The 1,153,433-nt window shown below is 44.4% G+C and overlaps 1 protein-coding gene and 1 long non-coding RNA gene across 4 annotated transcripts; both read left to right on the top strand.

Annotated features, from left to right (window-relative positions):
• The first annotated feature begins 276,174 nt into the window (after nucleotides 1-276,174).
• LOC138297369 (uncharacterized) lies at nucleotides 276,175-406,319 on the top strand. Of its 2 annotated transcripts, none has more exons than XR_011204061.1 (3): nucleotides 276,175-276,251; nucleotides 316,724-316,818; nucleotides 406,156-406,319. It is a non-coding gene; the product is annotated as an uncharacterized lncRNA (long non-coding RNA). The 2 variants fall into 2 exon arrangements; XR_011204060.1 differs by lacking the exon at nucleotides 276,175-276,251 and adding an exon at nucleotides 276,524-276,783.
• Nucleotides 406,320-530,548: 124,229 nt separating this feature from the next.
• Nucleotides 530,549-1,037,714, top strand: LIN28B (lin-28 homolog B). 2 transcript variants are annotated; one of them, XM_069235414.1, is made up of 5 exons: nucleotides 530,549-531,009; nucleotides 531,595-531,806; nucleotides 746,224-746,408; nucleotides 1,035,837-1,035,934; nucleotides 1,037,278-1,037,714. In XM_069235414.1, the coding sequence occupies exons 1-5, from the start codon at nucleotides 531,000-531,002 to the stop codon at nucleotides 1,037,628-1,037,630; spliced, it is 858 nt and encodes a 285-aa protein (XP_069091515.1). In that variant the 5' UTR covers nucleotides 530,549-530,999; the 3' UTR covers nucleotides 1,037,631-1,037,714. The 2 variants fall into 2 exon arrangements, with proteins under 2 accessions (XP_069091515.1, XP_069091516.1); XM_069235415.1 differs by lacking the exons at nucleotides 1,035,837-1,035,934; nucleotides 1,037,278-1,037,714 and adding an exon at nucleotides 1,006,262-1,013,783 and having other exon boundaries at nucleotides 530,551-531,009.
• Nucleotides 1,037,715-1,153,433: the final 115,719 nt, after the last annotated feature.

Here is a 1,153,433-nt window from a genome sequence, read left to right as displayed (position 1 = left end):
CTCTTATAGCTTTACTGTTGCCGAACTTAACTTTGTTTGCAAAACTGTCCTGTCGCTTGCTTATGGCCGCTACCTCATCCTTTGTCTCCCGTTTCTCCATTGCTCTCATGCAATACTCAGATTCTTCCATGACTTTAGCTATATCAATTGCATCCTTCAAAGTGGGATTCCTTGCTGCCCATAACCTCTCTTGTATTTTCCTGCTTCTGCATTGGACAATCAGTTGATCCTGAATCATTTCATGTTCCATCTGACCAAATTGACACTTGACCGGTAATTCTCTCAACCTAGTAATAAAATAATCTATAGATTCTCCATCTCTTTGAGGTTGGGTATAAAATTTGTGTTGTCTCATCACCACATTTTGAGTCTTAGCAAATCTTAAATCTATTTTTTTCCGGGCATCTGTGTATACATCCACATCTACTTCATCACCCTGAACTTGTAAGTCTGGAAGATACTTATAAATGTGTTGACCTTCTTTTCCTTAAGCATTTAATAAAATAGCTTTCTTCCTGCTAGGGCGGAACCTTTGACCATCCAAAGCTTCTAAGTAATTATCAAAAATATCCAGCCACTCCTCCCATTCTATTGCTGGCTGTCCTGGTACTGGCAAGAATGGAGGAGATGCTGTGATTGTCGGCATATCCATTCCAAACTTAGTTCACTGTACTGTTTGTACATTCAACAGCATTGAAATAACTAAATATGTAAAAAAAAATGTTCCAAGGCATTCAAGTTTCCTCACTAGGTACTTTCTTCTAATGCCTCTCTGTTTTTTTTTTTTTTTTTGTCCTTCCATTCTTTTCACAAGAGGGGTACTTCGCTAGGGACTTTCCTCTAATATCTGTTATCGTCTTTAGAAAGATCGAGGCAGTCGAGGCCAACTCAGCAACTAGCACAAGTGAGAAGTGCAGCCTCCATTACCTTTACTGTGAGCGCAATGCCGTCGCTGGACTACCACACGCGTAGTTCAAATCTGCTGATGCCTTGCCACTGGCTTCTAGAACCGGCAAGTCATCGCCAAAATGTTGTAGTTAATCGTCCAAGACGTGATTTATGGTTGAAATATTTATTATCAGTGCCAAGGATCAGCGCCTCCCTCTTGCCGGCTCCTCGTAACTGCCACAATCCCGGAGCCATCTCCGTGGTAACAGAACCTCAGAACCGTCAAGAGCTCGAACGCTGAAAATACATTACAACATACCCACATACGTTTTTCTCTCATTCTGGGAAGAGATGAGTTGGTGGAGGTTAACTAGTTGTGAGATCCTTCCAGGGTAACAAGATTAGACTAAGGAAAACTGCCGAAGGCATTGAATGTTGGTGTATTGAACAGGCCATTTGCAGTACAGAGAAAATGATGATGACAGCCTGGTTATAGCGCATTTCGCCTGTTGCTTCTGGTCTACATTATTTACTATAGTCCACCTGAAAGAAGTCAAAGTTATAATGAATAATATGTAAAAATCCTTCTGCAACACAGATCTCTGGCAGAGGTACTTAACTAGTACAGACAGTTCAAGCAACCTGAAATCTTCTTTAAGTTGGCGGACGGCGTGCTTTCATTCTGGAAGTCACAGCCTCTGGGTTGAACCCTCACCATCACTGCTGCAATTTCTTCAACAAGCTACCACTTAATATGTTTGCTGTATTAGGGAAAGCTACACAATGATGATCTAGCCGAGCACCGTATATACTAAGAGGAAAATTAATCAACCGGCTTGCAAGCGGCATGTACCAGCTTCACTGGCTTCCAGGTCGTAAATTATTCTCTTTTCTGCCCTACAAAATCTTCTATGACAAGATATGGTGTTCTTCAGTTAAATGTTTGTGAAATACTGTCCCAAATGTTCGCTATGTTCCAGAGCAAATCTTCTTAGCATTCCCATGGTTAAGTTTTGTGTTCTAAACTGTATTTGCATTGTATTCCTTTTGAAGAGGTGTCTCTGTATTCTTTGTTGTGCTCCACGGCTGTCCAAGATTCTGTAACTGAACCGACGGTCATTCGGTTGAGGTGGGAGAGAAAATGGGACACACAGCTCTCGGGGCTTCACATATACAATTAAGAATTAATTTGAGCGACTCACCTGAACTGCTGTCAGCAGGATTTCTTTTAATGGAACAATGCGCAGGTGCACCCTAACCTTTTAGAGGCCCCATTGAGCCCAAGACCATGAATATCTGGGCTATCTGAGATGTTCAGGGGCCCCACCCCCAGGGTGGCTCCTCCGCAATGGCAGAGGAGCGTCCCCCCACTGGTTAAGAGCCAGCAGCTGAAAAATAAAATGATATTTCATTATTGCTGCTGCCCACACCACATTCTCCAGGAAGGCCTCATCATTTTGCGTGATGTCACAGCAGGCAGTTCAAATTCTTTTGTTACCAAGCAGTCCATATATGCAATAATTTTCTGCAACACATTCTTTCAACCATCCCTCCTAATATTTCAGAAAGCTCTGAAGCCATTGATCACTGTTCGCACTATGCTGCTTCTGCCTTCACTCTACAGCGCCAAGAAACTCTACCTAGTGTGAATAACCTTTTTATAAAACTGTCATGAATAAATACAAAAATTAGTTGCAAGATTATTTACAATAATGCTAGGGTGGAGTTATGTTAGAGAGGTGATGACTAAGCAGGTTAGGATACCAGGTCTGTATCAGGAATGTTTTCTGAGAAAGACGAGTAGATTAGGTAGAGGTAGAGAAAGAGTTGTGTGCATTGAAGATGAGTTTGTTGTGAAAATGTCAGGCTCATTATGTCCCTATAGGTTGAATATCATGACCCCTATGGAACTACAGTGTGCGGTAACTCTTTGACAGGATGTCATGATCTTCAAATCCAAAACGAAATGATTTTACAAAAAGGTTTATTCCGATTCACATACAAACGTCTGTCATCCAGATCCTCCGAGCCAGAATGCCCTTATCCCTACATTCTCTTCCCATCACCATTCTCCATTCCAACCCCTAAGTTCCTTAAAGGGAACTTACATTTCCAAATACAACACATTTCCCCCCTTAAAATAAACAGAAAAACAAATAAAACAACAGAAAACAAAAAGAGAAACAGAGAAAACATAGTAACATACAATGACAACAAATAGTTGTACATCAATTTCATTATTCACACATAGTCCACAAGCAGAGTAGACTTTGGTCTGGAACGACCTTCCAACTTTACTCTTGAGACTATGGAATCCTCCTCTAAACTTTCCATGCTACATTGTCCGTCACTCTCCCTACAGTCTATGCCACCAGAAATCTCCCTCTCTCCTCTTCCAATGCATCCATCCTCCTGGCTTACATTCTCAGACGCGTGTTCTCCCAGATTTCAGTAGACAATGGGTGCAGGAACAGCCAAATTTCCACTTTGTGTTTCCCCACATCCTGGAATACACTTAGCTAGTCTGCTCACATTCCAAACTTTCCCATCTTGTGTAATCACTTTCTTCTTGAACACTTTTATCACTTTCATGGCCTTATTGAATCTGGACATACCCTTCCTTATCAACCCGGGTTTTCTTACCTTAACCCAATCTCCCATGACAAACATAGGTTCCTTTACTCTCCACTTTTTATCATACGCCTGCTTCAGTATTACAAAATCTCCAATCTTTTCTACGTCACCACTCTCAAGCTCCTTGTTGTGCTTCCTCTTAAACCACCATGGACACAATTTGGATACAGGATCCCTACCCCTTAACAGCCTGAAAGGGCTAACACCAGTAGTACTATGAGGAGTGATGCGATAATGCCATAATTTCTCTCTCACTTTCTCCTTCCATAACCCACCAAAACCAAGTGCCCAACAAATACACTCCTTCAAGACCCGATTAAATCTCTCAACCTGTCCATTCTCTTGTGGTTCATATAACGAAGTAGTAGCATGCTTAATATTGCAATACTTAAGGAACCTCTGCATCTCCTTCGACACCAATTGAACACCATTGTCCGACACAATAGTTTCAGGATACCCTTCTGTGGCGAACACCTCTTTGAAAAACTCAATCACCACATTCGTCGTGACTAGTGGTACCATCTTCACATCAGGCCATTTGGAGTGATAATCCACTAACACCAAAGCAAACCGAGCCTCGTGAGGCAAAAACAAAAACGGTCCAGAAATATCAAAGCCCAATTTCTGCCATGGAGAATCAGGCCACTGAACTGGACGTAATGGAGCTGGCACTGTCCTCAACATCTTCTCAGCATTCACACATACCACGCACTCCCTGACAGTCCTCTCCGCCATCTTGTCCATTCCCGGCCACCAAAAGGAAGTGCATATAAGCCTTTTCATAGACAACATTCCAGGATGCCCTTCGTGCGCCAACTTCAAAATGACCGCTTGCATGCCTTCAGGTGGAACACATTTCCCCCTTTTGAATACCAGCTCATTTTCAATTTCTAAATCATCTTTTACTTTAAAGAAAGGCATTACTTCTTCCAGGATACACTCTTTCTTCGGCCAACCAACCCTCAAGTATCGTCTCACCGCTTGCAAAGTTAAATCTCTTTGATCTTTATCGAGCCAGTCTTTTTCTTCAATAGCTTTAAACTCTTCTCAAATAAATTCAGACACTACCAATACAAAATCAATGTCACAATTTCTGCACTTATCCTGAGCATCCAAGGCATTCTGAGGTAGCCGCGACAGACAATCAGCCACATAATTGTTCTTCCCTGGCACATACTCCACCTGAAAGGAATACTCTTGCAATTTTAAAACTAATCTAGCAATACGGGCTGTCGCATTCCACCCTCCTCCTGGAGACAGCATACCCAACAAAGGTTTGTGATCAGTTTGGAGGACAAAACGTGAACCCGAAATGTAATTCCGAAAATGCTCAATTGCCCATACACAAGCTAATAACTCCTTCTCTATCACCGCATACCTCCTTTCTGCATCTGTCAGGGTACGTGACACAAATGTAACATTCCACATTTCCTTGCCACACCTTTGGGACAACACACCACCAACACCATACATACTTGCATCTAATGTTATCACACACTGTGCCTGAACATTAAATGGTTTAAGTGTAGGTGCACCAGCAATCTCTCTTTTAATGGTCTGGAATGCACTCTCCTGCCTTTCAGACCACACAAAATCCAAATTTTTCCTCATCAGCTCCCTTAATGGTTCCATTTTGGTGGCAAAGTTTACAATAAATTTACTGTAATACTCGCATAATCCTGCAAAGGACAACAGTTTTTCTCAACAATCTAGAGCAGGTGCATTTATAATGGCTTTGACCAAAGACTGTTTGGGAATAACACCCTCACCTGAGACAGTATGTCCCAAATAATCAACAGACTTGGCAAAGAAATGACATTTCTTAAATTTTAGAGTCAATCCATTCACACTAAACACTTCACACACCTTAACTAGATGTTTTTTGTGTTCATCTTCATCTTTGGAGTAAATCAACACGTCATCCTGGAAACACTTCACAAAGTTGTCCATGTCCTTGAACATATTAAACATAGCCTCCTGAAATACTGATGCCGCCGAGGCTAACCCAAAAGGCATTTGTTTAAATTGAAACAACCCCTGTGGTGTAATGAAGGCAGTCAAATGTCTAGAATCCTCAGTAAGTTCAATTTGGTGGTAAGCTGACCTCAAATCTAGTGTAGAAAAAATCTTTGCCCCATCCAATAGACTAACAACTTCATTTATGTTGGGTAAAGGATGACAATTGACTATAGTATTGGCATTCAATGCCCTCAAGTCCACACATAACCTCAAAAATCATCCGATTTCTTGGCTAATACAATAGGTGAAACCCATTCAGATGACTCAATCTCTTCAATAATCCCTTCCTTCACCATTTCTTTCAATATATCTCTCAATTCCTCACGCACACTAATAGGGACATTCCTTAACTTTTGCACCACAGGTTCGGCATTCTCTTTTAGTCTAATCCTGTGACTATAATCTTTCAGTTTGCCCAAAGTATTGGAAAACACATGTTGAAACTTAGAGACAATAAACTTGGCTTTATCACTTTCCCCAACCAACATTACAGGTTCCCGAGCTCTGGGATTCAAAATTATCCCCAATCCTGCCTGGTCTCTCCATCCCAACACATTAACTCCCTTCTCTGCTACAAATAACTTGACCTGTGCAGAACGGTCCTTAAAACAGATCATCGTGTTTACATACCCCATAATATCAATAGCAGTACCATCAAAACCTTCCGCCACAATATCAGGACATGTTAAATGGAGACACTCCATACTTCACTAAAGTTTTGAACAAAATAATCACACGTGATAATTGTCCAAGGCGATCCAGAATCTGCCATAAGTTCTAGCTCTTGACCTTCAATAAGAACTTTACATTTAGGTTGTTTCACCACATTCCCATCTTTGTTCCTAAAATCATTCTTAACAGATAACACCAACCCACTCTTTCTTTCATCATAGATGCATGCAACTTTACTTCTACTGTCATTATCAGCCTTACGAACTTCTTTACAAACTCTCGCAAAATGCCCCACTCTTCTGCATTTTTTGCATTCTTTCCCAATAGCAAGGCACTGTGGAAAATTTGCCAGAAGATTAGGACTGCCACAACGATAACATGACATTCTATTAATTTTAGCATTTTTGTCATCTTTTCTGCTCTAAGTCATTTTTTTTTTGTAGTGTTATCGTTGTTACCACCAACAGCAACCACCACCTCCACCACCTCCAAGTCCGACAATTTATTCTTCTCTGTCTCCTGCACCGACTTCATCCATTTTTCTGATTGCTCCAAAGCCTTGGCAGTATTAATTACATCTTGTAACTTTGGATCACCCATCACCCACAATTGTTCTTGGATTCTTCTGCTTCTGACATGAACAGTAATTTGATCTCTAATCATCTCATCGGTGATAGGTTACAGTGCATGGAAAGACCTCGTAACCCTGTCAGAAACTCATCAAATGTCTCATCCTGTTGTTGACTCCTAGTATAGAATTTGAATCTGTTCAAAGCTATACTAGTAGTTGGCTTGAACCTATTCTCCAGTTTGTTTAGAGCATCTTGAAACACATCAATGTCTTCATCGTGAAGAACTCCTTGTGAGAGTGTCCTGAAAATGAGTTGCCCCTCAGACCCCAAACAATGTAACAAAATATTTTTTTCCTTTCTTGTGACATATTATCTTCATCAATAGTTTTTAAATAAGTAAAACATTCCTCCTTCCATCTCGACCATGGTATGGGCGGGTCCCCTTTAAGTTGCAGAAACTTGGCTGGTGGTTCAAACTGCATCCTACCTATGGAATTATTATTAATAGTCTTCTCCTTCTTTTATTGTTATTTTAATTTGGAACGTACAACTCACCCTGAACATTAAATGTCTTTGCTTCACACCAGTGTTATTGTGTTATGATCAAGTGTAAATTGTTCCAAAACGAATAAAACGCAAAGAAAGAAAACAAAACTACAATAAAAATGGAAGAAATCCTTAAGCTCTTCCTTCCTGGGGAACAGGAAGTGAATTGGATTCCAGACAGTGAAGCGAGAGGTGGAAGTAACACGAACGATGAAGTCCGGTGAGTACTCTCCTTTAAATAGGTTGGCAACTCTGTAAATCTACTTTGTAGATTTTTTTTTAAACGTTTTTATTTCAGCCGAAATGCAAAGTGTGAATGCGCGCTTTTATTCCAGACGAAAGGCACAGTGTAAATACACATTTATTCGGAATACGCCCACATGGAGCGCAAATATGCTGTATGATTGTTGTGATGTCAAAATGTCCTGTGCATTACAGCTCTGCACGGTGTATATTATGACCATTGTGGGGCCATTGTATATCGATTTGGGAGAGCTTGGTGATGACTGTAAAGGCAATTTCCTGATATTGTTGCTGATATCCATGCCTTTCAATGAGGTACAAAGAAGCACTTTCATGCTGATGTTTGGGGATTTCACAATATTGATGGATTGTGTGGCAAATGTGGCAAATCCACAATTGTGAGGAAAACGCAGCTGCAGAATGGACATGCTGTTGGGCTGGAAGTACATCAGGAAGAGGATGGGAATAAGGCCCAGGCATATTTGAATACAAGGCCCCGATACTTTTAATGTTAACCGATAATGAACGGATAGATCACTTTGAAGTAGGTAAAGATTTCAACCTGTGCTTGGGTGGACGATGGTGACAATGTTGGTCTTCAGTTCCTCTGTCAAAATGTCCTGTGGATTATAGCTCTGGAGGGTGTATATAATGACCATTGTGGGGCCATTGTATATCGATTTAGGAGAGCTTGGTGATGATTGTAAACTCAGTTTCCTGATATTGTTGCAGATATCTGTGCCTTTTAATGAGGTACAAAGAGGTACTTTCATACTGACGTTTGGGGATTTCACAGAATTTTCGCAAGAGCAGTTGCAGGGTGAATAGGGAACAAATGAATAGTAAATGCAGTGACAATTTTTTTAGGTGCATTAACCCCTTCGCTGCCAGGCCTTTTCCCCCTTAGGTGCCTGGCCTTTTTTTGGGCTATTTGGGGCACTTCGCGCTTAGGCCCTCATAACCTTTTGATCACATAAGCTACCCTTGCCAAATTTACATCCTTTTTTCCCAACCGGCTAGGAATTCTAGAGGTACCCAGAGTTTGTGGGTTCCCCTGGAGGAGACTAAGAATTTAGCCAAAATACAATGAAAGTTTCGTTATTTTTTTTTTTAAATGGATAAAAGGGCTGCAGAATAAGGCTTGTGTTTTTTCTCTGAAAAAAGCATCAACAAAGGGTTTGTGGTGCTAAAATCACCATCTGCCCACCTTTCAGGAACAGGCAGACTTGAATCAGAAGACCACATTTTTCAACACAATTTTGGCATTTTATTGGGACATACCCCATTTTTACTATTGTTTGTGCTTTTAGCCTTCTTCCAGTTAGTGACAGAAAATGGGTGTGAAACCAATGCTGGATCCCAGAGAGCTAAACATTTCTTAAAAGGAGATAAAATGTTGTCATTTGTGTAGATCCTACAAGGTTTTACTACAGAAAATAACAGCTGAAATAAAAAGAATATTGAAATTGAGGTGAAAAAACAGCCATTTGTCTCCACGTTTTACTCTGTAACTTTTCACAGCAATGTCAGATTTTCAAATGCAATATACTGTTATTTCTGCTGGACTCTTCTGGTTGCAGGGATATATAGGGCTGGTAGGTTCATCAAGAACTTTAGGTACCCAGAGCCAATAAAGGAGCTGCACCTTGCAATGGGTTATCATTGTATACCGGGCATACAGCAATTCATTTGGTGAAATATAAAGAGTGAGAAATAGGTATCAAGAAAACCTTTTCATGTCCAAAATGGGCACAAGATAAGGTTTTGAGAAGCAGAGGTTATTCGCACATCTCTGAATTCCGGGGTCCCCATACTAGCATGTGAATTACATGGCATTTCTCAAATAGACATCTTTTTCACACACTGTCTTACATTTGGAAGGAAAAAAATTAGAGAAAGACAAGGAGCAATAACACTATTCTGTGTTCTCCCAAGTCTCCCGATAAAAATGGTACCTCACTTGTGTGGGTAGGCCTAAAGCCCGCGACAGAAATCCCAACATGGACTTATCACATTTTTACATTGAAATCTGACGTGTTTTTTGGACAGTGCCTAGCTGTGGATTTTGGCCTCTAGCTCACCCGGCACCTAGAAAAACCTACCAAACCTGTGCATTTTTTAAAACTAGACACCTAAGGGAATCCAGGATGGAGTGACTTGTGGGTCTCTCACCAGGTCCTATTACTCAGAATCCTTTAAAAACCTCAAAATTTAGCAAAGAAACACTTTTACCTCACATTGGCGATAGAAAGTTCTGGAATTTGAGAGGAGCCTCAAATGACCTTTAACCCAGCATTCCCCCAAGTCTTCCAATAAAAATGGTACCTCACTTGTGTGGGTAGGTCTAGTGCCTGCGACAGGAAATGCCCCAAAACAACGTGGACACATTAAATTTTCCCAAAGAAAACTGACCTGTTTTTTGCAAAGTGCCTCGCTGTGAAGTTTGGCCTCTAGCTCAGCCGGCACCTATGAAAACCTAGCAAACCTGGACATTTATAAAAACTAGACACCTAGGGGAACCCAGGATGGGATAACTTGTGGTGCTCTCGCCAGGTTCTGTTACCCAGAATCCTTAGCAAACCTCAAATTTGGCAAAAAAAACACTTTTGCCCATTTCGGTGCTGCAAAGTTCTGGAATCTGAGGGTAGCCACAAACTTCCATCTACCCAGCATTCCCCCAGCTCTCCCAAAAAAAATAGTACCTCACTTTTGTGGGTAGGCCTAGTGCCGCAAAAGGAAATGCCCCAAAACACTATGTGTACATATCAAAATTATCAAATACAAAACTGCGGGAGGGGCGCCTGCGTTTTTGGCCCTAGGCTCAGTAGCCATCTAGGGAAACCAACCAAACCTAAACATTTCTGAAAACTAGACACCCGAGGGAGTCAAGGGTGGTGTGACTTGCGTGGATCCCCCAGTGTTTTCTTACCCAGAATCCTCAGCAAACCTCAAATTTAGCAACAAAATCAAATTTTTCCCACATTTCTGTGTGGGATCACCGCACCAGCACAAATTTCCTACCACTCAATGTTCCCCTCAGTCTCCCGGTAAACATGATACCTCACTTGTGGAGGTGGGCCAAGTGCCTGTGACAGGGAAGAGCCAAAAACATGTCAAAAATGAGGGGGAACCAAAGCGGGTCCAAAAGGGCAGTTTGGAAAAAAACATTTTTAGGCTTACAAGTGGGGCAAAATGTTTATCAGTATAGATGTGACAATGCTGGGTGGTAGAAATGTTGTGGATTCCTGCAGATTCCGGAAGGTTCCATCACAAAAATGTGAAACAAATATGTGATTTCAAACAAAAGTTGGAGGTTTGCAGGGTATTGTGGGTAAGAAAATGGTGCGGGTGCATGTGAAGCACACCACCCTGGACTCACCCAGATGTTTAGTTTTCAGATGGGTCTAGGTTTCGTAGATTTTTCTACATGACAGCGTCCCAAAGTCCAAAAAGTGCAGCCCTCACCATTCCAAGTGGGACGATTTTGAGAGTTAGCCAGCCTCTAATGGCCCAAATGTAAAACCAACACCCAAAATATTCAAATGTCCTCTTGCTAGCCATGGGATAAGATGTTTTAGTGTGCGGGGGAGAGCTGAAAGACTGTTACCTCCTTCAGTTAGGGTGGGGGCATAACCATGCCCATACTGGTTGGTAGCCACAACCCCACTTTTTTTTCTTTTTTTAAATTCCCTGGCATCTAGTAGATTTTCTGCCCCCCTGGGGAGTGGATTGGAGGTAATTGCCCCATCTGCCCACGGGTGGGTAGAACAACTTTGTCCCCATTTATTAGGGGTGGGGGCAGGGCCATATCCCCACCCTCATTTTCTTTTTTTTAAATCTTCCCTGGTCTCTGGTGGGCCTTAGATGGGCCTTACAAAAATAGGCCGATCTGCCCCCAAGGGTGGCAGAAATGGCCAACAGTAATTGCCCCCATGGGGAGCAACCCTTGCCCAAGGGCTGCCCCACCAAACAAAACACACACACACACATCAATCCCTGGTGCCTAAGTGATTTCTCACCCCCTGTGGGCAGATGGGCCTAATAGAAATAGGCCGATCTCCCCCCAAGGGGGGAAGAAATGGCTTAAAATAAATTTGTCCCCCAGAGGAGCGGTCCTTGCTTAAGAGGTCGCTCCCCATCTGTAAAAATGTTAAAAAAATACAAATCCCTGGTGCCTAGTGGTTTCTGCCCCCCTCGGGGGCAGATCAGCCTAAAATAAATTTGCCCTCAAGGGGAGCGACCCTTGCCAAAGGGGTCGCTTCCCTTGAGTGGAATTGTCGCAAAAAAATAAATCTGTGGTGTCTAATGGTTTCTGCCACCCGTGGGGGCATATTGGCCTAAGAAAAATAGGCCAATCTGATGCCAAGGGAGGCAGAAACGGCCTAAAATAAAATTACCCCCCATGGGAGAGACTCTTGCCTAAGGGTCGCTCCACATCTGTAAAAAAATAAAAAATCCCTGGTGCCATGTGGTTTCTGCCCAGAAATAGCCTAAAATAAATTTGCCCCCCCCCCCAGGGGAGCGACCCTTGCCTAAGGGAACGCTCCCCTTGAGTGAAATTGACCTAAACAAAAATCCACTTAGTGGTTTCTGCCCGCCCCTCCCCAACATGGGGGCAGATTGGCCTAATAGGAATAGGCCAATCTGCCCCTCAGAGGATGTTCCCATTTATTGTTTACATTCACAAAAACAAAATCCCTGGTGTCTAGTGGGCATTTCTGCAGCCCGATCACTCCATGATCGGGTTGCAGAAATGCTCGGAGAGACATCAAAGGAAAGGGAAGGCCTTTCCTTTCCTTTGATGCCTCTCCCGCCCCCAGCACGTGATTGAAAGAGAAATGATTTTGCATTTCTCTTCCGATCCGCGCTGGAAGCTGAGCATCCAGCGCAGTGGGGGCGGCATATGATGAGGTCAGCGCCCGATCGCATGCTGATGTCATCAGACGTCACTGGGGAAGTCGGTGGGGGTGGGGGTGGAAGGAGAAGTGATTCCCCTTCCAGCCCTGCCCTGGGGGGAGCGCTAGCGCTTCCCCTGTTGTGTAGTCATTTTAGCAATAGTTAGAGACACGTTATTTTAGCAAACTAGGCCTGCCGCTGTGCACTTTAACCTAGATATGTTTTATTCTAGCTTTGTTATATTATTTTAACAATAGCCACGTTTGCGGTCTTGTTTTATTTTCTCTATCTAGCTGTTCTTCGCCTAGGTCAGCACTGCGTTCTTAAACAAGACATTTCTTTCACTCTGTGCTTTTCTCAAGGCTGCAGTAAGATAGGTTGCCGACAAAAGTGGTACGCTTTGTCTCCAATGTTCACAGAAACATACACACTCTTACATGGGGATCCTTTCTTGGAACATCAGCTGTTTTATTATAAAAACACTACTTTAGAGGGAGATTCCAGCCAGATGACCACGACTGTATGCTGATTGGTGAGTGCTTTGCTGCAGCTGCTTATGTAGACTATCAATCAATCAATCACTGCATTTGTAAAGTGCGCTACATACCCGTGAGGGTCTCAAGGCGCTGGGGAGGGGGGTGTGCTACTGGTCGAAGAGCCAGGTCTTGAGGAGTCTTCTGAAGGCCAGCAGGTCCTGGGTCTGTCGTAGGATGGTGGGGAGAGTGTTCCAGGACTTGGCGGCGAGGTAGGAGAAGGATCTGCTGCCGCCAGTGGTTTTTCGGATGCGGGGGACTGTGGCAAGGGCGAGGTTGGCTGAGTGGAGGCTTCGGGTAGGCGTGTGGAAGCTGAGTCGGTTGTTGAGGTAGGTGGGTCCGGTGTTGTGCAGTGCTTTGTGTGCGTGGATCAGGAGCTTGAAGGTGATCCTTTTGTTGACGGGGAGCCAGTGCAGGCCTCTCAGGTGGAGTGTGATGTGGCTGCGGCGGGGGACATCGAGGATGAGTCGGGCTGAGGCGTTCTGGATGCGTTGGAGTCGTCTCAGGAGCTTGTTTGTAGTTCCTGAGTAGAGGGCGTTCCCGTAGTCGAGTCTGTTGGTGATGAGGGCCTGGGTAACGGTTTTTCTCGTGTCGAGGGGGATCCATTTGAAGATCCTGTGGAGCATACGGAGGGTGTTGAAGCAGGACGCGGAGACGGCGTTGACTTGCCTGGTCATGGAGAGAGTGGAGTTGAGGATGACCCCCAGGTTGCGTGCGTGGTCCGTGGGTTACGGGGCTGTGCCTAGTGACGTGGGCCACCAAGAGTCGTCCCAGGCTGATGGGGTGGGTCCGAGAATGAGGACCTCCGTCTTGTCTGAGTTCAGCTTCAGTCTGCTGTCTTCATCCAGTCGGCTACGGCCTTCATTCCTCAGTGGAGGTTAGCTTTGGCGGTGTGGGGATCTTCGGTGAGGGATATGATCAGCTGGGTGTCGTCGGCGTAAGAGATGATGTTGAGGTTGTGTTGTCGTGCGACGTGGGCGAGGGGGGCCATGTAGATATTGAACAGTGTCGGGCTGAGGGAGGATCACTGTGGGACGCCGCAGATGATCTCAGTGGCTTTGGAGCGGAAGGGTGGGAGGCGGACGCTCTGGGTTCTGCCGGAGAGGAAGGATGTGGTCCAGGCCAGGGCCTTCTCTTGGAAACCGGCGTCATGGAGGCGTGCTGATAGGGTGCGGTGGCAGACCGTGTCAAAGGCTGCTGATAGGTCCAGGAAGATGAGGACAGCTGTTTCTCCTTTGTCCATCAGGGTCCGGATGTCGTCAGTGGCGGCGATGAGGGCGGTCTCGGTGCTGTGGTTACTGCGAAAACCGGATTGGGAAGGGTCCAGGATGTTGTTAACTTCGAGGTAGCGGGTCAGCTGTTTGTTGACGATCTTCTCGGTCACTTTTGCCGGGAAAGGGAGCAGGGAGATGGGCCGGAAGTTCTTGAGGTCCTTGGGGTCTGCCTTGGGCTTCTTCAGAAGGGCGTTGATCTCGGCGTGCTTCCAGCTTTCTGGGAAGGTTGCTGTCTCGAAGGAACAGTTGATTGTTTTCCGGAGGTGGGGCACAATGGTTGCGTTGGCTTTGTTGAAGACGTGGTGAGGGGAGGGGTCCGATGGGGATCCGGAGTGGATGGAGTTCATGGTTTTGATGGTGTCTTCGTCGCTGGCGCTGGACCAGACGGTCAGGCGACTGGTGCGAGTGGTAGTCGCAGGGGTGGTGGACTCGGTGGTGGGTGCGGGGGGGTCGGAGTTGAAGCTGTCGTGGATGTCAGTGATCTTGCGGTGGAAGAAGGTGGCCAGGGAGTCGCACAGGTCTTGAGATGGCGGGATGTCGTTGGTGTTGGAGCTGGGGTTGGAGAGTTCTTTCACGATGCTGAAGAGCTCTTTGGTGTTGTGTGCGTTGTTGTCTAGGCGGTCCTTGAAGGCGGTCTTCTTGGCGGTCCTGATGAGTTGGTGGTGTCTGCGGGTGGTGCTCTTGAGGGCTGTGTGGTTGTCTGGTGTTCGGTCGTGGAGCCATTTCTTCTCCAGCTTCTGACAGGTGTGCTTGGAGATCCGGAGGTCCTTGGTGAACCAGGCGGCTTTCTTGTTGGTGTGGTTGGTCTTGAGAGGGGCGGGGGTGTTGGCGCAGTCGTTGATCCACTGTGTGAGGTTGGTCGCGGCGGTGTCTGGGTCGGTGGGGTCGGTGGGTGGTCTCAGGGCGAGGGCGGTAGTTAGTTGGTCCTCGGTGACCTTGCCCCAGCAGCGGCGTGGTAGCTGTTGGGTGCGGTGGTGTGTGGTGGGTTTTCTGAAGGTGAAGTGGACGCATCTGTGGTCGGTCCAGTGTGGTTCGGTGGTGTGGTTGAAGGAGACGTGGGGGCTTGCGGAGAAGATGGGGTCGAGCGTGTGTCCAGCAGCGTGAGTAGGTGTCGTTACGAGCTGTTTGAGTCCGAGGTTGGCGAGGTTGTCGATCAGGGCGGTGGAGTTGCCGTCGTTGTTGTTCTCGAGGTGGAAGTTCAGGTCCCCGAGGAGGATGTAGTCCGTGGAAGCGAGGGCGTGGGTGCTGATGAGGTCGGCGATGGTGTCACTGAACTGTGGGCGGGGTCCGGGAGGTCTGTAGATGAGAGTTCCTCTGAGGGTGGTGTTGGGGTCGGTGTGGATCTGGAAGTGCATGTGCTCGGCGGTGGTGAGGGTGTCAGCGGTGTTCTTGAGATTTTGATTGAGTCTTTGTGGATGATGGCGATTCCTCCTCCCACTCCGTTGGTGCAGTCTCTGCGGGAGATCTTGTAGCCCTGTGGGATGGCTATGGCGATGTCTGGTGCTGAGGTGGCGTTCAGCCAGGTCTCTGTCAGGAAGGCGATGTCAGGGTTGGTGGAGAATAGGAGGTCCCAGAGTTCGATGGCGTGCTTGCGAGCGGAGCGGGTGTTGAGGAGGATGCAGCGGAGGTGGTTGGGTTCTCTGGCTGGTGGTGTGGAGGGTTGGATGCTGGTGAATCTGCAGTTCCGGCAGGTGAAAGGCCCCTGGGTGCGTTTCGGGGTGCCCGGTAGCAGGGGTGGTCTTGTCTGGTGTTGAGTGCGTGGAGGGTGCTTGCGTCGTAGTGCAGTCTGGCGTTGCGGGGGGTGCGGGTTCCAGGGGTTCTGGTGCTGGGTGCGGTCCAGGCACGGACGGGTGCGGACGGGCTTGCCTTAGGTGCGCCTTTGGCGCGCCATCGGCGCACAGCCGCTGCCTGGACCTTCGCTGGCTTTGCGGCCTCCATATGAGGGCAGAGGGAGGGAGGAGCCGCTGGGAGGTGGGAGCGGGGCGGCAAATGGGAGTGAAGGGGGCGGGGCAGCAGGGGCTCAGCGGCAAGGGAAATACCCAGGGAAAACCCAGGGAAAAAACGGCGGGAAAAGACAGCGGGAGAGGGTCAACAGAGCACAGGGGTACAGAAAGCAAAACACAGGGGCACAGAATGAAAAAACAAAGTGGCACAGAAGCCAAGCGCAGGGGTACAGAATAAAAAAGGGAGCGTGTAGTCAGGCGGCAAAAGTGGCAACAGAGGTTCAACCCACAGGGTGCTGTGTGGCAGATGGGGGGAGAGACCTGCCTGGTACAGGCCACTTGCTCAGGCATGAGGGATGATGTCTTCCCAGGGGAACCTGAAGGGCAGAATTAGAGCTTAACATGCTGTGCTCTAACATAGCCTAGGTAGGAACTATCCCTAACGATCTTAGTGACAACATAGTAGCGTTATTTTTGTTTTACTCTCCTTGTCACAATTTTAATCCTGTCATGCTTCATCGTCCTAGTTATTGCAATACATGCTTTATTATCTAAGATGCAGTTACTTCAATAAAACCTTATTAACCAACTCCATTCTTCCTCTGATTGTCCTTGCATACGTGAGAATAATGTAACTGAGAGAAACGGATGAGATCTGAGTGACCACGATTTCCCTGAAGAGTCATTGTCTTATGCACTCGTTGCCCAATCATTCCTTTTCTTGGGTGGAGATGAGGCACTGCTAGTTAGCCGGAACAAAGCCCGGATTAGGCCTACAGGAGTCACTTGGTGTGGAGTCAGAGTCAGTCTCCCGCAGTACAGGTGATTCTGCCGCCCAAATCCAGTAGTCTCATTAGGATAATGAGAACCTACACACATGGGGCTGCCAATGTTTGGTTAGGCACTAATTTTCAGGTCCTCCTAAGTATCTCTGTCTTACTACATGCAAAGACACCTCAGTGCTATATTCGGAGAAGTCCGTGGTATTGAGGATTTTCCTCCTCAGCTAAGTATGGAGTACCTAACTAATGCTATAGATTGTTCAAGCTTGAACTCTAAAAGGATAATACCCATTTGGTGTGCTTATCTCTGACTGAAATTTACCATTTATCATGGCGAACCCACAACGGGTAGCAATTGCAGTCAATATGCGACCACCCCTTACTGCACATTTATTGGCACCTGACCTAACGGCCCAGGGGGGTCCTGTTACATGTGCTGTTGAGGCTCATCCAGCCTATAAAACAGAAATGTTCTATTCTTGGGTCACATTTCCAGCAGCTGATGGGAACACAAATACATTTCATCACTATACACCTGCAAACATACCTCCACAATATAGAGCATAGGCATATCTAGAAATACCTCTATCCTATCAAGAACATAATAATTGGCTTGATAGTGCCCTACTACATACAATTCTACACGTTAGGTTAGGTCCTCTAAGTAATGATGGTCCTACCTGGCCTTTATTGGCCACATATACACCGCACCATGATGCAGCAACCTTGACGGTAGCTGAGGTCCGCCGCTTATATACTGAGCTTATGGAAATATACAGCCGATTAGTACAATTTGTAATGGAAACATTAAATACAAACCCAGCACGTGCTGCCCCGGTGCAACCACATGCAGTAACGCCAGGCATTAATCCTGCGACTCTACATTCGATCATGGGTAAAGTACCCACCAAACGAGAAGAGATTCCGTTTTGGTTAGCTCAAAAAATAAATGCACTTGAAGCAGTATTTCCCCATACGGGACCTCAGGATAAGCATAGAATATTAACTATGTGCTTGCCATTTGAAAGGGTTCCCACAGTAGATAACTGCAATACTTGGGGCACGGTATTTGCCACGCTCTATACTAACGCACACAGTACACTGATATGGGGCTACCCCGGCCCTGGACTTGGGGATGCAACTTATGAGCAATTTTGCCACTGTACCTTAAATCATATTGAGTAACCTTAAGGGGGAAGCAGTTGCACTAGCAGTGCGCATGCAGCTCTGGGCCTTTTTTCCACAGGATCAAGAACGTGAGCTGCAAAGATTATCGCAGAGACCTATTCTAGTATTAGTCGAGATAGTCTGGGGGAGGGCCAGACCCATAAAACCACAATTTCAGGGTAAATCTAATAAAGATTCTACCAAGCAAGCACATAAGGGTTCTAAAAAACGCTGGAATAAAAAACAACAAACACCTAATAAATAAAGGGGAGAATCTCCCCGAAAAGAGACCCCACACAATAGATACAATCTCAGAAATATAGATAATATTAAAAAGCCTAACAGATATCAATATACTGAAACACGCCAATGTTGTTCCTTTCAGGACTAACCACTAAAACGCAGTGAGAGAGGTGGGCAGTCAGAGCGAAAAATTGAGTACTTGAAACCGAGACAGGAATCACAATGCTCTACAGAAGTTTCTGTTAAAAAAGAAGAGAAACTTCCCCAACAAAAACACCAATTTAAAAAGAAAGAAGTGGCAGCAGTTGCGATTCGGCATGCCACTCAAGAAGAGGACTCTATTTAAGAAAAAGACGTGGGCACTAGCTCTGCTAAACAGCGCAGCGGAGGTTACAATAGTTTGCCGGAATCTTCAAGAGCACCTGGAGGTGAATGCAACTGATGACTTCTTACAAGTTGAAACTGCGGACGTGCGTGTATCCACCTCTGACAGGGTGTACAAAGTAATGTTACAGTTAGAAGGAGACATTGAACGCACAATCAACGCAATCTTTTGGGACGCGTCGTAAACATTTATGATATTCTACTGGACGAAAAGGATTGGCCACCTGAATTTGTCTGTACTTGCCCATATGGGGAAGATGTTATCAAACCTTCTTTCATGTCCCTTGTTCCTGTTGAGCACACAGAATCCTACACCATTGATTGGGCATTGGCTCAGGAGCCCGCTTTACATTGCAACCACATAAGGTGAGATAAAGATTCCCCCTATCATGTAATTCCAATTAAAGATCAACCCCAACTTCAACCCCAATACCCAATAAAACATGATGCTAAAGCACCCATGAGGGAAATCATCACACAACTGGAGTACCAGGGCGTAATCGAACCCTATGTTTCACCAATGAATAATCCTTTATTCCCTGTAGCTGAACCGGACCATTCATACAGACTAGCCTTAGATTACAGACACTTAAACAGTCACACACGCACATATGCTATGCAAAACTCTCACAGCACAGCACTTATGAACAACATAGAGTGCAAAAAATACAAAACAACACTGGCCATTTCCTATGGTTTCTTCTGCCAAATTATAGCGCCTGAGGGTAGAGACTTAACAAGTTTCAGTGCACTAGGCTCCCAGAAAAAAATCTGTTGTTTACCACAGGGGTAAAAGAACAGTCCAGGACTGTTCACGGCTCATGTAACTTCAATATTGCATGACATAGACCCTGAGGCATTGTCCATATGTAGATGACATCTCCCTTACAAATCATGAATTACTGCAACATCTAAGACGGGTATCCAGCATTGTTGTGGGATTTGCCGAATTAGGCTATAAATTAAATTTCAAAAAAACAAAAATAGCCTTCCTTAGCGTCCTGTTTCTGAGATACAAACTATCAAGTAAAGGAAAGAGCCTAGTGCCACAATTCTTAGAAAAACAACCTCCAAATATTATTAAAAAACTCAAATCCCTATTGGGTTTCCTAAATTTTGGCAGAACTTCTATTCCAGATTACGCATCAAGCATAAAACCCTTATATGACTTAATATGTTGTGACTTTTCCAGTAAATTCTGGACAGTCGAACACACACACATTCTCTGAGCTTTGCAAACAGAAATGCTTGCAGCACAACACCTACACACAAGGCACAATAAAAAACATCTGGTCATCAGAGTATTTGCTGGTGCCATTGGTTTCACTTATGTAACATTCAATGAGGGTGAGACAGTCCTGATTGCTTACAAATCACATCTGCATTCAACAGCAGAACAACGTTTTGCTCCCACTGAGAAAATTCTCACTGCTGTTCAGATAGCTGTCATTAAAGAAAGACCACTGGCCCAGGAGAAATGCATTATTGTCATATCTCCAATCCAAGCCCTCGAGGCTGTTACCAAAGCCAGCGTTCCAAACGCTAAAGCATTTCATCCACGTTGGATTCAACAGGCAACGTCTCAACAGCCACCGATGTAGACTATATTTTTGACCCAAAATTACAAACACAAGAATGTTTGCAATATTAACTTGAATACCCAGTTCCGGCAAATACATTGCCTATTGATCAATATCAAAGAGTCATGTACACCGATGGCTCAGCACAACCTGCAATAGGCACAAAGCATCAATTCTCCGCTGCTTGCACAGTCGTAAGTGGATACATGGAGGGTAATAAGTTTTATCCACAATATATCTTCATGCAAACCCTAGGGGATTGCACTGCACAACTGGCAGAGTTAAAGGCTCTGGTGATGGCACTGGAACATATGGATCCGGCATAGCTAACGCTGATTGTCTGTGATTCGTACTATTGTGTCCAGTTCTTCAATGAATATCTGCATTACTGGCAACAGAATGGGTTCAGAGATTCCAAAGGTAACACCATCAAGCGCAGACTTCTGTGGGGGAAAGTAGGGGATCTAAAGGAAATGCTACCAAATGTCCATGCTGTACATACACTTGGACACCAGCGCGTTGGAATACACGTTGCTGGAAATACACTGGCTGATGAAGCAGCCAAACCAGCAGTAGCTACGGCATATGTTGCTGTAGTAACTTGTTCTAAAATGAAACCGGACAATGACATATGGGCTGCCGTAAAAGTCACGGCTGAAGGCACGCCATTACCAAAAGCATTTCCTGATAAATATTCCTACCGAATGGGAGGCTTCTTAGACGCAGAAGTAAAAATACCAGGCATGGGAGTTCGAGTAATTCCCAATAGAGACCTAAGACCAGAGTTGATCAACGCAGCGAATGAAGGGGTTGCCTCTACCCATGCTGGTGTGGCGGCTACAATATCATTGTTGAAAGCTCATTATTGGTGGCCAGGTCTATACAGACAGGGCAAGCAGTATGTGCTTTGTTGTGATATCTGCCAACAAATTAAGGGGTCTACCGTCAAACGCCCACCGCAGACACCCCTCCTAATTTCAAACCAACCATTACAAAGTGTTTACTTGGACCATTGCGGTCCCCTTACACCAGACAGTGCATACAAATATATTTTAGTCGCTGCTGACTCCTGCTCCAGATTTCTCTGGGTGTGGCCACAATGCTCGGCTGACGCTCTGATTGTTATTAAAGATTTGCAAGTCTTTATCGGCATATATGCATTTGCGACTTTCAACTCAGACCAGGGCCCTGCTTTTGCCTCAAGGGCATTCAGGGACACAATGGCTTTTTTAGGGGTCTAACTCCATTATTCGTCTCCATTTTATCCCGAGGGAAATAGTGTTGTGGAGCGACGAAACTGAGATTTAAAGCAATCCTTAACATACAGAGTATTAGGTACGGGTCATAGTTGGCTTAATCACCTGTTTGTAGTTCAGAGAGCACTTAATAATCTGCCTAGAAGGTCCCTGGGGGGTCGTACTTCATACGAGTGGCTGTTTGGAACTTGAATGTATGTTCCAGATCTTGACCTGGTGTGGAGGCAGCAGAAACACATTTGGACATAAATTAACGTGTCACTGTCTTGCAGGAATTACAACAGTTCTATGACGACAACGCTTCTGCAGTGCTGCCTCCATAGGAATTAAGGATGTACCAATAACATCTACCAGCTGGATTCCAAAGGTTGGCGATCTAGTATGTGAAAAAGTTGCTGTGAAAAAGGAGTTTTGTCTTTCCTATCGTTCACCAGTCCCAGTCCTGGGAATACACAGTACCAGAACTGTCATTCTACTACTGCTGATTGGTTCTAAAGAAAACCGCTTTGTCTCCATCGACAATGTCAAGTTACACCATGTGGCCGATCTTGCACAGCAGACCAAGAGGAACAACCAGTAGTACCCTAATCCCTCAGACTGCTGGTCAAGATGTCCCTCTACAAGTTTTGAGTAGCAACGCTGACACCGCTCCGAGCGTGGGGTGGGTGGAAAATGATCTTTCATTAGTTCCACTAACATCTATTACAAAAAGCAACACAGAAATTGCTGATTGATTTGATTCGACTTCTACACAAACGGATGGCGTCATTTACAGTGAACCTCAGCCAGAGAGTCCTACCAAATACGGCTCCAATTTTTGCACGGACTGCTTCTGGTTACTTTGCCAACATTAATGACACCTTTTCGGACTCATTTGCTTCTTCTACATCTGAACTGCCAAAAACACGTAAGCTGATGAATTGGCTTAAAACAAATTATTTTATTTTCCCATGGAACTATCTGTGGCTTTCCTTGACTGTGTTAGCATTCCTCCTGGCCATGTTATTACTTTCTTTCTACTGATATATGGTCACTACCTTCCTGAAAAATCAACAGTTGAACTGGTGGATGAAGTCCTAAAACCCAATTTTTCTTCTCACAAGGTCCGCAGAGACTTGTCTTTCGTGAAGATTTCCTCTATACCAATTCCTGATGGGATTGTATGCGATAAAGTCAAATTTGATATTTACTGGCCTGACGGAGGTCATTCAAATACCATATGTGTTTAAACTTCCTATGAATGATGTAATAATGCCCGCAATTGTTTCAGATGACTGGGATGTGAAAACAGTTGATTCTATGATGACTGAATTGCAGTTTTTTACTGTATTTGAAAGTGAGGATGTTTATCAATCCAAAAAAAAATATGGTGACATGTTTTGCTATAATTATTATGGACACCATTTCATTCATAGAGCAAGTACCCCGAAAACTATTTTTCAATGGGAACATTCTCCAACTCCACCACAAGGGAGTTCTAAAACATATTCTTAAAAATGTACATATTTTTCTGGGCACAATGTTAAAAATGCTGAGTCATATTATTTCAAATTGCCATTTATGGAAAATGCACATATATTATTGACAGATACAAAATTAATTTATTTGGATCCCTTTGTTTCCCGGTTGGCTATAGAAGGCTATGAATATTGGCTGAAGTCGATTGACTTAAAAAGTGTGTGGGGAACAAAAGATTAGCAAATAAGGAGAAAGGAAGCTTTATTTAGAGCATGCCTGATACCTGTTCGAATTATATTTTTTAATGAAACTGTACAACAGACAAGTTGTTTAGGCTTAGCAAAAATTAAGGATTTGAATGCGCCCAGTATTCCTGCCCCTACAAAACTTTACAAATGGCAAAAGTATATAAATGCAACTGCAGATCACCTCGATGAATGGGTTCAAAATGGCACATTTAATGCTTCACTTTCACGTCCTGGTTGGCCAATAGATACCAATGGGTGTCATAAACGTTTTGTAAACTCCACTGAGGGTTTTAGAACAAGTAGGCCCAACCCTCGCTATGTGTCATCTGAACATGTGGGTATAGTAACAACATAAAGTGTAGGGAAGCTATGGAAGCAATGGTTGAGGAGTTCCTCACTAGATGCTGTTAGAGAACACCTCAGTCTCCTGTCTAATAACACTGACTTACAGGATTTCCTGTTAAGCCCCAGAAAACAACGCCGAAAGCGCTTGTATGCAGTCTGTGATCAAATTTAGAAGCATTCTCAACAAGAAGCTGCTGCCTGGTTAGGGAAAATAGATCAGGAAAACTTACAGAAAGCATTAGCTGTTGTAGATAATGGGATTAATACACTGTCCAACTGATATACCCTTTAAACAACACTGTTTCTTCTGTAATAGACATAATACAAAGTGACATGTCCTCTTTACACCATGGACAGAATCAACTAAGGTCCATTATGCAGTTAGGTTGGACACTACAAACACTGAAGGAAGGTCACGGTCCCTGGCAACACGTTAGCGCAAGGGACATATTTTCCACATTTAATTTAACGCAACAACAACAACTAATGGCTTAAAAAGAAGCAACTCATGTCTTGTTAAATATTGAAAAATTAGAAAAGTTGCCTTTTACTGTGGCTGAAATACCATCTGCTGAATGGTTAATACACGGGGTAATTAATTTGCCTATTTCAACACTGCAATTTACGTCCTGCTTAAAACACATTCCACTGGGCAGATTTGAAAGGCTAGGAGATAGTTACATCCATGAGGTGTGGGAGCTACCCTTCTCATACAAATGTCTCAGTGGCATGAAACAGGTCCTTCTTGGGGGTAGTGAATGCAAGACTACTGACAGCCATTTGATGGTTTGTAAACAGCTGTCCTTGCACAGGATGTGCAAAGCTTCAGCAGCAAACTTGGCTTGTTATCTGATGGGGGTCCCAGTCCCCTTGATTAGACCTACATTCCAGATGCTCTCGAATAGCAGCTATGTTGTTCTCAATAGTGAGAGCTGTTGTGGGATGCGAGCCGGAATAGTTTATGTCGTTTCGGTCTCTAAGATTGTTACATGCTGCAGGAACGTACTTCTTCCTCCTACATGACAGAGGGAAGTAGCTGAGATTTGGCCCCATATCGCTACTTCCAATATGAATTTTGACCAGTTGAGCAGACTCAAGGCTTTATTGTTTCAAAAACATGCGGCACTCACATCTGCAAGTGAGACCTATGCGCTTCAGGTTGCAAGGCCATCCGCAGAGATACAATCCCTTTTAAGTACTAACTTTCCAAGACACTTTGGTGAACTTGTGGGACAGACATTTAATGCGTCCAGTACTACTGGAATCGCACATTTCTTTAAGGCTGTTGGTTCTGGTTTAGTTCACACCTTCTCCTCTATATTTAACTTAATACCTTCAGCCATCCACTTAATATTCTCCAGTATTTTCGGGGGATTTCCAATAACTTTGGCTATAATAGGTGGCATCTTGCTATTGCTACTTTTTCTGTGCAATGGCTGTCCCGCTGCAACAAGGAGGACTGAAAGCGCTTCCACCAGCGCAGCTGTGTCGTGAACGCATGATGCAGTACTGTGGAGCATCACTCCTGGAGCAATTGGACTGTGACAGGTCTCTGTCATTCATACCGGTTTTGCATTGGTGCAGCCTGTGTTTCAGTGCCTCTGATGCTCTTTTGAATGTGCACTGAAAGTTTGTCTTTCTACACAGCGCATGCTTTCATTAGACGCTGATCTGTTGATGTTCTTGCTGGGGGCTCATTACCAGACATGCGTGTTGAGGGTGTGCTGCTACAGGAAGCTGTTTATGAGTTGCCCTTTATGGATCATGCAGCTAAAAACTCCTTTTAATACATGCTCAAATGTCTTTTAACTTGTCATTATTGATATTCCCATAAATATGCCTTAGGTTGAATTTTAGCAGCTTTTATACATAATTAGGCTTTGAGCCACCTTTGAACCAGCAAGGGGAGTGTGTTGTGTAGCCATTTTAGCTATAGTTTTAGACACATTATTTTAGCAAACTAGGCCTGCTGCTGTGCACTTTAACCTAGATATTTATTATTCTAGCTTCGTTATATTATCCTACCCATAGCCACATTTGCGGTCTTGTTTTATTTTCTCTATCTAGCTGTTCTTCGCCAAAGTCAGCACTACGTTCTTAAACAAGACATTTCTTTCACTCTGTGCTTTTCTCAAGGCTGCAGTAATATAGGTTGCCAGCAAAAGTGGTAGGCTCAGTCTCCAATGTTCACAGAAACATACACTCTTACGTGGGGATCCTTTCTTGGAACATCAGCTGTTGTATAATAAAAACACTACTTTAACCCATGTACGTTAGAGGGATATTCAAGCCAGATGACCACGACTGTATGCTGATTGCTCAGTGCTTTGCTGCAGCTGCTCATGTAGACTACAGGCCTCTTGCTCAGGTATGAGGGATGATGTCTCCCCATGGGAACAGAAGGGCAGAATTAGAGCTTAACATGCTGTGCTCTAACATAGCCTAGGTAGGAACTATTCCTAATGATCTTAGTGACAACACAGTAGGGTTATTTTTGTGTTTTACTCTCCTTGTCACAATTTTAATCCTATCATGCTTCATCGTCCTAGTTATTGCAATACATGCTTTATTATCTAAGATGCAGTTGCTTCAATAAAACCTTATTGATCTACACGCTGCCTCTGATTGTCCTTGCATACGTGAGACTAATGTAACTGAGAGAAACAGATAAGATCTGAGTGACCACAATTTCCCTGAGGAGTCATTTGGGTCATGTGCTTGGTTGCCCAATCATCCCTGCTCTTGGGTGGAGATGAGGCACTGCTAGTTAGCCGGAACAAAACCTGGATTAGGCCAACAGGCGTCACCTGGTGTGGGATCAGACCCAGTCTCCTGCAGTACAGGTGATTCCGCCGCCCAAATCCAGTAGTCTCATTAGGATCATGAGAACCTATGCGACACCCCTGAGGGCCTCTACCAGGACATAACCATTATGTCTTTGGCGCCTCAGTGTCGCAGCCAAGGATGTAACCATCACGTCCTTGTCGGGGAAGGGATTAAGATCATTTTATCTTGCTGTGGAGGAAATATGAGACAGTTTGCGAGTTAGTGCTTTGGGACAGTTTCATTTTGCTTTTGTGGACAATCATGTGAGTTTCTAAAGCAACCTTTGCAGGGGCAATGTTTATGCTGATTGGGTAAAACTTATGTTCAGATCAATTGCATTTATGGATGCTGAGGTAACTGAAGAAGACTCCAGGGACCAGATTTGATAATTAGTTGGTTAATTCATAAGTCTGCTCTCCACCAACTGTCACTCCTTCCCAGATCTTTCCCAGCATTCCATGATAGTCACCATCATGACATCATGGTTACAGTAACTATGCATGCCTGAGGGTGACATAGACCCCAGAATTATAACATATATCCTTTCTTTACATAAATAAGACATACTCTACATACCTCTTTTTTAACATAAACCCCAACTGTTCATAATAGCATGCCATGAAATGATAAATGCATTTAACAGTTGAAATATTAAAATAAGGTACATATAATATAAGGTACTAAACATAAATATGTTTGCTAACTAAACTTAAATATTTACACTAAGACAACTAAATATATATACTACCACAACACCCACATAACCCCCTTTTCCTTCACATTACTTCAAGATTCTCTTCCCCTTTTGTGAAGGAACACATCAATTCATTATTTAATCTTGGAACTTAAAAGGAACATGGCATATTCTTTGTTCCCTACTTATCATATCGGCATCTTTGCCACTCACCCCACACTGACTCCTTCTCATGTCAGTCAACTCTACCTCCTACCTTAAATTCGTACTACACCTTGCTTTTGTTATTCCCTCATCATTCATCAGCATGAATCCCCTACATTGTTGTTTTCCTTTTTTCCAACCTTCCTGATTTTCCAGTGTTACATTGTTCCTTATACCGTACGATGTCACCCTCCTCTTGTTCCATTTTTGTCCATTATGCAACACCACATGACGCTCATGGACTACCTCCATGGGATCTGAAAACTTGCTGATACCATCACTTCTGTTGCCCAATTTCATTTTCATATAATCCCTTTTCTCAATCCTAAAACACCCCTCTGACAGGCCTTCCAGCCCTAAGGCAAAGTACACCAGACTGTATGTGAGGGCACAGCAGCACGAGCAATATGCCCACATTGTTTTCTTGCCAAACCTGGGATATAGTGAGTAAACAGAGCAGCCATTTTAATACATGTAGTGGACACTGGTCAATACGAGTTTTCCAGGTACCTGATGGCCACTCTGAACCCTGAGTTGTTTGGTATCAAACACCTCAGAATGATAAATCCGAACTGGTACCAGTATTGGATTTATTACTAAAAGTACCCAGGGGCCACCGTAGATGTTCCCCCTGTATAAGCAAACTACCCTGGCATGGTTGCTGACTGGTTATATCTAGCCTGCCACCATCAGACACCAGTCTACAACCTTGGGGTGAGAGATCCTTCTGTCCGGGTTGCAGAACAAAGCCCTTCCTGGGTGGAGGTGATAACACCCCTTCCCTCAGGAATGTGCAGTACCCTGGAGGCGAGCTTCAAGGGGCTTAACGCCTTTGAAACTCGACACCCAGGCCTGCTTCTAGCAGTAGATGACTGCCCCTGTTGCAAAACCCCACTTTTTGCAGGAGCAATGGCTGGAAATTCAAACAAATGACAGGAGGAGTGTCCCCACCTGGCATGCACCACCCCTAAGGATCTTGGATGGAAGTAAAATAGCCAATCAGGTTAAAGGGTCACTTAGTGGATGTAGCCACCCTAATGTAGGTGACCCATTGGTCACTACCAAGTTCCCCTCTAAAACGCCCACTAAATACAGTATTTAGTGATCCCTAGACCAAGAACACAGATTTGATGGACAGAAGAAGACCAGCACCAAGAAGATCCAAGGCACAAGAAATATGGACCTGCTGCAACAAAGAAAAGGCATCAAACCCTGCCTGATGCACCCAGGACCTGACCATTGCAGCTGAGGAGCTGCTGGACAAGACTCTAAAAAACTCCAGAGGGTCTCCAGGCTTCACAAATTGCCAGAGAACTCCCTCCAGAGTAGAGGTACCACTCTAAATCCACAAGGAACAAACAAGCCAGTGAGTTTCATTTTACTGACTGGATGCTAACTCCAGAACCAGACATCGCAGCTGGACCAATCTCAACACTGATGACCTCAAGGGCAAACCCTGCCAGTGTGCCAAGTTTGGTGGCACTGCACCTTCTAGCAGCTGGAGCGTATCAATACCCTGGGTATTGGTCACCTGACTTTGGACACCAAGAAAAACAGTCCACCCAGGACTGAAAAAGGAACAGGAAGAAGCCCCAGTTAAGGAACTTCAGAAACAACCTGGACCTCCCACCAGAATGCCCCCTCTGTACTGCAAATGACCCTTGAACTGACCTACCTTTTGCTTCTGAGTGCATCCTTGCGCACAGCTCCTTGATCACCGATTTGCTCTGCACCCGGCTGTCCTGTGCCCTGCTTCGAAGAGCCTGCTGTGCCTTAAGGGTCTCCCACCCCTTGCAACCTCAACACTCCAAGGGGACACCCAGGATTCACCTTTAAACTTACCTATGCAGTGCTTTCCAAGTGGTTCCACGCAGTGGCCTAGCACCAGCTCCAGAAACCCACTCCTGCCATTCCTGCTGGAACCAGGAGCAGCCCAGTCTTCTCCAGCTGGCACAGCAACCCCACCAACGACTTTGAACAGCCTGCAAAAAAAGAACTTGGGAAACCCACTGTGTGATTTTACATGAATTTTTAAAGGTTATCCTCCATTGATCCCTGTGGTGCATAATTACGCACACAAAGACTATTTTTATTTATCTTCAAAAATCCATATCTCAAGAAGTACTTAACCAATTCTGATGATCTTGATATTAAAATGTATAGAAAAATTTGAATTATGTTTAAAAATTGGTCTTGAGGTATTCCTTTGAGTGTGTGAGTTGCAAGATTGATGCTGTGAGTACAACAAATGCTTTGCACTTCTCCAAGATTGGCCTAACTGCTCAACCAAGCTACCATAAAAATTAGAGTATTAGGTGATCTAGTTTTTACCCCTGTAAACCAACGTGTGGTTGCCTGGACTCCCTACACATTGTGCCTAGCTTTGTGCACTACATAGAGAGCTAGCCTCCTATACTTTGTAAGTACCCCAGGTTGCAAAACTTTTAACAAAGGTTTGTGATCCGGATGTAATGTAAAATTGATTCCCCACACATATGTGCAGAAATGTTAGATACCCCATGCAGCCTCTAGTGCTTTGTTTTCAATCACATCATAATTGCGTTCAGTTTGGTTTAAGGACTTTGAGACAAATGTCACTGTTTTAACCACCGCATCTTTGCACTGTGATAACACAGTCCCAAAACCATGGGCACTGGCATCCACTGTTAGTACAGTCCTGTTTTTTTGGTTCATATAGAGTTGGAATCTTTGTTCTAGCAATATCCTCTTTAATACTTACAAATGCGTGTTCTTTTCTTTCACGCCCTACAAATTCCTTCCCTTTTCTGAACAGTTTCTTTAATCCCTTCATCTTTTCTGCAAAGTTACCCACAAATTTCAAATAATATTCCATTAACCTCATGAAGGACCTCAGTTGATCTTTACCTTTCGGTGTTGGAGATTCGCTTATGGATTTAACTAAATCCACCTTAGGACTGACTCCTTGCCCTGAGATGGTGTAATCCAGATACAACAAAAACTCACATTTTTTTCCTGTGAAAGGTTTCAAGATGTCCAGTACTCTCACTAGTGCTCCATTATGCTCTATCCTTGTGGCACCAATATGTCATCTTGGAAGAATCATGCATTTCAAATAACCTACTCATCATCCACTGAAAACACTAGAGGCTGATGCTAACACAAAAAGAAGCCTTGTAAATTGGAACATTCCTTCCATAGTGATGAAGGATATTAAGTTTTTAGATTTTGCATGCAATTTAATCTGGTGGTATGCAGATTTTAAATCCAACCTTGTAAAGAATTTAGTACCACTTAAGAATAAAACCATCTCTGTTATGCTTGGTAGAGGAAAACTGTCCATCATTATGCATTGGTTTAATGATCTCAGGCCCACACAGAATCTTAAATGGCCATCCGTTTTTTGTAATCACCAATGGGGACAGCCATTCTAATGCCTTCACCAGTTGTCACGACTTGAACGCTTCTTACAGCAGTAATCTGCCAGTCTCTGTGCACCACCTGGTTTCTTGCTTGTTCTAGATCGACCAAGGTAGGGGCGACCCTTTCCAGTAGCCACGGTGCTACTGATAATAAAACACCAAGCAAGCCGTAACCTCCAGAAGGAGTCCCAGAGGAAAAAACCCAGCAGGGAAAAACCTCTAAACAAGGAACTCCTGAAAAATAAGAAAAGAGAAAATATTGAGGCACAAAAAGGACTGGAATAGAAACTGAAGTCAGGAGAAAAGATAGAATCCAAATCACGGGATACAGGAGCGAGGAGCACAACTGGAACGGAAGTGTTCGCAACGCAAGAAACAGAAGACAAACTGTGCTTATATACAGACAAGACAGGAGGTGACATGCAGGAAGTAATGAAGACACCATCTTGGATTGGGAAGAGCCACATAAAGGTAAATGGAAAAATAACCATAGTGTAGGCTAGGAAGCAAAGCATGCAGAGAAAGAATACAGACTTCTGGGAAAGCGAAAATATGGCCAAAGAAGAAACAAAATGAAAAAAGGGAAAAAAGAAGAAAAAACAGCAACGAACAGGTAAGAAAAATTAAGGGGGCAAAAAGTGGATGCAGCGCGAACCCGAGCCAAAAGAAAATGTCTCAGGTCGCGCTGTAGCCCGCAAAACAGGTCGCGGACTGAAAAGCAACCCGCGGCAGAAACGGCTGTCCGAGACGCGGAGCGCCGAACTGACCGTGGCCCGCGAATGGGGCACTGCCGGTCTGTGCGGCATCACACCGATTCAATGATTCCCTCCTCCTGCATTCCATTCAACATTTCCTTCACCTCACCATTATTAGAACTTTTCACTTCAGGTTCCTAATTGGCATGGCACTTTCTTTTAACTTTATTTCATGCGCATATCCCTTTAGGGTCCCAATTCGATCTTTGAATACTTCCTCAAATGTTCTCAATATGATTTCTAGCCACTACTCATCTTGCACTACCAACACTTGTTTGTTAGATCTAGGGTCCAATATAACATGCAAATCATACTATTGTATACAACTCAAAATTGATGGACTCTCCCTGGACACATGCATTTTCCCTTCAGATTTTCTTCCTTTAAATTGCAACTTTGCATGCACAAAACCCACTATATGAAAGTCATCACCACCATATCCTTTGAGCTTTGTGTCGCTTGAATGCAAAGACATTCCATGCCGCGCTTTACCAAGTATTCTTTTCGGGGCAATAGTATACATTCACCCTGGGTCAACCATCAACTCAATTTACTTATTGTTCACTGTAAATATAGCTTTAGGTCTGATTATTCTTGCCCCTTCCTTGCTTTCAATACATAAAACTCTTTCTGGTAAGTATCCTTGCTCATCTATGCATGCCACCCAGCCTTTAGACATTTCTTTGCATACTCTTGTCGGATGGCCCTTCTTCCCACATTTTTGACACTCCTTGTCACGAGCAAAGCAGCCTTTGTAATCAGCAGCATGCATTTGGCTGCCACATCTGTAACATTCCTTAAGCCCTTACTTAAAGTTTGATTTCTCCTTCATTCTATCCCCGCCAGCTCTCGTGTTACCATTCAAGCATCTGGATCAGTGGTTCCCAACCTGTGGTCCGGGGACCCCTGGGGGTCCGCGAAGCCTCTTCAGGGGGTCCGCGACAGCTTAGAAAATTATATATTATTAACAGATTAGGTCCCCAGCTTTCATTGATGACTCAGTGTGGGGGTCCCCGGATTCCAATGAAGATTCAGTGGGGGTCCCCGGGCTCCAGTAGTAATAAAGTGGGGGTCCACAGAAGTCAAAAGGTTGGGAACCACTGATCTGGATGATTGCACATGTCCTTCGTTCTTGCTCACTACATTGACTCCCTCTGTATGTTCTGTATGCCTTATTTCCTTGTGCTGCATTTCCCTCATACACAAGACTCCTTCTTCCATGATCTTGGCTATTCAGATTGCCTCGTGCAAATTGGGTTTCTTGCTGCCCGTAATCTCTCCTGCACGCTTTTATTCTTGCATTGTACTATCAGTTGGTCTCTGATCATTTGATCAGTCATATTTCCAAAATCGCATTTTAATGCACGCTCCCTCAACCTCGTTACAAACTGATCAATTGACTCTTGGGCCTTGTGTAGTTGCATGTAAAACTGTGTCTTTGTATGACTATATTCACTTACTTCCCAAAGTAAATTTCTAACCTTTTCTTGGCTTTAAGATGCAGATTTTCTGTTTCCTCGTTATCTGCTCTAATTTGCTGCTGGCAAAAATGTGAATACATGCTGACCCTCCTTTTCGAAAACATTCATTAATGATGCCCTCTTCCTAGACGGTCGAAAGTTTAAACCATCTATAGCCTCCAAATAGTTTAAGTTACCAATCCATGATTCCCATTCAACAGGTGGAGACCCTGCTTGATCCGGGAACATTGGAGGCACAGCTACACCTTGTATGGAACGAACATCCATGTTAACACCTGTGGAGTATGAAATGTTATACTGTTTGCTTGTATATTGATTGGTTTGTTTGAAACAAGACTCTGACTTATTATAATGCTACTGAAATGTATTGTATACACAATCTTTCTGTTCTTTTCCGGTATGCCCTTGTATTCAACCAAATTATGCTTTGTTTTTTTTCTTAAATTGTACACGTACAATTCATTTCCAGAAGATTCAAACACTACAAAGAACATTTAACTTGTTGAGAAGGTATCCCAACTCAAAATAGCGGCTGTCAGAATCCACCAATGAGAGCTGACCTTTTTCCTTCATCCAGTCAGACAAATCTTGTATGGACAGCTCATCCGCGGTGCTCCTCGCCCTGAGTGCTGTATTTTGGTCGAGACATGCCTGATTGGCTGTTATGTGGGGACCGGCTTCACAAATCTGAAACCTCACCGGGTTAGCACTTTAAACGGGCCAATTATGTATGCGCTGATTCTGCCTCGATAATTACAGGACACCATGCTAGACACGCAACAGTCTTTCACGTGCTTCGCCTCAGCACTCGATTAAACAAGTGCTGGTCACACACGCACTAGTCACGTCGATGCGCGTTAGTTGTGTTATTTGCTGTTACAGTATAGCACGCGCTTTGGATTCATGCGCTGTCATTAAACACGCTGTAGTTGCATCGATGCATGTTTGTTGCTTTTATCATCAAAGATGTGTTCTCTTCAAATTATTCATGCTTAATGTCTTGTCAACTGTCGCACCATCAGGCCCACTCCACTCTCTGCCTTTTAATCACGATCTTCCGGGCTGATCATTCATCGGTTGGAAGTCACTGGTGATAATTTCTACAAACTCACAGCATTACTCCGGCTTCTCATTTGGGTTCACAGGTTCACTGTAACTGTATCTGGTTGGTATGGAGAACAGGTTCCTCGACAAATTACAAAAGACTCTAGGGACCAGATTTCATCAATTAGTTGGTTTATTCGTAAACCAGCTATAAGTGTGAGCCTTTCTTGCCTGCTCTCCATCAACTGTCACTCTTGCCCAGATTTTCCCCAGCATTCCAAGATGACGATCACTGTGACATCATGGTTACAGTAACTATGCAGGCTGAGGCTGACATACACCCCTACATTATAACAGTAACCCTAAAACATATGCCAGGAACCATGAGGCATGTATTTAATTAATATTATTTTACTCTGATGTATGGGTAAACTCATGCTCCTTTCCGGCAATTCATGCTCATAGTAGACCTCCATGATATTTTTGTAAAATGTGACTGTTTTTGTTGCCCTGTCAAAACACAGCCTGAGAATGTGGAGACTTGCCACTGGGAACAAGACTAAACATGGGGAAAGTAAGATAGGCATACATATAGGTCTTCATGAATGAGCATATTCTTTTGCTACTACTTGTATCTATTTTTTTGCTTTGAAATCTTGAAACTAAACATGCAGTTCTGCGCCCTGTACCACATGAATGACAAATTTCAACATTTGTGCACCCTTGATTGGCCACAGCCCTGGTCGGGCCTAGAGAGCAGCGACTCATTGGAGCAGATACACTGGAAATCTAGGTTCAGGGCTGGAGCTCCGGCAGCTGCCATGGAATTAGAGAGTGCCGGGAACTGGCTCTTAGCAAACAGATGATAACATGTTAATCAAACCCTGGTGTACATGTCCTGTTTAAGGAAATTTGCAGCTGGCACTCCTATAGAGCTCCCTTCTTTAAAGTCTGAAATTTTGAGATCCACAGATAAATGTGAAAGAGGGCAGGAAGGGAAGCCTCTGCCATCAGGTAAATGTATCATTAGCGAAAGTGACCTGTATCTGCTGTCCTCTTAGGGGATGTTTTGAGAAGCACACCTCCAACGCAGCAGTTACACATATGTAGCAGCTCACTAGTTCGCTAGCCAGTGACAGCAGAGTGATCCCTAGACCTGCTGACTTTTTCTCGCTACGTGAAGACAACAGAGATATGTAGCACCTGTCATATGCAGTATGAGTACCTCTCCCTTCTCAGTCAGAACAGCCACCCATCAAATGCCACACACAGCAGAACTTCCTCTCAGATTTGGCAAATCATTTCCTTATTGACCTGATTGACATCATACTGAGCAAAGCTACTCCTCATCTGTCTAAGACAGCAGAGCTACCTCTCACCAGTGACAGACAGCAAAACGATCCCTCATTGTTACAGATTGCAGAACTATGCCTCATTCCCCTGGAGACCTATATGTGCTGCCGGTCAGTCGTCTTCTGTACTCTAGAAGGACTGGAAGCCATGGACAACGTACCCTTGTTAAAAGAGCACCGCAGACACAAGTCTGATGAGACAGGGGTAAAATAAAGGGACAGGGCAGCACGGGTACAAGGGATACAGGAGGAGAGGGATTCTGATATTGGGTGCAGGAATTGCCAGACACCACAAGAGAGGAACATTGCCTCCAAGAATAACAGAGTGCAAGATAGGAAAAGATTAATTCTAACTCTACTGAGTCGGGGAAGCATTAATGTAGGTCACATGTAGCAGTTAGAACTTAGATCAGGAACGATAAACTCCAGATAAGAAGCAGAAGAGCCACAAACAACACTGGAAGGAACCTGACATGCACCGACCTAGGGCTTTTGGATGGACAAAAGATCAATTGGCCCAACAGGAAACTTCGGACACAGTGGACACAGGATAGTTGGAGGGGTAGGAAGACCTAGCTACCACAAGGAGTCTCCCACTACACACTCTTCATTCACAGTGGTTAGGCAGGCAGGTCCCAAAGAAATTATGGAACATGTCCTTAAAGAGAACTCCGACCCTCCAAAATACTAGACCACAACAATGTACCAATGCAAAAAAAAAAAAAAATCGGCCTTCTACAATGTAATCAGATGCTCATGTAAAGAGCTCTGATGCCCTTGGGCCACGTACGTGCAATATAAAACTGCAAATAAATAAAAATAAACGTAGGCTGTGAATTAAATACCCCGTTGAACACCTCTGCTGGGGGCACCAGAGCTGCTGGTGAATGCCTACCAAAGCATAAAGAGGAGAAATATCACTGAGAGGTACTAAACAACCTTTTATACAGCATAACTGTTTAACGAAACAAACTCGTTTTTTTACAATTTCACAAGGACAAGTGCTGAAATGTGAACAGTTTTGTACATGCGCATCCCACTGCTTTAGAGTACTAATGAGCTTTTGTGGCCATCCCTTAATTTTAGTCATCAGTGGTATGATTGCTTTTGGAGTTGATATAAATAATTCATTTTGTAATTTCAACGTTTCCCTATCAATTACAGTATTGCATTACAGCTGTAATGAAGTTCATGCCCAGCAATACGATACAGACGTAAAATTGTTAATTATAAACTTGGCACATATCTGCATGCTTTTTTTGATGTTGTAGTTACTGTTACCTGGAATTTGTTGACCTTGCAATACTGAACAACTTTCATCTCATGAGGTCGATCAGCTAACTGCCAGACTGTTGTTTTCTTTTTTTAGGAGCACTTTTAAGACCTGTGTACCAAGCAGCAACCAGGAGCGTCTGAATGGCATTAGAAACCTCTACAATGTTAAACAATTTATATTGCATAAAACAAGTTAGCCTAGGTTGATCAGCTGCCCGTAATTTTCACAGACTGACTGTTATTTGGGACAATTGTCCGTAATTAACACTTTTACGGGCATCATTTTGTATTTGTATTTGGTATTTATAAAGTGCATTCCGGCCGAAGCATCGAAGCACTCAAAAGGGAGGAGTAAGTGACAGAAGGCAGGAGAAATACAGACCGGATTTACGCGGGAAGAGCCAAGTTTTAACTAACCTCCTGAGGGCCATGAGATTTTGTTCCTCCCTTATAAACAGAGAGAGGGAGTTCCAGCATTTGGCCGCAGCCACCGTAAATGCCTTGTCACCCCATCTAGCTTTGAAGGTACATTTGTCCGTAATTTCAGAGACGCCTGCAGACAGACAGCCATATGGATGCACACTGCCTCAAAGGTCACATGGCCGCAGTGGGGCACAGAAGACACAATGTGATGGTGGACCTTCTGTGTTCCAGGCCTGTCCTGAGCTGCTCTCTCTGGCCTGCAACATCTGATGCCTGCACCCTGCGCTGATGTTTAAAGTGCCGTTTATCCGCAGACAACTACTGATCCCCTCCAGCAGACTTGTGTTTAGGGGGCCCGAAGCCACTGGAATGAGGGCCTTTCCTGTCTGTCTCTAGTTGCGTACATTTATTTCATAAATCTACATCCGAATAGTGGAGCCGGGGACCATTATTTAGGAATATTATTTTACCTGAATAAGTGAAATGTTTCTATTTTACCAAGAGATCTGTGATATCATTGAGAAGGGCGAAGGTTGAAAGTACTTACCCATCGACATCCAAAACTTTCAGTTGAGAGAGAAGAAAGCCAATATTTTCATGCAACAAATTGAAATTTACATTTTTAAATAATTAAACAGGAATGGATAAAGGATGTCCACTGACATGACTATTGTTTTTTAATTGATCAATATCATCCTAGTACCATGTTAGTATTAATTGTCTGCTACACAATTGTGCTAGAATTGGGAAACAATTACTCCAGGAGCCAATAAATTGAAGGTCAAGACAGTCGAATGGGGTAAAGTCATGAGGGGATGGAATCATGAAAAGCTGAGCCTGACAGTCACCTTATAGGTAAGGATATTGGCAACAAGGGCAAAGGTGTCACTAAATATGTTTTGCTCAATTGATCACAAGGACTGCATTTTAAAATTATGAAGTTAAGGTACCTACTGCAGGGATGTTTGTATGCCCAGCAAATCTCAGGGGATAATAACTGCGGTAACGTAACTCTGGTGTTAATGCACTTACTGAAGACATTTGTGCTTTATCTAGTCACAGTTTGACTCAGAATGTAGCGTAGGTGGTCAATGTGTCTCCTAAAAAGCACACTGAGTAACATTTAGTACCATTCATGCAGATTTTTAGGTCACAGCCTACCAGGCACCGGAGCTGTCTGGTTTGCTAAAGACATCTTGGGGACTTTCAGAAAGTTGACCTAGGAATGCATTCTGCCCGTCACTTGCCATTGGCTTTGTGGTTTTTAACATACGTTTTCTTCCTTTCCATTTGCTGGCTGTATTTATTTTAGGCTCTCCGGGTTCAGTTCATCCTGCCTGATGAGAAAGCTGTGTTCACTGAATACTTCCACAAACTCCTTTTCTGTCAACCCCTGTTTAAATCTTGTTCTTATCTGTCACATTTGCTGGGCATTCCAAGATTGAGATCAAATGTCAAGCTGTGTTTTCATGGCAGCCTGGTTATTTTGATTTGGCAGCCTTTGTAGGAAAGAGGAATGCAGCCTTTTTCATGGAGCCTGCTTGTACCCTTTTTTTGTACATTTTATTTTATACATAGCCATCTCAAAAGGTATCTTTTTCTTCATCTGAACAAAACACTTGCATATTTTTTGTGAAATTCTTCTTCTTTGAGTACATCAAATTTGTGAAACTGCCTTTTTAAGAACAAAGTACAAAACAGCATTACAGTCTCAGCGTCAGTTTCACATATGGTGATCTTGGGTAATTTACAGTGCTTATGGCCCATTCACTGTCAAGTACAGGATAAGATCTTTTCACAGAAAACAGCTAGCCACACTGTGACACAATTTACCAATGCTTGGTTTTCACTTTGTGAAACATAAGCCCTATTTCTGACATTCGTGGCAACTCTTTTTGGGGAGTTGGATAAGTTTGAAAGGCACTTTTTATGAAAGCTTTTGCGTTTGTTTATCTACAAAATAGTTATGTAGTCCATCTCCAATAGTGTCTTTTTTGGAACCTTAAGTTACCTTGCAGGTGCTAGGGCCATGATTCAGATGGTGCAGCAAGTGCAGTGGTACAGAGGCCAAAAGATCTAAAAAAAACATCGATTATTGCCTTCGGTTGCCACTAAGCAAGCAGTCACAAGCGCAGTTACCCTGCAGGCACTAGGGCCATAATTTTGATGGTGCAGCAGGTGCAGTGGCCCAGGGGTCAAAAGCTCTAAGAAACCCACAAAGCACCAACTACTGCTATATGTTGACACTGAGCAAGCAGTCACAAGCAAAGTTACCTTACAGGCACTAGGGGCCACATCTGGATGGTTCAGCAGGTGCAGTGGCACAAGGGTCGAAAGCTCTAGAAAACCCACTGAGCACCAAATATTGCTACATTTTACCACTGAACAAGTAGTCACAAGCACAGGTACCTTGCAGGCACTAGGGGCCACTATTTGAATGATGAAGAAGATACACTGGCACAGGGGACAAAAGCTCTAGGAAACCCACCAAGCACTGATTATTGCTATATGTTGACACCGAACAAGCGGTCACAAGCGCAGTTATGTTACTGGCACTAGGGGCCACAATTTGGATGGTGCAGCATGTGCAGTGGTACAAAGGTCAAAAGCTCTAGGAAACCCACAGAGCACGGATTATTGCTATTTGTTACCATAGAACAAGCAGTCACAAGCACTGTTTACCTTGCATGCACTAGGGCCCACAATTTGGATGGTGCAGCAGGTGCAGTGGCACAGGGGCCAAAAGCTCTAGGAAATCCACTGAGCACCAATTACTCTTATATGTTGCCACTGAACAAGCAGTCACAAGCGCAGTTACTGTATAGGCCCTAGGGCCATGATTTGGATGGTGCAGCACAAGCAGTGGCACAGGGGCCAAAGGCTTTAGGAACCCACTGAGCACAGATTATTGCTATATGTTACCACTAAACAAGCATTCACAAGCGCATTTATCTTGCAGGCAGGCACTAGGGAGTCACAATTTGAATGGTGCAGCAGGTGCAGTGGCACAGGGGCCAATAGCTCTAGGAAACTCACTGAACACTGATCATTGCTATATTTTACTACTAAATAAACAAGCAGTCAGGAGTGCTTTTTTGATTCGGTTGTAATCAATGCACCCAAAGTAAAACACAGCCCAAAGCATCACTGTAATAAAAGCTGTAACCTATTGGACTTTTCTGTCTACCTACAACGTATGTTACATTCTGCGCATTTATATGGCACATTTTGACAGTTTTTGTATAGTGCTAAAATGCGTCTGAATCTAGACACAGGAACACCTTGGCAAGTGCATGCTCCATTCCATAACATTAGCACTTCAGCCGTTGTAAACACTATATTAACTTATAGCTTACCAAATGGCATTCCATACCAAGCATTTGCAAAGCCAGTAGGTTTTACGTATGCAAGATATATTGGCTTTGTCAATGTTTTTTTAGCCATAATATACAGCAGTGTTAGCTTCAGTGCAGCATAACTGAAAATAAAAAAAAGTTATATATAGCCGACATTGCTGGCTGTGTCATAGAGCTTTTTATGTTACTTTCAGCCATATGCAACATAGCTAAAAAACATTACCAAAACAATAAATCTCACATAGCCAAGACCTATTGGCTTTGACAATGCTTGCTATTTTGTGTAGATAAATAAGTGGTTTACTACTTTTGATACCAAAGATCCTTTTGTTACTTGTACTTCATAAATTCCAGTCTTTCTAGTATAACACAGTGAGCTATGAACTGGCATCAAGGAGCTGCATACAAACTGCAAGGCAGGAGTTTAGAACATTATTGTTTTTAATCAATATGTCATTATTATGAGACTGCTAAAAAGGGATCCTTTAGGTAGTAGTACAGTCTTATAAATCCAAACAACCCCAAATCCTGACCTTGTGTTTTTTCCGACCATACAATCCTAACATATAAGGCCTACCAGTAAGGCCGGTAATGGGACTCCTACACCTTGCAACCTTCATTGTCTTATGTAACAGACATAAGCGGGATCAGAATATTAATTGAGCGATATCAGGCCCGCCATGGACAGCAGCAGCTTCACCCATCTGTCCACCTGAACAGTGAGTTTCTCCACCGCCGGACCATAATTTAGCCGTAGCACCTGTTCTTTGTCTCTGTGGATAGGAATACCTAAATACTTCGCAGAGTCAGAGCACCAGCGTAACGGGAACTCTGTCACGGGCAGACGGGTAATGTCGGTCAGCAGAAAAACCTCCAACATGTTCCAATTCATCAGCCCGGAGAATTCGCCAAAGCGTGTCACTTCCTTCAGTATGGGTGCAAGATTAGTGTCCGGGTGGCGAATGAATAGCAATAATTGTCTGCATATAGCGACACCAGGAGTGGTCCACTGGTAAATTGCAGTCCCCTGTGTATGTGTCCGCTACGTAGATGGCACACCACGGGGCCCATTGCTAGTATGAAGAGCAAAGGGGACAACGGGCACCCCTGCTGTGTACCGCGTGTTATGGGGGAAAAAGGGGAAAGCTCACCATTAAGCTGTATTGTATCAGTAGGCTATGAATATAGCTGGGAGATCACATTAGTAAAGCTTACAAAGGACAGCATGTAAAAAGGGCCACTCAAGTGAATCGAATGCCTTTTCGGCATCCAACAGGGAAATCGCCACCGGAACCTCAGGGGACACTCTTTTAAGCACAGCAAAAACATTGCGAAGATTGATTGAGGTAGAGCGGTGTGGAACAAAGCCGGACTGAGCAGGGGATATGATCTCTTCTAACGAAGGAGAGGCGCGTGTGGCGACCATTTTGGCCAGAATCGTACTGTGAAAATTTAATAGAAAAAGGGGGCAATATGATCCACAATAAAGAAGGTCGTTACCAGGTTTAAGTAAAAGGGTGATAACCGCCTCACGCATTGACTCAGGGAGAACTCCAGCCTCCAAAGCCTCTGCATACACCGGTATAAGGGGAGGGTTGAGTATGTCCTTATATTTCTTATAGAACGAACAAGTAAACCCATCCAGCCCTTGGGCGCGCATCCCAGCCAGCTAATCTATTGCCTGCGAAACCTCCTCAACAGAGAAGGGTTCACTAAGGAACTGTTGCTTGGCGGATATCAACCAGACCATAGCAATGTCCTCCAGGTCTTCTTGCAGTGGCGGGAGAGGACGCGATGTGTACAGATTGAAGTAGTATGTAAGGAGCACTGCCTGGATCTCAGCGGTACCAACAGCAACACAGCCGTCAGACCTCTTAATTTCAACTGAATGGGAAGCATGACAGCTGGGTCGGATCAGTCTGGCCAACAACCTTCTGGGCCTGTCCCATTCTCCATACCTAAGTGCCTTAGTGTATTTACCCATGTATTGCACCTTCCTGTCTGCTAGTGCGTTAAACTCATCAAGCAAGAGCTTGCAGCGACTAAGTAGGGGGTGCAATATCAGTGGTCCCCGACCCGTGGTCCATATCTGCAAGTTGCACCTCTATCTGTGCTAAATCTCTACGTACATCTTGCAGGGCCCCGGAATGTGTGAAAATGCAGATACCTCTGGTGTATGCCTTACGGGCCTCCCACAGCATCGCCCAGGTACTCACCGAGCCCTTGTTTAACTTAAAAAAGTCAACTATTGTTTCCTTTAAGGATGTGCAGAATGGCTTGTCCATCCGTGCTATGTCCCGGAACCTCCAAAACCTCCTGGCCTCACAGGCGGCAGGAATAGAAAGTGCAACTAGCACTGGGGAATGATCTGACAATGTCTGAAGTAGGTGCCTAACATCTGTGACCCATTGCACAGCAGCACCAGTGAATAGCCAGGAATCAATACGTGACCAGGAGCCATGGGGCGCTGATCAGAAGGTGTACACCAGGGTATGTGTGTCATAAAGTCTCCAAGGATCGAGCAGAGTGTAAGTGTTGCAGAGGGAGCGTGGTTTAGACATCAGGGCATGGGAGGTAGTGTCAAGTGCTGGGTCCCTGGACAGAATAAAGTCACCCACCACTAGAATGTGACCCACATCAAAACTGTCAATGTGTGAGTGAATGCCCTGAAAACACTTGGGAGTGTCAATGTTGGGTGCATAGACGTTCACAAATAGGATCTTGCGACTATCCAAGAGCCCAGCGACAATCACGTATCTGCCACCACCACCTGTCCTGATCGATAATGTCTTGAACTGTACTGTTTTATGAATTAGAATACAGACCCGTGTGATTAAGTGCTGTAGTTAGCAAAGTAGTGGTGCGTATCCTGCGCAGAGGTGAAGGAGGGTACAGCGCCATCGGGTAAGTGCGTCTCTTGCAGGAAAGCGATCTGAACTGTGTCTGCAAAGGTACTGTAACACCATTCTGCCTTTACAGGGGTTATTAAGGCCACATATGTTCCAGGAAATGAGTGTAAGGTTGAGAGAGTTTTTCACTGTAGATGCATTAGCCCCTTCTCCTTGGAAATGTGTGGTCATATGTAGGAAAGGTAAGTATGTATATGAGCTGCATTGCATAACATAACAGCATAAAATCAAAAACCCATAGGGGTAACACAACAGTGCCACCTCCCACACCCAGCCTAGACCTGCCAACCGAAAGCCGTAACATCCTGAAGAGTGACCATTACAACAGAAGAATAAATATCTTGGTATAAACCATGGGGAGTACTCCTGGACTGCAATTGGAATGTCTGAGTGGTATAGGAGAGGGTGACCTGCCTAGGAAGCCAGTAACAAAGGCCCTCGAGTGGCAAAACAGTGATCATCATATATAATCTAGGAAAAATACGCTGACCACGCAAACATCGACCCCAGCTAATCTGGGGGAAACAGTTCCATGCTCGAAGTGAGCCCAGTGTCCGAACCATCGCGCCTTCATGGGGAGCCACAGGGCAACCTACCCAGTTCCGGATGTTGTTTGCAGAACGCCATGGCATCATTAGGAGTGTCAAAATATTGTGGTTTACAGTTCACCTCCACTCTCAACCCTGCGGGATATAACATGCCATAACGAACACCAAGAGAGTGAAGCGTGTTTGACCTCAGAGAATTCACGCCTGGCTTCCTGTACCGATTACTGCAATGGGCCCTTCTTCCTGGCAAGGCAAAGGTCAGTGTCTCGGTCTCAGTAATTCAATAGGTGCGCAGCAATTAAATGGGAATGGGCCTCTGGGGGAGGTCGCTGGCCCAAGGTACAATGCGCCCTTTCTACCACAAAGGTCGAGGTGAAGGCTTGGTGCCCCAACAATTCCACTAGCAGATTCTCCACAAACAAATCGAGCCGGCCAATGTTGGTGGAATCTGCGATTCCAGCTATGTGCAGGTTTTTACAGTGCCCTCTGGCCTCTAAGTATTCGGTTTTTATAGCCACCGTTTTCAACCTCCCCTCGACCTTCTCAAGACGCTTTCTCAATGTTGCTGTGTCATCCTCAAAGGCAGAGATGCAACCGTCTGCCCCTCCAGGCGCGTTTGTTGTTTATCCAATCTACTGCCCATGCTGACCTGCCTGGAGGTCAACAAGTCAAATCTGCCATCAATGGAGCGGAGTCCGGCCCGCAACTCCATCAGTATGTCCTCTGTTCCAACAGTGTGGTCTCGCACTGGGCCACCACGGGCGTCACCTGGGTCCCTCAACGGAGCAACAGCCATGTCGCTCTGCTGCCTCTTCTCAAATGGAAGTTTCCCCTGCTTAGTGTTTCCCTGGCCCAAGGCCTCTCATGGCCTCCACTCAACCACAGATCGTCCAAAAACGCACCAGGAACCAGAGGGCCAAGCACCGTACTGCACGAGGGCTGGATTAGGCAGCAACAACAGGGTAGCCAAACCTCTCTCGGGACGCCGGGCTACCCAGCATAGATAGGTCCAGCAAGTGGACTCACAGCCAAGGTGAAGAAGAATGGGGAGCCTGCCCGGCGTTATTGTCGGAAGGTAAGATAAGGTCCTGCGCCGATGCACAATTTGAGTAAGGGCATAACCCTCCGGTGGCCCTTCAACGCAACCGAGCGGACAACAGCGGCCACTCCTCACACCCTCAATACCCCCAGCAAAGGTAGTCAGGCCCACGCCCCGCAGGAGCAGGTCCTGCTGTCAGTCACCCCTCTCCGAAGCCAACAAGGTGGTAGGGAAGGCCGCACTAGGCCGTGCCACCCAGTCAGTGTTGTCGCATGGGTCCAGGAGTGTTAGCTATGCTCTCCCGGTGTCATCCATGGCCGCGGGGTGAGGGGAGAAAGGCCGTCGGTCAGCTGTCCCAGGCGGACCTGCTCCGCCAGGAGGCCTCGTGCCTCAGGCTCATACGAGGCCATTGGCACCTCTGGGCCCCCAAGGCACAGGAGGCCAGCGGGCGCAGGCCGTTAATGCAACAGAGCCTGCACACCGCAATACCATGGCCAAGGCTCCCTCTTCGTAATTTCCCCCACTCCTCATTGCTTCAGGAGCTCCGGCAGGCTGTCATCATGTTCTGGGCACCTGTTCCTGCCGATAGGGAGGGAGCCACCTCGGGAGCTTCAGAGCCGCATGGCCATTTTGGTTGGCGGCTAGGCCACTCCCCCACTGATGTGAACCTTTAACCAGTTTTGGTCCTTCCAACTTTTAACATTACAGAGGCAATTCTGACGAGTTAAATAAACCAAGCTGTCATTTGATGAAAAAACATTACCCTAGGTATAGAACCTGCAGCCAAAGTAGTTAAATAGCTTCATAGAGAGGAAGCATGTAGATATAAAATAGGTAAGGAGAAAATAGAATCCTGTGGTACATGAGAGTAGTTATATGGAAATGAATAGTTGTCACTTTTTCAACAAGGACATGCGCTAAAGAATCACAGAGTTCTTGAGCATAAAACGTGTGAGTGGAGGAATTGGTTAACTCATCAATTACTTTAAAAGTTTTTTTGTATGTCCCTAGAATTCCCTATTACGTAGTTGTAAAGCTCCAAGCAAACAGCCTTTTAATACTGTGACAGTTGCAGTCTGAGGTCCAGTGAAAAGTGGGTTCCCCATTTGTGCTCTGTTTGGCAAACCTCTAATTTCAGTTTGCCAAGATTTTATATGAACTCTTTTGTTTGTATTTAGTCTATCAGATCTTCAGTTAGTCCAATTGTAATAGTTAGCATAACCAGAAACACATATGTAACACTTTAGGGTTACATTTATGCTAAGCTCTAGAAAATGTAACTGATCCAGAAATCGAGGAAGTGAAGTCTGCAGATTTAAGCTGAAAAAAATGATAAGTCCATGTCATAGGAAAAATAGTTACTGACTTAATCATGTCATTATAATTATGTCATTATAAGTTATATAAAGCGTCCAAAATATGCCTTGAAGTATGAGCAGGGCTTCTAAAAAAATTGCAAAAGGCCACAATAAAGCTTGTGAGTTGATAGTTGCTAAGAAGTAACACTCCAAGGTGCAGATTTAAATAGCCAAGAAATATGGAAACGTTTTTATGAGAAATAAAGGTGGAAACTGTGTCAAAGACTTTGTGAATAGAGATAGTAGGACAATAGACATGCATAATGGAGTTAAATCTGTTGGGTGGTAAAACTTGGGTGGTTCCATGGGAGCAAATGTGGCTGATCTTTTCTGTACTGAACTGTATAGGATATTGGTGTGCATCTTCCCCAAGATTGGATTGTTACGTTCCCACAAGATCCTGTTACACACTTTTTTGGCCTTTTGTGGTTATTCGATTCCTTTGCTCGGAGGCACTTTTTGGCTGCTGGCTTATGAAAGTGCTGGGCTGCCTTCAGCACCTTGTTTTGGGGGGTTCTTTAACCCTTCCATTAGCAATGTGGTTCAGGACTAGAACTGTCCCTGATGTCAGCTGTCAAACTGTGCTTGGTGTCTACACATGAATGTTAGTTCGATACCGCTGTTATGCAAACCATGGAACATAGACCTATTTTGACTTGCATTTGTGTTATCCGGCTATTTTACAACTGCGTCACCTTCTGAGATGTGTCATTAAAATTTCCATTCGGTCCTGACAGTTTGTCCTGAATTTTGACCCATTGGCCCATATTTATACTTTTTAAGCGCCGCATACAAAATACAATTGTATTTTGTAAGTTTGTGCCGCTTTTGCGTAAAAAATGACGCAAATGCTGCGCTAAAAAAGTATAAATATGGGCAGTTGTCCTGAATATTTACAGTAATTGTCCAGAATTTGCCTCTATGCAGCAGCTGACGCTGCAAATCCCAAGGGGAGGAGAAGGGAAGGGAGGGGGATAAAAAAAAAATATAATAATAAAAAAAGTACCTTTTTCCCGTCGCCGCTGCCTCCTGCTGTGTTGCTCCTCTGGTCTTCTGGGGGTGTCCCAGCATGCTCTGGGACACCAGCATAGGCTCCCCAGAAATCCTGCCACTGCTTACATGCTAAACATAGCATGTAAGCAGCGTCAGGGCTGGTCTGAGCGGCTCGGAGTGCCTCTCAAGCACAAGCCTGAGGTCTGTGCAGTTTCTCCAACCTGGCTGTGCATACAGCCAGGTTTGAGAAACCTAAGTGCGCATGAGGGTTTGGCCGGCCTGAAAGAGATTGCCAAACACACAAGCGCACTTAGTGCACTCTACCGTCCTCCCCCTCCTACCTCCCACAGTCCAGCTCCGCCCCCCGAACACACTGCTGACTGAGCCAGCAGATGAAAACTAAAACGATAATTAAATATCATTTTATCTATTATCTCCTTGCTTAGCCATGGGGGTGACGCTCTTTCTCCATCGCCATGCCAGGTTGTCACCCTAAGTTAGCCCATATGCTGTATGACAAAGAACAAATGTAGGGAAAGGTGGAAGAAAACGTAAACATTCAAGACACTTGTTTGCAAATGTCTTACAGAAGTGTTGCTGTACACATTACTAACAAACGTGTCAATGAATGTTAGAGTTGTTCACACAATTAACCAACACTTGCTATTATTGCAAATTCTAAGCAAGTTAAACACTGAGGCAGGTAAATTCACTGGTACAGTGCAATAATCCAGCAGCAACCTGCGATTGGCAACATATGTCCCCAGTCACAGTCCGCCTGAATAATCTTCGATGCACAGTTTATTGCGACATTAGCTTTGCCAAAGCTTCAAAAACCACGAGGTTCTGAATTACAATCAGTGCTTTTGGACAGGGCCATAAGTGGAAACCCTAATAATATAAATTAGGTTAATAAATAGGCAAAGGTAGCACCTGCATGCACATCATCCACCTGGGTTTCAAATCATTTCACGAAGCATACTGTAGCCAAGTCATGTACAGATACAACTGGATCTCCAATAAACATTCTCTCTTGAGTTGTGTTAAGCCATGTAAAACATTTGTTTCAAAATTAGCAGAGATGAGACATGGCAGCTGTTAAACGTATAGCTAAATTGCAAAATGAAAATGTTGTTACTTTCATGGTTCTAAAAATCCACTCTTCACTAAGCATTCGGACAGTACTGTACTGGAGAAAAGCGATTATGCGAATTAATATCATTCGTCAAACTTGTGATGAAAAAAAGTCCTAAATCATCACTTTCTGATTCAACCACTCACTTAATCCTGGCACTCAACAGGAGCAACACAAGTTAGTTTGAAGCCCTTGTGAGGAAAACACTGTGTGGTCAACCTATGAGAAGGGGTCTCTGAGGACCTTTCCTGTGGGTGGATGTGGATGTCAGGGACACCCCCATATCAAAGGAGATATCCAGGAGGTCCACAATTGTTCCCCACATACAATGTCCACGGTATGGCCAGCATAGAGCTGATTTGAACATAGGTGATTTACTTCCTCACAAAGCAGGTCTGTAATTTTGATTCGCTATACAATGTTAATATTATGAGTGGTGGAGTCTGTTTTGGATGGACTACACCAACTCAAATCAGGTCCCACCTCTGTGCTAGTGAGAAAGATTATTTTGATTTATTATAAAAATGTGCGCCTAACATTGTGAACATTTACGCATTTAGGTGAAAGCACCACACTTTATAGAACTATATTTTCGTGTGATTGACTAAACTAAACCTAAACTTCATTCTGACTTTTAACGTAACCATAATGTGTGTGTCTACATTTCTCCTCACGATGCACATAACAAAATGTGCACTATGAAATGCTGTGTATTGACATGCTGTTCTCGAAGAACTACTGAGGAAGCCTTTTGTAACATTCAAGGATCTTCTTGTTCAGATCGTAACTAGATTTGTACAAGCAAATCCATTGACATAGGGTCAAAAGGAGTTATATTAATATTCAATTAGGGGATGATGTTGGGATGGTGTTAGATGATACTGCATTGCATTTTGTGTTCTAATTTGTCACTCTGTATAATGATGTGATCACTTTTTTCTGACGTTATGTTTTTCACTCTACATTTTTCAATACAAAGGTTTCTTTTTGAAGGTGAGCCAGAGTCTGGTTTTGAACCGACGAGAGTGGTGCCTTGTCAATTGATTTACTATGAATTTTGATAATTATTTTTGCCTTCTGTGTTGCACTTTAATATTTAATAAACCATAATGATTTCTAAACTTACCGGACTTGGGCCTTTTTACTTAAGGCTTATGTAATTGACTATGCTGATTTATTTGCTGTCAACTGTTATCTGTAGAGACATCTTGCCTCATATGTTCTTGTGGGTAAAACCATCTCCGATCCTACTTAGGCGCTTTATCTTAGATTATCTGATAAGATAGCATCAACAGTTTTGGAGGGGAATGCGGGCAACACAGATAACAAATTAGATAAGATCTAGTGATAACATTTTTCCCCTTCTTAAAATTATGTCTACACTTTTGGTTTGTAAGGTATATGGAAACTGGATTGCCAGGGTTCCCAAGATGCTCATTCGCAGGGGAAATATGAGTATCAATAGGGTGTTGCATTTTGATGGATTTTTTCTTGTTCCAATGCATTGTGGTACTTGTAGTTTTAGATTTTGATGCCTGCAGAATTTATGTGGTGTGATGAATTATACTCAGTCAAGCTCTTTGGTAATGTCATTTTAATTTGCTGGACATTGGGGGGTTGATTATTGTAATTTTAATGAATTTGTCCTATTGGGGATGCACATACTAAGGTGTTGGAAATTTTATTGATTAGATGCATTGAAGAATGTCTAGTTATTTAGAATTTTGTTGAAGTTTCTTACTTTAGGTGGTAAACTGATTTGGGAAAATCCAAGGACTTGAGATATATTAATTTAGTAAAACCTTTTTGCGGAGTGGGTTGTGTATTGTGACGTGCCACATATACACCAAGATAGGGACTTTTTTGATTTGCTAAACTTTAAGTAAACCTTCAGTTGAATGTTTTCTATTTCAGGTTGATCCTTGTTAATTCTTTGGTTGACAAGAGTGAAGGCTCTTATAAAATGGTGAGTCGTCGCTGGTTAGAGACTTGCCTTAGTGTGATTGCTAGTGCTGGAGAGTACTCTGTACTCTTCCTGAAAGAAACTGATTTACTTTACTTTCCATCCCTGTATTTAGGTTATGCAGGCAAGACATTGGTTTGCTGTTTAAGTTGCGTGTGGTTCTGCACTGTCTCCAGAATAACATTGTGGGGAGCCATGCTACAAGTGGTTATCATCACAGTAAGCTGTGCTGTGGTTGGCTGGTTGTTGTTGTTGATCACTCTATGATAGGTTGGCTATTCCAATCTACACTGACTTTTCATATTAATGTTGCGCGGTGATTGGTGGGCCCTTGTTTGAATCACACAGTGAGTGGTGGATTGCTTTTGTTTATAACACATGGTTTTGTGTAAAATAGGATGGCCCGAAAATGGGTGCTGAATTGAAAACGTCTAAAGTTTCTGTTATGAAAGCAGAAAAGATTCCTCTGGTGAATTCTCCTGTGAATGAAATGATGTTGACTGCAGGTCCTCGTATGTGTATGTAGTTAAAAGAATGAAATTAGATTATGTCAATGACAAGAACATGAAGTTTCCTTTAGAGGGAACTTTTAATGTGAGAAAGTTTGATTCTTTGAAGAGAATGATGTAGGAGTGAAAACCAGAACCTAGACCTGTACAGTTTGAAACATATGATTCTAGGGGTGGGTGTGTTTCTTGCAATTGTCATTGAGTTAGATAAAACTAAAATTGATGATAAAAAAGATGAAATTACAAATGAGAAAGAGGAGAAAGATGTGGAGAATAATTGAGATGAGGAGGATAACCTTCTAGATGATTTACTTGATTCAAGACCTCCTCCATATATTTTACAAACAGAGATGTGATCACCTTGCATTTACGACAAACTTTATAAAGCTTAGGGAAGATCTGTATAAATGGCACATGGAGTTACAGAGGCTAGTGACACTTTCAAATGTGCTTTGGTAGATTTGACTACGTTGTTTGAGATTATCATTCCTAAAGGTTTGTGGGTTGAAGGAAAAGTGGCTGTTACATGGGCAATAAAAGTGCCTCCGAGACTGCGCCTCGTAATTGTCCAGCTCCCGTTGGTATGGAAAGGAAGTGAATGCACATCGGAAACTTCCAGAGAAAGAAGTGAATTGGTCAAAGATCATGTGGCTACTCAGAAGCCACAATAATCAGTGCATGCCTATTATGAAAGGCTTATGCAAATTTATAGAAAGTACAATAGAGTCGAAGGTCCAACAAAGGAGGATTTCAGCGGATTCACATCAGTGTTCATAAATTGTTTGCATCCTCAGCTTAGGTCGCATATACAGCAGAGTGTGAAGTATTGGAAAAGTAAGAATTCTCAAATACAGGAAGTTCTCAGTGATTTTTTTGACCCACAAAGGAGGAAATTGAAGGAAAAATTAATGATCGCACAAACAAAGCATTTCCAGAGAGGCAGTAGTAATCAGGTGGTGGATTTGAGTACCGATTCTGGTTCTGTTGATGGACCAAACTTGAGCATGCAGGGAATAAACATGCAGGGAAATAGTAACGTAGAGACAAAGGTTCTGTTAATAACTCAAAAGGAATGAATGCGAACATTAATATGTTGGAAAAGAGTACCCCTTGCCTCTATTGTGGGCGCCTTGGACACTGGAAACAAGAATGTAGACAGAATTTAGATCAAATTCAAAATGATTTTGTTCCGCAAATGCAGCAGAATTTAAACCAGATGTAGATAGAGCTACTTAGATAGTTGACCTAGCCCGATTGGCTTCTGTGCAGAAAATGCAAAATTAGAGGTAATTCAATACGAGTATGCCTGTAGCTCCAGTGATGCAGCAAAACATGTGAAAAATGCCTGTTTTCCAGCAAAGTCCTTTAATGATTAATAATGATTTTCCATAGTTTTCAGGAACTGTAATTAATTCGCAATGATGGTGGCTGACAGAAGATGAGGATTACATGCTTGGCGCAGTCCTAGAGATAGACCAGAGTGGCTTCCATGGTGAGGTGAATGGCCACCCAGTGTCATTGTTTATTGATACAGGTGCTACCCACTCTGAGATTCATCCCATGAAGGTTCCATACCTACCCCTCTTGAGAAAACAAGTCCAGTCAATAAAAAACAAATTACTAACTATGTCTCATCAAGTGTTCCTGTAAAGATTGGCTCACTGGAAAAAAAACATTAATTGATAATTTGTGATACGAGTCCTATTAACTTATTAGGTAGGGATCTTTTCTGCAAAATGAATTTCGTAATTTATTGCCACCAGATAGCGTGGCAATTCAGATGCAGGATAAAGATTCTGAATTTCAAATAAAATCACTAGTCCATTTGTTCTCAGGCCTCACAAAAGATGATGTGCCTCTTGATTTAAAGCATACAGTGAAAAAGAAGTTTGAGATAGGGTTATTTAAAAGAGCTGAGACAGTGAAAATTACAGTGAAACTAAATGCAGTTTTCCCCAATCTTCTCAATATATGCTTACACGGGAACCAGAAGAGGGTATGAAACCCCAGTCGAGAAAATGGTAGAACAGGACATTTTAAAAGAAATACTAGGTAGCCCCTGCAACTCACTTGTGATGGGAATTTAAAAAAAGGCGGAAACGGAGGGTAGTCCAAGACCTCAGAATAATTAATACAATTGTAGTCCCATCCGGTCCTGTGGTACTGAATCCTGTTGTCAATTTGTTTCAAAGTAATGTGGGTGCAGAATGGTACTCAATCATTGACTTGTGTCAAGTGTTCTTCTCCATCCCTTTTCATGAAAATAGTCAATATCATTTTGCATTCAGATTCCTCAATAAAGTTATCATGTGGTGTCATATTCCATAAGCATATATAGAAAGCCCCTCAATCTTTATTGAGATTCTGAAGAAAGATTTGAAAAGTCTGCAGCTTCCCTGTAACTCAATGCTGGTGATGTATATAGATGACCTGATGGTCACATTGATAACAAAAGAAGATTCTTTTGACAATGGCCATACCTGTCTCCCATAAAAATGCAGTACTAAATAGTAGAAGTTATTTATTTGGGTAACAATTTAAAAAGCGGCGAACTAGTGTCTAAAGAACATATTTATGGAATATTGAGAATTAATCCTTCTAATTTGCAAAGAGAAGTGAGGATGTTTTTAGTAATGGTTGACTACGGCAGGCAGTGGATTCTAAACTTTTCCCTCATTTCAAAGCCTTTACTGAAGTTGACTCACATCAATGTTCCTGATCCAGTTCCATTTCTTACAAATGAATACGAGCCTCCTTTGAGCTCAGAGATAAACTCTGCGGTGCACCCACATTAGGAATGCCAATTTAAAGACTCACACCTGTTCTTTGATGAGAGAAAAGGATGTGCATTATACGTTCTCATGCAAAAAGTTGGTGAAATCAAAAAACTTGTGCCTAATTTCCTAACCACACTATCTAGATTTGTTGGACAGTTCTTGGGTGTCTGAAATAGGTAGCAGCAATTTCTCTTGCAATTCAGCCAAATGAGGAGATTGTGATAGATTACAAATGTATTGTGTTAGTCCTCCATTCAGTTGAGATTTTGCTAACTCGTACATGAACTCAGCATTTACCGAACAGGCAGCTAACTACTTCTGAACAAATTATTTTAGTGACTAAAAATATTTCAATCAGAAGATGCAATACTCTCAATCCTACAACACTTTTGCCAATTGCAGACAGGGACAGTGATCATGGGAACTGTAATCATGATTGTATTGATGTGACAGAATTGTGTACCAAGCCAAGTCCTCACATACGAGATGTTCCACTTGAACAGGCTGATCAGATTCTATGTGTGGATGATTCTTGTCTGAGAGACGATATGGAACATTGACAGAAGCATATGCGGTCTGTACCGTATCAAATGTTGTAGGAACATCAAACGTGTGTGATGTAACTTCACCACAAGTAGCAGAAATAGTTGCACCTACAACAGCATGCCGCTTAGCTGATGAATTGAATGGTAGGATATTGATAGCCAATATGGTTTTGGCATGTCCACGATTTTTGGCAGCTGTCATCACAAAAGGAATTTATGACATTTTCTGGTACACCTATATACAATGGGACATACATTCTGGAGAGGAGTTTTGAAAGAATTACAGAAACCTAAAACATATCTGTAGTAAAATGTGCTGCCCATAGATCAGGAACTGATATTGTTACATACACAGATGAAGTAGCTAAATAGTGCACACTCAAATGTGATACTACCAATTCAAACAAACAAGAGCAATGTAAAACTGAATATAAAAATGTAATTTGTTTCCTATTGACTACAGTTCAGAATTTAAGGGAGCTGAAAGAGCTCAGAAGATAGGATATAGCAGAATGTACAAAGGATAATAATGATGTATGGGTAACAGCTGAAAACAGTACATTCTGCCTGACTCAGTGCTGTTCTTCATGAGCAAGCAACATCCTGGTTCGACTCATTGTGGTTGAACTCTGTGTGGTTAGGGTTTTTAATAAGTATTAGTATAATCTACACTTTAGATATGTTGCTATTTGTGTCAACATTGTGTTACCTGCTAATAGAATAATCTGGGGGAAATAACTTTGGTGACAATGAGCTACATAAAGTACAATGAGCTACATAAAGTAAGACCTAAGGCCCTTTTACTTTGATTCAGTTAGACTTTGAGATGCCAGTTTATAATAGTATTGGGTAGATTCTACTCAACTAGCACAACCAACAGCATAGCAATAGCCAAACTATTGATGAGGAGATTGATCCCTTGGTTCAGTTTGCCACCTCCTTTATAATCAGATAAAAGTTCACACTGTAAGAGTAAGGTGATGAAGTTGTTATGCACAGCCTTACAAATTGAACAAAAGTTTGATTGCAGTTACAGACCAGAAGCATTAGGAGTTGGTAAGCGAGTTAACAGCACTCTGAAATTCAAGTTGGTGAAGTTGTGTGCTTTGGCATCCATGAAATTGTTGGATGCTTATACTCTTGAGCCTAAGGAACACACCAGATCAGAGGACAGATCTCTCTGTTCAGGAGGTTTTTATGGGGAGGGCATTGAGAATTGCTTTCATCCAGTCAGCTGCACTTCTGCCTATTAGTGATGACATTGTACTGGATTATTGAAAAAGTTTGGCTGATGTTGTATACTCTATCTCTCATCAGGTGAATTTGGCAATAGCTTCACCAAAAGCAAATAGCTTTAATGTGCCATGCCCTCTAGCCTGGGGACTGGGTACTGATAAACAAGTGCGTTCACAGGTCTTGTTTGAAGCCATGGTGGAAAGGCCATTATCAAGTCATCTTTGTGATGAACACTACTGTAAAATATGTGGGCCCACCACAGTAGATCCATCCATCTCAAACAAGAGAGTGAAGACTGCAGATAAAGAAGTGATGGCAACAACCTGTGACTCACAGTGTCAAACTCAGGTTTGCTGAGCTGATATAGAGGTGAGTGGCGGTGAAGATCAAGATAAAGTTCTAAATCAAGAAGAACAATGAGATCAAACGGAAGAACAAACTGAAAATCAGAAAACTCAGAATCAAAGGCTAAAGTGAAAAGTTTGAATTTCCAGAACCCCCGGAGGAAAACAGTTTGCTGTGGAAGACAGAAAATAAACTGTTCCAGACAGAACCAAGAGACAAGTGAAGATGAAGATACAGCAGTTGTCATAAGTGAACCTAAAATGAGAATGTGCATCAAGGAGATAAGTGGCCTGTGCCTGTGAGAAGTAGAAAAAGACTACACAAGAACGTCTGGTCACCAGAGAGAACCTAAGAGGAGGCAGAACAAGAAGAACAAGCCTCTAGTGAAAGAAAGATTATAGTGAGAGTGAACAGCCACCAATTAAAAAATCAACAAGAGTGGGAGTGTCAAATAGAAAGTACTGCTGCTGCATGGTCTTATTTTGCAAATAGAGAATTAGAGGATGACGATGTGGAAGTCTATGATCTGACAGGTTCCCAATTTATTTTTGAAGAACAACCATCATGACCTATTGAGTATAAAATAAGAGAGATTTTTTCCGCTGGATTGAACAACATTTTTCGGTGCAAAATACTTCAGAGTTGAGTATGTTTTGGTTGTACCTTAGGTGTCCAGACAACCAGCATATGGATTCAGTCAATGAACTGAACTTTAAAAAAAAATAATACTGAAGTCTCCTGGAGTTTTGTTTTTTATGCCTTTAACTTAAGTGATTACATTTTTGATTATGTTGATGATTTTTAAAGGAGGAGTATTTGCAACTAGCAAGTAAAGATGCTGCTCAAAATTACACCTAGGTCTTATAGTTTTGATAATAATATTTCTGGTTAGCTAACTGTTGTGTTTGGTTTCAACAGTTAGCTATGGTTCACCTACAAATGAGAATAAAGAGTTAACCACTGCATTTAATAGTGTAATAGGCACAAAGTTAACTCATAGCAATAGGTTTTTAGACAACTTCATGGAAATGTCTACTCAAATTTATTTTCAGAATATGTGAATACAATAAGAGTCTAAGACTATAGTAGTTACATTTATACATTTTTCCAACTTAAGTGTCAGATGGCTTAATGTTTTTTGCAATCTCCCCTGAGTTATTCTCTTTCTTGCAAATGTTTTTGTTAAGGTTTTCAAGAATTTATAGCACCTTACCTTACAAACCATTTCTCTTTGAAATCTCTTCGCTAACGTGAAGGTTTAAACTAAAGTATGCAGAGTTTATAAAAGAGTAAAAAGACAGAAAAGTGAGAATTAGCAGATATTGAGAAGAAACACAAGAGATCAATATAGAAGGAGAGGCTGAAGAGAAATTTAGTTATCTGAGAATGCATACCAGATTGCGAGTAGAACAAGAAAAGAAAGGAGTAATGTGTATGGTGTGGGACAAATCTCACAGTGCTGAGTCAGTTGAATTATGGGTAAGAGTAAGGGTAGGAAGCTGCTATCTTCCATTAGATTTCTGCATGTGCATCATGTGAATGAGATAAATCGAGGAATGATATGGATCCTAAAATATCAAAATGTGGTTTTGTACAGGTTTGGGTCCTCCTATTGGTGTGGCTCTAAATGATGTGAAAATTAGAAAGTTGTCTACTCTGGTGGATCGATTGGCTCTTAACACTACTAGAGCATTAACTTGAATTACTGAGGAACTTATAGTTATGCATGCAATGAATTTCCAAAATCGCGTTGCATTAGATATACCTACGAAAGAAGGAGTGTGCCATGTGTTGAGGGTTCGACAATGTTGCACCTTCATCCCTGATAACAGTAAACTTTTTAATTACTACACTGGTAATATCACTAGTATTTAGTGTTAGGCAAAGGCTCTAAAAGAGCATGATTTGAGGGAATCTGTTGGTGTGTGGTACAGTGAGATTGGGAAGGGTTTTACAAAGGTTGCAAAATAATTTTATAGTTTTGGGTGGGGGTGTTCTTAGTAAAATGCTACCCATCATAATTATTTCTTTATGCATAATTGGTCTTATTTACTAAATTGTTTTGAGTTAATTTGCTATTAAAGGGGATTTACAATGTGGGTGATGGAAGACGTTACTAACAACATCTACAGATAAAAGGAAAATACATTATGTTGAAATGGATGAGATGGAGAACGTAAAGGCTTGCATTTATGATGAGATGATGGATTTGGAAGATTCAAAATACAAGCCAAAGATGATAGAAACACTGGGTTAAAAATAAAGATTAGTGGGATTTTGGTTATTGAATAATGAATCAGAGCGCGGACTGAGAAAGATGATTTATTAAAAATGTGTGCCTAACGTTGTGAACATTTTTCACATTTAAACAAAAACAATGCACTTTGTAGAGCTATATTTTCCTGTGCTTGACTAAACTCAGCCTAAATTAGGCCTAAACTCTATTTTGAATTGTGACACATCCATAATGTGTGTGTCTTTTCATTTCTCTTCAAGGCTCACGTAATAAAATGTGCACTATAAATTGCTCTGTATTGACATGTTGAACTCCAGAGAAAACCTTCTGATACATTCATAGCTCTTCCTGCCTGTACCACTGTAGACCTATTCATTATGTGAGACTGTCATTGTTTTAAGTGTAACTAGATTTGTACTGACACATCCAATTACATTAGTTCAAAGAGGGTTATATTGGGATGGTGTTACATGATGCTGCTTTAGATTTGTTTCTGATTTGTCAATCTCTGTAATGTTGTGATCACCTTATTCTGACAATGTGATTTTCACTGGGTGTTTTTCTATAAAAATGCTTCTTTAAGGAGTTGAGCCATAGTCTTAGCTGTTCCTTGTCAGTTTGTCTCCAGCTTATGACTAAGAATTTATTTTCTCAAAAACTTCACTTCATGTCAGATTCTTTGTTGCACTTAATTGAACCTTATCTGATTCTCATTATTTATTTTAGGCCTATTTAATTGACTATGCTGATTTATTTGCTTTCAAACTGTTATCTGTAGGGACACATTGCCTCATTAATCTTGAGGTTAACACTGTCTCCTGTAGGCGCTTTATCTTAGATTATCTGATAAGATAGCATCAACACTGGTCTGATGATGACATCAGGTGGAGGTTCCCACTGGTGGGCATTTAACATAAGCGGAAACCCACACAAGCCAACAAAGGCATTAAGCTGCATAAGCTGAACAGAAACGTCTGTAAAAAGGTCCTCTTGTGTCTTATATCGATCTGATCTTTGAGACAAATATATCGGAATTCACAAAGATGCTCATCAGTTAATCCATAGCCCAACTCCTTCATTTTAATAAATCTGCTTCAACCACAATGACACAACACAATTCTCAAAGCACATAGAACAAGGGAACCTGTTTGCATAGTTTGGAAAGTACTTTCTTGGAAACTAGATTACAGTCAATTTTCAATCATGATTGAAAGACATGCACTAAAATTCAATTTTTTTAAATTTTAGCCCTTAAATAACTCAACGAAAAAAAGAAAAACAATTGAAGCCTTGGTAAAGTACTGTTTTTGATATGTCCTAAGCTCCAAGACAACAAAACAGTCTGTCCTCTAGCACGTTGCGTGCCTCTGTATTTCCTTGTTGGGCCCTCATTACGAGTGGCCAGGTTTCTTTTTTCGATCCCCGCATATAATCCTGTCTGCACGGGGATAGAAGTAACACGTTTTGTGTTAATTACCATACCCCCACAATCTCTCCCAGTTATATTTTGGGGGAAGATATTCACTAAATACTGGTGTAAATGATTTGTGGTGCTCGGAGCACCAACATCCCCATGTTATGCCCCATTTCAGTGGTAAAAACTTGTGAAAGGAGTTAATTATCACACTGGTGAAATTGTGACACCTTGGTATCAGATATTAAAAGGTTCAATAGTTATGTGATCCTGCACGGGCCATTTGTAATGTGGGCCTAAGATAAGACAAAAAACCTTGGACACCTTGAGGCTGGAATTTGCCTTGAAGACAAATGATAGTGTGTTATGTTGCTCTGAGCAAAGTCTGGATTCAAAAATGAGTTGCAAGATAAGGTGACCCAAACTGCTGGTAAGGTAGGAGAAAGACGGCCAGGGAGGCACCTAGTTTCAATTTACCATCAACAAGTGTGACAGGTCATGAGTGGGCCATGAGATGAAAATGTTCATGGCGGATTGGTTGGACAGAGAGAAAAGGCTCTGCGTGAATTGAATGAATGAGTCTAGTTGAAGGTGCATAAATACTCCAGGAATAATGAAAGTGGAAGAGTGCTTGCTCTCAATAAAGGTACATCTTACCTTCACACAAGTTGTCTGATCTCTACAAACTTGGCGATGACTGGGAGCACCTAATTTCCATGCCTACCCTGGATGTCCTGGAAACCCGCTGGTAGTAGAGCAAGAACCGAAAATAGCATCATGAGTGCCGCAGACAAGTAATTTTGTGGTACTCCAAGAGCAGATATCAGAGGTGTGGAGGAAAACAATTGCGGCATTCAGGAATTTGACAAGTGCAGAGGTTACCGATTTGGGGGAGTTCAGGATCAGTGGGGCATGTGAACACCTCGGAATATTGCTCACGCAGAAGCTTGTGCCAACATACGGTTGCAGCTCAACCACGCTGTGACAGGCTGTGACATTGATTTCTACTGTCAAGCATACGCGGGCACGTACATCCCAAGTTGCACCGCACATTAGTGTCAGCCATATTGCAGCGACTCTAAAGCACGACTGGAAGTAGTGCACATCCTCGGTGATTCACACACCTCAAAGAACATAAATGTAGAACAATTTGTGCCCCTTGCATTGATTTGCAGACCTTGGGATTGCAATATAAATCTGGGTGAGTTACCCAGCTAATATCTTCGTGACATTGTCAGCTTATGACAGTTAGTGCTCAACCCAGTAATTTGCACACGTCCCTTGAGAGTTCTTCAGGAGGCTGGTGCATTTCATGGTGATTCGCATACCTTAATTGACAATTTACAAAGTATTTGCAGGGTGCTTGGGGGAAGAAAACATTTTATTGTTTTGGAGGGCACCTGTGCAGTGTGTGGATGTACATTGTAGTGTTGGGTGATAAATGCACCTGTATAACAAAGGAGCTCCGTGACAGAGAGCAGACCCACAAGTTAAATTGAGCATTCTAGATTGTAGAAGAATTTATACTGGGTAGAACAACTGTATCACATTTTTGCTTATATTGTGCAGTTATACAATTTCTGCTATGTGCGCCCAAAATTGTGGTCTTACTGCACCAGTACCCTTCCTTCCACATCCTGGAGATCCCTTGCAAAAATGGCCAGACTGGAATGAATAGTTTATTAACTACATCTCAGGTCTTGAAGAGGAGAGCAATGATGAGTTTACTCCATCTAGGAAAAAATAGATTCTCCTCATAGTCTTGGACCAGAACGGTTACGAGTATAAAGTCAGATGGAAATGAAAACAAGGCCAGTGGAGAGAGCAGATGTATTTAAGGATGCCAAGGATGACAATAAGAAAATGGAGAGGTGAAGAACTTGTGGTAAAAGGGAGAAGAAGTCTGACCTGAGTCAGAGGACAAGCGTCCTGTGTGTTTTAGATGTGGTAACGGAGGCCACATGGCGAAGGAAAAAAATGCTGAGCTGCAAAATCCAAGTATGCATTTTGTGCTATCATGTGCAATTTCGCAAAAGTTTGGAGAAAGAAGAATAGTAAGGGGGACAAGAATGTTGTTAGGTGTGTGACGGATACTGAGGAAGATGTAGAGGCAGAGAATGAGACCTTGGTTGACGAAGGCATGATTAGTGTAGAAGATGCAGTGTTGGATGTGAATGTTGAAACTGGGAAGAAACCTTTGTGCAATGTGTGTATACGAGGGATGCACACACAAATTGTGACTGACTCTGGATCGTCATACACTATTGTACAACGATCCATATGGAAGGACTAATTTGCAGTTTTTCTAGGGCCCATATTTATACTTTTTTAACACTGCATTTGCGTCATTTTTTGACGCAAAATCAGAATAAACTTACTAAATACAATTGTATTTTGGAAGTTTGTGCTCCTTTTGAGTAAAAAAATGACGCAAATGCAGAGCTAAAAAAGTATAAATATGGGCCTAGGTGTCCAGTTGAATTCTACTGACATACACCCTGTCACCTTCACAGGTGAAAAGATCCCTATGGTGGGATTCAGGGAACTGAAATTTGAATTTAAAGGCAAAACAGCTCAATGAAAATTGTATGTAGTGGAAAAAAGGCCTTCAGTCCTTGGGTGGGTTGATCAAGAATAGTGGAGGCCAAGTGATGCTACTTACTGTAGCATCACCTAATGAAGAAGTTGAACTTATGATGAGGAAGTCAAGAAACAGTATCCCAGTGTGCTTTCAGGGAAGGTAGGGAAATTGAGTGATTTGTCCACAAAATCGTGCTGAAGAATGGAGCAACTCCAGTGTGTCATAAGGTCGGAAACATACCTATAGGGATCAGGGAAAGTGTGATGAAAGAGTTGGATGTTCTGGAAAGTAAGGGAATAATGGAGCCGGTTGAGAGCCCAGAGTGGATCACAACTCTAGCCATAGCTCGGGAGCATGACGGAAGTTTACAGCTATGCATTGACCTAAGAGACTTCAATAAGAATGTTGTGATAGACAGGTTTCCCCTAAGAAGGATTGACAAACTCCTGTAACTATCCAAGGGAATGAAATGGTTTTTGACAATAGATTTGACCTCAGCATACCACCAAGTTCAACTGCATCCATCCAGCAGGAACCTTACTGCGTTCATCACTCCTTTCAGATGTTACAGATTCATACACATGCCGTTTGGCCTTGTATCTGCAGCAGCTGTGTTTCGGCGCCTGAAGTACAAACTTTTCAAGTGGAAGGTATGGATGGAGTGACATACTTCCAGGACGATATACTGGTGAAGGCTGAAAAAGACTTGAACATGACACAAGGTTGAAAAGGGTGTTGGGAAGATTGGCGGACAGGGACCTCACGGCTTAGCTAAAATAATGCAAGTTTGCATTGAGATCCGTAACATACTTTGGACATGAAGTGGGCAGAGATGTAATTTTGCCCAAAAGGACATCATTGAGGCAGCTAGTAATGCGCCAGCCCTGACATCCAAAGAAGAAATCAGATCTTTATTCGGTCTTGCAGAATTTTATTCCAAGTTTGTGCAACATTTTGCTATGAAGACACATGGGTTGAGACAATTGTTGAAGGTGAAGAAAGAGTTCAGTTGGAGTGAGGAGTTACAAGCTAATTTTGAAAGAATAAAGCAAGACATTGCAAAAGCTGTTCACTTGCAAGGATTTGAGCTGGGGGCAGATAGGATTGTCACCACAGGTCCCAGTGGAAAGTGTAGGAAAGTACCCTCTTTCTTGGCATGGTTACCCCCTTTTTCTGCCTCATGTCAGTGTGCTTGACTGTGTTCACAGGGATCTGCTAACCAGGACCCCAGTAATTATGCTCTCTCCCAAAACTCTGTATTTCATCCACAATTGGCACACTGGTATCCCATTATAAATCTCTATTATATGGTACCCAGGTACCCAGGGCATTGGGGTCCCAGGGGATCCCTATGGGCTGCAGCATATATTTTGCCACTAATAGGGAGCCCATGCAAAGGCTTCTGCAGGACTGCCATTGCAGCCTGCGTGAAAAGTAGCAAGCACACTTTCACTGCCATTTTCCACTACACCAGGTTACTTATCAGTCACCCCTATGGTAGGACTTCTAGCCCAGAGGGCAGGGTGAAAAGTACAAACTCCAAGCCCATTTTCCCAGACTTCGTGAGTGCAGGGACACCATTTTACGTGAATACTGGACATAGGTCACTACCTATGTCCAGCAACATAATGGTAACTCCAAACATAGGCATGCTTGGTATCAAACATCTTGGAATCATACCCCAAGGTTTTACAAGCATTGATTGTATGATTCTAGGTAGTCTGGGGGCTCCTTAGAGGACCCCAAGTATTGCCATTTCAGCCTTCTGAGGGTTTCAAGCAGGCTAAGCTGCTGCCACCTCCCAGCCAGGTTTCTGCCCTCCTGTTGTTTGAAATGCTCGAGCCCAGGAAGGTAGAACAAAGGATTCCTTTGGGAGAAAGTTGTTACACCCTCTCTTTTTGGAAATAGGTGTTACAGGCTTGGGAGGGGTAGCCTCTCCAAGCCACTGGAAATAGTTTGAAGGGCATATTTAATGCCCTCTTTGCATAAACCAGTCTACATCGATCCATGGACCCCCAGTCCCTGGTGTGGCGCGAAACTGGACAAAGGAAAGGGGAGTGACCACTCAGTGTCCCTCACCACCCCAGGGGTGGTGCTCAGAGCTCCTGCAGAGGGTCCCTGGGTTTTGCCATCTTAGATTCAAGGTTGGCAGGGAACTCTAGGAGCACCTGAGTGGCCAGTGCCAGCAGGTGACATCAGAGCCCTCCCCTGATAGGTGCTTACCTGGGTAGGTGACCAATCCCCCTTTCAGGGCTATTTAAGGTCTTTCCTTTGGGTGGTTCCTCGGATTCGGATTGCAAGACTCCAGCAGGAATCCTCTGCATCCTCCACTTCGACTTCTGACTGAAGAAACTGCATCTGGACTCTTCAGGAAGCTACAAGCTGCAACAAAGAAGCAAGACGCCTCCTGCAACATTGAATTTCCAGCTCCTTCCAGCAACTGCAACATTTCCCTGGTCGTGCATCCTCTGAGGACAGCCAGTCTTCAGCCTGCATCAGAAGGAAGATGTAATCTCCTTTGGGGTGAAGGAGTCACTCCCCTGCTTCTGCAGGCACCAACTGCAATGACAACCGGCTCTGTGAATCCCCTCTCCTGCTGAGCTGCGTCCTGCATCACGGGTGGTGGACTGAAGTGGTCCCAATGGTCCTCTCTTCCAGCTGTCCAACTTTGGTGGAGATAAGACTTTGCCTCCCCATGCACGACAGTACCCCCATGCACCATAGCTTTTGCAGCAGCCAAGGCCTGTTGGCATCCTTCCGCCAAGATCTTCGTGAATCTTGAAGCTCCGTCCCCCAGCACTCTATCCTGCGACGCACAGCTTCCTCAGTGGTTCTCCGGCGGCATAGAAGCCTTTGTCATAGTGCTGCATGGGCCTCTTCTGCAACTTTCTTGTCCCCATCTTTTGGGACTCCTGTGTGCACTGCCTGGTGTTCTGTGGGCTATCTGTGTCACTGAGGGCCCCTCTGACTTCCCCTCCTTGGTAGAGCCCACCTGGTCCTTCCTGATTGCCAGCAGGGGCATTTTCCACTAACCGCAAGCTTTGCATGTGCCAAGTCTTGTTGGCGGACTCCGACGACGCAATCCCGACTGCAATCCTCCATGCGGCGTAGGACATCACTTGCACCTTTCAGGAACCTGACATCATCTTCTGGGTGCAGTACTGACTTTTCTTCTCCACTGTGGTTCTCCTTTTGCACCTTCATCCGGGTTAGCAGGGGCTCCTGCTCTTCCTGGATTATTCTGTTCTTCTTGGACTTGGTCCCCTTCTTCCACAGGTCTTCTTGTCCAGGAATCCACTGTTGGTGTCTTGCAGTCTCTTCTGGATTTTGCATAATTCTTCTTCTCGTTTCTGTGTGCGATCTGTGAAACTTACTGTGATTTACTCCTGGGTCCTGGGCGCTGGGGTGGGTTGTGATGTTTACCTTTGGGCTTTTCTAGTGCTCCCAGCTCCCTTCTACACACTACACTTGCCTAGGTGGGGGACCGACTTTCGCATTCCACTTTCTTATTATATGGTTTGTGCTCCCCCTAGGACCATTTTTAACTATTGTGATTTTCACTAATTGCACTGTTTTCTAACTGTTGTTATGAGTATTTCTGCATACTAGTGTATATAATTTGTGTATTACTTACCTCCTAAGGGAGTTTAGTCTCTATGGTATTTTTGGTATTTGTGTCACCAAAATAAAGTACCTTTTTTTTTTTTGTAACACTGAGTGTTTTTCTTTCATGTGTGAGTACCGTGTGACTACAGTGGTATTGCAGGAGCTTTGCACGTCTCCTAGGTAAGCATTGGCTGCTCATCCACAGCTACCTCTAGAGAGCCTGGCTTCTAGACACTGCCTACACTGCTCTAATAAGGGATAACTGGACCTGGTATAAGGTGTAAGTACCAGAGGTACCCACTACACACCAGGCCAGCCTGCTATAGGAAGGGGTTCGGGGCAGTTTTAACTCAAGTATCAAGAATGGGGAAAAACTCTCAGTATTTGAGAAGAAAATGTAAGCTGCGGTCTCTGCAGTGGACAAATTCAGACAGTATTTGTGGGGGACCCTATTTACGCTCCGTATGGACACAAACCACTGGTTAAAGTTCTTACATCCAATAGTATTGTCAGGGCCACACCACAAACTGCAAGAATGATGTTGAGATTACGAGATTATGTGTATGATGTTGAATACCTACATGGTAAAAGAAACAAACTGGCAGATTATTTGGGTCATTCTCCCTTACTTTCTTGTGAGGATGTGAATGTAGAGTGAGATGATTGCAACGTGGCAATGATTGGTGAAGGCAGTGAAACTATTTTGAGCAAGGAATGGAAAACTAAATATGAAGAAGATGAAGCCTTGGTGTTGGTCAAACAATTTATCATCAATGGCTGGTCAAACACGTGTGAATTGTGTGGTGTATGCAAGAAAATATGGGAGATAAAGATGAACTGTCTCTTAGTGATGTGGGATATGGCCTAAGGGGGGACAGGGTGGCACCTTCAGAAGGGCTAAGGTTTAGAATTTTGGAAATAAACCATAAAACACCCCTTGGCATAGTTAAACTGAACTGAAAAGGAGGGTGAAATCGTCCTATTGGTGGCCTGGGATAGATGTCAACACTGAAAGATTTGTGAGGAATTGCCAGTTATATGCCAATTCTGACACAGCGCAGTCCATGCTCAGGCCATCTTTGCAGACCGGAAAGGTCCAGAGTGTCCTTAGTAGGATCTTAGTGTGGACATTTTAGGTCCCATTTTAGATCACTGGGGAGTATCCAAGATTGTCATTGTAGTCATGGACCATTATTCCAAGTGGCCTGAGGTCGTAGTGTCAGAGACTATTAATACTAATAAGATAATTTCCTTCTTAGGGAAGATATTCTTAAGAGAGGGGATTTCAAACTCCATCCTAAGTGACAATGGTCCACAATTTGTCTCAGAAAAGTATGAAAGATCCCTAAATAGGAAAGGGATTTGTGAGAAAAAAATGCCAGTTTACCATCCAACAGGGAATGGCGTTGTAGAACGATTCAACAGAATGGTGGTGGGCGGTGTACAAGCGGCTATCAATGCCGGTGTGGATTGGATGAAGGAGTTGAATAGTACAATATGGGCATACAGGATAACACCAACGGTAACTGGTTACATCCCTTTTAGAATCCTTAGAGGGAAAGAGCTCTTCACAAAGGATAACATGGCCTGGAAGAATAGTAAAAGTTGCAGCAGGTGGTCTCCCTCTGTGATGAAGAGTAATTTGGTGAAGATGCAGAAGTTGTACTAAACATATTATGACACAAAACATGGTGTAAAAGCAGTGGCGGCCGGCAGCTTTAGGAGCGTGGGAGGCAGGCGGGAAGCACACACACTCATTCTTTCACACACAGACACGCACGCACATCCATTAACAACACTCATAACATTCAAACATGCACGCATGCACCAAACATTCATTTTAAAAGTTCACACACACTCATTCTTTCACACACGCACACACATCCATTAACAGCACTCATAATACTCATTACATTCAAACATGCACGCACCAAACATTCATTTGAAAACATCACACACACTCATTCTTTCACAAACGCACGCACGCACGCACGTCCATTAACACTCATAACATTCAAACATGCAGGCATGCACCAAACATTAATTTTAAAATATCACACACACACACACTTACCTTCAGCCTTGAGGTCCCAGGAGGGTTGTGACTGCTGACTTTCCTCAGGTCACCCAATGAGGAAAGGCAGCAGTCCCAGCCTCATCACAGAGTGTGATGGGGTCAGTGAGACTACTGACCCCAACCCACTCTGTGACAAAGTGTCACTGATTGACACTCGCCCTGGGCGCTTCATGGCTTAAACCTGAAGCGCCCAGGTCGAAGTCAATGGGTGACGCTTTCCTCGTCACCCAGGGGAGGGCCTCGAGGCACGTTTGCTGTGCCAAGGAGGTCACGCCCATAGGAGCTGTGACCTCCTCAGCCCAGCAAAGTTCAGCTCAGGCAGCCAGGAGTCTGCGCAAATCGTGCATGTCTCACTCCTGGCTATCTGAGCTGAAAATGAAGAGTGTCTGTCAGGCTGACCTTTGTTCAGCCTGACAGACACTCTTCATGAGGTGCAAAAGGTGGGGGGGTGTGGCCCCTCCGCCCTAAAGGACGGGCCGCACCTGTGTAAAAGATGTGTATTTGGCACCAGGTGATTTGGTGAGAGTCAAATTGGGGCACAAAACAAAGAAGGGGTGTAGTAAATTTTTGGAACCATTGCAAGTCAAAGACGTTTATGCTAAATCTGCCTTGTTGAGTGACGGGAAGGTTTGGCATTTTTACAGAATGTCCAGATGCAATACGGTTCTGGATTAGCAATTTGCTAAAAGGGGGAAAGGAAATACTCCATATTCTCTGGAATTAATGTGGAATAAAACTGGTAGTGTAGGTCTGTGGTGTTGCCGAAAGTATTTGATGATTTTGTGATGTCATTGTATTTACAATATCAGAGGGGCAGCAGCTTTAAGTGAACATGTGTTAATTTCCATTTTTTTAGTATTTAAGAGAGATGGATTGGAGTTGTGGTACGAAACACTATACAACAGATATAACAAAAAACACTTTAAGGGAGAGCTTGTCAGGGTGGCAGTATTAATCAGCAGAACAACTCAAGATCAAAGGGAAAGTTTGTGGGGGGGCATAGAGTAGGCAAAGGAAAGATATATGACAGACAGAAACTAGAGTGTCCAATAATAGTTTGGGGGAAAGTATGCAATATTACCTCATGCAGGGCACAGATCGAGGGTGGACGCAAGTGGATGGAACCACCCTACTACCTGGGTGGGTCCTACTTCCCTCCTGGATCGAGGGTGAGAGAGAAGGCGCTGAGTCTTTGTATCACTTTACAACCCTCCATTAGAGCTGTTCACAGTCACGACCTTCGTCGGCTAGGTCATCAAATTACAAAGTAGCCTTGAGGTGCTTTCTAGATGCCTGTATTCTAGATCCTTAGAATTTGTAGTTGCAGAGTGCATTACCCACAATTTTGAAGTCCAATGCTCAGAGACCTGACAGTTTCTCCAAACAGTTGAGCAAGGCTTTTCCGTGGTTTGGCTCAAACTAACAACAAAATCTCTATCTTTGAAACAAGCATTCACAAAGCCAAGAGGTATAGCCTATTTGAGAGCTATTGCCTTTTCCAATGTATTTTAGCTATGTTGTATGCCAGTGGGGCTGCGGTTCAGCATGGCTAAAAGTAAGTGGCATAGAGGAGAGTGGCATGGAGTGTAGTGGCGTGGAGTGTCGTTAAGTGGAGTAGAGTGGAGTGGCATAGAGTGGAGTGGCGTGGACTAGAATGTCATAGAGTAGAATAGAGTGTTGTAAATTGGAGTAGAGTGGTGTAGTGTGCCTTTGAGTGGAGTAGAGTAGAGAGGTATAGAGTGGAGTGGCATAAAGTGTAGTAGAGAGGAGTGGTGTAGAGGGCAATGGCATAGAGTAGTATAAAGTGTCATAGAGTGGAGGGGCATAGAGTGGCAAAGAGTAGAGTGTTGCAGAGTGGAGTAAAGTGGAGTAGAGTGTCATAGAGGGGAGTGGCATAGAGTGGAATGGCCTACAGTGGAGTGGTGTACCATGCAGTAGAGTGTCAGAGTGGAGTGATGTGGAGAGGAATGTCATAGAGTTGAGTGACGTAGAGTGGAATAATAATGTAGAGTGGAGTGAAGCATCGTGGAGCATTGTGGAGTACAGTGGAGTATTCTGGAGTAGAGTGGAGTGCCATAGAGTGAAGTGTCATACAGTGGAGTGGCATAGAATGGAATAAAATGGTGTGGAGTGGCATAGAGTTTTACAGAGTGGAGTGGGGTAGAATGGAGTGGTGTGGAATGGCGTGGAGTGAAGTGGAGTGTCGAAGATTAGAGTGGAGTAGAATGCAGTGGCATAAAGTGGAGTAAAATGGAGTGGCATAGAGAGGAGCAGTGTTGTGGATTAGAGCATTGTAGAGTGGAGTGGAATTGAAAGGAGTGGCATAGAGTGAAATAGAGTGTTGTGAAGTGGATTGTTGTAGAGTGTTGTAAAATGGAGTACCATATAATGCAGTAGAGTGGAGTGTTGTAAAGTGATAGAGTGTTGTAGATTGGAATACAGTGTCAAGGAGTAGAATGTACTAGAAGGGAGTGACGTAGCCTGGAGTCACGTAGAGTGGAGTGGCATAGAGTGGAGTGTCGTAGAGTGAAGTGGCAGGTTGTGGTGTAGAGCAGTGGTTCCCAACCTGTAGTCTGGGGATCCCTGGGGGTCCCCGAAGCCTTCACAGGGGGTCCACGACTGCTTAGAAAATTAAATAGAATTAACAGATTACGTACCCAGCTTTCTGTAATGACTCAATGGGTGGGGTCCCCAGAAGTCAAAAGGTTGAGCACCACCGGTGTAGAGTGAAATGGTGTTGAGTGGCATAGAGTGAAGTGGCATAGAGTGGAGAACAGTATCGTAGAGTAGAGTGGCTCTGAGTGGTGTGGCATGGACTGGAGTAGAGTGATGTGCAGTGAAAAAGAGTGCAGCAGCACAGAGTGGAGTACAGCGTCCCAGAGTGGAGTGGTGCAGAGCAGAGTGGCGTAGAGTGAAGTAAAGTGGTGTGTAGTGGCATTGAGTAGTGGAGTATCATACAGTGGAGTGGCATAGAGTGCCATAGAGTTCAGTAGCATAGAGTGTCGTATAGTGGAGTGGAGTAGAGTGTCATGCAGTGGAGTAGATTGTTGTGGATTGGCATAGATTACAGTGGCATAGAGTGGAGCATATAATGGAATAGAGTGGAGTAGCGTAGATGGAGAAGCGTAGGGTGGAGTGGGATAGAGTGGGGTGGTGTAGAGTAGAGTGTCATAGACTGGGGATGACATAGAGTGGAATGGTCTAGACGGGTATAGAGTGGAGTTGCATAAGTAGAGTAAAGCATTGTGTAGCATGGTGGCGTAGAGTGGAGTGTCATAGAGAGGAGTGTTGTAGAGTGGAGTTTCATGGAGTGGAATGTCATGGAGTAAAGTGGCTTGGAGTAGAGTGGTATGGAGTTGCACAGAGTGTAGTAGAGTGCAGTAGAGTGGAGTAGTGTAGACTGATATATCATAGAGTTAAGTGGTGTAGAGTGGCATAGAGTAGAGTGTCATAGAGTGGAGGAGCGTACAGTGGTATAGAGTAGAGTGGCATAGAATAGAGTGGCATAAAGTGGAGTTGAGTGTCAGAGTGGAGTAGAATGCCATATATTGGAATTGTGTAGAATGGAGTATCCATAGTGTGGTAGCACACTGCCATTACACCGAATACATTTTCAATTGGAATGACCATTACATTTGCACAGACATACAGTTTTACTGATAAAACTATACAGCCCACAAACAATAATTTGTGGAAATCTGCATTACACAATGTATTGATTTTGTTTGTGCTTCATTTGTGCGGTCCTAATTCTGATTTATGATGAAATATTTGTACAGGTCATTTATAGGCATCTACATTTTTTTGTATGCTTGAAAAAAATAATATTCTACAGCCTTTTTGCACTCCTGTACACAGCAAGATTGTAACTTAAAGCAACTCACTTTGCAGTCAGAGAAAGAAGAGTAAACACCAAGCTCCCTGGAAGACAGAGTCTAACATTTGAACTCTGTATTTGAATGCACAGCAAATGTGGCAAAGTAAAAACAACCTTTAAAGGCCTCTTTGTTGCTCATTCGCTTCTGACCTCCAGCATGGTTCTTTTGGGGGTTTTCAGAACCCTCTGACTCCCCTAGTCCCAGTGCTTATGGCATCGGCATAAAATTGGGAATGAGAATTGTTTAAGTTATGGTGTTAGTAAAGAGCACTGCTCAACATAAACAAGCTCATAGACAAGAACATTGTTCCTCAAAAGGCATGCAAGACGGATAATTAAAGTGGCAAGTATAAGTAGTCAGTCAAGCAGACAGATATGGAGGCAGGAACCCTTTTCAAGGAAATACATCACTTTACTGCTTCCTGAACTAGCATGTAAGAGAGACGGCTGAAAACACAAGTTTCTTGTGAAGTGTCTGATGAAAAAGAAAAGTGAGTTCCCAGAAAGCGAGTACTCATGGAAGGATACAAGGAGTCAATCAGAGACATAGTAAAAAGGCTTTGCTCCATGGGAAGAACCAAGACATGTTGGACAGTCTAAACCAAATGAAGCCAATGAATAGAAAGCAATTAACTGTGAGTTTCAAAAAACACAAAGTCAATGGTAAGCAACGGGCGGAATGCATTCCCAAGGTAGCTTTCAGAGTGCCCCCAAGAAGTCATTCTCAACCAGACAGCAGTGCTGACCTAAAAAGGCATGTAATACATTTGATCTGTTGTATTGCTACATACACTACGTGCATGCGGCAGCACTACGTGCAAGGTAAACAGTGGTGCAGAGTGTGGACCATTGGCCTCTGCTTTCATTGGCCTTCGCTTCCATTTTGGTTCACGACTCCATTTTGTCGAGTCTGGTTCGGTGCGTAAGGCACTGTTCTGTGTTTTTCCACAAGCTTCGGCAAGCTGAAGGGTGGGGTGTTTTTCTGCTCAACTTCGCTCCATCTGCCTGGTACGAAGGGCGCTATTTACATTCCACGAGCTATCAGTTAGAACAACAGGGGGATGCGCCTGTACACAAGGAGGAATGCAAGCTTCACCTTGGAGTCCTCTCCTGGGAACTTGGCCCGTTCTGAGGAGACGTCTCGAAGGGTGAACAAGGTACCGCCGATTGCACAATTTGTAAAGGAGGGGGTCTTTTTCTAGAAAAGACTCCTGGGCGTTAGTAAATACTATAAAAGTTGGGGGCCTGGATGGGCTGGTTTAGGAACTCTCTTCTGGGTTGGACGCAACGCCAGGAGGACTGATTGTCCCGAACAGAGGCTCCCTGTGTCAGCTGATTTGGGTTCCCCAGCTTTGTGTACGGCGGAGGGATGCAGACGCTCTTTTCGGTGAAGCTTTTCAATTTATTAAGTGTATTGTGTGTGCGCGCGTAATATGTACTTATTCTTGCAGTCATTTTCATGCTATTGAGCATTGAAGTATATTGTGTGTGCGCGCGTAATATGCACTTATTTTTACAGTAATTTTCATGCTATTGAGCATTGAGGTATATTGTGTGTGCTTGTATTATATGCACTTACTCTTGCAATTATTCACAGAGTGCTTATATCTTTATCATTATTCTCATGTTATTCTCCTGATGTATATATATATATATTAGTGTGGTTTAGTTTTGCTAGCTGAGAACTTGCCCCTTAAATAAACTTGATTACTCTACTTACGAAGGTGTTTGAGAGTGATTGCTTTACATTGTGCCTTAAAATATCCTGAAGCGCATAGTTTTGATATTCTGAAGAGTAAAGCAGCACAAATTGGCGTAGTCGGCAGGATTCGAAAAAAAAAAAAGGGAAAATGCTTAATAAGATCAAAGCGAGCTCAAAAGCAGGTTCTCATGTAGCAAATCCAGACATAGAAATACCGGGGTGGGAAACCGCTCCATATAAACTTTTAGCTCAGGAATGGTCACGTTGTGCTGGTTTGTGTGAAAATTGGAATGCGTGTATGTTAAATGTGGAACCTGAAGACCTTCTCATATGTTTACGGAAAGTTTCAATTGACAAGGGAAGGGAGGTTTGTGCGTTGGGGAGGCGAGGCTGGATCTTGCTTTCTGCGTACCGAAAGTTGTATGAAAAATGTTTACAGTTACAAAAAGACCACGAGCAGCTGGAGAAGGAGTTAGTGGAAGCCCGAAATTCCTCTACCATGCTAGCTTGTCAAAATAAATTATTAAGTGATAAGTTGGAAATGTACCAACTGGTTGCGGAGAGAACGGCTGTTAGCGTAGCTAAATATAAACACAAGAAACGAAGAGGGAAAGTTAATAAAAAGAAGGTGCATTTAGCTATCTCTCAGGCAGGATTAGCCTTTGACCCTGAATTTTGGGATGGAAACATCTGGGATACATCTGATTTTTCAGATGGGTCCGGGGGCGATGACTGCCAAGATGTTAGACAGGAGAAGACAGAGCGCAGGAATGTTGTCCGTGCGCAGCCCATATATCGGCGAAAGTTACAGCATAGCCCAGCTAATCCTGGAGGGGTGATGTTGGATGCCCTGGAGGATTATACACAGCAAGAACTAAGTGATGTGATAGACAGATTTCGACAGAGGTCTGGGGAAACATTGCTTACGTGGTTGGTGCGGGTGCACGATATGGGGGGCCAGGGGGTCCAATTGGATCACGGCGACGCCCCGAGGTTTTGTATGTTAAGTACAGACCCGGTTATTCAAAATGAGTTTAGAACCTATCCAGGGAATGGTCCCATGACCAATTTGTTAGAGCTAGCTGCGCAAGGGTGTGCTCAGAAGTATCCGACAGAGTCAGACTGGCCGCCTAATGATAAACTTTGGTATACTTTGAGAGATGCAGTACAGAGATTGAAGGAAGAAGGGATGAAAACAGCTATCTTTATGGGTAATGCCCATGATTTGATGAATGGAATTTTAAGTGTGTCTGTGCGAAACCGGCTGATTAGGGCCGCTCCTCCTGCATATAAGCATGTCATCATTACTTTGTTAATTAATCAGACAGGTAACCCATTGTCTCAGGTGGTAGAAGCGGTGCGTGAGTTAAGTGATTTAGGAGAATGGGCTAAGCCAGAGAGGAATTCACGATCTGAGAATCGTACTGATAACAACAGGGTGACAAGGCGAGACATGTTTCAGGCCTTGATGCGAGATGGGGTGACCAGGAATGAAATTGATGGGATAAGCACCAAGGACATGTGGGAAATGTACCGCAAACGCGGTTTGGATAAAAAGGAGGGGAGTAGGAAAGGGAACAAGAAGGATAACAAAGTGGTGAACCAGAGAAAGGCAGGAGGGGAGGAGCGTGAGGGTGAAAAGGAAGAGAGAGGGAGAAAACCCCACAGTAGAGAGAGATCCCCAGAGGACGGAAATTGGGAGGAAGAGCACCGAAGCGCAGAGGGCACCCGGAGCAGGGAGAGAGACCGGGAACTGACAGGTTCTGGGAAAACTCGAGGAAGAGAGTGGGAGAGGGAGCTGGTAAGCTCAGAGAGGTTGCGAAGCAGAGACAGGGAGGAGGAGTTCCCTGAGAATTACCGCAAACTGTATCCAGATTTGACTTGGGCAGACTCTGATGTGCGCAGAGTGAAAATAGATTAGGAAACAGGCCAAACTCCGGTGCAGGGATGGGCTCGCAAAGATAACAGACCTCATGTCAAAGTAAAAATTTATTGGAAACGTGGAAATGTTCAAAAAGTTCGAGCCCTCGTTGACACCGGAGCGGAGGCCACTTTGATTCATGGCAATCCAAGAAAATTCAGGGGACAGTACTTCACCATTGCGGGATTGGGCGGAAAAGAAATCCCGGCAGTGCAGATAGTGGTTCCCATGAAAATAGGGGCACTTCCAAAGAGAGAATACACTGTCCTGATTGTGCCCATTCCCGAATACATTATTGGAATTGACATTTTGAAAGGGATGACCCTACATTTGGAAGATGGATGTTATCAATTTGGTTCCAAAAGATTTATATCAATAGCCGCCGCAAGGGTGGGGCTGTTGAAGATTCCTCCGGTAACACTTCCCCAAGCTACTAAGGTGATTCAAATGAAACAGTACAGAATACCGGGAGGACATGAGGAGATTAGCCAGACTATACATGATTTACTAGAGGCCGGGGTAATAGTTCCCATCACCACTGCGTGGAATAATGCCCTCTGGCCTGTTCGTAAAAGTGATAACAGTTGGAGGATTTGCATTGATTATCGCCAATTGAATAAACATACACCTCCTCTGACTGCAGCGGTCCCAGACACCATTACCTTGATTGAGAACATACAGAAACACAGTGGGACTTGGTATGCAACCATTGACATTGCCAATGCCTTCTTTACGATACCAATAGCTACTGAGAGCCAGCCTCAGCTGGCATTCCAATGGGCGGGGCGTCAGTACACCTTCTGTAGATTACCCATGGGGTATTTACATAGCCCCACTATCTGCCACCGGCTGGTGGCAGAGCATTTGGATGAAGTACCAGTGGTTCCTGGAGTGCAAATTTCTCACTATATAGATGACGTGATTATGCAGGGAGAGACGCAAGAACAGGTGCAAATTCAGCTAGACAGGGTGGTGGAACATCTGCAGAATCAAGGGTGGGAGATTAACCCCGAGAAAGTGCAGGGACCGTCTCAGAGCGTGAAATTTTTGGGCATTCAGTGGAATCAGGGACACAGAGAAGTGTTGCCAAAAGTGAAACAAAAGATTAAGGAATTCGCAGTACCGCGAAATCGGAAGGAAGCCCAGAGTTTTATTGGACTATTCGGGTATTGGAGACAACATATACCCCATTTGTCTCAGATTTTGGCCCCATTGTACAAAGTTACACGAAAGAAAAATGCGTTTGAATGGGGAGAGCAGGAGCAGCGCGCGTTTGAATTGGCGAAAGACGCCATACAGCATGCTTTGGATTTATGGCCGATTCGAGAGGGAGACATTGAGTTGAATGTGACAGTCCAGGGGCAGTATGCCAATTGGAGTTTATGGCAAAAACAAGGAAGAAAGAGGGTGCCCCTGGGATTTTGGACAAAGAAGTTACCTGAGGCAGGAGAGCGGTATACTCCCTTTGAGAAGCAGCTGCTGGCCTGCTATTGGGCCCTGGTTGATACTGAGCAAATTACACTGGGACACAATGTGATTTTAAGGCCTGAAATTCCCATCATGCAGTGGGTGATGAGTTCCCCAAAAACTCATAGAATTGGACATGCGCAAGAAGCCAGCATTATAAAATGGAAATGGTATGTCCAGGACAGGGCACGAGCGGGTCCAAAAGGGACCGCCGTTTTGCATGAGCAGGTAGCGCAGGCTCCAGTGGAGAATTCCGAAATGTTGCATGATGTACCTTCAGTGTGTGAATCCCCAGTAGGGTGGGGCCAGCCGTTCGCAGACTTGTCTGCAGATGACAAAAAACATGTGTGGTTCACAGATGGTTCAGCAAAATATGTTGGAGCGAAAAGGCACTGGAAGGCAGTGTCCTATAATCCTGTTACCAAGAAGCTTTTGACAACTACAGGACAGGGAAAAAGTAGCCAGTATGCAGAGCTTTATGCCGTGTATCAGGCTTTAAAACAGGAGCTACCCGGAAAATGTCACATTTATACAGATTCCTGGTCTACCGCCAATGGGTTAGCTACTTGGCTTCCCACGTGGCATGCACATCAGTACAAAATCCATAACAAAGAGGTATGGGGGAAGGAGTTATGGCAGGAGATCTGGGAAATGTTACCTCAAAGCACCGTGACTGTCTATCATGTGGACGCTCACTGTCCAACTGATTCATTAGACCGATGGTTCAATTGTCTTGCAGACGATCGAGCCAAGATTCAAGAGGCTGAAGTGGAGGCGCAGAGTTCTGATTTGGTGGGAATGGCTAAATGGGCACACCAGAAATGCGGACATCTTGGAGAAAAGGCTACTCACAGGTGGGCTGAGATTAGAGGGATGCATCTTCCCCTAGATTTGATTAAAACAGCGATCATTGAATGTCCCATTTGTCAGCATGCACAGCACAGACCGGTCCCAAAGGTGGTGAGAGGCCAGCTAGGTAGAGGTAAATTGCCAGGACAGATTTGGCAGATTGATTACATTGGACCAATGCCAGTGAGCAGAGGGTGTCAGTATGCCTGCACTGTGGTAGACACTTACTCTGGTTATCTCATAGCCTTTCCCTGCAAGCGCGCAACTCAGCAGAGCACCCTGAAAACACTAGATCTGTTGATTCTGTACTATGGAGTGCCACTCCAGATTCAAAGTGATAACGCCAGCCACTTCAAGGGCAGACTAGTGCAGGACTATTGTGCACAACGCAATATTGAGTGGATTTTTCACATACCTTACTACCCACAAGCAGCGGGACTGATTGAGAGAATGAATGGGTTGCTGAAAGAACAATTGCGTAAACTGAATGATGGGACACTGAAGGGGTGGAGGGATAATTTGTATGATGCTTTGCAAATTTTGAACAACCGACCCCTTACAAATGCTGAGACACCTCTCATGAGAATGCTCACACCTGCTTTACAGATTAATCCGTTTACAACGAGCAATACCATTGTGTATTGGGAAACAGCTCCAGGAGCTTTGGCCCCATATCGAGCTACACCAGAATCTGCAGGACTTGACTTACATGCTTTACACATGCATCGATTGAAACCTAGAGACATCACTCTGATTGAAACTGGGGTGGGAATTCAGATTCCCCCTGAGCATTACGGTCTGATCGCCCCTCGATCTGGGCTTGCCTTGAGGGGCATCCAAGTTTTAGGAGGCGTGATAGATGCAGACTACCAAGGCGAGTTGAAAGTCATTCTCTTGAACAGTGGTGACACAGACCTAGTGGTGCAACCTGGTGATCGCGTTGCCCAAATTGTCATCATGCCGGTTTATGGAGGTGTTGTTAAGAAGGGGAGCGCCCCAGCTCTTCTCACTGTGAGAGGCAAAGGAGGGTTCGGATCTACTGACAAGAACCCAGGGGCCAAAGTGTGGATTGAATCCCCAAATAACCCTCCTCAACCCGCTGATGTCATCGCCACTGGACCAGACAATGTCCTGGTAGTTATGCGACCTGGTCAAGACAAATGGGAACATGTTCCCGCTGACAAATGCTATCTGCGAGAATGATAATACGTGTTTTGTCCTTTATTCTTTTCAGATCATCCTGTGGAGTGCCTGTGCCATGAGTGTGGTGTATGGAGCCCGTTCGGGAGACTCCACCGGGGAGCGGGAGGGGCTCATAGCCCAAAAATTCAACCGTCAGCCGCAGATGCCAACGCTGCTGCATCAACCGAACAATGTTTGGATTCATCTAGCGCAGGAACTGCTGAATATATCTCACTTCTGAATGAGTAACATGCAAAGCGTTCAAGATTTGATTACCACTTGTCTAGTGGCAGTGCCCACTCCTGCTGCTGTATTATTACACATCTTTAACAATACAAACCAGGATGGAATGGTGGATGTGAGTGACGTTCGCTCCCATCTGTCACTCTATGAGTACTGCCGTCATTGCCCGGAGGTGGGCAGGCGGTTGTGGAGGAACATGACATCTATACTCACGTTTAACATCTCAAATGGGGATGTGTGCTATTCATTGACCTGTGATCCTATGAAAATAGGTAAATGTGCTCAGCTCAAATTGGAGAAAAGAGACAAAAACTTAACTGCTGCACAACGGACGTTGTGCCACTCACGGACTGACCTAACCTGTTTGAATGTAAATAATTCAATGTTTTGCCAACATGTGGTGCCTGCTGCCAGCCACATTCAAAATGTTAAGTTGCCTAAAGGTTGGCTCTTTTCTTGTGGTAATCTTTCTTTTACTTATATTCCAGCCAATCTAACCGGAGGGCCTTGTGCCTGGTCACGCTTAGGCTTTCTCATGTTTCCTATGGATACTGCTCTACACCCTCGCTATACCAGAGACACTATTCAATTACCTACGGACTGTGATTCTGAAATTTCATTGCTGTCCAAAACAGAATATGTTAGTTTAGCTAGTTCTATCGTAGGGGTGCCAGGACTTGCAGTATATAATACCAGAGTTATTAATAAACTTGCATGTTTAGTAGTCAAGAATATTAACTATACATCAGCTGCCTTAGCTGAGCTGTTATTAGATGTACAGGGAATTAGAAGAGCTGCTTTGCAGAATCGCGCTGCTATTGATTATTTACTGCTTAAACACAACCATGGCTGCAGTGATTTTGAAGGATTATGTTGCTTCAATTTATCCGACCACTCCATATCAATCAACTCCCACATAGAGGCCCTGCATAAGTTGGTGAAGGGGGTGCAGCAGGATGTTGACAAGGGGTGGTGGGATTGGGCTTTTGGATGGCTGCCTAATTTAGGCCAACTGCGTTATATCTTTGGTGTAATCATTATCATAACAGTTATTTTAATTTCATTATGTTGTTGTATTCAGTGTGTGCCTAACCTTCTATCTCAGTTTCGCCCAAAAGCATTGCCATTTCAGCTTATAGGATATACTTAGTTGTAAGTTGGCCAAATGGTCCAAGGGTGGAAATGTATTGCTACATACACTACGTGCATGCGGCAGCACTACGTGCAAGGTAAACAGTGGTGCAGAGTGTGGACCATTGGCCTCTGCTTTCATTGGCCTTCGCTTCCATTTTGGTTCACGACTCCATTTTGTCGAGTCTGGTTCGGTGCGTAAGGCACTGTTCTGTGTTTTTCCACAAGCTTCGGCAAGCTGAAGGGTGGGGTGTTTTTCTGCTCAACTTCGCTCCATCTGCCTGGTACGAAGGGCGCTATTTACATTCCACGAGCTATCAGTTAGAACAACAGGGGGATGCGCCTGTACACAAGGAGGAATGCAAGCTTCACCTTGGAGTCCTCTCCTGGGAACTTGGCCCGTTCTGAGGAGACGTCTCGAAGGGTGAACAAGGTACCGCCGATTGCACAATTTGTAAAGGAGGGGGTCTTTTTCTAGAAAAGACTCCTGGGCGTTAGTAAATACTATAAAAGTTGGGGGCCTGGATGGGCTGGTTTAGGAACTCTCTTCTGGGTTGGACGCAACGCCAGGAGGACTGATTGTCCCGAACAGAGGCTCCCTGTGTCAGCTGATTTGGGTTCCCCAGCTTTGTGTACGGCGGAGGGATGCAGACGCTCTTTTCGGTGAAGCTTTTCAATTTATTAAGTGTATTGTGTGTGCGCGCGTAATATGTACTTATTCTTGCAGTCATTTTCATGCTATTGAGCATTGAAGTATATTGTGTGTGCGCGCGTAATATGCACTTATTTTTACAGTAATTTTCATGCTATTGAGCATTGAGGTATATTGTGTGTGCTTGTATTATATGCACTTACTCTTGCAATTATTCACAGAGTGCTTATATCTTTATCATTATTCTCATGTTATTCTCCTGATGTATATATATATATATTAGTGTGGTTTAGTTTTGCTAGCTGAGAACTTGCCCCTTAAATAAACTTGATTACTCTACTTACGAAGGTGTTTGAGAGTGATTGCTTTACATTGTGCCTTAAAATATCCTGAAGCGCATAGTTTTGATATTCTGAAGAGTAAAGCAGCACATCTGTCCAGTGAAAACAGCAGTTTTAAAAGATCTACAGTTACTGACCATTTAATTATAAATATAATTTCATATTTATATTTGTAATTGTTTTTATTTTGTTTGTTGCTTCTGTGTAGCATTGTTGTATCAGGTGACCATTCCAGAGCACTAATAGGGAAGTATTTTTATCTATACAGTGTACCACATAAGTCCGCAAACTAAAACACTAAAAAACAACATGATCAGACATCTCATGCATCATACAATACTTTTTTAAAGGTTTTATGGTATCCCAAACAATAGGCATCGAGTACATACTGCATGTCATGCCAGACCTCATCTTTATAAGTTTGAAATATAATTGAAAGAGCGTAGCAGGGATGATTATTGTGTGCTCGTTACATCATAATTTGCAAATTTAAAAATGATCATGAATGGTTGTATTAGTCTTTAATTGCAAACTCATATTTTGCCTAAAATGTCCACCTCTGCATTCACAAACAAGTAAACATGAGGGTGTAGTTTAGATATAAACACAGATATGTTATGCTACTATGTACATTCAGACATATATATATATATATATATATATATATATATATATATATATATATATGAGAACACGGAGTCTGACCACAGCACTACAGTAGTACTAAATGAGTGAAAGTTTCTTTATTAACATGGTTTTTCCTAATAATGTGTTATTTATCCATATTTATTTTCACCAGCATGACATAAACATATTGAAAAATCCCTATATTTTTATACCATGTGGATAAAAATAATTGTGGCCAAATAACAAGTTATTTGCGACAAGCGTACTAATGAATGCATTTTTCAATCACTTATTACTACCGTGCAACGGTCAAATTCCTTGTTCATACAACAGTATAGTGTAACTGACAAGAGAAGACAATGCTGATTGGCTTAAAGAGTACATTCTAGGCTTAGGAAACCACTTGAGCAATACTCTCAAGGCCTACTTATTGTGAGTCGAGGTAAGTACACGGATGCAACCCTCTGCGGTGTCGATGCCTTATGCCTTTGGTTTGCATTGCTTCCATGCAAAGCCTCTATCGTTTACACCAGATTCTAAATCTGGCAACACACTGCTACGACATGGCAACAGTTGATAACAAAAGTCGTTACCCAATGTTGCTATATCGTGAAGGCCTTCCAGGACAGGCTGTGGTCTCTCTGGGAGGCTGTAAGTGCAATGCTGCTTGTATGATTTGACAGAAAGCATAGCAGCAGGAGAGGGAAGGAAGACAGGAAACGTGGTAGAGGTCTGTCAAGGATGGCAGGAAAGCATTTGTTTTACCTTTGGGACACGGATAGATATCTGAGACCATGTGATATATGGCTCTCCCATTACCCCTCTCCCACTGTGTAGTAGTTTATGGCAGGAGCAGAGGATTTTGGGGGGACATACATAACATAAAATTATAGATGAGCAACAACTGAATGACAAACAGAAAAGAGAAAGAAAGAAAGAAAGAAAGAAAGAAAGAAAGAAAGAAAGAAAGAAAGAAAGAAAGGAAGAAAAAAGAAAGAAAGAAGGAAGGAAGGAAGGAAAGAAAGAAAGGAAGAAAGGAAGGAAGGAAGGAAGGAAGGAAGGAAGGAGAGGAAAAAAGTAAACAGAGTATAGCTTTATACTGAACAGTTTCAAATTAACACAATCTGTGATGCTGTGAAATAGCATCAGTTAGAAAATCAAGACACTCCAAAAGGTATTTACAACAGCATTACCAGGCGAAGGGATCTGATAAGGATGGAATGTGCATCAGAATCATTCTGCTATCACATCAGGCTCTAAACACAAAGGCAACACCAAAGTAATTATAAAGTAAAAACAAAAATACTGGCAGTGAAGGGAACTAGCTTGTGTGCAGATGTGCTCCTTGTCAGAGACCAAAATGCAATCACTCAAATCTCTAATGTCTGTCAGACAAAAGCTGTACTTTCTATTCAGTCACAATTTTCCTAACGTGCATGCTATTTGATGGTCACCAGTATGTTTGCTATAGTCTCCATCATGTTGCAGAAATCCCTAAATATCCTTCATGAGCTATTTCTATTAATTTATTTCTTACATTTTTCAGAGGAACAAACCAATCTTACTATAATACAATATCCCGAACTACAGACAGATCTGATGCTATGGGAGCAAATGGACACAATTCAGATGGCAAATATCTATCACGTGGACAAGCAGTCACAATATACTGTCTGACTTTTAACAACACATGGTCCTTATTGCATTCATCAAGCCACTGTTGTGCATAAAAAAACTCTGAAAATCGGATATAACATCTACAGCTGCTACAAAACAATTGAGTTCCTCGTCATATAATTTGCAACTTACTTAATTTGAAACTGGCAATCTAAAAAGACAATCAGATCATAGAATTTTCCCACCAGACCTATACTTTAATCACAGATGATTTACTGTACAGGAGATAACAGTCTAACCAACCTTCTAGAGGATTGTGATTAGTGAAAATTTAGAAATGTGAAATACAAATGTATGTCTTTAATTTCTCTACAGCCCATGAACATGCAAAGGTCTCACACTCTATTGTGCTGTAAACATATTCAATTATAGTCAAAGTCCTAGAAGCAAATACTACAGTATTTTCATGCCCATTATACCACTGACTTAGAATTGCTACAAGTCCTATATCACTGGCATTGACTGTTATGCTGCACTTGTGACCTTAAACATATGGTTTCAGAAGTGGTGCTTCAATTATCAACTTTGTGACCTTATTATGCACTGGTTCAGCTCATCATTTCAGATAAACTTCATACATTGTTTTAAAAGAAATCTCATGGCCTGAATCACTACAGCATAACCTTGAATGTAATGAGAGTAATACTTGCTTAAGCCTAAATATGACAGTAATGAATATTTGTCCTTTGGGTTAGGAGCTTACTCTAAAACTCGCACCAAACTAAATTTGAGCTGTATCCCTTCAGAAGTTACAGTATGCCCCAAATAGTCAAAACCTTTACAAGTGGCTGGTATGGAGTATTTGTTGTTACATGCCACTTTATGTCAGAGTAGCATGGTCCAAATCAAAATATGAGACAGTCCACTATTATAGCTGCCTACGTTTTGACTCTATGAAAATTATTTATATAAGGCTCATCATCAGGACGGGAAAGATTTATTGGAAGCACCTGAGAGTGAATAAATATGTTTCAATAAATTGTAAGATGAACAAGAGCTTAAAAGTTAATCATATATATATATATATATATATATATATATATATATATATATATATATATATATATATATATATATATATATTTTCCATACTAAAAAATTGTGGTAGTGACTAGTATAGACAAATCATGTAGTAATGTGAGTAATAACTCATGACCACCATCAATAGTGAGTACCAATCTAACGTTATGCTGAGTCTGTGGAAAAACCGACAATGTGCCACAATCTGGAGTCCAAAGCGAGCGCTAATGTGTGCCTATCAAAACTCAAAGAAACTCACCAAAGTGGGGTAATTAGACCTTGTATATATATGATTTCAGTATAGCACTTGCACATTCTAAATTCACCCTTTTCACTTTCACTGCACCATAATATTCTTTGGAACACCTTGTCTCAAATTAACATGTTACTTTAAAGAAAAGATTTCTTTAAATGTATTGTTTTAAACGAACGAAACAAATCTCGTATTTATTGCTTTGCAAACCGATCTAGTGATGGTTTTGGTATGGCTGCCATGTACGTTGAGGTTTACACTTCGTCCATAAGGACAATTATTTTCCTTTATACATTGGCTTGTCCTGGTCCCAGGGTTATTTGGCTGTCCCTTTTCTTTGAGTATGTTTTAATGTTGTAGTTGAGCATCTTTCAAAGTGGATACTCTCTCTTCTACGTCATCACATCTGTCATTTAGACACTGGAGCTTTGACTGCTTTTAGTTTGGTTTCTGTCTTTGCTGCAATCTCAAATTGAGCCTTTATTCTCTCCTGAATATTGGTGGTAACTTGAAAAGAAAGCATAAAGATGTATGCACCAGATTGTCTGAAAGTGCCCGCTCTTCATTTTCTAGCCCAACTGAGTTGAAAAGTCATAAATGTCAGAATAGATACCCCTTCCAGTTTCTTCATCAACGTCTGTCAATGACATATTATTAATGCAATACTTCAGAGATATATGCTTCTGGTTAGAAGGGGATAAGGTTGGATCTTCAAGAGATCCATTTGACAATTTGGAATCAGATTTATGATCAACAAGAGAGAACATTTTAAATCTTGCTTTAAAAAATGTTCTTTCAAATGTGGAAGGTAATTAGTAAGCTTCAGGATCGAACAATTAGCGTCTGACAATTCTGAGGCTCAAATATCAGTTTCAACTATTCTAGTCTATTCAGAATTTAACCTATCATCTGCTCCCCAACTTCAAAGGGCAGTTTCACAAGAGCTGCAATGCAAGGGGGCCGTCTTCAACTCATTCAAGGTTAGAGCAAAGTAGTCAGTTTATTAAAAATCAGCCTGTAATCTCTTTTAGAACTGTAGCACATCTTCGATTTATAACCATAATTAAAAATACATCTATGTTCAATCTATAGTCTCCTGCCTTTTCTAAAGCATTATTTTCTATCAATTGGTATCCAAACAAAGCTTCTCACTTCTGATCTCTTTTCTAACTTGAAAATACAAACAGTAAAGAATAACTATTCGCAGATTAGGTAAAAGAGATACAGCTCCCTCCCTCAGAAAAAAAGGCCATGTACCTCAATACCTATAAATGTTAACGTTTTTGTCTAAGGTCATCAAATACTTTAAGTTAATTAAAATTCCTGTGGAGAGCTTGCTAGTTACCTGTCATGCTCTACAAAACTAAGGCCCTCATTATGATATTGGCGGCAAATGCTGCCTACCGCCACGGCGATGGCCGCCAACATACCATTGCCGTGGCTACCGACCGTCCATGCCATTATGACCGTAGATGTAATTCTGCCGGAAGGCTGGTGGAATTCCATCTACGGTCATGGCAGCGGGCGGCAGTAAGGTGGGGGCGCCACGCCAGCAAAACACCACCTACCATATCATGTTCCATGATACGGTCTGGCAGTTTTTGCTGGCAGACACGGCTGCTGGCAGCAGCGCTGTGTCCTGTCTCCTGCCGGAGGACCCCCTGCATGCAGGTAAGTCGGGTTCTCCGACAGAAGAGGGGGTGGGGGGTGTTGTGTGCGTGTGTGGGGGTGTGTGTGTGACTGTGTGACTGTGTGTGAATGCGTGCAAGCGTGTGTAATGTGTGTGTGCATGAGTGGGTGTGAGTACACGTGCATGTTGTGTCATGAGATTTCGTGTGTGCCTGGATATATGTTTGTTAGTGTTTCTGCAAGTGTGTATGAATGTATGAATGCGTGGGTGAATGTGTGTATGCGTGTGTGTATGGGTGTGTATGTATGTGTGTGTAAATGTGCAGGGGGTTGGGGGAGGGTGGGGAATGGGTCTGGGGAGGGGGGCGGGGGAGACCCTATCAGTGCCATGGAAGGAATTCCCTGGCACTGATATTGCCTACCGTCATGGTTTCAGTGGCAGTACAGAAACCACTGAAACCATGGCGGTGGGCGGGATCAAAATGCCATGGGCGGCCTAGTGATGGCCGCCGGGCTAGAGATTGTAGTTTTAAATAAAAAATTAGATAGATACTAACAAATGTATATGTAAATTCGTCTTTTCAAAAATGTATGTATACCAAGGCTCTTTAATGCTTATGTCTTGCTTTTGGGGCTACACTGTTTTCAACTCTTCTTTAGTTTTTCACTTCATCCTGTGGCGTGATCTCACCATCGGCCCGTACGGTGGACGGTCTTTCCTATTTCACTATTGCCATTGATGCACCATGTTACATCATGTCTATATGCTATGTAACAACCCAAATTGTAATTACCCATACTAACTTAATTCTATACTACAAGCTATTATGCGGCTAATTGTATATGTTTTCTTTGTGTGCATATTGTGGTACAATATGTTATCTTTAACAGAAAACACTTTACAACACTTACAGTCTGCCTGAAGTTACATGGTCTATTCACAAACAGCCTCTAACCATGGTGCATGGTTCCCTTCTCTACCATATTACTAAACTGTCATGCCCAGCCAACAGGTTAAAAAAGCAACAAACACAGCAACACACCGGCAAACAGCCCCCCCCCCCCTTATCAATGGTTTGCCAACTGCCCATACTCTGCAATGGATTGCCAAATATCCTCTCCTAGCCATTTGCTGCCTCTCTCCTCCCTCCACTGATAATTCAATTCAGCATGGGAGATGGTTTAATAAGGTAACCGGACCATCATATTAATCCGATATCACGCAATCATGTCAATAGCCGGCTCAATATCTATTCCGTCTGCTATCGTCAGAGGGTACAAATGGATGTACACTTGCTGTTGTTTTTCATTTATGAGGCACGAAATGGTGAAGCTCATGTGCAGCCACATGGATCTTCCATAAATAATGTTCTGTGAGGAGATTTCTTTTAAATAGTATGAAATTATCTTTTATCTGTTTGCCAATTAGGAATATTTTGTAAACCAGATGGGAGCGTAACTAAAGGACCACCTGACAGACATCTTGGAAACGGGAGGAATTCGTATGTCGGGAACAATGCTGTTTGTGAGCAATTATCTATGTTCTTACTCAGTCTCGTCTGGACCCTAAAAATGTCCCCTCGGGCAAACAGTTCGAATGCTTATGTTAATAATGTCATTAGATATTTTTACCAGCAAATAATAAATGTTTATGAAAGGGCTTAATTCTCTTACAGGTATACCGTATAAGAAACCCTATATCTTTCTGACTATCATCTTTGAATGATGCCCCTCTAACAGACATACCTATTTTAATTATAAATGAACAATTTTAAAGCTAAACCTTTTATGAAGGTGTCATTAAAGATTTCCAAGACCAACTGTGTTTTTCAAGGTGTTAATCTGGTGCCAAGAGATTTCATCATTTTGATCGTTCACGTAATTGTCAATCCTATATATCCATTCTTCTTCAGGTTCCAAGTTTCGAATCTTCAGGGGTGTTGGGAATCCAGAGTTTTTCTATTCTCGCCCATTTCAGGACATTCTCAGTATGTTGAGCCTCCAGGTAATGACTAGTTCATTTTGTGGCGGATCTGCCACTCCTAATTGTGCTTCTTTGCTCATTTATTCTCATCATTACCTTCCGACTCATCACACATACTGCAATTCGCATGGGCAGGTGATTAAGTAGATCACCCATTCGAATTCAGGATCCATGGTGCTCTTAAGACCACACCAATTTGTTTGTGGTGAAGGTGAATATATACAGATATTGCAGTCTGCAGATGGGAAATGGTAATTCTTCGAACACCTGTTTTACAATATGTATAGCACAACAGGAGCTACATTCACATTCCCTAAGGACAAGGGAAATCTAACCGGGTGTGATCCCACAAAATACGAAGTACGAAACAGATAAACCTAGTGTGGGGCCTGTGGTTTGTTAACCTTAACGCTTGAAAGTGAAATTCAAGATATCAACTAATGATGACAGACATTCCTGAGAATATTCACCCTCCACTTATAGTGAACTTGACAGGAGCAGGGTTTCTGCTAAGGGGGGTCATGACTGCTATTGCAGCAGATGTCATGTTCACTACTGAGGTCCTTGACTTATAAGTATCTCTAGCTGCAGGAATAATAACACAGATGTTTTTGCAAAATAAACATCTGCTAATCCACATGACCAATGTGCTATCAAAAGAGTGAGGTGCTTTTAAAATACTGAACATATAAGAAATGGTTTCAGGGTATTTTACCAATATCATTGCTCCAGTGAGCATTGATCTATAATAGGTACCACTGCAAACAAGGCCAGTGCTAGAGGGTGCAGGAGATGGCCTTGATTTAATAGTCACTAGCAAAATGTGCAAAAGCATAAAGTTATTTACTCACAGTTGGGAAAATATAAAACATCAATTAGATTCTGTATACCCTTAATACAACTGAAGACAAGCATAGAATCATGACCATGTACCTTCTGATTCCAATTGATTAGTCACCAAAGCAACGTGCTACATACCACCACACAGGCCATTACTTCTTTATCAGAGCAGCGCAGCAGAGGTGACTAAGCAGATCCAAGAGGTACATGAACCACTATCCTGCAGTGAATAGTGTGAAACCGAATGGCAGTCCTAACACTGTGGACTCGATAATTCTAGGCAACATAAAAAGCCCTACTACCTTCCTGCATTATATCATAGGTTTGCAGCATCCAACAACACCAAGAAAGAATGACCGAAAATCATATATCAAATAAACACTTCTGAGAAAGAACCCCACAAATCCACAGCCGAAAAAGTGAAATTGAAGAGGAATCCAAAGACAGAAACAGGAACAGAAAAACCTTGTTAGAGGACGTGGCCAATGCGGAGACCTGGCAAGATGCGTCTTTCCTGAGCTCCCGCTCGGTGCCCCTTTCACCCTCAGCAAGTGCGGCTTGTGGTGAGAACCCACACTCTCCAATGCTCTCGGTATTGAGCCCAGAGACTAGTGAACCTTGCAAAGAGGAGCGGGGGACCCGGAGTGCCCTGGCAAGCGGACGAACTGTCCTCGCCCGCTCTGCAGCTGGGCCAGGGGTGTGGCCATCTTGCAAGCTGCCGGTGAGCTTTGTGGTGGGGAGCGGGAAAGTCCATTGGGCCGAGGGATCGACAGTGAAGGAGTGGGCTGTTGGAGAGGAGCCTGGGGGGACGTGGCCCACCCTGGGATGAGCCCAGAGGTGGATACTGGCTGCTGGGGCTGTCCGGAGATGATTAGGGGCCTGGCGGCTTGACGGATGAGGAGTACGGGGCAATTTTGCGCCTGAGAGAATTGAGGTATGACTTTGGCCCAGGGACCCTGCTGGCGCACCAACCCTTGTGCTCAAGGTGATGCATTGGGCCTCCTCTTTGCTCTCCTCTGGCTGCCCTCCCTGACAAACTTTCTTATTGACTTTGTTCCTTGACACTACATCTTTTACTGTTCCCCCTGTCTCGAGGGCCAGTGGGGGGCTATGCTAACCTTGGGCATATATCCTGCATCTTTGCAGCCGTCCGGGGGCTCCCTCCTGGGTCAGGCGGCGGCGCCCTGGCTCATCTGTGCCTCTACTACATTCTCTGGCCACGGACTATTGCTCCTCATAACTTATTCTGTTACGGAATTGCTGCTAGTTGTGGTTTCTGGTTTCCATGCTCACAAAGGGGCACAGCAGCTGCTGCCCCCCCCCCCCTCATCGCCCTATTGGCATGCTAACTGAGGTGGTCCTGGCCTTTCTGAATGCCTCTACATTTCTTGTCTGGCGATTGAGGGTTACTGGTTTGATGCGGGGTATGCTACCAACCCTTACAAGTCTCTCAAGCCCTACATAGGGCATGGCAACCAACCCAGCTAAAACCCCTCAGAGTGTGTCAATTAAAGATTTGCTTCAGAAGGCGGATCTGACCTCCCAGTCACAGGAGGGTAAATCTCTCCCCTCCCAGCCAACTGTTGGAAGCCTCAACGGACAATCAGAATCTGGTGACCAAAGGGAAAATAAAGCTTTTGCTGGCTGATTTCTGTAAAGATATCAACGCGCTGTGCCAAGATTTCACACGCATCCTCTCGGATCTCGACAGATCTGTCAGGCAGATAGACTTTCGCCTAACCACAGTTGAATCGACTTCTGGCAACCATGTCCTGGAGAACTTCGACCGCATAATTCGTATCGAGAAACTCAAGACAAACTATAACGTTCTGCAAGACAAATTAAACGACCTGGAGAATTGGTCTAGATGTAATAATGTTTGCATTAGGGGAATAAACGCGGCTGTCCACGCATCAGAACTTGAGACCCACATCCAGGATCTCTTTGGTTCTTCTATCTCCTGGGTCCAGACTGTGGTCAACCGGTGCTTTTAGATTGCACGCACAGGGTGTTCACTGTACCAAAAGCAGAAAACCCTTCCTCAAGACATCCTTACCAGGGTTCATTACTTCCAAGGTCATGCAGGTGGCCAGGCGACAGGAACCTGTGGTCTTCAGGGATAATGGCTTATCTATATACCAGGACGTGTCTGCTCACACTTTAGCCAGACGTAGGGAGTTCCGGGATGTCACACAACATCCGCGTGAGTGCAAGATTGTATATTGATGGGGCTTACCCCAGCACTTTTATTTTACTTACCAAGGAGCTTGGCCTATCAACTTCCCAAGACGGCGAAGATTCTACTGGACCTTCTGTGCCTTCCCTGGTGGACTGAGGGGGGCATGTCGATATTCAAACTCTAAGAACAAAAATAAAAAAGCCCACAAGCAGCACACGGCAGATGCACAGGTCCAACATCGAGTCTCTTCTGATGATGATACCCCTGCCTGATGGCTGTGCTTGCTAGGTGACTGGGTCAGTGTGTTGTGGACTCTTGCTACATGGTTCTGATTTTAGATCTTGGAGGGGGGCTGAGTTCTACTATTGGAACTCGCCGCCTGACATCTGTTTTCTCCTCCAGACTGGAAGATCTTCTCTTTGTTCTATGTTTTATTGCTTATTTTTTTCATGTCTGCCCGCAGTCCCTACTTATGCTGGGATGAGTCTTGGCCTTTCATATTAGTGCATTAGGCGGTTCTGTATGTTTTTTCTTGATGTTATACATATGTTTGGTTATATGTTGTTCAATACATTGACACAACTATGTCAGTCTAGCCATAGGAAGACATGCAGTGACATCAGTGCTCCTTTCACTGGAGATGCTGCTTCTTTTTCATTTAGTTTAGAACACTTAAATTGGTTACTTTATATGTACAGGGTCTCAATTCCCCCATAAAACACAGGGCGCTGACTATTTGGGTTCATCAACAGAAACTCGGTCACCTTCATACAGGAGACACATCTTCTCAGAGACGACACTAAATGGCTGCAATAATATTGGTTTCCTACACAATTCTATTCATCTTACACTTCTAAAACAAGTGGGGTGGCCCTGTTGTTTCGTAGGGGGCTCTCGTTCCAACTCGAGGCTACTCATAGGGACGCAGAGGGCCACTTGGTGGGGTCACTGTTCTCTTGGGCCCCTCCATAATTACTTTAGTGTCAATCTATGGTCCCAGCACAGATGGCAACTTTTTCTACACTGCACTATTCCCCACCCTTTCCCATCATGCATGCGGTTCCACCATCCTGGGGGGAGATCTAAATGCCACACTCGATCCATGCATAGATAGATCCGGAGTGAGACTAGGCAGGGGGATAATGTCCTTCTGCCCTGCTTCAGGGCGTGGCCGATCTTTCCCTGATCGACACTTGGAGACACCTCCATCCCTGAGAACGTGATTACACATTCTACTCCAATTTCCACAAAACGCAACAATTATTTTTTGTCTCCAACACGCTAACCCAGCGGCTCCTTGATTCCATGATTGGAGTCAGGGCCCTGTCAGACCACGCACCTGTGCACGTAGATATAGGGTCTGATGCCCGTCAGCCTCCATTCACTCATGCTTGGGTGATGAATGAGGTAGCGTTTTAAGATCTCTCCCTTTGCAACAGGATCAAAGACACCTTACAACACTATTTGTCCAAAAATGGCACTGGGGATGTCTCCTGTGTCCCTTTGGGATGTAGTGAAGGCTGTCCTCAGGGGCAAATTAATATTCCAGACGGCTGCGTTTGAACGCACAGCATAGGTATGAAGACAAGAATAAGAAACGAACCAAGCCGAGGTGGAAACCCACTATAAACGTTTGGGAATGGCTCGCACTTTGAAGGACCTCTGAAACATCAGGGGAGAATTGGAGCACCTTCTTATGAAGGAGGTGGCTAAAAAACTCCTTTGCATTGGTCAGACATACTGTGAGCGAGGGGACAGGGTGAACAGATTATTAGCACACAAGCTACGCCTCCATTCGACACGTAACCATATCCACAAGATCCGCAACAAGGAGGACCGCCATCTCTATTCAACCCCAGACATAATGCAGGTTTTCCATGATTATTATTCGGCTCTATTTCAGTCTCAGCCCCCTTCCGGACATTTGCAGGATGACTATTTGGATGGATTTGACCCCCCCTGATTGCAGGGAGGATTTATTACAACTCGAGGCCGAGACTAGCTCTGATGAGGTTAGACTGGTCATCACCCGCGCGGAAGGCACCTGGTCCTGATGGGCTTTGGCTACATTTTACAAGGCCTTTGTTCACCTTCTAACTGAACCCTTAGCATGTGTCTTTAACCCTTTTGTGTCCACCGGTCGGTTACTGATACAATGATGGATTGCCATATCACTTTGTTCCTTAAGCCGAATAAACCCCCCACTAGTTGAACATCGTATTGACCTATTGCTCTCCTTAATTGTGATGTCAAAATCTTTGCATCTATTTTGGTTAAGTGCCTCTAATGTGTTTTACCTAGCATGATTACCCCACAGCAATCGGGTTTCATACAATATCGCCAAGCCAATGACAACACACGATTGGCCATAGCCATTATGGAAGTAGCAGAACGCACCAACCAGCCCCCTGCTTCTTCTCTCCGTGGACGCAGAGAAAGCATTTGAAAGGGTGGCTTGGGTTTACCTCTTTAAACCCCTGGCTATATTTCACATGGGCCCCAATTTGTTGACCTATATCCAAGCCAATTTCAGTTGTCCAAGACCAAACTGAAAATCAATGGCACCCTTTCCACGACCATCCCCCTTATGAGGGGGGCCCGCCAAGGCTGCCCCCTTTCACCTTCTGTTTTTTGCACTTTCTATGGAACCACTGGTGGCTAGGATTCGGAATAACCCCGACAGCCAGGACATTAGAGTAGGAGACAGGGAGCATACTTTGGCTCTATTCATGCGTGATGTTGTTTACTTTCTCACCCACCCCTCCACTTCTATACTGGCCCTGATGAAGGAACTTGATGCTTTCTCAGCAGTCTCAGACTTCAGGGTCAATTTCACAAAATCTTGGGACATGGGAGTGGCTGAATCCCGGGGCACTCTGGCAGACAGGTGGGGTTTCAATGGGCAGCATGCAGCATTACATATCTCAGCAATCAACTCACTTCCACCACTACAGCTCTGTTCCAAGGCAATATTCCCCCCTTGTTAACCTCCTTATTTAAGGCTTTTTACCACTGGGGCAAGCTGGATATTTCTTGGTTGGGCAGACTCAACTGTCTCAAGATGAATTTCCTGCCACGCTTCCTATATGTGCTCCAGACCCTTCCTCTCCCTGTTCCCAAATCCACACTGGCCCATATCCATACTAAAATGTCTAAGTTTGTCCTTGGCAATAAATCCCCCAGGGTGGCAAGGGTGACCATTTGCTATGTTAAATATGATGGAGGCCTAGGGTTTCCAGACATACATACATATATGCTCGCTGCACAGCTGCACCCCACCCTAGACTGGAATCATAATCGAGACAATAAATCATGGGTGCAGGTCGTGCAGGCAAACTCCTAGGTACCCTTCAATGGCTTGCTGTGACATCCCTTCACAAGAGTCCCTCCGGATCCTCCTCTTCTTCCACTGACTTCACTCCGATTAACCTACTGGCAGGAAATATGGACTAGACATACGTTCTCCTCTTACCTCTTCCCTCTTATGCCTTTAACACCTAACCGCGACTTTACGCCTGGCGCTCGCCATCCTGTGTTACATGCTTGGAGCAACAGTGAAGCCCTGAGGTTGCGGGCCTTTTATAATGAAGGCACCCTGAAGACCAGTGGCTCCCTTCAGGAACAGTTTGGCCTTTCCCGCTCTGCATCCTATCGCTTAGCCCAGGCTTAACACTAGGCAGGACTCCCAAGGGCTTGTGCGGCTATGGAGCGCGACAACTCTGTTCTTGAATCCTTTTTACACTCAAACATTCAGCGAAAAGGCATTTCCTTACTCTTTCTCTATATCTTGGCCCTTACACCTCCTAGGAGATACACCTATGTAGCACAGTAGAAGAGGGAGCTGGCAATCCTGGAAGCCACATCGCACTCCATATGACACAGGGCTTCTGGCTCTTCCATATGTCTGAAACATGGAGAAAATACATACAAACCTATCACTCGCTGGTGTCTGAGCCCTGTCCACCTGTACAAAATGTTTGGGAGCCCCAAAGTCTGTTGGAAGGGGCTTGGGGAGTGGGGTACTTTTTTACATGCTTGGGGGCCTGCCCCTCCATACAATTTTCTGAGACACCATCCTGCAGAACATATACAATATCACCAACATTACTTTGCCACGTGATCCATTGGTAGTCTTCTTGGAGGACCCGGGTGCTGAGAGGGCTCTTCCCACTACTAACTCCAGAGGCAGATTAATATCCTTCCTTTTACAAGCGGCACGCCACTATATAGCTCAGATGTGGAAACATCCTCACATCCCTACTGCTAATCTGTGGTGGAGCAAGTTGTGGAACATATATGCTATGGAGAAACTCACTGCAATACTCAGGGACAAACAGGCCAAATTTGAGACCATGTATTGCCCCTTTCTTACTTATATCTGTCGCCAGGGCAGGTTGGGGGTCTTGCAGCTTACTATGTCAAATACATTTTGAGCTTCAGACGTGGATACCCTCATCCCCAGAGTCTACAGAGGATGTCTTATAGCAGTACTATAAGATATCGGCCTCGGGAGCGGATGGCCATCCCAACAGCGGCTTGTGCTCTCCTCCCTGGGTATGTGGGAATTGATGCATGTCCCTGTTCATCTCTGTACCCTGTGCTATTTAACTCTACAACAGAAGCTACTGAAGCGATACCCCAGACGCCTTATACAGGACTCATATAAAAGAGCGAAATACTATAATAGAGCCAGTATGTCTGAAACAGAGACTAAGAAAAGGAAGAACAATTGGTCTGTGTACTTCAACACTCCAATCTAAATGGTAAAATCAGGAAAACAATTTTAGCACATTGGCATATGCTTAGTGTGAACAACGATTTGCCTCAGCTACAGAAAACCTTATTTGCTTTTAGGCAGAATCGGAATATATACGTAACCGGTTAGTCAACTCAGCGATAACAACCAATAAAGACTACTGCCAGAAATCAATAAGTGGACAACACCCCATTAGGGGTAACCACAAATGTGGCACTTGCCAGGTGGGTGCTGGGGCTATTGTCTCTAATGTGCTGGTATGGGGCAACAGAAAATTCAAACTGAGGGATATGACTAATTGTAGAACTACCAATCTTATCTGCTGCCCATGTGGACTGGGGTATGTTGGAGAAACTGGCCGGAAATTGAGAGCTTGATTGACTGAATATAATTCAGCTATTCAAAACAAAAGAGAAGGAGCCCCACTGGTACAACACTGGAAGTTGATAAAACATACAGAGCAGGATTTGACCTGGACCATTCTGGAAAAGGTCAAAATGGTGCAAGCATCTGATACCAACAAGATCTGATACCAACAAGATTAGGAAAAAAAGAGAAGTATTTTGGATTTATACCTTAGACACACGGAGATACAGATTAAACGAAAATATTCCATCGGAGAATGAGATTGTAGAGGACAATCTGGAGATGTGATTGAATGTCAGATGGTGTATGACACCAGATAGTTATTAGTGGTACAAAATATAGGCAGAATAACATATTGCAAGTACATGCATTGTTTTATAGTATGTTACATAGTAGTAGATTATATGAAGAAATAGAAAAAAATATTTTTTATCCTTGGTCCGGATACATACTTGTTTTTTGTAGAAGAGGAAGAGATTTCACTTCCCCTCGAGTGGTCTGTTTTTTGCTCTTTTGTTCTTTATCCCTCCTTATCCATGTTTTCTTTTTTCTCTTTCTCTGTACCTGTTCTTATGTTTTTCCATCATGTCAAATACTTCCAAATACCCTATAATTCAGATCTATGCGGTAGGGCCTTATATCCATTTTAAGATGGTGGAAAAATTGCCCCGTTTAGATGAATAGGTTCCCCTGACTGAAAGACCCAGGTCATCATTTCCGGTATGTGAGACGGCTATCCTTTGAGCGCAGTAGCTTCTCTATCAGAGCACTTAAATAGACATGCAAATGAGGAGCGTTCCATCTTTTTAATACCTTGGATGCTATTGGTACTAGATATATCATCTCGCCGGTCAGGTAAGACTCTGTTGAGAGCACACACATTTCTTCATCCTAATCGCTTTTCAGAAAGGGTGGGCGATAGGTCTCGATTGATTTAGCAGATGACGTTTCAGTCATTAGCTCTTAAAGTATTACTAGTTGTGTCCCAGATAGTGTTTCTTTTAAGCAAACTTGCATTTCTAGTTGAACTATTTTTCAAGAGACGAGATTTGGATACAGTATGCCAAGAGTATTTTATACGAGCATTGAGTGCATATTTCTTTTTCCTCATGTGAGTACTATGGCAGCCCTTAAGTTCTGCACTACCAATTGAAACCTCATCCCCTTTAGAGTTTATGCCATCCCCATGTGTGATTCTGGGGTACAACATTATGATGACGTTGTCCTGTCTTCTCTTTAAACTATATAGCAGACATGTGTCAAACATCTTAAATAGTCTCATGCTTTCTTTGGAGTATAACTTTACTCTGTAACTATTTGCAGATCTACAGATATCTGTCTTCATAATTTTGACTCAGCAATATGGAATATATACAGGGGATGGAACAGACCGGTTAAAGCCATATAGGTGTATCTACACCATGAGGGTTGATATGATGCACCTCGGTGTAAATTATAACAAAATTATTAGATCCATCTTTATTTTAACATTACTTCATATGTGTCTCTTCCAGAATGTGTTTACCGTATCCTAGTTATTTCTATTACCTCTCATCATCTGTATATTCTCTCGCAGAAGCAAGAGGTCATAAGAGGTTAGCATGTGATAACGCGTCCCTTTATGACTAATTTATTCACTTTGGAACTCGTTTTAGGCCAATGAATCTTTTGACCCTGATTGAAGACACCTTAGGACGAGATAACTAATGAGCATGTCAATCAATATGTCAATAACGTCATCAAGGTTCACAGTAATACGATAACTCAAATTAGTCAAAGACATTAAATAAACTCAGAGACCACCATGACCAGTCATGAATAACCACTCCAGTTTAGTACTATTATTTAAAGTTTATTCCCTATTGATTACAATTCTACTAGCAAGTTTACTAGTCTCAAAACCAAGAAACACATTAGCATAGTCACAATGTGGCAACTCTGATAAGATTTCATCAAAGCAAGAATCACAAATATAAGAACATAGCATGGCGTCAGCATAGGTTATCCTTAGCAGAGCATCATAATCATGTTATTCAACAAAGCATAGATTCAGTCATTTGTCTATTTGCGTCAGTTTAGTGAACCCCTCACCTAATCTCAAATTAGCATTGGCATGTTGGGCTTCATGCAAAACAATTTAGTAACACCAATTTGGAAAACATCTAACTATGGTCTCTGTCAAAAGAAGCAGTTGGTACCTAGAAAGGAAAAGCAAACAGACAATTACAATTTCACTGTCATATAGTTACCCTCCGTATTGGGTCAGCACTCAGGTTCGGTCTTCATCCTCAGGACATCAGTTGATTCGCCATTAGGAATTCAGCAATCGGGTAAAAGGGGGCACTTCCCTCATAAGGAGGTAAAGTGTAAATGGGCAATTATAAGGAAAGGATGGTTCTAAGAACCAAACAGCAAAGTCTCTATGCAAAGTGACAATGTGTCTGGATCATAGCAAATCGCATCAGCATCTCCCTAACTCTCTCTCCTATTCTCTCCTGTTCTGCTGTTCTAATTTACTTCCTTGTCTCAAGGGTTTTTATCCCTTTTCTGTTGTACAGTCCCCTAATTCTTCATTGGTTGAGGGGCTGCACCCCACTATCTCTATCCAATAGATTTTCAATTACTTCATTGAATTTGTAACCCCATAACTGTTCTCACGTAGTTTATTGGTCCTTATGATTGACGTCTTCAGTGGGTAGAATGTCCGGTATGATTTCATACTCTCGTGGTCCTCTTTGCATCTTTAGTCAGTGGCTCCATTGTCTGTACCGGTTTAGGCGACCTTGTACCTGCAAGTAGTCTACACTGTTGCATTCAGCAAGAATGTTTCACTAAGCCAGTTGGATTTCATGGGAACGGATCTACTACAGTTACATTCATCTTCTAGTTTGGAGAAAAACAAGAGTTCATGTCCTTCAGCAAGTCAGCACACTGCACGTTAGAAAAACACAGTTAATATGAAACCGGGCAGCTAGGCCTCGACTCATGCTAACTAAGGCCTAATGATTTATTAGCAAAACTTCAGCATAAAATCTTTTAATATTAGTGCAAAATCATATCCTAATATAACATTTTATCATTATTAGTCAGTTTCATTAGTAATTGTATATGTTGGCGGCCACTCCCCGTGGGCACATTTCAAGCGCACGTTTTAGCTAAATACATTAATACATTTTCTATGCAGCATTATTACACGTTAGTTCATATATATTTCATATTAATATAGAATATATAAGCTACGCTCTCCCACATGTAACCTATAGAATAAGAACTGGCTACATTTGTTATAAGGGAAATGGATCCTAAGAAGGATGTGTAACTCACCACATGGCAACCACTGGTGGTGGCTATCCTTTCATTCACTTATCTTTAGCGACATCAGTAGCACAAAAACATAGTAGTGCATGAACATCACGTGGTGTTGGCACCTGCCGGGACTGAAGACCTGTGATTATTTATTAAAAAGTAACTGTTCATTATTGATCCTCATGAGCCCTATATGTCTTTGTTTCAGATTACAGAGAAAGACATCATATATCTGTATATACGATTTTGAAGAATTCTCTATAAATATGTCATGTAAACAATTGTCTCCCTCTGAGAGTTTAGGATTTGGATGTGCCCTGATGAAGGTGGTTTCCTAGGAGGAGTGACACCAAAACGCGTGCTGGCACCAAGGCTAACCTGGGTGATCTACAGTGTCAGGCTAATAAATAAGATATAGAATGAAATGGACTATCAACTAATGTCACTTAAACTTGACTCATTATCATAAGAAGAAAGGGCACTAGGACATTTGTAGATTAAAAACCAACAAGCACATATAGGATTTAATGTATGATGAATTCATCTAATATTTTATGTTTGTTATAATATTGTATATATATTGGATTTTTAACAAAGAGTTGAGAGACTATGGAGAAATTCATTGATGTTGAATATATGTGGATGCGTGAGTCTAAATGGGAAGTGAGTGTTTGTATGATGTGGTGTATTTGAGGTGATTGCTGTGAGGGGGGCTTTGGTTTATGTTGCATCATTTTGTTACAATACATATGATGAAATTAAATTAAAACAAATTATGTTTTGGGATTTGAATAAATAAAAAATGATGGGATTCACATACAGACTCGAGAGGCATTTAATTTAATATAAAATATTATCAATTTGAGGATTATTTGTATATGGTGGCCTATTACTTTAGGAATATTGACCCTGTACTATTTTAACCACCCACTGCAGAATTATGCTAGCACTGATAATGTTAATTGTCTTCTTGCTTCATTTTGATATATTGCATTGTCTCCCTGAATGCTGGCTTCTTTGATCATTGTGTATGTTTATTAATTATTAAAATGCAAAATAAGGTTTAAAAAAAAGCTTGTACGGCAAGTTATAAAACTCAGGGTAGATCATATGTCAGGAAGGGATATACCAAGTAGGATATCAGCTAAGAAATCATAAGCAAACAAACCCCCAGCTAGGTATCAATATTCTGATGAGCACTAGCCTCAATCAATCCAGCATCAAAGAGATAGAACATACTCTGAGCCATATTCTGACAATCAGAACAGTGATGAAGCTGACTTCCAACAGACTGAGCAGTCCTCTCAATGTAAACTGACCAACCAGAAACAGACCCAACAAAGGGACCAAGAATATATTCAGAAACAGGAAGAATGAGGGTCAGGACCTAAAACACATTTCAGGAAGAAAATAGCAGATAGCAGAATGTTTCACAAAACAAGGGTTTTGATGAGCATGCTGTGGGAAAGATACCAGAGACAACAAATGACCATAGTCTGCAAGCTGCTTTCATCCTTTCTGAAACAGGTATGACAAATAATTACATTCAAAGTTAAGTCCCTGGACGAGCACTTGAAGCTAGATGTAATCAATAAGACTAAAATTCAAATTGAAAGAGGAATAAGAAAAACTATACAACTGATTTTTTTGGACACACTTTGGTGAGTCTTATGATATTATATTGACAGGATATGGCTGGCCTCTGCAGTTTGTGATTAAAACTCCTACCAGAGAGATCATAAACAATGCATTTTTACCAATACTGAGGAAATCACTGTGCATTTTCTGTGCCATAAGTTTTGCTTCACAACTAGCTTCTGTCCTGCCGTTGTAGTAACGCATAATAACACCATGCTAGTCCTTCATGAACACTCAGATTACTTCTAGTATTCAAAACCCAATAGGTCTTGGAGACTATTGCAACTTCAACTTGCATTGGAAAATACATGCTACATTAGAATAACTCTAGTTTTGCACTAATAACTCAGTTCACTCAAAAGAAGTATACACATGACTGATAAATTGACATTTTCTCTTCAACAGGTATAGCACCTGGGTCACAATAGTTTGCAGCCTTTACCGTTGTGGGAGTACCAAATATACATTCACTATCTAGCCCAAAGCTATAAGAATGCCCCAGAGATGTTTGTTTCAAGGATCCTTCAATTATTATAGGGAGATCCTGGGGTGAAGTCCTAAGCTTATAAGATATATAATTCTGAACATGATTTCGACCAACACACACGTGGTTAAGGTACTTACCATTTTAGCAGTCTCATGATATAAAATACATTAGAAAAAGTTTAAAAGGTGTTGTTCTTTTGGATATGACTTATTCAGTGAAGGAAAAGGACTAACACTTGATTTCACTGAGAAAAGCCCAATGCTCCTATCCCCTAACATATTTTGTAAAGTGCAAGCTCATATGGACTTTCTCAACTTTGATCATACCTACCAACCACACTGTGCTGAGAGGGTTAGACTTCTCACCCAGTTGATAATTCCAACTTTGTAAGGTGCAGATTGGATTGACAAACATACAGCAATCTTAGAAGAGCTTCTTGTGAGCATGGGCAAAGCACAAATTGAGACTAGAGATAAAACACTCATTTGAGTCATTTAATTGTTTCCTGGGAGATCAGGGATGGTATGGTGCTTATATAAAGAGGGTTAAACAATTCCCTTATTGTATAAATCTCATCACTATTTAACAGAAAGTCACCTAGCCACAATAGAACAGAGTGGTGCAGACCATCATAGTTAAAGAGAGATCCACTAGTCAAGGCAAGAGAATAAAAAATGACTTATTTATCCATACTTTAGAAGCTGCTGTTAATACTAGTAATAGAACATGTTCATCCATCGCAGGAATCAATGCTCATCGAGGTGGATGGATCTTTGGACCCAGTAAGTGGTGTGGTAAAACCACTAACATAATTTCAATACAAATCCAATTAATATAAACACCATGACTAATGCCGCCACAGAAGGAAAACTCCACTCAAAATTATTAAGGGATCTGTTATAAATACAATCTCAAACTCACATAGACGATTCACAATACCAAATTATACAGATACATAACCATCAAGTGTTGTCCAAGGTGTCAAAATAAGTTTTGGTAAACTAACATTAACAAAACTAAACATTCAAGAAGAACAATACAAAATATTAAAATATATATCAGATATACAGAAATACAACATTACTAGTATTACAACGTTGCTAAGGGTTAGCAATCATCAGTAAATTCAGTTTAGCAAAATCATCAATTTAGGCTGAGCAGTGTAAGCCCTACAACTAACCAAATCCCAGAATCACATGTGTGGGGTGAAAGACATGAAGGTAAAATTCAAAAAGCACAAAAAAGGTCAAAAATAATTTGAAAAGGATCATCTCGGACTGTAGATTGCCAACTAAAGTAGGCAAAAGATAGGTAAAAAGGAAAAGCATCAGCATATCAGAAGCTCAGTCAAGAGTCTTCTGAAAGGGAATAAAAAAAGATTTCTAAGTCGCAAAGGATCACCTCTATGGGCAAAAGCAGACAGGAGGATACCTCTTCAAGAGGGTCAGCATTCAGGGATCCTTAATTAGCAAAATATCTGCAAGCATCTGGAAATCAGAGGATTGAATCTGTCCAAAGTACAACGGGACACTGTCATATCAAAAGTCACAAAGCATTCTGATTCACCAAGGTTACAGTCCATGTCACGTTGAAGGGGCATCATCCAATAGTAATCGATCACACACCTCCAAGTTGAAACATACTCTTCCTTTCCCAAGTTTTCCATGAGAACAACTTCCATCCAGGCAACTCCACGCAAGTTTTAAACAATTGCATAAAATGTCAGTTAATGTTCCATAATGTTTTGCTCTCAATGGCAATAACAAAATCTCTCTATGCTTAAACAATGAGGTCTATTACCAAAATCTAGGCTTCTCAGGGGAACATAACCTAAAAGAAAGTTCACGTTAGGAAATGAAGCAGCATTCTAACACAGCCACAAAATGTTAGCTCTGCAGGCCTCACTTATGCTAAAGCAAGAAATCATGACATCACATTCAATTATTATGTTTTAACAAAACACATGCAATATACAAACTTATGATTTCAGCATTAATAACACTTGATCAATATAAATAATAGATTTCATAATAAACGAGAAAGCTTTGTTAATGCATTTCATTAGTTATAACAGAGAAGAGCATTTCTTTCATTTTGCACGCATTTCAAATTCATTACTCATTAGAAATTCAATATTGTTTCAATGTGTACTGTTAGTCTAGAGTCTAAGGGCTAGATGTATCAAAGTATGGTTTTGCAATTGTTAAATAGCGAATTTTAAGAAAACGCTATTTAAGACATGCAAAATGGTATGTGAGGAAATTGCGATTCCCTAAAATGGGACTACGATGCCTTTCATACATCTTGAAAGGCTAATATGCATTCGCAAACGGTGGAACTTTGCGATTCGGACCGTTCGCGAATACAAAATAGCTTGATACACCTGGCCCTAAGTCACAATATAACGTCAATTTTTTACCTCTAACGTAATTTAATCCAAATACCACCTAAGTCGAACTCTGTGAAACAAGCAAATGCACATTTAAATTGCATGTCAGTGCAGCTTCTACGTTTGACTATTAATACTTTGATTGACAAAAGGCACAAGCTGCCCCCCCCACCTTTGATGGCAACTATGCCATCACAAAATACTCCCACTCTCATTTTCAATGAGACAGCTCAAAATGTAGGAGGTGTTGCAGGAGGATTCATTCTCATTATTGTGAAGATTCTCTCTTGTGACACTTTCCTCACACCTTTTTCAGTGTGATGACCTAATTACAGATCTTCTCTCTTCCAATACTGTAATTTCATAGAGGAAATATCACGATCATTCTCTACTAAACGATTCAAGAGGGCACAGCTATCTTGCATGCTTGCTTAACTTGTATTTGACTCAACCAACAGGTCGTCAATATACTACACTAAGACTGAATGATAGGGCATTTTAAGGGACTCCAAATTCTTTTTCAAAATCTGATTGAAACAAGATGGTGACTCCGTATACCCCTGAGGAGTTTGGCACCATGCCAAAATAAGACTGCAAAATGTAAATAAATACTGGTTCTCCTCGTGCAATGGTACAGAGAAAAACAGTTGGCAAAGATCAGTCACTTTAAACCATTCAGCTTCACAAGGAATCTGAAATAAAATCACTGCTGGATTCGGTGCCACTAGACAACATGGAATGACAATTGTGTGCACTTTTCTCAAATCCTGGACAATGTGGTCCTTTCCTTTGGGCTTTCACAATCCTAAAATGGTAGAGTTACATGGACTTCCCATCATTTCTTTTAGGATACCCTGCTCAATCAGACAATTAATCAAAGAAGTTATTCAAGCAATTGTCTCTGGGGACACATTATATGGGAGTGTTTTTTGATACACTGCATTGGGTTTCACTGTTATTTTTATGGGCTCAACTCCTTTAATGAATTTAACAGGGCACATCTTCCTCATTTATCTGCATTGCTATTTTTCAGAGTGTGCAGCTAATGGAACAATTAGCCTTACACAACAGATCACATCCTAGCAAACTTATGGGACTTGAATTGCAAAGTACAAATTGGTGCTCATCTTCAAATTAACCTATTTTTACAGGGACATAATCTGTTACAGGTTTTGTCAATTGCGTATTTGCTACTTCTACCACTTAAATTATTTTCCCTGAAAGGGGCGAATTCAGTACTTCAGCTGTTCTAACAGTGGAACCTGTAGCTCCTGTGTCAACCAAGAAGGACACATCATGTCCCATAAAATTGGCATTTACATAGGGACCACGTTGATCTACTTCTAAGGATGCACCTAGCATGCAATTCTCATAATCAGAACTATCACTGTGAAAATATTTCTGTGAATTCCTCCTCACTAAGGTCAATCAAAGGAAATTGTGATGCTATCTAGTTCACGTTTGCTTTTGCCATTTGATTTATGTTTTGCTGAGGAACAGTCACTTGCTCCTCTGTCATCGAGGCTTGTGGTATCTGCATTTGTTGTCCTGGGGACACATTTACATTTTGAACTCAGGGTCTTTGAACTCTTTGAATTTTAACCTGTTTGTTACCATGTGTTTGAATAACTCCACATTATTATATGGACATTCCCTTCAATTTCCACACGGGTGACACTGATAAGTCTTCTTCAAAGCCTGGACATCAGGAACACCAGCACTCTGATCTATCTGAACACCTCGTCCTCTACCTCTAGGCTGGACATCATTTGTTACCGGCTGTGGTACTCTTTGCATCACACTAGTGTTCACCATCATCTGCGGATTCTGATTTGCTTTCTGTGCAGCTTTCAATTGCAAAACCATAACCTTTTCTTTAACCTTCTTCTGTTTCAGCTCTATTTCGTCACTACAATACTTTGCATAACACAGAATCTCATCAATTGGTTTATTCTGCCAACAAAGCAGGTGCTGCTGAATCATCTCACTTTTATCTGGTTTCAATCCCTGAACAAATCTGAAAACAAAATGACCCATATATTTAGCTTCTATAATCTCAGTACCACTGTGATGCTTGAAAGCTTGAAATAGCCTCTCATAGTAAGCATGAATTGACTCTTTCATCTCCTGAGCTCTACTGTCAATTTTCTGCCAACAAATATCTTTAGGAGATACTTTATTTTTCAGGAATTAAATCACCTTGTAATACTATTTAATTACCTCGTCAAATGGTTCGTCTGTTACTGGATATCTCTGAGGTTTGTTTTCAGGCCAATCAACATACACTTTACATACTGTCCACGAATCAGTTAGGACCAACATATCAAACACCATAGTCAAATCTTCCCACAGGCATTTTGAACGTTTTATAAATCTCTCTGTCTGCTTCTACCATTCCACAGGCTTTTCTCTCAATCTTGGATAATCATTTGTGAATGACAATATATCACTCCTACTCCATGCTACATGAACATAACCTTCACCTGGGCATCATCTTCACGATGTCCTCGGCTTGATTTGCTCCTCCCGGAGGCATATTTTTCTTTGCCCATTTGCCTTCCCACTTATCTAATGCTCCCCATGTCTGTATGTATGTGATCAATTCCTTAATACGTAATCTGATTTCAGGTGATCTCATGTTAACTATGTCTTTTGAACTGAACTTTGATCTGTAACGCCTCTTCAAGAATTCAAGGATTTTGATTTTTCTAAATCCACATTATATTTTTCGGCCACTTCAGCTAATCTCTCATAACCTTGTCCTGCACGTTGAGTAACATCCTTACACATGAACCGCAGTTTGTCTCCAATTGAGCTAAGTCTAGCATTTCTAAAATCATATAATTTAATTCAATCTGGGCACATTTTCTGATCTGCCTCTCTCTCTCTAGTATCTCTTCTGTTTTGACATTGCAATTTGTTGCACCTGTTGCACCTTGTGGAATGAAACTATTTAACCATTCCGTCAACTGCTGTGCTGTGAAACCTTGAAAACTAATATTATTTGCCTGGGGTACTTCTTGCGGGGTACTGCAATGTACATTCGGGATCTGACCTGGTCTGAGCATAAGATGAGATAGGGTTCCCTAAGGAAACCTCTCATCTGTAATAAATCCTGCTTGATTTAACATTGGTTAAGGTTTTGTAATTCATGTAGGGGTCAAAGGTGGAACAAGAGAATCTGTTCTCTCAACCTCTGAATTGTTTGACTATACTGATCTCTGCATACCAATTGGTGATATCCCAGCAAATGTAACTGGCGTTTCAGAAACAGTCAAAACATTTATTTAATGAGCATTATTTCCAGAGTTGCCTAAAGGAAACAAGGGAACAACTGGACCTATATTCAAAGGAACTGTTAATGCATTGGGACCCATACGATTTGTCAGATTTTGAGGAATTGCCATTCCAGCACTTTGCCCTGTTAAGACAGTACAGAAACTTTGGCCTGTGTGACTCGGGGTAACATTTGACATTGACTAAACTGGACTAAACAATGGTATTGGATGATGATGGGCACAATTTTGAACGGGCTGATGCCCATAAGGTGTCTGCACCATTTGATTTACATTGGGATCTGAAACAACTTTATTTACAACTGGACTTGGAATGGGCTAAACTGTATTAACAGTTGTAACTGGTAGATAAACCACGGGCACTTGTGTTACTGAATTTGCAAGTGTGCCTGGAACTATCTGATTCGGGGTCTGCACAACTGGAGCAGTTGGCACATTCGGGACTACATTTTGTACTGCTTCACTTTTCCTATCTGCCTCAACTAATTGATGCAGTGGTGGATGATTCATCACTAACTCATTTATAAACTCATCATCTGAAACACTATCATAGGTCACTGCCTTTTTATTATCAGCTTCTGCTGTCTGTCCTGCTTTTTCTACTTCTTTTGAGACTTAGATTATGTACTTTCATCACCTTCCTCTGAAATACCTGGAAACCGTCTGACTCATTCTAATATATCTGCTCTCCACATCTTCTGCTCTGCCTCCCATCTAGCTTCTGAAAGTGTCTTAATTGTTTTCTGCATCCTATTCTCATATTTCTTTGACATTCTTTCACAAGCAACAAGTTCCCAAATACTAAGGGCTTCAAGTTGTGAGGATCTTGGAGGCGGTTCCATTTCATACATTAGTCACCTCAAATCGTCTAAAATCCTCAAATTAAATGTTTCATACTGGGGAAAAGCAAAATTACTGAGATTAAATGTTTCTCAGTAATTTTTCACCATTGTTCAAGCCATGTAGTGGCATGAAAAATTTAATAGATGACACAATGTAACCTGGAGTTCCTTCTGGTGGCATTTCTATATCCCCTTAACTGGAATAAATATATCTCCTATTAACACACTTTTAAATGCCTTGAAAAACTTAATTTTCAATCAAATCCTATTAATCACAATAACTTTCGATCGAATCAAGAAGTAACTTCACTGCCACATTTCCTTGCTCTCACTGTTCTCAACCAATAGAATCAGTCCATGTTCCACAATAGTCCACTCCTAGGGGCGATAAGATATATTCTCTCTGCTTAAACAATGAGGTCTATTACTAAAATCTAGGCTTCTCGTGAGAACATAACCTAAAAGAAAGTTCAAGTAAGAAATTAATCAGCATTCTAACACTGTCACAAAATCTTAGCTCTTCAGGCCTCACTTATGCTAAAGCAAGAAATCATAACATCACATTAAATTAATATGTTTTAATAAAACATGTGATATAAAAACTTAGGAATTCAGCATTAATAACACTTCAATAATATAAATAATAAAATTCATTTTAAACAAGAAAGCTTTGTTAATGCATTTCATTAAGTGTAACAGGGAAGTGCATTTCTTTCATTTTTGCACACATTTCAAATTCATTAATCATTAGAAATTTGATATTGTTTCAATACGTACTGTTAGTCTAGAGTCTACGTTACAATATAAAATCAATCTTATCCATCTAACATGTAATTTAATCCAAATACCCCCTAAGTCGAACTCTGAAATACAAGCAAATGCACAAATAAATTGCGTGTCAGTGCAGCTTCTACGTTTGACTATTAATACTTTGATTGACATAAGACATAAACTGCCACATTTTTATGATTTTTGTGACACAACAAGCTCTATTAAATTTTAGACTACATCACTAGCATTTGTCAATTCCAGAGCACTGAATCTTTGATGGGTTCTTTACATATGATTCAACTTTAGGGACATTTGTGTTGCTATTAAATATGAAGCCTCAACCCTTGTATACATACCACACTCTAATTTATACTGACGGTTCTGATGTAGCACAAATCTTAGTATTACCCCTGTCATCACAGTGATCATCTGTATGTGACAATCTATGTATTTTGTTAATCGGAATACTCATAGTTGTGAAGTGGTGAACTGAAAGCTATATGAATGTGCATTTACTGTAGAATAGGTTATCGGAAGTGATGTGGAATAGCCTTAAATCTTTATGTTTTACAGATTAATTCATTTCCATGTTATAGTTTATCATGTTCATAGTGTACACTAAAACAATAATGACTTTTATAGGAGAAGTATTTTTAAAGTAACAAGCAAAAGACTAAGGGCCTGATTACAACTTTGGCAGAGGGGATTACTCTGTCACAAACATGACGGACATCCTGTCTGCCGTATTACAAGTTCTATAGGATATAATGGAACTCGCAATACAGTGGTTGTAATCAGGCCCAAAGCTTGTAGTTATGCGCCATTGCTGTATGAATGGGTTAACAGAGTTATTTCATTTTAAATCTACTGTAACTCGAACACTGCTAAAGCTTATAATGTTGGATTAATAATTTTGAATGTTAAATGTGCTTTATTTGTAGAAATTGAATGTTCCATTTTAATTCACTTTGCCAAGCCCAAGTGAGGCCTGAAAGGCCATGTTTTCTGGACTATGAAGAAAATGTTTAGTCATTCTTGCTTAAGTGAACTTTCCTTTCAGACATCGTTCTCATGAGAATGTGAGTTTGGTAATAGATATCCTGTTGTTTTACACATAGTGAGCATGGGAACTCCACCTTGAGCACAGTACATTCAGGAACTGTGGAATAGACTATGTATACAATTGTTTCAATTCACATGGATGAGTCAAGATGGAATGTCTTCTACATGTTGGTGAAGAGGACTCTCTGCAGTGTTGCAGTCCACATTGAATGATTGATTTCCATTGGATAGGTTCAACTTTTGCGTTAAGTGGATTGATGGATGGACGAATCATTGTGCCCTACGCACTTTAATATACCATTCCCCACTAGGATTTGCAACACTTCTTACCTCGCTTTCTCCTCTGGGGAGTCCCTCATTGCTGCTGTTTGTTCCATCCTACCCTTCTTGCTGAACCCCTTGGACACTTAGAGGTATAATACTCTCTACTCTTGCCCCTATGAAATGCCTTGCTGAGACTTAGGGATTTCCCCTGACCCTGAGAAGAAGACTCTTGACTGAGCTTCTGAAATGCTGATGTCTTCCTTTTTTTCCTTTTTTATATTTTTGTCAACTCTAGTTATTAATTGTTACCTAGATTTCTTTCCCAAATTCTTTTTGTCCATTTTATGCTTTTTGCCTTTTTGCCCACATACGTTCAGCCTAGCACGTTTCATGGATTTGTTAATTCATAGGGTTATCCCTTGCCCAGGTTTCTAAATGGTAGGAATTAACAGCTAAATGGTTACCTGAATTAGACAATGTTTGTTTCCACCTTTCCAGATCTTCTTGTGTGTAGCATTGATTGAATGTCTTTTTGATGTTAGTTTGTTTAAACTTCTTTAGGAGGTTTGGGCAGCCTATCATGATTCTGTATCTTTATAGTTTTGTTTTGAGAATCATTTATGTTACTCTGAGCCTTTATTTGTAATACACACTCTTTTCCAACTGGAGTTTTGATTGTGTGTCCACATTGGTCATGCTGTCATCCTTATTGGATTTGTTGTGTAGTTTGATGCCTTTATCTCCACACCCTTGTGCTTGGCTGAAAGATTCATCGACCTTGTTAAAGCATAATCCTGACAAGGAATATGCTGCAGCAAATCTGGTAGCAGAGAAATGGTTTGACACACAAGGGGGGAGAAAAAAATGGTCATAGTGTTAGGGAGATAGGATTACTGCCATGCAATCTGCCCACTCTAAATTTGTCCACCATGAATTCTGTCCCATGGTTCATTCCGAAGATTGATGAAGTTCCAGGGTCATTCCTGCTAAAGACGGATGTGTGAGTATTAATAGGGTTAGCGCTTGCATTGCTTTTGGCCTGATATTGCGGTAAAGTGTGATGTTGTGAAGTGCTTTGCAGAGTTTCTACAATTGTATGGTTGTGGCGCTTGTTGCTAAAAAATGGTTGTTGTTGTTTATAGGTCCATTGTGGTCTTAGTTCATTTATTGTCTGCAGTGAGGTGCTTGTTGTGAGACATCGTCAACAGTACCAATAGTTTTTCCTTGAGTGAATCTGAGTTTGGTTGGTATTAAGTGAATCCTCAGTGCACATAGAGGAGTGTATCAACCGGAGTGAGGCTTGCTTGTCAAGTATCATTCACTGTGTAATTGTGAAAGCCATAGTCAGAAAGCTAATCTCTGTCCGGCTTTGAAGTGTTTGGTTATCCTAACCTGTAGTAAGCAGACAGATTGTTGTTTTTTTCACTTGCAATATTTTGCATTAGGTGTGTGTGAAAGCAATTGTGTGAGAGTCAATTGCAAAGCAAATGAGTTGCTGCAAGGGGTGAGTTTAATGTCATTGTGTGTTGCGCTGGTATAGGTGAAAAATGATGCGTTACTTTTGTTGAAAACATCAAAAAGAGGATTGCGGGATCTGTAAAAATATTTTTGCATCCATTCACAAAGGGTAAGGGGTCCCATGTCATGACCTCGTCCTGTTTGCGAATGGGTCAGCACCAATTTGAAACTGGTGCTAACTGCAATTGTTTTGTGACCGCATTCACGGTCACAAAACAATCATACATCTCACTGCAACTCGCAATTAGGATGGGAATGCCCCTTCCTAATTGCGACTCGCAAACCCTTTCGCGATTTGGTAGACAGGTCATCGAATCGCAAAACTGGGTCTGTGCATCGCAAAGTGCTTTGTACTTTTCGCAAATGGCCTGATTCTGGGAATCAGGCCATTTGCGTCAAGAAACAAGCTTTATACATCTGACCCTTTATGACAAGGATTCAGCGAGCCTGAGACCTTCTGGAATGAGACTGCAGATTAGGGAATTAATCATGTATATCCAGAAATGGGGAGCATTAAATAAGGGGGAAAGTAGATGGACGAAGAAAAGAGATTAGAAGAAAGCAAAAACAAATGTGCCTCTGGTAGAAGCAAATGAAGCCAAGGCTAATCTGAAGATGCTTCTCATGAGAGAAATTCTAGGTGGGTTATGTTCATGTATCTTGGAGCAGAAGTGATATTTTGTCCTTCACAAATAATTATCCGAAATTGAGAGAAAAACCAGTGGAATGGTAGAAGCAGACAGAAAGGTTTGTGAAACTTTAAACATGTCTGTGGGAAAATTTGTATACACTGTTTGACATTGTGGTTCCAAGTGACAAGTGGACTGAGTACAAGGTTTTTGCTGATTGACCAGAAAGTGAGCCGCCAAGAGTTCAAGTAACAGGTGCGCCGTCTGAAGAGGTGATAAAGAAATATTATATGGCAACTGGCTTTTTAAAGGACAACATGTCCCCAAAAGACATTGATTGGCTAAGGATTCACAGGACAATCCAAGAATCTAAGGAGTCGATTCATTCCTATTATGAGAGATTGTTGCAGGCTTTCCAACATTTCAGTGGTACAGAAACCATAGGAGCTAAAAATATGGGTTATTTTGTATTCAGATTTGTGGAAGGATTGAAACCACACATAAGTGAAATGATTCAGCAGCATTTGATTTGTTGGCAGAATAAACCTGGTGATGAAATCCTGCAGTACGCTCAGTACTGTAGTGATGAATTGGAATTGAAGCAGAAAATACTGAAGGAAACAGTGATTGCAATTAAAAGCTGTACAGCAAGCTAGTCAAAGTCTGCAGATGGTGGTGAACACTGTTGGTATGCAAAGAGTGCAACAGCAGGGAACTAATGTTTTCCAGCCCAGGAATAGAGGACATCATGCTGAAGTAGACCAGAGTGCTGTTGTTGATGTCCAGACTTTGAAAATAATTAATCTGTGTCACATGTACAGAAATTTAGGACATTTGAGAAGGGAATGTCCTCTTTATGTGAACAATAACCAGATGCAAAACGGAGGTATAATGCAGCCATGAGGTAATAATCAGATTAAAATATGGAGAATTCAAAGATCCCAAATGCAAAATGTAAATGTGCCCCAAAGACAGCAGGTGCAGATTCCACAAGCTCCAATGGGTCATCAGCAGACAAATATTTCCCAACAGAATTTAAATCAGATTGCAAATGCAGATGTGAATCAGTTTCCTTTAATGGATTTGAGTGATAAGGAATTTTCAGAAATTCCTCAAGTGGATTATTCAGATGATGAGGATTGCATGCTAGGTGCTTTCTTAGAAGTAGATCAACATGGTCCTTATGTAGATACTGATGTAATGGGTCACCACATGCATTTTTGGTTGACACTGGGGCTACACGCTCCACTGTCAGAACAGCAGAATTACCAAATTTACCTCTTTCAGGAAGGAAAATTCAGGTTGTAAGAGTTGCAAAGAAAACAATTGTCTAAACCAATAACAGAATCTGTTCCAGTAAAAATAGGTTCCTTTGAGGATGAGCATCAATTTGTGGTCTGTGATTCAAGTCCTGTCAGTTTTTGCTTGGATGTGACCTGTTGTGCAAATTAAATTGCTCCATTAGCTGCACATCCTGTGGAATAGAGACCCAAACATATGATGATGTACCATGTAAAAATGTAAATCAGTACCCAAGTGTAACAATATACCCAATGATGGCATGCAATGATTTGCCTGAGGATTTGCTAGACACTGTGTCATCTGAAGTTTGGGATTTTTCAGGAAAAGAGATAGGACTCATTAAAGGAGTTGAGCCTGTAAAAATAACAGGAAAGCCAAATGCAGTATGTCCGAAAATTCCCCAATCTAACATGACACCCAAGAAGATTGCAAGAATTACTCTCCTGATAGACTGTTTAATTGAACAGAGTATCCTTAGAGAGATAATGGGAAGTCCATGTAACTCACCCATTATGGGACTGCGGCAGCCCAAAGGAAAGTACTGCATAGTCCCGGATCTTAGAAGAGTGAACAGGATTGTCATTCCATGTTGTCCTATGGTACCGAATCCAGCAGTAATTTTATTCCAAATCTTATGTGAAGTAGAATGGTTCACTGTGACTGACCTTTGGCAAGTGCTCTGTTCCATACCGTTGCATAAGGAAAGCCAGTTTCTCTCTGCGTTTCAGTTTGACAGTCATGTTTTGACATGGTGCCAAATTCCACAAGGGTATACTGAGAGTCCATCGATTTTCAACCAAATCTTGAAAAAGAATCTGGAGTCCCTTCAAATGCAAAACCATTCTGTCTTGGGCCAGTACATTGATAACCTATTAATAGCATCAAATGCTCAAGAAGCCTGTAGGAGAGACACAATTGCTCTCTGGAATATTTTAGGAGAGAATGGACAAAAGGTTTCCCTGACTAAGTTACAGTATTGTAAGAAAGAAGTTCAGTACCTAGGTCACCACATTGAAAAAGGTGTATCAAAGGTGATGCAAACAAAAATCTCAGCAATTATGAAAATTAATCCCCCTACCACACAAAAAAAAAGTCAAAATGTTCCTCAGAATGGTTGGCTACTGTTGTTGGTGGATGCTAGACTTTTCCATTTTGGCCATGCCTTTAGAGAAGCTGACCCACAAGGATGTGTCTGATCCGGTACTATTGGATGACAACTGCAAACATGCCTTCACAGAGCTGAGAAAATCTCTGTGGTGCCCCTGCTCTGGGAATGTCTGATTATAACAAATGTTTTTCTTTGTACTGCTATGACTCATTTGCATGGAAATGCAAACAAGCCTCTGGCTTATTTTTCTGCCACACTTGATCCTGTGGCTTCAGCTTTGCCTGGTTGCCTCAAAGCCATTGCAGCTGTGAGTATCAGTATAGAACAGTGCAAAGGCATTGTTATGGGTCATTCCCTGAATGTTTTTGTACCCCACTCCGTGTAAATATTGTTAACCGGAACCACAACCCAGCATCTTACATGTGTGCAGTTGAGCAGATCTGAGCAGGTCATCCTTGCGGCACCTAATATTAATTTGAAACGTTGCACTGTGTTGAATCCTGCAAATTTGTTATCTGCCCCTGTTGAAAACGTAAATTATTGTTCTGATGAGATTGAGCATGACTGTCTCAATGTTACTGAACTATGCACAAAGCTGAAACCTGACATTCAAGACATTCCCCTAACTAAAAATGGTTATGTCATGTTTGTTGATGGCTTCTGTTTGAGAGACAAAGATGGTACCCTGACAGCTGGTTATGCAGTTTGCACAGTCTCAGGTGTGATCGAAGCTTCCTAGCTTCAGGTAGTCGTTTCTCACAAGTAGCTGAATTAGTTGCTCTTACTAGAGCACACCGTGTTTCCGAATAGCTGAAAGTAACAATTTTCACTGATACTCAATATGACTTTTGCGTCGTTCACAACTTGTTCACAGCTATGACATCTTCTGGCTCACCAAATCATAATGGGGATAAAGTTTCCAATTTGTTGAATGTATTACAATTGAGTGCTTCAGTTGCAGCTGTGAAATGTGCTGCACACCGAAGTCCATTTATTATGTAACACTGGGAAATATGTATGCAGACTCAGTTGCAAGCTATTGTGCCCTAAGCTGCACTATCTTTAGTGCAGAATGGTGTAATGGATCAAGTGATGGGACAAGTCAAAATTTCCTTTTAACTGCTGTTGACACATGGGAAGAGGTTAAAAGACTACAGGAAGAAGTGACAGAAGAGGAACAGCAGAGTTGGGTTAGAGCAGGATATGTCAAAAGAAATGAAGATGATATATGGTTTTCACATGATGGAAGAGCTGTGTTACCAAATAGTCTGTTACCACCCATGGCTATACACTATCATCGACAAGCTTTTATAGGTCATGATATAATGATCAGAACCTTTAGGCAAACATGGTTTAACCCCAGATTCAGACTGATAACAGAAGCTGTGTTTCACAGATGTGTCACATGCCAGCAGGTGAATGTAGGGAAATGCACAGTAGTCACACTGAGGAACACAAGCAGATCAGGAGGACCATTCAACAGAATGAAGTTGGACTTTATTGAGCTACCCCTGTGCAGTGGATATCTTGGTTATTGTGTGTGTTTTCTCTCAATGGGTTGAAGAGTACCCAACCACGAGGAATGCTAGCCTCACAGTAGCAAAGCTGTTGCTTAGAGAATTGATTCCAAGATTTGGATTCCCGACTTCTTTAGAGTCAGACCGTGGGACACACTTCAACAGTGAGGTCCTAAAATTATTATGTGCGACATTAAAAGTTGAGCAAACATTCAGTTACAGAACTATGGTTTCTGGAATGGCGGAGCAAGTTAGCAGAACTCTGAAGTCCAGACTGCTAAAAGTACGTGCATCCACCACATTGAGATGGCCAGACTCATTGCCTCTTGTCTTGATGAGTATGCAAAGTACTACTAACAGAAAGACTGGGTTGTCGCCTCATTAAATAATCATGGTGAGAGCTATGAGATTGCCATCTGTGCCTGCTAATGCACTTGTAAATATTAAAGATAATTTGATACTGGAGTGGTCAAAGGCCTAGCTGATGTTGCTTATTCTGTGTCTCATCAGGTTAGAGAAGCTAACGCACCACTGCAGCAGAAGCTCTGCCATGTCCTGTGTCCAGGCGACTGGGTCATGGTTAAGAAGCACATGAGGAAATTGTGCTTTGAACCACATTGGAAAGGGCCTCACCAGGTAGTGTTGGACACTATTACAGCTGTGAAGTGTGCTGGTCTCCCTAACTGGGTGCATGCGAACCACACTCACAAAGTTTGAGGTCCCCTAGATAGAAAAGCACCTGTCCCTGATTGTTGGTTACAGTGAATTAGAAGGATCAGGTTAGTCAAACTGTTGGGGCTGGACAAGTGGCTTATACAGCACAGTTGGGGTCTGAGGAGGGTTTGAGCGAGTGAACAGCAGTGGTTGGTACAGAAGGGTCAAGACAGATTCTGTTGACTTATGGAAGCTCAGATGCTGATGAAGAACCAGATACTATAACAAGAAAGGTCGTGCCCAGAGACAACTGGCCAAGTGAACAAACTATGCAAGCTGTAGAAGTGCCCCCAATGATTGCTGAAGAAATTAAGGAGTCAAGTCAAACTGACATTGATGCTGAGAGTCAAGTAACTGGGAGATTAAAAAGAACGGGAGTACCCAGTCGAAAATACTCAGCACCTGAAAGCACATACTTTGCAGCAAATGAATTGGGAGAAGGATTTTGCAACCTTTTGCTTTAACAATACAAATCTAGTTAAACGTTTGTGATTGCAGTGGAGCTGAACTTTGAAATCTCATTACAGCTTGATGAGCCAAGACATTATGGCCCTCATTATGACATTGGCGGGAAATGTCGCTTACCACCACGCTGACGGCTGCCTACTTACCGCGGAGGCGGCAGATATCCGTTCACCATATTATGACACACACACACCAATCCGACAGAATTCAGCCACATACACAAATCCGCCAGACCAAAGGTCAGTGATAAAGTGGTGGTATCAAAACCCATACCGTTTCACCAACGGAACAACGCCGATCACTTTATGACCCACGAATCACCACAGCGGACACTCAATGGTGGTAAACCATTGGCGGTACATAGCGCCGCGCTCACAATGGACACCCACACACAAAACAACACCACATTGGACAATTCAAGCAACACACACCTGACAACCATACACACACCACACCCACACCACTATAAAACAAACACTCACATTACCCACAACCCTTTACTATTACAAATCATTGCCAACACAGAGGCACCAAGACCACTGACACAACTAGAGCCACACACTACTCACACCTATACACCACTTACGTACTCCACATCACACACCCCAACACATTACCCAACACACCCTCACCAACACACCTCACATAACACCCAGGGCAACACAAAGACACCGCTGTTTCACAAAGGAGGAGCTAAGGGTCATGGTGGAGGAAATTGTCAGGGTAGAGCCACAGCTATTTGGAGCACAGGTGCAGCAGATATCAATAGCCAGGAAGATGGAGCTATGGTGGAGAATCGTGGACAGGGTCATCGCCGTGGGATAGCACCCAAGAACTAGGGATCACATCAGGAAGAGGTGGAACGACCTACGGGGGAAGGTACGTTCTATAACAGCAAGACACCAGCTCGCTATCCAGAGGACTGGATGTGGACCCCCACCTCCTCCCCCACAACTCACAGCATGGGAGGAGCAAGTCTTGGCAATACTGCATTCTGAGGGCCTGGCCGTAGTTGGAGGAGGAGGACTGGACTCTGGTAAGTCAACTCTCTACTATCATCACCCCCCTATCTGCATGCCATCACATACCCTCACCCTCACTCCCATCACTCCACTCCATCCCACACACTCCACCATCACATCTTGCTAATCCCAATGCCAAGCCCTGCATGCTGTACCAATGCATGGACACCCCTCACAGCCCTGCATGGACACTCATCACTAAAGCATGCACAGCATAGGGAAACTAACATACCCACAATACACTAACATACAAAAGTGAAAGCTGGCAGGGCAAATCCAACCATAGAGGGGAGGCCAGGGATGTACAATATGTCATACACATAAACCATAACACATCATTTACATCCCCACAGGTACCCCAGCCAACGTCACCGAAGAGGAGGTACCAGCACTATCCAGTCCCCCAACAGAAGAGGCCCACAGTGATGACAGTAACTCTGGACTTCAGGATCTGGACGATCTACCTGGCCCATCAGGGACCACTGGACAGCCAGTTACCCAAGCCCAGTCACACACCACCACAGAGCCTCTCCATCAGGAACCAACACCACAACACCCACCCAGGGTACCCACACCTCTGTCCCCAGGACACATCAATCAGCAGTGTGTCCACCTCTACAGGGACCCCAAGGCACACCTCGCACACAGGAGAATCAGGGACCTGGGGTCAGTGGCAGTGGGCACACGGTTCAGGGGACAGAGACACAGGCCAACAGGGAAACTGGGAGGAGTGCTGTGCGCCAGGGGGAGGAGAGGCCCAGGGAACTGACTCTCCAGGAGGCACTCTCCAAGATCCTGGGAGCCTACCAACATTCTCAGGACACGATGGGCCAGATCCTGGACAACGCGCAGGAGAACAGGCGGCTGCAGGAGGGACAGTACCAGGGGATCAGAGAGGACTTGCAGGCTATCAACAACACCCGGATCTCCATAGCAGGGGTGCTGGCAGACATGGCCAACATTATGAGGGAGGCAGTCTCACACCAGTGGGCCCCTGTGACTAGCCAGACATCTGAACAGCCTTCCACCTCCACTGCCGCTAGTGGGTAGGAGGCCCCACCACAGGTCATACAGGCCACCAGCACCCCTCTCCCTGCAGAAGGTGAACCACCAAGCAAACGTTCCCTGCGATCCAGACAGAAGCCAGAGACACATGCCAAGAACCCCATCAGGAAATGAGACTCCCCTGATTGTCCCCCTTGTGTCCCACTCAGTCACCATGTCCACATTGAACTTCCATTGCTCCCCTTCCAATATCTCCTTGGACAATGCACCTGTGCTACAAACAGACTGGAACAATACCCTGGACTTTCCTCCATGATCTCCCCCATCCCATTGCACTTTCCCCCTATATGTTAGCACTTCAATAAACACCATTTGACAAAAATCTATTTGGAGTATGCCATGTATTTCAAAAATGTAGTATTTGAAACAGGTACAAACATTGCAAATGAACTGTATATAGTATGAGCATAGATTAATGACCTGTAGCTGGCTGTAGTGATCACACCAGGAGTATTTGTCAAATCACCAACATCTGCAAAATGAATTGCCAGAGGGAACAGTAAGTGGGCATAGAAGTGGGAAATATCAGCATGCCATTGCCATACAGATTACAACCAAAGTCATTGAAATGTGAAGTCATACTGTCCTACCTGTGTGTCATTGGACGTATTGACGGATCACAGATGTTCTGTTGTCCTCATCCTCATCCTCTGCCTCCTCATCCTCACTGTCCATAGGGTCTACTGCTTCCACAGGGGCATCTCCAGTCTCTTCCTCCTGCAGAAAAGGGACATGGCGTCTGAGGGCCAGGTTGTGCAACATGCAACATTCCACTACTATCTGGCAGACCTTTGGCAGACCTTCTTGGGTGAGTAGCACAGGGATCCACCTGTTAGATGGAGGCACCCGAACCTGGCCCTCAGGAGACCAAAGGTTCTCTCAATAATCCTTCTGGTTCACCCATGTGCCTCATTATAACGTTCTTCTGCCCTTGTCCTGGCATTCCTCACAGGGGTTAGCAGCCATGATAAGTTTGGGTAACCAGAGTCACTTGCAAATATTGAAGGACAACGTTTAGCCACACACTATCCTATATGGCCAACACCATAGGCATACACCAACATATACTGGGTGGGAACCAGGGTTCACCTATTAGCCACACCCTGTGCCTCTGTAGTTGGCCCATCACATTTGGGATGCTGCTATTTCTCAGGACAAAGGCATCATGCACAACCCAGGATATTTAGCATTGACGTGGGAGATGTACTCGCCCGCAAAGCACACAATCTAAACATTAATGGAGTGGAAACTCTTACAATTCCTGAACACCTGTTCATTCTGGGGGTGGGGCGAGGGACAAATGCAATATGTGTACCGTCAATCGCACCAATTATGTTGGGGATATGTCTCATTGCATAAAACTCAGAATTCACTGTGTCCAAGTCCTTAACCTGGGGGAAGACCATGTTGTGGCACATATGTTTTATCAGGGCAGACAACACTCTTGTCAGCACATTTGAGAACATTGGCTGTGACATTCCTGCCGCCAAGCCCACTGTCACTTGGAAAGAACCAGTAGCCAGGAAATGGAGTACAGATAGCACTTACACAAGGGGGGGGGAATCCCAGTGGGATGACGGATAGCTGAGATCAGGTCAGGTTCCAACTGGGCACACAGCTCTATGATTGTGGTCCTGTCCAGCCTATAGGTGAGTATAATGTGCCTGTCCTCCAGTGTAGCCAAGTCCACCATGGGTCTGTACACGGGGCATGTCTCCATCTCCCATTCATCCACAGCGGTAGGTATCTAAGGGACACAAGAGTGAGGAGGCTGTCACAAACTGAACATTAGAGCCACAACAGTAGTTAGCATTCTGTAGACATGTAATGGGTCAGTGTGATTTGTCCAGTATGTGCCTATTTCTCCAGTGACGCAGCATGATTCCACAGGGCTGCCCCCCCCCCATGTCCTGTGAGGAGGGACAGGTGGAAGTGAGGTAATTCCGCTGACGTTGTACGCCGTGGCGGGAGGCGGTCGTAAACCAATAGTGCTATAAACGGGTATGCCATCGCCAAGGACATGCAGACCCTAGGGGTCTATGGCAGTCGGAGCACCCACTGTCACAAACAGTGGGAGGACCTGAGACACTGGGCACAGAAGATGGTGGAGGCCCAGCTGGGGATGGCCTCCCAACAAGGAAGAGGTGCCCATCGGACCCTGACCCCCCTGATGGCTCGCATACTGGCGGTGGCCTATCCAGAGCTAGAAGGGCCCTTGGGGGCATCCCAGCAGCCACAAGGGGGTGAGTACAGTGGCTAACATTACAACTTACGGCTGGTGGGGTGGTATCCGGGTGGTGGATGTGTGTTAGTGGTTGCCCCTAGGCCAGGCATGACATAGCAGCATAGGTCCTCTTGTGGGTAGGGTTCTAAAGGGATAATCCTGCCTACCTAGCTTGTAAGCATCCACTACTGGTCAGGGCTGTGTGGGTCCCAGGTGTGCTGCAGTTGGCGGTGTGTGCCCCTCCTCATGCCTTGGTGGCTAGCAATATCAGTGGTGGTGCAGTGCTTAGTGCGTAGGCCTGTTCCTTGTGTGTGGGGGTGGTGTGTACGCCAACAGTGGTGTTGGTGCAGCCATTGACCCAGTGTATCCTTTGTCTCTCTCTCCCCTTTCTTGTTTTGTCATCCTGTCCTTATGTGCATTAGCATCATCTGGAGAAGGAGCAGAGGCACTGGCGACGTATGGAGCTGCATCCCACAGGACCCAGGAGGCAGAGTCCACTGACGCTGAGGGCACCAGTGGGACGGAGGGCGAGGGGAGCACCACGGCAGAGACTAGAGGGGACATTTCATATTCAGATACCTCCTCCGATAGAAGCTCCCTGATGGTGGCGGACACTTCTGTGACCACCCCAGCAACAGGTACAGCCGCCACTGCCGTACAATCACTGCCCTCCCAGCAGCCCCTCAGCGAGTTGCCCGTGCCCACTCACCCAGGAGGGTTGGCATCTCCTTCGCCCCATGCACCTCTGGCCCTGCCCCAATGAGCCCTGCTGGCCTCAGTGAGGAGGCTATTGACCTCCTGAGATCCATCTCTGTTGGGCAGTCAACCATTGTGAATGCCATCCAGGGGCTGGCAGGGCATTTGCAACAAACAAATGCATTCCTGGAGGGCATTCACTCTGGCATGGCGGCCCAACAGAGATCATTCCAGGCTCTGGCCTCCTCCCTTATGGCAGCCATTGTTCCTGTCTCTAGCCTCCCCCTCCAACTTCCTCTGCCCAGTCCCATTCCCCTGAACCTCAACCTATCCCAAGCACACATTGAGACCAGCATGCACCCAAGACAACACACAGGGGTGGCTCAGGCAAACACAAGCACCACACATCATCCCACAGGCACTCGCACAAACACCATCCAGATGCAGACACACCAACATCCATTGCCTCCACTCTGTCCCCCTCCTCCTGTTCGTCCACTTCCCTCCCAGTAGCGTCTCCACTCACACCTGCATGCACTACATCCACACCCACTGCCTCCATCACCATCACGCCTATCACTATATGCCCCTCACTTGCAGTCACCACCCCCACATCCATGCACACGCCCCCTGTGTCCTCAATCACTGTGTCTGTGCCCCCTCCTCCCAAAGTACACAAACGCAAGCACTCAGACACCCAACAGTCATCCACCTCACAACAGCATCCAGCCCATGCACCTGCACCCAAACACAGCAGACAGACACCCCCTCTTCCTCCACTCCCAAACCTTCACCCACTCCCCACCTCAGTGTTCCTAAGAAGCTTTTCCTCTCTGCCATTGACCTCTTCCCTACCCCACCCCACCCCGTTCTTCATGTCGGGCCAGGGTAGGCAGAACCCAGGCTAGCACCTTAGCCACCCAGTCCACGGCCACAGTAGTTGCGGCAGCTACTGCAGGTGTGAGAGGCTCCAAGGAAACACCCATCAGCACTGGCAGTGTGCCTGCACCAGCTGCCAAGGGGAAGGGCAAGGAATGTACCACAAGCTGCCAAGGGGAAGGGCAAGGATGTACCACCAGCTGCCAAGGGGAAGGGCAAGGATGTGCCACCAGCTGGCAAGGAGGCACCACCAGCTGGCAAGGTCAAGGGCAAGCAGGCACCACCAGATGGCAAGGGCAAGGAGGCACCACCAGGCGGCAAGGGCAAAGGGCCTGCCCCGGCAGGCAGGAAGGACAGGACGCCTGGTGCTGGGGCTGAATTTGAGCCCCCAACACCAACCTTGGCGCTTCAGCTGTCTGAGGCTGCAGGGGAAAGGCTGGAGCCTCCCCCCACCACTGCCTGCACCGCCACGAGCACCACTGCCAGCAGCAGCAGCCCCAGTGGGCAGCCGTCCGAGGATGCAGGGGAAGGGCTAGAGCCTCCCCGCACCACTGCCTGCACCGCCACCAGCACCACTGCCAGCACCACCACCTGCACCGCCACCTGCACTGCCACCAGCACCACTGCCAGCACTACTGCTAGCAGCAGCAGCCCCAGTGGGCAGCCGTCCGAGGCTGCAGGGGAAGGGCTGGAGCCTCCCCCCACCACTGCCTGCACCACCACCAGAACCACTGCCAGCAGCAGCAGCCCCAGTGGGCAGCTGTCTGAGGCTGCAGGGGAAGGGCTGGAGCCTCCCCCCACCACTGGCAGCACCGACACCAGCTCCAGCACTGCCACCACTGAGCAGACATCGCCGCCGGCGGGCAGTGTGTAGCCCTGCCTCCATGGATTGTAGTTCATCCTGACCACTGGAAATTGTGTGGGTCTGACACCCAGGTGAGTGACTGTGATCCTGCACCCCCCAAGTGCTGCATCACAGGGCATCCACTCACCCCATCCTTGCCAGGATGAAGCACACTGGGCACAAAGCCCCCTCCAGAACCAGTGGAGAAGCCATCCACTTGAGACTGTGGCCTTGCACTCCCCAGGACCAAGCAGTGGGCAAACCACCCACTAGAGAGACTGTGGCTTTGCACGCCCCAGGACCAAGCAGTGGGTAAACCACCCACTAGAGAGACTCAGGCTTTGCACTCCCCAGGACCAAGCAGTGGGCAAACCACCCACTTGAAAGACTGTGGCTTTGCACTCCCCAGGACATCGCACAGGGCATGTTGCCCCCTCAAGGACAAGTGGTGTTGTACCATCTTCCAGCTGAGGTGCTTCCCCATTCCCCATCCCCCTGAGGTGCATGTGTATTTTCCACCTGATGCCCCTGCAATGTTCTCTCCATGTTAATGCAGAAGTAAAATAGGGCCTTGGTTTATGTGATGTGGCCCTGTGGCCCATTGACATTATGGACTGGGCAGTGTCCCTCCATTTGTATATATATAAATACTGATTCGATTTTTGAGAATGTATTTCTAGTATTTTATCTTATTACACTCACTTCAATCAATTCCTTTTGTCCTTGCATTATTCCTGGGGGTACGGGGTGGATGTGTAATGTTGTTGCATCTGTTTGTGTGTATGCTGTTGGGGGTGTGGGTGTTGCGTGTTGCTTGTGTGTGTCACTCTCTTTTTCCTCCCCCCTCCCCTGCATGCTAGGCGGCAGTACTCACCGTGGTCGTTGTCGCCGGCGTTGGTATTCCTTGGGTAGGAGGAGGTAGACCAGCATGGGGAACACCTGCAGTTCGGGCTCCATGGCAGCGTGGTTCTTCCCTGAGTCTCCAGAGGTGAGTCCTTTGCCTTCTGTGTACTGTTTCCGCCGTGCTTTTGATGTTGTTGGTACCGCCCTGGAAAAGGTGTCAGATAGGCCTCTTGTAATACTGTGGGCGGTACATTGTCTTCCGTCTGGCTGTTGGAGGTTACTGCTGCGGTGCTTCTTGCTACCGCCGTGGCAGTCGGTGTGTTAAAGTGGCTGTCTGTGTGGGCGTTTTCCTCCGTGGTCATAATTCCATTTTTTTTACTGCCGCTTTATCACCAACCGCCAGGGTTGTAATGAGGGCCTAAATCTACAATTGTCCTGAGTCTTGCTAGCCCAATAGCAAATCGAAGTTCATTACTAAATGAGAAAGAGTTACATGTCGATGGAGCCAAAGGTGGTTTGTCTACAAATGTTTATCACAAATTGTCCCTGTCATGAAACATTTGAGCAACGTTGCTAAAGCAAAAAACATTGATACAGTGGGAGGTTTCTTTGAACCTACATTGACATTAGGAACAGTCTTGCCCATCTAAATAACCTTCTGTGTATTTTTAACCCAGTAGAAAAATAATTAATTGGACACGTTGAGGACAGAAGGAGAGTGATGAAAGCTAAGATAGCTAAGAGAATAGTATTACTAAGTTGGGGAAGAGAAGCAACTCATTCATTAGTAGGGAGTCAAGGATCCCTGGCCTTAGTTTGCAACATGCAGGGAAATTATGTGTATATAGACCTAAATCAAAAACTGACACAATTTATTTAGGGACTAGTGAATGTAGACATGTGTTTTTGTTTAAAAATGTTTAGACTTTTATGTTAGCTGGACAAGATCCTGCCATACAAGGTGTTTATTTCATTTGTGGGAAAAACACTTATTACAGGCTGCCAAGAGGTTGGCCTGGAACATGTTACCTAGGAGTAGTCTTTCTGAAGATTTATCATGGGGAAAATGTAATTTCAATGATCCCATCTCGGATGAGAAATCAAACACCAGAGTTAACCGCTTCTGTGCCTTGGACGAGGTGACCTTGTCCAAGGCTACAGTTCCCCTGTGCCTTGGACGAGGTCACCTCGTCCAAGGCACAGGGGAACTTGGGGGAGCGCTAGCACGCCCCCGTGCACCCCCCTCTCCCCCAAGGCGGGATGGAAGGGGAAGACCTTCCCCTTCCACCCCGACCCCCCCCAGGCAATCCGATGACGTCAGCGCGCGCACAGCGCGGCGACGTCATCTAGTGTTGCCGGGCGCGTTGGAAGCCATTTGCTTCCAGCACGCGAGGAGGAAAGGAGCTCAACAGGTGAGTCCTTTCCGTTTTTGGGGGGTGGGGGGGGAACAGACACGGGGAAAGGAAAGGGTTTTTCCTTTCCCCCTGTGCCTGTTTTCACAAGATTCCTGTTCCACGATCGCGGGCAGGGCCCGCGATCGTGGAGCAGGAATCTCCACTAGACACCAGGGATTTTTTTTATTAGGTTTCTTTTGGGGGCGACCCCTTGGGCAAGGGTCGCCCCCCCCCGGGGGGCAATTATTTTTAGTATTTGTCCCCCCCCCTGGGGGCAGATCGCCTTTTTTTCGGCGGATCTGCCCCCGGGGGGGGCGAAATCCACTAGACACCAGGGATTTATTTTTATTGTAAAGTTTCTTTTGGGGGCGACCCCTTGGGCAAGGGTCTCCCCACTGGGGGGCTATTTTTTTAGTATTTCGCCCCCCCCCTGGGGGCAGATCGCTGATTTTTCGGCGGATCTGCCCCCGGGGGGGGCGAAATCCACTAGACACCAGGGAATTTGTTTTTATTGTGTTTTTTGGGGGTGACCCCTTGGGCAAGGGTCGCCCCCCCCCGGGGTCAATTGTTTTAGTGTTTCGCCCCCCCCAGGGGCAGATCGCCTTTTTTTCGGCCGATCTGCCCCCGGGGGGGGCGAAATCCACTAGACACCAGGGATTTATTTGTAAAGAAAAGTTTATTTTGGGGGCGACCCCTTGGGCAAGGGTCGCTCCCCTGGGGGGCTCTTTTTTTCCCTGTTTCGGCACCCCCGATGGCAGACCAGCCATTTTTTGGATGATCTGGCCCCCGGGGGGGTGGAAGCACACTAGGCGCCAGGGCTTGTGTGGTGTGTGTGTGTGTGGTGTGTGTTTGGGGGCACCACTTGGGCAACGGTCGCCCCCCTAAAGTGGGGAAAGTTCGTATTGGCCATCTCTGCCCCTATTTTTGTAGGCCCATCTGCCCCCAAGGAGGGCAGAAACCACCAATACGGCAGGGTTTTTTCTTTTTTTGTTTTGTGTTGTGCTGGGGGTGCCCCCTTTGGGAAGGGTCACCCCCTAAAGGGGGCACAGAGGTGTTGCCCATTTCTGCCCCCCTTGGGGGCAGATTGGCCAATTTTTTTACGCCCATCTACCCCCGAGGGGGGCAGGATCCACTTAGGTACCAGGGACAACTTCTAAGTTCTTGGTGGTGGGGTGTTTGTCAACTAGCAAAGTATTTGTATTTGTGATTATAACAATTTATTTCTTCTTTTTCTTCTAGTTCAACGCTTTTGCTTCCTTTGCTGTGGATCTTTGCGGTTTTGGCAGTAGTTGTCCTGCGGTTTGCATAGTTGTATGTTTTAGGTAAGTGAAAGCAATTTACTCCAAAGGAGTATTGTTGACATGCATGAATGACATGTTTGTAGGTGGTGTACTAAATGCAGTATTGTGTGTTTGACATTGTCCTTAGATTTGAGCACAGTGATGTTTGTGTTGTCATATGTCTAATTTGCTTTTTTCTTTTTTCTTTTTAGTGGGATATCATTGGTGATTGCTGTGTCTGTGCAGAGTAGTTGCTTGGTGAGTAGCTTTTTCAGGCAAGTGAGTGGTATAGTTTTTTGTAGTACATAACTCTTTGTGATAAAGCTACACTTTGTTTATTACTTATTTTAGTGCTAGTTGTTGTTGGCAATCCATTTGTTGTTAGTGAAGATCATGGCTAACCGCAAAGTGACCGCTCATCAGGTTGTTCGCATGCTCTTTGAGTCGTCTTCAGACCATGATTACGACACTGACTCTGCATCTGAGGCAGAGGAGGAAGCAGGAGATTCTGGAAGTGAGTTTTCTGTCCGAGAGTATTCTTCTGATGAGGAAGCTACTCTCAGTGCAGATGAAGGGCCTGTGTTAGAGGAGGACATTGATGTGCCAAGAGTGCAGCAGCCTGGGGCTGAAGGGTTTCCCATTAGAAGACCTGACACCTGGATTGCCCCAAATATGGAGCAGCCACAGTTACCTGTATTTACTGGTCTCCCAGGGTGTAGAGTTAATACAGAAAACCTTTTGCCTGTCCATTTCTTTCACTTGTTTATGGACGGTGTATTTTTGGAAGAGATTGTGGAGCAGACAAATGTGTATGCAGAGCAATATTTGCGGGACAACGCTGCTAGACTTAAGCCTCAGCCTAGAGCTACTCAGTGGGTTCCCACATATCTGGAAGAGATGAAAAGGTTTTTAGGTTTGTCTTTTTTGATGGGGTTGATCAGAAAGACGTCACTGGCTTCTTATTGGTCTACTAGTCCCTTGATGGCAACTGCTATCTTTCCTGCAACTATGACACGTAATCGGTATTTGCTTCTTCTTCGTATGCTGCATTTTGTAGACAATGCTTTAGCCTTGCCACGAGATCACCCTGATTGTGACCGTCTTTTTAAGATTAGGCCTGTCCTTGATCATTTTGTGGATCGGTTTTCAGAGGTCTATGTTCCAGGCAAAGAGATAAGTGTGGACGAGTCTTTGGTCCTTTTCAAGGGGCGTTTAGTTTTTAAGCAGTACATTCCTAGTAAGAGGGCACGGTATGGGATTAAATTGTATCTGCTGTCAGAAAGCAGTACAGGATATGTGTATAATTTCCGGGTCTACACTGGTAGGGATTCCAGTATTGACCCTCCTGGTTGTCCGGACACTTTTGGAGTTAGCGATAAAATTGTATGGGAACTTGCTAGACGGCTGTTTAACAAAGGTCACCATTTGTACGTAGATAATTTCTACACTGGAGTGCAGTTGTTCAAGGAGTTGTTTAGGGTGGACACTGTTGCTTGTGGCACAATCCGTTCTAACCGGAAAGGCTATCCAAGGGAGCTTGTCTGTAAAAAACTTGAGAGGGGACAGTGCAGTGCCTTGCGGAATAATGAGCTGCTAGCTCTGAAATTTTTAGACAGGAGGGATGTGTACATGCTATCGACCATCCATGATGAGAGTACTTCCCCTGTGGCTGTTTGGGGTCAGGTTGAGGAAGTGCGCAAACCTGCGTGCATTTTGGACTACAATAGCCACATGGGTGGTGTTGATTGAGTAGATCAGAGGTTGGAACCTTACACTGCTCTTCGTAAGTCTTATGTGTGATATAAAAAGTTGGCCCTACATTTATTTCATTTGGCAACTTTTAATGCCTTTATTGTATACAAGGATTATTCACCTGAGTCAAGGATGACATTTGTTAAATTTCAGGAGTCGGTGTTAGAAAGCCTTATTGTGGTGGAACCGGCAAGAGTTCCTAGAGTAGAAGTGGTGGAGGATGTGGCTAGATTGAAAGATCGGCACTTTCCAGATCACATCCCTCCCACTCCCAAAAAAGACTTGCCCACAAAGAAATGTAGAGTATGTGCCCGGAGATTAATCCGGAGGGAGAGCCGGATGTACTGCCACGAATGCCCTTCAAAGCCTGGGCTGTGTGTGCCCGGCTGTTATAGAAGTTACCATACCAAAATAAAAATCTGGGAAATACCGTGAGCGTAAGCTGTCTGTTTTATATTTTCATATGTTTCACGGTTGGCATCTCTGTCATGTATTTAGTTAGAGCTTCTGTGTTTGTAGTTTTGTGCTTATTTTATAATTAGTGGTTTCTTTGTTGTTTATAAACAAAAAAAGTGATGGCGGTGTGCGTGGGGTGGCGCTTGGCTGGCGGTGTGCGTGGGGTGGCGCTTGGCTGCCGGTGTACGTGGGGTGGCGCTTGGCTGGCGGTGTGCTTGGGGTGGCGCTTGGCTGGCGGTGTACGTGGGGTGGCGCTTGGCTGGCGGTGTGCGTGGGTGGCGCTTGGCTGGCGGTGTGCGTGGGGTGGCGCTTGGCTGGCGGTGTGCTTGGGGTGGCGCTTGGCTGGCGGTGTGCTTGGGGTGGCGCTTGGCTGGCGGTGTGCGTGGGGTGGCGCTTGGAAGGCAGTGTGCGTGGGGTGGCGCTTGGCTGGCGGTGTGCTTGGGGTGGCGCTTGGCTGGCGGTGCCAGCCAAACAGCAGTCCACACTCCCATCAGCTGGTGTGATTCTTGTATCAGGCATGTGGGCGTATGTAAGTGATGGGCCCTTGAATGGCGCGGTCTGTCGATGTGAGTGTTGTAATGTGCTGGGCCCGTGGCTGGCGGTGTGAATGGTCTTGTGCGTGTCATGTATGAAAGGTGTGTGAATGGACTGTAAAGCGGTTGGTGCCTTGTCGCGGCTTTACAGCTCACGAGCTGTGAGTCATTGGTTCAGTTTTTTGCCTTTCAGTTATTAGCAGTGCATTTCATTTTTGTGAAATCTCTTGTTAATAAAATTTGATCCACTGAACCATCACTCACCCTCGTGCCAAATCCAACCAGTATGTGTGGTAAAAATGACAAAACCTGCTCCGCTGTAATCAGGCGTCGCAGCACACCTGTGACACGCTAGGTGCCTCGGGTGGGACCCCGATGATGAAGCATGCCACCAACTTGGTTGGTGGGTGAGGGGTCTTCTTCACATAACCTAAGTGTGTTTCTTTTCACAATTTTAGTGTTTGGCACATCACGGACGTATGTGCACACATCAAAATGATATATTACAAAAATACCTGTGTTTGGGGGGAGGGCCCACCTATGTTTTTGGTCCTGGGTGCGGCCTTCATCTAGGGAAACCTACAAAACCCAGACATTTTTTAAAACTAGACACCCCAAGGAGTCCAGGGAGGTGTGGCTTGCGTGGCTCCCCCAACATTTTCTTACCCAGACTCCTCTGTAAACCTCAAAATTTGCATAAAAAAGCATATTTTCCTGACTTTTCTTAGTAGGATCACCGCTCCAGCACAAAATTCCTACTCCCCAGTTTTCCCCTCAGTCTCCCAAGTAAAATGACACCTCACTTATGTGGGTCCCCAAAGCAGAGTCAGTCTAAAGATGTATAAAAGAATATGCCCTTATAAACTCGCTGTGCTATCCCTTCTATCTCTTCAAGTTTTGGGCCTTATTCTGTTGCAGGCACCTGGCCCACCCATACAAGTGAGGTATCATTTTTATCGGGAGACTTGGGGGAACGCTGGGTGGAAGGAAATTTGTGGCTCCTCTCAGATTCCAGAACTTTCTGTCACCGAAATGTGAGGAACATGTGTTTTTTTAGCCAAATTTGGAGGTTTGCAAAGGATTCTGGGTAACAGAACCTGGTCCGAGCCCCACAAGTCACCCCATCTTGGATTCCCCTAGGTCTCTAGTTTTCGGAAATGCACAGGTTTGGTAGGTTTCCCTAGGTGCCGGCTGAGCTAGAGGCCAAAATCTACAGGTAGGCACTTTGCAAAAATCACCTCTGTTTTCTTTCAAAAAATTGGATGTATCCACGTTGCGCTTTGGGGCGTTTCCTGTCACGGGCCCTAGGCCTACCCACACAAGTGAGGTATCATTTTTATCGGGAGACTTGGGGTAACATAGATTACCAAAATAAGTGTTATTGCCCCTTGTCTTTCTCTACATTTTTTCCTTCCAAATATAGGAGAGTGTGTAAAAAAGACATCTATTTGAGAAATGCCCTGTAATTCACATGCTAGTATGGCCACCCCGGAATTCAGAGATGTGCAAATAACCACTGCTCCTCAACACCTTATCTTGTGCCCTTTTTGGAAATACAAAGGTTTTCTTGATAGCTATTTTTTACTCTTTATATTTCAGCAAATGAATTGCTGTATACCCGGTATAGAATGAAAACGCACTGCAGTGTGCAGCTCATTTATTGGCTCTGGGTTCCTCGGGTTCTTGATGAACCAACAAGCCCTATATATCCCCGCAACCAGAGGAGTCCAGCAGACGTAACGGTATATTGCTTTCGATAATCTGACAGTGCAGGGAAAAGTTACAGAGTAAAACGTAAAGAAAATTTGATGTTTTGTTCACCTCAATTTCAATATTTTTCTTTTTCAGTTGTTATTTTCTGTAGGAAACCTTTGTAGAATCTACACAAATGACCCTTTGCTGAATTCAGAATTTTGTCTACTTTTCAGAAATGTTTAGGTTTCTGGAATCCAGCATTGGTTTCATGCCCATTTCTGTCACTGACTGGAAGGAGGCTGAAAGCACAAAAAATTGCAAAAATGGGGTATGTCCCAGTAAAATGCCAAAATTGTGTTGAAAAATTGGGTTTTCTGATTCAAGTCTGCCTGTTCCTGAAAGCTGGGAAGCTGCTGAGTTTAGCACCGCAAACCCTTTGTTGATGCCATTTTCAGGGGAAAAACCACAAGCCGTCTTCTGCAGCCACTTTTTCCAATGTTTTTGAAAAAAACGAACTTTTCACTGTATTTTGGCTAATTTCTTGGCCTCCTTCAGGGGAACCCACAAAGTCTGGGTACCTCTAGAATCCCTAGGAAGTTGGAAAAAAAGGACGTAAATTTGGCTTGGTTAGCTTATGTGGACAAAAAGTTATGAGGGCCTAAGCGCGAACTGCCCCAAATAGGCAAAAAAAGGCCTGGCACAGGAGGGGGAAAAGGCCTGGCAGCGAAGAGGTTAAAAGGTGCTAGTGCTTCAGAGATTGTAGGAGATATTTCATCTAAACATGATATTCTATGTATTTTGTTAATCAGAGTACCAAGTTAGTTTAGTTGTAAAGTGGTGCCCTGAAAACTATTTTAATGTGCATTCTCTGTAGAATAAGTTATCAAAATTGATGTGGTATAGCCTTAACTCTTTATATTTAACAGATTAATTATTTTCCATGTTTTAGTTTATCATGTTCATTAATATTATACACTAAAATGCTAATGATTTTTATGGAAGAAGTATTTTTATAGTAACATGCAAAAGTCGAAGACTGTAGTTATGCGCCATAGCTATTTGAATGGGTTTAATTTTAAATCTACTGTAACATGAACACTGCTAAAGCTTATTAATGTTGGATTCATAATTTCGAATGTTAAATGGACCTTATTAGTATAAATTGAATGTGCTATTTTAATTCACTTTGCTTAGCCTAAGTGAGACCTGCAAGTCCCTGTTTTCTTGACTGTGTAGAAAATGTTTAGTCATTCTTGCCAATGTGAACTTTCTTTTCAGATATCGTTTTCATGAAAATGTGAGTTGGGTAACAGATGTTCTGTTGTTTTAAAACAACAAGTGATGGACAGAATGCTGAACATTGTCGAACATTCACCCCCAGTCACAGATCTGGGTTTAATCCATTGTTTTTTTGCTGCCCATGCCATTCCAGTTTCGACCCAGCCATATGCAAATTAGTCTTGACCCTGTTCCCGATGGGAACAGTCCAGCCCGAACTGCTAGGCCAGGTCTTCCCTGGACTGGAAACAAGCATCCTGGGACCGGTTTCGGGGTTTCACCCCTCATCAGCCAGGCTAGCTTGAATCCAGTGGCATGGGAAGCACGGGACCCACGTCTGGGCATACCCTTCCCACTTAGGGCGAAAAATGCAAAAACAACAAGTGATGGACGGAATGCTGAACATTGTCGAACATTCACCCCCAGTCACAGATCTGGGTTTAATCCATCGTTTTTTTGCTGCCCATGCCATTCTAGTTTGGACCCAGCCATATGCAAATCAGTCTTGACCCTGTTCCCGATGGGAACAGTCTAGCCTGAACTGCTAGGCCAGGTCTTCCCTGGACTGGAAACAAGCATCCTGGGACCGGTTTCGGGGTTTCACCCCTCATCAGCCAGGCTAGCTTGAATCCAGTGGCATGGGAAGCACAGGACCCACGTCTGGGCATACCCTTCCCACTTAGGGTGAAAAATGCAAAAACAACAAGTGATGGACGGAATGCTGAACATTGTCGAACATTCACCCCCAGTCACAGATCTGGGTTTAATCCATCGTTTTTTTGCTGCCCATGCCATTCCAGTTTGGACCCAGCCATATGCAAATCAGTCTTGACCCTGTTCCCGATGGGAACAGTCCAGCCCGAACTGCTAGGCCAGGTCTTCCCTGGACTGGAAACAAGCATCCTGGGACCGGTTTCAGGGTTTCACCCCTTATCAACCAGGCTAGCTTGAATCCAGTGGCATGGGAAGCACGGGACCCACGTCTGGGCATACCCTTCCCACTTAGGGCGAAAAATGCAAAAACAACAAGTGATGGACGGAATGCTGAACATTGTCGAACATTCACCCCCAGTCACAGATCTGGGTTTAATCCATCGTTTTTTTGCTGCCCATGCCATTCCATTTCGGACCCAGCCATATGCAAATCAGTCTTGACCCTGTTCCCGATGGGAACAGTCCAGCCCGAACTGCTAGGCCAGGTCTTCCCTGGACTGGAAACAAGCATCCTGGGACCGGTTTCGGGGTTTCACCCCTCATCAGCCAGGCTAGCTTGAATCCAGTGGCATGGGAAGCACGGGACCCACGTCTGGGCATACCCTTCCCACTTAGGGTGAAAAATGCAAAAACAACAAGTGATGGACGGAATGCTGAACATTGTCGAACATTCACCCCCAGTCACAGATCTGGGTTTAATCCATCGTTTTTTTGCTGCCCATGCCATTCCAGTTTGGACCCAACCATATGCAAATCAGTCTTGACCCTGTTCCCGATTGGAACAGTCCAGCCCGAACTGCTAGGCCAGGTCTTCCCTGGACTGGAAACAAGCATCCTGGGACCGGTTTCGGGGTTTCACCCCTCATCAGCCAGGCTAGCTTGCATGGGAAGCACGGGACCCACGTCTGGGCATACCCTTCCCACTTAGGGCGAAAAATGCAAAAACAACAAGTGATGGACGGAATGCTGAACATTGTCAAACATTCACCCCCAGTCACAGATCTGGGTTTAATCCATCGTTTTTTTGCTGCCCATGCCATTCCAGTTTGGACCCAGCCATATGCAAATCAGTCTTGACCCTGTTCCCGATGGGAACAGTCCAGCCCGAACTGCTAGGCCAGGTCGTCCCTGGACTGGAAACAAGCATCCTGGGACCGGTTTCGGGGTTTCACCCCTCATCAGCCAGGCTAGCTTGAATCCAGTGGCATGGGCATACCCTTCCCACTTAGGGCGAAAAATGCAAAAACAACAAGTGATCGACGGAATGCTGAACATTGTCGAACATTCACCCCCAGTCACAGATCTGGGTTTAATCCATCGTTTTTTTGCTGCCCATGCCATTCCAGTTTGGACCCAGCCATATGCAAATCAGTCTTGACCCTGTTCCCGATGGGAACAGTCCAGCCCGAACTGCTAGGCCAGGTCTTCCCTGGACTGGAAACAAGCATCCTGGGACCGGTTTCGGGGTTTCACCCCTCATCAGCCAGGCTTGCTTGAATCCAGTGGCATGGGAAGCACGGGACCCACGTCTGGGCATACCCTTCCCACTTAGGGCGAAAAATGCAAAAACAACAAGTGATGGACGGAATGCTGAACATTGTCGAACATTCACCCCCAGTCACAGATCTGGGTTTAATCCATCGTTTTTTTGCTGCCCAGCATTCCGTCCATCACTTGTTGTTTTTGCTTGGTCGCCCTAAGTGGGAAGGGTATGCCCAGACGTGGGTCCCGTGCTTCCCATGCCACTGGATTCAAGTTAGCCTGGCTGATGAGGGGTAAAACCCCGAAACCGGTCCCAGGATGCTTGTTTCCGGTCCAGTGAGGACCTGGCTTGGCAGTTCGGTCTGGACTGTTCCCATGAGGAACAGGGTCAAGACTGATTTGCATATGGCTGGGTCCAAACTGGGGTGACATGGTGAGCAAAAGAACAATGGATTAAACCCAGATCTATGACTGGGGTGAGTGTTTGACAATGTTCAGCATTCCGTCCATCACTTGTTGTTTTTGCTTTGTCGCCCTAAGTGGGAAGGGTATGCCCAGACGTGGGTCCCATGCTTCCCATGCCACTGGATTCAAGCTAGCCTGGCTGATGAGGGGTGAAACCCCGAAACCGGTCCCAGGATGCTTGTTTCCGGTCCAGTGAGGACCTGGCTTGGCAGTTCGGTCTGGACTGTTCCCATGAGGAACAGGGTCAAGACTGATTTGCATATGGCTGGGTCCAAACTATGGGTGCCATGATGAGCAAAAGAACGATGGATTAAACCCAGATCTATGACTGGGGATGACTGTTTGACAATGTTCAGCATTCCGTCCATCACTTGTTGTTTTTTCGTTCTGTTGTTTTACACATAGTGATCCTGGGAACCCAACCTTGAACACAGTATATTCAGGAACTGTGGAATAGACTGTTGTCTATAATGTAGAGAATTGTTTCAATTCCCATCGATGAGCCAAGCTGGAATGTCTTCTACATGTTGGTGATGAGAACTTTCGGCAATGTTGCAGTCCATGTCGTATGATCGATTTCCATCGGATAATTTCAACTTTCGAGTCATGAGGAGTGATGGATGGACGAATCATCATGCCCTACGAACTTTAATATACCGTTCCCCACTTGGTTTCGCAGCACTTCTCTCCTCACATTCTCCTCTGGAGAGTCCCTCTCCAGACCCCATTGAAGCTGTCTGCTCCATCCTACCCTTCTAGCTGAACCCCTTCGACTATAAGAGATATAGACCTCTCAACTCTTCTCCCTTTGAAATGCCTTGCTGAGATGTATTCTGCCTTCATTTTTTTCCTTTTTCACATTTTGGCAGTCCTAGTTAGTAAATTGTTACCCTAGATTTCTTTTCCATATTATTTTTGTCCCTTTTGTGCTTTTTGTCTTTTTGCCGCATGTGTTCAGCCCAGCACATGTTACATGGATTTGCTAATTCATAGGTTTACCCCTTGCCTAGGTTTCTAAATGGTAAGATTTAACAGCTAAGTGATTAATAAAATTAGATGTTTGTTTCTGCCTTTCCACATCTTCTTCTTGCTTTTGTGTGTAGCATTTGATTGAATGTTTAGTCTTTTTGATGTTAGTTTTTTCAAACAGCTTTGGGAGGTTTGGACAGCCTCTCATGATTCTATACCTTTATTGTCTTGTTTTGAGAAACATTTATGTTACTCTGAGCCTTAATTTGTAATAAACACCCTTGGACTCTTTTCAGACTGGAGTTTTCCTTGTGTGGCCACAATGGTCATACTGTCATCTTCATTTGATTTGTTGTGTAGTTTGATGCTTTTATCTCCACACCCTCATTCTGGGGCCAAATATTATTTGGCCCATTAAAGTATAATCCTGAGAAGGAATATGCTTCAGCAGTTCTGTTTTACCAACAGTGGGCACTAAACAAAACCTGTGGCGTGCAAAGTGGTTTGGGCGTGTTTGAGAATTCGTGGCCATATGTACGAAAACATTTTCCCATAGACACAGAATGGGTAAGTTCCTTTCGTACATCTGGCCCTAAAATTTTAAAATAACACAAGCCCATACAAAATCTTTGGGAATTTCCTCTGTATAAATAGCTATGATTAATCTATTACTTGTCACCCTTCTAATGACAGACCCAGCTGTGCCTACTTTAGTAGTTTCAGATTCCACATTTTGTGTATGGGGTTTCAACATAGAAAGTTGCTTTATCACTCTCTTCCTATACATCTTTGATTTTGGCTGGCAGCCTGAATTTTGTTAACATGCTCTGCACCTCACTGTGGTGATGTGGGTGCAAGAAGAAACAAACAAAGGTATGAATAGTGGATGCAGTTTGCATTTCAGTTCAAGTGGTTATAAATAGGTTTTCACCTACTAGGTGTAGTAAACATTGTCACTATTGTCTAGAATGTCTTGAAGTTTTACATTTGTTCAGTGTAAATGTGAATATTGGTTTATAGTGTTTGGATTGATTCTAGCCCTGACAAAGTTCCATCAAGAAATCCCTTTGTAACTAAACACATTTTAGGAAGAACGTTGGGTCTTATAATGTTTTTAGACTAATAACACTGAAATGACATGTGAAATCCTGATGGTGGAACCCAAACATTAAGTTTCCATTAAATTATATGGTAATACTTATTTAATGGCCATTTGGGTGTGCTGGTAGAGTGTGTGCATTATAGTATCAAGTAAGAAGTAACAAAAAAAGCTTTATTGTGGCTATTAATAAAAACATAAACAATTAAGAGAGTAAAGATATAAAACAAACATTCTGATACATAATATAAAATATAGTTAAAAACCCTACAACAATGAAATAAAGCATAATTAATAAAACATGCCAACTTCCCACGGAGCATTAGATGACTACAGTCAATTTAAGATCAAATTCATTTACGAGCAAGAATTGGCATATTCATATTTCTAATTCAATTGTTGCCCCATTAGAAGCAATAGCAGCCCTCAGTCTTTTTCTGGTTCTCCACATACCTAGCAAAGACCTACTGACCCCCAAACACAGTAGGGGGCTTGCATCATGCTTCAAAAGTCCAGCTGCAATTGCCAGCTCTTTAACTCCAAAGTTCCGGCACAGCGGAGCAATCCATTTTCTCCTGCTGTTTAGGTAAAGCGGGCAAAAGAACAGGACATGCTCCCTAGTCTTTTTATGGGTGCCACAATATATGCATTGAGCAGCCTGATCAGTCTTAGATTTTTTTCCAGTTGGCAGTAAAGTGACCAATTGGTAAAGTACCATACCTCAGTTGCATATACAATCACCTAGCTACTGGCAGTTGGATTTCATCCAAGAAGTCCTCCTCAAATAGGTGTCTTTAAAGGACATGAAAGTTTCTGTTAACTGTCCTCTATTCAGTCCCAATTGCTCACCCCAAACCTTGTATGGCCAAAACATTGTTTTAGCTGAAGTCCTAGAAATAGGAAGTAATAGACCAGGGTTACACCCCAAGTACTCCAGCCCAATGTCCCTGAGAGTAGCCCTTACATATAAAATCCAAAGAATGGAATTGGAACTTGTATTAGCCAGAACTTCTTCAAACTCATTGCAATATGCAGCGTTCCGGTGTAAACCAGATCCATCTCCAATAAGGCAACGGGCAAAGCCCGACTTCATACTTAAATGGTCTCTGGCCAAGATCCACTCAATGGTAACAAAGGGGTGCTAACGGAAGCTCTATCAATTGCTGCAGGAACCGATTATCCGCTGAACTAGGGGAGTTAACGCAAAGATGGGCCCACAATTCAGAACCATACCTCGCAGCACCCAAAGTTTGCAAATTATACATTTCTAGGAGCTGCATGATTGGGAGGAATTGGGATTGCAGCAACATTTTAATAATGCCTCCTGTAACTCTCTCCAGCTTTAATCTTAGCTGTTGTAAGTGCGAATACCACATCAACTGTTCAGTTAATGTGAGGCCCAGATAATCAAAAGTATTCACTCGCTCCAAATAAGTTCCTGAGAGGCTTGTGCATGCCTGTTTGAGTGGCTGGGATTGAAAATCATGTATTTTGTCTTGTTTACATTAATATCTTGACCCCTTTCTTTACAGAGAATCTCAAATCGATCCAGCAACCTCTGGAGACCTATTGGACTTTTGGATAGTAACAAGGTGTTGTCAGCAAACGCAAGTGCAAGCACTCTCTGATTGGCCAACTTGGGGGCATCATTATCACATGAAAATCAATAAGGCCATTCACATATAATGAAAATAATGTTGGGCCAAGTACACACGACTGCCGTACACTTCTGTTTACTGCAATTGGGTCAGTTGGCACCCCTGAACTACCACATCTCACTTAGGCAAAGTTCCCGGTATGTAACCTCTCTAAGATGTTCACTAAATAAACTGGGATCTCCAGCTCATCCATGACCCTCCAGAAGATATTCCTAGGCACTAAATCAAAAGCAGACCAAAGGTACACAAAAACAACATATAGTAGGCGCTTATCTAGAGTTACAGTTCTCCAATACAGCAATTGTGATCTGAAAACCTAATCAATGGTAATTACAGAATCTCTAAACCCAGATTTCGGGGGAGTTAAAATATCATTATCAGTCATCCACTCTTGCAATCTGACCAGAATTACTTTACTAAAACGTTTTTGAGAGCTATCGATCAGGCTTATTGGTCGATAGTTTGAGGGAGAATCCTGTGAGCCTTTTTTTAAAACGGGGATAATTTCCGCCCTGGCCAATGTGGATCATAATGGGGCTCCCTTCATGACAGCAATGAATGCGATTGAAAAAAAAGCACTGGCTCACTCAGAAACAAGTCTCCTGGTATTTTATCTAAGACGTGAGATTTATTAGGGACAATACCTTCTATAGCCTTGATCAGTTCCTGGGCTGTAATCTCACACATGTCCCTATCCTGCAAGTGTCCAGTAACCTATTGGTCAATGCACCTGCTAGCATGCCCAGTCCTTAATAAGTAAACTTACAAGGGGACATGTATAGGTCGATGAACCTTTTGATTTGCATGGAGTATCCTAGCTAGGGTATAGCCGATGTTTCCCAAGAATCAATACACAAAATTCAATAAACCATTAGTCATCATTAATAAAGAATCAATGAACATCACACCATGACCTTCCAGTCATGAATAACCACAACTCGGTATATGTTTTAGTGATTTTATTTCCCTATTATTTACAATACTAAATCATAAGATTAATTCAAACGCAATTCAATTTAATAAAAATTCAGAATCAATTTGTTAGAAGTCGCCAAAAACATAATCTAATCAAAACTTGCATCAAAGTGTATTCTAAAGCATTAGCACAAGTCAACAGAAGAAACAAAGGCAATAGATCATTTATAAAAACAGTTGTCAACCATTTGTCTCTGTAGTCTGTCAATCGTCATATATGAAAACCCTCATCTAACCCAGATTAGCATCAGCATGTGGGACTTCATGCAAAACAATTTAGAAACAGTAATTTGCCCTTTCAGACCCTTCATGTGAATCTCGTTTCCTCTTATCCTTCTTCTTTGCCCATCTGCCTTCCCACTTCCATAATGCTCCCCATATCTGAGCACTCTGCAATAATTCTTTAAAATGCGCTTTCATTCCGGCTGACCTCATGTGTTCAGAATCCTTTGCCTCAAAATCTAATGTGTAGCTCCTTTTCAAATGTTTTGTTTTCCCAATTTCTATATCATGTTTTTCTGCCAGATCTGCCAATCTCTGATGTATCTTACCTACCTCTCCTGTGATTCTCGGACACAAGTATCTCAGCTCTTCTTCCGTATAGGATTCTAACCTATTCACCCATATTGATCCTTCAACCAATTCAGTTATTCTGTACTCAACCTAACATGATCAATCGACTCCTCACTTTTATACATATTCTGTGGGGTGTTCAGACTATCTAACCACTCATTCAACTGCTGTGGTGTTAATCCCTGTAACGTAATGTTACTCGCATTTGGTGATGGCACCTGCTGCATCACAGCACCTGGAGGTTGCGGTGTCAGAAGCTTCAAGCTCTGACTTATGCTCGGGCCATTTACAGCATCAGGAAGTGCGACTAATGGACTGAGATCCATTAGTGGCCTCGATCCATCAAAGGCCTGACACATGGAAGAGACTACCTGCACATGTTCTCTCACCCCCTCCTCACAAGGCTCTGCAACATCTCACCCTGTTCTTCTGTGATTGATTTCTTCTGTGCAAACAAGGGTACCGCTGGACTAATAGTAATCAGCAGCGATATTGCATCTGGGGCTGCTCTAGCTCCTGCATTCTGTGGAAGAGTTCCTCCCATACTGTTATTCATTACCGGAGTCAAATCTGACTGTGTCCCTGTAAATGGTGTAAACCTCGGCATACCCTGTGGCTGTGCCTGGGGCATCAATAATGGAGTCCGCTCCGTCTGGACCAACAATGATCTTGTAACCACCTGCTCCATAGGCACCACTAAGTTTGAAGTTGTCTCAAGAATCTGTACTTAAGGATAAATTCTCTGTATCGGTGGCGGATGCATCTGTGCCTGAATTACCAAAGCAGTCAACACATTAGGAGTACTCTGCACCACACCTTGTACCCATCCATTATCATCCTGTACTGGACTTACTGTCCCCATTGCCTGTGCCGGGGCAGTTGGAGCAGAACTAGTACTTGGACCCCCTTCATGCACTGCATATGGTGGAGGTCAGTCCCTCAGTATCTGAGTAATAAGATCCTCGTCATCTAAATCTTCTTCTACTATGGAAGCCTTTTTTGCCTCCTTACTTCCAGACAAACCCTTATCACTTTTTCCCTTCTGTCTCATCTTCCTCTGTGATAGCAGGAAACAACTTAACATCCTGCAATGTCGCTGTTCTCCATTTCTTCTGTTCCCAATCCCATCTTGCTTCCGCTAGAGACTTCTCTACTTTTCTTACTCTCCTTTGGAACTTTATTTCTTGCTGCTGTCTCGCTATCAGCTCCCAAACTGCTAATGCCTCAAACTGTGCCGGTCTCAGAAGGGGCCTTGTTTCATACATCGCCATCCGCAACTGATCAAAAATTCTCAAATTAAATGTTACATGCTCAGGAAACACTAAAACTGCTTGTTTCGCTGTCAATTTGCACCATTGCTTTAACCAAAGACACGTTGTGACACCTCGCTCCCCCATCACAATATAAGCTGGAGAATTGTCCGGTGGGGTGGGCTCCCCCCTAGTCGCCTTAATATATGTATCTCCCTTCAGGGCGCTCTTAAATGCTTTGAAAAGCCTAATCTTTTCTACTTTTGGATATTCTGATCAAATCAGGAAATTAATTTTACTCCCAAGATTCCTTTCACCCACGTTCTCAACCAATTGCCTCTCACGGACGGCTGCCAATCCGTGCGTGACCCTTCTCACTAACCAACCTATCCCAGCGCGGCTCCAATGACGTCACACTCACACACTGCGGCTGACAAAGTCTTGTGGCTCATCCTCCCAAACTACAATTCACACAAAACAAATGCAAATTATTCCGAGCACTAACCAAAACCCAATAACCAAAAACAAATCTGCTGGTTTACTACAGGAAGGTAACACAATCGCTTCAGAGACCTTACGGATTTTCACTGACGGCCCTTTCACTCGCGCAGCTGTTCCCCTTTCTCAGTCTCCCACATTCGCAAGCAAAATTTGACCCAAAAATTCTACTCTCAACTGATCAATGGGTCTGTCCTAGTGCACATAGGACTCGCCAAATCTCAGTCGAAATTTCTCTCATCCACTTTAACTCACACACTGGCTTGTTGACCACACCTGATCAACCTTCTAAACCAGACAAATTACAACATATAACCAAGTGTCTCCTACACTTTTTCAATATACTCCGGAGTCTTAGACCACGCAGGGTCCGTACATCAACAAACACATGGACAATTTTTTAGCACAAAGCGCCACACTCATATGAAGTTTGATGACTTCCCTACTCTCATACTGCGGACTACGCACACTCCTACTAAAACTTCATTTAGAGTACGCAGGCTCCCTAACTTTCCTCACATATGTCACAATTCATCTGCGATTTGCATAAGCTGTGCAAGTGCACCCTATCTCTCTCACACTATCACTAAAATGCCAAGAACATACCTGACACTACTAGCGGGATCCAGGATCTGGGAAAGTCATTTCTGGGCTTAAGGGTACATCATTCTTGCTACAACTTCGAAAAACAAAATTCAAATCTCAATAATGAATACTAACCAATCTTAAAATACCACCATAATCACCTAACTAATTATCCAAGGAAACTAACTATCAAGCTGCTACCAAAAAACTGCTAGCGCGCCTCGTCCTTAATAAGTAAACTTATAAGGGGACGCGCATAGGTCGATGAACCTTTTGATTCGCATAGAGTATCCTGGCTAGGGTATGGCTGATGTTTCCCAATTAATCAATACACAAAATTCAATGAACCATTAGTCATCATTAATAAAAAATCAATGAAGATCACACCATGACTTTCCAGTCATGAATAACCACAACTCGGTATACGTTTTAGTGATTTTATTTCCCTAATACTTACAATACTAAGTCATGAGATTAATTCAAATGCAATTCAATTCAATAAAAATTTAACATCAATTTGTTAGAAGTCGCCAAAAACATGATCTAATCAAAACTTGCATCAAAGTGTATTCTAAAGTATTAGCACAAGTCAACAGAAGAAACAAAGGCAATGATCATTTCTAATCATGGAGTTCAGCAAAACAGTCCGGCAACCATTTGTCTCTGTAGTCTGTCAATCGTCATACAAGAAAACCCTCATCTAACCCAGATTAGCATCAGCATGTGGGGCTTCATGCAAAATAATTTAGAAACAGGAATTTAGAAAAACATCTAGCTAAGAGTACTATTTAGACAGCGCAGTTGTTACCTAGAAAGAAAAGGCACAAAAATACAATTCAGTCACATTGTCATATCTACCAATCCTCGGTATGGATCAGCAACAGAGTCAGTCTTCGTCTTCAGGGCATCAGTCGATCAGCATCACATCAGGCTCTCGATCAGAGAGTATGAGCCCAATGACAGAATCTCAAATTACCTCTATAATCTCGCAGTCTGGCTCCCCTAGCATCTAACATCTGAACTCTCGTCTCTCTGTCACGTTGTTATATCGAAGTTACCCAGACTATCCCCCAATTTCCAATTGGTCAATTAATCACAAGTTATGACTCTCCCCAATAGTTGTACTATTCCAGATCTATGTATTCCAATATTTCACAGTTCACATGTCATTGATTGGTCCGCTTTACGATGTTCTCATCATCCGGCTCGTCAGGTATCAAAAATGTTGCATCTTCTTCAGTCAGTGTCTTCATTGTTCGAGTCCTGGGAGAGTACATCTCATACACATTACACATTATTAGTTACATTACTAGAAACATCATCTCCTGTCCGTTGGTTCTCACAAAAGCTCTAGTTAAGCATTTTATTAAAACAATGAGCAGTTCACGGTCAGTTCATTTTTGTCAGCATTTTCCATTAGACGTTAAGAAATTCAGATTTCTGCATGAGACCTGGCAAGACTAGGCCAAGACACTCGCTAAGTTAAGGCCTACAATTATTGTAAGACATAAGTTATAACTCTCAATATGACATCTTACTACATAAATCTAATACGGTTTCAATATTTCATGTATATTAATCACTTAGTTAGTGCATTTCATGAAATCTGTTGGCCATTCTCCGAGGTCACAATTTCAAAAGTGCACCTTATTTTTCTACGTTAATAATTTTTTACTAATGTTATTTATTCAAATACATAAACATTCATTAATATTTTCTAATTAAGTCATTTTGCGTTAACACACCCATATCTGCCACCATCACTTCCGTCCTAACTGTCAGTCCTACTTGGGGATTTAGATAAACTCTCAACAGCTAGAGGAGAGTTTCTGACACCTGTGTAACCATAAAGGGGTGAAAAATGTGCGAACCAATCATAAGCTGCAATATCGCACTCAATAGCACGATATCCATCCCTATTCCAAATAAGACTATATTTCAAAAGCTACATTAATCCTTCGCTCTTGTTGCCTCTAAAAATCCCTTCCGTTTGCTCTTTCCCCAATTTTGTTGGCATCTAACAAAACTTTTTTATAACGTGCCCTATCTAGCACAATCACTGATCTGTCATGAGTATTTATCGCTTTCTTCAATTCACATTTAGCTTCTTTGCAGTCCAAATTAAATGAAGACTTAGACCACCTCCCCCAATTACCTTGCATAACCTCTTTGTAAAATACCTATCTTTAGTATTATCAAACAGTTACATACTTATTCCTGTTATCAACACCAACATTCCTCTATCATCACAATCAGATAGGTCTAATTCACCTACAACGGCCAATGAACATGAATCAACACAGGCTGAAACATTGGAGAAAACAATGGATACAAAAACTCAAAGGCAAAGTCAATCAATGGAAAAATGAACTAGGATAAAACAGATGCACCTTAGAGCCGCCTTCCATTAGTGTCTCTGCAGCATATTGTAGCACGTCAGAGTGCAGGAATCCACTCAGCAGGCAATAAAGCAGCAGTTACTTTTACCCTTTCAACTAAGCAGCCAGGACTTGGTCACAGAATAAAATTGACACAGATATTTCACTAACAATAAAGATATCCTGCCCAATTCACAAAAGAGCATTTTATAGTATGCAAAGTAGTACTACAGCAGTACTATCTACTTAATAGAAACTGCAATTCACATACCAACAAGCGTAAAGCTTCACCCACACCATCTTTCTATGGGGAGATCCTCACACATTTAAGTGTACTACTAGTAAATATGGGAGGGACTGGAAAATGAGAAACACTTACTACTAAATGGGAGGAGTTTAGGGAGACATTTAGAGAGGGCTAAAGAAGTGTTTAGAGAGGGACAGACACACAAAATAGTAAGTAAATGCTATTCACAAACTGCACATCTAAAGGTTCTACACATCCAAAAAGCAACCAAATTAGCAGCAAACAAACTCCAGCTCAGATGTGGAGTACATCCAGCACCACACATGGCCAACCATTGGTACTGAAACACTTTTTAACATTAAATTAAATGTATATATCATTTTAAAAAGTCAAAATAATTAATTGATTTCAACATTATTTGATATGAGTTTCTATATTAAGTCCCTGCCTCCATTATTTCATATAGGAGGGTGGTGCAGTACTGGTGGTTGGTCATATGTAGTGTTGGACCTACCCTTGTTCTTTTGGTTCTGTACTTACTTTACACTCCTAGGTGTGGCTCCATCCTGTTTCAGGGGATGAAGATTTGTAATAGTACGCTTTGTAGTACATTTACAGTTACTTTGAAATGGCGATAAGCTATAAGTAGCAAATTTAATGCAAAGATGTGTAAATTTCCCCGTGTAGATTATTTACTCATGTGCAATTGTGCCTTTGTGAATATGACCCGTAATGTGAAAATCATACCCCACAGCCAGGTTTCCTCAGCAGAGTATACATACTGTTCCGATGCAGATCTTAAAGCTTCGGTCCCTAAAGTAGGGGACAGACAAATTCCATATGTGACTGTGATAATGAACTTATTCAAAGAAGACCATGAGTGAATACCTTCAGCACATTACAACAACAATGATGCCACCCTGCCAGTGTTGCTGGCGGCCCTTCATGTCTAACATTACCAGTCAAGATGTTTTATAATGTAATGTTAGGCAACATTAAAACATTAACAAAGCCATCCACCATAGCAAGGAATATCAGTTAATACTTCAAGGTCTTTTATTTTGGTAGTCATTACATTACAGTAAGTACATTAGTACCTTTGAAGGTACGTCTTTCTTCTTGTATATACATGTATATACACACATATAATTATGTTCATATAGATATATATCTGTATGCATATACACAAACATACATATGCATACCTATTTGAAGGTGCACATGTAAATATATAAATGTAACGTTAATTCTAAAAACATACTTTAATGATTTTATTTAGTAATTAGTTTATTATCAATAATATATACTTTTTAATTTTAATTTTTAATGTAATGATTTATTTTTCATTAAAACTACTGATCCTTAGTCCTAAAAGCTCCTTACCACCCTGTAGGAAAGTGCCTCTTTTAGACATGGTCACCTCCACTTCTTGCTCACTGGTACTGAGGTTTTTCGATTGAGGTGCACTGGGTTCCTGCTAACCAGGCCCACAGTCTAGTGCTCTTTCCCTAAAAACAGGTAACAATGTGTATTGTTGGCACACATTTCTCTAACCTTGTAAGTCCCTAATAGAGGGTACCCCTGGTACCAAGGTCCTTGGTAGCGGAGAGGGTCCCTGGGGGCTGCAGAACGCATTGTGCTACAGTCAGGGACCTCAAAACAAGTTGCAGTGTGTGTGTCCTGGTGCAAACCAGGCAAAACCATGACATGGCACACCCAGGGTGTGCCATGCACCAGTTACTACATCTAAGTATATGTAAGTCACCCCTACAGCACAGCTTGGAGCCCTCAGGAAGGGTGCATTATATATGATGTGTGGTCCTATCTGCACAAACAGATATGACCCTGTGATGCACAGCCCCATAGCTGAGTATTGCAAGTGGTCAGGAAAGCCATCTTAAGGTATGTGCTGGACACTCCTCATCACGAGTTACCCAGCAACATAATGGCTTCACTAGAACCTATTGTGTTTGGCACCAAACACATCATCTTAATAAATCCAGGCTGATGCCAGCCTCTGACTTATCATGAAATGCACCCAGAGGGCACCTTAGAAGTGCCCCCCAAACTCCACTAGTCTCTGAGTGTGTTGGCTGGCTGGTCTCAACCAGCCTGACACCACAGACAGGTTTCTGACCACCTGATCTGAGAGCCCATGCTCTCAGAGGCCCAAAACAAAGCCTGGTCTGGAGAAAGGTATTGTCACCTACTCCAGAAGGACGGCTAGCAAATCTGCATACCAGGACCAGGGACTTCAAAGGCCCTGCCACCTTTGGTATGCAACACCTGGCTTCCCCAGACCTGGGTGTAGCCCCACCTGCCCTGAGGCTCACTTGGCACCAGGACAAGTGGGAAAATTAGCTATTCAGTAGGTGTGTACCACCTTTGGGCTAGCCACAACCCTCGGGTGGGCTACCCAAAGTGGACACTCGAGCAAGAGTTTCACAATCTTGTTTTTGGTTGGAACTATGCCTTCTGGGATAGGGTTATGTCCACTCCCCACCGGAAGTGGTAATATGGGGGGGTGTAGTTACCCCTACACTACCATATACTCCCCTAAATACACTTTACACTCCCTTAAACACACTAAAATCCAACAGCAGAAAAAAAGATGTGTCTGACACAGAAAAGAAGAGGACACATATGAGCCAGAAGAATGAGAACTGTGAGCGACTCGTGAACTTTTGGCATGAAACCTTGCCTGCTTTCCTGATTTTGTCCTGACAATTGCAAAATCACGGCTCATCCAGCAGCTGTGGGGACTCCAGAAACATTGGAAGTTCTCCAGCACTTCGCCGGCCTGTCAGTATCTCTGGAGTGGAGGAGCCACTTTCCTGCTACCTGCAGGCACCAACTGTAATGTGCAATCCACCTTTCTGCTGACCACTGCATCCACCGATGTAGCAACTGGTCAGGAGAAGGCCAGCATGCTCCAATAGTCCAGTCCAGATGCCCCTCTAAGTAAGAAGACACCAGGACCAACTGGACCCGAGCTGCACCAATACCTGGTGTAATGGACCTCTTGCACTAAGGAAGGCTTCTTGAAGCCCTTCCAGGACTCCAACAGTGCATTCGAAGACCTGCCCGTGAGAGATGTCAACATCACAAAGGATATCCTTTTCAGTCGTCCAGCTTCCTTGTTTTGTTTCTTCCTCTGCAGGCCACCCAAAGAACAGTGTGTCCTTGATGCAGGAGCACCACGGCTAAAGATCCTCTGCACCTGAGCGTCCCAGCCTGAGTCCACGACTTCCAACAGTGTCCCCCTGCTCCCAGGATGCCCATGACTGACACCAATGTTGGTAGCACGCAGACTTGGCCACAAGACCCCCTTATCCTCTCTTTCTAGGTGCCCCCCCCCCTCACCAAGTATACGGTGCACAGGTACCTGACTCGACTAGCACCACTGCAAACGGACGCCCCAGGGCAGGTAGAACTGAACTGCTGGTCTTGTTTGTGACTTTAAACCTCTAGCACCCTACTACCCAGAAGGGTAGTAGAGTGCTAAAGGATGCCTGAGAACTGATTGCAAGGAACCTTCACACCGTAAAAGTGCATTTGAGTAAAAGTGTTACTTATTCACAAATCATTACACAAATGAGTATGACTGTGAAGACAAAGCTAAGAGAAAGTCAAATCAGACTTTCCTTTTTTGCATAAAATCTTCCTGGAGGTTGATCTGCCCTGGAGGTATTGTCCTACCAGGGTGGGAAGAGGTAGTAGAGGATGAAGCCTGACATTAATAGGTGTGTGAGGCTTCCTCTGCCATAGAGGAGAGACCCCTCAGACGAGAGGATATTAATGTCTCACAATCTATCATAGAATAGGAAAGTACTGAGAAAGGATAAAAAGGAAAGTCTGATTTGACTTTCTTTTAGTTGTGTCTACAGTCATACTCATTTGTGTCGTTTTTGAAGATTTGGGAGGATGCGTAACTGTGTTTTGCCTCCCACTCTCCATGTGTGATTAGGTCTTATTTGCACATCTTCATAAAATTTGCAGCAGTACTTATTCTCCTGAAAGTATTCTGGTGTTGAAACATAATATAAACAAAGTAACTATTTTTCTAAACAATTGGTCTCAATTTCCTTCTTGAGTGTGTGTATCATTTAATGACTCTGGCCCTCATTACAACCCTGGCAGTAAATCCCACTGACCGCCGTGCCAACAGCCACCAACATACTGTGTTCGTGGCCGAAATCCGCGACGGGTATTATGACCCACACCGAGAATTCCGCCACTATACAGACACCCACACAAGTCCACCACACCAAAGGTCAGTGATAAACTGGCAATAGCAAAACCCACACCGTCACGCCAACAGGAATATGCCCACAGTATCCCGACCCACGAATCAACGCGGCGATAATTCAACTGCGGTAAACCATCGGCGGGACACACCTCCGCGCTCAAAATACACACACACGTATAAAACTACACCACATTGGACAATTCAAAATACACACACCTGACACACATACACACACCACACCCACAACACTATAAAACACCCACCCACATTACCCACAACCACTTACACCGAAAAATTTGGAAGAAGCAGAGAGAGAGAAAAGCAAAGACCACACCAGCATCCAGAGGCACACAACACCATCACACATACACCATCCACGCACATCACACCACACACCCCAACACATCACCCCACACATCACATCAACCATCAAATCACACATCACTCACACCACATCATGGCACCTCAAAGACACCCCAGATTTTCTGAAGAAGAGCTCAGGGTCATGGTGGAGGAAATCATCCGGGTAGAGCCACAGCTATTCGGATCACAGGTGCAGCAGACGTTCATTGCAAGGAAGATGGAGCTATGGCAGAGAATTGTCGACAGGGTCAACGCAGTGGGACAGCATCCAAGAACAAGGGATGACATCAGAAAGAGGTGGAACGACCTATGGGGGAAGGTACGTTCCGTGGTATCCAGACACCAGGTAGCAGTACAGAGGACTGGCGGTGGACCCCCACCTCCTCCCCCACAACTAACAACATGGGAGAAGAAAGTCTTGTCAATAATGCATCCTGAGGGCCTCGCAGGAGTAGCAGGAGGACTAGACTCTGGTAAGTCATATCTTTCCTATTATATCCCCCCCACCCTACCTGCATGCTATCACTTACTCCTACCCTCACCCTCACTCCCATGACTCCACCATCTCCCACACACCCCACCATCATGCCCCACCACTCCCAATACCAAGCCCTGCATGCATCAACAATGCATGGACACCCATCACCAAAGCATGTCCAATAGAGAGACTCACCGAGGGCACACAATCACCACTCACACAAGGGCAAAGGCGATAGTGCAAGCACAGTAATAGAGGGAAACATACCCATTGCACAAGATGGCACATACAGATAAAATAACAATGCATTTACACCCCAACAGGACCCCTACCCAACATCACCGGACAGGAGGTGCCAGCCAAATCCAGTCCCCCCACAGAAGAGGCCCACAGTGACAACAGCATCTCTGCACGCCTGGATCAAGATGACCAGCCTGGCCCATCAGGGACCTCTGGACAGTCGGTTCCCCTGCCACAGTCCAAGCCACCACAGAACCTCCCCTCTCAGGAAACACCACCACAGCACCCACCCAGCGGGCCCATGCCACTGTCCCCAGGACATGTCAATCAGCAGTGTGTCCACCACTACAGGGACCCCAGGCAACCCCACAAACCCAGGACGATCAGGGACCTGGGGTCAGTGGCAGTGAGCACACGTTCAGGGGATGGAGACACAGGACAACAGGGAAGCTGGAAGGACTGCTGTGCGACAGGGGGAGGACAGGCCCAGGGAACCGACCCTCCACGAGGCACTATCAAACATCATGGGAGAATACCACCATTCCCAGGAGAACATGGGTACGGTACTGGCCAAGTTTCAGAAGACCCAGCGACTGCAGGAGGGACAATGCATGGGGATCAGGGAAGACCTCACCAACATATACACCATCCTGGTCACCATTTCAGGGGTGCTCGCTGACAGGCAAGACCATGAGGGAGGCAGTGGCACAACAAAGGGCCCCTGACACTAGCCAAATCGCGGAACAGCCGTCCACCTCAGCCAGGGCAGGTGGACCAGAGGTCCCGCCACAGGAACAACAGCCCACCAGCACCCCACTCCCTGCAGAAGGAGAACCACCCCGCAAACGGGCCCTGCGATCCAGGCAGAAGACAGAGAACATTGCCAAGACCCCCACCAGGAAATAGGACCCTCCTGATTGTCACCCTTCTGTCCCACTATGTCATCCTGTCCACCTTGAACTGCCATTACTCCCCTTCCTATTCCCCATTGGACAATGCACCTGTGATACCAAGAGATTGGACTCTACTATGGACCTTTCTCCACCATCACCCCAGCCCCTTCCACATACCCCTATACACATTAGCCCCTAAATAAACACCCTTGAATCACCAACCAATCTGGAATCAGTCCGTTCTTTCACAAATGTATTATTACAACATCACCAACAAATATCTATGGAAATGTTCATTTGCTCATACCAATGTATGACAGTTGTTGGGCAGCAGTACATATAGCAGAAGGCAGAATGAGTGTCCCCGATCTGTAAAATGGCAAGCCAAAGTGAACTGTCAGTGTCCATAGACAGAGGTGAAGAGGCTGACTTATACAATGTCCTACAGTATTCAGAAATGTGAGGAGCAGTGACAGTCTCTTACCTGTGTGTCACTGGAAGTACTGCATGATGATGTCCGTTCGGTTGACAATATCTTCTTCCTCTGCCTCCTCTTCCTCACTGTCCACAGGCTCCACCGCTGCCACAAGACCATCTTCAGGCCCATCCTCCTGCAGAAAAGGCACCTGGCGTCACAATGCCAAGTTGTGCAACATGCAGCATGCCACGATTATCTGGCACACCTTCTTCGGTGAGTAGTATAGAGAGCCACCTGTTAGATGTAGTCACCGGAATCTGGCCTTCAGAAGGCCGAACGTCCTCTCAATAATACACCTAGTTCGCCCATGTGCCTCATTGTAGCGGTCCTCTGCCCTTGTCCTGGGATTCCTCACTGGGGTCAGTAGCCATGACAGGTTGGGGTAACCAGAGTCACCTGCAAATATTGAGGGATACCTGTTAGACACACACTAACCCTTAGGGACTACCCCACACCCAGACACCTACTCATACTGTGTGGGGACCTTGGGCTCACCTATTAGCCAAACCCATTGCCTCTGGAGTTGGCCCATCACATAAGGAATACTGCTATTCCTCAAACTGTAGGTGTGAGGCACAGAGCCAGGATATTTGGCATTCACATGAGAGATGTACTGGTCCGCCAAACAGACCATCTGCACATTCATCGAATGGTAGCTCTTTCAATTTCTGTACACTTGTTCATTTCTGCAGGGGGGGACAAATGCCACATGTGTACCATCAATGGCACCAATGATGTTGGGGATATGTCCCAGGGCATAAATGTCAGCTTTCACAGTGGGCAAATCCTCCACCTGTGGAAACGCTATGTAGCTGCGCATGTGTTTCAGCAGGGCAGACAACACTCTGGTCAACACATTAGAAACCATTGGCTGAGACATCCCAGATTCCATGGCCACTGTAGTTTGAAAGGAGCCACTTACCAGGAAATGGAGCACTGACAGGACCTGCACTAGAGGGGGGATTCCTGTGGGATGGTGGTTAGCTGACATCAGGTCTGGCTCCAATTGGGCACACATGACTTGGATTGTGGCACGATTAAGTCTGTAGGTGATAATGATGTGTCTGTCTTCCATTGTCGACAGGTCTGCCAGGGGTCTGTAAACTGGGGGATGGCGCTATCTCATCATCTGCCCCAGCGGATGTGCCCTATGGAGGAGAATGGTGAGCAGAGGGTCATGTACCACATAGGTTGCACAAGTGTGTTTGCAGTAATGTGAGTAAATCCGTGTGTTGCATAGTTTGTCCGTATATCTGCCAAATTGTGCTGTGACGCAGTTAGGTACCATGCCATGTGCCCCCCTGAAATGGCGGCTGCCTGACCTGTGAGGAGGGACAAGGGGAAATGAGGTAACTGCGGTGGCATTGTGCAGCGTCGCGGTAGGCGGTCAAAGACCGCCGCGCAATTCAGCCTTGGTTATCATTGGGCCCTATCGGTTCCAGGAGCCAATGACGATGTACGCCGGCGGTGACGGTACGCACCCCCGCGGATGTGACCGCCATTTTCTGTCTGTTCACTCACTTGATACCTGACCTTCAACAGGAGAGGACCTACACTGCAAGTGCTGCTGTGACTTGAGTCTGGAAGAGACAATGGCTTGAGTGTCTGGGGAAAGGGCCCCTGGCTTCACCACAGAGGAGTTGGACAAACTGGTGGATGGGGTCCTCCCCAGCACACGCTACTCTACGGTCCTCCAGACAAACAGGTGAGTACACTGTGAGCATGATGCGTGGGCAATGCCTGTTTGGAGTGGTGTGGATGGAAGATACATGTGGGGGGGGCTGAGGCCTGCATGTGAGGATGGTGAGTGTATGTGCGTCAGGACAGGGGTAGGAACTGGTGGGCAATGAGCATGACGGTCCGGATGGGTGAGTAATTTCCATTCCTCCTGTAACTTTCCTCTAGGTCAGCGCCCACCAGAAGAAGGGTATTTGGCGTGCCATCGCCAAGGAAGTGTGGACCCTGGGGGTCTATCACAGACAGAGCACCCACTGCCGCAAGAGATGGGAGGACCTGTGCCGCTGGAGCAAGAAGATGGCCGAGGCCCAGCTGGGGCTGGCCTCCCATCATGGATGGGGTGCCCGTCGCACCATGACCCCCTAATGTTCTGGATCCTTGCAGTGGCATATCCGGAGTTGGATGGACGCTTGAGGCTATCACAGCAGCCACAAGGGGGTGAGTACAGTGTCATTAAGCTGACTCTGGTGCTTTATGAAGTATCTGGGTGGGGGATGTGGGCTGTGGGTTCCCCTAGGCCAGGGCAAACTTGGCAGGGTAGGTCCCTTGTTGGGCAGGCTCTGAGGCACTCCAACCCCAATATTTTTAGTGGCCATCTACAACTGGGCGGGCTCCTGTGGGTTCCAGGTGTGCAGCAAATGGTGTTAGGCATAGTACCCCATGGCCTGGTGAATTTTATACTAACTGGTAGTGCATGGCCTAGTGCATAGGGCTGCTCCCTGTGTGTTGTGTCCGCCAACGGTAGTGGTGTTGCTGGCATTGACCATGTGTGTTTTCTGTCTCCCCCCCCCTTCTTGTTTTGTCACCCTGTCCTTGTGTGCATTAGCATCATCTGGCGGAGGAGCAGAGGCACCAGCGATGGAGGGAGCTGCATCCCACATGGCCCTGGAGGGTGAATCTATGGAGGGTGAAGGCACCAGTGGGACAGAGGGCGAGGGGAGCTCCACGATGGGGACAGGAGGGGATACCAACAACAGTGACTCCTCCTCTGATGGAAGCTCCCTGGCGGTGGCGGACACAGCTGTGCCCACCCCAACAACAGGTACAGCCCCCACCACCCCTACCAGCACCACCCTTCCAGCAGCCCCTCAGCGTGTTTCCCGTGCCCTCTCACCCAGGAGGGTGGGTTCTCCTTCGCACCAGGCACCTTAGGCCCTGCCCCAGTCAGCCCTGCTGCCCTCAGTGAGGAGGCTACTGACCTCCTGAGATCCCTCACTGTTGGGCAGGTAACCATTCTGAATGCCATCCAGGGTGTCAAGAGGTATTTGCAACAAACAAATGCATACCTGGAGGGCATTCATTCTGGCGTGGTGGCCCAACAGAGAGCATTTCAGGCTCTGGCATCAGCACTGATGGCAGCCATTGTCCCTGTGTCCAGCCTTCCCCCTCCAACTTCCTCTACCCAGACCCAATCCCCTCTACCTCAGCCTATCCCAACCACACCACCAGACCTCCATTCACACCTGCATGCACTACATCAGCAGCCACGGCCTCCATCACCAGCACGCCTATCACTACACACCGCTCACGTGCAATCACCACCCCCACTACCATTCACATGTCCCCTGTGTCCTCTCCCAGTGTGTCTGTGAGCCCTTCTCCCAAAGTACACAAATGCAGGCACACACCCACTCAACAGCCATCCACCTCACAACAGCCTCCAACCCATGCACTTTCACCCAAACTCAGCAGACGTACACCTTGGACAACCACTACCTCTTCCTCCACTCCCACACCCCCTCCATCTTCCCATCCCAGTGTGTCTAAAAAACTTCCTAGCTAACATTAACCTCTTCCCTACACCTCCCCACCCTCGTCCTTCTTCTAGGGCCAGGATGTCTAGATCCCAGCCCAGCACCTCAGCCACCAAATCTGCATCCGCTGTGGTCCCTGCTACTCCAGTACGATCTAAGGGGGCACCCATCAGAGCTGCCAGTGTGCCACCAACAGAAAAGGTATAAAAGGGGCCGGCTTCCAGCAAGGGACAGTCACACCACCCACACAGCAAGGCCTCACCCAAACACCGAGTGGACAGTGCCAAGGTCCCTGCAGTGACTGTCAAGATGGGGAAGGGCCACAAGCCAAAGGGCACATCACCTCTGGGCACAATGTCTCCTAGTGAGGGGCTGGTGACCACCATGTCATCAGGGATGGCAGCCACATGCATCACAGTCACCACCCCCACTCCGACCGCCACTTGCACTGCCACCTGCACCGCCACCTGCCCCGCCACCTGCACCGCCGCTGCCACAACGTCAGTCTGCAGCATCCTCCCCAAGGATCAGCCATCCAAGGCTCCCGGAGACGGTATGGTGTCTCCATCCACCACAACAGTCACTTGCACCACGGCCAGCACTGGCAGCATCTCCACCGCAGACACCACCACCTGCACCACCATCAGCACCACCACGTGCACAGCCGATGCCACTCTGTCGGACGTCAGCCCCATCCCCAGGGTGCAGCCGTCAGAGTCTGCAGGTGACGTCCTGGGCCCTGGACACGCCACTTGAGACACCACCTCCAGCACTGACATGAACCAGCAATTGGCAGCCTAAGTCTCCGCAGGATGGAGTGTGGCTCTGCCTCCATGGAGTATCATGCTACCCGTTCCAGCTACATCGCGTGGCTGTGACACTCAGGTGAGATGAAGTCAACTGCCACACCCCAGGTGCAGCATCACTGGGCACAAAGGCACCTCCAGAACCAGTGGAGAGATACATCCACTCACCCAGTCCTTGGCAGGATGAAGCACTCTGGGCACAAAGCCCCCTCCAGAACCAGTGGAGAAAGGCATCCATTTGGGAAACTGTGGCTTTTCACTCTCCAGGACCAAGCAGTGGGCAGTAAACCCACTTGAGAGACTTGAGAGACTGTGGCTTTGCACTCCCCATGACCAAGCAGTGGGCAAAGCACCCACTTGAGAGACTTGAGAGACTGTGGCTTTGCACTCCCCAGGACCAAGCAGTGGGCATGGAGCCCCCTCGAGGAGCAGTGGCGTTGTACCATCATCCAGCTGAGGTGCTCCCCTTCCCCCTGAGATGCCTGTTTTTTTTTCACCTGATGCCCCTGCAGTGTTCTCTCCGTTTTGAGGCAGGTGTCATGTGTGGGCTTCGCCCATGCTTATTAGGACCACTGGTCCACAGACATTTCATGGGACAGTGTACGGGCTTGTGTACTTGCTGCAAATATTTGTGTATACTGATTATTTGCTGTTCTCTTGGTCTATCTGATTTTTTGAATATTACACTGGTTAAACTCATTTCGTTTTGTCCTTGTGTTCTTCCAGGGGGGTGACGGGGTGTATCTGTGATGTTATTGGATGTGTGTGAGTGTATGTTGTTGTGGGTGGAGGGTGGGGGTGTTGAGTGCCGCGTGTGTGTGTCACTCTCTTTCCCCTGTGTGCTAGGTGCAGTACTCACCGTCGTCGTCACCGCCGCCACCTTCATTCCACTTTGTGGTGTATTAATAGATACAGCAACATGGGTAGGATCTGCAATTCAGGCTCCATGGCATCCTGGTTCTTTGTGGAATGTCGAGAGGTGAGTGGTTTCCCTTCAGAGTACTGTTTCCACCGTGCTTTTGATGGCATTGGTACTGCCCCGGAAAAGCTGGCGGATTGGTGTCTTGTAATAGTGTGGGCGGTACATTGTCTTCCGCCTGTCTGTTGGCGGTTACTGCCGCGGTGTTTGTTGCTACCGCTGTGGCGGTCTGAGTGTTAAAGTGGCTGTCTGTGTTGGCGGTTTCCGCCATGGTCGTGATCCCATTTTTTTTACCGCCGGCCTGTTGGCGGTATTATCCCCACTTTAACACCGACCACCAGGGTTGTAAAGAGGGCCTCTGTGTGTTCATCAAATGCTTAGCACTATCTTCTGATAAGCCTAACTGCTCACCCACACTACCACAAAAGACAGCTTTGGGATAGCCACTTGTACCCCTGTAAACCAATAAAGGTTGCCTGTACTATCAGCATACTGTACCTCTACACTTGGTACACTACATAGATAGCCAGCTTCCTACACACCCCACAAAAACTACTACCCAGCCCTGTACTCTAAAAGCTCTTTAGATAGGAAAAAACGACCCACACCTGAATCTTAAAACTCTGTGCCACCCCATAAAAACACCCCTATGTGACCTCTAAAAATGTCTTACCACCTCTAGAAACTATCCATACCTAAACCATAAAAACTTGATACCAATCTGTTGGGATGGGAAAGTCCTCTGCACTGTAACAGACATCCACCCCTGCCCTAAGTGCCTAACTGTACCAATGTCTGGATCCCTAATGCTGATTTTTGTTGTCATAAGCAAACACCGATCATGTGACCACTGCATAGGCCTGGCCTGTCCCACAGATTATTGTATTGTTGGACCAAGAGGGGATCCCAAAGTGCTACCCTCACAGTGGTGAAAGACTACTGCCTTTATTAGGAGTTAAGCTGCACAAGCGTGGTGGTGGGTGCATCAGTAAAAGTGAAAAGGTCCTCTTTAACCTGTATCACTGGAGTCAGGCCTGCAGACACACTCATTCAATGTTCCCCTGCTGTCTACTTAGCTCACCCCTTGGCCTACATTGGGTGGATGTGGAGTGCTGAGCAGTGCATGAGTCGTGTATCTGCGCTGGGTGCATGTGTGCCTGGGAAGGGTGCAATACAGAGATAATGCAGCACTTTGCGGTTTGTGTATGGTGCATGCATATTATGGGTGTATGTGTGCCTGGGAAAGGTACAATACATAAAGGATATGGTGCTGTGCAATGTGTACATGTTGAATATATGTGCTGGGTGTATATGTGCCTGTGAGTGGTACAGTACATGAAGGAGACAGGGCTGTGCAATAAATGCATGTTAAATGCATGGTCTGGGTGTATATGTGCCTGTGGATGGTTCAATACATGGCAGATTATGGGATCCATTTTGGGAGACCCAGGGCTGCATGGTGGAACATGAGGAGAGAAGGTAGAGGAATGCCTCTAGACAGATTTGACTATTGCTGCATTCCTGTGAGGCAGTTGGGACACACTAGAGAATGGAGAACCAGGCTTCCCCAGTACACTTCAAAAGGTGCTCTTAGATTCAGAGAGGGGTCACGGGGAATGGGCCTTGGCATGTCTCAGGAAGGAGATTGGGCTGATAAAGGAATTATATAAAGTAGGTCTGGGGCCACGGCTAACCTCTGATACACATTTCCCTGTGGCTGACATACAGGTGTGAAATCTAGTCACTCACATGGCCTATGTTGTGGGGTTATCAGCTTTGGAATCGCTGTGATAAACTACTTTATCATGATAAAGCCATGATAGGTTGGGGTAACCAGAGTCACCTGAAATATTGAGGGAAAACATTTAGCCACACGCTATCCCATATGGCCCACACCATACCCATACACCAACATATACTGGGTGGGAACCAGGGCTCACCTATTAGCCACACGCTATGCCTCTGTAGTTGGGCCATCACATTTGGGATGCTGCTATTCCCCAGGACAAAGGCATCATGCACCGACCCAGGATACTTAGCATTGATGTAGGAGATGTACTGGTCTGCAATCACACCATCTGTACATTAATAGAGGGGAAACTCTTTCGATTCCTCAACACCTGTACATTCTGGCAGGGGTGGGGTAACCAATACAATATGTGTTCCACTAATCACCCCAGTTATGTTGGGGATATGTCCCATTGCATAGAACTCGGCCTTCACTGTGGCCAAATCTTCAACCTGGGGGAAAACAATGTAGCTGGACATGTGTTTAATCAGGGCAGACAACACTCTCGTCAGCAATATTGAGAACATTGGCTGTGACATTCCTGCTGCCAAGCCCACTGTCACTTGCAAAGAACCAGTTGCCAGGAAATGGTCCACTGATAGCACTTGCACAAGAGGGGGATCCTAGTGGGGTGACGGATAACAGATATCAGGTCAGGCTCCAATTGGGCACACAGCTCTGTGATTGTGGCCCTGTCCAGTCTATAGGTGAGGATAATGTGCCTGTCCTCCAGTGATGCCAAGTCCACCAGGGTTCTGTACACTGGGGTATGTCTCCATCTCCTATTCATCCGCAGCAGTAGGAATCTAAGGGACACAAGAGTGAGGAGCCAGTCAAAAACTGAACAATGGAGCTACAACAGAACTTTGCATCCTGTAAACTTGTAATGGGTCAGTGTGATTTGTCCAGTATGTCCTAATATCACCAGTGCCACAGCATTTTTCCAGGGCCTGCCAACCCCCCCTGCTGAAATGGCATCCGCCTCTCCTGTGTGGATGGACAGGTTGAAGTGAGGTAATTCCGCTGACGTTGTGCGCCGTTGCGGGAGGCAGTCGGGAACCGCCGTGTAACTCCTCATTGGTTATAACTGGGCCCTATGGGGTACAGTGGCCAATGGTGATCTATGAAGGGGGTGACGGTATGCACCGCAGTGGACGTGACCGCCATTTTCCATCTGATTCCTCACTTGCTACCTGACCTTCCACAGGAGAGGACTTATACTGCATGTGCTTCTGTGACCTGTGTCTGGAAACTACCATGACCCGTGTGACCGGATAAAGGGCACCAGCCTTCACTTGAGAGGAGTTGGAGAGACTGGTGGATGGGGTCCTACCCCAGTACGGACTGCTGTATAAGTCTCCAGACTAACAGGTAAGTACACTGTGGGCACGATGCATGTGGCATGAATGCATGGAGTGGTGTGTGTGAAGGCCTTGTGTAAGGGGGGTGGGTGGATGTCCTCTGGGTGGCGTACAGCTTGTGTGCTGGGCCATGTGTGTGTAAATGGTGATGGAAACGGTATGGTGGGCCATATGTTTAACAGGCAGGCCTGTTTGTCTAATTCTATTTTCCTGTGTGCATTGCCTCTGCAGGTCAGCGCCCATCAAAAGAAGGGTATATGGCGTGCCATCATCAAGGACGTGCGGACCCTGGGGGTCTATGGCAGGCGGAGCACCCAGTGTCGCAAACGGTGGGAGGACCTGAGACGCTGGGCACGGAAAACGGGGAAGGCCCAGCTGGGGATGGCCTCCGAATGAGGAGGGGGTGCTCATCAAACCCTGATCCCCCTGATGGCCCGCATACTGGCGGTGGCCTATCCAGAGCTGGATGGGTGCTTGAGGGCATCACAGCAGCCACAAGGGGGAGTACAGTGCCCATCATTACAACTTATGCATGGTAGGGTGGTATCCGGGTGGGGGTTGTGTGTCAGTGGGTGCCCCTAGGCCAGGCCTGACATTGCAGTGTAGGTCCCCTGGTGGCTAGGGTTCAGAAGGGAAAATCTTGCAACCTAGCTCGTAGGCATCTACTACTGGTCAGGGCTGCGTGGGTCCCAGGTGTGCTGCATTTGGTGGTGTGTGCCCCTCCCCATACCTTGGTCGCTAACTATTTCTCTGGTAGTGCAATGGCATATTGCGTAGCGCTGTTCCCTGTGTGTGAGGGTGCTGTGTACCCCAGCGGTGGTGTTGGTTCAGCCACTGATCAAGTGTATCCTTTGTCTCTTCCCCTGTTTTTGTTTTGTCATCCTGTCCTTATGTGCATTAGCATCATCTGGCGGAGGAGCAGAGGCACTGGGGACGGAGGGAGTTGCATCCCACAGGACCCAGGAGGCAGAGTCCACCGACGCTGAGGGCACCAGTGGGACGGACAGCAAGGGGAGCACCACGGAGGAGACTGGAGGGGACAGTTCTGACATAGATACCACCTCAGATGGAAGCTCCCTGGAGGCGGACACTTCTGTGACCACCCCAGCTACAAGTACATCCGCCACCCCGGTACCAGCACCACCCTCCCAGCAGCCCCTCAGCGAGTTGCTCATGCCCGCTCACCCAGGAGGGTGGGCATCTCCTTTGCCCCAGGCACCTCAGGCCCTGCCCCAGTTAGCCCTGCTGCCCTGAGTGAGGAGGCTATTGACCTCCTGAGATTCATCTCTGTGTGGCAGTCAACCATTGTGTGAATGCAATCCAGGGGCTGGCAGCCCAGGTGCAGCAATCTAATGCATTCCTGGTGGCATTCACACTGGATTGCCGGCCCAGCAGAGATCGATTCAGGCTCTGGCCTCCTCTCTGATGGCAGTCATTGTCCCTGTTTCTACTGTCACCCCTTCAACTTCCACTTCCCAGTCCCATTCTACTCAACACCAACCCATCCCAAGCACGCAGGCAGACGAGCATGCACACAAGACAATACCCAAGAGTGTCACAGGCAAACACAAGCACCACACTTCATCCCACAGGCACTCACACAAACACCATCCAGTTGCAGACACAACATCCACTATTTCCACTGTCTCGCCTCCTCCTCCTCCACCACCTTGCACCCAGTTCCGTCCACACTCACACCTGCATGCACTACATCATCATCCACTATCAGCATCACCACACCAAGCAGAACACACACTTCACTGGCAGACACCTCCACAACAGCCATTCACTCGTCCCCGGTGTCCTCTCCTACTGTGTCTGCCCCACTTCCCAAAGTACACAAACGCAAGCACTCAGACACCCAAAAGCCATCCACCTCACAACAGCATACAGCCCATTCATCTGCACCCAAAAGCAGCAGACAGACACCTCCAACAACCACTCCCTCATCCTCTACTCCCATTCTTTCTCCCTCTTCCCGCACCAATGTCCCTAAAAACTGTTCCTATCCACCATTGAACTCTTCCCTACCCCTATCCCCGTCCTGCACGTATCGGCAGGGTAGGAAGAACCCAGCCAAGCACCTCAGCCACACAGTCCACGGGCCCAGCCGTCACCACCCACTCGTGGTGGAAAGGGATCCAGGCCACATATCCTGAAGGTGAAGGAGCCTGCACCAGGCAACCTAAAGGGAAAGGTGCCTGCACCAGCAGGCAGGAAGACCAAGGAGCCTGCACCAGCAGGCAAGAAGGGAAAGGAGTCTGCCCCAGCAGCCAGGAAGACAAAGGAGCCTGCACCAGCAGGCAATAAGGGAAAGGAGCCTGCCCCAGCAGACAGGAAGACTAAGGAGCCTGCACCAGCAGGAAGACCAAGGGGCCTGGGCCAGGAACTGTGACGAAGCCCCCACCACCAACCATGGTTGTGCAACCGTCTGAGGTAGCTGGGGAATTGGCAGGAGCCTCCCCCCACCGGCAGCACCACCACCGTGCAGCCGTCCGAGATTGTAGGGGATGGGCAGGAGCCTCCCCCCACCAGCAGCACCACCACTGTGCAGCCGTCTGAGGTTGCAGGGGATGGGCAGGAGCCTTCCCCCACCAACAGCACCACCACTGGGCAGCCGTCACCACGGTATGTAATCCTGGCTCAATGGGCTGCTGTGCGGCCTGCCTCCTCCAAAGCCAGTGGGTATGACAACCACCTGAGAGACTGTGGCCTTGCACTTCCCAGGATCAAGCACAGAGCATGTTGCCCCCTTCAGAACCAGTGGGTATAACACCCACCTGAGAGACTGTGGCCCATCACCCCCAGGATCAAGCACAGGGCATGTTGCCCCATCCAGAACCAGTGGGTATGACACCCACCTGAGAGACTGTGGCCAATCATTCCCCAGGACCAAGCACAGGGCATGTTGTCTCCTCCAGAACCAGTGGGTATGACACCCACCTGAGAGACTGTGGCCTATCACTCCCCAGGATCAAGCACAGGGCATGTTGCCCCCTCCAGAACCAGTAGGTATGGCACCTACCTGAGAGACTGTGGTCCATCACTCCCCAGGATCAAGCACAGGGCATGTTGCCCCCTCCAGAACAATTGGTCTTGTTACATTTCCCAGCTGAGGTGCCACCCTGTCCCCCGTCCCCCTGAGGTGTCTGCCTATTTACCAACTGATGCCCCTGCGGTGTTCTCTCTGTGTTGAAGCAGGTGACATCTGTGGCCTTGGACTTTGGTCTGTGGCCATGTGGCCTACGAACATAGTGGACTGGGCTGTGTCCCTTTTTCTGTACATATGTATATATCTATTATCTTGCCTAACTTATTTTTCATACTGTGTTGATCTCATTACATTCACTTTTCCAAAATCGTTTTGTCCCTGCATTATTCAACCGAGTGACGGGATAAAAATGTTTTTATAATGCACCTGGTTGTGCATGGTGTGTGTGTGTGGGGTGTGTGTTGTGCGTGTGTGTGTCACTCTCTTTTTCCTCCTACCCTCCCTTGTGTGCTAGCCGGCTGTACTCACCATCGTCGTCTTCGTCGGCGCTGGTATTCGTGGTGGAGCAGAACGTAGAAGATCATCGGGAAGACATGCAGTTCAGGTTCCATGGCAGCGTGGTTGTTCCCTGTGTCTCCAGTGGTGAGTCCCTTCCCTTCTAAGCTCTGTTTCCGCCAGGCTTTTGATGTCGTCGGTACCGCCCTGGAAAAGGTGGCGATTTGGCATGTCATAATATGGTGGGCGGAACATTGACTTCCATCTGGCTGCAGGCGGCTACCGCCATGGTGGCTGTTGTTTCCACCCTGGCAGTCAGTGTGGTACATTGGCTGTCTATCGGAGATCTTTCCGCTATGGTCATAACTTGGCGGTATTTACCGCCAGCCTGTTGGCGGTATTACTGCCACTTTATCACCTACCGCCAAGGTCATAATGAGAACCATAGGGGCATATTTATACTCCGTTTGCGCCGAATTTGCGTCGTTTTTTTCGACGCAAATTCGACGCAAAACTAACTCCATATTTATACTTTGGCGTTAGACGCGTCTAGCGCCAAAGTTCATGGAGTTAGCGTAATTTTTTTGCGTGAACACCTTCCTTGCGTTAATGATATGCAAGGTAGGCGTTCCCGTCTTAAAAAATGACTCCGATGCTATTGCGTCGGATTTATACTCCCGGGCAAAAATGGCGCCCGGGAGTGGGCGGGACTAAAAAACCCGCATTTGCGCCGGATTTTAGCGCCTGGGTCAGGGCAGGCGTTAAGGGACCTGTGGGCTCAGAATGAGCCCAGAGGTGCCCTCCCAAGCCCCCAGGGACACCCCCTGCCACCCTTGCCCACCCCAGGAGGACACCCAAGGCTGGAGGGACCCATCCCAGGGAAGAAAAGGTAAGTTGTGGTAAGTTTTTTTTAAATATTTTTTTTTGTGGCATAGGGGGGCCTGATTTGTACCCCCCTACATGCCACTATGCCCAATGGCCATGCCCAGGGGACAGAAGTCCCCTGGGCATGGCCATTGGGCAAGGGGGCATGACTCCTGTCTTTGCTAAGACAGGAGTCATGTTAATGGCGTCTGGGCGCCAAAAAAAAATGGCGCAAATCGGGTTAAGACAATTTTTTTGCCTCAGCCTGACTTGCCCCATTTTTGGACGCCCAAACGCCATTTTTCCCTACGCCGGCGCTGCCTGGTGTACGTGTTTTTTTTTCACGCACACCAGGCAGCGCCGGTCGACTAACGCCGGCTAACGCCATTCAATAAATACGGCGCCCGCATGGAGCTTCAGAATGGCGTTAGCCGGCGCTAATTTTTTTGGCGCAAAACTGCGTTAGCGCAGTTTTGCGTCAAAAAGTATAAATATGGCCCATAGTGTTTTGCAGCATTTCCTGGTGCGGGCACTAGGTCTACCCACCCAAATGATGCACCATTTTTATCGGGAGTCTTGGGGGAATGCTGGGTGGAAGGAAATATGAGGCTCCTCTCAGATTCCAAAACACTGAAATGTGAGGAAAAGGTGTTTTTTGTCAAATTTCGAGGCTTGCAAAGGATTCTAGGTAACAGAACCTGGTGAGAGCCCTACAAGTCGCCCCATCCTGGATTCCCTTTGGTGTCTAGTTTTAAAAAATGCAGAAGCTTAATAAGTTTCCCTACGTGCCGGCTGAGCTAGAGGTCAAAATCCACAGCTAGGCACTTTCCAAGAAACACATACGATTTCAAAATAAAAATGTGATGTGTCCATGTTGAGTTTCCTGTCGCAGGCATTAGGCCTACCCACGCAAGTGAGGTACCATTTTTATCGGGAGACTAGGGGAAACACAGAATAGAAGAACAAGTGTTATTGTCACTTGTCTTTCTCTACATTTTTTCTTCCAAATGTAAGACAGTGTGTAAAATAGACATCTATTTGAGAAATGCCCTGTAATTCACATGCTAGCATGGGGACACCGGAATTTAGATATGTGCAAATAACCACTGCTTCAACACCTTATCTTGTGCCCATTTTGGAAATACAAAGATTTCCTTGATACCTATTTTTCATTCTTTATATTTCACCAAATGTATTGCTGTATACCTGGTATACAATGAAAACCCATTGCAAGGTGTAGCTCCTTTATTGGCTCTGGGTAACTAGGGTTCTTGACAAAACTACAAGCCCTATGTATCCCTGCAACCAGAAGAGTCCAGCAGATGTAACAGTATATTGCTTTTAAAAATTTGCCATAGCTGGAAAAAGTCATAGAAGAAAACGTGGACAGAAATGGCTCTTTTTTCACCTCAATTTCAATATTGTTTTATTTTAGCTGTTACTTTCTGTAGGAAAACATTGAAGGATCTATGCAAATGACCCCTTGTTGAATTCAGAATTTTGTCTACTTTTCAGAAATGTTTAGCTGTCTGGATCCAGCAATGGTTTCACACCCATTTCTGGCACTAACTGGGAGGAGGCTAAAAGCCCAAAAAATTGTAACAATGGGGTATGTCCCAGTAAAATGCCAAAATTGTGTTAAAAAATGTGGGTTTCTGATTCAAGTCTGCCTGTCCTTAAAAGCTGGGAAGATGGTGATTTTAGCACTGCAAACCATTTGTTTTTTTTTTAAATTTGTTTTTATTGTTATCAACTACTTGCTGTTTTTACAAGTGTAATTCTTCTTACAGTAACGTATTGTCGTGATTATACATTTCTGCTAATTATACCATTTCCGGGCTTTGCGGTCCATGCAGTACGTTACGCATTTGGTTAGCCTTTACCATGCATTTACTTAACTTATCAACAGTTATTTCTTCGCCCAATTGAAACTTTATAATGGCATTCACATTTTCATTATCCTACGTTACTGTTGTATTCTGTGACCTGTTAACAGACTTAACTCAACTTCAAACTGTATATGAACTTTTAGGCCTATGTGGGAGGAACTGTTTAATTGCTGAATCACTAAAAAGGGAGATAGCTTGCCCGGGTATTGCTTGTCGTGTTTTATTGCCCTGCGTTCCGTCATTACCCTCCCTTATCCTTTTTATTATACCATCCCGCTCTCCCCCTCACACTCATACCGCATCCGGATCAAACTGATTCTTAGTAGTCATTCAGTCTTAGTTACAGTGAACTTCCCCTATGTTGGGATCTTCTGACCGTGTCCATTAGCTCATCCCACTCCCTCAGGCTCCATCGGACTCTTTGTTAAGTCTTCCCAGTTAGACACTAGGTTTTCCCACTCCGCCGCGATTGGGGTCTGAAGGACCCCCCTCGCCTCCTCAGCCCTAAGGACCTGAAGCTCTGCCCTGGACCACCTTGTGACATCGTTCCTCCATTCTGTTAGTGATGGGTGGGTTGGGGACTTCCATCCCTTCGTGATCAGTCTTTTAAATAGAGCCAGAGACAGGTCAATGAAACGATTCCCAACCTTGCCCCACCTAATCCCGGTTCGAAGACCCAGTAGGCACAAATCAGGGGTTGGCCGGAGCTCCAAGCCGAATAACTTCGTGAGGGTAGCCATCATCTCGAACCAACCCACCTGGATTCTCGGGCATACCCACATCATGTGGTCAAAGTCAGCTTCCCCGCCCTCACATCTGGGGCATACCTTGGGAGCCCCCCCATATATGCGGTGCAACCGATGTGGGGTGAGGTAAGTTCTGTGTAAGTAATTGTATTGAATATATCTGAGCCTCGTGTTGCGTGAGATCGTTCTAGGATAAGCTAGAGCCCTGGCCCATTCCGACTCGGACAGGTCTCGCCCGGCTGTCTTCTCCCATTTTTCTCTTAGGGAGTGCAGGGGGTCCACAGCTGACTCTGTTTGGGCACGGTATATTTTTGTGATCATGTGAGGTTCCTCTCCTGCCGTCAACAAGAGGTGCAGCACCCCATGGATTGTGGGTTCTGCATTAATTGTACTCCAGTGCTCTTTTAGGGTGTGCATCAGCTTCCTGAAGAATAGGAATTGACCTTGCGGTACCCCTCCTACTACTAAGTCATCGAAGCTCTTCAGCAACCCCTCCTTGAATAGTTCCCCCACTGCCCCCAGCCCCGCTCCCACCCATGGCCCCAATCCTAGCCCCCCTCGCTCACGCCCCCGTAGTTCTAGGGCGACTACCTCCAGTGGTAAAGCGGGAGAGTATGGCGGCCCGACCCCGGTCCTTTTCACGCAACGCTTCCAGCATTTCAACGCCACGTTACACATTATGCTGTCACCTATGAGGGCGACCTTCCTACCCGCCATATTTGCCGCTATACGAGCTGTGTCTGTTATTCCTTGCGCTGTTGCCAGGTCTAGCTGTCCCCTGCCCGCCATCCAGCCGGCCACCCATTGGAGCTGAGATGCCAAATAATACGCCTCGAAGTCAGGGGCACCCAGTCCCCCCAGACGCGCCGGTCTACAGACGGTTGTTAGCGCCGTTCTCCTGCGACCCACATCCCATATCAACTCTCTAAGCAGTGCATTTAACTCTCGGAACCATGTAGGAGGGACCTGCACTGGCAGGTTCGCAAAGTAATAGAGTAGGCGTGGCAGCATGACCATTTTGGAGAGCGACTGCAAACCATTTGTTGATGCCATTTTTTGGGGAAAAAACACAAGCTTTCTTCTACAGTCATTTTTTCCCATTTAAAAAAAATGAATTTTTCATTGTATTGTGGCTAATTTCTTGGTCTCCTCCAGGGGACCTCTAGAATCCCTAGGATGTGGGGAATATAGGACGCAAATTTGGCGTGGGTAGCTTGTGTGGGCAAAAAGTTATAAGGGCCTAAGCATGAACTGCCCTAAATAGCCCAAAACAAAGCCTGGGACCTGAGAGGGAAAAGGCCCGGCAGCGAAGGGGTTAAAACTGTATTTCCAATATTAATAAATGCAGCATCAACACTTAGGGGGTCATTCTGACCTCAGCGGTAAAAGGCGCTTACCGCCAGTCAGAAGACCGCCATAACACCGCAGCGGTCGCGGTAAACCGCCACGGTCATTCTGACCCGCAACTGACAAACCGCCAAAAACCCGACATCAACAAAAGTCCGCCACACCAACGGCCAGCGAAAAACTGGTGATGACCAAACCTCCACCGTCACGCCAACAGAAATACGCCCATGCCATTCCGACCCACAAATCCCCGCAGCGGTCTTTCAACCGCGGTATTCCATTGGCGGTACACACCGCCGCGCTCAAAATACACACACCTTTACAAAACACAGCCACATTGGACAATTCAAAATACACACACCTGAGACACATTCACACACCACTCCCACATACCCAATCCAATATAAAACACACACCCACATCACCCACATCACCCACAAACCCTTACGACCACAATTGCGACTGAAGGCCAGAGAGAGACAGCACAGAATAGAGTACACCATCACACAGAGGCAAATCACAACATCACCCACACAATATCCACGCACAAAACACCACACACCACCACACTCACCACACTCTACAACACATGCACCACCCCACACCTCATCCACACCACCCCATGGCACCCCAAAGACACCCCAGGTTTTCTGACGCAGAACTCAGGGTCATGGTGGAGGAAATAGTTCGGGTAGAGCCCCAGCTCTTCGGGACACAGGTGCAGCACACCACCATTGCCAGGAAGATGGAGCTATGGCAAAGAATAGTGGACAGGGTCAATGCTGTGGGACAGCATCCACGAAATCGGGACGATATCAGGAAGCGGTGGAACGACCTACGGGGGAAGGTGCGTTCCATGGTATCAAGGCACAACATCGCGGTGCAGAAGACTGGCGGCGGACCCCCACCTACTCCCTCAGAATTTACAGCATGGGAGGAGCAAGTCTTGCACATCCTGCATCCTGAGGGCCTTGCAGGAGTAGCTGGAGGAATGGACTCTGGTAAGTCAAATCTTCACTACTTCATTCCCCCCACCCCACCTGCATGCCAAATCATACCCCCACCCTCACCCCCACCCCCATCACACCAACTCCTTGCAAATGGCTCACCATCACAACCCACCCATCCCAACACCTAGCCCTGCATGCGTCCACAAAGCATGGACATCCATCACCAAAGCATGCCCACTGCACATACCCATCTCCCCCACAAGCCACCGTCACAACAGCCCCCACAAGGGAATGCCAGCACTGGGGTACACGGCCACCCACCCATTGCACACTATGGCACACACAGAAGCAATAACCATACTCTTATACCCCTGCAGGACCCGAACGCCACCACACCGCCCAAGAGGGTCCAATAATGTCCATCCCACCCCCAGAAGAGGCCCCCAGTGATGACAGCAGCTCTGTCTCCCTGGACCCAGATGACCAGCCTGGCCCATCGGGGACCTCGGGACAGTCGGTTCCCCTCACACAGCCACAGGCCACAGCAGACCTACCCCCCTCTGGGAACACCAGCACAGCTCCCACCCAGCGAGCCCATGCCTCTGTCTCCAGGACACGTCAATCAGGGGTGTGTCCACCACTACAGGGCACCCAGGTTGACCCACCACCCCAACAACAGCAGGGACCTGGGGGCAGTGGTAGTGGGCACACGGTCCAGGGGACAGAGGCCCAGGGGAACTGGGAGGGCTGCTGTGCGACAGGGGGGGGACAGGCCCAGGGAACCCACTCTCCACGAGGCCCTCTCCTCCATCATGGGAGCATACCACCACTCCCAGGAGACGATGGCTACGGTACTGGCCAGGTTCCAGGAGATCCAGGTACTGCAGGAGGAACAGTACATGGGGTTCAGGGAAGAACTCCGAACCATTAGTTCCGCAATGGGGACCATCGTTGTGGCTCTTAACCAGATTGTCACCACATTGCGGGACCATGTGGCACCACAAAGGGCCCCTGTCACTAGCATGGACCAAGAACAGGCTACCACCTCCGCCGGCGCTAGTGGACAGGAGGCCCCCACACAACAACAGGCCACCAGAACCCCACCTCCTGCAGAAGAAGAACCACCCCGCAAGCGGGGCCTGAGATCTCGGAAGAAGACAGAGTAGGATTCCAAGACCCCCGCCAGCAAAGGATACCCCCTGATGTCATCCCACTGTCCCACATTGTCACCCTGTCCAACCTTCAACTGCCCCTGCTCCATCCTTCCACAGGCATATGGACAATGCACCTGTGAGACTGACAATCTGGACTCTGCCATGGACATTACTCCACCATCACCCATCACCGATTTTCAAGCATGTCCCTAAATTTAGCACTTAAATAAAATCACTTATTGCACTAAATTATCTGGAGTCTGCTTGTATTTTGAACAAATGTATTAGACATAACGGTGCCAAAATGTTCAGTTACATTGTGATGACAACATACCATTGTCACACAGCTGTAGTCCATGGGCAAACAAAGCAGAGGTCACGCAGTGGGGCCCAGATCTCTGAAAAAGGAAGGGAAAGTCACAACTCAGTTAACATAAACTGGGGGGAAACTCAGACAGTAGAGAGGCAGGAGACTGTAAGTACATGTAAAATGGCGGTGTTGATTCGTACCTGTGTGTTATTGAAAATACTGTTGTATCACTGTGTCCCTGTTGTCTGTGTCGTCCACGTCGTCTTCCTCCTCTTCACTCTCCACAGGCTCCACAGCTGCCACAACACCACCCTCTGGACCATCCTCCTGCAGGAAAGGCACCTGGCGTCGCAAAGCCAGGTTGTGAAGCATACAGCAGGCCACGATGATCTGGCACACCTTCTTCGGTGAGTACATTAGGGATCCACCTGTCATATGCATGCACCTAAACCTGGCCTTCAGGAGGCCGAAGGTCCGCTCGATCACCCTCCTAGTCCGCCCATGGGCCTCATTGTACCGTTCCTCTGCCCTAGTCTGGGGATTCCTCACTGGGGTCAGTAGCCACGACAGGTTGGGGTAACAAGAGTCATCAATTAGCCACACACGGTGTCTCTGTAGCTGTTCCATCACATAAGGGATGCTGCTATTTCGCATGATGTACGCGTCATGCACTGACCCAGGGAACTTGGCATTTACATGGGAGATGTACTGGTCAGCCAAACAGACCACCTGGACATTCATCGAATGATAACTTTTTCTGTTCCTGTATACCTGTTCACTTTCACTGGGGGGAACCAAAGCCACATGTGTCCCATCAATGGCACCAATGATGTTGGGAATATGTCCAAGGGCATAGAAATCACCCTTCACTGTAGCCAAATCGCCCACCTCAGGGAAAACAATGTAGCTCTGCATGTATTTCATCAGGGCAGACAACACTCTGGACAAAACCTTAGAAAACATAGGCTGAGACATCCCTGATGAAATGGCCACTGTTGTTTGGAATGATCCACTTGCCAAAAAATGGAGTACTGACAGAACCTGCACCAGAGGGGGAAACCCTGTGGGTTGGCGAATGGGTGACATCAGGTCTGGCTCCAGCTGGGCACACATTTCCTGTATAGTGGCTCGGTCAAGTCTGTATGTCAGTATGACATGTCTTTCTTCCATTGTCGACAAGTCCACCAGCGGTCTGTACACGGGAACATTCCTCCATCTCCTCGCAAGTCCCAGCGGACGGAGCCTAGGAAGGACAACATGGAGCACAGAGTCAAGCAAACCACAGGTATGTTCCCACAGCTTGCACAGCACACGATTCGCTATGCATTGAATGGCTTGTATGAGTGGCAATGCAAGGCCTAGGCCTGTGTGACGCAGTAGAAATTAAGCCATGTGGGCCCTTGAAATGGCGGCTGCCTGACCTGTGAAGTGTGACAATGGGATGTGAGGTCAATGCGCTGGCGTGGCACACCGTGGCGGTAGGCGGTCGAAGACCGCAGTGCAAAGCCGCATTGGTTAACACAGAACCCTATGGGTTTCAGCAGCCAATGACGAAGTGCGCCGGCGGTCGCGGTACGCACCGCCGCTGGCGTGACCGCCATTTTCTATCTGCTTAATCACTCGAGACCTGATCATCCACAGGAGAGGACCTATACTGCAAGTGCTGCTGTGACCTCGGTCTGGAAGAGACAATGGCTGCTGCGACTGGGGAAAGGGCCCCTGCCTTCACTTCTGAAGAATTGGAGAAACTCGTGGATGGGGTCCTCCCCCAGTATGCGCTACTCTACGGTCCTCCAGACCAACAGGTTAGTACACTGGGACCATGCTTTGTGGGCAATGCCTGGGTTGAGTGGGGTGAATGAACGATGGTGCGGAGGGGAGCGTATGAGGCATGCATCAAACGACAGATGAGAGCATGTGCCACATGGCAAGGGTGGGGATGGGGGGACACTCACATCGAGCATGCAGAAAATGATGATATTTTATTTTCTCTCCCTGTACATGTCACATAGGTCAGCGCCCATCAGAAAGTCGACATTTGGCGTGCCATCGCCAAGGACGTCCGGACCCTGGGGGTCCACAACAGACGGGGCACCCACTGCCGCAAGAGGTGGGAGGACATCCGCCGCGGGAGCAGAAAGACCGCGGAGGCTCTGCTGGGGATGGCCTCCCAACGTAGGCGGGGTGCCACTCGTCAATTGACCCCCCTGATGTCTCGGATCCTGGCGGTGGCCTACCCAGAGTTGGATGGGCGCGTGAGGACATCACAGCAGACACAAGGGGGTGAGTACAAGCACATTCTGCTATTTAGCGCGCAGTGGAGGTGTCTGGGTGGGGGAGGAGGGATGTGGGTATCCCTAGGCCAGGGCGATTTCTGTAGGCTAGTCCCCTCCATAAGGCATGGCCCTGTGCCCCCGCCCTCCACCTCTGTAGGGTGCCAAGTACAGCTATCCATGGCCTTGTGTCACCTATGTGTGCAGATGTCGTCCATTGGCTTGTAGGCCAAGTCTCACTGATTGAGTAGTGTACCCCAAGTGCGCGGCGTAGTGCAGGGGGCTTCTGTGTCTGTCCTCTCCGCTAACTGTGTTGCCAATGCATGCAGTCAACATGTCTTTATTTCTCCCACCCCCTTTTTTTGTCTGCTCTTCCTGTTCATGTGTGCATTAGCATCATCTGGCGGAGGAGAAGTGGCATTGGAGCACGAGGGAGCTGCATCTCACATGGCCCCGGAGGGCCATGCAACGGACTCTGATTTCACCAGTGAGACGGAGGGCGAGGAGGGCTCCACAACGGGGACACGTGGAGACATCAGCGACACCGACACGTCCTCGGAAGGGAGCTCCCTTGTGGTGGCGGCAACATCCGTGCCCACCTCAACAACAGGTACAGCCGCCACCCAGCGCACCAGCTCCGCCCTCCAAGCAGCCCCTCAGCGTTCGCCCCGTGCCCGCTCGCACACCAAGGCGGGCATCTCCTTCGCCCCAGGCACCTCAGGCCCTGCCCCAGTTACCCCTGCTGCCCTCAGTGAGGAGGTCATTGACCTCCTCCGGACGCTCATTGTTGGGCAGTCTACCTTTTTGAATGCCATCCAGTGGGTGGAAAGGGAGGTGCATCGGAGCAATGCATACCTGGAGGGCATTCATTCGGGTCAGGCTGCCCATCAGCGATCGTTCAACGCTCTGGCCTCAGCACTGACGGCAGCCATTGTCCCTGTCTCCTGCCTCCCTCCTCCAACTCCCTCCACCCAGTCCCGCTCCCCTGTTCCTCTGCCTATCCCAGACACACCTACAGACCAGCCTGCACACACCTCAACACCCAAGGTCAGCTCATCCAAACATAAGCACCACACATCCCACAAGCATTCACACAAGCAACATCCACATGCAGACATGCCAACAGCCACTGCCTCCTCTGTGTCCCCCTCCTCCTTGTCTCCCTCCTCCCTCCCTGTGACGTCTCCACTCACACTTGCATGCACAACTTCATCAGCCACTACGTCCATCACCAGCACACCCACCAGAACACTCCGCACACGTGCAGTCACCACCCCCACTGCCATTTACACGTCCCATGTGTCCTCTCCCAGTGTGTCTGTCACCCCCTCTTCCAAACCACACAAACGCAGGCAGCCACCCACCCAACAGCCATCCACCTCACGACAGCCTCCGTCACAAGCACTTGCACCCAAAGACAGCACACTTGACTCTCCTACAATCACATCCTCTTCCTCCACTCCCATACCCACTGCACCTACCCTTCCCATTGCTCCGAAAAAGGTTTTCCTCTCCAAAATTAACCTCTCTCCATCACCTGACCCACCCCCTCCATCTCGTAAAAGTCCAATCAGCACCTCAGCCACCACAACCCCTGGACCTACAAGGACCATAGTCCAGGGATATTGGAGTCCACCACCTTCGAGGGCAGCTACATCGGCCAGCAGCAAAGGGACAGCCAGCCCACCCCCTGGGAAAAAATCCAAAAAAGGCAAGGGCCGGCGCGAGAGGACAGAGACGGCAGCCTCCACAGGCACCACCCTGGCACCGTCAGGAAGTGGGGTGCCACCTGGAACATCTCCAAAGGGAGGCAAGGGCCACAGAGGATCAGGCAAGGATGGCAAGGCCAGCACGGCCGACAAGTCCGGCAGCAGGCGAGCTGCCCAGGAGGGCCCCACCAGCCCCATTCCGGGGGTGAAGGAGTACACCCACGGGACACCAGCACAGGAGGGCCCCGCAAGCGAGAAGTCGGATGGCGAGTGAACACCATATATTGGCTAGATCTGGTGCCCTGGAGACGCATGTGAAGAACCGCTGAACAGGGCCCTTCAAGACAAGCACCGCTGAACAGGGCACCGCCGTCACAAGCACCGCTGAACAGGGCACCGCCGTCTCAAGAACCGCTGAACAGGGCCCTTCAAGACAAGCACCGCTGAACAGGGCCCTTCAAGACAAGCACCGCTGAACAGGGCACCGCCGTCTCAAGCACCGCTGAACAGGGCCCTTCAAGACAAGCACCGCTGAACAGGGCACCGCCGTCACAAGCACCGCTGAACAGGGCACCGCCGTCTCAAGAACCGCTGAACAGGGCCCTTCAAGACAAGCACCGCTGAACAGGGCACCGCCGTCTCAAGCACCGCTGAACAGGGCCCTTCAAGACAAGCACCGCTCCGCTGGGCCCTTCCTCTCAAGCACCGCTCCGCTGGGCCCTTCAACTCAAGCACCGCTCCGCTGGGCACCGCCGTCTCTGCACCGCTCCGCTGGGCCCTTCAACTCAAGCACCGCTCTGCTGGGCCCTTCCTCTCAAGCACCGCTCCGCTGGGCCCTTCATCTCAAGCACCGCTCTGCTGGGCACCGCCGTCTCTGCACCGCTCCGCTGGGCCCTTCAACTCAAGCACCGCTCCGCTGGGCACCGCCGTCTCTGCACCGCTCCGCTGGGCCCTTCAACTCAAGCACCGCTCCGCTGGGCCCTTCCTCTCAAGCACCGCTCCGCTGGGCCCTTCCTCTCAAGCACCGCTCCGCTGGGCCCTTCAACTCAAGCACCGCTCCGCTGGGCCCTTCCTCTCAAGCACCGCTCCGCTGGGCACCGCCGTCTCTGCACCGCTACGCTGGGCCCTTCAACTCAAGCACCGCTCCGCTGGGCCCTTCCTCTCAAGCACCGCTGACACATTGGCAGAAGGGGCAGGCCCGGATCAGTGTCGGACAGGGCTGCACGATACACTCTAGGCACCAAGACTCCTCCAGTACCGCTGGAGTCTGTCATCCACTTGAGAGACTGTGGCTTTGCACTCCCCAGGATGGCACAGTGGGCAAGCCACCCACTGTAGAGACTTGGGAGACTGTGGCTTTGCACTTCCCAGGATGGCACAGTGGGCAAGCCACCCACTGTAGGGACTTGTGAGACTGTGGCTTTGCACTCCCTAGGATGGCACAGTGGGCAAGCCACCCCCTGTAGGGACTTGTGAGACTGTGGCTTTGCACTCCCCAGGATGGCACAGTGGGCAAGCCACCCACTGTCTGGACTTGAGAGACTGTGGCTTTGCACTCCCCAGGATTGAACAGTGGCCATGGAGGCCCCTCGTGGATCTGGCGTCGTGGACTCATGTGGCTGAGGTGCCCCCCCTTCCCTTCCCCCTGAGGTGCCTGTAGTTTTCCTATCTGATGCCCCTGCAGTGTTCTCTCCAATGGATTCGGGTCTCATGTGTGGGCTTTGCCCATGTGTTGAGGACCATTGGCCCACGTACAATGACAGAAAGCCAATTTTGACGGGACAATTTACATATGTGTATATAGTTATGGGATGTTAGACTTACTTATTTACTTAGCCTTACAATATATTTGAATTTCAATAACATATTATTTTGTCTTTGCATTCTTCCAGGGGGTTTGGGGGGTGTCACTCTGAGTTGTTGCTCTGCATTGGTGTGTAGGTAGTTGGGTGGGGGGGGGGGGTCGCGTATGTGTGTGCCCGTATTCTTTTCTCCTCCCCCCTCCCCTGTGTCGTAGGTGCAGTACTCACCGTTGTCTTCTGCGCCGCCGTTCGTGCTCCTGGTAGAGGAGCAGGTAGACAATTGCTGGTAGGATGTGTAGTTCTGGTTCCATGCTGTCCAGATTCCTCGTGGAGTGTGTAGGGTGAGCGTTTTCCCGTACGTAGTCTGTTTCCGCCGTGTTTTTATCGGCGGGGCTCCCGCCCCGGAAAAGGTGGCGGATTGGTGAGTTGTGATAGGGTGGGCGGTACATTGTCTGCCGCCTGTCTGTTGGCGGTGACCGCCGCACTGTTTGTTTGTCCCGCCGTGGCGGTCGGAGTGTTAAAGTGGCGGTCTGTGTTGGCGGTTCCCGCCAGGGTCAGAATTCCATTATTTTTGGCCGCCTGCCTGTTTGCGGGTTGGCCGCCGCTTTAACACCGACCGCCAGGGTTGGAATGACCCCCTTAAACCTTGAGACGTTTGGATTGTTATGACATACGCACGACTGACTGGAAATTGTTTTCGGTGGGCATACAAATCTAAGAATTCAACCAGATCGCGGTTAGGAAAATTAAGGAAATCAACAACATTACCCATGGCACCATTTACCAATCCTTCTTCAACATTTAAATGATATCTTAAAATTACTCTACAGTTTTTGCAGACACGTAAACACTTCTCTAGTGCAGCAGTCCTGGATACAGATGTCTCCAAAGAGTTCTATTTATCTTGTAACATTTGTAGTACAGTTACCTTGGTATTCCTTTTTGTCAAAAGCAGTAATCTCCAAAATATGTTCATTCTCCAGTTTTAGTAAATCTTCATTAAATTCAACCACTCCTGAAGTGTAGGCATCAATGAAACTATGGGTTTCCCCTCTTTAGAAAAATTATAAATTAGCTCTGCTGCTGTCTTGTTACAGGAAAATAGTTTCTAAATAAGTTGACTTTCCCACATCAGTTTTCCCCACCTCTGTCTGAATTCCTACTCTAATGTCCATTTGAATGTTTCCATACGCCATGTCAGAGGCTTGACACATATTTTTCACAAGTTCCTTGTATTCAAAATATTCCCAATGTTTACATTTCCAATTCTTCCTGACGAGTTTCGAGTCTCTTCATATGAAAGTGTTTTGAAAATAGGCTTTCCTTTTCCAGGAGTACGTTTCAATAGGTCTCCAAAAACAATCAAATGCTTTCCCCCAAACAAGACATCATATTCAGTTTTTAGTATCTGTTGCATTCTTAGAGAAAAAAAGCAAGCATTAGATTCAAAACAATGCTTACCTCATCAATAATCAAAAGCTTCATTTTCTTCAAGGCTCTTGCCACTTCATGACAAGCTTCACCAGATAACTTCTGGTAATCCTGTATACTGTCATTTTCAACCACTAGCACTAGTAGTCTATGTAAATTAATTCCTTTGAAATTGTGTGTAGCCAGTCTACTAGGTGCTGTCACTGAATCTGTAGTCTTTTGTAGGTAAGTAGAGATAATTTAATTAAAAAGCTTTTTCCGGTACCAGCTTGACCACTAATATAATATAATAGTATTGGCTTTAAAGACGAGCAATTGCATTGTTTCTTCTCATGAAGAAACCCATGTTCTTTTTTGTCTCTTACTTCAATATAAATCTTGTTTTTTTGTTGTTGAGTTGTCCAACTAACTGTTTCAGATCTACAGATTCCTGTCTAGCTTGTTCCATTGCAGTTTCCACTTCATTCACAGCTGTTGCTGCTTCATTTTCAATAATAGGATGTCCAAGGGGATCCTGACTTAAAGCTGCTGAACTTTGGCTGCTTTGAGAACTATCATTATCTACCTCAGGAGCAGCATCATTTCTTCCTGTTGGATCTCATCATTTAACATTTGTAATAATTTTTAAAGATGGGACATCGAATACTATCTTTGACAGCATCTTCGTAGCAGTCATAATCTCCAAGTAATTCCAATTCAGTGCGCCAAGGTTTGAATAGTTGAAGAAGAGCTTAATAGAAAAAAATATCTTTTCTCAGTAGTTTGCCAGCTAAGTTTTTGATGGTTAATTATATTTAGTTTTTTCATGTCTCACCAAACATCTATTACATCCACGTACTACATATTTTCCTTTCTCTATGTTTTCACTTACATTGCGTCTACATCTGTAGTTTTAGAAAGATTCATAAATGCACTTGTCTTCTAGATGTCGACTTCTTCTTGGGTAGCATGTATCTAACATATTTGATTTTACAATGTCTGTAATTTCTGGTTCAAACTCTGCAGGTACTGAATTTCAGGGAAAGACTTCAATACCCAGACAATTCCTTTTGATTTTTAGAACAAACTTGCCGAACTCAACATGTCACAGGCTTCATAGGACCAATTTCCATATGGGAAAGCATTTTCTGCTGAATGAATAACATTTCTTGCTAAGTGTCTTTTCCGCACATCTCCTTGATCTTTTTTCAGATTTCATAATGTACGGTGTGACACACCGAGCCACAGCGATGGAGTTGTCTGCAACAAATTTTATGTCCATGTTAGCATTCAACTTTTTTAAAATCACAGGATTGTAGTTATAAATATATTTGGAATATTTGGTTCTCTTTAAGCTATATGTGTTCTTTATTGATTTCCATGTCAGACTGAAGACAACACGCTGTTTACTCTTCCTTTTGAAATGACAGGTTGTGGAAATCCATATCGACATCTTGTGTAAACATTTTCTCTGGACCTGTATGTACGACAATAGTACTTCCCACATCTATGGGTTTGGAAATGCAAAACTTGTTCTCTGAGACCTTTTTCACCAGCGTGTTTTGGTATGGTACATGTTACATACTCTTTTATAAAAGACAACACAGACTCATCACTGTCTGCTCCAAATTTGGCTGCAGCTTTTATCCATAGTAGCATGTGAATATGAGGAGCACCTTCTGCCTAGTACTCTGCGCAAAATAAATCACCTACTTCTCCAAGAGGTGGATTATTCTTGTTGCAGATAAAAGCAAGCATACCTTGGAACCTGTGGTTGAAATATCTACAAACATTAGCAGGACAGGATCTAATGACCAAAGCTCTCCAGCTGTCTTTAGATTGATGTCTTTTATATTAGAATTTGCTTCTCTCAAGAATTAAATCAGGTAATCCCACGCATACTCAGCGCAAATCAGTGTCAAAAACCACATTAGTGCTTCCAAGTTTCTCACCATACACTTCATTTCTCTATGACTACGGAACCAATATTCGTGCATTCTACGTTGGTACGCCATTAAATTAATAAAGTTGTATCAAGTTGTATTCGAGGTATTCGTCCTCTTCTTGAACTTGATAAAAAAATCTCTTGCAGACAATTTTTGAAGATTAACTCCTGTTTTTAGAATGTAATTTACTGCATACAAAAGTCCAGACAAGTCACTCTCAAATAGAAGGAGAAATATGTATGGGATACACTGTCTGAATCTTGGATCCTCTGAATATATTTGTGTTGATCGGTACTTAGCTGCTGGTATTTGTATGGGCCAGTCATCATACCGACCTCCTACTCCAGTGGGAAACAGTGAGAAAAACAACAAGGCTCTAAACCTTTTTCTCACAGACTCATGAGAGCCACTTTAGCTTGCTTCATTTGGAAAAGGTCAATAGCATTAACAATTACTTCTTTAGAACGTAAAGACTGGATGAACAAGTTACTTACCTTCAGTAACGCCTTTTCTGGTGGATACAGTAGCTACCTGTGGATTCCTCACCTAAAGAATTTTCCCCCATGCACCAGAATCTGACGGAAATTTTTTCTTCTAACTCTGCACGTCGATGATGACGTCACAATTGCCCGACTCCCACATGACGCCGTATGACGTCATCCAGGCAATAAGAAGCCCTCGTCGACGTGCAGACGTCAGTTATCACCATTTTTTACGTGCCTTTGAGGCGAACAGGTGAACATTGACACTACATATTTGACATGAACACATCAATGAAAACTTATATACCATCATTTAATTCAACTAATAGGAAACATAACGAATAGAAATAAACATCCTACTGTATACAGTTCTACAATATGAAACATATCTATACATCCATATACAAATATATATAAATATATATAAACAATTATATACACATATATAAATCATTGCATCAGTATATACATATCAACAACATACAGATGCTCACCCAAGGATATCTTGGTAAGACCAACCAGGCAATGGGGAGGCGGGTGGGACCATGAGGAATCCACAGGTAGCTAGTGTATCCACCAGAAAAGGCGTTACTGAAGGTAAGTAACTTGTTCTTCTGATGGATACAACTACCTGTGGATTCCTCACCTAAATAATAGAGTCCCAAAGCAGTACTGCACTCGGTGGTGGGTGCCTGAATGGTCAAACCAAGAAATCCTGCAGCACTGACTGTGCAAAATGGCCATCCCTCCGGACTTCAGAATCCAAACAATAATGTTTAGCAAATGTGTGGAGGGATGCCCAACGTGGGGCCTTGCAGATGTCAATCACAGGAACACCTCCAGCTAAGGCCGAGGAGGATGCCTTAGCCCTGGTGGTATGTGCTCTTAACCCCACAGGAGGTTCCTTCTTTTCTTGAGAATAACACAACTTGATGCAAAGAATGACCCACCTGGAAAGCGTTCTCTTGTGGACAGCTTTGCCTTTCCTCTTCCCCACGTAACCGACGAAGAGCTGATCGCCCTGTCTGAACTCTCTCGTCCTGTCGACGAAGAAGCTCAAGGCTCTTCTTGGGTCAAGTCCGTGTAGCCTCTCTTCCTCCTTTGATGGATGAGGTGAAGGATAGAAGGAAGAAAGTGTGATGGACTGTCCTAAATGAAAGGGTGTAACAACCTTCGGTAAGAAAGCCGCCTTGGTCCTTAACACCACCTTGTCCCTAAAAAAGGAAGTATATGGGGTTCCACACTGAGAGCCTGGAGCTCACTCACCCTTCTAGCGGATGTAATGGGAACTAGAAAAACAGTTTTCAAAACCAAAAACCTCAAAGGACCTGAAAGAATCGGTTCAAATGGTGAACCCATCAGAAAAGCTAACACTAAGTTCAAATCCCACTGCGGCATCACGAATGGAGTGGGCGGAAACCTGTTAATGAGAACCCTAATGAACCTCAAAACTATTGGGGACTTAAACAAGGAGGGTTGGTCTGGAAGGCACAGAAAGGCTGATAGCGCGGACAAATAACCCTTAACAGTCGCAACTGCACAACCCCTCTGCGCTAAGGATAACGCAAACGACCAAATGTCAGATAAGTGGGCACGTAAGGGATCAATTTGATTCTCTCCACACCAAGTCACAAATTTAGCCCACCTGCTTGCATCGATAGATTTGGTGGAGTGTCACCTGGCCGATAATATAACGTCCACCACCTCAGGTGGGAGAGAAAAAGTACTCAGATTGCCCCTTTCAATCTCCAGGTATGTAGGTGCAGGCTCTGGAGGTGGGGGTGTAGAACCTGCCCCTGAGACTGCGAGAGGAGGTCTTCCCTGTGAGGGAGACGGAGCGGAGGGCACAGAGAGAGTTGGAGAAGGTCTGAATACCACATCCTTCTTGGCCAATCTGGAGCTATTAAGATGACTTGGGCCCGGTCTTGGTGAATCTTCCTCAGAACCCGAGGAATCAATGGTATGGGGGGAAACGCGTAAAGAAACTGACCCATCCAGGACATCTGAAATGCGTCCCCCAAAGCTCCTTGCACTGGATACTGGAGGCTGCAGAACGACGGGCAGTGCACGTTCTCCCGAGTGGCAAACAGGTCTATCTGTGGATCCCCCCACACCTGGAAGATGTAAAGGACAAGGTCTGGATGAAGACGCCACTCGTGATCGGTCGAGATGCGCCGACTGAGACTGTCCGCACGCACGTTAAAAACTCCAGCCAAATGGTTTGCCACCAAGCAAATCCGATGGTCCTGAGTCCAGGACCAGAGCTGTAGAGCTTCTCTGCAGAGAAGGTACGACCCCACTCCTCCCTGCTTGTTTATATACCACATCGCGGTAGTGTTGTCCGTCAGGACTTGAACCAACCGACCGCGAAAAGAAGGGAGGAAGGCCTTGAGAGCCAGACGTATCGCCCGCAATTCCAACAGATTGATGTGAAACCTCTGTTCCACTGGAGACCAATGACCGTTGACCTCCAGGTCCCCCAGATGAGCTCCCCACCCTAGAGTGGAGGCATTCGTTATCACTGTGGCCATTGGAGGTGGCAGCGAGAACGGCTTTCTTTGAGACAGGTTGCGGACCGCAACCCACTATTGAAGATCTGCTGCAGCGTCTCTGGAGATCCTTATCGATTCCTTGAGATCCCCTTTGTGTTGAAACAACTGCCTGTGGAGGCACCACTGAAGAGCCCTCATGTGCCAGCGTGCATGAGTGACCAACAGAATGCAAGAAGCGAACAGCCCGAGCAGACGAAGGACCTTGAGGACTGGAACTACCGCTCCATTCTGAAAAATTGGAATCAGCGCCTGAATGTCCTGAATCCGCTGCGGCGGAGGAAAGGCCCGATTCAACATTGTGTCTAGTACTGCCCCTATGAACAGGAGGTGTTGAGAGGGCTCCAGGTGAGATTTGGGCACGTTCACCGAAAAGCCCAGATCGAACAACTGGGTTGTCGAATGCAGGTGACGCCGCAGGAGCTCCGGAGACTTGGCTTTAATCAACCAATCGTCCAGGTAAGGGAATACTGCTATCCCCCTCCTTCTGAGCTCTGCTGCAACCACCGCCATCACCTTCGTGAAGACTCGAGGTGCTGAAGTAAGACCAAACGGAAGGACCGCAAACTGATAGTGTTGCGACCCCACCACAAACCGGAGATACTTCCTGTGCGACTTGAGGATCGGGATATGAAAGTAAGCATCCTGCAAGTCGACAGACACCATCCAATCCCCTTTGTTCAACACCAAAAGAACCTGTGCTAGGGTCAGCATTTTGAACTTTTCCTGCTTGAGGAACCAATTCAAAATCCACAGGTCCAGGATTGGCATCAACCGACCATCCTTTTTGGGGATCAGGAAATATCTTGAATAGCAGCCCTGACCCCTCTCCTGCTCTGGAGCCAACTCTACTGCACCTCCTAAACGATCTCAAGGGAGTAGAGGTGGAAGCTTGCAAGCCCAAGGATCTTGCCGTGGCCCTACTCTCTTTGACCCTCTCCAAGGCAGAGTCAGCTTTTGTCCCAAACAGTTTATCCCCATCAAAGGGCAGATCGAGTAGGGTTGTCTGCACATCGGGGGAGAATCCTGAAGACCGTAGCCAGGCATGCCGTCGTGTCGCTATGGACGTGCCCATAGCCCTGGCCACGGAGTCCGATGTGTCAAGCCCAGATTGGATAACCTGGGTCGCCACCGCCTGAGCGTCTGCCAAAAGGTTAAGAACCTCCTGAGGCAATCCAGAGTGTGTCTTGGCCTCGTCCATCAGAGCATAGATGTACCTGCCCAGGATACAGGTAGCATTTGTTGACTTAAGGGCCATGCTGCATGAAGAGAATGCCTTTTTAGCAGATTGGTCCATTCTCTTGGATTCCCTGTACGAAGGAACCCCTGGAAAAGATCCTGGAGCAGAGCGGGAGGAGCATGAAGCCTGCACTACCAAACTCTCTGGAGTCGGATGTCTGGACAAGAACGCTGGATCTCCAGGAGCCACCCAATACCTCCTCGCAACAGACCTATTTACTGCTGTCGAAGTCACAGGCTTCTTCCACACCTCCATTATTGGGTCTATGAGCGCCTCATTAAAAGGAAGAAGCGGCTCTGTCACTGCTGCAGAAGGGTGCAAAACCTCCGTAAGAATGTTAGTCTTTACATCAGCAGCTGGAAGAGGAAGGTCAAGAAAATCCGCCGCCTTCCTGACCACCGAATGGAAAGAGGCAGCCTCTTCGGTGTACTTCCCCAGAGATGCCAAGTCCCACTCCGGAGAAGTGTCCAAACCACTAGCAGTGTCCAAGCGCTGCAGGTCTCCCAGAGGCTCCACAATCTCACCCTCTTCCAAGAGCTGCTTCTTATACTCCTGCTCCTCAAGCAGCCTCAGAGCCAATCTCCTGGAGTGGAGCCTGGCCTCCATCCTTGGCGTCGATAAGGTATCTGCCGACACCGAAGACCTCGGACGGCGTCGACCCTCTGATTCATCCGTCGCCGGATCCATCAGCGCTGTAGGCTTCTTCAACATCAATGGAAGATACAGCGAACTCATCGGCACCAGGGCAGCAGATGTCGTCGGCGTCACAGGCCTTCTAGGCAACGCCATTGGTACCGGCACCGAACCAGCACTTCCCGTAGGTAGGAAAGGCATGAAGGGCGTCGGCCTGTACGGAGCCAGAACACCCATGTCATACACCAAAGGACCCGAAGGTCCAGAGTGACCACCTCCCGGAGCCATGATGGCGAAGATGTTAAACATCGCATTAAGAAATGCAGCAGGGTCTGTGCCTGGTGCCGGGAACGCCAGATATCCCTGCGGGGCCAGAGCCTGAGGTGACGCCGGCGTCGGTTCGGGCATCTCCATCTGCGCCAGTGAGACCGCCGGATCCTGGTGAGGATCGACTTCGAAGACAGACAGCGGAGACGTCGGAGAAGTAGGAGTCATCCGAGGCAGAGGTGTTACAGTCGGACTAACTTCCCATGTCGTTCGGCGTCGAGCTGACGGTGATCTTGAGCGGGATCGGTCCTTACTTGATCGGTGTTGTGAATCATGCCGGTGTTGGGAGTCTGGATGACGCCTCTGTGATTTCGACGACTTAGAAGAAGACCTGCGACGATGATGTCTCTCCTTCCTCTTCGATTTTGCCAAGAATAACTTGGCCTCGCGCTCCTTGAGATCCTTCGGATTCATGTGCTGGCATGAACCGCATGCTTCGACCTCATGGTCAGAGCTCAGACACCACAAACAATTTTCGTGTGGGTCTGTGACCTACATTCGGCCTCCACACTCCCTACAGGGTTTAAAACCCGACTTCCGTGGCTGAGACATTGTAACACACGAAGTGAAACAGTAGCTCCCTAGTAGCCTCGAAGAAAAAAACGTTACTCGAAGGCACGGAAAAAAGGGAACTAACGTCTGCACATCAAAGAGGGCTTCTTATTGCATAGATGACGTCATACGGCATCATGGGAGTCAGGCAATTGTGACGTCATCGTCGACGTGCAGAGCTAGAAGAAAAAAATTCCATCGGATGCTGGCGCATGGGGGAAAATTCTTTAGGTGAGGAATCCACAGGTAGTTGTATCCATCAGAAGCTGTAGTGCTCCTAAATTTGTTCTGATCGGGATGGATCTACTTTTTCTATTTGTCCACTTGCTGCCAAACTGTCATCATCATCATTTGGTACATCAGGTTCCACATCAACATTTTTATAATAAACATTATTTTGTACCAGGTATACCGTTGCTCGTTTAACTTCATTAACATCGACCAACGCTTGACAATTTTTTTATTCTTAGTCAGTACAACATTTACCAGGACAATAAGTGATAATCATTGTCTTTCTCAATTCCTACAGTTTCAACTTTTTTTTAAAGTCTAATGGCAAATATACTACTCTTCCTTTGAAGCCTTTCAATAACTCAGATGAATGCCATTTACCTATTTTGGTTCCAATCGTATAATCACTTGAAATGGATGAACAGTTTGTATACATATACATTTAAGTCTTGTAGTTGTACTGGAATACTCCCAAGTTCTGACCTATTATGCGCTGCTCAAGCTGGTGTTTTCTGATCCTCTAACTTATCATAGCAATACTTCCAAACTTGCTGCATGGACAAATCAAAAGGCTCCTCTACAAATAAATAAGCAGCAAATTTTTGCTACTTTTCTCAGTTTTTCCCTTCAGTTTTGGAAAATACATCTACATTTCGTAATTTACTTTTGTACTGAGTGTGTCAACAACAGATGCATACAAGTTTGGCTTTTCAGAGCAAGCTGTATTAAATTTCATAATCGCTTGTTCAAAATTCTCAGTAGCAAATACCTGTGCTCTCTTCCTTAATGTCTGTACCTACAAATTCTTAATTCTCCCAGGAATCCTCTTCAGGGCCAAAAAACTAAAACTGCACATCCTCATAAACGTTTTCTCTCTCTTGTACGGTACCATGCAAAAGTACTCTGTTCATTTCACCTAAACCTAACACTGGAGTCTTCACATAGTAAAGTCTCCTAAATAAACTTTGTATTTTTGAATGGTGAACTGCCAACATTCTAAAGTGAGGAAAGATGCTTTGGCACACTTTCTTGGATAAACATACTAATGAAAGTCCTTGTAAATGTGTAAACTTTCTTACTTTGTGTAGATCTAATCCTTCCAAAATTGAATTGTTTTTGTTTGAGACTTCTGCATGGAATCTCCCGTACAAAACCCCTGAACAAATCAATTGACTGCTGCCGAATACTACAAATATTGCCACATTTCCATTTGTAAATAGGAGTCTGTCTACGCCTTCTCCTAATCTCTTCAGCTACCACCTCTTCCACATTTCTAGAAACAATCTCTTCTTTTTCAACGGGACTGCCATCCTTCATCTCATAACATGGACTAGTTATATAAACTCCATGCACTAATGTGTTCGCTTGTAAATACCCTTCTTCATTAAAGAAAGGCTCTGTACTGGAGGTATGTTTCTATTCACCTCTAAATATTTTACAAAAATTACTTTTATTAACAAGCCTTGTTCTTTGGCTGCATTTCTTCATACATAACACTGTTTTATCCAATGTTCTCATTCTAGTAAGAATAAAAATAAAAAGCTTTCGCTTTAAGGTAAATGCCTTATCAATTATAGCCTCAACACGGTCTTTTTGTTTTAGTACCTTTCTCCTTTTGTACTTCATATTTTTGAGAAGATTGTAAATTACCCTGACACAAAACATTCTAACTTTAATTTCTTTGAACTGTTGCAATCTTCTGTTTAACCTATGTAGTTTCTCCAACTATTTTTAACTATGTATCTCACATGATTTTTCTGCCTTCTTAGTTGACTTGAAACTTACCTTTTTATTGACATTATTTTTCACAATGTGCAGTTTCCGATATGTAGTTTTAAGAAATGTTCTGCTTCTCGTACCAGCAGCACTTTTCTCCTTTTCTCTTTAACTATAATTTCCTCATACTCCGCCTTTTGTTTCTGTGTTGCAAGTAGATAATATTGATCAACAAATTAGGTCAACTCGGGGGAAGTATCAATCAACTTTAATCTAAAATACATGTATAATACTCCCAGTCAATTTATATCACCATTTAATGATTATCCTAATGAAAAAATATATATCTCCTTCAATCATAAAAACGTCATTATAAAGTAGGTGCTCCCAATATACGACGCAGTGAAAGTGCAAAAGTGATGTACGTGCAAAAGTTTTATGTACAATATATACAGATGTGCTTAAAAGCATGAAGAAAATAGCAAACTTCAAAAAGACCCCTTCAATCCAGGTGTCTTGAAGTTACTCATATATAATCCACATATAATATAGTCAATGTTGCAACCCTATATCAAGATATCAATCATTAGTGGGTCTTCCTCAGGACTGAATAGCTCTTTTCATAGGGAACACCTAATATTTCAAGTATCCTATTTAAACGATTCCCATTAATTCATAGAATACATTCTCCTTTTTTTATTATATTTCCTGGTGTCAATAATTTAACAACCTCTTCTAATTGACAAGAATCTTCCAATACTTTATAATAAATTTTCAGGCATTCAACACGGACGTTTTCTTTTTCCTTCAGATACAATCCGGATAAGACTCTTACAAGGCAAAATAAAGGAATGCCTGCAAATTTATTGTATTGTATTGTATTGTATTGTAATCGTATTTATATAGCGCTTACTACATCTTCTGGCAACGGGTAACCAGTGTAGTACTCTCAAGGCAGGGGAGATGTGGGCTTGCGGCTTTACATGTAATAGTAGCCTGGCTGCGGAATTCTGGATACGTTGTAGTTTTTTCATAACAGATAGAGATGATCCATGGTAGAGGCCATTGGCATAATCCAGTTTGGATAGTACAAGCGAGATAGTAGCTTGCACCTTGTGTGGAAATCCGAGGTGGGGGAAGGTGCGTCGTAAAGTCTTCAAGGTGATGAAGCTTGTTCGTGCTAATTTGTCCCCTTGGGCATTCATAGTTAACTTGGAATCCATGGTGATTCCTAGGTTTTTAACTTTCTTGGGTAATTGAGGAGGTGGTCTGAGATCGTCAGGCCAGACACACAGAGGGTCATAACTGTTCCAGTCACCACATATGAGTATTTCTGTTTTGGAGGTATTTAGTTTGAGATGGCTCCAGGTCATCCACTGATCAACTGCTTTGAGGCAACTGAAGATTTGTGAGTTTTCAATGTTTTTGGGGCATTCTAATTTAAGTAGTATTTGTGTGTCATCTGCATAGTTGCAGCATGTGAGATGGAAATCATTGATCAGTTCTGGTAAAGATATCATGTAGATGTTGAAAAGCAAAGGTGAGATGATTGACCCTTGGGGGACCCCTGCTTTTGTGAGGTAGGGTTCGGACGAGAAGGGGGGCGAGTGGATGATATTCAATCTTTTTTGAAGATAGGAAGTAATCCAGTCGAGAGCAATCCCTTGTATGCCGGCTTCGTGGAGTCTTTGAATTAGGGTGTCATGGTCAACCGTAACAAAGGCAGCTGAGAGGTCCAAGAGAAGTAGTGCAGCAACTCCATTTCGGTCGACTGTGTTTTTAAGATCATCCCAGATTGCTATGAGTGCCGATTCAGTGCTTCTTCCTGGGCGGATTCCAGTTTGGAAATCTGAAAGTATAGAATTGTCTTCAATGAATTGTGACGTCTGGGCGAATGCTGCTCTTTCTAGCAATTTGCCCAGGAAAGGTCCATTTGTGATTGGTCTGTAGTTGTTGGGGTCTTGCGGGTCTAGGTTTGTTTTCTTTAATAAAGGTCGTAGGTATGCCTTTTTCAGGTCTACAGGAAAAGTTCCTGAAGTTAAAGAGTTGTTGATGATTCTTCTTACAGGTGTGGCAGCAGAAGTAGATAGAAGAATGTTCTTGAAGATTTGTGGTGGGCAAGGGTCAGAAGGGCAACCAGAAGGTCTGCTTGCTTTGACCAAATCCATAAATTCATCCTGGGATATTTGTTTGAAGGACTGTAGAGGTTGGGTTGGTTTATTTTTAGAGGGTATTTTTGGAATGGGGTTGGTGCTGATGTTTTTCTTCTGTTTTAAATAGGAGTCCAATGTGTCTGCCTTGGTTGTGTAGTGAGTTGCCAATTTGTTTGTGAAAACTTGAGTAGTGGGATGACTTCCTTCCATGCATGTAGGTTTTCGAAATTCATTGAGAATTTTATAAAATTCCTTGGTTGTAGATTGATCATTTAGAATTCTGTCTGAGTAGTACCTTTTTTTAGCTTTTTTGATTGATGATTTGTATATCCTGTTAAGTTTGTGTAGCTGCAGTTTGTCTTGACTGTTGTTTGTTTTGAGCCAGGTCCGCCGCAACTTTCTGATTTGTTGCTTTATCTTTTTAAGTTCTGTGTTTCTCCAAGGTGTTGGTTTTCTTTTTATCGTGTTTAGTTTTTCTGAGTGGTATTAGCATATCAAAAGCTTCCTGTAGCCACTCATAACGTTTTGGCACAGAATTAATTGTATCTAGATCTGTGTTGGCTGTTAGTTGTGTTTCTAAGTCATCCAAATTGAGTTTGCTCCATGGTCGATAGGTGTATGTATGTAAGTAGTTGTGGAATGTGTTGATTTGTGGAGTTGTATGTCCGAAAGTTATCAAATGGTGGTCTGACCAAGTGATTGGCGTGATGCTATGAATAGTAACTAGTTCAGGCTTAGCAAAAATGACATCTAGGATGTGACCAGCGATGTGTGTGGGATTGTGTATAATCTGATGTAGGTTCAATGCGACTAGGCCAGTGGTGATAGCTTTTGGGTGGGGCATATTGGGTTTGTCAAACCAAATGTTTAGATCCCCAAGAATGCATAGGTTGGAGTATAGTGTAATAAGGTTTGAGACTGTGTCTAGAAAAGCATCTGGGAATGTGGAGTTGTTAGGTGGAGGTCTGTAAAGGAGGAGAAAGTTACAGCAGGAAGTTGGAGTAGGGTGGCATCTGGTAAGGAGGGCTTCACAACCTTGTATGGAGATGTTGTCTGTTTTACTGAGGTTCAATGCCTGTTTGAATATAATAGCTAGTCCACCTCCTCTCTTGCCTATACGGTTCTATGTGATGGTTTGATAGCCTGGAGGAACGGCTTTGTGCAACACTGGGGCCATGTCATCTCCCAACCAGGATTCAGTTATGAATAGTAAGTCAGGTTGTGTGTCTGTGAGCAGGTCGTGGATGTGGTGCTTGTTTGTTGAGAGTGATCGAGCATTTATGAGCTGGCAGTTTAGAAAAGGTGTGTTAGTGGTAGTGTTGTTTTGTTTAGGAGAAGGGTAAGTAGTATAATGTGAGCTTGAAGCAGAAGTGTTGCTAGTTGTGACAACTGTTTGAGGCTCACAATAGTCTTGCTTTTCAATATAGTGTTCCTCTTCCAGCAGGTTAAGGAGGCATTTTGTTGGATCTGTGTGTGTGGGTGGTGGACTTGGTGGCTGAGAGAGCCATGAGGAGTGTACTGTTTTTTGTAGGGTAGTTTTATTAAGTAATAGACAAGGGGATGCGAGGTTGCTATGAGTGGCATGTTTTTTATTTTGTTTGCGTTTGTTTAGTGTGGATGGAGTATGGGTTAGGGGTGGTGGAGGAGCATGTGGATCATGATGTAAGGCTCTAAATTGTGCAATGGAGGAGAGGCGACTGAATGAAAGTTGCTGGGTTGGGGTGCTTGTGGTAGGTGTTTGTGAAGAGTGAGAAAGTAGGGGTGGAGATAGGATGGAATTTGTATTCTTTGTGTAGTCCTGAGGGTGGGAGTGGGTATGACAATAAGTGTAATGTAAGTTTGTGTTGCTTTGATGTGCTGATGTTTGTGGTCGGTATTGTTTTAGTGGAATAGTGAGAGGGGATATTGGTGTAGTTGTTTTTGGTGAGGGATTTGTATGTGAGTTAGTGCTGGTGAGTGGAATTTGAGTGTTAGATGGGGTGTTGATGTGTTTTGGAGATGAATGTACGAGGTGTGTAAGAGGTGATGGATGTGTGTCAGGGGAGTTAGTGTTAGTTGTGATGACTGGAAGAGGTAATATGTGTGGTGGAGTGAAATGTGGGGATTGTATGGTTGGGTGTAATTGGTGAAGAGAGGGGAAGAGTGTTTGTAGATGGTGTGTTTGAAGGCAGGGTTTGGGCATTGTTATGATGACAGGTGGTCTGTGTGGAGAAAACAGCGGATAGTGTTGTTGGTTAGTATGAGCAGAGAGTGTGTATCTGGAAGGCTGAGACTGAGAGAAATGTATACTGTAGTTTTGTGTTGTGTGGGTGATGGCAGGTTGTGTTAGTGGGAGTGGACAGAGTAGTGTTTGCTGGGAGAAGGGAGGTAGTAGTTGTGGGGATATGTGTATATGTTTTGTATAAAGGGTATTGTGTTGCGTGATGGGGCAATGCAATCTGTCTGCGGTCCGTTTGTGATGCATGAGTTGGATGCCTTTATAGTATATGTGTTTGCAATTAAAGTATTGTAAGATTCTTACCAATTGGAAGAGGTTGTTAAATTATTGACACCAGGGAATATAAAAAAAGAAGAGATGTATTCTATGAATTAATGGGAATCATTTAAATAGGATACTTAAAATATTAGGTGTTCCCTATGAAAAGAGCTATTCAGTCCTGAGCATGGCCCACAAATGATTGATGTCTTGATATAGGGTCAAACGTTGAGTATATTATATGTGGATTATATATGAGTAACTTCAAGACACTTGGAATGAAGGGGTCTTTTTGAAGTTTGCTCTTTTCTTTAAGCTTTTAACCACATCTGTATATATTGTACATAACACTTTTGCACGTACATCACTTTTGCACTTTCACTGCATCGTATATTAGGAGCACCTACTTTATAATGAAGTTTTTGTGATTGAAGGAGATATATATTTTTTCATTAGAGTAATCATTAAATGGTGATATAAATTGACCGGGAGTATTATACATTTATTTTAGATTAAAGTTGATTGAAAAAGTATTTTAAATGCGGTGGGAGTTTAGGCATATACTTCCCCCGAGTTGACTTAATTTGTTGATCAATATTTAATTACCCGGGTCTAAGGGTTACATGGGTTTGCCTCATTTGTTATGACAATTGCAAGTAGATAATAGGATTTCCTCAGTTTTTTTTTTATTTTTGTTTTTGATAGCATCTTCAATATCACTTCCTGGTAAAAAAAAATATGTGAAACACTAAACAATATAGCAACAGATTTACATTTACATAACAAACTGTTCACTTATATATCATTATAATTTACTCTGTATTCATTCACATAACAGCATTGTTGGCACAATACATCATTTATTTAGCAATTGCCTGGCTGTCTCACCATCCCTATCAGTGTGTCCTTCAAAGTGTATTTTTATGCAGGAACGTGTACTTTTGTCTATTAGTGTGTGTATACTTGTCACAGTCAACACTGTCACAGTCAACAGACATTGAGTGCACTAGTGCATACTTGATTCTTTTGGTCTATATATCATTCTATAGTCTTATGCAAACATAAAACACCTGTTATGATTGTTTTTTATGCAGCAAGTTGTCCCTTCCAAGAGCAAGCTAATCATCCCTACAACACAGGCACCCTTGCAGCATAATAAAGGATGCCTGCATTGGCAATAGGTAGTAATTTTTGCAACAGCACAGGGGAGAGAACAGAAATGCACTTTATCTTGCAGATACAGCACATTTCTCCCCTTTCACGGTGGCACAGGACAGCACAATAAGACACTTGCTGCACCACCCTGTGCCAGGGGCCTCATAAATCAGACCCTTTATGCCTAACACTACAAACAGATACCACACTGTAAAACAAATATACATTCTACTTTAGATGTAGCCTCTGGCTACTAAAAAGGTAACTCTATGCTTCTCTTTTGATATATATTCCAACTCAACTGGCGCCATAAACTGTGCATCTAAAATCTACAGTACTGAACAGATTGCATGACTTAGAAGCTTCTAATGTTAATCATTTCCTAAAATATTGAATACAGTTGTATATATCTGAATAGACGTTTCAACCACTCCCTACCTATAGCTCAGTTAATGCAGTTTTATCTATATCATATACACTTTTATCACTCTTATCTAAAAAAAACACAGCTTGCTTTGAAACTAATACTTTTAGTCACATACCTGTTAATAGCTTCCATTGACAGGTAAAATACTATCACAATATCGCTTTGGCTCTTTTCTTAATATAATAATGAAATCTCAGAATAAAAATGGTACGCCACTTTTAGTCCAGGCAACCAGTAAGGGCAACCTGTTCATCTTTGCTCTCAGTGATACTGTTCTAGATATCAAATCAGAAACTATGTTTCATGTTTTATTTATGCTATCCCACATCTGAATGGTTAGTGACTGTTAACCATATCTTGTATTTTTGGTAAGAAAGCGAACTTCCTACTGTGTGGTGCTGGAGTCGTGACTCCATTGTGGCGCACAGCGCAGCCCCTCGTGTAACTTTGCAACAGAGTTGCGACTCCAATCTGGGGTTGAAAATATATTTCCCATTATTCCTTTGTACAGTTGTTTCTACATTGTAAATTCAGTGATAATATTGAATTGGAAAACAAAAGTTCCTTATCTACAAAAAGCTCTCTTATTTGAAAAATGTATGTCTTTTTTAAAAGCTCCTCTTCCCCCCACACTCTTTCTCCACAGCTGCCATAGCAACCTCCTTTAGAACACTCTACTGTACCAGTAGTTCAAATGTTCACAGCATTTTGTGTTAGCAGAAGACTAGCTTTAATGTGTGCTGTGACTATTACAGAATGTAAGCATATCCAAAATGGGATTACTTGTTTAAGAAAAAATAAGAACCAATCACAGATTGACTGACTTAACATTTTTAATTACAACCTATTTTTATCGACCACTGTATTTACAACATCCAATCAAATATGTGTGTTTTTATTTTAATCAGGTGCTTCTTCCATTTTAACGACCTCACATTTTGAGAACTCCCTCATTCAGCTGCAGCCTTCTCTTGTGTGCAACTGCTCCTTCCCTTCAAAATGGTTATAGTGTGTGGATTGTAGGTCACAGCTATGTTTTTTGGGCTCGTGGGCATGGTAGAAAGAGTCACTGGGTTTGCCTAATGTGGATATTACTTGGGTTGGCCAGAGAGGGCACCCTTGGTTGAAAGCTTAAGAGATTGCCAACCACCTCTCCTCATGATTGTGCACTGTGGTGGTAATGACCTGGGCACACTGGTAGGACTGGAAATCCTAATGAAGGATACCTTTGTTCAATTAATGCACCTTTTCACTCATACTGCCTTTGTGTTCTCTAATATATGCCAGAGGCAGAAATGGAAGTGCTCAAAGCAATTCTGTCCACAGATTGAGAAAGCCAGGAAACATATTAATAAAACTGTTTCAGCTTTCCTCAGAGACCATAGCATGGGCTCTATCTACAATAATAACCTGCTCTTTGACATGGATGGGATATGTAGAAGAGATGGCGTGCACTTTACAGATAAAGGCAAAAGAGTATTTCTCAGCAACTTGCCACTCTGCATCCGCTCTTATATGTACTAAATATATACACACAATAAACTCAAAGGCTCTTTTTAAAGCCAACCTATATCCCAAACACTCTTTAAATGTGAAAGAAAATCTGATTTTATTTTTAACAAACATTTTGGAGTCCCAACCCCATTGTGGATTCGCAAACCAAAAGTACACATTCAATGCACAACACCACATATTGTTCATATGTATTTCTTTCACTCTCTCCATGTCACAATACATTTCTGAATACCTCAGTGGAAGTTTAATGGGGACTGTAAGTGGATGCATGAGTGTTTGAGTGGGTCTACAGATGGATGTGTGACATTCTGAGTGGGTCTGTGACTGGACGAGTGAGAGTCTGACTGGGTCTGTGAGTGGATAAGTTAGAGTCTGACTATGTCTGTGAGTGAGTGTGTGAGAGTCTGAGTGGGTTTGTGAACAGATGTTTGACGGCGACCTAAATTTCTACCTAGAGAGCACCAGCGACTGCATCTCCATCGCCCTGCTGGACAACCTCGCAAACCTCGGCCTCAAGCAACTGGTCACCTCGCCCACCCATTCAGCCAGACACACGCTTGATGCCATGTTCTCCTCCAGCAGTCACATCACCTTCACTCACACCACTGAACTCCATTGGACCGACCACCAATGCGTTCACTTCGCCTTCCTGAAGCCCACCACCCACCACCAACAACATCCTATCCCTCACCGCAAGTGGAACAAGATCTCCAAGGAACAGCTGATCTCCAACCTCGCCCAATCTACTCCACCCATCACCAACGACCCCAACGCCGCCATCCTCAACCTCAAACCATGGCTCGACGACTGCGCAAACACCCTCACTCCACTCAAAAAAAACAACACCACCCGCATCAACAAGACAGCTCCCTGGTTCACCGCAGAACTTCAGACCTCCTAACGAGAATGCCGGAAAACTGAGAAAGCCTGGCGCCAAGAACAATCAGTGAGCAACTTCTCCGCCCACAAATCAGCCATGCGCAAACACCACCTGCTCATTCAGACCACCAAAAGATCCTTCTACAAAGAGCGTATAAACAACAACGCACACAACAGCAAGGAACTATTCACCATCATCAAGGAACTCATCAAACCCAAATCCTGCACCATCGACCCTCCGCACTCGCAAGACCTCTGCAACTCCCTCTCCAGCTACTTCCACCGCAAGATTGCAGACATACATGAAAGCTTCATAACGCAGTCACCCACCATCACCACCACCGACACGGCCAACCCCACAGCACCCTGCCTCACCAACGTACTGAGCACCTGGACCCCCGCCAACGATGAAGAAACCACCCAAACCATGAGCACCATTCACTCAGGCTCTCCAACAGACCTCTTCCCCCACCACATCTTCAACAAGGCCAGCCAAATTATCGCTCCCCAGCTCCGGTTTGTAATCAACAGCTCCTTCGAAACCGCCACCTTTCCAGATATTTGGCAACATGCTGAAGTCAACGCCTTGCTCAAAAAACCCAAAGCAGACCCCGAAGACCTCACAAAGTACCGACCTATCTCTCTACTCCCCTTCCCCGCGAAGGTCATAGAGAAGATAGTCAACAAACAACTGTCCCGCTTTCTGGAGGACAACAACATACTCCACATCTCCCAGTCTGGATTCCGCAAAAACCACAGCACCGAGACCGCTCTCATTACCTGCACCGACGACATCAGGACCAGACTTGACAAGGGTGAAACCGTTGCCCTCATCCTTCTCGACCTTTCGGCAGCCTTCGACACCGTATGCCACAAAACCCTTCACACACGCCTCTTCGACGCCGGAATTCGCCACAAAGCCCTGGACTGGCTCACCTCCTTCCTCTCCAAAAGAACCCAAAGAGTTCGCCTCCCCCCATTCCGGTCGAAAGCCACCAAGACCATATGTGGAGTCTCCCAAGGATCCTCACTCAGCCCCACCCTCTTCAATATCTACATGGCTCCGCTCGCCAGCATCGTCCGACCCCACGGCTTCAACATCATTTCCTATGCCGACGACACCCAGCTCATCGTCTCCCTCACGAGGAACCCCTCTACTGCCAAGAACAACCTCCACACCGGACTTCTCGTCATCGCTAATTGGATGACAGAAAGCCACCTCAAGCTGAACTCAAGAAAAACCAAGATCATCATCTTCGGACCCAACAAGTCAGCATGGAACGACTCATGGTGGCCGGCCACCCTAGGACCACCCCAGACACCCACCACCCATGCACGCAATCTCGGCTTCATACTAGACTCGTCTCTCTCCATGACTCAGCAAGTCAACGCCATATCGTCCTTTTGCTTCAACATCCTACGTATGCTCCGCAAGACCTTCAAGTGGATTCCAATACAAACCAGAAGAATGGTCACCCAGGCCCTCATCAGCAGCAGACTGGACTACGGCAACGCCCTCTACGCGGGAACCACAGCCAAGCTCCAGAGAAAACTCCAGCGCATCCAGAACGCCTCAGCACGTCTCATCCTCAACCTCCCTCACCACGAGCACATCTCCGCCCAACTCAGAACCCTACACTGGCTACCCATCAACAAAAGGATCGTCTTCAAAATCCTAATCCACGCTCACAAAGCTCTCCACGACACTGGACCGGCCTACATCAACAAACGGCTTAACTTCCACATCCCGACCCGCCAGCTCCACTCCGCCGACCTCGCCCTCACAACAGTCCCTCGCATCCAACGCACCACATCCGGCGGCAGATCCTTCTCCCACCTCACCGCCAAAACCTGGAACTCCCTCCCTACCAACCTACGCAAGACCCAGGACCTCCTAGCCTTTGGAAAGCACCTCAAAACACCGCTCTTCGAGCAGTAGCACCCCCCAGCACCTTAAGACCCTACCGGGTGAGTAGCGTGCTTAACAAATTATTGATTGATTGATTGACTGTCTGAGTGGGTCTCTGAGTGGGTACAAAAGTGTCTAATTGGGTCTGTGAGTGGGTGCAAAGGTGTTTGAATGGGTGTGTGACTGGCTGTGAGAATGTTTGAGTGGGTCTGTGAGTGGGTGCATGAGTGTCTGAGTGGGTATGTAAGTGGATGCATGAGTGTCTGAGTGGGTCTTTGAGTGAGTGCAACAGTGTCTCAGTGTCTCTGTGAGTGGGTGCATGAGTGTCTGAATGGTTGTGTGTGTGGGTGCATAACTAAATGGGTCTGTAAGTGAGTGCATGAGTGCTTTACTATCTGAGAGGGTCAGTGAGTGGGTGTATGAGTTTGTGAGTGGGTCTCTAAGTCAATATGTGAATGTCAGAGTGTATCTTCCACTGAGTCTTTAACTGTCAGTGACTCTGTCACTAGGTGAATTTATGTCTCAGGAGGTCTGTGAGTGGGTGTATAAGTGTCAGACTGGGTGTTTGAGTGTGTGTTTAAATATCCAAGTGGGTCTGCGAGTGGTTGTGTGAGTGTATGAATTGGTATTTGAGTGGGTGTATGAGTATCAGTGCATCTCTCAGTGAGTGCATGAGTGTCTGTGTGGGTCTGTGACTGGGTGTGTGAGTGGATCAGTAAGTGGGTGTTTGAGTCTTTGAATGGGTTTTAAAGTGGGTGTATGAGTGTCACTGTGTCTCTAAGTGGGATCATGAGTGTGTCAATAGGTCTGTGAGTGAGTGTATGAGTGAATCAGCAGGTGTTCGAGAGGGTGTACAAGTGTCTATCTGGGTCTGTAAGTGGGTGCCTAAATGTCCTACTGGGTCTCTGACTGCATGCATGAATGTCTGAGTGGGTCTGTGAGTGGATGCTTCATGGTCTGAGTGGGCCTTTCGGGAGGTGTATGAGTGTCAGTGGGTCTGTGAGTGGGTGCATGAGTGTGTGACTAGGTTAGTGATTGGGTGTGTTAGTCTCTGACTGGGTCTTTGTGTGAGTGTCAATTGGTCTGTGAGTGGATGCATGAGTGTGTGACTGGGTCTGTGAGTTGGTGTGTGTGTCTGAGTGGGTCGTTTAATGGGTGTATGAGTGCCAGTGGGTTTGTGAGTAGGTGCATGACTGCGTGACTGGGTCTGTGAGTGGGTGCATAAGTGTCTGACTGGGTCTGTGAGTGTGTGTGTGTCTAAGTGGGTCTTTGAGTGGGTGTATGAGTGTCAGGGGATCTGTAAGTGGGTGCATGATGGTCCAAGCGGGTCTGTGAGTGGGTGCATGTGTCTGAGTGGGTCTGTGACTGGGTGTCTGAGTGTCTGACTTGGTCTTTCAGTGGGGGTATGAGTGTCACTGTGTCTGTGAGTGAGTGCATGAGCATGTCAGTGGGTCTCTGGGTGGGTGTAAAAGTGTCTGTCTGGGCCTTTGGCTGGGTATGTGAGTGTCTGAGTGGGTCTGTGAATGGGTGTATGATAGTCCAAGTGGGTCTGTGAGTGGGTGCATGAGTGTGTGACTAGGTCTGTGAGTGGGTGAGTGACTATCTGAGTGGGTCTTTGTGTGGGTGTATGATTGTCAATGGGTCTGTGAGCGGGTCCATCAGTGTGTGACTGGGTCTGTGAGTGAGTGTATGAGTGAATCAGTGGGTCTCCAAGAGGGTGTACAAGTGTCTATCTGGGTCTGTAAGTGGGTGCCTAAATGTCATACTGGGTCTGCATGCATGAATGCCTGAGTGGGTCTGTGAGCGGGTGCTTCATTGTCTGAGTGGGCCTTTTGGTAGGTGTATGAGTGTCAGTGGGTCTGTGAGTGGGTGCATGAGTGTGTGACTAGGTGAGTGATTGGGTGTGTGAGTCTCTGACTGGGTCTTTGTGTGAGTGTGTGAGTGTCAATTGGTCTGTGAGTGGATGCATGAGTGTGTGGCTGGGTCTGTGAGTTGGTGTGTGTGTGTCTGAGTGGGTCCTTGAATGGGTGTATGAGTGTCAGTGGGTTTGTGAGTGGGTGCATGACTGTGTGACTGCGTCTGTGAGTGTGTGTGTGTGTCTAAGTGGGTCTTTGAGTGGTTGTATGAGTGTCCGGGGATCTGTGAGTGGGTGCATGATGGTCCAAGTGGGTCTGTGAGTGGGTGCATGAGTGTCTGATTGGGTCTGTGAGTGGGTGTCTGAGTGTCTGACTTGGTCTTTCAGTGGGGGTATGTAACGCCGTGCTCAGACGCAGCATCTCTTTCTGTCCTCGCGGATGGAACGCGCAGTTCCCCATGTTTTTTTACTACACATTCTGGGAAGCATATATTTCGCTCCCGGTCGCGCTACACTTACCTGTAGCCCTTTTTTCTTCTTTTTGTTGTTGGTGGTGGGTTTGTCTGGTCTTTTTTCCTGTCTCTGTCCATGTTGTGTCCATCTTGTCTTCTTCATGTTTTTGTCCCAGCATGCTCTGTTTTTCTTTTATACTACTTTCTTTTTCCTATACTGGTCTCTGGGCTCTTCCCAATTCAAGATGGTGTTCTTTCCTTTTCCTGTGATGTAACTTCCCTTTTCTCAGTATATAAGTCAGTCAGTCTTGTTTCACCTTGCGTTGCAAACACTTCCTTCTGGTTGTGCTGTTCGCTCCTGTTCTTTGTTCCTGCTTTTTGCCTTGGGAGAGTTTTGCCTGTTCTTTGTTACTGCTTTTTGCCTTGGGAGATTTTTGCCTGTTCTTTGTTCCAGCTTTTTGCCTTGGGAGATTTTTGCCTGTTCTTTGTTCCTGCTTTTTGCCTTTGGAGATTTTTGCCTGTTCTTTGTTCCTGCTTTTTTCCTTGGGGGATTTTGCCTATTTTTGTTTCCTGTTGTCAAGTCCTGTTGTCTCTTGTTTTTCTTCAGGAGTTCCTGTTTTGAGGTTTTTTCCCCAGTGTTGGGTTTTTAACTACTTCTTATTGGACTCCCAAAAGGTCCTGTCAGTCAACTAAGGATAACACTAACCCTATCAATATGATTCAGGGGGTTCCAGATTGTTATCAGGAATATATCAGGATTTTTCAGAAACCTAGTAATCCTATTTTGCCGCATCATCGCAGTTATGACTGTGCTATTCCTTTAAATCCTGATGAAGTCGTCCCCTTTGGTCGAATGTATTCTCTGACAGACCAAGAAAAGAAGGTGCTAAAGGATTATTTAGACGATAACTTACACAACGGTTTGATTGCTCCTTCCACGTGCCCTGCCGGGGCTCCTCTCTTCTTCGTCCCAAAGAAGACTAAGGATCTGCGTCCTTGTGTTAACTTTCGTGAACTCAACAGAATAACGATTAAGGATCGATATCCGCTGCCTTTAATCAGAGATATATTAGATGCCATTCAAGGAGCCAAGATGTTTACAAAATTAGACTTATGGGGTGCCTATCATCTCCTTCGGATCAAGGAAGGAGATGAATGGAAGACAGCTTTCCGTACCCCTTTTGGGCACTATGAGTACTGTGTTATGCCCTTTGGACTGACCAACGCCCCTTCTGTTTTTCAACGATTTATGGATTCGGTGTTCTCTGATGTACTCAACCAATATGTAGTCATTTATTTGGATGATATCTTGATATATTCCTGTGATCCTGAGCAACATATAGATCATGTCCTGCAAGTCCTGGAAAGACTCAAGAAAAGCCAATTGTTTTGTAAACCTAAGAAGTGTGAGTTCCATAAATCTGAAGTAAAGTATTTGGGGTTCTGTATTAATCAACTCAGAATATCCATGGATCCTGACAAGGTCAGTGCCATATTAGTTTAGGCTTCTCCAACGTCCATTAAGGAAACGCAATGTTTCCTTGGTTTATCAAACTTTTATCGTCAGTTTATTCAGAACTTTGCCCACCTACAAAGTTTCATAACACAAACAATAAAGAAAGAGAACCTGAAGAAGGGTTTCGTTTGGACCAAGGATGCTGAACTCGCGTTTCAAGAATTGAAAACAGCCTTTACCCAAGCACCCGTGTTGCGTCATCCTGACAATACCAAGAAATTTATCGTTGTGACTGATGCCTCAGACAGAGCTTTTGGGTCAGTTCTGCTGCAGAAACAAGACAACGATGGATTGGAACATCCTATCTTTTATCTGTCTCATATACTATCAGAGGCTGAACGCAATTATTCTGTATTGGAACGAGAACTACTCGCTCTCAAAGCAGCTTGTAAAGAATGGAGGCATTTCTTGATGGGTTCCAGAGAGCCTTTTGAAGCCAGGACTGATCATCGTAATCTCCAATGTCTTTGGAGTTTTCAGTGTCGCAATAGTCATCAGGCTCGATTGGTTTTCTTCTTTAGCCAGTACGATTTCGTGATCACGTACATACCTGGTTCCCAGAATTCAGTAGCAAATGCCTTATCCCGCAGATATCCTGACAAAGCCCAGAACTCCTCTCCACATCTTATTGAGTCTAGCAGAATCATCGGAGCTACTCAATCTTTTCAAGAACACGTTCAATCCGAGTACCAGTTTCTGTCTGCTTCAGAATGGGATAGAGTGACTCCTTTTTTGCAGAAGGACAACTACTTCTTTCATCAACATGCTCTTTTCCTACCTACCAAGAAAGTGCAGACAGAAGCTCTACAAATGTGCATGATTCTCCTATAGCCGGTCATCGAGGTATCAGGAAGACCCAGGAGCTGCTTCAGCGATCTTTTTGGTGGCCTTTGCTTAAGACAGACACTGAATCCTATGTGTCAGCATGCCCAGTCTGTGCTCAGACTAAGACACCCCAAACTAAGGTGGCAGGTTTATTAAGACCTTTACCAGTTCCTTCCGCTCCTTGGTGTACTCTATCCACGGATTTCACATGCTCTCTACCTACCTCCTCTGGTAACCAAGTAATCATGGTGACCGTAGATTCATTCACCAAGATGGCCCATTTCTCAGCCTTGAAGAAACTACAGATGGCCCCAGAAATGAGTCGCATTTTTCTGCGAATATTTTTCGCCTCCATGGTCATCCGCAAGAGGTTATTTCGGACAGAGGGCCTCAATATGTATATAGTTTCTGGAGAGCCTTTTGTGCCTTATTTAACATTGAGATTTCTTTATCCTCTGGTTTCCATCCACAAACTAATGGGCAAACTGAAAGAGTGAATCAAGAACTTCAGCAGTATCTGAGATGTTACTGTAATGCCACACAAAGCAATTAGTCGGAGTATCTTGCGCTTGCCAAGTTCTCCTATAACAACACAATACCTAGTGCGACCAAGACCACACCCTTTTATTGTACCTATGGATTTTTTCTGAGGACTTTCACTACTGTTTCCCGAACATCCTCTTCTGTGCCTGCTGTCACTTCTTTTTCACATCAGATCTATCGAATCCAGGGCCTACTTCACACAACTCTCCTAGCTTCGAAACAAGCAGTGAAACGAAAGGTGGATCGTTATCGACAAGCCGCACCTTTGTATCAAGTGGGCCACAAGGTATGGCTTTCTTCCAGATTTCTACCATCCGATTTTCCACCAATAAGTTCAAGCCACGTTTTTATGGAGCCTTTCGGATTTCACAAGTCCTGAATCCTGTAGTTGTGTGTCTCCGCTTACCTCAGACCTGGAGGGTTCATCCTGTTTTCCATGTGTCCCAGTTAAAACTCTTTGTTCCTGATCCATACCATCGCCAGTTCCAGCGTCCACCTCCTCTTTCTATTAATGGACAGCCTGAGTATGAAGTCCAGGAAATCTGTGATTCCAGAATTTTGCGACACAAACTACAGTTTTTGGTCCATTGGAAAGGATACCCTCTCAGTGACTGTTCTTGGGAGGATGCTTTCTCCGTCCCTGCTCCCCGTTTGGTCCGCCTGTTTTTTGACAGTCATCCTGACAAACCTGGTGCCTTGAGGAGAGGACCTACTGTAACGCCGTGCTCAGACGCGGCGTCTATTTCTGTCCTCGCGGATGGAACACGCTACCGATACTCGGAGCGCCGTTCCCTGCAATTTTTGACTACACATTCTGGGAAGCATATATTTCGCTCCTGGTCACGCTACACTTACCTGTAGCCCTTTTTTCTTCTTTTTGTTGTTGGTGGTGGGTTTGTCTGGTCTTTTTTCCTGTCTCTGTCCATGTTGTGTCCATCTTGTCTTCTTCATGTTTTTGTCCCAGCATGCTCTGTTATTCTTTTATACTACTTTCTTTTTCCTATACTGGTCTATGGGCTCTTCCCAATTCAAGATGGTGTTCTTTCCTTTTCCTGTGATGTCACTTCCCTTTTCTCAGTATATAAGTCAGTCAGTCTTGTTTCACCTTGTGTTGCAAACACTTCCTTCTGGATGTGCTGTTCGCTCCTGTTCTTTGTTCCTGCTTTTTGCCTTTGGAGATTTTTGCCTGTTCTTTGTTTCTGCTTTTTGCATTGGGAGATTTTTGCCTGTTCTTTGTTCCTGCTTTTTGCCTTGGGAGATTTTGCCAATTTTTGTTTCTTGTTGTTAAGTCCTGTTTTTTCTTGTTTTTCTTCAAGAGTTCCTGTTTGAGTTTTTTTCCCCAGTGTTGGTTTTTTTTCCCTCTGGGACTCCTTCTGGAAGGTACAGTCTGCTTTGGCGTAGCCTGTCAAGGGACACCGTGGCTACTAGAAGGGGTCGCCCTTATCTGGGAGTATCCAGAACCTGTAGAAGACTTGGGGGGTCATTACAACATTGGCGGTAAAAGCCGCTTACTGCCATGCAGAAGACCGCCAACACACCGGCGCGGCCGCGGAATTCCGCCACAGCTATTACGACCCACATCTCGAAATCCGACAAAATTCAGACACCCACACAAGTCCGCCACACCAAAGGTCAGTGAGAAACTGGCGAAAACAAAACCTCCACCGTCACGCCAACAGAAATACGCCCATGCTATCACGACCCACAAATCCACGCGGCGGTCTTTTAACCGCGGTATTCCATTGGCGGTACACACACACATACAAAACACTGCCACATTGGACAATTCCAAATACACATACACACACCACTCCCACACACTCAATACAATATAAAAGACACACCCACAAACCCCTACTACCAAAAATTTCCGAAAGAAGGCCAGAGAGAGACACCACCATCCACAAACTAGCAGCCACAGGCACTCAACACCATCACCCACACAACTTCCACGCACAAAACACCACACACCACTACATATCACCACACTTATCACCACACACACCACCCCACACATCACCCACACCACCCCATGGCATGGCAAAGACACCCCAGGTTCTCGAGGAGGAGGTCAGGGTCATGGTGGAGGAAATCGTCTGGGTAGAGCCACAGCTATTCGGATCACAGGTGCAGCACACCTCCATAGCTAGGAAGATGGAGCTATGGCGAAGAATAGTCGACAGGGTCAACGCAGTGGGACAGCACCCAAGAAATCGGGACGACATCAGGAAGAGGTGGAACGACCTACGGGGGAAGGTGCGTTCCGTGGTCTCAAGACACCACCTGGCGGTACAGCAGACGGGCGGCGGACCCCCACCTCCTCACCCACAACTAACAACATGGGAGGAGCAGGTCTTGGCGATTCTGCATCCTGAGGGTCTCGCAGGAGTCGGTGGAGGAATGGACTCTGGTAAGTCAAACCTTTAATTATCATATCCCCCACTCTTCCTGCATGCTATCACAGACCCCCACCCTCGCCCCCTCCCCTATCACTCCAACTCCTCACAAATGTACTAATAACACAAACCACACATCCCAACACCAAGCCCTGCATGACACAACAAAGCATGGACACCCATCACTAAAGCATGCCCACTGCACATACCCATAACACCACCCTCAACCATCATCACACAAGCCCCCACACAGGAATGCTAGCACTGGGGTACACGGTCACCCACCCATTGCACACCATGACACACACAGATGCAATAATCATGCTTTTACACCCCTGCAGGACCACTACCCAACGTCACCAGACAGGAGGGTCCAGACATCTCCACCCCACCCACAGAAGAGGCCCACAGTGATGACAGCAGCTCTGTCCAACTGGATCTAGATGACCAGCCCGGACCATCGTGGGACCTGTTGAGAGGACCTACACTGCAAGTGCTGCTGTGACCTTGGTCTGGAAGAGACAATAGCTCGTGCGTCTGGGGGAAGGGCCCCTGCCTTCACTTCAGAGGAGTTGGAGAAGCTCGTCGACGGGGTCCTCCCCCAGTCCACGCTACTCTACGGTCCTCCAGACCAACAGGTAAGTACACAGGGAGCATGTTGTATGGGCTATGCCTGTGTGGAGAGGGCTGGTTGTAAGAAGGAAGGGGCACAGTTCTGCGTGCATGAAGGACTATGAATGCATGTGCCACATGGCAAGGGTAGGGATGTGGGCCACTCACTTTGACGGTGCAGTTGGTAATGACTTCTCTTCTTCCCCTGTACATGTCATGTAGGTCAGCGCCCACCAGAAGAAGGATATTTGGCGTGCCATCGCCAAGGACGTCCGTACCCTGGGGGTCCACCACAGACGGAGCACCCACTGCGGGAAAATATGGGAGGACATTCGCCGCTGGAGCAAGAAGACGGCGGAGGCTCAGCTGGGGATGGCCTCCCAACGTGGGAGGGGTGCCCGTCGAACCATGACCCCCCTGATGTTCCGGATCCTGGCGGAGGCCTCCCCTGAGTTGGATGGGCGCATGAGGGCATCACAGCAGACACAAGGGAGTGAGTACACTATCATTCAGTGGACTTTGCGCGCAGTGAAGGTGTCTGGGTGGGGGAGGAGGGCTGTGGGTTTCCCTAGGCCAGGGCGAATTCCGTAGGCTAGGCCCCTCCATAATGCAGGCCATGTGGCACCCCACCCCACCTCTGTAGAGTGCCAAGTACAGGTATTCATGCCCCTGTGTCATCTATGTGTGCAGATGTTGGCCATAGCCATGTAGGCCATTTCCCAGGAATTGCATCTGTAGAGCCCAACAGCGCGACGTAGTGCAGGGGGCTGCTGTGTCTGTATTGTCCGCCAACGGTAGTGGTAAGCCATGCACTCAACCTGTCTTTCTTTTGTCGTCCCCCCCTTTTTGTGGTCTCCCTGTTCTTGTGTGCATTAGCATCATCAGGTGGAGGTACAGTGGCACCGGAGCACGAGGGAGCTGCATCCCACATGGCCATGGAGGGCCACACCACAGACTCCGAATACACCAGCGACACGGACGGCAGGGGAGCACCACGGCGGTCACAGGATCTGCAACCAGCGACACAGACTCGTCCTCCGATGGGAGCTCCCTTGTGGTGGCGGCAACATCTGTGCCACCCACTTCTACAGGTACAACCGCCACCCCCCCACCAGCACCGCCCTCCCAGCAGCCCCTCAGCCTTTGCCCGTGCCCGCTCACCCAGGAGGGTGGGCATCACCTTCGCCCCAGGCACCTCAGCCCCTGCCCCTGTCACCTCTGCTGCCCACAGTGAGGAGGCCATTGACCTCCTCAGGTCCCTCACTGTTGGGCAGTCTACCATTTTGAATGCCATCCAGGGTGTAGAAAGGGAGTTGCAACACACAAATGCATTCCTGGAGGGCATTCATTCTGGTCAGGCTGCCCTTCATCGAACCCTGCAAACTCTGGCCTCAGCACTGATGGCAGCCATTGTCCCTGTGTCTAGCCTCCCCCTCCAACGTCCTCCACCCAGACCCAATCCCCTGTACCCCAGCCTATCCCAAGCACACCATCAGACCAGCCTGCACACACCGCACCACACAAGGGAAGCTCAGGCAAACATAAGCACCACACATCCCACAGGCACTCACGCAAGCATCACACACATACAGACACACCAACATCCACTGCCTCCACTGTGTCCCCCTCCTCCTCGTCTCCCTCCTCCCTCCCAGTCTCGTCTACACTCACACCTGCAAGCACTACCACTACAGCCACTACGTCCCTCTCCAGCACACCCACCACCACACCCCACTCACGTGCAGTCACCACCCCACTACCATTTCCACGTCCCCTGTGTCCTCTCCCAGTGTGTCTGTGACGGCCCCTCCGAAGATACACAAACGCAGGCACACACCCACCCAACAGCCATCCACCTCACGACAGCCTCCAGCCCATGCACCTGCACCCAAATCCACAAAAGTTACACCTCCTACAACCACCACCTCTTCCTCCACTCCCAAACCCCCTCCAGCTACCCGTCCCAGTGTCTCCCAGAAACTTTTCCTGTCCACCCTTAACCTATTTCCCCCCAACCCCCCTGCCCAACTCATAGGTCCCGGACTACCACCTCAGCCAAAAAATCTCTGGGACCTGTGGTGCCTGTTGTTACAGGTATGTGGAGTGCACCGGCCACCAGACAAGCCAGTGTGGCACAGAGCCACAGCACAGCCAGTCCCCCCCCCTGTGAAGCACCAGAAGTTGGACAGTGCCCGGCAGGAGAGGAGGAAGACTCCAGCCAGCAAAGCCGCTCACAGGGGTCCCGGGGGGAGTGTCGACTCAGCTGTGACTCCACCCAAGGTGGGGAAGGGGCAGAAGAAATCTCCAAAGTCTGGGAGGAGCAGCACGGTGGAGAAGACCGCCATCATCCCCGCTGGCCAGGAGGCCACCGCTAGCCTCATCGTAACTGGGCAGGCCGGAGACTCCGTCTGTCCTTGGCAGGATGAAGCACTCTGGGCACCAGTCCCCCTCCAGAACCAGTGGAGAACAGCATCCACTTGAGAGACTGTGGCTTTGCACTCCCCAGGATATGGCAGTGGGCAACCCACCCACTTGTGAGACTTGAGAGACTGTGGCTTTGCACTCCCCAGGATATGGCAGTGGGCAAGCCACCCACTGTAGAGACTTGAGAGACTGTGGCTTTGCACTCCCAGGATATGGCAGTGGGCAAGCCACCCACTGTAGAGACTTGAGAGACTGTGGCTTTGCACTCCCCAGGATTGAACAGTGGGCAACCCACCCACTGTAGAGACTTGAGAGGCTGTGGCTTTGCACTCCCCAGGATATGGCAGTGGGCAACCCACCCACTTGTGAGACTTGAGAGACTGTGGCTTTGCACTCCCCAGGATATGGCAGTGGGCAACCCACCCACTTGTGAGACTTGAGAGACTCTGGCTTTGCACTCCCCAGGATGTTACAGTGGGCAAACCACCCACTGTATAGACTTGAGAGACTGTGGCTTTGCACTCCCCAGGATATGGCAGTGGGCAAGCCACCCACTGTAGAGACTTAAGAGACTGTGGCTTTGCACTCCCCAGGATTGAACAGTGGGCAACCCACCCACTGCAGAGACTTGAGAGGCTGTGGCTTTGCACTCCCCAGGATATGGCAGTGGGCAACCCACCCACTTGTGAGACTTGAGAGACTGTGGCTTTGCACTCCCCAGGATATGGCAGTGGGCAACCCACCCACTTGTGAGACTTGAGAGACTGTGGCTTTGCACTCCCCAGGATACATCTATGGGCATGGAGCCCCCTCGTGGATCTGGCGTGGTGCACTCATCCGGCTGAGGTGCACCCCCCTTCCCCCTGAGGTGCCTGTTGTATTTCGATCTGATGCCCCTGCAGTGTTCTCTCCGTTTGGATCGGGTATCTTGTGTGGGCCTCGTCCATGCATTTTGGGCCCAGTGGTCCACGGACTATGAATGGTGCAATACCTGCACTACTAATCGTGGTGTTTATTTTGTTTATTGTGTATATATATATGTATATATTTGCTTACTGTATTTTGAGATATTACAATGGTTCCACTCATTTCCTTTTGTCTTTGCATTCTTCCGGGGCGGGTTGGGGGTTGTTACTGTAATGTATAGATATGCATTGGTGTGTGTGTTGTAGTGGGTGAGGGTGGGGGTGGGGGTTGGGATGTTGGTTGTGTGTGTCCCTGTGTTTTTGCCTCCCCCCACCCCTATGTCGTAGGTGCAGTACTCACGGTGGTCTTCGCCGCCGGCGTTGATGATCCTCGTAGAGGAGCAGGAAGACTGGCACTGGCAGAATATGGAGTTCCGGCTCCATGGTGCCCTCCTTCCTCGTGGAGTGTGTAGAGGTGAGCGTTTTCCCTTCGAAATTCCTGTTTCCGCCTTGTTTTTATCCGTGTGAATCCACCCCGGAAAAGGTGGCGGATTGGTAGGTTGTGATACTGTGGGCGGTACATTGTCTTCCGCCTGTCTGTTGGCAGTGACCGCCGCGCTGTTTGTTTGTACCGCCGTGGCGGTCGGAGTGTTAAAGTGGCTGTCTTTGTTGGCGGTTTCCGCCATGTTCATAATTCCAATTTTTTTACCGCCGGTCTGTTGGCGGTCTTACCGCCGCTTTAACACCGTCCACCAGGGTTGTAATGACCACCTTGGTGTATTTGCCAACCCGGTATCCAGAGGTGAGAAGTCCAGCGCAGTACGTAACAGGGTATGAGTGTCACTGTGTCTGTGAGTGGGTGTATGAGTATGTCAGTGTGTCTCTAGGTGGGTGTAAAAGTGTCTGTCTGGGTCTCTGGCTGGGTATGTGAGTATCTGAGTGGGTCTGTAAATGGATGTATGACGGTCCACGTGGGTCTGTGAGTGGGTGCATGAGTGTGTGACGAGGTCTGTGAGTGGGTGTGTGACTATCTGAGTGGGTCTTTGTGTGGGTGTATGAGTGTCAATGGGTCTGTGAGTGGGCCCATCAGTGTGTGACTGGGTCTGTGAGTCTGTGCATGAGTGACTGAATGGGTCTGTGAGTTGGTGGTGTGTGTTTGAGTGGGTCTTTCAGTGGGTGGTTGACGGTCACTGTGTCTGTCAGTAGATGCATGACTATACCAGTAGGTCTGTGAGTGGGTGCATGAGTGACTCAGTGAGTCCCCGAGTGGGTGTACAAGTCTCTGCATGGGTCTGTGGATGGGTGTATATGTGTCTGAGTAGTTCTGTGAGTGGGTGCATTACAGTCTGAGCAGGTCTGTGAGTGAGTATGTGAGTGTCTGCCTGGGTCTTTCAGTGGGTGTATGAGTGTCACTATGTCAGTGAGTGGGTGCATGAGAGTGTCAGTGGGTCTGTGAGTGGGTGTAAATGTGTCTGTCTCGGTCTGTGGATGGATGTGTGAGTGTCTGAGTGGGTCTGTGAGTGGGTGTATGACGCTCCAAGTAGGGCTATGAGTGGGTAAGTGAGTGTGTGACTATGTCTGTGAGTGGGTGTGTGGCTCTCTGAGACAGTTTTTGTGGGTGTATGAGTGCCAATGGGTCTGTGAGTGGGTGCATCAGTGTGGGACTGGTCTCTGAGTGGGTGCATGACAGTCCGAGTGGGTCTGTGAGTGGGTGCATGAGTGCCTAAGTGAGTCTCTGAGTGGCTGTACAAGGGTCTGTCTGAGTCTGTGGATGGGTGGGCAAGTGTCTGAGTGGGTCTGCGAGTGGGTGCATGGCTGTCACTGTGTGAGTAGGTGCATGAGTGTGTCAGTGGGTCTGTGAGTGGGTGCATGAGTATCTCAGTGAGTCTCTGAGTGGGTGTAAAAGTCTCTGCCTGGGTCTGTGGATGGGTGTGTAAGTGTCTGAGTGGGTTGGTGCATGTCGGTCCAAGAGAGTCTGTGAGAGGGTGCATGAGTATCTGAGTGGGTTTCTGAGTGTCTGACCTGGTCTTTGAGTGTGTGTATCAGTGTCACTGTGTCTGTGAGTGAGTGTATGAGTGTCTAAGAAGGTCTGTGAGTAGGTGCATTACAGGCCGAGTGGGTCCGTGAGTAGGTGCATGAGTGCCTGAGGGAGTCTCTGAGTGGGTGTACAAGTGTCTGGGTCTGTGAGTATGTGTGTGAGTGTCTAAGTGGGTCTGATAGTGTGTGTAGAAGTGTATGAGTGTGTGTGTGAACAAATATATATATATATATATATTTTTTATCGGAAGGGTTTGCGACTCCATCGCAGATTTACACGGGTGCTGCGCTGAGAGCCACAACGGAGTCTTGACTCCACGCTCGTGGACAAAAGAGGGTTTGTAATGTTTTAAAAGTAATAAAGCGTCCCTCAGATACCCACGAACAATCCCCATGGGGTCAAAGTACCTCTACCTCAGTTCCTTCTATTGTTTTCTGTCTCCAGTTCCATACCCCAGGATCATTGCCTGGTTCATAAAATGGTGGCTGCAACTTTTTGCACAGGTTGAGACCCGCCAATCACAGTACTGCTTCTGGCATGCAGAGTTGCAAAGCTCTGCACAGGAGCCGCAACGCATCCGAGTCCCAATATATACAAATTTGTTTTTCATGTAATAACTAGAAAACTACTGAACGGATTTACACCTTATTACCAAAAAGCTTCTCTCTGGACTAAGAGCTGCCTTTCTGCCAAATTGGGTGTAATTCCATCCAGTAGTCTGGGTGCTATCGCTGTTCAAAATCCCTATCGAAAAATTAATGGGTAAAATGTTTTTGGAGCCTCCCTTTTTCTGGGCCCCCGCTTGATGAATCACAGTGAAACCTTCCAAACATATATACATATATATATAATTTTTTGTGAGTGTCCTGGTCTTACCTGGGACACTCTCAGTTTTAATTTTTTTGGTTTTGTTTTTGCTTCCCCTCGCAGCCCCTGCTTGCTCCCCTGGCTAGGCAGCACTTTCATTAGTGGTGGGTGCCTCAATGCCCACCCAGGCTCCCATGTCATAAATTAATTGGGGGCTGCAGTGGAGCCCCACTGCCCCTTGCCCCTGCCAGTTCCCCTGCCAGGAGCCTGCCACTTTGATTATTGGCGGGTGCCCTGGTGCCCATTTAGGACACTCACATGTCTTGGAACAATTGGGGGCCTTGGAGAAGTCCCAGTGTCCTGGTGGCTCCAGCTGGTAGGAGCCAGCCACTTAAATTATTGGTGGGTGCTCCAGTACCCAACGGGGGCCCCCACATCTTTATTTCTTTGGGGCCCACGGGCAGGGCAAGCCATTTGGATTATTGGTAGGTATCCCAAGGCGCAATGGCCCTGATTCTGACCTTGGCGGACGGCGGAGGCCGTCCGCCAAGGTACCGCCGCCAAATGACCGCACCGTGGTCAGAAGACCGCGGCGGCCATTCAGACATTTCCTCTGGGCCGGCGGGCGCTCTCCAAAAGAGCGCCCGCCGGCCCAGAGGAAATGCCCCTGCAACGAGGACGCCGGCTCAGAATTGAGCCGGCGTAGTTGCAGGGGTGCGACGGGTGCAGTTGCACCCGTCGCGTATTTCAGTGTCTGCAAAGCAGACACTGAAATACTTTGCGGGGCCCTCTTACGGGGGCCCCTGCAGTGCCCATGCCGTTGGCATGGGCACTGCAGGGGTCCCCAGGGGCCCCGCGGCACCGGATGGCGGTAGGGGGTGTCAGAATCCCCATGGCGGCGGAGCGCGCTCCGCCGCCATGGAGGATTCCCCCGAGCAGCGGAAAGTCGGCGGGAGACCGCCGACTTTCCGCTTCTGACCGCGGCTGAACCGCCGCGGTCAGAATGCTCGTGGGAGCACCGCCAGCCTGTTGGCGGTGCTCCCGTGGTCGGTGGCCCTGGTGGCCACCGGCCGCCAGGGTCAGAATGACCCCCAATATGTCTTGAATCTGTTACGGACCGCTTGGTGAGTTTGTCTAGTCCATAAACAGAAAAAATCTGAAAATCTGTTCTGTCAGATGAAGACGACTTGTGATGGTTTGATATTGGAAACCGAGAATGAGAGTGTATTTTTAGAAGAATTGTATTCAGATGGAAGTGTGAGTTCTAGGGAGCTTTCCATGTCTCCACACAGAAACAGTGATTCTAATGTTGCTTCTTTAGATACACAGCAAGCAATATCTTTGTCTCAAGCCTGTGATCACACTATGGCCAACAAACAGTTTTCGTCTTCATCCTTCTCTGAGGACTTGGATGGTCCTTCTACTGTACAACATGTTTTTTGTTTCTGTTCACAAAAGACTAGGACACATTCAAACCGTCTGGTTAAAGTTTCATTGAAATTTCAAGATCATGAATTGGTATAACCATTTGATTTTGCTCTATTTATTTTCAACGTTGTCCTACATTTATTTATTAGTCAACTAATTGTTTTCATTTCCTATTAGGGCTGCCACCTGCCCAGTTGTAGACTGTTATGTTAATGCCCCTGCTGGTACAAAAAGTAGAACAATCACCTAATGCTAGTAGTTTTCCCCTTGTCAGTACATTCTTAGAACAGTACAAGTTAGAAAAAACACTTTAAAATGTGTACTACAGGTGCCCTAATGCCCCTTGACTGCTATTTGAAGTAAACAAACGCAGAATGTGCATGTTTAAAATGAAAACAGGCGATTTTATTTAAAGTTCTAATTAAATACCATGTCCGGGCCTTTGGAAAATCGTAAAACCTGAACATTTGGCCAAACGTTTTTCTCTGGGAAAGGTGGCCACTCTTTTTCTTACAGAAAGGGTATGTGATGTTTATGTTATTTACTTCAGTACATAGATTATGGTTCTGTGTTGTATTTTGGAGCTGTACTGCGTGGATTCTGGAGCTCGACTAAGTTCATGCAGGCTTATCCTGTGTGTGGGCTTCGCCGTAATAAAGGCTTCGCCGTAATAAACTACATCTTCTTTCATATCACTTCATATCAATTCAGTAACTGTTACTGAGCTGGATTGGGGCTCTGTCTGGCCCTAATGAAATATGCTGAATTTGTCTTGGAGTACTTTTCAGACACCGAGACACAATGCAGAAGCACCCACCCGTTGTCTGCTTTCTGCTTGGTGCAGCAAAGTGCAGGCGGAAAGGGGCTTTACTATTTAAGATTCCAGCTGGGCCCAAAACAAAAGCTGAATTTTAAGGACCATCATCCCTCCTTTTATTGGAAAGTGATCTTGGCTGGGAGAAATCTGGAGCTTCATACCAAGACGCCAATGCAATGGAGGTAAACAAAGGCACACAGCTTATTTTCACTTCACAAATACTTAAGATATACTACGAGTTAGAGGCCAGCTTTTGACTGCTCAATCCCTGTATATAAGTTCAGGGGAGTGGAATTCCTAAAGACAGGACTTATTGTTTGAGGTCAAGAACAACACAATGTCATGTTTATTTTGTCCTTGGAACACGTATGCCTAACCCCTGCAATACAAACCCTTTGGCTGGCAGTTTAGAGTGCAAAAATATGGCCATGGGAAGAGCATTGTCTGCACTTAAGGTGACATTTTGTGTTGGTATGTTAAAGCTGTTTGAACTTGTATTTAGGTTTCATTAGTAAGAAGCCTTCATTATTACAGTGAGTGCTCTAGGGAAAGGTCATAAGGTCGGACTGCACTACTGACAGTGATTCCAATATAAAAGTGTACATACCTTTGCAAGCTTAACAATATGAGGCTATGTATAATGCTCCCATAATGCCCTCTGATTAGATGCAAATATCTGCAGAAGTTTGAAAGGAAGATTGATGATTCTTTTCTTTCAAATAAAATGTTCACAAAAAATGCAACTAGGAAAAATATGTTTTGCTAAACTACTGTGAAATGTTTGATGCAATTTTTGAAGCATCATTTAGCAAAATGTGTTGATACATGTATTACCAACAAAATTCGTAAAAGAAAATCAGTGTAACCAGGATTATGGGAAACATGAAAATAAACAAGCATTGGCTGAGCCAATAGGTCTGATATTGGTGATTAGCCTTTTAGTTTTGTCAATGCATCAAATTTTATAGCTGTGGGAGCTGTTAGGCCCGCACCATTATAAGAAACATTGGCCAAAAATAAAAAGAGTTTTGGTCTCAAAAAGCACACTTTGGCAGAATAGTCCTGGGCACTGAGCAAATATTCTTTATGTGCTAATATACTCCTTGTGAAAGAGCAGATTACTGTCACTCACAGTGAAGCCAGCGGATAGATAAAGATAGAATTTTAATAAAAACAAAAGGTTTTGGCTAATGCCCGATCTAATTAGAGGCCCAAATCCAAAAGAAAGCCACAAAAGTGCACCCATGTTGTATGTGCTTGCATTAGAGCAGATTTACGGATTTAATTGATTCACAATAATTCAAAGAAGTAGGCCAGGAAATGTCACTCCTTGGAAATATTTGTGAATTGCATTTTAGCATGTGTACATTTTCTTATGCGAAAATCTGCTGAGCGTTTACAAGTTCACTTTTCCTCTAACCCCTTTTTTCCAAACCCTCAAAGAAGTTTTGTTTCTGCCCTTGTCAAGAGTACATTTCCAGCCTTTTTCAGTACGGAAACAAAATTAGAGAAGGGATGGTGAAAACACCTAAAAGATGCAAGTTAATAGGTGTGCACAGATTCAAAAGAGCATTCCAACCCTGAAACAATTGCTTACCGCTCCCTCAAATCCCCAGTATGTAGATATGTGAAAAAGTGGCAAAACCAGTGAATTTCTAGTATTCAAACCCTACTATAGAATGAGTCCTGGCATAATCAGAGAGTCTATTATCATGGCTCTTCAATGGGATTGCTACCATAATTTGTCGCCACACTACGTGGCACGAAAGAGACAAGGGAATTTTTTTACAGGACAAGTAGATTTATGAAGCAACCTATCCCATGGACAAGTAGATATTTTATTAAATTCCACAAGAGCTATGCATACACTTTAAGAATGGCAGATGTATTGCTCTCCATCAATATTTAGATGAATAACAATTGAAATAGCACTTACTATTTTTTATTTAATTATTTTATAGTACTACACATCCCAATGTCCCAATGTAGGGTGTCTGAGCGCTTTACATCACATGCACAAATTATACATTATAAATAAATCATACAAGTGTGCATACCAATCTACAGGACGTTACAAAAGACAATGAGGGTGGACCTCACACATCATCTTTACTGAGAATATGGCCCTCATTACAAGCCTGGCGGTCAGTGATAAAGTGGCGGTAATACCGCCAACAGACTGGCGGTAACTACCGCCAAATTATTACCATGGCGGTGAGAACTCAGCTAGACAGCCACTTTACCACACCAACTGCCAGGGCGGATACAACAGCCATCACGGCGGTAGCCGTCTACAGCCAGGCAGAAGTCAATGTTCCGCCCACCATATTATGAGACAGGAAACCGCCACATTTTCTGGGGCGGTACCAACAACAGCAAAAGCCTGGCGGAAACAGACCTCAGAAGGGAAACACTGGGAACAACCACAACGTCATGGAGCCCGAGCTGCATATATTTCCCATGATATTTTACGTCCTACTCCACCACAAACAACAACGACGGCGAAGACGACCACGGTGAGTACAGCCGCCTAGCACACAAGGGAGGGGGGGGAGAGAGTGGCACATACACACACACAACACCCCCACACCCACCCCCACTCCCAACACCATACACACAATCAGATGCAGTAAGACAACATATTTACCCCGTACACCTCAGGAATAATGCAAGGACAACACGAATAGATGAAAGTGAGTGTAATAATATAAATACAGTAAAAATACGATCATTCAATCCAAAAGTATATAATATGTACATTACAAGGGACACTGCCCAGTCCTCAATGTACGTGAGCCACAGGGCCACATTACAAAGTCCAAGGCCCCACCTGTCTCCTGCACCAACAAGGAGAGAACACTGCAGGGGCATGATCTGGAAAATAGGCAGGCATCTCAGGGGGACAGGGAACGGGGGCACCTCAGCCAGCAGATGGAACAAATCCACTGGTTCTGGAGGGGGCAACATGCCCTGTGCGTGGTCCTGGGGAGTGAAAGGCCACAGTCTCTCAAGTGGGTGACTTGCCCACATGTTCTGGAGGGGGCAACATGCCCTGTGCTTCTGATCCTGGGGAGGATGGGGTGAGTGGATGGCATACCCATTGGTTCTGGAGGGGGCATTGTGCCCTGTGCTTCTGATCCTGGGGAGGATGGGGTGAGTGGGTGGCATACCCACTGGTTCTGGAGGGGGACACTGTTCCCTGTGCTTCTGATCCTGGGGAGGATGGGGTGAGAGGGTGGCATACCCACTGGTTCTGGAGGGGGCATCATGCCCTGCGCTTCTGATCCTGTGGAGGATGGGGTGAGTGGCAGGCATACCCACTGGTTCTGGAGGGGGCATCATGCCCTATGCTACTGATCCTGGGGAGTGCAAGGTCACAGTCTCAGCTGGGTGTCATACCCACAGGATTTGAAGGGGGCAGGCCGCACAACAGCCCATGGAGGCAGGACTACAGACCGTCCGCCGGCAGTGACGCCTGCTGAGTGGTGGTAGTGGTGCTGCTGCAGCCACTGGTGGGGGGAAGCTCCAGCCCATCCCCTGCAGCCTTGGATGGTTGCCCACTGGTACTTGTGGTGCTGCTGCTGGTGAGGGTTGTGGGGGTAAGCTTCAGCCCCTCCCCTGCAGCCTTGGACGGCTGCCCACTATTGCTGGTGGTGGTGCTGCTGCTGCTGGTGGTGGTTGTGGGAGGAAGCTCCAGCCCATCCCCTGCAGCCTCGGATGGCTACACAACCATGGTTGGTCGTGGGGGCTCTGACTGAGTCCCAGCACCAGGTCCCTTGTCCTTCCTACCTGCTGGTGCAGGCCCCTTGCCCTTCCTGCCTGCCGATGCGGGCCCCTTGCCCTTCCTGGCAGCAGCTGGGGATTGGTCCTTGCCCGTCCTGTCAGCAGCTGGGGATGGCACCGTGCTCTTCCTGGCAGCAGGTGGGGCAGGCTCCTTGCCCTTCCTGTCAGCAGCTTGGGATGGCACCTTACCCTTCTTTGCAGCACTTGGGGCAGGCTCCTTGCCCTGCCGGGCAGCACTTGAAGATGGCATCCCTTCCTGGAGGCTGCCTGGTGCCCTGGATCCTTCACCACCACGAGTGGGTGTGGACACTACTGTGCCCGTCGACTGGGTGGCTGAGGTGCTTGCCTGAGTTTTTGCCACCCTCGCCAGACGTGAAAGACAGGGGGAGGGGTAGGGAAGAGGTCAATGGTGGAGAGGAAAAGCTTCTTAGGGACACTGGGGCAGAAGAGGGAGAAGGTTTGGAAGTGAAGGAAGAGGGAGTGGTTGCAAGAGGTGTCTGTCTGCTGTGTTTGGGTGCAGGTGCATGGGTGCAGGTGCTGTTGTAAGGTAGATGGCTGTTGGGCGTCTGAGTGCTTGTGTACCTTGGGAGTGGGGACAGACACAGTGGGAGAGGACACAGCGGATGTGTGAATGGCTGCTGTAGTGGTGCATGTAAGTGAGGTATGTGTTCTGCTAGGTGTTGTGGTGATGCTGGTAGTGGATGATGGTGTAGTGCATGCAGGTGTGAGTGTAGACACAACTGGGAGGGAGGTGTATGAGAAGGAGGAGGAGGGGGACATGGTGGAGGCAGTGGATGTTGCTATGTCTGCATCTGAATGGTGTGAGTGACTGTGGGATGATGTGTGGTGTTTGTGTTTGCCATGTCCACTCTTGTGTGTTGTCCTGTGTGTATGCTCATCTGCCTGTGTGCTTGGGATAGGTTGCGGTTGAGGGGATTGGGAAGAGGAAGGTGGAGGTGGGAGGGTGGAAACAGGGACAATGGCTGCCATAAGAGAGGAGGCCAGAGCCTGGATTGATCTCTGTTGGGCTGCCAAGCCAGTGTGAATGCCCTCCAGAAATGCATTTGTCTCTTGCATTTGGGCTGCCAGCCCCTGGATGGCATTCACAATCGTTGATTGCCCTACAGAGATGGATCATAGGAGGTCAATAGCCTCCTCACTCAGGGCAGCAGGGCTAACTGGGGCAGGGCTTGAGGTGCCTGGGCCGAAGGAGATGCCCACCCTCCTGGGAGAGCAGGTACGGCCAACTCAATGAGGGGCTGCTGGGAGGGCGATGCTGGTACGGGGTGGCAGATGTACCTGTTGCTGGGGTGGTCACAGAAGTGTCCGCCGCCACATTGGTGCTTCCATCAGAAGAGGTATCTGTGTCTGAACTGTCCCCTCCTGTCTCTGCTGTGGTGCTCCCCTTGCCCTCCGTCCCACTGGTGCCCTCAGCGTCGGTGGACTCTGCCTCCAGGGTCTATGGGCCATTAGTCAGACCGTCCTGGCTGTTACACTTTTGGCCCACCATACCCCTTCACATCACCATTTGCACACAAAGGGCCCAGCCCACAAGCTGTGTGCCGCCCAGGGGACATCCACCAACCCCCCACACAAGTCCTTTACACTCACCAATCCAGTGCATTCATGCCATGCATCGTACTCACAGTGAACTCACCTGTTGGTCTGAAGGCCCATACAGCATTCCGTACTGGGGTAGGATCCCATCCACCAGTCTTTCCAACTCCTCTGAGTTGGCGGGGGCCCTTTCCCCAGTCACACATGCCATGGTAGGTCCCAGACAGAGCAGCACATGCAGTGTAGGGCCTCTCCTGTTGAAGGTCAGGAAGCAAGTGAGAGAACAGATAGAAAATGGCGGTGACGTCCGCGGCGGTGCATACCATCACCGCCGGCGTACATCACCACTGACCACTGTACGCCATACAGACCATTGTTATCCAATGAGGAGTTGCACGGCGGTTCCCGACCGCCTCCTGCAACGGCGCACAACGTTAGCGGAATTACCTCACTTCCCCCTGTCCCTCCACACAGGGGGACACCATTTCAGAGGGGGGGGCAGGCCCTGGATTATTACTGCATCACTGTTCACAGTTGGACATACAAGACAAATGCCACCTATACATTTAAAATTAACATCATGCATTGTACTATTGTCGATCCAATGTTCAGTTTGTGACCGTCTCCTCACTCCTTTGTCCCTTAGACTGCAACCGCTGCGGATGAATAGGAGATGGAGACATACCCCGTGTACAGACCCCTGGTGGACTTGATAACAATGGAGGACAGGCACTTATCCTCACCTATAGACTTGACAGGACCACTATAACGGATCTGTGTGCCCAACTGGAGCCTGACCTGGTATCTGCTACCCGTCACCCTACTGGTATTCCCCCTCTTGTGCACGTTCTATCAGTGCTCCATTTCTTGCCAACTGGTCCTTTCCAAGTGATAGTGGGCCTGGCAGCAGGAATAGCACAGCCAATGTTCTCAGTAGTGCTGATCAGAGTGTTGTCTTCCTTGATTAAACACGTGCAGCTACATTGTTTTTCCCCAAGTGGAGGATTTGGCCACAGTGAAGGCTGGCTTCTATGCAATGGGACATATCCCCAACATAATTAGGGCAAATGATGGAACACATATTGCATTTGTCCCCCACCCGGGGCAAAATGAACAGGTATTCCGAAATAGAAAATGTTATGATTCCATGAATGTGCAGATGGTATGCCTGGCAGACCAGTACATCTCCCAGGTCAATGCTAAGTATCCTGGGTCTGTTCATGATGCCTTTATCCTGAGGAATAGCAGCATCCTTTATGTGATGGCCCAACTACAGAGGCACAGGGTGTGGCTAATAGGTGAGCCCTGGTTCCAACCCAGTGGATGTTGGTGTATGGGTATGGTGTAGGCCATAGGGATGGTGTGTGGCTAAATGTTGTCCCTCCATACTTGCAGGTGACTCAGGTTACCCCAACCTATCATGGCTACTAACCCCTGTGAGGAATGCAAGGACAAGGGCAGAAGAACGTTACAATGAGGCATATGGGCGTACAAGAAGGATTATAGAACGTACCTTTGGCCTCCTAAAGGCCAGGTTTCGGTGCCCCCATCTAACAGGTGGATCCTTCTGCTACTCACCCAAGAAAGTCTGCCAGATCATCGTGGCATGCTGTATGTTGCATAACCTTGCCTTGAGACGCCATGTGCCTTTTCTGCAGGAGGAGGAGGCTGGAGATGGCCGTGTGGCAGCAGTGGACCCTGTGGACATTGAGGATAAGGAGGCAGAGGATGAAGATGAAGACAACAGAACTTCAGTGATCAGACAATACTTCCAATGACACACAGGTAGGACAGTGTTACTTCACATTTCAATGTCATTATTTTGATTATCTTTGTCACTGGCAGGCTGTTATTTCCCACTTCAATGCCCACTCACTGCACCCTTTGGTAACGCATTTTGCAGATCTTGGTGCCCCACTATTGCTCCTGGTGTGATCACTGCAGCCATCTACAGGTCTTTACAATGTGAACATTACTGTACATTTGAAATGCAATATTTGAATCTGGTTAAACAAATACATACTGAAATCATTTGACATACTCCATATTTAAGTGCTAAGAAGTAGGGGGGCAAGTGCATTGGGCTGGGGTGATAATGGAGGAAAGTCCACGGTATAGTTCCAGTCTATTTGTAGCACAGGTGCATTGTCCAAGGGGACATAGGAAGGGGAGCAATGGCAGTTCAAGGTGGACAGGGTGACAGAGTGGGACACAAGGGTGACAATCAGGAGAGTCTCATTTCCTGGCGGGGGTCTTGGCAATAGTCTCTGGCTTCTGGCTGGATTGCAGGGAACGTGTGCGAGGTGGTTCTCCTTCTGCAGGGGGAGGGGTGCAGGTGGCCTGTTGGTCCTGTGGCAGGGCCTCCTGTCCACTAGCGGCAGCGGAGGTGGAAGGCAGTTCAGATGTCTGGCTAGCGGCAGGGGCCCGCTGATGTGAGGCTGCCTCTCTCATAATGTGGCCATGTCTGCCAGCACCCCTGCAATGGAGACCAGAGTGGTGTTAATGGCCTGCAAGTCCTCCCTTATCCCCTGGTACTGTCCCTCCTGCAGCCACCTATTCTCCTGCACGTTGGCCAGGATCTGGCCTAGCGTATCCTGGGAATGTTGGTAGGCTCCCAGGATCTCAGTGAGTGCCTTCTGGAGTGTCGGTTCCCTGGGCCTGTCCTCCCCCCTGGCGTACAGCACTCCTCCCATTTTCCCTGGTGTCCTGTGCCTCTGTCCCCCGAACCGTGTACCCACTGCCACTGACCCCAGGTCCCTGATTGTCTTGGGGGTGAGGTGTGCCCTGAGGTCCCTGTAGTGGTGGAGACACTGCTGATTGACGTGTACTGGGGACAGAGGTGTGGCTACGCTGAGTGGGTGCTGTGGTGGTGTTTCCTGATGGGGGAGGCTCTGTGGTGTGGTGTGAGACTGAGTGGCAAACGGATCTATCAGCGGAGAACCCCACATCCGAAATATGTGACAAACCAGATCCGGATGGAGACGCCACTTGTGATCAGCTGAGATATGCCGACTGAGACTGTCCGCATGTACATTGAGTACTCCGGCCAGATGATTCTCTACTAAGCAAATCCGATGGACCTGAACCCAGGACCAGAGCAGCAGAACCTCTCTGCAGAGAAGGTACAACCCCACTCCTCCCTGCTTGTTTATATACCACATTGCAGTAGTGTTGTCCGTCAAGACTTGAACTGACTGACCACGAAGGGATGGGAGGAAGGTCTTGAGAGCCAGACGTATCGCCCGCAATTCTAACAGATTGATATGAAAAGTCCATTCCACTGGAGACCAAAGACCTTTGATCTCCAGGTCCCCCAGATGAGCTCCCCACCCTAAAGTGGAAGCATCCGTTATGACAGTGGACACCGGAGGAGGCAGTGAAAACAGCCTTCCTTGGGAGAGGTTGCCGTCCACAGCCCACCATCGTAGATCCGCTGCAGCATCTCTGGAGATCGATATAGACTCCTCGAGATCCCCTTTGTGCTGAAACCACTGCTAGCGGAGGCACCATTGGAGAGCCCTCATATGTCAACGTGCATGAGTGACCAACAGAATGCAAGAAGCGAACAGACCGAGCAGGCGCAGGACCTTGAGGGCTGGAACAACCGCTCCATTTTGAAACATTGGAATCAATGCCTGAATGTCCTGAATCCGCTGGAGTGGAGGATAGGCCCAATTCAATGTTGTATTCAGTAATGCCCCTATGAACAGGAGGTGCTGAGAGGGCTCCAGGTAAGACTTTGGCACGTTTATCGAAAAGCCCAGACTGAACAACAACTGAGTTGTCATCTGCAAGTGATGCAGCACAATCTCTGGAGACTTGGCTTTGATCAACCAATTGTCCAGGTGAGGGAATACCGATATTCCCTTCCTTCTGAGACTTGCTGCAACCACCGCCATCACCTTCGTGAAGACTCGAGGTGCTGAAGTAAGACCAAATGGAAGGACCGCAAACTGGTAGTGTTGCGACCCCACCATAAACCAGAGATACTTCCTGTGCGACTTAAGAATAGGGATATGAAAGTAAGCATCCTGCAAGTCGACAGGCACCATCCAATCCTCTTCGTTCAACGCCAGAAGTACCTGCACTAGAGTCAGCATCTTGAATATATCCTGTTTGAGGAACCAATTCAAAATCCTCAGATCCAGGATTGGTCTCAATCGACCATCCTTCTTGGGAATCAGGAAATATCTTGAATAACAACCCCTTTCCTGCTCTGGAACCAACTCCACTGCAACTTTTGATAACAGGATTTGAACCTCCTGCTGCAACAACAGGAGATGGTCTTTTGAACAAAACGAGGGATGGGGAGGGATGGGAGGGAGGAACTCCTGAAAAGGAAGAGCATATCCTCTCCTCACAATATTTAGAACCCAGGAGTCTGATGTGGTTAACTCCCACTAGTGGAGGAAAAGACGTAACCTTCCCCCTACAGGAGAAGTATGGCTCAAAATGGCCAAAAAACTAGGGCTGCTTCCCTTGATGTTGTCCCCCAGAGGAAGAGGATGATGCAGGGTGCTGCTGAGTGGCTCCTCTTGTTAGAACCCTCCCCCACCCTCTAAAGAATCTATATGGGAGGCTGGCAGGCTGGCAGGCTGTTGGACTGTGGACTGGGGTCTCCCACGGTAAACGGCTCCATGCCCAAACCCCCTGAACCTCTGATAGGACCTGAAAGGGGTAGTAGTAAAAGCCTGAAGACCCAAAGACTTTGCTGTGCCCTACTGTCCTTAAAGCGCTCTAAGGCAGAGTCAGCTTTAGCTCCAAACAGCTTCTCTCCATCAAAAGGCAAGTCCAGTAGAGTGGTCTGGACATCCAAAGAAAAGCCAGAGGACCTCAACTACGCATGCCTCCTGGTAGCGATAGAGGTACCCATCACCCTGGCCACTGAGTCTGTAGAATCCAGACCAGACTGGATAATCTGCTTAGCCGCAGCCTGAGCGTTTGACAGAAGTTCACCAAATTGTCCTTGGATCTCCTGCGGCAAGTCTGGAACCGGATGGAGACGCCACTTGTGATCAGCTGAGATATGCCGACTGAGACTGTCCGCATGTACATTGAGTACTCCGGCCAGATGATTCTCTACTAAGCAAATCCGATGGACCTGAACCCAGGACCAGAGCAGCAGAACCTCTCTGCAGAGAAGGTACAACCCCACTCCTCCCTGCTTGTTTATATACCACATTGCAGTAGTGTTGTCCGTCAAGACTTGAACTGACTGACCACGAAGGGATGGGAGGAAGGTCTTGAGAGCCAGACGTATCGCCCGCAATTCTAACAGATTGATATGAAAAGTCCATTCCACTGGAGACCAAAGACCTTTGATCTCCAGGTCCCCCAGATGAGCTCCCCACCCTAAAGTGGAAGCATCCGTTATGACAGTGGACACCGGAGGAGGCAGTGAAAACAGCCTTCCTTGGGAGAGGTTGCCGTCCACAGCCCACCATCGTAGATCCGCTGCAGCATCTCTGGAGATCGATATAGACTCCTCGAGATCCCCTTTGTGCTGAAACCACTGCTAGCGGAGGCACCATTGGAGAGCCCTCATATGTCAACGTGCATGAGTGACCAACAGAATGCAAGAAGCGAACAGACCGAGCAGGCGCAGGACCTTGAGGGCTGGAACAACCGCTCCATTTTGAAACATTGGAATCAATGCCTGAATGTCCTGAATCCGCTGGAGTGGAGGATAGGCCCAATTCAATGTTGTATTCAGTAATGCCCCTATGAACAGGAGGTGCTGAGAGGGCTCCAGGTAAGACTTTGGCACGTTTATCGAAAAGCCCAGACTGAACAACAACTGAGTTGTCATCTGCAAGTGATGCAGCACAATCTCTGGAGACTTGGCTTTGATCAACCAATTGTCCAGGTGAGGGAATACCGATATTCCCTTCCTTCTGAGACTTGCTGCAACCACCGCCATCACCTTCGTGAAGACTCGAGGTGCTGAAGTAAGACCAAATGGAAGGACCGCAAACTGGTAGTGTTGCGACCCCACCATAAACCAGAGATACTTCCTGTGCGACTTAAGAATAGGGATATGAAAGTAAGCATCCTGCAAGTCGACAGGCACCATCCAATCCTCTTCGTTCAACGCCAGAAGTACCTGCACTAGAGTCAGCATCTTGAATATATCCTGTTTGAGGAACCAATTCAAAATCCTCAGATCCAGGATTGGTCTCAATCGACCATCCTTCTTGGGAATCAGGAAATATCTTGAATAACAACCCCTTTCCTGCTCTGGAACCAACTCCACTGCAACTTTTGATAACAGGATTTGAACCTCCTGCTGCAACAACAGGAGATGGTCTTTTGAACAAAACGAGGGATGGGGAGGGATGGGAGGGAGGAACTCCTGAAAAGGAAGAGCATATCCTCTCCTCACAATATTTAGAACCCAGGAGTCTGATGTGGTTAACTCCCACTAGTGGAGGAAAAGACGTAACCTTCCCCCTACAGGAGAAGTATGGCTCAAAATGGCCAAAAAACTAGGGCTGCTTCCCTTGATGTTGTCCCCCAGAGGAAGAGGATGATGCAGGGTGCTGCTGAGTGGCTCCTCTTGTTAGAACCCTCCCCCACCCTCTAAAGAATCTATATGGGAGGCTGGCAGGCTGGCAGGCTGTTGGACTGTGGACTGGGGTCTCCCACGGTAAACGGCTCCATGCCCAAACCCCCTGAACCTCTGATAGGACCTGAAAGGGGTAGTAGTAAAAGCCTGAAGACCCAAAGACTTTGATGTGCCCTACTGTCCTTAAAGCGCTCTAAGGCAGAGTCAGCTTTAGCTCCAAACAGCTTCTCTCCATCAAAAGACAAGTCCAGTAGAGTGGTCTGGACATCCAAAGAAAAGCCAGAGGACCTCAACTACGCATGCCTCCTGGTAGCGATAGAGGTACCCATCACCCTGGCCACTGAGTCTGTAGAATCCAGACCAGACTGGATAATCTGCTTAGCCGCAGCCTGAGCGTTTGACAGAAGTTCACCAAATTGTCCTTGGATCTCCTGCGGCAAGTCTGGAACCATAGCTTTAGCCGTGTCCATCAGGGTGTGCACATATCTACCTAACACATAGGTAGTGTTTGCTGCTTTCAGGGCCATACAACAGGAAGAAAAAGTCTTCTTCGCCGACTGCTCCATTCTCTTGGACTCCCTGTCCGAGGGAATCACAGGAAAGGAGCCTGGTGCAGAACGTGTGGAACATGAGGCCTGAACTACCAGACTCTCTGGGGTGGGATGCTTTGACAAAAATCTCAGCTCTCCAGGAGCCACCCTATACCGTCTTGCCACAGATCTGTTCACAGCCGGGGACGACACAGGCTTCCTCCACACCTCTAAAATAGGCTCCGTAAGAGCATCATTAAATGGGAGCAATGGTTCTGCTGAAGCCGAAGAAGGATGCAGGACCTCGGTTAAAATATTTGTTTTCACCTCAGCAACAGGCAACGGCGGATCCAAGAAATGTGCTGCCTTCCTGACCACAGAATGGAAGAAAGGTCTCACTCCGGGAAAGTGTGGAGCCCACTGGCCGAGTCAAGCCCTTGATATTCCCCCAGGGGCTCTGCAATCTCTCCTTCTTCCACCAGCTGTCTTTGGTACTCCTGCTCCTCTAAAAGCCTTAGTGCTTTTCTGCGCAAACTCAGCCAGGCCTCCAACCTTGGCGCCAACATAGAGTTAGCCAACGTCGATGACACCGGCTTCAAGACTGAAGGACGTGGACCAGGAGAAGAAGGAGACACACTACGGTCCAATCTGGGTCCATCCGGCGCTGGAGCGGATCCCATCAGCGCCGTGGACACCTGAGGCTCCGTCATCGGCGTCGACTGATAAGGCAAAGTCGTTGGCGCCGCAGATCTATAAGGCGATGTCATTGGCGCCTTAGGCCTTTGAGGCAAAGTCATTGGTGCCGAACCGGCACCCTCAGACGGATAAAAGGGCATAAACGGCACCACCTTGTAAGGAGCAGGGGAGCCCAATGTAAATGCCAAAGGACCCGTGGGACCAGCCGGTGCACCAGCAGGGGCCATAGCATTAAACATATTAAACATGGCGTTTAAAAAGCAGCCGGATCCGCTCCCAAAGCCAGGAAGGCAGGATACCGCTGGTCTTCATGCAGCACTTGCACCGGCTGAGCATCTGAATCCTGCACCCCAGATGAAAAGTGAGGACTCTCTTGAGGCGCGACCACCTTGAAGACCAACGGCGCCGGAGAAGCCTGAGGACTTTCAGGCCGTGGAGTCACTGTACAACTATACTTCCACGTCGCACGGAGTCGTCTAGACGCTGAGAGTTGTGGCGACGCCGCTTCTTATGTTTTTTCGAAGATGTGTGAGAAGACGATCTACGATGACTTCTATGTCCATTCTTTGCCTTGGCCAAAAAGAGTTTGGCTTCTCTCTCCTTCAGCGTCTTCGGATTCATGCTTTTGCAGGACACACACTCGTCGTCATCATGCTCTGAACTTAAACACCAAAGGCAATCGTCATGAGGGTCCGTAACCGACATGCGACCCCCACACTCCTAGGAGGAGACACTGTAACCAGAGACAAGAGGGAACACCTTCAAAACAATAGCAAGAGCTAGGAGAAAATCGTTAGCGTCGAAGGCACGGAAAAAAGGGAACTGACATCAGCACGCCAGCGAGGACCTCTTATTGTCACAGTGACGTCAGACGGAGTTGCATGGGAGCTGTGCAATTGTGACATCCTCGTCGACGTGGAGAGCTGGGAAGAAGATTTTCCGTCGAATGCTGGCGCATTAGGAGAATTCATAAGGTGAGGAATCCACAGGTAGTTGTATCCATCAGAAATTTTATATATTGAACCCTTACTCACACAAATCCAACCACTATGTGCATGTTATAAGAAAAGTGTGTTGTTTCTAATGTATTCCACTGCTCTCAGGAATTCAACTCATGAAAAAACCTGCTCTGCTGTAATCAGGCATTGAAGCACACCCCTGACACGCTAAGTACCTCGAGTGGAACCCCAATGATGAAGAGTGCTACCAAGTAGGTTGGCGGAGAGGGGTCTTTTAACGAAACCTATGGGTGTTTTTTTCACATTTGAGTGTTTTGGACATGACAAGAGGAAGAGACTTGGTAGTGTGCTCGTTTCCTGTTTACAGAAAATCTACCAACTCTAGATATATTTGAAAACTAGACACCAAGGGGTGTACAGAGTGGAGTGCCTCTTGTGAAGCCCAACATGTTTTCTTACCCACAATGCCCTGCAAACCTCAAAGTGGCTAGAATTACACATTTCCCTTGCATTTCTGTGCCATATTCTTCCAGAAATAGAAATAAACCACAAATTTCCTACCACCCAGCTTACCCCGTAGTCTCCCAACAAAAATGATACCTCACTTCTGTGGGTGCCCGAAGCAGAGTCAGCCTAAAAACGTATAAAAATAAAAGTTGTGCCTGTGAACATGCTTTGGTGCCCCTCAACCTCTACACATTTTGGCCCTTCCCTGTTGCAGGCACTTGGCCCACCCACACAAGTGAGGTATTTTTTTTATCGTGGAGACCGAGAGGAACGCTGAGTGGTTGGAAATTGGTGTCTCCCCTCAAATTGCAGATCTTTCCGTCACAGAAATGTGAGGGAAATGTGTGTTTTAGACAAATTGTGAGGTTTGCTAGGGATTCTGGGTAGATAAATGTAGTGAGAGCCCAACAAGTCACCCCATTCTAGATTCCCCTAGGTGTCTAGTTTTTAAACATGTACAGGTTTGCTAGGTTTACATAGGTGCCATCTGAGCTAGATCCGGAAATCCACAGCTAGGCACTCTGCAAAAAACATGTCCGTTTTCAGTTGAAAAAATTTGATCTGTCCACGTTGCATTTTGGGGAGTTTCCTGTTGCAGGCACTAGGCCTACCCACACAAGTGAGGTACCATTTTTATCAAGAGACTTGGGGGAATGCTAGGAGGATGGGAGTGTGTGGATCCTCTCAGATTCCAGAACTTTACATCACTGAAATATGAAGAGAATCTGTATTTTTAGACAACTTTTGAGATTTGCAAAGGACTCTGGGTGAGAGAACCTGGTGAGAGCCTGACAAGTCACGCCATCCTGGATTTCCCTAGGTGTCTAGTTTTCACGAATGTACAGGTTTGCTAGGTTTCCCTAAGTGTCGGCTGAGCTAGGGCCCAAAATCCACAGCTAGGCACTTTGCAAAATACGCGTCACTTTTCAGTAGAAAAAATTGATGTGTTCACATTGTGTTTTCAGTTGAAAAAACATGATATGTCCATGTTGCATTTTGAGGCGTTTCCTATTGAAGACGTTAGGCTTATTCACATAAGTGAGGTAACATTTTTATTGGGAGACTTGGGGGAATGGTGGGTGGAAGGAGGTTTGTGGCTCCTCTCAGATTGTAGAACTTTACATCACCGAAATGTGAGGAAAATGTGTATTTTTAGAGAAATTATGAGGTTTGCAAAGGATTCTGGGTGACAGAACCTAGTGAGAGCCCCACAAGTGACCCCATCCTGGATTCCCTTAGGTGTCTAATGTTCAAAAATGTACAGGCTTGCTAGGTTTCCCTAAGTGCTGGCTGCGCTAGAGCCCAGAATCCACAACCAGGCACTTTGCAAAAAACGCATCACTTTTCAGTAGAAAAATTGATGTGTTCACATTGCGTTGTCGCAGGCACCGGGCCTACCCAAACAAGTGACGCACCATCCATTTCTATCGGGACACTTGGGGGAACACAAAATAGCACAACAAGTGTTATTACCAATTGTCTTTCTCTGCATTTGCACCTTCCAAATGTAAGACAGTATGTAAGAAAGAAGTCATTTTTAGAAATAGCCTCTAATTCACATGCTAGTATAGGTACCCACAAATTCAGAGGTGTGCAAATAACCACTGCTTCTAAACTACATATCTTTTGACCATTTTGGAAATACATAGGTTTCCTTGATACCTATTGTTCACTCTTTATATTTTACTGAATGAACTGCTGTATACCAGCTGCACAATAAAAACCGATTGCAAGGTACAGCTCAGTTATTGGCTTTGGGTAGCTCGGGTTCTTGGAGAACCTACAAGCCCTATATATCCCTGCAACTAGAAGCGTCCACCGGATGTAACGGTATACTGCTTTTGAAAATCTGCCATAGTTAGAAGAAGTGACAAATGAAAACGCAGACATAAATGGCTGTTTTTTTCAACTGAATTTCAATATTTTTTCATTTTTGAACTGCAACATTCTGTGGGAAAACCTTGAAGGATCTACACAAATGCATTGGTGAATTCAGAATTTTGTCTACCTGTCAGAAATGCATAGCTTACCATTGTCCACCACTAGTTTCACCCCCATTTCTGTCACACACTGGAAGTTGGTTGAAAGCACAACATATAGGAAAAATGGGGAAGGTCCCAGTAAAATAAAAAAACTGTGTTGGGAAATTTGTTTTCTGCTTCAAGTCTACCCCTGTTCCTGAAAGCTAGGAAGATGGTGATTTTAGAACCACAAACACTTCGTTGATGCCATTTCAAAGGACAAAAAATAAGATGGTTTCTTCTGCAGCACTTCCCCCCCCAAAAAAAAAAAAAAAGCTGTATTTTGGCTAATTTCTGGGTCCCCTCCAGGGAAATCCACAAATCCGGGGTACCTTTAAAATCCCCTGGATGCTGAAAAAAGGGATGCAAATTTGGCATGGATAGGTTCTATGGGCAAAACGTTGTGGGGCCTAACCGCAAACTACCCCAAATATCCCAAAGAAGGCTTGGCACAGGAGGGGGAAAAGGTTTAGCAGCGAAGGGGTTAACATCCTTATAAAAACAACAGATTGAGAAAAACACAAAAAGTTCTAAAGCCATGGCTTGTTGTTTGCATGTGAGAGAGTGTTTTATAATTGTTGAGAAAATATAAAGAAAAAATAATTTCGAAATAACGCCCAAAGCAAATAATGCTTAATACATGAATAAATGCAACATTGTAGTAGGCAATCATACTTAAACGTGCTAGGCCTGGGATATTTTGACACTGACATGTTTTAAGTTAACTAAAGGAAAATGTGGAGAAGGCACAAGGCCTGATCTTGACCTTTTGAGAGACTTGTTTTTCACAATGAATAGTTGTTGCGCATTTTTTTTTATTTTCATTTATACAGATGTCTCTACTTCTAAAAAGAACACTGTTGGCTACTTGTTATTTAGAAGGCTAAATATGAAGGTTCACACATGGAAATGTAGTCTGGTATGGGGGGATGAATCATGGGAAACTGAATAAGGTACCTACTCTAAAAGACATAGGCCCTCATTATGACATTGGCGGTCAGCTGACCACCACACCGGCGATGGAGGCAGTACCGTCGCCAGGCTGGCAGTGAACACTGCCAAATTACGACTATGGCGGTGATCCCTCCCATAGACAGCCAAAGTACCGCCCCAACCACCAGTGCGGTCTGGCCACTGACCATGGCAGTAGCCCTCTTTAGGAAGGCGGAAGACAATGACCCACCCACCATATTATGACATAACAGACTGCCAGGATTTCCGGGGCAGGACCACCTCCACTAAAAGCCTGGTGGAAACACATAATATAAAAGGAGACACACACCTCCCGGGACAGGGAGGAGTCTGCGTCCGCCATGGAACCCGAACTGGAAGTCCTGCCGATGCTGTACCATGCCATGGTAGTCCAGGAGCACCAATGCCGATGAAGACGATGACGGTGAGTACAGCCGCCTAGCACACAAGGGAGGGAGGGGAAAGTGACACACCCATACGCACAACACACACCAAACACACATACCACAGAGAACCATCTGCAGTGTTAATCAACAACAACATAACCCAGGAGCAAAGAAAGCCAGGACACATACCTCTGGTCCAACCACTGTAATCATGCGGGAACAGCGTCCTCAATGGAAAATATATAAATATACACATGTATTAACATATACAGCAAGGGCCATTGGCCGGTATATACACAATAAATGGCCACAAGGCAACGTCCAAGGCCCAACTTGGCTCCTGACAGCCCAGTCACTCCACTGGGCAGGTGCATCATGTTGTAAATAGGCAGGTACCTCAGGGGGTGAGAGGGTGGTATCTTTTTGGGAGGGGGTACCTGACCTTGGGTTTGGGAACTGCTCTTTACCCTTCCGTTTTGGGGAAGGAGGAGTGGGATTGGGTGGGGGGCCGGAGTGCCACTCTTGTGCCCCTTGTGGCAGTTGATGTCTTAGGGGGAGGAACTGGAGTTGAACGGGGTGGTGGTACTGGGCTGGGGGGGAAGAGAATAGGTCAAGGCGGGGGAAAAAAAGCTTCTTAGGACCAAGGGGTCAGGTTGGCGGGAGGAGGATTGGGAGTGGAGGTAGAGGGAGTGCTTGTAGGAGGAGTTGGTGTGCTGGACTTGGGAGCAGGTGCAAGGACAGTGTGCATGTGTGAGGTGGATGGCTGTTAGGTATCTGGATGGGAGCCTTTATGTGTAATTGTAGGGGGGGCAGACATGGTGGGAGAGGACAAACAGGACGTGTGGATGTATGTTGTGGTATCTGCAAGTGAGGTGGGTGTGCTGCATGAGGTTGTGATGGTGGTAGTGACTGCGCATGTGGTGTGTGGGGTGCATGTCTGAGTGTCTGCTGTTGTGGTGACTGTGGGCAAGGCAGTACAGGTGGCAGGATCTGGGACTGATGATGCAGTGCCTGCAGGTGTGGTCGATGATGTGACAGTGAGGGAGGAGGAGGAGGGGGGAAACAGTGGAGGCAGTGGCTGTTGAAGTATGTGCATGTGTGTTTGTTGGCTGTGTGTGTGCTTGTGGACTGAATTGTGGTGCCTGTTTTGTCTGTGCAATACCTGTCTGTTGATTTGGGGGCATGCTTACTTGTCATGGTGTGCTTGGGATGGGTTGGGGAGAGGGCTCTGGGACTGGGAACTGGTAGTTGCAGGGGGATGGAAGAAGAGCCATCAGAGAGGAGGCCAGAGCCTGAAACAATCTCTATAGGGCAGCCAAGCCACTGTGAATGCCCTCCAGGAAGGCACTGCATTGCTGCATCTGGGAGGCCAGCCCCTGGATGACATTCACTATGGTTGACTGCCCTAGAGAGATGGATCTCAGGAGATGAATAGCCTCCTCACTGAGGGCAGCAGGGCTGACGGGGGCAGTGCCTGGGGCGAAGGAGACACCCACCCTCCTGGGTGAGCGGGCACAGGCAACTTGGTGGGGGGCTACTGGGAGGGCAGTGCTGGTACGGGGGTGGTGGAAGATGACATTGCTGTGGTGGTTCCAGAGGGGTCCGCCACCACCAGGGAGCTTCCATTGGAGGAGAAATCTGAGTCTGTAGTTGTGGCTCCTGTCTCCCCCGTGGTGCTCCACTTGCCCTCCAACCCACTGGTCCCCTCTGCGTCTGAGCTCTTCGCCTCCTGGGTCCCGTGGGCTGCAGCTCCCACACTCGCCGGTGCCCCTGCTCCTTTGCCAGATGATGCTAATGCACACAAGGACAGGATGACAAAAGGAGAGGGGTGGGGAGAAAGAAAGGGAGCACAGGGTCATTCACAGCAACAACAGCACACATGGCATACACTTCACAATCACTCACTGGGACTAACACTGTGCAGTATGGACCAGAATGACAAGCCACTACCTGGGTACAACAGTAGTAAAGGACCCATACACTACCATCTGAACACCTACTGGGACTCACTAAGCCCTATCTGCCATGGTATGCTAGCTACTTACCAATACCAAATATGCATGCCACACTACATAGCTAAGCAGGACCACACTGGAAAAGCTAAACCGCCATTTTGGGGTACCCACAGATTAGAACTTCGCACCCAAACCCCATGTCAGGCCACAAAAGATAAATACATTTCTCCAGTAATCATCCACGCAACCATAAAGAAAATTTACCTTTCGGTCAATTCTTGTGAATTCGTTGAAATTGTACCAATAAAGAAGACTATTTTGAAAATGCAGAAAATTTGGTATCAAGATTGATAGCAAGAGGATACCCTAGAAAAACAGTAAAGAAGGCCTGTAAACGGGCTTGGTACACACCAAGGGAAGTTTTACTAACACCAAGAGAAAAGGATAAAGATATCCCTCTGACTTGTGTGTTAACTTACGATCCAAAAGCTAATAAAATCAGGACCATCATTGAAAAAAACTGGAAAATATTACATCCTTTAGGAATAAAAAAGCCACTTCTTTCCTTTAAAAGGGGTCGTAATATATGTGGCACATCAGTCCATGCTTCTTTTGCTACATCTAAAAAGAAGAATGACCTGAGAGGAATGTTAGAGTTACCACCGCTCATTGGTCACTACAAATGTAATAACTGTACGGCTTGACAATACACAGAGAACAAGAAAAACATTGAAGTAAATGGGATGAGTTACCAACAACTCCACTTTTCAAATTGCAACACAAGAAATGTAGTCTATTGTATTACATGCCCATGTAAGTTGACATACATTGGTCAGACTATACAATCAGTAAAAATGCGTATTCTACAACATCTGTCTAGATTTAGATGTGAAACAAGAAGCGCACCGTTAGTTGATCACTACATGGAAAAGGGCCATAGGAAGGATGACACAAGATGGTCTGTCCTATATGTAGGAGACAAAACACAAACAGCCGAGGAGTGTGCTTCAATTTTACATCGTATGGAGGCAAGATTAATTGAAAAATTCAATACGGCAGGAAGAGGGTTAAATGATCTTGATGAAATGTGGACATTAATTAGAGATCAAAATTAGGACACCTTCCCCCTGCATAACGTGTTCTGCCCAGCTGAGTGTTTAATTATGTGCAGTATCACGGGCAGCCTTCAATACAAAAAATATGACCCATTTTGAATAGCAGTGCGTCATCGGAATTAAGAGTTCAATTAAAATCAGGGTCTGTTTTATATAGACGAATATTTGATTGGAAGTTTCTAAATGAAGAATAATGAGATAATATATATTCACGATATAACATCAAACATTTTAAGGCAGTCTTCCGTTCAGGAAGTGGTGTCCGTCTTCACCTTCGCTTCGCGCCTGACGTTATGATTGAATCCGCTTCAGGAACGCCGCATTTAAATACATGCGCGCTCCAAAATACCACAAGGCTTGAATTTTGTGATCAAGACAGTGCTCCCCACGCTTTGGATGTTGTTACAGGAACGTATATAGAGCATTACCTGTAAGTAGCTTTATAGGCGATAAAACACAGTTGTGAAGCGAATACAGCATGTATTCATTTGATCATTAAGATGTTTGTAACACTGGTTTCAGCACAATAGGAGGATGATACAAAATGAATGGCAATCTTTGTCATGAAAATAACTCTCCGAAAGGCCACTATATATAAAAATATGGCCGGCCAATGGTTATTTTGGTTTGCATGGACAAAACCACATCAATAAAAGGGAGTTTATTTAATAAAATAGCCTTGTTATGCCTTAATGTGCATGATTTTGTATTTCTTCTTTTTCCACTTCTTCATTTTCTTTTTCTTTTTCTCTTTTTCTTTTTCTTTTGCTTATTCCAAAAAATTGGATATTCATTAATAGCTTTGTATGAAAAACATTATTGACGGGCATGCCACACTGGATGGGATACTTATGCTTGTTTGTGCTGGGCAATAAGGTAAAAATAAAACAATTCTCTAGAGTGACAGCACATATATGGTGTTAGATAAGGGTGAACAGTGCTGCTTTCGCAGCATTGGTGGTATTGTTCATATGGTGTTGATTGATAGTAATTTATTGTAAATTTGTATATAGGCACTGTGTCTGATGTCCTGAGGAGGCCGGAAGTTGAAAGGCCGAAACGCGTCTACTATATTTTTTAGAGGAATGTGTTTAAAATTGTGGAGTAGTGGAACATTGGAAATTAAATGGTATCGTGTATAGCTGTTGGGAGGAAACACTCCTAAAGAAAACAATACCTAATACCATTACCTCATGGTATAGGACTACTTGCCGGAAGAAGGTTCAGCAGCTTACATAAAAGAAAGACTGATTTCAGTGCAAAAAATTACCTTCCTTTATCTATTTTTATTTCAATTGTGTGGTTTTAGGATGTTTGTTAGTTGATTGGGTATTTGTTGACTTGTATAGGAATAGAGTGATGTAATTATGTGTACAGTTGTGTTTATTATGCAATTTCACCTTTTGATATGAGTCAAAAAAGGGAGACAAAAAAATATTAATAATTACGAATAATAAAAGACAATAATTGTCTACAATGATCACCCACCTTGTAATATATAAATCTGTCCCCTCTGTATATTGACAATGGTGTATTGAGATTTGGCTCAGATACAGTTGGGGTTATTGGGCCTCCCCACAATGGTAGAGATATGTATTGAGGAATAGCAGCGTCCCACAGATGATGGCACGACTACAGAGGCAGAGAGTGTGACTCATAGGTGAGCTTGAGTCGCCACACAATGTATGTCAGTGTATGCCTACTGGAGTTGTACTCCTTGCCATTGTACATGGCTAATGTGTGTCCCTCAATTCTTCCAGGTGACTCCGGCTACCCAAACCTGTCCTGGCTGTTGACCCTTGTTAGGAATCCGAGAACAGGTGCTGAGAATCAGTACAATGAAGCAAATGGCCATACCAAGCGCATTGTAGAACGCACATTTGGTCTACTGAAAGCCAAGTTCAGGTGCCTCCATTTAACAGTTGGATCCCTATGCTATGCTCCTAAGAAGATATGCCAGATTGTGGTGGTCTGCTGCATGCTGCACAATTTGGCCCTCAGACGCCATGTGCTCTACCTGCAGGAGGGGAGGGTGACAATGCACCTGTGGCAGCAGTGGACACTGAGGACAGTGAGGAGGAGGAAGGGGAGGAGGATGTGGACAACAGGACACATATCTTACAGCAGTACTTCCAATGACACTCAGGTAAGACTGTTGATTTGTTCATGTCTCTATTTTAGTTGAGTGCTGTGTGCCAGCTGTGTTGGGCCAATCACTACCTTTGCATTACAATTGACTGTCACTTATACCTTCCCTTTTTGCGGATGTTGGTGTGGTTACAACTGTGTACTGATATGATGACTACAGACTACTAAAACACATTTGTTGGATGGATTCACACATTACAGGACAATTCCACAGGATTATACAGTTCAATACATTGCACATTTCTGTCTGATAAAGCACTAATGCTCGAGTTGTGTTTAAGGGAGTTTATTGAGGTGACAATAATGACGGGGTGTTGCATTATAGTGGGGTGATGGGGAAAAGTTCAGAGTAGTGGCCCAGTTTGTTTGTAGCACAGGTCCACGGGCCATAGGAAGAGGAGCAATGGCAGTCCAAAGTGTACAAGGTGGCTCAGTGGGACACAAGGGAGACATTCTGGAGGGGCTCATTTCCTGGCTGTGGTCTTGGTCTTGGCAACAGTCTCTGCTGTCTGTCTGGGTCGCAGTGAACGTTTGCGGGGTGGTGTACCTTCTGCAGGGGGAGGGGGTGCTGGTGGCCTGTGGGTCTTGTGGAAGGTCCTCCTGTCCACTAGCTGCAGCAGATGTTGATGCCTGTTGAGTGGAGTGGCTAGTGGAAGTGGGCCGCCGGTGTGCCCTGTTCTCCTGCATGGTGTTGGGCATGCCACCCAGCACCGCTACAATGGAGGCCATGTTGGCATTTAGGCTCTGCAACTACTGCAAGATGTCCTGGTGGTGTACCCCCTGCAGCTGCCGGTTCTCCTGCATGATGGTGATCACCTGGCCCATCCTGTCCTGGGATTTTTGGAATGCCCCCAGGACATGTGTGAGTGCCTCCTGGGCAGTCAGTTACCTGGGCCTGGCCTCCCCTTCGCCACAGCTGACCTCCAACTGTCCCTGGCCCCCTGTTCCTGTGTCCCCTGAACCGTGTGCCCACTCCCACTTACACCCGGCCCTTCATCGTCTTGCCTGTGTGGTGTCGACTCGGTCCCTGTACAGGTGGGGACACTATTGATCCATGTGTCCTGGGGACAGGTGTCTGGGGACGTTGAGTGGCTGCTGTCGTGTTGGAGTCAGAGGATGGTTGGCCTGTGATGGACTGGGTGTGGGATGTGGAAGCTGACTGACCAGTGGTCCCAGATGGTCCAGGGAGTTAATCCAGCTTGGGACATCCAGAGTTGCTATAATCACTGAAGGCATCTTCTGGAGGTGGACTGGGTTGTTGGGGCTCCTGCTCGCCACTTACATCAGCTAGGGCACCTGTGGGGATGTAAGTGTTTTGTCAGGGTCATTGTCTGTCACATATTCTGCATTTCTAGCTTTCCTGATGGATTTGATGTTTTCCTCCCACCTTTGGTAGTGTGTGGTGATGGATTGTGGGACTGGTAGTTCTACATGCTGTCCATGCATTGCTGGTGGGTGTGAATATCCACTGTGGTGATTCGTTGGTCATTATTTGGAGGGTGGTGTTTTGCTGGTGTAGCGGTGAGGATGGTGGGTCCGATAGTTTTTACCTTTGTTGGGTCTGGCGGACTTGTGGTTGTGGCCGGTTTCTGTTGGTTTTGTGTTAGTGTGTCATTATCTGGCGGGTGGATTAATGCCTCCGCGGCAGTCTGTTGGTGGACATCACCACGGCAGACTTTGGAATAGACCGCCAGTGTCATAATGACCACCATAGTTGTAGTCTTAGAAGTTGCTGTCCTAAGATTATTGTGTTCCTGTGAGAAGACAGGGAGTGAAAGTGTTCCCAAGGTTGCACCGAAAGCTGATTGGTGAACTGAAGAAAGAAGAAATCAATAGAATTTGTACCATTGATTTTGCCTGTCTATAATAGTGTGTGTTCCCAGAGTAGGTTTTCATCTCACTTGACCTTACCTCTTCAAATAATCCTATTTGCCATTTGCATGAGACTCTACAGAGTTTCCTAAACCTCTCTTCATGAGATGTTCTGCTTTGATATTATTGATTTATTGAACAAGCTTTTGATGCTGAACCTTTTTGCTTTTTGATTTCTCTCAAATTCAGAGCTCTTAATAAGTTTTTGAGACTGATACCTTATTTCCTTCTCATTCCTAGAACAGGGACTACTTTTCTTTATGCAATGTGCTTAATGCATTTATTATGATTTAATAATTACATATTTGATTATTGACAAAACTAATTAATGATATTGATGAAGTTATATGATTCTAATAAAGATGAAATAATGAAAGATTTGATTAATAAGTCCCTTTAATTCAAACCAAACTATCATTATTGGTCGAAATAGACTAAAGACTGTGATGATAATTTAAAGTGATGAACAGCTCCTGATTAACCTGAGCCAACATCAAAGATCCATCGAACTGAGGAAGCAAGTGTTAGCCCTGATGAACGGTAAGCCAGAAACTTAACGTAAATAAGCTCTGCTTCGGCAGAAACGTTGGCAGATGGAGAACGGCTTACATTATAAGAGAAGCCGCATTTAATTGTCCTAGTTTAGATAACTGCCCATGTCTCATAGTCCAAGTACCGAATTTTCAAGATGATAATTTTGAAGACAGGCGAGGTGTGGTTTCCAAAGGCGGTTACAGTTTTGGAGGTGTGAGTATCAATAGGTTATGTGTCGCAATTATTTTTGTTGTTGAGTTGTTTCTGAGTTAGTGTATGTTTGTTGAATGAATTTGTGATGCTTATGTGTTTAATGTTGAAGAGATTACCGATCTCCAAAGTAGTCTCAAATCCCAGGATAAATAGATAGTTGGATAAATAAGAGTTGGTTTCATGGTTTTTTGTCTGCTAAAGAATTGTGGTGCACATTGTGAGGAACCGTCACCTGCACAATTGAGATAGGGACTTTAATAAAGTATTGTGATGGCACTAATATCAACTGATATTAGTGAAACTTATTGCACAAAGATAAAGCTGCATTAATTAAGGTGATTTCCACTAGTCGAGAATTCATTTGCATGTGTGAAGATCTTTTTTGTGTGGAAAAATCCAAGGTTGTCAAAACCTTAATATTTCAGTTATTGAGTTATTTTGGTTTTCTTTGGCGGTGCAGACAAAGTATTTGTTAATACTTCATATTTGTTTTGAGTTGCTAAATTTTGTGTATGAGAAAGTTGCAAAGGAGTGTGAACCAATGTACGGAGTAAGGAGTTGCCTCAGCAAGGATTGGACGGTTGGTGTGAAACGCAGAACTGTGATTGTGTGATGGGCTATAAAACATTTGACATGTACGGAATTATAAACTGAATCAAAGTATTGAAGAATGTAATTGTTTCACTTCTGCTACTACAGTGGCTACTGCCCCTGTTGAGCCAAATGTGTTTCATATTGAGAGGCCATTACAGGTGACACAGCCTGTTGTACAACCTGTTGTAACAAATATTGTACCTGCACAAGTTGGAACTGTTCCTATTGTGATACCTCCGAGTGTTACTGCTTCTATTGTAACTGCACCAGCACCAGCTACTAGAGTAATAAATGCTCAGCCTTTAGAGATCGGAACGGCAACTTCACCTATAAATATTGTCCCAAATAATGTGGTTTAAGGAGCTGTTGGAGGAGCACCTGCAACAGGGTACATCCCTATGTCGCAGAATTTGCAAACTGTTGCCTGGACACCACTGCAAACAATTCAATCATTGATCGAAAGGAGAAGAATTGTCTTTACAACACCAATAACATAGGGATAGACAACATTATACCACAGAGAACAGAAACACAGAGAGTACATAATCACAAGCTGCCAACCTGGAGACTGAAAAAGAGAGACCACTAAATTTCCCAAAGTTAAAAGTTGAACTAGACAAAATAATTAGAGAAGATTTAGATATTGGACACATAAATCTGTATCAAGAAAATGAATCAATTTACCTGAACAAAGAGATTTCAAGACATGAGGTAGTTACACATGACAGATTAAGTGACTTGGCAAGGAAATATGAGGTTGATCTCTGAAAAGTGTCCCATTGCAGAGACGTTAGATGATGAAGCAATTGAGACAATGCATGCTTCAGGAATGCAATTACACACTACCAAATTGGTAAAATGCTTCCATAAAAAGAGCTAATTTGAGAAATTAGAGAGCAAATGGGCAAAGAAGCAGGAAAAGAAAGAGACAAATAGTTGCGACTGAAGAAAATATTAAGCCACCACCAGGGCCCGCTGATGAAGAAGAGAGTTTGACTTTCCCAATGAGAGAAGTGCCAGGTGCAGAGTATATACATATACCATGGAGTAGAAGAGACCTTGCAACATTTACGAACAACTTTTGAAAACTGAGGAAGAATCCTACATGGTGGTATACACAAGTTGACAGATTTGCGAACATTTTACATGTGCTGTTGACTGATTTGAATACATTCTTCGATATTATGGTACCAAGTGATTTGTAGGCTGAATGTAAGATTGCTGTACGATGGCTAAGTTTAAAGCCTCTGAGAGATGCACGCACCTGTCCACTATCTCCTATATTACTGAAAAATATGATGAGGTGATTACTTTCTTGAAAGGCAAGGTCCCAGATATTGATTCGTTGGACATTAATAAAACTTCACAAGAAGCAAAAGAGTCAGGGCACGCATATTATACAACACAGTGGACAAAAAAATCCCAGAAAGGGGCATATAGGATTCTTTGTGTCGCAGTTTGTTCTTGGGTTGAGACCAGAGAGTAGTATGTACATAGAACAAAAAAAAACTTGTTGGCAGACAAAGGGGGTCATTCTGACCCTGGCGGTCTAAGACCGCCGGGGCCAGGGTCGGCGGGAGCACCGCCGACAGGCCGGCGGTGCTCCCAAGGGCATTCCGACCGCGGCGGTAAAGCCGCGGTCGGACCGGCAACACTGGCGGTCTCCGGCCATTGTACCGCCGCCCTTTGGAATCCTCCAAGGCGGCGCAGCTAGTTGCGCCGCCGAGGGGATTCCGACCCCCCCTACCGCCATCCAGTTCCCGGCGGTCCACCCGCTGGGAACCGGATGGCGGTAGGGGGGGTCGCGGGGCCCCTGGGGGCCCCTGCAGTGCCCATGCCACTGGCATGGGCACTGCAGGGGCCCCCGTAAGAGGGCCCCTACAAGTATTTCACTGTCTGCTTGGCAGACAGTGAAATACGCGACGGGTGCAACAGCACCCGTCGCACCTTCCCACTCCGCCGGCTCGATTACGAGCCGGCATCCTCGTGGGAAGGGAGTTTTTCCCTGGGCTGGCGGGCGGTCTTTTGGCGACCGCCCGCCAGCCCAGGGAAAAACTTAGAATACCCTCCGCGGTCTACTGACTGCGGTGCGGTATTTCGGAGGGGGGAACTCTGGCGGGCGGCCTCCGCCGCCCGCCAGAGTTAGAATGACCCCCAAAGTCTTTAGATGAGATCCAGAGGTATGCAAAATACTGTAGTGATGAACAAGAGATGAAGCAGAAAAGACTTAAGGAGAAGTTTGTGCCTGCCCACACTAAGTTGGTGCAGAAAGTTTTTCAGAATCATTATTTTGCAGGAAACTTCCATTGAATGCAGCTGGAGTTCAAGGAGTTCAAGGAGCTCAAGGAGGAGTTATTATTTCACAAGGCAGAGGTAGCGGTGTCCCGATTGATCCAAATTCTGGTGTAGATGTTGCGACGATGAAAACGTTGACTCCTTGTCATTCCTGTAACACAACTAGGCATTGGAAGAGGGTGTGTAGGTTGAATCTACATAGAATAAGTGGAGATGGCCAAATGCAAGGAGGAAATCAAGTGCAAAAGGAAAACGTACCGTTCAGAAAATGCAAGTGCCAATGTAGACACAGTTTCCAATAATGCAGGTTCCACAAGCCTCAATGGTCCCACAGGATATGGGAACCCCTAGATTTGATGTGAATTGATCGCCAGAGTAAATCCCTCTTGATTTCATAATCAGACCAGAAACCATTCCAAGATTACCCTATGCTGGCTAGTGATAGTTTCAGCTCTGGCAATTCCCAATGACGGTGTCTGAGGAGGGAGGAAGATTGCGTACTTGGTGCAGTCTTAGAGGTAGACCAGAGTGAACCATTTGCAGAAGGAGAAGTTAATAGCCATTAAGTGTCATTTCTGATTGATACTGGAGCTTCCCTTTCCACTGTTAGAACAGCGGACGTTCCAGACCTACCTCGTTCGGGAAAGAAAATCCAAGTTGTAAGAGTTAAAAACAATGAGATTGCAAATCAAGTTTCAGAGAAAGCCCCTGGAAAAATAGGTTCATTTGAAAAGAATCAGCAATTTGTTGTTTGTGATTTAAGTCCTGTAAATATGTTAGGGAGAGATTTGTTGTGTAAGTTCAATTGCACTGTTAGACCTGGAATCTTTTGTCGTGTTTCCCCTGTCTTTTTGCCTTCTGACCTCCTGGTTCTATGGTATGCTGGACTTTGTTTTTGCTGGTTTGTGGTCAATTCGCACTTTACCACTGCTGATCAGTGCTAAGGTGCAAGTGCCCCCTGTATAAATTGTTTTGGGGATTGGTTTATCCATGATTGACATATTTGACTTACTAGTAAGTCCCTAGTAATGTGCTCCATTTGTGCCCAGGGCCTGTAAATCAAATGCTACTAGTGGGCTTTCAGCACTGATTGTGCCACCCACATGAGTTGCCTGTAAAACATTTCTCAGACCTGCCGCTACAGTGTCTATGTGTGCAGTTTTAAACTGCCAATTCGACCTTGCAAAGTGCATCCACTTGCCAGTCCTAAACCTTCAGTTTTACTACATGTAAGTCACCTCTAAGGTAGGCGGTAGGTAGCCCCATGTGCAGGGTGCAGTGTATTTAAGAGGCAGGACATGTACTGGTGTGTTTTACATGGCATGATAGTGAAATAATGCCAAATTCGGTTTTCACTATTGCAAGGCCTATCTCTCTCATAGGTTAACATGGGGACTGCCTTTAAATATCTTTTAAGTTTAGTTTCCCATTGGGAGCAGATGGAGATGTGGAGTTTGGGGTCTCTGAACTCACAATTTTTGGTAACGTTGGTTTTAAGATTGTCTGTTTGAAAATGCCACTTTTAGAAAGTGGGCATTTTCTTGCTTAACCATTCGGTGCCTCTGCCTGCCTGTGGAATCCGCCTCTGGGTCAGACTGACAGTTGGGCTATTTCTGATTTCCCTCTAGACAGTGACACAAAGGGAGCTGAAGTGTGTCCTGCATATCCTGATGAGTCTTCCTGGGCTAGAGTGGGGAGGGAGGAGCTGACACCTGCACCTGAAAGGGCTGTGCCTGTCCTCATCCAATGCAGTCTCCAACCCCCTGGAGTGTGTCTGGGACCAGGCCTTGGCAAGGCAGGAACTTGTGAACAACAGAGACTTTCCTTTGAAGTTTGCCTGATTCAAAGGCAGAAATTAGTATAAGTAGTGGACCCAAAACCCCAGACTTTTAGAACACTTCTGGATAAAGAGGAACCTCTGCCAAGGAGAAGAGCTGGAGGAGGAGTACTGCCCCTTTGCTGAGCGTGCGTTGCTGGGTTGGCCTGCAGTTGCTACTTCTGCCCTAAAGAGGACAAACACTGGACTTTGCTGTGTATCCTGCTTGTGAAGATTCTCCAAGGGCTTGATGTAGGGATATCAAAGACTTCAGGTTCATCTGCCTACAGCACTGGGAACTGTGTGTTCTGTGCTGCAACAGAAGACAAACCACAATGCTGTCAACTATGCTGCTGCCTGCACAGTGACCTGATGAAGCATGTAGCCCTGACTCACTTCGCTCCGCAACCCTGGTCTCAGTGACATCGCCACCTGACGCGGTCACTGACCTGCACTCGGCATCGCCTTGCTCACATTGCAGCCTTGGTATCCCCGATGGCGACACTCTACACTAACTCTTATGCCACTGCCTGCACCGTGGCCTGAGGACACAGCTCGTGAGGTACACGAAACACTGCCCCGTCCCGCACTGCAGCCCCGGTCCACCGATGCCAGCGTTATTGACTCCAGCATCGTCAACAGAAGCCCCACCCATCACCTCGAACTGTGGGCACTGTACGGAGCACGCCCCGTGTCATACCGCCCCCTTGAGCCTGCTGACGACAGCACTTCAGCAACAATGATGCTGCGAGCGCTGCCACCTGGAGACACTGCACGTCGGCCCGCTTTACACCACACTCCTGGTCTCACTAACGCTGCAGGATGTCGTCACCGAGCCACTGCCTACACTGTGACCTGTGGGCACAACACGTCGCATCATCCTGCTTTGCACCGCAGCCCCGAAGTCATCAACGCCATTGCTCCTGACTTCGTCATCAGCCCAGAGTTCGATCTGCAACACGTGTGACTTCAAGGGCCCGATGACCCCTGACCTGAGCTCCGGAACTGACGCTCGCCGATGACAGCAATGTCGCACTCTGGATCTCATCGCGAGGATCACAACACCCTACATTTCCACGGTACTGGTTGCAGGTCTTCCCAACATCATACCTAACCCGCGACCATGCGGTCGGCCTGAACTGTTAGATTTGTTGTTCACGACGTCGTGATAGCCCCAGACAGAGCTATCCACTTAAAGGAACTGTATTTTAAAATAATTCTTGTAAAATGTATATATTCATTACCGTATGTTGGATTTTTCTCGTTTTGGTCTTGTTTTACACAGCTAAATATTGACTATTTTTCTAAAACTGGTGTGGTGCCCTTTTGTAGTGTTTCTACTGTATTACTGTGTGTTATGTGCAAATGCTTTACACATTGCTTCTGAGATAAGCCTGACTGCTCGTGCCAAGCTACCAAGGGGGTGAGCATGGGTTATCTGAGCTTGGTATCCCCCTTACCCTGACTGGAGTGAGGATCCCTACTTGGACAGGGTGTAAACTGACTGCCAACTATAAACTCAATTTCTAAGATGCACAATTTACTGTACACCGGAAGGCGTTGAATTTCAAAAGCATGATAAAGGTTTTGAATTTAAAATGGCCCGACAAGGAACAACTGTATCACTGTATCCAGTAAAGACAGTAGGTGATTTACCTTCTAATTTAAAAGAAACCGTGAAAGACATCGGACTAATCCAAGGTGTAAAACCACTCTGTATCACAGTGAAGCCCAATGCAGTGTATCTGATGACAACACCATTTAAATTGACCCTAGAGACAGTGGCAGGAATAACTCCAGTAATTAAAGGCATGTTGAGGAAAGGGATTTTAAAATAAATTGTTGGAAGCCATTGCAATTCTCGGATCCTGAGCTTGCAGAAGCCTAATGGTAAATATGGGATTGTGCAAGATCTTCGAAAGATTACCAACTTTGTTGTTCCATATTGTCCTGTGGAACTGAATCCAGAGCCAATACTATTTCAAATCCTGTGCACTGCAGAATGGTTTACTGTTGTGGCTCTCTCTCAGGCCTCTTTTTCTATCCCACTGCATGAGGACAGCCAATTCTAGTTCTTATTTGTGTTCTGAGATAGAGTTTTGGCATGGCGCCGAGTTCAACAAGGGTATATACAGAGTACATCCATTTTCATCCACAACAATATAAAGAGAGTCCATCCATTTTCAGTCTCTGCAGCTGCATTGCAACTCAGTTGCCATGCAATATATTGATGACCTACTTGTGGCATCAGATACACAAGAAGCTTGCAGGCAGGATATGATTACTTTTTTTAAACAATTAGCCGAGAATGGACATAAGGTGTCTCCGAGTAAACCACAATACTGTCAAAAGGAAGTCCAATACTTAGGACAAATCATTGAGAAGGGAACAAGAAAGGTGTTGTAAGAAACAAAAGAAACTATCCTTAAGATGAATCCACCAAAACACAGAAAAAAGTCAGGATATTCCTGGGAATGGTTGGGTACTGTGGACACTGAATACAAAACTTTTCCTTAATGACCTAGCCTTTACTGAGGCTGACACACAAAGATGTGACTGATCCACTTCCATGGGACAACGACTGCTTGAATGCTTTCCTAGAGCTGAGAGAAATCCTTTGTTGTGCACCGGCACTAGGAATGACTGATTACAGCAAGATGTTCACATTATTTTGCTGTGGGAGGGAGGGTGTGCACTCTCAGTGCTTACTCAGACGAATAAAAATTCACAAAGATCTGTGGCTTATTTTTCAATTTCCCTTGACCCAGGAGCCACAAGACTGCCCTGCTGCCTAAAAAGTGTCACAGCAGTTGGTATCAGTATAGAGAGGTATGAACGAACAAGTTACTTACCTTTGGTAACGCTTTTTCTTGTGGATACAATAGCTACCTGTGGATTTCCTCACCTTATGAATTTGTCCTTGCGCCAGCTTCCGACAGAAAGTCGTCTTCCCAGCTCTCCACATCGATGAGGACGTCACAATTGCACGGCTCCACGCGACTCCGTCTGACGTCACCGTGCCAATAAGAGGTTCTCGCCGGCGTGCTGATGTCAATTTCACCCATTTTTTACGTGCCTTTGAGGCGAACAGGTGAGAACCGACTTCCACAACAACTCCAATAAATACATTTATATATAAAACTTTCATGATGCAACATAATCAAAAACCATCATTTATGTATATAGGAAAAAATATCAATATATACATACATCTATACAACCACTTATCCTAGTGCAATCAGACAGGCAACGGGGAGGCAGGTGGGACTGTGAGGAATCCACAGGTAGCTATTGTATCCACCAGAAAAAGCATTACCGAAGGTAAGTAACTTGTTCTTCTGATGGATACAAACTACCTGTGGATTCCTCACCTTATGAATAAAGTCCCAAAGCAGTACCGCACTCAGAGGTGGGTGCCCGTCTGATTACACCAAGAAATCCTGTAAGACAGATCGTGCAAAATGGCCGTCCCTCCGATTCTCAGAATCCAAGCAGTAATGCTTTGCAAAGGTATGGAGGGACGCCCAAGTTGCCGCCTTGCAAATGTCCACCACCGGGACCCCCCTTGCCAGGGTCGAAGTGGCTGACTTCACCCTGGTGGAGTGGGCCCTGATACCCTCAGGAGGAACTTTCTTTTCCAGTGAGAAGCAAACTTTTATACAAAGAATGATCCACCTGGAGATTGTTCTTTTATGGACTGCTCTGCCCTTCCGCTGACCGACATACCCCACAAACAGCTGATCCTCCAGGCGAAAGTCTTTCGTCCTCTCAATATAAAAACTGAGAGCCCTTCTAGGGTCAAATCAATGGATTCTCTGTTCCTCTTTAGAGGGGTGGGGAGGAGGGTAGAAAGAGGGAAGGGTAATAGTTTTCCCCATATGAAAAGGAGTGACAACTTTTGTCAGGAAAGCCGCCCTGGTTTTCAGTACCACTTTATCAGGGAAAAACAAGGTAAAGGGGGGCTTTACGGAAAGGGCTTGAAGCTCCCCAACCCTCCTAGCAGAGGTTATAGCGATTAGGAAAACAGTCTTAAGGACCAAATACCTTAAAGGACATGAATGCATAGGCTCGAACGGTGAACCCATCAGAAATGTTAAAACAAGATTTAAATCCCACTGAAGCATATGAAAGGGTGTGGGTGGAAACTTATTAAGCAAGCCCTTAATAAATCTATTTACAATCGGAGATTTAAATAAAGAGGGCTGGTCCGAGAGGCAAAGTAAAGCCGATAGAGCAGCCAAATAACCTTTAACTGTAGCCACTGCACAGCCTTTCTTTGCTAAATCAAGAGCAAATAACATAACAAAACATCTGAAAGGTGGGCATTCAAGGGATCCTTCTGTTTCTCTCCACACCAAATCACAAATTTAGCCCACCTACCGGCATAAATGGATTTAGTGGAGTGTCGCCAGGACGATAGAAAACACATCCACTATATCCGATGGAGAGAAAAGGAACTCAGGTTGCCCCGTTCAATCTCCAGGCATGAAGGTGCAGGCTCTGGAGGTGGGGGTGTAGAACCTGCCCCTGAGACTGCGAGAGGAGGTCTGCCCTGAGCGGGAGACGGAGCGGAGGGCACTTTGAGAGTTGCAGAAGGTCTGTGTACCACACCCTTCTCGGCCAATCCGGTGCCATCAAGATGACTTGGACCCTGTCTTGGCGAATCTTCCTCAGGACCCGAGGAATCAAGGGTATGGGGGGGACGCGTAAAGCAACTGGCCGTCCCAGGGTATTTGAAATGCGCCCCTAACGCTCCTTGCATCGGATACTTGTGACTGCAGAACGACGGGTAGTGCGCATTCTCCCGAGTGGCGAATAGATCTACCTGCGGAGAGCCCCACATCCCGAAGATGTACCAGACCAGGTCTGGATGGAGACGCCACTCGTGATCAGCCTCAGAAGTGCCGACTGAGACTGTCTGCACGTACGTTCAGAACCCCGGCCAAATGATTTACTAACAAGCAAATCTGATGGTCCTGAGCCCAGGACCAGAACCGCAGAAGCTTCTCTGCAGAGAAGGTACGACCCTACTCCTCCCTGCTTGTTTACGTACCACATCGCGGTAGTGTGTCCATGAGGACTTGAACCGACTGACCGCAAAGGGAAGGGAGGAAGGCCTTGAGAGCCAGACGTATCGCCCGCAGTTCCAACAGATTTATATGAAACATCTGTTCCACCGGAGACCAATGACCCTTGATCTCCAGATCCCCCAGATGGGCACCCCACCCTAGAGTGGAGGCATCCATTCCATCTGTGGCCACTGGAGGTGGTAGTGAGAACGGCCTTCCGTGGGAAAGGTTACCGTCCACTGCCCACCATTGGAGATCCGCTGCAGTGTCCCTGGTGATCCTTATCGAATCCTCGAGATCTCCTTTGTGCTGAAACCACTGCCTGCGGAGGCACCACTAAAGAGCCCTCATATGCCTTGAGGACTGGAATAACTGCTCCATTTCGAAACATTGGAATCAGCGCCTGAATGTCCCGAATCCACTGAGGCGGGGGATAGGCCTGATACAATGTTGTGACCAGTACTGCCCCTATGAACAGGAGGCGTTGAGAGGGCTCCAGGTGAGACTTGGGCACGTTTACCAAAAACCCCAGATCGAACAACTGGGTTGTCACTTGCAGGTGATGCAGCACTAGCTCTGGAGACTTGGCTTTGATCAACCAATCGTCCAGGTAAGGGAATACCGCTATTCCCTTCTGCCTGAGATGTGCTGCAACCACTGCCATCACCTCTGTGAAGACTTGAGGTGCTGAAGTAAGCCCAAACGGAAGGACCGCAAACTGGTAGTGTTGCGACCTCACCACAAACCGGAGATACTTCCTCTTTGTTCAATGCCATAAGTACCTGTGCTAGGGTCAGCATTTTGAATCTCTCCTGCTTGAGGAACCAATTCAAAATCCTCAGGTCTAGGATCGGTCTCAGGCGACCGTCCTTCTTGGGGATCAGGAAATATCTTGAACAACAACCCTGACCCCTTTCCTGCTCTGGAACCAACTCTATTGCACCCTTTGATAACATGGCCAGAACCTCCTGTTGCAACAACAGGAGATGGTCTTCTGAACAAAACGAGGGACGGGGGGGAAGGGAGGAGGGAACTCCTGAAAGGGGAGAGCATATCCTTTTTCCACAATATTCAACACCCAGGAGTCTGTTGTTATCAACTCCCACTCGCGAAGAAAAAGACGAAGCCTTCCCCCTACAGGAGAGACATGTTCGATAAAGTGGGGAAAACTAGGGCTGCTTCCCCTGCTGTTGCCCACCAGACGAAGAGGATGAAGATGAAGAGTGCTGCTGGGCTGCCCCTCTAGCTCTAGCCCTCCCTCGCCCTCTAAAGGATCGATAGGATGGATAGGCAGGTTGTTGGGCCGAGTACTGGGGCCTCCGAAAAACTGCCCCATGACCAAACCCTCTGAACCTGTGAAAAGGCCTTTGAGGGGCAGCAGGGGTAGCCTGTAAGCCTAATGACTTTGCTGTAGCCCGGCTCTCCTTAAAACGTACAAGGGCAGAGTCTGCTTTCTCCCCAAACAGCCTTTCACCATCGAAGGGCAAGTCTAGTAAGGTGGTCTGTACATCCGAGGAGAATCCAGAGGACCTCAGCCAAGCGTGCCTCCTTGTAGCAACAGATGTACCCATTGCCCTGGCAACTGAGTCCGTTGTATCAAAGCCAGATTGTATAATCTGCTGCGCCGCAGCCTGTGCGTCCAAAAAGAGTGTTCCAAAAGGCCTCTGTGAGTCCTGTGGCAGATTCCCGACCATAGCCTTGGCTGAGTCCATAAGGGCATGGACATACCTGCCAAGCACATAGGTAGCGTTTGCAGCCTTGAGCGCCATGCTGCAAGACGAAAAGATCTTTTTCGAAGACTGTTCCATTCGTTTGGACTCCCTATCAGACGGGACTACAGGAAATGAACCAGGAGCAGACTTTGTGGAGCAAGACGCTTGAACCACTAAACTCTCAGGGGTTGGATGACGTGAAAGGAACCCATGATCTCCGGGTGCTCCCCTATGCCTCCTTGCTACAGCTCTATTCACAAACAGAGACGAAACTGGTTTCCTCCACAAGTCCATAATAGGCTCCAACAATGCCTCATTGAAGGGCAGCAAAGGATTAGCCGAGGACGTAGAGGGAAGCAGCACCTCAGTTAGCAGATTCACCTCTGCTGCAGAAAAAGGCAGGTCTAAATAGTCCGCTGCCTTTCTATTGACCGAATCAAATGTCGCTGCCTCCTCCGTAAACTCGCCTGGAGATGAAATGTCCCATTCCGGGGAAGTATCCAGCCCACTGGCTGACCCCAATCCTTGATATTCGTCCGAAGGCTCTACAAGCTCACCCTCTTCCAACTGCCAGTATTCTTCCTCTTCAAGGAGACGCAAGGCCTTCCTTCGAGATCTCATGGGAGTCTAGCCTCGGCGTCGACATCGAATCCACTGACGCCGAAGACACCGCTTCCGAATCCCGACCGGGCACAGAAGAGGATGGATGGATCCGAGAAACACTGGGACCCGGCGCCGACACAGACTCCAACGGCACCTTCTTCGGAGACTGCTGGCACGTAGGTAATGGTGTTGGCTGGCAAGGGGATAGCATCGGCGTCGGCTGACGCAGTGATGGCAACGGCACCACGGATCTAGATGGTGACGCCATACCTCGAGGAGACATCATCGGCGTCGACCCGGCACCCTCAACCGGGCAAAACGGCATTAATGGCCTCATCTTATATGGAGCTGGGGAGCCCAATGAAAATGCTAATGGCCCCGTGGGACCCGATGGTGCACCAGCAGGGGCCATAGAGTGGAAAACAGCATACATAGCATTTAGAAATGCTGCCGGATCTGCTCCTGGAGCCGGGAAGGCAGGATATCTCTGGTCTTGATCCTGCTGCTGCACATCAGGCTCTTGCGGCGCAGGTGAAAACTGAGGGCTATGAGGAGCCACCTCATAGATTGACGGCGTCGGAGATATTTCTGGACTCTGGGGCTGCAGAGTCACAGTAGGGCTCACCTCCCAATTGCTTTGACGTCTAGCAGATGGAGACCTCGATCGGCTCCGTGTTCTCGGGGGAGACATTGTAACTACTAAAGCTGCAACTCTATCCAATGAGCCAGGAAAAAAACTTTAGCGTCGAAAAGCACAGAAAAAAGGAAACTGACGTCAGCACGCCGGCGATGACCTCTTATTGGCACAGTGACGTCAGACGGAGTCGCGTGGAGCCGTGCAATTGTGACGTCCTCGTCGACGTGGAGAGCTGGGAAGAAGACTTTCCGTGGGAAGCTGGCGCAAGGACGAATTCATAAGGTGAGGAGTCCACGGGTAGTTTATATCCATCAGAAATATAGCGATGGGACATCCTTTAACTGTTATGGTTCCTCACTCTGTAGAGATTCTGCTTACCCGAACCAAAACACAGTATATGACAAACAACAAACTTACAAAGTACAAACAATAAATACTTGTGGCTAAAAATGTAGAACTGAGACATTGTTGTACATTAAATCCAGGAACGCTTTTGCCGATACCCGAAACTGAATGATGATGATGACTTGATTGTCTAGATGACATGGCTTTATGCACCAAGACCAGACATAAAAAAAGAACCTCTGAAAGAGCCTTATTATGTTATCTTTACAGATGGCTCATGCCTGAGAAACAATGTGGATATCTTGAGAGCAGCTTACTGTTCATGAAGTTGTGGAAGCTTCATGGCTTAAGGTGTTACCTCTGCACAAGTGACAGAACTGATTGCTCTTACAAGAGCGTGCAACCTATCAGCACAATTGAGAGTGACTATATTTAAAGATAGTCATTATGGCTTTGGTGTAGTGTATGACTTTGGACATGTATGATCACAAAGAGGTTTCATAACCTCATCTGGATCACCAATACATAATGGCAGACATGTAAAAAGACTGCTTGATGCCCTGTAAATGCCTACAGATGTTGCAGTGGTGAAGTGTGCCGCTCACTGAAGTGGCAATGAATATGTCATGGTTGGAAATAGATTTTCTGGATGAAATTGCACAATACTGTGCACTTGTGGCTTGTACATTTAACAGGGCATATACAAATTAATCTGAAGAGGACAATTATTTTCCAGTGTTGTTGTTAGTAGCTGATACTTGGGAAGAAATAAAGAGGTTGCAGGAGGCGGTTTCAGAAACAAAACAAGAGAGTTGGATCAGAGCAGGATGTGGCAAAAATGCAGATGACACATGGATTTCAGCAGATGGAAGACCAATGTTGCCAGAGAGTTTGCTATAACCCATGACACACTATTTTCAATGTCCTACACATCTTGAGAGAGATGCAATGGAGAGATGCAATGGTGAGACTGTTCAGACAAAATTGGTTTCACCCCAGATTGAGGGTGCATGCAGAAGAGTTGTGGATTTGATGTGAGACTTGTCGACAGACTGACCATGATACGTTCACCTATAAAAATTAAATTGCTCCACTATTATCAAATTCACCCATCAAGACCTCTCCATCAACACTGACTCAGAAATACATGGTCAGGAAGGCTCTGAGACCTAGGCCTGAGGTAACTGATTGACAGGTCACAGGTGGGGCAGCAGGTAGCTGGCAGACAAACAGGCAAACAGGAAACTCAGATCAATCCCACAGATTGGCACAGCAACACCACAATTGTCCCAGGAGATTGGCCCCAATAAAGGACACATGGGTGGAGGGGCACAGTAACGATTACGCACCCCTCATGCCGGACATCTGGACACATTACCCACTGACCCTTATTGTGTCCACGCAAGGTTGAAGCCCACCTGCATTTGTTATCAGGGGCCTTATTTACGACTCCAAGACAAGGTAAATTCACATTCGAGCAACAAAAGCCTCTGGAACTGCTGAACACCTCAATGGAACTATGAAGTCCTGGATGGTGAAAGTGTGCGCTCCCACTTCACTGAACTGGTCAGATACTTGGTCTTGATCTTGATGAGCTCCAAGTACTTCTGACAGGAGGACAGGATTACCGCCATATGAAATCTTAATAGGAGGTGCAATGAGACTGCCGGCTGTACCTGTGAATGCACTTGTGAACATCACAAACCATGATACTTGGTTACTGCAAAGTGTTAGCTGATGTGGTGTGTTCTGTCTCTCACCAGGTTGAAGCTGTTACCTCAAATCTGTATCAGGAACAGTGTCACAACCGTAGTCCCAGTGTCTGGGTGCTGATCGAGAAGCATGTGCAAAAATCTTGCCTGGAACTGAGACTGAATGGGCCATTCCAAGTAATCCTGATCACGAACACTGCTGTTCAGTGCTCTGGGATGCCGAATTGGGTGCATCACTCACATACTCAAAAGGTGAGGTGAAGAGATAATGTTCTACAAACCAAAACCAAAGGTACCTGTGACAGCACCATCTCTAGCAACGCTATCACAAAGAGCAGAAGGACGTGAGGGATCTCACACTATCACACCAGTCCAAGTTCCTGTAAGATCACAGAGTAGAGTGAAAGCACCAGAAGCAGAAACAAGAGCTCAATGTGAGACAACAGTTGAGACATCATCAGAACAATTCAGGTGAAGGAATAAGTACTGGAACAAGAAGACTCACACATGATCCTGAATGGCGCTGAAACCTTGGTAGAAAGAAATTTAGATCAAGTGTGTCAGTTGAATCCATACCGTCAACAACTGCTGAAGAGACAGAGTCAAGCGGTACAAGTGACACAGAAGAAGTAGTAGATCAACAGACACAAAAAAGGTCAAAAAGAGCAAGAGTGACTTCTAGAAGGTGTTCTGCACCTCAATGGACATACTACATGAATCAAGTGCTAAATTCATCAGTGGAGGGTTTGATTGACCTGAGATTGGAACTTTTTGAGCCTCCAACACATTCCACTCAGCACAGTATTGGGACAAAGCTGCTGAAAAGGGTTTTGAAAAAAAGAAAAAGAATCAATTGAATGAAAAAATGTAGAAAGTTGAAATAAACATTGATATGTTGCTAAATCAAAAAATTAATTAAGATGATTTTCCTAGGACCAGGACTGCAATAGAAGAGTGGGAATAACACATTTAGAAGAAGACAGACTAGGGTTAGAGATGACTATACAAAGACTGCTGTACATAAACCTGCAAAAACATTAAGAAGCTGCTTTGGGCAAAAGCTTGCAACTGTAGTATTAACTTTGCTATACTTCATTTAACAATCTGACTGCAGACAAACAGGTTTCCTATTTAAAGCTAGATGCTAGACTATTATAGGTGTTACATTTTTAGTAGTAGTGATAGTAGTAATAACAAGGATACTGGGGGTCTATATTACACCAGAGAGGGAAAAACCTTTTTTCTACATTTGCTCATGTGACAGCAACATACACACCAGATTAGGCAAAATTGAAGGCATCATTTGTGGATTACATGAAAGAGGATTACACAACAAATGTTTATTCTAGGTTAGTTCAAGAATACACATACGCTTTAAATGCAAAAGATTGTTAAATCTGTGCACACTTACCTTCTTCAGCTACAAAGGAAGTGACAGATCAGCACATACCTTTGTCATATGCTATCACATGCAGTATTTTACTTATTTGTTTTACTATAGGCAGCAACACTTGGAATATTATTATTACAATTTTTACATTAATCTTTCAAATGTTCCTGTACAGGGAAGCATGAATCTACCTCCACAGGCAAAAGAAATGGGCACAGCTTGGTATTATTTTAGACATGCATACATTTAAGACATACAAGAACAACTTGACCTGTTTAATGAGACCATTAGAAAATACATCTATCATGGAATTAGAAGAAAGGATGGCTCACATGTCACATAGTAAAAATAAAAGGGAAGACATTATCAAAAATGTTTGGAAGTAGAACGATGATGAATACAGGAAGAAAGTAATCTATCCCACATTAGAATTAGACAGAAGACAAAAGGGAAAGATGTGTGCTTATAAAAGAAGACATTTAGAAAGAGCCCTGTAGGAATCAGCAGTTGTGAATGCACGTTCAAAATTATGGGAGGGTCATGGCAAATTTTACAAGAAGAAGAAGCTTTCTTTCTAGGATTTTATTTAGTTTGTGGACAGGATGCTTATTTTCAATTACCAGCTGATTGGGAGGGTGTTTGTCATTTAGCTTTGCTGTTTTCCACCAACATGTCATGTAATTAGTATAGATGCTTTGACAATGACACCATCCCATAGACACATATGTAGTATAAGTGATGAAACACAATTGGTTGGAGACATTTTTGGAGCAATTATTCCACCAGTGGGAGGTGTCTTAAATGATGAAACAATTAGAATGCTTTCAACAGTAGTGGACAGGTTAGCATCCAGTACTTCTGGAACTTTATTAGTTGTCAATACAGAAATAGTGGCTATCAGATCAAAGTTTTAACAAAATCACTTAGCTTTACACATTTCACTTGGAGAGAAAGCTAGTGTCTGCAAGATGCTGAAAGCTCAGCATTGCTGTACTTATATACCTGACAAGAATAAAAAAATTCTAGAATTCACAAAGAACATTTCTGACTTAAGACCTGAGTTAGAATCATTAGAAACCACTAGTATTTTTTACAACTTATGTAAAGGAGTTTCTGCAATTAGCAACTGGTTTGCTTCCACTGGAGGAGGAGTTTTTAGAGCTATGTTCATGCCAGTTCTAATATTTGGGTTTTGCTTATTAACCTTGCTTTTTATAAAGGCTGTAGATGTTATTTTGATAAGAAAAAGAACAGAAAAAGAAACATGTAGAATATAAAAGAATTAGAATTAGAAGAAGCTATGAATAAAGAATACAAAAGATTGAAATGATCTGGAACTTTGAAAAGAAAGAAAAAAGACTCAACAGGGGATAAGAGTGAAAACTAAAGATGCATTTGTGAGGAAAATTTTATGGTTTAATAACCATCAGGAGGGGGGTTCGGCACCAAAGGGGCAAGTGGATTTTTTACAGGACAAGTATATTTATGAAGCAACCTGTACCATGGACAAGTATATACGTTGTTAAATTCCACAAGAAATATGCATACACTATAAAAATGTCAGATGTATCGGTCCATATGAGTATTTACATGGATACCAATTTAAATAGCACTTACTTTTTTTATTTAATTCTTTTCTGGTACTACTCATCCCAATGTCCCAATGTAGACTGGTTGCTTTACATCACACACACATTACACACTACAACCCATAGGAACCTGTTTTAAAGGCTTATAATAACAACAGATTTAGACAAAACAATAAGATTCTAAACCCTTGGCTTGCAGTTTTCATGTGGGAGAGCTTTTTAAAATTGTTGAGAAAATATAAAGAAAATATAATGCTGAGGGGTAGAGTGGCCTGGCAAGATGGCCAAACAGATGTGATCCATTTCGGCTCCACTGCCTTCAACAGCAAAGTTAGATTAACGACCATTGCTATATGCACAAGCCCACCCTCTCCATACCCCTGAACTGAGAGGATGACAGTGGCACCCTGATAAGCCTTTTGTGAGAGGCTGCAACGTCGGATGGTGAATGATTCAGAGACTCGCACTGGAGCCTGGGCGGCGCAGATGTGCTTGCGACTCTGGGTGCCCTGCCGGGCAGCATGCCACAGCAGCTGCAACCAGAATGAATGCAGCAACAGTGGCAACCCTCTGACAACAGGGAACTCACCAGTGAAGGTTGGCACCTGGCAATCCCCAGTGCCCCTAACCGCCCAGGAGAGGGCTGGAGAGACTGTGTACCCCCACACCTTGGGACTGATACTGCAACTGCTAAATGCCTGGCCTTAAGATGGCACCCATTGGCGCCTGATCTAAGACATTGCCGTGGGGGACTTGCTATGCACAATGGGGGCATGTGAGGAGCCCCAGAAGAAAAGAAGATATGTTGTGGAGACTGGGGGTAGGACTGCTCCTAAATGCCACTAACGCGGCCTTAGCGCCCACCTGCTGCTACTTGACACAGGAGAAGGCCCTGAAGAGAGGCAATTGGGTCACCTTCTAGCAAGACTGCCATGAAGGAGTGAGCTATTTAGCAAGCATCCAGGAACGATATTGAGGTATGGCAAGTATAATCCCTGGTCTATTTCCGCTGAAGGGGACACCTGGGGAAGCCAGGTATGGAGGGTTTGAACTGTGAAATTTATGAACTGTGGGGCGACTGGCTGCATCAACAGTCCCAGTCTGAATGAAAGTGCACTAGGCTGATGCTCCCTGAAGGCACAGCCAACCGTCATAAGTGAAGCCAGATCGGAACTAACCCTGTCATTGTGTGCCAGCTGGAAGACTGACACCAGCAAACTTAGTGAGACCAATTGTGGAGTCAAGATGGCGATCGGGATGACTGGAGAGTATCCCGGGTAATCCCAATGGCAGGTGATGTGATGACGACATTCATGAGCAGTCAGTACCCCAGAGACTTTCTAACTGTGTGCGGGACATGGCCGGTGAAGTACTATTAAGCTAAGGAACAAGGAAACTATCTGCGTTTTTCTTCCAGTGGACTCCACTCGGCCACATGCCCCCAAAACACGAAAAACTAACAGAATCGCTAGCTATTTCACCTCTACAGAAGCAAGGATAGCGCCGCCTGTGCGGCCTTAAGAAACCAACATGTCACTTACACGGGATGACTTGCTTTCGGCCCTGAGACTTCAAAAAGGAGCTCTGTGAAGAACTGAATGTTGATCTGGACTCTTTACTAGACACCCTTAGGGCAGACCTCAATGTTAAACTAGACACATTGCAACAAGACGTGGACTCAGTAGGGACCAGGGTGTTAGAGGTGGAGGTGAAAACCTATTAATTAGATTTGACACAATCACTACAGCAGCAATTCCAGTCATCAATACTCAAACAAGAAGACCTAAAGAACAGATCACGGCGTGACAATATCAGAATCAGGGACCTGGTGGAGGGGGCGGAGGGCCCTGACCTGGAGGCATTTGTAGAGGGCCTGTTTTCGGAGACCCTGGGAGAATCGAACCTGAAGGTGAATATAGACAAAGTTCATAGAATCGGACTAAGAATCTCAGGTAACATGAGACGGCCACGTGTAAATCTGAGATGATCGCCTTCAAGGTAGAATCATGTACACGGTTTCAAGACATCGCCCCAGCCACCTTAGCCAAGCACCAATAGTTCAAACCAGTAACGGACAAACTGAGGCAGGATCACATCAGGTACTGGTGGACATTTCCGTTCAGTCTTGCCTTTGACCTGCAATGTGTCTGACCTTTCAGAAGCAATAACATTATTGGGCCTCCCTGTCCCAGAAGCTCCCACAGAGGAGGGAGTGCAAGGGTTTCTATGAGAGAGCGTGACCCAACCCCCAACCATGGGGACCTGGCTTTCTCAACCACGTCCTCACGATCATAAAAAATGCTTATCCAAGCGGGAGTCACTCGAATCTTAGAGTCACCCGAATTCTGAGGTATTGGCCTCGCTGCCTTCGTGGAAAGGTCACCAAGGCATGGCACGGACCCTCCCCCTGGAGGAAATGACCATTGCAGTGAGAAGAGAGTCCACAGACATGCTTCCTTTGAGCATGAATGATTGGTGTCTTCACAAGTACAGAGGAAACAGTCAGCATCATGAACAGCACCCACTGCGGAGTCCCGACGGACTGAAAACACGCTGAAATATGCCCTCTCCTGAAGAAAAGTTTGGCCATCCCATCAGAACCCTGGAATGGATCTACTCCTTCCTCCCTGGGAAGACACAGAGGGTCAGACTCCCGCCCTACACATCCAGACCCACAGGATTCAACTGCAGAGCCCCCCAAGGATCCTCACTGAGTCCCACACTGTTCAACGTATACATGGCCCCTCTCGCACCCATCATTAGAAGCCACGGTATGAACATTGTGTCAAATGCTGATAACACACAACTCATCATTTCCCTCACCAAAGACACGGCCAAAAGAAACTTCCACTCAGCAATGGAGACCGTTGTCACCTGGATGAGAGAAAGCTGCCTCAAGCTCAACTCCGACAAGACTGAGCTCATCATCTTCGGAAACGCCACCTCAGCTTCGGACATCTTCTGGGGGTCCACATCCTTCAGCGTCCATCCCTGCACCGACTCAGCAGGCCCGCAACCTAGGCATTATCCTCCACTCCTCCCTATCCATGACCCGCCAGGTAAACTTAGTCTCCTCCTCCTGCTGGCACACAATCCGCAAACTTCAGAAGATCTTCAGATGGATCCCAGAAGACTGTCCCAGGACAGTCACCCACGCCTTAGTCACAAGCAAGCTCGACTACGGCAATGCCCTCTACGCTGGCACCTCAACTAGAAACATCAAAAAACTACAACTCATCCAGGGCACCACCGCCATACTCATCCTGGACCTCCCACGTTGAGAAACGAATCACCTTCAAGCTACTCACCCACACATACAAGGCTATATACAGCGCAGGACCAGCCTACCTGAACCACTGCGTCTCCTTTCACAGCCCCGCCAGATCCCTCTGCCCCACCCAGATGGCCCAAGCACCATCCCTCGCATCCGCAAAACCACTGCCGGAGGATGATCCTTCACCTACATCACAGCAAAGATCTGGAACAACCTCTCCCTGCACCTCAGACAAAGCCTGGCACTCACCGTCTTCAAGAAGAACCTCAAGACATGGCTCTTCGGCCCCACCTCTCCCCTCCCCCGTACCTTGGGACCCTCACAGGTGAGTAGCTGTGCTTAACAAAAACTAACTGATTGATTGAAGTATAAATTCTCTTATTTTCCATTTGTTTTGTGATTGCTAGTCATCCCTCGGTTACACTCAATGTCCTCACTACACAAGCTTCACAAAAGGACACATTAGCGGTCTCAGGCCACAGCCCAAAAAGATGTACACATTTGTAATTATTTTACTAGCTATGGGACCTGTTGTCTCCCTTTTTTCCTCGTTAGGGGTCATAGGAGAAGGGTCTTGGGTGTTGGCGAGATAAATTACCATCAATCGTGGGTGTGGAGTGGTGGGGGCGGCGGGGCCCCGGGCGCTGGCGAGGGGGAGAGGTTGATTACTTTCCACTAGAGGAAGAGGAGAGAGCCGTAAGCACGTCTCCGGGCAGGACTTGAGCAGTTATACAAGTAATCTTCAGAAATGGTAGTAACAACACTTACCTGGAACATTAAGGGCTTAAACTCCCCTGCTAAATGTCACAAACTTTTGAAGTACTTACTTGATCAACATTATGATGTGGTAACATTACAGGAGACACAACTTAAATGAGAAGAAGACCATAGACTGAAGCATGAAACATACCCACAACTTTTTAAATCCTCCACCACCTCTAAATACAAAGGAGTGGCGCTTATGTTTCACATGTCACTGAAATTTCAACCAACAGGGTACGAAACTGACAAAGAGGGGAGGGTCATTATAGTTAAGGGACTTTTTTGGGGTTGACCCACCACGTTCGCCTCTATCTATGCCCCCAACAACAACCAGGAACAGTTTTTACACTCTTTCCTAACACTGCTGGGGGAATTTGTAGAAGGAGATATTCTCCTGATGGGAGACTTCAATCTTACTTGGCCTGCTGGGCCTGACAGCACACTCCCCACCAATCACCCACAGGCAACTTTTCCAAAACACTGAAACACGCGATACAAGAGTTGGGCCTGGTCGATGCCTCACGAACACTTCATCCAAATGTCCGAGGCTATACTTTCTTCTCCCATTCCCATGGTACGTACTCCAGACACTATTGTGTCTTTCTTAGCCAGCCAAAGGTCCAAACCCTCCAAATGGTGACAATTCACCAGATAACTTTTTCTGATCTTTCCCCAGTGGCTGTTCCACTGCAATAGGGGAGTGCTATGCTGAGACACCCCCATTAGTTTTTCCCACACTCCCTTATTTAAGATTGACTCTCCTGAGATGAGCAGGGACAAACCATTGGGAAATACTTCCTACTCAACGTCACACTAACCTGTGTGTCAATTGGTACACGTTCAAAGTGGTGTTCCAGGGGAAATGTATTTCTCTGATGGCAGCACTGATTAAACAAAGGGTGAAAGATCACCTGGCCCTGGAAACAGAGCTGCAGACATTGGAACGGGAACACAAGGAACACCCCACATTGCAGCTACGATGTAAGGTTACAGCGTTGAGGAGCAAACATAATGCCATTTACACCAACAGGGCGGAACTCACCCTACTGGGCCTAAAACGTACATCTTATGAACAGGGGAACAAGGTGGGCACTTATTTGGCGAGACAACTCAGAGTTAAAAGGATGAAGGAATACATAAGAGATATAAGACGACCTACAACTGAACTCACCAGTTCAGACACAGCGAAGGCGAAAATATTTGGGGACTTCTGTCCGGAATTATGCAATGCAGAACACAGCCATCTGCTCCCAACTTGACTTTTTGGAGGATGTTGACCTCTCCCAGGTGATTCCCACCCACAATGAACTCTTAAGTGAACCCATTGATGAAGCGGAGGTGTGGCTAGCAATACCTAACCTAAAACTTCACAAATCACTAGGGCTGAACGGCCTCATGGCCCAGTTTTACAAAACTTTCAGCTCTGACCTGATTACTCACCTGACCTCTCTATTTAATCACATTGGCGTCCTGGGGGCGGTCACCCAGTCCATGAGTGAGGCACTAATCACCACTAGCCCCAAAACAGGGAAAGATCTGCAAGCCTGTGGCTCTCCTAAACCTAGACTCAAAGCTTTACTCGAAGATACTACCTGCAAAGTTGAACGACCTGATGCCTTATCTGGTCCACCCGGACATATTGGGCTTTATCAAAGGCCAACAGATGCATGACAGTTTACAAAGAGTAGTCCACCTGATTGAGGAAGCCAAAAAACAAAAAAACACCAGCTATTCTATTGAGTTTAGATGCCAAAAAGGCTTTCAATCGGGTGGACTGGTCCTTCTTATCCCACACCCTCAAGCGCTACGGATTTTGTGACCAATTCATCACTATGAATCAAGCTAACTATGCACCACCCCTGTCTAGGATTTTAGTGAACGGCTTAAGCTTCAAGCACTTCAGATTAGCAGGAGTGTAGTGTTGCGCCAGTGATGACACTGTGCGTCGGACACTGAATAAGTTGCATGGTGTAGAGGGGTGTAGCCACTACTCTACACCTCGTGGTGTTTCCCCCTGTTGAGGGGTTTACAGTTTGGTTTAACCCTAGGTCATGTGACCCGGGTAATAAAAGAGCAGCCAGCCGAGGGGCGTGGGCAGAGCTAGCCGCATCAGATACGCAATAAGACCATGTCTGAGAGCGGCTGCTGTGGACACGCGTCGGGCCGAGACCCGATGTTTAAAAACAAGATACCCGTGTCCGTTTGACTTATTTAATGGTAGTGCCGGCCGACACTACAATTTGGCGACGAGGGTCCAGAACCCTCGGAGCCTTCCTCGCGCTACCCCGCGGCGGCCGCAGCGTACGGTGCTCGTGCCTGGGGGGGGCGCTGAAGGCTCTATCAACTACGTGGTGCCCAGCAACAGCGTCGCTGCCGCGGGGCCTCGCTCCAAGGATCAAAGGAGCGTCGAGGCCGGCAACGATCAGCTGTGAGGGCGTGTCAAAAAAAAAAGAAAGAAAAAGTAAGGAACGGATGGTTTTTTTCTTGTCCCCACAGCGCTAATTCAACTACACCAAGTGAGTAAAGACTAACCCTTGTGGGAAAGTACGAGGTTTCCAGGCATAGGAATTCAAAAGTTCAAAAGGCCACTGAAAATAATAAAACTTTAGCTGCCAAGAGCCCTGACTATTAAAGCACAGCACATGTTGTGAATGCCTGGAGAGGGGGACCCAGATGACTGAGTGCTAAAAAATAAAATAAAAAAAATAAAAATGGACACAAGTTTTTTTTTGTTTTTTTGCTTCAAAGAAAAAAAAGAAACTTCTGCGCTGCCAGAGACACAGCCCTGAGGCAATTTTCACAGGTCTCACGCCCACACCCCTTTTTGTAGGTCGTCATGTCTGTAATACCACCCATAGAACCATTTGTGGAGGAAGGAGCTCCGTCAGCACAGGCTCCAAAATGGAGAGATTGGGTGGCAAGAGTCATGTTATTTTTTGAAGCAACGAAGGTAGAGGACGAGCAGAAGAGGGCAATGATCATTCATCTAGGGAGAAAAGATATCTACAACATATCCAAGAACCTTCAAGAAGATGTCCCTAAAATGCATCACACCCTGATAGCAGCTCTAAATAGACATTTTGAACCGATGGCGAACACGGATTACGAGCGTTTCGTATTTAGACAAGCACGACAACAACCCGAGGAATCCATTGAATCGTTCCATCTGAGACTGCGCGGTCTGGCCAGCACATGTCGATTTGCAAACGAAGCAGAAGAAATACGAGTGCAGGTCATACAGGGGTGTGCGTTAATAGAACTGCGTGAACGAATCCTCGAGGAATCAGGGGGTCTTTAGCAGACATCCTCATGATGAGACACACAAATGAACTGTCAAAGGCGCGGGCGTCTCACATGGAGGCAGCACTGCAGGGACCAATCAAGGAAGAAGCAGTGAATGTGGTGACAGCGCCCGCAACCAAAACAAAACTGCGCATCCCAAGACAACAGCAGAGACAATGTGGATACTGTGGTGGCCCGCCACACTGACTGATGGAATGTCCGGCGAAAGGAAAGAAGTGTGCCGGGTGTGGGAAGTTGAATCACTTCGCAAGAGTGTGTTGGTCAGGTAAATCCCATACCAGCACAGCAGCAATCAACATCACAACCGAAAAATCAGAACAAGGGAGTGACATGGATGACGATGAAACAGAAGAGCATGTCATTCATTCATTATTCACCATGGGGAACTCGGCCCAGTCATCAAAGAGGCTTCCCAGATGCCAGGTAATGGTAAATAATCAGGACATCGCCGCTGTTGTAGACACAGGGGCGTCCATAAATTTCCTTGCTGCTAGCGAATATCAGAATATGAGCCCGCTACCCACCCTCATGAAAGTCAAAATTAGAGTATATGCATATGGACAGAACACCCCATTAGCCTTAAATGGCACATGAGTCACATGAGTCGAGAGCAGTTAGTGCGAAGGTCTATGTAGCAGAAGATGGACAAGGAATGCTTTTAGGTTGCCAGACGGCGGAGATCTGGGGGTTGTCACGCTTGCGTTTGGCATACACCAGGAAGCGGTGGCAGAACTGGTAGCCCAATTTCGTGAGGTTTTTGAAGGAATTGGGTGCCTTAAAGACAAGGAGGTGACGCTGCACATTGATAAGACTGTCCAACCTGTGGCGCTCAGGCACAGAAGAATAGCATTTCACCTAAGACCCCAAGTAGAAAAGGAATTGGAACAGCTAGAGAAGGCTGGCATCATCGAGAAGGTGACCGGACTGACTCCATGGGTGTCGCCCATAGTGGTTGCGCGAAAGCCAAAGCAGCCCGGAGAAGTCCGCATGTGTGTGGACATGCGTCTTCCCAACGTGGCGATCAAATGTGAGAGACATCTTACGCCTACCATAGATGACATTATAGCAGAGCTCAGCGGATCATGCTGGTTCTCCAAACTGGATCTACGTTCAGGATACCATCAATTGGTTTTGTCTAAAGAGTCAAGGTATATAACAACTTTCTCCACCCATGTGGGTCTGAGGAGGTATCGACGTCTGAGTTTCGGAGTATCGAGTGCAGCGGAGGTGTTTCAAAACACCATACAGGAACTGTTGAGGGATCTACCTGGCAGGATCAATGTCAGTGATGATATCTTGATTCATGCCCCCACCATCGCTGAGCATCACTCCCAGCTCCGCCAGGTGCTACGAACGATTCAAGAATCCGGCCTCACCCTCCATCGCCAGAAGTGTAAATTTTTAACAGATCACATACAATTTTTGGATACGTATTCTCTGCTGCTGGGGTAGCTCCTGACCCTGCAAAGGTGAGAGATGTCAAGGACGCTCCTCCCCCGACCTGCGTGACGGAGGTTCGCAGTTTTTTGGGAATGGTCAACTATTGTGGCCAATTCATACAAGACTTGGCATCGCTAACCCAACCGCTCAGAACTTTGACGAAGTCGTCGGAACCGTGGGTGTGGGGTGCAGTCCAGCAAGAAGCATTTGAGCCTGTAAAAAATGCTCTTTCAAGTGACACCACTTTGAGGTACTTTGACCCAAAAAGAGAAAAAAGGTCGCGGTGGATGCAGGCCCAAAGGGATTGGGTGCGGTACTGTTTCAAAAACAGAGCTGGGAGGACTGGTCTCCAGTGGCATTTGCAAGCAGGTCTCTGACTGAGACGGAGCAGAGGTACTCCCAGATAGAGAAGGAGGCCATCTCGGTACACTGGGGATGCAAGCACTTTCATATGTATGTGTATGGTCGCCCGTTTGTGGTCACTACCGACCATAAGCCACTCATACCTCTGTTTAATGCTACAGCTTCTAAGCCTCCATCGAGAATCGAGAAGTGGATGCTCCAACTGCGAGACTATCGCTGCCGGCTGGAGTATCGTCCTGGCTGAGACAATCCGGCGGACTACCTTTCCAGGCATCCCAGGGCTGATTCAGCTCACGAGATCAATGATGCCGAGGAGACTGAAGAATACGTCCAATTGATTTCTGACCGGTCCAGGCCTAAACCTATTTCTGTAAGTTAAATTGTTCAAGCTACGGCCAGCGACGAGTGTCTCCAAAAGGTATTCAGCGCTATCCGTGATAATCAATGGTGATGAAAAAGCAGATTCCTACGTTAGTGGCTTTGTCACAAAGGATTCTGGGGAGTTTATATCAGGTGAGAGATGAACTGACGGTGGATGCTGAGGGGTGCCTCCTCCGAGGGTGCCGGTTGGTAATCCCATCGTCGTTAACATCCCGAGTGGTGCAACTGGCTCACAATGGGCACCAGGGCATGGTGAAAACAAAGGGGCGGTTGTGGTCCAAGGTGTGGTTCCCGCTCATGGATGAGCAGGTGGAAGAGGTGGGAAAAACTTGTGAGTGGTGTCAAGCGGCGAGGGAGCCAAGTCGTCCTGTCCCTGTAGAAACTGAACCTGGGCCAACTTCTCCGTGGATGTCTGCCAGTTTGGATTTTGGGAGCCTTCCGGATGGGCGACACACTTTAGTTATGATTGACGATTTTTCCAAGTATCCAGAGGTGGAAGTAATCTCCTCTCTTGCTGCGGAAGTGGTGATTCCGTGTCTGGAAAAGATAATAGCCACTCATGGCCTCATATCCGAGATCAAGACTTACAATGGACCTCCATTTCAGAGCAAGGAACTATCGGAGTATTTTGAGAAGAGTGGTGTTCGCCACCGACGAATCACCCCACGGTGGCCTCAGGCGAATGGTGAGGTTGAACGTTTTATGCGCACATTGAACAAGGTGTTACGCATTGCTAATGCCAGTGGCCAGCAAAGTGAATATGCAATATATTCCTTTTTGAGAAATTACCGTCAGACTCCCCATTCGACAACTGGTAAAGCTCCAGGGCATGTTGTGTTTGGACGACCGGTGATGGACTCCATACCTTATCACAGGACATGGGCTCCCAGTCCCATCGATCCTGTTCAAGTGCATAACCGCCGGTCCGCCACTAATGACTTTGCAAGCCGTCGTCGGAGAGCCAGGCTGTCTGATCTGAAAGTAGGAGAACTAGTGTTGCTCAAAGTCTCCACTCCGGGCAGCAAATTCTGCATGCCGTTCGATCCCTCTCCCTGTGGATGGTTGTGAATCGACGTGGCTCGTTGGTGGTGGCTCGAAGAGGAAATGAGGTGGTGACCAGGAATGTATCGTTGTTCAAGAAGTTTAATGGTCCAGAAAGATCTTCCGTGGATGCTGAGGTCCATGCATCTAGTGATGATCTGTTTTCGGTTCATAACAGTGGTAGTTGTGATGAAGAAAATATTGAGAGTCAAGTCGATGTCCTGCCAGCCTTTTCGTCAGGCGAAGCGTTGTCCCCTGTCTCTCTTCCATTGGCGAGCTCAGGGCGGGCAGACAATACTCGGTACCATCTGCGTCAGAATCCTGCCCCCTCCATGAGACTTCGTGATCATTTTGTGGATGTTTAATGTGTGTTAACCTGATGTGTGTGTGTAGTTATTGTTTTTCAATTTTTAGGAGGAATGTAGTGTTGCACCAGTGATGACACTGTGCGTCGGACACTGAATAAGTTGCATGGTGTAGAGGGGTGTAGCCACTCCTCTTCACCTCGTGGTGTTTCCCCCTGTCGAGGGGTTTACAGTTTGGTTTAACCTGAGGTCATGTGACCCGAGTAATAAAAGAGCGGCCGGCCGAGGGGCGTGGGCAGAGCTAGCCGCATCAGATACGCAATAAGACCGTGTCTGAGAGCGGCTGCTGTGGACACGCATCGGGCGGAGACCCGATGTTTAAAAACCAGATACCTGTGTCCGTTTGACTTATTTAATGGTAGTGCCGGCCGTCGCCGACACTACAAGGAGGGACGCAACAGGGTTGCCCTCTATCTCCCCTTATATTTGCACTCAGTATAGATCCCTTAACTATAAGGGTTCGATCATCATCCACCATTCATGGGATTCTATTTGGCTCAATGGAACATAGGATTTCCTTATTCGTCGATGATGTGCTTCTGACACTCTCCGATCTGGGTCCTTCACTGGCTTCACTTCAGGAGGCCTTGCGCTTTTTTGAAGATGTTGCGGGCTTCAAAATCAATCTGACTAAATCTTACATGCTGAATCTGACACTGCCGACAGCAGAAATGGAGGCTCTGGGCGCTCTGACACCCTTCCTTTGGCCAAAATGAGATATAACATATCTCGGCATTAAAATTACACTGTGAGTCGAAGACTGCTCCCGAGCGAACTACCCCTCCCCCACCGGCTCAATTAAAATTAGAGGTGAAATGATTGGCGCCACTCTATATTTCTTGGCCAGGGAGGATAAATGCTGTAAAAATGTAAATTCTCCCTAGGGTACTATATCTCCTCCAAAGCCTTCCCATAGATGTTGATTGTGAATTCTTTTCGACACTGTGTACCATTACCATACAATTCATTTGGCAGAACAGCAGGACCGCCTGCCCTTTAAAACACTGCGCCTGCCAAGGGAGTCAGGAGGCCTTGCTCTCCCAGACTTTCAGTTGTACTGCAAAGCCGCCCCACTATAGTTATCGCTAGTCACTCCGAGCATCAGACAAATATTGGCTACATATACACAGGGCCATTGTAGGGAGCGTGATATGGGATCTACTCTGGGAACAGAAAGCAGAATGCCCTCCACCCAATGCCTATCTAAGCACACCAACGGAAACAGCACTCAAAATATGGGATGAGGTAACCAAAACAGCGGGTTGGACAACCTTCCCCTCTCATCATTTACCACTACACTACAATCTGGCGTTTCCTCCGGCTCTCCGACCAGGACCCTTTGATGCCCGGATAGATAGGGGGTTACATTACACTATCTGATCTTGTCCAAAACTGGGACATACTGACTTTTGGGAACTGACTTTTGAGAATTGTAAATGGAACTTCAATCTTTCTCACACAGAACACTACCATTACATGCAATTACGACACAGGGCGCTTCAACCCGAGGTCCAAACAGCAGCCACGCGAGAATTGACCCCCACTAAACCATTTGTCTGCCGCACAGGCACCTCTAGAGGGACCATCTCCTTCCTCTAATCCCCTTTGCTTACATCAACCCCCTCGCGGCCCCGACATATAACCTTTTGGGGACACATTCTGAGGGATGAAATTCCTGATGCAAAGTGGGACAAAGTATGGAGAGATAACTCAAAATGCAACCATTTAATGGCACTAAGGGAAGCCCACTATAAGAATCTATACGACTGGTACTTATACCTTCCAAAATTAAAGAAGATTTTCCCTGCCACTTCAGATCTCTGCTGAAGGGGGTCTGGTCTACTGGGTGGTTTCCCCCACATATGGTGGGACAACCCAATTATCCAGACCTTCTAGAACAAGATTCTGGCGTAAATTAAAGATATATTAGCCTACCCACTCCCAAACAAAATAGAGTTTGCCCTTTTAGGCCTAAAGGACAATAACCTTAAATACCAAACATGCATTGAAAAGGCCATTATGGGCTGTGTCTCAGCGCTACAAAGATGGCAATCGCAGCAGCCTGGATAAAATAGAAGCCCCAGTACTTTCTCAATGGCATGCCCGCCTTTGAAGAGCCCTTACATTGGAAAGGATGACAAACATATTTCTAGATGACTTTAAAAATGTTGAGTTGGCTTGGGGACCCCTGGTCTCTTATTTATCTGTGGGCTTGCCACTGACGGCCTGCCCTGCACGCACAAGGGCACTTCATTTATTCCACGTTTTAGCAACTGGGAGCGATACCCTCCTGTTGCTTCTGCATTTTAGAGTGCCACCCCCCTTTCACAGGCCTCCTGCAGGATTACAAAGATTCACTTACCTACCTGTCAACGCACTGTACTACCTACTAGACCAAAAAGACACCCTGGACCCTTATTAAGTTTTGTTCAGTTTTAAGGTATTTTTTTTTGGCTCCTAGAAATGTTTGAACTGTCTACACATGATGCAGAGTGCTGGATGGAATCTCTTGCCACGATAACTACTGTGCTTTTTAAATTTGCTAATGTATAAATGTGAGCCAATTCCCAACAATATATGGTCTCTTATTTAACAGTGGTTTTGCCACTGGCGGCCTGCCTCACACGCACAAGGGCACTTCATCTATTCCAGTTTTAGTTCCTGGGGGCGACCGTCCTCCTTTGCTTCTGCGTTCCAGACTGCCACCCCTTCTCCACCAAAGCCTGCTACAGGATTACGAAGATTCACTTCCCTACCCGCCAACACACTCTACTACCTACTAGGCCATAAAGGCACCCTGCACCCTTATTAGGTTTTGTTTAGTTTGAAGCTATTTTCTTTGTTTCTGGAAATGTTTGAGCTGTCTATGCATGATGCAGAGCACTGGATGGAATAACTTGCTGTAAAAAATAAGTGCCTTTTCAATTTGCTAATGTGAGCCAATTCCCAACAATATTCCATGATTTATGTTTTGACTTTCAAATCAATAAAAACTAGTTTGACAAAAAAATATAATGCTGAAATAGTGTGCAAAGCAAATAATGCTTCAAACGTGAATAAATGCAAAATTGTAGTAGGCAATCATACTTACGCATGCTTGGCCTGGAATATTTCGACACTGACATGTTTTAAGTGAACTAAACTAAAACAAATGTGGAGAAGACACAAGGCCTGATCTTGACCTTTTGGAAGACTTATTTTTCACAATGAATAGTTGTTGTGCAAAATGTGTTCCTTTCTTTTATACAGATGTTTCTACTTCGAAAAAGAACACTGCTAGCTAATGAACAGACTTGTCATTTAGAAGGTTAGATATGAAGATTCACATGTGGAAATGTAGTCTGGTATGGGGAGATGAATCATAGGAAACTGAATAAGGTAGTTACTCGAATAAACATTGTTGTGGTCTTAGAGGTTGCTGTCTGAAGATTATTGTGCTTCTGTGAGAAGATAGGAAGTGAATGCATTTCCATGAGCACATCAAAAGCTGATTGGTGAACTGAAGAAAAAAGAAACCACTTGAATTTGTAACATTGATTCTGTCTGTCTATAATACTGCATATTCCTAGAATAGGTTTTCATCTTACTTGTCCTTACCTCTTTTCACCATCCTATTTGCCATTTGCATGAGACTCTACAGTTATTCAAACCTCTCTTTGTGAGACGTTCTGCTTTGATTTATTATTGAATTATTAAACTGGCTTTTGATGCTGCAGCTTTATGCTTTTTGTTTTCTCTCAAACTCAGAGCTCTTTATGGGTTTTTGAGACTGGCACCTTATTTCCTTCTCATTCCTAGAACAGGAATTCATTTACTTTATGGAACATGCTTAATGCATTCATGAGGATTTATTAATTATTACATATTTGATTACTGACAAAACTAATGACTGATATTGATTAGTTTATATGATGATTCTAATAAAGATGAAATACTGAAATATGTTATTAATAAAACCCTTTAACTCATACCGGACTCTCAATATCGACTGAAATGGACTAGAGATTATAATTTAATGTAATGAACAGCTCCTGATTAATCTCAGCCAATGTCAAAGATCCACTAACCAGAGGAAGCAAGAGTTAGCTAGCCCTGAAGAACGGAAAACTGAAAACGTAACTGAAACAATCCCTGCTTGGGCGCATGAAAGTCCTTGATGCCAGTTCACAGCTCACTGTGCTATATTACAAGAATTGGAATTTATGAACTTCAAGTGATAAAATGATCTGTGTGAAAAGCAATAACCTACTTACTTTATCTGCATAAAACAAAAATGTCATCTGCACTTTACATATTGTGCTTTGTAGGAAACACATTAACCCTCTATGCTACTTATAAGTCAAACTGTGACTAGAGAAACAGATCTCTCCAGCAACTACACTAACTACCAGTTATCTTATCTTTATTATGATTCCCTGAGATTTACAAGGCACACAAAGCTCTCTACGGCAGGTGCCTTGTCGACATACATACCTTGCAACAAGTTTAATAGGAAAAGATTTTCTGTCAGTTATGTATTTCTGCCGATAGGCAACGTCTTCGTCGCAGTTTTCAAAATCTAAAATGAATAAGTAGACTGTCACACTTCTTTTCATGACTCTGCCCTTTGTGATTTCACCCCTTTTTTGTTTGCACACTCTGACTCCTAATGTACGGTTTCGCATTTAAGTGTTTCACATTCCAGCACTGTTTACTACACACTTTTTGCAGTTCCAATTACTTAAATGCGAGAACGCAACGCTCAATCACGATGCTTTGCAGTGGAAAGATATGGTCATTCGACCAATAGACGGAACACTGCAGCCAGGTACAGCTGGTCTATTTTTCCAACACACAAGTTCACAATCACCACCAGCCGCAATAATAACACGTTGAGCGTTAAAAAGAAAACGTGCGTGCGCAGCAGCGGCCGCCTCACAACCCTCCGCTCGCCAACGGTTGGTCCCGGAGAAACTCGTCTCCCGCTCCTATTGGCGCGTCCGCAGCCTCTGCTTCGGATTGGTTCGCTTCTTTCCTCATCCCACAGGGAGGCTTCCTCTCACATAGACACCCCCAGGGGCGGGCGGACTCATATTGCACGCCCCTCCGCAGCCGCCCCGCCTTAGTGGGCAGCAGCTGGTGCGTTGCACCCAGTCGAGCGTGGGCTGTAAAGTACAGAGCGCCTCTTCCCTCTGGCTGGGCGTATTACGCGTGCAGTATTTACTTCCACTGTAGAGGAGAGCTGGTCATCGGTGGCGCCACGTGCCTCTGCACGGCAGCCAGCAGGGGGCAGTAGTACTACTCAGATAGCGTGTCCGGCGGGCAATAGGTAATCCATGAAAAGCGCTCAATAACATTTCGTTGCTGACTTTATATATTTTTTATTTTATTTATAGCTCCGCTGGGTAAGAGTCATCTCTCATTACCAAACAGTTATCTGGAAACCACATGTTCTAATTCAGCCTCAACACATCCAACCGAATTATATATAAACTGCGAGCCACTGTCTTCAGTATCAGCCGCCGCCCGCTGCCTATAGAAAGATGGACTGCAGCGCCCTATTTATAGCGCCCAGGCCCGCTAATTCATGGATACCAGGAATAGAAACATTTGGCGTCAGGGCAAACCTGATACAGCCTGGTGTGAGGCATTCTATACAGGTTAAGCTCTTCTCCGCAGTCGCCCCATGGCATGTGATCATGCACCAGTCATGTCACAGCTGAAATAACATCCGTGAACAGACACCCGAGATGAGGGAGGATCGTGAGATAGCTTTGCCCCGCTTTAATTTCATATTGGTGAGACCAGTGTTCGATGACCCTCCACGAATCAGTGCGTTCTAAGGGTTCAACCGAACCAGGGTAAGTGCATTTAAAACATTTGAATAATTTCTCTTTTAAGTAGCTGGTTTAGCCAAAATAATTTACATAGGTGCATTTAGTATTATTCTCTTATTGAAGTTGCTTATTGTTTTATCTACACTGGCATGATAAAAAGCCCATGGTCCCCGCCAGGATTCGAACATGTGTTCTGAGGACACACAGATCCAACTGTACCCTTTCAGCACGAACTCCATGGAAGGGATGGGAAATGCATCTGAAACTCGGCTCGCGGAGAGCGTGGATTGACGTACAGGATCATTAAAAATAAAGGTCAAATGTCAGGGGCTGGAGTAAAGGTTAGGCAGCTCGTTTTCAAGCCGCTCATTTCCATTTCCCCTGCTTAAACAAAAGCTAAATTATGCAGAGGCCTGCCATACCACAAGCCGATAATAATTTGAACCGCACGTGTTCTTGCGAAAGACGTTGTGCTGAGCCGACTTAAAATTTGTAATTAGGATATGCTTCAGTGTCACATTTTTGAAGAATGCTATGTGTTTGTCTTCGAAAAAGCTCCGAAAATATTTACATCTTCTTTGAGTGGTATGGTGATTCTAAAACAATGCTCGGGACCTATTTTACAAACGTGTTCTGAATATTGTTGTTTTATGAATACCACGTAATAAATAACGTGTGCTATTGGCTGGTAACGCTTAAACAAGACTTTTTTAAATGACATTTAAAATAGCACCCAGAGTTGACCTGTATCTGATCCACAATTTTTAACCACCTATTAGAACGGCCACTTAACTTGAAGGCTCTGCTTTCCTCTGCATTGCGTTTTTGTAACATGGTTTAAAAATACACCTTATATTTCGTACATGTAATGTAACACATTTGTTGTCACCGCAGTAATGTATTAGTTTCAGATGTACATTGTCCATCTGCATTACAAAATTTCGAAACTGTCAGCACTTAAATGTCATGGACATGGGTAAAACCATTTCTTTTAAACTGCTATGCCATTAAACAGAGTTCCGTGATCCTTCATCAACCAGAGTAACTCATACAAATATTGACAGGGTTTTCATAACGTAAAGACAAAAAGTTATTTATTTGTTGCATCTTTTAATATTTATGTTCTATAACAGTTGTTGCCTTATTTGATCTGTATTTTTCTGCTCCTCAATTTTAGCTTTAAAGCTTGCAAAATCTCCTTTATGAGCTGTAAACACCGAGCACTTGCCAGATCCACAGAGGGGGAAGATGTGTATTTGCATAGCATTAGCTTTTTAGATTAGTACTTATAATTGCATGTTTTGAGAGGATTATTGAAGTAAGCTAAACAATAACACTTTACCAATCTTCCATGCAAACGGGAAAGCAGTAGGGACACTGTGTTACAAACAACTCTGTATGTGAGAGAACTGATTGAAATATGCTTACCATGTTCACAGTATTCTCACTAGAATAACCTTCATCCAGTCTTTGGAAGAAGCAGTCACAGAAATACATTTCTGTTTTTATATATAAATGATAATTAATTTGGATATTCTTTCTCTACTTATCGTCCTATTTGTCCATGTTTGTGTATATAAATGTGTGTATATGGAACGTATAATATTCTCATATCCATGTGCTATACGTTTAGTATTTGTAAAAAAATAATAATAATATATTGTTTACATAGTTTGTGATTTTAAATACATGTGTGTGTTAAAAATATGCCAGTCTCTATTTTGTGTCATAAACATTTTTAATACCTTTACTAGCCTGTATCCCACCAACTTAAATACCATCATCAACATGTGATTGATTTCGACCCAGACATCTCCAGAACCCACAATTTGTTGGGCATTTTTATATAGCTCATACTAGGCTAAAGAGTCTCAAAACACTTAAACAGAGGTTTATGCACATTCACAGTGTAACTAGTAACTGATCAGTATACAAGACCACACACACATTCACAGTGTAACTAGTAACTGATCAGTATACAAGACCACACACACACAAAAGTATCTCTGAATATTTCAAAGAATACAAACAATGTGAAAGTAAGAAGATATCAAAATACCCAATCTCCAGTCTACTACTCTGTTACTGGCTGTCAAGTTTTGCTGTTTGCCACTAAGTGTAGGAGTTCTTTAATGTAAAGTACTTCAGTCATCGCCAGTATGGGCAAAGCTTTAACACAATTATATGCTTGTTATATCAAAAACCTGCTCGTGTTTGCCTCTCACTTGTGTTTTATCGCTATTCCTGTGCAAATACAACCTTTTTTTGCACACACAGCTTAATTATCCCTTTTCATTGCGTACTTTGCGGTCTGGCCTGTGTCTGTGCCTAGAGTAATTTCTTGCTCGCATGATTCATTGACCATCAATTCAAGTGCCATGTACGCTACTACATAATTTGATAGACTCTACATTTCTGCTTATTGCACACTAATCCATTCCTGGATTCCTACCCCTCTTCTTTAATTGATCATGTCGTGGTTTGTACTCCTTCTCAGACATTGGGTATGAGTCATAACTCTTATTAAATGTCCCCTCTGTTCTGGTAGGTAGTTCTGTAGTTGGTGTTTTTAATTCACTTTTTTTTTTTTAGTACTCATAATCTACATCTTTAAAAAGTCATGTTCTTATCCTTGAAATGAAACAAAGTTTAATTTGGTTAACCATAAAATTATGAAAAATATTTTTTGTTGAAATTTCAAAGAAAACAAGTTGATGTCCTTACTCATGTCTAAATGTATTTGCCTCCATCGAGGATTGTTCGCTTATGTAGATTTCCATCAGAAATAATGTTTCTCTTATTACCTGCGTTACAGTTTAACTTTGCGATATGGAGGTACCGTGAGAGTTATTTGCATGCTGCTTCCAACCTGTTATAATTATATACCACCATTCACAAACTGCAGGCTAAGTTCTGTGAAGCATTTTTTTGTGTTCATGTTCCATGCTGTAGCACCGAGTATTTAATAGATGGGCATAATTTTTAGTTTTTATACATGTTGACCAAGTTTTGTCCTTAATGCTTCCAGTAACTTTCAGTGAACACATTCACTGAAGGTTTGGCATTGCTTGGACAAAATGCATTCCATTACATGGAGCCTTTGTTACACGGTGTTGAAAGAAGCATTATTAATCTCTGCCCGAGTTAGTGATCAGAAGTAACGAGCCAGAAGGGGCTTTGGGTCAATTATGACATAAAAAACACCTGTCTTGTCTTTATACAGTGATACTGGAAAATGCTTAGGAATATAACATATGTTATGAGAACCTACATGGAAATAAAACACACCATGTATAACCCCCACTTTATCCTCATTATTCTGGCTCCCTGTTAAGCAAAGGTTGATCCTTAAATATCTCACCCTAATACATGAACCCCTGTAGTCTGAGTCTAACACTCCTGAGTGCTCAGGTCTCAGCATTAGTGACTTCTTCAGGTCCCAAAGGTAAGGAGATCCAGGTCTGCTGATCAGGCTGTTTTTCAGTGTCTTTCGCAACAGCAACTTCCCATTCACCTTGCTTAGGGAGCCTGGGTTATTCAAGATTCAGAAAGCATTAAAGTCATAGGTATATCCCTTTATAGAATCATTCTTTCTCAGGTACTGAATTCTCACCAACCTGGTGTCCTCCTGCCTGCTGCCCGCCGCACGTCATCAGTTCTAGTCTGACGTACTCCCTGAGGATAAGCTTAGCTACGGGTTATCAATCTACGGAAATAAAAGCTTCCTTTACCCACAGTGAAAAATTTCCATGGGAACTCATGGGGTGAAAGTGTTTCTTCTTGTAGTTGGAATTTGACCTGCCCTTGTGATCTCATTAGTTGTCCAGAGTGCACATACATTCTGAAATCAAAAGTACCCTATTTTATTTATGTTCAAAACCTGGACCCCTTTGGAAACCCCACAACGAACATATTACTTAGCAGAAGCCCACACCCATATCGGCTGCCCAGTTACATCAGGACTTCCACCAGTTTCTGGAAAGAACCCATGACCCTCAGCTCTACTACACTTGCTTTCCAAAATGTCTGAAAGGAATAAACCTAAAGCTCCTGCTGTAGTAGTAGGGCAGATCTCCTATCGGGAAACTCTCCCGCCTTATGACAGATCTACTGACATTCCTTGGCATGTGAACGAATGAATGACAAATTTATAAAACGCACCGACTAGCCAAACTTGGGTGTTATGGCGATGAAGAAGTATAGCTGTGGGGATTAGTTCCATAACAACAACCTATTTTTTTCATGAAGACCAGGTAATTAGATTCTGGTCTAATATTCTAAGGGAGTTTGTCCAAAGTCTGGCAGAACAATAGTTAACTGATCTTCCACCAGTTCAGGCTTTCTTCTATCTTCGGAAAAGTGAGTTGAGTACTCGAGGAGGAACAACGAGTGCAAGGGAACCAGTAAGGAGTAACATTAGTCCTAATGAATGCATTACCTTTACCCCAGAATTCCTTGTGACAGCTACATATCGCCTTAAAAGTACGTCTTCTCTGTACTGGAAGTCAGTGCAGATTGTGGTGCTGTTTAGAATGGGATTGCACCAAGAAATGCCTAATAATAGTCATGCACCACTGTTCTGAACTTTATCATCAAACATTTCACTTTCTGGGGCACCTCATCACTAACAAACTTCAGTGAGGCTTGGTCGAATTTCTCAGCCAGGTCTAAGTCATGAGCTTCAGGGAATGCGAGGGGAAAAAGAGAGGGAGTTCTCTCTTTGTGGTGACATGATTAATAGAGCACATACAGACTTTGCCAGGGGCATTCAACAAAATAAGGCTGACAAGGACCACCAAAACAATCATTGATATATTAAATCTTAATCCTTCAAATATGCCTTTCAACCATGACCAAGTGCTCCATCCACCAAGACTAAAGCCATCTATCATCTTATGGATGTGACTGAGGTGGAGCAAATCAGAATCTTTTTCAGTCTGATGCTGAATAAGTTAAAACATAGGTGCATTGCTGAACTACTCTTGTATAAGCTCACTGTCATCAACTATTAAAGCCAATAATTGTATTTTTTGTTTGGGCCATCATAACCTCGACTACACAAAAGGGGAGCCAAACCATATTCTCCAGTAGTGACCAAACCTTCTGCCCAAAGATGTTAAATTCGGTCATGTTGGTAGTAAGCATGATATATTTGTCTTGCACCCTGATTTTAACACCTGAGAACAGCACCGAAGAGGGAGTATATGGGACACTAGCCCAGACATAAAACTGGCTGTTGCCTCTGTTATGTTTTATTATGCAGATTTGTGCAATACACAAATACCCAGGAGGGTATCTTGGTACGGAGCAGATGTGACTATGTCCTAGGTGGAGAAGCGGAGGACCTGGCTTTTCAAGTAGACCACTAGGACCTATCCTAGTGGTCTACTTGAAAAGCCAGGTCCTCCGCTTCTTTGCAGGATTCCATAAGTAAGGAGGAGGCTCTTATGTGTAACGGCAGGTCGTTCCATGCTTCAGAAGTGATAAAGGGGAAGGCTCGAGCACTGGATCTGGTTTTCTATATACAAGCAATATGTGCAAGTAGAGGCTCAGACGAGTGGAGGTATCTTGAACGTTTGTGAAAGCAGATACAATTGTTGTTACATGCTAGGCAAGTGTTATGTAATACCTTGAAAGTATGGGTAAGGGGTTGAATTGCACTTATTTGTGAAAGGGGAGCCAGTGGTTCTTCTGACCAGGGTGTGTGTGGTGGTTTGCTGGGTGTTCTTTGGGAGTCATTTGAAAAACTTCCTAGCACCTTCAGGGTGTGGATTTACATATACGATTGACAGTCAGTACCAACACACAGAATGGTGGGGAATTGTGATATAAGGTAAATGCTATAAAAGGACACTCCTAAATGGGCCCACTGTAGAACTCCCCACTGTCCTTAAAATAGTTTTCTTCAGTGCCAGAATGGGCAGGACATTTTTTTTTGTTCTTGTAATATTGCTAGGGTCATGCAGAGTCTCACTAAATATTACCAGGTTACCCTCTTCCTCTAGCAGTGCCACATATCCTGTGCTGCAACAGCTGTGGTGGCATAGTCTTGTATAAGCTCACTGTCACCAACAATTAAAGCCAAGAGTTGTATGTTTTGTTTGGGCCATCATAACCTCGACTACCCAAAAGGGGAGCCAAGACCCTATTCTCCAGTAGTGACCAAACTTTCTGCCCAAAGATGTTAAATTCGGTCTTGTTGGTATTAAGCATGAGACATTTGTCTTGCACCCTGATTTTAACACCTGAGAACAGCACTGAAGAGGGAGTATATGGGACACTAGCCCAGACATAAAACTGGCTGTTGCCTCTGTTATGTTATATTATGCATATTTGTGGAGTACACTGTCACCCAGGAGGGTATCTTGGTACGGAGCAGGGTTGACTATGTCCACCTAGGTCCTAGTGGTCTACTTGAAAAGCCAGGTCCTCTGCTTCTTTGCAGGATTCCATAAGTAAGTAAGAGGCTCTTATGTGTAGCAGCAGGTCGTTCCATGCTTCAGAAGGGATAAAGGGGAAGGCTTGACCACTGGATCTGGTTTTCTATATACAAGCGACTTGTGCAAGTAGAGGCCCAGATGAGTGGAGGTATCTGGAACGTTTGTGAAAGCAGATGCAATTGTTGTTACATGCTAGGTAAGTGTTATGTAATACCTTGAAAGTATGGGTAAGGGGTTGAATTGCGCTTATTTGTGAAAGGGGAGCCAGTGGTGCTTGTGACCGGGGTGTGTGTGGTGGTTTGCTGGGTGTTTTTTGGGAGTCATTTGAAAATCTTCCTAGCACCTTCAGGATGTGGATTTACATATATGATTGACAGTCAGTACCAACACACAGAATGGTGGGGAATTGTGGTATAAGGTAAATGCTATAAAATGACACTCCTAAATGGGCCCACTGTAGAACCCTTCGCTGTCCTTAAAATAGTTTTCTTCAGTGCCAGAATGGGCAGGGCAATTTTTTTTTCTTGTAATATTGCTAGGGTCATGTAGAGTCTCACTAAATATTACCAGGTTGCCCTCTTCCTCTAGCAGGACCACATATCCAGTGCTGCAACAGCTGAGGGTGGCAATGTAGGTTTCTGGAGTTTCCTGGTCTTTATTCCAAACGATATTCGAAATCCATAAAAAAAATGTCCACCTACCATGCAACTCCCCCTGCCCCCAACCCCAAAAATAGTGAATGCCTGGGTGTGTGCATCTGTCTATGAATGGTTACTGTTAAACTTCATGGCAATATAAGATAGTCATCCATGGATGCGCGACTGTACAGATGCACTTTCGACTAACATCAAGATGGCCACCTGTGCATGCGTATGTATGCAAATATAGATGGCCATCTTGAACTTTTTTTTTTTTTCCTCCAGTCTCCGGGCAGAAACCCGTAACAATAAAGTAAATACATATCTGCAGCATAGTGTCCCTCCAACCTGCAAAGGGTCCTCAAAAAGGCACACTCAATGTATGTCATCTCGTGACTACTGCTGGGAAGGAGGGTGGGGGATGGGAGGGCCACCAGGCAGGCGTTCGGGTGGGGAGGGGCATCAGGCACACAAACACTTGTGATAACTGAAGGGTGTACATTTTTAAACAAGCTGACGGAGGAGGGGTGCCACCAGATATCCAGCACTCGCACTCTCAGCTTTTTCAACTCAGTCTTGCTACAAAGCTCCACTAGTGCTTATCGGTGTGGGGGGTGAGAGTCACCCTACCAAGCTAGAGCACCTCTGGGTCTGTACCCACTTCCTGGAGAGCCACCTGCAAAGCCAAAGGCGCGCTGTGAGCTGAACCATCCTTCATGTCCCCTCGGTTCTCTTCCTTTTGGTCCACAATTGCACCCCACAACTCCAAGTCCCTTTCCACGTTTTCATCCTTGTGCAAAATTTGAAGCCGACATTCTTCAGCCACCGCCCACTCTAGTAGATTATTTCTCCACTTGCCCTGCATCAGTGGTGCAGAACGTGCCCAATAAATAGCGATGCAACACCTGGCAAGCACTAGCCCCAGCTGGGCAAACTTATAACACATCTTTCTACCTTCCCTTTGGAACGGTAAAAGGCCCAGTAGACAATGGTATATCATCAGCTCAGTCTGAACACCTGTTGTTTGGTTTACTTCCTGCAGTACCCTGCCCAAAAGGCTCCCAATGTACAGCATGTCCATGTAATATGAATGAAATCTGCTGGGGTCACGTTGCTGACCGTGTTGGATAAACCTTATGTAGCAGTTGCAGCATCCAGTAGGCTCTGTGGAGGTAACAACACTTTGTCGCTTAAACCAAGCGTTACTGGCAGTTTCTTGCTTGAGTGCCCTAGTGCGCTTCCATTCTCTGTCCATGAGTGGGACATCAAGGTCCCCATTCCAGCTGTCCGTCCGCCTATCTTCCATCAAGGCACCATACAACGAGGAAATCGGGCCCCTGTGCGAGCATGGATCCAGCATGACCATCAGGACATGGGATTCACTCGGCTCTTCAGGGAAGCGGACAGTCATGGACCGTACGAGATACATTCGTGTTGTAAGAATTGTCCTATCCCAAAAAGCATCCTAGGCTCTGCTAACGTCACAAGAGTCGTTCAGAAACAGATCACCTGCCCTCTTACAACCTTCATCTAACCAATGCAATACGTCCATTGAAGCGCAAATATGCAGGAAGTGCTGCAGCCACCATATGGGAAGAAGCTTAGCGTACAGAGCACGTTTCAGGACACGTGACCATTTTTCCCATGCCTGTACGACCAGGATCACTATGAAGGGGGTGCCTTCCAGCACCCTGCAACCCACCTTTCTGCCCCGCACCCTAAAACAAAAAAACAGTTTAGGAGGGGCTCCGTCCATCACTAGTCCCTTCAGGAGCCTCTTCCAGTTAGGGCCATTGTCGCACCATAGTGTTTCATACTGAAGGAATCTAGCCAGGTAGTACAACTGGAGATCCGGGAGCCCCAGCCCACTGTCTAATAGGTCTGGTTTAAGGACCTCCAGTTGAACCCTGCTACGCTTGTGTGCCCACACCATGGACACCAACTGTCCATTTAGCTGCCTTAATAAGGAGTTTGCTAGGACAAAGAACGAGTTTTACTAAACGTATAGACATCTGGGCAGCAAAACCATGACGTGGTGGCAGAGTATTCCAAAATTTCACAGAGGCTGTGAGACCGTCTACACCTCAACCCATATTAAGCTCGTACTGCCGTCATTGGTCATGGGTTATCTGCATCCCCATGTAGTGGGATTGCACTGACTCCCAAGGCAGCCTCACCTATGTGAGACCAGCCACCTCTTGGTGAGACAGGGACGCCAGAGGTAAGAGCCATGTCTTGTGGCTGTTGACGTGTAGGCCTGACACTCCTCCAAAGTCCGCCATAAGGTGAAGGCGGTACAGCTCTGACCTTGCTGGGTCTTTCATATACAGAAGGGTATCGTCTGCATACATCAACACAATATGCATAATTTCTCCCACTCATATACCCTAAACCTGCAGTTTCTTCCTCAGATACATCTCCAATGGCTTCATGGCCAGGACGAAGAGGAGTGGGCACAGTGGGCATGCCTTGTTCCTCTCTCTATGGCGAACGCATTGGACACTACCTGTCCAGTACTCACCCTGGGTTCCATATATAATAAGTTCACCCAGGTCAATCAGGGATTTGTAAAGCGCACTACTCACCCGTGAGGGTCTCAAGCGGAGGAGGTTAGGGGGGAGAAGGTGGGTGGAGGGGCGAGGTGCTGCTACTGCTCGAACAGCCAGGTCTTGAGACGCTTCCTGAAGGTAAGGTCTTTGGTCTGGCGCAGGTGGGTGGGAAGAGTGTTCCACCTTTTGGCGGCGAGGTGCGAGAATGATCTACCGTCGGTTGTAGTTCTGTGGACGTGTGGGACAGTTGCGTGGGCGAGGTCAGTGGAGCGGAGATGCCGGGTCGGGGTGTAGAAGGAGAGTTGTCTGTTGAGGTATTCTGGTCCGGTGTTGGGCAGTGCTTTGTGAGCGTGGGTGAAGAGTTTGAAGGGGATTCTTTTGTTGACTGGGAGCCAGTGCAGGTTTTTCAGGTGGTCTGTGATGTGGCAGTGGCGGGGGATGTCCAGGATGAGGTGTGCGGAGGTGTTCTGAATGCGTTGCAACCTCTTCTGGAGTTTGGCCGTGGTTCCTGCGTAGAGGACATTGCTGTAGTCCAGTTTGCTGCTTCTGAGGGCTTGGGTGACTCTTCTTCTGGTTTCAGTGGGTATCCATTTGTAGATCTTACGGAGCATGCAGAGGGTGTTGAAGCAGTAGGAGGAGATGGCGTTGACTTGCTGGGTCATGGATAGTGAGGGGTCCAAGATTAATCCTAGGTTACGTGCGTGGTCGGTGGGAGTCAGAGCGGTTACTAATGTGGCAGGCCACCAGGAGTCATCCCATGCGGAGGGGGTGGAGCCGAAGATGAGGACTTCCGTCTTGTCAGAATTGAGTTTGAGGCAGCTGCTCTTCATCCATTCGGCGGTGGCCTTCATTCCTTCGTGGAGGTAGGTCTTGGTGGAGAGGAGAGGATCAGCTGTTTGCCGGCGTATGAGATGATGTTGAGGTTGTGGGATCGGGCGATGTTAGCGAGCGGGCCATGTAGAAGTTGGAGAGGGTTGGGCTGAGAGACGAACCCTGGGATACGCTGCAGATGATTTCGGTGGCCTCCGAGCGGAATGGGTTCTGCCGGTGAGAAAGGAGGTGACCCAGTCCAGGGCTCTGTCTGTCGTGGATTCCAGTATTGCAGAAGCATGAGTGTAGGTGTGGTGGCAGACAGTGTCGAACGCGGCGAGAGGTCCAGGAGGTCCAGGAGGATGAGGGCCGCGGTTGCGCCGCTGTCCAGTATGGTTCTGATGTCGTCGGTGGAGGCGATGAGGGCGGTTTCGGTGTTGTGGTTGCTGCGGAATCCGGATTGGGAAGGGTCCATGGTGTAGTTCTCCTCTAGAAAACGGGTAAGTTGTCTGTTGACGGCTTTCTCAATTACTTTTGCCGGGAAGGGGAGCAGGGAGATAGGCCCGAAGTTCTTGAGGTTCTTTAGGTCCGTCTTGGGTTTTTTGAGGAAAGGCATTGCTCTCGGCGTGTTTCCACCCCCGGGAAGGTGGCGGACCCGAAGGAGCTGTTGATGATCTTCCATAGTTGAGGTGCGATTACTGAGCTTGCGTTGTTGAGGATATGATGGGGCAGAGGTCAGATGGGAGAGCCAGAGTAGATGGTGTTCATGATTTCATTGATGGGGGTCCAGGAGAGCAGGAGGTTGGTCGGAGGCGGAGGTGAATCTGTGGTGTTGGTGGTTGCCAGGGGGGAGGGGGGGCACGGGTGCTGAAGCTGTCGTGGATGTCTGCAATCTTGCAGTGGAAGTAGGAGGCTAGGGAGTCGCAGAGGTCTTGGGATGGCGGGATGTCGTTGACATTGGAGCTTGGGTTGGAGAGTTCCTTCACAACGTTGAAGAGCTCCTTGTGGCTGTGTGCGTTGTTGTTGGTCTTTGAAGGCGGTTCTTTTGGCGGCTCGGATGAGTTGGTGGTGTCTGCGGATGGTGTTTTTGAAGGCTGTGTGGTTGTCCAGAGTCTGATCTTTGCGCCACTTTCTTTAGAGTCTTCTGCAGCTTGCTTAGATTCGTGGAGGTCGGCGGTAAACCAGAAGGCCTTTCTGTTGGTGTGTCTATTGGAGGGATTCTTGATTGGGGCAAGAGAATTGGCACAGATGTTGACCCATTGCCTGAAGTTGTGGACAGCGGCGTCAGTGTCGGTGTCGATGGGTGGGTTCTGGGAGAGGGTCGCGATAAGTTGGTCTTCGGCGACCTTGTTCCAGCTGTGGTGGGGGATCTGTTGTGGGTTTCTTGAAGGAGAAGTGGATGCAGCGGTGGTCTGTCCAGTGGAGTTCGGTGGTGTGGTTGAAAGAGACGTGATTGCTGGCAGAGAAAATAGGGTTGAGTGTGTGTCCTGCGGAGTGGGTTGGTGTCGTGGCAAGCTGTTTTTGGCCGAGGTTGGAGAGGTTGTCGAGCAGGGTGGCGGTGTTGTTGTCGTTGGTGTTCTCGAGGTGGAAGCTTAAGTCTCCGAAGAGTATGTAGTCAGTGGATGCAAGAGTGTGCGTGCTGATGATGTCGGTATTGGAGTCGCCGAACTGCTGCCATGGGCTGGAGGGTCTGTAGACGAGGGTCCCTCGGAGGGTGGTGTTTGGGTCAGTGTGGATTTGGAAGTGCAGGAGTTTGGCGGTGCTGAGGGTGTCTTCGGTGTTGGTCGTGATCCTGATTGTGATCTTGTGGATGATAGCGACGCCTCCTCCTGGTTTGATGGAGCGGTCCCTGCGAGTGATCTTGTAGCCATCTGGAATGGCTATGGCTATGTCAGGCGCTAAGGAGGGGTTCATCCAAGTCTCGGTCAGGAAGGCAACGTCTGGGAGGCTAAGTCGAGTAGATTCCTTAGCTCTGTTGCGTGCTTGTGGACGGAGCGGATGTTGAGGAGGATACATCTGAGATGGTTGCGTCCTGCCTTGGTGGGTGGGTCGCTGGCGTGGAGGCTGGTGAAGGTGCAGTTCCGGCAGGAGAAAGGTCCGTGGATGGTCTGCGGGGAGGCTTGAAAGCAGATGGGAGAGCGGCCAGTGTTGAGGGTGGTGGCATCATAGTGAAGACATGCGTGGCGGCGGTGGGGGGGACGGGACCCAGTGGTTCTGGCGCTGGGCGAAGTCCAGGCGCAGACGGGTGGAGACGGGCTTGCGTTTGGTGTGCCTGCTGCACGGCCACGTAGTGGCCAACATTAAGTAGGGAGCTGGAGAGGAGAAGACAGCTGGGAGGCGGCCGAAAAACGGCACGAAAAAGGGGCGGAGCTGAAAAAGGGGGTGAGGCCGCGGGGGCAGCAGCGGCGGGGGAGAGGGAGGGGAGAGTGAAAGTGAGAGAGCGGAGTGAGAGAGAAACGAGGAAAAGGAGCACCAAGGGACAGAAGGGGAGCAGAGAGCAAAGCAAAAGGAGGAGAGAGGCAGAAGGTAGCCTAGTAGGAAAGCAGAGCTCTCCCACTAGACACCAGGGTTGAGGCACAGGCAGAAGCCTGCGGGTGGAGGAGGGCCTCGAACTCCTGACAGGGGTCAGGAGTTCAGAGGAGCCAGGGAAAGGGCTCTACTAAGAGGGTGGAGCCACAGGAGGCAGAGCAATGCACTGACCAGGTCAGTGGTATTGCTCAGCCTACTATGCAGCAGCCGTCATTAAGTAGGGAGGTGGGGGGGAGAGGACAGCTGGGAAGAAGCAGGGGGACGTAAAACTGCGCGAAAAAAGGCGGTGGAGCCGAAAAAGGGGGTAAGGCTGAAAAGGGGGGGCCTGCAGGGGTGGTGGGAGAGAGAGCGGGAGAGTGAATGCGAGAGAGAGAGCTGAGTGAGAGAAACGTGGAAAAGGAGCACTAAGGAACAGTAGTGGAGCAGAGAGCAAAACAAAAGGAGGAGAGAGGCAGAAGGTAGCCTAGTAGGAAAGCAGAGCTCTCCCACTAGACACCAGGGATGAGGCGCAGGCAGAAGCCTGCGGGTGGAGGAGGGCCTTGAACTCTTGACAGGGTTCAGGAGTTCAGAGGAGCCAGGGAAAGGGCTATACTTAGAGGGTGGAGCCACAGGAGGTAGAGCAATGCACTGACCAGGTCAGGTCAAGTACCCTGAGTCAAACCCTATTTTCTGCAACACTTCCCACGGATAACTTCCAGGAGTGAGTATGAAAAAGGTTTCAGTGTCCAGGGCAACCAATGCCGCCTTGCCAGCTGTTTCCTGGGTTGCATGCATGACATGAGAAAGCCTCTGGAGGTTCATATGGGCGTCCCTCTCTGGAATGAATCCACTCTGGTCAGTATGTACTAAGTGGGTGACCATGCAGCTGAAATACATTGCAAGTACTTTCACAAGCAAGTTACCATCCACATTAAGCATGGAGGGCAGCCAATACGACCCGGGATCCCTTTGGACCTTACCAGAATTTAGAAGCATGATGATCAAGTGCTGTTGCATATGCATTGGTAATGCACCACATGCTTTCTCTTCCTGAAGAGTTTCTAGGATCCTAGGGAGTAAATCAGCAGAATATGTCTGATAATTTCCTACAGGTAGGCCATCTGGTCCTGGGCACTTCTTGCGAGCCAGGTCTCTGAGGGCGTCCTATAATTCTTCAGTTGTATCTCATCCTCTAGGCTGTCACTCTGATCTGTCAACAGTCTGGAGAACATGACCCTACTCAAGAATGTCTCCACGCAGTGCTTCGTATCTCTCAGGGGGTCAACATACATCCTTGTAGATGATCTTGCAACTTTAAGTTAATTGCTGCTTGTCAGTGGAGCCTTGTAATGCCAAATGCATATTGAATTTATATTCAGGGTCCCCCTGAGACTCCGGACGGAGTCTCCATAGGGTAATGCTCGATCTATGCATCCCTAGCCCACAGTCCATCAGGAGGGGGGCAAGGTCAGACAAAGTGCACCTGATAACTCACTTCCTGTATTCAGTGCACCATCAGCGAGCAACAGAAACGCGTCCAGTCGACTATGGCCTCCGTGCTTTGGCGTGTAACAAAAGAATACCCTAGCTGTCGGATTAAGTTCCCTTCATATGTCCACCCAAAGTAGTCTGATCATGGTCTCCCACACACTTGACACCATATTTGGTTTTGTCCTCAATCTGGGTGGGTGCTTATCTAAACTGAATGCAGTTAAAATTGCCTGCCCAGACAATGGGCATCCTTACATATGGGAGGAGTTAGGTCTCCAGTGCCTCGAAAATATCACCATCATCTGTATTGGGTAAATATACACTAAGGAGGCACAATTTCACACAATCCAACATACAATGCAACAAAACATATCGCCCCTTTGTCTGCAGTGCGACTACGCTGCTGAAACGGGACCCCAGAAGCCACCCAGATGGAGACCTCCACTGTCTTATAACGAGTATGTTAATGAGTAGAGTTGCCCCCTCCACTTTTTCTGCATTTTTTTGTGCTTTCCCATCCAGCCAATTCATCTCTTACAACATCGCAATGTGGACTCCCACCAGCCTCAGTTAGGTATAATTCCTGTAACGCTTAACAAAGAAGCTCAGGCCTCTCACATTCTACGTGAGAAAGTGTGTGGGCCCTCCCTTTAACAATTAACAAACAGCAGAGGTCTGAGGATCCGTTGCAGCCCCCTCTCACTCAAACCCCCCCCACCCCCACCTGCCCCTAACTGTCCAAATCCCACTGCACCACTCCTAGGAGCAGGGACTATCACATGCTGCAAGAAAACAAACCCTACCCAGCAACCACCAACCTACTCCCGTCCCCGGGTAAACACATCTAAACTGAACTTCTGCCTCCCCAGCCATATCGTACCCACCCTTAAATAAAATTATAAATACTTGTTTGTATATCAATGTGCAACAGTACTGTACCCCTCTTCCCATCTGGGTAATTATATTCAAAGGGTGAGGTGCATCATAGGGTTAACCAGGAACAACCCGAGCCTCAGTCCAACCCATATGGCGATCCTACGGCTCATGCCCACTCTCCACACACAAAAGAGTAACTACCTCACACAGAAATGGGGGAATGGAAGGAGGCCACAACCGTGGTCCAAGCCCTGCCATTAGTCATGCCCCCAGTCACCGGCCCCACCCCTGCAAAGAAGATCGTCTACATGCATGGCCTAACAATGTTAAAGTCTCAATTGTCTTTCTCAGTAGTGCAGAGCCCATGCCAGCAGTGTACAGTACCACGTTTACAGCTCGCTCAACACAGAAGGAAGCCCCCCTTGCTTATGTCCAGTCAGCTGGTCTGCAGCAGGCAAATGGTAGCAGGCAGGCTCAGTTATTCAGACCAGATATCACTCTCTCGAGCACTTGCGTATCCTCCACCAAATCTGAAGTACTCCTGCCTGAGCGAGCGGAAGTGGTCGACGAGTGACCTGGCGTTGTAGTCTCAAATCCAGTGTGCCATCCTAGCACACCACCAGCCTTGAGCCGGATGAGGAGTGCCGCCTCCCTCTCACCCTTGTCCCCGCCACTGATGCAGTCTGTCGTCACCCACCCAGGGCCCATCCCAGGATCCCCTCAGGGTCGCAGTTTAAATTTGTCCATCACTTCGGTTTTCCAGCCAGTCCCAAACGACCTTTGGCTACGTGAAAAAAAAGTGAGCGCCCTTCATGTATCACTTTTGGTTTGGTCAGGAAGAGCAACATATATGTGAGGCCCATCATGTTCAAGTTTTGCTTGATCCCACCAAACGTCTGCCTCTGTTGCTGGACAGTTATTGTGTAGTCTGGGAATATGCGTATGGCCTGGTTCTTGAAGGAGGGGTCACTCTTCTGCCGAACCTCCTCTAGAATGGTATCTCAGTCTCTGTAATTAAGGCAATTTGCAATAATAGTCCTCAGAGTGTCCCCCGCCGGCATGGCCTGTGATCTATGGGTTTGTTCCATTAAAAACAACTGTGACAGGTCTGCGTCTGGGAGTTGTGCACTAATCCAGTTCTCCAGGAACAGTTCAGGTGTGTTACCATCTGCTTTTTTGGGAAACCCCACAAATCTCCAATTACATCTGCGGGACTGACCTTCTGTGTCCTCCACATGCCATCTCCAGCCTGTGCAACTGGGCCTCGAGCGTAACCAGTGTGTGCCATCAGCGCCATTGCATTTTGGACACTTGTTGTTCCATTATGATGGACCGATCAGCCACCTTACAGACATCCTCCCAGAACAAATAATATGCAGTGTGATGGCTTCAATCATTGTTTGCACTGTTGTACTGGAAGTTTTAATGGCTGCCAGTATATCAACCCCCATTGGGGCTTGTGGGTCTGACAGTTTCACCCCCCCCCCCCTACTGCCCCCTCACCCCATTCCCATCTGTCGGCGAGGCAGTAAGTTGGTTGATTTTTGTTTGTTGTGTAGTTTGAGGTGCTCTGTCTTTACCCATAATGGCCATCAGCTCCATCTCATTCAAGGACTTAGGAGTGTGGACAACAGGCAGACTTAAAATCCACAGGAGACTGATACACGCAGCATAAATCAGGAATCTGTTAGATGCAGCCAGGTAGGCTATCTGTGGCCCAGTTCAGGACACAGTTTCTCCAGGCTCTGTCCCTGTGAAAACCTCAGCTATGTGGAACCGGATACTAACAGTGGGGGTGGGGGGGTGAACTCCCCACCCACATGTCGGGGTGATGCCGGCTGGCCCCACAGACCCCTCCACTCAAGTCTCACCTCGAGGCTACCAGGATATCGCCGCAGCAGGCCACCTCTGGTCAGAGGCACATGTTACTCCTCAATGGGAGGGAGAGGTACAAAAACTTAATTTGCAACAAGCAGGGCTCGCAGCTGCCACATCCCGGGCTGCCAGTAGGCCGAGCTCCCACACAGTATCTCACAACATCAATCAACATCAACAGTGATCAACAGTCACTGAATAACCAGGTACTGGCAAAATCCACAACCCAGGCTCCTACCTGCATTATAGATCGCAGGCTGTAGGGTTGTCACGTGCAGGGGTTCCCAGCGTGGATATCTTCCCCTCACACAAACACTATGTCATACTGTCACCAGGCGAGAGGAAACAATGGAGCACAGGGCAACTGGCCACTGACTCCAGGCACGGTCAGCCTCCCAGAGCTGCTTCAGATTAGGTAGGCATAAAGTTGTGGGGGAAGCAGGGAAACAACAGAGTCTTTACGGGCATTGGTAGCATCTATTCTCACACCAGTCCAGGCAGTCTCTCCAGATCCCTTCCAACAAGAGGGCCGCACTGTGCCAGGGAACAAGGCAACATGACACGCCCCACCCCTTGCAGGCACCAGCACCCACCAGGCCCCAACTCGACCAACCTGGTTGCTGTCTGGGCCAGGCTGCAACTTTGCAGCTCTCCTCTGAGCTGATCCAATACAAGAGTCTCTCTGCAGGTATGGAGAGGGCAGCCCTGGGGGAATCCAGTCTGGCTTCAGGTGTACAAAAGGCAGAGAGTCTTGCAGCACTGGCTGTGCCCAAGATCAGGAATGGGGTTGCCATGCCCAGCTGAGTGAAACCTGATTCCCCAAGATGGGGCTGTCCGGGCCAGGCCACAATCCCACAGTCCTAACTTAGGCATACGCAGCCACCATGAAAATAGTACAGGTGCATGCCACGGAGACGCTGTACCCCGGGTGAAGTCCACTCAGTGCCAGTGACTGGATCTCTGCACTCGGATGCCTCAAAGTGTCGCCAGGCCAAGCTGCAACACTCTATTCCCCTGATGTGGTACAACCAGCTGCCTCTGACTTGCAGGGATCCCCAGAGGCAGAAGGCAGTTAGTTCTGGGGAAATACATGCCACCTACGCCCCTGTAGCAGCTGAAAAAGGCTCACTGAGCTGGCCGCATTCATGCCCCGGGGAGGGGCCATCTTACTGCTACAGGCAAGGCTTCCAAGTCCTATCAGGGGTGCTTGTAGCCGGTGGTGCAAAAGCAGGTCTCCTCATGCTGATTTTCAATTCTGATGGTCTAACTGACTCCATGAGCAAGCCGCAGTCTGCATCCAGGCAACATGGGTGCCACAGGCACCACAGAATGTTAAGATGCTGCAGGTTAAATGCGGTGGGTTGAGAGCTCAGATCTAATACTGCCAGTCTGCTGACTTGCCGGCCACACCCCTGACCATCTTGAACTTTATCTTTAGCTTACTCTTCCAGTATCATTCATGTGTTACATTCTTGGACTGGTAAACTTTTAATAAACTATAGCAAAGGAAAGGAGCATTGGCAAAGGAAGTGTCTCTGTGGCACTAGACCAGACCCATTGGCTTTTTCAGTACTTTTTTGTATCTGTTTTCATGTTGCTGCTCAGTGGAAAAAACCTAGCATAATGCTGTCTGTAAAGCCAGGGGAAGAGTAATGTTTATAGTTATTATAGTAGTTGATTAATGATGCAGTGAATAGGACGTCTGGGGGCAAATAAGAAGGTAATTAGAGTTTCAGTCTGGTCTGTCCCGTACTTGAACATCTCTTGCAGGGGTAGGAACTCTGATTTTGCTGTACTTTGTTATCACTATAATTTGACATTTTTGTTAAAAGTTCCCCACCCATCCCCCTTTTGACTGCATGCTTCTTAAAAATCTATGCTTAGGGAATGGCATTATGTGGTTTGTTTTAAAAGAATGTTTTAAGTACAGTTGTTGCACTGAAAGAAACAGTTTTTTTTTTAAGGCCAAAACTGTATTTTTCCATAACTATGTGAAAAGAAGTTTGGATCTTAAATAACATTACGGAAATACCTGTAAAATATGCATGGTGTAACCCAGTTATGAAATCATACAAAAACGCATCAAAGACTGAAGTATATCCTTATTGACACATACCAACAAGTGTTGATCAAAAATCAGCTACCTTATTACATTACAGTCAAAATATATTTTAATGTATCTACAATATACACTGGAAATATTACATGAGATCTCTACTTTAATTTTATGGATCAAATCTGTTTATTGGTATATAACATTTGTATTCAAACACATAGCCCACTGCCTGCGAACTGAGTCGGGCGGCAGAACAATTATGGGGGAGAATCAGTGCCTCAAGTTCTGCCCCCCTCCCACTGCTGAATCTCTTGAACCACTCAGCGCGCAACCCCCCGCCACCCTGTCTGTCCCCCATCATCCAGCGTCCTCCAACATCCTCAACACCCTCAGATAAACAGGGCAAGTCAGCTCATTAAATTCCGTAGAAAGGATCTGTATGAACAGTTTCCAGATATCTCTCATCTCTTCCACCCTCCGAGCCGCTACCAAAGACAGTTTCTCCATTGCCAAAATGAACCAAAGCCTATGGAGCCAGGAAGCGTACGTCGGGATCCTATCCGTACCCCAATGAGCCAGTATGACCTGCAAGGCAACACTAAGGGCCAGCGCCATCTGTCGGCCTCTATGAGAGCGGAGAGGAAAGTTGAGGGGGTTAGGTAAGCCCAGTATAACATATGAGGGAAACCTAGGAATTTCCGTCACAAACACCCTGTCCAAATCATCTAGAACCCCTTTCCAAAACCTGTGTAACTTGGGACAGTGCCATAGAAGGTGAATAAGTGTGCCCGTGCTGCCACAACCCCTCCAGCAGAGATCAGATTTTGCAGGGTCCCATGCGTGCACCCTAGCCGGGGTGTAATACCAATACGTAGCCAGTTTGTAGGCCGTCTCCGACCCTAACGTATGATATGCTGTGTGATGCGATCTAAAGAAAACACTCCAACTCCTCTTCTGTTAGCTCCCTCCCCAGCTCAGCCTCCCAACGTCTCTGTCCCTTGGATTCAATGGGGTGCGCCTCCGCCTGGAGGAGTCTGTACAATTCCGATATTATCCTTTTGTCATCCTTCTTTCCCATAAGCCATTACTCGAACGGGGTCAATGGCCTGGATACCAATGGTCTAATCTCTGGTCGAAGAGCCCGTGTCACACTTGATAGTACAACATCCTATCCGCCTCTGCCAGCCCATAAGCCTCCCTGAACCGATCAAAGTCCATAATCCCATTCTCATTGAATAGACAGCCCACCCTTTTGCAGCCTCCCTCGAGCCAGCGCCTAAAACACTCCACCTGCAATCCCGGAGCAAAGTCAGGATTCCTGCAAATCGGGGAGGGAAAGGACGTCAAACCCTTCTTCACCGCCACTGCATCCCATACCCTGAACATCGCTCCCATAACCTGCGAAGAGTAAAGTCCCTGCGCTCTATATGTACGCCGAAGCCAAGGTTCCCTCCAGATGTGAGACCCCGCTACCGCCTGATCCATGAAACACCAATGCTTTTCTGTGAGCGGCCGACTCCACTCCAATATGAAGCGAAGTTGAGCCGTCTGGAAATATCTCAGTAGACATGGGACAGTGAGGCCACCCGCATCCTTAGGGTGGTACAGCACACCCCGCTGCAGCCGGGCTGGCTTACCCCCCCCATATGAATTTCAAAATCGCTGACTGAAGTGTCCCAATAGTATGCTGCGGAGAGGTCAAGGGGAGCGTCTGAAAGATGTAGAGAATACAAGGCAAAACAGTCATCCTGTTCGCAGAAACCCTCCCAAACCAGGAGAGGCCTTGCTTACTCCACTTCTCCAAATCATTCAATATCTCTCTAGACAGGGAAGCATAATTCATGCTACAGGTTCTAGCCACTGATGCAGCCAGGGCAATCCCCAAATAAGGCACATGTGACGAGTACCATATAAAGGGAAATCGAGCCGGCAGGGCTTGCTCGTGGTCCGGTGTAATTGACAGGCCCAAGACTTGGGATTTCTGCATGTTAACTTTGAACCCCGACACCAGGCCAAACTCGTTGATGGCCTGCATAAGTGCCGGCAAGGATACCATGGGGTCCGCCAATGTAAGGGTCACGGCATTGGCGTATAGACTAACAAGATGATGGTCTCCCCGAAGCGAACACCAGAGATCTGGGCATCATCTCGAGACGCTGAGCAAAGGGCTCAATGTACAGCGCAAATAATAGCGGGTAGAGCGGGCACCCCTGCCTCGTCCCCCTCCCAATCAGGAAAGAAGAAGACGACGCACCATTCACATGGACTGCCGCTCTCGGAGCGCTATAAATACATTGAATCCAGGTCCGGAACGCCGGGCCGAAACCGAAGCGCTCCAGCAGCTGGAAAAGGTAAGGCCAATGCACTCGGTCGAATGCTTTCTCCCCACCTATGGAAAGGAGAAGAGTCTCCTTACCGGACCTATTAGTTTTGTCCACCAGATGCAAAAGCCGCTTTGTGTTGTCTCCACACTGTCTATGGGGGATAAAGCCTGACTGGGCCAGGTCAATGAGCTCCGGCATGAAGGGGTTAAGACGCTGCACTAGGTTGCTTGTGAATAACTTCGTATCAATATTTAAAAGCAAGATGGGCCGATATGAGCCACATTCCTCGGGGTCCTTCCCTGTCTTATGGATGACTGTAATGGTTGCTTCCAACATGCTAGATGTTAGGGTCCCGGTGGATAGAAAGGAGTTAAAGAGCCGGACTAATAGTGGGGCCAGCTCAGTGCAAAATGTCTTATAGAGTAGCGCTGTGAAACCATCTGGGCCCGGTGCCTTCCCGACAGAAAGGCACGAGATCGCCACGATTACCTCCTCTATTTGAATAGGCTGGTCAAGCTGCGTCTTGCGCACAATGTTACAGTCTGCTAAATGGAAGGACGGCTCTGCCCCACCGCCCCGCCTCGGCAGCGTATAAGTTGCTATAGAAATCTGCGAACACTTCTGCTATCTGCCCGTCTGTCCGGGCCTCCCCCCTCAAGGGGGAACGTACCATCTTTACAGCATTGGCCGATCGTTGGGCCCTCAACTTGTGAGCAAGCAGTTTCCCACATCAATCCCCTCCTACGTAATATTTGTGTTTAAGCCGAGCCACCGCTTACTCCGCCCGGTCCCAGTCAAGCCGCCTCAGCTGAAGGCACACCCTCTCCAATTCTCTCCATACCCTGGGGGCACCCGTGTGTTTATGAGCGTGCTCTAGGGCCGATACTTTCCGCTCCAAGACCACCCGGAGCTCTCTCTGAGTTTTATTCTCCTTAGTCGAGAGAGACATCCCTTCCCCCCAGACAGCAGCCTTCAGCGCTTCCCAGAGCACTCCCAAACCAGTCTGCCCGTCATCATTATGCCTCAGGTAGTCAAGGATCGCTCGCCTCACCGACTCCTCCACTGATTTAGACTGCAAAATAGTATCCCTAAAGCGCCAACTAGAAACTCGCCCAGGACCCCCATCCAGACGGACCACCAGAGTGACCGGAGCATGATCCGACAAGGCCCAGGGCTCAATCGTACATTCCTTAACTCAGGAGCCAAACTCCGAGGAGGCTAAGAAAAAGTCTATACGCAAATACATCCTAGAGGACGCCGAATAGAATGAGTAATCCTGCAATGTGTGGTGCATCCTCCTTCAGACGTCCTCCAAACCACAGTCCACCAGCCACTGCCGTCCTGCCGGAGTCAAAGTCCCAGTCTGCCCAACGCGATGACCAGAACGGTCCAAATCATTGTCCATAACCAAATTGAAGTCCCCTCCTACCAAAAGTGCTCTATCCGGTGAAGCTAGCATGGGAGATATTGCCTGTCTCATAAATGCTTCCTGCCGCTCATTAGGGGCATATAAAGTAGCAATTGTGAAATGAAAAGACTCTCTACGAAGTCTAATGGCCAGGAACCTGCCCTTCACCTCGTGTACCTTCGCAACCACCTCCCCAGGGAAAGCCCTAGAAATCAGAATCCCGACCCCAGCATGCTTCGTGGGAGCAGAAGACCAGAACTGCCTGGGGAACCACCTGGAGCACATGCAATGAGTGTTCGAGGGCAGCAAATGCGTTTCTTGCAACAGACATATGATATTCTTGGAGCGTTCAAGAGCAGAAAGAACAGCCAGCCGCTTGGCGGGACTATTAAGCCCCCTAACGTTAAGACTCAAGCACTTAAGCGACATGAGTGGCTAGGAGATAATCCCATGACTCTGAGGGTGCCCCAAGGGCAACTTACGCACTACACGAGGGAGGACCCACACGCCAAGGCACATCCATCGTTTCAGGGCACTCAAGCATTCCAGAGGAAGCACCACAACATAAAACCATGAAACACAACAAGTGAACATCTAACTCCCACAGAACTTCAGTCAATTGTCCAGGAATAAGTAAGTTCACGATAGGGGAGGTCCGTACCTTGCAAGGTTGTCTCACGGCACCCGACGACCCCCCCCGCCCAGACCCCACCCCAGCATCACAACATCACTCTCAAACGACCCCAGACGAGACCATCGGCAGCAGTGTACATCTAGGCGCTTGGCTCTGCCACCAGACTGTCCAACACAGACTGTCTCGCCTGTGCCTGCTCAGTCGTAGATGGTCCCGGGCGCCTCCTTCTCTTCTCTTTCTGCCGCCATCTCGGGCGACCCTCGGAAGCAACGTCCCCACACGGCTCAGGACTCCGCTCAGACTCCTCCAGATCAAGGATCCGGCGCGCCTCCTCCAGCGACTTCACCTGACGCAACTGTTCCTCCCAGCGGAACACAAGGCGAAAAGGATGACCCCATGTGTAAGGGGTAGAGTGTGCTCGAAGATGCTCCGTGATGGGCTTGAATTCTCTCCGTCTTTGCAATGTCCGCACCGAGAGGTCCTGAAACAGCTGCAGTGTGTATCCTCTAAATTGAACCTGAGGGAGGTTGCGCGTTTTCTACAGGATATTTTGTTTTGTCATAAAGTTGTGCAGGCAAACCAAGATATCTGGAGGGCGCACATTGTCTCCTCCCAGCCGACCCACCCTGTGGGCCCGATCTAGGATGATCGCCCGGGAGTCCTCCGGACCTAGGATGGAGCGGAACAGCGCCATGACAAACTCTCTAATGTCCCCACACTCCGCCCCAGTTGGGGCTCCTCGGATCCGAATATTATGCCTTCTCGAGCAATTTTCTAGGTCCTCAGACGCCATCTGCAGGAGTTCCTGCTGCTCCTGAAGGCGCAAAATTTCCTGTTGCAATTGCTCAATCTGCTCCCCCCCTGGGTAATCTCACTGTCCTCCATACCTGACACCCTTTCCTCCAGCGACGAGACATCAGCTCGTAGATCCTTCAATTCCTGGGAAATGTCTCTACGCAGTTCCTGCAAGTCCATTCTGAGGGAGTCAAATAAGGAGGTAAGGAAACCTTTCGTGACCGGCGCTCCACCGTCGTACTCACACTCGCTTTGGTCATCTGGTCCTCTCGCCGAGGCCGAACCCTCCGTCGGTTTGCTTTGTGGCAGGTGAGACCTAGTGAGCATCTCCCTCACCGACTGGTCCCTCTTGGGTTTAGAAGATGCCATAAAGACCATGCACCACAGCCGACTGCAGAAGAACCAGGACCCACCGCGGCCCTTCACGCTGCCCCTCAGGTGTCGTCCTCTCCGGAGCACCAACTTCACCAGGGCTCTTCAGTGCGGGACCAGGATCCCACCAGACCAGGAAGATGTAACTGACCTCCACTCTCTTGCCTCGTCAAGCTCGGGCCTTCTCCCGAGGCTGGCACACCACATGACTGCCTAGCCTTCACCAGGCCCAGGGGACGCCCCCGTCTGACTACTGTGTAGCCTGGCCAAGGATCACGGCGAGCCTCCCGTCCACCTCTTCAGGCAGGGACCCTGGTCTCCCGGCCCGTCGGAGGTCTCGGGAGGTCCCAGCCCCGCAAGCCGCCTCATTCCGGCTTGAGGTGGGGCCCGCCGAGCCACCAGACTCCCGCGGCCTAGGCCGCTCTGCCCGCCGCAGTCACTCCCGGGTGTCTCGGCCCTCCGTGGCCCGATGAATGCCGCCGATTTCCTCGAGGGTCCGCTAGGGCCCGCTTCCACTCTGGGCCCCCGGTCTCCTCTCCTTCCCCTTCTGCGTCCGCGCAGCCGAAGCGCCGGCCGCCATGCGTGCAACACTCGGCCGCGGCCTGGGGCCCAAACGCCTCACCGGCCAGGCACGCCGTCGGGTCACATGGCTCTTGGCAGGCTCCGAGCTCCGTCCGCGAGGCGTCTACCTGCGCGACAGACACCAGGGAGTCTTCCTCCAAGGGCAGCCGGGCCCATTAAACAGCCGGAGAAGGCCTGGCGGTGGAGCTCGGGACCCCGCATCCGATCACACCGCCATCTTGGCCACGCCCCCCCTCTACTTTAATTTTAAATGAATTACGTTTTTTAAACCACAGTGTAGCTAATTACCACACATTTTGAAAGGATCACATTGTTCAAATTTCAGTGTAACCTAAAGTTTTTTAATATGGTGCTAAATTGATGTGCATTCCGTCATTTGCTTTCTCTTCTGTGAGAAATTGCATAACTACATTTTGGTTATTAAGAAATACACATGTACACTTTTTACAAGGGTATAGTACCCATATTATTTCATATAGCTGATAAACTTGGTGAAGCAACAATGGAGTTCGTCATTCTCTATTTTTTCTTTTTAATGATACTTGTGAAAATATCTTGTTTTTTCCAAAATTGGTTTCTAGGATTAGTAATACAGGCCTCTCTAAATCATGAAAAAGTTACTAAACCTGCAGGTCGAGCAGCTTGAATAAGCTACTTGACCTAAATGAAATGTACTTGACCCGGAAACTGGTCTCAAATTGTGTTATCCTAGGCAAATATTGTATTTTATAGAGTCATCTTTTTCTTCATTTTCACATATGAGTGATATTTCAAATATTTGAGTCCAGCATTTCAGCTGTAAAAACAAAACAAAAAAAAACATTTGTTTTAAATATAATAAATACACTAAACATTTGTTCCATGTATAATAAATCTAGCCCACATATAGTATACACATGATCCATGACTTGCCTCTCAGTTTACTAATAGCCTTGTCCTCAGGACAGGAGTGTTTTTAAGTTTATGTTAAAACACTCTCTTTTAATAAGTATTTTACTAAAGAATGATGTGGTAGCGCATTTACAGATACTACATTTCCAAGAAATGTCCAAGAAAACGTCCAGCATTGCTGATAAAACTATGTAGTGTATTAACAATAATCTGTGAAAATTAAGTTTCAGAAAATATATTTATCATTTATCATTTGCACATCACTAAGTAAAGTGTTCTGATTTTTTGCATCCTATTAAAATAATTTTTTCATCATACAGCAGTACAAAAATGGCCTTTCACAACTACTGAAATATATTTTGAAATGTTTGTAAAGTTGACTTAATTATATACATGTGTGTTAGGAAAAAGCTGACACTCGGTGCCTTTCATTTCACCCAGGTCAGACAGTTCATCTTACAAAGCCCTGGAACTCTGCAGTCACAAGGAAAAGTAATTGCATTGCAAGAAGACAGGCGGACTCTTGACCTCTTTCTCTGAACACAGAGCAAATGTGACAAGAATAAGATTTAAAGGCATCTTAATTGCTAATTTAGTTTCTGACTGAACAGAACACCTGTTCTTTGTCAGCTGGCAGAAGGGGTGAGTAGGTTCTAAAAATAGCTCGACCTGATAAAATATGACTCCCCACAGCAGTGAGTGAGCCCTGCAATAATGGCATTGTACTGACTTGACAACTGTGGCTCTTTCAAGGACCTATGTAGGCATTTTAGAAGTGTTTGGAAGTGTGCAGCGGCGGTTCCTTCAGAGGAGTGCAGGAGAGTCCCCCCATACACTGCTGCGCAGAAGGCGTGAAAAATAAAAATGCTAATAAAATTATTTTATTACCATTTTATTGTTTACTCCCTGCCAGCAAACTGAGTTTTTGGGCAGAGCCAGTTCATCACTGCTGCTGATTAGCAGCAGTGAGGAGTGGCCACTTAAGTTTGAAGTGCGCATGTTGGTTTGACCAGCTACCTTGCTACGGCCAGACCGACATGCACAATTCAAACTTCTCCAGCTCAGCTGTTTTAGCTGTTTTGGAGAGCAAGCACAGGCCTTCAGTGCTTTTCGGCCTGCTAAGGCAGCTTGCTTCAACCAATCCAGACACTTCACTCATGCTTCTTAACAGCATGAGAGCAGCTTCTTCATTGGATTAAGGAGATAGCCGTGGGACCTTGTGCTCTGACTTGAGCCAGCAACATCGATGACATGCTGCAGAACATTGGGGATGTGCTGCAGGCAGTGTAAGGTGAGTAAAACATTTGTTTTAATATAAAATGTTTGTTTTGCTCCCTTCCATTTTAATATGTCATGATCCGCCACTGGAAGTGGATAGGAATTTATATGGGTAGATGTAGCATGCACTGTTTGTAGTTCTGCAAAATGTTCTGTGTGTATGCCTGTTGACTTAAATGACAGAGTTTTTGATGTAGTGGGTCTCTCTGTAGCTGACCATCACAAGCCCTGTGTCCAATGCTTTGTTGTATCCTTGTGGCGAGTTCTTGCTAGTACCGCTTGCAGACCACAGGTCATTGTTTGATAAATAGTTTCAGCACATGACAAAAGGCCTTAAGATAAAATCAGCTGTAGCTAAGGGCTTTAACTTGATAGTCCAGATAACCTACATAAAAGGCGAACAGTACTGAATGGAGTACTAGGATCAGCCCATTCATATAATGTTCCCTTTATTTTAGACTGCTTTAACACCCCACATATACTTTATCTGTTTGTGATACCATGGAGATCTGTCTGCCTCAAAAATATTGTTACAACCAGCCATAATAAAGCTCCCAATAAGTCCCCTCCTGGAATTTCCCTTTCCCCATTTCATCTGGGTTCATCTGTGGAGGTGGCATGATCAAACCCAATCCCTTATTAAAAATGCTGTGCCACATGTGGAAGAAGGTCAATTGTACTCCCACTAAATAGGTTTGTCAGAACTTAATGGGTTGTATCATCTCAAAAGACTGTTTTTTGAACTATAAGAAAAGAAAAGGGAGTTGCAAAAGGCTCACACCTCTTGGTGCACTGAATTGTCACTTTTCATTGCTAGTCACTTTTCAAATTGTCCAGGGTTTTTGACATCGTAATACTACACAAAAGAATGATCCAGAGCCCTCTTCCCCTCCCAATCTTTCCAGTGAATTATCTCACTCCCCATGTGCATTCTGTACAGTGGTTACCTCAGAACTACAGATCTGTCGTGCTTATGGTAGAAAAGGAATTTTAATGCCAGTCTGTGTTTCTCCTCCTTAGTCTACCTCAGCTCTGTCCCCCCCACAACTATGCAGTATAACCTTTGAAGGGGAAAAAGTAGAGAGAGAGAGAGAGAGAGAAACACTGCATCTGGCAGGTTCACTACTTGTTTGTGTAAAATGTCCTTTGACTTGCTTCCGGTATGTGATGGTGACAAAGACTAGACATGATGTCTATTTGTAGAGTGCACTTCAAGAGTGCTTGAGGTTGACTACTTCCAGTAGCAACTGTGCCACCCTGCACAGAATAACATACATGTCCATCATAAGATAAGAGGAAAAACACACGGGGTGGAGATCCTTTGGCATTCTGAGTGGATTTTGATGATGTACGTTGCTTTGGTGGTGACAGGCAAGGCACCAAAGTCACCCTGACTTTAGGATGGAGGAAAGAGCAAAACAGAATAATAAGTTCAACAAACAACAAAAATAGCGAACGCTGAACTCTGCAACAAGAAAGGGAAAATTACGAGAAATTACCCAAATCTTCTGCAAAAAAAATCAGAGAAAAATATATGGCAAGGGGACCTTGAGTGTGATGAAATCCACCTTTTCAAAGTGTTGCCTTTTGTATGCAAAAAACAGACACCAACCTCAAAGATAGACAGTGCCTCATCTTAGAGTGAGACGTTCATGTGATTCCCAATGGAGAAACTTCCACCTTGCAATTTACTCCCTACATAGTCAAGCTATGCCTTCTACTGGGAACTCTTGCCATCCTTGCACCTACAAAGAAGAAGCCCAAGTCCGACATTCCCTGCACTCCACGCTATGTGCTACTCGCAAGGACCCCCTCTGGTCTTGCACAGAGGTGCTAGAGCAACTATGACAAAATGAAGGCCCTGCTATGAACGTGGAGTGGCCAACAGTGATGCACTGAACCAAAACATGTCCAAGACTTCGGCTCTCAAAGCTGCCTGAGCCTGAGAAAATTCCAGCCCTTTAACTAGCAGCAATACCATGACAGACAGGAAGAAGACTCTCCCCCTCGAGATCCCACCTAATGAAAAAGACAAATAGCACAGCAGTTGAGAAGTCACCTTTTATAATGAGCAGATACATATAAACCGTACAATATGTTCAGAATACTGGTGTTTCAATGAGCAGTACTGTAACTATCCTGCAGACATACCGGCATTTTTGCCCAAGAACTGAAGAAGTGTCAGTAATTCCTCTGGGAGTAGACATCCTTGCTAAGAGCTGCTTGAAGGAGGGAAATCATGAAACCAATCTTCCCGTATCCTACTTGCTAGAAATGCAAGACATTTGAGACTGAGATAAGGGGGAAAACAAAGGTGTGGGATCGCCACTAACGGGTGCAAAGTAGGAGTTGAGTGCAGAAGCCTTAAGAACAGGGTTACCAGACACTGAGATACCAGTGGATTGGCTTCTCATGTTCACTCTTCTCTACTGGTGCTGACCTGTAACTATTGTGCAGGTCGAACTACCAGCCCTAATATGGCTGGTACAGTGTAAGTTGTACTGACTGACTCTGAATTGTATTTTTCTCTGTGCTCTCTGCTTAGTCTCTTTGCCTGTACCTCTGACTTCCATTGCCTTATGTGACACTGTTTCCATCCTCTTAGTCTGTAATATTTACAGACAGTTGGTGTTTTTCATCAGGATTGTGCTGTTTCTTCTATTATGTAAATAAGACAGTTTTAGGTGCCTTGAGTCCAGACAGTGTTTTGCCACTAGGTGACCGGGGCATCTCAACTTTGCTGGATTAAATTGTATCTAGCATAGTTAACCATGCATAGAGAAATGGTGTACTAGAAGGTTTGACGAAAGAGTTTGTCTGTCCTAGTGCTATGAAAAAACATTCACACTAAATTTAGATCAACTGGAAATAGGAACTCGTGACAGATCAGTGGTGCACTTTAATCTCCCTGATGTAATTGGAATAAAACTAAACGGCCTGTCTATCACTCTTGAGCTTCTGCTTTCAGTAGAAGTCGTCATGAACAACCACAACAACTAGGTCTATTAAAATAATGGAAAGATACTCCTTATGTAAAATGAGCGTTCTATCAACAAAGGTTGCAAGCAGAGAATGAGATGTAAAACTTGCAAAAATTACTTGAAGAAGGGGATCCCAGGTATGAGCCCTTCCACGAGCAGGTCAGCTGTAACTATACATGGATTAAAAAAAACTGTGGCGTTTCTGTTTTAAGTAAAATTATGATTGCCACATAATGCCAGATCTGCTCAATAATTCTGCAGATATTACCCGATACATTCTTTTTAGCTGAAATTGATTACATCTTACTAATTAAGGTGCTAAGGAGGTGAAACCTTGACAGTATTTAAACAACACAATACTGCTAATGTTTGTGCTGATAATGTTGCAATATTTGACTTTTTTTTGTTGTACATTTTATCAACCCTGTCAGATAATTTGGCTGTGCATTGCTGCATAATTCCAGTAGCAGTGTCTTACATGGATGTCGGGGGCCTGTCACATACACGCAGAGCCTTCTCTGAGATGCACATCACTCCCATCTTATGCCGTAATCTGTGAAACCATTGACAGTATTTTACACTGCTTGTTTTCCACTCTGAAAAGCCCATACCCTCCATGAAGTAGCACACTTATCAAGTACGTATTGTTTTTAAGGGGAAACGTCCAGAACGACGATGCCGGAACCAGGCTTGCGTTAACGACTTCCTTTTGCTCCACCTTAACCATGCATGTGCTGAACAAGGGACATGCGTGGTTAAGGCAGAGAAAAAGGGAGTCTGCATCGGGAGAGGACACTGACAGGTAAATGGGGCTGGGGGGGTAGTTTTTAGGGCAGTTTTGTTTTTAGGGTGGGAGTGGGGGGCTTGGGGTAATTTTGTTTTTAGGGGTGGGGGCCAGAGTAATTTTGTATTTAGGGTGGGTTTTTAGGGGCGGGTGGGGGTAATTTTGTATTTAGGGCGGGTGGGGTGGGGAGGGTTTTTAGAGGCGGGGTCATTTTGTATTTGGGGTGGGGCGGGTTTTTAGGGTTGGGGGTTGGGGTAACTGTGTTTAGGGGTGGGTAGTTTTATTTTTTGGGGTGGGGTCAGTTTTTAGGGTGGGTGGGGCTATCGGGGTAGTTTTTAGGGGCAGGTTGGGGTTTTATTTTTAGGACAGGTGAGGGGTCGGTGTAGTTGCGTTTATAGGGGGGTGGGGGGTGGCATGCGAAAAACACTCATGCTGTTCCACACATGCCTTTGCTAGGCACGCCTTTACAACAAAAAATCATTGTAAAGGCATGCATGGTAAAGGCATTTGTGGAAACAACGCAGTTGGTCCAACTGCGTTCTTCAGGCATGCGTGGTTGGCGCATGCGTTGTTCCATCATACATCCGCTTTAAATATTAGGAACAAGGGAAAACAAGTTTCGTTTTTGAATATTCTTAATATCCATTTTTTATATCCTGTATATATTTCCTTCTAACCTGCTGTCAAGAAACACAGGCCAATCTAAGACGGTCATTGCTTTTATGTTAATTACTATCAAAGCACCCTCGTTAAGAGTGAAGGCTGAGCTGATTTTCAAGAGCTCACTGGTCCTGAATACTATGGGATCACACATTAATGTGGTTCTCCTTTGTTCCCTTCTCTAGTTTAAGAGGAATTTTGCAATCTTTATTTTTTAGTTCTATAAACTCTTGAGACTACATGCCATGAAGATAGTCATGAAAAAAGGCAACACCAACATTTATAGTCTCAGACCTACAGTAGGCTCAAATGAGAGGATTCAACACGACTTGACTTATCACTTAGATTCCGCAGGACCCTATGTAACCCCTGGTTTTATAGCAATCTTTGTTCTCACAACTGCTTGTGTTTGGTTCTTCCATTTGTTCCTGTTCCGTGGGGGTGCCTAATCAGTGCTAATATTTCCTTGACTCTGCTTCCTAGTTTTGTCTGCTGGTGTTCAGCATTCTGCTTCAGGTGTGGAAGTCTTCCAGCTTCTCATCGAATATATCTGATCCTTTGGATGATCCTACCAAATTGCTTTTATATTGAATTCTTGGAAGCAAGAAATCATTGTGGGAAACTTTGAGCCTGAGTCCCAAAGGTGAAAGATACTTTGTGTAAGTTTACAATATTCAGAAAGGAATTTACAAAGAGTATCTCTACACATGTGGAGTTTCAGCACATAAAACGATAGATAGGTCTTTTTTATGTGTGGAGAGACTCTGCGTGCACACAGATACTACTCGTAAATCCATTTATGGACAGCAAACAGTCAAAAACGTACACTAAAGTGTACGTTTACCTTTGTGAGGCAGACCAAATGCCTTGTAGTTTATTTGGAAGTATCTTGTGCTTAGCCTGCCATTCTATATTATGTAAGGTTTACATGTTTTCAAACCGACTGTATATGTGTTTTGATATGGCCAAGTCATGTATGTGACAATTGCCGGATTAGCATTCACGTAGTTAAATATCCCACTTCATGATCACATTTGTCTGTATTATTTTTATGGTCTTGCCTGACAGTGCAGGTTCGTCAGACAATTATGTGAGAATCATCAGGAGAGGGGCTTGGCTCCACCCACATGTTGGGAGACAGGAGTACATGTTTTGATTGGGCAGAGGTTGTGTGCTTCCACAAAAAAGTGCTTGACCTCCATATTGCTGTGATTATTTTGTTCATCCTGCTGCCTAAGCTTGGCACACACTCAGTGGCACAAACATGACATTATAATGCAATTACAGTTTCTTTGATGACTGGATAACTTTTAACCTACACCAGTATTATTCTACAGTTCCTTAGTACCACACAAATACATATAAATTCCCTTGCTAACCTCTTGCAGTGCTTCATGTTACCATACAACATTCCTTTAAAGCCAGACCTGTTGGCACAGCCAATGTTTATTCTTACTGCTGCAAAGCTCCGTTTAACTTTAACTGGTTGTGTGCTGCCGACGTAACCATTACTGGGCATTCCCCCCCCCCCCCCATCTTCCCCCAAAGGGCAGGATAAAAAGGGAATCGCTTCCCTTTCCACCCCGACCTCCCCCCACCCCAACCCCCATCTAATGATATCAGCGCACAATTGAGTGCTGACGCTGTAAGCCATTTGCTTCCAGGGTTTTCCTTTTCGCTCAGTGTCTCTTTTAGCATGCGATCGGGCAGCAGGAATGCCCACTAGTCACCAGGGATTTTATTTTGTGTTTGTTTATTTCACTACAGGGGAGTGGCCCCTTAGGCAAGTGTCACTCCCCTTGGGGGGCATATTTATATGGCCGATCTGTCCCCGGGGGGGGAGGGGGTGGGCAGACACCACTGGAACAGTGTTTTTTTTTCTTCTTTTTTTTTTTCCTGTGGGAAGTTGAATGAGGGGGTTGGCCCCTTGCCGGGGTCACCCCCCAAAGGGGACATAGAAGTGTTGCCCATCTCTGCCCCCCTTAGGGTCAGATCAGCCTTTTTTTTTATTTTATTTTTTTAAGGCCATGGTGTGAACGAGTATTGTTGCCATGCATGAATAACATTTTTGTAAGTGGTGTACTAAATGCAGGATTGTGTGTGAAATTGTCCTTAGATTTGTGCACGATGATATTTGTGTTGTCTTAGATCTAATATTTTCTTTTTAGTGGGATATCATTTGTGATTGCTGTGTCTTTGCAGAGTAGTTGCTGGTGAGCCTAGCTTTTTCAGGCAAGTGAGTGGTATAGTTTTTGAGTACATAACACTTTGTGATAAAGGCTCAATTTGTTTATTACTTATCTTACACAGTGCTGGTTGTTGGTGGTGCATTTGTCCAGTTACTTTTCGTTGGAAGAATCATGGCTAGCCGTAGGATGACCGCTCAGGAGGTTGTTGGTACGCTTTTTGAGATGTCTTCTGATCATGATCATGATTATGAGACTGACTCTGCATCTGAGGCAGCGGAGGAATTGAGAGAGTCTGGCAGTGAATTTTCTGTCCGGGAGGAATCTTTTGATGATGAAGCCACTCGCAGTGCAGTTGAAGGACCTGCTTTAGAGGAGGACACTGATGTGCCAATAGTGCAGCAGCCTGGGGCTGAACGGTTTCCCATTGGAAGAACTGAATTCTGGGTTCCCCAAACATGGAGCAGCTGGAGTTGCCTACCTTTACTGGTCTCCCGGGGTGTAGTGTCAATACGAAAAACATTTTGCCTGTCAATTTCTATCAGTTGTTTATGGCCGATGTATTTTTGGAAGAGATTGTTGAGCAGACTAATTTGTATGCAGAGCAATATTTGAGGGACAACGCTGCCAGACTTAAACCACACTCTAGAGCTACCCAGTGGATTCCCACAAATTTGGAGGAGATGAAAATGTTCTTGGGTTTGACTTTTTTGATGGGGTTGATAAGGAAGCCCTTGTCACTGCCTTCTTATTGGTCTACTAGTCCCTTGATGGCAACGGCTTTCTTTCCGTCAACCATGAGTCATAGCAGTATTTTCTTCTTCTTTGGATGCTGCATTTTGTTGATAATGCTTTAGCCTTGCCACAAGATCACCCTGATTCTGACCATCTTTTTAAGATTAGGGCTGTCCTTGATCATTTTGTAGATTGATTTTCAGAGGTCTATGTTCCAGGCAAAGAAATAGCTGTGGATGGGTCTTTGATCCTGTTCAAGGGTCGTTTGGTTTTTTAGGCAGTACATTCCTAGCAAGAGGGCACAGTATGGAATTAAAATGTATATGATGTCTGAAAGTAGTACAGGATATGTGTATAATTTCCGGGCCTACCCTTGTAGGGATTTGAGTATTGACCCCTCTGGTTTTCCGCCCACTTTTGGAGTTAGTGAGAAAATTGTGTAGGAACTTGGTAGACGACTGTTTAACAAAGGTCACCATTTTTATATAGATAACTTCCACACTGGAGTGCAGTTGTTGAAGGAATTGTTTAGAGTGGACACTGTTGCTTGTGGCACAATCCGTTCTAACCGGAAAGGCTATCCAAGGGAGCCAGTCTATTAAAAAAATAAAATAAAAACTTGAGAGGGGACAGTGCAGTGCCTTGCAGAATGATGAGCTGCTAGCTCTGAAATTTACAGATAGTAGGGATGTCTACATGCTTATTACCATCCATGATGAGAGTACTTCCCCTGTGACTGTTTGGGGTCAGGTTGCCGAAGTGCGCAAACCTGTGTGCATTTTAGATTATAATAAGCACATGGGAGGTGTAGGTAGAGTTGATCAGAGGTTGGAACCATATACTGCTGTTCGGAAGTCATACGTTTGGTATAAGAACTTAGCGATTCAGCTTTTCCACTCAACAACTTGTAATGCTTTTATTGTGTTCAAGGATAGTTCTCCAGAGTCAAAGATGACATTTGTGAAATTTCAGGAGTCAGTGATAGAAAGCCTTATTGTGGTGGAACAGGCAAGAGTTCCTAGAGAAGCATTGGTGGAGGATGTGGCTTGATTGAAAGATCGCCACGTTGCTGATCACATTCCTCCCACGCCCAAAAAAGACTTTCCCGCTAAGAAATGTAGAGTCTGTGCTCAAAATGGTATCCGGAGGCAGACTTGTATGTACTTCCCAGATTGTCCTTCAAAGCCTGGGCTTTGTGTGTGGGTGGCTGTTTCAGGAGTTACCAAACTCCAAAAAATAGATTAGGAACTACCGTGAGCGTAAACTACCTGTTTCATATTTTCATATGTTCAGTTTCACGGTTTGCATTACTGTCATGTATTCAGTTAGAGCTTTTGTCTTTGTAGTTTTGTACTTATTTTTAATTAGTTAGTGGTTTCTTTGTTGTTTAAAAAAACAAAAACGTGATGGCGGTGTGCGTGGAGTGACGCTTGGCTGGCAGTGTGTGTGGAGTGGTGCTTGGCTGGCAGTGTGCGTAGAGTGGCGATTGGCTGGCGGTGTAAATAGTGACTTGCTGTTGGCCACTGCAACACACTGCCAGCCAAACGCCAGTCCACACACTCCCATCAGCTGGTGTGATTGCTGTATCAGGCATGTGGGCATATGAAAGTGATGGGCCCTTGAATAGCGCTGTTTGTTGATGTGAGTGATGTAATGTGCTGGGCCTGCGGCTGGCAGCGTAAATTGTCTTATGCATGTCATGTATGAATGGTGTGTAAATGGACTGTAAAGCGGTTGGTGCTTTGATGCGGCTTTACAGCTCACAAGCTTTGAGTTATTGGTTCTGTTTTATTGGCCTTTCAGTTATTAACAGTGCACTTCATTTTTGTGAAATCTGTTGTTAATAAAATTTGATCTACTGAACCATCACTCACCCTCGTGCCAAATCCAACCAGTATGTGTGGTAAAAATGACAAAACCTGCTCCGCTGTAATCTGTTGTCGCAGCACACCTGTGACATGCTAGGTGTCTCAGGTGGGACCCCGATGATGAAGCATGCCACCAACTTCGTTGGTGAGTGAGGGGGTCTTTTTAACATAACCTAAGTGTGTTTCTTTTCACGATTTTAGTGTTTGGAACATCACAAAAGGATGTGGATACATCAAAATGATCTATAACAAAACTACCTGTTTGTGCGGGGGGCACCTGTGTATTTGGTCCTGGGTGTGGCCGTCATCTAGGGAACCCTATCAAACCCAGACATTTTTTAAAACAAGACACCTGGTGGAGTCCAGGGAGGTGTGGCTTACGTGGATCCCCCAACATTTTCTTACCCATACTCCCTGTAAATCTCAAAATTTGGTTAAAAAAGCATTTTGTCCTCACTTTTCTTAGTAGGATTACCGCACCTCACTTGTGTGGGTCCCCAAAGCAGAATACAGCTAAAAATGTATTTAAAACAATTGTGCTTATCAACTCGCTATGCTATTCCCCTCAATCTCTAAATGTTTTTGGCCTGTTCCTGTTGCAGGCACCTGAGCTACCCCCACAAGTGAGGTACCATTTTTTATCGGGAGACCTGAGGGAACGCTGGGTAGAAGGAACTTTGTGGCTCCCCTCAGATTAAAGAAATTTCCATCACGAAATGTGCGGAAAAAGGTTTTTTTGCCAACTTTTGAGGTTTGCAAAGGATTCTGGGTGACAGAACCTGGTGAGAGCCCCACAAGTCACCCCATTCTGAATTCCCCTAGGTGTCTAGTTTTCAGAAATGTCCAGGTTTGCTAGGTTTTCTTAGGCGCTGGCTGAGCTAGAGGCCAAAACCCACAGCTAGGCACTTTGCAAAAAACAGGCCAGTTTTGTTTGGGAAAATGTGATGTGTTGGTGTGTTTTGGGGAATTTCCTGCCGCAGGTACTAGGCCTCCCCACACAAGTGAGGTACCATTTTTATCGGGAGAATGCTGGGAGGGAAGGAAATTTGGGGCTCCTCTCAGATTCCAGAACTTTCTGTCAAAGGAATGTGAGGGAAAAGTGTTTTTTCTTTTTTTTGGCCACATTTTGAGGTTTGCAAAGGATTCTGGGTAACAGAACCTGGTGAGAGTTCCACAAGTAACCCCATCCTGGATTCCCCTAGGTGTCTAGTTTTGAAAAATGCAACGGTTTGGTAGGTTTCCCTAGGTGCCGGCTGAGCTAGAGGCCCAAATCTACAGCTTGGCACTATCCAAAAAACACGTCAGATTGCAATGTAAAAATGTGATGTGTCCATGTTTTGTTTCCCGTCGCAGGCATTAGGCCTACCCACACAGGTGAGGTACCATTTTTATCGGGAGACTTGAGGGAACACAGAATAGAAGAACAAATGTTATTGTCCATTGTCTTTCTCTACATTCTTTCCTTCCAAATGTAAGAGAGTGTGTAAAAAAGATGTTGGTTTGAAAAATGCCCTGTAATTCACATGCTAGTATGGGCACCCCGGAATTCAGAGATGTGCAAATAACCACTGCTTCGCAACACCTTATCTTGTGCCCATTTTGGAAATACAAAGGTTTCCTTGATACCTATGTTTGACTATTTAAATTTTACCAAATAAATTGCTGAATACCCAGTATACAATGACAACCCATTGCAAGGTGTACCTTATTTATTGGCTCTGGGTACCTAGGGTTCTTGATGAACCTACAAGCCTTGTATTTCCCCACCACCAGAAGAGTCCAGCAGACGGTGAGGTACATTGCTTTTGAAAATCTGACACCACAGGAAAAAGTTAAATTAAAACATGGAGAGAAATGGCTGTTTTTATTTCACCCCAATTTCATTTTGTTTTTTATTTCAGCTGTTATTTTCTGTAGGAAAACCTTGTAGGGTCTATACAAATGACCCTTTGCTGAATTCAAAATGTTGTCTACTTTTCAGAAATGTTTAGCTGTCTGGGATCCAGCATTGGTTTCACACCCATTTCTGTCAGTAACTGGAAGGTGGCTAAAGCACAAACAAATAGTAAAAATGGTGTATGTGCTAGTAAAATGCGAAAATTATGATGAAAAATGTGGATTTCGGATTCAAGTCTGCCTGTTCCTGATAGCTGGGAAGATTAGGATTTTAGCAACGCAAACCCTTTGTTGATGCCATTTTCAGGGGAAAAACCACAAGCCTTCTTCTGCAGCCTTTTTTTTTTTAATTTGTTTTTTTTTAAACAAACACAAACAAATGAAATTTTGGCTGTATTTTGGCTATTTTCTTGGTCTCTTCCAGGGGAACCCACAAACTCTGGGCACCTCTAGAATCCCTAGGATGTTAAAAAATAAAATAAAAAAATAAAAAGACGCAAATTTGGCATGGGTAGCTTATATGGACAAAATAGTATGAGGGCCTAAGCGCTAACTGCCCCAAATAGCTAAAAAAAAAAGGCTCAGCACAGGAGAGGAAAAGGCCTGGCAGTGAAGGGGTTAAATTGACATCAACCTAATTGTTTATTGGGTATTTGTATTTTTATGACCCCAGCCCCCAAATCTTTTATGTGTTCCTGTAGTCATGTATCTTGATTCTTGGCCTGCTGCTTCCAGTTATTAAGCACCCGAGACAATGCCTATAAGAGAGTGGATGTGTCCAATCAAGAGCTGTCAATTTATTCTGATAATCATAGTGAGTCCATGTTCTACAAACAGTGTTTAAAGCCGGACGTTTGAGTAGCCTATGTGTGTTTCATACTTTCTTTGAAACTTTTTTCAAGTTGCAAATGCTATGAATTGTAATCCAGTAAATCCAAAATACAATTAAATGCCAAAAAATTCAAAAGAAAAATACAGGAAGTAACAAGGAAGTCCATTAAAAGAAAGAGGGAAGATAAGAATAATTGACAGCAGTCCCAAAAGCCTGCATTTGAATCAGATTGCCTGTCCTTGTCTTCGCAGTTTTTGTAAGGCCAGGCTTGGTTACGAGATACCTAAGAGAAGCAAGGTGTTACGGTGTTGAGCACAAACAGGGTTACCTTACAGGAATAGTGAATCTGGGTGCACTATTTAACACTGCAGCTACTCTGCACTAGTTCTAGGAAAACCTATATTTTAAGTCTTACACTTCTGTAGAATTATTTTTAATTTCTCAAATACCAGACCACACATAATCTGTTTTTTTTCTGTCTTTATGTGTTTTTAGGTGGTCTTATGTCTGCTCAGATTCTAGGTTCCTGCACATTTTGACATACAGGACCAATCACTGAATCCAGAAGCTTTCGTTTAAAGCACATTTCTGTGAGTATTGCTTTTATCATTTATTTCATGTTTTTGCCGTTTAAAAAAAATAAATATATATATATATATATATGAAGGGGAACATTTTAACATTGCTAGTTGCAGGTTCACAATTGTCTTCTTTTTGCCACTGCTTTATTTTCTGTCCTTTCCAATCCTTCATTTCCCAGCTGCCATGGCTCTTGAGACAAACTGAGTCCTCCATCACTAAAAACAGGTATGGGAATGTATTCAGTGAATTTTATTCTGCCGGCTTCCACCAGTTATTCATAGGTTGCTTAGGTCAAAAGTTCTTGTATTTTTACTTCTAGACTCCAAATCCCTCCTGGTCTTCACATGTCACATGCTTTGATCCCTGTGCAGCAAGTGATTTCTCAGGTGTCGGATTTGGGTTTATCAATGAACAAAGATGCATATTTCTTGTTTGGGTGTAACAATAGTTGGTATGGCTTGTTACCAACCCCCCACCCGATTAGGATCAAGTCCTTTAGGGTATGGTTACACATTTCAAGATATCTCTCATCACGGAATGGTTCTTTCATCAGTACTTGGGTCACCTGATCCGTTTTGTTCAAGTGGTTCTCATTCTTCATCTTAAACTACATCTTACAATGTTACAGAAGCCTCATTAGTGAAATAAAAGGGAGGGTGCAGCTGGATGTGAATGCTGAATTGAGCTCCTGCCAGGCCAGCCGATATCTATAAAAAGACAGCCCCAGAACCAACCCATGGTTGCATCGGTGAATGCAGAACTTTGTTGAGTATAGCAGCTTGGCGGGGATGGAAAATACTAATGAGGAAATGTTCCTGGGATCAAAGTTGGTGACGGCGGTGCTTTTAAACAATTGATAAAGCACAGGGCATATGAGGAGAGGTGGGCTGCTTTAGGCGAGGTGTACTTGGACTTCATCAGGACCTCTGTGTGGCGAGAGGCAGCCCTGGTACTGCTGAGCCGCTGGCCTGCTGGATGCCAGGCAATGCCTTGGAGTCAGCTTCTCATGCCCTTGGTTGAGTTACCGGGAGGCACGTGTGCGCTACGGCCACCACATGAAGCGGAGACACTATCCTGCTGGAGTTTGCGCTACCCACCAGTAAATCTGGTTGGAGTGAGGAGTAGAACTCCCAGACACAGAGGAGTGGGCCCCACTTTGGAGATTGGCAGAGACATGGGGGCAGTGAGGAGAAGGGCGAGTGGAGGGGTGATGCTGTTTTAACTGTGCAGCTGAAAACGGGTGACCTGATTGGAAGGCCTTGGGCCTTGGCCCTACTCAAGGTGGCACCCAGGCCAGTGCTAACCAGACTGCTACATTATCAAGACTGAGGCCCAATCGCCTGGAAAGGAAAAAGCCGAGATTAAGCCCATTACAATTTTCCTGGACTCCAGTGCAGCAGTCCAACAGAAAAGAGCGTCCTTAACTGAGGCAGTATAGAAAACAGCATGCAGAACTCTTTGCTGTTCTTCACCAAGCTAAAGGTTATGATTGCCGACAACCCACTTTGCTCACTGTGCCAACAGAGGCATTGGACTGGCTAGAGAAACCTGTAGCCAGTACAGACAGCACCCACTGGAAGGAACAAACCCTTCTAAGAGAAAATGCTTAATAAGACCAAGTCAAAGGAATGTCAGATGACCAACAAGTATGAAAGCGAAAGCAAAAACAGCACTAGCCACGGAGGCAGCCTTAGCATTCGCTATGGAGTTAGAAGGGAACCACAGAGGAGGGAAGTATTACTCCGGGAGTCTCCTAAGATGGATCAGACTTTGGGCAGTCTGAAAACGAAGATGATGAACTGCCTAACCACGCATCAAGACCAAGCAAACTGTAAAGGACGCTGAGCCTAGGTTACTCTGGTATGTTAAATTAATTGAAGGAGGGGTGCTTAACAAAGAGGGGAAAAAGGAGGGGTGCATCTTTATAAAAATGATCTGAGAAGCTTGTTAAGATGGATTGAGACCAGCAGTGGGTTCTTTGCATTCTCTGGCTTTTTTTTTTAATTTTAAGGGATTAGAAACATTCAGCTGCTTATTTCAGTGGCTGGATAAATGGTATCTAGTCACATACACACTACCCCCTAAATTGTCTTCTCAATCAATCAGAAAAAACATGCTGTCACAGTTTAGTTTTCAGTTGATTGAATGGAGCAGGTTTGGGAGCTTGGTCCGGGGTTGGGGAGTCCTAGTAAATAATTTTGCATAGTTATACATTCCTCACTTAAAATGTTAGAGGTATGGATGTGCAACTAAAAGATATGAAATTCATGCGTATTTGAAGAGAAGCGATTTACAAGTGGCCTTCCTCCAAGAGATGTGTTTCACTAAAATTGAGGTGGAAAAACTACATTGTAGATGGAGCAGAAAGATATTTGAAACTAGGTTCTCCTCCAGTGAAAGGGTTACTCTAATTTGTGTTTGGCATAAAGTGTCATTCATAGAAATGGAATTTGAAGGGGACAAAAAAGGTAGATTTGTACAATAAAAAGGAAAAAGACACAGATTAGACATTATACCGGGAAGTATATGTGCCCTAATAAGGACCAGGTCTACATGTTCTCCATTTTGTCCCCTAAACTGAAGAGGTGTGTACACTCACTGACTTTACTAATGGGAGATAATAACTGTGTATTAGATCTTAAGAAAGACAACTATAACTACACTAGCTGGCACTCAGTCATTGAACACGCCCCAGGTTTTTCAAAATTGTCAAATGACTGGCACCTTGCAGATATTTGGAGGTGAGGTCATGGCATTGATATAAAGTACTCCTCCTGTATGCCAGTACGCAAACATCTTATGCTGGATAGATTTTTGGAAACTAGGGGGGTCGCCACAGTGATGATAAACCAGGAGTACCTAGGCTGCACCGTGCCTGTCCATAATGTATTGATGATGGGATTGAGATGGAGAACAGCAAAACCCTGTACCTACAGTGATCCACGTTAGAAGACCAGGCATTTAGAGACAATTTTAGAAAAGTCATAAAGAAATCAAAACAATAGTGAAAGGGCAATGTATTAAAGAAACAAGCGGTTCCCAAAACGCTAGATAGAGGGCTAAAAAAATTAGATGTAAACCTACACATGGAAACCTACACACCAGGAGCAGCAAGCCATACAGAACCTAGACATCTAGGCAGATACTCTAGACTGAAAATCTTTGATGCCTCAACTATAGGGAATAGTTGGCTCAAACACATATTTAAGGGAAAAAAATAAGTATCTCCTGCCATGGCTGGCTAACCTGTAATAAATCAATAACTCAAATCAGAGATAGGAATGGACAAGTGGTATGTTCCAGTCCATAATTAAGCAAACCTTTTTTTACATTATACAGAATTATAAGGGACACATCAACCAAAGAAGAGATAAAGGCATACCTGTATAATTTTGTGTCTCAAATAGGTTGTTGGGTATGGTAAGGGAGAGGTTAGGTGCCTCATTTATAGAGGGTGAAGTTAAGGAAATGACCAGGGGAAGAATCACAGGTAGATGGGCCAGCAACTGAGTTCTGTGTAACATCCATGGATGTGTTGATCCAGCATTTGTTATAAATATTTGACCGCTCTGAAAGGGGGTAGCCTCCCATCGACAGCCAGAGAGGCCCTGATTACATCCCTACCGAATTCAATTGCAACCTCCTGGATAGAGCATGTTATAGGCTTCTATCAATATTAAATTTGTATTCTAAAACTTTGAGTAAAGGTTTGGCAAGAAAACTCTTTGTTTCTCCAAGATCTTGTACACATAACCCTACCAGAAACACCTCTGTGAGTATCAAATGATGTTTACAGTCCTAAAAGAAATTCCTTTAGACATCTGCCGAGTAGCTATGGTTATGTCCTAACACCTTGAGAAAGCGTTCAAAGCTCTCAACTAGAAATTTCTATAGTGGTTCTGAACCAGATGACTATGAGAGACAATTTGATAGGGTGGATACATTACCATATACAAAAAAGCTATTCGAGAGAAAATGGTCAGATTGATTTCAACACAGTACAAAATCCTTCGAGGGAGGAAGCAGAAGTGCCCCCTTTCCTCTATATTCTTTGCCTAGGCTACTGAAGCATTTTCTGAAATGATCAGGGTAGAGAATAGTGGGAAGGGAGTTGAGCTGGCAGAGGAGTACTTATCAAATCCCTACATGCAAATGACATGTAATCCCTGTATGTTTTTAATAGAAGGGAATGTGGATGTAAATCATGTAGGTCACTTTTAACATGAGTATGGTACACTTTCAGGTTGAAGGCAAAATTAACTACAACATGCATTTCCCACAGACCCTGAACTAATTCCAGAAACCCATAAATTACATGGCATGGGAGGGACAAACCTTTACATATTTGGAGATAAGTGTTTTTCATTGAGAAGAGGACTTCATGGAAGGTAACCTGGGTGCCACCGTAAAATGCTTGAAAGGGAAAGTTGAGTTTTGGAGGACACTCAACTGTCAGTAATGGGGTGGATAGCCTTTCCTAAACAGGTGGTGCTACCCTGACTTTTATAAGAAAGGGAAAGAGGCTGGGGGTAGACCGGGAAAGAGGGAGATAGCAGGAGAGGGATTCATCGTGAGCGATTACTGAAGCCCCTGAAATAACATGGAGACTCAATCCATCTTCTGGGTTCTATATGCGAAGTTTGGAGGTAATCCGTAAAAGTGATTGATGCTGTGGGAAGTGAAGTGCCCTGTGGTATGTAAATCCATGGAACAGGTATAGGTTTCAACTGGTGCGATTCTAGGTGTCTAATACAGGTCTATATAAAGGGGACACCCAGTATGTACAATACGTACATATCACAGCAACAGGCTAGAATTCTGCCAGAGTGTGTGGTGTTGGTCTTGAGTTGGATCTTGGCATGAGGTAGACGTGCTATTCGACGAGGGGAGTTGGGATTGGGACTCTGCAGTCGTGAAGTTCGATGAAGATTCCGGGGGTGGATTGATCAACCAGGAGAGCAGAGCCTCCCATCTTTGGGCCACCAGACAGTAGTGAGGTACTCTGACAACCTCTCTGTGTAATGCCGCCGCTTCGGCTTTTGCCCATCGGGTAAATATACCTAGTCCGTGTTTCGGACTTGGTCAGGTCAAGAGTTTCCAGCGCATTGTTTTTTTTCCCCTCTTTTTTTTGAACCAAAATAAGAGTTAAGTTTAGGAAGCACGCTCTAAAACTGTGTGATCATGTATATGTACCCAGGGCTCCTGCCTTTAATGTAGAGATGCCAGTGATCCCAATGACTTGTTTCATTTAGGACTATATGGTGTTCCTCAGAATGTGTTTCAGATCTGGCACCAGAGTGTCACACCTGTCACAATTGCCTGGGGCACACAGGAATATGCAGGCTAGCTGTTTAGGGGAGAGATTTGTCCTATGGAGGTTATAGAATTGTATTAGTTTCAGACGGGTCTTGCGTGAAATTTTTCCATGGGTATGCTTGGGCCTTTTCCCATTCTTTATTGTGGAGCAGCCTATCCAAGCTCGTCTCCCATATATGTTTTAGGGGTTGTAGCAATGTGTGTGTGATTATAAATGAGTGGTAGGGTCCAGGAGTTGGACGAGAGCCCCAAAAAACAAGGTAGGGCTGACCAGCCTGTGTACTTCAAGAACAAGCCCACCAGCCAGTATCAGAGCCACTGTAATCGGGCCGCTAAATACTTGTTCTCAAAAGTAGTCCTCTTTTCTGATGGAAGTTGGAGTTTGTGCAGTGCTACTTGTCTACTAGAATAGTTCTCTCAAGAGGATATGAAGTTCCCGGGAAAAAGACTGAAGAAGAATAATCAAAAGATTCAGAAAATAATAGAGAAGGCAGGACATGTCACCACATTGGCGATGGATATGCAGCTTGCTAATAGCAGGGGGCGGGACTTTCAGAAAGACTTGTGCGACCTGATAGTGGTGACCTTTGTTGACAAGTTACCATGAAGTAGGTCCGGGACTGCATGAAATATAATTCAGATTCAAGGGAAGCACATTCAAAAGGGTTCCCATTGAGTGGGGCCCCGCCCCAGATCAGCATTCCGCAGCCTGGCCCTAGGTATCAGTGGAAAGAGGCAGGATTTGCCCCAGCTGACTACAAGTCCCGACATCAAGCCAAACTCCGTCAGGTGAGAAGCTGTTGAAGTGAGGTCAGAGGTGACATCCCTCTACTAAAGCAGGACATCATCTGTATAAAGTGAAATTGTATGATGGCCGTCTAACAGCGGTATGCCCAACTCTTTCCTGCCTCCCCGTGCTCTGGCTGCTAATTGCTCCATCGCCAAGGCAAACTGGATAGGTGAGAGAGTGCAGCCCTGTCTTGGACCTCACCCAACTGAGATGGAGGCAGAAAGTAATCTCCGAAGTGAGTCCGTATTGCGGAGGAGGTATAAAAAGCTTGGTAATGGAGGGGCTGAAGCCAAACTTTGCTAAGATCGTAAATAGTCTTGGTTAAAGGAATTGACTACTTTGTGGCTATTGGGCATCAGTGCAGTTGCTTCAGACTATCTGTTCTGGACTGCCTCCATTATCCTGTTTCACCCACAGATACAAATAGAGGTATTCCTTTTCTGGATAAATACATTTTGGTCCTTGTGGACCAAACGTAGTTACACCTGCTGCACTTTTTGGGCTAATATCCTACACAGAATTTCTCATTAGGGTGATATGAAGTGATATCTAGAGGGTCCTTCCTTGGTTTTAGTATCAACATCATTGAGGCCTCCAGTAGTTATGGCTGTAAGTGCTTTCTTGAATGGTTGGAGTAATTTGGGGAGTCGCACATCATGGTATGCTTTATAGAATTCAGCCGGGAAGTCATCCATCGCTGGTGATTCGACCGTTGACAAAGCTGTTCTTGTGGCTTTCACCTGCTGGATTGTGGGGGTTGTTGAAGTCCTCCCTCTTCACTGGGGAGAGTCTTGGGGGGGGGAGTGCCGGCTCTAGGAATGTTTTCAGATCAGAAGTAGAGGCCTCCTATTATGGAGACCTCTACAGTCCCCCTTTGGAGGTAAAGGCATCATGTATTATCTGTTGAGAGTGGAGAAGATCAGCATCTGGGTCTCTGATCTAGGTTACGGTTGGTTGTTTACTGGCTCTGCTTCCCAACCATGGCAGTAGTCTGTCTGATTTACGGCCCTCTGGCGGTGTTCTGGCAGAGTATACAGCCTAATTCATGCAACTGAGATGCTCTGAGGAAGAGAGGAGTTGAGGGTCTTTGGCCGCACGGCTCTGTGTCTATATACTCCTTCTATGCATATTTCTAGGTCTCCGAAGATTATGGGATTGACTGTTACCAATCTTCGTATACACGCTTCCGGAATCATCACCTTGAAGGTCTCCCATTCTATGGCCAGGGAAGAAGCCATGCTCATTTTGCTCAAAGTCCTGAATCTTACTAGCAAAGGCTGCATGGAATGGCAGGTCTTTGAGGGTAGCAGTCGCCAGCTGGGTACCGTGGATGTAGTCTTTCCCCATTGTAGGCCTAGCAATAAGGGGATATAGTTTTAAAGTTCTCTGCCCAGATTGTCAGGTGAAGAAATGAAGAGACCAATAGAGTGTGATCACACTATTTGATACTGGCGTGCTCAGACCTTGTGCAATCCAGAGTGAGTAGAGTTTGGTACCTTGATTGTGCTGACACCAGGTGCCTGTCAGGGCACATTGTTGCAGCCAAAGCTGCATACTCTTAGCATTGTTACCTGTGGGGGTGCTAGGGAGTGGCAAGTGGGAGTGAACCAGAGTAGGGTCCAAAACAGAGTTAAAGTAACCCCCCCCTCCAAAATCCACAGGTTGTGTGTGTCCATCTAACTTGGCTAACGGAGAATCTATGTAGAAATTTAGATTGTTCTGCATTTTGGGTATATATGTTGTCAAGAAGGATGGAGTTACCATTTAGACTAGCCATGAGGAGGATCACTACTCGTGATAGGACCTCAATAGGGGATCTCAGCCAAATGATTGCGCCTCTGGCATATGTGAGAAGTTAGTAGTGTAAACTTGACCCCTCCATCATTTCTAAAGTCGGACCCCGACAGCCTTAGTGATGTACAACTCTTATAGTAATGCAATGTGTACCCCCCTTTTGCTGAGGAATGTGTGAATCCAATAGCGTTTGGCCAGGGTTTACATGCCACGAAATTTCAAGGACAATACATTAAATGTCCAGATTGTCATAGGCCTTGGGGTAGGGTCCCTTCCATCAGTTCTCATGAGGGCATGCGTGGCTGTGGCCTTAGGGAAGGGGAAGGTATTGAAGGGGTCCCACCGAGGAGGAAATAGTGATAGCATGATCAATGATAACTTTGAGTCAAACAACAAAGAACGACAATACTGCGGGCAGCATGGCAACAGTCTATCGCCCATACCAAGTACTACAGAAACGTGGATATCCATTCACTCTGGTGATTTAAATATTTTGTTCACTCTTTTTCAGGCTCTTTCATTCAATTAATGATGTGCCTGTGGGATGTCACCTTCTGATCCTCGGCACCAAGTTGGAAAATCTTCAGCACAAGTCCTAACCGGGACCATGGCTCCCCTTCAGCCCGACTCTAAAGTCCCTGTGGGCTTTTTATTACTATTCTTTTGTTTACCAATTATTACATATCCTTAAGTAATCAATCATTGTTATTTCAATGAAGAATTTTCCACATGTTCTTTATTTATTTATTTTATTCAAGTGTTCTTCCCATGCATAATGAAATTTGTATCCCCTGGGTTAAGATGCCTTTTGTGTTCCCTTTACATTCCCCAGTGTATTTCGGACTACACGCAGTCCATCGTCGGGTATATTTTCATCCTAAGAAATGAAAAAAAAACAATACCAAAATTAACCCCTAAAGTGCTATATACATCACCTGTGACTTGTGTTATCAACAGAAATCTATTAAAATAAAGTTTCTTCATTCAAACTGATAAATATTAAAACAAATGGTAAATGAAGTTGCAGAGTTTCATATAACAACCTAGCTTAAGGCAATCGTGAATCTTATCAGTCCATTGTTAATTACTGAAATAAACTAACAATAATTGTGGCACCAATGTAAACAAATCATAATTGTGATGTCAATATAAACAATAACTGCAGTCTTTTAGCATTCCATCATTCTTTATATTATCATCTTCTGTTTGGGGGGGTGGGAGTCACAGATTGGTCAGAGTCCTTGTCCTACCAGGAGAAAGCTTGGGAGCTCCAGGGCCCCGACATGACCGACGAGGAGTTGATTGTTCACCCTGAGGGTCTTGAAAGGTCATCATCACCTCCAGAGCAGATTGGCTGACAGCCTTGACTTTCCTGGGTGAAGGTGTCCCTGGGACTATCTGGGTCGACTTTGTTGTGAGTCTCAACAGTGTCCATTCCGACATCTGGTTGGTCCTTGCTAGTTTGTCAGCTCGGTTGAGTTTGGCATTGTGGCCTTCAGCCAGTCCTAATCCTCAGACTGCTTCACGAAGAAGAATGTTTTGTTGTCTCGGATTACTTACAATTTGGCAGGGAAGAGGAGGGCGTTTTTGAGACCTGGGTATCTTAATTTGCATTTGTCCTGGAAGAAGGATGCCCATTGGCATTAGACTGCCAAAGTGTAGTCTGGTCAAAAGAAAAATACAGTGGTTGGCCCAGAGGACTGAGTTGGGTTGATGAGCTACCCTAAGGGATTGTGCTGAGATTTTTAAAATGTAGGAGCTTAGCAGCAATCGGATTTGGACGAACTCCCAGAGAAGAATGGGGTAGGAGGCGGGCATTTTGCAGAGACTCAGTGGGCTTTTTTGATGGACGAAAAATGGGGTGAGATCCTCAGCTTGCACGAGGTACTTAAGCCACTTTTTCAAAAGGCCCTTGCTGCCTTCAGGGAAGCCAATTATACAAATGTTACTACGTCAAGCTCTCCCCTTTGCATCCTCAGCTTGCTTCTTCAGGTCCCAAAGTTGTTTTTGAAGGTGTGATACCAAAGGCCAGCTAGAAACTTCTCAAGGAGAGTAACTCTTTCGAACAGCTTTCTATGGTCCTGCCGGAGTAGATTGATGGATTCGGTCACTGCATCCACCTTTGTCTCCTGGCGAAACCCCGGAAGTCTTGAAGACCGAGAAGATGGCGTCCAGTTTTTCCTGACATGGTGGGGTCCACCACTGCCTTTAGCATGGGCTCGATAGGTGAGGCAGCATGAGGAGACCGGTTTTGTATACATCTTTGAGACTTCCCAGGGTGGAACAAAGGGGGAATGTCCTCCCTGTCCAGTCCTTGCTGGAGTGGTGAATGGCCAGTGGGATATGTATAGGAGGCTGGCCTGGTTTGTAGTGGGTACCTATGGTACTTACCCCTTATACCAGGTCGGTTATCCCTTATTAGTGAAATGTAGGCAGTGTCTAGAAGCCAGGCTCTCTAGGGGTAGCTGTAGCAGAGCAGCCATGGCTTATCTAGGAGACATGCAAAGCTCATGCAATACCACTGTAGTCACACAGTACTCACACACATGAAAGAAAATACTCAGTATTACGAAAAATAAAGGTACTTTATTTTGGTGACAGAAATGGCAAAAATACTATAGAGACTATACCCCCTTAGGAAATAAGTAATAGATAAATTATATACACTGGTATGCAGAAATAGGCATAAAAACAGTTAGAAACTGTGCAAAAAGTGAAAATCACAATAGTTAGAAATGGGCCTGGGGGGACACAAACCATATACCAAGAAAGTGGAATGCGAATGTCGGTTTCCCACCTAGGCAAGTTTAGTGTGTAGAGGATCACTGGGAGTATTAGAAAACACCAAAGGTAAGTAATAGAACCCACCCCAGAGCCCAGGAAAGCAGGAGTAAATCACAGTAACTTCCCCAGAACACACAAGAACATGAGAAAGAAGATAATGCAAGAACCAGAAAAGACTACAAGACACCAACAGTGGATTCTGGGACCTGAAGACCTGTGGAAGAAAGGGGCCAAGTCCAAGAAGCACAGAAGAGTCCAAGGAGAACAGGAGCCCCTGCTAACCCAGATGAAGGTGCAAAAGAAGAACCACCGGTGAGGAACAACAGTCAGTACTGCACCCAAGAAGATTGGGTTCCTGGTTGGTGCAGATGATGCCCCAGGCTGGATGGAAGATTGCAGTCTGTTTTTGTGTCGCTGGATTCCGCCAACAAGCCTTGACACACGTAAATCTTGCGGTTAGCGGAAAATGGCACTGCCCTAGACCAGGAAGGACCTGGTGGACTCAACCCAGGAGAGGTAGTCAGAGGGGGCTCTCAGCAACTCCGAGAGCCCACGGAAGGCCATGCAGCGCGCATAGGAGTCCCACAGCACGGGGACAAAGAAGGTGCAAAAGGAGGCCCACGCAGCACTACAACAAAGGATCCCACGTCACAGGAGAACCACTCAGGAAGATTTGCATTGCAGGATAGAGTGCTGGGGGCCAGAGCTGCACTTTGCAACTAGAACTTCGTGGAAGGATGCCAACAAGCCTTGGCAACTGCAGAACACGCTGTGCACAGGGGTACTGTCTTGCGTGGGGGAGGCAAGCTCTTACCTCCACCAAAGTGGGGCAGTAGGACGTCAAGACCATCTGGACCACTTCAGTCCACCACCCGTGAAGCAGGATCCATGCAACTCGTCAGGAGAGGGGACCCGCGCCGCCGGTCGTCGATGCAGAGAGGTGCCTGCCGAAGCAGGGGAGTGACTCCTTCTGGTACAGGATGTCCTTGGAGGATGCACAACTGGGAAACAGTTGCAGTTGCTGGCAGGAGCTGAAGATACAATGTTGCAGAAGTCATCTTTGCTTCTTTATTGCAGATTGTAGAGTTCCTGGCGGGTCCAGTTGCAGTTTCTTCGATGAGAAGGTGAAGAAAAGGATGCAGAGGATTCCTGCTGGAGTCTTGCAATCCGAATTTGAAGAACCACCCAAGAGAGAGACCCTAAATAACCCTGAAAGGGGGATTGGTCAGCTAAACAGGTAAGCACCTATCAGGGGAGGGATCTGAAGTCACCTGCTGGCACTGGCCGCTCAGATGCTCCCAGAGTTCCCTGCCAACTTGGAACCCAAGATGGCGAAACCCAGGGATCCTCTGGAGGATCTCTGAGCACCACCCCTGGGGTGGTGATGGACATGGGAGTGGTCACTCCCCTTTCCTTTGTCCAGTTTCACGCCAGAGTATGGGCTTGGGGGTCCCTGAACTAGTGTAGACTGGATTATGCAAGTAGGGCACCAAATGTGCCCGTCAAAGCATTTCCAGTGGCTTGGGGAGGCTACCCCTCCCAAGCCTATAACACCTATTTCCAAAGGGAGAGGGTGTAACACGCCTCTCCCAAAGGAAATCCTTTGTTCTGCCTTCCTTGGCTTGAGCTGTTCAAGCAGCAGGAGGGCAGAAACCTGCCTGTGAGGTGGCAGCAGCTGGGGCTTCCTGCAAAACCTCAAAAGGCTGGAATGGCAGTACTGGGGGTCCTCTAAGGATCCTCCAGAGTGCATGGAATCATACAACCAATGCTTGCATAAGCATTGCGGTATGATTCCAACATGTTTGATACCAAACATGCCTATGTTCTGAGTTACCATTATGTAGCTGGACATAGGTAGTGACCTATGTCCAGTACACGCATAAAATGGTGTCCCCACACTCACAAAGTCCGGGAAAATGGTCCTGGAGGTTGTGGGGTGCCCTCACACACAGGTACTCTGCACCCTGCCCTTAGGGATGGAGGGCCTGCTATCGGGGTGACTTATAAGTGACCTGGTGCAGTATAAATGGCAGTGAAAGGGTATATGCACCTATTCACGCAGGCTGCAATGGAATCCTGCAGAAGTCTTTGCATAGGCCCCCTATGGGTGGCAAAAGAAATGCAGCCTATAGAAATCCCCTGGAACCCTAGTGCCCTGGGTACATAGGTACCTTATACTAGGGACTTATAAGGGGGTACCAGTGTGCCAATTTTGGGTGAAATTCTGGGTTACCAGTATGCAACAACAAAATTTAGAGGAGAGAGAGCATAATCACTGGGGTCCCGGTTAGCAGGATCCAAGTGAACACAGTCAAGTACACTGACATCAGGCAGAAAATGGGGGTAACCATGGCAAAAACAGGGTACTTTCATACAGTATACCACTTGCAAGGCGGACCCCTAGGGGTTGAGTACACACACCCTAAGGGGGAAAATGTGTCTACTCGAGAGGCAGATCCTGCTTACCCCAACACTAGTGTGTTCCCGCAGGGTGGGGTACCATGAGCAGCCCAGCAGATCCTTGTAGGGATTGGCCAGATGTGGGCACCCAAGAATGATCTCCCTATGTGCTTTTGGGAGTTCTTGTGCCCTTTTGTTTAATATTTAGGGGCCCCTTCCCAGGGAGGTCTCCTTGGGTGCCAAGTCGGCACTCCATAAGTGAAGGACCTGGGTCTTCCAATTTTGGCAGCACCCGCTTACCACACCACTTGTGCAGCGCTGCAGGGCAGGGCAGCACAAGCAACTCTGATATTGCCCAGGAGGAGTCGCTCAGGTGAGGGATCCTGGTATTGTCCTCTCTTGTGCTTCGGGATTCCCCCGTGCTGCAGGGGTGCCCCGGGTTTCCCTCTTACCAATCTGACACCAAGAGCCTGTGGGCCTAGGGCAGTTTGCCAGTTAGATGACATCTCTTGGGGGTGGGTGGAAGGGTATTGAGAGGGGAGGTGAGGGCAGGAGGGGGCTTCAGTGAACCGTTGCTGAGGCTGGGCATCACGACATGCGTAGGTGCTGCGGGTCTCTAGGCCAAACACCTGGGGCCGTCTCCTCCCGGCTGGGCACCACAGGGACCCCACTTCTCCCCTCTCACCACTTGGGGGGAGAGGGGCTGCATCAATGTGACTAGGCTCGGGAAGTACAAGGCAGCTCCTTTGCAGTTCCTTAGCTGCCAGGGCTCCCTGCAGCTCTCAGCCTCGGGCTGCATGAGGTTTTCATAGCTCGGGCAGGGCTCTCAAAATCATACAAATGTTAATAGACCTGCAGGTTGAGTAGCCTGAATAATCTACTTGACTTAACTGTAATGTACTTGACCTGGAAACGGGTCTCATTGTGTGATCCTAGGCAAATATTGTATTTTACAGTCTCCTTTTTCTTTATTCTCACATATGAGTGCACCTTCAACTATGAGTTCAGCATTTCTGCTGTAAGAAAAATCCTCTTTTGTTTGATTAGATACACTATACATTTGCTGCATGTATAAATAAATCTAGCCCACATTTTGGGTACACATGATGCATACATGACTTGCTTCTTAGTTTACTAATAGCTTTGCCATCAGGGCAGGAGTGATTCTCAGTTTGTTTAAACATTCACTTTTAATAAATATATTACTATAGCATGATGTGGTAGCGCACTGCCATTTACAGACAGTAAATTTCCAAAAAATGTCCAAAAAGCTTTTCACTAACTTGCAGCTTTACTGATAAACTATATAATGTATTAACAATAATCTGTGAAAATTGGGTTTCAGAAAACATTTAGCATTTGCACATCACCAAGTAGTGTTCTGACTTTTTTTCATCCTATTAAAATATGTTTTCATCACACAGAAGTACAAAAAATGGTCTTTCACAGCTACTGAAATATATTTTGAAATGTTTGTAAAGTTGACTTAGTTATATAAATGCTGTGTGTTGAACAGCTGATACCAAAAGCCTTTCACTTCACATAGTTCAGACAGTTCACCTTACAAAATCCTGGAACTCTGCAGTCACAAGGTAAAGTATTTGCATTGCAAGAAAACAAACTGACTTTTGACCTCTATCTCTGAACACAGAGCAAATGTGACTAGAATAAGATTTAAAGGCATCTTAATTGCTAATTGAGTTTCTGACTGAACAGAACACCTGTTCTTTGTCCACTCCCCAGAAAGGTCGAGTGGAATCTAAAAATAGCTCAACCTCATAAAATAAAACTCGCCAAAGTGAGTGGTCGAGTAGATGCGGGGACTAGGCCCTTGGTATCTGTGACCCCCACAAGAACCTTCAACAGGATTCCCAGCACTCCCTTCACTGGATTCTCAGGCAGGAGCCAATTGGTGCTGACGGATGGTGACAGATTACAGGACTCGAACCAGAAGCTATTTTCCTATGCGTCTGCCATGCTTCTTAGTTCAGTACCCATCCCCTGTGCTACCTATAAGCGATCTTAAGAGATTTCATATGGAACGAAAAACAGACATAGAGTGGCTGTAAATTACTTAACAATACCAGTATCTGAAGAGGGAGTGGGAGTTCAAGCCTGTTGATCCTTATTATTTACCAATTCAGTGTCCGTGGATTGAAAGATGGCTAGACTGGGAGTTTCATCAAGAAGTAGAATTAGCTAATAATGGTAATAATAGAGAGACCCTTATAGAGTTTCTTCTACATAAGAGAGGGGGAATAGCTGAACAACTCAGTATGGTAAGAATTGCAATAAGATGTTGGAGGAGATTTGTGAAAAAGACACTGCAAACCCCATTATATGCTTCCCACCATACTAATGACTGCCTTATTACGAGCACAAGTGCTCCCTGGAGCAACACAGCTTGCAGCATAATTTGAGGTTGGCGTAACAATGAGGGAGACTGTTGTGAGGCAGGAGATTTGGTGTCTTTGATGAATGTAGTCGAGGAGCACGCATTACCAGTTTCACAATTTCTAACAGATGGGATCATAGCTGGAATGTTAAAAGATAGGGGTGGTATGAGAAAAAGCCTCTTTTGTGATCGTTAGCCCCCACATTTTACCTGGTATTTGATGTAGTCTCACAGTTATTAGTGCCCAGGGCCCCTGCTAACTAGGTTCCCTGTGCCAGATCTCTTTCCCTAAAACTGTTGTGATTCATTGGCACCACCTTCAGCTGTCACTGCAAGTCCCTAGTAAATGGTACTTAGGTACCCAGGGCACGGGGTACTAAAGGTAGGCCCCTGAGGGCAGCAGCACAGATGGTGCCACCCACTAGGGCCTTGCATTCAGAAGCACCCAGACAAACACTGCATGACACACAGCCTGTGTACCCTGTCTGCCACACACTGCATGCCTATAGGTAAGTCACCCTTCTGGCAGGCCCTCCAGTCCAACGGCAGGGTGCACTTTATTGTATGTGTGGGCATAGATTCATGAGCAATATGTCCCTACTGTGTCCTTGCCAAACCTAGGACATAGTAAGTAAACACAGCAACTATTTTAATACATGTGTTGGACACTGGTCAGTATGAGTTTCACAACTACATGATGGCTACTCTGAACCCTGGGTTGTTAGGATTTATCATTCTGAGTTGTTTGATACCAATCTGGTACCAGCATTGGATTTACCCCAAAATGTACTCATCTGCCTCATTCAGTGTCAGGAGCCTATCCCTGCACTTTCCTGAGAATAACTCCCATAACAGTGTGCCCCAGTGTTTTTTTTCGCAATTTCCCACCCAATACAGGCTCTTTCAAAGTCAGAAAATCATTTCACTCTATCATCCCCTCACGTGAAGGAGGGACAACTCCTCTTGGGAGTTTAAGATTGAAAGGTCTCTCTCAGTACGTGGATGCTACCACCAGAGATGGCATAGTTGTGTTGGACAGGAGGGGTCAATCCAGGGTATACACAAGGTCAGAATCGCCTGGAGACCAGCTCTAGTCGGTTTGGCTACCTGGACACAGACCTTGGGTGTCTGGTGCAGAGTGGGCAGGAATCGCAGATCCGGGGCAGTTCTGGCGTCCTTTGCTGGAGTTTCATTCTGGACAGGGCTGCTGTCCACAAGAGATCTTGGTCCTCTGGGGTGCAGGCAGTCCTCTTGAGGCTTTTAAGAGGTTGCTGGTCTTGCAGGATGCATCGCCTTTTTGTATAAGGGCTTCAGAAGCTGGAGACAGGCCTGTAGACCTGGGGCCAAGCCAGTTGGTGTCTTAAGTCTTCTCTACTGGGGGGGTCAGCTTAGCAGTCCTTCTTTCTTCTTGAGGTTGCCAGGAATCTGACAAGCCAAGTTAAGGGGAACCTTTAAATCCTGGATTTAGGAGCGTTAAAGGGGTCAGAGGGCAGTAGCCACACTGCATTTACAATGTCTAAGAATAGACTTAGACACTGTAGGGGCATATTGCTCATGCAACTATGCCCTCACCTGTGGTATAGTGCACCCTTCCTTAGGGATGTAAGGCCTTCAAGAGGGGTGACTTACCTATGCCACAGGCAGTGGTTTGTGGGCATGGCACCCTGTAGGAGGCTGACCTGGCTTATAGTGGGTACCTTGTGGTACGTACACCTTGTGCCAGGTCTAGTTATCCCTTATTAGTAGAATAGAGGTGTTTCTAGCAGCTTAGACTGTTAGAGGTAGCCATGGCAAAGCAGCTTAGGCTGAACTAGGAGACATGCAAAGTTCCTACTATACCACTTATATCATATAGCACAATATCATAAGAAAACACAATAAGGTATTTTATTTTAGTGACAATATGCCAAACGTATCTCAGAGGATACCCTCACTTAGGAGGTAAGTAATATACACAAATTCTATGTACACAAACCCAAAACAGGTAAGTAACAGTAAGAAAAGTAGTGCAAACAATGTAGAATCACAATAGGATGCAATAGGTAGACAAAGGCCTAGGGGGCAACACACACCATATACTCCAAAAGTGGAATGCGATCATGAATGGACCCCAGGCCTATTGGAGGTTGTAGAGGGTCACTGGGACTGTGAGAAAACAGTCAGGGTGTCCAAAATACCCCCACCCCAAGACACTGAAAAGTAGGAGTAAAGTTACCCTACTACCCCAGAAAGACAGTATAGTCGAGATAGGGGATTCTGCAAGAACCACAACTGCTACCAAAGCACTGAAGACGGATTCCTGGACCTGAGGACCTGTAAAGGAAGGGGACCAAGTCCAAGAGCCACGCAAGTGTCTAGGAGGGGCAGGAGCCCACTAAACCCCGGAGGAAGGTGCAAAAGGGCTGCCTCCGGGTGGAAGAAGCCGAAGATTCAGCAACAACGGAAGGTGCCAGGAACTTCTCCTTCAGTCAAAAGATGTCCCACGGTGTGCTGGAGGATGCAGAAGTACCGCAAACAAGCCTTGCTAGCTGCAAGAGTCGCGGTTGAGGATTTTTGGGTGCTGCTGGGGACCAGGAAGGACCAGGATGTCGCCCCTTGGAGAAGGAGACAGAGGGGGCGCTCAGCAACTCAGAGTCCCCGCAGAAGCAGGCATCACCCGCAGAAATACCGGAACAGGCACTTAGAAGACCTGAGGACAGCGGTCGACTCAGAGTCACTAAGGAGGGTCCCACGACGTCGGAGTCCAACTCAGCGAGTTGGGCAATGCAAGACGCAGTGCTGGGGACCCAGGTTAGGCTGTGCACAAAGGAAGTCCTGGAAAAGTGCACAGAAGCCAGAGCAAATCACGCAGTACACAGGTTTGCTGTCTGGCGTGCGGAGGCAAGGACTTACCGCCACCAAATTTGGACAGAAGGGCCACTGGACTGTGGGAGACACTTGGACCCAGCTCCTGTGTTCCAGGGACCACGCTTGTCAGGATGAGAGGGGACCCAGAGGACTGCTGATGCAGATGTTTGGTGCCTGCGTTGGCAGGAGGAAGATTCAGTTGACCCACGGGAGATTTCTTCTTGGCTTCCAGTGCGGGGTGAAGGCAGACAGCCCTCAGAGCATGCACCACCAGGAAACAGTCGAGAAAGCTGGCAGGATGAGGCGCTACAATGTTGCTGGTAGTCGTCTTGCTACTTTGTTGCGGTTTTGCCGGTGTCCTGGAGCAGTCAGTGGTCGATCCTTGGCAGAAGGCGAAGAGGGAAGTGCAGAGGAACTCTGTTGAGCTCTTGCATTCGTTATCTGAGGAATAGCCCATAGGAGAGACCCTAAATAGCCCCAAAAGGAGGTTTGGCTACTAAGAGAGGTAAGCACCTATCAGGAGGGGTCTCTGACGTCACCTGCTGGCACTGGCCACTCAGAGCTGTCCATTGTGCCCCAACACCTCTGAATCCAAGATGGTAGAGGTCTGGGGGACACTGGAGGAGCTCTGGGCACATCCTCTGGGAGGTGCTGGTCAGGGGAGTGGTCACTCCCCTTTTCTTTGTCCAGTTTCATGCCAGAGCAGGGCTGGGGGATCCCTGAACCAGTGTAGACTGGCTTATGCAGAGATGGGCCCCATCTGTGCCCATCAAAGCATTTCCAGAGGCTGGGGGAGGCTACTCCTCCCCAGCCCTTTACACCTATTTCCAAAGGGAGAGGGTGTAACACCCTCTTTCAGAGGAAATCCTTTGTTCTGCCTTCCTGGGACCAGTCCCCATGGGGGCAGAAACCTGTCTGAGAGGTTGGCAGCAGCAGCAGCGGCAGTGGAGACCCCGGAAAGGCAGTTTGGCAGTACCCGGATTCTGTGCTAGAGACCCGGGGATGCATGGAATTGTCCCCCCGAATACCGGAATGGTATTGGGGTGACAATACCATGATCCTAGACATGTTACAGGCCATGTTCAGAGTTACCATGGTGACGCTACATATAGGTATTGACCTATATGTAGTGCACGCGTGTAATGGTGTCCCCGCGCTCACAAAGTCCGGGGAATTTGCCCTGAACAATGTGGGGGCACCTTGGGTAGTGCCAGGGTGCCCACACACTAAGTAACTTGGCACCTAACCTTCACCAAGTGAGGGTTAGACATATAGGTGACTTATAAGTTACTTAAGTGCAGTGTAAAATGGCTGTGAAATAACGTGGGCGTTATTTCACTCAGGCTGCAGTGGCAGTCCTGTGTAAGAATTGTCTGAGCTCCCTATGGGTGGCAAAAGAAATACTGCAGCCCATAGGGATCTCCTGGAACCCCAATACCCTGGGTACCTAGGTACCATATACTAGGGAATTATAAGGGTATTCCAGTGTGCCAATCAGAATTGGTAAAATTAGTCACTAGACTGCAGTGACAATTTTAAAAGTAGAGAGAGCATTAACACTGAGGTTCTGGTTAGCAGAGCCTCAGTGATAGTTAGGCACCACACAGGGAACACATATAGGCCCTGAACGTATGAGCACTGGGGTCCTGGCTAGCAGGATCCCAGTGACACATATTAACACACTGACAACATACGGTTTTCACTATGAGCACTGGGCCCTGGCTAATAGGATCCCAGTGAGACATTAAAAACACCCTGACGGATACTCACAAACAGGCCAAAAGTGGGGGTAACAAGGCTAGAAAGAGGCTACCTTCCTACACACCCTGAGAGGGATGCCATGTTGACGGTCTTTTTCTCCCCACCAGCACACACAAGCTGCAGTGGCAGTGTGCATATGCTTGGTGAGGGGTCCCTCCAGGGTAGCATAAATACATGCTTCAGCCCTTAGGGACCTTCCCTGGCCACAGGGTCCTTGGTACCTTGGTACCATGGGTACCTTTAACAAGGGACTTAACTGCGTGCCATGGGTGTGTCAATTAGGGAAGCAATTGTACATTTTTAAGGAAAGAACACTGGTGCTGGGGCCTGGTTAGTAGGATCCCAGCACACTCTGTCAAGTTGGCATCAATATCAGGCAAAAGGTGTGGGGGGATAACCATGCCAAAAAGGGCACTTTCCTACAACCTGCCATTCCCAGAGAGAACTGACCCTGCAGAGCTGGGGCCTTACCACCCAGAGCTCTTGGACCCAGGGGGACCCTCGAGGGAGGATCTCTTCTGAGGGCAGAGAAGCTGTCCCACTCTTGAAAGCCTGAAGCAGGAAGCTGCACAGTAAGAAAAGGCTAGTGTCAGTGGTACCCACTGGGTTTATTGGGAGGATGGACTCCTGTTCACTGAGGCCAGACATCTCAAGCCTGGTGCAACCAGGAGGTTGGTAGTACCTCAACAGATCAGAGCTATTCTCCACACTCTGGCCCATGACATCCCCCTAGCTGAGGATTTGGGTCAAAATAAGACTGGGGTAGGTTGGTTAACCACTTCTATTGGTCAGGAATGTCTCAAAAAGTGAAGGACTTTTGTCAGTCCTGCAGTACCTACTAAGCCATTGGCAAAGCTGGTGGACACTTACAGCCCCCCTTAATGCCAGTACCTGTGTTTGAGGTTCCCTTTGAAAGGGTAGGGGTCGATATTGTTGTCCCCCTTGACCCTCCTCAAACAGAATCGGGACACAGTGATATCCTAGTGGTAGTGGATCATGCCACTAGATATCCTGAAACTATACCCCTTAGGACCAATTCTGCTCCTGCAGTTGCAAAAGCCCTACTGGGTATTTTTACCAGAGTAGAGTTCCCTAAGGAGGTAGTATCAGACAGAAGTTCAAACTTCATGTCTGCATACTTGAAACACATGCGGAAGGAAAGTGGTGTGACCTATAATTTCACTACCCCATATCATCCTCAAACAAATGGGTTGGTTGAAAGAGTTAACCAGACCCTAAAAGGCATGGCTGGAGGACTCCCTGAAAAGCTCAGAAGGAGATGTGATGTGTTACTTCTGTGTCTGCTTTTTGCCTACAGAGAGGTGCCACAAGAGGGAGTAGGATTCTCTCCATTCAAGCTTTTTTGTTTGGGCATCCTGTTAGGGGACCACTAAGTCTTGTAAGTGAAGGCTGGGAGAAACCTCTCAAAGAGCCAAACAAGACATTGTGGACTATGCACCTGGCCTACATTCAAGGATGGCACAGTACATGGAAAAAGCAAGCCAAAATCTTCAGGCCAGCCAGGAGCTGCAAAAGCTCTGGTATGACCAACATGATACTATGGTTGAGTTTAAACCAGGTCAGAAAGTTTGGGTGTTGGAGCCTGTTGCTCCAAGGGCCCTCCAGGACAAATGGTCTGGGCCCTATCCCATTCCTGAAAAGAAAGGGGAAGTAACCTTTTTGGTGGACTTAGGTAGTTGCAAAAAAAACAAAGAATCATTCATGCAAACTGCCTAAAACCCTATTATGACAGAGCTGATGTGACCATGATCATGATTACAGATGAGGGACAGGAACAAGATAGTAAACCTCTCCCTGATCTCCTCTCCAGCAACCCACAAGATGGTTCTGTGGATGGAGTGGTCTTGTCCGACACCCTCTTAGAACAACAGCAGGCCAATTGCATGCAAGTCTTCAACTAGTATGCTAATCTATTCACCCAGACCCCTGGAAAGACTGATTGGTGTACTTGTGATGTGGACACTGGTAACAGCTTATCTGTCAAAAACAAAATTTACAGACCGTCAGACCATGTCAGAGAGAGCATAAAAGCAGAAGTCAAAAAGATGTTGGATTTGTGTGTTATTGAACTCTGAGTCCCTGGGCTAGCCCAGTTGTTTTAGTCCCCAAACCTCATTCTAAAAGAGGAAAAGGAAATCAGGTTGTGTGTGTGGATTACAGGGGCCTCAATTCTGTTACACAAACTGATGCACACCCAATCCCAAGACCTGATTAGCTCATTGACAGACTAGGGGCAACCACACATCTGAGTACTTTTGATGTAACAGCAGAGTACTGGCAGATTGGCCTGACCCCAGGAGCAAAAGAGAGGTCCGCATGCTCCACACAGCAGTTCACTGTTATGTCCTTTGGATTAAAGAATGCACCTGCCACCTTCCAATGGTTGGTGAACCAAGTCCTTTCTGGGCTGGAATCCTTTAGTCCAGCTTTCCTAGATGACATACCTGTGTATAGCTACACCTGGCAGGATCACCTGATCTGCCTCGGAAAGGTCCTTGATGCTCTGCAGAAGGCAGACGTCCCCATCAGGGCCAGTAAGTGCCAGATAGGGCTGGGTAAAGTTGTTTACTTGGGCCACCTGGTTGGTGGAGGCCAAGTGCAACCCATCCTACCCAAGATTCAGACCATTCTGACTTGGGAAGCTCCCACACCCCGACACAGGTCAGGGCATTCCTCGGTTTGACTGGGTATTATAGGAGATTTGTGAAGGATTATGGCACCATAGTTGCCCACCTCACAGAGTTAACCTCCTAAAAATGCTCAAAAAGGTTAACTGGACAGAGAGTTGTCAAAGGGCCTTCGACTCTCTGAAGAATGCTATGTGTTCTGTTCCGGTCCTACAAGCTTCAGACTACTCTAGGCAGTTTATTGTCTAAATAGATACCTCAGAACGATGGGGTGGGGTGGGGTGGGGTGGGGTTAGGAGCAGTCCTAGCCTCAGAAAAATGATGGTGGACATGCCCAGCCTGTTGCTTTTATAAGCAGTAGATTACTCCTGTAGGGAACAAAAATGAAGTGCCATAGAGAGGGAAGCTTTTGCTGTGGTTTTGGCTCTGAAGAAGCTAAGGTCATACTTGTTTGGCTCTCACTTCATACTTCAGACTGACCACAGGCCTCACAGATGGCTAAAACAGATGTATGAAAACCCTGAACTACTTAGGTGGGCCATTTCCCTACAGGGAATGGACTTTCAAGTGTAACACAGACCTGGGACTGCCCAAGCCATTGCAGAAGGCCTTTCCAGTTTCTTCCACTTAGATGATGAAGGCTCACTAGGGAAAGGGTAATCTCATCCTCTTTCATTGGGGGGAGGGTTGTGTGAGAAAAGGCCTCTTTTGTCATGGTTAGCCCCTACGTTTTGCATTTGATGTAGTCTCAAAGTTGATAGTTCCCATGGACCCGGCTGACCAGGTTCCCTGAGCCAGGTCTCTTTCCCTAAAACTGTTGTGATGCATTGGCACAATTAGCAACACCTTTAGCTGCTACTGTAAGTCCCTAGCAAATGGTACTTAGGTACCCAGGGCGTAGAGTACTAAGGGTAGGCCCCCGAGGGCAGAAGCACAGATTGTGCGACCCGCAAGGGCCCTGCATCCAGAAGCACCCAGATAAACATGACATGACACACAGCCTGTGTGCCCTACACACTGCATGCACTTATAGGTAAGTCACCCATCTGACTGGCCTTCCAGCCCTAAGGCAGGGTGTACTATATTGTATGGTTGGGCATAGATGCATGAGCAATATGCCTCTACCCTACTGTGTCCTTGCCAAACCTGGGACATAGTAAGTGAACAGAGCAGCTATTTTAATACATGTGCTGGACACTGGTCAGTACAAGTTTCACAGCTACATGATGGCTACTCTGAACCCTGGGTTGTTTGGTATCAAACAACTCAGAATGATGAATCCAATCTAGTACCAGAATTGGATTTACCCCAAAATGTACCCAGGGGTCACCTTAGAGGTGCTCCCTGAAAAAGCTAACTACCCTGGCATGGTTGCTGGCCGGTCACAACCAACCTTCCAAAACCAGACAAGATTGTGGAACCCTGGGGTGAGAGATCCTACTCTCTGGGTCAGAGAACAAAGCCCTTTCTGGGTGGAGGTGCGAACACCCTCTCCCTCAGGAATGTGCACTGCCCTGCTAGCGAGCTTCAAAGGGCTTACCGCCCTTGAAACCCGACACCAAACTTGCTGATAGCAGCATATGGCGGCCCCCCGTAGCAAACCCCCACTTTTGGCGGGAGCAATGGTGGGAAAACTACACAAAGGGCATTCAGGAGGAGTGGTCAGCCCCAGCTTGCACCAACCCTACATAGAGCCAGCCTCCTACAAATGGCGGGTCAGCCGAAGCACATGAAGTGCTACAACTGTTACTCACAGTAGGAGATAGCAATAGGTTATTGTTTTATTTTATTGATTTTTTTTTATTTTATTTTTTTATTTTTTTTATTATTTTATTATTATTATTTTTTACCAGTCATTATTGAATATGTTTAAGCATTAAAACGAAATGGGAACCCAATATTAACAGGGAGCTGAGTGACAGAGAATGGGCAACACCACTGGCATATGTGCCGATGTATCCAGGAATACAAGGCTAGAATATACAAAGTTTAACTAAGTGCCCCGTACATATAAGACCTCCAAGAGCGTAAATTTGATTCTTGCTGCCAAAACAATTAAGTGCCTAAGATGCGATTTCACCAGTGCAAAACTCTTTCATATAGTGTGGTATTGCCACTTCATTTTGGGGCAGGAAACAAGCTGGGTGATCCATTGAATAAGGAGAAAATATATATATTTATTACCTAGTGGGGCTTGCCACTAGCTAATTATAGTTAGGACCTAATTTCTATATAAGAAGTGTTTTCTTTTTTTTTTTACTTGCCTATATCTTTGGCGCAGCATGACAAATCTTCATGGAACTTTCCAAACAAATTTGCCAGTCACGTCAGCTGCTGTCTAAAAAGTTTTGGGTTGATCAGTCTGGGGCGTTGGGGGAGGGAGGGTGTAAGAAAAAGGGGGGGGGGGCCAAAACAGGTTTTCCCCATTAATTTTTCTATAGGGATTTTGAAAGGGATCGCACCAAAACTACTGGACGGAATTACACCAAATGTGGTAGATAGGTTGGTCCTTGTCCAGAAAGTGACCTTTTTTGTCTTTGTGTAAATCCTTTCAGTAGTTTTAGAGAAATTAAAGAAAATCAAACTTTGTCTATCCAGGGACCAAAAGATTTGTGACCCCTTCTGATTTCATGATGAGATCTGATCGGCTACCATCACTTCAACAAGGAACCCGTTGAAGTGTTTGCAGCCATCTTGGGACTCGGCTGAAGCAGAGTCCCCCAAAAAAAGAATACAAAAAGGGGTCAGGATACGAACACCCTAACCCCTTTGGACTGGTGCTGGGGTCCACCACAGGACTAAAAAGCATTTAAAGACATTTGTACTGCAAATTTGTGATGGGGTCACAAATCTGCTGTAAAAAAAAAAAGAGAGGGCAGGCTCCCACACTTGTTTTTGCAGCTAAGCCAAAGCAAACATTTCGGTTTCAGACAGTGGGACCTGTCAAGCAGGTCCCGTGTCTGAAAGTGGACCTTTCCTCTCTGTTCCCTGCACACAGATGTGTACAGAGAACAGAGATGAATGGTTTGCTTCAGCAAACTTGGAGCTACTGTTAAACCATCTTCTTGCTTGCTGAAGCAATGCCATGGGGGAGGCCTTAGGCTTCCCCGTGGTGCCAGATGGCCCGTAGAGGGAATTTTGTTAAATAAGAATAAAATACACAAATAAACATGTTGGGACCACGGGGGATGTTGGGTACACACTCTCACACCCAGATAATCTGACAGTCACGCACCCACAGATACACCCTCTCACACCTATTCTCACACCCAGCGAGTCGGTGGCCAACTCCCACGCACATGGTCAAAGGGCTGTGCACAGCATGTGGGGTTGGCCGCAGGGTCTGGCTGCAGGTCAGGTCTTGCAGGCAACCTCGCCTAGACACGGGGGAAGGCCGTGCATGGTGCAAGGTTGGGTGCCTATAGGGTGTTGGTGCCAGGCCTCCAGGCCCGGTGGCCAACTGCCGCCTCACACGTCCGAAGGCCGTGTGTGGCGGTGGTTGGGTTAATGTATAGTAATAAAAATTACTATACATAAAAAAAACATAGAAATTCAATGAAAAAAACAAAGGTCACAGAAACGTTATAGTTAGGAAATAGAATTTAAAAAAAACATAGAAATTCACTTAAAAAACCAAAGGTTACAGGGAAGTTATACTTAGGCTAACATACACAGCACATGGAGCAGCAAGCAGGCACAAACGCACACAACTGGACGTACACAACTCAAGTCACTCAGGAAACCTAGAAAAGGAATTGCAGGACAAAGGTATAGCCAACAAAATTAACTCATTAGCTTTAATGCCAACAACACATATGGTATGAACTATGTACAAGAGATGGATGCAGACCTTTTGGGTGTGGTACGGGGGGAAGGGGGAACAGGGGTATGGTCTAGGTCACAAAGGAAATTTGTTTGGGACACACAGGGATGGTCATCAGAAAGGGGTCGGGATTTTGAGGTTGAGGGAGTGGTTGTCTGATGTGTAGTTGTGGATGTTGTGGGTGCGTGCTTGTGGGAAGTATGCTTGTGTGTGTGGGGTGTCTGCTGGGAGGGTGAGTGCAGGCATTTGTGTCTTGGGTATGGTGCTGTATGTAGGTGTGTCAGTAGCTGTGATGTCTGCGGCGTAGTGTTTGGGTTGGATGTCTGTGGGTCTGCTTGAGTGGTGTCTGTGGGTAGGACGTGTGTGGTCGCTATGTCTCTGACGGTTGTGGTGGTGTCTGGGGGTAGGCATGATGTTGCGTGTGATGCTGGGGGTGGTGGAGGTGTCAGGGATGGTAGTGACTGTTGCTGTGTCTGCAGGTAAATGTATGCGTGCCGGTGGTTTGTCTTGTGGTGCTTGTGTTTGTTGAGGTGGATGCCTGTGGACCTGTTTGTGAGCTCTGGGTTGGTAGGGGAAGGGGGATTTGGACTGGAAAGAGGAAGGTGGAGGGGGTACAGAAAGTGGGGGTGACTGGCTTTTGACAGTGTGGAGGCCAGAGCCTGAAAAGATCACCGTAGGGCAGCTATTGCACCATGAATGCCTTCCAGGAATGCATTGGTCTGTTGTAGTTGACCTGCCAATCCCTGGATGGCATTCACAATGGTGGACTGACCCACAGAGATACTTCTCAGGAGGTCACTAGCCTCCTCACTGAGGGCAGCAGGGCTAACAGAGGCTGGTGCGGAGGTGCCTGTGGCAAAGGAGACGTCCACCCTCTTGGTTGATAGGTCACCTGGGTGGGGAGCAACAGGGAGGGCGGTGATAGAACGTGGGTGGCGGACAAGGATGGGTCTGCCACCACTAGGGAGTGTCTGCTGGAAAAGGAATCCGATGATGATGAAGAATGTCCGGTCTCCCCCGTGGCACTCCCCTCGCCCTCCAGGCCATTGGGTCCCTCTCTGTCGGTGGTATCTTGACCCGAGGTCTGTGGCCAGACGCTTCCCCACTCAGCTGTGCCCCGTCTCCTTCGCTTGCTGATGCTGCAGAAACAAAGGGAAATAGGGTCACATCATGTACCTGATAACACTCCAACCACAACTCTGAGTGACAAAGAATACCATCAGGTCAAGTAAGCTTCAGCAAAAACTTACACCTACGTGACACATACATGTGCCATGACATATGCTTGCATGCCATCTGGATTTTCAAAAGTTACCTGTAAGAAATTCAGGATGTCAGACTACTGCAATTGCATGGATGAAGTCTGGCAAACCCCACAACCATTCTGCAACTAGGTGACCTCTCCCGCCCCAACGCTGTGCCACATGCAGCGGACTCCAGTTAACTTGTAGCCACCAAAAGTATCCTATTGTAAAGCACATAACCATGTTTTACACACAAGTCTACGCAAACATCCACTTTCATGATGTACAAAGATTTTTGGATGAAGCCAATGACACCCATCTGACTGATACAAAAGTGCGATATCCTACAGTATTTGAAATGGCAATACCCATGTTATAATGGACACATGCCAAAAATGTGCAGCTCTGCAAGTGACACCTGTCACAACTGAGTAAAGGAGGTACTATCAGTGTACCACACAGAGAGGCCTTATGTGTATCAATGAAAGGAACACCATTGATGTCAGGTTGAATATGTCGGAGACTAATGTCTCAAGGAAACACACAACAAAGATTCAGTAAGCCCCAGGATAGTCACCATTAATGTCTGACATCCATGACAATGACACCTGAGTGTGTCAGTAATACTGTCCCTTGATTGTTGTAAAGACACATACCTCACAGTCACAAATAGGACTACAACCTGTTGTCCATTGGGAAGCAACATCACTACTCACATCTTGGACATGCCAAACATGGTAGCTATCTATGGATGAATGCATGAACCCACACATGTGATGTCAACGTCCAAACAAGACACTCCATGATGCATGACAACAACCAGGGAACATTCCTCAATCAGTACACATGTACAGTAAACTCTTCCACATGAAGACACATCAAGGGCAAACACAGATTAGTCCCACAATCTTTGGCCACCTGTCATATCCCTCATTGCTACAGCAGTTCTGCATGCCAAAGGACAATCCAGGACGCCTGAAGGTATCTGTCAGACAATACACAATGCCAACACACTCCTGTCCATGACACAACATGGATTGTATCACCATTGTAAATGTACCATTCCACTAACAGTTTGCCCAGCACATGTATGTGAGAGGATACAGAAAGCATACCATCAACATGGCTAGGACATGCATGCAATTTCAGATAATTAATGTTTCCCAAAGTGAAAAGGACACATGCCGACATGTAGGCACAATGAATGTTGGCAACAGTCATGGGACATGATTCATGCCAATGGACATTCCCCACTTACAAAGGGAAAGTGGTTTGCTACATCTGCAAACATTTATCCAGGTAAGCCATGTCACATGTGTGATGGGTACCAACACAGCACAGAATGCAGTGAGGCAGCAGTACCCCTCATATACTGAGGATATCTTGCTATTGGCTTTTAGATGTCTACATACACATTTGCCCAGACACAGGGCAGAGGACTGTAATCCATAATGCAATTACCCTTAGTTTATGACAGCCAGGGGAAGTAACTATTGGCTCACAAATAACACCTACTACAACAACAAATAGTACATGAATGAGGAGTGGACACAGCCATTTTAGGACTCTACAGAGTAAGTGGTTTGTGAAATCCCGTAAGGTTTGAACTAGGTCCCAGGGGTACACAAGTTAGATACTCATGACATGAATACAAACAATCTCCCAAGCACTGAGTGACACATGAATCATCCCAAATTGTCAGGCAGACCAGTCAGTACCCCACACAATCACCTGAAAATGGGACAAGCAGGGAATCTCTGTGCACTCACCCCCTTTTGGTTGCTGTGCTGCCCTCAAACGCCTATCCAACTCCAGGTGGGCCACCGCCAGAATGCGGGCCATTGGGGGAGGTGGGGTCATGGTCCGATGGGCACCCCACCCACGTTGGGAGGACAGCCCCAGCTGGGCCTCTGCAATCTTCTGGGTGCAGTGTCTAAGGTCTTCCCACCTCTTGCGACAGTGGGCGCTCTGCTGGCTGTGGACCCACAGGGTCTGCATCTTCTTGGCGATAGCTCTCCAAATACCTTTCTCTTGATGGGCGTTGACCTGCATGGATTCACAAACACAAGACAGGAAATTATGTATCTAAACCATATACAAAATGGCTGAGTCACATACATGTCAGTACACATGGCAGTGAACCACCTGGTGGGGCACCTACCAGTCACTGAGTACATGAACAAGACTACAATAATTTCATAATCTGCAGACCAAACCACCACCCTGCTCAGGCCCTCCACTAACTAGGCTGGTCAACTGACATCTTGCGGGATATGCCCTGGCATCCTGACAGAGATTTAAAAAAATATGGGACACAACACAACTCTGTGGCTTCTTAAGCCACAGCGACTGCAGCTCCATGACCTTTAGTACACATTTTGGCACACATGAGTACAGTCTAGCTTGTGAGGAGAGAAAATGGTGAAGCACAGGGAAAAAATGGAAATGAGGCACCTACCTGCTCCTCTGGTGCACCATAGATCTGTTCATAAAGGGTAGGACATCCTCCACCAGCTTCTCTAGCTCTTCCGGAGAGAAGGCAGGGGCCCTATCACCTGCTGGACATGGCATGATTACTCCCAGAGGCAGTACACAGCAGCTCCGGTCGTGGAGCTCTTGCTAGCAGCAGTCAGGAGTCAAGTATGGGATTATACAGAACATGGCGGTCATGTATGCCACGTATGCGGCCATCATCGCCGGCGGACGCAGCCATTGGCCCAAGGCTGCCACTGTTAACAATGTTAGCCTATGGCTGTGTCCACCGCGGGTGCAACCGCCTACCACCATGACCCCTTCTGCTGGCAAATATTGGTGGTTCCTGGTGTCCTGTGGAGTAGGTGAGGCACCCACCATTTTGAGAGCATTGTCTGTTGTATTTGGCAAATAAACAGTGTGCCACAAGTCTGCAAAATAGTCTGAACAACTGATAAGTGCTGGTCTTGTTCTGTCAGGTTTGTTTTTCTACTTTAACAGCATTTTTGTACATTGCCAGGCACATATGGCAGGTTTATTTTGGCCACAGACACCCTCCCCCTCATTTTAAATTAGTGAACTTATGTCACATTCTGAGTAGCATGTTTAATCTAAAAATTGTTGCTGACCAGATAGATGATCTGTACACATTTGTCGTGAAGCAGTGGGGAAACGTGCTACTCCTGTGTAATTGACAGTGGTAATGTGTACTGAGCATCATGTCATCACATCATGGCATGTCTTGTCACAGTATGTCAAAACCATGCTTTATGTATGTTGCAAGAAATTAATTGGATGATGGCTATACTCATTTCTTGTCCTTTCTTGTCCTACAAAGGTACCAAGGGAGGGGAAGGATCAGACATCCTCCTTTCTACAGTCCACTGCCAGACTTTCAGGCAGGCCATGGAAGGCAGGCACATCATCCAGATGTACCGTTTAAATAGGCAAACAATTGTGGATCTCTGTCGTCAGTTGGAGCCAGATCTGCTGCCTGCCATTTCTCATCCGTATAGCATACCACCCATTGTACACTGTACCCAGTGTTGCACTTCCTGGTCACAGGGTTCTTCCAAAATACAGTAGCCCTATCTGCTGAGATTTCCCAGCCTATGTTCAGTCTTGTGTTGAAGGATGGACTCTCCGCAATGTTGAAACACCTGGACAGCTATATCGGGTTTCCTCGACGTGAGGATTTCGCCCATGTGAAGGCTGATTGCTGTGGTCAGGCGCACATCCCACATGTTGTGGGAGCCATTGATGGTACACGTGTTGCCTTGGTTCCACCGCATGGCAATGAACAAGCCTTTCAGAACAGCAAGAACTTTCATTCCATCAATGTGCAAGTTGTTTGTTTGGCTGGCCTTTACATTTCACAGGTCTGTGCGTGTTATTCGGGTTCAGTCCAGGATGCCTTCATCATGCGGAACATCGCAATTCCACAGCTGATGTCGCGACTTTACCAGAGAGGGCCTGGCTGGTTGGTAAGTCACATATATCATGAGTGTTTGTATCATTTGTGTGCTGCAGAAGAAACAATGAGAGGGACTGATTGTTGCACATATGTCCCCTTCAGTTTCAGGGGACTCCCCATACCCAAACCGTCCATGGTTGTTGACACAGATGAGGAACCCAACTATGCCAGGGGAAGTCTGCTTCAATGATGCCCACGGAAGAATACGGTGTGTCGTGGAGTGGGCTTTTGGGCTCCTGAAAGCCATATTTAGGATTATAGACAAGGCTGGTGGAGCCCTCCTCTACTCGCCCAAAAAAGTATGTATGATTATTGTGGCCCGTTGCATGCTCCACAACATTGCCCTGAGAAGGAACCTCCCATATATACCAAATAAGGGGAAGCTAGCGATGCCACTGGGTGAGAATCCTGAAATGCCAAGTGAGGATGACATTGATGAGGAGGAAGGTGAATACTTGCAGGCAGATCTCATGAATCAATACTTTACTTGAGTGTAAGTGTGTGATAATATGCGATTCCCGTGATTGTATGTGAAACTGTAGTTGACAGGATGTGTTGAATAGGGCATGTTTTTCACAAAGGACAGGGGATCTCACACCATGCAGTGTACAGCCAAGACGTAATAGCAAATTCTGACTAAAAAAAAGCTAATATCATCATCGTTATCTTCCTTGTTTCGGTCAGTCTCATGGAAATTTGTATTGAGCTACTGAACTCTGATGTAAGGTTATGGTCATACGTATGTGTTCTTTCTGCCTGAACTCCTTGCATTGTGTTTTATTCAGAGCTCTTCACTATGCCATCCTTATGTGGGCATTTCAGAGTTGTGACATTGGCAAGTAGCTGTTGCTGACTTACATATGAAGTGGACATGGATTGATCCAGGTAATTTTGCTCACAAATGTAAGTGTATGAATCGTTTGCCAAAAGCAACTAGGATAGTGGGTGGGAGGAATTCTGAAGTGCACAACACACTTTTTTGATGTGGTGGATTGATCCAAATGTCTTGTGTGTGTCATCATTGATGCATGTTGTCATCTAGTGCAAGCAATGTGTTCTCCCTTCACAATATGTTGACAATGACCCTATATGATCTGTATGTAGCTGTAAAAGTGTTTCCTCATTGCAAGCCACATTGCCTGTGCCACAACACTGTTATAGGTTGTTATCATACACCAGATGCTTATTCATTGTAATAGGATGGACCTATGATTAAGGACTGTTGTACTGCCCACTGTCTGTGTCATGGCATATGTCAAGTTGGTAGATCTGATTTTGGTATGTGATGAGGCTCAAACTGGTGACAACATCAACAAATCTGTTAGCCTATTCTTTGGGATGAGGTCTAACATTGCCCTTTCTTCTCTGGTCTGGGGGAGGGGGGTATCTTTGAGATATCTTGCCTGACTCAACATAGTTCTGCCATTCTTGGCTAGGACAGTAATTTTGGCAGACTGTGCTGTACAGTGCAATAAAATCGTGGTGTGACTAGTCAGTTGTCATTGTGTTGGTAGTAATCCTCTGCATGCCACTACCTGTGCCATTTCCCTCCATCCATTCCCACCTTATGTATTCTTTCTTCGCATCACATGGATTTTAGCTTCAACATCTCAAAATGAAGAAAAATTACTAGTAGGCATTGTTTTAGTGTTAGGTGAGTTTATTTACATGTGCACAGTAAATTAAGTTTAAACTTCAAAAAATAAATTGACTGTGAAGGAATCAGTCATGGTGGATGTAATCATTAGAGTAGATGCCACAACATTTGTACTCCAACGTCCAGTGTCCTACTAGCATGGAAAATGGTAAGTGGTTGCAGAACAGTCAACAGAGTGAATCAGTAGCACACAAAGAAGTTTTATCAGGAAGGGCTCACTTGCTGGCAGTGGTTTGTGTCTTGGCATCTGCACCTCCTGGATGCTTGGGTGGACATTCCCGCTTGCGAGGGGTGCTCTTCAGCTACAGAGGCTTCTTCAGCTACAGAGGCCGGTGTGTCTGAGGCAGGTCTTATCTCTGGCAGGGTCTCCATTCCTGTGGCTGCCACACTTATAATAGGGGCTACAATTGACTGGCCAATGGAAGGGGTCTGGTGTTGTTGAGGATCTCTGCTCAAGGTGGCGTTGATGTCTCTCAGCACCCTTTTTAGAGAGGCCATTTTGGTACTGTGGGCCTCCCACTATTCACGGATTTCCTGATGTAAGTCCCTCTGTAGCTCCTTGATCTTCCTGAGTTCGGCAAGTACCTGGCCGATCACACCTTGGGATTGTTGGTATGTTCCCCAGACTTGGTTGATGGTGTCCTGGCTAGAACTATCCCAGCAGCCACATGCCGCTGGCCCACACCATCCCTCTCATGCAGCCTACCACCGCGTGCCTGTGCCCTTGGCGTAGCTTGCCCCCTGCTACTGGTTCCAGGACCATCGTTGGCAGAGGTGTCTTGCTGTGACTTAGGATCCTGGACTCAGGGGCACAAGATAGTTGTCACTGTCCTTGGGACACAGGTTTGAGGGCGACTGAGATGTTGATGCAACTGGACTGGGAGGAGTCGATGTGGTCATGGTGACGCTGATAGGTGTCATCTGACCAGGTTGCCCGGATGGGCCAGAATCGTCCTCAATGTCCACACATCCAGAAGTGTGGTCCTCACAGAGGGCTTCATCAATGGGGGTAGTGGCAGTCTCTTGAGTGGTCTCTGTTCCAAGTGGCAGGTAGACCTGTTGCTGTGAGAAACGGAATGTTACAGGTTGAATTGTGACAACTACCTCGAGTTAAGTGGCATTTACGCATTGGATTTGCCAATTTGACTCATGTGACAGGCACACGTGCTATCAACTGTGTCGATCTGACATTTGGTTAAGATACCAATTCCATTTCAGTCAACTAGCTTCTGGGTGTTCGAGGTTATTGGCACTTCGAAGGATGTATACATATATATCGCTAGCAGTGCAGTGAAAATAGTGGCTTGGCAGGATGTGGTTTATGTCAGCTTAAGACCAAGTTAACTGTCATGCAGGCAGATCCAGAACTTTGTTGTATATGTGATAGTTGTCATCTTGTGGTCTGTGCTTTGGGAACGTGTCTGCTGCCAATGCCATTCATATGATGCATTTTTGTGTCTTTTGATCTGTCTTTGATGTTTTTAGGCACACATTTTGAGCTGTTCCTCCTTTCCACATTTTTGGCATCTGGGCATAGCTGCTCCAGATGGATCTAGGTGGTTGTCCACATCACAGAGTATACCATGATCTGTATCTTAGTCCCTCCCAGATGGGTCAACTTCATCTGTGAGTTCACAGGCAGAAGCACATTGTAATATGGACTGGCCTAGTTCTTGGAGTGACATGGACAGGCCCTTCTTGAATATAGTCATGTTGCTTCAAGATATGCACACAATATACATGGGTCATCCCTCAGGTGAGTACAGTTTACTGGTTGAGTAGAGGGAGAAGGGTCATAGTGGTAGAGTACAGTGTGGTGGTTGAGTAGAGTGAAAGTAGCAATGCCTCCTGGCCTGAGCATTGCTGTCAGTAACTGTCCTACCCACAGAATATACAGATGCCATCCTGTCAGGTAAGTACACTCCAATGTGGAGTTTGTAATAAATGTCAATTTTGAGTACGCTACACTATTCTAATTTTAGTACTGTTGGGACAGTGCCTGCTGGGGTTTGTAGTGCTGTCAGTCCCTGTACTACATCCTTTATAAAGAGATGTAGGTCCCCCAGGTGGGTCTAATTCACAGGTTGGTTGCCAGACAGGGGTCAGTGGGCAGGTGGACACTGGACTGTTCAGTGGTACGACAGTAAGGGTGGCAAAAGTTGAGCAGTGAGCATGGATGCCAATACATTTTAGTGCCATTTTTCTTGTTGTGACTTACCCAACTCCACTCCCCAAGGTATCCTGTCAAGCCCTCCTGATGCAGGATAGCCAAGACCTTCTCAGACTATGTGAGTTGTAAGGAAAGAGGTGGGGCCCACCACCAGTCTTCTGGACATGCAGCTGGTACTTTGACGCCATGGAACATACCTTACCCATGAGGTTGTTCCACCTCATCCTGATGTTGTCCCTTGTGCGTGGGGTGGGGCCTGCGGAATTCACTCTGTCAACTCTCCTTGGCCACATTTCCATTTTCTTTGCAATAGTAGAGTGCTGGACTTGGGCTCCAAATAGATGTGGCTCTACTCTAATGATTTCATCCACCATGACTCTTAACTCATCTTTGGTGAAACAGGGATTTTTCTGGGGTTACATGGTGGTGAAGAGAAATAATCCATGATAGATAAGTGCTGGGAAATGAGAAGGTGAAAGGTGGTAAATGGAGTGGCGGGGTGCAAATGGGTGTCATGTGGGTGTATTGAGGGTGTGGGATATTTGCTCAATGAGAGATGGAAGGATGCCAATTAAGTTGAGTTCTTTGGGCACTCTGGTTGGTGCATTTTGCGTGGGAGTTGCAAAAGATTGTGGTGTGTGAAGGGGTGTGTTTTATAGTGTAGTTTGTAGGTGTGTTGGGTATGTGAATGTGTGTCAGCTGTGTTGTTTTTTAAATCATCCAGTGTAGTAGTGTGTATTACTGTGGTGGCTGCTAACTGCCATGGTTCGGACTGCCATTGGAGGACCGCCACACCATGACGACGCCAATGCAATTTGTTACCTGTAATAGATTCGGTGATTGGCTGTCGGTGCTGGTGGTTGAGCTGCCTATTTCCCGCCCTACAGAGTGCTGGCGGTGTCAATTTTTTGGCTGGCTTTTGTCGGTCCTGCCTGTGTAATTCATAATACGGCAGTCTGTATGACCGCCAACATGGAGGTCTTTTGGTGGCTACCACTATGGCGGTCTGAACACCAACTCGTAATCAGGCCCTCTATATATTTTATCCAATGGACAAATGCACGTATGTGAATTATTTAATTTATACGTTTCATTTATGTGTTTGTGGCAGAGAACAACGTTCAGCTGGTTCTTTGCCGAGATGATGTTTATTTAACATAGAGCGTTGTAAAACAGGAAGCAACAGGCACATAACAAGCCTCACACCAATGTTTACTTCATTCTTACAAGTAAATCTAACTGGCTGTAGTAGAACCTAAAGGTAATTCACACACCACATTCCATTCCCCATGTGCTAAGAATCCCACAAGACCTAATAACATTTTGCCATCATTCCAATACCACTACTCACACAAACACCTTCCACCGTAAAAAACATACCAAAACAAATCAAAACCCTCTAATACAACGAAAAACATATGAATGAAATATGATAATACAGTCATACAAATGAAATAATAGTAATACCTAGTTATTGTACTCTGCAGAAAGTTCCTTGATCATCTGGCTCAGCTTTATTCTTCCTTCGTCACTATCTCTTTCTTTTGCCCACTCGAACTCTACACTAACCCTTTCATCTTGCAAATCCATAGCAAGGTCACAAAATGCGTTCCCACTTGCCTTCCTCCGGTTGTGGTAAAATCGAAACCACCCAGCTGCTGATGATTACACTCCCTACTCAAATTCCCTTCTGATCCTTCCAGTATCACTGCCCCCTTCAATATCTCAATAATGGGATCTGGTGATTTAGACAAACCGCGGCTAAGTCCTATAGGTAGCTTCAATCCAATAAACTCATTGCCATGACTGTTCTAAATAATTCTCTGCTCCTTTGAGGTGCAGTGGAACATTTGATGTTATGCTTGTAATCCTACTACACCTGATAAGGAAAATCTTTCTTCTGCTCCTCACAGTCAAAAAATGGCAAGAATAACTTTCTTTCCGACCGCATCTGGATTGTTATGCTGTCCTTATATTTTCCTCTCCTTGGCTTCTTCCCCCACCCCCCCAATCATCACGGACCATTCATAAAACTGCAGAAACCTGCTGATGTGTACACTGTGTTTAGTGTAATTCCCTAAAACAGAGTCCAAACTTCCAAAATGGCAGATGGATACTTGTGTAGTGGCATCAACATGTCAAAGCATTTGTTTAAACGGGCAATGGGCTTGATCGTGTTGTGCACTGCAGTACTTTGTTTTCAAGGAAGGTTGGGCACGTAGACTTGACTGAACTGTTTGAATGCCGCAAATCACCATGTGTTCCACTGCTCACTTGATCGACAGTGGGCGGTGCATGAGAGTGGAATACGTGAGACTTAGGAACTTACTCATTGAAGCAGTTGGCCCTTTTCTAGATAATTAAATAGCACCCTTTTTCCTTCACTTGAGAAAAGAGTTCAACTAGCCAGGTAGGGAGGCAGTGTCTATCCTTGTTGCTTACTGGTCCTAATTCTGAAGCCCATTGATAGTGTGACAAAGAATGACATTTAACCAGTACCTTGAAGATGTGTATTTGGTGTTTGGGCAAAATACTGAGTTTTTAATTTCATGGTACATTATTACTATTGTGTCAAAAATATAGTTGGTACAGAAATATTGTGTCACGCAATGTCGTCAAGACGATTGCTATTTTTGGTATATAATATTCTTTTAAATAGTATTTTATTAAATATTGTTTACTTAAATATAGTTGTAATAACTTTTTGTTTAATTTAATATATATTAGAATATTAATTTTTGGTGTTGGTATTAGTATAATTTGTATTAATTTTTTGTACTATAATTTGTAATTTAAAATTATTTTTTTTGTGTTAAGTTAGGAATTTATAATGTAGAATCGGATTTTTGGGTTTGTATGAGAATAGGGTGGGAAGTCATTTAAATTGCAATTTAACTTTGTTAATTTTGGATTGCAAATGAAATATTCAATTGCTTATTTATTTGCTTAATTTTTATTTAATGTTAACATTTAATTTGTTAGTTTGAATGTATATTTAATTTTATAAATTTTGATTATAATTTTATTAGAGGATTGTTGGTTACTGAGGAATACTGTGTGAAGTTTAAATTAATAATTTCCTACTACTGCTAATTTGTGTATTAATCATGTAGCTACGTATTATTCAAATAGCTTTATTTTTAGTTGGATTTTTTTATTTTTAAAATGGTACATTATACTTAAGTGTTTTTTTTTTGTTAATTTATATTTTAGAAATTGGTTTTATAGGGGAATAGGGTGGGTAATTAAAGTATAAATAATTGTATTTTAATGCAGATTACTTTTTACTTATGTAAGTGTTGACTAATTGTGTAGTTCTATTTCGTAATTCATTTTTGTTTTGTTGTACAGTATGTTTAAATGTGCATTTTTGTTCATGATGTATATTTAAGAATCAAGTTCCTGGTTTTTTAGGGGATTAGGGTGGTAAGGTATTGAAATTATAATGTTTTTTAAATTAATAATGATTATGTATATTTCGTAATGTTGGAAATATTACATAATTCAGCTGTTTTATTGAATAATTAGTATTAAGTGTTTTAAATGTTTGTCAAATATATGTTAAATTATGTTTTTGTTTTGTTCAAATATATATATATATATTTGAAAAGGGTTTTATTATTATTTATATAAGTAATTTTTGGGGGTTTCCTGTTTTTGACTTAAATAATTTGTTATTTTTACATGTCTTTTTTTTTTGTGTCCTCATTTACCTCAGACTCCAAACCATCTCCAAGTCCTAACCATTCACGCCCTCTTGTTTGAGGAGGTGGCCAGTACCAGAGAGGCAGAGACTCTCTCATTTAGCCCCCTTGGAGGATGGAGGTAAGGGGGCTAAACAGCCCCACGGCTAGAAAGAAGAAAATTATGTAACCATTGGACTGCAAGTAATGCTCGAAACCTTACTAACTGCGTCCCAGATATCCCCTCCACTCTACCTGTGGTGACCACAATTTTCCCTTTTTCCTTTTTAGAAACTCCCACTGCCATGCTAATTTCTGAAGTGTGGAGAAGACCATTAAGCCAATCCGTGCACAGTGGAGGCGTCTCTGCCACCCATTTCTGACATTTCTGTTCTTGCCAGTAGTATAGAGTAGAAGAGCAAGTTCTTCACATCTCTGCTCCTCTATTCGGATTCCTTACGTAGCCCAAAAATGGTCAATGGAAGGCTTAGCCTAATATCTCATCTCAGTATATTTGAAATCGTTCTGCACAATTCCTCCCAGAACGGATAGACTGCCGGACACTCCATTAGCACATGAATATCTGTTGCACTATACATCCCACATTTAACTTCTCCCCCTTTCATCATTTTCAAAACTTTGTGGAAATATAAGCTCTATGCATAGTACAGAGCTGATTTCTCCTTCATGAGGCAGGTTTTACTATGTCAAACAAGGTACGCATTGATACTTGCCACTATTATTGTAGCTTCTCCCCAGACATGCTTTCTCCCCAGAGAACTTCTGCTAACTTGAAATCCCCATCAAGTGCTTGTAACATTTCCCAGTAGCATGCCGATATTTCCTTAGAGCTAGAGGGTGCTCTTAGTAATTTATCTTTCAGATGAATGAGTGATCCTAACTTTGCACAAATACCCTGTGACCAACCTTTCAGATGTTTATACTTCAGTCTGGATAGATTCTCCCCTGTTACTTCTGTTAGCTCTTCCCAAGAGAGTAGGGATCCATCCCTAAAAAGATCCCCCCAGTACTCCATGCCTGACTTCCTAATAAGTGCAGCTAATACATCATCAAGACATTCGGGGGTATCTGGAGATTCCCAAATAGGAGCACCTTGACTATAATAATCTCCCTTCAGTGCCTGTCTTAACTTACACCAAACATTTGCCAAATATTGTATTACTTTCAACTTTACCTTTTAAAAAAATGTTGGATCTCTAAATTTGTATAAAAATGCTCCAACCGCTGACGAATCTGGGAAGGTAAAGAGCATCCTAGAAGTTGGAATGCCGATGCATTATACTTTAAATATGGGAGGGCCAGCCCCCCCTTCTCTCTCCTTCTGTGCAGCTTTTTCCATTAAATCCTGGTCCCTTTATATGCCCAGACAGAAGAGTTTATGGCTTGTTGGAGCTTATCTAGGTACACTTTATTCTTTTGCAATGGGATCGAATTACATATAAAATTCATCTTGTGCAGGATTACCATTTTTACCATAGTTACTCTTCCCAATATTGTCAGGGGAAGTTGTACCCACCCTTGCATTATTTTGCAGCATTCTCCCAGAAGTTTCTTCAAATTCACCACAGAGATCTATTTAATATCCTTCACAATGGTTATACCTAAATGTCTCATTTCACTTTTTCCCTGACAGTAATCCCTCATCTGATTCCATATCATTATCTCTGTTTTCCCAATGTTCGCATCATATCCAGAAATGTTACCAGATTTCTCTGCAATATCCAATACTGCGGGAAGAGCAGTTGATAAATCAGAGGTGTACACCTGGAGATCGTCTGCATAAAGGGCAACGTTTCTCTCCCACCCCCTTACAGCAGAAAGGAGATATTACAGAATTCTGCCTGATACTTTCTGGCAAAAGGTTCAATATACCGATCAAATAATAAAGGAGATAAGGGACAGCCGTGCCTTGTACCTTTGGTTAGCCTAAAGGAGGTGGTAAGATTTCCATTCACCAAAACCCTTGCTGAGAGAACCTGATAAATCCGACCAATAATCCTGCAGACTTTCTCACCCAAATTATTCCATTTAAAAATTGTAGTTAAATAGTCCTGGTTGACTCTATCGAAAGCCTTCATTGTGTCCAAAGTTATAACAGCCAGAGGGGCATCAAAAGTTGTGGCCAAATCTATTGCACCTATCAAACTGAAAGTTAATTCATGTAGAAATCTAACTCTAATAAACCCTTTCTGGTCTAGATGTATCAAACCATTACCCACTCCATTTAACCTGACTGGTAATATTTTTATAAACAGCTTATAATCGCTGTTTAGCAACAGTATTGGCCTATATGATTCACACTGAGTCAGACTCTTTCCAGGCTTCAAAATTAGTGAAATAGTTGCCTCCCTCCAGGAAGATGTTAAAGGCTCTCATTCCTCGAAGATCTCTGAGAACAGCTCTGAGAGGACAGGTACTATAGACTCCCCTAGAATTTTATAAAGTTCCACAGGGATGCTGTCTGGTCCTGTGGCTTTCCCTATCCTTCTTTCTTTCAAAGCTGCTCTTATCTCACCCCTGGTAGGTCTGCTCCTCCTGTGTAAGACTGGGGAGAGTATCCATCCCCAACCAGGCTCCTACTTTTCCCTCCCCCACGTTCAACTCCTCAGTATAAAGTTGGGAAAAGAACCTCGAAAAAACTTCCTCTATACTCTCACCACTAGTGACCCTTTTTCCTGATTGATCAGACACGATTTCCTTAATGTGAACCTTAAAGAACTCTTCTGTCTCCATACGAAGTTGGGAGATAACCGTACTGTCCAACAGTAATGAGCGATCTAGAGTCCAGCTCCTAATTTCTGCTTCTTGTAAAAGACTAATTCTTAGCACTACAGCCACATGGCATGGTCCGATAGTTGAGCTACTGAATAAGTTATATCTTCAACTAAATCACACAGCACCCGATCGACTAAAAAATAGTCTATCCGGTAAGCATGCCTGTACTTTCTGTTACTGTAAGAGAACCCCTGTTTCACACCAGCTATCTCCACAGATCGCACAGCCCGAGTTCCATCTTCATCACCTTCAGATATTGCTGTGATTTCAGCATACCTATTAATCTACTTTTCGTTGACCTATCTAATTTACTGTCCAAGACAACATTAAAGTCACCAGCCATAATGACTAGGGTCAGAAAAACCCAATAGATGAGAAAAAAACATTCTAAGTGGCTCTATATCATCACAATTTGAGCCATAAAATCCTACCAGCGTGAATCTCCTATCACGCAGCTGTAGGTATGCTATAATCAACCTTCCTAATTCATCCAACACCACGGCATTAACCTATTGTTTAATTAGAATCACAACCCCTTTCGTATTAAAGTTATGTTACGTGCAAACAAAACACTGAACTCATTTTTGAGTTTTAAGGAATTTTGTACATTCCCCTCTAGTCAAATGAGTTTCTTGCAAGATAAGTATATGAGCCGGAGAGTCCCTCAAATACTGCAAAATATTCTTCCTTCTCCCTTTAGTTTGCAGACCATTGACATTCCACGGCATAATTTGAATTACTCTATTCCTGGCTCCCTGGCTTACACCACTATTATCCATTTATTGCATATAGCAAAAAATTACCTGAGGTGTCTTGAGTTTTTTTTTTTTTTTTTCCCCCACACACAGACATGCTCCCCACCCTGTGCCCCCTCCTCCCCTCCACGGTGCCCCCCCTTCATTTGTGGACTGATGTCAGTTCAATTTTAGAGCACCTATGGGTTTCCTGACCATCTGTTTTCACATAAACTTGGCTGTTATTGACTGACACCCCCACTCTTGATAACCTCCAACAACTCATCCGCTACTCTCTGGTCTCTAGCGTTATACATCCTGTTGTTATACATTACTCAAAGGAAGGCCGGAAATTTAAGTTGGGCTGATAGACCTAGTGTTTTTTAATTCTTCCAAATGTCTCTCCAACTCTCATTGTTTATTTATGGTTACCCTGGACAGATCCGACCTGATCTCAAAAGAAAAGTCTTCTCCTCTAAGTGTTTTCATTTTTAGCGCCTTCAGCAGGATCTTCTCTTTTAAAACCTAGGTTTGGAAACTAAGCAACACTTTTGGGGGCTTTTTACTATTAAGATTTCTCCTAAAGGGATTTCTGGGAATACTCTGGATATCTTTTGCAATCTCTTCCTGTTTTCTGATCTCCCCCTTTCACCCGCTAAAGGTACATTTAAAACTCAAGTTGTTCCTTCTGGAGCTATTTTCCAATTGTTCCAATTTATTCTGCAAGTCCTGCTCACTCCCTTCTAGTAATTGAATTTCATCTTTATTCGTCCTTAATTCCTCCTTCAGGGTACCAACTTACTCTTCAAGAGCCTGAGTTCTAATCGCAAAAGGTCAAATTTGTTCTCCAAAACCTCACAAGCCTCCCTTATCTCCCCTTGATTCACCTCTGAGACAGCAAATTCCTTTTTAATATCTTCAGAGAGAAATAAAATCATAGTCTCCAAAGGATTCCTTAAAACAGGAGTTGGGTGCGGCATGATGTTTGTCTGTTCTGTGCCTTGAAGGGGATCATAGGACACTAGATCAGATCCTGTAGGGGGAACTACCACATCACTGCTGAACCGTACGGGATCAGTCGCACTGCTGCTGCCATTCAGTACCTTGGGATTGCCTCCCAGACTATCCAAGGCCATGCGCAAGCACTCCCCTTGCTTCGCTGTCCCTATGGCCTTATCACCTTCCATATTTTGTGGTTTAGGGGCTCTCTCACCAGATTCTTGCTCCATTACACTGGAGGCACAAACATCCATCATCATCAGTAGTGCTTTAAAGTATGCCCTTAACGAGGGGGTCATTTTTAGGTTTAGCCACAGTACTGTATTTTTTTAAACTTATTTGATTGATTTTGCTGATTTTACTATCAAACACCACTTCACCTGTAGCCAACGTTTGCCTTATTTGTCGTGCTTGCACCTCGTCGCTTCTCAGGGTGGGTTCCCTCATTAGACCAGTCCTCTCCGCCACCTCAAGGTTAGAGCAAAAGCCTACCTTTTCTCAACATTCCCCTTCCTCTGCTCTGGAAGCCCTAGCAATCTCTCCCACCTCTTGCCGTCTGAGACCTCCTCCGATAGCCTCCACAGCTTCCCTGACTCCTTCAGCCGCTTCAACCACTGTCTTCTGACTTGTGCTGACTCTTCCTCCGCTCCCCCGGAGGAACACGCGTGCTGCCACTCTGGCTCCGCTGCAGGACTTGGGCTGCAGAAATGCCCACTAGACACCAGGGATCTTTATTTACCACTAGACACTAGTGATTTTTTTTTTCAGGTGAATTTCACAAGGGTCGCTCCCCTGGGGGGACAAATTTATTTTAGGCCATTTCTGCCCGCCTTGGGGGCAGATCAGCCTATTTTAATTAGGTCGATCTGGCCCCAAGGGGGGCAGAAACCACTAGGCACCAGGGATTTTTTTTTTTTTTACAGATTGGGAGCAACCCCATAGGCAAGGATCGCTCCCCTGGGGGGCAAATTAATTTTAGACCATTTCTGTTCCCCTTGGGGGCAGAACGGCCTATTTCTATTAGGCCAATCTCCCCCCAGGGGTGCGGGGGGGCAGAAACCACTTAGGCACCAGTGATGGGTGGGTGTGTTTTCTTTGGGGGGGGCAGCCCCTTGGGCAAGGGTCATTACTGTTGGCCATTTCTGCCCCCCTTGGGGGGGTGGGGGTATGGGGACAAAGTTGTTCTGCCCACTGGTGGGCAGATGAGGCAATTACCCCCAATCTACTCCATGGGGGAGGAGGGGCAGAAAGCCTACTAGATGCCAGGGAATTGAAAAAAAAATGGAAAAAAAAATGTGGAGTGGTGGTGGCTACCAACCAGTATGGGCATAGTTATGCCCCCACCCCAACTGAGGGGGGTAAGTCTTTCAGCTCTCCCCCGCACACTAAAATATCTTATCCCAACGGCAAGCAACAGGACATTTGATTATTTTGGGTTTTGATTTTACATTTGGGCCATGAGAGCTTGGCTAACTCTCAAAATCCACCCACTTGGAATGGTGAGGGCTGCACTTTTTGGACTTTATGCTGCCCCATAGAAAAATCTACGAGACGTAGATACATCTCAAAACTAAACATCTGGGTGAGACCAAGATGGTGTGCTTCACATGCACCCGCCACATTTTCCTGCACACAATGCCTTGCATACCTCCAACTTTGCTTGAAATCACACATTTTCCCCACATTTTTTGATGGAACCTTCCGGAATCTGCAGGAATCCACAAAATTCCTACCATCCAGCATTGTTGCATCTATACCGATAACAATTCTGCCCCACTTGTAAGCCTAAAACATTTCTTTTTTTCAAACTGCCCTTTTGAACCCACTTTGGTTCCCCCTCAGTTTCGACATGTTTTTGGCTCTTTCCTATCACAAGCACTTGGCCCACCTACCCAATGTTGCAGCACAGATCCTTGTCTCATCTTATTATTTCATAATAGTGAGTGATTGGACGCTGCATTAAGGTCGATGAACATTTTGACTCGTTTAGATTATATTGATTACCACATTGATTATTGACACATAAAACAACAACATTAAACAACAATAATAATAATCACCAAAGAATCAATATATGACGCCCCATGATTAATTTGGCCATGAATAACCACACCTTTCAGTATCAATTAAAATACTTATTTCCCTATATGAACAATGCTAAGGTCACAAAAAATATTCTCAACACCAAATGGTACAAATAAAGTAGCATCACGGGCTGACAGATTAACCTGAAGAATCTTAGTTTAAACAGAGAAAATAAAACAATGAACTCAATAGTTAGAACACACATCAATAACATGAATATCTGTGTAAGAGAGATAGTATACATTTGATTCAGTAAATAAACAATGTCAAATCATAGGCATAGAGAAAACACCTCACTAACCTCAAATTAGCATTAGCATGTTGGGTATCTTGTAAAAGTTTTAGTAACATTAATTTAGAAAACATCTAGCTATGGCACTATCAAAATAGCAGCAGGATTTTAAACAGTGGCAGCTGGTACCTGTACAACAAAAGACAATTACAATGCACAGAATTCATACATTTATCTCTCCTTAAGGTAAACAGCAGTCAGGTTACAACTTCATCAGGGGGACTTCAGCATCAGGACAGGGGCAGGGAAAGGGGTGACAATTCAGACATGTAGACTCTTAAGTTTCTCTGAACCATCAAGCTAATTATCTAAGGCAGGCAGCATAGCACAACAGGCTCTAAGCACTGAGTGCTAAAGTAACCACCAGCATCATTGGGTGGAGCATAAAAAAATTCAAATAATAAAAATACCAGAATGTCAGCAGACTGACCGGTTGAAGCATGAAATGTCAAAGTGGCAGATCTCTAGAAACCAGGAAGCAATAAATGAATCCCAATGTCTGATTCACAAATATTAAATTAAACTTGCTAAACTTCTGTGATTGGCTGAAAATTTCATATGTGCATAAAACATCCAATCATCAGAAAATATTCCACTATTAGCTTAAATGTTCTGTATTTCTCTGCTTATTCCTTTTTCCCCCATAAGCCCAAACGATATTAATTATTATCTTTGAGGTCTTTTCCGCACTGTTTAGTGAAGGTCTTTTGTTCAACACATTTCAGAATGCGCTTGCTGCCAAGCGATAGTCAGGAAGGAGTAAAAACATTTTTCCAAATCAGATCTTCCCCTCGAGAGAAACACATTCTATTAGTACGAACACAGAATAAACTTGTGATTAAGACAAAGGAAGCTTGCAATTCTTCACAAATATTTTTCATATGTGATATTTTAGCTCAGCTTGGCAGGCAGATAACTACATGCTGTGACCTTGCTTGCTTGACACACAGCAGAGAACAAATGCATTCAGTTCCTTTTGGCAGACTTTCAACATTAGTTCTGGCTTTGTTCTGCTAAAAGGCACTGCAGAAAACTCACAAATTACTCGTATTTATTTCAGCATTTATTGTTCAAAGCACATGTTCTTAAAGAGACAGAACAGATTTCTTTCATCACTGACTAAACACATTTAAAAAAAAATATGTGGAGATTTTACTCTGATGGCGGCCACTAAGCAGGCACACTTTTCATGTTAATATTTATTTTTCATTTGAAGCATTTCTCATGTTAACGCACCAGTATGATTGCATCAAATAATTATTTCATGTCAAATCTGCGTACACAATCCCTCCTCTGATGACCATATATATCACACTTACATCCCAAATAAATTTATTTCATTGTACTGTTTTCTAAAATTTTGTTTCTCTCACATTTGTATAAATTCTTTTCTTCTTTGAGTTTTCCCCATATAATCTTTCCCATTGAGATTATACTCTCCTCTAATTCTTTTCAAATCTTCTTTTGATCACTTTCTACAGTTTGCATATTCCCCATATACCAATTAGACAGATCACCATAATTGAAACTCCTTGTATTATTTTCATTACCAATCCTTTTCCGAGGTTGCCAATCCAGTTCCCCACAGTAGTCATCCCTTTGCCAGCTTTTTCCCAAACAGTGAGCTCTGTTAATTCTTTCAATTTAGTTTCATATTTTGTTAAATTGTTAATCAAAACATCACTGTTGTCCGGTATGAAGGTACAACAATGACCCAGACCTAGTGATTTACAAACTCTGCTCTCCTTTGCTGAAAGAATGTCTAACGCAAGGTGGTTCTGAAAAGAATCGGAAGGTAAAAAAGAAAAACCCAAATATGACTATGCAGCAAAAAAAAGAAAAATAAATAATAATTTTTCAATCTTTAATTTCAATCCCTCCTTATTTTCTTATTTATGTATTTTTCTTTCAATAATGTTCACCGCTTCATTCACAGAGGACCCTTTTTGTAAAACGAAAATTGGTAAAGTTTTCAATCAGATTAGCATCTTTGTCAAAATCAGGTTATCAAAGTCTCTCAAAAATATTTTCTTCTCAGCAAAGTCTCTTTCATTTAGTTTTCGAATTTTAAATTTTTTTTTCTCAACAAATCTCCATCAGTTTTCTTCATGTGCTAAAATATAGACCTGTAATGTCTCTGTCAGAACAAAAATTGAAAAATTCTTCTTGCCATTAATTAGTAGTTGCATATGCCCACTTTGGACCAGAATATCTTCGATTGGAAACTTTCTTTTTAATTTTTGACCATCACTTGATTCACCATCACTCAGATCTTCACTTCTGGTGTTGTCGACTTCTTCCTGTATTGGTTTTCCCCCATTTGTCTTCTTTGACTTTAAACTTGCTTTTGGCCAGTTGTCACCTTTCAGTGATTTTCTTGCTAAAGCTCTTTTCAGTATTGGATGCAAATTCTTCTCCTTAGACGTTCCCGCAGCCGGTTCAGGAGGCGTCAAGTCTGTTTGGCTTAGATCTTCCTCAACACCGTTCCAGCTGAGGTCAGTCACTTGTTCAGTCTTTTTTTTTTTTGTCCTCATAAGAGCCCGCATTTCTTAGCGAGGGTCATCAACCTGTGCCCATCAAAAGCGATCCCACCTGTTTGATCAACACAAGAGGGCACATATATTTTCACCTCTCCCGGTCTCAAGCTGTTCTCCAAGCCATGCTGGTCAAGCGAATGTACGTAGACCAGCTAAGCTTGTGGAGTTGACCTCCTGAAACCAGGGGGGCAATAATCATTGGACTATACAAAAGAACTGTTACCACTTTGCTGAAAGTTTTCCCATATAGCCCAACAGTCGTCTCTGTTACCCAGCGGACCAATGCGCTCCAGGCAACAAAAATAATTTATAGATGACAGCCAGTCAGATACTGAGGGGGGTGAAGACGAAATCCACCAGAAGCATATTTGTCTTCTAGCCAGTAGTATCAGTAAAATCATCAGGTGCTTATAAGGTTTAAGGAGCTTTAAGTCCCAAACTAAGCCAGGTGCTACCCCAAAAATCACTAATGAGATAGTTACTTCTAAATCAGGATTTATAATCTGTTTAAGTAGACTCTGAACCGTAGCCCAAAAAACACTAAGATTAGGGCAGCTCCAAAATGTGTATATTGTTCGCATTAACCTCCCTACAACGTGGACACTTTCTCTCTGACTTCCCCAAGACTGATTACTTCTGGGAGGACCAATAGATCCTGTACAAGGTGAACAGGTGATTGTTCTTCAAAGAGGCCGATCTAGTTACAGACCAAAGCATAGAGCATGAAAGTTCCCAGGTGTTTACCACATCTAAGGCTGGTAGAACCACTCCCCATTCCTTCCCATGCAGAGGGAACACTGTCTCTGAAGCATCTAATAACGCCTGATACCAGACAGCAATTTCTTTATGGACCAAAGCTAAAGATAATTTCTCCTCCCAGAGATTCTTCGCATCCCCCTCCTCTTGAAGGGCAGCAGCCCAGCTTGCTAACTGGTAATATTTAAACTTTGAAACCTTGTATTCAGTTAATTCCTCAAACCTAGCTCAAGGCACCAACCTAGAGTCTTTCAAAATGTGCCCCCACCGCGCCACCCCCTTTAATGGAAGTGCCAATTTGTCTAAGACATTCAGGGGTGCCTGGGGAGTCCCAAACCGGAGCTCGAGGACTATAATACTTAATTTCTAATACTTGTCGAACCAGCCACCACACTTTGGCGGCATCCTTAATAATCTTCAAACTAATCTTTTTAAAGTATTTGGGAGGACCAAACTTATACAAGAAGTACCTACCAGCCTCTAACAATTCTTGAGTCATTGCACCCCAAAAAGCTGTATATTCAGATCTATCGCTTAACAAAATCTGCACGTTCTTCAAATGAAAAGCCAAATAATATTTGTAAAAGTCTGGAGCCGCGATCCCGCCTTTATCATTTTTCCTACATACTTTTTGCCAAGCAATCCTAACCCCCCTAGATGACCATACAAACGAGGTTAAATCTGCCTGTAACTTTTTAAACCAACACTTCTTGAATTCCAGAGGGAAAGCATTGAACAAGGCCTTATCGAAATTAATCTTAGCTAAATCTTTAAGGCAAGGGATACCTTGGATCCCCGGACACCTAATCTGTTGCTTAACAAGAGGGCTATTATAGGTGGTATTCCAACACATAATCTCAGTTTTCTTCAGATTTACAGAATAGCCCAACACCCTACCAAAATCCTATAAACGTTGCATAATTCTAGGAAAAAATGAGTCAGATCACCGGCATAAATCATGAGATCGTCGGCGTATAAAGCGACCTTCTTTATCCAGCCATGACATTGGAAGGATGGAATCTGGCTGTCAGCCCTAATTTTTGCGGGAAAAGGCTCAATATATAAATCGAAAAGAAGGGGGGACAATGGACAACCCTGACGCGTCCCTCTCTCGATCCTAAATCTCGGGGAAATTTTATCATTAACCAAAATACTAGCAGTCTGGTCTTTATAAATAGCCTGAATTGCCCTAATACATTTTGGGCCCAACTTAAAACCCTCCATGACATATTGTAAAAAACGCCAGTTCACCCGATCAAAGGCTTTGGCAGCATCAAAAGTGAGAACCGTTAAAGGGACCTTTCCTAAAGTCGCCAAATCCTCCGCACCTAGTAAATCGTGAGTTAGTTCATACAATTGTCTACCCCTAACAAATCCCTTCTGGTCCTCATGAATCAACCTGCTAATCGGATCCTGAAGTCTTTTAGACAAAACATAAGTGTAGAGTTTATAATCTGAGTTCAACAAGGATATCGGCCTATCTGAACTGCATAATGCCGGATCTTTACCAGGTTTTAAAAGAAGGCTTATAACAGCCTCATCCCAAGACTTAAGCATGTCAACACCTGCCTGTAAAAGAAGATTAAACAATTCTGCTACGATTGGCACAAACTCATCACAGAGTGCACAATATAGTTCATTAGGTAGACCATCTGGGCCTGAGGCCTTCCCCTTTTTTAAATTTTGAATTGCTGCCTTCACTTCCCCCGAATCTTCCTCGCCCAATTGTAACTGATCAGTTTTGGTTAGCTGGGGGAGATGAACGCCCTCCAAATAGCCCCTAACCAACATTTCAGAGAAGTACAGATCTTCAGTATAAAGGTTCTGAAAAAAGACTACAAAATTCTCCTATATCTCAGATGCGGCTGTACATAAGGCTCCAGTGGTCTCTGATTTAATTGATGCAACATAACTCTTAGAACGATCTGATTTAGTTTTCTACGCTCAAAGCCTACCACAGCCTTCCCAGTACTCATAATGAGCATACCAGCTGTAATCCCACCTCCATCTGTTTTTCCTCTCAAGAAATAAGAAAAGCTCTGATTTACTAGATTCTAATTGAACATTTAAAGTGCCTAACTGACTCTCCTCACCTAAATAAATATTGGAAATTGCCTCCGCAGGGAGGCTACCTGGGACTCCAGTTGCTTTCACAGTTTTTTTTTTCTTCCCTATATCTAAAGGTGGCCAAACCCACAAGGCTTCCTCTAATAAATGCTTTATACGCATCCCACAGCATCTGCAATGTAGTAGAACCATAATTGATTTAGAAAAATTATTTTGTGTCCCACCTCAGACCATCCACAATCAGCTCATCCAAGAAGAAGGCTCGATTGGCTGTCCACCTGGGAATAGGTGGTTGAATATTAAAGGAGGCATGCAATTTTACTGCTGAATGATCTGAAAGGTGAGCCGGAGCATGGCTAACATGTCTCCCCATATCCCTTCAATTATGCTGTATTAGGAAAAAGTCTATCCTGGAACGATGCCCGTACTTTTTATTATTAAATGTAAACCTTGGACCTTCCCTGCTTTTCTGATGCCAAATATCTATCAAACCAAGGTCTACCATTCCTTGTTTTATCCAGGACCGAGTTTTAGGAGAATTCACCGTCGGTCTCGAGGTAGACTTAGCTAGCATTGGGTCCAATAGAACATTAAAATCCCTGCCTACAACAATCTGGTATTTAGCAACCAATAAATGACTGTATAGTTCTTGAAAAGGTGCTGGATCATCCACATTAGGCCATTAGAACCCCACAATCGTAAACCAGACGCCATGCAGCCCCGCCTCAACAATCAACCACCTACCCTTGGTGTCCCTTATAACATTTGCTACCTTTACCCTTACCAATTTCTTGATTAGGATCGCCACACCCTTTACAGCACGATTGATTGGTACACGCATTAAAGCCCACCCAGTTCAAACGTTTAAGGATCTCATTCCACTCTGACTGTAATAATTGAGTCTCCTGTAAGATAATCACCTCATCTATCCCTTTTAAGAACTCGAAAATTCTCATCCTCCTACCTGAAACCCGTAAACCATTAACGTTCCATGAAGGAAATTTCATCAAAACCCACTTGTGACTAGCCAATATCTGGGAAAGCAGAACTATCAAGAAAGAGGCTGAGATCTAGGTAAACTGTGAGACCCTTAACTGGACTGCCCACAACATTACTGAGGACATTTATAGGCATATTTTTAGATTTTCATCCCCATGCTCCCCACCTAGTGTCAAAAACCCACCTTCCAATATCCCAAATAGCCCACACACCACCCTCACCCGTGGGAACCCACCCTACCCTTCTAATGGGGTAAATATTACAACCCATATGGGCTCAGTTTCCGGTCAACTCTTCCTAGAAAGAAAAAATATTCTATCAATGTAACGTTTTCATCTTCTCAATTAAAGGCCAAACTTCAACAGGATCCCTAATATTGTACATTGTGTTATTCCACATAATCTTTAGAAATGCCGGGCAACCTCATCTGCACCGTGGCACCAAGAGATCTAAGGTCCTGCATGAACTTCCCCAGTTCCCACTGCCTGTCTAAAGTCACTTTGGAGATGCCCGAGCGTATCCGAAAAGACCAATCGCCCATAGAAAAGCTACCCGCCTTAAGAGCTTCAGAGGGAATTTTCTCTTTTACAGAGTAAGTACTAAAATTAATAAGTATTTTCCTGGGTGCTTTTCTATCAGAGTTCCTTCTTAAGGGATCTCGATGAATTCTCTGAATGTCCTCTTCCAGCTTTATTTGTGCCATAGACGGGAAGAATTTCCTAAGCAGAGTTATTACATAGCCTTTAATATCATCCTTTCCATTCCTTCAGGAACGCTCAACAACCTGCTATTATTCCTCCGCAAATTATTTTCCAAAGATTCCAACTTCTCCTGAAAAACGTTTTCATTGCGTATCAACTGAGAGATGTCCTGAGAGTTAGAAAGTACTCGTGCCTCTTGATCCGAGACCGCAGTCTCCAACCTGCTCATTCTCTCAGCTAACAAATTCAATTTACTTTCCAATGCTGCACAAGGGTCTCTGATTTTTGCTTGATTATGTTCCGAAACCTCAAACTTTCCTCTGATCTCATTGGATAAAGAAATCAGGAAGTTCTGTACCGCAGAATCCTGTGAGGATATAACCACCTCTGGCACATCTGCTAATGGAGGGTCTGACGCACTTACTAGCTTATCAGATTGGGCATGAATGACCTCTTTATCGCTATCCTGCCCCCCAATAGCTCGATTCTCAAGGTAAGAGGTAGAGAAGAGGGGCAGATTCTCTAAAATTTGTGAAGATTGCATCTCCGGGCTTCTAGAAAATCTTCTCAAAAAAGGAGTAAGACGAGACACCGGCCTGCACCCTTCCAATGACTGAACTTGTGAGAGGGTGGCCTTGCTTAAATTGCAAGCAGAGCCTGCTTTATTACTGTGCCTCTTTCTTGTTTTAATTTCAGGCTGCAGAGTTGCCGAGAATTTCCATTTTTTGATATTGGTTGCCCCCATCCCTTGGCCTTTCTTATTGCACGTGCCCCCCTTTGCACCCCCCATAGAAATTCCAGAAACCGGCTCCGGAGGGGCCTCTTTACCCTCACCTGTGTTGTGCTGCTGCTGTATAAGTGCAAGCGGGGGCCTCTGAAGGTTGCCCGGGCCCTCAGCTTAACCGGCATCATAAAAACCCTGTCCCCTACTGTAGTCGCTAAGTACGACTTGCAGTGGGCAGAGGACTCCTTCTCCTTCTCCTGCTGTCAAACCCCAAGAAAAGCTGCAATGCGCGTTCCTCGGGGACAGCAAAGAATGAGGCAGCGTCTCCCACGGCAAACACCATGAGCAGCCTCCACCCACAGTGCAGTGTTCGAGACGCCGAGCCTCTGCGTCTCAATCCGGCAATCTGTCTCCGCCTTCAACCCTGCCTCACGCAGGGAACCGAGACCAGGGAAGAGGTGCATCCAGCTTTCGAGCACTGTGTGGTCACATTGATCCCTGCTCGTCAACCGGAAACAGGTGAGCTCCCGACTGTGGAACTCACGCGGCCACCATGTTCCCCCTCAGTCACTTGTTCAGTCTTGTTTATCAGACCATCTGCTTCTGCGGACACCCTCCTGTGAGCAGGTCTTCTCTGGACCGGTTCTTTTACTGTTTCATTTGAGAACGTTGATGACGTTTTATCCTCATCTTCCAGGAGTCCTTCCACTTTGTCTGACACAGGAATGGGCAAGTCAACTGGAGTCTGTTCAGGATCTGTCTCCAATTCGTTTGTTCTCCTGCCTTGTCCTGGAATACGTTCAGGGGGTGGTGATCTCAACAGTTCTTCTTCTGTTGAACTGTCCACCTTCCTAGTATGGCTTGTGTGAATCCAATTCGGAAGTCCTGCACTCTTCACAGCTGTAGTAGTGATCAATATCACCAGGTAAGGAAAGCCCTTTCCACCGAGGCTCCAAACATGATTTTCTCGCATGCTTCCGGATCACAACTCAGTCACCTGCCTTCAGGTTGTGTCCTTGCTGCTGTGAAGGTTGTAGTGTGGTAGCTTCCACCTGATGAGAGAGAGAGAGAGAACGGACCACATCAGCTAGACCTTTGCAGTAGTCCAATAACATTTCATCTGTAATGTTTACAAGAGCATTTGCAGGTACAGCTGGCAATCTCATGGCTCTTCCCATGAGAATTTCATGGGGCAACAGTCCTGTTGTCTTGCCAGGAGTACTTCTCATTGACATTAGAACCAACATGAAAGCATCTGGCCACTTCAGATTTGTGGATGCACACATTTTTGCCAATCTTGATTTCAAAGTACCATCCATTTGTTCTACAAGTCCTGAGGTTTCTGGGCAATAGCTACAATGAAGCTTCTGCTCAGTGTTTAAGGCTGAACATAGCAACTTAATCACCTCATTGTTGAAGTGGCTTCCTCTATCTGATTCTAAAGAGACCAGAAAACCAAAAAGTGGAATCAACTCCCTGAGTAGTAACTTTGCTACTGTGAGACTGTCATTTCTGCTTGTAGGGTAAGCTTCAATCCAGTGACTGAAAATGCACACAATCACCACACATTTCAAACCTGCACATGCAGGCATCCTAATGAAATCCATTTGCATTCTGCTAAATGGTCCTCTAGCCATGCCCATATTTCCCATGTTGACAACTGTTTCTTTGCCCACGTTCATCTGCTGGCAGATAACACGTCTGTGGCAAACTGCTTCGGCAACCTGTCTAAATTTTGGATTGAACCAATATTGCTTAATTAGCCTAACCATGGCATCTCTCCCCACCAACATGAGCTTGACCATGATAGTATCTGGCCAGCTGAGTCAGTAAACTATTTGGCAATATTACTTTTCCTTCTCCTGATACACAGACATCATAATTTCTTTGGACACACTTCATCTTAACCCAATCTCTACGCTCATCTTTCTCATCATTGTCTTGGAGAGTTTTGAATTCTTCCAAGTTATCAATGACATGCATCACATAATTTCCATAGATTTCATGATCTCAAGGTAACAATTCCCATTCTCGTTTGAAGGAAATGCCGTTCAATGTGCGAAACTTTGCGACTTGATCTGCATATGCATTTCTCAATGACACCTAATCTTGTGATCTCTGATGTGCACTGCATTTCACCACAACAGTCTTTTCAGGCATTTGAATTGCTTTTAACAAATCATGAATTATTTCACCATTTCTTATTTGAGAACCAGAAGAAGTCCGGAAACCTCTCTGTGGCCACAATTGGCCAAAATCAGGCAGAGTGCTGAATCCATATTGACTATCTGTGTAAATAGTCCCTTTCAATTGAGTTGAAATGTGGCATGCTCTAGTAAGAGCCACTAGTTCTGACACTTGTGCATAAAACACTCTTTGAAGCCATGAAGCTTCCAGTATGCATGTGATTATACACATTGCATATGCTGCTCTCTATGTGCCCACATTATCTCTCAAGCAGGAACCATCAACAAAAATAATTAGGTCATTTTCTTCCAGGCAAGTATCTCTAATATCTGCTCTGGGTTTTGTGCATAACTCTGTAATTTCCAGACAATCATGCTCAGTATCATCCAATTTATCAGTGTTTGCTTCCTCATTTGGAAGTAAAGTTGCTGGGTTAAGCACTCTGCATCTCTTGATGCTAACATTTGGTGACCCCTAGATTGCTGTCTCATATCTGATCAGCCTTGAGCTGGTCAGATACTGTGTCATAGACCTGGTAGGCAAAATCTCAATGGAATGGGGAACCATTATAGTAAGGGGATGACCCATCACTATACTGTCACTCTGAGCGAGGCTTTGCTCAACTGCAGCAATGGACCTCAGACAACCAGGTAAAGCTGCTGTGACTGGATCCAAAGTAGCTGAAATATATGCCACTGAGGGGTTCACACCACCATGAGTCTGAGTCAAAACAGATAAAGAACATGCATCACGTTCATGACAAAACAACAGAAAATGTTTAGTGTAGTCAGGCATACCCAAAGCCGGAGCTCGACACAAACTCTCTTTCAAATCAGTAAATGCTTTCATACAATCCTCATTCAGCTCCATAGGATCAGAAACATCCTTATGAGTCAGCTTCTGTAAGGGCTTTGAAAAAACTAAAAAATGTGGGATCCATTGGCAGCAGTAACCCATCATTCCCAAGAACATCCTCACATCTTCTGAGTAGTTGGTGCGGGCACTTGCAAAATAGTTCCAACTCTCTCTCTAGAAATCTTTCTAGTTCTTTCTCAATCAAATGACTCAAGTATTTCACCTCTTTCTAACAGTACTGCAATTTAGCAGGGGACACTTTATGTCCATTGTCTCCCAGGAAAATCAACAATCAAATTGTATTGTGTATATACACCCTTCTTTTGTCCTGGATGCAATTAACAAATCATCAATGCACTGCGCCAATGTTGACTGATCAGGCATAACTAATGATTCCATATTCCTTTTCAAGATCTGGTTGAAAATAGATGGTGACTCTGAGAACCCTTTTGGAATTCTACACCAACAGTAGACTTTATTCAGGAATTTGAAACAAAAGAGATATCTGCTGTCCTCATGAAGAGGCACAGAAAAGAATGCTTGACATAAGTCTACTACAGTGAACCATTCAGCATCACATGGGATTTGAAACATAATCACAGCTGGATTTGGCACAACTGGGCAACACTTGACCACTATGTCATTTATTTTCCTCAAATCTTTCACAAGTCAAATTTTCACACAGGGCTTGCTCGGTCCCATTATTGATGAATTACATGGGCCACTCAACACTTTCAGAATCCCTTTCTCCACAAACTCTCATCAGTGGTCTCACTCCCTCAATCACATCTTTTGCCATTGGGTATTGTGGAATCTGAGGAAAAATTACATTGGGCTTCACTACAACTCTAACTGGCTCTACTCCGTTTATCAACCCAATATATTTTTCCTGAAAGATCCCAAACTTCAGTCATGACACTTTTCTGTAAGTCATCAGGAAGATCTTTCACTCCAAATACTGGAAAGAAACTAATCAAAGGAGCTTCCTCCTTCACTGACTCATCAAAACTAATCAGAGAAAATTCTTCAGACACTGACTCATTGTTAACAGTAAGTGTTGGGTCTTCTTCATCATCACTGTTTGTCTGTTCAGATAAGGGAATTGAAATTCAAACAATGAAAAATCTTGTTTTGCATAATAAATCTCTTCCCAGTAAAGACACTGGACTTGTATCACAAACCAACATTTTGTGCAAACCTTTACATTTGCCAATTCTAGCCCAAACTGGTTCTGTAATTGGGTTTGTCAAATATTGATTATCAACCCCCACAATCTGAACTGTCTTCCCTGACAAGGGCAAATCTGGAACTTCTACAGATCTCACTGTTGAGTGTGTAGCTCCAGTGTCAACCAAAAATACAACTCCGTGACCATTCACCTTTCCTTTGGCATAAGGACCTTTTTGATCCACTTCTAAGGAAGCTGCCATCACACATTCTTCTTTATCTGAACTCTCAGACATCCATTCATTGTTTATTCCATCCTCACTGTGGAATGGAAATTGCTGTACTGTATTACTCTGATTCACACTTGGATCTGTGACCATCTGAGTAAGCATCACCTACTGTTGATCCATAGGAGCTTGAGGTATCTGAATCTGTTGTGGCATTTGACTTTGTTGCGCAGGCGCCCTCTGCACCTGTGGCTGCATCTGCTGTAACTGGGGCATTCACATTTGTAAAGGCTGTGCAATTTGCATGGGTTAAAAACCTTGCATTGGGTTTACACTATCCTGGAAATTTTGAATTTGGCCTCTCATTCTTGGTCTCTTCACATTTTGAAATGAATTGACATCATTTTCTTGCTGAATCATACCTCCCTAATTTACCATAGGACACTGCTGTTTCCAAAGTCTAATTCCCACACAAGCATGACAAGGTAAAATTATCTTTCCTTGCTGCTCTCCTTGAATCATTAGTGTATTCAAATCCAAACCACGATTTACAACCTCTGCCTCCTTTCTGAAATGTATCTTGATTTTAAACCTGCCATTTCCCTGTTGCTGCTGAGGCTGGAAGCTTCCCTGAATCCCTGTCTGTGCAGCCTTAATCTGCATCACCATTGTTTTCTCCTTCAACTTTTTCTGTTTCAATTCAATCTCTTCAGTACAGTATTTTGCATATTGCATCACCTCATCAATCAATTTGACTTGCTAGCAAATCATATGGCTCTTAGTCATCTGACTAATTTTTGGTCTGAGTCCCTCAACAAATCTGAACACAAAATGAATCATGTCTTTTGGCTTAATTGTTTCTTTACCTCTGTAATGTTTAAATGCTTTTAACAACCTCTCATAGTATGCATGAATTGAGTCTTTCGCTTCCTGAGCTTTTCTATCTATGCGTTGCCAATCAATATTTTTGGGTGAAATTCTTGTTTTCAGAAATTCAATGACTTTATAGTAATATTTCATTACTTCATTTGATGGTGAACCTGTTATTGGATGTCTTGACTGCTCACTAGTTGGCCAGTTTACACTCCTCTTGCATTCAATCCATAAATCTGCTGGAAGAACTATCTCTAAAAGAGTGTTCAAATCCTCCCACAGGCATTTTGCAAGTTGCACAAACCCATCTGTCTGCTGGCGCATTCCACTAGTTTCTCCCTCAATCTCGGTAATCATTTGTAAATGACAAAATGTCACTTCTGCTCCAAGGGACAAGTACAAAATTCCCTCCTGGAATTTCTTTCATTTGTAAAACCTTTACTGCTTCTCTATACTGCAGTGCTTCTGTAGAAGAATTATCAGGATCTTTTTTTTAAGCGTGACTCTTTTCTTCACCCATCTGCCTTACCATTTGTCTAATGCGCTCCATATCTGGATGCCTTGAAGTAACTCCCTAAAGTGTATTTTCATTCCTGCAGATCTCATGTGTTCTAAATCTTTTGCATCAAAATCTAACCTATAACTTCTTTTCAAATGTTTCATTTTTGATAAATCTATCCCATGTTTGCCTGCTCCATCAACAGTTAGCTGATGTATCTCACCTGCTTCTTTTGTAATCTTTGGAAGTATCTCAGTTGTTCTTCAGTGTAGGACTATAACCTATTTACACCCATGGTTCCCTCAACAGGTTCACTCACTTTCATTGAAGCCTAGTATAGTTCATGTAATTCCCTTCACTGGAAGCATTTTGTGAGGTATTCAGCTTTTCTAACCACTGGGTTAATTGTTGAGCTGTCAACCCTTGTAATGAGATGTTATTAGGCTGAGTACTAGGTAGCTGTTGTACAGTTAGACTCCGAGGTTGAAGTGTCATCGATCTCGAGTCAACACCCATAGCTCACCCTGCTCCAATATTCAGAGGAGTATTCAGAGGACCTTTGAAATGACTCAAGTCTATCAATGACCTTGTTCCATCAACAATCTGTGTCCCAGGTATACCTATGTTGGCATTATCATTGACTCATCCTCCCAGTAAATTCTGTTTCAGGATTCCCTGTCCATTTGTACCATTGTTACCCTGGGCAACGGTATGGGTAGACCAATAGTGACAGGTACAGACACTGAATTTAGACTTATTCTGGCATTTACTTTCTGAGACTGCATTACACCTGTGTTCTGCATTTGAGGTAGTAAAAACGGGATTGGCTCTGACTGAATCATCATTGGTTTCTGGTAAACCTGTCCTTTTGGCACTGTTAGATATGTTGTTGCCTCCACAAATGGCATATTTGGATAAATCCTAGAGAACACTAGGTTGTGGCAACTGTACAGAATCTATTGACTGATTTAGATTGCTCTGTATTGGTATTTATTCTAAAGGACTTGTCTGCACTGAGCTCTGTGTCATTTTAGGATTAATCTGTGTAGAACTCTCAGCCATGTTAAGACTACTCTGTACTGGACTCTATAATATGTTAGCCTGTGTTGGTGCAGAAGGAGTCACACTAGTACTTGGACCATTCTCTTGTGCCTCATATGGTGGTGGTGGACGATTTCTCAATATCTGTAAAATAAACGCATCATCATCTGATTCCTCATTATTAATCAAAGACCTTTCAGGTTCTTTTGATGTCTGCTCTTCATCTGATGGAGAAAAACTCTTTTTTTGATTTCTTTAAAGTTTTCTTTGCATCTTCCTGTCTTTAGACATTGCAGGAAAAATATCCCATTACCATGGAAGGTATCAAGTCTCCACTGACTCTGGTCAATGTCCCACCTAGCTTCTGCAAGTGACTTCTCTGCGCTTCTCATTCTTCTCTCAAATTGTAATGCTTGTTGTTGTCTGGCTACTAGCTCCCAAATTGCTGATGCCTCAAACTGAGCTCGTCTTGGTGGAGGTTTTACACCATACATCACTTGTCTCAAATTCTCAAATTAAATGTCCCATTTTCAGGAAATGCTAAGCTCACTTCTTCTCTTGTGATTTTGCACCAATGTTTTAACCAAAGGCATGCTCCAGTACCTTTAACTTCAATTACAATATATGCTGGAGTACCTTCTGGCAGACACATTTCTCCTACCCTAGCTGGAATATATTCATCTTCTCTAAGAGCACTGTATAAAGCTTTGAAAAACTTCATTTTCAATTTTTTTAATCAAAAATCAGTAAATGACTTTTAATTCCACAATCCTCTTTGTCTCCTTTCTCAACCAGTTGTGCTTCACGGTTGTCCACCAATCCGTTTGCGACCCTTCTCAATAACCAACTTATCCCAGCGCAGCACAAAACGGTGTCACACTTATACACAGCAGCTGACAAAGTCCTGCAGCTTGTCCTCTTAAACTCAAAAACATTCAAAACAAATGCAGTATTTGCGAGCACTCATCAAAACAAAAAAGAACCAAATTTGTCTATTTACTACAGGTAGGGTAATTCAATCGCTTCAGGAGCCTTACAGATTACTGATGACTTTTCACTCTAGCAGCTATTCTTCTTTCTCAGTTCCCCAGATCGCAAGCAAAATTTTACCTGCAAATTTTACTCTTAACTGATCAATGGATACTGTCCTGGCGCGCATAGGACTCACCAAATCTCAGTCAAAAAGACCTTACACTCAACTTAACTTACAAACTTGACTTGCCGATTGGCCAACTAAATAGACAAATTACAACAAAAAACAAGTGTCTCAATTCACTTTTAACCCCTTCGCTGCCAGGCCTTTTCCCCCTCCTGTGCCGAGCCTTTTTTTGGCTATTTGGAGCAGTTCGCGCTTAGGCCCTCATAACTTTTTGTTCACGTAAGCTACCCACGCCAAATTTGCGTCCTTTTTTTCCAACATCCTAGGGATTCTAGAGGTACCCAGACTTTGTGGGTTCCCCAGAAGGAGGCCAAGAAATTAGCCAAAAAACAGTGAAAATTTTGGTTTTTTTTTAAAAATTGGAAAAATGGGCTGCAGAAGAAGGCTTGTGGTTTTTTCCCTGAAAAGGGCATCAACAAAGGGTTTGCGGTGATAAAATCACCAGCTTCCCAGCTTTCAGGAACAGGCAGACTTGAATCAGAAAACCCAATTTTTCAACACAATTTTGGCATTTTACTGGGACATACCCCATTTTTACGATTTTTTGTGCTTTCAGCCTCCTTCCAGTCAGTGACAGAAATGGGCATGAAACCAATGCTGGATCCCAGAAACCGCAACATTTCTGAAAAGTAGACAAAATTCTGAATTCAGCAAGGGGTAATTTGTGTAGATCCTACAAGGGTTTCCTACAGAAAATAACAACTGAAAAAGAAAAATATTGAAATTGAGGTGAAAAAAACATCAATTTTTCTCTAAGTTTTACTCTGTAATTTTTTCCTGCAATGTCAGATTTTCGAAAGCAATATACCGTTACGTCTGCTGGACTCTTCTGGTTGCGGGGATATATACGGCTTGTAGGTTCATCAAGAACTCTAGGTACCCAGAGCCAATAAAGGACCTGCACCCTGCAGTGGGTTTTCATTCTATGCCGGGTATACAGCAATTCATTTGCTGAAATATAAAGAGTAAAAAATAGCTATCAAGAAAACCTTTGTATTTCCAAATGGGCACAAGATAAGGTGTTGAGAAGCAGTGGTTATTTGCACATCTCTGAATTCCAGGGTGCCCATACTAGCATGTGAATTACAGGGCATTTCTCAAATAGATGTCTTTTTTACACACTGTCTTACATTTGGAAGGGAAAAATGTAGAGAAAGACAAGGGGCAATAACACTTGTTTTGCTATTCTATGTTCCCCCAAGTCTCCCGATAAAAATGATACCTCACTTGTGTGGGTAGGCCTAGCGCCCGCGACAGGATACGCCCCAAAACACAACGTGGACACATCACAGAAAACAGACCTGTTTTTAGCAAAGTGCCTACCTGTAGATTTTGGCCTGTAGCTCAGCCGCCACCTAGGGAAACCTACCAAACCTGTGCATTTCTGAAAACTAGAGACCTAGGGGAATCCAAGATGGGGTGATTTGTGTGGCTCGGACCAGGTTCTGTTACCCAGAATCCTTTGCAAACCTCAAAATTTGGCTAAAAAAACACATGTTCCTCACATTTCTGTGGCAGAAAGTTCTGGAATCTGAGAGGAGCCACAAATTTCCTTCCACCCAGCGTTCCCCCACGTCTCCCGATAAAAATTATACCTCACTTGTGTGGGTAGGCCTAGCGCTCGCGACAGGAAATGGCCCAAAACACAACGTGGACACATCACATTTTTTCATAGAAAACAGTGCCTACGTGTGGATTTTGGCCTCTAGCTCAGCCGGCACCTGGGGAAACCTAGCAAACCAGCGCATTTTTGAAAACTAGAGACCGAGGGGAATCCAAGATGGGGTGATTTGCGGGGCTCTGACCAGGTTCTGTTACCCAGAATCCTTTGCAAACATCAAAATCTGGCCAAAAAAAACTTTTTTCCTCTTATTTCGGTGACAGAAAGTTCTGGAATCTGAGAGGAGCCACAAATTTCCTTCCACCCAGCGTTCCCCTAAGTCTCTCCATAAAAATGGTACCTCACTTGTGTGGGTAGGCCTAGCGCCCACGAAAGGAAATGGCCCAAAACACAACGTGGACACAACATATTTTTTCACAGAAAACAGAGGTGTTTTTTGCAAAGTGCCTACATGTGGATTTTGGCCTCTAGCTCAGCCGGGCCGGGGGGGGGGGGGGAAATGCCCTAAAATAAATTTTACCCCCCCACCCCCCCAAACCCCCCCTGCCCAGGTGCGACCCTTGCCTACGGGGTCGCTACCCCTGCGTGACATTGGCGCCAAAAAACAAATTCCCGGTGCCTAGTGGTTTCTGCCCCCTTGGGGGCAGATTGACCTAAAATCGACCAATCTGCCCCCAAAGGGGGCAGAAATGCTCTAAATACAGTTTGCCCCCCAGGGAAGCGACCCTTGTCTGATGAGTCGCTCCCCATCTCTAAAAAAACAAACAAACAAAAAACAAAAAAACATTTGCCCTGGCGCCTAGAGGTTTCTGCCCCCCCTGGGGGCAGATCGGCCTAATAATAGGCCGATCTGCCCCCAGGGGGGGGCAGAAATGGCCTAAAATAAATTTGCCCCCCCAAAGCCCCCCCACCTCGGAGCGACCCTTGCCTACAGGGTTGCTCCCCCTGCGTGACATTGGCGCCAAAAAACGAATCCCCGGTGCCTAGTGGTTGCAGATTGACCTAAAATCGACCAATCTGCCCCCAAGGGGGGCCGAAATGGTCTAAACACAGTTTGCCCCCCAGGGGAGCGACCCTTGTCTGATGGGTCGCTCCCCAACTCTAAAAAAACAAACAAACTAAAAAAAAAACACTAACAAAAATTTGCCCTGGCAGCAACAGGTTTCTGCCCCCCCTGGGGGCAGATCGGCCTAATAATAGGCCGATCTGCCCCCAGGGGGTGCAGAAATGGCCTAAAATAAATTTGCCCCCCGAACACCCCCCCCCCCCCGGAGCGACCCTTGCCTACGGGGTCGCTCCCCCTGCGTGACATTGGCGCCAAAAAACAAATCCCCGGTGCCTAGTGGTTTCTGCCCCCTTGGGGCAGATTGACCTAAAATCGACCAATCTGCCCCCAAGGGGGGCAGAAATGGTCTAAACACAGTTTGCCCCCCAGGGGAGCGACCCTTGTCTGATGGGTCGCTCCCCATCTCTAAAAAAACAAACAAAAAAAAATAAATTGCCCTGGCGCCTACAGGTTTCTGCCCCCCCCTGGGGGCAGATCGGCCTAATAATAGGCCGATCTGCCCCCAGGGGGGGCAGAAATGGCCTAAAATAAATTTGGCCCCGAACACCCACCCCCCCCACCCCCCGGAGCGACCCTTGCCTACGGGTCACTCCCCTTGCGTGACATTGGCACCAAAAAACAAATCCCCGGTGCCTAGTGGTTTCTGCCCCCTTGGGGCAGATTAACCTAAAATCGACCAATCTGCCCCCAAGGGGGGCAGAAATGGTCTAAACACAGTTTGCCCCCCAGGGGAGCGACCCTTGTCTGATGGGTCGCTCCCCATCTCTAAAAAAACAAACAAAAAAAAAAAATTTGCCCTGGCGCCTACAGGTTTCTGCCCCCCCCTGGGGGCAGATCGGCCTAATAATAGGCCGATCTGCCCCCAGGGGGGGCAGAAATGGCCTAAAATAAATTTGCCCCCGAACACCCACCCCCCCCCCCCACCCCCCGGAGCGACCCTTGCCTACGGGGTCGCTCCCCTTGCGTGACATTGGCGCCAAAAAACAAATCCCCGGTGCCTAGTGGTTTCTGCCTCCTTGGGGCAGATTGACCTAAAATCGACCAATCTGTCCCCGAGGGGGGCAGAAATGGTCTAAATACAATTTGCCCCCCAGGGGAGCGACCCTTGCCTGATGGGTCGCTGCCCATCTCTAAAAAAAAAAAAACCAAACCAAAAAAAAAACACAAAAAAAAAATTTGCCCTGGCGCCTAGAGGTTTCTGCCCCCCCTGGGGGTAGATCGGCCTAATACCAATAGGGCGATCTGCCCCCGGGGGGGCAGAGATGGCCTAAAATAATTTGCCCACCCCCCTGGGGAGCGACCCTTGACTACAAGGTCGCTCCCCTTGTGTGACGGCGCAAAAAAAAGATCCCTGGTGCCTAGTGGTTTCTGCCCCCCTTGGGGGCAGATTGACCTAAAATCGGCCGATCTGCCCCCAAAGCGGGCAGAAATGGCCTAAATACATTTTGCCCCTCCAGGGGAGCGACCCTTGTCCAAGGGGGTCGCTCCCCATCTGTAAAACAGAAAAACAAAAAAATCCCTGGTGCCTAGTGGATCAGCCGAATCAAAATAGGCTGATCTACCCCCCCCCAGGGGGGCAGAAATGGCCTAAAATAATCCCCCCCCCCCCCCCAGGGAGCGACCCTTGCCTAAGGGGTCGCTCCCCTTGCGTGAAATTCACGCAAAAAAAAAACTCCCTGGTGTCTAATGGTTTCTGCCCCCCTTGGGGGCAGATTGGCCTCATCAAAATAGGCCAATCTGCCCCCAAGGGGGGCAGAAATGGCCTAAATATAATTTGCCCCCTAGGGGAGCGACCCTTGCCTAAGGGGTCGCTCCCCACCTAAAAAAAAAAGAAAACATAACAAAAAGAAAAAAAAAAAAAAGATCCCTGGTGCCTAGAGGTTTCTGCCACCCCCGGGGGCAGATCGGCCTAATAATAGGCCGATCTGTCCCGAGGGGGGGGCAGAAAAGGCCTTCCCAAAAAAATGCCCCCCCTGGGAGCGACCCTTGCCAAAGGGGTCGCTCCCGTTGCGTGAAATTCGTGCGCAAAAACAAACTCCCTGGTGTCTAATGGTTTCTGCCCCCCTTGGGGGCAGATTGGCCTCATCAAAATAGGCCAATCTGCCCCCAAGGGGGGCAGAAATGGCCTAAATATATATTGCCCCGTAGGGGAGCGACCCTTGCCTAAGGGATCGCTCCCCACCTAAAAAAAAAAGAAATCATCACAAAAAAAAAAAAAAAAAAAAAAAAAATGTCCCTGGTGCCTAGAGGTTTCTGCCACCCCCGGGGGCAGATCGGCCTAATAATAGGCCAATCTGCCCCCCGGGGGGGCAGAAAAGGCCTTCCTAAAAAAATGCCCCCCCCGGGAGCGACCCTTGCCGAAGGGGTCGCTCCCTTTTGCCAATTTCACTGAAAAAAAAAAAATCCCTGGTGTCTAGTGGGGTTTCAAAAGACGGATTGCAAGCAATCTGGCTTTTGAAACCTGTGAGAGACTTCAAAGGGAAGGAAATACATTTCCTTCCCTTTGAAGCCTCTCGGGGCCTCCCCCATGTGATTGAAAAAGAAATGCAAAAGCATTTCTTTTTCAATCGCGCTGGAAGCTCTGCTTCCAGCGCGATGGGGGAGACCCTGTGACTAAGCGCGTGCTCGCGCGCTGATGTCACAGGGGGGGTTGGGGGGGTCGGGGGTGGGAGGGGAAGGGCTTCCCCTTCCATCCCTGACTTGGGGGGTGGGGGGGAACCCCACAGAGGGAGCGAGAGCGCTCCCTCTGGGCTCTGTGCACAGGACGTAATGGTTACGTCCTGGGCACAGCAGCACTGTGCCTCAGGACGTAACCATTACGTCCTGGGCACAGAAGGGGTTAATATTCCAGAGTGTTAGACCTACCTCAGGGTCTGTGTATCTACAACCATGTGGACAATTTTTGAGCACCAAGCACCACACACATGTGAAGTTCGCCAACTTCCCTACTCTCACGCTTTGAAGTACACACACCCCTTCTTCAACAACATTTGGAGTATGCCAACTCCCCTAAAATCTCACAAACAACTCAATCACCTGCAAAAAAAAATTGTTAGCTAAAGCTGTGCAAGCGCATAATCTACTTCACTCAAACTAACAGAACACTGAGAACATTCCCCATCAACATAGGCAGAAGGACCGGGGACAGCCAACTTGGGTGTTTAGAGACACATCTTCTCCATATCTTTCAATCAATAAATCTCAATCAAAAAATTAACAATCAATAATTACCAATCAATAATCCAAAGAGACATAACCATCAAACTCTGGCTACCACAAACTGTTGCAGCGCAGATCCTTGTCTCATCTTATTATTTCATAATAGTGAGTGATTGCACACTGCCTTAAGTTCGATGAACCTTTTGACTCGTTTAGATTATACTGATTACCACATTGATGGACATATTGATTATTGACACATAAAACAACAACATTAAACAATAATAATAATAATCACCAAAGAATCAATATATGACGCACCATGACCTATTTGGCCATGATTAACCACACCTTTCAATATCAATTAAAATATTTATTTCCCTATATTTACAATGCTAAGGTCACAAACATATTCTCAACACCAAATGGTACAAATAAAGTAGCATCACAGGCTGACGGATTTGCCTGAAGAATCTTAGTATAAACAGAGAAAACAATGACCTCAGTAATTATAACACAAATCATGAACATGAATATCTGCGTAAGAGAGATAGTATACATTTGATTCAGTAAATAAACAATGTCAAATCATAGGCATAAAGAAAACACCTCACTAACCTCAAATTAGCATTAGCATGTTTGGTATCATGCAAAAGTTTTAGAAACATTAATTTAGAAAACATCTAGCTATGGCACTATCAAAAATAGCAGAAGGATTTTAAACAGCAGCAGCTGGTACCTCTAGAACAAAAGACAAATACAATGCACAGAATTCATACATTTATCTCCCCTAAAGGTAAACAGCAGTCAGGTTACAACTTCATCAGGGGGACCTCAGCAACAGGACAGGGGCAGGGAAAGGGGTGACAATTCAGAAATTTGGACTCTTAATAAACTTGATGGCTCAGAGAACTTACCTAAGGCAGGCAGCATAGCACTACAGGCTCTAAGCACTGAGTGCTAAAGTAAGCACCAGCATCATTGCATGGAGCATACAAAAAATGATTTAAATAATAAAAATACCAGAATGTCAGTAGACGGACTGGTTGAATCATGAAATGTCAAAGTGACAGATCATAAGAAATGAGAAGTAGTCTCTGAAAACCAGAAAGCAATGAATGAATCCCAATGTCTGATTTACAAACATTAAATTAAACTTGCTAAACTTCTGTGATTGGATGATTTATGCACTTATGAGGTTTTCAGCCAAACAGCAGCACATAATAAAATATCCCACTTTTAGCTTAAATGTTTTGTATTGCTCTGCTTCTTCCTTTTTGCATAAGCCCAAACAATAATAATTATTATCTCTGCGGTCTTTTCCGCACTGTTTAGTGAAGGTCTTTTGTCCAACACGTTTCAGAATGCACTTGCTGCCGGACGATAGTCAGGAAGGAGTAGAAACATTTTCCCTAATCAGATCTTCCCCTTGAGAGAAACACATTCCATTAGTACGAACACAGAATAAACTTGTGATTAAGACAAAGGAAGCTTGTAATTCTTTGCAAATATTTTTTTATATTTGATACTTCAGCTCAGCTTGGCAGGCAGATAACTACATGCTGTGACCTTGCTTGCTTGACACACAGCAGAGAACAAATGCCTTCAGTTCCTTTCAACATTAGTTCTGGCCTTGTTCTGCCAGAAGGCACTGCAGGAAACTCAAGAATTACTCCTATTTATTTCAGCATTTCTTTTTCAAAGCACATGTTCTTAAAGAGACAGAATATATTTCTTTCATCACTGAGTTAACACGTTTAAAAAAAAAAAAAGAATATGTGGAGGTCCTTCGCTCTGATGACTGCCACTAAACAGGCACACTTTTCATGTTAACATTTATTTTTCATTTGAAACATTTCTCATGTTAGTGCATCAGTATGATTACATAAAATAATTATTTAATGTCAAATGTGCGCTCACGCAAGTGAGGTATCATTTTTATCGGGCGACTGAGGGGGGAACGTTGGGTGGTAGTAAATTTGTGCCGGTGCGGTGATCCCACAGAGAAATGTAGGAAAAATGTGATTTTTTTTTTTTTTAGCTAACTATGAGGTTTGCTGAGGATACTGGGTAAGACAACACTGGGTATCCATGCAAGTCCCACCTCCCTGGACTCCCTCGTGTGTCTAGTTTTCAGAAATGTCCAATGGGTTTGGTAAGTTTCCTTAGATAGCTGCAGAACCCAGGACCAAAAATGCAGGTGCCCCTCCACCCAGCAAAAACAGGTAGTTTTGTACTTGATCATTTTGAGGTGTAAACGTAGGGTTTTGGGGCATTTCCTGTCGTGGGCACTAGGCCTACCCCCACAGGTGAGGTACCATTTTTATCGGGAGACCTAGGGGAATGCTGGGTGGAAGGTAGTTTGTGGCTCCCCTGAGATTCCAGAACTTTCTATCACTGAAATATGAGGATTTTTTTTTTTTATTTTTTTGTCAAACTTTGAGGTTTGCTAAAGACTCTGGTTAACAGAACCTGGTGTGAGCGCCACAAGTTACCCCATCCTGGTTTCCCCTAGGTGTCTAGTTTCCAGAATTGTCCAGGTTTGCTAGGTTTTCCTAGGTGCCTGCTGAGTTAGAGGCCAAAATCCACAGCTAGCCACTTTCCAAAAAACATGTCCGATTTCAATGTAAAAATGTGATGTGTCCATGATGCGTTTCCTTTCGCGGGCGTTAGTACTACCCACGCAAGTGAGGTACAATTTTTATTGGGAGATTAGGGTTCTATAACACAGAACAGAAGAACAAGTATTATTGCCCCTTGTCTTTCTCTACATTTTTTCCGTCCAAATGTAAGACAGTGTGTAAAAAAGATGACTATTTGAGAAATGCCCTGTAATTCACATGCTAGTATGGAGACCTCGGAATTATACAATGAAAAACCATTGCAAGGTCTATCTCCTTTATTGGCTCTGGGTACCTAGTGTTCTTGAACCTGCAAGCCCTGTATATCCCCGCAACCAAAAGGGACCAGCAGACGTAACGGTATATTGCTTTTAAAAATCTGATATTGCTGGAAAAAGTTAGAGTAAAACATAGAGAGAAAGGGCTGTGTTTTTTCTCTAATTTTCAATATTTTTGTCTGCTGTTATTTTCTGTAGGAAAACCTTGTAGATCTACACAAATGACCCCTTGCTTAGTTCAGAATTTTGTCTACTTTTCGGAAATGTTTAGCTGTCTGGGATCCAGCATTGGTTTCACACCCATTTCTGTCACTAACTGGAAGGAAGCTAAAAGCACAAAAAATAGTAAAAATGGGGTATGTCTAATTCAAGTCCACCTGTTCTGCAAAGCTGGGAAGATGGTGATTTTAGCACTGCAAACCCTTTGTTGATGCCATTTTCAGGGAAAAAACCACAAGCCTTCTTCCGCAGCCCTTTTTTCCCTTTTTGTTTGAAAAAAAAAAAAAAAAAAAAAAGAAGTTTTCGCTGTCTTTTGGCTAATGTCTTGATCTCCAGGGGAACCCACAAACTCTGGGTACCTCTAGAATCCCTAGGATGTTGGGGGGGAAAAAACGACGCATATTTGCTGTGGGTAGCTTGTGTGGACAAAAAGTTATGAGGGCCTAAGCACGAACTGCCCCAAATAGCCAAACAAAAAAGGCCTGGCACCTGAGGGGGAAAAGTTCCTGGCAGGAAAGGGGTTAATATTGTTTGTTTATATATTTAAAATTCCTTATTTTTTTGTGTTTGTATTATTTTTCTGAAAGATTTATTCAAAACTTATTACAAACTTTAAAAAAAATATTTTTTATATTGTTTAATTAATTGTTATCTTTTATACACACACTCTCTCCAGTTTCGGGCGTAGAGTGCTACATAAATTATGCAAAAAGAAGCAGTGAACTCTGGGTAGTTCCAAGGTTTTGGTGGAGTGTAGCTCCTATATAGATCATCTTACAGCACCACCGACAGTGTCTGCTCACCACAAATGTCTGTTTTTCCAGCAAAGTTTTTAAGTATAGAATTACCGCAGTGCCAACCATTCCCCTCTACAAAGAGACACAGCAGTTTGCCATTTTTACAGAAAAGTCTTTAAGCATAGGTTAGCTAGTGCTGTCCTTGCTGAGCTGGAAAATGACAAAAGCCTTTTACCACCCCAGGCAGAGTATTACAGCTTTAGATTGGTAAAATAGCATCCAAGCCAATAAATAGCTGTGTGTAGGTGTTTGCCACAATAGTGCCCTACAACTTTGCAAGTGCTTCACAACCATAAGTTATTGTTGGAAGACACTTTGGATTTATTATTTAGCTTATGGCACCACCATTGCTCCCCTCAAGCTCTTGTTAATTGAGATAAAGGCCACCAGCAGTGCATTTGCTTTTGATTTAATTAACCGTTCCAAGATCCACGGTTGTCAATCATTACATCCTGATACTTATATTCCAATTCTTTCTCTATCAACTTATCGATGTTCCTGTTGCCTTCTTTCTTCTCTTGCCAACTAAAAGAGTTTTATTCATTTCCATTTTATTTGTTGTTGAATACTCATTCAGTTTTCTGAGAAGTTTCTGTAATCTAATCCTAGTCTTGCTGAGCAACAATCAGTGATTAATTTGTGCCTGTTGTTTCCGGTGCTGAGCACCAGCACTTATTTTTGAGGGCCGGGGCTTAGTCTTCTGCCTCAAGTATTTGCTGCAAACAAAAGACACATATGGGGAAGACGGAGGACGGGAAAAACAAAAAAGCGTCACAAAGGAAGAAAGTAGAAAGCTGCAAGAGTGAGCTGAATGGGCAGGGAGTAGCTTTATATGGACTGAAGAGGCCCGAGATGGCTTCAGGATTACGGTGCCTCAGTATTACGTGTTCACACATTTAATTGCAGCAGCCGCGTGTTTAAGAGGAGGGATTTGGGCACCGGCCCCTCTTTATTTACAAATTAAGCACTGGCAACAACACATTATCAGCATACAATAATCAAAGTATCAGCGTGCCACCCAACTTTGGGGCATACCTATTTTTCTTATTTAATATGGCTGGTAGGTCAGCTATGTGTAAGTGGATAACAATGGTGCCAGGATGCAACCCTGCTTCAAACCAGACCTAGAGGGGTTTTTTTTCTTGCGAAAGAGAAGCACTGTCACCAATTTTTATGCTCACTCATGTATTAGAATACAGTAGAAGAATGTCCTTCATTAAAATCAAAGGACAGATTGCGATGGGTCCAACACCTTGTTTGATTCTAGGTACTCCATGAGTTGATTATTTATTTGTCCTTCTAACAGCCTGCATAACAAGGGAAGCAAAGAGATACGTCTGTAGTTAGAGAGGTCCATAGGTGGTAAATTGGCCTTTTTCTGGATGGGTATGACCTGCACTTCTTTCCAAGCTAAGGACATTTTCCCGAAGCTAAGAGATAAATTAAGTAGAAAGCATATAGTAGGGGCTAGTTGCTTGGACAATGCCGCAGAGATCCTAGCAGGAGCAATGTCTAAATGAGACCCCGATTTCTCAGAAGCTAGCGCTTTCTGAATTGAATCAGGCTTGATTAATTTAAAATTGCCTAGAACTTAGGAGAGGTTGCAGACCTAAATTAAGCTCCAGGGTCTCTTGCTCATTTTGTCTGGGGAAATTCCTATAGATGGCATTTATTTTTTCTTCAAAATGATTAGTCAAGGAGTCACATTGAGCTTGTGATGGCTGAATATCAGAAGAACGAGCACAAGGGTTTGTGAATTTATTAAGGATTTTAAATAACTCTTTCCAGGAGTTACCCACCTGACTGATTTTAAGACAGATACAAGGCTTCTGAGCTCTTTTAATATTCCGATAGCACATCATTAAAGAAGCTTTATAAGCCACTTTATCCATCTCTTTATGCCACTGACTCCATTTTCTCTCACGTTTTTTTACACATGGCCTTTTCAGTTCTCAATTCAGATGTATATCATGGTGCGTGTGTCCTTTGTTTAGATGTTGAACAGGTTTTCAAAGGGGCTAATTTGTCAAACACTGTGTTGAAAGCTAACATCCCCATTATCAGTCATTATCCAAAAAAGTAAACTCTTTGACAAAAGAGTCCGGTACTACTTTGTGCCATTGTCTCAACATATTTTTCGTGGCCTTCTTAGAGTGTTCTGGCCCACTTGTCATGGAGATATAAAAACAAATCGATGAATGATCAGTCCACAGAGGCGGTAAAGGGGACTCACCGGATAGAGAGGAAGAACTAGTAAAAATTAGGTCAAGAGTGTAGCCTGCACTGCGAGTAGGTCCTCTGGCTTTCTGGTTTAGCCCAAGCATAGGTCTGTTTCCCCATGAAAGTTAAAGTCCTCCAATAGGAGGAACTGTTTGGATGCAAGAACGTGTGTGGCAATGCGTTTAGTGAGTTGTTGACTGAAATCTCTTTTGGGTCCAGGGAGTCGATATACAAAAGGACCTCTCCAGCAATCTTGAGGGGAGAATTCCACCTTGAATTCACATATCTCTGCCCAGTCCGCTAGTAAAGTCTCTAAGTGTTTCTTTCACTGTCTTTGAAAATGATAGCAATTCCACCACTTGACCTGCCTTCCCTGGTGAGTCTCAACATGTAGTAATTATCTGGTAAAGCACTCTCAATAGCCGGCGCAGTAGTAGAGTTTAACCAGGTTTCAGTAATAAAGTTAATTTCAGGTGCTACTGAGGACAATAAGTCCCAGAATTCGATAACATGGTGTTGGCTGCACAATGTAGGGCGCCCTCCTCTGTACATTTGAGCCCACCATTAACAGCTTTGGAAGCTCACCCTCCTTCACCAGTCCCACCAACTGGTATTTTTCCCAGTTGTTCCCGTCAGCCAACCAGAGGGCTATGTGCTGAAGTTGAGATGTGAAGCGGTAAAGTTCCAGGTTAGGGATTCTTCATCCCCCCCCCCCACCCCCAACCCCCCAGATGATCCTTCATTATTGTTGTTCTAGCCATTCCTCTCTGCCTTCCCACCCGCAATAATGACGTAAGAAAAGAGTTCAGCCGCTAGAAAATCAAAAATCTCTTCCCACAGTGGGCACAACAAATTCTGAATGGTGTACTGGCAACGTGATAGCAACACTATCTTGGTCACAGCTATTCTACCCATTAGCGACAGCAGCAGAGTTTTCCAGAATTACATTGATCTTTATATGGATGTCAGGATCCTCTCCACATTGTGCCACAATTGCTCTGTGTGCGCAACCAAACAGTTCGAACTCCCATCACCACCTCAGGACCGGGAGCCCCTCCACTGGTACCCGCACAAAGGATGCCAGTGAAAACAACAAGGATTTTGCCCTTTGAGCCTGTGTCTAGGCACCTCACCAAAGTCCTCCAATAGTTGCAGCAGTATCAGCAAAGACTCCCTCAGAGCTCACAGTTAAAACAAGTCATCATCAGTGTAAAGGGACACTTCATGCCTTCTTCACCCCCAGCTCAAGGCCCCAGCAGTGCATGACTCACTGAGCCTGAATGGCGGAAGAATCAATCACTAAGGCAAGGAGTAGTGGCGACAAAGGGCAGCCCTGCCTGGTCTGTCCCATCGTTCCGAGCAGTGCTTTCCCACCCTGACTCGTGCACCTGGAGCAGTGTACATATCCAGGCCTGGGATTGCGGACCCAACCCCATAAGCTTCCATCACCCCCATGAGGTACACCCAGTCCACTGTATCAAATACTTTTTAGGTATCAATTGATTCCAATGCCATCTCCTCCTGGGCACCATCCACTTCATGCAGGACGTGTCAGCCGCCTCCGGTTCAGTGTCGTGTTCCAACCCGGCAGGAAGCCACCCTGGTCATGGTGGACTAAACTACACATTGCAGGGCATAAACCATTGGCCAACAATTTACACATGATCTTGACATCAGAGTTGATCATTGTTAGAGGACGATATGTTGCTGAGTCTGAGCCATCTCCCTCCCAGCCCCCCAGATTAGGCATCATGTAAATGAGCCCTTCCCTCATGCTGGGCGGATGTTGTTCCAGCTCCTCATCCTCCTTGAAAACTTCAAGAACTTTCTGTGTGAGTGCTGCTGGCTGGCAGTGCTTGATAAAACTCAACAGGAACCCCATCCCCTGGGTACCTTAGCTCTTGGGATCATCTGCAGTGTTGCCTGCAGTTAGCCCAACTTGATACCTGCCTCCAACTATTTGGCCATAACTCTCCCATCTTGGGGGATCTCTTGGGGCTCCAGGTACGCCTGAACCATATCCAGCTTGCTGCAGGCACCACCACGGTACCCCCACTACAGGTGTCGCTGAAACACTGCCACCATTACCTTCCGTGTCATCACTATGACGTCCGTCACATCCCTGAGAGGTAGAAACTGCAGAGTAGCCAGGCCAAGAGCCTACCGGATTTGTCCCCTTCCCGGTGCAAGGGCTGCCTATATTGGGTAGGCGTATACACATTCAGCTTGTCTCATTACCCCGTGTTCCTCAACCACTGCCTCCAGTGTTAGCGCCACCACACTCGTCTCGTCCCTCAGAGGTAGAATCCGTGGAATGCTAGTCTCCCTGCGCAGTAGCCAGGCCAAGAGACTACTGGATTTATCACCTCCCGGTGCATGCTCTGCCTATATTCGGTATGCGTATAAACATCCAGCCTGTCCCATTTCCCCGCACTGCTTTTGGAACTCCTTCGCCTGGAGGTCCTGAGTAAGAGCTACGCACCCGTGCACCAACTCCAGTTCCCTTTCCTCTTCATCAGACCCAGACCTCTCACAACCGCTCTCATGGCCTCCCATTTAGCTTGATGGGACCGAGCTGTGCCCCAATCACTCTCCTAGTAATCTGAGGGCTTGCAAGAGCACCTCCCTGTCCTTTGCATCAGTCAGAATGTCTATTGGGAGTCTCCACAGTTTGGCTTGGTCTTTCAACCTCCCCAGTACCAGCTCACAGCATACAGGTGAGTGGTCGGACAGAAATCGTATCATACGAGTCTCTCCCCTCAAATCACCATGCAAGACATCAGCCTCTACGTATATGAGCACAAAAGGGGTCACCTGGGCCACCCATATCAGCACCCCCCCAGCATAGATTGAATAGGACGCATCAAACACCTGCCCCTTCCATTTTTTTCCACACTCTCTCAATACCTTCTTTGCTGAGATGCGTTTCCTGAAGATGGGTTATGGACACCCCATGGGACTTCAGAAATGACAACACTTTGTGCCTTTTGATGTATGTGTCCAATCCCTGGACATTCCAGGTAAGTATTTTAAGACCCCTACTCATAGATGTACTTCTTCCAAGTGCTGCAAGCTTTACTGTGGTGTGATGCCTGACTATAAGACCCTGTATCCACAAAAATAACCAAATATACCGCAACTGCTAACATGAAACAAGACACACACCCTCTCCCCACCCCCCCGGACAAACATAGTGTAACCATTTCTGTACGTAAGCCCATCTAACATGTGCCAGGACCATATGCATTTACCCCCACTTATCCAACCAGATAGATTACCCCCACCCCCGCTGACCAGCCTATGTTGCGATGAGCTGAAGATCTAGGGTTCCATCAGCATGGCCACAGAGGGCCTAGCTCAGTGTAACTCCACCCAAACCAGCCACAACACGGCTGTACCTTATCACTCTGCCCTCAAGTCTGTCTCCGGTATGATGTTGACATGTGTAGGCTGAGTATCCGACACTAGGACCTCCCTTGCGGGCGATTGTTGGCCCGACTTAGTCAACTGCGAAACCCCCGGCTCAGCCACCTGCATTGTTCCATCTTCCTGGATTGTGACCCTCTGCACTTCTGGGGTGGTGCCCTGAACTCTGTCCCACCTGAAGCGGTCCTTCCAGGCTCCTCGTTCCACTGCAGCTTTGGGCAACTCCAGTCTCCATGCTCTGGGCAGGGATCTTGTCCCACTTCTCCAACTAGTCCCAGACCTCCTTGGGGTTCTCAAAGAAGTGCGCCTTCCCGGTGGCCAGTACCTTGAGTCTAGAAGGATATAGCAACATGCACTTGAGATTCATGTTTCATAGTTCCTGCTTTATCTCCAGGAATGACTTGTGATTGTCCTGTAATTTCCTGGTATAGTCAGGGAAGATTTGCAATTGAATGACTGTCAAATTTAGGCTCTGCCTGTTGCCTGACAGCCGTGAGGATGCAGTCTCTGTCCCTGTAGTTCAGGATTTTTACTATGAAGGCCCAAGAGGACTGTCCCTGGGGCAGTAGCAGTGGCACACATGTTCAATGATAGATCTGTCTAAGAGGCCCTGTGGTTTCAACGGGAACGGCCCTCCACTTCCTCCATTTTAGCCTCTAAATCTCCAGAGACAGTGGTCATCCTGGCCATTTGTTGCTTAAGTGCTGCCACCTCCCTCCTGAGCATCTCAGTATTGCCCTGTGCAGTCAGTTTCTCCACTACTTTGCATAGATCCGCTCTGAGCAAATTGATATCAATTGAAACTGTCTCAAAGGTGTGTTCCAGAGCAGTGCACAGTCCATGTATGGCCGCCAGAAGAACTGCCCGGGTGGGCTCCGGTGAGGTGGCTGTAGACCCTGACCCCTCCTGTCGGGCTACCCGCTGGGAGTTCTGCCATGGAGTTTTGTGCTGTGTAATGGTGTTGGTGGACACTGCTCTCAGGGAGCTGTGGGCCAGCCAGGATAATAAAGACCGTCAGCACCCTTCCAGCAGTCCATGGAGTGTGAATCCACTCAGGCCTGGGCCATGCCCTGCACACTGAGGACGGAGCCAAGGCGGAGCGCTATGCCCTCCACCACCCCACCCCCCCTGCATCCCCACCCCCATGACACAGAGGGCTCCCCTATTGGCCGGCTCTATAGGGCAGCGGCACCTCAGGCTTTTTGCCCCTTGGGGTTACAATGTCCGCAGGATTCATCATGATTAGAGACAGGCCAGCAGGAGCTATGAGAAGTTATGTCCTGTCTGCCATCTTGTCAGGCTACGCCTCTAGTGTCATATCATGTTATGTTACCTTACCTTATGTTACCTTATTTTATATTTTGTCGATGTGTGTGCTGCAGCCTATCACCGTGAGGGTGTCCAGGCACCGGAGCAGGAACGTAGGCCGGACAGTGCTCCTAGTTGAACATCCAAGTCTTCGGTTTCTTGCGGAAATTGAGAAGTGAAGTAGCAGTCCTGATGTATTGAGGAAGTTAATTACCATTCTTGGCAGAGATGAGAGAAGCGCGTCCTCCTGACTAGCTTATGCAGATGTGAGAGACCTGTGCGAGGGGGAGAGAGAGGTGGAGCGTAGTGGTCTGGAATGTTGGTAGAGTTGAAGTTGGTCATTGATTGTGCTGGTCTGTTGTTGTGGAGGTCTTTGTAGGTATGTTTCTGGATGGGTGGATAGTGTACTTCAGTGAGGTAGGGAGTGATATGAGCGCTTCTGGGGACATCTAGGATGAGTGTGACGGAGGTGTTTTGGATAGTCTGGAGTCCTTGCATGAGCTGGTTGGAGATGCAGATGTAAAGTGCATTGCTGTAGTCTAGCCTAACGGTTATGAGGGCTCGGGTGACCATAAGTCTTGGGCGCATGAGGAGCCATTTGAAAATCTTGCAAAGCATTCCGAGGATGAGTCAGCGGGATGTGATCATAGCATTGACCTGTTTGTTCATTGCAAGTTTGTTGTCAAGGATGATGATGAGGTTTTTGCCGTGGTCTGTGAGGGAGACTGTGTTGAAGGCTGCCGAGAAGGCAAGTAGGATGAGAGCGGCAGTTTCCCCGCTGTCCACGTTGGACCGAATGTTATTTGTTGCTACCATGTAGGCAGTTTCCGTTGGTTGTTGCGGAACCCTTAGTGTGTGAAGTCCAGGAGGTGATGCTGTTCTAGATAGGCGGAGAGTTGCATGTTGATCTTTCTCCAGGACTTTGGCTGGGAAAGGAAGGAGCGAGATGGGTCTGTAGTTGGTGAATTCTTTTAAGGGCTATTACTTCTGTGTGTTTCCCGCTATCCGGGAAGGTTCCGCTAAGGATAGAGGAGTTGATGATGGTAGTGAGGTTGGCGCTGATCACTGTTCTTACCAGGTTGTACATGTGGTGAGGGCAGGGGTCTGTGGGGGACCCTGAATGGATGGTCTGCATAATTGTCGGTCTTTTGTGGTGAGAGTGCTCCAGTTCGTTAGAAGGTGGTTGTTCCTCATGGTGGTGGTGGGAGGTTGTGTGATGATGTCTCATGCAGTGGGTTGGAGTACTAAGTTAGTGTAGATATTGAGTATTTTGTTGTGGAAAAAGTCAGATGTCATCACAGAGGTCCTGTGAGGTGGTGATGGTGGCTGCTGTTGGGTTGGAGAAATATCCGACAGTGTTGAAGAGTACTTTGTTGGAGTTGGAGCAGGATTCTAGTCTGAGAATTAAGGCAGCGTTCTTCAATTCTCCATCTTCTTTCTAGTTGTTTGCAATAGCGCTTGGAGTTTCATAGGGCTTCCATGTGTAGGAGGCTGGCCTGCACTTACACCTTGTGCCAGGTCCCGTTATCCCTTATTAGTGTAGAAGAGGTGTTTCTAGCAGCTTAGACTGATAGAAGGTAGCTATGTCAAAGCAGCTTAGGCTGAACTAGGAGACATGTAAAGCTCCTATTATACCACTGGTGTCATACGCACAATATCATAAGAAAACACAATACACAGAAGTACTAAAAATAAAGGTACTTTATTTTTATGACAATATGCCAAAAGTATCTCAGTGAGTACCCTCAGTATGAGGATGGGTTATATACACAAGATATATGTACACAAACCAACATTATGCAGGTAATAGCAAGAAAAGTAATGCAAGCAGTGTAAAGTTACAATAGATTGCAATAGGAGCTCATAGGTATAGGGGCAACACAAACCATATACTCCAAAAGTGGAATGCGAACCACGAATGGACCCCAAACCTATGTGAGCTTGTAGAGGGTCGCTGGGACTGTAAGAAAAACAGTGAGGGTTAGAAAAATAGCCCACCCCAAGGTAGGTGTAAAGTGCACCTACTACCCCCGGAGAGCACAGAAGTCGTGATAGGGGGTTTCTGCAGGAAGAACAAACACCAGCAATGCAACAACAGTGGATTTCCGGACCTGACTACCTGTAAGACAAGGGGACCAAGTCCAATAGTCACGACAGTGTCGAGAGTGGGCAGGAGCCCAGGAAATGCCAGCTGAGGGTGCAAGGAAGCTGCCACCTGTTGGAAGAAGCTTGGAGTTCTGCAGGAAAGAAGAGGACTAGGAACTTCTCCTTTGGAGGATGGATGTCCCACGTCGCGATGAAGCTTGCAGAGGTGTTCCCACGCGCAGAAAGACCGCAAACAAGCCTTGCTAGCTGCAAGGGTCGCGGTAGAGGTTTTTGGGTGCTGCTGTGGCCCAGGAGGGACCAGGATGTCGCCACTTGGAGGAGGAAACATCAAGTCAGGGAGCTCTCACAGAAGCAGGCAGCACCCGCAGAAGTACCTGAACAGGCACTTGGAAGAATAGTGAACCGAAGTCCACGCGAAGTCACAAAAGGGAGTCCCACGTCGCCGGAGGACAACTCAGAAGGTTGTGCACTGCAGGTTAGAGTGTCGGGAACCCAGGCTTGGCTGTGCACGAAGGAAATCCTGGAAGAGTGCACAGGAGCCAGAGCAGCTGCAAATCACGCGGTACCCAGCAATGCAGTCTAGCGTGGGGAGGCAAGGACTTACCTCCTAAATCACAAAACAGAGTACGGGGTTCTTGTAACGAAGGTAGGTCGATAGTGTACCAATTGTGACACTGGACCACCCGTAAACCTCAACTGGAGGTGAAATGTGGGTGCGCTATGGTGTGGTGTGTGGTCTGCGAGGGGGATTTCCTTTACGGACTAGGTGGTCTCACACACTATATAGTGTCATGCTTCATCATATGACCACCTAGCCCCACCCAGGTAGGACAGTGCCACCTGGGCGGACTCAACCGCACTGTTAAAGGAACAGGAGGGAGTACGTAAATTAATTTTATTTCTGGAAAGGGGATCCAGCTATGCTAGGGAAATAAAAACACCTACTCAGATACCCGGGTGAATTTTTAAATAGGGTTCCGTGTGGTGTGATTAAAAAGAACTGGGGGACCGATGTGAGAGCAATGACTCACAAGGTCACCTATCTAAAAGAAGTAGCCGACATGTTTCTGCCCTTGAAATTGAGCTATGGAGGGTCTCTGGGCATTCATCAGGGCATTGGATCCCTGTTGCATATGCTTATTGGGCGCTGCATAAAGAAATCACATTAGAAAGGGGTGAAAGAAGGGCCTACCTTTACCAAGGGAATACCTGGGGAGGACCTACAATAAAATGGGATAAAAACAGACCAACAACGTGATAAGGTAAAACACAGCAAACCACAGCACACGTGACACGGTTCATGCAAGAACAGGAGTACTGGTTGCATTTATGAATAACAATCGCTTCAATACTAGCTGTGCGCGCAGATACGTGGAGGACAATCGGAAGGGCAAGGCAGTTTCTTACCCTAACATACGAGGCTAGTGGCCTCTGGTATCCTGGAGAGGGAGCGTCCCCTTATAGTCAGACTCTAAGGTTCGGGGGAAAAAAAGGCAGAAGACTTACCTCCACCAAACTTGGACTGAAGAGTCACTGGACTGTGGGAGTCACTTGGACAGAGTTGCTGAGTTCCAGGGACCACGCTCGTCGTGCTGAGAGTGGACCCAGAGGACCAGTGATGCAGTCTTTTGGTGTCTGCGGTTGGAGGGGGAAGATTCCGTCGACCCAGGGGGGATTTCTTCAGAGCTCCTGGTGTAGAGAGGAGGCAGGCTACCCCCAGAGCCACCTGGAAACAGTCGAGAAAGCCGGCAGGATGAAGTGATACAAGGTTGCTAGTAGTCGTCTTGCTACTTTGTTGCGGTTTTGCAGGCGTACTGAGCAGTCAGCGGTCGATCCTTTGGCAGAAGGTAAAGAGGGAGATGCAGAGGAACTCTGGTGAGCTCTTGCATTCATTATCTGGTGAGATCCCCAAAGCAGAGACCCTAAATAGCCAGAAAAGGAGGTTTGGCTACCTAGGAAGGAGGATTGGCTACCAAGAGAGGTAAGAGCCTATCAGAAGGAGCCTCTGACATCACCTGCTGGCACTGGCCACTCAGAGCAGTCCAGTGTGCCACAGACACCTCTGTGTCCAAGATGGCAGAGGTCAGGGACACACTGGAGGAGCTCTGGGCACCTCCACTGGGAGGTGCAGGTCAGGGGAGTAGTCACTCCCCTTTCCCTTTTCCAGTTTCGTGCCAGAGCAGGGCTGGAGGATCCCTGAACCAGTGTAGACTGGATTATGCAGAGATGGGCACCATCTGTGCCCATCAAAGCATTTCCAGAGGCTGGGGGAGGCTACTCCTCCCCAGCCTTCACACCTATTTCCAAAGGGAGGGGGTGTTACACCCTCTCTCAGAGGAAGTCCTATGTTCTGCCTTCCTGGGCCAGGGCTGCCTGGACCACAGGAGGGCAGAAACCTGTCTGAGGGGTTGGCAGCAGCAGCAGCTGCAGTGGAGATCCCGGAAAGGGAGTTTGGCAGTACCCAGGTTCTGTGCTAGAGACCCGGGGGATCATGGAATTGTCCCCCCAATACCAGAATGGTATTGGGGTGACAATTCCACTATCTTAGACATGTTACATGGCCATGTTCGGAGTTACCATTGTGACGCTATACATAGGTAGTGACCTATGTATAGTGCACGCGTGTAATGGTGTCCCGCACTCACAAAGTCCAGGGAATTTGCCCTGAACGATGTGGGGGCACCTTGGCTAGTGCCAGGGTGTCCACACACTAAGTAACTTTGCACCCAACCTTCACCAGGTGAAGGTTAGACATATAGGTGACTTTAGTCACTTAAGTTCAGTGGTAAATAGCTGTGAAATAACGTGGACGTGATTTCACGCAGGCTGCAGTGGCAGGCCTGTGTAAGAATTGTCAGAGCTCCCTATGGGTGGCAAAAGAAATGCTGCAGCCCATAGGGATCTCCTGGAACCCCAATACCCTGGGTACCTCAGTACCATATACTAGGGAATTATATGGGTGTACCAGTATGCCAATGTGAATTGGTAAATTTAGTCACTAGCCTGTTAGTGACAAATTTTAAAGTAAAGAGAGAGCATAACCACTGAGGTTCTGGTTAGCAGAGCCTCAGTGAGACAGTTAGGCATCACACAGAGAACACGTATAGGCCACAAACTTATGAGCACTTGGGTCCTGGCTAGCAGGGTCCCAGTGACACATAACAAACATACTGACAACATAGGGTCTTCACTATGGGCACTGGGCCCTGACTAGCAGTATCCCAGTGATACAGTTAAAACACCCTGACATATACTCACAAACAGGCCAAAAGTGGGGGTAACAAGGCTAGAAAGAGGCTACTTTCTCACACCATGCAGCAGCATGCTTGAGGGGTGTTTCTTGTATGCCTGATCTTCTTCATTGGAGCCAAAGTGTTATTGCAGACTGAGATCTCGTTGTTGAAGGTGGATAGGCTGTGCTATCGGTTGCCTGTTAGGATGGACTGGATGTATCGGAGGTTGTAGATCCAGTCTGCCTATTCCCTTTACAGAGTTTCCTCCACAAAGTCCAGGCAACCATAACTCTACCACAATGCCTACACAAGTGTCAGGTACCTCAAGTCGCCATTTTCTCTTCTTTGCCGAGTCCATCAAATTCATAATACAACAGCTAGACTACTCCTCCACCCCTAAAAATGGAACCACATCTTATTGGCATTGCACTGTCTCCCAGTAGCCAGAAGGTTTTCATTCAAGGCACTGTGTATTGCACATCGAGCAACAACATTACCTCTCCTTTATTTGCAACAAATGCTTCAAACCTACCTGACCAAGGAGGAACCTCAGATCTAAGAGATTAAATTAGTTGGTTCCTGTCCTTGAAATACACTTCTCAAGGATGTATAGGGAGGTGTAGCCAAATACTTTTCTTCCTTAGTGAACCAGATAATCCTCAACCACAATATATTCTCTACAAAAAAAACATTTCCTATTATTCTGGATCTCACCCACTCCTTTGAGGCTCTCTTCCAGTGTCATTTCTGTTAACTTTACGTCACGCTAAAATAGTGGCAGAATATGAAAGATCTCCTCTCTGATGATGATATCAGAACTCACAAGTTTAATAATTGCTCCCAAACATGCTTTGGCAACTCCTTTCAAGAACAAACAAATCCCTTCTTTACCTAAAATCTTCAGAAACTATGGAACACTGCAACTTGGCATGTCCCCACTGCAGTCCACTGAGGCCATACACCCTATGTCTTTAAATCTCTGCACTGGCTTACAGTCAAGAAAATTCTGCAATTCTGAATCTTGCAACTCAGCCACAAAGCCCTTCACATTGAGGTGGTTAGACGTCATGTCCTGTCAAACTCCCTGCAACCCTATGCTTTCTGAAGGTATTAAAAAACATTGCCAAAGTGTTTCATTATTCACCTAAATGTGTTTCTCACCCTCTTCTTCCTCCTTCTACATGTTGTGCTCTTTCCCTCTCTACCTGCCTGTCTCTGTCTCATCATTTTCCTGTAGGCCCCCCATTTGTCATGTGCTTTGACATGTTTGCAGTATTTGTTTGCCATGCAAATTTTAAAAAATGGCTCCACTGACATTGAACTAATGAGATCAATTTAACAATAGGTTGCAGAATAAGCAAAGTATAATCTATCCCATCTAAGCAATCTACAAACCTTTACTACTAATAAACCCCACACAGTTTGTCATAGAGGATGTTGCTTATCTTAAGCCTCTGGCTTTCATACGATACATGAAAGTTGCTATCCACAAAGAGAACCCATCATAACCTTGTTTCAGAAGGTCCTTGGGGTTGCTGTTGTTCAGTAGGTTGTACCAGGTGGTTCCCTGTATCTCTTCACTGTATTCTGTTTGGTCTAGCTGCCTCATGAAGTACTCATACCCCCATCCGTATCAATAGCTTTTAAGTATGCGAAGCAGCACTGTTGGCTGAGCCCTATCCCATCCATTTTGCGTCTGTAAAGCATTAGATGTCAGCCCTGGAGCATATTGCCAGTTTACCCTTGTTAACATTGGAGTAATCGATGTTGATGCACACAACAATACTTTCATACACATGAATGAAGTCGCATCACTACTATTAGATTCCCCGTCGTGAACTCATCAACCCCAGCCTGAAGATACGTGGTAGGCAGGCTTTGAGACTTAGGCCTGAGGTTACTGACAGACAGGTCACTTGTGTCAGATGCACTGCATGCACAGCGTCCTGGTTGCACGGTCCATTTCATTCGGTCAAGTGTGTAGTCTTTTAGGATGCGCTGTACACCCTGAACAACTGCTCATTGTTCTGGAAGTTCTCTGCTGGCATTTTACTCACCTGTTTTCTGCCTCTCATCTTCATCCTCTGTGGTCCGCAACTCTGTGGTTGCATACCTGTTCTTTCGCGTCCTGCTCCTGTCTGGTTGTCCACATCCCAACATTCCTCTCTTCTGACGGTGTGGGCATTGGGCTCATCCTAGTTACGACAAGTTCTGTAGCTCAACAAGATGATGTGGGAAAGTAGCCTCTTTCTAGCTTGGTTACCCCCATTTTCTGCCTATTGTCAGTGTGTTTGACTGTGTTCACTGGGATCCTGCTAACCAAGACCCAGTCATTATGCTCTCGCCTCTAAATTTGGTTGCTGGTAACTTTATCCCCACAATCGGCATACTGGTCCACCCATGTAAGTCCCTAGTATATGACACATAGGTACCCGGGGTATTGGGGCTCCAGGGGATCCCTGTGGGATGCAGCAGGTATTCTGCCACCCATAGGAAGCCCATGCTCCCTATGGGTGGCAGGCCTGCTACTGCAGTGTGCGTGAACCGGGTGCACGCACCCGGTTTCACTACAGGTCACTGCACCAGGTCACTGTAAGTCACCCCTATATTAGGCCCTCTCAGCGCAGAGGGCAGGGTGCAGGTACCTGTGTGAGAGGGTACCCCTGCACTAGCAGAGGTGCCCCCACGAACTCCAGCTCCATTTTACTGGACTTTGTGAGTTCGGGGATGCCATTTGATACATGTACTGGACATAGGTCACTACCTATGTCCAGGTACATAATGGTAACTCCGAACCTGGGCATGTTTGGTATCAAACATGTCGGAATCATACCCCAATACTGTTGCAAGTATTGGAAGTATGATTCCATGCACTATGGGGGCTCCTTAGAAGACCTCCAGCATTGCTACTAAAGGTCTTACAGGGTTTTCCCGGGCAGCCCAGCTGCTGCCACCCCTCAGACAGGTTTGTACCCTCCTGCTTTCGATCTGATCAAGCCCAGGAAGGCAGAAGAAAGGATTTCCTTTGGGAGAGGAGGTAACACCCTCTTCCTTTGGAAATAGGCGTGACCTGCTTGGGAGGGGAAGCCTCCCTAAGCCACTGGTATTGCTTTGAAGGGCACATTTGGTGCCCTTCGCACATAAACCAGTCCACACCGGTTCAAGGACCCCCATTCCCTGCTCTGGCGCGAAAGTGGACAATGGAAAGGGGAGCGACCACTCCCCTGTCCATCACCACCCCAGGGGTGGTGCCCAGAGCTCCTCCAGAGGGTCCCTGGGTTCTTCCATCTTGATTCCAAAGTTGGCAGGGAACTCTGGGAGCATCTGAGTGGCCAGGCGGGTGACGTCAGAGGCACCCTCTGATAGGTACTTACCTAGTTAAGTGATCAAACCCCCACTCCTTGGGCTATATGGGGGTGGGTCCTCAGATTTGGCTTGCAAGAATCCAGCAGGACTCCTCTGCAACCTCTCCTTCGACGTCTTGCCTCAGAAACAGGAATTGGACCCTCCAGGAACCTACAGGTTGCAGATCCACGAGGAAGACTCTTCTGCAACATTGTATCCAGAATTCCTGCCAGCTTTGCAACATTTCCCCGGCTGTGCATCCTCAGAAGACTGCAACTCATCAGCCTGCACGAGGAGAAGGAATCTCCCTTGTGGTGAAGGCATCACTCCCCGTAACTACAGGTACCTGGCTGCATCAATGACCGGCTGCGTGGATCTCCCCTCATCCTGAGTGGCATGGGTCCTGCATCACGGGTGATGATCTGGAGAGACTCCCTTGGTCCCTTGGTCCTCTCTACCAGCTGACTTTGGTGGTGATAAGTCCTTTCACTCCACGCAATACAGTATCCCCATGACTGTGTCCTTTGCAACTGCCAAGGCTTGTTTGCTTTACCTCCAAGGGGAACTTCAGGCGACGTCTAGCTCCACGCATCCGGAACTCTTCTCTGGCTTCTGTGCTGCAGTGCTGACCTGTCTTCCTTCTCCAAAAGCTACCTCTGAGTGGGTAGTATCTCCTACCCCCCCCCCCCCCCTATAACCCCCCCCCTGGACTCCACAGACAAATCTGGACTTGGTCCCCTCGCTCCACAGGTCTCCATCTTTGGTTTTCCACTGCTGGTTCCTTGCAGGCTGTTCTGGGTATCTTAATTTTCTTTTTTTTCATCCTTTGGGGTGTTTTGGGGAAATCCAGTGTTTTACTCCTGCATTCTTGGTCACTGGGGGGCACTGCATTACTTATCTGTGTGGTTTCTTAGTCCTCCCAGTCCCCTCTACATGATTTACTTAACCAGGTGGGGGCCCTGTGTTCGCATTACACTTTCTTAGTATATGGTTTGGGCTCCCCCTAGGGCTACTATCGCATATTGCTATTTTACACTGTTTTCTAACATTTTTATGCCTCTTACTGTTTATAAGCGTATTTACTTACCTCCTATTGGAGGGTTGCCTCTCTAGTATTTTCTGATACTGTGTTCCAAAAATAAAGAACCTTTATTTTTGTACAACCAAGTGTTTTCTTTCTTGTGTGTAAGTTCTGTGACTGTAGTGGTATTGCATGAGCTTTGCATGTCTCCTAAATAAGTCTTGGCTGCTCATCCACAGCTACCTCTAGAGAGCCTTGCTTCTAGACACTGCCTACACTTCACTGAGAGGGGAACCACACAACAGGCCAGCTTCATACAGAGGAGAAACAATTTGAAAAGTCTGCATACTCTTCAGACTAGTAACATGCTTGTCGCGCTCCTGAAACTTTCTTTTTGATACTTATCTATGAAAACTGTAAACACTGCTGATGTAATCTGTTTTCCTTAACTTTGCAACTACCTAGAAACAAAATAAAAAAGTAAAAGTCAGAACTAAAAATAACTGTTGCTCATGTTAGCTTTAGACACTCCAATAATAACCATTATTTAAGTGGAAAGTATTGGAACATTATTTAGTGGAAACTGAATGCTAAGGTTCATGGAAGGAACATTATTGGTAATAATTTGTTTGTTTCTCATGAACTCTAATTCAGATGTATTTTGTTTATTTTGTTACTGGAATATCAGTGGAACCAGTATTTCTCCTCATTCGCTAATTATATTTAGGTGTGTGTTGGTAAACCTGCACCAACACTCACAGGTAAATACTTGTGTGTATGCCTGTTACTAGGAGAATTAACATTGTAAGTTTTATGATCATAGATCCACTGAACAGAACCTAAGCACTGCATCACACCTATCAAACAAAGGGAGGAAGAGATACTATGTAAATCCAAAAATCAAATGTATTGCAGTAGTAATTCATAATACTAATTACTCACTTCCAAATAATGTTATTTACCTTGTAGAAGCTGAGAAAAGACAAGGCAGACCAGAAGTTGCGAGCGGCAATCTGCTGTCCATCAGCTTTCGTCCCTTTGTCTCGGTAGGTCCGGTCCGAACATTATCTAATTGGTCTGCTTGGCCCACAGGAAAGCAGGGACCCTTCATCGTGCCCGTTTGCTCATTTCACTCCTGCTAAAAGGTAAGAGCCTGACAACAGGTGGGGTAACACTTTGCCAGCAGACAAACGTGCAAACAGGAAAACGTAGATCAGATCCCACAGATGGGTGCAGCGACACCACAATGGTCCCAGGAAATTGACCCCAATAAAAACACATTACCAGTTGGGGGTGCGTACATTCCCAGAACACCATAAAGTTAGATGCCACAGGTAGTTAGGAACACTTAGCCAACCAGGACACAGCACACGCAGGAACCATGTGCCCCCTCAGGCTGGACATCTGGACACGTACTTGCTCCCCCATTGTGTCCATGCAAGGTCGACACCCACATGCATTTATCTGAATCTTACTTATGACTCCATGACAACTGTTCATTCCTACCCAAGAAAGGAATGTTTTTTTAAACTAATTTATGGAACACAGATAAATGTATAAAAACCTCCTGCAAACTAATGTACATTGAGAGACGGTCCTCAGACCTCAGTTCTGTGACTGCTCTCCCGGCCATCATGTTTAATTACATTTTTGCCAGAAGCCTCTTGTCTTTTTTTTTTTTTTTTTTAAGGTAAATTCACATTCGAGCAACACCCTAGCCTTCCTTTAGAATCAGTTCTCTGTTGCCCGCTCTATGGAGGCTGCATGATTGAAAATTTTCCTGACGGAATTGGGGAGGGATGAGGTGCGAGATTTAGGGGTAAGTGCAAGATTGTCATCGGCCATGACCCTTTCAGTCCTAATCATGTGTCTTGCCTTCCTGTAGATGGCCTATCACCATTCACATTCTAATTTCTCCTGCAAGCATAATATGTATATGTAAGGGGAAAAGGGAACTGACCTGAGTAGAAACCTACATGCATAAAAGGGACCAACAACGGCCATGAAAATTCTCCCAAACTGATGGCTGATATGGTTACCTCATTGTATGTTGTAGTAAAAAACTCTTGCTACTCTTGGGAGGTGTGAGTTGATTCCGATCTTTGGAAGGCTTTCCCATTAGGATCCTGGTATTTAATAACCCCAATGGATGCCTATAGAAATATTGTGTTAACCAGTCACCCTTTATGGAATGGCACAAACATGCTCAGAAAAAAATACAACCAAGAGGAACTCCCAGTCTTTTAGATAATTTCAAGCATTTCCATCTGTGCATTTTTGATCTCCAACTGAGCGTATGTTAGAATATGCTCAGATATGGATCCCTGATTTATTTGTCTTCCTAGACCATAAACAGCTTAAGCATAATGTTACCACTATCCTTGCCTCTGCCTCCTGTATAATATTTGTAACAAAATACCCAAGACAATATTTGACTCCCACAATCATAGAAACACCTACAAGCCACTTCCTCAATTGACAGTTCTTCATCACATTTACCACTAGCTCTATCAAGGCTTAAGTGTGCATTCATCTCACAAAGTGAAGGAAGTCTCTGAGTTCATGTAAGCTACAAGCAATTGCTCAACACCCTCCTAATGGCCTATTGTCTAGACCTTGTCACTGCAGTCCAACCTCTCCCTAGTGCCTGTCCTGAGTACTTCATTCTCTTCTCCCTAGCTTGCACTACTTTGACCATCTGACGTAACAGCAAGTGAGTTTTCTAACCATTTATCCTAAAAACACCCAATCTTTAGTACTCTCAGTGCCATTGTTGTCCCTTTCCTTGCTGTTCTCTGCTACCCCATGCTCCTATGCTTTCCGTCTTGCCTCTCTCCCTAATACCGCCACAGCTTTTTAGTATCTCCATGATTCATGTTTGCTAAACCCTTCCATACCCCATATGGTTCCTTTGTCACTGTCCTCCAACTTACTGTTAAACTCTCTTTAAACTCTTCAGTCACTGTCTCTGGTAGTTGCCCTGTGCCCTTCCTCTCTACTCACTGCCCTGCTATCAGATTTTGTCACCAGGGTTGTTGGACATTTGAGTTTGTGTGAGGTTGAATGAGGGCTACAGTTGGAATAAGGGCATGGGACCTGAAGGGGAGAAGCACATTTAGGGGAGAAAATGCCTCTAGATTCAGAGATGAGCTGTGGAGGTTTGCAGTCCTGGTGCAGCAGACACCATAGATCACCACCTCACACAATCCATTAGTCAGAGATAGGCCTCTGTCAGGGTCTTCTGGCTGCAAAGAGTTCACCGATGAGACAGATGGTGCCTTTTCGATATATTCTCCATCACAAAAGATGCACACTGTCTTCAGCCACAATTTGTTTTTGATTATTGGTTTGGTAGGCGAGGAATTCGGTTTCTGCTCAGAATCTCTTGAATACAAATGCAGAGGTCCCTTTTTAGTTCTATCCTGAGATAGCGCATGTGCTGCTGCCTGTGTGACATTTTGTTTAGGTACATAGAAGCTTAGAGCCCACCTTTTGCTTACCATTGGTTGGCTTCTGCGCCGGTCTCTTTTTCTTGCTTCTCTTTGATCTGCATGTATTGTCTTCAGTACCTCTTTTTGTGTTTGTTCCTCCCCTGGAGCATGGCCCCACTACTGTGTCCTTGCTCCGTGTCATTCAACTGTTTGTGCTTTCAGAGCTACTTTTTTGTAGTTGCAGCACTCCATAATAGTGTATGTGTTTGCAGGCCTTCCCCACCCCTACACATCCCCCACCGTACTGTGTTGCTTTTTTATGTGATATAGTGCGAAATCCTCCAGAGTGCATTCGTTTTTGCTTGCCTTCATTGTTGATTGACCCCTCCCACCCAACATTGCTTCCTGCCTGTGTTGCTTTTCTTCTTCTTCCACCATCTGGCATTGTTGCTTCTCCATCCCACCCTCCCGTCATTGTTTCCCCCTCCCACCTTCCTGTCATTGCTTTCCCCATCTCTCCCTCCCGTCATTGCTTTCCGTATCCTGTCATTTGCACCCCTCCCACCTTGCCGTCCTGCCAGAAAAAAAGCATTGGCTAATCCAGCAGATCTCCCCTATGTGACCTAATGGTTTTGTCAATGTTTCTAGGTTGTAGCCATGTTGCACAGCAGTGTGCTGTGCAGAGGGACGGAAAGTTTTTTTTTTTTTTGTGTGCAATTTACAAAGCGTTATGAAGCGGCTAGCCGTAGACGAGCCTAGTGCTTTTTTTTTTTATTGCATGGCGGGATGGGGCGAGAGGCATTTACACCCGTGTGTTACTCGCTCTCTCTCCAAGATGTCTCTTACCCAGTCCCCTTTTCAGCAACTTTTTAAAAAGGCGCTATGACGAAGCTGGCACTGACGACGTCATATTGCTTTTTTGAAAAAACTTTCAGCCATGTTGCACAGTAGCTGGCTAAAACGTTCACAAAGGCAGTAGCTTGCATAGAGTGAGACTTATTGGATTTGCCAGTGCTTGTTGAGGTTTAAGTTTGCTTGTTCTATTGGAGAGGATACTTCTCTAATTGTTATGATTTCAATCTGTTGATTTTGTGAAATGTAGCTCTCCACTCTTCAAAATCCAGGTATGTTAGCATTTGTAGTAATTTTGCAGCTGATTTACTACCTCACCAATTTAAGTGAGTTCGTGAAAAGATTCCAGAGAAGGAGGATTCCTGGGACTAGCATTCTTTCCTGATTATGCATCCCCCTTCCCTCTTCAAAAAATCTTCGCATGCTATCATTACCTACACCATCACTGCAGCGACGGGTAATTATTGAACACCCCAAAGTTTGTCCAAACCTTCATTAGCACACTGCCACCCTTATCAGTACCATGGCTATGAGGAAGCTTACCCTTACCCTTGATTCTGTCACACTAATTAAACTCTCAAGAGATAAGCCTGCTTCTCCCTGCTGCCAAGAGAACAAATGGCTATTTGCTAAACACAGGAAAGCATATGAGGCCAGATGTACGAAGTATTTTTGAGGTCGCAAAAGGCCAGATTCTCAGAATCGAGCTGTTTACAACTGTAAAAATGTTTTTTTTGTTTTTGTTTTTTTTTACTTGCAAATAGCAAACTGCCATTATACATGTTAGAACTTGTGTCTCTAGTTGGCAGAGATATTCACCCTGTCAAAGTAGGGACCACAATCCTAGTCAGGGTAAGTCACAACACAAGCTAAATTATCCTGTGCTCACCCTCCGGTAGCTTGGCACAGAGCAGGCTTGGCTTAGAAGGCATGGGGTAAAGTATTTGTGCAATAACTCATACAGTATCACAGTGAAAACACCACAAAAAGTACTCTACAGCAGTTTAGAAAAATAGATATTTATCTGAATAAAATAAGATTAAAACAACAGAAATCAAATATGCACAAGTCAAGATATCACTTTTAAAATGTTTAAATGAGTCTCAATCTTAAATCAGTGATTGTATCCTTTTTACAAACAGTACCTGGGATGCATCAAAAAATAGGGATGCAGAAGGGCTGCAGAGGAGATGCGTTGAAAAGTAAAGCGAAGCATCTATTCTTTTTTTTTTTTTTTTCGTGCAGCAAAAGCAGTGTGTTGTTTCTTTCCACACTGCAAGGCAATGCGTCTATTTCCAGGAGCGCAACCTTGGTTCCTCAGTGCAATGCTGGTATATTTTGACACTCCAGGACAACGCATGAAAAACCCAGAACGCGTTGAGCAGAGGCAACAGGCGCTGCATCGATCCGACAGGCGATAAGATGATCTTTCAGCCACAAGGCAGGCGCTGTGTTGCTCCGGCAGATATTGCACAAGATTTTTCAGGCATTGCGTCCATTTTCAGACGCACTGGATTTTCTCTTTGGTGAAACCTTTGATAGCCCTGAGACCTCAGAACAGGAGGCAAGCTCAATCCAATCCCTTGGAGAGCACTTGAGGAGGAAGGCAGAGTTGGGGCAGCAGGGCAAAAAGCAGGCCAGCAGGCCTTCCAGTACAGCAGTCCAGATGAGTCCTTTGGGCAGCCAGGCAGCCCCTCTGACAGAGTTCAGTTGTAGGTCCGGAATTGTCTGCTTAGGTGGGGTCACAGACCCAGTATAGATGCACCCAAACGTGCCTTTGAAATGGAGGAAACTTTAAAGAGTGGTTTTGAAGTGCACAGGTTCTCCTTACAACCCAGCCCTGTCTGCCAGGAGCCCTGTGGAGGGTTATCAGTCCTTTATGTGAGCGCAGGCCTCTGGCCTTTGAAGTGTAAGAGAGAACCCCTTCACCCTTCCTGTCCAGGGAAACCTATCTGTATGCAGATGCAGCTGAGTGTCCTGTGTTTATGGCAGTATGAGTGGAATGCACAAGGGGCGCTGTCAACCAGCACCGACCAGACGTGGATTGGAGACGGGCCGTAAGGCACAGATGACAGCAAGTGCAGCGAAATGCCTACTTTCTAAAAGTGGCATTTCTGGAATAGTAATTTAAAATCCAACTTCACCAGCAAGTAGAATTTCCTATTACCATTCCAACCATACCAAATATGACAAGACTATTCCTCTTATATCAGAAATTGCCACTTAAAAGCATGTAAAGAGAATCTCTAATGCTAGCATAGGAGAGGAGCAGGCTTCACAGTAGTGAAAAATGACTGCAGAGTATTTTCACCACAAGGACATGTAAAACTTATAAGTACATGTCCCGCCTTTTACTTACACAGCGCCCTGCCTTATGGGTTACCTAGGGCCTACCTTAGGGGTGACTTATATGGAGGAAAAAAGATAATTTAAGGCTTGGCAAGTAGTTTTAGATGCCAAGTCAGTGGCAGTGAAACTGCACACATAGGTCTAGCAATGGCAGAGCTCAGACATGGTTAAGGGATTACTTATGTGGGTGGCACAATCAGTTCTGCAGGCCCTCTAGTAGCATTTAATTTACAGGCCATGGACACATCTAGTGCACTTTATTGGGGACTTACAGGTACATTTAAGTATGTCAATTGGGTATGAGCCAATGTTACCATGTTTATGGGAGAGCGCACAAGCACTTGAGCCCTGGTCAGCAGTGGTAAAGTGTGCAGAGTCCCACAGCCAGCAAAAAGGAGATCAGAAACATGGAGGGAGGTAGGCAAAACATTAGGGGAAGACCAACATAAGGCTGTTGGGTTTAACACAACAGAATTGCATTTTGGGTTTGTGATTCAGTATTTGGAAAGGGCCTGTTCAGGGCATCCCTTCTGTAGGAGACTGGCTCATTATATGGGGGTGTACCTATAGGTGAAGAACCCTGTACTGAGTCCAGGCAACCCTTAGTGATAGTGTAGGCAGCTCTTGATAACCAGAGCTCTCATAAACGTAGCTGTGGAGAGCAGCTAAGGCTTATCCAGGAGGGTGTAAAGAGGTTGCAGATACCACACAGGTCAGTAAGTGATGTACACACAGGAAGGAACGACACCAGTGTTAGAAAATATTCTATATTTATTGTAACACACACTCTAGAAAGAACTTTGGTATATCTCCTAACCAGAGATGTGGACATATGGAAATATACTTGGCAACAGATAAGTAAAGGCATAAAATAACATGGGCCCCTATAGGGGTTTCAAACCATATACTAAAAAAATGAAATTCGAAAATCACTCCCAACCCCCACTACCACCCAAGGACCCTTAGGACTGGGAAAGTACAAAAACCCCAAGGGTTAGTAGGTAGGATTCCCCAGACACCCGTGTGCAGAGTAGTAATCTTAGGTAATCTTCCCAGCGGACCCTGAGAAACCCGCTGGGACAAATCCCCTGCCCATGGAGACCCAGAATAGTTGAGTACTTACACCAGAGAGACCAGGTGAATAGGGATGAAGTTATGTAGGACCTCTAGTTGAAGTCAGTGGGGACCTCGGTTGTCCAGCTGCTGTTGTGACCGCTGGACCGGGACGGTGGAACCCAGGTATGGATTCCGAAAGAAGCGGACCTAAGGAAAGAGATCGTGGTCTAGACCACCCGAAAATGCCCAGGTGGTGCAAGAGGGCGATGCCCACCCTTCTCGGAGATGCTTTCCTGTTGGACGGTGGACACAGAAGTGCCGCTGTAGAGTCCAGTTGATACAGGAAGATCCTAAGATTAGTCCACAAGCTGTCCCACACTGGTCGTCGAGTTGCAGAGGAGTCAGTAGTCGTGGGACCACCAAGAAGCTGTAGCAAATGCAGGGAAGGGAGTAGTAGTACTGGTGCTTTTCTTAGGACAGCTGGGGTCAGATGTCTTCTGACCTTTTGTTTTACAAAGAAAGCACCATGGTTTCTGGTTGGAAGAAGAGGAGGATTTGGACCCACCCCCAGAATATGTTTGTGGACCTGAGGAAGACTCTTTTTGTCTTTAGGTTTCTCCCCATCCTTCGCTTGAGCTTAGAAGTAATCTTTTTTTTCTAGTCACCCCACTATGAGTTTTCTTACTCATCCCGGTGCTGACCCATTTGTCTGCCTTCATTCCAAGTTCTTCAGGCAAGGTCCGCTCAGAGTCCACCAGGTATTGGTGCAGTTTTTCAGACACACAGTTATTAAGGATGTGCTCCCTCATGATCAAATTGTACAGCCCTTCATAGTCATGTACATTACTACCATGTAGCCAGCCTTCCGGAGCCTTAACTGCACATTCTACAAAATCAACCCAGTCTTGAGAGAACTCTTTCTGGGTTTCCCTGAACTTAATCCTGTATTCCTCAGTAGTAAGCCCAAACCCATCAATCAGTGCCTCTTTGAAAACTTGGTAGTTGTCTGCATCCTCTTCTCTAACTGCCAAAAGTTTCTCAATACCTTTGTCTGCAAAGGAAAGCCACAAGATAGCTGCCCACTGGCTCTGCGGGACCTTTTGAACTTTACAGGCTCTCTCCAGAGCAGTTAACCATTTGTGGATCCAGAAGGGTGTAAAGCAGTTGCAGATACCACGCAAGTCAGTCAGTGATGAACACACAGGAAAGAACCACACCAGTGTTCGAAACATATGTTATATTTACTATTACACACACTCTAGAACTAACTTTGGTATATCTTCTAACCGGACATATGGACATACAAAAGTATACCTAGCAACAGGTAAGTAAAGACATTAAATAACATGGGCCCCTATGGGGGGGGCCAAACCCTATACTTAAAAATTTGGAATGCGAAAATCACTCCCAACCCACGCTACCACCCAAGGACCCTTAGGGCTGGGGCAGTACTAAAACCTCAAAGGCAAGTAGGTAAGATTCCCTAGGCACCTGTGTACAGAGTAGTAATCTCAGTTGAGTGTCCATAGGCTAACATAGGGACGTCGCGGTTGGGGTTTTCCCATTTGAAGATCCTTCCCGGAGGACCCTGAGGAAATCTGTTGGGACAAGGGAGGTTGGTTAGTGCCCCCACCCGTGCTGTAGTGAGCCGTGGACCAGGTCGGTGGAACCCAGGCATGGATTCTGGAAGAAGAGCACCTAAGAAAAGAGAGGACAGAATCCAGACCACCAGAGAGGTCAGTGGTCAGCGGGACCTCCAACAACCCTTGGCAAATGGAGAGATGTGTTGCATGGAGCTTGCAGTATATGTGGGGACCAGCAAGATCCAGGTGACCCAACCTTGGCAGGTAGGTCAGGGCCAGCCCTCCGCACCCAAGAGGGCCAGCAGGAGTCAGTGGAGCTCCCATCAGGACACTCTGGCAGCAGGCACAGGGAATCACATGGAGGCCTCAACAGTTGCAGAGAGGACATTCTTAGAGCTGGAGAGTGCTGGAGGCCGGGCTTCTTGGAGCTAGGAGGTCTTCGGACTGAAGAGCCAACAAGCCTAGACAATGACAAGCAGACGTGGTTCACAGTAGTTCCAGCCAAGCAGCTCCAGCGAAGGACAACAGACTTCCCAGTTGCAAAGAAGATAGGTCAGACCTCTAAAGAGCCATAGAACCACCACCTGTGTTGAAGAGTCCGTGGGACATAAGGATCCACAAGCTGGTCATCATCATTGAGGTGCTTGCAGATGCAGGGGAGTGGCTTTTTCACACCAAGGGATACCTAATATTGACGCTCCTGAATTTTCAGGGTATTCACTCACACATTGATCGCTTTGATGTGGATCACATCCTGGTGGGAGGTGACTTTAATCTGGCAATTAACCCAGCACTGGGCACCACCTCTCATGCCCCGACGTCCAAGCCTTGCTCTCTTCGGGCTTTGAAGGACCTTTGCAACACTTTTACTCTACTTGATCAGTGGGCCACAGCTGTTAGGCACCTACCTAGGACATTGTCAGATTATCCCTCAGTTCTAGTTACACTTTCTATTCCTGCTGCCCGTGGCACTGATTTTGCTCATCCTTAAAGGAAGCAATGGTTGACTTTTTTTTTTTTTTTTTCCCTTAAACAAGGGCTCGGTGAGTACCGGGGCTGTGGGATGCCTTTAAGGCATATACTAGAGATATCTGCATTTCCACACATTCTTGTGTCCCGCGTGACATATGTATGGGTCTCGCACAAGTGGAGGTGCAGCTTGCGGATATGGACCATGGGATGGTGACCACTGACATAATACCCCCCCCCCCCCCCGCAGTCGCCGCGAGCTCTTGCTTGATGAGTTTAACGCACTAGCAGATAGGGAGGTGCACTACATGGGCAAATACACAAAGGCCTGCAGATATTGAGGGGGGGACAGGCCCGGAAGATTGTTGGCCACACTGATCCAACCCAGTTATCACTCGTCCTATACACTTGAAATTAAGAGGTCTGACTGCAGCGTTGCCGTCTGTACCGCTGAAATGCAGGCGGAGCGTCTCAAATACTACTCCAATCTGTGCACAGCACCTCCTATTCCACCGTGTAGCGTACTGCAAGAATACCTGGAAAACATTGCTATGGCCTGGTTTATGTCCACCCAGCAGCAGTTCCTTAGTAAACCCTTCTCTGCTGAAGAGGTTTCGCAGGCAATAGATTTGCTGGCTGGGATGCACACCCCAGGGCTGGATGGATTTACCGGAGCGTTCTATAAGAAATACAAGGTTATGCTTAGCCCTTGCCTTGTATCGGTGTATTCCGAGGCTTTGGAGGCTGGGGTTCTCCCTGAGTCAATGCATGAGGCGGTTATCACCCTTTTGCTAAAATCTGGTAAGGATCCTCTAGATTGTTAGTCATACTGCCCCCTTCCCTATTAAATGGCCAAAATGGTTGCCACAAATCCCTCCCTTTTGTTGAATGAGATCATTCCCCCCCCTCAGTCCAGCTTTGTTACGCATCGCTCCACCTCCATCAATCTTCGCACTGTTTTTGTGGTGCTTAATAGAGTGTCCCCTGAGGGTCCAGCAGCGATTGCCCTGTTGGATGCCGAAAAGGCATTCGATTCACTTGAGTGGCCCTTTTTGCATGCTGTCCTGGGTAAGCTTGGGTTCCCCCGAGGCTATACTAATTTGATCTCCCTGCTGTATTCGCAGCCTACTACTGCTCTACAGCTTAATGGTAAGATTTCCCCTTCTTTCCCCTTAACACGCGGTACACAGCAGGAGTGCCCGTTATCCCCTTTGCTCTTTATACTGGCAATGGACCCCCTGGTGCGACACCTGTGTAGTGGACACATACACAACGGACTGTAACTTATCAGTGGACCGCTCCTGGTGTCGCTGTATGCAGACGATATATTGCTATTCATCCGCCACCCGGACACTAAACTTGCACCCATACTGGAGGAAGTCATTCGCTTTGGCAAATTCTCCGGGTGCATATAAATTGGAGCAAGTCTGAGTTTTTTCCGCTGGCGTACACTGGCCGTCCATCTGTGACTGAGCTCCCTTTGCGTTGGTGCTCCGACTGCGAAATACTTAGTTATTCATATACATAGAGACAAAGAACAGGTGCTACAGCTACATTTTACACCATCGGTGGAGAAACTCACCGCCCAGGTGGACAGATGGGTGAAGCTACTGCTCTCAATAGCGGGCCGGATATCGCTCATTAAAATGGTGGTTCTCCCACAATTCTTGTATCTGTTTATGAATATTCTGACCCCGCTTACTAATTCCTTTTTTGCGACACCTAGAGCCCTGATCATTCGGCTGGTATGGGCGGATAGGCACCCTTGCATTCGATTTGAGGTCTTGACCCTCCCCTATGAGCGGGGCCTTTTTGTGGTCCCCCACTTTCACTTTTACTACCTGGTGGCACAATGCCAGTATATGTATAGCTGGTATCATCCTGACGCTCGCCTTCCTTACCCGATCCCAGAACGGGACCTGTTGGCTCCCGTCCCGTTGAGCTCCCTCTTGCTTGGGGTTGTTCCAATACATGGCAGAGCTATCCAAACTCTACCTACAACTAGTTGGGCTTGGCGCAAACTGGCTCGCCCGCTCCAATGCGACACACAGTATTCCCCAGCACTGACACTGAGTAATAATCCACCTATACCCATTATGCAGGAGGCACTGGTTCAGCATACATTACGCACTTTTCAGCTTCATCCCCTTGGGACAGATTCCCGGATGACCACAAATTTTCACGTTTTACAGATATTCGCTTTACTGACGCCACACATATGCAGTACTTCGTACTATGTCGACTACAATGCGCTCTGCTGCACTTTACCCCACATATCCGCTGGCTCCTGCTGAGTTTTTACCTCTCACCTTGGTTGCTAAGGCGGACTCGGGCGCGATTCGTATCCAAACTCTATCTAGCTTATATTAAGGCTCTTCACATTTCGTGCACAGAGATGGTTTGATTCACTCTATCAGCTACACAAATTAGTCCACGTTAAATTCTTAAGGAGGGCCTGTATCACCCCATGCCGTTCTCCAGCATTTCCCAAATGCGTTTGAACCGATTGCTGACTTTTCACATATGACGTGGACATGTCCCAGTGTTAATCGCTTTTGGTTTGAGATGTATGATCGGTTGTCAGTTATTGTTAGTTGGCCTCTGCGTCCTGACCCACTTACGGCCCTTCTCGGCCACACTGGTGATCTGCCGAAGTCCATTAGATGCCTTACTGCAATTTCGCTCCTGCTGGCTAAACGGTAGATAGCGTTTCGGTGGGGCTCCAAAAATGCTCCAAACAGCACTTCCTGGCTAGCTAGCCTTACATATGGTGACACCAATAGTGAGCTTTATGCCTCACTACAGCCCGTGGCATCTAGGCCTAAAGATATTTGGCAACCGCTGGGGGATTATTTGACTACACTTGCCACATCTCCGCCAACATCACAGTCTTCTAACAACACAATTTCATGTTGAATCCATTCCCTCCATGTCATATTTGTTTCCTTCTAAATGTAGTTTACCGGCAATTGCCTGACTGCCTGTGATTTGGCAACAGTAATAACACATATGATTTGTATTGATGATCTGCAAAGTGCATGTGGCAGTGTTCTTCTGATTGTACCTTTGTTATGCTTCAACATGATAAATAAAATTACAAAAAGACATTTAAAATTGATGAAGTAGTCATAATAGTACCTGGTGTTTAACAAGTTGTAACTTGTTAATGGTTTAAATTTGGTGACTCATACTTTACTATCAAGAAGTCATGTATGAATGAGGAAATAAAATATCAACAATGATTTAAACGTTGGTATGTTGTTGTTTTTTTACTTATTTCCGCATATAATACCTTACATATTCAAAAACAATTGTTTCGTACAATAATCCTTAAACAGTGTTATCATTAAAGTGTGTTATGCATATGCAGCAGTTGTCTACCATGCCAACTGCATTGTGATGACAAACAGTGAAGTGCTTTTGGACTGCCCCTAATTAGAAAATGCAAATACAGTGATTCAATCATCCTTAGAGAAAAAAACTTTGGTGCCCATGAAGTGACACCATGAAAACTCAAGCTTTCAATCTTTACATTGAAAGCATTTACATCTGACAGAGTGGGTTCTCATCGTGATTTGATTATGAAGTGCTCCTTAAATCTTCTTCCTGCTGTTTGTTTCCACGATATGTTAAAGGGGCAATGCAGTGAATGATGTCACAATGCATTTCCAGACTCAAGCTAGCACCATTCCCATGCCAAAATGGAATTCTCGCGTTAGCTCACGCACGCTGCAAGCTGATTGCTACCATAGTCCAGTTCCTTCTTCGTTACAATTTCTGGTAGCATTGTTTCTTTCTGTTAGAGTTGTATACCTTTTCTTTTCATTTGTGTCTGCTAACCAGAGAATCTGAGATTAAACAGAATTTACAAATTACTCTTAATATTTTACCACCATTTTGGTTCATAGGACTGTGTTCCCTATTGATTCCTAGAAAAGCATCCGTATTTGAAATAAGGTTGTACTGTTCAGAAGTGGTGAAAAATCCAGTTGGTTAGATGCAATACCTTTGTAGTGCCTGTTATATTAACCAATGGGTGACATGCCATCTTGTGTGAGACATTTCCCTCCATCTCTATGACCCACTTGACGCTTTCACTAAAGCAGTTTAAAGCTTATGGAATACTAGCTGTGACAATGCTTGGTTCAACTGTAAAATTGCAAGAGTTGACTGTGGTCTTTTTTTAATCCTCATGTAAGAATCTCCATCTATAACCATGTAGGATGGGTGACTAGTGTTATTGAACAGTAGGCACCACCTATAAGCGGCTTAGAGGTTTGTGACCCCATGCCCCATTGTATTAGATCAAACAGTATTTGCTCAGGTATGCTCTAAATCTTAACAAAATGCAGATTCCTCATTTACATGGCATTCAGGAGCCCAGTTGATAACTTCAAAGTTCTGCAAGACATTAGGGGCTTTATTGATGCCAGTAGTCTATCTATTTGATCACTGAATCTCTCTCTGCTGATGCTCCTACAACTTTCTCCGACTGTCCATGCCTGGCACTCCAGTTTGTTACCATGTCCCAGTGCGCATGTCTCCCATTATGCGTTCGTACTTCCTGTCCCATGCCTCTTAAAAAAGAAAAAAAAAAGTAACATTTATTGCTATTCATGGGAATGTATCTTATATTGAAGTATAATGTTCTTCAGCAAGCACATTGCCCACAAAAAGTAACTGTGTTTTACCAAAATCAAACAATGTTTGAAGAACCACAATTCCCACTTATGACGAAATTGTACCATTTGCTAAACATGCAAAGCCATCTGTTGATTTATAGTTATGTGATCGTTTTCCAAGCAACTTACATACAAATATTGCCATGGTTTATTCTGGATCTTAAAGCGATCCTCTCCAGGCACTCTCTAATGTACATTTCAGTTAACAACTGCATATTTGGTTAAATAGATCTACGTTCTTTTCATCAGGGTATTTTTTTTGTAACATACTCTCGGCTGCGACTATTTGATCTTTTCTTAATGTAAGTTGTTTATGCTGGAGCTATCAAGTAACAGTATGAAACTCGTTGTTGGCATGTGCATCATTGCTGAAATCCTCCTTCATCCATCCATCCATCCATCACTTCTCTCCAAAAACTAGCAATTGTTGAACATTTCCTGAACATGTTAACACTGCTTCCAAAGCTTTGTTCATATTTCTAACTTCCTACACATTTCATTAATAAATGCATCTGCTTTTTAGAGCCAAAGAGATCCTTTACTCTAGTTTGAATTTTTCATTATGATGTATAAATAATGCAAGAAAATCCCCAAGATACAAAGGTAGAGCATTGCCGGCTGCTAGAAAAAAGTAACAAGGAGGGTTGCACTACAGTGACTTGTTAAGACAGCAGCCGGGTTATCTAACTGTTAGCTGATAATATTGTCACTAACAATATCTTTTAATACATTCTGAAGAATGAGGGAGTGACTATCTGCTATATGCAGTGCTGCAAACAATATTAGTAGGTCATGACCCAGAGATGATGTTTCTTGGGGCCACATGTACGAACATTTTTAGCGGTTGCAAAACATTTGCAGGTTCGCACCAATTTCAAATTGGTGGTAACCCATTTGCAAGTGGGAAGGGGGTCACCGAGAGGCCCCTTCCCCTTTGTGAATGTGGGTGGCAACATTTTTTAAGAGCAGGCAGTGGTCCCATGGAGAAGGGGGAAAAGATGACGTAAAGAATAACAGTCATGTTTATGGAAATGTGAATTATCAGGTACATATACTCTGGATTGACCTGTTTGGTGTGTGGGTTGACCTGTTTTGTGTGGTCACTCATAATTGGCGGGCAGAGGTCTCAAATGTTGAGGTATAAGGAGCTGTGCCCTATAAAGCTCTGCAGTCTAGCATTATGGTATTCTTCCACTTTATATTCCGAGTGAAGTTACTGGAACTCATTCTTTAGAAGGTGGCTTTTTAGTGGGTTGCCTTACCTCTAATTGGTAATTGAGCTTCAGGGTAAGTAAATGTGAAAAATTCTCTGTTGTGTACTTTGCCAGGATATTGTCATGGGCGGAAATACATTTGCTGCCTTCACGGTTGCTGGTGTATAAAATGAGGCATTGTGTTCATAGGCCAGCCCCTGGCTGATATGGCAAGGTAGTTGCTGATGTCCCCTGAAGCCCCCAAGCCCCACCTGCCCCAATATACCCACATCAATGACGCAGCCCTTGTCCAGTTCTTTGAATTGGGGGGGGGGGGGGGGGGGGGGGGGGTGGGTCCATAAGACCCCTGGACGTATTTATTACACAGAAACACAATTTTTAACATTTTTGCGCAGTAATCTACACTAATGACATCTTGCTTACAGAATAGAGACCTAGCCTTAACAGAGATTCTAGTACATGTAAGTTACCTAACCATAACTAGTTTGTTCCTGTACAACCAACAAAACATAACTGTTCCGAGTGATATCATGAGTGGTTTTGGGACCCTTCCTCTTAAAACTCTTCATCCATAAAGGACATGGATGGGTCCCTCCTACCGACCGCCCTCCTATACTGTTCCTGTGGAGAGGGCCCCAGTAGCCCTTAGGATACCTACCTCTGGCACCCCCTACACCCATATTCCTTGTCCCCCCAGGACCTGTGCTAGCTTTCACCAAATGCATCTGTGTGGGTGCTTGCTAGATAAGGACTGTCAATGACCGCCATAGAACCCACCCACCCCCCCCCCCCCATTAAATGACCACTGCAACCTCCTTTTAACTTGCTGCTAGCACCCCTTGGAGGGTCCAGTGATGCTGCTGTAATTTTGGTATAAAAAGATGCCGTACATGGACCGGAAATGTCCCCACCAATCATGACCTCACCTGCCATAACCCAGCATAGTTCGCTTACTATCTAGCCCCCACTATACCGTGGATGTTGAACTAACCATGCCTTCAAATTCTCAAGAATTGCAGTACCTTCCTTAGACAAGTAGACTCCATCCTGCAGGAAAACCAGTTCTCCTTTGATTAACCCATGAGGTATAATGGAAACTAAGCCATCCTAAATAACACCAGCCTTCCTGTTCAACTGCTTAACGGAGTGCTTGAGGGCTCTGACCAACTAACCTCCTCTCCAAATCAACCTTGGAACAATATTGGGCCACGCAATCAGGGTCTCAGGAAACCTTTTTTTGTGAGCTGGCCAATCTCGGAGATAAGTCCTTCATTCCAAGCTCTGTCAAACCATTGTCTCCAAGATGCACAGTTATAATCCCTAGAAGCGGAAGCCCCCGGGACAAGATTCTGTTCAACGCAGTCCTCAAGTGGGCCAAGTGCAGCCCGCTTTGACCACAGAAAGTCAGCTGATATCCAGCTTTTTTTTTTTTAGCCCTTGCTGCATAATCACCTGTGAAATAGAAAACCTGTGCATGCCCCACATAAGAGTGGCCCACCACCAGCACTTCTGTAACACTCTCCACTCCCACGTTGACAGGAGGTGAAAGGTATCCAGTGGCCACATCAACTCCTCATGTCTTCCACCAGCTTTAACAGAAGAATACAAAAGGAATGGAAAATAAGTGGCAAAAGATCTACAAGGTTCAATCTCACTTAGCCCTTGTAGCAGTCGGGCGTCCACCTCCCAATCCTTTGCACTGCTTGTCCCGCTATCCCCAAACTCCAGCAGCTGTGGCTGCCCCAAACTTGATTGAATATGAGATTTACTCAGCAGGGTCCAACCCTGCAACCCTCAGGGGAACGCTAAACACTCTAGAAAATTTAAATCTGGTGAGTGGTGCCCTATCCTCATGAATTAAAAGAGGGCCAACACTCCCTTGTGCCCTATGGGCAAGAAAGGCTTCCGAATTCCCTAGCGGACAGCACTCCTTCCCTGGGGCCCTGTGCGGCAAAATGTCGTCGCCTCCTACCTATTTGGTTGGTCTTACAATGGATAATAGTGATAATAGTGACTGCCAAGGAGCCAGTTGGCCACTGAATATCTGCCATTGCAGACCACCACTTCTGTCTCCCTTATTCTTGTCCACCAGCTACCCCACCGTTAGTGCCCCATAAAATGCTGGGGAAAAATCTACCCTGAAAAGTTGGACCACATCCTGTGAACTGCATATGCTGGCCTTGATGGCTGCTGGCTTTACCCCATATATGGGATGCCAGGAGTCTTACCTGTCTCCTTCCAAACTTGATGCTACCCCGAGTTGGAGGAGCCTGTGCAATTTATTCATTGCGATCACTAGCCTCTGAACACAAACAACTCCACCAGCTCACTCAATCACTCCCACCTTAGCTCAGTCATGCTGGTGCCACCCTGTTGTTTGTTGGAGAGGATGCGTTTGTTGATGTGGGGCGATGGGAATGAGAAGGAAATGGTTAGGCAAGAAAAGAGGGGGATAATGCTGTTGTTAAAAACAGCATGTGTGAGATAATTATGAAAGCACTTTAAACGGAACCACTTGAGCCAAGTGAGCAGGACACTGCTCTTTGCATAACCTTAATGCAGACAGTTATGTACACCCCTCTGGTAATTGGTGCCATGGACTAGCCCCAGTTCGCTTGTGCCAAAAGTAACTTGTTGCCTGTCAATATAAGTTGACTCTACCCATGATTTGTGGCACATATAACTGGATCAGCTACAAGATCAAGATACATGAATATGGTATTATGGAGAGTCTTAGCTATCATTAGTGCGGTAGGTGAGGTGCCACTGGGTCTTGGGGATATGCAGGACCCACAGCATTCCAATTGTGGCTGTTCTAGCTCCCAAGGCAGTCTTGCTACTCCACTGGCTTAATGTATATTCAGGATAGATACCACTGCTTTTTGTAGGACACTCTGAAACCCGACTTCCTCTGCTGCTATGACGTTGGCTCATACAATATGCCCAATTGAGTGCCAGGGCTTTACATTTAGTCAAGGATCAGGCTGATATAACAATATTATTAGTCCAGGTAAAATTGGACCACAAGTATTTCAGCTTCTGTGTGGCCAACAAAAGAGAATGTTGTTACTATCATTGCTTGGCTCTACGCCTACAGTAATACTTCCTTCCTGAATCAGCTTGATCCATATGGTGTTGCACGAGTAAGCACGATGATAAAGATACTGATGTTGACTGAATCTGTGGAAGAGTGACAATGTTTTAAGTTACCACTGGCAATTCAATATCAATAAGAGGAATGAACCTCTGGCTTGGCTTCAAACCTGCCTCTTTCTGCATGAACACCTTTGCTCTGTTAGGTGAATTGAATGAGTCTATGAATGTACGATGCCATCAAGTACCTAGTAAAAGGCTGTGGTAGTAGCCTTCTGCTATATACAGCCAACGAGTTGTGTTGTAGAGCCTTCATGCTTGTTATTCAAGGGATGTTATGTTGGTTGTTTGTATAGCCTTTTATAACACTATAAGGTTACATCGAAGCACTTGGGGCGAACAGGATAAATAAAAGATTAAGAATGGAGGAAAGAGGAAACGAGGAAGGATGTTGTGGTGTGTTTGCTAATGTTGCCACTCATGTTTTTAGGAACCTTCCATATAAAGTGTTTTCAACCTTACTGGTTATCTAGTGGATTTGATGAGTGAGGTGAGTCTCCTAAACAATCTAGAGTTAAATTGAGAGGTCACTCTACAAAAGTCGGAGCCTCGTCTTTTTATTAACTTTTAATGATCAATTAAACTGGTGCTGTGGCAATTAAAGAAGATGTCTGAGGAGAATTACGAGAGCACTGATAATCTCTCTTATTTGCAGGTTCCTCAAAAGCAATGCGGTCTCCTAGGAATGTCACACAGGTCGCAGGTTAGTGAATTTATTATTATTCTTTTTGTTAGCATGTTGTAACGCAGAACAGACTTGAACTTTACCGCCGCCGGGTCTGCTGAATGAAGAGCCCAGCTCTAGTGCTATCTGGCCGAGTACGTTTGTTATATCTTCGCCATTGGAAAACATACAACCAGGTTTGCATCTTCTCTGTCGCGCCGGATTAAACCAAAGTGTTTGCTTCATATGACATGGTTTTCGTTTGCTTACCTAAAGAGGGAATGCAAAAATACACACGTTATGTACGACACGTATATGTGAATTGGGTGGGTAGTGAGATGATTAATTTAAAATACTGGACAAACTTACAATTCCAATGTGAAAAGCTTTGCCGGTGCGAAATGAACGTAGTAGAAATTCATCCTTTTGTTGAATAGTGAAGAAAGATGTACAGGTCATCTAGCCTGTCACGTGTCGAGCAGCGCCACCTATGGGGCGTTTCTCTAGATAGTCGCTAATGCGCAGTAAAGTAAGTATAGATTCCGGCTATCACTCTTTGGAAGATAGCCAATAGGGCAACTTCAACCACCGGTCAAAGTACATACAAAAAGAAAGGAAACTGTGATCCAGAGCACTTGGGGGCAGGGTAAAAGGGGGGTGGATAAAAAGAGCAACATATTTTGTAACAATAAAATGTTTTCTAGCATTCGCGTTAAGAATTTTTCAATTCTATTAAGGACACGGAGGCGAGGATTATGCTTCTCTTTCCATGCTTTATTTTAAACAGCAGCCAATGAAAACCATGGAAAACAAAAAAACTACATATCCCAACACTTGATATGACACGTGATAACCATAGAGGAGGAAGCCTATACAGTGTTGCTTCACACCCAGCCACTCCTCTTTCTTTGTCCAATAATCGCAACAGAAAAAGTCATAGTCTTAAACATGAATCTTGCAAACACAATCCTGAAAAAAGGAAGAACTGTAGTCCAACTTGACTGGAAACTTGAACGGTACCAGGACGGATCGAAAATTACTTCTCGTCATTTCCTAGGAAAAAAAGAAAATTCAGGCCATAAAAATTGAACATCGTAAAATTATACTTATATCTACTACCAAATAGGGTGGGTTAGCACTGAAATACATTACATTTGTAAATGAACTACATATTAATATTATGTACCACCAGATAATATATACAACATTGCGGTGGGATAATCCTCGCCTCCGTGTCCTTAATAGAATTGAAAAATTCTTAACGCGAATGCTAGATTTTTTTTTATTCTATGTCAGGACCGGAGGCTCAGATTATGCTTGTTCAAAGCTGACTCACAACCACCGATGCAATATCTACAATAGGTTTACAATAGAAGGTTTTAAAAGTTGAAGGAGAAGACCAGTCTGCTGCCCTTAAAATGTCCTCTAAACGAGAACCCAAAGCAAAAGACTTTGAAGCCATAGCCCCTCTGGAAGAGTGAGCCCCAAATCTAGATACATCAATGCCTGCTTCATTCAGTAACCATCGCATCCATCTAGCGAGGGTGGCCGATGAAACAAGATGATAAGGCTTAACCAAGGCAATGAGCAATTGACCCCCCATATCAGAACGAAACTCTTCAGTACTCACCTCGTAAGCTCTAAGGCACTGCACAACACATAGATTGGGGTTGTCCACAAAACAGGGATAAGAAACGGACTTCAGATTGCATTTAGTTCTACGTGAAATACAAAACGTAACCCCATCAGGGGAAAATACTCTCCCAGCCAAATCCAGAGCTCTAACATCTGAAACTCTCTTACATGAAATTAAACATAACAACATTGTAAGTTTAGCTGAAATTTGTTTTCTAGACAAAAATCTATTGGGAGGCCATGCTTCCAGAAAACAAAGAACAATGTTCACATCCCAAAGGGAGGAATAGCGAGGGCGAGGAGGATTAGCCAACCTGATACCTCTCATTAATTTACATACAATGGGAGACTCCCCAATGGGTTTGCCCTCCACTGGTAAATGCCCTGCTGAAATAGCAGACCGATAATTATTAATAGAACGATAAGCTAGACCTGATGCTGCTAAAGAAGATAGAAAATTCAGGACCAGACAACAATCTGCTGAAGAAGGATCTGCACCCCTAGAACTACACCAAGAACTCCAGCGCTTCCAAGCCGAAGCGTATCTCTTGTGAGTACTGGAGGACCAGGAACCTGCAATGAACTCTGAAGACTCTTGCGAAAGTCCTGGGATGCACCATCTTTCCCTGAAAGACGCCAAGCCACCAGAGATAGCTGACCCGACAGGATCAATGGATGTAAAAGACCCAGAGGGTCCTGGAGAAGATTCTCCCGGAAGGGAAGAAGGATCGGATGATCGCACTCAACTCCACTGCCAACGGAAACCATGCCTGAGATCTCCAAAGAGGGGTTACCAGAACCAATTCCGCTTGCTGACGCTTGATCTGAGCTAATACCCTGGGTATCATCAGGAAGGGGGGAAAAGCGTAACTCTGTTCTTGAGACCAGTCCTGAAGAAAGGCATCCATGTTCGTTGCTTCCGGATTTGGCCTCCTACTGAAAAAACGTTTGATCTGCCGATTGAGGCGAGACGCAAACAGGTCTATCGAGAAGGGACCCCACAGAGCAGAAAGTGCCCGGAAAACTCTGGGGTGCAACCTCCAATCGCTGAAGTCTCTCAGGTGACGCGAATTCCAGTCCGCCACCAAGTTGCTGGCCCCTGGAAGGTACTCCGCGAGTACTGAAATTCTGTGCTGAAGACAAAAGTGCCAGAACTCCTTGGCTATCTCTGCCAAGATGCGGGAACGAGTTCCCCCCAGTTTGTTGACATATCTCACCGCCGAGATATTGTCCATGCGAAGGAGAACACAACAGTTCGCCCTGAGAGGAGAGAGACTCTTGATCGCAAATGAGCCGGCTAGGAGTTCCAAACAATTGATGTGAAGGTTCAGCTCCGTGTTGGACCATCTGCCTCCCGTGGACACTGATCCGCAACGGGCTCCCCAGCCCCAACGACTGGCGTCGGACTCTATCACTACATCCGGAAAAGAGCTGAAAATAGCTCTGCCGTTCCAGGCTTCCATATGTTCCAACCACCAATTCATCTCTGCACGAGATTCCTCTGAAAGGAGAACCTGATCCACATAACTGAGACCTCTCTGAAGATGGGAGATCTTTAAACGTTGAAGTGCTCTGTAGTGCAGAGGATCCGGAAAAATCGCTTGAATCGAAGAAGAAAGCAGGCCCACCATGCGGGCAATCACCCGCAATGATACAGTCTGTTTGGATAATAGAGACCTCAACTCTCTCTTGATCGAATGAATCTTCCCGGGGGGGAGAACCAATAGAGATTGTACCGAATCTATCCGGAAACCCAGAAAATCCATCTGTTGAGAGGGAATCAGAATGGACTTCTGGGCATTGATTATAAAACCCAGACTCTGAAGCAGAGATACTGTGCATTCCAGATGAGAAAGCAGCAGATCTTGATTCTGGGCCATGATCAGAATATCGTCTAGATAAATTATTAGACGTACCCCTTGGGGGAAAAAAGGAATTCCACCACTGGACGCATTACCTTCGTGAAACACCAGGGGTCAGAAGACAGACCAAAGGGGAGAACCTTGTACTCGTAATACTCGGTCTCCCATAGGAACTGGAGAAATCTCCGATGTGGAGGAAAAATAGGAATGGTCAGGTAAGCGTCCTTTAAATCTAAACGGACCATCCAATCTCCCTCTTGGAGAACGTCTCTCAATAAATGAATGCCCTCCATTTTGAAATGCCAATACAGTAAAAAACAGTTGAAGTCCTTTAAGTTTAGAACCAGACGAGACCCGCCCCCTTTCTTGTCTACTAGAAACACTGGGCTGACAAAACCTGAAGGGTGACGTGGTACTTTGACGACAGCCCCCTTCTTTACCAGGGCCGATATTTCTGCGGAAATGAGGCCGCGTTCTTGAAGGGAAAAATATGTTGGTCGTGGAGGACACAGTTGAAATGGGGACTCGTAAAACTCTAGTTTGAACCCCTGCACAGTCTGTAAGACCCAAGCGTCTGAAGAAATCAGACGCCATGCTTGAAGAAAACCTTGAATTCTGCCCCCAACATTACATCTGAACTTACAACCAAGCTCACCTGTGGCTCCCGACTCCTGGGAGAAAGATTGATGACCTTTGGATCTCCCCTGCGGAATCTGCCCCGACCAGATCGTGGTCTCGATGGATAGAAGGTAACAGAGGAGTAGTCATACTCCTGAAAACCACCTCTTCCTTGATGGTAGTAGCCACGATGAGGGCCTTGTTGGTTGAAGCGGCCGAAGGCACGCCCCCTGTAGCGTCCGGCCCCTCTAAAAAGTGGACGTAGCACCCTTCTGATAGAGCCTTGTGCCTTATCCAAACTGGCGTAAGTAGAAACAAATTTTGAAAGTTCCTTCATGAAAGGGGAACCAAACAGCAAACCTTGGGCCACGGGACCTGATTCAGAGGTAGCGAGGTCTGCTAATTTGGGGTCTAACTTCATTAAGACTGATCTGCGGCGTTCAGAAGAAATGGCCCAGTTGGCATTGCCCAGGAAACAGAGTGCTCTTTGAGCCCAACCCACAGGAAGGTCAGGGTTGATGGGCTCACCAGACTCCTTGGACTGAAAGGCCAGCTCCAAAATCTTTGTTAATGGACCGGAGACGTCCAACAGCTTATCCTGGCATCCACGCCAGGCGCGATCTATACCCTTCTTAGGGTCTTTTGCAGATTTTTTGAGGAAAGTGACAAGAGTAGGGTCTAATTCGTGGGTTTCAGTCACTTTGGAAGGAAAATCCGGTCTGGGGCATTCAGACCTCAGCCTAGAGCGAACCTCCTTTTCAAAACTGTGTCTAATGTGGGACTCCACATAATCTGCCACTTCGGGAGGCGGTAACCAAAGCGAAGACCTAGGATGAACAATGTCCTCAGGTTCGAAGGTCAGGACCTTAGGAGTAGGTGCTTCTTGATGATGCACTTTCTTCTTGCGCTTGCGCGGGGGATCATCTCCCTGCTCGGAGGATTGATCAGAAGAAGAAGAAACTAGGTCACTTACAGTTTTCTTTTGTGATCCTGAATTATAATCATGCTCCCTTGCCATATTTCTGAGAAGGGATTCAAAGTCCGCAGAATGTGGATTAGTACTCTGCTTAGAAGCTTGGGTGCTCGACCGGAAGGGGAGGTTCCCCAATGGGTTGGGTACCCGACGAGGCTACCCAGCCTTGTTGTTCTACAAAGCCCAAAAGATGGTGCTTAATGGGCTGAATAGCTTGAGCTAAAGTCTGATTAACTGTATGACGCACTCCTGCGTCCAGAGCATATACCAAGTCTTGATCAAAGGAACCAGCCGGTTCATACAGATAGTACAAATCTTCGGCTTGGTCATCATAGCCAGCCATACTGTAAGACAGCAGATGAACTCCAAAGGAGTAGTATCAATAAAGTAACAGGGCAGGAAAAACAACTTTATTAGGACGTGGAGGGAACTGCCCTGTGATGAAAAAACACCTTTAGTGCAGGCCCAGCCTGAATAATTAATTTATTGCAACCCCAGAGTACAGGCACTGGGGTGTAGGTGGGGAGCTAAGCCGGTGTAAAACTATTAGATTTGAATCAATAAATGCTCCAGCTGCAAGCGTGTAGGCAAGGAAACAGTCTTTTCTTAAAGATGACACGCTCCTGAAAACAGGCTTGAAATTATGCCTGAAGAACAAATTCAGAAAAAGACGCTCCGAAATGAGCGCTTTAATTAGGCCCCCCGGGGCAGAGTAAACAAAGCTTGGCCCGGTTCAGCCAGACACTCGGGGCGCGAGCGCTAAGCACTAAAGCCCCCTGGGGCTAAACAAACTCTCTTGGCTCCGCTTGGAGAGTGGAGAATAATCCTGCCTTCAGGGCAAGACCAGCACTCTCTGGAGCCGGCACAGAGATGCGCTCGATAAACTGCAGCGCGAGCTCTGGAGACTGGGCTCAGGCAGAGAGCTCGTTAAACTTAGTCAAACACCGGCAATAAAAAGAGGACTGCGCGTAGACGTGCGAGTCCTAGCTCCCCTGCTCCCGACTCCACAACATGAAAGCGAGCCGATGGGCCGCTTTAGGGAGGGAAACACCGCTCCCAGACACAATTACCATAACACATAAGTAATACAAATAAATCACTTAACTGGCTGCGAAGCAGGAAAGAAAGAGGCGTGGCTGGGTGTGAAGCAACACTTTATAGGCTTCCTCCTCTATGGTTATCACGTGTCATATCAAGTGTTGGGATATGTAGTTTTTTGTTTTCCATGGTTTTCATTGGCTGCTGTTTAAAATAAAGCATGGAAAGAGAAGCATAATCTGAGCCTCCGGTCCTGACATAGAATTGTGTTGGTTTTTCACCTTCAGGGAACTGCGTATAAAGTAAGGCACACATTAAATTAAAAAAACGAAATGCTCAACTTTACGTTATCAATTGGTTAATATGTCCACTGCTGATGTTTGTGTGAACCAGAGAGCTACAGAAGTGAACAATGGCTCGTGTAGTGGGGAATAGTGACTTCTGTATTTTAAGTGCTAAGACGTCCCAGCCTCTGGCAAAAAGCACTGTAAGTATGCAAGTCATTATTTTAAATGTATATTACACACAGTGTAAGATAGGCTGCCATAAAATGCATGAAAAAGTTTGAGGCTTATGCTAAAAATGTGTTTCCAATATAAGGATGTTTAGTAATACAGAGACTGTAGCTAGCACAAACATTTTGTGCAAGTGTCCATTAAATCACATGCCACAGCTCAGCTGGTAACAGCCTTACAACTCTCAAAAATATGTCATCATGAAGCTTCCAGTGAACTTAATCAATGAAGCGTTTTCTGGCTGTTGCCTCAAGCATTTTCAGTTCTATTAAGGACACAGAGGCAAGGATTATGCTTCTATTTTTTGCTTTATTTTCTCAGCATCCAATCAAAAAAGAGATTTTAAAACACTTCACTTCCAATAAATCCAACATAGTCACATGACCAACCATAGAATGCCACCCCATAAAACCTGGTGACATTAAAACAGTTCATCTTTCTTTGCAGAATTAGACACAATGAACACACTGCAATCTAACTTAAGTCTATAATCATAACAAGAACCTTAGTCCCACACAAACATCCTCAGACAGCCTTCAAACCATGCATGGAACCAAATAGAGAAAAAACTGAGACGTTGTGTTTGCCGTCTGACTGACATCCATCCAATCATGACCAGGACCACAAGATCCCTGAAAGAAGCTGTCTCAAACTCAGCAATCAATAGTCAATAGACTGAAGATCTCCAATAACAGAATAACTTTGTTGAAAGACACCTCTTCAAGTATTTTTTTGCTAGTTGCCTAAGGATAAAAAGAAAAAAACGTAAAAACTACTCCCTAATCCTAAGACACTATATCAAACATGTGGGAAATAAACAATTTTTTGCAATCAAAACATTTGAAATAGCATACTTATACCTTAGGAAGTTCAAGAGCTTATCATCAGGGTGGGATAATCCTCGTCTCCATGTTCTTAATAGAATTGAAAATTCTTGATGCAACAGCTAGAAAATATTTCATTCTATGTCAGGACCGGAGGCTCCGATTATGCTTGTTCAAAGCTGTGCCACCATCACTGACACTACATCCACAACAAGCTTATAATAGAATGACTTAAAAGTGGATTCAGATGACCAATCCGCTGCTTTCATGATATCCTCTAGACAAAACCCTAAAGCAAAGGATTTTGATGCCATAGTCCTCTAGCAGAGTGAGCTCTGAAAACAGACACGTCCACACCTGCTTCAGAGAGAAGCCAACTCATCCATCTAGGCAAAGTGCAGATGAAACTAGTTTGAAGGGCTTCTGTAATGCAATGAGCAGTTGCCCATTAGGATACAGGTGAAACTGACTGGTAGCGGTCTCATAAGCTTTGAGACATTGTACCACACATAGCTTATAATCATTAGGAAAAGACAGGTAAGATACTAACCTAGGGTTAGTCTTGGTCCTCCTGTAAATAGAAAAACACACCTCTGCCGGTGAAAACTGACGACCCTTGAGATCCAAAGCTTGAACCTCTGAAACTCTTTTGCAAGAGATCAGGCACAATAACATTGTTAGTTCAGCTGATAACTGCTTACATGACAAATACTTGTTATCCAGCCAGGATTTCATGTCCCACAAGGAAGAATTGGTTGAGTGGGATTAGAAAAACGAATACCTCTCAGCAGCTTACACACCAGCGGTTCCTCAACAACAGGTTTACCATTAACAGGAACATGGCCTGCTGAAATAGCAGATCTGTGATTGTTCACAGGCCTAAGCCAGTCTCCACCAAAGAAGAAAGGAAATTAATTACAGATCATGCATCCGCCTGAGAGGGATCCAAACTTCTCTCTTTACACCAACAAACCCATCTCCACCATGTCGAAGCATATCGTTGAAGGGTATTTCTGACCAGGCCTGATCAATGTAGGCGGACACCTTAGACAAAATGCCTGGCAATTTCCATCTACCCCAAAAGCCCTCCAGGCCACCAGTTTCAGCTGATCCGAGATGATCAGTGGATGTGGAAGGCCTGCTGGGTCCAGCAACAGATTCTGGCAGTGAGGGATCAGAAGAGGAATGTCACATGATATATCCAGAACCAATGGGAACCAAGGCTGCGCCCTCCACAGCGGCATCACTAAGGCAAGTTCGGCTTTCTGATGACCTACCTAAGCCAGAATTCTGGGGATCATACTGAATGGAGGGAATGCATACCCCTTGTGGGAGGATAAATCCTGCAAGAACTATTCTATCGCCAGAGCCTCCAGATCCGGGTGCCGATTGAAGAAGACAGGGATTTGCCGGTTGAGCCGAGAGGCAAAGACGTCCACTGAACAAGTTCTCCAAATGCGATTGAGTTGTACGAAGACCTTCAGGTGCAACCTCCAATCGCTGAAGTCTCAGAGGTGACAAGAATATCAGTCCGCCACTGAATTCTTCACACCCGGAAGATACTCCACAATGACTGAAATCCGATGTTACAGACAGTAATGCCAAAAATCCTTGGCAATCTCTGTCAACACCAGAGAATTCATACACCCCCCCTCACCCTCAGCCCCCGTCTGTTGGCTTAGCAAACTGCTGAAACATTGTCCATTCTCAGCAGAATGTAACAATCCTACTTGGCAGGGGAAAGGCTCCTGATCGCAAAGGAACTGTCGCGTAGGCTCTCATTATCCTAATGAGACTACTGGATTTTGAGCCGCAAGATCGTTCACAGGGGAAGTCTGACCCACAGTGAAGGACCCTTGTCACTCTAAATCCGGATTTTTCTCCGGCTAACTAGCAGTGCCTCATCTCTCCCAAAGGGAAGAGACAATTGGGCAGCCAGGCGCATGACATCTTAGCACTTCCCAGGGAAGTCGTGGTCACTCAGGTCACAACCGGTTCTTTCATACACAGTACGGTCTCACATAGAAATGACAAAGGCAGGTTAAGTTTTTAAGATTGGTTTAATAAAACGACTGCATTTTAGATAGCAAAGCGTGAGCTGCAATAACCAGAACTACACAACACAATAGGATATAAATAGTAACGATGAGAGTGAAGCACAAGAATAAGGCTATCATAGTGCCACTAGATTATGGGCTCTCTAAATTATATTCTGAGCACAGCATGTGAAGCTCTAAGCCTGCCTTTCAGGTTCCCCCGGGAGGACATCAACCCTCATACCTGAGCAAAGGCCTGTAATCTGCATCAGCATCTGCAACAGGCAGTCAGCATCTAGTTGTAGGTTCCTGGCAAGAATCTCCCTCTGACCTGTACTAGGACTAGGAAGTGTTTTTATAACTAACACGGAGATGTTCTAAGAAAATGTCCCTACGTAAGGATGTGTATTTTCTATGAATACTGGAGACTAAACTTCTACCACGTTTACCGGCAATGTACCAGACTGTAGCCTTGACTAAAGCACAGGGCGATCAAGAATGCATTATTTGAGAACACAGTGCTGAACTAAGCTAAACAGTGTGATAAAAATAAAATAAAAACAAGACCGTAAAACTGGTTATTGTAAAATTACAGTGCGAGGCTGAATAAAATGTATCTAGGGCAAAGTGCACAGCGGCCTAGCATGTTAAACTAATGTGCATGAAGTTATATTAAAAATGGCTACACTACAGAACCTGCCAACAACTCCAGGCGGTTTATATGAAGTTGAAGTTCGTTTTCTGCCCAGCGACCTCCTATGGAGAGGGTCCTGCACCGGGTGCCCCAACCCCACCTGCTGGCATCCGATTCCAGAATGACATCCGGGGCGCTGCCAAAAAATTGCCCTGCCATTCCAGGTATCCATGTGGTTCAACCACCAATTCATTTCCATCCCGGCTTCTGTCAAGAGTTGTATCTGATCTGAATACAAAAAACCCTTCTGCAGGTGTTGTATCTTGAAACGTTGAAAGTTCATGTAATGTAGAGGGCCCGGGAATATTGCCTGAATAGACAAAGCTATTCCATGAGGAGTAGGGACAAGACAAAGCTAAAAGGCCCATAATCCGAGCTACTGACCTCAACGATATTGTCTGGCAGACTTCAACTCAAGGCAGGTTTGAACTGGAGAGCTGTAGAATTCCAGCTTGTACCCCTGAACCAACTCGAGGACCCATGGATTCTGAGTGAGAAGTGCCCAATTGTGTAGAAAGAATGTAATCCTTCCTCCTAAAATCATCTCTGAATAAGGTTCATTCTCACCTCTGTATTCAAGCGTCCTGGGAGTCTCTCTGGAGACCTCTGCCTCTACAGAAGCATTGACTACCTCCACAAGGTCTGGTGGGGTAGAAGGTATGCTCAGAGGAATGATTTTGCCAGTTTCTGTGAGACCTGTTGAAGGCTTCACGTCAGAAGCCTTGGTAAAATCCATGGCCTGACGAACTGGCCCTGTATCATCTGGCTCTTCCAAAAAGGGTGTTGTGGAATACTTTCTTTAATGAACCTGTCCGCCTTATCCAACGTAGTATACGTTGCTGCGAACTTGGCTAAATCTTTGACAAACGGACCTCACAAAGAGAAGACTCTGCAACTGCTCCAGATTCCGAGGTTGCCAGATCATTTAACTTGGGTTAGATGTGCATCAGAATCGATCTCCTCCTTTGGTGGACATTTGCCAGCTGGGCAACACCAAAGTGGCAACAGCACGTTGCACCCAACCAATCAAAATGTCCAGATCAACTGCTATACCAGACTCCTTAGATTGAAACCCAAGTTCCAAAGTTTTTGTGAGGGGTCCTGGGATATCATATCATTTGTCCTGGCAGGAGTGCCAATCCCTGTCCAGCACTTTCTTGGGATCTCTGGCCCAGTTTTCATAAGATTTACCATGGTGGGATCCACCGCAGGATCTAAGCCTCGCTCTGACCACCTTATCAAAACCTTGTTTAAGGTGAGATTGAGCATAACTGGCTAACTCAGTAAGAGGGGTCCAACTGGCCGATCAGGAATGCACAGTCTCCATTGGATCAAAGGTAAGGACTTTAGGTGGGCTAGGACCGGGATCCGATCAGGGTACTTTTTCTTGCTGGACCCAGGAGCATCATCCTGATCATGTGTCAGAAGAACTGTTAAAAGAGACAGAACCTGTAGGATCCAATAGCTTAAAAGACCCATTGGAGGCTGATGTTTGAGGTTGGGAATGACTATACCCATGCTCTTCTAAAAATGTAGTCGACAACTGTACAAATGCTTCCAAATGGCATAGTTTTGCTTTTGCTTTACTTTTGGCTTTACCCTCTGCACGGTTAGTAGGCTGAGATGATGGCTCTGCAGACGCAGCGAGAGGTGGAAGCCAGCCTTGCCGAAGAGTGAAGCCCTTGAGGACGGAGGTCAGGGAGCCAAAGGCCTTGGGTAAGGCCTTGTTAACAGATAGTTAAACATTATTATCTAAGGCTTCCACAAGATTATTCTCAAAAGAGGAGGAGAAATCTTGATATTCCCCTCTGTCCTCTTTGTAGGGGTCATATTGGCCCATTGTAATAGGTAAGTAAATCCAAGACAACATTCACAGTAATAGCTGATGAGCTAAAGAACAAGGGGGAGTGCAACCCCAGCAGGCGCAGAAAATATATACTTAGAATGTGGTGGGAGGTTCCTGAATAGCACTGTAGGCAGAACCTATGTGAAATGTTACAACCCTGGGCACTCTGATGCCGCAGGGCACATGGAGCAATATGTGGCACATGGAGGAAGATAAAATTGACAATCCGCTTTTGGGGGAAAACTACTTAAGAGTATTGAAGTGCACCGCCCGATGCTGCCCTTAGCCTCCTGAGCCCGCGATTGTAATTCATGCAGCGTTATCACACATGCATGTGTGTGCCCACGAGCCCCGAAGGACTAGACCGAAGGATTGTGGCCGACCTAAGATGGTGGCCGTGTCCTGCTCCCTCTCCTGCTCCACAGAATTTAGGACCGTGAGTGTCACTTGCGTCCTTGGAGGACAAAGTGATCCCCTAGAGAAAGAGGAAAAAAGCTTAGAGCACAGATTTATTTAATCAGACTTCACTGAATAAACCACTGGTAGGTGTGACGGCAGCGCTCGCCCTGCGCTAAGCGAGATGCAACCCCCAGAGTACAGGACAATGTATTTAGCTAAACAGTTGCACGTTATCACAACAGTAAGAATAGAAATGCACTTAACTGGCTGCGGAGCAGCAAAGAAAGAGGAACTGTTCTAATGTTACTAGGTTTTACGAGGTGGGGCATTTCTATGGTTGGTCATGTGACTAGGTTGGTTTTATGGGAAGTGTAGTGTTTTAAAATCTATTTTTGATTGACTGCTGAGAAAGTAAAGCATAGAAAGAGAAGCATAATCGGACCTTCCGGTCCTGACATAGAATTAAAGCCAATACCAACTTCCACGCAGCCTTTACATTTGCGGGTTGACCAATCACATACACATTTACATTTTTTCCAGGCAGCAGACACCCTGGCAAGAATGCTGACTGCTTGTTTAGCTGTCTTTCCCTCCCTCGTTACACAGCACAGGAGACTGCCTCATTCCACTTCAGATGAGGCATCTCAGCTATCTGAATTAATTGTTCCGAGCAGTTGTTTTGTAGCAAAAAGTAGGGGAGTTTTTTGTTAAATTAAATTTTAAAAAGTATGCACACATCATAACTTATAAATCCTGCCCAGGTTGACATTTGTTTTCAACTATTAACCTTGGCAAGAATTTCTGTGCTTTTTGCTTATTCAAATAAATGTCTCTATTTTTAGAGGATAATGTGTCACTCCTTCAGTTAATTTAAATCTGTAAAACATCTAACTTTATATTGCTACTGACAGAACGCACACTAGACTCGCAATGTGGTTAGTTCCCACTCAGCAGTCTCATCAACTAACTAATCATCATATTAATTTGTCAGTTGAATCAACATATCCCATTCTTGATCCCATTCTTGATCATATTTTATGGAGTAGCTTCTCCACCTTTGAAGTTCTGTTAAGTACAAAAAAACAATTTCTGAGAGTTCTCTCTTGTTATGGTCCCCTTGCACTACAACTAAATCCTTGAAAAAGTTTTCAGGTGGAACAAAACATGAGTGCTGCTTCCTTGTTGAATCACAACATTTCAGTAGGATCCGTCTTTTGCTTTTGGGTAGTATCACCTGTGAGGAGTATTTTGATCCAAAGAACAACATGTGAACTGTATTTTGTGTTACATCAACTCATATTGACCGACTTCACTACAAGAGATTGTTCTCAAAGCACCCATATTTTGCAAAAACTGTCACAAACAAAAATTTGAAGAAATACACAACGTCTTTAATTTGATATTTTATCCTTCATATAAACACAACTGGTTCAACATTGTTACTTCATTAGATACTCTACTGATTTAAACACAGCTGTATAAGTGCCACCTTATTCTTCAGTTGCAAGGTGCTTACAGTGGCGGAGTTCAGCTCATGTGGTATTGCACACCTATAAGTACAGTCAACTCGGAGGTGATAGGAGGTCTAATGTGAAAAGAACCCTTCTTGACTTTGTTCCTTTTTCTCATTATATACATAACTAACCAAGGAAAGAGTTAGCTGGAGGATCCTGGCCTGGGCGATCTTTCAGCAGGTCTTTGAAGCGTTAATAACTGTTCCCACCCTGGGAATTTCAACTTTTGCCCACCAAGAGGCCGCATAAGGTGTGGTGTGACTGGGAGGATATCTATCATTTTTAAATCAGAGACCTGCAAAGCAGTGCAAGAGATACGTGGGTTTTCTTGCACTTGTAGCTGCTGCGCTTGAGCGAGTGTAGCCTCCATGAGTGGACCTACGTTGTGGAAACAGAAGGGTGCACAGTTGCAGTGCGTATGTGGATTTAATCCTCAAAGGGAATTGCTTAGAGACTAGTGTGTGCAGATTCTAAATACTTCCAGTGTATGGGAGGGAATTCCACCTGTGTGTGAGTAAAGCATACCAATGAAAACTAAACAAGGTGCATACTCTGCCTTTGTAGTTCTCTCAGGATCGAGGGTTCATTATGCCATTCTCCTCCCTAAGCCAAAAAGAGAACTTGAGAGAGGACAACTGGACAAATAGAAAGGAAAAGAGAAAGGAAAGCAACTTGCACAGTCTGCGAGAGGAAAAGAATGTTTTCAATGCAAGTTGAATTGCCCGGACCTCCAAAAGATTGATGTGGAGCCCGGACTCTGCCGGAGACCACAGGCCTCTGATCCTCGCCCCAACCCAGAAGTTATTCATCTGCCACGACTTTGAGATCTGGTTGGGGAAGGGAGAAGGATCTGCAGTTGACCCAATCCTGATTCAAAAGCCACCACTGCAGATCTTTTGCAGTCCCCTCCGAGATCTGGACCATGTCTGTGAGATTCCCCTGGTGCTGCGCCCACTGGAACTTCAGGTCCCACTGCAGAGCCCGCATATGCCAACAGAAAATGTGACAAAAATATTGAGGCCGGTCAAAAAGTGACCAGGGTAGCTCTTTTCCGGATCTGTGCATGGCGCAGAAAGAAAGGAACTGATGTCACCGTGCCGAGGCAGTGCCTTTATTCGACCCCAATATCAACACAACGAACACAAAGCCAATGACTGATACGGAGTCTATCAACGCCACCTGACAGCGCGCAAGGGTACTGCTCGAAGAAAAAATCTCCAGATCCAGTCTGAAGCCTGGGGAAATTCTAATGTAAGGAATCAGCAACTAGAATATGTGTCTAGCAGATAAATCGTTACCGAAGGTAAGTAACTTATGTGCTGAGTCTATGTAGGCACCACTTCCACACACTGACATCAGTTTCTTTCTTTCCGTGCCTCCCGGCAAGGATTCAGAACTCTTTTTTTCTATCTCTAAGACATTACCTCAAAAAAGGACAGATTTTAAGCCCTCTAGAGACTGGCACAAAGAAAATGTCTGTGACGGGTCCCCATTAGGTGTGCCTAAAATGCCTGGGGCAGAGCCATGACTCCATGGCCTGCTGCAGCTGCGTGTCAGTGAAACCAAAGGCTGTCTGGAAACATAAGGCAAAATTTTACATCACAAAGCATATGCTGATTTCCTGCTCGGACTGTCCAAAGTCATCTGTTTCTAAAGTTTAAACTCAGTCCTGGTCCTAGAGTTGAGGGAACTGCTCCAGAGGCTGGTCTTCAGCATGCTCTAAATCCTAAGGTAAGTGAAAAAAACACAAGCAATCGAAAGGGGATTCTGCTCCTTCAGGTCATACACCTGAGTGATATCGTGGGTCACCCTTCTCGATCTCGCTCCTGAAGACAGCTGGCTTCAGAACGGATCCGTCAGGTGGTTACGGCAAAGCCAGAGTTTCACCCGCATCTGGTCAGTAAGTTCTGTGCAGCTGTGCTCCTGCTCTTTGAATCACTAGATAGATAGTCTCTCTACCTATGAAGGACTGAGAGTGCGTGAAATGAATGGGTGATTTGTAAAGGGATTGTATTTAGTTACTGTTTATATTGCATCTAATCAATATCAATTTATTTAGTAAGATAATTGGTATAGGTGATTAACAAATACTTTACCTTAAATCTTGGCCAGATATGTTGTTCTGTGTATTTTATTTAATAAACCTCCACATCGAGCACTGACATCCTGAGTCAGCTTGTTATTTGTGTGTGTAATATTATTCACTTAAAAAAAACAAAGGTTACATCGGCGCCATAGTTAGTTTCTGAATCTACTAGCACAAAACCATAGAAATTCAGCAGTTATAGTTATGGTTATCTCAAGTAACTATAACTTGTGCCCTAAGGTAACTATAACTTGCACCCCTGGAATGCACAGTTTTCTTATCAATAATTCTATTGCAAATGTTGCAGTAATATCATCAATGATGTCATAAAAGGTGTCATGACTCATGTAATATGTGGGGTAATCAGCAGTGCATAGTTGAGGGTATGAGCTCTCGCTTGTTGGAAGTGGAGTATTTGCTTGGTGGGAGCTGTTAAAGCTCCCACCAAGCAAAAGCAAACAGCTGTCTCCCCAGGGTGGACACCTCAGGCGATAGCAGGAGTCGGCCATGTGTGTTTGGCGGTCCCCAGGACCATTAATGGCTCCTGGAGGTGGGCCAAGCAGCCCCCTTCTTTTCTTTTGCGTGGGTCTGCCCGGGGAGGTGATGGTCCCCGGGTGGTATATGGCCCGGGAGAAGGTCAGCGTGGCCTCCCCACCATATTTTTTATTTTTTTTAAAAAAGGAATTGGCTCTCATGGTGGTTGTGGTCCCCGGGTCCGTGGGGGTCCGCATTCTGCCCCCTCTTAATTTGTTTGTATGTAGCCCAAGGAGGTGGTGGTCTCTGGAGCCTGGAGAGATCCCCTGAGACCCTCCTATTTATTTATTTATTTGTAGCCCTGGGGAGGTGGTGGTCCCAGGTCGCATTACTAAACCATTGAGTAGGATCCTTGTGTGCCCTCCTTCATTTTTGTTATAGTTATGCCTGTCCCCGGGACCTGGCCCACGGGGGCTAAGTTAAGAACAAGCGCAGGAGACTACTCTTGTTTTTTTTTTAAAGAATTTGGCAGATCCTCAGTGGATTTCACCAAAAGGTTTTATAAAATGTTTATTTTGCCCTGGCAGGTCCCAGGTGGTCCTCAGCATCCTGTAATCTTGCCTTGCCCCCTACTTTTTTTTTTTACATTTTCTTTTGGGACTCTGCTGAAGCCGAGTCCCAAAATGGCTGCCAAAACTTCCTGGTTAGTGTTGGCAGCCAATTAGATCTCAATACGAGATCTCAAGGATCCTCCACGTTCCTAGATATCTATATTTTGTTTCCTTTAATATCTCTAAACCTACCGGATTTACATCAAATCACAAAAAGCTCATTTTCTGGGCCAAAAGCTAGCTTTCTGCCAAATTTGGTGCAATTCCATCCAGCTGTTCCGGCCTGTAGTCATGTTCAAAATCCCTATGGGAAAATACATGGGGAAAACGCGTTTTGGGACCTCTTCTTTCTCTTGGCCCCCGCTTGACGGATCACCATAAACATTTCAGGACAGCAGCTGAACCGACTGTCATATTAGTTTTAAAAAGTTTGTGACAAAACAAAAAAAAACGCTTTTCCTATGAGAACTAGGTCCTAACTGGCAACCTCCAGTAGGTAATTAAATATAATATATAACCTACTGGCAGTTGCCAGTAGGTACTTATAGTTAGGATCATGTTTCCATAGAAAGTGTTTTTTGATTTGCCTATATTTTTGGCACAGCTTGACTAATCTTCACTACATTTTCCAAACAAAAGTGCCCTGGTGATTCTTGTGCACAGACAGTTCTGGGGTGATCCGTCACGGGGGCTGTGTTTCCCATGTTAATCCTCATACGACCTTTAAACACAACTACAGCCTAAACTACTGGATGGAATTACACAGATTGTGCTTTTGGTTATTGGGTGTAAATCCGTCCAGTAGTTTAGGAGAAATTAAACAAAATAAAAAAAATGATGGCTCTGGTCACAATGACTTTGAGATAATAATGAGCTCAAGCACAGAGTTGCAGAGCTCGAATTGGCTGCCAACACTTCAAACCAGGAAGTGTTGGTAGCCATCTTGGGGACTTAGTTTCAGCAAAGTACTGCAAAAAAGTTTATAAAAAGAAAAGAGACCAGGGTAGAATCAGAGCAAAAAATACATTTAAAAAACAATAAAAAAGGGTGAATTTGTGTCATTGCAAATACGGTCAAAATGTTTTTGTTTTTTTTTAAAGGCGTGGGCTTTCTCTTTTTTTTTTTTTTTAACATCTCCCCAGTGGGCCAGGTCCCGGGGGCAGAGACATCTTCTATGGTGGGGGGGTGAGCTGGGTGTGGGGGTCGGGGACTGCCACCTCCCTTGGGGCTTTGTGAAAATGTAATGCTGGGGGCTGCCTGCCCCCCCCCCCCTGCAGCCCTGGGGACTGCCCCCCCCCGGGGCACATACATTAAAGTGAGTGCTGGGAGGGGGTGCAGCGCTCCCACAGCCCCGGGGACTGCCACTTTCCCTGAACACACATTAAAATCAATGTAGGGAGCTGCTCGTCCCCCTTCAGCCCTGGGGACCTTCACCTCCCCGGGTCACAAAAGTAAGATTGAATGCGGGGGGCAACTAAGCAACTAAGCATGCAAGGTAATTAATCCCACCTATAACTCGAAATGCTGTTCGAAACAATATTCTAAGGAAAACCAGTTTGTCCTTAGAATATCGTCCTCACGCTACAGCGTTTCAAGTTATAGGTGGGATTACTTACAGTGTGTCTAACCTCCTAATATCATCTGGACCCTACTATGTTTTCAAGTATTTTGTTATTGCACATACAATTGGAGGACTATGCTCTTATCAGATTGATGATGCTAATGGATGTTAGTTGAAGCCATTACTGTTTGGTATTATATACCATTATATTATTTTTCTGCTTTGACATATATGAATGGCGTGAAACCCTGAAGAAGTGTTTGCAACGCGAAACACATGTGGCTGTGACTGTTTTGTGCTCTCTGCTTTACTGTGCAAAGGAAAATCACCTCTGTTCGGAAAGACAATAAAAGTTTTGGGAAATCTTCAATGTGCGCTATAGTATTGTTCTCGGATCATATTGAACTGTTATTCCATATGGATACCTATGTGGTTGAGAGATCTGGGACATTTAGTGTAGTGCCAGGCCAGGCTTATTTCCTGATTGGCTCTATATATATATATATATATATATATATATATATATATATATATATATATATACGCGCCAAGGAAAGACGATACACGCACACTCAAGGATCATCCAATTCCAGTGTACTGAAAAGATCCCAGCCCCTGCATATGTATAAAACCTACTGGCAGTCACCAGTATGTAGTTCTAGTTAGGACCTAGTTTTCATAGAGGGAGCATTTTTGTTTTGGTAAAAACTTTGGTGCTGTTTGATGAATCTTCACAAAATTTTCAAAACTAGTATGCCAGTCAGTTTAACTGCTGTCTGGAAAGTTTCGGGGTGATTCGTCAAGCGGGGGCTGTGAAAAAGAGGGGATCCCAAAATGTGTTTTCAACATGCAATTTCCCATAGGGATTTTGAACAGCCTACAGCCCGAACCATTGAACGGAATTACACCAAATTTAGCAGAAAGCCAGCTCTTGGTCCAAAAGGAGCCCTTTTGTAATTTGGAGTAAATCCATTCAGTTGTTTTGAGGTTGTTTAAGAAAAAAGATGTATGTATATCTAGGGGCGCGGATCCACGCACCAACAGAAATGCCATAATAGGCTCGCAACCTGATAGTTTAATTGCAGCCGCCATTTTCTTTATCAGGGCTCTGTCCCTGGGGCCAAAACTTAACATATAACATTTCATGACTGCTTTGGGGTACCCTGACCTTATAGGTGTGATAGAGGGGTCTGTAAGGGACCCCTAATGTGGAAGAAATTGATAAAACATTTTTTGGGGGGCAAATATCCACAGATCCGGTGTGGTACTCAGCATGGCCCCGTGTAAATCTGCAGTGGATCTGTGGATCCAGATCTCATTAAAATAAAAACACACACTCGCTTACAGACACACTCACTCTTCCACACAACCACTCACACCCACTCACAGACCCATACAGCCACTCTTACACCCTTTCACACACCCACTCACACACTCATACTTATTGCCACATTCACATACTCACACTGACATTCACACACCAACTCACAAACCCATACAGCCACTCACACACCCAGCCACTCATACACCCACTAATGTACCCATAAGCCACTCACACATCTCACAGAACCACACAATCACTGATACACCCACTCACAGACCCCTACAGCCATTCACACACCCACTGACACACCAATACAGCCACTTGTACACCCAGCCACAGAACCATACAATCACCAATACACCCACTCATAGACCCATACAGCCATTCGCACACCTACTCACAAACTCATACAGCAACTTAAATGTACACCCCCATCCAGCCACTCACACACCCATCCAGCCACTCACACACCCATCCAGCCACTCACACACCCATCCAGCCACTCACACACCCACTCACAAACCCATACAGCCACTTGCACACCGATACAGCCACTTGCACACCCACTTACACACCGATAAGCCACTAGCACATCCACTTACACACCCATACATCCACTTGTACACCCACTCACAGAACCACACAATCACTGATACTCATAGACCCATACATCCACTCACCCATGACTCACACCCATACATCCATTTTATACACCCACTCACAGAACCACACATTTACGGATACAGCCACTCACACCCCAATACAGCCACTCCTACCCCCCCCATTGACACGCTGACATTCCCACTTGCAGACTTACACAGCTACTCACAGACTAACACATCCATTGACAGACCCACACAGCTATTCACATACCCAGTCACTGACCCACACAATTGCTCAGACACCCACCCACAAACCCACTCTCACACACTCATACCCACTGACAGACCTACACAGCCACTGACCTGCCCAGTTGTAGAACCACACACGCATTCAGACATCCACTGGCAGATTCATAGTCACTTGCGCACCCACTCAGAGACCCCTACATACTCACCTCCACTTACACACAGATACCACCACTTCCACACATTCTCATACACCGATACAGCCACTCCCACTTTATTACATTAGTTATTTTGAATGAATGCATTTGGTTGGAATAGGTTCTGCAAATCTGTTGCAAATTCAAACGTGTTGCTGTTTTCTGTTAAATGAGTAATTTTGGTTCAGGATTCGCGACAGATCCAGGGATCCAAGTGAGAAGTTTAAACAAAAGTGTGTCTTAAAAAGGGCTTGCTTTGAAAAGAGCCTTCATGTTTATGATGTTTTGATGGTAATTACACATAGAACAGGATGCAGTCTTTCAAGTTGTTGAGGAGCACCCTGTTGTCTTTCTCTGTGAAGTTAACACCATTGTTTCAGAATATTGCATCCATATCGAAGCATAAATTGTTGTGGTATATAGAGCCCATGTTGTGGTCTTTGAGTAATGCAGAAACAATTTTATTCACATATTTCCTGGATTTGTCAATCTCTAGACAAAATTCGGTTGACCACTGCCACTTCTGCCTTTCGCAAATGTTCGAGAACACCAAGGCATTGAGGTGGGAAAAGTGCAATTAATTTATCAAAGGTATCCTTTATTAGGATTTCCAGTTCTACCCAGTAATTGTGCCCAGGTCATTGCCACCACAGCGCACAATAATAACGTCTGGATGTTGGCAATCTGCTTTCTACCAAAGGCAGCAATTGATGCCACGTTAACCCTCTGTGGCTAACACCAAGTAATGTCTACCTTCGGTAAACCCAGTACCACTCTTACTAGCACTCTCTCTTGCCCAAAATACAAAACTATGACCCACAATCCACATTGACCATTTTGTAGGCAAGAAGGAGTAGCGCACAGGAGAAGGCTGCAACTGAATGAGGCAGTGTTGAAGATGAAAGGCAGTTAAAATGGAGGACATCACCTAAAATATAAAAGAACATATTTGATTGGATGGTGGAGATGGGCAAGTAACTAAAATTAGGTAGCTACACCTGTGATTGTGTTGGAAATGGCCCTTTTTTAAAGGGTTATCCCCAAACGGTTTGCCTATGACCTCCTGTCTTTTAACTGTGTGCTGCATTTCGTTTTTACTGACGTTAGGACTCTGGGCAGTTTACCACTGCTGACCAGTGCTAAAGTGCAGGTGCTCTCTGTCTAAATGGTATTGTTGATTGGTTAATCCATGATTGGCATATTTGATTTACTAGTAAGTCCTTAGTACAGTGTACCATGTGTGCCCAGGGCCTGTGAATCAAATGCTACTAGTGGGCCTGCAGCACTAATTGTGCCACCCACTGGAGTAGCACCTGCAAACATGTCTCAGACTTGCCACTGCAGTGTCTGTGTAGGCAGTATTAAACTGACATTTTGATGGCCTAAACCATCCCTTTTACTACACGTAAGTCACGCCTACAGTAGGCCCAAGGCAGTCCCATGGGCATGGTGCAGTGTATTTAAAAGATAGGACATGTCCTGGTAGTGAAATACTGCTACATTTGGTTTTCACTATTGCAAGGACTATCTCTCCCATAGGGTAACATGTGGATTGCCTTGAAATATCTTTTAAGTGTAATTTCCCATTGGGAACAGATGGCGATATGGAGTTTGGGGTCTCTGAACTCCCAATTATATATACAGTTTTTGATGAAGTTGTTTTCTGAATTGTAGGTTTGAAAATCCCACTTTTAGAAAGTGGGCATTTTCTTGCTTAACCATTCTGTGCCGCTGCCCGTCTGTGGAATACATGTCTGGGTCAGGATGACAGTTGGGCTGTTTGTGTATTTACTCTAGACAGTGACACAAAGGAAGCTGAGGTGTTCCCTGCATATCCTAATGGGTCATCCTGAGCTAGAGTGGCGTAAGGAGCTGACACATGCACCTAATAGGGCTGTGCTTGTCCTTACACAAAGCAGTCTCCTGCCCCATGGAGTGTGTCTGAGGCCAGGACAAGGAAAGGAAGGGTCTTGTACACTACAAATACTTTTCTTTGAAATTTTCCTGTGACCCTACAAAGTTACAGTCCTTCTGGACTAAGTACATTCTGCCAGGAAGATGAGCTGGATGCTGTAGGAGGGACTCCCACTCTGCCTGTTGCTTTGCTGTGCTGGCTGCTGCTTGTTGCTTCTGTCTTGGGAGTGAAAGGACTGGACTTTGCGTTCTTCATCCTGCTTCCAAAGGTTTGGAATGAGCTTGCCTCCTGTTAAGAACTCTCTGGGACATCAAAGACTTCATTTGCTAGCAGCTGGCCTCTCTTGCTCAGAGTTCTTACATCCAGAGTGGTGCCAAATCCAGTTCCTGGGCCCCTGGGAGTGAGCTCTGATGCAACCAAGAAGAAACCAAGCACATTGACTCCAGAGCGACTTCGGAACCGGCGCCGCTGTCAGGCTCTGTGCCGCTGCCTGCACCGGAGAAGTCATCCCCGCTGAGTGCAACAACCACGACCAATGCCAGAGGCTCAACACTTCTGCAGCACCTCTGAAGTCTGGCCACAGTGTGAGTCCAGAGCTATTTTGTCACCCAGCTCCGCTGCAGCACCTTCGTCCCTGTCGTATGATCCCAACTCTATGAGGTCAACGCCTTGTTTCTTGACCTGCTGGATTCATCGACCCCGCCTTGTTGTAAGGAACCAACGCCTCACCGCTATTGCGGCATCACCTCCCCTGCAACTGTAAGGAACTGACCCCTAATCACCCCTGCCTAGCAGTAAGGAACCAAAACCTCACCTCCTCTGTAGCAGTAAGGAACAGATGCTGCGCCGGCTCCAGCAATCCCTTACCTCCCTGACTCTCTGCAACACCTTTTGTTCCTTCATCGTTTTCCAAGGTACGGTACCTGGGGTCCGTGCAACTCCATTACTCGCTCGCACTTCCTCGTGAGTGGCATCGGAATGTTGGAAGCGACTCCGTCAAGATGGCGTGATAGCCCCAGTTGGAGCGGTTGTGTTTCTAAGTGCTATGCTAGGATTTAGTCTTTGAAAATATTGTATCTTTACTATATCTATCTATCTGTATCTATATGTTGGAATTTTGTCATTTTGGTCTTGTTTTACTCAGATAAGTATTGGCTATTTTTCTAAACTGGTGTGGAGTACTGTTGTGGTGTTGTCACTGTGTTACTATGTATGTATGTACAAATACTTTACACATTGCCTCTGAGATAAGCCTGACTGCTTGAGCCAAGCTACTGAGGAGGGGAAAGTAGAAGTTATCTTAGCTGTGTAGCTCCCTTACCCTGACTAGAGTGAGGGTCTCTACTTTGACGGTGTGCTAACCACTGCCAACTAGAGACCTTTAGGGTATGCTGGAAATTGCAACCAGTCAGTCACACCTGCTACAGTTTAACTTGAAGCTAGTGTGCTGCTGAGAGAAAGTCATGTGAACTTTTGACCTAATGGTAGCTAGAGAGTATTGCAAACTTGGTTACCATTGAAATGGAGCTAAGAGTGGGGGTTGGAGGGAACAAAAATTACCGCTCAGTGAAATTCCAAAGCAGAGTGGTATATAAACATTGCTCATTAGGGAGTGTTTGGCTTCTAATTGAGTGTGGTTTACAGAGTAAAATATAAATATTAAGCATTATGCTACTAAGGGATTCTGTGTGGATTTGTGGACCCGCCGTGGATTTACACAGGGAGCCGCATGGGGCACCACAGAGAATCTGCCCAAAAACACTACTAAATTGGACTTCTATACAGAAGTTTTGAAAAGCGTTAAAAATAACCATTTAGAATGCATAACAAGAATAAAAGATGAAAGGATGGTTGTGATTTGCTCAGTACAGGAGTATCAGTAAAAGCACAGTGGGAAGGGTAGAAATTATTGGTACTTTTGTACTGAGACTGGAAGACTACTGCTATTCTTGGGACTTAATATTTTCACTCACAAGATTCTAAGTGATATTGGGATACAAATTGGAGAACAGCAAAGAGATTTTACAGGTATTTGTATTAGGGTCTGCATTTAAAATGTATATGTAAATAAAATGTATAAAGTGAATATAAGCTGAAAGAAAATGTGTAGGTTCTACACAACAGTAAAAGGGAACATGAAACAGAGGTTAGATGAGGATATTAAGTAAAACATAGTGATCAGCAAAAGAGGAAGAGAAATGGCTATAGAGATAATATAGTTATGTTATTAAGCTATGATGAGTGAGTTTGTTTGGAAGTAGATGTGAGTGATTGATTACAGTAAATCATTTAGAACTATATAAGTTGCACCCACTCACACAGTCAAGCAGTCGCTCATACACCCAGTTGCAGTCCCAGAAAACCACTTATGTACCCACCACTTAATTAACAAGATAGTAAAAAACACTCAAATGCACCCATAAAACCATTCACATATTAATTTACTTACCTATAGATCCACTCACATAGTCATTCACAGACCCATACAGGTACTGTCACACCCACTCAGACAACAATAGTCATTTATGTACCCAGCACTCAGACAGTCAGTTATGTATGCACTTACACACCCTAAACCCAGTTATACACCCACTCATCCTCCCATACAGCCACTCACATACCTATTTACAAAACCATAGGACCTCTTACACACCCAGTCAGACAGCAACAGAGGCACTTATATATCCACTCACACAGCACTTGTGTATCAACCTTTAACAGAGCCATTTGCACACACAGTTACATACCCAAACACTGACTAACACAGCCGGTTACCAATCCATACAGCCACTTACATGCCCATTTAGATACCTATACAGCACGTAACACAACCAGTCACACACCCCCACAGCTACTTAAACATCCGGTGACAAACCCACAGAGGCACTGATGGACTCATTCACATATCCACTCAACGAGCCACACAGTTAGTCACCCACCCATATTGCCACTCATATACCCATTTATATACCCATACTCAGACACTTACACAGCGTGTTCCACACTTAGCCACTTATATACCTAGTCACTTACTTTTAGTATGTAATCTAATAGTATAAAATGTAAAGTTCAATGTATTCTATATTTGGTTTTCAGATATTTACTTGTGTTTAAAGATAAGGATTAACAATGCCGAACAAGATAGAAAGAAAAAAAACATAGAAAACAGTACTATGTAGTTACAAGTGAGATTAAAAAAGGACATGATGTGGAGGATTGCCTGGAAAAAAACATACTGGTTAGAGAACTAAAGAGTTTGTTAAAGTAAATGATGGAAAAAATATGGAAAATGTTTCAAATAAGAAGCACGGTTTATAATCGACAGACAATGCAGATGGAGTAATAATTTGACGAGGAGGCAGAAACAATTTAAGTAAATGTGTCAAAATGTCTAGAATTAGGGTAATACAGAATGTGGCCTGCAAAAATAAAGCAGTATAAGAGGAAAAGGGTAGCACAAAAGCAAAAACAACTGATTGAGTGTTTAGTTGATAAAGTGTATGCCCTGAAGCGCAAACTATTTATCTTGATTCTAAACTGAATGAGAACACTAAAACAGTGTAGTCTATGATTTTTGCATTTTTTTTTTTTTTTATGTTATTTTAAAGGAGAATGGAAGCATACATCTAGTACGGAAGCTTTCTTAATAAAGAAAGCTGCTTACAAGAGAATGCATTAGTGCATGCAGTTGAATCAATAGGTCGCTGCTATGAGGTAAAAGATAATACTCTTATGGCAAAAGAGGAGATAGATCCTAGAAATGTAGAGCAAGAGATAGCAGGAGAGGCAGAAGGAAGGCGTAGATATGCCCCTATATATAAATGGCAATGTAGTATTTGTAATGTTTACCAGGAATCAATTGATACATTAAGAGCTTTTCTACATGAATTTCCATGTAAAAGTGTGAAGGGGAAAATTGCAATGTTGCTATCCATGCAAAGTGAGGAAGTATTGTAATTTACAAGGACTCTCATTGGCGTGCCTAACCAGAAAAGTGTGCACAAGTACTTTTCATTATTTTAGAATGTTGGCTGCTCATCATTCAAAAATGTAAAATTTGGTTGGAGAGCTTTACTTTGTGCAAAGTCCTGCATTGTGTTGAGGAAAAATGAACAAATCACTTTTGTATGGTATGGTTTCAGAAGTTGAAAATGTTTGTGAAGATTTTCATTTACGTTTTTCTGGTCCTAAAGTGAAGTCTAGGCAAAATGAGGAGTTAGTATGTTTATGTGTAGAGGAACAGAGTACTGATAACTTTGCACGAGAAATAGCAAAGTTGAATGCAGTTTCTACAGAGAAACGAAACTAAATTTGTATTTGTTGTTACCGCACTCACTACAAAGGCCAAATTCGAAATGTTAATGTGTTCTTGAAAACTGAACAAGACAACCGAGATAAGTGGCTATAATTTACAGTGTTTATTTGTGGAGAAAGGTTTTGATTTGACAACATGCCAGATCATGTTTAAGTATTGCTATTAGAAATAAAATGACTGCCCGCGCAATTTGCAGTAAGTTAAAGCTGGTTGAAATTGCAGAGCTATTTTGACACTTGAATGGTGTTTAAGGAATACTTACACAATCTATACATCCTTTTCAATTAATAGTTTGTATGGAACCAAAGACTAGGAAACTGCCACTCACTGAGCTTATGGCAGGCCTTAAGGTATAGCTGTGTATTTACCTTTAGATTGTAAATGCAATATTGAAAATGTGTGTGTGTTTGTGTAGAGAGAGCTCTGGATGAACAGCTTGTTATTCTAGTGAATGGTTTGCCGACAAAAACAAATCTGGCAGTAACTTGTGGATGTGAATAAGGTGAAGAAAGCTACATTCTGTCTTACACGGAATAATGTTTATTATAAAAGTGTAGAAGATGTTGCACATGGAAGTTGCATAGAGGGAGAAATGTTGGCTAGAAATAGATGTGAAGAAATATATGAGCACTACAGTATCCATCCAATGCATTCAAAAGGAGTCATGGGGGATGCCATTAAACATATCAGATGAAACAAGCTAAAGGAGCCCCAGTGAGTGTGGGAGGAAGGTTTAGAAGATCAATGTTCTCCTCCAGTGTTTCCATCTGGAGTAGGCGGATAGTATGATGACCGCCCTATGCAGATACCTGCAGCGAGTATAGGTCAAGCGGATTATATTCTGAGGACCCTAGAGTTCGATAAAGTATTCCATATGTATTATATCTGTTATTTGGAAGTGATTTGTCTGGACTGTCATATGCTGTTAAACATATTCTTAAGGCAAGAGTTAATGTGCAAAATGTCTGCAAAACACTTTGTGGAAAAAAGATCCCTGGCAAAAATCAGAAGCTCACATACAATTTGATCAATTTGATGGCATGCCAAGGTGGGACAATGAATACTGATATTGTTGTCATGGTGAGCTCAAGGTTATGTTGCAAATTTAGGTGCAGCAACTTGGTATTAACACTAAGTTGTAGAGAGTAGATTTACATGAGTTTTTGATAGATGCAAACTCTAACATTAAATGCACTGAATTGAAAACACCAGAGTATTGCCATTTGGATGCTGCAAATGTTTGTCGGTACTTTATCCACAGATCACCTGTTGGAGAAGTTACTCATTACTTTTGGCGAAAAGGTTACCAAGCAAGAGGTCCTCCTCATAGTCATATGCTGTTGTGGATAAAAGCTGCGAGTAAATTTGGAATAGAGGAGTCTGTACTTTCTTTCATAAACCAGTATATTACATGCAGCATCCTAAAAGACACTGAGGAAGAAGGACTAAAGCAGCAAGTCCCGCTTTTCCAACCACGTGGATGTGGGATGTACTGTCAGCACACTTAATCATAAATTCCCCACCCCCCCACACTCTGAAAACACCTACAGCCTGAGGAGAAAATGGAGATGAAAGGTGTGTGGGAAGAGATGTCTGCTGAAAAGTCTCTAACAAAAACTTGTACAGCTTCGGTATGAAGATGTTTTCACACAGAGAAATTGGATCCTATGAATGCTGTGATCGGTTGAGTTCAGCTAGTTTGATTCTAATAAGAGGAGAATTGTTTGGGTGATTCAGGCCTGGCACGAACTCAAAACAGTTTTCAAATCTTTTCCAGATATTCAATATCTTGCTTAATTTGAGCCAGACAATACAGATAATGTAAAAACCAACATGTTGGACAGTTACTATCTAAAAAGGAGTGCACACCTTGAAAATGATTGTCTCTACGAAGTACTCCAGTACTACACATATGGAAACAAAGTGACAGAAAATGTCTATGAAGAATAATTTGTAGTAGTTAGTTGCAGTGGGTGGTTGGTACGACATATCAAAGGCAGTCTAATTAACCATTGAAAACAGGCGGTAGACTGCTGAAAAAAGCTGTTTTTTTTGTATAGTTGGCACTTTTGCAGTTGTTTAAACCTTGGTGTTCTACATCAGAATTACTAGGAGAGCTTGACATCTATGAAGACTCTTTTAATGCTACAAAGGATGGTATTCAGTACTCAGTATTTCCTAACTACTTGAAAATGTTAAATGATGAAAGTGAACAGGAAGATAGAATTGCTGCTGAAGTAGGTAAGAAGAGTTCACAGAGCAGCCAAAGTTCAGGTTTTCAAAGTCGGGAACCTCCTGGACAACCTACAATTGGAAATGAGGCTGCTATTGCAATGAATAAGATGGAGACAGCAGTGGAGCAAGCATGAAAGGAGACAACTGATTTGGCAGATTTAGTTGGTCAACTACATAAGTAAATGGATATGTGTGTGAGCCACTGCTGAGCATTGAGTTCTTCATGACAACAAATGGTGTGCATGCCTATCATTAAATCCTATACTGTTGTATGTTAGCAATCAAGCTGGTACTGGCAAATGTTTTTTAATACTGCTTTCCTACAGAAAACTACAGACTTTAATTTATCTTGTGTAATTACAACACCTACTGGATAAACTTTACATCAACCTGTGTTGCTGCCTGTGGAACAATACAACAAACTGAAATACCAAAAGTTATCCAGTGAAGAGTGTTTAACAAGAGTGTTAATGTTGAAAATTTCAGTCATCAATGAGGTGAAAATGGCCTCAAACGTATTGCTTGCCTTTCTACATTTGAGAACACACATCACTATCCCTGCATATTACTTGTAAACACATTAAGAATTTGGACGGGTGTGCCTGTGCATTTTGTTAATGACCTGGCCAAAGAGGGAGAGAAAGAGCTGGAACTGGATAATAAATTCAAATCTTTTACATACAGGGACCCCCAAAATATGTTTGGTCCACTGCCCCCAAAATCTTTAAGATGCCCCAGGGGATAACTAGGGCAAAGGTATGATATTGTGGTTGCACAAGTATGGAAGTGTACGAGGCTGCAATTGTCAGTAGCTGGGATAGTATATCGTGAGAAGATGGTTCTTCTCCTGAAAAGCATTTGCTAAAGAGTTTGACAGACGTGGAGCTTTACATGGGGCAAAATTGAGTCAGGAAGGCTGATATGTCCTCGCTGCTGTTACTAAGAAGAAATTGGAACTGGAAGGGTGGCTTTTAATCAATGTGACAAGCATTAATCTGTGTAAGCACTTTTTATCCCAGTCTTTCAGTGGCTGAAACATACTATTATATGGCAAGCAGGGACAGCGGAAAGATAGAGGAATGCAGATTTGTAGGTGTAGCAAGTGGGACAAAGCACATTACTTTGTGGGAGTCTTAATTGTGCAAAACCCGATATAATTATCTAGAACAGCATTATATCAACCTAGAACCATGTCGCAATGCTGTTTCAATTAATTTAATATACTACATAACATGAACTTCACATGTTTTATCAACACGAGTACCTGCTGAGATCTCCCGGAGCTATATAATTAGTCATCATCGCCCGGGTCATGCCCTTATTTCAATTTGCATAAGACCACAGGTTACATTTTGACTGAGAGTGTGACTGTGTCTGGGTGTGTTAAAATTGCAGGAATTTAAATAGTATAGATCATAGAGATATTCATTCTCTTGTATGGACATATTTAAGAAGTAGTTCAAACTAGTAATTTCGCTGTGGAGTATTGTCTATTGTTGTGATATAGTATGGAAGATGGGTCATTTACTATTGAGCTATCAGATGTACTTCGGTGGCGTCAGTATTCTTTGCCTAGCAAAGATTTCAGAAAGTGCTAAATAGCACTGATTTGCTTTTCATACTAGATGTGCTATAGCTGAGCCAATGGATATGAGGACAATTAAGAGATGATAAACCAGTCAGAAATGGATTAGGTATGTCACAAATATGGCACATACGGGACTCACATAATAATTGGTTTTATACTGGTCACTTATTATGTAGATTAAGTAATTTATCAGTTGATCACATTGGGTATTACTGGTGATTATTTAATATTAGATATTATTTTAGTGATTATTTGTCAAATTCCTTTGTCCATTTTTTCTTGTTGTTATGTTCTATTTGTTTGTTTGCACATGTGTACATAGTTATTTATATTTATGTTTGTTTATATGTATAAATAAGTCATATATACCCTTTTAATTATGTAATATGTGGGTATTTGTCTATTGTTGTTTGTGTTTCCAATGTGCATTATATGTTGTATGTTACAGCCCTGGAGAAGTCCTATGTTGGAGGACGAAACGCGTTAGCTGTGGCTGTTGTTACTATCATTTTATACACCATTGAGACAAAGAGGAAGAAAATAAAGAGAAGATTTATTATAATTTTACTTCAAATGGACTGAACTTTGTTACACAAGATTTGTTTATTTTAAAAATGGTGCACAAGCATTAATCTTCTTGAATGTGCAGCATTTATTAATATTTGTTGTACCGTCTTTAACAAAGGTATGTCATATGTAGCTTTGTCTCAAGCTAGGACATTGTCTGGTTTGTATCTAGTTGCATTTGATGACAGCAGAGTAAACGCAGACTCCAGATGTGTTACAGAATATAAGTGATTAAGAAGCGTTTATGCTCCTCATTTAGTTCAGTATTCAGTTCATGAGAAACGCTCCATCTGTTTGAAGTGGAAAGTTTCAAAGGAGTATAGTGATGGTATTGCAAAGAAGGAAATGGAAGAGAAGAAAAAGTTGTTGATGGAGATATTGTAGGTTGTCATTTGTCAAACCCCTCTGGTGTAAACTGCCTCGCTAATGTTGAAGTAAATGTTTTGTTTGCATTACCTTGTGTTGTAGATGAAATTCAAGAGAAACATCAGAAGGTATTGTGTTCTGCATTGTGTATTTTGTGGAACTGTCTGCGTATTGAGAGAACAAAAATACATTCTGCATCAGTAAGTTGATACACTAGATCTATGTCGTGATTCTGTACAGTTTACTCAGAATACTAAAGAGGATGCACAGGAGTTTTTAAGTACGATATTTTGTGTTTTAGAAGAAGACATACCTGTAAATGACTTGTTTGGAATTAGTTACTCGTGGCACCATGAATGTGAAGATTGCTCATACACATCCATTCCACAAATAGAATCAGAGCGTTTTGTTTATTTAACTTTACCACATTTCAAAAGTGTAATTTTTGACACATTAGTGAAAAAAGCTAGTCGAAACAATGTAAGTCCAAATTGTCAAACAGATGTTCTGTCAACTTTATATGAAGTGAGAAGTATGTTATTTTAATGCTACAGTGATACAGAGCAGATTGCAGTAAATTACATATTGAGATTGCTAACTTTAAAGCAGGACAAGTATCTATCTCTGGTAAAACATATACTACTGTCACTATCACTTTTCATGAAGGAGTTACTATTAGATCTAGTCATTACACTGTCTATCTAAAAAGTAAAAGTGGATGGATAGAATGTAATGATATAAATCTTAAATTCAAGCAAAGACTGCCTTGGAAGTTACCAAATTCCAATAGTTTGTTTCTGGAACCAACGTTCTATGGAGAATTACAGTTGTGAAAGTGGAATATTCTAGTATTTGTAGTTGCATTGTTGGGATTTATGACATTGTGTGGCCTACCAATGGTGATGCTTTATAAGGTTTTGCATTTGCTGGTGAGCCTTATATATCTAGTACTACATCTAATGATGACGTTCTCATGTATTTCTTTAGATTAGTAGAGCAAGTACAGGTAAAATGATCATTTAAAAAACTGTGCTTGCAGTGCACAGTGTTGCTTATTTTCAGTGACATATTGTGCACATTTGGGGCTCTTTTTTTTTTTTTTTTTTTACAGGACTATACGATTTTCCCCCACTGTTCAAGGACTATTTTTGAACATCATTTATCTCTTACAAGTATAAAATCTGAGAACAGTAAAAAAGGGAAATCAAATGATTATTCTTATTGAAACATTGCATTATAGGATAGACACGTGTAGTGATTTGTGGGTTTGATTAAGTTGTATTGTTGACAATTCTAAGTTTATTTTATAGTTTTACAAATTCTAATACCAATTCATATTTGTTTTTTTCCTTTTTATATAGGTGAATGTCAGTTTCTTGGAGTCATGTGGTTTACAAATTAGTTCTCCCAGTATTGTTGTATTAATTTATACTATAGGGTGTTCCAGAGTACAATTAAAATACCGCAAATACCCACTTACACAGTTACAGAGCTACTTACACTCCCATAGAGCCACTCATACACCCACTCACATACTTACACAGATAATCACTGTTGGACCTGGACCTTTTTGCAGGGTCACCCCCAAACTTTCTGCCTTCTTCCTCCTATTTTGTCTGACCTCTTTTTGTTGGCTTTAGGGCTCTAGGCACTTTATCACTGCTAACCAGTGCTAAAGAGCACATTCTCTCTGTCTAAATTGTATTGGTGATTGGTTATCCCTGATTGGCATATTTGATTTACTGGTAAGTCCCTAGTAAAATGCACCAGAGGTGCCAGGGCATGTAAATCAAATGCTACTATTGGGCCTGCAGCACTGATTGTGCCACCCACATGAGTAGCCCTGTAAACATGTCTCAGTCCTGCCTTTGCAGTTTATGGTTGTGCAGTTTTGCCTGCCAGGCCTAAACCTTCCCTTTTACTTCATATGAGTCAGCCCTAAGGTAGGCCCAAGGTAGCCCCATGGGCAGGGTACAGTGTATTTGAAAGGTAGGACATGTACTGGTGTGTTTTACATGTCCTAGTAATTAAATACTGCCAAAGGTGTTTTTCACTATTCCAAGGCCTATCTCTCCAATAGGTTAACATGAGGATGGTCTTTAAATACATTTTAAGTGTCATTTCCGGGGGGGGGGAGGGGGATAGAGATATGGAGTTTGGGGGTCTCTGAACTCACAATTAAAAATACATATTTTGGTAAAGTTGTTTTTTAGATTGCGAGTTTGAAAATGCCACTTTTAGAAAGTGGGCATTTTCTTGCTTAACCATTCTGTGCCTCTCTCGGCTGCTGTATCCATATCTGGGTCAGACTGACAGATGGGCTGTTTATGAATTCACTCTAGACAGTAGCACAAATGGAGCTGAGGTGTGTCCTGCATATACTGCTGGGCTAGAGTGAGAGCTGGGAACTGTTACCTGCACTTGAAAGGGCTGTGCGTGACCTCAAACAATACAGTCTCCAACCCCCTTCAGTGTGGCTGGGGCAGGGCAAGAAAGAGGCAGGGCCTTGTGCACTACATATAATTCCAAGCGGAAATGAGTATAAGTATTGGACTGATGACCTCACAATTTTAGCACCCTTCTGGATCAAGAGGAACCTCTGCCAAGGAGAAGAGCTGAAGAGCTGTGAGGAGGAGGACTGCCACTTTGCTGTGTGTGCTTTGTTGGGTTGGCCTTTAGTTGCTGCTTGTGCCTTGGAGAAGACAAAGACTGGACTTTGCTGTGTATCCTGCTTGTGAAGTTTCGTCAAGGGCTTGGACTGAGCTTTCCTCCTGTTAAGACGTCTCAGGGGCATAAAGACTTCACGTGCGAGCACCTGGGCTCTCTTGCTTAGATCCCTGACTTTCCAAGTGGTGCACATCCGGTCCCTCGGCCCCTGGAAGGAGAAGCTGATAGAACCTGAGTGAAAATCCATGCACCGGAGCCGGGTGGCAGACAAATCGGTGCAGCACCTGCCTCGCTGCTGTAAAATTGATGGATCGGCAGCTCAGCGTAGCTTCATCATTACCATGCATTTGGATTTTCCACGCATCATCCCTGGGTGCCAAAACTGCAACATCACAGCACGGACCCGAGTCTGCCTGCCCGGAAATCAACACATTGCTTCCCTGCGAGGAAATAATTGATGCATTGCTTAGCCGGCGTGGAAAGAATCGATGCACTGCCTCACCTGTGAGTAAGGAATCTATGCATTGCTTGCTTTTTGACACACCCTTGCAGCTTTATTTTTTACGCATACCAGATACTTTGTTCTAAAACAACACATCCATTGATTCTGATGGATTAAGACTATTTTTTAACTTTATTAAATTATATCTTTACTTGTGTATGTAGGATTTTTGTTGTTTTGGTCTTGTTTGATTTAAATAAATATTGGCTAGTTTTCTAAACTGGTGTGGTGTCCTTTTGTGATGTTTTCACTGTGTTACTGTATGTGTTTGTGCAAATACTTTACACGTTGCCTCTGAGTTAAGCCTGACTGCTTGAGCCAAGCTACCAAGGGGGTAAGCAGGGGTTTTCTTGGGTGTGTGACTCCCTTAACCAGATTAGAGTGAGGGTCCCTACTTGAACAGGGTGTAAACTGACTGGCAACTAGAGGCCCAGTTTCTAACAGTGGTAATCAGCAGTGAGAATAGGACTTGTATGTGTACTTGACATACAGTGATTGATGTACACTAGCGCATAGTGTAGACTATTACCCAACCACATACTGTTTTTTCCCCGTTTATGTACTTTGGTGACCTCCTGTATGTTTTGTTGATACTTGGGACTCTTGTTAGTGGTTACACTGTGAGGCCTTGGCAGAATGGAAATCAACTTCTGGCACCTCTTCATCTATACGGTGAGGGAGCTAAATGTTTTCTGCAAGGAAAGGAGACTGGCTGTGAAGAGAAGGTCCACAATGGAGGATCTGGAGTCAGCTCAAATGCTGGCAAGCAACACTACCAGATGATTCTGAGGAGGAGGACAGCTCTGAAAGTCGGGGCAGTGGCCCTTAGAGGGAGACAGAGAAAGAGGCATGGCTTCTAGCCTGTGAGCATAGGCTGAGAGAGCTGGATGAAGAGCTTGAGAGAGCTGAGGCTAAGAGAGCCTTAGCCAAGGACAAAGAAATGTTTGTAGCTCATGAACTGAGCCTTTGAGAGCGGAGACTGGAAGCCATGAGGGCTGAGTCCAGTTGAGATTGTGGCAGTAAAAGTGTAACATCCAGTTCTGTGAGAGAAGTGCACATGCCTAGAGACTTGATGTCCAAATTATAGGAGGTTTATGAGGTAGCTCCAGTGGTGTGCAGGGACCCTGAGGAAGACTGGGGAACATGCACAGGGAGTCATATTCCTAGTGGTGGGAGGGACGCTCTATTGGCTCTAGGTGAGAGTGACCGGGAGAAGGGTTCCGCCCTGGTAATGAAGTATGGAGACACCCCAGAAGAGTGTGGATTAAGTGTCCGAGACTGTCAGATACTGTCTCACCAGCCTCAGAAGGGTGATGTGGGGCGTACATTTTCAAGGCACTGGATGGTGGAGTGGGGGTAGTTTGGTTAACACATGTGAGGGGCTGTGTGATGTGATTGCTGGTAGCATATGTTCAGTCCTTGGTTTCCAGAGCTACGCCTACCAGGTGGAGTATGAGTTCTCTGACCCAGGGAGCCTGCACTGGAGGTAGACCTCTGGGTGAGTACCTGAGAGTCTGAAGAGGCATTTGGGGGTGCTCATGAAGAGAATGGCTCAGGGTTTCCCCAACCAAGGGAGGTGGGGATGTTTGCAGTGACCCAGGTAGGTCCTAGTGTAGTGGGGTGGAGGAGGGATCCCATGTCCTGTCTCAGAAGAGATGGTGTGGGGTGGGCTGAGGCTCGGGTTGCCTGAGATCCAGTCCCAGAGCCTTGAGGGTTCCATGAGACAACACCAGAGGGGGGGGAGCCTAGCCTGTACCGGCAGGCCATCTGCTGATGGGGACCCCATAGTGTCAGGAGGCCTTGTAGGTGACTGTCACCAACGTTCCGCCAGTGCTGGTGTCTGGTAGTACTCTTCTTGGTGGGAGGGTGCAGGAGGCCAGACAGAGGGAGTAGGAGGGGGGGGCAGTCCCCACTGGAGAACCTGGAGGGTCAGGGGGCAGATTTGAGGTCAGAGCCCCCCCCAGCAATGACCCTGGTGACACCACTTATGGTCTGGGTGGGCTTCATGCCCTGTCAGGTGGGCAGGGGCCGGGTGCCAGACAGCCTCTTGCACAACACCTGCAGAAGGTATTTCCCTCTTTTTTAACTTTAAAGCTTGATATCTTTACTTGTGTATGTTGAATTTTTGTTGTTTTGGTCTTGATTAATTTAGATAAATATGTAACTGTGTTACTGTATGTGTGTGCAGATACTTCTCACATTGCCTCTGAGATAAGCCTGGGTGCTTATGCCAATCTACCATGGGGGTGAGCAGGGGTTATCTTGGGTGTGTGACTCCCTTACTCTGTCTAGGTTGAGGGTCGCTACTTGGACAGGGTGTAAACTGACTGCCAACTAGAGACCCCATTTGAACTTTCTCACACCCAGTCAAACAGTTGTGAACCCAATTACATACCCACTCAGAAATGTACATTCGTTCTAACACACCCATACATTACTGACACCCACACAGGCATTCAAACACCCAGTCAATCTCCCATATAGCCATTCACAGAGGTATTTACAGAGGGAGATGCTTAATCACATAGCCATACATCTATACACAGTCACACACAAACTCTCAAACCCACACAGGCACTCACACAACCACTCACAGATCTTCAGACACTCACGCCCACTCAAATACTCACTCACCCACCCAATTACATACCCACACACTTACATCCCCACTAACACATCTATACAGTCACTAACACAGCTACTGACACCCACAAAGCCATTCAGACACCGACTAAGTCACCCATACAGCCAACAACAAAACCACACAACCAGTCACACACCCACCTACACACCCACACAGACATTTACATCCCCACTAGCACACCCGTAAGTCACTCACAGGTACTGACACAGCTACACAGACACTTAACCATTCACACTCCTATACAGTCACTCACACACCCATTTACATCTTCTCACATACTCCCACATTCACACAGACGCTAGCACACTCATTCACACATACTCATAGCCACTTATACACCCACTCATAGATCCATACAGCTACTCACACATCCAGAGAGGCACTTACACAAACACTAAAACACCCATACACCTTTCTCACACAACCATTGAGACACGAATACAGTCACAAGTCATTTCCATTTTAGTATTCTAGATGGCATTGCTAAAAATTTGCAAGTGTCTTCTTTATTACGTTATAGGTTTATTCCCCATGACGCATATTAAAGTAGCCGCATGTACTATGGTAAATTCAGTTATGCTGACTGTGATACATATGTGCATACACAAACTCAGACACTTAAACACATAATTGCACAAAAACATAAAATATGGTGTTAGCTCTTTCTTTGACCAGATGAAGCGGTTATAACAAGAACTGTTTTTTATTTTTTTTGTAGTTTTTGTGAACAATTTTATATATTATTTTTTTTTGTTGGGTCAAAAATGACCTGGGTTGTAAAATGGGTATGGGAAGGTAACTTGGAGAAAGCAACTGGCTTCAGTCTTCTTAATAAAAAAAAAAAACTGAAACCTCAAACGGGGAGGGCAAAATCAAAAACCTTCGGGCTAGTGCATCCTTATAGGCAGCCGTAGAAGACCTATTTAAACCCACAGACATGTGGCATTTGCCACAGTGAGTCGCCATAGTGGAACGATTTTCTGAGTAACCAGGAATGGTGATCATTTGTTCTCCTGCTGATGCTTCTCCAGATGTTCTTGGTGATGTTGATAGGCCACCAGCTTCTTTCTCCCTCATCATGCGATTGTGTGTTCGCTCATGGATTGTTCTCAAGTGCTTCCACATGGAAGTCGTTCTGGCTGAATATTTCTTTCCTCTTCCACTCGATAACTTCTTTGAACAGATGTTGCTCTGACCAGCTTTTGCCTCTAGATTACATCGAGAAGTGCTTCCACACATCTGATTCTTTTTTTGGGTGGTGGCATATCCTCTTCCTCTTGTTCCACAGATTATAGATCTCTTTGTTCCTCCACAGAAGACATAGCTTCGCTCACAGTGATCACTTTTGCAGTAATACAAAATACCATAGTCCAGCACTGAATTCAAGTTTCTCTGTATAGACCTGAACTCCAAATGAGGAAGCTGAACTTTGGATGTGTTTCAGGCATTACGGCGGATCTGTGGATCTAGCAAGTGGATTTACGGATTCACCAAACTCGTAGAATAAATAACTGTTTTAAAACACACAGAGCTTTCCAAATATTTATGTATGAATAGGTTTCCTTTAATGTCATTATTAGAATTTGAGGGCCTATATGGATTATTTACATTTTTACACGTTTTGATAAATCTGGGGATCCACCACGATTTTGTCTCAGGAACTAGTAATCATAGAATACCCGTATCTGCACTTTTTTCCCCAAAATCGTGGTGGATCCACTGATCCATTAAATAATTTTAAAAAAAAAGAAAAATGTGTTTTATTGCATTTTCAAAAATAATACATAAATTAGATTGCCTTAAATTGTGATTTGTTACTCTTAAAATTAATAATAATTATGAGAATGAAATGTACTTGTAATAAATAGTATTACTAAATTAAGTTTATAGGTGAAATTGATTTATATAGCACTTACTACCCCTGATGAGGCGTTGAATCGCTTTTCTGTGAGTAGCACGCTACTCTGGAACCCAACAAGAATTAGTGATGGATTAGTATCGGGAAATAATGAGTACAGTTTAAGTATTATTATGAGTTCATTTGAGCCGCGGATATGAGAGTTTGTTAGTTAAATTGACTGGAGTAATGGAGGGGTGGAGGAGGAAAGAAATCCAGAAGTGTTAATTGGGAGTATATCCTTAATTTACTCAACCCAAAGGCTTGGGAGGAGTAAAGGGGGATGGAGGAGGGAAGAGTATGTGGAAGGGTTAGGGAGAGCATAGTAGCAGGGTGAGATAAATGCGGGAGAATTTAGTAGGGTTGTGTGGGAGGTCACGGTAGTAGAGTGAGGTTTGGTGAGTTAGATGTGGAAGCGGAGGGAAGAGCTTAGGCAGAGTTATTTAGGAGATGAAAGTAGTAGAAAGGATTTGGGATGAGTCAGAGTGAGAATGGAGGATAGTTTGATAAAGACATGACATATGATGATGGGTAGATAAGTGTGGTAAGATGAGAGCAGGAATTCATAGATATCTAGTATAACAACCCACCCAGGAGCCATGCAATGACCCACGAACATGCCAAGCACAGAAACAACATATACACATACATATATATATATATATACACACACAAACACACACACACACACATGAATACACACACATATGCACATACAATACATAATTTGAACCATGGGTAAAATATACTTAGTCAAACAGGTTTAAAGAGTGTGTGTGTATTTTATTGTTATGACATAGTAGCTACACATATTTTCTAAAGAAACTATACATAACTAGAAATATACACATAATCTGAAAAAAATATTTATCAACATAGGCATATGCAGTTCATAGTTATTTGAATATGGTGGTTATGAAGGAAAGAGCCAACTCTTGAGTAGTTTTCTGAAGACAAAGTTATCTGTGGCTCTTATAGTTGGGGGTAATGAATTCCATAGTTTGGCTGCTTGAACGGAGAAGGATGTACCACCTATAGTCTTTTTGTTGTATGGTGGTGTTCTAAGGCGGGGTGCCAATCTTGAGTGGAGGTTTCTTTGTTGGATGTATTTGGTTATTTTGTTTCTGATAAAAAGCGGTCCTGTTCCATATATAGCTTTGTGGGTGATACAAAGCAGCTTGAAAGTGCATCTTCTGGCAATGGGTAACCAGTGTAGTGCCCTCAAGGCAAGGGAGATGTGGGCTTGCGGCTTTACATGTAATAGTAGCCTGGCTGTGGAATTCTGGATATGTTGTAGTTTTTTCATAACAGATAGAGAAGATCCATGGTAGAGGCCATTGGCATAATCCAGTTTGGATAGTACAAGCAAGATAGTAGCTTGCACCTTGTGTGGAAATCCGAGGTGGGGGAAGATGCATCGTAAAGACTTCAAGGTGATGATGCTTGTTCGTGCTAATTTGTCCACTTGGGCATTCATAGTTAACTTGGAATCCATGGTGATTCCTAGGTTTTTAACTTCCTTGGATAATTGAGGAGGTGGTCCGAGATAGTCCGGCCAGACGCACAGAGGGTCATAACTTTTCCAGTCACCACATATGAGTATTTCTGTTTTGGAGGTATTTAGTTTGAGATGGCTCCAGGTCATCCACTGATCAACGGCTCTGAGGCAACTGAAGATTTGTGAGTTTTCAATGTTTTTGGGGCATTCTAATTTAAGTAGTATTTGTGTGTCATCTGCATAGTTGTAGCATGTGAGATGGAAATCATTGATCGGTTCTGGTAGAGATATCATGTAGATGTTGAAAAGCAAAGGTGAGATGATTGACCCTTGGGGGACCCTGCTTTTGTGAGGTAGGGTTTGGACGAGAAGGGGGGCGAGTGGATGATATTCGATCTTTTTTGAAGATAGGAAGTAATCCAGTCGAGAGCAATCCCTTGTATGCCGGATTCGTTGAATCTTTGAATTAGGGTGTCATGGCCAACCGTATCAAAGGCAGCTGAGCGGTCCAAGAGAAGTAGTGCAGCAACTCCATTTCGGTCGACTGTGTTTTTAAGATCATCCCAGATTGCTATGAGTGCCGATTCAGTGCTTTATCCTGGGCGGAATCCAGTTTTGAAGTCTGAAAGTATAGAATTGTCTTCAATGAATTGTGACATCTGGGCGAAAGCTGCTCTTTCTATCAATTTGCCCAGGAAAGGTCCATTTGTGATTGGTCTGTAGTTGTTGGGGTCTTGCGGGTCTAGGTTTGTTTTCTTTAATGAAGGTCGTATGTATGCCTTTTTCAGGTCTACAGGAAAAGTTCCTGAAGTTAAAGAGTTGTTGATGATTCTTCTTACAGGTGTGGCAGCAGAAGTAGATAGAAGAATGTTCTTGAAGATTTGTGGTGGGCAAGGGTCAGAAGGGCAACCAGAAGGTCTGCTTGCTTTGACCAAATCCATAAATTCATCTTGGAATATTTGTTTGAAGGACTGTAGAGGTTGGGTTGGTTTATTCTTAGAGGGTATTTTAGGAAAGGGGTTGGTGCTGATGTTTTCCTTCTGTTTTAAATAGGAGTCCAATGTGTCTGCCTTGGTTGTGTAGTGAATTGCCAATTTGTTTGTGTAATCTTGAGTAGTGGGATGACTTCCTTCCATGCATGTAGGTTTTCGAAATTCATTGAGAATTTTATAAAATTCCTTGGTTGTAGATTGAGCATTTTGAATTCTGTCTTAGTAGTACCTTTTTTTAGTTTTTTTTGATTGATGATTTGTATATCCTGTTAAGTTTGTGTAGCTGCAGTTTGTCTTGACTGTTGTTTGTTTTGAGCCAGGTCCGCTGCAACTTTCGGATTTGTTGCTTTATCTTTTTAAGTTCTGTGTTTCTCCAAGGTGTTGGTTTTCTTTTGTTGTGTTTAGTTTTTCTGAGTGGTATTAGGATATCAAAAGCTTCCTGTAGCCACTCATAAAGTTTTGGCACAGAATTAATTGTATCTAGATCTGTGTTGGCTGTTAGTTGTGTTTCTAAGTCATCCAAATTGAGTTTGCTCCATGGTCGATAGGTGTATGTATGTAAGTAGTTGTGGGGTGTGTTGATTTGTGGAGTTGTATGTCGGAAAGTTATCAAATGGTGGTCTGACCAAGTGATTGGCGTGATGCTATGAATAGTAACTAGTTCAGGCTTAGCAAAAATGACATCTAGGATGTGACCAGCGATGTGTGTTGGATTGTGTACAATCTGATGTAGGTTCAATGAGACTAGGCCAGAGTTGATAGCCTTTGGATGGGGCATATTGGGTTTGTCAAACCAAATGTTTAGATCCCAAAGAATGCATAGTGTGGAGTATAGTGTAATAAGGTTTGAGACTGTGTCTAGAAAAGCATCTGGGAATGTGGAGTTGTTAGGTGGAGGTCTGTAAAGGAGGAGAAAGTTACAGGAGGAAGTTGGAGTAGGGTGGCATCTGGTAAGGAGGGCTTCACAACCTTGTATGGAGATGTTGTCTGTTTTACTGAGGTTCAATGCCTGTTTGAATATAATAGCTAGTCCACCTCCTCTCTTGCCTATACGGTTTTGTGTGATGGTTTGATAGCCTGGAGGAACGGCTTCGTGCAACAATGGGGCCATGTCATCTCCCAACCAGGATTCAGTTATGAATAGTAAGTCAGGTTGTGTGTCTGTGAGCAGGTCGTAGATGTGGTGCTTGTTTTTTGAGAGTGATCGAGCATTTATGAGCTGGTAGTTTAGAAAAGGTGTGTTAGTGATAGTGTTGTTTTGTTTAGAAGAAGGGTAAGTAGTATAATGTGAACTTGAAGCAGGAGTGTTGCTAGTTGTGATAACTTGTTGAGGCTCACAATAGTCTTGCTTTTCAATATAGTGTTCCTCTTCCAGCAGGTTAAGGAGGCATTTTGTTGGGTCTGTGTGTGTGTGTGGGTGGTGGACTTGGTGGCTGAGGGAGCCATGAGGAGTGTACTGTTTTTTGTAGGGTAGTTTTATTATGTAATAGACAAGGGGATGCGAGGTTGCTATGAGTGGCATGTTTTTTATTTTGTTTGCGTTTGTTTAGTGGGGATGGATTATTGGTCAGGGGTGGTGGAGGAGCATGTGGATCATGATATAAGGCTCTAAATTGTGCAATGGAGGAGAGGCGAGTGAATGAAAGTTGCTGGGTTGGGGTGCTTGTGGTAGGTGTTTGTGAAGAGTGAGAAAGTAGGGGTGGAGATAGGATGGAATTTGTATGCTTTGTGTAGTCCTGAGGGTGGGAGTGGGTATGGCGATAAGTGTAATGTAAGTTTGTGTTGCTTTGATGTGCTGATGTTTGTGGTCGGTATTGTTTTTGTGGAATAGTGAGAGGGGATATTGGTGTAGTTGTTTTTGTTGAGGGATTTGTATGTGAGTTAGTGCTGGTGAGTGGAATTTGAGTGTTAGATGGGGTGTTGATGTGTTTTGGAGATGAATGTACGAGGTGTGTAAGAGGTGATGGATGTGTGCCAGGGGAGTTAGTGTTAGTTGCGATGACTGGAAGAGGTAATATGTGTGGTGGAGTGAAATGTGGGGATTGTATGGTTGTGTGTAATTGGTGAAGAGAGGGGAAGAGTGTTTGTAGATGGTGTGTTTGAAGGCAGGGTTTGGGCATTGTTATGATGACAGGTGGTCTGTGTGGAGCAAACAGCGGATAGTGTTGGTGGTTAGTAAGAGCAGAGAGTGTGTATCTGGAAGGCTGAGACAGACAAATGTATACTGTAGTTTTGTGTTGTGTGGGTGACGGCAGGTTGTGTTAGTGGGAGTGGACAGAGTAGTGTTTGCTGTGAGAATGCAGGTGTTTGACTGTTGTAGTTGTGGGGGATATGTGTATATGTGTTGTATAAAGGGTATTGTGTTGGGTGATGGAACAATGCAATCTGTCTGTGGTCAGTTTGTGATGCATGAGCTGGATGTCTTTGTAGAATATGTGTTTGCATGTTGAGGGATGTGTAGGGGCCTGAACCATTCCTGGTCCATTGAGAATTGGGCAGCATTTCTGGCCCTAGTCCCTACCAGTCCTGAACAGGTCCAAACGGGCAACTGCCCTTGTCCTCTCCGCACTTGTCCTCTCCACCCTTGTCCTCTCCACCCTTGTCCTCTCCGCCCTTGTCCTCTCCGCCCGGGCTGAGACGCCCTGAGTCCTAGGCTTTAATAGCCCTACTGGCCAATAAGAAGCTGGTCCTAACCCTAGCCAATCCAATTTCAAGCCCTGATTCAAACAACTAATGGCAGACCCACCCCTAATCATCAATCATAGCCCTATTCCTGACCACCAATCACAGCCCCAGCCCTAGAACCAACAGCCAATCAGAATCTCAGCCCTATCCACCAATCACAGCCCTAGAATCAACAGCCAATCAGAATCTCAGCCCTATCCACCAATCACAGCCCTAGAACCAACAGCCCTATCCACCAATCACAGCCCTAGAACCAACAGCCAATCAGAATCTCAGCCCTATCCACCAATCACAGCCCTAGAACCAACAGCCAATCAGAATCTCAGTCCTATCCACCAATCAGAATCTCAGCCCTATCCACCAATCACAGCCCTAGAATCAACAGCCAATCAGAATCTTAGCCCTATCCACTATTCACAGCCCTAGAACCAACAGCCAATCAGAATCTCAGCCCTATCCACCAATCACAGCCCTAGAACCAACAGCCAATCAGAATCTCAGCCCTATCCATCAATCACAGCCCTAGAACCAACAGCCAATCAGAATCTCAGCCCTATCCACCAATCACAGCCCTAGAACCAACAGCCAATCAGAATCTCAGCCCTAGAACCAACAGCCAATCAGATTCCCAGCCCTATCCACCAATCATAACCCCAGCCCTGGAGCCAGAAACCAATGAAAGACCATCTCCCAACAACCTATCACAATAACATATGCAACAACCAATAGGAACTTATATAAGGAGCAAGTTAACTGAAGTCCAGTCCCTGTGGTCAGGGGGAAAGGCACCTGCTGCTCTATTCACAATCTCCTTGGATACAGACAGGCTGAATCCACACTTTCAAGCTAGCAGAGTCTACTTTCCAGGTAAGGGAGAGATTGTTTAAGAAACAAACACTGGAATACTGCTGGGCGCGCACTCTGAAATCGGGCTTTTTAAAGGCAAAAATACAGGGGGGCAGACAGTTTTTAAGCACAATTTAAATCACAGAAACAGATTAAAACAGTCTCCTAAAAACACACTCTGCAAGATGTTTGTAGCCTTTTTACCTAGAAGAGAAAAGGGGAGGGGGGGGTGCCACAAACTAGCAAGGCAATTCACACAGTCACGGCAAAAATGAATTAAAAAAAAAAAAAACACCACTTTAAAAGAGGCCAGGCTGCCTGAAACACAGAGAGTCCACAGTAAAACAGACACAGGTAGCTGAAATAAACACTTTTGAACAAATAATACTATTTACCCAGAAAAATCTCAGGGCTCCTTACCTAGGTCTTTTTGCAATCCTTGAACACTGGGCTGTATCAAGACACAGGGGAGATGCACAGAGGCTCACAAAATGGAGGTGGCTGTCTTGGGCTTCCCTCCACAAACTTAAGGGACCAGAGCAGGTGTGGGGGGCGGGTCTCAGGTGCAGCAGGGACTTAGGGAACCAATCAGCTAAGTCCAGTCCCTGTGTTCAGGGGGAAAGGCAACTGCTGCTCTATTCAGAATCTCCTTGGATACAGACAGGCTGAATCCACACTTTCAAGCTAGCAGAGTCTAGGTAAGGGAGAGATTGTTTAAGAAACAAACACTGGAATACTGCTGGGCGCGCACTCTGAAATCGGGCTTTTTAAAGGCAAAAACACAAGGGGGCAGACAGTTTTTAAGCACAATTTAAGTCACAGAAACAGATTAAAACAGTCTCCTAAAAAATATATTAAAAACCCAGTGATATGTACTGAAAAAAACAAAGGTTACAGGGGCTCTAAGGTTAGAAATTAATGTAAAAAGGTAGAAATTCACTGGAAAAAAAAGAAAGGTTTCAGGGGCGTTATAGTTAGGAAATAGAATTTAAAAATCCTAAGAAATTCACACAAAAAATATTTAAAATATGCGATAGTGATGTTCTAGTTAGGCTCAGATTTTAGATTCACAAAACCATAGAGGTTCAGCAGTTATAGTTACCTGTAGTAATGTCATTTGTGATGTCATGAGTGATGTCACTGACCATGTCATGAGTGATGTAATAAACAGTGCATTGTGGGGGGCATAAGTGATAGTTAGCTCAGTTAACTGTAACTGCTGAAATTCTATGGATTTGTGAGTCTAAAATCTGAGCCTAACTTTAACATCAGTGTAACCTTCGTCCCCTTTTTTTTGTGTGAAAAGAAAATATATATATAATGTGCATGTGTGTGAATGTGAACATTAATAGCGAAACAAGTATACATATATGTGTAGGTTATCCACCTTTTCTGTGCAGCCTCCAGATTTTTTGCCTTTTGCTGGACCCTATTTTATTGCTGGTTTTAGACTGTGCACACTGGGGCAGTGTTGTCCAGCTTATGTGTTGTGACCGCTAAAACAAGGAGAAATTGTCTCATTCCTTCTTTGCATATTCACCTTTACTATCAGACCATAGGATATGGTGCGGAAATACCCCCTTGTCATCAGAAACGTTAACAGCCACCTCTGGACTCACCACTTATTGTGTCACCCAGTAGTGAGACAACATAGTGTTAAAAGAAACCATGGCTTCTTGCCTATCCTATGTAGCCTGACTGCTGCGGTGCAACGTGTTAAAACAACCCTTTTTGACCGGTAAAAACCGCTTTTAAATATTGGTAAGCTGTAGTGAATCCTATTTTGTTTTAATGGGAGACAGGAGTGGACCTGTGCCCCTGTCACCTAGTGACTTTTACCCTACTTAGCTTGCTCTGTTTTGTATGCAATTATTTAATTATATGTTCCCAAGATGGCTGCATTGTTTCTAGTTAGGTTAGTTTCACGTTATCAATGCCACTGCGCTAAGGCGTCAATATCAAGCGAAAAGGATAAACAAACTGTAGGTATTCACATTAGGTACTTTCCCTCTTCACGCCTTCGAGGCAATTGTTTAAATAAATTGCCGTCCCAAGCATGTCTTGTTATCTATTGTTTGGGACCAGACCTGCATCAGGGGTCAGAGCAGATCTGTATAAATGCACCTCACTTAGACAGATAGCCAGAGGGATTCCGACCAGATGCCATTGGTGCTATCGATGCTGCACATTGCCTTGACATTAACCCAGTCTTCATGTCCCTACGGAGTCTGAGCTAGAGACCTCATTCCAAGGTAACTAGGGTTGGGGGGGGGGGGGGCTCTTCTCATGGATATGGCATTCTCAGATGAGGTTTATCACACCTAGCTCTGTTTAGGTTAGGTTCAACTTATTAGGGTACTAGGACACATTTCAAACATCATGTAATTTCATGCTATTGCAAGATGGTGGGGGTCTTTGTATTAATGACTCTCGTCTTTACAATTTTGTTTCTTGCATTGTTTATTATCCTTATCATTGCAGCCCATGCAACTTATCGTAAATTGCAGTTTTGTTTTAATAAAACCTATTGAAACCTTACTGCATCTCCTTCATTGCCTGTGTTTGATTGAGACATGTCGTTCATGTGAGAAACGGGTAATCACCGTTTAACCACGACACTCCCTGAGATGTCACACTCTTGAGTCCATGCCTAAAGGCTGCCACAAAAAAACTTTTACTGTTTGGGTTTTTGGTGAGTTGCTGCTTGCGAGGTGGGAGGATTGGGACGACAGTTGGGACTTGTAGGACTGGCATAGTCGCCTACAAACATAAGTACTGTCATCCTTAAACCAGCAGTCTTGCCTAGAGCAAGAGTCAAACTACGACATGGTGCCACCAACGATGGTGATTAGGCACTAATTTACGGATACCCTGACTATCACTGTCTCACATACAACAGATACCCTAAGTACCATTAAACAGAGACATCTGTGGTCTTGTGGAAGATCTTCCTCATCTGAACAGGGAGCACCTAATTAGGCTGTAGGTTGTTCGAGCTCCAACTGTTAAAAGGACTTTTCTCCCTTCTTGGTGTTCCTTCTCTTTTCCCATTTCACAATATGGCTATTCCGGAGAATGCTAGACAAGCATTAACATTACACCTAGTAGTGCATGGCTTAACAGATGAGGGTGGGGATGTCACATTCATAGTAGAAGCTAGTGGAGCTTACCAAACAGAAACATTCTACTTTTGGGTCACCTTTCCCGAGAAAGACCAAAGATCATTCACATTTCACACATATAGAATTGCAAATGTACCTCAACAGTATCTTAAAATACCGATTACTTATCAAGAACATCTGAACTGGTTTAATGGCGCCCTACCAATACAACCCGTGGCCTATGTTTGCCACATACACACCTCACCCAGGTATACAAAATATGCAGGCAGCTGATCTGTGCAATTTATACATTTATAGTAACACTATATAGATGACTTTTTAAGTTTGTAATGTGAATTCTGAATACTACATCAGTGCGTCCAGCACCTGCTGGTTACCAATGGGCTACTACTGGGATTAATCCACAAACAGTACATACTATCATGTGTAAGGTACCCACAGAACAAGAGAAAATCCTATTCTGGATAGCCCAGAAAACAAATCAGCTGGAAGCTGTTTCCCCATATGGGACCACAGGAAAAACATATAATTCTCACAGTGTGCTTGCCCTTCGGGATGGTTCCCTTGGTGGATGACTGCACTACGTAGGGTACAGTCTTCGTTGCAATTTATACTACCACACATGGTACCCTGACACTTGCCAATTTACATGAAGTGTTAAAACAAATTCAGAATGAACACGGGGCTGCTCCAGCCCTAGATTTGGGGATGAAACTAATGTGTAACTTCGTAGTCTCCTCAATCATACTCTGTAACATTAAAGGGGAAGCGGTAGCACTGGCTATTCACCAGCGCCTCTGAGAGATACCACATTTGGACCAGGAGAAACAGCTACTGAAAACTAGCTCCAATACCTATACCAGTATAGGATGGGATAGTTGGGAGCCGAGCCGAAGAAGCTTGAAGTACACAGTACCATCCCTAAGGAAGGTACTAAACAAGCACAGGAGGGGTTGAATAAGCGCTGGGATAAACAAAAGCAATTTAAAGACAGACATCAGAGGACAGATTCTCCACACCAGGAGAACTCTGACAGGAGATATACTCTCAGAACTAGAGAAAATATAAAAGCTCCTGACAGAGATACTGATTCACGTCCCTCTCGTTCCTTTCAGGACGCACCGGATAGACGTAGGGAGAGAGGGGGCAATCCTGATCGACGTCCTGATACGTGAAACAGAAGAAAGACTCACCACAGTCTTCAGACAAAAAAGAAGATAAGTCCCCACAACAAAAGCCACAGTTTAAAAAGAAAAAGGTGGCAGCACTGTCAGTTAAAAATGCCAGTACACTTAAGAACATTGCTGAAAAACAAGACATGGGCAGTGACAATGTTAGACAGCACAGCAGAGGTCACAATATGTTGCCAGAGTCTGAACGATCATCTGGATGCGCAACAGCAACTAGCGATTTTATTGCAGTTGAGACTGCGGACGGACGCGTCCTCCTACCCTAAAGGGTTTATGATTTAAATATCCAAAGTGAGGGAGATGTAGAGCGCACCATTGGTGTAATATTCTGGGATGAACTTAGTTGTGATATCCTACTGGCGAGAGGGACTGGCTACCCGAGTATGTCTGTAAGCTCCCACATGGGGAAGATGTAATTTTGCCTTCTTTCTCTGATCTTGTTCCAAAGTGGTAAAACAAGCCTACGCTGTCAATTGGGCTTTAGCGTAGGCACCTGTGTTGTACTGAAACCATGTAGGTTGGGATAAAGACTCTCCTTGTCATGTAATACCTATCAGGTCTGCACCCCAGCCTCAGCCACAATATCCTGTTAAACATGAAGCTAAAGCTCCAGTAAGGGAGATCCTCACTCAGCTCGAGTACCAGGGTGTAATTGAGCCCTGTGTCTCTGCAATGAATAACCCATTATCCCCTGTTGCAAAACCGGACCATTCATACAGAATAGTTGTAGACTACAGACACTTAAACAGTCATACACGCACATGCCCTATACAGAATTCTCAAAGCACAGCACTAATCATTAATATAGTGTGCAAAAAAAATCAAAACAACCTTGGATATCCCCAACATTTATTTTCTGCCAGAAATTAGCACACGGAAGTCAGGACCTGAGTGCATTCTTATTTGGCTCACAAAAACGCTTCTGTCGTTTGCCCCAAAGTTACAAGAACAGCCCAGGGCTGTTCTCAGCATGTGTAACATCAGTATTGCATGATACTGATCCTGAGGCGTTGTCCGATGTGGATGACATCTATCTCACAGATGACGACCTCAACATTCATCTTGCCTGGGTCGATTGGATCATTGTAGGGTTTGCAGCCCTTGGCTACAAATTTAATTTTAGGAAAACTGAAATAGTCTTTCTCAGCATATTATTCCTGGTATACAAGTTATCAAACGAGGGCAAGAGCCTGGCCCCACACTTTCTAGAGAAATGTGCTCAACTCCACCCAGCTAACACTCTCAAGAAACTACATACTTGGATTTCTTACTTTTTGGCAGAACATACATTCCTGACTACGCAGAACATATCAAGCCACTTTATGACTTAATACGCCCTGATTTTTTTTAGCAGACACTGGACAATGTATACACGCATCCTTAGGGAATTCCAACAGGACATGCTAGAACCAAAACGGTTACACACCTGTGATAAAAAAAAAAATCAAAATTGGTCATCAGAATAATTGCGGGTGCCATTGGGTTCACTTATGTCACCTTTAATGAAGGGGACACGGTGCCCATAGCATATAAATCACATTTATACTCCAATGCAGAACAACGTTTTGCACCCACAGAAAAAAATTCTAACTGCAGTTCATATGGCTGTCATTAAGGAGAGGCCACTTGCCCAAGGCCGTCACCAATGCAAGTGTTCCTAACGCTAAAGCATTACATCCACGTTGGATCCAGTGGGCAACCTCCCTGACTGCCAATGATGTTGAATACATCTTTGATCCAAAGCTTCAGACACAAGAATTTCTCCAGTACAAACAGGCGTACCCTGTTCCTCTAGATATTTTGCTGCTTCACAGATACCATACTGTCATTTACACGGATGGTTCAGCACAACCAGTTGTTGGTACCAAACATCAATACTCAGCTGCTTGTGCAGCTGTGAGCGGAGTGATGAAGGATGGAGTTTTTCAGCCTCACAATAGCTACATGCAGACCTTAGGGGACTGCACAGCTCAGCTGGTTGAACTCAAAGCCCTCATCTTAGCGCTAGAACACGTAGAGCCAGGTTTTATAGCCTGTGACTCATATTACTGCGTCCAGTCCTATAATGATTATCTTAGTCATTGGTGATTGAACAGGTTTAGAGACTCCAAAGGGAACACCATAAAACACCGAACTCTGTGGGGGAGGGTGGCTGACCTAAAGGATAAGCTACCTTGTGTCCATGTAGTGCATACATTGGGCCACCAACATGCAGGAGTACATGTTATCGGCAACACTTTGGCTGATGAAGCAACCAAATTTGCAGTAGCTATAGCTTCTGTGGCTGCAGTGACTCGTTCTCAGACTAGATTGGATAATGAAATTTTGACTGCTGTGAAAGCTTCGGCTGAAGGCAAGTGTCTTCCAAAAGCATACCCTACAAAATACTCTTACCACATCAGTGCACAGAATGTTGCTTATGCAACACTTCCTGGGGTTGGAGATCAAGCGATCCCCAACCAAGACCAGAGATCAGATCTAATAAAAGCAGCTCATGAGGGTGTCGCATCTGTCCATGGTGGTATTTCAGCCACAGTAGCACTCTTACAGAAACACTTCTGGTGGCCAGGGTCTATACAAACAGATAAAACAATACTTCCTTTGTTGTGACATTTGCAAGCAGATTAAGGGCTCCAACATCAAACGCCCACCGCAAACATCCATCTTAGCGTCCAGCAGGCCACACCAATGCGTGTACCTTGACCATTGCGGTCTGCTCCAACCTGATGGTGAATACGATTACATCTTAGTCACTGTAGATTCTTGTTCTAGATTCCTGTGGGTATGGCTTCAGCAGTCGGCTGACGCTCAAACTGTTATAAAAGATTTGCTGATCTTTATCGGCACATATGGGGTTGCAGAATTCCATTCGGCCAGGGCCTCGCCTTTGCCTCTAAGGCATTCAGGGACACCATGGGGACGATGGGTGTTGAACTCCATTACTCTTCATCATACCATCCCGAGGGAAATTCGGTCGTGGAGAGGAGAAATCATGATCTAAAGCAGTCCTTAACAGCTAGAATATTAGGTTCTGACCACAGCTGGCTTAATCACCTATACGAGGTCCAGAGAGCACTGAATAATCTGCCAAGACGGTCCTTGGGGGGGATGCACTTCCTATGAGGTTCTCTCAGGGATACCTATGTATGTCCCAGATCTTGATGGCCCTGGTTTGGTGACAGCAGAGACACCTTTTGACATAAATGAACATCTCACTCTTTTACAGGCGCTTCAGCAATTTTGTGATGATAAATCATCCACCAGTGCTGCCACCTTAGTAATAAGGGATTTACCAACAACTTCCACTGGCTGTATTCCTAAAGTTGGGGATCTGGTTTGTGAGAAGATTGCTGTGAAGAAGGAATTCAGTCCATCCTACAGAGCATCGGTCCCAGTCCTGGGAGTACAAGGTACCAGAACTGTCATCTTACCACCACTGCCTGGTTCCAAAGCAAACAGATTAATTTCTATTGATGATGTCTAACTTCAGCATGTGGCTGATCCTGCACAGTAGACCCAGAGGTTCCTTGGGTAGTTCCTGGTCCCCTCTCACTACCCAACAGGACATACCTCTTCAAAGCAGAAATAACAATGCTACTTCTGACTACACAACAATGTCCAACAATGCTACAAACACATCCCGACCGCGGGGAGGGCATAAAATGAGCTCTTGCTGATTCCAGTTACAATTTCAACGACAACACTGGTTCAAGATGTGGCTGTTTTCTACACCAGTTCAACAGAAACTAATGATATCCTTTACTATAAGCCTCCATGCGAAGAGGATCCATCCACCGGTAATGCACCTACTCCTGCATTTGCAGAGACTGGTGCTGGTTATTTCATTGACATTGATTACGTTTCTTCAAACTCATCCACTCCTGTGATTGAAAATGTTTCAAAGCAACGTAAGCTGTATTTATGGCTTAAAAATAACTATTTAATTCACCCATGGAATATTCATGGTTCTGCTTGACATTTTTTGCATTATTTCTGTGGATTGGTTTCATGACTGTTTTTTTTTTTTTTTGTGCTTATAAATGGTCATTCCCTTCCTGAACGCTCCTCTATTCAGCCTGTGGATGAGTTCTTAACTCCATATCATTCCTCACATAAGGTCCAAAGAGACTTGTCCCTTGTGAACATTTCAGCTGTACCTATTCCTGATGGGATTGTGTGGGACAACGTTCCATTTGTTATATACGGACCTATTGAGGTCATTCAAATTCCATATGTCTTAAAAATTCTATGTCTGATGTAATTACACCTGGTGTTGTATCTGATGATTGGGATGTCCAGACAGTTGATTCTATGTTAACTGAATTGAACTCAATATTTGAAAGTGATGATGTATAAACAAATACAAAGAATTATGGGGAAATGTTCTGCTATAACAACTGGGGCCATTACTACCTGCACCTTGCCACTAGACATAGACCAGTATTTAACTACACACAGTGGAAACACTGTTCTACTCCACCTGTGGGGAGCCCAAAACATTATTCAGACAAATTCACTTATTTTTCTGGGCATGACACAAAACTGCAGAGTCTTATTATTTCAAGTTACCTCCTTCAAAAATTAGGAACATTTTGCTAACTGACACAAAACTGGTTTATTCAGATACCTTTGTTTCCTGTCTTGCAGTTGTAGGTTACGAATACTGGAGGAACACTATTGATTTAAAGTGTATGGGGAATGCAAGATTGGCAAATACAGGGTAAGGAAGCTTTCTTTAGAGCATGCCCGATTCCTGTGCAAATGATCTTTTCAAATGATACCATTTAACAAACATTGTGTCTGGGGTTAGCGAAAATAAAAGAAATGAACACGCCCAGTATCCCCACACCGGTGAAGTTTAATAATTGGCGGTCCTTCCTGAATGTCACTGAGGAAAAACTAGATGCAAAGGTTCAGGCTGGTATCTATAACTCTTCACTTACCAGTCCCGGTGGGTGGTTGCTTTGGCCAATAGACACAAATGGGTGTCAGGCACGTTTTGTGAATTCCTCGGACGGTTTCAAAATTATCCGGCCAGACCCTCGCTTTGTCTCAGGTCAACACACGGGTATAGTTACAACATACAGTGTGGGTAAACTCTGCCAACAATGGGTACAGACTAACAAGTTAACTGCAGTTGAGGAACATCTTAACGCTCTTTCCGAAGATGTAAGCTTGCAGGACTTCTTGTTAGGTCCTAGAAAGCCACGTTCTAAAAGATTAATCAATGACATATATAATGAGATCTGGAAGCTTTCTCGGATGGAAGCTGCTGCACGTTTAAGGCAGGTAGACAAGGACATCTTAGAAAAGGCTTTAGCTGTTGTTGAGAATGGCATGAATACTCTGTTTAACAGGATTTATTCCCTGACAAGCATAGTGTCATCTGCGATAGATATCTTTAAGACCGACATGTTCCTTGTATATCATGGGCAAAGTCAGCTGCGTTCAATCATGCAGTTAGGTTGGACATTACAGACTCAGGAAAACAGCCGTGTTCCATGGAAATACATTAACGGTAGTGACTTGTTTGCTGCTTTTAATTTATCCAGGGTACAACAGACAGTGGCTAAAAGGGAAGCAGGTTTCACATAGAATTTCACATAGAAAAGTTAGAGAAGTTGCCTTTCACAGTTGCAGAGAGTCCATCAACAGTATGGCTCCTACATGGCATAATAAATTTGCCCATTTCCACTTTTTGTTTTTCAAAATGCCTGAAACATCTTGCGGTGGGCAGATACAAGCGGCTAGGCGATAGCTATATTAAAGAAGAGTGGGAGTTGCCCTTTGAATACAAATGTTTGAACGGAGAAACAGAGGTCTTTCTCAGCAGAAGCGAATATGAGACTACTGTCAGTCATTCAATTATTTTAAGCTGGTGTTTTCTGAAGGGTACTCTTGTCCCTTTGATTCACCCAGCATTTCATGTACTTTCGAATGGAATCAATCAATCAATCAGGAATTTGTAAAGCACACTACTCACCCATGAGGGTCTCAATTTGCTGAGGCGAGGGGGGGGGTGGGAGGTGCTGCTACTACTCAAACAGCCAGGTCTTGATAAGTTTCCTGCAGGTAAGGAGGTCTTTGGTCTGACACAGGTGGGTGGGAAGAGTGTTGCATGTCTTGGCGGTGAGTTGCGAGAATGATCTGCCACCGGATGTAGTTCTGCAGATGCGTGAGACGGTTGTGAGGGCGAGGTCGGCGGAGCGAAGATGCTGGGTTTGGGTGTAGAAGGAGAGCCGTCTGTTGAGGTATTCTGGTCCGGTGTTGTGCAGTGCTTTGTGAGCGTGGGTGAGGAGTTTGATGGTGATTCTCTTGTTGACTGTGAGCCAGTGTAGGTCTCTCAGATGGCCTGTGATGTGGCAGTGATGGGGAATGTCCAGGATGAGGCGTGCATAGGCGTTCTGGATGCGCTGCAGCCTCTTCTGGAGTTTGCCCATGGTTCCTGCGAAGAGGGCATTGCCGTAGTCCAGTTTGCTGGTTACGAGGGCTTGGGTGACTGTTCTTCTTCTGGTTTCGGTGGGGATCCATTTGTAGATCTTTTGGAGCATGTGGAGGGTGTTAAAGAAGGAGGAGGAGATGGCTTTGACTTGTTGGGTCATGGATAATGAGGAATCCAAGAAGAATCCTAGGTTGCGTGCGTGGTCGGTAGGAGTCGGAGTGGCTCCTAGAGTGGGAGGCCACCAGGAGTCATCCCATGCGTAGGGGTGGAGCCAAAGATGAGGACTTCCGTCTTGTCGGAATTGAGTTTGAGGCAGCTGTTCTTCATCCATTCGGCGATGGCCTTCATTCCTTCATGGAGGTTGGTCTTGGCGGAGTCCTTGGTGAGGGACAGGATCAGCTGGGTGTCGTTGGTGTATGAAATGATGTTGAGGTTGTGGGATTTGGCGGTGTTTGCGAGCGGGCCATGTAGAAGAGGGTCGGGCTGAGGGACGAACCCTGGGGTACACTGCAGATGATTTTGGTGGCCTCCGAGTAGAATTGGGGGAGGCGGATTCTGTGGGTTCTGCCGGTGAGAAAGGAGCTGACCCAGTCCAGGGCTCAGTCGCGGATTCGTGCATGGCTGAGGCGTGAGTGTAGAGTGTGGTAGCAGACTGTGTCGAACGCGGCCGAGGGGTCCAGGAGGATGTGGGCTTCGGTTTCGCCGCTGTCCAGTATGGTTCTGATGTCGTTGGTGGCGGCGATGAGGGCAGTTTCAGTAGTGCGGTTGCTGTGGAATCCTGATTGTGAAGGGTCCAGGGTGCAGTTCTCCTCAAGGAAGTGGGTTAGTTGTCTGTCGACAGCCTTCTCGATGACATTTGCCAGGAAGGGGAGCAGGGAGATAGCACAGAGGTTCTTGAGGTCCTTTGGGTCCGCCTTGGGTTTTTTGAGGAGGGTGTTGATCTCAGTGTGTTTCCAGCTCTTCAGGAAGGTGGCGGACTCTAAGGAGCTGTTGATGATCTTCCGTAGTTGGGGTGTGATGACGGAGCTTGCTTTGTTGAGGATGTGGTGAGGGCAGGGGTCAGATGGAGAGCTTGAGTGAATAGTGCTCATGATTTTGATGGTGCATTGACGGGGGTCCAGGAGAGCAGGAGGTTGGTCGGGGTGAGTCTGTGGTGTAAGTGGTTGCCGGGGGGGGGGGGTGCTGAAGCTGTCGTAGATGTCTGCAATCTTGTGGTGGAAGTTATGTGGTGCTGAGCGACCAGAGCTGTTACAGTATGCGACTTGGAATTGCCTACGCAATTTAAGTCTCTAAGGTCATTATGTGTTGTGGACAAGTTGTATTCCCCCACACAAGAGATAAAAGTATCAGAAATGTGGCCTCACATTGATATTGCTAATGTAAATTATGACACGCTGAGCAGACTAAAGGCGCTACTGTTCCAAAACGCGTTGACATTGGTTAGAGAGACGTTTGCTCTCCAGATTGAGAGATCATCAGCTGAGATACAATCCCTATTAAATACCAACTTCCCCAGGCACTTTGGAGAGCTGGTATCCAGAATATTCCACGCCTCGAGCACTACGGAGATTGTCCACTTCTTTAAGGCTGTTGGGTCTCGATTCGTGTCCATCTTCCAGACTGTCTCCTGAGTCATTCCTTCAGCAATCCATTCACTTTTTTGGCAGCTGTCCTATAATTTTGGCATTAATAGGCAGAATACTGCTGCCATTTCTTCTGATTTGCACTGGTTGTGTCTTTTCCAACTACGCAGAGCAATGGAGCCACTACCACCAGCCCAGCTGTGCCGTGAACGCATGGTTCAGGTCTTTAATGCTCCATTGCTGGAAGAGTTGGAGCGGGATTGGTCATTGTCATTCCGACCAGTCGGTGTGTGCAGCCAGTCTTTCATTGCGTGTGGTGCCTCTTTCATTGCGTGTGGTGCCTCTTCGAACATTTGCCTACAGTGTGTCCTGCTGTTACGTCAATGCCTCCTGTAGACAAAGCACTGCCCCTTGAGACTAAGGCTGATTCGCAAGGCCACCTATGAGTCGCCCTTGGTGAACGATCTGGCTCTTTTTGGTACTGTGGAGAGTGCCACTCGTGCAGGTGGACCTGCACAAGAGATTGCTAGGCACTACTGCTCCGTGGATCTGTCTGCCTTTCATGTCATCGATCTAACATCTGACGATGTGGCCTCTTTCTTGAGGTCCTTTCCATTCAGTGACTTCGAAGATGCTCGTCAAGATCATGACTACTGTTAGGACGATTTGATAATTGGCTTATCTCACAAATTCAAAGTCTGCATTTATTGCCCTTACTTTGGCCTGCTGTGCTTGTCATGGTCGACATTATATCTCTTTGTTTTAAACATATTTTTAAATACTATTATTTAGCTAGTTTTATGATTTTAGCTTTTTTAGTCCAGAGCATTTTAGCTTGGATTCCTTCGCCTTTGGTGGCGTCCTCCTATGGCGTCATACTTGTTAAGGCAATGGGGAGGGTGTAGTGAATCCTATCTTGTTTTAATGGAAGACAGGAATTAGCTTAGCCTTCCGGCTTGCGGACCTGTGCCCCGGTCACCTAGTGACTTTTACCCTACTTAGCTTGCTCCGTTTTAGCGTAATTATTTAATTATAGGTTCCCAAGATGGCTGCATTGTCTTCAGTTAGGCCAGTGTTTTAGTTTCAAGTTATCAGTGCCACTGCGCTAAGGCATCAATATCAAGCGACAAAGTTAAACAACTGTCACTTTAGGTACTTTCCTCTTCACGCCTTAGAGAGAATTATTTACATAAATTGCTGTCCCAAGCATGTCTTGTTATCTATTGTTTGGGAACAGACCTACTTCAGGGGTCCGAGCAGATCTGTATAAATGCTGTATAAATGCACCTCACTTAGACAGATAGTCAGAAGGATTCCGACCAGATGCTGTCGCTGCTATCGATGCTGCACGTTGCCTTGACGCTAACCCAGTCTTCCTGTCCCTACAGAGTCTGAGCTAGAGACCTTATTCCAAGGTAATGAGGGTTGCGGGCCTCTTCTCATGGGCATAGAATTGGCAGATTAGGTTTATCACACCTAGCTCTGTTTAGGTTAGGGGTTAGGTTCACCTTATTAGGGTACTAGGATACATCCCACATTCATGTCATTTCATGCTATTGCAAAATGGTGGGGGTCTTTGTATTGATGACTCTCGTCTTTACAATTCTGTTTCTTGCATTGTTTATTATCCTTGTCCTTGTATCCCATGCAACTTATCACAGATTGCAGTTTTGTTAAATAAAACCTATTGCAACCTTACTGCATCAATTTCATTGCCTGTGTTTGATTGAGAAATGTTGTTCATGTGAGAAAGGGGTAATCTCCGTTGAACCACAACACTCCCTGGGATGTCACACTCTTGAGTTCATGCGTAAAGGCTGCCACAAATCACCTTTTACTGTTTGGGGTTCTGTGAGGTGCTGCTTGCAAGCCGGGAGGACTGGGACGACAGTTGCGATTTGTTGTAGGACTGGCATAGTCGCCTACAAACATAAGTACTGTCATCCTTAAACCAGCAGTCTCGCCTAGAGTTAGAGACAAACTATGACAAAGCCACCCCTATAAATACTGTTGCAGCTCTCAAGATAGGATGTATGATATTTAAAAGTAGGACATGAAGAGAATTTTTATTACCATATCACCACAATGAAAAGGCCCAAGGAGCTATTTTCACTGTGGCAGGCCTAGATGTTTTTGTAGAAAACCAGAGTACAGATTTAATCACAAACACTGTCTTGGCAAAGGGACCAGCTAGAAAAATAATGAAACCATTATTGTTATAAATATAATAGGAAAGTAATTTAGCTATTCTTTACGTGCCTGAACTGTGAGAAGGCCAGTTAGTATAAACCTCTGTCAGCCTGTTCTCAGTCTTGAATCCATGTGAAATGGAATGAAATGCCTCTCTGAGCAAACAATAAGCTGACCTGATTTGGCAGAGTTGACTCCTTTGAACTACACAGATTATACACAATGTTGGGTTGTTTCCTTTTGACAGCACAGGTTCAAACCCTGCTTGACTAGTCTATTGAGCCACATGTAACACTTGGAGTGGTCTTAAAAGAGAGAGAAGAGGATGACAAAACAATGCTTGTGGATCCACATTCTGGTTGCTAGAAGGCTCTGCTTTTGTACTATCAAACTTATGTCTCTGATTTGTTGTGGGTTCAGTGCCTGCCTCAAACTGGATTTTAGTGTTAGATGTTTGAGAACCTTAGCATTACGAAGGCACATTCTCCACTTACCCCTCCTCCCCCAGCCTTATAGCCCAGGTTTAGCATTACCGAAGAACTTTGCCATCCTGGATTTGTCCTGATATTCTGCATTTTGGGCCTGTTTACAATGAACTGAACTGCAAACGTAGTTAGGTCTCGACCCGGGAACTTTGACATTGGTCAAAGCACCATGAAAGGAAGGATCAAGGAAAGGACCATCAAGGGAAGGAGCAAAGGCTTCTACGATGCATCAGTCTCTTCCAGAAATTAGATCTCACTATGAACAGAGAAAAATCATTGTCTGAACTCCAGACAAAAGTTAAATTCCTGGGTCTAACTCTCGACACACAATTGGGAAAAGCTTTTCCATCAGCAGAAAGGGTGAAAAACTGGAGATAGTGGCTCCACTTGAGACCTGTCCAACAAGCACAGACTTAAAATAGAAACAGCAGGTGGAGGGCTCATGGTATGATATGATCTGTCTCACGAGGTACCTGAAGTACGCATTGCTGTGGTGTGGAGTATCCCAACAAATCTAAATGCAGGACTTACTTTTCTGCCTATAACCAAGAGAATACTCACTACGGATCATCCATGGGTGGATGGGGAGCTCACCTGCAAGAACTGTCAACCAGAGGCCTCTGGTCAGATGCAGAGAAGAAGCACCACATCAGTTTGTTGTAACTCTCTGCCATACAACTAGATTTACAAGCGTTCCTCCACAGATTAGCAGGTCAATCAATTCTAACCAGAATGGATGACACAAAGTCTCTGTTCTACAAAGCCAAGAAAGAAGGAACACGGTCCAGACTCCTTTCACAAAAGCCTCAGCTGCTGTGAGACTGGGCTATTTGTCACAACATAGACTTCGCTGTGGAAAATCTGCCATGCTTCCAGAACGATCAATGCATACACTTGGCAGCTTTCAGAGTATCAGGAGTGAGAACTGCACCAAGACCAGGTGGATTATATATAGAATCTATGGGGTCATTCATCTATTGATCTTTTCACTACTCCGGACCGTAGCATATGCCAGTGCTTCAGCAGCAGGTTTTGGCATCCAGGAACGATGGGCAATGCCCCTTTTGATAAGTTGGCCCAAAATCTTTGCTTACGCTCTTCCACCATTTCCCCCTAGTCCTCAGCATTGAGGAAGGTGGAGATAGATCATTGCCTTCTGACACGCATTGCTCCTACGTGGCCATGCAAATACTGGTACACTAATATCCTTCAGCTAATCTTGACCGCATGGTATCTGACCACTTAGAATTTGGTCAGTGTCTGGTGCAAGGATAAGGGTCATCATCTACTTCAAGTAAGGCCTCATTAGATTCTCCTGTATAATTTGATCTGGCCAAGAGTGGACTTCAATATTTTTCATAAAGTGTCCATCTGGCTACAATTTCAAGATTCAAGAGATTTTAATTTTTGTAATTTCCTCTGTTCTCACAATGAACAGTACAGCAGTTCATAAAAGGGCTCTTCAGAGTGTTCCCACCTGTTTGTGAACCGCCAGGTCCTTGGGAATGTAGCACTATTATCACTCAGTTGATGCTGCTTCCTCTTGAACCAGTCCATAAGAAATATTTGAAATTAATCTCATGGAAAATAGCGCTTCTTCTGGCCTCGACATCTGCAAGGAGACTGGGAGGAATTGATGTGTTCTCCATCAAGTAACCTTTTCTTCAGTTTGCAAAAGACAAAGTAATTCTGAGAACCAGTCCTAATTCATACCCAAGGTTCCTACTGACTCACTTACATTAACCTGTCATTCTCTGATCTTTCCTCCCAAATCCAACAACGTTAGTAGTAAGATTGTTACTTTCATTGGACTTGTGTAGATGCCATAGGTTCCACATAGACAAAACAAAGGTCATAACAGACCAGCAGTTTGTGCCCTTTTGCTCAGCTACAAACAGGTCTTCCCCTGTACAAACAGGGGCTAGCTCGTTTGGCTCTCAACCTTGATTACTTTCTTTTGTGCCAAGGCCACGTGTCTGCGAGTTTGAGAGTAGATTCCACCAGGAGCATGCCATCAACTGCAGCACTCTATTCTGGAGTGCCTCTGTTGTGCAGCTACCTTGTAAAACAGGCACACATTTAGAAAGCATTACTGTTCTGATGTGGACGCAGAAGCTGATGCTGCAGTGAGACAGGCAGTCCCAAGAAACCTGTTTCGATTAGGAAGAGCCTGCTTCCCATTTTTGTTAAGTTTTATATGTATGCTCCTTACTATTATGATTCAAGCATGTGAATATACAAATTATCCAGTGTTGGAGAAGACATTTACTTAGCTACAACTCCAGCAGTCCAACTTTGGTATTTTTTCTATATTGTCATGCAACCCTTCTTCCTCCCTGATTTGAAGCTCATTCATTATATATACTTTTCTCACACTTGTGCTTTGAAATTTGAGCTGGGGTGGCCTCCAGGAGGAGTAGGAGAGTTTAAGCTTTCATCTTATTGGCTGAAGTGTGGGTTATTTCAACTGAAGTGGATGTCCTACTAAATGATATTGGCTTCAGGTCTTTGGCCATTTTAACACTGTATACTGCTGTTTTAATGTACCGGTGATCCAAGCCAGACGGCAGGGAATGATTTGAGCATGTGAATATATAAAAGATACCAGTGTTGAAGAACTGAAGTAGCTATTTTTGTGGCTCTAAAACGGTCCAGGCATATTGAGGAGACTTTTTGTGCTCTGGAACCCAGAGCAGGCAATACTACCCAGGTCGCCAAGACGCCTATAGACCGTTCTACCCTGAAAACTATAGCTAATCTACAGCTGTAGAGTGGAAAACATCACAATGTCACTCACAGAAATCTGCCAAAAGAACAAAACGTCCTATTAACAGAGGCATTCCCTGCACATAGACTTTAGAGGGAATCATCCCATATTTTGCTTCAGAATGGAGGATTGTCATGTCTGAATAATGGGTACATCAAATAACAAAGAGGGCTCATCCCCTGGACTTCCTGCATAAGCCTCTTTGCCAAATGCCAGCAAAAGAGCAACGTCTGCACCTTGAGAAATTGCAAGAGACGGGCCACAGTTTGCTCCTCAAGAAAACATATGCTGAGGACCTACAAAATCAAGGTTTCTACTTCAGTTTCTTCCTAGTAGATAAAAGGACAGGGAACTTAATGCATATCCGCGAACTAAGGGGAACAGCTCCTGAAACAAAAGCCTTTCGGGTTGGTCACTGTGCAAGAGGTTATATTACTGCTGCAAGATGAAGAATTCCTGACTTCACTCTAACACCTCAAAGCTAATTTCCATGTTCCCTTGTATATAAAGAATAAGTGGTATGGGATTCTCAGTGAGGCAGAGTAGCATTATCAACTCAAAGCACTTTTCTTTGGTTGAAAATCACCTCCAACGGTCTTCAAGGGTCATCTGAGAAAGCAAAGTCATTGGGTGTTTTCAAACTGGGTATACCTGGTGTTAGAAATGGGTTCTCTAGATGGCAGTTGGTTTGCACCCTTTCCAAGTAGGGACCCTCACTCTAGTCAGGATAAGGGAGATACCCGCTCGGATAACCCCTGCTCACCTCCTTGGTAGCTTGGCACGAGCAGTCAGGCTTACCTCATAAGCAATGTGTAAAGTATTTTCACATAACACACAGTAATAAGTGAAAACACTACAAAAGGACACCACACCAGTTTTAGAAAAATAGCCAATATTTATCTATATAAAACAAGACCAAGTACGATAAGAATCCAACATACAGTAAGAAAAATATGAATTATGCAAGATTTACTCAAAACTACAGTTCCTTGAAGTCGATAGCTCCACCTGATAGCTCCTCCACGTTGTGATCAACAAAACCAACAGTTAGGCCGGCCGCAGCGTTGCGGGCCAGCTACGGTGTCGGGAAGATCCGCAAACAGTACCTTGGATTTGCAGGGCGTCTTGATCCTCGCTGTGAGCTCCGGAGGGCGGCGTCACTGACGTCGCGGTGTCGGGTCCGGAGTCGGTGCAGGAGTTGTCGGGCCCTTGAGGTCACACGTGTTGCAGATCGAACTCCAGGCTGATGAAGTCAGGTGCGTCGGCATGGATGGTGTCGGGGCTTCTGTGCGAAGTGGGACGATGCGACGTGCGGTGCCCACAGGTCACGGTGCAGGCAGCGGCTCGGCGACGGCATCCAGCGGCGTTGGTGAGACCAGGGCTGTGGTGTGAAGCGGGGCAGTGCGACGTGCGGTGTCCACAGGTCATGGTGCAGGCAGCGGCGGCATCTTTGCTGAAGCGCTGTCGTCGGTAGGCCCAAGCCAGCGGTGCAGGACGGGATGGTGCTTTGTGACCCTCACGAGCGCTGTCCACAGGCCACGGTGCAGACAGGATGCCTGGTGACGACACCGTAGTCGATGGTGCTGGCGTCGGTGGACCGGGGCTGCGGCACGGGACGAGACGGTGCTTCATGTACCTCACGAGCGGTGTCGACAGGCCACGGTGCAGGCAGCGGCGCTGGTGTCAGCAGGAGCGTCGTCGTCGGGGATGCCCAGGCTGGGGTGTGAGCAGGCGATGCCGGAGTGCAGGGCCCACAGGTTGCGGTGCGAGCAGCGGCTCAGTTAAGTCATCCGATGACGGCGTCGGGAAGACCACGGTAGCGGTGCGAAGTGGGGCAATGCGACTCCATGTGGCGTCGGCAGGTCACGGTGCAGGCCAGTGGCATCGTTGGCGGCGTCACAGTGGTTTCTCCTCTTGAACAGCACAAAACACACAGTTCCCAGTGCTGCAGGTCGAGGAAACTGAAGTCTTTGGTGTCCCTGAGACTTCCAACAGGAGGCAAGCTCTACTCCAAGCCCTTGGAGAATTTTCTCAAGCAGGACACACAGCAAAGTTCACCCTTTGCACTCTTTTCAGGCAGAAGCAGCAACTGCAGGCCAGTCCAGCAAAGCAACACAGCAAAGGGACAGTACTCCTCCTTCAGCTCTTCTCCTAGGCAGAGGTTCCTCTTGATTCCAGAAAGATTCTAAATGTCTGTGGTTTTGGGTCTTCTTCTTATACCCAGTTCTGCCTTTGAAGTTTGCAAACTTCAAAGCAAAGTCTCAAGTGTTTGCAAGATCCTTCCTTGTCCAGGCCCCAGACACTCACCAGGGGGTCGGAGACGGCATTGTGTGAGGGCAGGCACAGTCCTTTCAGGTGTGAGTGACCACTCCTCCCCTCCCCTCCAGCACAGATGGCTAATCAAGATATGCAGGCTACACCCCAGCCCCCTTTGTGTCACTGTCTAGAGGAGAGGTGTGAACAGCCCAACTGTCAAACTGACCCAGACAGGGAATCCACAAACAGGCAGAGTCACAGAATGGATTAAGCAAGAAAATGCTTACTTCCTAAAAGTGGCATTTTCAAACGCACAATCTTAAAATCAACTTTACTGAAAGATGTATTTTTAAATTGTGAGCTCAGAGACCCCAAACTCCACATGTCCATCCACTCCCAAAGGGATTCTACACTTTAATCAGATTTAAAGGTAGCCCCTATGTTAACTTGAGAGGGACAGGTCTTGGAACCGTGAAAAACGAATTTAGCAATATTTCACTGTCAGGACATACTATGGGCCTGATTCTAACTTTGGAGGACGGTGTTAAACCGTCCCAAAAGTGGCGGATATACCACCTACCGTATTACGAGTTCCATAGGATATAATGGACTCGTAATACGGTCGGTGGTATATCCGCCACTTTTGGGACGGTTTAACACCGTCCTCCAAAGTTAGAATCAGGCCCTATATGTCCTACCTTAACCATACACTGCACCCTACCCTTGGGGCTACCTAGGGCCTACCTTAGGGGTGCCTTACAAGTAAGAAAAGGGAAGGTTTAGGCCTGGCAAGTGGGTACACTTGCCAAGTCGAAGTTACAGTCAAAACTGCACACACAGACACTGCAGTGGCAGGTCTGAGACATGATTACAGAGCTACTTATGTGGGTGGCACAACCAGTGCTGCAGGCCCACTAGTAGCATTTGATTTACAGGCCCTTGGCACCTCTAGTGCACTTTACTAGGGACTTACCAGTAAATCAAATATGCCAATCATGGATAAATCAATCAACAGTACAATTTCTATAGGGAGCAGTTGCACTTTAGAACTGATTAGCAGTTGTACAGTGCGCAGAGACAATAAACCAGCAAAAACAGACCTGAAAAAATAGGAGGAAGAAGGCAAAATTTTTGGGGATAACCCTGCAAAAAGGGCCATTTCCAACACCTGGCTCTTGAAAGCAGCACTTCTGCAGCAGGCCAGTGCTTCCTAGAAGCAGATCTGACACACCTTTAACATCTGGATCTCACAATGAATGTAAGCAAGTGACACCACTTTCTAGTCACAAAGCTACTCTTGTTAGACACTGTTTTGCATGTCTGAGGGCGAGGAGTTTCCACCTAAGGTTACAGTGCAAAGCTGACTTCCAAAGCCAGAGAGTTTTGCAAGTTGAGGGTACTAAATGTGTATGGGTTTTGTGGGTTAAAGATGCTAACCGTCAATCTGGGATCAGTGCATTTTGGAAATTGGGAAAGTAGCTACAGGCTATCTGCATTTTGTAGCAAGTATCACTCTTGGTATAGAACACTACCACAACTATACAATTTTAACATCTACACATCCTAAGATTTCTTTTTCTCTGTGCCAGATACCAAACTTCGTCCTATGGGTCTCGTGAGCTTGGGGCACCAGCCATGTTTGGGTTTTTTTTGGCTTAGGATGGCTACAGACAATAAACTGGGTGCTGTGCATTTTTAAAATATTGAAAGCAACTGCAAGTGAAATGCCGCCAGTATGCCCGATTACAGGTATTGCTCGTGGGCTACATGGAAACCTACAACAGCCATATAGGTTCTGCATTAACACATAATATGGCTAATGTCATTGGGTGTAAACTACCATCGCCCTGATTGGCTGGCTAGACAATGGGCCCGCTTTAGAGTTTGGCAGAGACAGTACTCTGTCACAGTTGCGTTTGGTCGGGGGGACCCCGCCACCAAAAGCTTGGCTCGCCTGCTTGATTTACAAGCGTGTGGACCTTATGTATGTCAATGACAGAGCCTACTTCAGCCCCAACACCAAGACAATGCTTTGATGGCCTGACAGAGTTTGGGGCAGTGGAGGTTACATGTAACACTGCCTGCCCTATTAAGAGTGGATGGTGTTATGTGTTCTTTTTGCTGTCTGTCACCGAAGGACAGTAAAAAAAAAAATAATAATAAAAAATAAAAAAAGAATGACTTCCACACTGTGGGAAAAAAACTCCCACAGTGTGGGCGTCATTCTTTTAAAAAATTTCAAAAATAAATCCCTACTTTGGGAGATTGTTTTTGAAAAATTAAACCTTTGTAAAAGTCCGGACGGCCGTTATGTTTGACGGACCTGTTTGACAGGGCCATCTGTCAAACCTTAGCAACATTGACAAGAACTGCTGTGATGCCATTTCCTCCCAGTGTTGAATTGTGTGCAAGGCTGGAGGATGACTCTAGATTTGGGGACGGGATGCCATCAGTGACGGACTAAATTACTCCTTTGGCCAGCCTGACATTAATCCGTCTGCCGAAACCCAACTTAGGCCCAATGTGAAAAGCCAGTGTTCAGCTTTCTTTTTCACAAAACTTGGTAGTTTCCCTCTCTCCTCCTCACACTGCAAAATATATGTCAACGTTTGACCAGGATCTGTGTTCCCATAGGTCTTCTGAGTGTGGACTTACCAAACGTTTCAGGGTTTCCATGGGTTTTAGCAGGAATCCACACACTTGATGCCAGGGAATGTTTTTCGATAATTTTCCATGGGTGAAGTCTGCTTTACTTGCGCAAGGGAGTCTCCCAGCACATTTCTTGAAACTAGAGACTAATGAGATTCCACAGTGATGTGGCTTCCATGAATCTCAAGATACTTTATTATTCGGAATTCCCTGCAAATGCTAAAGTATGGGTACAAAAACTTTTACTGTTATTCAGAACTTCAAGCAGATGTTTTCCCCGTACAATCTTTCATATGTATTCCAAATAAAAATGGTACTCCACTTTTGCGGATAGGCCTTTTGCACCAGACAGGAATAAACCACGGTTATGACCTTGTGAACACCACATTGACACTATTTTGAGTCCACCTAGTCACAGATGTAGAGGGTCACAGTATGGACTGTTCCTAGTCTTTTTACAAAATGTTAAGCTCTAAATTTTCATTGTAACAGTACACACTTTGACATTGTATAGGCAATTGTGTGACTACAGCATAGAATACATAAACATTGACAATGTCTATTAATTACCTTTTGCATGCAGTAGTTCTTCTTTTCCCTGTTTCACTGTTGCATAATCCATCAGGAGTTCGAGCTTTCTGTTACTCTAACACCACTACCCTCTCATAGGACCTCCTCGTCACTGTCCCCACCACACTTGGAGGTAGACTATTTTGGAAGCCATTGTCTTCATCTTCCATGCCCTTATTCAGTTTGTTGGTCATTTCCCACCAGTCTCTAATAACCTGCAGGAGTTTGTCATCCCTTCTCACCACACCCACGAATACTTCCTCTGTCGCCAACCATCCAGTTACATCCCTTCCCAAAAACTCTAGAAGAGGACCTAGTGGCTGCATCCATCCAATCAATTAATCAATCAATCATTATTCACCCGTGAGGGTCTCAAGGCAATGGTGGGAGAGGAGGGGAGGGGAGGGGAGAGGAAGTAAGGGGCATAATCGAAAGAGCCACGTCTTGGGGTTCTCCCTGAAGATGGTGAGCTATGGGCTTTGTCTGAGGTGCAGGTGGAGGTTGTTCCAGCTCTTTGCTGCAGTGTAGGTGAAGGATCGTCCTCCAGCAGTGGTTTTGCAGATGCAAGGGATGGTGGCCAAGGCCATCTGGATGGAGCGGAGGGATCTGGCGGGGGTGTGGAAGGCGACGCAGTGGTTTAGGTAAGCTGGTCCTGCGTTGTGTACGGTCTTGTACGTGTTGGTGAGAAGCTTGAAAGTGATTTCACTTTTTGACCGGTAGCCAGTGGAGGGTCCTTGGGTATTGGGAGATGTGTTCTCAGCGAAGGAGGTCCAGAATGAGTCTGGCGGTAGCATTCTGGGTGAGTTGTTTTTTTTGATGTTCCTATGTTGTGGAGTCTGGTGCACGGAGTGCTGTGGGAGACCGTGTCGAATGCTGCTGAGAGGTGAAGGAGTATGAGTGCTGTGGTGTGGTCGTGGTCTAGGAGTAATCGGATGTTGTTGGTGGCTGCGCAGAGGGCTACTCCATGCTGTGGTTGCTGTAGAAGCTGGACTGGGAATGTTGGCCTTGATGAAATTCCATAGTTGTGCGTTGATTGCTTTCTCCAGTAGAGGAGTCTTGTGACTCTCAGTTCGTCCCAGCAAAAGGCAGAGGCAGCAGCGTCCAGAAGAGCTGCGGAGGGGAGCAAATGCTGACCAGGAGGTCTGTGCAGTTGCCCTCTCACAGCGCTGCAGCCTCCATTAAGAAGGGGAGGGTGGGGAGTGGTCAGCTGGGAGGCAGGAGGGCAGGAAAGGTGCTTCGCAGGGGAGGGGGAGTAGAAGAAAGAGGAAAGAGGGGAAAAAATGAAAAGGAATATAAGGAAAAACAAGAGGAATAAGAGAAACGGGCAGAAAAAGCAAGAGTGAACGAGCAACAGAGAGAAAGAAATACTTGTAATGACCACTAGACCACCAGGGATGAGGCGGAGGGATGAGCCTGTGGTGGAGGAGGGCCTCGGACTGAGAATTAGGAGACTCTCTGTTTGTCCCAGCAAAAGGCAGGGGCAGTAACAGCAGCAGCCAGAAGAGCTGGGGAGGGCAGCAGACACTGACCAATGTATTATGATTGTTCTTTTAGCTAGCATCAATGTGAGGGAAACATTTTATATGTTTACTTTTTTAAGTTTAGGGTGTATGTCCAATAAGCAGTGCCCCATTAATTGTAGAACATTTCTGTTGCTTCATTTACCACCACTACTATTCATGCCCACAGTCACAAAAGAAGAGGACCTTCTGTGTCATATGTAGTAAGTCTGTATTATCTTGTTGACACCTCAGGCATGCAAGTGAGCTAGTTGGATAGATTTAGGGTGAGACATTTGGAGTGAGGTAAACTTTGCGCAATATCTTGAATTGCGGAATCTTGCATTTCCTTACACCATTTTATGATAACCCAGTATCCTGCCCCATAAGACATCTTTGTATTGTGTCCCTTTATGTTCTTTTAACTTTCCCTGTTTTATAAGTGGCGTCTGTGAGCAATCCTAAATAATTTTGAAAAGCTAGAAATGTATCTCCCAACCTGTGACAGATTATAAGTGGTCGACATTGTGAGGGTTTCAGGGGATGCCCTTAAAACTTTCCAAAAAAAGCGTAGCAGCTTTCTTAATTCTAGCAACATTAAAAATTGTCCCGCCACAATTGTAAATTTGTGTCTGGCCTTTTCATATGTTATGACTTTATCTCTGTCATACAGGTCACCTAGAAGTGTGGCCCACCTTCCATCGACCCTCTCCCATCACTCATAGCTGTCACTTTCTGACGAACCTTATGAAGGTGTGACTATGCCCAGATCTCTGCCTCTGGAACAAAGAGAACTTGATTCATAAGTTTTTTTTTTTTATTTATTTTTTATTATGAAGCGACTTCCCTATGAATCACGAAAATCCTAATCAGTGTCTCTGGCTATCAGGTATGAACATCATAATATGGGTTTGGGGAAGCTACCTGACAGCAAAATCCCCTTTGGGCCTGAGATATTATTCAGCCACTGGGGCACGTGTGGCAACTGAGACCCCAGATAATAATGAAGAGCCACCCCACCCAGTTTCTGTGGTACCTTTCGAGTGCGCATTGTAATCCTATGATGGTGCCTTACTGATACTAAGACTGTGAAAATGATGCCTATTTTCTGAACTACAAGCCTCATTAGCCTCTAGAATGGATAAAGGTATCTAGAAAGCATCAGCATTTTTTACGGTTAGGGACGAAGGAAGTTGTGTCCAGAAGGGAAGGGAGTGGTTTATTCCTTGAAGGCTCCTCTCAAAGTTTAGCTTGAAATCCTGCTCACATGAATGTGTAGTATTAATTCTCAAAGTTTTTGTCTTCCACATCACCCGAAAAATAGGCAACTGTTCAATTGGTTGGCAACCATAACGTCTGCTGGGAATATTGACGACTTTTCCCAGTTTCTCCGCCCTGAAAATTCACCACATTCTTCCAAGGTTTTGGGCAAACATGGGTCCCCCTCTGTGGGGCTTTTATTTTCAAATATAAACTAAGTCTATGTCGGCATATAGAGATATTAAATGTGTCATATCCCCCACTGGAATGCCCCTATCCACCATCTGTGACCTCATGACAGTAGCTAGCGGGTTCATAATTAGGGCAAACAAGAGGGCCGATAAAGGGCACCCCTGTCTTGCGCCTCTGTCTAGTTTCCACTTGTTAGAGATCATGACTTCTGTCTTCACTCTTATCATAGGAAAAGTGTTTACATTTGTAATCTAGCACATTATGTACTGACCAAATTGTATTGCCTCAAAAGCCCTAACAATAAATTAATATCCCACTGTTTCACATGTTTTATCAATGTCTAGGGATACCACCACTGAGTAATTCTCGTCTGCAGAATCTAGCTAATGATTCAAATGGGCAAGTCGGTGCAAACTAAATATTGTATTTCTTTTTTTAAAATAAAGCCTGGTTGCTCAGGGTAGCAATTATTTTCAACATTCTGTGAGGTAATATCTTACTAGTTATTACAGTATCCTTAATATGTCAGTGATAACGGACTATAGGATCCCACCTTTTCTTCTTCAAAGGCCTCTAATGGTTTGTGCATAATCTGAAAAGAAGTCAGTCTATATAATTCCAGTGGGAGACCATCTGCCGCTGGGGTTAATACCATTTGGCATGTCCCCCAGCACCTTACAGTTCTTCTGCAGGGCATGCTCTTCCATATCCTCCCTAGCCTCTGGAGTGAGTTAGCATTCACGGGTAAGCCTCCAGTGGTATCTGGTCTAAAGTACCCATCTGTATTTATTATCGCTAGAGGAGCCTACAAAAAACACAGTTTTTAAAATCTTGTGTGGATTGCGTTCTCCCATTTTCACCATTCACTGTCAGGTGCTTGCCCTTTTAAGCCTTTCTTTGTAGTAACCATGGCTGCCAGATGATTACCAGATATGTCTCCATCTCTGCATTACCTCTGGCAGTTTGTTCTATAAAAATGTTTGTCTAGTGTTTTATTCAGTTCTTTTAATGTGTGCTTTTTCTCAAGTAATCCTTGAGTAACTACTGGTACTCATGTCACCTGTTCAAATATTTTCGTCTATCCTCCCACATCCAATAGCTCCTTCCGAAAATATCCACCACCTCAGTCATGTTGCTAATAGTTGAACACTTATTTACTACTTTCATTGCTTCCCATTCATTATCGCTAGTCAACGTTGATCCTAGTTGGTGTCAAAGTAATCCACCAGTGTATTTTTTAACATTGTGGCAAACACCTTTTCTTGTTGTGTCTCCGGTCACAAGTGCCACATGGAAATTTGGGTGCGACGTTGTCAGTATTCTGCCCATGTAATCTATACCTGTGCCACTTCAGGGTAGTTCGTCCAGTTCTCCTGTTCCTGTCATTTACAACAGGCCTGGCCGCACATGCAAGGTACTCTTTTATTGGCAAAAGTGTGTGAACAGTGGTTTATGGACGTTCTGCTGTTACCCATAAATTCTGCAAGGAGCAAGATGTGGTTTGATTATATTTTCTTAAGATAAGAAAAATCCAAAGAGCATTTGTCTGCTCGCTGGTGTACATATGTATTGTCTGTGCCCCAGAAAGGTCAAATGCTTATTGGATTTTTTCTAGCCTATGAAAAAATCCAAACAGAATTCGGATCTTCACTGAGGTGCAAACAAGTGTGACTGTGCCCTAGCAAAGACATACATTCCATTTGCGTTTTATTCTTATGCTAAGTAAAATAACAAACATCCAGCTCCTTGCTGGTGCAGAGAATTGTGTATCCATGCACGAGAAAGGAGCTATACACTTTGTGGAATTCTACTAAAATAAGACCAAATCCAACCAGCTTCGGGTTCCTTGCTGGGGAATAGATGTCTGTGCCCCAGAAAGTAGCTGGATATTGTTTGGATTTTTTCTTAGGCTAAAAAAGTAGCCAATCGGTTCCTGCCTCATCGTCTGGGCACAGACACACAGCTGCTTTGTTAAAAATTGTATCTTGTACAGAGAAGCATTGTGAAATGATCAAGCTTGTATTCAAGAAGTAGTGTTTGGAAGGGGATAGGTTCGGAACAATCTTGGGCCCCCCCACCTTCCAAGTCTCATCATTTGGTTCAGTTCTTCAGTCGGTTGGATGTGAGGGGTGGTAGATGGGAGGAGCTGAGCTGCTCTTCCTGCCCTCTGTCCTTCTTTCCGGCTCCTGATGAGACTGGGCAGAGACAGGAACATGGAGCTCAGCTTTTTGTTTTATTTTAAACTTGGAAAATCTTTACAAACTTTTTTGCCCTCTGTTCATCTTTCCGGCTCCTGATGAGACTGGGCAGAGACAGGAACATGAAGCTCAGCGTTTTGTTTTATTTTAAACTTGGAAGATCTTTACAAACTTTTTTTTATAAATAACTCAGTGTCTTTTAAGACCGAGAGCATTTTTTCTGCTTACTGACAGAACAATACAAGCTGTGAAAAATACAAAAAAGGGATGGATGAAATGCTTGTGAAGCTTTTGTCCGTGCTTTGCTAAAAGGCACTTTTGAGTACAAGAAAGACTTTAAAGAACTACTCCAGGAAGGCTTAATAGTTTCAACCATAGAGATCAGTGCTGCGGCTGACTCATCAGAGTTAGCAGTGCACAGATATTGCCACATCTTGGGCCGGTTTGGCAGTTTAGGAGTTCCTATTGAAGCATGGCCAAGACGGATGTGGGTGTGTCTAATCTGAGGTGTCAGTGGGCAAAAAAAAAATTGAACTGAAGTGTGGCCCGAGTCGTCACCACTGTCAGATTATTTTGGGTATTTCATCTATCACTTTTTGTATTTTTCACAGCTTGGCCATGCAGCTTTCGCCCGGGCTTTATCTTACAGGCTTATAACAAAATGTCCAGTGGAGAATAATAAATCTACCTTTCTCTGGGACTATCTTAGTTGGCTGTCATGTGGAACAGGAAAAGCAAGTAATGAAGTTAGAGTTGGAGACCCTCAAGGCATTCTGTTTAGAAAAACAAACGACTATGGTAAACATCAGTTCGATGGCATCTGTCGCTGTAGATACGCATGTTCTGCAATAGCTCGCCATCTGGTGTTGGGCCGGAGTGTTACAAGTTGTTTTTCTTCGAAGAAGTCTTTCGAGTCACGGGACCGAGTGACTCCTCCTTTTGTCTCCATTGCGCATGGGCGTCGACTCCATCCTCGATTGTTTTTTTTCCGCCATCGGGTTCGGACGTGTTCCTGTCGCTCCGAGTTTCGGAACGGAAAAAATAGTTAATTTCGGAAGATTTTCGTCGGTATTGTTGCGTTCGGGATCGGCGTACTTAGATTCAACACCGCATCGAAGATCGAAGAGCTCCGGTGCCCTTCGGGGTAGTTTTTCGATCCTCCGTCGGGGCCTGGTCGGCCCGACCGCGTGCTGAGGAACGCCGATGGAACGGACCCCGTTCCGTTTCTGCCCCAAATGCCACAATAAATACCCCTACACAGACCAACACTTGGTCTGCAACCTGTGCCTGTCACCTGAGCACAGCGAAGACACCTGCGAGGCCTGTCGTGCGTTCCGGTCCCGAAAAACACTCCGAGACCGTCGAGCCAGAAGACTTCAAATGGCGTCCGCACCGACAGCCCAACGGGAGTTCGAGGAACAGGAAGAGGAAGGTACCTTCTCGATCCAAGACTCAGACTCCGAAGGATTCGACGATACACAAACCGTGAGTAAGACGTCGAAAACCACACAAAGAAACATTTACAAGGCCCAGGGGACGCCACTGCCACCAGGCCATGGCTCAACCCATAAAATCGGTGACCGACCGTCGGCACCGAAAAAGGCCCAAACAGTGCCGAGATCGTCCGACTCCGGTCGAGACACCGGCACGCAGCCTTCTCGGGACCGAGAAAGTGCTGGAGACAAGCCTCGACACCGAGATGCCGGTGTGGACACGGCTCGACGCCGAGACAGCGGCACCGAAACAGATCGACGCCGAGAGGTTTCGGCACCGAAAAGGAAAAAAGTCACCTCGGAGCCGAAAAAACACGCAGACACAGTTTCGACGCCGAAACAAACTGCAAGCGACCCAGCTTCAGGCTCTTATACAGAAGAGCACTCGCTAACCTCCCAAATGCAGAAGCATAGGTTTGAGGAAGAGCTACAAGCAACTGATGCGGACCATACGCAAAAGCGTATCTTCATTCAGCAGGGGACAGGAAAAATAAGCACCCTTCCCCCCATTAGGAGAAAGAGAAGGTTGGAGTTCCAGGCGGAACAAGTACCACAACCAAAAGTGGTGAAAAGAGTTACACCACCACCCTCTCCTCCGCCCGTGATTAACGTTTCACCAGCACAAACGCCATCACACTCCCCAGCTCACACCACCATGAGCCAGGGTGACCAAGACCAGGACGCATGGGACCTATACGACGCCCCAGTGTCAGATAACAGCCCAGAGGCATACCCTACAAAACCATCTCCACCAGAAGACAGCACCGCGTACTCTCAGGTGGTGGCTAGAGCAGCACAATTTCACAACGTAAGCCTCCACTCAGAACAGGTCGAGGATGATTTCCTGTTCAACACACTCTCCTCCACCCACAGCTCCTACCAAAGCCTGCCTATGCTCCCTGGTATGCTCCGGCACGCAAAAGACATATTTAAGGACCCGGTCAAAAGTAGGGCAATCACACCAAGGGTGGAAAAAAAGTATAAGCCGCCTCCTACAGACCCGGCTTTCATCACAACACAGCTGCCACCAGACTCTGTTGTTGTAGGAGCAGCTAGGAAAAGGGCCAACTCTCACACATCTGGAGATGCACCACCCCCAGATAAAGAAAGCCGCAAGTTTGATGCAGCTGGTAAAAGAGTCGCAGCACAAGCTGCAAACCAGTGGCGCATCGCGAACTCCCAGGCACTACTTGCGCGCTATGACAGAGCCCACTGGGACGAGATGCAACATCTCATTGAACATCTGCCCAAAGACTTCCAAAATAGGGCAAAACAAGTGGTTGAGGAGGGACAGGCCATCTCCAACAACCAGATCCGCTCCTCCATGGACGCTGCAGATACAGCTGCACGGACAATTAATACATCTGTAACTATCAGAAGGCATGCATGGCTCCGAACGTCTGGATTTAAACCAGAGATTCAACAAGCAGTTCTCAATATGCCTTTTAATGAAAAAGAACTGTTCGGTCCAGAAGTGGACACAGCGATTGAGAAACTCAAAAAAGATACGGACACTGCCAAAGCCATGGGCGCACTCTACTCCCCGCAGAGCAGAGGGAATTACAGCTCATTCCGTAAAACGCCCTTTCGAGGGGGGTTTCGGGGTCAAAGCACACAAGCCAGCACCTCACAAGCCACACCGTCCAGTTACCAAGGACAGTATAGAGGAGGTTTTCGGGGACAATATAGAGGAGGGCAATTCCCTAGAAATAGAGGAAGATTCCAAAGCCCCAAAACCCCTACTACTAAACAGTGACTCACATGTCACTCACCCCCTCCACACAACACCAGTGGGGGGACGAATAGGTCATTATTACAGAGCATGGGAGAAAATCACTACAGACACTTGGGTTCTAGCAATTATCCAACATGGTTACTGCATAGAATTTCTACAGTTCCCTCCAAACATACCACCAAAAGCACAAAATTTAACAACACACCATTCCAATCTCCTAGAGATAGAAGTGCAGGCACTATTGCAAAAAAATGCAATCGAATTAGTGCCAAACACACAAATAAACACAGGAGTTTACTCACTGTACTTTCTGATACCAAAGAAGGACAAAACACTGAGACCAATCCTAGACCTCAGAGTAGTCAACACTTTCATCAAATCAGACCACTTCCACATGGTCACACTACAAGAAGTATTGCCATTGCTAAAGCTGCACGACTACATGGCAACTTTAGACCTCAAGGATGCTTATTTCCATATACCAATTCACCCATCGCACAGGAAATACCTAAGGTTTGTATTCAAAGGAATACATTACCAATTCAAGGTACTGCCTTTCGGATTAACAACCGCACCAAGAGTCTTTACCAAATGTCTAGCGGTAGTCGCTGCACACATCAGAAGGCAGCAAATACATGTGTTCCCATATCTAGACGACTGGCTAATCAAGGCCCATTCGTTAATAGAGTGCTCAAATCACACAAATCATATCATACAAACCCTCTTCAAACTAGGGTTCACCGTCAATTTCACAAAATCCAAGATTCGGCCACGCAAGGTACAACAATACCTGGGAGCCATAATAGACACATCAAAAGGAGTAGCCACTCCAAGTCCACAAAGAATTCAAAATTTCAACACCATCATACAACGCATGTATCCAACACAAAAGATACAAGCAAAGATGGTATTACAACTCCTAGGCATGATGTCATCATGCATAGCCATTGTCCCAAACGCAAGACTGCACATGAGGCCCTTACAACAATGCCTAGCATCACAGTGGTCTCAAGCACAGGGTCACCTTCTAGATCTGGTGTTAATAGACCGCCAAACTTACCTCTCGCTTCTGTGGTGGAACAACATAAATTTAAACAAGGGGCGGCCTTTCCAAGACCCAGTGCCACAATACGTAATAACAACAGATGCTTCCATGACAGGGTGGGGAGCACACCTCGATCAACACAGCATACAAGGACAATGGAACGTACATCAAACAAAACTACATATCAATCACCTAGAACTTCTTGCAGTTTTTCAAGCACTAAAAGCTTTCCAACCAATAATAGTTCACAAATACATTCTCGTCAAAACAGACAACATGACAACAATGTATTATCTAAACAAGCAGGGAGGGACGCACTCCACGCAGTTAAGCATGTTAGCACAAAAAATTTGGCATTGGGCAATTCACAACCAAATTCGCCTAATTGCACAGTTTATACCAGGGATACAAAATCAACTCGCAGACAATCTCTCTCGAGATCACCAACAGGTCCACGAATGGGAAATTCACCCCCAAATACTGAACACTTATTTCAAACTCTGGGGAACACCTCAGATAGACTTGTTTGCGACAAGGGAGAACGCAAAATGCCAAAACTTCGCATCCAGATACCCACACAAACAATCCCAAGGCAATGCCCTATGGATGAACTGGTCAGGGATATTTGCTTACGCTTTTCCTCCTCTCCCTCTCCTTCCTTACCTGGTAAACAAACTCAGTCAAAGCAAACTCAAACTCATATTGATAGCACCAACTTGGGCAAGGCAACCCTGGTACACAACGCTGCTAGACCTATCAGTGGTACCCTGCATCAAATTGCCCAACAGGCCAGATCTGTTGACACAGCACAACCAAAAGATCAGACACCCAGATCCAGCATCGCTGAATCTAGCAATCTGGCTCCTGAAATCCTAGAATTCGGGCACTTACAACTTACCCAAGAATGTATGGAAGTCATAAAACAAGCAAGAAGGCCATCCACCAGGCACTGCTATGCAAGTAAATGGAAGAGGTTTGTTTGCTACTGCCATATTAATCAAATACAACCATTACACACAACTCCAGAACATGTAGTGGGTTACTTGCTTCACTTACAAAAATCTAACCTAGCTTTCTCTTCCATTAAGATTCACCTTGCAGCAATATCTGCATACCTGCAGACTACCTATTCAACTTCCCTATATAAAATACCAGTCATTAAAGCATTCATGGAGGGCCTTAGGAGAATTATACCACCAAGAACACTACCTGTTCCTTCATGGAACCTAAATGTTGTCCTAACTAGACTTATGGGTCCACCTTTTGAACCCATGCACTCCTGCGACATACAGTTCCTAACCTGGAAGGTGGCATTTCTCATCGCCATTACTTCCCTGAGAAGAGTAAGCGAGATTCAGGCGTTTACTATACAGGAACCTTTTATACAACTACACAAAAATAAAGTCGTCCTAAGGACCAATCCTAAATTTTTGCCAAAGGTTATTTCACCGTTCCATCTAAATCAAACAGTGGAACTTCCGGTGTTCTTTCCACAGCCAGATACCGTAGCTGAAAGGGCACTACATACATTAGATGTCAAAAGAGCATTAATGTATTACATTGACAGAACAAAGAACATCAGAAAGACTAAACAACTCTTTATTGCATTTCAAAAACCTCATGCAGGAAACCCAATTTCAAAACAAGGTATAGCCAGATGGATAGTTAAATGCATCCAAATCTGCTACCTTAAAGCTAAACGACAGCTGCCCATTACACCAAGGGCACACTCAACCAGAAAGAAAGGTGCTACCATGGCCTTTCTAGGAAACATCCCAATGCAAGAAATATGTAAGGCAGCCACATGGTCTACGCCTCACACATTCACCAAGCACTACTGTGTAGACGTGTTATCCGCACAACAAGCCACAGTAGGTCAAGCTGTATTAAGGACATTATTTCAGACTACTTCCACTCCTACAGGCTGATCCACCGCTTTTGGGGAAATAACTGCTTACTAGTCTATTGCAGAACATGCGTATCTACAGCGACAGATGCCATCGAACTGAAAATGTCACTTACCCAGTGTACATCTGTTCGTGGCATCAGTCGCAGTAGATTCGCATGTGCCCACCCGCCTCCCCGGGAGCCTGTAGCAGTTTGGAAGTTACCTTCAATTATTTATATATGTATCATCTCAACCTTAAATAAGTGCATACTTAGTCACTCCATTGCATGGGCACTATTACTACAATTCAACTCCTACCTCACCCTCTGCGGGGAAAAACAATCGAGGATGGAGTCGACGCCCATGCGCAATGGAGACAAAAGGAGGAGTCACTCGGTCCCGTGACTCGAAAGACTTCTTCGAAGAAAAACAACTTGTAACACTCCGGCCCAACACCAGATGGCGAGCTATTGCAGAACATGCGAATCTACTGCGACTGATGCCACGAACAGATGTACACTGGGTAAGTGACATTTTCATTTCAAGTCAAATGGCCACCAATACTCACAACATAGTGGTCAACTCCCTCAGTGGCCTCACCTGTACTCCCTACAGCATGAAAAAAAAACCTTGTCAACCCAGAAAACCAGCAAAAGGCAGGGGTATACACCAGGATTCTGTGATAATAGGAAAGCCACATGTCCAACAATGACGTTGTTCTTCCTCTTCACTCATTTGCCACTAGTGGACTGGGGAAAACAGTAGCTATTATTTGGAGGGGTTGGCCAGTATCACGAGACTAAGTGGTACCAGATATTGTGTAAAATGGCTACTTTTTGAAGTTCAGATGTTCTCCTGCCTCTATACCATGAAAGAAATATTTTCAGACCGTTCCATTGAGGTTTATTTCAGCTAATTATCGAAATCTTTCTGGACAAATAGCTGTAAAAATAACCCTTCTTCTGCAAAATGAGCAGGAATACATTCTTGTTACTTTCTGATATCAAAGAAAAGTCTACCGCGAGAATTGAGGCCCCTTTTCAACCTCAAAATGGCAACAAATGGATACAAAAATGAAAAAATCTAATTCTGGCCCTCCAACAGATCTCTCATCAACTACATTAGATGACCAGGATGTATACTTTAGATCTAGAAGATGCTTATTTTCACTTTTCTATTCTTCATATTGCAAATTCCTGAGGTATGGGGCAACAATCATTACCTGTACAAAAGCCTTCCCTTTGGGAACAACTGTACACCACTTTTTGAAATGCTATACATCTCAGAAAGAAAAAGCATCATATACCCTTACCTGGGCACCTGACTCCTGAAGTCTCAAGTCTCACAAGGTTCTACAGTACTAGCAGATGGTGTGTCCATTCTAAAGCACTTTGGTGAAGAATAAATCCAGTCCGGTTCATTTATTACTTGGCCGCAGTCCTGGACACACAGGCAGCAAAAGTGTATTCTTCAGATTAGATACTTTCTTCTATCCATCTGAAGTGCTAGAATCTTGTAAAGATGTTGCATTTGGTGGCTCGTCAGATCTATTCTCTTCTGGAGTCCATCTTCCTGGTCTGCATACATGGCAACAGATAAAACTATTTAAAACAGTTTCCTGGAGGTTCACTGCTGCCAATATTCAGGGTGCTGGGAAGACCAATTTACTCTCCCTAAAGCTGTGATTCATTCTCTCATTGGTGGTACCAGTCGGATAACTGTCTTAAACGTTTCTTGTTTCATCAGGATATTCCTTTAAAGACTATAGTGACTGCCTCCTTTCTGCGATGGGAAGGCACATGAATCACCTTTAAAATTAAGGGCTTTCATCAGAAAAGTAATAGTCTTACCATATCAGGCTTCTAGAGTTGTGGGCAGTCCACCTGGGTGTCACATCTTTTCTTCCAGCGTTAAAGTTGAAATTTCTCTCTTGATTCCTAAAGAAACATGACAATCCATTATCCGAACAAGCAGTAAGGGACACGGTCTAGACCTTGGTCTCTCTGGGCTTACACTATCTGCAGCTCAGTGATTGTCAGCAATTTCTACATTGCAGACATCCATCTCCTGGAAGTTGAAAACGCAGAAGAAACGCTCTGCTGAATTTTCCAAGAAAATCACAAGCTGGTATTAAACGAAGAAGTACTGCACAACATCTTCTGCAAATGGGGATTTCCCTTGAAAGATCGGTTTACAAATACCCAAACCTAGGCGAACACGTTTTACCAACTAGGCACATTGGAAAACGACCTTTTGATAAGCTGGTCATGAAAGTTTTTTTTTTTAGTTTTTTTTTTTTTTTAAAGTATTTCCCCTATACCCCTGGTTCTGGCTGTCATCAGATTGGCAAGACACAAAGTTTGGATAATTCTATTAGTACTGTAACAAGGCAGGGCAAAAGAGAACCAAGATGACTATATATCCTCAGCTGTCCTGAGAGCAGCTCCACTTTCATTGGTGCAAGGCTACACCGGAGTTGCCTGCTCTGTGGGGTTGGAGGGACATCACTCTAGTAATACTGTATCATTAAATGATGTGGCAGCGTCTTTCTTCTTTCCTCTCCTATATTCAAATGCCCTTGGAGAGGTTCTTGGGTGCTGTCGGCAAACAGAGTAGTCTGAGAAACGGAGGAGAAGGAAAATATATTATTCAGGGAGCTGTGATTGAACTGCTGCTGTTGATGTTAGAAGATGGAGCTTGGTGGACAGGAACAGGCCAAAACCTGCCTGTAACTGATTAACACTCCTGGGAGCTGGAATATCAGTGGGTGTCGGACCGCTGCTGAACATGCAGGAACCACAATGGACATTATTCACTGACTACATAAAGAAACGAAGGTGATGCAAGGGAAACTTTGTTCCATCCATCTTTCTTCCGTCTTATCGGCGGGTCTCAAGTAAGGGGCAGAAGGAGATGTGTAACGCGCCAGATGATGAGGCTGAACTTACGGCTGGAGAAAGTGCCCAAATGAGAGCTATAGCAGCTCTGTGTTCTGATGCTGATGTCAAGTTATCAGACATTGAGACTGTTGTGAACGCAGTAGAAGGTCAGCAAGATAACCTCTCTGGTTCTACAGGACGTTGAATGTTAACATGGGAACGTGAAGTAGAGGATCCAGCCACCTGGATCAGGTGAGGTTCCCACCACTGTGCAAGAGCTGAGGTTCTTTAAAGGTAATGCAATGGAGGGGATTCTGTTGCTGCATTCCAGGGTTTAAATGCTGGATAACCTGCTGTGTTGGCTGCTTCTGCGTATTATAGGTGTTCCTGAAACATTACAGGATAAGCTTTTACTGTTGAAGCGTGTGGACTATTGGCATGTTTGCTGGAACTGGAAGGGGACCCTGGACATAGGATTGGTGTATGGAGTTACCTCTGAGAAAAGACTAGAGAAAGAAAGAGCAAACAGTACTTTGAAAGGCAGTACTGTCATTCTGACACGGCAGTCGGCAGAGTGGCGGAACAGAATTTTGAAAGCATTCGGCAAGAAAAGGGTGGTGCAGATGGGGGACATAAACACTCCACCAAAAGGAGGATGACAGGAGAGAACATGTTCTGTGGATACGTCCTCCTGACTCGATCATACAACACTATGGCATCAAAAGCCTACGCAATATAGGAATGGTGTGAAAGGTTCAAGACTACAACTATAAGGCACCCACTTATTGTATAAAAGAACCCATACCCACCGAATGAATGGCATACTTCTTCACTGGATCTCATCCTAGTTGGCTAAATACAAGGATGGGCTCGACCTTGAGTGATGGAGTACTTTGATAATGCTTGTTTGTAAGGGGATGTAAAGATCCTTAAACAGTACCTAGAGACTACCCGAATATATTTTTGAGTGCCCCGGGTACAGTTAAAAATAGGAGAAAGCGGATGGTGACAAGCATCCTGCTTGTCGACATGTTAGCTGTATGATTTACAGACCCCAACGGGTTTCAAGCTTTCATCAGGACTCATTTTAATACCTAACAGTCAGTAGTACTGCTCCTTTTCCTGGCAGTTTAAGTGTGGACTAGGGCTAGGGAAAGAGGATAACTTGCTGGCTAAATTAGCTGGCATGGTACCCTCAAATGATATTGCTTGTATGTAGGATATAGAAAAAAAACATGTATAAAGGCACTCAAACCCCACAGTCTGCACAGTTAGGCAAAGGATGCAATATGCAACAACCTTAAACACCACACAACAAACAGATAAATAGATGTAGCATCTTGGCATACGTTGGTGCATTTTGCACCGCAACATATGCTCCCCTGTTACTGCCTGGTAAACCCAGCGACATAAAATGTAACAGACATAAAAACACATATAGCATGCAAATACTAGACAGTTGAAGTCTTCCATATCTCATACTATTGCGAATTGCACACGTTTGGGATACCTAATATTATATGCAGAATGAGGACAGCCATATCCTTTTTTTTTAATTTTTTTTATATAACATAAGCCATTATACAATTAAAGGGAAGACTGCATTGGCGGACAGTTAGGAACAAATTGTGCTGCTGGGTCTGGGAGCTTCAGTGGCTCATTCTACTAGTTGAGAGTGGAGACACTTCACTGATACCCAAGTGGGCTCTGCTGTAGCTTTCCTCTGTGTTTATCTTCGAGGCCTGGGTAACTTAACATGCTTGATTGTAGTGGGAGTCTATGGGTCTCTTGGTGTCTTTGTTCTAGGGTTCTGGATAGTGTGGGCTCAGGACGCTTACCCAGGGAGAGGGGACAGGAGTGTTAGACAATGGTTTAACTGTAGTTCTTGTTTCTGAGCTGTGTCTCTCCTCTTCTTGTTTGTCTGTTCTGGTCTCATTTGAAACCTTTGGGCTGTTTTCATGTGGTGAGTTGGAGATGACTTATTTGAAATAATCTGATTTGGTATACTTTGGGAAAGTAATGAGATTCATTTGTTTAAAGTATAGTCGTCATATAGTTTGATTTCTGCAATGGTAACAAATAGATTTAAACCTAATAACTCTGGAATGGCCCCATCAATGGTGGTTTACTGATCTACACCCCTGAGTGTCCAAACTAGACACTGCTGTGGAAATTGGATGTCCGGTTCATGTTTGCGGGTTAGATCCTAGATCCCAGTCTTCCATAATTGGTCTTGGCAGCCTGCATAGGGACACTTACACCTTCTCCAAGTGCTTACAGGTGCCTCCAAGAAGGCTAGTTCATCCTATGCTTTTAAATGGAAGTGATTCTGCTTCAAGTGCCAAGGTGCCCAGAGGGGGCAGTTCTTCGATACCTCTCTGTTTGGCCAAAGCTGAACTATATTTTTCCTTGCTAATGGTGCATCTTACAGCTGTTAAAGAAGAAACCCTTAAGGATTTTCTCAATAGTACTAAAAAATGTTTTTTCTAGCAAGGAGACTTTCTTCTCCATGGACACTCAAAGTAGTTTTCTCAAAATTAACATGTCCTCCTTTTGAACTAATCTGTAACACTACTTGGCAACGTTGTCTGACTTGGAAAGCAGTTTCCTTGTAACCATCACACCCGCAGGGTTAGTTAGATTAGCGCACTATGTTGTAATGAACAATTCTAGGTTTTGCAGAAGGTAAAGTTAAGAGAATTCAACTGAGATAGTGTCAATGTCAAACCTATTTTCTTTCCAACTTTTTTCCAAATCACCTCATCAGCAGCAGAGGGGTCCTTCCATCCTCTGATCTTCAAAAGAGTGTGTTCAGTAACCAGTTTGAAACAGCCAATTCTAGACAGATTATTTCATGTATTCTGTTATGTTCTTGCAATGCTGGCCATTATTAACAAACGTATCTATTAATGAAATCTGTGAAGCGACCATTTAGAGGTGTATTCATAGTTTCACAAGGCACTGTCTAGATCTAGATTCTTGATCCAAGTGGATCAGACACCCTTAGGGAATCTTTTTGGATTATGTAGTTTGTTCTTCTTTGTCTTTCTTCTCTGCCTTTTTGAGGGCTGGGTCTGCTTCTCTCTTCAGTTCTTATTGATACAACTAGTGAATCCCTGAGGAGAAATAAATAAGGACTGACTGTAATTCTAGTTCTTCTCCATGGTGATTGTAGCAAGGTGAGGGTATCATATGGTATGACTAAGTAGTCTTACTATGGAATACCAACACAATACCCAGTAGTGGACCTCGGATTCACAATCAGCAAAACCTAGCTCTGTCCTTTTAGTGTGGCAAAGAGCAATCAGTCTAATTAGAGGAACATGTGTAAAGCATTCCACATTACCAACATGGACGATAAGTAAATGACACGACTCAACAGAAATCTGACACCAATTTAGGAAAATAGATTCGATTTTAATCTTAATTTAGACACCAAAACGAACTATGTAGCTTTTGTACAACTGGAGTTGTGAATGTTTAAGTCTTTATAAAATACAGTACTTTCTAGATTTAAAGGGCTTCCATTGAAGTCAACGGGGAAAATAGCAGTGTGCACTTGTAGGGTAAGTTCAGACGAACCCACAGGAACTTAAGGTTTTTCGGGGACCTACACCAATATTCACCAATCAGACTTTTGTTGCCTTGCCCAGGTAGTCCAGTTGCATAGGTGACGTGGCTGTCCTTGGTGCTGAGCGGTCTGCAGTGGCTGATGCGTTTTGCACTCTGTCGCAAAACTAGACTTGGGAGTGGACTCACACTCTACCCTTCGGATGTAGAGGTCTTTGCGGGGCCAGGACCAGGAATTGACAGTTGGATTTTCACTATCTCGTCCTGTGACTATGGGTGCAGAGGTGGCTTCTAGCTGTCAATCACCGTGCTGGCCTTGCAGTTCTTCGATCTCAGCCAACCTTTACTACTGCAGTTTACAGGGGACTTGTACCACCAGTCAGGGGAGTCTTCCTTGGATTCTCGGTGTCCAATGGGGTCCCTCTTGTTGGGACCAGAAGTCTTCACCGTGGGCACAAGTTGAGCATGCAGTTCCAGTACCGGTCTCCTTAGGTAAGATCTAAGTTCTAGTGCAAGGAGAACGCCTTAAATCCTGGTTTAGGGGGCGTTTACGGGCATGAGGGACAGTGGCCAATGGGCTCCTAGCCCCTGCGGCTAACCCGACCCTGAAGTGAAGACTTCCTCTGGGCGGACATCACTCTTCCACCCGTAACCCACTATTCTTAGGGTCTGCCAGGATGGCAGAACTCTTCCTCAGTTGTGCAGACCTCCTAGTTCATCTACAAGGTGTAGCTAGTCCTTTGGAGGTGCATGCCTCCTGCATAGCTAATTTCCTGCCTGCTTCGCCTGGAAGGGCGGGCAGGGCTTTGTCCTTCGCTGGGGATAGCTACGTACACATCAAAGGCAGGGGAAGCCTTTGAGGCTCCCCACCCTGATGCTTATCTCACTAGCCAGCCTGGGTAGGAGAAGGTGTGACCTCCTTCCTGCTCAGGTCATTTGTCTTGTGTCCTGCCGTAGGTCCTAGCACCACCAGCAGGAGGTTGGACTCTTGTCGGTGGAGGCAGCAGCTCTAAAGAACCTGTCAAAACAGTACAGGACTTGATAACTTGGCAGGCACCCTCTAAGGGTGCCACATGGTCATCTGATTTTTAATCCTAAACATGGGCATCATGTTCAGGGTTAGAAAGCACAGTGTTTGATACCAGACACGACAGAATTCAGCCAGGTCATTGCAGAACTGGACATCTGAGCATTGGTCAGATGCAAGCCCATGTTATCCAATGGACCACCGGTTACTCGGGCCGGCATCACATTTTAAATGCCAGTACGGGGACGTATGTGCTCCTGCACATATGTCCTCATTCATGGGGCAGTGCACCCTGCCCTCTGGGCTAAAGGGGGTCTGCCTTAGGGGCGACTGACCTGTCCATGGGCAGTAACAGGGACTCTGCACCTGGTGGGGGCGGAGTCTCACTCAAGCAGCAGGCCGCTCGTGCCGGCTGAAATGGCAGCTCTGGAATTTCTCTTTTACTTGAGGTACTCACGGGTGGCACAATCAGTGCTGCAGCCCCGGTGACCCCCTTTTCCATCCTGGGTACCATTTACTAGGGACTTACAGGGGTGGTGAGGTTCTTGCCAATTGGCCTATGCAATTCGACATACAATTTAAGGGAAAGAGCATTGGTACTGGGGCCTGGTAATCAGGCCTCAGTACACTGACAGGTCAAAAACAACCGCAACATCGGACAGCAAAAAGTGGGGGTGACCATCGAAAAAGAGGCACTTTACAACTGTGATCTTCATTACAGTCCTAAACAACCCACTCACTTCTTGAAACAAGGAAAATGTCTGAATGTTCGTTTTCATAACTGGAATGGTATGATGAGATGCTGATTGAGTGCTCTTCCTTAGAGGAGCAGTGAGTTTTCCAGGCTTTACAAAGTGTAGCCTATTTGGCTACATTTAATATCTTTAGTTGCATATTTCCTTTAAAACATGTTTGTGATGTGTTTTCTTGTCACTTTTATTGAAATAGTGACATTCTATTTTTAAATATGGTCACTTTAGCCTGTCAAGAAATGTTTCTTTTGCATTTAAAGATGGCTTTCTAATAGAAAAGTGTGCTATGTATATATTTTGTAAAAAGCGCCGCAAGATCCAGCATGTGGGCAGGACAACTTAGTGCTTGTGACTGTAGTGGGAAAATTCCCCTAGGGTCAACTAGGATTACAGATAAGTACCTATTCCTGTCCACCATTTCCTCCAACCATTTTGTATATGTTATGTCTATTGTGTATACCTTAAGTGATTAATATGAGGTACCACATAATCATTAGTTATAAAATAAAGGCAGTAAGCAGTGCCTTAAGAACATTAATGAGAAGTATTGAACCAAATAAAATTCTGGAGTTTCAACTAAAAAATGTAAATATAACAATATACTTTGACATTATTCTTCCATGTTATATCGTAATTTGAGATATAACTATCTTGATACCGACGTGTGCATTTATTCCTTTGGTCTAGAATTTTGCTCTGAGAGGTGAGAGGCAAAGTAGGGAGCCAATTTAGACCACAAAGTACGGTCTATGCTCTGTCAGGGCAACAGAATAAAATACTCTGTCGCCTTGACAAAGTACCCTTCCTCTGAATCTAGAGATGTCTACTAGCCCAGGGGACAGCTCGTACATTTGCAGAAACTGCTGCCACTGTCAATGTATTGAACGTTTGACTGATGGCTCTGTCAACATGACAGTATCATCCAAAAATGTTATCCTGTTTTTCTAATCAAACAAAACGCCAAAGTAGGATTTTGTTTTTAAGGGGAAAAAAAATTAACAAGGACAGTGATCCCTGTGGCCTCTACCCCTTAACTTTGTTTCTATACATCCATATTGTAGACCGACCCGTAATTGCTTCTCAATGCAGGGCAGCATGTAAGCAGTCATATTTTCTTTCTATGAACACATTTGGAACTCACAATTACATTACATGCTTTTAGGATCATGTCAGGTGAACTTCCCAGATTATCCCTTGTCCCGCCTAGAATATTCTCAGTTATTTGATAGAGCATGTAAATGAAAGGAGCTGTAGGTAATCAATATCAAATCAAATCAAATCAAATCAAAAAACATTTATAAAGCGCGCTACTCACCCGTGAGGGTCTCAAGGCGCTAGGGGGAGGGGGTTACTGCTGCTCGAAGAGCCAGGTTTTGAGCTGCCTCCGGAATGCAGGGTGGTCCTGGGGTTGGCCGGGAGGGAGTTCCATGTCTTGGCTGCCAGGTAGGAGAAGGATTTCCCACCTGCTGTGGTGCTGCGGATGCGAGGGACGGTGGCGAGTGCGAGGTTGGCGGAGCGAAGTTGACGGGTGGGCGTGTAGAAACTGAGGCGACGGTTGAGGTATTCGGGTCCCTTGTTGTGGAGGGCTTTGTGTGCGTGGGTGAGGAGCCGGAAGGTGATCCTTTTGTCAATGGGAAGCCAGTGCAGGTGTCTCAGGTGGGCGGAGATGTGGCTGTTGCGGGGTATGTCGAGGACGAAGCGGGCGGAGGCGTTTTGTATTCGCTGCAGACGTTTCTGGAGTTTAGCGGTTCCTGCGTATAGGGTGTTTCCGTAGTCCAGGCGGCTTGTGACGAGGGTGTGGGTCACAGTTTTTCTGGTGTCGGCGGGGATCCAGCGGAAGATCTTACGCAGCATGCGGAGAGTGAGGAAGCAGGAAGATGATATGGCGTTGACTTGTTTGGTCATGGTGGGAAGCGGGTCCAGGATGAATCCGAGGTTGCGTGCGTGGTCTGAGGGGGTTGGTGCGGTGCCTAGGGCCGTGGGCCACCAAGAGTCGTCCCAGGCGGACGGGGTGTTTCCGAAGATGAGGACTTCCGTTTTTTCTGAGTTCAGTTTCAGATGACTGAGTTTCATCCATTCTGCAATGTCTTTCATTCCATCTTGCAGGTCGGTCTTGGCGTCAGTGGGGTCCTTGGTGAGGGAAAGTATCAGCTGAGTGTCGTCGGCGTAGGAGGTGATGATGATGTTGTGTTTGCGTACGATGTCGGCGAGGGGGCTCATGTAGACATTGAAGAGAGTCGGGCTGAGCGAGGAGCCTTGTGGGACGCCGCAGATGATCTCAGTGGGGTCTGAGCGGAATGGAGGGAGGTAGACTCTTTGGGAGCGGTTGGAGAGGAAAGAGGTGATCCAGTCCAGGGCCAGTCCTTGGATACCGGTGGAGCGCAGGCGGGATGTTAGGGTTCGGTGGCAGACAGTGTCGAAGGCAGCCGATAGGTCGAGGAGGATGAGGGCGACTGTTTCTCCGTTGTCCATCAGAGTTCTGATGTCGTCTGTGACTGAGATGAGGGCTGTTTCTGTGCTGTGATTGGCTCGGAATCCGGACTGAGAGGGGTCGAGTAGGTTGTTGTCTTCAAGGAAGTTGGTCAGTTGCTTGTTGACGGACTTCTCGATGACTTTGGCAGGGAAGGGGAGGAGCGAGATGGGGCGGAAGTTCTTTAGGTCGCTGGGGTCCGCCGTAGGTTTCTTCAGTATGGCGTTGACTTCCACGTGTTTCCAGCTCTCGGGGAAGGTGGCAGAAGCAAACGAGCTGTTGATGATGGTCTGGAGATGCGGGCGATGATGTCGTCGGCTTTGTTGAAGATGAAGTGTGGGCAGGGGTCCGAGGGGGCACCGGAGTGGATGGAGTTCATGGTAGCTTTGGTCTCCTCCGCGCTGATGTCAGTCCAGGCGTTGAGGGTGATGGCTGGGGTTGTAGGTTCTGTGGTGGTTGGCTGGGTCTGGTGTCCGAAGCTGTCGTGTAGGGCGGTGATCTTACGATGGAAGAAGGTAGCGAGGGAGTTGCAGAGATCTTGTGATGGCGTGATGGAGTTGGAGTTGGAGTTGGCGTTAGGATTGGAGAGCTCTTTGACGATGTTGAAGAGTTCTTTGCTGTTGTGAGGGTTCTTCTCCAGTCTGTCTGTGAAGGAAGTTCTTTTGGTGGCGCGGATCAGCTGATGGTGTTCACGGGTGGCGTTTTTGAGGGCAGACATGTTTTCTGCGGTGTGGTCCTTGCGCCAGGCTTTCTCGAGGGTACGGCAGGTTTTTTGGGATTACTTGAGGGTGTCTGTGAACCATTGAGGTTTCCTGGTGCTGGTCTGTCTTGGGAGGCATCTGAGGGGTGCGAGGTTGTCCGCGCAGTTGGTGATCCAATGAGTGAGGCTGCGCCGTTGGGGTCGGTGGAGAAGGTGGGGTGGTTGTCGCTGAGAGTGGAGAGAAGCTGTTCCGTTGGGATTTTGTTCCAATGTCTGCATGGGATGGGTGGAGTGCGGAGGTGGAGAGTCTTGCGTCTGAAGGTGAAGTGGACACATCTGTGGTCGGTCCAGTGTATTACGGAGGAGTGGCTGAAGGATACGTGGTTGCTGGCGGAAAAGATGGGGTCGAGCGTGTGTCCGGCGATGTGGGTGGGGGTGTTCACCATTTGCTTGAGACCGAGGTTGGCGAGGTTGTCGAGCAGGGTGTTGGTGTTGGGGTCGTTGTTCTGCTCCAGGTGGAAGTTGAGGTCACTGAGGAGGATGTAGTCCGGCGAGGCAAGGGCGTGCGGGGAGATGAAGTTAGCGATGGATTCGCTGAAGAGGGCGCGTGGTCCAAGGGGTTTGTAGATGAGAGTTCCTCTGAGGGTGGTCCTGGGGTCGGTGTGGATCTGGAAGTGCATGTGTTCGGCGGCGAGGGGGGTGTCTTCGGTGGAGGTGGTGACGTTGATGGAGTCCTTGAAAACGATGGCGATTCCTCCACCGACTTGGTTGGTGCGGTCTCTCCTGGTGATCTTGTAGCCGTCGGGGATGGCTATGGCGATGTCGGGGGCTGAGGAGGCGTTCATCCAGGTCTCAGTGGTGAAGGCGACGTCCGGTGCAGTGGAGTCCAGGAGGTCCCATAGTTCAATGGCGTGCTTGTGGACGGAGCGTGCGTTGATGAGCATGTATTTGAGGTGGTTATTGACGCGTGGGCTGGCGGGCGGGGTGCAGTAGCGGTGGAAGGTGCGTTTGCAGGTGAGGCATGCGAAGGGTCCATGGGTGTGTTTAGGGTTGGCTTGGAAGCAGGTTCTGGAGCGTCCCGGGTTGAGAGAGTGGAGGGAGGTGGGGTCGTAGCGGTGCTGCAGGGTTTGGGAGTGCTGGGGGCCAGGGGTCGTGGCGCTGGGCGCGGTCCAGGCGCGGACGGGCGCAGACAGGCTTGCCTTTGGCGCACCAGTGGCCGCCATAAGAGGGAGGAGGGGTCAGCTGGGGGTGGGAGGTGGGGGGGCGACGAATGGGAGCGGGGGGCGGGGCCGAGTGGGATGTGGCGGCGGGAGAGCAGAGGGCGGGGGGGTGTCAGGTAGAGGGGAAGGGAGAAAAAAGATAGGGAAGGGGGGATTACAGAGGAGGAGAGGAGTCAGGAAGAAAAGAAGAGAGGAGTAGAAGAGGAAGGAGAGAAGAGTCAAGAAGAAGAGGAGAGTCCACAGAAGAGGAGGAGAGAAGAGTCAAGAAGAAGAGGAGAGTCCAAAGAAGAGGAGGAGAGAAGAGTCAAGAAGAAGAGGAGAGTCCACAGAAGAGGAGGAGAGAAGAGTCAAGAAGAAGAGGAGAGACCAGAGCAGCAGAGGAGGGAAGAGTCCAGAAGATGAGGAGAAGGCCACAGAAGAAGAAAAGGAGCACGCAGCGAAGAGTACAGAAGAAGAAAATAACACGCAGGACGGGGTGCAGAGGAGAAGAACACAGAAGAAGAAAGAACACGCAAGACGGGGTGCAGAGGAGGAGAAGAACACAGATGAAGAGCAAAGCAGGAAGAGAACGCGGTGAGGAAGAGGAGAAATGAAGAACACAGATGAAGAGCAAGGAAAGCGGTGAGGAAGAGGAGAAATGAAGAACACAGATGAAGAGCAAAGCAGGAAGAGAACGCGGTGAGGAAGAGGAGAAATGAAGAACACAGATGAAGAGCAAGGAAAGCGGTGAGGAAGAGGAGAAATGAAGAACACAGATGAAGAGCAAAGCAGGAAGAGAACGCGGTGAGGAAGAGGAGAAATGAAGAACACAGATGAAGAGCAAAGCAGGAAGAGGACGCGGTGAGGAAGAGGAGCGGGGCACAGAGGAAGAGCAGAACATGCAGCAAGTGGGCTGCAGAAGAGGAGCAGAGAGCGGAGGAAGATGGCTACCAGAAGGAGGAGCAGAAGGCGATGGGAAATGTACAGCATAGGTGCGGAGAAAGGATGGAGGAGAAATATGGTTTTGGAAGTGGACTTCTTTTAGATTGTGCTGATATATGTGAGAAGAAGCTGCTCGATATAAAACATTGTTTTGCGCTCTCAGAAGATAGAGCATCCATTTTGTGAAGCAACTTTTGAACTGTGGAGAAAACTTTTTTGCTGGAAAATGGTACAGAGTGCTTGCCGCTCACTAATGCATCTTCCACACAGCTGCTGCATGTCTCCTAATTTGGTGTGAGTACAAGATGAATGAGATGATGTTGAAATCCCACCTCAGGGTAGCTTTGCCACAATGAAAAGGACTAGCAGATAATATGTGATGCCCTCGTTGGCGATGACGCTCGTTCTTTATTTCACTAGGTTCCAATGCCCTTGACAGAGCTCTTGTAGGTGTGCTTGTGAGCACCTAATTGTTAAAGCACATGACATTTTTCCCCAAGCAAGCCAAAGTTTAGATGCCATTAAGTCACGTCCAGCATCCAAACTCCTGCTCGTATATGAGACAAAAAGCAGAGAGACCTTGTGGAGAACTATAGAGTTCTGGTGTCTGCTTATTTTTGTAACAATCAGTTGGTCATTGTGATGATTACTCTCTTATACAGACCAAAGAGACCCTCGCCAACCGAGGTAGCATGCTTCATCATAGGGCCTGCTTCTGGTCTGACAATGGCGACTTGCAGTCAGGTCGCTGCCATAAATAGGAGTTTTTAATAGGTGGTCTTTTTCAATTGCTTTGTGTTGAAGCGCTTACCCTAATCCTGTGAATTGTTTGAAAAGGTAGAAGGATCACTAAATGGATAAAACTAGACGTAGACTTGCTTATTTTATTATTTTATGGCTAAAGTATGATTATTAAAATAAATATATAGGAGGTGGGGGGTACCAAACACCCTTCACATGGACGTCGATATGTATTAGTCTTTACATGTGCTCCAGACCCAAAAAAATCACACTGAAACCAACGCAAAACATGCAAGTGTGGCACATAAGAGAATGCATGTTGCAAAAACGAGTGGTATTGATGGCATCTCAATACTTGAAAGCATTTTTATTAGTGTATATTTTACCATAAAAGCACCAAATCGCGACTAAACATGTCAGCACCCATATTTCTGCCACGTTGATGACAGACAGACTATGCAGCATTGACACCAAAAATGAACGGCACCTAAAAAACGAAAAATCTCACATTTTTTTTATTCGTGATGGTGTCAGTGTCTATTACTGACTGGACAATTTAAAGGTGCGCCAGATGATTCAAGGGAAGGGAAAGGCTGCTACCTCCTTAGTCAAACTCGAAATTTAGCAGCCATGATAGGGGCTTATCGTTGCTATTCACATGACTCACACTCTCGCGGTAAAATGATAAATGAGAACGAAAAGAAATGATGAAAGTTATCCACTGTGAATTAAATGTTTGATCTCAATAAATAAATGTCTGTGCTAGATGTTATACACCTATAGGGAGTTTTGGAAGAGGAAGCAACGTATTTGAATTCGTGCAGCGTTCTTCCAAACAAATCTTATCTGGAACTGATGAGAATATGTGCCTTTGGCAGATAAGATGCAAACACGCGGTTTGCTACACATTAACCCCAGCTAAGACATAAGACCACACAAGCACAGCACAGCAAGCACACCTAGGTCCCTCACGTGTTTTTTTCTTCTCAGTGCTGGGGTTTATATACTATATATAAACGCATGCATATATTCTCTTGGTGCCATTTAAGCAGCTGCGTCCACCTCTTTTATTCGAAAGGGCTAAAAGCAGTGCAACCCAGCATCCCGTGCACGTAATAGTGGGTTCTTTGGTTGTGATTTGAATGGAGCATATTCGCACGCATTCTCGGTTACAAGTGTTACACTTTATGGCACAGTGGACACCACCATGTCGCCTATTTTGTTTATTCCTAATAATTAGGCTTTTTCTGGCGGCCCCCTAAAAATGGTAATTAAAATTCAAACTGGTAGGTTTTTGGTCAGTGAGTGTTTCATTGTTTAGCTTGCTCTTCACAAGAACCTCATTACCACATCTAGGGCTGCGGCCCTAGAATCCTCGGGTTAGTGCCCATTCAACGTTTCTAATGAAAGAGGGAGTTGGAGTCTAGCGGCTCTGGTAACAGGCGTGAACAATGGTGTGAATGGGGCAATAAAGACACACGCTGCAGCTATCCCGCTAATAACGCTGTCAGTCTCTCTACTTGATGCATTGTAAATCTCCGCTTTAATGATGTGAGCTAGCATACAACTCCTTCCAGTAAACTGTTTACAGAACAAACCACCTCGATATATGTATAAAGACATCGACCAAAATGACTGCATCTTCTGCGGGCACCGTTTCCTTTGATCCTCACCTCATTCCTTATAGTGTAAATTAACCGTTTTGCCGTTGCAACGGTGTTATAAATGTAATTAGAGCAAAACGAAATTAAGGCAGTTGTTGCGTTGCCTTTGCATTATAGCTGTTGTGCACGTATAACGTATTTTTTTTTTGTTATTTCTGAGTATTGGATTGGTTTCTGAGGAGTCTTTTCGCGGTAATTAGTAATGCATCTTCAACAAGATTTGCGGTTTAAATAACGGGTAGGTCGAATTATTTAACCGTAATCGCTTGGACACATTGGGATGCGAAGAAACGATGAGCTATTGGAACGCGCAAACCCCCGTACAATGTGTAATAAATTGGACATTTGTGGGATAGTTGTTACTGTTAATTGCCTGGATGGAGGAGAGATTAATTCCACCCCTACAAGAACACTGTGCTCTCCAAAGAAATAAATAAAACGCCCTTCCAGGAAGGAGAATAAAAGAAAACCAATTTTTCAACGTCTGCATTTCCAAAATGTTAGTTGATGAGACAGAATCGAGCGTGTTTCCATGAATGCAGAAATTGATTGTTGTTTACGACGAGTACCTAGTGTTGAATATATTGAGGCGGCATAGAATCGTTTTTTTTTATTTCCCCTGTGTCCGCAATCGGGGGAGACGCCTTGGGACACCAAAACCGTGCAGCGCTCTCTGCGGGGCGCAGGGCTAGATAGATTTTCTTTGGCGGGTTGGGGGATTATCGGAAGCTTGTATCAGGTGATGCGTTGGCGTAAATGAACAATATCGGGGTGCAGTCGGACTGCACCGGCCCCACTATAGAGAAGCCGCTCCCCCTGGGAGGTGTTTACAGCTCAGCAGGGCAAGATATCCGCCTGAAGTGCACTTCCGACCTCAGTGCCGGGCGGGGAGGGGCTGCGAGGATGCCTACCCCCAACGAATCATCTTCCGAGTGCCCCTCATACTATGCCCGAGACACACAGGAGGCAGAGACGAGCATAGCGGCTCATCGCGCGTGTGCTTTTTTTACCACCACAGCCCCAGCCGCTCTGGGCAGGAACCCCGTCTGCGCACCTGTTCCACCTCATACCCAAAGACCTGGGAAGAGCACCTGGCCCTAGCGTGTACTCACCTGGGTGGGAACTGCCGAATAGCGGGAGCATGCCCCACATGCAGGGCAGAAAGAGTAAGTATAGGTCTGGACAACCACGGCACGCTCCCTGTGACAGTCTATCTGGAGAGCAGGTGAAGGGGGAGGGGTTGCATCTGGGCCTTCGTCGCCCACTGTCAAAGCGCCTGGTGGGAAAATTCCATGAAAAGCACGCGCGGTGGAATAGCGCCGCTACTCTCAGAAAGTATGACATAATAAGCCTGGAGGGTGACGGCGTCGGTTCATTGTGGACTCGATTTGGACCCCATGCCATCATGATGGGAGAAAACTCGGAGCGAACCCACCTGTCCCACGTAGATGGCAGTAGAGATGTAATGTGAGGACGTGGGGTATGTGGCTAGGAAATTAAGTTTAGTTTACCCTGTGAAACAAGGGCTGTGTTTAAGGAACGCGCGTGAATTACTGGGGCTTTTTTTTCTTTCTTCAGAGGTGAGGGTAATAAAACTCGCAATTAGGCAGAGCATTTTAGGGCTGGTTCACTACCCCCCCGCGTGAAAGGGCCACTTCCCTGATGAGGGCAGGCAAGAGAGTTACGGGCTCAGCTGTCACCCCCGGACCTTCGTGTTTAGCATTTATAAAGCGCTTAAGCCTCTGTGGGATGCCGAAAGCATTTTTTGAGCGCGTAGCACGTTACGCCCAGGGCAGAGCGCGTGGTTGGCTGTTGTTTTTTTTTTCTTCTTGATTTGATCCTACCTAGGAAGCGTTTACGTGATCTGCCGCTGTTCTCTGCCTGTGCAGGGCCTGCTCTTTTAAGGGAAAAGTGTTTGTCAGACCTAGGGCCAAGCGAAATGCCCTTTCCAGTGTATAACCACAGAACTGGTCGCGTTATATACGCTCCATCTTCCTTTGTATTAAAAACATCCCATCTGCTCCAAAAACGTAAACTGAGACGTGTGACCTCCCGTCGGCTTATTCAAAATGTCAGGAGGGGCTTGAAATGGGCACCGCCCTTAAACAGGAGTGATGCACGCCCACACCGGTACCTACCCCCACAGCTCTGACTGGTATGGCTGGAGGAGAAATAGCTGCACCATTTTTTACGGTACAGAAATCCGATGAGCTGTCTATCTAAAAAAAAAAAAAAAATAGAGAATAACTCACTCGATTACATTCATACGAGACTAGAAGTGGGCTCGTGTCTGGAAAAAAAACGCTTTTCACAGCAGTGCTTGTTGAACCAGCCCTTAGGCCTGTCCGAAGCCTCCAGTGTCTTCCCCGGGCGGCGGCAGCGTCCAGGAGCGCCTACCTCGCCACACACCCCGCCGCAGCGAATAACTCGTGCCCCTCCCCCTTGAAAGTTCCCAGCTGCCAGTAGTGCTTTACCTTCAGGGGGACTTGAAAGGCCGCTGCCCCTGGCAGGAAATGAATGAGTCGATAACATCTGACACCAGTGACCAGTCCAGTGACCCCAGCCTTAATTCCACTAATACTGGAGGCCTGCAAAACCAGCAGAGACACCCCTCGCCCGCCCCGCCCCGAAGCGAAAACCGCATTCTCAATAGGTTCAGGAAATCAGTGGCACAGCAGTGCGCTCTTTAAAAGTGAAGGTTCCCGAACAATCGGATTCCCTGCACAAGGAGCTGGTCGTCGTCCACGGGAAGAGCCTGGCAATATGTGTGTATTTATAGATCGAGATGACTAAGCTAGCAAGTACGTGGGAAGAGCCAACCCTTTACACTAGGAGCAAAGCACAATCGAGCCACCGAAAGATTGATCACATTCACAGATGACGCTTTAAAAAATTGTCAGCAACGCACAGCGTTAACTTTAGTGTGCACTATATACGTAGTCAATAACACTCATAAATGGGGAGCATTATGCATACACTATAGGTTAGTTATGTTTGTGATGGTCTAACTAGATTGATTTACTATATGAGGTATAGCATCGAAGTTTGAGCTGATTGATCTAGCGTGGAAAAGGCATTTCCGGCCCCATATACAGCTAACCCGCCACGGAGTTATCTCATCCGACCTCTTGTTTGACGGTAAAGAACAATGCTTTGTGCAGGGTTGTAGTTCAAGAGCGAAATTAGCACACGCTGTTCATTATGTTGAGCAACACGGACTTGACAAAGTGTACAAATCACATAGTGAATGTAACTGCTCGCAGATAACATATGTTGATGATTCACTATACATTATCGGCTAAATTGGTATAACATAGTAGAGCAAGTAAATGTCTCTTTTGTTCTCCTCAGAACAAACGTACATGTGAAGGAATCAGAGAAGTAGGTTTACATTGTAATACCAATGGCCGTCCGTGGTTTAACATACACAGTAGTGTCTTAGAAGACAAGGGAATATAAGGTCAGAAGAAGTGCCGTGGAGCTTGCTCACAATATTCGCTACAAAGTCATCCAGTAGCAGTCAACCAGCCATAACTTTATTTGGAATCTTTTTTTCCAAATGCAAATGCAGTCTAAGGAGATCACACACATTTTGGATTGTATAATATAAATATGCCCACACAGTTGCATCAGCCCTACTTTATTTTGCACAAAACCTTTTTTTTTTATTATCGTTTTTTGTTTTACAAAGTTGTATAGAGGACAGAGTTGCGACTCGTGTGACATGTCTTTCAGTTGGGCCCCCAAACTGGGCTAGAGCCAACCCTTAGCTTGAACCTGTTTTGACATGCTCGGTCCTATTGCCAGAGGGGGCACTGGACAGACCTCCTCCCCCCCACTGAATCGCCACAGATTCCAAGTCTTGAATCGTTCACACTCTCCCTTCTTTTAAACTAGAAAAAAATGGGTGTACTGAACACCACAAACAAAATAAATAATAGCTGCACAATATGTAACTGTGTAAATATCACACACAAAATCTGCATATACGTGTATTATTGCTGGATATTTATATTTAGATAAATGTTTTAAATGTGATGTAACAGTGTGTTGTGTTTTATAGTTAACCATGCTGCATAATTATAAAGGAATCTAATGTACAAGGACCATTTAAGCACTATATAAAGCTAATATAAGTAAATACAAAAGTGGCTATGTAGCTATGGTTAGATCATATGTTTCCTTGAAGGAGCACTTTTTTGCTAATACATTTTGCACAGTTTACATGAAACTGCTTACAGGAATATAGAATCCACTGCAGCTCAAACTCTGAAAATTTGTGCAGATTGATTGAGGTGCTCAAAATGTTTAAAGTGAGGAGGGAAAAACAGATGAAAGGAGAAAAACATCTAATTATTTGCTTTCAGCCAGGGCAAAAACAGCTCACCAACATCTCAAATTTCCCAAGCACAATGATACCACTTCTGCTGTATGCTTCTCAGATTTGTTGTATTTTTTTCCAATGGTTTTGCTTTCAAGGCCATGTGTCTTAGTGAGCATAGTAAACCACGTCTAGAAGATTGTGGCTGTCACTGAGCCATGGCCAAATTCGAGGTAATTTCTGAAAATCTCCAAAATGTGGCTTATGGAAAGCTTAATATTTGTCTGTATCAGGTGTGCTGGCAACATAAATATCCCAATGAACATCACCACTCATCTCAGAATGCAAGTTGCCCTGTATTGCCATAAAAAGCATGTGGTCTTCTGAAGGCTGAAGGGCTTAATTTCAGTTGGTCAGCTTCATGCACTGCTTTTTTTTATTTATTTTTTATTATGGGTTAATTAATACATGCATAAATATTTGATTCATACAGACTGTTATATGAGTTTTGTAAAGATGCCAGCATCAGTTTTAGGAATGCATTAATTACGCAGACTTGTTTTAATACACCCTAGTTCAGACTTTAAAGATCCATGATTGGTTCCCATGTTCTTAAGGATTGCTTTCTACCCAGTAGACCTTTTTTGCATATTGTAAGGTCATTTCAGGCTGAAAAAACACAGGTAGTTCCACCATTTATCAATATTCAGAGCTGTGCGGTTAATCCAGTCATACGTAGCACAGAGCCTAACAAAAGATACAGCAGTGGCTAGAAAGGTGCAGCTTTGCTATGTGTGTTTTCATCCAAACACACCGTAATACTGCTATCAATGATACTTGCATCATTCTGAGTGAGATTAGATCCTGCACTTATTATATTTATCGAAAATGTTACCAGTGGAGACCAAACAACAAAAATGGCAGGTCATCAGCTCATTCTTATATGCACCAGGGGCACTGTGAATTAGTTCTAAATGTCTATTTGTATAGATTTTCTGGAGTATAATATAAGGTGTTTTAAAACCTTAAATTGTTGCAGGCGTTGGTTTACAGACTTAAAAGCACTATTACCAATAGATGTACCATCTTGACTGTACCTATCTTTTCCATCGAAATTGTTGCCTAGTAGCCCACATATCATCGAGCTTTCCCCAAAAATGTGATGTTGCTAATGTGAATGTCATCTTTAAGATGAATCAGCAAATTGATTAATCCTATATTGTTCATCCCTATGTTTGATGAGCACATTTTAAAAAATAAATCTCATACCTGCCAATGTAAGTCATGTCAGGCAGTGCACAGGGAGCACTACTTTTAAATGTATTTTGTGTACAGCACTGATTAGATCCACAGACTTTGGTGTCAGTGTTTCATAGTCAAGCGTAAGTGTTCCAGAGATGTTAGAAAGCACATACACTATGTCATAGCAATGTATCGTAATTTAAGCTCACAATGTAAACCAGATGTGAAACACAAGACAACAAAAAAGTGTTTTGCACGGCTGTGAAAATTGTATTTTAAGACTGTTCTTAAAGGTGGAAAAATGGGAGGCACTTTTGATGTGTGAGTATTGCATTCCAGTTCCGGAGTACATGTTCGGAAGTATAAGGTCACGGTTTGCACAGGATCACAAACCACTCACATTGTCTGAAAAAAAGTATGTCTAGTTATGTTCTTGTTATATCTAAAAATTAACAATTTACAAAATTGAACACTGATGTTCAGGGCACAACCGAACCATAGTACTGACAGAGAAGGTCTACTGGAAAGATCCACGGATGGGGGCAGTATTTCCGTAGCAGTGAAAATAACTTTAACGAAAATGTTTAGGTTTTTATTCTTAATGCTAACCATAACTTTTTATTAGTTCCCTTTTTGATATACACACATTGATGCAAATAATGGCGTGCCCCCTTGCATTTCTTTAAATTTTTATGGTAGAAAATGTAAAGCCTTCATCCACGAGACTGGGTTTACAAATCTTTTTCAGTTGTACGAAATGATTACTTGTTTTAAGTAAGATTGCATTTAACTGTGAAGTGACTATTTTAAGGGAAGGTGATATTGTAGGGTGTGGTCTCAGGGGCTTGCAAAGAGTGAATGATGTGTATGTATTATTTTTAACATTGCTGAAGTTACATAGGAACTTGAGTGCCACGTTGTATATACTTCTTAGTGATTATTTCAAACACTAAAATAAAATATTCAATTACAACCTAAAAGCAATGGTGAGTCTTAGCAAAGGATCCTTATTCAAAAATGTACTTCAATTAAATTCGATGTATTTATTTAAGCAATTACCTACTCAAGGTTTCGCGTTAAACGACACAGAAAATAAGTGAAAAGCTTTAAAACAGATTAAAGTATACGTCCCCATACAACAATTGAGCCCCAAAAGCAAATCCTTACTCCTCTTATAGTATGTAAAAAATGAATCTACAATAAAGATACCCCTTGAATAAAATACGCAATACGAAAAATAATTACAGCAGATGAAGAACAGTGGTATTAATTGCATTTTCTGTAAAGACGCGATAATGCAGCCCACGTAGACTTGCATGTGTGAAATTAGATGAGTGGCTGGCGCACACAGCTACAAGGGGGAGGGGCGGCGACACGCCCTCCTCGCTGCTGCCCAGAGCTTGCATGTGGGGGCAGGGTCCACATAGGTAGCTCGACAGTTGAAACGGCTAAGGAATGTCGGGATTTGGAGCTTCTTGTTCACCTGCCACATTTTTGTACTATTTTGTTGCCCATTCTCATTCAGAGCAAACGCTGTCATAGCCAGCGCATGTCTGCAACACTATCTTGCGCGTCAACAAAATAGACTTTGGGAGCAAAGGGACCTTTGTCCCAAACTTGGGACAGACTAATCGACGCCACTTGTGGAATTCCTTAAAGCGCTTTATGGCATCAAACCGGGATAAACCGGTGTAACCCCCCGACCCCCCAAACACCCTGGAGATGGGGGCGGGGAAGAAAACATGTCTTTGTGAGGCATTCATTCCACATTTAGGATCCCCCAGGAGGAAGCTCTTCAAAACAGAGCTCAGTGTTTGTCCTTTCATTTGTATCGAAGTGAAGGATAGGTGGAAGGCTCCGCCGTAAGACAAGTTGGCTCCAGGACATACATTTGATTGGAACAGTAAATACTTAGGATTCGTGTAAAAAAGATTAAAGGGAGGGGGGGGGGGTAACTTGTCCTCGTTTTTTTACTGTGGTCAGTGCTTTAAATGGGCCGGTACTCTCCGGTACTGAGTACCGGCACTTTTTTATTTTGAGAGGGAGAGTACCGGCATATCTCAAGATAAACGTAATACTTTTAATTGGAGAGTACCGGCACTTCTCGGAAACAAGCAGGTACTCTATCACAGAGTACCTGCACTTCTATTTTTCCATTTAAAGCACTTACTGTGGTATGGATGATCGTAATAGCTAGCAGCTTTTTTTTTTTTATTACACAAATATTATTAGAACTACAGCATAGCATAGGTACAAAGACGTCATATCCATATTTGAGAGGAAAATTCCAACAAGAAAGCCAAACAAGTTAGTAAGGGCATAAATGTGGAGAGGTGGTGAATCACACAAATGCATGTTTATTTAAAAAAAAAAAAAAAGCCAACCCGATCAGTTTACAGAATGGGTGTCGTCTATAACAGTCTGACCACCAATCAACATAGCGTAGTGGGCTGATTGCGCGTGTGTATCCAGCTTGTAATAGCCCATAATAATCTTGAAGTTACCTCGAAAGCCCCCCATCCATTCCAACGTCACGGAGGAGCACTGGTAAAACGATCATGACACCACATAGCCTGGTGCAGCTGCCCCACGCCCTGGATTAAATATGACGATGTTGTGAACTCTTCATGCCCTACTCGGTGTTCGAGGAAGTTTTTCCACATTCCATACAGATCCTGTTCTGTGGAACACGCTTTCCTCTACGAGATCTACCGACGTAAGATCGATATCTTTGCTGCCCTGCCAGATGAAGCTCCAATAAAAGAAACGCGTTATCAATTTCTTTTCCTGTGTGTAAAAGCTGCCCAGAGTGGCTAATATCGGAGAAATGCCTCCTGCCCTCAATAAAACCCGCTGGTCTGAGGGGTTTCCCATGTGAATGTTCCTTGTTGCTCGCTTTCTTTCTGCTGGCACCCACCAGTGATGGAGGGCGGCTCTAAAGCTCCGACTGCAATGTCTTGCTCTCATTTAGGAAGTCATTAATCATATCTCCTTCACCCGGAAAGAGGTGGGGGGAACCTGTGGCGTAAGACCCCCCCTCCCCCGCAAGCAATGCAGCAACAAGGATGAGCAAGATGTAGGCTTTACCGTAATGTTAATCAACATGACAGAATGCTAAAAGCAAGTTCACCGGAACAGTCCTCTTCGTACACGCACGAGTGTGTATCTTCACAAGGAGTGCGATACTGCATCCTCTGCCCCTGCGCACTTTTCCCATGGCAGATAGTGCAATAGTAATTTTTTCCTTAGTGACTAGACACCGGACCTTTGTATACAACGGAGACGACTTGTTCTCTCGCTGCCTATTTATTGCCCGGACCAGTAAATCAATGGATGCACCCGTGTCTACCTCTTGATGCGAAACTACTTTCTTGAAATGCCGCCGAAAGACAGGCTGTGCAGGGGCGCACACTCCGGAGGGTGCACGTGCACCGGCCCCGCTCCACACATAAGCAATCAGCTCGTGACTAATTTATTAGGGAAAGAACTGGCGTTAATTGTGATCGGACGGGCAATTCAAGAGCAGCTGGCTCAGAGGTGACAAGACGCAGGATTGTAAACACTGAGCTAAGATATCAACAAAGCAGTGGGCGCGCTTCCGTTTTTGCGCGGTGGATGGCGGCCCAGGCTGCACGTGCGCCTACACGGAGGGCGGCAGCGAACTGTGTTTACATGCAGCGTCTCGTCCCGGTGCCGTCCCCTCAGCCAACCCCGGTCGGGGCGGGCTGCCTGCCTGCCTCTCCTCCACCTCCACTCCCTGACAGCCCCCCTCCCGCACCCGACGCGAAATTAGCAGCGAGGAAGCGTGTAATTGGGCGAGTCACGTGTGCGCGGGGGGCCGGGAGCTGGGGGAGGGAGGCAGCCGCAGGCAGCCGAGCCCAGAGCAGGGGCAGCGCCTCAGAGCATGAGAGCTCAGCCCCGGGGGCGCTAGGAGCAGGAGGGATGCGAGGCTGAGGCGGAGCGGCGAGGGGGAACCGCGCACAGCACCGCTTCCGAGCAGCCAGCCCTGCTGCCAACATGGCCGAAGGTGGATTTTGATTCTCCCCCTCTTACGTTTCCCTGTGATATTTTGTTTACATATGCGTCTTAACAACGCAAATGACGCCTAGAACTGCCTTCTTACTCTGTCCCCCTTCGCAGATGCAAGCGTCATTAAAAAAAAGGCTCTCCGAAGTGTGTGTGTGGAGGGTGTGTGTACGTACCGAACGCGACCCACGTTAAGGTTAGAGCTGTGGGAGTGATGTTTGCGTACACCTGCCTGCGTTTTCGCCATAGAATGGACTTGGCTGCACGCTGTGACGGACCACCAAACACCGTGTTAGAGTCCCGTGATCCCTCCATCATGCTGTAGCAACAATTGTGCAATCGCTCTCCTCGCTGGTGGTGGGAATTCAATTGACTCTGCATGTTTGATATTACACACACCGTTGTATTAAATAGGGTGCTCAGTAGTGAAACGTTGGTTCTAATGGTTACGTGAATGCTGAGAAATGGAAAACGAGTCCGTGCCGTTGTGTGCCTGGGGGCATGTGTTGTTCCTGGGGCCTTGACTGCTCGTGTGCGTCCTACTAATTCGTCCTGGTTGCTGACCACCTCGTGTTTTCACCTTTAGGAAGCGGCGGAGAGGAGCGGGAGTCCGGGAGGCTGGCGGGGGAGTCGTCCTCCTCCGAGGAGGTAGAGCCAGAGGAGCAGGACCAGGGAGCCGTGCTGCGGGGCTCTGGTCATTGCAAATGGTTCAACGTGCGCATGGGCTTCGGTTTCATCTCCATGAACAGTCGCCAAGGCAGCCCTCTGGACGACCCTGTCGATGTGTTCGTTCACCAAGTAAGATGACTTTTTGATATAACCCATCGAAGTACTGATCCTTCATCCTCTTTTTCGGACAAATACCATTGCTTGCGCTGGAGCCCCTCCTATTCGGATGCTTTCAGTAGGCCATCGCTAAAGCTTTAAACACTTGCCCCCACCTATGTATTGCTTTCGCGCACACCAAAACATTACGTGCTCTGTCAGAATCGACCGGTTCCTTGTGTTGTGCACTTTTCGTTAGATTTAACACCATTCTAAATGAAAATTTGCCAAGTTTAAACCTACCATCCAAAAGATCAAAGAAAGCGTTGCTTTCAGGGTTCAAGGCTTCCCCCTGTTTGGGATTACCGGTGCAGCTGTAACCTCCCTTCTGACGCTCCATGTTCCTGTTATAGCGTGCGATGAGTGGTCACAGCCTTCAAATCGAGCCACCGTAACCTTTCACACTCCCGCCATTTTGCTTCAGCTGCACGTGTAACGTATGCCCCGACTGCAGAAGCCTGGGGCACTGGCACGATTCTCCTTGGTGGCAGACCCATGTCCCAACTTCAAGGAATGAACCCCAACCTTCTACTGTGGCTGCCGCCCGCCTTGATGAGAATGCTCACAAACTCCAGAAAGGCATGTGGCGCCTCTGGCGAAGCTGCTGCTTCGTTTCTGTTCACCATTTGGGCTTAGAGATAAAGTCACAGGAACGTGTCTTGCTCTTTCGTATATTTTCCTGGATATGATCATCAGTAAATGTTAGGAAAAGGGGGCATGCCCCTCTCAACTGCGCCCTAATGGACACATTCCAGTCCACATTTTCGTCAGGGCGGAGATGCTAGAGTTGAACGGGGTTTGTTTACCATGCTGTAGGTTTGGTTATCGTCGGTAGGCCCTCAGTGTAGGTGGTGTCTCACTCGTCGTGGATATATCCTGGTGTCCCATACGGTATGAGTACCTGGGAGAATCACATTCCTGTTGTGTTGCCCTGTTTGTGATGCCTACAGTTCGCATTCAGTATACTTAGTGTTCTAATCCCAACAGCCGGACTACATCGTCTTCCTTTTCGTTCACGATTGTTATTTTGCCAGTGCTGCATATGTCTACTTTAGGTGACCAGACTCCTCGCAAAAACAACATTTAAATCCAAGTACTCTCCACCGCAGCTCCGCGTTCACTTGCATAACACTGTAACCTGAAACACACATGGCTCCTCGGCAGGGGGAGGGGTGCCGCGCGCGCTCTTTGCATTTTTCAGTTTCCTGTTTCAGGGTGGAAGCCTTGCCACTGTTACCACGCTTAACACCCCCATACCAAATTGGCTTCCATCTAATCGCTGTCGGATCTGATTGCTGTCCCTGCCCTTATTTATTTTTTCTTTTGAACCTCCCGGGTCTTTAAATTGCTCTTTACGATCTCATAAAGGTCTTTTACTGATGGGTAGAAGATGAACAACGTTCCCTTCCACCGTTTCGATCCTATGTGTTTTCCTATTTTTCGCTCCTATTCTAAAATGTTAATAATATAATAAGGTTACATAAATGGCTAGCCTGGAATGTCGCTTTTCCACTTGTATTTTTATTTGCAAATCTGTACTGACTTGTCGTATTGAGGCACAGTGTAGTGGCCTCCGTTATTGTGGTTTTGATTGTCGATTGCTCCGTATCAACGCATGGTTTTTAATGGACCACGCAATTTGTGGCTAAGTGCCACGAGAAAGGATGGCAAAATATGCGCTGACAGGCCTGGACTAAAAATTGTAAGTTTAAAATACGATTATATGTGTAGACACAATATCGATCTAGGATCGTTTTGTCAAACAGCGTTTTTATTGCATAGGTAATATGTGTTTTTCGCAATATGCCAGTGGACAAATTATGGATTTAATTCCACCTACATTTTGTGAAGTTCCGTGTACCCCGCTTGTTGTGCAGCACTGCTGCACAATGTTGCTTAAAACATCGACTATTGCAAGGGCGCAGGAGAGCTTTCTACCTTGCGTTTTCTTGTATGTTTTGTTCCTTTTCCCGAAAGATAACCAGGAAGTAGCACTATACCTCTTCATTGAACACGTGCAGTCTTGCTGCACCACATGCTAAAAGCCAAAATAAAGCTGAGTGTAGGTCTTCATGTTCGTGATTACACTAGCATCCTTTTTACCGATAGAATTGCTTTAATGGTTGGAAACAAGCCATGTTGTACATCTGTATGAACACAGACTCGCGTGATGTGTCTTGAAAACTATTTAGCATCTATTTGCTGGAACTCTGCTTGTTGAAAACACAATTTCTGAATGCAGTTATGTTCTCCCATCTCTTCATAAATATTAACTCAGTGAGAATGCAACCCACATGCAAATGTCTGAGTTGAAAACAAGTCCCCTATAGGTGGCCTTGCTGATGTAATTTTATTTGATGACGTGGTATTATTGCGCTGTTTTACAAAACCAGGAAACCCAAAAGTCTGGGGGAAAAAAAAGTCTGTTAATTTTTTGACTGTGGACTTATGTAATTGGGTATCTTGACATTATTAGTCTTGTCTTTCAGTGTGAACTATCTGTAGGAAAGCATTTCTTGCGCTAAGTAGGCGAACATAGAGGTACACGATTGGCTGCAGTATGTTTTTAGTTTTGACTGTCATTAGGCATATACGTTTTCATCACACGCAGACCTTTACACAAGACGACTTGTGGATTGGTGCCACAAGGGTTCCCATCTGATTGAGATGAGTCTTTTACTTATCAATGTTATTTTCTGTAGTGCAATTTGCAATATTAGTAAGTAGGGCATATCTAATGTCTCACTGTTAAATCTGAGGTGGTGTTTAGCCAGTGTAGAAAACTGAGACCTTTGGTTGGGAAGCAACTATGACATTCTGCTTGCTAGGCATGCATCAGCAGAGAACGAACCTGCAATTAGTTCAAGGTTGAGTCTGGGGCAGAGATTGGTCTCGATAAATGCATACTCCTGCACCCGAACATGTGTCCTAAAATTCACAATACCCACTCTCTTTGAAGTTACTGGCAATAAATATAGGCCAGTTACTCACGAGGCATATATGTGCCCTAATACTACAGTGCTGAACTATATAGATATATCTCTTATATATCAAAAAGATGGTGTGGTGGACAGTCTATTTGTGGAAATGAAATCTCACTGATGTAAATTAGCTATTAAGTTCTTTCAATCCTTGTGATATGTAAGATAAAAAAGAAGCATTTTTGTATGCACCTTATGTTTTATGTTTTTGGAGGAAGGGAGAATTTGCTGACTGCAATGGAAGGTGAACAAAACAGTCTGTTTTTTGTATTGATTTGAGGCTTTAGTGTTCATAACCAAAGTATTACCTATGTATTCCGTTAATACACCCCTTTTACCTTGCATTTATTTTAGAGTGAATTAAGAGGTGTGGAGGGGACAGGAATATCCTCATTCAGAGCAGTGTTCACTCCAGTCCATCGCCGTGTGGAATCACTACTTCCAAATCTAGAGCACCACCTTGACTTTTGAATAGGCAGCAAGACCTACCTTGTAACAATTGCAGTAATATTTAACGCAAAAAGCCTTTTTTCTCTCTCTTTTTGGTCCAATATATGCTTTAGCACAGTGATACATAACAAAATAAGAGTCACTTTGGTCAAAATGCTTGACACCATAACACTTTGCAGTACAATCCACCATCCTTCAAACCAAGCAAAAGTAGCTTATTGCCCATATGTTGATGTGCTTTATCACCTGATCGAGTATATGAAGCACTATATAAACATTTCTACAAATTACAATACTTGACTCTAGAGCCACTTACCACATTGTAATAATTTAAACCCAATTTGACTTAAGTTGAGTTTAAGAGACCACATTGCCACTGATCACAACACCTACAAATTAAACGTAACATAACCATATACATGAAATGAATTCAACATGTGGTAATAACAAAAATGACTTCTTTGCAATTTGGACTGCCTAAGAATTGTGTTGGGCAGATGTGCTCTTTACTGGACATGTATCCTTTGGGTGCTTTACTAATGAGGACATGTATTGAATGGTAGTTTTGGTGTCTGTCAGTTTATTTTTGTTATTAAACTGTGGTTTTTATGGACAAAACACTTAATGTATCCCCCCATATAGAATGTTAACAGACAACCATTTGTCAGGGCTTTGTCATCTCGATTTTATGTCCATCCCCTATCTGAGATACCGGGGTGTGGAATTTAGTAAAATATCTACTTATCCGTGGGACAGGTTTTCATAAATCTACTTGTCCTTTGAAAAAAATAAAAAATATCCACTTGTCCCTGTGGAGCCACGTAGTGTGGTGACAAATTATTGCAGCAACTTCATTATATAAGATCTCAGATAATAGCCTCTCTGATTATGCAGGGGCTCATACTATGATAAGATTTGAATACTAGCAATTCTGTTGTCCCACCTTTCAGCAGATTTACATACCGGGGCTTGAGGTAGTGGAAAGCAACAGTTTCAGGGTTGGAAATGCCCTTTTGAGTCTGTGAAAACCTAACTTGGATGTTTTAGAGATTCTCACCACCTCTTCTCTTAATCCCTTCCCATACTGAGAAAGGTTGGAAATTTTACACCTGGCAGCGGCAAAAGGAAAACGTCTTCCAGGATTGGGGGGAAAAAGTGGTTGAAATGAAAGCAAACTTGTAAACGCTCAACAGATTTTCATGTGAGCAAATCTACACTTCTTTATTTGCATGTGCTAAAATACAGTTCATACATATTTCCTTGCAACTTTCTGTAAGTTAATGAAAGGCATAAATCTGCACTAATGTAAGGACATATACCATGGGTGTACTTTTGTGATTTTCCTTAAGAAATGGTCCCCTAGTTAGGTCTGTCATTAACCAGGACCTCTGGTTTTTATTAAAATTCTGTATCTCTATCGGCGGGTTCCACTGTAAGTGAAAGCATTCTTCTCTCTCACAAGAAGCATATCAGCGCACAAAGTAATTTTGTTCAGTACCAACAAACACTGTGGAATTGTGTGCTCTTACAGACCAAAAAATATGTTTGATTTTGCCAATGTTTGTTGTGATTGTTAGGGCCCGGCAGCTCTCACAACAATACGTTTTACAAAAACCATGTCGAAACAATACACTCGACCTATTGGTTTGGCCATTGCATGTTTATTTTCAAGCTTCCGATACTCTTGTTGAAACTGGTTACACTGATTTTTCATTATGGATATTTATTGCAAATATTAGCATGCTTCAACACATTTTACTAAATTATGCTTCAAAGAAATAGCGCCTAAAATTCCACAGTAGTTTAGCAAAACTTTTTTTCCCCCAGTTTCATTTCTTGAGAACATTTAGCTTTGAAAGTAATAAATCATCTGTCTTGATTTGAAACTTCTCCAAATATTTGCACCTAAACAGAGAGCATTCTGGGAGCATTATACAGAGCTTCATACTGTTAAACTTTGCAAACCAGTGTACTTATTTTTATATACTGGAACCACTTAGTAGTACAGTCTGAACTTACATTATTTCCTTAGAGTGCACACCCTAATAAAGGCTTTGCATTAATGAACCATAAATACAAGTTCGAACAGCGGTAACATATGGACACACAGACCGTGCCCTTTCCTGATCCATAATGGACTGTAAACTGGCAGTCAAAGGGTTTGTGCTGCAAGGGGATTGGGTCCGCTTGTCACAAGGGCTAAATAAACATGAAAACCTGTTGTCCTTGACGCAAACAATATGTTCTGGATGTCACCCCTGTGAGATAAGTCCACTACCATCTGAGTCATAGAAGTGGGCAGCAAAACAACACTTGATGTGACTGAGTAAAGCATTTTTGTGCCACAAGGGTATTGTTTATGCTAAAGGTTATAAAGAGCCATAGCTCGAGCAATAACCCCAGCCCCCCACATCTCCTGTTTTTAGAATGGAAAAGCACATAGCATCAAGAAAGTTTCCGCAGCCCTGGCGACGAATGCACGCTGCATTGAAAAGGTAGAATGGGAAGCGCAGTCTTGTGACAATATGAGAGGAATGTCTCGTACAGTGCGAAAAATACTGTGTGCTTGTCTCTTTTTGATGTATTTTTTAATGCTGCATTATTCGGACCGCTATTCTTAATCAGTTTGTATTTAAGATTCTAAAGAAATAGGAAATGACTTATTGTAACAGTTTAGTGGCTTTGGTGGAAAACACAGTGCTTATTCTGGTGAAGCCATTGTACAGGTGGAAGAGCAGAGATGGATTCACATTTTTAACAACATACAGTATTTGGGAATAACAATGTAGTCTCTTTTTTTTATACGGTTTGCAGCAGTGATGGGTCACACAAAAACCCAAGTGATTTATTTTCAAACATGGCACCAAGTCTTCTAAGGGGGGGGGGGGGTGTTTTTTTTAAAAAATTTGGTTCGTTCCTCATTGGTTGGTTTTTTATTTATGTTTTAATTTTTTTTTTCTTTTACCCACCCCTGTTCAAATTTGTACCAATTGCTACAGTAAAAGTTTTTTACTGAATTTTCGAGTAAGAGTATTGCGTACGTTGGAGTATGTGTTTTGAGGCATGGAAGTTGGCAAGACCTCCACTTTTATTAAGTTGTGTTACTACTCCCGTAGCGTGAAATCTTGTACATATTGGCATCCGGTTGTTAACCTTCTTTTTTAAAGCTACGGTTGTGCTTAGAGCAAGAGTCTTATGCAACGTAAATTTTCAGCATTATTTTTCAGTCTAGAACTAAAATATAACCAAGCTAATGTTTGCATGATGTATGTGGCATTATCTCAATTTGTTGCTTTGTCCGCAGTGTCATAGTGATCTTTCTGCACTTTGCTGTCCTTGCTTGAGGAGAACTCTGTACATTGACAGTGGACAGAAACTTCTGTGCAAGCCTTCCACCTGCTACCTTGTCACTTCTAAGCTCCTCTTCTCCTCTCTTGTCATGCAGATGCCACCAAGAGCTACCCACCTGCAACTGTCTCCCACGTGCACACTCCCACCTTTGCTCACCTCTTCCCAATCACAACAGCAAATGGAGGGGGGCACATCGATGACCTCTGACTCTTCCAAAACCTTCAAAACCATTCCAAAGGACAGCCTGAGTCCCAGTTTTGTTGATTGGTTACAGAAACCAAATCGCAGGCTGTATTTATTACGGAATCATAAGTTGCAAATTTGCATAATAGGACACATCACTTACATTTACAAGGTTGTAGCGGAATTCTTTTTCTCCATACATAGTCCTCTAGACATTGAGTTAGCGTGAAACCACAAGAACATACTGCATAAAAAACATTATTGTGAACTTGTGGTTTGCCATTTACCTGGTCTGTCCTGGCACCTCTGAACTTTCTGGGCCCACTAACGCCTATATCTCAGAGCAGAAACGTATAATCCTGCTTATTCGAATCCCTGCTCTCTATTTGTGGCAGAGGCCCATTCATCCCAGAGCAACCATACTTGCTGGAGAGCTGGCTCGAGCAACCATGCCATATCTTGGGCCCCTGGTGCAGGCTGCATCCTCCAACCACCCAAAGGATCTCTGTCCCTTAGCGCAACTGCACTTGCTTGGAAAAGTGGGTAAAGGCTGCTTAAGCGACCGACCCAGGTCCCCTCCCCCCAAATTGCAGCTTCTTTACCAATTGCTGCAAGCGCTCACTTTGAGGTCCATATGACATTAGTGTTCTCTCTGCCTTAATTCCTATGAAATGCAGAGGAGTCGTAAAGTGTCCCCGGCAACTATGAATGCTCTCCTCCGTAATACAACCGAAGGCATAACATAACTTTTCAATTTTCCAGCAACAGAAAACTTAAACAGCTGCAAAGATGGCACAAAATTTTAGCAGTTGAGAACTAACTACCTGAGAAAAAAACCTAGCGTTACTAATCTACACCCAATCACCTCTACTGGACTAAGGGGTGAGTTGTGGGGGACACAAAGATTCCCCAAGCTGCTTTTGATGGCTGCTAGTTTCATGCCAGCTGAAAGTAGTGGTCATGGCGGTGTAGGACAGGAACAAAGAGTTATAGCCCTACCTTGCTGCACCTTTTAATTACATTGACCTAAGACCCCGCAACCACCACCACCACCACCTCCAGCCACCGCAAAGGTCCATGTGCCGCTAGGCCTCCATGAGGAAAGATGACGAGCTAGGCCAAGTGTAGGACCATTGTCGTCTGGATTGTCATCTTGCCCCGTTGTCTGGCCCTGCCATTCCCTCCATAATGTCCCTTGCCGCAATCTTGGGGATAGCCTTTAAACATATATAGGGGACATGCTGACGACCCCTTATTCAATTCCTTCTTCCTAAAACTTTCAAAACCATTCCAAAGGAAAACCTGAGTCCCGTTTTTGTTGTTTGGTTAGATATCAAATTTCCATCTGCGTGTATTACATAAATCATAACTTGCTAAATTTTATAATAGTACACATCACTCACATTTACGTAGTTTAAACATAATTATTTTCCTGCATACATAGTACACTGGATATCAAGCCACCTACAACCCCAGTGCCCCCGTACACAAAAATGAATTTTTAGAACTCATGGTGTGCCCTTAGAGCTGGTCCCCTTGGCACCTTTAACCCTTCTGTGCTCTATCCTAGAGTAGAAACAGACAATCACTCTTATGGGATTTCTTTGTCAACGTACTTGTGCTAGAGGCCCCATCACTGCAGAGCAACCATACCCGGGGTACCTCGAAGACCTGCCAGAGAGCTAGCCTGGGCACATAGGGTCATATTTTGGTGTTCTCTAAGCCTTAATCCCTGTGAGATGGCAAAGGGACCTGAAGTGTCCTTGCTAACCATGAATTCATCTTGCCACAGGCCAGCATAGCTCCCCCAGCATCTGGCCTCCCCACTGAGCTGCACTGTCACTTGAAAGGAGAATGACAACGGCACATTCCAGAAAATCAACCATTAACTGTCAGGGAAAAATATGTACACCATCAGGAAGGAAAAAACCTTACCTCTACCCTCCTGCCCATTTAAATAAAACATGAGGGGGGGGGGGCACCTAAGACTTGGGTGTCTTTCCACCCAGACAGCTACATATTCCTTAAGTGTCTGAACAGGAAAACTACCATGCCGCTCTGTCGAGCAAAACTACATCAGAAAAAAACAACGTAGCTAACCTTTATCAGTAATGACTCTTTAATAGTGTTCAGCTAGATTACTTCCCACAAGCGATAACCAATAACCAGGACCAGAGGTGCAAAAACGCCATTGAGAACCAGTCATTGAAAAGGTTTGGGACCAATGTGAAAGACCCTCCTGGTCAAACCATCTAATTCTGAAGTTAACATCTCTGGCCCACTCAGTAAAGTTATGTCTCAGACTCAACTCACCTGCAAATGACGTCCACGTGCAGTATAGTGAGCTCAGGCGACTGATGCTCCTCACGTGCTGTCCTCTTGTTCAGTCGGCGCAGTGGAATTACCGCGCACTAGCTCTGTGCATCTGGAGACCAGCTGTAATTACCCTACTTTTAAAGCTTGCAGAGAACCAGCTCAACCTCTGCTCTTTTTAAATTTGAGTGGCCATGGTTCGATACCGACTGATGCCAGTGGCACCTATTGTAAACATTTAAGAAGCAAATAGGATAACATCAGTGCATGTTATACGTTTTTTATATCTTATACTGCAGGGTATTTTTGACCCTGGAATAAGTCGAAGTGGAATAGAACAGCTGGAGGGGGTGTGGGGAGTGTTGGAGTACCTCAGAAGAATTAAAGGCACATCATGACACAGTGAAATTCAATGTTTGAGATTTGCTCAGAAAAATAGGACATGTTAAATGGAAGTAATTCACAAATAAACAAAAAATCTAGATTTAAATGTTTTGCGACTTCTAGAAACTGCATTTACAGCGAAATACATTTTCCACATTAAGCTTCTTCGAAACAACCTGACAAGATGAGTTATCTTCTGACCTGAAAAATCAAATATAAGTTCATGAATCCATTCAGTAATTAGAAATTCTCAAGTAGTCTTTAATGAGGCTAAGTTAGTAGAAGGGTGATTGACATATTTTTCAAGTAGGTGGCATTTCAGGTAGTATCTTGCAAGGCTGAAAGAATGAGCTCATCTCTGTTGGAAGGTTTTTGGACATACTGTAAGCATAGTACCTTGTAAGTTAAGCAAGTCTTTGTATACATGCACCTTCCCTCAGTTGGAAGCATTTTTAAGACAAGGTAACAGGTGTGCTGTGGTTACGGGAGGATGTGTTCGGCCTTATGTTGTCATATCCTCTGGGAGAGCTCATTTTATCTTCACAAGTGTGACTATACCAGGTTTAGTTAGGTAATGGAGAGCACTTTTTCATTTTCTATTATGTAGAAAATCTGCCTTTTCTGTGTGGTTACTCCATATTTTTTGCTTTTTCTGGACGGTATATTTGTGCTGGCATTAGAACTCTGTGCACTTTACCCCTGTTAACCAGCAGTAAGGTCCCTCAGCCCAACCTTTAAACATAGTTGAGTTAGCATATTCATGATTTGGTATAGTTAAATTACATATGAGTCCTTACTAGATGGTAAAAGTTGTACCTAGTGTCTGGAAGGTACATTTTACTAGTGGACTGCAGCACCTATTATGCCGTGCAGTACAGTGGCAGTACAAGCTTGGTTTTAGGTCTACCATTGTAGCCAGACTGTTGAAGTTTTAAACCTGCAGCCCGACCTGTCTAAATTACCTCTTTTGACAAGAGGAAACTTGTTTTTCAAATATTAAAAAGTCACCCCTTGTAAGACTTGTAGACTACAAGGTAAGGGTCATGACATTAAAGGGTGGGACATGAAGAAACTTGATGTTACCATGTTCCTATAGTGACAGGGCCCAAAAATCAATTTTCACTGTTGCAGGCATAACTATCTTATGTAGAAAACCAGAGTGCTGATTTAAATACTGTTACTGAATCTTGGGAGTGGGACCAGCTAGAAAAAAACAACTAATTTTTAATAGTTATTAAACACCATTACAATGGTGGAGTTGGGTTGTAATAAATATTAAGGATAAGTAACTTTTAGAAAATTGCTTGTTCCCCTTCCTTAAGTTCATAGAGGCTAATATGCAGTGGCTCTCCAGCTTCTCCCAGCCACTGATTTAGTCTTAAATAGGTGTGAGAAGAGGTGACTGACAGATGCCTCCCAGGAGCAAAAAAAAATAGGCTGCTTAGAATGGGTGAGAATGACTCCTCTGAACTGCACAGAAATAAATAAGATGGGGCGGTGGGCATCATTGTCATCTTTACAGTGTTAAATCCTGCTTGACAGGCCTGTTGAGTCACATAATACAAAGACAATTCTTGTATATCCACAGTCTGGTGTTTGGGGGGCCTTGCTTTTGTCCTACTAGGCTTCTGGCTCTGGGTTTGTTGTGAGTACTGTACCTGCCTTAAAATCAATGTTGGTGTTAGATGACACTACGATGACCATAATGTACTCTCCACAGTCATGCCCTCAGCCCAAAATTACTGAAGGTGAAGAAATATGTCTTATTGGTAATACCCTAACACATAGCATTTTGGGCCTATTTGCAGTAAGGCAAACCAGAACTACTTCAAAGTCGGTAGATCACAGCCTGGGACCTTATACTCCTTTGGTTAGGGTGTGAGTCCAGGATTCACCCCACCTCTTAACTGGTTCCAGGTCTAAATGTGGCACTTCCAGGCATCAACTTCAGAACACTTTCTGGACCTGCGGAAGATCAGAAGAGGACTAGACCTGCTGTCTATGACCTAAAGGAATGGGCTTGCTCCCTCTTGCTCCCTTCATTACAGGGCAATTATAAATGTAAAAACTGTATGGCATGTCAATTTACAAGAGAAACTAAAGAAATAATGTTGAATGGACAAACACATTATCAAACATGTTTTTCTAATTGTAATACCAAAAATATAATCTATTGCATCAAATGCCCCTGTGAGCTGATTTACATTGGACAAACATCACAGCCAGTTAAAACCAGAATTCTGCAACAAAGATCAAGAATCAAATGTGCAATATGAGTAGTGATGCTGGTGGAACATTAAAATGAACTCAAACACAAGCCAGATGACATATGCTAAACAAGATGGATAACCTATATCCACTAATCTGGTTGAAATAGAGGCCAGACTAATTGAAAAATATGGAAAGCGAGAAATGGCCTAAATGATTTGGACGAAATGTGGGCCTTGATCTAGAAGAACCTTCTAAATTATATTTATTTACAATGTATAAGTGTATGTTGTATTTAATATATTGCAGACACTTCTCAGGTTGTATCTTAAATATTTGTCATAGTAATTTTACTTTGGAACTATGTCATATATCTCTACTAGAATGATAGAACACACTGTACACCCAAGACATCCCCTTTGTTTTCTTGAGAGTACACGTTTACAAGAGGATTTTGGGGTTCCAAGAAGTATAGTCTCTAGAAACTTTGTAATATTCTGTAACACTTTAAAGGATCAGATGACACAAGATAAAAGGATTTCTGATGATTGAGGCTGACAATAATAAGACTTTGCAGTTATTTGGTTTTAAAAAAAGTTATTTTTGATTAACAGCACACAGAAAGAAGAGATAGCGGCCGCGCTAAATAGAGAAAGGGTTTTCCCTCCTCTAAGATGGCCATCATAAAAGAAGGGGAAGGGGAGCGGTTCCGACATGAACAGAGACCAATAGAGGGGCCCCGGATTACATATTTGAAGTACTGGAGTTGTGTCCTGGGATAAGATGTGTTTTATGTAATTGTATCCATGAGGAGCCGTGATGAGGCCTTCAGGTTAGTTACAGCAGTATTCTCCAAAATTCGAACACAATTGGATAAGTGTTTAATAATAGCAGTACCTTGGGGGATTGCGGCTTATAGAAACAGTATCCAGATAAAGATGGCCGCTCTCGACAAGGTACATATTTAAACTAAGATGGCTGCCACGCTCAATAGAGAAAAGATATTTAATACTTTTCTAAAAAGGCCGTCCCTTTAGGACCCTCACAGACAGAAGAGTGGGCTCCAAGACACACAGAGGCCATCAAAGGGGCCCCCAACATACAATGATATCTTGTAAATACCTTTAGTCTAATTCATAGTAGTTTAGTACACTTATGACATGGGATGGAGAACGATAAGTGCATTCCAGACTCTAGAATGATCTTGAGTCTGCAGGCAGTTGTGGGAGGATGAGGAGCTACGCCAGCGGATGGGATGTTTCTCCAATAAAGAACCTACAAAACCATTATAATTCTGCATCCTTATTACACTGGCGACGAGTGGACGTCAGGAGGAACATCTCGACATCGCTGTATTCTCATCACTATCTTGATTGGTTTGTAATCTACACCATTCTCGTTCATCTCAACAGGCTACAAATTTCCCAGTGTGCCATCAAACAAGTAAGATTGTATCGATGAACTTTAAATGGATTTTGTCACAACAAGTATCTAATATCTTAATGCGTTGTGCAAAAGCTTACCGTTAAACTCGAGACGCTCTCAAGACTCCTTTTGTGCCAGACAGGTCATACTCATTGCACAAGATTATTACGTTTGCTTGGCAATAGGATAACCAAGCAACCGCAACGTCCCCCTGTAAGTGGGCATTCTCCGTCGCAGTTGGTTGGCAACTGCAACGCCAATAGGATAACCAGACAACCGTAGCGTCCCCCGTGGATGGATGTTCAACGTCAAAGTTACTTAGAAACTGCAACTCCAAACAACCAAATTACAGAAACCTCTCTCTGTGTGTGCACTTATGACATTACAGTTGCTTAGCCACACCAAGGAATCTCGTCTTTGCGTTTTTCAGCGATGAGCACACCAGTGTTTATCCTGTCAAAACAGTGATAGACACGCTTGTACCTTTTCATTGAATATAGCAACAAACTCTCCTGCTCTAAAAATGGTATGTTGATCAACAATTTCTACATAATCCTTATGAGTCTGAGCTATCGTTGCAACCGACATACTACAAGGTGTTTTGTTGTTAATTTCCCAAAGGTAAAGGAACTTATCCACTACTAAATGTGCAGAATGTTACACCACCTCCCTTTTTCCTCACCACTCCTGGTGATCCTCCAATTAGGTGGGGAAAATGGAAAAAAAAACATTTTTACAGAATGCAAGAGTTTGTGGCACAAATCTTTCTAGTGAAAGAAAGTCTTTGTGATTGTTACATTGTCTAGGTACTGAAGGTCTTGAGGTTTTTGAGAATCTTCCGGATATTGGAGATGATGCTACTGATCTAAATGAATTCGACATGTGTTTACAAAATTTAGATTTGCACTAGCTTCCTAATGTCAGCACTATACTTGAGCGATTTCACTTTGGCACGAGGGAACAAAAGCCAGAGGTGAATGTGGAAAAATGTTACATCATTGAGGAAATTAGCTTCTACTAGTAATTTTGGTTCCGCTCTAGAAGAACGCATTAGGGATCAGTTTATGCTGCGATGTCATAGTGACAGTTGGGCATAAGTTGTGGACCAAAGATAATCCACCTCTACATGAGGTAATCTCCATTGTAAAAAGTGTAGAGCACACTACCGTGTGTGAAAGAATTAGAAAGAAACAAAAGCGCAATAGTGAGTAAGGTTGGTGTAAAAGTGGAAGAAAATAAAAGTAAAGAAAGTGACAAAAACACACTGAATCAACTTGTAAAGCAAGGAATGGTGTGTGCAACAGATGTGGAAATTCTGCGTCATTCAACTATTGTCCTGTTTTGAAAGTGACTTAAAAAGTCTGCAACAAGAAGGGGCACTTTGCAAGGTGTTGGAAATCACCTATGAATTCCAAGCATGCTCTTGTTGAATCAGTAGCTGATTGCATTTTGTCGGTTGTCTCCAAACATGAATCTAAGCGTCATCCCAAGAACGAGTTACAGTGAGTGATGTGGAAGTTGAAATGTTTGATTCTGGAGCTTGGCTCACCCTCATATCTAATGAAGTGTTTGACAAAGAGTTTAGCTGTAGGGTAGAGCTGAAAGATCATGATGTAATTTCTGGAGCCTATGGTGGACAAACCATAGATTTGAAAGTTTACTTTGAGTCAGAATTGTTGGTCAAGAAAAAGTCTATCTGTGGGGAACTTTATGATCCTGTGAAAGGAGGTAGTGTAACGAGTTGGCCTCATCAAAAGGAGCTAGGAATCATTCTTGATCCCAATTCACCTATACCTGTAATGCTCAGAGGTGTACGTGAGAGAGAATTGAATGGTGTACATGATGTTAAAATTCAAAATCCATAACATGATTATTCAGAGTTGTGCAAAGCGTTTCCTGAAGTGTTTAGTGGAAAATGGGGTGCCTGAAGGGGTATGTACATCAAATTAAGTTGAAGCAGGTAGCAATACTAGTAGTAGCATAAGTCTGCCCTTTTCCTTTATCTGTGAGAGATTCTCTAAAGTCTGAGATGAAGAAGTTATGTGAGATGGGGGTAATTGAACCTGTGGAATGTTCAGAATGGGTGGCACCGATTGTGGTTGTGCGTAAACATTCAGGTGAGATCCGTCTGTGTGTTGATCTGAGGGATCTCAACAAAATTGTGATAAGTGACCATTTTCCTTTGCCTAATATTTTGGAAATGGTTTCCTTATTGCACGGAGTCAAGTTTTTCCCCACCCTAGATTTAACTGCTGCTCATCATCAGATCAGATTACATCCTGATTCCAAGAACTATACTACATTTGTTACTCCTTATGGTACCTATTGTTTTGTGCGTATGCGTTTTTAGTCTAGTATCTGCAGCCACTGTTTATCAACATGTCCTGTAGGAGTTGTTCGGAAGCATGTCTGGAGTCAAATGCTTCCAGGATGACATTCTGATTTATGGGGATACTAAGCAGACACATAAGAGTCAGAGGATTCATTAGTAAATTTAAGGATAGTAGATTAACTCTCAAACTCAGCAAATGCTCCTTTGGCTAGAGTGAAATTGAATATTAAGATGAAGTACTTTTTCCTAAAATAGAATTTATTGAGAGTATATTACATTTGCGTATACCAGAATCAAAGGATGATTTACTTCCGTTCTTGGGAATGGTGGAATTTCACCCAAAAGTCTTACCTAATTTATCTGCTAGAACTGTTGAAATGAGGAAATTACTTAAAAAAATAAAAATAAAATAAAAGGTTGAATTTGTATGGAGAAAACAAAAGTGTGAATTTGAATTCACAAGTATTAAGCAAGAATTGACTGGTGTTGAATCTCTGAAATGTATGATCCAAAGAAAGACTGTTTTGTGATGACAGATGCAATTACTAAAAGGTTGGGTGCTACGTTGTTACAGAGAGATGAAAAGAATTCTCATCTTAGACATGTTGTGTATATCTTGAGGTCTTTACGTGGAGCTGAAGAAAAGTAGTCTACTAATGAGAGGGAAGCGTTGAGTGTTTTTTTGGGCCATCAAAAAGCTTACGAACTTCATGTGGGGTAAGGAGTTTGTTGTTTTCACTGATCACATACCATTAGTGGAAGTTTTCACTAAAAAAGGACTTGATATGATTTCTATTTGCAAGTGCATAGTAGGGTTGCAAGATTTTTGCTTTAATGTACATTATGTTCCAGGACAACGTAATAATGTTGCAGATAGCCTGTCAAGTCTTGGTTCTGTAGTAGAAGAAGTGAGTCTAAATGAAGATGATTTAAACCTCTTCAGCATTACTAAGGTTGTGGATCACATAATGAATGGGTTAGAGCTGTTGCAAATGATGCTGTTTCACAACAGGTGAATGAGGCTATGCAGAATGGATGGAAGTTTGAAATGTAGAAAGCTCAGCATCTAGCAAGTTATTGGAAAGTCAGAGATGAAATCTAAAATGATGGTGAAATTCTGTTGAATGGTACAAGGCTTGTTCCTGTAGAGTTAAGGGAGAGAGTTATGAACATAGGACGTGAAGGACATCAAGGGATGTGCAGGACTAAGGCAAGAATTCGACTTAGTTTATGGTGGCCTGGTATGGATTTGATGATTGAGAGACTAATCGGAGATTTCGTAGTTTGCTGTCATCGTGACACAATACATAAAGTAAGGACTCCGCCCATGGCCTATAGAGATTTTTCTTCCAGACCATAGAATGTGGTCGCTATTGATTGTAGTAGGACCGGTGCATTCTGTGAGGGGGGGAAGGGAAGGAGGGAGTACTAGTTATTTATTACATTAATTGATCGGTGTTCCAGATGGACAGAGATTGGTATTGCTAACAGTACTGAAACTAGGAAAAGTTTTTAAGTGAAGTGTTTAATCAGGAGGGTTTACCCAAAACAATTCTAATAGATGATGGTTCCCGATTTGTCTCTTTGAAGATGGAAAATTTCCTGAGTATGCATGGAATCATTCACAAAAAATGTTCTCTGTACCACCCTGAGGGAAATGGTTCTATTGAAAGGATTAACAAGAGTATCAAGGAATATATCCAGTTGGAGTTAAGTGCAGGAAGGAATTGGAAGGTGGGCTTGAAGAAGTTTATAAGGGCATATAGGTTTTCTCCACGTGTAACAATAGGGGAAGTTCCATAGCTACCCTCCCCGCCCATATTTGTTGCCTTCAGAGGTGGGGGACACGTTCCCAGTACTAAGTTATTAAGAAGCACCATAACACCAGAAATGAGAATTAAACTATTTATTCAAACTGAATGAAACATGGCACTAAGCAATATGCAGATAAGGAGGACAGGAATTTGAACACCAGTGAAAATGCAGTGCAAAACTATAATACAAGAAATGGGAACGGTTATACATCGCCTATGCATTTTATAATTCAGTAAGGTTTAAGTGGGGTCAGCTGCAGGACCTGACACTGCCAATAATTTCACCCATTATAACAGCGAATCTATGACATTATTGGCCTGACGGATGCAGAATCTAACACTGTGTTTGCCGAATATCTTGAATGGATTGAAATGTATCAAACATTATGTGCCTCTATGATGTCACCTATGAGTGAAGTGCCAGCTTTTGATGCCAATAACCCTCGTTATCTTGTACATGTCCCCAGACTAAAACAGAAAAGTTATTGTGCATAGGCCAGTTAACATTGAATGACCTAGACCAAATGTTTCCCTGCATTCTCACACCTTATACAGTATATGGAAGAAGTGCAGGAAAGAAACGTTTGAAGATGTCAACTGGACGAAAATGAATACTACAAGAGATGCCCGGAAAGCTGACTGATGAAGTAGCAGCCCTGTCAGGGAAGTTAATGGTTAGACTTCAAGAATTAGTGCCCAGCAAGAGACTCGATTGGACAAAATTGAACAACTGCAAACAAGGAAAGGATGAAAATGTAGCAGCTTTCTTCTCCTGAATATAAAAGCTGTTCTCTGCCCATAGTCTGATGGATGCTGCTAACGAGGGAGGGTGGGGGGGGGGGGCAACAAGCTCTGTCTGCTTGTTTTGTAAATGGCCTTCAAGAATGTATAAGATTATCCAGTCATACCTGTGAGCTAACATGGGTAGTAAAGCCACTAACAGAAGTATTGGCCACTACCCAATACTACGCTGAGAGACAGGCGCAGGAAGAACAGCATAAGGATAAGAAATACAAGGAGTTATACAGCAAAGTGTTGTTCTAGCAGCTATGGCAAGGAAGAGAGAGGTCCACATTCCGGAGACAAAGGGAGGGGGGAATAGTTTGGGAGCAAGGGGTTACTCTGCCCAAACAGATAATGGGTGCCACAATTGCAGAGACCCTAATCATTGGATTACAGAGTGCCCTTTACTACAGAAACCTAACAGAGGGCACTCCATGTTACGAGTGCCTGCCCAAGGAGTATACAGAAATTGTTTTAACAGAGTATTACAACAACAACTTAATGATATGCCTAATAATGGCCCTTATGCCGAAAATGATTGTAATGACCCCAATGACACAGCTTATTTGGAACACCAGAAAAACTACTTTGACAGAGATGCTAATGGATCCCAAATGGTAACTTTCCCCGTGCCTGAGTTATGGTTTTGGCCAATAGGGGTTCCTGGGAGGGAGAGAGAGAAACAGGTGGAAATTCCACCAGATCCAAGAAGGCCATATGTTGAAGCAGTAGGATAAGGACAAAATGTGAAGTTCCTCTCGGACACTGCGGCCACTAATGCCTCCAATTTTCGACAAATTATCCCACATTCACCAATCTTGAGGAAATATAATAAATCTGTGGGACTTTCTAATGTACCTATGCAAAGACGCGTCTCTGCCCCACTGACATATATTATTGGCTCAGTAACTGATAAACATTGTTTTGTACTGTCAGACAAATGCACCATTAACTTGTTGGGCATAGACTTACTTTAAAAATTACATGCAACAATAAAATGCACCGCAGATGGCATATGTCTTGAATGTACCGAACAATCTCCTTTTCCCACTAATGTCTATTTTGCCTGAATGCAAACTGCAAGACCTGAACGGGTGTTCGACAGAGTAGACAACAATGTTTGGGCCTCCAGTAAGAATGATGTGGGACGCATGACAATAATGCCTGTACAAACAGTGGAATAAAATGTTCCTTTCATATGAGTGCCACAGTACAAAATATCACCAGAGGGAGAACAAGGAAGGGAAATAGTCATACAAGATTTACTGGCTGATAAGACAGCTCCAGGGTTCCCTATATATAGCCATATCCTCCATGTACTAAAAAAGAGTGATGACCCTACTCATGAAGATGTCTGAAGGCTAGTGGTTGACCTTCAGGAGATTAACAAAATAGTGGAACCGCGTTTGGTACCGAATATTGCCACTGTGTTAGCTGACATTCCTCCTCATGCATGTTAATTTTCTGTCATTGATTTGAAAAATGCTTTAATTTCCATTCCCTGGCATAAAGACTAACAATACTGTTCCGTTTTTTAAATTTAAAAATCACTCTTGCTGTTTTACATGAATATTATAGGCTTTCATGGAAAGCTCTTCCAATTATTCACTGGCACTAAAAGCACAACTAGACACCTTTCAGTTGACACCAAACACAACTCTCATACAGTGCATAGATGATACATTATTGGCCAGCACCAGCGAACATACCATGCTTCTGACACCATTGCATTACTAAATTTCAATGCCACACATGGCCACAAATTATCTCCCACTAAATTGCAATTTATTGTAATTTGTTTAACAGGAGTTTGACCTTTTAGGGCACTGTATGTTGAAGGGGGAAAGGCGACTTGACCCTCAGAGTGAAAGCTATATTGAAAATTCAACCCCTTGCAACACAACATGTTTGTACATGAACAAAATGGATGCATACTTGCTGTTCTTACACACCAGGGTTACTAGAAAAGCCTGTGCTTATTTTTCCACCACCTTAGACATGGTTGCTCAAGCCTTACCAGCATGTCTACGTGCAACTGCAGCAGCGCCTGTTTCCCTAAAACCATCAGAAATACTGATTCCAGGGCACAAACTACATCTGTATGTACCTCATTCTGTAGATATATTGTTAAACAAAAAGCAAACTCAACATTTGACAAATTCCAGACTAAGTAAAACATGAATTAGGTTTGTTCAGTTCTCATGTTACCATATATCGAAGTAACACACTTAATCCAGCGACTCTTGCTCCTTCCCCAGGATGATACTGACACGCTCCATGATTGTCTTCTGATCACAGAAGAACAGACCAAGGGAGAATAGATTTACAGGACACACCGATGGAAGAAAGAGATGGTGACTTATGGATTGATAGCTTTTCCTTTAAGCTTACTAATGGGATGACTACTGCAGGCTGTGCTGTTACCACCCTGCACAGTCATTGAAACGTGTAGACTATTAGAGTTAGCGGCACAAGCAGCCGAGTTAATAGGATTAACAAGAAGAGCCTGTGAGCTGAGTGCTGGATTAACTGAAGAAAAAAATTAAAATATATATATCTCAGAAAGAGGTTTAATCGCGTCTCAAGGAATACAAATACAACCTGGTTCACTGATTGTTAAATTATTGAATGCTTCATCATTGCCAAAAAGAGTAGCTATCATCAAATGTGACGCACACAATACTATAGTAGGTGACATGGGCAAAGGGAATTCTTTTGCTGATATGATAAACAAAGAGACTGCACAAAATATTATGTCATTAACGTATGTTTCCCATCAAATGTTTATTGAGGAGAAAGAAAGTGCATATGACTTTAGTGATAGGGGCATAGCAGATGTGCAAAAACAAGCAACGAAGGAAGAGATACAGAAATGGCAACAAATGGTATTCGGGTGAATGGCTGTTGTAAGGATCAACATGATTATTCATGCAACCTGACAAACTTTTGAGTCCTGTGACATTCATGATGCACTACCCTTCCCATTTGGGAAGAGATGGCATTGTGAACAGCATGAAACTTTTGGGAAAATCCTAATACACAGAAATGTGCAGACAAAAGTATGTAACAGTTGCCCGGTATGCACACAGTATAATGCTGGTAAAGGAATTCCTTCAAATGGCTATTGGATTGTATGTTCAGCAAGCGGGTCAAAGACTACCCTACTAAGCGATGCAGTGCTATGAACACAGTTATTTCCACGCTTTGGTTTACCTTGGATGATTTCAAGTGACAACGGGGTGCACTTTGTCAATAATGTAATGGAATTGGTCTCTAAGGCAACGGGAGTACAACAGAAGTTGCATTGTGTACATCACCCCAAAGCAGCTGGTGCTATTGAAAGGAGAAAGGGAATCTTGAAGGCCAAGATAGCTAAAAATATGTACAGAATCCACATTGTCTTGGGTGAATGCGTTGCCACTTGCACCTATAAGTATGCAAACTACCCCAGATGCTGTTACAGGTCTCAGCCCACTTGAGCTAATGACTGGGCGGCCCGTCACCTGCTGGGAGGGTGCTAACAATACAAATAAGTGATACACTGCTACAAGAGTATTGTGCTAAAATGACCAAACATGTTTCTGCCATTAATAAACTGGTGAAAGATGCCTTGTCGTCTGTAGGGACTTGGACACAATCTCCAACCTGGCGAATAGGTAATGGGTAAGAACTTTCAGAGATCTAACTGTCTGCAACTACGCTGATAGGGCCCCGTATAAGTTCTGCTGGCAACACAAACAGGCGTAAAGTGTACAGGATTTAGGAATTAGATTCATACCTCATGTGAAAAGAGCTCACTTGTCTAAGCCACCGACTGCAGCACACAGGATTGTCCCAACACTTGTGCCACCGCACCCCATCGAGGATGCTGGCCCTCCATGCATCCTGTGCCCACATCCTACAGTTAGTCCATCATGATCCAATCCATGATGGTATATTAGGTCCAGCCCCGCAAAGTACTGGAACAAATAAGCGTAACTGCTCAGTAGGAACAATCTGGACAGAAAGGAGCCATGCAGACAAAGAAATTGTGCATACATTTTACCCTGGTCACCGTTAGTACCCTAACATCTGTTGTCATCTACTTTTATGATCTATACTTCCCCCAAAATTGCTGGGTTCAAACACCATGCTTACTAAAGATCTGAACAATCACAGTTCTAAAGAGTATCATGAAGTCGTTGCCATACAAATGATGAACGCCAGTCACGAGGAATTAAATGTCCCAGATTGTTGGATTTGTCTAAAACGTCCTTTTGTACTGCAACACAGGACGCTTTTGTTGTCCGAGTTTGGTGCTTAATGATTCTTGTTATATTCTGTTTAAAGCAGTGACTGCCTGAAATGTGGCCCAAAGTGTACTGATGTCAGACACAAATACAGAGATGAAATAGTGATACCAGTGGGCTGTTTGTCAGAGACGAAGGTTCACCCTACAGGGACACCTTTAATGAGAGTGTCATGAGTAAAATACTTAAACTATTATTCATGGGGATGAATAATTTGATTCCCAACACCTCCCCCTTATTTACCAAACCCCCCTGCTCTTTGGGTAACAAAAAGACATGGGCAGTTATATCTTGCATCAAATGGATTGGAAGCGATGGGGCAGAGGAACTGCATCCATTTATTCAGTCTGATCAGTACATCTTGACCCTTGTTATCAGTAGCAGCGGGGAGGGCATTTATTTCATCTGTGGACAATAAGCATACCCTGGACTGCTCAGTGGTTGGGGAGGATGCTATTATTTGGTCCTAGTGCTTCCCTGTATTAGAAACCATTCTAAGGCACATGTCAGAAAATGTCTGCTAGCAAAGAAAGTAGCTAGGGGATGATTTGGTGCTAGGAATACTACCTATGCTGGGGTAGTAATGAATTCTAAAAGAATAAGACAATTAGTTGTTTGTTGGAAGCGCCCTAGGTAATATCACAGTAGAAGTGGTAGCCTTGAGAGAGGTAATTCTCCAAAATTGCACAGTACTCGATATGCTCCTCGCTGAAAAAGGAGGCGTTTGTAAAATTATATACACTGACTGTTGCACATTTATCCCCATAATGCACAGACTGATTATAAGGCCATAGAGAATTTACGTGACATAGGGATGCAAGTGCATCACTTTGCTGAACAAACATTGTGTAATGACATTTCTTCACTCCTTGGAACTCAATATTTTAGACTATATTAAAGTTAAAAATAGTTTTAGCAGTATTACCTTTTTAGGTGTAAATATGCTTCCTGTTTGCAGTCGGGCATGTACCAAATTGTGCACTCCTCCACCAAGTAATGTTCATGTTTCATGCATCATGATACAGTGGGAAGAAGTGAATGCTCTAATGCAAATATAAATTGAATAGCAAAATTATAACATGTTGAACAGTTGTTCAAAGGGTGGTTTGTGGGAGCCTAAATGAGTTATTGAACAACTTTTGCAAGTAGGCCAATAGAGTTACAAGTCCATGAACAGCCTCTCCTTGTGTTCAAATAATGAAGGAGGAGGTAAATAACAAACAGCAGATGTCGATACCCGCACTTGTCCTCAGCATTGTGAGAATGTAGTCATGCTTTGATAAGATTCCCGTCAATATCTTACTTCAGCTTAACTTGCATAATCTGTTATGTTCATGTATGTCTGACTTGGCTATTTCTGTATATCTCAATAATGTTCAAGTGGTATAAGTAGTTTGCACCAGCTGCGACTGGTAAAGTGTACTTGGAAGCAGAAATGCTTGGTCTCTCTCAGGCTTAAGCTTAAATAGACCACAATCAAACACGGTCATGAGGTATCTCATTAACAGACAACTGTACCTAATTTGTGCATTCACACCTACTTCATGTGTTTTAATAGTGGGATTCCCAGCTCTCATCCAGGTCTCTAGTTAAATGCTCACCTAGGTAATTAAAATGCCCCTCCACCCCCCTTTACAGTGTTTAGTGGGGTAAGTACTATGCAACTTGGGCAAGGGCCCTTGATTTGGCTAGAGATTTCCCCTAATTTGCTTTAATGCCAGAGGTGTCCTTGTCGATCTGCGGTATGAGTCAGGGCCTAGAAGTGTGAGACTATTGGTTAAATAGCAGCATGTCATCTGCAGAGAAGGACACTGTATTTGTGTCCAGTGACCCTTGGAATCCCTTACTGGGCATCCATCTGCACCATTTATTAAAAAGGCTCTGTCGCCAACGAGCAGAACATAGGGACGAGTGGGCAACTGTGATAAGTACTGCTGTCCATGGTGAAAGGTGAAGAGAGTATTTGGTTAATTTTGACTTGGACTCAGGGTGTATCCTACATGACTGCAATACAGTTTAGGAAGAATAGAGCAGCATTCTTTCTTGCTAGGACTGAATCATGTCAAAACCTTTTCATAGTCCACGGGCATCAATGCAGCCTAGCCCTGCAGTTCTTAATTTCCTGCCAGAGCCATGTACAGACTATGGAGACAGTGGCAAGTACCTCTGTGTGGCACAAAGCTATTCTGATGGTTGTGAACCACAGTATGTTTCTTTCTGGCTAGTTTGTTGTCAAGACTTTTTGCCATGGTTTTGTTAACAGTGTTCAAGAGATTGAATGACACGTGAGCATTCGTCTTGTGGTTTGTCAGGTTTCGATAATACAGCTATTGTGGCGCTACGTAGGTCCTGCAATAAGGATGTAGTGAGCAAGGGCTCTTCATACATTGCTCAAGTGTGACACCAACAATAAGGGATATGTAAGTTCCAAAAGGGAACCGTTGGGGCCAGGCATGTTGGAATGTCAAAAAAAGTGTGTTGAATTTCCTCTTCTGTTAGTGAGTGTTCTAGATCCTCATGCTCTCAGTGGACAAAGGACCGAAGACTAGATCTCGTACTATAGGTTATTTAAGGTCAGCTTGCAAAAGATTTTGTTTTGACTGTTTAGTATCGTATGTTCTACATTAATATTAAACGTTGAATAATTCTCCACAGTCTGCCTGGACCCCGGTATTCCTTCTTTAAAATAATTTAATATTGAAGAAAATGTAATTGAAGAGTGTTCATTACTCAGATAAATTTTCCATATTTCCTCAGTTTAGTCTGTCAGATGCGTAACTTTCCTTTTGAATGCTGTAGAAAAAATAGTTGAAGTTGTTAAATAGCTTTTGAATGTGCAATACTTTGTCATGGAAAAGGTAGCTTTGTACCAAAAGCATGAGGAGAAAATGCAGCCTTAAAGGCTAACCCTGCCAAGTTTAAAAGAAGCCTGTTCTTTTAAAAATCCCAGAGGCACCACATCCGACAATGCATTGTAGTGGCAGTTTGTGATTAAGTTCCTTTTCCTGTCTTCTAAAAACTGGATCTCTGAACACCTCCGGTGTTTTCCACGCCTTCAAAACATTTTAATCTTCAGCACTTTCTCAAAGCATTTTACTCGATATTTTAGTATTCCCCCCGTTGAGTAAATGAATGTTTCTTAATTGACATGTTTTAGTCAGAATGTTTCCACCTTTTACAAACTGTCCTTCGTGTTTTCTCAGGAAGAAGGTGAGCTCAATTGCTCACAAAGTCTGTTTAGTTTGTCTTTCATCATCACACAAAACAGAAGGATGTGACATTTATCAGAAAATGTCAAAAGGGGCACTTGGACAGGAAGGGCATAAGACTGCAAGGTTTGAAAGCAGAAGAAGAGAGGAAAAAAAAGATTAGAAAGATCATCCTATCCTTCTGCTGAGAAGCTTTAAATCTGGTATGGAATCCCACAGAAGGAGATATACAGTTAAAAAATCTCCTCCCAGACATAGACATCCTGAACATCGATGTTGCACTCTAGAGCTTTGGGGCCAACTCAAACCCCTCGAAGGAATGGTTGATGCCGACACACCATCACCACTGTTCGGTCTCCATGTTAACAATGAGAATTTCACCTCCGTCACACTCTACTTTGGCATCAAAGTCGCATAGTACAATGCCGAGATCTTGCTGTTTGGCGTTGAATTAGCATCATTTGGTGTCCAAGATGCACCATTCGACGTCTAAAAGATATCTATCACCACCCAAGACTCCAGCTAAAAAGACTTGTATGATGTTGAGCCCATTTATCTTTACATCGAGAGTTTCTCAAATCAGACTATCCTCTTCCCCAAAATGATCTATGTCCCCTTCTGCTCATTCATCTGCATCTCAGGCTCCAGTGGTTCATTTGGATACTTTGCTTCATCCTGTAAGGGCTGTGATACCTGCAAACAACCCTCTTCAGACTCCCTAAATGACTTTTGAATCTGTCACCAGTTACAAGGTTCTCAAAAGCCACTTCAAAGTTACCTGTTAAGAAATGAAAACACCCATCTCTGGTTTGGACAGCACCATCAAGAACGTCTAATGACATATCATCTATGACTCCCTCACACTTCAGATCACGGTCAAAATTGGCATATTCCAGCTCCAAGTATTCTTCTTATTCTCCAACCTCTTCACCTCAGACCCTTTCTAAGCTATCACCAGTAAAAGATATTCCTATATTTCAAGGTGCTTTAGTAAGGCTACAAACATTGTATATACACCTCAACCAACGGTAACTGTTATCCTCAAAACATTACAATTGAGAACAACTCCAAGACCTCTTTTACCTCTTATCCCAGGTCTTCTGGACATGGGCGATGGAAAATTCCTTACTCTGACTACAGTTAAGTCTGGTACACGAAGACTTCTCAGAAATACAAGACTCCAAAGCAGGATCTGGATTTTCTTAAAATGGACCCTAAACTGGATTCAATAATTGCTACAGTGGTTAGGCGTAGACATGCTTCTCCACCTCAGTCCGCAGCTCCACCAGATAGAGAGCAATTGAATGGATGCTATTGGCAAAAAGGTGTGTGGACCAGCCTCTACCCACTTAAGGAATGCCAATGAGGCTGCCCTGCTAAGCAGATGTTGCAGAGAAATTTGTGATGGAATGAAATCCTTTGCTTGATCTTCCACCTCACAGACACCAAGATTTGTTTGGAAATGGTTGAAGAGGCACCACTAATTTCAAACTAATCTTTAAGTGCAGCAGTCCGCTCAGGGAAATGCCATGGCAGAGTGAGGTGGCAGAGAGTTTGACTAAGACAGTCATCCTGGCTGCGTTTGTCTTCTTCAAAACCTGATGCCCAGTTGAAAATAGTGTAATTGCCTTTTTCAGGTGCCTCATTATTTGGACAACAAACTGAGGAAGACGGAAGAAATGCTGACAATGAAAAATGAGGCAGAAATGCTAAAAGCTGTAGGTCTTGAAGAACAAAAGAACATTTTTAGGCAACAGTACAAATCCAGAGAGACAGTGCTACTATGATAGGGTTCAAGCCTTTAGGTGGCCTTATCAATTTTCGCAACAGCAGAGACAATCCTAAAAGCCATACCGGAGTTGATTCCAAACGAGAAGGTCCACTGCAACAAAATCTTCACAGCCCAAAGGCAGGAACTCCTCCAACAGTAAACAATGAAAATCAGGCACCCAGGTCAGTTTCCCACTCCTGTGGGGGGAGTGGTGAAATTATTCCTGGAAGAATGGAAAAACATAACCTCGGACGGATGGGTGCGGAACATCGTACAAAACAGATAGGCACTCAGATTGAAGCACACTGTGCCACCTCTTCAGCCTGTGTCAACTTGTCTAATCAACCTATGGCAAGAGACATCTGCTCTACTACTAAAACAAGGAATAGAGAATGTTTCCTCAGACCAGATCATCCAAGATGTTTACTCAAGTAACTTTTTAGTCCAAAAGAACAGTTTATTCCAAGCAGTTATGGCCAATTCTTGATCTCAAGATCCTCAACAAATATATTAAAAAAGAAAATTCAGGATGCTGTCGCTCCATCAAATATACCTACACACAAGGAAAAAACACTGTTGATGGGCAAAAGACTTACAGGATGCATATTTCTATATTCATCACAGACAATATCTAAGATTTCTCATAGGAAACAATCATTACCAATACGCTGTGCTTCGTTTCAGCCTATATTCAGCTCCCTGAACATTCTCCAAATGCATGGCAGTGGTCGCTTAAGAGGAATTTTTCTCTATCCATACCTAGACGACTGGATAATAAAAGGAAGGCGAAGAAAGACTTTACTGTCAGAACACTCCTATTGTACAAACCACGTTTATGAATTAACTTTGAGAAATCGATCTCCACACCAGTTCAGTGCCTCACTTTTCTGGGTGCAGCAATAGATACACAAAAGGAAAACATGTTTCCTTCAGAGGAGAGAGTATTGTCAGTACAAATGAAATGCAAAAGTTTAATCCAGCAGTGCAAACCAACTGTCCATCAGATAGCTTCTCCTCTGGGATCCATGGCATCCTGCATATTCATAGTCCCAAATGTATGATTCTTCATGGGACTTCTACAGATTTGTCTAGAGGATCAGCGATCTCTGTAAACTGACCGTTGGGGAGATTGAAAATATCTGATAGACCATGCACGTCAGTCTATGACCTGGTGAACCAAATCTCGCAATCAACTAGCGAGAGAACCTTTTCTGGAGGAAACACCATCACAACTTATAGTCAGAGACGCTTAGCTTTCAGGATGGGGCGTAAATATGAACCTCTTCACAATTCAAGGGTGTTGGTCTCAAAAGGAGAAATCTTATCAAATAAATGGGCTAGAGCTAAAAGCTGTACATCTATGACGGGTTTTCCTCTCTCTCTTCCAAATATCTAATGATTCAAACAGATAATAACACTACAATGAGCTGTATCAATAAACAAGATTGAACAAAATCAAGACCGCTACCTCTCCAGGCAATGTAGCATTGGGCACTAGCAAGAGGTTTATCACTTGCAGCCTTCCACATTCCAGGAATCCAGACTATAGAAGCAGACTTTCTCTGTTGGTTTCACTAGGAAAATCATGAGTGGGTTCTCAAGTAAGCAGTAACAAACAACATTTTAAAAGAGTGGAGTACACCCACATTCGATTTATTTGCCACATCACAAAACAAACAATGATGAGACTTCACGTCCAGGGTACCAGATCCACACTCTCTGGGCAGTGCCCTTTTGATCAACTGGTCGACTCTATTTGCCTATGTCAGGGATCTTCAAACTGGAGGGCAGGCCCCCTAGGGTGGCCTCAAGTGATCCCAGGCAGGGGGGGGGGGGGGGCGATGCCAGCCTCTGGCCAAAAGAAGCATTATACAGATAACAGTGCTTTGTTCTAAGCAGAAACGTGTTTCTGCCTTTTTAAATAGGTATCAGTATTTAACTGCAATGTTTAAGTCTAGTCTTTTATAAAAATAATTGTGAAAAATTCTGAGGGGGGCTCAATGATTTTTATTTTTTACTGGGGGGGGTGTGGCATTAAAAAGTTTGAAGACCTCTGGTTTGTTTTTCCACTGAACCCTCTAATACTAGGAGTAATCTAGAAACTACGGACATCGAACCTCAAAATTATTCTATCTGCACCAGACTGACCGAGACAGTGGCCATGCAAAGATCTTTAACTATTCATAACACGTCATAGACGTCTTCCGCTCAGACAGAGGGCCTGATTACAACTTTGGAGGAGGTGTTAATCCGTCCCCAATGTGAAAGATATACCACCAGCCGTATTACGAGTTCCATAGGATATAATGGACTCGTAATACGGCTGGTGGTATATCCGTCACTTTACCGTCACTTTTGGGACGGATTAACACCTCCTCCAAAGTTGTAATCAGGCCCAGAATCTCATATTGAAGCTTCAGGGCCAGGTTCTACACCCAACGCTTCAGTCCTTGAATTTGGCAGCATGGCTCTTAAGATCACACAGCCTGGCTATTTAAGCCTACCCTAAGAATGTCTGAACAGCTTTAAAGAATCAAAGCAACCATCAACATGATCATGTTATGCCCTCTAGTGGAAACACTTTTGTATGTAGTGTCAAAACAACTGCCATCATCCAATTAATGGACAAGAGAATGTCATCCTCTTGTACTTACTTCACTTGGCCAAGTCAGGTCTGCAATTTTATTCCATTAAAGTCCTTTTAGCTGTTACTACTGCATACAGAAAATCTAAAAAACAACCATCTTTCTTCAAGATTCCAGTGATTAAAGATTTTTTTTAGAAGGACTTAAAAAGTTTTTTCTCCAGTTAGGAGAACATCTCCTCCTTGGGAATTAAACTTGGTACTAAAAGTGTTTATTTAAAATTCTTTTATTACAATTTTGGTACATGTAGCCCACCCCCATGGGATCACGACTGAACATAATCAAAGTACAACTCGTGCAATGTCTTTGCAACATTTCTTTATTAAGGTCAAGCAATACACCCCCCAATCAGCAACCGTTATGAGCCCCAAGAGGTACACAAGTTAATCATGTTTGCTAATCCTACCTATGGAGTTGAGGAGGAGTTTGGGGCGCCATTCCTTCTGTTCACTCCAACAAACAATCTTGCTGGGGAATCTCAGTGCAGGCTTCACATGCTTGAGCTCGTAACACTTCTACAGTCTCATGGCGTTGATGTAGTATTGATGTAGCATGTATTTCTTATGCTGTGTCTTTAACTGAGTTGTCACCGTGTTCCAAATGCGTCATGGGGTTCCATGGAACATCGGGCAGGCAGTTGGTCGTCAGGTGCTGGAGGGGACTGGAGACTGGCTGCCAGCTGGATGCTTCATGTTGTGGGTTCTTCTACTTCCAGAAATAAAAAACACAAACAGTCTTACATCTGTTTGTCTACTTTGTATCACTTAACCACCTCGCTACATTTTGGTACCAGGAGTGGGGTTAAGTTTTCCTGAAACCACTGATGAAGGAAGGAGGCCTCTGACAGGTATCAGCTATCCCTGCAAGACGAGGGAACATTTCTGCTTTGGAGGAAAAGAACCGGCCCTGCTGGGCATCGCCTATCGGTGAAGCTAATTTTAATAGCAGAAAAAACTATTTCGGTCTTAAAGACGGCAGACTTGTTTTCCTTCAATTTCAACGTTATTGCATGCGCGTGCGTAGGCTGCCTGAAGCCTCGTTGCCTAGTAACGCGCTGTCGCTTTATCTTTAAACAAGCCTCTGAAGGATTCCACGCTGGTGCAAGATTTGGCAAAACGTGGCCGCCATCTGCGTCCTGGACACATTGACCCTATTGTTCTTGGTGATATGCCTCTTTGCTGTTTATCGTCAGACAGTGATTTATTGGATTCATTATTGGGGAAATTTCCAGCTGTGTTCGAGGACAATATTGGAAATGTAAAGGGGTTTGAACATGTGATTAAGTAAAAAAAAAAAAAAAAAAAAGATGCCATACCCATCACACATAAAGTCAGGCCTGTTCCTCTAAGTGCCAGAGCCGATTTAAGGAAATGTTTAGACAAACTGGTTAATGAGAAGGTTATTGTCCCTACAGATTCTTCGTAATGGGTTTCTCCGATTGTTTTGACCAAGAAACATTCTGGAGATTTAAGGTTGTGTGTTGACCTCATGTCTCTGAATCAAAATATAATTGTAGATTGCCACCCCTTGCCACATATACAGGAGATGGTGGCCAATATTGGTAATGCAAAATTATTTTCTACAATAGATTTGCACTCTGCATATCACCAGGTACCTTTGAGTGAAGGGTCTCAGGCTTTGACTACCTTTGTGACACCATTTGGTGCTTACAAGTATTTAAGGCTGCCTTTTGGTCTGGCATCAGCTGCCAGTGTGTTTCAAAGACTTGTGGATTCTTTGTTTGGCCATGAAACACAAATCCAAGCCTTCCAGGATGATATTCTTGTGTTCACGGAAACTATTGAGGGAACATGTTGCTAAGTTAGAAAAAGTCTTTAGTACCCTGATGAAGTGTGGCATGACAGTAAAACTTAATAAGTGCAAGTTTATGCTACAAGAAGTTGAGTATTTAGGACATACTATCACTAGTGAAAGTACCAAGCCTAAGGCTGGCAATGTAACTGCTATTAAGTTGGCACCTCCGCCCACTGACAAAGAATCTCTCAAATCATTTCTTGGGTTGTGTGACTATTGTGCATGTTTTGTCCCTGGCTATGCCATGTTGGTACAACCTTTGAGATCCTTGCTTAAGAAACGGGTGAAATTTGAATGGTCCGTTCCAGTTAGCAAAGCTTTTGAAGAAATGAAAGAGTTAGTTATAAATGCACCCATGTTACAACCTTATCATTCCCAGTACAAATCATTCATATCCGTTGATGCCAGTTTGAAGGGGCTGGGGGCTGTCTTTGGACAATGGGCTCACAATAAAGAGAACACAGTTGCATTTGCTTCTAGGTCTCTCATTGAAGCGGAGATGAAATATAGTACCTTTGAACTAGAAGCTCTTGCATGTTCTTGGGCAGTGGAGAAATTCAAAACTTACATTTGGGGAACATCATTTGAATTATTTACAGATCATAAGCCTCTTGTTTTTCTTTTAAGTGGTAGTGGTTGGGGGGGAAAGCTTCAGCAAGGGTAGTTTGACTTCTGTCAAAATCACAAGAGTACAATTTTAAAATCAAGTATATACAAGGTGGGAAGAACTTCAGGGCAGATTGTTTATCCCGCTTGCCTCTCAAGGAAAGTCATAGTGAGATTTGTGAAGAAAAAGAATGTGTCGTAGCTGTTCTTGATGTCATATCAAGCTGTGCAGGTATTTATCTCTGAACAGGAGTAGTTGGAGGCTATGGATAAGGATGAAGTATTAAAAGTATTACATTTCATAAATGTGGGTTGGCCTCAAGATAAGTCACTTTCAGGTGATCTCAAATGTTTTGCACAAGTGGCATCTGAATTGTCATGTGAAAATCAAATATGTGTACGCAAAGATTTAATTGTACCACCTACTGCAGTGAGGAAACGTTTGTGTTCGATGGCACATGAAGGACACTTAGGAATTTCAGCCACTGTCAAAAAACGTAAACAAAAGGTTTGGTGGCCAGGCATAGACAAGGCAGTTTCTCAGTTTATTGAACTTTGTCCTCAGTGTATTGTTTCGGACAAACATTGGAAAACTACACACAAACCTCTATTTCCTGTGGATATGCCTGAATCTCCTTGGGTGAAAGTAGCTTTAGACTTCTCTGGTCCTTTCCTTATTCTTCCGAGACAACAACGTTACCTCATTGTGCTAGTAGATTATTTTTCAAAATGGATCTATTATGATTTTGTTGAATCACCTACTACGAAAACAGCCATAAGTTTTTTAAACAGAACTTTTCCAATTGAGTGCACTCCACGCTACATTGTCACAGACAATGGTATGCATTTTGTTTCAAAAGAAATGAATGCGTTTTTGACATTTAGATATTTCACACATAAAAGTGGCATTATATAGTCCATCTTCCAATGACCTAGTAGAGCGAGCTAATCGGATACTAAAAGAGGGTACTCAGACTGCTATTTCAATGAACATGGATGTGGAAACTTTTCTAAAAGAAAATATCTGGGCGTATGTAACAACCCCTCATTCCACAATTGTTTTTTTTCTCCTTTCAGAATAATTCTAGGCAGAAACCCTAGGTCTAAACTTATTCCTCACTGGTTGAGTTTAGCCTCTAATGGCAATGACCTTGCTGTAGATTGTGAGACTATTAGGAAGAATGCCTTTGTTAAACAGATCAAACAGAAGGACTATTATGATAAAAGGATTAATGTTCGCGAAGTTAATATAGAAGTAGGTAATTGGGTTTTAATTAAAAAACCCAACAAATTTCTAAAGGGGGAAACAAAGTTTATGTCCCCTTTGAAAGTAGAAAAAGAAACAAAGTTTATGTCCCCTTTGAAAGTAGAAAAAGTTACGAAAACATCACTTTTGTTACAAGGGAAAGGGTGGTGGAACAGAGATAGTGTACTACCTATTTCTGATTTGCAGGCTCACATTTATCAAAATTCTTGTAAAACAAAACATAAAGAAGATTCAATATGAAATGAGTATCATCAGCTTTGGCAGACACTAGGCTGTCAACTGAATGAATGCATTTTGAGCATATTTAGACCGCATTACAACCCTGGTGGTTGGTGTTAAAGTGGCGGTAATACCGCCAACAGGCCGGCAGTAAAAAAAAATAAAAAAATAATGGGATCACGACCATGGCAGAAACCGCCAACACAGCCAGCCACTTTAACCCTCTGACCACCACGGCTGTAGCAACAAACACCGCAGCAGTCGCTGGCAACAGACAGGCGGAAGACAATGTACCGCCCACACGATTACAAGGCACCAATCGGCCAGATTTTCCGGGGCGGTACCAACGCCATCAAAAGCACGGCGGAAACAGTACACAGAAGGGAAACCACTCACCTTTCGACACCCAAGGAAGAACTAGGATGCCATGGAGCCCGAATTGCAGATTCTACCCATGTTGCTGTATCTGTTAATACACCACGAAGTTGAAAGAAGGCGACGACGACGGTGAGTACTGCACCTAGCATATAGGGAGGGGAGGAGGGAAAAGAGTGACACACACACGCGACATGCAACACCCACCACCCACCACCCACCACCCACCACCCACCACCCACCACCCACCACCCACACACCCACACACCCACACACCCACACACCCACACCCACACCCAATAATATCACAGATACACCCCGTCACCCCCTGGAAGAACGCAAGTACCAAAGAAATGAGTTTAACTAGTGTAATATTGGAACAATCAGATCAAGAGAACAGCAAATAATCAGTATACACAAATATTTACAGCAAGTACACAAGTCTGTACACTGTCCATGAAATGTCCGTGGACCAGTGGTCTCAAAGTATGGGCGAAGCCCACACATGACACCTGCCTCCAAAACGGAGAGAACACTGCAGGGGCATCAAGTTGGGGTGTAAAAAACAGGCACCTCAGGGGGAAGGTTGGGGGCACCTTAGCCGGATGATGGTACGACGCCACTGCTCCTCGAGGGGGCTCCATGCCCACTGCTTGGTCCTGGGAAGTGCAAAGCCGCAGTCTCTCAAGTGGATTCACTGCCCACTGCTTGGTCCTGGGAAGTGCAAAGCCGCAGTCTCTCAAGTGGGTTCACTGCCCACTGCTTGGTCCTGGGGAGTGCAAAGCCACAGTCTCTGAAGTGGGTGGTTTGCCCACAGGCTCTGGATGGGGCTTTGTGCCCAGAGTGCTTCATCCTGCCAAGGAAAGTGAGTGGATGCATTTCTCCACTGGTTATGGAGGGGGCTTTGTGCCCAGTGATGCTGCACCGGGGGGTGTGGCAGTTGACATCCTCTCACATGGGTGTCTTAGCCACGCGATGAACCTGGACCCGGTAGCATGATACTCCATGGAGGCAGAGCCACACGCCATCCTGCGGCGACTTAGGCTGCTGATTCCTGGTTTGTGTCAGTGCTGGAGGTGGTGTCTCAAGTGGTGTGTCCAGGGTCCAGGATGTCACCTGCAGACTGACGGCTGCACACTGGGGATGGGGCTGACGTCCGACAGAGTGGCATCGGCTGTGCACGTGGCAGTGCTGATGGTGGTGCAGGTGGCGGTGTCTGCGGCGGAGATGCTGGCCGTGGTGCAAGTGACTGTTGTGGTGGATGGAGACACCATCCCGTCTCTGGCAGCCTCGGATGGCTGATCCTTGTGGAGGATGCTGCAGACTGATGTTGTGGCAGCGGCGGTGCAGGTGGCTGTCGGAGCGGCGGTGGTGACTGTGTTGCATGTGGCTGCCATCCCTGATGATATGGTGGTCACCAGCCGCTCACCAGGAGACATCGTGCCTTGAGGTGACGTGCCCTTTGGCTTGTGGCCCTTCCCCATCTTGACAGTCGCTGTAGGGAACTTGGCACTGTCCACTTGGTGTTTGGACGAGGCCTTGCTGGGTGGGTGGTGTGACTAACCCCTGCTGGAAGCCGGCCCCTTTTTGACCTTTGCAGGTGGTGGAATAGGGTGGTCCTTCTTTTCTGTCGGTGGCACTCTAGCAGCTCTGACGGGTGCCCCCTTAGATCGTACTGGACTAGCAGGGACCACAGCGGATGTAGATATGGGGGCTGAGGTGCTGGGTTGGGATCTAGACATCCTGGCCCTAGGGGAAGGACAGGGGGGAGGTGTAGGGAAGAGGTTAATGTTAGCTAGAAAAAGTTTTTTAGATACACTGGGATGGGAAGATGGAGGGGGCGTGGGAGTGGAGGAAGAGGTAGTGGTTGTAGGAGGTGTACGTCTGCTGAGTTTGGGTGAAGGTGCATGGGCTGGAGGCTGTTGAGGTGGATGGCTGTTGAGTGGGTGTGTGTCTGCGTTTGTTTACTTTGGGAGGAGGGCTCACAGACACACTGGTAGAGGACACAGGGGACGTGTGAATGGTAGTGGGGGTGGTGATTGCACATGAGCGGTGTGTAGTGATACCGTGCTGGTGATGGAGGCAGTGGCTGATGATGTAGTGCATGCAGGTGTGAGTGGAGACGCTACTGGGCGGGAGTTGGAGGAGGGGGACCCAGTGGAGGAAGTGGATGTTGGTATTTGCGCATGGGTATGGTGCTTGTGTGAGTGCCTGTGGGATGTGTGATGCTTATGTTTTCCTGAGCCACTGGTGTGTTGTGTGTGCATGCTGGTCTGATGGTGTGCTTGGGATAGGCTGAGGTAGAGGGGATTGGGTCTAGGTAGTGGAAGTTGGAGGGCGGAGGCTGGACACCGGGACCATGGCTGCCATCAGTGCTGAGGCCAGAGCCTGAAATGCTCTGTTGGGCCGCCACACCAGAATGAAGGCCCTCCAGGTATGCATTTGTTTGCTGCAAATGCCTCTCAACACCCTGGATGGCATTCAGAATGGCTGACCTGCCCAACAGTGAGGGATCTTGTGGAAAAATAGTTTCTCACCCTTCGTGCAACCACTGTTCATTTGACATCAGGACAACCATATTGAATATGGCATCCATTTTGTGAGTGTTTTAAACACCCCGTCGCAGAGGAAATAGGCAGAAAAAGATGCAACTTGAAAGCAGCTACATCGTGTAATATGCCTAAGGCCGAATACCAGACCGGCCACATACCTGCGGTTAAGTCAATTTTGAGAAAAACTAATTTCCACGGAATAACCTGCAATTGGAACAAGGTCACACCTGCCATTTACTACACACTAATATACGCTTCAGCTGTTTGCACATTTTTGTTTGTAAGCAATCTCCCACTCCTCGCCCCTGAGGCATACAAATGTTTTTATACCTAACTAGTAGAAAATGATTGAACCTCTGCCATTTGTTTGCATGTAGTAGAAAAATTTATAAAAGCTCTATGCTGCGCGAAGTAAGACAGACTACTCCCTAACCCGCTTGGTGAAGGAGCTCTCCCTTAACTCGAGTTATTGAATAAATCCTGATTATTCTCTACATCTCGGACCCCGTCTCTTTCCTTTTTTTTATTATTTAACTTACAAGGCAAATTCAGAGGTATTTTAAATTATTTACCACATTTTGGCGCCCGAACAGGGACTTTCCCTTCTCTACACGCGCCGGTTTTGCCGGTCGCGGGTTTTTCCCCTACTCTCTCTCGCAACAGACTTTAGGTGCACCCGGTGGGGATTTCCCGCCGAACTCCCTTGGAGACCCAGGGGCGGACCAGCGCCCGGCTTACACATGAGGCGGTGAGAGACGCGGAAAGTCCATACCCGAGTCCGACAACGAGGAGAAGAGGAGTCCGAGACGTCCGAGATCCCTCAAAACGCGCAGCGTCTGGATTCGAACGAAGAATAAAGAGTTTGCTTTTCGGTGAGTACTGCTGAAAAGTATCAAGACATTTTCTGTTTAAACCGAAACGGTACAGATATACATTAAGAATGTCATTATTTACTAAATTCAAGTATCGGGCAAAAGAGAAAAAATTGTTAGAGAGGGCGATTGCACTCCCACCCAAGGACACTCCAGCTAGGTTCATGTATAACAAACATGGTATGCCCGCCATTGTATTCTTGGACCTATGGGTAGAATATACTAGTCAATTAGCGGAACGATTCAAATGGCCAAGTACGGGGACTTTTGATATAGAAAATGTCCTCAAAGTAGAGGAACAGTTGTTCAGGAGAAAAGCAAGACAGGGCCAGTTAGAGGCCATAGAATGGTGGAGGAAAGAAGCCCAACGGAGGCAAGAGAAAGCGCAAGGAAAAGTTGAGAAAGCCCAGAGAATGTCAGGGAAAAAATAGACAGGAGGAACTAAAAGAGAAAGGAAAGGAGGTAGTTCTCGAGCAGATGATAAGGGAAAGTCAAAGAAATGTTACAGGTTTATACCCCGTACTGCCAAGTTGTGAAAATTCCTGCCCCGATAAATCAAAAAAGAAACCTCTCCTTCCCAGTGCACCTATGCCCCCTGATGATTCGGCGCTTATAGACTTATTACATGTGCCACCCCCATATTCTACCAATACACGACCACTCTTACCCGTACATAATCTACCACCAGTGGTTTCTCCTGAAACTGTTGAGGATCTCTCCGAAGCCGCGAGATTTCTCTCTATAGCAGAAAAGGATAAGAAGGACGAAGCGGGAGGGGAGAACCAGGACAGTGCCCACACGATCCTTTATCCACGATATACCCCGCCTTAGGAGAGGAGGGAAAAAGACTAGTTGCCATTTGGAAAAAAAATAGAAAAGATCCCCGCTGTACAAAATAATATCAATGGTATGCTAGAATTCATGTTAAGAGGGGGCGACTCTACTCCCTACCGAGATGTCCTGAAAGGAAGAAACAGAAAACAACAAATGTATATATATACACCTTCATGTTATATCTATTTGCCCGATACTTCCAATTTAAGAGATTAAGAAATCAGGCGAAATTAGAAGATTTAATGGAAGAGGTGGCGGAGGAAGAGGAAGGGGGGGATAAGGGAGAAGGGGTGGATTCCAAATTAAACAAATTATTAGATCTTATGAGGGAACATAGACATAAATTTAAAGAAGGAACAGTAACTCCCGAGAGGAAAATCAGTAAACAGCACCCTGTACGAACCTCCCAGTAGCGAAGAATTATATGAGGAAACTGAGGAAGATCTCGACTGGTTCTTTGAACAAGAACCGCCATTGACAGCCGAGGAACAAGAACTGGTCTGTACTGCTACCCTATGGACTTCACAACCGAAGATTTATCATTCGGACATTATAGCCCAGTTATACTCTAGCTTACCCCTCACCCAGCGTAGGTTAGCAAGTCTGTACATGACACAACACTTGATGACACTGAATAGAGTTTTCAGACCCCAGCAATCTGCCCTTGAAGACTTGTTATCCAAATGTACCTCCTTGGCCTTCTTGCAAGATCCTGCACACTTCCTTAACATATTTTTAGATGCACGACAGGAATATCATGATGAAGTGGCTAGGACACTCCTTCGGGCCCGCCATACTGATTATGGGGAGAAAGAAATGTATCGACAATACCCTCTCAGAGAGGTCCATCCTAGAGTAAACTCCGCAAATGAATTGCAGAAAGTTTTTGTGTATACACCTCTTACTAAATTAGAAATAATGAAAATGAAAGAAATGGTACCACCGCATTCTAAGGATCCTGTTGGGTTTTTTAAGGAACTCAGACGTCCTTACTATGGGAATATATACCTTAACAGATCTAACAATTATACAAAAAAATTTGCTGTCCCCAGGTATTTATGAGAAATTAAGGGGACAAGACTGGTTGGTGGATAACGCTAATTTGAATTGGGCCGCCCTAGAGACAAATGACAACGCCAGGGCAGCTGGAGCCGACATACCAGATGATGTGAAATTAGCACCGACCCTCATTCTTAAAGTGTTGCCCCAACTTCTTACCACAAGGAAAGAGGATTGGGACGCTATCTCCGCCTGTAAACAAAAGCCAGGTGAAGATATAGGGGATTATTATACAAGATTAGAGAAATGTTTCACTGGCAATAGCGGTCTTAAATTAGAAAGTGATTCATATGCACATCGTTTTGTATCCAAATTGGTGGAAAACAGCCTCCCGAAGTTAAGGGAAAGAGTTCAGAAGGTAGAGAGCTCCTGGCAAGCACAAAGTCCCTCCCAAGTCCTACGAATATTACAATACCACCAAAACAGGATAATGGGGGAAGAATAAAGCGAAAAGGTTAGGGTAAAGGAGACTAAGTTGAGAGCACTGGTGGCACAAACAGTGATGCCCAAATCAGGGCCACAACCTCAGGTACAAAGAAAGGTTAATAATTCTAAAGGTGTTTGTAACTATTGTAAAAAACCAGGACATTATGTTAAAGATTTACAAGGGAACTTTAAGTGCCCAGTTCTAAAACATAATGTGGCCACTGGGAAAACTACACCCAGAATACATGTTCCTCGAGATCAGTACAGACCTCAAGAAGGAACGCCCCAAGAACAGAATCGGGGAATACCAAATACAACGCAAATGTACATATCTGATGAAAATACTGGATATGCCGATTTCCCCAGTTTTTTATGAGGCTGCCCAGGGGGGGTTGAGGATAAATTGCCCCTTGTCCCTATACCTGTGGACCAAACTGGTCCATATGTAGACGTTCACCTCCTGGGACAAGACAAGAAATTCCTATTGGATACAGGGGCAAGTAAGACAACGATAGATCATAACGAGCTCCCGCAAGCTCCACTCTCTGGGAATAAAAATATTTCGCTGGGTTTCTCTGGTCAACCCATTACAAGTAATACATCAGAGCCACTACCCTTACAAATTGGCCCCCTTACCACTACGACAGATCTTCTCTTGACTGATGCTTGCCCCGAGAATCTATTAGGAATAAAACAATTGAAAGAATTAGGAGCCATAATAGTGTGCTCCCCCCAGGATGTGCGTCTGTTCCTTCGAGACTTCAAGGGCCATTATACAGTCAGAGATTTAGATCCTCGATTGGCCCACCTCCCAGCCGAGTTGTGGGCCACCAGTCCCACATCGGTCGGGCGGATGGTCATTACACCCCACAAGATCATTTTAAAGGAGGGAGCCATACTACCACGACTCCGTCAATATAAAATGCCTCCACAAGCTGAGAAAGACCTTACTTCCATTATAGAGGACCTCATCACTAGTGGAGTGGTGATCGAAGTACCATCAAATACCGTGAATTCACCCGTATTACCTGTGGCAAAGAAAGTACAACAAGGAGAAAATACCAACTATAGACTTGTGGTAGACTTACGGGAATTAAATAAATGTGTTGTAGCACAACATCCTGTCGTACCAGACATATCTACCCTTTTAACAACAATTGATTGTGAAGCCACATATTTTACCGTTATCGACCTCAAAAACGCGTTTTTCAGTGTACCAATACATGAAGACAGTCAATATTTGTTTGGGTTCTCATTATCCGGAAAGAGTTTCCGGTTTACCCGAGCTCCTCAAGGATTTACTGACAGCCCGAGCATCTATAGCCAAGCACTAAAAAGACAGCTAGACACCATACAAATGCCTGATCAAACAGCTCTTCTGCAGTATGTCGATGATATACTCATTACGACCAGATCTGAACAGTCATGTGTTGAAGCTTCATTATTGGTATTAACATTCTTGGCTGAAAATGGCCACAAAGTGTCACCAAAGAAATTGCAATTCTTTCAACAGCAAGTGACCTACTTAGGGCACTTACTGTCAAAGGAGGGAAGGCAGCTAACAAAGGAGAGAATACAATTGATACAAAATATACCACAGCCAAAAACACAGAGACAGGTACGCGAATTCATAGGACTAACATCCTACTGCAGACAATGGATACCCCAATTTGCACTAATATCAAAACCACTTGTAAAATTGACAACATTAGAAGCCAGCACGTCACCCCAGCTTCCATGGACAGAGGAACACACGCTCGCTTTCAAAACATTGAAAGAGGCGATGTGTCAGGCCCCGGTGTTGGCCACCCCTGATTATCATAAAGATTTTACACTATTCGTCACTGAAAAGAATGGGACCGCTCTATCGGTCCTGACACAAGAGCAAGCTGGAAAACAAAGACCATGTGGATATTTTTCATCCACCTTAGATCCTGTAGCATAAGCTCTTCCCGCATGCCTGAAGGCTGTAGCAGCAACAGCTCAAGCTATTAGACAAAGCAATGCTATAGTATTGGGACACCCTTTGATAGTACGAGTCCCCCATGCAGTAGAACTATTACTTAACAGAACACAGACACAACATCTAACAATAGCAAGACTGTCAGGGTATGAACTGACACTTTTTCAACCTCACATACAGATCTTAAGATGCAATACCCTGAACCCTGCTACACTCTTACCCATTCACGAGAACATAGATGAGATACATGATTGTATGGAAGTGATTGAACAAGTGACAAAACCACGAACAGATTTAAAAGACACTCCATTACCAGATGCAGAAGAAAATATTTACGTGGATGGTTCTTGTAAAAGAACAGAAAAGGGGGAGATAAGGGCCGCCTACGTTGTTACCACAAATACTCAAATTTTAGAAAGCAAACAGATACCCATTCTCTCAGCACAAGCTGCTGAGTTGATAGCATTGAGCAGGGCCTGTCGATTGGGCAAAGGAAAATAAATAAATATTTATACTGTTTCACAGTACGCTTTTGGAGTAGTACACAATTTTGGAACATTATGGAGAGAAAGAGGATTCATGACATCGCATGGATCAAAAATACAACATGTAGACTTGATAACACAATTGTTAGATGATATACATCTACCAGAACAAATAGCTATAATAAAATGCAAAGCACACACAAAGGGGACAGATCATGTTATATTAGGAAATGCATTAGCAGATCAAACAGCTCAAGACATGACACAGAAAGACGTAGAGAGTACGCTGCATCACGGTCCCGAATTTATGCATATGCAGGTCACACGAGATATAACTATGGACATCCAAGACATACAGAGTCACGCCACAAATGAGGAAAAAGAAAAATGGAAAGAGGAAGGAGGGATACTAACTGATCAAGGATGGATGACACCACATAAAGCAGTATGGTATCTTCCCGATGCCATGGTGCAGATTATTATAGATACAATACATGGACCAGCCCACCTTGGGGGAAAAGCTATGCTAGACGCAATACAACATATATGGGACAATAAACATCTTAGGGCAGCAGCCAAACAAAGAGTCCAAACATGTATGATATGTTGTCAGTATAATATTGGAAAAGGCACAACAGTAGGGGCAGGAGGATTTCATCCTCCTGAACACCCTTTTGAAGTTTTACAGATGGACTATATACAAATGGAAAGGTGCTGAGGACAGAAGTATGTACTCGTAGTAGTATGTACATTAACACGATGGACCGAAGCTTTTCCTGTACCTGACTATACTGCCAGCAGTACAGCTAAACAATTGATTAAGGAGTATTTCCCTAGGTTCGGTCTGCCCCGAGTTATATATTCTGATAATGGTCAACCATTCTCGTCTGAATTAATGAAGAAGATATCGCTCCTGTTGGGATACCAGTGGAAATTTCACTGTGCGCGTCATCCACAGGCAGCAGGCCTGGTTGAGCGACATAACCAGATTTTAAAAAACAAATTGTCAAAAATATGTGCAGATAAGAAAATTGATTGGATAACTGCTTTACCTGTAGCACTGTTCTATATGAGAATGGTCCCCCATTCCAGGATAGGATTAGCTCCATACGAGATAGTTTTTGGAAGACCACCTAACATATGGGGGATACCTCGAGCTAAGTCTATAACAGATATTGAAATACCTGTACTGACTGATTACCTGGCTTCCTTGATGTCTGCACTTCAATCTTGACGTTCACAGGTTGCAGCAGCATTTCCTGATAATACTGAGCCTAAAGAGCACCAGATCAAACCAGGCGATTGGGTTTATATTCGCAATTTTGATCGAACACCACCTCTTGAGCCTCGATGGAAGGAACCGAAGCTCGTTCTACTGGTTACCAGGACAGCTGTAAAAGTCGAAGGTCGTAAGGGATGGCTCCATGCCAGTCCCTGTAAGAATCATTTTCCCAAGGAAAAAAGTGGACAGACATCGCCACTTCAGACACAACAGAACACAGAACAATTGACATTACCCACAGAAGAAAGTCTCCAGCAGACTTATAGATCTAAACTCAGGTCATCTACTTGAGCCCAGGTCAATTAAGTCCAAACAAGCTCTACTTGTTGGTGAAACGGCAGGGGCTCTGAGAAGTATACCTGACAAAAATGACGACGGAGACAGTGAAGCAGAAGATGTTGAGAGACAAATATAGAAAGAAAATGTGTGCGGAAAGAAATTTTTGTATAATGATGTTAATGTTGTTTCTGGCAGCAGCAATGTGTTTAGGTTGGGTTTTACATTTAATTTTTCCATCTAGTCAACTCCCTATATTCCCACCCAACAGTACACAAGAACATACCTATTATGATCTTACGCCTCATGAACGGGCCCACAGATTAGCTATGCAAAATAACTCCTTTGTACGGATGTTGCACTATACTCACCAGGTTGCCAATGCTACCGATTGCTGGATATGCGGACAGATCCCCCCTCATCAGAATGACGGAGGGATGCCACTGGTACCTTTTACATTTTCATATAATGGTACCTGTGAGGCTTGGTTTGCCTTAATAACAGCGTACAATACCTCCAATTCCGCATGCCCTGAAGGAGATGCTCGGATATGTAAGAATGGGTGGCCATGGGGAGATCTGAATACCGTCCTTAATCAAGTCTGTTATCCCGACGATAATGGAATACCACAGGCTAAGGGGACTATATTCGAAAGTGAAGAGTATAAACAGGAATATTGGTCTTCCAAATTAGTAAATACCAAGCCTAAAAAGAAAGGCGGACCAACCTCCATATCTGTTTCTACAATGAAAGGACAGCTGTGTGTCCAGAAGACTGGTATAATCCAGGTAGGACACAGTGAATGTAATATTACTGTGAGTTTCGAGGATAAAGGCCAATCAACGTTTCCAGCGTCTAGACATACATATTTTGTCTGTGGAGAGATAGCCTATATACGTCTTCCCCTCGGATGGGAAGGAAGATGCTATATATCTTTCCTATTGCCTCCCGTTTTCCTTGCCCTGCCGATGTATCATAAGGATCGCCTACTCCCTAATGAGAGGCATAAGAGATCTATAGATACTTCGGGGATAGATCAAACAGAGACTACCCTGGAACAGTATACAGACTTCAATAGAGGTTTCTTCTTCTTTATTGGACCGATTCAGAATAGTAAACTTATCCGTAGGCTTACTCGAACAGTAGAAGCAGTTGTAAATCAGACTATAGCCGCTCTGGGAAATTTGACACAGGAACAATCCGCTATCAGAATGGTAGCGCTTCAAAATCGTCTTGTTCTTGATGTCATACTAGCAGAGAGGGGTGGAGCGTGTAAAATTATCGGGTCGAGCTGCTGTGTTTTCATACCTGATAATGCCCCCTCTGTCTATGAGGCTATTTCTAGATTGCACAAAATTGCGTCCAGCTTACACAAGGATCCTGGCAACTGGACCTGGTCAGGATGGTTTTGGGGACTAGTCTCCACATGGGGCTGGAAATTGATTTCTGCTATTGGCGTAGCATTGTTTACATTAATGGGATGCTGCCTGTGCATCCATTGCGGCCCGCCACTCTGTGGATTGTGTGCTACCATGTGCATTCCTAAATCGCACATCCAGAAAAAAGAAAATGTTAAGATTATGCTCCAAGACCATATTGATGATCTTATGGCCATCGAGATAGAGAACAATGGTTGCACTCTGGTGCAAGGAGGGAATGTGGAAAAATAGTTTCTCACCCTTCGTGCAACCACTGTTCATTTGACATCAGGACAACCATATTGAATATGGCATCCATTTTGTGAGTGTTTTAAACACCCCGTCGCAGAGGAAATAGGCAGAAAAAGATGCAGCTTGAAAGCAGCTACATCGTGTAATATGCCTAAGGCCGAATACCAGACCAGCCACATACCTGCGGTTAAGCCAATTTTGAGAAAAACTAATTTCCACGGAATAACCTGCAATTGGAACAAGGTCATACCTGCCATTTACTACACACTATTAAACGCTTCAGCTGTTTGCACATTTTTGTTTGTAAGCAATCTCCCACTCCTCTCCCCTGAGGCATACAAATGTTTTTATACCTAACTAGTAGAAAATGATTGAACCTCTGCCATTTGTTTGCATGTAGTAGAAAAATGTATAAAAGCTCTATGCTGCGCGAAGTAAGACAGACTACTCCCTAACCCGCTTGGTGAAGGAGCTCTCCCTTAACTCGAGTTATTGAATAAATCCTGATTATTCTCTACATCTCGGACCCCGTCTCTTTCCTTTTTTATTATTTAACTTACAAGGCAAATCAGAGGTATTTTAAATTATTTACCACAATCTCAGGAGGTCAATAACCTCCTCACTGAGGGCAGCAGGGCTGACTGGGGCAGGGCCTTAAGTGCCTGGGGCGAAGGAGATGCCTACCCTCCTGGGTGAGTGGGCACGGGAAACACTCTGAGGGGCTGCTGGGAGGGCAGTGCTGGTAGGGGGGGTGGTGGCTGTACCTGTTGTTGGGGTGGGCAGAGAGGTGTCCGCCACCGCCAGGGAGCTTCCATCAGAGAAGGAGTCGCTGTCGCTGGTATGCCCTCCTGTTCCCGTCGTGGAGCTCCCCTTGCCCTCCGTCCTACTGGTGCCTTCACCCTCCGTGGATTCACCCTCCAGTGCCATGTGGGATGCAGCTCCCTCTGCCAGATGATGTTAATGCACACATGGACAGGGTGACAAAACAAGAAGGGGGGGACGACAGAGAACACACATGGTCAATGCCAGCAACACCACTACCGTTGACAGACACAACACACAGGGAGCAGCCCTATGCACTAGGCCATGCACTAGCAGTTAGTAGGAAATTCACCAGACCATGGGGTACAATGCCTAACACCATTTGCTGCACACCTGGAACCCACAGGAGCCTGCCCAGTTGTAGATGCCCACTAAAAATATTGGGGTTGGAGTGCCTCAGAGCCTGCCTAACAAGGGACCTACCCTGCCATGTTCACCCTGGCCTAGAGTAACCCACAGCCCACATCCCCCACCCAGACCCTTCATAAATCACGCAAAGTCAGCTTTATGACACTGTACTCGCCCCCTTGTGGCTGCTGTGATGGCCTCAAGCGCCCATCCAACTCCTGATAGGCCACCGCCAGGATGCGGAACATCAGGGGGGTCATGGTGCGACTGGCACCCCTTCCATGTTTGGAGGCCAGCCCCAGCTGGGCCTCTGCCGTCTTCTTGCTCCAGCGGCACAGGTCCTCCCATCTCTTGCGGCAGTGGGTGCTCCGTCTATGATAGACATCCAGGGTCCGCACTTCCTTGGCGATGGCACGCCAAATACCCTTCTGGTGGGTGCTGACCTAGAGGAAAGGTGCAGGAGGAAAGGACATTACTCACCCATCCGGACCGTCAGACTAATTGCCCACCAGTTCCCACCCGTGCCCTGACGCACATACACTCACCATCCTCACATGCAGCCCTCAGCCCCCCCCCCCCCCCCCCACATGTATCTTCCATCCACACCACTCCAAACAGGCATTGCCCACGCATCATGCTCACAGTGTACACACCTGTTTGTCTGGAGGACCGTAGAGTAGCGTGTACTGGGAGAGGACCCCATCCACCAGTTTGTCTAACTCCTCCGCGGTGAAGGCAGGGGCCCTTTCCCCAGACACTCGAGCCATTGTCGCTTCCAGACTGAGGTCACAGCAGCACTTGCAGTGTAGGTCCTCTCCTGTTGAAGGTCAGGTATCAAGTGAGTGAACAGATATAAAATGGCGGTCAAGTCCACGGCGGTGTGTACCGTCACCGCCGACGTATGGCCATTGGCTCCTGGAACCCATAGGGCCCAATGATAACCAAGGCTGAAGTACGCGGCGGTCTTCGACCGCCTACCGCGATGTTGCACATCGCCCGTGCACTTACCTCATTTCCCCTTGTCCCTCCTCACAAGTCAGGCAGCCGCCATTTCAGGGGGGCACGTGGCATGGCACCTAACTGCGTCACAGCACAATTTGGCACATATACAGACTAACTACGCCACACACGGATTTACTCACATTACTGCAAACAGACTTGTGCAACCTATGTGGTACATGACCCTCTGCTCACCGTTCTCGTCCGTAGGCCACATCCGCTGGGGCAGATGATGAGATGGCGACATCCTCCGGTGTACAGACCCCTGGTGGACCCGTCGACAGTGGATGACAGGCACATCATTATCACCTACAGACTTGATCCTGCCACAATCCAAGACCTGTGTGCCCAATTGGAGCCAGACCTGATATCGGCTATCCACCATCCCACAGGAATCCCCCCTCTAGTGCAGGTCCTGTCAGTGCTCCATGTCCTGGCAAGTGGCTCCTTTTCAACTATGTTTTCTAACGTGGTGACCAGAGTGTTGTCTTCCCTGCTGAAACACATGCGCAGCTACATATTGTTCCCCCAGGTGGAGGATTTGCCCACAGTGAAGGCTGATTTTTATTCCCTGGGACATATCCCCGCCATTGATGGTATACATGTGGCATTTGTCCTCCTCAACCCCCCCGCAGAAATGCACAAGTGTACCGAAATAGAAAAAGCTACCATTCGATGAATGTGCAGATGGTGTGTTTGGTGGACCAGTACATCTCCCATGTGAATGCCAACTATCCTGGCTCTGTGCATGACGCCTACATTTTGAGGAAAAGCAGTATCCCTTATGTGATGGGCCAACTCCAGAGGCACAGTGTGGGGCTAATAGGTGAGCCCAAGGTCCCCACACAGTATGAGTAGGTGTCTGGGTATGGGGTAGTCCCTAATGGTTAGTGTGTGTCTAACAGTTATCCCTCGACATTTGCAGGTGACTCTGATTACCCCAACCTCTCATGGCTACTGACCCCAGTGAGGAATGCCAGGACAAGGGCAGAGGACCACTACAATGAGGCACATGGACCAACTAGGTGTATTATTGAGAGGAAGTTTGGCCTCCTCAAGGCCAGATTCCGGTGCCTCCATCTAACAGGTGGCTCCCTATACTACTCACCAAAGAAGGTGTGACAGATAATCGTGGCATGTTGCACAACCTGGCATTGCGATGCCAGGTGCCTTTTCTGCAGGAAGATGAGCCTGGTGATGGTCTTGTGGCAGCGGTGGAGCCTGTGGACAGTGACGAAGAGGAGGCAGAGGAAGAAGATATTGAAACCGAACAAACATCATCATGCAGTACTTCCAGTGACACACAGGTAAGAGACTGTTACTGCTCCTCGCATTTCTGAATACTGCTGTACATTGTATATGTCTGCCTCTTAACCTCTGTCTATGGACACTGACCGTTCACTTTGGATTTCAATTTTTCAGATCTGGGTACCTCATTCTGCCTTCTGATATATGTACTGCTGCCCAACAACTGTCATACATTGGTATGAGCAAATGAACATTTACATTGCTATTTGTTCCTGATGTTGTTGTAATACTTTTGTGAAAGATCACACTGACTCCAGATTGGTTTGTGATTAAAGGGTGTTTATTTAGGGGCTAATGAGTATAGGGGTATGTGGAAGGGGCTGGGGTGATGGTGGAGGAAGGTCCTTAGTAGAGTCCAGTCTCTTGGTATCACAGGTGCATTGTCCAATGGGGCATAGGAAGGGGAGTAATGGTAGTTCAAGTTGAACAGGGTAACTGAGTGGGACAGAAGGGTGACAATCAAGAGGGTCCTATTTCCTGGCGGCTGTCTTGGCAGTATTCTCTGTCTTCTGCCTGGATTGCAGGGACAGTTTGCGGGGTGGTTCTCCTTCTGCAGGGGGTGGGTTGCTGGTGGCATGTTGTTCCTGTGGTGGGGCCTCATGTCCACTAGCGCCGACAGAGGTGAAGGGCTGTTCCTCGATTTGGCTAGTGTCAGGGGCCCTTTGTTGTGCCACTGCCTCCCTCATGGTCTTGCATAAGTCAGCCAGCACCTCTGCTATGGTGACCAGGATGTTGTAGATGTTGGTGAGGTCCTCCCTGATCCCCATGTATTGTCCCTCCTGCAGCCGCTGGGTCTCCTGAAACTTGGCCAGTACCGTGCCCATGGTCTCCTGGGAATGGTGGTATGTTCCCAAGATGTTTAATAGTGCCTCGTGGAGGGTCGGTTTCCTGGGCCTGTCCTCCCCTGTCGCACAACAGTCCTCCCAGTTTCCTTGTTGTCCTGTGCCTCTGTCCCCTGAACTGTGTGCCCACTGCCACTGACCCCAGGTCCCTGATCATCCTGGGTTAGTGGATTTGCCTGGGGTCCCCGTAGTGGTGGACACACTGCTGATTCACGTGTCCTGGGGACAGTGGCATGGGTCCGCTGGGTGGGTGCTGTGGTGGTGTTTCCTGCGGGGGGAGGTTCTGTGGTGGCTTGGGACTGTGGCAGGGAACCGACAGTCCAGATGTCCCTGATGGGAAAGGCTGTTCATCTTGATCCAGGCGTGCAGAGATGCTGTCATCAATGTGGGCCTCCTCTGTGGGGGGACTGGATATGTCTGGCACCTCCTGTCTGGTGACGTTGGGTAGGGGTCCTGTTGGGGTGTAAATGCATTGTTATTTTATCTGTGTGTGCCATCTTGTGCAATGGGTGTGTTTCCCTCTATTACTGTGCTTGCACTGTCGCCTTGGCCCTTGTGTGAGTGGTGATTGTGTGCCCTGGGTGAGTCGCTCTATTGGACATGCTTTGGTGATGGGTGTCCATGTATGTCTGAGATGGGTGCCAATGCATTGTTGTTGCATGCAGGGCTTGGTTGTGGGAGTGGTGGGTCGTGATGGTGGGGTGTGTGGGAGATGATGGAGTCATGGGAGTGAGGGTGAGGGTGGGAGTATGTGATGGCATGCACGTAGGGTGGGGGGATATAATAGTAAAGATATGACTTACCAGAGTCCAGTCCTCCTGCTACTCCTGCGAGGCCCTCAGGATGCATGATTGCCAAGACTTGTTCCTCCCATGTTGTTAGTTGTGGGGGAGGAGGTGGGGTTCCACCGCGAGTCTTCTGTATGGCTACCTGGTATCTTGATACCACGGAACGTACCTTCCCCCGTCGTTCCTCCTCTTCCTGATGTCATCCCTTGTTCTTGGATGCTGTCCCACTGCGTTGACCCTGTCGACAATTCTCCGCCATAGCTTCATCTTCCTTGTAATGGAGGTCTGCTGCATCTGTGATCCGAATAGCTGGGGCTCTACCCGGATGATTTCCTCCACCATGAGCCTGAGCTCCTCCTCAGAAAACCGTGGGCGTTTTTGAGGTGCCATGATGTTGTATGAGTGATGTGTGGGGTGATGTGTTGGGGTGTGTGGTGTGAGGTGTGAGGTGCCTGGATAGTGTATGAGTCATGGTGTTGTGTACCTCTGGATGCTAGTGTGGGCTTTGGTTTTCTCTATCTCTGCTTGTTCCAAATTTTTCGGTGTAAGGGGTTGTGGGTAATGTGGGTGTGTGTCTTATAGTGTTGAATGTGTGGGTGTGTGTTTGTGTGTCAGGTGTGTGTATTTTGAATTGTCCAATGTGGTGTAGTTTTGTAAGTGTGTACCACCAATGGTTTACTGCGGTTGTAAGACCGCCGCGTTGATTCGTGGGGCGTGATACTGTGGGCGTATTCCTGTTGGCGTAACGGTGTGGGTTTTGCTATCGCCACTTTATCATTGACCGTTGGTGTCGCAGCTTGTGTGGGTGTCTCTATAGTGTGGAATTCTCTGTGTGGGTCATAATACTCGTTGCGGATTTCCGCCGCGGACACGGTATGTTGGCGGCTGTCGGCACGGCGGTAAGTGGGATTTACCACCAGGGTTGTAAAGCGGGCCTTAGTGTCCTACTGCGAAACCCATGATCAGTGTTCATCTTCAAGATAAGAAAGTCAGTATCTGGCCTTGCAAACATGCCCATACTAAAGTAAAAATCAACAGAACGTTGGTTTTATCCTACTCTGGCCAGGTAGTTCCCAAGCCCAAACATCAATCATGTACACCTCCCAGCTTCTAGGTTTCATTATTCTGACAGTGCAGGACATTTATTCTAACAGACATGAGGGGTCTGTTCTCCCCTTCTTGCTCTTTATTTCAGTACTATTTGCTGCATATGGTATTCATGAGCAAACAAAACCCAAACAGGTCTTATCTGAGTGTTCTCGGACAGTAGTGTATACATTTTTTATACACCCCATCCGTAATGGGTGTACTGAGTAGTCTGTAAATTCTCTTTTTTGCTTAGGTGATTGGGCAGATATATGCCTATAATCCCTAGGTGCTTGTGGTGTTACAATTGCATGGTTACCTACCAGATCTTTATCTCGTAAGGAGGGGGATCAGCAAGTCTTTACTACCTGGCAGACCCTGATCTCGTAAGGAGGGGTCAGCAACATCTGAAAAAGTCTTCAATGCGGGCTCTCATCCTTTGAGTGTGAGAGACCGCATCGCAAACAAAAACAATAAGCAGCAAAAAATAAATGAAGTCTAACCTCTGCTCAGTCTCTTAGCCCCCCTCTCCCTACTCCTGAGGAGAAAGGCTGTGGCATTGGAACAGTCGTACATCTGATAAGTGAATCCAGTTCTTCAGTTCCTTGGCCTTTACTGCCGTTGGTGTTACTTGAATCACTTTGTAGGGGCTGAGAAAATGTGGATCCTTCCACTGGCGCTCAGAGTTCTTCATGAAGACCTGGCATCCAGGATAGATGTTCTTCTGTGGTACCACTGGTAGGGCGGTGGAGCTCGCTTGTTGCACCTGAACCTGCTGTGATAAAACCTACACAGCACATGTTAATGCACTCAATTCCTGACATCTCTTGCCATACTAAATCAATAGTTTTTTTGTGCATCAGTATTTTTTCTGTGGGGCACATGGCCCATAGGTATTAACCTGCCTGTGACTATTTGATGCAGTGTCAAATGATGGTCCGAAGAGGGAGCATTCCTTAGGGCAAATAAAGCTAACGGCAAACAATAAATCAAATTTGCATTCAAGATGACTGATAATTTACATGTTTTATCCTTCAGAGCACCATTAAGGCGCTCAACAATTCTGTTACTTTGTGGGTGATTGGCCGATACTAAAGAGTGTTGTATGCCTAATAATTTAGTAATGTGCTCAAATATTTTGTTGGCAACATATTTCCCATTATCGGAGTGGAAAACTTTGGAATTCCCCCATCGTGGAAAACTTTGTAACTAAAAATCTGGCTGCACTTTTTGCATCTTGGCTGTGGCAAGGTCCTTCCTCTATCCATCTAGAGCAGAGGTCTCCAAACCTTTTAATGCCGCGCCCCCCAGTTGAAATATATAAATCACTGCGCCCCCCCCCTTCAGAATGTTTCACAAATATTTTATAAAGATGGCAATGTTTAAATATGTCTAGATATTTTTAAACGTTGCAGGTAAGTACTGTTGCCATTTTAAAAATGCAATAACATGTTTCTGCTTAAAACAAAACACTGTTATCTGTGAAATGCTTCTTTTGGCCAGAGACTGGTGCCCCGTCCCCCCTGGGATCACTTGAGGGGCCCCCTAGGGGGGCTCGCCCCCCAGTTTGAAGACCCCTGATCTAGAGAATAGACAGGCGACTACAATCATATAGCTCATGTTTTGGCATCTGTGAATCATGTCCACATAATCTATGTGTAACTCTTGAAAAGGGCCTTCGGGTCTTGGAATGGAGGATGATGGTGTAATCGGTGGTCTTTTGGTACCATACTGTTTGCAAATGAGATGTTGATGTAAAAATATATCTAACGGAAGATCTAGAACAAACCAGTCTGCTGAAAGTATATCGAATAGTTTTTTTCTTGTGGTACATGTGATGGCAAATGTAATTGAGTCAGTGCTAAATGCAACAACCTCTGTGGCGTCACTAGTCTTCCTGCGTCTGTATGTCGATGAAGAAAATCACATGAAACCATGCATCCTCTATTGTCCCAAACTTCTTTCTCTTCCAGAGGAGTTGTTTTCTGTATGTCCTGTAAATGATGTGCTGCTAATGTGAGATAAGATACGTCTGTGTTTTGAAAGTGCCCTTCTGTCACTGTACATATTCTAGAGGACATCTGTCCTGCTTCTTTAGCTGCTTTGTCTGCTATGCTATTACCTTGGGAAATAGTATCTACCCCCACCAGTATGTGCTTGACATTTCACCATTGTTTTTGTCTCTCCTGTCCCCCCCCCCTTTTTTTAAAAAAATTCTGAAATCGGTTTCTGTATCAGGAGACCATGTTATACTGGCGCTTTTCTCGAAACCATCTCTCCCGTTTGCTGTGACATGTGTACAGTGACAGTGACGTATGCCGAATCAGAATAAACAGTAACATCATTTGGATGCACTGTGTGTAAGGCCTGTATCGGAGCTTTCAATTCTGTAGCTTGTGCTGAAAAATGGGATGGCAGTGGTACATACTGAATACATGACATTCAGTGGAACTCCTGTTTGTTCTACTGCTGCACCTGTGTGCCTTATCCCTGTTGGCTGATCTATTAGGGATGAACCATCAATAAATAACATTCTGCTGTGTGGTATGGGTAATTCTGAAGCGTATATTTCTGTGTCTTCCTGGTGTGTTACACAATCATAATCAACTTCTGTCAATGGTTCCACTAGAAATTGAGCTGGGTTCACTGTGTGAACACAGACAATTTTAATAGCGGCATTGGAAAGAATTGCTTCATATCCAGATGCTCTCTGTAGTTAAGGTACTCTTTGCTTTTTGCAGAACTGCAAAAGGGGCATGTTTTACGTATGGTGTTGTGGGACTCCCTGCTGTTATCGTAGATGCCTTTTCTACTTGAATGCTGCAGCCGCAAGTCCTTGTTTGCATGGAAACTGTGTTTTCTAAAACCTCATCTAATTGCTCACTGAAATAGGTTATGGGTTTATGGCCATAGGATACTTTTGTGTTAGTACTTCTGTCATGGTATCTCCATTAGTATGGGAGAACAGAAAAAACTCTGTTAACACTGGGGCAGTGGCTATGCAGTTCTTTCATTCTTGGAATATTTGTTGCAGTGGTGGTGTCCAGTGCAGTGTCATGGCCCCAGAATGTGTGCCCTTGATCACCTGGTACAAAGGTGTGCAGTCTTAGAGTTGTAATTAAAACTCCACTGTCTCACAAAGGTGCATAACCCTAAAAAGTTCTGTAATGCCTTCGCTGTCTGGGGTAGAGGTTTATTTCAAACCTCTTCCACTCTGTCTTGAGTAATGAGACGGCCCTCAGCAGGCATGTCCTAGGTATTGTGCTTACTGTTGAACAATCTGCAATTTCTGCTTTTCAATTTTGTAACCATTGTATGCTAACAGTATCAGTAATTCCACAGAGTCCTCTTCACACTGTGCCTTAGTGCCACAGCAAATCATCCACATATTGTAACACTGTACTTTCGCTTAGAAAATTAATCAAATCAATGCTCAAAGCTGTGTTAAAAACTGAGTTTGATTCACAATAACCTTGAGGCAAAGAGAATACAAAATTGAATTCCAGAGAATGTAAATGTTGTCTAACAATGACTCTCTTGGTGTAAAGGTACACCATAAAATGCATTCTTTAAATCAATCTCTGTAAACCACTTTTCTGTGTTTGGGATGTTGGTTAATATCACTTAGGGGTCTGGTACTACAGGAAACTCTTGTATTACATAGGATTCAAGGGCCGAAAATTCTGTACCGTCCTCCAATTATTCCCTGCGATATGCTCACTGGAAAAATCGGGGTGTTGCATAATGAGGAGTATAAGACTCCCTGCTTCATTAAGGCTTGTATGGTAATTGCTATTCCTTCATTTGCTTCACATGAAATAGGGAACTACCTAACTAGGCAATTGTGCATCTTCCTTTAGTGTTATCTTAAAAAGTTCAGCGCTCAGTATTAATCCAAAATCATTTGAAACTTGTGACCGTAGCTGTGGAGGTACCCATGCAAGTAATTGACCTGCTTCCCCTGTTGTTTTCCTAGATATCCGTGGTAGGCACACTTCTACTCTTATTTCAGTCCCTGCTGCTTCTTGAAACACTATCCTAATATCCTGTACTTTTTTCTTTTTGTAGGTATTTATCTGAAATATCCGAAATGTTTGACTCGTGCAATTGTGACTGTTACTGTTGCCCCCATATTTTGCTTGTTGTCTTCTGCTTCTAGAATCCCAAATGTTTTTGTTAACCTGATACGGTTTAGGGATAGCACTAATATATCTTGTCTCTGGGTCTGGAAATTCTGGTCTAAACGGAAGGTTGGGTGTTGTCTATCCACTTGCCCTGCAAGGCTGGTTCTGTCATTATGAATTTACTTATGCCTTTCTGTAGCAGGCTTACATTTAGGGGTACACCTCTCATTTGTACTTCTGCATTGTCTGGGGCGGTTCGTAAGACCCTACACATGGATGGTATCCCTGGTGTGGAATAAACCATTGTCCCATCATCATGTTCAGTTTGTGTAACAAATCTTTTTCCCAATACATTTGTAGCAGTTTGGGGTGAATATAGCAATGACTCTGAAACTACATAATCTCCTACCTGAACTGGAATCTCACAGGTGTATGGTCATTATTTTGCCTGAGAACAGTTGTGCTGCCATTGTTTTATTTAACAGTGGTAAACCTCCATGTCGAGTGCACTATTCGTTTGCCCCTGTATCAATCAAGAATTTATATTTTCTTCCCAATATACTAATGGATGCTATAGCCTCTTGTTTGTAATGTAATGTTTTTGCAATCACAGGGCACATCAGGGTCTCCGGTGCAGACCGTCATGACGTGAAGAATGGATTAGTCCCTGCTTGAAATATTGTGTCCTATCATTTTCTGCGATACAGGTTGTTCTTACTGTGGTGCTGACTGTTGCCCTGGGGTGGATGTTACATCCCTGACTTTTGTGGAGCCATTTGTGGTGCAGTGCATATGAAACCTTGTAGCTGTTGCTGGTACTGTTGTGCAAGTGAAAAATTCCCTGCAGGAGAAAAAATTCTTCCTTGTCCTAGTTGTGCCTTTTTAAAGTGAGAATCTGCTATTAAGTGCCCTTTCCTGTTGCATTGATGACATGTCACATTTGTTTTATTTCCTCTACCTACCCCCTGTTGCTGCTGTTGCTGCAATCCTTGCATCGTTTCCTGGGAGGCTGACCCATGGGACCTTGATACCACTGTTGACTGTATCTGTGGTAGTTGTGCTGTAACTTGAACTGGGGGTGCTTGAGTGACTACTTTTGCACCTATTATGCTCTCTTTGCATTTTTCTCTAATCTTTGACTAGCCAATTGGGCTGTGACACAGTCCAAACGTTCCTTTGTTTTGTTTTTCTTTCCTTCTCGACCTTTTTCTAGCATGGTGCAGTATTATGCCCTTTATTTCCACGCAAGGTTTACTATCTATTGCCACTGTTGTGTCTAATGGCTGCTGTAGATCCTCTGGCAGCCTGTTTTTTACAATGTGAAAGAATGGTCTGGTCCCTTGTGCATCTAGGGGACCCATCTCAGTGGTCCGGAGTTTTCTTATGCTTTCAACATATTCCAACACGGACTCATCCTTACGCATTACTTGGCTCATTATGCCACCTATATCTGGCACATCCAGATCTCTCCATCTCAATTCTGCCCAGGCAAGTGCACGTATGCGGTTAAATGTTTGTGTCCCTGTTACCATTAATCATGGTTATTAGTCCTGCTTTGGTAGGAGGTATTACTTGAAAAATATGGTCTGTCTCATCTCCCAATATACTTGCAAGGAGGCTTTTTACGTCCCCTATTGCTAATGGTACTCCTGCTGTGTGCCATTCAAGAGCAGCTATCCATTTAGAAGCTCCCTCAGGAAGTGGTGGTAATTGTTTCTTTAAGTTCTCCATGGCACATAGGTCACATTTTGTGTTCATGGACCCCTTTGTATCAGTGGTAGTTGTCTGAATTGTGGTTTCTTCTCCCTACCTGTTATCTCATTCTGGGGCACCTACCATTTTCTCTTCCCACATATTGTTGCCATAAACGTAAAGAGTCCCCCCACCCCCTGTCAATACAATCTTGGGGCTCTTTCTAAGTCTTGGTAGTTGGAAGGAACCTTCTCTAAGCCATGGTGAAGGAAACATACTAGATCTATTCTCTGTGTAATCTGCCTCATCATTTGTGAAAGGGTAGGCTGCAAATGAGTCTTGTTCTCCTATAATTATTCTCTCATTGGGTGTCAGATCTCTCCTATTTGTCATTTTGTGACATACATTCAAATTAACCTGCTTAGGGGCTTCCAAATATTGGATATCTAAATCATCATCACATTCTCCTACTGTCTTGCTGTTCAACCCTTATTTGCCCTAGCATTGTTCCCTTAATTACACCTGGATTTCCATGTTTCCCATATATTTTTAACCTTTATACTTATGTCATTTTTCTTTTTCTTGGTGTGTTTTAAAGTGTCACTGAACTCTTCACTCGCCATTGGTAACCTCTGTTGGTACCCTTTATGTTCTGCAGTGGCTGTATCATATATATCTTGAGAAAATGCATTATCAATGTGTGTTGTTATAGCCTCTAATATATTCATTTCTTCCTCTGACATCGTTCTATGTTCCTCTCTCTCGACATGCGTTTGCTTTCTCTTATATTTCTAATAGGTGTTTTCTATATAGTTCTTCATTTAGTTGTTCATTATGTGATGGGCTGAATGTTAAATGTGGATTGGCTGACTGTTAAATGTGGTGGTGGTAGGCTCATCCCCCTGCTACTTCTGCAACTTTGGTCTGGAGAGTGTTGGAAGAAGTCTGGTGCTAATAATCTTGTTGTTGTACCTGAAACCATATTGTCATCCCTTTTTGTGTAGGCCACACTGTCCTGGCTATGAGATGGTGTCACCTTTTGGCTTTCAGCTAGTTTCAAAGTGAAGTTAGCTGTGACTTGCCCCGTGTATTTACTTTTTAGTGCACTGTGAGTATCGGAGTCTTATGTTTGTCTTATATCTGGAACAACGTTACTCTCTCCTAATGGATATTTTCCTATTGCTTGTTTAAGTAGTCTTTTGGCTTCCTGATAGGGACTTAGTTTATCTTCCTTATAAGGAGGAGGAGGGGGATGCCAACTGCATTCAGAGGGTTCCTCTACCTTGTCAGGTTCAAATTCTTGCCACGTGTTTAAGGTCACTATTCTCTTTTTTTTTTACTTTCTCACCTTTATATGCCCCATAAATATGTTTGTAAATGCCCCAATTGTCATCGGCCAAATAATCCCTCTTCTGTCCAAGGACTGTGTTTTGTACCCATACACCACTCCTTACAGTGTTTCTTTATCTTATTTTGATCACCCTGAGACACTTTGATAGTATGTTGCAAAGGAGTGGCAGCCATTTTACTTTGATCACACAATATGGCTAATTTACAGTTACGTTTCAATGTATAACAGAACACAAGCAATGTACATATATTATCATCTCATAATCTGACAAACCAGTATCGTAAACTATTACACTATTGTCCCTTTCCTGTATTTAGTGACACTTCAGTCCTGTTTCGGCTCCAGGACCCAAGATGGATACACCACTACTAAACTATTTACTTAATGCAGACACTTTGACTAATTAGTAGTTCACCCTACAACAATATCCATAGTGTGCCTTATGCACCTTCTAAGAAGCTCAAGAGGGACAGACTTAAGGACAAAACATTTTCAGAGAATGTCTTTGACTCACCTATGGAACCGAACTAGGAGGACCCACTCCTCCCTCTCAATGGCAGATTTTGTACAAACACTGGTATCTGCTTACCTGTTTAAGCGCTCTTTAATCAACGAAGGGGGGTGGTGGGTTTGACCCCTGAGGTCCAACGCGTTGAATTGCAAGAATTCTCCTGTCTAAGGCTTGCCAGTGTCAAAATGTGGACTTTTATTTCCCTCTGCCCATCAAAAACCACTCCAGTCTTCTGTCTTGGTTCCTAGGATCACTTTTATTTATGACCAGGAAGCCTGCTGAAGAATCGCATGCAAAGACACAATCGGCAAGTCTCAAGGCATATGTAACTGCACATAACTTATATAGATTTCAAACTCAATGGTTTGCTCCCTGCCACATTCCACAAGCACATCTGCTGATCATCAAAGTCCCATCATCCTGTTTGTACTGAGAGTTCCAGTTATGCATGCCTTGGCTAACCACTAACTTCCCTCTAGACCACATATGCTCAGCTGATTACAAAGGTCAGTAGGGTATTTCTTGGACCAGTTTGTGTTCTTTTTTTTAACCAAAGTCTCTGCCCCTACCCTGTGGCGATCACTTGCACTGAAACTCAGGTTTCAGCATATTTTACTGGTACGTCTATTTCTGATTTTGTTGTTGTTTTTTTTTTGTACAAGATGTTGTCTGTGACTAGCACATGTACTGAAACTCTAGTTTCAGCACATATACATGAGACAGAAATAGAGTCACCAGTAAAATATATTTTGTTCAGGGTGGACTATGTTCGCTTTTGTAAATATAATAATTTTTGAATGTCCTAATGAACTGCAAGATTCCATTACTGTGCTGATAGAATAGTAATAGTTAAGGTTGATACCCTTGACTAAGCTGGACATCCTAATTGAGAGCACTTTCTTCTGTTCAGTTAACTCAATTCCCAGTGTTTTAAATGAAAAAAGCCCTGGCTATTATCAAGCTTCTTCTTTGTCCACTTTATATTTATGGGTTCAGGAGTTTCCAGTCATAGGGACTACACTTATGCCACCATGTTAAAGCTGATTGGTAATGGTCTGCAACAAATTTGTTAAAGTGACTTTTTTTAACCTAGCTACATATTCACTGCACAAATCTGGTGTGATTCTTAACCCCTTTGCCCCCAGATCTCCCCCCCCCCCCCCCCCCTTCAGGTGCAGAGCCTTTTTTTGGCTATTTGGGGCAGTTCGCGCTTAGGCCCTCAACCTTTTGTCCCCAAGCTACCCACGCCAAATTTACGTCCTTTTTTACCAACATCCTGGGTATTCTAAAGGTACCCAGAGTTTGTGGGTCCCCTTGGAGGAGACCAAGAAAGTAGCCAAAATACAGCTAAAATGTTGTTTGTTTAAAAAAAAAATGGGGAAAAAAGGCTGTAGAAGAAAGCTTGTGTTTTTTTCCCTTGAAAATGGCATCAAAAAAGACTTTGGCGTGCTATAATCACCATCTTCCCAGCTTTGAGAAACAGGCAGACTTGAATCAGAAAACACATTTATCAACACAATTTAAGCATTTTACTGGGACATATCCTATTTTTACTATTTTTTCAGCCTCCTTCTAGTTAGTGACAGAAATGGGTGTGAAACCAATGCTGGATCCCGGACAGCTAAACAGTTCTGAAAAGCAGACACAATGCTGAATTCAGGAAGGGGTAATTTGTGTAGATCCTTCAAGGTTTTCCTACAGGAAGTAACAGTTCAAATAAAAAATATTGAAATTGAGGTAAAAAAGACATTTCTGTCCACGTTTTCTTCTATTACTCTATCCAGCTATGGCAGAATCTTGAAAGCAATATACTGTTATGTCCGCTGGACTCTTCTGGTTGTGGGGATATATGGCTTGTAGATTCATCAAGAACCCTAGGTACCCAGAGCCAATAAAGGAGCTGCACCTTGCAATAGGTTTTCATTGTATACAGGGTATACAGCAATTCATTTGGTGAAATATAAAGATTGATAAATAGGTATCAAGTAAACCTTTGTATTTCCGAAATGAGCACAAGACAAGGTGTTGAGAAGCAGTGGTTATTTGCACATCTCTGAATTCCGGGGTCCTCATACTAGCATGTGAATTGCAGGGCATTTCTCAAATAGTCGTCTTTTTTACACACTGTCTTAAATTTGGGAGAAAAAAATGTAGAAAGATAAGGGGCAATAATACCTATTCATCTCTTCTGTGTTCCCCCGAGTCTTCCGATAAAAATGGTACCTCACTTGTGTGGATAGGCCCCCAATGTCTGCGACAGGAATCGCAACATTTACAGTTTCACATTTTTCCATTGAAATCTGATGTGTTTTTTGGAAAGTGCCTACCTGTGGATTTTAGCCTGTAGCTCAGCCGGCACCTACCAAACCTGTGCATTTTTGAAAACTAGACACCTAGGAGAATCCAGCATGGGGTGACCTGGGGGCTCTCACCAGGTTCTGTTACCCAGAATTTGGTTAAAAAAAAACTTTAAAAAAACACCTTTTCCTCACATATTGGTGCTGCAAAGTTCTGGAATCTGAGGGGAGCCACAAACTTCATTCTACCCAGCATTCCCCCACATCTCTCAAAAAGAATGGTATCTCACTTGTGTGGTAAGGCCTAGTGCCTGCAACTGGAAATGCCCCAAAATACCACAGGACACATCAAAATCATCAGATACAAAACTACCTGTATATTTTTGGGGCGGGAGGAAGGGTTGCACCTGTGTTTTTGGTCCTGGGCTCAGCAGCCATCTAGGGAAACCTACCATACTCGGACATTTCTGAAAACTAGACAGACGACGGAGTCAAGGGAGGTGTGACAATATGTTGCCTGGTACACTTATTGAAATCAAGGCTAGCATACATGTCCATATCATTGCGCCTAGCGGCATTCACAGCATATCAGCAAAACTGCTAACTCCAGTCCTTTTTCCACATACTGGTTATTAAGGCTTTTATGGAAGATCTTAAAAGAATAATTTCTCCACAAGCACTGCTGGTCCCATCATGGAATGTAAATGTGCGGCATTACAAGAATAATGCCCATGCCTTTAAAACAATTGCATTACCTGTCCATTACAGTTCCTGTCATGGAAGGTTGTTTTCCTTGTGGCTATTACATCACTAAGAAGGGTTAGTGAGCTACATGCCCTTAGAATATAAGAACGTTAATTTAAAGTTTTTTTTTTTTTTTTTTTTTTTTTTTTTAGATAAGATGCAACTACAGAGGAATCGGTTTTGTTTTCTAAAAGTTGTCTCCCCTTTTGACTTGATCAGACACTTGACCTACCTGTGTTCTTTCCAAACCAGAGACAGTTGCGGAAAGAGCACTTCACACGCTTGTTAAGAAAGCATTAATGTATTACATTGACTAAACCATTTAGGTAAACACAACAGCTGTTTGTTGCCTTCTCTAACCCTGGCAGGTATTCAGGGGTGTCGGATCTCCTGCATAAACATTGTATATTCAGATGTACATATATTTCCCCCTTACACATATGCTTGATATTTTCCATATATCCTCTAGCGCCATCCTCACTCGCCATAATAGTGGGAAAAAATTAACAATCTAACACTAGAGTCCTTGAGTATGCAAATAAAGTAGAAGAGGGGGGAGTCTTGATGTCACGTCAGCAACAAAAGACTTATTCTAGAAAAACGAGTTGTAGAGTCCGAACCTAACACTAGATGTCAGGAGTATGCATAACATGTGAGTCTGCAGCTGTGCATGTTACGGATATACACTTACAAGGTAACTAACATACCCCTTACTGTGTATAAGAAAAGTTCCTCTGTGGATATTTTGGACATGCCCCATGAACAAGTGCAGATGTTTGCCTAGAAATCTGTGAGATGGGAGCATTGAGGGTACACTGAAAAGTATTTTCAAAGTCTCAGACAATAACTGCAGATTTCACGCTGTAGTACCACTATACACAAGTAGATAGCAATACAGACGTTTTATATATGGGATAAAGTACTATCCGCTTTGCATTATAATGATATTGCAGGACACTGAGGAGTTTCATATCTGTATAGAGGAAAAATACTGAAGGCAGAGCTTTATATAATAACAGAATGCTGAGGTGACTTGAAGTTTTCCATTAATAAATGGGAGAAGTTATTTTGTTCCTTATAATACACGGTCACACCTTTAAACTTCACCCAATAAACTTGAGCCTAAGGTCTCTTTCTCCTTAATAAGAGTGAGTGTAGGAAATCTGTCTCTTCTGTGTGGTTACCCTGGATTTTTCGCCTTTTGCAGAACCCTATATTTTTGTTGGCTTTAGAACTCTGCACTTTAGCCCTACCAACTGGTAGTAAAGTTACTGTGTTGTGTTTCTAACATGGTCAAGTTAGCAGACTTATAATTTGTATATTTAACTTGCCTGTAACTCCCTAGTACATGCAGTGCCACTGGAATTATGCAGCAGGGAAGCACCAAATTATGCAGCAGGGTTGACTAAATTATGCAACAAGAAAAGGAAAATTGTGTGGCATAGTGCAGCACACTTTTTGACAGATTTGCTTCATGATTTTGTAATTTTTACACATGGTAATACGATCTGGGAAATAATTCAGGTAATCAATACCAGTGTAACAACGAATACTGTAGTAAGCAACTGAAAGATGACCAGTTGACGTTTGGGAAGGGACTTCCACTGCATGAACACATGTAGCAAAGTTATTAGTAACTTTTGAGGCATTAGAACTAGAAACGAACATATTTTGTTAAAATCTGCAGATTGTGCAGCAGATGGTTTAATTAGGTGGCAAACAAAGCAAATCCTTAATTATGCAAAAAAAAGTGGCAGCTGCAGAACCGCATTATTACAGTGACTGAGTATATAGTACAGATTGCACCCATGGCTTTGAAGTTAGATGCCACTACTGGACCGCACCACCTATATTGCTATCCACTTCAGTGGCAGTGCAAACATGTCATCACACTTACTATTGTAAAACTACAATTCGTCCGGTTAAATTAAACCCTTTTGACAGGTCAAAAGCTTCCTTCTACATATTAATAGGTCACTCCTATGTAGGTCGTTTATCCCACAAGGCAGGGTGCATGGTATTTAAAAGTAGGGCATTCAGAAATGTAATGTTAACATGCCCTTTCAGTGATTAGCACCCAAAGCTATTTTCACTGTGGCATGACTAGTTGTAGAAAACAGATTACAATTATAATATGGTATTTCAGTAATGGGACCAGCTAGAAAAATAATTAAGCTCTTATTTTTAATATTTCTTAAAATGCAGTTCAATGGTCATGATGGATTTGTAAAAAATATTCAGGAAAATTAACCTACATAACGTTACTTTCTCCTTTTCTGAGGTTCCTGGTGGCTACATTTGCAGTGGCTGTCTAGCTTCTCCCAGCCAGTAATTAGACTTGAATTGGTGTTAATTGCCTCCCAGCATCAAACAATTATGTTGACTTGAAAGGGCAGAGATGACTCACCTAAACTACACAGACTTTGCAGGGATAGGGAGTGGCTGTGACATCTTTTTTGACACTACTGTATCTTATTCTGCTTGTCAGTTCTGCTGGGTACACCTACACCACTCGAAAGAGGAGGGGCAGAATGAAAAGGTAGTTCTTGTGGATCTGCTGTCTAGTTGCTGAAGGACTAAGCTTTTTTCCTCACCATATGTCTTTTACAGCGTTTATTGGTGGTAAGGTGACTGCTTCCAACTGGATTTTAGTGTTAGAGTTAGGAGAACACTAGGATTGCAAATGTACAATTCCACACACAGCCCCAGCCCTAAGAGCCCAAGTGAAGTGTTGCTAAAGACTTTAGCCATCTTGAAAATACCAAAAGTGTGTAGGACAGGCCCCGGGAACTTTTACCACAATTGTTAGGGCATGTGCAGGAGTCATTCCCTCTCACTAGCTAGTACAAAGCATACATTTGACACCTTGAGGAAGAATGGAAGAGGATCTGCTGTCTGTGACCTGAAAAGAGGCTTGAGATGCCTACTCCCACTTGTACCCAATACAAAGAGGTAGAGCCCAAAGGTTAGTTGACTGTCCTGTGTGGCTACAGGGCTGCAAAAAAGCCCTTCCCTGTAGCCCCAAGCTGACCAATGTCAGCTGTACCTTGGCTTAGACGTCAGACAACCTGACTCCTAAGTGGCTCTCCTGAGGTTCAGGGGGGGCTTTAAAAGTATACAGCTGTGGTGAATTTTGTCTTAAAACCCTTAAAAACTAAGTTAGAAGGTAAAATCTTAGACCAGGGCAAACCAGGTTGGTGTATCCAATCCACACTCCATTGTGGTCAGCCTCAGAGGTCCAGATCTACTGCAAACATTGACTCCTTGTGCTTCTTGATGCTAGTTCCCTTAAATCTTTAGAAGTTCATATATCTGGTACTTATTATTGGATTTTGTCATTTTGGGGTCATTTCATTAATTACATTTGACTCTTTCCAATTTTTTTTTTTTTTTTTTTGCATTCCTACTTTATTACTGTTTAGTACTGCTTGACTATTTTACACATTGCTCTAAGCTCAGCCTGTCTGCTCTGTGCCTTTTGCTGCTTCATGCTTGAGTATAATTCTTCATTATGGTGGTAATTAAACTATTCGCATTCACGGCATGATGGTGCCTACCTACACTAGCACTTTCCTTGGCCTAGCAGTAGGCATCCAAGGCATCTGCACCTTCATAATGTTGGACCCTGTATTATTGTGGTAATTTGTCACATATTGTGGCCATGATTGATTGTGCATGTATAGATGCTGGCCTTGACCTACCTGGACTTTTGTGGGAAACCATGGTGTGAATAGTGCTAATGTAGAAATCTAAATAGTTTTGAATAGATTTACATTTGTGCAGACCAGTGGACCGAGGAGAGAAACCAGTGGAAATGACATGTCATATGTACTCTTGTCTTAAAACCTTGATAACCCTGTCTTCAAGACCTAGTGGAGCTACCCAATTTTCCAAGGCGGGGTTTTTGGAGAGTGGGTTGGGCAAGTCTAAGCCTGTTCAACTTTAGATATTTGTTTCACTCTAAATTAATATACAGACTTTTTAAAACACTTACTTAAAAAAAACAAAAAAACTTTTATTTTAGTTTCATTTTATTTTATGGAGGGGCATTGGGACGTTTTAAGGTGCTATATGCTGTTTTTATTTGTATCTTTTACTGAGATGGAGAAACAGTTTTATTATATTACCATTCATTTCTCTCATACCGCTTCCTGCATTTAATTTCCCATGGCCACATTGGTTGAAAATCATTTTTTTTCTTTTTTTTAAATATATTTTTAAATATATTTTTATTAACACTTCGCTGTCTTACATTTGCAAGTCCATTTGTGGTAACATCTTGTTCTTCTCATACATATCACTCAAGTAATCTGCATTAATGCTATACGTTACAGGTACTTTGTTACACACCTTCTTAGTACTGTTATCTATCCTATTGTATTCATTAACCACTAGATCTAATATACTAACGTCCTTGTTTTAAGGGGCTATGCTCTTCGCTGTTCTATGTTACCATTTTGAATTGTGTGGCCACATAACAGTCTTAAATCAACTTTAAACTATGAATCAACTTAATGGCTTTGTGTGGGTGGGTCTTGCGGCTGATAAAGGAAGTCTCTCCCAGGGCACGTCAATGTACGGGGGACGGCCAGCCACCTACTCTCCTCCCATTCCAACAGTTATGTAGCAATTTGTGTCTCACCCGTCTCTGCTCTATATCACTTGGTGCGGTCTGTTGATGTATTCGTCATTATATCATCTCCAGCTTTGGGAACCCTCCCCATGGGCCAAACCCGTTGAGTGTATTGATCATCTCATACTTCTATCTCGGGGCCTATTGGTCCCTTCATTAGGTCATCCCAGCTCATCACTAAGTCCTCCCACTCTGGAGCAATAGGGGCCTGGCGGATGCCCCTGGCTTCCTCAGCCTTCAGGACCTGTAGTTCAGCCCTAGTCCATCTCACAACGTCGCTTTTCCATTCAGTCAGTGAGGGGTGGCTAGAGGCCTTCCAGCCCCTCGTGATCAGTCTTTTGTAAAGGGCCAGGGTCAGGTCCAGGAAACGACCCCTAACTTTCCCCGCGGCGCACCTGTCTTGAGGCCCAGCAAGCATAAAGCAGGGGTGGGCGGTAGTTCCGTCCCAAATAGTCCTGACAGGATAGTCATCATCTCCCTCCAACCAGTCTGGAGCACCAGGCATCCCCACACCATGTGGTCAAAGTCCGCTTCCCCACCCCCACAATTAAAGGGAATGTCCTAGGGGTCCCCCCATATATGCGGAACAGTCGGTGAGGAGTGAGGTACGTCCTATGTAAGTAGTTGTATTGAATGTATCTTAACCGTGTGTTACGTGAGATCATCCGTGAATAAGCCAGTGTTCTGCTCCACTCTGCCTCAGACAAGTCCCGCCCGATCGTTTTCCCCCATCTTTCTCTCGGGGAATGCAGAGGGTCTAATGCAGCCTCAATCTGGGCCCGATATATTTTAGCGATCAAATGAGGTTCCTCTCCTGATGTCAACAGGAGGTGTAACACCCTGTGGATAGTGGGTTCCGCGTTAATCGTGTCCCAGTGGTCCTTCAGGGTATGCACTAGCTTCCTGAAGAGTAAAAACTGTCCCTGAGGAACACCCCCTCTTGTTAGGTCAGTGAAGCTTTTCAGCACTCCCTCACCGAAGAGCCCCCCCAATTGTCTCTACTCCTTTTCTTGTCCATGGACCCAGCCCCAGAACCCCCAGTCCCTTTCCTCCCGGGTCCAGAGCAAGGACCGATAACGGCAAAGCTGGGGAGTATGGTGGGCCCACTCCGACCCTTCTTGTGCACCTTTTCCAGCATGTCATTGCAACACTATTCATTATGTTGTCCCCTAAAGGGGTAATCTTCCTGTCGCCATACGTGCTACAATCCGAGCTGTGTCAATCACACCGTGGGTGGTACACAAGTCCAGATGTCCCCTGCCAACCAGACACCCACTGTAATTGAGATGCCAGGTAATATGCCTCGAAGTCAGGGGCACCCAGCCCACCCATGTGGGTCGGTCTACAGATGGTCGTCAATGCTGTGCGTCTACGACCATCGTCCCATATTAGCTCCCTGAGCAAAGTGTTCAATTCGTGAAACCACGCTGGGGGGATCAGTAATGGTAAGTTAGCAAAGTAGTAGTAGAGGAGGCGAGGAAGCATAATCATTTTAGACAGCGCTACTCTGGCCATTGTTAATTTCAATGAACGCCAGAACCCAACCGAGGACCGCAGGGAGCGGAGCGTCCTACCAAGATTACCATCCCGGAGATCTTTCAGCTCATGGAATATTTGAATGCCCAAATATTTGAAGGTCTGTGGGGCCCAGTTCACGTCCACCGGGCATGCTCCGGGGCGTACACAGCCTGGCAGCATGGGAAACACAAATGTTTTGCCACGGTTAAGGCGAAGCCCGGACACCACCCCAAAGTCCTCCAGGACCCTTAGAGCCCATGGGAGTCCACCAGTCCCATCCCTCATATAAATAAGTATATCGTCGGCGTATAGAGAGATAATATGTTCAGTTGGTCCCCATTCAATTCCCCTACCCGCACCTTCCCTCCGCAGCTGGGCCGCCAGGGGCTCAATTGCCAGGGCAAATAACAGTGGGGACAGGGGGCGCCCCTGTCTAGTTCCCCGAAATACTGGGTATGCACTAGAAATTGTTCTGCCCGTCTTCACTCTTGCTAGTGGGGACGAATATAACCGGTCCACCCATTTAACCCAACTCTCCCCGAGTCCCATTCTTAACATCATGGCCCTTAGGTAGTCCCATCTAATCGAGTCGAAAGCCTTCTCGAAGTCCACCGCAAGCAAGACCCCCGCTGGCGGCTTCGACTCGTTGGGCATGTGCAAAATAGCGAAGATTCGCCTTAGGTTCAGGGAGGTGCTGCGACCGAGGACAAAGCCGTTCTGGTCCACGTGCACCAGTGTGGTCCTGAGGGGGAGCAACCGGCCAGCCATGATCTTACTAAGGATCTTAAAGTCACTGTTTAGCATCGATAAAGGACGAAAGTCGGTCACCGATGCTTCCTTGCTGTTTGTCTTTGGGAGTGGCACCACCAAGGCCTCCCGTAGCGTGGACGGCAGCACCCCACGATGTAGTTCTTCCGCGTACATCTCCGCCAGCTGGGGAACCAATAGTGATTTATATTTTCTGTAAAAATCCATGGGAAGACCGTCCGTACCAGGGGTCTTCCCAGGGGCTAATTGCGCTATGGCCTCACTTATCTCCTCCGCTGTCACTGATTCCCCCTAGGCTATCCCTCCCTTCTGGATTCAGTATCGGCAATGGGATTTGCTCTAGAAAGTTATCAAAGGCCTCCATTTCCAAGTCACCAGGTCTCCCATACAGGTGTGTATAATAATCCCTAAATGCGTCATTTATGGGGCCTGGTCTGAGTCTACGGAGTCCCCCTTTGTCCAGTACGCTTGTGATGGGCTCGCTATCACCGCTCTGGCGCACCAGCCACGCCAGCAGTCTCCCCGATCTGCCCTCCTCGGATTGTAGGGATGCCAAATATTTTTGCATGCTGTGACACCTAAGTCGCTCCTCAATCTGGGAATGTTCTCTACGGGCACGGTTATATTCCTCATTTTCCTGAGCTACAGGCCCCTGTCTCAATTCCCCCCTCATGCATATCCTTCTCCAGGGCAGTCAGTTCCCTCTCAAGTGTGCACTTCACCCCCACCGACTGCCCCAGGCAGAAGCCCCTTGTCACCACCTTGAGTGTCTCCCATTCCGTGGCCCTAAAAGGGAGTGGATCCACTATTGGTCTCAGTGTATTCTGCCAGGTGGCAACGCAGGGCATCTCTGTACGCCTGATCTTCAAGCGCTGCGGGGGCCAGTCTCCACGACGGTATGGGGGTTCTGTCTTCCGACACCCTCAACGACAACAACAGGGGATTATGGTCCGACAGAGTGCGGTAAAGGTATTCAGAGTGAGTCATGCTACGAGCCAGACCCGCTGTACAAACCACTCTATCAATTCTGGTGTGCACCCGGTGGAGGCCCGAATAAAACGAGTAGTCTTTAACATCTGGGTGTTGCTCTCGCCAGACGTCCACCAACCCCCAAGTGCTCAGCCATTCGCTTAGTTTTTGGGCTATCTTAGTTGACACTGCCCCCTGTAGTGGCGGGGTTGACCTGTCCGTGTTCATGTCTAATACTGCGTTGAAGTCCCCTCCTATTAGTAATTCTCCAGTGCGTTGGCGGGTAAGGTGACTTGATAAACCTGTCATGAAGGAGACCTGGTCCTGATTGGGGCGTAAATGCAGCTCAAGACTATCGGGTACCGTGTAGCTTCCCCTCCAGTATCACAAATCTGCCCTCCCGGTCTATGTTGGAAGAGTCAATTGTTAGGGGGACCCCTGCTCTGACCCATATCAGTACACCTTTTGCATAAGCCGAGTACTCTGTGGCAAACACCTGCCCCCTCCACCTACGTCTCAGTTTCTCTCCCTCCCCTGATGCTAGGTGGGTATCTTGTAGCTTTGCCACCTGTACGCCCCTTCTCTTTAAGTAGGAGAAAATTCTATGTCTTTTAGCCGGCGTGCCCATCCCCCTGACATTCCATGTTAAGAAATTGTAGTCTGCCATCTTAATCGTTCAGACTGGTAAAAGTGTCCCTGGCTCACCCAGGACTCGGATTGGCCCTTTCGCATGTTCAGACCCTTTCTATGGTCGGTCTTCACCACCCACTTTGCCATTTTAACTTGTAACTGTATACCCCAACTCCCATTCCCCAGGGCACCTCCGGAACTGTAGGTTGCCCAGAAAACTGTGCAACTTGTTCAAACGCATAACTGCAGTACTCGCCAGCCTGGTTGGACAGGCGAGATTCTAGTCAGGGGGTGGCCAGGTCCGGAGGGGCCACTCGTTCACACGTTGTGCCATGTCTTCAGGTGCTCCTGCAGTTTTGGACTATATCAGAGTTCGTCAGCCGTTTGCGGGGTCACCCTCAGGGCACGGGTTGAGCACCCCAAGTCCCTGGCAGAGGACACCAGTGTGTAGTCCGACTCCCCCTCAGAGCCCTCCTGGTGGGACACCTGTCTGCCCACACGGGCTGCCGCCTCAAGGGCCGCCTTCCTGCCCCTCTCTTTCTGTGTTTGCGTTGGCGCCAGTCGCGGACGATCTCTGGGTCTCCGTCCCCTCGGGGCCCGGCGAGCCTTGCTCCCAGCCGGGCCCTCCCGTGCAGATCGCACCGTTTGGGACCCATGATTCTCGAGCCACTCCCATGCCTCCTCTGGGGACTGGAGGAACGTAGTCTTCCCCTCCATCATCACTCTTAATCTGGCTGGATAAAGCAGCGAATACTGGATCCCTTCGTCACGTAGGGCCCTTTTAACTGCTAGGAATGAAGCTCGCTTGTTCTGAACGTCCAGTGTGAAGTCCGGGAATAGCGTCACCTCCCCGTTTGCTACTCCCCGTTTCTGAAACAATAAAGCCTTTAGTCTACTTAACTTGTCGAAATTCACCTTGGAAGTAGCAATGTGAGGCCAGATATTCGCTACCTCCCTTAATTTAGTGGGGGGAAACAACACATTCCCGCAGCAAGTAACGACCTTAGTGACCGAAACAACATAAACTATTCCAGCCCGCATGCCACAACAGTCTTCACTATTAAGGAGGACGTAGCTGCCGTTTGAAAGCACCTGGTATGTGCGTTTAATCAAGGGGACCGGAACTCCCTTCAGATAGCAAGCCAAGTTCACAACCAATGCATTACATGCCCCATGCAAGGACAGCTGCTTACAAATCATCGAATGGCTGACTGAAGTCTTGCATTCACTACCGCTAAGAAAGACCTCTTTCATGCCATTGAGACACTTGTACAAGAAGGGAAGCTTCCACACCTCATGGATTTAACTGTCCCCCAACTTCTCATATCTGCCTACTGGAATATGTTTCAAACAAGAAGTGAATTGTAACGTAGAAATGGGCAGATTAATAACCCTGTATATCAACCACTCTGCAGATGGGATTTCGGCCACGGTAAAAGGCAATCTTTCAAATTTTTCAATGTTGAGCATGACATAAGTCGCCTCCTTCTTAGCCATTAGTTGTTGTCGCGTTAAATTAAAGGAAAAAAATATCTCCCTGGCACTGATGTGCTGCCACGGAACGCGACCCGCCTTCAATGTCTGAAGCGTCCAACCCAACTGCGTAATGGACCGGGTCTGACTTTGTCCATGATATAAAGAAGACATATCAGATCGTATAATGTCTATAGCAGAAGAAACAATGTTGTTAATCGCATATATTCGTTCGGACAAGGTGTGAATTCCATTATCCACAACAGCTAATGCGTTTTTCAAATTTTCCTGATCTATCTGCCTTAACCGGGCTGCAGCCTCCTTCTGGGAAAGTTTCCATATTTCATTGTACACTTCATACAAGAAACGTTTCGTACGTGGTGTCTTCGGGCCTGACAAAATATCCTGCAAGTCAGTGTTATTAGACAGGAGAGTGAGATGTGTCTTGACGGCATCTAGTGAGGACAATTTTAACCATTGTTGGCACAATTGTCCCACACTATATGTAGTAATAATTTCAGCATGTTCTGGTGATTTATAGCGAGGGTCTGCCTGACTCGTCCTGAAACCCCCTGAGGAGGTGACAAAACGTTGATGACACTCATTGGTGTCTATAGGCCACAATAACCACCCGCCCGGATGTGTCAATGAAGTGTTCAATGTACCATTCTGGACCCAGTCTGTAAGCTCACTAAAAGTGGCATTTATGTATTTCTGCCAGTTATTAATTTTTGTAGGGGCAGGTATACTAGGCATGTTCAATTCTCTAATCGTTGCTAAGCCCAAACAGCCAGTCTGTTGTACCGTTTCATTTAAAAAAAATCATTTGGATGAGAATGAGACATGCTCTAAACCATGTTTCTCTACCCTTTGTCTGCCAATGTTTTGTTCCCCAAACACTTTTCAAATCAACATTATTTGACTAATATACATAACCTTCAGTCGACAGTCTGGAAACAAACGAATCTGAGTATATGAATTTCGTATTAGTCAACATCATTTGCTTATCTTTAGACGGAGTTAACTTAAAATAATATGACTTAGCATTCATTTGATGATGCCCAGAAAAATACGTAAATTTGTCAGAATACGTTTTGGAACTCCCTTGCGGGGGAGTTGGGCAATGCTCCAATTGCATATTGTCAAATATCGTTTTTGGACTACTTGCTTTATGTATAAAATGGTGCCCATAATTATAGCAAAACATGTCACCATAATTGTCTTTAAACTAGTAAACATCCTCATTTTCATAGACAGTATAATATTGTAATTCAGTCATCATGGAATCAACTGTCTTTACATCCCAATCATCAGATACAATGCCTGGTATTACTATATCATTCATAGATAACTTTAGGACAAACGGTATTTGAATTATCTCAGTGGGACCATATATATCAAACATTACTTTATCCCACACAATCCCATCCGGAATTGGCACTGCAGAAATGTTCACAAAGGACAAGTCTCTTCAAACCTTATGTGATGAAAAATGTGGCTTCAACACCTCCTCCACCTGTTCAGCCGCTGATCTCTCAGGAAGAAAATGACCATGTATCAACAGAAAAAAGGTAATGACAAACCCTATCCAGAGAAAAAATGCTGACATAGTCAATAAAAGCCACAGGTAGTTCCAAGGAAAAACAAAATACGTATCTTTAAGCCAACATCCGCTTACGTGGACCTGGGTCAGTAGTTGAAGAGGCAAACGAGTCCGATAGACCATCGTTGTTGTTGGCAAAGTACCCAGAGGCAGTTTGCGCAAAAGTTGTCGCCGTATTCAATGGAGGAGTTGGTGTTTCTCGCGGTGGTATTCTGTAGATAGCACCATCCGCAACGTCAGTAGTCATGGTGACTCGATCAAATGTTTCTAAGTTATTTGTGGTCAGTGGAACTAATGCGAGATCATCATCCACCCTCCCCAAGCTCGGAGAGGCAACAGTGTTGGTATAGATAACTTGAAGCGGAACATCTTCCCCAGTAGTGAGAGGGATTCGGGAACTACTGGACGTTCCTCTTGGTCTGCTGTGCAGAATCGGCCACATGTTGTAACTTTTCATTGTCAATTGAAACAAAGCGATTTTCTTTGGCCCCTGGCAACGGTGGTAAAATAACAGTTCTCGTTCCGTGTATCCTCAACACAGGGACTGGTGCTCGATAAGAAGGGACAAATTATTTTTTCACTGCAACCTTTTCACGCACAAGATCCCAAACTCTGGGAATCCAACCAGTAGGTGTTACTGGAACATCCTTAATTCCTGTGGAGGCAGCACTTTTAGAAGAGTTATCTTCACAGAACTGTTGTAATTCCTGCAAAACAGTGACACGATTATTTATGTCAAAAGGCATATCCGCTGCCTCCACACCAGGACCATCAAGATCCGGAACAAACATTTGTGTTCCGAACAGGCACTCATATGAAGTATGACCCCCCAGGAACCTTCTAGGCAGGTTATTCAGTGCTCTCTGAACTCCATACAGGTGGGTTAGCCAACTAGGACCCGTACCAAGGACTCTGGCTGTTAAGGATTGCTTTAAATCGCGGTTTAATCACTCCACGACAGAATTTCCCTCGGGATGAAATGGAGACGAGAACTGGAGCTGGACCCCCAACGAAGACATGGTGTCCCTGAATGCCTTTGAGGCAAAAGCAGGGCCCTGGTCCAAATTGAATGGCGCAACTGCATATGTACCGACAAAGACATGCAAATCTTTAATAACAGTTCGAGCGTCAGCCGAGCATTGTGGCCACACCCACACAAATGTGGAGCAAGAATCAACAGCGACTAATATATATTTGTATGCACTATCCAGTGTGAGTGGAAAGCAATGATCAAATTACACACATTGTAATGGTCTGTTCAATATTAAGAGGGGTGTCTGTGGCGGGCGCTTAGCTGTTGAAACTTTAATTTATTGACAGATGTCACAACAAAGGACATACTGCTTAGTCTCTTTATAGAGACCAGGCCACCAGTAATGGGCCTGTAATAGCGAAATTGTGGCAGCCACGCCAGCATGTGCAGATGCCACTCCCTCATGCGCTGCATTAATCAATTGTGGTCTTACAACTTTATTGGGGATCTCGCGTATGCCTACACTAGGTATTTTAACCTCAGCGTTGATCATACTTCCCATGAAGTATTTATATTTATTAGGAAATCCTTTAGGATAGGGCATGCCATCAACCGTAGCTTTTATGGCAGCCAGAATCTCTGTGTCTGGTTTGGAACTCGAACGAGTCACTGTGGCCACAGTGGCAACTGCCACTGCCGACTTTGTGGCTTCATCAGCCAAAGTATTCCCAGCAACGTGTATTCCAATCCGCTGGTGTCCAAGAGTATGTATAACATGGACTTTGGGTAGCGTCTCCTTCAGGTCTGCTATCTTCCCCCAAAGCAGTCTGTGTTTTATGGTGTTGCCTTTTGAATCCCTGAACCCATTCAAGCGCCAGTAATGTAGGTATCATTAAAAGACTGGACACAATAATACGAATCACAATCAGTGTGAACTGTGTCGGATCTGTATGTTCTAATGCCATCAATAGAGCTTTCAGCTCAGCCAATTGTGCCGTACAATCTCCTAAGGTTTGTGTATAAGTATGTTGGGGGCAGAACTTTTCCCCCTCCATATGGCCGCTCACTACTGCACATGCAGCAGAATATTGGTGTTTTGTCCCCACCGCCGGTTGCGCAGAGCCATTAGTGTACATGACTACTTGATATTGATCAATAGGCAACGTGTCAGAGGGAACAGGATATTCAACTTCATATTGCAGAAATTCTTGAGTTTGTAATTTTGAGTAAAAAATGTAATCTACATCAGTGGCTGTTAAAGACGTAGCCCATTGTATCCATCGCAGGTGCAGTGCTTTTGTGTTAGGAACGCTAGCTTTTGTAACAGCCTCCAGGGCCGGTATAGGGGAAACAACAATAATGAGTTTACCCTGGGCAAGAGGTCGTTCTTTAAAAACAGCCATCTGTACAGCAGTGAGAATTTTCTCTGTTGGTGCAAATCGTTGTTCAGCAGCCGAATACAAGTGGGACTTGTATCCAATCGGGACTGTCTCACCTTCATTAAAAGTGACATACGTAAACCCAATGGCACCAGCTATCACCCTGATGACCAAATGCATCTTATTGTCCCGTTTATGTAAACTTTTGCAGCTAGAAGATCTGCTTGTAACTCCCGAAGAGTATGTGTATGTTCAGTTGTCCAGAATTTGCTTGAAAAATCAGGACGGATTAATTTGTATAAAGGTTTTATGCGTGTAGCATAATCAGGAATGTATGTTCTGCCAAAATTTAGAAAGCCCAACAATGATTGGAGTTTCTTAATCGTATTAGGTGGTTGCAATTGTGCACACTTTTCTAAAAATTGTGGCGCTAGGCTCTTACCTTCACTTGACAGCTCATATCCCAGGAATATGACGCTGAGGAAGGCAATTTTAGATTTTTTTAAGTTAAATTTGTAGCCAATTTTGGCAAACCCTACAACAATACAGGCTACCCGTCTTAAATGTTGTAGTAACTCGTCATCAGTGAGATATATATCATCTACATATGACAATGCTTCAGGGTCCAACGCGTGTAAAATTGCAGTCACACGAGCTGCAAACAGTCCTGGGCTATTCTTATACCCCTGAGGCAAACAACAGAATTTTTTCTGGGAGCCTAACGCACTAAAGCTTGTGAGATCCCTGCTTTCGGGTGCTATATTCTGGCAGAAGAATCCATTTGAGATGTCTAAAGTAGTTTTATATTTTTTCCGCACAATGTTATTCATCAGCGCGGCGCTATGTGAATTTTGTATAGCGTATGTATGTGTATGTCCGTTCAAATGTCTGTAGTCTAACATTATTCTATATGAATGGTCCTGTTCAGCTACAGGGAATAAGGGATTATTCATCGGCGAGACACAGGGTTCAATCACCCCCTGGTATTCTAATTGCGTAAGTATTTCTCTCACCGGTGCCCTTGCTTCATGTTTTATGGGATACTGCGGTTGTGGCTGAGGTTCACCTTTAATCGGAATTACATGATATGGAGAATCCCTATCCCACCCTACGTGATTTCTATATAAGGCAGGTGCTTGTGCTAGAGCCCATTTGATGCAATAGGACTCTGCGAGTTCCCCTGGAACAAGTGGTGAGAACGAAGGTTTAATAACCTCCTCCCCAACTGGGCAGGTGCGGACAAAGTCAGACGGCCAATCCTGTTCAGCCAGCAAAATGTCATATATCTTGACTACACGATCCCAAAAGATTGCGTGTATAGTGCGTTCAATGTCTCCTTCCAATTATAAAGTCACTGTATACACCCTGTTGGGTTCAGAGACACGCATATCTGCTGTTTCAACTTGTATGAAGTCGATCAGTTGCTTTCACCTCCAGATGCTCTAGAAGATTCCGGTGAACTATTGTGACCTCTGCCGCGCTGTCTAGGAGTGCTAGTGCCCTTGTCTTGTTCTTCAAGAGAACTCTCTTCCTGTGTGGCATGTCTAACAGACTGCCGCCACCTTTTTCTTTTTAAACTGTTGTTTTTGTTGTATCGGTTTCTCTCCCTTCTTGACAGAAACCTCCGAAGAGCGTTGTGATTCCTGTCTTGGTTTCACGTACTCTGTTCTCCGCTCTGACTGCCCACCTCTCTCATTTCTCTTTTCCGATGAGTCCTGAAAGGAACGAGATTGGAGTGTATCAGTGTATTGATATCTATCAGGCGTTTTCAGATTATCTCTATTTCTGAGATTATACCTACTCTGCGGGGTCTCCGTACGCGGAGATTCTCCCCTTTCTTTTTTAGGTGTCTGTTGTTTTTTTCTCCCAGCGCTTCTTATTACTCTGAGGTTGCTGTTTAGCATTGTCTTTACAAATCTTTCCTTGAAACTGTGGTTTTTGCGGTCTAGCCCCTAGGCTATCTCGACCGATACTGGAATATGTTTCCGCTATTATTTTAGGCAGTTCCCGCTCCTGATCTAGTTGCGGGACGTCACGAAGATGCATACGCACCGCAAGTGCAACTGCCACCCCTTTAAGATTACTTAGTATTATTGAAGAAACCGTGGCAAAGTTGCCCATCAGTTGCATTCCTAAATCTAAGGCTGGGGCAGCCCCGTATTCATCCTGAATCTGTTTAAGCACTTCCGGTAGGTTGGCCAAGGTCGGTGTACCGTGTGTCGTTGTATAGAGCGCGGCAAACACCGTGCCCCATGTATTACAATGTTCCACTGTGGGAACCATGCCAAATGGTAAACGCATAGTTAATATTCTATGTTTGTCCTGAGGTCCCGTATGGGGAAATACCGCCTCCAGCGTATTAATTTTCTGTGCCAGCCAAAATGGAGTCTCCTCCCGTTTTGCTGGAACTTTACCCATGATAGAGTGTACAGTCACTGGGTTTATACCTGGTGTTACTGCATGTGGTTGTGCTGGAGCAGCACACGCTGGGTTTGCATTTAGTGTCTGCATCACAAATTGTACTAAGCATCTATATGTAGCCGTTAAGTCTGTATATAAACTACGAACTTCAGCCACCGGCATATTTGCAACCGCAGGATGTGGTATATATGTGGCCAATAAAGGCCAGGTCGGACCATCATTACTCAGTGGACCTAACCTTACTGGCAATATTGTATGGGGTAGGGCGCCATCAAGCCAATTATGTTCTTGATAAGATAGAGGTATCTCTAGGTATGCGTACGCCCTGTACTGGCCAGGCGCGTTCGCAACCGTATGTGTGAAATGTATTTGTATTCCCATCAACTGCTGGAAATTTGACCCAGGAGTAGAAAAGTTCTGTTCTATAGGCTGCATGGGCAGCCACCACAAACGTGACTGGACCACCCTGGATCGTAAGACCATGTGCAAGCAAATGTGCTGTGAGCGGCTGTCTCATATTAAGAGCTATTTGTATTACCTGGGGATTCGCCATTTAGAAAAACAGCGATGGTTCAGAGAAGGCACACCAAGACGGGGTCTTTCCTTTTAAGGTTCAAGCTTGAACAACCATCCGCTATATTTAGGGTTACCTATATCGCAGTGGTGGAAGTCCTCAGAGCCACGGACGTCTCCGTTAAAGGATCTGAGGGATCATTATAATATATGAGACCGAGAGAGACTGGTGAACCCGAAAATTAGAGCCAGACCAATTGTTGGCGGCGCCATGTCGAGTAGGCTCTCATTATCCTAATGAGACTACTGGATTTTTGGGCGGCAAGATCGTTCACAATGTGGGGGACTAAGTCTAACCCACGATGAAGGACCCTTGTCACCCCAAATCCGGGTTGAGCTCCGGCTAACTAGCAGTGCCTTATCTCTCCCAAAGGGAAGAGAAAATTGGGCAGCCGAGCGCCAGACATCTTAGTGCTTCCCGGGGAAGTCGTGGTCACTCAGGTCCCAACCAGTTCTCTCATACACAGTGTGGTCTCATATAAAAATGACAAAGGCAGTTTTTAAAGGTTGGTTTAATAAAACGACTGCATTTTAGATAACAAGGCGTGAGCCCCAATAACCAGAACCATACAACACAGTACGATTGAAATAGTAACGAGGAGAGTGAAACATAAGAATAATGCTATCATAGTGCAACTAGATTACGTTCTCTCCTCTAAGTTCTATTTTGAGCACAGCATGTTAAGCTCTAAGCCTGCCTTTCAGGTTCCCCCGGGAGGACATCGACCCTCATACCTGAGCAAAGGCCTGTGATCGGGATCAGCATCTGCAACAGGGCAGTCAGCATCTAGTTGTGGGTTCCTGGTCGGAATCTCCCGCGTACGTGTACCAGGACTAGGAAGTGTTTTTATAACTAACACGCCTATGTTCTAAGAAACGTCCCTACGTAAGAATGTGTACTTTCTACGAACCTTAAAGACTAAACTTCTGCCACGTCTATCGGCAATGTACCAGACTTGTATCCTTGACTGAAGCATAGAGCGAGCAAGAATGTATTGTTTGTGAACTTCAGTGCTGAAGTAAGCTAAACAGTGTGATAGAAGAAAATAAAACAAGACAGTGAAACTGGTTATTGTAAAATAACAGTGCAAGGCTAAATAAAATGCATCTAGGGCAGAGTGCACAGAGGCCTAATACTTTAAGCAAACGCGCAGAAAGCTACATTAAAAATGGCTACACTACAATCTGGTCCTGATTTTGTTGATTTGCGTTTTGCAACCTACAAAATTACCAGAAAGTTCAAACTTTGCAAATGCCATGCCATGAAGTCAAACAAGCATAAGTTTGATAATAGGGAACAAAACATTGAAGAATCAAGTTTCCCCATCAGTGATATTCCTGAGCTTCTGACTTTGAAAGAGCTGGAGAAAGTGTGGGTTTTTTGCCACCAAATCGGAGGGAGTGCACTGACAGTGTGGAGCTGGCAAACATGGGGTTTACCACTGATGATGCTATTGGCAGTTGCCTTAGACCTCCTAGTAAATTAATTCTGCAACTCTCCAGTGGCAACCTCATTGATGTCTTTTATGAGCTGGTCGTTCATGTTATCGACAAATTGACAACCATACACAGAAGTCTCCAACTTCACAGCAAAGGAACGGCAAGAACTCAACCATCTCAAAAACGACTCCTTAAGCCTCCAGAATTAGGGCTGTCATATCATTATAATAGACAGTTTTATATCAAAGAAACTTACAGGCAATTGAATATGAAAGAACATTCTGAGATGCTAAAGCACGATCCTATTTGTGAATATCAAACTGAATATTGTGACTTACTGAAAATATGGTTAGACCAAGGGCTTCTTTAATTTGATGAATTCTCTCACCACAAAGTTGACCATCCCAGGAACCCGGTTATCTAATTCCTTTCAAAGATCCATAAGGACCGACAACACCCACCGAGAAGGCCCTTATTAAGTATGGTAGGCTCAATCCTGGAGAGCACATAGAGGTTCTTAGACTTCTTCCTATGTGAAAATAGGTTACAAGCTTTCCATGTTATATTCAGGACATGAATTACTTTATGTGCAATATTAACAGCATACCATGGTGCAGTTCCTACATCATGGTGAGCATGGATGTGTCCTCACTAAATACCTCTATCAGACATCAATATGAGATGCATGCTTGTGAGAACTCCCTAAAAGCACGACCGGTAAAATATACACAACACACCAAGATGCTCATGGTGTTAGTCAAATTCTGTCTCACACATAGCCTCTTTTTATTTGACAAAAGCATCTTTCTTCAGAAGCAAAGAACAGCCCCTTCTCCCCCACATATGCTAATCTATACATGGGGTAGTAGGAGAAGGAGATGGCCTGGTCTGATGCTAGCATGCAATATATGTATAGGATTGTGCTCTGGATATGTTTTATTGACACTTAAGTCTTCTAGGTAAATATATTGAAGCCCTATACAACACAATATTCAGTATTCAATTAACAGCGAAGTGGAGTAGGAGTGCATCAAATTTTTGGATGTTGAACTGAATGTACACGATGAAACCATTCAGACCAAGATATTTCGCAAAGAAACAGCGTGTAACTCCATTCTCCATGGAAATAGTGGACATCCCAAGGCTTTAAAATGGAGCATCCTGTTAAGTCAGTTACTTAGAGCTTGCCAGATTTTATCTACTGATTCCCTCTATCAAATCAAGGCAGAGGCAATGATTGAACATTTCATGGAAAGGGGATATCACAAAAAGATTCTAGAGGAGGCACATCATAGAGTGTCAACCAAAACTAGGGATGACATGCTCTACAGAAGGAGAGTGGGCAAAGATGCCACCCAAGCTAGTGCTACATCAGGAGAGGAATCGGAGAATACAGCAGCATGATGAACACCTCAAATCCAGTTTAGGCTCCCATCCCCAGATTACATGCAAGAGAGCACAATTGTTGGCAAACATTTTGACGAGGCGCATGTTCACTGGCTCCAGAAAGTAGTGACTGGCTGACCAGAAAAGGTGTGAGATTTAAGAAATGCAACAACTATAAAGTTTGCCAATATGGCAGCAATATGACCTCATGCCTTCGATTTGAAGGTAGAGTTTGCCATATAACGGAAAGAATAACTTGTGAGACTGAATTTGTGGTTTGTGTTGGAATGCAGCAGCCAGATGCGGTATGTTGGAAGCACCATCAGTAAGGTCATGATCTGCATCTTGCAACATCAGAGAGCTATCAAAAATCATTATAGGAGCTGTCCCATGGCAAAACATTTTTTGGGAGGCGCACCAGGGAAACTCCAGTTGTTTACAATACTATGGTATCAAGCATATCAAAATACATCCAAGTAGAAGAGACAGAACTGGAGTTGCGTAGAAGTGAATCCCATATGATTATACTACTGGGAAAAGAGAAATCCTGGGAACATAACATTGATGCAGAACTATTGGTACATATCAGAAATGTTGTGCATTCATATGTTGCGTTCCAAGCATATAATTGCCCATCAGCCATGACAGTTGGCTTCAAATAATATTTTTGCACTGTAAAATAGGGTTTATATGCACCTTAAATCTGTAAGTTAAATTTCCATAATTTTAATGTTTTTCACATTGGATATCTTTATAGTGTAAGGTTACAGTCCCATTTCCTATACGTCTAGATTTCGAATATCGATCAGATGGTATTTTAACTAATTAAACATTGACATATTCCACATTAATCCATGGAGTGGGGGCCAATATTTTTCTGGTTTCTTTGGAACCAGGAGCCTGTGTTGCACTGGAGTTAGAGGTGCACTTTTACATTTTGACTACTTTAAGTTTTACATCTCACAACATAACATAGATGAGGAGGCATAAGATACTTTGTACATGTAAAGAAATATATTATCACTTTAATCTATTCAATGAGTTGTATTTAGACACATTGGATTTATCTCTTTGTATATACTTACCTTATTTTGAGATTATGCACCCTAAAAGGCACGTTAAGTAGGCATCTTTTGTGTGACATTTCCATATGGTACCAGTGTTCCAGACCAGGGAACAAAAGATACTTTGCACATGTAGGGAAATGCATTGTCACTTTAGTACTCCTTGATGAGCTTCACTAAGACACATTGACACTTTTGCGATTTTGGAATTTATGCACTTTAGATGGTCGATTCTGTCTATGGAGGAGCATATTCTTTTGCTGCCATTTAATGCACTTGCACTTTGATACACATCTATATGGTTTGGATATGCACTTTGGAACTTCACTTGGGCATATATGGTTGCCATTGATAGGGGTGACCACATAGTGACTAAGACACCTTAGTGGATATCTTCAATGTGTAACAGATATCTTTTCACCATCAAAATCTATGGAAAATGTGTTGCATTTTGCATATAGCAAACAGATGGGCAGCATGAGAGGAATGTGCATTGGGTGTAGGCTCAAGTCTTTATGTGTGTGTGTATGTATGTGTGTATATATATATATATATATATATATATATATATATATATATATATATATGTATGTGTGTTCGATGGCATGTGTAGCTGCAGATACACATGCTGTGCGTATCCTGCCATCTAGTGTTTGGCTCAGAGTGTTACAAGTTGTTTTTCTTCGAAGAAGTCTTTTTTTCGAGTCACAGGATCGAGTGACTCCTCTTCTCGGTGATAATGCGCATGGGCATCGACTCCTTTGTTAGATTGTTTTCTTTCCACTGTCTGGTTCGGACGTGTTCCCTCTCGCTCTGAGACTTTCGATTCGGAAACTTTATATTCGCTTTCTTATACCGTTGGTATTGTTTTCAAACGTGTTTACATCTGCAATCGATCTGATAGTACTGCCCTTCTTGGGCCTGTTCTGGCCTACCACGCCATAGCCTGATGGATCAGACTCCATTCAGATTCTATCCCCGAGGCCATGCAAAATTCCCTTATACTGACCAGCACTTGGTATGTAATCTTTGCCTTTCTCCTTCACATCGAGAGGAAGATTGTGAAGCTTGCAGTTCGTTTCGGTTGAAAAAGACACTGCGTGATCGAAGGGCAACAAGACTCGAGATGGCGTTGAAATAGGAGCAGGCACAGACGGCTGTTTCGATCGAAGATTCCGATTCCGAACGAGGATAAGAAGACGACAGCCTGCCGATCACAGTGGCACAGCATGTGAGTACACCTGCCCCTAAACCCACTTTAAAAAAAAAAATCAAGCAAGGCCCTGGGTGCATCACTGCTGGAAAGCCATGGTTCCACCTGAAAGAAAGTAGTCAGCGACCGGCCATTGGGCTCGGTGCCGAAAAAGGCCAAGTCACCCCATTAACAGGCCACACCTGTTTTGGTGCCCGAGTCTGGCAAAAAAAGTAAGAAGTTCCACCTCCGAGCCGACGCTTACAATCTTCGGATCTGAAATTATTGCGTCCGGCTTCAGAGCCTAAACCTCAGCTACTATCTTTGGGACCGAAACAGCTCGGAACCGCTTTGGAGCCGAAAACGTCCTTCTACACAGAAGAGACCGGACTTTCGAGCCGTTTGAAACATATGCCCAAAACAGCCACTGAGCAATCCTCGAAGGGCACAAAAACATCAGAACATCAAATAGAGGAATCTAGTATCTAACCAATTCTGGAGGGTATGGACAGTAAGCAGAGAAGAATACACATCCACAAAAAGACTGGGAAAATAATTGCTTCTCCACCTCCACAGACTAAAAGAAAGCTGGCTTTTCAAGAGACTCTTGATACTGCTCTACCACCAGCAAAACATTTTAAGCAAAAGGAGAAGCCATCACCTCTCCAACATTCTTCACCACATTTGCCACAGCTTTCTTTTTCACCACCACCTACTACCCCACCACCACTACAGTCACCATCACGCTCCCATACCTATTCACAGGGAGACACAGTGGACCATTGGAACATGTATGACTCTGACCCTATACCGTCCAATGATCCTGATCTTTACCCTACTAAACCATCATAACCAGAGGATAGTACAGTTTACACCCAAGTCATAGCTAGGGCAGCTGCATACCATGGGGTCCAAATGCATGCAGAACCTTTGGAAGAGGATTTCCTTTTTAATACATTATCCTCTACCCATAAACACTACCAGTGCTTACCAATGCTTCCTGGTATGCTTAGACACGCAGATGAGATATTCAAAGAACCAGTTAAAGCTAGGGTTCTAACCCCAAGAATTGGCAAAAAATACAAGCCTTCACCAAGAGACCCAGTCTACATTACGCAACAACTGCCACCGGATTCTATTGTGGTCAGTGCAGCCAGGAAATGGGCTAATAGTCAGCTTTCAGGGGATACCCCACCCCCTGACAAGTAAAGTAGAAAATATGATGTTGCGGGGAAAAGGGTAGCTACACAAGCAGCCAACCAATGGCATATTGCCAATTCCCAGGCCCTGTTTGCAAGATATGACAGGGCACATTGGGATGAAATGCAAGAATTCTTGCAGTATCTACCCAAGGAACACCAAAAGAGAGCACAGCAAATTGTAGATGAGGGACAGACTATTACAAATAACCAGATTAGATCTGCCCTAGATGCAGCGGACACTGCAGCTAGAAGTATTAATACTGGTGTTACAATCCGACGACATGCATGGATAAGGTCCTCTGGTTTAAAATCCAGAATACAGCAGGCAGTGCTTAAACATGCCTTTCGATAAACAGCATCTCTTTGGACCAGAAAGTAGATACTACTATTGAGAAACTCCAAAAGGATTCAGATACTGCAAAAGCCATGGGAGCCCTATATACCACACCTTTTCAGGGTTCCTTTTGGAAACAACAGTTTAGGGGCAGTTTTAAATCCCAAACTGCAGAGGCTTCCACCTCCCATCCAAAACAAACACAGCAGTATTATTCAAGTGGGTCATTTAGAGGCTCTTACAGAGGACAAAACTTCAGAGCCAGAGGAATGTTTACTGCCTCAAAGAGTGCTACCACACCCACAAAACAATGACTTCTCAAACATTCCACAGTCCCACATGTCTCCTGTAGGAGGAAGACTGCAACAATTCCACTCTCACTGGCAAAACATCACCACAGATCACTGGGTACTCTCAATTATCTGCAATGGTTATTGCCTAGAACTCATCTCTACTCCACCAAATATTCCCCCTCGTTCCCACAGACTCTCTCCAGAACACACTGTTCTACTAAAACAAGAGGTACAATCTCTATTACTAAAAGGGGCAATAGAAACGATTCCCATCTCACAGCAAGGGACAGGAGTATTTTCGCTATACTTCATTATACCAAAAAAGGATGGTACTCTCGGACCCATTCTAGCTCTCAGACCTCTAAACCTATATATCCTGTCAGAACATTTTCACATAGTCACTCTACAGGACATCATTCCCCTACTACAAAAACATGATTACATGACCGCGTTAGATCTGAAGGACGCCTGCATTCACATTCCCATACATCCAGCTCACCGCAAGTACTTAAAGTTCGTAATATCAGGCAACCACTACCAATTCAAAGTACTACAATTCAGGAGAACAGCTCCAAGAATTTTCACAAAATGTCTCGCTGTAGTAGCAGCTCATCTCAGAAGACAACACATACGTTTTTTCCTTATCTAGACGATTGGTTAATAAAATCCAACACTATTCTACAGTGTCACTCAATACACAATAGATACCCTACAAACATTAGGGTTCAGAATCAATTACCAGAAATCCCATCTTTAACCAGCACAGATTCAACCTTATCTAGGTGCTATTCTCAATAGTCAAACAGCATTAGCCTACCCAAATACACAGAGGATACATGCTTTTCAATACCTCATATCACATATCCAGTTCAATTAGACTTACACAGTAAGATTTATCATGAAACTATTGGGAATGATGGCATCGTGTATAGCAACAGTACCACATGCAAGACTAAACATGAGACCACTGCATCAGTGTCTCTCACAACAATGGTCCCATGCACAGGGTCAGTTACAGGATCTACTGTTGTTAGACCGCCAAACTTACAAATCTCTGCAATGGTGGAATCACAACAACTTATAAAAGGGCGGTCCTTTCAAGACCCAGTGCCACAGACCATAATCACAACAGACGCATCAATGACAGGTTGGGAAGCTCATCTCAACAATCTAACCATACAAGGGGAATGGGACTCAGCACAATCAACTTAGCACATAAACCACTTGGAATTAATAGCTGTGTTCTTGGCCATCAAAGCATTCCAACCTCCGATCGTACACAAGGCAGTCTTAATAAGAACAGACAACATGACAACGATGTATTATCTGAAAAAACAAGGGGGGATACATTCATCCCAATTGTCCCTTTTAGCTCAAACAATATGGAAATGTGTAATTCACAATCAGATTCTCTCACTAGCGGAATACATCCCAGGGATACAGAGCCAGCTAGCAGACCTTCTAAGCAGGACGCAGGAACAAATATATGAGTGGGAGATTGATCCACAGGTACTTCAATATTACTTTCAAATGTGGGGAACACCAGACATAGACCTTTTCGCAACAAGCGAAAACGCAAAATGCCAAAACTTCGCATCCAGGCACCCACACCCTCAGTCCAAGGGCAATGCTCTATGGATAAACTAGTCAGGGATGGGATATTTGCGTACGCTTTTCCCCTTCTCCCGTTAATTCCATTTCTGGTCAACAAAATGTGTTACACCTCTCTCACAATGATACTCGTAGCTCCCACATAGGCATGTCAACACTGGTACATAACACACCCGGATCTGTCAGTAGTGCCCCATCACAAACTTCCAAACAGACCAGATCTGTTAACTCAGAACAAAGGTCAAATTAGGCATCCCAAATACCAGTGTACTCAATTTAGCAATTTGGCTCCTGAAGTCAGAGTTTGGATATTTGCAGCTTCCATTAGAATGTATGAACGTTCTAAAAAAAGCAGGTAAACCAACAACCAGATAATGCTATGCAAATAAGTGGAAACGGTTTGTATACTACTGCCAACCTAAAAGTATAGATCGTCTTAAAGCATCAGTACAAGATATTGTGTGCTATTTGCTTTATTTACAAAAAGCAAACCTGGCTTTTTCCTCTATTAAAATTAATTTAACAGCCATATCAGCGTACCTACAAACCATACAACATACTTCTCTCTTTAGAGTTCCTGTCATAAAAGCATTTATGGAAGGACTTAAACGCGATATTCCACCCATAACCCACCAGTTCCTGCATGTAATCTTAATATTGTACTCACAAGACTAATGAGCCCACCGTTCGAACCCATGCACTCTTGTGCTATTCAATTTCTCACATGGAAGGTTGCTTTCTTAGTAGCAATTACTTCATTAAGAAGAGTAAGTGAAATTCAAGTATTTACTCTAGAAGAACTGTTCTTCCAAGGGCACAAACACAAAGTAGTACTTAGGACAAATTCAAAATTGTTACCTAAAGTGGTTTCACCTTTTCACATTAATCAGTCAGTGGAATTGCCAGTCTTCTTTCAACAGCCAGACTTTACTGCTGAAAGAGCTCTACACACTCTTGACCTTAAAAGAGCTCTAATTTATTACATAGACAGAACAAAAGATTTTAGGAAAAAACATTTCAAAACAAGGATTAGCCAGATGGATTGTGAGATGGATTCAAACATGTTACCTTAAGGCAAAAAGGCAACCATTAATAACCCCAAAAGCACATTCCACTAGGAAAAAGGGTACCTTTTATGGCATTCTTAGGAAATATACCAATGGCAGATATATGCAAAGCTGCCACATGGTCCACACCACATACATTCACAAAGTATTAGTGTGTGGATATTTTATCAAGACGACAAGCAGTGCTAAAAACACTATTTCAAACCACTTCAACCCCCTACAGGCTAACCATCGCTTAATTGGGAGGAGAACCGCTTTTTAGTCTATGCACAGCATGTGTATCTGCAGCTACACAGGCCATCGAGCGGAAAATGTCACTTACCTAGTGTACATCTATTCGTGGCATGTAGTGCTGCAGATTCACATGCGCCCTCCCTCCTCCCCGGGAGCCTGTAGTCGTTGTAGTACTCATTTGTACATATTTATGTGTGTGTGTGTGTGTGTGTGTGTGTGTGTGTATATGTGTGTGTGTGTGTGTGTGTATATATATATATATATATATATATATATATATATATATATATATTTGCATGGACATTTTATATATCTACAGTTGTACATACACAATCTTTCACTCCTTCCTGCACCCTTCTGTGGGAAAACAATCTAACAAAGGAGCTGATGCCCATGCGCACTAACACCGAGAGGAGCAGTCACTCGATCCTGTGACTCGAAAAAAATATTCTTCGAAGAAAAACAACTTTTAACACTCCGAGCCCAACACTAGATGGCGGGATATGCACAGCATGCGACTCTGCAGCACTACATGCCACGAACAGATGTACACTAGGTGAGTGACATTTTCCATATATATATGTATATATGTGTATATATGTGTATATGTATATATATATATATGTATCTATGTGTGTATATATATTCCATGCCTGAACGCTGATACTTTAAATACTGTGCATTGTTTTGAGTGGCCCTAACTGTTGATTAATTTGGGGATGTCTGTTGACCTTTATATACAACTAATTGCTGTCACATGGTCTCAAATTTTAGACTCCAAATTATTGAGATGCCTGATTATTCTGACCAAAATTATACACAAAGAGAACGTATGAAGACGTATCAGACAATACACAATATAAAGATTATATAGATGTGAGGACACCATATGGAATGATGCTCTCTCAGCGTTGTATTATATTAATTTGTTGAACATTTGATGCTATAATTGTGTGCCACCCGGCAAAAAATATTTTTTAGTGAGGATCATTAAGAGCTTTCTTATGACAGTGATATGAATTGGGTTGCACGAAGGTCAATTGATTCATCATATATTTTGGCCCATTGAAAGTCACGATGTAGGTCACTGATAAGTGGCCGGTTTAGGCCTCACTCTGATTATAATTGCTGTAGTGGTGCTTAAATGTTGAAAATGTGTAGGAAAAGCAATGCAGCAATGTAAGTTTCATGGGTGTGGAATGTAATAAAATATCTACTTGTCCATTGGATAGGTTGCTTCTTAAATCTACTGCTCTTGTAAAAAAAAAAAAAAAAAAATGTGCTTGTCCCTTCGGTGCCTTGTAGTGCAGTGACAGGTTATAGCAGCAATGTCATTATGAAACAGCTCTGATAATAGCCTCTCTGATCATGCCAGGGCTAATAATATTGTAGGGCTTGAATACTAGCAATTTCCTTATTTTGCCACCTTTCTGCAGATCCACATACTGGGGCTGGAGGAAGCAGTAGTTCCAGGGCTGGAATGCCTTTGAGTATGTGCAAACCTACTAACTTGCATATTTCAAGGGTTTTCACCAGCTCTTCTAATCTTTCCCATACTGAGAAAGGTTGGAATTTGACTCCTGACAAGGGCAGAAGTAGAATTTCTTCCAGGGTTGGGAAAAAAGTGGTTGGAGGGAAAGTGAACTTGTAAATGCTCAAAAGATTTTTGCATGAGCAAATCTAAACATGCATATTTGCTTGTGCTCAAATACAGTTCACAGATATTTTCTAGGAATATGATTACCTGGTCTACTTCTGCAAACCCCCGACTCATTCAGAACAGGTGCTGTGCTGTGTGGACCCCCTCGAGCTCAGCTCCGAGCACCGCAGAGGCTGCGTGGGAAATCTTTGTTATGCCACTGGAGGCAATGTGTGCGTTTTGAGACCTAAAAACTTTTTTTATTTTTATTTTTTACAGTGGTGAGGGCCTGGCAGCTCCCACAGCAATAAAGTGTTACAAAAGTCTTGTCAAAACAAGACACACATTGACAAAACCAAAAGACAAATGTCGGATCGGTTTGCTTTGCCAGTGCTTGTTTATTTCATGTTTCCCATAAACTTTTTGAAAATAGTTACATTGATTTTCCATTTTGACTATTCTTTTGGAAATACTAGCATGCATCAACACATTTTACTAAATGATGCTTCGAAGAAATGGTACCTAAAATTTCACAGTAGCAAAACGTTTTTTTTTCCTACTTGCATTTTTTCTGAACATTTGATTTTGAAAGCAAAGAGTCATCACTCTTGCTTACAAGCTTCTGCAAACATTTGCATCTAATCAGAGAGCATTCTGTGAGCATTATATTTGGCCTCATATTGTTAAACTTTTCAAATGTGTGCCTTTTTTTAGGGTCGAGCCTGCGTTGCATGCACTCGCGCATGCGTATCGCAGTGAGACGCTTTACGGTTTAGAAAAGGGTTCAGAGCCCTGTCGACGTCACGTCAGTGTTTTTCATTGGTTCGTGGGCGTGCGTATTTAAATCTGCTTGCTTTCATTAGTCGAAGGCATGCATACGTCATGCCTTTTCCGGTGGCTAGCCCTCCTCGAGCGCATCGACCAAGTACAGAAAACATGCGAGGCTCGCTGTTTTCTGTCCGGCTAGTGGACTACTTTTTACTAGCGCAATTTCACTTGGCAGAAGTCGAGCGCTGTACACTGTTAATTGCACTTTTTCTGGTTAGGTACATAAATGCACTTTTGCCGATAGGTGAAAAGTTGGGTTAGGAGTTTACAACGCTATCAGATCTAACATAAGCAAACGCGAGACCCGTTGCATTGCAAATGCTTGTTATATACTGGAACCACTGTCAGTAGTGCAGGCTTACCTTAAAATGTTTATGTAGGGTGCTCACCCTAATAAGGCTTTTCATTAATGAACCCTAAATACACTTTTAATCACCATTAACATATGGAGACACATACTACATCAACTGCAGATACTTCCCTGTAAACTGGCAGCCAAAGGGTTTGTGCTGCAGGGAGTTGGGCCTTCTTGTCCCAAGGACAAAATAAACATGAAAACTTGACCCCAATCAATATGTCCCAGGCATCGGGCTATTGGAATTCCACATCCCTGAATTTTATGGTATTCTGACACACTTGCAATAGCGGTCCTGTGGAGGCACATGCAAGTAAAATATGTGTTCTAGTCCCTTTACCAAAGGAGGGTAATGCAATGGACATGGTAACATCAAAAATGATATAATTGGAGTCGCTTGGAGACTAATTGATGTGAGACAGATTAGGGCCAATTTAGTATCATGATGATTGTTACTGATATGTAGCCAGCTTGTTCATACTGTGTGAGGTGTTTAATTGTCGACAATGAGCTGAAAGAGCAAAGTGACAATACAATTGTATGGTTTGGGTTACGCCTCCAATGGTGGCACTGCTGAGGCACATACTAGTGAAAAATATGCTCTAGTCTTTTTAGCGAGAGGGCAATGCAGCGGATGAGTGACTGTTTTTAAATCACTGATGGTGGAAATAATAGGTTGCCCAGTGGAAGGTGCAAGCTGAAACTCCTAGGCATCCTGTTTGTTGTTGGTACCAATAAAAAAGATAATTGTGCATCCAGCAGCATGTCTCCTGATTTCTGGAATGTTGGAGTTAACTGGTGTGGTTGCTCAGTGATGTTTAGACACTGCAAGGTGAAGATGAATATATAGATAGTTATAGTTGCTCCTTCTATGAAAAAGCAGAATTAAGTTTTGGTTTGCTAATAACTTTGGCCCTGTTTGAATTCACCTCTGCTCCTTCCTGGAACGTTTCAGGCTTTACTGTCAGGTGTGGGCTGAGGAAAAAAAAGAAGGGCCCCAAAATGGAAAATTTCCATGTAGTTTCCGTAAACTTCTTTAGATACTTCTACAGCAAACACTGCTCAGCTGAATTACACCAAATTCGTGAGGGAGCTAGCTCTTGGTCCGCAGATTGTGTTTTTTGTGATTTGGTGCACAATTAGTATTTGAGAAATTAAGGGTCAAAGTTGTATATTGGGACAGTTGGGCTTGCAATAGTCCCACAGGAGTCCTGCGAGATTACAAATTTTAAAATGGAGGCATGTGATTGATCGAGATGCCCATTTTTCCCGTGAGCCTTCACGCTGTTATAGGAGCGAGACCCTCCAGCAAGTGCCACGAGAGCAAGCACTGTGATTGGCTGGCTGTGGAATGTTAGAAATTAAATGGCTGCCATTACTGTTCACTGTGAATAATCGGCGGTGCTGTGAAAATGAAGTAAAGAAGCTATATGAGGGGGCAGCAGAAAGGCATGATGTCCCCCTAAGTTTAAATAGGCGTTGTCTGAGGTGGAACTGTGAATGAATAAATATTGTTTTTAACTAATTTTTACGATCTTGCAGGACTCCTGTGGGATCATAAATAGTAACAAGCACTTGCAGTGCATTGGGTCTCAGGTTTGCGTGAGTTAGAGCTATTAGTGTTGTAAATTCCTTACTGGACTTCTGTCGCCGCATAAATTGGAAATGAAAAGTAAAACAGTTGACATAAGCGAGCCATGATCCTGTGCGCGATGTAGAGACAGAAAAACAAAAAAGTTCGCTTGCAGCCAAACTATTGGCAAACATGCAATTATCCATGTAACAGGGCAGTAACAAAACCGCCCCAAAGAGGGACAAACCTAAAGCATTTACCAATGATAAAAGATTTTCGAAAGGCAAGCCTATGAATGAGTAATAGTGATGGGTGTGCGATGGGTGTGGTGAAAAGCCCACAGATAGATTGCAGCAGGTCAAAGCGCTTGCTCGCTTGACCAAAAAAGGGGTAGATGAGTTCGCAATACGCTCCATTAGTTAGGAATATATATTGTGATCCATGTTTTTGAGAGGAATTTGTAAGAGATGTGTTTAGGCCTCAAAAAATCTAGTCGACTGCTTGCTATGGCGAGTCATATTTTATCAGGTGGTGCTATTTTTAGGACCTACTATTTGACAAAGTACAGTTGTTCTGTTCAGTCAGGGAGTGATGGAGCAATAAATACACCTTTAAATCTTGTTCTTGTCACATTTGCTCTGTGTGGATACAGAGGTCAAAAGTAATTTTGCCTTCTTACAATTACTTTTCCTTCTGACTGAAGAGTGCTAGGATTTTGTAAGGTGAACTGTATGACCTGCTGTACAAAGAGTGCAAAATGAAAGCCTGTAGAGTGTCATCTGTTTACTAATAAAACATTTAGCTGCCAGGCCTTTTCCACTCAGGTGCCAGGCTTTTTTTTGGCTATTTGGGCAGTTCGCGCTTAGGCCCTCATAACGTTTTGTCCACTTAAGCTACCCATGCCACATTTGTGTCCTTTTTTTTTTTTCCAACATCCTGGGGATTCTATAGGTACCCAGACTTTGTGGGTTCCCCTGAAGGAGACCAAGAAATTAGCCAAAATACAGTGCAAATTTGTTTGTTTTAAAAAAAAATGGGGAAAAAAGGGCTGCAGAAAAAGGCTTGTGTTTTTTCCCCCCCCTGAAGATGGCATCAACAAAGGGTTTGCGGTGCTAAAATCAGCAGCTTCCCAGCTTTCAGGAACAGGCGGACTTGAATTAGAAAACCCAATTTTTCAACACAATTTTGGCATTTTACTATTTTTTTGTGCTTTCAGCCTCCTTCCGGTTAGTGACAGAAATGGGCGTGAAACCAATGCTGGATCCCAGACCGCTAAACATTTCTGAAAAGTAGACAAAATTCTGAATTAAGCAAGGGGTCATTTGTGGAAATCCTACAAGGTATTCCTACAGAAAATAACAGCTGAAATGAAAAAAATATTGAAATTGAGGTGAAGAAAACAACCATTTTTCTCAACGTTTTACTCAAACTTTCCCCTGCAATGTCAGATTTTTGAAAGCAGTATACCGTTACGTCTGCTGGACTCTTCTGGTTTCGGGGCTATAGAGAGCTTGTAGGTTCATTAAGAACCCTAGGTACCCAGAGCCAATAAATGAGCTGCACCTTGCAATGGGTTTTCAAACTGTATTGGGTATACAGCAATTAATTTGCTGAAATACAAAGAGTGAAAAATGGGTATCAAGAAAACCGTTGTTTCCAAAATGGACACCAGATAAGGTGTTGAGAAGTAGTGGTTATTTGCACATCTCTGAATTCCGGGGCACCCATACTAGCATGTGAATTACATGGCATTTCCCAAATAGAAGTATTTTTTTACACACTGTCTTACATTTGGAAGGAAAAATGTAGAGAAAGACAAGGGGAAATAACACTAGTTTTGTTATTATTTGTTCCCCCATGTCTCCTGCTAAAAATGGTACCCCACTTGCGTGGGTAGGCCTAATGCCTGCGACAGGAAACACAACATGGACACATCACATTTTTACATTGAAATCTGACATGTTTTTTGCAAAGTGCCTAGCTGTAGATTTCGGCCTCTAGCTCAGCCGGCACCTTGGGAAACCTACCAAACAAAGACATTTTTCAAAACTGGACACCTAGGGGAATCCAAGATGGGTTGACTTGTGGGGCTCTCACCAGGTTCTGTTACCTAGAATACTTTGCAAACCTCAAAATTTGGCAAAAAAAACACTTTTTGGTGCGGCAAAGTTCTGGAATCTGAGAAAAGCCACAAATTTCCTTCCACCCAGCGTTCCCCCAAGTCTCCCGATAAAAATGGTACCTCACTTGTGTGGGTAGGCCTAGAACCCGTGACAGGAAATGCCCTAAAACACAATGTGGACACATCACATTTTCCCAAAGAAAACTGACATGTTTTTTGCAAAGTGCGTAGCTGTGGATTTTGGCCTGTAGCTCAGCCGGCACATAGGGAAACCTAGCAAACCTATACATTTTTGAAAACTAGACACCTAGGGGGCTTCAGAATGGGGTGACTTGTGGTGCTTTCACTGGGTTATGTTACACAGAATCCTTTGCAAACCTTAAAACTTGGCAAAAAAACAAACACTTTTTGGTGCGGCAAAGGTCTGAAATCTGAGGAGAGGCACAAACTTCCTTCCACCCAGTATTCCCCCAAGTCTCCCAATACAAATGGTATCTCTCTTGTGTGGGTAGCCCTAGTGTGTGCGACAGGAAATGTTTTTGGTCCTGGTTGCGGCTGCCATCTAGAGAATCCTACCAAACCCAGACATTTTTTAAAACTAGACGCCTGATGGAGTCCAGGTAGGTGTGGCATGCTTGGATTCCCCAACATTTTTTCACCCAGAGTCCCTGCAAACCTCAAAATTTGGTTAAAAATAGTATTTGCCTCACTTTTCTTTGTAGGGTCACCGGTCTGGCACCTACTGGTTAGATTTGGCACAAGGGTGAGTGATGGTTCAATAGATAAAATTTAATTAACAAGAGATTTCACAAAAATGAAATGCACAGTTAATAACTGAAAGGCCAAAAAACTGAACCAATGACTCTCAGCTCGTGAGCTGTAAAGCAACGACAAGGCACCAACCGCTTTACAGTCCATTCACACACCTTTCATACATGACATTCACAAGACCATTCACGCCGCCAGCTGCGGGCCCCAGCACATTACAACACTCACATCAACAGAGCGCCATTCAAGGACCCACACTTCCATATTGCCCACATGTCTGACACAGCAATCACTCCAGCTGACGGAGTCTGTGGACTGGCATTTGGCTAGCAGTTCACTATTTACACCGCCAACCAGGTGCCACTCCACGCACACCGCCATCACTTTTTTTTTTTTTAAACAATAAAGAAAACACTAATTACAGAAATAACCCAAAAGCTCTAACTAAATACATGGCACTAATGCCAACCGTGAAACTGAAAAAAAAATATAAAACAATATAGGACAAACCGTTTACACTATCACTAGTTCTCAATAATTCTTTTGGGTGTGGTAACTTCCGAAACAGCCAGCCACATACAGCCCAGACTTAGGACAATTGGGGCAGTACATACGAGTCTCCCTCCGAATATCTCTTTGGGCACAGACTCTACATTTTGTAGCAGGAAAGTCTTTTTTGAGAGTGGGAGGAATCTGATCAGTAACGTGACAATATTTCAATTTAGCCACTTCCTCCACCTCTGCTCTCTAGGAACTCTTGCCTGTTCCACCACAACAAGGCTCTCTACCACTGACTCCTGAAATTTAACTAATTTCATCCTTGACTTAGGGGAACAATCCTTGAGCACAATAAAAGCATTAAAAGTTGCTAAATGGAACAACGGTATAGCCAAATTTTTATACCAAATGTAAGACTTACTAACAGCAGTGTAAGGCTCCAACCTCTGATCTACTCTATCAACACCACCCATGTGCTTATTGTAGTAAAAAATGCACGTAGGTTTGCACACTTTGGCAAACTAACCCCAGACAGCCACAGGGGAAGAACTCTCATCATGGATGGTAGTTGGCATGTAGACTTCCCTCCGGTCTGCAAATTTCACAGCTAGCAGCTTATTACGCAAGGCACTGCACTGACCCCTCATGTTTTTTACACATAGCTCCCTTGGGTAGCCTTTCCAGTTAGAGCAGATTGTGCCACACACTGAACAATTTCCTGAACAATTGCACTCCAGTTTAGAAGTTATCTAGGTACAAATGGTGACCTTTGTTAAACAGTCTACCAAGTTCCTACACAATGTTCTCACTAACTCCAAAACTGGGCAGACAACCAGGGGGATAAATACTGGAATCCCTACCAGTGTAGACCCAAAAATTATAAATCTATCCTGTACTACTTTCAGACGGCATATACATCTTAATTCCATACTGTGCCCTCTTGCTAGGAATGTACTGCATAAAAAACAAACAAGCCTTGAACAGGGCCAAAGCCTCATTTACAGATATTTCTTTCCCTGGAACATGGAGCTCTGAACACTGATCTACAAAATGATCAAGGACAGGCCTAATCTTAAAAAGACGGTCAGAATCAGGGTGATCTTGTGGCAAGGCTAAAGCATTATCAACAAAATGTAGCATCCGAAGAAGAAGCAAATACTGATTAAGAGTCATGGTTGCAGTAAATATTGCCGTTGCCATCAAGGGACTAGTAGACCAATAAGAAGCCAGTGACGTCTTCCTTACCAACTGCATCAAAAAAGTGGAACTCAAGAACTTTTTCATCTCTTCCAGATTTGTGGGAATCCACTGGGTAGCTCTAAACCATGGGTACTCGCAAACATTTTCACGGGGGCCGCAGAGTTTGGTCTTTGATGTGACTGAGGGCCGCACTGATGGCAGCAGGGTGGCAGTCGGGGGTTTGTAGTAAAGTGGGTCCCGCAAAGCTATACTTCTAGTGTCTGAATAGCACAACGTGAAACCATAAACTTGTGAATAATTACGGCTTCTCCACCTAACCAAACTGTGTGATCCTAAGCAAATGTTTTATTTCACTTTCCCTCCTTTTTGTTCATTATCACATATGAGGACCTCGCATGACTTTAGGATGTGTGCTGCACAAAACCTTTTTGTGTTTGATTTAATAGACTATAATGTTTTTGTATAATTGAAACCTAGGCCACCAAACGAGTGCACATAGCTGACTTGCCTCTTAGCTCACCAAAGGCATTGTTGTCGGGGTGTGAGATGGGGGAGTGAATGTTTCTAAATTCTGGTTAGAAAATTATCACTTTGAAAAAATATATTTCTTCAATGCACTGATATAATCTGGTGAACTAAGGTGAAGGTTCTGCGTGTTAATGAAATACACTTTTTGAATTTTGAGCAGACTTGATTGTGCTTTTACATTTTTGCTTCAAATATGTCTTTAAAAATGAAGGTGTTTCTGATGTTACATTGTACAGAACCCCTCTCTTATCTCTTTTCTTAACCTTCAACTCACCTTAAATAAATACTTAAGTGTTTATTTAATTTTTTTTAATGTTAGTGCTGAGTCTAGCTAAGAGCAACCCAGTGCTGCTGGGCCGCATGTAAAGGTCAGGAGGGCCGCATGTGGCACCCGGGCCATACTATGAGTATCACTGCTCTAGACTGTGGCCTAAGTCTGGCACTGTTGTTCCTCAAATACTGCTCAGCATAAAAATTAAGTCTGCTCAACAATCTCTTCCAAAAATACGTCGTCCATAAACTGAAAGAAATTCATAGGCAAAAAGTTGTCTGTATTGACTCTATACCCTGGGAGACCAGTAAAGGCAGGCAGCTCTGGCTGCTCCATGTTGGGGGCAACCCAGAGGTCAGGTCTTCCAATGGGAAAACTTTTAGCCCTAGGCTGCTGCACTATTGGCACATCAGTGTCCGCCTCCAAAACAGGCCCTTCATCTGCACTGAGAGTGGCTTCCTCATCAGAAGATTCCTCTCAGACAGAGTATTCACTGCCAGAATCTTGCACTTCCTCCTCTGCCTCAGATGCAGAGCCAGTCTCATAATCATGGCCAGAAGACGACTAAGTAGGCATACCAACAACCTGCTGAGCGGTCACCCTGCGGCTAGCCATGATCTTTCCTAAGGAAAGTAACTTAACAAATGTGCCAACAACAACCATCACTGTATAAAATAAGTAATAAACAAAGTGTGGCTTTATCACAAAGAGTTATGTATTCAAAAACTACTGCTCACTTGCTTGAAAAAGATACTCATCAGCAGCTACTCTGCACAGAAACAGCAATCGCCAATAATATCCCATTAAAAAGAAAATTAGACATAAGACAACACAAATATCATTATGCCCAAGGACAATTTCACACACAGTCCTGGATTTAGTACACCACTTACAGAAATGTCATTTATGCATGGCAACAATACTCTTTTTAGGTAAATTTGTTTATTCTTATCTAAAACATGCAACTACGCAAACTGCAGGTCAACTGACAAAACCGAAAGGAGTCACAGCAAAGGAAGCAAAAGCTTTGAACTAGAACAAAAAGGAGAAATAAACAGCAGATGGGCCTAAAAAAAAATAGGTTGCTCTGCCCCCAAGTGGGGCAGAAATGGCCATCAGTAATGTGCCCCCTTGGTTGGGGGGAAGGGGCGACCCTTGCCCGTGGGGTCTCTCCCCACCCCCTCCCACACACACACACACACACACACACACAAAAAGAAGATAAACAAAAACTATCCCTGGCACTTTAGTGGATTCTGCCCCCCTTGGGGGCAGATGGGCCTAAACAAAATAGGCCAATCTGCCCACAAGGGGGGCAGAAATGGCCAACAGTAATGTGCCCCCTTGGTTGGGGGGAAGGGGCGACCCTTGCCCGTGGGGTCTCTCCCCACCCCCTCCCACACACACACACACACACACACACACACACAAAAAGAAGATAAACAAAAACTATCCCTGGCACTTTAGTGGATTCTGCCCCCCTTGGGGGCAGATGGGCCTAAACAAAATAGGCCAATCTGCCCACAAGGGGGGCAGAAATGGCCAACAGTTGTGTGCCCCCTTTGGGGGGCGACCATTGCCCAGGGGCTGCCCCCCCCCAACAAAAACAAAATTAAACAATTCCTGATGTCTTGGTGGATTCTGCCCCAAACAAAATAGGCCGATCTGCACCCAAGGAGAGCAGAAATGGCCATCACTAATGTGCCCCCCTTGGGGGGGGGGGGGGGGGGTAGACGACCCGTGCCGAAGGGGTCACCACATCCACAAAAAAAGAAAACAATCCCAGGTGTCACTGTGGCTTCTGCCCTCTTTGGGGACAGATGGGCCTAAAAATAATAGGCTGATCTGCCCCCAAGGGGGGCAGAAATACTATACAGCATTATGGCCTCCTATGGGTAGTGACCCATGCCCAAGGGGCTGCACCTCTCAACGTGAAGTTGACCCAGAAACAATCCCTGGTGTCTAGTGGGCATTCCTGCTGCCCCATTGTGGTGCGATCAAGCAGCAGGAATGCTGAAAGAGACATCGAAGGAAAGGAAAGGCCTTTCCTTTCCCCCAATGCCCCTTTTACAGAAAATCCCCCCCCCCCCCCCCCCCCCCCAGCCGCAGGAGAAACTCACCCGTTTCTCCCTCATTGAGCTGGAAGCAAACGGCTTCCAGCACGCTGGCAGCCTCTAATGATGTCCTTAGATGGGGGGTGTGGTTTTGGGGGGGTGGTGGAAGTGATTACCCTTTGATCCCTGCTCAGGAGAAGGGGGTCAGAGGCCCACGGGGGAGGAGTGCTAGCGCTCCCTGTGGGCCGGGTCCAGGACGTAACGGTTACGTCCTCTGCACCCAAGCGGTGTAGCCGAGGATGTAACCTTTACGTCCTTGGCACCCAAGCAGTTAAGAAATCAAGTTTGAATTGGTAGAGAACTGATTAGTGTAAACAGTGTGTTCAATGTCATGTATGGCTGTAGATTTGCATTCTCTGCCTGCTCCTGCCACCTCGTGTTGGGCTCAGTGTTACAAGTTGTTTTTCTTTGAGAAGCATTTTTTGAGTCACTGGACCGAGTGGTGACTCCTCGATAATACTGATCATGGGCATCAAGCCCTTTGTTAGGTTGTTTTCTCTCCGCCATCTGGTTTGGACGTGTATTCTTTGCTCCTTCTTTGATTTGCTCCGGTCCGAGACTTTCTTTCCATCTATCCTTTATTTAACGGTATTGTTATTTTGATTGTGTTTTCCACCTTGCATTCATAGTTGACAGCTCATCGGGTTCAGTACTGACTGCGTGCCCTTTGGGGTGGGCCGCCCTCCTCGCAGCACCAAACAAAATGCTGGATTGGTGGATTGGACACCATTTCGTTTCTGTCCTCTGTCACTCCCAAGTTCCCACACACCATACCCAGCTGTGTAATTTGTGCCTCTCACTGGATCATCAGGAGGCTCTCTGCGGCACATGTCGATACTTCAGATTGAAGAAGACCCTTCGAGACCGATGAGCGCACAGGTTGGAGATGGCTCATACATTCTCAGGTGCCGCTCCGGACATCTTTGGGAGGCACATGCGCAAAAGGAGCCAGGGTAGGCAGAGACTGTCCCTATCCATGATTCTGACTCCAACTTTCAGTCTGACATTGAAAGCCATGAGATACCGCCCGTGCAGCGAGTGAGTACCACATCCCCTCCTGCACCCACTAAGACGTTCAAAAAAGCCCTTACTGAGGTCACTGGACCAGCACTGCCATCAGGCCAAGGTCTGTCTCAGGACATTTCGGCTGCCCCACCTGTCGGCTCAGCACCGAAGAAATTGAAGACTACTACCACGTCTTTGGTATCGACCTCTTCCATTTTGGTCTAAATGATAACTACCAAACCTTCCTCACCGGGTGTATCGACTCTGAGCAGGCAGCAGCTCCAAGTCTGGTTCAGCAGCGAAAAGGTCCACGGACCGAAATCTCCTATATTGAAAAGCCAAGACACCATTCCTTTGGTGCAATTGGATTCTAGTCGGTCCTCTACTACACTGTCTCCTATTGAGCCGAGATTAGAGACCATGGAGGCTCAACAGCACCGGTTATATATTCAAGAAAGGACGGGATTTATTGTGGCTCTCCCTTCTGTTACTTTTAACAGGAAGCTAACGTTCATGGAGGACTTGGACACCTCACTGCGTCCGAAAAAGACTTTAAAGGACAAATCCACTGCGACCAAGCCTTTACCTCCTCCACTTCCTCCTCCTGATCTACCACATTCACCAACCCTTCTCCCTGCTTCCCCTCCACCTACTTCTCGTTCCCCGTCCCTCCCACTGCAGGAGACCTCTGCTCTCAAGGTTCACCTTTGTTTGTAGGGGAAGACTTAAAGGACACATCCGGACACATCCAGACACAGACCCTGGGGACTCTTATGATCAAGATCCTATTAAGAGAGATCCAGATTTATATACTGCACAGCCCTCTCCTCCAGAGGATACTACTAGCTATTACCAGTTCATTGTTAGGGCAGCCAATTATCATAATGGTAAGCTCCATAAAGATCCAATAGAGTAGGATTTTTTGCTTGATATCCTCACCACCACCGAGAAATTCAGTTCCTGCCTATGATTCCGGGTATGTTTTGTCACGCAGACAAAGTCTTTAAAGAGCCTGTCTGCTCTAGGATTATAACACATAGGGTGGACAAGAAATACAAGCCTGCACCTTCCGACCCACTATTCATTAGGTGTCATGGCTCATGAGATTCTATAGTGGCTACCAACGCCAGGAAGAGAGCAAACAGCCAGGATGCTGGGGACTCTCCTCCACCAGAAAAGAAGAGCAAGAGGCTAGATCCAGCAGGCAAAAAAGTGGCTGCAAAAGCAGCAAATCATTGGCATATTGCCAGTTCACAGGCCTTGCTCTCTGGTACAACCAGGCTCACTGGGATGAGGTGGAGCAGCTCCTCCAATATCTTCCAGATGAGAATCGAAAACATGGGCAGCAAATTGTTGCAGAGGGGCAAACAATTGCAAACAATATTATTAGATGTGTATTAGATGCTGCAGATATGGCTGCACGTGGAAGAAACGCATATTTGATTGGCGTAGATGCTAAGGCTTCAAGGCAGAAGTTCAACAAGCGGTACTTAATATGCCCTTTGACAAGGAACATCTCTTTGGCCCTCAGGTTGACTCTACATTTGAGAAATTAAAGATACAGATAAAAGGCCAGGGGGGCTGTTCAGTCTGACACATGGGGGGGAGGGGGTTCATCGCCCAACATTCAGAAGAGGTTATAGACCATCAACAACCTCTGACCTAAGCACCTCTCACACCAAACAAGCCTCAACCTCTTGCTCTCAAAGTTCTTTCAGAGGGAAACATAGGGGCAATAATTTCAGAGGCAGGGGTAAGAGCACTACCACCCATGGTTCACCATCCGTAGGCAAACACTGACTTATATACATCTTCCCGAATCCCAAACCTCACCAGTATAGGGCTGCCTTCAATATTATCACACACAATTGACAGACAACATCTGATCAGTGGGTCTTCTCCATTATCCAACATGGTTGTTGTCTGGAGCTTACTTTCACACCTCCAAACATTCTCCCTCGCAATCACAAGTTATCTCACAAACATCTTGCCTTTCTAAAAGAAGTGAAATCTCTACTCCTCAAAGGGGCCATAGAATGTGTCCCATTACAGTATCAAAGAACAGGAGTAAACTCCCTATACTTTCTCATACCCAAAAATGACGTCTCACTCTGACCCATGCTGGATCTCAGACCCCTAAACCAATACATTCTCTCAGAAGACTTTCACATGGTTACTCTTCAGGACGTAATTCCAATCATTCAACAAATCAACTTTATGGTGGCTGTAGACCTAAAGGACACCTTCTTCCACATCCCCATTCATCCAGCACACCGCAAAAAACCTACGATTTGTGGTTGGAAGAAAACATGATCTATTCAAAGTTCTCCTCTTTGGAGTCACAACCTCTTCCAGGGTATTTACCAAGTGTCCAGCCAGCAGTTGTTGCAGTACCTCTCAGAAGACAGAAAATGCATGTGTTACCTTACCTAGACGACTGACTCATCAAAGCCAGTACACTACAACAGTGTTCATCCCACACTTAAAAAAACCTTCTTCACAAGTTACTGTTCTCAATCAACTTTCTCAAATCCCACCTACATCCTCTTCGAGCTCAACCGTATCTAGAAGCCATCCTCAATGCAGAGTTGGGGTTAGCACACCCCAATCCAGCCCACAATCACAGTTTACAGCAACTTTTTCCTCAATTCCAGGAGAATCAAACTTACACAGTCAGGACTGTCATGCGTCTCTTATGGTTGATGGCGTCCTGTATTTCCATCATTCCCCATGCCAGACTCCGTGTGTCTACTACAGCAGTGTCTGTCTTGTCAGTGGGCTCAGTCACACGTTCACCTTCAGGATCTAGTGTTGGCAGACTGCCATACTCACTGCTCTCTGCAATGGTGGAACACCACGAGCCTTTTAAAAGGGCGGCCTTTTTGAGACCCTCTCCTTACCTCATTCTGGCTATGGATGCATCCCTGATGGTGGGGGTGCACATCTTCAGGATGTCACAGTGCAGGGCCTCCGGGATCTCAATCACCAAACCATACACATCAATTATCTTGAGCCTCAGGCATGTTTCTAGCCCTGAAAGCTTTCCTTCCTCACCTGTCACACACAGTTGTTTTAGTCCGGACCGACAACATGACAGCGATGTATTATCTACAAAACAGGGGAGAACACAGTCATCCCAGTTGTGTCAACTTTTTAAGACAATGTGGAAATGGGCTGTTCATTACAACATTCACCTAGTGGCAAAGTATCTCCCAGGATTGGACAACAGCTTTGCAGACCTGCTCAGCAGGTTGCATCAACGAGTCCACGATTGGAAACTCCACCCTCAAGTCCTTCAAAGATCTTTCCAAAAGTGGGGAACTACTCAAATAGACCTTTTTGCCACAGTAGAAAATGTAAAGTGCCCAAGCTTTGCAACTAGGGTACCCTCACCCCTCTTTCCAAGGACAATGCTGTATGGATGAACTGGTCAGGGATATTTGCCCATGCTTTTCCACCTCCCTCTCATTCCATTTCTGGTTCAGAAACTGACAGACCTCTCTCACCCTGATACTGGTAGCTCCTACTTGGGCTGTCAGCCATGGTTTACAACACTACTGGACCACTCGGAGGTTCCCCAGGAAATGCTCCCCAACGGGCTTGGTCTTCTCACAAGCTGGACTTTCAAACAGGACCAAGGAGAAATCCAGATGCCAAGTCACTCAACCTTGTGATATGACTCCTGAAGTCATAGAGTTTGATTATCTCGAATTGCCTTCTGAGTGTATGGAGATTCTTAAGGAAGCTTGTAGACCAAAAAGTAGAGCATGTTACACAGCTAAATGGAAAAGCTTTGTTCTCTACCGCCAATCCAAAAACACTGACTCCATTGAAGCATCTGTCCAAGATAATGTTTGCTATTTGCTTCACTTGCAAATGGCAAACTTAGCTTACACTTCGATCCAGTTACATTTGGCAGCCATAGCTGCCTATTTACAAAACAAACAACATACTTCTCGGTTCAGAATCCCAGTTATCAAAGCATTTATGGAAGGATTTAAGAGTAATTTCACCTAGATTATCTCCTGTCCCATCATGGAATCACTATGGTCATGGGCTCATCTTCTGAACCACTTTCATGTCCTGTTCAATTCCTCTCTTGGAAAAAGCTTTTCTAGTCACTATTACATAAGACGTGTAAGCGAGCTCCAGGCGTTAACTTTAGAAGAACCTTCCTTTCAAATACATATAGACAAGCAGGTCCTCCATGCAAACCCAAGGTTCCTACCAGAAGTAGTTTCTCAATTCCACATCAATAAAACCACTGAATTACCGGTTTTCTTTCTGCAACCTGATTCAGCGGCAGATAGCGCACCACACACTTTAGGTTTCAAAAGAGCACTCGTTTATTACATTGACAGTTTAGGGGAAAAAAGCAGCTTTTTGTAGCCTTTGCAGTACCCCATAAGGGTAATGCAATTTCTAAAAATGGCATAGTTAGGTAGATTGTTAAGTGCATACAAACTTGTTATGCTAAAGCAAAAAGACAGTTGCCTCTAACTCCTAGAGCACATTCCACTAGGAAAAAAAGGTGCCACTATGGTGTTTAAGGGGAAACATTCCTTTCGCTGACATTTATAAAGCAGCTACTGGGTCTGCACCACATATCAACACAATCATGCTTTGTGAAATTATATTAGCCCGCCAGCAAGCCATTGTATGACATGCTGTTCTAAGAGCACTTTTCCAGACAACTGCAACTCCCACAGGCTAGTCACAGCTTTTTATGGAGGTACTGCTTTACATTCTATGCAGAGCATGTGTACCTACAGCCACACATGCCATTGAACGGAAAAAGTTACTTACCCGGTAGACATCTGTCAGGGGCATTTAGTGCTGTAGATTCACATGCGTCATCATCCTCCCCTCATGCCTGTAGCTGTTTCAGTTACATTATTATATGTATTGTACATATATACATACTCTTACATGGACATCTTTCTCCAAACTTCTCTTGTACTCTCTCACCCACCTGTGGGAAAACAATCTAACAAAGGATTCTATGTCCATGCGCAGTATCACCGAGAAGGAGTCTTTGCTTGATCCTGTAACTCGAAAAATGCTTCTCGAAGAAAAACAACTTGCAACACTCCAAGCCGAAAACTAGATGGCAGGTGCATACAGAGCATGTGAATCTACAGCACTACTTACCGCGAGCAGATGCCTACTGCCAACAGCTGATTCTTTACCACACTGTTAACAAGCAGTGCATCTAAGATCAGTGTACATTCTATGCAACAGTTGCCCAAAAACACACTACTTGTTTAAAAAAAAATATATGAAGGGACTATGGACCCTTCATACTGTACTCCTTACAGATAGGCCATCTTCTGAAGCAAAACTGGAAATCATACATAAGTTAGTATAAGATGCACACACTCTGTTCAGTATAAATTATTATGCTGACACAGTTCTCCCTAATAACTCGAAAGATGCTTACAAACGTTAGAGCCTACTACGTAGAGTGTTTCTACTATTTGAAGGTTTTTCTGCCAAACCAAAACGTTGTGTAGACCATAACGAATACAACTCACCTGTTCCTTGCACACAGTTACTCCCTCATGCAATGATTAATAACTTGTTCAACACATCCACATATCTATGGTACATTAGGTGCACATGCATTTCATACACACTTAATCGTTCTGTAAAACTAGGCTGTACAAAATTAGGTAGAGAAGTACTATTGCAGTCGTATGCCACTATGTAAATTGTAAAACAAACTAGGATACTCACTAGATGATGCCATCAGTGGTGTGATTTGAGATTTTATCAGTGATGTCGTCATTGTCATTTGAGATGTCATCAGTGATGTTATAAATTATGTCATAGAACATGTCGTGTGATGTATGTAAGGTCATAAGTAGTGCATGGCGAGGGTGCAAGTTATAATTAGTGATGCTAGCTATAACTGGTGAATTTCTGTTTTTAATTTTTAATTTTTATTTTTTTAATTCAAAACGTTAGCGTTGTCACTGAGAAATTCACCTAACTATAATGCTACTTTAACCTTTTTTTTTTCAGTGAATATATATATATATATATATATATATGTGTGTATATATATAATATATATAAAAAACACCACAGAAGATTCATAGCCTAATTTGCTGGTGTAATTGACATAACTGACGTGCTCATATAATATTCTCCAGAGTCACGTTTCTTTATACTTAGAGAACATTGAAGTAGATGGCACATGTTAGGGACAGGAAAATGAGCCTAACTCTTGTCCAAAGTCATCTTCACCACTAGTAAGCTTCCGTTTTCATTGCCATTACAGTACAGGTTAGGTGGTATTTTAAAGTGTAACATATACTATTGGTACCGCTTCGTTCCAATTCTTGATAATAAGAGCTATTTTAGGGCTATGTTATGTAGCTGCGGCTATAGCCTTGTTTGTGCTGATGTCTGTTTCCTTGTATCTAAAGTGTCCCAGTATCTGGGGTCTCCTGGTGTGCACACTCCTGCATTTGTAACCTAATCTTCATGTTCCTGTGTTAGTGTCCCCCTGTCCCTTTGCTTCTTTGTCTCTTACCCAATGTTTGTGTCTGCATGCCGCTGTCATTGTACCTGTGTGAGAAAGCCCCTTTGCATCTGTGTCCCCACGTGTCTTTGTCTCCATGAATCTTTGTCCCCATTTCTTAGTGCCTTTAATTTTAGTCACTCCAGTGTCCTGCTGTTGGTCACCTAGTCTCATTCGTTATTCCTCAGTTTTCAAGTTCCCTAGGTCAGCACACTTGTGTTCTCCTGTCACAGTTATGTGTGTGTGTGTTCAAGGCATGTGTGGTTGTAGTTACACATGCTGTGCATACTTCCACCAACTAGTGTTGGGTTCAAATATGTACAAGTTGTTTTTCTTAGAAGAAGTATTCTTGCTGATAATGAGCTGAAGCCTTCTTGCTAATGCGCTGAAGTAGTCTTGCTGATAATGCGCATGGGCATCTACTCCATTGTTAGATTGTTTTCTTTCTGGTTCGAATGTGTGCTTCTGTCCTCTGGATCAAGACCTTTGTCAGAACTTTCTTTTGGTTTCCAACAGTTTCTTCTTGATGGTCGGTATTGTTAATTTGAACATGTATTCCTTTATTAGCTTGTATTGGGTAGAAAAATCCACCTCCGTTGGGTGATCCTCAGATAGGTCTCAGCCCACTTGGGCCTTGACATTCAGGCTTTATTTTTCTGACTTAAGAATTATACCCTGAAATGCCACCATGGTTATGGAATGAAAGCCTTTCAAGTTCTGTCTTCAGTGCCATTCCAAATACCCTCGGACAAACTACATCTGGGCTGTGACCTTAGTCTCTCTCCTGAGCACAACAAGCTTGGGTGTGATGCCTGCTGCTCGTTCAGATCCAGGAAGACTCTCTGTGACTGCCGGGCCTGATGTTTAGAGATGTCCTGGAAGAGTGACAAAGAACTGGTGAACCTCTTTGATGCGGAACACCATGCCAAGGCATCAACAACTGATGAAGTGTTCTCTCCAGAGGACAGCGACAACTCTGACCTGGAAATTGATGAATTACCAGCAGCACAAAGGGTCGTGAGTATAGAACATCCAACCCCTGTACTCAATGCCCACACAGAGCAGGTCTCCTCGAAATTCTGTATAAACGCTCAAGAGCACCACACTCGGCCCAGCGGGCCACCACTGCTTTCAGGCCATGGTAGATGCAGAATGCAAACTTTGGACATTATGTCCAGCCCAACCTTGGTGCTGAAGAAACCAACTAAATCAGCTGGCTCGGCATTGATCGTGACCTGCTCAACATCCATTAATCTCTGCATCGAAACTTTAGGCACCAAAATAGGGAACATCGAAATCTCTGTCAGCACCAAAATGTGGTATCACATCAGTCATAGCCAAAACAGTTGAGCCATTCCTTCCTCAACCCCAATAGGAAATCAATGCCTGTCAGAGACACTTAGCAATTCACCCACAGATAAGGAAAATATAATTCGACCATCAAAGAGACCGCTTTTGTTCGAGGAAGCATTAGACAACGCCCCAGTGCCAAAAACAAAGAGGAAAGCGGTCATGGCCACCAGTCCATTGCTGGCACCCCTTTCTCCAGTACAGCATGTGCACGAACCACTTTCACCACAATCTTCACACAGAGACCCACTCTTGTATACACCACAAGGGTCACTGCTTTCATTACATGAGGAATCAAAGGATAAAGAACTAACCTTCATGTCGCCACAGCTAGAGCCCTCAGACACATACGATGCTGAGGCCCCAGCAGACTCTGACCCAGACCTGTCCCCAGCTTGCCCATCACCGCCAGATGATTAGTCCACTTACCATGATCTAGTGGCCAGAGCAGCAGCCTGCCATGATGTACCTCTCTACACTTACCCTATAGAGGATAATTTGTTATTTGAAACACTCTCCTCTATCCAGTACAACATGCAGTACCTCCCTATGCTTAAGGGTATGTTAAGGCATATGGGAGATATCTTCTGGGAATCTGTCTGTGCACTGGTAATTACTCCCAGTGTAGATAATAAATACAAGCCATCTCCATCAGATCCGCCTTACATTAGAGACCTACTTACACAGATTCTTGTTGTACATAAAGCAAGGAAAAGGGCTGACTCCCAAACAGGGGCAGCCCTCACAGCCTGACAACAAAAACAAGAGAATAGACGCAGCAGGCTAAGATGGTAGCAGCACAATCTGTAAACAACTGGTGGATTGCTAATTCTATGGGCCTCTTAAACAAGTACAACAGGGCCACATGGGACAAAGTGGAGGAACTTCTACAATACCTTCCTGAAGAGCACCGTAAAAGGGAGGGAAAAAAGGCTGAGGGAAACTTCATATCAAACACTACCATGCGATGTGCCATTGATGCTGCTGATACTGCTGCTCGGGGCATCTACTCAAGACCCTTTTTTTTAGGCGTTGCACATGGCTCTGGATATCAGACTTTAAACCATAGGTACAACAAAACTTGTGCATCTTCCATTTGATGAGGAACATCTCTTTGGGCCACAAGTAGACAACATTTTAGAAGAGATGAAGAAAGACACTGAAAAGCAAAGGGGGCCCTCCAAACACCCAATTTCCATGGTTATTTTCGAAATGCTCCCTTTTGTGGAGGCACCAAACAAATACTGCAAGAGACCACCACAGCATAAAACCTCCCACACACCCAGGCAGGTAGAGGACATTGCAAAAGCACATACAAGGGAAATAATTCAAGATGCACCCCTAACCACAAGCTTACTCCTTCCACATGCACCAAACCCTCACTTTCCAACCATGCCTTCTGATCACATAATATCAGTGGGAGGGTCTCATACAGGGTCTACCCATTAGGCAGACTATCCCTTCCGATCAATGGGTATCTGAAATTATAGAAGAAGGTTATTGCCTGGAGCTCATTACCACACCTCCCACAATACCACCCTGCAAAGACAAACTCTTACAGAGCACATGCACCGACTCTCAGAGGAGGTACAGCCCCTCCTTGTCAATGGAGCCATAGACAAAGTGCCCCCACAACAACAGGGATTAGGAGTATACTCACTATACTTTCTAATACCCAAAAAAGATGGTCACTCGATCGAAGGCCTCTAAACAAATACAATTGTTCAAATCATTTCCATATGGTCACTCTTCTAGCTGTCATACCTCTTCTACAGCAGGATGACTTTATGACTGCACTTAACTTCAAAGATGCTCACGGTCACATACTGATACACCCAGCACATCTGTGTTACCTCAGGTTTGTGGTCAATGGCAAACACTATCAGTTCAAAATACTTCCCTTTGGAGTCACTACATGTCCCAGGGTATTCACAAAATGCCTTGCAGTAGTAGCTGCTCACTTATCTAAGAGGACAAAGCATTCACGTCTTCCCTTATCTGAATGACTGGCTCATCAAAAGCTCTACCCATCAGTTATGCAGTATACACAATCAGTAAATTTTACATCTTCACAAGTTGGGATTCACAGTCAGTGTTGCAAAATCCCACCTCCAACCACAGTAAATTCAGCCATACTTAAAAGCAATTCTCAATGCAAAGAAAAGGGTTGGCTTATCCCAATGCATCAAGAATATAGTTGTTCCAGGCACTCCTTCCACACTTCCAACCAGGATGCCATGTTGCAGCCAGAACGCAAATCTTCTAGGCATGATTGCATCCTGCATTACAATAGTGCCTCATTCAAGATTGAATATCTATCTCCTGCAGGAATGCCTAGCACAACAATGGTCTTCGTGAGAAGGTCACAGTAAGTTCTAGGGTTGAACAGCTGCCAATCTTCTTGCTCTCATATATGGTAGAAAAACAAAAATCTGCTATGGGGTGGCCTTTTCGTGACTCTTCCGCAGGAGGACCATCACAGGGGGCACCTCTAAACAACTACTTAGTTCAAAGAAATTGGAATCCCTAATACCAGGGGTTTCACGTCGGTTACCTAGAGCTTTTAGCAGTCCAAGTAACGTTGAAAGCTGTTCTTCCACACCTACTGAGAAAAGTAGTTCTAGTTTGCACAGACACTGCCATACCCATGTTTTATCCACAGAAACGGAGGGGGGCTCGATCGCCACAACTCGCTCAGCTTTCACAGCAAATGTGGAGGTAGGCTACCTATCACAAAATACATCTACTAGCGAAGCAACACCTAGGAACAGAGAACGACTTTGCTGACCTCAGAAGGATGTGGCAACAAGTTCATGAGTGGGAACTCGTCTACAAGTCCAAACCTTCCTGCAGTGGGGCTTTCCAGCAATGGGCCTATTCGCAGCTGCAGAGAATGCAAAATGCCCAAACTTTGCATCCAGATTCCCAAATCCAAGAGCAATGCACCATGGATGAACTTGTCTGGGATATTTGCTTACGTTTTCCTCCTCTCCCTCTAATTCCATCTCTGTTTCGAAGGTTAAGGCAGACATCCTTCATCCGCATTTTGGTAGCACCAACTTGGGCTCGCCATCGGATGTTTACAACACTTCTGGAAACATCAGTGGTCCCTCACTAGAATCTCCCAATGAGGCTGGACCTTCTCACACAGAACCATGGAGAAATACGCCAGCTAGACTCCATGAGACCCCACTGTGATTTGGTTCCTGAGATCTTAGAATTTGGCTTTCTTGAACTACGACCTAAATGCATGGCCATTCTCAGAGGCACGCAGACCTACTATGTGTACATGCTATGCAACAAAGTGAAAACGTTTTAGTCACTGCTGTTGCCATTCAAAACAAATTGACCCGCTCACGCCAGCGGTATATGATATTGTCTGGTACATCTACAGATCTGTGGACTAGCTTTTACTTGGATCAGGCTTCACCTAGCAGGAGTGGCTGCATAATCTACAAAATAAACAACATACGTTTCTTTTTCAAGTTTGAAATAATCAAAGCCTCTATGGAAGGCCTCAAAAAAGTAATACCTCCTGGTACCCTCCCAGCACCATCATATCATCTTAACATTGCACTCACTAGGCTTAGTGAACCACATTGAGCCACCTCATGTATGTCAACTCCAATTTCTTTCTTGGAAAGTGTATTTTATAGTTGCTATTACTTCCTTAAGACTTGTTGGCAAACTCTAGGCATTAACCTTAGAAGAAAAAGTCTTTCAGGCACGTAAATACAAAGTTGTCCTTTGTACCAACCCAAAATTTCTACCAACAGTGGTTTCACAATTCCACCTCACTCAGTCAATAGAACTTCCAGTTTTTTTCCCCACAACCAGAGTCCGTTGCAGAAGTGCACTACATACACTAGATGGCAAAAGGGCACTCATGTATTATATTGATAGAACAAAATCATTTAAAAAGACACAATAGTTTGTTGCATTTTCAAACCTGCATAAAGGGAAGGCCATCTCTAAATTGGATATTGCCAAATATATATATATATATATATATATACAAACCTGCTGTGCCAAAGCAAAAAGAACCTTAATAGTCCCTCCAAAAGCTCACTCCACTCGCAAAAATGTAGCGTCCAGACTACGAAAACCCACCAGGGGCACGTTGGTTTAATAGTCTTTTTCAGGTTCATGTTGTATTTGGAAGGCAGCAGTTTACTATTTACAATGTTTTTTTGTTTTGTTTTTAAGTTTCTTCGCCTTACACAGGGAATGGTTAGAGGCTGTATTTGTGCACTCGCACCAGGTCCAAAACGGATCTCTTGAACGTTAGACATAATACGGATGCTGATAAAAGACCTGCGTGGAGGTGATGCTCTACTAAATGTAGTAACCTGCACCAGTTGCACTTCTAGGATAGGAAACCGTCTTTCCAACGAGCGAATGTAGAATATTTCATTCGTCTTTTTTTTTTCTTAGTTACAGCTCTTGTTTTTTTTTTTTTGCTCCTCTACCAACATGTGTTTTGTCCAACATACTCTGCCAAGGCTATATCACACATAGCTTAGCCATTCACAGTATAGAAAATGATGAAAGGATGGACACCCTTCCCTCTTGAAATAGTTTCCATGTTAGTAGTAAATAATCATATAATATAATCAAATAATAGTTGTCGCAGAATGTCACGATAGTCTATTTTAATCTCTACCTTAATTAGCATATGTTAGCACATTTACGTACCCAATGTGAGTGGGACTTTCAAGCAATAATTACATTGTAATTCCGTGACAGGGTGTGAGATTGTTTGAGTCCTAATGAGCTAGTAAGCTTGCTTCTCAATGCTAAAACCTACATACATTTAAATCGGAATGTTCAACCCAGTATGTTTCAAAGTATCGTATGTATTTATTCTATAGGCCAGTATGTCGACGTATAAATAACGTTGTAAATAATTTGCAAAATGTATTTAAATCCGCATTTATCCGCCATACAACTTTATTTCCGTGGGTTGCAGATGCAGTGACATAAGCCTTTTAAGCGTATCGTGGCACTTCACTGAAGCCAAATCTTTTGTCGGAAACGAGTATGGCTCCTCAATTCATAAATTCAGCTCACCGGTTCAGCAGTTGAAAACAAGAGCTGGATGCAACAGGATTTGCATGTGTGCTTCCTCGCTAGTCTCCTCCCCCACGCCATTGATGTTTTGTGAATGGCGAGGAGTTTGCACACAGGCTCAGGTTACAGCGCTTCTTGGTCAGAGCTGGGTATAAAGGGTTAGATAAGTCCAGCCGCTGCCTGTCATTTCCTGAGCTTACCGGCCCTAACCCCGCCTCCGTAATAACGTTGTTTTGATGAAAAGCTATGCAAATCCTATCGTATCCTCAGCTCTCAAAAACAGAATGAAGCAAGAAATTACGAATAGGTGCGGTGTTTTATATCCTTAAGTAGGCAATGGCTATTTTTAAGCTGTTGACTTTTCCGCCTTTTTGCCAGGCTAGCACCTTAAGTTTTGTTGTGGCTAAGACATGAAAGTTTATTTATTTGCCCCTTCACCGCGCTTGAATACGAAATATCGTCATCATTTGTCAAGCAAAAAAAACGTTATAGGGAATTGTTTTCATTAGCTAGAATGCGGTATTTAAATTGATAATCTAGGAGTGTTGGTAAAGCGTTTTGTGTGTATTGGTTTTTGGTGACCCCTGTCTGGCATCTTGCGGAAGGGTGCCGTTCGTCTTCATCAGTGGTGTTGTGTGTTTATGGCAAGTGCTAGTAAAGATGTAAACACTGAGTACAGGGTCCGCGTTAATACAAATAGACGACACTTCCTTATCTGCCAGTCCCAAAACCAAGCACAGACGGGGCACTCGAGACCACCCATATCCCTGAACATTGGATCCGAATAGCTCTTGTAGTGTTCTGTAGGAAGGATGGGGGTTGTAAGCTATATATGACTGCATTGTGTGAGCCGCCAGTTTTTCTACATGCTGGACGGTGCCACCGGCAAGTCTGGCGGGTACATACTGCGCTCTTGAAAGTGCCGATGAAATGTCTTGTTTGTGAGGGAGAAGAGCTATTAATGCGTTTTTTAATTTGCTTGCTTTCATTTTTATTTTATTTTTTTCAATGTTGATATTTTCAGGAGGCTAGTGGGGTCCTAGTATAAACACCCCGACCATTACCGCTTTTTTTTTTTGCATGACGGCCCCACCTTTGAATGGCCCCCGACAATAAAATACCGAGGCTTTTTTTCTCCTTCGAGAAAGGAAAAGAAAATAGTTCTTTTCGCTTCACTGCCTATAGTCACGTGACTTCCTTTTTGGTGACTCGCAGATAGGGTTGAAGGTGATTCACAGGGTGATTCAGACTTCAAAATCCTACATTTTCACTTCTGGCAATCCATGGTTACAGTGAGCCGTCTGAGTATCCGTAGCACATGAACTCGGCTAATAGCAGAGGCTATTTTTCTTTTACTCGTACACCGAGTTTAAAATCTGGTCGCTTTTTAGTAATGCGCTTAGATGAGTAATTCTCAGGATATGACTAAAAAGGGAGGAAAAAAAACCTCTTCCTCTATCTACAATACTACTGTTCCCTCAGAAATGTGTTTTGTTTTTTCTCTGCTACGTTTTGATGTTGCTGAACATCGCCATATTTTCCTAAGAACTCACATGGCAACTAAGGTGGGGGAGGGGGACCCACCCACCATGCCTGGCGGTGGGGGTTGGGGTATTGCTCTGCAGACTGATGATAAACACGCTCCCAATTGAAACACAAAAAAAAACCGTCTCCGCTCACCCACTGCCCTGTTGTACAATCTAAATTGTGTCGATGTATACTCGCCAAGCAAGGACCCGTGTGCCGTCTCGCTTGTGCCCATAATAAACAAGCGCATTTCCCTGCACAGGGAAAGGAGGAACGGTTGCAGCAAAGGAACCATTGCTAATTTTAAGCTTGCATCACACCAATTGTATTCCCGAGTTCTGTAATAAATGTGGTCAAAATGAGCACTCTTTCGAAACATTGATTAATGTATTTGAGGAATATAAGTCTTTGTCCGTCTTGAAACCCGCAAAAAGGACGTTGCTCAAATAAAGCTTCATCTCGACTTGTTACAACAGACATTTTCTTAAAAGAAATATCACAAAAAACGAGTGCCGATCTCTTTTTGTATGGAGAACTGTTCATTAGATCTCTAAAACGGTTTCAGTCGTTTTCAATTTTGGAGTTTGATTTTTTTTTTTACCAATCCACCTAGTTATAAACACAATCTAATTTAAAAAATCTGACATGTAAAACAGGTTTATGCCTCACTGCGATATCAGAAAAGCAAATACATCTCGAACCATATAGTATTGTAAAATAAACACAGTGAAAGTAGGCTTTTCTAAATGTATAACATGGGATGCGAGGCTTAATATAACCTCAATTCAAGCACCCCTGATGTGTTTTTAAAGTGTAGTGCCTAGGTTTAGCACTATTGGTTGTTTCTTAAGAATAGAATAAAAGACACACAAAGAAGCTTTGTTAATGAGTAGCTCTTTTTCCATATTTTTAATAAGCATCCACGATGTAGAATGCCAAAATGATTAGAATAGTGGCCTACAAATAGCAGTGAAAGTAGACATTATTGTGTGCCTTGTGAGAGAGTAAAACGCGTTCCTATTTTCCTTATACAATTGTCGAATGACTACCACTGGGTTTATTTCATTTTATGCCTGAAATTAGTCAAGGAAGGATTTCTCAAACCGTTTTAATTTTTTTATTGTCTTTGGTGTACTTTCCATTACTATAAGATCTGAATATCCTCACATCTGTCACTAACATGACAGTTTTTACACACGAGACAGTACAGCATAAGAATGTATTCTGAGCTGCAACCGAAAAACGTGTTAAATTACATTGGTTTAATAATGTTTTGCCACCACAGTAGTGAAGTGAGTAGGTATTCTTTTTGCGATAGCACAGAAACCTAACTTGAGTGTACATTATACATTATACAACCCACCTGGTCACGAATCTATAAACTGGCTAATTGAACATTTTACACTAAGTATAAGGGGTACAAACTGATCATAACTTTTGGCTTCCTTAGCCACTCGTCCCTCTCTTTATTGTGCCGTTTTGGTATTTGAACACGAGTTAGACACCCACTCCCCCCTCCCTTTGCACCTTTTCAAGTTTCATACCCCGGGGAGGTGAGCATTAGGTACAGATCGGGAGTGTCGATTTGAGGAAAGTTGTGACTACAAGCACACACCCCCTCCCGGAGAAGCTATGATATGAGAATCCAAATACTACTGAGTATGAATGACGGACACCATAAACAATATGTATTATCTTATGACACCACATTAGTAAAGTGAATTGCACCATATCACAGAGTATGTATTATTTATGCTTTCATTAGAGGTAGTCAAACAAGGACTGGCACCAGGGAGTCCACCTTGGTCCTTGAGAGGAGCCTAGGGGTAAGTCTCCGAAATATGTAGACTAGGAAGTCAGGTACATTACATCCCCCACTTCTGCAGCCCCTTTTTAATCATACCACCTCCAAGAGATCTATGAAATCATTGTAATTACTAGGTGGCTAGTATTTGTAACTCACCCAAGACCCCACAACTCCTATCCCTCCTGTGATTCACATTGACATTAGTGCTCCCACGTATCCCGTAGGTCGTAGCATGCCCGCTCCGTAGCAGAACGGGAAGAAATCCAATGATGAAGAATGCCAACAAGGGGTAACCCTGGTGGGTGAAGGTTTTTCTAACAGGAAAATCCTTTTTCCTATCCATCCTGTGGTAGTTCTTTTACCTGGGCCTCTTTTGTAACATTATACAACCCACCTGCTCATAAATCTATAAATTTGGCGAATTGAACATTTTACACTAAGTATAAGGGGTAAAAGCTGAGTATAACTTTAGGTTTCCCTAGCCACTTGTCCCTCTCTTTATTATGCCGTTTTGGTATTTGAAAATATGTTAGGGTGTCCCCCAACCCCCCCCCCCCCCACCCTTAACTTTTTTTTTTTTTTTTTAAATTATCTTTTTTGTAAAAGCTTTATTCTTTCATACATTTCATTATTTTTAAATCTCCACATGCTTGGTTTTGGCCTTAATGAGTTAAATCTTTTTATTGTTTTACACAATACAAACAATATCCACCTACATTGAATGGCCAGTGGAGAAACAGAGATTATACGAACTGCACAACAACCAGGGGTAGGGAGAAACAAAACCTATGAAAGAGAAAGTAGAAAGAGTAGGGAAGGTTAGTGATCAATGACCTATAATGAATATCAGAATCAACATCAGCTGGCAGTAAAAGGGGCAAAGTAGTTCAGGGAATGGGTAGTGTAGCCTGCTTAAGCTTCACCTGTTAGTTAGTCACTAAGTTGTGTGTTTCTGGTGTGTAAGACTGAAGACCCGCAAGTATTCTGGACATGTCAGCTCCAGGAATTTGTCTGACAGGTGTTGTGTGCACGGGCCCCAGGTCCTGCCAAACCCCAGTACGTTGCCAGTTTTCCCATCCATGAAAGGTCCCACAACTTGTGTAGCGAGTCCAACTTTGAAGGGGTTGTTTCAGAGTCCCACCGGGCTAGTAATCTTGCTTGGCGACTCCCAGTGTGAGCATAATGGCTCATCCAACCGATTTTAGAGGGTATGTTAGTAGATTAGACAGGCCTAGCAGAATATAGCTAGGGAATCTGCGTATGTCGGTTTCAAATATGGCATCCACTGCTGATAATACCTCTGTCTAGTAGTGATTGATTTTAGGGCATTGCCAGAGAAAGTGAGTGACCGTACCAACCTGGCTGCATCTTCGTTAACAGGTGCTCTCACATCCTGTTTTCCATTTGGCCACCCGCGTTGGCTGTAGTACTAGTAGTGAGCTATTTTAAGGAACATCTCCTTACTGGAAGTGTTGAGAGGAGAAGCTCGGGCCCGGTAGAGGATATCGTTCCACTCCTTAACCGTGAATGTGCATTTGCATTCCCCCTTCCAGCCGCGTTGCGCAGTAGATTTCTGTAGCGACGTGGGAGCATCAGGAATGTATAGATATCGGACAAGAGGTGTTTATCAGACAAGGGAGTGAGCAACCAGTTCTCAAATAATGTGAAAGGACGATCCGCATGTGCGCGGATATGTAGTTGGTTGACCCAGTGGCGGATGGCTATGTATTGCCAAAGAGCAGAGGATGGAATAGTATAAGCTGATTGGATTTGAGGGAAGTCCATAATGCCTTCTTGGTCAAAGAAGTCTCCAACACGTTTACAGTTGGAGTCTAGCCATTGGGCATAGGCAAAACTGTGTAGTGCTGGGGGAAAGTCTGGGTTTCCTGTAATCAGGGTTTGTGGAGAGATGGGAGTGAAACTTCTGCACTTTTTTTTACTTTGTTCCAAACTCCCATTGTAGCTCGGAGGATTGGAGAAACGGATATTCGAAGTCATTTCGGGAGCTATGCAGCCTTCTAAATATGAATGCCTGCTACTGCTTAGTCAATAAAGCACCAGTGTTTTCCATATATGGCAACAATCACTCATTCATGTACCTCATTTGAGCTGCTCAGTAGTAATGCACCAGATAGGGTCTGCCCAGTCCTCCCTCTGCCTAAGAAAGGTAGGTTTGGCTTCCCGCCATTCTCTCTCTTTTCTCGTCCCATATGGAGTCCTCAGTGCGGTGTTGTAGTTTATTAAGTACCTTGAAGGCGGCGGGGTGGGGTGTAAGTGGCCATGTTTGCATTCCATATAAAAGTTTTGGCAGTAACGTCATTTGAACCGCTACTAATCGTCCAAACCAAGAGACCATAGTGCTGCCATTTAGACTGGTCAGCGCAAGTGCTGCATGGTTGTAATCTACTGTGTGTCCGACAGTAGACTGAATGTGTAGGCCCAAATAGGTTATCCCCTGAGGGAGGCCAAGAAAATGTATACTGACTCAAGTATTTCCTGTTCCTGCTTTGTCATAGAGATATTTAGGGCCGAGGACTTCTGCCGATTAGTTTTAAATCCAGAGGCACGGCCAGATCTACTAAGCTCGTGCACCACTGCGGGCAAGGAGACTCTTGCATTGGACAGGGTCAGCAAAATGCCATCTTTATATAATGCCACCTTATGCTCCGTGCCACCCGGGGGAATCCCAGATATAAGTGGGTTTCCGCATAGCTGTTCAGCAAAAGGCCCCATGTAGCGAGCAAAGAGCGGGGGGATAAAGGACAACCTTGGCGAGTGCCTCTGTAGACATTAAAAGGTTTGAGACATAAGTCCATGTACTCTAACCCTCTAACCAATGGTTTTGGAGAGGCATAGGTACAGTGAATCCAGTGCCGAAACCCAGGTCCAAGACCAAAGCGCTTCAGCACCAATCTCAAGTACCGCCAATGTATCAGGTCAAAGTCCTCCTCTGCATCAGTTGATAGGAGAAAAGCTGGGAAGTTAGTGCGTGAAGTCTTGTCTAGGGATTGACAAAATTGTTTGGTATTATCATTGCAACTCCTTTCGGATATAAACCCAGTTTGATCGGGGTCTATTAAACCCCGCATATAAAGAGAAAGCAGATATGCCAAGATCCAGGTGAAGATCTTAACGTCCATATTCAGCAACGAAAAGGGGCGGTTGGAGGAACAATGTTTAGAGTGTTTGTCCAGCTTGGGAAGTACTGTGATAGAGGCCAGTTGCATGGTATCTGTTAGAGTGCCAGTCACGCTAAAGGAGGTATATAAACACGCTAAAAAGGGCGCTAGTAGCGCTCCAAGTGGCTTGTAAAGGTTGGAGCAGTATCCATCTAGGCCAGGGGCTTTACCTGTCTGTCGGAGTTGGATGGCCATCGAGACTTCGTTGACTATAATATCCTGATTTAAAAGGGTAGCCTCTTCCTGAGGGATGGCAATCGGGGTTGTGTGGTCCAGACATGACACGGCATCCACATCCTCAGCTCCTCTGCTGAATATAGATCAGCATAGAACTGTTCAAAGTCCTGCACAATTGGATCATCACAGATGAGTGGTACGGTGAGAGCCTATAATCTCTTCCACTCAATTCCTGACTGCCAGGGAACGTAATTTGTGCGCTAGTTGGAGGTCCCGCCTTGTTACCTCCCGCATAATGCCTCTGCTTGTTACGCAGTTCGCATATTCCACTCTATCAGTGTCTAATGCTTTCAGCTGTTTCAATGATGCTGTGAGCTGATGCCCTGTTGGCAACAAGCCCGTGGTATATGTATCTCTTCCAATTCCTTTACATTAGATTCTAATTGAGTGCATGTGTTGTGTCTGTCTTTGTTAAGGTGTGCTGATAGGACCATGAAGAGCCCCCTCAGAACGCCATTTAGTGTCCCATAAAGGTGCCGTAGGGGTGGTTGTCGTGTCCTTGTGGATAAAAAGGAAGTGATAGCATTGGAAATTTCAATAACCTTTATCTTGTATGTTAAGAGCTTGGAATTTAGGCGCCAGGTGTGGGAGGATGACTTGCGGCTGGGCCCTTGTGATGCGTGGAAACTTAAGAGAAAAAAAAAGATTCTAGCATATGTTTGTTGAGCGGCAGAAAAGAAAGTGTAATCTTTAGAAGTTGGATGTTGTAAGCGCCACACATCCACCAAACCCACCTCTCCCATCCATTGTTTACATGCCAACCTGAGAGCCCCACACTGTCCCATACACTGAATGGATCTATCCAGAGCTGCATCTGGGACAATAGTAAAATCCTCTCCTATAATGATGTCTGAGTCAGGAGAGTATAGAACCTGGCCTATAGCATCTATGAGAATGGTTTCTTGGCAATTATTATGGGCATACATGTTTGCTAAAGTGTATGAATGTCACTGTATGTCTATTCTCAAAGATAATAGACTGCCAGCTATTCCAGTCTGTTTGTGTATTACCCTTCTGGGGTAGTGGATGGCCGGGAGGATCGCTACCCTTGCCTTTTTCTCTGATCCATCCAAAAAGTATTGGAGGTCGAACCACCTGGAACGTAAATGCATCCAATCAGTTTTTAGGAGGTGGGTTTCTTGTATGAGACTTCTATCACACCTGGTGTCTTTAGGAAGTGTTAACAGTGCAAGACGCTTCACTGGTGAATTAAGACCCCTGACATTCAGGCTAAGAATGTTAAGCATTAATCAGTGTATCGAAAAAAGGCCATGAGAGGCAGATAGTGGTGTATTTTGTAAGTCATCCCCAGTAGACTATAGTGACATGTACTGCCCACTGAATATGTGCAGAGGATAAAGGTCATAAGAATAGAGAGAAGAAACCAGCACAACACCGAAAACAAGAGTGTTACCGTCTGGGAACATAACATCCAAAGTAGCGGGTCCATGTAGACAGCAGCACCAGCAGCAATCCACCACTATGTCAGTGCCTAGGAGCTCTGCCGTCGGGATAACTTGACAGTATTAGTATTCAGGTATTCCGGTCCCTTGTTTCATACAGTGCCTACAACATGTGAAAGAGTTTAATGAAATCTGGAGGACCCGACATCTGCCGGGGCAGTAGTGTCTGATGCACATCGGCAATGAGTTCACTATCTGGCTCGGAAGCGCTGTCCCGTTGAAGATGGCTGAGTAGGGCCTCCCGACCCTCATCGCTCTCAGTCTGAGGTTTTGTGAAGTTTCTTCTTAGAGGAGTGAGTCGATCACCATGGTCTTTGAGAGTGGAAAGCAGAGCCCTGTGATGGTAGTACAGTGGTAGAGTCTCAGGGGGAGTGTCTATATTCAGTAGGGAATGTGCCTCAGCCATTGTACGAATGAATGTTTCAAGTTTCATTGTCCCACATAAATTGGATGTGGAATGGGTGGCCCCACTTATACCCGTCTCTCACAAGAATTCAGTCAGTGGCTTAAGAGCCTTGCAGCATTGCAGTTTTATCGGGGATAAGTCCTGGAATAGCAATATCTTTGTGCCTACAAAGTCAATAGCATTCCGTTCACGCACTGGAGTCATGATGGTTTCCTTTTGTTTATAATAGTGGAGATAGTATGTATGTCTTTAAATTGTCCCGGGGAACAGGCCGGGTCCCTGGCCTGTGAGTGCGGTCAAGGACATTATCCTGTTCTGCAAGCTCTGGCACAACATGACGGAACAGGTGTGTTACATATTTTTCCAACGTTCTGGACATTGCCCACAGGGGAACTAATTTGAAGCAAATGTTGGATCTCCTAGAGTGGTTTTTAGGTTCTTCGAGTTGATAATGTATTTCAATGTTTGCATTTCCCAGCACCAGTAATTCATTATTATGGACCTCGTGCTCCTCTTCATCAGCGTCATTAGAGTGTTCCATGGTGTCCACACTCTGCCCCAGTTCTTCAATGTCCCTTCGCAGGTCTTTTACCTTTACCTCTACCGCTATATCAAATTTGATTTCAGCTGTCCTCCCTTAAAGTCACAAATAGACCCTCCAGGAATACCTTCATGATCGGTGTATCTCTGTCTCAAATACCTCTGCAGCCCCTTCTATTCCGAGGGATGTGGAGGGTTGTCCATCTGTGTCTGGGTTCAGCTTCTTCGGTTGTGGCTTAGCAAACCGGTCTTTCGATTAGATGTCTTTCGATTAGATGTCTTTTGATTAGATGTCTTTTATGGAGTGCTAGTGTCTCGGTGTAAGTAGATACCAAAACATGAGCAATGTGAAGACTGTCGCCTCCATTGCTCGTGGAGAAGTTGATAGAGTTGTGATTGAGGGTCAGATGGAGGGCTGAGGCAGGACCCAGTGAGCTCCAAGAAATTGAGCGAAGTACATTGGGGTCGATCTCCCTTTGAAAGCAAGCTGCACGTGTTCCCTGTTGTGCAGTCACTGTGGCATTGACCGTCTATATGTAGTAGAAGAAGATGTATGTTGATATGGTAGGGGTAGGTAGGCAGGGGAGCAAGGCCCTCAGCAGTGGGCTCCCGCAACCTCAGTCAACAAGACTCAACTGCAAATCAGCCCAAGAGTTTGAGGGGCAGAAGATGCGAACCCAATATGACCCCAGTCAGCGCGTGCATCAGTCGGAGCTCTATATGGACACAGTCTGCACCTGCCAAGATCTCACAGCCCCACTGTTCCCATATATGTCCTCTGTGCCAATGGCTAAGTCTCTAGTGATGCCCACTAACGCTTGTCTAGTTGGACTAAATTCCATGAAGCAAGTGCGCAGGGAGGCGGTACGGATGCCAATGCGGGTCTAGTTAGTGGGTGGTAAGCAGTGAATTTAGCAGCGTGCCATAGTGATCCCGCCTCTGTCATGTCTTCTCTGTGGGGAGCTGGTGTTGCTGGCCAGTAGAGGCAGGCAGCTTGTTTGGTAAATTCGGGCGCGGGATGGCCCTGCATTGCCAGAGATTGTAAGCCTTCAGATGTCGACAGTGGGCATCCGCATAGGTTGGGATCAGTGGTCCGCATCAGTTTTCCAAGCCTCGGCGCATCATCACGTTGTGCCAGTGTGGCGCCTGTATTAAGTTCGGGGGGCCACCCGGCCTGCCCTAGCATGGTGTCGTCCTCAGCTGTGTGTGCGGAGTGAATAGGTGCTCTGGTAGCCTAGGGTGACTGGAGTCACTCCCCAGGTCATCTTGATCACACCACAGCTCAGCCTGCTGCAGCGATGCGAACCCTGAGCCGGCGGCCACGGGTCGCTCCTCACCAAATGTCTGTCCCCCTCTTTTGTGTAGGCGGCCTGCCGGAGCTGGTGCAGGGCTCGGGGAGCTCTGGGGAACACTGAAAACACTTATGGCCCGGCTGATAGCGACAGAGCGCCGAGAAAGCGTTCCTACTTGGGTGCTATTTTGGACAGTGCCCTTGGTTTTGTCCCTAAGATGTTGAATACGTGGGAAGATACATGGAAGGCTTAATATTTCAATAATATTTCAATTTTTGCCAACAGGCTTTGAGTTGGTTTTATTAAAAGTTAGATGGAATAGTAAAGCTGATGTGAGTGGGATGTATTATTTTTCTTATATTGTTTTAACAAAGGATATGTTTATTTCTTGGGTGGTGGAGCCTTTATATACGTTTTCAGTAAGGCTGCTTTATGTGCGCTGCATGGCTTTGTAGACCAGTCTGTTTGGTACGAGTGGATTCTGTGTGTTTTAACCTGGTCTCCCCATGTTTTCCTGGTTACAGTTTGGTGTATCACTGTTGTGAGAATTTGTTTAGCGTGTGTCCCTTTAACTTCTTACTGTCCTTCAGGATAATGGTTCTCCCCCCCATTAGTGATTTATTCGAAGTAATGTCATTGTTGGATCACCTTTTTGTGCTGACAACTTGATCTTTAAATGTCAATTTTGTAGAATTAATTAATGGATTTATCATTTTTTTGTTAAATGTCTCCCATGAGTTTCAAGTTGTCTGCATAATCAAGGCAGAGGACATTAAAGTTGTGTATTTCGTTTGACCTACAGTTCTCAGAGGAAGATGGATCTGAATGAAGTCATTGTATAGTAGTTTTAACCATTACCTGGGCCACGTGAAGTAGCAGTAGACGGACTTCCCTGTCCTCAAGTCCCTCCAGCTTAGGCCAGTCTGTTAGAGAATACACAGCCCACCAGGCTGCTGTTGCATTTCTTTCCTAAAGCGCTACTAAAACCTGGAAACTTAAATCCACCAAAGACATCTCCACTGTAACCACAGTGGAAGACTGTGCTTTTGTAGCTTGACAATTGTTTACAATTCCATCATTGGAGGGCAGAACTATTTTGCTCTGGCAAAGTCCTGGATGATTTCTAGGGCTCAGGCCACGGATACAGGTAGGTCTGCCTTTTCTAGGCAGGTAGACCTTTTTAAGTCAGACCTCTAATATTAGTCCTGAGCTGTACCCCAGGATAGTCTGCTGTGTCCAGGTGAACTCCTGTGAAGACAAAATCTATACATGTGAGTTACAAGCAGTTTTTCTTCAGGTGCCTGCTTTAACAAGGAACATCTCCTTGTCCTTCACAAATTAATACTTCACCCTCTACAGGGTGTTTTTTTAAACTACTACAGGTATATATTCATTCAGTGGTTGTCAGACCCACTTTCGAAGTCCAACTGACCATTTACTAGGATTTATGTTTCCAACACTTCAGTATGGAATGTGAGTGTGGGGTTTTAGAGCGTAACAGTTGTACTGGGGAGGTTAGGCTTCAGTGGCATTCTCACTTTGTTCCTGTAATTAAAAAATACTGTATCCTGAAATAAACCTAAATTCCTACCTGCAGGAGTTTCCGTCCCTTTTGTTACGTAGGCAGCTAGTACCAGGGGATGCTCTGTGGGCGATGTAGCATGGTACGCATGCTCCAAAATCTTGATCATACATCCATCCTGGGGGTACAGGAAATATTTATTGACCATAGTCCAGGTGAGGAAACTGCCCGGCACTATCTGAGTACTGCGTGGCACTATTTTGACTGTTTGGGCTAGCAATACATAGTCCAGTTGAAGGCAAGAAATCTATTACATCTGTGAGATGTTAGGCAGGAGTGGTTTGGACACATTTAGCCTGCGTGATATGGCGACAGGCACACCAGTATTGCTTACTGCAAAAGGAGCAGTCTTGCGCCACACAGTGACAGGTACACCTGTACAAGTAACATTTTTATTGAGTACTTCACGCTTATATTCAGGCATGAACATTTGTTTATTTTTTTAATTCAGTGGAACCTTGAGGAATTAAACTGAATGCACATTCCTCTGGTCAGTGAGAAGTTTGAGGGGAAAATGCTGTGCACCATTCATTCATTCAATCAGTGTCTTCTATTACTTGTCAGCTTGTGGTGGCAAACCCAGCTTAGGCTATGATCAAGCTGAATTGAAGTAGGGGGTAATTCATCAAGTCTATGCCTACATTGGTGACTGTGGTTTTTGTTAGTATGTTATTTTTCCACATAGACTAGATCAGTGGTTCCCAACCTGTGTTGAGGGGACCCCTGGGGGTCCACCAAGTCTCCTAATGGGGTCTGTAACTGCTTAAAATTGAAGGTAAAAAATTAAATTGGTATCCTCAGCTTGATTTGTGGGAACAGTACAGGTGCATCAAACAGAATATAGTATGGGTAATGTGTGACTTCAATTGAATTTATAAAACCTCCAACCTTCCTATTAAAAAGTTTGTTTTTTATGTTGTTTTGCAATTTAAATGGAATGTGTTATCATTTGTGTATGTGATGGAATGCCTGTTTTCTGTATTTTTTGTGTATTGTTTTGTGGTTCAAATCAACAGTGTCTAGATCTGGGTCATTGGCTTCCAATAATTATTCTGTGAGCCCCCCCCCAGGTTCCAGTAATGATAAAGTGGGGGTCAACAGAAGTTAGAAGATTGGGGGAACCACTGGACTAGAGTGTGAGAAATTGAGTTGTTGGCTGAAAGGTGTGATTCTTGGTCAAACAGCCAAAGTCCCTCGCAGGGTGAACCACAGAAAATCACTCAATTAACCTGTGCTTAACCCTGGGTAGCTTAGCACAAAAAGCAGACAGTCTTAACTTGAAGGCAATGTGCAAACTACTTATGCAGCACACAAACAGAATTAAAGTGAAAATACAACACAAAACAAAATCCCAAGCTAATTTAGAAAAATAGAGTACATTTTAATAAATTGACAAAAATCCAATCAGTAGAACTGGAGTTCTGAATTTTTAAAGTGAAATCTAATACCTAAAAGATCTAAGCGCCAACAACTAAAATCTGACTGATCAAATTCAAAAGTTATGGCCGACCATGATGGGGTGTGGTTCGGATACAAGAAGTGGATTGAGCCCAGCCAGCGCTTACCTTCAGACTTAAAAAAAAGTTTTGGAAGAAAAATCTCTGAGACGGTAGATGTAAGTGGGGCAAGACTGAAGGAGTGTCCGAGGAGGGAGCGTTGACGTCGAATGGCCATGCTTAAAGCCACGGTGAATATTTTTACCTTCAACCTCAGTTGCCAAGAATGAAAGTCAGAGTTCCAGCAGGACGAAGCAGAGATTTGTAGCCGAAGACAGTTCCACAAGGTTGGATACCGCTATGATGAAGGACCGCTAAAATGAATTTGCTGCTGCAGAGAAGAACATAGTGGGTGAAGCCATGAAGTCCATCTGACTGGTGATGCACTTCAGGGTGGATAGGTAAGGAAGTTGGTTCCGGTCTCCTCCCAATTCTCCACACCTTTTGGCCAAATTTTGTCTTAGTTCTCAGTTCTGGAAAATTACCACCTGGGCACCTTCAGCACCACACCCAAGGGCCCAGGACAATCCCCACTTTCTAAAAGTGACATTTACAAAATTGTAATGCAAAATTTAACTTCACCATTAAAGAGTTTCTTTCCAATTCTATAGGTACCAAACATGACATATCTAACTCCTACCAATTAAGAATTACAGCTTACTAAAAGTAACAAGGAATGCCCACTGTTCTCCTATGGGAGAGATAGGCCTTGCAGTACTGAAAACATTTTTTGGGAGTTTTTCAGTTCCAGGTTATGTAAGACTTGAAAGCACATGACCAATCCTTTATTACACAACACGCTGCCCTATAGGCTACCTAGGGCCTGCTGTAGGGATGACTTGTATGTAATAACAGAAGAGTTCAAGGATTGGCAAGGGGGTTTAAATGCAAAGTCGATGTGGCAGTGTGACACTGTATTCAGACTGTAATGGCAGTCCTAGGAGAAGTTTTTGAATGCTACTAAGGTAGGCGACACAATAAGTGCTGCTAGTCTACTGCTAGCATTTAATTTACGGGCCGTGAGTATATGGTATACCTAAGATTACTGGAATTAAGCTGCAGGGGAGGGTCAAATTATGCAGCAGAATTGATTAAATTATTCAGCAAAAAAAGGCAAAGTATGTGGCATATTTTGTAATAGTATTACTTATATTGTCATTTTTTTATACTTGCTAACACTGTCTGGGCATTTGTTGCACCTCAGTATCAATCTAACACCCAAATATAGCAATAAGCTACAGAAAGGTGACCAGTCAACCTTTGCAAAGGACCTTCCATAGTGTGGCAACACTTGTTGCTGCATTTTTAGTAACTTTGGAACCGTTTGAGTTAGAAACATATTAAATCTGCAGATTATGCAGCGTATGATGGATCTTGTGGCAAATCTACAAATATGCGCAAATCGCCACATCTGCACAATTGCATAATTCTAGTGGCACTGAGTATACTACTCTACAAGGCACTTACAAGTGAATTAAATATTCCAGATGGGTGTAAACAAATTTGACCATGTTTTAGGGAAAGAGTACAAGCATTTTAGCACGGTTTAGCAGTGGTAAAGTGCACAGAGTCCTAAGGCCAACGAAAACAAATTCAGCAAAAAGTGGAGTGTAAAAGGCAAAACGTTTGGTGCTGACCCTGTAGAGAGGGCCTATTCTAGCATTAACCACTTTTCTAGTTTTAGCTAGGGATTCCGTTGTTCCACTGCCTTTATTGATACAACATTCTGAGGAATTGGTCATGTCATGGGAAGGCTGGTATAAGGTCTCCCTACTTTATGCGGAAAGCCTTGAAGGAGAAAACTGGACTGCAACCTGCAATGTAGTCTTGATAAAACATTGCCTAGGTGGAGGATATTGAAAGGGAGTTGAAGAACTTAATTACTCAGGCCCCATATTCCTAACCCCTCCTCCTCCCTCCAGCCTAGCAGACCTATTAGACTAGATGTATTAGATTATGATATCAAATAGTTGGGTTTAAGGTATGGGTCAATTGAGAAATGCTGCAAATTTTACTCTTGGGCACAACACATGAAAGTGTGAATCTGTTAGACTAACTAGCAGCATCAAGGGCTCTATCCCTGTCATGTGACTTAGAACACATAAGCTATGAGCAAGTTTTAAGGGATCAGGTTCTCATGAGATGCAAAAATAAGAAGATGCATGGGTTAATATGGATGCGTTCACACTTGGCGTTGCAATGTGGAATAATCCTAATTAAAGGGATAAGGAGATCTGAAAAATCAGTACAAGAAGTAAAGGGTAAAACAGTTAAAGTTAATGTAGTTGCAAGATCTAGAGATGAAGAGAAATGTGGATGATAACAGGATTAGTTAGAAGAATCGGGATCCCTATACTGTAGGTGGGTAGTTTTAATCATGTTGGCAGTTTTAGAGGGTGCTCATATATAAATGTAAGAAGGTACGGTTTCTGTAGAGGAAGTAACAAGAGAAGGGAGAAAAGGAAGGTGGCGAAGTCTAGGGAATTATTATTATTTGATGGTGCTCTCACACATCCAAGAGGATGTTATGCTTCATCATAGGGTGTGCTCCTTGTAGGGCCGGCGCTGAAATGCCATATGGGCCCCACGAAGGGTCATTTTGGCGAATACTTTTTTCTTTTTTTTTTTTTTTTAGCCGTTCGATGAGAAATGTCTGTAAGGGCGTTTAAACGTGTGGTAGAGTGCATGTGTACAGTGGAGTGCTTTTTCAAAGCACTAGACTTGGCTAAGTCTGCATAGAGACATTATTCATTATGCTGGAGGGAATTTTCCAGTACAGAAGAATGCCTTTCGGCCTAGCAATTGTTGCTGCTGTGTTCCAAGGACTAATAAAGAAAATACTGGAAGTTATAAGGGGAGGAGTGACTTTCCAGGAGGACATTCTTGCTAATGGAAAGATTACAGTAAGAATTTGAGGATTTTTTTGTGTTGTGAATTGCAAGGGACTAGCTCTGAGAATGGATAAATGCCAGATGAGATGTAGGCATATTGAATATTTAGGCCACAATGGTATCAGACCACAAAAAGATGAGATTAAAGCAATTTTTGAAGCCCCAGTGCCAGGTCCCAAAGGTTAGTTATCTTGTTTCTTGTGACTTAAAGATTTCTGTTTAAAGTTTGTTTAGAATTATGCCCAAAAAACAGAACCTTCAAAAGTTAATGTAGAAGAGAGCCAAGTTTGAATGGAATGAACTACAGGATAGAAAATTTGGCATGCTCCTTGTTTAAAACTGTTGGTGGTGGAGAAACTGTATAATCTGCATGGCTTTGAGTGTGTAGTAATCGGAACCATTTTGATGCAGAAGGATTGAAACAATGAGTGGGTCCAGGACTGACAGAAAAGGAGAGGAATTAGTCTGTAATTGGGAGATAAGTACTTGGGTGTGCCTGGGCATCGGAATGCTACAGGATGTATGTCTGGTGCATGAAATTTACAAACTGAGACAGCAAACTCCCAGTTACACAATTCTTCCTATAGCATGATGTCTATTTGAATTAGAGTTGCTGAGAGAAAAAGAGAATCCAATAGCTAAACTTGAAGAGGAGATTAAAGAATTAACCTTAACAAATGCCACAAAAAAGAATTCTAAAATTCTAGATAATGTTCTTACTAAACATCATTTATCCATTAAAGACAGGAAAGTGCTGACAATGAAAAGGATGACATTGACTACAAAAACAATAGGATATTTACATATTCATGCAGATTTGATATAATCAAAACTACCCACCCGTCTACAAACTTCATTCAAGAGACAATTTTAGTATTGCCTTCACTAGTGAGTCAGATGTGTCCAGTATTGTGAGTGATAATAATGGCCCAACTACTAGATCCAAAACTTTCGGGACACTCAATCGTACTTCTTCCTCAACCTTTTTAGTAGCAGTAGAAAGACACTGCAAAGGTACTAGACTGAACTACTTAACCAAAAGCAATTCTAGAATACAGGAAAACAAGAGGGGAGAAAAGACAGCAACAAGTCAACAAAAACAAAACTGTGGTCATCAGGTCTGAAGCTGAAGAAATAATTCAATCTTCCTGCACCTAAACAATACTACTCCCATAGATAGCTATGATAAACTATGTACCAGTGACATCTCAATAGTAAATCTCTCACGTTATGATTCGAGCCAGGAACAGACCACATAACCATGCAGAGATCTTGGATTTTGTCCCACATCGAGGCCAGATTTCACCCAGTTCACATTGACAGCAACAGATTTGTACGCAAATTAAAATATTAACTTTGTGTGAGCAAACCTCATTCTACTAACACCCACACAACTACAAACCAAAAGATTTGTCACAAGACTATCAAAGATATACTGAACTTACAAACACTAATATCCTTGGATGAGACTGAATAATTATTTGCAATTATGACAGATATCCTACCTGACCGCATTATTACTCCCCATCTAAATGTGAATAATGGTCTATGGCCCAAATCCACCTTCAATCCCAATATGCAGCCTGATAACGTCATTGACGCATTCTATAACATGGTGACAAATGAATTATGTACATAGGAGGATGACTCCTAATGGAAGCACAGACATAGAACGGGCAATCTCACAAACAAAGAGCGTAAAACCTGTAAACTCTTGACTCAAACATTCAACATCACTATAAAAGCGGCAGATAAACAGGGAATAAAGAGGATTAAATCACACTATCAACAATTAGCAGAAACAAAGGTATTCATCAAATTGGACCGCAATCCTCTAAAAACAATTACCTCCAGACTCGAACATAAACTCTGAGGTTGGCAGGATGCATGCTTAATCACGGATCCTGAATTTAGGTATCTGTTCAGCCCCCAATCCCAAAGCACCATGCATTTATACATTACCCAAAATCCATAAGGGGAAGGAATTGTCCTCCTTTGAGACCTTTCATTTCAGGGATTGGGTGGCAAACTGAGTGCATTTGAGTATTAAGATACATGATTACAGATGTTCTTTTTGTCTAATCCCGCTTTCTTTATACAGGATATGAAGGATCTTCAGCTTCTTGTACATTGTACATTTGCCTTTGTGTGCTTTGGTATTCATACATGTGTTTGGTTTTGTGAGGTTTCCCTCACGAACATGTTTCACTATTTAGCATCATAGAGTGGAATACCAAGTGAGCACCTACTTGTGTTTACTTGTGTCTGACTACTTAACTTAAGGCTCTATGGAAGTGTGAAGGTAATACCACTGCTGCTGAATCTTTTTGGTAACAACTTAAAGGCATCAACCCACTAGTTGACCTCAGCTTTATGGTATAGAGTATTCTGGAAGCACAGAATATGCATGATAATTCCATATCCAGGATTCTACTTGATGTCTGCATAACGAAGTGCAATGTGTAGTAGCTTTCTCTGTGGAGGACGAGGGTATGTAATGTCAAGTCAGAAGTGTGTAACGAAAGAGGAGTGGGAGACGAGCATAGATGGATATGTGAGCCTCAAAAAAAATTGTGGAGTAGTCCAAATCTGGTTGGTCGGAAGAATTAAAGTTGTGAGGGGAGCTAAGTGCATACTTTAGAGTAAAGGATAGAATTGTGTTGCAGAGAGACAAAATTGTTCCTGCATTTAAATTGAGGAGGAGGATTTTTAAATAGTTCCTGAAAAGCTTTTCGGAGTGTTGGTCACTAGGACATGTCAGAGAAATATCTTGGTTGCTTGGAGGAATGCTTTAACAATTGGGTTTTTAACGGTAAGGTGTGTATGAACAGTGGCAAGTCGGGTATACCATGTAACATAGATTTGAAACTGATAAGTGGACTGGAAGGGCCTTAGAGGCACTTGCTGGGTTAGCTCCGAAAGAAGCTTTTGGCAGTGTTAACTTTGACTATTTTTCAAAGTGGGCACAGATCAGGATGGGTGGAAACGATGGCCCCATTATTGAGTTTCTGTCGGTCTTTTGCAGAGAAGTGTTACTTGAATGCTTCAACCATTGGTCCCCAGTTTAGCTATGCTCGGATGGGTGAATACTTTTACCTCTTGGACAGGTCGAAATGTCCATGAAACTGTCCAAAGATACTGTCCAGCTGATTATATTATCTTATCACAAGGCTGTTCACCCATTAACAGTTGTATGCCTTTTCAATTGTTATGTGCATCCTGGTTCAATGTTGCTTCCATGGCAGTTGAGCTGGAGTCATGATGTGGGTAGAGAATTGGTATGAGAGCACATTAAGAACAAAATTAAATGCTGCATTGAATGAGTTCAGGGTTAAACCCATTAGGGTAAACTTTCAGGTAGGCCAGCTGGTGAGTCATAAGATTACATGATAATGGTAAGGAGACTATAGTGAGGTCTTTACCACCCCCCCAAGGACAAAATCTGTAGAGACCGGTGAGCCAGTAACAGAGGCTAGCTCTGGGGCATTGGGTGTTGAAACAAGCTTGAGTTTAGTGGATGTTGCCAGTGATTGTTATGGTGTCTTATTATGGCACAGTATGTGCAGCAAACATCTTCCAAGAAAGTTGGTTTTCTGGTATAGTTTAATTTTTCATGGAATTCTGTTGTAGGTGGTAGTGTATTAAATTAAGTTTACAGTAACCTGCTTCATTCACTGTTGATTTTCACTAAACAATACTTAATATTTGGTGTTATTGTGGAATATTATGGAAGAGTTTTACCAATATGTTTGAAAAGATAGCTGCAGTATATTAAGAGTAGTAATGTTCTTGTTGGTTAATATTTAAACATTTGATGTTTTTTGTCACTTTCTCCTACTTCCTAACTTGAAGATATACTGCCCACATCAAGGGTCTGGCAATAAGAGTTATAATGAAAGATGATTGTCTGCACGACGTCTCTCTCATTTAACCTAATAGCTAAGGGAAGGGAGCCTTGCTATTTTGGAATTTGAGGAATAATGCTTAATGTGGTGTCATGATTAAGCATATTTGCCCCTTTCCTAGGATGCAAGGTATAGACTGTCAGCTGTCTCCAGTATCCCCTTTGTCTTACATACATTCTGTGTCCCTTAACTTCTGTTACAATTTAGGTTCACCCTTTACAAGAGTTTTGCATTTGAGACGTGACGAAGGGGCCCCAGGGCCATTGGGTTTTAGTGTATAATTAGACCCAGCATTTGAACTCTGAAGAGGCCTCTGGGTCCACCAAACAGGAATCTGAAGGGCTAGTGGGGAAAGTTAAGATCTGCATTTTTATTTCTATGGATGTTCTAATTAATTAAGTTTATCCTTGAATTGGATAGTGTAGCAAAAAATCACTCCAGTTCTTTTTTGCCTCTAAACAGGAACTTTATGAATCTAAATTTAGTAGGTGAGATATTCGTTCAATGTAAATCTTGTCTTGACTGAGGTTTGCAATCTAGTTTTCATTGGACCTATACTATCTCTGTTAAGGACATGTTTTGATGAGTTTCATTAACGCATCAAGACCATTTTACCTTATTTAGATAGTGTGAATGCTTTCCATTCAACTGCCACAGCTGGATAGGCAAAATGAAAACGGGCAGGTTGGTTAATTGCTGGTTGTACATCATTGTTCCCCTACGGAAGAATTCTTTAGATGAACGAATTATCTTATTTTTTTAATTACAATAAAGTTATGAAGAGAATTTAACTGTTAGTATTTTGAAATGTTGATGTTCATTAATAATGTCTCCGGTGTCTACTAGCGCAGTTCCTTAAAGTCAAGTTGGCTACAATTGTTTGAAAAGGAGATATACACTATGAGGGATGCTAGATATTTTTCTGCAATATTTGGGATCTTGTGGGATCCTTTTTATGTTTTCTTTTGGTTGATCCTGCGATAGCATGTGCTAGTGCATGTGTCTCGCTTGCGAGAGACTCTTGTAAACAGAAAAGGGCTTGGAGCTCACTTGTTGCTTGCCACTTCTTGGCTTGGGTGGCATTCTTCTTTACAGCCTCGTAATTGGTCACTGCAGGCATATTGTCATTTCTGTTCCTCTCTGTGGAGCAGGGACCAAGCAGTGCCCGTCCTCTGCTCCTGACGTGTATGAGGTGCTATTTTGTTCTTTTTAACTTCTAATGCTCAGCAAACAAAGTGTGTGACTGGCAAAAAAATCCCAGCAAAAAAAAGGTAAAGTTTTATTTTTGTATAGTTAACTCTTTTCTTTTAGTTTGCCAAGCCTTCTTTTCTCACTTTACACACATGTTTTCCTTTGTATTTACTTGTGGGCGCTGTTCTCAAAATATGGCAATTACCTTGTTCTAAGTATTGCAAAGACATTGTTTCTTATGTGTATTTTCCAAAATTATGCTTCAACACATAATTGTGAAATACACCCCATTGCAGACCAATCCAATCTGTCCCACTCCAATCCACCCCACACCAATCTACCCCACTCAATCCAATCCACCTCACTCAACCCAATCCACCCCAGATCAATCCAGTCCACCCCACTCAGTCCAATCCACTCCACTCGACCCAATTCTTCCCCAGACCAGTCCAACCCATTTCGGACAAATCCAACCCATCATCATCATGAGCTTTATTTCGGTACAAAATATACCATAAAGGCACATATTACAAAGAACTTAAATAAGGATTGAAAAAGCAAAGTGACATCCTCAGGATAATATTGTCAAACGTCCATTTAGCACCAAATATCATAAGCAGCATCTAGAACAACAATAAAAATACAATGCAATATAAATAAGTTAAGTTAGACCAGGTCTTAAAAACATAACCTCACGCAGGAAGCTATGTTCTTATTCTCAATTCAACGCTAAACGTTCATAAAAAATGCTAAGCTGTCAGGCTGTGCCTCCAAACTCAAATCATCTTTGATACAGTACATTATAAAATGTCTCCCAGAAATTTTGCTCTAATATGCCAGATTGCCTCTAAGAATGTTGCCAGTGCGCATGCCACAATCCCATGAGGGTTGGTTTCTAATTACTAGGGACCCATTCATAAAACCCATGGATCTGCAGAGTGGTAAAATCCAACGGGCCCTCTGTCTTGTGTATGCAGGGTAATGAAAAAGAACATGGGCAATACGCTTAGCAGTTCCACATCCCATTGGACGCAGATCAAAGCAAGTTTCATTTTGTGTCCATCTGCAGGTAAAAGTGCGTAGTGGTAAGAATCCTAATCTGAATCTAATATAAAATGCACGTGCTGAAGGAGATAAAATCAAGTCCATATACTGCTCAAATTCATAATGGCATTTGGCTGCAATAAAACTGTCTGTCAAACTAAACGAAGACACCTCTGCTAACTTTTCTAGTTGTAGTTTTAGCCAATATGCATCCTTTATGACCTACTTGGCGTTTTTTGGAAGATGGGAAGGGTCTGACCAGGAAACACCCAACCTGAGTTTGGTAAAATAGTTTTCAATGTAATTACACGACATAATGTTTTTGGTTGCTTGCTTATTCAATAAGGTGCTCAGCCATGTTCTGTATGGGCCAACAATCTCCAGAGCCCAATCCAAGCCACTTCACTCAAATCCAAACCATTCCAGTCCAAACCACTCACTCCAATCCAACCCACTCCAATCCTCCCACCCACCTCAATTTTCCCCACTTCAACCCACAACAATCTGCCCCACTCCAATCCAAAACAATCTACCCCACTCCAGACCAAAACAGTCTGCTCCGCTTCAACCTGCCCCGCTCCAATCAAAAATAATCTGCCACACTCCATCCTGTCTCAATTCCTCCAGTCTGGCTCACTCCAATCCAAAAAAACAATCTGTCACACTCCATTCAAAAACAATTTAACCCACTCCAATCTGCCCCTCTGTATTCTAAAAACATCTGCCCCACTGCAGTCCAAAATAATTTGCCCCACTCCTGTCCAAAACTTTCTGCCCTACTCCAAACCACTCTACTCCAGTCCATTCCACCCCCCCCCCCCAACCTAATCCACTCTTCTCCATCCCATCTAATCGCACTCCAGGCTACGACAATCCACTCCAGCCAACACCAATACAGTCTACTTCAATCCAGTCAACCTCACCCCACTCCAATCCACCCTTTGACACCTAGTCCATCCCACTCCAATCCACACCATTCCAACCCAAAACAGTCTGCCCCACTTCAACCCGCAACAATCTGCCCCACTTCAACCCGCAACAATCTGCCCCACTTCAACCCGCAACAATCTGCCCCACTTCAACCCGCAACAATCTGCCCCACTTCAACCCGCAACAATCTGCCCCACTTCAACCCGCAACAATCTGCCCCACTTCAACCCGCAACAATCTGCCCCACTTCAACCCGCAACAATCTGCCCCACTTCAACCCGCAACAATCTGCCCCACTTCAACCCGCAACAATCTGCCCCACTTCAACCCGCAACAATCTGCCCCACTTCAACCCGCAACAATCTGCCCCACTTCAACCCGCAACAATCTGCCCCACTTCAACCCGCAACAATCTGCCCCACTTCAACCCGCAACAATCTGCCCCACTTCAACCCGCAACAATCTGCCCCACTTCAACCCGCAACAATCTGCCCCACTTCAACCCGCAACAATCTGCCCCACTTCAACCCGCAACAATCTGCCCCACTTCAACCCGCAACAATCTGCCCCACTTCAACCCGCAACAATCTGCCCCACTTCAACCCGCAACAATCTGCCCCACTTCAACCCGCAACAATCTGCCCCACTTCAACCCGCAACAATCTGCCCCACTTCAACCCGCAGCAATCTGCCCCACTTCAACCCGCAGCAATCTGCCCCACTCCAATCCCCAGCAATCTGCCCCACTCCAATCCCCAGCAATCTGCCCCACTCCAATCCCCAGCAATCTGCCCCACTCTAAAACAACCAGGGCATCCCAGTCTGCCCCACTGCTGTCCAGATCAATTAGCCCTAATCAATCCAAAATAATCTGCTCCACTCCACACCAAAACAGTTTGCCCCACTCCAATCTGTCCCCCTCCAACCTAAAGCAATATGTCCCTTTCCAATCCAAAGCCATCTGCCCCACTCCAATCCAAAATAATCCAATCTGACCCTCTAATCCAGAATAATCTGCCCCAGTCCAGTCCAAAAACAATCTTCTCCCTTCCAATCAGCCCCACTGCAGTCCAAAACAATCTGCCCCAGGCCAGCCTGCCCCACTCCATTCCAAAGCATTCTTCCGCACTCCAATCTAAAACAATCTGCCCGAATCCAAAGCAGTCTGCCTTCTCCAGTCTGCCCAAGTTCATTCCAAAACAATATGCCTTACTCCAGTCTGCCACACTCCATCCTATCACCACACCCCAATCCAGTCCACCCTACTCCATCCCAATTCACTCACCTCCAATCCAATCCACCCTACCCCATCCCAGTTTACCCACCTCCAATTCAATCCACTTGAATCCACCACAATTAACCCTACTCCAATGCATCCCACACCAGTCCATCCCAATTCAGTCTACACCACTCCAAATCCACCTCACCCTACTCCTTCCTATCCGCCCCAATCCATCACACTTCAATCCACCCCAATCCGTCACACTCCAATCCACCCCATTATAGTCCAGTCCAATCCACTGCATTCTAGTCCAGTCCAGTCTACACCCCTCGAGTCCAATCCTCCCCACTCCAGTACAACCCACTCCACACCAATTCAACCCACTCCAGTCCCAATTCACCCCACTCCAATCCAATTCACCCAGTCCACCCCACCCTACCGCAATCCAGTCCACCCCACCTCAATCCAGTCCAGTCCACCCCACCTCAATCCAGTCCAGTCCACCCCACCTCAATCCAGTCCAGTCCACCCCACCTCAATCCAGTCCAATTCATCCCACCTCAGTCTAATCCACCCCACTCAGTCCAATCCACCCCACCCCCACTCCAGTCCAATCCACCCCTCAATCAAATTTGCCCCTCTCCAGTATTCCCCATCCCATCCCAACCTACTCTAATCCAGTCTACTCTGATCCACTGGACTCCACCCCAATGCAATCTAACCTACCCCATTTTAGCCCCCCCCCCACTCCACCCAAATCTACTCCAATCCATTTGACTCTCCCCTATTCCAATCCAATTCACACCTGTTCAGTCCAATCTATCCAGCCCACTACAATCCACCCCACTCCCATACATTCCATCCCACTTCAGTTCAGTCCACCATACTCCAGTTAATCCAATCCAGTACACCCAATCCTCTCCACTCCACCCTACTGCAATCCAATCCACCCACTCCAGGCCAATCTAGTCCAGTCCTGTCCACCACTCCAATCCAAACCACCCTTCTCCAATCCAATTCACCCCATGAGGTCCATCCAATCCACTCTATCATCTCAATCCACCCCACTAACTCAGTCCACTCCAATCCACTTCACCCTATTTCACTCCACGACACTGCTTTCTGTGACACTCTCTGCCACTGAACTCTACTTCCCTCTACTCAGTGACACACTACTCCCCCACTACACTCTAACAAATCACTCTACTTTCCCCTACTCCACTCTGACACTTTACTCCATAACACTGTGCTCCAACAAATCCACTCTCTGGCACTCTACTACGACACTATACTCGGCTACTCCATTCTACAACACTCCACACCACAAATTTTTAGCCATGCTGAACAGCATCCACACTGATGTACAACATGAGAAAAACACATTTCCAAAGTCAATAGCTCTTGTACAGGCGAGAACTATTGGCTTTGCCAGTGGTTAATAACTAATGTGATTACATTCATTTTTAAATGTACGGCTGTGATTAATTTAATATTTTAATGTATTAAGAATGTTACATGTTTGAAAAGTGTCTTCCTTTTAGAGTGATTGTAGGAAAGAGAGTTAATTTTTTTGTCTTGAAGAAAAAATTACTTGGGTATGTAATGTGGAAATCCATTTGTGCTGTCTCTGCTGGTGATTAACCACACCCAGGTATGTAATAGCATGATTGTGACCGCAGCATTAACTATTGCCATGTATATGCTCATGTTATTTGTGGCAAATCACGTTTACTTGCGAATGGAATTCTAATAATGCCATAAAGGAATGAGGCAGTTCTGGTTAGATATGAAATCAAGAAACTTGCCGTTTCTCTGAAGCTGTTCACAAGAAGTAACTAGTATAAATTCCATAAGATTTGTAGGCTGATTAGTCTATTCACTTAAATGGATGTGACACCTTTGGACTACGGAGATTGTGGCAGCGCTTGTTTCAAGATGGTTGAGACATTCTTAGTGGGATTTCACACTGAAAAAGTGTACCGTTTTGTATTTGAGGGAGTGCTTTGCGATTTTATTTCCTTAGTTTGCTATTCAAATATGTCTAGGAAATGAATACAGTATGAATGAACCGTACCAGCCCATTTTGACCTGGAACATTTGTTCCCAGAAAGGTTTAGGTTGACGAATACACCACCATCGGTAAAATTGTTTTTTATTGGATGCTTGGGCGTCACAGAAGGAAGACGAGCGGTGTAATCTATTGAAACACATCTGAGCTGCCCCTATGATCAAACTGGTATGTTTCTCGCAGATTTAATAATCGCTTAAAATTGTTTTGGAACGCGAACAAAGGTTTGTTTTTTCCCTCTTTTGTTGTGCGATTATGAACTATGTGGAAAGTGCAGAAATTTCTACAGTTTACTGATGAAACTGTCCGAATAATTAACACGGCAGCTTTTGACTTGCCATAATTTTCCAGACGTTATATTAGTGTATATTAGGTAAGGCACTCGATTGCTTTCGTTTCCAGTGACTGTAAGCGAAGTAGTCGCGCGTATTTCAGCTTAATTTGCGTTAGTTTCCATGGCAATGGTGTTGTCTGTACCGTAGCTATTCTTTATAATGTAGAATCAGTTCTGCCCTTTGTGTCAATAACCACGTGGCCACGTCTTTTGAGTTTAATATTATCGAGGCACCGTTTAGGTAGGGTCTTCACTGGCAGTAAATTGTACATTCTTGCAAAGCGATGTAATCGTTTCCGTGCGCTACTTGATCATAAAAATGAAAATGTATTCCTGCATTTGTACAACTCTGCTTATCCATTTTGGCAATAAAAACACTGCTCAACAGTAATAGTAGAATGTATTTTCCGGGTGATTTTGTACGATTGATTTAATTTTAAATGATCAGTGAAATGTCTAGTACCGTTACCAAAATACTTGAAATGCAACGAAATATTTGCACCGTTCCTAAGCAATGGCCTCAAAGCAGAGGAGTGGTGAGAAATCGTGGCTCACCTAACGGATTGATGCATTTCCTACTGTACATTACCTGTAACGAAAAATGCGATCCTTTCTCACCAGTTGTCTGTTATACTATTTGGTTCAAAGATTAAATATTCAGATGACTTGGCATTTACTGTAACGTGAGTAAAATATCAACACATTTTAGGATGCTGCAACAGGAAACCATGCTAAATACAGTTAAATTCTATACATTGCTTCAGTTGAACAGACAACAGGAAATGACTGGTGATGTTTTTAGTGTTTTTGAAATTTATATTTTAAAGCATCGTTTATTAGTTGTATTCGTTTTAGTGCAATCATTGTTGCCATAATTGTTAGAATTACATATATTTAATGGTTCGAGATACAAATGAGCCTTTTGCTGTCTCGATAATTACCTGTATGTTTGAGCTACAGCTTGGTTGTGGATGCAGTGATGGAGTCCCCCATGTTCTTCAATTAGTGAGACACAAATACGTTTTGTGCTGCCAAGTTATCTTATGAGATATGTTAGTGCTTTAAAAATAAAACACTTTAAAGAAATAGGAGGGATTTGTAAGCTTCATTGTGCAGAATCCTTGTACAGTAACAAATTACAATTAATTACAGAAGCATAATAAGCACACTGCAGGTCTGGTATTGCTTTTAAAGTATACGCCTATGTTTTTACCGTTGGCGATATAAAATCGTAATTATGTTGGGATGTATTAAAACGGGTTTTCTGTAAATCCCACATACACAATTTAAAAACATAGATTGTGGCCTCAAACTGTATAATGCCGCCTCATTACAGGAAAATTAACTTGTGCCCTTTATCACACAATTTAATAGAAGATTGGGAAGGTATGCTCTGTCTGAAAATTATTAAAGATTATTTTCTAAGTCGGGCAAGTGTTTAGTTTGTGTTGATTTTATACCACCTGCTAACTTAGAAATAAGGGTGGATGTAAAATTATGGTATTCATGTTGTCAAGTTTTGTTGTGTGGGAGCCAAGCCATTTCTCTTCTCGCAATTAGTTAATTCCTGGTGGTGAGATTTGCAGGGTTCCGGCTTCCGGATAAATGTGCAAGTCCTTCATATTTGCAGTTTTGTTTTAATTATGTAGTCTCGTTCACATTTACTCTATTTCTGGAGCCCTTTATGAAACTGTTGATTAAATCTGCTTTGACCAGTTCCAGGAAAATGGGTGAAGGAGAGAGATGTCTTGCACGTGGGATATCTGAATCTAGGTGTATTTAAGTGGGACAAGCACTTACAGTACAGATTCCTTCTGCCACATATAGGGAAGCAGCACGTTGTACACCTTCCGTTCATTATTTAAAGTGATGAACAGATCAAATAGATTTTAGTTAGCTTCTCGGTTTCAGTTAAGTTAATTTTTTATGCCCACGTTTGGTTGGATCAGTGATGCAGTACGGATATTTGCTTTGATGTGCACTTCTCTGCATACAGCATGTGTACTTATTGAATGTTTGAAGACCTATCCGTTTATTCAGTTTGCAGGAAAGACCGGGATACGTTTTCATCTCACCCTGAATTTTGGGTGAAGTGCATTTCCATAGTTTATTTGGAATGGTGGATATTTTTCAGTTTGTTCATTGGGTATGTGTTCGTAAGTGAGGGTTTTTCTGAACACGTTAAAAGCTTTGGAGTCCATTTATTTTATCTGCAGGTTAGTTTGGCATACCTTTGATATGCCAACAAGTTGCTACTTTTATCATGTTTGCCAGTCTCGTAAGTGTTCATCAAAACGTTTGCTGATTAGACGATTAGGGAATTCAGGATATCACTGATTTAGCGTTGCTCATTTGACATATTTGAAGGTTTTACTATTGACCGTTTACCAGATTAAAAGTAGGGTGCTCTTTCGTTTAACGTATTCACTGATTGAGAGTTAATTCATTTATACTTGCAGATGGAGAAACGCATTAATTTTACATGCTTCTTAATCTAGCATGATTTCAGGTTATATAATCATTAGTTTAAAGTCACAGATTGAAAAATGAACTCCGTATTTTCAATCAGATGTGGGTGTTCACTTAAACATTTTAAAATATACAGATGTTTGGCCTAATTGTGGAATTAATGTTTGGTTACTTTATATTGGAACCATAGTACTAATTTGTTCGGCTTAACTTTTTTATGTATTTTTGTTTACTAATGCAGGCATTACATGGCAGTAAATCAAAATCTGCGTTTTCAGTTCTAGATGATAACAACTATATATGCAGGTGGTACAGTGTAATACTAAGAATTTGACATGTTCATTTCGTTTTTGGGTGCAAGTTTGGGACAGGTCCTTAACTATTTAGATACATCATCCTTTCCTACTTTTCCTGTTCAGTGTACCTTAGTCTGTAAGTACAAAAAGTTAGGGTTCTGAAGCATGAACCTGCCCTAGTTTCACATGCTGTGCGTTATGATTTACACAAAATCCTATTAATAGTTAAAATATTAAGTATTGGTTAAAAAAACAGATTTGACACTCGCTTCAGAGTGCTGAGAAAAGCAGCAAAAATGCCTTCTACATTATGAAACCATTCAAATGAAAATGATTGCTTTGAATAAGATAAAGAATTAAGTGTGTGACGATATAGTGCACTTTTCAAATGTAAAATAGTCTCTTTTGAAAGTGCCATTATATGTCAAACCTAAAATCGTAGCTAGGGAGGGAAGGATAAAGAGGTACAACACTTTTGCCATGAGTGAGCACCTTTATTTACATTGGACTTTATGGCAGTAGTGATAAATAAAATATTACATTGTGGCAGTTGCCAATGGGTAGTTATAGTTCAGCATTTCCATAGAAAATATGTATTTTGTGTTGCTAATTGGCGCCGTGTGATGAATCTCCACAAAACGTTCCAAAAGATGCTACCTTTTTGCCTAGTTTGTGCATGGAAAGTTTTGGGGTGCCATCAAGCTGGGGGCGAGCAAAAAAGGGGGGGGCAAGGCAGAGCGCCCAAAATAAAAATAATCACCATGTATTTTTCATAGACTTCTTACGGCAGGGCTACAGCAAAAACTGCTGAACAGAATTAGACCAAGTTTCTTTGGCAGGGAGCTAGATCTTGGTCCGCAAATAGTGCTTTTTGTGATGATGTAAATGTGTTCAGCAGTTTGTGAGAAATTAAGGTTTAAAATATTTGTATATCTGGAGAGTTGGGTCTGCAAGAGGCTTGCGAACTCCAGTTTAAAAATGGAGTGTTCTGATTAGCCTAGAACAGTGGTTCCCAACCTTTTGACTTTTGTGGACCCCTACTTTATCGTTACTGGAACCCGGGGACCCCCATTGAATCTTAATTTGAATCCAGGGACCCCCCACAGAGTCATTACTGAAAGCTGGAGACCTGATCTGTTAGTATTATTTAATTTTCTATGCTGCTGTGGACCCCTGAGAAGGCGTCGCGGACCCCCAGGGGTCCCCGGACCACAGGTTGGGAACCACTGGCCTAGAACACTGGTTCCCAACCTGTGGTCCGGAGACCCCTGGGGGTCTGCGAAGACTCTTCAGGGGGTCTGCAACTGCTTAGAAAATTAAACCATGTTAACAGATTGGGTCCCCCCCTTTCACTAATAAATTAGTGGGAGGGGTCCCCAGATTCCAATAATGATTCAGTGGGGGTCCCTGGGTTCAAGTGATCATAAAATTGGGGTCCACAGAAGTCAAAAGGTTGGGAACCACTGGCCTAGAGAGCTTTTTGTTCCCTTGTTCCCTTGGGCATCTAGCTGTAGCAGGAGTCAGGCTCCCGCGGAAGTGAGCGTTCTGATTGTCTTACAATCAACATGAGAAAAATGTTGCTGGCAACCATTATAAGACTCAGGGACTTAGTTCACTGTTCTCAAACTGTAAAGAATAAGGGGCTAGGGTACCCTAAGCCCGATGCAGGGGACCTACCGGACCCTCCCTCGCAAGCCCCCACCTCCCAAAAATGTTTTTTTTTTTAATTGATATTTTGTTGCTGCGATCCGCCAGATTCGACCAGGTTCACACCAAAAAGAAACCAGAAAAAAATAAATGGCGGCCCAGGGCCACATTGTTTAATTTTGGGGTGGGGGTGCGCATTCCCTCAATCCCCACCCACCTCCGCACCCCAAGCTGTATTAGGTCCTGGGGATCCCCAAACCCTGGGGCCCAAAGTATATTTTAAAGGGAGGAGGGCCGGCAGGCCCCTCCCTCAGCCTGTAAAAGGCCCTGGGACCATAGGGCTGCTACTTAAATCAAACGGATGGTGAGAAACATTTCAGCAGATTCCTCATGCTTGTAGGGAGCAGCATCTCTCCCATTTGTTGCTGATTTGTTCTCTTCTCTCATCTCTCCTCCACTCCTCTCATACCTCTTCCCCTGTCTTAACATATACCTTTATTCTCCTCTAGACCAAACCTCTCTTCTATGGTTATTCACATCTCTAGCCATTCTCAGCTTCACCTCCAACATTACAGCTCTCTTCTCCCTTTTCATAACCCTGTATATGTAAGGATTTTATTTTCCTTATGACTTATTTTAGTTTATTAAGATTTTACAACTCCTAACATAGCATATCTATATCAAGTGGAGCAACTGACATTAGCAGAGAGCAGTAGATACATTCAGTAGGTATTGCACAGGTTACATAGTGATTATGGAAAATTAATAGTTGAGGGAAAGGAAACACAGTGCAGCGTTCAGGCTGGAGTCTGAAGGAAGGTATGTTAGAGAGGCAAAATATTTCAGCGTAATCAGCGGTTCAACATATTATTTAAAGGTTTAACCATCAGCCAGCCCCTAACATCTGCAGCAACCAGCAAATGGTGCAATCTCTTTAGGTTGGTGTAGCATTGTTTGCTAAATAGAAGTGTAATGGAGCCCAAAAAATTAAAGGCCTAATATTCCGTGGCTTATGAAATAGTAGATATCTAATTGTTCATTACAGTGCACTGGAACAGACCTCCATGTTTTAGTAGTGGGGGCTTGATTCCTTCCCCAGATTGATTTGCTAGATAGATTTGATTAAATACTTTAAACCAATATCTACTGATCAGCGGACTGTTCCAGGATAGATGTATAAAATCTGCACCAAGAGCACTGCATCTCACACAGCACAAGTCTGTTAAATTTATATTTCTGGGACTTTAGAGGCAAGCTATAGCCTTGATGTACGAACTTGAAGTTTATTATTTTTAGCTTACCATTAGGAACGCAGAGCTGTGTCTGGGTACGACAGTTTAGTCACTACTTCAACATAATGGTGTGGCCTAAAATGTTTGTGTCCTGCAGTACTTTTAATAGGTGTCTTTGTTTGCATATCAATGTAGAGTATGATGACAGTGTTTATTCAATGTGAGGGTGACAGTCAGAGTTAAAACCTTGCAGGCCTTGGATTCTTGAGGAAATGACTGATAACTCTCTATGCACAGTGAACAAAATGGGAGAAATGTTAAAGTGTGTACAATAAAGTAATTGCTCCTTTCCGCAGTGTGTCCGCTCAAGGAATTGGCCATGAGGCAATATGAATTGGAAATTGTCTTGTAATTGGCCAGTTGGTTTAGTGAGTATTGATCGAGTCACTAATATGCGGTGTAAAGGCTAGAGCTAGAAATCCTTTTCTGAAACCAATCCCAGGTAGTCTTTGTGCTGCCAAATGAGTTGATCTCTGTGTGACTTAGACAGGGTTCCGGCCAATCAAGGCAAGTAAAGGAGTTGGAGCAGCCTTATATTTCTCAGTCTCCAAGTGGACTATTTCATATATGGAAGGGTATGTAGCCCGTAATGAGCAAATTGCGCTTGTATGCAATTTTAATATAGTTTGGAATTTGGTTTCGCAAGACCGCCTTGCTCATATTGGAGATTTAGGATCTCCCATTGAATTCTGGGTAGTTGTCCTGCCTATGCTAGTGTGATCATTCTAGAATTTTCTAAAAAAATTATTTGAGATAGGAATGTTGTTGAACAGCAGTTGTTAAATTGTGGTTCCGGGACACCTGGGGTCTGCAAATAATTTTGTGGGGGTCCAGCACTGATTAGAAAATTAAATAATATTATCAGAATAATAATGTTTATATAAATAAAGAAACAAAATGTAAAATTGAAAATGTTAAAATGTTCTGTAAATGTGAAGTAATTTGAAATTGGAGGCTAAAGATAGTATCCTGTGATTGATTTGTGGGAGCAGTGCAAGTGAACCAAACCAACTATAATATGGACTATCAGTGGCATCAGTTGAATTTAGAAAAACTCCAACCTTTCCATTAAATGTAACTTTTTATCGATGTATATTTGTTCGGGAATTAAATAAAATATTTCATAATTTGTGTATTTGTTTGATGAATGCTTGTTTCGGTATCGGTTTGTTGTTCTAATCAATGCAAATACTTAACCGGGGTCCCCAGCTTCCAGTGATGACTCACTAGGGGTCTGTGGATTCCACTGATGATTCAGTGGATGTATTCAGGATCTAGGAATGAGTAAGTGGGTGTTCATGGAAGTCAAAAGGTTAAGAACTGATGCTGTTGAACAAAAATCTATTTTGACAGAATAATCATCTTCATCACACATGAGTGTTATTTGGTCATTAACCACCAAAGCATACAAAATATCATCTGTACAATATATAGAATATAAAATTATCACAGGTGGACTAACTAATGATAAAAAATCAAAAAAACACTTGCATGCCATAAAAATAACATAATTGTAAACCCCCCCCCCAAAACCCCTGAAAATTGCTTCATAAAATCACATCACAAAACAAATGGACAATTAGCGTATCTCATTTCTCCCTTGAGAATTGCGTGTTGATAACTAGATTAGAGCAGAATTACCTCAGTCTTCTTTTAATAGACAGTCAGGCATGCGCCATAGAGCCACCAGAAACTTGCTAACATCAGAAACATTCACGTTAGTAGTATTACACTTTAGGATTCGGAGGGATATGGCATATTGTCTATTGCCCAGATTTAAACAAAATGTGGTGAACCCACTGTCAGCAAAGAATGGCATAAGTTGGGGAAAACAACAATATATGGTCAACCGTCTCCGGGGCTGAAGCACAAGCCGGGCACGAACTGGAAGCTGGGGGCTTTCTTCCAGCCACTTATAAAGGACTTCAACTGCAGACACCCAAAACAGAAACAGATGTAAAGACTCTTAGCAAAAGAATCAGTAATAATATCCCAAAAAGGCTCAACCTGAAAATTCCATTACCATTAAAAAATTGATTAGAAAGATGCCCATTAGTGATATCAATAAGATAACTCTTGCAGACATATTCCCAGTAGCAAGACTTTAGGGAGTATAAATGTGCTTTAGTAATGTAATTGCGATTCTTCCAATAGCTCTTAAGACCTAGCTTGCATAAGAAGGTTATTAACATGCTTAACCCATGGAATGGTGTGCACATTTGGTCTTCCCAAAAGATCCTGGAGCGCCTTCCTATAAACAAGAAGCTCTGGAGTAATCCACAGTTGGACCCAGTATACCAGTGGTTTTAACGCTATTAGGTCAGAAATTCTATTCAGAGAAGTCTAAATAAATAGGAATCAAAAGGGTGCTAATTGGACACGCAAGCAACGATCCAGCAAAAGTATTTTCGGCAGCAGTTATATTTTGGGTTTTCCAATACTCCCGTATCTTAGCTCTAAAAATAGCTGCATTCTGTGATTTCACCTGATATACTTTAAGAGCTAGTAAAACCACTCAAGCTAGTACTCCTATAAAAGCGCAATGTGGCACTTGATCTATGCTGAATGAGTAAAGAGCTCTTGAGAAGCAGGTCTTCCCAACCGAACTTATCACAATCTTACACCAAGGTAGTCAATAGAGCCCACTCTTTCCAAAGTGACATTATCCATAAGATTACACAACTCTTGGCAGACCCAGGACTGAATACCACCAGTTTTGTTTTGTCAACATTCAAATCAAGATCTCTTGCTTTACAGAAGCTAGAAGTCTATCAATAATGATTGGGAGCCCTGATGGAGTCTTAGAAATTGAGAGTTGTCGGCAAAAAGCATTATGCAGATGTTTTGGGCATTAAGGGTTGGAGCATTGTTCTGGCAGGAAGATAATACTTGAACCACCTCGTTTATATTCAGTGTAAACAATGTGGGTGCCAGAACACATCCTTGCTGGGCACCACGCTTTTATAAGAAATTGGTCAGTGAGTTTACCCTGGTAACCCCATCTACCCTGAGCGTAAATGCCTTCATGGAGCCGCGCTCTAAGATGGACCAAATTCCTACGTGCACCCATATTGCCTAAAGGCTCTCACAACTTCTCCCTTGGCACCAGGTCGAATGCGGCTCCAAGGTCTACAAAAGCCACATGCAGTTTCTGTTTAGCAAGAAACACATACTTCCAGTATAAAAGAACCTAGCGGAAAACTTGATCTACAGTGCTAATTTATGGCCTAAAGCCAGCTTGTAGGGAGGACCATACGGAATTTGTATCAACCCACTCCAGCAAATCCAAAAACCTGCCTAGCAAAAACGTTCTGCAGGTTTTCGATAAGGCTAATTGGCCTGTAATTCGAAGGGATGGTCACATCACCTTTCTTCAACACTGGTATTATTTCGGATCCTTTCCATTTTTCAGAAATGGGTCCACCCTCAGCTATGGCAATAGATAACATATTGATGTAACTCATCCAGGTTAACGGCTCTGATTTATATAAATCTCCTGGTATTTTGTCGGGCCTGTGGCTTTTGACGACTTCAGGGCTCCTGTAGCAACATTAGTATTTCCTTAGAAGACAGTAGTGTCATCTAGATCGTTACTGCCTACTCTAGCTTTACCTTCCATCGAATTAGGCGGGGCTATTGCTATTAAATGGGTATTGGAATTAAGAGTGTCATCAGGTGCGGCATACAGCTTACCAAAATGGCTAAGCCAACTCTCCGGCTGAATGTGGCTGTGGTAATATCTCATACTCAAGTACCATTTGATAGTACCTTCCCAAAAGACCTGTTATAGTTTAATCTGATTGCCATCATAAGATCCTGCAAAATGGTATGCCCCCTGAAGTTTCCTTAGCCTGGGCAAGACTCTTTTTATACCTAATTCTGACCTCTGTTATCGCCCCCTGGGAACAGCTCATGATAGCGGATCATAAGGCTGATTTATCCTCAGAACATTCAGTGTATACCATTTTTTTTATTAAACATTTCAGGCCGACTAAGACACCTTCCGTTAGAAAATATCCTATAATTTCGAACAAGGGACTCCTGAATGGCTAAAATTGGGATGTTTTCTACATTGTTATTTTTCTATTTGGACGAAACTCATCAAAACAAGTCGTAACTCGCTCTGTGCAAATACAGATTGGACGTTACCTTTGGCCAGGTAACAGATTTGCGTTCATTAGCCAATTCTGGCTCAGGCACCATAATGCTACATTTATTATCTAGCCTCTTGAGCTCTTCTCCAATAAGGGTAAGAATTGGGGAATTAGGACTGCTATCATAGTGAGTATCTACCCTCATGTCTACTAACAAAGGCCATAACCTCACATCAATTATTATATTATCTATGACACTGTTATACTGACCACGTTTGAATTTCAGAGCATTACACAGATTGAGAGTGCCCTTTACAGGGCCTAAGTCCTTGCCCAAAGCATAGCCCCGTCAACTGGAGCGCAGCGCAAGAACGTGAATGCAGCAACCTCCCTAATGGCAGAGGAATCCCCAGAATTTGTCTTCAAGGTCAGGTAAATCATAACCATAAGTGGAAAGTTCAAAGGAGCAATTCAATTCTCCCACTGCTACTAATCTGGTGTACTGCTGAAAAGATTTTACAGATTCTTTCAGTTGTACCAAAGTCTGAGTCTGTTCCACTCGCCACTGATCTAACATACACATTATAGCAAATTTGAAAAACAACCTGAACACCAAACAAATCAGGCAAATTTATATTTATAATCGAATCGATAAAGGGTAGCTTTATACCTAACAAAATTGATAAGCCTGCCTTGGCCAGAGCACTACCCCCGGTAGACTGTGCCCTCACATTGTAAGTGAAAAACCCTTCCATAAACACCGGGTCAATCGCCCACTTCTCCTGGAATAGGTAAAAATATCATGATGACTAATATAGGAGACCCACTCTGGGTCCCTCAGGTTACTCTTTACTCCAGCCACGTTCCAGGAGATAATAGACAGCTTAGAACTACTACTCATTTTGCTATATCTATGGCTCTGACTTGCCTCTCTACTGTCCCCATCCAATAGTTTATCCGTTATCTTGCCCACATCCATTGAGGTCCTTTCAGTGCATACTGGACTAGTTACATTAGTTAGTGAATCTATTTCACTTAAGGGGGAACTTATATTAGGGACACACAATTAATCTGCTAGAACTAAAGCAGAATCACAGGATTGTGTGGGCGATCAACAACATTAACATTAGCAGCTTCACCCCTGCTGTTTACAGAAAGGGCAGCATCCAGCAGTGATAATTTAAGTCTAATACCAGTGCTTTGTGTTGATCTGTATTCTCATGTAAGCAGTTCAGACTCAATTAATTTAATAACAACTTGTTTCTCAGAAGGACAGAAATAAAATCATGGTCTGACCCTTTTAAACTGTGCCATTTTGCGTCCTCAGTGTCTTCTCTTATGACTGAGAGCAATTGTGCTGAGATTTTACCCAATAAATGAACTTATTGACCGAAGATTCCTGGTTTTCAAAAGAACCTGATAAAAATTTAGGAACCCTGACCATAAAATGGTTCTTCCAGACTGCCATGCATTCTGAGTCATCCTCTCCTCGTCAAAAGACCCAGGCTGATACTCAGAGGCCCTGACTGAGCCCTTTGGAAGTCTCAGTGCCAAATTGACGTTATCCCGACTTTGGGCCCCTGTTCTGTGAAAAGTAGGATGTGGACAAAATTTAACACACAATTGAAGGCCACCCCCATTAGATTTGGAGCCAGTTAATTCATGCCTGGGTCGTAGTTTTTTGTTCCTAGCAGGGCTCTCAGCGTCCACTGTACATGGCATGGAATCCGTAATGTGAGTAGCAGACCCATTGAAAGTGTCTAATGGCAGTGTCCGTGATTTCAGTGAGACAGCAACGGACGCCCACCCCGGTTGAAACCAGGCATCCGCTGGCCCGTCCAAGCTGGGGCACTTATTGACCCATCCTTACTGTTACTTTCTTAGAAGCAGAAGTATTACACTTTTATTATTATATAGCTTTTGATGCAAGTGTGACAATTCAGGGCTGTGTGGAGCCCTCACCAAGCTGTTCTTCAGGGTCTGTACCCATATTGACACACGCATCAGACTTCCCCTTATGTGTTGAAGCAGCAACTTTGGAGGTAATTCTCTCATCCTCCTGCAAGGGCCCAAGCATATTTGAACATGGTATGGCCAATACCACTATAACCTCAGGGCTAGCAGGATAATGGAGTAGCTCATTATCAGCAGCATTAGACCCCTTAAGACAGCACTTCAAAGTGGGGCCTTCAGATGAACTCATAGCCGTTGCAAGGGAGACACCTTGCACAATTTCAGTGGTGGATTGATCCACCTGTTAACTGCTAAGCCTAACTTCGTCCCCAATCCTAGCGGATTAAAAAAAAAAAAAAAATCAGTTATTTTAAGATTAGTTCAAGAGCCATTACTATTTTGGGTTGTAGTCTCATTACTGTTTAGAATGGCCTCCACTTGTTCAATCAGATTATCAATATTCTCTAGGGTGCTGCTCCCTCTGCATTTGGTCGATCAAGACTTGCTAGCAGGCTGTCTAAACTTTTTGTCACCAGTATTATGTGAGCGATCGTCTGTAGCTTTCCACTTACCCATAGTTAATAATGTAATTGGACCAAGATAGACTCCAAAGTACAAACATATAAGCCCAGGAGGGAAAAACAATAATGTAGCAATTCACTACTGTGGTGTGAGACTTACAAGGCGGTGGCCCATCCCATTCTCATCCAGGCGATGACAGGTGAAGAGGGGCCTGGCTTGGGCCGGTCTGTGACTGGGTGCGTCCGCAGTCATCCTGTGCTGCTGAAGCATGACTCTCCTTATGTGCCTCCAGGCACACACAAACGTCAGCTTGTTAAGCAACGTGATGACCTCTGGGCTGAATTGATCTCCCCTCTAGGCTGAAGTGGTCTCCCCACAGAATAATCATTTTCATCAAAGAAAGTTTACCCACTTGCAACAGTTGGAGACTGTTCCATTTTTCCAAATTGTCTTCAAAGTGTCACTGTGCCACACCCTTTATTTTCAAATAGAACAGTAGTAGTTTCATGACTTACCCAAATACCTAAGTGTGTAACTGATGCCTAGCACCATGGGAATGGAGAATCAAGTGTGCAAGGGTGTGTAACAGGAATGAACTAAAAAGTTTGAACTTTTTTCCCATTTATAATGATCACACAGAGATGTGGAATTTAATAAAATATCTTCTTGTCCACGGGACAGGTTGCTTCTTAATTCTACTTGTCCTGTAAAAAAAAAAAATCTACTTGTCCCTTTGGTGCCATGTAGTGAGACGACAAATTATGGCAATGATCTCCTTGTGTAAGAGCTCTGATAATACCCTCTCTGATTATGCCAGAGCTGCTACTATAGTAGGGACATACTTGCAATTTCAATCCCTACCATAGCAATTTCGGTATTTTTCCACTTTACCGCAGATTTACATACTGGGGCTGGAGGAAGCGTTAAGCAGTAGTTCTAGGGCTGGAATGCCTTTTGAGTCTGCAAACCTACTAACTTGCATGTTTTAAGGATTTTCACCAGCTCGCCTCTAATCTTTTCCCATAGCACGAAAGGTTAAAAATTTACTCCAGATATTGCAGAATTAAAAGCTCTTTCAGAGTTGGGGAAAAAAGTGGTTGGAGGGAAAATGAACTTCTAAACGCTCAGTAGATTTTCACATGAGCAAATCTACACATGCATATTTGCTTGTGCTAAAATACAGTTCACAAATATTTTCTAGGAGTACGATTTCCTGGTCTACTTCTATAAGTTCTTGTGAATTCATGAAAACCACTAATTCAAAAACCTATACCATGGGTGCACTTTTGTGACTTTCTTTAAGAATTGGGTCTGGCGTTAAGAAAGACATTTCTTTTTCTTTAAACTTCTATTTCTCTATTGGCTGGCTTTACTGTGAGTGATCACATTCTGCTCTTCCACAAGGAGCATATTGGCATACAAAGTAGTATTGTTCAGTGCCAGGAACTAATGTGGCAATCAGCGGCGTAACAAAACTGGAGGTCCCCCCCCCCCCCCCCCTTGCAAAGAACATGGCGTTCTCTCCAGACTTGGGGCAGGTGCTACATTGAAGGGCTCTCCTGGAGGCGTGCCTGCGGGGGGCTTTGTTACGCCACTGGTGGCAATGTGAGTTTTTTTTTTTTAGATTAAAAACCTTTTTTTTCTTTTTGCCAGTGTTTGTTATAATGGTGAAGGCCTGGCAGCTCCCACAGCCATAAAGTGTTAAAAAAGCCATGACAAACGCATTGACCGAACAAAAAGACTCTAAAAAAAAAAAAAAAAAAAAAAAATGTCAGATTGGTTAGCTTTGCCAGTGCTTGTTTATTTTCATACTTCCCATAATCTTGTTGAAAATGGTTACACCGATTTTCCATTAGGAATATTTTTTGGAAAAGCTAGCATGCATCAGCACATTTTACTAAATTACGCTTCAAAGAAATAGCACCTAAAATGTCATACTAGCTAAATGTTTTTTTTTTCCTACTTTTTTTTAAACATTTTATTTTGAAAGCAATGAATCCATCACTCTTGCTTACAAGCTTATGCAAACATTTGCATCTATTCAGAGAGCATTCTGGCGGCACTATACTTAGACTCATATTGTTAAACTTTTCAAATGTGTGCACTTTTCTTTTTTACTGGCACCACAGTCAGTAGTGCAGTGTGACCTTAAAACGTTTATTTACAGCGCTCACCCTAATAATGAGGGCTTTTCATTAATGAACCATAAATACAAGTTTGAACAGCGTTGACATATGGACACACATTACCTCAACTGCAAACAGTTCTCTTCTCTCCAAACTGGCAGCCAAACGGTTTGTGCTGCGGACGGTTTGACCCAAGGACAAAATAAACATGGAAACCTGTTGCCCTTGACCCCAAACAATATGTCCCTGGCATTGGGCGATAGAAATTCCACATCGCTGTCACAGTTAGAACTTTTAATAGTACAAATTCTCTAATACAGGAGTCTCCCAATCAGTCGATCATGAGCTACCAGTAGCTCCCATACACCTTCAGAGTAGCTCGTAGCCCAGAGTTTATTTTTTAAATGAGCACAACATATTTCTGCACTTACAATTATTCCCATTTAAAAAAATATATATATATAAATATATATATATGTTTGCGTTATACATGTAGCGGTCCAATATATGGTGAAAGGTATGTCCTGTGCCACAAGTGCATACAGCACAGGCTCTTAGTCATCAATCCACATACATATCTCATTCATATCCAGGCATGTTCATACATCCACAAAAGACCACACTCTCACTGACACACATGGTAGCCCTGTCATAGTGCCCCCAGGCCAAGTATTTTGTTCAAACTATAGTATCTGACTCTAGGGACATTAGGCTTAAAATCAATGAAACGGGCCGTGGGGGAGTCTGGTCGCAATACACAAGTTTAGTCTTCAGTAGCTCGCAATAATTTTCACTGATCAGAAGTAGCTCTCACTACAGAAAAGGTTGGAGACCCCTGCTCTAATAAATGGACTGAGATTTTAGAGGGATTGTGCTAGTATATAGATATTATCAGTATCTAACGATATGATAATATTGCAGGACATAAAATGTAGGCCTATGTTGGCATGAAGTATTGTAGTTGCTACACACTTAAGGATCCAAGGTTATGGTATATGGAAGAGGAGGGGAGTGGACAGCCTTGGCAGGTGCCTTCCCTAATAGAATTAGGGTTTGATAAAAGGCCAGTAAGCCAGATTCTGGTGGTGGATCAGTGCACAGCAAACATATCCATTTTGTGGAACTTGTCTGGAATTCCATTCTGCTCAGAATTGCAAATAGAAATTCCCCCTCAACGGGTAGATCAGTCAGGGTTCTTCAGGCAGACCAACTGCTCATAAGCAGATCTGCCTGATATGCACCCTGCCTGATCTTGCAAGACCAAATCCTGCAGCAATAATCTATTAACCAGTACATTTGCTGGATTATTTGATATCTGAATTGATGATGGACAGTGGCCTACAAAGAATCAGAATGTGCCGGCAGTTTACCTGACTTCAGTAACATTATGAGTAATGTCTCCTGAAGTAATGTTGAAGAATACCTGGCATCAATGCCTCATTGTTTAATTGCAACAACCTGGTTGCCAGCAGGTGGGAATATGTTTTTATAAAACTCACCAAGGCTTCAATCATTACCTGGAGGTTTGCGTGTGGGTATTATAAAAATTAGATGTTTATTCCTCAAGTGTAATGGGTGCATTTAGGAACTGCGTATGTGATTTTTCTAACCAAGCAAGTGGTATACGATCAAAATATTCTGAGTAGTCGATGAGAGAGGGGGATATTTGTGAGATATATAAGTTGCATTAGTATATAGTGAATTCTGTTACTATGTCTGGCTTCATGCCTTGTATAAAATTCTCCCGTTCGATCTGCACAATGTCCTGTGTCGGCCAAAGGTGGAGCATAAGAGCAGCCCAGCCTCTCCCCAACCTAGATATTCTCACCCTAGCATGTTTATTCAAGTTTCACTTCCTGATTTGCCACCTGTGCAAATTCAGTTACTTTGGTTTTTATGTGTGCTAATGTTAGAGTATTGCTACGATGTGTATGATTTAGCTCTAGTTTGCGTACTTCTTGCTCATGTTTTTCAAGATGGCCCCAGATTGCTTCCTGAATGCGCGGTGTGCTGTTTAACCATGGAAATTCAACGTATAAAGGCTTTAAAAGGATCCCAGAGGATACTTACCGTGGTCAGCAGTAAATCGTTAAGTTGGAAATGTATTAATAATCTCCGACTTCCCCTTCTCCCTGAACACCATGGCGTTGTGAAGCAGGCATCTCTACCACCAGCTCAAGGGGGTAGTGGTCTGAGAAAGTACATGGCAAGTGGTCAGTAGGCTTTGCTCAGGTGTATTTGTTATATGTGCCTAACCACTAATCCTGCCGTGCTGAGCCATGAGCCATGCACCGATGACACATGGGTACTATACTGTATGGAGGGGTGCCTATTTCTCCAAATATTAGTCAAGTCATCTGTCTCCATGATGTCTTATAATGTGTGTGCAGTGGCATGGAAGGTGCAGTCCACAGTATAGGAGCGATCTATACGCTTGTTTGGCACCAAGTTGAAATCACTGCTTCATACTATGGTCTGTGGTGTAACAGGTACGTGTTTATTCCATACTTGTTGTATAAAGGTATCGTCATTGGTACTGGAGCCATACACGTTAACTAGCCTGATGTGTTTGCAATGAATCACCCCCTGAATCGGTTATTTTCCCCTCTAAAGGAGCTTGAATGGGATATTACGTTTTATAAGTATAACCATACCTCTTGCATATGAGAATGTGGTGAGTGCACTATGCATACTCTATATTGAAGCAAATTGGGCAGTTCAGAAATGGTGCAGTGTACTTCTTGAAGGAACCCAACATCAGTTTTATGGTGCTCTATATAATCTAAAATTTACCTTTTTTTTTTTTTTTGAGGATTAAGCCCTCGCATTCCATGTTATAAATTGAATAATTGTCACTCCCCTACATATCCAGTCCTAATTAGAGAATGGCCCAATAGCGACGTTGATTAGTTGTGTATTACATGGCATGTATCCTACCATACAAATAGAAGTGGAGTATAGTAATGCATAATTCACAGATGTGGTTTCTGCATAGTAATAATCATAACCATTCTAGTTTCTTTGAATATTCCGCCATGTTTCCTAGTTTCTACAAATCTGAATAAAGAAACCTACTATTAAAACTCCTACCTGGTTTAATAAGGATTGTACTAAGAATCCAAATATTCTAGCTCTAGCAATTAGAAGTAAATATAGCGATCGGGTATGTAGAGCTAGAAAGGCTTAAAAAACATGTATTCTTACAGCCAGAAGAGCTTGGAATCCCTATGGCAGGATCTTAAAACCACCTGTTCTGCCGAGGATTCAATTAAAATCTGGTCTTTGTTTAAGTGAGGCAATAATGGCTCACCTTTGCCTTCTAAGAACCGTATATCATCTTCAGATTGTTCTCTTTGTCATCTTTGTACTTGAGTGACCACTTAATGATTGCAGTAACATCTCCTCTTGTCCAAGCGTCTTTTCTAACAGAGAGCCTTCTCTTTATACTTCATGATGCATTAGCTGGATGCTACCACTAGAGGTAGAGACATAGGGCCTGATGGCATACCTGCTGATTTATTTTTTCCCATCAACCAAGTTGGTCTAATTCTGTTCTGACCCTTGGTAATTCTATTGTCAGGGAAGCATCAATCCCCAATTCTTAATACGCTGCAACAGTCATTCGGCTCTTTAAAAAAGGTGCCCGTGGCTGCCCATCGAACTATAGACCAGTCAGTTTGTTAGACTGTATTAAAAAAATATTCTCAGGAATGCTGTTAAATAAAATGTAAGTCTGAATCCAGAATGAGGACATATTAATGTCTTGCCAAGCGGGGTTTCGTAAGAAGATTGCCACAATAGACCAGGTGTTTCGATTTCTGGCCATATACGGGAAAACAATATTGATCGGCAAAGACCGCTTGTATGTTGCCTTTGTCAATCTTAAATCAGCCTTTGATCTTTTCCACGTAACTTCTGTCCTTTTAAATTTGTTCATTTGCTTGCACAAGGCTATCAGATGGGGAACACAAAAACCAGCTCGCCGACTGAACCCCAATAGTTAGTGGAGTCCGGCAGGGCTGTTTTCCTTGCCCCTGCCCTTTTTTCATTATATTTAAATAACATTGCCAATTTCCTTATGGAGACTCCCTGACCCTTGCAGGAGTCGAACTACCAATTTTACTCTTCGCTGATGACACCTTGCTGATTGCCAAAACCCCAAGTGGACTACAGACTTGGTTAGATCGTTTTGATGAGTTTTGCGGTCTGTGGGGACTCCCGATCTGTGCAACAAACACTAAATATATGTCTTTTAGTGGGCATAAATCATGCAAGGGAAGGTCGTTACTAGGTGGCAAACACCTAAAAAAAAAAAGGCGATTATTTTGGCTATTTGGGAGTGCCGGTGTCTTCTATGTAATGAAAGTATCATCTTGAAAAAATGACAATCATCCATAAGCTTAGTGGTGTTATCCAGAAGGAGCACATGGCTTCTCATACCAAACCTGTTGCCCCGGTCCTGGATATCTACGAGGCAAATGAAGTGGTTGCCGATTTGTATGGTGCAGAATTATGGGGCTTTTATAATTGCCTAATCCTAGGAAGGAATGAAAATACTTTTTTAAAGAATTAAAATTGTTAATCTGCCATCTTTTTTTCTGCTTTTTTAAAATATTATTATTAAACCTATTGATAGGAAAGCCAGATTGTGCCCACTCCCATACTGGAGAAGACTATGATCTACTCCAGAGCTTTCCCAGTATGTTTTAGCTTTGCAAGAAGCATTCAATCTGACACCACTAATAAATTCTTAAAACGTATCAATATAAAAAAAATGCTTATTTCTTTGGGCTGGTGGGACCTGTGGACATCCCCTTCTACTGTTTTGTTTCCCACAAAGGTTGAGCTAAACAAAAAAGCAAAAATTGTCGAGTTTTTTTATTTTAAATGTGGAAATGGTTTTGAACATTTTTGGGTTGGCATTGTAACTCCACTAGACAGGAAATTGCATTTCCCATTTACGATTGTTAGATACCCTTCCTCTATGTGCATTTACGGGCAAAGGGAAGAATACTGATTCGTTATGTCAGCTTGTAAAAGTATGAATGAGACAGTACATTGTAGCATGTGATGTTTGCCTTTCGAACATATGCGAGATTAAGACCGCGCATGATCAAATCTCTCATCAATTGTAATATAAAGTTATCTGGTTGCCATTAGAATCTTAAGAAGCGTTACACACCCTTTTTTTGCTGTCTCTGTTGTAAAAACCTTGGGGTATATGTGGATACTAAGGAGTAGAGCAACTTGTAAATGCTATTGCAAATTTGATTGTCTACCGGGTTTTAAAGTTATGATGTATCCCTAATTAACTGTCTATACCAGTGTCTTAATTTGGACTTTTTTATGTTTTGAACAGGTACTTGTTTAATTTTAGTATTGTATTGTCTATTTTATTTGTTCTTATTGTTTTATGAATTGTATCATTTATACTTTTATTGCATTTGAGAAAAAGTTATTTTCAACCTGAAATCTGGCTCTTACCCATCTGACTCCACATCCACTAGCAACCCCAGCCAGTAAAAAACACACCCATACCTAAAAACCGAATCAAATCCAAAGTGGTAGAACAGCACCACGTGAACCAGCAGGCCTTTCATTGTTATTTCATGGGGGTAAATCACTGGGGGGAGGGGGGGGCTAATACATGTCCGTTAAGGACAGGGAGATTTATCAGCCTCCTAATCCTATACAACATCCATGAACAGCGACTGAACATATTGGTGTCTCGCTTTCATAAAGGAGAGCGGATTTCATGTGAATGTTCAGATCCTCACCATCATACAATCCATTTTAGGATCTGCTGTGAGAATCCAATGTCAAGGGGACATGCTAAGGGATTATACTTCCCATTTGTCTCACACATACTGTGGAGATTCGCTGCGAAAGTATTTGGCAGAAGTAAGACCATCACTATAAGGCTGCAGGGAGGAGCTGTCATAAAGGCATTCCATCTTTCCACATCACTTAGACCTTCATCACTGTGTGCGAGCTGTTGAAAGAGCCTTCCCCTGGAGCAGACATTTGTTTCATGGAAGGATTTCCACTTTGCGGCGCCAGGAACACATGGTGTTTATTTCTGTGTGTAATTTTAGGTTAAGCATGGTAGAGCATTGCACGCTGAATGCTTACATTTAAGGAGCAAATAATTTCTGTGAGCCTCCTGGCCGCCAGGATGAAGTCTGGAAAGAAAAATATGGTGTTTCTCTTATATGATAAAGATAGCTTCTCACGTGCCAGTCTGAGTGAGCTATCACAATTCCTAAAACTGAAAAATCTCTCTGGAATGTATCAAAGAGCCACACCAGGTGGAGACCTGATTTCCCATTATACAATGCAGGCTCTCTCCTGCAAACAAAAGCGAAAATCTGCCTGCTACAAAAAGGGCCTTAAGTAGAGATCTAACATAGGTGACAAGGTTGTAGTTATTTATAGATTGGGGGTGGTGGGGTCAACCAGGCATAGGTTATTGCTCCTAGAGCTGACTTAAGTCTTAGTTCTTCACCTTTATAACGTTGAGCACCTTTACCATATCTAAGAGTTTCTCATAGATTCCTGTATAGCCGTCTGGGGTAGTTATGAACAACTCTGTGGTGGGGAGTCTCTTTTGCTGTTTAATGTCATCTGGTCTACTCAGGAGGCAAATAAATCACTTTTGTTGTGTATCAGTGTGAGGGTCCTTTACATTAGGAGAAGTGTTTTTACATCAGGGTAGTGGATGCTTGTGGGGGCCTCTTTTGACGCAGCAACTCTCTATAAGGAAAAAGCCCCCACAAGGAATTTGATTTTGAACACTAGTTTGCCTCACTTAGGGTAATTTTGCCCTTCCTTATCCCACTGAGTTACTGTTTAGCAGTAGTGACTCCAAGAGCTAGTCACATGAAAAAGAAATCGTGCTGGAAGTCCGCAGCAGGTTTAAATGTAAACTAGGCACGGGAGAAGAGATGCCCAGTGGCTACATAACCCGCAACATTTACACTTCTTTATACTCCGACACATGAATGAACCCTGGATGCCATCTTAAATGTAGATTGTCCCATTATCTCGGGCACAGTTCAGATCACACAGGCCCAATTCTGGTCCTCTTGTCCTCAGTGTGCCTTAAGCTGAATTCACGTGCAGGCCCTCTCGTAATACTTTTCATGGTAGAAAGCGTAGGGTAACCCATTAAGGCTTATTAGGGTATATCAAAACAAATCAATACAAACTTTTCTAATGTTGAAGACAGGCGGTCTATGTGTGTGATTGTGTGTATATCGGTCTCCTCACCCTCACTTGCAGGATATCAGTTGTCTTTAGCCCAGCGTGCATACTTGATTTTGAATTCTCACTGATTTCAGTGGCTAACACCACCTCCCAGCATCGTGCAGTTTGTCCCCCACCCCTCCAAATGGCACAGCCCCATACTGAAATAAGAGACTGGCTGCGTCCTCTCCCTTGGTGTTACTGTGAGCTTTAGCAGGCAAGCCTGCACCCAACTATCACTCTCTGCAATGGTATTTCCTGGAGCTTCTGTATGACCCATTAAGGACCTAACTGCTGTCCCATCAGCGGCCAACCTACTGGGACAGGCAGAGCAGTGAGCTCCAATAACTGCTCAATTTGTCCTGCCACTGCTGTCGGGACATTCTCATCCAATATCCGCTGCACACCGTCAAGAAAGGGTGGTTCTACAGCCCAATCAGAAATCCCAGGCAATGCACTATGCCATTCACTGCTCCCAAGAGTCTCATCTCCTTGAGTCAGCTCTTGATTTCTGCAGCTACGATCAATGAAGGCCGTCCTAGGACGCTCACCCAGGATGTCCTTGTCCTGTGCCTGTGAAAGATTAAAGTTAGTATCTATTGCAGACATGATTTGCATGGATGATGGTCCTGGCACAAAGTCCTAAACAAGAGCGGCCATTTTGAAGCCAGGCACTCTGGCATTACCTTCCATTCTCATTGTTGCTTTACTTGTAATGCTTATTGGCGCTCTGCTTGGGTTGAGCTCTATAGAAAAATGTGAAATTGTGTTTTTACTGCTCCAGTGTAGCCAACACACATCTTCAAACCGCGTCAGCTATGTCTGCAGTTTAAAAAGATGATAGACTATAAACAGCACCATTGCAGGACTGACGCCTGCTGCTATTAAATTTATTTTTGAATTATGGTGACATGTCTTCTTTATTCCACCTGTTTGCTTGTTGAGTTTGTGTTTCCGTTTTTAGGTTAAATGGGTAAGTTGATGAATGCAAGACTGAGTCAGTGGGTGGGTGAATGGATGCACTAGTGTGCTGATGAGTGTCAGTGACGTATGGTGAATAAATAGGCACTTCTTTAAAAGCCAAACTTGTTGGTATTGCCACTGTTGTTCTTTTCATGTTTTTTGTCACAAGTTACACAGCTTTGGCAGACTTTGTGCAAAACATTGCATGTTAAGAGTGTTGAAATATCTTTGTAACATTGATACCTGCATGCTTGGACAGTAGGTAAAGTATGTTACTTTCTCGGGCCTCTTTTTTCAGTAGCAAAAGAATAGTATGCAGCGTAGATATTTTTGGCGAGCCTTGCAAACAGACAGATTGGTTTCTGCTATATTTAAACTCTTTCTAAGACCATTTACATATTGCATGTTTAACTTTCTCAAATAAGATGTTCCTCTGGATTTTTAGGTTTCGCCTAGACAGCACATGTGTTGCCTCAGCAAGACATTTTATTTACATACAGTGAGCTTACAGCCAGGCATTAGCTTGCCATCTTTTGTCTTCAGCTTTGCTCTACTTTCTTTCGTTTCCGTTTGACTTCGAATTCGTAAATCATGATCTCTTTTTGTGTTTGACCCTCCCCTGGATCATGGACCAAGCAATTGTGTCCTTCCACTGCTCTTGTTTTAGAGCTACTGTTTTTTCTCTTTTTAAAAAATTTTTTTTTTTAGGGTCAAGCTCTCCCATATCTACAGCCATGTAATTTCTTTGCACGGTACTCTACGCCACTCCACTGTGCACCACTGCACTCTACTTGACTGTACTCTGCACCACTCTAAGCCACTTAACTCTTTGCCTCTCCAAGTCACTCAACTCTTCGCCTCTCCAATTCACTCAACTCTTCGCCTCTCCACTTTATACAATGCCACTCCATACTAACCTGCACCACTGCACTCTAACACTCCACTCATGGTGCTACACTCTACTCTACACTGCTGCACTCTACGCTACTGCAGTCTTTGCCTCTCCACTTTACTGTGCCACATCACTCCACGCTATGCCACTTCATGCCACTCTAATCTGGCCTACTGCACTTTGTGCCACTCCACCCACTGCACTCTACACCACTCTACCCCACTACTCTGCATTACTGCACTCTACTATTGACCACTTCAAGCATCTATTCTGGACCACTCCACGTGTCTACTCTACACCAGCACACTTTGAACCACTCTACTCTCCACCACTCCCCTCTATGGCACTGGACTCTATGGCACTCTACTCTGCACCACTGCACTCTACCCCACTGCGCTATACACCAGTTTTCTCTATTTTGCATCACTCCATGGCACTGCACTCTGTCTACGTTTAAACACCAGGGTGGATTAAATTGGTGGTGCCTATTGGATCACAAATGGCGATTTCACTAAGAGGTGGCACAGGGCATCTTCTGCCAATGTGAAGAACATTGACGTGAACTTTCCACCATCACCGAGAACATACAATGGCCAATCTTTTGCATTTTGGAGTTCCCGAGCGGCTCTTCATCGGAAATGCCTTTCACTGGAATGGAGCTCAGGACTCCAGAACACCTTCCTTCTGCTACCTCTCCTTTCTTGAATTCTGAAGATCTGGTACGATCAGGCTTAAGTCCTCTCAGGAGACCAGCATTTACCCACGAGATGATAGTACCCCGAACGTCTGACCATGAACATCTGTCTATCAGTCTGATGGCTGATTTGGGATGATCTTCCTTCCCAACAGCAGGGCTGAGTTCTGCATCTGGCTATGCACAACCTACATCACCTTGCATAAAGAATGAGCAGTGTCAACTAACCGCTTTTGACCTTCCTTCCGTCGTAGTTTGACTCCTGCTCTAGGCAAGACTTCTAGTTAAAGTAAGACAGTATTTGTAGGCGACTATGCCAATCCTACAACAATTCTCAACTATCATCCCCATCCTCCCGGCTCACAAGCAGCACCTCACCAAAAACCCATACAATTAAAAGGTGATTTGTGCCAGCCTTTACACATAGACTCAAGAGTGTGACATCTCGGGGAGTGTCATGGTTAAATGGAGATTACCCCTTTCTCACATTAACAACATGTCTCAATCAAACACAGGCAATGAAGAAGATGCACTAAAGTTTATTTAACAAAGCTGCAATCATGAGCTGCAATGATTAGGATAATGAACAGTGCAAGAAACAGAATGGTAGACTAGAGCCACTAATACAAAGGGGCCCCACCATCTTGCAATGACATGAAGTGACATGAGATGTTAAATATGTCCTAATACCCTAATGTCATGTACCTAATCTGTAACCTGAAAGAGCTAGTTGTGTTAAATCTAATCTGCCAATGCCATGTCCATGAGAAGAGCCTCCCAACCCTAGTTACCTTGGAATGAGGTCTCTGGCTCAGACTCCGTAGGGACATGAAGACTGGGTCAGCGTCAAGCCGACTTGTACTGTAATATTGTAATTGTATTGTAATAGTATGTTCGATGGCATCTGTCGCTGTAGATACGCATGTTCTGCAATAGCTCGCCATCTGGTGTTGGGCCGGAGTGTTACAAGTTGTTTTTCTTCGAAGAAGTCTTTCGAGTCACGGGACCGAGTGACTCCTCCTTTTGTCTCCATTGCGCATGGGCGTCGACTCCATCTTCGATTGTTTTTTTTCCGCCATCGGGTTCGGACGTGTTCCTGTCGCTCCGAGTTTCGGAACGGAAAATTAGCTAATTTCGGAAGATTTTCGTCGGTATTGTTGCGTTCGGGATCGGCGTACTTAGATTCCACACCGCATCGAAGATCGAAGAGCTCCGGTGCCCTTCGGGGTAGTTTTTCGATCCTCCGTCGGGGCCTGGTCGGCCCGACCGCGTGCTGAAGAACGCCGATGGAACGGACCCCGTTTCGTTTCTGCCCCAAATGCCACAATAAATACCCCTACACAGACCAACACTTGGTCTGCAACCTGTGCCTGTCACCTGAGCACAGCGAAGACACCTGCGAGGCCTGTCGTGCGTTCCGGTCCCGAAAAACACTCCGAGACCGTCGAGCCAGAAGACTTCAAATGGCGTCCGCACCGACAGCCCAACGGGAGTTCGAGGAACAGGAAGAAGAAGGTACCTTCTCGATCCAAGACTCAGACTCCGAAGGATTCGACGACACACAAACCGTGAGTAAGACGTCGAAAACCACACAAAGAAACATTTACAAGGCCCAGGGGACGCCACTGCCACCAGGCCATGGCTCCACCCATAAATTCGGTGACCGACCGTCGGCACCGAAAAAGGCCAAAACAGTGCCGAGATCGTCCGACTCCGGTCGAGACACCGGCACGCAGCCTTCTCGGGACCGAGAAAGTGCTGGAGACAAGCCTCGACACCGAGATGCCGGTGTGGACACGGCTCGACGCCGAGACAGCGGCACCGAAACAGATCGACGCCGAGAGGTTTCGGCCCCGAAAAGGAAAAAAGTCACCTCGGAGCCGAAAAAACACGCAGACAAAGTTTCGGCGCCGAAACAAACTGCAAGCGACCCAGCTTCAGGCTCTTATACAGAAGAGCACTCGCTAACCTCTCAAATGCAAAAGCATAGGTTTGAGGAAGAGCTACAAGCAACTGATGTGGACCATACGCAAAAGCGTATCTTCATTCAGCAGGGGACAGGAAAAATAAGCACCCTTCCCCCCATTAGGAGAAAGAGAAGGTTGGAGTTCCAGACGGAACAAGCACCACAACCAAAAGTGGTTAAAAGAATTACACCACCACCCTCTCCTCCGCCCGTGATTAACGTTTCACCAGCACAAACTCCATCTCACTCCCCAGCTCACACCACCATGAGCCAGGGTGACCAAGATCAGGACGCATGGGACCTATACGACGCCCCAGTGTCAGATAACAGCCCGGAGGCCTACCCTACAAAGCCATCTCCACCAGAAGACAGCACCGCGTACTCTCAGGTGGTGGCTAGAGCAGCACAATTTCATAACGTAAGCCTCCACTCAGAACAGGTCGAGGATGATTTCTTGTTTAACACACTCTCCTCCACCCACAGCTCCTACCAAAGCCTGCCTATGCTCCCTGGTATGCTCCGGCACGCAAAAGACATATTTAAGGAGCCGGTCAAAAGTAGGGCAATCACACCAAGGGTGGAAAAGAAGTATAAGCCGCCTCCTACGGACCCGGTTTTCATCACTACACAGCTGCCACCAGACTCTGTTGTTGTAGGAGCAGCTAGGAAAAGGGCCAACTCTCACACATCTGGAGATGCACCACCCCCAGATAAAGAAAGCCGCAAGTTTGATGCAGCTGGTAAAAGAGTCGCAGCACAAGCTGCAAACCAGTGGCGCATCGCGAACTCCCAGGCACTACTTGCGCGCTATGACAGAGCCCACTGGGACGAGATGCAACATCTCATTCAACATCTGCCCAAGGACTTCCAAAATAGGGCGAAACAAGTGGTTGAGGAGGGACAGACCATCTCCAACAACCAGATACGTTCCTCCATGGACGCTGCAGATACAGCTGCACGGACAATTAATACATCTGTAACTATCAGACGGCATGCATGGCTCCGAACGTCTGGATTTAAACCAGAGATTCAACAAGCAGTTCTCAATATGCCTTTTAATGAAAAAGAACTGTTCGGTCCAGAAGTGGACACAGCGATTGAGAAACTCAAAAAAGATACGGACACTGCCAAAGCCATGGGCGCACTCTACTCCCCGCACAGCAGAGGGAATTACAGCACATTCCGTAAAACGCCCTTTCGAGGGGGGTTTCGGGGTCAAAGCACACAAGCCAGCACCTCACAAGCAACACCGTCCACTTACCAGGGACAGTATAGAGGAGGTTTTCGGGGCCAATATAGAGGAGGGCAATTCCCTAGAAATAGAGGAAGATTTCAAAGCCCCAAAACCCCTACTACTAAACAATGACTCACATGTCACTCACCCCCTCCACACAACACCAGTGGGGGGAAGAATATGTCATTATTACAAAGCATGGGAGGAAATCACTACAGACACTTGGGTTCTAGCAATTATCCAACATGGTTATTGCATAGAATTTCTACAATTCCCTCCAAACATACCACCAAAAGCACAAAATTTAACAACACACCATTCCAATCTCCTGGAGATAGAAGTGCAGGCACTATTGCAAAAGAATGCAATCGAATTAGTGCCAAACACACAAATAAACACAGGAGTTTACTCACTGTACTTTCTGATACCAAAGAAGGACGAAACGCTCAGACCAATCCTAGACCTCAGAGTAGTGAACACTTTCATCAAATCAGACCACTTCCACATGGTCACACTACAAGAAGTATTGCCATTGCTAAAACTACACGACTACATGGCAACTTTAGACCTCAAGGATGCTTATTTCCATATACCAATACACCCATCGCACAGGAAATACCTAAGGTTTGTATTCAAAGGAATACATTACCAATTCAAGGTACTGCCTTTCGGATTAACAACCGCACCAAGAGTCTTTACCAAATGTCTAGCGGTAGTCGCTGCACACATAAGAAGGCAGCAAATACATGTGTTCCCATATTTGGACGACTGGCTAATCAAGGCCCATTCGTTCATACAGTGCTCAAATCACACAAATCAGATCATACAAACCCTCTTCAAACTCGGGTTCACCGTCAATTTCACAAAATCCAAAATTCTGCCACGCAAGGTACAACAATACCTGGGAGCCATAATAGACACATCAAAGGGAGTAGCCACTCCAAGTCCACAAAGAATTCAAAATTTCAACACCATCATACAACGCATGTATCCAACACAAAAGATACAGGCAAAGATGGTATTACAACTCCTAGGCATGATGTCATCATGCATATCCATTGTCCCAAACGCAAGACTGCACATGAGGCCCTTACAACAATGCCTAGCATCACAGTGGTCTCAAGCACAGGGTCACCTTCTAGATCTGGTGTTAATAGACCGCCAAACTTACCTCTCGCTTCTGTGGTGGAACAACATAAATTTAAACAAAGGGCGGCCTTTCCAAGACCCAGTGCCACAATACGTAATAACAACAGATGCTTCCATGACAGGGTGGGGAGCACACCTCGGTCAACACAGCATACAAGGACAATGGAACGTACATCAAACAAAACTGCATATCAATCACCTAGAACTTCTAGCAGTTTTTCAAGCACTAAAAGCTTTCCAACCAATAATAGTTCACAAATACATTCTCGTCAAAACAGACAACATGACAACAATGTATTATCTAAACAAGCAGGGAGGGACGCACTCCACGCAGTTAAGCCTGCTAGCACAAAAAATTTGGCATTGGGCAATTCACAACCAAATTCGCCTAATTGCACAGTTTATACCAGGGATACAAAATCAACTCGCAGACAATCTCTCTCGAGATCACCAACAGGTCCACGAATGGGAAATTCACCCCCAAATTCTGAACACTTATTTCCAACTCTGGGGAACACCTCAGATAGACTTGTTTGCGACAAGGGAGAACGCAAAATGCCAAAACTTCGCATCCAGGTACCCACACAAACAATCCCAAGGCAATGCCCTATGGATGAACTGGTCAGGGATATTTGCTTACGCTTTTCCTCCTCTCCCTCTCCTTCCTTACCTGGTAAACAAACTCAGTCAAAGCAAACTCAAACTCATATTGATAGCACCAACTTGGGCAAGGCAACCCTGGTACACAACGCTGCTAGACCTATCAGTGGTACCCTGCATCAAATTGCCCAACAGGCCAGATCTGTTGACACAGCACAACCAAAAGATCAGACACCCAGATCCAGCATCGCTCAATCTAGCAATCTGGCTCCTGAAATCCTAGAATTCGGGCACTTACAACTTACCCAAGAATGTATGGAAGTCATAAAACAAGCAAGAAGGCCATCCACCAGGCACTGCTATGCAAGTAAATGGAAGAGGTTTGTTTGCTACTGCCATATTAATCAAATACAACCATTACACACAACTCCAGAACATGTAGTGGGTTACTTGCTTCACTTACAAAAATCTAACCTAGCTTTCTCTTCCATTAAGATTCACCTTGCAGCAATATCTGCATACCTGCAGACTACCTATTCAACTTCCCTATATAAAATACCAGTCATTAAAGCATTCATGGAGGGCCTTAGGAGAATTATACCACCAAGAACACCACCTGTTCCTTCATGGAACCTAAATGTTGTCCTAACTAGACTTATGGGTCCACCTTTTGAACCCATGCACTCCTGCGACATACAGTTCCTAACCTGGAAGGTGGCATTTCTCATCGCCATTACTTCCCTGAGAAGAGTAAGCGAGATTCAGGCGTTTACTATACAGGAACCTTTTATACAACTACACAAAAATAAAGTCGTCCTAAGGACCAATCCTAAATTTTTGCCAAAGGTTATTTCACCGTTCCATCTAAATCAAACAGTGGAACTTCCAGTGTTCTTTCCACAGCCAGATACCGTAGCTGAAAGGGCACTACATACATTAGATGTCAAAAGAGCATTGATGTATTACATTGACAGAACAAAAAACATCAGAAAGACTAAACAACTCTTTATTGCATTTCAAAAACCTCATGCAGGAAACCCAATTTCAAAACAAGGTATAGCCAGATGGATAGTTAAATGCATCCAAATCTGCTACCTTAAAGCTAAACGACAGCTGCCCATTACACCAAGGGCACACTCAACCAGAAAGAAAGGTGCTACCATGGCCTTTCTAGGAAACATCCCAATGCAAGAAATATGTAAGGCAGCCACATGGTCTACGCCTCACACATTCACCAAGCACTACTGTGTAGACGTGTTATCCGCACAACAAGCCACAGTAGGTCAAGCCGTATTAAGAACATTATTTCAGACTACTTCCACTCCTACAGGCTGATCCACCGCTTTTGGGGAAATAACTGCTTACTAGTCTATGCAGAACATGCGTATCTACAGCGACAGATGCCATCGAACTGAAAATGTCACTTACCCAGTGTACATCTGTTCGTGGCATCAGTCGCAGTAGATTCGCATGTGCCCACCCGCCTCCCCGGGAGCCTGTAGCAGTTTGGAAGTTACCTTCAATTATTTATATATGTATCATCTCAACCTTAAATAGGTGCATACTTAGTCACTCCATTGCATGGGCACTATTACTACAATTCAACTCCTACCTCACCCTCTGCGGGGAAAAACAATCGAAGATGGAGTCGACGCCCATGCGCAATGGGGACAAAAGGAGGAGTCACTCGGTCCCGTGACTCGAAAGACTTCTTCGAAGAAAAACAACTTGTAACACTCCGGCCCAACACCAGATGGCGAGCTATTGCAGAACATGCGAATCTACTGCGACTGATGCCACGAACAGATGTACACTGGGTAAGTGACATTTTCATTATATAGCACTTACTACCCCTGACGAGGCGTCGAAGCGCTTTTCGGCGAGTAACAAGCTACTCCGGAACCCAACAAGAACTAGTGATGGATTAGTATCGGGAAATATGAGTACAGTTTTAGTATTATTATGAGTTAATTTGAGCCGCGGATATGAGAGTTTGTTAGTTGGATTGACTGGAGTAATGGAGGGGTGGATGAGGAAAGAAATCCAGAAGTGTTAATTGGGAGTATATCCCTCATTTACTCATCCCAAAGGCTTGGGATGAGTAAAGAGGGGTGGAGGAGGGAAAGGTTAGGGAGATCATAGTAGCAGGGTGAGATACATGAGGGAGAATTTAGTAGCGTTGTTTGGGAGGTCATGGTAGTAGAGTGAGGTTTGGTGAGTTAGATTTGGAAGCGGAGGGAAGAGGTTAGGCAGAGTTATTTAGGAGATGAAAGTAGTAGAATGGTTTTGGGATGAGTCAGAGTGGGAATGGAGGATAGATTGATAGAGACATGAGATATGATGATGGGTAGATAAGTGTGATAAGATGAGAGGAGGGATTCATAGATAACTAGTATAACAGCCCACCCAGGAGCCATGCAATGACCCACGAACATGCCAAGCACAGAACATACATACACATATATATATATATATATATATATATATATATATATATATATATATATATATATATATATATATACAAACACACATGAATACACACACACATGCACACATATATGTACATACAATACATAATTAGAACCATGGGTAAATATACTTAGTCAAACAGGTTTAAAGAGTGTGTGTGTGTATTTTATTGTTATGACATAGTAGCGATACATATTTTCAAAATAAATATACATAACTAGAAATAGACACATACTCAGAAAACATATTTATCAACATAGGCATATGCAGTCCATAGTTGTTTGAATATGGTGGTTATGAAGGAAAGAGCCAACTCTTGACTAGTTTTCTGAAGATAAGAAATTTATCTGTGGCTCTTATAGTTGGGGGTAATGAATTCCATAGTTTGGCTGCTTGAACGGAGAAAGATGTACCACCTATAGTCTTTTTCTTGTATGGTGGTGTTCTAAGGCAGGGTGCCAATCTTGAACGGAGGTTTCTTTGTTGGATGTATTTGGTTATTTTGTTTCTGATAAAAAGCGGTCCTGTTCCATGTATAGCTTTGTGGGTGATACAAAGCAGCTTGAAAGTGCATCTTCTGGCAACGGGTAACCAGTGTAGTGCTCTCAAGGCAGGGGAAATGTGGGCTTGTGGCTTTACATGTAATAGTAGCCTGGCTGCGGAGTTCTGAATACGTTGTAGTTTTTTCATAATAGATAGAGATGATCCATGGTAGAGTCCATTGGCATAATGCAGTTTGGATAGTACAAGCGAGATGGTAGCTTGCGCCTTGTGTGGAAATCCGAGGTGGGGGAAGCTGCGTCGTAGAGTCTTCAAGGTGATGAAGCTTGTTCGTGCTAATTTGTCCACTTGGGCATTCATAGTTAACTTGGAATCCATGGTGATTCCAAGGTTTTTAACTTCTTTGGATAATTGAGGAGGTGTGGTCCAAGATCGTCAGGCCAGACGCACAGAGGGTCATAACTTTTCCATTCACCACATATGAGTATTTCTGTTTTGGAGGTATTTAGTGTGAGATGGCTCCAGGTCATCCACTGATCAACGGCTCTGAGGCAACTGAAGATTTCTGAGTTTGCGATGTTTTTGGGGCATTCTAATTTAAGTAGTATTTGTGTGTCATCTGCATAGTTGTAGCATGTGAGATGGAAATCATTGATCAGTTCTGGTAATGATATCATGTAGATGTTGAAAAGCAAAGGTGAGATGATTGATCCTTGGGGGACCCCTGCTTTTGTGAGGTAGGGTTTGGACGAGAAGGGGGGGCGAGTAGATGATATTAGATCTTTTTTAAAGATAGGAAGTAATCCAGTCGAGAGCAGTCGCTTGTATGCCGGCTTCGTGGAGTCTTTGAATTAGGGTGTCATGGTCAACCGTATCAAAGGCAGCCGAGAGGTCCAAGAGAAGTAGTGCAGCAACTCCATTGCGGTCGACTGTGTTTTTAAGATCATTCCAGATTGCTATGAGTGCTGATTGAGTGCCTCTTCCTGGGTGGAATCCAGTTTAGAAGTCTGAAAGTATAGAATTATCTTCAATGAATTGTGACATCTGGGCGAATGCTGCTCTTTCGATCAATTTGCACAGGAAAGGTCCATTTGTGATTGGTCTGTAGTTTGTAGCAGCGATGGCATCTGGCCGGAATCCCTCTGACTATCTGTGTAAGTGAGGTGCATTTATACAGATCTGCTCGGACCACTGACGTAGGTCTGTTCCCAAACAATAGATAACAAGACGTTCGATGGCATCTGTCGCTGTAGATACACATGGTCTGCATAGCTCGCCATCTGGTGTTGGGTCGGAGTGTTACAAGTTGTTTTTCTTCAAAGAAGTGTTTTCGAGTCACTGGACCGAGTGACTCCTCCTTCTGTGCTCATTGCGCATGGGCGTCGACTCCATCTTCGATTGTTTTCTTTCCGCCATCGGGTTCGGACGTGTTCCTGTCGCTCCGAGTTTCGGAACGGAAAGATAGCTGAAAACGGAAGATTTTCGACGGTATCGTTGCGATCCGGTTCGAGATAAACACATACGACGACGCATTGAACATCGAAGCGCTTCGGTGCCCTTCGGGGTAGATTTCGGCACACCGTCGGGGCCTAGTCGGCCCGACCGCGTGGAGAACAACGCCGATGGAACGGACCCCGTTTCGATTCTGCCCTGAATGCCACAACAAATATCCCTATACGGACCAACACTCGGTCTGTAACCTGTGCCTGTCACCCGAGCACAGCGAAGAATCCTGTGAGGCCTGTCGGGCGTTCCGGTCCCGAAAAACTCTGCGCGACCGTCGAGCGAGAAGACTGCAGATGGCGTCCACGCCAAAGGAGCATCGACAGTTCGAGACAGAAGAGGAACAGGAGGAATCCTTTTCCATCCAGGATTCAGACTCCGACGAACTCGACAATACAAAAACTGTGAGTAAGACGTCGAGATCAGAAATTAAAAAAGGCAAAAAGGCCCAGGGGACGCCACTGCCAACCGGCCATGGCTCAACCCAAATTCACGGTGACCAACAATCCGCACCGAAAAAGGCCCATTCAGTGTCGAGATCGTCCGACTCCGGTCGAGACACCGGCACGCAGCCTCCTCTGGACCGAGAGAGTGCTAAAGAGAAGCATCGACACCGAGAGTTCGGTGTCGACACGGATCGACGCAGAGACAGTGGCGCCGAAGACCATAGAGGCCAAGATTTTTCGGCACAAAGAAGAGGAAGGTTACCTCGGAGCCGAAAAAACAAACAACAGGGTTTTCGGAGCCGAAAAAAGCACCAACAGACCCAGTTTCAGGCTCCTATACTGAAGAACATTCTATGTCTTCACAAATGAAAAGACACAGATTCGAACAAGAACTGCAATCCACTGAAGTGGATCACACGCAAAAGCGTATCTTTATTCAGCAGGGGACAGGGAAGATCAGTACCCTTCCACCTGTCAAAAGAAAGAGAACACTTCAGTTTGGAGCACGAGAGGCTCCTCAGCAACAAACAGCAAAGACGGTAACACCTCCCCCCTCGCCTCCACCTGTAACTCCGGCTTCGCCAACTTACACCCCGTCACATTCGCCAGCTCACACCGCCATGAGCCACGACGACCAAGATCAAGACGCGTGGGACTTGTACGATGCACCAGTGTCTGATAACAGCCCAGACACATACCCAACTAGGCCATCACCACCTGAGGACAGCACAGCCTATTCACAAGTGGTGGCTAGAGCAGCTCAGTTCCATAATGTGGAACTACACTCTGAACAAGTAGAGGATGACTTTTTATTTAACACCCTCTCCTCCACCCACAGCTCCTACCAAAGCCTGCCTATGCTCCCAGGCATGCTACGCCATGCAAAGGAGATCTTCAAGGAGCCAGTTAAAAGTAGGGCAGTAACGCCTAGAGTGGACAAAAAGTATAAGGCGCCTCCTACGGACCCTGTATTCATCACCTCTCAGCTGCCACCAGATTCTGTGGTGGAAGGGGCTGCCAGAAAACGGGCAAATTCACACACTTCTGGGAATGCACCTCCCCCAGATAAAGAAAGCAGAAAGTTCGATGCAGCCGGGAAGAGGGTCGCTGTCCAGGCAGCAAACCAGTGGCGCATCGCAAACTCACAAGCGCTGCTAGCGCGATACGACAGAGCCCACTGGGATGAGATGCAGCATCTCATTGAACATCTCCCAAAAGATCTACAAAAAAGAGCAAAACAGGTTGTTGAGGAGGGTCAAAACATCTCCAACAATCAAATACGCTCCTCTATGGATGCAGCAGACCCAGCCGCAAGGACCATTAATACGTCGGTTACCATCCGTAGGCACGCATGGCTCAGAACGTCTGGATTCAAGCCAGAAATTCAGCAGGCAGTACTTAACATGCCAGTAAACGAAAAACTTCTGTTCGGTCCGGAGGTCGACACAGCCATAGAAAAGCTCAAAAAGGACACTGACACTGCCAAGGCCATGGGCGCACTCTACTCCCCGCAGAGCAGAGGATCTTATACCACCTTCCGCAAAACACCTTTTAGAGAAGGGTTTCGGGGTCAGGCCACACAAGCCAGTACCTCACAGTCCGCACCGTCCACCTACCAGGGACAGTACAGGGGAGGCTTTCGGGGCCAGTATAGAGGAGGGCAATTCCCTAGGAATAGAGGAAGATTTCAAAGCCCCAAAACCACTACCAACAAGCAGTGACTCACACATCACTCACCCCCCCCCCCCACACAACACCAGTGGGGGGAAGGATAGGTCAATATTACGAAGCATGGGAGGAAATAACTACAGACACATGGGTCCTAGCAATTATCCAACATGGTTATTGCATAGAATTCCTGCAATTCCCTCCAGACATACCACCAAAATCACAAAATTTATCAAAACACCATTCACAGCTTCTAGAGATAGAAGTTCAAGCACTACTGCAAAAAAATGCATTAGAATTAGTACCAAGCACACAAATAAACACAGGAGTTTATTCACTGTACTTCTTGATACCAAAAAAGGACAAAACACTGAGACCAATTCTAGACCTCAGAGTAGTAAACACATTCATCAAATCAGACCACTTTCACATGGTCACACTACAAGAAGTGTTACCATTGCTCAAAAAACACAACTACATGACAACCCTAGACCTCAAAGACGCATATTTCCATATACCAATATATCAATCACACAGAAAATATCTAAGGTTTGTATTCAAAGGAATACATTACCAATTCAAAGTATTGCCTTTCGGTTTAACAACCGCTCCAAGGGTATTCACAAAATGCCTAGCAGTAGTCGCTGCACACATCAGAAGGCAGCAAATACATGTATTCCCGTATCTAGACGACTGGCTAATCAAAACCAGTTCGCTCATACAATGCTCAAACCACACAAATCAAGTCATACAAACCCTCTACAAACTAGGGTTCACCGTCAACTTTGCAAAATCCAACATTCAGCCAAGCAAAGTACAGCAATATCTAGGAGCCATAATAGACACGACAAAAGGACTAGCAACGCCAACTCCACAAAGAATTCACAATTTCAACAGAGTCATTCAACACATGTCTCCAAATCAAACAATACAAGCAAGAACAATACTACAGCTCCTAGGCATGATGTCCTCATGCATAGCCATTGTCCCAAACGCAAGACTGCACATGAGGCCCTTACAACAGTGCCTAGCCTCACAGTGGTCTCAAGCACAGGGTCACCTTCTAGATCTGGTGTTAATAGACCGCCAAACTTACCTCTCGCTTCTATGGTGGAACAGTATAAATTTAAACAAAGGGCGGCCTTTCCAAGACCCAGTGCCACAGTACATAATAACAACAGATGCTTCCATGACAGGGTGGGGAGCACATCTCAATCAACACAACATAAGAGGACAATGGAACATACATCAAACAAAACTGCATATAAATCATCTAGAATTATTAGCAGTTTTTCAAGCACTAAAAGCTTTCCAACCAATCATAACCCACAAATACATCCTTGTCAAAACAGACAACATGACAACGATGTATTATCTAAACAAACAAGGAGGAACACATTCAACGCAGTTAAGCTTATTAGCTCAAAACATATGGAAGTGGGCAATCCACCATCAAATTCGCCTAATAGCACAGTTTATTCCAGGGATCCAGAATCAACTGGCAGACAATCTCTCTCGAGATCACCAGCAAGTCCACGAATGGGGAAATCCACCCACAAATTCTGAACACCTACTTCACACTCTGGGGAACACCTCAAATAGACTTATTTGCAACAAAAGAGAACGCAAAATGCCAAAACTTCGCGTCCAGATACCCACACAAGCAATCCCAAGGCAATGCCCTATGGATGAACTGGTCAGGAATATTTGCTTACGCTTTTCCTCCTCTCCCTCTCCTCCCTTATCTAGTAAACAAATTGAGTCAAAACAAACTCAAACTCATTTTAATAGCACCAACGTGGGCAAGACAACCCTGGTACACAACACTGCTAGATCTATCTGTAGTACCCCACATCAAACTGCCCAACAAACCAGATCTGTTAACGCAACACAACCAACAGATCAGACACCCAGATCCAGCATCGCTGAATCTAGCAATCTGGCTCCTGAAATCATAGAATTCGGACACTTACAACTTAACCAAGAGTGTATGGAAGTCATAAAGCAGGCCAGAAGGCCATCCACTAGACACTGCTACGCAAGTAAGTGGAAAAGATTTGTTTGTTACTGCCATCATAATCAGATACAACCACTAGACGCAACTCCAAAACATATAGTAAATTACTTGCTCCATTTACAAAAAGCAAAGCTAGCCTTCTCTTCTATTAAAATACACCTTGCAGCAATATCTGCATACCTGCAGACTACCTATTCAACTTCCTTGTATAGGATACCAGTCATCAAAGCATTCATAGAAGGTCTTAAAAGAATTATACCACCAAGAACACCACCTGTTCCTTCATGGAACCTAAACGTGGTCCTAACAAGACTCATGGGCCCACCTTTCGAACCCATGCACTCTTGCGGAATACAATTCCTAACCTGGAAAGTTGCCTTTCTCATCGCCATTACATCTCTGAGAAGAGTAAGTGAAATTCAAGCGTTCACAACACAGGAACCTTTTATACAAATACATAAAAATAAGGTCGTCCTACGACCTAATCCAAAATTTTTACCAAAAGTTATTTCACCGTTCCATCTAAATCAAACGGTAGAACTACCAGTTTTTTTCCCACAGCCAGATTCTGTGGCTGAAAGAGCACTACATACATTAGATGTCAAAAGAGCATTAATGTACTACATTGACAGAACGAAGAACATCAGAAAGACTAAACAGCTATTTATTGCATTCCAAAAACCTCATGCAGGTAACCCAATATCAAAACAAGGTATAGCCAGATGGATTGTTAAATGCATCCAAATCTGCTACCTTAAAGCAAAAAGACAACTGCCCATTACTCCCAGGGCACATTCAACAAGGAAAAAAGGTGCTTCAATGGCCTTTTTAGGAAACATCCCAATGCATGAAATATGTAAGGCAGCCACATGGTCTACGCCTCACACATTCACCAAACACTACTGTATAGATGTGCTATCCGCACAACAAGCTGCAGTAGGTCAAGCTGTATTAAGAACTCTATTTCAGACAACTTCTACTCCTACAGGCTAAACCACCGCTTATGGGGAAATAACTGCTTACTAGTCTATGCAGACCATGTGTATCTACAGCGACAGATGCCATCGAACTGAAAATGTCACTTACCCAGTGTACATCTGTTCGTGGCATCAGTCGCTGAGATTCACATGGGCCCACCCACCTCCCCGGAAGCCTGTAGCAGTTCAGAAGTTACCTTCAATTTTGTACATTTGTATATATATTATTTAAACCTTTAATACGTACATACTTACACATTTCATTGCGCGGGCACTATTACTATAGTACAACTCCTACCTCACCCTCTGCGGGGAAAACAATCGAAGATGGAGTCGACGCCCATGCGCAATGAGCACAGAAGGAGGAGTCACTCGGTCCAGTGACTCGAAAACACTTCTTCGAAGAAAAACAACTTGTAACACTCCGACCCAACACCAGATGGCGAGCTATGCAGACCATGTGAATCTCAGCGACTGATGCCACGAACAGATGTACACTGGGTAAGTGACATTTTCATTGCTTGGGATGGCAATTTATGTAAACGGTTCCCTCCAAAGCGCGAAGAGGGAAAGTACCTGATGGGAACACCTACAGTTTGTTTATCTTTGTCACTTGATATTGATGCCTTAGCGCGGTGGCACTGATAACATGAAACTAAAACATTGACCTAACTAGAAACAAGGCAGCCATCTTAAAAGATATAATTAAATAAATGTGCTGAAACAGAGCAAGCTAAGTAGGGTAAAAGTCACTAGGTGATAGGGGCACGAGTCTGCAAGCCAAAGGCTAAACTAATTCTTGTTTCCCATTAAAACAAACTAGGATTACCTACACTTCTCGAGAAATGAATTTCAGTTACAGCCAGGTGTCTGTCCATAAAACATTTATGCTGGATGCTGGGGAAAGATTCTTGATTGGTGTACCCCTTAGTAGTTACAATCTTCACAAGCCCAGTTGGCTTATGTTCTACTGTTTTTCCCTCTATAGCCCAGCAGGGACTTGTGGTGGCAGCGGCATAAGGTTACTTGTCTGCCTTATCTGCTTTCTTCCATTTTTCTGATCAGCTGCAATTTTTTAATGTACTGGTTGTGATAAGTTTTTGTGAAGGGTTGTCCCATATTACCCGTTAAATCCTTTTGTGATGCCACGAGTTGGACCATAATTTCACCTTCTAGTGCTTGCAATTTAATCTGAGGCCTTCTGTGTCTAAACGCTGAAAAAGGTTTTTGCCACGGATATCACATCAGCCAGTTACATAAGTATATTGTAGACACTCTGCCCGACAGCCTTATCCCACCTCCTTCTCGTAGAAACTAATACACAAAACTAGGGTGGTGTTTCTGCTTAAGGTTGTAACCCCTTTACTCAATGGACAGTCTAACCTTTCTGGCGTTCTCTGCTCCCCTTTACCGATCTAAAGAGGAAGAGCGACTCCATCAATTAGATCCCAAGAGAGCGCTTATCTTCGATATTGATTGTACCATGAAACATTGGCTGGACGAAAAGCATTTTGTTCGGTTCGCAAGAGCTCAGAATGGAAAGGCATTGCAGGACACAACAGTTTCAAGGTGGATTGTCCTCTGCGTAAAGGTCAGTTACGCACTGGCTAAGTAGCTGGCTCAGAGGCTTTGAGGGCTCACTCTACCAGAGCCAATGTTGCCCCCACTGTGCTGGTGTGTGGAATGCCTGTTTTGGACATCTAACAGTTTGCAACACAGGTGTCAATCCACATGTTCACGAAGCACTGCGTCTTGATTGCCAGGTCTGACGAGGGACAGGTTGCCCATTCTGCCCTGCAGGACCTTTTGGTCTGAGTCATTCCCACCACTGGAGGAGGTGCTGCTTTAGTAGCTACTCACAACGTGAGGAATCTGCTGTTAGAAGTATCCATCTGAAGAATAAGTTACTTATCTTTGATAACTCTTTTTCTGGAGAAAACTCTAACTGCAGATTCTCCATCAACTCTTTCTCTTCCCCATTCTTTGAAAAGTACTCTTTAGTAATCTAAAAACATTCCAATTAGATAGCTGCACACTATCATATGTGATTAATGCAAGACTCTGTATCCGTTGGTGCCAGCAGATAACAGAGAAACTGACATCTGTGCACAGGGTTGGCAATTATATGTGCCCCGGACATCAGTTCAGGGGTAAGGAGGGCCAGACGCAGAGCCGGACGACACTACTCCTGGCATGTGAGGGAATTGCTGAGAAAAATCTCTGCATCCTTTATGGCGCCTGGGGGTATTCACAAGGTGAGTAATCTGTGATGAGAGTATCCACCAGAAAATGTGTTAAGGAAAGTAACATTAAATATTACAAATTGCTTTTGGAGTGACGCTATTTAGCATGACCACATACAACTAAAAATGAGTGTGGTCAGTGCCATTGCTGCTTGTCACTCTGTTGTGTAGCCATTTTAGTTATAGCTCCATGCACGTTAGTATAATACATTAGGCCACTGTGCACCTTGACCTAGATATATTTTATTCAGCTTTGCTTTGTTATTTTTACAATAACCAGTTTTACGGTCTCTGTTTTAATTTCTTGTATCTGTTTTTCTTAGCCCAGCACTGTGTTCTCAAACAACACATTCTTGATCACTCTGTGCTTCTGTCAAGGCTACAGTTTGGTACATTGCCGGTGAACGTGGTAGAAGTTTAGTCTCCAACGTTCGTAGAAAATACACATCCTTACGCAGGGACATTTTCTTAGAACATCAGCTGTGTTATTATAGAAACACTTCCTAGTCCCATTACACGTCAAGAGGGAGATTCCAGCCAGGGAACCACAACTGTACGCTGAATGCTTCGCTGCAGATGCTAATGCAGACTACAGGCCTTTGCTCATGTATGAGTGTTGATGTCCTTCCGGGGGAACCTGAAAGGCAGGATTAGAGCTTAACATGCCGTGATCAAAATATGATGTAGATAGAAAATAATCCATCAATTCTAGTGGCAATATGATAGCATTATTCTTATGCTTCACTCTTCTCGTCACCTTTTTAATATTGTTGTGTTGTCTCGTTCTGGTTATTGCAGCCCACGCTTTGCTATCTAAAATGCAGTCGTTTTATTAAACCAATCTTTAAAACTTATACTTCTTTTATTGTCATTTATATATGAGACCGAATTGTGAATGAGAGAACCAGGTGCGACCTGAGTGACCACGACTTCCCTGAGAAGTATTATATGTCATGCGCTCGACTGCCCAATCATCTCTACCTTTCGGGAGAGATGAGGCACTGCTAGTTAGCCGGAGCAAAACCCGGATTCGGAGCAACAGGTGTCACCCACTGCGGGTCAGACTCAGTCTCCCACACTGTGGACGATCTTGCTGCTCAAAATCCAGTAGTCTCATTAGAATAATTTCAGCTGCAGTTTTCCACGTTCTGGGCAGCCGAGATGGAATGGTATTGTTCATAGTGTATTATTGTTTTACTCTTCTAAGATGATTCTTAAAGTGGTGGGAATGTTAGAACCTAAAAAACATTAACACTGCACAGTGCCATTGAAAGACAGCCGTCATCTGTTGTGTTTTTTGTTTATTGCAAGCATAAACCTTCCACGTTTATACTGCAGCATGTTTTTCCACATTTATTATTTTAATTTATCTTGAAAAATGTCTTTAAGTCATGTATGTATTATGAATGGGTAAATATGTGAACGTACGAATGAGCCAGTGGATGGATAAAGGGATGCAAAAGTACAAGGACTAATAACAGAGTGTGCGTGTGATGACCTGCGTGCTTAGACTCATAAGATACTAGAACCACTTTCAGTTCTATGGACATTGCCAGTGCTTGTTATATATATTTCATAGTCATTATTGCAAATTTAAAGTGTCTTCAGACGCCAGTAGTTTAAAGCCAGTATTAGTTATTCTTTGTGCCATTAATAATCCTATTTATTTGTAATGTGTATAAAACCAAGAAAGGAATTCCATACATGTTGTGTGTACAATGCACCCTTGCTGTTTACATTTATATGGAATTGAAATGTTTTCTGTCTTTGGCAGGTCATATGTATAGGCAGCAGCATGTTTTCTTTTCTTTTTTAGGTGTATTCTTGCAATGAAAATATATATTGCACCAACTTACCAAGGCCAGACTTGTTGACTTTGGATCTGTGGACTTTAACAGGAAATGCAATCTACATTGGAGACAAGGCCCCAATTACCCATAATGCCAAACCTCTAGAAAAAATACACCACAGTCTCCCTATTTGAAGAGGTGGGATATCCTATGGGGCATCAGTTTTAACAGTGTAGTAGAAGTTGTGGAACCACATAGTATTCCCCTTGGAGAAATGCACATTGAAACTGTTAAGTAAATACACTGGGCCCTGGCAAGCAGGTAACGTGTTAAAGACGGTGTTAGGTGCCACATTCAAAAGCTGGCCTGTTGATAATGCCAGCTGCCATCCGATTCGTGGCAGCCATGTGGTGGGTGAATAGAGGCCTGCAGTCCATATGTATGATACTGTAAAAGTTCATGGAGAAACAGATGCTTTCATGATCCTTTGTTATTGCATTTATATAGCATTTACTACTCCTCAAGAGGCGTTGAAGTGCTTTATGCCAGGTAGCATGCTGTTTCAGAACCCGTGGTTAGTCCAGTATTGGTTATTGTTGACTACTTGGGATTAGTTGTTTGTGCCCAAGCTAACCATTCCATGCATTCACTCCAGTTTCTTGTGGTTGATTATATTAGTTGGCGGAGTTTGATAGAGGGGCTGTGAGACACATTTGGCGGTATTAGTAGATTAGGTGGAGGACATTAGGTTTTGTTAGGGTTCATGGGTGTGACTTTCAGAGCAGGAGATGGTTTGAACTTGTAAATGAGTTGAGTTGTTTGCGGAAATAGAACAATGGAATAATTGAGATTAAGGTAACCATGCATATTAGAGTAGGTTGTGCTCAGGGAGAGGAGGCATGGAGAGGATAGAAGGGAAAAGGGGGCCGTTTGAAAGCAAAAGTGAAGGTGACAGTCTGAAGTTTCAAGCGAAGCTCCGTTTTCATTATATTTTAGGGAAAGAGATTTTTTTTTTTTTTTTCCAATAGCTCGCTATTTGGGCCTGCAAGAATGTAGGAATAAACATTAGGTGCATGGGAAGACAGCGCTATATTAGGTAATTTGCTACGCACGAGAACGAGGCAGGCATTCTGTCCGTTGCTAGGCCACAAATCTGGCCATGTCAACTGATAAGCTCAAGTTTTAGAAGTGAAAAGTAATGTCCGGACATGCATGTAGGGAAATATGAAGAGCAAAAATGCTACTCAGAGGAAGTATTAACCCATGCAAGAGTGGAACAAAGACGAGCTGGCGGAAGCGGAAAGGCTGCAATTGAGAGGGAAATGTACATAAGGGAGACAGCACTCTTACAGACTGGGTAAACAAAAAGAAAAAAGTAGCACCTGAAAACTGAGCAGTAGATGCTCTATGCTCCAGCAGACAGACAAACCCAAGAGCAGGAAGTTAAGACGACACACACTGAAAAATAAGAAGCAAGCAAATGAGAGCAACAGTGAAGCCAACCAATGGTAAATAATGGGCAGGCTCGAAGCATACTGTAAAGTAACAAAATGTCTTGTAACAGACAGCGTATACATTATCTGAAATGAGACCTAATCAAGTAAAACCACAGAGAAAGCTATTTTCGTGGGATCTCAAGAAGGTTCCGGAGATTAAACCATCCACTGTTACATGAAAAAGTAAAAACCAAATTGTTTGGAAAGTTATAACGCAAGTTCCTAGTCATCAAGAAAAAACTCTTTAGTGTTTTTAAATATCGTGCTCGACTGAGGATCAGAATGCTTACCTAAAGATACATTGAAGGAACTATTGGATACTCAAGATGTCCAAATTTACTTTCATGTATTTATTTAGATGCCATGCTCAAGAACCAAAATCACGCATCTTGATGGAGGTCTTTAGTGGAGAACCATGTGTTTGTTCTCCTGTTTCTTTCATGCCGAAGTAGGCTAATTAATCCACCCTGTACCCTATGGCAAGAGTGAATAGTACAATAGCACTCAGAGATATTATTTCTTTAGATAGCGTCCTCCTGTTTTAAGAGTGAAATATCTGCTTTTTCAGTGCAAGCAAAGTATATTTAAAGATCTAACTTTGCTCCATCTGACAGATCACTTCTGATAAACCCTATTACTTCAAGCAACTGTACATTGTTATTACTTTGTCTGTTCCCTATTCTTTAAACCGCTCTAATAACTCATTTATTAGTACAAACAATTACTGCTACCAGTTAAATGGTGGCAAGTTTGTTGTGATATCTACACTTAGCAGAACCTGTTTGGGTTCGGAGTATGATAGCCCGCTACAAGTCTGGGTCACTTGTCATTAATACAACCCAACAGTTTTCATTCAGAGTGTACCAATAGTTACACAGGCAAATGGGAAGGAAAGCCCATGGTAAGGAATATTAAACTATATTAAAAAGGGTGGGTAACAGGAAAAGGAATTAAGCTTTTTTTTTTTTTTTTGCAAGACCATTCTCAGTACGTCAACAGAGTAGCATAGTTCTCTTGCTGGGATGTCTTGTAGGTCAATTTAATGACAAAATAATGGACATTCAAAATATTGTATTTTAAGAATGATTAAAATGTGTGGCTGTAGATAAACATGTTCTGTATACTCCAGCCAACTGGTGTTGATCTCTGACATTTGTAACTTATTTTTATTCAAAGAAGCCTTTAGAGTCTCTAGGTAAAGTGACCTCCTCCCTTAGTTGGTAATGCGCTGAGTCACTGCCGCCCTTGTTAGATTGTTTTTTTCTGCCATCAGGTTTGCACATGTACTGATCAGGCTCCGTGTTGGGTGCGTAATAGTGATTACCACTCGACCCAACCAACCAATTGACTTTTGTGATACGTAAGACCCTTAATGAATTAGCTCTTCTGCTTATTTTTTGTTCAAGAAACTTAGATAACTACCCTTAACTCTGCACCTTTCCACTAGAGCTTATCGCCTCTGGTGTCTCTGCCCTGTCAGCAGGAATGCCGGGTTAGTAATTAATAGGGCACCCTTCTAATACTGCCCTCAGTGTCACCCTGAAATGTCCTGGGCTGACCACTATCAAGTTAGTCTCTCCCCTGAGTATGATGAGACTAATTATGGGTTGTGAAAAATTCCGCTCTGCTAGTGGAGTTTGCAGAATTTTGTCCACTCCGCGTTTCACTTGAAGCACGGAGTTCTAGCAAAACTCCGCTTACTGCCACATACCAGAGTCCTCCCCCACCCCCAAACACACACACGGTTCGCCAACGTTGAGTTGACGAGTGAGAATTTGCATCTCCATGTGCTATATTCAGGGGCACTAGAATGCTTTCCGGTGAGGTTTCTCAACCCGGGTGGTTGCAGCAGATCATGACCATTTGTGTTGAGAAAGCTGCCTGCCGCTTGGGTAGAAAATCGAAATCTAATCGAGCAGCAGAAAGCTGTGCCATTCTTGCTGATTTTACAGCGTAGAACAAGCTCTTGATGCTTAAATTCAGCGCAATGTGCCTACTTCTGCCCGTCCGCGTAACTTCACAGAATCTCATTGAATTGTTACATAACTCTGTGGCATTCCACGGAGTGAAACTCTGGGAATTTCACCCACTTCTAGACGAGACCACTTGCCAGGCCAGGTTCAACTTCCAGTCGAAGAAGACCTTTTGGTACAGATGCAACCATTGGAGGATGTGAAGATGACAGGTCAACAGACACCCCTGTGATCTTGAGGGAATGCAACAGCAAGGTGGAGTAAAAAGCCAGCCCTTCTGAGGCACAGCTGGTCCAGTCCAGTTTAGAGACAAGCTCACTTTTCTTTTCAAAACAGGGGAAGTACAGCATCAAGACCCTGAGGTTCAGCAACCCCGGACTGTGAGTTTGGTCTTCACCCCCTCACAACTCCACAGCCCTGTGGACAAGCAGAGTACTACCCCCAGAGGGTTTGGGTGTCCAGCCGAGAGACTTAACACCGCTGCTTTAGGGTCATGATCAGCACAAACAGAAGCCTTTGGAGCCAACAACACTACCCTCTAGCCACAGACTGCAGCGCACCTCTAAGCCGATGGGATTCTCTACTCTGGCGTCAAAGCAGTCAGTGAAACAGGCACTGACATTGAAGCAGACCTCTGCATTGAATGCCTTCACACTGAAGGCCGTATCGACGCGGAAAACCCACTTGGCGCTGAAAACTTCATCAGCTACTGGCTCCAATGACTTGGAGCAGCCAATCTCTAACACTTGCAGGAGGAGTTGGATGCTCGCTAAAAGCATCTCTTCATTCTTCATCCACCCACAGTCTGGAAATGTTTCCACCAAGCTGCCACCAAAGGCTTGAGACTCCTTGAAGGAAAAGTAGATATATAAACATCAGTGACACTCTAGATTTGCTAGCCTCAAATGTCTGCTTTTTCTAGCAAAGTTTTTAAACATAGGATTAGCACAGTGCCATCCTTGCTGAGCTGTAAATGACAAAAGCCTTTCACCACACCAAGCACAGTATTACATCCTTTTAGGGTTAGAGTGATGCATAAATTATACAAAAGAGAAGAGCGAGAACTCTATAGTGTCGCTGGTGTTGTAGGGTGCTCTACGCTGGAGCTGCTACTCACCTAAACTTGGGAACTACCAAGAGTTCTCCCTTTTGCATAATTTATCATTTATGCATCACTCTAACCCTGAAACGATTTTTGTTTTGGTGTACATATTTCTGGTATAAATTTTCACTTTAAAAAATCAAAGGTTACAGAGATGTTCTGGTTAGGCTCACATTTGAAATATACAAAACCATATTAGAGTTATTTCAAGTAACTATAACTCATGCCTTAAGGTAACTATAACTCGTGCCCCCTGCATGCAGTTTTCATCAATAATTTAATTGCCATCAATAATTTAATTGGCAATGTTAGTACCGTTATCAATGGAGTTCTAAAAGATGTCATGGCTGCAGTAATATCTGGTGTAATTAGCAGGACATGGCGAGGGCGCAAGTTACTGTTACCTTAGGGCACAAGTTATGCCACCCAAAAACCCATACCCACCCTAAATCCTAAAAGCTCTTGCCACCCAAAAGCCCGTGCCCACCCTAAAATCTACACTCAATCTCTCTCTCAGTACTTACCTGTATAACCTTTACAACAAATATGACTTTACAATTCATTTCTCTATAACGAAATTTGTTGTAATGGCATGTGTGATAAAGGCATATTGGTTGTAATGGCATGCGTGATAACTTGGGGTGCGTGTTTAAGCCTGTGTGGTAATGGCATCCGGAATTTAGCCTTCATTGGAAAGGCTGTTTCCTCTACATCACTAACCATAATTTCTGTGACAAAAGGAACCCTCATTTTATTTATTTCTAAATTAAATTAAGTTTTACCGCTTTGACTCACTCAAGATGGCTTTAGGTGTGCCACACTCTTGTTATAAGTACTGTTAGCACTCTAGTTGTTCTTTAGTACACTGTAGGAGGAGATAGTGTGAATTTACAGAAAATACACTCTCATTTCAGTTTCTAGGACCGCTTCCATCACCACTATGGAAAAATCATGAGAAAACAGATCTCTTTGAAACATGATTCATGAAATCCCAGTAGGGTAAAATCACCTTAGAACAGTGGTTCCCAGCCTGTGGACCGGGGACCACTAGGGGGCCGTAAAGCCTCCTCAGGGGGTCTGTGACTGCTTAGAAAATTAACTGATATTAACAGACTAATAAAGTGTATGCAAATAAAGTGGCTAAATGTCCAACATATGTTTTTAAAAGTTAATGTGAAAAGTCAAGGAGTTTGAAATCCGAGGATAAAAATTAAATTAGTAACCTCAGATTGATTTGTGGGAGCAGTGCAGGTGCATCAAACAGAATATAGTATGGACGATTTGTGACTTGAATTGAATTTAGAAAAGCTCCAACCTTCCTGTTAAATTTATTTTTTCTTTCTTTTTTTAATTTTATTTGCAAAATAAATAAAATGCATTCTTTGTGTATGTGTTTGATGGAATGCTTGTTGTATCATTTTGTGGTTCAAATCATCAACAATGTTTAGGCCTCAGTCCCAGCATTCAGTAATTATTCAGTGGTACCAGGGTTGGGTAGGTGGTGAGGTACCCAGATTCCTATACTGATTCATCGCGGGTCCCTAGGCTCCAGTATTGATAAAGTAGGGGGGTTCAAAGAAGCCAAAAAGTTGGGAATCACTACCTTAGAACACACCACAGTTCATAGAATTGATATGGTACCATCAACAAATGATTTACATTGTCACTAAAATGTATCGCCTTTTATACGTTCTCCTTTTTGTGACCCTCAAAACCTGCCATTCACTACAATGCATTTCAAAGGGGTGCTTTCATGAATATTTGTCTCAAGATGGCTGCCAGAACTTCCTGTTTAATTTCCCCTAAACTACTGAACCAATTTATACCAAATAAAAAAAAGCACAATCTGAGGAACAAAATCTAGCTTTCTGATAAATTTGGTGTAATTCTGCCCAGTGGTTTGCGATGTAGTGTTCAAAACTCCTATAGGAATTAATATGGGAAATGCACTCTTTTAACCCCACTTTTTCTCCACCCCTCCTCGACAGTGCAGCAAGATTCACTGGCACACTTTTTTTTTGCAAAATTTCATGAAGGTTTGTCAAACGAAGCCAAAGCTATAGGCAAGTCAAAAATGATTTTCCTATGGAAACATAGTCCTAACTATAATTACCTACTGGTGACAATAAGAGAGAGAGATATATATATATATATATATATATATGTGTTCGATGGCATGTGTAGCTGTGCACATCCCGCCATCTGGTGTTGGGCTTGGAGTGTTACAAGTTGTTTTTCTTCGAAGAAGTCTTTTTTCGAGTCACGAGACTGAGGGACTCCTCCCATTTCGACTCCATTGCGCATGGGCGTCGACTCCATCTTAGATGGGTTTTTTTCCGCCATCGGGTTCGGACGTGTTCCTTTTCGCTCCGTGTTTCGGGTCGGAAAGTTAGTTAAAATCCCGGAAAAATCGACGGTATTGTTTGCGTTCGGTATCGGGTTAGTTACAACAGGTCGACACCGAATTAAGAAGAGCTCCGGTGGCCCTTTGGTTTTTTTTTTTTTCCATCCCCGTCGGGGCCTGGTCGGCCCGGCCACGTGTCTCTTCAAGGCTGATGGAACGGACCCCATTCCGCTTCTGTCCAAAATGCCATAACAAGTATACATATACAGATCAACATCTGGTCTGTAACTTGTGTTTGTCACCAGAACACAAGGAGGATACTTGTGAGGCCTGTCGAGCGTTTCGGTCCAGGAAGACACTCAGGGACCGAAGAGCAAGAAGACTGCAAATGGCGTCGGCGCCGACAGGACAAGAGCGTTTCGAGGAGCAGGAAGAAACATTCTCCACCCAGGAGTCGGACTCTGAGGAGATCGATCCCGAGGAAACGCCTAAAACCGTGAGTAAGACGTCGAAACCAAGAACTCACGAGAAAAGCGCTAAAGCCCAGGGGACGCCACCGCCAACAGGCCATGGCTTAACCCGAAAAATAGGTGACCGTTCATCGGCACCGAAAAAGGGCGAGCTGGTGTCGAAGTCATCCGACTCCGGTTGAGATACCGGCACACAGCAATCTCGGGCCCGAGATAGTGGCTCAGAGAAGATTCGGCACCGAGACAGCGGCACCGAAACGGGTCGGCACAGAGTGAGCATGACGCCGAAAGTAAAGAAGGTTTCGTCGGAGCCGAAAAAAGCAGCCGAAAAGGTTTCGGTACCGAAATATCCGGCCTCGGAACCGAAAACAAGTTCCTACACTGAGGAACAAGGACTGTCCACACAAATGAAGACACATAGATTTGGACAGGAATTAGAGACAATAGAGCCAGATCACACACAAAGACGGCTCTTTATTCAAAAAGATACAGGGAAGATCAGCACTCTTCCTCCAGTCAAAATGAAACGCAAGCTTGCCTTCCAAGACAAGGACAAACAGCCACATGCAAAGGTGGCTAAACAAGTAACACCGCCACCATCCCCACATCACTCTCCGCAACCATCACCGGTAGCCACTCCACCAATGATGCAATCCCCAACTCATACAGGAATGAGTCCAGATGACCCTGACGCATGGGACCTTTATGACGCACCAGTGTCAGATAATAGTCCAGAATGCTATCCAGCTAAACCATCGCCACCAGAGGATAGTACAAGCTACGCACAGGTTGTGTCAAGAGCAGCGGCATTTCATAATGTCAGCCTTCATTCAGAGCCCATTGAAGACGACTTTCTTTTTAATATACTGTCGTCCACACACAGCCAATATCAGAGTCTTCCTATGCTACCCGGAATGCTAAAACACTCCAAACAAGTGTTTGAGGAGCCTGTTAAAGGGAGAGCCATTGCTCCAAGAGTAGATAAAAAATATAAACCGCCACCAACAGACCCAGTGTACATTACACAACAGCTAACACCAGACTCTGTTGTAGTGGGAGCAGCGCGCAAAAGAGCCAACTCTCATACTTCAGGAGATGCACCACCTCCAGATAAAGAAAGTCGAAAATTCGATGCTGCAGGCAAAAGGGTGGCGGCACAGGCAGAAAACCAGTGGCGTATTGCAAATTTGCAAGCTTTGCTAGCCAGATATGATAGGGCCCATTGGGATGAGATGCAACACCTTATTGAACATTTACCCAAGGAGTTCCAAAAAAGAGCGCAGCAAGTAGTAGAAGAAGGACAGAGTATCTCCAATAATCAGATACGGTCAGCAATGGATGCTGCAGACACAGCTGCTAGAACTGTCAACACAGCAGTAACAATAAGGAGACATGCATGGCTGCGTACATCAGGATTTAAACCAGAGATACAGCAAGCTGTGCTGAATATGCCATTCAACGGACAGCAGTTGTTTGGGCTGGAGGTGGACACTGCGATCGAAAAACTTAAGAAAGACACTGACACGGCCAAAGCCATGGGCGCACTCTACTCCCCACAGAGCAGAGGCACATTTCGAAAGACACAATTTCGAGGGGGGTTTTGAGGGCAAACCACAGAAGCCACAACCTCACAAACAAAGCCCACTTACCAGAGCCAGTATCAGCGGGGAGGTTTTCGGGGACAATATAGAGGGGGACAATTTCAAAGGAATAGAGGAAAGTTCCAAAGTCCCAAAACTCCTCCAAACAAGCAGTGACTTCAAGGTCACAAATCCCCAACACAACACCTGTGGGGGGGAGACTAACCAAGTTTTACAAACATTGGGAGGAAATAACAACAGACACTTGGGTCTTAGCAATTATCCAGCATGGTTATTGCATAGAATTCCTCAAATTCCGCAGCGACTAATGCCACGAACAGATGTACACTGGGTAAGTGACATATATATATATATATATATATATATATATATATATATATATATATATATATATATATATATATACACACACACACGCATTTAATGTGTAAAACAGTGAACCAAGAAATACATATTACTCAGCATTCTTTTGGTCACTGCACCTGAAAGCAGTCATCGTATAATAGCATTTCAGCGGGGGAAAAGAAAGACAAGCCCAGAGAGATGAGGACTTACACTATGTACTAACACACTATCAATATTGCATCTAGGCATTCACGGAATTAAAACGAGCCAACCATTTGCCCCATTTTTTTTGTCTGGGAGTATCCTCTTTAGATACAGCTTCCACAGTCACTATGCACTTCTATCCGTGTCCCTGTACTGGGACTGGCTGGGGGCATCACTCCAATATTTTGTAGTGTCCCGTTTAGAAAGTAACATGCCTGTGAATACTAGTCCCTGCATTGCTCAGCTTTCATCTGCTGTGAGGGCAGTTAGTGGACCATAATCCAGAGTCAGCCCTGTGACCTGTTCAAGTGCAGCATAAATCTTCTATGCTTAGACGATTTGGCGGTCCCACACTACATGGAAAAATGAACCTTCCCTCACTCGACATTAAAGTCACAGGCCTTTGGACCCCTCCCCATCCTACGCATTCGGGACGGCATATAATGATACTGTGGAAATTTAAGTGTATCATGTAACCATGCCCACTGCACGCCCATCAACATCAGTCATTCATGGGATTACTTTTCAAAATTCTTTGCTATTATTGGTAAATGATTTACGTTTGTCCCTCTTTTGGGCAGTTTTGTTACCGCCTTGGCCATTGACCCTGTTACGTGGATAATTGCACTTTTGCTGCCACGTTTGACTGCAAGCAAACTTCTTTTTTCTTTTGTTTGTCTCCTTCACGCTCATGGCAGCCGTGGCGCTTTGAATTGGCTCGCTTATGTCAACTGTTATACTTTTCATTTTAATTTATGTGGCAAGAAAAGTCCAGTTAGGAATTTACAACGCTAATAGCTCTAACTTGAGCAAACACGAGACCCATTGCATTGCAAATGCTTGTTCTTGCAGTGATTATTAGGAGGTAAGGATTTTTGGCATCCCTCATGTGACATACCGAGGAGATAAGCTTTGGTTTTAATTCTACCCAAGGTTAGTTTGGATTCAAGTGGATTGAAATCGGAGACCTCTGTCAGCAACGCTCTATGACCCTCCAAAGCATACCTAAGTTGTAAGTATCAACAACATTGTGAGTTATGTAGGGCAAAGTCAGTTTTTAACAGGTAAGATGACCTCAAAGAGCTCCTCTCCCAGACATTTCGTATTTTGGAAATCCCCATCATATCCCAAGATGTGAATCCTGGCAATTTTGCCAAGGATTGGAATCAAGTACCATGCCATAGGAGTGTCTCGTTGGTAATATGTTTGTGCCATCCCATTCGCTCCAAGGCCCTGTGCCAACAATATAAGGGTCCATGTGACATGCAGGAGGAACCTTGAGGCCCATCCATTATTGACAGAAGTTGGGGGCTGCCAAGGTTCTTCAGCTCGAGGTAAATGATCAACTCTGACTGATTAACAAAGAGCCACTTTTTTATAGGTAAAAACTGAAACACCTGGAAGGACTGCTTTGTTGCCTGGAGCCTGCTTGGGACCTTCAAATACCAGTCCTGCATCACCATGTACACCCAGGACTCTAGAAGTGACACCAAGGGCTAGTTCAGCTGGACTCCTGTTTTGAGTCACAGGGGCATAACAGGCTCCCACCATCTTAAACCTGCACCTGGACCCAGCCTGAGTGAGTCTTGCATCCCCAAGAGGCCCCCCTTCACTCCTGAACCCTTGATTGTGGTGCTAAAGGTGCCCAGGTGGTCGTTTTCTAAAGCTGTGGACTTGCTGTTCTGAACCTTAAACTTGAAAAAAATCAGAAAACGTATTCTACGAATTGGATTTTCATGGTTTTGGTGTCAACTAATTTTTTGCATTTATCTCTATTTTTCTACATTTGTTTGAATCTTTTAAGGTGAGTATTTCCACTGTGTTGCTATTTGGATACTGCATAAATACTTAACACATTGCCCCTAAGTTTACCCTGACTGCTTTTTGTACCTAGCTACCCACGATCAAGCACAGGTTAATTGGTGACTTTTTGTGGTTCACCCTGCAAGGGTCGCTCCCCTAGGGGGCAAATTACATTTAGGCCATTTATGCCCCCCTTGGGGGCAGATTGACCTATTTTTATGAGGCCAATCTGCCCCCAAGGGGGTCAGAAACCACTAGACACCAGGGAGTTTTTTTTTTATTCGTGAATTTCACACAAGGGGAGCGACCCCTTTGGGGGGCAAATTTATTTTAGCCCATTTCTGCCCTCCCTGGGGGCAGATCGGCCTATTGTTATTAGGCCGATCTGCCCCCGGGGGTGGAGGCAGAAACCTCTAGGCGCCAGGGCTAATTTCTTTTTTTTAAATATTTTTTTAGAGATGGGGAGCGACCCATTAGGCAAGGCAAATTGTATTTAGACAATTTTTTAGGCCGATCTGAAACAACTAGGCACCGGGAACCATTTTTTTTTTTTTGCGCCAATGTCACACAGAGGGAGTGACCCCATAGGCAAGGGTTGCCCCCCCCTGGGCCGGCTGAGCTAGAGGCCAAAATCCGCAGGCAGGCACTTTGTAAAAAAAAAACACCTGTTTTCTGTGAAAAATGTGATGTTGTCCACGTTGTGTTTTGGGGCATTTCATTTTGTGGGCGCTAGGCCTACCCATGCAAGTGAGGTATTATTTTTATCGGGAGACTTGGGGCAACGCTGTGTGGAAGGAAATTTGTGGCTCCTCTCAGATTCCAGAACTTTCTGGCACCGAAATGTGAGGAAAATTAGTTTTTTTAAAGCCAAATTTTGAGGTTTGCAAAGGATTCTGGGTAACAGAACCTGGTCAGAGCCCCATAAGTCACCCCATCTTGGATTCCCCTAGGTCTCTAGTTTTAAAAAATGCACAGGTTTGGTAGGTTTCCCTAAGTGCCGGCTGAGCTAGAGGCCAAAATCTACAGGTAGGCACTTTGCAAAAAACAGCTCTGTTTTCTGTCAAAAAATGGGATGTGTCCACGTTGTGTTTTGGGGCATTTCCTGTCGCGGGCGCTAGGAAAACCCACACAAGTGAGGTATCATTTTTATCGGGAGACTTGGGGGAACATAGAATAGCAAAACAAGTGTTATTGCCCCTTGTCTTTCTCTACATTTTTTCCTTCCAAATGTAAGGCAGTGTGTAAAAAAGATGTCTATTTGAGAAAAGCTCTGTAATTCACATGCTAGTATGTGCACGCCGGAATTCAGAGATGGGCAAATAACCACTGCTCCTCAACACCTTATCTTGTGCCCAGTTTGGAAATACAAAGGTTTTCTTGATAGCTATTTTTCACTCTTTATATTTGAGCAAATGAATTGCTGTATACCTGGTATAGAATGAAAACCCACTGCAGGGTGCAGCTCATTTATTGGCTCTGGGTACCTAGGGTTCTTGATGAACCTACAAGCCCTAAATATCCCCGCAACCAGAAGAGTCCAGCAGACGTAACGGTATATTGCTTTCAAAAATCTGACATTGCAGGAAAAAGTTAGAGTAAAACATAGAGAAAAATTGCTGTTTTTTTCACCTCAATTTCAATATTTTTTTTTTTCAGTTGTTGTTTTCTGTCGGAAACCCTTGTAGGATCTACATAAATTACCCATTGCTGAATTCAGAATTTTGTCCACCTTTCAGAAACGTTTAGGTTTCTGAGATCCAGCATTGGTTTCTCACCCATTTCTGTCACTGACTGGAAGGAGGCTGAAAGCACAAAAAATCGTAAAAATGGGGTATGTCCCAGTAAAATGCCAAAATTGTGTTGAAAAATTGGGTTTTCTGATTCAAGTCTGCCTGTTCCTGAAAGCTGGGAAGCTGGTGATTTTAGCACTGCAAACTCTTTGTTGATGCCATTTTCAGGGGAAAAACCACAAGCCTTCTTCTGCAGCCCTTTTTTCCCATTTGTTTGTAACAAATGACATTTTCACTGTATTTTGGCTAATTCATTGGCCTCCTTCAGGGGAACCCACAAAGTCTGGGTACCTCTAGAAGCCCTATGATGTTGGAAAAAAAGGTCGCAAATTTGGCTTGGCTAGCTTATGTGGACAAAAAGTTATGAGGACCGAAGCGCGAACTGCCCCAAATAGCCCAAAAAAAGGCCTGGCACAGTAGGGGGAAAAGGCCTGACAGCGAAGGGGTTAATTTGGTTGAGAGGGAGACTATTGAGCTCCCATCTTCTGTTTTAGTTTGTTGTGATGTACATCGGAAGATACTTAAATTCTGAATGATTGTTTGGAGCTGCTCCCAATCCCCAATGACCAGGGCATACCTCTCCTCGCAAATGAGCTACCGCATATTTCTGCCAATTAAAGCATAATCCTAAGGCCTCCCCAAAGATGTTTAAATGTAACAGATCATAGGGATGTGTGAGGGCCAGTCGTCCGATGTAGAGAAGAACATCTGATTAAAGAACAATTCGGTACTCATGAGGGACACCTAAACAGGTTCCCCACTATTGCGTGTCTAATCTGACACTGGCAGAGAATAACAGTGAGATAGAAGACATCCCTGACTCAGACCTCGCTGAATCTCGAATGGTTCAGACAATAACCCATGGACCAGGCCTCTTGCCAAGGGAGAGGAATATAGCAATTTTCACATAAGATTTAAAAAGAGGACTGAAATTCATCTTGTTGAGCAGGGTATGTAGATACGGTCAACCCACAGAATCAAATGCTTTTTTAAAGTCTATTAAAATCAGGGTAGCCGGAACACCATGGTGCTTAACATGCGTCAAAGCAACAGTGTCTGTATGCAGTGTCTGGTTCCCCTCTTGGGCATGAAAACCTTTGGGTCTCAGTGGTTCAGTGAGCTCATCTCTTCAGCCTCTTTGTTGGCCAATACCTTTGCCAAGATCTTTGCTGTAGTGTCGATCAGGAAATCGCCCTGTAAAAGACACACTCCATGGGGGTATGTCCATATTTCTGTAGCATGACTATCATGGGGCCATATAGGTCCTGCGAGAGGGAATCTTCCTGAAGTGCCCGTTTAGACATGTATTTCATGTGGGGAAGAAGGTCTGAGGCATAATGCTTAAAAGGTTAAATCTGGAATACCTTGAGCCTGGGTGTTTTCCCAACAGTCATGTCCCCATAGTAGGCCTTAGAGGGAGATCTAGGGCTTTTGTTTTTCTCTTCTGATAGTTTAGTCAGTAGAAAGTCTTGAAAATATGGTCCTTTGCTTTTCAGGATAATCAGAATCTCTGCTGGCATATAGAACTGTGTAGCACCTACCAAAGACATTAGCTTTACCAAAGGAGTATGCAACCATACATGTGGTCTTCCATATGTGAGATTAGCCAGGCCTTCCTCCCCCCTGTTCGCCAACCAGTAAATCAGTGCCCCTCATAGCAGCTAAGCTTTCCAGGTTCATGCCCCTATGCTACCCCAGCCCAGTTTTATTTCTTTGAATTCTGAGACTTATAGTCCTATTTTATAATGGAAGAAACAAGACTATAAGTCCCAGAATTGAGAGAAAAAAAAAACCTGCACAGCATATCATACATGGTCTTGAAAAACTTGTCAGTGCTGTCCACCACCTTATCGCCAGCCTCATATATTTTTTGAGTTACCAGCCATGCCAGTCTCGCAGAATTGAGTAATGCAACCTTAAGCTTTTCTCTGGCCGCAGGTATAGGACTCAAGGTGTCTGCATTTGGGACGTGAGGCCCTATCACTTCAAGCTCAGCTATTTGTGCTCATTGGCCTCCTATAATCTACCACGTTTTAATTTGATCATGTATGACAATATCTTCCCTCCAATTACCGTCTTGAGTGCCTCCAAAAGTACAATTGATAAGGAAAACGAACCAGCTTTATATTTTTAAAAAGAAAAAAAAAAGCTATTTCTTTGTTTAGTTATTCAATAAACTCATCCCCCTGTAGGAGCTAGCTATTAAACTTCCAGTCCAACCCACTCATTTGTCATGTAGCATTATTTCCATTACAAAAGCACTGCTTATATCAGAGGTTTTCAGCTGGAGTGAAATAGTCTATCCTTGATGGAGTGTTCTAGGGACATGAGTAATGTGTGAACTCAGGTCTGTCTTGATTCCAAATTCTCCATTCATTGATGAGCTCCATCAATTCCACCCACTTTGCCAAAGATTTAACCCTAGTGTACCTAGGGGAGCTGGAAGGGTCCAGCCTGGGGTTCATTACCACGTTAAAATCACTCCCAACCACCATCCTACCCAAAGGTAGTTTCAGGAGAAGTGAAATACCTTGTAGGTTGCCTATAATCAAGGGTGGGGGCATGCATACACTTAGTTTATTTCATACTTTACCCTCCAGTTGACCAGATACTGTGGCACGGCTGCCCTTGATGATCATAATACACCTCTTTTACATTCAGTGGTAACGTTTTTAATAAAATAGCAACCCCCTTGAACTTTGAGTAAAGCCAGCCTGGTATTTCCTGTAGTAGCCAAACACAGAAAGTAGCAATTTGTGCTCATCAGGGCATCAGAAGACCTGCAGAGAGGCCCTTTTCCGAGCACATTGTACAACCAAAGTCAAATTTGTTATGGCCATTGACATTCCAAGAAATAAACTTAATGCTTAAATTGCGTGAAAAAGACTTCATATTGCAGTCAGTGTATCATCCTTTGTAAAAAGCAGTGTTGTGTATAAAGAATGCTAGAATAAAACAAATAACAAACCTGAAACCCAGCTCTTCTCTACACTTTGTCCCAAAAAGCATCAGTCTCCCCAAATAATGTGATTAGTATAGTATGAGTGGGGAGTGGTACTATCAGTCACATGCTCCCAGCTAAGAATAGTGAACATAAAAAGTAATTTACATGAGTACTGTTAAGAGACTTACTATTTCTAGCTAATTTAGGGTTTTATTATTTGTATTGGTTTTTATTCAGTTCTATTTAATGTTTGTTTTAAGGACACGTATCCTAATAAACGTAATTTTACTACTTATACCACTACTGGATCATGTTGTGTGGCTTGAAACAATTTAAAGGGTCAAAGGAAATGGTCAGGAAAAGGCGAAATATTATAAAAATATATATACATATCATCTATCCAAGATGTTCAATATTAATGAATCACTGGGACCTCTGCAACGACTGCTCTTGCATACTGTGGGATCGGCTAGATGCGGTGACGGCAGCACTGCCACTTCTCAGCTCTTCCGGGAGAGAGGTTGCTGTATGTGTTATACACTTCTGGCAGGAAAGCCGAAAGGCTGGGGTTGAACGGGAAGCTACAGTAGTAGCACCTCCAGCGAACGAAAACAAAGTTGCATTAGCAGAGGAAGAGTGGCCGTTGTGTTAGCATTGACGTTATCTGGCAGTTACCTCAAAGGCAAACTAAATATAATATAATCCAGGCTACTGGAGTGAGACAGGCCTTTTTTAAGTACCTCCCAGCAGATAGCATAATTGCAAGATGGAAAGGTTATGTTAACCATACGCTTGAAAACGTAGTATAATGTTGTCGGTCGCTGGCTACCAGCCTTATCTTTGGAAGTCACTGATAAACATGAGGTTTCAGCTCACAAATGCAGCTAACTTTACTACACCTTTCAAAGGTAAAAGATTGATCATGAAATGGGTCGCTGACTTATTTTTAGCTAAATAGGGGAGTTCTAAGGCAGTGAGAGAGTGCCGTTTTTGGAAGGACCATAGAAGATACCTGGGCACTGTTTCTTCTGCTGTGTTGGCAACTGTACATCATACAGGTCCACCAGAAGCTGCAGAGCCACCCACGTAAGCGCGAGAGTAAGACAGCTAAAGGACCGTGCTCCATAACTTTTTTTGTTTACTATATAGGTACCTTAGCTAGTAGTTGGTATTTAGAAAGAAACGTGTCACTGGGTCAGTATAATCTCGAAGTCATTGTTCTACTCCTAAACCGTGTAGAGCGTGACTGACGTTCGAGACGGGTTCTAATTTATCCAGCGTCCACATACAGTGTATTGTAGTTTACTTAAGAGGTATGCCAGAAGACCCACGTATAGGTTGTTTACATCTAGTCTGTTAAATAGACTAACTGGGGTAGAATCAAGACAGACAAAACTGCAGCATGATTGTCTGCAAGACTGAAAGGCAAGTGTGTGCTCCGAATTAATATTCTCAAGAATCAGCTCTAGACAAATGAAGAGACGTGTTGGAAGAGCGCAGTCAGAGTTGATGGTAATTCATTGAACTTTAGCCGCAGTTAATTCCACAGCTATTTTAGCAACAGCTCGTTCAATTGATTTATTACGCTGCTTGGGTTTCAAAGTGAATAAAGCAAGCTTTTTCACCCATACTCTCACTACGCACCCCCCCCCCCCCCCCCGTCAAAATCTATCACCTTTGCGTGGGGGGGGGGGGGGTAGATCACATGAGTTGTATGCATGCACGTGGTGTTTCTGTAGTGCAAAGATAGCCAAAAGGCCATGCAGTGCTGTGCAGCGTCACTATCTTTATACTTCAATAGGGAAGATGCAATAATAGCTCAAGGGACTGTTTGGAGACTGCATTGTTGCCGACAGTGAGGTTGGCGACACAATGGTTAGACATGCAATAGTGTGAGAATGAGAATCACACCAGTCAAAGCATGGCTAGACAGTCACTGGTCTGTATAGATGGGCTGAGCATATCTAGTGGTTGTGACCTACTGGGGATGATGGACTTGCAAAAGTATTAGTAAATGTTAACTCTTACCTCAGCGAAACATTGAGGAGCTGGGGCACACTCACATGGTAGTGGATTTCAAAGGGGGTATGTCATCCCGTAGACACCGATGCACACCACTTTAAAAGATACTTTGAAAGATTCAACAGCAGTGATGTTTGCTTTTAAATAATTACAAACTGTGATGGTTGACATATGGGTTTCTATCAGGGGAAGCAAGCACTTATTTATTTTAAAGGAACTGAAAGAATATAGCATTTCTCCAAATGTAGTGGCAGGAGAGGTGCCAAAAATAGAGAACAATTTGCCATGTCGAAAGTCATGCGGGAAAACCCAACATGGGCTTTGTCCATATTCGCAGTTTTTTTTTATAATATAAAAGAAAAAACTTTACAAGTATGTCTGCATGGCAAGACAGTTATAACGGGCATTTGCAATGCAATGGGTCTCACGTTTACTTGAGTTTGAGATTTTAGCATTGTAAATGTCTAACTGGAACTTTCTTGCCACACAAACTGAAAATCAAAAGTAAAACAGTTGACAAGCGAGCCAATTCAAAGTGCCACCATGAGCACGAAGAGAGACCTAAAGAAAAAGAAGTTCGCTCGAAGTCAAAGTTATCGGCAATAGTGTAATTATTCATATAACAGGGTCGATGGCCAAGGCGGTAACAAAACCGCCCTGAGGAGGGACAAACGTAAAGCAGTTGCCAACGAAAAACAAGGATTTTTGAAAGGCATGCCCTTGAACGAGTGATCGTGATGGGCGTTCGGTCGGTGTGGTTAAAAGCTCAGCTACATACCAACACGTCGGAAAAGCAGTGCTTGCGCGCTGCTATACTCGACCTAAAAACGAGCACTTCACGTCCACACATGTTGGAGCCTCTGGTAAGGCAGTGTTAATAAAAGGGGGGAGGTTATTTACGTTTATTTTTCCACTGAAAACAGAGGGTTTGAAAAATCAAGTTATCACACACCAACTTGATTATTGTTGAACACTCATTATACAAACTTGGGTTTCTCTTCTGTGAGGAAGTCAGCGTGGCTATGCAAGAAACTGAACATATATCGCTACCTGGTCACCGTGTAAGAGGTTGGATGCATCTGTCATTCTAATCCAAGTACATTCAGTTTGGCATTTAAAGCTGTGGAATATTGTTGTTTAAAACAAGACTTTCTTACCTATGTTTCTGCTCTGAGGCGACTAGTGGATGCTATGGCAGTAAAGTGAGGTTTGTGTTATGTCTACAGATATAGAAATTTTGTATGCATTGATATTAAAGATCCTCCCTCTCTAGCTTGCACCACAAATAACCTTGGGTTTGCACTCAGGACTTCACTTCTCACAAAGCTGTTTTTTTTTTTTTTTTTTTTTTTTTTAATTGAGTGCAATCCTACTCTCAAGTATCTTTCTCGTACTCAACACTGAGCTGTGCCTAAAAGGTTGCTGTTTGTAAAGCACGCCAACACTGCACCGTACAGTGGTTCTATAGCAAAATGTCACATAGTAGAGATAATTGTATGCCTTTTACACGTAACAAACAACTTACTCGGGTAATCATTTGTATAAAGACTTGAAAATGGAGAAATGTAAAAAGAATTGCACATTGTTTAAAATATGTTTCTTGTTGTTTTTATTTTATTTATTTTTTTAAACACATTGGGGCATGGTCTGCCAGATTAAGATGGCCACACAAGTCCTATGCTCCTGGCCTGATTCTCTTGCTTGCCCATGGCTATGTGCGGGCCGTGTACGATTTAGAGATCTCCTCAGGCCGGGGATTGGTGTGGATCTGAAAAGAGCAGAAAATAATGTAGGTCAATAAAGTATGGCAAAAGGAGTGTGTGTGAAGAGAACAAGAAGGGGGCGTGGGAGAAAAAAATTGACTTAATTAATCTTCTGTGCAATGTTTAAGCAGGTGCCGGCCACAGTGGAAACTAAGGGCATGTACGAGAATAGCAAATTAGTATTTATACTCCAGTGCAAAAATGGTGCACGGGAGGGGTCAAAAAATGGTGCAAAGCTTGCTTTGCCCCATTTTGTAACGCCTGGGTCAGGACAGGTGTTAGGGGACCTGGGGGCCTATTTCCATGGTGGAACACCATGGAATAATGGAATAAGCCCGCAAGTGCCCTACCCAGGCACACCCCCACCCACACCAGAGGGACAGCGGAGGATGGGGGACCCTATCCCAGGTAAGTACAGGTAAGTATTTTATTTTTTAAAGTGCCATTGGGGGCCCTGAAATGCCCCCCCCTACATGGCACTGGGTGCATTGGCCATGCCCAGGGGACCCTGGTCCCCTTTGCTGGCCATTGGGGTGGTGGGCATGACTCCTGTCTTTTCTAAGACAGGAGTCCTGTGATATGGATTTTTTTGCGTCAGAAAATTACTCTAGGCAGGTTAGTCATTTTATTTTACTCTAACCTGCCTAACGTCATTTTTTGGTGCAAAAACCCCTTCTTCTATACTGCCAGCCCAACCTGACTAAAGACCTTTTTTTTGCCACTAGCCTACCCTTTGCACCGGCTTGCACCATTCCATAAATATGGTGCCCGGCTGGTGCACAGAAATGGTGCAAACCAGTGCTGAACTTTTTGGTGCAGTTTTGCACCAAAAAGTATAAATCGGGGCCTGAGTCCGTCCGTCTACACCATCAGAAACTGTCGACCCAGTTCCTGGCTAGCTCACAGTGCCTCACACAAACTCCTAACCTTATCAGTGTGGAAGCGGATTACGGCAACCTGAACATGACACTCTGATCCCCAATAGAATTGTGGAAACAGATCTTACTGTTTAGTTTTCTTACTCATGCATGTCCAGGCAAAATACAAAAGAGATACAAGATAACTTTTCAATATTTTTATTGAAACAGTCATTCTTGCATAGGAAGAATGACCAGCGATAATTAGGCAGATGAAGCAAAGCAACATTACCAGCATTAAGAACTTGGTGAAAAGGATAACAGTCCAACCATGGCAAATTATTTCTAGATCTTCCTACCTATCACTAACCCTATGCTGAGAGCATAGTGAATGGACCTTCTGCCTTCGCCCAATCCAAGGGCCTTAGCCCCCATACCTGGAGAGTTGAACCAGGGAGTCGATCTGCAGTGTAGATGGCAATCCTTTTCTGTAAACTGGAACATCGGCACCAGCAGAGCATGTGTAACACACGATTCACCCCAAAATGGGCGCAACTGTAGTACTCCTCGGACACCTCAGTCAGTGCATTCTTTATATAAACCACACTGTGTTAGTCAAAGCTCTTAGGCAGTGATCTATCTAGATGTTAGGAGCTGCCTCCAAATTGGCACCACAAGTACTATGGTATCTTCTACTGTGTTCCTAGCCTTGAACAGAGTGTACAGATTAAGTTTGGGTGAGGCACTGTGAGCTAGCCAGGAATTGGGTTGACAGTTTCTGATGGCGTGGATGGACTCAGTCCCCTCAGTGCATGGCAAGGATGCGAGTTATAGTTACCATAGGACACAAGTTATACTTTCTTGAGGTAATTATAACTGCTGAATTCCTGTTGTTTTAAGTGTCTAAAATCAGAACCTAACTATAACATCCCTGCAACATTGTTTTTTATTTTTTTAGTGAATATATATTTATATACACACACTTTTAGGAAGATAGGTATGATAGTCCTTTAGATTGTATTGTTGGTTATGGTTTCGTCTGCCCATCGGCTAGTCTCTCGGCTTCTCCTTCTTTCCTCTATTGATTGCATCAGTCCCACTTGAATGTTTAGATAAGAAGTAGCAGAAATGTTTGTATTGTCCCTCATGTCACAGTGCTCATCTATACATGACAGTTTATGCATTATATGAATCAAAGTACTAATGCAAAGTGGTGCACTGAAAGCCTTAATAATGTGCATTCACTATAGAATGGTAGTTGAAAGGCATGTGGTATAGCCTTTAGAGTTCATAAACCCAGGATTATGGTTGCTGGAAAAGGGGGAGCCATGGGTATGTCAGGTGGTTTAATTAAACCAAACATCTTGCTCGTGGTATGAGCAAGCAGTTTGTTGGGTGCGTTTAAGGGTCATCGCTGGTGCTGTACAACACTGTATGGCAGTGCATTAAAGCGCTATGGCTTGGAAAGATTGTTTTGGACAGATGCTTTAGTGTGATTAAGTGCTGAGCAGAGAGGAAGGACAGGACATTTCGGCTCACGGTGGGTATTTTGTTTTGCTGGCAGTCTTAAAATGGACCCGTGATCAGCTGTGTCAAGAAGGAGGTGCTTAAAATCAAACTACTCACACGGTGTTACAATAGAGGGCACAGCCATTGGGAGCGACTGAGGATTAGGATGTGGCATCAGTCTTGGCCAGGTATGACCAGATTGGAACTGCCTTCCCCTTTTCATTGTTTTGAGGTGCAACTGAGAGCTCTGAAGCAACAATACTGCGACTCGAGGTACTTTTAATACCAGTATCAATTAGTAAGCATGTATTCAGTGCTATTACAGATCTGGACAACTCAATGTTTTCTGTGCTCTTTAAAAATATTGATGCAGCGTGATGTCAAATAGACTGTTATAAACCGTGGCGAGATTAGATGCATGCTGGTAGCAAGGTGGGCTCAGCATAGTGAAAGATGTGACACTCTTGTTAACATTAAGGGCTTGGAGCCTGCCTGTTGCCTACTATTTGTTGGCTTGCGTGGCACTCTTCTTTACAGCCTTGTAATTGGTCACTGCAGGCCGGACATAATTTCTGTTCCTTTCTATGGAGAAGGAACCAAGCACTGATGGATTCACCTTACTTAAAGTACTACATTGTTCTTTTTAACTTCTAGTCCCTAGCAAACAGAAGTAGTGTGACTGGCAAAAACGTGCCTAGCATGCCAATCAAAAATTGCAAAGTTATTTATTTTCTATAGTTAACTCTTTACTTTTATTTTGCCAAGTCTTCTTTTTCTCACTTTGCACTCATGTTTTGTTTTGATGTTTTAACACATAACCGTGCAGAGCACCCCACTACAATCTGCCTCACTCCATTCCACGCCAATCTACCCCTCCTCACCCACACCATTCACCCTGCTCAATCCAATCCAATCCACTCAAGACCAATCCAACCCACCCCAATCCAATCGACACCACTCAAATCCAAACCTCTCACTCCAATCCAATCCAGCCCAATCCGGCACTCTCCAATCCTCCCAGCCCACCCCACTGCAATCTATCCCACTCCAATCTGCTCTACTCCAGTCCAAAACAATCTGCCCCAATCCAAAACAATCTGCCCCACTCTAATCCACTCAATCCCAATTCATCCCACTCAAATCAACCACTATCCACCCCACTCAAATTCAGTCCACTCCACACTGATGCAATCCCCCCACACCAATTCAGTCCCCTCCCCATCAATCCAAACCTCCCCACACCAATCCAGACTAATACAATCTACCCTACTTCAATCGAATTCACCAACCCCAATGCAATCCATCCTACGTCTATCCAATCCAACACAATCCACCCCATTCAAATCCAAAACAATATGCACCGCACCAGTGCAAAACAATCTGCACTACTAAAAGGCAAAAAAATCTGCCACACTCAATCCAAAACAATCTGCCCTACTGAAATCTGCACCACTCCAATCCAAAACAATGTACCCACTCCCAATACACCAGACTCCAATCCAAAACAAGCTTCCCCCCTCCAACCCAAATCAGTCTACCTCTCTCCAATCCAAAACAATCTGGCTCACTCTAGTCCAAAATAATCTGCCCGCTCTAATCTGCTTCAATTAAAAAAAAAAAAAAAAATCTGCTTCACTCCAGTATGCCCCACTGTGATCCAAAACAATCTTCCCTACTCCAGTCTGCCCCACTTCAAAACAGTCTGCCCCAGTCCAACCCCCCACTTCAATGCACCCCACTACAAACGAAAACAATCTGTCCCACTCTAATCCAAAACAATCCGCCCACTTCAGCCTGCTCCACTCCACCCACCCCACTACAGTCCACCCCAATGTAATCAATCCCCACCCACATCCAGTCAACCACAATCCACCCCATTCCAACCCAGAACAATCTGTCCCACTCCAAACTGCCCCACCTCAATCCAGAGTAGTCTTCCCACTACAAACAAAAACAATCAGCCTCAGTCCAATCTAAAACAGTCTGCCCCAATCCAATTTGCCACATTCCAATCTGCTCCAATCCAAAACAATTTGCCCCATGACAATCTAGAACCATCTGCCCCACTCCAGTCTGCTCCATTCCAACACAAAACAAATTGCTTACATCAGTACGCTCCACTTTAATTTACACACTCCAATTCACCTTACTACAAACCAGCCCACTACAGTCCAATCCACCTCACCCCAGTCAAACCCATTCTAATCAATCCACCACATTCCACCCCATTCCAAAACAATCTGCCCCACTCCAATCCAAAACAATATGCCCAATCCAGTCTGCTCTGCTCCAATCTAAAACAATCTGCCACACTCCAATCTGTCCCATTCCAGTCCACAGGAATTTTCTCCACTCCAATCTGCTCACTCAATCCAAAACAACCTCACCCACTTCAGTCTGCCCCACTCCAATACAAAACAATCTGCCCCACTCCTATTCAAAACCATCAGACATACCCCAATCTGCCCCACTCCAATCTGCTTCACTCCAATCCAAAACAATCTGCCCACTCCAATCTGCCCCACTCTGAAACATTCTCCTGCACTCCAATCTCCCCATTCCAATCCACAACAATCTTCTACACTCCAGTGTGCCCCACTCCACTCCAAAACAATCTGCCCCACTCCAATCCAAAAGGATCTGCCCAATTCCAATCTATAACAATTTACCCCACTCCAATTCAAATCAGTCTTCCCCACTTCAATCCAAAGCAATCTGCCTTACTCCAATCTATCCCATTCCAGTCTGCTCCACTCCAATACAAAGCAATCTGCTGCACTCAATCCGCACCACTCCAATCTGTTCCACTCCATTCCAAATTAACCTGCCTGCTCCATTCCAAAACTGTGCCCCACTCCAATCTGCTCCACTGCAGTCCACAACAATCCTCTCGACTCCAATCCAACCCACTCCATCTCAGTCCACAGCATTCCAATCTACAGCACTCCAATTCATCACAATCCACCTCACTCCAGTCCACCTCACCCAAGTCCACCCCACTCCAATCCACCCCATTACAATCTAATCCAACCCATTCCAGTCCTACCCAGCTCTCTTCACCCCATTCAAATCCATTTCAACTCGCTCTAGTCCAATCAACCCCACTCCAATCCACCACAGTCCATACCATTACAATCAAATCCCTCCAATTCTACCTAGCCCACTCCAATCCAGTCCAAACTAATCCACTCACTGAAATCTTTCACCTCATTCCAGTCCAGTCCACCCCACTCCAATCCAATACACTCATCCCACTCCTTTCTTCACCAAACCAATCCACCTTAATCCACCCCACTCCATAACAACTTAATCAAATTCACCCCACTCGATTCAATCCACTACACACGAATCCACCCCACTCCACTACAGTCCTATCCCCTACAATCCACCCCATCAAATCCAGTCCACCCCATTCCAATCCATCTTATTCCAGCCAATCCACACCACCCCTAAAAAAAAAAAAAAACTCAATCCAATCCACCCCACCTCAATACAATCCACCCACTCCAATCTAATCCAGTCCACTTCATCCCATTTCACTCCATCCCGCTCCAATCCACATCATCAGCCCTAATTAAGTCCATCCCACGCTACTCCAGTCCAGTTCACCCCATTACCTCAATGAGTCTATACCCACTTCACACTATTCCACCACACTTCACGACACTGCACTTTACGATATTCTTTGCCACTGAACTCTACTCAACTCTGACACTCTACTCCCCAGTATCCACTCTAGGACACGCTACTTCCCCACTCTGCCATGCCACTATCTTTCAGACATGCTAAAGAGCAGCCACACTGGTGTAAGCATGGCAAAACACTTTGACAATGTCACTACCTCTTGTATAGGCAAGACCTATTGGCTTTGCCAATGCTTGTTTACTTACTTTTTGCTCACTTTAGTTAGTAACCTATTGCCCCACACTTCCTTTTTCCAAATTCTTTTTGTCCTTTTTGTGCTTTCTGCCTTTTTACCCACATGTATTTAGCCTTTTTACCCACATGTATTTAGCCCATCACGTTACGTAGATTGTTGATTCGTAGGGGTGTCCCTGGCCCAGGTTATTTACTTAAATTGTAGGATTTAACAGCTAAATGATTGTTAAAATTAGATAGCGATTGTTTCCGCCTTTTCAGAATCCTTTATTACTTTTGTGTATGGGATTAATCAAATGTCTTGTCTTGTCGATGTTAGTTTGTTTGAATTTCTTTAGGATGTTTAGACAACCTATGATGATTCCCTTTGTACTGTCTTGCTTTGAATAGTTTTGGTTGTTCTGCTTATTAACTTGTAATAAACACCTTTGGACTTGTCCAGGCTGGAGCTTTCCTTGTGTGGCCACATTGGCCATACTGTTGTATTAATTTTGACTTGTATAATTTGATGCCTTCCCCCCACCCCCTCCCGCATCCTTTTGCTGGGCCAAAAGATTAATTGACTCGGTTTAAAGCATAATCCTATGAAGGAGGAATGCTGAAGCAAACCTGGTAGCAGTAGTCTGGTTTGCCCCACAAGGGGAGAGGACAAGTTAGGCATAGTATTGGGGACGCCAAATTCTGTCCCATGGTTCATTCTAAAGACTGAAGTTAGTGTGGTTCCTGCGGGAGACGGATTTGTGATTATTAATTGGGTCTGTGCTTGCATTGCATTGGCTTGAAGATTGCAGTGAAGTGCAGTGTTGAGTGTTTTTCTGAGTCTTTGTTTTTAATTGAGGCTCTTGTTGTTGAAAAATGTCCCCAGTGGTGGTTGTGGTTGACAGGTCCGTTGTGGCCTAAGATCTCGGGATCACGCAGAAGTGTAGTGCTGTGTAGCCATTTCAGTTATAGCTCCATGCACCTTATTGTAGCATACTAGGCCTGCTGCTGTGCACTTTAACCTAGATATATTTTTATTCAGCTTCATTTATTATTGTTAAAATAGCCACTTTCACGCTCTTGTTTTATTTTCTATATCTGTTTTTGCCTAGGCCAGCATCTGTTCTCAAACAAGACATTCTTGCTCACTCTGCTTCTTCCAAGGCTACAGTAAGATAGGTTGCTGGTGAACGTGGTATAAAGTTTTGTCTCTGACACTCATAGAAAAAACACATCCTTACGTAGGGACATTTTCTCAGAACATCAGCTGTTTTATTATAAAAACACTTCCCTGTTCCTTCCACGTTAGAGGGAGATTCCACCCAGAGAACCACGACTGTATGCTGATTGCTGAATGCTTTGCTACAGCTGCTTATGCAGACTTCAGGCCTTTGCTCAAGTATGGGGTATTATGTCTCCCCAGGGGAACCTGAAGGGCAGAATTAGAGCTTAACACGCTGTGCTCTATTATAGCCTAGGTAGGAATTAGCCTATTGATTGTAGTGACAATATGGTAGCATCATTTCTATGCTTTACTCTTCTTGTCACAATTTTAATCTTGTCATGCTGTATCGTCCTGGTTATTGCATCCCATGCTTTGCTATCTAAGATGCAGTCTCTTCATTAAAACCTTATTAAAACATATACTGCCTCTGATTGTCATTGTGTATGTGTAACTGAGAGAAACGGATGAGACCTGAGTAATCAGTTTTGTCATGCGCTCTGCTGCCCAATCATCCCTGCCCTTGGGTAGAGATGAGGCACTGCTAGTTAGTCGGAACAAAACCCGGATTGGAGCGACAGGTGTCACCCGTAGTGGGTCAGACTCGGTCTCCCACACCGCGGGCGATTCTGTAGCTCCAAATCCAGTAGTCTAATTCGAATAATGAGAGCCTACGCGACAGTAGAAGACAGTTGTTTAATTTTTTTTGTCTGCATTGAGGTATTTGTCATGGGACGTCAACAGTGCCAATAGTTTGGTTGATATTAAGTGAATCCTGTGTTCACATGGAGGATCTGTCTCAAGCGGAGTGAGAGTTGCTTGTCAAGTCTCATTTGTTGTACAATTGTGAAAGCCAAAGTCAGAAAGTCTTTGAAGCTTCTGATTACCCTATCCTCTAGTAAGCAGACACATCGTTGTTTTTTGGTTGCAACATTTTGCATTAGGTGTGTGTGAAGCGAGTGCGTGATTTTGCATTTCAAAAATCTTCCAAAAGAGAGCTGCTTTAGGGTGTAGCATACTTCCCCTCCCTTAATGTTCTTTAGCTCCCCGTAACTGCATTTACATTACAGTACAATTGGATGAGGCAAGTTTACCTTGACTCTATGGGGCCAGAATAACTAGGGTTATATGTATGAGAGCTCAACTACATACTGTATAAAAGTATACAGTGATGTTCCTAAAGTTATTTTGTCATTTTAAAGTTTTGCCTATCTCCCTGCGACATGCTAGGCTGAACAGTGCAATGGCACTTTCAAACTATGGAATACAAAACGTGATGGATGGAATGCTTGAATTAATCTCAGCAGCTAGTAATTAATTACTCAGACCTCATCCAACTCTATTGTTATTTTGCACACCATGCCACCTCAGTTTGGACCCAGCTATATGCAAATTAGTCTTGACCCTGCTCGGGTAGGAACGGTTCAGCCTAAACAGCCAAGCCTGGTCCTTCCTGAACTGGAACACAAGCAGCCCAGGACTGGTTTTGCCCTTGTTTTGGGCTCATCAGCTGGGTAGAGCTTGTGTCCAGTGACTGTGTACACAGGACCCCTTCTGGGCATACCAGTCCCACTTGGGCAACATACTAAAGTATAGAAAAAAGAACTATTAAGCAACAGTCCTAAATGAAACCGTAAAATAATGTTGCTGTTTTGGGAAAATTGCTAACCTGGGAATTATCGAAGATCGCGTAAAAGTTAGACTTTTATTTTGTGTTTGTTATAAGATATTAAGAAACACTACTTCTTTCGGTTATTTCAGTGTATTGCTTTTTCAAAATAAAGACTGCACATAACACCTTTTACTTGTTTGTACCTGAAATCAATAGCCATTGTCTCTGTTTTACTTTCCAGAGCAAGCTTTACATGGAAGGATTTAGAAGCCTAAAAGAAGGCGAACCAGTTGAATTTACCTTCAAGAAATCTTCCAAAGGCTTTGAATCAATACGGGTAACGGGCCCCGGTGGCAACCCCTGTTCAGGAAGCGAGCGACGGCCTAAAGGGAAGATTGTACAGAAACGAAAGCCAAAGGGAGATAGGTAAAGTTTTCTACGTTTCCATTTGCACAGTAATTTCATTAGAAGTTAGATGCACGTTGCCCAGCATATTTCTTAAGTCAGGAAATCTTAAGAGTTAATCTTTACCCGGCACGTTTTGCTAGTGGTTGGAATGTAGTCCTTTAATAACTCTGTTTACCGTTTTGATAATGTAACTTTACTCCCATCTTGTAAAATGTCTTTCGGAACGCAGTTGGGAAAACAGTTCGTGTGGAAAACTGTTATGGCGCATTGTGCCAGTGCTCGTAAACGTGTACACTTTTAAAATAATCAATGTTTAGCACAAAAACGCTGCCACCAATGTATGAAACACGACTTCTTGTTTACTAGTTCCTTATAAAATGGTCTTCAATACCACATTGCTTGGATCACTGACACAGCAAAGCTACACTCCTCTGTGCCCTTTAATACGCATCCCTTCAGCAGGGATGAGGAGCCATTTAATATCTTTCTTATTTCTGGCTTTGTAACGATTTCCACTTGACTTGAAAAAACAATGCATGTGGAAAAGCATCAGCCAATTAACTTGTCTCTCCTTTTTGGTATTGGTACATGGAATAGTAGCAGTATATCTGCTAATATACTGAAGTCGGACCTAAAATGCCTTATTTTCTTATTCTTAATGTACCTTTGTCATTTAAGAATGCCATGTCGCTTAGAGAATTTATCTTGGACTGCAATTAAAATATGCTTGCTATTACCGAAATGTGTATGACTTAACCTATGATTTTATAAGGTAAAAGGAGTATTCTCTTATGCAGTCTTCCAGTATCACCCACAAAGGCCTTTATTATCAGAGTCCCGAACACTACGAAGACCATTTTAATCTGCCACCCTGCTTTGGAAGTCCTTAGAATGAAGCTCCGTGATCCTTCATTGAGGCTTTAACCCCAGGCCTCTGACTACACCCAGACACAGCCACCCCCCCTCCACCCTACTGCAAATTTCCATGGTCCTGACCTTTTCTTCCTATTTGACCTCAGAATGGGTTCTTAGCTTACAACTCACATACATGGGAATTCTCTCAAGTGTTTGCTGAAACTGGCTTAACTGCGTTAAGCTTCCTCCTCTTCCAGTGCCTTGAACCAGTAATTTCGGAGTACCCCTGCCTCTATTTTTCTGAAATGTTTATTGGCTAGAGATAAGACTCCCGCCTTCTCCAATTGGCAGAAATTGGTAGGTCACCCCACTATGCTAGTTAAACCAACCCCCCCAACCTCATTTAGGGCTATTTATCAATCCACTTGTAAGTCTATTTTGATTGATCAGTATTGTAATCAGTGCTTTAAATGGAAAAATAGAAGTGCAGGTACTCTGTAATAGAGTACCTGCTTGTTTCTGAGAAGTGCCGGTACTCTCCAATTAAAAGTATTACGTTTTTCTTCAGATATGCCGGTACTCTCCCTCTCAAAATAAAAAAAGTGCCGGTACTCGGTACCGGAGAGTACCGGCCCATTTAAAGCACTGATTGTAATCTACTACACTTGGCAGCTGATAATATTACCCCTTTGAAAGAGTTTCGTTTGAAACAGAAGCCTTCTGACAATTGATAAACGACAGATCTTAAATTCATCATGCTGAAACTCAGAGCTTTGACATGGAGTTCACGTAAGGACTAAAGTCTCTCTGTGAAAAAAGAATGATTGGGACTGAACCAGAATTGCTAGAGCACTATAAAAAAAAAAGTTGAGTTTTTATTGTAACAAAATTGATAATGCCCAAACCTCCCCAAAACAATTTTGCTCAACAATAAGACTTCTGAAAGACTCTTCTTTCCAATCCCTCTGTTGCAAGGACCACAGAGAAATGCAATCAGATGCTGACTGTTTTGAGCAGAAAACTGCTTCCAACCAGTCGTCTGTTACTTCCCTATCCAACCATTCCAATTGATGCATCATGATATTGAGCATATTCAAAATCGTCCTTTGATAAACAAATTTACCCCTTTCTGAAATTATTCGCTTTCACATCCTTGCCTTTCGTAAGGCCTCTTGCTCCTCTAGTGAACCTCTTTCAGGTCTTCGGCAAGATTATCTGACGCTTGACCTAGCTGGTCCATAGTCATTAACTCCTTCGTATCCAAAGGGTGGGTTCAGTTAACCATGAAATCTCAGAACACCCCCTCCCACACACCCTCCATTAATTGAAAAACCCTCACTGAATCCTGAGGTGATATCCAATTATCTGCCCATCTCTCAACTGCCTTTACTTGGTAAGCTCCCTGAAAAAAAAACAGTTCCAACAGCTCTTCAGCTTTGTCTCTGTCAATTGCCTTCTCCATCATACCCTGATGATTTTCTATTCAGGTTATGGCACAGAACTTGCAGTTCTTTCTGTACTGGATAATCCTAGACTGGCAGCAGATGTGTCCACTGTTCTGGCTCCCCTAGTGCTCATAGCGGCATCCCACATTGTTGACTATGGTATCCTACTTAAAAGGCTTGCTGGAATTGGAATTTCTGGTCTAGCTTTTTGCTGGCTCATAGAGTTTCTGGCAAATATGTCCTTTTAGGTTTCACAAACATCCTTTGCTTCTTTGGCTAGTCCCTACCCTGGGGGCATGCCTCAGGGCTCCATTCTCTTGTCCTTAATATTTAACATATATTTATTGAATCTTTTGATTACCTGCTATTTGTATGCAGATGATGCCCATATATTTGCTCAATTTAAAGAAGTTTCTAATTTAGCTGGAGGTAACATGGGAAATTGTGTAACTGAGGTTCAGCCTTGGGTGAATGCCAATTTTGTAAACTTGAATGGCTGAAAAACTGAAATCCTCTGTCCTGCAAATGTAATTACTGTTTCGGCTCCCATGACCCCACCCCCTCCAAAAAAAAAATCATCTGGCCCAGTAGCATTGTGTTCAACCTCTGTTGTAAAACTAAATAAATAAAATAAATTGGGAATGTTAATTGATTCCTCGGTATCGATAACTGCCCAGGATTGTATTGCTGCAATTTGGCTACTATAATGTAATCTATATTGAGCTTCCTACCAGTTTCATTTATAAGATAAAACTGGCTCATAATTACAGTGCCAGATTAGCAAGTGGCCTGCAACATCGTTTCACATCTCTCCACTGATGGCCTGGCTGCATTGGCTCCCAATCAGGGAAAGGGTCAGTTTGATGGCATGTGTGGCTGTAGATACATTTGCTTTGCACACTTCTGCCATCTAGTGTGGGTCCAGATGTGTTCAAGTTGTTTTTCTTCGAAGAAGTCTTTAGGGTCACAATTTAGTGACTCCTTTGCTTGGTGATAATGCGCATGGGTATAGACTCGATTGTTAGATTGTTTTCTTTCCGCTATCCGGTTCGGTCGTGTGTGCCTGTGCTCCGGGTTGACGCAGATTCAGGCTCCTTTTGGTTTGTGCTTCACCCTTACCCTCATCTGTATCGTTTTCAAATGTGTATCAACTTTCTGAAAATGATTGCTTGTCGGATCAGTGCACTTTATCAGCGGCCTGTCAGTCCTCGCCCTCGAGGGCCTATGTTTCCACCACCACCACCTCCTACTTCATCAGAGAATGCCCTGCAGATGGCATAGACAACTTTTAGTTTCTGCGCGAACTGCCATGCTAAATAACTCCAGATTAATCTCCATGAGGTCTGCAACCGATGTTTGTCTCCGGAACACCGGGAGGAGGATTGCGAAGCCTGCTGCTCATTTCAGTCTAAGACTCACCAAGATGCTGGGTATGTCGTAAAGAAATGCAAGAGACATCGAAGGAAATTCCCAACATTTTCGGCCACCACAATGCCAAGAAAGAGGAACAAGAACTCCCTGAAACGTTTACGGTGGAGGAAGAGGTGTTCTATAATTGAGGACCGCAACTCTAAGCTTGAGATCTGTCTCAAGATGCAGGATGTTTTACCGGGTCACCATACAGTGAGCACGGAAACCCCTGTTCCTCAATCGAAAAAAAAATCAGTTTCCACCAACCAAAAGGTTCCCGGGTCACTACTGCCAACAGGCCAGGGCCGTCACTGAAAAATCGTTTTGGACCCCCGTGGCCTCTTTGCCAAAACATCAGCCAAAACCCTCAAAGTGGACTACTTCAGCACAGACACGCCCCTTGCACTTTGGCACTGAAACACAAATCCATCTCAGCTCCGAAGTTTTCAAAACCAGTTCCAATATCGTAGCCTGGCACTCCAGTGGAACCGATTCGCCATAAACTGCAGGAGAAACTCTATGCCTGCCAAAGGTAAATATACATACAGCCTCAAAAGGGGCACATCCTGACCAAACCTTTGGTCACTACTCCACCGTCATCCAAGTGCTAACTTTACTTCGGTGAAGCCATTGATCTGCTGGTGCCATCGAAAAAGAGGAATTTAGACAAAGCCCCCATCTTTTTAACACCGCCACCACTCCCTCCACCACCTTCACCCCCTCCACCACACTGTCAAAGTGATCCCTCAGATATTACACCTCAAGGGTCCCCCCACTCAGGTGGGCGTGGGATAGACGATTATACATGTGATACCACATTTCTGTCTTCTGATCCTTGGACGGCATATTACGTTGATCCTCAAGGGGACACATCTCCCGATTTATACCCAGCTAGACCTTCTTCTACTGATGGGCTCCACTTTGTATCAGGAGCTTATTGGCAGGGCTGCAACATACCATGACGTCCATCTACATAAAGAACCTCTGAAAGAGGACTCCTTTTCGAGTCTCTCTCTACAACACATAAATCAAACCAGTATCTCACTATGCTTAAAGATAAGCATACAGAGGGTAATTTCAAAGGCCCTGCACAAACTTGGATCATCACTCTCCTGGTCAATAAAGTACAAAGCCTTTCCATCTGACCGTATTTACATCAGGGGACAAATTCCACCCGACGACTTCCACCATTTGGTGCTTGGTCCATCCTCCTGTGATGTCATACGCCCTCCCCAGAAGCCTTTCTTTTAGTCGCCATCTTCATATTTTTTTTTTTAATCTGCTATTGGATCGACAAGGATCAGGAAGATTTCTAACTTAAAGAGGATTAGAAGTAAGAGCTTTTTGTCGAATGGTAGCAGTGAAAAAACTCTGAACTTGAAGAAGGTCATATTGATGACACAAAGTAGGTGGATTTTCTTTCTTTCAGCTGAAAAAGACAGAATGCTCGGACACGAGGCTCCCTGTTCGACTTGAGATGGCGAACACGCCGTTCCATTTCTACCCACAGTGTTACCTCAAGTTTGCACACAGGGACAGCCATCAGGTTTGCAACCTTTGACTATGGACCACGACTCAGGTTCCTGCGAGACCTGCGCCGAATTGAAAATGAAGACGCTAAAGACTCGAGACAAGCCAAGGCGTGCACACTAGACTATGCAGGGTCAAAAAGACACTACTTCACTTAAAAAATTGGGACTTTTGAATGAGGAGGAAGATAACGCCACAGAAGAAGTGGACTATGAAGACTCCAAACGTCGAAAAATACATCATTATCAAAAAGAACACAAGACCAAAGGAGGAAGAAAAACACAGACAGGTAACATTGAAAATGATGCTGGTGATCAAGTGGGAAAACAGACTTATGAAAGATAGTCAGCCACCCGCCGAAGATCTCTACAACCGAAGGCAAGACAAAGCACAAAGAAGCCCTCAGGTCCCATTCGAAGGATACTGCCGGTGGAAGAAGTGTTGGAAAAATGTTGAGGTTGAAGGGAGAACAAAGTCAGGTGAAGAAAAGAAGACAGCAGCTACAACAGCAGAAGCCTTGATGTCGAAAAAGAGTCTCCGCAAACTCACGTCATCGAAGAACACGCACTTGAAGTAGAGCGCAAGAAAAGAAGAGTTGAAGCCGAAATGCCAACTATATTTCAAACTAAGGCGTTTGTCGCCGCAATGCAGGTTTTCAGGATTCCGTCAAACCTTCAACAAATGTGTTGAGCGAGGGGACAAATACAGGGGAACTCGAACCACCCCTTACACCTGAGCCTCAAAAGGAGGAAGAACAAGAGATCTTCTATGAAGAATAGGAGACAGAGGCGCAGAGCATATACCAAGAGGTTGAAGGCTACGAAGGAATCGAAGATAAATGGCAGTACCTCAAGGCTGATTCCCCTGAAGAAGCCATCAACACATACCTGTCGAGACCATCACACTCAAATCATCTGACCAGGTATAATCAGCTGGTCAAGAAAGCAGCTGAACGGTATGGGATCCAGATGGAGAAGAAAAAACAAAAACAAAAACATGGTTTTTGGTGTGAAACTCTGGTACCATCACAAAACAAGGTACAGTACCTCTCTGTGCTATCGAGCATCATGGACCCAGGAAGAAAGGCTTTTAAGGTGCCAGTAACCTGCTGAGCAGTAACTCCAATAATGGTATAGAAGTGCAAACACTCCTCCAAGAATCCAGTATACATCCAGGGCAGTGTATTGGCGGATTCAATTATTGTAGCCACAGCCCAGAAGAGAGCAAGTATCCCTAACACATTTGGCCTCCCACCAAACTGGGAAAGCAAAATAATTGAAAGGATGGGAAAACGGTCTCAAAGAGGAGCTCAGTGGAGAAAAACAAACTGACATACTTTACCCAACAGAACTGGGAAGAGATGGTGGAGCTCTTGATGCACCTACCTGAGCAGTATCAGAAAAGGCCAAAAGAAGTACTGGAAGAAGGGAAAGGCATTGCCAACACATGCCTAAAGTTGGCGCTAGATACAGCAGACACAGCAGCGAGACAGATGGTGATGGGAACAACTTCAAGTTGCCATGCACGGCTACGAATATCATGTTTGAAGAGTAAAGTATAGGCTAACAGCCCCTAATACAAGGAGCATCTGTTTGGGAAGGCTGCAGACGATACGCTGATTAAAAAAGACAATGAGACCGCAAGGTCTATAGGAGCACTGCATTTCAGGCAAGAAGAGGAAAACCCTAGTAGACCTACAGGACAAGGGTTTTTCCATGTTGGGACACCACAGCAAAGCTTCCAAAGCACAAGTCAAACGCAGCCTACTTCACAACAGTGGCAATTTCAGATATCACAAAGGCAGTCCTTTTGAGGATGAGCTACAGAAAGAAGCCTTCCACCAAGAGCAGCGGCAACACAATCATAGTGGCTATTTAAATTGGAACACCCTCCCACATGCAACACCAGTGGTGGGGTGGGGGGCGGATTGGAAACTTCCTCTAGGAGTGGAGGGAAATAACATCAGACAAGTGCGTACTCAATAAAATACAACACAAATATTTTGTAGTGTTGGAGGACCATCTACCAACATGTGTCCATAAACACACACGAAAGAAGAAAAATCGTATCTGCAACAGGAAGGAAAGGAACTTCTACAAAAAACAAGCATTAGAGGAATAACCCTCAGAGAAAAAGCAAGGAGTCTACTCAACATTTGTAAGACATTGCAACTTATACAAGACTTATATTTTCTAAACAAATTCATAAAGACGCAGACATTTTAAGATGACAACTTCGCAAGAGGTTACCCCTTGATTCCAGCAGGGTGATTTCATGGCAGCCGTAGATCTAAATGATGCATATCTTCACATTCCAATGAACCCAAAACACAAAAAAGTCCTGCACCTTGTGATAAGCCAAAAACATTACCATTTCAAAGTACTACTGTTTGGCATAAAGTTGGCGGCAAGGTTATTCACAAAGTGTCTCTCTGTAGTAGTAGCACATTTGAGAAGGGAAGGAAAACATGTCTACCCATACTTCAGTAACTGGATGGTAAGTGCCAAAATCAATACAGAAGTCCAAGGAGTACATAAAGACAGTAGTGACAACACAGACTGGGTGGGATTCACGAAAAGCATAGAGAAATCTTTTGGCAAAACCAGTACATCCTAAACTATTCTTGGGAGCGCAAATAACCATGATTCGGGATAAAGTTTTCCATTGCGACAGGATGGTACAAGTATCAACGGAAGAAGCTTTCTATTACCAGAAGGGTCAGTCTGTGATTTTGAGGAAAGTGGGGAAGCTATTAGGAAGGATGCCATCATACATACCAGTAATACAACATTGGAAGCTCCACATGAGACCCATTCAAGAATGGTTAGAGAGGCAATGGTAACAAGCAGCAGGGACCTGGGAGGATCCTTTGCAAAGGATACAAGAGGAGATGAGCTGGTAGAACAAGACAAATATAACCACAGGACACCCATTTATGATAACAGGTCCAACAATGACCATTACTAAAGATGCCTCACATATTGGATGGGGAGCACACATGGGGAAGCTCAAGGTGAGAGAAATATGGAATCCCAAGGAAGCAGTCCAACATATAAAGCTGTTGGAGTTAAAAAATAAATAAAATAAAATACATTAAAAAAATAAAATAAAGTGTTCCAAGCCTTAACCCTTTCACTGCTAGGCCTTTCCCCTCCAGTGCTAAGCCTTTTTTTGGCTATTTGGGGTAGTTTGTTCTTAGGCCCTCATAACTTTTTGTCCATTTAAGGTATCCATCCAAATTTGCTTCCTCCCCCCCCCCCAACATGCTGGGAATTCTAAAGGTACCCAGGGTTTGAGGAGACCGAGAAATACAGCTAAATGTTGTGGTTTTTTTTAAATTGGGAAAAAGTGCTGAAGAAGAAAGTGTCTGTTAACCCCCCATCCCCCCACCCCCCGCAGTGGTCATTAACAAAGGGTTTGCAGTGCTAAAAAAAAAATATATATATAAAAAAAAAATCTTTCAAGCTTTCAGGAACAGGCAGACGTGAATCAGTTAACCAAATTTTTCAACATAGTTTTGGCATTTTACTGGGACATAGCCCATTTTTGTTTTGCTTTCAACCCCCTTCAAGTTAACGGTAGAAACCAATGGTGGATCCCGGAAAGCTATACAAAACTAGACACAATGCTAAATTCAGCAAGGGATCATTTGCGAAGATCCTTCAAGTTTTTCCCAAAGATACCAAGTGTTGAAATAAAAAAAAATATTGAAAATTTGTAGAACAAACGGGCAGTGATGACAACATTTTAATTTGTAACTTCTCATTGCAATGGCCGATTCACAAAATCGATATATCACTACCTCTGCTAGATCTTTCTGGTTTCGGGGGTATATAGAGTTTGTGGGATTTCCAAGAACTCATGGTACCCAGAGCCAATAACTGAACTGCACTTGGCAATGGTTTTTCATTGTGTACTGGATACAGAGCAATTCATTTCCGAAATGGGCACTAGATATGGACTTTAGAAGCAGGGGTTACTTGTACATCTTTGAATTTGTGGGTAACCATACTAGCATGCGAATTAGAGTGTACATTTCAAAAGTATCTCTTCCCTACACATTGTCTTACATTTGGAAGGTGCACATGCAGAGAAATACAATTGGTAATAGCACTTGTTCTACACTTCTGTGTTCCCCTTAGTCTCCCACTAAAAATGGTACCACACTTGCGCTTATAGGCCTAGTGCCAACAACAGGAAACTACATCACATTTTTACACACAAAACTGACCCTTTTTTTGGCAAAGTGGGTAGCTGTGTATTTTAGGCCCTAGCCCATCTGGCACCTGTGGAAACAAACAAATGTACATTTTTGAAAACTTGACACTTGGAGGAATCCAGGATGGGGCGACTTGTGTGGCTCGCACCTGGTTGTTACCCATAATCCCTTGCAAACCTCACACTTTGATTAGAAAACACATTTTCCACACATTTCTGTGATGGAAAATTTTGGAATCTGCACAGTGCCACACACTTCCTTCCACCTGGCATTCTCCAAAGTATCCTAATAAAAATAGTACCTCACTTGTGTGGCTGGGCCTAGTGACAGTGACAAGTACTCCTCAAACCAAGGGCAATGGGAGCCCTTGTTTGGGGACTGCTCATGACATAGGTTGGATACATTCCTGATGCTGGCACTAGGCACAAATCACACAGGTGGTGCAGCATTTTTATCGGCAGAAGTGGGGCAATGCTGGGTGGTAGGGATTTTGAGGGTTCTTGCGGATTCCGGAATTTTCATAGAAGTGTAAGGCAGAAAAATGTGTGTTAGTCAGCATTTGAGGTTTGCTGGGATTTGTGGGTAAGAACATAGTGTGGGATGGACTCGCCCAGGTGTCTAGTTTTCAGAACTGTCTGGTCGTGGTAGGTTTTTCCAGGTGGCAGCCTACCCAAGACCAGAAAGTGCAGCTGTTCACCATTGCAAGTGGGATGATAGTGGGAGTTAAGTCAAACCCTCCTGGCCAATTTGTAAGAACAACACCCAAAAGAATCAAATACCTGCTTGCCTGCCATTGGGATGAGATGCTTTAGTCCACAGGGAAGCAGAAATGCAGTTTCCCCCACCTCTACAAAAAAATAATCGCTGCCGTTTAGTGGGCTTTCTGGCCCCAGAGGGGCCAGTAAACGAGCAAACTAATCACCCTATAATGGGTAGCGGTCCTTGCCCAATGGGCCTCTCCCTAACTTATATTTTCTAAAATCCCTGGTTTCTAGTGGAACCCCCTTCTACCCCCACTTCCTCTAAGGGCCATGTCTTAGCAGGGATCCTCTTGGGAAAGGTACCAATTCGCTTTCCAACAATACCTCTCCTGTGTACTTTGGTGCTTGGGGTCTGAAATAGCCCGGCAAGCATCAAAGCAGTGAAAGTGAAATGAGCTGAGTGACTCATTTCGCTTTCACTTTCAGTGTAATGACGGTGTGTCTTGCTCGCAATCATCATTACATTGAAAGATCATCATTACATTGAAACCAAAAAAATAACTCGGGTGGCTAGTGGAAGCTGTTTCCTAGCTTCAGAGGTGAAAAAAACAAACAAGCATTTACAATGCAACGGGTCTCGCGCTTGTTCATGTTAGAGCTGGTAGCGTTGTAAACTCCTAACCCGACTTTTCACCTATGGGCAAAAGTGCATTTATGTACGTAACCGAAAAAGTGCAATTAACTATGTAAAGCGCTCGACTTCTGCCAAGCGAAATCGCGCTAGTAAATTAGAGAAAAAAGTAGTCCACAAGCCGGACAGAAAACAGCGAGCCTCGCATGTTTTCTGTACTTGGTCAATGCGCTCGAGGAGGGCTAGCCACCGTACAAGGCATGACGTATGCATGCCTTCGACTAATGAAAGCAAGCAGATTTTATTAGGCAAGGCCACGAACCAATGGAAAACACTGACGTGACGTCGGCAGGGCTCTGAGCCCTTTTCTAAACCCTAAAGCGTCTCGCTGTGATACGCATGCACGAGCGCATGCAACGCAGACTCGACCCTAAAAATGAAATCCCTCTACTGTTTACAGCAGGCGGATTTGGTGGTCATGTGATGATGACAGAAAGTTTCCGACCTCAGCACACGATGACTGCCTGAGGATGGAACCTTTCTGTCCCCAGCACCGGAAGGGTAAAAAGTCTTTCAACAGCAGTTGTGGAAGAAATCATTACAAATACAGACGGACAATACAGCAATGTTCTATCTAAACATACAAGGGGGAACAAAATAGCACCCCCTCCCCCCCCCCCGATCAAGGATGGCACAGATATGGAAATGGGCCATTCAAAGACAGATAACGATAACTGTAATACATCGATTAGGAGCGGACATGAGAGCAGACAAACTGAGCAGACAAGCATCCATTTCACACGAATGGGAGCTAAAGCAGACAGTATTGGAGACAGTGTTCCAAAGGTGGGAAATACCGAAATTAGACTTATTCACAGCTCCACAAAATGCCAGTATTTTGCGTCCAGGCATCCATACCCTCAGTCCATAGGGAATGCAATGTTGATAAGCTTGTCAGAGAAATTTGCTTATGATTTTTCCCCTGGACAACTGACTTCAAGAGTGATAAACAAATGCAAACAGTCCCAAATGACACTCATATTAATAGCCTCAAAGTGGGCAAGACAGATTCGGTATTTAGACCTCATGGAGATAGCGCAAGAAATGCTAAAAACTACCATTGACACAAGACATATTCTCCATGCAAGAGGGAAGAATTCTATACCCAGAACCAAATACATTGGACCTAATGGCATGACTCCTAAAACTTGGTCACCTAGGACTCCCAGAGAAGTCAATGGCCGTTCTCAGAGAAGCAAGAAAAGCAACAGTGTTACACAGGCGAATGGAAAAAAATCAAATATTGGTCCCAAATATACAACTTAATTCAAAACAGAACAGAAGAAACTGCATTCGTTAGATATGCAACACATTTTCTGGAAGAGGGACTAACTTAAGCTTTGCCGAAAGTACACCTTGCCGCAACTTTAGCTTACACTACAGGCTACGTAAGAAGTGTATTTACAGCCTCCGTGATCAGAAGATTTTTGGAAGGGGCAGAAAGGATAGCACCAACTAGGAGTGCAGCAACACCTACATGGAATATCAATGTGGTACTCGCTTAACTAATAAAAGAACCATTTGAACCAATATACAAAGCAAGTATAAAATTAATTACATTAAAAACATCCTTTCCAACTGCAGTGACATTACTACGCAGAGGAAGTGAACTGCAGGCACTCACCATACAGGAACCATATATTAAAATACATAAGGACAGGGTAGTTACAAGAAATAACCCACATTTTTTCCAAAATCTAAAAATTCAAGCAGAGAGGGCTTTGCACGCTCTGGATGCATACAGAGCTATAATGTATTCCATTGAAAAAACAAGGAGCATCAGAAAAGGGAAACATCTTTTTGTTTCCTTTGTCAACAACAATATGGGAGAACCAGTTACAAAGGGGACCATTGCAAGATGGATAAAACAGACTGAGATGTCTCACAAGAAGGCTGGCAACCAGCTAGAATGAAAGCCAAGAGCACACTCCAGAAGGACGAATGGAGCAACAATCGCCTTTCCAGCACCAAACATCCATTGAAAGATATTTGCATGACTGCCTCATGGTCATCAGTACATACGTTCACAAAACATTATTGCATTGATGTACAGAAAAATGGAGAAGCACAGGTGGGACAAAAAGTTTTAAACCATCCATTTACAAGTTCTACCTCATCTTGAACCCAAAATCAATGCATAACATGTGAATCCAGAAAAGATTCAAGCTGCAAAGCGAAATGGTTACTTACCAGTAGGAGTAGTTTTGCAGCTTGAAGAATTGGCTTGATTCACAGGCGACCCACCTGCCTCCCCTATCGATGAGACGATACAAGCAAACATACCATGCGAACACTATAAATCTGGTAGAGACTTCTAGTTGCAGATTCCTTACCTTTGAATTCCCCCAGGCGTCAGTCTGGATCTGGAGATTTTTCTTTGAGTAGTACCTCTGTGTGCCGTCATGTGGTGTCGGTCGACTCCACTGGCTTCGTTGGCATCACGTTCGCCGTGATTATGTTGCGGTCGTATATAGGCACCACCCCAGAGCGCTGACAGTTTCTTTCGGCACCAGCCTACGTGCAAATCTGGAGAGAGGTACCTCAGTCACTTTATGACTGCTACGATATTTTTGTTGAATTCTTTTTTACAAGGTCGTAGATGCGTCGAGGGATGTCCCGCAAGACCGGTTTTAAGCCCTGTGACTCCTGTTACTGAAAGATGTCGGTGACGGATCCGCACCTGGTGTGTCTTTGGTGCCTGGAGCGTGATCACGACCCGAAGTCATGCTCCAAGTGTCAGGCCATGAACCCCAAAGCTTTGAGGGAGCAGTCCCTATAGCTAATGGCAGCCCGACACTCGACTCTGCGGCGCTCACGATCTCGTTCGACAGGAAGGTCTCGATCGGCGGCGAAGTCACCACCACTCTTAGTCTTCAAAGTCATTGGGACATTCGGGTCATGAGAAAAAGTTCGAGTACAAGCGTTGTTTGACTGCACCCCGTCGCTTGGATGATGCGGTGCAGGAAGAGTGTTGATGCTCTAGGGTTCAGTCCTCAAAGCCTTCATCTGGGTCCACTCCGCGCTTGCCCGACTTCCCGGGAGCCAGAGCCCCCCCCTGCCCAGCTCAGAGTTTTATGAGGCAATGCACCTCATTTTTGGGAAGACCCCCCCCCCCCCCCCCCCTTTGGCGCCCTTGGGCACAGGTGAGTTGGTGGGGGCCCCTTCGGATTCGACGTTGTCGGCTTCGGCCACGGCTCCGGAGGTCTCCTCCGGATCCAATCTCTGATCCGTCCCGACGCCTGTCGTGCCACAACAACCTTCCCCGGTGTTGGGTCAGACTTCAATGCTCCTGATGTCGGTTGGGCCCACAATCTACGCCGATCCCATTCTCATAACTGATGACCCAGAACAGGACCTACGCTGCTCGACATCGATTTAGTTCTCTATGGGCTATCCTGGGCCCAGGGTTAATCCAGACCCTTATGCTTATGGGTATGGATACGGGGAGAGTTTGGAGGGGACACTGGACCCTTTAGAATACCAGCTTGACCCCCAAATGGAATGGGTGCGGAATATGGGTGATGCCAATGGTCTGAACACCTGCCCTGACACTGGTATGCTCTCTCCTCCTACTGTGGCTACGGAGGAGAGCGACTCATACTCTGTGGTGGTGTGAAGGGCGGCTGAGGTCTTGGACCTTGACTACCTTCTGTGGAGGTTGACCTAATAGCCTAACCGACATGCTTCAGCCGGGGTCTTCCACATCAGAAGCCCTTCTTCCCTTTAATGAGACACTGACAGACATCCTTTTGGGTACTTGGTCCAGACCCAGAACAGGGGCTCCCGTGAATAGAGCGATTGCCCACCGCCATCGGCCTGCACCGAAAGACCAAAAATTCCTCAGCCAACACCCCATGCCTGAGAGCCTTGTCATCCAGGCTTCATCTTCATCGGGTGCATTCCCCGCCACACCCCCGTATAGGAATCAAAAAGACTGGATAACTTGGGGAAGAAGTTGTTTTCTTCCAACAGTCTAGCACTGCGGTCCTTGAACACCACATGCCTTTTGGGCTGCTATTCCCATGCTCTATGGAATACGGTCACGCAAGTGCTGCCTAGAGTTCCAAATGAAGCCCAGAATGTCCTTTCCCAAGCAACAGATGTGAGGGATGCAGCAAAGTTCATGATTCGTTGTGGACTGGATACTACCGACTCTCTTGGCAGATCGGTTGCATCGACGGTGGTATTGAGACGCCACGCCTGGCTGAGAACATCTGGCTTCTTAGGGGATGTCTAGCAGTCTCTGACAGACATGCCATTTAATGGCACACGTCTCTTTGGAGACTAGGCGGACTTGATGCTGGGATTCCTGAGCCACGGCCCGGTCCCTTGGATTTGCGCCTGCTCCTAGACCCAGTAGTCTGCCTTTCACCTCTATTGTGGCTACGGAAGGGGCACTCAGCCGCGTTCCTTTCCCCCTGGCCATCGACCTGCGCCAGCTGTACAGCCTATGTGCGGCCGTGGACACGGGATCCCATGCTCCCGGGGATCAGGAAGCCAGCAGGTCGCCCAGTGCACCTCCGCCTCCAAACCTTCCTAGTCCGTGGGTACAACAGGAACCAGTTGATGGCAAAATCCGCCATCACCTGCCCCAATGGCAATCCATTACCTCGGACAGGTGGGTTCTCCAGATTGTCCAAAGGGGCTACTCCCTCCCCTTCCAGACACCTCCAGCCATGCCACCTTCATGCAATTGGATATCGGAGGATCATATGGCGCTTGTCAGCGAGGAAGTCCAAGCCCGTTTGGCCAGAGGAGCAATAGAGAGGGTTCTGTTGCCAGAAGTAGGTCGCTATTCCCTCTACTTTCTGGTGCCGGAAAAGGACAAGGGTCTTCGTCCTATATTAGATCTTCGGTCCCTTAATCTCTTCCGCAAGAAGGAGAAGTTCAAAATGTTGCATTGGCTCAGGTCCTATCTGCCCTGGATCCCAGAGACTGGACTGTAGCGTTGGACTTGCAAGCTGCATACTTCCACATTCCCATCTTGCCGGCCCACAGATGTTACCTACGATTCCCAGTAGGTCACGAGCACTTTCAGCTTACCATGCTCCCTTTTGGCCTTACCAGTGCCCCCCGGGTGTTCATGAAAGTGATGTTAGTGGTGGCAGCTCATTTGCGCAGGTTAGGGGGGTCCCAGTCTCCACCCCCCCCCCACCACCACCACCACGATTGGCTTTAAAAGGCGAACTCGCCCCAGACGGTCGTCTCCCCTTTGTGATGTCTCAGTGGACTTAGAATTTAGTCCTCACTTTCTTGATGTGCACCCTTTTTGAGCCATTGCATATTTGTCCTTTGAGACTTCTAATCTTAGTCTTTTTCATCGCCATTACGTCAGTTAGATGTGAGAGTCAACTTCAGACCCTTCTAAGACAATTCTCCTTTTGCCACCTTCTTTCCTGACAAGTTGGTTCTAAGGACTTGAGCTTCCCCAAGTCCTTCTACTCCTTTCGGTATATATATATCAGTCAGACTGTCACTCTTTGCTTTAGTTCATCCCTCCAAGGAGGAAGATAATCTCCATTGTTTGGATCATAAAAGAGCATTGTGTTCCCATACCTATAGGACCAGGGACCAACAAATGGATCAGGGTTTTCAGTAGCAAAGAAGGGCAGGGTAGTTCAAAAGCAGACCATCTGTCGGTGAATTGTTCTCTGCATAAAGATCTGCCATTCACTGGTGAAGAAACATCACCCAACATGCTTGCAGGCACATTTCCCTAGGCAAAAGCTGCCACTGCATTAGCAGGTGGAGTGCCTGTTCTGGACATTTGTCAGGTGGCTCAATGCACCGTCCGTACATACTTTCTCGAAGCGCTAATGCCTTGACAATCGGGTCCTTAGAAGGGGGCATTTTGCAAATCGATACTGCAGGACATTTTGATATGAGTAAATTCAGACCCACCTCCTTGAGAGAGATACTTCTTTTTTTTAATCTATTTACAAGGTGAGAAATCTATGGTTAGAAGTATCCATCAGAAGAACACGTTACTCAACTTTAATAGCAATCTTTTTCTTGGATACGCTCTAACTGCAGATTCCTCACAGAGCCCCCACCTCTTCTTTCTGTCAGCTTGACTCTTTTAAAAAAAAAAAAAATCTTATTAGGTCCCAAGTCTATAGATGAACACATTATTCACACCAGTATGCTGATGGTTTTTGCGTCTGAGGGCCTGGACAGCTAGGAAAGCAAATGGTATCAGCATGCATGGATGATGGCAATATACAGCTCTGCTAGTCACTTCCAAAGCAGAGAAACACCAGTCTAGAGCTGCACTACGCTACCTATAGTGCACAAGAGAACTGCTCTAAACTTTCCAGACCCGGTATGACACCTGCGGATTATTCATAAAGTGAGGGATCTGTGGTTCGATAGAGTAGCCACTAGAAAGATCTTTACCAAAGATAAGGTTTTGTTCAACTGTCCATCATGCAGGCAACATTCTCATTCCAGCTTCATCATCAAATTCTTTTTTTCTACTGTTGGGTCTGGAAGCACAGCTAGGTGTGCCGAAGTAATATTGTTAGAGAGACAAAAATATGAGTCCTGTTGAGGGCTCACGGATGGAAAAACCTGAAAAGAACTGCAGATTGAGCAACTAACATTGATGGAATTGAGTTACCACAAAAGAAAACTGATGGTTCTGGAATGTTTTTTCAACTAAAGGACGTCGATCATGTGTGTTGGAGAATGAACAATGGGATGGAGCATATACTACTTTTAGATTCCACTTTAAGTGCCACACAAGTTTGCATCCTTTGTCTGCCAAAGGATTACAGCTCAAGGCTCTGATATGTGTGCTGAGTGAAAGCCCAAGACCCTGAAAAGGGAGAGGCAAGGGAGGGCTCACTACGTCATGACACTTATAGCAGAAAGCATTCCTGAATGATCTTGCGCTGTGGAGGAATAAGGAGAAGCCGGAAGAAATGGTGATGATAAAGGGACAAGGATTTGACAGCGAGGAAGTCATTAAAACAGAGAGCGAGAAAGCTTAGAACAAGATGTTGAAGGACAGTGAGATGAAGAAGTACTGGGTAACATTACAGTGGTGCAATGGGGCTGAGACAAAACATTCAGACTAGAAGTCTCCAAAGCAACCATAACACCGAAGCGACGATGATTGAGGGCAAGCATAAACACAAAGAATCCCACAGGTCGAGGCCAAAAGGTGCAGTTGAGTGGTAAACAGTTGGAATCTGCCTTGACCCTGAAAGTGGATCAACGCAGAGAAGACAAAGTCATAACAGGAGGACCTGACGCCCAAGAGGAAGTCCTAGATACTGGAAAAAAAGAGCTTTCAACATCGAAAACTAAAAAACGTAATCTTGAGGCAGAGATGAAAGTTCCGATGAGGAGGAAAGAGGAGTTCGATAAATTCCACTAAAGCCTCAGAAGAAGGGCCAGGAAGGGGAACATACCGAGCTAGAATCCTCCAACAACACCGGATCCCCAAAAAGAGGAGGAAGAGAAAATTCTCTAGGAAGAGTGGGAATTTCTAGGTAAGTCGGAGCATGGCTCATTTCATGGCTTTGAAATCAACAAAGACACTTCCACACAACATTGTGTAGCTGGCCAAGCTAATGGAGGCACAGGTGGGAGGTGTAATTTTAAAGCTCCTTTTGCAAATACACACTCATTTCAACTTAGCCTCTCAAGGAAGGAGAACACTGCTACATAATCGGTGCACCAGTAAATGAACCCAGAAAAAAATATTCACTCTGCAAAATGAAATGGTTACATTCCTGTAGAAGTAGTTTTGCAGCTTGGAAGATTGTCTGGAGTCACGTGCGACCGTTGCACCTCCCGGGTTATGAGGAGGTTTTGATGACATGTGTAAATAATATATAGAAAGAAATAGGAAGAAACAACAAGGGGGAAAAAATCTGAATATGGTGACCAAATATAGGAGCTTTCTAGGGTGTCTGGCATCACAAGGGGTGGACGTAACACTAAATGGTTGATGCTACCTAGAGAGGAGGAAAAAAGGGAATACAAGAGACAATTCCAGACCCAACTGCTACATGGTGGAGTGATGCACAGAAGGCGAATCCAGAATTTCTCAAGCTGTGACCCTACTCCTAACGATAAGTAACCATTTTGTTTCACACCACACACTACCCTTAATGATTGGTCATGGTTATTTGGCTCAAAATATTATCTCACTGGTCCCTGTATTTATGAAATATTGCTCTGATGGTTCTTAAGATTCTGATATCTTTGTCTTGAGGTATATTTTTTGGACCAGCATTTCTCAAGCCGTGGGTTGTGACCACTGGTGGGTCGCCATAGTCCAAGCAATAAATAAAGAAATCTTTAAATTATTTGTTTAGCCTGTCAGATTTGCATAAGGGTTGCTATTTGCAAACTACTCTGACTTTGTAGTTAGAGCAAAATAAGTAAAGTAAATTATGTGACAACCTTGCTGGGGTACAGGTAAAAATGCAAAATGTAAATACCATTAAATGAACTGTATGCACAAAGCAAATAGGAAATCAAAAATGAAGCACGTTTTTGTAATTCTGATGTGCGATGGAAACAAAAGATTTCCATACCATCAAAACAAATCAAGACTCTGTACTTGGCGATGCATAAATGACGAATATTCACTAAATCCCGATTCCCATACATTATCGTATGTCTGCAGTGTAGTTATATCAGTAAAGTTGTATGTCAGCACATTTTCCATTGAATGGCCACTAAACTCGCACTATCTATAAACGACAGCGCGCTTCCACACAGTGCCTCACTTGCATTGAAAGTCGCCAGCTTCATGGCCATAAAAAGTAAGTTGGATCGAGGAAGTTTATTGTTAAAAAAAAAAAAAAAAAAAAAAAGCCACAGTTCTAAAACGTTTGGGAAGCACTGATTTATATGAATATAGGGGACGCTACAAGAATTTAAGTGCTTTAGACCTTTCACTCCTTACAACCTTGACAATTATTATATGAATTTATGAGAACCATTGTAGTTAAATTAATAGTTACTATCCTATTCTTGAGGGTTGTCGTGTCTGTTTTCATGTGTATGCACAGTATATCAGGCAAGGGATGGAACGTCTCTTATGTTTTTGAAGACGTAAGGGGAACCACGTGCACGGGTCAAAATAGTTGTTCTTGATATACAATTGCTACAGAGACATACGGTGTGAGAGGAAAAAAATTTGTTTTATTTAAATGCTGGGGTTCCGAGGAGGAGGGTAGATTTAGACACCGATCAACGGTAAAACCTACATCTGATGAACAGCAGTTTGACGAATTTTAAAACCGCACCTTGAGCTACAGGGATATTTGAAACCCAGAATCATTGTTCTGTTGGAAAGACCACAGTTTTCTAGTAGGGACAATTCTAAGTTTCAGAGTTTGTAGAGACTTTAGAGCACCGTTGGTAAACATATAAATAAATAAATCTGATTGAAATGTTAATGCTGCTAAAATATAGAAAACATTCCCCAGTGACACAGACTTCAGTCAACTCTCCGGATTCCACGTCAAATGCTATTGAGAACTCTTTAAGGCATTGTCTCTTGCTATTTCATTTAGTTTGTTGATTAACTCGTTTTATTCACTTAAATCTTTCACTTACAGTTCGTAGATGAAAATGTGATTTAAACTCGTATAAATGTGGCACCACCAATTGCGTGAAAATAGCTTGTCAAATATTGAGTTCTTGCAATAATATAGATACTTTTATGTAGAGCGAGCATTGTGTATCTGCGAATAGTACTTGTAAACATGTCTGGCTTGACAGTCCTTAGACAGTATGATGACTCGATTCGTTGGTCTCAGCTGCTGTTGTCCGTTTTGACAGTAATGTAGTGTAACCCTCATACTGGTGAACGTGTTCCTCTTCTGTCTGCCTTACGCAGATGCAGCAGGGATGTTTGTTTGGCTTTTCCACCAAACTCTTGTCCATCTACTGCACCATATTTCAGCAGCCCCGTGGGTGCAACGTCATTATAAATTTAAATGTATATCTTCGTATTAACATATCGATCATGAACACGCCAAGTTAATTCTAAAGGGGAGTTTTACTTTACTTTCCCATGCTTTATATTTTTGACTATTTGTTTTGATACGAGGTCAATTCCGTCCTCAAGCTTTAGAAAGTATACAGCAACATTGTTAATGTAAAATCTATTCAGCCACATTTTGGAATTTGCTATTTAGTGCTTTTCTGCAGAATGGAAATCTTTCAGGCATGAAGTGGCAGTTGTGAGCTTTTGTGATTTGTCTGCTGTGACCCATGACCTTCGTTCCTGCAAGGTCAACATCTGAGGGCAGGAGATTAGGCAGTTTAAAAGAAGGAATGGGAACTGGAATGGAAAAATTAGCCAGCACGTTTTGGAAGCAAAACATCAAAGTAATCTTCATTTTGCTCAAAATCGATATAACAGAATACCATGCTTATTGTTCATTGTTCATGGCCTTGCTTGTTTGCAAAGGGTGAATCACAAAGTACGCTGTCAAGAGATCGTGTACACATCTAATAATGCCAGTTGCTGAATTATTGTGCTCCATATCAAATGAAAATGTTTTTTTATAATTTTAATGACTGTTGAGTTTATATGTACATATTTGTAAATTACCACATCGTCTGCCCTCTGAAACATTTTAAGTGACAGTCATCAATAGTGCTCCCGGTTGTATGGTGTTTATTATTTTGACATTTCCGTCTGTAAATAGCTATATTTATGTTTTTGCCATTTTATTAGTATTTATCCATATTTATGTTTTGTTTTGAGAATAAATGAAGCAGTGAAATAGCAATTTTTCACATTTATCTGATAAACATGTACTAATATAGTTCGATGCCAGTCACGTTTTAGCAAATTAAGTAGCCAAATATGAGAAAAGAAGCACCAACAGACAAATATTAGCCTTATGTACAAATATATTTTTAAGGGAATCCTATACTGTTTTTAAATCCCTATGTTGTATCTATTTAGCATTTGATCTCTAATTCAAGAGTGACAACAAGGAAAGTCACTGACCAGAAGCAAACCTTTCTGTAATCTTCCGCTTTCAAAAATAAATACAGACAGGAAATAGATTGTTTGCTGTCGGTATTTGTGTATAAATAACAGTAAAAAAGGAAATCCGGAAGCCTTATTCATAAATTACTATGCTCAGATCACTGCCTTAGGTATAGTGCAATTATAAATATATATAACGTGTGCCACTTAAAATTTTGTTTTCTAATTTAATATTGGAAAGAACTGCACATAAAGCATGCCCCACGTGCTTTTGGAATTCTTGCTGCAGTTCTGTCTCCCAGCATGTGGCCTCGAGATGTGCAATCCATGAAATCACGGCTAATTTGTTTTTTTGGATTCCTTTTAGTGAGCAGAATAAGCACAGGTCTCTACATGGTGCAAGTGAATGATTTAGTCTCACTCAGTTATGTTTAGCTCCATGTTTTTATTGTACCACTAAGAAGAACAAAAACAGTCTGCAATTGTTTCTCAGCATATCAGAGTTTGAAGTATAATTTAAGTAACCCAACAAACCTAGATCTTGCCCCCACCTCCAATGTATTAGTTTGAAACTTTTGTGTAGGTCCCTGTGTAGAGAGCCGTACTTTGTTTTCTTTTTCATTGGGTGGGCTTCCAGCCACAGGTCACCAGACCCCCCAGCTCCAATCTCTGAGTTTTCAGTAGTAGTAGAAAGTGCAGCCACCTGACATTTCCATGCGCCCCCCTTTGTCAACAGCAGCACTAGGACTGCTTTACTCGATTTAGTAGCATTAAAGATATGATAAATAAAACCGGCAATCATTTAAGGGTTATTTGAAGTTAAAGAAAGTAACTAGGGTGACCTGCATTCCTCAAATTTAAGAACACCTTCATTTTTAAATGCATCTTGCCGCAAAGTGTAAAACCTGGATAGTGTTTTCAAAATTAAAAGTGTTTCATTATTATGCAGAACCGTTTCACCTTAGTACATCAGATTTTATTAGTGCATTGAGAAACATGTTTTAAAAGTGATGTTTTTCAAACGTGAATTTAGAATTTTTTTTTCCCTTTTCCTCACAATGATGCCAATAGCGAACTAATAGGCTAGTAAGTTATATGCACTCTTTGGGTGGCCTGGTTTCCTATTTTATATGAATACCATTATAGTGTATGAAATCAAAGACAGGAGAAGGTTTTGTACAGAGCGCATCCTGAAGTTGTGTATTTCGAGGTCCTCTTATATGTGATAATAATGAGGAACAAAAAGAAGGCAAGTGAATTAAAACAATTGCCCTCTGTCACATTTTTTGGGTACATAAGCAAGCCTGTATTAATTCCAGGTTTTCTGGTTGCACATTCTGTAATTCAGCCACTAGATGTTTATACTCAGCTTTCCTTCCACCCACCATAATGCAGCTTCCCAATCCCCCACCGTGCTGGCATCAATGTTTCCCACTGTCACATCACAGACCAAACTTTTTGGCCCCTAAGAAAATATTGTGCACATCCATGGTATACAGGATCACCCATTGTGTAATCACAGGACATAGTCCATTTGAGCTAATGAGAGGAAGAATTCCCTTTTCAAGGGATAAGATTGGATGTATGTCTGAGTCCAGGAAGGTAGAATGGTCACTATAGGTTTTCAAAGGAAGGTTATCCGGTGCCCAAAATTCATACAAAGCATATTGGTTGGAAAAAATATTCACCTTGCAGTTGGTAATTTTGTGAAAGTCAAACTTCCTGGATTTGTGAGAAAAGGTAACAGCTATTTTGGGTCTTTACAAGTAAAGAAAAGTTTCTGTAACTCTGCACTTTTAAGTGCTGAAACAATTTGGTAAATGGATCATATATCCATTTGTAAAAATGGCAATTTGATTCCAGTCCAAAGGATGATTTATCAATGGTTACTTGAAAGGAATGGTAGGAAATGGATGACAAGATGAATGGTAGTGAGAATTGCGTACGCGTTTTAATGAGAGAGATGAGGATTCCTCAATGGGTATCAACAGGAGGGAGTCAGTGTGTAATATCCAAGAGGATTGAATGTGTGGAAAACAGATTGGAAGATCTGATCGCATCGCATAATAAAAAGACCCTTAAGATATGAGGATTATTTATGTAGATGAGATGCTACATGTAGAGTTTTCAATGATGATTAGTTGTTATGATGATTATTTTTTATATTTTTCTGTTTAGCTGTTCTTCACTGTATTGAATTCAATGTTTATATTAATATTCCTTACAGGATTACATCATTGCTTTTAATAAGTGCATCATATGTTTTATCATCATTTGGAGCATTGATGTGTTACAATAACTATTACATTTTTAGTTTGTTTTGGTCTGTTTAAGATGTCGTATTGTAGTAGAATATTAGTCTTGAGGAAATAATATGTTGAAGTGTGGTTACGGCGGTTGGAAGAAGCAGTATCCAGGAGAAGGCTGTCTCTCCAGCCATGATGCCAGGATATACTAACGAATAAAGGTTTTTAGAAGTCAGCTTGTGTTGAATTATCTCTAAAGTAACCATTCTGAAAGAGCAATATGTGTGCAGCACAGCAGGCAACATGACATCAGTTTTAATTTTGGCATAAAGTTGAGTTTGCGAGCAACTCCCGGCAGCAGTAACCCCTTCTTCAGCAAGGAATGATTACAAATGATGTTGATTTGCTGAAATAGTAAGCCACAGCTATGCTACAGTTTGCTGATCCTGATTGTTAATGTTGTTGATGTGTGCAATACGGTGTGTCTGTCACAGTCGTACTCATTTAACTACTACGGCACAGCCCAAGAAACTAACTTCCAAGAAGTAAATTTATGCTCTATTAGATTGTCAGAAGAAAAAACATAGCCTACAAAATTGTGCACAAACACTAATTTGGTAGGTTCCTTTGGAAGGTCTTGCTGACACATGGTCAAAGTAGCTATAAGGCTTCGAAATCATTATGCACTGACCAATCAGAATGAGGAAAATAAATGGCTACTTCTATGTCCCCGAATTAGAAGTAGAAAGTAGCAAACGACAGCCTTGATGAATGATTATGGGGAGAGAGAGTTGTGAGTGATGTAAGGGGACGGGAAGAAGCGACAAATGGTGCAACTGAACACAGATTTAATGTATTTTCTTCTGCATATTACAGTACATGTGCTTTATACGAGTTACATTCAGATAACAGGGAAACGTTTTTTTTTTTTTTTGTTTTTTTTTTAGGTCTGGCCTCCCGAGACAGTTTAGATGGCTCACTAGACTACTGTTTTTTCTGGGGAAAAAACACCTATGTAATATACATATGTAGAGGTGTTTTTGATCAATAGTCTTCATGTGTGTATTAAATTGTCATTCAGATTTTTTCTACCACCCTTCACAGCACAAAGTATGGAGCAATGGGCCAGCCAACTTTATCTCCCCTAACTTTGAGTGACTGCACAAGTCCTGTGCACATTGTTCAAATCTCCCTCAAATTCATAGTTCTTTTGACTTGGTGACAAATCTAGCTTACAGCATACTATGTTTTGTAGTAACTTAAAATACTGACTATTTTGTTTGCACTTTGGGTGACCAGTTTGATTGTAATTTATTTTCCATCTCCTTATTAAAATTGTTATAAAGTGTTAACGTAACGCTGTGAAACGTAGGTATTAGCAAACATTTTCCCAGGGGCCAAAATTATAATGGCTGTGGTGTGCCAGCAGGGTGGTGGTCAGGGGGTTGAGAGAGGGTTGTTCAGGTGGTTGCGTAGGGGAAGCGAAGCATGTACATATAGTGGCTAAATTGAATTGCACATTGTGGAACCAGAAAACCTGGGATCAACCCTAGCTTCCCCACTTGACCAAATTGTGTGATCCTATACAATTGTTTTATTTGACTTCACCTTTTTCTTCAGTATCTCATATTTGTTGACCTCGAACTATATGACTTTACGATGTGCGCTGTACAAAAACATCTCCTGTGTTTGATTTAATAAACTGTTGATCATGTACAGTACCAAACTTAGCCACCCAAAGGGTGTGTGTAAAATCTGACTCACCTCTGCAGTTTACTAATGGCATTGTTGTAAGGGTGAGGAAGGAAGCATAAAGGTTTCTATATTCGTGTTTGGAAAATATCACTTTAAAATAATACTTCTGCATGCACTGATAAATTCTGTTTCACTGAGGAAACTGTTCTGCATGTTAATAAAATACATTTTCTGAATTTTGAAGAGACATCATGTTTTTACACTTTCTCTGCAAGGTGTCTTTATAAATTAAGGTGTTTGCAAAGTTAAGTGGTGCAGACCATCCTGATTACTTCCTTTCTTTAACATTTAAATGAATATTTTTCTGTGGATGTATCTTAATCTTAGTGCGGAGTCAAGTAAGCAGCAGTCCAGTGCTGCTGTTGAACAGGGGGTGCCACACATGTATGTCAGGCGAGCTGCATGCATCCCCTGGGCCATATTTTAAGTATCACTGGCCTGGACAGTCAGGTCCATCGTGACAGGCACTTCACCCATTCATCCTCAAGGACTTTTGGGCTTAATCAAATTTACAGACCCACCTCTGGGGAGATACTGCTTGGGTATCTATTCAAAGGTAAGGAATCTGTGGCTAGAAGTCTGTATCAGATGAACAAGTTACTTACCTTCAGTAACGCCGTACTTGTTAGAGAATTTATCTAGCTGCTGATCCCTTACCAATCCTCCCTGCTCTGTAACCTGCTTAAAGTGTAAGGAACTCCCTTTTCAGTGCCGTAGTCTTTTCCACACTAGTAGTCAGTTCTCATCGTGGCTCCCCGCTCCTGGCCTGGAAAGTCAAGAAAGTAACTGACAACGCACCAAGCTACTGCCTATATAGTTACTGTCGATGTAGAGCCAAACAGCACCACCTACCGGCACTGAAAGAAAATCTTCCAGATTCAGTCTGATAACTGGGAATATTCAAAGGTGAGACATCTTGTGCTAGATGTCGTCTTTACCGGATAGGACGTTACTGAAGGTAAGTAACTTTTTCGCTTTGTGGTCTTGAAAATGTTAATTGGTCTTCCCGTTGCATCTTCATGACATTGAAGTTCACAGCAGTTTACTCAAGCCAATATTATGCACGCTTTAAACATTTTTGCATTTTTCAAAGAAAACAATATGAATTATGGTAATGAGATGCGCAAACGAAGCAGTGCACAGGTAACCGCGCTAACAGCACTTAAAGTTATGGAAGTACCAAAACTGGCAGTGGATTTGTTAGCTAGAGCTCAAAATCAGGCTAACTTTCTAAATCAGGTGAGAGCAAACAGAGACTTGGACCATTTGAGCATGCAGCTACAGACATCATTTTAAATGTAGTGCATGAAAATCACATTGGTGCGACAATAGCAAAATGGGTAAATAAGTCTGACATTAGGCATTGCATTCCAAGGGAGCCAGCTCCTCCTGACTTTAAACTTCTAAATAGGTCTTGCAGAGTGAACTTAACTGAAGATCGAGACTTATCCCCTACAACTACCAACAGTGTGGCTGGGCACTCCAACCTGGCTTGGGAAAGTACACTAATAAGAGTCTTTCTGAGGGTCTGCAAGTCTCTTCTACCTATGGCATTGAGACTGATATAAGAGGAAATACAGTCACAGCAGATTTGGCCACCTGGCTTAATTGCTGACCAATGGACCAAGCCCCCCTGACACTCATAATAAAAATTCAGCAGTATAGTTCCCCAACCTTGACCTTTGTCATACTTTCCTGTTATAGGTAAGCATAGTACTTTAGTACACCAGGGCAAAAAGAAAAGGTCCGGTAGCCATCTTATTCCTAAGAAACACCTTTATGGAAGCTTACAGGTCTGTTTGCCTTTTACAATCTTCACAACCCAAACAAGCATATATTGGGAAACCCATCATAGTCTTCTCATTATCTCCAAGCTGTATTGCATACTGACAATAGAGGTTACTGCGCAGTGCTGAAAATTCAGTTGCTATTGTTCATCTGCCTAAAACTCAAGGTCTGCAGTTCTCTTCTCAGACTGGATTTGTCCACCCTTACCATTCTTCTTGACATGACCTCTAACCTTTACTCTTTGTTTGAAACAGAAGTTTCAGAGCCTTTCACCTTTTTGTGAAGGCTCTCCAATGAAGACTACTGAGAAATGAACTATTTCTTTTGATGGTTTCCTATGCTACAAGTGTGGCAGAAGCAAATAGTCATCTACTGAAGAGGCAGGCCTTTTTAAGTTCCCTTCAGTAAAGCCTTGCACTGGGAGGGGCTATTTCCCGATCAGTATAAAAATGGTGCTGGTGCATACGCTCAAATTGTAGCACTGGCTCCCTCCGGAAAACTCTTACCACTACTCAGACTGTCTCTTAGCTGGTAGAATTTTATTGTAAGACCTCCCTTAATTTCTGAAAGTCTTTGTGTAAAAGAGAAGGAATGTTGACAGTCATAATTTAAGTGGCTGAAAGGGATTCTAATACTGCTCCAAATTACCAGCATTTCCTGGTTGATCTCAGCCAGTAGTTTGGCCATGGCATGCCACATCCGTTTAGTGATGCAGCAGAAGATATCCAGAAGGAAAGAATAATGATAACCGAACTATCCAAGCGAAATCCTCAATTTTTCACTGAAAAGTAATTTCATTATTATAGTTGAAGTAATTTAATCATAGTGTCAACAAATTACCTGTGCATCTAAGAAGCTAATACACAGAATAAAATCTAAATATATACAAAACCTATACATAAAGGAAAAACAACCAACAATTCCATTAGGGCACCGTGATACATAAAACATAGGCTGCTTAGCCATCCAGTGGCAAGCAGTCACAAGGAAAGGTAGTGACCGTAGTCTAAGGAAAGTGTCCTGCCTCAGTGAGAAAAGTCAATCACTGAAAAAATTGTCCGATACAATCCGCAAATTTTGAGTCCAACAATTCAGGAATTCTGACAGTCACTCCTTTGAAATAACAGTTGACGCGTTTCGGCCTTAAAGAATCCGGCCTCCTCAGGACAATGGAAACAGTGCCTGTATATACAACAACAACAAATTACCTAAAACCAATATAACATTCAACCACTCCATACACTACCAGATGCAGACAACCTGCATCTGTTCACCATAAAAACCCCAGTGCCCAAGAAGCATAAGTGAATAGAATATAAGTGAAAGAAATTGTTAATGACCCAATTCATCAAAAAGAATAGCATAGGGAACCCTTTAAGTTAAAAGTAGAGATGTAGTCGACATTAACTCAAAACAGACACAGAGATATAACAATCAATATTATATTTATTTTCTTCTTTGATTTTTCTGCATCTGGTAGTGTATGGAGTGATTGAATGTTATATTGGTTTTAGGTAATTTGTTGTTGTTGCATATACAGTTTTGGGGTGGATTTGAACAAGCTACTCCTACTTTGCTTAGTGACAAAGGCATTTCTTATTATTGATTGAGGCATGCTGCTTGTTCAAGCTATCTCGAAATGAGAGACGATACACCAGATGAAATTGGTTCACTGCTTTGATAGAAGGATAACATTTGACTAGTCTTTTCGCATTCATGTGTTGCCTACTGAGAATGAAGTCAAGAGTTACTGAGAATGGCGAGAACCTCAAGGTCCAGTTCTGAGGTGGAACATCTTGAATCCGAATAATGGATGAGTCCCTAGGAACACATACATGAATGTAGATCTTTAGGAATGACGCAGAGTAACCAATGCAGTATGTGCTTTGCATCACCTGAAGTGAAGCACTAAGGAGAGTGGGAGAGGATCAGCCATTTGTGACCACTTTGACTCCTCTGGGATTGGTCTCAGGACTGGGACTACCCTGTCCGAAGAAGGCTGCCCCCCTATCATGCAACTACAAAGTGGTGCTCATCTTTGAGGAGAAGGAGAGGCTAATATTCGTGGTCCCCAAAAGCTCATTGCAGATAATTTTGTGTCCTGCAAAAAGAAGTGTTCACATTGGTAAATATGCAGGCTGCCTGTCGAAGCACACACTGAAGCCTCTAGAGCCTTCGTACTATTCTTGGCATAGGTGTTCATAATAGTCAAAGTTCGGGTAAAGGGATGCTTTTATGCCTTTATGGGGGGCATATTTTTTTCATCAATCTAATAGTTATTTCTTACACATAATGGGTAAGTCTTCATTATCTGAAGTAGTCTCTGCTGCGATATTCTACATGATATTGCATTGCCTGGTTCCACTTAGTTAAGTGTTGCTAGCCCCTAGCAACTATGCTAAAAAATTTCCTCTTGAAATTGCATACTAATTTCAACCCTTTGCTTGTGTGAATATGTATTCGATAATAATTGACACCTAGTTTAGAGAAATTAAGTGGCAGTCATTTTGGTTGGTACTTAAGTTCTTTAAATACTCACAATAGTTGCATAGCGTAGTAAAATAAATGATGCCATATTTACTCTGAAATGCACCTTAATTTGAAAATCTTCCATGTGCATGGGATCAGATAGCAACTAAATGATACTATCTCAAGCCCTTCAGCCATCTTGCATAGCTTGGAAAATGTAATATACACAGTCATCTCCGGTGTTGCATCTTTTAGAAACAATGTATGAACAGACTAAAAGATGTTCTATTTCTGTATCCTGGACAAGTCGTGTCAGGTTTGGTCTCTGAGGTAGAGTTAACAAAAAATAGCTATTTGTGTGAAATGATCAAACCATAATTCTTAACCCTAAGTGAAATGTCTCATCACATGTTTTTTTTGTTTTGTTTGGGCCCTCCCTCTATCAAAGGACCAAACTTGCAAATCTTTAGCTAGCACTACAGAGGAACCTTACGGCCTTAAGAGAACTTATGATAAATCTAAAACAATTCGCAAAACAGTTTCTCTCCTAGGGGATTTCCATGTATAGTCCTAAGTGCTGAGTAGTTCTGCCCGTCTGAGGGGACCCTGGAGCACTTTTCTGAAAATGTTTTCTTAAGTGTTGATATTCGCCCTTCTTCAGGAATGCCTGAAAAGTCACTTGAGAATGTCATTATGCAGCCTAAAGGATAGACCACAAAGGCCAAAATTCTTCATCCTACTTGTACTGTAAGGTAGATATGCATTCAAATGCATGAATATTTTAAAGATTTTGCAGAAAGTCTTCCACATACCTTTTTGCAATGTTACATAAGGATGAAGGAATTCAGGGCATTGTAGCCCATAGGCTGCCATTATACAGATTCAAAATAAAGCTGTGCATTTAAGAGCAGATGATCCTCCCATATCCCATCATGCTTAGCAAGAGGCAGTTACCTCAGTTCTTTTTTCCGGCTCCTGCTGACAGGACCCTGAAGCATTGAGCTTCACCTATTTATAGTTTTTTTCACAAAAATTTCTGATCAAATAATTTTGATTACACTTTTACTCTACGTTTTTCATCTTGCTTGAGTAATTTCTGTCATTATTTTGTAAAATTCTGACAGAAATGTAAGGCATTTTTCCATCCAAAGTGCCTCACTTTTTGACATGTGTCCTCGCTGTGGCAGAAAGAAGGCCAAAGCAGACATATACGAGGTCTGTATTATCTGCCTTCCAGATTCACAGCCTGATGGCTGTGATCTATGTAAAAACGTCTCCAGGTGCACCCTGCGTGACAGAGAGAAAATTCGCCTCCAGGCCGAAGAGGACAGCAGACAAAGAAAGCAGCCTACCGGTAGGATCTTAGAGCGAGGTGAAGGTCAGTTTTCCACCAGGGTTCTCACTTAGTCAACCATTGCAGGCACAACCTCTCAGAAGTGCAACTCTGGTCAGAAACAACACAGGTCCCGGTCGACTTCGAGGACATTGACGTTGAGGCAAGCAACAGCGCCAACATGTTCGCCGTCGAGAGCAAGCTCGACGACAAGGAAGCGACACCGCTTGACATTGTCACTCTTCGATGTTTAGAGTTTACACGCCGTCGAGACGACAGGGACATCCGACGTTGAAGTCCCTCTCTGTCGAGGTCGCCGTCGACACTCAATGGAAGATCGATGTCGAGAGACACCCAATGTCCTAGACGATCGACGTTAAGGGGTACCCGACGTCATGAGGGATCGACGTTAAGAGGAACATGTCGACATCCTACATTGACGTCCAGGAGTTTGTCGACGTCCAGGAGGTCACCAAGGAAGAGGAGGAGGATTTACTCCACATCTGAATCTTCTGCTTCTCTCATGATATTACCAACTCCTCAACTATTTCCTCCACCACATATGACAATGCCTTTGCCGCTTTCTCCGCCTCCTCCAGCTCCTCTTGCTCCTGTGGCGTCGCCTCCTATACTGCCTTTTGAACTGGCTCCTATGACTTCAATAGGATCCTCAAGACAATCACACAATTAATCTTCTAGACACTCCTCTAGATCTAGACTCCACCACTGTCATGACTCTACCAATAGATCAGTACAAAAAAGGGGGGACAGGGAGATTATCGGTCCAGTGTACAGCCTCCCAACATAACTTGTAAAAATCGTTAAGTACACTGTTCCCTAAAGAACCAAAAGCAAATGCGAAAACACAGGGGAACTATTTTCTCAGGAGCAAAGAGCCCTCACACATCCTATAGGATGTCAAGCATCATCACTGGGCAAGCTCCTCGTCAGACCGGTTCTGCAATGTCTGACTGGCACCCCTTCGGAGAGGGGTGCTCTTAACCGGAATTCTTGAAGTTAAGCTGTGCTGGAGATGGATACATTTAGTAACAAAGGTGAGGAGAGAAAATATACAACAAATAAAATTAGCTCTAAACCCAAGCCATCACAATTTAATGTATCAGAAACAGGTTTAGGCTAAGATTAAAAATAACCGGAGTGCCTAAAGAGATAATGTTCCTATGCACTCACACTAAATACGTTTTGGGGGGTGGGGGGGGGGGAGAAGGGGTGATGCAGGAAACTGTCCTAACCCCTCTACTCTAAGGTCAACATGTTTTGCATCTCAATGGCCACCAAGGTCCAGTGACGCTTCATCAGGGCCAACACATCTACACAACGTCTCCTTTAGATATCATATAAACCAAAATAGGGTACAGGTAAGTAAACAAATTCTGGTCACTCACTCATGTCCACTGCACGTCTGGTCAGTAAATTCAAAAAAAGTTGCCCATCCCAGTCAGAGATAATGGCGCCTTAGGGGTACATGGGTCTATCACCAAGAGCACAGAATTGCGGCGCTGGCGGTGAAAGTCGAGGACCTACCCAGACGCCGTGTTCCTGAAATTCTAACAATAGATCAACATCTCGCTCCCATCGTCGGCATTCCTCAACGTCTACCGGAGACTATTCTCCAACTCTGTCTGACTCTCCTTCACCACGAATCTCTCCGATTGACGTAAACACCTTTCAGGAAGTTCTTGTCCAAGTTGCTACTAAACTTAACATCCCTATGGCAGTACCTACGCCAACAACATCAGTTATCTTCAAAACCTTACACCAACAGTCGAATGCAAGACCCTTGCTTCCGCTGGTCCCAGGTCTTCTAGAACTGGCGATGGACTTATTCTTGACACCAGCCACAGCCAAAAACATGCCTTCTTGACTCTAGAAGATATATCGTCCTCCAGGACAGGATCCTTTATTTCTAAGGGTAGACCCAGCACCAGATTCAGTGGTTATTGTTGCTACCAAGAAATTACATTCAACTTCTCCTTCATCCTTCTATCCACCAGACAAGGAGAGCAAAAAGCTAGATGCGGCAGGCTGCAAAGTTTGTTCAATATCGTCCATTTCCATGAAGACAGCTAGTTCCATGGCCCTTTTGGGCAGATATGATCGCACTCTTTTGGACTCCATCCTCCAATTCGCTGATCATCTTCCCAAAGAAGATTTCCCTGAAATCATTAATGAAGGTGCTATGGTTTCTAACCAGATTATAAGCGCAGCAGTGGATTCTTCTATTTTAGCTGCGTTTGGATATTGTCATGGAATATCCCTGAGAAGCACAACAAAGAATACAGAACCTTCCATTTACAGGTTCTACTCTGTTTGCGTCACATGCTGAGGATGTGTCTAGAATGAAATCAGAACTAGACATTCTTAAGGCTGTAGGCATTGAAAAACCTACAGAGCAGCGGAAGTCGTTCCGTCCCTACCACTGCAGGTTTTTCTCACAGAGAATTCAAACTCCGCAAAGGGTGCCACCTAGATCTCAGCAGCAACAATACCAGAGACCATATCAAACTCAACGCAAACAGATGCAAGGTCTATCCACTCCACAAACTGCTCAAGGGCGACGTCAAACATCTGCATCTAAACCCTGAACCCTTATTTCCCCCTCTTCCATTACTCACTCTGGTAGGGGGAAGTATTTCGCATTATCTGGAAGAGTGGCAACGCATAACATCAGACACCTTGGTTTTGAATATTGTGCAAAATGGCTGTTGTCTCAGGTTCACCAATCTTCCGCTTTCTATTCCACTGAAGCCCTCCAGATCCTATCTCTATGTTCTCAGGGCAGAGGTCGAAACCTTATTACAAAAAAAAAGGCGATAGAACTAGTTCCCACGGATCAACGTGGAAAAGGGATTTACTCAAGGTACTTCCTAGGACAAGCACGAATTCAGACCCATCCTCGATCTAAGAATAGCCAACAAATGGATTCAAAAGGAGAAGTTCAGAATGCTGTCTTTGCATCAGATATACCCTCAGCTTCCACATTCCCATTTCCAGAAAGCATCGGAAGTTCCTAAGATTTCTTGCGGAACAAGACCATTAACAATTTGCAGTTCTCCCTTTCGGCCTCAAGTCAGCACCCAGAACGTTCTCCAAATGCATGGCGGTGGTGGCAGCCCATCTAAGAAAACATTGAATCTTTGGCTATCCCGATCTAGGCGATTGGGTCATAAAGGCATCCACATCTTAAGAGGCCCAAATGCATTTCAATTGGACTTATCAACTTCTTCATCAATTGGACCTTCAGGTCAATCTCACCAACTCAACGCCATTACCTGTTCAGGGGTTGCACTACATAGGCGCCTCCATCGACAACATTCAAGAAAAGGTGTTTCCTTCAGAGGATCAACGTTTACCGATCCTTCGGAAATGTCCATCTCTCTCTGTCTCGTCTTCTAGGATCGATGGTGTCTTGCATCTACCTCACTCCTGCCTGGAAAAGCAATGGAATCAGCTGATGGACAAATAGGAGAACAGGATTACTCTCTCTCCACATGCAATGCGATCCCTCAAGTGGTGGTGTTTTCAGAGCAATCTTCTGAAAGGGATGCCATTCTACCAACAGGTTCCCACACAGACTATAGTCACAGACGCATTGTTACTCGGATGGAGTGCCCATAGCGATCATCTTCAGATTCAAGGCTCAGAATGAGATATCGTATCACATCAATCTCCTAGAGCTACATGCAGTCCAACTGGCACTCAAAGCCTTCTTTCCAGCATTCACCACAAGTACTCTGCTTCTTCAAACAGAAGTGCGGCCACCATGTGCTACTTGAACAAGCAGGGGAGCACCAGATCCAGAACTCTTATCTCTGGAGGCACAAACAATCTGGAACTGGCTTCTGGCCAGAAACTTAGTACTAACAGCAACTCACCTCACCGGAATAGAGAATGTTCAGGCAGACGCACTAAGCAGAGCGATAGACGAAACCCACTAATGAGTGCTACACAACAGCATTGCACACTGCATCTTCTCCATGTGAGGCACTCCTTCTGTAGATCTATTCACAACAGCAAAAAGCAAAAAATGCCCTATGGATAGACTGGTCAGGAAAATGTCTTTACCCTTTTCTGCCGTTTCTTCTGATCCGGGCAGTCCTGATCAAACTGTCCAACCCCAAAACCAGGATGATACTCATCGCTCCAGAGTGGCCACGGCAGTGGTGGTTTCTGGACCTTCTTCACCAGTCACTTCTTCCACATCTCAGGCTGCCATGCAGGCCAGACCTTCTCACGAAATTTGGGGGTCAGATGAGACATCCCAACGTCTCGTTGTTGAATTTGGCAGCATGGCTCCTGAGCTGGTGCAGTATGGTCACCTTAACCTTACTCAAGACTGCATGGACATCCTAAGAGAGGCAAAGCGACCTTCTACCAGATCAGCATAAGCCTTAAAATGGAAAAGATTCTGCATTTGGGGTTTGGACAAGAGCATAGATCCAACTACATGGGGAGAAGATGTTAATCTTCTATATATATATATATATATATATATATATATATATATATATATATATATATATATATATATATATATATTGCAGCTAGCAAAATCTGGCTTGCAATTCACATCCATCAAAGTACACCTCGCAGCTCTTACTACATACAGGAAAAGGCCTTCACAAACCTCTTTCTTTACAATTCCAGTCATTAAAGACTTCCTAGAGGGTTAAAGAAGAATTTTCCTCCTACTAGGTGTCCATCTCCGCCATGGGAGCTTAATATAGTTCTTTGACGTCTAATGCAACATCCTTTTGAGCCCATACACAAGGCATCTCTCCAACGCCTCACTTGGAAAATGGACTTCCTTGTAGCAATTACTTCAGCTTGCAAGGTTAGTGAGATCCAGGCCCTTTGCGCTCAGGAACAATACACAGTTTTCCATTCCTCTAAGGTTGTCATGAGAACACATCCAAAGTTTCTACCCAAAGTTATCTCTGACTTTCATATAAACCAGACAATCTCTTTACCATCTTTTTCAAAACCCATCTACTCCTGCAGAGAGAACACTTCACTCTATAAATGTGAAGAGGGTTTTAGAATTTTATCTAGACAAAACTACATCTTTTCGCAATTCACAGCAACTGTTTGTTAACTATTGTCCAGTTCTAACAGGCCTGGCCACCTCCAAGCAATCTCTGTGCAGGTGGATTGTTTTTTGCATTTTGCTCTGTTCCCAGCTAGCCAATAAGTCTCTTGATGGTAGACCTAAATCACATTCTACTAGGGGCAAGGCAGGCGCGATTGCATTGACGAGAAACATTCCTTTGGCAGATATTCGCAAAGCTGCTTCATGGAGTTCTGCCAACACCTTTACCAATCTATACTGTCTTGAGTCTGATGCGAAGACAGATGCTGAAGTAGGACAGGCTTCTCTTAGAAGTCTCTTTGCATGAATAAATATCACTCTATTGTTCTGTCTACTCCACCTCTCTCTCAGGGGTATGGGCTTGCTAATCTATTCAGCATTTATGACTATACATGAAAATCCCCTACGAGAGAAGGAATAGTTTCTTACCTGTAACTCCAGTTCTCTCGTAGGGCTATTTCCATGATAGTCATAAGCGACCCTTCCTCCTACCCGGTGAAATAGACATAATAATAATAATCATAATGATAATTCACAGACTTCTTCATCTCAGCTAGTAAAGCTTACAAAAAGAACTGAGATAACCGCCTCTTGCTAAACATGATGGGATATAGGAGGACCATCTGCTCTTAAAGGCACAGCTTTATTTTGATTCTGTATAATGGCAGCCTATGGGCTTCATCCTTATGTAACATTGCAAAAAGATTTGTGAAATAATTTTTCTGATAAAATTATCATGCATTTGAATGTATATCTACCTTATATTACCCTTTTTCAACCAAGTAGGATGAATAATTTTGGCCTTTGTAGCCTCTCCTTTAGGCTGCATGATGACATTCTTAAGTGACTTTGCAGGCCTACCTGAAGAAAGGCAAACATCAACAATTAAGAAAACATTTTCAGAAAAGTGCTCAGGGGTCCCCACAGGTGGGCTGAACTATTCAGCGCTTATGACTATCATGGCAATAGCCCTACAAGAGAACTGGAGTTACAGGTAAGAAACTATTCCTTCCTACACCTTGCTGTGCATTGCTGTAAAATCAATGAACGTTGTACTCTGTCAATGCCAACTGTAGCAAAGGTGACATACCTAAAACAAAGAATAATCCTACATACACTAAAGAGTGCGCTATTGTTTCTGAATATCAGCAGCTCTTCCACGATAAAGGTCAGACAACTAGAACAAAAACAACTTGCATATCCCCGCATGTATACTCGAAATCTCCTGCCTAAGCGGCCTCTTGCACATAATGTCCTTTTATCTACCAGCCATATAGTGGATTGGGGGTTACATGCGGCAGTCAACCTCTGTTGGTTTTCCTTGAACATCCATGTCTCCTGAAATACCGGACTTGCCCTGTTCCAGACCATTGCTGTTGATACGTTAACTGTAAAAACGGTGTCAGAATATTTTGACCTTTTTGTTTTATCATTGTTAATGTTCAGTAGTTTATCTACACAGTGATGCCCTTTCCATCACTTATTGCTCACCTGGACTGTAGTCAGATACACTGGGTAAAATGTAGGCTTCTGAGTTTTAGTTCCGTTAAAACTTTGACTTGGAGCACAAAAAAGTGCTTTGCCTAACTCCCAGAAATTATACATTTTAGCACAAGAGGACATTTGGGCTTCCCCGTTGACACCTATTAGTGGTCTGTATTTGTAGAAGTTGATATGTTTATCTGAATACCGAAATATTCTTATTATGGGAAAATTGATTTTTTTTCCATAGAAGTCATTCTGTCTTGTTTTCCAGTTCTAATGAGTCGTGCTCTTGCTATTAAAGGGCTCCAGTTTCATGATGTTCTGCGTAATTGAAGATGTTGTTAGTTAAATAGCCCCCATCCTGTTCAGATGAACCAATTCTAGCAATATGTCAGGGCATTCATGTTTGGTAAGACATCTAGCACTAGTTTTGCATGACCCTGTGATTTACTCAACTATAACTTGACATAGTATGAAATACCTGATGTCTGTGTCTTCAAACCACATTTTAGATTTAGCCAGATTTTATATTGTTTTAAGTACTTAGTTTGATATGGAGAATTAATGTGAGTACTTGAATGCTTCCATTGGTGCTCCCACACCCTGACCCCACCTTTAGAGGTTTTGTGTCCATTCGATTGCCAAGTCATAGTTAAGTATCTGGTAGGCACAACCATTGATCCTCCACAGAGCATCTTTGTTTTCCATGACAGCTTTCCTCCAGCTAAAATAATTAACATCTTTCTATTACATTTCTTAACTAGGAGTGGAATGTTTCCAGCAGGAAATTTATTTTTTGCAAACTTGTTATGTCAATATTGATGTTATCCATTTATTCAGTGAGCTCTTGATCTATATTTTCACACCCCAACAATTATTTCTGCTATTGTCACAAAATATCAGTAACCCTAACCCCTTATTGTCTGATTTCCTCCTTCACTAGCAACAAACCCTTCATCAATTCAATTTTGTTATCTCCTCAACATTTACTTTGCCCCTGTGATTTACCAAGGGCTCTAAATCAATTCCTCAAGAGCTCTTAATGATAGCACCTGCTCAAATAATCAAGTTATTGCTGTGTAAGGCAGCCTACTTAATCCAGCTATTATATACTAAGGGGAACTAATAAACTGAATGTATCCTTCCGTATGTAAATTATAGAAGGTAGGTGAAAGTGGCACTCCTGTGTTCATCTACACGCCCTCAATTTTTAGATTATTTTCCCTTTGGTCAACACCAAACAATGAATGAAAAAGAAATGGGACTTATACAGTGTAGGCTGCTCCATGGAGTGTCCCTATGCTGAGCATTCATTCATCAGCAATAAGTAGTGAGATCATCTTATTATGTTGAAAGAACCATGTCTTCAACCTTTTCTTAAACAAGGCGGTATCCGCTACATAGCTTTAATGTTATCTGTATTTATCCATCGGCTCCATCTCGACCACTGACTTCATTTTGTGCTTAGCTTAGCTTCAAACGCCGTCACATTGGTGGCGCGGGTATTTTTCTGTGCACAGCCTGTTAACCTGTTTTAGTTTTTCTCACCAGGGAAGAGAACATAACATGGGAGAGGCAATATTGATAACACTGTACCAGACAGAGAATGTTTATAGTAGAGCAGGGTACAGCTCGGTCTTAGAAATACACCATGAGATCTGACCAGTCTCTAGCATGTTTTTTCAACACTGACCTGGTACGACCAGCACTTGAATATCACAACTTACTCAAAGGGAGGGGTGTTTCTAGAACCTTCCTCTTGAGTTTGTTTAAGGTATATTGACACTGAGAGTGAAGAAACTCATCTCTGAGGATGGACACATTGCTCAGAGTAAAATCCTATTGGGGTTGTTCTCATTTGTCTCAGTTGTAACAGGTTCCACATCTTGACATTGGCAGACAGATGATGTTGGATTCAAGCCCCATTGTAATGCATTTTTAATTCTTAATATTTGCGGAGTGCCTGTGTATATATATATGTATATATATATTCTCCTTGTTTATATATTGCATTTTCTTTGATTATTATTATTATTCCACTGCTGTGATTATTTTAAGAGTTTGTTGCTGCATTCACATTAAGTGCTCATGCTATCTTTTTGTAACCTGGAAAGCGCCTTAATAAATTAATTACTCAGACTAAGAGTGCTGCATTCTTAACATTCCTTACACTTCGTTCCCTCTCATTCTGAAATGAAGCAGCACAAAAGAATAGCTCCAATGGGAGTTTATTCCAAGCCACTGGTCCAAAATAGAAGAAGGTCCTTCCACCCATTCTCATCTGACTGATTCTAGGAATCCTTGACAGGAGGCAGTGGGCTTACCGCATGTTTCTGGAGGTGGCTTAGAAACTGATTCTGGTGCTAAGGTAGTCTGCACCAGAATTATGCAGTGCTCTGTGGACTAAGACAAACACTTTGAAGATGAATCTCTTCTTTATCAGAAGCCAGTGGACGGCATGCAAGTGCGGGGACGTGTTCTTGGGGGGCAGGCTTTGAAGAATTCAGGCTGCTGTATTTTGGACCAGTTGAAGCTTGTTAAACAGATAGTTCGGGAGTCCTAGATATGGTGCACTGCCGTAGTCAAGCCTTGATTTAATAAGAGGCTGGGTGACCACCTTTCCTGCAGACAAGGAGAGAATGTGTAGACATTTTTTGAAAGTCCAAAACATGTTCCAATCACCAACATAATCTGTGGCTGAAAAGAGAGAGCCTTGTCAAATTTGATGCCCAAATTCTTAACTATTCTCCCCCACCCCCAACAGGAATCAGGCAGTGGGGCATCTTTGATCCACAGAGTCTGCCAATCTGTAGATTGGGGCTGAAGAATAATATTTTGGTCTGATCTGTTGCATTTTAATTGATGTGAGGTCCTCCAGTGAAAAACAGAAGAGAGGCAGGTTTTAATGAAAACTCCCACAATCTCCTCTCCCTTCCCAGATGTGAACAGCAACTGGGTCTTGTTGGTTAATGTAATCACCTTGCCTCAATTTTGTTAGCATACACTGATTGTAATATTTTGATAACATCCAGATTTGGTGAACATTTTCCATATGTAGTCAGCTCTCACCTGCTTCAGAAGTATCATTTGTAGGTCAGAAAAATAAAGGATGTTTGATGTTTTTGGTGTCTATCAGATCACTTAATCAAGTCAGTCATGCACGTTATGAATAAATGCACTCTGATTCTTACTGGAATGAGTCACTTATGATTTGTATTTTCCTATTTGCTAATGTTGTAAACAAAATATGTTAGGATCGTCATTTAATAGTCTGATCGACCTGTACTGTTCAATAAAGGAGTGATAATTATTTGGTCCTAAAACCCAGGCAATACTTTTGTTTGCCTAGGTTTTGCCTAGGTTGTATTTTCTTTCTAGTTGTTATCGGAGAGGTCCACTGTAACCAAACTGAAAACCTGAAGTCTGCCTATCTTGAACTATAGGCCATTGGCCAGCGCTGTTGTGCGAAGATGCACAGAGCCAATTCAAAATGACTTTACCGACGTTTGGGAGCCTGTTGGTTTGTACTGTATTTTCTCTTTTTACAGGATCTGAAACTGATTATGACGCAGCATAGCTTCACACTTTGAAAAACGTAACGGCCATATCCTGTATGATCATTAACCTGTAAAACACATCTAGTGATAACTCACATAAGGTATACACTTAAACTGTCATGAAAACGCACATTTGAAAACGAATCCGACTGGGATCACAGTAGTACCAAGGCCAATGAATTTGCAAGAGCGCTGTTATATGATAGCGCAATTGACCACATAAAATCAACACTGCAAGAAGTATACAGAGCACCCAGAGGGGCTTGATCAAAGTGTTTATCTTTCAGTGTAAAGTCAGAACACCAGCATTGCACACCATTATTACCTGCAAGATGCAATGGGGTAAAGAGGTTTTGACATTGCCCAGTCCGGCACTGAACATTAACAACCTATTCTCTGTTAGATAGCCATCCAGCACAGGGATCACCTAATGGTGGAACTGAGATCACACCTAGAAAGAAAGGTTTGTATCTGATTCCGTTGCTAGTCCAGAAACCAGGGTACACAGAGTTTGCATAATCCAGTTGAGAATCTAAAGTTCCCAAGTGAGTGAATTGTGTGCTTCTAGCGTGCAGCTGTTACCCAACAATGGGTGCCCTGGCGATAAGCCATTAAATGCAGCTGATAGAGAAGAGACAAAGGGGGTCATTCCTACCGTGGCGGTCTATGACCGCCAGGGTAGGTGACGGAGGAAGCACCGCCAACAGGCTGGCGGTGCTTCCGGGGGCATTCTGACCGCGGCGGTAAAGCCGCGGTCAGAAACGGGAAACCGGCGGTGTCCCGCCGGTTTCCCGCTGGTTTCCCGCTGCCCCAGGGAATCCTCCATGGCGGCGCTGCTTGCAGCGCCGCCATGGGGATTCCGACCCCCTTACCGCCATCCTGTTCCTGGCGGTTTTCACCGCCAGGAACAGGATGGCGGAATGGGTGTTGTGGGGCCCCTGGGGGCCCCTGCACTGCCCATGCCACTGGCATGGGCAGGGGCCCCCTATCAGGGCCCCATTAAGATTTTCAGTGTCTGCTATGCAGACACTGAAAATTGCGACGGGTGCCACTGCACCCGTCGCACCCCTTCCACTCCGCCGGCTCCATTCGGAGCCGGCATCCTCGTGAAAGGGGGTTTCCCGCCGGGCGGGCGGCCTTCTGGCGGTCGCCCGCCAGCCCAGCGGGAAACTCAGAATGACCGTCGCGGTCTTTTGACCGCAGTACGGTCTTCTGGCGGCGACCGCCGCCCGCAAATCTAGGAATGACCCCCAAAGTGTTAATTTGAGAATAAGTGAATTGTAAGAATGCTCCTGAAAGCATTTCGACAGATGGTGGCTCACAGTGATGCAGGGATATTGTTCCAAGCTTTAGCTGTCAGAAATTGGAACGACTTGCTGCCTTATCTGGCTGCAGAAGTTCAAGGAATCAAGAGGGTAGAAGGGGCAAATGAAAAGTACCAAGTGGGAGTGTATTTAACAAAGATTTCCTGAATGTAGGTTCTATCTTGTGGAAGCATGGTAGCAAATGCATAAAGCTTTAAGAATAAAGCAACTTTCCAGGGTGATCCAATAAAAGGAAAAACGAGATAAGTAACAGAATGTTCGATGGCATGTGTGGCTGCAGATACACATGCTCTGCATGCTCTATCTAGTGTTGGGTCTTGATGTGTGACTCCCTCTCTCCGTGATAATGCGCATGGGCATCAACTCCATTGTTCTCTTTCTTCTATCGGAAGTGTAGTTCAGTGCTCCAGTTTGAGATTGTTCCCAGGCTCCCATTGATCTGTTTTGCACCTCTATTCAGGTCAGTATTGTTTTGGTTCGCGTTTCGATCTCACCCTTTAAAAACTGAAGGAAATAGTCACTCATTGATTTGAGTTTCTGAATTCGCAGACTTGGGGCCTCACCTGTTCGAGCCTTCTTTCTCATCTCATCAGATTCGACCTACGATGCGCTGCTAATGGAACGGACTCCATTTCGGTCCTTCCCTAGCTGCCATGCAGAATATCCACACACCGAACTCCATCAGGTTTGTAACCTGTTTGTCTCCTGACCACGACAAAAAGAACTGTGAGGCCTGTTGATCTTTTCGGTTAAAGAAAATATTGCGTGATCGCATAGCGCATCAAAGGGAGATTCAGCGTAAAAACCTTAGAGACTCCCTACATCTTCAGTCTCCATAATACCGAACAGGAAGAAGAACTGCACAAGGTCTTAGCACCAGAAGAGGAGGTCCTTTCCAACCTGGACTCAGGCTCGAATCTGCATGCTGAACTCTAATTCGGAGTCCAAGATCTTCCTTTGGGACAGCACACAGTGAGTACTCATGCTCTTGCTAGCCTACTAAGAGACAGCCGTTTCGTACTGGAAATACAGCTCCTGGGCCCCCACCGCCAACAGGCCATGATAGACACTAGACATATGCTAAGGATGCGCCACTGTCTGGCCCAGCACCGAAAGCCAAGCCATCACACCCTTCTGTTGTGCCGAGCCGAACGTTACCTCCTCTGAGCACTTCAATTTCAGCAGTTTTGGCTCCGACCACTTCAGTACTGAAATACAGACCAACTTTGGTACCAAACCCTTCTATCTCTGCACCGGAACTGATCATAGAGATTGTGACCAAGAGAATCAACCCAAACAAAAAAAATAAAAACAGATCCAGCCTTCTACTGGACGCGTTTTGGCAAAGGCTGTGCAGTTTGCACCTATTCCATCAAAGTGCCAGCTAGCTTTTGAGGAGGCCATTGATCTGCCCACACCTCCTAAGAAGGAAAAGGACAAGGCCAGTTCTCTACATCCACCTTTGTCTGCCTCTCTTCCACGTCCCCTACCTCTCTCACGAACAACTTCACCATGTCACTCATTTAGCGATATAAGTGATGTTATTAGACAGACTTACACTGGGGATCATGGAGAGGGAGATAATTTAAACCAGCCACCCACAGATCCATGGGACTATTATGACATTGACCCCCCTGGAGATACTGACCCAGACCTATACCCAGTTAAGCGTTCACCCCTGGATGGTGCAGTATCATTCCAAAACTGTATCACTAGGGCAGCTGCATACCACCAGGTCCTATTGCATAAAAATCCTATACTATAAAGGATGACTTTCTTTTCAAAACACTTTCCTCTACCACTGGGGCATGCCAATATCTGCCAATTGTAAACATGCAGAAGAGATCTTTAAAGATCCAGTACATGCATGTATTAAACCAAGGGTGGATAAGAAATACAAAGCTCCACCCTCAGACCCTCTGTACCTTAAGGGCCAACTCCCTCTTGACTTGTTGGTAGTGTCTAATGCCAGCAAGAGGGCAAATTCCCAAACATCAGCTGATGCCCCCTCCACTTGATAAGGAGTGTAAATTAATTGATGCATCTGGTAAGAGTGGCAGTCCAAGCAGCTAACCTCTGGCACATAGTTAACACTCAAGGGCTGTTGGCAAGGTATGACCGAGCCCATTGGGATGAAATGGAGGAACTCTTCCAGCATCTCCCTGAGAAATATAAATAAAAAGGCCGACAAATTGTTCAGGAGGGTACATTTATCTCTAACAATTCTAATAAATGTGCCCTTGATGCAGCGAACACAGCAGCTAGGGGTGTAAATACAAGCATTCTATTGCATAGACATGCCTGGATTTGCATATCTGGCTTTACTTCAGAAGTGCAACAAGCACTTTTAAATGGCCCATTTGACCAACAACATCTCATTGTACCACTGGTGGATCAGATTTTAGAAAAATGAAAAAAATATAAATAAAGTTGCCAAATCTGTGGCGGCACTTCAAACTCCCACTCCTTGTGGCTCCTTTTGGCGTCCCACATACAAACAGGGCACCAGATCAACAACGTTAGACACCTCTACCTTCTCTTATAAGCAGCAGCATCAAACTTCCCCTTCCAAAGGATATTACTGAGACGCATATATAGTAAAACAATTCAAAAGGTCATGGAAAAGGTGCCTCCACTCGCACCAACCCCTCCACCTCCAAACAATGACTACCTTTCCATTCCCCCCCCAACCATCAAACACCGTTTGCAGGACATCTACATTTCTTCCCTGCTTGGAAAAACATGACAAATCAGTGGGTGTTGGACATTATCGAACATGGTTATTGTCTGAAGCTCATCAGAACATCTACAAACATCCTACCACATAAACGTTCCATAGAACATTTACATTTGCTAAAGCAAGACGTACAGGCTCTTCTTCAAAAAGGGGCTATAGAAACGGTTCATCTTCAGCAACAGGGCAAGGGAGTATACTCCCTATACGTCCTCATTCCCAAAAAGACCACTACATCATTACATCCTTTCAGAACACTTTCACATGGTAACTTCAGGATGTGATCCCTCTGTTACAGCAGGGCGACTTTGTCTGCACTAGAAATAAAGGACACTTTATTTCACATTCCAATCCATCCAGCTCATCGCAACTACCTCAGGTTTGTTATACAGGGAAGACAGTACCAGTTCAATGTGCTTTCATTTGGGGTCACTACTGAATCTCGTGTATTCACCAAATGTTCTGCACAGACAGACCATTCGTGTCTTCCCATACCTCGACAACTGCATTATCAAAGCCAATGTGCTTCCATTATGCCACCAACACACACAGGCCACTCTTTAACTTCTTCATCAACTGGGGTTCACACTCAATATATAGAAGTCGCACCTTCAACCTTCACGGGTTCAGCCATACCTTGGGGCTGTCCTCGACACACAGCTAGGGTTAGCTTACCAGAATTCAGTCCGAATACAGAACGTTACCACAATGCAAAGGTGCGAACTATGCTGAGATGTGAAGCAGTGTCCTGCCATCCTCCTTCTGTTTAAAAAAGGCTCCTTTGAGCCAACAAGCTGACGGGATTTTGGAGATGCACCAGTCAGAGGTACTGAGACCTGAAAGGACTGTACCAGCATTCTCAGCAACCCCTGATGAAATTCGTTTTTTGGTCTCTACTGATAAAATCCAGAACCACATGTCTAGAGATGTACAGCACTATCGGTACCAATCCTAATGAAAAACTTAAGCTAATATCCAAGTAAGCTCAAACTTTGTACTGCATTTACCACAGTGCAAAAGGGCAAACTGTGCTCTGATGTGACGCAGTGTGCTCCCATCCCCATTAGCATTCAGAAATGTTGCTGATACAGATTCTTCCCAATCAGCTCATAGTTAGAATGGTTCCACGACTCTTAAGCATGGTGGCATCTTGCATTGCAATAGTACCACATGAGAGACTACACATATGTCCACTGGAAGAATGTCTGGTGAGTCAGTGGTCAGTCTCAGGATCAGTTTCACGATGTAGTGTTGGTAAACAGCAGCACTCCTCACTTTCTGCAGTGCTGGAACACACAAAACCTATCAAAGGGCAGCAGTTTCTCGATCCTGTTCCCTAGAATATCCTCAAACTGGACGCATCCCTCACAGGATAGGGTGCTCACCTGCAGGGACTCTCGGACTCCATACACCAAGCCCTACACATCAGCTACTTGGAGCTTCAAGACATTCACCTGGCATTGAAAGCTTTCCTAATTCACTCAACAGTCAAGGTTGTATGAGTCCGGACGGATAACACAACAGCCATGTTTTATCTACAAAACAAGGAGTCTACATATGTTTGCAACCGGAAATAAAGCAAAATCCCCAGACTTTCCCTCAAGGCTCCCGCACCCCCTATGCAAAGGCAATGCTCTATGAATGAACTGGTCAGGGATATTTGCTTACACTTTACACCACTCCCCCTTCTTCCGTTTGTGGTTCCGAAGCTCAGGCAAACATCTCTCACCGTCATTTTAAAAGCTCTGACTTGGGCTCGACAACTATGGCTCCCCATGCTACTCCAGCTTTCGCTAGTGCCCCACGAGAAACTTCCCCCTCAACCCAGATCTGCTCACTCGGAACCATGGAGAAGTCAGGCACCCAAATCCAAACGAACTCAGCCTTTCAATTTAGCTCCCAAAGTCATACCGTTTGGTTACCCCAACCTCCCACAAGAATGTATGACCATTCTCAAACAGGCACCTAAACCTACAACAAGAGCATGTTATGCAGCTAACAGGAAAAGATTTGTTTTCTACTGCCATAACAAACACATTGATCCTTTCAATGCAGCTGTTCAAAATATTGTTTGCTACTTACTTCATTTAGGCCTAGCATATACTTCAATATGCCTGCACTTAACTACAGTAGCTGCTTATCTACAAACCAGAGAACACTTATCAGTATCACTATTAAGAGTACTAGCAGATAAGGAATTCATGGAAGTCCTTAAAAGAGTAATTCCACCCAGGGTTCCTCCTGGACCTGCTTGGAACATTGTGCTTGCCAGACGTATGAGTCACACCTTTGCATAACTGCCTCCTTGCAGTTTTTATCCTGTAAGATAGCCTTTTTAGTAGCAATCACTTCACTCAGACATGTCAGTGAACTCCAGGCACTAACCTTGGAAGAAACTGTCTTTCAACTCCAGAAATAGGATAATCCTTCGTACTAACCCAAAATTCCTTCCAAAGGTAGTTTCAGCTTTGCACCTGAACCTATCAGTAAACTACCGGTTTTCTTTCCGCAACCCGATTCAGTTGCAGAAAGGGCCCTGCATACATTAGATTTAAAAAGAGCATTAATGTATTCTATTGACAGATCTAAAGAGTTTTGTAAAACTAAACAACTCTTTGTTACTTTTTCGCCCCCTCACACAGGGGCAGCCCATATCTAAATTAGGCATCTCAAGGTGGATAGTCAAATGCATTCAGACTTTATACACAAAAGATAAGAGCTTTGCCCACACCTCCTAGAGAATACTTTACTTCCAAGGTAGGAGCATCTATGGACTTTCTGGGTAAGATATCAGTAGCTGAAGTTTGCAAAGCAGCTACATGGTCCAATCCCCACACTTTCACTAAACACTAATGTGTAGATGTATTAGCTCGTCAACAAACAACTGAAGGACAAGCAGTGCTACGTTCCCTTTTTCAAACAACTGCAACATCCAGGGGTTAGCCACTGCTTTCTTGAGGACACTGCTTTACAGTCTTTGCAGAGCATGAGTATCTACAGCCACACATGCCATCAAACGGATTATATTACCCTGTGAGCATCTGTCTATGGCATGTAGTGCTGTAGATTCACATGCGCCCGCCCTCCTCCCCTGATACCTGTGGCCGTTGCAGTATCATCTTTATTCACATATGCCTGGACATCTCTTTGGTATCACTTACACTCCATTCTCATCCTACTGTGGGGGAACAATTTAACAATGGAGTCCATGCTCATATGCATTATCACCGAGGGGAGGACTTACTTTACCTTGTGACTCGAGAGACTTCTTCGAAGAACACACATCTGGACCCAACACTAGATGGCAGAAGTATGCAGAACATGTGAGCCTACAGCACTTCATGCCATGTGCAGATTTTTTAACTGCAAGTAACATAATCCCTCCTAATGCTTAAGCGTAGGAAAATCGGTTACTGGTTGAGGGAGGTGAAACCCTACTCAAGTAACAACCACAATTCTGGTCAGGTTGAAACACAACCAAACGTCAGATTAACCTTTGCTTAACCCGAAGATAGCTTGGCACAAAAGCAGTTAGCCTTAACTTAAAGGCTAAGTATTTGTGCAGCACTTTAAACAGTAGTAAAGTAAAAACGCAGCACAAGAAAAATGACATCAATTTAGAAAAAATAGTAAAATATAATACATTGACACCAAAACAACAAAATACAATCAGTAGAACCAGAGATATGCAGTATCTAGATTTAAGGTAAATAATAGTGCCTAAAAGCACAGAGCGCCACTCACAGTTGTATGGTTGTGAGAGACCAGGTGACGGTCACAAGTTCAGTCCGAGTCTGATGGAGTGGGAGCCGGATACAAGGACCAGGTTAGTCTCACTGAAAGAGTTACATTCACAGTGGACCAGGCCACAAGGAGCAGGGAGACCATCACAGTTGGTTATCGCAGTAGTGTGACGAGCAGGCCAGGTGTCACAGATGGTCATTGCTGGAAGTTGCGGCGGGCTGTTGATGCTGTTACATGAAGTGCAGATCTCATGTTGCTGTTCAGTGCTGGTGGTCACTGTAGTGCGAAGAGTCAGGTTCACTAGAGCTTTGCATTGGGGAGCAGCAAGACCTTGCGGCAAACAGCCCCATTTGTGATCACAAAGAGCCCAAAACTTCAGGATTTCTCCTTGGCTTGAGGGTGGAGTTAAACTGATGCCACACCAAGGTTCCAAGACGTAAGAGATACTTCTTGGAGGTCAATAACACACTCTAGCAGAGGCCAGCAGGGCTGAGGCAGGTCCATTTGGTTCCAGGCAGCAGGTCACCTAGGCAGATGCGGGGGGAGTGGGTGTATTGAGCTTGTTATGTACCTGTAGCTCTAACAGGAGGTCAGTCAGCTGACCCTTGGAGGCAGTTCAGCTTGGGATGAAGGTTGCAGGTTGAGTCTTCATTTTCAGCAAGTGGGGCAAACCGCAAGCAGCTGAGTGGCAGGACATCCATCTGTAGTATCCACAGGTCCAAATATTTACTGAAGAGTTGAGACTGAGGGTCCAATATTTATCCCTAGTGCCAGCTTTGTAGTGGGAGAAGCTTCTGGAGTTTCCCCCCACAGAGGTACCTGAAATGTCCTTCCTCCCGGCCCCTAGTTGTTTGGGAGTTGGGGAGTGGGAGCACAAAAGACTAGTGGGAAAACCTTTGTGAGTGTGTTCAAGCAGAGTCCTTATGATGTGGAATGTGGTAGGGGACAGCTCCTCATTCTGACAGAGGTGGCCCATCCTGACATCACCTAGTCCCTCTTGTCTCACTGTCTAGGAGTAATACACAAAGACCAACTGCCAGCTACACCTACTCATGGGATCAAGGGTACAGGCTACAAGCACCACAAGGACAAGGAAATGGCAACTTTCTAAAAGTGCCATTTTCAGAATTGTGACATAAAATATACCATTACCTTCAAAAGAAGGTTTTAAATTAAAATTCTTTAGAGGCCAAAAGCGACTGGCCTATCTGCCCCCAGTTGAAAGGTATCACGTATTAAATATGATCCCATAGAAGAGGCAGCCTCACAGTAGTGAAAAACAAATCTAGGTGTTGTTGCTGCACAGACATGTAAAGGTTAAAAAAAAAAAAAAAAAAAAACATACATGTCCAAATTTTAAATACACTGCACCCTGCCCAAAGCGATATTAGGGCCTATTAAAAAAGAAGGTTTAGGCCTTTCTAAAGGTTTATTTTGCCATATCGATATGGCAGTTTAAAACTTCACCCGTAGGCTGCAATGGGAGGCCTGCTACATGTTTAAGGGGCTTTTTAAGTGGATGGCACAATGAGTGCTGCAGACCCACTAGTAACTTTAATTCACAGGCTTATGAAGTAACACTTTACAAGCGACTTATGGGAAAATTAAATGTGCCATTTGGGCATAAGACAATTTCACCATGTTCAAAGGCGAGAGCACAACTACTTTAGAACTTGTTAGCAGGAGTAAAATGTGCAAAGTCCTAAAGCCAGCAAAAAGCGAATGCAGCAAAAACTGGAGGAGTAAGGCAGAAAGTTTGTGGGGAAAGAGCGCTCAAGGCTTATGGGTCTAACATCAACATAAGAGGTTCTACTATGTTTTGGACACTTAGGCAACAATTGAGAAGGTATTTAGGTAGGCTGAGTAGAATGGCATTGCAGTATTCTAAACATAATGGTGCCCTGAACAGCCATCTTTCAGTGTTCTAGAGGAAAGTGGGGGTTAGACGTTTTCATAACTGTTCGATAATAGAGACCGGTGGAGACTACGTTGGAGATGTGAGGTTCAAAATTCAAATTGAAGTTAAATATGACTCATCTAAGTTTTTAGCTGTAGGTACCAGCAGTGGAGCTGGCCCTAATGCAGCATACCACCAGTTACAATTTAAGGTCACCAGAGAGGCAGAGGTTGAGATGTTTGTTTTGGATGAGTTAAGCAAAGAGTTGAGGTTCATCTAGCAGGCAGTGGCGGGTACAGAGAGAATAAAGAAAAGCCTTAAGACCTGAAAATGATCTCCAAAGGACAACATTGAGATTACAAAGAGTGGTACTTAATGATGAACCTTGAGATGCCCCACAATGAAGAGGCTTAAAATGACTGAAAAGGAGTACAAAATATTTCCTGATAGTGCTTGGGCAAACAATGAGAGCCCTCTCACCTTTACCTGACTAACTCGGAGATTAGGGTGTAGTCAGAGACCATGTCAAAAGTTGCAGACAGGTCTAATAGGACAAGGGGGGACCTGTATCCTGAAGCCAAACGCACTAGGATTTCATTCAGTACAGACGGCAAAACTTTCGATCCCTTAGGGAGTCAAGGAGCAAAACAGTGTGTGGGTCCTAGAAAAGTGGACAGTTGAGCATTGGCAATAGTGTCCACAATTTTATTGAGTCTGCAAGGAGGAAGGAAATTGCACAATAATTAGCGAGGATAGTGGGGTCAGCAGAATATTTTTTTCCAAATGAGGGACTATTAGGACCTGTGTCCACCAGTTTGGGAAAAAGATTCTGATTAGATTTATGACCAAAGGACCATTGATAGAAGCCCAGGATTTCCAAATTTTAACTGGCCTGGAATCTAAAGGATAACCAGAGGATAGGAGATCACTTTATGTTGAATGGTATCCATATCTGCCGGGTTAAAATTAAGAGAAATGGGGCCAGGTTTATGGTTAAAAGAACTACCAGTGTCCAATCCACAGAAGTATGGATAGATTAAAAAAACAATTATGGAAGTGTGGGGAAAAAAATCAATGCCACTATTTAACTCTAGAGAGGAGGAGCACATGGATTTACATAGATCAGGTGAAGAAAGGCAATTAAAATGTTGACATTGTGTTCCCTCAGCTATTGAAGAATGTATAAGTTCATATTGAAGAAAAAAGTGTAGATTTCTGTACCAACTTAATGTGAATACTCTATTATATTCCCTCAGAAGCACGGATCACATGCCTTGCTTTAGGAGATGGAATCGATTAATCATTTGAGGCGGAGCAGGCACAGCTGACAGATTTACCAAAGTACAAGGCTCTTGCCTATCTTTTACCTCTGCTTCCTCAGCCTATGCAAATTTTTCAGTCTTTCTATTCCTATTTTGTTCTATACAGCACAAATAAAACCGTACTTGTTTCTACCTCACACGAGTCAGCTCAACCCACCACAATTATATGCATCTACAACTTACCTTTAGATATAAAACACTTATTCCCACCATTACAGTGTGTCAAGGTTTTGGGTTGCCAGTCATGGTAGAACTTAGAACTTTTTATGGGCGAGCACAAAGTGCTCCGTCCATTCTGTAATCTCTCTTTGGGCTTTAACCCCTTCGCTGCCAGGCCTTTTCCCCCTCCTGTGCCGAGCCTTTTTTTGGCTATTTGGAGCAGTTCGCGCTTAGGCTCTCATAACTTTTTGTTCACATAAGCTACCCACGCCAAATTTGCGTCCTTTTTTTCCAACATCCTAGGGATTCTAGAGGTACCCAGACTTTGTGGGTTCCCCAGAAGGAGGCCAAGAAATTATCCAAAAAACTGTGAAAATTTCGTTTTTTTCAAAAAAAATTGGAAAAATGGGCTGCAGAAGAAGGCTTGTGTTTTTTTCCCTGAAAAGGGCATCAACAAAGGGTTTGCAGTGATAAAATCACCAGCTTCCCAGCTTTCAGGAACAGGCAGACTTGAATCAGAAAAACCAATTTTTCAACACAATTTTGGCATTTTACTGGGACATACCCCATTTTTACGATTTTTTGTGCTTTCAGCCTCCTTCCAGTCAGTGACAGAAATGGGCATGAAACCAACGCTGGATCCCAGAAACCGCAACATTTATGAAAAGTAGACAAAAATCTGAATTCAGCAAGGGGTCATTTGTGTAGATCCTACAAGGGTTTCCTACAGAGAATAACAACTGAAAAAGAAAAATATTGAAATTGAGGTGAAAAAAACATCAATTTTTCTCTACGTTTTACTCTGTAACTTTTTCCAGCAATGTCAGATTTTCGAAAGCAATATACCGTTACGTCTGCTGGACTCTTCTGGTTGCGGGGATATATAGGGCTTATAGGTTCATCAAGAACTCTAGGTACCCAGAGCCAATAAATGACCTGCACCCTGCAGTGGGTTTTCAATCTATGCCGGGTATACAGCAATTCATTTGCTGAAATATAAAGAGTAAAAAATATCAAGAAAACCTTTGTATTTCCAAAATGGGCACAAGATAAGGTGTTGAGAAGCAGTGGTTATTTGCACATCTCTGAATTCCGGGGTGCCCATACTAGCATGGGAATTACAGGGCATTTCTCAAATAGACGTCTTTTTTACACACTGTCTTACATTTGGAAGGAAAAAATGTAGAGAAAGACAAGGGGCAATAACACTTGTTTTGCTATTCTATGTTCCCCCAAGTCTCCCGATAAAAATGATACCTCACTTGTGTGGGTAGGCCTAGCACCCGCGACAGGAAACGCCCCAAAGCGCAACGTGGACACAGCCAAATTGGTGAAGGAAAACAGGTGTTTTTTGCAAAGTGCCTACCTGTAGATTTTGGCCTGTAGCTCAGCCGCCACCTAGGGAAACCTACCAAACCTGTGCATTTCTGAAAACTAGAGACCTAGGGGAATCCAAGATGGGGTGACTTGTGTGGCTCGGACCAGGTTCTGTTACCCAGAATCCTTTGCAAACCTCAAAATTTGGCTAAAAATACACATGTTCCTCACATTTCTGTGGCAGAAAATTCTGGAATCTGAGAGGAGCCACGAATTTCCTTCCACCCAGCGTTCCCCCACGTCTCCCGATAAAAATGATACCTCACTTGTGTGGGTAGACCTAGCGCCCGCGACAGGAAACGCCCCAAAGCGCAACGTGGACACAGCCAAATTGGTGAAGGAAAACAGGTGTTTTTTGCAAAGTGCCTACCTGTAGATTTTGGCCTGTAGCTCAGCCGCCACCTAGGGAAACCTACCAAACCTGTGCATTTCTGAAAACTAGAGACCTAGGGGAATCCAAGATGGGGTGACTTGTGTGGCTCGGACCAGGTTCTGTTACCCAGAATCCTTTGCAAACCTCAAAATTTGGCTAAAAATACACATGTTCCTCACATTTCTGTGGCAGAAAGTTCTGGAATCTGAGAGGAGCCACGAATTTCCTTCCACCCAGCGTTCCCCCACGTCTCCCGATAAAAATGATACCTCACTTGTGTGGGTAGGCCTAGCGCCCGCGACAGGAAACGCCCCAAAGCGCAACGTGGACACAGCCAAATTGGTGAAGGAAAACAGAGGTGTTTTTTGCAAAGTGCCTACCTGTAGATTTTGGCCTGTAGCTCAGCCGCCACCTAGGGAAACCTACCAAACCTGTGCATTTCTGAAAACTAGAGACCTAGGGGAATCCAAGATGGGGTGACTTGTGTGGCTCGGACCAGGTTCTGTTACCCAGAATCCTTTGCAAACCTCAAAATTTGGCTAAAAATACACATGTTCCTCACATTTCTGTGGCAGAAAGTTCTGGAATCTGAGAGGAGCCACGAATTTCCTTCCACCCAGCGTTCCCCCACGTCTCCCGATAAAAATGATACCTCACTTGTGTGGGTAGGCCTAGCGCCCGCGACAGGAAACGCCCCAAAGCGCAACGTGGACACATCACATTTTTTAATTGAAAACAGTGCCTACCTGTAGATTTTGGCCTCTAGCTCAGCCGGCACCTAGGGAAACCTACCAAACCTGTGCATTTCTGAAAACTAGAGACCTAGGGGAATCCAAGATGGGGTGACTTGTGTGGCTCGGACCAGGTTATGTTACCCAGAATCCTTTGCAAACCTCAAATTCTGTCTAAAAAAACACATTCTCCACACATTTCGGTGACAGAAAGTTCTGGAATCTGAGTGGAGCCACAAATTTCCTTCCACCCAGCGTTCCCCCAAGTCTCCCGATAAAAATGATACCTCACTTGTGTGGGTGGGCCAGGTGCCTGCAACAGAATAAGGCCCAAAACTTGTAGAGATAGAGGGGATAACACAGCAAGTTTATAAGGACATATTCTTTTATACATCTTTAGACTGACTCTGCTTTGGGGACCCACATAAGTGAGGTGTCATTTTACTTGGGAGGCTGAGGGGAACACTGGGGAGTAGGAATTTTGTGCTGGAGTGGTGATCCTACGAAGAAAAGTCAGGAAAATATGCTTTTTTTAAGCACATTGAGGTTTACAGAGGAGTCTGGATAAGAAAATGTTGGGGGATCCACGCAAGCCACACCTCCCTGGACTCCTTGGGGTGTCTAGTTTTATAAAATGTCTGGGTTTGGTAGGTTTCCCTAGATGAAGGCCGCACACAGGACCAAAAACATAGGTGCCCTCTCCCCCCCAAACACAGGTAGTTTTGTAATATATCGTTTTGATGTGCCCACATACGTCCGTGATGTGCCAAACACTAAAATTTTGAAAAGAAACACAGTTAGGTTATGTGAAAAAGACCTCTCACCCACCCACCAAGTTGGTTGCATGCTTCATCATCGGGGTCCCACCTGAGGCACCTAGCGTGTCGAAGGTGTGCTGCGACGCCTGTTTACAGCGGAGCAGGTTTTGTCATTTTTACCACACATACTGGTTGGATTTGGCACGAGGGTGAGTGATGGTTCAGTGGATCAAATTTTACTAACAAGAGCTTTCACAAAAATGAAATGCACTGTTAGTAACTGAAAGGCAAAAAACTGAACCAATGACTCACAGCTCGTGAGCTGTAAAGCCGCGACTAGGTACCAACCGCTTTACAGTCCATTCACACAACTTTCATACATGACACACACAAGGCCATTCACACCGCCAGCCACGGGCCCAGCACATTACAACACTCACATCGACAGACAGCGCCACTCAAGGGCCCATCACTTACATACGCCCACGTGCCTGATACAACAATCACACCAGCTGATGGGAGTGTGTGGACTGGTGTTTGGCTGGCAGTGTGTTGCAGTAGCCAACAGCAAGTCAATATGTACACTCTCAGCCAAGCCCCACTCCACCCACAATGGCATCATTTTTTTTTTTTTTTTTTTTTAACAGAGGAACCCCTAACTAAGTAGAAAGAATTACAAAACTACAAACACAAAAGCTCTAACTCAGAACATGACAGAAATGCTAACCATGAAACTAAACACATGAAAATACAAAACAGACATGAGTTTACACTCATGGTTGTTCCCAGAAATTCTTCTGGGTGTGGTAATTCTTAAAACAAGCACCGACACACAGCCCAGGCTTTGAAGGATAATCCGGGCAGTACATTCGAGACTCCCTCCGGATACCTCTTCGAAAACACACTACATTTCTTAGCTGGAAAGTCTTTTTTGGGTGTGGGAGGAATGTGCTCAGCAAAGTGGCGATCTTTCAATCTAGCCACATCCTCCACCACTGCTTCTCTAGGAACTCTGGCCTGTTCCACCACAATAAGGCTCTCTATCACTGACTCCTGAAATTTCACAAATGTCATCTTTGACTCTGGAGACCTATCCCTAAACACAATAAAAGCATTGAAGGTTGCTAAGTGGAAGAGGTGAATTGCTAACTTCTTATACCAAACGTAAGACTTACGAATAGCAGTATAAGGTTCCAACCTCTGGTCAACTCTATCTACACCTCCCATGTGCTTATTATAATCTAAAATGCACACAGGTTTGCGCACTTCAGCAACCTGGCCCCAAACAGTCACAGGGGAAGTACTCTCATCATGGATGGTACTTAGCATGTAGACATCCCTCTTATCTGAAAATTTCAAAGCTAGCAGCTCCTCGTTCCGCAAGGCACAGCACTGTCCTCTCTCAAGTTTTTTACAGACAAGCTCCCTTGGATAGCCTTTCCGGTTAGAACGGATTGTGCCACAAGCAACTGTGTCCACTCTAAACAATTCCTTGAACAATTGCACACCAGTGTAGAAGTTATCTACATACAAATGGTGACCTTTATTGAACAGTCGTCTACCAAGATCCCACACAATTTTCTCAGTAACTCCAAAAGTGGGAGGACAACCAGGGGGGTCAATATTGGAATCCCTACCAGTGTACACACGGAAACTATACACATATCCTGTCCTACTTTCAGACAGCATATACAATTTAATTCCATATCGTGCCCTTTTGCTAGGAATGTACTGCCTAAAAACCAAACGACCCTTGAAGAGGACCAAAGACTCGTCCACACTTAACTCTTTGCCTGGAACATAGACCTCCGAAAACCGATCTACAAAATGATCAAGGACAGGCCTAATCTTAAAAAGACGGTCAGAATCTGGGTGATCTCGTGGCAAGGCTAATGCATTGTCAACAAAATGCAGCATCCTAAGAAGAAGCAAATACCGATTACGACTCATGGTCGCTGGAAATATAGCTGTTGCCATCAAGGGACTAGTAGACCAATAAGAAGCCAGTGACGGCTTCCTTATCAACCCCATCAAAAAAGTCAAACCCAAAAACTTTTTTAACTCCTCCAAATTTGTGGGAATCCACTGGACAGCTCAAGAGTGTGGCCTAAGTCTAGCAGCGTTGTCCCTCAAATGCTGCTCCGCATACAAATTAGTCTGCTCAACAATCTCTTCCAAAAACACATCATCCATGAATAACTCAAAGAAATTGATAGGCATAAAGTTCTCTGTATTGGCGTTACACCCCGGGAGACCAGTAAAGGCAGGCAACTCTGGCTGCTCCATGTTTGGGGCAACCTAGACATCAGGTCTTATAACGGGAAACCTTTCAGCCCCAGGTTGCTGCACTATTGGCACATCAATGTCCTCCTCTAAAACAGGCCCTTCATCTGCACTGAGTGTGGCTTCATCATCAGAAGATTCCCCTCCAAGAGAAACATCACTGCCAGAATCTCTGACTTCCTCCTCTGCCTCAGATGCAGAGTCTGTCTCATAGTCATGATCAGACTGTGACTCAAAAAGCATACCAACCACCTGCTGAGCGGTCATCCTGCGGCTAGCCATGATATCTCCTGCTAAAATTAACTGGACAAATTCACCACCAACAACCAGCACTGTGTAAGACAAGTGACAAAGTGTAGCTTTGTTAGTAAGAGTTATAAACTCAAAAACTATACCGCTCACTTGCCTGAAAAAGCTTGATTCACCAGCAACTACACAGCAATCACCAATGATATCCCACTAAAAATAAAGAAAGAAAGGCAAATTAGAAATAAGACAAAACAAATATCATTGTGCACAAACCTAAGGACAATTTCACACACAATCCTGCATTTAGTACACCCCCTACAAACATGTCATTCATGCATGGCAACAATACTCCTTTGGAGTAAATTGTTTTTACTTACCTAAAACATGCAACTGTGCAAACTGCAGGTCAACCACCGCCAAAACCGCAAGGAGCCACAGCAAATAAAGCAAAAGCTTTGAACTAGAACAAAAAGGAGGAAAACATTTTTTATCACAAATGCAGACTTCTTCAGTTGACAAACACCCCACCATCAAACATTTAGAAATTGGTGCCTAAGTGGATTCTGCCATAGGGGCAGATGGGCCTACTAATAAAATAGACCCGTCTACCCCAAGGAAGCCAGAAAATACCTTTAGTAGTGTGTCCCCATGGAGAGCGACCCTTGCCAAAGGGGACAGCCCTAAAAAAAAAAAAAAAAAAAAAAAAAACACACACACAACAGTATCCCTGGTGCCTAAGTGGCTTCTGCCCCCCTTGGGGGCAGACCAGCCTAAAAATAATAGGCTGATCTGTCTCCAAGGGGTGCAGAAATGGCCTGGGTACATGTGCCCCCAAAGTGGGGGGCGACCCTTGCCCAAGGCCCCACCCATCCACTAACACACACACACACACACACACACACACTAACACACACACACACACACACACACTAACACACACTAACACACACACTAACACACACACTAACACACACACTAACACACACACTAACACACACACACACACACACTATATCCCTGGTGTCTAAGTGGCTTCTGCCCCCAGGGGGTGTAGAAATGGGCAACAGGTCAATGCCCCCCTTGGGGGGGCGCCCAGTGACCAAGGGGACGCCCCCCCACAAAAATAAACAAAAATCCCTGGCGTTCTAGTAGTTTCTGCCCCCCTTGGGGGCAGACCAGCCTAAAAATAATAGGCTGATCTGTCTCCAAGGGGTGCAGAAATGGCCTGGGTACATGTGCCCCCAAAGTGGGGGGCGACCCTTGCCCAAGGCCCCACCCATCCACTAACACACACACACACACTATCCCTGGTGTCTAAGTGGCTTCTGCCCCCCTTGGGGGCAGGTGGGCCTAAGAAAATAGGCCCATCTGCCCCCAGGGGGTGTAGAAATGGGCAACAGGTTAATGCCCCCTTTGGGGGGGCGCCCCGTGACCAAGGGGACGCCCCCCCCCACAAAAATAAACAAATAAAAAAAAATCCCTGGCGTTCTAGTAGTTTCTGCCCCCCTTGGGGGCAGACCAGCCTAAAAATAATAGGCTGATCTGTCTCCAAGGGGTGCAGAAACGGCCTGGGTACATGTGCCCCCAAAGTGGGGGGCGACCCTTGCCCAAGGCCCCACCCATCCACTAACACTCACACACACTATCCCTGGTGTCTAAGTGGCTTCTGCCCCCCTTGGGGGCAGGTGGGCCTAAGAAAATAGGCCCATCTGCCCCCAGGGGGTGTAGAAATGGGCAACAGGTCAATGCCCCCCTTGGGGGGGCGCCCCGTGACCAAGGGGACGCCCCCCCCCCCCCCCCCACAAAAATAAACAAATTTTAAAAAATCCCTGGCGTTCTAGTAGTTTCTGCCCCCCTTGGGGGCAGACCAGCCTAAAAATAATAGGCTGATCTGTCTCCAAGGGGTGCAGAAATGGCCTGGGCACATGTGCCCCCAAAGTGGGGGGCGACCCTTGCCCAAGGCCCCACCCATCCACTAACACACACACACACTATCCGTGGTGTCTAAGTGGCTTCTGCCCCCCTTGGGGGCAGACCAGCCTAAAAATAATAGGCTGATCTGCCCTCAAGGGGGGCAGAAATGGCCCTAAAAGACATGCCCCCCAAAGGGGAGCGACCCTTGCCCAAGGGGGCACCCCCCCCATCCACTACACACACAATCCCTGGTGCCTAAGTGGCTTCTGCCCCCCTTGGGGGCAGATGGACCTAAAAAAAATAGGCCGATTTGCCCCCAAGGGGGGCAGGAAAGGCCAACAGTTCTCTGCCCCCTTGGGGGGGGCGCCCCTTGCCCAAGGGGGCACCCCCCCCCCCACATAAATACACATAAAAATAAAAAACCCTGGTGATCTAGTGTTTTCTGCCCCCCTTGGGGGCAGATCTGGCTAAAAAGTAGCCAATCTGCCCTCAAGGGGGGCAGAAATGGCCCGAAAAGACATGCCCCCCAAAGGGGAGCGACCCTTGCCCAAGGGGGCGCCCCCCCATCCACTACACACACAATCCCTGGTGCCGAAGTGGCTTCTGCCCCCCTTGGGGCCAGATGGACCTAAAAGAAATAGGCCGATCTGCCCCCAAGGGGGGCAGAAAAGGCCAACAGTTCTCTGCCCCCTTGGGAGGGGCGCCCCTTGCCCAAGGGGGCACCCCCCCACACATAAATGCACATAACTATATACATCCCTGGTGATCTAGTGTTTTCTGCCCCCCTTGGGGGCAGATCTGGCTAAAAAGTAGCCAGATCTGCCCCCAAGGAGGGCAGAAATGGCCGTAACTAATTGCCCCCCAAAGGGGAGCGACCCTTGCCCAAGGGGCCGCTCCCCGCGTGCCAGAAACAGGTAAGTAAACAAAAAAAAAAAAATCCCTGGTGTCTAGTGGGCATTCCTGCTGCCCGATCGCAATGCGATCGGGCAGCAGGAATGCTCAAAGAGACACCGGGGAAAAGGAAAAGCCTTTCCTTTTCCCCGGTGCATCTTTAGCCCCAACCCCCCACCCACCGGGAAGAGATTCTTACCTCTTCTCTCGTCGCCGCACAGGAAGCAAATGGCTTCCTGTGCGGCGAGGATCCCATAATGAAGTCAGCGCGCGATCGCGCGCTGATGTCATTATGGGGGGGTGGGGGGGGGTCGGGGGTGGAAGGGGCCATCCCCGACTTTGGGGGGTGGGAGGGAAGCACACAGAGGGAGCGAGAGCGCTCCCTCGGGGCTGTGTGCCGAGGACGTAGTGGTTACGTCCTCGGCACAGCAGCACTGTGCTGCGGGACGTAACCACTACATCCGCGGCACAGAAGGGGTTAAACCACGCCCATGCCACGTTAGTCACTTACATTGGTTTGTGGGCTTGCCTTTTTAAAATCAGCTTGCTTTCATTTCTGAAAGGCATGCATACGTCATGCCTTTTGCGGTGTTTAGCCCACCTACACAGCACCGGTAAAGTACCAAAAACATACGAGGCTCGATGTTTTCAGCCTGGAGTCCGGACTACTTTATCTGTTTATTTTGCACGCAGCGCGATTGTGCTGCATTTTACATAGCACGATCGAGCTGTGTTTTTTTTGCTTTACAATGCTAGTAGCTCCAACTCGAATAACTGCGAAACCCATTGCATTGAAAATGCTTGTTTTATTGAGCTGTTCCTTTCGTATAGCATAGACAATTTTTCGAAATTGTTCTAAGTTTTCAATGTTTTTTTTTTTTTTTTTTTTTTTTTGATAATGCAGGCGTCCACATTCTTGGTATGTTGGCTTCCCTAAGGCACAGCATCTCTCCAGACTGGCTTTCCATTTTGAAACAGTAGGGGCATTCGGTTTTTCTCCAATTGTGTGTGCTGTATCTCTTTCAAATGACTAAGTCTGAGTGGGATTTTCTCAGTGGTAAAATTTAATCTTCAACATTGAACAAATCCATTTTGGAGTTAACTTTAAGGGATGGCATACATCTGTCTGTAGTGCCTCTGCAATGGTGCCCCAAAAGGGTCAGATTACTCTACGTGACTTGGTTGTGTTAAAAAAAAAAAAAGTCTCCACTGCGTATCTCATAGGCACTGTGGGATGAAATAGATTCAGTGTTAGTCCCTAAATTGGCTCAGATGATAGTGAATAGATCCTGCTGATTCCTTCATGGCCAACAGAGAAAATGTCTCCCCTTTTCTTCAAGCAGACTTACCCATTCCTCAGTTTATTAAATGTCAGGTGTGTTGATAAGGGATCTGTAAAATGCCAATACTCTACTGTATGGGGTTAGTTGGGCCACAGTAAGTTTGACCTCCATTGGGGTAACCTTCGGGAATCTTGCTATCTGCTGTTAAAAATGGTGTGATCACATTTTGCATTTGCAGGTATCGAGAAAATCTGGAGTTCTCCAGAGTGGATTCTTCCAGTATTTCCTCAGATGATTTCAGGGTGTTAGTGGTCATTATGTTACCCAGGGTTGACATTCCAAGATAATCCCACTCTTTAACCCCCTTTAAGACGGCTATCTGTGGAAAGTGGCTCCTAGTGGAGTTTCTCTTATGTTCTTCCTGGCCCATTGAATTGCCTGAGTGATGCATTCCCTGTGCTTATGACTATACCTGGGTCACCTTTGGGATTTCCTAAAACAGTTTCCTCCCCATATAAATGATGTAGATGGAATTTGATTCCAATTATTCAACTCTATAAGCTGGTTCAAATGCCAGGCTATAAACCCAATTGTTGAGCACACATTAGTATGCTTCTCTGTGATACGTTGTTGGATCAGCATGCTCGGTCCACCATCGTGTTTGGATTTCCTGCATTTGTTGAATGCTTCTCCAGGGCACCCTCCCTGCCAGATAAACATTTTTATTTGTCAAATTCGTTTTTATTTTTAAAGTAGAATTGGATAGTTTTGTAGGGCATGATTATGGGACGAAGTATCTTGGTTAGAGCGATTCACCAGATTATCAAGACAGGGAATGTTGACAATTATAGGTGTCCTTATGTATTTATTCTAGTAATGGTCATATGTTTTCATACATTTTTGTCCATAGCTACTGTCTCATTTTAAGCTATATTTGAGAACACCTCTCATTGGTGATTATCCCTGCCTGGTTCGCCTAAGATTCTCCTTCAGTTATTTGGCCTAAGAGGAAAAAAAAAAAGTCTAGTCTTATTCCAGCTTTCTTTGAGCCTGGTATACTCCCTGAACTATGTTTAGGCTCTATATCGTCCGAGATCCAGAGAAGTCTGGGTTCCTTGAGTAGATTAGTGGACCGTCTGCATTTATAGGGATATCTTGTCTTCATTCATGTTGCACCATTGAAAGCCTGAAATGGACTTGTCTGCCAAGGCTGTGGGGGTGTGTTCAACTCAATGGCCAAGGCGAATAATAAAGGTGGCACTGGGCATCCTTGCCTTGTGCTTCTCTTTAGGTCAGCGAGGTCTGATAGGGCTCCTCCCATTCTTACCCGCACACCAGTGTGTTATGTAAAAGATTCACATATGAGATGTAATTTGAACCCTATCTCAGATATTGTATCAGTGAAACGCTATCAAAAGCCTTCTCAGTGTCTAAAAGCATGAGGGCCAGAAGTTCATGTAGCCTGCCTGGTAAAGTTATGGCATTGTATACTGTCATTGTTTGGGTGGAAAAGTCCTGCATTGTGAGCGACGTGTACTTCTGCACTAGCCCAGCAGTATTGTTGTCCAGATCCCTAATGAGGATTTTTATTTTTTGGTCATAGGCAAACACTGATCATGCATACGTGCCATGATATTGGCCTGTCCCACGGATTGCAGCCTTGTTGGACCAGGATGGGTGCCTCAATGCTACCCTTATAGTTGTGGAAGGCTACTGCACTCAAAAGGAGATAAACAGCACAAGCACAGTGATGGCAACGTACTGTGTAGTAATCAGTTGTAGTGAACTGTCACTGGGAGTGATGCCTACATGCTTACTCACCTTTTTAAAAGCTCTGCTACTGTGTGTTAAACATACCCGTAGCCTACATCAGGTTGATGTGGAAGAGCATACGTGACGAAAACATGCTGAGTGCATTTGTGCTTGCATGGGGATACACTACACCTAGGATGACGAAAGGTACAGTGTGCCAATGGTAAATGTGCACACTGGCAGTGTTTGTTTAAAATGACACACTTTGTGATACAGTACAGAAGGACTGTAGTGCGTACAGTATGCACAGACTTTGTGTGTGTTGCATGTAGATGTGCTACTAAGGGCATAATGTTTGAGGACAGCAGTGCTGGTCTGTGACTGTACACTGAGTGCAGAAGTGCCTGCACTGGTACATTACATGGCAGACCTTTGGTTCCAGTGTGGGAAGCCCAGGCCTTTCTTGTGAAAACTTGAGGGGTAGAGAAATCACACCCCCAGACAGAACTGTATATTGCTGCATTCCTGTAGGCTAGGTGGGACAGGAACTGGATGAGGGGGAGCAAGGCCTCTCTCTGCATATCAAAGGGCTCTTTGATTCAGTGACAGGTCACAGGGAAGGGTCCCGGGCACATGTCAGGAAGACAGAGATGGGTCTGGTAAGAGCGTAAGATTGAGGACCCAGGATTAACCTTTTGATGCACGTATCACTGCAGTGGACATCAAGGTGTGACCTCTGGTTACTCCTATGAATCTTGTGGGTTAATCTGCTTCGGAGTCCCTCCTGCTCTAACAGACACCTTTTAACAGTCAGGATAGAGGGAGGTATATGTAGTTTGGGTTCACTCCTCTTCCATACGTAATACAGAGTAAATAAAAAAAGAGGGAACCTCACCATTCTTAATACCAGTCTTGCAAGAATGTCTTGGAAACCTGAACTACGCATTCCAGCCAGTAGTGTTTATAATCTCCACTGGAGAAATATAGTGGATAGTTTCATCATCGGATCTCCTACTTGGACATGAAGCAGTCCAGGTAACTGGCACCTCCACTGGGAGGGAGAATATCTAGATAAAGATTGATGGTGATATCTTTGAACAAAGTTAAAATTACTTCCTTTACCAGTGCTGCTAACTTTAATGTGAATTGGGATATAGAGGTAAGGTTAAAAACAGAGATGTTAATCGGACACACTATTAGTCCTTAGCATCTAACAATGTGGTCTACATGTTTCAGCCAAGGGTACTTTCTTAGCTCATTTAGCTTTCGTCAGCATCTGACAGAACAGATCCCCTTTTCTTCTTTTCTTGGCTAGAGCCTAGTGTTGCTCTTCAAACTATAGAGTAACTACGTTCACTTATGGGACTTCGTTACAATCATTTGTTGCCTAAACCCTAGGGAAAACAAGGGGGACAAATACATAAAGCATAGTGTAAAACAGTATTCCACAGGTAGTTACCATAGTGTTAGCCGATGTGTAATCCACCTTATGTGCACCCCCTACCAATAAGTGCAACAAATAAGTTCACCACTAGTGATTGCAACTTCGCGTAGGCACTCATTCTAATGAGACTACTGGATTTGAGCGGCAGAATTGCCTGCGGTGTGGGAGACTGAGTCTTAACCCACTACAGGTGACGCCTGGTGCCCCAATCCGGGTTTTGCTCCAGCCAACTAGCAGTGCCTCATCTCTGCCCAAGAGCAGGGATGTTTGGGCAGCTGAGCGCATGACACAATTGACTTCTCAGTGAAATCATGGTCACTCAGATCTCATCCGTTTCTCTGTTACATTAGTCTCACATATACAAGGAGAAGCAGAGACAGTATATGTTTCAGTAAGGTTTTAATGAAGCAGCTGCATCTTAGACAAAGCATGTACTGCAATAACCAGGACGATAAAGCTTGACAAGATTAAAATTGTGACAAGGAGAGTAAAGCATAGAAATGACACTTCCATATTGTCACTAGAGTCAATAGACTAATTCCTTCTTAGGCTATATTAGAGCACAGCATGTTAAGCTCTAATTCTGCCCTTCATGTTCCCCTGGGAAGACATCCCCCATACCTGAGCAAAGGCCTGAAGTCTGCATAAACAGCTGTAGCGAAGCGTTCAGCAATCGGCACACAGTCCTGGTCATCTGGCTGGAATCTCCCTCTAAGGTGTATGGGACAGGAAAGTGTTTTTATAATAAAACAGCTGATGTTCTGAGAAAATGTCCCTACGTAAGGATGTGTATGTTTCTATGAAAACCAGAGACACAATGTTTACCACCTTTATCGGCAACCTATCTTACTGTAGCCTTGAGAGAAGCACAGAGTGAAAGAAATGTATTGTTTAAGAACACAGTGCTGGCCTAGGCAAAGAACAGCTAGATAGAGAAATAAAACAAGACCGCAAATGTGACTATTGTTATAACAATAAACACAGCTGAATAAAATATATCTAGGTTAAAATGCACAGCGGCAGGCCTAGTGTGCTAAAATAACGTGCATGGAGCTAGAACTAAAATGGCTACACAACAATCTTAATGTCTATATGTCATACAGAGTCAATGTCGTAGTAGAGAGGTTAAATGATGGTTCCTGCTGACAGAGTTAGTACTTCCAGGGTTGGTTCTACATGTTTAATAGAATTATATGAAAACACTGAAAGCATAATGTTTTCTTCAGAACTAGTAGTGATGTTGGTTCTATTAAGTGTCATGTAATTCTGCATGGGTACACTGGCTATGTGTGGCATCATCATAGTTTAAGTAATGTTTCTGTGCAACAATTAGTTGAAGTTTAAAAGCTATTCTAGAGGTTGTTCAGGTGTTGTGCTCATGGCAGCGCATGTGACTAACTAATACTTTATATTTATTCACACAGGGGATAAAGGTGTGTGCAGTTCTTCAATATATCGATCACGCTGCAGTATGATATTAAAAATGATGTAATGGACCTAGTCCCTGTGGTGTAAAATGTGCTTGTGGGCAGGTTAAAAAAAAGCCTCGAAGATAGCAAGTTCAGACAGGCCATTTCGTGGGTCATTCAGTTGTGCTCATCTGACAGTGTGGTATCATGGTAGTTTTTTAATAATGCATAAAGATTAGTTATGTTGGAGGTTAAGCTCTTACTCTTCTGACAGCTTGTCTAATTAGCTGTTATCTCCTACTCAGGGGGCTAAAGACGACTCTCCCTTTCAATAACTAAATAACTGTCTTTTTCTATACCTAATACAGAAAAACAATCCTTGGTTGACTGTCGTCTTTGTTTTTATCTTTTGTGAAACTTGCACTTGGTTTACACAAGACTGCTCGCCTCAACCCATGATCAATGTGGCATTAATGAACCTGCTCTCAGATATAAAATTCACAACTAAATCTACCTCAGTGCTCTTAACACCATATAATAGCGTGATTAATATATTATTCAATTGCATGTAACCCTTCGCCTCCGGTAGTGTATAATAGTAGATAATAGCCAACGAGCTGCCATTAGCGTAAGAGTTTAACTTTCATTATAACCGTTTTTTATGCATTATTAATCAGGATACAGCACTATCGGATGACCCTGCCACAACTTGTTGTAGTTGAGGCTTTTTTTAACCTGTTCGCAAGCACATTTTACACAACAGGGACTAGGTCTAGTACATTGTTTTTAACATCTTACTGCAGCGTGATCGATATATTTAAGAATTGCATGCATTCTTCATCCACTGTGTGATTAAATATAAAATAATAGTTAATCATACGCGCTGCAGAGCACAATAGCTGAACAACCTTTAGAATAACTTTTATGCTACAACTAGTAGTTGCACAGAAACATTACATTCAATGCCATGTGTGGCTTTTAGAAACACATGCTCTGCATACTCCTGCCATCTAGTGTTGGGTCCGCAGTGTTACAAGTTGTTTTTCCTCGAAGAAGCGTTTCGAGTCACAGGATTGAGGGACTCCTTCTCTGAAGTATTGCACATGGGCATCGACTCCTTTGTTTGATTGTTTTCTCTCTGCCATTGGGTTCGGACATGTGTGTCTTTGCTCGGTCTTTCAACTTGTTCTGGTTTGTAACCTTTCTTTCCATCTTCTCTTTATCATCGGTATTGTATCTCGATCGTGTATTACTATCTTACCTTTTGTCTTGACTCATTGGTCTGGGCACCGACCGCGCGCCCTCTGGGGCGTCCTCGCCAGTCTCTGGCCTACCTCACCACGCGGCACTGACCATTATGCTGAGCTGATGGAATAAGCCATGTTTCGTTTCTCTCCTCTGTGCCATGTTAAACTTCCCCACCCGACCAGCATTTGGTGTGTAACTTGTGCCTTTCTCCAGATCACCAGTAAGCTTCCTGTGACGCCAGACAATACTTCCAGTGGAAGAATATGCGTCAGGACCAAATAGCTTGTTGGCTGGAGATGGTGCACAAGACTCTGGGCGACACCCCGGACATCTTTGGGGAGGAACAGGCCGAGGAGGAGCATGAACAAGAGGAGGCCTTCTCAATCCAGGACTCAGATGTGCAGTAGGATATTGAAAGCCATAAGGTAAGATCTGCACAACCTGTGACTACCATGGCCCCTCCTGCCCCACCCTAAGGCAATCAAAAAGCCCCTAGTAGAGATCACTGGACTGCCACAGGGCTGTGGCAGGATCAGATCAGAAAACGGTTTCAGCTGCCCTGCCATCCGGCTCTGAAAATAGCCAAGACAAAGACAGTGTCTTCAGCATTGACCTCCAGCACCGCGGTCTGAAACATTGCTGCCATCTTGGAATGAACAAAGGCTCCAAGCCGTCCAGCTACCACCTCCGCTTCGGTGCCAACAAAATCGCATTAACTGTAAATTTCAGTGCCGAAAACCACAGAACCGAAAACATCAGAGTAGAAAGACTCCAGTCAGTCTTAGGGCTTCACCTTTACCTGTGCAACCCATTTTGAAGAATATGGACGCTTGTCGGTGTTGCCTCCATATCCAGGCAGATACAGGACGCATTACTGCCTTCCCCCCTTTACTTTTCAAGAGGAAGCTGTCTTTCCAAAAGGTTTTGGACATTTCTCCACTGCCAAGGAAAAGGCTACCAGCACACATCACAAGCCAAGCCTTCTTCGCCTCCTACTGAACTACGTTCTCCACTACCTTCTTCTCCTTATTTACCTGCCTGACCTACTGCAGGAGGTTGTACCCCTCAGGGTATATAGAGGGTATATACTGGGTATGATTTGGGTGGGAAACAGCATGACCCAGATCCATAGGACACATATGAGCCTGACCCCCATACCGACCAGTGACCCAGATTTGTACCCCACATGCCCCTCGCCCTTTAGAGAATAGTACATACTACCAGCAGGTAGTGGCAAGGACAGCCGCTTTCCACTATGCGGAGCTGCACAGGGACCCCATCGACCTTGATACCCTTACGTCTACCTGTAGAGATATCCAATTTCTCCCTATGCTTTCTGGTATGCTCAAAAAATGTTCAAAGAGCCTATCCGCTCTAGGATTATCACCCCTAGGATAGATAAGAAATATAAGCCTGCCCTCTCAGATTCACTCTTCATTAGGTTCCTCCAAATTCTGTAGTAGCCACCACTGCATGAAAATGTGCCACTAGCCAGGCCACAGGGGACTCCTCCTCTTGACAAGGGAGAGTAAGAAGATAGATGCTGCTGGCAAAAGTGGCTGCACAGGCAGCTAACTGTTGGCGCATAGCCAGTTCACAGGCCTTACTAGCTAGGTGTGACGGGAATCACTGGGATGAAATGGAGGAGCTCCTCCAGTTTCTCCCAGAGGACCACTGCAAAAGAGGGCAGCAGATTTTTTGCAGAGGGGCAAACCTTAACTGATAACTCCATACGCTGTGCCCTAGATGCCGCAGATACAACTGCAAGTGGCATTGATACAAGTGCCTTCATAATATGGCACGTGTGGCTTCGATGCTCTGGTTTCAAACCTGAGGTCCTGCAAGCAATGCTTAACATGCCCTTTAATAAGGAGCATCTTTTCTTTCTTCAAGTAGATTATACCTTTGAGAAGCTGAAAAAAGACACAGACACAGCTAAAGCCATAGGTGCACTACAGTCCCATGCACTTTTCTACCGCCCCACCGTCAGAGGTGGTTACAAATCCACACCCTCTGTGACATCTGCTTCTCAAACCAGACCGCCTACATTCTCCTATTATAGGGGTTTCTGTAGGGGGTGCTACAGATGCAACAATAACAAGGGCAGAGGAAAGAGCACCGCCTCCCAAGGGTCTACCTGCACTGCAAAGCAGGGACTACCCGTGTCTTCCCCACCACCCACTCCACACCTGTCGGGGGCAGCTTCAAAATTTTCATAAAGAATGGTCAACATCACCACAGACCAATGGGTCCTTTCCATTATCCAGCATGTTTATTACCACTTCTCCATACATTCTCCCTCGCATTCACAGGCTATCCCACAAGCATCTCACCTTTCTCAAACAAGAGGTTCAATCCCTTCTTCTCAAAGGGGCCGTCAAGCCAGTTCTCTTACACCAGCAGGCATCAGGGATACACTCCCTATACTCCCTCATTCCCAGAAAAGACTGTTTATGAGGCCTATTCTTGACCTCAGACTATTAAACCAGTACATTCTCTTAGAGCACTTTCATATAGTTACTTTTGAAGACATTATTCCACTTCTACGATGAGGCAACTTTGACTGCCCTAGATCTAAAGGACCCCTACTCCCATATTTCTATCCACCCTGCACACCGAAAATAACTAAGATTCATGGTTGCAGTTCAGGATCCTGCTTTTCGGAGTCAGACTGCTCCCAGAGTCTTCACAAAGTGCTTGGCAGGAGTTGCCACACACATCAGAAGACAAAATATACATGTGTTCCCTTACCTAGAGGACTGGCTCATCAAAGCCAGCACATTATCACAGTGGGAATACCACACATGGCTCACAGTGGATCTCCTTTACACCCTGGGCTTCACAATCAACTTTGCCAAATCTCACATCCAATCCCTTCAGATACAGCCCTATCCAGGAGCTATTCTCAATGCAGAGTTGGGGCTAGCATACCCCAATCCAGCTCAAGTTCAAAGCAGAGCCTCTTCAGCCCCAGTTTCAGGAGAATCACACTTATAGTCAGGACTATTATGCACCTGGATGATGAGCTTCCTGCATTGCCATTGTCCCCATGCCAGACTCCATATGCGTCCCCTACAGCAGTGTCTGTCTCATCAATGGTCTCAATTACAGGGTCACCTTGAAGATATGTTGTTAGACCACCATTCTCACTGCTCTCTGCAAAAGTAGAGCACCACCAACCTGTTGAAAGGGCGGCCTTTTCTGGACCCTGTGCCTCAAGTCTTTGTGACCACAGATGCATCACTGATGGGTTGGGGCACTCACTTTCAAGACCTCACTGAAGAGGGCCTTTGGTATCTCAGGCACCAATTCCTATATATCAATCACCTTGAGCTTCAGGCACATTGATTGGGACTCCGCCCTTGTGCAGCATTGTGAAAGTTCAGTGACCCCATATGCCAGGAGTGGCTGCCATCCACCAAGGGCAATTTATTGCATCAGTTCCGCCATCGCCCATGTGCAACGTTGTGAAAGTTCAGTAACCCTGTGTACCAGGAGAGGCCGTGCCAAGGAGCTGTGCTGCATCGATCTGGCTGTCACCAGTGTACAGGAAGTTGCTGCGACCCCGTATTCCAGGAGGGCCACTGGGAAAGGCAACATGAGGCCAGCATGACCCGACAGTAAAGTTTAGTGCAGTGACTTCATATGCCAGGAAAGGCAACTTGGAGCACTGAGGTCGCAGGTCCAGGTCATTACCCATGACCTGAAAACTGCTGCTACAACTAACACGTGGCTTTATATCTGGAGGTACCCGACGACAGAAAAGACGCAGTTGGAGCCTCGCCAGATCAAGGAGACTACCCCTGTCCCTGAGAAACAAAATAAAAGGGCATACTGAGAGTGCCTGAAGTCCGAGCTACTTTGGTAGACAGGACTCTAGTAAGCATGGTTCAGGAGAAAGAGCCGGTGATTTCCAGGAGCTGCACATATGAACATGTGCAGCTTGACCTTGCCTATCCGGGCCAGGACTGCAGTGCACCATTGGCAGGTTTCATACCGCCGGAGTGGGTAAGCTAGAAACTGGGCCTACTGGGCCCCAGGGGATATACCGCTTTTAGTTTTTGCAACCCTACCGGACTCTAAGTGTCCTACCTTGCTAAGTCAAGAGGGGGATACCCCCTGAACAAGGTCTAATAGTTTACATTTCCTGGGTAGTGCTGCATGTGAATGGGGAATAGCAGCACATGGGTTACATGGTATTTGGGTAGACAGACCGGCCTGTAACTACTAGTGTGCTTACCTCAAAGGGGAAGTGTTATTGCCTGCTGAATGTTGTTTACCTCTGGTTGTGTAGAATTAGAATGAAAATACTTATTTTATACAAAATAAGTATTTGATTGGACATTGATTTGTTGTGCGCTATGCTTGCACGTTGAGTTGGGTCATGTTCACTGATCTGTATCTACACTTCCCTTCGAGGGAGCCTTGACTGCTGGTGCTATGCTATTAGCTGAGTCAGGTGCAGAAGGGGGTGATTGACCCAGTTGAGTGGGATCCATAATACGATGGGCCTATGGACAACAGTGGTAAAAGGCCTCAACCATCTTGGTTGAACTCAGTAACTCCTGAGTGCCTCATGGCCCCCTGAACAGCGTTCTGACACTTATGTGATGTCTCATGGAGTAGTTCGGCATGAAACCACTCTGACCTATACAGGTCAAATTTAGTGGGGCAGTTGGCTAGGACCTTGGATAATATTTTGGCCACTAGTAAGTTGTTCTATAATCTGTGCATTCATTTGCAGGTTTCTCAGGTTCCAGAATGACCGTTGCATTCCCTTTCCAAATTCCCTGGAGATTGCCCCTCTCTCTTCCATTGATGTATTATTTATGTAGCGGTTGTATGAATGAGTTAGACACATTTAAAGAATGCACTCAAAAGCCCTAAGACACTTGAGTACTCTACGGAGAATAAGATTAATTCACATATTATATTGCAAATCATTCTTATGGGAATGGGCGAGTGATGTTGAATCGGGTTTTACACATTTTTTGCACATGTGCTTGTAATATCAGATAGGGTGCCGTGACTCTCGCGTTTATTGTCCCTGATACGTGTTATGTCATAATTTCTTTGGCTTAGCCCGTGGAGTAGCTTACTTGTTTTGTTTCCTAAGTCATAACATCGACTCTGGAGTGACCATCGTAGTTTCCTGGGTTTGTTTGTGTGTGCTGGCATTTTCAATTTACTTCTGTTATCGTCAGACCTATCTTCCATTAATTGCCTTTCTGCGCCTTCTACTATGGTTTCTCCATGTGTGGCTGTTCACTTTTTCTCCTTTTTAAGGTAAGTCATTGTTGAAATTACTTTTACTGTATTGTATGCATTATAGTATTCTCATAGGGTGGCGGGTGAGTCAGTTCTGCTTTTGAGTTGGAAGTGTTGTGTGGATTCTTTAGAGTGTATCTGTATATTCCTGTTTAGTCATCCACCGGGAGCTCAGCCTCCATGTTGGATGGGGTTTTAGTATAGGGCATGGAGCATGATCTTAGAGGCTGCGGGCATGAACCCTCATTTCAGTTATGAAATTTAAATAAGCAGCAAGAGAGAGAAACAAATCTATGCAGCAGAAGAATCTGATTTCCTTACAAAAGTAAGTATTTAGGGCGTGGACTCAGAGGATATCCTTGACTGTCTGTACAGCATTGATGCTTTGATTTTCATTAAGCATTTTACTCACAAATTTTGCCTTTACCATACCGCACAGTGTTTCAAAAGGAGAAGCGGCTCCAGTATTTCCCTGTGGGGCCCTGATGTAGGACCTTATACGTATGTGTGCACTACAGGAACATGATGGATTCTCTTCTGAGTGTTGTGAGTACATGTACGGCAAGCAACTGGTGGGTGATATATGAACGATTAGTTTTCCCCCTCCTCCAGACAGAAACTTTTTTTCTGAAAATTATTTTATTATATATGGTGTTTTTACGATTTTTCTTCTCACAAGTTACAGAGGCATCCGAGACTCCATTGCGAGTTTCATTTTAGATTGAACATCACTTTATTATTTGAGCACAAAAAGATTTTTTTGTCCTGACTAATTGCAGTTGACCCTGTAAGGACTGAAGAGACAAAAACATGTTGATGGCCATATATGAACACTAGAGCCGGAGAAGAAAAGGTCCTCCACACAAGCAGTCCAATATATTGGCATAGAAAGCACTCAGTGTGGGTGTCTGGTCATTTTCCTTTACATGGCCAATGCATAGTAGTCTCCAACTCAGGTTTAGCTCTTTTTGTGTGCACTCCTCTTAGGGCCTAATAAATCTTCATATTGGGTTGCATGTTTGTGTACAAGGTCTGCAAATGGCCTCCGTGGGGCGCCTCCTCTCTTTGCAGCCCTTGAGCATCAGTTAGCTACAGTTTCTCTGTAAAGCGTGTGGAGGACTCTGAGGGCCAGGACACCAGGCATTTATTGAAGACCTTTAAATATTATTTGGTGCCTTGAGGTTTTAATAATGGCTGTTACTGTGATATTTCCTCTGCCTTCCGGCACATTTCCTTATGCACAGGTGTCTTGTCAAGGATAGCAGTTTAGTGAGTTTATATAGTTCTTATTGTGTCTTTCATACAGCCATTGTTAGTGGTTTTTGTCTGCTGCCATCAGTCCCTCGTAACTCTTTGTGATGTCTGACTTCGGGGCCAACAGTCTGAAGAGACTTCATAGTCTCAGGTTCAGCACAGGGGGTCCATAACATTATCACCAAAGGGACACTAAGTGTAAATTAACTTCTGTTGAACTTTGGAAGTGCAAAGTAAGCATTGCTTGCGTCTGCCATCTTGGCTGATTATTCACCCCTGTTTACTTTCTGAGATGTGGACCGCAAGTTGCAGGCAAGATAGTTGGAAAGAATGGGCTGGGTTATCAAAGTCTGTAAATAAATCTGAAAGAATCAAAAGAATGAGAGATTTTCCGTTTTTTCAAGTGAAAACATATGACACTTTTAAAAGGGCATTTTCGGTGCTATGTTTAGGACAGATACCTTGGGTTAATGAGTTGATAGATGCTTTAATGCAGTTTGAGAGACCACGTTTTGTTGGTGGTGCTATACTATCAAGTAATACCTCACATTGTAGCATCTATACACTGTGTTTAGGGAGAATCAATTTCTCAGACCAGGCTATAGGGAAGCAGATAGAGTTCACTAGGCAGGTTCAGTTTTATAACATTTGAGGCAAAGCAACTTATCATGCATTTAAAAGCGGACTTAATTGAGGTAATGAAACAGTTGTGGACGTTTCCAGTTTAATCATGAAGTTTGAGGTGAAACAGAACATTATCCATGTGTGTGATATCCTACTTTATAATTGCCCACGACATGACCAAGGGGGATTATGTAAATGCTGAGTAGAGCCCTAGAATATGGATGCATTTGATGACTCAACCCAATTTGAATTGTTGGGAATGGCTATGTAAGAATGGCTCAATTAACAACAACACAAGTCATTTAATATGGGCCATGTTGACATTATTTCTACTATCCCTAGATGATCAATGGTGTTGGTTATGGCAGAGAGCTGCATCAGGATCACTGCACTGGTGTGACCCTGTTCACTGGTGTTTAGTCCTTCTCTGATGTTTAGAAGCGGTATCTCTGTACCACGGTATCTGAAACCTGAACACTAGTTATAAAGAGGCCATTTGCCTCCTGCTTGGCAACACACAGATTGTTGTTGAACCAGAAATGAAATATTAGGTGTATAATCTTATTCAGTTACTTCTCTGAAGAGAATGGAATTTTCTGGACTGGCGATGGTTGTTGTGAGCACTATGAGGCCTGGGTTTATGACGTAGTCTTTACAGATGCCCTTAGGAGAAGAGGTCTTCAAAGAAGTCAGGATATTGCCTATGTCGATTTCAAGAGATTGGTGCTGGCTTTGAGTGTAGATGTGAAGACAGGTGAAAGCCAGACTGCAGCCCAAGTAATGTCAGTGATGATAGGAACATTGAGGGTTTCTGTTTTGTTGCAGAACATCAGAAGATTGCCCCAAAGATCTTCTGATGGTGCCAATATGCTAGATAACAAGCTGGGTGGACACTATCTCCTTATAGATGTGGAGCTGTGTATTGAAGGAGTTTGGTGAATCAGTGATGCGTATTTGTAAGGAGTCGTGCTGAGCTGACCTAGCAATTCGAATGAATGGGAGTGTAGGCCTTTATTCTGCTATAGCGAGAATGAATTAAGATGGACCAGTATTGCATTGCCACTACTACCTTGGTCTTCTTTTTTAGTCAAGATTCAGTTGTATAGGGGAAATAGATTGATTATTTCCAGCACTGAATATCTAATATTGATGAGGGTTCCTAAGTGAGTGGTACAGAGTATTGGAATGCCAGCAGAGGTAGTGTGGCAAATCATTTGGCTCAACAAGAAATTTGGTAATGGAAGCAGAGGAGAGTTAGGTGGAGGCTGCTTCTAGAATAGACAATAGTGGGAGACAGGTAGCATCATTCTGGGCTAATCAACCACATGTCTTTGTTTTTAGCTGAGTGAAGGTCTGGGTGCTCGTTTGAATCATTATCTCTTTGTTGTAGATATTGATGGTGGTTGAATAATTAAGTACTGAGCGGGAGACTCTCAAGCATTAGGGATTATTTATCAGAATGCAAGTGTATAACCTTGCCCAGGTTTGGGCGTTTGAGTTATAGAAAAGTGGACTTGTATTACTATGTTCTTTTAGAGTATTGAGAAAGGTATCTGCGGTTTGGGTGGGCGACAAGCCTGTCTGTTTTGCATTTCCCTTTACTCTGTTAGGAGAATATGGTTGGAGGATAGAGGATTCATTCCTTGAAGAACTCTATGAAGTGAGATTTGCCCCCAGAAAGGTGTGCAGTGCCATGAAGAAGATGCAAGATTAGAAAGTTTAACACCAGAACATAGTTCGGGGTAGAACTGGATTGGGGTGGAGAAGCCTAGATGAAATGACATAAATACTTTGAATGCACTACTTGATCAGTACAGAGAATATGGTAGATCCATGGTGCACGTTTACTGAGGCAGGGTCATGAATTATCGTTGGGTGGATTACTTTAAATTAATATTAACCACTGGAGCTATATGGAAGAATGAAGTGGTGAGTGAAATACATGAAGTGACGCGAGTACTGGGCGAGGAACTAATGAAAAGTTGCTGTTTATTTGCTTCTGTTTGAGGAACGTGAGTTTGGGGGTTCTTATTTGGCTTTCCCACCTTTACTTTTGGTATTATTAGGAGAAGAGCTGGAATGAACACATGTTGGAGTTTGTTGAGGTTTTTTTCTTTGTCAAGTCTGTTTTATTGATTATGGTACGTTAGTAGTCGTAAAAATTCTTTATTCGGTTTAAAAAATAAACCATAAAAGCTCACACAAATTACTACATTAAAAATACATATGCACATATAACTAATTTAAAAATTACACATTTAACAGTATCCGCCATAATCTGTCATTCCAATATATTTATCCGAGCACAAGGATCTTTGTAAAGTCCTCCAATTAGTGCCAGATAATTACAACGTTAGTTGAAAACAAGATCAATACAAATATATTAATGTCACATAATTATAAATATAGTCAAATCTAATCTTAAAAGTGCTTGTGCATTTAAAGTGCCAAGTAATGTTCTGTTAGAGTCCTAAGGACCATGCGCCATATAATTACGTCTAGTAAGAGTACATCTTTACATCATTTATAAAAACAATCTAAATCTATAAACTAGGAACATATCAAATTATCACTCACACCAGAAAGCTGTTACCAAGCACATGAGAGTACGTAGCATGACATGTTCATATAAAGTGCATATATAATTTCACAGACCTTTTTACAATCTAAAAAAGGCCAAACAATGAACATTGACATACTGTACAGTACAAAGGTATACTCAGTTAAATATCCCTCATAGTTTAGTACTTACACAATTGGGGGACATAAGATAGTTTATCCTCGCAACAGGTCTATTGTTACTGTCCCTTAATAGTGTTATTTCTTCTAAAGTGAACAATATATCTAAAAGGGCAGTTGTGATTCAATACATTACGGATAAAACAGAGTATCAAACAGTAAAATGATTAATAAACATTGAAACAAATTATGATTAGATCATGAATCTTTATACTGGCCCCAGTGATCCAGCAAAGTGTCAGGTTAGGTCTTGGAAAATACATAAACACAAGACTGAGAGTGTTGGGAAGTGAAATAACACAATAGGTACAGGGGCACCCAACACAGCAATTCTGCAGACATTTAAGAATGAGAGTCTTTGGATAGCTAGGAGGCCATACAAGGGCCAGCTTTTTCAGAAAGCCCACTTTGCAGCATACACTATAACAGAACAGCATTCTCTACATCTCACCACCTCTGCGGGCGTCTAAGTTGGCCTAGCAACATAGTACCCACCTGCATGTTGTGTAAACATCACCCTCAGTTTCCAAACATTTCAAGAACTCGCTAGACCATACATTGAGTTGGGGGACCTTGCATTGATCCCACGTCACTGCAACCTATTGCTTGGCTAATGACCATGCCAAGTCAGCCAAACGGTCTTCAAATTTGGAACGTTCAGTCCTTGTATATAATCCCAAGACAGCCTTCTCAGATCAATTCAAAAGATCTTTATTCAACCTTGGATGGTCACAAAAGAAAGATTCAAGATAATACAAACAGCAGCATAGTAAAAAAAAAAAAAAAAAAGTTTGTATACCATTTTAAAACCTTGAAATACAAACTGCAGTTAAGACAACATAGTTCTATGGAGGGATCATATAAGCTTGATAAGAATGCAAAGTTACGTACATACAAAAGGCCACTGGCGGGTGCTGCGAGCGGCAATATAAATTCATAATATTGAAGCAACTAAAGGCAGCACAGCACACCCATAAGCTTCCAATCCATAGATTTTATAGAACTTATAGCAGCTTTTTATGAAGAAACTAACCCTTAAACACCTATCACGGTTACTCAACAACTACAGATGGAACAAAGCTATTTTGCATTTGCGATGTCCAAGGCCGATTAATAAAGGTTTGAGATAGTGTCTGCGCTGTAGGCTAAACAATTTATAGAAAAACATATGCTCTGCTAAGCCATCACAGGGGCAAGACGGAATTTTGCCTTTCAAACAGTCAGTGTCTCTGCTGAAAAACAAAAGCCACCAAACCGTACCTGCTCTAAAGCGGAAAAGGGGAGACCTCGCCCAATTCGTATTATCTAGCAATAGATAAAAGGCAGGTTCAGCAGAAGCAAGAGACCTATAATAGTTCAGGACTGTACTTTCGATAACTGGATTGCCAGTCTTTTTTCAGCACTACATTCTTAAAAATCTACGCTTAACCCTAAATGTATCTTTCCTGTTAATACTCTCGGGGTCAAGAATAAGGCGGACAAGCCCAGAGCACAGAGTTTTTGCAGTATAGTCCAACGAAGGTATTGAACGCCCCTGCTCTAGACTGAGACAGTGTGTGATAATGTCTCTACATAATGATGCTTCTGGATTGGTCCCTACACTGACCCATAACAGTCCTTACTCGCAATAAATTGCAGGTTTAATTCTGTGTGCAAAATGTAACTGGAACTAGATGGTGGAAGGTACAGTAACCTCTGGCAAATGCGATTTTTCTCAAATTGGAGCTAAGCAATGTCAAAATAACCCAGAATGCCCGCCCCATATGTGGCGGATGGAACACACTGGGCATTATAAACATTTATCAGAGGGGAACTAGTCCCTTACCCAGTGGATTCTGGTGAGTTAAAGATTGCACAAGAAGCTATAATAAGTTTGAGACATGAGCTGTGTAACTGTGACTGCCAAGACCCCAAGGAGTTAAGTTACTACTAGGTAGTTAAAATCATTAACACTACTTGGGGATTGACCCTATACAGACATCCTAGAGGCATTGATTTTACCAAGCCCACATGCTGGAATGTGCGACTTTCCTAAGTTGGTGACTAGGTCAAGGTTGCTCATGAAAAGAACGTAGCAGTACACCAGCACCCGTAAAGCATTTGGATTGCATGCCAGCAAGTCCCCGTTGTTGGCATAGGGCAGTGCAGGACCCTGGTGGCCAGCAATCCTAGGGGTGTCTACCAGGTCTGAGGTTAGCTGGGAACATAAGCCTTTAATATAGATTATAAAAAGGAGCTGGGCCAAGATGCACCGTTGACGCACCCCTCGCTTAAGAGAAGATTCAGGAGACATTTCCCCATTAATGCCCAGATACACTCTAGTGACCAAATCAGTGTGCATTGAGTGCTAGACATTCACTAGGGGCAGCTCCACCCCCATATGCAGTAGCAATTGCCATAACATAAACCTATTCACAGAATCAAAAGCTGTTGATAGGTTCATAAAGGCTAGGTACAGTGGGCAACGCCTGACAAAGGTGTATTTATTCACTAGCAGGCTCAAGTACTGCTCCACTGTACCCAGCCCTGGATGGAACCCAAACTGGGAGGGGGAGAGAATGTTGTGTTCTTGGGCCCAAGTAGCGAGAAGGTTGTAAATAAAAACCTATGATACTAGCTGAGCCATTGATAAGTGAAAGTGGTCTTCTCATGCAAGTGAATATAGGTTTAACCTGTCACCGACCAGTGTGCAGAGTCCAGAAAAAGGAGAGAGCACCGGGCGCTCTAGGACAAGTAGGTCACCTCTGCATTAGGTTGCTGACAGCGAGGCCCACTCCCACAGGCCCTGTGATACATTTTATGCAGGTGCAAAAGCGTAAAATGTGGTCTATGCAGTATTTTAAATTGAATCAATTCAAAGCAAGTGTTGCAAGACATTCTGGCTGGGTATTCTAACATGTATCCATTTTCACCAGAGTTCTTCTTTTAGACCTGGGCTTGTCGATAGGGGCAGATCTGGAGAGTACCTAGAAGTCGCTGCCGTACGGACTAAGCATCTTTTCCAACACTGAATGACTAGTACCACTAATACTAATACACCACACTGCCTGTCCTTGGCCAGCAGAACATCGTGTACCAAAGCCACACTGTCTTGACTTTCCCGGATGTACTCTAACCCAGGCACTCTGTCATGACTTGCCCATCCCCTAACCCACTGTAACAGGGCAGCAAGCAAGTATAATTCAAAATCTGTACCCAGCAAGGCCTCCCGCCAGCACTGGCAGTTACTACTACACTATCCCATGAAAAGGGGGTGTGCACTATTAACAGTACCCTTAACTCCACTGTTGCCAACTTGATTGATAACCTTAACATATTAGGCAGCACTCAATCGCTACTTCCCTACAACACTCCACAGTGGTCAACCAACAGTAGTGTAACTGTGCATCCTTGACTATAGACCATTCAACAGTGTGCGTAGCTTATCAATAAAACATTTGATAGAGGGAACATCTGTCTAGCAACCATATCCTCAGCCCTCTTAATATGGTTGCTTGGGGGAAACTCCGGTTCATTGCCTTCCTCTTATGGTCTCAAAGGTTCTGAGTCAGAACCACTGCTGCCGGACTCTGTTGGGGGTACCCTCCTATCCTACTGGCTTATGGAGCATAAGGTTTCCTCTTACATACCCGAGACTTGATCCAAAGCCTGTTGGGCAAGTCCCACCTGCCTTTTCTTTTGCTGTCATTTGAAGCCCTTGAGTGGGTTGCTCAGACAAGGCATTACATGAGCCACAGCCCACCTTCGGACCAGCCCAGTCCTCACCCGTATAGGTAAAGGGTAAGGACTCTTAAGCCAGGATTATAATTGGTGTGGTGGGTAAGAGCAGCATATACTTCAGCTTGAGCTGTTGCAGCCAACGTTTTAAATTAAGAAACAAGCAGCATTTGGATTGCATTGTGATTGTATAATCGGGAAAATGAAAATCCTGTGATTATAAAGCAACATATTGATTAATTTCCTGGCCAACTGCTGAATACCATCTTTGTCCCTGTTATTGAGGAAGGGGACAATTAAACTTTGTGGGGCTCCAGGGTCAGGCAGCGCAGCAGGTACTAGATAGTCCCTCTCAACCTCAAAGTGCAAGAAAGTCCTTCCTGTGGCTACTGAGTCCTGCAACCTGTGCTCCAAGAAGATGATCATGTAGCAACACTGCATTCGGGGACCCCTACAATACTCACATAATTGCAATGCAACCTTGCCTTATTGCTCTCAGCGTGGGTCTCCAGCACCTGCAGTTTCTTTTGCACCTCAAACATCTGCTTAAGTTATTTCACCTCTGGCTGAAGGCACTCCAAAGCACGTTAAGTGTTAGTGACTCTGTAATTTTTTGTTGGTCAGCCCTCAACAGCGTGGGGTCTACAGCACCAATTTTATTTTCTAACACTTCTGTGTCTCCTTAATAGTAGTCAGTATATAGTCCAGTTTTTCTGCTTCATCGTGGTCTCAGCTGGTGCATGAGGGGTAGTCTAGGATTCTCCCTCTACAGAAGTCGCTCTGGTACTCAGTGGCAGGAGCCTACCCATTAGTAAAATCAGTCTTCTACTACTCCCCAACTAGCTGAGAGGTACACCATATAAGCTGACATTATGCCTGTGGGTCAGCAGCATTCACTGCAGAATCCACAGAGGGCCACAACAGACCACCATACAATCACTCGCTCCAAAGTAAGAACAGGCGGTTATAGACCTCTAACCATTGTTCCCGCTGGATTGAAAAGCACATTGTTTGCTCGCAAGGGCTCTCTCGGAAGCATCATTTACATGCCGGCCAAATCCACACCATACCCCTCATAGGCATTTCACCACACCTCTATCATCAAAGTGGTGGGCATTAACTGTGCATGATCAAACAGTGTTGGTCACAACGGAGCCTTGGTAGTTCACAACAGGTTATACTGACACGTATACACGACACCTGGCTCTGTTTTGGCACCAGGCAATCTGCTTGTAGTGATTCTATAACACACATTACAGGCATAAGTCAGTAAGTATGGGCAGATGATAGCAGGGAGTCCCCAGATAATTGCACATAGGCCTAGTCTGTCTCGCCATTTAGAGAGGTATTTTGCTCCTTACAGCTGCAGTGCTCCAGAGGTGTTTGCCGGACTTCAGTCTGGTACCCAGTCCAGCAACAGCAAATTAACTCTTCTTTGCGTCTAATGCTGTAACCAGATCTGGCAGGTTGCAGAAGGCTCCAGCACCTTTACAGAGCCCAGCTCCTACACAACACAGGCCATAGAAGCAGTGGCTGCTGTCTTGCCCGGTAACCTGTTCTTCCTGCTTTGCACTGATACTTGTTTCCACTGAGTCTATTTCTAGCAGTATGGCACAATATTCACCAGCTCCAACATCGTTGGAAGGAGTTTTCAAAGCCCTGGCTGCTACAGAGTCCCAAATCTCCAAGTTGGCGCACTGAGCCAAACAGGAGCTCTGTCAAAGCACGTCCGGCTCCACAGACTGCAGGCTGTGCCCCCCTCTTCTTTCCCCACACCCCGCTCTGCCGAGTTGGTATGTTCATATTAGTATGCATAGTTTGGATAATTTGTTATGCAATTTAAATAGTCAAGGGGATTTCATTCAATCTGTAATCTACATCATATATGGGATAACATCTGCCTGCAAGTAGCCTATTTCAGTATACCAAGTGGTGATCCAATCAATCAATAGTTTATTCGGTCCAAATTTGGGCCATTTAAAAGATTTTAAAAAAATATATACATACGTACGTACAAAAAGATAAAAACCATAAACCAGTACACAATAAAAGGAACAATAGTAAAAAAAAGTAGGGGTCCAGTAGCTGCCTGAGAAAGATTACATAAATAGGTGGGGTGAAAGAGGTGCTCGGAATAGACTCTGGATCTTACCCTGTACATAACCCTGAACAGTAAAATAATAATAACGTAAAAGCTGTTGTGTGGCACATCTCTATATAAAATCAGGCATTGAAACTCCAGACAGTAAATCTGATTAAAAATTTTAAGAAGTCAGACAGTGGTAGAAGATGCTCTAGGTTAATTAGTTCTTTTGGGTTAATTAATCCAATAAATTGCATCTTGACAATTATAAAATTAAATATAATTTTAAATTTATAAAACACTTTAGTTAAAATAACTCAATGTAGCACTAATTCAGAAATACGGTCTTTTGGGCTCAATAAGTCGCGGTTTACAATTAGAGCCCAAGGCTGATATAACAGGATGCTGATTTACTGTTTTCAAGACAGCTCTTCAAACAGTGAGTTAAAGTCTAGAATAGTCCTATTACGAATTTTCCATGCTGCTGCCAGAAATTTAGAAACAGCGCTGATTATCAGTATGGAAGTGTCGTATTTACATATTCTGAATAGACTGTTGCGGGATAGTGGTTGGAGTGTTCTGCACAAGGGAATAATCCACTTCCCTCGGGGACCTTTGTACAGAGGGCAGAAGAATAGGATGTGTTCAGCTGTTTCCTTGCATAAATGACAATTTATGCATTTGTCCGATGGGGAACTGTTAGTCGACCAACCAGCCGTGTAGCTATTAACCGCCAATGTCCCGTACCTGAGCTGGAGTAGTAGAGAGCGAGCACGGGCTGGTATGGGTAGATCCAGGGAGCTTTCAGGGAAGGGAACGTGTTTGACCAGCAGGAATTCTGCTGTCAGCCGACCTGACACATTTGAACCGAGAGATTCCTCGTTGATTTTTGCCCAATAATGTTCTTTGATCAGGCGTTTAGCACTGCCATGAATCATCTCGGGGTTCTCCCAGTACTGGGATAGACTCAGTTTGGTCCATGCCGCTTTCATCTCCCTGAGCCACCGTACCTTTTCCCATCCGTGATGAGGTGGTAATAGTTCTTTAACTGCTGCCCTGTAGGGTTCAAGTTCGTCTGTTTTCCATAGTCTGACCCAATACAGGAGTGGTCTTAGATATGCTATGTCTTTGATACTATTTAAGCCCAGGTCCAGTCTGAGGGGGAGCATTGGCGTGCCCCTCCCCAGTCTAGATATGTGTCTGAGGAAGTTATTTTCTTTGGTTTGGAGAGTATCCATCTGTCTGTGTAATCCCCAAAGTTCTGCTCCATATAGGGCCGCAGCACGGATTTGTGCTTTATATATTTCAGAGATAAGGATCAGAGGGGGGCTTGTGGCAGTGCTAGCTTTGCGTCCTATTACTCCACATCTTTGGCTAATTGTTAGTGCCCCTTTCCTTATGGCTGGCTCCCAGCTGCCCTTGTCAGATAGTCTAATGCCCAAGTAGTCATATTCCATTACTCTCTCCAGGGGAGTTAAATCCATCTTTATGTTTGCGCTGAGCTTCTTGTTCGGGGCGCTGTATATCATAAGTTTGGTTTTCTTATGATTTATGTCTAATCCATAGTTTCTGCAGTATTCACCAAACTGATTTACCAAGTTTTGAATTCCCATGGGTGATTTAGATAAAAGAATAGTGTCATCTGCGTAGAGTAGGCAGGGGACTTTGGTTCCAGCCTGCTTGGGAGAATCATTTGTGCAGTTTGCTAAGTACTTGATACAGTTGTTTATGTATAATAGGAAGAGAGTTGGGGCCAGGACGCACCCCTGTCTAACTCCCCTCTCAATAGCCACTGGTTCTGTGAGATCACCCTTCTTGCCGTTCCTGATTTGGGCATAGGTATTTTCATGTAGGCGGATAATAAGTTTCAGAAGGCCGTGCGGGACACCCATATTGGCTAGCGTCAGCCATAACTGGTTTCTGGGGACCAGGTCGAACGCGGCTCTGAGATCAATAAAAACTACGTAAAGGTTACCCCTTCCTATTTCTACAGTTTTCCATTTTATTGTTAAAAATCTTAGCACCTGATCTATAGTGCTGACTGCTGGTCTGAACCCTGCTTGTAGATCAGAGATGGCGTTTGTTTCTAAAATCCAGTCTTCTAGACAGGACAAAATTTGCTTTGCAAAGATTTTTTGGAAGTTGTCGAGTAAGGAGATTGGGCGATAGTTGGCAGGGTTAGAGGGGTCGCCTTTCTTAAAAATGGGGACTATCTCTGCTCCCAACCAGGAGCTCGGAACAGGTGCTCCAGCAGCTATCTCATTGGAAATGAGGTTTAGGTACGGGGCCCATACATCTGGATTCGTCTTGTAAAGGTCTCCTGGTATTTTATCAAGGCCGGGGGCCTTTCCCCATTTCATTGAGGCAATCGCAGCCTTGGTATCTGCCAAAGTGAATTCAATTTTGGGGGTCTCGGAGGTCATGATATGGATCAGATCCCGGGGAGCAGCATCGGTGGTCCCCAGGTATAATTGGGAAAAATGGTCGGACCATTCTGCAGGGAGTATTGAGGCACCAGGCGAACGGTGTGGTTCATTGCTGGCATCAGCTACCAATTTCCAAAATTTCGTGGTGTTGTTTGTTTTAGCAGATTCCAGGAGGAGGGCCCATCTTGATTCATCCCATTTCCTACGGGCTCTACCTTGTTCCTTTTTGTAGTCTTTTCTAGCTTCCCTTATATAATCCATCTGGCCACCTCTTAGGGCTCTCAGCAACTTATGCTGTGCTTCTCTGCATGCAGTGTTGAACCATCTTGCGTTAGAGTTCTGTTTAGGCTCTGTTGCCGACTCTTTAGTAAGTAGAGTTTTTAAAGAGTTAAAAAACAGTGTGTGGGCTGCTATAAGCCCACCACTATCTTTCGTGGGTTGAAGTATATATTCCATATGATCCGCCAGCTGCCAGTACACTTTTGCCAAAGTGGTTATGTCAGTGTTCAGGGATTTCCATCTAACATTTCGCCTGTTGTTGGTCAGTGCGAGCTGCTGACTATAGGACTTGGGGCAGGAGGCTTCAAGTAGGGGTAGTAGGTTCCTGAGTGATAAAATCAATGGTTCATGGTCGCTTTCCTCATGTTCTGTGATGTTCATATCGACCATGTGACCCCAAAGGCGGATGTCGAGCAAGATGTAATCAATCTGGCTCTTCTGCAACCCACGTTTAAATGTGGGGTGAAGGTTAAGATCCGAGCGGGAACGGCCATTGCAAGCCCGGAGACCATGTGCCAATGTAATGTCCATGAGCTGGTATGATAGTCTGTTGATTTTAGGTCTTTTGCTTGACACCAGCTGGGGGATGCCCCAATGAGCATCTTCATCTTTATATAGTTCCTGGGCCAGCGAGTAGGGTTCAAAAGTGGTGTTAAAATCTCCGGCAATGAGAATAAAATGAGAGGGTGATTTATCGGTGAGAAAATTGTCTAAAATAGTCAGTGCGTTGGACTCATATTTATTGCCCAGGCTCCTATTATAGATGTTAATTATTAAAAGTGGTTTCTCTCTAAGGGATGGTATTGATAGACCCATTAGATCAGGGCAGCCCAAGTCAGTTGGTTCAATTTGGCATTTGAGAGAACAGCTGAGCCATATTAGCAGGCCACCTGAGGGTCTCCCTGAATTCACCTTATTTGCTGGAACCCAGTAGCTTTTGTAACCGATTCTATATTTAGGCTCCAGCGCCCATGTTTCTTGGAAGAGACATATTTTATGTTTGTCTATAAATTTTCCCCATTCAGGGTTGTTCATTTTACTCTCCAACCCGGCAATGTTCCAACTGAGGATGGTATCTAAGCCATCTGGTTTGTTATGGGGAGCTTCAGCCACGGGATTCTCTCTCGGGGCTAGGGTACCGTGGGGAAGCATTATGCCCTTCTCAGTCGTGTCTAGGGTGCTTCCAGCCCCATCTAGGACAGGGGGTGGCCTAAGCCAATCAGATACCTGGAGTAGAGGTGGGTCTGCGGGTTTGCTGTGATCTAGTGGGTCTGTAGCTAAATTAATCTCAATCACCCTGTGCTCCTTATCTGTTCCCCCGATATGGATTTCAGAGCATTTAAGATAGTCTGACTGGGCGAGAGCGGGAGTTAGAGTAGACTCACTAGTGTTGCTAATGGGAGTATATTCGGCCCCACAGTTGATTTGCCCTGTTTTATAAATTTCATTTTTCCCAGCTATAGGATAGTTTTTGTTCCAGTTGCTTGAACCTCGGGAATTAAGAAAAGTCGTGTGTAATAGTCAATCGTTTTCGGAGAGTGTGGGCGAGGCAGGATTGCAACTTGGCTGGAAATCAGTTGGCATCTGAGCCCTAGGAAAATCTCTGGATGTCATTGTCACCCCCTTGAAGCCTGGTGCAGCTTTATGGGGGTAAAAGGCCTGAAGCCTGCAAAGTGAAGTGGCCCCCCCTAGGGTGTTGAGATGGCGTGCATTTAGGGAAAGCTGATCGACAAGGGAGGGCGCATTAAAGTTAATAACAATACAGTCCCCAGTACCAGGGTTTTTGAGTGGACCCACCCAACCCACCCTCCTCACCATTAATATTGAGGGTATCATATGGAATGCGAATCTAGCATGTTTATGCAACCAATGAATAACCTTGTTTTTCAGTTCTGTGAATGATTCTGGGGTGATGGACTTGAGCTTAGGGACATTCGTAATAACAAGCACGTAGGGGCAGGCTTCTGGTGGTAGAAGTAAGGTTCCCATGTTAGTTCCTGAGTCCCTGCGCATCCGATCTACTGGGATATTTGGGTGGGTTCTATGGGGTTTGGCGCCCATGTTTGTGGAAGGGGCAATTTCACCAGTCCGCCTCAGGTAAGAGGAATCGCTCTTTGTGTACCACGTTTTAGGGAGATTAGCCAGACTAGGTGTAGAAAGCTTCGCTAGTTGATGTAGTGTGTCAGAGCAAGGTGGTTTTGGCTTGTGAACCATAGGTGGTGGGAGAAGGGGACTACTGGCATCATTGACAGGGGGGCCAAGGATAGGGTGTTGTCGCAAGCAGTGCAAACCCGATGGGGAAGGGGGGATTGGCTGGCTGGGTTTAATGAGGGCATCGAGTTTCTCCTCGATGGCTAATAGACGGATTGTTATAGGATGTAGTTGTTTTAGAAGCTCATCTTTAATAAAGTCTGTGATAGAGGTAATATCCAGATTGCCATAGTTGGTAGTTTGGGCAGGTATATGATCCTTAGGTCTGGTAGATACGGTATGGACAGAGGGGTCCAGGACACGGGCCCGTTTGTTCTTTAGATTCGTCTCCCCCCGTTTCCTTTTGCCCTTTGTGCCATGATTTGGGGAGGGTGTAGGCCTGATTGGCATAGGCTGGGTAGATCCCGAAGAATGTATGGTTCTGTCCAAGGGTTCTGCGTTGAGTGTTTGAATTGTGAGGGTGGTTGGTGCTGGTGGTTCTGCAGAGGGGGGCTGTGAAGCTGGTGAAAAGAAGGATGGGGGAGCAGTTAGACGGCGCTCGACCAGTTCAATTTCTTTTTCTAGTGCCCCTACCGCTTTTTGGAGGAAGCCGTCTAAGGTCTTATTATTGCCTGCCTCTTCCAAAGGTATCCCTCCCTTCCGTCTACCCATCTTGTTTTGGTAGGACACTCAGATCCTGCTCAAAAGTTTTGCAATCTTTTTCCTGTGAGCACTCTCCCTCTCTTTTCCTCACCCTGTTTAGCTCTGCTGAGGTTTGTGTTAGGGAGTGCTGAGATATCTAAGAGGCATGAAGGGCTGATCACCTCTGTTTGAGAAGGTGTCCGGGTAGTTAGATAGTTGTCAGCCACTGCCCAAGTCCTGCATCTGTGGAACCTGTTTAGGGCGTTGGAGTTCCGAACTGTTGAAGATCTTTCTGGGTGCCTCACTCCACCCACAGCACCATATGGTGCTTCCTTCAGGCAGCCTTTACCTATTACAAAATGTCAGGGGGGTGGCCCTGCCCTGGCTCTTCCTGGCAATGACGGGCAAGGACGGGCCCGCCCTTGGCCCGGGCTTCGCCCGGGCGCCGCCCGCGCGCGTCCCGCGCGGCGGGAGCGCGATGAAAATTTAAAGGGCTCCTGCCCTTCTAATTGGACGCTGGTCTCTGGGCTCTGGGCTCCTGCCCCCTCCGGATTGCTCTGGCGTTTCGCGCTTTCCCGCGACGGCGGGAGCGCGATGAAAATTTAAAGGGCTCCTGCCCTTCTAATTGGACGCTGGTCTCTGGGCTCCTGCCCCCTCCGGATTGCTCTGGCGTTTCGCGCTTTCCCGCGACGGCGGGAGCGCGATGAAAATTTAAAGGGCTCCTGCCCTTCTAATTGGACGCTGGTCTCTGGGCTCCTGCCCCCTCCGGATTGCTCTGGCGTTTCGCGCTTTCCCGCGACGGCGGGAGCGCGATGAAAATTTAAAGGGCTCCTGCCCTTCTAATTGGACGCTGGTCTCTGGGCTCTGGGCTCCTGCCCCCTCCGGATTGCTCTGGCGTTTCGCGCTTTCCCGCGACGGCGGGAGCGCGATGAAAATTTAAAGGGCTCCTGCCCTTCTAATTGGACGCTGGTCTCTGGGCTCTGGGCTCCTGCCCCCTCCGGATTGCTCTGGCGTTTCGCGCTTTCCCGCGACGGCGGGAGCGCGATGAAAATGTAAAGGGCTCCTGCCCTTCTAATTGGACGCTGGTCTCTGGGCTCTGGGCTCCTGCCCCCTCCGGATTGCTCTGGCGTTTCGCGCTTTCCCGCGACGGCGGGAGCGCGATGAAAATTTAAAGGGCTCCTGCCCTTCTAATTGGACGCTGGTCTCTGGGCTCTGGGCTCCTGCCCCCTCCGGATTGCTCTGGCGTTTCGCGCTTTCCCGCGACGGCGGGAGCGCGATGAAAATTTAAAGGGCTCCTGCCCTTCTAATTGGACGCTGGTCTCTGGGCTCTGGGCTCCTGCCCCCTCCGGATTGCTCTGGCGTTTCGCGCTTTCCCCATAACGTGCATTATGCTGATCTCTGATACACATTGTGCAAAAATAAATTACCATAGTGGTTAGTTTCTGCTAAGCATACAAGATGGGGATAGTCTAGTGTTTTACCATTTTTTTGCATTTGTGCTCTCCCACACCCTGTCCACTTTGTCAATAAGGCCCATTCAAGTATAGAAACATTTTTCCCACACTGCAATAGACTTCATGTCTTGTTTTTATCTGCAATAGAATGGCAATGATCATTCTTCCATTTTGCTGTAACTCGTTGAGTAGTAAAGGTCACAAAAAACAGTTGTCTTAAGAAGCTAGATGTATACTGTAAAGGTTGAACAGTTAGCACAGTTTGAGTGGATGGTATGGAAAATGCTCCCGGAATAGCACTCAGTGCGAAGGATTCTCCCAACAAGGAGCATGCCAGTAACATTTGCTCCTAGAAGCCCAGTTGAAGTTTATAGCAAGAGCAGTTATGGTTTCCACTAGGGAACCAGGAATGGATTTTTAGAGTTCTATTGCAGATTAAAGATTGGAAAGGGATCACTGGTCATGCCCTTTCAATAGTTTGGATTATGTGGCATATTCCTATAAATTCACCCCTCATTAAATTCATCCCAGTCTCCTGCCTTTCGCTCTGGATGTTTTCAAATTTACCTTTGGTAGTCACCCCTTTTGCAGCACTGGCTGTTATTTGCATCAATAAGCCTTGCGCAACATATTATACTCCACATACCTCCTGCTTAGATGAGGTCTAGTTCTGAAGTTGAAAAGCTTACAAAAATCCTTAATTGTTCTACAGCTCAGAAAATGACTTAATTGTATAGTTGCTAAGAATGTCTTAGCCTCTTAATTCCCAATATCTGATACAGACTTCCAGTTGCAGATTCCTTACCTTAGAATTTTCCCCCAAGGTGTCAGACTGTATCTGGAGGCTTTTCTTTGAGCTGAACCCTTGTGCGTTGGTAGGTGGCGTCTGTCGATTCCGCAGGCGTCGTAGTCACCGTGATGATGTAGGGAGTAGTACATAGATGCCGCCTCAGCACAGTGTAGTCAGTTGTTTTCTTTTCACGCCACATGCTGATCCGGAGAGAGCTACCCTTGTTCGCTTTTTGACCGACTTCAACTCTTTTGTTGACTTGGTGAGTTTTTGGGTGCGTCAAGGGATTTCCCCGAAGACCGGCTTCAAACCACACGAGGACTCACCGCATGATGTCGGTGATGGATCTGCATCGGGTCTGTTTGTGGTGCTTGGAGAGCGACCATGACCCGAAGTCGTGCTCCGAGTGCCAGGCCATGCACCTGAAGGCCTCGAGGGTGTGGTCCTTCAAGCTTATGGCCCCGTGCTAGACCCTGCTTAGGTCCCGGTCTCACTCTAGGGGAAGGTCTTGAGACCGGCAGCGGAGTCACCGCCATTCTTCTTCGAAGTCTTCGGGTCTAAGTAAGAAGTCGTTGAAGAGATCCTGTCATCCTTCGACTTCACCCCGTCGCTCTGCTGATGCGACCCAGGAGGAGTGTCGACGCCAGAGGCCTCTGTCTTCGGACCTGCTTCTTGGTCCACTCCACACTTCCTCGAATTTCCGGGAGCCCGGGCAACCCCTGCCCAATTAAAGGAGTTTTATGAGGCCATGCACCTCATTTTTGGACAGACCGACCCGATACGGTGCCTTTGGGCCCAAGGGGTTCGGGCAGGTGACCTTCGGGTTCCACGCCTCCCGTCACTGAGGTCCTCTTGGTATCTGATCTCGGATCTGCACCGGCGCCGGTCGTACCATTGAGACCTTCCCTGGCGCTTTTTGATTGTGCCCAACCCGATCCTCATCCCCGACGACATGGAGCCGGACTGGCGTCAGCAGATGCCAGTCTCCTTCGATGGGCCCTTTTCACCCCAGGTTGGATTCTGACGCTTTGTCTTATGGGTATGAATTCGGGGAAGGATTAGAATGCGCCCTTATGAATACCAGGATGACCCTAATTTGGACTGGGCACAGGAGTTGGGTGAGGCCAGTGGTCTGGGTACCTCTCCAGACGCTGGCATGCTGTCGTCTCCTACCTTGGCTACGGTGGAGGGAGCAACTTATTCCATGTTGGTCAGTAGGGTGGCTGAGGTCCTCAGCCTTGAGCGCTGCCTACTGTTCAGGTAAGGTTTAATCTCCTGATGGAAGTGCTTCAACCAGGGGCTTCCTCATCTGAGCCTCTTCTTCCATTCAATGAAGCCCTCACTGATGTCCTTTTGGGTACTTGGTCCAGACACAACACAGGGGCTCCTGTGAACAGGACTATCGCATGCCACCCTCTGCCCTCCCCGAACAACCCTAAATTCCTGTCCCAACACCTAACTCCTGAGAGCCTTGTCATCCTGGCATCCTCATCCTCAGGTGCATTCCCTTCTGCACCCCTGGAATCAAAAAGACTGGAATAATTTGGGAAGAAGATGTTTTCTTCCTCCAGTCTCGCTCTGCGGTCAGTGAACACTGCATGCATTTTGGGCCGCTATAGCCACTCCCTGTGGGATATGGTCATGCAAGTTCTGCGCAGATGCCGGAGGAGGCCTGTACTGTCGTCTCCCAAACTGCCACTGATGGGGGAGACGCAGCAAAGTTCACTATCAGATGTGGGCTGGACACATCCAACTCTCTAGGTAGATTGGTTGCAATGACGGTAGCCTTGAGGCACCACGCCTGGTTACGTACATCTGGTTTTTCAGGGGATGTCCAATAGACTCTTATGGACATGCCCTTTGATGGCCCCATCTCTTGGGAGACAACACGGACTCAGCTTTGGAGAGGTTCAAGGACTTTCCACTGCCCCTTGCCCCCAACAGTCTGCCTTTCGCCCCTTTCGTGGCCACGGAAGGGGCTCGCTGTCATGTACCTATCCCAGCAACAGCGCCACCCATGCTCTTCAGCCGCTGCGTGGCCAGGGACGTGCAATCCCGCATGAGACAGGAAACCAGAGGTCTGCTAAGTCCGCCCCTGCTGTATCCTCCAAACCCTCCTAGTCCGTCCCCTCACTCTGGTCCAGTTGGCAGCAGGATTCGCCATCACCTGCCCTACTGGGAATCCATCACTACAGACAGGTGGGTGTTGCAGATCGTTCGAAGGGACTACTCCCTCCCCTTCGAACCTGCCCCACCAGCCATGCCTCCATCAGTCAGCCACATTCCGAAGGACCATTTGGCACTCCTCCGTCAGGAAGTTGCAGCTCTCTTGGCCAAGGGAGATATAGAGGGTCCTTGCACCAGAAGTAGGTCGTGGTTGTTATTCCCGTTACTTTCTGGTGCTCAAAAAAGATATGGGCTTATGTCCTATCCTAGACCTTCGGGACCTCAGTCTCTCCGTCAAGAAGGAGAAATTTAAAATGCCCACCCTGGCTCAGGTCCTGTCTGCCTTGGACCTAGGTGACTGGATGGTAGCATTGGACTTGCAAGACACTTATTTCCATATTCCCATCCTGCCTGCCCCAGATGTTACCTACGATTCGTGGTAGGTTACGAGCACTTTCAGTTTACGGTGCTCTCCTTCTGCCTTACCCAGCATCCCTTTGGTGTTCACGAAAGTGATGGTGGTGGTTGCAGCTCATCTGTGCAGGTTCGGGTTTTCAGTCCCCCCCCCCCCCCCCCCCCCCCCACCATGACAAATGGCTGTTGAAGGCGGACTCGCCCCAGAAAGTCTTCTCCAACCTTCAGACTACACCAAACATCCTGCACGCGATGTGGTTCACTATAAATGTGCAGAAGTCACACCTGACTCCCTCTCAGACGATCCACTTCTTCAGAGCTGTTCTGGACACAGTGCAGTTTTGGGCCTGTCCTCTTGAAAAGCGAGTCCAAGATCTTTCAGCCTCTGTCTTGGGTTTCGGTGAGGCTGCTGGGCCTCATGGCTTCCTACATCCTGCTAGTGACACATGCCAGATGGCATATGCGTGCTCTTCAGTGGGACTTGAAGTTCCAGTGGGCGCAGAATCAGGGAAATCTCTCCTACATGGTCCAGCTCTCGGAGGAGACTGTGAAAGACCTGCAGGGGTGGCTTTCGAATCTGCATTGGATCAACAGCAGATCCCTCTCCCTTCCCCAGGAAGATCCATCCATGGTGACGGATGGCACTTCTGGGGCGGGGTGGCCACATGGGAGAGGCGGAGATCAGAGGCCTATGGTCTCTGGCGGAGTCTGGACTCCATATCAATCTTCTGCAGCTCAGGGCAATCAGGCTTGCGTTGAAAGCATTTCTTCCCTCTCTCTAAAAGGGAAAGTAGTGCAAGTGTTCATCGACAACACTACCGCCATGTGGTACTGCAACAAACAGGGCGGAGTAAGGTCCTGGACCGTTTGTCAGGAGGCACTACGCCTCTGGACATGGCTGGCACATCAGGACATTACCCTGGTGGGTCAACATCTGGCAGGCTCTGAGCGCCAGTGCCGACAAACTCAGCCATCGATGCATAGCTGATCACGCATGGCGTCTCCATCCGGAGATGGCGCAAGGTCTCTTTCAGCAGTGGGGAGAGCCTTGGCTAGATCTGTTAGCCTCTGCAGAGAATGCGCGAAGACAGCTGTTTTGTGCTTTGGAGTTTTCAAGGTGGCACTCGCTCTGAGCCGCTTTTCGTCTCGAGTGGAACTCTGGCCTCCTTTCCGCCAGTGCTTAATTTGTAAATAAAAACGTGCTTGTGCCCAAAGCCATTCTCTTAAACAGGCAACTCCTGCAATTAAATGTGGGAACATGGAATATTGAGGCAGCGTAATCCTGAAGCCATCTCGAGCCTCTTCAATCCATTTACAGCCACTCCTGCCCCCTCAGCTCACTCTAGCAGCTTTCTACTCTCTCCCTTTGTGACGCTTTTTCATTTTTCCCTTCCTCAGTCTTTCCCATATGTGTCTTTTTCTCACAGCAAATGCTTGAGGCAGAAGAATAAGCCCCGGCCCTCAAAAATAAGTGCCGGTACTCAGCACCGGAAACAATAAGCACAATTTAAGCACAGCTTTCCGCCTATACCACTTTTGCCCAGAGTTCTCAAGAAGACCAGGAACAATTGGGCCCAAGTTATCATGGTGGCTCCGGACTGGGCACGGAGAGTATGTTATCCAGAGCTGTTGAGCATGGCCATCGATCCTCCACTCAGACTGCCTCTTCGGGAGGATCTTTTGTTGCAGCAGCAGGGGACGGTTCTCCACCTGAACCTGTCCAATCTCTGTTTTAATGCGTGGAGATTGAGTGGCTGCAATTGACTGCTTTTGACCTTAAACACGAAGTCTGTGACGTTATCTTGGCAGCCAGGCGTCCCTACACCAAAATGATATACAGCGGTCGTTGGCATACATTTGTGGCATGGTGTACCAACAAATCTGTTGACCCCCCTCTCTTCTCCTCTCTCTGAAGTTCTTTTGTTCATTCTTTAGCCCTGCAGGGCTCTGCTTTGGGCACCATTAAGTTATTTATCGGCTATTGCGGCCTTTCTTAGGTTGCCTGATCAGCCCTCACTCTTTAAGTCTTCTATTGTCAGTCGACTCCTTAAGGTTCTCACCCACTTGTTACCTCCCACTCCATTCATCATGCCTTAGTGGGACCTCAGTCTTGTACTTTCTTTCTTAATGTGTACTCCTTTTAAGCCAATGCACAATTGTCCATTACTGCTCCTTACTTTCAAGACTGCTTTTCTTGTTGCCATCACTTCTGCTCGCAGAGTGAGTGAGCTTCAGGCTCTCTCTTCAAAGCCCCCATACTTGTCTGTGCACCCTGACAAAGTGGTGTTACGCACCAAGGCTTCCTTCATTCCCAAGGTCGTTACACCTTTTCATGTAGACCAGTCCATCACCTTGCCTACTTTTTATGCACCTCCACATCCTTCTCATGAAGAGGAGAGACTTCACCGTCCGGACCAAAAAAGAGAGTTGATGTTCTATCTCAGTTGTACTAAAGATTTCTGGGTGGATGATAAACTGTTGGATATGTGGGTGCGACGAAAGGGAAGGTGGTGCAAAAATGTAGCATCTCTCAATGGGTGGTACATTGCATCAAGATGTGCCACGCTTTGGCCAAGAACCAACCCCCTGAGGGCTCATGCACTCAATCCACCAGAGCGACTGCTGCTTCCACTGCGTTAGCATGCGGAGTTCCTGTCCTGGATATCTGCCAGGCAGCTATGTCTGCATCTTTGCACATGTTTACTAAACATTGCTGCCAAGACAGTCTGGTCTGTCGGGATGGCTACTTTGGTCGTTCGGTCCTGCAGGACTTTCTAGTATGATCTTGGTTCGCAGCCCACCTCCGACGATGGCATTGCTTGGGTATCTGTTCTAAGGTAAGGAGTCTGCATCTAGAAGTCTCTATCAGATGTCCAAGTTACTTACCCGCTGTAACGATATAGCTGATAGAGACATATTCTAGTTGCAGATTCCTTACTGACCCACCCATCCTTCCTGCTTGCGAACTGATTTCTAGGGACAGGGCTTCCCCATTCAGGGCCTTAACTCTGGCGCACTAATCTGTGTTTTTTTGCTGCTCTGCACTTTGGCGTGGAAAGTTGTGAAAAGAAACTGACGTCACTATGCTGAGGTGACGACTATGTACTACTCCCGACGTCATAACAGTGACTACGACACCAACAATGCCCGCGGAGTTGACTGATGCCATCTACCGATGCGCAAGGGTATTGTTCAAAGAAAAAATCTCCGGATCCAGTCTGACCCCTGGGGGAAAATTCTAAGGTAAGGAATCCGCAAGTAAAATGTCTCAACCAGATATATTGTTACCAAAGGTAAGTAACTTGTACAATATGCCAGAGCCAAAGACACTCCCTTTTACTCCCTCCCTGGCATCTAATGCCTAAGTCTATGGTTTAAACATAGAAGTTTTAACTTAGGCCAGTTAGGATCTGGACAGTCCTATCCACAAACAAATATGTTTGTAATAAATTCTGTATTAATCAATATTATACCTCTGGGGGAAAATAAAATCCCTGTGATGGCTGCAATTCCTAATGGGTCACAAATTGTGATCTACCTCATTAATATTCACATGGTAGGTCTACTGCGACCCCTTTAGGAATCACTATTACTAACTTGTACATTTTTTCACATTAGGAATTGTGATTTCCTAATTGCGATCCACAAGGATCTCCAATTAGGAACTCACAACCCCTAAATTCTGCATGTATGGCCATTAATTTCACTCCTAGCTTACCCCAATTAGTAATGCCTCTGTCTTGCTATGGTTAATTTTATACCTAGAGACAGTCATATAGTTAGCATATAACCAGGCATACCTTGAATATTAAGGACACTTGGTCCACAATAAGAGCCATGTAGTTAGTGTTCAGCTTAATCTGGCTTCCTTCTTATATACAAATCTATATATCTGTCATTCCAGAATTTAATGACATGGGGCTTAGTAAAAAAAAGACCAAAGAGAAGGGGAAAGAAGACAGTACATGATGTGTACATCACCTAATAAAGATCTTCTCCCTTGATTGCCCATTAACTGTTGTTTTGGCCCAGGCTCCGGCACATATGCCTGCATTGCATTGGTCTCGTGAATTGAGAGAGGGCCCTCCATTTTGCTTAAGATCACCTACAGAAAATTTCAGTTCGCCAAATGTAAATAATGTGCAGCATTTCAAAAACAACCAACTCTTCCCCTCCCCTTTCATCCTCAAAATAAAAATGGTGTTTTCATCTGATTGGCTAATGTTTTAATATAAATCTTTTTATCATAGTTTAAGAGAGTGATGAGTTAGTATCAACCACATTTCTTAAGATCTGCCCTGAGGGCATCCTTCTTGGCTCCACATATAGGTGAACACCCTGAGTAGTAGTGGGAGAAAATACTCCTGGAAATGTTTCTATAATTTATTCCAAAACTATGTGCTCCAGAAACTTTTCCATTAGAAGCTGATTAATAGCTTTCTTACTCAGTTCACTCAGCTAGAAACATGACATTAAATTAAAATGGGGATAAAGATACTATCTACAAAGGCTTCCTCTTGCTCAGATATTTGTACCTCACTAAACAATTTCTGATAGAATTTATAAAAAGTCAACTTTCTCATGGCCAGTAACCACTAATCCTAGTGTTTGGCTCAGCTCCATTGATTACCATTGGCTCTTTGCACTTTTTGGCTTCATTTTGAAAAGAAAAAAAATGTAATTCTTATCTCTGGTTCCCCTGTTTGGGTTTTTGTTGTTTTGGTGTTATTTTACTTATTAAATCTTGCTCTGTTTTTCTAATTAGGTTGGGATAGCGCTTTCCCTCCCTCCTGCCTCCCAGCTGACCGGACCCTCCCACCCTTTCTTAATGGCAGCTGCTGTGCAGTGAGAGGATGACTCCTGACCTCCTGGTCAGCATCTGCTCACTCCCCTCTACGCAGCTCCACCTGTTGCTGCTAATCGGACTGAGAATCTACCTGACTCTCAGTTCGAGGCACACCTCCACCCGCAAGCACCCACCTGCGCCTCATCCCTGGTGGCCTAGTGGCCATCTGTACCTCTGTGTGTGTGTGTGTGTGTGTGTGTGTGTGTGTGTGTGTGTGTGTGTCTCTGTCTCTCTCTTTTTGCTTTCTGTCATCTATTTTTCTTCCTCTATTTTCCACTTTTTCGCACCTTTTTCTCCCCACGCTCCGTCCCTACTGCTCGAGCCCTCGCTCCCTGCATAGCTCTTTCCCGCCTCCCAGCGGACCAGACCTTCCCTCCCCTACTTAATGGCAGCTGCACGCAACCGACTCTCCAAAGGCAAGCCTGGACCGCGCCCAGTGCCACGAACCCTGGTCCCCCGACCATCCATTATTACAACACAAAGACCTTCCACGCGCTTCACCACCTGCCATCACGCATCACCCAGAGACACCCATGGATCTTTCTTCTGCTTCAACTGCCACCACATTTTCACCCTACTCCAAACACTGGACCCTCCTGCCACAGGACCATCAATCACCCACCCTGAGCCCCTCAACTGATTCCTCCTCAACGTACTCTCTCTCCATAAACATGCCGTAGAACTCTGGGACCAGCGAGACTCCACCCACCCGGACATCGCCTTTCACACCGAAACATGGACAAATCCAGAGCCAGGCCGGGACATCGCCACCACCACCCCCAGCGACTACAAACTGCTCCGCAAAAGGACCGGCCCTCTCGGCCAGATGGCAGCTGGCCATCGCACACAAATCCAACCACCGCCTGACAACCAACTCAAAAGAACACTCCCCCATCATGGAGCATCTCCATTTTCAGATCCACATCAACCCAAACTAAACCCTCTGCGGCACCCTCATCTATAGGCCACCAGGCTACTCCATTGTCAACATAATAGCACCCCACGCACTCACTTCCACAAATTACCTTCTTAGTGACCTCAACTGTCACATCAGCAATTGCAACAACCACAACACAGCTTCCTTGCTCGAGAAGCTCGCCACCATCGCCTCAAGCAACTGGTCACCTCGCCTACACACATTGCCGGACACACAGTCGATCCCATCTTCCCCGCCAGCAACATCACCTTTGGCAACACCTCCACACTATATTTGACCGACCACCACTGCCTACGCTTCTCCGTCACCCCACCTACTGTTCTTCTCAGCACCCTCTGCTCCTCCACATAGGAAATGGAACCAGATCACCAAGGAGCAACTTGCCAGCACTCTCAGCAAGTCATCACCTCCCCCACCACGGGTGCAAACATCTCGGCACGTAACTTCCACCAATTGATCTCTGAATGCGGCAACACCCTAGCGCCACTCTGAACGACTTCAGGCAAACACAACTCCAAGAAGGCCAGCTGGTTCTCCCCCACACTCTACGACTCCAGGCACATCTGCAGACTTCTAGAAAAAAGATGGAGGAACAGCAAGACCCCAGAGGACCTTGCGGCTTTCAAATCCACATCAGCTCTCACCACCACCTCATTAGATCCACCAGGAAAACCACCCCACAGGACCGTATCAACACCACCACACACAATACCAAAGAGCTCTTCGCTGTGGTCAACAAGTTTGCCAAACCCCAGTCAGAAGCTGCAAACATCCCTCCATCCCAGGACCTCTGCGACTGATTAGCTTCCTTCTTCCATTGAAACATCAAGGACATCTACTACCCCTCCGGACCTCCAAACCCACCTCCAACCATCCAGCCCGGATCCCTCGAACTTCTGCAGATCCTCCTGCACTTCTGGGCCACCCACACCACGGACAAGACCTGCTCCATCATGAGCACCATCTACTCTGGAGCCCCCACGGATCCCTGTCTCCGCCACATTTTCAACAAAGCCAACAGCTTTATCGCACCTGGGCTCCGCCACACCATCAACTGCTCCTTGGAGATGGCAACCTTCTCCGAAAACTGGAACCACACCGAAATCGACCCACTCCTAAAAAAAAAAACCACAACCTGCTGGATCTCAAGATCTAACACCCCCATCTCTCTACTGCCTTTCCGAGCTAAGTTCATCAAAAAGGCCATTAACTCACAGCTCTGCAAACACATCGATAATAACAACATTCTGGACATCTTAGTTGGGCTCCCAACCTACCACAGCACAGAGACTGCCCTCCTTGCCGCCACAGATGATATCCATTCGCTCCTCGACCGTGGCCAAACAGCAGCCCTCATCCTACTGGACCTCTCTGCCACTTTTGACACGATCTCCCACCACTCCCTTTGTCCAGACTCCACCCAGCTGGCATCCGCTGCAAGGCCCTACAGTGGATACGCTCCTTCCTGACTGGCAGAACACAGTCAGACTCCCATCCTACCTGTTGGAACCTACAGAGAACAGCTTTGGAGTGCCCCAGGGCTCCTCCTTGAGCCCCACAATCTTCAACATCTACATGGTCCTGCTCAGTCCATCATCAGAAGCCACGGACTGTAACATTGTCTCCCATGCCAAAGACACCCAGCTGAGTATCTCACTGTCTGAAAACCCTACAACTTCCAAGATGAACTTCCACAGCTGGATTGAAGCCGTAGCAGCCTGGATGAAGGAGAGCTACCTCAGGCTCAACTCGGACAAGACCGAGATCCTCATCCTAGGACCTTCCACATCCACTTGGGACGGCTCCTGTTGGCCGGCGACACTCTGCACCCCCAATTCCCCACCCCAACGAACTATGCACGCAACCTCAGCTTTATCCTGGATTCATCTCTCTCCATGACCCGCCAAATCGACACTTTCGCATCCTCCTGTTTCCACACACTGACTTTTCTGGAAACTTTTCAAATGGATCCCAAATGACTGCAGCAAGACCATAACTCACGCCCTGGTCGCCAGCAGGTTTGACTATGGCAATGCCCTCTATGCCAGCACCACCCAGAAGAATATGAAGAAACTACAGCACATCCAGAGCGCCTCTGCCACACTCATCCTGAGCATCCCCCGCCGCAAACACATCACAAAACACCTGAAAGGCCTCCACTTGCTCCCCGACGAGGAAAGGATCAAGTTAAAACTTCTCGTCCACCCATAAAAGGCTCTCCACGAGTTAGGATCTACCTACCTAAACCGCCACATCACCTTCGACTCCCCTGCCAGACCTCTGCTCCGCTCCACAGGCACTGGCCAACATACCCCGCATACGGAAGACCTCGGCTGGAGAAAGATTCTTTGCCTATCTCGTGGCAAAGAGCTAGAACACCCTGCCACTTGACCTCAGGCAGTCACCATAGGTACCTCAATTCAGGAAGGACCTTAAGACCTGGCTCTTCGACTGATTCAGAGAGGACCGAACCCCCACAGCTCCTTAAGACCCTTATGGGTGAGTAGTTGCTCTTTACAAAAGCTAATTGAATTGGGATTTTTATTTGGTGGTTTGACTTTTACTGTTGTGGTACTACATAAATACTTCAAAAAACCAAAAATGATAGAATGCACACCTAATTTCACATAATCAACCAAAGTAAAAAAAAAAAATGCTCAATGGCAATTTTGCCATGCAGGCTGGCTGGTGCTTTGTCCCATTTAGCACGATGAAATTACCACAGCAACTGGTGCGTCGTCACGCAACCACCCACACCCAAAATAACCAATCAACTGTGCTGTTACACATACATAAATTAATGTGCAAAAAAATAAATGTGCTAACGGTAAAACGTTGAATTTATGATGCTCAAAATACTTAAGCCAAATCTCTACTCTCCCAATGCCGAAAATCGGCAGCGTGTTTACTCCGTATAACCCAGTATCATAGCAACACACTAATATGTAAGTTCAACTCCGCAGTACTAAACCCCAGGTGTTGATCATTTAATTAGCACTAAAAGTGCAGTTTAAACACTTCCCGTGCTCGTGTGAATAAACCCAACAATAAACATAAAAGAAATACAAAAACCCAATTGTGCATTCCTGATTACTACAATTAGTATTTTTGAAGATATGATTTAAGGTTGCTGATGGGTTCCCTTTTACATTTTCAGCTACGCCCGATGAAGGGCATTTTCTCGAAATGCATTGGGTTAATGAGCACAAAAGTACCTAAGATGAAATGTCAATTCTTACGTGCTGTTGACAAAGACTTGGATGGGCATTGCTGCAGTTGTTATGTCTGGAATAACATCGCCTCTGCGAGAAGCAAAGAATTAAAGCCTTTGGAACAAAATATGGAGTACTTTGAAGGAAAATTGGATTCTTAATGTTTCTTGGGACTAGTATGTTTATGACTGTGCGGCTCTGGGGGGGGGGGGGGGTTGCGTGACGACGCACCTGTTGCTATGGTAACTACATAAATACTTCACACATTGCTCTAGGTTGAGCTTGTCCGCTTTGTTCCATAGCTACTAGGGAGTTAAACCCAGGTTAATATAGTGACTTTTGAGGGATCTCTCTGACAAGGTTTATGATTATTCCTTCAGGTGACCAGTTGCCTGACCCAAGTAATACTATAAGTTCTTACTATTAGCCCATATGAGATAAACTTTCAGATGTTCTTATGTTTATTTCTTTTGCCCAGCAAAGCCTTGCCGTAGACATGTTGACTTTTCAGCTTTTCTGTGTTTGCATGACAAACTGGTGCTGATTAAGTCTCTGGTTATGTGTTTCTTAAAATGTTTCATGTGCACCAGCCATTTGTGCGTTAGAATGGGACCTGAATTTGATGTTAAGGTTCCTCATGTGCAGGCCCTTCAAGTCATTGTACAGTTGATCTTTGTGGCTCTTGACTTAAAGATATTACTGCCTCATTGTGATTACATTAGCACATTGAGGGAGTTAACAAAAGGCACTTTCAGTGCAACCACTAGAATATCCCCTCCTTTAGGGATAAGTTGGTACTGTGGAATAAGTAAGGGTGGCCTTTCTACCGAAGGTTGTGACTCCCTTTCTCGTAGGCCAACAAATTACTCTGCTACCGTTTTTTGCTCTGCCTCAAACATCAAAAAAGCAGGGGGGACTCCATCACTTAAGTTTGAGGGCCATGAGCTTTTACTTCAACTGCAAAAAAGGTCATTGTGTGGCCAATCAGCCCTTTGCTGCTTTCTTTAGGGCAAATAAAGGGAATGGTGTGCAAAAGAGTACCTTGTTAAGGTGAATAGTCCTTTGTAAATCTATAATGCACTGGCCTAGCAACAACCACTGACGCCCTGCAGGCCCTCTCCACAAGGGCCCATGCTGCCTTACCGGCATTGGTGATAGGGACGTACCTATATTTGCCAGCCTGCTTCGTGGGCGTCAGTGCATATAGCCTTGGTCCAGTGAGAAAATCTGAGATTAGAAACAGCTATCAGAAGACTAAGTTACTGACCTTTTGATTATGCTCTTTATAGTGAATACTTTAACCACAGATTCCCCAATGTTTCCCATTTCCCCTATTCTGTGGAATAGTCTCTTTCCATCCAAAAAGGTCTAAAGTTAGATAATCAGCACAGTGTTTTAATTTGTACACAGTTTGAAGATGCAAAAGGAGACAGATGCTCAAAACTGATGTGTACAGTAGTGGGGCTTGTACGCAGGGACGGTTTCTCCATTAGGGTCTTTGGCTGTGCCCCACTGGAATTCCAGCACATTTACCTCAAACATTTTAAATAGGTTGATTTATTTAGAGACACAGTTGTATCTATAAAAAGAAATAGATGTATTTAAGTCTGGGCTGCCTGCCCTGCCTCGCTCCGAAGAGTGAGACGAAAGCCAGGCAGTAAATCAACGTTCTGCATTGTGGCACACAGTGCAGGGCTTACCTTTCTAAAACCCTTTCATCGATGTAGTAGTTAATGGTGGTATCTGCTGCAGGCCAGTAACACTGTCAACGTCAGAATTTCAGGCATCAAAGTCTTCATGCTTGTCCTTCTCCTTGTCCCATTCCTCACAGGGTAGGATTGGATGCAAGCACATGTGATTTGGCTTCCTTGGCCTTAATGGTTATAATGCTAATTTTGTGTTAGATATATTTTGCTGAAACCCCTGGTCACACTAAACTCCCCCTACTCTTACACCCAAGATCGCTGGCCCCTTGAAATGTGGAACTGCTGTATTTGTTCCCCTGCGAAATTGATCCAAAAGACTAAACTGATTTTTTGTTCCCTTACGAAGTTAATTCAAATATCCAAGTTAAGTACAAAGGAATGAATATGTTCTTAGTAAAGGTGGTTACATGCTGTATGGCGTTAAAACTGGCCTCTTCTTTCCCTTAACATCAGTGCCAAAAACATGGTTTGATTTACGAACAATAAATGTTGAAAACGTTAAGGTAATACCTGTCAGTGATTTAGTTGCCCTTTTATTTTACGCTTTACTTAATCTTGCAAAGCCCAAGAATGTTGGCTATTTCATCATGTTGTGTTTCTGCATTTTTTTCATGCATCTTATTACTCTTGTATAGTGCATACTTTGCGTTGAACCACATGTTTGAGGGGCTATGCTTGACAGCTCTGGCAGTGGGGCTGGAGGCAAAGCAAAGTGCCTGTTAGTGGACTGGTCTCTCTGCGGAACACACAGAACAATGGTAATGTGTTCTAGTTACAATTGAAGTTGTGTAAGTGTGTGTGAAAGGGGTACACAGATGTCAAAATATTTGGAAGGCAAAAGTTAAAAAAATAAAGTGCTTAAATGTGAGTGCAGTGTGTGTGTGTGGGGGTGGTGAAGTGAAGGAGATGCGGGAAGTGCATTCGGGGGGAGAGTGAAAAGAGCGTGTGGAAAAGTAAAGAGCTGAAGTTGAAGATGTGCAGGTGGGCGAGATGGGCAGAGAAAAAGGGTGCACATATCTAATATAAGGCAAGGCGCACCTATCCCAAGGTCAGTGCTCATTCCACAGCCTCAGTAATACTTAATTCACAGTTTTATATTTTCAGAATTGAAACATTTCCAATGTTATTTATTTATAACAAATCATTGTTGTACTAATTTATCTTAAACAGCTAACAACCATTGACAAAGCCAATAGTACTGGTAAATTTTAGATGTAGGTCAGTGGTTGTGGTATATATCTGGCTGCGCTAACATCTCAAAGAGAAACCATGATACCAGTCGAACGTTGAACATATTAATACAGTAAGATTATGGGGTAGTCTTTAATGTGTTTAATATTTCAAGTCGGTATGTTCCCACCGCTTTATAAACCTTGCTTTCTCACTAAATTCCTTTTCCTTTAAATGTACCATTCCCCAATATTTTCTCAACTTTTTCTGTCCAGGAGGACACTACCCCCTAAGCAGATACCTTGTTTGTGCATAAAGCTTGCTCACTACATAAGTCATAACCCAACTTTTATGCCCTACCATTTTCAAATGTCCACCTGCTGCTGCTTGTACTAGGCTCTGTTACATCACTTCGGGAGGGGGAGGGTTGAGCCACTGTGGCGGCACAGCGCACCACCTAGGAGATTTGCTGAAGAATTCTCCAGACCCAGTCTGGTGCCTAAGGATCTTTTAAAGATGAAGAATCTGTTGATTGAATGCAAGTATTCTGTTCTTCACCCAATTAAAAAAAAAAATTAAAATCTTGGTTTTGGTTATGGCTCAAATGCTCAACAAGTTTGAGATTGATCAATCATGGTCTCAGACACACTCTCTCTGAGCTCTCAATGCCCGTCATGTTGTTGTCTCAATAGCTCTTATTTTTTTTGTTTTCTTAACTGCTGGCAATTTCGGTGAGCACTCTTCTGTATGCTTCAGTGTGACTCCCTAAGTGCAACGGTATACCTGGACATGTGTCCTGTGGTTGTTGTGCCATAGGACTCAAGCGCCACCCTACTGATGAGACTGAATCGATTCTAGGTTGATTGAATGAGAACACAGAAGGAAACTGACCGACCAGTTTGGTTTGGACTGCTCCTGTTGGAGCAGGAACAAGCCTGATTTCCATTTCTTTGGTTTTTGTCTGAACTGGCATGATGGGCAAGAAACACGGATTGGATTGTCAACCATAATAATTACCAGTGTCCTCAGAGATTATTTCAAGCTTTCTGCCCGTTACTTTTTGTTTTCCTCGGTGCTGCAGTTTACACAGTCCAACCCCCATTGATAGTTATTTACTGAAGTTGGGTTTGTTTGACCAACTTCGTTTCTTCCAACTTGGAGATATTTTTTGAAACATAGCTAAGTTTTCGAACTTCACTATGTTGCCACAACGTTTAAAGAAATCAAATACAGGTGAAAGCACGCGCCTTCGAAAAAAGGTTTTAGCCAGACTTTCACCCACTGAAAGTACTGCAGAAAGATTTATGTTTCCATAGTTGGATACAGTTCTCCTACTTGACGACTTGCAGAAGGATAAAGTTACACTTCTCTATCGGAATTTAAATTCTCACCACTCTGTTCAGTCAAGGTGTATGTTATAACAAACCCTGTCCGGCTTCCCATTCTTGGTATTAAACGCTGATGCAAACCGAGATCACTGTACCAAATGTACGAAGGAGGGTATAATAATTACACAGCAATAATTTGCTACTTGTCACTTTGGGCACATAAAATGTAGTACTACCTTGTTTGTAAACGGAAGTAAGAGGTTAGAATGGATTTTGTAAAACGTCCCGTTGTGCATCATTTCGGTGTTGTGGGAGAGCACCTTGAACATCTCCGCAAGCTTTTAAACAAGTATTACACGATGTGTGAAATCACAAGTTTGTGATGCGTAACATTAAAGATAGTTATAGCAAAACGTTCATAGGAACGAGTGCATTTGTTCTGTGAATTGTGAAGGCTAATTACTGGCAGGTGGAATTTTTCAATTACGTGTTTTCGTTCAAGATATGGTTCAAGTAAATGATTTGGCACTTGAGAAATTGACGGCATTCACCTCTTCATTCACTCCCTCACAGAGCGAAACAGCGTTGCTCTTTCCCTGAAATGGTTCATGAATCAAAAGATTGCAGGTATTCACTCATTTCCTCAATCCATTATTTTGTGGGAAATTAAGAGTTTTGTTTGCCGTTTCGTTGCATCTATTTAGCCGTTCAGTTAATGGGTATCCTCCTACAATCATTGGCTCTGCCTTTCATATACCGGGTAAAAGCAGGCTTTGGATTTTGGATAGTCTTTGGCCTGTGTTTGTGTTTTTTTTTTTTTATATAAGGTGAACTATGTTTTTAAGTCTTTAAAATGGATAAACTGATAATTGCAAAGTACACTTTGCAGTAGAAGGCTGGGAGAGGCAAGATCTGAAGAGGTAAATTCGAATCTGTGCTGGTGGCACCTGGCCCAAAGGTGTGTGTACCAGCCTCAGGATACAGCTGACTTAACCCCTTAGCTGCTGAGGCTTTTCTACTTCCAGTGCAGACCCCTTCTTTTAGCTCTTTCGGGAAGTTCGTGCTTAGGCCTCCATACCATGTCCCTCCATAAGGTATCCATGCCAAATTTGTACCCTTTTTCCAAACATCATTGGGAATCTAAAGGTACCCAGGGTCTGTGAGTGTCCCTGGAGGGGATCGAGAAAAATAGGCATAATATAGCTACATTTTGGGGGGGTTGGGGTTAGGTTAGGAGAAATAGGGGGGGAAAGTGCTCAGCAAAAAAGTGCCAGATTTCTTTTCTAAAAGTGGCATCAACAAAAGGTTTGCTGTGCTAGTCATCATCTTCAAAATTTCTATGTTTTTTAACACGGTTGTGGCATTCTTTCAAAGAGGTAGCTAATTTTTCCATGCTTTTAACTTACTTCCACTTTGTGCTGAAAACCGATTTGAAACATATGGGTGATCTCAGAAAGCTGTAGTTGTCTAAAAATTAGACAACGCTCTGAATTCCGCAAGGTGTCTGGTAGATCCTGCAAGGTTTTCCAAAGAATCCGACTGTTGAAATAAATAAATATTGAAAATGAGTAGGAAAGAAAAGCCATTTGTGACCATGGGCTAGATGTCCGAAAGTAAATTGCGTTTCTTAACGGAATCGCAATTTCAGAACGTTAGAAATGCAATACTGCCTTTCTACGAGTACAAAGAAAGATAGGTAATCGTAAAATGCAATTTATACCTAGTGGAAATTGTGTTTTGCAATTCCCTAAACAGGAAATTTCAAATCGGGCTTTCCTATTTGCGATATCCTAAGCACATGTACAAAACATTTCCTAAATGCGAAATGGCCATTTTTGAAATGCTATTACCATCGAAACAAATGGTGTAACATTTCTTAAATAGCAACATCCTAATAGCGATTCCTACTGTGTAGGAATCGCTATTAGGAAATCTGTATTTTTGTACATTCCATTTTGCATTTCCTTATTAGCGATTTCTTGGGCTTCGCTAATTAGTAAATGCAAAAACAAATTTCATACTTCTGGCCCCATGTTTTTATCTGTAACTTTTTATTACAATGGCTGATTTACAAAAGCAGCATACCATTATGTCTGCTGGACCCTTCTGGTTGTTGGAATATATCTATATATCTTATATATATATATATATATATATATATATATATATATATATATATATATATATATATATAATGTATATGTATATATATATATGGTTTGTAGATTTTCCAAGCGCTGTGCTGCACTCTTCAATGGTTCATCTTGTTTTATACAGAGTATATATAGACCAGTTCATATGGTGAAATATGTAGTGTGAAAACTGGGTAGCGAGAAAACCTATGTATTTATGCAGTGGGCACCAGATATGGAGTTTAGGAACAGTGGTTATTTGTACATCTCTGAACTAGTTGGTACCTATAATAGCATGCGAGTCAGAGGGCATTTTTCGGAATGTCTTTCTTGCATACTGGTTTACATTTGGAAGACACAAGCGCAGTGAAATCCAATGCTAATAGCGCATGTTCTACTATTCTCTGTATCCATGTCTTCTGATGAAAATAGTACCTCACTTGTATGGGTAGGCCTAGTACCTGCAACAGGAAACTGCCCAAAACGCAACATGGACACATCACATTTTTTACAATGGAAACTTACCCTTTTTTTTGGCAATGTTGGTAGCTGTGTATTTTGGGTCCTAGTTAAGGGGGCACCTAGTGAAACCTAGTAAATGTACATTTTTGAATGCTAGACACATAGGGGAGTTTAGGGTAGGGTGGAATTAAGTGCTTGGATCTCGCCAGGTTTACTTACCTATAAGCCTTTGTAAACTTCAAACTGTGCATGAAAACACACATTTTCCTCATATTTCTGTGAGGTAAAGTTCTGGGATCTAACGGGAGCCACAAAAGTCTTCCACCCAGCACACTCCCATGTCTCGAGATAAGAATGGCAACTCACTTGTATGGGTAAGGGCCTAGTGCCCGCAACAGGAAAGGGCCCAAAATGTTACATGGCCACATCCCATTGGATTATGGGCTCTAGTTCAGTCAGCACCTAAGAAAACCTTGCAAACCTGTACATTTATGAAAACTGGACACCTAGGGACTTACCGAGTGGGGTAATTTGCATACCCTACAAAGGATGGAAGAAGTGAGCACACTGTCTCACACCCCAGCACTCAGTTTGCTCAGATACATTATTGTAAATGTGTTGCACAGTAACACTTAATTCAGGAAGTCTTTTGTTTTCACCATTGTTGGTGCAGCCTGTGCTATGTATTTCTAGACATGTGTTTTAGGATTGTTGTCCTTCAGAAGAGAGTAACAAGTTGTTTTAAAGGTGTTGGAAATGCTGCTCACAGTCCTTTCAGGTCTCTGTACCACATACTGAGCACAGGGGCATCAACCAGAACTCAACAGCTCAAGGGACGCCCTATCACATAAACGAAGAAGTAAGCACACTGCCGCACACCAGGTTTTCTTGCCAATTAGCCTTTGCAGAGAGCCACCAGTTTCCTACTACCCAGCATTCCCACAGGCCTCTCAATAAAAATGATACTCAATTGTGTGGGTAGGCCCAGTGCACACAACTGGAATCAGCAGGAATCCACAAAATTCCCACGGCCCAGCATTACCCCACTTGACCCAAAAGGAGCTCTGCAGGGGCCTACCACTGACCTTGGTTTGATCTATTACTGTTGCGGGCCACACAAGAGGGGCAGTGTTTATCAGGGCAAGTAGGGTAACGCTGCCTAGTCGAAATGTTGTGGATTCCTGCTGATTACAGAAGTGTAAGGAAATGTAGATGTAAGGAAAATGTGAGATTTTAGGGAGTGTGAGGTTTGCAAGTCATTTTGGGTAAGAAAACCTGCTTTTTGCCAGCCAACAGCCCCACCTTCTGCCAGCCAACAACCCCACTTTGTCAGCTAACAGCCGTGCTTTCTGCTGCCCCACTTTTCGTCAGCCACAAAGTGCCCACTATACAAATACTGCTAGCTGAGTTTGAGTTGGTGCCTTCAACAATTTAACTTCAACCATGAACGTCTGATCTGCTTCTACCTACACAAGATCACCCATGAAAACAAACCTAGGTAATGGTTTGACTACCTGATAGTTTCCATCTTGCGTGCAGTCATAATACTGCAAGAGTGCCAGGTGCACCTTTACTAAAGCCTCACTGTAGAAGCCTGATAAGGCTCCAAGAGACTTTACTTTCAAGCACCTTCAGTGCACCTAATGCATAAAACCCAACTCCTTCCAGTGTGTGGCAGTAAGTTGGGGGTCGTCTGAGGATGCTTCTTGGCCCATTTCTCGTACAGTGTTAGCAAATCTACATTTGAAAATGGGTCTAAACATTCTGGGGCATACTATACTAAATGCCTTTCAAGAGCACTTCTGGCAAGACTTTAGGGCCTTAGGGTTTGGTAGAGAGGGTACTCTTTCAAAACACGGAATGTCCTGGTGACCATTATGATCAATGCGGTCACTGAAATGCACTTGTAATTCAGTAGACAGAACATCTGGCAATTTTTTTTAATGGGAGATAAAGGTGGCAAGTAGACAAAAGCAAGACCTATGTATGCCTCTTTACTGGAGTCAGTAAATGCATGGTGGCTCAGATCTCTTTTAGAAAGAAAACTTCTTGAATTAGAGTTCTTCTTTCAAAGCTAGATGGACTAATTTCCATGGCTACTCAGCTACTCATGTGATGGCCCATGGAAAGTTATGTATCCATGAACAATCATTTGGGGCAAATAGTATCTCCTAATCTATGTGCTCCATTTCATTCAGTTTCCCAGAACTTAATTTTTGTGTGGTACAAAGTGAAGCAAGTTGGCAAACACAGGCCAGGATGAGCTAGACACTGGGGACAATATCTCCTACCTCTTTCCTCGCCAAGCACATCAGCAATATCAATCTCTCTTTTGCTCTGTTGCAAGAATGTGTTCGCCAAAGAGCCGATCCTGCAGCCTTGCAACGCCTGCCACAAGAGACAAAGTAGAGGTTACTGCTTCTAAAGAACTAAGGCTTTTAGTAACAGACAACTAATTGTCAAGAAAACAAAATCAGTCTTCCTGTGGTGGTCTGCCAATAGACAACATTGTATGTTGCAAACTGAATCCGGTGAGTCACCAACTTCTTATACCATGTGCCAGTTTTATGATTCGCATTATATGGTTGAGAATTTGATCATTTTTATCCACTCCCCTTATATACTTGTTTTAATCTAATATAGAGGTGGGCTTGTGGACTTCTGCCAACTGTCCCCAAACCATGACAAGAGAAGTGCTCTAATTGTGAATTGTAGTGAGCACATATACTTCTCGCCTATCTGAGAACTTGACAGCGAGCAGTTTGCTGCAACGCAAAGCACTGCTCTGCCTATTTGGAACTTCTTGAAAACAAGCTCCTGAGGGAATCCTCTGTGGTGCTATCTAATGGTACTGCAAGCCATAGTGCCAGCTTTGTGCAGTTCACTAAACAGCTGCACTCTGGTATAGAAGTTACTACATAAAAATGATGACCTTTGTGAAGGGGAGATTAGGCAAGCTCCCATACGATCTTCTCACCAACGCCTAACATGGAACGACAACCTGCAGGATTTATTGCGGAGCCATCCATCTGTCTACTTCCAGGTTGTACACACAACTATTAACAGCTCTCACACAAGATGTACCTTTTGATGCCGTAATGAGCTCTATCTGATAGAGACTTCCAGTTGCAGATTCCTTACCTTAGAATTTCGCCAGGTCAGTCTGGATCTGGAGATTTTTTTCTTGAGCAGTACCCTTTTGTGCTAATAGGTGGCATCAGTTGACTCAGAATCAGTGGTTGGTGTCGTGTTCACCAGTTATCACAGGCCGTATATAGGCACCACCCCGTGCAGATTTGAAGAGCTAACCCACAGTCACTTTTTGACTGGCCTTTTCGACTTTTGTTGAAGATTGTTTTACATTCAGGTGCATCGAGATGTCATCATAGAAGATTTCCTTCAGGCCCTGCCACTCCTGTCATCGGATGATGTCTGTGCTAGGTCCGCACCTTGCGTGTTTTTGGGTGTTTGGAGCGTGACCATGACCCAAAGTCGTGCTCAGAGTGCACGGCCATGAACCAGACGGCTTTGAGGGAGCGGGCCCTAAACTTCTTGTGCGGCGGTGCTTGGCTCTGCGTTGCTTCCGGTCTTGGTTGAGAGGAAGGTCCTGAGTCCGCTCGCAGAGCAAACACTCTGTCGTTCCATTTGAAATCTTTGGGATGCTCAGGTAAGTATAAGAAGAAGTGGAAGAAGAGCACACGTTCTTCGACTTCACCCTGTCGGTCAGATAACTTGACTTGGGGAAAATGAGTGTTGCGGCTCTAGGCCTCTGTGCTCGAAGCCTAATTCTAGGTCGGCTTTGTGCCTCCCCGAGTTTCAGGGAGCTGGGGCCACCCCTGCCTCACTCCTATGAGATCTATGAGGCCATGCACCTCTTTTGTGGACAGTCTGACCCTGCTGGGGTGCTTTTGGGCCCCATGGGATCAGAAGGGGTCCCCTTAGGTTCCGGGCCGGCGGCTTCGACCACTTCTCTGGAGGGCACCCAGACATCCGTTTCTGGATCTATACCGGTGTCGGTCATGCCACTGGAACCTTCCCCAATGATTGTGCAGACGTCAATACTTCTGATGCTTCCCTGGCCTGCAGTTGGCATTGATCCCATACTTATTGCCGACTCAGACTGGAGCTGGACCGGCATCACTCAACACCAATTCTGACTCCATCAGGGACCTTGCTCCCTAGGTCGGATCCTGACCCTTATTTTTATGGGTACGGTGAATGTATGGAGGGGTCGCTGGACCCTTTAGAACACCAGCTTGATGACCCTGTTGGCGGGGCTCAGGACCTGGGTGAAGCCAGTGGTCTAGACACTTCCTCTGACACTGGCATGCTTTCTCCTCCCACTGTGGCTACAGAAGAGGGAGCGTCTTATTCAATGGTGTGAGGAGAGTAGCTGAGGTCCTCGGCCTTGAGCTGCCTCATGTGTGGTCAGGACCAACCTCCTGACTGAGGTGCTTCAGCCTGGGGCTTTCTTTTCAGAACCCCTCTTGCCCTTTAGTGAGGCCCTCACTGATGTCCTGCTGGGAACCTGGTCCAAACCCAGCACAGGAGCTCCTGTTAATAGGGTAGTCGCCCGCCACCGTAGGCCTACGTCTAATGACCTACTATTCCTGACCTTACACACCACCCCTGAGAGCTTGGTTAGCCAGGCCTCTACATCCCAATGCACATTCCCTTCCGCACCCTCGGATGGGGAATCCAAGAGACTGGATCAGCTTGGGAAAAAAATGTTTTTTTCCTCCAGTTTGTCATTGTGGTCCGTGAACACGCATTCTTCTTGGGCTGTGACTCCCATACTTCATGGGACACGGTTGCACAGGTGCTGCCACAGGTCCCGGAGAAGGCCAGAACCATTCTCTCTCAAGCTGTTGCTGATGGGAGAGTCGCAGCTAAGATCACAATACGATGTGGACTGGATGCGGCCGACTCACTGTGTAGCTTGGTTGCATTGGTGGTGGCCTTACGGTGCCACTTTTGGTTGAGGACATCTGGCTTTTTGGAGGATGTTCAAGCTGTGCTTGTGGACAGGCCCTTTGATGACACTCGTCGCTACAAAGACTCGGCGCTCGAGCACTCTAAGGAGTCCTGGGCTACGGCTCGTTCAGTGGGCCTCGCAGACGCCTCTCCACCACCCCTCCCGCTGCATCCTCCAAGCCCTCCTAGTTTGACGCTTTCCCCATCAGGGACCAGTCGGAGGCAGGGTTCCCCATCATCTGCCCCGCTGGGAATCCATCACGTCAGACAGGTGGGTTCTGCACATATTCTGAAGAGGCTACTCCCTCCATCCATGCCACCATCCTGCGATCGGATTACTGAGTGCCACTTAACACTTTTTCGCAAGGAGGTTACGGCTCTGTTGGGCAAGGGGGACATAGAAGGGGTCCCGGTGCCAGAAGTAGGTTGTGGTGGGTATTCGCGCTACTTTCTGGTGCCCAAAAAGGACAAGGGCCTTCACCCTATCCCAGATCTCCCGTCCCTTAATCTCTTCCTCAAAAAGAAGTTCAAAATGCTCACTCTGACTTAGGTCATATCTGCTCCGGACCAAGGAGATTGGATGGTATCATTTGACTTGCAAGACGCACATTTCCATATTCCCGTCCTGCCTGCCCACAGACGTTACTTGCAGTTCTCAGTAGGCCACAAGCATTTTCAGTTCACCGTGCCCCACTTTGGCCTTACCAGCGCCCCTCGGATGTTCACCAAGGTGATGGTGGTGGTCACAGCTCATCTGTGCAGCTTAGGGTTTTCAGTTTTCCCCTAACTTGACGACTGGCTGTTGAAGGCAGGCTCACCCCAGGCTGTCGTCGTCCATCCCCAGATTATGGCGGACCTTCTTCATTTGCTGGGATTCATTATAAATGTGCTGAAGTCACACCCGACTCCCTCTTAAATGCTCCCTTTCATCGGAGCTGTTCTGGACACAGAGCAGTTTCGGGCCTATCCTCCCAAGCGGCGAGTCCCGGATACTCAGGATACCAAAGTTTGAGCCTCTGTCCTGGATTTCAGTGACAATGTCTGAGGCTGCTGGGCCTCATTGCCTCCTGCATCCTGCTGGTCCAACTTGCCAGATGGCATATGCAGGCTCTGCAGTGGGACCTGAAGTTCCAATCGGCGCAACTTCAGGGGAATGTCTCCGACGTGGTTCAGATCTCGGAGAGAACTGCAGTAGTGGTTGTCGAATACAGATTGGGTCAACCAGATCTCCCCAATCCCCAACCAGATCTCACAATAGTGACAGATGCATCACATCTGGGATGGGGCGGCCACATAAGAGAGGCGGAGATCAGAGGCCTCTGGTCTCCTGTTGCATCTGAGCTCCATATCAGCCTTTTGGGGCTCCGGGCAGTCGGACTTGCATTGAAAGCATTCCTTCCCTCTCTCAAAGGGAAAGTGGTGCAGGTGTTCACTGACACCACCATGTGGTACTGCACACAAGCAGGGCGGAGTGGGGTCGTGGACCCTTTGTCAAGGGGCTCTTCGTTTCTGAACACGGCTGGAACACCAGGGCATTTCTCTGGTGGTTCAACATCTGGTGGGCTCTCTGAAAGTCAGAGCAGGCAAACTGAGCCCTCGATGTATAGTCGATCACAAATGGCATCTCCATCTGTAGGTGGTGCAAGGTCTCTTTCAGCAGGGGGGAGAGCCTTGGTTAGATCTGTTCGCCTCTGCAGAGAACACGCAATGTCAGCTGTTTTGCGCGCTGGAGTTTTCAAGGCGTCACTCACTCGACTGTGCTTTTCGTCACACGTGGAGGACAGGTTTCCTGTACACCTTCCCACCAATGCCACTTATGCCCAGAGTTCTCAAAAAGATAAGGCAAGACTGGGCCCAAGTGATCCTGGTGGCCCTGGACTGGACACAGAGTCTGGTATCTCAAGCTGTTGAGCATGGCTATCGATCCTCTTAGCAGACTGCCCCTTGGGGAAGAACTTCTGTCACAGCAGCAGGGGACGGTTATCCACACACACCTGTCCAGTCTCTGCCTCCTTGCATGGAGATTGAGCGGTTGCAGTTGACGGCTTTTGACGTTCCACCCAAAGTCTGTAATGCCTGTAGTACGCCTGTCTTTGGAAGAAATTTGTGGCATGGTGTATCAACAAGTCTGTTGATCCCCTCTCTGCGGTTCTCCTCATTATTCTCTTCCCCAGCAAAGCTCTGCTCTGGGCACCCTAAAGAAATATTTGTCTGCCATCTCTGCCTTCTTAAGGCTACCAGACCAACCTTCTCTATGCAAATCTCCCATTGTCGGGAGGTTTCTTAAAGGCCTCACACATATGTTTCCTCCTGTTCTGTTCATAATGCCCCAGTGGGATTTGAACTTGGTTTTCACTTACCTCGTGTGTGCTCCTTTCAAGCCGCTCCTCAACTGTCCTCTACGGCTCTTGACCCTCAGAACTGCCTTCTTGATTTCCATCACCTCTGCTTGAAGAGTGGGTGAGCGTCAGGCGCTCTTCGAAGTCACCATTCCTAGCAGTGCATCCTGACAAAGTGGTGCACACGTAACAGGGCTTCCTTTCTTCCCAAAGTGGTGACCCCTTTTCATGTTGGCCAATCTATCACCTTGCCTACTTTTTACGCACCCTCTCATCCCTCTCATGAGGAGGAAAGACTCCACCATCTGGATCCAAAAGGAGCGTTGGTGTTCTACCTAAATTGTACCAAAGATTTCCGGGTGGACGATCAACTCTTTGTGGGTTATGTGGGTGCGAAGAAAGGAAAGGCAGTGCAGAAGAGGACCATCTTGCGATGGTTAGTCCTCTGTATCAAGATGTGCTATTATATGGTGAAAAAGCAACCCCCTGAGGGTTTGCGTGCTCATTCAACCAGAGCAACTGCTGCTACGGCAGCGTTAGCACACGGAGTTCCACTCCTGGATATCTACCAGGCGGCAACGTCGGGGTGTATACTTCGTTCACCAAGCATTACTGCCTGGACAGTCAGGTCTGCAGAGATAGCTACTTTGGCCGTTCAGTCCTGCAGCACTTTTTGGTGTGATCTTGGTTCGCAACCCACCACCGGGGATGGTATTTATCAGGTATCTACTCTAAGGTAAGGAATCTGCAACTAGAAGTCTCTATCTGATGTACAAGTTACTTACCTTCGGTAACAATATATCTGGAAGAGACATATTCTAGTTGCAGATTACTTACCGACCTGCCCATCCTCCCGGCACTGCGACCTGATTTCCAGGGACAGGATCTTCCCTTTAAGAGCACTAGTTTAGGTGCACCTTTCTGAGTGTTCTTCATGGCAGTGCGCTACTGGCGTAGAATGTTGTGAAAAGAAACTACCATCAGCGCGCAGGGGTGACGTCTGTGTACGACCATGACATCACAGTGACCACGCCGCCTGCGGAGTCGACCGATGCCACCTAATGGTGCGCAGGGGTACTGCTTGAAGAAAAATCTCCGGATTCAGTCTATCACCTGGGGGAAATTCTAAGGTAAGGAATCTGCAACTAGAATATGTCTACCAAATATATTGTTACCGAAGGTAAGTAACTTGTACTTTAGAAGTAGAAATCCATAATCTCGATTTTGTGACTCTTAAATGTCAGTGCTTTAAACATACTACACCTGTAAGTGGCATTTGCCTCTGTTGACTGTGAATGGCTGATTACCAGACTGTATGGGAAAGGATTGGTGGACTGGTACTGGTTTGGATTGCGTGTGACACAGCATATTCAAATGGTTTTACTACCTTGGTTTACCTCCAAGTCCTTTTCTACCTCGTGGGGTTCTACAATGTTCAGAACTGTAACAAGTCCTGCTTAACATTCTATACCCCCTCTAATCAACCCCTGTTCTCTGGGTCTTAGCAGACGGTACCTAGCTTCTTTTACACAATCATGGCTGATGTACTATTGTCAGTGACCTTTATTAGTGTCTGTTGAAGGTTAGCGTGCACATGGAGTGGTATTGGCAGGAAATCTCAGCTTGAATAAAACAGAGGTTATGAAAGAGGATGGAAGTGCAGTCCTTCCTTTGTGGACTACCCTTTTTGACCATCTGAGATGACCCCTTGCTATAGCTCCTGTAAGTTGGTAAAACAAAACTGCTCTTAAGCAGAACTCTGCACTGTAGCTAAAAAATCAGATCTCATCAAACTGCAGGTTGTACCCTCCAGTTAAAGAAGCTGCCTAGGGTTATCTGATACCTTTAGGTATGAGGGCTCCAAGCTGTGGTGACAAGTTTTTTCTGGTCAGGACTACACTATTCTATTTAGTCTTAACTTCTCCTATTCAGTCATCTTCAGTTTGCGATGAATATTGCTGCTTAAGTGGTATTTGTGCTAGAGAATCTCTTCCAAGGTCTTAAGCCTGTTGCACAAATTTCTCTTTGAAAAGTGTCCTGATTTTATTCACAGGTCTATTGGCTGGTATTCCCTGTCTTGATATCTATTTTTTCCCCAATTCTTCTTCAGTAATTTTCTTTGGTTAAGAGTGGTGGCAGACACTTTGTATTGATTTCTGCCCATTGGAACAAACATCCTCTAGAATTTAGAAAAAAACTGAGTTAAATTTTTTCTTGCAGATTATTTGTATCTGGTTTTTTTTAAAACATGGCTGCTTGTCTTTGACCAGAATCTTTTAGCTGCCTCCGGTTTTCCTAGCACAGATAACCTCTGTGGGATTGCACAAAATGAAACTAGCATAACGTGATGGTCATTTATAATCAACCTCACTACATTCACTGTTTGATTACTTTACCACTGTCCTCGAAAGTCACACATTTTTACATCAATTCTTGCTTTTGTTCAGAGGAACCGTATCATACTACTTCCTCCAGCTTCTTTAAGGACTTCAATAACCCTATATGTTGCTGTAGATGACCACGCACTTGCTCCCTAAATTCCTTGCACTATTTCTTGTTCTACATTGTCAGCTGATGTTTCTGGTAATAACATCCATTCCAGAAATTTAGCATATTTAAACCACCCTCTCCTGGGGAAAAAAGGTTTCGCCTCTCCTTCCAGCAACTGTCCAGATCCTGAGAATCTGATATTCACCAGACTTACTCTCGGTCTAGCTAGTTAGAACTTACTTGATGCTCTTCACTCTGGTTCTTGCTCCCTTCACTCCACAGAGACTACTATCTCCTAGATTTTTCATTACTTCACTTCAACCCAAAATATGTCTTTCTGCCTTACATATTCTGCTGTGTGTTGCTGTCTTACCACTGTATCCTACTTAAGGCACTTAAATCTTACTGACACTGCCCTTGAATAGTTGCTTTTCTGCCTCTTCAACCGTTCTTTCGTGACTCATGGTCTCCAGCCTTTTCCGCCGATCTCAGAGTGGGCATCCTCCAAGTTTCCGTTTTGGCTCTTTGATCTTGTCCTTGAACGAACTCTTCTTGAACAATTTTATTGCTATCTTTGGTTAATGTTTACCCCCATTATGCTGATGACACCAAATCATCTTATTCCCTGACTGCACACCTCTGCTCCCCAAACAAATTGTCATCCTTCTCAAGGCTACACCATAATAAATTGTCCAATGAACTCTACTTAGCTCCTCAAATGTGGCAGTGATCAACATTTTTTCAGGCCTGCCCTCATCTGTCCTCGCTCGAGACTGTTCAGCTTTTTCACTAGCAATTATTGTGTGCTGTAGACACACAAATGCACTTGCACTGCATCACTAATCAGTCTGCCTCAGCCGTGCGCCGCTCTGTCCTGTTCAAACCCTTAATGAACACACGTGTTGTGATTGTAAGCAGTGCTGCAATAACCAACGCCTGGCGAAATCATTGTGTACAGTATGTGATATATATCTGATTAACTTAAGTACAGTGCTATTGATATATATATATATAATATAATATATCTACATATATATATATATATATATATCTACATATATATATATGTATGTATATATGTTTTTGTTTTTTTACATTTCCTGTACAAATTATTTTTTTCGGGAAAAAACAATTTGAGTTGTTAAACAATGTGTTTTAGATCTGAAGTACAAACACTTGCATTTCGATCTGTGATGTTAAATCTCTTGAGGGAGCTAGGACAGTTGCATAAAAAAGCTGCATGTCCTTAAAACATTTTGAAGGTCTCCCATCCATCAGTTAACATCTTCCCTGTGTGCCCACCTATATTAGCTCCCAGAATGGTGTATTTTTTATTATTATTATCCGCACGTACAAGTGTTTTAAAGTTCTTATTATTGAACTTCATTTAAAATAGGTTGTTTTGGATGTTTTCCATAGGCCACTGTTAAATATGAATATCTGATGAAACTATCCCCCCCTATTTGTTATTTGGATTGGTGGATAAACCAGTCCGTGAGCAATCTGTCTGGAATTCGTAAAATGTGAATTGCTTTTCCGCTCCTGACAGCAGCGCCTTGCTCCTTTGCAATTCGTCGAATTATGGTGTGGTTGGCCCTTTGGCATTATGCCTTCTCATATGTCCTATAGGCTGACTCATTACTATACAAACCTCTACGCATATCAGGGTGTTGTAAAATGAAAGCTTAATAGTATTGCCTGAAATGTTCCAGGAAATATAACTACAAATCTGTAAAAATATCAAATTAACCTTCTAAAAGACCATGTTAATATATTATTAATTCTGAACAAAGATAATTGCATTATTTCACACTATTAGCGTTTGCTTTGTTTTGCTAGAAATACATTTGTTCTCCTGTCTTACAACTGATGCAAAGAAAAGTGAGATTCGCAACAAGTGCGGACATCACTTTTTTGTTAATTCCAATTCAGTGAGTTCCCAAATATATCCTAATAGCCTACAAATTGCCGAGGCAACAATGTCACGCTACCTTGAAGTTAACTCAGCGTCTAAAATGAACAGATTGAAGGTAGCTGTAATACACACAGTACTTCATTATTACAGACCCCATCCTCAGATTGTTTGCTTTTCATTTTTGTTTGGCTAAATGTAGTTGTTTTTTGCGTTTCCTTACGAGTCACCTAATCTCATGCAAGACTTGTTTGGTTTCTGGGAGAAAGGTGTCTTAATGCTGGCCATCTGTTTACCAGAACCAGGAAAGCTGCATATAAGATCTAGCGCTCCCATGTCAGATGTTCAATGTATGACCTACGTACTCTGCATGTTCTCCGTGTGTAACTGCTCCATTGCGTTTTTTTAGTTTGAAAATGAAGAGTGCTTATAGAGTTACATGTTAAGCAGTTTCCCGTCCTATGGGTTCTAGACTCTGTTTTAGTCAGTTTGCCCGTTCTAGGTGAGATACCTACTTTACGAGCACATATTTTTTCTTATGGAGTACTGCATTCTGTACAATATTAATCTAAGTGCTAACAATTTCCCAGTCTAAACAAATCTGTCTTTAAAATATTTTAACAGTTTCCTACTTGGCGGCTTCTAATCTTTTAATTTTCTTATGCAACTAAAAGCATCAAGAAAAGGGGACGTATAGTCTACAGAGCATTGTCGTTATTTTAGTTATCTGAAAATGTGCTTTCGCCTGATCAAGAGAATCCTTTACTTGGCAGATCTCTGCACCACACAAGCTCACACCCTTGCAGACATGTTTATCTTGGAACCTGCCCCTTCACTCAGTTGATCTGTTTGTAGCAGGTTTCTGTTGCAGATTGGCATGCTGTACTCTATGGTGCTGTCTAGTTTTTGGCGTGGATAATTGAAATTCATTTTCTTGGCCCTTGTTTTCATCTTCAGATGCAAATTGAATTGCACAACAAATATAAACTGACTTCGCACATTCACCCTTTAGGGTATCTTGGCTCCTAATAACAAATGTATATTGTTAACCAACTCAGTGGTACTCATTTTATTGACCTCTGAAGATGAAAGGCTGAGTACACCCATCAGGATTTGAACCTGTGGCCATGATGTCAAACAAAGGTGTCTTGGTGGGGGATGCATTAGTACACTGAGCCACCAGCCATAGATCATGATCACTTTTCCTGAAGAGCACAATGAACCTTGTGACAACTGCATCTTAGATTATATTTCCTGCCATCATGTCGAGATGCGTCACTTGTATGGCCTGGGTTGAAGTTTAACATCCATCCATATGCTTTGGCACCAAAAACACTGACACCAGCTTTGCATTTTGAGCCTTCACCTGTTGAAAAACAAGGAAGACATTCAAAAAGTCGTTTCTGTGATCTTAGACTTCATCTGCATGAGTGACTACATGGGGGGTTATTTGTAGTAAATAGCTTTTTTTAAAACATTTTTTCATGAGGAACAATGCAAATTCATACCCGGTCGTAACACCACCATGAACGTGTAGCGGCTGATTTAAGTCCTCCATGAGGTGGATGGTAGAGAGGAGGAACTTGCTGTGGTCTCCATTGATACTGCCAAATCTTTTGACTCAGTCGACTGGCAATACCTTATGTGGGTGTTGTAGGCAGTGGGGTTTGGCATGTCCTTTTGGGCTTGGGGGCATCTCCTGTACACAAGTCTCACGTCTAGGGTGCGGGTGGATAAGCTATGCTCTGATCCATAGTTAGTTGGCAGGGGCACAAGTCGGGGCTGTCCCTTGTTACCACTCCTTTTCACTATTGCATTGGAGCCGCTGACCATTCAGATCCGGCAGGATGTGTCTGGATTAGGGATCAGTGTGGGGAGCGTTAATCAACTGGTATCCTTATATGCTGACAACACCTTTTTCTGTCTCTCGCCCCTTAGACAATCCCACCTCCATCTTTTGAGCCATTTAGATGCGTTTGAGATGCTATCGGGTCTTAAGATTCATCACTAGAATCATTAGTGTTTCCTCTTGGAACGTTGATTGCCCTTGATCTGGAAACATTGCCAGAATTGCCCCTCTATTGGGAGACTGATAGGTTCCGATATTTGGGGGTGATGGTGGCCCACACAGCACAAATGCTTGTACTATAATATTGGGAGAGTTACTGACAGCCTCCGGTCGTCCGTGCAGCTTTGGAATTTCCTCCCCCTTTTCCTTGTGAGTCTGGTGGCCATCTCCAATATGGTGTTTTTGCCACAATGTCTGTACTGTCTTTAACACTCGTTTGACACTCTTCCTCAGGTGGATTTTCGAACGTTACATTCCCTCCTTACCTCGCTGATCTGGGCAGGGAGAATTAGTAGAGTAGCGAGGGACTCCTTGTTCCAGCCCCTAGAGGAAGAGGGCAAGCGGTTCTCAATTTGTAGCAATATTACTTGCCCTCCCACATTCAACATATTGCTCATTGGTCTCTTCCCCAGCTTCTGAGGGCAGGGGGGCAGGACGCAGCTCCGGGTACTGTACCTTATTAAACATACGGCTTTCTTGTGGGAATGCACGGTCAGGATGGTTTTGAAGAGGGCTCCTTTTGCCAGTGAACGTGTTTTTGGGATTTGCCAGCTTTCTGAGCGCTAGTGGGGTATGTGGATGTCAGTTTAGTGGGAGAGTGGTTGGGAGATGCTGGGAGACTTGTTCCCTATGGAAGAGTTTATCATATTTGAGGCTACGCAGGACAGCTTTCGTCTGGGTCAGTTTCCACAACATGCTAGTTTTACAACTATTTTCAGGGATATTTGGCCTTCCTTCCCCATGGCTCCATGCACATCACTTACTTTTCAGGGCTTGTTGGAATTGAAAGGGGGGTCGCCACTTGGTCTCTCATTTTCAAAGCCATGACAGCTGATTGGTCATGCATTCTATTTCCTGAAGTTCGGGATAGTGAACTGGGGTGCATATTAAGGATGCACAATGGGCGAGAATATGTACGTAGATAAAGTCCATATCGAGCAGTGCCAGATTTAAACTAGCACATTTTCATTGCTTACACCGCACATATGTGAAGTCAATGTTCTTAAATAAAACTAACCTTAGTAGGTTGGTTTGTTGTCCGAGATGCCAGGCCTAGTTTTTACATTTGGTGTGAAGCTGCCCAATTGTGCACACATTCTGGATGAGTATGGTTGCTCAGGTGACGGCGGTGGTGCCAATTCTGTTTAAAACAGACCCTGCCGTTTTCCTGTTGGGTCCCATTCGTATGCAGAAAGGCTAAAAAACGGTATTTAAGTTCTTACATTTGTTTCTGTTATTGGCCAAACGTCAGGTGGCAATCATCTGGATGGTTCCAGTGAGTCCCATTGTGGAGCTCTGGGTGGCATATGTGACAGAATGGGCAGTGGCAAAGAAGGTGCAGCTGAAGTAGTGCCGACTCAGAGGGGGGACAATAGAGGGGTTTGGGGCGGAACTCCTGGTCGTCGTCATTGCTCTAGGGGGCTCTCGAATGTACTCTTCAATGGATGAAGAGGACTCCGCCATCACAGTTGATGATTAATTGTGTTCCTTAGGGGTGTGGGTTGCCCTGTTGAATGTCCAGGGGCCTGACTGAGTTCATGAAGGAGATTGCTTCGGGTATTATGCTGAAGTTTAGATTTGCCTATGTTGTACGGGCTGACCTGTGTGACATGATTATTGATGGCTGCTGTTGATATCTCCAATTCTGTTATTTCAAACAAAATCAATAAAGAATGTCTTTAAAACAAAATAGCCTTTTTAAATTCAGATTTTTCAAATAATTCCTACTGCGCAGCACAGTTTTTGATTCTCCAGTGGTTTGCCTGTTTAAGGCTGGTATTGTTTAAATGTTTAATGCACATAACTAAATTCTTGGATTTGTCACCAGATCACTTGGATTTGTGCCACCAGATCACTAAATTGAGTGTGTTGGCTTGGATGTGTGACTTGGCACTTGTTAGCAATTCAAATTACATTGGGATGGCAGTTTTTTCATTGTGTGAACTGGCATTTTTGTCCTGCCTATGTTGTGGTAACGAGTACCCTATTCATTGATGCCTGACACTCTTTCTTGACCTCGCGTGGAAACTCTGGGGTGTATAGTGTACAAAGGCCCCTAACCAATCAACCCATAAAGATTTACCCTGAGAGTGTTAGTGCTGCTAGGTAAAGACCAAGTGTTAGCATTTTGTCCTGTGGCAAGCCGATCTTACCTAATTGTGTAAGTATGTCTGAAGAACTTAGATCTTCATTTCATGCTTGTTTACGGAGAGTCCCTGCATAGAAGGTGTGCAACTTCGTTTCCTATCCCCGCCGTGTTTTCTCATATGAAATAGGAGTCTGTGCTGAGACCAATGCCAGATTTGCTTAACTAATCTCAACAGTCACACGCACAAGATCACTAGGTGAGTATCAGAACCCCTTTGTGCACGTGGCAGATGTGGAAAAACTGCAACGAGCAAAGGTACCCCCTTTAATTCCACTAAATCGTTCTGTAACTTGCTCAATAAAGAAGGTCCTGCTGGAAAACATACAACGTGAAATTCCCGACATGAGATTGCATCTTCCAAACTCGCAACAAAGAGAACATTTATTATCAGATTATGAAACGCCTAATCCCACTGGACTGGATCACAGTGTTATTCCTTGTGCAGTTCTTGTTCCCGAATGTTTGCTGTCCAGATTTTACGTTCACCAAAGCTAATGAAAATGTATAGTTCGATGGCATCTGTCGCTGTAGATACGCATGTTTTGCAATAGCTCGCCATCTGGTGTTGGGCCGGAGTGTTACAAGTTGTTTTTCTTCGAAGAAGTCTTTCGAGTCACGGGACCGAGTGACTCCTCCTTTTGTCTCCATTGCGCATGGGCGTCGACTCCATCTTCGATTGTTTTTTTTCCGCCATCGGGTTCGGACGTGTTCCTGTCGCTCCGAGTTTCGGAACGGAAAGATAGCTAATTTTGGAAGATTTTCATCGGTATTGTTGCGTTCGGGATCGGCGTAGTTAGATTCAACACCGCATCGAAGATCGAAGAGCTCCGGTGCCCTTCGGGGTAGTTTTTCGATCCCCCGTCGGGGCCTGGTCGGCCCGACCGCGTGCTGAAGAACGCCGATGGAACGGACCCCATTCCGTTTCTGCCCCAAATGCCACAATAAATACCCCTATACAGACCAACACTTGGTCTGTAACCTGTGCCTGTCACCTGAGCACAGTGAAGACACCTGCGAGGCCTGTCGTGCGTTCCGGTCCCGAAAAACACTCCGAGACCGTCGAGTCAGAAGACTTCAGATGGCGTCCGCGCCGACAGCCCACCGAGAGTTCGAGGAACAAGAAGAGGAAGGTACCTTCTCGATCCAAGAATCGGACTCCGAAGGATTCGACGAGACACAAACCGTGAGTAAGACGTCGAAAACCACACAGAGGAAGATTTACAAGGCCCAGGGGACGCCACTGCCATCAGGCCATGGCTCCACCCATAAATTCGGTGACCGACCGTCGGCACCGAAAAAGGCCCAAACAGTGCCGAGATCGTCCGACTCCGGTCGAGACACCGGCACGCAGCCTTCTCGGGACCGAGAAAGTGCTGGAGACAAGCCTCGACACTGAGATGCCGGTGTGGACACGGCTCGACGCCGAGACAGCGGCACTGAAGAAGATCAACGGCGAGAGGTTTCGGCCCCGAAAAAGAAAAAAGTCACCTCGGAGCCGAAAAAACACGCAGACAGGGTTTCGGTGCCGAAACAAACTGCAAGCGACCCAGCTTCAGGCTCTTATACAGAAGAGCACTCGCTAACCTCCCAAATGCAAAAGCATAGGTTTGAGGAAGAGCTACAATCAACTGATGTAGACCATATGCAAACGCGTATTTTCATACAGCAGGGGACAGGAAAAATAAGCACCCTTCCCCCCCATTAGAAGAAAGAGAAGGTTGGAGTTCCAAACTGAACAGACACCACAACCAAAAGTGGTGAAAAGAGTTACCCCACCACCCTCTCCTCCGCCTGTGATTAACGTCTCGCCAGCACAAACTCCATCACACTCCCCAGCTCACACCACCATAAGCCAGGGTGACCAAGATCAAGACGCATGGGACCTATACGACGCCCCAGTGTCAGATAACAGTCCGGAGGCATACCCTACGAAGCCATCTCCACCAGAGGACAGCACCGCGTATTCTCAAGTGGTGGCTAGAGCAGCACAATTTCACAACGTAAGCCTCCACTCAGAACAGGTCGAGGATGATTTTTTATTCAACACACTCTCCTCCACCCACAGCTCATACCAAAGCCTGCCTATGCTCCCTGGTATGCTCCGGCACGCAAAAGACATCTTTAAGGAGCCGGTCAAAAGTAGGGCTATCACACCAAGGGTGGAAAAAAAGTATAAGGCGCCTCCTACAGACCCGGTTTTCATCACTACACAGCTGCCACCAGACTGTCGTTGTAGGAGCAGCTAGGAAAAGGGCCAACTCCCACACATCTGGAGATGCACCACCCCCAGATAAAGAAAGCCGCAAGTTCGATGCAGCTGGTAAGAGAGTCGCAGCACAAGCTGCAAACCAGTGGCGCATCGCCAACTCCCAGGCACTACTTGCGCGCTATGACAGAGCCCACTGGGACGAGATGCAACATCTCATTGAACATCTGCCCAAGGACTTACAAAATAGGGCAAAACAAGTGGTTGAGGAGGGACAGACCATTTCCAACAACCAGATCCGGTCCTCCATGGACGCTGCAGATACAGCTGCACGGACAATTAATACATCTGTAACTATCAGAAGGCATGCATGGCTCCGAACGTCTGGATTTAAACCAGAGATTCAACAAGCAGTTCTCAATATGCCTTTTAACGAAAAAGAACTGTTCGGTCCAGAAGTGGACACAGCGATTGAGAAACTCAAAAAAGATACGGACACTGCCAAAGCCATGGGCGCACTCTACTCCCCGCAGAGCAGAGGCAATTACAGCACATTCCGTAAAACACCCTTTCGAGGGGGGTTTCGGGGTCAGAGCACACAAGCCAGCACCTCACAAGCAACACCGTCCAGTTACCAGGGACAGTATAGAGGAGGTTTTCGGGGACAATATAGAGGAGGGCAATTCCCTAGGAATAGAGGAAGTGACTCACATGTCACTCACCCCCTCCACACAACACCAGTGGGGGGAAGAATAAGTCATTATTACAAAGCATGGGAGGAAATCACTACAGACACTTGGGTTCTAGCAATTATCCAACATGGTTATTGCATAGAATTTCTACAATTCCCTCCAAACATACCACCAAAAGCACAAAATTTGACAACACACCATTCCAATCTCCTGGAGATAGAAGTGCAGGCACTATTGCAAAAGAATGCAATCGAATTAGTGCCAAACACACAAATAAACACAGGAGTTTACTCACTGTACTTTCTGATACCAAAGAAGGACAAAACGCTGAGACCAATCCTAGACCTCAGAGTAGTGAACACTTTCATCAAATCAGACCACTTTCACATGGTCACACTACAAGAAGTATTGCCATTGCTAAAACTACACGACTACATGGCAACTTTAGACCTCAAGGATGCTTATTTCCATATACCAATACACCCATCGCACAGGAAATACCTAAGGTTTGTATTCAAGGGAATACATTACCAATTCAAGGTACTGCCTTTCGGATTAACAACCGCACCAAGAGTCTTTACCAAATGTCTAGCGGTGGTCGCTGCACACATAAGAAGGCAGCAAATACATGTGTTCCCATATCTAGACGACTGGCTAATCAAGGCCCATTCGTTCATACAGTGCTCAAATCACACAAATCAGATCATACAAACCCTCTTCAAACTAGGGTTCACCGTCAATTTCACAAAATCCAAAATTCTGCCGCGCAAGGTACAACAATACCTGGGAGCCATAATAGACACATCAAAAGGAGTAGCCACTCCAAGTCCACAAAGAATTCAAAATTTCAGCACCATCATACAACGCATGTATCCAACACAAAGGATACAAGCAAAGATGGTACTACAACTCCTAGGCATGATGTCTTCATGCATAGCCATTGTCCCAAACGCAAGACTGCACATGAGGCCCTTACAACAGTGCCTAGCATCACAATGGTCACAAGCACAGGGTCACCTTCTAGATCTGGTGTTAATAGACCGCCAAACTTACCTCTCGCTTCTGTGGTGGAACAACATAAATTTAAACAAAGGGCGGCGTTTCCAAGACCCAGTGCCACAATACGTAATAACAACAGATGCTTCCATGACAGGGTGGGGAGCACACCTCGATCAACACAGCATACAAGGACAATGGAACGTACATCAAACAAAACTGCATATAAATCACCTAGAACTTCTAGCAGTTTTTCAAGCACTAAAAGCTTTCCAACCAATAATAGTTCACAAATACATTCTCGTCAAAACAGACAACATGACAACAATGTATTATCTAAACAAGCAAGGGGGGACGCACTCCGCGCAGTTAAGCCTGCTAGCACAAAAGATTTGGCGTTGGGCAATTCACAACCAAATTCGCCTAATAGCACAATTTATACCAGGGATCCAAAATCAACTCGCAGACAATCTCTCTCGAGATCACCAACAGGTCCACGAATGGGAAATTCACCCCCAAATTCTGAACACTTATTTCAAACTCTGGGGAACACCTCAGATAGACTTGTTTGCGACAAAGGAGAACGCAAAATGCCAAAACTTCGCATCCAGATACCCACACAAACAGTCCCAAGGCAATGCCCTATGGATGAACTGGTCAGGGATATTTGCTTACGCTTTTCCTCCTCTCCCTCTCCTTCCTTACCTGGTAAACAAACTCAGTCAAAACAAACTCAAACTCATATTAATAGCACCAACTTGGGCAAGGCAACCCTGGTACACAACGCTGCTAGACCTATCAGTAGTACCCTGCATCAAATTGCCCAACAGGCCAGATCTGTTGACACAACACAACCAAAAGATCAGACACCCAGATCCAGCATCGCTGAATCTAGCAATCTGGCTCCTGAAATCCTAGAATTCGGGCACTTACAACTTACCCAAGAATGTATGGAAGTCATAAAACAAGCCAGAAGGCCATCCACCAGGCACTGCTATGCAAGTAAATGGAAGAGGTTTGTTTGCTACTGCCATATTAATCAAATACAACCATTACACACAACTCCAGAACATGTAGTGGGTTACTTGCTTCACTTACAAAAATCTAACCTGGCTTTCTCTTCCATTAAAATACACCTTGCAGCAATATCTGCATACCTGCAGACTACCTATTCAACTTCCCTATATAAGATACCAGTCATTAAAGCATTCATGGAGGGCCTTAGGAGAATTATACCACCTGTTCCTTCATGGAACCTAAATGTTGTCCTAACTAGACTTATGGGTCCACCTTTTGAACCCATGCACTCCTGCGAAATACAGTTCCTAACCTGGAAGGTGGCATTTCTCATCGCCATTACTTCCCTAAGAAGAGTAAGCGAGATTCAGGCGTTTACAATACAGGAACCTTTTATACAACTACACAAGAATAAGGTCGTCCTAAGGACCAATCCTAAATTTTTGCCAAAGGTTATTTCACCGTTCCATCTAAATCAAACAGTGGAACTTCCAGTGTTCTTTCCACAGCCAGATACCGTAGCTGAAAGGGCACTACATACATTAGATGTCAAAAGAGCATTGATGTATTACATTGACAGAACAAAGAACATCAGAAAGACTAAACAACTATTTATTGCATTTCAAAAACCTCATGCAGGAAACCCAAGATCAAAACAAGGTATAGCCAGATGGATAGTTAAATGCATCCAAATCTGCTACCTTAAAGCTAAACGACAGCTGCCCATTACACCAAGGGCACACTCAACCAGAAAGAAAGGTGCTACCATGGCCTTTCTAGGAAACATCCCAATGCAAGAAATATGTAAGGCAGCCACATGGTCTACGCCTCACACATTCACCAAGCACTACTGTGTAGACGTGTTATCCGCACAACAAGCCACAGTAGGTCAAGCCGTATTAAGAACATTATTTCAGACTACTTCCACTCCTACAGGCTGATCCACCGCTTTTGGGGAGAAAACTGCTTACTAGTCTATGCAAAACATGCGTATCTACAGCGACAGATGCCATCGAACTGAAAATGTCACTTACCCAGTGTACATCTGTTCGTGGCATCAGTCGCAGTAGATTCGCATGTGCCCACCCGCCTCCCCGGGAGCCTGTAGCAGTTTGGAAGTTACCTTCAACTATTTATATATGTATCATCTCAACCTTAAATAGGTGCATACTTAGTCACTCCATTGCATGGGCACTATTACTACAATTCAACTCCTACCTCACCCTCTGCGGGGAAAAACAATCGAAGATGGAGTCGACGCCCATGCACAATGGAGACAAAAGGAGGAGTCACTCGGTCCCGTGACTCGAAAGACTTCTTCGAAGAAAAACAACTTGTAACACTCCGGCCCAACACCAGATGGCGAGCTATTGCAAAACATGCGAATCTACTGCGACTGATGCCACGAACAGATGTACACTGGGTAAGTGACATTTTCATTTTATATCAAGACCGGAGGCTAAGATTATGCAAGTACAAAGCTTTGCAATCAGTGACTTTGCTGCTTTATTTATTGGTTTGAAATAAACGTGTCTAAATGTAGAAACAGATGACCAGTCAGCACAATGTAAAATATCCTGTAAGCTTGCCCCCAGCAAACAAGTCTTTGAAGCTGCAGCTCCTCTCACTGAATGGGCACCAAAGACATCCACACTTACTCCAGCTCTGACCATTCGTTCTTTCATCCATCTAGCTTAGGTAGATGCAGACACTCCGTTATGTGGTTGCCTGAATGAAATGAGAAGTTGATTCACACCAGCCTGTCTCAGGCATTTTGTTCTGCATTGGTACTCATTCACTCAAGTAACCACACACAAATCCTTTCTCTCTTCAAAATATGGATATAAGATCGAAGTTGAGTGTCCTCGTCATCTGCCGTAAAATAAACATATTCCTTCCGGTGTAAATGAACTATTAGTTATTTCTAGGGCTCACACACCAGACACCCTTTTAAAATATATAAGCTCAATAACATTGCTAATTTGAAAGACAAATCTTTTAAACTTAAGTTTTCATTTTTATCCCAGTTTCCGATGAACCTCAAGACCTTGTAAACATCCCAAAGAGAAGCGTACCTAGGTCCTGGTGGTTTGGCGATTCTAATACTGCACAACAGTCTCCTGACCGTAATATCCTGACATAGCTCATTGGCCAGGGAATGTACCGCTGCAATAGCTGACCTATACATGTTTACTGTTCTGTAAGCCAGACCTCGCTGATATAACTTAGAAAGGAAATTAATTCCCTGGACTATATTCACTGAAATGGGATCCAAATCCCGCTCCAGACACCAGTAAGCCCACTTATTCCATTCCCAGCTATAAGCCTTCATAGTTGCTGGTGCCCAGGGTTCCTCAATAAGCCTAGAAGCCTCTGACGAAAGACCTGGTGTTCTCCACACTCTCCTGATAGAGTCCACGCCACCAGATGTAGCTGGTCTGATATTACTAAGTTGTGATCCTCTCCTTGTAAGATTTCTGGGTACTGTGGGCACAAGAGAGGGTAGGGTAGTCCACACTCATCTCCAACATGATGGGGTACCAAGCCTGAGACTTCCATAATAGTGCCGCCATCACCACTCACTTTCCATCTGCATATCATGGCTGCTACCCGCTCATCATAGCAAAAGGTGGGAAAGCATACAGACGAGACCCCTTCAATCCTGATGGAACGGATCTACCCCTTCTACCTCTGAATCTGGTCTCCAACTGCTATCCTATTCGCAAAGAGATCCACCAGAAATGGACCCCTCAACCTCACTATTTCTCTGAAAATGCTTCGGTCCATCATCCAAAGACTTGAATCTAGGAAATTCTTTGATGACCAGTCTGCCTCTGCATTCTTTAGACCTGGAATGTGTTCTGCCTGAACCATCAAACCTTGTTGAAGACAGTACTCCCAGAATATTTTCGCTAAATGTGCTAGGTGTTTTGAACGTGTGCCACCTAACTTGTTGACATCTCACTGCAGATACATTGTCCATCCTCAATAGGACTGAACACCTGACAGCTTTGTCTGCACAACATTTCACAGCAAAGGATCCTGCTTAAAAGTTCTAAACAATTTATATGCAATTTTTTTCCTGCTCTGTCCAGTGACACCCCAATTAACAATCTAATCCACATCTCGCACGCCATCCTTCCAAACTTGCATCCAATTCCACAATCAGATCTGGATTCTCTCCAAAAATTGTGTGCCCATTACATGCCTCAGTGTTTCTCAGCCACCATGCCAATTCCTCCCTTGCATCTAAAGTTATACACACTGATTGCGAATAACGTAAACCATCTCTTAAGTGCCTTACTTTCAGGCTCTGTAAAGCCTGATAATGCAAAGAGCCTGGAAAAATGGCTTGAATTGTAGATGACAAAAGGCCCACAACTGAGTTAACATTCGTAAAGAAATCGTATTCCTTTTCAGAATATTCTTTAACTCTCTCCTTATTCTCTTCAGTTTCTCCTTAGGTAATTTTAGCATAGCATGTATTGTATCTACCACAAAATGGAAGAACTGAGTTTATTTTTGTACAAAATCTGAATTCTTTCTGTTCACCACAAAGCCCAATTCTTCTAGTAGAAGTCTTGCCTTTTTCGTATGTGCAATCACCATTTCCCTGTCCTGATCCATGATCAATATATCTTTCAAGTAAATGATCAGACAAATTCTCCTCTCTCTCATTTATGCAGCTACTGGACGAAGTGCTTTTGTAAAGCACCACAGAGCCGAGGATAGGTCGAAAGGGAGACATACAAACTTCCACACCTGCCCCTTCCAAACAAACCTCAGAAATCTCTGATGACCTTCCCAATTTGGAATCATTAGGTGTGCATCCTTCAGATCCAAACAAGTCATCCAGTTCCCTTTCAGTAAAATATCTTTCAACAGATAGATGCCCTCCATCTTGAAGTGATGGTAGACCACCCAATTGTTTAAGTCCTTTAAATTTATGACCAGTCTCATACCCTTGACCTTCTTTTCTTCCATAAAGATATTGCTTATAAAACCTGATGAGGTATCTTTCTCCATGGTCACATTGCCTTTGGAGATTAGTTCTTTAACTTCCTGATCTATAAGGTTTACCTGATCTGAACTGAAACTTAAACCGCTTGGAAGATTTGTTGGATTGGATCTTTGACATATTCTCTCCGAAACCCTCGCACTGTCTCTAAAACCCATGGATCCTTTGTTACTTTCACCCATTTGTGCCAAAAAAGGGCATGTCTGTCTCCCAATTTTACTGGGGTAACAAAAGGGTCTATACCTACCTGTTGCGCCTCTGGATCTTTTCTCTCCACGAGCACCTCTTCCTTGAGTTCTCTGTCTCTAGGGTGAAAATTTCCTACTTGATAGGAGGCTTGGCCTTGGTACCCTTGGAAGCCTCTTGTAAAGGAGCCTATAGTAATTTCCCGTCCAAGGCCGGGGAACCAATTCTGCATTCTCCCGGCCGAACCAAAAACACGGTCCTCAAAGACTTTTTTAATGTTGCGCTGAGATTTTTGCAGAGAACAGAATGCTCCCAGGAACTTGGATAAATCAGTGATAGAGGATGTTCTAATAGAAGAGGGTCAAACATGAAATGACCCAGGGGGTCGTCAATACTTCAACGTAATTTTCTTTAGAATGGCCATCGCCCTCTCTTATTATAATCACAACCCTTCTTCAGCAGAACAGAGTCCTGAGTCACACCCTCAGAGTCAAAATCTGACGAGCAGCTGATCTCAACATCTGCGCAGCTTCATGATCCATCTTGTGTTTCTGACCCTTACATTTTTTATTTTTTTTCTCATTTGGGCCTTTGTTCTGCCCTCCGTGTGTGCCCTCAGCACCATCAATTTGTCAGCACAGACACCATGTTCTGCCACAGCAGACCTCTTATTTTTTAGGGGCCACCTCAATCTCAACATTTAAGTGTTTTCTTTTTCTTGCAACTTTACAACCTTTATTAATGTTTGTTTTAGCCTCATCAGCTGACCAGAAACGTTCTTCTTCGAAACACTTTGTTTTAGTAAAATACAATTCCATCTTTCTCTCCATCCTAGATGAAACCTCTGTGGTACTTAAGTCAGTAGTTTTAGAAATTCTGTTCTCCAGAGATAAACTCTGAGAACCCTCAGCCTGCTCCATTTTGCCAGAATAATTCTACAATTTGGCCAAAGCAAAAGGAACAAAAACTCTCCTCGGTTCACCATATACTACTCAAACTCAGTAAACCATCAATTAAGACAAGCTGCCAGGGAAAACACTGAATAGGTCCGAAACGGGGGAATGTTCTAGTTTTTTTATTTTTTTTATTAGGAAAACCGTGCATGCGCACATTCTGAAGTAAGGTACCATTTACGTAGTCCCTGTGTGCCAAGCTGAGCCCCGAGGTGAAGACCTTCCTCACTGCAATGAAAACGTGTGAGCACAACAGTCACTTTCACCACCAGGGAAAGCATGAACAGCTGTAAGTTTGGGGGAGTCTCTGGAGAGAGGCGGCGCACGCTCTGTCAAAAGTTGGTACGCATTGCCAGCGAGAAGCTGTGATGTAAGTGGAGGAGCACGAGGTGGTAGACCTCACGCGCCCTCCTCGTGTTAATACACAAAATATGCCGCAGGCCTCAAGGGCATTAAAATAGAGAGAAATACATGATGAGAGGAGGCATGTCAGGCGTTAGGAGACTTCACGCGATTTCCTTGCGGCATTGTTTAAAGAGCACCACCTACCCCAAAGGCGTAATAAACGTCCAGGAGTAAGCAGCTAATAGCCCACAAAATTGAAAGGGTGGGGCCGACCCATGGGGGACACACAAATAATAGGGAAAGACTCGGATAGAAAATTAAACGTTACAAGGTCTAAAAGTTAATAACACAAACAGATATACAACATAATAAACATTTTACATAATCACAACACACCTACCCTGAGAATAAGTAGTTGAAAGCATTCCTCATTAAGCATAAAAATGAATTGTAAGTGAAGGAAAGACTTGAGGATAAACTGTTTAAGGTAAGTTTATTCATAGATAGGAGCAAGCCATCTGCTGATCTTCCAGTCTCACACCCTTGACTCTGTTTCCTCCCATGCCTCACTCCACCTCACCCCTGACATTCCATCCCATTGTCATACCTACCCACCATAAAACACAACACACATTTCCCCCTTTAAACAATATAAACACAAATAATTATTGCCCCAAGAAGAATACATAACATTGTACAAAACATAACTAGCAATTTACATGTAATAATGCATACCCACTAAGGAGGCAAACATTTAGTATTTAACATAATCCACCAATTTCACTGGACAATGCTTGACCCTAGAACTTTTCCTTAATATATGGCTTGCATTTGAATTGGCCAGAAATTCAGGTTTTGCATAACAACTGTTACCACGTTCACTTCTGGATTCCAAATGCTGTTGGTTAGAATCATTATTAATCTCAAAAGTTCCTTGAATCAGCAAATCATATTTGGAATTTTTATCCATCTCATTAGCTCTCAGAGAATCATCATGATCCATCGCACTCTTTCGCTCTCACAGAATCGCCATTCACAGAATCACCATTGTTTAGAATATCCAAGAAACAATTATCATCCTCATGTATACCATCCTTGTTTCCACAAACATCCATGCTATATCATGCTTCTGCAGGTACCCTACCTCTATGTAAAGATACTCTACTCATATTCCAAAATTTTCCCCCTTGTACCTTTACAGTGTTGCTATATACTTGTAATACTCTAACAGGATCAGACCACTTAGAAAATTCCTTTCCATACACATTAGGTTTTTTGATGCAAACCCAATCTCCTACTTCTATACTTCTGCTCAATTTTACAGATTTATTTTTACCTAGGTTCCTTCTCATCTTCTCTTGGTATCTCTTAACACGTTCTCTAATTTCTCTATAATCTATGCTCATGTCAGAATTTAAATACTTATTCCTTAGCGACTAAGGAGCCAATTTAGATCCTGGTTTTCTACCCCGCAGTAATTCAAATGGAGAATATCCACTGACTGAATTTGGCATGGTTCTAAAAGACAGTAATGTAGCCAGCGATGGCTTCTTCCATGGTAATCCTCCTTTATTTGCCAATTATATAGCTTCTCTAACTAGAAATGGGGCAGTAAGGGTGAGAGGTGCCGCTCTTCTAGACAGTAGACATGTGGTTTAAACAGAATAGATAAGTGAGAGTAAAGTCCGGTGCAGAATGGCCCGGTGCCTTACTGCCCGGTAGGCACCAAAACGGGTACTAGGAGTACCCTAGAGCAAAAATGGGAAAACATTGGCCACAGCACACAGAGAGTAATGTCCAACAGTAAGGCAGAAAAAGATATTCCTGGTGTGGTTCCGAGAGTTGAGGGAAGTATAAAGTTGAAACGAGTCTCAAATCCTGTTTGCAGATGGTGTCTTTATTCGTAGGTGCTTAGAAAGCATTAAGTCATCATGGAGATACAGCCAACACGTGTTTCGTCACACAAGTGACTTTATCAAGGCTGTAATAAAGTAATGACAGCAAACATTGGATACATATGTGTGTATTGGAATCTGGTGTGAAACCAGAAAGCGTTCTGATTGTGTAAGTGAGTAAGTGATTAACATGGCTTTAGAGGTGAGTGGTAGTGGGGTCAAATAACAGCACCGTGATCAAGTTTTAAAGTTGGTCTATAAAAGCAAAATGTTGGAGAGTAATAGAGTATATGCAATTTGAAGCAGTGTGAGCATGCAATTGTTGTGCAATAGGGAGAAACTTAAAAGTCTACGAGAAATGCAGGAGAGAAAGTAGAAAAGATAAAGGGGAGATACGGCTAAATGCAAGTTTAGAAAAAAGAAACAGTAATGAAGGCGGTGAGCCCAGAGGGCATAACAGAAGGGTGAGAGTCATACCTGGGACAGCAGGCTTAAGTAGGTTTGGTGGTGGTGTGTAGTAGTGAAGTATAGGTGGGCTGGAGAGAAAGTGAGTGAGATGGATCAGAGAAAAAGAGAGAAATAGAATGGGATAAGTAATCGTGTGTGACAGGATAGTTGGGAAAACGTAGAGAGCTAAAAAATGTAAAGGTAAGGTGATAAGAAGGAAAAAGGTGGGGAAAAATGTAAAGGTAAGGCGATAAGAAGGAAAAAGGTGAGGAAAAGTTGGATTAGAGAGAAAGGAAAATCTATATAAATAGAAGAAAGATAAGAATGGTCAGTGAGAACATACCTGAGTAAATGGTAAAGAACTGAAATAGGTATGGCTGCGCCAGGCAGCTGCAGGTGCGTGTGTAAAAGGCTTGCATGAAATCGAAGATATGAGAAGGCCCTGATAAGCCTATAAAATGACCTAAAGTGGTAACAGGGAAGAAAATAGGTATATAAAGCGAGGGCAGGATTTTAAAAAAGAGTAAACGCAATAAAAGCCGGTGAATGAATATCCAGTTTAAATAAGCGGTTGGTAATTGGTGATTTAAGGTCAAAAGAATTATTTGTTGCGTCTGAGTAAGAGTCACACCGGTATAAAGACACAGAATCGGGGTGTACAGTGGCCTCAAAATGAACAAGTCACGGTTGGGAGAATGCAAAAAATATAACCCGGGTCGTGGTGAGCGGCTGGTGAGGGCTCGACACACGTGAGTCTAGTTAATTAAAAATGACCGCAGGGGCGAGGGCGTGCACTAAATAACGGTGAGAAAATCACTGAGAGAAAGGATAAAGTGCGAGTCTCGATCGTAAGGCGAGGTAAGTGATAAGCACATTGAAGTGACTGTTGCCCGTGAAGAGGAGCGTAGGGGTGTGGGTATAACTAGAGTGATTAGGGGGGAAAGGAACGCTTAAAACATGGAGTAATAGAAGCGATTCTCGTTCTTAGGAAATATCTAGCAAAATGCGTTAACTAGTGGCAGTGAGGACCGCGTTACGATGAGCGTGGCGAAGGCGAGTTGGGAACTTACCGAGTAGTAGCGTAGTGGTGAGCTGTCCGGTAAACGCGAGATCGAGTAATGATCTGCGAGGGGAAATACTAGTAGATTAAGTAGGAGGCAGAGGTGCAGTTGACATGGAAAAGGGACTAGGTTAAATAAGCTGCACTGACGACCCTCTTTGGTGTGACTGGGCTGAAAGGGTGAAAGCGACGGCCATCTTGAATGTAAATCTGAGAAAATGTGATACCATATAATAGGAAAAGCATAAACAGTAGAAACGTTAGTAAGGGTTCGACAGTGACTCTGTTGATGCTGGGCACCGAGAAGGTGCCTGGAGAACCGGAGAAGAGGATAGAATCAAGACATAAGAGAGTGACAGTGTGATTGTGTCCAAGGATATAATAGGTGTGTAATGTTACACTACTGCACTATACAGTTGTGATGGTAAATGAGACCAACAAGAGGTAGAGGCAATGAAGTGTAGTAGGTAGGTGCAACAGTTGAGCCACATGCATAGAAACATGTATACATCAGTGGGATATACAGTAGTCCTCAGTATTATACAGTGTTTGGGAAATATTAGTCAACAGTATAAGAGCCATTCATATTTGTTACAATGAAAAGAAACAGAAAATATATAGTTCTTTGTATTGAATGTGTTCTCAGTGTAGTGAGTGGGTGTAGCAGTTCACACCCATTGCATAAAAACATGTGTTTATTAATGGGATATACAATAGTTCACAGTATTGTTAATGTTTAGGAAATATTAGTAATAGTTGTAAGAGCCCTTCACATGTGTCGTCGTGAGAAGATAAGTATATAGCACTAAGATGGTAAACAGTGGTCCACAGTATTACTAGAGTTAGGAAATATTAGGTAACGGTATGTGAGCGAATCTCATGCGTCGCAGTGACAAGTTACAACAATCAAATCAGTATATGTGGACGTACTGTACATGCGCAATGGAAAATCAAATTATAGAAATAGAGACCATGAAGTACAGTAAGTATAGTAGTTAACACAATTTGTGTAAGCGCATACATGTACCAATAAGGAATACAGTAGTGCACAATATTAGTGAAAACAGGCAATGCTAATGTGTATACTGTAGACAGGAGGAATGGCGAATCATGCGAGAAAAAAGTGAAGTTCACGATCCGTGTTCAAGCCTAGTTCAACTGCGCGAAGCTTTATGATCCATTTAGATTCGCATCTACGTAGATCCCTGGTTCTATCTCCCCATCTTGGTGAATTGGGAACTTGAGTGATGCCATGGAATCTAAGGCTCAGGAGATCCTGCTCCCCGTGCGATGTGTTGAAATGGACAGCCATAGGATAGCTGATGTTAGCATTCCTGATGGCTCTCACATGTTCCTGAATACGTTCTTTTAGTGGGCGTATTGAACTGCCAACATAGATCAGACCACATACACATATCAGACAGTAGACAGTGAACTTCGTGTTGCAATTCATGAAAGTCTTGATGTGATGCGTGGTCACGGTGTTGTAGGAAAAGGAAGTGGTTTTGTTAAGGGCTAGTTGGCAAGAGATACAGCAACCACATTTGTAAAAACCATTTGGTTTCGCGGGAATCCACCCTGTGGATGGTGTCAGAGGTGTAGGACAGAGAAAGCTCGGGCACAGAATGTTCCTAAGGGTCCGACCTCTGCTGTGTACAATGGTAGGAGACCCTCCTATTGAGTCTTTGAGGCAAGTGTCCAACCTTAACAGATGCCAGTGTTTCTTGAGAATACGTAGCACATCCTTACTTGCAGGGCTGTATTGGGTAATGAAAGAGACCGGTCTGCTGTTGGAGAGACCCTGAGCCACTGGTTCTTTGCGGTTCTTAATCAGTAAATCGTGTTGGTTTTTGTTACATATACGTTTTCTGGCCGCCGAGATGAGTTTGTTGGTATACCCTCTAGTTTGAAAACGGTAAGTCAGGTTCTTAAGCTCCTGTTTAAAGATGTCATTGTCAGTGCAGTTGCGCCGAATTCTAACCATTTCGCCGTATGGGATGGCCCTAATCTGTGAAAGGGGGTGGGCGCTGTGAGCATGTAGTACAGAATTGCAGGCGGTGGGTTTCCTGTACAGTCTAGACATGATCTTGTTGTCGGTGATGTACAAAAGCAAGTCGAGGAACTCGATTTTGGTCGTGTCCATTTTGTGAGTGAAAACTAAGTTAAAATCATTGGTGTTAAGGTGTTTGATGAGTATATTGAGATCCGAGACATTGCCAGTCCAGATAGCTAGAATATCATCAATATATCTACCCCAATACAGGATATGTTCAGTAAGATCAGGCGGGCAGTTGGACCATAGGTGTTTTTTCTCAAATTGACCCATGTAGAGATTGGCATATGAAGGGGAGAATTTAGCTCCCATGGCTACACCTTGACACTGTCGGTACCATCTACCATCATGTAAGAATACATTGTTCTCTAGTACCAACCGTGTGAGGTCAAGCAGCATACGTGTGTGATCAAATAGTGTGGCATCTCGGGTATTGAGCGTACGTTGGAGCATTTCCAGTCCCCTTTCCAGGGGGATGGATGTGTAAAGAGAACTAACGTCGAGGCAGACAAACATAAAGTCTTCTGACCAATCAATGTCTTCCAATTGACACAACAAGTCACGGGTGTCCTGTATGTAGGACGGAAGGTTATGAACCAAGGGTTGGAGAAAGGAGTCAATGTACTCAGAGATGTGTTCCGTAGGTGAACCAATCCCTGAGATAATGGGTCTGCCAGGAGGAAAGCCCCCTGGCTTATGGACTTTTGGTAAGATGTATATACAAGGAGCCCGGGGCGCCTCGATGTACAGAAATCTGTATTCTAAGTCAGTCAGGAGACAGTGATTTCTCCAAAATGTCAATTTCTTTTTGATCATGCTGGTAATGTTGGAAAGAGGGTTACTTGGTAGTAGAGAGTAGGCCTGGGTGTCATTGAGTTGTCTGTCTATTTCTGCAACATAGTCACTCCTGTTCATGACGACGACATTGCCCCCTTTGTCAGCCTCCCTGATAACTATATCTGGACATATGGAGAGTTTATGCAGCGCACGCAGTTCCTCGGAGTTGAGATTGTTGGAAGGTCTGTGGGTGCGTGTGCTCCTTTTGTCCTCTAGGTTATAGAGTTCCGTACTGACGGCTTGGTAGAAGACGTCAATGTGATTGTCTGGCGGTAGCGTGGGGACAAACATGGAATTGGGTTTGAGCCCACTGTTGACATCCAAGTTGGGTATAACATTGAGTTGAACCAGTAGTTCATCAAAGCTAGGTGATGGTGAATATGTGTTATCCAGGGAGAGAACCGTATGGATATCCTGAAGATCTCCAATGGTTTGATTGCAAGTAGGTGGTGCCGTGTGGGCATTTTTGTTGGTATCAGGTTTGTTGTGGAAGAACTTTTTAAGTTTGAGGTTACGTATGAATTTAAAGAGATCTATGTGTATGTTGGTGTAATCAGGTTTAGAAGAAGGACAGAAGCCCAGACCCTTTTTCAAGACATTTATTTCGTGCATAGACAGTTGTAAACTGGAAAGATTCATAACCTGAACTGTTTCTTCACAAATGCTAGGGGTGGGCTGCAAGGAGAGAATACTCATGGCCTCTGAGTTTTCGTGGTGGAACGTGTTGTCATGCCCCCCCTGGTGTTTGTTGCGGTGTTTCCTGCCCCCCCTGCGGGTGGGTCTATGTTTGTGCCTGATCTGTTGTAGTTCTGTCGAAGTCCCTTTCTGTATCGGCCAAGTTCCTCTAAAAAAGAATTTGATTGTTGTGTGGTATTATGTAGAGTCATATTGGTAGAAGACCCTTCCCTAGGTGGGTCTGAGCAATCACTCGAAATGTTGGAGATATCTGATAAGCTGCCCGTGATTGCCTCAGCAGGCGTATAGATATTTGTCGGTCTAGTGTTAGACTCCTTGTTAACCTGATCGAACTTTCGTGCAAAAGTGTAGATCCTGCCATTCTTGTAATCATTGTCATCTCTGACAAGTTTTCGCATTTTCTTATCTTTTATGTATAACTGGTAACCAGTGAGTATCTCCCTCATAATAGTGTAGTTCTTGTCCGTTGCTTCTGGGAGGTTGAGATTTTTGATCTCCTCCTCCAGAGATGTGATGTCTAGAAGTAATTTGGTACGTTTTCTGTCCGAATGTTTGATCAGTATGTTAATCATACTGAAAGAGGTAGAGGAGATAAGGTGTTCCCATTCCCCGAGTAAGTCAGGGTCAAGGTCTTCAAATGATGGGAATATAATCACTCGTAGACCTCTAGGTACTTGTTTAATTTCCAAGTAGCGTTTAAGAGTGGTAATGTCCCACCAACGGGCTAGTTCCTGTTTTCTTAACCTCTCTAGCTTAATGAATTTCTGTCTTAGTCCTTGTGTGGAAGGTGTGGGATCTGTGGTACGGGGAGCTAGGGGTTTCTTGGAAAAAAGCTCAGCAGCCAGGGTGTCCCGGTTGTCGTCAAAGAAAGCCATGTTGAGTAACCTAAAAGGAGGGTATTCCTTTCGATCAAAAGAAACACAGATAATGTAGTTTAAATGGTACGTGTTGCTAGAGTGCGGCTCACCCTGTTCAGAAAGAACATAACAAGGAACAGAGAAATGGGGCAGTAAGGGTGAGAGGTGCCGCTCTTCTAGACAGTAGACATGTGGTTTAAACAGAATAGATAAGTGAGAGTAAAGTCCGGTGCAGAATGGCCCGGTGCCTTACTGCCCGGTAGGCACCAAAACGGGTACTAGGAGTACCCTAGAGCAAAAATGGGAAAACATTGGCCACAGCACACAGAGAGTAATGTCCAACAGTAAGGCAGAAAAAGATATTCCTGGTGTGGTTCCGAGAGTTGAGGGAAGTATAAAGTTGAAACGAGTCTCAAATCCTGTTTGCAGATGGTGTCTTTATTCGTAGGTGCTTAGAAAGCATTAAGTCATCATGGAGATACAGCCAACACGTGTTTCGTCACACAAGTGACTTTATCAAGGCTGTAATAAAGTAATGACAGCAAACATTGGATACATATGTGTGTATTGGAATCTGGTGTGAAACCAGAAAGCGTTCTGATTGTGTAAGTGAGTAAGTGATTAACATGGCTTTAGAGGTGAGTGGTAGTGGGGTCAAATAACAGCACCGTGATCAAGTTTTAAAGTTGGTCTATAAAAGCAAAATGTTGGAGAGTAATAGAGTATATGCAATTTGAAGCAGTGTGAGCATGCAATTGTTGTGCAATAGGGAGAAACTTAAAAGTCTACGAGAAATGCAGGAGAGAAAGTAGAAAAGATAAAGGGGAGATACGGCTAAATGCAAGTTTAGAAAAAAGAAACAGTAATGAAGGCGGTGAGCCCAGAGGGCATAACAGAAGGGTGAGAGTCATACCTGGGACAGCAGGCTTAAGTAGGTTTGGTGGTGGTGTGTAGTAGTGAAGTATAGGTGGGCTGGAGAGAAAGTGAGTGAGATGGATCAGAGAAAAAGAGAGAAATAGAATGGGATAAGTAATCGTGTGTGACAGGATAGTTGGGAAAACGTAGAGAGCTAAAAAATGTAAAGGTAAGGTGATAAGAAGGAAAAAGGTGGGGAAAAATGTAAAGGTAAGGCGATAAGAAGGAAAAAGGTGAGGAAAAGTTGGATTAGAGAGAAAGGAAAATCTATATAAATAGAAGAAAGATAAGAATGGTCAGTGAGAACATACCTGAGTAAATGGTAAAGAACTGAAATAGGTATGGCTGCGCCAGGCAGCTGCAGGTGCGTGTGTAAAAGGCTTGCATGAAATCGAAGATATGAGAAGGCCCTGATAAGCCTATAAAATGACCTAAAGTGGTAACAGGGAAGAAAATAGGTATATAAAGCGAGGGCAGGATTTTAAAAAAGAGTAAACGCAATAAAAGCCGGTGAATGAATATCCAGTTTAAATAAGCGGTTGGTAATTGGTGATTTAAGGTCAAAAGAATTATTTGTTGCGTCTGAGTAAGAGTCACACCGGTATAAAGACACAGAATCGGGGTGTACAGTGGCCTCAAAATGAACAAGTCACGGTTGGGAGAATGCAAAAAATATAACCCGGGTCGTGGTGAGCGGCTGGTGAGGGCTCGACACACGTGAGTCTAGTTAATTAAAAATGACCGCAGGGGCGAGGGCGTGCACTAAATAACGGTGAGAAAATCACTGAGAGAAAGGATAAAGTGCGAGTCTCGATCGTAAGGCGAGGTAAGTGATAAGCACATTGAAGTGACTGTTGCCCGTGAAGAGGAGCGTAGGGGTGTGGGTATAACTAGAGTGATTAGGGGGGAAAGGAACGCTTAAAACATGGAGTAATAGAAGCGATTCTCGTTCTTAGGAAATATCTAGCAAAATGCGTTAACTAGTGGCAGTGAGGACCGCGTTACGATGAGCGTGGCGAAGGCGAGTTGGGAACTTACCGAGTAGTAGCGTAGTGGTGAGCTGTCCGGTAAACGCGAGATCGAGTAATGATCTGCGAGGGGAAATACTAGTAGATTAAGTAGGAGGCAGAGGTGCAGTTGACATGGAAAAGGGACTAGGTTAAATAAGCTGCACTGACGACCCTCTTTGGTGTGACTGGGCTGAAAGGGTGAAAGCGACGGCCATCTTGAATGTAAATCTGAGAAAATGTGATACCATATAATAGGAAAAGCATAAACAGTAGAAACGTTAGTAAGGGTTCGACAGTGACTCTGTTGATGCTGGGCACCGAGAAGGTGCCTGGAGAACCGGAGAAGAGGATAGAATCAAGACATAAGAGAGTGACAGTGTGATTGTGTCCAAGGATATAATAGGTGTGTAATGTTACACTACTGCACTATACAGTTGTGATGGTAAATGAGACCAACAAGAGGTAGAGGCAATGAAGTGTAGTAGGTAGGTGCAACAGTTGAGCCACATGCATAGAAACATGTATACATCAGTGGGATATACAGTAGTCCTCAGTATTATACAGTGTTTGGGAAATATTAGTCAACAGTATAAGAGCCATTCATATTTGTTACAATGAAAAGAAACAGAAAATATATAGTTCTTTGTATTGAATGTGTTCTCAGTGTAGTGAGTGGGTGTAGCAGTTCACACCCATTGCATAAAAACATGTGTTTATTAATGGGATATACAATAGTTCACAGTATTGTTAATGTTTAGGAAATATTAGTAATAGTTGTAAGAGCCCTTCACATGTGTCGTCGTGAGAAGATAAGTATATAGCACTAAGATGGTAAACAGTGGTCCACAGTATTACTAGAGTTAGGAAATATTAGGTAACGGTATGTGAGCGAATCTCATGCGTCGCAGTGACAAGTTACAACAATCAAATCAGTATATGTGGACGTACTGTACATGCGCAATGAGTATTCTCTCCTTGCAGCCCACCCCTAGCATTTGTGAAGAAACAGTTCAGGTTATGAATCTTTCCAGTTTACAACTGTCTATGCACGAAATAAATGTCTTGAAAAAGGGTCTGGGCTTCTGTCCTTCTTCTAAACCTGATTACACCAACATACACATAGATCTCTTTAAATTCATACGTAACCTCAAACTTAAAAAGTTCTTCCACAACAAACCTGATACCAACAAAAATGCCCACACGGCACCACCTACTTGCAATCAAACCATTGGAGATCTTCAGGATATCCATACGGTTCTCTCCCTGGATAACACATATTCACCATCACCTAGCTTTGATGAACTACTGGTTCAACTCAATGTTATACCCAACTTGGATGTCAACAGTGGGCTCAAACCCAATTCCATGTTTGTCCCCACGCTACCGCCAGACAATCACATTGACGTCTTCTACCAAGCCGTCAGTACGGAACTCTATAACCTAGAGGACAAAAGGAGCACACGCACCCACAGACCTTCCAACAATCTCAACTCCGAGGAACTGCGTGCGCTGCATAAACTCTCCATATGTCCAGATATAGTTATCAGGGAGGCTGACAAAGGGGGCAATGTCGTCGTCATGAACAGGAGTGACTATGTTGCAGAAATAAACAGACAACTCAATGACACCCAGGCCTACTCTCTACTACCAAGTAACCCTCTTTCCAACATTACCAGCATGATCAAAAAGAAATTGACATTTTGGAGAAATCACTGTCTCCTGACTGACTTAGAATACAGATTTCTGTACATCGAGGCGCCCCGGGCTCCTTGTATATACATCTTACCAAAAGTCCATAAGCCAGGGGGCTTTCCTCCTGGCAGACCCATTATCTCAGGGATTGGTTCACCTACGGAACACATCTCTGAGTACATTGACTCCTTTCTCCAACCCTTGGTTCATAACCTTCCGTCCTACATACAGGACACCCGTGACTTGTTGTGTCAATTGGAAGACATTGATTGGTCAGAAGACTTTGTTTGTCTGCCTCGACGTTAGTTCTCTTTACACATCCATCCCCCTGGAAAGGGGACTGGAAATGCTCCAACGTACGCTCAATACCCGAGATGCCACACTATTTGATCACACACGTATGCTGCTTGACCTCACACGGTTGGTACTAGAGAACAATGTATTCTTACATGATGGTAGATGGTACCGACAGTGTCAAGGTGTAGCCATGGGAGCTAAATTCTCCCCTTCATATGCCAATCTCTACATGGGTCAATTTGAGAAAAAACACCTATGGTCCAACTGCCCGCCTGATCTTACTGAACATATCCTGTATTGGGGTAGATATATTGATGATATTCTAGCTATCTGGACTGGCAATGTCTCGGATCTCAATATACTCATCAAACACCTTAACACCAATGATTTTAACTTAGTTTTCACTCACAAAATGGACACGACCAAAATCGAGTTCCTCGACTTGCTTTTGTACATCACCGACAACAAGATCATGTCTAGACTGTACAGGAAACCCACCGCCTGCAATTCTGTACTACATGCTCACAGCGCCCACCCCCTTTCACAGATTAGGGCCATCCCATACGGCGAAATGGTTAGAATTCGGCGCAACTGCACTGACAATGACATCTTTAAACAGGAGCTTAAGAACCTGACTTACCGTTTTCAAACTAGAGGGTATACCAACAAACTCATCTCGGCGGCCAGAAAACGTATATGTAACAAAAACCAACACGATTTACTGATTAAGAACCGCAAAGAACCAGTGGCTCAGGGTCTCTCCAACAGCAGACCGGTCTCTTTCATTACCCAATACAGCCCTGCAAGTAAGGATGTGCTACGTATTCTCAAGAAACACTGGCATCTGTTAAGGTTGGACACTTGCCTCAAAGACTCAATAGGAGGGTCTCCTACCATTGTACACAGCAGAGGTCGGACCCTTAGGAACATTCTGTGCCCGAGCTTTCTCTGTCCTACACCTCTGACACCATCCACAGGGTGGATTCCCGCGAAACCAAATGGTTTTTACAAATGTGGTTGCTGTATCTCTTGCCAACTAGCCCTTAACAAAACCACTTCCTTTTCCTACAACACCGTGACCACGCATCACATCAAGACTTTCATGAATTGCAACACGAAGTTCACTGTCTACTGTCTGATATGTGTATGTGGTCTGATCTATGTTGGCAGTTCAATACGCCCACTAAAAGAACGTATTCAGGAACATGTGAGAGCCATCAGGAATGCTAACATCAGCTATCCTATGGCTGTCCATTTCAACACATCGCACGGGGAGCAGGATCTCCTGAGCCTTAGATTCCATGGCATCACTCAAGTTCCCAATTCACCAAGATGGGGAGATAGAACCAGGGATCTACGTAGATGCGAATCTAAATGGATCATAAAGCTTCGCGCAGTTGAACTAGGCTTGAACACGGATCGTGAACTTCACTTTTTTTTCGCATGATTCGCCATTCCTCCTGTCTACAGTATACACATTAGCATTGCCTGTTTTCACTAATATTGTGCACTACTGTATTCCTTATTGGTACATGTATGCGCTTACACAAATTGTGTTAACTACTATACTTACTGTACTTCATGGTCTCTATTTCTATAATTTGATTTTCCATTGCGCATGTACAGTACGTCCACATATACTGATTTGATTGTTGTAACTTGTCACTGCGACGCATGAGATTCGCTCACATACCGTTACCTAATATTTCCTAACTCTAGTAATACTGTGGACCACTGTTTACCATCTTAGTGCTATATACTTATCTTCTCACGACGACACATGTGAAGGGCTCTTACAACTATTACTAATATTTCCTAAACATTAACAATACTGTGAACTATTGTATATCCCATTAATAAACACATGTTTTTATGCAATGGGTGTGAACTGCTACACCCACTCACTACACTGAGAACACATTCAATACAAAGAACTATATATTTTCTGTTTCTTTTCATTGTAACAAATATGAATGGCTCTTATACTGTTGACTAATATTTCCCAAACACTGTATAATACTGAGGACTACTGTATATCCCACTGATGTATACATGTTTCTATGCATGTGGCTCAACTGTTGCACCTACCTACTACACTTCATTGCCTCTACCTCTTGTTGGTCTCATTTACCATCACAACTGTATAGTGCAGTAGTGTAACATTACACACCTATTATATCCTTGGACACAATCACACTGTCACTCTCTTATGTCTTGATTCTATCCTCTTCTCCGGTTCTCCAGGCACCTTCTCGGTGCCCAGCATCAACAGAGTCACTGTCGAACCCTTACTAACGTTTCTACTGTTTATGCTTTTCCTATTATATGGTATCACATTTTCTCAGATTTACATTCAAGATGGCCGTCGCTTTCACCCTTTCAGCCCAGTCACACCAAAGAGGGTCGTCAGTGCAGCTTATTTAACCTAGTCCCTTTTCCATGTCAACTGCACCTCTGCCTCCTACTTAATCTACTAGTATTTCCCCTCGCAGATCATTACTCGATCTCGCGTTTACCGGACAGCTCACCACTACGCTACTACTCGGTAAGTTCCCAACTCGCCTTCGCCACGCTCATCGTAACGCGGTCCTCACTGCCACTAGTTAACGCATTTTGCTAGATATTTCCTAAGAACGAGAATCGCTTCTATTACTCCATGTTTTAAGCGTTCCTTTCCCCCCTAATCACTCTAGTTATACCCACACCCCTACGCTCCTCTTCACGGGCAACAGTCACTTCAATGTGCTTATCACTTACCTCGCCTTACGATCGAGACTCGCACTTTATCCTTTCTCTCAGTGATTTTCTCACCGTTATTTAGTGCACGCCCTCGCCCCTGCGGTCATTTTTAATTAACTAGACTCACGTGTGTCGAGCCCTCACCAGCCGCTCACCACGACCCGGGTTATATTTTTTGCATTCTCCCAACCGTGACTTGTTCATTTTGAGGCCACTGTACACCCCGATTCTGTGTCTTTATACCGGTGTGACTCTTACTCAGACGCAACAAATAATTCTTTTGACCTTAAATCACCAATTACCAACCGCTTATTTAAACTGGATATTCATTCACCGGCTTTTATTGCGTTTACTCTTTTTTAAAATCCTGCCCTCGCTTTATATACCTATTTTCTTCCCTGTTACCACTTTAGGTCATTTTATAGGCTTATCAGGGCCTTCTCATATCTTCGATTTCATGCAAGCCTTTTACACACGCACCTGCAGCTGCCTGGCGCAGCCATACCTATTTCAGTTCTTTACCATTTACTCAGGTATGTTCTCACTGACCATTCTTATCTTTCTTCTATTTATATAGATTTTCCTTTCTCTCTAATCCAACTTTTCCTCACCTTTTTCCTTCTTATCGCCTTACCTTTACATTTTTCCCCACCTTTTTCCTTCTTATCACCTTACCTTTACATTTTTTAGCTCTCTACGTTTTCCCAACTATCCTGTCACACACGATTACTTATCCCATTCTATTTCTCTCTTTTTCTCTGATCCATCTCACTCACTTTCTCTCCAGCCCACCTATACTTCACTACTACACACCACCACCAAACCTACTTAAGCCTGCTGTCCCAGGTATGACTCTCACCCTTCTGTTATGCCCTCTGGGCTCACCGCCTTCATTACTGTTTCTTTTTTCTAAACTTGCATTTAGCCGTATCTCCCCTTTATCTTTTCTACTTTCTCTCCTGCATTTCTCGTAGACTTTTAAGTTTCTCCCTATTGCACAACAATTGCATGCTCACACTGCTTCAAATTGCATATACTCTATTACTCTCCAACATTTTGCTTTTATAGACCAACTTTAAAACTTGATCACGGTGCTGTTATTTGACCCCACTACCACTCACCTCTAAAGCCATGTTAATCACTTACTCACTTACACAATCAGAACGCTTTCTGGTTTCACACCAGATTCCAATACACACATATGTATCCAATGTTTGCTGTCATTACTTTATTACAGCCTTGATAAAGTCACTTGTGTGACGAAACACGTGTTGGCTGTATCTCCATGATGACTTAATGCTTTCTAAGCACCTACGAATAAAGACACCATCTGCAAACAGGATTTGAGACTCGTTTCAACTTTATACTTCCCTCAACTCTCGGAACCACACCAGGAATATCTTTTTCTGCCTTACTGTTGGACATTACTCTCTGTGTGCTGTGGCCAATGTTTTCCCATTTTTGCTCTAGGGTACTCCTAGTACCCGTTTTGGTGCCTACCGGGCAGTAAGGCACCGGGCCATTCTGCACCGGACTTTACTCTCACTTATCTATTCTGTTTAAACCACATGTCTACTGTCTAGAAGAGCGGCACCTCTCACCCTTACTGCCCCATTTCTCTGTTCCTTGTTATGTTCTTTCTGAACAGGGTGAGCCGCACTCTAGCAACACGTACCATTTAAACTACATTATCTGTGTTTCTTTTGATCGAAAGGAATACCCTCCTTTTAGGTTACTCAACATGGCTTTCTTTGACGACAACCGGGACACCCTGGCTGCTGAGCTTTTTTCCAAGAAACCCCTAGCTCCCCGTACCACAGATCCCACACCTTCCACACAAGGACTAAGACAGAAATTCATTAAGCTAGAGAGGTTAAGAAAACAGGAACTAGCCCGTTGGTGGGACATTACCACTCTTAAACGCTACTTGGAAATTAAACAAGTACCTAGAGGTCTACGAGTGATTATATTCCCATCATTTGAAGACCTTGACCCTGACTTACTCGGGGAATGGGAACACCTTATCTCCTCTACCTCTTTCAGTATGATTAACATACTGATCAAACATTCGGACAGAAAACGTACCAAATTACTTCTAGACATCACATCTCTGGAGGAGGAGATCAAAAATCTCAACCTCCCAGAAGCAACGGACAAGAACTACACTATTATGAGGGAGATACTCACTGGTTACCAGTTATACATAAAAGATAAGAAAATGCGAAAACTTGTCAGAGATGACAATGATTACAAGAATGGCAGGATCTACACTTTTGCACGAAAGTTCGATCAGGTTAACAAGGAGTCTAACACTAGACCGACAAATATCTATACGCCTGCTGAGGCAATCACGGGCAGCTTATCAGATATCTCCAACATTTCGAGTGATTGCTCAGACCCACCTAGGGAAGGGTCTTCTACCAATATGACTCTACATAATACCACACAACAATCAAATTCTTTTTTAGAGGAACTTGGCCGATACAGAAAGGGACTTCGACAGAACTACAACAGATCAGGCACAAACATAGACCCACCCGCAGGGGGGGCAGGAAACACCGCAACAAACACCAGGGGGGGCATGACAACACGTTCCACCACGACAACTCAGAGGCCATGAGTATTCTCTCCTTGCAGCCCACCCCTAGCATTTGTGAAGAAACAGTTCAGGTTATGAATCTTTCCAGTTTACAACTGTCTATGCACGAAATAAATGTCTTGAAAAAGGGTCTGGGCTTCTGTCCTTCTTCTAAACCTGATTACACCAACATACACATAGATCTCTTTAAATTCATACGTAACCTCAAACTTAAAAAGTTCTTCCACAACAAACCTGATACCAACAAAAATGCCCACACGGCACCACCTACTTGCAATCAAACCATTGGAGATCTTCAGGATATCCATACGGTTCTCTCCCTGGATAACACATATTCACCATCACCTAGCTTTGATGAACTACTGGTTCAACTCAATGTTATACCCAACTTGGATGTCAACAGTGGGCTCAAACCCAATTCCATGTTTGTCCCCACGCTACCGCCAGACAATCACATTGACGTCTTCTACCAAGCCGTCAGTACGGAACTCTATAACCTAGAGGACAAAAGGAGCACACGCACCCACAGACCTTCCAACAATCTCAACTCCGAGGAACTGCGTGCGCTGCATAAACTCTCCATATGTCCAGATATAGTTATCAGGGAGGCTGACAAAGGGGGCAATGTCGTCGTCATGAACAGGAGTGACTATGTTGCAGAAATAGACAGACAACTCAATGACACCCAGGCCTACTCTCTACTACCAAGTAACCCTCTTTCCAACATTACCAGCATGATCAAAAAGAAATTGACATTTTGGAGAAATCACTGTCTCCTGACTGACTTAGAATACAGATTTCTGTACATCGAGGCGCCCCGGGCTCCTTGTATATACATCTTACCAAAAGTCCATAAGCCAGGGGGCTTTCCTCCTGGCAGACCCATTATCTCAGGGATTGGTTCACCTACGGAACACATCTCTGAGTACATTGACTCCTTTCTCCAACCCTTGGTTCATAACCTTCCGTCCTACATACAGGACACCCGTGACTTGTTGTGTCAATTGGAAGACATTGATTGGTCAGAAGACTTTATGTTTGTCTGCCTCGACGTTAGTTCTCTTTACACATCCATCCCCCTGGAAAGGGGACTGGAAATGCTCCAACGTACGCTCAATACCCGAGATGCCACACTATTTGATCACACACGTATGCTGCTTGACCTCACACGGTTGGTACTAGAGAACAATGTATTCTTACATGATGGTAGATGGTACCGACAGTGTCAAGGTGTAGCCATGGGAGCTAAATTCTCCCCTTCATATGCCAATCTCTACATGGGTCAATTTGAGAAAAAACACCTATGGTCCAACTGCCCGCCTGATCTTACTGAACATATCCTGTATTGGGGTAGATATATTGATGATATTCTAGCTATCTGGACTGGCAATGTCTCGGATCTCAATATACTCATCAAACACCTTAACACCAATGATTTTAACTTAGTTTTCACTCACAAAATGGACACGACCAAAATCGAGTTCCTCGACTTGCTTTTGTACATCACCGACAACAAGATCATGTCTAGACTGTACAGGAAACCCACCGCCTGCAATTCTGTACTACATGCTCACAGCGCCCACCCCCTTTCACAGATTAGGGCCATCCCATACGGCGAAATGGTTAGAATTCGGCGCAACTGCACTGACAATGACATCTTTAAACAGGAGCTTAAGAACCTGACTTACCGTTTTCAAACTAGAGGGTATACCAACAAACTCATCTCGGCGGCCAGAAAACGTATATGTAACAAAAACCAACACGATTTACTGATTAAGAACCGCAAAGAACCAGTGGCTCAGGGTCTCTCCAACAGCAGACCGGTCTCTTTCATTACCCAATACAGCCCTGCAAGTAAGGATGTGCTACGTATTCTCAAGAAACACTGGCATCTGTTAAGGTTGGACACTTGCCTCAAAGACTCAATAGGAGGGTCTCCTACCATTGTACACAGCAGAGGTCGGACCCTTAGGAACATTCTGTGCCCGAGCTTTCTCTGTCCTACACCTCTGACACCATCCACAGGGTGGATTCCCGCGAAACCAAATGGTTTTTACAAATGTGGTTGCTGTATCTCTTGCCAACTAGCCCTTAACAAAACCACTTCCTTTTCCTACAACACCGTGACCACGCATCACATCAAGACTTTCATGAATTGCAACACGAAGTTCACTGTCTACTGTCTGATATGTGTATGTGGTCTGATCTATGTTGGCAGTTCAATACGCCCACTAAAAGAACGTATTCAGGAACATGTGAGAGCCATCAGGAATGCTAACATCAGCTATCCTATGGCTGTCCATTTCAACACATCGCACGGGGAGCAGGATCTCCTGAGCCTTAGATTCCATGGCATCACTCAAGTTCCCAATTCACCAAGATGGGGAGATAGAACCAGGGATCTACGTAGATGCGAATCTAAATGGATCATAAAGCTTCGCGCAGTTGAACTAGGCTTGAACACGGATCGTGAACTTCACTTTTTTCTCGCATGATTCGCCATTCCTCCTGTCTACAGTATACACATTAGCATTGCCTGTTTTCACTAATATTGTGCACTACTGTATTCCTTATTGGTACATGTATGCGCTTACACAAATTGTGTTAACTACTATACTTACTGTACTTCATGGTCTCTATTTCTATAATTTGATTTTCCATTGCGCATGTACAGTACGTCCACATATACTGATTTGATTGTTGTAACTTGTCACTGCGACGCATGAGATTCGCTCACATACCGTTACCTAATATTTCCTAACTCTAGTAATACTGTGGACCACTGTTTACCATCTTAGTGCTATATACTTATCTTCTCACGACGACACATGTGAAGGGCTCTTACAACTATTACTAATATTTCCTAAACATTAACAATACTGTGAACTATTGTATATCCCATTAATAAACACATGTTTTTATGCAATGGGTGTGAACTGCTACACCCACTCACTACACTGAGAACACATTCAATACAAAGAACTATATATTTTCTGTTTCTTTTCATTGTAACAAATATGAATGGCTCTTATACTGTTGACTAATATTTCCCAAACACTGTATAATACTGAGGACTACTGTATATCCCACTGATGTATACATGTTTCTATGCATGTGGCTCAACTGTTGCACCTACCTACTACACTTCATTGCCTCTACCTCTTGTTGGTCTCATTTACCATCACAACTGTATAGTGCAGTAGTGTAACATTACACACCTATTATATCCTTGGACACAATCACACTGTCACTCTCTTATGTCTTGATTCTATCCTCTTCTCCGGTTCTCCAGGCACCTTCTCGGTGCCCAGCATCAACAGAGTCACTGTCGAACCCTTACTAACGTTTCTACTGTTTATGCTTTTCCTATTATATGGTATCACATTTTCTCAGATTTACATTCAAGATGGCCGTCGCTTTCACCCTTTCAGCCCAGTCACACCAAAGAGGGTCGTCAGTGCAGCTTATTTAACCTAGTCCCTTTTCCATGTCAACTGCACCTCTGCCTCCTACTTAATCTACTAGTATTTCCCCTCGCAGATCATTACTCGATCTCGCGTTTACCGGACAGCTCACCACTACGCTACTACTCGGTAAGTTCCCAACTCGCCTTCGCCACGCTCATCGTAACGCGGTCCTCACTGCCACTAGTTAACGCATTTTGCTAGATATTTCCTAAGAACGAGAATCGCTTCTATTACTCCATGTTTTAAGCGTTCCTTTCCCCCCTAATCACTCTAGTTATACCCACACCCCTACGCTCCTCTTCACGGGCAACAGTCACTTCAATGTGCTTATCACTTACCTCGCCTTACGATCGAGACTCGCACTTTATCCTTTCTCTCAGTGATTTTCTCACCGTTATTTAGTGCACGCCCTCGCCCCTGCGGTCATTTTTAATTAACTAGACTCACGTGTGTCGAGCCCTCACCAGCCGCTCACCACGACCCGGGTTATATTTTTTGCATTCTCCCAACCGTGACTTGTTCATTTTGAGGCCACTGTACACCCCGATTCTGTGTCTTTATACCGGTGTGACTCTTACTCAGACGCAACAAATAATTCTTTTGACCTTAAATCACCAATTACCAACCGCTTATTTAAACTGGATATTCATTCACCGGCTTTTATTGCGTTTACTCTTTTTTAAAATCCTGCCCTCGCTTTATATACCTATTTTCTTCCCTGTTACCACTTTAGGTCATTTTATAGGCTTATCAGGGCCTTCTCATATCTTCGATTTCATGCAAGCCTTTTACACACGCACCTGCAGCTGCCTGGCGCAGCCATACCTATTTCAGTTCTTTACCATTTACTCAGGTATGTTCTCACTGACCATTCTTATCTTTCTTCTATTTATATAGATTTTCCTTTCTCTCTAATCCAACTTTTCCTCACCTTTTTCCTTCTTATCGCCTTACCTTTACATTTTTCCCCACCTTTTTCCTTCTTATCACCTTACCTTTACATTTTTTAGCTCTCTACGTTTTCCCAACTATCCTGTCACACACGATTACTTATCCCATTCTATTTCTCTCTTTTTCTCTGATCCATCTCACTCACTTTCTCTCCAGCCCACCTATACTTCACTACTACACACCACCACCAAACCTACTTAAGCCTGCTGTCCCAGGTATGACTCTCACCCTTCTGTTATGCCCTCTGGGCTCACCGCCTTCATTACTGTTTCTTTTTTCTAAACTTGCATTTAGCCGTATCTCCCCTTTATCTTTTCTACTTTCTCTCCTGCATTTCTCGTAGACTTTTAAGTTTCTCCCTATTGCACAACAATTGCATGCTCACACTGCTTCAAATTGCATATACTCTATTACTCTCCAACATTTTGCTTTTATAGACCAACTTTAAAACTTGATCACGGTGCTGTTATTTGACCCCACTACCACTCACCTCTAAAGCCATGTTAATCACTTACTCACTTACACAATCAGAACGCTTTCTGGTTTCACACCAGATTCCAATACACACATATGTATCCAATGTTTGCTGTCATTACTTTATTACAGCCTTGATAAAGTCACTTGTGTGACGAAACACGTGTTGGCTGTATCTCCATGATGACTTAATGCTTTCTAAGCACCTACGAATAAAGACACCATCTGCAAACAGGATTTGAGACTCGTTTCAACTTTATACTTCCCTCAACTCTCGGAACCACACCAGGAATATCTTTTTCTGCCTTACTGTTGGACATTACTCTCTGTGTGCTGTGGCCAATGTTTTCCCATTTTAGCTTCTCTAACTACACAATTAAATCTTTCAGTCTGTCCATTGGCCTGGGGGTAATAATTTGCAGTTTTCTTATGTTTAATCCTACGCTTGAGCAAATAATCTTCAAACATTTTACTCACAAACTGGGGTCCGTTGTCCGTATCTTATTCTTCAGGTAGCCCTTCCGTACAAAAAATCTAATCCAAGAACTCAATAATAATCTCTGATGTTAATCTTTCGGTCAGCGTCACCTCTGGCCACTTTGAGAAATTATCTATTAGTACTATTACAAATGCTTCTTATTTTGGAATAGTAGAAAAAGGACCCAATATATCCATTCCCAACTTCCTCCAGGGTCCTGGAGCTAGTTCTACAGGAGTAAATTCAGTCGAGCATGGTTTCACCTATTTGTCACTGTTAGCACACAGCTTACACTCTCTGACCCAATTATCTACCAAACTATCCGTGGTGGGCCACAAATAAAATTCACAAATTCTCCTTTTGGTAGCTGACATGCCCACTTGACCATTATGACCTGAATGAATAATGCTATTTCTTAAACCTTTTGGAGGAATGATCTTATCACTTCTAAGCAAACTGAACCCATCAAACATTAACTCATCTCTCACTTTAAAAACTTTCTCAGTTTCCCCACTCAGCTTCCTCCCCTCAGGCCAAGCTTTAGTCAAGTATTTATATACTGCGGACATTTCGAAATCTTTACTCATTTAGTCTTCCCAATCCTCCTTTGACATACTTTTCATCCCTATGCTGCTGTGATCACAACCATTAATGTCATCCATAGTATATGCCACCTCACAATCATAATGTAAATTATCATCATCCACACTTCTGTCCAGAGGTAACCTCCATAAACAATCAGCATGAACATTTAACGTCCCAGGTACATACTAAATTTTAAACTGATATGATAGTAATTTAGCTGCCAGACGTGCAAACCTAGCTGTTAAATTCCTGCCCCCTCCTGGTGATGATACATTTACTAAGGGTTTGTGATCTGTTCTTAACATAACGCGTACCCCATAAATATTGCCTAAAGTGATCAGCCGCCCATGTAACTCCTCTATTACAGAATAGAACCTTCCAGACTCCCCGAGAACCCTTGATGCATATTATACCACATATTCATCAGACTTCGTCTCTTTGCATAAGGGTGGCTCCTAGGCCATAATTGCTAGCATCCACTGTTACTATGCATTCTCTTCCTATTTCAAAAGATTTAACAAAAGGAGGATTAACCAACTCTTTTTTTAAGATTAATAAAAGCACAATCATGCTCAGTACACTATTTATATTCATTATTTTTCCTTAATAAAATGCGAAAAAACACTCCACCTTACTGGCATATCCATCAATAAATCTGGAATAAAATTCCTTAAGACCTAAAAACCAATGTCCGTTCGTTCGTTAGCTTTATTTCCGTAAAAATAAATACCATAAAAGCACACCACAATTCACAGTTTTACAAAGCAGCAAGATGTGTACAAAAAGTTTCAAACATAAGAGGTTGGACTACATAAAAAAAATATTAAACATGAGGATTTTCCCTCTGGAAGTTCAAACCGTATTATAAGATCGTATAATAGTGCAAGATTTTGTATGTTAGATATCAAGATTCAAATACAAGCCTAACCGAACATATCACAAAAAAGGAACATTTCTATTTAAAAGTATAAGAATACCTAAGCATAAAAAATACTTTTAGACAATAAAAGTATATATATTAAACATAAAAATGTTCCCTTTAAAAATTTAAACCATATTATAAGATCATATGAGAATGCAAAATTTTGCATAATAAGTATCAAGAATCAGATACAAACTTAGCCAGACATATCACATATAATAAGACATTTCTATTTAAAAAAATATATAAAAAATATCTAGACATAAAAATACTTTAAGCGATAAAAGGTAATAGGTGCCTACATTAAAATTCACGAGTGAGTTCATCAACAGCCACTCCCCACGTCTATAGTTGAGTTTACCTCTATTTTTTTTAAGCATGTTCAGTCTACAGTGCCAGATGGAATCTAAATATTTTGACAGACAGCAAGCCACTAGAGCTGATGGGTCAGATTTAAAAATTCTCAAAGCCAGTGGACAGTTCTTGAAACCCATTTTCCTACACAAGGGAATAATCCAACGAACTCTCTGATTATGATATGCAGGACATTGAAAAAGAACATGGGTTATAGATTCTTCCCTGGCACAACCCATTGGGCACATCTTCGAAGTGCAGCTAGTGTTGGCCCATTTGTGTGTTAGAATGCGCAAAGGGAGAGAGCCTATCCTAAATTTAATATACAATGCACGTGGAGAGAGAACTATGTCCATATATTGCGCGGATTCATAATGGCATTTTATTTGTAAGAAACTGCCCGTCATGGAAGATGGTGAAACAACAGACAATTGTGAAAGATGCACATGGAGCCAAAATGCATCCTTTAGTATCTGTGTTGCATTTATTGGAATAGATAGCGGATCCTTCCAGTAAGACCCTAAGCCAAGTAGTGTGAAAATCCTTTCTACGTACGCACACCACTTGATTTTTGGACTAGTATTATTGGCCGTCAGGTTAACTAGCCCACATCTATAGGGAATAAGAGAGTCTAATGACCATAGACGGATCCAAAACAACAAAGGCCTGGGAGCAGCAATCTGGCAAATAGGAGGCAAATTTAGGTCCATTCGTATGGGAAGCATTGGGGTACTGGAAGGAACTCTTAGCAGGGACCTTAAAAAAGAGTTTTCCACCTTTGTCAAATCATCTAAATTACAGTGGCCCCACAGTTCGGCTCCATAAAGAGCTCCCCCCCCCCTTGCTTGTAATTTGTAGATTTCGATTGCGGGTGTCACGACAAAGCTAGGAGATCTAGCTGCAAATCTTACAATACCACTCGTCCGTTGTTTCAAACGGAAATTTGCTTTCTGAAGATGAGAATGCCACTTGTGCGAATCTTCTAGTTTCAGGCCTAGATATTCAAAATCGCCAACTCTTTCCAATGCGGTGCCCTCTAAATAAATGGGGCGCCGCATCCTACCTTTTTTATCCCCAAACAGCATACACTTAGTTTTTGATCGATTGATTTCCAGGCCGTGATCGTTACAAAAGGCCATGAATCTCGAAAGCAGGGTTGTGAGACCTGTGGTTGTTTGGGATATCAACAAGGTGTCATCAGCAAATAGGAGGCAGGGAATCTTCTGCCCTCCTATTTTGGGGGCATCATTGGAGCACTCCATAAGATATGGAATGCATGCATTTATAAAAAGGAGAAATAAGGTAGGGGCGAGTACACAGCCTTGCCTCACACCACGAGCAGTGGGAAATTTTTCAGTTAGTTCACCTTGCCGACCCCATCTGATTCTTCCATAATTACCAGTATAGAGATCTCTGATATTTAAAATAGGGCAAGGGACTCCCGTTTTAGACAAGACCTCCCACAATTTATTGCGGGGTACCAAATCAAAAGCTGATTTTAGGTCAACAAATGCTACAAATAGGTGGCCTGAATTCACATCAACAACTTTCCATTTAATAGAAATGAAGCGGAATATCTGGTCTATTGAGCTGACTTTTTCTCTGAAGCCCGTTTGGAGGTGGTTTAAAATTTGGTTTTCCACTATCCATTTACTCAGCCTACTCAACAATTGATAGCAAAATGTTTTTGGGAGATTATCAAGGAAGCAGATGGGTCTGTAGTTTCCCGAGGAATTCCTCTCTCCTTTCTTATAAATAGGCACAATGATTGCCTCTTTCCATGAGTCAGGGTACGATCTGGTAGTCAAAATGGCATTAGAGAGCCTGTTAATATACGGGCTCCAGGTGTTCTGGTCCGCTTTAAACATATCGGAAGGGATCCCATCCGACCCAGGGGCCTTCGCTGCTTTTTGGGCAGTGATGGCCTGCGCAGTTTCATTCAGTGTAAAGAAAGGCAAAGAGGACGCGGGCGAATGAGATGTTATCAGCTGTCCCAAACTTGGGGCATTGAGGGCCAGTGGAGAGCCATACAGTTCTTTAAAATGGGAAAGCCAGGCATCAGGAGTAATGTGAGACTCCAAATAAGGGGCGCGGTTCTGATCACTGCGAGATACCAAAAGCCAAAATCGTTTGGAGTCGTGAGCCCTAGCTGCCTCAAATAGGTCACTCCAGAGCTCCTCTTCATGCTCATGTTTGCTCTTATTACATATAGAAGCATAATTACGTCTAGCATTAATAATACCTAGTCTGTCCTTTGTCCTTAAAACACTAACCAGGGTATTTTTAGCCTCTCTACACCTCTTGTTAAACCATTTGGAGCAGGGTTGGGGACAAGAGTTAGTCAGCTGCCTTGCACGTTTAGAAAACAGCTCTTTCAGGGTAGTGAAGAGGTCCAAATGGAGGGACGTAACTTCGATTGGAGAAAGAGTAAGACTATGGTAAAATAACTGGTGAGAAGAAATTAAAACCCACAGTTTTTCTCGGAGCTTGTTCGATTTCTCAAAAGAGTCCCATCTTACTGTGCGCCTGTTGCTAGACAACTCCATAACAGGAGAAGCAGAAAGAAATACGGCTCCTGCTAAGAGAGGTCTCTTATACGTAATCTGTAGAGGGGCATGATCACTAGTATGTGGATTACCCACTTCCACATCTAGTATGTAGTGCCAAACTCTTAAATAAAAAAAAATGTAATCTAGTTTATTGCTATAAGGACCCCTAAAAAAGGTTGGTCTTGCAGGAGTGTCAGCTGGAAAACGGCCATTGCCAAGACGGAGACCATGTAATATCATAAGATCTATTACCTGCGTAGCCCTAACGCAAGGTTTGTATGAGTTTTGCTGGGTGGAATGGGGAGGAATGTTCCATACACGATCTTCAGGCTGCATAACCTCTATAAGGTCTAAATTGAATTCAAGTTGGACATTAAAATCCCCTGCTATTATAATATGATATTTAAGACGGAAGTCTGAGATTAGAGTGTTTAATAGCTCAATAATAGTAGAGCAATGGTTAGAGGGTCCCGGCCTACTATAAATATTTATACAGAGAACGGGGGAGCCTGAGATTGGTTGGATAGCAATAGCCAAAATGTCATGGGAGTCCACATATATCTCCTTTATTCCTCCCACCTCTGTCGATTTTACCCAAGTACATAAGCCCCCTACTGCCCTACCTGCTAAAGACGGCTTAGCCGGTTTAAAAAAAGAACTAAACCCCTGTCTATATGTGCAGTTTTTGGCCCATGTTTCCTGGAACATACATACATTAAAATTTTCAACAAATGCCCCCCACTCAGTGTCTGCGAGTTTGCCATTGATGCCAGCCACATTCCAGGACAAAAGTTTTGCTGGTGTCTGGGCAATAGAGCAGCTTGATTTCACGAGAGTGTCATCTGGAAGGTTGCTGTCAATAAGCTTCTCCATAAGCGGGTTTGTAAATTTGTTGATGTTAACAAGTTGTGAATCCAAAGGAGAAACAACACCTGGACTAGGTGGATAGAGTGAGGAACCTGTAGCCCGTCGGTCTGAGCTAGGAATGGAGACGCAGGAATTAGTAGAGTATAGTCAATCAATGTCAGAGGTGGCCCCCTGGAGATCGAAATCGGATGCTGGTTGGCCACTAAAAGTAGGACCGGAGCTGGTCATTAGGGCAAGGTCAGATGATACACCTTTTGAGGCCTGGTGGCCTAATGGCCTGAAATCTCGATGGTCTGTAGAACGGCTCGAGACCCAGTTGGCTGTTCTAGAGGGGAAGTTCGGCTTCATGTGACCATCAGTGGGGCGACTGACACTGAGAAAAATAGCAGATGACTTCCTATTTATATTGCGTGCTTCCATGTCTAGAAGACCTGTTACCAGATAAGGGTTTTTGAAATTGAGTTTTATGAAGTCTCGGCAACCAGGAAGACCATTTGCTCGTTCGGCAGATAAAATGTCATTGTGGATGACTGAGCCACAACCTCTAACGTGTCTTAGCCAATGCGAGGCCTTATTGGCTAGTGAGGCTTTATCTTCTTGTGTATTTGGGGGCAAAGGTGGAACATTACACATATATATATAATTGTTCTTAGTTGGATAAAAATTTTGGCGGGAAGCTTTAGTAGTGCCCATTTAAGAGGGACATTAGAAGGAAGAGGAATATTGCGTTCGAAAGAGGACATATGCTGGCTATAAGAACGCTGCCCTTCCACAGGGGCTGCTGCGCTTATTGGCGGTGGCAGGGGCTCAGTTGAGGAAACAATTTTTACATATGAGTGTTTGGGTGTTGTAGAGTTTGGCCTGGGCTCGCCAATAGGGAGAAGAAATTTGCCTTTGAGAAGAGTAGTGATTTCAAGCAATAAAGATTTCAGCTCACCTATTTCACTCTTAAGGCTAAACACCAGTGCTGGCAAGTCATTTAATAAAGGAACACTCTCCGTATGTGACAAAGTCGTGGAAATTAATAAAGGATTTTCCAGAACTTGGGGAGCCAGAGAGGAAAAACGGTTAGAACAAGGAATTTGTAGAGTATGTAACATTGTCGTTTAGTACTTCAGGATCAAGATGAGGTGCAGATGGAGAAGAAGAACTGCCAATATTAGTAGGGCCTTGGAGAGCGGACACCTGATGAGGTGAAGTAACAGTTTGCGATTTGGGGGCAGTATGCGAATTTGAAGTCAAAAACGTGATGAGGGTACCAGATTTCGGCTCCTTTCGTCTGACCCTCTCCTTATAATTTAAGATCTGTTCAACTTCTTCAATCAAATCATCTATTTCCTTAGCAACACAGTTAGTATGTGGTATCGTGGCCTTATTAGTTATGAGTATTTTAGATTTTGCAGAGCCCAGTGCGGGGCAGCCTTTCGCCTTACGCTTCCCCATTGAGGATTAAAGCTACAGAAACGATGCAAAAAAGAGTTTTAAAAATGCTTCCCAGCACTAAATAGACTAGTAGCGTACCTTAGGGCCCAGAGGGGGGGGGGGCCCAGCCCGGCCTCCTTCGGTCTGACTGGTGCGGACGGGCCCGCACTTGGCCCGGGCTTTGCCCGGGCGCGTCCCGCGCAGCGGTGTTGCGCAGTGCGCTATATAGCAGGCAGCAACAAGAAGGAGCCTGGGACTTGAAGTCCCACCAGGCTCTTTTGGCAGCAACCAATGTCAACTAGTCTTTGGTTCCTGGAATAGGAGCATCTTCAATGGCTTTAATATGATTTTGCTTTGGTTTGATGCCATCTTTAGAAATGCTGTACCCCAGATACTCTACATCATCACATTTCAATTTGCACTTGAATTCTTGTAGAGTCAAACCTTTTTCCCACAATCTTTTAAGAACCATTCTTAAATTTAATAAATGTTCTTCCTCATTTTTTTCCAAAGACCAAAATGTCATTGTGGAATGCAGTCGCCCTGCACTCCTTCTAAAGTGTCTTTCATCAATCTTTGAAACACAGATGCTGTACTTGCCAGACCAAAAGGCATTCTACAGAATTGAAACAGCCCTTCAGGAGTGATAAATGCAGTCAAATGACGAGATTCATCCTGTAATTCCACTTGGTGGTATGCACCGGCCAGATCTAGTGTGGAAAAGACGGCAGCTCCAGCCAACATGGACACTAATTCCTGCAGCTTCAGGAAAGGTTGTTTGTCAATCCAAATTTCATTATTGAGGCTCAGAAGGTCCACACACAGCCTAAGTTCACCTGACTGTTTCAAGGCAATGTCAACTGGTGACACCCATGGAGATGATTCAATTGGTTGAATCACTTCTTTTTTACACAGATCACCCAGCATCTCTTTCAGCTTTGCTCTATAAGATATGGGAATATTACAAACTATGTGCCTTACTGGTACAGCATTATCCAACAAAAGGATTTTATGTTTGGAACCAAGGAATTTCCCTAATTTTCCACAGAAGACATCAGCAAAATCATTCTTTAGTACTTCTATAGTTTTATCCTTTCCTGTATCTTTGACAGCATACGCCGGTGGCTCTGCATCTGGTCTCATGTTAAACTTTTGTTGATGAGGCCAACCCAAATTTTGTAGCTATGTGGATTTTCCCACGAGTCTTCCTTTTTTAAAAACTAATGTTGGCCAAAAAAAGACAAGCAAGTCAATCCTATGACCTGTATAACCTCCAGGATGTACATCTGGCATCAGTAATTTTTCTTGTTTCCACTTCAGTTTTCATAACTCCTTGCAAATGATAGTATACCATGCACATCTAATTTTTTGGACAAATTTCTCTGACTTCTCAATACGTTTTGCAATACTAATGGTAGCACTCATTGAAATGTCAGTCCCCACCCAGAGCCTTTCTTGCACCTTTTTACTTTTTGTCTTCATCATGACCTGATCCCTTAAAACTCGTATGTCATTGTTTCGAACTCACATGCTGCAGCAAGAGCTCTAAGTGCAAATACATATTCTTCTTTATTTTCATCATTATTTTGCACTCTTGAATAAAATTTGAAACTTTCCATCGCCATATCAATTTTTTTTTCTGTAACGATTAGCTGACTTTCACAGCATAGTCAAAAACATTCATGCCACTAACATCTTCTAGGGATGGTAATGTTTTACATTTTTTCAGTCCAAATGCACCTAAGGTATGTTTTAGTAAAGCAAGCTTCCTTTGAGGTAAACATTAATCTTTTTCCAAAACTTCAATATAAGCTTAAAACATGGTTAACCATAATTCCAATTCTAAAGGTGGTTCTCCTTTATTTTGTAGAAATAATGGTGGTGGAGATATACTGGACATTGTATAGCCGGTAGCAACTTGAATAAAATGCATAGTATAATTCAACAGGTTCAGCCTGGTTAATCTAAAATGTATAAGTCCTCAAGTTTACTGTGGAACCAAGTTCACTTTATTTTGACATAGAGAGTGGAACACTGTTCATAATGTCGAAAACTGAGGCACTTTAAGGTGAAAAAAAAACACAAAATGGCTGCACGATTTCCTTTTGTTTCTAAAGATCGATACAGTTGTGAGTTATTTTTTTCTTTCAACAAGTGATAGAAGTACTTGTATAAGTGGACGCTGCCACCTACCGTCCCCCAAAAAATATAGCACTCACTGTTTAGATCGAGCAGTACACCGCAATAATCTAACGAAGATATGTTACAGTTATGTTTTTCCAGTCCGTTTATATCAGTTAAATCTTACTGCACTGCACATCTCAGTACATGCGTGTTACAAGGCGTGGATGATGAGGATTACATCTGCTTTTATCTTCGTCGCCACAACATGAAGGAAAGAGTCGTCCGAGGATAAACTGTTTAAGGTAAGTTTATTCACACATAGGAGCAACCCATTTGCTGATCTCTCCAGTCTCACACCCTTGACTCCAACAGTTTCCTCCCACGCCTCGCTCCACCTCACCGTGACATTCCATCCCATCATCATCCACCTCGCATCCCGACATTCCATCCCATCGTCATACCAACCCACCATAAAACACAACAGTAAGAATTAAAAGACTTGTACTTCTCTGTAAGCCGCAGCAATAAAAGGAGGAGGAAGACTGGGTGCCGTGGAGTTTTATAACCTTTTGGCATGCTAAAGTTCGGTGTTCTGGTAACTTCATAAAGGCTCCTGAGTGGTAGCAATAAAGGAAATATTGCATAATCTTAGCCTCCGGTCTTCACTTAAAAAAAGAGGATTATGCTGAGCAAATTTATCCTTGGGTAAAGAAATCAAGAAGGATAGCACTGAATATGCTCCCAGCAGCAATGCAGCATTGTTAAAAACGAACTCTTTATTTTGATCCAAAGCTGTTCTTCCAGTTTTTTTTCTGGTACTGAAAGAATGTGTATACCCTGAATCTTGGCAGGCAAATGTACTTGTTCCATGTAGAACAAGCACTGGCAATGCAAATAGGTCTTTCCTATGTGCAATTTATTGGCTTTATCAGTGATTTTTGTAACCATGTTGTGCTGCAGTGTGCCTGCTGTGCAACGTGGCTGAAAGCTTAATAAAACCAATTGTGAAGCAGTCGACGCTGGCCATGCTTTTTACTGTCATGCTGCACAGTAGCCACTCTGCTGTACAGCATAATTAAGAAGAAGGAAAAAAAAGACAGACATATTGTGAAGGTATGTTGTGTCCCCCCCCCATACAGCAGTGCATCTGCTCTGCAACATGGGTAATAATTAGGTGGGGTTGAGGGTGCTAAGGCCTGTCATAGTGTTTATTTTCTGGTAGGGGGACAACAACAGTAAGGTGAGGGATGGGGAAAGCAGCAATGACAAAGTGGGTAGGAAGAAGTGCAAGCAGCAACTGGAGGGTAAGGGAAGAGGGGTCAAGCAACAACAACTGAAAGCAGACAAGTGCAAGCAACAACGTGGGCAGGTGTAAGAAATGACATTGAAGGAAGCCACATCAACCAGAATAGCACAAACAGTAGTGGAGCAACAATGACACACACAGAGAAACGTGGAGGGGACGGCCAGCATGCACATGTACTTTTATGGATTGCTGCAGCTCTTTATTTTTTTTCAAACCTCAGAAAGTGGAAGCAGTAGAAGGACACTGCTATCACAAAGTAGTGCTTTGGCCATACTTTAGGGAAGGGAAAAAGACAGGAAGAGGTTGTGAAGCTAGCATGTGCTGACCAAACAGGCGCCAGAAAATCGAAGTGACAGTGAAGCCAACCCATGGTAAGCCAGGGGTGGGCTTGAAGCCCTCTTTAAGCTTAAAAAAAAGTCTCTCAAGCAGCAGCGCCTGCGCTGTCTCAGAAGACTTAAACTGGGTAGACAGGAATGTTTTTTTGTGTCTTTTAATTTAGCACATTTCTAGAATAGGAGGGCAGGGTATTTGCCACGTGTACCACCTTTGACAATTGCAAGAATGCTTGGAATCGAATTCACTCCTTTATTGAGCCTAGACCGGCTTTTACGCTGATCATAGTTCTATTGACAACATGTTAGCATTGATATAAGGACTGCATGAGCACACATAAGGAAATCTTTACGGAAAGTTACCTCATACAGGTGTGTATTTTGAGGCCTTATGTCTTTAAGTTGCACCGTGTCAACATGCCTGTTCATCTGATTTCTATATATTCCCCCCCCCCCCCCCAAAGTGGATTTAATTTGTGTACTTTTGCTGAAGACATACTAATCACTACTCATTAATTGACAGATAAGAGACTTGTACATCCCGCCTATAAACCAGTATGTCAACTAAAGCTGACAGTTTCATTGTAACCTCATCTTTCATTGTGAACATTGAGGACAAACGAAAATATTCTGAACTGCAAAGCATCCAAAATAAATTGGAAGTCTCAACTCTGTTGTGGAAGAGACCTGTAAAATTCCTGTTGAACAAAACGCGCCAACTATAAACACAAGACTGTGAAATATAGCTACATATTATTTTCATCAACAATAATGTCAGTGACCTGCTGGGTGGTATTATTTTTTTGGCTAGTGCTTATTTTCTTCTGTTCCTTGGGAATCGATACAGGATAAACATACCCTTTTCCTTGAGTTATATTTAGACCGTATGAATTGTATGCTGTCATTTTTCTTTTGTATAAAGTTTATTCTAAAGCACTTAACACCATAGCACACAAATGTATTGATGTTGAATTACACAAATCATTTTTTTGTATGCAGTCAGTCAATGTACAGTTTGAGAAGTTCTTCGTCAAGTTTATAGTATACGCAGTATGAGGAAATTGCATTAAAAACTAATTTATTATGCATCACTAATTTCTTGCTGTCCGATAAATTCATTTTGATCCAGTAGTACAATACATTTAATACTGAGGCAGTATTTCAAGACTATAGAAATGCATGTCCAACTTCTTAAATATACTGACCCTGCCCACTGAGTTTTCCAGGGCCTACCCTATGGGTGACTTATATGTAGTAAAAAGGAAGGTTTGGGCCTGGCAAAAGGTTTATTTGCCATGTTGCTGTGGCAGTTTGAAAACTGCACAAACAGGCTCCTATGGCTGACCTGAGATGTGTTTAAAGTGTTACTTAGGTGGGTGGCACATGCAGTGCTGCATTAGAAGCGCTCTCCCCCCTATAAGCCTTAATTACAAATTCTGTGCAGCCACATGCATATCATCTGTATGTGTCTCTGATGCTAAGTTAAGACCAGTTTGCAGGGTTTGCACTTGCGTTGACAAAAGCTACATAAATGCTGAATAAAAGTGTTACTCTGGTTAAGGTAAAAAGCCTTCACATTGTAATTATAACAAACAACTAAAGCTTTAGAAATACATTTGTGCAAGTGTTATAAATAACCTTTTTACTAAGTGTCAAAAATATTTCTGCGCATTTATTATGAGAGAGAAACCAATCCAACCAGAATTTAGGCTCTTTGGAGCATGATCATGAAGTCTGCTAGTGTTACATTTTTTGTACTGCAGACAACATCCTTAAACGAACAAAGTCAAGTCTTTTGTGAGGGCAAGTATGAACAGTTGCAAACGTGGCGGTAAAAATGGCATGAGTCCACCAATGTGACAATTGCATAATGTGGCCAGAAGCAACAAAAAAAACTCTAGTTACATGCAATTAAACATCCGTATTCATAGTGCCCTTTAAATGAAACCCTAACGGGATGAGTTGAGGAAATCAACAGCACAGGGTCAATAGTAAAGAGTAGTAAAGACTTTTCCACTACATATTCTTCAATTTAACGTAGACTTTTGTAGGTGTTTAACAAGTTCTTACACCAAGTTGCAGGCCTTCAGAAGGAATGGAAGGGCCAAGAAAAAAGTAGTTTACCACTTCGGCAGGCGCACGATATTTTATGACTGAGCTTAAAGTGAGTGAGGTGGTAAAGAACCATCTTCCAAGACCTGGGGTGGAAGTTTATTCAAATAAATACACAACACTGTGAGAATAGAAACTGTATTTATAGCTAGGAAGATCATTGTGTGAGTGTGGGATAGTAGAATAAATGAGATTCACACTGGGACAGCTCTGATTTGTAAACATTAATAAGGCTTTGGTACCAGACTGCGGGAGGTAGAATCTGTGGTTTGAGGGGAGTGAACATAAAGGTGGAATTCAGTTTTAGAACTAGTTATGAAATTCTGCGAGTGTGCAGTAGAATGTGAATGTTACTGCAGATCATGAAAAATATATGAAACATAGAATATGGACACAATTTTGCGTAAATGGGTGAAGAAGGGTCATAATTGTCTGAGAATGTAGAAACCTCTGCAGATCTCTCAGGTGTAGGGGCCATGTGCATTCTCCAACCTTTAGACTGATTTTTCCAACATACAAAGTTGGTATGTGTGATGTAAGGAAAATGAATAATGTTCGTTTTCTGCTTCAGATATGTGTGTTTGGTAAATTTGAAAGCCAAGGGGATGATTGGTGTGAACTGCCTAAAACAGTGGAGATCCAGAGAAACCTACAAGGGTGTTGTCCAGATAAAGCAAAGCACCACTATTTTGATATGTAACTACTCCTGCTAAGAGCACAAGGCAGCTTGTAGTCCTATGGGCATTAATCATGTTCTCTGAGTTTTCTTACTACAGATTCGGTAAGGCTAATCCAGTATTTAAGTCCTGTCATTTGCTGAAAAATGGAAAGCTATTCTATGATAATTAAAAAGTATCTAACGCAATTAATCAAGCCCTTAGCCAGGCTTTCCAGCTGTCATCACCGCTTGTGAAATTGTTCATAAAATTCTCCACAGTTGTCAGATTTGAAAGAGCAGTAACGCATTAGACTGAGGACATACCATACATGTGTAGCTGCTAAGGGCTTGTATTGAACACCCCTCACTCTTCCATGTTGTAGAACCAGTCTCACATGACCTAATTGTCCTTGGTCCTGAAAGCTCTTCCACCCTCTGTGATAATGTGTAAGTTTTAAAGTGTGTCGTACGAACTTTCTGCTTGATGTTGAAATATGGAACTGGTGTTCCCAGGATCTCACCGCTTGCTGCCTATTGTCAGACCCTGTTGGGGAGAGGGAGTGCACGTAGGTCAAGCATGGGCTATTGGGCCTCAGCCATGGGGGCTGGAATATTTTGCATGTCGTGTCCCCGGGGCATCCTACTGTGGTTCTGCAAACTGGATCTAGTACAACCCCTTTAGCATGTGCCTGTCAGTGGTTTTGATGGCAAGAATTCACAAGCTTTTCAGGGAGATGGTGTGAGGGTCCACAAAACTCTGCACTCAACAGCCAACAAGCAGCACAATAACTGAGTATCAAGTCCCATTGCTTCCCTTTGATGAAAGAAAAGTTCTTCAGTTGCCATGCGTACAACGTTTTGCCTCCAGCCTATAAAACAAGCACAATGTCTGAACCAGCACATGAACTACTTCACCTTTTATTATACCCCACGTTGCCTTTTCCTGAGGTGACCCACCCACCCATTTGACAAGCCTAGGCAGGCCTTCAACCAGCCCCACCAACAAGGTTGAGTGTCTCTTGTCTCTCAGGCAAGTATCCTTGGATGCATATTACACACAAGTTCATATATTAGATGTTCTCTCCCTTTAGCAAGTCTCAGGTTTTTACAGTCTTGCCACAATGCAGGCCTCTGAGTTTGATTTTGGTGGCAAGGGCTACAACACGCATTGTGACTTACTCTTACTTCTGGGAGAGACATGGCAGGTGGAGGCTTGGGTTATCAAGGAAAGGGGATAATAGTTCTGAAGTTAACATTGACCGTATTGATTTATTGCCCTATGAGGGCAATAGCCCTGTGCCCATAACCATGAACTATTTTTAAGTCATGTACACTGAGCAATTTACAATAATAATTATAAAAATGTAGTTTGATATTCCTTGGGTAAAATAGGAGTCAGGGATTACATACTAATCACATATGTTTATTTTAATGCAGTTGAAACCAAATGAAAGGTAGCAGAGAACTTGAGCCAGCCAGCATGTGTTTAGCCCCACAATGGCGACTTTGCAAAGCTAAGATGGTTTGTACGTCAAAAATAGCATCTTGCTTGGCCTCGCATGAAGTGTAAGTAAGCCATTTTAGTCTGTCCTGGTCCTAATCATATATTCAGGTAATAGATATTCATGCATGCAGTACAAAGCGACCTTCACAATACTTTTGAAAAGAGTGGTCAGTATCTTTGATTAATAGCAGTACATTAATTGCATATGGTTCAGTCAAATGTGTATGAGATCGAATCTTGACTTGCAGTCTGGTGAGCAACACGACAAAATGGCAAGCAGGTGGCCATCTTTTCAGCCACTGGTGAAGAGCACTTGACCTATCACCAAGGTCTAAGTTGACAGCAACGCAATGGCAGTATCACTTGGCCAAGGGTGCAGGGGCACAACACTCTTTGGGCAGTCGTTGAATAGCAGCAGCACAGTGCTCGGTGGCACACTCCATCCTGGGCACAGAAGTTATTATTGGTTGTCTACTCAAGCTTCTTGATGGCATCAGAGACAACTGATGTCTGCGATTCCTCCAGAAACCATCCTCTCAATGTCTGCAGCCCACATGCCTCTAGGCACTCACATCACTCTCCTCAGTCTTTATTCAGCCGATGGACCCACACAGCATTAGGGATCACGCTGCTGTGGTGCTGTAGATCTGTCTCATTGCTATGGGGTTGGCATGCTCCTTCCTTCTCTCAGAGGCAGGTTGGCTTAAACGTGCTTCAGTTCAGAGATTCAGCCTCTTTCAGCAAGGTTAGTCTCCAGGTGATGTTTCCTCACATTTGGGAAGCTGGCTGTGAGGCAGACTCCAGCTTTGGTTGCACACCAGTCCTCTGAGTACGCATAGAATTAGCTTCCTTGGAACTTGAACAATTGGCTCCCACTTTTATACAGGTTAAGCAGACAGGGAATGTGGATTCTCTCTTTACACTTTCAAAAAACAGTTTGAGTAGCTTCTTCTTGCATGCATCCTTGCCAGACATAGCCTTTGTGCATTTTGTTGCCCATCACAGCACAGTAGTCTTCAGCCTGGACTACCAACAACAAACGCACAAAGAGATCTGAGCTTTCTACAACTCGCTCATCAACAGCCACACTGACAATTAATAGGAAAGAGTCAAAATTCTTGCCTCACCCTCACCTAACTGACTATTCTCATTCTGAACAACAAAAACTGCTTCCACAATGGAACCCAAAGGCCTTGATCACTCTGGCTTAGTCATGCATTCACTGTATTGACCACACAGGCCATATACATGCAAAGGCATGCAAGCAGAAGTTTACATGATCAGGCCTCCAGTCTAGTGACAGATAGAAGGTCTGGTCACAATTACTAAGTCACTAAACATGCTATGCTGCCACTACAAATCTAAAGCTAAACCCATGACTGGGAAGGTAGTCTTCACAGATGAATGAGGTTATGCATGGTGTGCTTATCTAGGTCAGAGGAAAGGTGTGAGACTTCCCTGATGTCAAGGGACAGGCCTTGGCGCGCACACACAACAGTAGCTTAAAGTTGTCGCAAAATCTAAAAGCAGGATACCAGATAATTAGACACTCAGCAGGAGAACATGCTTACACCATGTAGAGGACATTCCCATCCCAACAAAGATTTCCTTTAATACGTTTGATTCTGCTTCATGTTCTGGCTTGTTTCACATTGCTCACATTTTTCATTTGCTACTTAGTACCATACCGACATTTAATGCACTCGAGGTTCCAGGTTGACTTGAGAATCACAATTCGTTCTACCTAATGGGTAATCCTGAGTTTTGATCTTTGTATTATGCATGCTTGGGCCCGCACACCCTCATAATCTCCCCATACTTCTCCCCCCACTTTGTTGGACCAGTTGGCACAAGGTTGCTGTATCCTGGAACGACAGGTCAGATGATAATATGCGGCACCACATTCCCTGAAATAGCCAGTCTGACGTGCTTTGGAATGCGCTTTTATGTCTGGCTTGGATATGCAACTGTCGCCTGACCTTACGTGAGTAACAGATAAAGAACATTTAGAAGCACTACTGAGAAGAAGGGCTTTGGCTACACCCACTTGATGGTTCCCTGGAGATCGGCATTTGCTTGAGCAGAATTTATGCGCCTCCACTGAAAGAGTGCTCATATACTTTGTTTTGTGGAAAAGCTTATTCTAAACACAGCAAGACTGAATTAGTTAAGGTGCCAATTAAGTGTTCCAAGTTAAAGGTCTAATCTATTTGTTACTTAGTAATGAGAGAGTTTTGGTAGGCCTTATTGTTAAAAACATAAGGGCATTTAATCTAAAGTACAACCCAACTGCTGAGTTTTTTTTTTTTTAAACATAGGGGTATTTAATCTAAGTACTAAAGCTTAGCAACCCTATTGCTGAGTTGTTTTTTTTGGATGTGTGGGCCATTTTGTGCTTAAGCCTCCATAACTGTGCATGCTAAATTTGTTTGCTTTTTTCTCACATGTTGGGGCACCAGATGGGAACCCAGAGGTTTGTGGATTCCAGCATAGTCATTTTTTAAAAGTTAAATTGGAAGATGTTATGTGCAATTCTATTTTTCAAATGAAAAGTTTGCTGTGCTAATATCACTGTCATTCCAGTTTTCAGGAACAGACAGTTGTTTAAAAAAATATGTTCAACAGCATGTGTGGTTGTAGATACACATGCTCTGGTACTCCTGCCATCTAGTGTTGGGTCTGTGGTTTTCTTCGAAGAAGTCTCTCGAGCCACAAGTTAAAGGGACACCTCCTCTCTCTGATAATCTGCACGGGCATCGACTCAATTGATAGAATTGATAGATTGTTTTCCTTACACCATCAGGTTCTTCGGCGCCCCGGTTTGAGATCGTTTTCGGGCTCCCTTTGGTCTGTTGTTAACCTCTACACACGTAACTACTGTTTTCATTCACATTCCATCGTGATCTTTTGAATACAGAAGCAATTCATTGTGTGTCCGATTGATGTTCTTCAGTCGCAGCTTTTGATCCTCAGCCTTTTGGGCCTGGTTTTCTGGTCTCATCGGCTTTGACCTATGATGCGCTGCCAAAGGACCGAACTCCGTTTCGATTCTGACCCAACCGCCACGCAAAGTATCCGCATACAGCCCTCCATCAGGTTTCCAAACTGTATCTGTCTCCTGATCATAACGCAGAAACTTGAGACCTGTTGATATTCTCGATCAAAGACAACGTTGCAGGATCTCTGGGTGTGTCTGAAAGAAATGCAGCGCAAATACCTGGTAGACATCTTACATCTCTGGTATCGGAGTGTATGTTTATTTACTTGCGTGTCTAAATTCACCAGTGATTAATGATGCACTGTCAATTAAAAGCCATACGTATTAACATTGCTAATGATTGTTCAACTATTAACGTATGTTGACTTCTTTTACTTAAATAACTTAGCTTTGCTGGATTGATGTATATGAAGGGCTTAAATTTGTGGATTTATGCTGTGAAATCAAATTAATTCTTAGTTCAGCACCGAGAGTTTCTACTCCCCGTGTTTTCTTTTTCAGTGTATTTCGATTGGTGTTTAATTGATTGGCCTTTATTTTTCACGTCATAAGGCAGTCTTAATATTTGGTATAATTATGTTTTGTTTCATTTGTAAAGACACTATTTGGATATCCTGTCTTTCCAACGACCCTTTTTGTCAACAAGGCTATTCTTCTATTCATTCTTTTTGATTAAATACAACAGTGCCGTTTAGCTGTATGATATGCTACGATTGTCTAATGAAGTAATAGTCCCCATTTTAGTTTTGGATTTTTTTGGTCTCTCTGGTAAACAATAGGTGTGGACTCTGGTATTAAAGTCGCCACTTGTATTGCTGTCGTTTGGCGTTAACGTTTCCTGAGTCTATTTGAGCAGCTGTATATCGTTTTCACCCTACCTCCATTATTTTACTAGGACTAGGATCATATGTCTCTTCCTACATTATTTAAAGTAAAATATTGGCTCCAAATACTTTAAAATCATTCCTCCTGACTACCTTTCCAGTTTCATATATTTATACTCCTCTAGCATGTTTCTAGTTGCCTGTTACACTTTATTTTGGAATTTTCTATAGCGCGATCATTATACCGATTTGCGTGGTTTACAAGAGTAATGAAAAAAGATTCCCCTCCATCTGAACTCGAGATAGGTTATGTATTCAGATGTCCACTATTCGATATTCATTTTTAATATGTATTCGTGTGCATGTTTGTGTGTGCAATATTTATGCCTTGGTTTGCTATATATATGTTATGCCGCAAATATTTAGTGCAGTTGCCTGAAGGCGTTGTATTGTAAAAGAACGTTCTGTTACTCGATACACCCATGACTCAGCAAGCTCCTTGTGCCTGCTGGTAAAGTAAAATAAAAAATCCACCCCACCTCCCCAAACAGGTCATTTGTGCTTTTTAATGTTCTGACTGCCATTATCAATCAAAGAATCATCTCCCTCTGTTTAATTAAACTCTACAAGAAATGGGCAAAACCAGTTGATTTAATGATAAGTGCTAGCTTGGCCGTCTTTGCTAGCTTTGCCTTTACTGACAGAATGCCATGGCAACCAAATGGATCAACAGGCGCGTGTGGCTTTGCTTAGCAACCAGGAAACCCGTGGATGTCCAGGTGATTGTGGAGAGCAGCGCAAGGTCACTAGATAATCGAGTTTTAGCCGGGAATGGAGGATTCCCAGTGACATCACATGCATCAAAACTAAAAGTGTACCTTATCGCAGATCTTAACTGCAGCCTTACATTTATTCCATAAATATATGCTTGTGGTATAGTAGTGTGTTGTCGTCAATAGATAATTGTTAGACAGTTGTTTGTTTATTTTTTAGGGCTTTTTAAGTGAACGTGATTTATTTCTGTTTTATTGCACACCGAAAGGAGTCATAGACCGTTCATTAGAAGTATTTTGTTGTATTACAGTTGATGAGCTCAGAGCGCTTTAACATGAAATAAAAAAACCTTGGCAAAAATGCCAACTTCATAGTGAATAATGTTGCACTCTAAATGCTAAAAATAAATACTCGATTGAAAGTGGGAGCAGACCAATTTAAAAACCACCAAACAACGATTCTAAAACCAAATTACGTAAATATAAGGTTTTCATGAACAAAGTTTCTTCTGTGTGAGGAAAGGGTTGCTGAATTTTTGGGAGAGAAGCTGCTCTTTCTGGTACTTTTTCTTAGTGCCGTATTGACGCTAAATATGCACTTTGTGACTGTAATGGCATCTGCTTTTGCACAGAAATAGGCTACTACCCTACCAGAAAACATACAATTACTAGCACATAAGAATAAGAAGCACACCTAGGCATTTAGACACAATCCATTTGGAGGTAGACTAATGGGCCGCATGGGGGAGGATGCGCAGTGGTGGTGCCCTTGTTTTCCCAGCATTGTGGAACTGGAAAGAGATAGTGGAAAGACAGTGATTTCAGACCATACAAATAAAAAATAAAAAAGGGCATAGCATTGGTTGTCAGTCACAAATCATGCCATCCCTACCTACACGGGACGCTCTGTGATTCAACCATGCAAGATTGGGGTGTAGAAATTTTAGTGCAACCACACCCTGACCTGTCTCTCCATACTGCCTCAGGGCCCCTTGTTCACCATTTCTGAATACAGTATATTTCTCAGCCGCAGAGGCTTGTTCCTACAACAGAGACAAATCTTTTATTGCTAGTACAGGAGACAAACATAGCAGCATCAATGTTTTTTCTTTCTGGCGGCTGAATTAGCGAGATCTTTTGTCTCAAGACACTGTCATGTGGGTATTGGTCGGTGGCAAACTTCACTTCCGCAGTCCTTTGAAGTAACATTAAAACATTCAACAGATTCTGTCCATATCGACCATACTAGATAGGTGTATGAGGAAAATCCCCTTTGCATCCATAAGTGCCATATCTGATAGAGACAACTAGTTTGCAGATTCTTTCTTAGAATTTCCCCAGGCATCAGTCTGGATCTGGAGATGTTTCTCGAGCAGTACCCCTGCACATTGTTAGGTGGCATCAATCGGCTCGTTGTTAGCATTGTCTGTGCCGGATATGACATCTTGGGTCCTAAATAAGGCCCCACACCAGCACTTGGATGTCAATTCTTCTCTTTCTGCGCCAGCCAGCTTTGATCCAAAGAAAGCGCTACCTCTCATTCACTTTTTGATGAATTTTTTTTCAACTTCTGTAGAAGCTTTTTTGAGTGTTTCTACTCCTGGTACATCGAGGGATGGATTCATGTAAGACCAGGTTCAAGCCCTGTGGATTCTGCCATCGGGTGATGTCTGTGACAGATCCGCAACGCGTGTGCTTCGGGAGCGCGACCAGAGTCCTGAGTCATGCTCAGAATGCGAGGCCATGAATCCGAAGGCTTTGAGGGAGTGGTCCCTAAAGCTGATGGTGGTCCGGCGCTTGGCTTTACATAAGTCCCAATCTCGGTCGAGAGGAAGGTCTCTGAATTGGTCGCAAAGCCCCCCTGTTCTTACCACTCCAAGTCCTTAGGCCGTTCGGGCATTGCTGACTCCGACATGGAGCCGGATGGGCGTCATGTGGTGCTGACTCCGGCAGGGGCTGTACCCCCTATGTCGGATCCTGAGCTTTAATACTTTAGGCCAGGTTATGGTGAGGAATGGGGGAAGTAGCGGGTTCCTTTAGAATACCAGCTCCAGGACCCTATAGACAGGCGTACGGACCTGAGTGAAGTCAGTGGTCTGCATACCTCCCCACATACGGGCATGCTCTCTCCCCCTTCTGTGGCTAAAGAGGAGTGAGCTTCTTATTCAGTGTTGGTGGGGAGAGTGGTCGAGGTCCTGGACCCCGAGTTTCCTTTGGCATTCAGGACTAGCCTCCTGATAGGTGTTTCAGCTTGTGCCTTTCTCCTCGTAACCCCTGGTCCCCTTTAACAAAGCCCTTATGGATGTCCTACTGGTTACCTGCTCTGAACCAAGTATAGGGGCTTCTGTGAACAGGACAATTGCCCACCAACATTGCCCTGCACCAGGTGACCCAGGTTTTCTGATACAGCACCCCACCTTTGAGAGCTTGGTCATCAAAGCCTCTACCTCCCAGGGCGTGTTTCTTTCCACACCCCTGGATAGGGAATCCAAGAGGCTGGACACACTTAGGCCTAGCGGCAGCCCCTCCTCCCCCTCAGTCTGATTTTTGCCCCTACCCTGGTTACAGAAGGGACGCTAAGCTACGTCTTTTTCCCTCCAGCCACCATACCACGCATGCAGCCCAGCCTCTGTATAACCAGGGACATGGGATCCACCTTCCTAATGGATCAGGGAGCCAGTGGTTTGGCCAGTCCATCAAATGCAGCCTCCTCCAAACCTTACTAGTCTGACTCTCCTCACCAGGGACCGGTCAGAGGCAGGATTCCCTATCACCTGCTCCACTGGCAATCTATCACTGGGCTACTCCCTCCTCTTCAAGACTACCACTCCATCCATGCCACCATTCTACGATCAGATGATGGAGGATCACTTGGCACTTCTCCAAGAGGAATTTACGAGACTTGGCCCAGGGAGCCATAGTTCGTGTGCCAGTAGTAGGTTGTGCTTGCTATTCCTGCTACTTTCTGGTACCCAGAAAAAGACATGGGTCTCCACCCTGTTCTTGACCTTGGGTAGTGTTGGACTTGTAGGATGCTTATTTTTACCTCCCCATCCTGCCTGCTCACAGACATTACTAGCGGTTCACGGTGGGCCACGAGCACTTTCAGTTTACCATGCTCCCTTTTGGCCTTACCAGCGCCTCTCGGTTGTTCATCAAGGTGATGGTCGCAGCTCATCTGCTCAGATCAGATGTTTCAGTCTTCCCCTATCTGCCCCAGTCTGTCGTCTCCCACCCCCAGACTATGGTGGACCACCTGCTGGGTTTCACTATACACTTGGCAAAGTCACACCTGACCCCCTCACAGACGCTGCCTTTCATTGGCGCTGTTCTGGACACCGTGCAGTTTCGGGCCGAGTGATGAGTCCAGATATTCAAGCTATGATACAGATGTTTTAGCCTCTATCCTGGATTTTGGTGAGAATGACTCTGAGGGTGTTGGGCCTCATAGCCTCCTGCATCCTGCAGGTGACACATGCCAGATGTCATATGCAGGCTCTGCAGTGGAACCTGAAGTTCCAGTGGCACAGCGTCCGTAGATTGACGTGGTCCAGAAGTCGGAGGGATCTGCACGAGATTCACGGTGGTGGCCAACGAACCGCGATTGGGTCAGAGGCTGATTCCTCTCCCTTCCCCAACCAGATCTGACAGTAGTAATAGATGTGTCACTCCTGAGGTGGGGCGGCCTCCTGGAAGAGGTGGAGTCCGGACTCCACATCAACCTGTTGGAGCTCCAGGTAATCAGGCAAGCATTTCTTCCCTCTCTCAAAGGGAAGATAGTGCAGGTGTTTTTGGGTGGCATACCGCCATGTGGTACTGCAGCAAGCAGGACAGGTTGGGGTTGTGGACCCTTTATCGAGAGCCTATGCACCTTTGGACATGGCTGGAACAACAGGGCATTTCCCTGGTGGTTTACCATCTGGTGGGCTTTCTGAACACCAGAGCAGACAAACTCTGCCAACAATGCTTAGTCAATCACGAATGGCATCTCCATCCAGAGATGGCGCATGGTCTCTTTCAGCAGTGGAGAGAGCCTTCCTTCACATCCCCAGAGAACGTTCAATGTCAGCAGTATTGCACGGTGGAGTTTCCAAGGCGGCAATTGCTTGGCAACGCTTTTCATCTTATGTGGAACTCAGGCCTCCTCTGCGCCTTTCTGCTCATACCACGTCTGCGCAGAATTGTCAAGAAGACCACAAACTACTGGGCCCAAGTAACCCTTGTGGCTCCAGACTAGGCAGGAATAGTCTAGTAACCCAAGCTACTGAGCATGGCCATTGATCCTTCGATCAGACGGCCCCTTAATGAGGATTTTCTGTTGCAGCAGCAGGGAAGGGTTCTCCACCTGAACCTGTTGAGTCTCTGCCTTCTTGCATGAAGATTGAGCGGCGGCAGTTGAAAGCATTCGACCTTCCACTTGAAGTCTGTAATGTAATCTTGGCAGCCAGGTGTCCCTCCACCATAACAGTACATGCCTATTGGTAGAAGAAATTTGTGGCACGTTGCACACACAAGTCTGTAGATGTCCTCTCTGCCCCTCTCTCTGAGGTCCCATTGTTTATACTTTCTGTTGCACAGCTGGGCTATGCTATGGGCACTCTCAAAGGTTATCTGTCTGCCATTTCTGCTTTTTTGCAGTTGCCTGGTCAACCTTCCGTATTTAAGTCTCTAACTGTAAATAGGTTCCTTAAAAGACTCATTCATATGTTTCCTTCATCCCCACTCATGATGCCTCAATGAGATTTGAATTTGGTTTTGACATTTGATGTGCGCTCCTTTCAAGCCTCTCCACAATTGTCATCTCAGGATTCTCACTTTGAAGACCCTTGTGACCATTATATCTGCTTGCAGGGTGAGTTAGTTCCAGTTGTCATCTAAGCCGCCCTATTTTTCCATCTATCCCGACAAAGTGGTGCTTCTCACTAGGGCCTCCTTTCTGCCAAAAGTGGTTATGTCCTTTAATGTAGGCCAATCCATCGCCTTGCAGACTTTTTAGGCACCCGCCTCCTTCTAAGGAATAGGAGAGACTCCAATGCCTGAACCCAAAAAGAGCGTTGGCTTTCTGCCTTGATCATACCAACAAATTCAGGGTGGATGATAAGCTCTTTGTAGGTTATGTGGGTGCTAATAAAGGTGGGGCAGTGCAGAAGAGAAACATCTCCAGATGGGTCATACGCTGCATTAAAATATGCTGTTCACTGGCTAAGAATCGAACCCGTGCATGCTAATTCTACCAGAGCTAAAGCTGCAACCACTACATTAGCACTTGGAGTTCCAGTCCTTAACATCTGTCGGGCGGCAACGTGGGTATCTCTGCACACGTTTACCAAACACTACTGCTTGAATTGTCAGGTACGTAGGGACAAGTACTTTGCCCGTTTAGTCCTGCTGGGCTTTCTAGTATGATCTCAGTTTGCAGACCGAACTCCGGGGATAGTATTTCTTGGGTATCTATTCTTAGGTGAGGAATTTTCAACTAGATGTCTCTATCAGTTGGACAAGTTCCTTACCTTTTGGTAACGCCTTATCTGGTAGAGAATATCTAGTTGCAGATTCCTTACTGATACACCCATCCTCCAGTTCTGTGACCTGATTTCTAGGGACAGGGACTCCCCTTTCAGGGCCACAGTTTCAACACACCAGTGTTCGGTGTTCTTTACGGCTCTGCGCTATTGGCATGGAAAGTCGTGAAAACAAACTTACCGGGCGCTGGGGTGCCGCCTATATAGGACCTGTGACATCATATCCAGTGCGGAAGATGCCAGCGATAGATGCAGAGCCGATTGACGCCGCCTAACAGCATGCAGGGGTACTGCTCAAAAAAATCTCCGGATCCACACTGATGCCTGGGGAAATTCTAAGGTGAGGAATCTGCAAGTAGATCCTGTCAATACCACATAAGGCGTTATTGAAGGTAAGTAACTGGTCCGTTATACCTTTAAGGCATGGTGTAGAATAACTCATGTTACTGTGTTCTTTGGTTTATTTATAATGTGAAGATTTCATGCTTGGCAAATGTTTCTTGGCTGGGTAGCAGGGATCATGCTCTAGTAACGGGTGTCGTCAAACCACCTCCTTTAGCAGCTACAGCGGGGTGAGTTTTTTGCTGGGCCTCTTCTATCTGCAACTCTGCAGACAAAGGCTCATAATTAACATGAAAGCGTAGGAAGGTGAGTGAGTGAAAGAGAGGATGGATGCGTGAGTTAAATGGCAGATGAGTGGGTGGGTAAGTGAAGGAGTGAATGGATAGATGGATGAATTGAGTGAAAGGATGGATGTAAGGATGGATAAGTGAAAGGGCGGAAGGATGGGTCGATGGATAGATGAGGATGGATGGATTAGTGAAAGGATGCATGATGACAAAGGGTAAATGGATTGATGATGGATGGAGTGAAAGGGATGAATGGACAGTTGAAAGGGTGCATGGATGTACAAGTGAAAGGTTGGACGGATGTATGGATGAGTGAAAGGGTGGATGTAAGGACGGATAAGTAAAAATGGATAAATGAGTGAAAGGGGTGGGTGGATGAATGAAAAGGTAGACAGATGTACGAGTGAAAGGATGAATGTACAAGTGAAAAGGTGAATGGATGTGCAAGTGAAATGGTGGATAAATGGGTGAGTGGCTGAGTGAAAAGGTGGATGGGAAAATGCATGGATGAATCAGTGAAAGGATGAATGTAATGATGGATGAGTGAAAGTGAGGATGGAGGGGACGGATGAGTGAACGGGTGACTGGATGATTGAAAGGATGGATGGATAGATGATGAGAGAGAATGGATCGTTGAGTGAAAGGAGAGATTGGGTGAATGGATGGACTGAGTGAAAGGATGGCTAGAAGAGTGAACAGCTAAGCAATGAGAGTGAAAGAATGGGTGGATTGACTGATGGATGGATGAAAGGGTAGATTGATAGATCCGTGAAAGTGTGAATGGGTGAATGAGTGAAAGGGGGCGTTGAGTAAATGAAAGGATGGATGCATGAAAGGGTAAATGACTGGATGGATGGGTCAAAGAGATGGTTGGTGAGTGAAAGAATGTATGGCTGAAAAAGAATGGATGGATGAGTGAAAGGTAGGGTGGATGAAAGGGGGGTGGATAAGTGACGGGATGGATGACTGAAAGGATGGATAGATTCGAAGAAAGATGGATAGGTTTGGAAATGGATGGGTGGACAGAGGGACGGAATGGTGACAGGTTGAACATTGGATGAATGATTAAATGGATAGCAGAATATAACGGTGAAATGGTGGATATCTGCAGCTGAATGGAAGGATGAAAAGATAAATGGATAGATGCTTGGATGGAAGAGACGAGCACATTTTTCTAAAAAGGCTTGCGATGACCTGCTTCGCTTGCTTGGTGCAATAAGAGCTTTAATTCAAGCAAGCTCTTTGTTAGTTGCTTAAGTCAACAATCCTCCCCACTGTGATGCACTCTTAGCGCCAATGCAACGCTTCCCTGTAATGTGAGCGAGATTGAGCTTGATGCATCGCTGATGCTCAACGCACACCGCAACCAGGGTTATTGCCAAATATACAGTATACTAAAATAAAATAACACTCCATACGGGTCTTGTTGTCCCTTGTGGAGAGTCTGTTGTTGTTGGGAGCACTCAGTGACGTCCCTCGATGGTTGGAGGAAAGTACCTTATTCCAGCAGATTTCACACAGACAGAAAAAGGACTCCTTTTGGTTTAAAAATGAGTTTTTCTTTATTAATACTTTTCGGTTTCAGTGATTTCTTGCTAGTTTTGCTGTGTAAGCAGCTTATAGTGAACATTGACTCTCTTTACTCTCTGCCTCTATGGAATCTTCTATTATTTCTCCTACATTTCTAGCACAGCACGGTCATCCACCCATTCGATTAGAGGACTGGATTGATATGTTCCACAATTACCTTATACCTCTTTATGGTCAAAGCTTTATACCTGAAATAAAATGTTTAAAAAAACATTGTTACTACGTATGCTGGTATGTATGCTGGGAAAGGAAGACCAACATATTTTTACATTTTTACCAGAGGTACTGGATCACAATGGATATAAGATACAGGATGTTTACAGAGAAGCAGAAGTGAGGCTGGGGTGTAGATTTGCCAGGGAAATTAATGTGGTCATGACACAATACACATTTTTACACTCAAGCTCAAAGGCCTGGAGATTGTATCAATAAGTTTGTGCAAGACTACGTGAATTATCAGTGACATTTCAAATTGGGAACATGACTGAGGAACATGGATGTGACCAACTGATTGTCAAGTGCAAGAGTATAAAAATTTGAGAGAATATGGACGACAGAATACCCAACCTTAAAATATGGCATTGACATTGCAAAAGTGGTAGATGAGTCTGAATATTGTATGCAAGAAATACATAAAAAAGGGACAGTGTGAGTGATAACAGTGATGTATCATCAGCACATACCACTAGGTATGATGTTTGCAAGGAAGGAAGTGTAGACCAAAAGAGTTAGAAATTTTTAACTTGCGATCGATTCTGGGTCAGTGCATGGTATTGTACTCAAAAGTGTTAGTAACAGAAAGGCTTGATGTGGAATTATCTTTGTAGGATATCTGTCTTGGGGTAACAAGAAGAAAACAAATAGCATTTTATGGTACCTTCTTACCACTATAAAGTTTGTGACGAGCAGTTGAGGGCACGATCTGGTTCTACAGAAGGACTACTGACACTGGGTTGGATACAGTAGTATGATTTACGTATTGTTCTCAATCCAAGAGCTACGAAACAGATAAGTCATGAATGAGGTAAGCATTGCGGACATACTCAATGGAACAAAGAATGTGTTTAGGAAGCAGTTAGGTCAGTTGAAAGCTTATGTACACAAAATCATAGTTATGCCCAGAGCTGTCCCTATTAAGTATAAACTGAGGAGAGTTTCAGTGACAGTCAGGGAAGAAGCCAAAAAATGCTTGAGATGATCAGGGATGTATTATCGAACCTGTTGTAGCCTTGAGTAGGGTGTTGCCTGTAGTAATAACGGAAAATGCAGATCTAAGATTTTGCTTCAACCCGAGGGGTGTTAATCAAAACATAGTTACCAACTATTATCCTTTACCCAACATTAATGAACTGGTCTTGCTGATGAATGCAGGTAAGGTGTTTTCTCAAAACTTAATTTGAAGAATGTCTACCATCGGATTTGTTTACATGGAAACTCTAAAAACTTAAATTCATTTATCACCATGGAAGGTAAGCTTCGATTTACCAAGATGCAGTTTGGGTTGTCATTGGCAGGAAGTGTCCGCCAGCATATGTCGTCTGAGGTTTTTAAGGAGGTTTCCAGCATGATTTACTTTCAGGATGACAAACTTGGCTTTGGTGAAACGGTAGAGGAACACAACCATGCTCTCAAAGCAGCATTGGGCAGACTAGTAGATGCTGGTCTTATCGTAGGCAAAGACAAGTATATGTTTTTGTTTAATGAAGCTGAATACTTAGATCATACTGTTTCTGGTGATAGTGTGTGGCCTAAGGAAGACCTTCTATCAAGTTGTGTCCCTTGCCAGAAGACAAAGACCAGTTATGGTCTTGCATGTGGCTTATTGAATATTACTCCATGTTCGTGGAGAACTTTGCTGTTAAAACAAGTGGTGAGAGTTATTTTGAGAAGAGGGTGTGCTTTTAGGTGGGGTAAGGAACAGCAGGAATGTTTTAAACAGATTAAGAAAGCAAAATGCACAGAAGGAATTCTTATACCTTTTAGATACAATTTTTGAAACTATTTTGCCCATAGACACTATTGTCACAGGGATAGGATCCATCATCTCACAGTTGTATAAGAAAGCTGAAAAGACTGTAGCTTTTGCTTTAAGTTCTTACAGATACTAACTCAACTACTCCGTTATAGATTGTGAGGCATTGCCTGCAGTGTAGAACATTTCTGAACATACTTGCGGACGTGAAGTTTAAACTCCATACAGATCACAAATCAATGGTGCTTTCACTTCTAAAGAAAAGGAAATAGAAGGTGAAATGGTACTAAAAGAAGTAATTCACATGATAATAGAGGACAGTCTGAGAGAAAGTGCTGTGATTCCATCAATAAGACCTTTTATTAAGATGTTGTTGAAAGAGTTGTCAGTGTTGGGGGCTGACAGTTTTTGTTCCTTCTGAAAATCTGAGACGGAGAATCATACGGTTTGCCCTCAAAGGTCATCTTGGAAACAAATTAACCAAGAGGATGGTGGAAGAACATTTTTGGTGGCCTAATATTGACCAAAACACATGAAATAGGTTGAATGTTGAAAGAGAGAGAGAAAAGGCTCAACGATGGTGTATAAGCTGAGATGAATCACACTCAGAATCTTGGTGGGGTGTTGAATAGTGTCTGTATGAATATTTTATTGGGCTACTTGCAGTTGTGGAAAATGAGTTAAAGTGTTCCTTAGGCCTAGTGGATGTGCATTCTGAATAGCTGATTGTCAAATTTGAGAGAAGCAACCACAAAAAAAACACTGAACACTATATGCGTCTTGAGAGAAGTATTTAGAGAAGAGGATTTTCCCAGTGTATTTAATACTGACAATGGACCACAGCTTATTCAAGGGTCATGAAATAATTTCTAGTTAGTTGTTGAGATCAGGAATCGTGGCATTGCTCTGTATAGCCCTCAATCCAGTGGTATTGCAGAAAGACTAACCTCGATGTCAGAGGGGCAATTCGAATGGCGGTTCAGAGCAATCAAGATGTGTCTAAGTTAGTCAATGATAACGTAGGCAAATAGACACCACTAGGTACACGGTGACCAAAGATTCCCCATTTGAAATTTAGAGGGAGGAAACCAGGCTATCAGGTCCATTGAGGGTATGAGTTTGGGTGAAGGTGGTAAGGATGGGCGAATTGCTGCAACTTTGTCAAGTTAGTGATTCATTTAGTGAAAGATGTTCATGAGTGGTACATTGTTTTGGAGAATGGTAACAAATTGACCCGGAGAAGGGTGGCTCTGCAGAAGGGTGGTATGTGTGAAGCTGGGACGGAAGATGATGAATGTACTAGTTTCATGCTGATGGAAGATGGAGAATTGAAATGTGATGGGAGAGAGTAGTGGCGGCAAGGGCCTTGTTAAAGGTGGAAGTGATGGTTTGAGAAGAAGCAGTCAAGGCGGCAGATAAGGTGCAGGGTTGAACCGAGCAGAGTCTGTAGAGACCTCCAGTGTATTTGGAGGGTGTGTATGTTTTCAGTTATTTTGTTTTGTTGTGTTTTGTAAAGAAGGAAAGGCCTGTGTTATCCCTTTAGAGCATGATGTAGAATTTGTCATGTTACTGTTCTGTGGTTTATTTCTGATGTGAAGATTCCATGCCTGTCAGTTGTTTCTGGGTGGTGGTGGGGGGGTTGTTATGCTCTAGCAGGTTGCCTTTAAATAAACATTATCTTGATGCTACTCTGGAGTCTGCTGAGTCTATCAACACAAGCCCAAGGGCATGTCATCCCAAACGCATAGTTTTAAGTCTGTGGTATAAGAAGCATACAACAGTATTTTTCACCTAGTCAATGTGGCCGTAGAAAGGAGCTGAGTTTTGGTGGTAAGGAGAGGAGCAACACTAACATGGGGCACAGCAACAATTAGAATGGCACTCAGTGCAGTATTTTGAGCAGGTTCAACAAGGTGGGCAGTACCAGCTACAGAGTGGAGACATGGTGGGAACCAAGCCGTCGCTGAGTCCAAAGTGGAAAAATAATAGACTACAAGCATTTTTCTGATCCCCATGGTCTTGTACAAACACGCCAAGAGCAAAACAGTTATGGTCATGACAATACAGAGTTAAACGGGTTTAGCATAAATCAGGGAGAGCTGTCTTATTGTACAAATTCATTTTGGCCTCATTAGAACACTGCAAGTATTGACTGTCTTTTTCGACAAAGCCTTGTAAAGGATTTGCTATTGTGGCATAGCCTGAGATCCATTCTCTCCAGAACCCTGTCATGCTCCAGAAGGTTCATACCTGGGAGACGGCCACTGGATGGGGCAACTTACAGATTCAGTTTACTCTAGAGGTGGGTGGCGCTTGTCGACTAAAATTGCATGACCGAAGTATCGCACTTGGAAAAAAGCATACTGCTGTTTCTCCTTTGAAGCCTTCTGTCCCTTCTTAGCCAACTCAGTGAGTAGATGTAGCGGTTCAACCTTGCAGTGATATAAAGTAACAGACGCCAACAGTAAGTTGTCAACATATTGTGCCAGAGTAGACCCACTTGTAAAGATTAAAGTGTACACATTTTTCTTTAATGCTTGGAAAACAAATTTAACAGGGATTCTTTAAATCCTCGTGGTTGCCTTTACCACAAATGTTAGGTTCTCTAGAATGAGGTGGACTAACTCTTTACGTGTATGGGTATAGAGAAGACGGCAGAACACATGTCCACCACAGTAATTGATGGGGTCGCTTGTTGGTATGCATGAAGGAATGGTAGCTAGGTTGGGGACTACAGAGAAGCTGTGGATAACCACATAATTAAGGGAGCAAAGATCTTGGACAAATCGGTACATAATGGTCTTTTGTGCTTTTTTGATAGGGAGGATCAGAGAGAGTTACACCTGCTAACAATTGTTACTAAAATCAACTGCATTATTAGAAAAATCTTTCAACATTAGAGAAAACCCAACCCAGTTCTGTGAAGCATTGCAAAGTGTGTTTCAGATGTATAGACCGAACTGGGGTGATGTGAATCAATTGCTGAGTTCGATGGCATCGAGTTGAGAGGTTGGTTGACATGTTGGGTTTGCTGAGACAGGATCCCAGGATTGATGGGGCCATAAGTACTGCTAAATGATGTTGTCTTGAACGCAGCTGTGGATGTGTGCCTGGTGAAACTGGTGACAATAGATTGTGCTTAAGTCTCGAAGTGTAAGCAAAAAAAACACACCAGCAGATTACCAAAATAAGCTTAAGGGTGTGTTTGGCAGATATCGATTCTCCAACCAAGATGGCTAAGGAACCTGTAGGTGTTTCTTTTGTGCAGGGATTGTTACCAAATGTGCAAAGTTGGTTAATGACTATATGTATGGAAGTGCACACATAAAAAGTGGTTGAAGTAGCAAACCTCTGTGCCGCCTCAAAAGAATGAAAGAGAATGTTGAATCTAAATTGATGTCTTTGAAATTGCAAAAGATGCAACAAAATGTAAAGGATTGAGGACAGGGAGTCCTCATTAGAGGGCAACTTAACGAGGAACAGGGTAGAGGGACACCCAGAATTTGTATACTAAATACTGGGACTGGCCGAGAGGTGTCGAATATATTCTGAAAACGCTAGTTCACTAATTGTTTGATAAATGTTAAACTCATCCTTTGTCATGTTGATACTGGCACAAGTAGCTCTGTCCTGGAAACTTTTGAATTCCCTTCATTGCCTTACTTGGTCTTGTCCTTGGACTCCATGGTATTTCAAACCAGCATGCTCCATCCACGCCAAAGTTCTGATCCTGTTTCCATCACCTGTAGGCCCCAAAACGGATAAGCATGCTTTCCCACAAAGTCCTATATTACCAGCTAATCTGTTTGATTGTTCTAGTCAATGTAAACTTAATTGCACTGTTTTCTGTACTTCTGATTGTGTCTACCTCAGAACTGAAAGAAAGAACAAGGTCCTCGGGCCATGTGAAACAGATTATCAGTTTGTTACTGATGACCTTGAAATGTCATAAGAATTAGCCAAATTGCTTTCTGACGTGCCTTTTATATTGTGGTGAATATGGGCCACCAATGTGGGGTACTGCACCCCAATTTACCCAATAAAGATAGAGATCAATCCAGTGAAGTATCTGCCTTGTATTCCGCAATATCCTCTGAAGCCGATTCAGGGGTATGATCAGTCATCACAGACCTTATTAAGCATGGTCCTGGTCCTCACTGTTACGAGAGCTAATATACACATTCTATAAAGAAGACGGGAAAGGCTAATCTGTACAGCTTCATCCGGGAGCTGCATACCTGTTAGCATTGTGGTCAGCCTAGATTCCCTCTGGGTCTCAACCATGTTATCATCTTTCCTGTATCCTGCAATTGCTCAGTGGTTTACTGTTGTGTATCGTCTACCTTCTTTTCCATATTCTCATTCATAGGATCTCAGCGTATTGGCGTTCTTTTGCTTGCCTCTGTTGCTCTAGACCACTGCAGAGTAGACTCAGTCTGCCTTCTCACTGGATTGGCTAAGACATGGCATAAGGCTTCAGAGGACAAACTGCAATTTTGCCTTGTCCCTGGTGCATTATCTTCATCATAAGATCTTCTCCGGCAACTGGCACTCTCCATCAGGACTGATAAAGCCATCCGTAAGCTGCTCCTTCCAGTGACTGGCTTCCAGGTATAAATATTCCTTGATATGGCTTGTACTGTAGACATTGAATACTTGGGTAGGCCACCGTGGCAACACCCCTGCAGAATTATTTTAAAGAGGACAAAACTGAACTTTGCATTAGTCTAGAGAGGCCGAATCTGCATTTGTTGAAAGAAAACCCACTTGCCTTGACACCTCTTCTCAGACTCTGAATATGCAAACCAATTTACTTGGTATTGTCATGAAATTGATGTTATGTGCCCTTCAGGTACTGATACAAGATCATGGAATCAGAAAAGGCCCATACCATACTATTCCTCCTCTCTGGACCATGTAGCGGCAGGGGTTCCTCCATGTGTCAAAGCCTAAAGCAATGAAGCAAATATGCAGTGACGTCGGAGTAAACTTTATCAGACTTGGCAGTATGAAGACAACCTCACTGCTGGACTGACTTACCGAATAACAGCTTACATAGATTTTTCAACCTTGAAACATTTTACTTACAAAGTCAGGCAGACATCCCCAGGTGTTGAATAATGATTGAAGAAATATTCAACTTCATGCTTATGGCTATATATGGATATTGTCTTATGAAATCGGCAAGCTAGGTGAAGCATCAGTTTGTCATGTGCACTCATGATTCCTTGTTTCTCAAGCCTTGTGGTCACTGCAAGTTCAGCACAGGACAGAAGGCACTCGGATTTTCTGCAAGCTCGTATAAAGTGTCACAAAATAGAACCTGAAACAAAACAGATTCAACGCTCTGTAGTCACTGCCACCCATCTTGTTGAAGCAACTGAAATATTGTATTAAGGTTCCATCCTGATTGTTGCTGTTCAACACTGTTTTGCTGTTCTCCTTGCCACCAAAACTCTGCAGCTGTCCACTGCCAGGTTGTCCCAGTATGAAATTCGGTTATCTGTCTCTTATCCATTTAATCTGTTGGTCCATCCTAAACCTGGCATCTCTGATGCCCACCAGCCAGGAGGGAGATCTTCATGATTGTCCTATGGTGCCCAAGCATGTAGTAAAGCCCTACACGTCCCCATTGATCTTTCCAAATGCACCAATACCAAATTGTGGATTAATGTATTTTGTGGTTGGATCAAGGCTTTGAAATCACCAAGGTGAGCAGGTTGTATGTTCAGTATATCAAATTGTCTGAAGCTAAATGGAATGCTTTTTCTAACTGTGCTGCCAGAAAACCTGCTTTGTCTAAAATGAATGAAGCTGTTGTGTATGTTGTACAAAACTATTTGTTCCCTGTATATTCCCTAAAAGATTTATGTTGCAGGAGCAAACCTCCAAAAGGGGAAACAGTATTGGATCCAACTAATTGAACAAGCTTCCCCAAACCAGTATGGAGAGAACGCTCAAGGAGTGTGGTCACAGCAAAACTCTTCTCCCAGCCTTGCTCGGTCAGGGAACAGCCCATGTCGGTAGGATGGCATATTATGTGCCGCTGCAACCCATTGGTATGCATCCTTCTTTCCTTCTATTGCACAGAACTATTGCCATTCCTTTGTCACTTGCCAGTTCTACAATGTTGGGAAGAGGATCAAAACAACTGCTAATCCTCTTCCATGGGGCTCTTTGTCCATCTAGATATGAACTTCATTCAGATGCCGAAACGTGCCTCCTATTCCTATGTGCTTTTAATTGTTTCCATGTTTTGGGGGGGGGGTGAAAACTTAACCCTGCACAAGAGCAGTTGCCACTACTGTAGCTGAGCGCTTACTTAGGGATTTATTGCCCATTTTGGAACCTGGGTCACTTGTTGAGCGATGATGGAACACTTAATTTCAGCAGTAGTGCTGGAGATTGGAAGCATTAGGGACTAACCCTGTATCTGCTGCTAAATTAGGGCTGCAATTAAATGATGAAGCTGTCCTCCAATACTGCAAAAATTATATTTGAGCTCTCTGGAGTTTGTTGTCAGGGTCATGCAGTCTTACGTGACTGCCCATTTTAAGACCGCCAAACCCTCAAGCCAGGGCAAGGGGTCTTTGTCCAAGTCTACCATTGGACGTTCACCCTGAAGCCCAACTTGAGGGGCCCATATGTAGTGCTGCTTATCAACAACAAAGACTTGAAGTGTGGTGGACTGCCGGCGAGGTGTAGTCCTCCTAGTGCAACTGCATTGCTCTTCCTCGGGATGCCAGCTCACCAGTACCCTCCTCCAGAGGTGCACCAAATACTAGGTCATAGTGCCCTGCCAGAACTACTAATGCTGTTGTTTCACCTCCTGTAAAAGGGCAGGACACCTGAGGTCCACCTGCAGCTCCATCTGCTCTTCTGCAGCTGTGCAGTGATGCACTCCTCAGCCCTCATCGTGAAAACCTCTGTCCAAGGTGAGCGACCATCAGATTACTGAATCCTTTGGGGTTCTGGCCTGTGCTTTGCCATTGCCTTCATGCTCTGGCTTTTGGTTGGATATCTCATTGCTGTGGTTCAGGGAGTTATCAGAAAGTCATACTGTAACGTACTTGTCTTTGAACGAAGACACTACTGTATGTATGAGAACAACTTCTATTTGAGAATTTTTGCCAAACAGTTAAGTTGTCTTCATGTCAGAACTGCACTCCGCAGGCATGTGCCTTTGATCGCAGCGCCCCTCTGCAAAAATTAAACTTTACGTGATCTGTTATACAATGGACACAGGCTGCTAGAATGTGTCAGCACCTTTCGACGAGACTTGGCAAAGTCTGGAAGAATATACCAATCCCACTATTTACTGTTTCTCTCATCTTACTCACCTTGCTTACTTACTATGAACAGCAGCAGTTTTGTGACTGCAGAGAAACCACTAACTGGAGTATGTTTGTTGGCCAAAGCAACTGTTTTAGAGACCATATAATATAAAGTAACCCCATATAACCACTGTTTTCCAACTGGCATGCGGGTTCAGAAAGTTTTTGTTGATAATAATAAGCAGATTTCATCTTCAGCAAGAAAACCTATCCCTTAATGCCCTAAGACTGGGCTGAGGTCTTTTGTGCTGGTTATGTGGTACCTTCCATCCCCCACTTGACATTCATCTCCTTCAACAGCGACGGGTGTAAGGTCTCCCAAACTAAAATGTCTTCTCTATTTGGTTTGTTTGTCCTACACTAAAGTTGCAAGCACAATGTTTAAATGTTAGAAGTGCGGTAGCCTATGCCATAGCCATTTATTTAGGCTGGATTCCTGGAAAATTATGGTTTTACAAAAAACAGAGTTATCATGGGCGATGTCCTCATGGCCAAAAGTAATAGGGTAAGACTGTTGCACTCGCCTCCCCAACGCCTCCTTTAATAGCCATAAACAAATAGATCATATTATAGTAGTGGAAGAAAATTACATGAGATAAAATGTGGCTTAGATTAGAGAGGGGAGAGACATCTGGTCTTGGATAACTTGAATATTTGGGAAATGGGGAATGACGATTTTTAAATAGTGGTAGCAGTGATTCTTGTTCTATTAACCCTTTGTTTTGATCAAACTGAATTGTGCATCGTCAAATGTGCTTGCCGTATTAAAGGCATTGCCCATTCTCATCCGCTTGATGTTGAGGATTATGTAATATGTGACGATGAATAACACAAAACTGAAATAATACGGTTAGATGCTATCAAATAGTGTACGTTAAATACTGTAAAAAAACTAAAAAGGTTAGCATAGCATTCTGAAGTTATCACTGTTGAAATGGCAATTTGTCTTTAGACTATTTTGATGAGTGGTGACGACGTTTCATTAAACGCGTTAGACTTAAGTGAATTTTCCCGAGTATCTGTTTTATTTGACGCCCAAACTGACAGGGCAGAAGACGCTTGGTGCAGGCATATTGCTGCTTGCATTCTTAGCCTCCCGGGATCTGTGAAGGCCCAGAAGAAGAGGTGACAGTGAGATCGCAACCACCGTTCGGCCACTGCACTCGGGTGTCTGGCGATCTGGGCAAAGTGAATATACTAGGTTTTCCCTAGTGATGTCACCAAAGGGGTTGTGACGTCACGGTGATGAATAACCGAATTTCGATCAGGTTAATGAGTGTTTCCTAGGGAAGCCATGTACATCGAAATTGTTATCTATGTTTTCTTTTTCTTGCATCCCGCATAGTTTTGTGGTATGAATCAGTTGTAGCTTCAGCAGTTAACCCTGACTGGAGTCCCTGGAATTGTAGCCATTCATGCTAAAATCAAGCCCAGATTTTAAATTTCTTCCTTTAATCTTTTTATTCAAGAAAATGTGGAAATCCGATGATACTCAGAACAGCATTGTCCCTGTCATGCAGCAGCCTAAATATTCAAACTTGTCACCCTGTCTTTCCTCACCTTAAACATGCACATGATCTAAGGAACTTTACAGAGCTATTTATGTATGTTATTATGTATCATAGATACATGTTGGCCTTAGGGAGCAAATATTGAAGCAATTTGAATATGAACCTCAAACTTAGCAAATCCCACATTCTTTTATTAACAGAATGGAGCATAATAAAGGTATACCTGCAGATTAAAAGATAGAGGGGGGAGGATACATGGATTGTAATGTGTTCAAAGGAACATTTTTGCTGATGGCAATTCTGCAAATGTGAGTCTGAGACTGCCTCACCATGACGGATCTTAAGCTAACCCTCTTTTAGTATCCTCTTAATGATGGGTAGAAAAACTGCATGTGATATCTAGGGTGTGAGCTCCTTCCATTCGGACGGTTATTTGATGTATAATGTGCACAGTGCAAGACTCCTTGTTCCACGAGGATTAAGTAAGCTACGTGTTCTGCTGGAGGTAAGAGATTTCTGGTTAGCAGAGGATGTGATGTTTTGGCAAGCTGTGGTAAAGTGAGTTCTTATCAAAACTGGAGCTGAGGCTAGGTTCTTATTCCTGTCGTCTGGGAGTATGTGTGATTAGACTGTGAACATCGTGGTATAGCATTACCAATAATTTGATTTAAGCATTACTTTGCATTGATGGGGGCTTTCAACTTTGGCTTAGTTTGTGGGGATAGAGTTGAGTAAGGTAAACTTATTTAGTCGACTAATGCACCCACTGCAGAGAACTTTGTATAGCCTGAAGATCACTGGTTCACTCTCCTCTTTATAAGGTCTGGCATTCTCTTTATATGGCATTGATTTGGGTAACATAATATTTACAACACTGTGGATAGTGGTCTAAAAAGAAGTATGAAATGTACAAGTCACTTTTATTGAATGTTCTTATGAGGTGAAGGAAGTTAGAGACTCTTTGTTTAGTGGGAGGCAGTGGAAATGGTGGAGGATGGATGGTTATAGTAACCCTTGTTGGACTCTGCACGCAATATGGTGGAAGTTCAAGTGAGAAAAGTTGGGGCTGTAACTTGATCTTCCAAGAGCAGATAAAGAGTTATCACGCCTATATGTGTGTATTTCTAGAGCAGAAACCTACCTCAAGACCAATGGAGTGCTGAACTAAAGGCATGGCTTCTGGGAAGATAGTTGCTTTTGAGGACACTCATAAGTAGGTTGTTGAGTCTGGAATAGTGCACCTCGAAGAGGTGTGATCAGTTTATACAGAGTTGGTGCGATAGTGATGCTGTTCCAACTCCTGTCAACATGAATTGAAAACACTTGCCTCCTGCATTTTTTCCTTCCTGTTACGCTCCTGGTCTTGTGGCCTTCCCCAGGTAAGGCTTGTTTGTTTGCTATTTACCTAGTGTACCCAAGATCTTGTTGAGGGCTTCATACGTGATGTAGCTCGTCTTGAAGATGATGGTGGGTGATGCCCGGGAGTTTTAAATTGGAGCCAGGCATGAATTCGGAGTTGTTTGGTGTTGTTTGTAAACAGGAGAAATTTAGTCTTTATGCAGTTAGGCTTCTGGAAGTTAGTTGACATCCAACATTGGATGAGTTTGAGGCAAAATGTGTCTCTGAATGTTGCTGGTTGAGGATATTTTTAGGTGGAGTACCTGTAAGCGATAGGAAGATGCTTGATTCCTGACACAGCCATACCAGATCTTGTGGCCTAGTGTCATCTATGCTTTAATACTGCTGAACTGAAAAGCATGCTTCGCTCTCAGCATCTCCATGAGGAGTGTCATTCCATGTGCACTCTTGCATGCAAGACATTGTTTTTAATTAAAAAGGGCTTGGAGCCCGCCCATTGTTTACCATTTGTTGGTTTGTGTGGAACTCTTCTTTACAGCCTCATAATTCCACTGGAGGCATAGCATCATTTCCGTTCCTCTCAGTGGAGCAGGGACCAAGAGTTGGTTGATTAAACTTAATTAGTCCTGTCCACTGCTCCCGACGTTATCAAGGTACTTCTTTTTAACTTCTAGGGCCCTGCAAACAGAAGAACGTGGCTGGAAAACACATGACCAGCAGGACAAACAAAATTGCAAAGTTTTATTTTCTATAGTTGACTCTTTTATTTTATTTTGCCAAGTCTTCTTTTTCTCACTTTGAACTCGTTTTATTTATTTATTTTTTTGCTTGTGGGCACTTTTCTCAAAAGATTACGATTATCTTGTTCTAAATATTGCAAAGCAACATTGTTTCTTTCTTATGTGTAATTTCCTAAATTATGCTTTAACGCATAATCATCCAGTACACCCCAATCCTGCCCACTCCAATCCGCCCAACTCCAAACCTCCCCACCTCACCCCAGACCAATCTACTCCACTCAGTCCAATCCATCCCACTCACTCCAGTTGACACCAGACCATTCCAATCCAATCCACCTCACTCTAAACCAAACCATTCACCCCGGTTTAATCCAGTCCACTACACTCCAATCCTCCCACACTATTCCAGTGTGCCCCATCTGTCTCACTCCAAACTACCCCCTTCTCCGCTCCAACCCAACACAATCTGCTCCACTCCATTCTGCCCCATTCTAAACCAAAACAATCTGCTGCGCTCCAATCCAAAACAGCCCACCCCACTCCAGTCTGCCTAACTCAATCCAGAACAATCTGCCTCACTCCAATCTGCCCAATTCTAATCCAAATCTGTGTTCCCCACTCAAATCTGCCCCACTCAGATCTGCCCCACTCAGATCCAAAACAATCTGCCCGATGCCAACCCCAAGCTACCTGCCTCATGCCAATCAAAAACAATCTGCCCATTCCAGTCGAAAACAATCTGCCCGCTTTAGTCTGCCCTTTTCTATCCTATAATAATCTTCCCTACCCTAGTCCACCCCCAATCCAATCTGCCCCCGTCAAACCTACCCCAATCCAATCCACCCTACCACATCATCCCACTCCAGCCCAGTCCAATCACCTCCACCCCATTTCATTCTACCCCTAACCAATCAAACCCACCCCAATTCAATTCACCCCATTTCAATCCACCCCAGTCCACTCCACCCCACTACAATCCAATTTACTCCAATCCACCTCCCTCTACCTCAGTCCAATCCACTCGATCCCAGTTCAGTCTACCCCACTACAGTCTAACAACTCTAGTCCAGTCCACGACACTCCAGTGAATCCAATCCACCCAACTCCAATTCACACCACTCCAGACCACCCCACCCCAAATCAGACCACCCCATCCCAGTCCTATCACTCCAGTTCAGTTTGGCCACCCCACTCCAAACCACCCCATCCAGTGCACGCACTCCGCTCCAATCCATCAGACTACTTCAAACCACTCCAATCCACTCCCTTATTCCACTCTACTCTACACCACTCCATTCTACTACATTCTCTGCCACTGAACTCTACTCCCCTCTACACAACAACTCTAATATCCCTATTCCACTCTACAACAATCTACTCCAACAAATCCACTCTACAACACTACTCCCCCACACCACTCTGACACCCCATGCCACTAACTTTTAGCCATGTTGAACAGCAGCAGCACTGGTGTACAACATGGCTAAACCACATTGCCAAGCCAATAGCACTTGTATAGGCGAGACCTGTTGGCTTTCCTAATGCTTTGTATGCACACAGAGGACCCCAAACAATTGTGGGAGCCATATTTGTTGAAAGCAGCCTTGAAGAAGGTGACCTTTTTGCCAAGTATTGTTGCAGTGAGTGACCTGTTACTAAAGTCTAACTTGAATGTGGCACTTTTGATTAGTGATGAGTTTGATTAGTGATTAGTTTTAGTCTAATTGATACTTAAATAGAATTTTAGAAATATATGAACAACTTGCTTATTTGTTATTGGGGATTATGTGGTGACATTCAGTTTGATTCATGGTTCAGAAAAGGGCCCATACTTTTGGTAATGGGTCATTTATTTACATGTTCTAGTGTACAATGAGCTTACAATCCATTTGTGACATTAAGAACATAGCAAACATAGAGGAAGTTGCTTAGTATGATGGTAGACCAGTTAATGGATGATGGTGATTTTCAGTCTCATGCAGAGTCGTTTCTATTAGGGATATACAGCTGCTGTTTGGTGCTTGATTTGAAAAATGCCTCCTATTTTTCTTTTTAGAAAACAATAGCATTTTGATTATAGAGACCAGGAACCTGGACAGCAGTAGTTAGCAGCACCAACAGAGCTATGCAATTTGCAGGTCAAACATAGGATGCCCTTTAATAGCTCCCAGAGATCCTCGGCCCCATATTTCTATTTTCACTTGTTTTATTTTTGTTTTTGTGGATAGAAAGCAGTGATAGGCATGGTATCCTGTGCATAAGGCATAGCTGAGTGTATATAAGGCATCGCTTAAGCACATTTCCTCTCAAGTAAATGCTTTTGACCATGATCGTAGTGTAGAGATGCTGCACAGAGCATGACCCTTTCCAGGACACACAGAGCCCACTAAGCCTTCCCAGTGGGGTTTCTGGTCCGAGGTCCTGGGTTCAGGACATGGCTGAAGGCTGTTTGTCCTTAAACCAGTTCCATGCTGAGGACAGCTTGGAGCCATCCTCCGCCACGGTGCCTGTGTCCTGACACACGAGGAAGGAAGTCACTCTGCTGCTAATAGCAGAAGGATTCCCCTTTTTTTCTTTTCTTTGGCCTCTGGAGCAGGTGAAGAGCTTCTCCAGCAGCCCGAGGCATTATTTTTTTTTGTATAATGACAATCAGCGTGAATGGTGCACTGATGTAGTTACATTGAAAGTCAAATGAGACAATGCGCACTTTCACTGCTTTGGTGCTTGGAGGTATATGTCAGCCCCCACGAGCACTGAAGCACACGGAGGTCTCATTGGAAAGGGGAGAACCTCCCCTTTCCAAAGCTACATTTCCCTACTGAATCCCTGTTTCAGCAAACAGGAATCAACCCACTAGACACTTGGGTGGGGGGAACTTGTGCTCACTCCATAAAAAAATAAAATAAAATAAAAATGATACTGTTTTTCTGGGGTGGTGGAAGAAAGCGAACTAGACCCCAGGACTGACTTTGTTTTTTAAACTGTAGTGATGGGTCCTGAAAAGCATGGGCATGGCCATGCCCCCTCGCCCGCCCCCAAAAAAGGAAAGTCTTTCAGCCCTCACTGGGGTGCAGATGGGGGTGAATACCCTCATCTGCTTGGGGAGGGGGGTGGGAGCAGAAAGCCCACTAGATACCAGGGCCATTTCCCCACCCTCTTCTCCCTTAAAAATGGGGAGAAAGCCTTTCTGATGGGGGCAATTACCACTACCTGCCCCCCAAGTGGAGGAGGGCACACTTGGGGGGGGGGGACAGGGGGGGGAAGGCTGAGCAGGGGTGAGCTTCAGATTATCCTGCAATCAGGCTGGCATAACTTGTTACAATGCATTATAGGACAAGCAGGGTGCATGGGAGGGGCCCTAAGGGGCAGTGGAAAGCGAGAGGAATGTAGATTGAGTGAGGGAAAACACAATATTTTTTCATGTCACCTTACCCGACTGAAAGCATCTGTACCCAGCTATTTATTAGAAAATTTATTTTTTAACGGTGTGCCTCCATCCCAAGCTCCCCCCACCCCAGAAGAAAAGAAAAGAAAAAAGAAAACACACCCGAAGCTATGCCTCTGGGCAGACTGCCCCTTAGACACCAGGGATTACCTTTTTTAATTGTTGGGGTAGGGATGCCCAGCATGGGCATGGCCGTTCCCCAACCCCCAAAGAAAAGGGAAACAGTCTTTCTGCCCCCCAAAGGGGCAGAAGGCTCACTAGATACAAGGTATTGCTTATTTTTTTATTGTAGGGGTGGGGACTGCCCAGCATGGGTATGACCATGCCCCTACCCTTATCAAAATGGGGAAACAGTCTTTCTGCACCTCCTTGGGGGGGCAGTTACCGCAGGGGCAGAAAGCTTACTAGACACCTGGGGGTTGCCCAGCATGGATATGCCCCCCCGACCCCCCCAAAAGAAAGTCTTTTTTGGGGGGGATAAGTTTGGCTAACTCCCATTATCATCCCTGTTCCTGTCATGGGCTCTAGACCCAGCCACACAAGTGGTGAAGAATTTTTATCGGCACAAGTGGGGCAATGCTGGGTGGTAGGAATTTTGTGGATTCCTGAAGTTTCCATCACAGAAATCTAAGGAAAATGTGTGAAGCCAGGCAAAGTTTGAGGTTTGCAGGGCATTGTGGATTAAAAAAGTCATAGGATCCACACAAGTCACCCCTTCCTGGATTCTAGTTTCAAAACTGTACAGGTTTGCTAGGTTTCCCTAGGTGCTGGCTAGGCTAGAGCCCCAAAACCACAGCTACCCACTTTCCAAAAAAAACTGGTCCGTTTTGAGTGTAAAAATGTGATGTATCCATGTTGCATTTTAGGCCAGTGGTTCCCAATCTGTGGTCCGGGGATCCCTGGGGGTCCGCAAAGCCTCCTCAGGGGGTCCGTGACTGCTCAGAAAATTAAATATTAACAAATTAGGTCGCCAGCTTTCAGTATTGACTCAGCGGGGTCCTTGGATTCCAATAATGATCCAGTGGGGGTCCCCAGGTTCCAGTAATGATAAAGTGGGAGTCAACAGAAGTCAAAAGGTTGGAAACCTCAGTTTTAGGCTGTTTCCTGTTGCTGGCACTAGGCCTACCCACAAAAGTAAGGTAGCATTTGTATGAGACACCTTATGGGAATGCTAGTTGTGGAAGTAAGTATGTTACTCCCCACAGGTTACAGAAATTTGAGGAAATGTTTTTTTTAGTCAAAGTTTGAGGTTTGCAAGGAATTCTAGGTAAAACAACCTGGTGAGAGCCATGCAAGTCACCTTAGCCTGGATTTCCTTAGGTGTTTAGTTTTCAATAATGTACAGGTTTGCTAGGTTTCCAAAGGTGCCAGCTGAACTAGGGCCCAAAATCCATAGCTAAGCACATTGCTAAAAATGGTGACCATGTTGTGTTTTGGGGCCTTTCCCGTCATGGGTACTAGTCCTACCCACACAAGTAAGGTACCATTTTCATCAGAAGACTCAGGGTAACATAGAATAGTAGAACAAGTGTTAACAATTGTATTTCTCTGCATTTATGCCTTCTAGATGTACACCAGTGTGTAAGGAAGAAGACATTTTGAGAAATTGCCTCTTAATTTACATGCTAGTATGGGTACTCACACATTCAGAGATTTACAAACAACCACTGCTTCTGAACTCCATATCTTGTGCTCATTTGTAAAAACATAGATTTCCTTCATACTTATTTTTCACTCTTCATATTTTACCATATGAACTGCTCTATACCCAGTACACAATGAAAAACCATTGCAAGGTGCAGGTCAGTTATTGGCTTTGGGTACCTTGAGTTCCTGGAAACCCCTCAAACTCTATATGTCCCCACAACCAGCAGGGTTTAGCAGATGTAATGGTATATTGCTTTTGTAAATCAGCTATTGTGATGAGAAATTACAAATGAAAATGTCACAATTGGCCATCTTTCCACTAATTTTGAATTTGTTTGTTTGTTTTTGTTTCAACACATATTTTCTCTGGGAAATCTTGAAGGATCTACACAAATGACCCCTTGCTGATTTTAGAATGTTTTCAAGTTTTCAAAAATGTATACTTTTCTGGTACCCATGGGTTTCACACCCATTTCCCCCACAAACCCGAAAGAGGTTGAAAGCACCAAAATGGGGAAAATGGGCTATCTCCCAGTAAAATGGCAAAACTGTTTTTAAAAAAAATGTGGTGTTCTGTAGCAAGTCTGCCTCTTCCTGAAAGCTAGTGATTTTAGCACAGAAAACCGTTCGTTAATGCCATCTGTTGAAGAAATCGAGACACTTTCTTCTGCAGCCCTTTTTTCCCCATTTCCAAAAGAAAAAACAAATGTAGCTATATTTTGGCTAATTTGTCATTCGTTTCCAGGGGAATACACAACCCCTGGGTACCTTTAGAATCCCCAGGATATTGGTTGGGGGTGGGGTGAGGACGCAAATTTGGCGTGTATAGCTTATGTGGACAAAAAGTTATGAAGGTCTTAAAGAGAACTATCCCAAATAGCCCCAAAAAAAGGCTTAGCATGGGGGGAAAGGCATAGCAGTGAAAGGGTTAAGCGCAATAGCTGCGCTGTAAGACATTGAAGTTGTGGTCCTAGGTTGCTCAGTCTGCACAGACCTAGGCAGTGTTCTTTGAAAACCATGCAAACCATAGTGGTCAAAACATATCATTTGTAAATTACAGACATGCACTCAAGACTGGTGCATGTCTGAAAGAGTAAAGTGCTGGCAGCTCTGCTCAAATGTCCACAGCTGGTGCAATTGAATGTTAGTGTGCCAAATACCAAAGCTGGTAATCTTAAATTCATTACATATCTCTTTACTTCACTACCAGATGTTCCCTGCCCCCCTTTTTTTTAATATGTTTTTATTGTTATATCAACCAACAAGTAACACAAAAGAAAGATACAGGTGATTACATTGTGTTCCAGGGTGTAGTACAATACAATTTTCCTTGGCTTGCCACATTTAATATTCCCGTGCAGGAGCCTCCCTACCCATGCATACACGGCTACACGGGAGCCCCTGCGCACATGAGCGAAAGGCTGAGGAGGAAGTGTTCATTTGGAGCGCAATGTTAGCAAACCATGCAAAATAGCAATTGAGAGATTGAAAGTACAGAGGAAAGACACAATGAAAAGATCAGGGTCAGGTCGAGCGAGCGTTGGGAGAAGGCGGGGAGGGGAGAAGGCAGGGGAGGAGACAGAGGGACAGGGGGACACGGCCCACCACTCATGGTCCAGCGATGCTCCCTGCCCCTTAATCTCACTCTTGAAGGTACCTGTGTTGTCCCTTAGTGATGGTTTTACTTTCCTTCTAAGTTTTTCTGATTTGTGTGTCTTTCCTCCTCTTGCCCTTGGGAGATGCCTTATCCATGAAAATAAGTGTTGATCCCCTAAAATAAGTTCCAGGCCCCACATAAGTGCAGATCGCCCTCACTGGCAATTCCAGGCTCAAATTAAACACTGCTGAAGACCTGTTCGTATAAAACTTAACAAAACAATTGTGTGCTTAAATTTCATCCTTTCACATTTTATGCATATTGCTGAACACATGAAAAATGTATTGTGGGGTTGTCTGATAGAGATTTTTAGATGCAGATTCCTTACCTTTGAATTCCCCCCAGAGGTCAGACTGGACGCAGAAGAATTTTTTTGTGAGCAGTACCTCTGCACGCCGGTTGGTGACGTTGATTGGCTCACGTTAGTTGTCAGCATCATCTGCTCTGGAAATGACGTTGTGGTACCTATATAGGTGCCACCCAGGCACGCCGATGTCAGTTCTTTTCTTTCAGCACCAGCCAGCGCTGTTCTGAGAGAAGAGCTTCCCCTCACTTGTTTGTGTCAGATATTTCGAGGTTTACCTCCTGGTGTGTCAAGGATGTCATCAGGCAAGACGTGTTTCAATCCCTGCGGATCATGTCATTGACACGGTCGGTGACAGATCTGCACCTCGTCTGTTTTTGGTGTTTGTAGCAGAACCATGACCCGAAGTTGTGTTTGGAGTGCTGGGCAATGCTTCCGAAGGCATTGAGGGACCGGTCCCTAAAGCTTGTGGTAGTCTTACACACAATTCCGTGCAGGTGTGAATCCCAGGTAAGGGGAAGGTCCCAGGACCGGTTGGACGGCTAGCAGATTGTGAAGTCATCGTCGTCGCACTCCCAAGTCCTCAGGACAATCAGGTGAGTCGAGGCTCAAGATTAAGAGCAAAACGTTAAACGGATTTTTGATTATTTATTTTTTTGATTTTTTTTTAAATTATTTTTGTAATTTATTTATTTTATTTTCCCCTTGTCCGTCTGCCAACGCGTCTAGGCCTTGTTCTTTGGACCTGGGCCAGCTCCGCTCCTCCCCAACTTTCTGGGAGCTGGAGCAACCTATGCCCATCTGAAGGAGTTCTATGAGGCCATGCACCTCATTTTTAGGCAGTCCGACCACGTTGACGTACGTTTGGGCCCCACAGACTGATGGGGCCCATCTGGTTCTGCGCCTGTGGCTTCAGCCTTGTCTCCATTGGGCACCCAGAGATCCAGTCCCTGACCCCTTCCCCTACCCCGTTGTAGACGCTTCTGGCTCCTACCAGTGGCACCATCCCCATTGTCATCCCTCACACTGACACGGAGCTGGATGAGCATCGCGTTGGGTGGAGCTTTGCCTCCTAGAGCAGAGCCTGAGCCCTATTCTGTTGGTCTAGGCCTCGGGGAAGACTGGGAAGGAGTTGCTGGACCCTTTGGAGTACCAGCCCTATGAAGAAGAAATGGCCTGGTGTGAGGATTTGGGTGATGCCAATGGACTGGACACATCTCCATATACTGGTTTGCTTTTTCCCTCTATCGTGGCTACGGAGGAGGGAGCTTCTTATGCAGTGGTGGTGATGAGGGTGGCTGAGATCCTGGACCTTCACCCACCTTTGGTGGCAGCCATGACTAATCGCTTGACAGAGTTGCTGCAACTGGGAGCTTCCACATCTGACCCCTGCTCCTGTTCAGTGATGCCCTAACGGACGTCCTCTTGGGTACCTGGTCTGAACCCAGCACAGGGGCTCCTGTGAATAGGACAATTGCCCCCACGCCATCACCACGCACCTGGGGACCCAGCCTTCTCCACGCAGCATCCCACCCTTGAAAGCTAGGTAGTCCATGTTCTCCGGATAGGGAATCTAAGAGGCTGGACTCATGTGCAGAAGATTTTTTCTTCCACCAGCCTGGCATTGTGGTCTGTGAACACCACGTGCCTTTTGAGCTATTATTACCACACTCTGTGGGACATGGTTGTGTAAGTGCTGGCACTGGTCCCAGAGGAGGCCTTCTCTCTCAGGATGTTGCAGACAGGAGAATCGCAGCAAAGTTCACAATTCGTTACAGACTTAACATGACCAACTCGCTAGGTAGAGCGGTTTCCACGACAGTGGCCCTTAGACGCCATGCCTGGCGGAGCACCTCTGGATTTTTTAGGGGATGTCCAAGCTTCCCTTATGGACATGCCCTTAAAAGGCACCCGTCTCTTTAGAGACAAGGTAGGCCCCGTGCTCGTGCACTTCAAAGACTCTCAGGCTAGGGCCAGGTCATGGGACCTTGCGGCTTGCCCTGTTCCCCTCTCATTCCGCCTTTCTTTTTTTCCTGGCTACGGAAGGGGCTTCCAGTTCCTGCCCAGGCACCTTGCTGCGCATGCTGCCCAGCCTGTGGCTGGACAAGGGCGCATTACCTACCGACCTCTGGGGTCAGTTGGCCAGAGGTCTGGTCAGTCCACTGCCCTCCCCCATCTGTAGCAGCCTTCTAAACCCCGCTAGTCTACCTCTTTACCACCATGGGCACCCAGTTGGTGGCAGGATTCGCTGTCACCTGCCCCACTAGCAGTGCATAACTTTTGACAGGTGGGTTTGCAGATTGTCCAAAGGGACTACTCCCTCCTCTACTAGACCACACCTCCCTCCATGCCACCAGCTCAAGACTGGATCATCTGTCCCTTCTCCGCGAGGAAGACGTAGCTCTCTTGGCCATGGGATTCATAGAGAGGATTCCGGTGTCAGAACTAGGCAGTGGTTGTTATTCCCGCTACTTTCTGGCTTGCAAAAAGGACAAGAGTCTTTGCCCTATTTTAGACCTACGAGCCCCTCAGTCTCTTCCTCAAGAAGAAGAAATTCAAAATGCTCATATTGGCTCAGGTCTTGTCTGCCTTGGGCCCAGGAGACTGCATGGTAGCGTTGGATTTGCAGGACGCTCATTTCCACATCCCCATCCTGTCTGCTCAGACATTGCCTGTGGTTCATGGTAGACCACGAGCACTTTCAGTTCACCGTGCTTCCCTTTGGTCATAACAGCGCCCCTCAGATGTTCAACAAGGTGATGGCCGTGGTTGCAGCTCATCTGCGGAGATCAGGGGTATCAGTCTTCGCCTGTCTCAATGACTGCCTTTTAAAGGCAGGCTCGCCCCAGGCTGTTGTAGCCCACCTCTAGACCACAGTGAACCTCCTGCGTATGCTGGGTTCACTATAAACGTGCCAAAGTCACACCTGACTCCCTCTCACTCGCCCTTTCACTTAGGCTGTTCTGGATACGGTGCAGTTTCATCTGAATCCGGACTCCACATCAGTCGGGTGGAGCTCCATGCGATCCAGCTGTCATTGAAAGTCTTTTTACCCTACATCAAGGGAATGCTAACGCAGGTGGTCATGGACAACACCACTGCCATATGACACTGCAACAAACTATAGGGTGGGGTCGTGGACCCATTGTCAAGAGAGACTGCACCTCTGGACATTGTTGGGACGGCAGGGCATATCCCTGGTGGTTCAATACTTGGTGGGCTCTCTGAAAGCCAGAGCAAACTATCTCAGCCGCAGATGCGTAGTGGCTCACGAATGGCGTCTCCGTCCGAAGGTGGTGCAAGGTCTCTTTCAGCAGTGGGAAGAGCCTTGGTTAGATCTGTTTGCCTCTGCCAAGAATGTGCAATGTCTTTAGATTTGCACGCTGGAGTTTCCAAGGCGGCTCTTGCTCGGAGTCTCTTCATCTCGAGTGGTATTCAGGCCTCCTGTACGCCTTTCTACACATACCACTCTGGCCCAGAGTTCTCAAGAAGATCAAGCATGGCCGGGCCCAAGTATTCTGTGTAGCTCCCAACTGAGCGCAGAGAGTCTGGGATCTCGAGCTGTTGCACATGTAAATCGGTCCTCCGATCAAACTGCACATTTGGGAAAATCTTCTGTTGCAGCAGCAGGGGGAGGGTTCTTCACCCGAACTTGTCCACTCTTTGCCTTCTTTCGTGGAGATTGAGCGGAGGCAGTTGACAGCTTTTCACCTTCATCTCGAAGTCTGTAACGTCATCTTTGCCAGGTGTCCCGCCACCAAATTGGAATACGCCTGTCGTTGGAAGACATTTGTGGCACACTAGTCGTTAGTGTTCTTTATGGCTCCTCCCTTCGGGCGTGGAAAGTCGTGGAAAAAAACTGACGGCATGCCTGGGTGACGCGTATGTAGATACCGTGACCTAATTTCCGGCATGGACGATAATGGACACGCAGCCAATCCACACCATCTACCCGCGCGCAGAGGTACTGCTCACAAAAAAATCTTCCGGATCCAGTCTGACGCCTAGGGAGAATTCAAAGTTAAGTAATCTGGAGCTAGATATGGTCTCTACCAGATTAGTATATGTATTGGTTTTAATCTGATTATCAAAAATGAGTTTTCAATATATAGATCATTCATCTGGTATGTTAACCGATTCACAGACCAAACATTTAGAGCTGGCCATCTATTTGCCTACTTAGCCTGTCATTTAAAGGTTCATGAACCAGGTTCACGAAATTGACTATAAAATGGTTTTCATTGGCCATGCGAGGGAAAGGTGAGCTCAAAGTCACACCTGGGAGGAGTGGAAAATCCCCTGAAGTTGGAGGAAAATTGAGTTTGGTTATAGAGTTTCATTCTCCCTACTGATGCATGGTCTTTGGTCTTACAAAAAATCATAAATACTATTTGTGACATAATCAGAAACGGATGCCATGTCCTTTGTGCTCATCATGCATGTTGCATGCCCAGAGAATGTAATTGGAGGAGCCGGTTACTATTGATTAACTTGGAGACGATGAGGGACTTGAATTCCAGTAAAACACCGGGGCCTAATGGGCAGCAGACAGAACGGTACTGTGCATACTGTGACCTGTTAACTGAGAAATTACCGCAAATGTATCAGGAGGCACTGGTTAGGGGCTCTCTTCCACACTTGGCTGGAGAGGCTGTTCTACCAAAACCAAGAAAAGGCCACTCTAGAGTGTAGGACATAGCATCCGCTTTCACTGCTGAATACTGATAATAAAATACTGGGTAAAGCCCTGGACCATCGTCTCCAATAATAAGTTAATGTGGATTTGCACCAGGCAGGTGTATGGCACACAGTGTTAGGGGACTGTGACATGTCCTTGCTGAAACGCTACAACTATCTGAACCCATGGCTCTGGTGTTTTTAGACACAGAGAAAGCCTTTAACAAACTGTTCTAGCACCACGTTTAAAGTCCTGTGGGCCATGAACTTTGGTCCAGCATTTATAGCAGTGGCCAAATTACTATACACCAATCCTGTTGCCAGTGTCAAACGAATGGGTACATACCAGCAGAATGAAAGTTGGAACATTGTACGTGGCAGGGGTGTCTGCTGGCCATTTTGTTCTATGCTCTGTCGGACGAACCGTTGGCCTGTTAGCTCAGACGCTCTGACCGAGTGGACCATCGACGTGGGAGCAGTGAAACACCTTGGGTCTCTCTTTGCAGATGATCTGCTTGTATACTTAGGAAACCTGCATACTATACTAGATGACTTCAGCCGTCAGTCGGGACAGCACATTAAAGTGCGGAATTCTCTGGTATATCTGATAGCTTAACTCTTACGCCCCTCCACACCCCCACCCCCCAGTATGATGCAGGATATGGTGCTTATATGGCATAAATAGTGGTGGAGCTGTGTCCTGTACGCTGCAGACTTCTTGGTTTGGTATGTACTAGAATGTGCCTGCCTGAAACGTATCGTAGACGTGTTGGAGTGGAGACTGGGGGTGAAAGGGGGAGATTGCCTCACACTAGCAGGCCTGTGGGAGACAGAGGCCATGACCTCCTCTGAGGCCACCAAGACACTCTTTCAAATATCACACGGACAGTTCCTACAAACATAATGCTATCAGTGGAATAAAGTACAACAATTGGGGAGACACCCAGGAGACCCGGCAACAGTCTGCTACCCTGCTTTGCAGTCCTCCGAGAGGGCACACTTTGTGTGAAGTGAAAGGCAGTGTGATCTGGCCTTTTGACACGCAATGAATACAGTCCCTATCACTGATAAAGGAGATATCAAGCAATGCTAGATTTAGTTTACTCCACTTTAATAATGCACACCACACAAATATGACCCCTGCAATGTTGCACCGCTTATACCCTGACGCTCCATTTCGACCTGGGCTTGGCCGCTATCAGGGGAAACATACTTAACCCAGACATTATTTAAAACTAGCCACCCATGGAAGTCCAGGGTGGTGACGTGCAGATCCCACTCAAGTTTTTACTCGGAATGCTCTGAAATCCACAAAGTTCCAAATCTCACCTAACTCTTCTTCCAATTTTTTTTTTAAATAAAGACACCCTACTTGCGTTGCTAAGTGTATTACTAGGAAAAATGGACCAAACCTGGAACCATGCCAAAGACCACATCTAATTCCTATGGTGACGGTTCTTATTTAATCTTCTTGCAGACAAGAGACTGAGCCACATATGTGGGCTACCGTTGCTATCGAGAGAAGTGTGGGAATGCCACGTGATAGGGGCTTTATGGATTCCCAAGTCCTAGTACATTTACAGACAAATGTGAGGAAAATGGTTGCTTTCAGCCAACATTTGATATTTGCATGGCATTTTAGGTAAGAAAATTAAGTGGAACCCACTCAAGTATTTTTTACACACTCACCATTATGTACTATAGAGAGCATTTGGAAAATGGGAAAAAAATAGGAACAAAGGTCCTCACTCTTGTATGTGGCTTGTCATCTTTTGTCAATTCCAGCAAGAACTAGTGATCTTCCTTTTCTGTTGTCTGGCAGTTGTAACAATGTTGTATGCATGGTTAGAATGCTGTGTGTTTGTAGTATGAATATGTGAGTAGTGACAATGACATTGATCTGTGTTACTCCTACCTTGACCATTTGCCTTTACCTACATGAGATCCTTATGAGCCTATTCTAAGCGTTGTCTGTCTTTCATGGCTCTGTCTCACTCGGAAGCTTGTGTGATACCTAGAGGGTTCGAAGTTAACTTTTACTATCACTTCACAATGATAGATGTTAAGGGTCTGTAAAGCTTGTTTTTATGCGCTTTTCAAACTGCTTCCACTGTATTGTAGCAGTTTGGGAGTTTGAGGATGACCTTTTGACCCATGCATCAGATTGTGCGAGCTTAACTACTTTGGAAAATGGGGGCGAGAATCCAGGGGCAGGGTCTCCTAAATTCCCTAAAAGCATTTCCAGAAAGACTAAGGAATTTAGGGTTTGGCAGACTAGGAACTCCTAGGAAGTAAATAGCAAGACAATTGCAGTATTGGCTTTTACATTCGGCATCTGCATTAAATGGGGAAACTTCGAGCTGAAAACTGTTAGAGGGCCGCCAAGTGACCAATGTATGTGCTCCACACTGTACCCTCCTCTGCACTGCGCGATACATGTCTGTACCTACGACATCAAATGGTATACACATCCTTGTCACAAAATCTGAGGAACATGTTACTGGCGTTTCTGGAAATGCTGGATGTATTAATGAATATGTCTTGGCTTGTCTGTAGTGGTTTGCGTTCTGATGTTGATCACACATTTACAGAGCGTATTGTAACAAGTAAATCTGGAAATTATTATGCGTGATGTTTTCCACGTTGAAAACAAAATTCTGTCTACAGAACAGAGTGTTTTTTTTTTTTGTATAGTGCTGTCCACAAGAATCATCCAACAGGGTGCCCTGGTTGCAAGTAGAAAGTTGAGGTTGTGTTCCTTAATCAGGAAGGCAAATCTAGTGAAAGAAATGGCTATGTTGAAAGATAAACTGCTTTTGCGCTACCATTATCCATTTGCACTGTTAAGCTTGGAGTTTAATTAGCTGCAGGGAAAGCAATCAGTCTGGAAGGAGACCTCCCCTTCGATTAAACTTGTATTTCGCAGGATTTATGTAATATCTGGGAAAGACCATACCATATATGTGAAATACGGTGTTTAAAACCACTGCTTTTGTGGAGTAAAAACAGCCAAACATGACGTCCATTTATAAAATCTACATTTTAATATCAACTACTTGATATGGAAGTTGGAATATAAATCTATCAGTCGTGGAAATCTAAGACTAATGAGTAATTACTTGCACGTTGCATATTTGGGAATGGAGAAATCGTAAGAAATGAAGATTAATAGCCTGGCATCGTGCGTCTTGGCACCATCATGTGGCATAATTTGTGTACTCCGGGGCTCAATATCGTTTTCCTTTTGATGCAGTTACCTTCAGTGCAATGGGGGACTGTGATTTGTGCTGCTGGCGACAATGATTGAAACGGAGTGGAATGAACAAGTGCTGGGCGGGCCTTTTATTCCACCGGGTGTTAACTCAGTGGGCCTCAGCACTTAGCGGCCAATTTAGAGAGCCCAGATCCCCTCCTGGTCCACCGCCATTTCCTTCCGCACCCGGGGGATAGTCGCAGCAGGCATGGAAAGGCTTCAAGATAGAAAGCCAAGGAGGGGAAAGGTAAAGAGAAGCGATTAGAGGGAGGAGAACGAGAGAAAGATGGAAAGAGTTTGTGCGAGCAGACGAAGGAATAGGGGCTGGTTTGTTCATTTTTTTCGGAGCTGCTTTGGTTTGCCAGTCCAGCTCTGGAAAGCATGAAGAAATACCGCCCTTCTCCCCTTAATTGCATGCACACAAAACGGGCACACGAACAAGGGAACCCGGTGGCTCTCAATTATTTGTCGGGAAGACCAAAGTGGAAAGCCAACCTTGAAACTGCGACATGGCTTTTCAGTTAGGACATATTAGTAGATGGATACAAGAATACTCAGCATAAATAAGACATTAAGCTTAAAAAAATGCCGAAGCCGCGCGAATTTAATACTAGACCGTTGATATTACACATCACACGTGAGGCTCTTACAGCGTCTTAAGCGTTCATTACAGGCACAGCAATAACCTGCTTACTAGAAATAAACTGAACGTCATAATTGCAGTCTTCAGACAGCAAGTGAAAGTATGTTAAAACGCATATTGTTTGCGGGCTTGCATAAAAACTTCTTTTCCTGAGGCAAGGTGTTGTGCCAAAAAAGTCCGCCTTGGGCAAAAAAGAACAGAAATAATATTGTATGGCCGCAGTTTTAACAGTTCTATATACCTTTACACCATACAGTGGTATGTTTTTTCTGTCTAGAACTTTCTGAAGTAAATGACATTTGTGAGTCTAAAAGCATGCAAGTAAAACTATTTTAGTGCAGTGATTATAGTGCCCTTGCTTGATTCGTTGTTAGTATTAACTTCCAAGTCCATAATAAAGCCAGAGCTATGCCATTCATTTAGTTTGTACTTAATCAGTGTAGTGACTTCCGTAATAGGAATGTAGTCCAATTTAGTGTAAGATTGTGTGCCAAAAAGTTGATGCTCGATTTCCTGTATATAATCTGTCATTCAGGTTAACAATGTTACTCCCTTGTCGGCTTCCTTTATGACAGTGCCTGGCTGTTATGTGAGTATCTCAAGTGCCCTTCTCTCTTCACCCCTTAAATTGTTTCTAAAATGTTTAGTATTTTGAAAGACTCTGACCTCTCGTTGATACAATTCTTGAGTGACAATCCCGTAAATATATCCGTTGTATTCAGGCCTAGTTAGGCCAGGAGTATTTTACAGCTGTAGCTCCCTTATTTACTCTGTTTCTCCTATTTGTAAGCTTCACACAGTCATTAGTGACATAGAATTATGGACAATGTGTAAATAAACAGCGACTACCGGAAAATTCAAATTTTTCTCCAAATCCATCTTCAAAATGTATATAATCCTACTTTCAAGTACTTGTATAACTCATTTCATAAGACACCTTACATGTACATTCTTCCTAAGATACACAAACCACGTCCCTTTCCACCAGGTAGACCTATGATTTCAGGGATTGGGTCCCATGTTTACATATTTCTAAATACATTGACATCTTTCTGCATATATTGATATCTTTCTGCAACCACTGATACTGACTCTTCCGGCTTACCCAAGGGATGCTAAAGATTTGTTGAATAAATTGAGTGATATTAACTGTATTGAAGAACTCGCTGTGATCACTCTGGATGTACGTGCTTTATACACATGGATTTTCAAGAAGCGGCTCGCAGCCCTATCTTCAAGGGACACCACATTAATGGAACATATATTATATGTTTTTGAAAATTACTTGATTGATCCTTGACAATATTTTAATACACAATGATTGCTGGTTTAAACACACACAAGGGGTTGCTATTAATTCAAAATGTTCTTCTCCTTTTGCTAATCTATATATGGGATGGTATGAACACTTACATATTTGTACCAGCTGCCTTTCCTATCTTACAGAATTAATTTTATTTTGGGGCAGATTCATAGATGATGTTTTTATGTTATGGACTGGTTAGCGTAGACAGTTTACAAATGTGTATTCAACATTTGCATGCTCCGCAAAATCTTCAAGTGGATTCCCGCCAAAACCAGGAAAACTGTCACCCACGCCCTGGTCAGCAGCCCACTGGACTACGGAAACGCCCTATATGCAGGAACAACCACCAAACTCCAAACAAAGTTGCAGAGAATCCAGAACGCATCCGCCCGACTCATTCTGGACGTCCCACGCCGCTGCCACATCACCCCCACCTCAGAGACTTGCACTGGCTACCAATACCAAAGAGGATCACCTTCAAACTCCTCATCCTCGCACACAAGGCCCTCCACAACACAGGCCCAGCCTACCTCAACGAAAGACTCACCTTCCACACCCCCACCGGCAACCTGCGCTCCGCCAGCCTCTCCCTCGCCTCCGTTCCCCGCATCCGCTGCACCACCGCTGGAGGAAAATCCTTCTCCCACTTGGCCGCCAAGACCTGGAACCCCCTACTACTTCTCCTTCGCCAGACCCAAGACCTACTAACTTTCAGGAAACACCTAAAGACATGGCTTTACGATCAGTAGCTTCCCCTCCCCCCCCCCCCCCCCCCTGCCAAGCGCCTTGAGACTCTAACGGATGATTAGTGCGCTTTATAAAGCATATGATTTATTGATTTAAACAAATATACAATTTGTTTGGCATGTGTAGCTGTAGATACACATGCTGTGCATAAGCTCGCCATCTAGTGTTATGTTCGAAGTAATACAACTTGTTTTTGTTTGAAGAAAGTTTGCGAGTCACGGAATCGAGTTACTCCTCTCAGTAGTACTGCGCATGGGCATCAAGTCCTTTGTTAGATTATTTTTCTCTGCTGTCTGGTTCGGATGTGTGTTTCTCTCGTTCTGAGTTCTCGGCTCCAAACAGTCTAAAACAGGATTCTTTCCGTCTGTCATCATTGGTATTGTTTACAAACGCATATTCCTTAATATTCAACTCTCGGTTCCTTTTTCTACACTCTGAATCGAGTTTTCTCGAGCCTTTCGGGGACAGAAAGACCCTCTCGTGCCCTTCTTGGGCCTACCTCTTCCACGTGGTATCGAACAATGCAGCCCTGATGGAACATACTCCATTTCGATTTTGCCCTCAATGCCATTCAAAGTTTCCACACACCGACCAACACCAGGTGTGTAATTTGTGTCTTTCACCAGACCACAGTGACCAGACCTGCAAAGCGTGCCGTTCTTTTCGATTGAAAAAGGCGCTCAGAGACTGAAGGGCGAAGGGTGAGTCAAATGGAAATAGCGTCTCGACAGCCAGAGGATACCCAGGACATTTTCAGATACGAGTACGCGCAATAAGATTTTTAACAAGAGGGGGTCTTCGCCAGCCAGAGGATACCCAGGACATTTTCAGATACGAGTACGCGCAAGAAGATTTGGAACACAAGGGGGGTCTTCTCCGTTCAGGATTCAGACTCTGATGTGCATTTGGACATCGAGAGTCAACCGTTGCAGTCCGCACAAACTGTAAGTAAAAAGCCCCCTTTCCCATCGGACAAACCAACCACGAAAGAGGTCACTGGTACGCCACTGCCTTCCAGCCATGGTCGGAGCTGAGAAACTTATTTGGATGCCCTTCATACCATTTGGCACCAAAAAAAGCGAAAGAGAAATCTTCGGCATTGACCTCCAGTACCTCCAATTCGCACTGGCAAAAAAAAAAAATGGTGCTTTGGTGCCAACCACTTCGGCACTGAAAGAGACAACAGGCAGCTGTTAAAACAAGTTGTACTACTCTGAACCCAACACTAGATGGCGAGCTTATATACAGCATGTGAATCTACAGCACTACATGCCACGAACAGATGTCTAACGGGTAAGTAACATTTTCCTTCCTTTACCCATAATTACAGTAGGGAATGGATTGACTTTTAGGATGTGGAATTATATGTGGAAGGAAAGAACATGGCATCCATAATTTACAGAAAACCCACAGCATGTGATTCTGTTTTACACGCTACTAGTGCACATCCACCATCACAAATAACAGCTATACTTTTGTGGCAAATAACTCATTTAAGACTCAACTGTAGTGGTGATGAAGTTTCCACACTTGAACTGAAAAAGCTGGATCGTAATGTTTGGATGAGAGGATACCCTTCAGAAGCTTTAATGGAAGCTTAAGCATAAGAATTTTACTAGGAACTGTAGCATGCATCTAATACCAAAAAAGAAAGAATGATACCAAAAAGATTTGATCTCTCGAATAACACCATACAGTAGAAACAGTTAATCAGTGCACAATATTTTATGTAAATATTGACAACTATTGATCATGGATTATACACTTTCTAAAATTTATTATAAAAACGTGCCTTAACACATAGCAAGGGTAGAACATTGCATGACATGGTTTGTCATAAAGAACTAGAAACGACTATCAAGCATACAGAAAATCATGGTTGTCATTATTTCCTAAAAACGTTTATAAATGTTGATGATGCAGTGTTTGTCAATATGCATTGGACAAAACAGTTACTTTTTCAAATACTAGGAGACAATATTCTTTGACCTGCTTTATAAACTGTAATTTTTTTGTATATTGTATTATTTGTCTCTGTATATGTTGAGTCTACTATTCCATTAAAGGAAAAGATACCCGGGCACTTGAGAGCCACCTGGAACCATGGTTCTGACTACCTACTTGCTGAACAATATAATGTGTCACACTAAAACACAATGCTAAAAATTCATGCAATAGCATGGGTTAATCCTGAAAGGGGGGGGGGGGGGGGGCACTTGTCCTACATGGAATGGAATCTGTCTGGCTTATTCTTTTAAGGGCAGTAGACATGGGGGTGAATAAAGATAGGTAATTGAATGCATTCTTATCCGAATTGCTTAAAATATGACACTCCGACTCATATCATTATTGTGGTCTCTGGAATATTGATGAGGAACACACAGTGGGTTTGGTGAACGTAATAATTTTGCAACGACTGTATGCATATGGTTGTTCGTTTCCTTACTATATGAAAAGTGAATTGAATATGTGATTTATATCATACATTACTATGTGGGTGACTTATTGTTTCACAAAGATTTGGTGATATTGAGATCCAACCCTTTGTGCATTAATTGCTGAGCATTATCTAGTACCATGTGATTGTTACGTGTAAACATGTTGCCTACGGTCTGATCACACTTTGTTATGTGTGTGTTATGATTGTTAGATATGGAACATAAAGCTTAATGTGCTTGGTGGTTCGAGTATTCTATATTACTCTAAAACATGCTGTGATTTGTGAACATTTTATTTATATGTCAATATTTTAGGTGGTGGCTTTGTACAACACTACTTCACTGTTTTGTGATTACCTATATACCTCTCGCCATTAATCTTTTTTGCAACTCCAACACTGGGTGACTATATTTACTGTGTTTGAGTGGAGTTGTTATAAAGTTAGATATTAACAAAGCTATTGCTGTAATAGGTTTTTTATCATTATACAAAAATGGTGGCACTGTTTTTACAATACCGTTATATTGTAGCCCCCATTTCTTTCACTTCTAAGCGATGCTTTGTTTTCAGGGCACTTTCATGTTATACATTAGATAGTACTGGGCTGTTTGTATTTTATATCAGCTTAACATGAACAGTTAATGGTTATATACTATACCTCATTTACAATTATTGGCTTGTGACTTTCCGAAAAGGTTGATATTTCTTGCTTGACATTAATCTCCCAGCACCACGCCAATGTTTTTTTTTTTTTTTTTTTTTTTTTTAGTGCCACCTGTAGCTTTATTAGAAAGTCCTTTGACATTTTGACAGAGCTACAGCGGTAAAAAAAAAAAAAAAAAAAGTACTTTTTTTTTTTTTTTTTTAACACTGATTTGTGACTTGTGGAGAGCACAATATAGCCACATTAGACACATGTTACCTGGTTATTGTTAGATAATACAACATTAAGACAGCGTTTTTTCCAGTGTATACCACATTCTGGTTAGGAAGTCCTATTTTCATTTTTGGACATCACACTATACCAGCGTTGCTCCATCCTATGTGGAGCGCTTAGTGAACTTTGGAGATCGGCTTTGCACTTCTGAGGCCAGTGTTTTCCTATATGGATCGCTGTTTGAATATCTTTTACTGGTATGGATCTATACATCGTTTTCTCTTTTTTACCACCTTTTCTTACAGTTTGTCAAGGCTCATTTTCCAGCATACTGTTTGGCATAATGCAATCCTTTAATTGTGTTAGGGCGGATTCACACTGCTTGGTAACAATTTTGAAAAACATTTTGACTGATTATTTAGTGTTTGGGTCTTGGAAGCATGGTTAATCATTTTTTGTGATTACTTTTAATTAGGTCTCTTGTTAGACTATACTGACAATTTTATCGGGTTTTGTTACTGTTTTATGGCACATAGGTTTTTGTCAACTTTTGTACATATACTTATTATTCTAGCTACCACCCATAGAAAAATAGAAGGCATCTTTCTTGATCTATTAAACTTACAAACGGATTGAAGACCTCAGGTGATTGGAACCTTATCTCACACTTGCATTATACATGGCAATAACATATGATCAATACTGATGCATTAGTTGGTATCTCATCACATTGGTGTGGTGATTGGTGTTTGCGTGTATTTTGTTTTTTCTTTGTCTTATGGGAATTATAACTTTTAGTATTGGTAGTATGTACTTGTTTATTTGCTTCTTTGTGGCACATGAGGAATATGGCACTTATACTTGGGTTATTGGGATTCTTTAGCTGGAATATTTTGACATTTTTGGAATTGTATTTTATGAAATGATTTATTATTTGTATTGTGTACGCATTACAGCATTGAACGAGTGTGTACCAGATATAACACATGTTGGCTGTACATTATATGAACTTTCTTTTGAAACTTGAAATTTAGGGATTTTTCATAATTCTTTTGGAGAATTTCGAAATAAACCTTTAAAAGATGACATTTACACTATTGGACTATTTATTTTTACAAGGAAGCAATATACTTTCTGCTGAACTGTTATGGAGTTGTCAGGTTACCACTGTAAGCTAACTTTATAAAATATCTCAATCCTGTAGCAAGTGTCTAGTGGTAGGCAATCGTATGAAAAAGGGTTGCACCCTAAAGTGGTTGTATTCAAAACCACAGAGAAGCATTTCTTGAAGTAGATTTTTCTTGTTCAACATTTTAGGATTTCTGACTTGAAATTAAGTTTGAATGTGCAGTGTAATTTTGATGCTTTCCACCTCTCTCCTGCCAATAACAATTATCAAGAAAGCAGCTCAGCAGCAGTTTTGGGTCATATGTATGCTTTTCATTTCAGTGGTGGTAGCTGCCTTGTAGTTATAGTTAGGTTCACAGAGAGAAATTCTTCAGATGTTTGATTGGTAATAACTTGGCACCCATTTGATGAACCACCACAAAACTTTGCAGACCTATTCATATCTCTGCATAGGCGGATAATGCAATGTTTTTGGGTGATTAGTTAAGGGGGTGCAAAGAAAAAATAGGGTACCAAAATGCGTTGTCAACCAGTGCATTGTCCATAGACCTTTTAGCCAGCCGTAGTGGCAAAATGGGCTGAATGGATTTTCATGAATAATGTCAAATTTAGTTTATGTATTGAAAGGATATATATTTTTTGCTATTTCATGAAAATTAGTTCTGTTACGTTTATAATTATAAGACACACCAACTTAGTGAGAGCTCAACCTGCACTATGCTTCAGTAATTTCAAGGCATACTGCTGTACTTGCTGATGAAAAGGCTGTGTATGATTGGCCAATGACTGCCTTTACAAAAGTTAAGGGAGCAGTCTTGTTTAGACCACATTTTGGCAGTGTTCTGGGTTAGGGCCCTAGATATAGGGAAGTAGTAGGTTTTATTGTTCTTCCCTACCTATTATACTTCATGAAAATGGTAATAGGTAGGTAAAACTATTTATACTTTTACAAAATAGAAAAGTCTTGGGGTACAACCTAGGAAGTCCTGTGGTACTTAAATAAAAAAATAAAAAACATTAAATATGTTAAAAAAAAATACTGCTACATTAAATGTAAGGGGATATCAAGTGTAGTACAGTTTTTTAACCACTTTACATATTTTTTAAATTTAACACTTACTTTGCATTCTGAGTACAGTGTACTTAAACAAAATATTAAAAAAGAAAATGTTAAAAAATAATGTAAACTGTATTACACTATATTTCCTCGGAAAACTCAGAATGCAGACCAAGTGCCTCATTACAACTTTGGCTGTCAGAATACTCTAACCGCCAAAGCTGGGGGGGGGGGGGTGGGGGGGGGGAGGGGGAGAGGCAGCCGTAACACCAGCTGCCCCCACAGACAGTGCGCATTCTGAAGGTGCTGGGCAAGGGGGCTCCAAGCACAATTTTCTGCCAGCCTTTCCACAGAGGTTGAACCACCATGGAAAGGCTGGCAGAAAGGGGACTCTTGCTCAGCATGGCGGTGCTGAACTCCGCATGGCTGAGCACGATTCAGACCGCCATCAGCCCATTGGGAACCATATTCCTAGCTGGCACTCGTAATGTGACTGTCGCAGTTTCAGCCGTCTTATGCTGTAGTTACATGTCAAAGTGCAGCAGATTGTTACCAAGTTACCTGTTCATGAATTCTATTAAACGGTTGCATTTCTGCATAATGTTCTTAATATCGGCAAACCCTACACTCCTGAGTGACGTGGCATATCATTACTAGCATCGTCGCAACACATTGTCACCAAGTTGCCTGTTCCTCAATCATTCTTGAACAGGCAACTTGGTAACACTGCATATATATATTCGATGGCATGTGTAGCTGCAGGTACACATGCTGTGCATTAGTCCACCATCTAGTGTTGGGCATCAGCCTCGCAGACAAAGCCAACCTACCAACCGCAGTACCAACGTGGTAGTTTTAGGGGCACATAGAGGACAATAGCCCAAAAATAGAGTGACATTTCAGGCCTCTAAGCAGCCTCCACAGCACCCAAAAAAGTGACTTACCTCATTCCCTTCCACTCCTCTCCTGTGAGGGGAAGACTACAACATTTCCACACAAATTGGCAAAATATTACCACAGACAACTGGGTGCTGTCAATTATCCGCAATGGCTATTGCCTAGAATTGATACACACCTCCAAATATTCCACCAAGGTTACACAAACTATCCACAGAACACACAGTTCTGTTACAAGAAGAGGTCCAATCTCTGCTACTCAAACAAGCAATAGAAGTGGTTCTGCAGTCTCAAAAAGGAACAGGAGTTTATTCACTATACTTTCTAATTCCCCAAAAAGATGGCACCCTCAGGCCAATATTAGACCTTAGGCCCCTCAATCTTTACATCCTGTCAGAACATTTTCCCATGGTAACTTTACAGGATGTCACCCCACCACTACAAAAAAAAGATTTCATGACGGCCTTAGACCGCAAAGATGCCTATTTTCACATACCCATCCATCCTACACACAAAAAATATCTCAGGTTTGTCATTCAGGGAAAACGCTACCAATTCACGGTGTTCCCTTTGGAATAAGAACAGCACCAAGGGTATTCACAAAGTGCTTGGCAGTAGTGGCAGCCTACCTAAGAAGACAACATATACATATCTTTCCATATCTAGACGATTGGCTAATAAAATCAAGCAGTCACACACAATGCCAAAATCCTACTCATTATGTAATACAAACATTACACACACTAGGCTCTCAATGAACTACCAAAAATCACACCTTCAAACAGCACCGAGGTTTAAGACCAGGGTGCCTTCGACTTCCACTAAACCAATTTCGGAGCCAAGCCGAAAATCCCCAAAAAACAACTTAGAAGCCGAAAAGGGTAGCACCATCTTTCAAGCTGAAAAGGATTACACCACCTTCGGAGCCAACACTTTCGGTTCCACCAAAACAAAAGATTTCGGAGTCGAAAGCTTGGGGTAGTGAAGAAACTACTTCTACCCAGGAGTCCATAGACATTCAACCTATTCTAGAGGTGATGGATGCCAAACAAAGGAAAATACTTATTCAGAAGGACACAGGACGAATAATTGCCTCCCCTCCAATGTCCTTTAAAAGAATACTGACTTCTAGAGACACTTCAAAAGGTGCTCCTCTGTCAAAGAATGTCTTTAAGCAACTGGGAGAGGCTTCAACACAGAAACAGCCCTCTCCACCACACTCCCCCGTCCCTCCTTTCGTACCACCTCCACCGCCATCACCCACATATGAGGCAAGATTATCACCACATACATCCTCAATCTCACCACATGGGGATAATTTTAGTGATGATCAACTGGGCACAGATCCATGGGACATTTATGACTCTGATCCCATATTACTGAATGATCCTCAGTTATATCCTGCCATACCCTCACCACCAGAGGACACTACAGCATATAATCAAGTAGTGGCTAGAGCTGCAGCATACCATAATGTGCAAATGCACACTGACCACATAGAGCGGGATTTTCTGTTTGACCAACTAGCATCAACACAAGCAATATGAATGTCTTCCTATGCTCCCAGGCATGCTTAGACATGATTCTGATATCTTTCAGGAGCCAGTTAAAGCTAGGATTATCACTCCTAGAGTGGACAAGAAATAAAAAACAGCACCCTCAGACACTGTTTATAAGAGCTCCACTTCCTTCTGTTCAATTGTAGTTGGTGCAGCCAGGAAAAGGGTCAACAGCCAGTCCACAGGAGATGCCCCTCCTCCTGATAAGGAAAGCAGAAGAATAGGTGCAGCTGGGAAAAGGATAGCCTCACAAGCTGCTAATCACTGAAGGATAGCCAATTCACAAGCTCTATTAGGTAGATATGACAGAACACACTGGGACAGAATGGAAAAACTATTACAATATCTCCCTCCAGACCACAAAAAAAGAGGACAACAAATAGTTAATGAAGGGCAAGCAATATCTTATGATGTTATCTGCTATGGATGCAGCTGATATGGCAGCTAGATCAGTTAACACCAGTGTGCTTATTAGGAGGCATGCCTGGTTGAGATGCTTAGGTTTTAACCTGAAATACAACAGGCAGTTTTAAACACGCGTTGGATAAGCAGCATTTATTTGGCCTGGAAGTGGACATAGTCATAGACAAACTCAAAAAAGATTCAGAGACAGCTAAGGCCATGGGGGCTTTGTATACCACACCCACCAGGGGGAATTTTTGTAGACCACAATTTAGAGGGGTTTTCAAACCTTCGACTGTGGAAACACCATCCACCCATCAAAAACAATTCTACACTACAGGATCATTTAGAGGCTCCTATAGAAGATCTACCAGTAGAGGTAGAGGAAAAACCTCTGCATCCAGAGGTTCCTCACAATCTAACAAACAGTGACTGGCTCACCATCCCCACTGAGAACACATCTCTTATGGGAGAAAGACTGCTAAATTACTATCTACAGTGGCACAACATTACTACAGATCAGTGGGTTCTGTCAATTATCCAACATGGTCACTGCCTAGAACTCACTTACACTCCAAACCTTCTACCTCGTTCACGCAAATTAAATCAAGAGCATCTCATTGTATTAAAACAAGAAGTACAATCAATTCTACTCAAAGGAGCAATAGAAGTGGTACCTATAGCTCAACAATGGAAAGGAGTATAGTTTCTATACTTCCTTATACCAAAAAAAGATGGTACAATCAGACCTGTTCTAGATCTGACCTCTCAATCAGTACATCCTTTCAGAGCATTTCCAAATGGTTACTCTTCAGAATGTCATTCCCCTGTTACAAAAACAGGATTACTTTTAGACCTAAAAGATGCTTAATTCCACATTCCCATACAATCCAGCACATCGCAAATACCTAAGATTTGTGATAGCAGGCAAACATTACCAGTTCAAAGTGCTACCTTTTTGAGTAACACCACCACCAAGGGTATTCACCAAATGTGTTGCAGTGGTTGCAGTATACCTCAGAAGGCAACATATACATGTCTTTGCCTATCTGGACGAGTGTCTCCTAAAAGCCAGCACCATTTAAACCTCTGAACAGCACACACAATACACAATTGAAACCTTACACAGTCTAGTGTTCACAATCAATTACCAAAAATCTAATCTCCAGCCAGCGGAATTATACATCAGCGTACCCAAACTCACAAGAATTCAAGCGTTACAGTCTCATATCGCAACTCCAATACAATCAAACATACACAGTAAGATTTATCATGAAGCTCTTGGGAATGATGGCATCATGCGTAGCAGTAGTACCCAGTGCACGTCTAAACATGAGACCTCTGCAACAGTGTCTCTCACACCAATGGTATCAGACACAGGGTCAACTTAACAATCTAGTGTTGCTGGACCGCCAGACTTAGAAATCTCTGCAATGGTGGAATCACACCATCTTATCAAAGGGGTGGCCATTTCAGGTCCCTCTGCCACAGACCATAATCACCAGAGATGCATCAATGACAGGTTGGGGAGCTCATCTCCGCAATCTTAGGATATAGGGCGAATGGGATTCAGTTCAGCAGACTTAACACATAAACCACTTGGAATTGCTGGCAGTGCTCTTAGCATTCCAATGACAGATTACAAGCAAAATAGTGTTAATAAGGACAGACAACATGACAACAATGTATTATCTTCAGAAACGGGGTGGGGGCGCACATTCATCTCAGTTGTCCCTTCTAGCACAAACAATTTGGAAGTGGGCAATTCACAATCACATTCACCTATTAGCAGAGTTTATCCCAGGGTTACACAACCACCTAGCAGACCTCTTAAGCAGGACACAGCAACGAATACACGAATGGGAGATTCACTCCCAAGTAATTTAACAATATTTTTATATGTGGGGAACACCAAACAGACGTTTTCACAACAAGCGAAAATGCAAAATGCCCAAACTTTGCATCCAAGTACCTACTACACCCTCGATCCAAGGGCAATGCTCGATGGATCAATTGGTCAGGGATATTTGCTATTGCTTTTCTCTTCTCTCCCACTAATTCTGTTTCTAGTCAACAAGATCTGTCACACTTCCCTCACTATGATACTCATAGCTCCCACGTGGGCACGTCAACACTGGTACACAACACTATTGGATCTATCTGTAGTACCACATCACAGACTTCCTAACAAACCAGACCTATTGACTCAAAACAAAGGTCAAATTAGACCTCCCAGTCACAGTCTGCTCACCCTGGCGATTTGGCTCCTGAAATCATAGCATTTAGCTACCTACAGCTTCCATCGGAATGTATGGACATTCTAAAAGAAGCACGTAAACCTACAACCAGGCAGTGCTATGCAGCTAAATGGAAACGTTTTGTGTATTACTGTCAACCCAAAAACATTGATCCACTTAAAGCATCAGTACAGGATATTGTATGTTGTTTGATTTACTTACAAAAAGCAAATATTGCAGATTTAACTATTAAAATCCATTTAACAGCAATATCAGCCTACCTCCAAAACAGACCGCATATGTCTCTGTTTAGAATTCATGTCATTAAATCTTTCATGGAAGGCCTTAAAAGAGTTATTCCACCTAGAGCGCCACCAGCTCCTGCCTGGATTCTTAACATTGTGCTCACAAGGCTTATTGCTCCAGCATTTGAGCCCATCCATTCTTGCACTTTTCAATTTCTCTCATGTAAAGTTGCTTTCCTGGTAGCAATTACTTCCTTAAGGAGAGTAAGTGAAATTCAAGCATTCACTTTAGAAGAACCCTTTTTCCAAATTCACAAACACAAAATAGTACTTAGGACAAACCCAAATTTCTACCTAAAGTTGTTTCACCATTTCACATCAATAAGTCAGAGGAATTGCCAGTTTTCTTTCCACAGCCAGATTCAGTTGCTGAAAGAGCTCTCCACACACTTGATCTCAAAAGAGCTCTCATGTATTATATAGACAGAAAAAAAAGATTTTTGGAAATCTAGACAACTTTCTGTGGCTTTTCAACAACCTCATAAAGGGAATCCTATTTCCAAACAAGGATTGGCCAGATGGATAGTAAAGTGTATTCAAACTTGCTGTCTTAAAGCTAAAAGGCAACTATTAGTAACTCCTAAAGCACATTCTACTAGAAAGAAAGGAGCTTCAATGGCATTTTTGGGAAACATATGTAAAGCAGCCACATGGTCCACACCACACACATTTACTAAACACTACTGTGTGGATGTGCTATCTCACCAGCAAGCAAATTTTGGTCAAACAGTGCTTAAAACACTATTTCTGACTGCTTTTTAGTCTATGCACAGCATGAGTATTTGCAGCTATACATTCCTTTGAACGGAAAATGTAAATTACGCAGTGTACATCTGTTTGTGGCATGTAGTGCTGCAGATTCACATGCACCCTCCCTCCTCCCCGGAAGCCTGTAGCCGTTGTAGTATTTTCTTATGTAAATATGTATGTACATTGCATGGACATCTTCTCTTCTTACTACATGTCTGTACATATACAATTCTTCACTCCTTACTTCACCCTCCTGCGGGAAAACAATCTAACAAAGGACTCCATGCCCATGCGCAATATCACCAATATCACTCGATCTCGTGACTCGAAAAAGCTTCTTTAAAGAAAAACAACTGGTAACACTCCGAGCCCAACACTAGATGGCGCAATATGCACAGCATGTGAATCTGCAGCACTACATGCCACAAACGATGTACACTGGGTAAGTGACATTTTCAATATATATATATATATATATGTATATATATATATATATATAATGTAAGTTTGACTCAAACAAAAAGAACACAGAAATGTGCCAATTATGGTTTGAGGCACAAATCATAACTTGCAGCCCCACCCACCTTGTGGTCTGTTTGCAATCATTGGTGACCACTTGTGACATTGCAACTGACAAAACTGATTATAGTTGTTTGTTGGTTTCTTTTTCTTTCTTTTCAGCAGTGTGCAGCTGAGGCTGTTTGCAAGACCGGGCCTGTGGCCAGGTCCTCCACCTATCCCAGTGCAAGTGAACAACCCCCACTGCAGGCAGCCAACCTTGCTGTGCATGGATGAGAATAACAGGTGTTGTCCGCATGGCCTATCCAGAAGGTACACCCTACCCTCGCCCCACCATGGGCAGCCATCTTCACTATGTACAGCCTTTGGCTGTCCACAGTGAGGTCTGGGCACAGGGCCTGACCTCCTACTATCTCGCAGTCACCACAGCTGGGCAGCCCCACAATCTGTTTTTTAAGGTTCTTATTGTATATCCCCCTTTTTTATTCCTTTTTTCCTTTATTAAGTTCTGCTTTTTTCTTTGTACACTTTTTGTAAAAAAAAAAAAAAAAATTATTTTGAACAACTTTGGTAAAATGCTTTTAGTGCTACTAAATTATAGGTGCTGGTTCATTGCACAGGAAATTACAGTTTTGTTCATTTCTCCAGAGCTTTGTTTAACATTTATTGCAGTATGTGAAGAACATCTGCAGTCTTGGGTCTTCTTCCTCGTCCACAGCTTAAAGTACTTAAGTAGAACGGATTACTTCTGCCTTCCATGTTGACACTGCATTTCCATTTTAGCTCAGAAGTACCATTTCAGGTGCTCGACTCGTAGGTGTTTGATCATTCAACTTGTGCTAAAAGATCACATCCGAGTTTTGTCCATGCTTGTTAGCTAAATTGCATGCTACCTTTAATACATTTACTTTCTTCTCGATGGGCTGTGTGAAAAGTTTGGCAATGAGGGACTCTGCTCTTCCACCCTTGTTACCCCTTAGGATCCAATATGTTTTTGATACTCCTCAGCAGATGACTGCCCTTGATTTAATCCTGTTGATTAGTGACTGGTCAGTTTGCTGTCCAGATTGGTTGGGCACACCAGAAGCTTCCCTTTCTCAGATTCTGACGAGAAAGTGAAAATAGTGTTATCCAAAGGTCGGTCTCCTTTTTTTTCCCCATAGGCTTGTTCAACACATAAGCAACCAGATGGTGCTGTTTTGTTCCTCTGTTTCAGTATTTGTGGTCACTTTACAGCCCTTCCTATAGAAACATTACTAAGACACTACAAATCTGGTTCCTTGGCTCTCAGGTGGCTGCCGAAGAGAGACTTTCTTCCAGAGTACCACAAACCTCATAATGTTTTAAGAGTTGTATTTGAGATATACGGTTTGAGAGTAAGGATTACCTAAGTGCAAGTTGTCACACCTGTAGCACACACCAAATCCATTTCCCATAGGAGAGCTTTCCAACAAGGAGACTGAGCTGTTTGCTGTGCTGTTCATTTGGGGAATAGGGGAATCCAAAACCTATTATTACTGTGCAATAGCTTCTGGGCAGGAATTACAGTAGAGGAGAAATCTAGAGGACTATGCAGAGAAGTTAAATTAAGAACTGAAAGATGTGTGGACTGGAAATTTTCCACCATTTCAACTGGTGAACAAAAGTTGTCTTCTATGTATGTGACATGCACTTTGTGCCAGACAAAGCTGAACGGAGGTAGCAGAGGTAAATAATAGCTTTGCAACACCTATGTTCAAGCACCTTAATGCCTAGTATGAACAGCAGTTCAGTGCCGAGAAAGAGGAATGCTGAAGTGTTGAGTAAATGGTATTAAGCAATGAGGTGCAAAATCCTTCTTGGAGAGAGGTTGCCTGAAACTGTCCTGCTGGACGTGGTAGGACAGACTGATCCCTGCTTTGCAACTGTGGACCTGCATTGCTTGGTGTGCCACAAGGTCATTTCGTGCAGACATTACTGTGGAAGAGCATGCAAAAATCAACAGCTTCTCCACCAGAAGATGTGCAAAAAAAGAATTTTTTTTTTACAATTTCTTCCGCATTTTACAAGTTGGATTTTTGTTTTGTTTTCTTCAAAAAATTAAAAACAAGAAATGCTAAAAAAAATATAAAATAAATAAAGCCTTTTTCAGAAAAGTTTATGGTTTAAAATGCTGGTTGCCACCACCCCTGCTCCTCCCCCACCCCCTCCCCAACACATGTTCTTTGGTTGTGTGCATGAAATAATATACGTGCAGGGCCTTTCAACAAGCCCTTCTAATTTATTTGCCTTTTACTATAGCATTGCTATTTTTCTTCTACTCACTCAGCCCACTAGTAACATTGGCTAATTTCAGAGTCATGGCATTTTGTCATTTCACAAGGGGCACATCTACACCCAGAGTAGTTCCCTTAACAGCGTGCGACTACTGTACGAGTGTAAGCTCTGTGACACCAAAAATGTGTATAGCCATTTTATTTTAGATGAGCCTAGCAGCTTCCCCAATAATATTTTGTGAAAACCTTGACAAATGCTACAACTATTTGCTTTGCCGATGCTTTTTTTTTTTTTGTTAACCAGTGAAGAGATAATGCAAAGAGAAAGTGATAGTTCCCTAAATTCTTTCCTGGCACTTGACCTTGACTCTATGGAGACAATTCTGAAATCTTTCAAGTCATGACCACCCCTAGATCCGGGTCTCTCAGCTGTGGTGTTAAAAGGCAGAAGCACTTTAATGTGCCCGTTATTGGAGGTCTTGAATTTTTTTGAAAAGTGTGACAATTCGTAAAGCGTGGATACAGGCAAAAGAAAAATCTCTTAAAGAAAACTACAGGGAATCCATTATTGATGGAAAATTATAGACCGATCACCATTTTCCCAGGGCAAGCAAAACCTTGGAAAAACATGTTAATAGGTACCTGTCTGACATCCTAGAAACCCATTACAGTTTCGACCCCACGCAAACAGGGTTTAGATAGGGTAGAAGCACTGAAACTGCCCAATTAGCTGCTGCGGTAGAACTAAGGAGGATTCTGAACAAAGGTGGAATGGCCTCACTGATCATGCTGGAACTCAGTGTGGCATTTGACAGTCTCATCCTACACTCATACAAAGGATGAGTGAAATAGGAATTGGAGCATGTGCAGCAAAATGGTTGAAAGCCTTTTTGAAGGATAGGAGCTTCCAGGTGTGCGAGGAAATTTTTATTACTGAGGTTTTTCCTCGTACTTGCGGGGTGTCCCAGAGATCATCCCTTAGTCCCGCGCTCTTTAATATTTATGTTCTACCCTTAGCAGAGATTGACCCCTCATTTAGTCTGGTCCTTGTGTCTTATGCTGACAATCCCGTTCAGAACTCGACGGAGCTGCAGCTTGGTCAGTGTCTGAGAGTCATGGACTGGATGGCAACAAGCTGCCTAAAACTGAACGGAAGCAAGCTGGAGGTCCTGATTGTAGGGAACGATCCATTGAGATGGATGGAAGTTAATTGGCCAGATAGCTGGCACATCGCCCTATACCTACTGGTACCCTGAAAAGCCTTGGCTTCTGGATTGATGAGACTGAATATGGAATCCCAGGCTTGTAAAGTGGCAGACTTTTGTTTCAGAACATTCGGGAAATGTCTCCAATGGCTTCTGCCACCTACTAGACGAGTGGTGTTTCAGAGCCTGATCTGCTCAAGAATAGATTATGGCAGCTCTTTGCTCATTGGTAGTCCAAAATATGTTATCAAGAGGCTACAGGTAATCCAAACTGCTGCAGCAACAACCCTGTTCAAAATCCCCAAATTTCAATTGGCAGGCCCGGCATTAGCAGCCTTGCATTAGCTGCTGATACATAAAAGGGTCAAGTTTAAAGCCTTATGTATAGCCCAGAAGATTGTCCATAAGAAAGGCACCCTAACAATCAGAAATCTTATTGCCCCCCTATGTTCACAATCGTACACTACATTCTCAATCCTATGGACTCCTGTCAATCCCAGCAATTGAAAGAGCAAGATGTGGTGCCATATCATTCGCATATCTGGTACCCAAACTATGGAACGACCTCCGGACTGAACTGAAATTTCAGCAATCTGAATCCATTCCTCTGAATACAAGTCTGTTCCGTCCATTAGTCTAGAAATGGTCATCAGAGTTTTGTTTTCTGTGTGATAATTTTGGGTGTGTTTTCACATCATGATATGAACATGTTTTAGCGAATTCAAGAGTGTAAGACGGCAGATAAAATACACCATTCATCCAGCAATCACATTTTTGACTAATCCAGACCAGGAGCGGCTCGCAGTGCTTAATAGGGGTAAAGGGGTGGGTGATGAATTAAAAAAAAAAAAAAAAAGTACCTATATCGTCGTCGCCGCCGCTGCTGTCACTACTGTGCCGCTCCTCTGCCGCAGGCACAGGCTCCCAGCCTGCCCTGCGGCCAATCCTGACGCTGCTCAGAGCAGTGTTAGGATTGGCTGCGCGCGTCGAGGCAGACTGGGAGCCTGTGCCTGCTCTTTCCAGCACGGCAACACAGTGCCGGGCTGGAGAGAGCCTACTGCGCATGTGTATTTGGCCCCCCTCAGTGCTCGTCAGTCCTTGGCCCCACCCCTTTTATTAAAAAACTATAATAAACTTAGTTTATTATAATTTTTTTGTAAAAGGTTTGCCGCTGCTGGCAGAGGGTTGGAGAGGGGGTGCTGGGTGATGCTCCTCTGCCCTAGTGGAGGAGACACGCCTGTCCAGACGTGATTGACAGAACTTGCAATTTTCTATCTCAGTGGTTTAAACAGCTGCAGTATCTCTACATTTTAACTGTATGTCGTCGTCCCCCCCCGCCCACACCCCCTTCACCCGCTAACATCTTACAGACTTCTTCACTGACATATTAAACAGTGGTAGTTTGGTCGGTGTTTCCATAGGAAATGTGTTTATTGTGTTGCTAATAGCTTTAGCACCGTTTCAGAAATCTTCACAAAACTTTCCCCAAAAAGTGCTCTCTTTTGCCTAGTTTGTGCACGTAACGTTATGGGGTGATCAGTCAAGCAGAGGCAGAGAAAAGCAAGCATTTGCAATGCAATTGGGTCTCACGGTTGCTTGAGTTAGAGCTGTTAGCATTGTAAATCCCTAACTGTATTTTTCTTGCCACATAAATGTGAACAGAATGGGAATTTCACCCTTCAGGCCAAGGACAGTGTTTGTATGTTAACAGAATGAAAAGTCTTGAAAGCATTTTTGCCTCACATTTCAACAAAGTTCTAATGAAGTAAGCGGAGCAGCCTGAGACAATTCATGGCCCCCAGTAAGGGAGATAAGCAGTTCCCTGTGTGCAGTGTCATGATTGCTAGCAGGGAGGGGCCCTGGAGAGAGAGACTCTTTGCGATTCCATGTGAGGTCATGTGGGGTTTGTTTAGTAGAATAAACTAATTTTAGGAGGACAACACTGGAATAAAGCCAAAACAATTGTCCGCGACATGGGAGGAGGTGGGAGGTACAGAATGCTGCAATAAAATGCAGACAGCTACCAGCCTAAAACACGCACAGTGAAAGGGGACCACCAAAGTAATGTAAAAAAAATAGTCCATCACAGTAACAGATACAGAAACCAAAGTGAAACAATACAGTAGTTAGTCACTGCTCTGAAACAGAAAAAGGAATGAGAAAAAGGCAAAAATGGCCACTAGCTAGCAAGAATTTAGGACACTGCAACCAATAAACGAAATCGCTTTAACCCTCCGCATAAGTATACTCAAGTATACACCAGGTCGGACGCTTACGCTCAACCTAAAAAGGGGGTCCCAAAACGCAAAATCCCCATGCATTTTCCATAGACTTACGTAGGCAGGGCTACAGCAAAAACAGCTAGACGGAATCAGTTGCTGTGTCCTGGGGAGCCCCCCAACCCTCCCAGGACACAGCAGTTTCCCTCTCCACATGGCATGGGCAGGGAAACTTGTTTTTTCTCTACGCGGGAGCAAACACAAAGTAAGCTTGCAGCTGGTGAGAGCTTTAAAAATGATCTGTTTCCCTGCCCGCACTGATGCGAGTAGGGAACCAGATCAAGAGATTGCTCTTGTTTGAAGGTATCAGCATAAATAGCTACATTGCAAATGCCTTGAGCATGCGGGGATCTGGCTGGGGCCTGGGGGCTTCCCACGCAGGGCACTAACCTTGAAATAACGTGGGCCCTGAAGGATGGGCTCTCAGGAGCTGAAAACAGCTCGGGAAGGGTTGCACAGTCCCCCCTCCCCTTTAAATTGAGTAGTGGCCCTGGGGCATGGAGTCCCCAGGGTCTTTTAAAGGCCCGGGGAGGGGGGGCCAAGCAGGCCCACTCTCCCCTTAAAAAAAATATATATGGGGAAACCCAAATTTGAAGAAAAAAAAAAAAAAACATAAGGCCCGAGTGTTGGGGTCCCAGGCCCTAAGACGTCCCATGCAGCCTCTCCCTTTTTTTGAAGAAGAAAAAAAAGACCAGGGGGCAGGTGTACCCTTTTCATTTGGCTTTGGCCCTGGGAGATGAAGTCCCAGGGTCCTATGAATGTTAAAGAAGGGGACCATGCCGCTCCCTTGCCTTTTTTATTTTTTATTGGTATTGCCTTGGGAATAGGATGCCCACGGCCTAATGCGTTTTGGGGACAGGGGAAACATGGCCTCCTTGTCCACTTTTTTTTATGATAATTGACCCCAGGGCATGCTTGAGCAAAGGTCATATGCAGTGTGGGGTTGGCTGGGCGCAGGGTCTGGCTGCAAACATTTTTATAAACAAATGATATCCTGTATACCAAAAGTACGTATTTAACAACAATTAAAGAATACAAAAGCAAGGTGTACGTCATCCTTAGTGTGCGCGTTATTTCTGATCGTACATTCCTGTACAGTAATCTGTACGTGTGTTACAGCAGACAACTGCGGCCATCACGTAATGTCACAAAAGGCAGTGTCATCACATTAAACGCAGCTATGTTAAATATCGACATAAAATGGCGCAAGTCAATTCCATCTACTTGGCATAAATGGCTCAGCTAAAACCACAATAAAGGAGTCATTTCAATTAACATAAGTAAGTCATTACATGAGCATAATATCAGATACCTCTTTGTATGCACATCTTTTTGGTGGGTTGCATTTACAATTCTGTACACGAAAATTGTACGAACATGCAACCTCTTACAGTGCCACAGGGTGCGCAGTAGCAACGCGTTTAAATAGAATATATAATCATATGCATTCTGAGTTACTCATTTTCAGCCTCTAAGAATCACGTGGATACAAATTGCTGATTATAACCAACGTGACCAACTGCTCCAACCCACTCCCCACCCGCAATTGAACTGATCAATTGAGAATAACGACACCTGAATCACATGATACTAACGAAAGGCTTCCCAGTGAGCGGTTCAGGATACAATAAGCAGATTGCTGTGTATGCGATGGTAAAGGTGACCTGCGCCTCAGATCCAACAACTATCTCTTCATTAGTCGCATTTTGTGTTTCAGGTGAATCTTAGCGGCTGGAAATTAGTAACTCACAATGTGCATGATTATATTTTCTATTTAAATATGTTGCCACTGTGCACTTTGTGGCACAAAATTGACTTGGGCCATTTTATATTATGTCATTATTTTACCTAGCTGCGTTTAATGCAATGCCACTGCATTTTATGACATTACATGATGGCTGCTGTAGTCAGAAATGTACAATCAAAGATAATAAATTTTTCCCGGTTCCTCAATTATCTGAATTGATGTTCTATTTATTTGCCCATGGGTCTCTTTTTCAGTGTTGGCCTCCGTTCTGTCACAAAAAGTATGTTCGGAAGCCAATGTCCATCTCATTTGCCTATCTTCCTCGCTTGTAGTGGTTTGCGACTTTGTATGCTATTCAAATATAACTAGGATGGTTATAAAGTCTGCGTTCCACTTGCTGTTATTTAATATTAATTCAACTCTCCTATTTATAGCATTACTTTATACTTGTGTCCTCCAAGTATGAAGCCACCTCTGAAAAAATATTTCCTTCACAATTTTTGAAACCTTGATTGTGATATAAGTTGAGTCAATTTTTATTTATACATTTTCAATCTACTTTGTGAAATTGTTTTACAGATTTTTTTTTTCCTTCAGGTTATGTCCGCCTCACTGTTACAAGTTCAGCCTTTTTGTACTCCAAACCTGTGATGCTCAATTTTTACCTGCATAAGACGGACTATTCCATTCTCATTGGAAGGGTTAATGGGTTCGGCAGGTTCAATAGGCAGGAGCCGGCAACTCCCCGTGAACCCTCTAATGCAAAGAGGAACAGCCTCTTTCCATCCAGCAAAGCCCACACTAAACTGTGATAATGCAGGTCTTGTCTTCCTTCATTACGATATTAAGGGGGGGGGGTATCTGCGGCAGCACATTTCTTTTGGGTGCTGTTCCCTGTGTCTTGTTGTAGTACACCTCACATCTGTGCACCTGCCGTTGCGCATTAGGGGAGAGAAGGCATTACACTTCTCACTCCACGCTGCAACTTCTTCTTTCCAGTGGCCACTGTGCCACAGACAGCGATGCAGGAGATCCAGTACATGGTGCAGAACAAAAGGCATCTGATAAAGACTTCTGGCTGCAGATTCCTAACCTTAGCATTATCCCAGGATCCAGAAGGTTTTTCGTGAGCAGTACCCCCTGCATGCTGGTAGGTGGCATCTATCGGGTCCGCATGCATCGTCGGTGTTGTCGCAATGGATGTGATGTCTGTGGCTCCTATATACCGTCACCCCGGTGTGCGGACGTCAGTTATTTTCTTTCTGCACTGATCCAGGAAGAGCTACACCTTCAGTCTTTTTTGACTGCCTTTTGTATTACATTTTATCAAGTCTTTTTTGAGGTTTGTCTCCTGGTGTGGCAGGAATGTTATCTATGATGGCTGGCGTCAAGCGCTTCGGCACCTGTCACTGGCCAATGTCGGTGATGGACCCACATCTTGTTTGCCTGTGGTGCATTGTGCATGACCACAACCTAACTCGTGCTCCAACTGCCATGCAATGAACCCGAAGGCTTTGAGGGAGCACTTCTTCTGAGTCCTAAATCATTGCCCCATTCTAAATGGACATTCGGATAAGTAAAAAAACAAGAAGTCGAAGCGTTGTTCAACTTCGATGCATCTGTTGACCGATGAGACGCTGGAGAGTCAGCATTTGAGGCCTAGCTCAGCAGTTGCGCTTGGGCCGACTCCACATTTCCGGGAGCCCTAGTGTGACCTTCCACCCAACTTGGAGCTTTATGACACCATGTTTGTCAATTCTGGGCAGGCCGACCCCCTTCTGCGTGCCTCAGGGGCCTCAAGGATCCACTTCTGAACCTGTACTGATGCAGGTCATGCCACAGTGACCTTCCCTGGCACTGGCCCTAATGCCAATACTTCCAGCAACCTCTGGGGAATCTGATACAGAGGCAGAGGGGTGTCACTTAACACCGTATCAGCACCATCTGGAGATTTGCCTCCCAGATCGGATCCTGAGCCCTTTTCCCATGGGCTTGGCTTGAGGGAAGAATGGGAGGAGTCACTGGACCCTGATATCCAGCCTTATGAACAGGATATAGACTGGTGTGAGGAAGTGGGTAAAGCCAGTAGCTTGGATACTTCCCCAGATGTTGGCATTCTTTTTCCCCCTGCAGGCTACAGAGGAGGGAGCATCTTATGTGATGGTGCTGCGGAGGGCTATTGAGGTCCTTGACCTTCAGCTATCCTTGGTGGCGCTCAAGACTAATGCCTTGATGGAGGTGCTACAGCCCGGAGTCTCCCTCTCTGAACCGCTCCTTCCGCTCAACAAAGCCCTCACTGGATGTCCTTTTGGGTACCTTGTCCAAACCCAAAACAGGGACTCCTTTGAACAGGGCAATCGCCTGTTGCCACCATCCCGCCCTGAGGGACCCAAGTTTCATCACCCAACGCCCCATCCCTGAGAGTTTGGAAGTCCAGGCCTCAACCCCACATGTAAACCTTAGTGTGTTCCTTACCACTCCTCCAGATAGGGAAATTCAAGAGACTGAAAACACTTGGGAAGATGTTTTCTTCCGCAAGTCTAGCATTGCGGTCTGTGAACACCCCATACCTTTTGAGCCGCTACTTCCATTCTCTGTGGGATACCGTTGCACGAGTGCTGCCTACAGTCCTGGAGGAGGTCCGGGTTGTGCTCTTCCAAGCAGTAGCGCATGAGAGATGCAGCAAAGTTCACAATTCGATCTGGGCACTAACGACTTGCTAGCTAGTGGTTTAGTCGGCAGTGGCTCTTAAGCGACATGCCTGGCTATGCACTGCTGGCTTTTCAGGGGATGTTATATCTTATTTGATGGACATACCCTTTGATGGCACCCTCTCTTTGGAGACACAGCAGACTTGGCACGTGAGAGGTTTAAGAGCAGTCTGGCTACGGCCCGGTTTCTTGGGGTTATCTTCTGCGGAGCACCATGCCCAGTCCACTTTGTGCCCCTTTTGTGGCTACGGAAGAGGCTACCTACAGTGTCGGTTCCCGCCCACCCAGCGCATGCTCCCCAGCAGCTGCATGGCCAAGGGCAAGGTATCCAAAAGCCACATGGACCAGTCAGCCAGATGTCAAGTCAGTCCACCACCCCTCCCACTGCAGCAGCCTCCAAACCTTCATAATCTCCCCTTTTACCATCATGGGCACCCAGTTGGTGGTAGGATCCGTCATCACCTATACCACTGGCAGTCCATAAATCTGACAGGTGGGTTTTGCAGTTGGTCTGAAAGAGCTACTCCTTCCCCTTCCTGACTACTCCCCCAACTACCCCCCTCCCCTCCCCCCCCACAAATCCCCCTCTCCCCGCGCACGTCCATTACAAGACAGGCTGATGAAGGATCCTCTTTTTCTGCTCTGCAAGGAAGTTCCAGCTCTCTTAGCCAAGGGAGTCATAGAGATGGTCCTGATGCCAGAAGTAGGTTGCGGTTGCTGTTCCCGCTACTTTCTGGTGCAAAGGAAGGACTGAGGTCTTTGTCCTATTCTAGACCTGCTGCCCCTCAACTACTTCCTCAAGAAGGAGAAATTCAGAATGCTCACCTTGGCTCAGGTTCTGTCTGCTCTGGACCCAGGAGACTGGATGGTAGCGTTGGACTTTCAGGATGCATATTTTCATATTCCTGTCCTGCCTTCCCTCAGGTGTTACCTACGGCTCACGGTCGGCCACAAGCATTTTCAATGTGCCATGCTCATGTTTGGCCTGACCAGTGCCCCTCGGGTGTTCACCAACGTGATGGCAGTGGTTGCAGCTCATTTGCAGACATTAGGGGTGTCAGTCTTCCCCTATCTCGACGACTGGCTGTGGAAGGCGGGCTCGCCCCAGGCTGCCATCTCCCACCTCCAGACTACGGCAAACTTCCTGCAATCACTGGGGGTCACTATAAACGTGCTGAAGTCAAACGTGACTCCCTCTCAGGTGCTCCTATTCATCTGGGCTACTCTGGACACAGTGCAGTTTCGGTGTTATCCTCCGAGTCTAGGATATTCTGCCTTGGATTTTGGTGCTGCAAGACACTGGGGCTGCTGGGGCTTACGGCCTTCTACATCCTGAAGTTGGACCTTAAGTTCCAATGGGCACAGCATCAGGGGAATCTCTCTGACATGGTCCAGACCTCAGAGGGAACTGCAAAAGATCTGCAGTGGTGGCTGAGGAACCGTGATTGGGTCAGCGGCCTTCCCCCAACTAGATCTTACAGCGGTGAAAGATTCTTCAGTTCTGCGATGGGAATGCCATCTGGGAGAGGTGGAGATCAGAGGACTCGTGGCGTCTGGATTCTGCTGCAGACCAATCAGTCTGCTGGAGTTGTGCGCTATCTCACTGGCATTTGAGGCAATCCTACCTTCAATCGAGGGGTGGCTGATTCATGTGTTCAGGCAACACCACCGCAATGTGGTATAGCAACAAACAGGGTGGGATGGTGTTGTGGACCCTATGTCGAGAGGCATTGCGTCTCTGGCTGGAACATCAAGACCTTTCCCTGGTGGTTCAACACGTGGCGGGCTTGCTGAACGCCAGGAAGGACGAACTCTTCTGCAGATGTTTAGCGGATCACAAATGGTGTCTCCATCCGGAGGTGGCTCATGGTCTGTTTCAGTGGTGGGGAGAGCTTTGGTTAGATCTGTTCTCTGCCAAGAACGTGCAATGCCAGCAGTTTTGGAGTTTCCAAGGCAGCTCTCACTCTGAGGCGCTTTTTGTCTAGACTGGAGCACAGGCCTCCTGTACGTCTTTCTGCCCACACCACACCTACCCAAAGTTCTCAAGAAGATCAAGAATGATGGGCCAGAGTCATTCTCGTGGCACCAGATTGGGCATGGAGAGTCTGGCATCCCGAACTACTGAATGTGTCAATTGATCATCCGATCAGGCTGCCCCTTTCTGTCGCAGCAGCAGGGGAAGGTTCTCCACCTGAACCTGTCCAGTCTCTGCCTTCTTGCGTGAAAATTAAGCAGCAGCAGTTGACAGCATTTGACCTTCGTCCTGATGTTATCTTGGCAGCCAGGCATTCCTCCACCCAAACAGTGTACTCCTGCCATTGGAAGAAATGTGTGGCTTGGTGTTCTGACAGAAATATTGACCAAACCCCTCCCTCCAACCCCACCCAACCTTTTGCTCCTCCCTCTCAGGTTATTATATTCATTCTCTCTGTTGCCCAGCAAGGCTCTGATGTGGGCACACTTAAAGGTGATCTTTCTGCTATCTCTGCATTTCTCCGATTACTTGATCAGCCCTCTCTTTTCAAATCTTCTACTTTACATAGATTCTTGAAAGGTTTAGGTAATCTTTTCCCCCCTTTCCTTTTATTGCCCCTCAGTGGGTCTTGAATCTAGTGCTTATATTCTTAATTAATGTGCGCTTCTTTTGAACCGCTTCACAATTGTCCCCTGCAGTTACCCGCCATCAAAACAGCTTTCCTTGTGGCTATAACATATGCCTGACTAGTTAGTGAGTTACAGCCCTTATCATCTAAGCCACCCTATTTATCCATCCATCCTAACAAAGCGGTGCTTCCCACACAGGCCTCCTTTCTTCCAAAGGTGGTCACAACATTTCATGTAGGTCAGTCCATCACCTTGCCTACTTCAGCATTCCCCTTTGCCCTTCCAAGGAAGAGGAGCAACCCTATCAAACAAGCATTGTTGTTCTATCTTGACCGCACACGGGAATTTCGGGTGATGATCAACTCATCGTGGGGTATGTCAGAACTAAGAACGTTCGTGTTGTGCAGAAAAGGACCATCTCCAGATGGGTTGTACTCTGCATTAATATCTGCTATGCATTAGCCAAGAAGCAACCAGTGAGGGCTTGTGCACTCATTTTACCAGAGCCAAGGCTGCAACCACTGTATTTGCACGCAGAGTTCCAGTCCTGGATATCTGCCAGGCGGCAACATGGGCCTCCTGCACACATTTCCTAAACAAAACTGCCTGGACAGTCCTGTCCGTCAGGATGGGCTTTTTGCCCGTTCGGTCCTGCAAGACTTCCTCGTCTGAAATTGGTCTGCAGACCCACCTCCAGGCATGGTATTGCTTGGGGATCTATTCTAAGGTAAGGAATATTCAGCTAGTAGTCTATCAGTTGAACAAGTTACTTACCTTCAGTAACTCCTTATCTGGTAGCAGGTATATCTAGCTGCAGATTCCTAACCAGCCCACCCTTCCAAACTACTCTGCGAATGGATTTCTATGGACAGGACTGTTCCCTTTCAGAACCCTAGTTATCCACACCAGTGGTCAATGTTCTGCATGGCTCTGCGCTTCTGGCATGGAAAGTCAGGAAAAGAAACTGATGACAGTGCGCGTCTGGTTGGAGACTATATTGGTGCAGTGGACATCACTTCCGGCACGGGCGACACCGATGCACGTGAAGCAAATTGACGCCACCTACCCATGTGCAGGAGTACTGCTCATGAAAAAACTTCCAGATACATTCTGACGCCTGGAATAATTTTAAGGTGAGGAATCTGCAGCTAGATATAGGGGGTCATTCCGACTCCCGCCGGCGGCGGTAACTGCACGCCCGGCGGGAGCCGCCGAATGACCGCGGCGGCCATTCTGGCTTTCCCGCTGGGCTGGCGGGCGACCGCCAGAAGGCCGCCCGCCGGCCCAGCGGGGAAAGCGCCTTCAACGAGGAAGCCGGCTCCGAATGAAGCTGGCGGAGTTGAAGGCGTACGACGGGTGCAGTGGCACCCGTCGCGATTTTCAGTGTCTGCTTGGCAGACACTGAAAATCAATGTGGGGCCCTGTTAGGGGGCCCCTGCAGTGCCCAGCATGGGCACTGCAGGGGCCCCACGACACCCGTTACCGCCATCCTGTTCCTGGCGGTGAAAACCGCCAGGAACAGGATGGCGGTAAGGGGGTCGGAATCCCCATGGCGGCGCTGCTTGCAGCGCCGCCGTGGAGGATTCCCTGGGGCAGCGGGAAACCGGCGGGCTGTACCGCCGCGGTCAGAATGCCCATGGAAGCACCGCCAGCCTGTTGGCGGTGCTTCCGCGGTCCCCGGCCCTGGCGGTCATGGACCGCCAGGGTCGGAATGACCCCCATAGTCTCTACCAGATAAGGCATTACCAAAGCTAAGTAACTTGTTCTTTTATTCCATATAAATGAGAGTGAATATAAATAATAGATCAAGGGTGCAAGTATAGAAAAAAATCACAGCCAACGTGTTTCAGCAGAACACCTTCCACTGGCCCTATCTTAAATTCATGGCGGCTCATTTTTTTATACACATGTAGAATTAATGTCCTTTCTTACTTTCCACAGCACCTCAACAACTAGAACTTTAGCATAAACATATATATATCAGATAACTCTGAGTAATTCCCAAATTTAGGTGGAGAGCAGTGCATATATAGACAAGCCTACAACACTATGAATCTGCTCACTTCAAATTTCTGTTTTTTCTATTAAAGATCATAGGACTAGCACAGAGCAATCCATGCTGAGCTAGAAATGGGCAAAGTGTTTAGTCATTTCTACAGCAAAGTCTTCAAGCAGACGTTTAGCTAGTGACATCCATGCCATGCTGTAAAATGACAGAAGGCTTTTACCACTCCAGGCACAGTATTACAGCTTTGGATTGGTAAAATGACGTCCACACTAACCTGGAATGACCCCCACGTGTGTTTCGCTGTCATTACAGCTCTTCAGAGTGGTCTAGGTCTGTCAAGTTTCAAAGTGTTGCTGGTGTTGTATATAGGAGCTGCTCAGCATCTAAACTTGGATAATACTCGTATGTGTGTGTGTGTGTGTGTGTGTGTGTGTGTGTATATATATACATATATATATATATATATATATATATATATATATATATATATATATATATATAATATAATGTTCTTAAAAGCAATGCTCATTGCAAGAAGCTACAAGAAAGTTTAAAAGGAAAGTTAAGAGTGAAAAAAGATGTTTCCTATTGTGCATCACATAGGAAATTTTACTCTTATCTACAGCCCAAACCCCTGAAAGTATTTACACCAAACTTGTCATGAATTTAGAACTTCACACAAAGCGTGTTTTTGTTGTGTTGGTGTAAATCATTTCAGCTGTAGTTGAGAGAAAAGCATTTAAAACAATGGATTAACACTTTTGTATAATTCTGCCATTTGGGATCTGTGGATCTTCAGAGTCCACAAATTAAAAAAAAAAGAAAAATAGAAGGATTCTGTTTTGCAGATGGAACCTTTTTTTTCTGTTGTCCCTTTTTGGATCCACGGTTCATAGCTGGACTTGGTGATTCAAAAGCAGTTACTGCCTGTCACAAGAGAGTAAAGGGACCCTCTAAAGATCTCCCCTCAGGCAAAGTAAAATAAAACGTAGAAGTTGGGGATCTGCTGTACCTTTCCAGGAACCACAGATTCTGACATCAGAAATGGCAGATGAGGTTAGCTCTACCAGCATAGGTACTGGGGACAAAGGAGGTGTACTTGGGTATGAAACCTGTTCTGGATCCGTGGTTCCAAATGAGAATCCAAGAATCCAAAAAATAATTTAAATTATTTATATATATAATATATATATATAACGACACGGACTAGCCACACAATAAGTTGTGCGGTCCAAGTCAAGTGTGCAGTGGGGTTTGCTGCCTGTGGTGAGTTCCATGCAGGGCTTTCCTTGCCAGTGCACCGATGGTGCGGCTGCCTATTGCAGGTAAGTGAGACTGTGCAGCCATCCCTCGCTGTACACATTCGGAGACTATTCGCAGCAGAGGTGGTCAGCTTGCAGTGTGTTGTCAGCCTGTGGTACCTTGGGCACAGAATTGGGCCAAGGCCAGTCCTGGCCCACACACCTGAATGCCCTATTGCCAAAACTATCTTCACACAGCCATGCATATGCAGCAGGTTTTGGACGCCTGCAGCGATTGGCCCAAGAGCTTGTCCATGCAACTAATTCACACTGGGTGTAGCCAAAGGCCGTGCACAGAGTGGTTCATGTGCCCTCCATGATGTTGGGCATGGCCTTGAGCGTGACAAGTTGGCTTTAATATATCTTATAAAGAAATCTCAAAGAATTTACTGAAAAAAATGGTTAAAGGTTAGTTACGGTTCAGCCCACAAATAAATGAAGAATCTCTGAAATTCGCCATTATGGCTTGCAGTGTACACTCTGACACCCCCAACATGCTCAGTATAACCTGTTGACAAAGACCTGTTTGGGGGGGTGGGGGGGATTTCTACACAGAGAAAAACATGATGGTGGCTTCAGGTACAGTGTGTGTTGCATACTGTAATGGCGAATTTCAGTGGTTTTCCTTTTTATGTTCGCTGAACCATAACAAATAAATGAATGAAATGCCTTTGTAGAGCACACTAATAACCTGTAGAGCTTCTTAGTGCTGCAGAGGGGAGGTGTATCAGGAGAAGCACCGAAAAAGAAACTAGTGTTGATGTTCAAGCAAGGTTTTCAAGAGAGATCTGAAGGAAATTACAGTAAGATGTAGCACAAATAAATATGGAAAGAGCATTCCAGGATTTAACTGTGAGTAGGGAGAAGCAGCATTTGCCCAGATGATTTCTGATTCTTGCACTTAAGAGAAAGAGAGCGGATGCAGATCGAAGTTGGCAGGATGGGATACAGCTATTAAATCTCCTGCAGGGATATCTAGGAGGACGTTGGTGATACATTCTGTAATAAGGTGCAGAGATATCTTAAGCATCTAGTGCATGGCAGCATTTTGAATCACTTGGAGCCATAGAAGCAAATATTCTGGTATGGTTAGATAGAGTTGATATAATCCACTCTAGCTCAAATGAGGGCTTAGACAACAGGCACCGGGACAATAGGTACGAATGACGAGCATTGGCAAAGCCAGTAGACCTCGCCTATGCAAGAGCTATTGGCTTTGCAAATACGTTTATCCATATTTTACACCAGTGTGGCTGTGGCTGCTCTTCCGCATGGCTAAAAGTAGAGGAGAGTAGTGTGAGTGTTATAGAGTGGAGTGGCATAGTGTTGTGAAATGGAATAGCATACATTGGAGTCGCATAGAATAAAGTGGACTGGTGTAAAATGCCTTGCCATAGAGTGTTGCAGAAATGGCATCAGGTGGTGTATTGGTTTGTTTTGAGATCATATTAAAGTATTTGTTTCCAACACACTTCAGAATTTACAACAAATGTGCTTCATTTGTGTTTTACTGATTCTGATGAATTCTGAAATACTTCACCAGTTCATTTAAATGCTGTGGTGTGCTAGTAAAAAATAAAAAACCTTTCCTCTACCCTCGGTGTCCAGCAAGATTCCCAAATAAATCCTCTCACTTTGAAGCAGGAGAAAGAAAAATAAACAGCAAGCTCTCTGAAGCCAGAGCCTGAAATTTGACCCCTGTCTTTGAATACACAACAAATGTGACATAATAAGAACACGATTTACAGGCCTGTTTAAAGCACGGAGCACTCATTCCTGAAAGAATACAGTAGTGTGAAAAACGTTGCTCCTGGTGAGGGACAACTGAACCTGAACAGCCTAAAACAAAGCCTGCAAATAGAAAGTCAGAAAAATGTGAGTTACAAAGCACAAAATAAATGGTAAGCAGCAAGTGGAATGCATTCACAGGGGTGCTTTCAGAATGTCCCCTAAATGATGATAGCAAAACAGAAAACTGTGCTGTCCGGTAGACTTCGACCTAAAAGGTATACCACAACTTTATGGGTTATTTGAGCCTTAAAGGAGAGTTCAGTATCGAAGCGAATGCCCAGTTATGTGGTCTTTGTGGTGGTAGTAGGAAGAGGACCCATATCTGAGGGCCACCAAAAGTAGGGTCAGATGCCAATTGAAGAAAAGATCTCTAGTTTGTCACTGACTTTTAGGTAGCTAGTTGTCATCTAGCTAGAGACGGCCCCTATGCATGCACAGAAAGGTTTTACATATCGAAGAAGTTGGAAATAGAAATAATAATTTGGGTGTTGTCTGTGTCGGACCTCAAATCTGAATGACTGAATACCAGTAGCAAGTGGAGCAATGTAAAGCTTGATTTTATGTACTTATATTTTTTTGTGCTCTTTAGTGATGATGTATGGAATTTGGGAGGCTGTTTGCATATTTAGCCAGTGCAGGAATCTCAGGTTTTGAGGGGCTGAGACAGGGTCCAGTTACCTACCAGTGACTGAGATTATTTTAAGCATTCCACAATTACGTTTTTGTTTACTTAAGTGCTACAGGTATGGCAAGATGTGGATTCCGTGCTCACTGCACCCAACTGAAGATCCCCAGCTAGGGCGAAACCAGTCTTGGATTGCTTTTGCTCGGTTCAGAGAGGACCAAGCTTGGCAGTGCGGGCTGGACTGTTCCCATTGGCGCAGGGCCAGTACTGATTTGCGTACGGCTGGGTATTTGAGGTGTGGGGAGGGGGAGGAGGGAAGTGTGCTGGGATGAATCTCTGAGTAATTACTAGTAGCTGAGATTAATTCAAGCATTCCACCCAACACTTTGTCTTTACTTCGGAGCGGAGATGTGGGCAAAGTTAAATGGGAAAAAAAAATTGCTAATAATTTTTGCAGTCTTACAGATCTGGACAACACTTTGCAGACTCCATTTTTAGCTTGCTTGTTATAATTTCATGCAGACCTGTCACTCAAGGGATGGTTAAAGAAAGAATTGTTTTTTAACTCCCATAGAATACTTTGGCCTCTGCCGAAAGAAACCCTGAAAGGAAAGGTAGCCAACTTTGAATGAACCTAAACTTTGCTCTGGGATTTGCTGTTGCTTTGTTTGGTGTAGATCACTTCAGTAATTTCATTGAATTAGCATTACGTCTAAGTCTGCTTGAAAGGAATCAAAAGTTAAGGATATCTGGACCACTAGTTGGCGGTCTGTCCTCGAACCCAGGTATACAGGCTGACAATGGGTAGAAAAAACAAAGCTCTCTATCTGACAAGGAAGCGTTTAACTCCTTTTGTTCCTTTTGAGGCAACAGCTCTAAAGTTTTGGTCGCTAACTCCCACAAAACAGTATTCACGATTCCCTAAAAAAAATATGTACAAAAATACCTGGCCAGGCTAGGCCCTTCGGCCAAGCTGTACTATGCATGTTTGAAGTACTTGCAAAGCTGGGGGTACCACTCTGCAGCAGCTAGGAAATTTGACATTTGCCCCTCCCCTGAAACTGTGCCCTCTGTTGTTGGGATTGCACGAATCTCTGTATAGTATGGGTCTATTAGGTTTCGTACCTCTCCGTAATTCAGCACCAATGATATTAGTAAGTAAAGCATTTTTGATTCCCCCACCCATCCCCCTTAACTTTACACCCTTTGTCAGATCTGCCTAAATCCTGAAATTCCTTCACGAGGTGTTAAAATGTATTAGACATGTTTTTACATGTGTGCGAATGCTTTCATATATGACGGACAACCATTAAGATTAAATAATGAAGCTAATCAGTACTGGTTGTACTACGTGCAAACAATATTAATTATTTGATAGCAGCAATGAAGGAATTAAGTGAATATGGTATGCAAAGAAAGATTACGCATCTATTGAGTGATTAGGCACATGAATGTGTAAGTGATTTAAGTTTTGATGTATATCGCCAACCCACAGCAAAATGGCTGTTATTTCTTTGAACTTATCTTCATGTGAATCTTTTGTCCTTTCTTTGTTGGTGTCATGAATTTGGTATTAGTATTGGGGCTTGACTGCACTATTCTGACCCGTGAGCAAGGCTTGGTCGAAACACATCAGGTGGAATAAATTGTCCTTGCTCCTCTTAAAAAATGTCTGTGACTGTTCTTTGTAAGCAGAGGACATTGTTTTAAGATATATACATATATTTCTCCAAAGACTCAGACGGTTGCCAGCAGGCACCCGAACACCAGCGGTGCACAGTAGATAGTTGTGCCGCCAAATTGTTTACATTTTTATATTTTTTATATAAGACATTTATCCAGAGAAGACACGGCACTGTGGAGTCAGCAAATCAATATATTTATTTTTAAGACGACCAGATGTGAAATATCCTAACATGTATAAATTGAAGATCTTTTCTATTTTATTTCTGATATATCAGAGTATAATTAAATGTCTGTTAGGGCCCCAATATATTGAATTAATAATGAAATCATGTTTACTTGAGTCAAAAGGACATGACAGAATGGCACCCATCAGTGCATAAGAAGTCAGTATGTTGTTTATGCTTGTGATTAGGAATTACTTGTGAATTCAAGTAAATTGGTATATTACAGTTCTTTTGACTTTAAATTGATGTAGGTTGAAGAATTATTATTTAGTGTAAATGTGTAATCATGTAAAGCTTATAGTCACATTATAATTTGCCATACTAATGAATTTGGATGGGGTTTCTTTAAACCGGAAAGCTATTACAAAATGGCGCAGATTGTAAATAATTAGGCAGTATGTCGCTTTTGTTCACTGTTGAGGCACTGTTTGTATTTAAAGTGTAAAAAATATGGCAACCAACTTTGAGATCAAGTCTGTGTAAGCCAAAAGGCGTTGATGCTATTTTCACCTCTGCCTATTTTCACCTCTGCCTATTTTCACCTCTGCATGTCTTGAAAGTAAATATATTGATTTGCTGACTCCACATTGCCATGTCCTTTCTGGATCAAGAGGGTCTTCTAAGAAAGATATCACATATATATATATATATATATATATATATATATATATATATATATATATATATATATATATATATATATGAAATTTTATAGGTAGGTTAGCTTATGTGAGGTCATAAGCAGTGCGAGGCTGCTGTGCGCCCCACCCCTCCCCCACAGACGGCCCCTATGCCCCCCCAAATCCCCTCCCCTTGCTGGCACACCCTATGGTCTTACAATGTCCGAAGGACCCCACTATTAGAGATCTTCCAAATGTTGCTTCCATAATTTGTAATCATTACACTTCAATTTCGGTTTGCTTCAATAATGTTATCAGTGGCTCCATTTCTGTACTGACTACAGTGGAGTTGCCAATACCATTACTAGAGCAACTAGAAATTAAAGTGAAAAAGCTGTAACTTTTTGACTTAATATTTGGAAGACCTTTCCATCTTATCTTTATCGTTCTGAAAGCCTTGAGGTTTTCTCTTGAAACACGTATTCGTTGTGTTTTTGGATCAGACGTTAATAAAGAATTTAGAAGCAAATGAAAATACACTGACTTTTGCTACTCAATAAAAAGCAAATTGAAAAAAGAGTGGAAGTACAAGTTAAATTGTGACCAATGAGAAGATGCACCTTCTTTTGAGAAAAGTGCATAACCATACCAGTGTTGACCGGTTTGAAGGAACAGGCGCCTAGCCCCTGTATCCTTCTACCCTCTGTGTTTTTTGTTTCCAGTTTTTCCGTACCCAGTAATTCCAGAGATCTATCAGATATATTTTCCATTGTCGTATGATTTTTACTTATCCATATATCCTTATGGACATGGCAGAGCGTGGCAAAATATTTAGCAGTTTTATGAGAGTTGTGTTTTTAGGTAAAGCTTCATTGGTATTTCTGGGTCACATAGGTGTTTTTGCAACTTTGGCACTACCAGGTGCCTAATGTAAATTCCAAAATGATAGTTTATCACCAGGAAATTTCTAGTGTGTTTGTTTTTTTAAACTGTTTTGAAGTTAGATATTATTTCGCGTCATGGACAGTAGGCCTGCATAATTATGTTGTCCATAGACCAAGTAGGCTCGACGCCATGCAGCATAAACCTTTTGGCTGCCAGTTTACAGTGTCACAGTATGGTTATGGGGGAAAAGGGATGGTGTATGTGATTTATCAACAAAAATCTTTAACTGTTATGGCGAGTGATCTAAGAAAATACAGTGAGTAGTAAAGTCAGCTTGCATTAATGATAGTTATGGTATAAAAATGCTGTCCTGTATCTGCAACATTTATCAATTTGTAGCTATTTAAAATGCTCCCAAAATGTTATGTTATGTACAAATACCTGCTTATGGAAGAAGGCAAGATAGGGAGTTTAACTTGAAATGGACTGATGTACGCAGTAAATATTTTAGTTTTGGAAAAAATACGAGTTTTACAGCTTTACTGTAGTGCATTGTAAGGACAACTTTATATATTACTACACTAAATTATCATGTAATTAAACTCGTTTGTTGCAAGCCAGTATTTTTAAAGTAAATAATGAAGAATTTGTGTAAAACCAATATGAGCAATGTAAACAAAATGGGGTAATATTGTTAGTCACGAAATTGCATCTGTTAGCCTAGGACCATGTGTTGTTGGGATCTACAATTTTCAGGAACTCGCAAGAATTTACAAACGGCAGGCCAGGCTCAAAAAACCTACAACAGTAGCCGGTTGCATGTGTTCTAATAAACTTTGTGAATCCCATTTTATTTGAAAATAAATATGCATAATCCGCCAAGCACGTATATATTCACTTGTTAAAACTTTTCTTTTTCTCCCAGTTGGAAAATACATTCCCCTCCTGGTGAAACTCCTTTCTGACACTGGAAAAAGTTTTATTTCTGTCGTTGTCTGGCATAAATTTCAGACATTTTCCTGGGTGGGGAGAGGTTGGAGAAAAGTTGAATAATCGTAAACATGTAATTTTGTGAGGGGGGTACAAACTCACAGGTGTTCCAGCCCTGGAACCAACCACTGTCTGCTTTCTACCAGCCTCTTTTGAGTAGATTTACTAACATGAATTCTCAAGTAAAGTATTTTTTATGCGTGATGAAAAAGCAACTTCTGTGTGAGCAAGCCAACCTTGCATATCTGACAAGACCGCCAAGTTTATATAGTTGTAAGAAGCGTGCAATCATTGACATAGCACTTGATATATGCAGTTAGAGCAAACAAGAGAGCTGTGGCACAGGGGTATGAAGTTCAGGTCTGTCCAAAAATTACCCAGTGAGGTCGACTGGAGAGTGTCAGACTGGGGCAATCGTCTTAATTCTCAGTTGCCTTGACAGACTTTTGGCCACAAGTAACATTTTGTGAGTTCAAGGAACGTCTTCAAAGTAATTTGCCAGAGGCGTTAACAAGACACTTCCTTAGAGACTAAAAAAGAGAATGAGTAGTGATGCATCCTGAAATCTGCAGTAATAACTCTGACATAATGACAATACTGGCTTATTCATAGCCCTGCTGTTATTAGTATTGTCCCAGGTGTTATGAAGAAGTAGCTGATTTTATACATGTCTCATGCTAATCCCCAGGTTCTGTTTTTTACTGGCATAAGTAAATCACACCAGATCCATTGATTTTGCTTGCTGAGGTATATTAATAAGGTGCCAGTATCAGCATGGAAGCACACTTGTATGGCTTCTGCAGGCTAAGACGCACGGCGATTAGATGGGGTTAGAGGTCCACTCAGTGGCATAACATAAGCCCCTGCAGGTCTGGGGGGGGTGGGGGGGGGGGCTTGAGCTCACAGGGGCCCCCTCAGCAGCACGCAGTCACGCTCTGTGCACGGGTGGCGGGCCCTTGGCCTGAGATCTCCTGACTGGGCCGGGACCCTGCCTTCAATGTACTTTGCAGGAAGGCCCCCCTCAAGTTTCGTTACACCACTGGGTGCACTCCTAACTCTGGATGAATGGCATCCAGGACCTTGCATTCTGTAATGTCGCAACAGAGAACTATAGCTTATTGACAGCACTCAAGTCTAAACCTCAGAATATATATGGAGGTCATGCCAGACATCCGTTGTCACACACAGTTGAGGCAGACGTTGAGTTAGAACGAGCTGGCAGTGAGTAATATGTAAACGATTTTTACCTTTGTTCCCTTAATGTTTTAATTCTTGCTGTTATGACCATGCAAAATGCAGTCCCTTGGGAATTTAGTTCCTTAGGCAAATAGATATTTCAACAACAAAAAATACACACCCCTGGTGTATGCATTTGCCCTTTTCTTTTATTAATTGTTCTATTCAGTGTATGTGTTCCCTAGTCTAAAATAGTGACTGTGTAACTTAATCATCGACAGATCGCTCTTTGTGTACAGACCCTACAAGATCGTTCCCCAGTAATGCAGAGGTTGTGCAGTACATGATCCTAGAAGAATTTACTGTGATTGAGGTAGACTGCTTGGGTGGGGCACCCTGTCCTGGCAAAGCACCCTGTCTAGGGGGAGCTGGCCAAAGAACCGTGGCAAAGAGTAGACCAAAATGCAGATTGCTTTGTGCTGCTTGCTCCTTATGACTATGAGTTATGTGCAAATTAGCATTCAATGTCTTACCACACTAAAGCAGTTGGAGCAGCCTTACTGTGTATGCTCTGGTGTAATACCTGCTGTTTACTTCATTTTAAAATATTTCCTAGTTTCACTATCATTTCCACAATAGCAATGCATTGTTATTTGTGTGTTTGGAATGCGCAGGAAAGTTATTTCCACATTGATGCTGATGCATGGAAACTCAATTGCGTGAGAACAATCGAGGAAAACTAAGTACTGGAATTTTAAAAGGCATGAGCAGACAGGAGGAGGTGTATTAGTATAGCATCAAAGACGGTAGAGCATAAATAGGGCCGGTGTAGTGATGTATTGGTTTGTATGTAAAAGAAGAATGCTATGACATCAGGGGCAGTGGAATGTTGGGGCAGGCTGTGACTGGGGATTGGAATGTTTTCATATGAAAGGTCAGAGTTGTGCCGGTTTGGGGATGGCAAGCTCATGTATCTCTGTCTGTACATTATAACTGGAAATAAACTTTTAAGGAAAGAGCAAGAAGAGCCAGTGTACTTACTTCACATGGCGACGAGCAGGATCGTAAAGCAGCAAGCACTGGACTGAGAAAACTGCAATTATTGGAAGGCAACGCTACAGACATCAGACTGAGGATTGGAGAGCAGCTATTTTCGGACCTGCTTTGTTAAAGGCAACTTATTTTAAGCAAGTGAGGGAAGTTTTTTTTTTTATTATTTATTTATTTTTCTCTTTCTCTAATACAGTTGCCGTGTGTTTACTTTGTTTGAGGCGCGTGTGTACTGCTCAAACGTTAGATTTTTCATCGCCTCGGTCCTCGCGTGCACCCCCGCTTGGTTACTGGTTGCCTGGACAACATAATGCTTAATAACAATGTCTTGTGAACGTGCTGGTTCTTGCGCTGGAAGTTACATGGGAGCAGGAACAGCGCCCTTTTAATGTTAATTAGTACCAAGTACATGGTATTATTTTTACTATTCTTAATTTTTTAGCAACTTCATTGCTGAAGTTTATCCGGCACAAAGGAAAACTAACAGAAATTATTATAACAGAGATACATGTCTTGCTGAAGAAGTAAGCTAAAGAGTTATATTTTACAGCTATAATTTTTAGTACACCATGTCTTCGAGTGGAGATTCTTCTGGTACAGGGACGTCGCTTTCTTTGCAGTTGAGTACACCAAAGGAATTTTTAGCGTCTCCTGGTGAACCAGCTGTACAATGGAAGGAGTGGAAGGAATATTTTTTTAATTACATCGCAAACTTAGAAGATTGCAATGGTTTAATCTCTGCTGAAAGAAAAAAAAGGATCTTAATGCACTGTTTAGGCCCTGAAGGTCTTCGTATTTACAATCAACTACAAAAACACGATCGAGGCGATGAAGATGTGTTTCAAAGTGCTATTTTGGATTTAAATGATCATTTTTCTCCTGCTGTTTGCATTGCGGTTACTCGTCACGCATTTTTCCACAGGAAACAAGAGAAACACGAGGACATAGAGAGCTATGTTTCTGCTTTAAAACATTTAGCTAGCTCATGTAGGTTTGCTGGTCTACATGATGAACTGGTACGGGACCAGATTGTAATGTATACTAAAAACAAATCTATTCAAGAGAGGTTGCGGATTGAAGGCGAATCCAGTCTAAAGGATATTATTGCTTTAGTAAAGAAAGCAGAATTATCCGAAAGATGTGCGGAAATCACTTTGGCACAGGATAAGAACTTTGAAGAAGTTGTTGCCAAAGTTAGTGATCGCAAGCACAACAAATGGTCCATGGATAAGCGGGATAATGACTTTAAAAAAGAGAAAAATCAAACTTTTGCAAAAAATCTAACATGCCTGATCGATCCAGAAATGAGTGTTTCCGTTGCGGGAGTTCCTTTCATTCAGCAAAATTTGATGGGTGTCCAGCTAAAAATGCTAAGTGTTTGGAATGTGGAATTGTAGGCCATTTTGCTAGGGTGTGCAGGAAGAAACAACTGAAGAAGGTGAACAGTAAAGTGGCCTGCATTAAGGAAGTGGTGGAAGACTGTTCTGATGACAGTGATGAAGACGTAAATTATAAACTGAGGGGTCACAAAACTGTGGTTTTGAACATTTCAGGACAAACGTCAAACAAACCCTTGTGTTGGATATCATTTGGGGGAGTTATGTTGCAGGTGGCAGCAGACTCTGGTTCCCCATACAGTATTGTTTCAGAATGCACATGGCAAAAGCATTTTGTACATAGTTTAGGGGAACATTTAGAAACCTCTGACATTTCGTCTGAAAGTTACACTGGTGATAGAATAGATATTATTGGTTTTAGATTGCTGGTATTCAAATTTAAGCAAAGACAAGCCGTATGTAAATTATATGTGGCTAAGGATGGTCCGTCGGTATTAGGCTGGAAAGACCAAAAGAAACTGCATATTGTGCTTGATCCAAACAGTGTAGAGCAAGTCTTAGTAATGTGTGATGAAGAAGACACAAAGAAATGGGTCACACAAGAATTTCCAGGAGTGTTCAATGGGCAAGTAGGTCAACTGAAAGGCTTTATACATCAGATTAGACTCAAAAAGGATGCCAAACCAAAAATTCATAAGGTACGGAATATTCCGTTTATTGTCAGGGAAGAGGTAAAAAAAGAGTTTGACAGGTTAAAAAATTCACAGATTATAGAACCAGTTGAAGCTTCTGAGTGGGTTTCACCTTTGGTTGTTGCGCGTAAAGCTAATGGCAAAGTGCGTTTGTGTGTGGATTTGAGAAGTTTGAACAATAATATCATAGTAGATCAGTTTCCTTTGCCTCGTATTGATGAGATGTCTGCCACGAGAGATGCTAAATGGTTTTCCACTTTGGACTTGTCGTCTGCTTACCACCAGGTTAGGTTGGACTATCATAGCAGACATCTTACAACTTTTTGTACACCATGGGGTTGTTTTCGTTTCAAACGTATGCCATTTGGTTTGGCGTCGGCGGCTGCCGTCTTTCAAAGGTTGATGGCGCAGTTATTTGGACATTTGCCTAATGTTACATTCTTTCAGGATGATATTTTAGTTATGGGAAGTAGCAAGAAACATCATGATAAGGAATTGAGGAATGTTTTGAACATCTTACAAGAAAAAGGTTTGACCGCAGAGATCAGTAAATGTAGATTTGCACAGAGAAAAGTAATGTATTTAGGACATGAGATTGATCATGAAGGCATAAGACCTAAAAAAAAGTTGGTGGAAGCTATTAAGAATGCCCCATGCCCCACATCTAAAGATGATTTGAGATCCTTTTTAGGTCTAGCCGAGTTTTATTCGAAATTTGTAGAACATTTTTCAGCTAAAACCTACCAAATGAGACTGTTACTAAAAAACAAAGTGAAATTTGAATGGAATGTAAGTTGTCAGAAGGCTTTTCAGGAAATTAAGAATGCAATTGTGAGTGCTCCAATGTTGCATGGGTACGATCCAAAAGCTTGTTCTATTATCACTACGGATGCGAGTGGTAAGGGCCTTGGTAGTGTATTAACACAAAGTGACAATGGGGGTAAAGAATATGTGGTTGCATTTGCATCCCGTTCTTTGTCTCCCACAGAAGAAAAATACTCTGTAATAGAGAGAGAAACTTTGGCATGTGTATGGGCATTAGAACACTTTCGGAAATTTGTTTGGGGGCAAAAATGCATCATACGGACTGACCATAAGCCTCTTACTAAATTGTTAACTACAGAAGGTTTATGTAGAGCATCTGCGAGAATAGCTAGACTATCTATGAGACTACAAGATTTCTTATATGAAGTGCAGTATGTTCCTGGGGTAAAAAATGTTACTGCAGATTTTTTAAGTAGAATGTCCTTACCTTTAAGAGAGTTGGATCGACATCCATGGAATGACTGGTGTGTTTGATGAGAATACTTTAAGCTCATTGCAAAAAGAAGAATGGATCATGGAGTATGAGAAAGACGAAGTGTTGAAAGAAGTTAAAAACAAAGTGATGTTCGGCTGGTATAATGACAAGAAAGTCAAAAGCAGTGATATGTTAAGAGCTTTTTGGGAAGTGAGAGATGAATTGAGCATTGAAGGTGATTTTGTGTGTAGAGGTGGGAAGATTATTCCCCCTGTGGTATTAGAAATAAACTTATTGCTATTGGACATGAAGGTCATTCAGGAATATCACGCACCAAAAGAGGAATTAAAGTACTTTATTGGTGGCCAAAAATTGATGTAGAAATTGAGAGATATGTACGTGACTGCATGGAGTGTGAGAATAGTGACAAATCTCAAAAGACACTTAACCCGCCAATTTCTTCTTCAAGTTGTCCTAATATACCATGGGAAGAAGTTGCTTTAGACATTATGGGTCCTATTACGTGGCATGATGGGACTTCAAAGTTTATTGTGGTTTGAGTTGATTTGTTTTCAAGGTGGATTGAATTTTCTGTGTTACAAAAAATTGATACCAAGGCAGTGATTAATTTTTTGGAGGAAATATTTTTGAGGGAAGGATTTCCCAGAATTTTATTGACGGACAATGGTGTTCAATTTAAATCTGAGGAAATGAAAACTTTTGCTAAAATGACTGGTATTGAACAAAGGTTTACAGCTTTATATCATCCCAGGGTGAATGCTGTAGTGGAACGTATAAATAGGATTTTCAAGGGCATCATTCAAATTGCAAAGCATGGAAACAAAAGTAATATAGATTCTGAGTTAAGGAAAATGTTATGGGCTTATAGAGTGACACCTCATGAGACAATAGGTCAAAGTCCGTTTGATATAATGCGAGGTAGAATTCCATTTTCGAAGATTAACCCTGGTTGGATGCAAAGAAGCAGACAAGTACTTTGGAGCAAGGAACATGTAAGAAAGTGCATAAAGAATTCACAAGAAAAGAACAAGGAATATTTTAATAATAAATATGGCACTAAAGAAGCACATTTGAATGTGGGAGATTGGGTGAGAGTGAAATCCGTAAGGAAAGTGGCTAAAGGTGAGAGCAAGTTTGGCGAGCCTATAAGAATTAAGAAAGTGATGAGAAATACTGTCATTTTGGATGATAGCAGTGTATGTCACATGAGTCGCGTTGCTATTGCTAAGCCTTGCAAACAACAATTTGTGCAGTATGATTTGCTGGAAGGTAATAATAACAAATATTGGTGGTTGGAGTGTGATATTGATGGTAACAAAGATTCTAGAGTTATTGGGGAATTGGGAGCTAGGGGTTGTCAGGAAGGTGTCCAGACTCTTATTAATATGGGAGAATTTGAATGTAATGTGAATGAGCGTGAACAGAATAAAAATTTAGTTTGTGGTGAAGTGAAGAAAAGTTGTTTCGGCAGGGTTTTGAGAAAACCTAAGGTATTAGAAAATTTTGTGTGTGATTAAATAAAAATATATATATTTATTTATATACATATTATTATTTTATTTTTTTTCTTGTTTTTTTTGTGTTTTTTTTTTTTAAGGGAAGGGGATGTGTAGTGATGTATTGGTTTGTATGTAAAAGAAGAATGCTATGACATCAGGGGCAGTGGAATGTTGGGGCAGGCTGTGACTGGGGATTGGAATGTTTTCATATGAAAGGTCAGAGTTGTGCCGGTTTGGGGATGGCAAGCTCATGTATCTCTGTCTGTACATTATAACTGGAAATAAACTTTTAAGGAAAGAACAAGAAGAGCCAGTGTACTTACTTCAGCCGGCTTGAGCTCCGTGCGACTTGGCAGCTGCACTTGGCACTGACCTCCAGGGGTGGGGGGGGGGGGCGGGGTTAAAGATGACTTATGGATTGAAAACATGTGCTGCAGAATTCCTTGAGTGTCCAGAAGTTCTAAAGCAGCAATAAAAATGTTAAGGTAACTCTGGTGGTTAATGTTCCTGCTGGAGAGATATTGGAGTTTTGTCTAGTGGCAGGCTTCACGTTTGATTCATAAAGTAGCACAGAAGGTTAAGGTGCCTGGTGTAAAGAACGTGTACCATGCAGATCACAGAACTGAAGTGTGAGTAAACTATGAGTAGCACCATAAAAATGAAGTATATGTCAGGAAGGGGCTATGGAAAGATGGAGGCCACTGTTGGGGGGTGGCAGGGGGGAATTCGTGCAGAAGGAGGTTATTTGGGGGTGCCAAAAAAGGCTTCAGACCAGCACCACCAGCACTCAAGACGGCCTCGAGCACAAAGAATAGTGTGGTGTTGCTATGGATAGAGAAATAGACAAACCATATGCTTACAACCCCTTTTTCCGACTGTCTTAGTGGCTGGGCCAATAAAGCTAGTGGGCATTGTTTTATCTGTTTATCATTTTCCCTCAAGAGACATGCTGAGTTCTCATAGTGCATTCTTTGTGTTACAGATGCTACAATTGCGGTGGCCTTGATCATCATGCTAAGGAATGCAATCTACCTCCCCAGCCAAAGAAGTGCCATTACTGTCAGAGCGTCATGCATATGGTGGCCAACTGCCCTCACAAGACTGCTCCACAGCCTCCAGCGGGCTCTCAGGGAAGACACGAAGCAGAACCCCAGCCTTCCACTTCCACATTGCCAAGGGAAGGCAGCGGGCGCAGCGTCTATTCATCTCCATCGCAATCCCAGGAGGGGGCAGCGGAGGCCTCCGAGCGGTCAGGCAGGCCGCCGCAGGAAGCTCCCTTGCCCAGGGTAACCATATCTCCGGAGGAGCTTCGTAGAAAAGGGCCTTCTGTGCAAAAGAGAAAAAAAACTTAAAGCGATGTCCTTCAGGCATGTTCCTCACGTCTACCTCACGCCAGTACAGGTGAAGTCATTCTCACTATCGGCAGCGGCCCTGGAATTCTTACTACTGCGGTGGAACTGGAACTGTGAAGTACGCGAACAGACACCTCCTTCCAAGCAAATGGCAAGGGCGCGCGGCGGGGTGCCCGGTGTTCTCTTTTACTTGTGCAGGTGTGTAAGTGCTCACACTAGCTGACAGATGCGAAAGCTGCTCTCCTTGCTCCCGAACCCCACAAATAAAAGCTCAGTAAACAAAGAAGGTTTTTTGTCGAACCGTGGTATGAAGTTGCGCACAGTGGTTATTTGCAGCTTTTCTGAAATCCTCCGCAAAGGGGTAAGGACTTTAGGATAAATCGGAACATTCCCCTTCGCTTGATTAAGGCATTTAATTCTCTGCGTGACAGCAATATTTAAGCCGTCGGATGTCTTTGGATGCGCCTTCCACGACTGACGTTTTTTTCTAAACTATAGATGCGTGACCATATCTTATGTGCCACCTGCGTGCGAACCAAAGGAACTGAAAATGGAAAGCTGCCCGTGTATTTTTACCATGAACATCTCCTAACACTTCTGGTGTTCTAAATTTGGCTTCTTTGTGAAACCCGAGGGTGTTTTTATGTTTTCTAAGGAAATTTCTGTAGGACACGTCCTGGACCCTCACACAATGTTACCGTTTAGAAGTAAAAGACAATGATTGTTTTAATGACCATGCTTACATATCATATGCTGACTTGCATAATGTAAATTGATTGTGATTTAGACTGTCAACTGAGTTAAAGATGTACAATTTTAACTGGTAAATACAGTGTTCTGGAGCCACCCAGGATGACATGTGCCAGGTAAATGCCCAAGCAGCAGAGTCCAAGGCCATTGTTTCTATTTGTAACTCCCCCCTATGATGCAACTCGAGGGGTAGCTAGCACCATCTCTGTTCTTTCGTGGGCCGAGACACTCCGACCTCTACAGTGTGTGTGCCAAAGCATAGATGTATGTGCTCACGTAATTTTGATGTGTGATAGCATTTTGGGCATTAATGTAACTCCCCTTGCTATTGCTCGCAGTTAAGTGCAGAGGTTTAACGTTCATACGTGAATATGTAATCTCAAGATCACTAGCAGTGTTTACAAGAGCTTGGTCTCTGAATCTAAAACGACAATATGCATATGCAAACAATGAGCCTGGGTGCCCGGTCATGCTGTGCCTGGCTTGTGGGAGCCCGGTAGGCCAGTGTGCATCAGCTAAGATAATCACAGGGACGCAAACTGCCCTATTGAATTTAATATAGCACACGCATCATTATCTGATGATCACGATATTTAAGTCGTCCATGCCTAGTCAGGGAGGGCGTTTCTACTGTTGCTGCTGTGTTAGTGTACAACAGAAGCAGGCCGGCTGCCTGCATGTGCCACACTTCAAAAACTTGAATTCCTTGACCGTGCTTGTGATGAACTCTTTGCTTTTCTACCGCTCCTCTCTGCGCGCTACAATGCAACGCTTGCCTTTGACGATATTGAATGTGATGTATCTATAGAGATGTGTGCCCTTTTTCTACATGGAGGCCTGCACGTTTATTTTAAGTTGGCAGACCGGTTAGCGCAGCATTTAAGCAAGCGTGAGACGAGGTAAAGTAGTAAAAAAGACAAGCATTCGAGGCCACCTTGAAAACGTAAAACCAAAGTTTCTTTGGATATATCAAAGTACAAATGGTGGACTCCAAAATTGGGCATTCCTTGTTAAGATACAAGTAGAATAAAGTTCGGCTCTCAGGCAGTCGTGAAACCCAAATGTGCATTCATGTAGATTGCTGCAATGTGCAGTTGTTTGTGCATCATGCCAGCCTGAACTACTAAAGAGCACATACCAAACCTAGCTTGTGGTAAAACAAAGTAGGTTTTATTTTTGTACATTAAGAAGTTCTCACTACTACATAACTTACTCAGGACAAGGAACCTTGCTCAGGGAATATACCATATAATTGTTTTTTCTTTGTGCAGTATAGTCTACAGACCTGCTTATTCAAATCAAATCAAACCAAATAGACACAGGCCTTTGTATCTATGAGTATTATGTACTGCCATTAGTAACTACCTCTGACTTTGACATACACCCATGATTCTGATAATCAAGTAGACTTTTTTTATATTTTAAGTTCATGTGATGACAAAGTTGAAGTGTAATTTCTGTACTGATTTACTTATGTGAATGTCTAATCATTTTTGTATTTACATTTACCTAAGCGACAAAGTAAGAACAACTGTTGGGTTTACAGCAAAAGGCTACCTCATATGTACTGTATAGCATACATTTGTGCTGCTCAAGCCTTAACGGTTACTTTGGGTCCTATGGTACATACCTTTTCTATTGTGTACTTATAACTGTATTATGATTTGTTCTGATTCTCTACCAGTGCGCCAATCACAATGCCACATCAAGGCCAGGTGTAATAAATAGTCTTGTAGAAGGGCAGTGATGGGAAAATGAGAGCGAAGATGAACTGGCAGATGGGCATTAAGATAGCTGTTCTCCGAGGAGGAAAAATATTAAGTATTGTTGGCAAAAGAACTTACTTTTAGTATTATCGCTCTGTTTTACCAGCCTGAGCAAACAATTGTAGTTTTAAGATAGACTTTTCCTTTTTTTTTTTTTTTTTTACTTTCAGTGCATTGGTGAGTGAAAATGTTTTAAATGCCATGGTGCTGGAGCTTGAACAAATACAGAATAAAAGCCTGCTTAATTAATTTTGATTGGAAACAGGCAAAGTTGGGTTTGTGACTAAACTCCAATAAAGATATGTCCGTCCGTTCAGAGAGTAAGTTGTCCCAGAAGCAACTTTTGTGAGCAATCAAAAATGTAGAAATTTAATGCTAAAATGTACACCAAGATACCTTCATCTAATCTCTCTGTAGCAAAGACCTCAAGACTGGTCTATCTGAAGTACCAACAAGTTGATGACCTGGGCTTTTAAGGTCACTAAAAAGCCCAGGGAAGTACACATAGTCCCGATTAGCTACATTTAATAGCTTTTGGAATTCTGTTGCGGTCACTTAAGAGGTGGCAGGATTTTTTCTATATGAGGCAACGTTTTCAGTGCATTTAAGTATTTTTCGCCATATTGTGTATAGCCATATTCATAGTGTAGAGGTCTACTTTTTTCTGTTGGTATTGACCAAGAATCGATTGAACAAATGTGAGCATTAAACTGCAATCATAAAAGTAGCTAATTCATTAATTCATCTAATGAAAAAAAACAGAGGGGCAATAACTATTAATGAGATAAAATTATTTTGCATAACGGCACATATTGAATGCAGTACTTCGTTTATCATGTCAGCAATATTTGTAGAACGGTTGCCATTGTTTATAGGCATCGAGCACTGTGCCCAACAATGGTGTCCGCCACAGAACATATACCTCCATGTATCTGACTTCTAATTCTTATGAGATTCATTAGTTTCATTTATATTTATGGTTACACACTTCATTTTTGTATTGCTCACATAAGATTCCTCAATTGTCTTTCCCTTCCACTGAAAAGCATATATTGAACTGTGCGTGTTAGGATATATGAACATAACTGAGAAATATTTTAATTAAAATATATGAATTGCAATGTCCTCCTTTATATCTAACTTGGGATATTTTACCTTACTTGATCTCTTCCCCAAAGTTACCTTAAAATGTTTATCAGTCAAAAGATCCCTTGCTTTTGGAGACAAGACATTAAATTATATATTAAACTTGGTAATAGGATGCCCGTGTTAACTGCACCAAAATGTGTATTTGACAAAACACAATTTCATAGGTCTCAATCCAAAGTACTGTCAACGGCAGTGGTCCATCCTCTCTTCCAAAAGTTGCATGTTTGTTCCTACTTAGGTGTCTGACATTTGGAACTTTCCAGCCACCTGATTGAATGGCTGAAGCGAGAACCATTATTGTCCTTTCTGCAGCCCACTGAAATGCCACAGCACATTGGCTTTTTGGAGGGCTAGCTGTGGCTATAAGTTTCATTTTGTGAAGGACGTTTTAGGTCCTTAGGAGGATGGTAAATTACTTTCCTGCTGATCACATACGTGCTGAACTGAGACCACTTGAACTGGTGGTTGTATGCATCCGATAGTTGAAAACTGATACTTTACATGATACATTTCTTAGAGGGCTTTCAACCTAAAAATGCCGACTGCCTTCACGCCATTACTCTGAATCTTAGAAACGGAGTCCCATGCATGTCCCCAAATCTTAAGATTGCCATCCCTAAAGACTTCCCCAGCTTTGTAGGAATTTTGGTTAACGCCAGACCTAAAAACACAAGTTATAGGATGCCAAAATGTTTTTGACTTCATGTTCGACCTGAAGAGAGGGTTTGTGATGCTATAGGTCTTCTCCATTAGACTTGTTTTTAAAGATTTAATGAGGACATTCAAAATGGGGGCAGTCGTAAAAATAAAGACCATTTCTTCCAATCAGATATATCTTTGTCCTCACGCAGCTGCCTCATTGTCATCAAATTCGTTTTTTCTCTGTAGTTTCCTGTCTGTTATCAGGTGGAGGTTATTTATCACACCCTGCTGCCCGCACTGATTTAGGCAGAATCAGAAGTTGTCGGATCTCAACTGATCTGTGCTTTGAGATATCAGGTTCTTTGGAGAGCAAATGGTTACTCTCTGAATGTATAAACCAGACATTCTACAAAGTACCCCAGCCAATGAAGCAAAATCTTTGAATTAGGGAGTCAGTATTGCAAGTATTTATACTGTAGGGTTCTTTTTACTCACAGGATTTTGTGATTCCTCGCACAAAACTGTGCTGAGAAAACACAATGGAGTTGGTTATCGTTTTAGTTTAGACTACATTAAGAATATTTCTCCATGGTTCCTGACGTTAAGAGAATTGTCCTCAAAAAGGTAATTATAACTAAACTTGGTAGCATTTCCCCAAAAAGATGGCAATGGGAGCAATTCAAGTTCCTCAGAAAATAAGTACGAGAGGAGTAGCAAGCAGCTGGCAAGAACAAGATTACCTACCAGTCAAAAGGTCGTTAATGGGTCTCCATACACCAAAGACATCTTTTGGATAAACCTCTTGCTGTGCCGCAGCTTTATGAGCAGTCTTTAATGAAACTACATAATCAGTGGTGCAAATTGTTTTACCCGTTCGCCCACGATTTTCCCAGTGCAAATCAGAGATTGTGGGAAATGTTATGGCCACTATTTAGAAGTGAGGTAACTCAGAAGCATAACATTGTGATGCGGATCCAGGGTCATAGGTTTTTGCCTGATTTAGCCTTTCTTTTCTTCGAACAGAGTATAATTAGCATCAGTTGCGTTTACTGCAAGTTTCTGCAGTTACTGGTTCGCAGTAATTGTCCTCAGCATTTTGCCAGTGGTAGTGGGTGTTCCAGGACTTGATGTAGTATTGCATAATGTTTATTACTCGAAAGAAGACAGTTATGATTATCTCATTATTGCCCATTCAACGCTTTTCTATTGGACTCTAAATGAGGCCCCAGTAGAAGAGACTCGAAGTGCACACAAAATTCGTTTCAAGCGCGGTCCAGTATAAACTTGTAGTGCACTTCAGATTGAAGTTGAAATAAAATAATTTCCCAGAATTTAAATGAGATCACACTTAGAGGACGATATATATCACATGGGATTTTCATATCATAAGACATTGCATTTATGGCCAGTTACAAAGTTAATGGTTACCAGTTGTGCCCTTGTTGGGACAGAACCATTTTATGCTAAGGTTCTGCAACTGGTGTAGATGGGTTAAATTAGATTCACACTATTTATAACTTGGGCAAAACATTTAAAGTAAAAGGGCAGTGTGAGTCATAGTTACTTCACAGCAGCATATTTGCCAACTCCAAAGAACTTAAACAAACACACACACACACACTCTTTGATCCTTTGTTTTTTGCAATACTGAAAGTGGTTGAGAGCATTTGATTTTGTTTCTTGTTTGTGGTATACCAGAGAGCGTTCATTTTCTCTTTAGTGCCCTAAAATGTTGCATGCACCGTGTAACATTCATTGTATGATTTTAATTATATAGACATGGGAAATCTCATTAAGTCTTGCAAAGTAATTTAAATTAATTTATCTGTTTTCTGTAAAGAATTTTTTATCATAAATATATATGCGATTTCATACGTTTTTATAGATGTAGAGCTAACTGGATTAAGGCAAGTGGCTAAATGCATGTATAGATGCACCATCCTTACCTCTTAAATATTCTTAGGAGACTGTATTGTGTTTGTAAATCCGGAAGAAAGACTGTTTAAGTGGCTGGACCATACCCATTTCAGGAATCTACAGCTGCTCAAAGACGAGGCAGACTTTATTGAACAGCCAAGCAGTGCATTGATAGAACTTTCTAAAATGACTTCCACTACATGACGCTGGTGACTACAATTATTTAAATTTAGTGTCGAGGGCAGTACATTTTCTGATCTCCTATGTGATCAACAATGTTTAGTAATGCCCTGTGTAATGCATTATTGTTGATCACTTTTTGGAGGCTGGTTTATTCATATTTTTATTGGCAGTAGAAATATATTGCAGCACCAAAACATTAGTAAATTTACTATTGTTTCCAGCAAACACAGTTTTAGAGGTTCCAGCTTTATGAAAATGGTATTGACTACCTCTTGGGTCACAACTTTAGTAACGGCTGGTTGGCAAGAACGAACTGGCTCGAACCTAGTATGCATTGTCTACCAAATAATATTAATAGTAATAACCATAATAGAGACCAAAGTAAACACTGATTTATGTATGTTTTTAAATACTGTATTATTTAGTGTTTTAAATTATCTAATGTAGAATAGATACCTCATGTTCCATTTGATGCCTACCTGTTTACCAGATAAACTAATATATCACTTGAAGTGTATGTTTTAAAGAGAAAACAAAACAGAGAATGGAAGTGTCCAAAGTTATTTCACCTGTTTACATTCTTCTCGATCAATCAAAACGCACTGAATGCCTTTCTGCATATCATGTTTTTATTGTATCATTCCATGCCTGTGTCCTTTTATTTCTATCAATCATGAATATAGTGAGGTTTAAAAGATTTACTTAAGTATACAAAATTAAATAAAACTTATAACATTGACATTTACCATGGTGCTTTTCCTGCAACTTTTTTGTCTTGTGGCTTATTTAAAGAAAATGGTATTGAGGGCACAAGTTGAGAATACACGCAGGTAGACGGCGTCCAGCCACTATCTTCCCAACGGTGGACGCCGCCTACCATACCAAACGTTTGGGCCCCACAGAAATATGCTAGGTTTTCAGACTCCAGGACACGTTCAGCAGCTTCTGCATGTTGTCTGCTATCATTCCGAGTAGCAGTGTGCAGGCGGGGTGGGGGCTTATCACACATGTGAGAAGGAGCCCCCTCCATTATCGGTAAGCCTGGAAACCCTGCCCCCGCCCCCCAATTGCCTCACATCACAGGGGTGAGGGTGGGGGGCGCTCTGTTACGCCCACAATCAGGCCTTCTTTTGTTGGAGTATTCTGGCTGGGAACTATTGGGAGCCTCACACCTACATTCAGTGGAGGGGAAACAAAGGCCCACAGCTTATCACTTCGCAGGTACTTAAGAGAAGCATGCCTTTGACTTTGTTCAGACCCTGTGTATAAGAGATATGCATGCACTGTAAGAATGGCAGACCTATTGCTCTGTCCCAGTATGTACACAAACATAAATGCCACTGTTTTGTTTTATTTCTTTTATAGCCCCATGGCGCTACTCTTTTCCAATGCAGGGAGTCAGAGCACTTAACATCACACCTACATATTGTACATTGACAGTAAATCATATGTGTGTAAATCAATGTGTAGGATGTTTTGCATAAGACAGTGAGGGTTAAAAGGTGAAGGAGCTACGTGTCCTTCATAGCTCACTGTGCTGTTTAAGAAAGATTACTATTTATGAACTGCAAGTAACAAAAGGATCTCTGTGTTAAAACTAGTATCCCATTTACATAAAATATAAATCTGCTATTTGTGTGGCACATGATATGCTTTGCAGGAGACATATTAACCCTCTATGATACTTTGATTCAAAACTGGGTCTAGGCAGAACACAGACCTCTACATCAAATATGTTAGCCACCAGAGTTATCTTACGGTTAATATTATGTTCTGAGATTTAGTTGCCACACAGAGATCACTGCAGCAGGTGCCTTAGCTCCATAAGATCATTTAAAATGCAGCGTTTGCAACCAATTATGCAGGGCAAATTTACAGCCACATTTCTCTTTGTTGACTAATGTATACGTTCTGGCCCAGAGTGTGCGTCGGGCTTTGTCACTTTTTGGCACAACCTCATTGTAAAATAAAATCTGATTTGTAGGATATTGTAATGTGCCAAATGTACTCAATGTGTGATGTCTTAAGATCTGATGTCACATCATGTGAGGGCACGGGTTGTGATGCCTCCTCATGTGATGCCTTGTGCATTGTTACATGCCATGATGTCACACACTGATGTCATGTAGCATGATGTCACTTGCATACTGCATAACTTGGTTAGTCCCCCCACTTCTTTTTTAGGACTTGTGCCCTGATGGAATTCCCTGATGCGAAACTTCTTGTGTGCATTGAGAATATTTGTCATACTCTATGCGCCCTAATGGTCTTAGCTGCCTTTATGTTCTGTGTATCTTTCCGTTTTGGACCATGTTCAACTAGAAGGTGAGTTGTAAAGTACCTGTCACTCCACTGTAATTTTTTAAGAATGACTTGTTGATGATGGATACTCTTAGAACCACTGTTGTATGTATGCCCAATTACAGTGAGTATTTATAATACTTGAAAAGTAATTGAGAATTGTGGATGCAACTGAAATGCATGTATGTAGCAGCTGATTAGGACGCTTAACGAAAGCCAGCAAGATGAGTTGGCAAGTTAATACATCTCTTGCAGAGGTCTGGATACAACCTACGGGTCAGTTTCTCATCCTTCTGAGACTAATTTAGTCTGGCTTCCTTCTGAGGTAAATACAAATACTTTGGTGATATTATCTATCCTGCTTTGAGGCTTAAGTAATTTAAGTACTGTGTAACATGTTGATTATTATTTGTTTACCTTCTAATGTTTTTGCAGTGGTATGGGAGGGAACCCAGTAATCAACTAAACTTTAAAATAAAATTAATTTGAAAGACTAAACAAAAAAAAAAAACAAGGCCATTCCTCTACAACTGTCAAGTTTTGTTCTTCGCTGAAGCAGCTGCGTGAGCTCTAGGAGGGTGATTTGGGTTGCTTGAAGGATGTCAAGTGGGTGTAGGAATGGATTGGGGATGGGTGTTGGCCTGTAGGTATCCCAGGGGAGGTGACTTTCCAGGCGGGGTCCCGGCTTATTCATTTAAAGCTGCTGCACCGGGCATACTATGCATGCACTTGGCTCCAGGTGATGGGAGGTGTGATTCAAATGTTTACCCGACGGGCTATGGGCAGCAGGGTACACTGATGCACATAATTTGGGGGTGCTTGTGGGTGAGGCCCTTCTGTGAGGGTTTCAGCGTAGCCTGTTGGGGACAGTGGTGGAGGCCATGTTGCTTACTCCCCAGGTGGTATGCCTGGGTCTCTGGGATGAGGCAGCTTTATAGATAGAAGCTTCTTGCTCTACAAAGTGGCACTGCTGCTACCGGGAGAGATGTGTTGCAGTATTGGGGCTGTGCAATGCTCCTGACGTTGCGGGCCTTGGAAGCTAAAAAGGAGAGATGCAGGCGAGCAAAGGTTCGGATCTACCAGGCGCATGATTGCCCCTGGAATTTGAAATTGCTGAGGAATAGGAGAGACAGGTGGATTCAAGGGGAGCAGAGTCTCCTGGGACAGTTTGGGGAGTGGGTAGGCCCGATGATTTCCCATTGGACTCTACAGACTGATTGTTCTTTTTGTGTTTACAGTCTGGATCAATCGGAAATTGCTACATGATGATCTGTTTGGATACCTGTGCGTCAGAAAAACTATTTCCCCAAAAAGTTTTATTCTTATCTGTTATTCGTGGTCTCTTCTTTTGGGAATTTTGGCCACGATTAAGGCTTAATCCTTTTAGAGGTGCTTGCTGTCAGGACTCCCTATTTTGGTCAACTTGCTACTTCTGCTCATTCTGAATCAGTGTACCTAGGTGAACTGCGACAATTGTTTGAATAGATATTGAGCCACTAGTAAGAAAGCAGATGTGTTGCACTTTTATTTATTTACGTAATATACTCCAAGGTTCTATAGGATTCCTTATTGACAAATCAACATGGAGTTAATCATGAGATCGAGCAAGTCGTAATCAATTTGTGAAGACTATTCACACAGTCCATTTAAGAGCCATTTAATAAAAGGAAGACCTTACTTTACTCTAGCCCTTATTATTGTGAGACAGTTAATAACAGAGCCCTGGATACCCTCACCATTGATTAGCATGCTATAAAAGGACCGATAACAGAAGTTACATTCTGTTTAAAAAAAAAAATATTTAACACCTGATAAATGTTTTATTTTCCATAGTTTGTTTTTATAAATACAGTAGAAAACGACAGAACAAATAAATCCACCACAGTGATCAACCAGAGTTGAAATTGGTGAATCAAAAGCACCTACAGACGACATACACCCGCCACAAACAAAACTGTATGAAAATAGAAGGTGTCCCTGTTACTTATAAATCTCAAAACACTGACATTAGCTGATGATCTCCAGAACACAGTACTAAAATTAGAAATCTTCCAATCAAGTGAGCCTCTCACTGTATGTAGGCAAAGATAATTTCGCACAGGTGTTTGTGTCACACCACCAACTGAAGCTTCTCATAAAATAGTGTGCCTGTCACCACATTGAACAGGCAGCATACAACGATGAAAATAGCTCTTCATTGAATGGTGTGCTGGTCCCCTCATTGAACAGGGAGCATACATCAGTGAAAACTAACTGCAGTGTATCCACAGGGCTACCGAGTACCGGTTGGCCCAGCTCCTCAAAATGATCACCACCAAGCCACAGTATGTTCTCTCACAGGTCAAAAGGGCTAGAGCTCTGACCAGGCTTTCCCAACCTTGCAAGATGTCCACCAAAAAACCCATGTTGCATTCTCTCAAAAGCGAGTAGAGCACATTCTAATTCACGGCCCACTCAGACGCTTTGTTTACCTTCTCTGGCCTCTGTGAAGTGCATCTGCATTCCTGCAGCATCCACAAACATTTCAAGGAAACCTACTAGCTGCTTTGTGCTCATTGTAATCTGATCGGACAAAACTGCAAACATCAAGATCCGAATGTATTGATCCTGCTATTTGCTATTCCACCAATTGAAGTGAACTGCTGGTTTAATACAGGAAAGTCAAGACCTCTGCTGGAGTGGGGATCTCAGTTTAAATATCAGTTAACTCGGAGAAACCCTCACTGTTTCACTCTGGGCCAGTGGATCTTTGGCGTTTGTTGAAATTACCCAGAAGCTGTTCATCAATTAATTTATCATCACAAGTTCAATAGTGCCTTCAGTCCGTAATGGGAATAGGTGTGAGTTTTAAAAGCTTTAATAATCAAATCTTTGAGTAGCTCATTTTTATTAGAATCAATATATAAGTTCATCAAAAATCATTCATTAGTTTGTCAGAAATAAAGATATCAAAGAAATGCATTAAGTGCATTCTGTAAAGGAAAAAATCCCCATTCTAAGAATGAGGATGGTTAGAAAAGGTACCAGAATCCATAAAGAATTCCAGAATTGGAGAGAAGAATAAGCATAAAGCTTTGACATCAAATATCAGCTGAATAATTCAATAAGTAAATCACAGCTGAACTTTTCAGAAAGGTTCAAGAAACTCAATGGATTCTCAGCATGAGAAGCGTATGGCATGGGCAAGAGAAAGTGGTAAATGAATGAGGTAACCTACTCAAGGAACACACATTATTGAAGAAACTACAATCTAATATTTTGCAACATGTTGCAGCTTCTTTCCTCTGTCAGCCAATCAGCTGTCATTGCTCTTCTGGGGAAAAGGATCACTCCTTCGTCTTCTTACCAGGAATACAATAGTCCACAGATGGCAATGTTAGATGAAACATTTTTATCAAATACAAAGTTTATGCTTATAAGGTTTCTCACCATTCATTTTCCTCTAGAAAATTGTAGCTTAAAGTATAAACTTTTATATTACCTCATTAAAAGACAAGTTGCTTACTCATTACTTAAGTGTGCCTTGTGCACGTAGAAACATTTGCACAGTTAAAAGAAAACATTTTAAGCAACTGTTGTACATTATGAAAAATATATCTATGGGAAAGGCAGGAAAAATATTTAACCAGATCAGCTTGTCAGTAAATGCTGCTTCAGCTATTCAGTCCTAGTACATGTAAATATGACTACCCGCTAAGTTTCTTTGTATTTAAAAACACTTGTTTTGTTTTAAAGCCTATGTGTTAATTCTGCAAGTTATTGCATTATTTTTCTTGACATTTAAAACACACTCGCAACCTCCCCCTCTGATCATAAATTCTTCACAATTGAATCTTTAATGTTCACCCTCCTCTTCAGTTGAGTCTTTTCTCTTTCTTTTTAAACAGATTCCTTTAATCTCTTGTATTCTCTAACTGATGTGATCATTCCGTTCATTCTCCCTCTGTTTTTCTCTTTGCTCTTTCGTTAATCAAGATAGGATTTTACAAAGGTATTAAATGTTAATAAGGCCAGGAAGCAAGCACCAATAATTAGTATAGGTACTAGTATTACTTTAATAATCCCTCCTCCAGGTGTTGTGAACCAGTTACCAATTGCAGAAGCTCCTTTACCTAAACTCTCTAAAACATTAGTGGTTTCTATTGATATTCAGGTTTCAGATCAGAAATGTTCTTTGTATTTTCTAAAATTTTCTTACTGTTGTCTGGTATATACTGTAGGTGCAGCAATGCTGAGCATTCAGCATCTTGCATACTCCACCTTTCTCTGCGAGCAAAATGTCTAGTGCTAAGCGATTTTGTAGAACCACTGATCTAATAACCACTAATTCTCCGTTAGCAACTAATAAAGCTCGAGAAGGACTATTTGCTAATTTGTCTGCTACTGTTGAAATCTTTCTATTCTTTTTGTCATTTAAGACCACTCCCACTGGTGGGATGATCACTCCAAAAATGTTTCCAACGAGTTGTGTTCCATCACTTATACTACATGTGTGTCTGTTTAATGGAGTCATTGTCAAAGCATCTATAGTACTTATGTAATACATCTTCAAAAACAGCAGAGCTGAATAACAAATACCCTCCCAAACAGCCAGTAATTTAACATAAGCATCCTGTCCACAAACAAAGTAAACTCTAGGTATGACTGTCTCTTGTAAAAATTGCCATGAGCCTCCTGATTATTCAGATGTGTTCACAATTACTATTTCCTACAGGTCTCCTTCTAAGTGGGTTTCTTATTCTGAAAGCACTTATTTTACCCTTATCTCTACTGTATAATTTCAATTTAGTTTCTTCCTCAAATCTTCCTCCTTTTTCCAAACATTTTTCAAAACTTCTTCATTGTTTTTTTTTTTTACTGTGTGAAATGTGTGCCCTTCTGTCTTCTAACATCATGATGAATGTTTTCTCTAATGGTCTCAATAGACAGGTCAAATTGTTTCATATTCCTTAAGTGTGTATGGGTAAGAATGGTCTAAAATAATGCCAGCCTGTCCCCATTCAATTCAGTAATATTCAAAATGTTCCTGTCTATATATCAAGCAAAGTATTACATGTGATTGTATATGACAAAGGTATGTGATGATATGTCACCTCCCTCCGCCGCTGATGAAGGTACGTGTGCACACACAAGGTTTTTGCATCTAAAGCTTGTGTGTATTCTTCAACTAACATAGATCAAACATTTGTTGTGTTATATTCGTTCATGTAGTATACAAAAGAAGCTTTCACTTTATCTTCATCTTATAAATGTGCAGTTGTCATGTTAATAAATGTAGATTTCTCGGTCTCTGATGTGAAGTGTAACACTAAAAATAATGCTGTTACTACTAATACTGCTACTAAAAATGTAATAACCATAATAATCTTGCATCTAGCTCTTGTTAGGAAACCCATGTTTGTCTAAAGTCAGATCATTAAAATATTGCAGCAAGTAAAGTCACTAATCCTGTTTCAGACTTTTGCACTAAACAGTTTCTCAGTTTTTCTTCATTTTTCTTTGTGGTTAGTTTTAGCGTTGTTTATAGCAATTTTCATATAATTATCCCCAACCCTACTCTGTTGCCTTATTCAGTGTTATCGCTACTCTTCTTCTGCAGGCTTGGGCCTTGGCAAATCTTAATTTTATTTGTCAACTTATCATGCTTTATTTTCAGCATGTTTCACTTTTCATTCCATGAAGTTTTTCAGACAACTTTGTTTCAAAAATTATTTTTCAGCGGCTTTTTCCCAATACTGTTTTTAGTGTGACATCATTGATGTTCAAACTGTTCTGAACTCACATCAATAAAATCTGATATTGGGACATTTAGCAGTTAATCCACATAGTAAGTCCATTAAGATGAAGAATACCTTCAATAAGATACTCTCGCTCTTTTGGATCTCCCTGGTGCCTGTTGATCTCCTTCTTCTGTGCCACTTACACCACTTTATTCGGTCTCTTCAGCAATTGTTGGCGTCATGCGTTCCACTAACACAATTGAGCTCAGTTTCTTCCGATCATAACTTTGTGGCTATTCAGCATTGTAAGGGACTCTTCTTGATCCAGTACTTGTCCCTTCACCTGGATCTTCTGAACGTTCTGGTGGTACCTCAACTGTCATTTCAGGTTGTGTTCTGGTTTCTTCCATTTCACCAGAAACTTCAGTTCCACCTTGTGAAATCACAGCAATCTGGACTGGTGCGACTGTCTGTGGATCTTCACCACTTTCTCTATCCTGCTGTTGTGGTCTTTGCAGTATTGCTCCTTGCAGGGTAGTAGCTTGCAGTGGTACTGTCACCAGTGCTCTTGGTTCTGGCTCTTTATATAGGTCCTTTGTCCTCTGGGCATGGAATGCATGCACCCAGTTTGGTACTTCGGCACACTTAACACCAGTATTCGTTATTAAAATCACTTGGCAGGGGCCTTTCCATCTTTGTTATAAGCACAACTACCTCATGTGTTTTGCAGTGATCACTTCAACCTGTAGAGAAACACACTGCCTCACATCAGCCAGTCCTTTGCAGTAGTTGAGTATCATGTCCGTGATGTTCACAAGTGCATTCGCAGGTACAGCAGGCAATCTCATTGCATGCCCCATAAGGATTTCTTGCAGTGATAATCCTGTCTTCCTGTCAGGCATGCTTTGGAGATTCAGTAACATCAAAAGCAAAACATCAGGCCATTTCAGTGAAGTGGATGCAAAAACATTCACCAACCAAGACTTTATGAGCTGTTCTACAAACACAGATGCTTCTGGGGAAGAACTACAGTGTAAACTCTGCTCTACTTATAAAGCGGTACACAGTATCCTCAGGACTTCAGTTCAAATGAGTCCCACGATCTGACTCCAGAGAAATCGGCATTCAGTACCTGGGTATTCATTTTCTTAGCAGTTTAACTACAGTGAGAGAGTCATTTCTCTGTGTTTGGTAGGCTTCCACCCATCAAGAGAAAATGCACACTACAGCCAGGAAGTATCTCAGCCCATTACAAACAGGCATCACAATAAAGTCCACTTGCATTCTGTTGAAAGGACTACCTGATCTTTCTACATGGCTTAGTGTAATTGTTGTTCTTTTCCCTACTTTCATCTGCTAGCATGTTAACACATTGATGGCACAATTCTTCTGGAAGATCCTGATTCTGGGGGGACACCACAGACTCACCGCTCCCCAGCCACACCAGCCTCCTGCTCTCCTAGACCCATGTCGATGACGACACCATCAAAATCATGTACACCATCCAACCCCTGTCCTCACCACATCTTCAACAAAGCGAGCTCCGGCATCACACCCCAACTTCAGAAGATCATCAACAGTTCCTTCGAGACAGCCACCTTCCCGGAGAGCTGGAAACACTCCGACATTATCGCCCTCCTCAAGAAACCCAATGCGGACCCAAAGGACCTCAAGAACTTCAGGCCCATCTCCCTGCTCCCCTTCCCAGCAAAAGTAATCAAGAAAATTGTCCTCAAGGAAAACACCATGGACCCGTCCCAATCCGGATTCCGCAGCAACCACAGCACTGAAACAGCCCTCCTCGCCGCCACTGACGTTATCAGGACCATAATTGACAATGGCGAAACCACAGCCCTCATCCTCCTGGACCTCTCGGCTGCTTTCAACAGGGTCTGCCACCACACCCTACGCACATGCCTCAACGATGCAGGGGTCCGTGACAGAGCCCTGGACCGGATCACCTCCTTCCTCACCGGCAGAACCCAGAGAGTCCACCTCCCCCATCCCGCTCTGAAGCCACCAAAATCACCTGCGGGGTACCCCAGGGATCGTCCCTCAGCCCGACCCTCTCTAACATCTACATGGCTCCAGTCGCAAACATCTGATCTCATAACCTCAACATGGTCTCATACGCAGATGACACCCACCTGATCCTCTCGCTCACCAAGGACCCAGCCACTGCCAAAACCAACCTCCATGATGGAATGAAGGCCATCACCGAATGGATGAAGAACAGCTGCCTGAAACTGAGTTCTGGCAAAACTGAGGTCCTTATCCTCAGCTCCACCCCTTTCGCTTGGGACGACTCCTAGTGGCCTGCCACACTGGGAACCGCACCGAAACCCACCGACAATGTACGAAACCTGGGATTCATCCTGGACTCATCTCTATCAATGACTCAGCAAGTCAACACCATCTCCTCCTCCTGCTTCAACACCCTCCGCATGCTTCGGAAGATTTACTAATGGATCCCAACTGGAACCAGAAGGATGGTCACCCAAGCCCTCGTAAGCTGCAGACTGGACTACGGCAACGCCCTCTATGCAGGAACCATGGCCAAGCTCCTGAAAAGACTGCAACGCATACAGAACGCCTCATTCTGGACCTCCCCTGCCACATCACAGCCCACCTGAGAGACCTGCACTGGCTCCCCGAGAATCACGTTCAAACTCTTCACCCACGCTCACAAGGCTCTGCACAATACCGGACCAGAATACCACAACAGACTGCTGTCCTTCTACACCCCGACCCGACAGCTTCGCTCTGCTGACCTTGCCCTCGCCACCATTCCAGGCATCCACAGAACGACCACCTGCTGGCAGATCGTTCTCCCACCTCGCTGCCAAGACGTGGAACACTCTTCGCACCCACCTGTGACAGACACAGGACCCACTTACTCTCAGGAGACATCTCAAGACTTGGCTGTTCGAGCAGTAGCAGCCTTCCCCCCCCCCCCCCCCACACTTCAGCGCCTTGAGACCCTCACGGGTGAGTAGTGCGCTTTACAAATGCCTCCATTGATTGACCAATTGTGTCCGAATCTTCTCACTGTTGCCCCTCTCCCTAGATGTGTTTGGCCATGGAAATGTGTCATGGGAAACAAACTGCTCTGATCCAACCCTGCTGTTCCGCTTCTTGAGCATCCTCCAGTAACCTCTTGAGCTCTTCCCATGTACCAGCTATTAACAGCAGTGTCCTTTCAGATTCATTTGTGTAAGTCCTGTTAAATGTTGCAGGCCACAAGTGCACAATACCAAGCAACTTCATCAGCAAATCCATTTCCATCTGTGACACATCCATTGCCACTTCTGTGAGGTACACATTTAACAACTGCAACTTTAGTGAGCAACTGCTGTGCTTTCAGAAATCTTTTTACATGTTTGCCGTTTCTTACAGGTGGGTCAGATTAAGTCGTAAAACCCCTCTGTGACGATAACTGTCCAAAGTCATGGACCACACCAAAGCCATAATAATATAGTCACTCTCCAGTGGGCTAATAGTCTGCAAGCTCTTGTACGGGCAACCAGTTCTGCAACTTGTGTTGATGTAATACCTCAAAGCCACGAAGCTTCCACAACCCCCTTGCATTTACAGGGAGCGCAAGCTGCTCTCAAGATACCTTCATTAGTTTGCAGACATGATTTAGTTTGACTTTTAAATTTGTAAAGCGCTCGATTGGCTGGAGGCATTTTGGCGGTGCTACTGTCTGACTGTAAAACTGATGGGTTACTGAATAAAGAGCCAGGAATTTAGGACTCTCCTAAAGGAGAGGAGATTAGGGTTTTCCCTCAGTTCTCAAGGAAGAGAGTTCCACAGTTTAACATTGCCAATTATAAAGCTTCTCCCTCCCCAAGAGGCTCATTTAAACTTAGGAACAGCCATCAGTTCCGCTGTGGAGAAGCGGAGTATACCAGACAACCTTGTGTCCGAATTATTCTGGGCCAAAGTTGTGTAGCACCCTAAAGGCCATGCAAAGTGCTTTAAATTATATTTGCTTCTTTATAGGCAACCAGTGAAGCTTGACTAGTGCTTGAGATGCGGCTTGATACTTAGGGATCCCCAGTAAAAGATGAGCTGATGCATTCTGCAGTATCTGTAGTTTGCTGGGAAATCTATGTTGTGCATTCAAAAGAAGAGCATTGGAATAATCCAATTGGATACAGCAAGTGCAGTCACTACAGTTTTCTGAAGAACCTCAGGGATAAAAGGATAGTTTATTGTGATGACCTTCTGGGTGAAGAAAACCAAGGAAGTTGGGGCATTAACCTGATCTCTAAAAGCCAACTTATTATCAAATATTATTCCTAGGTTTCTGACTTTATTTGCTGGGGTGGCAGTGGGCCTAGTTCTTGTGCCCACCATTCAGGTGTCCAAAAGGAGATATCATTTGAGACAATTGATTTTCATCCAATTATCTGTTTGTTTCATGCAGCTAATAAATGTGATTGCTATGTTGTCTGGGTTTCTGGATACTGAGACCCCAATTTGGGTGTCAAATTGCTGGAAAGCTAGACCGGCATAAGAGATGACTAAGAAACTAAAGGATTCGATTAGTCTGACCAGTGAGATGATGTATAAATTAAAAAGGGTAGGGGCTCAAGGAAGAACACTGAAGCACCCCACATGGTAGACAGAATGCATCTGAAACAGATTCACCCATGGCTACAAATTGTTCTCTCTCAGAAAGGAAAGATTTCAGTAGAGTAAGGACAAATGCCTAGTTTGAAAACAGTCAATCAATAAATTGTGATTGACCGTATCAAAGGCTGCGGAGAGATCTAACAAGATCATGGCGGCCTTTCCTCCCTTATCCAGCGTGGCCGTTAGTTCTCCTGAGGGCATAATTAATGCTGATTCAGTACTATGAGCACCTCTGAAACCAAATTGCGTAGGGTCCAAAAGATTATAAGCATCTATGAATGAAGTTAATTCAGGATAATTGCCTTTTCCACAATTTTATCTGGGAAGGGCAAACGGGAGGTTGGTCTATATCTACTTTCAGGCTAGGTTTCGTTAAAAGTGGAAGAACAGAAGCATTTCCATCCAGCAGGAAAGTAGCTTATATTGATTATCTCGTTAGAATGACAGCTAGTTGCGAACCTATAGTCTCTTGGGCAAGATGTATAATCTTTGGCGGACACGGGTCCATTAGGTAACCGCACTTATTAAGCTTCGTTAGGCTTAGTACTTGCTCAGTAGTGAGCGAGAAAGAAGTATTTAGGATTGTCAGGCTGGAGGGGATGACACTTCTTGTTCTGAAAGTCCACAGTTGATGTTTTAGTCACAGACGTATCAAAAACTCCCCTCATTTTAGCCAGGAAGAACCTAGCTAGAGTGTTACAAAAAGTTTGGGTACAGTTATTACTACTTTTCTTGGGCAAATTGGTCATTTTTCTTTTACTGTGCCGAAAGCTCATTAGAAAAGTCCTTTGAATTTTGTATTTTATTAGTAAAGTGAAGGGTTTTTACTGTAAAATAATTGCTTTATATTCAGCAATCTGTTGTTTATAGGCTTCTCTTTCTGATGGATCATATTTTTTTCTCCACTTACATTCCTGTCTCCTATAGAGCTGTTTCTGTGCTCTGAGTTTGTCTGAGAACCAATTTTTGATGGTGTGCTTCTCCAATTCGTATAAACATTTTCAGGTGCAAGTGAATCTTATCGCCAAGCCTATCCATAGGTCGGAGATAAGGAGTAGGTCAAAATGGCTGATTCAAGATCCTTGTCAGCGGTGGGTTTGGAGGTGAAACAGCAGCATGTTAAATTTGGAAGACTTAATTTTGTGCTATACTCGACCCTTACTTGCTGTATGGGTGGTCCCGCCTCTCATGAATGAGCAAGTTAACGTTATGTCAAATATAACTGCTCTATGGTCGGACTATGTTAGCGGTAGTGAAGGGCTGAACTGCAGGAAAGGATTATCAGAATAAATACTGTCTAACATATGGTGGGCAACATGGATAGGTACATTCACCAACTGGAGAAGACCCAGACTGGCCATAGTGTTGACTAAGAGTTCTGTGACTATCAGCAATATTTTCTAGATAAAAATTCTCCTAGAACTATAGTATTTGATGTAGACTTAATTTGAGAAGTGGATTGAGGGCCTTAACAAAGGAGGACCTTTGGCCCGGAGGACGATATAACAGTAGTCCTCTAAATGTATAATTACTTGGAAAAAAAGTTCTTCATACTCAGGGTTAGTAGATGTTGATGAGAAGGATGCAGGGAGTTGATTGTGATAAATAATCTCTTGGCCACCTTTTGGCTTACTGACTGTCTGCTCTAAAGATGGAGAATCCTACTGGAATAGCCAGAAGTAGAATAAGCCCAGGTTTCTGTCTCAAACAAAATGTCAGCTTATGTATATCTATACATTCAGCCAATTTGTGCTTTATTAGTGATCTGCCATTGAGTAGAGTATAAACCAATGCGCCCCAGGAAATCGTTATATTGCTTGGGGCTGGCCCAATTGGGAAATTTGAGAAAGTTGCATGACTCAAACATAAGATTACACGCTATGCATTGTGAAGTATCAATGATAATGTGTGGCTCAAGAGTGGCCCATAATGCTTTTTACCTTCCTCCCTAGTGTATTTGAGTAACAAAGGAACATCCTCATGCGAAACAGGCAGGGGTTCTGATTCTTGGCACAATCCAAGTGCATTTGAGCATACCTTAGATACACCTTTGGCGTGCCAGCAGCATGCCCGCTTTGTGCAGTCGCGCCAGCATTGGATTTTATATAGTCCCCTACTAGCCGGAAAGCTAGACTGGCAACAAAGATGGTGAATACAAATTATCCCGCTCTAACAGATGAGGATTGCAGGTAAAAATACACAGATTTCAAATACACAGATCAATCTCTAAAATCAGAAACAACTAAAGTTACAAACGAGCATGAGGCACTTTTGAAAGAAAAAAAACCTTTTAGACAGCTCATAAAGTGCTTGTGCCTTCTGTCAGTTTCCCTTCAGCAGATAGCTGCGCGGTCACACCAGCATTGGATTGACATAGTCCCCTCCTAGCCGGACAGCTAGACAGCAACAAAGATGGTGAATGCAAAATGTCTTTCTCTAACAGGCGAGGACTGCAGGTAAAATACACAGAGCCATCCACAAAGATTGCACAATCAGGCTCAATCAAAGGTTCATCTTTTATGTCTGGCCTTAGCTTGGTGCATACATCCGTGACATATGGACAATCATGTTCAAACCCCCCACAATTCAAATCATTTTCAGGTAATGGTAGTAAATGTAGCGGATTCAGTGATATTTTCTGCTGCAAGGATTTGCTGCTCATACTTAGCAAGTCTGCTATTTGTCACGTATCTCCACTGACTGAGGGACCATAACAGTTACAGGATGTCACATCACTATATTTTCACATCTCCATACAGAGACCAACCTGCAACCATGACTTTTAGACAGCTGGGTAGCCCTGTCATCTACAGGGTAAAGAGTTATTGGAAAATTAGCCACAGGTCTCCATTGCATCTGATAAAGCACTGAGAGCACAGTCCTCCCTCTCACTGAAAAACATCTTACTGTAATCTAGCATTCTTAGTTATGGGGCATGACAGACTTTCAGTTCTACATACGTTTTCTATCACTTGCTTCATGGAAGTGGAGCAGACACATCTTTGTGTGTCAGCCTCAGTAAAGGCCTAGCCAGAAGGGAAAAGATGGGTGTCCACTGCCTACAGTAGCCGAACATTCTGACCTCTCTGTGGTTTGGGTGGATTCATTCTTCTTAGAATAGTTTCAGCTCTCTTGTGATACCTTTCTCATTCCTTTTTCAATGATATGTCCCAGTTGTTGGATTTGTTTCTGACAGCTGTGCAATTTACTCAGACAATTTATGTCCATTCTCAGCTAAGTGATTTAACAAAGCAATGGTATCTGATTACAATCTTCTCTAGTGCTGTATTGCATCAGAACTGAACAAGGCATCCGCAGACACTCAAGAGTTTTCTTCGGGATGTGGTTAAAAATGGAAGGACTCCGGATACCCTTGTGGAACTCGGCACCATGCATAAACTTTCTCTTAGAACACAAAAGAGAACACAAACTGACTGTTCTCATGCAATGGGATGGAGAAATAGGCCTGGATAAGATCCACAATGATAAACCATTCTCCAGTGCACAGAATTTAGAAAAGGATGGTGGCTGGGGTGCATTACCACAGGACAACATGGAACAAATATGTTGTTAAATTTTGTGGGAGATCCTGAACTGTTCTGTATTTTCTGATGGGTTTTTGTAAGCTCATGATGGGTAAATAACAAGGGCATCCCAACGATGTCTACCAAGATTCCTTTCCTCAACATCTGTTAAATTATTGTTATTGTTGCCACGGTCTCTGGGGTCAAATTGCTTGGTAGTGTTCTCAGAAAAATTGCATTGGGCTTAACTGTAATGCGGACTGGTTCTACACCTTTGATTAGTCTCTTTCCTTGCAAGTTCCCACACTTCTGTGTTCAGTCTTTCAAATCAGGGTGGGGGCAGGGGGGTTCTTCTGTTTTCACTGGATACAGTCCTACAGCTTCATCTTGAGCCTATTTGAATTTGATGTACTCATCATGAGTTTGACACACCATCCAGAGTACAGTAAATTGCGCAATTTAACTTGCACAACAAATCTCTTCCTAGCATACTAAAGGACACAAATCACAGACTGGTGTTTCTTCAAATGAACCTATTTTTATGGGGACTTCTTCTGAAATTGGATTTGTGATCTGTTTATTTGTAACTCGTACAACTTGTATCTTCTCTTCTGAAAGGGGTAGGTCTCAGTCGCGGCTCACGGTGTTAGAGGCGAGTGGAGGGAATATTAATTAAATTAAAAAAATAAAAGTAAACTTACCTTAACTGCCGCCTGGAGAACCGCGTTGCTCCTCACCTCTGCCTGCAGGCACGGGCTCCCAGCCTACCCTGCGGCCAATGTCACCTCTGCCTGCAGGCACAGGCTCCCAGCCTACCCTGCGGCCAATGGGTGGGAGCGCCCAAGCAGACTGTTGAGCATCTGTGTTGCTGGGCTGGAGAGAGCCCTGTGCACGCATGTGTGTTTGGCCGGCCGTCTCGGGCAGGCCAAACACATGCACTCTGAGGGGAGTGCACAGAGCACTCCCCTCTGCTCGTCACAGCCTGTGGCCTTCCCCTTTCACAAGGAAGGGATAATAAACACGGTTTATTATCCCTTCCTTGTGAAAGGATTTGCAGCGGTTGCTACTGGCGGGGGGAGGCGACGCTCCTCCACCCTCATTGAGGAGCCACCCCTGGTAGGTCTGGGACTTCTGCTGTTCTGAGTGTGGAACGGGTATCATCCCTGTCAATAAGAAAATAATTGATGGCCATTTACCTCACCTTATTCAACTGGTCCACTTTGGTTAAAACTGATCCAACTTTGCAATTTTCCCGACTCTTCAGCCACCATCGTTGCAAATTGTCAGAGCCGAAGCTCCCGTTCTAAATAGCAAACTGTTAAAATGGGTTTAGTTTCTGGTTCTGGAATGGGTTTGCGTTTGCTCAGGGCCTCTGATTAATGTTCTATCTTGGGCTTTCCGTATTTTGTAAACACCATCAGGGCTCGTGCGACCTGCATCATTGGAACCTATGTCTGCATTTACACTTGCATTTGCTGAATGGGTACATTGTCCATATGCATTTGATTTCATACTTGCATTTGACTATTACCACTTATGTTACCTGGATTCATCCTACACTCCCCCTTCTAATGCCCGATTTTGTTACAAAAATTATAAAGAATTGTTTTCTTCAGTGTTGCAGCTACACCAGAATTCGGATCTACTGGAACTCCTTGACCTCTACTCTATGGAACCATCAGACCTGACTGCACACCTTGGACTCTACCTTGAAAACCACCACCCTGCAGTCCACCCGATTGTCTTGCAAAGGATTGATTCTGAAAACCTTTCTGCACAAGCTTCGTTTGCGCCAACATAAACTTTTCCTTGAGTTTCTTTTGCTTCATTTCCTGTTCATCACTACAATATTTGACATTTCTCAGGATCTCATACAGTCATTTTGTCTGCCAACAAAACACACTTTGTTGTATATGGATACTAATCTCCGGTCTTAAGCCAAGCACAAACTTTGACACAAAGAATTACATATCACTCTGATTGATATGGGACTGCCCACTATGTTGCTGGAATGCCTGCAACAATCGCTCATAATACCCATGCACTGACTCTTGGCTTTTGTGGCATTCTCTTTATTTTCAATAATAAAGCTCTTTTGACGGAACTTTGTCTTTCAGAAAAGTAATCGCCTTGTCGTATTTATTCATTAATATAGGAGTTGGAGCATAAGTGCACGCATCTCTTGGTGGTTCTATATGTGGGCACTGTACTGCAATTCTACTCTCAGATCACAAATCACTTGGAACCACAATATCAAAGGACATGTTAAAATAAGTCCACAGCACTTTTGAAATCATCGCAAATCTTTGAACTTGTGTACCACTTTATAGGACTCTCCGCTTTGAAAAATGAATAAAGCATAAATGCTGCAAGATATCCTCTACTCCATGGTACCTGGTATCACTTTAAATGGATAAGCCGAAGCTCCTCCTTCCTCAGAAGGACCTGACGGTGGTTTCCCATTTACTTCAGCCACCTCCGATTGTTTTTTCTTTGGTCTTTTTGCCCATTTGCTTTTTAATTTTTCAAAATAGCTCCATTTTCAAATGCATTGTACTAATTCATTAATGTGTAATCACATTCCTGAAGAACCCATTGTCTCAATAGCTTCATTATCTAATTGTGCTCTGAAATGTTTCTGTAATGGGACACTTTTTTGAGAGATACACTTCTTATTGTCTGTAAAATTCAATTTGTCATGTGTAGCCACTGCACTCCTAGTAAATCTTTGCTCAAGAAAATCAGCTATCTTTTGTTTTTTTTTCAAGATCTAAGCAGCCTCTAATTTTTTTTTCCAACTCTATTTTTGATCTTAGGATATTTAACAGTCCTTCTCTGTCTCCTGTGTAACAGCCTGATTTTTTTGTGTTTCCTGTCTTATTCTCTGCGACTTCTTCCAACTAAGGGAGGAAAATACCATCTTCACATAGATTGGTCTTGCCCTGTACAATTGGTGTTGTAAAGACAATCCTCCCTTCTCTGTGACTGAATGGTTTGCTGTGGTGCTCCTTGAACTATAGTATAGTGGACAATATTATTCTGAGATGTTGCTGTGCGAATATCTAATGGCTCTGCTGTTATAACTCAAAACAGGTGCTGTTAGTCACAATAGAAGCAGTAACCCTAGAAGATATCACTGCCGGAACATTCTTGACTCGAAAGGGTGCAGTATTTGTAATAGGCTGTACAACAGGCTGTGTCATTTGTAATGTCAATTTGAACTGAATGTGGTTCAACGGAGGCTGTAGCCACTGTCACATTAGATGTTTGGGTACTCTCAGTAGCAGGGGCAACTTAAATGGTGGACGTCCAGCCAATAATGCATCCAATTACCTGAATCACTTTCTTAGTCTTTCTTTTCATCTTTTTCATCCTTGTCTCCCTGGCCTTGTCTCTTTCGGTTTCTCAGATTGCTCAGTAATAATTACTGGATGCAATCTAGCTCCCTCAGTTATAGCTTTCCTCCACCACGGCTGGTGCTCCTCCCATGTAGCATCTGCATAGTTATGCACTGCTTTCTTAGCTTTGTCCTGATCTCTCCTCTAGCATGTGCAGCTTTCACCCAAACATGTAATTCTTCATATTGTGTAGGTCTAGGAGGTGGCTTCATTTCATGAAGCTTTTTTTCTCAACATCTCAATCCTTAATTCACGTGTACCATATCTCAGGAAGCTCAGAGGACCCTCCTTTTTAGTGATCTTACTCCATTAACAAAGCTACAAACATGTATGTAACCCTACATTCATTGCCATATAATGTGGTGGTGTACCCTCAAGAGGTGCCTCTTCACCTTCCCGTACTGGCATTGTCACATCACCGCTCACATTGTTTTTAAAAGCTTGAAAATATTTCAGGATTTTGGATTAATTCAACAAATGGCAAACCACGTAATTTGAATCTCTATTGTTTTGATGCTATTCTGTATGTCGGTTTCTTAGCAAGCCCGTCCTCCAATCTCAGTGCCTTTCTGCACACAGTCCAATCATTAAGCAGCGTTTCACACCAACTGACCTATCTTAGTTCAGCACAAATGGCGCAACTACACGATCCCTGCAGCAGTTCACCTTCCTTTACAATTTTCTTGTACACACAATTCTACAACTCTGAGAGAACACAAAATAAACAGTCTTTGCCTGCTCCGCTAAAGAGAATTAAAAAGGCATTTCAGCAACCGGAATATTTAGGTTTTTACACCCTCTGAGTTTTCTCATTCAAAAATATTTTTCACCCAGGCAAATGAAATCTTAACCAGCGGGAAATCACCCTAAGCAGTGCGGCTTCACCTTTGTGCAATGTGCATGGATCAATATTAGTACAATCACAACAAACCATTATAGTTCCTGTCTCTGCTGTACAGTCGCCAGTACCTCATGACCTGCACCACAAAACCTTAGTAGGCAGAAAACCATAAAACAACTCTTATTTATCTTTATGTATCCCAGGATCTTGGGCTATTTCTTAGTCCAGTAACCTCTTCAAGTTCTTTACAATAAGCACATAAGCATCACCAATTCATTCAACACACATACTCTACTACTTAAACAAAACTTCAATGACCAAAACAAGTGACGCATAACCTTATTGATACTCACACCCCCAATTATGCGACTACCTTCAAAACCGCACTCCGTCAATCTTCAAAATTCAGGCTTTTTGCTAAGGGACATGGACATCTTTCTAAATCATGGTAATTAATTGCAGCTCCTCTTTCTCATAATGTAAACTGTCCTCTTGCTACCAGCTTTTCTGGAGCTGGGATCTCAGTTTAAATATCGGTTTATGAGATAAGGCTTACCAAATCATAAGGGAGAAATCCCCGTCTGTTTCACTCTGGATCAATGGATCGTTAACGTTAGTTGAGATTAACCAGGAGCTGTTCATTAATTCATTTATCATCACAAGTTCAGTGGTTTCTTCAGTCAATAATGAGAGTTTGAAAAGCTTTATTAATTAAATATTTTAATAGCTCATCTTTATTAGAATCAACTTTTAAGTTACGCAAAAACCATTCATTAGTAGGGGTGGGCGGAGTGCGTGGAGTCGTGCTATGGGGAGTTCCACAAGCTGGCGGAGTTCGTAGCCCCCATTCGCGTTGCGCTTGACATCAAACGGAAAGCGACATATGTATTTGTGTTAAAAATCGTGCATGAATGGCCCCACACGTTTCACAAGGGTGCGGCCATCTTGTTTTTCACTCTGCTTGCAGTGCTGGGCTTGTTTTTCTACCCCTTTTTTATCCACTTAATTCCCCACCCACCTCGACTATCGACTATCTCCATCCCCTTTTTATTTAATTTATTAGCCTCTCATATCAAATCTATATTTGTACTTTTTTTAACCTGGTTTTCTGACTGTCTTTTTGTTTACTTTTCCCATTTCTTCCTTCATTCCCTTATCTCTTCACCCCACCGCGCACTAGGGCAGACCATGGCGGCAGCACTGCCAAGGGGTGCAGCCCTGTCCCCATATTGTGGGGAGGGAAGGTGCCAGCACTAGTTTTTTGTGCAGCGCCACCTCCCCTCAATGCTGAAAGAAGGTGGCAGGTCTAGTTCAGGTAATTCCTTCAGGAGAAGTAGACTGTTGTAGGGGAGGGTGCAAAGGCTGGTTCGTCAGCACACTGGGAGCCAGCGCTCCCAGCAGCAGTTGATGCACTGTTTGGCAGACATCATCAGACCGCAAACAGAACCTGCTCGACCTGCTGGGAGTCGTGGTGTTGAGGCTCGTGAGTAATAGTTATTTATTTTTATTTATTGTTGTTCCATAACACAAGTCGTGGTGTGCAATGGTTGTTACGGTGGAAAACCCCTCTCGCAATTGTTTTTTTTGCAGGAAGGTGTCCCTTCCTGGACAAAAACAATCAGCCATTCAAAGCATGGACTCTTGCAGCATAGTGCGGGGGTGCCTGCATGGGCTCATGGCAGCCAATTGTGCACCAGTGCAGGGGAAAAGGAGGACAGGAATTCACCTCTAAACCTTCCAGTTACTTTTATTTTTATTTTTCACCTCTCCTGATTTCAAAAAATTATTCTTTTAGTTTTACTGTTCAGGTCTACTTTTTTGTACTTATTTTCGTTCTATGTGAGCTTTGATAAATTCTTGTTATCCCTGGATGTATCTGTTTCTTTACATGTTTCTTCTGTACCTGACTTCCTCCTGTCTGCCACCTGTGTTAGCTTTCTCTGGTTTGTTATTATTTACTAAACTTAGCTTTTTTCTTCACCCCTGATCTATCTTGCGCACAGGTACTTAATACTAAACGGGCGCAGATTTGTAGAACAGGTACCCTACCGACAAGATTGCATGCCCAAGTCAGCTTTTCTACACATGCTTGTGAAGGTTTTTCTGCTTTCCTCGTGCCCATTCCATTTGCCAACCAAGACCTCATCATAGGTTCTCCTGGATTGACCAAAGTATTCCACTTCTGTATTGCGCTTCAGTGACTTAACTGAGCTCTGCCCCTCCATTCGAAACGTTTGCTGTTGATCTGTCTACCTTGCTTTTCTAACAACCAACAAAATTCCTATAGTGAATGATAGAAGAAGATAGAACTGTAATGGCCTATTGTGGTTGTATTTATTTTGTTGAAACTAAATTGTGTAATGTTTTTTCCAGCTGCACCGACCACCAGTGCAGGGGCCAGCGGCACCACCAGCATGCCAGATGCGGCAGCAGTCAGAGGGGTGAACCGGCGGCAGCAAGGATGGGAGCTGGTAGGTCATATTGCTCTTGCTGATTGAAAATTACGGACATACTCCCTGCAAGGGCATTGCTTGTGAAGCACCTGGTTTAGCAGCTGCAGTGAGGATTGAGTTCTTAATCTTAATGACCTCTTATCTCTGCAAATCAGCTCACAAAAGCTCATCATAATGATTGAATGGAGGCTAAAATGATGGCTTGATGGAAAAGCAAAGGACGGACGGCTAAAAGAAAGAATGAGTGAAATGGTATATGAGTGAAAGGATGTGTGGGTGAAAGGAAAAGAAAGATGCTTAGATGAATGATGGGAGATGCGTGGGTTGGTGAAGATCGATAAAGGAGGTGAAAGGATGCCTCAGTGGGTGAAGGAAGGGTGAATGAGTATGCTAGAGTGAGGAATGGGTGGATGGTAATGAACAATACATGAGTAAATGGATGGATAGGTGAAAGCAGGGTGTTTGAAAGGGTGGATACTGAATAGGTGAGTCTATGGATGGAAGGGTGGATAAATATGAATGGCTAGAGCTAGATTGGAATAGTGAAAGACTGGATGAGAGTGTGTAAGCTTAAATCAAATGGTGGGTATCAAAGGGTGAATAGAATAGATTAATGAAAAGATGAGGGTATAATTGCTTAGATCAAGAAGGCATAAGGGAGCTATTGTGGAAAGGGATGTCTACTGTTCACCTAATTCACTTGGTTGGGTTACATGGTTATCAAAGCTTTGGTTCAAAGTGGGGGTATTTTAATTTGCCTTCTCCCTTAACTCCATGTAGTTGAAGCAAGGCAGATATGTGTTCTCTTACCCATCATGGTCATACTTCCCTCCCCATTAGTCACCAATGCTACTATGATGTAACTGCAATTTGGCAGTGTACAATAGGGTTTTCTGTGCAATGTGTGTATCTGCTTCAGTTAATGCAGCGTTTACAAAGTTGTCAATGTATTCAAACATAAAAATGTTTCCTTTTCACCCCAGTGCCCACTCTGTCACATCCTAGTACTTCAGTCCTTTTACTTTTTTCCAAAGTTCTGTTCCAGCCACTCAAAAACATTTTAAATCCCTTTTAGCATGCGCCACATTTATGTTTAAGTGAATATTTAATGGGTTCCATAATGGGTAAATGCCAGTTCAAATTTTACCCCTTTGACATTCGGATGTCAACTCGACTACAGTGGAACATGTGTGAGTAAAAAAATAGCCCTGTAACTTGTGAATAATCTGCTACATCAAATTATAATGGCCCTAAGGGATCAGCAATTTACCTCTACTGTGCTACTGTTCTATTTTTGTAAAAACATTTTTAACAGAGCACTGTTTATAATTTGTAAATTTCCCTTTTCTCTCCTGCTATAGCTGCTCCTGGTGGACATTGTCATCAAGCCCGCCAGGAGATAGCAGCATGGCTCCGGCAGCAGAGACTGGAGGGCATCAGGAATGAATATTGGCAGCTGGTAACCCTCGAGGAAGAGGAGGAGGAGACGGAGGCAGCACTTATGATTGCCAGCCCTAGCAGCTCCAGCCTTCCAGAGGCACCAGCAACACCATCGCAGTCAACCCGTCCCTGTTCCACCACTGCTGCCCCCCCTCCTCACACCAGGCCCAGGACTGCATATCCCACCGCCACGTCCTACAACACCTTGCGCGACCTGGACTGCCTGGTGGCATGCTTTGAGGTGGCCCTCAATGATATCCAGATCCTATTCTAGTGAACATGGACGTGCTCTCTTTGGATCCTTTTATTATTTTTTTGTTTTGAAAAAAGTGGATCATTCATTATACTTTATGACTCAGTCAAATGTTTATTTTGGTGTGTTAGTTTTCACTACTGTCTTTTAGTGAAGACAGTTTTTTAAATCTGCTCAAGAAAAGAGTATGTCATTTATTCATATGATTACCCTTGCTTTGTTGCCATCTGCAACTGAACTATATTGATCACTAGTGGATGATTGCCATTGCCTATTTTGCGTATAAACACCTAGATACACATAGACAGGTAAGACATCATCTTTATTAGGAGTTATATTACTAACTAAACAAGTTAACTACTTCACTCCACAGTTCTTTTCTTACTGAATAGATGAAGCCAGGGAGTTGTCTTCTTACTGTAGGGTTGTTCCCAAGATGGCATCGTAACGCTTAAGGGGGTGGTAGGTGGTAGTAGTAGCAGGCTACCGGGCTAACAGAGTAGACAGAACTTGACAGAAGGTGCCACTCCAACGAGATCAATCAATGGGTTATGCATCACTGTCAATTTGATTAAAAAAAGTAAAACCGAGAGAGTGTGTCATCATATCAGAACTTTAGGAAGACTGAGACCAGACTACCACAATGACAGTATTTGACACACAGAAGAGTCAGACCTGATATGATAATAAAATGTAGCAATATCAATTTCTTCTGAGCAGAGGTGGGGAGCTATAAAAACTAAACGTAGGAAATTAAATCATGGAGTCAGGAGAAGTTGGCTCAGACAAGTGGCTGGACCATGTTAAGCATTTATGGAATACACAAGGCCTGAATGATGATAATTTGATTGGGCTGGTGTGGAATATTGCTCAGGTAGAAGAAGGCAGAAAGTCATGCAGTGAGTTGGTGTCACTTTCACCACACCCGCCTCAGCAAGTGTGTGATTCATTTATGGTGTAAAATGAAGTCACACCTCAATAAATCACAGCCCGGGGGAAGGAGGGTTAGGGCTCGATGGATGGAGGGGATTTAGGAAAAGGTATGACAGACAAATGCTACAGAAAAGAAATCGCAGCAATATTCTTTGGTGCGCTGAGCAGCACACCATCATCAATCTGTTGTGTAAGGAAAGTGGAAATAAAGGGATAAGTATGATTCAGTTAAGTGCATGCAACAAACTGCCCTTCCGCCCCACATAGTATATCCTAAATGTTAATGTCTTCTATTTGTGAAAAATAGAAATTATGGAAGATTGATGATAACCCCCACAGTTACAAAACTTATGATTGTTAAAAGGAAAATCATACTGTATTGCCTAATTGGGCAATGCATATCGCCATTCTTCTTGGAATGTCGGTCACTCCTGGGTGTCTGTCTGATGTCTTAACCTGTCTGGTAGGTAAGTTGGAGTCTTGAGATTTCTGCAAGTTTTATTCATGCAGGAGGCGGTGTGCGTATTGAGAAAAAAACAGTGGCTGTATTATAGAGTAAAGGAAAAGGACAAAAGGAAGCAAGGTAAGCTTCATGAGGAGTCAGCAGATTACCAAAAAGACTCGGAGGCAGAGCAAGAACATAAGGAGTTTCACATTTGAGCGAGCAATGTAGCAAACGCATGCTCAGCAGCATGTCCAAATCAATGCAATGCACCTCTTTCCATTTCACAGAGCTGAGTGAGTACTAGACTCATAGCCTTCGCCATCATCATGGTTTCTCTTTGATGTCAATAACTTTCTCCTAGCTGTTGAGGTAGTCCCACAATGAGTCCTTCCATCCTTCGCTTCCAGATTCTGAGCCACTCTATCCCAGTCCCAAACTGAGCAAGGTAAACCTGTTAAGTGCACTGCAGTTGAATAAAGATTAGAACAAATAGAGACACAGAACTGTAGTGTTTTGTGTAGATTTGTGTTTGCTAACTAAAGTGGCTGGTCTGTTCTGAAGAGCCAGAAAAGAAACTAAGGAGTGGACCCTGCAGGTAAATTTCTAAGTTTGAAATGCCAATCACTTTCAGGAAAAAATGATCACCCATCTGCCCCTAAGCATTGCAAATCCTCAAACAAGTTTACAAATTCCTTGAACTCCCTCCCTCAATGTCAGTCACCACATACATCAGTCATCACTCCCAAACACCCAATATATCACCATTCATTGGTGCAGAGAGAGTTACTTTAGTACTAGTAGTAGTTGCATTTTCCAATTAAAGCACAGTGGGTGAACAAAATATCTCCTTTTGATTGCAGCTCAACACATTGTTGACATTGGCACTGACAGCCTTTTTGTTTTATGATCTAGGGCAGTCCTGCTAGGTGATGTAGAAAGAAAAATAGGATAGCTAATGGGCTGTGAGGGAGGCAGGCATCGTCTCCACTGCCGTGAATGGTATATGAGGGCTTCTTCACTGCAACGTGTCCAACTCTGATCCGGGCTTCTAATATGTGACTATAAAATGGTGGGGCAGCATAAATCAGACACAAATATAATGTTCCACTTTTTTGGCAATGAAAGACAAAGAGAAGTTCAACAAGAAAAATTATTACAAAGTTTTCTGGTAGCACTGCCATTCTCCGTCCGGGAAGTAGAGTTGGTTGTGAAACTCTGGTGGTTTACGCAGAAGTTGCTCTGCTAACACACTTGATTCTGACCAATCATACTTTTCCTCCTCCTGTGGTGTTTCAGGAATGGTGTAATCAGGTGGTATAAAATGCTGGTTAATTTTAATCATGGTCGATGTCTCCACGTTTTGAGGTGAGAGACTGGTCCTTCTGACAGTTCCAACTGCACCAGCTGCACTGAAAACACGTTCAGCAGACATGCTGGCTACAGGACAGGCTAGATACTTTGTTGGCAGCCTGCTGAACTCTGGCCATTAGCACATCTTCCCATAGCAATACAACAATGTGTTTTGATCCACATACGTCTTTTCTGGGCCATCCAGATACTCCTGGAACATCGTCTGAATGGTCATTGGTGCTGCCACCTATTCGACCGCTTTTTCTTTCGCCTCCGCACTTGACTTAAGACCTGCCACTTGAAACCAACCCAATGCAGAGCTTGAGTCTGATTCCTCTGTTGCTGTTGTCGCTGTTTTTCTTGGTGGGGTATGTGTATGTGAGACGAGACTGCACTCTCTGGAAAGTGAAGGCGACACCGCAGAACTACGGAGTGGGACTCTAAGTTCCAGCTGTTCTTCCAGTTCACCTGCTTGCTTAATAATCCACCTCTTCTATTGTGAAACATCCCCTTCAGAAAAAAGGAATGATAGTGGGGAAAAAAGTGTAGTGTCGATCATGTAGGCTGGCGCAGATGTACTCTTTGTACGAGATTCTCTAATTTTGCAGCCTTTCATTGCAAGTCAAGCAATAGCTTAGGCTAGTAGCCAAGGCATGCACTTCTTGGTTTTCGTTCGCACCCTTGAATATGAACCTTTCAGATACCACCTTCATCTGCTCCTGAGCAGATGCAATAACTTGGCCCATTGTACTGTCCTCCTTGCTAACTTCCTGTGTCAAAACCTCAAAAGGGAGCAGCATCTGTGTGAGACATTTGACTAGGCCCCATTTGTCCGCATCCATGGTCATAGCTCTCTTGTATCAGCTCCTCTTTCAATGACAGTCATTGATCTGTTTATACTGCTCAAACAGACGTTGCACCATGTAATAGGTTGAGAGCCAATGTGTTGGCACCTCCTGTATAAGGATTTTAACTGATACTCTGTTATGACTCTGAATAATCTGCAACTGTTTCTGGACTTTAAAAGAATGGCTGAAATGACTGCAGCTGCGTCTGCAGGTGGTCAGTATATTGATTGTCTTCTTTTTTTAACCGCTTCTGTGCCTTGGACGAGATGATCTCGTCCAAGGCTACAGTTCCCCTGTGCCTTGGACGAGATCACCTCGTCCAAGGCACAGGGGAACTTGGGGGAGCGCCAGCACGCCCCCGTGCACCCCCCTCCCCCCCAAGGCGGGGATGGAAGGGGAAGACCTTCCCCTTCCACCCCCTCCCCCCCCGGCAATCCGATGATGTCAGCGCGCGCACAGCGCGCTGACGTCATCTAGTGTTGCCGGGCGCGCTGGAAGCCGTTTGCTTCCAGCGCGCGAGGAGGAAAGGACCGAAAAGGTGAGTCCTTTCCGTTTTTGGGGGGTGGGGTGAAAACAGACACGGGGGGGGGGAAAGGGTTTTTCATTTCCCCCTGTGCCTGTTTTCACAAGATTCCTGCTCCACGATCGCGGGCACAGGGCGTGACGAAATCCACTAGACACCAGGGAATTTGTTTTTATTGTGTTTTTTGGGGGTGACCCCTTGGGCAAGGGTCGCCCATCCCCCCCGGGTCCATTTTTTTAGTGTTTCACCCCCCCCCCCGGGGGCAGATCGCCTTTTTTCAGCCGATCTGCCCCCAGGGGGGGCAAAATCCACTAGACACCAGGGATTTATTTTTATTGTAAAGTTTCTTGGGCAAGGGTCGCCCAACTGGCGGGCAATTTTTTTTAGTATTCCCCCCCCCCTGGGGCAGATTGCCAATTTTTGGGCTGATCTCCCCCCAGGGGGGGGGGGGGGGGCGAAATCCACTAGACACCAGGGATTTTGTTTTTATTGTTTATTTTGGGGGCAACCCCTTGGGCAAGGGTCGCTCCCCTGGGGGGCTATTTTTTTTTCTGTTCCCCCCCCCCCCCCCCCCTCCCTGATGGCAGACCAGCCATTTTTTGGACGATCTGGCCCCCGGGGGATGGAAGCACACTAGGCACCAGGGATTGTGTGGTGTGTGTGTGTGTGGTGTGTGTTTGGGGGCACCCCTTGGGCAACGGTCGCCCCTCTAAAGTGGGGAAAGTTCGTATTGGCCATCTCTGCCCCTATTTTTGTAGGCCCATCTGCCCCCAAGGAGGGCAGAAACCACCAATACGGCAGGGATTTTTTTGTTTTGTTTTGTGTTGTGCTGGGGGTGCCCCCTTTGGGAAGGGTCGCCCCCTAAAGGGGGCACAGAGGTGTTGCCCATTTCTGCCTCCCTTGGGGGCAGATTGGCCAATTTTTTTACGCCCATCTACCCCCGAGGGGGGCAGGATCCACTTAGGTACCAGGGACCTAAGTTCTTGGTGGTGGGGTGTTTGTCAACTGGCAAAGTATTTGTATTTGTGATTATAACAATTTATTTCTTCTTTTTCTTCAGGTTCAACGCTTTTGCTTCCTTTGCTGTGGGTCTTTGCGGTTTTGGCAGTAGTTGTCCTGCGGTTTGCATAGTTGCATGTTTTAGGTAAGTGAAAGCAATTTACTCCAAAGGAGTATTGTTGACATGCATGAATGACATGTTTGTAGGTGGTGTACTAAATGCAGTATTGTGTGTTTGACATTGTCCTTAGATTTGAGCACAGTGATGTTTGTGTTGTCATATGTCTAATTTGCTTTTTTCTTTTTAGTGGGATATCATTGGTGATTGCTGTGTCTGTGCAGAGTAGTTGCTTGGTGAGTAGCTTTTTTTCAGGCAAGTGAGTGTTATAGTTTTTTGTAGTACATAACTCTTTGTGATAAAGCTACACTTTGTTTATTACTTATTTTAGTGCTAGTTGTTGTTGGCAATCCATTTGTTGTTAGGATCATGGCTAGCCGCAAAGTGACCGCTCAGCAGGTTGTTCGCATGCTCTTTGAGTCGTCTTCAGACCATGATTACAACACTGACTCTGCATCTGAGGCAGAGGAGGAAACAGGAGATTCTGGAAGTGAGTTTTCTGTCCGAGAGTATTCTTCTGATGAGGAACCTACTCTCAGTGCAGATGAAGGGCCTGTGTTAGAGGAGGACATTGATGTGCCAAGAGAGCAGCAGCCTGGGGCTGAAGGGTTTCCCATTAGAAGACCTGACACCTGGATTGCCCCAAACATGGAGCAGCCACAGTTACCTGCATTTACTGGTCTCCCAGGGTGTAGAGTTAATACGGAAAACTTTTTGCCTGTCCATTTCTTTCACTTGTTTATGGACGATGTATTTTTGGAAGAGATTGGGGAGCAGACAAATGTGTATGCAGAGCAATATTTGCGGGACAACGCTGCCAGACTTAAGCCTCAGTCTAGAGCTACTCAGTGGGTTCCCACATATCTGGAAGAGATGAAAAGGTTTTTAGGTTTGTCTTTTTTGATGGGGTTGATCAGGAAGCCGTCACTGGCTTCTTATTGGTCTACTAGTCACTTGATGGCAACTGCTATATTTCCTGCAACTATGACACGTAATCGGTATTTGCTTCTTCTTCGTATGCTGCATTTTGTAGACAATACTTTAGCCTTGCCACGAGATCACCCTGATTGTGACTGCCTTTTTAAGATTAGGCCTGTCCTTGATCATTTTGTGGATCGGTTTTCAGAGGTCTATGTTCCAGGCAAAGAGATAAGTGTGGACGAGTCTTTGGTCCTTTTCAAGGGGCGTTTAGTTTTTAAGCAGTACATTCCTAGTAAGAGGGCACGGTATGGGATTAAATTGTATCTGCTGTCAGAAAGCAGTACAGGATATGTGTATAATTTCCAGGTCTACACTGGTAGGGATTCCAGTATTGACCCTCCTGGTTGTCCGGCCACTTTTGGAGTTAGCGAAAAAATTGTGTGGGAACTTGCTAGACGGCTGTTTAACAAAGGTCACCATTTGTACGTAGATAATTTCTACACTGGAGTGCAGTTGTTCAAGGAGTTGGTTAGGGTGGACACTGTTGCTTGTGGCACAATCCGTTCTAACCGGAAAGGCTATCCAAGGGAGCTTGTCTGTAAAAAACTTGAGAGGGGACAGTGCAGTGCCTTGCGGAATAATGAGCTGCTAGCTCTGAAATTTTCAGACAGGAGGGATGTGTACATGCTATCGACCATCCATGATGAGAGTACTTCCCCTGTGGCTGTTTGGGGTCAGGTTGCGGAAGTGCGCAAACCTGCGTGGATTTTGGACTACAATAGGCACATGGGTGGTGTTGATAGAGTAGATCAGAGGTTGGAACCTTGCACTGCTCTTCGTAAGTGTTATGTGTGGTATAAAAAGTTGGCCCTACATTTATTTCATTTGGCAACTTTTAATGCCTTTATTGTATACAAGGATTGTTCACCTGAGTCAAGGATGACATTTGTTAAATTTCAGGAGTCGGTGATAGAAAGCCTTATTGTGGTGGAACCGGCAAGAGTTCCTAGAGTAGAAGTGGTGGAGGATGTGGCTAGATTGAAAGATCGGCACTTTCCAGATCACATTCCTCCCACTCCCAAAAAAGACATGCCCACAAAGAAATGTAGAGTATGTGACCGAAGATCAATCCGGAGGGAGAGCCGGATGTACTGCCCCGAATGCCCTTCAAAGCCTGGGCTGTGTGCCCAGCTGTTTTAGAAGTTACCACACAAGGAAAAACTTTTGGGAAATACCGTGAGCGTAAGCTGTCTGTTTTATATTTTCATATGTTTCACGGTTGGCATCTCTGTCATGTATTTAGTTAGAGCTTTTGTGTTTGTAGTTTTGTGCTTATTTTATAATTAGTGGTTTCTTTGTTGTTTATAAACAAAAAAAGTGATGGCGGTGTACGTGGGGTGGCGCTTGGCTGGCGGTGTGCGTGGGGTGGCGCTTGGCTGGCGGTGTGCGTGGGGTGGCGCTTGGCTGGCGGTGTGCTTGGGGTGGCGCTTGGCTGGCGGTGTCCTTGGGGTGGCGCTTGGCTGGCGGTGTGCGTGGGGTGGCGCTTGGCTGGCGGTGTGCTTGGGGTGGCGCTTGGCTGGCGGTGTCCTTGGGGTGGCGCTTAGCTGGTGGTGTGCGTGGGGTGGCGCTTGGCTGGCGGTGCCAGCCAAACGGCAGTCCACACTCCCATCAGCTGGTGTGATTCTTGTATCAGGCATGTGGGCGTATGTAAGTGATGGGCCCTTGAGTGGCGCTGTCTGTCGATGTGAGTGTTGTAATGTGCTGGGCCGGTGGCTGGCGGTGTGAATGGTCTTGTGCGTGTCATGTATGAAAGGTGTGTGAATGGACTGTAAAGCTGTTGGTGCCTTGTCGCGGCTTTACAGCTCACGAGCTGTGAGTCATTGGTTCAGTTTTTTGCCTTTCAGTTATTAGTAGTGCATTTCATTTTTGTGAAATCTCTTGTTAATAAAATTTGATCCACTGAACCATCACTCACCCTCGTGCCAAATCCAACCAGTATGTGTGCTAAAAATGACAAAACCTGCTCCGCTGTAATCAGGCGTCGCAGCACACCTGTGACACGCTAGGTGCCTCGGGTGGGACCCCGATGATGAAGCATGCCACCAACTTGGTTGGTGGGTGAGGGGTCTTCTTCACATAACCTAAGTGTGTTTCTTTTCACAATTTTAATGTTTGGCACATCACGGACGTATGTGCACACATCAAAATGATATATTACAAAAATACCTGTGTTTGGGGGGGAGGGCCCACCTATGTTTTTGGTCCTGGGTGCGGCCTTCATCTAGGGAAACCTACAAAACCCAGACATTTTTTAAAACTAGACACCCCAAGGAGTGCAGGGAGGTGTGGCTTGCGTGGCTCCCCCAACATTTTCTTACCCAGACTCCTCTGTAAACCTCAAAATTTGCATAAAAAAGCATATTTTCCTGACTTTTCTTAGTAGGATCACCGCTCCAGCACAAAATTCCTACTCCCCAGTTTTCCCCTCAGTCTCCCAAGTAAAATGACACCTCACTTATGTGGGTCCCCAAAGCAGAGTCCGTCTAAAGATGTATAAAAGAATATGCCCTTATAAACTCACTGTGCTATCCCTTCTATCTCTTAAAGTTTTGGGCCTTATTCTGTTGCAGGCACCTGGCCCACCCACACAAGTGAGGTATCATTTTTATCGGGAGACTTGGGGGAACGCTGGGTGGAAGGAAATTTGTGGCTCCTCTCAGATTCCAGAACTTTCTGTCACCGAAATGAGAGGAAAGGGTGTTTTTTTAGCCAAATTTTGAGGTTTGCAAAGGATTCTGGGTAACAGAACCTGGTCCGAGCCCCACAAGTCACCCCATCTTGCATTCCCCTAGGTCTCTAGTTTTCAGAAATGCACAGGTTTGGTAGGTTTTCCTAGGTGCCGGCTGAGCTAGAGGCCAAAATCTACAGGTAGGCACTTCGCAAAAATCACCTCTGTTTTCTTAAAAAAAAATTGGATGTGTCCACGTTGCGCTTTGGGGCGTTTCCTGTCGCGGGCGCTAGGCCTACCCACACAAGTGAGGTATCATTTTTATCGGGAGACTTGGGGGAACGCTGGGTGGAAGGAAATTTGTGGCTCCTCTCAGATTCCAGAAATTTCTGCCACAGAAATGTGAGGAACATGTGTTTTTTTAGCCAAATTTTGAGGTTTGCAAAGGATTCTGGGTTACAGAACCTGGTCCGAGCCCCACAAGTCACCCCATGATGGATTCCCCTAGGTCTCTAGTTTTCAGAAATGCACAGGTTTGGTAGGTTTCCCTAGGTGCCGGCTGAGCTAGAGGCCAAAATCTACAGGTAGGCACTTCGCAAAAATCACCTCTGTTTTCTTTCCAAAAAATGGGATGTGTCCACGTTGCGCTTTGGGGCGTTTCCTGTCGCGGGCGCTAGGCCTACCCACACAAGTGAGGTATCATTTGTATCGGGAGACGTGGGGGAATATAGATTAGCAAAACAAGTGTTATTGCCCCTTGTCTTTCTCTATATTTTTTCCTTCCAAATATAGGAGTGTGTGTAAAAAAGAATCTATTTGAGAAATGCCCTGTAATTCACATGCTAGTATGGTCACCCCGGAATTCAGAGATGTGCAAATAACCACTGCTCCTCAACACCTTATCTTGTGCCCTTTTTGGAAATACAAAGGTTTTCTTGATAGCAATTTTTTACTCTTTATATTTCAGCAAATGAATTGCTGTATACCGGTATAGAATGAAAACGCACTGCAGGGTGCAGCTCATTTATTGGCTCTGGGTTCTTGATGAACCTACAAGCCCTATATATCCCCGCAACCAGAGGAGTCCAGCAGACGTAACGGTATATTGCTTTCGATAATCTGACATTGCAGGGAAAAGTTAGAGTAAAACGTAGAGAAAAATTGATGATTTTTTCACCTCAATTTCAATATTTTTCTTTTTCAGTTGTTATTTTCTGTAGGAAACCCTTGTAGGATCTACACAAATGACCCCTTGCTGAATTCAGATTTTTGTCTACTTTTCAGAAATGTTTAGGTTTCTGGGATCCAGCATTGGTTTAATGCCCATTTCTGTCACTGACTGGAAGGAGGCTGAAAGCACAAAAAATTGCAAAAATGGGGTATGTCCCAGTAAAATGCCAAAATTGTGTTGAAAACTTGGGTTTTCTGATTCAAGTCTGCCTGTTCCTGAAAGCTGGAAAGCTGCTGAGTTTAGCACCGCAAACCCTTTGTTGATGCCATTTTCAGGGGAAAAACCACAAGCCTTCTTCTGCAGCCACTTTTTCCATTTTTTTGTTGAAAAAAACGAAATTTTCACTGTATTTTGGCTAATTTCTTGGCCTCCTTCAGGGGAACCCACAAAGTCTGGGTACCTCTAGAATCCCTAGGATGTTGGAAAAAAAGGACACAAATTTGGCTTGGTTAGCTTATGTGGACAAAAAGTTATGAGGGCCTAAGCGCGAACTGCCCCAAATAGGCAAAAAAAGGCCTGGCACAGGAGGAGGAAAAGGCCTGGCAGCAAAGGGGTTAAGAAAGTTTTGCACAACCAGGTTGATGCAGTGGGCAAAACACAGGACCCTGAAATAGCCACCGTCTACCATGGCTTGACTATGTTACTGCCATTGTCCATGGCAACAAATCCAATTCGAAGACCTCTGTGCCGTAGCCATTCAGGCACCTTGCTATTAAATTCCTCCAAGATGTTTGCAGCTGGGTGTGACCTCTCCATGGCAAATATGGCTACTGTTGCATGCCGCTGAACGCTCTTAAAAATGTCTTCTGGACCAAGACCTGTAGATCACTTTTGCTTTACCCCCAGAAAAGAGATCCAGTGTGCAGTAATGCCATGTCTGTCGTCAGATGGATAGTGTGGACAACACTTTGCTGCAAAGGTTTGCCAACCAATAGCAGCACATCGTGATGCAGTGCTGGAAGAGCAACTCTGACAAAATAGGTCTGACTTGGAACCTTCCATTTCGGGTAGAGGGCTACCACAAACTCAAAGAATCCCACTCCTTCCACTAAAGAAAAGAGGAGGAGGTCCAGCGCGAAAATTTTTGCCAAGTTGCCATTGTACATTTGTGCCAATGGATAGTTGCGGTCTTAGGGACCCTCCTGCCTAAACATGCACATAATTGCAACTTGGATTTTCTTCTTTTGTGGGGGCCACTGTCTCAGGAGACTTTTCAGATGTAGGTGGTCATAGACTCAATGTGTGTCGTGGTGCAGTCAGCGTATACTGTGGCTTCCCCATCTGACTCTCCCTGTGCCATTGTGAGGTCGCTGAGGTGGGTGATTCCGATGTAGCTGATGTGTTTCCTGGCTCTCCTCACCTTCACTACCGCAACTACATTGAGCCGCTTTTTAAGGTGTCGCACTCACCAGATTGCGTGATGTTTTTTCATATGGGTCATCTGGCCTCCAGTACCACAATGTGAACCAGGGTTACCTCAACAAACAATTGCGTGGCAAATGGAGCATATAGCAATGTTCTCTTCCTGTTTGCTAATCATAAAAAAGTCCCAAACTTGGAGAGGAGTACTTTCTTGTTGTGCCAATGCCTGAAGACACTCGCTGTAGGTGATCATGGGTGCATCAATTGCCTCTCTGCAATGCATACTTGTACTAAGGTAGGGGTTGATGCAGGGCTCTGCTGTGGTCCTACAAATATGGAATCTGGTGGTGCTGCCTGTGCCACATCCCTCAGAGAAGGTTGGATAGTGATGTCGGACTCCTGTGTTCCAACTTCCACAGTGACTGTTGTCATCCCCCTCCATGATTCTAAGGCTTTCTGGAACTTTTCTTTTTCCTTGCCTCTACCGGCGTCTCCTGGACTCAGCCAGGGTACACTTCATGTCACTATCGTCATCAGAAGTGGTGCTTGGAGAAGATGGGGGAGTAGTACCTTTCTTTTTCTTGCTTGCGATCAAGAGGAGGTTCTTGCTCGACCCCCTATTCTGCTCCAACTGCAGGAAGATCTGGCTGTGGCTGCTGTCCACTTTGCTCTGTTTCCTGAAACGATTGGATACTACTTTGCAAAAGGGAAAAATCCAATTCAACATCACTGCTCGTCTGTGTTGCAATTATTGCAGTGGCTGCCTCACTGACAGACGTGGTCTTCAGCTTTGGTTGGGGTGGTGCTGTTGATGCGGGTGTGCTCTCAGGTTCCTCCCCAGAGGTCGGTGTGACAGCAGGCACATGTCTCCTGGAAAAAGGTTGCGGTTGGCATGCCACTGCTGGAAAGCTGCTGCTTCTTACTAGCCGCTTTCTTGGAAGCAACTTTCTATAGGGCCATCTTAACTAGCTTTTAGGTTGGCAGTGGCACTAAGATGCAAAAGAGTTTTGTGCCTGTGGACTGAAGTAACTGGAAGGCTTTCTCTTTGACAGTACTATGGGTGATGTGGGGTCTCTTTTCTTGTACAACTTAAAACAACCAAGCAAGAAAAACATGTAGTTAAAGAAACATAGCATTGTTGCAGCAGGTTGAAAATAGTACAGAGTAATGCAATCTTAGTGGAGTTGGTTACCTATGTAATTTACCTAGTATTTAATCAAACATTGTAAAGGCAAACCACTCCACCACACCATTAAAGAAGCATTTGCAATACAATGGGTCGTGCGTTTTGCTTGAGTTAGAGCTATTAGCGTTGTAAACTCCTAACCAGACTTTTACGTATTGCCAAAAGTGCAATCAGCCATGTTACGGGGTCGATGTCCAAGGTGGTAACCAAACTTTCCCAAGGAGAGACAAACGTAAAGCATTTACCAATTATGATAAAGGATTTTTGAAGGGCAAGCCCATGAACAAGCGATAGTGATGGGCTGTGGGGTGGGGGGGGGGGGGGGTAGTGACGTGGTTAAAACCCCAAATAGAGAACAACATGTTGAAAAAGCAGCGCTTGCACGCTGCAGTGCTCAACTTAAAAATAAAATAAAAAATTAAATTTCAAATCAGACAGCACGACAGGCAGATATAGGCCTTTGTTTTATTTCCATTTCTTTTAGGAGACACTTTGGGAAGTCAGAAAGAGGTGCATGGATAAATGAATTAATCCTTTAAATAAAATAACCTATGGCGGCAAGATGGTCCAGGGGAAATGGAATAATCACTAGCAAAAATAATGTTGCTGTTGATTTGTCTACCGTGCTCCACAGCCATGGTGCCCTGGATGAATTGGAACTACACCTAAGAAACTGAATGCTGTGGTGCAGCTGTGCGTCTTTGGGAGATGGATGGATGGAGGAATGGAATAAATTGGATGGATAGATCAAGGCACAATGGAGAATTAAATTAAAATAAAACTAAAGTTAAAAAAAAAAATCTGTATCAAAATTTGAAAATAAAAAATACAAATAAACAGTAAAAAATAAAAATATTACAAAATAAAATATAAAAATTAAAATAAAACATTTTAAAACTTTAAATAATAAAATGAAAATAAATTATAAAAGAATGTTTTAAAATTAAAAAATGAAATACTATTAAAATTACAAGTAAAAATGTAAAAAATAAAATAGGAAAAAATAAAAATAGAAACTTAAAAAATAAATGATCAGTAATTAACAATGTTTGTATGTAAGCCTATATCAAAGACATAGTGGCTGCACAGTGTACCCACAAAGTGGCTGCCAGCCAGCCACATGATCAAACAACAAGGAGCAAGGAGGACGCATGGAAAACAACACATGCAAGCTTATGGCAAGGGACAGTGCCTGAATGAACAAAATGGCTGTCAGCCAGCCACTTGGTCAAACAACAGGGAGCAAGGAGGCATGGCAACAAAGAAAACATACAAATCTATGGCAAAGGGAGCGACACTGGCTGCATGCACAAAATGGCTGCCATCAACATGATCAAACAGCAAGGAGGCATGGCAAACAAAGAACACATGCAAGCCAAAGGCAAGGGACATTGGCTGGATGGAGAAAATGGCTGCCATATAGTCAACCAGCAAGGAGGCATAGCAAACAAAGAACACATGCAAGCCAATGGCAAAGGGAAACTGGCAGCACGCACAAAAAGGATGCCAGCCACATGATCAAGCAACATCCTCTTATGCCATCAAATATGATTACCCCACCTCCATTTTGTGAGCCTCTGCATCTCCCCTGTGTCCTATTACAGCCCAGTGTTTAAGGATTGCAAAAAGACCTAGGTAAGGAGCCCTGAGATTTTTCTAGGTAAATAGTATTATTTGTTCAAAAGTGTTTATTTCAGCTACCTGTGTCTGTTTTACTTTGGACTCTGTGTTTCAGGCAGCCTGGCCTCTTTTAAATTGTTTTTTTTTTTTTTAAATTCGTTTTTTTCCGTTACTGTGTGAATTGCCTTGCTAGTTTGTGGCACATGACCCCCCCCCCCTTTTTTCTTCTAAGTAAAAAGGCTACATACATCTTGCAGAGTGTGTTTTTAGGAGACGGTTTTAATCTGTTTCTGTGATTTAAATTGTGTTTAAAAACTGTCTGCCCCCCCCTGCTCTTTTGCCTTTAATAAAGCCTGATTTCAGAGTGCACGCCCAGCAGTATTCCAGTGTTTGTTTTTTAAACAATCTCTCCCTTACCTGGAAAGTAAACTCTGCTAGCTTGGAAGTGTGTATTCAACCTGTCTGTATCCAAGGAGATTCTGAATAGAGCAGCAGCTGCCTTTCCCCCTGCCCACAGGGACTGGACTTCAGTTAACTTGCTCCTTATATAAGTTACTATTGGTTGTTGCATATGTTGTTGTGATAGGTTGTTGGGAGATGGTCTTTCCATTGGTTGCTGGCTCCAGGGCTGGGGTTATGATTGGTGGATAGGGCTGAGAATCTGATTGGCTGTTGGTTCTAGGGCTGTGATTGGTGGATAGGGCTGAGATTTTGATTGGCTGTTGGTTCTAGGGCTGTGATTGGTGGATAGGGCTGAGATTCTGATTGGCTGTTGGTTCTAGGGCTCTGATTGGTGGATAGGGCTGCGATTCTGATTGGTTGCTTGTTTTAGGGCTGGGGCTGTGATTGGTGGTCAGTAGTAGGGCTATGATTGGTGATTAGGGCTGGGTCTCCCATTAGTTGTTTGAATCAGGGCTTGAAATTGGATTGGCTAGGGTTAGGACCAGCTTCTTATTGGCCAGTAGGGCCAGGACTCAGGGCGTCTCAGCCCGGGCAGAGAGGACAAGGGCAGTTGACTGTTTGGGCCTGGTCGGGACAGCTAGGGCTTAGGGCCAGAAATGCTGCCCAATTCTCAATTGATCAGGAATGGTTTCAGCCCCTAGACATTCCTCAACATGCAAACACATATTCTACAAAGACATCCAACTCATGCATCACAAACTGACCACAGACAGATTGCATTGTCCCATCACCCAACACAATACCCTTTATACAACACATATACACACATCCTCCACAACTACAACAGTCAAATACCTGCATTCTCACAACAAACACTACTCTGTCCACTCCCACTAACACAACCTGCCATCACCCACACAACACAAAACTACAGTATACATTTCTCTGTCTCAGCCTTCCAGATACACACTCTCTGCTCCTACTAACCACCAACACTATCCGCTGCTTGCTCCACACAGACCACCTGTCATCATAACAATGCCCAAACCCTGCCTTCAAACACACCATCTACAAAGACTCTTCCCCTCTCTTCACCAATTACACACAACCTTACAATCCCCACATTTCACTCCACCACACATATTACCTCTTCCAGTCATCACAACTAATACTAACTCCCCTGACACACATCCATCACCTCTTAGACACCTCGTACATTCATCTCCAAAACACATCAACACCCCATCTAACACTCAAATTCCACTCACCAGCACTAACTCACTTACAAATCCCTCACCAAAAACAACTACACCAATATCCCCTCTCACTATTCCACAAAATCAATACAGACCACAAACATCAGCACATCAAATCAACACAAACTTATATTACACTTATCGTCATACCCACTCCCACTCTCAGGACTACACAAAGAATACAAATTCCATCCTATCTCCACGCCTACTTTCTCACTCTTCACAAACACCTACCACAAGCACCCCAACCCAGCAACTTTCATTCACTCGCCTCTCCTCCATTGCAGAATTTAGAGCCTTACATCATGATCCACATGCTCCTCCACCACCCCTAACCCATACTCCATCCACACTAAACAAACGCAAACAAAATAAAAAACATGCCACTCATAGCAACCTCGCATCCCCTTGTCTATTACATAATAAGACTACCCTACAAAAAACAGTACACTCTTCATGGCTCTCTCAGCCACCAAGTCCACCACCCACGCACACAGACCCAACAAAATGCCTCCTTAACCTGCTGGAAGAGGAACACTATATTGAAAAGCAAGAATATTGTGAGCCTGAAACAGTTATCACAACTAGCAACACTCCTGCTTCAAGCTCATATTATACTACTTACCCTTCTCCTAAACAAAACAACACTACAACTAACACACCTTTTCTAAACTGGCAGCTCATAAATGCTCAATCACTCTAAAAAAAACAAGCACCACATCTACGACCTGCACACAGACACACAACCTGACTTACTATTCATAACTGAATCCTGGTTGGGAGATGACATGGCCCCAGTGTTGCACGAAGCCGTTCCTCCAGTCTATCAAACCATCGCACAAAACCGTATAGGCAAGAGAGGAGGTGGACCAGCTATTATATTCAAACAGGCATTGAACCTCAGTAAAACAGACATCATCTCCATACAAGGTTGTGAAGCCCTCCTTACCAGATGCCACCCTACTCCAACTTCCTCCTGTAACTTTCTCCTCCTTTACAGACCTCCACCTAACAACTCCACATTCCCAGATGCTTTTCTAGACACAGTCTCAAACCTTATTACACTATACTCCAACCTATGCATTCTTGGGGATCTAAACATTTGGTTTGTCAAACCCAATATGCCCCATCCAAAAGCTATCACCACTGGCCTAGTCGCATTGAACCTACATCAGATTGTACACAATCCCACACACATCGCTGGACACATCCTAGATGTCATTTTTGCTAAGCCTGAACTAGTTACTATTCATAGCATCACGCCAATCACGGTCAGACCACCATTAGATAACTTTCCGACATACAACTCCACAAATCAACACACCCCACAACTACTTACATACATACACCTATCGACCATGGAGCAAACTCAATTTGGATGACTTAGAAACACAACTAACAGCCAACACAGATCTAGATACAATTAATTCTGTGCCAAAACTTTGAGTGGCTACAGGAAGCTTTTGATATCCTAATACAACTCAGAAAAACTAAACACGACAAAAGAAAACCAACACCTTGGAGAAACACAGAACTTAAAAAGATAAAGCAACAAATCAGAAAGTTACAACGGACTTGGCTCAAAACAAACAACAGTCAAGATAAACTGCAGCTACACAAACTTAACAGGATATACAAATCATCAATCAAAAAAGCTAAAAAAGGTACTACTCAGACAGAATTCAAAATGCTCAATCTACAACCAAGGAATCTTATAAAATTCTCTATGATTTTCGAAAGCCTACATGTATGGAAGGAAGTCATCCCACTACTCAAGATTTCACAAACAAATTGGCAATTCACTACACAACCAAGGCAGACACATTGGACTCCTATTTAAAACAGAAGGAAAACATCAGTACCAACCCCTTTCCTAAAATACCCTCTAAGAATAAACCAACCCAACCTCTACAGTCCTTCAAACAAATATCCCAAGATGAATTTATGGATTTGGTCAAAGCAAGCAGACCTTCCGGTTGCCCTTCTGACCCTTGTCCACCACAAATCTTCAAGAACATTCTTCTATCTACTTCTGCTGCCACACCTGTAAGAAGAATCATCAACTCCTCTTTAACTTCAGGAACTTTTCCTGTAGACCTGAAAAAGGTATACATACAACCGTTATTAAAGAAAACAAACCTAGACCCGCAAGACCCCAACAACTACAGACCAATCACAAAGGGACCTTTCCTGGGAAAATTGATAGAAAGAGCAGCATTCACCCAGATGTCACAATTCATTGAAGACAATTCTATACTTTCAGACTTCCAAACTGGATTCCGCCCAGGAAGAAGCACTGAATCAGCACTCGTAGCAATCTGGGATGATCTTAAAAACACAGTCGACCACAGTGGAGTTGCTGCACTAGTTCTCTTGGACCTCTCAGCTGACTTTGATACGGTTGACCATGACACCCTAATTCAAAGACTCCACGAAGCCGGCATACAAGGGATTGCTCTCTACTGGATTACTTCCTATCTTCAAAAAAGATCTAATATCATCCACTCGCCCCCCTGCTCGTCCAAACCCTACCTCACAAAAGCAGGGGTCCCCCAAGGATCAATCATCTCACCTTTGCTTTTCAACATCTACATGATATCTTTACCAGAACTGATCAATGATTTCCATCTCACATGCTACAACTATGCAGATGACACACAAATACTACTTAAATTAGAATGCCCCAAAAACATTGAAATCTCACAAATCTTCAGTTGCCTCAGAGCCGTTGATCAGTGGATGACCTGTAGCCATCTCAAACTAAATACCTCCAAAACAGAAATACTCATATGTGGTGACTGGAAAAATTATGAACCTCTGTGTGTCTGGCCTGACGATCTCACACCACCTCCTCAATTATCCAAGGAAGTTAAAAACCTAGGAATCACCATGGATTCCAAGTTAACTATGAATGCCCAACTGGACAACTTAGCACAAACAAGCTTCATCACCTTGAAGACTTTACGACACATCTTCCCCCACCTTGGATTTCCACACAAGGTGCAAGCTACTATCTCGCTTATACTATCCAAACTGGAATATGCCAATGGCCTCTACCATGGATCATTTCTATCTATTATGAAAAAAATACAACGTATCCAGAATTCCGCAGCCAGGCTACTATTACATGTAAAGCCGCAAGCCCACATCTCCCCTGCCTTGAGAGCACTACACTGGTTACCCGTTGCCAGAAGATGCACTTTCAAGCAGCTTTGTATCACCCACAAAGCTATACATGGAACAGGACCGCTTTTTATCAGAAACAAAATAACCAAATACATCCAACAAAGAAACCTCCGCTCAAGATTGGCACCCCGCCTTAGAACACCACCATACAAGAAAAAGACTATAGGTGGTACATCCTTCTCTGTTCAAGCAGCCAAACTATGGAATTCATTACCCCCAACTATAAGAGCCACAGGTAACTTTCTTGTCTTCAGAAAACTACTCAAAAGTTGTCTCTTTCCTTCATAACCACCATATTGGAACAACTATGGACTGCATATGCCTATGTTAAATATTTTTTTCTGATTATGTGTATATTTCTCGTTATGGATAGTTCTTTAGAAAATATGTATCGCTACTATGTCATAACAATAAAATACACACACACTCTTTAAACCTGTTTGACTAAGTATATTTTACCCATGGTTCTAATTATGTATTGTATGTGCATATGTGTGTGTATTCATGTGTGTTTGTATGTGTGTGTGTGTAAGTTTGTATGTATATAAATATATGTATGTGTATATGTTGTTTCTGTGCTTGGCTTGTTCGTGGGTCATTGCATGGCTCCTGGGTGGGTTGTTATACTAGATATCTATGAATTCCTGCTCTCATCTTATCACACTTATCTACCCATCATCATGTCATGTCTCTATCAAACTATCCTCCATTCTCACTCTGACTCATCCCAAATCCTTTCTACTACTTTCATCTCCTAAATAACTCTGCCTAAGCTCTTCTCTCCGCTTCCACATCTAACTCACCAAACCTCACTCTACTACCGTGACCTCCCACACAACCTTATTAAATTCTCCTGCATTTATCTCACCCTGCTACTATGCTCTCCCTAACCCTTCCACATACTCTTCCCTCCTCCATCCCCCTTTACTCATCTTAAACCTTTGGGTTGAATAAATGAAGGATATACTCCCAATTAACACTTCTGGATTTCTTTCCTCCTCCTCCCCTCCATTACTCCAGTCAGTCTAACTAACAAACTCTCATATCCGTGGCTCAAATTAACTCATTATAATACTAAAACTGTACTCCTTATTTCCCTATACTAATCCATCACTAATTCTTGTTGGGTTCCAGAGTAGCGTGCTACTCACCTAAAAGCACTTCAACGCCTCGTCAGGGGTAGTAAGCGCTATATAAATACGATTACAATACAATACAATATAGACACTTTTTGCAAAAAAATTAAATGCAAACAATAGCAACGTTTTAAATTTAATCCAGTGCCATCCCTGCCCTAAATGAAGTTTTAAAAACATATACCACTCAAACATTTATTTCATGCACTGATGACCACTAGTACTGGGCCGGCTGACTAAATGGCCCTTTTGAAATCTAGGCCACATACTAAATTATTATTGCAAATGTTACAAACCCAACAACAACCTTCTGTCTAGTTTTGGAGCTTACTTGTGTGATATCACAAAAACAAAGTCCTTAAATCCAAAGGTATATCCAGGAGACAAAGATAGTGATATTTCCACCTTGAAATCCAAGTGAAAAGTGACCAGGGGATGGACAAAGCACTGGGATGAGCCTGCTGGACAGGAACAGGAAGTTGGAATCTCTAACACACTTCCTTTCTGTCTGGAAAAAAAAATGAAAAGCTTCTAAATTAGATTTAGTGGCTCTGAAGTAGAAAGTCTACTTCTGAAGTGAGTACGCACTCGTGAGCGGTGGCCGCTGGCACAGCTGGAAGTAACGAAAGAGCGCGTGAAGTCTCGCTCACGGCCCAGGCTAATCATCCCATATGCAAGAGAGCACCAACAAACTCCACTCCGCACCGGAGAGCAGAATTTGGGAACTCTTCTCTACTCCACATAGCGCAGAGTGCTCGAATTCCACAAACTCCACCGGCGGAGCTCTATGCACAAACCTGTTAATTTGTTTGTCACAAATCAATAAATCAAAGAAATGCATTAAGCACGTTCCATAAAGGAAAGTATCTCTATTCTAAGAATGAGGGTGGTTAGAAAAGGAGTCCGAACCCATAAAGAATTCCAGTTAGAGAGATTAATAAGCATAAAGCTTTGGCATCAAATATCAGCTCATTCATTCAATAAGAATATCACAGCAGAACTTCCCGTAAAGAGAGGTTCAAGAAACTGAGCCTCAGCACGAGCAACATATGGCATGGGCAAGGGAAAATGGTAAATGAATGATTTACCTACTCAAGGAACAGGCACTGTTAGAGACAGTACAATCAAAGCTTTTGCAACATGTTGCTTTTTCTTTCTTCACTCAGCCAATCAGCTTTCAGTGCCCTCCCAGGAACAGGTTAACTCCTTCATCTTTAGTAGTCCACAGACAGCAATGTTGAATGAAACATTTTTATCTCATATAAAGTTGATGCTTATAAGGTTTCTCACAGTTCATTTACTTTTAGAAAATTGCATCTTAAAGTATAAGCTTCTACATTACGACAGTAATTGACAAATTGCTTATTCATTATTTAAAAGTGTTCTTTGTGTAAGTAAAAACATTTGCAGAGTTAAATGAAAACATTTAAGCAACTATTATTCATTATCAAAATGTCTATGGGAAGGTCAGGAAAAGTAGCATTTCACATTATTTAACCACGTCAGTAAATGCAGCTTCAGCTATTCAGGCCTAATATGTGAAAATATGACTGGCCACTGCATTTTATTTTAATTGAAAAGGTCTTATTTTCTTTTAAAGCCTATATGTTAACTCTGCACGTTGTTACATTATTTTTCTTGACATTAAAAACACTTGCACCGCCACCATATCTGCCATACTTCCCCATGTCGAGGTGTTCACTCAGACCCACCGCCAGTGTAGAAAACAGTGTAAACCACAGTATAAAAAGAGACATCACTAGGAAGTGGCAAGTAGTAGTAAGTTGAGGTAAGTAGTACACACCTTAATGAACACCTCAGACATCCACAGTCATCAGACGTAAACCACAAGCAACTGCCAAACAATAGATCATAATTCTGTGCAACATCAGAGGATGCACCAATGAGAAAATAATGTAGAATACTACAACAATAACCAGGTTAGAAGGCACAGCCCCAATTCTCCATGTGACTTAATGCCCATGGATTCCAAATCCTGACCAAAAACAGAGTATCAAAGAAATCCTTTGGAACAGTAGGTCATCTTTAAACCTGCTACCGCACTACCAACTTCATTGAAGAACAACCTAGCCATGTCTAAAATCTTTCTGGGTGTAATCACTTGGCATCCCCCTCAGCCACTGGTACTTATGGATTCTTGATTACCTTAATGACTAGCTTGACCTACTTAAATTGTCTCAAATAAGATGATGTCTATCCAGTTTATAAACGCTGTGGGGGCTAAATTTCCCCCACGTGTCTTCCAGTAGGAGACACCACCAGGATTTACTAATAGAATATGAAGAGTCGGCGTTGGTCTTCAGTTGCATCAGTTTATTCGCTGCAGTGGGTTATAAGCACAGGAGTATGTTCGTCTCCTCATGCAGAGCAGTAGCAACCCCCATCGCTTCTCCATGGTCATCTTTATACTGTAATTTCCACCCCCCTCGTACCACGTGTGCATAGTTATTTCCATATACGTGCAAGACCTGTCCCCAAACTTGTTTAGGCAATACTAACAGGATACAGATTACATCTTAACAGAACCATTCTCAACTGACAGGATACAGATAACATCTTAACAGAAACAATGTCAAACTGACCGGATACAGATCATTTCTCAACTGAAGCGCCTCAAACTAACAAGATACGGATAACATCTTTGAGCTAAAATATCCTAAAATAGGGGAAGCAGCAGCCCAGGTCATCTGTGAAGCATACGCAAGATAATTCCAAGAGAAACAGGTTCTAAGGTCAAACAGAGCTACTGCAGTCACACGCAAGGTGCAGTTCTGCATGCAGGTCATACATAGAGAAATCAATAGCATATAAAATGGAGTCTTCATGTCAAGTTAAGAAACTTATTTTTCCACAAACCACAAGGCGAACATTTTGTGGCTAAATTTCTGTTACACAGCTCGTAAAATACTCCTTCTTGAGCAAGCAAAGCATTTGTTGCACGTATACTAACCAGAGGTGGGCGACAAACTCCCATACATGTGGTACAAATAACTGGCAGACAATTTATACAGAGGCAACATTCTTGTACTATCCCAGCAATTATGAGCCATCCTATGAACACTTTTCAGCCCCAGGTAGTAAGGGTACCCCAGAACCATCCTGACAATGTCCAAGTTCCGGTATCCTGGTGTATTTCCTCAGCTATTCTATTTAATTTATTTCAAGACAAGTGGGCAGAAGGGGTGTTATCTGGTATGCATATGCAGCAAGAAGATCCAATTATGCGGCATACACCACCACGGTCAGCCAGTATTATGTCTAATGTGATCCTGTGTTGAAGAGTCATCAATCCATTGGCTTGCATCTAAACAGTTATGTTGGCTAATGCTCCTGCAGTCTTGTTTATGACAGCTTCAACCACTCTTGTGAGCCTCCTAATGTCTACTCGTGAGGCCTGCTCCAACTGGATAGAATAAGTCTAGGAAGAAATCCTTAGCTACCTCACCTGCAGTGTCAGTTTGGTCAATTTCTCTTTTCTGCAAGCAATGGTTTTTATGGTAGCTAGGAGGCGCAATATAAACAGGGGGTGTAAGAAAGGCTAGGTAGCAAGCGCCAGACCATTCTGGTGGGAGACGAATATAGGCATTCTTCCCACACACAACACCGTAGCTGGTGTTGCCGCAAACTCATGAGGGCCTGTCTTGTTTAAATGTGTTGATATAATACATTTACTCTGGCCTATCCTTTTCTGTCCGCAGTGAGAGAAACAAAGGGGGGGCCTTTACACTGGTCACGATCACCCTAGACCGTAATCCTCTTTTTATCTGTGATGTGGTATAGGGGCTATTACAACTTTCATATTTCTTCTCCTCCAGTTCGTTGCCCCTCTTCCCACTGTCTAGTCCACATGTATTATTTACTTTTGATAGGAAATTGAGAAACCCAGGTGTTTGCTTTGTTATGGACCTTTTTAAAAGGAGTTCAGTTATTGCCATGAATGGACTTATCCTACATGTACCATTATAAAAAAAGGGAAGATTACCAAACTGAATACTACTCTCAGTAGTGTAGTGAATCCTAGTTCGTTTTAATGGGATAGCAGGAGTTAGCTTAGCCTCTGGCTTGTAGACTCGTGCCCCCGTCACCTAGTGACTTTTAACCTACTTAGCTTGCTCTGTCTTAGCCCATTTAATTATTTATTTCTTCTAAGATGGCTGCCTTGTTTATAGTTAGGCCACTTGTTATGAGTTACATTATCAGTGTCACCGCGCCAAGGTGTCAAGATCAAGCACCAAAGACAAACAAACAGTAGGTGTTCACACTTAGGGAGTTTCCCTCTCTATACTTTCGAGGGATTGTTGATTTTAATTGCCGTCCCAAGCATGCCTGTTATCTATTGTTTAGGAATACACCTACGTCGGGGACCTTGTAGATCTGTATAAATACATCACACTTTAGACAGATAATCAGAGGAATTCCGACCAGAGGGCATTGCCACCATCGCTGATACCGATGCTGTAGTCGTCTTGACGCTGACCCAGTCTTCGTGTCCCTGCAGAGTCTGAGACAGAGACCTCATTCCAAGGTAACGAGCGTTGGGGGCTCCTCTCATGGACACAGCATTGGCAGATTAGGTTTAACGAACCCAGCTCTCCTTTAGGTAGGAGGTTAGGCCTTTTTCTTAGGATAGTAGGGAATCTTACATCTCATATATCCAGTGGCGGCCCGTCCTTTAGGGCGGAGGGGCCACGCCCCCCCCACCCCATGAAGAGTGTCTGTCAGGCTGAACAAAGGTCAGCCTGACAGACACTCTTTATGTTCAGGTCAGGCAGCCAGGAGCAGACATGCACGATTTGCGCAGACTCCTGGCTGCCTGAGCTGAACTTTGCTGGGCTGAGGAGATCACGACCCCTATGGGCGTGACCTCCTCGGCCCAGCAAAGGTGCCTCCAGGCCCTCCGCTGGGTGACAAGGAAAGCGTCACCCATTGACACTCTCCCTGGGCGCTTCAGGTTTAAGCCCTGAAGTGCCCAGGGCGAGTGTCAATCAATGACACTTCGTCACAGAGTGGGGTGGGGTCAGCAGTCTCACTGACCCCATCCCACTCTGTGACGAGGCTGGGACTGCTGCCTTCCCTCATTGGCTGACCTAAGGTCAGCCAATGAGGGAAGGCAGCAGTCTCTACCCTCCTGGGACCTGGAGGCTAAAGGTAAGTGTGTGTGTGTGTGTGTGTGTGTGTGTGTATGTATGTATGTATGTATGTGTGTTATGTTTTACATTGAATGTTTGGTGCGCGCGTGCATGTTTGAGTGTTATGAGTGTTGTTCATGGATGTGCGTGTGTGTGTGTGTGTGAAAGAATGAATGTGTTTGATCTTGTAAAATGAATGTTTGGTGCGTGCGTGTTTGAATGGAATGAGTGTTGTTAATGGATGTGAGTGCGTGCGTGTGTGTGGAAGAATGAATGTGTGTGAATTTGTAAAATGAATGTTTGGTGCGTGCGTGCATGTTTGAATGGAATGAGTGTTGTTAATGGGTGAGCGTGCGTGCGTGTCTGGGTGTGAAAGAATGAGTGTGTGTGTTTGTGTGTGTGCCCCGCCCGCCCTCCTCCCAAAGCTGCCGGCCGTTACTGCATATATCTTTTCTATGTATTGCAAAATGGTGGGGGTCTTCGTAACAATGACTCTTGTCTTCACAATACTGTTACTTGCTATATTCATTATCCTAATCATTGCAGTCCATGCAACTTATCGCAAATTGCAGTTATGTTAAATAAAAAGCTATTATAACTTTACTGCATCTGTGTCATTGCCTGTGTTTGTATGAGACATAATATATCTGTGAGAAAAGGGTAATCTCCGTTTAACCACGACACTCCCTGAGATGTCTTATTTTTGAGTCCATGCGTAAACGGCTGCCATAAATCACCTTTTACTATTGTGTTTCTGGTGAGGGGCTGCTAGTGAGCCGGTAAGGTTGGGATAACAGTTGCGACTTGTTGTAGGAAAGATGCAGTCGCCTACAAACAAAAGTACTGTCATCCTTAAATCAGCAGTCTTGCCCAGAGCAAGAGTCCAAACTACGACATAGCACCACCAACGATGGTGTTTAGGCACTAATTTATGGATACCCTGACTATCACTGTCTCACAAACAACAGGTACCCTAAGTACCGTTATACGGAGACGTCCGTGGTCTTTGGGAGAATCCTCCTCAGCTGAACAGATAACACCTAATTAAGCTGTAGGTTGTTCGAGCTCGAACTCATAAAAAGGAAAATACTTCCCCTATCTGGTGTTCCGTTTTCTCTAAACAACTATGGCGAATACCATAGACATTCCTGCAAATGCTAGACATGCACTAACACAACATTTATTAGCGCATGGCCTTACAGACGAGGGCAGGGCTGTTACTCTGATAATAGAAGCAACTGAAGCATACCAAACAGAAACGTTTTACTGTTGGGTCACCTTTCCTGAGGTTGACCAAAGAACGCACACATTTCACACATATGAAGTTGCGAACGTACCTGTACGGTGCAAAGCATACCAGCATCATGAAATATCGCTCACATATCAAGAGCATCAGAACTGGTTTGAAGGCGCCCTACCACATGTACTACGAAGAGTGAGGTTAGGTCCCTTAAGTAATGAGGGACCTACCTGGCCTATGTTCGCCACATATACACCTCACCCAGGCATACAGAATATGCCGATAGCAGATTTACGAGTTTTATATAATGAATTAGTGGCATTATACAGACGATTGGTTCAGTTCGTAATGCGAACATTGAACACAACACCAGCGCGTCCAGCACCGCCAGTAGCTGGTGGTTATCAATTGGCTACTGGGATTAATCCACAAACAGTGCATACTATTATGGGTAAAGTGCCCACGGAACTGGAAAAAATACCGTTCTGGATAGCACAGAAAACTAATCAGCTGGAAGCTGTGCTTCCCCATACGGGACCACAGGAAAAACATAGATTGCTCACTATGTGCTTGCCGTTTGGGATGGTTCCCTCGGTGGATGACTGTGCCACATGGGGTACAGTCTTCCCTGCCGTTTATACTACCACACATGGTACCCCGACACTTGCCAATTTACCGGAAGTGTTAAAACAAATACAAAATGAGCATGCGGCTGCACCAGCCCTGGATCTGGGCATGAAATTAATGCGTAACTTTGACGCTGTATCCTCAATCATACTGAGTAATATTAAAGGGGAAGCGGTAGCACTGGCAATTCGCCAGCGTCTCCGGAAAACTCCAAACCAGGAACAGGAGAGACAGCTACCGAAAATAATTTCCAATACCTATACTAGTATAGGCTGGGATAGTTTGGGAGCCAAACCTAAAAAATTGGAGTTACAAAGTACCGCCCATAAGGAGGGTACGAAGCAGGCACAAGAGGGCTCTAAGAAGTGCTGGGACAAACAAAAAGATTTCTAAGAAAGAAGAAATAAGAGAGCTGATTCTCCACACCCGGAGAACTACGAAAGGAGGTATAATCTCAGAAATAGGGAGCACATTAGAACTCCAGACAGATATACTGATTCACGTCCCTCTCGTTCCTTTCAGGACGCGCCGGATAGACGTAGCGAGAGAGGGGGCCGTCAAGGTCGATGTCCGGAATACGTGAAAGAAAAGAAAGACTCACCACAGTCTACCATTAAAAAAGAAGAAAAGACTCCTCAGCAAAAGCCACAGTTTAAAAAGAAGAAGGTGGCAGCACTGACAGTTAAAAATGCCAGTAGTATTGAGAACACTGTTGAGGAACAAGAAGTGGGCAGTGACTCTGTTGGTCAGCGCAGCAGAGGTCACGATATGTCACCGGAGTCTGAAAGATCATCTGGATGTGACAGCAACTAGCGATTACATCGCGGTTGAAACAGCGGATGGCCGTGTTCTTCCCCCCGATAGGGTTTATGATTTAACAATTCAGATAGAGGGAGACGTGACACGCACCATTAGTGTAATATTTTGGGATGAACTTACTAGTGATATCCTATTGGCCGAGAGAGACTGGCCACCTGAACACGTCCGCAAGCTCCCGCATGGGGAAGATGTCATTTTGCCTTCTTTCTCCGATCTTGTTCCGGAAGCAGCCAAAGAAGCCTACGCTGCTGAATGGGCTTTAACGCAGGCACCTGCACTATACCGTAATCATGTAGGTTGGGACAAGGAGTCTCCTTGTCATAATATTCCCGTTAGGTCTACACCCCAACCGCAACAACAATACCCTGTTAAACATGAAGCAAAAGCTCCGGTGAAGGAGATACTATCACAACTTGAGTACCAGGGAGTAATTGAGCCCTGTACGTCTGCGATGAATAATCCATTATTCCCCGTTGCAAAGCCAGATCATTCATATAGAATAGTAGTTGATTATAGACACTTAAATAGTCATACACGTACGTATGCTTTACAAAACTCACACAGTACAGCACTTATAAACAATATAGTGCGTAAAAAATATAAAAATACATTGGATATATCTAATGGATTTTTCTGCCAGAATTTAGCACATGAAAGTAGGGACCTAAGTGCATTTTAATTTGGCTCTCAGAAACGCTTTTGTTGTTTACCTCAAGGCTATAAAAATAGCCCAGGCCTGTTTTCAGCCCGTGTAACATACATTTTGTACGAGATTGATTCCGATACATTGTCCTATGTGGATGATATCTATCTCACTGACGACGCCCTCGACATTCATCTTGCGAGGGTCGATCGGATCATTTGGGATTTGCAGACCTCGGTTATAAATTTTGTTTTAAGAAAAGCAAGATAGCCTTTCTTAGTGTATTGTTCCTGGGATATGAGCTATCAAACGAGGGAAAGAGCCTGGCCCTGCACTTCCTAGAAAAGTGTGCTCAACTACAGCCTGCGAACACACTTAAGAAATTACAGTCATTACTGGGTTTCTTCAATTTTGGCAGAACATACATTCCAGATTATGCAGAACGCATCAAGCCACTTTATGACTTAGTTCAGCCCAATTTTTCTAGCAGACGATGGACGATTGAACACACACACATCCTTAGGGACATGCAACGGGACATGCTAGAAGCTAAACACTTACACACACGTGACAATAAAACAAACTTAGTCATCAGAATAATTGCTGGTGCCCTTGGATTTACTTATGTCACCTTTAATGAGGATGACACGGTGCCGATAGCATATAAATCACATTTATATTCAAATGCTGAACAACGTTTTGCACCTACAGAAAAGATTCTGACAGTAGTTCAGATGGCCGTCATCAAAGAGAGGCCACTTGCCCAGGGGAAACGCATTATTGTTGTCTCCCCGGTGCCGGCCTTAGAGGCGGTCACTAAAGCGAGCGTTCCGAACGCTAAGGCGTTACATCCACGTTGGATTCAATGGGCAACGTCTCTGACCGCCACTGATGTCGATTATGTATTCGATCCAAGACTTCAAACACAAGAATTTCTCCAGTATGAACAAGAGTACCCCGCTCCTCTAAATATCTTGCCACTAGACAGCTACCATACTATCATATATACTGACGGTTCAGCACAACCGGCTGTAGGTACTAAACATCAATACTCGGCAGCTTGCGCAGCCGTGTGCGGAGTGATGGAAGATGGAGTTTTCCACCCTCACAATACCTACAGGCAGACCTTAGGGGACTGCACAGCCCAGTTGGCCGAGCTAAAAGCTCTTATTCTAGCACTCAAACATACTGAGACAGGAAGACTGACTTTGATAGTCTGTGATTCATATTACTGCGTCCAGTCATACAATGAATATCTCAATCATTGGAAGCTGAACAGGTTTAGGGATTCTAAAGGGAACACCATTAAACACAAAATATTGTGGGGAAGGGTGGCTGATCTTAAGGATAAGCTACCATGTGTCCATGTAGTTCATACATTAGGACACCAACGTGTAGGGATACACGTTGCCGGTAATACATTGACTGATGAAGCAGCCAAAGCATCAGTAGCTACGGCTTCTGTGGCTGCAGTGACTCGTTCTCGGACGAGATTGGATAATGAAATACTGATTGCTGTTAAAGCTTCGGCTGCAGGCAAGCCCTTCTGAAAGGATACCCTACAAACTATACTTGCCATATCAGTGCACAGAATGTTGCTTACACAATGATTCCTGGGGTTGGAGATCGAGTGATCCCCAATGAAGTCCAGCGATTAGACCTGACTACAGCTGCACATGAGGGTGTCGCTTCTGCACATGCTGGTATACAGGCCACGATAACAATTCTACAGCAACGATCCTGGTGGCCTGGTCTATGCAGACGATCTAAGCAGGATGTCCTTTGCTGTGACATTTGCCAGCAGATTAAGGGCTCTAATATCAAACGCCCTCCGCAGACATCCCTCTTAGTGTCGGGCAAGCCACTTCAGTGTGTGTACCTAGACCATTGTGGTCCTTTACAGCCTGATGGTGCATACAAACACATTTTAGTGGCTGTGGATTCCTGTTCTAGATTCCTGTGGGTATGGCCACAGCGGTCGGCTGACGCCCGGACTGTTATAAAAGATTTGCTGGTCTTTATCGGTACATATGTGGTTGCAGCATTCCATTCGGACCAGGGCCCTGCATTTGCCTCTAAAGCATTCAGGAACACCATAGGGACGATGGGTGTTGAACTCCATTACTCCTCACCATACCATCCCGAGGGAAATTCGGTCGTGGAGAGGCGGAATCGTGATCTAAAGCAGTCCTTAACAGCTCGAGTATTAGGTTCAGGCCGCAGTTGGTTACACCACCTATATGGGGTCCAGAGAGCACTGAATAATCTGCCAAGACGGTCCTTGGGGGGACACTCTCCATATGAGGTTCTCTTTGGGATACCTATGTATGTCCCAGATCTTGATGCCCCTGGTATGGTGGCAGCAGAAACACCATTTGACATAAAAGAACTTCTCACTATTTTACAGGAGCTTCAACAATTTTGTGATGATAAATCATCTGCAAGTGCTGCCACCTTAGGAATAAGGGAATTGGCGAAAACTTCGACTGGCTGGATTCCTAACGTTGAGGATCTGGTTCGTGAGAAGATCGCTGTGAAAAAGGAGTTCGGTCCATCCTACAGAGCACCTGTACCAGTCTTGGGAATAAAAGGCACCAGGACTGTCATCTTACCACCACTGTCTGGTTCTAAATCGAACAGATTCATCTCCATTGATGACATCAAATTACACCATGTGGGCGATCCTTCACAGTAGACCAGGAGGTCCCTTGGGTGGTTCCCGATCCCCTCTCACTACCCAACAGGACATCCATCTACATAGTAGGATGAACATCACTACTACTGACTATGCAACTATGTCGACTGCTGTTCCAGACACTTCCTCGTCCATGGGGAGGGCGGAAAATGAACTTTTGTTGGTTCCAGTCACATCTTCAGTGACCACCCCGCTTCAAGATTTGGCTGTATTTTACACTAACACTTCCACGACTAATGACGTTGTCTATCAAGAGCCTCCACGTGTGGTGGATCAGAATATACCGGCTCCTGTTTTTGCAGAGACTACCTCTGGCTATTTCGTTGACATTGATGATTTTTCTTCGGATTCATCCTCTACAGCGATTGACAACCTTTCAAAAAGTAGTAAGCTGTATCGATGGCTTAAAAAGACCTATTTGATCTACCCACTGGAACTATCTATGGTTCTGTTTGACATTTATTGCATTATTTTTATGGATTGGTTTTGTGACTGTTTTCTTTTTGCTCATAAATGGTCACTATATTCCTGATCGCTCCTCAGTGGAGCCTGTTGATGAAATTTTAACACCACATCATTCTTCACATAAGGTCCGAAGAGATTTGTCCCCTGTCAGTATTACAGCAATACCAATTACTGATGGGATTGTGTGGGACAAAGTTCCATTCGATATATACGGGCCTACAGAGATTATTCAAATACCATACGTGTTCAAAATTTCAATGCTTGATGTTATTACACCTAATGTTGTCTCTGATGATTGGGATGTCCAAACAGTTGATTCCATGCTAACTGAAATGAAGGACTATTCCGCTTTTGAAAGTGATGATGTATATGATTATACAATGAATTATGGGGAAATGTTCTGCTATAACAATTGGGGACATCACTACCTACACCGTGCCACTAGATATAGGCCTCTCTTGAACTACACACAGTGGGAACACTGTTCGACACCACAGGTGGGGAGTCCAAAGTATTATAGCGATAAATTTACATACTTTTCTGGGCATGATACAAAAAAAGCAGAGTCATATTATTTTAAAATACCTCCGGCACACATCAGGAAAATTTTGCTAACAGATACGAAACTGATTTATTCAGATCCCTTTGTTTCCCGGCTCTCGATTGAGGGTTACGAATATTGAGAGAGCACTGTTGACTTGAAAAGTGTATGGGGAACACAAGATTGGCAGATACAGGGTAGGGAGGCTTTGTTTCAAGCATGCCTGATTCCTGTGCAAATGATTTTCTTAAATGATACTATTGGGCAGACATCCTGTCTGGGGTTAGCAAAAATTAAAGATCTGAACACGCCCAGTATCCCTACTCTGGCAAAATTCAAAGATTGGCAACACTTCCTTATTATCACAGAGGACAGGCTAGATGCAATGGTTAAGGCTGGTACCTATAATTCTTCACTTTCCAGTCCCGGCGGGTGGTTGGTATGGCCCACTGACACTAATGAGTGTCAAAGGCGTTTCTTGAACTCTTCCGGGGGTTTTTCAATTAACAGGCCTGACCCTCGCTTTATATCAGGTCAACATACAGGTATAGTTACAACATACAGTGTGGGTAAGCTGTGCCAGCAATGGGTACAAACAAACACATTAACAGCAGTTAAGAAACACCTGAACACTCTTTCTGACGGTATAGACTTGCAGGATTTTCTGCTAGGTCCTAGAAAACAGCGCTCTAAACGGTTTTTATATGCTATGTACAATGAAATTTGGAAACTTTCCCAGATTTAGGCTGCTGCGCGTTTAAGGCAACTAGATAAGGAAAATTTGGAAAAAACATTAGCTGTTGTCGACAATGGCATGAACACGCTGTCCAACAGGATTTATTCACTATCGAATATAGTGTTGTCTGCTATTGATATCACTCAGACAGACTTGTCCCGGTTATATCATGGGCAAACACAGCTACGTTCCATCATGCAGCTGGGTTGGACATTACAGACACTGAAAAGTGGCCACATTCCATGGAGGTATATTAATGGGAGTGAATTCTTCACTGCTTTTAATTTTTCCAGGGAACAAGAGACAATGGCTAAAAGGGAGGCTAGTTTCACCCTGCTTCAAGTAGAGAAATTAGATAAGTTGCCCTTCACGGTAGCAGAGAGTCCTTCAACTATCTGGCTCCTACACAGCATTATTAATTTACCGATTTCGACCTTTCGTTTTTCGAGCTGCCTGAAACATCTTGCAGTGGGACGATATGAGCAGCTAGGAGATAGCTTTATTAAGGAAGAGTGGGAGTTGCCCTTTGATTATAGATGTCTGAACGGTGAAAGGGAGGTCTTTCTTAGCGGAAGTGAATGTGAGACTGCTGTTCGTCATTCTATGATATGCAAACAGGTGTCTCTTCGCGGTCTTTGCAATGCGGGGGTCACGAATTTGGCCTGTTTTCTGAAGGGTACTCCCGTTCCCTTGGTTCGTCCAGTGTTTCATGTACTTTCCAATGGAAGTTATGTGGTACTGAACGATCAAAGCTGTTGCGGCATGCGACCTGGAATTGCCTACACAATCTCGGTCACGAAGGTCGTTACGTGTTGTGGACATGTTTGTTTCCCCCCACACGAGAGATAAAAGTATCTGACATGTGGCCCCACATAGATACTATTAATGTGAACTATGACAAGCTGAGTAGGCTAAAGGCGCTATTGTTTCAGAAACAGGTCGCCTTGACATCCGCAAAAGAGACGTATGCTCTCCAGATTGCGAGATAATCAGCTGAGATACAATCCCTTTTAAATACCAATTTCCCCAAACACTTTGGAGAGCTGGTATCCCGAATATTCAATGCTTCGAGCACCACTGGGATTGTTCATTTCTTTAAGGCTGTCGGGTCTGGTTTCGTGTCCATCTTCCAGACTGTCTTCGGAGTCATCCCATCAGCCATCCATTCTCTCTTTTCAAGTGTGTTTGGTGGCTTTCCAATTATTTTGGCTTGAATTGGCGGACTACTACTGCTATTTCTTCTGATTCGCAGTGGTTGTTTCTTTCCAGCAACACAGAGCAATGGAGCTTGACTGGTCGTTGTCATTTCGGCCACTTCTCTGGTGTGTACAACCAGTCTTCCGCTGCATATGGTGTCTCTTTGAACATCTGCCTATGGTCTGTCTTGCTGTTGCACCGACATCTCCTGTGCACCACGAACTGCTGATGTCCCTGATGAGGGTTCATACACAGTCATGCCCCTTGAGACTGAGGTTGCTCCGCGAGGCCACCCATGACCCTTCCGTTGTGAGATCTACCATGGGTGAGGACACTGCAAGTATCGATGCACCAGGAAATACGGCTCACTTCTGCTCTGTGGATGCGTTTGTCCGCCCAGCACTCGACTTAACTTCGGACGATGTTGACTCATTTTTTAGATCATGGACTGGTGACTTCGATGACATTCTTCAAGATCATGCGTTTAACAAATAATTTGATGAATTGACTTGCCATTCCCGATTCCAAATTATGCATTTAAATTGACATTTGCTGTTGCACGCTATACTTGTCATAGTTGACATTAACATCTCTGTATTATAAGGGGATTTGTTTTAACACATGCAAATGCTTTTTTAGCTTGTTTTTGCTTTTAGCTTTTAGTTCAGAAGCAGCTTTTAGCATTTGGGTTCCTGTACCTTCATCATACCTGTTACGGCAATGGGGAGGGTGTAGTGAATCCTAGTTCATTTTAATGGGATAGCAGGAGTTAGCTTAGCCTCTGGCTTGTAGACTCGTGCCCCCGTCACCTAGTGACTTTTAACCTACTTAGCTTGCTCTGTCTTAGCCCATTTAATAATTTATTTCTTCTAAGATGGCTGCCTTGTTTATAGTTAGGCCACTTGTTATGAGTTACATTATCAGTGTCACCGCGCCAATGCGTCAAGATCAAGCACCAAAGACAAACAAATAGTAGGTGTTCACACTTAGGGATTTTCCCTCTCTATACTTTTGAGGGATTGTTGATATTAATTGCCGTCCCAAGCATGCCTGTTATCTATTGTTTAGGAATACACCTACGTCAGGGGACCTTGTAGATCTGTATAAATACATCACACTTTAGACAGATAATCAGAGGGATTCCGACCAGAGGGCATCGCCACCATCGCTGATACCGATGCTGTAGTCGTCTTGACGCTGACCCAGTCTTCGTGTCCCTGCAGAGTCTGAGACAGAGACCTCATTCCAAGGTAACGAGGGTTGGGAGCTCCTCTCATGGACACGGCATTGGCAGATTAGGTTTAACGAACCCAGCTCTCCTTTAGGTAGGAGGTTAGGCCTTTTTCTTAGGATAGTAGGGAATCTTACATCTCATATATCTTTTCTATGTATTGCAAAATGGTGGGGGTCTTCGTACCAATGACTCTTGTCTTCACAATACTTTTACTTGCTATATTCATTATCCTAATCATTGCAGTCCATGCAACTTATCGCAAATTGCAGTTATGTTAAATAAAAAGCTATTATAACTTTACTGCATCTGTGTCATTGCCTGTGTTTGTATGAGACATAATATATCTGTGAGAAAAGGGTAATCTCCGTTTAACCACGACACTCCCTGCGATGTCTTATTTTTTAGTCCATGCGTAAACGGCTGCCATAAATCACCTTTTACGATTGTGTTTCTGGTGAGGTGATGCTAGTGAGCCGGTAAGGTTGGGATAACAGTTGCGACTTGTTGTAGGAAAGACGCAGTCGCCTACAAACAAAAGTACTGTCATCCTTAAACCAGCAGTCTTGCCCAGAGCAAGAGTCCAAACTACGACAGTAGAATGGGGAAGGAATCCACAAACATTGCAATCAGACGTGTTGAAAATTCACTGAACTGCCCCCATCATTTTAATGAAAGTGTTATTCATATAATCCGCCCTGTGGGCTTCCTTATGGGGTGCTAACGTGACAAAGTGATGTTTGGGAGGGGGAGCAGTTGTGGGTAGCATCTTATGCATGGGAGCGTGCCACTCAAGCACTAAAAGCACCACTAATGCAATGGAGCAGACAGAAAGTAATGTAGTAAATAATACAATACCCCTTTTCTTCTTATTCACCCCCCTTTCATTCTCCTCGACACTGCTATACCTAGCCATTTCCCTATCTACTCTATCAGGCACTTTTTACAATAATCCCCAGTGTCCTTTGTTTGAAATCCTCATCGGTCAGCTTATGTACAGGTCCGGTCATTGGCGGTCTCACCACTGGCATGGGGTGCAGTCCTTCCCAGGACTGTTCTGTTAAGTCTCTTCATAATTCACATAAATTCTCCTTCTTACACAGTATCTAGGTCCGCTGAGCTCTCGTTCAAACAACTCAGGAGTGGAAGTGCTCTTATCTGCTTGCTCCTCAGGAGTCCTTATCTCCCCAATCAGAACCACTTCTCCATCTCTAAAGGGTATCTGGTAGGGGATGTGTTCAGTCTCGGAGTCCGGCACTTTATGTAGAACCCACTGATCATAGTGCAAAGGCAAATGGCAATTTTTCACATGTGAAGCGTGAATCCAGTTCTTTTTACCATCACACTTCATAGCTATTTGGGTCACTAGGAGGATCTGGAACTGACCCTTCCACCGGGGCTCAAGGCTGGATTTGTTCTGGAAGTTTTTCACAAACATCCAGTCCCCTGACCGCAAGGAATGGCTGTCCCCCTAGAGCCTCCTTGGTAGTGTCTCTTTGGCCTGTTCCTGAATAAAACACAATTGTTCAGTGAGCTGTACACAATAATCCAAGGACAATGGATGATCAATGTCCGAGAACACCTTTTTTCTAGGCACCCCCCACAAATTGGCTGGTGTCCCATTATCGCTTCATAAGGCAAAACTTTTGTTCTAGAATGTGGCGTATTTCTAATGAACAACAGTGCTATGGGGAGTGTGTCTCTCCATTTTAACTGTCTCAGCACATATCTACGCCAATTTGCTCTTTAGGACACCGTTGTAGCATTCCACTAAGCCTGCTTCTTGTGGATGATAGGCACAATAAAACATCTGTTTTATTTGCAATCCCCTACAGACCAAGTCCATCACTTGTCCGGTAAAATGGCTGCCATTGTCACTCCAAATTGTTTGAGGCAGACCATCCCTAGGAAAGTACTCCTTCATCAGTACCTTGACCGCACTGGCAGCCGAGCAATCAGTCAACGGATAGGCCTCCACCCATCTGCTGAAAGTGCACACCACTACCAGCTTGTACCTTTTCTTGTTCACTCATTCCATCTTCACAAAATCCATCTGTAGAACTTCAAACTGAAGATCTGGGGTGAAAAATTTCCTTTGGGGACAAGGGTGCCCTTTCCTACATTGTATGTCTGGCATATTATGCAACTTTGCACATGTGATCGTGTACATTTAGGAATATTCTTGTTAGACCAGACCTGGTCTAGCATGTCCACTATACCCTGTGCACTTATGTGAGCTAGTATATGAGCTGATGTAACAAGAGCATTTACATAGGCATCGGGTAACATCCACCTTTTCTTGTTTGTTTTATCGACCCAACACCCTTCTTTGTCTAAGGTGGTGTTACTATGCCACCACTCAAGTTCCTCTGGTGTTGCTGTGTCCTGGATATCCTTTACACTGTTTGTCTGCTCCATCATGCCTACCTCTGGAATCCATCTAGCTGTCGCTGTCACATACATGGACGTCTGTTCACTCTGAGCTGTTTCATTCGCAATCTGATCAGCATAGGCTTTTCCCCTTCCCACATCATTCTCTATTTTCTTGTGGGCCAGTCATTTTATCATGGCAGTCTTACTGGGTAGCGTCAAGGCATTCAATAATCGTACAATCAAATCCCCATGTTGTATCTTTGTCCCATGCGAGGTCATGAACCCCCTTTCCTTCCATAATTTTCCGAAAGTGTGCGCCACCCCGAAAGCATATTGGCTATCCATATAGACATTTACTCTTAACCCCTTGCTCAGTTTGCATGCTCCTGTTAGAGCTATCAATTCTGCTGCTTGTGTGAGTTATGAGATATTTTGTTAGTCTACCACTGTCTCGTGTGTATTGATGGCATATGCAGCAGTAGTCATTCCACTAGGCAATTTGAAACAAGACCCATCCACAAACGATTCCCCCTCCCAGTCTTGTAGGGGCTGATCGGTAAGGTCAACTCTTCCTTTAGTCTCTTCCTCTGTGGTAATAATACAGTCATGAATTGGTTCATCAGGAATGTCTCCGTCTGGAAGGGGCAAGATAGTGGCTGGATTTAGGACATTACATCTTCTAATGGTGATATTAGGTGCAAATAACACCAATTCGTATCCAGTCAGTCAAGCGTTGGTCAAGTGTTGAGTCTGTGTTTTGTTTAATAAAACATCTACTGCATGTGGTACCATCACTGTCAATTGGTGTCCCAACACATACCCCTCACTCTGATTGATGGCAGCCACAGCTGCTGCTACTGCCCAGAGGCATCGTGACGAGAAGTATGCACATGGTCTGTTCTTCTCTCCAGGTAGTTGTTTTAACAGAGCTAAACTGCATCCTTCATGTTCATTTATAAAAGTGTAAACTTTTTCTGATAGTCTGGAGTGGCCAATACTAATGCATTGCATAGAGCCCTTTTCAATTGTTCAAACGCCTGATCGCATTCATGCATCCATTGTGAGGGGACATGTACATCCTTGACAGTGAGAGCCATTAATGGCTTGGTTATTAGGGAGAAATCTGGTATCCATTGTCTGCAATTTGAGGTTATTCCTATAAAGGCTCTCATCTCCTGTGTGTGGGGTCTCTGCAAGGCACCAATAGCTGAAATTCTCTGTGGATCAAGTCATCTACCCTTTCCCTCCTCCCTCAACAGGAGGTGCCCTAAATAGGAGACCTCCTGTTGACAGAATTGGCATTTAGTGATGGAAACTTTGTGACCCAATGTGGACAAATGTGTCAAAACCTGTAATGTAGACTCCTTGCATTGGTCCAGAGTATCACCTGCTACCAATATACCGTCCATGTACAGCAGTAGCACTGTACCATCAGGGAAGTGTAGGGACTCTAACTGATTCTTCAGGACCTGTGAGAAAATGGACGGACTTTCTCTATACCCTTGAGGAGCTCTACAAAATTTGGAACATTTGTGTCTCAGGGTGATTGAGAACAAGTATTGGCTTTCATCGTCAATAGGAATGCTGAAGAAGGCGTTCTTCAGATCATTGACAAAAAAATATTTGGCTGTGGGCGGAATCATGTTAAATAATGTTGTGACATTGGGGACAACAGGGAACTGTGGTACTACAATCTTATGGCACGCAGGTCAATAACCATTCTATATTCAGGTGGGGTGTCAGGTGCTGTCTTCTTCACTACAGGGGGTATAGGGCTATTGCAAGGGCTACTAAAACTTTCATTAATTATTCATAGGCGTAGCATGTGTTGAACAACTTGGAAGAGGCCTTCTTTTGCTTCTGGTGCTCACATATATTGGGAAATACGAGGTAAGGGAACGCCGTCCTTCACCCGTATTTTAATGGGGTCCATTTTTACAGTACCAATGCCATTTTTGTCTGTGGCCCATAGGGAAGCGTTTATGGTATGCAGCACTGAATGTGTGTCTAGGATGGATGACACTGAATAGTTGCGTGTTGTTTTGGGATTGGCTATTGTAACATATACACCATCTGGGGAACAATATATGTGAGCATGTAATTTCTTAAGGAGATGTAAACCAAGCAAATTCTCATGGCACCCCTCAGTGAGGACGAGAGGGTGTGGGACGGAAAAAGGTCCTACAGTGATGTCAAGTGGCTTTGAGATGGGGCTGTGTACTGGAGTTCCTGCGAACCCAAGCGAAATTTTTGTAGACCCAGAGAGGGATGCCCCATGGAGTGTTGCGCGTGTCTGAAGTACGTGTAGCACCAGTGTCTAACAGGAATGGATGATCCCTATTTTCTACATTCACAGGTACATAGGGTCCTCGGTGGTCAACAGGTATGGCTACTCTCCCATTATCCTCTCCTGGGCAACCCTATGACATATTATTAATATAATCATCCACAGTGTAGGAATTGTCAAAGTAGTTTTGGCGTGGATGTTGGAGTTCGGCATAAGCCTTGAAATCTTGTCTGGCCATTACCGCTCTATTTGCTGTCTGGTACCCTTGTCCACTTCCTCTCTGAGCTTGTTGCACTGTCCCCTGTAGCTCTGGGCAGGCGCCCTTCAAATGTCCACCTTTCTACAATAGGCATAAGCATTTGGCCCTATTGTTCTCTGTCCCTATTGCGCCGGGGCCAATGGATACGCCCGGACCAAGCCTTCTTCCACGTCCTCTCCCCCTTTGTCCCATGTTATTACCTAGATGCTGCTGGGGAAATGCCTGTACCGTAAGCGCTTTTATTTTTAAGTCCTTTATATTTGTGTCTCTATGTTCCTTTCTAGCTTTAGACATATTTTCATAATAGGTGGCCATAACTAACAGTTCAGATGGATTTTTTGTGGGCCATGTACTCTCAGTTGTTTTAATAGCATCACAGACATCCTTCTGTAAATTAGACACAAATTATCCACAAACATTTGTTGTTCTGTCTGTGCATTAATGTCCTGCCCTCTAAAGGAGCGTAATGTTTCCTCAAATATGGTGAAGAAATCTGACACTTCCTCATCTACCTTCTGTTTGCAGGCGGACAATTTGTCCCAATCCACATGTGTGCAAGACACTATAGTCTGAAGGTGGTGTATAATGAGTGCAGGTAGTGCCCACAAACGTGCACTGGGAGGGCTCCTGTGTGGCGTCATCCCCTTCTATCTCCGGCCAAGTAGCCCCAAAGATAATAGCATCATTTACTTTCTTTATTTGCTGCCAAATAGTGAGCGGAAGTAATGAACCAAAGAACATCGCTACATCTTTATATGTCACAATGGCCATCGTGCTGGCAGCTTCTAATTCCTCGTAAAACAAAGTAGGGTTTTTTCTATAGTCTGGAAGTCTTTTTCTAATACTGAGGAGATCTGAACATTGCCAAGGGGTATGCACATACTCGCGAGCGAATGTTCCGTCAGCTGTTTGTCAGGGGTGAAGTTCACGCATGGGGAGTTGACAACATATTTCTTTTGCAGCCAGAGCATGTGAGACATCGTTCCACAGCAGTACACTTTTTTGCTAACCCCTTTTTATCCCTGTACAGACTATTCGTCTACCCGTATGTCTGCAGGGAGTTCGTCTGCCTCATCACATTTGTCTCGTAAAATTGTATGCATACTTTGAAGTATAATACCCTTTTGAACATCATTATAATTCCTAAACTGATGTAATAATTGTCCTATAGATATTTTTCTGTCCTCATCCATCCAGTCTTTTGCAACACTGGGGAGACGCAATTTGTGCGTGCTGGACCTAGTGGTCCTTCCTGTGGTCAAATCATCTAGACTAAGTCTGAGCGCGGGAAATTTTATTTCTAGGTCATCTTTCTCATGACATAAATGGGGCACAAAGAACTCCCATCCGACGATGTTCGTTGTCTGGTCCCAGATGGAACACACTGGGTGGTACTGGTGGCAGTGGAGCAAGAGGGGGTACTAGTGGTGGTGGTCGTGGAAGGGGCTGAAGTAACACTATATGTTAGAGGTGGCTGGGAAGGAAGCGTGTCAGACACATTTTGGCTGCTAGGTTCCTGGTGAACCTGCACGTTTCCATCTGCATGGGGTGCAGCGTGTATAATAGGGGCGTAAGGTGGAGGGGGGTTGTCAAGGAGATGTTGCAACAAAGGGTCAAGGGGTGTTGAATGTTCTTCTTCTTTCAACTGTTGGGGCACTTGGGGATACGTGTTACTTGTAGTCATCCTGAACTCCCTATCCTCCTCCTTCTATATTCTGTGCTCTCTATTGGTTAGCATAATCAGTAAATTTTTGGGCTAGGGTCTTGTTCTGTTTTTTTACTCGTTCCTTCATTTCTTTCATTCTATCCTTTCTTGCTTCTTTTTCCCAGGTACGATAACTATCCCACATAGCTCCCCGAAGTTTCTGCTTATTCAACATTTGTTCAAGATTATAAAGTTTGTCATCATCCCAAGATCCATTTATTGGCCATTGTCTTTCCCCTCCTTTCCTTGTGTACTTGTGACACAATGGGCCCCAGAGGGTCGGGCCCGCACCATATTTTTTTAACACAAACCAATCCGGGCTTCCCTCATCTGGCACAGGTGTTGCCTCATCCAGACTGGAGGTTCTGAAACAACAAGACTTGGAAATGCATTTCTTGAGCTTACTCATCCTTATCCTAAAAGCGGATTATGGACATGAGAAGGTCCTTTACCAAACCAAATGCCTAGGTCAACAATATCTCAAAGCTTTGTATTCAAGACATCAAAACACCCAAAAGGGACAAAGTGACATAGAGCAGTCGCACCAATCAAATGCAATCAAGTGGCGTGGTCAAGTCAGGACCGGGTCTTCGTATTTGTGAGACTCAATTTCGTCTGACCTCTTACTGGTTTTCAGTGGAAGAAATTCTTTACAGATGGATGGATCTTGGCAACATTGGATGGCAGCTGCAAGAAACTTGTCTTATGGCAGGGGCCCCCACGATCCGCAGTCTCCGGTCTCCCCCATCTGTCACAGGCTTCTAGTCTGTCTAATTTCTTGTCACAAGGCTCTCAGCAGTGCCTCCATCTTTGGGGGCTACATTTCCCCCAGGTGTCTTCCAGTAGGAGAGACCACCAAGATTTACTAATAGAATACGAAAAGTCAGCGTTGGTCTTCAATTGCATCAGTTTATTCGCTGCAGCGGGTTAGAAGCACAGGAGCACATTCGTCTCCTTATGCAGCGCAGTAGCAACCCCCAACCCTTCTCCCTGGTCATCTTTATACTGTAATTTCCACCCCCACCCCACACGTGTGCTTAGTTATTTCCATATATGTGCAAGACCCGTCCCCGAACTTGTTTAGGCAATACTAACAGGATACAGATTACATCTCAACAGAAGCATTCTCAACAGACAGGATACAGATAACATCTTAACAGAAACATTGTCAAACTGAGAGGATACAGATAATAGCTCAATTGAAGCGCCTCAAACTAACAAGATACGGATAACATCTACAGGGAGTGCAGAATTATTAGGCAAGTTGTATTTTTGAGGATTAATTTTATTATTGAACAACAACCATGTTCTCAATGAACCCAAAAAACTCATAAATATCAAAGCTGAATATTTTTGGAAGTAGTTTTTAGTTTGTTTTTAGTTTTAGCTATGTTAGGGGGATATCTGTGTGTGCAGGTGACTATTACTGTGCATAATTATTAGGCAACTTAACAAAAAACAAATATATACCCATTTCAATTATTTATTATTACCAGTGAAACCAATATAACATCTCAACATTCACAAATATACATTTCTGACATTCAAAAACAAAACAAAAACAAATCAGTGACCAATATAGCCACCTTTCTTTGCAAGGACACTCAAAAGCCTGCCATCCATGGATTCTGTCAGTGTTTTGATCTGTTCACCATCAACATTGCGTGCAGCAGCAACCACAGCCTCCCAGACACTGTTCAGAGAGGTGTACTGTTTTCCCTCCTTGTAAATCTCACATTTGATGATGGACCACAGGTTCTCAATGGGGTTCAGATCAGGTGAACAAGGAGGCCATGTCATTAGATTTCCTTCTTTTATACCCTTTCTTGCCAGCCACGCTGTGGAGTACTTGGACGCGTGTGATGGAGCATTGTCCTGCATGAAAATCATGTTTTTCTTGAAGGATGCAGACTTCTTCCTGTACCACTGCTTGAAGAAGGTGTCTTCCAGGAACTGGCAGTAGGACTGGGAGTTGAGCTTGACTCCATCCTCAACCCGAAAAGGCCCCACAAGCTCATCTTTGATGATACCAGCCCAAACCAGTACTCCACCTCCACCTTGCTGGCGTCTGAGTCGGACTGGAGCTCTCTGCCCTTTACCAATCCAGCCACAGGCCCATCCATCTGGCCCATCAAGACTCACTCTCATTTCAACAGTCCATAAAACCTTAGAAAAATCAGTCTTGAGATATTTCTTGGCCCAGTCTTGACGTTTCAGCTTGTGTGTCTTGTTCAGTGGTGGTCGTCTTTCAGCCTTTCTTACCTTGGCCATGTCTCTGAGTATTGCACACCTTGTGCTTTTGGGCACTCCAGTGATGTTGCAGCTCTGAAATATGGCCAAACTGGTGGCAAGTGGCATCGTGGCAGCTGCACGCTTGACTTTTCTCAGTTCATGGGCAGTTATTTTGCGCCTTGGTTTTTCCACACGCTTCTTGCGACCCTGTTGACTATTTTGAATGAAACGCTTGATTGTTCGATGATCACGCTTCAGAAGCTTTGCAATTTTAAGAGTGCTGCATCCCTCTGCAAGATATCTCTCTATTTTTGACTTTTCTGAGCCTGTCAAGTCCTTCTTTTGACCCATTTTGCCAAAGGAAAGGAAGTTGCCTAATAATTATGCACACCTGATATAGGGTGTTGATGTCATTAGACCACACCCCTTCTCATTACAGAGATGCACATCACCTAATATGCTTAATTGGTAGTAGGCTTTCGAGCCTATACAGCTTGGAGTAAGACAACATGCATGAAGAGGATGATGTGGTCAAAATACTCATTTGCCTAATAATTCTGCACTCCCTGTATAAGCTAAAATATCTCAAAGTAGGGGAAGCAGCAGCCCCGGCCATCTGTGAAGCATAGGCAAAATAATTCCAAGAAAAACAGGTTCTAAGGTCAAACGGAGCAACTGCCGTTGCACACACGGTGCAGTTGAGCACGTAGTCCATACATAGAGAAATCAATAGCATATAAAATGGAGCCCTCATGTCAAGTTACGAAACTTCTTTTTCTACAACCAAATTCCATCTGGTCTCTGGAGTCACCCATTCAGCCTGAGACACACTATCCAACCCTCTCCTCTCCAGTCTCATTCCCCATAACAGAACAACCCCTCTCTCCTGGAGAGAACACTATACCATCCACTTCACCTGAACCGCCACTGTGCTTAAAATACACAGCAACTTTCAATGCCAAAAGCAAAAAACGTAACTTTGGTGCACTCTACCTGCTGACTCATCTTCCAAACAGGCAAATTATGGCAATAAAGTAATTCTACAGAAGTGGCTAACTGTTCCCTTCAACATTCTCAAGAGTGTCAATCAGTAAACTGGCTGATTCTACTCTCTGCATAAATGCTAGAAGAAATTGTGCAGTAAGAACAATAAGCTTGCGGTTCGGTAGCACTGCAGACTTTATGATGATAACTATTCAGAGGCTCCAAAGTATTAATTTCCTATGCAACCTTCCTTTCCAGAGACCTCTAAAATCATCATGGAATTCCCCACTCCAGAATGCACCAATCCTAGCATCCCACACTCAAGCCTTCTGCGATGCTGTAACAACCTGCCTTACTGGCAAAGATTACACCCTGAAAGGCACCACAAAAACAACCTCTTCGAGCTCATCAAAGGAAGTATTACTGCTGATGTCCCACCACATATCTTCAAGGGCAGCATTCTCACCTCCATGGGACAGAACAGTCCAGAATCATCACTCTACCTAGTCTTGCGTCATCCTCTCCTGTGCCGTCAAGATATCACACATCAATCCTGTCCTGAATGAAGCAAAAGCTGGACCCAGCAGAATTTGCCCACCTCAAACCAGTTTCCAACAGAATGGCGATGTGAAACAACTGCAAATCTTCAGAAGATCAGAACAGAGTCCGCAGCCTAAACTGCTGCACTGCTTCTCTTCCTTCATTACAGTACACCACCCTCTTTACTATTACTGTTGAGGCTGAGCAATTATGAAAAAGTCAAGGTTTTGCCTGAAGTAGATCACATCATACTGATGTTATAACAGAAAACTCTCAGCTAGGTCCCAGGACATAGACTTAGAATAGTTCCACTTTTGACCATGAGCAAGTTCATAGTCTCTCATTGGTGGGACCTTATTGTGAAATGGGTTCTGCCCATTTAATACGCCCAGATTATTTTGTTTTTTGGAACACCCACTGTTGTACTTTTACTGTGGGTGATTCTCACTATGTGTCTTATCCATTGTAATCACATGACAAATGGACTGAGCATTTTTACAGTCGGTGTCTGCCTTTTAAGATAAGACTATTTTGACGCGGTTAGGGTAATAGGCACTTGGCAGGTTATACATGAACACATGCACAGACGTACTACACATGTGAAACAAGTGTGTGGGATGTGCATGCGAGACTACCATTGTGTACACACATCCGGTAACACCGCACAGGTAGCCTGGCAGATAGGGGACTCTGCAGGGTTAGATATTGACCCGAGATAGGCTTTATAATATTAGTGGGCACTTATAGGTAAAGTTGGTGTGATTTACTATTTTGTCAGCAGTGACACCTTATTATTATGTATGTAGGGGGAAATCTGCCTTAGATTGCAGTATCACTTACCTGAGGCCTACAAAGTCCAAACTAGGGTGGCAAAAGTGCACCCAGTTCATATTTGCAGGTCCAAAGACCATACATATACATCTTTTGGTTCATCCAGAATTGTCATAGTTCTCTGGCTCAGTTCAGGATCAGAGCCCAGTACTTTTGTCACTCTGCTGGGCTAAGTTAATTACATTTCTCCACAGTAGAGGGAACAAGGGCCACCCCACACAAAATAAGTATTTAACAGTGCTTCCCTCAGCTCCTTAGGAGAAAGTGGTGGGGATGAAACTCTGTATCTGTTAATTACCTGTCACACCATTACCTTTGGATGGCCCAGGCCCACTGAACAAAGGAGGAAGCCGAGCCAACACAGGCTCTTAGAAGTTTTGGTGGGAAAGTCCCTGGCAGTGATGTCCGCAAAGGGTGAAGCTGAGACCCAAAGACCAGATGTGACCTGTGACTCCTGGATGGCACCATTTTGAACTGCCCCAGCATGCTGGGCAGGAGGATTAGAACAAGGTTGGGAAGTTGACATGGCACCCTAGGTTTGGCCAGGGTGCCTGGCTTTTACATGCTGTTTGTGCTCTTTCTGCTGTACCCTGGGACTGGGACTTCCAGGGACAACTGGAAGGAGGAACCCCCCTGATGCCCAAAAGGACTATGGACTCTGCCCCCATTCGACCCCAGGACCAGTGTGTGTCTCTAAGGGCCAGTGAGGCTGGCCCCCTGAAACCCTATGAGGACCAGTTTGGGGAAATATCCGAATTTCTGCACCCAGAGACAACGATCTGGAGGAAAACTGGCACAGAGAACCAGTGGAACTAGTTCCCTGTGAAGTTACACTGGTTTGTAGGTCCTGAGGCCTGCTGGAGCTGCTCCTGGTAGCTATACCTCGTCACCTGGAATAAAATGAGTCCCGGATCATAGCAGAATTGCCCAACTGGGCCCAAATTACGGCCTTTTAAATGTTGGTGATTTTTGACCCTCAACAAGAAACAAAGTATGTGTGACAGGGACCCGTTCTTATCCCTCCCTCCCCCCTCCCAATACACAGCAAGGGAATAAGGCATACACACACTTGAGACATAAATAGTGTCCTATAATTTTGTTCTTAAAAAAGAATGGCACACAGTCATTGCCCACCCGGGGATCTTGTGCACTTTTTGTAGGATGGTTTTCATAGGTATCACTGTTGTATCTTGAATGTTTGTTTATTTTATAGGTCACTGATATCATCAGATTAAGTTAATCGTTGATACATATTTGGTTTTGCTCTGCTTTTATAAACTAGTACAGCATCCTGACACATGAGCCAAGACTAAAGTGAAATAAACAAACTGTGAGTTACCGTAACGCAGCTTTCTCAAAGGTTCCGCTGTCAGGACAAACAGGTGCTCAGGCTGTGTGCTATCCTGGCAGATGTGACACACACACACACACACACACACACACACACCCCCACCCCACCCCTCCAGCTGAGAACCGTGTGTGGCAGAAATGAGGTGGCACTGAATATATTTAAACCGCGCCGAGGCTCGTTGCTTTGCATTCAGACATCCAGAGACGCATTCCCTGTCTGCATTGCTTAGCACTTGAACTCTCAAAGAAACAGTTTCTCGTATGCAGTCGTCCAAGGCCATGGGCGTAGAAAGTGTGGGGGATGCGGGAGATGTATCCCCCCCGATTTTGAAGTGTGGGCGACACAGGGTCGGGGGGGGACAAAAGAATTTCCCCTCTCACTTATATAATTTGCATGGCCATTTCAACCCAATGCATTTTGATATTGTTAGAAGCGCCCGCACACACTTTCAGAAGGGCTTTCATTCCTTCTGGGCAGCATGGGAGAGGGTTTCTCATTTTAAATTACTGCTGGCCCAGGACAAAGGTTGAAATTAAGGGGCCATTAGGCCTCCTTTTATTTGAGTATTCTAGCTGGAAGCTGTCTGGAGCCTCACCCCTAGCTGCTATTTAGGAAACAAAAGCACACTGCTTGCTATTACTTCACAGGTATTCAAGAGAGACATGGTTTTGACTTTGAGTCCCTTCATTAAAAAGATGGGTATGCACTGTAAGAATGTCAGATGTGTTGGTCTGCCCGAGTATTTACACAAATAACAATTTAAATACCACTATTTTGTTTAATTTCTTTAATAGTGCTACTTAATCCAATGCAGGGTGTCCAAGCGATTTACCTCGTACACATTATTATTATACCCTGAGATACACTGGGCACACAAAGATCTCTTTAGCAGATGCCTTAACCCCCACAAAATATTTAAAAATGCAGACTTTGCACCAAATAAGCAGAACTGATTTACTGCCACATGTCTCCCTTAAGCCAATTTCTTTGTGGCAGAGCCTCTAAAAGATAAATTTATAAATTGAGACCCAGATTTTGTGTTAAGATTGCCTAACGTTTTTGGCACAACCCCAAATAAATATAGTAAAGTGCTCAAATGTACTCGTGATAGCCCGCTAAATGTATGTCTTGAGGTGTTAAGAACTCATGCCATCTTCTTTGAGGTCATTGGTTGTGATGCCAAGTGCAATGTCACACGCCATGATGTCATGCGTTGTGGTGTCCCCTGCATACTGCCTAACTTGGTTACTTCCCCCACTTTTTTTTTGTTTTTGTTTTTTAAGACTTGTGCCCTGAGTATTTTTGGTTGCCTAGGATCACACCAATTAGTGAACAGGGAAGGCGAGATTTGATCTTTTCACAGTATACGATTTAGCTACTAGAAGGGTATCTCTTTCTAACATTTACACGTAACGGACATCCGCCTCAAGTGCAGACGTAAAGATACTACTTGTAAATACCCTTTGTGAATTCCCCAAAATTTTAAAATTAGACGTTTGGTCTTAATTTAGACCAAACGTCTAAATTCACCTTTGTGAATTAGCCCAAATGTTTTTTGTCTAAGTAATGAAGGGTTGGATAACAGCGTGGCTAACAGGGAGAAGCCACTTTTCATTTTAGGCAGTTTGCCTAGCGTTGTTAGTTATGTTGTTATTGTCACATACTTAAGCATCTTGAAGTATATTATCTTTTCTGTATTTAACATTCTCGTTTGACTTGTATTATAATTTTTTTTAATTAATTTTAAATTTCTATGAGTAGAGACAGAAAAAATTACAAATAAAGAATAACAGTTACATGAGGATACATTGGGGATAGGGCGACTAGAATTATGCAGCAGGGGAGGGCCAAATTATGTGGCAGGGTTAACTAAGTTATGCAGGCAGAAGAGGCAAATTATGCGACATAATGTGCTAGTATTTCGTTATTTTGACATTTTTACACTTGTTAACCCTCTCTGGGCTTAGGTTTCACCTCATTAGTACCAGCTTAACACATACATATTGCAACAACCAAAAGAAAGGTTAGCAGTCAACATTTGCAAAGGGGCCTTCCACTGTGCCCCAACATGTGTTTCTGCACTTTTAGTAACTTTTGAACCATTTTTTGTTTAAATCTGCAGATTATGCAGCAGATGTTAGATTTTGTGGCAAATGCAGCAAATCCATAACTATGCGAAAAACACTACAGCACACAATCGCATAATTGCAGTGGCCCTGGTGATAGCCATCCAGGCATCAGAAATACAGGGTTCGTATCAATGCATTTGCATAAATCTGCACACATTTCATAATGTTAAAGGACAATACTTCAGTCCTGGCCCATAAGAGCATGTGTAAAAGGCCCTAAATAGCAAGATACAGTTTGGCTGTCGCAGTCACAGAGGAGTTCCATAAAAATATATAGGAACTAGGCTGAAGGCTGAGTCTATTAGATCATAGCTGTCTGGTTTGCTAAAGTCTTTTAGAGGACTTTTGAAAAGCTTTATTGGGAATGTATTCCACCCATTTCTTACCTTCGGCTTTGCAACTTACATTTGCTTGGTTTCTATTTGCTAGCTGTATTTGATTTAGGCTGCCCAGCTTGAGTTTGTCCCTCCAGTAGAGCATCTCTTGTATATTGTATCCTTCCACCAGTGTTTGATGTCTGTAAATAGGCCTTTAAATATTGTTCCTATCTTGTCTCACTTGCTGTGCATTCAAAGAGCAAGGCCAAATTACAGGCTCTGTCTTCCCATGGAGATTGGTGTTTACCTTTCTTTCTCTGACTTCAAAGTGAGAGAACTTCTATGACAATCATGGTAGCTACTTGGGATGTGGTGGAGGAAGGCTTTAGGATGCTATTTTTATCTACCTCACAAACTTCAAATGTTTGTGAATGAAATGCGCAGATACTTAAGAATATAAGTGTAGTGGAAACAAATATTTTAAGATGATCAAAACAAATCAATACACTAGGTAACAACATTTCCACACATTAACATTTGTGTGCTGTATGTTTTTATCAGTAAAACTGTATGTCTTTGCAAATGTAATGGTCATTTCAGTTAAAGATGTGTTGCCTGTAATGCAGTGTGCTACCACACTATGGATACTCCACTTTGTCTCTCCACTCTACTCTGTAACACTCCATGCCACTGCAATCTACTCTGCACCACTCCATTCTGCACCTCTCTACTCTATACCACTCTACTTTATGCCAATGCACTCTACCCCACTCTAGTCTAGGCCACTCCACTCTACTCTGCATCACTGTAGACTACGTCAGTGCACTCTACACCACTGTAATATACTGCAGCACTCTGCTCTACGCCACTCTATTCTACTCCGCACCGGTGCACTCAACACTACTGCTCTCTACATCACTCTACACCACTGCATTCTATGACCCCCTTTGCACTGCCACACTGCACAGTACGCCACTCTGTTCTACTCTGCACCACTGCACTCTGCTAATGCACTCTATGCCACTCTACACCACTGCCCTTTGACACACTACAACAGTGCACACTTTGCCACTGAACTCTACACCACTGCACTCTACTCACCACCGCTCAACTCTGTGCCACTCTACTGCACTCTTCACCAATGCACTCCAACACTACACTCTATGCCACTCTATCTTGCAGCACTCCACTCTACCATGCACCACATCACCCTACACCACAGCATTCTGCACCATTGCACTCTGTGCCACTGTGATCTATGCTGTAAAACTCCACTCTGTGGCTCTACTCTTCACCACTAGAGTAGATCACTCCACTCTAAACCAGTGCCCTCTACACCACTTTACTAAAAACCAATGTACTCTATGCCACTCTACTCTGCACCACTGTACTCTTCACCACTTCTCTATGGCACTACACATAACTTTACTCCACGCCACTCCACTCTTATTTATGCCTCTCCACTCTGACACTATTCCACTCTACGACACTCTACTCACTCCTCAACACTCTATGCCACACCAATCGACAACACTTTAACATGTCATTCTCCTTTATGCCGTTAACGTATAGCCACGCTGAACAGCAGCCATGCTAGTTTAAAACATGGCTAAAACACACTAGCAAAGCCAATAGCTCTGTATAGGTGAGACCTATTGGCTTTGCCAATGCTTGTTTATAAAGTATGGAACTCCACGACGACTTGCAGTATCCTTATCATCTACGCCAAGGGGTACAATAGCCCATATAATACATGGTCACTCCAACAACTTACCCACATGTCACTTAAAACCTTTGTGAAGCAGTTCCCAACCTGTGGTCTGAGGCCCCCCCAAGGGTCCGTGAAACACTCCCAGGGAATCAGCAGACCTGAGCCAGCAGAAAGGCACTTCTCCAGCCGGGACATCTAGAAACACGTGTTTTTTGTTTTACTTATTACTTTTTTTGTGCAGCATTTTTAAAAGCACTGCAAAGTTCCTTGTACATCCAGCAGCGGTGGCTCCTCCGCTAAGGGGGAGGAGCGTTGCCCTACTGCTCTGAGCAGTGCATAAAAGGAAAAATAAAATGATAAAGAATTAAATTTTTCAGTGCAGAGCAAAGTTAGGGCGGAGTTGGCTGGGCTGTGTCACATGGAGGAGCAGTGGAATCTGCACCATAAGTGCGCATGGCGGTTTAGCCGGCCGTCTTGGGCCGGCGAAACAGACATGCGTACTTAGTATTTCCCCACCCGACTTTATTGCACAGCCAGGTGGAGATCTTGAACAGGCTCCCAGTTCCTGTCTGAGTGCTGAACCAGGCTGCTCAGACCAGTCACGACACTGCTGTCATACGGGTGACAGCAGCGTTTTGATTGGCTTAGGGGAGTCTGGGAGCCTGTGTGCTTCTGTGCTGCTGGGACTCAGGAAGAGAAGAGGACGGAGGAGAGACTACAGCCATACACAGATTAAGTGTTATTTTTTTGTTTTTCATCCCCCTGCCTCACCACCCCTGTTTCTTAGCATTCACCAGAGGCTTTCAGGCAAAAATAAAAGCATCAAGACAACTCGGGTGATTAATGTACCTGTGGGAGAGAGGTAGGGGTTTTGTCTAGTGGCAGTTTTGATTCATCTCAGATAGCACAGATGGTTAATATGTCTGCTGCAAAGAATGTGTATCATGCAAAGAACAGTATTTTATATGCCTAGCAAAGTGGGTTACTACTTTTGTCACAGAGATTCTTTTGTTACTGTGCAGGTCATAAATTACAATCATAATCTAGCACAGTGAGCTATGAACTACCATCAAAGTGCTGCATGCAAACTGCATGGCACAAATTAGAAAGTTATGTTTTGTTTTTCCAGTCTTTCATTTTTCTTATGCTACTACTAAAGGTTTGCTTGTGTAGAAATATATTCTTATTATTAAAGTCAAAGCTAACCATTGTGTTACATTCTGAATCCCAAGTGTGTGTTTCTCCACACCAAGCACTCTTAGAAAATGCCTACGAGTGTGGATGTGAATCCTACATCTTGTAGTCCCCTGTAAAGTGCTCCAACACCTTACACTGGTATGAGAGGTGCTATTAAACAAATTAATTATACATGACAGAGAGGCTATGGAGAGATGCAAGGCCCTTATGGTTTACTTCCTTTCCCCACCACATATTAATGTGAAAAAGTATTTTCAGATCTTATGTACTTAAAAAATAAAAACAGAAACCGTTTGGGAAATGTAGAATCTGACCTGAGGATTCAGCTTTCCTAAATAAGACCAAACATTGAAATGTTAGTCACCTGAAATGCAGTGCCAACCTTCCCATTAAACTTTTTCAATTCTTGGATATTTTTTCAATATAAAATAATTAGATCTTTCGTAATTCGAGTATTTGTTTTGTGTGAACTTGCTTGTGTATTTTTTGCGAATTACTGTTTTAATGTTTGAAATTTTAATTATACAAATTACTTGTGGGTCCCCAGCTTCCAGTAGTGATTCAGTGGTGGTCCTCAGGAGTCAAAAGGTTGGGAATCACTGCCTTAGTGCGTAGCTTCTGTAATTTTATGGTATTAAGAAGTAGGAGGTAAAGAAAAGCAAGGTTCCCTTTGTTTCTTTAAACAGCTGCTTTAATTATGTTCCATGTCCTGACCTGCCTTTCACCTTGGCTGCTGGCTCTGGCAGAAGGCAAGTCAAAACTGGACTGTAATAACCTTATAATAGTCTTGTTCAGATGTCTTTTCTTTATAATCAGTGACTTGATGCATCAGAAGTAGCCGATTATATAGAAATTAATGACTGCTGTTTATACAGGTATCACAGAATCCCATGTATTAAATAGTCTATAACACCAAGAGCTTCTTCAGTGTAAATGCTCTCAGTTTTGCCTGATGTGGAGCTGACCTGCCCAAGATCGCACAGAGGAGCAGAAGTGTTATTAGAACTATGGTTGGAGAGCACAGTTTAAAGTTATTGTACCTGATCGCTTTTGAGATCTCTAGTGCGGTTTCAATTTGCATGAGGTGAGAGGCATGATCGGTGCAGGGCACAAAAGGTATGTTCTCCCTTCTACCTTTATTTGCTTGGTGCATGAAGATGCAAGGTTAAAAAACATGTTTTTTTCACATTTGGTCTAAATACTTTGTGAATGTAAATAACAATAAAACATACTTTCAAACTGACAACATGCCTTCTTTTCTCTATATTTCACATCCAAAATCTATGATTTTGTACATTTATCGGAGACCGCATTTCGCAAACAATGGGCGATTTGTATAGGGTCAATTGAGAAATCCCTAAGGCTGTCGCTGTCCCCCCCAGAAATTTATTGTCTCCTACGCCCCTGTCCAAGGCCTCACAACTCGGACACTCAAGAGAACCAAGAAAAAAAAACAATGAAATAAAGATACTTACTAGGTGAGGATCAGTTTCCAGGGCTGAATACTGAAAGGCATTACAGGTGCCTGCAATGAAAAGGAAAAAAAAAAAAAACAAAGAGTAAAGGTTTGAGTTGACATTTTGAAACCAAGCAACTAGAAAAAGAAAAGAGTTTTTTCTAAAGACTCTGCTGAAGTATACAACTAACTCTCTCTTTTGACTAAAGAATTGTTTAGAGAACTGTTATTCGCAGTATTTTTATTTGTCTGAAAGAACTTTAACCACAAATATGTGAATCAAGAGTGATGTGAATCAACATCCCGAAGCTCAAGCACTGCAAGTAAAGACCGTTTGCCAGGTACATGACCACACAGTTTGGTACTATAGTGTTAGTGAGAAAAGAGAGCTTTGTAACATTGCCCTATGTGCATGTGCCTTTAAGTGTTAGTGATACATGCATTCTGTTTCCATTAGATCACAAAACTGATTGATCCTAAACGTCCTCCATTAATCTACCAGACAAACCGTGTTGACATTACCAACAGGGAAGTCACAACATCTCTTCATGGTATACGACCCTCAAGTTGCCTCACAGATATTCATAGGGACGGAGGTGGGTTTTGGCGGGGGTTGAGAGGGAATCAAGCAAGGAGACAAACAGAGAGACTCAAGACTGTTATGTTATTTATTTTAGGTTGGCAACTTACAAGTGGAGATGGCGCCAAGCCAAGGGTCCTCCTCCTCTTCCCCCCCCCGATCAAGGCTCTAGGGGTGTGATATCAAGTCAACCAATGTCTATGTGAGGTCGAAAGGTGGGAGTTGGTTCCATATTGTCTCTGCCAGGCCATCACATCTCTCATAAGATAAGAGCTGCTATCTGTCAGTGTGGAGCTCTTCTACTCGAGCGGAAAATACTCCCTCAGTGGGTCAGGACACAGGGGTCGGCACAAGAAGTGTTTTGCTAATTGTTCCCGGGATGGGCATGTGTGTGTGCCTCTCCTGTTGTCCCTGGGGACCCACATCTCCCCAGAGGAGTCTCAGATGGAGGCCAGGGGAGCACCATTGTTCCCACTCAGCGAAGAGAAAAGGGAACCGGGACCCCATCTCTGGGCCCCCACTGGTGGCTGCCTCCCTCCTGCTGGCCCTGTCTTGGAACAGCAGGGTGGCTACTGCAGAACAACCTCTATTTTAACTGGACACCCCCAAAAATGAAGACGAAAACAAAAAAATTAAAATGTGTAGGCTTCCAGCACAGTGAGAGTCCCACTGTTAAGATATTCGCTGCGTCCTGGAGGGAGCGCCCCATAATGCCTCACGAGAGGCTGATATAAATATTTGTCTCACCTTGTGGTGGCCCCAGAATGGGCAGGGGCACCACCAACGTCAAGAAGAAAGAGTGGGTGAGACTGCATGAGGGCGACAGCCTCCCCCCGGATCTTTAAAAAAAAAAAAAACCTACGGTACCATGTAGGAATACCCCAGGATTTTCATCATGATGTTCAAAGCACTCCCAAGGCTTGAGCCTTTGCTCTAAAGCTGAGAATGCAACACCCTCTAGGGGTTGGTTATATAGCTGCATTTTATGTGGCTTAAATGTGTATAAAGAATACACTTGGAATGTATTTCTCTCTAGGAGCTGGTTGCAATTTGTGGTTTTAAAGGGGCTCTCTCTAGGGGCTATATATAAAAAGCCACAGACACGTTATGTTCTTTTGAAAATCCTTTATTGATTAAATAATTTTCATAGCTGTTACTGAACAATATTGATATGCTTTGTTCACAATTTAATTTACACATGGTTAATATATTAATAATTGAACTTACCCACAAAATTATGGTGTTTTAAACACGTGGTTTGTAATATGGTGAACTCTTGATAAAGCTAATAGGTCCGTTTTATATAAAGTGATACCCTCCCATTGAGATGTGTTGGCTGGTATAGTTGGGGAGCACTGTGATTTTGATGGCCATGACCCTTTGAGGTTCTATGTGATTTCATAACATAATCCAAGTTATTTTCGATCTGCCTTGTGTATATATTTGAAAAGTAACACATAGTATTTAGGAGTGTGTGCCTTATAAATGAACTTTTCATTTTCTAAAGTAAAATCACTGATTGGAGAATCATTTGTTATTATGTGCCAGCAAATAGTGATTACTAGTTCACATCACATCCACTGACTAGGCATTGGACTACTCTGCTTTGCTACCTTGAGAGATTCAAAGGGGTGCTTCATTTCAGTAAGAGGAAATTGTGGACCTGTTACTTGTGCAGGCCTTACATCGTGTGTAACTAATAAACCAATTTCTTACATTGGTGCTAGGAAAATGGTATTAGATTCCGGTATGCATTGATAAAATTTGATAAGTTCAGATTTGCCCCATATTAATGCCCTTATAGAGCGCAAGGCTCTGATCGGGGTTCAAAGGTTTGGTTGATTGAACTCTGGATGTTGGATAGGAAAGCCCCCACACACGTCATATGAAAACATTGATGGTTGGTTGATGAATTAACTGCATTTATTATGACCAGTTTACATTTTTTAAATAATGTGATGACTCACACACACAGTGTTCCCATTGCAGTGCTCCAGAATATAGTCGTTTGAAACCCAGGCCTACACAATATGCCTGCATGAGGAGGTTCGGGGACTGCCACAGGTACCCACACCATAGATCTTCTGTGGGTGTAGGAGGTGATTTAGAGTTCAGGGAAACTTTTGTGCATGCCATAGGCAGGACATATTTCTTGCAAGGAAGCTCACCATGAGGCATACTTATTACAGTTTTTCCTGCTGGTGGCGCAGGCCAGAAATGAGAAAGTGTGGGGCGTGAGAGTACCCAGAAGTAGTTAACCCTCCCCTACGGGTTCACACCATGAGAGTGGAGGGGATCCCTGGGAAACGTTCCCACGGTGGGGGATGCAAGAAAGTTGTGGTTCCCATGGGTCCCAGGTAGGGAAGCGGAGCTATCCAAGGGGTGCCCACAGTGGTGGGTGGCCCTGATGAAGAAATGTTTCCTATGATTAAAGGTGTAGTGACTGACCTGGAGGAGATTAGAGAGGGGGTCCGACCCCCTCTATTCCCCAGATGGGTTGGTGGTGGACCCTGAGATATCAGGGTAGGGCAGGTGATTGCCCGAGAACAGTGAAGGATGTCATTCTAGGATGGTTTTTACTCGTACCTGAGGCTGCAGTGATGCCCATCTGGATGTCCAATCAGGTAGGTCCTGTGGGATCCAACCCAGTTCTGAGGGTGGAGACCCTGTGGCTGGAGGATGTACAGGAGTCTCTGTCCTAAGCAGACCCCTGTCTGGTGGACCAGCCTTGGGGTGCAGTCCTGTTCCCCTTAAGTCCTGGCTTGCCTGATGGTTGCCTTGTAAAAAAGTTTATGCTCAGTACTGTAGGCCTGAGTTGTTTATAGTGACAATCTACAGGCCTGATTGATGTACTAGGAGGTGTACTCTGGCACTTGGCGTAACATTTCCTGCCACACAAACCAGGCCTAGAGCTATTATAATTGGCTTGTCACCATAACCAACTCAAGACTTCTGTTCTAGCATGCACTTTCTACAAGGCAACCATCAGGTATACAGTCATTAAAATACTATTGTATTATAGATAGCAAAGAAAAATACCATCTCTCTTAAGAAAGTCTCTCCTAAGAAAGTCTAAGAAATATTGTAGTTCATATTTTCTATCCCCACAGTTAGTTTGGGTTAGATCAAAACACCAAAACCCTTGCCTACTAAGCTTATCTGTGAAATTCAATATAACAAAAATCCTATGTATAGACTTTAATCAAAGTAAAAACAGTCTACCTTCATATGCCTATTGTATGGTTGCCTATTTTACCCTCATTTAATGTATGAATTTCACCATCAATATGACAGGCTTACTGCCTTTATTATAATGTTTCATGTTTTTGTATTTTTTCAGATTTTATTAAATTTATAAACAGTCACAAGTCATAATACAATATACAACAAGTAAAGCGTCCTTACCACACAACACAATTATCACACATTTACATTTACAAATTTGGTACACACCTGGAACACTCCTCTTATGGCTACCTGAACATATGTTTATATCACTGTGACCAAACATATAAAATGGCACATGGGTATCGACAACATAGCGCAGGCAAGGGGTATCTGGTAAGATGCAACAATTATGTAACCATACAACTCAAAGAAAGCCTGAAACAGTTGATGACCAGCTCGCCTTTTCTTCATCAGTGTTAGATAGAAAGGATTGTAAAGGCCCCAGATATCTTTGGGTCTTGAGGCTGGGATTTGCAAATTAACGTATGTTACAAGTATGTGAGGTCTTTTACTTGGTCTTGTGTTATTTTACTCGGTGCCTCCCAACACTTTGCAATTCTCCTTTTTGCTATTAGGAAGACTATCACAGCTAGTCTGTGCGCACCCTTCAGTCTCTTGTAGGCATACACAAACAAAACAGTGGCATAGATCCAATAAGACAGTCAGACATTTTCAACAGCAGCTCAATTATTACTGTCTGGAAGTTCCGCATGGAGGGACAGCCCCATGCTTGTTTTTAAAAAAACAGTGTGTTCCTGGTTACACTTTGAACAATAATATGACATGGGGTCATCCATCTTTGCATGCTTTTGGGTGTGGAGTATACCCGATGTACAAACTTGAAATGCCAAAACTCGTGTCGATAATTCATGGACACTTGGAATTTGGTTTGTCTGCAACGTTATTTCCACTGTTCTTTCAAGAGCTCTACTAATAAATCTCTTACCAGTGCTAGTCTGGAAAGATCCATTTGTTTCCACCAGGGCGCACAGGCAGAATATAATATAGAAACACAGGGATTATTCTCAGTAGATCTGATGAGCTGTGTAAAGCGTACAGGTTTCTCCAGGATGCACGGTAAAAATTCTTGCTCCGTTAGCCTCAATCTAGTGCAAAGAAAATGATTGAGTGGGGATGGCCTATTTCCTTCTTTAAGATGTTCAACTGATACAAATACGTTCTGATTATACAGGTCATTGACTTTCTGACTTCCACATCCCGCCATAGTACACTGCATTCATTTTTCTTTCAACATTCTCAGCAGTGGATTATGAGCTAACGGAAATGGGATGAGCAGAAAAAATAAATCCCTGTCCGTCCGCTGAACCATTTCCGTGCCTAGCATGTTGCCACAATGGTTTTAACCTCTCTTGGATCTCTATTTGGTTTTCAGTAGGAAAGCTCTAAGAGGTAAGTTCAGGGACCTCCAATCTGCTTCCCTCTTAGGACAATATGAGGATGTCCCAACTGATCCAGTGATGTTTCTGGCCCACACAAATTTGAGCAGTGAGCTTCTGAGTGTGCAAAAAAAAAGTTTATTTGTGAATTTGTATAGAAATCTAGGGAGGACAACCATTTTAATAATAGATAATTTACCAACTTGGGACAAGGGCAGTTTTATCCACCATTCTATTTGCACCTCCAGCTGGTCTATTGCTGGTCTGTAATTTAATCGGAGGATCGTATCCTTATCCCATGAAGGATTTTACATAAATATTCAACTTGGCCATCTATCTTGGGGGAAATTCGAGATCAGTTTTAACCATGCAATTAGTGAGGCGGAATAGCTCAGACTTCACCAAATTTATGGCTAATCCTGAAAAATGTCCAAATTGTATGATTACAGGAATCAGTGCTTCTAGGTTGTTTATAGGATCTTGGATGTATAGAAGTATATTGTCAGCGTACATTTAGTATAATAGTCTGCCTGTACAGAAGGTGAGTACTCTGTGGAGGTGCAGTTCCTGTTATATCCCCACCAATAGATGATCGAGGACATCATTTTTTCTTGTGCCTCTGTATATAAGGAAGGGTCTGATGTCAAACCATTCACCTGCATTTGTGCTACCAGTTGTGAATATAGTAACTGGATAAGTTTAGAGAAGCCACATGGGATGCAAACTCAGACCTCCGCTACGAAATGTCACTCCAGGGAGTCAAATGCTTTCCCGCATTCAGCAGCAGTGGGCACCTAATTTAATACAGCAAATGTAATACAGAGTTTGATGGCTGTTGATCTGTGGTTAACAAACCCAGATTGTATCGGGAGATTATCTTTTCCATGAGGAGGTACAGTCTAGTGACTTATAACACTGGCTAAAATTGTATTATCTACATTTATAAGGGATAGAGTTCTGTTTGAAACACAGGCTCTTTACCAGGTTTTGGCAAAAAAGTGATCACCGCCACAGAGTGAAGGTTGAAGGACCTACTTTTCTAAAGATTCAGCATACACCTCTAATAACCGGGGAGCAATAATATATTGCTATGCTTTGTAAAACTCACCTGACCCGGGACTTTGTGACCAGGTAAGCTTTCAATAGCTGCCAGTATTTCCTCTGCAGCTGCCGGACTACCAAGGAATGTTTGATGGCTGTCATGTAACCATAACATTACAGTGTCTTTGGGTAGTTTCATATGGACATTGTAATCTCCTCGAGCAATATGCTTATAACTGAGGGTAATAACAGGCTTGGGCAAAGTCTTCATCTGTGAACACTCTCGCAATTATCATAACTGAATTATGTGTTCCCTTGGCTGTCCCGATATAAACGGTACCTCACTTGTTTGATTGGGCCTAGTGCCCGCAACAGGAAGGGCTCAAACAAGGATCAAAGGGAGCCCTTGGGTCAGTGGCGTAACAAAATCTGAGGGGGCCCCTGAAAGTACATGGAGGGCCCCCCCTCTTAACTCACTCAGGAGCTCTCAGGCCAAGGTACTGGCCTGAGGGTGCACTCTGGAGCTCGGGGGGCCCCTTGCACCGTGGGGGATGTTGGGACCTTTGTTACGCCACTGCCTCAGGTGGACTTTTATTGATCCCTGCATATTCCGGAAGCTTACATCACAGAACTGCAAGGGAAATATGTGATTTTAGGCAAAGTTTTAGATGTCCAATTTTTATTCATGTCTGAGTTTAATAGGTTTCTCTGGGTGGCCGCTGAGCCTAAGCCCAAAATGTGCAGCTCCATTTTTTTAAAAATGTTTCCATATTGCATATTAGACCCCTTTTTGTCACGGGCGCTAGGCTCACCCACACAGGTGAGGTACAAATTATCTGGAGACGTGGGAATGCTGGGTAGAAGGAAATGTGTGGTTACCTGCAGATTCCAGTACATTAATTCCTAGAAATATGAAGAAAGTATGTGTTTTTAGCCAATGTTTGAGATTTGCAAGGGCTTCTGGGTAAGTAAAACCTCGCAGAATCCATGTGAGGCAAACCATCCTGGACTTCCCTGGTGTCTAGTTTAGAAAAATATCTGGGGTTGGTAGGTTTTTCATAGAGAAAATGTACACCCTGACAGTGAAAGTCAGAAAAGACAGATATTACTGCGCACCTATCTACTACTCAAGTACATACATATATACAGGTTGAATTTGGCTCAATGGTAAGTGAAAGGTTAAAAATGTAAATTTTCTTTAAAAAAACACAGAAATTACTGTTAATAAGATAATTTAAATTTCAGAATAATGAAGCCGCGAGTCATAGCTTGTGAGCAGTAAAGCCACAACAGTGCACCAACTGCTTTACAGAGCATTCACACACCTTTCATGGGTCACAAACAAAAAAACATTCACACCGCCAGCCATGGGCCCAACAAACACAATACTCAAATCAACGAACAGCGCCTTTCAAGGCCCCCCCTTCACATTCATATGCTCACAGGACTGACAAACTAATACACCACCTGACAGTGAGTGGAGTGTTTAGACTGCTGGCAGTGTCTGTGTAGTTACCAGCAGCAAGTCACTACATACACACACTACCAGCTAGCCGCCACTTCATACACACCATTAGTCAACTGCCACTGCACACACCACCAGCCCACAAACATCTCCAGCTAGATGCCATTACACACATTCCGCCAGCCAAACGTTAGTCCACACACTGCCAGCCAAACGCCAGTCCAATCACACCGCCAGCCAAATGCCACTCGGACATCACCATGAAGCTCCGTGCCACTTTTATTTCTGAAACACACTGAATGAAAACATGCAAAGCACATACGGAACAAAAACAACATCCAACTAAAAACAGCACACTATTTTCAGGTTTTTTTCCTTCAAATTTAGAATAACCCACCTATTGTTAAAAAATGAATAAAAAAAAATCTATTACTGCATGCAAGTGTAACTAAGCCCAAAACTATTGGCAGCCTGGTGTCCTAACCGAAAATATATAGCAATATGGTCTGTTGCCTTTTACTCTCATGGTTGCTCCCAATACTTGAGTTGCATATGTAAAAGTTTAAAGCATGTGGGCACGCAGGCTAGGAATAGAAGGAAACTCGGGGTAGTGCATACGCCTCTCCTTTCCTTCGCCTCATTGAACACAGACTCTACATCCCCGAAAAGGAAATATAAGTGGAGATCTTTCAATCTAGCCACATCCTCGGCCACCCCTGTTCTGGGAACACTTGCCTTCTCTACTGCAACAAGGCTGCCTATCACAGACTAGTGAAACTGGATAAAGCTCATCTTGGAATCTGGAGAATGATCTTTGAAGACAAAATAAGCATTAAAGGACGCTAAATGAGATAGATGAATAGCCAACGTCTTGTACAAGATACAGGATTTTCGAGCAATGTTGTAAGTTTCCAACCTTTGATCTACCCCATCTGCATCTTCCATGTGTTTGTTGTATTCAAGAATGCTTACTGGTTTGTGCACCTCTGATGCCTGACCCTGGCTCAAAGGTGCAATGTTTTCATCATAAATAGCTCTGATCATGTGGACATCTCTTCTGGCTGAAAATGCCTTCACAAGTAGTTCATTAATAATCAAAGCGCTGCTGTCCTTTTTAAAGTTTCTTACACACAAGCTCTTTAGTGTAACCTTTACGGTTAGAGTGGATTGTGCTACATGCCACAGAGCCCACTCTGGACAACCCTTTCAATAATTGCACACCTGTGTAGATATAGTCAAGGTACAAAAGGTGACCTTTATGAAAAAGTGCTTTGGGAAGTTCCCACACAATGTTTTGACTGACTCCAAAAGTGGAAGGGCAACCAGAGGGGTTAGTTGAAGAATCCCTACCAGTGTACACCATGACATTATACACATATCCTGTGACATTCATAATATCATAATGTGTTTTCTTGCTGGGTTTATTCTATCTGAAAACCAAATGGCCCTTGAACAGGACCAGAGACTCTTCCAGATATATCTTGACCTGGAACATAGATGGCTAAGAAACGATAAACTAAATGTTCAAGGACAGGCTGAATCTTGAAGAGATAATCACTATCAGGGTGGTATTGTGGAAATGCTATAGCATTATCCACAAATTGCAACCTCCGCTCCTGTAGCAAATAGCTATCTCAACTCATGGTTGCTGGAAAAATTGCAGTTGGCATCAAGGGACTGGTAGACCAATATAAGGACAATGATGGCTTCCTTAGCAATCCCATCAAAAAAGTTAAAACCCAGAACTGCTTCGTTTTATGAAGAATTGTAAGAGTTCATTGGGTAGTACTAGAGTGGGTCTTAAGTATGGCACTGTTGTGTCTCGCATTGGTCTACTCAACAGTCTCATCTAAAAACAAATAATAAAGAGCTGTACAAAATTGATAGACAAAAAGTGTTCTATATTGACTTTAAAGCTGGCACTCCACTAAAGGCAGGTAAAACAGGCTGCACCATGTTAGGGGCAACCCAGGGTTCAGCAATTCCAACGTGAAACCTTTCAGCCCTTGGCTGCAATCCAGTTTGCTCATGCTGCAATACAAGCATTTCAATATCCTCCTCTAAATGAAGCCCTTCATCAGCACTAATAGCCTGAAAACTCACTGCCAGAATCTTTAACTTGGTCCTCTGTATCAAGTGCAGTCAGTCACAGAGGCATGATCAGGGGCAGATTCAAAAAGCAAAACAACCTGATGGGCAATCAGCCTGCGAGCGGTCATAATGCTTACTGATAAAACTGACCTAAAAAAAGCAGACAACTATAAACAACACTATGTCAAATTAGAACTGAACAAACTATGGCTGTATCAAACAGTAAATATAACTATTGAAATATAATTATCTGGAGAGAAACTATCAATACAAACCACATAAGAAACGTTCTACTACATAAAGATACATTTTAATTGCAACAGACAGCTAGACTGAGCATCAACTGCCCCTACTCTGCACATACACAGCAAGTACCAAATCTATCCCACTAGAAAGGTAAAACAAAAAGAATTATACAGACGTCAACACATTACAGATCTTGCACAAATCCAAACATGAATTTGAAAGACAATCAAACGTAAGCAAAATATACTACAGTGATTACAACCGTAAAATACAAAAGTCAACCAGGGCAATGATAAACAGTAGAAATAAACATTATAAAAATATTTCCTTAATAACCCCCCTATTTTGGAATCGGATGGTTGACTGTCTTAGAAAGTTATAGTTCATACATGTCTTACTGACAGTCTTAGCTATCCTGTGCTGCCCCCGACACACACCACGCTCTCACACTGTTGTACACATACACACCAAACAACACATGTTGTTGGGAAGATAGGAGGGATAGGGAGTTCTTATCTATAGTCATTCATTTTTGTTCTTTTTCTATTTTTGAATGACAGCCTATGGATGTATGAATATACAGATCCTGTGATTTCTATGATTATTGTACAATAGATGTATCCTACATGGTGTTGTCGTTGTGGAAAATCAAGATTTTTTTTATTTTTGTTACAAAAAATGCAGATCCACTGATGCCAAAACCACAAGCAGGATTCACCACAAAGAAAGCAGGTTTGCACTACAATAAAAAGAAAAAAAATAAACACATGCACATGATACGGAATAAAAACGTTCGCATCTTAAAACACAATGAAGTCTGCTCCGAGGAGCAGGTTGGAATAAAACAAGGCTGATCTACACCCAATGGGTGAGCACAAAGCCCTGGTCAGCGTGAGACCCGCTCCCCCACGCAGCACCATCTGTTGCTGCCCTTTGTCCTCTGAGCCTGCCTGGCTCTGAGGTGTCAGAGGCTCTGCTCCACCCGCAGGCACCTGTCTGCGCCTCATCTCTAGTGGCCAGTGGTGGCCTTCTGTCTCTCTGCTGCGTTCTGCCTTTTTGGCCTTTCTTTTTACTCGATTTTAGCTTTTGCTCTATTTGCCTTTCTTTTATTTTTTGTGCTTCTTTAAATCTCTTCTCATATTTGTTGCCCTTTTCTCGCCTCCCTTGGCAATCCCCATGCTCCCCTGCCATAGCTGCTGCCCTTCCAGCCCTGACCTCTCTTAGCGCCGTGTTTCCCATCCTTCCGCCTCCCAGCTGAACGACCCCTCCCATCTCTTCTTAATGGCAGCCCCTGAGCGGTCGCGCAGCAGGCTCCACAGGCAAGCTAAGCTCATTTGCACCAATCCGTGCCCAGACCACGGCCAGCGCCACAGACCCTGGTTCACGCGCAATCCATCAATACGACAGAAACACCCTACTCACCCTCAACAATAGAGGCTACAACGCCTGCCATCGTGCCTCACCCAAGGACACTCCGGGCCTGTTCTTCCACCACAACTGCATCTTCACCTGTCCACACACACTAAAACCTCTCTCTGCTGGACCACCCGGACACCTCAGATGTATAGTACTCAACACCTGCTCCCTCATCAAGCACGTAATAGAAGTTTGGGACCTCCTTGACTCCTCCGCCCGACGTCTCCTTCTTCACTGAAACCTGGATCACCACCTCCTCATCACTGGACATCACCACTGCCATCCCCGACAGCTACAAAATCATACATCAAGTCCACATCACCCGACCAGGAGGAGGTGTTGCTATTGTACACAAAAACTCACTCCGCCTCACACCTAGCTTCGTTGTCCAGACCCCTGTCGCCAAACAACTGCACTTTCAGATCCAGTCAAATCCAAACTCCACCCTCTGCGGCACGCTCATCTACAGACCCCCTGGACCTTGCCCACCTTTCAACGAAGCTCTGGCAGATTTCATCGCTCCTCAGCGGACTACATACTCCTTGGCAACCTCCACTTCCACTTCCACCTGAACAACCACAGCGACCCAAACACCTCAACACTCGGACAAGCTCGCCACCCTCTGACTCAAGCAACTGGTCAACCTCCCTACGCACTCAGCAGGACACACCCTCGACCCTGTCTTCTCCACTAGACACCACATCGCCTTCTCACATACCTCTGAACTCCACTGGACTGATCACCACTGCGTCCACTTCTCCTTCACCATGAGAGTCAAATGGCAACATGCACACCGCACCCTCGCAGGAACTGGACCAAAGTCTCTGAAGCCCAGCTCTCCACTGCTCTCAGGCACTCCCAACTACCGGACACCACAGGTGCAAATGCCTCAGCCTACAGCCTCCACCAATGGATCACCAACTGCGCAAACACCATAGACCCCCCTTCGGAAACCCGCCTGCAGTCAACACCACAAGAGACCCAACTGGTTCTCTCCTGACCTACAAGAATCCAAGAGCGCATGCAGACGACTTGAGAGAAAGTGTAGAAGCAGTAAAAGCCCAACAGATCACAAAGCCTTCAAGGACTCCATCACAGCACACTACCGGCTCATCAGGGTGGCTTGAAAATTGGCCATTCAGGAGAGAATCAACACCAACGCACACAACAGCAAGGAACAAACAATCAACAGCCAAAGATAACTTTCACAACAGATGAAGGCAGTCGCCGACTGGATGAGAGACAGCTGCCTCAAGCTCATCTCAGACAAAATGGAGATCCTCATCCTCGACCCCACCACTACTGCATGGGATGACTCCTGGTGGTCTAGCGCCTTTGGAACTGCCCCCTCTTCTACTGACCACACACGCAACCTCTTCATCATACTCATCTTGTCACTTTCCAAGATGATAAGCCGTGCTTTATGTACGCTGATTGATTAATTGCACACTAGAACGGAACCACCTGTCACCCCAGAGGCAGCTGCCCCCATAAAGAAACTTACTCCCTGATGTCTAGTGTTTCCACTTCACAGGGGGAGGGCAGATCAGTGGATCTCACTCCTGGGAGGGTGAAAACAAATCAAAAATTGCCCCCTTCAGGAGGATGATCCTTGCCTGGGGGGTGTTCCCCACAAAAAGTATAAGCTCAAATTTCCTGGTGTCTAGGGAGGTTCTAACCTCCTTCCCCTCCCTTTACCGAGGGGACGTTAAGCCTAAAAAATAACTGATCTGCCCTGGAGGGTGGAAACAAAGGACAGCTGCCCCTTTGAGGAGAGTGACCATTGCCCAGAGAGTTGCTTCTCATAAAAATTAAAACATGAAAATGTATATCCCTGGTGTCTAGTGGGTTTCTAACCCCTTCACCCCCACCTGAGGGCCAGTGCGGTCTCAAATGTGCTTCTGCTGCCGTCCCCATGAAGGCTTGTTGCAGAATTTGGGGGAGGGGCTGAGGGATTTGGACATGCCCTCAGCACCCAAGCGGTAGTACTAAGGATGTGTCTAATACATCCTTATCACCCATTAAAGCCTACAGGTATCTATTTTGTAAAATGTAGTCTCACAGGTTATCGAATTAGGCAAGGAATATGGTGCTGGCTACCTCCTCTAATAAACTATAGGTATAGATGGTATGCACTGTCAGAACCCTTGTTAGGTCGTTATAGGAAAGAGAGTATCTCTCTTCACCAGCATTAAATCAATTAAAGTACATAGAAGTCAATTGCCGTAAAGGCTCTCATTTATAGGAGTAATGCAATAATGAGCAAAAAATCAGGGAAAATAGACTAAGGCCCATATTTATGAAGCCTTTGCATTAGTCTTGGGTAACATAGGAACAACGCAAAGGCTTCAATAATATTTTAAATTTGCATAACCTTGCGTGTCTTTGTAAAGAAGTGTAACACAAGGCAGCTGCTTGCGCTGCACAATGTTACATTTCAACTTGAGAGGCTTTCCATGGGTACAGCATGGGCGTTCCCATGCATTCATTTATAGATTTTGGTGCTTTCCCATATTTACAAACACTTGTAAACTTAGTAATGTTTGAAAATGCTACGCCTTCCCAAGTGAGGCGTAATGATGAGAAATACATTTATTTCTCCTCATTGTTTTAACTTTCCATGTGTTTTGCAACCTGCATCACAGGTAGAAAGAGAAAAATGCCTTTAAGTATTGTTTTTGTGAAGGGATTTGTCCCTTCCTGCACAAAAACAATCCTGCCTGTAACGCGGGTACCTGCATTGGTGCTAGGCAGCACACAATATATTTGATAGAAACATCTAGTTGCAGATTTATTACCTTATAGTTTCCCATAGGTGTCAGACTGGATCTGGAGATTTTTCTTTGAGCAGTACCCTTGTGCGACATCAGCTGGTGTGGTCAACTCCGTGTCCGTTGTTGGTGTCATGGTCACTGTGATGACATCATAGTCTTATATAGGCACCACCCCAGCACGCTGTTGTTTTTTTTTCTTTCTGTGCCAGCCTACACACAGATCTGGAGAAGAGCTAGGTGATGTTTTTTGACAGATTTTTCAAACTTTTTGATGTAGTTTTTGACTACTTGGTACGTAGAGATGTCTTCCCAAAAGACCGGATTCAAGCTGTGTGACTCCTGTCACCGCATGATGTCGGTAACAGATCCGCACTTTGTGTGCTTGTGGTGCCTAGAGCACAACCCAAAGTCATGCTGGGAGTGCTGGGCCATGAACCCAAAGGCTTTGAGGGAGCGGTCCCTAAAGCTCATGGTGACCCCCCACTCAGCTCCGCTTTGCTCCTGGTCTCATTCGAGAGGAAGGTCACAAGTCCGCTCGCAGAGCCACCACCATTCGTCTTCATCCCACTCCAAGTCCTCAGAACATTCGGTCACAAGAAGAAGTCTTCGAAGAAGAAAAACGTTCTTCGACTTCACCCCTTTTCTCGGAAGATGCGATGCGGAGGAGGGTCGATGCTCCAGGCCTCTGACCTCTGAGCCTGCTTCTGGGTCGACCCGTGCCTCCCTGAGGTTCCGGGAGCTGGAGCCACCCCTGCCCAACTCAGGTTTTTTTTCAGGGCCACGCGCCTCACATTTGGGTAGACTGACCCTCCTGTGATGCCCTCGGGCCTAGGAGGGTTGGGCCCTGACCCCCCTTGGGTTCCTCAATGGCAGCTTTGGCTTATGCTACAGAGGGCACCTCAGGATCCGTTAACAGCTTTGTGACAACACTTGTCAAGCCATTGTGACCTTCCCCGGCAAAGTGGTCAATGCTTCTGATGCTGGTCAGGCCTGCGATCGACGTCCTCCCCATTCTCATTCCGGTCTCCAGACCGGCGTCACTGGATGCTGATTCTGTCTTCTACAGGAACTATGTTTCCTAGGTTGGATCCTGACCCTTATACTTATGGGTACTATGAGAGTGTGGTGGGGTTGCTGGACCTTATAGAATTCCAGCTAGATGATCCAAAAATGGACTGGGCTCGGGGATTGGGTGAAGCCAATGGTCTGGACACCTCTCTTGATGCTGGCATGCTTTATCCCCCTACTGTGTCTATGGAGGAGAGAGCCTCATACTCACTGGTGGTGCGAAGAGCGGCTGAGGTCCTGGGCCTCGAGCCGTCTTCCGTTGCAGCCAGGACTAACCTGACTGAGGTGCTTCAGCCCACGGCTTCTACGTCAGATCCCCTTTTTGCCCTGTAGTGAAGCTCTCACTGATGTCCTTCTGGGGACATGGTCCAAACCCACCACAGAAGATCCTGTTAACAGGACAATCACCCATTGCCATAGGCCTGTGTCTTATGTCCCTAAATTCCAGACTTAATACCCTACGCCTGAGAGCTTAGTCAACCAGGCTTCTTCCACTTCTGGCGCATTCCCATCCAGAATCAAAAAGACTGGACCAACTTGGGAAGAAGATGTTCTCATCCTCCACTCTGGTATTGCGGTCCGTGAACACTGCATGCCTTTTGAGCCGCTATTCCCATATGTTATGGGACACAGTCACGCAGGTGCTGCCACAAGTCCCAGAGGAGGCTCAGGTCGTAACCTCTCCTAAGCCTTTACAGAAGGAAGAGATGCAGCCGAGTTCACAAAATCTTGTGGGCTGGACACATCTGACTCACTAGGTAGATCAGTTGCATTGACAGAGGCCTTGAGGCGCCATGCTTGGTTGAGGACATCTGGCTTTTCGGGGGATGTCCAGCAATCATTTATGGACATGCCCTTTATGGGCATGTCAGACCTTATTTGCTTTTATATTGCTATGATAAGGTGACATGTATCGGGTAAGTCATCTATTACCCTCAGAGGTGGACTCGGACCTTTTGATTCAGACATGAGTGTGTAATCATCCAACCAAACAATATGAACCAATAATCATCAAATATGACATCACATAATCAATTGGTGTCAGTAATTTAAACACATCACACAAATTTAGTAAACTTTAAGCATTTATTGCCCTTTAGATTAACAATGCTAGGATCACGTAAATCATGCACAAGACCAAATGACAGAAGTACAGAAACATCACAGGCTGTCGAAAAAGCTTCAAGAATCTCAATCTAACTAAGAAATGTAACATTAGACACTCCAAAAGAACAATGCAGAGTAACAACAGAATCAAGTGAAATAGAGAAACAGCATTCATTTAGTTTGTGCAGTTGAAACAAACAACAACAACTAATAAACAGTCAAATTTAGACATTAGAGCTGTCATCCGTGACTAGCATTCTAATTAGAAAGCATGTTTGGGCTTCATGCAAAAAGAAAAATAAGACAAACATTAATTTGGAAAACATCTAACTATGGCACTAACCAAAATAAGTGGTTGGATTTTCTAAAGGGAAAACCTGCAAAGAAAACACAAATGCACATTGGTTATGCCTCTCCTAAATGGATTAGCAAGCAGCAGAATCTTCTTCAGCAGATCACAGGAACACCAGGTCTTCATTAATCAGCATCAAGACATTAGAGGGAAATTGTTCAGTAAAGTCGGACCTAATATATCGGATCTCTTAGAAACATGTACAAAGACAGAACCACATCTAGCTCAGAATAAAACTGGAACAGAGCTAATTAACATCATCTAAAACATTACTATATTAAAGTTCCAATGGTTACTAAGTTTCTATTTGACAAACTATAGGGTGGTTTAGTTTGCAGCAAATGAACATCATCTGTGCATTAGATGTATCTCTTCACGTTTTCTGCAAACAGGAATGGATTACGCTGTCACTCCTCTCTCTTCCCCCGACATTAGCTTCTGTACAGAAAATACATTTAAAACTATGTGAAATTATTTCATGAGCTTTCTACCAAACAAATAAAATCAAACAGAATTAAAATGCAACATGAAAAACAAGACACTGAGCAGCTAGGCTCTTTGTTTAACTAACAGTTTTTATCTCAATGAAATATGCGACACCAGCAGTGAAAGCAATAATGAAATTTCCACTGTGCAAGTTACGAAGACTGTTTGAAAAAACATTATTTTGCAGAGTTAACATTCTTTTAAATATTGTGCCTCTGAAAAATTCGTAAAACGTGAGGCCTTTAAACTAGTGCTAAGCATAAAAAATAAAACATTTCATAATAAGTTTAAATCATTAACATTTCAGTACACATTAATAATCCTTGTCAATATATTTCATTATGTTTAAACAAAATATATTTTCATTCATCTTTATTTATTTTCATGTCAAACTTCATTGTGGCTGACACAAAAGCAATCACATTTCAAATCTCGTGTTTTATTTTCTAACATACCTTTTGAGTTAGGCCTTTTAGTACACTTTATTTCACATTGTGTTTTAGTGACATATTTTATCAATAATGTTTACACTCTAACACCTTCAATGGCACCCATCTCTTCGGAGGCAAAGCGGGCTCATCTCTCAAGCGCTTTAAGCAGTCCTGCGCTACTTCTCGGTCCCTTGGCCTCACAGCTGCTCCTCACCCCTCAGTCTGCTTTTGGCCCCTTTTGTGGTTATGGAAGAGGCTCCCAGCAGCGTCCATTTCCCTTCAGCCACCATCCTGCGCATGCTACCCAGCCTCTGCATAGATGCAGACGCAGAATCCAACGTGCCTGTGGAACAGGAAGCCAGCAGTCAGCCCAGTCCATCACCGCCCCCGCTGCAGCCTCCACACCTTCCTAGTCTGTCGCTCCATCCCAGACCAGTTGGAGGCAGGATTTGCCATCACCTGCCCCACTGGGAATCCATCTTGACGGTAGGTGGATTTTGCAGATAGTCTGAAGGGCTACTCCCGCCCCTTCGAGGCTACCCTTCCGGCCATGCCACCATCCTACAATCGGATGACGGAGGATCACTTGGCACTTTATGTTAAGGCTCTCTTGGCCAAGGGTGCCATAGATTGGGTCCCTGTGCTAGAAGTAGGTTGTGGTTGTCATTCCCGATAATTTCTGGTGCCCAAAAAGGACAAGGGCCTTCGCCCTATCATAGACCTCTGGTCCATCCCTCAATCTCTTCCTCTGAAAGGAGAAGTGAAAATGCTCACTCTGGCTCAGGTCCTGTCTGCCCTGGACCCTGGAGACTGGATGGTAGCGTTGGACATGCAGGATGCTTACATCCATGTTCCCATCCTGCCAGCCCACTTTCAGTTTACTGGGCTTACCTTTGGCCTTACGAGTGCTCTTCAGGTGTTCACAAAAGTGATGGCGGTGGTTGCACCTCATCTGTGCAGGCTTGGGGTTTGTCTTCCCCTACCTAGATGACTGAAGGCGGGCTCGCCCCAGTCTGTCGTCTCCCACCTCTAGATTACAGCGAACCACCTGCATTCACTGGGGTTCACAATAAACGTGCCAAAGTGACACCAGACTCTCTCTAAGACGCTCCCTTTCATCTTAGCTGTTCTCGACATGGTGCAATTTCGGGCCTATCCTCACGAGAAGCAAGTCCAGGATATTCAGGCTATGATACCGATGTTTCAGCTTAGGTCCTGGGTTTCAGTGAGAATGGCTCTGAGGCTTCTGGGCCTCATGGCCTCCTGCATCCTGCTGGTCACAAATGGTAGATGGCATATGAGGGCTCTGCAGTGGGACCTGAAGTTTCAGGGGGCTCAGCATCAGGGGAATCTCTCTGACATGGACCAGGCCTCAGAGGAAATCGCCATTGGGTCAGAGGCAGATCCCTCTCCCTTCCCCAACTAGAACTGATAGTAGTGACAAATGCGTCACTCCTGGGATGGCATGGCCACATGGGCGAGGTGGAGATCAGAGGCCTTCTTGCGTGGAGATTGAGCAGCGGCAGTTGACAGCTTTTGACCTTCCGTCCGAAATCTGTGACCTTATCTTGGCAGCCAGGGGTCCCACCACCAAAATGGTATGCTCCTGTCATTGGAACAAATTTGTGGCATGGTGTACCAACAAATCTGTTGATCCTCTTTCTGTACCTCTGTCTGAGTTTTTTTTGTTTTTCCTCTCTCTTGTCCAGCCAGGGCTCTGCTTTGGGCACCCTTAAATTTGATATGTCTGCCATTTCTGCTTTCCTCAGACTACCAGATCAACCCTCCTTGTTTAAATCTCCTGTTGTTTGGAGGTTTCTCAAGGGACTTACCCACATGTTTGCACCTACCATTTTCATAATGCCCCATTGGGACTTGAACTTGGTATTCACTTACCTTATGTGTGCTCCCTTTGAGCCCCTTCATAATTGTCCTCTGCAGCTTCTCACCTTGAAGACAGCCTTTCTTATTGCCATCACCTCGGCACCCTTTCTCTCTGTCCATCTTGAAAAAGTGGTGCTTCGTACCTGGGCCTCTTTCCTCTCTAAGGTGGTCATGCCCTTTAATGTAGGTCAATCTATCACATTTTCTACTTTTTACGCACTCCCACATCCTTCTCATGAAGGGGAGACACTCCACAGTCTGGATCTAAAAAGAGCATTGGTGTTCTACCTCAGTCGTACCAAAGACTTCCGGATGGATGATCAAATCTTTGTTGGTTACGTGTATGCGAAGAAGGGATGGGCGGTGCAGAAAAGGACAAATACCCAGATGGGTTGTACTCTGCATCAAAATGTGCAACACTTTGGCTAAGGTGCAACCCTCTGAGGGTTTGCATGCTCACTCCACCAGAGCAACTGCTGCAACCACAGCATTAGCACACAGAGTTCAAGACCTAGACATCTGCCAGTCAGCAACGTGGGCATCTCTGCACACCTTCACTAAACGCTACTGCCTGGACATTCAGGTCTGCAAGGACCGCTACTTTGGCTCTTCGGTCCTACAGCACTTCCCAGTATGATCTTGGTTAGCAGACCCATCTCCTGGGATGGTATTGCTTGAGTATCTATTCTAAGGTAAAGAATCTGCAACTAGAGGTCTCTATCAGATGAACAAGGTACTTATCTTCTGTAATGATTTATCTGCTAGAGACGTACTCTAGTTGCAGATTCTTTACCAACCCACCCATCCTCCTTGCAAACTGATTTCTAGGTACAGGGACTGTGTTCTTCATGGCTCTGCCCTTCTGACTTTGAAATCATGAAAAGAAACTCACATCAGCATGCCAGGGTGGCACCTATATACAACCAGAATGTCATCAAGGTGACCACAAAGCCATGCTCACTAGATTACTTTAGGCCGGCTCTCATCCATGTGTTCATTAGCCAAATGTATCAGGCCCCACATGATGGTGGGATTAGCACACAGAACCTTCACCTATACTACTGGTCTCACAGTTAGTCATCATAAATTATTGGACCTCCAAGGATACTTTGTGAAATAACTATTAGAAACGGAGTCCTTCCATGCTTGGACATTGGAGGCAATCCTGTATGGCTCCTCGGTTCCTTGGGACATTGGGGGACTTACAAGGACTCCACTGGTTTGCTGACATTAAGCCCTGAAGCACATCAATTGGTTCAAGATTATTCCAAGAGAAACCTACCTTTGGTTAGGTATGTGGCTGCTGCAGGTATTGGGACGTCTTGACTTTGGACCCTGGTACCTGGTGGGTATCAAGAGGGTCGAGGAAATCTGGGAGGGAGGTCACCCCAAAGCATTTGTCCAGCTGTCTGAAATACACTTTACATCCCTCTCAGTTTCTAAGGATCTTGAACTCTGGCATGCCTTTCACCCATATCATCATCTATTTAGTAAATTTCCACAATTTAACCCGCTTTAATCTAAAATTGTTATGGAACCACTTTCTATGAATGGCATTTTGATTACCTACAGATCATTAGTGATACGCTCCCCTGAGCCTTTCCTACAACTAAAAAATAGATGGCAAGCAGACGTCAGCCCTCTGGAGGATGACGAGTGGGTGGAGGAAGAAATGGCGGCTAGATGTCTAGCCATATTGGTCAAATTGATAATGATACAGTTTAGACACTTCTCAAATCTATTATGACCCTGTTAAACTTTGACATATGGGGAGGTGAAGAGTTCTATCCTGCCCACTGTATTATGGAAAGAATAAGCATCCTTCAAGTCCAATCTTGTCGACCAATCCCATTCCCTCAACAAATCGCTCAACATACAGATTCCTTCCATCTTGAAAAGATTTTAACATACCCAATAGATTAACTCCCTCAGATTTATTACTGGTCTTATTCCTTTGTCCTTCTGCTCCACCAGCAATATGTTGCTTACAAAGCATCCTACACAATCTTTTACCCTTTCTATAGTCCCTTTTCTTGGAAGTTCCTTGACTTCTTGAGTCACTAACCTCTCTTGATCTTTTGAAAATCTTAGCATTCTTGGACACCTGTCCTGCACTGGTATCCTTATGAAATCTCTAAGCTAACCCTGCACTGTCTTGCGCACCCACGGATCCTTTGTGATCTCCATCCACCGCAACACAAACTGAGCCGGCGTGCCACCTAGTTCTAATTGGATACACATAGGGTCAGGTTTTAAACATATCTGCTCTTCCACTTGATCTCTTTCCGCCTCTGCTTATTTCTATGACAAACTGTTATCAGACCTAGAACATATTTTTATATGTAATGTAACTATGAATAAAATGCTTCTGCAATCTGAAAACAATGAACATGAAATTATACTCAAAACCCAAACGCCTCTCTTTCAAAACTTTTCATTCACCAACAACTTATTAATAATACTCATACACACCACGTAGACAAACGGAAATGTGTACCTATCTGTGTATAAGCAGCAACAAATAAGGAAGATGGCTGCGGGTTCCTGGGTTATATGCATTTTCTAAGCTGTTCTAGAATGTTTAAGTTCTATTGGATTCTGAATTCATTTATTGCTGCTGTGTATGAGGGCAATAAAAGTATAGTGCATAATATTAGCCTCTGTGTCTTTAATAATATCTTGATTTTCTATCCATTAAAACTGACGAAAATCTGCTTTTGGACTGGAGTTAGTCTTGAGAACTATCCTCTACTGACTTACAGAAGGAACAAGAAGGGAGACAGTGTACAACATTGAAAAGTACGCGCATGGATATGTGATAAGTGCAAAGGTCCTGGAAGAATGTTGTGGGAGAAGCTTCAGAATGGACTCATGCGAGCATTTTACTTATAACACTCTAGCACATACATATAGGGGAGAATCAATATATGCTTGTGCCACTGTGTGGCATCAAACAGCTGTTTTCCCTGGAGTGCGCATCTGATTCAAGCTGGACTTCGTTCTGAGTGGGTCTCTGCACACCAACATGAAGCAAGACAACTCAACACAAAACTAAATGGAACATATAATGAGTTATTCTTTGTTATAGTTTGCCTTCCAATATCTCAATACCTCATGCAACATATATTATTCACTTTGCTTATTGCTGATATTAGCTTTCATTGCAGTAAATACATACAAAACCTCTAGCAGGTTTTGGCGTAGTGCCTTGAGTTGGAAGCTACTAGATTGCACCTCTGTTCCCAGGACTTGGTGTCAATACTTTGAGACTCTAGCGGTAGTTGCTGAGTTGGGTTAGCTTTCGTAACATACACACACTAGATGGATAGTTGACTTCCTGACACGCATGACCTTTCATCTAAAAATACAGTTCAAGGCATCATTAAAAGAACCTTTTATTTATGGTCAAAGACACTATCTCCAGTCTGTGACTATGTTATAAAAATGTCCTCATTTTACCCCTTTCCCCCTTTCACTCCCTCCTCTGTAGTCTTGGCAAATAAGATTGGGTCATTAGGTTCCACACATATTCCTCATTTGCTACCTCTAAATAATCAGACTATTATTTGACGGGTAATAAAAAAAAAACTTTTGTCAGCCCTTCATTTCTGAATGATGTCCAACCTCAGGGAAAAGGCTTGTATTACTTTCTTCATGCCTCCCTTTGAACTCTGACATAGTCTCTCTATTGTTTCAGATAACTAGGGGGTATGTGTGTGATCTGATCACTGACCTGAGTACAATCAAATTATTCAAGTGGATGTGCCTATCACAGCTGATGACTCCTGGAATTCCAAAGAGCAAGAAGGCATCTTTCACAGGCATGTCCAATGTTTATTTTTTAAAGCATCAGCCCCGTAGAAAAGCAATAGATCACCACAAGGGCATATCTATACACCTGCTGTTGTGAGACAGTTAACCATAGGAAACCATGGGAATCCTCATGTATGTTGTGCCATGGCTCATTTGTGGGGAGGTTCTTCCTTCAGAGCCCCTCTGAACTTTCAGTAGGGTTAGTCATGGTGTAGGCATGGTGAACATTATGACGTGGTCCAGCATATACTGTGTCTTTCCCATTCACCAGACCTACCTCTCAAATGTTGATACACCTTTCTTCTCCCTTAGTCAATAGCACAAACATGCATTTTAGTTTTTTATGAAGGACTGAGACTTCTTCCAGTATCTGTTGTCCCGGTTTCCATATTACAGGATCTTGGTGCACCTGCCATGTAATCATGACCCTTTACTGCATTTGATTGGTTAACCACCCCAATGAGATTCTGTGAACTGACCACCACTTCTTCTTATGTCCACAGATCTGCTCTGGTCCCATCATCACATACATCACTTCCTCAGCTACTTCATCTCTTCTCATGTACTCAACTCTTCTTCCAATAAGTTGTCATCACCATCTCTAGCACTTGTTGTAGCCTTGGAAAGGTCTCCACGTCTATCTGCACTGGGGCATTTTTTTAATCAATGTCCCTTCTGGCCACTTGAATCTATTGTAAACCAAGCTATGGCGATTCCGATCAATGCCGTGTGATGTGAATGTTCTGGCAGTAATTCTTCACTACGCAGGAGTCCCCAACCTTTTCTATAATCTACTTCTGATCAATGAGCATCACTTATTACGGCTACCAAAAATGCCATCACTATAGACATTCTGATGTCATCAGACTACATAACAATGGTGAATACCTCTTTGCAGCTTACCAGAAGTAGCCAGCCAAGTGTATCAGCAACGTTAACAACATTAATGTCATAAAAAGCATTCTTAATGTCAATTACTTCCATTTGAGTAATTTAGTAGCCACCATAGACGCAAGGCACTTTCCACCAAGGAAATAACACAAGGAATAACTCTCCTCAATTCATCTTGTAATGATTCAACAATGCATTCATTTTGTGGGCAAATATTTCTTCCATCAAACATAACAATCCTTTAGATAAGTAAAGTCAATTCCACCTAGCAATAACTTACCATTTTCTGAAAAATTCTATTTGTCTTCAAAATACCAATTTTGATTTTTAATAAATATATTTTAGTCCCTAAACACCAGCTTGTTACTTTCATCGATCACTCATGAGCACACTGCCTTGCCTGGAGAGATTCTGCCTTACTTGCTCTGTACTACAATCATTCGCCAGTGGCAGCTACAATAAGGCTACATATGTGCTTAATATATCAAGATTGGAAATCATTGTAATGCCAAAGGAGACCTCTAATTGTCCAAGGATTATTAAGACTGCATGTTCAAAGTGGCGGATAATATGTCAAATTGTCACCAGCACTGGCAACATCGGACAGTATTACACATTAGCTTTATGTCCTTTTTATATTTTATGTTTATTTGGGGCAATTAAGCTGAAAATGTGTTTTTATTTTATTGAAATAATACGTGAAATACTGGTGTATGAAGCTGGTCAGCATGGTTTAACTCCAGACTCCCTACATGTAATATTAAGCTGGGCTATACACCCATGAGCTATTTACTCTCAGTAGCTCACAGGTTTCAGGTACACATCTCTATTTGGAGGGAGGAAAATAAGACTAAGATTAAGCTGTCCACTGGATAAAATACATATTTCTCATGAATATTTTGCATAAAATAAGATCACATTAATCTAAAATGTAGATTTTGAACCTGCTTTTAGTGCCCTAAAACCAGTAAAACATGTGAACTAAGTCATGTAATGATTAACTACATAATGTGCTTCTATATTGCATCAGGGGGTTCTAGTAACCTCATGAACACATGGCAGAATGTGAGTGGTTAGAAACCATGGGCAACTCCTCCACAATGGCAAAGGAGCCTCGCCCCACTGGCTAAGTGCCGGCACCAGAAAAATAAAATTATATTTCATTATTGTTTTATTTTTCAGCTGCTGGCTCAGCCAGCATGTGCGGGGAGAGACGGGGCTGGGCCATGGGAGGGAGGAGGAGGAGTGGAGTTCACTAAGCGTGCTTTTTAGTTTAGCCGGCAGTCTTAGGCCAGCCAAACTGACATCCAAACTTAGATTTTTCCAACCTGGCTGTGTTGCACAGCCGGGTTGGAGAAACAGCACAGACCACATTGCGCTGTCTGAACAGCAGACCAAGCCGCTTGGACCAATCCTGATGCTGCTCTCATGCTAGCTTTAGCATGAGAGCAGTGCCAGGATTGTGTGGGAAGCCTGTGCTGGTGTCTCAGGGACTGCCGGGCACCAACACCATCGGGAGAGGAGCGAGGGGGCCAGCAGCAGGGCCAGCTCATGTGACCTGGGTGCCCCCCAGGGCACCCAGTCACAATGTTGGGGATTGTGGGGGGGGGGGTGGGCCTGAAGGCCCCCTACTGTCCCAGCTGACTCCCTGTCTCCTGAGGGACCCAGCATTGCTGTAACAGAGAGGGAGCTGCTAAAGCAGCTTCCTCTCTGTGAGAGCAATGGTTTCCACTGTCTCCCTGCCAGCATTTCGGCAGGCAGGAAGAAGAAGAAAACCTCTTCTCACAGCGAGAGAGAGCATGTTTGACAGCTTTCCCTTGCTGCAAGCAGAGTGTTTGCTGTGACTTGGTGGCAGCTGTCAAAGCTGCTGCTAAGCCACAGCAAATAGATATTGCGGGGTGAGCACACCAGGAAATAGCAGGAGCCGGCCCTTGGAGCTGGCGGTGCCCAGGGCCATCTGTGGGTACTCGAGGGGGACCATGCGGCCCCCTTCCAGTGAAAAGAGCCCCGGGGAGGTGGTGGTCCCCGGGACTGTGAAGGTCCAAAACAAACCCCCTTTCTATTTTTTAATATTTGCCTTAAGGTGGTGGGGGACCCCGAAGCTGTGGGGGGCTGTGCGCCCCCACACACAATTTGAGAAATGTCTCGGGGAGGTGCTGGTCCCGGGGAGAAGGGAGGGGGAGCCAAATTCCATGCATTTCATTTTTCTAAAGCCCTGGGGAGGTGGTGGTCTCTGGTCTTTTCATATGTTTTAGTGGGACTCAGTTGAAGCCAAGTTCCAAGGTGGCTGACAACACTTCCTGGTTTGAAGTGCTGGCAGCCAGTCAGAGCTGTGCATTTCCCTGCATGAGCTTGTCTTTTTTCGTGAAGTTGTCGCGGCCTGAGGTACACAAATTTATTTTACCTTTAATACTCCAAAACACCAAATGAGCGAAAGAGTAATCTGCGTATCAAAAGCTAGCTTTCTACCAAATTTAGTGTAATTCTGTCCAGTGGTTTGGGCTGTAGTCGTGTCTAAAGGTTCTATGGGAAACACAATTTTTTTGACCCCCCCTCTCTTTTTCTCGGCCCCCGCATGACAGATCACCTCAAAACTTTCAATGCACAACAAGAATCATGTTACACTTTTTGGGGAAAATTTTGTGAAGATTCGTCAAAGGGTGCCAAAGATATAGGCAAGTCAAAAAATGCTTTGTCTATGGAACATGGCCCTAACTATTCGCATTGAGTGATTTATTTTGAATAAGATGGATATATAATTCTTGTATATTTTATTTTTGAATAAGCATTTTATATTTTGTTAGACAAGATTAAATATGCATTATAATGTCATTTAGATGTTCCAATTAGATCCCATGAGGGCGGTATGAAATTTAAATACTGAAAATTAATGGTCCATTTTTATTTTCACCGTCACAGGGTTGCACATAGTCTGTTTTTCAAAAGTATATTTGTTTGTCAAAATGACACCTGTTTATCTATGAAAAAGCCTATGGCGTTAGCCGAAACGCGTCAGTTGCCAGGAGGGGACTAAAGTGCACTAAAATCGTCCTGTGGTATGCCGGAGCCTTTTGTTGAATGATCGGAGGCTGTTTGTTCATTTAGGACATCAAGGGAAGCGGCCCTCAAAGAGAATCCAAGGACCGCCCTAGCTCAGAACACAGGATGGCGAACCGCTGAAATTGTTGGATACATATATTTAGATATAGATGTATTGATATCTACTCTGTAGTTATGATTTAGTTGTATTTTCCATTAAAATGCATTTATTTGTTTTGACATGGGGATTTGACGAATCTGAACAAAATTTTGTGTACCCCCTAGTGAAAGTGGCTAATGTTTGGCATCCCAGGTTTATGCAGATCCATACAGGGGGGAAAAGTTAAAGTGGGGCCAGCCACTCTGTAATTTAGCACCAGTAGTGCAAGCAGTGCTAAAAAATCAACGTGAATGGCAACATGTGCTGCCCAAAAGTCCACGGTCATTCGAGTTGATTTTGGTGCTGGTCGTTCAAATCTACCCGAGAAGCAGCCCTTTGACCATGGCTGCTAGTGATAGCTTCAGGAGTTCCAAAATCTCGCTTACAATCATCAGCTGGCATTTCAGGAGCCCTATAGGAAAAACATGCCACCATGTCGCAATTGTTAAAATTTGGCTGGAACTCCACATTACAAGAGTAACGCAGAGTTGCCAAATTCCATCAAATCTGCAGGCAGAATGAAACATTCCACCCAGCACTAAAGAAGGACCTGAAGAGTTCCTGTGCTTGGCAATGTCTCTTTTAGCAATTGCTGTTTCTATCTCTGCGACGGTGTGGTCACCACCATATTTTCCAAGATACCTAAAAGTGCAATACGTGGTGATGGGAATATCAATCTCCCAAGATCTCTGGAAAGCGTGGTGAAAATTACTTTTCAATACACTGCTATAACTGGACATCCCCATATTACACAGAGGAACTCCCTATTGTCGTTGAAGCAGCACAAGCATTTAAGTTCCTGGAGCTTGTTGGCCCACCAGAGCCACCTAGGCATAATAGAAGTAAGATGGAGGTAGTTAAGCTAGATGAGCCACAGTTTTGCTGGAATGACAAAAGTATTCGGGCTATACAAGCATCATGTCAGTCGATGTAATCTGGAGAGCCCATCCACCCCTCCCAGCGTGTCTTAAGTCCCCGCATTAGGTCAGGTGAACTGATAGCCAGTGTTGTATAGAGATCCAGGATATCACCCCTCCCCTGTGGTCCCATAAGGATCTTTGCCTTGAGTGAGCTGTTGGTTATGTTAGCGAAAGACTCCAGGTGGTATGTGAGATTGTGGTGTATCTGCAAATAGCGGTAGAACTAAGATTAGAATTAAGATTTGTGTAAATCAGACTACGCCTGAAACAGGGGCAGCTCCTCCATTTGTGAGGAGGAGGCTTGCCCCTCCTCCAGCAGCAGCAGGTGCAAACCCTTTACCAGAAAACCATAATTATCATTTTCTGGTAAAGGGGCGGGGCCACCGAGGTGACGGGTGCACAGCACTCCCCCTTACTGCACATGTACATGCGCAGTAAGCTCTCTCCAACCCAGCAACACAGTTACCTTGTTGGAGAGTGTAGGAGGCTGGACTGGCTTGTAGTGAGTACCAAGGGGTACTTGCACCTTGCACCATGCCCAGTTATCCCTTATTAGTGTATAGGGTGTCTAGCAGCTTAGGCTGATAGATAATGGTAGCTTAGCAGAGCAGCTTAGGCTGAACTAGGAGACGTGTGAAGCTACTACAGTACCACTTAGTGTCATATGCACAATATCATAAGAAAACACAATACACAGTTATACTAAAAATAAAGGTACTTTATTTTTATGACAATATGCCAAAGTATCTTAGAGTGAACCCTCAGTGAGAGGATAGGAAATATACACAAGATATATATACACAATAGCAAAAATATGCAGTATAGTCTTAGAAAACAGTGCAAACAATGTATAGTTACAATAGGATGCAATGGGGAAACATAGGGATAGGGGCAACACAAACCATATACTCCAAAAGTGGAATGCGAACCACGAATGGACCCCAAACCTATGTGACCTTGTAGAGGGTCGCTGGGACTATTAGAAAATAGTGAGAGTTAGAAAAATAACCCTCCCCAAGACCCTGAAAAGTGAGTGCAAAGTGCACTAAAGTTCCCCTAAGGACAAAGAAGTCGTGTTAGAGGAATAATGCAGGAAAGACACAAACCAGCAATGCAACAACTGTGGATTTCCAATCTAGGGTACCTGTGGAACAAGGGGACCAAGTCCAAAAGTCACAAGCAAGTCGGAGATGGGCAGATGCCCAGGAAATGCCAGCTGCGGGTGCAAAGAAGCTTCTACTGGACAGAAGAAGCTGAGGTTTCTGCAGGAACGAAAAGGGCTAGAGACTTCCCCTTTGGCGGACGGATCCCTCTCGCCTTGGAGAGTCGTGCAGAAGTGTTTTCCCGCCGAAAGGACGCCAACAAGCCTTGCTAGTCACAAATCGTGCGTTCGGCGTTTTTGGACGCTGCTGGGGCCCAGGAGGGACCAGGAGGTCGCAAATTGGACCTGAAGAGAGAGGGGACGTCGAGCAAGACAAAGAGCCCTGACTGAAGCAGGTAGCACCCGGAGAAGTGCCAGAAACAGGCACTACGAGGATGCGTGAAACGGTGCTCGCCGAAGTTGCACAAAGGAGTCCCACGTCGCCGGAGACCAACTTAGAAAGTCGTGCAATGCAGGTTAGAGTGCCGTGGACCCAGGCTTGGCTGTGCACAAAGGATTTCCGCCGGAAGTGCACAGGGGCCGGAGTAGCTGCAAAGTCGCGGTTCCCAGCAATGCAGCCCAGCGAGGTGAGGCAAGGACTTACCTCCACCAAACTTGGACTGAAGAGTCACTGGACTGTGGGGGTCACTTGGACAGAGTCGCTGGATTCGAGGGACCTCGCTCGTCGTGCTGAGAGGAGACCCAAGGGGCCGGTAATGCAGCTTTTTGGTGCCTGCGGTTGCAGGGGGAAGATTCCGTCGACCCACGGGAGATTTCTTCGGAGCTTCTGGTGCAGAGAGGAGGCAGACTACCCCCACAGCATGCACAAGCAGGAAAACAGTCGAGAAGGCGGCAGGATCAGCGTTACAGAGTTGCAGTAGTCGTCTTTGCTACTATGTTGCAGGTTTGCAGGCTTCCAGCGCGGTCAGCAGTCGATTCCTTATCAGAAGGTGAAGAGAGAGATGCAGAGGAACTCGGATGAGCTCTTGCATTCGTTATCTGAAGTTTCCCCAGAGGCAGAGACCCTAAATAGCCAGAAAAGAGGGTTTGGCTACCTAGGAGAGAGGATAGGCTAGCAACACCTGAAGGAGCCTATCAGAAGGAGTCTCTGACGTCACCTGGTGGCACTGGCCACTCAGAGCAGTCCAGTGTGCCAGCAGCACCTCTGTTTCCAAGATGGCAGAGGTCTGGAGCACACTGGAGGAGCTCTGGACACCTCCCAGGGGAGGTGCAGGTCAGGGGAGTGGTCACTCCCCTTTCCTTTGTCCAGTTTCGCGCCAGAGCAGGGCTAAGGGGTCCCCTGAACCGGTGTAGACTGGCTTATGCAGAATTGGGCACATCTGTGCCCAACAAAGCATTTCCAGAGGCTGGGGGAGGCTACTCCTCCCCTGCCTTCACACCATTTTCCAAAGGGAGAGGGTGTCACACCCTCTCTCAGAGGAAGTTCTTTGTTCTGCCATCCTGGGCCAGGCCTGGCTGGACCCCAGGAGGGCAGATGCCTGTCTGAGGGGTTGGCAGCAGCAGCAGCTGCAGTGAAACCCCAGGAAGGGCAGTTTGGCAGTACCAGGGTCTGTACTACAGACCACTGGGATCATGGGATTGTGCCAACTATGCCAGGATGGCATAGAGGGGGCAATTCCATGATCATAGACATGTTACATGGCCATATTCGGAGTTACCATTGTGAAGCTACATATAGGTAGTGACCTATATGTAGTGCACGCGTGTAATGGTGTCCCCGCACTCACAAAGTTCAGGGAATTGGCTCTGAACAATGTGGGGGCACCTTGGCTGGTGCCAGGGTGCCCTCACACTAAGTAACTTTGCACCTAACCTTTACCAGGTAAAGGTTAGACATATAGGTGACTTATAAGTTACTTAAGTGCAGTGTAAAATGGCTGTGAAATAACGTGGACGTTATTTCACTCAGGCTGCAGTGGCAGGCCTGTGTAAGAATTGTCAGAGCTCCCTATGGGTGGCAAAAGAAATGCTGCAGCCCATAGGGATCTCCTGGAACCCCAATACCCTGGGTACCTCAGTACCATATACTAGGGAATTATAAGGGTGTTCCAGTAAGCCAATGTAAATTGGTAAAAATGGTCACTAGCCTGTTAGTGACAATTTGGAAAGAAATGAGAGAGCATAACCACTGAGGTTCTGATTAGCAGAGCCTCAGTGAGACAGTTAGTCACTACACAGGTAACACATTCAGGCACACTTATGAGCACTGGGGCCCTGGGTTACCAGGGTCCCAGTGACACATACAACTAAAACAACATATATACAGTGAAAAATGGGGGTAACATGCCAGGCAAGATGGTACTTTCCTACACAACCCCCCCCCCCCCCAAACGAAGGACAATAAGACTAGCCATGACCTGATGAGTCTTCATTGTCTAAGTGGAAATATCTGGAGAGTCCATCTGCATTGGAGTGGCTACTCCCAGGTCTATGTTCCACTGTATAGTCCATTCCCTGTAGGGATATGGACCACCTCAACAATTTAGGATTTTCACCTTTCATTTGTTTTAGCCAAAGTAGAGGTTTGTGGTCTGTCTGAACAATGAAGTGAGTGCCAAACAGGTATGGCCTCAACTTCTTCAGAGCCCAGACCACAGCAAAGGCCTCCCTCTCTATGGCAGACCCACGCTTTTCTCTAGGGGTCAACCTTCTACTAATAAAAGCAACAGGTTGATCCTGGCCCTCAGAATTAACTTGTGAAAGGACTGCCCCTACCCCTAATTCAGATGCATCAGTTTGGACAATGAATTTCTTGGAGTAACAGGGGCTTTTCAAGACAGGTGCAGAGCACATGGCCTGCTTCAGTTCCTCAAAAGCTTTCTGACAGCTAGCTGTCCACAATACCTTCTTAGGCATTTTCTTGGATGTGAGGTCATTAAGAGGGGCTGCAATGGAGCCATAGTTCTTAATGAACCTCCTGTAATACCCAGTGAGGCCTAGGAAGGCTCTCACCTGAGTCTGAGTGGTAGGGGGAACCCAATCAATAATAGTTTGGATTTTCCCCTGAAGTGGTGCAATCTGTTCCCCACCAACAAGGTGTCCCAGATAAACCACCTTACCCTGCCCTATCTGGCACTTTGAAGCCTTGATAGTGAGGCCTGCCTTTTGCAGAGCCTCCAAAACTTTCCATAGGTGGACCAGGTGATCATCCCAGCTGGAGCTAAAGACAGCTATATCGTCCAAATATGCTGCACTGAAAGCTTCCAGCCCTTGCAGGACTGTGTTCACCAACCTCTGAAAAGTGGCAGGTGCATTTTTCAAACCAAAAGGCATTACAGTAAACTGGTAATGTCCTCCAATGGTAGAAAATGCAGTCTTAGGTTTAGCATCTTCTGATAATTTGATCTGCCAATACCCTGCAGTCAAATCAAAAGTGCTTAGATACTTGGCAGATGCCAGTGTATCTATGAGCTCATCTGCCCTGGGTATAGGGTGAGCATCAGTTTTGGTTACCAAGTTGAGACCTCTATAGTCTACACAAAACCGCATTTCCTTCTTTCCATCTTTGGAATGGGGTTTTGGTACCAGTACCACAGGAGAAGCCCATGGACTGTCAGAGTGCTCAACCACTCCTAGTTCCAACATTTTCTGAACTTCTTGCTTTATGCAGTCCCTGACATGGTCAGGCTGCCTATAGATCTTACTTTTGACAGGTAAACTGTCTCCAGTATCTATAGTGTGCTCACACCAAGAAGTGGTGCCTGGCACAGTAGAGAAGAGTTCTGAAAATTGTCCTAGGAGATTTATGCAATTGTCTTTCTGCTCAGCAGTAAGACAATCAGCCAAAACTACACCTTCCACAAGAGCATCTTGATCTGTGGAAGAGAAGAGATCAGGTAGAGGATCACTGTCTTCTTCCTGTCCCTCATCTGTTGCCATGAGCAGGGTGAGATCAGCCCTGTCATAGTAGGGTTTCAGGCGGTTGACATGGAGCACCCTAAGGGGACTCCTGGCAGTGCCTAAGTCAACCAAGTAGGTGACTTCACCCTTCTTTTCAACAATTGTGTGGGGTCCACTCCATTTATCTTGGAGTGCTCTTGGGGCCACAGGCTCCAAGACCCACACTTTCTGCCCTGGTTGGTACTGAACCAAAACAGCCTTCTGATCATGCCATTGCTTCTGGAGCTCTTGGCTGGCCTGAAGGTTTTTACTGGCCTTTTTCATGTACTCAGCCATCCTTGATCTGAGGCCAAGTACATAATCCACAATATCCTGCTTAGGAGCTTTTAAAGGTTGTTCCCAACCCTCCTTTACAAGTGTGAGTGGACCCCTAACAGGGTGTCCAAAAAGAAGTTCAAAGGGGCTGAAGCCCACTCCTTTCTGGGGTACCTCCCTGTAGGCAAAAAGGAGGCATGGTAGAAGGATATCCCATCTCCTGCGGAGTTTTTCAGGGAGACCCATAATCATGCCTTTGAGAGTTTTATTAAATCTCTCCACCAGTCCATTTGTTTGTGGATGATAGGGTTTTGTGAACTTGTACGTTACACCACACTCCTTCCACATGGCCTTTAAGTATGCAGACATGAAATTGCTTCCCCTGTCTGATACTACTTCCTTTGGGAAGCCCACCCTGGAAAATATTCCCAGGAGGGCCTTTGCCACTGCAGGTGCTGTAGTGGTCCTTAAAGGAATAGCTTCAGGATATCTTGTGGCATGGTCCACTACCACCAAGATAAATCTATTGCCTGAAGCAGTAGGAGGGTCAAGGGGGCCAACTATGTCAACCCCTACCCTTTCAAAGGGAACCCCAACCACAGGCAGTGGAATAAGGGGTGCCTTTGGTGTGCCACCTGTCTTGCCACTGGCTTGACAGGTTTCACAGGACTTACAAAATTCCTTTGTGTCCTCAGACATCCTAGGCCAATGAAACAGGGGAACAAGCCTGTCCCAAGTTTTCATTTGTCCTAGGTGCCCAGCTAAGGGAATGTCATGTGCCAGTGTTAGGAGGAACTTTCTGTACTCCTGAGGAATCACTAATCTCTTGGCAGCTCCAGGTTTAGGATCCCTATGCTCAGTGTACAAGAGGTTGTCCTCCCAGTAAACTCTGTGAGAGTCACTGACATCCCCATTAGCCTGTTTGACAGCTTGCTGTCTGAGACCCTCTAATGTGGGAGAGGTTTGCTGTGCCACACTCAGCTCCTCTCTGGCAGGCCCCCCTTCACCCAAAAGCTCAGCAGTGTGTGCTTCCAGCTCCTCTGGTGTAGGTTCTGCACAGGGAGGGAATTCTTCTTCCTCAGAAGTAGAATCCACTGTAGAGGGAGGGATAGTAGGAAGTGGTTTGCTTCTACTAGCCCTAGCTTTAGGGAGCACTTGGTCCATTGTTCCAGGATCCAACCTTCCCTGTCCTTTTTGCTTTTTGGCCTGAGCCCTTGTCAAAGCAAAAATATGCCCTGGGATGCCCAGCATTGCTGCATGGGCCTCCAACTCCACATCTGACCAAGCTGATGTCTCCAAATCATTCCCTAATAGACAGTCTACAGGTAAATCTGAAGCTACCACAACTTTCTTTGGACCAGTTACCCCCCCCAGTTGAGATTTACAACAGCCATGGGGTGGCTTTGTGTTATGTTGTGAGCATCGGTTACTTGGTACTGGTGTCCAAGTATGTGTTGTTCAGGGTGCACCAGTTTCTCAATCACCATTGTGACACTGGCACCTGTGTCCCTGTAGGCCTGGACCTCAACACCATTTATTAGGGTTAGTTGCTTGTACTTCTCCAAGTTATGGGGGCAAGCAACCAAAGTGGCTAAATCAATAGCCCCTTCAGAGACTAAAGTAGCCTCTGTGGTCTCCCTAATCAGACCAACCCCAACTAAGTTACCAAAACTGAGCCCAGCTACTCCCTTGGATTGGCTATTAGTAGGTTTGCTCCCACCACCACTGCTATTAGTAGGGACACTAGGTGTAGCAGTAGGGGTTGTAGTGGTAGGAGCAGTGGTGCCTTTCTTTGGACAACTGGGATCTGTTGTCCAATGGCCTTTTATTTTACATAAATAGCACCATGGTTTCTTTTCCTTGTTCTGATTAAAGGAGGATTTGGACCCACCACCCCCACCAGAGTGTTTTTGTGGGCCTGATGAAGACTAATTTTTAGATTTGTCCCCACCCTTGTCAGAAGACTTACCATCCTTCTTTTTGTTGCCATCTTTGTCACCCCCTGTATGAACTTTTCTGTTCACTCTTGTTCTGACCCATTTGTCTGCCTTCTTTCCCAATTCTTGGGGAGAGGTCAGATCAGAGTCCACCAAGTACTGGTGCAACAAATCAGACACACAATTATTAAGAATATGCTCGCTCAGGATCAAGTTATACAGGCTGTCATAATCAGTAACTTTACTGCCATGTAACCACCCCTCCTAGGCCTTCACTGAATGGTCAATGAAATCAACCCAGTCTTGTGAAGACTCCTTTTTGGTCTCTCTAAACTTTATCCTGTACTGTTCAGTGGTTAAGCCATAACCATCCTGGAGTGCATTCTTAAGAACTTGGAAATTATTAGCATCATTTTCTTTTACAGTAAGGAGCCTATCCCTACCTTTTCCACTAAATGATAGCCATAGGATAGCAGCCCACTGCCTTTGAGGGACATCCTGTACAACACAGGCACTCTCAAGTGCAGCAAACCACTTGTTAATGTCATCCCCCTCCTTATAAGGGGGAACTATCTTGTGCAGATTCCTGGAATCATGCTCTTTTGCAGGATGACTATGGGGAATACTGCTGCTGCCACCATGGGTATCTAAACCCAACTTCTGTCTTTCCTTCTCTAATTCAAAGGACTGTCTATCCAAATCCAGCTGTTGCTTTTTAAGCTTCAGTCTGGTTTGTTCCACCCTCAACTTATTGAGTTCCCTCTCTAACATTCTGTCATCAGGGTTGGTGGGAGGGACATTCCTAGAAACAGAGCTATGATGGGAATGAACAGAAGGAGACCTGTCCCTTACAGAAGCCACCCTAACAGCTTGGTTAACAGAAACATTACTACCAGTATGGTGAGAATAAATGCTTTTGCTATGATGTGAGACAACACTATTTATATGGTGTGGCTCATCATCATTACCATCTATGCTAGACTGTCTAGTAATGGGCTGGCTAGGAAGTTTCTTTCCTGAATCTTTTCCTGGGGGAGTCCCTGAATCAGATTGGGAACTATTAGGTACTTTTTCAACAGATGAGGCACCTATGGCCTTATCCTGTTCTCTAAGCATGTTAAGTAACAGTTCCAAGGAAGGATTTTTCCCTACACTCAAACCTCTCTCTATACAGAGACTCCTTGCTCTTTTCCAGCTAAGGTTGTCATATGCAAGTTTGGACAGATCAACATTTTGGCCTGTGCCAGACATTTTTAGAGAGAGTTAAAGTGATAGAAAAAGAGAAAAAAGTTTTCAGAACTTTTTGGAAAGACAGAAAAAACTTTTTAAACTTTTAAGAACTTTTTGAAAGTTTAGAAGTACTTTTCAGCACTTAGAAAAGAGTGAAAAGAGGAAATGCAAAACTTTTTGGCTATGTGTATATACACTGACCTTGTTTTGTATATTTTTCTCTTATGAAAAGTACAATGACAAGAGTGGTAAGTAGTCTCAAGCACTTATCCCACCACTGTACAACCAATGTAGGAGGCTGGACTGGCTTGTAGTGAGTACCAAGGGGTACTTGCACCTTGCACCAGGCCCAGTTATCCCTTATTAGTGTATAGGGTGTCTAGCAGCTTAGGCTGATAGATAATGGTAGCTTAGCAGAGCAGCTTAGGCTGAACTAGGAGACGTGTGAAGCTACTACAGTACCACTTAGTGTCATATGCACAATATCATAAGAAAACACAATACACAGTTATACTAAAAATAAAGGTACTTTATTTTTATGACAATATGCCAAAGTATCTTAGAATGAACCCTCAGTGAGAGGATAGGAAATATACACAAGATATATATACACAATAGCAAAAATATGCAGTATAGTCTTAGAAAACAGTGCAAACAATGTATAGTTACAATAGGATGCAATGGGGAAACATAGGGATAGGGGCAACACAAACCATATACTCCAAAAGTGGAATGCGAACCACGAATGGACCCCAAACCTATGTGACCTTGTAGAGGGTCGCTGGGACTATTAGAAAATAGTGAGAGTTAGAAAAATAACCCTCCCTAAGACCCTGAAAAGTGAGTGCAAAGTGCACTAAAGTTCCCCTAAGGACAAAGAAGTCGTGTTAGAGGAATAATGCAGGAAAGATACAAACCAGCAATGCAACAACTGTGGATTTCCAATCTAGGGTACCTGTGGAACAAGGGGACCAAGTCCAAAAGTCACAAGCAAGTCGGAGATGGGCAGATGCCCAGGAAATGCCAGCTGCGGGTGCAAAAAAGCTTCTACTGGATAGAAGAAGCTGAGGTTTCTGCAGGAACGAAAAGGGCTAGAGACTTCCCCTTTGGTGGACGGATCCCTCTCGCCTTGGAGAGTCGTGCAGAAGTGTTTTACCACCGAAAGGACGCCAACAAGCCTTGCTAGTCGCAAATCGTGCGTTTGGCGTTTTTGGACGCTGCTGGGGCCCAGGAGGGACCAGGAGGTCGCAAATTGGACCTGAAGAGAGAGGGGACGTCGAGCAAGACAAAGAGCCCTCACTGAAGCAGGTAGCACCCGGAGAAGTGCCAGAAACAGGCACTACGAGGATGCGTGAAACGGTGCTCGCCGAAGTTGCACAAAGGAGTCCCACGTCGCCGGAGACTAACTTAGAAAGTCGTGCAATGCAGGTTAGAGTGCCGTGGACCCAGGCTTGGCTGTGCACAAAGGATTTCCACCGGAAGTGCACAGGGGCCGGAGTAGCTGCAAAGTCGCGGTTCCCAGCAATGCAGCCCAGCGAGGTGAGGCAAGGACTTACCTCCACCAAACTTGGACTGAAGAGTCACTGGACTGTGGGGGTCACTTGGACAGAGTCGCTGGATTCGAGGGACCTCGCTCGTCGTGCTGAGAGGAGACCCAAGGGACTGGTAATGCAGCTTTTTGGTGCCTGCGGTTGCAGGGGGAAGATTCCGTCGACCCACGGGAGATTTCTTCGGAGCTTCTGGTGCAGAGAGGAGGCAGACTACCCCCACAGCATGCACAAGCAGGAAAACAGTCGAGAAGGCGGCAGGATCAGCGTTACAGAGTTGCAGTAGTCGTCTTTGCTACTATGTTGCAGGTTTGCAGGCTTCCAGCGCGGTCAGCAGTCGATTCCTTATCAGAAGGTGAAGAGAGAGATGCAGAGGAACTCGGATGAGCTCTTGCATTCGTTATCTGAAGTTTCCCCAGAGGCAGAGACCCTAAATAGCCAGAAAAGAGGGTTTGGCTACCTAGGAGAGAGGATAGGCTAGCAACACCTGAAGGAGCCTATCAGAAGGAGTCTCTGACGTCACCTGGTGGCACTGGCCACTCAGAGCAGTCCAGTGTGCCAGCAGCACCTCTGTTTCCAAGATGGCAGAGGTCTGGAGCACACTGGAGGAGCTCTGGACACCTCCCAGGGGAGGTGCAGGTCAGGGGAGTGGTCACTCCCCTTTCCTTTGTCCAGTTTCGCGCCAGAGCAGGGCTAAGGGGTCCCCTGAACCGGTGTAGACTGGCTTATGCAGAATTGGGCACATCTGTGCCCAACAAAGCATTTCCAGAGGCTGGGGGAGGCTACTCCTCCCCTGCCTTCACACCATTTTCCAAAGGGAGAGGGTGTCACACCCTCTCTCAGAGGAAGTTCTTTGTTCTGCCATCCTGGGCCAGGCCTGGCTGGACCCCAGGAGGGCAGATGCCTGTCTGAGGGGTTGGCAGCAGCAGCAGCTGCAGTGAAACCCCAGGAAGGGCAGTTTGGCAGTACCAGGGTCTGTGCTACAGACCACTGGGATCATGGGATTGTGCCAACTATGCCAGGATGGCATAGAGGGGGCAATTCCATGATCATAGACATGTTACATGGCCATATTCGGAGTTACCATTGTGAAGCTACATATAGGTAGTGACCTATATGTAGTGCACGCGTGTAATGGTGTCCCCGCACTCACAAGTTCAGGGAATTGGCTCTGAACAATGTGGGGGCACCTTGGCTAGTGCCAGGGTGCCCTCACACTAAGTAACTTTGCACCTAACCTTTACCAGGTAAAGGTTAGACATATAGGTGACTTATAAGTTACTTAAGTGCAGTGTAAAATGGCTGTGAAATAACGTGGACGTTATTTCACTCAGGCTGCAGTGGCAGGCCTGTGTAAGAATTGTCAGAGCTCCCTATGGGTGGCAAAAGAAATGCTGCAGCCCATAGGGATCTCCTGGAACCCCAATACCCTGGGTACCTCAGTACCATATACTAGGGAATTATAAGGGTGTTCCAGTAAGCCAATGTAAATTGGTAAAAATGTTCACTAGCCTGTTAGTGACAATTTGGAAAGAAATGAGAGAGCATAACCACTGAGGTTCTGATTAGCAGAGCCTCAGTGAGACAGTTAGTCACTACACAGGTAACACATTCAGGCACACTTATGAGCACTGGGGCCCTGGGTTACCAGGGTCCCAGTGACACATACAACTAAAACAACATATATACAGTGAAAAATGGGGGTAACATGCCAGGCAAGATGGTACTTTCCTACAGAGAGTGCCTGCACAGGTTCCTAGTCTGCCTGTGAGCGCCCTAGCTGAGCAGCATCAGGATTGGCCGTAGGGCAGGCTGGGAACCTGTGCCTGCAGCCTGCGACCGCAAGGGAAGGTACACGTTTTTTTTTTCAAATTAAATCAATGTTTACTCCCCCCTTGGGTGCTGCCCCGGAAGCTGCTACTGCCTGAAAGTCTTGGAAGGATTTTATCAGCACACCTTCCCAGATGACCCCAGCTCTCAATATCCTGATAAGGTCCCACCCCTGGAAGCCCTCAAGGAGGGTAGGGTGTGCCAGACAACGGACTTTCCAATGAGACGTCGCCAATGTCACCTGCGATCTCAATCAGTACAGCGTAGCTCCAACCTAAATGTGAGCCGGACCACTTTGCTGACCTCCTAGAGGGCCTGGGGTTAGGTTCACTATAAAAGAGCTCCAGAATGTTCTTGTGGTCAATCAAGGCTACCTCCTTCCAGAACGCAGGGTCGTCCCAACCTCCATTCAGCTACTTATCAAGGATCAGGGTTTGCGCTACCCAATAATAAAGACACACTTCTGCAATGGGCATTCCACTGTCAAATGTAGACTGTGCACCGGGATGGTGTCTGGTTTGACCATATAAACGCAAGTAACCTGGCCATTGCTAGCGTGCCTGGTCCTTAGTAAGTAAACTTACAAGGGGACGCGTATAGGCAGATGAACATTTTGAATCGCATGGAGTATCATAGCTATGTGGTGACCAGGGTCATCAACAATCAATGTAATCAATCAATAACCACTAAGAGAATTATTAAACATTAGAAACTATATCAAAATTTCATGAATAACCACAACTCAATAAACGTTTTAACAATTTTTATTTCCCTATTAGTTACAATTCTAAGCCATCGGATTAATTCAAACTTTATTCAATTATCTCAGAGTTAATCCATTAGTGACCACCAATAACATAATCTAATCAAAACTTGAGTAAACATATGCTCTAATGCTTCAGTGTAAGCTAACAAAGATGAATACGTCGACATTAATAGCAGAGTTCAGCAATCAGTTTGTCAATCATTTGTCACTGTCAACGTCACCCTAAGGAACCTTACCACACCCAGATTAACATTAGCATGTGGTACTTCATGTAAAAACAATTTAGAACCTGAATTTGGAAAAACATCTACCTAGGAGTAAACAAATGATAAAACAGCGCAGTTGGTACCTAGAAAGAAAAGGCACAAAAGTTAATCAGTCACATTGTCATATCTACCTATCTACGGAATGGATCAGCAACAAAGTCAGTCTTTGTCTTCAGGTCATCAATCGATCAGCAACGCATCAGGCTCTCAAGAGCACGAGCCCAATGACAGAATCTCAAGTTGCATCTCCTGACATCTAATATCTGCATCAATTCTCCCTTCTCATCTTAAGATTTTGCCCTTTGTCATTACTTTTTATCAAGGTTTTTCAGTCCATTCCCCTAATTCCTAATTGGTCAGTCAACCACCAGTTATTACTCTACACAATAATATTAATTTTGCAAATCTATGAATTCTAATATTACACCGTTCTCAGTTCAATGATTGGTTCACTGTACGTTGTGCTCATCATCTGGCTCATCAGGTATCGAAAATGTTGCATCTTCTTCTCCAGTCAATGTCTCTATTGTTCGAGTCCTGGGAAAATACATCGAGTCTGTATTACACCAAAATTGTTACATGTCTACTTCCATCATCTCCTGTCTGTGAGTACACTGCAGAAAATTCTAGCTAAGCAGATTTTATTAACATGCCCGGTTCATGGTCAGTTCAACGCACCAGCTTCTCTACAGTATGCTAAAAATTCAGCTTCTGCATGAGACCTGGTAACTAGGCCACAACTTCGGCTAAGTTAACTCTACAATATAATGCAAAACGTAGGTTATACATCTTAATATGACATATCACTACATTATTATTGCACATTTTCATTATTTCACGCATTTTTAATCATTTTAGTTCAAGTTCGTATAATTTGGCTGTCACTCTCCATGGGCACATTTTCAAACATGCACATTAATTTCTCTACGTTTAGTACTTCTATTAACTTCTTGTTAATCAAAACACATAAACCTTCATAAATAATTTCTAATTAGCATATCCGCGTCAGCAGTCCTTCCTTTGATGACTAAATATGTCATCACACCATTCTTCACCATCATTGTTTTCATAACTCTGTTTCATCAGTAATTTGTCTTCTTCTCAAATCTTCTCTATAGATTCTTTCCCTGTTTCGTTCTTCCCTCCTCTGATTATTTTTAGATCTTTTCAATTTTATTTTTTGACACAATTTACATGAACCCCATATTCCTAATATACAAGCAATCACAATTAATATTCCCTGTACGATTTTTAATAATACCCCATTCCAAATTTGACTAAACCAATTTCCCATTGAAGCAAATCCCTTTCCAACTTTTGCCAAAACACTTGGGGGGTGATTCTAACCCTGGCAGTCGGTGTTAAAGCGGCGGCCAACCCGCCAACAGGCTGGCGGTCCAAAAAATGGAATTCTGACCCTGGCGGGAACCGCCAACACAGCCCGCCAACTTAACACTCCGACCGCCGCGGCGGTACAGACAAACAGCGCGGCGATCACCGCCAACAGGCAGGCGGCAGACAATGTACCGCCCACACTATCATAACTCACCAATCCGCCACCTTTTCCGGGGCGGGAGCACCGCCGATAAAAACACGGCGGAAACAGACTACGAACGGGAAAACGCTCACCAAAACACACTCCACAAGTACGGAGGACAGCATGGAACCCGAATTAAACATCCTACCTGCTCTCGTCTACCTTCTCATCTACCACGAGTACGAAGTCCGGCGCAGACGACAACGGTGAGTACTGCACCTACGACACACGGGAGGGGGAGGACGAAAGGTTACGGGCACACACATATGCGACCCCCCCCCCCCCAATCATGTACTCACCAATGCAGAGCACCAAGTCACAGTGACACCACCCAAACACCCCTGAAAAATGCTAGGACATAATCATATTTGGAATAAATATTTATGTACCAAAAAGCTCCAGAAAATTAGCGTACAACCATGAAAGATATCCACAACAAAACAAATGACATACACATCAGTGTATAACTGAAGTACCAAGTCCTGCACATCCTACGAATTCAGCATGTCCGTGGGCCAAAGTCTTGAGAAACAAGGGCAAAGCCCACACAGGAGACCTGAGTCCTTTGGAGAGAACACTGCAGGGGCATCAGATGTAAAAACTACAGGCACCTCAGGGGGAAGGGAAGGGGGGGGCACCACAGCCACATGAGTCCACGACGCCAGATCCACGAGGAGCCACCATGCCCACGGGACCATCCTGGGGAGTGCAAAGCCACAGTCTCTCAATGTCTCTACAGTGGGTGGGCTGCCCACTGGGCCATCCTGGGGAGTGCAAAGCCACAGTCTCTCAAGTCTCTGCAGTGGGTGGATTGCCCACTGGACCATCCTGGGGAGTGCAAAGCCACAGTCTCTCAATGTCTCTACAGTGGGTGGGCTGCCCACTGGACCATCCTGGGGAGTGCAAAGCCACAGTCTCTCAATGTCTCTACAGTGGGTGGGCTGCCCACTGGACCATCCTGGGGAGTGCAAAGCCACAGTCTCTCAATGTCTCTACAGTGGGTGGGCTGCCCACGGGACCATCCTGGGGAGTGCAAAGCCACAGTCTCTCAATGTCTCTACAGTGGGTGGGCTGCCCACTGGGCCATCCTGGGGAGTGCAAAGCCACAGTCTCTCAATGTCTCTACAGTGGGTGGGCTGCCCACTGGGCCATCCTGGGGAGTGCAAAGCCACAGTCTCTCAAGTCTCTGCAGTGGGTGGATTGCCCACTGGACCATCCTGGGGAGTGCAAAGCCACAGTCTCTCAATGTCTCTACAGTGGGTGGGCTGCCCACTGGACCATCCTGGGGAGTGCAAAGCCACAGTCCATCAGGTGGATGACAGTCTCCACTGGTCAAGGAGGAGGCATGGTGGGCACAGTGAACCATCAACGGTGCTTGAGACGGCGGTGCCCTGTTCAGCGGTGCTTGAGACGGCGGGGCCCAGCGGAGCGGTGCTTGAGACGGCGGGGCCCAGCGGAGCGGTGCTTGAGAGGAAGGGCCCAGCGGAGCGGTGCTTGAGAGGAATGGCCCAGCGGAGCGGTGCTTGAGACGGCGGGGCCCAGCGGAGCGGTGCTTGAGAGGAAGGGCCCAGCGGAGCGGTGCTTGACAGGAAGGGCCCAGCGGAGCGGTGCTTGAGACGGCGGGGCCCAGCGGAGCGGTGCTTGAGAGGAAGGGCCCAGCGGAGTGGTGCTTGACAGGAAGGGCCCAGCGGAGCGGTGCTTGAGACGGCGGGGCCCAGCGGAGCGGTGCTTGAGAGGAAGGGCCCAGCGGAGCGGTGCTTGAGAGGAAGGGCCCAGCGGAGCGGTGCTTGAGAGGAAGGGCCCAGCGGAGCGGTGCTTGAGAGGAAGGGCCCAGCGGAGCGGTGCTTGAGAGGAAGGGCCCAGCGGAGCGGTGCTTGAGACGGCGGGGCCCAGCGGAGCGGTGCTTGAGAGGAAGGGCCCAGCGGAGCGGTGCTTGAGAGGAAGGGCCCAGCGGAGCGGTGCTTGAGAGGAAGGGCCCAGCGGAGCGGTGCTTGAGAGGAAGGGCCCAGCGGAGCGGTGCTTGACAGGAAGGGCCCAGCGGAGCGGTGCTTGACAGGAAGGGCCCAGCGGAGCGGTGCTTGAGACGGCGGGGCCCAGCGGAGCGGTGCTTGACAGGAAGGGCCCAGCGGAGCGGTGCTTGAGACGGCGGGGCCCAGCGGAGCGGTGCTTGAGAGGAAGGGCCCAGCGGAGCGGTGCTTGACAGGAAGGGCCCAGCGGAGCGGTGCTTGAGACGGCGGGGCCCTGTTCAGCGGTGCCTATCTCCACGGCGGGGCCCTGTTCAGCGGTGCTCTTCTGCACCGCGGGCCCTGTTCAGCGGTGCCTATCTCCACGGCGGGGCCCTGTTCAGCGGTGCCTATCTCCACGGCGGGGCCCTGTTCAGCGGTACTCTTCTGCACCGCGGGCCCTGTTCAGCGGTGCCTATCTCCATGGCGGGGCCCTGTTCAGCGGTGCTCTTCTGCACCGCGGGCCCTGTTCAGCGGTGCCTATCTCCACGGCGGGGCCCTGTTCAGCGGTGCCTATCTCCACGGCGGGGCCCTGTTCAGCGGTGCTCTTCTGCACCGCGGGCCCTGTTCAGCGGTGCCTATCTCCACGGCGGGGCCCTGTTCAGCGGTCCTCTTCTGCACCGCAGGCCCTGTTCAGCGGTGCTCATCCAGCAGGTCAAGGGAGCCAGACCTGGCCTGGACTCCCTGTTCAGTCGCCCTCGGACCGTGACGTTTCTGGACCCTTCGGGGACGGACTCCTGGCCTCCTTAGTGTCCTCCTTCCCAGCTGGGATGTGGCATGTGGGGTCCACCTTCTCCGCGCTCCTGCTGCCCTTCCGCTCCTTTGATGGGGCTCTCGGGCCCTTGCCTCCCCCAGATGGTGTGGGTGGTGAAGTGGCCGCACATTGCTCCTTGGGGGCAGCCCTGTCGGTCTTCGCACGGCGGTCCTTGGTTTTGCGGGTCCTCTTGCCGGGGGGGGGGGCTGGACGTGTCCTTGCTGCTGATCGATGTGTCACTGCTGGCAAAGGGTGGGCTCCAGAACCCAGGCACAACAGTGACACCCGAAGCTGGGCTGGTGGTGGCTGCGGTGCTCTTGGGACTCTTTGAAGATGGATGGGGGAGGTCATCGGGGGGAAAGAGGTTAAGGTTAGCCAGGAAAAGTTTTTTAGGGCCAAGGTAAAGGGTAGGAGAAGTGGAGATGGAAGTGGAGGTAGAGGAGGTGGTTGTAGGAGAGTCAGGTGTGCTGTCATTGGGTGAAGGTGCTGGTGCTGTAGGCTGTCGTGAGGTGGATGGCTGTTGGGTGGGTGGCTGCCTGCGTTTGTGTGTCTTGGAAGAGGGGGTGACAGACACAGTGGGAGAGGACACAGGGGACGTGTACATGGCAGTGGGGGTGGTGACTGCACGAGTGTGGACTGTACTGGAGGGTGAGGTGGTGATGGAAGCACTGGCTGATGTTGGGGTGCATGCATGTGTGAGTGTAGACGTCACAGGGAGGGAGGAGGGAGACGAGGAGGAGGGGGACACAGGGGTGGCAGTGGCTGTTGGCATGTCTGCATCTGGGTGTTGCTCGGGTGAGTGTTTGCGGGATCTGTGGTGCTTGTGTTTGGATGAGCTGCTCTTGGGTGTTGAGGTGTGTGCAGGCTGGTCTGATGGTGTGGATGGGATAGGCTGAGGAACAGGAGACAGAGACAGGCTGGAGGCAGTCAGAAGAGGGAGGCTGGAAACAGGGACAATGGCTGCCGTCAGTGCTGAGGCCAGAGCAGTGAACGCTCGTTGATGGGCAGCCTGACCCGAATGAATGCCCTCCAGGTACGCATTGCTCTGTTGCACCTCCCTTTGCACACCCTGGATGGCATTCAAAAGGGTCGTCTGCCCAACAATGAGCGTCCTGACCAGGTCAATGAGCTCCGCACTGAGGGCAGCAGGGGCAGGGGCTGAGGTGCCTGGGGCGAAGGAGACGCGCGCCTTCCTGGGCGAACCGGCACGGAGCGAAGACTGAGGGGCTGCTGGGAGGGCGGGGCTGGTGCGCTGGGTGGCGGCTGTACCTGTAGAGGCGGGGGGCACGGATGTTGCCGCCACCCCTAGGGAGCTCCCATCCGAGGACGTGTCGCTTTCGCTGCTCTCACCAGCGGTCCCCGTCGTGGTGCTCCCCTCGCCCTCCGGATCACTGGTGCCCTCGGTGTCTGTTCCTGGGCCCACCGGGGCCTTGTGTCCTGCAGCTCCCTCGTGCTCCGATGCCATATCTCCTCCGCCTGATGATGCTAATGCACACATGCACAAGAAGATGAAGAGAAAGGGTGGGGGGAGAAAAAAGAAGACCAGGTTGAGTGCATGCAATGTCAACACCGTTGGCGGAGAGGACAGACACAGGTGCCTAATGCACTAAGCCGCGCATTCGGGGTACACTACTCAGTACTACTGACTAAGACAACAGGCCAAGAGACGTCAAACGCGCACATGGGAGATGCTGGACCTTCAATGGCTGTACTTGTCACCCTACAGAGGTGGGGGCCGGGGGCACAGGGCCATGCCTAAGGGAGAGGACTACACTACAGAAAGCGCCCTGGCCTAATGTCACCCACAGCCCTCCTCCCCCACCCAGACGCCTCCACTGCGCAGAAAGATAGGAGAATGTGCTGATACTCACCCCCTTGTGTCTGCTGTGATGTCTTAAAGCGCCCATCCAATTCAGGGTAGGCCACCGCCAGGATCCGGGACATCAGGGGGGTCATGGTGCGACTGGCACCCCTCCTAGGTTGGGAGGCCATCCCCAGCAGTGTTTCTGCGGTCTTCCTTGTTCCGCGGCGGATGTCCTCCCACCTCTTGCGGCAGTGGGTGCCCCGTCTGTTGTGGACCCCCAAGGTCCGGACTTCCTTGGCGATGGCACGCCAAATCTCGATCTTCTGATGGGCGCTGACCTATTAGACATGTACAGGGTGGAAAGGAGGAAATCATCAATGGCCTGCATGTTAGATGTAATTGGCCCCCCCCCACCCACTTTGCCATATGGCACATGCTCTCATCTGTCGGGCGTTGCACTCCTCATTCGCCCCCCACCCCACCAACTTACATCCACCCCAATCCACACAGGCATAGCCCATTCCATTAGCACCCGGGGTACTCACTTGTTGGTCTGGAGGACCGTAGAGTAGCGCATACTGGGGGAGGACCCCATCCACGAGCTTGTCCAATTCTTCAGACGTGAAGGCAGGGGCCCTTTCCCCAGTCGCAGCAGCCATTGTATCTTCCAGACCGAGGTCACAGCAGCACTTGCAGTATAGGTCCTCTCCTGTGGATGATCAGGTCTCGAGTGATTAAGCAGATAGAAAATGGCGGTCACGTCCGCGGCGGTGCGTACCGCGACCGCCGGCGCACTTCGTTATTGGCTCATGAAACCCATAGGCTTCAATGTTAACCAATGCGGCTTTGCGCCGCGGTCTTCGACCGCCTACCGCCACGGTGTGCCCCGCCAGCGCAGTGACCTCACATCCCATTGTCCCACTTCACAGGTCAGGCAGCCGCCATTTCAAGGGCCCACATGGCTTAATTTTGACTGCGACACACAGGCCTAGGCCTTGCATTGCCACACATACACGCCTTTCAACCCATTGCCATTCTTTAACTGTGCAAGCTGTCTGTACGTACCTGTGGTTTGGCTGACTCTGTGCTCCATGTTGTCCTTCCTAGGCACCGTCCGCTGGGACTTGGGATGAGAAGGAGGAATCCTCGCGTGTACCGACCGCTGGTGGACCTGTCGACAATGGAAGAACGCCATATAATACTTCGATACCGACTTGACCGTGCCACTATCCATGAACTGTGTGCCCAGCTGGAGCCAGCCCTGATGTCCCCCATCCGCCAACCCACAGGGATTCCCCCTCTGGTGCAGGTTTTGTCAGTCCTCCATTTTTTGGCCAGTGGGTCATTCCAGACCACAGTGGCCATGTCATCTGGAATGTCTCAGCCTATGTTTTCTAAGATTTTGAGCAGAGTGTTGTCTGCCCTGATGAAACTCATGCGGAGCTACATCATTTTCCCCGAGGAGGGTGACTTGCCCACAGTGAAGGGTGATTTCTATGCCCTTGGACATATCCCCAACATCATTGGTGCCATTGATGGGACCCATGTGGCTTTGGTACCCCCAAAAGACGATGAGCAGGTGTACCGAAACAGAAAGAATTATCATTCGATGAATGTCCAGGTGGTCTGTTTGGCTGACCAGTACATCTCCCATGTAAATGCCAAGTTCCCAGGGTCAGTGCATGACGCGTATGTGATGCGAAATAGCAGCATCCCCTATGTGATGGAGCAGCTACAGAGACAACGTGTGTGGCTAATAGGTGACTCTGGTTACCCCAACCTGCCGTGGCTACTGACCCCAGTAAGGAATCCCCGGACTAGGGCAGAGGAACGCTACAATGAGGCCCATGGGCGTACAAGGAGGGTGATTGAGCGAACCTTTGGCCTCCTGAAGGCCAGGTTTAGGTGCCTGCATATGACTGGTGGATCCCTAATGTACTCACCAAAGAAGGTGTGCCATATCATTGTGGCGTGCTGTATGCTTCACAACCTGGCTTTGCGACGCCAGGTGCCTTTCCTGCAGGAGGATGGTCCAGATGGTGGTGTTGTAGAAGCTGTGGAGCCTGTGGAGAGTGAAGAGGAGGAAGACTCTGAGGACGACACAGACAATAGGGACAGAGTGATACAACAGTATTTCCAGTAACACCCAGGTAAGAATCACCCACGCCATTTCACAATTGCTTCTAGCCTCCTGCATCTATACTTTCTGTAGTTCCCCACAGATGTTTTTTATTAATTTATGCCTTTCCCTTCTCAGTGCTGTCTGACTCAGTACCTGACTTCTGCTTGGTTCGCCCATGAAATACAGCGTATTGACATTGGTATGTTGTCATGACTAATTGACAGAACAGAAATTGAACAGTAATATGTTATCCATTTGTTAATAATACAGCATGACTCAAAACAGGTTTGTGTGCAAAATGTGTTTTATTTACAGTGCTAGATACCGGTACATGTGATTCTAAGGGTGATGGGTGGGGGTGGAGGAATATCCATGGCAGAGTCCAGTTCTCAGTCTCACAGGTGCATTGTTCTTTTGCCTGTGGAAGGATGGAGCATAGGCAGTTCATGGTTGGACAGGGTGGCAATGTGGGACAGTGGGAAGACTTGAGGGGGTATGTCCTGCTGGCGGGGGTCTTGACATCCTACTCTGTCTTTTTCTTTGGTCTCAGGCTCCTCTTACGGGGTGGTTGTTCTTCAGCAGGAGGTGGGGTTCTGGGGGGCTGTCGAGGTGTTGGGACCTCCTGTCCACTAGCGCCGGCGGAGGTGGTAGGCTGTTCCTGGTCCGGCCTAGTGACAGGGGCCCTGTGTGGTGCACCATGGTCCCGCAGCGCGTCCTCTATTCTGTGGAGGGCCAGGACGATGGTCCCCATTGCGGTCCCGATGATTCTCAGCTCCTCCCTGAACCCCATGTAGCGTTCTTCCTGCTGTGCCTGGATCTCAGTGAACCTGGCCAGTACCGTCGCCATCGTTTCTTGGGAGTGGTGGTATGCCCCCATGAGGGTGGTGAGGGCCTCTTGGAGAGTGGGTTCCCTGGGCCTCTCCTCCCCCCCTGTCGCACAGCAGCCCTCCGAGCTGCCCGGTTTCCCCCGGCCTCTGTCCCCTGGCCGGTGTGCCCGCTCCCACTGCCCCCAGGTCCCTGTTGTTGTTGGGGTGTCGGGTTAGCCTGGGTGCCCTGTAGTGGCAGACACACCGCTGATTGAGCTGTCCTAGAGACAGAGGCATGGGCCCGCTGGGTGGGAGCTGTGCTGGTGTCGGCAGAGGGGGTCGGGTCTGGTGTGGCCTGTGTCTGGGTGAGGGGAACCGACTGCCCAGAGGTCCCCGATGGTCCGGGCTGGTCATCAGGTTCACTGTCGACAGAGCTGCTATCCTCAGTGTGGGCCTGTTCCGGTGGTGGGATGGACACTTCTGGACCCTCCTGGCTGGTGTGTTGTCGTTCGGGTCCTGCATGGGGTAAGAGAGTTTGGTTATTGTTTCTGTGTGTGCAATAGCATGAGTGTTGTGGGTGCCCTTGTCCCCCAGTGCAGGCATTCCCTGGAGGGAGGTGTTGTGAGGGTATTTAGTGGGGGGGAGGGGTTAGTGCAGTGGTCATGCTTAGGTGATGGGTGCCCGTGGTTTGTGTTGGCATGCAGGAGTTGGTGTTGGGATGGGTGGGTTGTGCTGGTGAGACATTGTGAGGAAGGATGTGTGCTGGGGGGTTGGGGGTGAGGGTGGGGGTGTGGGTTGGCATGCTGGTGGGGTGTGGGGGATATAGTAGTTGAGATGGGACTTACCAGAGTCCATTCCTCCGGCTACTCCTGCGAGGCCCTGAGGATGCAGGATGGTCAAGACCTCTTGCTCCCACGATGTAAATTCGGGAGGGGTGGGTGGGGGTCCGCCGCCAGTCTTCTGGACCGCGATGTTGTGCCTGGAGACCATCGATCGGACCTTCCCCCGTAGGTCGTTCCATCTTTTGCGTATGTCCTCCCTATTCCTGGGATGCTGTCCCACCGCGTTGACCCTGTCCACGATCCGCTGCCATAGCTCCGCCTTCCTGGCTATACTGGTGTGCTGCACCTGCGAGCCGAAGAGCTGGGGTTCCACTCTTAGGATTTCCTCCACCATGACCCGGAGTTCTTGGTCCGAAAATCGTGGATGCCTTTGGGGTGCCATGGGGTGGTGTGGGTGAGGTGTGGGGTGGTGTATGTGATGAGGAGTGTGTTGGTGAGTGGTGCTTTGTGCTACTATGTGGTGTGTGTGATGGTGTAGTGTGCCTCAGTGTGTCTTGCTTTGGATTGTCTGCTGTGTCTCTCTCTCCTTCTCCCAGTAATTGGGGTCGCAGGGGTTTGTGGGTGATGTGGGTGGGTGTTTTATAGTTGGTTGATTGTGTGGGAGTGGTGTGTGTATGTGTATCAGGTGTGTGTTTTTCAAATTGTCCAATGTGGCTGTGTTTTGGTGATGTGTGTGTATTCTGACCGCGGCGGTGTGTAGCGCCAATGGAATACCGCGTTTGAATGACCGCCGTGTGGATTCGTGGGTCGTAATGGCATGGGCGTATTTCTGTTGGCGTGACGGTGGAGGTTTGGTCATCTCCAGTTTATTGCTGCCCGCCGATGTGGCGGGCTGCAGTGGAGGACGGATTTTTGGAGGTTTGGCCGTTGTGGGTCAGAATGACCGTGGCGGTTGACCGCGGCCGCGGCGGTGTTATGGCTGTCTTCTGACCGGCGGTAAGGGCATTTTACCGCCGAGGTCAGAATCACCCCCTTGGTTCTTTCAATTCTTTTAAATCTTTACTCGAGTTAGTCAGGTTTGTAAGTAAATCTCTTTTCTACTTATCATTGTTAGGTATGTAGGAACAACAATGCCTAGAATTAATCATCTTACCAACTCTGCCGTCTTTTACTAAAGAATGTCTAAAGCAAGCCTATTGTGAAGCGTCATAGCTCTATCCGCAGCTAATTCGGTATCTATCAGGAGTATTGCCCCTGTAAAGTTTGTCAGCATGTTATCCACAATAGTAGACAACTTTCGTATCTTGATCGAATTCAGGATGACTCCCACTGAAGCAATCACTGCACCAAAGATATCTCCCACAACTGCAGAAGAGGTTTCCCTCCTGTCGCTTATGATGTAATTCAGTCAGTTTCGGAAACTTCTTTAAATCATCTATCTGATAAATCTATGGAAAAACTATCCCCAAATAACATGTCCCATACCATCCTCTTGGAAGATGGTAGTAAGCATTTAGTCCACAAATATAATAAATCCCAGGAATTGCAGGGTCCTGACCATTCAACATAAAAGTCTGCTTACTCTGAAACAAAAACACATGCCTACATTTACTCGTTCCCACAAATAAAGTGTCAGAGCGTGATTTTGGCCTAAACGTACAAAGCTTGTACAAAGCTTCCCTACATGTAATGCATCTAATGCTAATTCCCCTTGTGTTTTAATAGCAGTATAAGCATAATCATTCTTTTAATTCCTTTTCTCTATACCTTTTTCTAATTTGTCTTTTTATGCCTTTCTTCTATCATCAGTATGTCCTATGAAGCTCTTCTCTAAAGGTGCAAGCAAGCACGTAAGGTTGTTCTTATGCGCATATGCGGTTCCAAATGTTTGTGTTGGCTGAAAGAATCCTCTAACTAATACTATATAATGCTCTTTAGCTATTATACTCAAATATCTAATAATAGGAACAAATGAAAACACTAAATCATAATTGGAATAAAAATACTTTATATACTCTTGATTATAGAACCTTGTTAGTAGCAGACTACAGCTTATTCCGTAGGTTAAAGTTAAGCTATGGTATGTAACTCCTTCCTCTACTGATGAAGGAATTTGCGTACACACTAGACAATCCCTTGCATCCATCGTTTCAACATACTCAGTCAACAAGCGATAGAAGACATTAGAAGAAAGCTCTCCTTGAGCATTAGTATAGTCATGCAAGTACTTCTCATCTAACCTATACCTCTCTAAAACTGTTAGTGTAGTAGTCTCAGGAACAAAAGCACGATTTGCTCCTTTCGTATCCAGAACAGACATTCCCACAATCATCACTATAAACAAGATCCCACATATAATTGCCAATCCAACACTCATGTATCTACAGCGTCTAGCATTTCTACCTTGAATATTTAGCTCAGCCATGATCTGTAAAGAATCAGAAAGCAGAATGAACTCTTATGTAAAGTGCAGTAAAATCAAAAATAAGGGAAACATTCTTTTTTTTGTCCTCATTCAGCCCCGCTTACTGAGACACCTCTTCGTTCCTGTAACCTTTTCACCCTTTTGACTAAGAAGAGAGACTCAGGTCAGGGGGTGCACCTTTGTAACTCCAGGTCTGCCTAAACAGACCTGCAGAGGCATTGAACGGTTCTTAATCATTGGACTGAGGCAAAGAAAAGATCATTGGGACAGTTTCACATAGATACCCGGCAGTAAACTTAGCAGGGGAGCAAGTTTAGGCTATTCCCTGCCAATTTAATAATGGTGACCACATTTCTACGCTTTTCTTTGAGCCCTGCACATTTAGGTCCATATTTGCCGCACGGAGAGCAGCATTCAACCAGTCTGTATAGCTCGGAGAGTACTCCTTCAACCATTTTTTGCAGATTTCTTTCTGTCCCAGCACAATTACATAGAACACAAATGAACGATTAGTTTTGTTCACCCTTTTCCATATCCCCTCATCCTGGAGCTGCCCAAAAATAATTAATGGGAGTGATACATTAATTTTCCAGCCTAACATAGATGATAATGCCCTAAAAACCTCCTCCCAGAACAACCGGATAGCGGGGCAATCCCAGAACATGTGTATATCCGTTGCTCCTAGCCCGCCACATTTCGGACACTTGATCACCTCCCCCTTCTTAAATTTGGACAGTTTTGCCGGAGATATGTATGCTCTATGTAGAGTATAAAGATGGTTTTTCCTTAATGGGGCCGGCTTCACTACTTCATACAATGTCGTATACGACTTCTTCCACCATAACCCAATCTTGTCGACTAACATCACCTTGCCCCATAACTTGCTTGGTACGTCAAAGTTCTCATCCAAAGTTTCTAATATTTCCCAATACCAAACCGCCACCCTCTTCCCCGAAGCCGAGAGCGCCAGGTCCAAAAAAGAGTCCTCCAGGACATTTACCACTCCCAATCCCCCCTTAGTTTCTTTTTCCCACTGTCTTATCTGTAAATATTTTAACCTGGACAGAGAACCGTCCGTTATTCTTACCAATTCATCCCAAGGGCATAAAGTACCATCTTGTGCAATCTCCCCCCACCTTTCCACACCTACCCTTTTAAGTGGTAATGCGAGGATATCCTGACAGCATTCTGGGGTGCCCGGGGAATCCCAGATAGGGGCCTGATAGCTATAATAATGTACACCTAACCGCCGCCTCAACTGGTACCAACTCCTTGCCATTCCTTGCAGCACTTTTAGTTTAACTTTTTTGAAGAATTTAGGGTCACCAAATTTAAATAGAAAAGACTGTAAGCCCCCTTTTTCAGACAACACCATAGCCTTATACATTCTGCCCACTGCTGAACCGTCTGGGGATATAAACAGCATCCTTGAGTTTTTAAACAAGAAAGCCCACGCATAATATGTCAAATCAGGGAGAGCCAGTCTTCCTTTTTCCCTCCTTCTGCATAGCTTTTTCCATGATATCCTCGGCCCCTTTGAGTTCCAGATGAAACTACTTATCGCTTGTTGCGTTTTATCTAGGTGTCCCTTGTGCATTGCCAAGGGTATAGCTGAAAACACAAAGTTCCATTTGAGCAGAATAAACATCTTAATTAGATTTATCCTCCCAAGAATCGTCAAAGGGAGACATGCCCATTTTTGTAGCATAATTTTACATTCTGCTAATAACTTTCGAGCATTCCTTTCCGCTAAGTCCTTCAAATTTTGGGTCACTAAGATACCCAGGTACCGTATTTCCTGCTTATTTGTTATTGACCCTACTTCCATATTCCACTGCATAGTTTCTGTTTTCCCCACATTAATCCGGTACCCTGATATCCTTCCAAATTGTTCAGCCAGATCTTTGACTGTGTTAAAGGCAAGGGGCAGGTTATTAGTATATATTAGTAGATCATCTGCATATAAAGAAATTTTCTTTTCCCAGCTATTGCAGCAGAAGGGCGAGATAAGAGGGTTTTGTCTGATTTTTCTAGCAAATGGCTCAATATACAGATTGAACAATACCGGGGACAGGGTGCAGCCCTGCCTCGTACCTCTTGAAATAGTAATAGGGCCCGTAAGTTTACCGTTCACCAAAATCTTAGCACAAGGGGATGTATAAATCCGGTCAATTACCCCACAAAACTTGGAGCCTAAATTGGCCCGCCTCAAAACCGATTTCAAAAAATTCCAATTAACTTGGTCGAAAGCCTTCATTGCGTCTAAAATAATAACTGCCAAAGGCGACCCAAACGGAGTGGCCATATCTATTGCCCCGATCTGTTCGAAAGTTAATTCATGCAAATATCTGCCTTTAGAAAAGCCTTTTTGATCGGGGTGCACTAGATTATTCGCTATCCTACTCAGCCTATCCGCTAGAAGCTTAGCTAGCAGTTTATAATCGCTATTCAGCAATGATATAGGCCTGTATGAGGCACACTTTGCTGGATTTTTATCCGGTTTCAAAATTAAGGAGATCACCGCTTCATTCCATGAAAGAGGAATATCATTGCCAAATTCCAGGATCCCTCCAAACAATTCTGTCAATACTGGGATAACTGAGTCCCCTAATACCTTATAAACTTCCACTGGAATACCATCCGGGCCTGGCACCGTTCCCGACTTACTACTAGTCAGGATTCTCCTAATTTCCTCAGCCGTTATTGGGGCGTTCAATGCTTCCTTCTCCTGCAACGATAAACCTAAAAATCTATCAGCCCCCATCCAATCCGTTACCATACCTTCATCCACCTCTAGCCTTTCCGAATACAGTTGTGATTTTTTTTTTCGAAAGGCCGATTCTATTGCCGCCTCATCTGTTCTTTTTTCACCTGAATGCTCCACTTCAACCTCCTTGATGTAGATCCTAACACGATCAGCTTTGCCTTTCCAGGCTAACAACTTCCCCGCATTTTCACCGTATTCGAAATGGGCCAGTTTGCTTGCTTCCCATTTGCTTTGAATTCTTCCCTGTAGTATCTTTTCCAACTGGCTTCTCAAACCATCCCAGTTGGCCCTCAAAGCCTCCGTCTCCCCTGCTTCAATTATTTTAACTTTATATTTTCGCATTTCCTGCTCCAGCGCATAAATCTCTTCTTTCTGCTGTTTATGTTTCTGGATGGAACAACTCCTTAACTCCCCACGGATGACTGCTTTAAACGTGTCCCATACTACAGATAAAGGAGCGGAGCCCAAGTTTACACTAAAAAAGAATTCGGCTTCCTTACGCAGCTTTAGCAACACCTCCTGATCTAATAACAATGTCCGATCAATCGTCCACCGGTCACTACAACTTGTCTGATGAAAGCACATATTTAACACCACCTCAAAGTGATCTGATAAATGCGAGGGCAGATACGCAATATTCTTCACCTCCTCTCTCAAACGCATATCTAATAGAAAATAATCAATTTGCGACGCATGTCTATATTTCTTATTAAAAAAAGAAAAGTCTCTGCTATTCCCTGCTCTTTGCCTCCAAATATCGCACAAACCAAATTCCTTCATCATTCTCCTTAAATACTGTTGCGATTTAGGTGTACCTCGTGATTTACAGTTCTGCCTATCCAACTCATTACCTAATACCACATTGAAGTCACCCATCAAAATCACCGGGTCCGAAAATTCCAGAAGCTGAGAAAAAAGCTGCTTTAAGGGTTCTATATCGTCGCAGTTGGGCCCATAGTAGCCTGCTAAGACCAGATTCCGACCCCCAAATTGTATTTTAGCTATCACCCATCGCCCTGCTAAATCTGATCTAGACTCCAGGATAACCACACACCCCTGCTGTGCATGTTTAACTAAAATTACCACCCCTTTATTATGATAGTTGTGTTCTGTACATGCAAATGATCGAACCCATCTTATTTTTTGTATTATGTTAGTACACTCCACCTTTGTGAGATGCGTTTCCTGCAAAACAAAAATTTGTGCCGTAGAATCCTGCAGATACTGTAATATTCGTTCCCTTCTTCCTCGCACCCTTAAACCATTGACATTCCATGAAAGAATTTGTAATGGTTTATTCTGCACCCTCTGGCTTCCCTCCCTGCTAACCATCTATCAATCTTAGGTAACAGATAGCTGGGCTGAATGAGGCACTACTTTTTACTTTCTTCCAACTCCCCCTCCCCAACCCTAAACCTCCCCCCCCCCCCTCCCCGCACCCTTTACCCCCACCCCCACCACCACCCGTGGAGAACCCCCCCCAACTAAGGACCATAATGATCCAATTTTTAGAGCGCCCCCAGGTTCCTGGGAGAATTTCCTCATTGCACATTACATGCAGCCTTATTCAGTAGACTACCCATTTTTGACCACAACCAATAATTCATCCGCTTCACTAATGTCTCTGATGTTATACATTTTGTTGTTATACATGACCCTAAGGAAGGCTGGAAATTTCAGCTGGACCGAGATCCCCAAAGATTTGAAAATCTCCAACCGTTTCCCCAGTTCCCACTGCCTAGCCATAGTCACCCTGGATAGGCCAGATCTAATCTCAAACACAATATCCTTCACTCTTAAGGACTTCTGTTTCAATGCTCTAGATAAAATCTTTTCCTTCATCTGGTACGACAAAAAGTTTATCAAAATTTTCCGAGGTCTACTACTGTTTGTTCGTAGCTTAAAGGGGTCTCGATGGATTCTCTGAATATCCTTCCCGATTTCATCCTCGGTCTCCTCCAGATCCACCGCTGATTTGATTAGTGATACTACAAAGGCTTTAAGATCGCTCCCTTCCGCAACTTCCGGCACTTTCAGCAGTTTTAGATCATTTCTTCTTGAATAGTTTTCCATCTGCTCCACCCTGTTTTTTAGAGCCTGTTCGCTCCTCTTCAATGTATCGATCTCGCCCTAATGCTGTACCAGCTCCTCCTTCATACCCCCCATCGCTTCTTCCAGGGCCTGCGTTCTTTCCATTACGCCATCAATTTTCTTTTCTAAATTAGCACAAACCTCTCTTATCTCCCCTTGATTTACTTCTGAGTTTGCAAAGCCCTTTTTTACATCCTCAGAAATGGACAAGATTAACGCCTCCAACGAGGAACTCAGTAAAGGGGAGATCACCGAGGCAGCTTGAGGGGGCTCCAGCACTGCCAACTTAGGTGCGAAGTCTTGAACCTCTGAAGGGTTATCGTTTGGAGTCTGAACTAGTACTAGGGCCGTCTGTTCTTCTCCTGGCCGTGGCGGGGGGGACCTCGTCCCCTCCCTGCCCTCACCCGTACCATTTTCCACCTGCCTGGTGGTAACCTCCATTGCAACTCTAACCTGCCCAGGGGTAAGTGTACCTACCTCAGGTCTCACTTTAAAAAAAGACCTTAGAGAGGGCGTCAACTTATCTCTACCCTTAAGCTTGTTCTCTCCCGCTTTCCTCCCCGCACTCCTACCTCCTTCCCCAGATTTAGGTCTCAGGCTTTTTTTTTTGCTGATCCTCCCTTGTCCCCCTTCTCCTCTGTAATCGCAACCAAATTGTCCTGGGGCGACCGGACCGTCCCCTCCACTCTTGTTAAGGGGAGCAGGGAAGACGCCCCCCCACCCCCAAGCTGCCTCACTGTTTTCTTCCTGGCTCCCTTCTCTGGATTCTCTTTGGGTTGCTCTCCCAGCCGCAACTTCTCGGTTGCTGCTCCGCCCGTTCTGCTGCTGCAGCTACCGCTGCTGCTATTCCCCCGAAGGGGAATTCGCGCCACGCTTTTATGGGTCCGGCGCAGCTCCAGCGCGGCCCGGTGCCACCAGACAGCCCCCGCTGTCCTCCAGACTGCCTCGGGTCTCACTAATTGCGGCACGCACTTCCGTGTGCTTGCAGCCCGCAGCCCGCTCGGCCACTGCGACCTGCCACGCCCCCAGGAACCGGAACAGGAAGCGCCCTAGCGCGCTACGTGACCTCCGTAGCCCACCATGTTCTCCCTTTCGACTCTCTCCAGTGGCTTCAAGGGAAACATTCTTCTCTCAAAGTTCAGTTTCACATCCAGAAACCCTTTTCCTTGCCAAAATCGATTAGCAGCTTGTCACATCCGGTTTTATGTCAAATCAGGTTATCAATGTCTCTTCCAGTTTATTTTCAACAGTCTTTTTAATGTTTCTCCAGATTAGCTCAACAATTCAGCGTCTTGATCACCTTCAGGTCACATCAAAGTACTGACTCAGAACTTCTCTATCAAAACAAAAAGACATAAGCTCGTGTTGCCATTCATTAGTAGTTGCATACGCCCATTCAGGACCTGCGTAACGCCGACTTGCTATTCTCTTTCTTTTCAACCTTCGATCACCACTTTGTTCTCCTTCACTCAATTCTTCTTTTCTTGTGGTATCTACTTCTTCCTCTATTGTCTTATTTATGACCAATCCCTTTCTTTTCCCTATTTGCGACTCAGACCAATTGTCTCCTTTTCTTGATCCTTCTGTTAATATTCTTCTCAAGATTGGACTCTTCTCTTTCTCTTTTTCTATGGTGTTTTCTCTTGTGGACCTGCAATGGCCCCAGGAGGAGTCGGATCACCTTGACTTTGATCCGTCTCAACTCTTTCCCTCTCTCGGTCTGGCACTTGCTCTGCCTGCTTTTCAGTACTGTCTGCTTCTTGGAGAACCTCTGCTGAACTTGGCTCTCCTGCTGCATCTATTGAGATAGATTCCTCTGCACCCTCCTGTAATTCTTCACTCTTGTCTCTTATAGGGGTAATAGAACAATCTCCCACCAGCTCTGGTTCAACTTCAGGCTCTCTTGGCTCCTTTTCTGGTTCAGGTGCAGCAACCTGTTTCGCTGTTGTTGGTGCTCTCAACAACGCTTCTTCCTGATCCTGTGGACATACCACTCTCTTGGTATGGCTCGCGTGTATCCATTTTGGAAGTCCTGCTCACTTCACAGCTGTCGTGGTTGTTAGGACCACCTGGTAAGGCCCTTCCCAGCGTGGCTCTAAACATGTCTTGCGCACATGTTTCTTGGTAACGACCCAGTCACCGGCTCTCAGATTGTGCCCTGGATCATGGATGGGTGGCAGGGTGGTGGCATGCACCTGCTGAGAGAAAGAGCGAACCACATAAGCCAGACCCTTGCAGTAGTCCAACACCATATCATCTGTAGTATTCACAAGTGCATTGGCTGGAACTGCTGGCAATCTCATTGCTCTGCCCATGAGGATCTCGTGGGGCGACAGCCCTGTCTTCCTGTCAGGTGTATTTCTCATCTACATCAACACCAAAGGCAATGCATCCAGCCATTTCAGATTCATAGTTGCACACATCTTTGCAATTCTTGGTTTCAAGGTACCATTCATTTGTTCCACTAGTCCTGATGCTTCAGGGCTGTAAC

Source organism: Pleurodeles waltl, chromosome 5 (assembly GCF_031143425.1).
Source record: "Pleurodeles waltl isolate 20211129_DDA chromosome 5, aPleWal1.hap1.20221129, whole genome shotgun sequence".
Lineage (NCBI taxonomy): Eukaryota > Metazoa > Chordata > Amphibia > Caudata > Salamandridae > Pleurodeles > Pleurodeles waltl.
The sequence above is the reverse complement of the archived record's forward strand: the minus strand, read 5'-3'. Positions and strand labels throughout refer to the sequence as shown.

Bases quoted from the DNA above. Each gene is read 5' to 3' on its own strand.
- LIN28B (XM_069235414.1), top strand. The intron at 531,807-746,223 runs GTAAGATGACTT...TTTACTTTCCAG, and splicing joins TCGATGTGTTCGTTCACCAA to AGCAAGCTTTACATGGAAGG. The intron at 1,035,935-1,037,277 runs GTAGGTCATATT...CTCCTGCTATAG, and splicing joins GGCAGCAAGGATGGGAGCTG to CTGCTCCTGGTGGACATTGT.